Source organism: Acinonyx jubatus, chromosome A2, assembly GCF_027475565.1.
Source record: "Acinonyx jubatus isolate Ajub_Pintada_27869175 chromosome A2, VMU_Ajub_asm_v1.0, whole genome shotgun sequence".
Lineage (NCBI taxonomy): Eukaryota > Metazoa > Chordata > Mammalia > Carnivora > Felidae > Acinonyx > Acinonyx jubatus.
In genome coordinates, this window is record NC_069383.1 from 159,589,625 (window position 1) to 160,618,181 (window position 1,028,557).

At 52.3% G+C, this 1,028,557-nt stretch overlaps 43 protein-coding genes and 5 long non-coding RNA genes across 137 annotated transcripts; 25 read left to right on the forward strand and 23 right to left on the reverse strand.

The window, feature by feature from the left end:
* Positions 1 to 5,179: 5,179 nt before the first annotated feature.
* Positions 5,180 to 19,865, forward strand: CAMSAP3 (calmodulin regulated spectrin associated protein family member 3). 5 transcript variants are annotated; one of them, XM_027050415.2, is made up of 19 exons: positions 5,180 to 5,423; positions 10,788 to 11,041; positions 11,374 to 11,496; positions 11,576 to 11,671; positions 11,843 to 11,875; positions 12,767 to 12,814; positions 13,066 to 13,204; positions 13,815 to 13,954; positions 14,039 to 14,132; positions 14,206 to 14,260; positions 14,402 to 14,475; positions 14,728 to 14,797; positions 14,894 to 16,331; positions 17,598 to 17,737; positions 17,826 to 18,100; positions 18,585 to 18,684; positions 18,940 to 19,052; positions 19,134 to 19,252; positions 19,334 to 19,865. In XM_027050415.2, the coding sequence occupies exons 1-19, from the start codon at positions 5,276 to 5,278 to the stop codon at positions 19,637 to 19,639; spliced, it is 3,765 nt and encodes a 1,254-aa protein (XP_026906216.1). In that variant the 5' UTR covers positions 5,180 to 5,275; the 3' UTR covers positions 19,640 to 19,865. The 5 variants fall into 5 exon arrangements, with proteins under 5 accessions (XP_026906216.1, XP_026906219.1, XP_026906218.1 ...); XM_027050418.2 differs by having other exon boundaries at positions 14,945 to 16,331; XM_027050417.2 differs by lacking the exon at positions 12,767 to 12,814.
* A 1,118-nt stretch (positions 19,866 to 20,983) lies between these two features.
* XAB2 (XPA binding protein 2) lies at positions 20,984 to 34,939 on the reverse strand. The gene is made up of 19 exons (XM_027050420.2): positions 34,788 to 34,939; positions 28,767 to 28,915; positions 28,351 to 28,474; positions 27,924 to 28,121; positions 26,360 to 26,494; positions 26,094 to 26,258; positions 25,099 to 25,243; positions 24,675 to 24,826; positions 24,474 to 24,593; positions 24,191 to 24,322; positions 23,965 to 24,096; positions 23,779 to 23,892; positions 22,663 to 22,825; positions 22,382 to 22,572; positions 22,114 to 22,236; positions 21,854 to 22,025; positions 21,447 to 21,576; positions 21,206 to 21,315; positions 20,984 to 21,113 (listed from the first exon to the last, which is right to left on the reverse strand). Exons 1-19 carry the CDS (start codon positions 34,836 to 34,838, stop codon positions 21,052 to 21,054), a joined length of 2,568 nt encoding a protein of 855 aa, XP_026906221.1. The 5' UTR covers positions 34,839 to 34,939; the 3' UTR covers positions 20,984 to 21,051.
* On the forward strand, positions 30,776 to 31,384 carry LOC106970764 (ATP synthase F(0) complex subunit C2, mitochondrial-like). The gene has a single exon (XM_053219950.1). The coding sequence runs from the start codon at positions 30,835 to 30,837 to the stop codon at positions 31,255 to 31,257; it is 423 nt and encodes a 140-aa protein (XP_053075925.1). The 5' UTR covers positions 30,776 to 30,834; the 3' UTR covers positions 31,258 to 31,384.
* Positions 34,940 to 35,032: 93 nt separating the features above from the next.
* On the forward strand, positions 35,033 to 36,675 carry LOC106970821 (protein PET100 homolog, mitochondrial). The gene is made up of 4 exons (XM_015067508.3): positions 35,033 to 35,175; positions 35,931 to 36,017; positions 36,187 to 36,219; positions 36,544 to 36,675. Exons 1-4 carry the CDS (start codon positions 35,149 to 35,151, stop codon positions 36,625 to 36,627), a joined length of 231 nt encoding a protein of 76 aa, XP_014922994.1. The 5' UTR covers positions 35,033 to 35,148; the 3' UTR covers positions 36,628 to 36,675.
* Positions 36,670 to 40,458, reverse strand: PCP2 (Purkinje cell protein 2). Of its 5 annotated transcripts, XM_027050425.2 has the most exons (6): positions 40,130 to 40,287; positions 39,101 to 39,204; positions 38,650 to 38,672; positions 38,462 to 38,576; positions 38,045 to 38,169; positions 36,670 to 36,858 (listed from the first exon to the last, which is right to left on the reverse strand). In XM_027050425.2, exons 1-6 carry the CDS (start codon positions 40,186 to 40,188, stop codon positions 36,739 to 36,741), a joined length of 546 nt encoding a protein of 181 aa, XP_026906226.2. In that variant the 5' UTR covers positions 40,189 to 40,287; the 3' UTR covers positions 36,670 to 36,738. The 5 variants fall into 5 exon arrangements, with proteins under 5 accessions (XP_026906226.2, XP_053075923.1, XP_014922995.1 ...); XM_053219948.1 differs by lacking the exons at positions 38,650 to 38,672; positions 40,130 to 40,287 and adding an exon at positions 40,325 to 40,458 and having other exon boundaries at positions 39,101 to 39,201; XM_015067509.3 differs by lacking the exon at positions 38,650 to 38,672 and having other exon boundaries at positions 40,130 to 40,268.
* A 1,900-nt stretch (positions 40,459 to 42,358) lies between these two features.
* On the forward strand, positions 42,359 to 50,883 carry STXBP2 (syntaxin binding protein 2). Of its 2 annotated transcripts, XM_027050421.2 has the most exons (19): positions 42,359 to 42,462; positions 43,698 to 43,747; positions 43,979 to 44,060; positions 44,565 to 44,641; positions 44,800 to 44,878; positions 44,955 to 45,058; positions 45,464 to 45,612; positions 45,802 to 45,886; positions 45,976 to 46,106; positions 46,194 to 46,301; positions 46,633 to 46,690; positions 47,065 to 47,130; positions 47,242 to 47,322; positions 47,666 to 47,804; positions 48,322 to 48,431; positions 49,303 to 49,398; positions 50,060 to 50,145; positions 50,260 to 50,417; positions 50,741 to 50,883. In XM_027050421.2, the coding sequence occupies exons 1-19, from the start codon at positions 42,426 to 42,428 to the stop codon at positions 50,824 to 50,826; spliced, it is 1,782 nt and encodes a 593-aa protein (XP_026906222.1). In that variant the 5' UTR covers positions 42,359 to 42,425; the 3' UTR covers positions 50,827 to 50,883. The 2 variants fall into 2 exon arrangements, with proteins under 2 accessions (XP_026906222.1, XP_026906223.1); XM_027050422.2 differs by lacking the exon at positions 42,359 to 42,462 and having other exon boundaries at positions 43,719 to 43,747; positions 43,954 to 44,060.
* Positions 50,884 to 63,368: 12,485 nt separating this feature from the next.
* Positions 63,369 to 64,976, forward strand: RETN (resistin). 2 transcript variants are annotated; one of them, XM_027050180.2, is made up of 4 exons: positions 63,369 to 63,557; positions 63,690 to 63,864; positions 64,235 to 64,312; positions 64,785 to 64,976. In XM_027050180.2, exons 2-4 carry the CDS (start codon positions 63,750 to 63,752, stop codon positions 64,919 to 64,921), a joined length of 330 nt encoding a protein of 109 aa, XP_026905981.1. In that variant the 5' UTR covers positions 63,369 to 63,557; positions 63,690 to 63,749; the 3' UTR covers positions 64,922 to 64,976. The 2 variants fall into 2 exon arrangements, with proteins under 2 accessions (XP_026905981.1, XP_026905982.1); XM_027050181.2 differs by having other exon boundaries at positions 63,740 to 63,864.
* A 5,231-nt stretch (positions 64,977 to 70,207) lies between these two features.
* Positions 70,208 to 73,660, forward strand: MCEMP1 (mast cell expressed membrane protein 1). 2 transcript variants are annotated; one of them, XM_015067487.3, is made up of 7 exons: positions 70,208 to 70,649; positions 70,954 to 71,091; positions 71,619 to 71,747; positions 71,975 to 72,025; positions 72,104 to 72,250; positions 72,530 to 72,595; positions 72,714 to 73,660. In XM_015067487.3, the coding sequence occupies exons 1-7, from the start codon at positions 70,541 to 70,543 to the stop codon at positions 72,728 to 72,730; spliced, it is 657 nt and encodes a 218-aa protein (XP_014922973.2). In that variant the 5' UTR covers positions 70,208 to 70,540; the 3' UTR covers positions 72,731 to 73,660. The 2 variants fall into 2 exon arrangements, with proteins under 2 accessions (XP_014922973.2, XP_014922974.2); XM_015067488.3 differs by having other exon boundaries at positions 70,211 to 70,634.
* Positions 73,661 to 74,228: 568 nt separating this feature from the next.
* Positions 74,229 to 76,592, forward strand: TRAPPC5 (trafficking protein particle complex subunit 5). Of its 2 annotated transcripts, none has more exons than XM_027050242.2 (2): positions 74,229 to 74,323; positions 75,979 to 76,592. In XM_027050242.2, exon 2 carries the CDS (start codon positions 75,991 to 75,993, stop codon positions 76,555 to 76,557), a length of 567 nt encoding a protein of 188 aa, XP_026906043.1. In that variant the 5' UTR covers positions 74,229 to 74,323; positions 75,979 to 75,990; the 3' UTR covers positions 76,558 to 76,592. The 2 variants fall into 2 exon arrangements, with proteins under 2 accessions (XP_026906043.1, XP_026906044.1); XM_027050243.2 differs by having other exon boundaries at positions 74,323 to 74,440.
* Positions 76,593 to 78,921: 2,329 nt separating this feature from the next.
* On the reverse strand, positions 78,922 to 94,635 carry FCER2 (Fc epsilon receptor II). Of its 6 annotated transcripts, XM_053219951.1 has the most exons (14): positions 94,465 to 94,635; positions 93,414 to 93,527; positions 90,980 to 91,031; positions 88,527 to 88,613; positions 86,604 to 86,724; positions 85,465 to 85,584; positions 85,089 to 85,142; positions 84,494 to 84,556; positions 84,205 to 84,267; positions 84,039 to 84,101; positions 83,846 to 83,935; positions 81,613 to 82,013; positions 81,381 to 81,487; positions 78,935 to 81,157 (listed from the first exon to the last, which is right to left on the reverse strand). In XM_053219951.1, the coding sequence occupies exons 5-14, from the start codon at positions 86,623 to 86,625 to the stop codon at positions 81,019 to 81,021; spliced, it is 1,122 nt and encodes a 373-aa protein (XP_053075926.1). In that variant the 5' UTR covers positions 86,626 to 86,724; positions 88,527 to 88,613; positions 90,980 to 91,031; positions 93,414 to 93,527; positions 94,465 to 94,635; the 3' UTR covers positions 78,935 to 81,018. The 6 variants fall into 6 exon arrangements, with proteins under 6 accessions (XP_026906064.2, XP_053075926.1, XP_026906065.2 ...); XM_027050264.2 differs by lacking the exons at positions 93,414 to 93,527; positions 94,465 to 94,635 and adding an exon at positions 91,127 to 91,797; XM_053219952.1 differs by lacking the exons at positions 90,980 to 91,031; positions 93,414 to 93,527.
* A 9,231-nt stretch (positions 94,636 to 103,866) lies between these two features.
* Positions 103,867 to 107,171, reverse strand: CLEC4G (C-type lectin domain family 4 member G). The gene is made up of 9 exons (XM_027050306.2): positions 107,030 to 107,171; positions 106,596 to 106,697; positions 106,187 to 106,240; positions 105,908 to 105,970; positions 105,671 to 105,775; positions 105,261 to 105,350; positions 104,913 to 105,061; positions 104,671 to 104,786; positions 103,867 to 104,402 (listed from the first exon to the last, which is right to left on the reverse strand). Exons 1-9 carry the CDS (start codon positions 107,163 to 107,165, stop codon positions 104,264 to 104,266), a joined length of 954 nt encoding a protein of 317 aa, XP_026906107.2. The 5' UTR covers positions 107,166 to 107,171; the 3' UTR covers positions 103,867 to 104,263.
* LOC113596578 (uncharacterized) lies at positions 103,921 to 110,807 on the forward strand. 2 transcript variants are annotated; one of them, XR_008297306.1, is made up of 4 exons: positions 103,921 to 105,086; positions 105,846 to 106,442; positions 107,595 to 107,705; positions 110,425 to 110,807. It is a non-coding gene; the product is annotated as an uncharacterized LOC113596578 (long non-coding RNA). The 2 variants fall into 2 exon arrangements; XR_003417359.2 differs by lacking the exon at positions 105,846 to 106,442 and having other exon boundaries at positions 110,425 to 110,799.
* Positions 110,808 to 132,555: 21,748 nt separating this feature from the next.
* LOC106970819 (CD209 antigen-like protein E) lies at positions 132,556 to 136,105 on the reverse strand. The gene is made up of 8 exons (XM_015067506.3): positions 135,942 to 136,105; positions 135,709 to 135,783; positions 135,484 to 135,570; positions 134,702 to 134,779; positions 134,320 to 134,397; positions 133,952 to 134,103; positions 133,387 to 133,499; positions 132,556 to 133,002 (listed from the first exon to the last, which is right to left on the reverse strand). Exons 1-8 carry the CDS (start codon positions 135,979 to 135,981, stop codon positions 132,861 to 132,863), a joined length of 765 nt encoding a protein of 254 aa, XP_014922992.1. The 5' UTR covers positions 135,982 to 136,105; the 3' UTR covers positions 132,556 to 132,860.
* A 20,336-nt stretch (positions 136,106 to 156,441) lies between these two features.
* On the forward strand, positions 156,442 to 186,278 carry EVI5L (ecotropic viral integration site 5 like). 6 transcript variants are annotated; one of them, XM_027050434.2, is made up of 21 exons: positions 156,442 to 156,600; positions 160,899 to 160,953; positions 169,117 to 169,300; positions 170,473 to 170,662; positions 171,091 to 171,315; positions 171,427 to 171,501; positions 172,112 to 172,237; positions 173,585 to 173,728; positions 173,865 to 173,954; positions 175,092 to 175,189; positions 175,271 to 175,331; positions 178,354 to 178,407; positions 179,372 to 179,404; positions 180,457 to 180,597; positions 182,147 to 182,293; positions 183,616 to 183,756; positions 183,845 to 184,000; positions 184,104 to 184,250; positions 184,338 to 184,433; positions 184,514 to 184,609; positions 184,784 to 186,278. In XM_027050434.2, the coding sequence occupies exons 3-21, from the start codon at positions 169,164 to 169,166 to the stop codon at positions 185,060 to 185,062; spliced, it is 2,436 nt and encodes an 811-aa protein (XP_026906235.1). In that variant the 5' UTR covers positions 156,442 to 156,600; positions 160,899 to 160,953; positions 169,117 to 169,163; the 3' UTR covers positions 185,063 to 186,278. The 6 variants fall into 6 exon arrangements, with proteins under 6 accessions (XP_026906235.1, XP_026906234.1, XP_026906231.1 ...); XM_027050435.2 differs by lacking the exon at positions 156,442 to 156,600 and adding an exon at positions 158,016 to 159,903; XM_027050433.2 differs by lacking the exon at positions 160,899 to 160,953 and having other exon boundaries at positions 156,443 to 156,600.
* A 2,858-nt stretch (positions 186,279 to 189,136) lies between these two features.
* PRR36 (proline rich 36) lies at positions 189,137 to 194,643 on the reverse strand. Of its 3 annotated transcripts, none has more exons than XM_053219953.1 (6): positions 193,690 to 194,643; positions 193,001 to 193,275; positions 192,783 to 192,882; positions 192,467 to 192,579; positions 190,191 to 192,362; positions 189,137 to 190,007 (listed from the first exon to the last, which is right to left on the reverse strand). In XM_053219953.1, exons 1-6 carry the CDS (start codon positions 194,268 to 194,270, stop codon positions 189,481 to 189,483), a joined length of 3,768 nt encoding a protein of 1,255 aa, XP_053075928.1. In that variant the 5' UTR covers positions 194,271 to 194,643; the 3' UTR covers positions 189,137 to 189,480. The 3 variants fall into 3 exon arrangements, with proteins under 3 accessions (XP_053075928.1, XP_053075929.1, XP_026906229.2); XM_053219954.1 differs by having other exon boundaries at positions 189,137 to 189,992; positions 193,690 to 194,558; XM_027050428.2 differs by having other exon boundaries at positions 193,826 to 193,956.
* On the forward strand, positions 191,472 to 207,022 carry LRRC8E (leucine rich repeat containing 8 VRAC subunit E). Of its 15 annotated transcripts, XM_053219955.1 has the most exons (6): positions 191,472 to 191,543; positions 196,531 to 196,628; positions 196,784 to 196,839; positions 197,075 to 200,101; positions 201,691 to 201,833; positions 202,600 to 207,022. In XM_053219955.1, exons 4-6 carry the CDS (start codon positions 199,888 to 199,890, stop codon positions 204,841 to 204,843), a joined length of 2,601 nt encoding a protein of 866 aa, XP_053075930.1. In that variant the 5' UTR covers positions 191,472 to 191,543; positions 196,531 to 196,628; positions 196,784 to 196,839; positions 197,075 to 199,887; the 3' UTR covers positions 204,844 to 207,022. The 15 variants fall into 15 exon arrangements, with proteins under 15 accessions (XP_053075930.1, XP_053075933.1, XP_053075934.1 ...); XM_053219958.1 differs by lacking the exons at positions 191,472 to 191,543; positions 196,531 to 196,628 and having other exon boundaries at positions 196,720 to 198,083; positions 198,626 to 198,662; positions 199,979 to 200,101; XM_053219959.1 differs by lacking the exons at positions 191,472 to 191,543; positions 196,531 to 196,628 and having other exon boundaries at positions 196,720 to 198,083; positions 198,626 to 198,662; positions 200,002 to 200,101.
* Positions 207,023 to 207,121: 99 nt separating this feature from the next.
* MAP2K7 (mitogen-activated protein kinase kinase 7) lies at positions 207,122 to 216,741 on the forward strand. Of its 2 annotated transcripts, XM_027050480.2 has the most exons (12): positions 207,122 to 207,344; positions 209,046 to 209,093; positions 211,993 to 212,134; positions 212,319 to 212,385; positions 212,499 to 212,612; positions 212,690 to 212,809; positions 212,959 to 213,066; positions 213,156 to 213,335; positions 213,438 to 213,518; positions 213,626 to 213,768; positions 214,385 to 214,430; positions 214,556 to 216,741. In XM_027050480.2, the coding sequence occupies exons 1-12, from the start codon at positions 207,221 to 207,223 to the stop codon at positions 214,688 to 214,690; spliced, it is 1,308 nt and encodes a 435-aa protein (XP_026906281.1). In that variant the 5' UTR covers positions 207,122 to 207,220; the 3' UTR covers positions 214,691 to 216,741. The 2 variants fall into 2 exon arrangements, with proteins under 2 accessions (XP_026906281.1, XP_026906283.1); XM_027050482.2 differs by lacking the exon at positions 209,046 to 209,093 and having other exon boundaries at positions 207,124 to 207,344.
* A 215-nt stretch (positions 216,742 to 216,956) lies between these two features.
* On the forward strand, positions 216,957 to 221,626 carry TGFBR3L (transforming growth factor beta receptor 3 like). Its single transcript, XM_053219966.1, is given in 7 exon segments — positions 216,957 to 218,079; positions 218,081 to 218,228; positions 218,312 to 218,629; positions 219,210 to 219,342; positions 219,446 to 219,604; positions 219,797 to 219,865; positions 221,558 to 221,626. Coding segments are annotated over 6 exon segments (1,422 nt in total). The 5' UTR covers positions 216,957 to 217,483; the 3' UTR covers position 219,865; positions 221,558 to 221,626.
* On the forward strand, positions 221,596 to 224,080 carry SNAPC2 (small nuclear RNA activating complex polypeptide 2). Its single transcript, XM_027050484.2, has 5 exons — positions 221,596 to 221,778; positions 222,356 to 222,475; positions 222,668 to 222,736; positions 223,016 to 223,316; positions 223,405 to 224,080. The coding sequence occupies exons 1-5, from the start codon at positions 221,596 to 221,598 to the stop codon at positions 223,734 to 223,736; spliced, it is 1,005 nt and encodes a 334-aa protein (XP_026906285.2). The 3' UTR covers positions 223,737 to 224,080.
* A 1,257-nt stretch (positions 224,081 to 225,337) lies between these two features.
* Positions 225,338 to 226,944, reverse strand: CTXN1 (cortexin 1). Its single transcript, XM_027050267.2, has 2 exons — positions 226,755 to 226,944; positions 225,338 to 226,390 (listed from the first exon to the last, which is right to left on the reverse strand). The coding sequence occupies exon 2, from the start codon at positions 226,368 to 226,370 to the stop codon at positions 226,122 to 226,124; it is 249 nt and encodes an 82-aa protein (XP_026906068.1). The 5' UTR covers positions 226,371 to 226,390; positions 226,755 to 226,944; the 3' UTR covers positions 225,338 to 226,121.
* Positions 226,945 to 227,484: 540 nt separating this feature from the next.
* Positions 227,485 to 241,802, reverse strand: TIMM44 (translocase of inner mitochondrial membrane 44). Its single transcript, XM_027050102.2, has 13 exons — positions 241,647 to 241,802; positions 239,373 to 239,474; positions 236,770 to 236,940; positions 235,724 to 235,804; positions 234,789 to 234,938; positions 233,890 to 234,029; positions 233,492 to 233,577; positions 232,752 to 232,844; positions 232,539 to 232,663; positions 231,164 to 231,214; positions 229,085 to 229,174; positions 228,377 to 228,487; positions 227,485 to 228,046 (listed from the first exon to the last, which is right to left on the reverse strand). The coding sequence occupies exons 1-13, from the start codon at positions 241,689 to 241,691 to the stop codon at positions 227,927 to 227,929; spliced, it is 1,365 nt and encodes a 454-aa protein (XP_026905903.1). The 5' UTR covers positions 241,692 to 241,802; the 3' UTR covers positions 227,485 to 227,926.
* Positions 241,803 to 263,570: 21,768 nt separating this feature from the next.
* Positions 263,571 to 302,619, reverse strand: ELAVL1 (ELAV like RNA binding protein 1). The gene is made up of 6 exons (XM_027050271.2): positions 302,469 to 302,619; positions 289,357 to 289,544; positions 278,783 to 278,886; positions 272,801 to 272,954; positions 267,927 to 268,152; positions 263,571 to 265,182 (listed from the first exon to the last, which is right to left on the reverse strand). The coding sequence occupies exons 2-6, from the start codon at positions 289,526 to 289,528 to the stop codon at positions 264,858 to 264,860; spliced, it is 981 nt and encodes a 326-aa protein (XP_026906072.1). The 5' UTR covers positions 289,529 to 289,544; positions 302,469 to 302,619; the 3' UTR covers positions 263,571 to 264,857.
* Positions 298,461 to 327,567, forward strand: LOC106970815 (basic proline-rich protein-like). The gene is made up of 5 exons (XM_053220309.1): positions 298,461 to 298,527; positions 302,183 to 303,064; positions 303,448 to 303,579; positions 326,616 to 326,725; positions 327,256 to 327,567. The coding sequence occupies exons 1-5, from the start codon at positions 298,461 to 298,463 to the stop codon at positions 327,301 to 327,303; spliced, it is 1,239 nt and encodes a 412-aa protein (XP_053076284.1). The 3' UTR covers positions 327,304 to 327,567.
* LOC128314958 (uncharacterized) lies at positions 312,295 to 321,962 on the reverse strand. The gene is made up of 4 exons (XR_008297308.1): positions 321,429 to 321,962; positions 319,854 to 319,947; positions 315,452 to 316,370; positions 312,295 to 315,031 (listed from the first exon to the last, which is right to left on the reverse strand). It is a non-coding gene; the product is annotated as an uncharacterized LOC128314958 (long non-coding RNA).
* A 4,093-nt stretch (positions 327,568 to 331,660) lies between the features above and the next one.
* CCL25 (C-C motif chemokine ligand 25) lies at positions 331,661 to 335,183 on the forward strand. The gene is made up of 5 exons (XM_053219967.1): positions 331,661 to 331,812; positions 332,005 to 332,111; positions 334,034 to 334,151; positions 334,255 to 334,442; positions 334,757 to 335,183. Exons 2-5 carry the CDS (start codon positions 332,036 to 332,038, stop codon positions 334,762 to 334,764), a joined length of 390 nt encoding a protein of 129 aa, XP_053075942.1. The 5' UTR covers positions 331,661 to 331,812; positions 332,005 to 332,035; the 3' UTR covers positions 334,765 to 335,183.
* Positions 335,184 to 336,910: 1,727 nt separating this feature from the next.
* FBN3 (fibrillin 3) lies at positions 336,911 to 394,494 on the reverse strand. The gene is made up of 64 exons (XM_027050269.2): positions 394,269 to 394,494; positions 394,051 to 394,133; positions 393,428 to 393,526; positions 393,148 to 393,237; positions 392,794 to 392,889; positions 391,388 to 391,585; positions 391,157 to 391,282; positions 390,898 to 391,023; positions 388,363 to 388,515; positions 388,064 to 388,246; positions 387,507 to 387,650; positions 387,319 to 387,438; positions 387,072 to 387,197; positions 384,547 to 384,669; positions 384,168 to 384,443; positions 383,829 to 383,882; positions 382,159 to 382,284; positions 381,939 to 382,064; positions 380,500 to 380,619; positions 380,223 to 380,360; positions 380,030 to 380,080; positions 379,644 to 379,769; positions 377,620 to 377,844; positions 377,314 to 377,439; positions 376,901 to 377,029; positions 375,811 to 375,936; positions 375,493 to 375,618; positions 375,226 to 375,348; positions 374,948 to 375,073; positions 373,847 to 373,972; positions 372,398 to 372,520; positions 372,079 to 372,201; positions 371,551 to 371,676; positions 371,347 to 371,469; positions 370,190 to 370,312; positions 369,527 to 369,688; positions 368,485 to 368,553; positions 366,667 to 366,792; positions 361,513 to 361,638; positions 360,953 to 361,102; positions 358,450 to 358,521; positions 355,739 to 355,864; positions 355,335 to 355,460; positions 354,832 to 354,957; positions 354,342 to 354,458; positions 352,923 to 353,051; positions 351,814 to 351,933; positions 350,935 to 351,060; positions 349,949 to 350,101; positions 349,744 to 349,809; positions 349,415 to 349,540; positions 349,058 to 349,177; positions 348,816 to 348,938; positions 347,340 to 347,474; positions 347,069 to 347,194; positions 346,335 to 346,541; positions 345,403 to 345,528; positions 344,714 to 344,836; positions 344,437 to 344,553; positions 341,113 to 341,241; positions 340,904 to 341,023; positions 339,302 to 339,536; positions 338,615 to 338,765; positions 336,911 to 337,605 (listed from the first exon to the last, which is right to left on the reverse strand). Exons 1-64 carry the CDS (start codon positions 394,463 to 394,465, stop codon positions 337,267 to 337,269), a joined length of 8,577 nt encoding a protein of 2,858 aa, XP_026906070.2. The 5' UTR covers positions 394,466 to 394,494; the 3' UTR covers positions 336,911 to 337,266.
* HNRNPM (heterogeneous nuclear ribonucleoprotein M) lies at positions 344,632 to 642,596 on the forward strand. 11 transcript variants are annotated; one of them, XM_027050253.2, is made up of 17 exons: positions 602,630 to 602,788; positions 612,110 to 612,279; positions 619,317 to 619,369; positions 620,282 to 620,289; positions 620,375 to 620,468; positions 621,570 to 621,608; positions 621,726 to 621,761; positions 623,016 to 623,169; positions 623,990 to 624,039; positions 624,871 to 624,931; positions 627,940 to 628,041; positions 629,288 to 629,332; positions 629,791 to 629,868; positions 636,981 to 637,034; positions 639,030 to 639,832; positions 640,440 to 640,491; positions 642,171 to 642,596. In XM_027050253.2, exons 1-17 carry the CDS (start codon positions 602,676 to 602,678, stop codon positions 642,332 to 642,334), a joined length of 2,076 nt encoding a protein of 691 aa, XP_026906054.1. In that variant the 5' UTR covers positions 602,630 to 602,675; the 3' UTR covers positions 642,335 to 642,596. The 11 variants fall into 11 exon arrangements, with proteins under 11 accessions (XP_053075951.1, XP_053075952.1, XP_053075953.1 ...); XM_027050246.2 differs by having other exon boundaries at positions 621,570 to 621,761; XM_053219970.1 differs by lacking the exon at positions 629,288 to 629,332 and adding an exon at positions 633,337 to 633,435 and having other exon boundaries at positions 602,628 to 602,788; positions 619,317 to 620,289; positions 621,570 to 621,761.
* On the reverse strand, positions 440,679 to 443,412 carry LOC113596607 (uncharacterized). The gene is made up of 3 exons (XR_003417400.2): positions 442,810 to 443,412; positions 442,006 to 442,464; positions 440,679 to 441,685 (listed from the first exon to the last, which is right to left on the reverse strand). It is a non-coding gene; the product is annotated as an uncharacterized LOC113596607 (long non-coding RNA).
* On the forward strand, positions 443,549 to 478,096 carry CERS4 (ceramide synthase 4). Of its 4 annotated transcripts, none has more exons than XM_027050503.2 (11): positions 443,549 to 443,705; positions 466,579 to 466,752; positions 469,172 to 469,289; positions 469,927 to 470,045; positions 470,152 to 470,209; positions 470,534 to 470,584; positions 470,907 to 470,999; positions 471,211 to 471,339; positions 476,018 to 476,124; positions 477,405 to 477,561; positions 477,644 to 478,093. In XM_027050503.2, the coding sequence occupies exons 2-11, from the start codon at positions 466,580 to 466,582 to the stop codon at positions 477,800 to 477,802; spliced, it is 1,164 nt and encodes a 387-aa protein (XP_026906304.1). In that variant the 5' UTR covers positions 443,549 to 443,705; position 466,579; the 3' UTR covers positions 477,803 to 478,093. The 4 variants fall into 4 exon arrangements, with proteins under 4 accessions (XP_026906304.1, XP_026906306.1, XP_026906305.1 ...); XM_027050504.2 differs by lacking the exon at positions 443,549 to 443,705 and adding an exon at positions 444,003 to 444,216; XM_027050505.2 differs by lacking the exons at positions 443,549 to 443,705; positions 469,172 to 469,289 and adding an exon at positions 444,000 to 444,216 and having other exon boundaries at positions 477,644 to 478,095.
* CD320 (CD320 molecule) lies at positions 502,410 to 506,836 on the reverse strand. 2 transcript variants are annotated; one of them, XM_027050498.2, is made up of 5 exons: positions 506,632 to 506,832; positions 504,021 to 504,134; positions 503,415 to 503,648; positions 502,973 to 503,131; positions 502,410 to 502,846 (listed from the first exon to the last, which is right to left on the reverse strand). In XM_027050498.2, exons 1-5 carry the CDS (start codon positions 506,756 to 506,758, stop codon positions 502,704 to 502,706), a joined length of 777 nt encoding a protein of 258 aa, XP_026906299.1. In that variant the 5' UTR covers positions 506,759 to 506,832; the 3' UTR covers positions 502,410 to 502,703. The 2 variants fall into 2 exon arrangements, with proteins under 2 accessions (XP_026906299.1, XP_026906300.2); XM_027050499.2 differs by having other exon boundaries at positions 502,707 to 502,846; positions 503,415 to 503,752; positions 506,632 to 506,836.
* On the reverse strand, positions 509,234 to 516,141 carry NDUFA7 (NADH:ubiquinone oxidoreductase subunit A7). Its single transcript, XM_027050501.2, has 4 exons — positions 516,032 to 516,141; positions 515,559 to 515,608; positions 512,559 to 512,708; positions 509,234 to 509,443 (listed from the first exon to the last, which is right to left on the reverse strand). The coding sequence occupies exons 1-4, from the start codon at positions 516,080 to 516,082 to the stop codon at positions 509,353 to 509,355; spliced, it is 342 nt and encodes a 113-aa protein (XP_026906302.1). The 5' UTR covers positions 516,083 to 516,141; the 3' UTR covers positions 509,234 to 509,352.
* Positions 509,234 to 529,838, reverse strand: KANK3 (KN motif and ankyrin repeat domains 3). The gene is made up of 14 exons (XM_027050497.2): positions 529,727 to 529,838; positions 526,528 to 526,659; positions 526,130 to 526,191; positions 523,975 to 525,270; positions 523,797 to 523,896; positions 523,430 to 523,591; positions 523,228 to 523,312; positions 522,523 to 522,739; positions 519,064 to 519,206; positions 518,743 to 518,943; positions 518,561 to 518,659; positions 516,032 to 517,778; positions 515,559 to 515,608; positions 509,234 to 509,443 (listed from the first exon to the last, which is right to left on the reverse strand). The coding sequence occupies exons 3-12, from the start codon at positions 526,161 to 526,163 to the stop codon at positions 517,701 to 517,703; spliced, it is 2,415 nt and encodes an 804-aa protein (XP_026906298.1). The 5' UTR covers positions 526,164 to 526,191; positions 526,528 to 526,659; positions 529,727 to 529,838; the 3' UTR covers positions 509,234 to 509,443; positions 515,559 to 515,608; positions 516,032 to 517,700.
* RPS28 (ribosomal protein S28) lies at positions 516,187 to 517,328 on the forward strand. Its single transcript, XM_027050502.2, has 4 exons — positions 516,187 to 516,286; positions 516,379 to 516,426; positions 516,913 to 517,046; positions 517,248 to 517,328. The coding sequence occupies exons 1-3, from the start codon at positions 516,248 to 516,250 to the stop codon at positions 517,033 to 517,035; spliced, it is 210 nt and encodes a 69-aa protein (XP_026906303.1). The 5' UTR covers positions 516,187 to 516,247; the 3' UTR covers positions 517,036 to 517,046; positions 517,248 to 517,328.
* On the forward strand, positions 554,610 to 561,033 carry ANGPTL4 (angiopoietin like 4). Its single transcript, XM_027050506.2, has 7 exons — positions 554,610 to 555,136; positions 555,333 to 555,443; positions 555,593 to 555,710; positions 558,030 to 558,143; positions 558,512 to 558,607; positions 558,687 to 558,968; positions 560,371 to 561,033. Exons 1-7 carry the CDS (start codon positions 554,795 to 554,797, stop codon positions 560,550 to 560,552), a joined length of 1,245 nt encoding a protein of 414 aa, XP_026906307.1. The 5' UTR covers positions 554,610 to 554,794; the 3' UTR covers positions 560,553 to 561,033.
* Positions 567,741 to 578,490, forward strand: RAB11B (RAB11B, member RAS oncogene family). The gene is made up of 5 exons (XM_027050508.2): positions 567,741 to 567,874; positions 575,137 to 575,332; positions 576,215 to 576,408; positions 576,736 to 576,816; positions 577,471 to 578,490. The coding sequence occupies exons 1-5, from the start codon at positions 567,835 to 567,837 to the stop codon at positions 577,614 to 577,616; spliced, it is 657 nt and encodes a 218-aa protein (XP_026906309.1). The 5' UTR covers positions 567,741 to 567,834; the 3' UTR covers positions 577,617 to 578,490.
* Positions 586,781 to 599,049, forward strand: MARCHF2 (membrane associated ring-CH-type finger 2). Its single transcript, XM_027050094.2, has 5 exons — positions 586,781 to 586,938; positions 589,704 to 589,931; positions 594,785 to 594,980; positions 596,303 to 596,512; positions 598,456 to 599,049. The coding sequence occupies exons 2-5, from the start codon at positions 589,756 to 589,758 to the stop codon at positions 598,612 to 598,614; spliced, it is 741 nt and encodes a 246-aa protein (XP_026905895.1). The 5' UTR covers positions 586,781 to 586,938; positions 589,704 to 589,755; the 3' UTR covers positions 598,615 to 599,049.
* Positions 642,597 to 642,966: 370 nt separating the features above from the next.
* Positions 642,967 to 651,529, reverse strand: PRAM1 (PML-RARA regulated adaptor molecule 1). 2 transcript variants are annotated; one of them, XR_003417348.2, is made up of 10 exons: positions 651,051 to 651,527; positions 647,510 to 649,004; positions 647,348 to 647,414; positions 647,197 to 647,273; positions 644,702 to 644,756; positions 644,471 to 644,579; positions 644,196 to 644,358; positions 644,085 to 644,118; positions 643,905 to 643,990; positions 642,967 to 643,806 (listed from the first exon to the last, which is right to left on the reverse strand). XR_003417348.2 is itself a non-coding variant. In XM_027050255.2 (10 exons), the coding sequence occupies exons 1-9, from the start codon at positions 651,051 to 651,053 to the stop codon at positions 643,957 to 643,959; spliced, it is 2,037 nt and encodes a 678-aa protein (XP_026906056.2). In that variant the 5' UTR covers positions 651,054 to 651,529; the 3' UTR covers positions 642,967 to 643,806; position 643,956. The 2 variants fall into 2 exon arrangements, 1 of the variants encoding a protein (XP_026906056.2); XM_027050255.2 differs by having other exon boundaries at positions 643,956 to 643,990; positions 651,051 to 651,529.
* A 3,325-nt stretch (positions 651,530 to 654,854) lies between these two features.
* ZNF414 (zinc finger protein 414) lies at positions 654,855 to 658,764 on the reverse strand. 5 transcript variants are annotated; one of them, XM_027050256.2, is made up of 8 exons: positions 658,608 to 658,764; positions 657,572 to 657,884; positions 657,137 to 657,244; positions 656,918 to 657,023; positions 656,035 to 656,378; positions 655,894 to 655,954; positions 655,277 to 655,450; positions 654,855 to 655,183 (listed from the first exon to the last, which is right to left on the reverse strand). In XM_027050256.2, exons 1-8 carry the CDS (start codon positions 658,608 to 658,610, stop codon positions 654,985 to 654,987), a joined length of 1,308 nt encoding a protein of 435 aa, XP_026906057.2. In that variant the 5' UTR covers positions 658,611 to 658,764; the 3' UTR covers positions 654,855 to 654,984. The 5 variants fall into 5 exon arrangements, with proteins under 5 accessions (XP_026906057.2, XP_026906058.2, XP_026906059.1 ...); XM_027050257.2 differs by lacking the exon at positions 658,608 to 658,764 and adding an exon at positions 658,207 to 658,557; XM_027050258.2 differs by having other exon boundaries at positions 655,030 to 655,183; positions 655,904 to 655,954.
* A 1,252-nt stretch (positions 658,765 to 660,016) lies between these two features.
* On the reverse strand, positions 660,017 to 694,503 carry MYO1F (myosin IF). 2 transcript variants are annotated; one of them, XM_027050345.2, is made up of 28 exons: positions 694,349 to 694,503; positions 685,335 to 685,472; positions 684,821 to 684,910; positions 684,644 to 684,738; positions 684,126 to 684,213; positions 683,923 to 684,012; positions 680,751 to 680,882; positions 680,459 to 680,590; positions 680,124 to 680,256; positions 679,752 to 679,948; positions 678,979 to 679,059; positions 678,774 to 678,860; positions 677,908 to 677,994; positions 677,062 to 677,229; positions 676,293 to 676,378; positions 673,553 to 673,634; positions 672,118 to 672,224; positions 671,501 to 671,599; positions 671,256 to 671,400; positions 666,482 to 666,596; positions 666,219 to 666,388; positions 665,376 to 665,521; positions 664,848 to 664,994; positions 664,585 to 664,733; positions 664,027 to 664,110; positions 663,283 to 663,478; positions 663,027 to 663,196; positions 660,017 to 662,355 (listed from the first exon to the last, which is right to left on the reverse strand). In XM_027050345.2, exons 1-28 carry the CDS (start codon positions 694,349 to 694,351, stop codon positions 662,279 to 662,281), a joined length of 3,294 nt encoding a protein of 1,097 aa, XP_026906146.1. In that variant the 5' UTR covers positions 694,352 to 694,503; the 3' UTR covers positions 660,017 to 662,278. The 2 variants fall into 2 exon arrangements, with proteins under 2 accessions (XP_026906146.1, XP_053075944.1); XM_053219969.1 differs by lacking the exon at positions 660,017 to 662,355 and having other exon boundaries at positions 663,063 to 663,196; positions 663,279 to 663,478.
* Positions 660,515 to 695,841, forward strand: LOC113596579 (uncharacterized). 8 transcript variants are annotated; one of them, XR_008297312.1, is made up of 8 exons: positions 666,029 to 666,614; positions 668,305 to 669,804; positions 669,921 to 670,023; positions 670,150 to 673,021; positions 683,581 to 683,803; positions 686,135 to 686,336; positions 691,814 to 691,896; positions 692,262 to 695,841. XR_008297312.1 is itself a non-coding variant. In XM_053219983.1 (8 exons), exons 6-8 carry the CDS (start codon positions 683,786 to 683,788, stop codon positions 692,651 to 692,653), a joined length of 984 nt encoding a protein of 327 aa, XP_053075958.1. In that variant the 5' UTR covers positions 666,029 to 666,614; positions 668,305 to 669,804; positions 669,921 to 670,023; positions 670,150 to 670,250; positions 672,865 to 673,021; positions 683,581 to 683,785; the 3' UTR covers positions 692,654 to 695,841. The 8 variants fall into 8 exon arrangements, 3 of the variants coding, with proteins under 3 accessions (XP_053075959.1, XP_053075958.1, XP_053075957.1); XR_008297313.1 differs by having other exon boundaries at positions 692,341 to 695,841; XM_053219983.1 differs by having other exon boundaries at positions 670,150 to 670,250; positions 672,865 to 673,021; positions 683,581 to 683,826; positions 686,234 to 686,336; positions 691,814 to 695,841.
* ADAMTS10 (ADAM metallopeptidase with thrombospondin type 1 motif 10) lies at positions 695,811 to 715,667 on the reverse strand. Of its 11 annotated transcripts, none has more exons than XM_027050334.2 (26): positions 715,463 to 715,662; positions 713,011 to 713,092; positions 711,556 to 711,742; positions 711,049 to 711,395; positions 710,531 to 710,687; positions 709,266 to 709,483; positions 707,539 to 707,622; positions 707,291 to 707,436; positions 706,832 to 706,875; positions 706,571 to 706,676; positions 706,337 to 706,483; positions 705,996 to 706,137; positions 703,255 to 703,362; positions 702,764 to 702,909; positions 702,598 to 702,661; positions 701,434 to 701,536; positions 700,985 to 701,118; positions 700,755 to 700,878; positions 699,735 to 699,815; positions 699,486 to 699,649; positions 699,265 to 699,391; positions 699,042 to 699,171; positions 698,471 to 698,675; positions 698,049 to 698,225; positions 697,809 to 697,968; positions 695,811 to 696,517 (listed from the first exon to the last, which is right to left on the reverse strand). In XM_027050334.2, the coding sequence occupies exons 3-26, from the start codon at positions 711,641 to 711,643 to the stop codon at positions 696,360 to 696,362; spliced, it is 3,360 nt and encodes a 1,119-aa protein (XP_026906135.1). In that variant the 5' UTR covers positions 711,644 to 711,742; positions 713,011 to 713,092; positions 715,463 to 715,662; the 3' UTR covers positions 695,811 to 696,359. The 11 variants fall into 11 exon arrangements, with proteins under 11 accessions (XP_026906135.1, XP_026906143.1, XP_026906139.1 ...); XM_053219968.1 differs by having other exon boundaries at positions 696,320 to 696,517; positions 699,042 to 699,167; positions 715,463 to 715,663; XM_027050337.2 differs by having other exon boundaries at positions 696,320 to 696,517; positions 699,260 to 699,391; positions 715,463 to 715,663.
* Positions 715,668 to 718,151: 2,484 nt separating this feature from the next.
* LOC128314960 (uncharacterized) lies at positions 718,152 to 722,220 on the forward strand. Of its 2 annotated transcripts, XR_008297316.1 has the most exons (4): positions 718,152 to 718,241; positions 719,554 to 719,649; positions 719,895 to 720,049; positions 720,292 to 722,220. It is a non-coding gene; the product is annotated as an uncharacterized LOC128314960 (long non-coding RNA). The 2 variants fall into 2 exon arrangements; XR_008297315.1 differs by lacking the exon at positions 719,895 to 720,049.
* A 22,295-nt stretch (positions 722,221 to 744,515) lies between these two features.
* NFILZ (NFIL3 like basic leucine zipper) lies at positions 744,516 to 762,851 on the forward strand. Its single transcript, XM_053217772.1, has 3 exons — positions 744,516 to 744,788; positions 761,216 to 761,312; positions 761,659 to 762,851. The coding sequence occupies exon 3, from the start codon at positions 761,674 to 761,676 to the stop codon at positions 762,535 to 762,537; it is 864 nt and encodes a 287-aa protein (XP_053073747.1). The 5' UTR covers positions 744,516 to 744,788; positions 761,216 to 761,312; positions 761,659 to 761,673; the 3' UTR covers positions 762,538 to 762,851.
* Positions 762,852 to 781,437: 18,586 nt separating this feature from the next.
* On the reverse strand, positions 781,438 to 782,765 carry ACTL9 (actin like 9). Its single transcript, XM_027050360.2, has one exon. It carries the CDS (start codon positions 782,704 to 782,706, stop codon positions 781,456 to 781,458), a length of 1,251 nt encoding a protein of 416 aa, XP_026906161.2. The 5' UTR covers positions 782,707 to 782,765; the 3' UTR covers positions 781,438 to 781,455.
* A 17,328-nt stretch (positions 782,766 to 800,093) lies between these two features.
* LOC106970770 (olfactory receptor 2Z1) lies at positions 800,094 to 801,035 on the forward strand. The gene has a single exon (XM_015067456.2). It carries the CDS (start codon positions 800,094 to 800,096, stop codon positions 801,033 to 801,035), a length of 942 nt encoding a protein of 313 aa, XP_014922942.2.
* A 37,911-nt stretch (positions 801,036 to 838,946) lies between these two features.
* LOC106970803 (uncharacterized) lies at positions 838,947 to 846,666 on the reverse strand. Its single transcript, XR_001429555.3, has 4 exons — positions 846,282 to 846,666; positions 843,244 to 843,345; positions 840,943 to 841,238; positions 838,947 to 839,372 (listed from the first exon to the last, which is right to left on the reverse strand). It is a non-coding gene; the product is annotated as an uncharacterized LOC106970803 (long non-coding RNA).
* Positions 846,667 to 849,218: 2,552 nt separating this feature from the next.
* LOC106970809 (putative adhesion G protein-coupled receptor E4P) lies at positions 849,219 to 936,434 on the reverse strand. 10 transcript variants are annotated; one of them, XM_053219985.1, is made up of 21 exons: positions 936,125 to 936,433; positions 932,728 to 932,778; positions 930,227 to 930,346; positions 925,437 to 925,586; positions 922,734 to 922,774; positions 921,985 to 922,120; positions 921,276 to 921,383; positions 918,142 to 918,326; positions 917,386 to 917,553; positions 914,842 to 915,036; positions 905,545 to 905,780; positions 903,518 to 903,584; positions 902,612 to 902,703; positions 901,281 to 901,461; positions 899,239 to 899,334; positions 862,202 to 864,046; positions 861,940 to 862,102; positions 859,339 to 859,430; positions 857,622 to 857,796; positions 849,540 to 849,735; positions 849,219 to 849,319 (listed from the first exon to the last, which is right to left on the reverse strand). In XM_053219985.1, the coding sequence occupies exons 1-16, from the start codon at positions 936,153 to 936,155 to the stop codon at positions 863,810 to 863,812; spliced, it is 2,094 nt and encodes a 697-aa protein (XP_053075960.1). In that variant the 5' UTR covers positions 936,156 to 936,433; the 3' UTR covers positions 849,219 to 849,319; positions 849,540 to 849,735; positions 857,622 to 857,796; positions 859,339 to 859,430; positions 861,940 to 862,102; positions 862,202 to 863,809. The 10 variants fall into 10 exon arrangements, with proteins under 10 accessions (XP_053075960.1, XP_053075961.1, XP_014922979.2 ...); XM_053219986.1 differs by lacking the exon at positions 861,940 to 862,102 and having other exon boundaries at positions 862,452 to 864,046; XM_015067493.3 differs by lacking the exon at positions 861,940 to 862,102 and having other exon boundaries at positions 849,540 to 849,661.
* Positions 936,435 to 951,553: 15,119 nt separating this feature from the next.
* On the reverse strand, positions 951,554 to 1,017,631 carry ADGRE1 (adhesion G protein-coupled receptor E1). 3 transcript variants are annotated; one of them, XM_027050262.2, is made up of 25 exons: positions 1,017,531 to 1,017,631; positions 1,015,290 to 1,015,343; positions 1,003,662 to 1,003,808; positions 1,001,280 to 1,001,435; positions 1,001,052 to 1,001,171; positions 999,242 to 999,388; positions 996,779 to 996,928; positions 981,482 to 981,637; positions 981,254 to 981,373; positions 979,450 to 979,596; positions 974,822 to 974,962; positions 974,599 to 974,736; positions 972,899 to 972,987; positions 971,200 to 971,283; positions 967,695 to 967,872; positions 966,759 to 966,878; positions 965,333 to 965,544; positions 964,431 to 964,601; positions 962,714 to 962,908; positions 961,230 to 961,465; positions 958,402 to 958,468; positions 956,736 to 956,827; positions 954,243 to 954,411; positions 954,029 to 954,133; positions 951,554 to 952,204 (listed from the first exon to the last, which is right to left on the reverse strand). In XM_027050262.2, exons 1-25 carry the CDS (start codon positions 1,017,559 to 1,017,561, stop codon positions 952,199 to 952,201), a joined length of 3,231 nt encoding a protein of 1,076 aa, XP_026906063.2. In that variant the 5' UTR covers positions 1,017,562 to 1,017,631; the 3' UTR covers positions 951,554 to 952,198. The 3 variants fall into 3 exon arrangements, with proteins under 3 accessions (XP_026906063.2, XP_053075967.1, XP_053075968.1); XM_053219992.1 differs by lacking the exon at positions 981,254 to 981,373; XM_053219993.1 differs by lacking the exons at positions 981,254 to 981,373; positions 981,482 to 981,637.
* Positions 1,017,632 to 1,028,557: the final 10,926 nt, after the last annotated feature.

Consider the following 1,028,557-nt stretch of genomic DNA (forward strand, 5'->3'; position numbering starts at 1 on the left):
CTAATTATGACTGTTGATGGTGGCCTTGATCACCCAGCCAGCAGGTGACATGGGTGTTTGTCACGAGGCTTCTCCACTGAAAACTTACTCTTTTCTCCTCTCTTTCTACAACATCCTTCTTGGAAAGACATCATGCTGTGCAGCTGGACCTCTTTTGGGGGGTGCAGCATGTTCATGAACGATTTGGAATTCTGCACATCAAGTTTGCCTCTTGTCCCTCAACCGTTAACGTATTTGATCATTTCTTTGCATCGGTGCGAACTCATGGATAATTTACTTTATTCTTGGGGTTATAAGCCAATGTTACATTAATTTTGTTACTCAGATCGCTCCAGCTGTGACCACTAGGGGCTCTTTCTTTCAGTGGGGCTCCTAAGGCCTCTGACATACCCAATCCTTGCAGGTCGTTCCTTGCTTTCTGGCACTATGCATGTGTTTTTCAACGTCATTTTTCTAGAAATTAATTTTCATTGCATTTTATGGATGGGGGGAGGCGACTCATTCCTCACTGGAGAGAATTTGAGAAGCACTTCAAAGAAGCTTTCTCTGCACGTCCCCTGCGGTGACCTTCCCTGAGGAGGCCAGGCTTGCACCTGCCCCAGGGCTCTTGCATTTCTCCGAGCCTGGAATGCTTTTCCTACAACTGTTCCTTTTTTTTTTTTTTTACTGTTTATTTATTTTTGAGGGTGGGGGAGGAGCAGAGAAAAAGGGAGACAGAGAATCCAAAGCAGGCTCTGCACTGACGGCAGAGAGCCTGATGCAAGGCTAGAACCCGGATCGGACACTTAACAGACTAAGCCGCCCACCCACCACAACTATTCCTTTTCATCCTTCCTGTCTCTGTCCATCTGTCCCACCCACAGAGTCGCCTCCCCCTCCCAAGCTGAAGCAGCCCTCACCCCAGCCACCTTCAGCACTCGCACTCTTGCTTTGTTTTATTATCCTCCCAATATTTTTTCCCCTGCTGAAGTCATCTCTTTGGTGTACTAACAATTGCTTCTAAATGCATGTGTCAGGGGGATCCTGGGTGGCTCAGTCGACTTCGGTTCGGGTCATGATCTCAGTTTGTGAGTTTGAGCCCCCGCGTCGGGCTCTGTGCTGACAGCTCAGAGCCTGGAGCCTGTTTCGGATTCTGTGTCTCCCTCTCTCTCTGCCCCCTCCCCTGCTTGCATTCTGCCCCTCTCTCTCTCTTAAAAATAAACTTAGAAAATAATAAAATAAAATGTTTATTTATTCATTTTGAGAGAGAGAGGAGAGAGAACATGAGTTGGGAAGGTGCAGAGAGAGAGGGAGAAAGAGAATTCCAAGCAGGCTACACTGTTAGCACAGAGCTTGACATGACTCTCAATCTAATGAACCTCAAGATCATGACCTGAGCCGAAATTAAGAGTCAGTTGCTCAACTGACTGAGCCACCCAGGCACCCCTGTATTTAAAAAAAAATTTTTTTTAATCTTTATTTTTGAGAGAGAGAGATACAGAGTGTGAGTGGGGGAGGGGCTCAGAGAGAGGGAGACACAGAATCTGAAACAGGCTCCAGGCTCTGAGCTGTCAGTACAGAGCCCGACGCGGGGCTCGAACTCATCAGCCGTGAGATCATGACCTGAGCTGAAGTCAGACTCAACCGACTGAGCCCCCAGGCGCCCCTGTTTTGTTTTTGTTTTTGTTTTTGTTTTTTAATGTTATTTTGAAAGACTTCAGAATTGTCTCCCTGAGATCCCTGGATAGGGGGAGTCCGAGAATAATCTCCCTCTACTGAGGCCAAACTTCAGAAAGGCCGCCATGGGACACTGTGTGGGTGGGTAGACAAAATCAGTGGCCAGACTTGAATCCCCATCACTATAGTTCAGTGTGGACGAGAGGTACTGAGGGGAGATCCCAACCTTCCTCTGCTCGGAGGCCCCCCAGCCTCGGGCTTCATCCAACCCCATCTGAGGGTGACGAACGATTAGGGAAGGTAGGCCAGCCTCAGAACGGAAAGGCAGCATGGTGGTTCAGTGGGTGAATCCAGGTGCCTTGGGCTCAAAGCCTCCTTCATTCTCGTAGCTGTGTCATTTTGGGGCCCTCGGCCTCAATTTTTCTGTCGGCAAAATGGGTCTAATACTCGTTACGCTCGGGATGTTGTAAGAATTAAACGAGATCGTGCTGGGTATAAAATAGCCTGAAAAACTGTTACCTGTTGATATGATCCCCAAAGTGCACACATACCCAGAATTTTGCGGATGAGTTTTGGGGGCTTCATACACTTCCCCAAAACCTAGTCCTGAATTCCGACCTATGAACCTTCTAAGTCATCCCCACCTCCAGCTTCATAACCAGAGCCTGTCTGATGAGTTAGGAGGTGTGAGAACCAAAGGAAGCCCCAGGTGAGGGAGGAGGTGGCAGGCAAGGGCTTGGGGAGGGCCGGAGGGGGGTCTAAGGGGAGGAGGCCACCTGCTCACAGGGGAGCCAGTGTGTCTGGAGCTGCGTGGGCCCCAGGAACTGGCCCTCAGGGGCAGGTGGGACCTCGGTTCCAGCCGGCTGTGTGTGGGTGGGGCAGTCTAGCCCAGCCAGGAGTTCCAGTTGGCCCAGTGTGGGGGCTGGGCCTGAGGAGGCCCCTGGCGCCCGAGGGGGGGGCACCGTGCCCAGTTCCTACTCTGACACCAGCAGACTCCCCCAGGCCCTCCAGTCCAGGACAGGCGAGGGCCTGCGGGTTCCCTCCCGGGGCGGGAACCTTGTGCATGTGTGTTTACAGAGCATCCCCAGGAGTGTGTCCCAGCTCGTGTTTGTCCTTGGGGTCCACAGAGGTCATGAGAACCTTCCCAGAAAAGCAAACACGCATGTGAGCCAGCGGGACGTGCCACGCTCATGGGAGTGGCACCCCGTGACGGTGTGCCCTTCCCTTCCCGGGCACCTCCCGATGCCAGGAGCCCCGGACCCCCCGGCAGTGCCACCGATGGGGAGACCAAGGCCCGGTGGGGAAAGGACATGTCCAGGTCATTCAGGGGGCTTGGGACAGGAGCCGAGACACATGCATCGCGCATATCGACACCTGCACGAAAACACACGCACACTGGCCCCTTTGTGCGCCCACACCCACTCCTGCACGGGCACATCCAGACAGGAGGGCCGACGCCCCAGCTCCCCTCCCTTGGGCACACCCACCCCCTCTCCAGTCACACGCTCTGGACCATGAGACCCATGCCTCAAACACACCTGTGCAATGTATGTTAAGGGGCCCCAGGAATTTCTACAAAGAATAGGCTTTGGGGACCATCTGAGCCTGAGAGGGGGGCTGTCTCAGGAAACTGACTCGCTATTGTGCTTTTTACAGAGTCAAGAGCCCCCCGATTGCTGTGTGTGTGTATAGGTGTGTGTGTTGAATGAAACTCCCTCTATAGTTGTGAATGCAGAAACTCACATTTACATTCCCTTACATGGGATTCACCCACCCAGCCTCACTTACATGTGGCACTCAACTGCATCTAGGTACACACACATACCCTTACACACTCACAGAGCCATTCAAAACCCAACTTCTTGGGGTGCCTGGGTGGCTCAGTCGGTTGAGCGTCTGACTTCAGCTCAGGTCATGATCTCGCGGTTCGTGGGTTCGAGCCCCGCGTCGGGCTCTGTGCTGACGGCTCGGAGCCTGGAGCCCGCTTCGGATTCTGTGTCTCTCCCTCTCTCTGCCCCTCCCATGCTCATGCTCTCTCAATAATAAATTTAAAAAAATGTGAAAAACCTAACTTATTGCGTGTGCATAGCTACACACACACTACAGTCTTCGATTTGCCACCAGGCGCACGTGTACCTGCACGCAAAGAGGGAAGCTCAGATACTCAATTTGCATTCAGAAAAGAGATACCCATGGACACTCTGACACACTCATGCTTCCACACAGATCCGTGCAAACGTCCCAAACTTCAAATGTAAACACCAGCTTCACACAAAAACACGCAGAAAGTCATACATGTCAACACTCCTGTGAAAAGATAACATACAAACCCAGATGCGTATGTGCACTTACTATACACATGTGATCACACCCGGTTATACACACCGCGGATATACAGGTCTGCAAAGACTTAACACACGATTCTACGTTCACAATTAGACACAGCTGAGAGGCACGTGGCAGATGTGTTGACACAAAAACACAATGGGATACACAGCAATTAAAAAAATTGTTAAATATTTATTTTTGAGAGACAGAGAGAGAGAGAGAGAGAGAGAGCGAGCACGAGCAGGGGAGGGGCAGAGAGAGAAGGAGACACAGAATCCCAAGCAGGCTCCAAGCTCCGAGCTGTCAGCACAGAGCCCGACGCGGGGCTTGAACTCATGAACCATGAGATCGTGACCTGAGCCGAAGTCAGAGCTTAACCAACTGAGCCACCCAGGCGCCCTGACACGAGCAAATATTAAACAAATATCCACAAAAAGGGCTCAGACATTTGCAAGTGTCCCCAGTAACTGCAATTAGCCCCATCCATAGATATAAGTAAACACACTCCTGCATAAATACACCTGCTCTCAAACAATTTCTCTCGCGTGCTCCTTCATGGACACCGATCACATCCTTATACAAAACATCCTTAGATGCTCACAAACACGTACACTCTCAAATCCACTGACAAAACACAAATGCACACGCACACTCGCCACCACTATACCCTCTGGACACCAACACCTACACCATACGATCCTTGCACACACATGAAAAACACGGACGCACACGCATACACACACACACAGGTGCTGTCACACGCCCACCCAGAGAGCACACGCAGACACCCTCAAATTCGCGCGTTCACCACCCGAATGCGTTCGGAGACGCACACACGGCTACAAACACACACGCTCTCTACGCTCCCAACTCGCCATCGGACACAGGTGCAGCCACGCACGGACGCTCACGTTCACATCCAAGCGTACACGCTCGGGCCAGCACACACATCCGCAAACAGAGGGTCCCTCGTCCTCCCCAGCGCACGCGCGCACACGCACACGCACACGCACTCCTCCGCAGCCTCCCGCCAACACCGCAGTCCGGGCCCGCCCCACCCGCTGCAGGCGGCCAGGCGAAGCCGGAGGGGGGCGGGGAGGACCGGGTCGGGGTCTGGGCCGGGGGCGGGGCGCACCTGGGCTCCGCCCCGGGGCGGGGCCGACGCTACGTCGCGAGCGCGAGCGGCCGCACCTGGCTCGGCGGCGGCGGCGGCGGGCCCGGCCCGGGTGCGAGCGCGGCGCAGCCCAGCCCGAGCGAGCGCGGAGCCGGCTCCCGCAGCCCCGGCGCCGCCATGGTGGAGGCGGCGCCCCCCGGGCCCGGGCCGCTGAGGAGGACCTTCCTGGTGCCCGAGATCAAGTCGCTGGACCAGTACGATTTCTCGCGGGCCAAGGCGGCGGCCAGCCTGGCATGGGTGCTGCGGGCCGCGTTCGGGGGCGCAGGTACCGGGCCGGGGGCGGCAGGGGCGGCAGGTGCGGGGGGCGGGGCGCCGGGCCGCGGAGGCCGGGGCCGTGGGAACAATAGCGCCGGCCGCCGGGTGTGGAGGGGGGGGGGGGCCCGGGCTCGGGCCCCGCCGCGCCGGGCCTCCGGGCTTCCTGCTCGGCCCGGGCGGTGGACTTTGCCCGCCCGGCTGCGGGAGCGCGGTGGGGGTGGGGCCGGCGGCCCAGATCCGCGCCGGGACCCCGGCGTCCGGGAGCCCAGGTGAGCGGGGCGGGGTCTCCCGGGCGGGCCTTGCACGCCCTACCCCCCCCCCCCCCGCTTTACACATTCACATCACGCGCCCCCGAGGACCCCCCCCCCCCACACCGCCCCGCAGCCGAACCCACACCCCGCGTCAGCCCTCCCTGCGCTGCGGGCGGCGAGGGCAGCTCTGGGAGCCTCTTCTTTCGCCTCCATGGCCCCGGCCAGCGGCTGGCAGCTGTGACTTATTACCCCATTTTGCCTGGGAGCCCAGAAGGGAATTGGCTTGTCCGAGATCGGCGGGGGTGGGGGCGCAGGTGTAAGGCCTTCTCCCACCCGGGGCAGAGCCTCCAGCCCTCCCCTAGGCCCACGTGTGTGGGGAAGTCAGGCCAACCCAAGGGGGAGGGTGCGGGTGGGTACCCGGGATTCAAGGGCGCGTGTGGGCAAAGTCAGGGCCCTAGGGCAACCCCATCACCCAGGCCAGAGCTGGGAGCCAGGGCCTGCTGTGGGGCAGGCGGGGTTAATTAAGGTCTGGGCCTTCCCAGGCGTCCTAAGGGGGACGCCTGCTCTCCCACCCGTCTGGCCACTGGTCTTGGCACCTGCTGAGCACAGCCCATCCCCCCACCCCTTCAGTGGCCTTCCCAGATCAACCTGTTCTGGGTGTGGGGCTCGGGGACAGCTGCCCATCTCCTGGGTCCGCCCAAGCCTGTGTCTTTCTCCCAACACCCTCCCATGCAGGGTCCACTCTGGGGCCTGCCTTTCCCTGAGGATCTGCTTGAGGAAGAAAGGGGGCTGGTAGGCAGAGATCTGGGTCTGCCCCAGCCTCTCCCGTCCCGGGTTATGTGGCCTTGGTTAGAAGGCTCGACTTTGGGAATCAGAGTTGGGCTTAAGTCCCAGCTCCACCGGGTTATGGACAAATTATGTCAATTCTCTAAGCGTCTGTTTCCCCTGTGTGTAAGAAGGCACTTATGTTCACTCATTTATCCGTTTCGCAAATGTCTGTGGGGCACCCACTAAGTGCCAGGGCAGTGCTCGGGCGGCTGGGATCCCGGCACCTTCCTCACAAGGTTGCTGGACAGCAGACCTCAGATTGGTTCTGGCGCACAGTGCCTGGTAAACAGCTACTCGCTGTCACTGCTGCTGTGACCCGTTGTGGCACTGTTATTAATAACATTAATATTATCATGGAGCAGAAAATGCCGTCCCATTTCATAGAAAGGAAAGGGAGGTCTCCTGAGGAGATGCCCCGACTCACCCAGTCCTGTTCTCCCTGACCCAGCTCCCTGCACTGTGCGATCTCCTCCCCGAGGGTGAGGGTCAGGGTGAGGGTCATGTTCAGTCGGCCTCGTACCCACCTTTTCTAAGCAGAGGGGGCTGAGGAAGGTGGGACGCCTGGCCCAGAGGGGGAAGTGGGCCACAGAGCTCTGCTTGATTCACGGACTCTGGGACTTTTTACCGATGCCTGTTGGGTGCCAGGCTGGTGCCGGGACAGAGCGATGGGGGTGGAGTTGGGAAAATGGGGGATGGGACACGAAACCAGATCTCGGCTGCTTAGGGTGATAAGGTCTGTGTTGTAGAGGCGTGCAGCGGGGCTGGGGGAAGAAAGCCCCGAACTCTGCCGAGGAGGGGAGGGGAGGGAAGGGAAAGTTTGAACCTTGAGGGACGCATAGGAGTTTGCCAGGGGGAGGCCACATGTGAAAAGGCCTGGGGGTTGGCCCATCAGGGAGTTCTCAGAGAAAAATGTGCGGGGCCCAGTGGTGGGGTGGGGGCCCAGGGAGGGGGGAGATGAGAGAGGCTGGCAGGACAGGGGGCCTCTTGAACTGTGGCCGGGAGGTGGAGGGATGTGAGGGCGCTGGGGAGCTATGGACTGGGTTTGGGGACTGACAAAATGAGATCAGCTATGCAATTGCCCCCTGGGGAATGGTGGCTGGGGGTGGGGGAGGAGGTGGTTCTGGCAGCCTGGGGGCACAGGTGTAAGGAGGCTGGGCACGAGTGCCGGCAGGTGGCCTCTGTGGGACCGAAGCTCAGAGATAAGAAAGGGTGCCATCTCTACCCAGTTTGGGAGACACCACCTAAGTCCCTTACGCCTGAACGTCACTCTGACCCGTAGGGCAACTGGGTTCACGTCAGCTCGGATGTTTATTAGCGGTGTGATCCTGGGCGAGTTAGCTCTCTGGGCCTTGGTCTTCTCATCTGTACAGTGGGGAGAAGAATAAGCGTCGTGAGGATTACACGAGCGAACGCATACGAGGTGGCCGTGTATGTCAGAGGCGCTGTAGAGCTGCGTGGTCCGGTCTGGTGGCCGGTGTTCATCGTGATGTGCTATGAATGTAAAAAACACACAGTGGCTTCTGAAGACTTGATACAAAAAAAAAAAAGTGAAATACCTCACTAATGTTTCTATGTCGATTGTTGAAATGATAGTATCAGATATATATTGTGTTAAATATATACTAAGGTAATTCTCCATTTCTTTTTTTTTTTTAGTTTATTTATTTATTTTTGAGAGAGAAAGCGCGAGTTGGGGAGGGACAGAGGGAGAGGGAGAGAATCCCAAGCAGGCCGTGCACTGTTAGCACGGAGCCCGATGCAGGGCTCTTATCCACGAACTGTGAGATCATGATGACCTGAGCCGAAGTCGATCGCTTCATCGACGGAGCCACCCAGGTGCCCCCCGTTTCTACCTTTTTAATGTGGCTCCTAGAAAGTTTAAAACTACATGTGTGGGTTGGGGCGCCTGGGTGGCTCCGTCGGTTGAGCGTCTGACTTGGGCTCCGGTCATGATCTCGTGGCTCATGAGTTTGAGCATGAGTTTGAGTTGCTGACAGCTCGGAGCCCGGAGCCTGCTTCGGATTCTGTGTCTCCCTCTCTCTCCGCCCCTCCCCTGCTCGTGCTCTGTTTCTCTCTCTCTCTCTCTCTTAAAAATGAATAAACATTAGAAAATAACTTGAAACTACATATGCGGGTCAAATTGTATTTCTGTCGGCCAGCACTATCCGATGGTAAATGATCAATAAACATTTTTAGTAGAGAGCGGTGGCTCTGAACCCCGGGGGTGGTTTTGCCTTCCAGGAGACCTTTGATAGTGTCTAGAGACCTTTTTGGTTGTCACTGCTTGGGAAGGAGGGTGTTACTGGCGTTCTGTGACTAGAGACCAGGGACTCTGCTGACCGTCCTGAAGCACCGGACAGCCTACCCCGCCCCCTGTGAGACACAAAGAATTATCCACCCCCAAGTGCCGGCCGTGGTGCGGTATAGAGGCATAGAGGAAGCGCTTGATAAACATGAGCTGTTGGGTAGCCCTAGCTCACGTGTTTTCATCTCGAAGGCCCTGACAAGTCCTGCAGGAAAGAAACTCGTTTAATTTTGCCAGTGGGAGCAGGAAATGAGCAGGGGCTGGGGAGACGGGGAACAGGGTGTGGGTTGGGTAGATGGAGAAGGAGCAGGTTTGGAGCAAGGTACTGAGCATCATGGGAGATGCCCAGAGGGCAGTGGGACACACGGCCTGGGCTGCAGCAGGTGGCAGTGCTCAGATGGCCACGGAAGCTATCACTGGGCGGGCGGGCTGGCAGGCAGGGGTGGGGGGTGCACGTGTCCACTTACAGGGCTGTTCCGACCGAGCTGTCAGGAACCTGGCATTGAAGGGGCACGAGGGGAAGAGGCCTGGCTTGAGTGGCGGGACAGAGAAAAAGATGGAAAGCGGGGGAGATGCCGGGGGAGGAAGGTTTCCGGAACAAGGAGGTGCTGGGCAGAGCGCCCAGGCGAGATACGGCCCACAACCGCGCGTTGGAGGGCCGCTGCTGGCCTTGGGGAGGCTGGGAGCTGGGAGGCCAGGTTGGGGCGGGGGTCGGGTGGAAGGAGAAGTCTGTTCAGAGAGTGCACACAGCTATCCACAGGGGTGGAGCATTACGTGGGAAGGTCAAGTGTGACTTCAGGGGGCGGGGTGGAGTGAAGGCAAGGAAGCCTGGGTCCTTACAGGTGAGGGCAGGGGGGTCTCCGGGGAGCCTGGCTGTGAAGACAGGCGCGTGAGAAGGGCCTGGTGTGTTGTGTGCCGATGCTTTTAAGCGGTAGGAATCTGCCCCCTTCCGTTATTTCAGACACATAGAACCCCAGTAGACAAAACAGCTGTTCTGGTTGGAATAAGAGTTAGGGCCTCCCTGAAACACCCCCACGAGGGCAGGTCCCCTAGGCTGGCCTCAGTCACCTCCTCCTGGACCCTCCCAGAGAATCGTCCTGGTGACTTATTCTGGTCTTTCTGTTCCCCACCCATGGATCCTGCTTGGGGTTCCGTGCCCCCCCCACCCCCCCACATGGGGCTTCCTCAAGCCTCTCCCTGCCCTGCCGTCTCATTCAACGTCTTCAGGGGGTTTGTGGCCGCCTCTGCAAGGTGATCTCACCTCTCTCCAGAGCCCCGGCCCCTCACGCTCCGCTTTTGCTGCCTCACCGCCTGTACCCCCACCTTCCCACTCACACCTGATGGGCCCTGGACGCCTCCTTGTCCCTCCCCCGCCTCCTCCCTTCAGTCGCCAGGTTCTGACCGTTCACCCCCCTCAGAAGGTCTGCAGTCTGGCCAGCTTTCCGGTTCCCTGGCCCGCCTGCCAGACCCCTGACTCCACAGTTCATCCCACCCTGCTTCCAAGCTGACAGAGGGTGTGGTTGGCGGGGGGGGGGGGGGGGGGGGGGGGTTGCTGCTAAAGGCCTGAGTTTGAATCCCAGTGCCGGCACTGGCCAGCTGTGTGGCCTTAGGCAGGTTGCTTTCGTTCTCTGTGCCTCAGTTTCTGGAGTTACCACTTGTGCCCTGGCTGCTGCTTCCTAGGCCTGCAGGGCACCCGGGGAGTTAGGTGGGTTAAGTGATCTTGTCTTGTCGTTGTTGTTCTCCTTGGAGGGCCTGCAAGACCACCGCCCTCCCAACAAGGCGCGGGTGGCCTCTCCCCTTCCAGAACTGCCCTTCCCCCACCCCCCAGGCACTGCCTGGCCCACCTCCTGGCCTTTGCCCCTCTGCCTGGAGCCCCTTCCTGTGGCGAACTCCCGCACACCCGCGCCCGGGTCCCCTAGCCTCCCCGTCCCGTGCCGTCCTCCGACGCATGCCTGGGCCCTGACCCGCCGTCACCCCCCTCGCCCCGCAGAGCATGTGCCCTCGGAGCTGTGGGAGCCCTTCTACACCGACCAGTACGCACAGGAGCACGTGAAGCCCCCGGTGACACGGCTGCTGCTCTCGGCTGAGCTCTACTGCCGGGCCTGGCGCCAGGTGCTGCCGCAGCTCGAGACCCCCCCCAGTCCCTCCGCGCTCCTGGCCCTGCTGGCGCGGAGGGGCACGGTGCCCGCGCTGCCCGAGCGTCCCGTGCAGGAGGCCGACTTGAGGCACCAGCCTATCCTCATGGTAGGCCCCGCCCCAGTCCGTCAGGCCCCGCCCACCAGACGCGGCTCCTCCCCCAGGCTCCTCCCACGAGGCCTGGCTCCTCCCCAGAGACGCCACCCTGGTCCTTGAGGAGGCGCTTGAGGACAGGGCCCACCAGGAGTGGTTCTTCCCGGACCCCTGTCCTGGCTCCTTCCCCGAAGCCCCACCCACTAACCCTGGCTCATCCCCAAAGCCCCTCCTACTTCACGCCCCTCCCCACACACCTCGAGGTTCTTCCTCTGGTTCTCCCTCAGGCGGCCAGGGGAACCCCCACCCCTCGCTGTGGTCTCACCCTTGAGCCCTTCCCTGCACAGGGAGCCCACCTAGCTGTCATTGACGCCCTCATGGTTGCCTTCACCTTCGAGTGGACAAAGACACTGCCTGGTCCCTTGGCCCTGGCCAGCTTGGAGCACAAGCTCCTTTTCTGGGTGGACACGGTAGGTGGGGTCAGGCAGGCATGGGCTGGGGGCCGGCATTGCCCAGGGAGCACAGTGCTGACCTCTCCCTGCTCCCCAGACCATCCGGCGGTTGCAGGAGAAGACTGAGCAGGAAGCTGCCCAGAGAGCCTCTCCCGCGGCCCCTGCAGATGGGGTGGCCCCCGCACAGCCCTCGGTGAGACTAGGGCGACGGACGAATGGACGGACACGAGGACGGTCGGAGGGAGGGCTGGGTGGGAGGGGAAGGGCTGCACTGGGGGGGGGGGCTGGAGGTGACTCTCTCTCTCTTTCTGCCGTCTCCCCTGTGCCTCTCCCGCTGCTCTCCCCTCTGCCTCTCTGGCATCAGTGCCCCACACGCTGGTACTGGAAGCTGGTTCCTGTAAGTGGGGCTGTTCCTCCGCCCCGTCTGCCTGCCTCGCTTGTCGCTTGGTCTGTCTTGTCTGTTCTGCCTGCCTGTCCGCTCCCTCTCCTACCTCCTCCCAGCTGTGAGCAGAGGATATGGGACCCCGGCCCTGGGGGACAGAGGGAACCTCTCCGTAGACCAAGAGAAGAGAAGCGTGTTAACTGAGAAGGCAGATCACTCCCCAGTTACCTGACCGGGGAGGCGGGGGTGGGGGTGGGGGGGATGGGAGGGAATGAGCCTCTCCTCCCAGTAATCAAGAGGGCAGAGCTTCTGGGCTCGTTCATCTTTGCTGAGGCGGGAGACTTCCGGCACCCCTGAAGGGGGTCCCTAGCCCATCAGGCACGTGGATCCTGACCCCTTAGCCAAGAGGAAGGCCCCCAGACCCAGAAGAAGGTAGAAGAACCTTCCTAAGACTCCAGTTTCCCTGCAGACAAGCCCGGCTTGGGTGGGAGGGGGCATCCATCCGTGAAACACAAGGGGCGAGTGGCCACTGCCAGTGGGGGCTTCGGGTGGACCGAGTCCCGCCTCTGCTCACTCTGGAGCCTCCCTCCTTCCACTCTGTGGCCTGGGTTGGGGGCTCCTCTCCTTCTGCCTCCCCGCTTCCTCCGCAACCCCTCCCCGAGCTGGGGCCTGGGTCTTTTGGGGGGGGGGGGATGATTCCCTGCATGGGAGGCTGGCTGTGTGGGGTCCCTCCAGGCTGGGAGGAGCTGGGGTCCCCAAAGCCGGCCAGAGCGCAGTCAGGGAGCTGGACGGCCAGGGCTCGTGACAGGAGTCAGGGCTCTCTCTCCCCTCCCCTGGAGGTGTGCTTGGGGGCCCAGCAAGTCAGCGCCCCTCCCGCCCCGCTGACGGCTGCTCCTCTCCCCCCAGCACGCAATTGCCTTCTGTTTGAAGGAGTCGGGGAGCAAACCCCCCATGGTAATGTATCCCCCGCCCCGGGGTCCCAGGAGTCCTGCCCCAGCCCTCGCTGCTGGCCTGGCTGCTCGCAGACAGTTCCTTTGCCTCTTGCTGCTGCCCTTCCCCTGCTCCAGGCTGGCCCCACTCTGGCTCCGGGACCCCCAGCTTCACGCCCCCTCACGGCGGAAACCCCAGGCCTCCCCACCCAGCCTGCATGACCGCTGCCCCGGGGGCCGGCCTGACCTCTGACCTAACCCGGCTCCCACCCACAGATCCGATACCGCAAGGACCGAGCTGTGGCCCGACGCGCCCCCTGCTTTCCAACCGTGACCACCCTCCAGGATCTGGCGAGTGGGGCCGCACTGGCCGCCACGATCCACTGCTATTGTCCCCAGCTCTTGCGACTCGAGGGTGAGTGAGTGGGCCTGGGCCGCACCTGTCCGTGGGAGCTCGACACCCAGGCATCTGCCCCAGAGTGCTGCGGTGATTAGGAGTGCAGCTTTCAGAACTGGCGGGCCTGCGTTTGAACATTTCTTCCCCTCGTTAGCTGTGTGACCTTGCGCAAGTGTCTAAACTTCTCTGTGCTTCCTAGAATTCACGCCTGCAGCAGATATTTATAGAACGCAAGCTGTGTGCCAGATCCTGTTTTAGGTGCCGGAGACCCAGGGTGCACAATACGGACATGCTCCTGACCTCAGGCAGCTCACATCCTGGTTGGGAGAGAAAGACAGTAACTTCATCCAGAAAAACATTCTGGACGTTAGGTGCTCTGAGGGAGGGCGAGGTAGTTAGGAGAAGCTTTCTGACTTGAGTTCCTGGGGGACGAGTTCTTCCGGCAGCTGGGAACAGTTGCAGAGGCCGGAGGAACAGCCCGTTGTAGTATCCGCTTTGTAGAGGGCACCTGGCCTGAGGCCCGGCCCGTAGGAGAGCCTCTGTGCGTGTCGCCTGCTGGGCCCTCGCTTCCCCAGGGCCCTGTCCTCCTCCGCATAGAGCTGGGGACCCAGGTATCCTGTCCCCACAGAGGTGTGCCTCAAGGACCCCATGTCTGTGGCGGACAGCCTCTACAACCTCCAGCTGGTGCAGGATTTCTGTGCCTCCCGCCTTCCTCGTGGCTGCCCACTGTCCCTCGAGGACCTGCTGTATGTCCCACCGCCCCTCAAGGTAAGGCCGTCTCGAGGCCTCGTGGGCCGAGGCTGGCGTCCGGGGCCGTGGCTCCCAGTGGCTGACCCCGCCTTCTGCCTCCAGATCAACCTGGTGGTGCTGCTCGCCGAGATGTTCATGTGCTTTGAGGTGCTGAAACCTGATTTCGTGCAGGCTAAGGACCTTCCTGATGGTCATGGTGAGGCCTGGCCCGGGGTGTGGGGCGGGGTAGGGAGGCCAGGCCCTGCCTGACCCTCCTCTCTCTGCTGCAGCGGCCTCCCCCCGGGCCACGGAGGCCTCTTCCGCCCAGAACAGCAGTGGCTGCAGGTATGGTTTCCCCACTGGGTGAGTCTCCGTGGCCGTGGCGCTGTGACAGGGCTAGGGGATGCTCTCTGTTCTCGGCTCCTGGGAGAGGTGAGCAGGGGCGGGGCAGGGAGGGGCCCTTGGCTGACGTGCATCTCTTCACAGTTCTCCTGTCTTCAATTTCCGCCACCCACTCCTGTCACCCGGCGGCTCCCAGTCCCCACTCCGTGGATCCACAGGTGAGGGCAGGGGTACAGCTTGTCACTGGAGACCCCTACGCAGCCACTACCCCCGGCTGACTTTGTCTCTCCTCCTGATCCTTCCACGGGGTCCCTCAGGCACCTGAATGACCCGGTGGTGACACTCACCCCCACAGTGGCCCCCAGCTATCTGTCCACATAATGCCCATCCGTGACACCCCCCGGCGGACCCCACCCAGGGTGCCCAGCGCCGTAGTGGCCACTGAATGACCGCTTACCCCCCCTCCCCAGGCTCACTGAAGTCCTCCCCGTCCATGTCCCACATGGAGGCCCTCGGCAAGGCCTGGAACCGTCAGCTCAGGTGAGTGCGTCTCAGGGGCCTGGCCGGTGGAGCAGGCTGGGCAGGGGTGGGGCCGGGGCTTGTCCCAGGGGCTGACCCCTCCCTCCTGCCGCCCAGCCGTCCCCTCTCCCAGGCAGTGTCGTTCAGCACCCCCTTTGGCCTGGACAGCGACGTGGATGTCGTCATGGGAGACCCCGTCCTACTCCGCTCGGTCAGCTCAGACAGCCTGGGCCCCCCGCGCCCTGTGCCAGCCCGGACCCCCGTGCAGCCAGCCCCGGAGCCTGGCGACCTGCCTACCATCGAGGAGGCCCTGCAGATCATCCACAGTGCCGAGCCCCGGCTGCTCCCAGATGGGGCTGCCGACGGCAGCTTCTACCTCCACTCCCCCGAGGGGCCCTCCAAACTGCCGCTGGCTTCCTCCTACCCACTCGAGGGGGCCTCCAAAGCACCCGCGTACGTGCCCCACCCCGAGGCCCCCTTGAAACCATCTCCCTGCACGGTGGCGGAGATGTCGAAACCGTCGGCCCTATCCGAGGGCTCCCCGAAGGCGGCGGCTTCGTCCCCAGCGGCCAACAACTCCGAAGTGAAGATGACCAGCTTTGCTGAACGCAAGAAGCAGCTGGTGAGGGCTGAGGCCGAGGCAGGGTCCCCGACGGCCACCCCCGCGGCACCAGAGGCCCTGAGCTCCGAGATGAGCGAGCTGGGAGCCCGGCTGGAGGAGAAACGGCGGGCCATAGAGGCTCAGAAGCGACGGATCGAGGCCATCTTTGCCAAGCACCGCCAGCGACTGGGCAAGAGCGCTTTCCTGCAGGTGCAGCCTCGGGAGGCCGGAGGGGAAGCGGAGGCAGAGGCGGAGCCAGGCCCAGTCCCCGGTGGGGAGCGGCCGGCGGGTGAGGGCCAGGGCGAGCCATCCCCGCGGCCCAAGGCAGTGACCTTCTCACCCGAACTGGGCCCAGTGCCCCCCGAGGGGCTGGGAGACTATAACCGGGCGGTCAGCAAGTTAAGCGCCGCGCTGAGCTCGCTGCAGCGGGACATGCAGAGGCTCACGGACCAGCAGCAGCGGCTCCTGGCTCCGCCCGAGGCCCCTGGGCCTGCCCCGCCGCCCGCCGCGTGGGTCATCCCTGGTCCCACGGTGGGTCCCAAAGCCGCATCTCCCAGCCCTGCTCGGCGCGCCCCGGCTGCCCGGCGCAGCCCGGGGCCTGGCCCCAGCCCGACACCCCGAAGCCCGAAACACGCACGGCCGGCGGAGCTGCGGCTGGCTCCCCTGACGAGAGTGCTCACGCCTCCCCATGATGTAGACAGCCTCCCCCACCTGCGCAAGTTCTCGCCAAGCCAGGTGCCCGTGCAGACCCGTTCCTCTATCCTCCTGGCGGAGGGGTCGCCTCCAGAGGAGCCCGCGGCCCGGCCTGGCCTCATCGAGATCCCACTGGGCAGCCTGGAAGAGCCCACGGCCGAGGACGAGGGAGATGGGAGCCCCCCTGGTGCTGAGGATTCCTTAGAGGAGGAGGCGTCTTCGGAGGGAGAGCCCCGGGCCGGGCTGGGATTCTTCTACAAGGTGAGTCCCGGAAGCAGGTTGGGGAAGGGGCGGGGTGGGTGGGCACAGGCGTGGAGGCGGAGAGCCAGGTGGGAGTGGGCAAGGACAAGGTGGGCGTGGCCAGATGGACAGATGGGTGGGTGGGTGGATAGACAGATGGACGGGGTGGGCGTGGGTGGACAGACGGGTGGGTGACAGACGGACAGGGGCAGGCGGATAAGCAGGGCTGGGGTCTTCCACTTCCTTCTGTCTCATGCTCTCCTTCATGCTCTGCCCACCTCGGCCCTGCCGGTTCCCCTCCCCGCTCTCCCATGTCTGGTCCCTGTTCCCCATCCTCACGGCACCCCCAGCCTGGCCTGGTGCTCTCACCTGGACACCTGCACCCGCAACTTGAACGGCCTCTGCTGTCCACCCCACCCCTCCATCCCTGGCCATCTTCAACTGAGCAGCCAGAGAGATTTTTTTTTTTTTTTTTTTTTTTTTAATACTATGAACTGGACCTTGTCAATCCCGTTTAAACCCTTCGGTAGCTTCTCTTGCTCTTAGAATAAAAGTCCTTCCGTGGCCTTAGGCTCTGCCCACCTCTGACCCTCCCAGGCCACACCCCCCCCCCCCCAACCCAGCCACACCGGCCTCCCCATTCCAGGACTGCTAGGCTTGTTCTAGCCTCAGGGCTTTTGCATTTGCTGTTCCCTCTTGCCTGGGATACTCTCTTTACCTCTCGCCTTCTTGTCATTCTCTCTCCCTGGTCACCTTCTCCAAGAAGCCTTGCTTAGTGCCCCCAGGCTGGGATAGATCCCTCCCCGCCCTGTAGACTGGTAGCTGTTTTGTCTTAATATTTTTTAAGTTTTTATTTATTTTGAGAGAGAGAAGGGAGAGTGAGGGAGGGGCAGAGAGAGAGAGAGAGAGAGAGAGAGAATCCCAAGCAGGCTCCCCACTGTCGGTGCAAAGCCTGATGCGGGGCTCAAACTCATGAACTGTGAGACCATGACCTGAGCCAGAACCAAGAATCAGATGCTTAACCCACTGAGCCTCCCAGGTGCCCCAGACTGGTAGCTGCTTCTGATGTATCAGGTCGTCTCCCGCCCTGGGTTAAGTGCTCTGTGTGAACAGCACCCGGGTCCACTCTGGTCCCTGTGCCGCACGTAGAACTCTGCACGAAGCAGGAGCCAAGGGGACGCCCTCAGCCCGATTACAAAATCGGAAGGGTGGGTGAGTGGTTGCCAGGCTGGGTTGATGGACCTACCAGGGGAGGGACGGCCAGCCGGACTCCGAGCCTGCCCCCAGGATGAAGACAAGCCCGAGGACGAGATGGCCCAAAAGCGGGCCAGCCTGCTGGAACGGCAGCAGCGGCGGGCGGAGGAGGCTCGGCGGCGAAAGCAGTGGCAGGAGGCCGAGAAGGAGCAGCGGAGGGAAGAGGCTGCCCGGTGAGCGGAGTGCTGCCCGGGCCCCCGGCCCCCCGGCCCCCCGCGAACCCGCGGCCCGTCTGACCGCTTGATAACTCTCGGTCTGCAGGCTGGCCCAGGAGGAGGCGGCCCCGGGCCCCCCCGCCCCCCCAGCCGCCAGGGCCCCCGTCGAGGAGGAGGTGGGCCCCAGGAGGGGGGAGTTCACCCGGCTCGAGTATGAACGCCGGGCCCAGCTGAAGCTGATGGACGACCTTGACAAAGTGCTACGGCCACGGGCTGCGGGGACCGGGGGGCCGGGCCGGGGTGGGCGGAGGGGCCCCCGGCCGCGCTCCGGTTGCTGTGACGACTCGGCCTTGGCACGAAGCCCTGCCCGTGGCCTGCTGGGTAAGGAGCCCGTAGGGAGGGGTGGGGCGCGGGGATGGTGCCTGCTCAGTGCCCTTTTCCAGGGCTGTGGAGACTGCGCCTCCCCCCCCACCCCCGAGTATGTGGGAGAGGGGAAGACTGTGCGTGGGGTGACGGGGGCCTTGCCCATGCCCTTTAGACTTCCAGAGGGATGTGGGGGCTACAGTGGGGGTAAGGCGTGTTGGGCAGAGCTGGCCCAGAGTTGTCTCCGGGGCTTCGTGGATGAGGCCCCCTCGGGTACGTTCAGGGGCAACAGCTTTCTAGTGGGGGTTTCCCCACAGCCTGCTGGGCACAGCTCCTGCCCCCGTGGGTAGGGGGAGGTCTCAGTTGGAAGGCACAGGGTGAGGGTCTTGGGAAGGGCGGACCCCACGTGCCCTCCACAGCCTACTAGGTAAGTTCCTCCCCCCAGGCATTTGGGGACACCAGGGGCTTTGGGTGGGGATGACTCCGTGCCATCTTCTCCCAGGCTCCCGGCTCAGCAAAGTCTACTCTCAGTCCACCCTGTCACTGTCAACCGTGGCCAACGAGGCCCCCAATAATCTTGGCGTGAAGAGGCCGACGTCTCGGTGAGTTTGGCCGGGGTGGGCAGGTGCCCGCGTCTCAGGTGCCCCGAGTCTGTGTGTTCTCTTCCGCCGAAGGGATTAGAGGACACATTCGAGGCCGAGTGGGGCTCTGTCCTCTGCACTTGAGCAGGGCTCCGGCAGGTGCACCTGCCCCCTGTTGTGCCATGTTCTGGGCTCGGCCCTTCCCCGGTCCCTCTGTGCGGGGGAAGGCTTCACCCACCACCGAGCGCATCCCCATCCCTTCCTGTGCCCCCACAGGGCTCCATCCCCATCCGGCCTCATGTCCCCAAGCCGCCTGCCTGGTAGCCGGGAACGCGACTGGGAGAACGGTAGCAACGCCTCGTCCCCGGCGTCGGTGCCCGAGTACACAGGTAAGTGGGGCTGGGGATCGCGGGCACCCCGCCAGGCCCTGCCCGCCCCGTCAGCCCCGCTGACCACCCTGCGCACCCCAGGTCCGCGGCTGTACAAGGAGCCCAGCGCCAAGTCCAACAAGTTCATCATCCACAACGCCCTGTCGCACTGCTGCCTCGCGGGCAAGGTGAACGAACCGCAGAAGAACCGCATCCTGGAGGTGAGCCCGGGGCTGGCAGTGGGGGCGCGAGGGCTGGGGCCAGGGCCCGCCCCCGGTGAACCGCTTCCACCACCCGGCCAGGAAATGGAGAAGAGCAAGGCCAATCACTTCCTGATCCTCTTCCGCGACTCGAGCTGCCAGTTCCGGGCCCTCTACACGCTGTCCGGGGAGACAGAGGAGCTGACGAGGCTGGCCGGCTACGGCCCCCGCACAGTCACGCCCGCCATGGTCGAGGGCATCTACAAGTACAACTCGGACCGCAAGCGCTTTACCCAGATCCCTGCCAAGACCATGTCCATGAGTGTAGACGCCTTCACCATCCAGGGCCACCTCTGGCAGAGCAAGAAGCCCACCACCCCCAAGAAGGGCAGCAGCACCCCCAAGTAGCCTCGTCCCGGTGGTTCCCAGGGCAGAGGACAGCCTGGAGGACAATCAGTTGGCATTCCTGGGTCTCGTCTGTCCCCAACCTTGTCTGGGTAGGGCTGGAGTCCCTACCCCCTAACTTCTGTCCTGTCCTGCTGTGGGGGCTGAGCTGGGAGGTTCAGGGACTCAGGGCTCAGCTCAGTCCCCTGTCTGTCCTCCCCACCTTCTTGAATAAAATAATTTAGAAAGAGCTCGAGTGCTGGCATCTCCCTGAGGCTGGCTGGGGCGTCCAGTGACCTCTCCGAGGGCGTTTTCCAGCCTCGCCCGCCATGTCCTGCCGCCTCAAGAGCCCTGATGCGGCTCATGCCAAGGCCCCTCGTGGCTGCTCCTTGGCTGCCTCTTGACCAGCCTCTCCCCGTGGCCTCCCCACCCGCCGCTCACTGCACTTCCCTCCTCCGTGGGGATGTTACTGGCCCCTCCTGGCACTTGGTCTGCGGCCAGCTGCTAAGCTTGACCTTCTCTCCTCCAGCCGCCTGCCCCCATTTCGGCCTCTGGAAAGGATTCCCATGTTTCTCTCCTACGAGCCCCACACCCAAGGGTCCAGGTGTGCCCTTGGCATCGCTGGGGATGGCTCAGACGTAGGCCCTAGGCCGTAACTCGAGCCTGCCTGAGCTGCTGCTCTCCGTGGCCCAGACACAGGACCGGCTTCCCCAACCCCACCCGACACTGCACAGTTCACCTAATGGCCGCTTCTGTCTCGCTAGCCTCTCTCCATCCCCATAACTGGCCCCCAGTCCAGGCCACCAACCCCGGGCCTCCCCCCCCCCCCCCGCCACCAACCAATCCCCCACAGCCCACATGGCCTGTTCAGAGCACAAATCTGATTATGTCTCTTGATGCTTAAAATCCCTTAATAGTCCAGAGCCCACTAATGGCTTCCCAGAGCTTAGGCCTAAGGACCACGCCCTGACCCAGGGCTGAGGTCTGGCTCCTGGCTGCCATCCAGGGTGAGAAGTACCTTGACAGGCTCTCAGACCAGTCTTCTGAGGGGAGGTCAGCGCCCTGGCCCAGAATGAAACAATCTGGAGAGGGAAGGCTGTGTATCTCTACCTAATGTGGGAATGGGCTGGGAAGGCCCTCAAGGAGGCCTCAGGCGGCAGAGACGGGCCTCTGAGAACTGGCTCTGCAGGGGGAGGGTGGGGCATGTGCCCTGGCTGGAAGCCCAGCTGCCCCACCTCCCGCATCAGCCAATCTGGGGGCGGGGGGGGGGGGGGGTGCCGGGCCCAAGGCCAGGGCACTACCCAGCTGGCAGTCCACATAGGCACCTGGGCAGCGGGAAGGGTGGGCAGGAAAGAGGCTCAGACCGTGTGTACAAACATAGATTCTATTGGGGGAGGAGGAATGGGGGAGGAGGGACGAGGGGTGCAGGGCTGGGGTCAGTCCTCCTTCAGGCTCCCGAACACGGCAGCCGGCACACTCTGCTGCTCCAGCCGCACCTCTGGGAAAGGAGAGAGGCCACGGTCATTCGGGGAGGGGGGGCCCCACCCATGCCTCCGCCAAAACGTCCTGCCCACCTGGCTGGCCCCCTACCGTTGGGTTCCAGATCCATCTCGTCCTCGTCCTCGTCCCCCCCTAGCTCGATCTCCTCCGGGTTGGCTTGCTGGGCCAGCTCGGCCAGCTCCTCCCGGGACGCGTCGCTCCTGGGGGTGGGCAGGGGTGAAGGAGGGAAGGAGGGACAGGGCAGGCGGGGAGGGAGGGAGGGAGGGGGCAGGCAGGGGGGAGGGAGGGGGACGCGTGCCGCTCAGCCTCCCCGCCACCCCTGCCCCCGCACCTCACAAACAGGATCTTGCTCTGGGCCCGCGGGGGCTGGTCCCGCTCGGCCTCGGCCGCCAGCTGCTCTGCCCGCTGCTCCAGCAGCTTCATGTCGTCCATGCCGCTCTGCCCGGGGGCGAGGTCGGACACTGGTGGGGGAGCGTGGGGGTCACACACCAGTCTGCCCAGGCCACACCCGCGCTGGCCCCTGCCACAGCCCACAGGCCGCTCTGCTCCTTACCGGGCACCCCACCCCCATCCGTCCGAGGACCCAGCCCTCAAGGAGTTCCCAGGTTCGGCAGGGGGTGGGGAGGTGGGGGGGTGGGGGGGTGGGGAGGTGGACGCTCAACGCTCTCAGACCAGGAGGTCAAGGGCGGGCAGAGAGCAGGGGCCGGGCCCTTACTGGGGGTGCCCACAGCTGCTCACCGGTGCCCGTGGCGCTGCCCGACACCTTGAGCATCTGCGAGGCCATGAAGTTGACCTGCGTGTTGTACGTGGCCTGCACGCTGCGGCGGATCCGCAGCATCTCCCGGATGGTGTCCTCGTTGCCGTGCCGGACCTCGAAGTCCTTCCACGTCTGCCAGAAAGCCCCGGTGGTCTGTGCGGGGTGGGGTGCATGGCGTGAGCGGCTGGCTCGGCTGCAGCCTCCGTCACTGCCCGCCCGCCCGCCCGGGCCCACGCCCTACCCGGGGGTCACAGATCTGGGAGCAGAAGCTGTAGATGGCCCGCGCCCGGTCGATCTCGCCGAGCTTGCACTCCATGTCCGCGAACCGCAGGCACATCTCCCGGGCGTGTTCGTCCGACAGCACCTGGGTGGCGGTGGCGAGGAGGGGGCAGGGCGTGAGCGGGCTCCCCGTACCCCGGGCCCTCCGGAAGGCTCCCGGAGGTCCCATGCGTGGGGGCACGCTCAGAGCCTCTGGCCACCCCCGTTCCCCGCCCCGCCCCACAGGGCACCTCGATGGCCTTCTGGTAGATGCCGCGGGTGTGGGTGACCCCGTAGATCTCGGCCGCACGCTTGATGTAGATGTTGAACATGTCGTACTGCTGGGCGGGCTCCACGGCCCGGGTGGCGCGCTCGTACACTGCCATGGCATGCCGGGCCAGGCCCCACTCTTCCTCCAGCTGGGCGTACAGCAGGTACAGTGCTGAGACACGAGGCGGTGGGGGGGGCGGTCAGAGGCTGGTGCCCGGCCCCAGACAACCCCTCCCCGGCCCGGCCCGCCCGCCTGCCTCACTCTTCGCATATTTGGGAGGGCAGCCGTCCAGCGCCTGTTCGAAGAGGTCCCGCGCCCGCTCCAGCTTGCGGCCCCCGTAGCGGGCAATGAATTTGGTCAGGTAGGTGCTCCAGATGTCAGACACGTTGGGCCACTTGAACAGCGAGATGCCACGCTCGTACGCCTGCCCCGAGAGAGGGTGTCGTGTGTGGGAACCCAGGGCAAGAACACGTGGCGTCCAGCCTGCCAGGAGAGTCCCCACGTCTCCCTCGGGCTGGTCACGGCGGCCCCTTCCCCGTCCACCCTGCCCCACGATCACGGCGCGGTCAAGGGGGCCTGTACGTCTCCCTCAACGGACCAGGACTAGGACCTACCAAGTCACCGGTACGTAACCTTATGGGCGGGGGAGTCGGGGGGGGGTCCTCAGTTCTGTGGACACTGGAGCCCACGGCCTTGGGAAGAGGTTCCCATGCCCAGGCCAGGGGCAGGGGCAGGGCCGGTGTCACTCAGGCCGGGGGGGGGGGGGGGGGGGGGGGGGGGAGGGGGTGGCGGCACACGTGTATGTCATCTGGATACGTGCGGTCTCCGCCTAGAACCGAAACCTCTCAACAGAGAGGCAGGGCCTCCCAACATGTGCACGTGCAGGACCTCACGTACCTACAAGCTGTCACACGAGCAGAGCAGGGACAGCCCGCACACACCCGCCGCCCAGAAACAAGACTCGGTGCCTGTTAAGAGGTGAACTGTGTCCCCCAAATTCCTGTTGAAGCCACAACCCCAGGACCTCAGAATGTAACTGGACTTAGAAACCAGGCCTTTAAAGAGGAAATGAAGGGGAGTTGTTACAGTGGGCCCTAACCCGAGATGACTGGAGTCCCTGTGGGATTAACACACATACACACACCGGTGGGAAGACAGCCGCCCGCTAGCCAAGGACAGAGGCCTTGGGAGAGACCAGCCCCGCCAGCACCACAGTCTGAGATTTCCAGCCCCCAGGACGAGGACGGTACGTCTCTGCTGTCTGAGTTCCCTGCTCTGCGACACCTTGTTAGGGCCACCAGAGCACACAGACACAGCGGCCGGGGCCCCGGGACAGGAGACCCCGCTGTCCGGGACCTCCAGATCAGCCCCCCTCACCTTGAAGCTCTCCTCGAAGTACTTGTGCTCCTCCAAGAACATGGCGTAGTTGATGACAATCTGGGGCGTGGCGATACGCAGATCCAGGATGCGGTCGTAGACGGCCTTGGTGGACTGCGGGGCAGCAGCAGGTCAGGGCACGTCCGGGGCAGAGACTGCGGCCCTGCCCTCGGCCCCCCGACTCACCTGGAAGGTGCCCAGGCTCTCCTCCAAGTCGGCGAGCATCGACCACACCTTCAGGGACTTGTACACGCGGTTCTGCACGGGCTCCGAGCCGTCGAAGTACTCAGCTCGGCGGGCAGGCAGCGCGGTGGCCTTCTGGAGGGAGCAGGCAGCAGGGCGGGGGCTTGGGGACAGCCGGACACGGCCACACAGCACACCACGCCCCGCCCTAACATGGGCTCGCGTTTACCCGCAGCAGCCGCAAAGCCTGGTCGTAGTTCTCGTGCCGGAGCTCCAGCTCGCCACACTCACACCACACGCTGGCCAGGTCGTCCACCTGCTTGAAGCTCACCTTGGTGGCCTTCTCCAGGATGATGCGGGCCTGCAGGGGTGGGAGAGGGCAGGTTGGGACCCTGCCTCTCTGGCCCCTGCCCGCCCCCGCGAGAGTGCACGTGTCTGTGCCTCCTGGGTCCTCTGGCCAAGCACACGCCTCTACTCACACACGCACAAACCCACACACGCAGGGCACTCACATCGTCCAGCTGCCCATTGTCCTCGTAAAACTTGGCAAACGCGACCCACAGTGTGTGGGGCTTGCCTGTAGCCTTGAAAGGGTCCACCGTCTGCACGGCCTCCGTGTACGTGTTGATGATCTGGGTGGGAAGGAGGGAGTCAGGCTGGACGGCTGGGGCCCGGCAGGCAGGGGAAGGGGGGTGGGGCGGGGCGTCACACACCTCCCGGGGGCGGCCCTGGTGCAGGGCCACGCGCTTGTGCCACTCGTGCACATGGTGTGGGTTCTGGCGCAGCAAGACGCTGTTGAGGAGCAGGGGCCGCCGGCCAATGAGCTGCTCGAAGCGGGCCAGGCGCAGCTCCAGGTCCACGTCATCTGCGCTCGAGATGGGGGCGGGGCCTCAGCACAGCGGCCCCGCCCCCACCTCTGCACCACCAGGGCCCCGACTGTCTGGGGCCTGGCAGACTCACTCCACTGGCCACTCCGGCCAGAGATGCAGCGCTAGTCCCGGCTACTCACCAAAGTTCCACCCACGCCGGCCCCCCTCTGTCTTGCAGACGCACCTCCCCCGTCGCTGTCCCTTGGGGCTCTCAGAGCCCTGCCCGCCGGCCCAGCCCTCTCCCCTCACTGGCCCAGGCCTGCCTCACCTTCCTCCTCCCGCCCCAGTTCTGAGGCCGTCTCCATCTTGGCTGCAATCATGCTCTCCTCAAACTGCGCGTAGCTGTCGAACACCTGGGTGAAGTCGCGCACGGTCATCACAGTCCGGATGGCCTCCTCGTACACGTCTCGAGCCTGTGGGCACAGGCGGGGTAAAAGGAAAGTGCTGGCTGGGGGGGCGCGAGGGCCTGCCCGCGTGGACGCAGGGGACCTGGCCGCACCGCCCGGAGCACCGACACCCAGCAGAGCCACAGCCGCCCCCTGCCCTCCCAGAGTGCAGGGCCCGAGCTCCTCCCCAGTAAATGGTGACGGTCCCCGTGCAGAGTGACTATGAAGCTCAAGGGAGACACGTGTGAGGTGGCCGACGCCCGGTTAAGATTCGAGAGGTGACTGACCCTGACACCCCCACAGGTCCCCGCTGCGGGGACCCCGGACTTGGCCATGGAGGGCCCCACCCCACTTCTGAAGCTCATGTTCTCCCGGTCACTCCCACCCCTAAGTTTGGGCCCCATCCCTCTACCCCTGTTCCTGGCCAGTCATGCTCCACTGTCCGCCCCACCCCGGCCGCTGGCTCCGCCCGCCTCCTGACCAGTCCCCTGCCGCCAGCCTCAGCCTGTGGTGGCCTGAAGGGTTTCTGTGAAGCATGCAGCCGGTCCTGCCTCCGTCCTGCTCACGCCTGGCTGGCGGCGCCCCTCAGCAGGGCACGGCCGACCCCTCAGCCCGCAGGGCACTCCCTCCCCTAGCCGGTCAGCGGCCCCTTCTCTGCTCCAGCTCCTCTCGCCTCCTCTTCCACGAGGCTCCGACGACTCCAGCCAGCAACTCTGGGGACCCGTCCGCCCCATGCACCCCCCTATTCCACTGCCTGACGACAAGCAAGCTAACGTGGACACTGACGAGAACACTGACACCTCGGGAGTGACCGCTGTGTCAGGCACCTGTGTGGCACCTGCCCCCTCTCCCCTCGTCGCCTCCCGTGCCTGCGCACCTTCTCGAAGTGGCCGCTGCGGATGTAGTAGTCAGCCAGCGAGCACCAGAGCTTGCCCAGCTGGTCGGTGAAGCGGGTGAGGCCCCCGCGGATGATGGCGTCCACATTGAGTGACTGCACCTTGTCTGGGTTCTGGGAGATGAGGTCACAGAGCTCGTGCCACAGCTGCGGAGCCAGGAGGAGTTGTCTCAGCCCTGTGCCCCACGGGGGGGGCGGGAGGGGGAGGGCAAGCCTTCCTGCCCAACCCCATCCCCCCACAAGCCCACCTGGTAGTTGGACTTGCCAGCCTTGGACACAAAGCGCTCGTCGTTCACCACGGTGGCCAGGCGCTGCGCAGCTTCATCCAACCGGTCACTGGACTTGAGGTACTCGATGTACTCCTCTGCACTCTCGGGGCTCAGCTGGGCAGCGGGCGGCCCCACCAGCAGTCAGCGGGGCCGCAGAGCCACCCCGCCGTCCCCCCAGCTCCCACTCGGCAGCTCCGGGTCAGCCACGCACCACTGCCCTGACCCGGCGCCAGCCCCGCCGACCCAGCCTTAGCCACACGTGTCCCACCCGGACCCTACCAGTCCGGCCTCAGCCCCACGGGGGCAGCCTTGACCGGCGGTCCAGCCGAGGCCCTGCCAATCCGGTCTGGGCCCCTCTGGTGCAGCCCCAGCCCTGACCGGTCTGGCTTAGACAACAAAGGCACAGCCGGCACGGTCCGGGCCCGGCCTTTACCCCAAGTCCCCCAGCCAGACAGCGCCGTGCCGAGTTTCACAACGTACGACAGCTGTTAGAAGCGTGAAGGGGCGGCACCCCCCCCATGCTGTTTCCGCCTGGAAACAGTCCCACAGCCGTTCGTCTCCCGCTCCCTGCCCTCCCACGGTTGTGGTTTTACTGGTTTAAAAGATGTGACCAGGAGGGGCGCCTGAGTGGCTCAGTCGGTTGAGCGTCCGACTTCGGCTCAGAGTCTGTGAGTTCGAGCCCCACGTCTGAGCTGTTAGCACAGAGCCTGGAGCCTGCTTCGGATTCTGTGGCTCCCCCTCTCTCTGCCCCACCCCTGCTCATGCTCTGTCTCTGTCTCAAAAATAAATAAAAAACCATTAAAAGAAATTTTGGGCGCCTGGGTGGCTCAGTCGGTTGAGCATCCAACTTCAGCCTAGGTCACGATCTTGCAATTTGTGAGTTCGAACCCCATGTTGGAGCCTGGAGCCTGCTTCAGACTCTGTGTCTCCCTCTCTCTTTGCCCCTCCCCTGCTCATGCTGTGTCTCTGTCTCAAAAATAAAAACATTTAAAAAAAATTAAAAATAATAAAGAAGCAGAAGGGGCGGATGCTTGGGTGGCTCAGTCAGTTGAGCATCCGACTTCCACTCAGGTCATGATCTCACGGTTCAGTTCGTGAGTTCGAGCCTCATGTCGGGCTCTGGGCTCACAGCTCGGAGCCCGGAGCCCGCTTTGGATCCCGTGTCCCCCTCTGTCTGCCCCTCTGCTGTTTGTGCTCTGTCTCTTGCATTGTCTCAGAAATAAACGTGAAAAAAAATTTTTTAAAGATGTGACCAGGAGACGTGGTCAGCTCGTGGGCACCTGTCTATCCAGTTAGATCAAAAGCTCCATGCAGGCAGGGACTGTCTTTGTCACACGCTGTCCCAGCACCTGTCTCAATGCGAGACATGCAGCAGGTGCTGGCAAATTATTTGGAGGGAAAACAAATCGCCAACAAGAGCCTTCCCCGCCTCCCGTCTGTCGGGTGACTCCCCTCGAGGGGCCAGTGTCCCAGTAAGCCGGCGCTGGGAACCTCGTGAAGCGGCCTCTCGCCGCTCGGTCCCGCCCCACCCCCACAGGCGTACCTTGAGGAAGCGCCGGTAGCCCCGCACGGCCGTCTCAGGTAGTGGGTGTGAGCGCAGGAAGCGCAGGTACAGGGGCCAGATGCGAGAGTGCTGCGTGATGGGCAGTGCCCGGAGAGCGCGGTCGAAAGTGCGGCGGGTGTGTGTGATTCGGCCCTGGTCCATCAGGAACTGGCAATAGTCCAGCCACAGCCGTGGCATCTGGAGGCGTGGGGGACGGGCAGGGTCTGAACCGCTGGCGCCACGGCTCGACCACAGAGGCGGCACGTGTCCTGTGGCCAAAAATGCAGCAAGACCCGGGACCCCGTCCTCTAGGGCTAATCCAGCTCCACCTCGGGCACACCGAGGCGACAGGACTCCAATCCCCCGGTCCCCGTCCACTTGCACCTCCCCCTCAGCCCTCGCCCGGCCTCTGCCCCCCCGCTCCCACCTTGTGCATGAACACAAAGGCCCTCTCGTGGCAGTTGTTGACATCTTCGTAGGCCGGGTCGGTCACGCAGCGATGCTTCACCTGTGCCCGGCGCGCCTTCAGGTATCGGTACCAGAGTTTGTAGCTGGGGAACGCGGGAGGGGCAGACAACGACCGGTCAGCCTCACATACCCCTGGAACCCTCTGCCCTGCGCCGGGAAGTGACTGCAGGGCAAAGGGGCCTGGGGAAGGACGGCAAGTCTCAGCATTGGGGGGCACGGGCCAGGACACCAGGGAAGGTGTGCTGAGCTGTCAGGGGACGTACACTTAGTGCCCGAACGACAGCCATCACCTGGGACCTACTGGCCAGTTCCATTACGGCTAGATTAGGTGGGGTGGGGTGGGGGGCCGGGCAGGGCGGCTGGGACCGTTCCCACCTGCAGGGCAGCAGCTTCAGGGCCCGCTCGTACAGCTGATTGAGCCTCGGCTTCGGGGCACCCTGCTTGAACTCAATGTAGCGGAGCCAGCATTTGACGGAGAACTGGTTCCGCATGATTTCCTCCTCGTAGGGGAGGTCCTCTTCCTCCTGCGGGAGCCAGGGAATGGGAAAAGAGAGACCTGAGCTCAGAGCCAGGGCACCAGACACCCACATACCAGGACTCAGGTTTGGATTTCACTCCTCGAAATCTTACTGCCCACAGTCTGACCCGGGTCATCAGACTCCTCAACCACAGGGTTCCGGGCCAGACTTGAGACTGTCATCCAGACACCACTCTTTTGGCCCTCCCAGTCAAGCCACCTACTCTCTGGCCCAGGTCACCAGATTTCTCAGACTGCCCGTCCACTGCCAGGTCTCTCTGGACCTGGATGCCAAGCTTTAACTCCGCACAACACGCCTCTTCCTAAACACCAGGCCTTCAGCATCTCAGGCTCCCACCATCCAGAACTACTCAGCTGTCCCAGAACTCGGAAAGTGAACACGGAAACCTTATTTGACATGAAGTCAGGAAGCCCTGAAGGGGGCACTCTCATGCCTACCATCTCTTTGTCAATTGCAGACCCCCCCCCCCCCCCCCGCAGGAAGAAGGGCACCTTGCGTTCCCAACAGAAAGAAGCTTACTTTACTACCCCAGCAAGATTTTCTCCTTGCCCGGCAACAGCCCAGCCAATGAGAAACCGCCACAACTCAGCCAATGAGAAGTCATCACCACCCTGAACTATCATTTTCACCTAACAGATTTTCCTTCAAACCGGCCGCTCCTAGTTTACTCCTTTTTCTCTATAAAGTGACGTTACTTGGGCACCCAGGTGGCTCCGTTAAGCATCCAACTTCGGCTCAGGTCATGATCTCACGGTGTGTAAGCTGGAATGCTGCATCAGGCTCCGTGCTGACAGCAAAGAGCCTGCTTGGGATTCTTTTCCTCACTTTGCCCCTTCGGCACATGCACGTGCTCTCTCAAAATAAACAAACAAGTTTTAAAATAAAATAAAGTGATGCTCCTCACCTTTGTTCTCCAGACTTGCCTTCGGTTTTGCCATAGCTTGCATATCCTGAATTAAAATTCCTCTGCCGTTCCTAAATAAACCCACCCTGCTGATAAAATCACTGGCAGTTTTATTTTCCAAGTTGACAGAAGCTAGACCTTTACATCAGAAGGAGAGGTATGGACCAAACCCCAAGCCTCCCCAATACGAAACACCAAACACCTGTGAAGATGCTAGGCCTCTACAGACACACCTCACACATACTGCTGGTTCAGCCCCAGGCCACCACAATACACATCACAATACAGCAAGTCGAATGAATTTTCTGGTTTCCCGACACACATAAAAGTTATGTTTACACTGCAGTCTATTAAATTTGCATTGGCATTATGTCTAAAAAGTGTTATAACTTGATTAAAAGATACTTCCTTGCAAAAAAAGTGCTAACCACTACTTGAGGTTTCAGTGAGTTGTAATCTTTTTTGCTGGTGTGATGGCTGCTGACTGATCAGGGTGGTGGCTGCTGAAGGTTGGGGTGGCTGTGGCAATTTCTTAAAATAAAACAAAATAAAGCCTGCTACATCAACTGAATCCTGCCACCACGAACAACTTCTCTGTAGTAGGTGACTCGGTTTTTGACAGCACTTGAAAAAAATTTTTTTTATGTTTATTTCTGAGAGTGAGAGAGACAGAGCACAAGCGGGGGAGGGGCAGAGGGAGAGGGAGACACAGAATCCAAAGCAGGCTCCAGGCTCCGAGCTGTCAGCACAGAGCCCGACGCAGGGCTCGAACTCAGAACTGAACTGCAAGATCACGACCTGAGCCGAGGTCGGGCGCCCAACGGAGCCACCCAGGTGCCCCATCAGTTTGACAGCATTTTACCCACAGCAGGCCTTCTTTCCAAATTGGAATCCTCTCCAACCCTGCTGCTACTTTGTCAACTAAGTGTATGTCATATTCCCTCTCTGTCTTCTCCGCACTGGGAGCAGCTCTCTGGCCACAGCCCCTCATCCTCTGAAAATGTCCGCCTGTGCAAAGTTCGTCTCTGCCCCCTCCTTGGTCAGGAGCACCTGTCAGCGGTTGAGCCGATCACTGTCTGCAGTGGCATTAAAACCACCAGAGACACTGACAGATGAGAGCCTCAGCAGCTGGGCAGCCCCACGTCCCCTGACCTCACTTATTCCTAGCCGCAGTTTCCAAACCAGTGTTGCTTCAAGGGACATCGACACAGCAGCCAAGTCCATTGGGACTAGGGCTGCCACAGTTGGGGTGGCTGGCTCTGGGGCTGGAATTGGGACTGTGTCTGGGAGCCTCATCACTGGTCATGCCAGGAAGCCCTCTCTGAAGCAAAAGCTCTTCTCCACCATCCTGGGCTTTGCCCTCCCGGAAGCCACAAGGCTCTTCTGCCTGATGGCGGCCTTTTGTATCCTCATCGCCATGTGAAGGAGCCATCTCCACCTCCCATAAGTTTTTCTCCTGTGTTTCGTCTGCCCTGTGCGTTCCTTTTCCTATACTTCCCCAGGCAGCCTGGGGAAAGTGGTTGGCTCAGGGTTTGACAGAGGAAAGACTAACAAATACTGTACTAACAGAAACAGAATCGTTTATGTTACATTCTAGAAGCTCTGTTGCCATTTCAACAATCTTCACAGCATCATAACCAGTAGATTCCATCTTGAGAAACCCCTTTTCTTTGCTCATCCATAAGAAGCAACTCCTGGCTGGGATGCCTGGGTGGCTCAGTCCGTTGGGCGTCTGACTTCGGCTCAGGTCATGATCTCGCAGTCTGTGAGTTCAAGCCCCGCGTTGGGCTCTGTGCTGACAGCTCAGAGCCTGGAGCCTGTTTCGGATTCTGCGTCTCCCTCTCTCTCTGCCCCTCCCCTGCTCACACACTGTTTTTCTCTCTCAAAAATAAATAAACATTAAGAAAAAAAAAAAGCAACTCCTCATCCTCATTTTATAATGAGATTGCAGCAATTCGGTCCTGTTTTCAGATGCCACTTCTAATTCTGGTTCTCTTGCTGTTTCCATGTTTCCACCACATCTGTCGTTACTTCCTCCAGTGAAGTCTTGAACCCCTCAAAGTCATACAGGAGAGTTGGAATCAACTTCTTCCAAGATCTTGTTAATGCTGTTATCCTTACCTCTTCTCATGAATCAGAATGTTCTTAACGGCATTTAGAGTGGTGAATCTTTTCCAGGAGGTTTTTAATTTGCTTTTCCCAGATCTATCAGAGTAATTACTATCTAGAACTGTAACCTTATGAAACATATTTCTTGGAGTGCCTGGGTGGCTCAGTCGGTTGAGTGTCCAACTTCGGCTCAGGTCATGATCTCACAGCTTGTGAGTTCAAGCCCCATGTCAGGCTCTGTGCTGACAGCTCAGAGCCTGCTTCGGATTCTGTGTCTCCCTCTCTCTCTGCCCCTAACCCACTCACATTCTGTGTGCCTCTCAAAAATAAATAAACGTTAAAAAAATTTTTTTTAATGAAACATTTTTTTTACGTTTTTAAAAAATTTATTTATTATTGAGAGACAGAGAGACACAGAGCATGAGCAGGGGAGGGGCAGACACAGAATCCGAAGCAGACCCCAGGCTCTGAGCTGTCAGCACAGAGCCCAACGTGGGGCTTGAACTCACAAGCTGTGAGATCATGACCTGAGCTGAAGTCGGATGCTTAACCGACTGAGCCACCCAGGCGCCCCAAAACGTATTTCTTAAATAATAAGACTTGAAACGGTAGGGGCACCTGGATGACTCAGTGGGTTAAGCGTCTGATTTCAACCCGGGGCATGATCTTCGGATTCTATGTTTCCCTCTCTCTCTGCCCCTCCCCTGCTCATGCTGTCTCCCTCTCAAAAATACATAAACATTAGGCAAAAATTGTTTTTAAAAAATTGAAATTACCCTCTGATACATGGGCTACAGAAAGGATGTTATGTTAGCAGGCATGAAAACAACATTAATCTCATTGTACATCTCCATCAGAGCTCTTGGGTGACCAGGTGCATCGTCATGGAGCAGCAACATTTTGAAAGAAATCTTTTTAATGAGCAATAGGCCTCAACACTGGATTTAAAATACCTAGTAAATAGTGTTCTAAACAGACATACCATCATCCAAGCTTTGTTGTTCCACTTACATAACACGAAATGGATTTAGCTTAATTCTTTTCAATTTTTTTAACGTTTATTTATTACTGAGAGACAGAGAGACACAGAGCATGAGCAGGGGAGGGGCAGAGAGAGGGGGAGACACAGAATCCGAAGCAGGCTCCAGGCTCTGAGCTGTCAGCACAGAGCCCGATGCAGGGCTCGAACTCATGAACTGTGAGATCATGACCTGAGCCGAAATTGGTCGCCTAACCAACTGAGCCACCCAGGCGCCCCTGATTTAACTTAATTCTTAAGGGCCCTAGGCTTTTCAGAATGCTAAAGGAGCACTGGCTTCCACTTCGAGCCACCAGCTGCATTAGCCGGACAACAGAGTCAGCCTGTGCTTTGAAACGCTGAAGCCAGGCAGTGACTCCTCCTCTCCAGCAATGAAAGTCCTGGCAGGTCTCTTCTCCCAACAGAAGGCTTTCCCATTTCTATTAAAAGTCTGTTCGGTCTGTGCAGTCACTTCATTAACTATCTTAATGAGATCTTGCGATCGACTTGCCACAGATGGCTACATCAGCACTCGCTCCTTCATTTGCACTTTTGTGATGGAGACGGCTTCTTTCCAAAAACCTCAAGAGCCAACCTCTGTTAGCTTCCAAGTTGTGTTCTTCAGCTTCCTTACTTCTCTCAGCCTTCGCAGAACCGAAGGGTTAGGCTTTGGCTGAATGAGACTTTGGCTTAAGGGGATGCTGTGGCTGGTGTGATCTTCTATCCAGACCACTGAAACTTTCTTTGTAACAGCAAAGGGCTGTTTCGCTTTTTTTTTTTTAATCATTCATGTGTCCGTCACTTCTAATCTTCTCCAAGAACTTTTCGTTTGCATTCACAATTTGGCTATTGGTGCCAAAGGCCTAGTAGCTTTCAGCCCCTCTCAGCTTGCAACGTGCCTTCCTCATTAAGCTTAATCATTTCTAGCTTCTGATTTCAGGTGAGACAGGTGACTCTTCCATTCACTTAAACACTTAGAGGCCACTGTAAGCTTAGTAATTTCAAAGTGGTTATGTCTGAGGGAGTAGGGCGGCCCAAGGAATAGCCTATGAAGCCATCCCAACACACACAACAATTATTAACTTCCCGGTTTTACATGGGTGTGGCTCTTGACACCCCAAAAGTCATGAAAAAGTATGAAATACTGTGAGATTACCAAAACGTGACACAGAGACATGAAGTGAGCAAATGCTGCCGGAAAATGGTGCCAACACACTTACTTCATGTAGTGTTGCCACAAACCTTCAATTTGTGTTTAAGAAAGAAAGAAAAGAAGAAAAAACCCCACAGTAGCTATAAAGTGCAATGAAAGGTCGTATGTCTGTGCTCCAGATACCAAGTCTTGGGACTCTTCAGAATCCCAATGGCCACTGCCTGACCACAGTTGACTCCACAGTTCTCCTAATCCAGACAGCAAACCTTCGTTCCACAAACTACAACGCTCAGGACTTGACCTAGGCCGTTACTCAGAGCACCAAGGCTTTACCACAGAAACCAGAACCCCGGCCTGATCACTATGCCTTAATTCCAGACTCCGGACTTCTACAAGATTTCGCTATGCGATTCCCCTCCCCCCCCCTCCCGCGCGCTCCTATTTCCACCAAAGGTCCGGACGCCAGGCCCTGAACCTCGACTGCAACTCTTAACTCAGACCACTTGGACTCCACTGCCAGACTTTTGCTCCTGGACACCCTGGTCCGTAGGTCCTGCCCTCGGGCGGACAGAGCTTTGGCCCAGACACCCCAGGCGACCAGGCCCCGAACCCCTGAAGTATCCAAGCCCAGGTTCTCCCACGCGGGCCACCCCCGGCCCCGCCGCAGACTCACGAAAACAAGGTCCGGCCGCTCCGGCCGCGAAAGACGCGCCATCACCACCATTTTCCTGGCTCTCCAGACACGGGCAGAAGTCGCGTTATAATGACGTCTCCCGCTGAAGGCCCGCCCCCCAGGGCCAGACCTATTTCCTATTGGTTGAACCTTTTCCGACCGAGCGGACGACGTTTGTTGACTTTCGTGTGGACGGCTCCAGGGACCGGAAGCAGAGAAGAGGCTCCCGAAGATGACGTCATCTTGAAAGCTCCTCGACCAATCAGCTTCAGTAGTGGAGCCCGCGAACGCCCAGTGAGCTGCTGTCTTGCTGGAGGGTTGACCTTGGGCGGAAGCGGCTTTGTAGCCTAGGAGAAGCGAGATGGGGGTGAAGCTGGAGGTGTTTCGGGTCAGTGATCTTCGGAGCAGATGGGCGGCTGGGTTCTTCCCGGATCTGACGAGGAGGCTCTGAAAAGCGGGGATTCCAAGAGAGAGGGAAATCTGAGGAGACAGCTTCTGAGTTTTGAGAGGGGTCTTTAGGGTCGGAAGCCTAGAGGAGGGGGCGCCGGGTTAGGGGGCTCTGGGAGGGTTGGTGGGAGGAAGGAACTCTGAGAGGAGTGATCTGAGGAAGAGGTTCCAAGAAGGAAGGCTCCAGACGCTTGGGGAGCTCGTGGGGCTCTGGGTGGCATGTGTGTTTCTGATAGGGAGACGCCTATGTTTAGAGAAATAGACTAAATGTAAATAGTGAGGCCTCCTGGGTTTGGAGGTGTTTCAGAGATCCGACGAACGGGTGGGTAATGAGGCCTCGGGCAGATGCTTTTGATTGTAGTACGAACTTTTGTATTCTGAGTCGGGTGCGTGTGCGTGTATGTGTCTTTCTCTGAGAAGGAGTCTAACCCTAACCCTAACCCAGACTCGGAGGGGGCTTTGAGGTCTCTTAAATTATTACTATTATTATTATTATTATTATTATTATTATTATTAGGGGCCTAGGCTTTTAGGTGTGAGGCTTCTGTACCCTTGGTGGGAGTTCAGGGGTCCTTGGGGGTCCCGAGGAGGTCCCTGGCTCTGCGGGAGGATGGTCCTCCAGGCTCTGAGCAGCCTGTGCACACTGCGGAAGGGGTTTAATCCCTGGCTCTGTTCATTTACCCCCTGCCCTTCTAGATGACACTCTACCTCACCTTCCCTGTGGCTATGTTCTGGATTGCCAATCAGGCCGAGTGGTTTGAGGATTATGTCATACAGCGCAAGGTGGGCATGGACGAGAATATTCACGGGCTCATTCCAGGGGGTGGGGGAGAGCGTGGGGCACCAACCTGCTGGGGAGCAATGTTTGCCTTCTACGAACTGACCCTGCCCTGGGTGGGGGGTCTCCGGAAGCTCCTGGCTCCTGCTTCCAGCTGTTACTTTGTCCCCACAGAGGGAGCTGTGGCCACCTGAGAAGGAGGACCAGGTAAGTAACATACTCTTCTGCCTCCTGAAGGGATGGGGGTGCCTGGGTCCCTGTGACCATAATGGGTTTGAGTGAAAATTTTACCCCCAGTCATGAAGAAGGAGAATTGAGAGCAGAGGGGCATATGGTTTCCTTAGTGCCCTCTTCCTGGATGAAACCGATCCCACTTAGACCCTGGTTGTAGTTGGCACAGGGCTTCCAGTGTAGATGATGAACTCTGGAGCTGTGGCCTAGGGGAGTAGGGGGCAGGCCGGGTGGTGGGATCGGGGTCCAGGCCCCTGAGGTGTGTGCCCTCTTCCCCCTTCCTTCCCGTTCCACCCCCAGCGCCGAGAGCTAGAAGAATTCAAAGAGAGGATACGGAAGCAGCGGGAGGAGAAACTCCTTCGTGCCGCCCAGCAGAGCTCCTGAGTCCTAGCCCCTCCACCCACGAAATAACACACACGCGGTTCCTTGTTTCTCGTGGAAGTGTTTTATTGTCTGCCTTTAGGGGCCAAGTAGGGCCCAGGACGTGTCAGGCCCTCAGGGGGCTTGGGTCTGGGGCTGGGGGCTGCTGTTCCGACGGAAGCTGAGAGCACTCGGATCTTGAGGGGTGAGGAGGGGTTGAGGGCTGAGCGTCCCGGCTCGTTTCTGCATTCCGTCCTGCAGATGAAGAGGGGTCAGTGAGAGGGAGGAACTTTTCAAGTTTACTTACTTATTTTACAGGAAAGACAGACAGTGCAAGTTGGGGAGGGCAGAGAAGAGGGGTCAGGGAGAGAGAGAATCCCAAGCAGGTTCCACACTGTCTGCGCAGAGGCCGATTCGGGGCACGAACCCATGAACTGCAAGATGATGACCGGAGCCAAAATCAAGAGTCAGACGCCTAACCGACTGAGCTGCCTAGGCGCCCCTTTTTTTAACTTTAAAAAAAAGTGTACATGTGTGCATGCCAGTGAAGGGGGGCAGAGGGAGAGGGAGAATCTTAAGCAGGCTCCCATGCCCAGCGCAGAGCCCAACGGGCTCGATCTCATCACTGTGAGATCATGACCTGAGCTGAAATCAAGAGTCGGGGGCTTATGGAGGCTCTGAAAAGGGGGGATCCCAAGAGAGAGGGAAATGACCGGCTAAGCATCTGACCTTGGCTCGGGTCATCATCTCACAGTTCGTGAGTCACAGCCCCACACCAGGCTCTGTGCCAACAGCTCAGAGTCTGGAGCCTGCTTGGGATTCTGTGTCTCCCTCTCTCTCTCTGCCCCTCCCTCGCTCGTGTTCTGTCTCTCTCCAAAATAAATAAACATTAAAAAAAATAGTGAGTCGAGGACTTAAACGACTGAACCACCAGGCACCCCCATCTCCCAGCCTCTAGGCACCTTAGTTACTCAACACTTAGGGTGGTATTTGGGGTTTTGATCAGAACCCAGGCTGCTGTGATTTTGTGTGTCATAGACACACAGGAGTGTATGGATGCGTGTGTCCTTGGTATGAGCGCCTGTGCCCTCTTCCTTGGAGGGAACTTCCCCAGGGAGGGGGGCTGTTCATTGTCCTCTCAGACACCCTGAGACATGGAGGCAGGAGTCGCGAGTTCCAGCCATGGCTCTGACATTAACGTGCCCCCGGCCTGACCTTGGGGCCCTCCCAGCCCCATCGGGGAGAGCCTTTGTCATCCCACCTGAAGCTGGGTATTGGATTGACCAGGGTCCTGTGACTGGCAGGGACATAGGGTGGCACTCTTACCAGGCACTCATCCCTAGGGGGCAAGTCATGGGTAGGTGAGGGTGAGGCCCCATTTCCTCCTGGCTGGGGGGTGGGAGGCAGGGTCTCGGCTCAGCCCCAGCAGGAGGTCACCTACCTTGGGGCCTATGGGCTGGAAGCCAGGCAGGGTGCTGACTGTCACACGCTGGTCATCCATACGGCGGCCCTGGGTACTGGCCAGCATGTCCATGAGACTGTCCATCTCGGGTGCAGGGCCACTCTCTGTGTTAAGCAGAGGCATGTGGGGATGAACGTATGCACAGACTGCAGGGGATGCGGCCCAGCTGAAGCCCCCAACCTGCCTCTTCACCCCCACTCGTGCTCTCTAGGAAACACGCTCGTCTCTCCCCCCCCCCCCCGCCCGCCCCGTCCCTTGCCCTGGGTTCCCAGGTGCTGTCGCAGATTCTTGCCCATGGGCCCCCCAGACGGCCACTTCCCCGTACCCCTATGGCCTGCCCTGTTCGTGCCCCCCCAGACATCACACCGCTCCCATGCACCCCCTGCCCGCTCTCACGGCTCTCGGAGGCCGGGCCCGGCCCCGCCTGCAGTGAGCACCGCTGCTCCTCCATCCGGTCGCCCTGCACGTGGGTCAGCAGGTTGAAGAAGCCCTCCTGGTCTGGAGAGCCAGCCTGGGGGACAGACACGCTCAGTCCAGCCGGCCTCTCAGCTGGGAACCCCTCCCCTCCCCTCCCCGGCTCTCACCATGGTCCCGCCGACGTGCTGCTCTGCAGAGCTGCTCAGAATGAGACCTGAGCCTCCTTCCCAAGCCCGGCCCCCGCCCCAGGGGCCCGGCCAGCAGGGCCACTTCACGTGGTGCTGCCTCAAGGGAGAGGCTGCGGGTGCCAGCATCCTGACGTCCTAAATTGGGGCCTGACGGCAGGGGAGCCTGGGGGCTGGGATGCGGGCCAGGGAAACATGAGGGGCTGCCCCAAATCGGCATCTCCCACCTCACAGGGGTCGGCACTGAGAGCCCCGACCCCTGCCCTGGGGCTGGACTAGGCACGTGGACCCTCGTGCCCACCAGCACTTCCTCGGGCCGTGGCAACTGGGTCAGGGGTCCCAGGAGACCTGCCTGCTAATTAGGTGCCCTACAAACTAATTAGTCTTGTCATTCACAGGCCCTTGAGTTGGGGGTGTGTGGGGGTGTGCTTACCTTGACGCAGGGGCCTGAGCTCCTGTCCATCTTCTCCTCCTGGTCCATCATGGTCCCCGCTCCCCTCCCCTGGGTCTCCCTCTCTGCTGGCCTCTAACCCGGCCCTGTGCCGGAGAAGGCTTTTTAAAAGATTGTGACGTGGGGAGAGCGGATACCCAGCCCCAAATCCCCAGCTCACGCCCCATCTGCTCCCACCCAGGCTTAAGCCCCATAAAGATGATCCAGATCATTGTTTTTGCAAAAGGATGCCGGTGCTGCTGTGAGGGTAGGAGGCAGGGGGACCCGGGTTTGGACCTCGCCCAGCAGGATTCACTGGGCCGCAGGGCCTCTCAGGTGGGGCTCAACAGCAAGCCAGAGCAGCGTCCCCATGGTGGGGAGCGGGGACTGGCTGGCCCCATCGGGAGAGCATGGGCCACCAGGGCGGCTCAGGCAGGATGTGGAGCCCCCCAGTGGGAAGCAGTGCAGGATGGCATCAGCCTGCTGGAGGGGCGGTTGTCATCTGCAGGTGCCGGGGGGAAGAAGCTGGACCCCAGGACCACTGAGGTGCCGCCAGGCAGACTGGCTCCTTCTGTGTCTCCAGGCCACGCCTCCTGGTCACTGGCCCTGGGTCCGGCTGCCCACCACAGGCCCTGAGACAAGAAGGTCTGGGATTTCCTGTCCTGTCGCCAGTGTCAGGTTGAGCTGTCTCCTGTGATCTGTCATCTCAGTGCCTGGGGACCAGAGGCAAGGAGGAACGTCCCTGCCCCCTCCCCCAAGCAGCTATGGCTTTCTTTCAGCGCCCTGGGAGAGGATGCCACTGGGAGGGTGTCACTGGCACCCCATCCCCTCCCCAAGATGCCTTTCTGGAAACCAGTTAAGATTTCTTCTTGGAATAAATGGGCCACACCGTCCCCACACCTCCCTAAGCGCGAAGCTTGGTCCTCCTCCCCAGGCAGCCCCCCCCTCCCCACCTAGGGCCCACGTCTACACCCCCTCCACAGCCCCAAGTCCTCGATGCCAACAGGATGCCCTGCTCCTCCGCGGATGTACTGGTCTTCTGGAGCCGCCTTGACAAAGTCACAAACTGGGTGGCCGAGAGCAACAGACATTGTCGTACAGCCTGAGGTTGAGGTGTGGCAGCACCATGCTCTGGAACCTGTGTGTGTGTGTGTGTGTGTGTGTGTGTGTGTGTGTGTGTGTGTCCGTCCTTCCTTTCCTCTCCCCGGGTTCTGGTGGTCGCAGGCAGCCCTTGGTGTTCCCGGGCTGGGAGCTGCAGGACTTCAAAGTCTGCCTCTGTCATCACACGACATTCCTCTGTGTCCTTGTCTGCACAAGGCCGTCATAAGACAGGACACCAGTCACATTGCATAAAGGCCCACCCCTACTGCAGTGTGACCTCCTCTTAACTAATTGCATACGCAACGACTCCATTTCCAAATAAGGTCACAATCTGAGGAACTAGAGGTTAGGGCTTCAACCTTTTTTGGTGGCGGAGGGTGGACGATACCATGCAGCCCATAAACAGCCGGGCACCCTGGTCACTCTCACAGTGTATAGTAGGAGGTGGTAGGCCCTACAGACTTTCACCCCCAGGGGACAGGCTGAGAGGCTGGGGTGGGGGGTCTGCCGGTCTCCCAACAACTCCCTTTGCCCCTGCAATCCATCCTTCCCCTCCAGAGCTGCAGGGACCCCCTCCTTCCCCTGCTCAGAACTCAACCTTGGCCTCCATTGTCCTCAGGAGACAACTCAAACACCTCCGAGTAATGGAATGTTCTAAAATCGGGGGTGGGTGCGCATCTCTGCGTCTGCTACAAGGCATTGAATTGTCCAGTCTCAGTGACTGACGTGTGTGGTAGGTGAATGATCGCTCAATAAAGCTTTGAAAGAAAGAAAAAGAGAACAGGGAAGGGAGGAACAGAGGGAGGAAAAAATGAAAGAAAGCCCCAAAGCCCCACGTAGAGTAACCAGCCATCCCGGTTTGCCCGAGACTGTCCCAGTTTTAGGGCTGGAAGTCCTGTGTCCGGGGAACCTCTCAATCCCAGGCAAATCGGACTGGCTTAGTCCTATCTTGTCCCATGACAAGTGACAAGTCGAGCCCTCTGCAGTCCCTCCAAGCTCACCTCCCTCCCTCTGCCCCTCGAGACACACCCCCTGCTTCTCTCTGCCTGGACCACTGCAGAGCTGCTTCGTGATGTCGTTCAGGTTAAATCTAAAGGCCACCCTGTCAGGGTACCCCTCTGGTGGAGAGAGTTATTTTCTCTCCACCTTCCATTCAACTTTAAGCGCCACCTGGCAGACCCGAGAGTCATTCACTGCCACCTTTCCCGTGTAAGTGGCAAAGGGCCAGGTGCCAGACCAAGCCTCGAGAAACACGGCCAAATGAAGGACCCAGTTCTGGACTCTGCGTTCACACACGTGCATCACGCTTGACGTCTGGGACCTCTTTTGCACGGGTGCTGCTGCCTGTGCCCTCTGTGTGACAGGGTGGCCGCCCTTCGCTGGCGCACAGCAGGAGCAGGCCGCGAAATTTCAGGTCACATGTGAATCGCGTGTGTGTGTCAGTGTGCAAGGGATTGAGCGTGCCTCCAAACCCACGAAGTCATCAGCCGATGAATGCGATGAGCAGCCTATGAGGGTGTGTGTGCCCCTGGTGAGGGCCAGGCTATGTGACAGGCAGTCCTCCCGGGACAGAGTCCTGGGGTTCAGATCCCAGCGGGCCTGTTCGTCACGTGGCCTTGGACAAGGGCCCTGCTGAGCCGCGGCTTCGCCGTCTATACCGCACTCCCCCCCCCCCCCCCCCCCCCGGTCAGGGTTTCTGAGGGGACTGGGTGAGACTCTGGCACAGGCCCTTGGCACACAGTAGGTGCTGGCTTAGCCTCAAGCCTCCCTCCAGGCCTCCTCCTGAGTTTATCAAATGCTGTCCAGCCGGCTGCTGCACTCTGGGGGACGGAAGGCAAGTAGTGGGTCACAGGCGTATGGCCCCCGCGGCGCCGGCTGGGCACACAGCATCCGTCAACCACGGAGAAACTTCTGGCAGGGTGGTGGCTGTGTCTGGGGAGGATTAAAGCGTTGCTCCCCGGCGATCCCGCGCTCTCGCCGCACACGAGCAGGGAAGGTGCGTCTGAGCTCACGTCGGTGCGCGTCGTCGGGGTGTGCCCCTCGAGGGACTTCACACGCGTCTGCAGGGGACACACCTGCCGGCTAGGCGAGGTACACACCTTCCTCCCCGAGGACCGAGGGGGGGGCGGGGCCGGCCCAGCAGGGCGGGGTCCACGTGGGTGACGCGCGGGGCCACGCCCCCACCTTGGGACAGACCCGGAAGCGGCCGTGGCGCCCCTGGGGGAAGATGGCGCCCTCGGGGCTGAAGGCGGTGGTGGGGGAAAGTGAGTGCGTCTCCCGGGGAGCGGGGGCCAGGGGCGCACGAACCCTGGGACTCGGGCGGCGGGGACCTGGCGGCCGGGCTGGGCGTCGAGCACCTGATCCTCGAGGGGGCGGGCGGGACCTTGGTCCTGCGGGGCGTCCCCGCTCTCCGGTGCCGGAGCGGAACAAAGTTGGGAGGCTGGACTCCGGGGGCTCAAGGGGACCGGGCTAGGGGTGGCCGTAGACAGGCACCAGGGCTCGCACTCCTGGACCCCCTAGGGTGCCGGCAGGGAGAGGGCACAACTGGACGCCCAGACTGCCGCGTCTCTGAGCCTGGCAAAGTCCGGGGGGCTGGACTCTTGGACTGGGGCCGGGCTGGGTGCGCTGGTCGACGACCCCAGGTGGTGTGAGAGCTCAGGGGACGTGGTCAGGCCCATGCCCAGGCCCAGGGGTGAGGGACGCCGGGTCCCCCACGATCCTCATGCGGCGTGGGGACTCGGGCGACTGGGCCGCGTGGGTCTGGGATCTTGGGAGAGGGGTGGAGGTCGTCCCCTCCCCCACCTCGGGTAGTTCCGGCCTCAGCACCTCCTTCCTGCTCCTTCCGCCCTGTCGGTCCTGATAACAGTGGACATGACCCTGTGGGCAGGCGGGGCCGCCCTGTCCCTTCTCCCTCCTCCCCCCGCTAGGCAGGGCCGACTATGGCTCAAATCCCAGCACCCCAAGCAACAATCGGAGCCTTCTGCACAGGGGTTAATGCGGAGAGGGGAAACCACTGGTTCCATTTTACAGATGAGGGAACTGAGGCTGGAGGTCGGGCAATGGGGTGACCACAGCTAGGCCTGTTTCAGAGCAGGGAGCCAGGGGTTCTTCAGGGAAACCGATGGAGGTGGGGCGGGGGTCTGGCTGCAACGTCCCCACCCAGAGAACCCGAGGTTGTCGATGGGGAGGCGAGATCCCGGCTCTGGAGGGAGGTGGACCGTATGTGAGCGCTGGCTTCTCAGTTATTTGTTCATCTGACGTGTATTTATCGAGTGGCCACTTAGCCACTTGGGGCTGCGGGTGCTTAGACTAGTCACTTGTTCTCTCAACGTGTTTCCCTGCCTGTAAACCGGGGGTGACACCAGGGGTGACCTCACAAGACTGAGGACAGAAGTAAACAGGAGTGGAGGTGGAGGCCCAGCCCCGACGCCCAGAAGGCTCGGGGGCTTGTCGGGGCCAGAGAACCCAGCATTCTGAGCCCACCCTACTTCCCCTGCAGAAATTCTGAGCGGAGTCATCCGGAGTGTCAAAAAGGATGGCGAGTGGAAGGTATGGGGTTGGCAGAATGCCTTGTCCAGGCCCCTGTGGGGGGCCCTGACTGTGGGACCCACAAGAACTCCGGGAGGAGGCTGCTGGTCCCTGGGGTGGGGCGGGGTCCTGGGTCCTCCCATCCAGCCAGCTCGTGCAGCCGCCGGCCCTGCTCACACTACCCCAGCCCCACCGCAGCCTCTCCTGCCCGCTCCTCTGTCCATCAGTCCGTCTGTCCATCCGTCCGGACAGGTACTCATCATGGACCACCCGAGCATGCGTATCCTGTCCTCTTGCTGCAAGATGTCAGACATCCTGGCTGAGGGCATTACTAGTGAGTGGACACCCCCACCCCATGCTGCCCAGATGGGACCTAAAGTATTGGATCCCCGAAAATTGTTCAGAACTCCCAAGTGCACAGCACCCTGCATAGACAGCCCTTCCCCCTCCTCGGTGTGGGAGCCTGTGGCAGGCGGACCTCCCGTGCAGGACTCCCCAGCTGCGACTCCTAAGGGGTCAGCCTCCCTGACTCTGCACCCCCTGTGTGTGGAACCCCGTGTAGGACCCCAGGGTGAACTCAGTGTGAGCCTCTCGGAGCGTGTAACTTTCTGTGGGGGATCCCTGGGAGCCTGGCCGTGAACTGAGACGTGCAGAACCCTGCCCAGTAACTCTTAGCTGTGTGACCCACGGGCAGGTACCTCCCCTTTAGGTGCCCGAGGGAGTATAGCATCCCCTGCCCTAGCATCCAGCCCTCTTGCCCATGTGTCCAACTCTCCCGAGTCGGAGACGCTCCGTGAACCCTGGCCCCAATGCCATGTCCCTTTCTCTGTTCTACTAGTTGTCGAAGACATTAACAAACGGCGAGAACCTGTCCCCAGTTTGGAGGCCATTTATTTGCTCAGCCCCACAGAGAAGGTGCCTATGCGAGCTAGTGTGTGTGTGTGCGTGTGCGTGTACACATGCCTCTGTGCGTGTGTGTGCATGTGTTGGGGGACAGGCAGTGGCTGGGGGGCCGGGGCAGGGGTCCGGAGGGGGGGCAGGGCCAGGCTTGGACAATGTCCTGCCTTCCCCAGTCAGTGCAGGCCCTGATAGCAGACTTCCGGGGGACCCCGACCTTCACCTACAAAGCAGCACACGTCTTCTTCACTGACAGTGAGTGCCGGGGGCTTGGGGGGGTGTTGGGGCGTAGAGGCCGCTCTGGCCTGATGCCCCCGCTCGCTCACCCCAGCCTGCCCGGAGCCCCTGTTCAGTGAGCTGGGCCGCTCCCGCCTAGCAAAGGTGGTGAAGACACTGAAGGAGATCGACCTGGCCTTCCTCCCCTACGAGGCCCAGGTACAGCCCAAGCTAGTCCGGGGCTGGGGGTGTGAGGAGGGGGGTAGTCCTTGATCAAACGTCCTGGGTTCCCTCAGAAACGGACACTGAAACAAGGAAAGGGGACATCAGGTCACAAAGGAAAGCAACTGAGTTCCTACCACCATGGGCGCCTGGAGTTCTGTCCCAAGGGGCAGCATAGAGCACACCTCCGAGGGGTCCTGCCCATGGGGGAGGGGGCTGGGTATGTCTCCGCCTCCTGTTGGTTGGAAGCTGCCCCAGGCCTGTCCCCCGCCCCCCGCACCCCCACCAGGGCAGAGCAGAGCAGGGAGAGCAGGGAAGCCGCAGGGGGCGGCGGGTGCTGGAGGCTGCGAGCTGGCCAGGTGTGTGCCCACAGCGGCAGCCCTGGCACCTGTGCCCTCGCAGGTGTTCTCCCTGGACGCCCCCCACAGCACCTACAACCTCTACTGCCCCTTCCGCGCGGGGGAGCGGGCGCGACAGATCGAGGCCCTGGCCCAGCAGATCGCCACACTGTGCGCCACGCTGCAGGAGTACCCGGCCATCCGCTACCGCAAGTGGGGACCCCAGCCTGAGGCCACCCCTGGCCCTGACCCCATCCCACGTGCAGCCTTGAACCTCACTTTTGACCCCCGTCCTGGTCCTCACCCTCACCCGACTCCCATCCCTAAGCCCATCCTTGACCTCCAGCGTGTGCCCGGCCCTCCCCAAGCCTAAGCCCCCTTGTCTGCCCACCCCACCCCCAGGGGCCCAGAGGACACAGCTCAGCTGGCCCACGCCGTCCTGGCCAAGCTGAATGCCTTCAAGGCGGACACTCCCAGTCTGGGCGAGGTGAGGGGGCGTGCTGGGGAGGTGGGGGTGAAGCCCCAGCCAAGGGCGACGGGGTCAGTGTCCTCATCCCTGCCAAACCCCCTTCCCAGGGCCCTGAAAAAACCCGCTCACAGCTACTAATCGTGGACCGGGCGGCGGACCCTGTGTCCCCTCTGCTGCATGAGCTGACGTTCCAGGCCATGGCCTATGACCTGCTGGACATCCAACAGGACACGTACAGGTGGGCGGACCCCAGAAACACTGTCCGCCCATCACCACCTGGGTCCCTGGCCCTCAGCGAGCCGCCCTGACCCTCTGTGTCCCGCAGGTACGAGACCACAGGGCTGAGTGAGGCCCGCGAGAAAGCCGTGCTGCTGGACGAGGACGATGACCTGTGGGTAGAGCTTCGGCACATGCACATCGCGGACGTGTCCAAGTGCGTGCACGCAGCGGGCGCCGAGGGTGCGGGCCGCTCTGTCCTGTGCTCCCCGCCCATGTCCCCACTCCCATCCCCTCCTCCCCGTAGTGGGCCAGGTGCATAGCCTTTGGCTCTGGGTGAGCCCCCCCACTACGAGCCACTGCTCTCAACTGGGCTACTCAACGTGGGCTGGCACATGGCCTGGTACAGGGACGCGTGTCCCTTGGCTCCATCCCCCCGGGCTGTGTGCGCCCCCCCCCCCCCCCCCCCCCCCCCCCCCGCCAACTGCCGTCAAACCACAGCCTTGGCGCCAGCCCTCAACCTCATCCCTGCCCGCTGTCACCGCCAGGAGGGTCACGGAGCTCCTGAAAACGTTCTGTGAGAGCAAGAGGCTGACCACCGACAAGGTAGGGGCAGGCCTGGGGCGCCTGGGTGGCTCAGTCGGTTGGGCGGCTGACTTCGGCTCAGGTCACGATCTCGCGGTCCGTGAGTTTGAGCCCCACGTCGGGCTCTGGGCTGATGGCTCAGAGCCTGGAGCCTGCTTCCGATTCTGTGTCTCCCTCTCTCTCTGCCCCTCCCCCGTTCATGCTCTGTCTCTCTCTGTCTCAAAAATAAATAAAACGTTAAAAAAAAAAAAAAAAAGGTAGGGGCAGGCCTGCGTCGGGATGGGCAGGACAGTGCCCTGCCCCCACAGAGAAGGGCGGGGCCCCAATCTGTTTGCGGGGTCTGGAGTGGGATCTGGGGTGGGCAGGGCGGGGCCTCACGGCCTCCCTGTCCCCAGGCCAACATCAAAGACCTGTCCCACATCCTGAAAAAGATGCCTCAATACCAGAAGGAGCTGAACAAGGTGAGCGCGGGGGCGGGAGAACCTGGCCCCTCCCCCTCTGCCGCCAGACTCCTGGCTGGGTCTCAGTGCCTGTTACCCCCAACTCCCACATCCCCACCCTCCACCCCGCAGTATTCTACGCACCTGCATTTGGCCGACGACTGCATGAAGCACTTCAAGGGTTCGGTGGAGAAGCTGTGCGCTGTGGAGCAGGTGGGCGTGGGCCTGGGGCAGGGGGCGGGGCCTCGGGGAGGCGGGCCTGTCGTGAGGGGGCCGGGTCTGCAGGGGAGGAGCCTTGTAGGGGTGTGGCCTGCGAGAGGGGTGGATCCCGTGCAGAGGCCGGCCGGGCCCATGGGTGTGACCCTGTGGGCAGGTGCATAGAGAGGTAGGACCCGGGGTTGGGGCCTGTGGAGAGGTGGGGCCTTGTGAGGGGCGGGACCTGTTGATGGACAGGGATGAAATCTTCGGAGACCCGGTAGTAGGATGAAGCGGGTCCCCAGGGTGCTGCCGAGAACCCTGCGGGTGTCCCAGCCCTGGCCCCGCCCCTGGCCCGCAGGACTTGGCCATGGGCTCAGATGCAGAGGGTGAGAAGATCAAGGACGCCATGAAGCTGATCGTGCCCGTGCTGCTGGACGCGGCGGTGCCAGCCTATGACAAGATCCGGGCCCTGTTGCTCTACATCCTTCTGCGGAACGGTGGGCTGGGGGAGGGCCCCCGGACACCCCCGTCCACTGGGGTCTGTAATGATCCTGGGATTGTCTCTACCCCATAATTTCCTGGACCTTGGGCCGCCTCCACTCCCCAAGCACACTGGACCCCGCCGATACCCCTCTCGACCCTGGGAACCCCCCTCCGTGAACCTAGGGGAACTTTGATTGACACGAGGGCTCCACTGACACAGGGACCCCCATATCTATGACTCCTCCGAACTTAGCCGCCTCATCTAATTCCAGAGGTTCCCCCATCTGTCCTCTCTGGGATCTCCATCCAGAATTCTGGGATCCTCCTAGCACCTGCCCCAGTGGCTCCCTCGGTCCTGAGGACCACCCCACCCCAAATGCAGGATGCCCCCATCACAGTCTGGGGACCTCCTTCTGCCACCACCCAGGAGCCCCATGGCCACCTTCTGTCCCCCCTGCCCTCCCCAAGCCGGCCCCCCTCCTGAGAATCCCATCTACAGGAGCCCCTCCCTCCCCCGTCCTCTTCCTCCAGGTGTGAGTGAGGAGAATCTGGCCAAGCTGATCCAGCATGCCAACGTGCAGGCACACAGCAGCCTCATCCGGAACCTAGAGCTGCTGGGGGGCACGGTCACCAACCCCGGGGTATGCCGGGAGCAGGCTGTGGGTCAGAGACTGGGCAGGAGGCAAATGTGGGTATGGGGGGGGGTGCCCGTGAGAGTCAGAACCTGGGTCCCGGGGGGCGGAGGGCACATCATCGGGGCCAGGGCACAGGGTTTGGTGTGGCTCTTGGAGGACAGAGAGGTCTGTGCAGGATCAGGTCTGGGACCGGCGGGCCCCACAGCTGTCATCAGTCTTGGGTCGCATGATAAGCAGGGCAGCGAGGTGTAGTCAGAACCTTGGCCCCGGTGATGGTGTGGGGTGGGGTGTGTGGCCTGAGGCCCCCGTGGGCAGACAGCAGGGTCTCGAGCATTGGGATCAGGGCACACGGTCGACCCCGGTCTCTTGGAGGTCTTGGACGACCTCCCACGCAAAACACACACTCAGCAGCCTCCTGCGCCCAGCTGCCTGCCCAGCCACTCCTGTCTCCTCTGGCCCTATGTGTCCCCACCTCCCTGACCCTGCCTCCACTGCCGGGGAGGCTCTCGTGTCCCCCTCGCCTGTCCCTCATCCCCCTCCCAGCCCCTGTCTGTCGCCCTGGGCCCACCTCCTGGCTCCCGTTTTCTCATCCCCACCTCCTCTCCTTGTCTCTCTCTCCGCCCCATCGCTTGGTCTCCTTTCATCCGTACTTCTTTCTCTCTCTCATGTTCTCTCCTCTTCCTCCCTCCCTTTTTCTTCCCTCTTTCTCCCTCTCCCTGCCCCTTTCTCTCTCCTTCTCTCTCTTTCTTCCCTGTCTCTCTGCTCCTCTGCTCCATTTCTCCATCTTTGTCTCCAGCCCTTCCCCCAAGCCAGACGAGCCCCAGCCCCATCTGTGACCCGCCTCCTTCTCCCCCCTCCATCCCACCACCACCTGTAGGGCTCTGGGACCTCAAGTCGGCTAGAACGGAGGGAGCGCCTGGAGCCCACCTATCAGTTATCCCGCTGGACCCCAGTCATCAAGGACGTGATGGAGGTACCGCTGGTGGGGCCTGACCTCCCCCTGTGCCCCCCCACCCCCGCCAAGTCCTGCCCTTGACTAGGTGGGGGCTCAGTCCTCTTCATGTCATGGTGCTAAGCCTCAGGGCTTAAGGGAACATCCCTCATTATGGGCATCCCTCTGGCATCCGATCTGCTCTGCCAGGGGAGTGTCCCAAGCTGACATCCAAGTAATTGGGACCAGATGGGCACCTCGTGGGGGAGCCCCACTTCCTGTCCAACCACTGGCTCCTTCCTGTGTCCCCCTCTATTCTCTTCCCCTGCTGTCCCCACCAAAAGTCCCCTTGCTCCCTCTTAACCCTCCCCACCACCTGGCCCTGCCCATCCTGGGGGCGCAAAACAGCAACAACAAAAAGGACCAGGCCAAGGGGCCTGCCTCCTGCCTGCTCTTCCTCTGGAACCTGGTACCTCTCCCCACTCAGGGGCCCAGCAGGCCTCCCCCTCCCATCCCTATGGACTCTGGAGCCTGGACTCCTGGGTCCCCAAGGAACTGCAGATACAGACTTGTGGGTCCCCAAAGGCTAGAGATACAGATGGGGGCTCCTGTCTGCCAGGATCTTGGCCCCTGAACAAACCCGGGGCGGGGGGGGCTCCAGACCCCAGGCCCCATCACCTGAGGCTCCCTCTGTGGCCCCCAGGATGCCGTGGAGGACCGGCTGGACAGAAAGCTGTGGCCCTTTGTGTCCGACCCCGCCCCCACCTCCAGCTCCCAGGCTGCAGTCAGGTGAGGGCCCCAGAGGACACCCCCCCACCCCCACCCATGTTAGCTGAGGGTTGTGAGGGCGGGCGGAGAGTCTCCTGCCCAGAGACTGACCTCTGCCCTCCTCCCCCTGCACAGTGCCCGCTTCGGCCACTGGCACAAGAACAAGGCCGGTTTGGAGGCACGGGCGGGGCCCCGGCTCATCATCTATGTCATGGGTGGCGTGGCCATGTCAGAGATGAGGGCCGCCTATGAGGTGACCAGGGCCACCGATGGCAAGTGGGAGGTGCTCATTGGTGAGCAGCCGGGACTGGGGTCCCTGGGTGCTGGGGCTGGACTCCTAGGTGCCTTGGAGGAAGGTGGGGGGCTGACAGCTGGACTCCCAGCTGGGTCCCCAAAGCCTGGAGCCCACACAGGGCTTCAACCTGCCTGTATCCTGAGCTTCCCGGGGGCTGGCGCCGGGGCTGGGCCTCCCAGGGAGGGGGTCACCTGCAGGCCAGACCCCTGTGTTTCTAAGGATCCCTGTGTCCTCAGAATCAGAGGCTGCTTTCCCAAGGACCTCAGCTGGGGGTCCTGAGACCGTGCCTCCCCCCCACCCCAACCCTCCCTTACTGTCCAGGCTCCTCACACATCCTCACTCCAACTCGCTTCCTGGATGACCTCAAGACGCTGGACCAGAAGCTGGAGGACATTGCCCTGCCCTGACCCGCTCCCCCTCCCCCTCCCCTTCCAGAGAAATAAAATCCTCCCTTCTCTCTGCCAGCCAGTGCCCACCTCGCCTTCTTTCCGAGGGAGCCGTATTGGGCCAGCCTCCCATGGGCCCGCCTCCCTGACCTGTGTCTCAGGACCCAGGACCCAGGACTCATCCCGCCAGATGGCATCTTAAGCCGGGGCCAAGGTTAAGGATTGGGCTCGGTTTGAACACTGGCTCCTTGGCCGACCTGCTGGCTTCTCCGTGCATCCAAAAATCGGGGCCAGTGACGGCAGCAGCTTTGCAGAGGAGATAAGGGACGGTGCCAGAAAGCTGATAGCAAAACAGTGTGACAGCTGCTGTTCCTCCACTGTCACTAGAGTTATCTTGGCGGCTCTGATGGGACTCTTAGTGTTATTAAGCAGAACGGACCCTGCATCCTGCCCCCCACCCCCCGCCCCCCGGGAACTGTCTTCCTGAGACCTGGAGCCGTACAAGGCTTGGGGGCTTCTCCAGCTCCTGGGATCAGAGTCGTCTTCGGTGGGAGGACAGGCACACGGCAAACCGTGCCCGCTTCCCACCCCGGAGTTAGAACTCTGCTCATCATCCTCCCCCTGCCCGGGGTGTTCAGAGGGTACACGAGTGTGACAGGGCCACCATACCCAAGTACCACATTCTGGGTGACTTAAACACCAGAAATGTATTCTCTCGCGGTTCTGGAGGCTGGAAGTCCGAAGTCAAGGTGTCGGCTGAGGCCTCTCACCTTGACAAATAGATACCTAGATGCCATCTTCTCCCTGTGTCCTCACATGGTTATTCACCTGCTTGTCTGTGTCCTAATCTCTTATAAGGACACCAGTCATATTGGATTAAGGCCCACCCTAATGACCTCATTTTAACCTAATTATCCCGTAAAAGACTCTGTCTCCAAATGCAGTCACATTCTGAGGTTCTGGGGGTTAGGACTTCAACATGAAGTTTGGGCGGATACAATTCAGCCCATAACACTCAGCCGAAAGGAGAAACGGGTCTCACAGCGTGAATAGGACACGTGGTGACCGTTCTCTCTGGGGCACAGATGCAGAGCCAGGTGGACAGCAAGCAGAGGGGGCTGTGGGAGCCCAGAGGATACCCTAATCCACCCAGTCTGGGGGCAGTCAAGAAGGGCTTCCTGGAGGAAGGGGAAGTCTGAGTTGAGAATGGAAGGAGGAGTCAGGAGCACCTGGGTGGCTCAGTCAGTTCAGCGTCTGACTTCGGCTCAGGTTGTGATCTCGTGGGTCGTGGGTTTGAGCCCTGCATCGGGCTCTCTGCTGTCAGTGCGGAGCCCGCTTCGGATCCTCTGTCCAGCACCACCCCCCCCCGCCCCTCCCCTACTCTCTCAAAAGTAAACATAAAAAAAAAAAGGAGTCAGGGAAGGGAGGGAGGGAGGGCACCTGGACACAAAGGCAAGAGATTGAGACGGAGCAAAAGAGATATTAAGGGGTAATAAAATCTGAGAGCCACACGGGGCCTCTGGGGGCCCAGGGTGAGGATTTGGCCTCTGCTGGTGCAGTGGGAAACTACAGAAGGGATGTGAGCCAGGACAGGTGGGGAACGCATCTAATGCTGGTGAAGAGGTTCCGCTGGGAGGGGTGCCAGGGGAGGGCGTCTGGGTGGGTGGGTACAGCGCCCCCCAGTGGAGCGTTGCTTATTCCCATTCTATCACCTCGGGATGTGGCCCGTCCAAGACTGGGACCGGGAAGGCATGGGCAGAGGCAGAACGCACAGGACGCTTCCTCACCAGCCCTGGAGGACGTGGCCCTGATTTAAGTCCCCCTATCCTTTTGAGAATTCGGGGAAATAAGGACATTTTTTCCCCCAGAAAAAATCGCACACGCAGTTTTGCAGGTGGGGCCTTGGAGCAGCGCTGAACACTCTGACCCCACAATTCTACTTCTAGGGTTTACACGAAACTCCCACCAGGGCGGGAAGATGCACAGGGTCCGTCGAGGGCGTGGGGTGCGGGGTAGCGGTGAGACGCCCGCCCTGGAGACGCGGCTCCCCGCCAGGCCTCGGCAGGGAAGCCTTTTAACTGGCCGAGCCGGAGTGGGAGGGAGATAGCTTCACAGTTTAATATTTAAACTCGTTTTCCGGGGGGAAGTCGCTTAAGCAGGTGAGCGCTGCGAGCACCAGGGGGCGCTGTGGCCCAATTTTTCGGTTTCTTCGCACTTTCCAGTCTGCGCCTGGAGTTTGGGTGGCCCTGGCTGGAAACGACAAGAAGTAAGCCAACGGTGACTCCGTGCTTCCCCGCAGCAACAAAACTGTTGCTTACACCGGCCTCTGCCCCTTATCTGTACCTGGGAGATGTTGTAACGTCTCCCACGTAAGGACATTTTGATTCAAACAAATATTCACAGACCCCTCTGGGCCACAGCAGCCAGCAATGTCAGGCCCTGACGGTGTCGCAGGCATCATGCCAAGCCCTCTGCAGGCATTGCTCAGACTTCTCAAAACCTTCCTATGGGAATACTATCCAACCTCCCTCTCTCTGCTTTAACAAGGTCCCTCCGTGACTCCACTGGCTCCCTCAGCCACAGCAAGGCTGGACGTGCTGCTGTCTCTCAAACACACCACGCTGTTCCAGCCACAGGGCCTTTGCACCTGCTGTTCTCTTTGCCTACAATACTCTTTCCCCCAATCACCATATCCCTCCCTCCTTCTCGTTTTAGCTCAAATGTCACGGTGCCTTATCTCCTCAGGACATTTATCCCAACTAGGACATTTTGGGGTTGTCTTCCTGTCCTGGGGAATGGCCCCCATTCTGGATTTGGCTGGCTGCTTCTTCATGACCCTGTGCAACTTGTTCCTTAGCGTCTGTCCCCACCATCCCCACCGTGCGGTTTCCTCGGTCAACAGGTGGTTAGCACGATAGCCCAGATCAGCTTAAGCTGTAGGTGAGAATCGTCTCTCCCTGGTGGAGCTGGATACTTGTAACTTCTCGGGGGATCCATGATGTCATGATGCTTCAATTGATCTGTGGGTTGGGGGGAGTGGGGCAAATGCCCCCTTGTCCCCACCAGTTCTCCCCATAAAGGTGTTAGCTGCTATGAAGTCTCAACGCCTGGACCCATGACCTCTTGAGGCTTATTTCCAACCTTATTAATCCTTCCACTGGAATTAGCTGGGATCCTTCTCAAATGACCTTTCCCTCCGCAACTAGTTGGACATAGAAAGCCACAGAAAGTAACAACCTGATACATTGTCTTCGGTATTCTCCCCAGGATCCCCAGGAGGCAGCAGGATCTGAGTTTATCAGGGAGGTCTGGGGTGGAGACAGACCTCAGGGTGATGGACGGTCACATTGTAAGCAACTAGGAAGAATCCAGGAAACTCTGGCTGCCTTAATGATGATCATCGTAATAATACATTATTGATACAATATTATTATTATTTAACACTCTAATGGGGACCAGCCCTGGGTCGGCTAAGAAGGAGGGCCCCACAAAGGGAGCAAAAAAGGATTTATCAGGCTAACATCAGTGCTTTGGAGGGTCTGAGGACCCGCCCCAGACGAAGTGAGGACTAAGGTTCTCAGCATCAGGAATGCACCGAGTGGGAGTTCTCCACCCTTGCCGTGCCCGGGGGCCTCTTCTAGAATAATACCTCATCCAAGTCATACAAGGAAGGGAAAGGTTTGTGGTCTCGAACTTGCTCAATTTACAGCAAACATGAGGCTCCAGGGCTCGCTGGAGCTGCCAGCTGGGCAGGAGGGGTGGTGGCCACTTGGGGACAGGCAGGACCCCCGCAGAGGAAGGGGCAGAGGAAGGAATGCCCCACGCCTTCGCCTTCCTTGGTAGGAAGGGGCTCCGTGGCCCCAGCGCAGGAACGGGAAGTGAGTGTGACTCAGTGAGCCAAGGAAACCTCCAGGCAGGGAGGCACGTCAAAGGAGACTATCTGTTCCACGGGAGCCCAGACAGCGAGGAGGCGAGGCGAGCTTCCCTTTTCTGTTGTTCTAAAGTTACTCAAAATCTTAAAACGCAAGTTAACCAACAGCTGCCAAGAATATTGTGAAAAGGCATCTGGAGTGAAGAAATTGTCTTGTGAGTGGGGAAGTTTCTGCTCCAGCGGGGGCCAGAGACGGACGGAGTCATCAGGGCTGGGGTGCCAGTGGGGACAGGACAGGACAGGGAGGTCCTGGCTGGGGCTCTGCCCCACCCCCCACCCCCTGCCTCTAGTGACCACAGTGCTTTTTGAGACCACTCAGAGCCTCAATCCCTGTCGGCGGCTGGGGATATTCTGGGAAAATAATGGAATAATGGTAAGGAAAGGCAACACGTACGAAGCAGTCACTCTGTGTGGTGCCCCATTCTGGATGGTTCTGCAGATCCATGTGAAGCCCCGCTTAGCGAGTCAGAAGGAGCAAGACAACACTGTATGGTTTCCCTCATGTGTGGACTCTCTCTCCCTCCAACTTTACTGAAATGTAATTGACATATAACACTGTATAAATGTAAGGTGTACAAGGTAGTGATCTGATATATGGATGTATTGCAAAATGATTTCTGTAATAGGTTACTTAACACATCCAACCGCACACATAGTTACCGTGTGTGAATGTGTGTGTGCGTGTGTGCGCGTGTGTGATGAGAACTTTTACAATCTATTCTCTTATAAGGCAGTTTGCAGCACTGAGCCTGCTTGGGATTCTCTCTCTCCCTCTCTCCGCCCCTCCCCCCTCAGAAAAAATAAACAAACTTAAAAGAATACATATACAATACAGTAATGTTAACTGTAGTCCCCAGAATTTATTCATCTTCTAGATGGAAGTTTGGACCTTTTGACAACCTTCACCTTCACCCCTCCCCCCGAACCGCCTTGACAACCACCTATCTGTTCTTTTTTCTATGAGTTTTTTTTTTTTTTTTAAGATTGTTTTATGGGGGACACGTGGGTGGCTCAGTCGGTTAAGCATCTGACTCAGGGCATGAGTCACAGGTTTGCGGCTCAGGGCATGATCTCACAGGTTTGCGAGTTCGAGTCCTGCCCTGGGCTCTCTGCTGTCAGCACAGAGCCCACCCCGGATCCTCTGTTCCCCCTCTCGAAAATAAACAAACATTAAAAAAAAAAAAAAAAACAAACACCTTCCTAGAGAATGGGACACTATTTACTACACTTTATTACTCTCCTCTGTTTACTTTGGTAAACTGTCCACCGTCCAGATGAGCGTATGACGTTTACGCAAGATAGCGGGAGGCGTTTTCCACAGCCATAGGGTACCAGGAAAAGGTAAAATGGTTTAGGACTTTCTATGACCTGATTACAGCTGTCAAGGAATTTTCTGTATTTTTAGGACTTTTGGAGGACCTTGCAAAATGATCATCTTTCACAGCCTCAGAGTCGATGAGCATAATGAAACTAACATTTCAGTTGCTTTTCCTTACAAAAGCTATTTTAGGGGCGCCTGGGCGGTTCAGTCCGTGAAGCATCTGACTTCAGCTCAGGTCATGATCTTGTGGTTCATGGGTTCAAGCCCCGCATTGGGATCTCAGCTGTCAGCACTGAGCCCGCTTCAGATCCTCTGTCTCCCTCTTTCTGCCACTCCCCCACTCTCTCTCAGTCTCTGTCTCTCTGTCAAAAATAAATAAGCACTAAAAAAAAAAAAAAAAGATTGAAGGGCTCCCGGGGTGCTCAGTTGGTTAAGCGTCCAACTTTGGCTCAGGTCATGATCTCACGGTCTGTGAGTTCCAGCCCCATGTCAGGTTCTGTGCTGACAGCTCAGAGCCTGGAGCCCGCTTCGGATTCTGTGTCTCCCTCTCTCCCTGCCCGTCCCCTGCTCTGTCTCTGTCTCTGTCTCTCTCTCTCAAAAATAAATAAATATTAAAAACAATTTTAAAAAATTAGTATGTGAAATCTAAAAAAGCCAGGCTGGATGGAGACAGTTTCTACAAAACTCTTTCTATCCCCCTGACTTTGCTCTCCACGCACCCCCTCCCTGGTCCATGTACCCCACTCCCCATGGTTTGGGTGGGAACATGCCTTAGTTAAAAGGGAAGACTTTGGCATTGGGCAAATCTGAGCCTGAAATCTCCCCTTTGAAAGTGATCGACTTCACCCAGGTGAGTTTTCCCGTTTTGCAAAACTTCACATGGCTGCTTAGAGAACTGGGAAGGCAGTCGTAGGGAGCGCGGGGGGCCGTGGTGGAGGCGGGGTGTGGAGGCTCCGGCCAGATGAGACCTCCCCTCTATCCCCTTATATTCATATTCCTCAGCTGAAGGGGGGGGGGGTGCAGGTTGCTCTGTAATCGCCCCCATTTTTTGATTACTCTGCATGAGTAGGAATATGGGGGACATTTATTTTATAAACTTCTGTATTCTTGGAATTCCTTTTATTTTTTTTAATATTTTAATTCCAAAAAATTTTTAATTTTTATTTTTGAGACAGGGAGAGACAGAGCATGAGTGGGGGTGGGGCAGAGAGAGAGGGAGACACAGAATCCGAAGCAGGCTCTGGGCTCTGAGCTGTCAGCACAGAGCCCGACGCGGGGCTCGAACTCACAGAGTGCGAGATCATGACCTGATCGGAAGTTGGACGCTTAACCGACTGAGCCACCCAGGTGCCCCTTTGAATTCCTTTTTAAATACGGATGTTTTATTTGTCATTTCTTTTTTTAAATTTTTTTAACGTTTATTTATTTTTGAAAGAGAGAGAGACAGAGCGTGAGCAGGGGAGGGGCAGAAAGACAGGGAGAAACAGAATCCAAAGCAGGCTCAGCTGTGCTGACAGCTCAGAGCCAGATGTAGGGCTCGAACTCACAAGCTGTGAGATCATGACCTAAGCAGAAGTCGGACACTCAACCAACTGAGCCACCCAAGCGCCCCTTCTGTCATTTCTTTAACAGAAAAAGAAAAGCTGTAGGAATATTCTCTTTTTTTAATTGTTATTATTTTTAAAAAATTTTACAGAGAGAGAGAGAGAGAGCTCGAGCAAGAGTGGGAGTGGGAGGGAGAGAGAGAATCTTAAGCAGGCTCCACACTCAGCACACAGCCTGACACGGGGCTCGATCTCACGACCCTGAGATCATGACCTGAGCCAAAATCAAGAGTCAGACACTTAACCGACTGAGCCGCCCAGAGGCCCCTACCCTTCTTTTTATTTTTTAAGGAAAGCGGGGACAACTTGCTGTGTGACCTCAGGCAAATCACTTAGCCTTTCTGAGCCTCAACAACCCCTTTTGTCGAGATAATAACCTCATCTGCCTGACAGGATGCTGGTCACATGTGTAAATTTCTCCACAAACAGTAGATGGGATCACCTCAGAGCTCCCTGAGGAGACTCCACGATGGAAAATATTCCGGAAGTAGGCAACAGGCCCAAGGAACCGAGCCAGGGACGCTAGGAGGTGGGAGTAGGTCTCTGCAAAGGAAAATCTCAGGGAGTTAACACTGGAAAGCTCCAGGATCTTTACCACCCGGCCTCCAGACTCTGTTCCTTGCCCCAGGGGACAGCCTGGCCCGGTCAGCTCCTGCCAGAGCCCACAGCTTATCGTCTCCAAACCTGTGCTGTTTGCTGGCCGCTGCTTAGACTCCCCCTTCTGCCCTGCAGTCTCCTGCCCGCCCCACCCCACCCCTCCCCCACCAGGTCAGAAGTGTTTATAAATGAAGCCAGGCTCGCCAGCTCTCGCTTAAAGAAATCGGGCAGCCTTCCGAGGCTTTTACTTTCCTGTCATTCATGCGGGACAGGAAGCAAGTGTCAATGATTCTTTCCTGATTTGGCTCAGCCACCTGTCAGCTCAGCTCTGTCACCAGAACAGCAAGCTGTCTGTTGCCCAGGGAGGCGAGCAACCAACCGGAAGCTCATGTTGCTTCTAGAGGTCAGTTCCCCAGGCTCCGTGCCTGCAAAGCAATCCTTCAAGGGCACATGTACAGTAACCGAGGCGAGCACAAGCCGCTAACAGTTGTGAATATTTCCAGGATCTGCTGCCCCACCCAGGAAAACCAGTTGTACGGGGCACAAAAGTCCTCTCTGTCTGCAGTAGACTTCAGGACACAGGTTTCCTTCAGATTGTTGGGAAACTCCTTTTTTTCCAACCATCATTTAAGTTAGAAGACTTTGGTGCTGGGGGCGCCTGGGTGGCTTAGTCGGTTAAGCGTCTGACTTCAGCTCGGGTCATGATCTCATGGCTTGTGAGTTCAAGCCCCGCATCGGGCCCTGGGCTGACAGCTCGGAGCCCGGAGCCTGCTTCGGATTCTGTGTCTCCCTCTCTCTGCCCCTCCCCTGCTCACGCTCTGTCTCTCTCTCTCTCTCTCAACAATAAATAAACATTAAAAGAAAAAAGCATTTGGTATTGATAATCACACAGCTCTATGCGTTTGTGGAAACTCATAGACCTCAGTAAAAAGGATGAATTTTACTTTATGTAAATTACACCTTATTTTTCAAAGAGACAATGCTTGGGAAAAACAAAACATTCGTGCTGCCTGCAGGTATATATGTTTGTCAAAATGCATCCAACTGAATGCTTAAGATAGATGTGGTTTATTTAAAGAAAATCATACCTCAATAAAGTATGTGATTGCCATACTATACATTTTAAAGGCCTGGCTCTGGAATTTTATTTGATAGCATTTGATGCAAAATCGAGGCCACTAGAACTCAGTTTCATTGATAGAAATCTGGGGGGTGGGTAAAAAGGGGTGGCTTGGTCGCTTAAGTGTCTGACTCTTGATTTGGGCTCTCTCCTCCTCTCTCTGCCCCTCCCCCTCTTGAGTTCTCTCTGTCGCTCCCTATCAAAATAAATAGATAAACTTAAAAAAAAGAAGTCAGGGATAATGAAAACATTTTCTCTTTTTTTAAGATTTTTTTTAACGTTTATTTTTGAGAGGCAGAGAGACAGCGTGTTTGTGTGTGGGCGGGGGAGGGGGGGAGAGAGAGAGGGAGACACAGAATCTGAAGCAAGCTCCAGGCTCTGAGCTGTCAGCCCAGAGCCCGACGCGAGCCTGACGTGGGGCTCGAACTCACAGACCCAGAGATCATGACCTGAGCTGAAGTCAGACTCTTAACCGGCTGAGTCACCCAGGCACTTCTATTTTCTTTCTTTCTTTCTTTTTTAATATTTATTTATTTTGAGAGGGAGAGAGAGAGAGAGAGAGAGAGAGAGAGAGAGAATGCGCACAAGTGGGGGAGGGGCAGAGGGAAAGAGTGAATCCCAAGCAGGCTCCGTGCTATTAGCATAGAGTCTGGTAAGGGACTCATCCCATGAACCTTGAGATCACGACCTGAGCCTAAACCAAGAGTCAGATGCTCAGTCCACCGAGTCACCCAGGTGCCCCTTTTCTTTTTTTTTAACTTTGCCTTTTTTTTAGTAATCTCTACACCCCACATGGGGCTGGAACTCACAGCCCAGAGATCAAAAGTCGAATGCTCTTCCCACTGAGCCAGTCAAGCATCCCGAAAATATTTTATTTTTCTTTAAAGACAATGAAAAGGCCTGTGGCCCTTTCCTGTTACTTAACTAAGGGTTTTCAAACTAAGATCCCAAGGAATCCTAGGGGTTCCTCATACTCCCCCTGCTTTTCACCCAACCTGAAGTCAGAGCTGCCTACTTCTGTGCCCCTCAAAAGCTTTTACCTGAAAAGTTCTGAGACCGAAGGGTTTGAAGAACCAGAACTCTCAAACGATGACTTTTGCTGCCTCCTGAGTCACCCTTGTGCCCAAGCTGTGTCTGTCCCTTCAAGGAAGGGAGCCTGTGACATTGCTCATCCCAGCCAAGCTCTCTGTCTTCCTGCCCCCCTAGTTTTCTTTCAGTTCCTCAAAGCTGGTGCACCCTGTCCTTCCCCAGGGCCTTGGGACATGCTGTTCCTTCCACCCAGAAAGCCTTCCCTCACTGGTTCTTTTGCTTAACTTGTCTCATCCTCTGATTTCTTCTTAGCCATCTCTTCCTCCACAAACCCTCCCTGGATTCTTCCACTGAGGGCCATGTTCTTCTTATTTTTTTTTTTAAGTTTATTTATTTTGAAAGGGGGAGAGGAGGGGCAGAGGGAGGGAGAGAGAGCGAATCCTGCATTGTCAGCGCCGAGTCCGATGCGGGGCTCGAACCCATGAACCATGGCATCATGACCTGAGCCGAAATCAAGAGTCAGATGCTCAACCAGCTGAGCCACCCAGGCGTCCCTTGGGTGGGACATGCTAATGTCAGAAGTTCTCCCAGAACCGGGTTCCTGTCCTTCAGGGTACAAGTGACTGGTGGGGGTTGAGGCTGACTGAGCACTTTCTTGGTGTCTGTCTTCTTCCGACAGGGCAAAGTGCATGGCGGGGTGGGGGGGAGGGGTGTCCCCTTGCTCCCCACCACACGCACGTGCATAGCGTCACATCTGGCACATAGTAGGTGCTCAATAAGCATTGCCTATACTATGGCTTGTGTACACGGCTGTTTTTACACAGGGATTTCACACACACCTATCACTTTCACCAAAACACGACATACAGAAAGACACGGGTGCGGATCTGAGCGTAAGCTCAAATTTTTCACTCCGTTCCCAGAAACCCTCCATCTGCCCTTTTCTCATCAGACTCCCCAGAAAACTTCCATCCTCCAACAGCATAAATTCGTTGTGCTTTTTTTTTCCTTTCTTCTTTTTTTGGTCCTTTTGTTTTTTTTAATGTATATTTTTCAAATTTATTTTTTTAATTTTTTTAATGCTTATTTATTTCTGAGACAGAGATAGAACATGAGTGGGGGAGGGGCAGAGACAGAGGGAGGCACAGGATCTGAAGCAGGCTCCAGGCTCCAAGCTGTCAGCACAGAGCCCGGCGCGGGGCTCGAACTCATGAACAGTGAGATCATGACCTGAGCCGAAGTCGTTCGCTCAACTGGCTGAGCCACCCAGGCACCCCTCAAATTTATTTTTCAGAGAGATCGTGTGAACAGGGGAGGGACAAAGAGAGAGGGAGACAGAGAATCCCAAGCAGGCTCCATGCTGTTAGCACAGAGCCCCACGCGGGGCTTACACCCACGAACCGTGAAATTTTGACCTGAGCCAAAACCAAGAGTTGGACACTCAACCAACTAAGCCACCCAGGCACCCATTTTTGGTCCTTTTTAGTATATGAATTTGGGTGGTATATTCTTTTTTGGGTCTGGATTGTTTTTACTTTTTACTTTTTTTTTAATGTTTATTTTTGAGAGACAGAACATGAGCAGGGGAGGGGCAGAGACAGAGGGAGACACAGAATCTGAAACAGGCTCCAGGCTCTGAGCTGTCAGCACAGAGCAAGGCTCGAACCCATGGGCTGTGAGATCACGACCTGAGCCGAAGTCGAATGCTTAACCAGCTGAGCCACCCAGGTGCCCCTGGCCTAGATTCTTTTGCTCACAATTATAATGGTGAGAATCTTCCAGACTGTTGCATATAGCTGCAAACGATACAGTGTGATCTCTCATTCATACTCATTTCTGTTGACCGGGGTGGGCAATTTTTTTTTTTTTTTTCCTGTAAAGGGCCCGATATAGCCAGGTTCACCTCTGTAGGCCATATAGTCAGTCTCTGTCACAACCTCTCAACTCTGCCACTGACCTAGGAAAAGCAGCCTCAGATAATCTATAAAATAGTGGCCATGGCCACGTTCCAAGAATGCTTTATTTATGGGCGCTGGGATTTGAATTTCATATACGTTTCATATGTCACTAAGGATTACATTTTTTTCCCCCAACGATTTAAAAATGTAAAAACTCTTTGGCAGCTCCCCAAAGAGTTAAACATAGAATTGCCATATGATCCAGCAATCCCACTCTGGGGTATATACCCAAGAAACCTGAAAGCAGGCATTCAGAGATGTTTATACACCAATGATTACAGAGGCATCATTCCCGACACTCAGTAGGTGGAAACAATGCACACGACAACTAACAGAAGAATGGATAAACACAAGGTGGCCTGTCCATACAGAGGAATATTAGCCATAAAAAGGAATGAGGTTCTGGGGCGCCTGGGTGGCTCGATCAGTTAAGCGTCCGACTTCAGCTCAGGTTATAATCTCACGGTTCGGGAGTTCGAGCGCCCAGTCGGGCTCTGTGCTGACAGCTCAGAGCCTGGAGCCTGCTTCGAATTCTGCGTCTCTCTCTCTCTCTCTCTCTTTGCTCCTACGCTCACGCTCTGTCTCTCTCGCCTGAAAAAATAATAATTAAAAAAAAAAAAACGCAAAAAACCCAAAAACGTAAAACCATGCTTAACTCCTGGGCTGCACAGAAATAGACAGTGGGCCAGATTTGTCCCATGGGCTGTCATTTGTCACCATCTGTTGTGGATGGTTCCATTGAAGGAAAATAAACCATGAATGTATCCATTCCATTGTTGATGGGCATCCGGGTATGAACCTCCTATGCAGTTCACACACCGGGAGGTTATTTTGGACACGCCTGCACTCCCCACCCCTGCATGCAAACTCCCAGCGTCTGGAACCAGGGCTTCTGGAATTATGCCCCAGGCACTACCTCCTGGACCAGCCCCAGCCCGGATGTGGGGGGGGGGGAGGGGGCGGGCGGCTCTTGAATGGGGAAACCGTGGCAGGGGGAGAGGGGGCAGGGCTTCCCACCCCTAGGCCCCTGGAGTCTGGCCTGGGGGCTTCCTCTTGGCCCCGGATGTGGGATGTGGGGGCCAAGAAACTTTGCCAAGACAGGAAGCTCCACATTCAGAAGCTTTAAAGAGGGACATGTGGCAGGGGCACGAAATCAGTGTCCGAGATTTGGCCTGCTGAGTCCATCCAGAGGGTAAGTGACGGCTGCCCAGAGCCCAGCCCTGGCTCAGCCCAGAGCCCCAGCCCGAGGGGGCCATGGCAAAGCGGGGACTCCAGCCGCGTCCCCCACAGGGACCCAGGGTTCCATATCCCTCCTGCTCTGTAGGCCCCATTCTCCCTGGACCCAGCTGTGGGCATCTTGGTTCCTTCTTGCAGTGCCTGAGGAATGAAGGCTCTTCCCCTCCTCCTCCTCCCTGTCCTGGGGCTGCTGGTGTGTGGCAGGTCTCTGTGTCCAGTGGAGGAAGCCATCAATGAGAAGATCCAGGACGGCACCCGCTCAAGTGAGGACCCTCAGCAGGGGCCTCAGAAACCCCTCTAACTCCTGACATAGAGCCACCATGAAGCCAGCCCCAACTAGAACCAAACCTCACCCCCAGACCCAACCCAACTGCAGCCCCCATGCAGCTCGGCCTTCAGCAGAAGCCCCAAATCCTCCTTCCTCTAAAACACTCATGGGAGCCTGGGAGGCGGTGAGCTGCCCGCCCACGGCTCTCGCTCTCCACCAGGGCCCCCTCCACCAGGGCCCCCAACCACCTGGGCCTTCCTCCAAAGCGCTTTCCAGACCCCCTGGGCGGGTCTCCAAAGCACCCCGGCAGCATGAGAGTGGGGGAGGGGCAGCTTGGTCTCATTCGGTCCCTTCTTCTCCCACAGTCCTTGAGACAATAAGGACCATCGGCCTGAGCTGCCGAACCGTCACCTCCAGGGGTGACTTGGCCACCTGCCCCTTAGGTGAGTACAGAAGTCCTTTGTCCAGGCTCTCAGTTACATTCCCAGTACCCCGTACCCCCTCCCCCTAAGACCAGCCTCTATTTCTTTCCCTTTAAAGATTTCTTTATTTTGAGAGAGAGAGGGAGACAGAGGATCCCAAGCAGGCTCCAGGCTCAGCAGGAGCCCAACGCGAAGCTCGATCCCACAACCCTGGGATCCTGAGCTGAGTCCGAGGTTTAACCAGCTGAGCCCCCTCCAGGCGCCCCCAGCCTCGGTTGCTTGAGTCCACTTCCCTGGAGTCCTGGTCTGCAGCCCCAGCCCTCCCCGCGCCCCCGCTCCGGGACCGCATTTCCTTAGGACACTGGAGAGTCCAGGCCTCCCTGCCGCAAGCACTGAGGCTCCCATTCCCAGGTGTTGGAGCCTCCAGCCCCCTCCGACCCCCAGGCCCGTAGCCTCCGGCTCGGGGCCAAGCTCCCTCCCCTGTCGCCCGCAGGCTTCGCCGTCACCGCCTGCACTTGTGGCTCCGCCTGCGGCTCGTGGGACGTGCGCGCCGAGACCACCTGCCACTGCCAGTGCGCGGGCATGGACTGGACGGGGGCTCGCTGCTGTCGCGTGCAGGCCCCCGCCTGAGGTCGCCCGAGCGCGGCTAGGGCTGGGGGGCGTGGCCAGGCCTCAGAGGGGCGGGGCTGGAAATAAACCCTGAGAAGACGACGGCGAGGGGCTGGGCGCCGCGCTGTCTTGCTGAGGTTTGGGGGAGAGAGCTGGCGTCTCCGAAAAGAGCGGGGCACGTAGACGCTGGAGGGAGGCGGTGGCCGGGGGGCGGCGCCCGTGGCTTTCTTCTGGCCATCCCCCTCTTGCCGTGTTTGCCCCCACCTCTGCCTCGGAGAAGAGGGCCTCAACTTCCTCTATAAGGACACTCACACCCAAGGAGCATGGCCTCCTTCAGGAGGGGAAGTGGGTGTTACCTTTGAGGCCACTTTGACGATCACCCTCGGGTTTCTGGCCTTCCAGGAAGGCGCTGGTTCATTCTGCCCCAGCCCACACAACGAGGCTTCATCAGGGGTCTAGGTCTGGACGGCACGGGGACCCCCGCCCCGCCATCCCTCATACACTCCAGGCCCCCCAAGCCCCCGGTAGCCCCAGGGTCAAGGTGGACCCCTGAATCACCTCTCAGCCCAGAGTCCTGAGCCCCCATCCGTCACTCCCCAACCTCATTGAGGGTCCCTCAAGGCACAGGCAAAGCCAGGCCGTGGACAGGGAGGAATCTCCACCGGAGCCGGCTGAGAACTCTTACCTGAGGCCACGAACCGCGAGTTCACGTTTTCACACTTGCAGGCGCAGTTTCGAGGAGTTAGTTAACAACCCGCGGTATATACACCCTCACGGACACTTGAATATGAAAACAGAGTGCAGGGTACTTGTCCGCTCTTTGGTGTATCCCTGGCGCTTCAAAGAGAGCATGTCACATAGTAGGCACTCAGGAAATGTCTGTTAAATAAATAACCACATACGCACGTGGATACCCCACGCAGGTGCACACCCTCCATGTCCAGACACAGTTACACACGGCCATGTGCACACAGTACACAACCCAGTTACTATGGTCACACAGGGATACACCATGCCTACACACACACACACACACACACACACACACACACACGTAGGCACAAGGAGGCACCCCTGAATCACAAAGGTGTGCCCATGGAAAGAGGAGCACAGACACATAGACATATTTAAGCCCTGGACAGAGTCCCCATCCCAGCCTGGAATGACTGAGATCTCAGTCTGAATTCTGACCCAGAAGATGAGTCATGTGTGACCCCTGCACAGCTTCCTGAGGGCACAAATCTGGTGATTCAGAGTTCCAGTTCCCTGGGACTCCTAATCCTAATTTATTATTATTATTGTTATTATTATCAAATAATAATCCTATTAGTTAAGATAGTTTTAAATTATCTTAAAACCCAGTCCCTTGACAGACACAGACTCAGACTTCAGAACACTTGGTGCCCAGTCTTGAAAGGGACCCCAGCCTCAAATGTCACAGTCCCCAGCAGCACGCTCCAGGGACTTGGGAACGGGCAATGGGGTGGGATCCTGGTTTTCAAGATGTTTTGGACTCTCCTTCCACGGCCACCCACCTCCTACGATGCCACAGCCTCCTGTCTGCTCCTGGTGGCCGTAAGCTAACATCACAACACTCCTGTTGCCCCTGGAGCCCACCCAGACCCCAATCCAGAGGTTCCTCTCCTAGGTCCTCCCTCCTAACCCCACGGCGGCCATGGGGTTGAGGTGGGACCACTGAGTCAGAAGTGTGTTGAGGAGGAGAGAAGTTGAGTCTAGTACCTGGCCTGTCCCGCCCCCTCACTCATGTGGAGGGGGGTGCCCTCCTTTGTCCCCAGATTCTGATCAGAATGCGTCTTTACCTCCAAGTCCCACTCAATTGCCCCCCTGTATCTGGACCCCAAGAAGGTACTCTTCAGAGACTTCACTTCCAACACAGTCATTCTCTGTCCCACAGTGCACACTCGGACAGGCAAGCTCCTTTCTTAAGCCTCCATTTCCTCATTTGCCAACTGCCCAGCCCCCTGAGGCAGCCAAGACTGGTCTAGTTGCAAGTGCCACAAATGCCACTTCAAACTAGTGTGAGCAAAAGTAAAAGGAAATTTCTGGGTTATGTAACTGAGAGGCTCAGGGTAGAACAATGGATTCAGGTATGGCTGGATCCAGGTATCAGATGATGCCTCCAGGACCTGACTGCCTCTCCGGTCTGCTTTCCTCAGTGCTGGCTTCTCTCTCAGCAGGCCCTTCCCCATCACAGCTCCAGGCTTACATCTTCCCAGTCTCTGAGAGTCCCAGTGGAGAGGAAAAAAAGACGAAATGCCTTTTTTTCCTGGTAAATGCAACAAAAGTCCCGGGCCTGAGCTTCATTGGCTGACTCTGGCTCATTTGCCCACCCCTGTGTCAAATCTTAGACTCTGATTGGCTGGGCCTGGATCATGTGCCCACTCTTAACCAACCTCTGGTTTACGGTCGGTTGGACTTGAGACGCATATTCTTTCTTAAGAGAAAACTGAGACTATTACTCCATGGCAGGGGCTGGTCAGGGAACCCCACAGAGCCCTCTCATGACTGCTTGTGGGCCTCCAGTCTCACAGCTACCATTGTGCCAGAGGGCTGGAGTCTGGTCTCGGCTTCAACTGAGCTTCCCTAATGTGCGGTGCTTCGGCCCCACCCCCTGCACCTGTCCATCACAGCAGAGCCAGCTGCCCATTGGTCCGGCTCCTCCGCGGCTGTTACATCAGGAAAGGGAGTTGAATTCCTCAGTTGCTGACTTCTTTCTAAGGTCAGAGGGAGGAGCTGCCATCTAATCACTATTTTTTTTAATTTTTTTTTTTTAACGTCTATTTATTTTTTGAGAGACAGAGCATGAGCTGGGAAGGGGACAGAGGGAGAGGGGGAGTCGCAGATTCCGAAGCAGGCTCCAGGCTCCGAGCTCTCAGCACAGAACCCGACGCGGGGCTCGAACCCACGAACCATGAGATCATGACCTGAGCCGAAGTTGGCCGGCCCAACCGACTGAGGCACCCGGGTGCCCCTGCCATCTAATCACTACTAAACCAATCTCTGAGCAGACAAGGTTGGCAATAGTTTAGAGAACAGTTTAATCACACATTTAAGAGCTAAAACATACTTCTCACACATAAAAGTCTTTTAAATTCTCTTTTACTTATTGTTCCAAAGGGAGGAAACTAGGATAGCTGATGAGGGAGCACGAGGCAGGCTGAGCACAAGCTAGCACGCCCCCACCCCCTCCTCTCACCCGGGTGGGATCTGTGTGATATTCCTTGGACACTCCCAGCTACCCAAGAACAAAGGAAAGGGGTTTAAGTGCTTGCCCTGGTGCTGTGGGAAACTAAGGCAAATGAAAAATCAAATCCGCTTACTGCCTACAGCCCGTTGATAAGTCCTTGAAACCAGCAGAGGGACCTCCCTCTAGGAGCTCAGCTGCCTCAAGGATGACACTTTCCTGGGGGCAAAAAAACCTTAGCTTAACAGATCCCTACCTCAAGGATCCTGTAAATCAACTTCCTTTATCTCAACTGCCCCAAGATATATGCTGGCAACCATCCTCCCAGCTTCTGGCCCCTCCCCCATATACATCTGAAGGGTCTCGTGACTGAGGTTTTATCAAACAGTAACAAATGGTGTTTCCCTAGCAACAGCCAACCCCGGCAAGGTCCTGGAACCCTTGCTTCCAAAATTCCTTAGAGACTTACTCCATCACTGATCCCCTCCCAAATGAGGGCATATTTGAGTTACCTGTCACAACCCCAGCGCAGCTCTTTTTGCGCAGGCGTCCTGTCCCCATGCTTTAATAAAATCACTTTTTTTTGCACCAAGACATCTTTAAGAATTCTTTATTGGGGCGCCTGGGTGGCGCAGTCGGTTAAGCGTCCGACTTCAGCCAGGTCACGATCTCGCGGTCCGTGAGTTCGAGCCCCGCGTAGGGCTCTGGGCTGACGGCTCAGAGCCTGGAGCCTGTTTCCGATTCTGTGTCTCCCTCTCTCTCTGCCCCTCCCCCGTTCATGCTCTGTCTCGCTCTGTCCCAAAAATAAATAAACGTTGAAAAAAAAAATTAAAAAAAAAAAAAAAAGAATTCTTTCTTGGCCGTCGGCTCTGGACCCATCACCCCAAAACTTCATCAATAGTCTAGACCAGCGCTGTCCAGTAGGGCAGCCATCAAATACTTGAAATGTGCCTTAAGTGTAAACACAAGACACGTTTGTTTTCAAGGATTTAGTACCAAAAAAAGGTCTCAGAGCCAAAACCGAAAGGTCTAAAAACCCAAAACATCTCAATTTTTTAGTCTCGTCTACATGCTGAAGTGATAATTGTACTATGCTAAGTACAATACATTATTAAAATTAACTGTCTTTTTGTTATCTTTTTAATGCGGCTGCTAGAAAATTTTAAGATGATTTTTTTTTAAATTTTTTTTAACGTTTATTTATTTTTGAGACAGAGAGAGACAGAGCATGAATGGGGGAGGGAGGAAGAGAGAGGGAGACACAGCATCTGAAGCAGGCTCCGGGCTCTGAGCCATCAGCCCAGAGCCCAATGCGGGGCTCGAACTCACAGACCGCGAGATCGTGACCTGAGTTGAAGTCGGACGCTTAACCGACTGAGCTACCCAGGCGCCCCCAGAAAATTTTAAACTGGAGATGTGGTTTACATTACATTTCTACCAGAAGGCACTGTTCTAAAGTTAAAGAGAAAATTCCCTGTACACGTTGTCTCATTTTTATCTCCAGTCTTCAAGGTCACAGACAAAGAGAGCTCTAAGACATCTAGACAGAGTGCCACCCTGTGAATGCATGAATATGGATATTTCTCTAGGGCAAGCACATGTAGAGGCATGCCAATGAGCAAGCCATGTGAATACGTGAGCAGATGAGTAAGGGTATTTGGGAGTGTGTGTGAGTGTGGGTAGATGAGCAGATGTGTGGATGAGAGTGAGTGTTTCCAGTTAGTCTCTGTCTGGGGACCCGGGGACAGGGGACACCACATCCAGGGTTAGGTCAAGGTGTGGGTCTGGCTTCAGTCCCAGATGTGGGTGGGGCTCCAGTAATTGGTCCTCTTGCCTTAATTCTGTTCCTTTCCTCCCATGGGGCTTTAAAGAAGCAGAATTTTTGGGGTGGAGCTGAGGGGTGGGACTGGGGCTGGGGGGAGAAAGACGTGGCAGGCTCAGGAATCCTGCTTCCAAGCCCGGCTGCCTCAAACCTAAAAGGTGGGGATCCCAGGTGCCCCAGGTTTTCTCCTGAGAGGGGCAGGGGACAAAGTTCATTTGGGGAGACACACACACAGCTTCCTGTAAAGTTCCTGATCATCCTTTAAATTCTTTTGAATTTATTTACATTGAGCATAATTGACATGTCACATTGTGTAAGCCTGATGATACATTTGTATATTGCAACAGGATGACTGCCACGGGTTCCTGACCATTCTGTCCTGTCTCTGGGTCCATGGGCTTCTCTGCTTGACCCTCCGTGAGACCTCTGGACTCCTAAGACCCTCTGGATCTGGGAGGGGAGGAGAGGATGCCCCAGGGTCAGAGGGTCCCAGATCACTGAAAAGAGGAGGCTGACCTCTCCTCCCCCCACCCTCAGCCCAGAGATTTCCTCATCTGCCGCGACACCTTCCGGTGGGTGGGGTGTGTGTGGGCAAATTGGCAGACTGGGAACCATGGGGTCTGAGGAAATCTGCTTGAATCAGGAGGTCAAGATGCAAGCAACAGCCTTCAAAGACAAGAAACAGAGGGCCCCAGACCATAAGGAAGGTTCGGTACCTCAAGGTGGGGAGGGGAGACGGCAGGAGGGAGAGGTGGGGATGGGAGAGGTAAGGGGCTGAAAGCTGGGTCACAGGGCTCCCTCCCCTACCCCAAAAGGCACATGTGTACGTGTACCCCCCAAACACTCACACACGCCCTCTCCACCTAACCAAGAAGCAGATCTTGTTTCCCCATTCCTTCTCTTTTATCCCCAGAAATCTGTTATCTGCAGGGGTTTGGTTGAGCCAAGATCTCTGAGCCCCCCTCCGACCCCCACCCCAGCCCCAGAGCCCCAGGCAGGTTTCCATTCTCACTGACCCACCCACAGGTGCAGACCCTGACTATGAGAATATCACCTTGACCTTCAGAAACCAGGAGCAACCAAGGGGCAGCCATTCACCACCCAAGAATCGAGGCAAGCAGCCACCTGCCAGCCCGCACCTCACAGCCTCGGGAGGGGCCCCTGGTAGGACATCACGGGAACAAGGGCACTGTGAGGAGGCCTGGGGCAATGGTGTGGGGCATGGTGGCCTCAGGACTTGTGAGTCACAGTCGCAGGGGTAGCTCCGCAGGTGGTGATGATGATGCGAGTGGTGCTGGTGTTGGGAGTGTTGGTGACAGTGTGGGTAATGTTGGTGAGGGGATCGTGCAGTGGATCAGGAAGGAGCCACCTAGACAAGAGTTGATGAGACTTGTTGCTGGGGACAGTGCTGATAACGACAGGCACTGAGGTGGATGGGCTTCAGTGACAGCTGCTGCTGATGTTGTGAGTGCTGGTGAAGGGGATGGCAAGGGGGAGACCTGATGGTGACAGCGTTACGGACAACTACTGGTGGCTGTGGGCGGGCTGCATGCTGGTGGTCGCAGTGGCTGTATTGGCAGGAGTGGGAGCAGGTGAGACAGCTCTGAGTCGGAGCTCAGTGTAGAGTCAGTGCCGACGGTCTAAGCGGCCGTGTTGGGCCCTGGAGGTCACCTGTCCTGCCTCTGCTCCAGTCCCAGCCTGGTCGAGGCCGGCCCCAGACTCTGCCCAGGTCCCTCGTTGGCTGCACAGAGCCACCCTGAGCCTGTACACCCTCCTTGCCCTGTTCTGCATCGTTCTCTTGGCCTTGGTCCTGGTGAAGAGTGAGTAGGGTCTTCGGTTTCACTTTCCTTTCTGTCGTTCTTTGGTGGGTGGGGAGGGGGCTGCGGCGGCGTAAAGGGGGGCCTCGGGAGGTGGGGGAGGCCCCGTGTTCCCACCGTGTCTCCCTTCTCCCTCGTTGCTCTCCCTTCCCCCACCCTTGTTTCCAGGACAGCCCAACTGGGGGTGCTTCAAGGGTGTTCCTGCCTCCCCCGCCCCTCCTCCTGAACAGATTCTGAGGTGTCCCAGGAGCTGCTGGTCGTGAAAAGGGAGCTCCAGAATGGTAAGGGTGGGACCTGGGGGAGGCCCATGGGGTCAGGGTGGGCAGCGGTGATTCACACGTGTCTGTTTCTTGCCTCAGTCTCCATCTCGGGACAACAGTGTCAGGAGGAGCAGAAACAGGGCTGGAGCAGCATCCAGCAGCTCATCACGGAGGCCAGGCAGGACATTGACATGATCAAGAGAAATGTCCACATGGGGAATGAGAAAGTGAAGATGCTGTCAACAGGTGCCCTTGCAGACCCTTACTGGGCGGGCTTGGTCTCATGCTGGGCGCTGGGGGATTGGGGGAGGCGACAGCAGGGGTCTGCCCTCCCAGTGCTCAGGGTTTAGGGGGTGATGGATGTCACCCTCTGGGCGGGGATATTTAAAAAGGGAAGGCCAAGTACATGGGCTCTGCAACACCCAGGCTGGGGCGGGGGCGGGGTGGGCAGGGAAGAGCCTTCCAATAAAGGTGAGGGCCTTGTCTGAGGCCCAGACCAGCTTTCTCCTGTCCCCCTGCCCCCAGACTTAAGCCAGATCAAGACTAAATTACATGAAATCTCCAAGATACTAGAGAAGAAGCCGCAGCCACGTAAGTTGGGCTAGGGAGGTGGATGAGGAGGGAGCCACATCTCTGGCCCTGGTTTCTCCCTGGGGGGGGGGGGGGAGGGGAAGGGATCTGCCTGACCTTGGGTCTTCATCCTGCTCAGAGCCCACAGCTCAATAAATGAGAAGACATTGACACCCAGGCTGCAGCTTGGAGGACGGGGCTGCACTTCCCCGTGAAGACGGCCGCATGCGTGCCTCATGGCGTCATGGGAGCGATAACACATGACACAGTGGGCGGCTGTGTCAGCAAGGACCGCAGAAGTGTGTCAGCCTGGGCGCGGGTGTTGGTAACACGTGTTGCACTGTGAACACGTGTGAATGTCCTGTGGTATGTTGTGTGTGAATGTCATGGAGCTGTGTGTGTGCGTGTGCGCGTGCGTGTGTGTGTGTGGAGCACCCGCTACATCACTGTAACTGCGGGTGTTGAGTGTGTACCCCGTCACTACCTGTGTTGTGTGAACAGGCGGGTGTCAGTGTGTGACTGATTATGTCACGGAGGGTGTGCAGAGCGGGTACATTTGTGCGTTCCCTTGTTTCTGCACTCACGTTTTGTGATTTGTGACGATAAAGGCCAATGGGAAAGAATGTGGCTTTCAGATCTGTTCCTGGGAGCATCTGGGGGTGGGGGTGGGGACCCGGTGGCGGAGGGTCTGCAAGTATTAAGGGATGAGGAAAGTCACACAGCAAGCACGCGCACGTGATAACCAGGAGCCCTGGGGGCACGAGCGTGTGTGAGCATGAATGCCCTGAATGGGTCCTTTTGTGCCCATGAACTTGTACCCAGCGAGGAATAGTCTCTGTGCCTGAGACTGTGTGCCCAGTAGGGTTTGTGGCCGGAGATATACACTGTTTCCCTAAGTGGGGCGCCTCGGTGGCTCAGTCGGTTAAGCGTCCGACTTCGGCTCAGGTCATGATTTCCCAGTTCGTGGGTTCGAGCCCCGCGTCCAGCTCTGTGCTGACAGCTCGGAGCCTGGAAGGTGCTTCGGATTCTGTGTCTCCCTCTCTCTCTGCCCCTCCCCCACTTGCATTCTCTCTCTCTCTCTCTCTCTCTCAAAAATAAACATTAAAAAAAATTAACAATGTCTCCCTAAGTGTAGGGGGACCCACAGATACATCTGAACCCTTAAGCATGTCCCCACCGGTGTAACTTCCTGAGTGTATATGCCCGCTGAGCATGTATTCGTGAGTGCGCATGCCCCTAAGTGCCCCTGGCTCGTGGACGTATGTCCCCTAAGAGAACATGTGTCCATAGGCAAACGTTTGTCCCTAAGACAAATGGACATGTGCACACGGGCAGACGTGTGTCCCTGAGAGAACATGTGCCCAAGGATATACACGTGTCCCTAAGACCAGAGACTGTGTCCCCAAGGCATAGGTGTGCTCCCAGGCCAAATAGACGTATGCCCAAGGGCACACATGTGCCCCTGAGACCGAGACATGGGCCCATCGTCAACTGTGTGCCCTTGAGCCGGTAGCCATCCGTGCAGTTTGCCTGAGCGCTTGGCACCCCACGCCAGCCCCGCCCTTGGCCTCAGGGCCACACCCCTCCGTCAGGTGCCCCGGACACGCGCGCCCCCAGGCGGCAGCTCTCTGGAATCTCCGTGAGCGCGCGCGCCCCGCCCACGAGCCTGTCGGCCGCAGCGCCTGCGCACTTAAGCCCTTTTACGGCGCCGTAAAGCTGCTCGGCCGAACCGAAGGCCTCAGTACCCTGGTGAGACCCCGCCCGCCCGCGACCCCTGCCCGCGTCGGGCCTCGCCCGTTCTCGGACCCTCCCGCGCCCGGTGGGCCTGGGGATCCCGGGCTAAGGTCTCGGCGCCCGCGATCCTCGGTCCGTCCGCGTCGGCCCACGCAAGGGAGGGGGGGTCCTTGAGGAGGGTGGGCTCCCTCCCCGGCCCTCTGCCCGGTTCACGCCGGCGTGGGGGGCTTGGGGCCCCCGCCTCTCCGGGTCTTAGCTTACTGGCCCCCATCACAGCCCCGTGGAGGGGTCTCAACGCTCCTCCCCCCCCCCCCCCCCCCCCCCCCCGTCTCACGCTCTGGGCCCTCCTGTAGTCGGCTGCGCACCTGGGGGGCGTCTTGGAGCCCCTGGACCCCCTCCCCCGCCGGCCTTCTCAACCCCCCCGCCGGCCTTCCCACCCCCCCCGCCGGCCTACCCCCCCACCCCCCCCGCCGGCCTACCCCCCCCCACCCCCCGCCCTCGCCGCCACGCAGACTTCGTTGGGGCAGGCCCACCCTCCCCAGACCCCGCCGGCCTCTGGCTCCTTCCCTGGTAGTGGGAAGGGGGTTCTGCGCTCCTCCTCTCGACCCCACCCTTGACAGAGGCTTCACACTTGAATGGGCGAGGACGGGGGGCGGGGAGGGAGGGTGTCTCCGCGCCCTTGGGATCCCCCCCAGCAGCTCCTGTCCCCCACACCCCCACCGTAGATCCGCTCCGCGGAGATCTTAGCGCCCCCTCTGGGTTTCCTCCAACAGCCTTTTCCGGGTCTCTTCCCCCACTGACCACTGGCTTGGGGCGCTAGGATGGGAGGATCACAGCGCCCCCTCCTGGGCCCCCCAAACTTCGGGTCTCACAGTCGGCCTCGGCCTCCTCCACCTTGTCCTCCACTGTCCAGCTACATTTCTGGAGGGCGCGGAGATGGAGGGGTTCCCAACGCCTTCTGTGCGCCCCCCCTGCAGTCTTCCTTACAAACGCAGGCCCGCCCACGTCTCAAGGAGGCGTGCTTCGTGCCTGACACATGGGCGCTGCCAGAGCCGTTTCCTCCTAGCTTGCCCCTCGCATCTCCTCTGTTCTTCCCCCAAACCGCAGCCCCCCCTCCCCCCCCTCACTCCCGCCATGGGTCTTGACGCACCCTACTGCCTTCTCCCGTTTCTCTGGCTTTCCGCAGGGGAGAGGCGGGGATGTTCTCTTCATCTGCAGAAGTCAGCGCTGTTTTTGCTGGAGCGCTTGCAGGGGACAGTACCCGGGTCTTCTCACGGCCCCCCATCCTTGTCCCCCCCCCCCCCATGCACTAGTTCTCTAGGTGCTCCCACACCACAGGTGGCAGAGGGGGCAGGGCACAGAGGTCCTTTCCACGTAGGAGCAATCGCCTGGAACTTAAGAGTGGTTTCCAGCGCCCCCTTCCCCTCCCCCTCTTGTGTCTTCCCACCTGCCCCCTTCCCCCAAAGGTGCAAACCTGCCTCTTTCCCCGTCTTCCTTCACGGGCTTAGGCTTCATGGAGGGGGCGTGCTTTACGCCCAGGCGGACGCCCCCCCTTTCTTTCCCCCTCTTCTTTTCCTACACGGGAGGTCAGCAGTGGAGCACACAGACCCGGTAGCGCGTTCTCCGCACCCCCCTCCCCGCCCCACACGCGTTTCCTTGTGTCCCCGCAGGGCGGCGGCAGGATGGAGGCGCGCTTCACGCGCGGAAAGTCGGCGCTGCTGGAGCGCGCGCTGGTGCGGCCGCGCACCGAGGTGAGCCTGAGCGCCTTCGCGCTGCTCTTCTCCGAGCTGGTACAGCACTGCCAGAGCCGCGTCTTCTCCGTGGCCGAGCTGCAGGCGCGCCTGGCCGCGCTGGGCCGCCAGGTGGGCGCGCGCGTTCTGGACGCCCTGGTGGCCCGCGAAAAGGGTGCCCGGCGCGAGACCAAGGTGCTGGGCGCCCTGCTCTTCGTCAAGGGCGCCGTGTGGAAGGCGCTCTTCGGCAAGGAGGCCGACAAGCTGGAGCAGGCCAACGACGACGCGCGAACCTTCTACATCATAGAGCGGGAGCCGCTCATCAACACCTACATCTCCGTGCCCAAGGAGAACAGCACGCTCAACTGCGCCAGCTTCACGGCGGGCATCGTGGAGGCGGTGCTCACGCACAGCGGCTTTCCTGCTAAGGTCACGGCGCACTGGCACAAGGGCACCACGCTCATGATCAAGTTTGAGGAGGCCGTCATAGCCCGAGACCGGGCGCTGGAGGGCCGCTGACCCCGCGGGAGATAAAGATGCAGAGAGCCCCCTTAGCAAGTGTGTCTTGTGTCTTGTGGGGGGGCCTCAGAGATCCGCTCAACGCCTCGACCCAGGTCCCTGCCTCAGGCTGGTGAGGGAGGCCGGGACCCGAGCCTGTTTGGGATGCCGTGGGGCTGCGGTGGGGGTGGGCTTCCAGACGGGGCGGGGGGAAGGCAGGGGGGGGGGCAGTGTGGAGAGAAGTCTGCAGAAGGAGCTGCTGGCGTGGCTGGAGGCAGGAGGATGCTGACCCTCTCTGGAATCACGATTGGAGGCCAGGCCGGAGAGGTGGGGGGTGAGGGATCAGGCGGAGAGAGGCTCCATCAGGCGGGCACACTTCTTCTGTAAAGGACCAGATAGGAGTGTATGCCTAGAAGTCTCTGTCCAGCCACTCTGCTCCGCGGTGTAGACAGCAGCATGCCAAGAATTGGGTGCGGCTGTGTGTCTAGAAAACAGGCGGAGGGGGATCCTTTGCTGACCCCTGCTTTAGAGCCTTGCCTCTCAAAGTGTGGTCCACGACAAGCAGCCTCCGTATCTCCTGGGAGGTTGTCAGAAATGCGGACTCTCGGGCCCCCCCGAAGGCCCACTAACAGCGTGTCATTCGGCAAGATCCCCAGGGGATTCCTGTGTACCCTATTTTGAGAAGCGGTGCTCTAGGGCACAGAGTATGTTCCAACTGGGGTGGCCGGGCCCCACCCCCAGAGTTTCCGATTCTGCAGATCTGAGTGGGCTGAGGATTTGCATTTCTGGAAGTTCCCAAGAACTGGCTGATGCTCCGGGGAGCCGCATTTTAAGAATTACCCCCCTGGACTCTCTGTCCCCAAAATAAATAAACGTTGAAAAAAAAAATGAAAAAAAAGAAAAAAAAGAATTACCCCCCTGGAGACCTGGGGAAATGGATGGGCTCACTTCCGAAATCTCGGGGCGCCTACCGTATTTTGAAGTGGATATCGATGATACATGAACATATCCTTGTTGTGTTTTTTTACGATTTTACTTTTAAGTAACGTCTACACCCAACACGGGGCTCGAGCTCACAACCCTGATCAGGATCAAGAGTTGCATGCCGTACCTACTGAGCTAGCCAGGTGCCCCGTGTGTGCCTTGTTTAAAAAGTAAAATCTGACGCCTGAGGCAACCCTGCCTTTCCCTTCTGCCCACCATCCTTGCGGGGTTCCTGAGAGCTCCTCCTCCCCAGGGTCCATCCTGCCAGACTTTTGGGGGGAAACTTTTCAAATGTTTCTTCCTCCCTCCCCATCCCCCTTCCCCTGGATTTCAATGAGCCTGATGTGAAGGAGAACTTGGCGGTGCCCTGGGCTGGGTCCCCTCACTGTTGATGGAGAGTTTAAGGGCGGGATGGATGCAGCTTTTCCATTGTGTTTTTGGGGTGCATGGTGGAGGCGGGCATGGGGGGGGGGCCGAGGTGCCGGGTTTGGTCAGGGGGCAGTTTCGGGATTCCAACCAGGGTGATGGGGGGGGGGTGTTGGCACATCTCGAAGATACGTGGTCCATAAATGGAACTTGGGGGCGCCTCCCGTGTATAGCACAGGGATGGCCGTGGTCAGGAAATAGCTGTTGCCTGAGGAAGGGGGTGGTCACAGTGGCAGTCTGAATCGGGGGCGAGGGGTCAATGTCTAGGAAGCCAAGGAGGATCGGAGGTCTGGAGTCCAGGAGTCAGCACAGTGGCGGGTGCCGCCCGTCTGGGTGGAGTGGGCAGGGCACCTGGTGCCTGGGAAGCCGGATTTTCAGGGGGAGCTGCGGGAGGCTTTGGGCTTAGCAGCCTCAGGTCCCCCGGGGACCCTGGCGAGCTTGGCCTGCAAGGCCTGCTGGGTGAGGGGCAGGTTGCGGGAGGCAGGGATGGCCCAGCCTGCTGCATCCAGAGGCCTGGCAGTGAAGTTTGCCAGAGAGAAAGGGCAGGGGGAGGAAGAGATGGGCTGGTCCCCGAGGGCGGGATGCAGGGCGGGGGGTTGTGAGCTGCAAATAAAGTCCCTGCTGAAGTCCTGAAGCCCCCAGACAGGTTGGCGGGGGCCCGGGGGTGGGGGCTGAGGAGGAGGAACCCAGCACCAGCCCTCGGTGAGCCAGCCAGACATGAGGCTCCCCCTCGTTGAACAGACCACAAAGTGGGTTCTGTGAGAAGAGGTCATTTGCCCATGGACACACATTGATTATCCAACAGCTATTTATTGAACACCTACTCTGTGTCAGCTGCTGGGGTCACAGCTGAGAGCAAGACCAATGCTCCTGCCCTCCTGAAGCTCACATGCTAGCCCTGGGCGTGGGGGGGGGAGGGGGGGGCGGGGCAGCGAGCACACACAGATCCGTGAGTGACAAGTTTGGTTGGAAGGGGAAACGTTCTGTGGTGAGAAGGTAGATCAAAAGTAAAAGGGAGCCGGAGTCAGGGGTGTCATTTTAAACAGGAAGGACGGGGAGCCCAGGATAGCCCTCACTGAAGAGCTAGCAGGGGAGGGGGCATGTGCAAAGGCCCTGAGGCAAAGAGCAAGCCTATATGTGTAAGGGCCAGTGAGGAGGCTGGTGTAGGTGCTGGGGTTGGGGGAGGGCAGAGAGGAGGTGAAGCTGGGGAGACAAGGCAAGCTGCAGGGATTCTGCAATTGCAAAGCACCCTGTAAGATTGTGGGGTTTTTTTCCCCTGAGCCAGAAGGAAACTTCTGGAAGGTCTGGGACAGTGAAGAAGAGATTGAGGCAAGGTAGGACAGGGGCTATACCAAGGCGGTTGCTTGAGGGGTGAGAAGTGGACAGATTCTGCACATGGCTTTCCCTGAGGATTTGGAGGGTTCAGTGAGGGAAACCGGTGATGACTGTCATCCCCACATGGGCCTGGGTGACCTGCAGAGTGGGGCTGGGAGTCCCCTTTGCCGAGCTCAGGTAGGTAGTTGTGCTCTGGCCTGGGGGCTGGGAGGGGTCTGGAGGAGGCAGAAATTGGTGGGGGTGGGGGGGGTGGGAGGGACAATGGCTTGGTAACAGGTGACCTAGGACGAGCTCTATCCCTGCCCTTTCCCGGCCCCAGGTCTCCTGGGTGCCACTGTAGGGCCCTCCCCAGCCCCCTAGGCCCGGGCCCCTGACTCCCAGGTCCAAGGTGGTCCAGTGTGGTCCTCCCCCCACGGAGTCCCCTCCAGGAAGCCTGAGAATCACGTGAGCCATCTGGTTCTTCCTTTTCTTTTTTTAATGTTGATTTATTTTTAGAAAGAGAGAGAGAGTGCAAGCAGGGGAGGGGCAGAGAGAGAGAGGCAGAGACAGAATCGGAAGCAGGCTCCAGGCTCCGCCCTCAGCACAAACCGATGCGGGGCTTGAACCTGCGAACTGTGAGGTCATGAGCTGAGCCGAAGCCAGACCCTTCACCAAGTGAGCCACCCAGGCGCCCCTGGTTCTTTCTTCCTACGCCGGGAGCTGGGGGTGGGGTGGGTAGGCGAGGAGTTTAACGAGGGGTGTCCTGCGATCCTGGCCCGCCTCCCTCCTCAGCCTCTGGTGCAGGGCTGGTGCCACCTGTTTCTTTCAAAACCTGTGTCAGAGTCACACCAGCACCTTTGGACCTGGGTGGCCAGGCCACCCTGGGCCTGCTAGCATTTACTGAGTGCCTTCTGTATATCAGGTCCATTCAGCACTTCCCATGCGTGAGCTTGTGCCCTCCTGCCAGCAGCCTAGGCGGGGGGGACCAGCCCACTGCCCTGCCCTGCGGTACTTTTAGGCGTCTAGGGTGTTCTCTGCGCCATTAGATCCCAGAGTCTTTGTCTCCAGCCCTGCCTAGTACATGCTTCTTGTAATAAAGTAGAGGGAAAACGGTGGAGAGATACAATTGCTGCTTCAGCTGTTCTGGATACTCAGACGGACTCAGGCACCAGGTTCTGGAACTCCCGGCTCCCACGCCTGGAGGCTTCTGAGATGGGGCCATCTTCGCCCCCATTTTATTGACATGGGCTGGGGGCAAGGGGACTGGCTGCCTGAGCCGGGGACCTCTCCCTGGGGTGCTAAGACACGGGGGCTGCATCTAGGGAGGCCAGGGGTGGGGCGGGGGTGTGGTCCTGACTCCAGCAGACTGCGGACAGAGGAAGCTCACAGGGGTCTGAGGCTCTCTGGAAAGTTCTCGAGGTGGGTACTCTGAGCCCTGGAAGACAGGGACATGGTGACAGCCTGCTGGGCTGAGGAGTAAGGGACAGGCCCTCAGGGGCATTGGCAGGAGCCGGGGAGGGGTCAACAGCCCTTCTTCTTCTTGGGCAGGAGAAAGGGATGCTGGGGCCTTAGCCACAAAACAGGCATCCAGGCCGCGGCTGCGGGCCCCGCCGTGGGCCCGGCTGCTCCTGTGTCTGAGCTGGGGGAGCAACGCAGGGGTGCACCTGGCAGGTGGGCAGGGGGCCATGAGGGTCTGCGTCTCCAAGGACCTCCCGGGGAACCCCAGGGAGGGGGGCCGAGGTGGCGGGGGAGGGGCGGTCAGCATGTGGCCAGCCGGTCACACACCCAGCCGTCCAGCCGGCTGCCACAGAAGGCATCGTTCCACTGCCCGGAGCCCTGCATCATCACACAGTCCTCGCCCTGGCCCTGGTTGTTGGGTTCCCCCGGCCGCCAGTTGCTGGAGCAGAAGACTTCAGGTCAGAGGATGGGGTCGGGGGCAGGAGCCCTACTGCCTTCGGCCTAGACGCATCCCTCGGGGTCTGGGCCCCTCCCCCCATCCCTGGATCCCCACTCCCCACGCCCTGCAAGCCCAGGGACACCGGCTGCCCACATCCCCTCCCCTCAACCCGACCACTGCGAAAGGCACCCCCCGCCCGCCCGCGTCGGAGTCTGGGCCTCACCTGTAGTTCAGGGGGTTCTCATCCATCCAGATAAACTCCCCCTCTATGTCCAGGTCCCGAAGGCCAATCCAGGTGCCCTTCCTGTTGGCGCGTTTGGCCAGGAAGTCCTGGGGAGCAGGACGGGGCTGCAGGGGCTGCGGGGTTGTGCCTGGGGTCCCCACCCCCACCGCACAAGAGGTCGCGGTGGGATCCCCGCCCCTGCTGGCCACGCCCTCCGCAGAGCCCCGCCCACCTGCTCCTCTTGGCTGTGGATGCTGACCAGCCGCCCTTGCAGTTTGCTGCAGGCAAACCGGGCCTGGATCCACTTCTTGGCGCCCTCGCCGAAGTAGTAGCATTTCCTCTGGAAGTTGACCCAGTTCTCGGGGCACGTGTTACACGTGGAGCCTGGGGCGGAGGAGAGGCTCAGGGGTGCGGCCGTGGTGGGCGCCGTGGCGGGCGCCGTGGCGGGCTCTGTGGCCGGCGCCGTGGCCGGCGCTGTGGCCAGCGCGGTGGCGGACGTTGTGGCCGGCGCCGTGGCGGGCGCTGTGGCCAGCACGGTGGCGGACGTTGTGGCCGGCGCCGTGGCTGGCACCGTGGGGACAATAGGCAGGGTGGGTGGCAGCGTCTCTCCTGGGGTCACTCTTGGGGTCCGGGCTGAAAGCAGACCAACTTGCAGGTTGCCCCTCTTCCCGGCAGACCAGCCGCCCAGCGGGAGCACCTCGGCTGCCCGCACCATTGCCACAAATATCGCCCCTCCCCGCCCCCCCCCCCCCCCAAGAATGCCTGTCACCGACACCGTCATCGTAGACACCTCTTGGCCAGCAGCTCTTTGGCCTCTGCCAGCATCAGCCCCACAAAGAGGCCCGCGGCATCACCACGTCACCAGCTCTGTGGCCCGTGGCCCCTCGACCACCAGCGGCATCACCACAAACACGTTCACGGTCAGAAGCGTGTCAACCGCCAACACCATGGCCACCAACCCCACCGCTCTCAGCGGCACCTTCAGTCCCACCGCCATCACCGGGGGGACCCAGGATCGCCAGCAACCTCTCTCCAGTGCCACCAGCACGGCCAACACCGTCTTCACACCAGCCACGGCTTAATCACCAGGGCCGACCTGCCGAGGCCACGGTTGCCAGCATCATGGTCCCCTTGTCTTGTCCCCACCAACAGCTCCAGTGACAACCCTTGTGGCCATTGCTACCGGCACCCCCAAAACCAGCCTTGTTGACCAGATTTGGGGAAAATGCGACGATTTCTGTCTAGTTGGAGGGACCGAGCAGGAGAGCTTAGGGAGGGCTGGGTCCGCATGGCCTTGACCTGGGGCCGCCTTGGTCTCTGTCTCCTCTTGTCCACATCCCGGAGAAACTCTTAGGCACTGTCACCACACCTCCCACCCAGGACTCCCAGATGGGGGGTTAAACCCACTGTTACTGGCTTGACTCACTCTTGATTGAAAACAGCTTTTCTTGGAATGATGTGCAGAGAGGGCTCCAGAGCTTGGGAGGAATTTTTAAAAGAGACCTGGGGTCCCCAACCTCTGGGGGATCAAAGCTGGATGTGTTTCTCACACATGGGCCAGTAACCAGTATGTGGCCACTGGTGCAGGGGGGTGGGGAACATTAAAACCGGAAGGGGGTATCCCTGGGCACTTGAAGAGAACCTGGAGGGAGGTACCCTGCCTGTGTCCCCATCAAGAGACAGCCATGGAGCTGGCCTCAGCCCCCAGGTCACCCCAGGGACCGGGTAGGAACTGGGAGGTCATCCATCCACATGAACGTGGCCCAGAGCCCTCCCCAGAGGGACCACTGCCGGGTTTCTGGCTGGGATTCCCACAGCCACGGCATGTCCCGGGGGGCTGCACTCCACACCAAGCACAGAACCTTCCTCTTCTCTTCGCCAACTAGGGCAGCAGGGGCTTCCCAGGGGTGGAAAGTCAAAAACCAAGGGTGGGGGTGGGGAGCGCCCGGGTTCCTGTCCTAGGTTGAAGGCACGCTGACGGGACTTCTGCTCTTCCTGAAGCCTGCTGGGGCCACCCCTCACCCCAAGCCTTGTCACCACCAGCATTGCCCCGTCTCTGCAGAGGGGACCCGCCCCCTTGAGCGCCGTGGCTGGTCAGACAATCTTCTGGGAGGGCTGTGGCTGAGGGCGTCCTACTGATGACCCTCTTCTGAGCCACGAGGGGCAGAGGAAGGAGAAGCAAAGCGAACCCAGAGATGGTGACACACAGGGAAGCTTCGACCTGAAGGAGGGAAAAAAGCGTGCGAGCTCCCCCCCCCGCCCCCCCCCCCAGCTCCAGTTCCGTGGAGAGAGGCAGCTGGACTCAGAGAGAAACTGCCGCGTGTCCCCCATGGACCCTGCCGCACACGTAAGCCCACACCCGTCCACGCTGTCACGTGCAGCCCTCTAGCACACACCCCCCCACACCCGTCCCGTCGCTCACACGCCCCGGCACACTACAGGCCCAGACTCACAAGCACACTCACCGTTGGACACGTGGAGCTCAATCCACAGCTTTACCACCTCCTGCTGGAGCCTTTCCAACGAGTGCAAGGCTGTGCGCCTCTCGTTCAAGCCTCGGGTGATTGGGTGGGGGACGGTGGTCAGAGACGAGCTTGGAGCACGCCCCCCGCCTCCCCTCCACCTCCACCCTCTACCCTGTCCCCTCCCAAGGCTCACTCTGGGACTTGAGGTTGCTCAGGTCCGAACGAAGTCCATCCAGGTTCCGGGAGAGCTCAGAGTCTGACGGGGCCGGGCTGGGGTCAGGGCTGGGAGTCCCCGAGCCTGGCCCCCAGCCTCACGGTCCCTCCCAGCTCTAGGACCCCCGTCCCCACCAGCCTCTCACCCTGAGCTTTCATTCTTTTCTGTTCAGCTTGGATTTCCTCCATGTTCTGTGACACCTGGGCAGCTGGGTGCAGGGGAGGGGGCTCAGTGGTAAGCAGGTCCTCAGGGCCGCCCCTGCCCCCCCCCCTCAGCTCCCCCGCTGGCCCCTTTGTCCTTCTCGCCTCTGTCTTCGGGGTCCCCTGCTCACTTTGCCATTCACGGGTGGCCTAGAGCACTCTGTCCACATGTTAATCCAGGCTCCCCCACCCCCACCCCACTCCTCTTCCTCGACCTGAGCTGACATCACTCACCCCGGGATTTCTGGGCCATCTCGTCCCCTCTGTGTCTTTCCAAGTCCTTGGCAACCTGAGAGACTGGGACCGCAGGAAAGACGATGTGTCCTCAGGAACCAGGAAGGCACGTCCTCAAATCCTTCCCTTCCCTGGCCCCGAGTGCAGGGTCCCCTCACATTTTCATTTTGGGGACAAGGTACTGAGGAAGACGCAGGCAAGAATAGGATGAACACGTGCACCCTCCCCCTACCCAGAACACAACGCAAAAGCAGCCGGCGTTTCCTGAAAGCTCACTGGAGGCAGGTCTAAATGCTTCACCAAGTCTCAGCTCGTTTCTGCCTCGATACCCTGAAATGATGCCCACTTTACAGGTGAGGGAACCGAGGCCTGGAGCCATTACTTAACAGCCCATCAGACACCTCGTAGAGCCCCCCATCTCTCCCAGAGGCTCCGGGTTTTCACCCCAAGGGGAGGGGGCAATGCAGGCTGACCCCCACTTCCCAGCAGGGGATGCTGGAGCCCAGTCCTTCTCCCATGTCCCACAGTGACCAGTGGCTGAAGCAGGATGAGAGCCCCCCTCCCTGCCTCCTCCCCCCCCACCCCTCCCCCCTACCGTTCTGGGCAGCGGTTTCTTCCAGCTGTTTCAGATTCTGTACAGCGTCCCAGTCTGGGGAGGGGAGAAGAGGAGGGGCGAAGACGGGTTTTCAGGAGCCCCCGACCACACCCCCCCCACCTGTCAGCTGGGGAGGGAGGCCTTGGGTATATACCACTCGGGAGGCACAGAAAGGATGGGAGACAGAGACGCTGGACGGAGTGGGGAGCTCTCGGGTGGGGGGGGGCAGAGGGCCTCGGGAGGGGGCCGCTGGGGACAAGGTGGGAGGCACGATGGGGAAATTGGACTCGGAGGGGCGTGACGTCCCAGCATCTGAAAGTGGGGTTCTGGGAGAGAGCACAAGAGAGGGGCCGCATGGGGCTGGGGGTGTCCTCACGCCAGAAGAGAAGCAGGGTCAGCAGCCCGGCCCACAGCATGACGGTCACCAGCCCCAACAGTGCCATCTGGGTCCCTTGCCGACAGCACCGCCGCTGCCTTCCGGGAAGGTTTGGGAACTCTGCCGGGCGTTGAGGGGGGAGCGCCAAGGGGTGCAGCGTGAGACGGGGCTTGGCTCTGCCTGTCCCCCCGTCACCCACAGCCCCTAAGTCCTGGGAGCCTGTCCAGAGCCCACACTAAAGCCGTGGGTCTCAGTGGACCCCCAGCCTGCTCCGCACACCTTCCCCACATGCCGCCTTCGTGCCTCACCGGTGCCCCCCCCGCCCTGACTCCATCCACTTCTGCGTCTGTGCATCTCTGAATCTGTCCCTCCGCCCGTCCAGCCCTTCTGTCCACACCCCGGTGGTCAGCAAGCCTGACTTGGGGCCAGGGCGCCGTCCAGAAAGGCAGCCCAGGGTGGGGGGCCGGGAGCTGAGACCCTCCCTCCGTGGTCCCCCATCAGGTTGCCGACTGCCACCCAGCTCTCGCTGTGACCCTCTTCCCTTACCCCCTCATGCACCACTGCTCGAGCTCCAGCCTCATGCCCGGGAAGCTGGGTCCTCCTTCCCCTTGGACCTCCTGCCCTCACCCTGTGGCTGTCCTCCACCCCGCACCCCTTCTCTAAACCCAGGACGCTGGGTCTGTGTTCTTCCTCCGTATCCAAGCCCTTCCCCAGCCTTTTCCCCCGGATGTCAGACCCCCCGGAGCCTCACCACAATCCCTGGGGCCCCCAGGACTCTACCTTGACTCCCCACCGTGGGTCCGGGCCCCCTGCCCTCGCCCTGGCCGTGAGGATTCATCGTGCTGGATTCTACTTGCTCTGAATCCCCGTTCTACTTCCAAATCTATCGGGCTCCCAGCACCCGAGCTGGAGCCGATTTTTTTTGTTGGAGGGCGTTGAGTCAGGGCAGGGAGGGGCCTGCGGCTTCCCCCTCCTGCTTGGCTCTGTGCCCAGAAGGCCAGTCGGGGCTCACCTCCCCCTCACCCCTTGCTGGGCCTTCTTCCCAGAGAGAGACCCAGGAACCCCTCTCCTCTCCTGGGTGGAAGGGAGGAGGCCAGGTGCTCGGTTTTGCCAGGGTCAGCTCCAGAGAGCCCTCTCACCTGAGTAGACATGCTCCTCCATGGCCGCCCTGCTTGGATTCTCCCAGTGACAGGCTGCTCACCACCTCCCAAGGCAGCCCACTTAGCGGGTGTCGTCACGGCTCTGGCCGGGATCCGGGTTCTGAGGAGCATTAAGGTTAGACGTCAGGCTCTAGTTACGGGCGCAGGACAGCGTCTGGGACTCGAGGAGCTCGGTGACCATTGGCTGATTTCGTTTCGTCCGTGACCAGGAGTCAGCGCGGCATTTCACTGGGAGACACAGGCCTGAGACCAGAGGTGGGCGCCCCAGAGCCGACGCGGGCCGGGTACACGGCAGGTGCCTCATAAATGCAGCGAGTGACCGAACCTCAAAACCAACCGCCTCATCCATAAAACGCCAATAACACCCGCACCACAGGGTGGTGACGTGCCCTTCACGGATGTGTCAGGTGCTTCGATCAAGGGCTGGTCCGTCGCCCCACAAATATCATCAGCTTGCTGCTGTCACCGCCGGTTGCCAACGTGGCTTGGGACTCAACCTTCCCGAGCTCAGGGTCCCCTTTATAGAATGGGAGGGATGCTCGTACCCAACTCACGAGGTCGAGGTAGGATCAAATGAGATGACAACATAGGTGAGTGTCTCGGCAAGATGCCGTGCGTGCACAGTGGGTCTTCAGATCCTAAACACTTATCAGGCACCTGCTGTGTGTCAGGCCTTGCTGGGCGGTGCAGAAACTCCGTCACCAGACCTCAGCTTCCTCTTCTGCAATGTGCCCAAGGCATCTTTAAAGTATCTTGACTTTTTAAAAAAAATTTTTTTTAAGTTTATTTGTTTATTTTGAGAGAGGGAGTGAGCAGGGAGGGGCAGAGAGAGAAAGGGAGAGAGGGAGAGAGAGAATCCCCAGCAAGCTCCACACTGCCAGCGCAGAGCCTGACGTGGGGCTCGAGCCCATGAACCGTGAGATCATGAACTGAGCCGAAATCAGGAGTCAGAGGATTAACCGAGGGAGCCACCCAGGCGCCCCAAAGTCTTTCGAGCACGTATTTTGTGCCAAAGAGGGCGGGTTTGGTTACAGGCTGCCTCTCTTGCTGTAGGACTATGGGCAATATGCTTCCCCTCTCTGAGCCCCGGGGAGGTGGGTGTGGGGAGTGACCAGGCTCTGATTAACGGCAGCTCCCACTGGACCTTGTGCCATCATGGAAGAGGCCAGAGGCGTGACCATCCTGCAGCCAAACGTGCCTGAGCCCAAGCTGGACAGACTGGGGGCTGAGTCCCGGCTTCTCCCAGGACGAGCGACTTAAGTTTGCTCATCTGTCAACGAGGGGTGACCGTGCCAAGCCCACTGGATGAAGCACGATGGGCGTGGCACGCAGCAGGCGCTCGGTTAACCTGCTGGTGGGGAGCTGGGGAAACTGAGGCCCCGAGGAGGTAAGTAATTTGTCCATGCCACACGGTGGTAGAATGGGGACTTGAACCCAGGACAGGTGACATCGGAGCCTATTCGCTCAACCACCTGGGGACACGGCCTCCTGATGGGTGTCTGCCAGTGAGTGCCAGAGGGCAGGGTCCTGATGCCGGGCCGTCTTTCTGACTTAGGAGCTCCCAGCCCTGCGGACGGCTTTCCGCGGCCCTCCGGGGTCCGCACGATCAGCCCCCGGTGCACCCACCAAGCTCATCTGTTCTGCTCGGTCACACCAGGTGCTGGCTTCAACTGCCCCAACCCAGGACCCCGCCCGCCTGCCGATTCTGTCCACGCTGCCCGCTGCCCACCGCCCTTCTGTCCCTTGAGACCCAGCCCCGAGGCCGCTCCTTCCAAGGAACCTTCAACGTCCCACGTCCCAACACACACACACACGCACACAGAGGGTCACAGCGTGTGCTCCCACATTCACACGCAGACACGCAGTCGCACGCCCACCCACTCGCACGTATCTCGCACTCACATGCGCCGCGAACGGCGTCGCTGTCCTGGTCGGCTGGGGCGGGTTGGAGGGGCCGGCGGGGCCGCGGGCGGTGGTGAGGACCTTGGCCTGGGGAGACAGTTTTCTTCTGAAAGCAGGCCCACCCACGGCTTCTATTTTCACAGGCCTAATTATGGGCTTGCCACCTGGTTACCCATATTACACGCATGGCCTCCCCTGATGCTCCCCACAACCGGGTAAAGTCCGTCCTATTATTATCTCCATTACGCAGGGGAGCAAAACTGAGGTCCAGAGAGGCTAAGCCACATTCCCAGAGTGCTGGAGGAAGTAAGTGGGAGAGCCAGGACTGAACTAATGTGGCTAAGTCATTATACCACTGTGGCAGGGAAGAGGGAAGGAAAGGAGAGAGAAAGAGAGAGGGATGAGCAAGGAGGGAGCCCGGAGGTAGGGAAGAAACAGAAAGATCCATGAGATAACATTCTGGTCAAATAGTAACAATTTTGTTACAGGGTTGAATTTAATACCAGTGTGTGCCAGGGAGTTGGGGGGGGGGGGGACAGTCCCCGGTGTCCCAGGTGCATCGAAACATTTAACGTTCGCACGTTATGAGGTAGATGCTTTTGTTCCTCATGCTGCCTTCTTGGTGAAGAATGTGGAGCGCAGAGAGGTTAGGTAACTTGTCCAAAGTTGCACAGCTCATAAATGGCAATGCTGGGATTTGAACCCAGGCAGCACAGGCCCCGAGTCAGCAGCCCTAACCCCCGTGCCCCTAGCCTTGGATTTATGGGGACTTCTTTTTTTTTTTAATATTTTTATTTTATTTTTGAGAGACAGAGAGAGACAGCAGGAGTGGGGGAGGGGCAGAGAGAGAGGGAGACACAGAATCGGAAGCAGGCTCCAGGCTCCGAGCTGTCAGCACAGAGCCCGACGTGGGGCTCGAACCCACGAACCGTGGGATCATGACCTGAGCCAAAGTCGGACGCCTGACCGACTGAGCCACTCGGGCGCCCCTTATGGGGACTTCTTCACACCTCACACCCTGCCCTTCCTCCCTAAACTGTGTCCTCTGATCCTTAACCCTCTTCTCATTCTTGATTGGGGGACACCCCAGGCCAATCCCCACGCCGGGAAGGGCTGCCTCCGTCCTCCAGGCTTGATGCTCTGCCTCTCACTCTGGAAGATGCCCAATTGGGCCCCTGTGTCCCACCTTCCCACCGGGACCGATCTGGGCCAACCACCAGATGGGGAGGGGCCTGGCCGGACATGTCCCCTGGACTTTGCACTCCAGGACAGCAGGCACGAAGCTGCCTCATGTGTCACACTGTGTTTCCAGCATGGAGGGGTGGCCCTCAGTACATGCGTACTGCCTGAATGACTGTTGGGTTGAGGCTGTTCATTCAGGGCCCCAACTGTCCCTCTCAACTCGATCTGGGCTACTTGCGGGGACTTGAACCCACAGCATGTTTTGCCAAGGGACAGGGGATGGTCATTGTAGGGAAGAGAGTGGTCAGGTGGGCACCAGAGAGAGGTCACTGGGGCTGCTGGGTGGACAGAAGGCAGCAGGAGCCCTGGCGGCGGGGGGGGGGGACCCTGAGTGTCATCATGGGGCCAGGTGGGGGTGGGGACACTGGGGAGCTGTCACCAGGTCCAGGCACCAGAGGAGGTGTCTGGGGCAGTGGCTGTGGGAATGACCGGACGGGTTTGAGAAGAGACAGGCTTTGGTGATGGGTGAGGATGGGGGGGTGGGCACACGGAAGATGCTGTAACAATTGACTGGGTCTCAGTCGCAGCCTCTGGTAGACAGCGGGGCTGTCCTAGTGCTGAGGACCCAGGAAGGAAGAGGAGAAAGTTTGGGAAGAAGCCTCGCTGGGTGGCAGTGAAGACACAGGATGGGGTAGGAGGTGTCGAATCGAGGATCGGGTGGGGATGCGGTTTGGTGTTCCTGAGCCTCTGAGAGCTCTGCAGCCCAGGTGCCCAGCCCCCGTCCACACTGGTGCCCACCGTCTCCACCGTGTCCTTCCGGAAGGTTCCACGGCTCCTGCGAAGCTGGGTCCCTGCCAAGACTGAACTTAGACAAGAGGATGCTTTGGGGGTGACATCTCAACCCCCCTACTCGGGGCTGCAGTAAACCCTGTCACGCGACTGACCCCTCCCTCTTCCCTTCTGCGGTATCGACCCAGGGCTCTGTTCACTTCAAGGGAAAAACAGGAAACCGTGCGGATGTGGGCCCCCATCGAGGGTGTCAGTTCTTCTTTCACGTTTGGGATCCTTGAGCCCGGGGCAGCACCCCCCCCCCCGGCCCCCCCGCCCCGGCCCCCGCTCGGCACAGACCTGGATCTGGACGCAGGAGGAACGAGTCAGGAGTCCTGCAACAACCACAAACGATCCCCGGGTGGGTCCCCACCCTGGCCCCGGCCTGACACTGTTCAACCCCAACTCACCCCCAAGGGTGTTCGGATCCCCAACCCTCTCACCTGTGCTCTGTGCGGAGAGGAGCCTGAACCTCTAAATTTAGAACCTCAGCACCTAGGACAGGGCCCGCGTTCAATTCCAATGTGATGAAGGAACATCCATGCTGACCCCAACCCCACCCTGGTGGCCCAACCCCCGGCTCTCCCCACCTGATCGGTCCCTCCTGGTGTTGCAAAAGGGAGAAAGGAAGGAGGGGGTGTGTGGGGCGGGAGGGAAGTGGGTGTGTCAAATCCCAAAGGGCTTGCAGGAGGAGGTGGCTTTAAAACCGGGTTTCTCATTCTCAGTTCTGTTGGCACTGGGGCCGGATGATTCCTTGTTGTTGGGGTGGGGGGCTGTCCTGTAGATTGCAGGGTCTTTGGCAACATCCTTGGCCTCTAGCCTCTGGCTCCCAGTAGTAGTCCCCCCTTCTACCTAGTCACGACCACCAAAAATGTCTCCAGACATCGCCGAATGCCTCCTGAGGGGCAGAATCACCCCCAGTTGAGAACCACTGCTTTGAAGCATGATTGACAGACAAAGAGAAGGTGCTGGCTTCGGACTTGAACACACTTTCTCTGTGTCTCTGTCTGTCCCTCCATCTGTGGGGACAGATGACCTCTCCTCTTTCATTTACTCAACGACCATTATTTGGGCACCTACTGGGTGCCAGGTTCGGAGAACAAAGGCCCAGTTCTTGCGAGGGAGGTTTTGGTTTTTCATCGTGATAAAATATACAGAAAACAAAATTTACTATTTGAATCATTTGCAGTGGCGTTAAGCACACTCACACCACGCCACCATCCCCACCCTCAGTCTCTAGAACTTTCCATCTTGCCAAACTGAGACTCCGTCCCCCCCGAAACACCAACTCCCCCTGCCCTTGCCCAGCCCCTGGCTCCCTCCATCTACTTCCTGTCTCTGGGGAGGGGACTCCTCTAGGGATGGCATCTAACTGGGATCCTACAGGGTCTGTGCTTTGGTGTTTAGTCCCTTTCACTTAGCATGACACCCTCACGGTTCATCCACGATGCAGCATAAAAACAAAGTTTAAAATTCACAAATCTGCAGGACAGTCTTAGGTGCTGGAAAAGCAGGGTTAGGGTCCTGGGGGTGGGGGTGGGGGAGAAGGGCTAGTTTAGACTGGAGGGTTCTGAACCTGAGGGATGTGAAGTGAGGTCTGAGCAGACCCCTCGGGAAGGTTGGATTTTCCTTCTGTTTCACGATGGCTGCCGGAGGCCCTCTCCCGGGGCTTTGCAACCTCAAAGCCTTGAGTGGTGCCCCGCCCCCTCCCAGACAGGGGAAATCCATTCATTCTTTTCCCAGAGGCCCCAGGTTCCAGAGAGGGGCTTGCCCTGCGGCCTCCCCCAGCTTGGCCACGTGGCTTCCACAGCCTCTGCCCTCTTTGGGTCTCAGTTTCCCCGACGGAGGAGGGCACCGGGCTTTGGGTCCTGGCCAGCGCCTCCCTGACAGGCACAGAAGCCTTATCACCTCCTGCAGGAAGGACCCCAGTGCTCTGGGAAAGTGGAAATTCTGCAGGGCTGGGGTCGGGCTCACGTGAGAGCCGAGTGAGGGGTGCAGGTGGGGGCCCCCAACACGCAGGCACACAGAGGCACGCACACACACGGGGTGACGTGACACCGTCATCGGCAGAGGCACGCAGGTACAGAGAGACCGATGGTCCCTACGCGGCTTAACCGCAGACACACACATGCACGACGAATCACAGGAGGGATACGCACAGGTAGGCGCGGGGGTAGGGACACACACACAGGTCCAAATGTGGCCACCCCACACACACAAGATAGACACACCCTGTGTGCACAGAGGCACAAGTAACACAATCACACATACCAACACAACCCCCCCCCCCCCCGCCCATAAACGTACGGAAACATACAAAGAAACGAAACACACAGACACGCGGAGAACATTCCAGGCCCACGGACACGTGCAGACAGACACAGACATACACGGTCACACAGACACGCATGAGGGTCCCCTTTGCTGTCCCAGAGGAGAGGCTGATGGGGAAAAAGTAGCTCTCTTCCACTAACAGCCCTCCCGTTTGCCTCTGCTCTTCTCCCCGCCCCCATGCACGCCTCAGTTTCCCCTCAGGGACTTCTCTCTGCCTCTCCATGACCCCCCCTCGGCTTCAATCACCCCCAACCCCTGCTGATTTCCTACTCTCCATCTTCTGCCCAGCCCCCTCCCCTGACCTTCATTTGGTCCTGAACTCACTCCTCACTCACTCACAGGCTCAGAGGCCCACCCCCCGACCCCCACCAACAGCCCTCTGCACTCCCCTCTCCCCAGCCCTGAGCTCCTACATTAAATGGGCACCTTCCCCAGAACTGGGAGCTGAGGGGCCAGAGGGCTAGCCCCAGCTCCCAGCCACACACCCCCCACTCACTCACACCCCTCCTTGCTCCCCTCCCCGACCCCCACCCCTGCAGTGACCTTGTCAACAGGAAGAGGGAAGGCCAGTGTGGGACAGGAGGAGGCTGGCTTTGCATTTTCATTTTCCTGGAGCCTGGGGGTCTGGAGCACAGCTGGTTTTGTTCCTGTGTGTTGCTGGGATGGAGGGAGAGGTTGGAGGGGGGCTCAGGATGAGGGGGTCCAGAAGTCGGCTTGTCCACATCCTTTCTTCAGAAGGCCTTCCGGGGCCCACTGCCCACACCTCCACACCACCCCCCCAGATCCCAGCACATTCCCAGTGACTGGGGGGCTGAGCCAGCTCATCCCAGGAATCCTGAGAACATTCCAGGCCCACACTGGGAGATTCGGGGATTTCTTTCTGACAATGTCCACGGTTCTTTGAGGGGACAGGGTACCGTGTGGGGACCAGGCTGAAGGATGGCTCCCAGCCCCTCAGGGATTCAGAAATCCAGGCCTCAGGTCCCCGGCCCCTCAAAGACCCAGGCCCCCAGCCCCGTAAGACTTTGGTCTAGATCGCGTGCTTTTTCTACTCCATGGGGCCCTTTTGCGCGAAGGTTCTCCAGCTGGGCCAGCACAGGAGGCGTGTGCCCCCTGCTGGACACATCTGGTCACTGCCCCCCACTGGGCGACCCCCGACTGGGTGGGCAGAGGAGAGGGCGGGTGGCGTTCCAGCTCCACCCCCTTTCCCTGCGGGCTGACTGTATCCTCTCGGGCCTCAGTTTCCCCATCTGTAAAGTGGGAATAAGCACAATCCTCCTACCTAGGGCCTCGTGCTCCTAAAGCTTTCCACGGGTGCCGAACGGAGACAAGCCCCTGGGGAGCGCTGGAGTCTCTCCCGTGAGTAACCCCTACACTCCGCCCCGCGAAGGCCCCTCCAAGGAAGCCCTGGCCCCCCGCAGCCAGCCGGGCCCTGTGCGGCTGGCGCCTTCTCCTGCACGGTTGCCCCTTTGCTGCAGCCACACCCACAGGCTTCTCTGGGTTTCGAGGCCTCTCCGTGGCCCTTCTTCGTCCTCCAGGTGTCTGCTCTCTGAGGGAGGTGACAGTCACCCCTGGGACGGTCTCTGTGACCTACCTCCTGTGTGTGGACGCGTGTGGTTTGCTTGATACCGGTACCCGCTGGAAGGTGCGCTCCGGGAGTGGGAGGGGCAGGGCTGTCACCGCGTCCCCAGCCCAGGGCTCGGCACACGGCACACGGCACGCCGTAGCTGCGCCACGAGGCGTCACAGCCGTGTGAGCGTCCTAGGACTGCGCTAAGGAAGTACCAGCCGCTGACTTGGCGGCTTTAAACAACATAAGTTTATTATCTCACAGAGCTGGAGGTCAGAAGTCCCAGCACAGGCCTCACTGGGCTAAAATCAAGGCGTCCACAGGGCTGTGCTCCTGGAAAGTCAAGGGGAGAATCGGTTTCGTTGCTGTTCTTTCCGCTTCTACAGGGGCCCACACCTCTTGGCTTGTGGCCCCTTCCTCCAGCTTTGAAGTCGGCAGCAGAGAACTTCTGATCTCTCTCCGACTCTGCTGCTGTTGTCACATCTCCTTCTCAGACTCTGATCTTCCTGCCTCCCTCTTCGGTTTTTAACTTATTTATTTATTTTGAGAGAGAGAGAGAGAGAGAGCAGGAAAGAGGCAGAGAGAGAGAGAGAGAGAGGATCCCAAGCAGGCTCTGCACCCTCAGCACAGAGCCCGACGTGGGGCTCAAACTCACGAACAGTGAGATCATGACCTGAACCGAAATCAAGAGCCAGATGCTTAACCCACTGAGCCACCCAGGCGCCCCCTGATTGCCTCCCTCTTATAAGGACTCGTGATGCTGACATTGGGCCCACCCGAATAACCCGGGATGGCCTCCACCTCCAGATCCTTGATTTAACAAATCCCGTCTGTAAAGTCCCTTTCACCATGTAAGGCCACATCATCACAGGTTCCGGGGACTGGGACAGGGACACTTTTTGGGAGCCATTATTCAGCCGATCGCAATACTCAAAAATGCTGTTGCTGTTGTCACCCCATTTGGTGGATGCAAAACCAGAGGCACAGAGGAGGAAAGTCACGTGCCCAGCCTCACCCAGTGTGTAAGTGGCAAGCACAGGTTTTGGTTCGGACTCTGGGCTTTCTGTCGACATCTGCCAGACTAACCCACCGGAGCCATCTGTGTCTGGAGCCAGGGATGGGATGGGGGTGGGGGTTTGAGGCAGATGGGGAAGGGGCTAGCAAGGGCTTGAGGAGAGTGTGTCCTGCCCTACCTTGGGGGACTCCCTAGACACCTCAGCCAACCTGGTAAGAGGCCTTGGGATCTCAGGGGGTTTCCTAGGATGGGGGGAGGGCAGTCGGAGTTTGGAAAGAACAGTCTATTCTGTCACAAGGTCACTTCCTGGGAAAGTGGGGTGATGGGTGGGGCCGGTCTGTCCAGGAAACCTGGCTGGGCTTCAGGGTCACCACTGACTTGCTGACTCAGCCCCAGAAAGTGTGGTTGTGTGTCACTCAGGGGGCTGTTCGTGGGGACACCCACTGGGAAAGGGTCAGAGGGCACCGGGGGTACCCTCCATGCCCCTACTCCCTGCTTCCCAGCACAAGACCCCTTGGCCCCTCGGAGACAGACCCTCATTTCCCTCCCCTGCCTTCCCCCCTCAGACTAGAAGTGCAGGGTATGGGGGGTTGCTTTTCCAGAACCTTCCACCTGCAACCTTATCATGGGAGCATACCATGTTCTATCCCTCCTCATCACCTGCCCCTCTGCCCACCAGACTGGGAGCCCCAGAAAGGCACCAACCACAACCTGAACCCCAACATTGCGTTATGACAATTTTCTTTTTAAAAAAAATTTTTTTTAACGTTTTATTTATTTTTGAGACAGTGAGAGACAGAGCATGAACAGGGGAGGGTCAGAGGTAGGGAGACACAGATTCTGAAACAGGCTCCAGGCTCTGAGCTGTCAGCACAGAGCCCGATGCGGGGCTCGAGCTCATGGACCGAGAGATCATGACCTGAGCCGAAGTCGGCCACCCAACCGACTGAGCCACCCAGGCGCCCCTCATTATGACAATTTTCAAGCATACAGAAAAAATGAGTTTAAGAATGAGAAACCCACCCCTAGACTGCATAATTGGTATATTACACATCAATGCATCCCTCCGCCCCTCAATCCCCATCTTAAATTTTTCTGCATTTTTCAAAGTAAGTTGCAGACATCAGCTCATTTCCCCCTAAAACTCTAGCCCACAAAACACCAACTAGAGTCCAATATTTGCCATTCTGACTTTTTTTCCTTTTGAGTAAAACAATAAAACGTGCAAATCCCGAGTGCGTTTTCTTTGACCTTTGACCAATGCATTTGCCTGTGGAACCCAAATCCCTGTGAAGACATATCCATTCCTTCGGAAAGTTCTTTCATGGCTCTCCCTAAGCAACCCCTGCCTCTGCTCCCACATAGCTACAGTTCTCACGTCTCCTTTACCCCAGAGTAGTTTTGCCTGTTTTGATAATTTCATATAAATGGGCTCGTAAAGTCTATAATATTTCACAAATGGCTGCTTCCGCTCTGCCTGTTTTTTCGGATTCCTCTGTGGCCAGAGACCCTGACCTCTTGTTCTCCATTGGAATCCCTGTGCCTGGCATATCATAAATGCTGAGAAGTGTTTATGGGTAGGGAAATAATTGCACTGAGTGAGTGAATGAATGAATGAATGAATGAAATTGCTCCTTGCTCACAAGAGAGTTGATCTGATTCTTTCTCTCCAGCTTTGCTCACCAACCTCCTCCTTGGTCTTGGTTCAGGGGCTGTAATACCAAATAGCAGAGACCTCCCCCCCCCCCCCCCCGCTTCCCGGTCCCCAGGCTTATCTTCCCACAAGAACACGGATTATCAGGCACATGTTACCACCAGCTTCCTGCTTTCCCCCTTTATCTGCCTCAACCTCCAGCAGCATTTCCTCCCTTCCTGCGCCTCTCTAGATAAACTCTTCCACCTGGATTTAGAACTGCTGAAGGCTTTCCTGGGTCAGAAATACCCTCCCCGAGCCGCCGGAGCTTCGAGACATTGCTGAGCGTGGGGACCCAAGATGGCGCAACCCCTTTGGGAGACCGGAAGTCACGTTCACCTACCATCCGACCCACGCCTAGAGATTCCCCGGAGAGAAGCGACCATGGAAATCCGTAGACAGATCTGTGCAGGAGTGTTCGCGGCAGCTTAATTCATACTAATTAACATCGCAGCAGCACAAACACCTGTCAACAGGTGAACGGATGCGCACGTTGTGGTCCAGCCACGCGATGGCAGACGAGACAGAGACGAAAAGGAACAGACTGGATACACACAAGAGCGTGGGTGAATCTCAAAAACGTCACGCCTGGAGAGAGAAGCCGGGCACAAGAGGGTACATACCGTGGGGCTCAATTCAGACGACATCCAGAAAAAGCAAGAGCGGCAGTGGCCTGGGGCAGGGGGTCGGGAAGGAATGTGAGGGGAGGTTGGAAATGTTCCCTCTGGAACCTCGTTGAATTGTAAGCTTGAAGTGGGTGCGTTACCTTTTTAAAATTGTGATCGTGGCATAAATGCACATAACAAAATACACATCTTAGCTATTTCAACAGATGTTTATTTATTTTGAGAGAGAGAGAGGGAGGGAGAGAGAGAATCCCAAGCAGGCTCCATGCTGTCAACACAGAGCCCAGCGTGGGGCTCGATTTCACAAACTGTGAGATCCTGACCTGAGCCCAAAGCAGGAGTCAGAGGCGTAACCCATTGAGCCACCCAGGCGCCCCGTGTCTTAGCTATTTTTAAGCGTGTGGTATAGTGCATACACTTAACAGTAGTGTTAAGTATATTCACATTGTTGGGCAACCAATCTCTAGAAGTTTTTCGTTTTGCAAAACTGAAACTCTATACTCATGAAACAACAGCTGTCCGTTTCTCCCTCCCTCCCAGGGACTGGCCATCACCATTCGACTTTCGGTTCCTACAAGTTGGACTACTCTAGATACCTCACGTAAGTGAAATAGTACATGATCCGTCCTTTTGTGACCGGTTTTATTTCACTGACCATAGTGTCCTCAAGTTTCATCCGTGTTGTAGCAGGTGTCAGAATGTCCTTTTTGTTTTAAGTTTATATTTATTTGGGGGGCACCTGAGTGGCTCAGGCATTAAGCCTCTGACTTTGGCTCAGGTCATGATCTTACGGTTCATGAGTTTGAGCCCCACGGCGGGTGAGCCCCCCTTCTCTCTCTCTCTCTCTCTCTCTCTCTCTGTCCCTTGCTCATTTGCACACTCTCTCTCAAAAAAAAAAAGTTTATTTTTTGAGAGAGAGAGAGTGACAGGAGAGAGAGAGACCCAATGGAAGGAGGGGCAGAGAAAAGAGAGAGAGAATCCCAAGCAGGCTCTACGCCGTCAGCATAGAGCCCGACATGGGACCCGATCGCATGAACCGTGAGATTATGACCTGAGCCCAGATCGAGAGGCAGACGCTTAACCGACTGAGTCACCCAGGTGCCCCAGAATGTCTTTCCTTTAAGGCTGAATCATATTCCATTGTATAGATGGACTGCATTTTGTGTATCTGTTCATCGGGCAGCGGATGCTTGGGTTGGAATGGGATTGCTGGATCAATGGTAATCTGTTCCTAATTTGGGGGGGGGGTCCGCCATACTGTTTTCCACAGCGGCTGCCCCATTTTACTTTCCCACCAGCCATACATGAGGGTTCCAGTTTCTCCACATCCTGGCCGGCACCTGCCGTTTTGTCGTTGCTGTTTTTTGACAGACCTTGTCCGAATGGGTGTGATAAGTTGGTACATTCTATTGTGTATCAGTTGCACGTCAACAAAGTCGATTTTTAAAATAATTTACAAAAATTTGTTTTTTAGAGAGAAAGAGAGAGACCAGGAGTGGGGGAAAGGGGCAGAAGGAGAGAGAGAATCTTAAGCAGACTCCACGCTCAGCAGGAGCCCAAGGCGGGGCTCGATCCCGTGACCATGAGATCGTGACCTGATCCAAAATCAAGAGTCGGTCGCTCAACCGACGAAGCCGCCCAGTCGCCTCTAAAATTATTTTTTAAAAAATAGTTATATGGGGAGCAAGTGCAAACGAGGACCACGCGAGACAAAGAGAGACATGTGGCCACCTTAGTCAAGGTAGGAGGTATATGTGTATTGTCAGCTGACGGGAGGTGACGGTTAGATCTCAAGTGGTGACTGCCATGTTATGGGTGTTCAAAGTTTGTTACTGGTGTTTCCAGTGGCTTCTGTGAAGTCGAGATGCTTCTATGGCGGGGTATAGGCACCCACAGACGTGTTAAGGTATGTTGCAGGATTATCACAGAGGGCTGGTTACCGCTGAGTTATGGGTGACCTTCAGGGAAACTCCTATTTAGTCCCCAGTGGCTGTGGTGATAAATTACCTCAAACTTAGTGGCTTAAAACAACACAGACTCATTATCTCACGGTTCTGGACAGCAGATGTCTGACATCAGTCTCACTGGCCCGAAGTCAAGGTGTCAGCAGAGTGGCATTGGTCTTGAGGTTCTGGGGGGGAAATTGGTTTTTTATCCTTTTGGGGGTGGGTGGGAGGTTAAGACGTTATTTTTAAAATTAAAAAAAAATTGGGGGCACCTGGGTGGCTCAGTCGTTTAAGCCTCCGACTTTGGCTCAGGTCATAATCTCACTGTCTGGGAGTTCGAGCCCCACATTGGGCTCTGTGCTGTCAGCTCAGAGCCTGGAGCCCTCTTCAGATTCTGTGTCTCCCTCTCTCTCTGCCCCTCCCCTGCTCACGCTCTGTCTCTCTCTGTCTCAAAAATAAATAAAAACATTTAAAAAAATAAGGATTTAAAAAATTAAATTAAATTAAAAATTTCGTAGCCACGTCTCCCTCCCCGATGCTCTCCTGCCTCCTCCTTTCACTTTCGAGGGCCCTTGTGATTACAACGGGCTCACCTGGACAACCCAGGATGATGTCCTCACCGCAAAACCCTTAATTCAATCACACGTGCCTAGTCCCTGTGGCCATATAAGGCGGCATATTCATAGGTTCAGGGCATTAGGACACGGACATCTTTGGGGGACTGTTGTTCTGTCCGCTACGGGCCTGTCAGGTGTTCTGAGCAATTACTGTTATGTCCCGGGCACATTACAGGTGTATTTCGGATCTTACGGGGGCTCTCAGAGCCTCTGGGGTCTCCAGGAAAGGAGGTCCATCTTTAAGACTGCTGACCTGGTCCAGCCAGCCTCTCGGCGGGGGAGACATCACAGGGCTTCTCAGTATTCAGGACCCCGCCTGTATCAGCTTTAGAATTTAGTCTTTCCGGCAAGACTGATTCTCCAGGAAAAAGCCAACCAAAGGCCGAGGTCTGTTCTGGGATTAGGTTAGGCTCCAGGGACGCCTTGCTTCCCAAGGAGGTCGAATCTTGGAGGAGGGAGGGCCTGGGACCAAGAAGCCAAAGTTGGGGAACTTGACCCTGACCCTTTCATGCAGGGTCTTCGTGTGCCAACTGGATGCTGACAGGTTTGAGCCAGGCAGCGGGGAGGCAGTGCCTGCGAGCTGACCGGGAGGGGGCAGGGCAGATGGCAGAGGGCATGAGGGGGGGCTCTAGGCCAGTTACCTTGTCTGGGCTCCTACCCAGGGCGCCCTCAGGCCCCAGACCCCAATGTCTGAGCTGAGGGGCTTGCTCTAGCCGGAGCCGGGTCTCTAAAAGATTCCAGGGCAGGGGCGCCTGGGTGGCTCAGGCGGTTGAGCATCCAACTTTGGCTCAGGTCACGATCTCGAAGTTTGTGTGTTCAAGCCCCGTGTCAGCTTGAACTGGGCTGACAGCTCAGAGCCGGGAGCCTGCTTCAGATTCTGTGTCTCCCTCCCTCTCTCCCTGCCACTTTCTCTCTCTCTGTCAAAAATAAACAAACATTAAAAAAATAAATAAAAGATCCCAGGGCAGCTCCTGCTTAACTCTGGGGCCACCCCCTTCTGCCTCAACCACGGTGCCCATTCAGCTCCATTCCCGGGAGAGACACCTGGGCCTCTTTGCCCGTCTGTGCTGCGGGGTATCTGTTCTCCAGACCATCACTGACCCCACTCACCAAGCACTTGGGCCACCAGGCAGGTGTTCTGGCTGCTGCCCTACCTGCGAGTCTGTTTGTCAGCTGGTCATGTCTGGTGTGAGGCTGCACAGTGGTCCCTAAAGATATCCACATCATGATCCCTGGAACCTTGACCGTCATCTTACATGGCAACAGAGATTTTGCAGATGTGACTAAGAATTTAGAGGTGGGAAGATGTAGATATTTCAGAATTTGGCGGGTCTTTGTCCCTTGTTCCTGGAAGGGATCATCTGCACCCTTGGGATTTCTCGAGTGATAGGAGTGTCTTTGTCATTTGTGGGGGCCCCTTGGGCCACACCTGAGTTATACGGAGGGGATAGCTCAGGGCGGGGCTGGTCATGCCAGAGAGACCAGCTGTGACCGCCTGAGCTCCAGAGACGGGATCGTGTGGCCTGTGATTCCATCAACCACGCCTTCAAAATGAAGTCCCAATAAAAATTCTGGACACCAACTCTCAGAGGAGCCTCCTGGTTGGTGGAAACATCACTGTGCCCGGAAAGTGACATGACCTGAGTCCCTGGGGACTGAACACAAAAGCTGTGTGTTTGGGACCCTCCTGGCCATCGCCACACGGGTCTCTTCATTGGGCCAGTCTGGATGTGTCCTTTATAATAAAACTGTAAGAACTGTAGCAAACTCTCCTGAGTTCTATGAGTCATTCTAGCGAATTATGGAACCGGGGAGAGGGGGGATTGTGAGATCCTCTGAATTTCTATCAGTCGGTCAGAATCAGTTAGTTCAAAGAGCAGGTGGCCTAGGCAACCCCAAACTTGCAGCTGGTATCTGCAGTGAGGGCAATCTTGCCTTGCTGGTTCAGTCAGAAGAGCATACGACTCTTGATCGCGGGGTCATGAGTTCGAGCCCCATGTTGGGTGTAGAGATCACTTAAATTAAATAAAATTTTTAAAAGGTGGGTGGGGAGGCGCCTGGGTGGCTCAGTCGGTTGAGCGTCCGACTCTTGACTTCAGCTCAGGTCACGATCTCACGGTTTTGTGAGTTCAAGCCCCGCGTCGGGCTCTGCACTGACGGTGTTTACCTGCTTGGGATTCTCTCTCTCTCTCTCTCTCCCTCTCTCTCAAAAATAAATAAATACATGTTTAGAAAGAAAGAGGAACTGTACCTTTCACCTGTGGGTGGCATCTGAGCTGAGTCAGGGTGATTAGTTTTACAACTGTTTTACAATATCCCAGGGGATCCTCCTGGATTATCTGGGTGGGCCCTAAACAGCAATCACAAGCTGTTTTGTAAGAAGGGAGGCAGAGGGAGATTTGACGTGGACGGCACTGTGGTCAGTGAAGCAAGATGCTACCCCACCGATTTTGGAAACGGAAGAAGGGGCCAGGAGCCAGGGAGTGTGAGGGGTGCAGGTCTAGACACTAGAAAAGGCAAAAAGGCTGATTCTCCCCTGGAGTTTCCAGAGGGAGCCTGGCTCTGGTGACACCTTGATCTTGGTCCAGGAAAACTAACTTTGGACTTCAGATTTCCGGAACCGTAAGAGGATGGGTGTTGTTAGTAAGCCATCAAGCTGGCGGCCGTTAGTTACAGCAGCGCCACAACACTCATACCCCTCCAAGCTGACCGCCTGGAAATTCATCAGTCTGGCCAGCAGTCTCCTAGGCAGGTTGTCTGTCGGGGACAGAGGTGGCTCCTGAGCCCGGTTAGTGCCTCGCTCTGGGCGAGCAGAGCACCCAGTAGAGGAGAGCACCCAGAGAAGTGTTGGGGTTCTCAGCGAGGTATCCCCTGGCCAGGGGGTCTGGGAGCTCCCAAGCTGCCCAGGACCAAAGGCCACTAGCCTGTCCTTCCCCTCAGTTGGACCTATCTCCACTGGAAATTCTGGGAGAGCCCCCATGTCTCCAGGACAGGAGCAGGAAACTTTGGGAGTGCAGGGTGAATTCAGATCAAAAGTCCCCAGCTGCGAAAGCCAGGCTCGGTGCACCCTGCACCCCCCAGAATGGGTTCAGCCATACTTTAACACCCCCTGCTTGCAAAGACCTTCCTTCCCAGGTCCTCCCGTTGTTGCTCGAAAGGCCATGTTCTCTGCAATGTATTTCCTGATCGCTCCAGCCAGTGGTCACCGAACCTAGGTGCCCAAGCCAGAAAGGACTTGCTCTTCAGGCCCGGGCAGCCCCTCTCCCACCTGCCTCAGGGCCTTGTCCACTCCTTGGAGTCACTGATCATAGCATTGTTCCAGTGCCCCGCTAGATCAGAGCGCTCGGTCTGAGTCATTCCAGTGTCCCCGGTGCCCTACAGCCGTCCTGGCCCAGTACACGTTACGCCCTGAGTTTTGGGGCACCATAGGACCGGGAGGTCACTGACAGAGGTCAGGGTCACTCACAGGGATAAATATCAGGGTCTCTGAGATTAAACGTTGAACAGCTCACCAAAGCCATGAACCAAGATTCATTTCTCAAGCATTTATTGATGCTTCCTAAGGGCTGTGAAGACAGCTCACAAAACCCCCGTCTGTAAGGCTTCCCAGTCTGGGGGGAAAAATGCAAGAACACCAAACAGCTCGTCCCGAGTTGCCCGGTTTTGGCCGGGGAGGGAGGTGGGGACAGTGGGCCGCCCGCGGTTTGGGTCGGGTGGAGGCTCGGTTATGACCACCTGAGGGCCGGCGGTGAGGCTGGAGCAGAGGTCCCAGGGCCTGTACCTGACAGGACTGGGCGGGATGGCTCTCAGTAGCCGTGGATGGGGGAAAATGAAGAAATCGATGGCGGTGGGCGGCGCCGGGAAGGTGAACCGCTCAGGGGACCGCCCGCCGGGCGGTGGGCGGGGCGCGCGGGGCACGGGGCGGGGTCAACAGCTGCGCCTCTTCTCACAAATCCAGTTGTCCCTCTCGTTGTCGCACGGTGCATCGTTCCACATCCCAGTGCGTAGCATCATCACGCAGTCCTCGCGCCCCATAGAGTCATTGGGCTCCCCCAGGTTCCAGTGGCTGCGGAGGTTTGTCGGGGGGCTGTTTCTGGGAGTCTGAGGACGGGCCTGGCGTCCAGCCCTGAGGATCTATCCTGTTTATTGCTTGGGTCCAACCTAGACACTCCGAGGGTCTAACTTGAGCGTGCACCTGGGAGACAGCTTTCTAAACTCCCGGAATTTAAACCCTCCGCCAGGTCCTGGGGTCCAGCCTGCCCATCCCCACAGATCTGGCCACAGCACTGCCCCTGGGGTCCGACCCGTCCCTCTCCCCAAGTCCCTTCCCTCACCTGAAGCTGAGCGGGACTCCGTCTACCCACTGGTAGCCCTGGATCTGGCGCGCGCGGCGCACGGCCCTCAGGCCCAGCCAGTAACCGCGGCCGCGCGTGTTCTGACTCAGGAAGCCCTGCGCGGGGAAGGACACTGAGCCCGCGGGGTCCGCCTCGCCCCCGCCCCGCCCCTCCCAGGCCCCGCCCCCTCAGGTGAATTCCGCCTCCCTCCTGGGACCTCGGAGGGGGGGGGAACTGCCCACCTGCTCCTCCAGGTCCCCCACTATCACCAGATGTCCGCCGGAGCCCGCGCAGTTGCGCTGCGACTCCTCCCACGTGGCCCGCAGGATGGAGAAAAGGTAGCAGGAGCCCTGGAAGGGCAGCCACGATGCGGGGCACTCCTCACAGGAGCCTGTGGGATGGCGAAGGTCAAAGAGGTGAATTGCCCCCGGGGTAGAGCAGACGGAAAAAACTGGGGGGAGGTGGACCCCCGAGGTCTAGGGGCGGAGCCACAGAGAACAGGCCAAGGTCAAAGGGCAGGACGGGGCGCATCCCGAGGCCCACACGTAGGGTCCACTTGTCCCCTCCTCTCTCCCCTCTGTCTTGCTCACTGTTCCCCAGCCGGGCGGCCTCCAGAGCCCTGAAGAGCTCACTGCGGATGTCCTCGCGGTCCCTGCTCGCTTCAGCCAAGCTCTGGGTCACTGCGAGGTCAAGGGAGTCCAGATTATGGCTCAGGTCAGGGTCGGGAGTAGGGTCATGGTTAGGTAAAAGTCAGCATCCACGTCCGGGGTCATGGTCATGGTCAAGAATGACATCACCGTCAAGGACTGTTACAGCTGGTTGGGCCAAGTTGCGCTTGGGGTTAGGAGTTGGAGTCGAGATCAGAGTCCAGCGGTCAGAGGTCAGGATCACAGGATAGGGTCGCGGTAACCCTCTTCAGGATAGGTGTTAGTATGTGAATCAAGGGTCGAGTGACAGCCCGGGTGAGGGATCAGGGGTCGAGGCAATGTCCAGCTCTCACCGCGATCGCTCAGTTCTTTGAGGGCACTCTCCTGCTCGATCAGCTTCGCCTGCGCCTCCCCCAGCTCCGCGCGTGCCTTCTCTAGCAGCGTCTGTGTCCCCGAGCCTGGGAAGGACGGAGGGAGGATAGGCGCGGGAAGTCGGTGACCAACCTGCCCCGCCCCCACCTGCCACAGACCATCCCGGCTCGCCGCCTCCAATCCCGGCCCAAGCCCCGCCCCCAGCACACACGTCTTACAGCAGCTGTTGCAGGCTCGGACCTCTGCGTTCAAAACACCCAGCGCCGCCTTCTGCTTCGAGGCTGGAATGACCCCCGCACGGCCCCCACACACTCCAGGTCATCTGCGGGGACTCAAACAGGACACCCTCCCCCACTCCGGGGCCAACCCCTGGGACCGAAGGGGTCCTCACCCACCCACTACCCTGTCTCCAGGGTCCTAGACACTCCCGGCCCTCACATCTGGGGGGGGTGGGGGAGGAGGCGCTAAGAGTCACCGAGTCACCGTTCTGCACGCACCGTTTGTCCTCAGCAGGTCCTGGTGGCCGAACAGCGCCCCTCGCTCTGTGGAGGCTGTGGAGAGAGGCTCCTGCAGGCGGGGCCGGGGCCTCCGGAACTCTCCCCTTGCCCAGGGGGTGCAGGAGCTCCCGTCTCCGGACGCACAGAAGGGACGGGCAGGCGCACAGCACATGTGATGTGCGCGCGCGCGCGCACACACACACACACACACACACACACACGCCGAGGAGAGACATGCACGCATATGCATACACAGGTGGGTGCACACAGCTCAAAGACATGCACAAACTCTGTTCACACGTGTTCACACCCCCGACCCAGACAGGGGTCCGGGACCCAGCTGGGGGCGTCCTGAGACAGAGGGAAGGTCTATGTCCCCCCCGGGGGGCCTCATTACACGGTCACTCACCCTTAGAAAATAGGATGCTCAGAATGAGGGCCCACAGGGCTAACGCTGCCACCAGCACCAGGGCCAGGAAGAGGAGTCTCCGTCCCCAGCGTCCCCAGTGCCCTGGGATAACACAGATGGGCTCCGTGGGTCCCTCCTGCACCAGGACTGCCCTGGATCTCTGGCCCCCCCGAGGACAGAGCCCTGGGTGCTTGGGTTCCTCCCAGGGAACCGAGATTCAGAGAGACGAAGCAACTTGCTCACGGTCACACAGCTTCTAAGTGGCAGAGTTAGAATCTGAACCCAGGTGCAGCTGGTTCTGGCGCCTGTGATGTCTCTTCTGCACCCACTGCATGGACCCGCTCTTGGCTGTTCCCCTCCCTTCTCCCATCAAACCCCAAACCTCTGGCCTGAGAGACCCCAGGGGGCCGGGGAGGCTGTCTTTTTGCTCATACCTCCAGGGACTTCCTCGAGCCTGCTGTCCCACTTGCTGTACCCGGCAGTGTCCATGGTGAGCAGGCGCCCAGCCCTGGGCACAGATATAAATGTAGCCCCCTGCTGGTCCCGCCTACTCTTTTCCTTCCTTTCCATCTCCTTCCTCTCAGTTCCTGGTACCAGGGACTCCTGGACCAATCACAGTGCAGGGCCCTCTCTGTTCTGGGCTGGTTTAGGGATAAGTGTGAAGTTTGTGTGTGTGTTGAGGGGTAGTGGAGTTAGAGGTGAGGGGTAGAAGGGCCAGAGGGAGTGGAGAGGGGTGGGGAGTGGTGTGTGTGTGTGTGTGTGTGTGTGCGCGCACGCACGCACGCAGTTCCAGCCTCCCTGGCCCAGTAGCTGCAGCAACATCTCCCTAAGGATACTGAGGGCTTCATTTTGGAGCTCACCCCCATCTCTTATAGGTGTGGGGGCCAGACCCCTTCCCAAGAGGAGCAGGTTGAACCCAGCCAAGTTCTGGCCCTGAGAAAGTCTCCTCAGGCCTGGCCCTCCAGGCCAGCTCAGCTTCCTTCCTCAACTCCCCTGCAGGTGCCTGGAGGCTGGATTTGACCCCCGATTTGACCTTGACTCAATCCTTCTTGGCCAGAAGGGAGAACACAGACATCTGTTGGGTGGTGGCCAGCTAAGCTTCTGCATTGGGTGAGTGGGGATGTATGTGTGTAGTTTCTGGAAGCCTCAGCTTCTCTCCTCTGTGCAAAGGGGGACAGTGAGGGAGACTGACATGGCCTCCCCCCGAGGGATGCCAAGATAAAGACGTGAGCTTATGCATGTCCACCCCTGAGCACAAAGCCCACCAAATGTTCATTCTTTCAATAAATATTGGGCACCTACCTTGGGCCAGGCATCAATCTAGGAACCGGGCACACATCAGTGCCCCACCCAAACAAGCAAATTCCTTCCTTCTCAGAGCAAGCATTCCAGATGGGGGTAGAGAGGGACAGACAACGAAATAATGAACATAACGAAAAAGTTAAGTTGTGTAGCCTCGTGGTTCTTGACCGGGGGCGATTATGCTTCCCAGAAGACCCGCGGCCATGTCTGGAGACATTTGTGACTATCACAGTAGGTGGTGGGTGGAGGACACCCACAGGACACCCCCCCGGCCCCCCGCCAAAAACCATCGACTCCCAATGTCCATAATGCTGAGGGTGAGAACCCTAATGTCATATATAAACAAGCTCTTAGTGCCATGAAAAAAAGAAGATTAAGTCAAGCAGGATAAAAGGCTTGGGGTGCCGGGGAGGTGGGGCGGGGTGCCAGGGCTGGGGCAGTAAGTGCCCTTCACTGAGGGGGACAAATGTTATCTTTTTTATCGAGTACTTCCCTCATTCCAGCCCCCCTGGTAGATGCAGAAACACACTCCACCTTCCCAAATCCTCTCAACAACCCTCAGAAATAACAAACATTATCCGTATGTTATTTAAAAATTGTATTTGCTGCCCATTTCCCTACCTTGTTCCAGAAAGACATGAGAGAGACACACATGATAAAGTAAGATGAAAAGACAGAGAGGGGCGCCTGGGTGGCTCAGTCGGTTGAGCGTCAGACCCTTGGTTTCAGCTCATCTCACAGTTTTGTGGGTTCAAGCCCCACAGGTGGCTCGAACTGGCAGCACAGAGCCTGCCTGGGGTTCTCTCTCTCTGCCCCTCCCCTGCTCGCACTGTCTCTGTCTCTGTCAAAGTAAATAAACTTAAACAAAAAACGATGAAAAGACAGAGGATTTTTTTTTTTTTTTTTTTTTTTTTGAGAAGGCAAAGGAAGACTGAGAATCAGGAAGGGAACAGGAATCTAAGAGAGTCTGGTGCACAAGATTCAGCCAGAGGTGCCGGGCTCTTGATAAATGCAGCAGGAAAAGTAGGGTCAGACACCTGGAAATGTGCAGCAAATTCTTGGAGCGGAATCTCTCCAACAGACGTGTAGACCAAGTCCCCACTGAACTTTCCATAAATATGGTAGCAATATTCTACCACTGGGTCAAAGTGGACAGCTTCGTGGCCAGGCAGGGCTTTCTCGAAAGCAGACTTACCTTAAATGAACGGCTGTCCTCACTGTTTGTGGGTGTTTTTAGCATGTTTCCCGAAGCAGTAACTTTGAGACCATGGAGAATCTGGCTGAGTGAAGGGTGAGACGAGGGCTTCGGTGGGTACCTGGGGTCTGTCATTGGTGCTTGGTCTCTCTAAATAAGAATCCTGAGCCGAGAGGAAATCATTTCAGTGGGAGAAAATGGGCCTCGTACAGAGTAAGATATAAAATCTCACCTATGAGCCAGATAACCTCAGGCAAAGCACTTACTCTCTTGGTACCCCATTTCTTCATCGTTACCATCAACAGGTGATAAAGCTTTTGTCAACCCAATTTATTACGTTTCTGTGGCCATGTAGGAGACAGATGGGGAAGGGGCAGAGAGAGGGCAAGAGAGAGAATCCCAAGCCCAAAGTCACACATCACGAGCTCATGAGCTGAGCCAAAGTCAGACAGTTAGCCGGCTGAGCCACCCAGGCACCCCAAATGTGATTATTTTTAACTTGAAATATTTTGATTAACTTTTTCAAGTGCCTGAAAACAAAGTTTTGTTGAGGTATCACTGACATACAATAAGCTGTCCACCTTTAAAGTTTACAATTTGATGGTTTTGACTAAACCCACGAAACCATCACAATCTGGAACGTGAAAGCACCCATCACCACCCACGTTTCTTTGCGCCCCCTGGTCAGCCCCCCCACCCCCAATATCCCCCAGCAACCACCGATCTGCTTTTTGTCTTTAGATTCGCTTGCATTTCTCTGGAATTTTGTAGAAATGGCAGCATACAGCCTCTCGAGACTGGTTTCGTTTGCTCAGCATAATTATTTTGATTCATCCATGTGGCTGCATTAATACCTCCTTCCTTCTTACTGCTGAGTAGAATTTTGTTGCCTGAATATGCCAGCTCAATTATACGCTCACCTGCTGGTGGGCATTTGGGCTGTTTCCGGTTGTGGCTACCATGAATAAAACTGCCGTGAACTTCTGGGAGCAAGTATTTTCATGCACGGACGCTCTCCTTTCTCCTGGGTATATACCCAGGAGTGGATGGTTGCGTTACATGGGAGGTGTGCGTCTCAGTTTTTAAGAAACTGCCAAGACGATTTTCCAAAGTGGCTGTGCCATGTGTCAACCCGACCGGCAATGAATGAGAGTTTCGTTTCCTCTGCGTTCTTGCCAGGACATGGCATGGTTAGCCTTTTTCATTTGGGCCATTCTGTCATGTGCGCGGTGTGATTTTCATTTGCGTTCCCTTGATGAATAATGACGTGGGGCATCCTTTCACGTGTTTCTTTGCCACCTGAATATTTCCTTTGGTGACCTGTCTCTTCAGATCTTTTGCCCATTGAAAGAAACGGATTGCCTCGTTGCGTCTGAGAGAGCAAGATGGTCACCGGCAGCTTTACTGGAGCCGAAGAAGCTGGGCCAGGGTTCTCGTTCTTGCTGTGTCTGCTCGGACTGGCACAGTCTGCTCCAGAAATACGGCTCAATATGTGCCCGCCAGTGTCTCCGTCACTATGAAGTGAAGGATACAGGCTTCACTAAGTTGGATTAAGTGAGCTTCCTTGAATGGATTATCCAAGATAACTACCTTAATGCTCACTCATTGTACATGTATAAAAATACTTCAAGGAGGAGTGTTTTTTAAAACTGGGTTGCCGGGACCCCTGGTGGCTCGGTCGGTTAAGCATCTGACTTCGGCTCAGGTTATGATCTCACGGTCTGCGCGTTCGGTCTGAGTTCGAGCCCCACATCGGGCATTGGGCACCGGGCTCCTGTCAGGCTCTGTGCTGACAGTTCAGAGCCTGGAGCCTGTTTCAGATTCTTCATCTCCCTCTCTCTCTCTGCTCCCTCCCTACTCATGCTCTGTCTCTGTCTCTAAAAAAGAAATGATCGTTAATTTAAAAAAAAAATGGGTTGCCTATTTTATTGTTTTGAGAGTTCGTTAGAATATGCTGGTAACAAATCTTTTATCAGATATGAGGTTTTCCAACCTTTTCTCCTAGTTTGTGGCTTTTCTCTTCATTCCCTTAACAGCAGCTTTCAAAGAGCAAAGTTTTAAATGCTGACAAAATCCAATTTACCCATTTTTCTTTTATGAATCTTGCTTTTGGCGTTCTAGCTAGGGGAATCTTTGCCTAATCCAAACACTTCTCTCATGCTTTTTCCTAACCGTGTTAGGTTTTGCGTTTGGGTCTTTGAGACAGTTGGGAGTTAATTTTGAGTCAGGTGCAAGGTCTTACAATTGAAAAAAAAAAATTTGGGGGGGTATATTAGCTTGAAACGTTGTTAAACTAGAGGCAACCCGAGGTCTAAAACAGTATAGGAGAGCGATAGAGAGCCGGGCTCTGGAGAGAGAGGAACCTGGGGTTGATTCTTGGCGGCGACATTGTAAGCCTCAAATTCCTCCTCGGTAAAACGGAAGTAGTAAAGGGCTGTCAGCACGCTATCCACATCCCCTTGGCTTTGACCTCACTCGCTGTAATCTCCTGGAATTCTTCGCCTGAAGAGTTTTTTCCCCCTCACCCAAGTGGAGGGCAGGCTGGGAGTGCAAGCAAGTGAACGCTCTGGGGTTAGGAGAGCTCTGAGCCACTTCTTCCAAACTGCCTTCCAGCGATGCCCAGTGGGATTCAGCCCCAGCGCCCACCCCAGTACCCAGCACCGACTCTTTCCCATCCCAGTCCCATTTCCCTACTTTCCTCCCGGGGCCTCTAGAATCACCGCCCAGGGAAAGGACACATTTTCACGTTCTTAAACTCTGCTTCTGGGGTGACCCCAAGACTCCTGGTCTGCGTCCTGAGATCCGCGGAGTAACTCACTCAGCCTGGCGGGGACGCGTCAGAGGTAGCTGTTCTGGCCGGTGCCAACATCGGCTCGCCGTCGTTGCCATCCAAGGTCAAGCGGGACCCCGAGTGAATGGAATTATCCACGTTCGGGGAGAGCGTCGGCCGGAAAAGATTTAAGAATTGTTGATTTGTGGCTCGTTTCCCTGGGGGGGTGGGGGGTGGCTGGTGAGCGAAAAGTATGACCAGCAAGACGACGATAACCCGAGATGGCCTCTACTTGAAAAATCCTGGCCACTAATTCCCCCCACCCGGGCACACCTGCCTTTGTGCGACCGTGACTCCTCCCAACCGGAGGCGGTGTCTATTCTCCGCCCCTCGGCAACGGGCGTCATCCCCGTGACTCGCTTTAACCAATCGGTGGGCGGCGGCGGCGGCACGTGACTGGCCAGGTTGGGCTCCAGCATGCCTTGCGGCTTCCGCCTTGCCGCCTTCACGCCGCCGGCTGCCACGTCAGGGAGCCTGGCTCGGCCCCTGGAGGCTGAGGGGCGGCGAGGAGCGGCCAGCGGCCGCTTGGCCCTTCCAGCTCTTCTGTCCTCCGAATCCAACGAACCCGCTCATTCCGGGCGAGGCCAGGAACAGAGCCGCGCCAGCCACGCCGCGGAATTGTGAACACTCGCAGAGGGCTGTTGTTGGGAGCCACCGATTTGGGGGTGGGGGGTTGCCCCGCAGCCGCTCACTGGAGCAGCCACGGGCCTCGACGGGTGCACCCGTGGGCCCCCGAGCGGACGCTGCGGTTACGATGGGGTCTGGGGTGAGCGGGGAGCGACGCCCCTCTCCGCAGGCGTCCCGGGAAGGCGGCGGGTGTGTCAGAGGACATTTCCAGACACAGGACAGGCAGCGCTTTTTTACTTCCAGCATCAGCATTCTCGGAAGCATGACTCTCCAGAACCTCGGCCCCCGCTCAGGCCCCGGGGCGGCCATCTGGCTTCTGCCCCGCAGCTTCCCCCAGTGCCAGGGCTTCCCTGCTCCAACCGCTTCCTCACGGAACCCGGGATCTTGTGGATTTCTGGGGGTGCGTTTACGGAAGCGGCCACGTCCAGCTTCCTGCGGCCTCTGGGACGCCTGCTCACGTGCCTCGCGAGCTGCTCTCTGTCAGACGCCTTTCTAGGCACTGGAGATTCAGCAAGGTCCAAAATGGGCAACAATATCGGTTTTTATGGAGATCACAATCTTGGGAAAGGAAAGACCGTAAACATATGGACAAATATGCGCCGGGGACCCAGCAATTCCACTCCTAGGTATCTACCCAAGAGAATTGAAAACACGTCCGCACAAAACCTTGAGGATGCATGTTCACAGCGGCATGGTTCCGAATAACCAAAAAGCGGAACTGAGCCGAATGTCCGTCAACTGGTGAATGGACAAATACAGTGCGCTATATCCATTCGATGGGGACTATTCAGCCCTAGAAAGGAACCAAGCGCCGATAGGTGCTATAAAGTGGATGAACCTCGAAAACATGCAAAATGAAAGAAGCCAGACACAAAAGGCCACAGATTGTGTGACTCCATTTTTATGACGTGTCCAGAATAGGGAAACCTATAGAAACAGAAACTTAACTGGTGGTTGCCTAGGGCTGGAAGTGATGGGGGAAACTAGAAGGTGATGGTTGGGGCGCTGGGTGGCTCCAGCCCCGTGTCAAGGCTCTGTGCGGACAGCTCGGAGCCTGGAGCCTGTTTCAGAGTCTGTGTCTCCCTCTCTCTCTCTGCCCCCCCGCCCCGCCCCCCATGCTCTGTCTCTGTCTCTCAAAAAAATATATAAATAAACGTTAAAAAATCTTAAAAAGAAAAAAGGTGATGGTTAAAGGGTACATGAATTCTTTATAGATTCATTCATTTTTTTTTTTTTTAATTTTAGAGAGAGAGAGTGTGTGAGTGGGGGAGAGGGGCAGAGGGAGAGGGAGAGAGAATCTTAAGCAAGCTCCAGGCTCCGCACAGAGCCTGATGCAGGCAGGGTTCGATCCCATGACCTGGGGACCATGACCTGAGCTGAAATCAAGAGTGAGCCTACCAGGTGCCCACGGGTACATGGGACCTGGGGATTATGAAATGTTCTTACTTTGGTTGTAGTGACGGATGCAGAATCGTGTGAATATAATAAAAACCACTGAATGGTAAGGGAGAATTGTGTGGCATGTGAACCGTATTTCAATAAAGCCAGGAAAGAAGGGGAAACATCGAAGCAGAGATCTAAATGAAGTAAGGGAATGGCCCTGAACATACTGGAAGAAACACACGCCAGCCAGAGGGAGCCCCGTGGCGACAGGAACGTGCTAGGGTGCGGTGAGCAAGGAAAAACCCACAGACTTACTCTTGTTTACGTAACACACACCCATTTAATGACTCCTAGGGCCCAGGAGCTGGGAGTACAGTCAAGAATACGAAGCCAAAATTTTAGCTGTCATAGAAGTCAGACATTAAACCGAGAATTCCAGTTACTACATTACTAGAATAAAATGTCCCATAAATTCATTTCTTTTTCTAATTAGTGGCTTTCTCCCTTACTTATTAGCAGGCAGCTCAGATTTTCTCTCTTGTCTCTTGAGTTGTCCAAGAATTTGTAGGGGCCCGAAAAACCAAATGTCCGAGGAGAGGGAACAGAATGGCCCTTCCCCTCAAATGGAAATTGGCTTATCTGTCCCCTCCTGTACAGTTTCTCTCCAAGACATATGGTGGTGCTACTGAAGCCTGGTTCCCGTGGTCTGATCAGTGAGTGATACAGACAGCCTTTCTGGGCCCAGATACCCGCAGGCCAATGCTGTGTTTCTTTGCAGGAAGAAGATTCCAGTCCTTCTACCAGCAAGTGGCCTGCTACCCCCACCCCCATCCCTGGTACTCATCCTCGTAGGTCACACACAGCAGCCCCTCATTAATTCATTCAACAGATTTGACTGCTAGTGTGTATCATGCCCTGTTGAAGGTCCTGGCCGTGGAATGGTGAATAAGGCAGCCAATCCCAGCCCAGATGGCTCTAAACCTACATATTTGAAAAGCAAAACTTTGGGGGGAAATCCAGGTAGGAAAGGTTTCTTTTTAAAAATTTTTTTTTCTTTTTTATGTTTTATTTATTTTTGAGAACGAGAGACAGAGCACGAGCGGGGGAGGGGCAGAGAGCGAGGGAGACCCAGAATCGGAAGCAGGCTCCAGTCCATCAGCACAGAGCCCGACGCGGCGCTCGAACCCACGAACCACGAGACCATGACCTGAGCCGAAGTCGGACGCTTAACCAATTGAGCCACCCAGGCACCCCAATAGAAGATACTATTTTTAAGTAATCTGTACACCCAGTGTGGGGCTTGAACCTATGACCCTGAGATCAAGAGTCTGTCAGTCACATGCTCCACCAACTGAGCCAGCCAGGCGCCCCTGTCTTGTGTTTGTTTTTAAAAACTGGGGCGCCTGGGTGGCTCAGTCGGTTGAACGTCCAACTTCAGCTCAGGTCACGATCTCACGATCCGTGAGTTCGAGCCCCGTGTCAGGCTCTGGGCTGATGGCTCAGAGCCTGGAGCCTGCTTCGGATTCTGTGTCTCCCTCTCTCTCTGACCCTCCCCCGTTCATGCTCTGTCTCTCTCTGTCTCAAAAATAAATAAACTTAAAAAAAAATTAAAAAAAAAACTAATTTATCGGGGCGCCTGGCTGGCTCAGTTGGTTAAGTGTCCGGCTCTTGATTTCAGCTCAGGTCACGATCTCATGGTTTGTGAGTTCAAGCCCCACATCAGGCTCCGTGCTGAGAGCTGGAGACTGCCTGGGATTCTCTCTCTCTCTCCCTCTCTCTCTGCCCCTCCCCTGCTCTCTCTCTCTCAAAAAATAAACTTTAAAAAAAACTGATTTATCAAGTGAAATCCTTAACTCCTTCATGTTCAGTCTCTTGTTCTCTATCTCCCTCTTCCTTCTCTCCCCTCTGCTCCTTAGTTCAAGAAAGTCTTTAAACTTGGAGCTACTTTTACTGCTTCTCATTGAATTTCACTGTGGCTTCAGATGGTTTCCCAACTCCCGAGATTTTGAGTATCCACTGGATGTTGATACATTCTTCTGTTTCGCTTTCCTGTAAATTGTTTGTATCCTTCCTCCATTGTTTCCAGGAAGCGGTTTGTTTTTTTCTTATTCATTTGTAGAAGTTCTGGGGGGGGGGGGGGCAGGGCGGTGCCTGGGTGGCTCAGTCGGTTAAGCGTCTGACTTCGGCTCAGGTCATGATCCTGAGGGTTTGCAGTTCGAGCCCCGCGTCGGGCTCTGTGCTGCCAGCTCAGAGCCTGGACCTACTTCCAGTTCTGTGTCTCCTGCTCTCTGCCCCGCCCCCTACTCACCCTCTCTCTCAAAAGTAAACATTAAAAAAAAGTTTCATTTACAGAAGGTCTGTATGTATCATGGATAAGAGATGCGAATATCATCCTCTGGGTGATGGCTAGTGTTTCCATCTTCCTTATGGTGTCTCTGAGTGCTTGTCACTAAGTCAGACTTGGTGGCTAGCTACTCTGAAGCAAACGAACGAGAAGACCTAGTCTCTGGATATCAGTAACCCAGGGTCTCGCCAGGCAGCACGTGAGACTCGCCGTCCTGTGACATCGATGTGAGTCACACACAACGACACCACGTACGGATGTTTAAGTACGTGTGTCACACACCATCACAGAGCTCGGAGTAGATGCCCATGACACAGAGCGGGGAAGAAGTCAGGTGTCAGAAGTCAGCAATGCTCAGCAGACAGTTCAGGACTGAGGAAGTCTTTTCCCAAAAAACGGGAGGGTCTTGCTGCTTTTCTCAGAAGTCCCCTTCTTCCGAGATGCAAGGCTCGTGCTTCCTTTCTCATCAGAAACGGAGCCCGCGTCAACAGGCACCGACAGCTGACTTAGCAGCAGGATTTCACTGTGGGGCAGAACTTTCTGGGAGGGCACACCCTCCTTCTGGTGCTCTCCAGGACAGCAGTACTCAGGAGGGGCGTGGGCTCAGTGGGAGGAAACAGGAAAAAAAAAAAGCCGCAAAGGATTGCACAACCTCATCCGAATAAGGTTCTTGGGAAAGGGGGTAGATAGGATTGATTCATCAGCCCTTACGGAGGGAGAAACAGTGAATGCTCTTTGGAGGAGCAGAGGTGGCCTTCTGGAAGTGGGCATCGAGGACACATCCACTGGCGAGAGAAAAAGGAAGGGTCTGTCATGCAGAGGGCACGGCCAAGGCACAAGAGGCAGGAAGTTGGGTCTCTTTTGTATGTGGCTGGGGCTGAAGCTGCCTTGGGGAGCCAGGGGAAGCTGTCCAGCCCAGCGAGGCAACCAGAAGGCGACCCACCCCTGTCCCATGCCCAAAATTCACTGAAAGGGGAATTAAAAGGAAAGGGAGGTTCCTGGCATGAAGCTGGCCACAGACCTTTAACCACCCAGACCCAAAAGAGCCCTGGACCCAGAAGAGGGAAGGGAGACCCACTGGGTTGGGGTGGGGAGGCAGAACATGTGACCAGGGATTTGAAAACAATGTCATGAGTCTCAGAAGCACAGGGAATGTGAGGACCACTGGAGGCATCAGACTCAGCCTAGAGGATCTGGGAGGGCTTCCTGGAGGAGGTGGTGACGTCTGGAGGAGCCAGAATTATTCTGGAGGGGATGTGTGGATGAAGGAGCGTCCCCGCTGTGATATTAGCACGTGCAGAGTTTGGGAGTGGGACTCTTGGAAAGGCTGAGACTAACTCAGGGGCAGTAGTCTGGTGCTGGACCACACAAGGACTCAAATAGCAGGGACCAGGGGTTTGGACTAAGCAGGGGCACCTGGGGGGGGTGCTCAGTCGGTTGAGCATCCGACTTCGGCTCAGGTCATGATCTCGCAGTTCATGGGATCAAGCCCCGTTCCAGGCTCTATGCTGACAGCGTGGAGCCTGCTTGGGATTCTCTCCCTCTCCTGCTTCTCCCCCCCCAATCACATGCGCACGTGAGCACACACACACACTCTCAGAATAAATAAACTTAAAAAAAGAAATACGTAAAAAATAAAGTGGGAAGAAGGCAGAAGTCCCAGGGTTCAGCTCCAAGGCTAAGACCACTCTGTGGCTTCCATTTTCTCCGGAGAAGGGAGGCTCGCCACTCCCCAGGGAACCTGGCTGAGTGCAAAGGCTGTGTTAAGCATTGGCTGTGGCTGTCAGTCTTGGCTTTGCCTTTTTCTTATGAGAAAACGTGAGCACACACAAAGGTATGCAGAGAAAAAGTAGAAACACAAAAACCCACGCGATCTCCACTCGGCTTCACCAGGTTTTGACTTGGTCACATATTTCGGATCCTCTTAAAAGGAAATAAATTGTGCTCTCTCTTCCTGATCTCCGCCGTAGCGGATCAAGGTGAAAAGGGGAATCCCACGTGCGAACTTCTTATCTGCAAGTTCTTGCCTCAACCTCTGTGGTCGGGGGGTTGGTGGGGGGGGGTTGGGGAGAGGGGAGACAGACTGACTGGGGTGGCCAGGGTGCTGGAGCAGTGCACAGGCCAGACCCCCGTGCTCTCCAGAGCTGGATATGCCGTCAGAGCCTTTGGCAGCAGGAGAAATGAAAAAAAAAGATGGCCGTGCACTGCACAGTCCGTGGGGTCAAGGCTGAAGAAATCCCCGAGAAAGTTCTAAAGATGTGGGAGCATGAGTTGAGAAATACTAACTTCTCCGGCACGAGAAACTTTGGTGTGGGGATCCAGGAGCGCGTCGATGTGGGGACCCAAGCACCGGTATGTATGGCCTGTGTGGTGCTGAGTAGGTCGGGCTTCGGCATCAGATGAGAAAGTCCGGACGCTCTGTGTGAGGGCCAGACATGGAACGATCAAAGAGGAGGTCATGGCGTTGGTCCCAGCAGAAGGATGATGGGACCACCCTGCCCGACACGTCAATTCCTGCTTCGATCCAAAAGGCCCGGAAAAACTTTTCAGTGGGAGCGGGGCGGTGGGGGCGGATAGTAAATAAATGGTAACCGGCAGTCCTGTGCATCTTCTCTCTTTTCTCCCCCCAGGCGACTGCCATCTCAAACTTGGTGTTTACTATGTTAACACCCACTTCAACTGCGCATTTAGACAATATATTGGGTAGTTTTACACATCCAGAAGCTTTCTGTAAGTGGTGCCCTTGTTTTGTACCCTTCCACAATGTACCTTTTACCTCCTCCACACTACAAGATATATCTTTTCAACACTCTTCATTAAAAAGAAAAAAAAAAAGCTAAGCATTTGTGCTTAGTAAACAAAGGACAGGACAAAACTTCCATAATTTGATAAGCAGCAATTTCCAGGAACCCACAGCAGTGTCTTCCTTTTTAAAAAAATTTTTTAATGTTTATTATTTATTTTCGGAGAGAGGGAGACCCAGAATCCGAAGCAGGCTCCAGGCTCTGAGCTGTCAGCACAGGGCCCGACGCGGGGCTCGAATTCACGGACCGTGAGATCGTGACCCGAGCCGAAGTTGGACGCTTCACCGACTGAGCCCCCCAGGCGCCTCAGAAGTGTCTTCCTTGGGGCGCCTGGGTGGCTCAGTCGGTGAAGCGTCGGACTTCGGCTCGGGTCACGATCTCACGGTCCGTGAGTTCGAGCCCCGCGTCGGGCTCCGTGCTGACAGCTCAGAGCCTGGAGCCCGTTTCGGATTCTGGGTCTCCCTCTCTCTCTGCCCCTCCCCTGTTCATGCTCTGTCTCTCTCTGTGTCAAAAATAAATAAACGTTAAAAAAAATTAAAAAGAAAGAAGTGTCTTCCTTAATTGTGAATTCTGAGGACCATTTCTGATAACAATCAAGAACAAAATAAAGGTGCCAATGCAATAGGAAAATAAAAATAAGTAAGACCTATACATATTGAAAAGTTGACAGTATTTTGCAGCCCTGCTTACTTTTCTCAAAGGTCCTAGGGATGTAATATCTGGATTCATTATAGGGTGAAGCAAGATTGATCTATAAAGGGTGTGGCCTTCTTATGCCTGAGCAATGAGCGTTTGGAAAAGAATGAGGAAGGGAAAACATCCTTTTCCCAAGATGAGAAAAACTCTTGAATATTAATTCTTCCCAAATTAATTTATAAATCCAGTAACATCCCAATAAAAATCCCAAGTAGATTTTTAAAAACATTTGTTAATATTTCTCTCTTTTTCTGGGAGAGAGAGACGAGACAGAGCACGCGTTGGGGAGGGGCAGAGAGAGAGGGAGACACAGAATCCAAAGCAGGCTCCAGGCTCCGAGCTGTCAGCACAGAGCCTGACGGGGGGCTCGAACTCATGAACCTCGAGACCATGACCTGAGCCGAAGTCGGATGCTCAACTGACTGAGCCACCCGGGCGTCCCTAAACATCCCAAGTAGATTTTTGACAGAGTTGTTTTATTGTGGTAAAAGACACACATACAACATAGAATTTTTCGTCTTAATCATATTTAAGCACACAGCTCAGCAGCATCAATCACATTCACGCTGTTGTGCAACCATTTGGATTTACAGATTAATTGCAAAGATAGTGCAGGAAGTTCCGTATACACTTAACTCAGCTTCCTCTCCTGTTAACATCTTAAATTACTGTCACTTGTCAAAAAGAGGAAAGGAACATTGGTGCAATACCATTAGCGAAACAAAAGGCTTCGTCTGTGTTTCACGTTTTTCCACGGGTGTCCTTTTCCCGTTCCAGGATTGAATCCAGGACCCCACGTGGCATTGAGTCCAGACCCCACGTTAGCCTCCTAGGACTGCCGTGACAAAGGACCACACGCAGGGCGGCTAACACACCGGACACGTGTTGTCTCACGGCTCTGGAGGCTGGAAGTCTGAGGTCCAACCGTGGGCAAGTTGGTCTGGTTCCTTCCGAGGCGTCTCTCGTGGGGGCATAGACGCCGTCTCCTCCCTGTGTCCTCACACGATCATCCCTCTGTGCGCGTCTGTGTCCTAACCTCCTCTGATAAGGACCCCAGTCATACTGGGTTAGGGTCCGTCCTCATGACCTTATTAAAAAAAAAATTGTGTGTGTGTTTATTTTATTTTTGACAGTGAGAGAGACAGAGCACGAGCGGGGGAGGGGCAGAGAGACAGGGAGACGCACAATCCGAAGCAGATTCCAGGCTCTGAGCTGTCAGCACAGAGCCTGACGCTGGGCTCGAACTCACGGGGCCGCAAGATCATGACCTGAGGCAAAGTTGATCGCTTAACTGAGCCACCCAGGCACCCCTTACTTCTTAATATTGGATATAAGGGGGCAAGGAGGGAAAATATTTAAAAGGCTATTTGGTGGTGGCGGGGGGGGGGGGGTGTGTGCAAAATTTAAAAGAAGGTTGATAAACACTGCTTTATTCCTATGAGGTGAGTCCCTAAGCCGGCCCCACTCCAAGGGGAAGAGAATTAATTCCCTCCTCCCACAGGAAGCACTCTTAAAAAATGTGTAAACAGGGGTGCCCGGGTGGCTCAGTTGGTTAAGTATCCAACTTGATTTCAACTCAGGTCACGATCTCATGGTTCGTGGGTTTAAACCCCATATTAGGCTCTGGGCTGACTCTGGACTCTGCTTGGGATCCTCTCTCTGCCCCTCCCCTGTTAGCTCTCTCTCTCTCTCTCTCTCTCTCTCTCAAAAATAAAAAAAAACTTAAAAAAAAATTTTTTTACATGTGTGAACCTGTGTGTTTTTTTTAATTTTTTTTTTTTACATTTATTTATTTTTGAGAGACAGAGCACAAGTGGGGGGAGGGGCAGAGAGAGAGGGAGACACAGAATCCGAAGCAGGCTCCAGGTTCTGAGCCGTCAGCACAGAGCCCGACGCAGGGCTCCAACTCATGAACCGTGAGATCGTGACCTGAGCTGAAGTCGGACGCTCAACCGACTGAGCCACCCAGGCGCCCCGTGCGAACCCATGTTAAAACCAGCACAGTAATTAATAAATATTTTTCAGGGGGAGATAACACAAACTGGAAGTTATGCAAATATCCTGCTTCTCTCATTAGAGTAGCACATGTTAACTATAAGCATCTGTCTGTGGGTTTTGCCTACAGTGGTTGTTACCACGGTGTTCAATGTTTTTAATGTTTATTTATTTTTGAGAGAGAGAGAGAGACAGAATGTCAGCCAGGGAGGGACAGAGAGAGGGAGACGCAGAATCCGAAGCAGGCTCCAGGCTCTGAGCTGTCAGCACAGACCCTGACGCGGGGCTTGAACTCACAAACCGTGAGATCGTGACCTGAGCCCAAGGTGGACGCTTAGCCGACAGGGCCACCCAGGTGCCCCAATACGCTATATTTTACAGCACTCAGGGGCACCTGGGTGGCTCAGTCAGTTAAGCGTCTGACTCTTGATTTAGGCTCAGGTCACGATCTCATGGTTCGTGGGTTCGAGCCTCACATCGGGCTCTGCGCTGACAGTGCGGGGCCTGCTTGGGGTTTTCTCTCTCTCTCTCTCTCTCTCTCTGCCCTTACCCAGCTTGCTCTCTCTAAGTAAACAAATAAACTTAAAAAAGTTTTTTTCAAGCATTCACCTGGATTGCAAGCTCATCCTGACTGGAGCTCTGATGGTAGAATTTGGGGCACCCGGCAACCTATCTGAGCCGGAGTATGTGAGCACCACCTTCCTCGACTCAGTAGAAATCCCAGATTCTTAGGCCTACGGGGTCAGGGAGCCTGGGGAGGATCCCCGGGGAAAGCTCATGTCAGGGTTTCGCACCCGCACCCCCACTAGAGCGTTTCCTTCTCCCGAGACTCGCCTGGGCAGCACGGGGTGATTTGTCCATCCAGCGGCTTCTGTTCCACGTCTGAGAGCCCCCGGCAGGTGAAGCGGTTACTCTTGAAACGTCTGCAGCGGCAGAAAGTTCTGGTGTCTGGAGAGGAGTCCGGAGGGGGCTCTGACCCCCCACTTCTTGGGCTCAGCGTCTCCCTAGGCACTTGGCAGGAAGTCCTTCTTTCACTCTGACCCTCTGGCCTGAGCAGCTCTCGCATCACACACACTGGGTCACCAGGCGCGCGCAAGCGTCTCCCAGGCGCCAAGGACGGACTACTCGCGAATTTACTCACGACTCGGGTTCGCGTGCTGGAAGCAAAACGAGCCAGTCCCTGAGAGTCGGTCTCTGTTCAGCTCCGCGTGGAGGGGCATCATGTTAACAGCTTGGAATCAGCCACAGCAGCAGGATGTACACGAGGGACACTGGCGGACGCTTCGCATCAGGACTCGCTTCCCCCCTCACCACCCCACCCCGTCCCCCCTGCAGAGCGCAGGTTGTTAAACGTTCAGTTCGTTCGCCTGGGGCTTGTTTCCGGTTTAGGCGTTCCCCAAACACAAGTGTTGCACCTCCTTGCAGGGTGCCTGGTTCGTTTCCTTCTCTCCCTCACCTTTCCAAGTGGAGCAAACAGCCTGTCTTCCAGAAAATCCTGTGGCCAGGTGCATGCCCCAGGGTCATGGTGGCTCCCTGGACAGGCAGACCTGCTCCCCGGCATTTTTTTTTTTAATGTTTATTTATTTTGAGAGAGAGAGAGCATGCACAAGGGGGGGGGGAGGGGCAGAGAGAGAGCATGAGAGGGAGAGAGGATCCCAAGTCGGCTCCGCTCTGTCAGCACAGGGCCCGACACAGGGCTCAAACCCACAAATGGTGAGATCCTGACCTGAGCCTAAATCAAGATGCTTAACCGACTGAGCCACCCAGGCAACTCCCCCGCCCCCGGGGCAGTTGCAATTACGATGAATCGACTCCCCACTTCCTGGCAGGCAGTGACAGAATTGTGTCCGTTGTGATGGGAACTGGAGAAGTAATCGTTTCCCTGGAAGAATGTCCACTCCCGGGGCTGGACCGGCACAGGCAGGCTGTTGGGGCAGGTGGGACAGGGCTGGGACTCAGGACACCTCTATCCCTGTGTCTGCCCACTCTTCAGTCCCTCGAGGGTTGGGGGTCTGTCCTGGATTCTACACCCCGAACGGCCCATTTCCCTCCCTACTTCTGGCCCGCCCCCCCAGCCCAGGAGAACTCTGGAGTCCCGACCCCCATCTCTTCCAGACTGGGACAAGCAGGGAGCTCAGAACAAGAGACCGGCTTACTGTAGTGCCTGCTGTGTGCACGCCCCACACTGGGCCCTCAGGGAGCTTGTTTCTCAGTCTAGATCTTGGTTCATCCCGTCTGAAGATGCACGACGAGGGCGGGGGTGGAGCCTCCTCCACCCCTTCCCTCCCCGCCCCTGCACCAGAGTGGGGAGAGGCTCTGGGTGGGCCACCAGGGAGGGCAGCTGACCAGGAAAACAGCCCCATCTCTCTCTGGGAAGTGCCCCCCTCCCTGCCCAGGCAATGTCTGCCACCAAAGACCAGGCTTGGAAGCCCGTGGCCCTGGGGGCCTATAGCTGACCTTGGACAAGGACAGCCACAGCAGCCCAGTAAAGAGCAGGAGAGGGAAGAACAGACACCCTGAGGGAGCGGAGGATGGGTGTTTCCAGCATACCTGTGTTCCTGCCTCCGCCTGCCCCAGGGAAGCCTGTCCCCCAGCCCCCACCTCCCGGGGCCCAAGAGCCTGGCAGTGTTGGTCACCTGCGCTCTGTGCCCTAACCCTGTTGTACCTGTGAAGTTCTGGAAACCACGGATTGTCGGAATCCAAAGTCTTTGGGGACAAGTGGTCCCGCTGGTCATCAGCCCTTCCTCCTCTGAATGGGCAGAGAGGCTCAGAGTCTGCCCAAGCCGAGACCAGAGAGGGCCAGCCCCTGCCGCCCTCCCCAAGATCCGAGTCCCAACCTGGCCTCGCCCAGGGTGCCCGGCTGCCGAGCCATCCCTGGAGTGGTGCATGTCCACCTACGGTCCCCAAATGCCTTGTCCGGGACTCCTGGGGACCCACGGCTTTTCTTTCTCGCCCCGTGGTGCTCACCTCCAAAACCTACTTTCGCTCAGGAAAAGGAACGGGGCACCGGGCTGTGACACATCACTGTAAGAGGCCGGAGGGAGAGGGCAGAGCTTCTGATGCGGAATGAGACGGGCTGGGCTTTCCAGGAATTCCAAGAGGTGGTGCAGGGTGGTCTGGGGGCAACAGCCAGGAGGACTGGTCCACCTGTGCCACGGCCAGGCCATGGGATGCTTTGGATGAGATCCGACAACGTGGAAAGTAGGGCCAACTTGTGATGCCTCCTTCACTGAGGGCAGCTCGGACCGTGCCCCCCTCGCCCTGGAACCATCACCTCCCTCTGACTTCCACTGTGCCCTCTTGGCTTCCTGATGGCCTCATTGATGGCGATTTGGGGACTGACTTCGGGAGTCCGGGCTGAGTCACAACTGCTTGTTTATTTAAGAGCTGCTATCGTTGGACATTCTTCTAGCTACTTCATATACGAGTTGATTTAATCTTCCCACGTTGGGGTAGATAATGTCACCTGCAGGTTACAGATTAGAGCAAACCGCCATAGCCTGAGGGGTTCGGGTCCAGGCCCAGGACGGAGGTGGGGCTGCAAGCCAGGACTCATCTCCCTCCTCTGGGTTTCCCTGGTCAGCTGTCTGGTGGCCTCTCCCACAGTCCCTCTCACCTCTGGTGCAGGGAAGGGGGAGGGGGGACAGAGGCAGGGTGACAGGGAGGCTGCTTTTGGAATCCTTGCCCCCTGGCCCTCCAGCAAATATATATATAGTAATATATATGTAATATAATTGACACATAACATTGTATTAGTTTCAAGAATGCAGCATAATGATTCGATAGATGTATATATTGCAAAGTGATCTCCACAATAAATCTAGTTCCATAGTTAACAGTTATACATTTTTTCCCCTCATGATGAGAATTTTGAAGATCTGCTCTCTCTTTTTTAAAAATTTTTAACATTTATTTATTTAGAGACAGAGAGAGAGAGTGCACAAGCAGCGGAGGGGCAGAGAGAGAGAGAGCAAGACACAGAATCCGAAGCAGGCTCCAGGCTCTGAGCTGTCAGCACAAAGTCAGACGCGGGGCTCGAACCCACCTGAGCCGAAGTCAGACGCTCAACCGACTGAGCCCCCCAGGCGCCCCTGCTCTCTTATGAATGTCTTCTAAGTTTCCAATTTCTGCACATCCCTGACAACATTTGCGATTATCTTTTTTATTCTAGCTGTTCTAGTGGGTGTAAAGGGAGATCCCATTGTGGGTTTCATTTGCATTTCCCTGGGGGCACTTATTAAAATGCAGATCCTTGGGGTGGCCGGGTGGCTCAGTCTGTTCAGCGGCTGACTCTTGATTTCTGCTCAGGTCATGATTTCGTGGTTCATGGGATTGAGCCCCTCATCTGGCTCTGCGTTCAATGTGTGGAGCCTGCTTGGGATTCTCTCTCTCTCCCTCTCTCTCTCTCTCTCTCTCTCTCTGCCCCTCCCCCACCTCTCAAAATAAACTTAAAAAAAAATGCAGATTCTTAACCCACACCCAAGAGAGTCCAATTCAGTGAGTCTGGGGTGAGGCCCAGGAAAATCGGGGTGGTGGGGAGTCTTTTGTGATAACTAGATTTTGCTTCCGATGCAAGCCCTGTTTTCTCCTGGCCCTTTCCTCCAAGCCTGTCATCACAATTGGCCACATGTTCAGCCCATAACTTGGGACGGAGACCATAGGAAGTAGAGATGGGCAGGCATGGGGTCCTCAGCAGCATCTTTGGGCTCACTCCGAAACAGGACTTTCAGTTACCTGAGCCAGTTAGTCATTTGTTCATTTGTTTATACCTGTCTGTGTTGTTGCCTCTTGCTAACAACTGCACACATCCTAACCCATACACACCCTTACAGCTGAAAAGGACAAAGCCAGTCCTGGGCCCTGAACAGGGAGATCATGTTAAATCCCTGCTTTTAGGAATGGGGTGAGAGGCATGTGTCTTATTCGGCTCAGGCTGCTATTTTAAAAATACCATAGTCTGTGTGGCTTATAAGCAACAGGGGTCTGGAAGCTGGGAAGTCCAAGGTCAAGGTGCCTATAGATACGGTTCCTGGTGAGGGCCCTCTTCCTCGCTGGAAGATGGCTGCCTTCTCGCTGTACCTCTCATGGAGGAGAGAGGGAGCTCTGGTGTCTCTCCCTCTTCTTCTTTAATTTTTCAAAAATGTTTATTTATTTTTAAGAGAGAGAGGGATACAGAGTGTGAGCAGCGGAAGAGCAGAGAGAGGGGGAGACACAGAATCTGAAGCAGGTTCCAGGTTCTGAGCTGTCAGCACAGAGCCCAACGTGGGGCTCGAACTCATGAACCAGGAGAACATAAGCTGATTGCCATTTGCGACTACGTGGATGGAACTGGAGGGTATTATGCTAAGCAAAATTAGTCAATCAGAGAAAGACAAACATCATATGACTTCACTCATATGAGGAATGTCAGATACAAAACAGATGAACATATGCGAAGGGAAGCAAAAATAATATAAAAACAGGGAGGGGGACAAACCATAAGAGACTCTTAAATATGGAGAACAAACAGAGGGAGCATGCGCTAAACGGGTCAGGGGCATTAAGGAAGCTACTCCTGAAATCATTGTTGCACTATACGCTAACTAACTTGGATGTAAATTTAAAAAAAAATAAAAAATAAAATAAAATAAAAATAAAAAATAATAAAGTTAAACAGCTACAAAAAAAAGGGGGTCTAGAAATTTCCATCTGATTTTGACAAGAAAGGATGAAGTCAAGAGAAGAGCTGTTTCCACATAACAAGCCAGTAGATGATATTCATAGTTGATAACTTGAGAAGAGTCTCATAGGCCTATAAGCAAGAAGCAATGGCACTGGCCACAAGATCGCCCAAGTGGCCATGAAGGTGGACAAGAGAACCACCTCCCAGCTTTTCCACATTTGCCAGGAACCTGTCATTTGGGGGATGCTGAGTGACAGATCCAATCCCCTCATAGATTCAAATGGACAGAATATTTAGTGAAACATTAACTTCCTTTTCATTGGGGTAAAATACACATAACATAAAATTGACCATTTTTACCACTTTAAAGTGTACAATTCTGAGGCATTGAGCACATTCACAATGTTGCGCAACCATCCCCACTCTCTGGTTCCAGAACTTTTCATCACCCAAAAGAGGAAATCCTGGACCAATTAGCACTTACTCCCCCCTCCCCTCCCCCAGTCCCTGGCAACCACGAATCTGCTTTCTGCCTTTACGAAGATTTGCCTACTTTGGACATTCCATATATGTGACATTTTGTGTCTGGTTTCTCCCAATGAGCATAATGTTTTCAAAGTTCATCTATGTTGTAGCAGGTGTCAGTACTTAGTTCCTTTTTATGACTGAATAATATCCCATTGTATGAATATACTAGAGTTTGTTTACCCGTTCATCGGTTGATGGGCATTTGGGCTGTTTCCTCCTTTTGCCTATTGTGAATAGTGCTGAACTGTTAGCTTTCACTTGACCTTTCCTTAGTACCCTATATATCTAGTGATAGCAGTTCTGTTTACTGATGCCATAACCTCTGTTGTCTGCATCCCATCCTCCACTGAAGACCACCATCTTGGCTGTGGTTTGGCTGTGGTCAATCTTCAGTCTGGCAAATAAGGTCAACTCAATTGGGAGTCCCCTGTAAGCCTAGAAAAACAATACCAATGCCACTCATGTCTTTTGGTGTTGACAACATTATCCATTAGTATCGGAACAGTTATGAAGAATCTCAAGAGGGTCCCACCATGGGGAGATCTATCTATTTCCCAAATATTTCTTCCCAAAGCAACAGAAAACAAGAGGGGGAAGCAAGGTATGGTATAGCTTGAACACAAAGAATGACAGAATGTAAAAGGATCATGAGGAAAAGTGAAGAATCATGGAATTGAAATATGAGGGCCCCACCCTTGTGCTCCATGCTTGAATCAAAGGCAATGGAGGAAACCTACAGTGGATACAAAAAAGGGAAACTAGCAAAACAATCTGAGGTTGATCTAGAACTAGCTCTGGATAGACTAAGCTCACCCTACGTCTGAAAATACTGCAGTGATGCCTGAGCAGATCAGAGAGAGTGCAAATTCTAGAAAAGGAATGAATATAAGGGACAGTCTTCAATACGCATAGCTTCCGGAGAAAGAAAGGGGAAAAAGGAAGAGAGAGGAGCTGGTTGGCAATCTGGTGGTGAAGAGGAATGGAAGGGGAAAATGTAGAGCCCTTCAAGACAAAAGAAAACTATGAATTGGAGGTCTCTCAACCTATTCCTGCCACCAACAAAGCAGAACAAAAAATACTAAAGTAAGTCCCTTTGCTGTGTTGACAGAAGAGGGCGCCATCAAGCCTCATAGCTCATGGACTGTTCCCAGTAACAAAAACCCGAACAAAAGGAACATAGTTAAGTCCACAGAGAGTAATTGCAAAAATTCAGGAAATGAAAATCCACACAAATCAACAAAGGAAAAACGACTCCCAGAAAGGAGTCAAGATGTAGAAGTAAATTGTAAGTCAGCGCTCCAAACAGAATTCAATACTGTGTAGTCAAACGAGCATTTGCCCATATGAAAAAAAAAAATCTCCTTACATCAAAAATTCAAAAACTAAAATACTGACACGGACAGGGATAAATGAAGGAAATAAATAGAAGAAAAGGCAAAATTATCTCAGACCTGTAGAATAAATTATAAGGTACTCAAGAGAGAATAGACTCCAATGAAAATTTGATAAAGCGTAGTAGAAAAAAGACAGGAAAACAACAACAAAAAATAATAATGACTTGAGAAAGAAGTCAAACAGGGTCAGAGAGAAATGGATTAAAATGGAAGTCCAGACTGAAAGAATAATGTGTGTATTTTTGGAGTCCCTGGAGAAGAAAGACAAAATAAAACGGAGCTAAATATTTAAACCATACTCAAAAAATTTTTTTCAGAAATAGAAAATCACCTGAATTTACACATTGAAAAGGCTCAGCAGGTACTTAGGAAAATTAACCCAGAATGGCCGACTCTGAAACATATTTTTTTAATTATTCAATTTCAAAGATTAAATCTTCAAGTCCTCCAGATCAAACAATTTACCAAGTCAAAAGAATTCTACTGATTTAAGACTTCTCAAAACTAACATTCAAAACAAGACAACAATGAGTGTCATTTAAAAAACACAGCAAAACTGGGCACCTGGGGGGTTCAGGTGGTTAAGCAACCAACTGTTGATTTCAGCTCAGGTCATGATCTCACCATCTGTGAGATCAAGCCCTGCATCGGGGCCCTTAAGATTCTCTCTCTCCTTCTTTCTCTGCCCCTTCCCCATTTCTCTTTTTTAAAAAACCCAAACTTTAAAAAACAAAACAAAAACTCAATGAACAAAAGCACAAACCTAAGATTTGATACCCAGCCCAGCTGTCCTTCAATTACACACAAGATGTTAAGGAATTCTGTACCCATTAGTCTTTGCTGAAGAATCCATGAAAGGATATACTTCAACAACAGGATAATTGTTTCTCACAGAGATATGAATTATAAATTCTGAAACTACTTCCTGTGTATTCTAGGATTGAGCAAATGATTAGCAAATATATTGTGAATAATGAGAGCCAGGTCTCTCACTGTTGCTGAAAGATGTTACAAATAAGGACAGGGGAGGGGCGACTGGGTGGTTCAGTTGGGTAAGTGTCCGACTTTGGCTCAGGTCATGATCTCAAGGTTCATGGGTTTCAGCCCCACATCAGGCTCTGTGCTGACAGCTCAGAGCCTGCAGCCTGCTTCAGATTCTGTGTCTCCCTCTCGCTCTCTGCCCCTCCCCCACCATGCTCACGCACACATGCGCTCTCTCTCTGCCAAAAATAAATAAAAACATTAAAAAATTTTACAAAAATTTACAAGTAAGCACAGGGGAAAGGCCAGAATGAACTCTGCAGTGTTGGACAGGAAGTAGAGTATCAGTATGAATTTGTGCTTTTTTTTTTTAAGTAATCTCTACACCCAACAGGGGCTCGAACTCACAACCCCAAGATCAAGAGTCGCATGCTCTACTGAGTCAACCAAGCATCCCTGAACTCATAGTTTTTAATATATGTACACAGACAAATAGATACAGAAATAAATATAGAAGTCTATGTGTATGTGTTTCAGTTAGTACACATGCATGTATTTCCTAGCTCTGCCTCCTGAGGAGACCTAGAGCACTGGACACCCCAAACCAAAAGCATACCTAAACCATAATGAGATAGCACTTCACATCCACTGAGATAGCTATTATAAAAAATAAATAATACGGGGCACCTGGGTGGCTCAATCGGTTGAGCATCCAACTTCAGTTTAGGTCATGATCTAACAGTTTGTGAGTTCGAGCCTCACGTCAGGCTCTGTGCTGACAGTTCAGAGCCTGGAGCCTGCTTTGGGTTCTGTGTCTCCCTCTCTCTCTGTCCCTCCCCCACTTATTGTTTCTCTCTCTCTCTCTCTCTCTCTCAAAAATAAATAAACATTAAAAAAAATTAAGAAAAAGAAATAAAGGGCACAGATGCCATTTAAAAAATTAAAAATTAAAAATAAAGTTAAAGAAATTAAAAATAGGGGCGCATGGGTGACTCAGTTGGTTAAGTGTCTAACTCTTGATCTCACGGTTTGTGAGTTCCAGCCCTGTGTTAGGCTCCGCACTGACAGTGTGGGGCCTGCTTGGGATTCTCTCTCTCCCTCTCTCTCTGTCCCTTCCCCCCACCTTCAAAAGAAAATCAAAATAAACTTTATTTTATTTATTTTAAAAAAAAATTTTTTTTCAACATTTATTTATTTTGGGGACAGAGACAGACAGAGCATGAACGGGGGAGGGGCAGAGAGAGAGGGAGACACAGAATCGGAAACAGGCTCCAGGCTCTGAGCCATCAGCCCAGAGCCTGACGTGGGGCTCGAACTCACGGACCGCGAGATCGTGACCTGGCTGAAGTCAGGCGCTTAACCGACTGCGCCACCCAGGCGCCCCCAAAATAAACTTTAAAAAAAAGGAATAATTGACTAGTACTTATCAAAAAGGTTAAGGACACGAAGACAATTAAGACACTGAACGTCTGGAGCTGTAAGAGGTACATTTGCGCTGTTTTAAGCCACAAAGTTTGTGGTAATTTGTTACAGCATCAATAGGACACTAACACACACATTTAGTAATAAAGTTTTTATGAAGAAAGTCACAAAACTTTACTGAAGGACATTTAAAAGTGCCGTATAAAGACATGATGTGTTGAGGAATGAATGAACACATAGATAGATAGATGATAGATAGATAGATAGATACATTGATAGATAGGTACATTGATAGATGATAGATAGATAATAGATGGATTGATAGATGGATAGATGATAGATAGATGGATGGATAGATAGATAGATAGATGATAGATAGATACATTGATAGATGATAGATAGATAGATAATAGGTGGATAGATGATAGATGGATAGATAGAAAATAGATTGATAATAGATAGATGATAGATACACTGCTTGATAGATGATAGGTGGATAGATAGATACATTCGTTGATAGGTGATAGATAGATGATAGATAGATAGATAATAGATAGATAAATGATAGATAGATGATAGATAAATAGATAGATAGCCAGACACATAGACACGTACATACTTATATGTATATATGTATATTCCCAACCCAAATTACAAATTAATCCAAAACTGTATCTGAGAAATAAAATACACAGTAGTAGAGAGAAACCGAGTGAAAGAAAACAATACCTTAGTTTATATCAAATATAATTTAACACTATAGTAAGTGAAACAGTGGCCGAAAAAATAGACAGAAGTTCAATGGAACACATAATGCAGTGTGTGACTTTATTAAGGGGATGTCATGGGGGGTGTTGGAGAGGGGCTGAGACCATCAACAGAAGAAGGGAGACGTCTACAGCCTACAAAGGGACAGATCTTAAAGGAGAAGGGGGTCTCGGAATCTCTCTCAGGATCTTAAAGGCCTCCATGCAGGAGAAGGATGGGAGTCCACCAGCAGGAGAAGCAGAAAGAATGAAGCCCGAGAGAAACGAGCAGCACGCATGCATGAGCTCGTTGCCTGATTTCTGGAGACGGGGTGGGGCACAGGGAGCACTGGCCCTCAGAGGCCCGGGCAGGGGGACGAGGGCTTCTTACAGATCCAGAAGTTTTCTGTACTACATCTGTTGTCATTCCAGCCATCACTGTACAATTCCACACAGTCCTCATCCCCGTGGTTGTTGGGTTCCCCTTCTTTCCAGAAGCTGTGAACACCATCAAAGCCATCGGCCCCCCTGCTCCACCCAGAGCCCACTCCCCAGCCCACCCTTGGAAGAGCTGGTCCCTGGCCTTTGGTGGCAAAAGCCCCAGTAGCAGTCAGAGAGTGGCGAGGATTCAGAGGCAGCGTTTTCAAAACGAGGGTTCAAACACCACTCCCACTGGAATCAGCGCTTGCAAAGTACAAATGCAGATTCCTGGGCCCACACCTAGATTGATAGAATCAGACTCCCCCACCCTGGGATGGAGTCAGGACTCTGCATCTCCACCAAGCAAGCCCATCAGATGATGCTTTCCAATTCCAGAGTCTGAGCATCCGGGTTTGGGTTTCAGTGCCCACCCTTCCCAGGCCATTGTCTCCGGGAGATCACCTGAGTTGGAGGGGAGTGTCGTCCACCCATCTCCAAGAACCCTCATTGTGGTGGTCACTGAGGCCGATCCATGTGCGCTGGCTATTTTTCGTATTCCAAGACTTCAGAAATTTCTGGGGCGGGGGAGGACGGGCAGTGAGACATCACCCTTCCCCATGTCTGCCCACATTCCCATGGTCCCCTGTCCCCCCCCCCCCCAACGGAAGACCTGTGGTCCAGCCGATAGCCCTCACTCAAGTTGTATGTGTTCACACGCGCGCGTGTCGTGGCTGTGATAATGTGCATACACATGTGGAAACGCGTTTACTTGAGCCTCGGCTTCATGTCTGGGGAGAGATTCTGCACAGTTGCGAGAGGGCTCTGAGTTCCCTTTCTGTTCACACATGGGTTCCTCTTGGGCATGTTCTTCTCTCACATGACCTTCCCAAGGCCACCTCTTCCAGGAAGCCTTTCCTGCCATCTCCCCGCCCCAGGCCTCCATCTCGGGGAGGGCAGAAGAGGGACAGAAGGCTTTTCGCTGGCCTTCCCAAGGTCCCGCCCCAGTCGGGCGCTCTGCTCAGCTCACCTGCTCCTCAGTGCTGTTGATGACCACCAGCTGGGCCCTCATGTTCTGACACGCGGCGATGGACTCTTTCCAGGTGTTCTGGGTCAGGGAGAAGAAGTAGCAGCTTCCCTGGAAAAGTTCCCATTTCCAGGGGCAGTGGCGGCACAGGCCAGCTGGGGAGGAGAGTGGGGTTGGGACAGACAGGCCCCCAGCAGGTGTATCAGATCTTGGGAACCCAGGGCCGGGCCCCTGTGTTCAGCTGTCGGCTCAGTCCCCAGGAAATCCGTGTCACGGACCCCAGCCTGGAGAAGCCAGGAGCCATAGAAGGTGGGCTCCAGCCCCACCTGGGAGCCCCAAACTCCCTCCCGACCTTGGCGTCTGATGCTTACCCAGGGTGGCATTCATCCAGGTCAGCTGCTGGAGTATCTCCTCCAGGGATGATTGTTTCTGGGCCTGAGAAACATCCCCTGGGAAAAGAGGACTTCAATTATTAAGCACCTAGGGTGTGCTTGGTGTGGAGAGGGCCCCGTGACAACATTATCAGTGGATTTCACAATGGACCCCAAGAGTCCATTGTGCACACAACAAAACTGACGCTCTGAAAATGACTTGCCTGACATCGTCCCCAGGGTCTCACCCGGGGATCCAGTCTCCTCCCCCACCTCTACCCTCCCTCCTTCACCCCTGGGGAGAGGGGTATGCGGTGGCTCATCCAAAGTCACACAGCCTCTGAGCCCTCTCCTGCCCCAAACCCAGCATCTAGCCCTTCACCGAGGCCGGGGCTCTCCTGATGGTTCCTCTCCCGATGGTCCCCTGTGTCTCTCTGCAGGGATTGGTGGATCCTGGAGACTGCAACAGACCAGAGGATTCCCCTTTATTTATTTTTTATTTAAAAAAAATTTAAATATTTATTTTTGAGAGAGGAAGATAGAGACAGAGTGTGAGCAGGGGAGGGGCAGAGAGAGGGAGACACAGAATCCGAAGCAGGCTCCAGGCTCCGAGCTGTCAGTACAGAGCCCGACGCGGGGCTCGAACCCACCAACCAAGAGATTATGACCCCGGCTGAAGTCAGATGCTTAACCGACTGAGCCACCCAGGCGCCCCAATTTTTTTTTAATGTTTATTTATTTTTGAGCGAGAGAGAGAAACAGCAAGTGGGGGAGGGATAGAAAGAGAGGGGGGGCGGAGGACCCAAAGCAGGCTCTGTGCCGACAGCAGGGAGCCCAATGCGGGCCTCAAACTCATGAACCATGAGATCATGAGCCGAAGTAGGACGCTCAACCAACTGAACCACCCAGGAGCCCGGAGAATTGCCCTTTCATCAGCACCAGCTTCAGGCCTGACCTGGTGTCAAATCTGGTTTCAAGGTCTCTGGGAGCCTAGGTCCCGTGTGGAGGAAGACGAGCTACGTTTCACAGATGAAGAAACAAGCTCAGAGAGGGGTAGTAACCAGCCCCCAGCCACACAAAAGGCGATGCGGAATAGCACCGAGACCTTCCCAGAGGGACAACCTAAAGCGACCCAAGACTCCGAGCCCCCAGCCTCCGACTCACCTTGAACCAGAGTGGTCACCAGGAGCATGAAGAAGCCCAGAGAGACGAGAAGCAGCAGCAGAGGCAGGTGGGCCTGGGTCAGACACCCTGAAGGACCAGCAGACGGGCAGAGCTGAGGTCCGCAGGGACGGACACTGCCCCACCCCCCCACCCCCCATGCTGGAGCGGGGGCCTCTCGGCTGCCCCTTGCCCAGATGCCCGCTCTGGACACGCCCACCTCGGTACCTGGCAGGCTCCGTGAGCTCCTGAGCAGGCCGGTGTATTTCTTAGCCAGTCTCTGGTCCCCAAACACCTCCACCTCTGAACAGGACAGAACACACTTAGCCGAGCTTTGAAGCCGAGCCTGCCCGAGCCCCGCCGTCAGGACTGCAAGCCGGAGGCCAGACCTGACTCCCCCAGGAGCCTGGAGGGAGCCCGGCCCTCCCTGCCGTCACCCCAGGGTGGGGGCTCAGCCTCACCGGGGTCATCCGGCTCCTTGGGGTCACACATCTCCGCCATCCTCCTCTTCTCTCCGGCTCCCCTGCACGCGGTGGTTTTTATAACCCCACGTGCTGCCCCAGCAGCCCCTCCTCAGGAACATTCCTCCCCGATTCAGGAAGAAGAACACAAAACAGGACACTGCTTCCTCTCGGAAAAGAGGGTGGAGGAATGAAGTGCTGACACAAGTAGGAGAGAAGGCACGGAGGGTGGGGGCAGGAGCCGCACGGTCAACCCCGGGGTCACAAGGCGCTGTTCCAACCCTATCCAGTCCTGCGAGCGCTGGCCCGGCCTGGTCGGAGCCTCAGTTTCCTCAGGTGGGAAGCGGGACAAGCGCCCTGCCTCGAACTGTTTCTGTGAGGTTTACCACGGGGTGCTAGTGCTGGGTATATACATCGCCTATTCTAATAATAGGTGCTCAGTAGCAATAGCGTTTGGCACGTGCCTGGCAGTTCCCCAGGGTGTGTGTTCCCCCTTGTGGAACAAGCAATAAATCTGGATCTGTTCGACCGCGAGTGAGTTCCTGGTGGTCTTTGGCTGGGGGGTGGGGGCGCGCCCTGAGAGATCTCACATTTGCCCTATGAGGAAGACACGGTTTTTCTATTGCTTTACAGATGAGGAAACTGAGAAACAGAGAGGGAAAGGAACTGCCTGAGGTCACACAGCTTGTAAGTGGCGGTACTCGGAATAGGACCCTGGCAGGTGGGCCTCTGGGTCCCTGCTTAACCACTACTTAACGTTCCCTTGATTAACCAACTATTAAGTAATTACTCTTTTCCTCTTTTTGATTATGAAGCATTTTGCAGAGTCACTCTGAAACGTGTATATCAAACTCTCCTTTTGCATATGTATGGACTCCTGGTTTCCAGCCTGATTCAATTGGGTATACATTACTATCTCTCTCTCTCTCTCTCTTTTTAATCTAAAGTGAGTCTCTTGGGGGTGCCTGGGTGGCTCAGTTAGTTTTAATTAAGCGTCTGACTTCCCCTCTGGTCATGAACTCCATGTTCATGAGTTAGAGCCCCAGGTCAAGCTCGATGTTGTCAGCAAGAAGCCCGCTTCAGATCCTGTCTCTCTCTCTCTCTCTCTCTCTCTCTCTCTCTCTCCCTCTCCCTCTCCCCCTCTCTCTCTTCCTCTCAAAAATAAACAAACATTAAAAATAAGCAAAGTCTCTTGTAGACAGCATACAATTGGATCATCTTTTTTAGGCCATTCTGTCAATCTCTACATTTTATTTATTTATTTATTTTTAATTTACATCTAAGTTAGTTAGTATATAGTGCAATAATGATTTCAGGAGTAGATTCCAGTGACTCATCCCCTATGTAAACACTCAGTGCTCATCCAAACAAGTGTCTTCCTTAATGCCCCTTATCCATTTAGCCCATCTTCACTCCCACAACCCCTCCAGCAACGCTCAGTTTGTTCTCTATATCTAAGGGTCTCTTATGTTTTGTCCTTCTCCTTGTTTTTATATTATTTTGTTTCCCTTCCCTATGTTCATCTGTTTTGTATCTTAAATTCCTCATATGAGTGAAGTCATATGATATTTGTCTGTCTCTGACTAATTTCACTTAGCATAATACCCTCTAGTTCCATCCACATTGTTGCAAATGGCAAGATTTCGTTCTTTTTGATTGCCGAGTAATACTCCATTATCTATATATACACACCACATCTTCTTTATCGACTCGTCCATCAATGGACATTGGGCTCTTTCCATACTTTGGTTATTGTTGATAGTACTGCTATAAATATTCGGGTGCATGTGCCCCTTTGAAACAGCACACCTGTATCCCTTGGATAAATACCTAGTAGTGCAATTGCTGGGTTGTAGGGTAGTTCTATTTTTAATTTTTTGTCAATCTCTACATTTTAATTGGAGAGTTTAGTTCATTTATATTTAATGTAATTACTGGTAATTTAGGAGTTACATCTCCCATTTTGCTATTTGTTTTTTATATGTCTTAGGGCTTTCTTGGTTATTAGTTTCATTTACTATATATTTTTGAATTATTTTTTGGTTGCCCTGGGGATTACTATTAACATATTAATTTATCACAATCTAGGTAGGATCAATACCAATTTAGTTAAAATCACTGATTTAGAATCATTGCCCAGTAATTCCAACATCTGTGCTCTCTCAGAAACAGTTTTTAGTCACTTTTTCTGCCCCACCCCCGCCTCCCTGCCCGTGTATGGGTAATATTTCATTGTTTCTTTGTATGTCCCATAATCTTTTTGTTGAAAAATGGACACTTTAAATAATACGGCAGCTATGGAAATCAGAGTTTTCCTCCTCCTAAAGGTTTGCTGTCACTGTTGTTTGTTGTTTTTTTGCTTATTTAATGACTTTTCTGAACTAATTCTGTAAAGTCTCTGTCATGTAAGCCCACTAAAATCTCTACTCAGTTAGCTTAGAAGTTAGCTGATGGCTGGACAGAGATTTCCTTGAATGCCTCTAAAAGTCTCCCAGTCTCTGCTGAGGGACTTTGTGTGTTCAGACACACCTTCAACACACAGCCAGAAAGTTTGAAGCTCTGCCTTAGCCTTCACTTCCTGCTTTCCCAGAGCCTTAAAGCCAGCCAGAACTGAGAGCTTAGGGCTTTCTCAGATCTTTCCTGGGTGTGCACAAACCCCTGTGCGTACAGGTGACCTTTCAGATCCCAAGAATATATCAGAACTTTTCAAAGCCCCAAGGACATCTCTCATTCCTTAACTTTTCCTTTTGAGACTTTTGATTAGGCTGGTATTTGCCTCATTGCCTCAGGCAGCTGTCCTGTTAAAACATTTGAGGAGTGTCCCCTGGAGAGAGGCTTTTAGCACTGGGCAAGTTCAGGCAGGGTCGGTTGAAGACTACCCTTTCAAGTGTGGGCTTCCAGGGAAATCAGACAGATAAATGATGACTCCTGCTCAGCAGTGAGGATTTTTAAGAGCTCCAGCTGTGTTCTTCTCCCTCCAGAACCAGCTATCCAGACTGTTACTTTTCAGGGCTCCTTCTGAGTTGGAGGGTGGGGAATCGAACCAGAGTAAGTTAAGACTCTCCTGAGCTCACTGTTCTTTACTGAGATTCAGCTCTTTTTCTTGACTACATGCTCCCTGAATTATTGTGAGATTTTGGTTGACTTCCAGAGTTCTAAAAATGCTGGTTCTGACAAATTTTGCAGTTTATTCCATCACTTTCCTAGAAGGACAAAACTTACTGTGGCATTTTTGCTGATGTTGCTTCTTCCTCCCATATTTTTGATGCTTAAATTGCCTTTGATTTGGCCAGTGGAAGCCTTTCAAACCGGCTTCTGTGTCCTCTTGACATCTGCTTATCCGTTTTTTTGCCAATCAGTTTTCCTTCCTGTTGGTCTGCAACCTCAGGACTTTCCCTGGGTGAAATCTGAAACTAGTCCCCATACATATAGGGCAGGAAGAAAGAAGAAGGCCACTCCAGATCGGTAGGTGGCAGTTTTAACAAGCAAAGGAATGACATTCGAGGCTTGTCTTGGGTGTCTGCAAGATGAGTAGATCTCCACACCTGCCCACCAGAATCTTAAAAATTTATGTAGAGACCTTAATGGGACCCATTCGGGGCTCCTGGGTGGCTCAGTCGGTTGAGCGTCCGACTTCGGCTCAGGTCATGATCTCGCAGTCTGTGAGTTCGAGCCCCACGTCGGGCTCCGTGCTGACAGCTCGGAGCCCGGAGCCTGCTTCGGATTCTGTGTCTCCCTCTCTCTCTGTCCTTCCCCTGCTCATGCTCTGTCTCTCTCTCTCTCTGTCAAAAATAAATAAACATTAAAAAAAAATTTTTTTAAGGGACATTCATATATACCATCCAGATGGTATATCTCAGCACCACATCGCTATCTCAAGGCTATGTCCCTGGGGCAGCCTCTGGGAATAGAAAAGGCAAGTGGAACCCACATTCCAAGGATTGAGGAATGGGAGAGGAGCCTCTGAGTGCCCAGGTCCAGCTCACAGGTCAACCAGTGGTCCTCCTGGTGACCTACTCCAACACTTCCTTTCTATTCTAACTGGATGTTCCAGGCTTTCCCTGTCCCAACTCTGGAGTCAGCCATTTCCCAAAGAGGCTGGGTTGCTTTTAAGCGGAGAATGGCATTTCAGAAACCAGGACCTGGGTGTTAAGTGTGCTCATTTCTTTGAAGTATCACTGGTCCCAAGACCTCTCAGTAGAAAAATGGGAACACACACACGCACTTCTCTAAATATTTTGAAAGCCATGATTTTATACCAACACCTCCAATTAAGTACAATAGGGTTCATTCTAGTTTTCTTTCTGTTCAACTTGGCAGCACCCTGATATCGGGTGCTGATATCTGATATCGGGAAACCTGATTCCCATTATCCTGAATGAATGGATGCCCCGCTATATAATCAGTCTCCCTTTCTGACACCATTCCTCTACCTGTATGGATGTCTTCCTTACTTTGCTTGGACATTGACTCCTCCCACCAGGCAGACTGACCACCGTGTTGCCCTTACCTCGCCTGGGTTCTGACCCCCCCATACCAGTACAACCCTCCATGTGGATGTCCCCCTCACCAGGTTTGGACTCCAACACTCTAGTGGCCGCCACTTGAAACATTAACTCTCGTCTTCCAGTAACTGGCTGATTTCCTCTGTCCCTGAAACATGTCCTTATCTCTGCAAGCCTTCCCATACCCAGAACTGGCGTCCGCCTGCCCCTGGGTATAGAAGATGCCACTGCTCTTGACTCACCTACAAAGGGCTCATTTTATCTCTGAAAACCAGCTCATCAAAACTCCCTTTCATCCACCACTCTGAACTAGCTCCATCGGAAAGAATGGGTTTTTCTAGTTGTCGCCATGATAGTGAGGGTCTTTTGGGTTGTTCTACATTTTTTAAATTTTTAAAAAAATTTTATTATTTTAGTGTTTTTATTTATTTTTGGGAGAGAGAGAGCACAAGTGGGGGGTGGGCAGAGAGAGAGGGAGACACAGAATCCAAAGCAGGCTCTGGGCTCCGAGCTGTCAGCACAGAGCCCCACGCGGGGCTCGAACTCCCAAACCGCGAGATCATGACCTGAGCTGAAGTCGGATGCTCAACTGAATGACCTGAGCCGAAGTCGGACGCTCAACTGACGGAGCCACCCAGGCGGCCCTGGTCCTTCTGCATTGTAACCAGAAGTGAAAATCCTACCAGCATTCCTTGAGCACTTAGTGCTAAATGCTTTTTTGGACGTGATCTCAGTCAATTCCCATTACGCAGCCACTGTTGTTCCCACTTTACCTGGGAGTAAAAAGAGGACTGTGTCACCTGCCCATGAATGCTGGAACTGCGGGACAGACCTCCTCTTCATTCGGCTCTGTGCCCCAAACTCCGACCAGCTGAAAAAAGCGGGAGGGGGGATTTGATAGCGCTCTCAGACTCAGGAAGTCTGAGGGAAGGAGGAAGGCAGGAGGAGGGGAGGCGGCAGATTCAGGCTCCAAACTTGTGTATCTGTCAACTACCTGTCTCCCCCAGAACGGAACTTTCTAGACCAAGGGGGCACCTCGTAAATACTTGCTGGCTTTGCAAGGCATACGGTCTCTGCCACAACCGCTCAGCTCGGCCGCTATGATGTGGAGGCCCCGCTGACAATATGTCAGCGAATGGAGAGGGGGCTGTCTTTCGCCAAAGGATTTATAACAACAGCGGGGGGCTGGCTGTTCAGGGGGAGGAGACTGAGTCTGTTTTCTTCACTACTCTGTCCCCGGGGTCAAGAACTCTCATTCCATCCGTGGCTGTTAAAGGTCTGCCTAAATGAATTATTATCGCTTGTACATTTCACACATGGGGACGGCCGGAGGCTCAGAGAGTGGAGGAGACCTGCCCGTGGCTGCACAGCAGGAGAGGCAGGGCTGGGGTCCAAGTCTGCCTCGGTTAGCATCCTCTTGGTGCCCAGCTGGACTTTCAGAGGAGTCGCTGACTTCCCATCTGCAGACACACGAGCGGAGCCGTGACATCAACCCCTCGTCCGAACGCCAGACAAGATACTCTCTCTTGGGCGGGCCAAGTCCTGCCACCTTTGTGATTAACCCTTCCGTCTGCGGCTGAACACCTCGTGATGGATCCCAGACTAGCCATCCAGTTTTCCCTCCTGGGACTTGGAGTCCCGCTGAAAGACTTTCAGTTGCCCTGGGAAGTCACATTCTGCCTCACTTCCTGATCTTTGCATGTGCCAATCGCCCCGATGACACTCCTCCTCCCACCTCCCCATTCCGTCTCTGCGCAAAAGCAGTTCACCCTTCAGAGTGTAGCCTTTCCCCCAAAGCACAACCGCCTTCTTTCTGGAAGTTCTGCGTGTGCTCCAGCGTCACCAAACTGTGTTCTGAGTCTCAGCCGACACCAACTGGACGTCCCACAAATTTCACTCCGTGATGACATTATCAACCTGGAGGTAGCATCAGATCTGATTGAAAAAAAAAAAAAAAATTCAACTGAAGACCTTATTGCCTTTATCCAATTATTCATGAATTGAGCAGCATCTAATATGGCGGGTAGAAAGGAGTTTTGAGGAGCTTAAAGGGCAAGAGACTTTATAGGCAGAAGAGGGCAAGAATAAGGAAATGGTGCCAGGCCAAAAAGCAGGTTGATTAGGGGCAGCTGGGTGGCTCAGTCGGTTAAGCATCCGACTCTTGATTTCAGCTCAGGGCATGATCTCACAGCTCTTGGGTTCGAGCCCCGCATTGGGTGCTGGGTATTGACAGTCCAGAGCCCGCTTGAGCTTCTCTCTCCCTCTCTCTCTGCCCCTCCCTCACACACTCTCTCTCTCTCAAAATAAATAAATCCACTTAAAACAACAACAACAAAAAAGTAGGTTGGTTGCTGCAAGTTCCCTTGCCGTGTAGGGGACAGCAGGGGTCCATGAAGCAGGTCACCTAACTAGTGCTGATCAGGTGATTCCGGACTGGCTGGTTAAGATTCCACTTCTGAGATGGGGCGCCTGGGTGGCTCAGTTAGTTGGGTGTCTGACTTCCGCTCAGGTCATGGTCTCACGGGTCGTAAGTTTGAGTACCGCTTCGGACTCACTGCTGTCAGTGTGCAGCTTTCTTGGGCTTCTCGCTCTCAATCTCTCTCTCTCTCTCTCCGCCCCTCCCCTGGTGGATGTCTCTCTCTCTCTCTCTCTCTCTCTCTCTCTCTCTCTCTCTCTCTCTCTTTCTCTCTCTCTCTGTCTCTCTCAAAAATAAAATTAACATTAAAAAATTTTCCACTTCTGAGAGAGCAAAACAGTGATTAAGTTAAGCTTCCGTCCCATGCCGTGGGGCTTGGCATGTGTGGGGCCTGTTGCCTTGTTTTTAACAGATCCCACGGGTTAAGGGCTCAGTGCCACCGGACTGTCCCCAACTTCAGACACCAAATGTAAGCCCAGGCCACCCATACCTCTGAGCCAGTGGCTATAAATCAGGGGTTCCTATGACCCCCTCCTCAGGACTCTTCAAATAACTTGCCAGAACAACTCATAAAACTTAGGGGGAAACTTACATATACTTCCTGGTTTATTATAAAGCATGTTATAAAGGACACAGATGAGCAGGCAAATGAAGGGGTGCCCAGAATGAGTCCAGAGGGTCTCCATGGAACTGAGCTGCACAGCCTCCCACATGCGGACACCTCACGGTTATAACCAGGAAGCTAACCACGTCTTGTTGTTCAAGGATTGTTGTAGAGCTCAACCTCCAGCCCCTAGAAGCTCCAACCTTCAAATCCCTTGACCTTCATGGGGACCAGGCCCATCCAGGCCCTCTGCTGAGTCATTTCGTTAACATAAACTCAGGTATGATGCAAAGGGGAGCCTTATAAATAACACATGATCCTTTTATCACTCAGAGAATTACAAAGGTCTTAGGAGTTTTCTGTCAGGAGCCAAACACAAAGACTAACTGTATTTCTTCTTCTATCGGAGAAGCCCTCTTAGATGCCCACCAGGCTGGGGCAGGTGCTTCCTCCAGGCTCTTCCTGGATCTGTCTTTCAGATCTGCCTCCCCCCTGCAGACCGAGTTCCCTGTAGAGAAGCTGGCTCAGAAGAGGTGTTCCGTAAATGCCAAACGGAATGAGCAAACGTTGGCTCTCTCCCCTGCCCAGTTCAACTTCAACACCTCACGTGGCTGCTCAGTCCTACATCCCCACCCACATTCTCACCGCTCTTCCACTAACGAATCTCATCACCTTTCAATTCCACCTCTTCCAGGAAGTCTTCCTTCCTTACCTACTTGCAGCCCATTCCCAAACTAACTGGGCTGCACAGACTCTGACACACTCTGTAAGCTTTGACTTGATACAAAATCTTCCCCCGAAGATCTACCCCAGGTCAGAGCCCACTTAACCTCTCATGACTCAGACAAGTGACACCTGTGCTTTTAGAGATGTCATTCTCTCCTTCTTTGAAATGTTGGCCAGGCTGGGGCTGGCAGGAACTTGCCAGCAGCAGGATTCCGTGAACCTCAGCTAACAGCCACAGACCAGAAGGAGACCACCGAGGGCTGTGGTCAGGAATCAAGAAATGGGCAGCCCGCTGGGTGTCTCACCAGGCTGGACAGTGCCACCCAGCGCCCAAGGCGGCTTCAGCGCTGGTTTACAGAAGGCATGCCACACGTTCCTGCCTCCTTGCCTTCGCACTGGCTGGGACCCCTGCTTCCTCCGCGTCTCCTATGTTTGCAAGTTCTTGAGAGTGACGTCACAGTCCTCTGGGTCTGCTCCTTTTCCATGAGCGTTAGTCCTTCCTGGGCACTGCTGCCCGTGACAGCACCAGGAAGAAGGGCGTGACCCCACCGCAGAGCTCTGCCCTGCAGGGAAGCCAACGCCTGGGTCCACTCTTGCTTCTGTCTTGAAAACTCCATTCCTGGGGATGCGGATGATCTGTGCCTCATGTCTTGGAACAGAGAGACTTCCAGGAACATAGGCCTGGCTTCTCTCATCACCTTTAGTCCTCTAGGTGTCACCAAACTTCTTGGAAAAGGGTTTTCCTCACTGCTGCCTCCCCCCACTCCGTGAACACGACCAATGACAGTATCTACTTTTGCCTTGGGAAAACCAACAGACCCATTGTTGTCGTGGTCCCACCCCCTAAGAAGAGCTTCTTCCTTCCTGCTTGAAACTCCACTCTCCCAGGACTTCCCTCCCTGGTCACGTCCTCTCTGGGGTCTCCTCAATCTCTCCAGCCCCTCCTCCATCCCTTTCACAGGCTCCTCTTCTTCTGCCTGACCTTGAAATGCGCCTGGCATTCATGAGTCTTTGCTCTCCAAATCCCCTTCTGCTGTTGGGAGGTTGAGGACAAAAGGCAGCCAGAAACTGGTCCGGTTTCCAGAAACTCCAGTTTCTCTAGACTGAAGTCAGCCTGGGTCTACAGGGACAGCAAAGTCACAGGGAGGCACCAAGGCCATTACTGAAGGAGAAACTCTCCAAGATCCAACAGGTTGAGAATGAAAGTGCAAACTGGTCATAGGAATCAAATAGTCAAGCTAGGGTATAGGGAGACCAGGGTGAGGCTATAGAACCACCTTGGCCCAGTGCTATTTCACATATGAAATCTTCAATTACCTTCCTTTCCAATGTTTCCTGTGATGTTTAGTGTGTTCAGGTTTCCCCACTTCTTGGGTCCTTTGTTTTGTTTTTAAGTTTATTGATTTATTTTGAGAGAGAGAGAGAGAGAGAGCAGGAGGGGCAAAAAGAGAGGGAGAGAGAGAGAGAGTCCCAAGCAGGTTCTGTCAGTGCAGAGCCCAAGGCAGGGCTCGGACTCACGAACCACGAGATCATGACCTGAACTGAAACCAAGAGCCAGATGTTCACCTGACTGGGCCACCCAAGCACCCCATTCTTGTATCCTTTGGATAGCTTGTATCACTCTGTGATTTATTTCTGAATTGTTCATTTATTTATCCCAACTCCCCTCACATTGTCCATTACTGTAAAAGAGATTGCTACAAACCAAATGGATTAAAACAACACACATTTATCATCCCAGGTTTTTGTGGGTCGGGAATCTAGACATGACTTTGTGGATCCTTTGCCTGGGGTGTTTCATGAGGCTGAGATCAAGGGAATGGCCAAGATTAGGATCTGATCAGAAGGCTCACCTGGGGAATGATTTATTTCCAAGCTCACTCACATGGTTTTTGGTTGCATTCAGTTCTTGTTGCACTAAGGGCCTCAGCTCCTAGCTGACTGTTGGCCAAAGGATGCCTTCAGGTTTTTTTTTTTTTTTTTTTTGCCACATGAATTGTTCCAACATGGCAACTTGCTTCATGAAAGCCAACAAGGGAGAAAATGTGCCAGAGAGATAGAAGTCAGAATCTTTTGTAACCTAGTCACAAAAATGACATTTCTTTCAATGATGAGGTATTATATCAGTTAGAAGCAAATCACTCCTTGGAAGAAGATTACACAAGGCCATGAATACCAGGAGGTGGAGACCTCTGGGAACAATTTTAGAAATTGCTTACCATACCCCACCAGAATACAAATTCTATTACAGAAGCAACACTTTTTTCATGTTAACTATCACTTCTTCAGTATTTTGAAGGGTGAATGGCCTGTTGTAGATGCTCCTTTAATATTTGTAAAACGAAATACTGAATGGAGTAAGCTGTATGGATCAAGAGTAGAATAGTTAGGGATTGTTCAAGTCAACGTGTCTTTTATTATGTTCAGGGGTTCTGTTCAAAGGATATTGAAATGAATCAAAGAACAGTGGGATGGATGGAACTTTTATAGCAGTTAAACCAGGGGTGGCAGACTGTAGGGTGAACACAGACAGGGAGGAGCCACTGGCCTACAGAAGCCATGGGTCTGCTCACCTGCATCACCTTGTAGGGCTCCAGGAAGTGATCAGCTGATATTAGGCTTGATGAGTGTGATATACCTGCCAAGATGTGTCAGTTAGCTATTGCTGCCTAACAAACCACCCCCCAAATCAATAGTTCAAAATAAAAACTATTTGTTTCACATTGTGTGGTTCAGAAATTTGGGTCAGGCTCAGATGGAAAGTTCTGCTGAGCATAGCAGGGCTCATTCACACATCTGTAGGTTAGCTAAGTTTGTTTACTTAGCCAGTGAAGTTTTTTTTTTAACTTTTATTTATTTTTGAGAGACAGAGAGAGATAGAGCATGAATGGGGAAGGAGCAGACAGAGCGGGAGACACAGAACTTGAAGCAGGCTCCAGGCTCTGAGCTGTCAGCACAGAGCCTGATGCGGGGCTTGAACCCACAAACTGTGAGATCATGACCTGAGCAGAAGTCAGACGCTCAACTGACTGAGCCAACCAGGTGCCCCGCCAGTGAAGTTTTAAAACATAACTGAAAATACTTTAACCAAGAAAATACTTAGACAATCAAGAGAAGAGGTCACCTTGAATCTGAGTGTGGTTGGACTTCTTCAACCAATAGGTATATCAAAAGCAATACTATGACTTCCAATGCTATATCATTAAAAACCATGCAAGCTTCTCCCTTGTTTGCTGGAAGATTCACTTTCAGAGGCTTGGGGCATCATGTAATAAGTCCAACTACCCCAAGGCTGCCATGCTATAGATGTCATGTGGGGAGACCGCATGGAGGTTCCTGAAACTACGGAGAGAGTAGTACAATGAGACCCCAACCATTTGAGCAGTCCCAGCCAGGAACCAGACATGTGAATAAAGATACCCCCCAAATAATTTCAGCCCCAAACCACTCAGGAACGCCAGCCCTTTGAGTCTTCTCAGCTTAAGCCCTAGATGCCATGGAGCCAAATAAACCATCCCCCGCCCCCTACTCCCCACGGAGTTCTGTCCACAGAATCCACAAACATATTTAAAAGAAAAGTGGCTACTGTTTTCTACTGAGTTCGGGGGTGGTTTGTTACACAGCCATAAAATATTGGAATAGATGGCCTCATTCATAGCTGGAGGTTGACTGGCTGGTGATTGAGGCCATAGAAGTGATGGAGTCATATATCTTTCACGACCCAGGCTAGCTTGGGCTAAATCAGAGCAGGCAGCCTTCATCCATCCCCAATAGAAACAGCAAGAAACAAGTATAAATTGCCATCACCAAATTTTCAGAACTCTGGAAAACAGTCAAAGATTTAGAGCAACCAAGTAAATCCTGAACTAATAATAATAATAAAAAGGGCAACCCCAAAATGGTAAAAGGCTCTGTGGCATTTTTATTTGCCCTTGTCCCACCCTCTCCCTGGTATGGCATTGTCTTAAAAAGGGAAGCCCATGTTCCCAGTGTGAGACCCTTGTCCCTGGTTCTGGAGGGAACAGAGGAGGCTTTATTCAAAAATTATAATGAGTGCCTGTTCTAACCTGTATGGAAACTACCTGAAAGACTGACACAAAGTACACATCTCTGTTTTACTTACTTGGCATTCAAGTAAACTTGGCTTAACAACCTGTAGACATCTGAGGCAAAGATTATGGTCAAACCATACACCACATTGCCTGGGGCTCAGGATCAAAAGCTGGGAAGAGTGTTTTTGGAAAACTGGGATATTCAGAAACACCTGTGTATCAACTGGGATGTAGAAAGTCTGGTGCATGCCCAAGGCAAAATACATGCTCAGAAAAGACCTGAGAAGACCCCAAGGTTTACTTCAGGCTGATTCTAGGCTCAGTGCAAGCCTGGCTAAGTGTTGAAGGAGTGCTCTGGCACAGAAGCCATTTGTGAAGACAGAAAGGTGGGGTTTTTGTTTTATTTGCTTGCTTTTTTAGCTCCTGGCGTTTAAAACAAATCTCTGCAAAAACACCAGCTGAACCACAAACTAAGCAACAGAGACTTCAGTGACCATGCACATGAAGGAATATGGTATTTGCAAGAATTGTCAGAGAAAGTCACTTACTTAAAAAATGCATTACTGGAGCTCTCACCAATCAAAACACAAAAACAATAACATCCAACATCAAATTCTGGAGCCAAGGGAGAATCTGATACCCAAAGTTATCACATTATAAACATACAAATGTCCAGTTTTCGACAAAAAAAAAAAATCAAAGGCATACAAAGAAACATAAAAGTATGGCCCATTCAAAGGAAAAAAACAAATTGACAGAAACCATCCCTGAAGAAGTCCAAATACTGGACTTACTGGAAAAAGATTTCTAAACAACCGTCTTAACTGGTCTCAACAAGCGAAAAGAAAATATGGACAAAGATTTAAAAGAAATGGGGAAAACAATGTATGAATAGAATGAGCATGTCAATAAAGAGATAGGAGTTATAAAAAAGGAACCAAACAAAAATCATAGAATTGAAAAGTTGAAGACTGAAAATTAAAGATCACTAGTAGTGTTCAACAGTATATTTAAGCAGGCAGAAGAAAGAATCAGAAAAGTTGAAGATAGCACAATTGAGATTATCAAACCTGAGGAGCAGAAAGAAAAAAGAATGAAGAAAAATAAACAGAGTCTAAGAGACCTTTGGGATACAATCAAATGGACCAATACACACATTATGGGATTCCCAGGAGGAGAAGAGAGAGAGAGGTAGAAATGCCATTTGAAAACAAAAACAAAAAGAAAGCACCAACAAAAAACAAACAAACAAAAATACACAATTATTGAAACTCCCCAAATTTGGTAAAAAACATGGATCTACAAATCCATGAACTTCAACGAGCTCTAAATAAGATTAAACTCAAAGAGACTGAGACCCATCGTAATCAAACTGTGAGAAGACAAAGTGAAAATCTTGAGAGCAGCAAGAGAAGTGATTCATCATCTCCAAGGGATCCTCAATACTAAAAGCTGACTTCTCACCAGAAGTCATGGCAATCAGAAGAGACTGTGGTGACATATTTAAAGTGCTGAAAGGAAAAAAAAAAACTATCCACCAAGAATTCTATATCTGGCGAAACTATCCTTCAAAGATAAAGAAGAAATCAAAATATTCTCAGACAAACAAAAGCTGAGAGAGTTCATGACCACTAGACTTGCCCTGCAAGAAATGCTAAAGGAAGTCCCTAGGGACTGAATCTACCACTACCTTGATTTAATTTCCAGCCTCCAGAACAAAAGAGATAAATTTCTGTTGTTTATAAGCCACCCATTCTATGGTATTTTGTTATGAAATCCCAAAGGGACTACAACAATTCTCAACGGTGAGAGACCAAAAACTTTCCCCCTAAGATCAAGAAAAGGAGGGGCGCCTGGGTGGCTCCATCGGTTAAGCACCCGACTTCGGCTCAGGGCATGATCTCACAGTCCATGAGTTCGATCCCCGCATCAGGCTCTGTGCTGACAGCTCAGAGCCTGGAGCCTGCTTCAGATTCTGTGTCTCCCTCTCTCTCTGCCTCTCCCCAGCTCACGCTCTGTCTCTGTCTCTCTCAAAAATAAACATTAAAAAAAATTGTTTTAAAGAAAAGAGTAAAATACCTGAGAATAAATTTAACCATGGAGGTGGAAAGTTGTACATTGAAAAACTACAAAATATTGCTGAAAGAAGTTAAAGAATACATAATAGGTGGAAAGATACCCTGTGTTCAAGGATAGGCAAACTTAATATTCTTTTCTTTTAATGTTTATTTATTTTTGAGAGAGACAGAGACAGAATGTGACTGGGTTAGGGGCAGAGAGAAAGGGAGGCACAGAACCCGAAGCAGGCTCCAGGCTTCAAGCTGTCAGTACAAAGCCCTATGCAGGGCTTGAACACACAAGCTGTGGGATCATAACCTGAGCCAAAGTTGGACGTTCAACTGACTGAGCCCCCCAGGCGCCCCAGCAAACTTAATATTCTTAAGATGTCAATACTACCTGGGCTCAGTTGGCTAAGTGTCCAACTCTTGATTTCGGCTCAGGTCATGATCTCACGGTTGTGAGATCGAGTCCTGTGTCAGGCTGCACACTGAGCGTGGTGGAGCCTGCTTAAGATCTCTCTCTCCATCCGCCTCTCTCCTTTCTGGCTTGTGCATTCTCTCTCTCTCTCTCTCTCTTAAAAAAAAAAAGTCATTCTTACCCAAAGCTATCAACAGATTAAAAAATACCAAACTTCCAACAAGTCCTTTTAGCAGACTAGAGATGCCAATTCTCAAATTCATATGAAATTGCAAGGGGCCCCAGAAAGCCAAAACAGTCTTTAAAAAAAGAGACACAAAGTTAGAAGACTCACATTTTCAGATTTCAAAACTTAATACAAAGCTACAGTAAGCAAAACACTGTGTCCTGACATAGGGATAGACATATAATCAATGGAATTGAAATAAAAGCCCAGAGACAAACCCATACATCTATGTTCGGTTGAGTTTTTGCAATGGTACCAAGTCCATTCAATGGGGAAAAATAGTGTCCTCAATAACTGGGTGGGACAACTGGATCTCCAAATGCACAAGAATGAAATTGGGCCCCTACTTCACACCAGATATAAAAATTAACTGTAAATTGATCAACAACCTAAATATAAGAACAAAAACCAAACAACTTGTAGAAGAAAATGTAAGGTTAAATCTTTGTGATGCTGGATTTGGCAATGGATTCTAAGATATGATCTCAGAAGCACAGACAACAAAAAAGAAACAGGTTAATTGGACTTCATCAAAAATTAAGATCCTTGTGCATCAAAGGACATTCTCAAGAAGGTAAAAAGACAACTGACTGAATGGGAGAAAATATTTGTAAATGATATATCTAATAGGGGCTTAATATCCAGAATATATAAAGAGCTTCTGCAGCTCAACAGCAACAAAAAGACATACAACTCAGTTTAAAAAATGGGGAAAAGACTTGAACAACATATCTGCCAAGATGCTGTACGAATGGCCAATAAGCACATGAAAAGATGCTCTCTCCCTGTTAGTCACTAGGTAAACACAAATTAAAACCACAATGAGATAACATTTCACACCTACTAAAACAGCTATAAATTTTTTTCAATGAAACAAAAGCAAGTACTGGCCAGGATGTGTGGAAATAGGAACCTTTGTGCATTGCTGGAGGGAATGTGAAATGATGCACCCACTGTGGAAAACACCCTTTGGTAGTTCCTCCAAGAGCCAAACACAGAATTACCATATGATCCAGCAATTCCACTTCTAGGTAGATAGCAAAAGAATTGAAAGCAGGAACTCAAGGAGATATTGGCACATCCATGTTCGAGGCAACATTATTCACAAAAGCCAAAAAATATGGGAGTGCAAGCTGGTGCAGCCACTCTGGAAAACAGTCTGGAGGTTCCTCAAAAAACTAAAAATAGAACTACCCTACGACCCAGCCATTGCACTACGAGGCATTTATCTACAGGATACAGGTGTCATGTTTCGAAGGGACACTGGCACCCCCATGTTTCTAGCAGCCCTATCGGCAATAGCCAAAGTATGGAAAGAGCCCAAATGTCCATCGATGGATGAATGGATAAGGAAGATGTGGGATATATACACAATGGAGTATTACTCGGCAATCAAAAAGAATGCAATCTTGCCATTTGCAACTATGTGGATGGAACTGGAGGTATTATGCGAAGCGAAATTAGTCAGAGAAAGACAAAAATCAGATGACTTCACTCATATGAGGACTTTAAGAGACAAAACAGATGGACATAAGGGAAGGGAAACAAAAATAACATAAAAACAGGGAGGGGGACAAAACAGAAGAGACTCATAAATATGGAGAACCACCCGAGGGTTACAGGAGGGGCTGCGGGAGGGGGGAGGGGCTAAATGGGTCAGGGGCACTAAGGAATCCACTCCTGAAATCACTGGTGCACTATATGCTAACTAATTTGGATGTAAATTTTTAAAAATAAAAAAAATTAAAAGCCAAAAGATGGAAACAACCCAAGTGTCCATCAACAGGGGAGTGAATAAACAGCACGTCGTGCACACACACAATGGAATATTACTCAGCCATAAAAAAGGGAATGGAGTTCTGACACATTCTACAACATGGATGAATCTTGAAAACATTATGCTAAGTGAAAGAAGTCAGGCACAAAAGGACAAATATTGGGTAATTCCACTTATATGAGGTAACTAGGAGAGCCAAATTCATAGAGACAGAAAGTAGAATCGAGGTAACCAGGGGGCTAGGGACGGGGGGGATGGGGAGTTAGTGTTTAATGGGGAGTTAGTGTTTAATGGGGACAGAGTTTCTATTTGGGGTTGATGAAAACATTTTGGAATGATTTGCAATGATTGCACAACATTGTGAATGTACTTGATGCATCGAACTGTAGTCTTAAAAAGGGCAAGTGTTGGGGTGTCTGGGTGGCTCAGTCAGCTGAGCGTCCGACTTCGGCTCAGGTCATGATCTCTGTTTGTGAGTTCAAGCCCTGCGTCAGGCTCTGTGCTGAAAGCTCGGAGCCTGGAGCCTGCTTTGGATTCTCTCTCCTTCTCTCTCCGCCCCTCCCCACTTGTGCTCTCTCTGTCTCTCAAAAATAAATAAATGAAAAAAATTAAAATTACAATTAAAAAAAGGGCATGTCGTTATATATATATATATATATATATATATATATATATATATATATAATCACAATTAACATTTTTCAAAAAAGAAAAAGAAGTCACAACGCCTGTTAAAGTCTAGGCTTAGAATTACCCCAGCCTTATTTCTGATGCATTCTGTTGGTCAGAGCAAGTGACAAAGCTAGGTCAGATTCAAGTGATAAGAAAACACACTTCACCTCTTCATAAGAGGAGCTACAGATACTGTGGCTTTCTCGGCTCTCTTTGAGACAAATAAATTCTAGGCTCCCATGGTCAGTATTCACAACAAATGAATTTTGAGTCCAAAGTTTAACCCAGAAAAAAATTTTTATTGTGCTAAAACTGGTTATCAGAAAAATACTGAGCGAAGAGTCTTTTAATAAACTTGAATGTGCAAAAATCGACTCTGAAGATATGACAGCCACACACCAAAAAAATCACAGTGGTAGAATTGACAGTTGGTAAAAATTGGACAAAATGAGCCTCATTAATGAATCGAATGTTTCAAAAAATCACATGGTAAAAAATGTTCCCGATAAAGATGATTTCAATCAAGTAAAAATGAGCATAGAAAAAAAAAATTGGGAACGGTTTAGCTCCACTAAATAGAAAAAGGATCCAGGAATCTAATTGGCTAAATGCAGTTTGTGATTCAAAAGTATTTTCCAACAGAAATGTGTTGGATTTTTTTCCACTGTGCTTATAAAAATGGAATCAAAGTGTCCCCAGAATAAAACCATCCTTTGTGAGAAAATGGCCATGTGAGGACAAGAGGGTCAAATGTCCTGTGCATCCTTCTTGTATTTGACTTTATTCACCAGACACCAGATGCTGCTAATCTCCCAGGAAAGACCCCAGAAATGAACTGGTCATGACTCCTTTCCGGGGATACCCCGGACTCCACCCTGACATGTGCCTCCACAGACCTTTTTGTTTCTCACATCCTGGCTACCTGTCCAGGTTTTTCTGTCCCTCGGAAGGTATGGCTCACACCAAACTGTTCTTTTCTGAGGGGATCACTAGTGGGGAAGATCTCTGGAAACCGGGGCAAATCCCAAGAATTTGGCCCTTATGATGGCTCCTCAGTCCTCCTCCTCCCGCCCCCACCCACTGAGGGACCATGGACAGCCAACATAAGGATTGTCCCTTGCTGGTCAATTGATCCTTATCATGTCCTGGCATTACTCTTACCCTCCTGACTTAACATCCTGTATCACATTTCTAACCATGTTCATGCAGGTCTGTGGCCCCCTCTCAAGCCCACCCAGGAAATCAGGGGACAATGTCGATGAGATTCATTTCAGCTTCGTACTCTGCAAGTCCAAAGTCACCTTATAACTTTGTCAAGACTATGAAATGCCCAGCACATAAGCTGACTTTAAACGAAGGGAGGTAAAGATCTGTTCTTAAAAAAAATAAAAAAATAAAAAATTGGGAAAGGGGATATGGGCATGTGGGGAGAAGGAATGCATTATATTTATTTTTACCACCAGAGTTTTTAGAAATATGTTTTGGGGCTTTTCTTACAGTTCCAGAATTTTAATAGATGTAATGTAGATAGTAAGAGAGAGAGAGAGAGAGAGACAAAGATGGTGTGGACAGAATCAGAGTGTTAGGCAGGGGCAGAGAGAATACACAGTGGCAGGGAGAATGCAGGCAGAAGCAAAATGTAGATAGAACAGAGCGTAGACAGAGGCAAAGAGGGATGACCAGGGGCATGGAGCGAACAGATGTCAGTCATTGCTCCCAAAACCAGATAGAAGCCCCTGGTATTTGGAAGGTTGAAACCTCAGATCTTAGAAAGTCCTGATAACGGCCCACTCTCCATCCCAAGCCCCCCCATACCCATTTCTGTCTCCCCATTTTCAGCCCCCATTCGGAACCTACAATGTCACCCTCTCTTCGGTGACAGGGTCTTTCCCTACCCCACCCCCTCCAGGGTCCATCCCTTGGGGTGGGAACGTGTCCTTTTTGCTAAGTCTTGCCTGCCATCAGTGACTGTCCCTACATGCTCCTCTTCAGCCTGAGTGACACTCCCCCACCGTTTTTCGTCCTTGTTGAGAGTCTGGGGGCTACCATTCATTCATCCCTTCATTCATCAAGCATTTATACTTAGTTTCCAGGAGCCAGGCCCCTTGCCTATGCCCTGCATCATCCACTCACGCCCACACCCCACGTGGGGCGTGGGAGGGCCGTATAAGCAGTGGTAACAGCCTGATCAGAGTTTTGATGGGTGAACATAAAGCACTGTGAGCCCCAGAGAAGATAACTTAACCCGGCCTTGACCAGGTTCGGGAACCGGCTTGAGCCTTGGATGTGACCCCACCCCCAACAGTCCCGCCCCCCAGCCTAAAGCCGGTCTCAAAGGTGCGGTCCCATCACCGCCCCCTCAGCCTGCCAACGCCCCTTCTCAGACCCAACCCATTAGCCTCTCCCTTACTGGCCCCGCCCCATTGTTGGTCCAGGTCACGCCCCTCTCAGCCCCTCCCCTATTTCATTCAATCCAGGCCTCAAGCCCCACCGCCCGGGAGACCAACCTCAAACCAACCTCACGATCCCATTGGCCAGAGAATGTTAGTGCACCGCCTTCCATCGGTCTTATTGGGTCCCGAGGTGTCAATCTTCTTTATAGAGTCCCAACAGTTGCCATGGCCGAGATTTGAGGGGCAGATAATAATGGACGTCTCAAGACGTCTCGTTATTGGGCAGAAAGCCCGGCTCTGGGCGGGGCTTAGAGCCAAACGCTTGGCTGCCTCTGTCTGGGGTTCTTCAAGGCTGCAGCCTTTCCTCGGAGACACACCCCTCCCTCCTTGTTATTGGTGCCGCCAGGTGTTGCTCAACAGGATTCCACATGTCGATAGGAAAAACTGCCCGTCCTTCACAGCTTTCCTAATTTCAATTTGCTTCTCTCCTTAGAGGCGGCAACCTTCTGGCCGTAGCCAGGGCCCTCCTCACGGAATGGCCACTGATTGGCCCAGCATCCCGTCACTCCTGGACCGTGGGCGGAGCCAGGGTGCCTGGGGGCGGCGAATTGGCTGACTGGGCCTCGGGGGCGGGGCAGCCGCTCCTGTCAGCGGGTGAAATGGCAGCGGCAGAACCGGCGGCGGCCGCGGTCCCGGGGGGCGGCTGAGGGGGCCGGGCCGGGGCTGCGGGGCGAGCGGCGCGGCGGGGATCCAGCGGCGCGGCCCGGGACGGTGAGGCTCGGCACGGCGATGGCGACGCGCTCGGCGCAGGTAGGCAGGCGGCGCGGGCCGGGCCTCCCGGGCGCCTTCTCAGGCCGCCGGCTCCGCGCTGCGGCCCGCGGGGGGCCCGGCAAGACCGGGGCTCGGGCCGTCTCGCCGCGGAACCCGCGCCGGGGGCCCTCGGCACTCCCGGCACGGACCCCGGCCGTCGGCCTTGGGCCCCGGCCCCCGCCCACCCTCGTTCCCGGTGCCTCCGGACCCCTCGGGGCCCCTCCCCGGGCCCTTCCGGGCGCCCCCTCCCCCATCCCGCCCCCTCCCCAAGAGCCTGCCCCCCTCGGCCGCGAACTCCCGCCCACCCTTTCCACAGACGCGCAGGACTCCTCCCGGACCCTTCAGGGCTCCCCCAGCCCCCACCCCGCAGACCCGCCCCCCACAGGCGCCCCCCCCCCACTCCCTGCAGGCCCAGGACCCCCGCCCTCCCTCTGTCCGGATCCCTCAGGACCCCTCCCATCTGCAGACCCCTTGCCACCCCTCCCTCCCCTCACTTGGCATCCTATCTCAGGGCCCAGGCCTGCCCCCAGCCCCAAGGGTGTTAGCCTCAGAGCCCTACCCCTCCCTTCCGACCCCACAGGACCCCTCCCCTAGCCTCTGTGAATCAGGATTCGTACCCACAGGCCTGACCTCGGCCTGCTGGCCCATCTCCCACCCCCAGCAACCCCATGCCCAAGGGCACCCGGAAAAATCACTCCTCAGGCTCCTCCCAGCGCGCTCCAGCAGCTGCACACACACCCCTGAGCCTGCTTCCTGAGCATCCACCCTCCCCTCGTGCTCAGGACCTCCCAACAGATAGATATTCTGAACCCTCCTCCCCTCCCAGAGACACATCTTTCTGAGAGCCCCACACGCGCCCGTGCGCGTGCACACACGCACATCTGGGAGCCAACAGTTCTCTCGCGCAGAGAGATGACCACGAACCCTCCACAATGGGGCCGGACAGACATCCTGCCCCCCAACACACAGGCATCCAGGAGCCCCCTGGTACGCGGGCGTGCGCGCTCTCTCTCTCTCTCTCACACACACACACACACACACACACACACACACACACACACACAGAGCTAGACGCTCGGATCCCCTACGCACACAGAAAAACTTAGGACCTCCAACACAGACGCAGACAATTGGTACCTCCCCCCACACACTCGCACACGCAGGACTCCTTAGCACTTTCACACGCCTCCGTAGACGCCACCTGCCCAGGTCCTCCCGTAGTGCCCAAAGCTCCCAGCGCAGGCAGACTTGGAGACATGAGCTGTTTGCCCTGCCCCAGGCAGCCAGCCTGCCCGGCGTCCCCATTGGGGCCCTGAAGGGTGGCAGGGTGACCCAGAATCTCCCAGCACCCCTGTGGACACCTGCCCCGGGCCTCTCTCCCCGTACCCGTCTCTCCCTGCTTTGCCCTTCTTCAGAGGGAAGGACACTCACTCTCCCTCCTACACTGAAGTCTCCCAAAGGGAAGCCCCCCCCCTCCCCACGGCCTGCCCCCTGATTTATGCCACCCCCTGGTGGGGAGGGGGAGTTCAGGCTGCTCCTGAAGTCTGACCAGACCGGCAGGACCAGCTTCCGGACCCCATCATGCACGCGCCAGGGGCAGCCCCTCATAGCCCGCGTGAGTTCCTTCACCCACCACCCGCGTGTCATGCCGAAATGAAACGGCTCCCTTCTCCCCTGGCATTTGGGACCCGGTGGGGCCGGGCTGGGGCCTGCCAGAAGCACACAGCTCTTTGTTAAGGAATATTTTCAGAAGGGAAGAATGTGCTGAAGAGGCTCGGGTGGAACACAAGTGAGTAGTCAGCTTGGTTTGTCCCAGGGCTGGGCTTTGGTCAAGCTAGAGGCCCCAGCATCCACGCGTCTTCCCGGGTCGTGTTGGTTCCCTCCGCCCGTCCTGCCACCCTACAGCTGTCACCCTCAGGTCCAACCTGTGGGCGCCCCTGGGCTTTTGTGGTCACCCCTGTGGGCGGTTTGGAAGGAGCCGCAGGTGGCTTGGCCCTGGCACAGAGATGAGGAAAGGAGATCACAGAGCGGGCACGATGGTGTGGCCAGGACTGCAGGGGTGAGGAGGAGACTGGGTCCCGCCCGCGCCAAATCCAGATCAGTCCAGCCCCCGCACTGCCTGTCTGGACTCCTTTGAGCGACATTAGCCTGGAAAGCCCCAGAGAAACAAGCCCAGGCTTCTCTGTGGATATTCACCAGTGGACTCTGGACGGCCCTGAGAAGGAGCCCATATTGGCTCGGGGCGTCAACTTCTCCATCTGGAAAATGGGGGGGAAAGATCCTCAGATCCTTGCTTTGTACTGCAGGGGAGCCAATGAGGTTAGGATGTAGTCCTGAGTGTCCCCCTGGGTGCCATGTGGAAGGGGCCGGTGGGGTCCAGCAGGGCAGTCATCCATCCATGGGCGCTGTCAGGATCACTGGCCGCCCTCATCCGCTGGTTGTAATTCGTTGGCACCTCTCTGGATGATGGCCATCTCTCTGTGGCCCAGCTGCATCTCAGGAAGCCGGCTCAGGTGGGGGTTGAGAGATGGTCTGTTGTGGGATTTGTGGCCACACAGAAGCCTCCCGTGGGGACGGAGGGTAGGAGGTGGACTGCTTGCTGGCAATGCCTCTGGCCCGCGTACACCTCTGATGCATAGACCCGGGTAGGGAGAGGTTTGCTCTGCCCACTTGCTGAAGGGAGGGGTGGTGAAGACTCCTGAAGGTCACGAGGTACACAGGAAACAGTCTCCACCTCCCCAGGGTGGGACCTTGTGCAGATCCAGTGGGGTCAGAAGGCTCCTCAGAAGAGGCTGGGTACGAACTCCTGGGGAAAACACGAGAAAGCTGCCAGGGAGGGCTTGTGAACAGCATCGGTGCACTTTTACCCTCGCTTGGGATACAGGCCTGTGTCTTTGTGTCTATGTGCTTTGGCAGGTGCAGGGGGGCAAGGAGGAACGTGATCTCAATTTCCTCTTGCAAAATAGAGGCGCTGATTGTTCTAGGTGAAGCCCTACTGAGTATTAGGCACCGAGTCAGCTGCTGGGGCATGAAAGAACGTCACATGTGGTCCCTGCCCCGCAGCTAAAGACCCTCCTGGCATTGGGAGGCAAGAGCTGAAACCAGCGGTGTGCCCTGCGATCAGGCCCGTGCCACATGCTAGGCCCTGTGCCAAGCACCATTTACATATTATCTCATTTAATCTTCCGAACAACCTGGAGGAACCTAGATTCCAGTGTGTGCCCTTCCCACCACGTCCTGCTGCTTGCCGTGTGGAAGCATGAGATGGAATTATGCACAGTGTGCGGCGGGAGCACAGAAAGGGTCCAACGCATCCCTGGGGCGTCAGGGAGGGTGGAGCAAGGATGACGTAGAGGCCCAGAGAAGAGCTCACCGGGCAGGCATGGCAGGGAAGGGCGTGCCAGGCAAGCAGAGTGCTTGGACAGAGGCCCACCAAGCAGGAGCCAGCGTGGTGCATTCAGGAAATCGTGCCTTGTTTGGTGGGCCTCATCCTGCAGGCCCTGTGTCCCAGATGCTATCCACGGGGCGCACCCTGTGTGCTGCTCCCTGGGAAAAGGGACCCGTAGCTGGAAGAACTTGGACAGGCAGCAAGCCCCACCTTGCCCAGGGGAGTCTGTAGCACATGGGCTCCGGTAGCCAAACAGGGGCAGTGAAAGGAGCGAGCACGAACTCACCAGAGCCAGGGAAGCGATGTATCCCTTCCGGGGAGATTTTGAAGGCCCCATCCGCACAGCACAGCTCGCCTGCACTTTTCCTGCATGGCTCAGCGTGCTGTGATGTGTTGTGAGATGGTTTCATTGAGGTCTGCCTCCCACAGGAGACCACTAGTCCCACGAGGGCAGGGTGCCTCTCTGTTCATGGCTGAGTCTCAGGCGACTGGATGCTCGGTAAATACTTGCATCGTTTCAGGATCTGACAGTCTTCCCTACTCAACCCACTTACGAAAGAGCACCTAAATCTCTTCCCCAGAAAGAAGTCGACCTGTTGGCCTTGGAGAGCCCCCAAAGGCAGGGCGCGCCCACCTCGCCCCTGCCCCCTGGCCCAGAGAGCCTGTGCAGCTGACACGGGCACCAGAAAAGCTATCATCTTGGCTTTGAAGAGCCAAGTGCCTTGCAAGATGCCACTTGTCTTATTCATGGGTCCCTGGAAGGCTCATAAGGGCTTTAAATGTTCCCCTTTGTCATCCTCAGGGACCTAGAGGAACGAGGGGTTTGCAGGAATGAAGCTGTTTCGGTGGCAGTAGGAAAGTTGGAGATGATACAGGGTAGTAAACATTTTATTATTTTTTTTTTTTTTAGGTCAGAAGGGATTCCACAGGTCATACTGGTCCACCTCTCAGATTTTAATCTGAAGGTATTTGCTGCTGCTATTATTACCAATAATGATAATGATAGTTTTACTGCGTTTAACTTTTAAAGAGGGCCACCACACTGGGGGTGGGCCTGCTGAGGAGGGGAGGTTTGTTTATTCATCCCACAAATATTGGATGCCTGATGCTGTGATGGAACTCTGGGGATCCAGGGGTGGGCTAGACAGCCCCTGCCCTCATGGAACTTTGCATCCCGCAGGGAACAAATACTATGGGCCGGCTTCTGTCCTAAGCACTTGACAGGTTTAGCTCAGGTATTCCTCCCAACAAAACCTGGGAGGCAGGTACTGTTTAACAGTTAACCCTGTTTTCAGATGACAAGACTGAGGCAAAGTGTATCTCAAAGATAGAAAGGGATGTAGGAGGGATTTGAACGCAGGCTACTGGCTCTGAAGTTCTCCCAGGAGGCCAAGAGATCTGGGAACAGTTACACACACACCCACAGAGGCATGGAAGAAGAGACACGGATATGGAAACACCTAAAGCAGCATGGAGTTGCAGCGAGAACTGGGGAAAAGAGGAGGATAGACAGTAAGCCCTGAATTCCAACTGCTGTTCTTGTTGTCCAAGGTTACAGATCGGTTGCCCGCCCCTCGCCAAGGGAAAGGGCCCGACACCGGGCCATTTCCCCAGGAGCTGGAGCCAGCCAGGACCATGGCGGTCTGCGGGCCCACAGTGACCGTCCTGGCAGGCTGGGCATCTAGGGTCACATGGCATCTCCTGAGGCATCAGATTCAGAAATGATTCTGTGTCCCCCATAACCATTCCAAGAAGAGGATCAGAAGCCGGCGGGGGGAGGGGAAGTGGGGAGCCAAACTGGAAGGAAACTCGGGGTCTTTATTCTTGCCTCTGAAAATGCCAGGCTCTGAGAGAGGGCGCATACACACTCACCCCCTCTCCCCATTGAAAACCAACGACTGCACTTTCCTCAGTGCCCAGTAAATTGGGCATTCGAGTTTTGTGTGTATTATTCCTAAAGTGAAAGGAAGCAGGAAGAAGGCAGAGGTTCTGGAGTCAGAAATCCAAGCACAAGTCCTGCCTCCCCTGCGGCCTCGTCGGGGGCCCTGGCACCTGTCCTACTTGCTACGGCACCTGGCATGTGTTACAACTGTGCTTTACTTTTCTGTCCACGCTGATATGGCATCTTTTTTTCAAATTATCTTTCAAATAGGGTTTATTTTTTCGAACAGTTTCAGCGTTACAGAAGAACTGAGGACAGTGGAGCATCTTGTTGGCTCAGTCAGAGCATGTAACTCTTGATCTCGGGGTCATGAGTTCAAGCCCCACATGGGGCATGGAGCCTACTTTATTATTATTTTTTTAATGTTTAATTATTTTTGAGAGAGAGAGAGAGCACGCTCCAGCAGGGGAGGGGCAGGGAGAGAGGGGGACAGAGGATCCAAAGCGGGCTCTGCACTGACAGCGGGTGAGCCCCATGTGGGGCTCAGACTCACGAACCATAAGATCATGAGTCAGACCCTCAACTGACTGAACCACCCAGGCTCCCCAAAGCCTACTTTATTTATTTATTTTAAAAAAAATTTTTTTTAATTTTTTTTTAACGTTTATTTATTTTTGAGACAGAGAGAGACAGAGCATGAACGGGGGAGGGGCAGAGAGAGAGGGAGACACAGCATCTGAAGCAGGCTCCAGGCTCTGAGCCAACAGCCCAGAGTCCCACGCGGGGCTCGAACTCATGGACCGTGAGATCGTGACCTGAGCTGAAGTCGGACGCTTAACCGACTGAGCCACCCAGGCGCCCCTAAAAATTGTTTTAATGTTTATTTTTTTTCGAGAGAGACAGAGACAGAATGCGAGTGGGTTAGGGGTAGAGAGAGAGGGAGACACAGAATCCAAAGCAGGCTCCAGGCTCCAAGCTGTCAGCACAGAGCCCGACGCGGGGCTCAAACTCACGAGCTGCGAGATCATAACCTGAGCCAAACTGGGACGCTCAACCGACTGAGCCACCCAGGCGCCCCTCCCCAAAGCCTACTTTAAAAAAAAAAATTGAGACGATTGTGCAGAGAGTTCCTGTAGACCCCACACCCAGTTTTCCCTATTAGTAACGTCTTCAGTTAGTCTGGCACATTTGTTATGATTAACAGACTGATGTTGATACATTAACTACAGTCCACGCTTTATTCAGGTTCCCTAATTTCCTTGTCCTCTTCCAGGATCCCATCCTGGATCCCACGTGACATTTTGTTGTCAAATCTCTTTAGGTTCCTCATGGCTGGGACAGTTTCTTAGGCTTATCCCTACTGCTGATGACCTTGACAGTTTTGAGGACTGGTCAGGAATTTTCTAAAATGTCCCCTCGTCTGGCTTTGTCACATGTTTTTCTCGTAGTTAAACTGGGGTGATGTGTTCTGGGAGGAAAGACACAGAGGTGACCATGCCCTTGTCATCTCATCACGGGCCCAAGCTCTCAGTATGACTTATCACTGTCCGTGTTGACCTTGATCACTTGGCTGAACAGCACAGAGATTTTTGTCTTCATTTGGCGAATGTTTACCGACCACCTGCTAAATTCCAGATGTGTTAGGATCTTGGAGTAGAAAATTAAAGAAGTTAGGCCCAGGGCTCCTGGGTGACTCAGTCAATTGGGAGTCCAACTTCGGCTCAGGTCATGATCTCACGGTACGTGAGCCCGAGCCCCATGTCGGGCTCTCTGCTGACAGCTCAGAGCCTGGAGCCTGCTTCAGATTCTGTGTCTCCCTCTCTCTCTGACCCTCCCCTGTTCATGCTCTGTCTCTGTCTCAAAAATAAAAATAAACATTAAAAAAAATTAAAAAGGGGCGCCTGGGTGGCTCAGTCGATTAAGCGTCCGACTTCAGCTCAGGTCACGATCTCGCAGTCCGCGAGTTCGAGCCCCGCGTCGGGCTCTGGGCTGATGGCTCAGAGCCTGGAGACTGCTTCCGATTCTGTGTCTCCCTCTCTCTCTGCCCCCCTCCCCCCGTTCATGCTGTGTCTCTCTCTGTCTCAAAAATAAATAAATGTTAAAAAAAAATTTTTTTTTAATTAAAAAAAAAAAAAAAAAGAAGAAGTTAGGCCCTTGCCCTCAGCACGTTCATGACCCAGTAGGGCAGGCAGGCACGTATAGAAGTAATTGCCATAGAATGTGCCTTGGGCTGGGTTGTAGGAGATATTTGCAGAGAGGAGAGAAGTGAGCCAGCGTGCTGGAGGTGGAGGTTGACAGGAACAATTTCACAGGAAAAAAAATATTCAAAATGTTGGAGAATGCCTTTCCAGCAAGAGGGAACAGCATGTGCAAAGACACAGGCAGGAAGAAGCAGGTGGTCACAGAGGGCTGAGCCTGGTGGGGCTTGGATAACAGAGAAGGGGAGGCCGGCAGGGCTGTGCACACCGGGCAAAAACATTTGGTCTCCATCTCCAAGTAGGGAGTGGCTGAAGGGTCTGGGCAAGTGCAGAGAGCTAGCGCCAGGCTCGGCCTGAGCAGGTGGGTGGAGGGCAGCACCACAGACCCAGCGAGGCCCCTCTGCATCAGGAGGAGCAGCTGGCTTTAGGGAAGGTCTTCCTAAAATGCAAGGCCAGCCAGGCTCCTGCCTTGGTCCACAGGACCCAGTGGGGGTCTGGCCTCTACAGAACTCTCCAGTCTCCTCTAGAGTAGCATGCCTCCCTCCTGCTTCTGCCCTGTGGTCCCTCTGCCATCCCATCCCACCCCATCCCATCCCTATCATCATTTTCTCTGAGCGATCATTCACATAACATAAAAGTCACCCTTTCAAAGCGAATGGTTCAATGGGTTTCAGTATATTCAAACGCTGTGCAACTGTCCTCACTAATTCCAGAACAGTTCCTTGCTCCAAAAAGAAATCCCCCACTCCCCCGTTCACCCTAAGCCCTGGCCCCCGGCCACCACTACAGATATGCCTCCTCTGGACATTTCATATAAATGGAACATGTCACTTGTGGTCATTTGTGTCTGACTTCTTGTACCGAGCATGTCTTCCGGGTCCATCCACATTGTAGCAGGTGTCAGAGCCTCCTTCCTTTTTTATGGCTGAGTAATATTCCATTGTATGGATGGACCACATTTTGTTTGTCTGTTCATCCATCAACGGACATTGGGTTGTTTCACTTTTTGTTGCGAATAACACCGCTGTGAAGAGTCATGTGCAAGTTCGCGTGTGCCGTGCGGTTTCCATTCTTTTGGGTAGATATCTAGGAGCAGAATTGCTGGGTCATAGGGTAACTCCGTGTTTAACTTTTGAGGGAACTGCCAGATTCTTTTCTGGGCTATCTGTTCTTCCAAGCGTGCCTCTCAATCTGTAATAGAAAGTTTGGATGGTCGTTTCTTATTCTCTATGCTCTGTACACTCCGGGAGGGCCGCGACTGCGTCGGTGTTTGCCCGGTATGGTGCCCAGCACCTCGCAGGCATTCAGCAAATATGGGTGGGTGGGCAGGTGGGTTCAATTTCTCAACTCCTATGTTGTAGGCTCAGTGCAGGGCACCACACTGGCAGGGACTCAGACAGTGGCAATTTTTACCCTGGTGGGTAATATTCAGGAGCCAGTTGGCAATCTTGGCTGGTGCTCAGGAGAAAGGGAAAGCTGGGGAAAGGAGAGTGTCCCAATTGGTGGCATTTATTTGATCATTTAAGCCTCGACAGTGAGACCACCAGGGGCATGAAGGGACAGGGGCCGAGGCAAGGCCCGTGGAGGAAGAGGTGCCGTGTAGGACACTGAGAAGCCCAGGAAGAGAGGTGGGAGAGAAGCCAGGAGCCTGGCCTGTCTGAAGCTGGGTGGAAAAGGACTTCAAGAAGGAGGGCGCATGGCTGGCAGTGTCTAAACAGCCGGAGAGGGGGAGAGAAGTAGAAAACGCCCAGCATCTGGGCCCTTCTGCCCCCGCGCCCCCTGCCCCTAGCACACTGGCAGTCTCTTCCCACCCCTCTAGGTTGGCTTAGCCATGGGCTCAGCCTCATAAGCCATGCGCCACCCTGTGGACGTGTGGAGGGTGGGAGTGCCAGCAGGCAAAGGGGTAGGCGGCCCACTGCCTGCTCTGCAGGGTCCAGGACCCCATTCAAGTGGCTGAGGTGGGGTAGAGGCAAAGGGGCTTGAAGTGAAGGACGCTGAGAGGCTGGCACGTCAGACCCACTGGACCCGCATGTGCATCTCAGGCCGGTGGCCCCTCAGCCCTCGAAGGGACTGCCCCATCTGTGGGTCTCTGTACCCGTCAGGCAGGGGAGGCGCTGCCTCATCCGCCTATTTCCCCCCGTTTCCCTGTGCCCAGAACAGTGCCTGGCCCTCAGACAGCCCTCAGTGAGCATCAGGGAAGGACAGTGAGCTGGGAAGAGTTGGGCCTCTCTGGAGGGGAGGCAGGGCCACCCGCAGGGCTAGGAGGGTGGCGGGCCGGTGTCTGTCCCAACCTACTCAGTCCCAAGAGTGGCAAGATCTGGTCCGTGCAGGAAGTGCATGCATGTGTGTGTGTGTGCACACGTGAGAATGCGTGGGTGTGAGACGGACTGTAGATGCGTGTGAGTGGGCCCTGTGTCCGAGTGTGTACGCATGGGTGTGGGTGCAAGATCATGTGTGTCGCCGTGAGTGCAGGGGGTGTGAGATAGTGTGTGAGTGTATGTAAGTATGTGTGGGTGTGTGTGGGTCAATTACATGAGTGTGTATGGTGTGTATGTGTGTGTGTGTGTGTGCGCATCAGGAGGATGGCTTCCAGCGCCAGGCAGTGTTTAGAGAATCTGGCGACGAGTCAAGAGAAAGTTCCTGAGGGATCAGAAGGTTCTGCCTCTCGGACTGCAAATTTCAGCTATGTGTATTGAATCAATTTTACTTCCTGTATGAAGTCCACATTAATATGTGATAAATATCTGGACAAGCCGTGCTAGTGGCTGGTTGTGTTTTGAAATCAGAAGGCCAGAGTTGAAGCAGTCCCTCGGGTCCTTTGGGGGTGGCATCGTGGACACCAGGGCACTCCAGGCCTCCTGAGATGGCAGGCCCAGACCACCACCCTGGCCACGTGTGGTCTCTTGCTCCAGGGCTCCCACTGCTCCCCCACCCCAGCGGTGCTTAGGAGGCTCCCGTGCTCGCCTCCCCCACCTCTCTCCCACCTCCCAAGCCTGCCTTCCCAGCTCCTCCCCGCCCAGAGAGATCCTTCCAGGTCAGGGCTTCCTGTGCACAGCCCGCCTCTGCCCTGGCTGGTCACAGACTTTGACTCGGTGGTAGGCCCGGAGCGGGCCCCACCTCTCTCCGGAGAGGTTAACTCCTGGCTAGATGGTGCAGAGTGGCCCATTCTCTGGGGCAGTTGTCGCTGGCCAGCGAGGCCGTGGGAGGAAGAGCTCTTCCAGTTCTGCTGGGGTTCGCCACCCAGAGTTTGTACCGCCCACCCAAGCCAGAGCCCTCGGCACCCAACAGAATCGGAGAGACTTGGGGAGCCAGAGGCAGAACCAGGGGCCCTGAGGAGCCACAGAGACCTGGGAAGGGAGGGTTCTGGGCCCCCTACAAGGTGAAAAAAGAATGATGCCCCCTTGCTCCCACCCCGTGACAGGGCAGCACAGGGCAAGGAGGCTGGAATCAAGTGTATGGCCAGGGTCAAGCCCAGCCACCCAGTGGGCCCTCAGGTGTCAGCTGGGGTCTGAGTTTAGGCTGCAAGTAGGCGCCCAGTGACCTGACGGCAGGTGTGAAATGGTCTACTCTTGTCCTGTCATTGTCCTTCTGCTGCCTAGGGGACCAGATGCCCCCTCTCTGGGGCCTAGCCAAGGGCCCCTCCGGGCGGAGCTGTCAGAGCCAGGTCACGTGGGGTCCAAGGGCAATAGTGGATTCCTGTCACAGACTATGGCAGGAGAGTAGGGGGGCGTGAAGGAGCCGTCCAAAGCGACAGGGAGGGGAGGCGCACTTTCTTCCCGCCTCCATGGCCCTGGAGATCCCCATCCTCTCAGACCGTTGATGCTTGGGCTTACCAGAAACATGACTGAGTGGAAAGAACACCGCCCCTGGCCCCTGCCTTCGCTCCCCTAGCCATCCCCCACCCCTAAAACCTCCCACCAGGGTGATGGCAGCTCCTGCCAGCAGTCCCCACACCAGGCATAGCAGAACCCTGGAGGCCAGCTAGACGTTGGTCCTGGCCCTGGAACGAATGATCAAGGCCACCATCTAGAGAGCAGTCATTAAGTGTCAGGCGCCGTTCTCCCACGTTCCATGCGGTGGCACACTCAGGTTCACCGCCACCTTCTGGAGCAGGTCCTGTATGATCCTCAGTCTTTGGAGACTCAGAGAGACCAGGGGACTGGCCCAAGGCCACCCAGCTGGTTGAGGGGGAACCACGGTTCAGACACAGATTCGTCCGAGTCCAGAGCCCTCGCTTTCGGCACGGTGCTGAGCTGCCTCTCCTGAAGCCGGCAGAAAGCAAGAGGCTAGTGTACTGGAAGCTGCCAGGAGGGCGGGGCCAGATCCTCCCCAAGAAAAATCAGACAAATGGGCCTGGCAGCCGCCCGGCCAAGATGGGGGTACTGACGAGAGCCTGTGGCTCTCGCTCTGCATCCACCAGGCCACACATTCCCAGCACTTTGACGCGTCCATCCCCGGCTTCCCAGCCCAAGGGGAGTCGACTCTTCCGGCCATTGGCAACACCAGCCAATCAATGGTAGAGAATAATTGTTTCTGGCTGTGCCAGCCGCCCACTTTGGTTGATGAGACGGGGAAGGTCGGATGCTGAGGCAGGGCTCCCAGGACAGGATCTAGCCAGAGACAGGAACCAAGGCCGTCAGGAAGGGCCACTGGAGCAGGGGCTTCTGTGCCCCCAAGGCCTGAGTGACAGGGAGCCTTTGCCCCTGGTCCTGCTGAGGACTCAGGGATGTCAAGTTGAGACCTGGCCTTTATGCCCGGGGACAGCAGGGCAGCTCGGGCCCTGGCTGCAGTCCTTCTGTCTCCGTCCATGCATCTGGACCCAGGCAGGGATCATGGTAGCTGGTGTCTTGCATAGAAGGAGCCAGCATGGCCGTCCGCTGGACTGGAGTATGTGGGGATGGGGGGTGCACCTAGCGGACAGACCAGAGATGGGCAGCCCGAGGTGAGGAAATGTCCACAGGCGAGCAGCAGGCTCAGTCGGCCCAGAGCCAGCCAGACAGGGTAGGCGCCCCCACCCAGTGCTGACCATACATGTCTCTGGCCCCCAGACAGAGCTGTGACCTGGCCCTGCTCGCAGCAGACAAGCCTGCCCACCATGGCGAGCCCCACTCTGAGCCCCGACTCCTCATCCCAGGAGGCCCTGTCGGCCCCCACCTGCTCCCCGACCTCTGACTCCGAGAACCTCAGCCCCGATGAGCTGGAGCTGTTGGCCAAGCTTGAAGAGCAGAACCGGTGAGTTGGGGCCTGGGGGGCGGGGAGTGGCCTCAGGGGTGCAGCCTGGGCCCCACGCAGAAGTTCCCGGGGGCCCCCCCTCACGCTAAGAGCTGGGCCCGGCCCTCGGCAAAGTAACAGCGCCCACCGGAGGCTTGACAAGGGACGTCTTCTGCCGTCCTCCAACCCCGGATGATCGGTTTCCCCATTCCGATGAGACCAAGGTTTCAAGAGGGCCAGTGAACCTGGCCTTCGCTGGCTGAGCCTGTGTTGGAGGGAAGAACAAATCCTCTGACTCTGGAGCCAGGCCTTCCCACCTTTCCTCTCTGGCCCTTCCCCTGGTTTCAAAATGTAAGCGGTATTATTATTCGGATACAATGAGGCCAATGGACAGAGAGTTTGTGAGTCACCGCCTCTAAGAGGAGGGGGCCCGGCACACCATGTGGGGCTAACCAGGAAAGCACCAGGGTCGGTCAGGGGGCAGAGGGAATGAGGCAGGACGTGAGCAAGAGCCTTCGTTGTGGTTCCTGTAGGAAGGAACAGCGAGGCCGACTGGCTAGCTCGAGTAATCTCAGCAGGCTCGGGGGTGCAGGGCCAAGCCTAGTTGGCCTGGCACCTGGCCCTGGGGTGATCAGAGCAGGGGAAGGGGTTGGTTTGGGGGTTCTAGATTGGTTGGTCTGCATAGGAAAACTGCGCTTGGCAGGCAAGTCCTTACCCATCTCTAGGAATCTGCTAGGCTGCCAGAGGGTGGTCCCCCCCCGGGGTCAGCGAGGCCCCAGATGGCAGAGCAGCAGAAACACACAGCCACACAGCTGCTTGCCAGCTGGCTGAGTGGCTCGCCCTCCCTGCACCTGGTGCGTAGAGCGTAGATCTTAACCAACCCTGCCCTGCGGTGCTGGTACGCGACTGAGTCCACCAATGCACGGGCTTCTCAGCCCCGTGCTGGACACAAACGGGACACAAAGATGTTAGCCTCTCTGGGGGCCCGGGAATGAGGACCACGGCTCAGAGAGGGTAGAGCACCGGCTAAGGCCCCCCAGCGAGAACAACTTAGACCCAGTCTGGGACTCCTGAGAGGAGGGGCCGGGCTCCCCCGGGGGTGCCCTGTCCCCAGAGAGTCACTAGAGCCCAGGGGCGGGGGCAGGAGTTGGCCGCAGCCGGGGCCCCGCCCCCACCAGCCCCTCTCTGCCCAGGCTCCTGGAAGCCGACTCCAAGTCGATGCGCTCCATGAACGGCTCCCGGCGGAACAGCGGCTCCTCGCTGGTGTCCAGCTCCTCGGCCTCCTCCAACCTGAGCCACCTGGAGGAGGACACGTGGATCCTGTGGGGCCGGATCGCCAATGAGTGGGAGGAGTGGAGGCGCAGGAAAGAGAAGCTGCTCAAGGTGGCGGGGCCTGTGGGGCTGGGGGGGCCGGCCGGGTCACTGGGCCACCGGAGGGCAGCACCAGGGTCCCAGGGCCGTCTGGGGCCCCGCGGGCAGAGAGCGGAAGTGGAGATGAGCCTTGCCAGGACACGGGAGGGCCAGGGCCGCGGTGCAGGGTGGGGCCGGCCAAGCTAGTGGCTGTCACGCCGGTGTCTCAGGTACCCGTTTGTTTCCCGCCCGCTCTGTTCCGTGACGGACTGGGGACCACGCATTAAGCAGCATGGTTTCTGTCCGCAGCACGGGGGCTCGGCCAGCTCTGGGCCGCAACCGAGCCACAGGCCAGCCCCGTCTCAGGGCTGGACCAGGTGGCCGTGGGGAGGCCGCCCTGGGACAGGGTCCAGCCCGGCCTCCCGCCCCCCCCACCCCCCCCACCCCCCCCCCGTTGGCAGGAGCTGATCCGCAAGGGCATCCCCCACCACTTCCGGGCCATCGTGTGGCAACTCCTGTGCAGCGCCACGGACATGCCCGTCAAGAACCAGTACTCGGAGCTGCTCAAGATGTCCTCGCCCTGTGAGAAGCTGATCCGCAGGGACATCGCCCGCACCTACCCAGAGCACGAGTTCTTCAAGGGCCAGGACAGCCTGGGCCAGGAGGTCCTCTTCAACGTCATGAAGGTGAGGCCCGGGGCCAGCGGGTCTCCACCGCCCAGACCCCGGCCTGTGAGGGCCCCTGCGGTAATGAGCGTGTGTCCCCTTTGCGGTAATGAGCGTGTGTCCCCTTTGCAGGCATACTCCCTGGTGGACAGAGAGGTGGGCTACTGCCAGGGCAGCGCCTTCATCGTGGGTCTGCTCCTCATGCAGGTAGGCCAGGCACCAGCCACAAGCCCGGGAGGTGGGCCAAAGCAGAGCGTGCCCCCGTCCAGGGCCCTCCTGGGGTCAGACCTCCCTCCCCACCCACCTACGACCCCCGCCAGGCCCCAGGCCAAGCCCCCTGTGGGTGGGCTCGGAGGGGCTGGCTGCCTGTCCTGGTCCACCGTCCCCTCCGGGAGCTGCCCGGTCACCGCCCAGGGCTGGCACTCAGGCGGAGGGCTTAGGTCAGCCAGTGCGGTGTTAGCTGGGCCAAGGGTTTCCTCCAGAGAACCCGGCAGACCTAGGAGGGGAGAATGAAGACAGCTGGGGCTAAACCAGAGGGTGTCTCACCTTGGGCGCTGGAAGTGGCCAGCCCTGGGCTTCAAGTCCCAGCTCCCTGTTTCCTGCCAGGAGGCCTGTGGTCTCAGCCTCAGGAGTTTTCCCATTAATGAAACCGGGATGATGATATTTACCAGGGGTTTGTTATGAGGGTCCATGCAGCCTACGCAGTCCACGTTCTGTTAAGTCTAAACGTAACAGAGGCAGGCGAAGCACCACGCCCCAGGGCCATAAGAAGAGCCGCGAGCGCCCCCTCCCACCCTGCCTGTCCCCACCCACCCAGATGCCCGAGGAGGAGGCCTTCTGTGTCTTCGTGCGGCTGATGCAGGAGTACCGCCTGAGGGAGCTCTTCAAGCCCAGCATGGCCGAGCTGGGGCTCTGCATCTATCAGTTTGAGTCCATGCTACAGGTAAGCGGAGGCCCGGTGGTCTGCACCCGCTCACCCCCGCCAGTGGGTGCTAACCTAGGCCTGCCCCCTTCCAGTCTCTTTAGCTGAAAGTTCCAGGGCTGGGAAATCGCACACAGAGGTTCCAGCTCAGAAGGGGGTCCTGTGCTGCGACAGGGCCGGGGCGGGGGGCAGGGGGTGGATGGGTACTGCCCCAAAGCGTGCTTCAAGCAACGGGGCAAGGGCCAACCATTGATAGTGGGCACCCCTGAGAACATGGGACTCCCAGAGCCACCAGGGCAAGAGGGGTCAGGTTGGCTCTTGTCAGGTATACCCGCAGCCCCTCCTTGTCTGCTCCCCAGTGTGGCGGAAGGAGGGAAAGTGTTGTCTGCCTGCCTTTGCTGATACTGGAGAGCAGCCGCCTCTGTTTATAAATAGCAGCCCCCGCAGGGCCCGCCCCTGGCTGGCAGACAGAGACTGGGCGTGCGTGTATGCGTGCGTGTACACACACACACACACACACACACACACACGGCCTGCTTCAGAAGCTGGTCACAGGTGGGGCTGTGTAGCTCTGCATAGCAGATGGCAGGGAGGTGCTGTCGCTTGAGGGGACCGGGTCGTGTTGGCAAGCAGGTGGCCCGGGGCCACGGAGAAGAAGTGACCCCACCCTGGCCTGGGTGGCCAAGGCCTTCCCGGGTGAAGTAGCTGGACAGCACCAGAGAACCCCCAGCTGCGGAGGAAGCCCCAGGGCAGGTGGGGAGACAGCCCCAGAGTCTGTTTTGTCTTGGTGAAGGACATCCAGGGGGTCCTAACACCTGGTCCAGCCCCAGTTTCCCCGGGTCCTGTCACTTGCCAGCTGCCTGAAGTTCAGGCCAGGCAGACAGGCATCCCCTGAGCGTCGCTGGGCACAAGTACCACGCAGGGGGCGGTGGGTGGACACAGCAACCGGCGGGTCACAGAATATGGGGCTCACGCCACAGCCCACCTCTCGCTCTCTGGGTGAACTTGGGGAGTTGTGTAACCACCCACCTCCCCCGAGCCCCAGAAGCTCCCTCTTGAGGCAGAGGTGAGGACCCCACCGGTGGTTGTGCCAGTGCGGCCCCCCCCGTGCATCCCCAACACCCAGTAGCTGCTGCTGCACCTGCCGCCCCTGCCGGTGTCCCCACCTCGTGCTGCTCAGAGCCCTGGGGTACCTCAGCCTCCCCCAGAGACAGTGCCACGGGTTGTCAAGGGCAGGCGGGTAAGACCCCCCGGAGGCCGGAGCGCCGAAGCCCGGCCCTGGCTGGTGGAGGGGGCCCCGGGGGGCCCGGACAGCCATTCCTGGCGGCCTCCTCACGGCGCCTGGCCTCCCCCCCACCCCCACCCCAGGAGCAGCTCCCGGATCTGAACACCCACTTCCGCTCCCAGAGCTTCCACACATCTATGTATGCCTCGTCCTGGTTCCTCACACTCTTCCTGACCACCTTCCCGCTCCCTGTTGCCACTCGTGTCTTTGACATCTTCATGTACGAGGTGAGGACGCTGAACACCCCTTCCTCTCCCAGATCCCCAGCCAGGCCCGGGCTGAGGGAGGGCCGGGACTCGGGGAGGGGTCGGAGACCCCTGGGACGACAGGACCTGAGATGCACCGCCACCATCACCTTTGCAGGGCCTGGAGATTGTGTTCCGGGTCGGCCTCGCCCTGCTGCAGGTGAACCAGATGGAGCTAATGCAGCTGGACATGGAGGGGATGTCCCAGGTGGGCCAGAGGGGCAGGGTGGGCGGGATTCCCTTACACTAGGGGCACCGGGGCAGGTGAAGGCCTCCTGAGAGATGGCAGGGGGCGGGGGGGGGGGGGGCAGTTGCAAGGGCAGAAGGTGTCCTGAGCATCCGGACCCTTTGCCATGACCTCTGTTCCCCGAGGCCTTCCTGGAGGACCCAGACAGGCTCTGAGGAGCAGCCTGGGGGAAATGACGGAAGGTCTAGGCTTAAGCCAAGCCCTGGGCGGTCCTCCTAACCCCCCCCCCCCCCCACCGCCCCAACCTCCTGCTCCCAGCCCTGGGTCCTCCAAAGTCTAACCCGGCAAATAGTAATACCAGCCAAACTACAAGGTCTTGGGTGTGGTTTTGGTCCCAGCACGTGGGCCAGTCGAGGGCCCCGGGAGGGAAGGAGGGGTCTGGGCAGCTTCACACCCGCCCTGGCCGTCCCGCCTGCTGGAGAAGAGGCCAGCCTGCTTTTCCGCCATGTCCCCATCATGCAGGCCCCTGCCCCTCCCCGCGTCTTCCAGCTGGTGCTTCGGGGAAGAATGCACAAAGGCCACGGCTGTGTCCATGAACACGGGCATCCATTGTGCGCAGCTGCCAGAGGGGGCCAGCTGGGCTGGGGAGCGGGAGCCAGCCTGGCCCCGAACCGCAGCAAGCTGTGTGCTCCGTCAGGGCTTACGCTTAACCCTTTGCCCGGGCCCCCGGGCGCAGGCGTGCGGGCCGACCAGCGAGGGGTCTTCCCTCCAGGCTGCTCCCGCCGCCCTGATTCCTCACACTCTTCGGCCTCCTCTCACTGCCCCCTGGGGGCAGCGACATGCCTGCCCCTTCCCCTGCGGAGGTCCCTGTGCTCAGACCCCTCTACCGCCCGGCCTTTGCCAGCAAGAGCTCCCGAAGCCCTGCTTTTTCCCTTCGAACTGAGGTCCGGGCTGTGGATGCTGCTTCCCCGGCCCCGCTTCTCACGCTCACTCGCTCGCTCCACACGCCCTGACAGAGCGCCCGCAGCAGGCTGCACCCTGAGCTGGGCCGTGGCCGTGCCCCTGGCAGACCAGCTCCTCCTGTGGGGAAGCAGCATACAGCTCTGGCGGCCCCCGCACTCGGGGCCTCTGTGTCAGTGACCGCCTGTGCCCCCACAGTACTTCCAGAGGGTGATCCCCCACCAGTTCGACAGCTGCCCGGACAAGCTGATCCTCAAGGCCTACCAGGTCAAGTACAACCCCAAGAAGATGAAAAGGTCAGTGCCGGGCGGCCAGGGGACTGGCACAGAGGGGGTCCCCGAGAGTGGGACGTGGCCTCATCTGACTCCCCTCTGCAGGCTGGAGAAGGAGTACGCAGCCATGAAGAGCAAGGAGATGGAGGAGCAGATCGAGATCAAAGTGAGTCGCGGGAGTGGGGGCAGGGACGGGGTGCCCTTGGGAGGGCAGCCTTGCCCAAGCCGCACACAGCCTGTGCTTCGAGTCCGAGGCGTCTGCCTCCACACACCTGCCCTTCCTTCACCAGCGGGCCGGCGTGTGAGCAAGGGCCCAGCCCACTGTCAGAGACCGGCGGCAGATGAGGTGGATAGGTCCCCACCCTCGTGGGACGCCCTCCTCATTATCGTGGGGAGATGGTCGGGGAACAAATGGTACAGGCTATGGACTCCAGAAAGTACTCTGGATAAAAACGCGCAGAAGAGAGGTGGAGCTGACCCAGGGAAGATTGCTCTGGGCCCAGGGAGTCAGTGCAAAAAGGCCGAGCAACAGCAGGCCTGATGGACCGGAGGAGTATCAGGAAAGCTGGCCCTGATGGGCGGAGCCCTGAGGTCAGGGGCAGGCACGGAGGACCGAGGATGGTGCCCACTGTGGCCCCTCAGACCCAGACTCGCCTCTCTCTCCTTCCTTCTGCTTTCATCCTTCTGCATGTGATTTTAGTTATTCATGCAACAAGCATTTATTGAGCATCTACTGCGTGCCAGAGTCACAGCAGAGACCGAGGGTCTCCCCAGTCCAGTGAGAGGGACAGACACAAACCCAAACCCCAACACACCTGGCTTTGTCCTCTTCAGAATTCACTTCCCAGCTCTGCCGTGGACCAGCTGTATGACCTAGGAAGGTGGATTCACCTTTCTGAGCCTCAGTGTCCCCTTCTGCAAAATGGGAATAACATTTGCTCTGCTGTTCAAATTATTATCATTATTGTTAATTTTAGTTTTATTATCATCACCACTATCAACGTCTCTACCCCCTTTAGAGAGGCAGAGGCAGAGGCAGAATCTAGATTAGAAGCCAGGTCACCTGCCACCCATACCTGAAGGGGAAAAGAGGGCATCGGTGTCCTGGTCCTGTTTGTTGGTTTTCCAGAAAGTTTTGTGTCCTGAGTTTGCAAGCATCCCCCTTTCTCAAGAATGGCAGCTTGACTGATGCACAAGTCCCAATGTGTGTGCCTGTCTTGCTCATACACGGTCATGGGCCTGCACCCATCTGGTGACTGTGAGGGCCCAGTGGTAGGTACGTAGGGACACAGCAGACACTCAGACTACATGCCCAACCTGGAAATTTCCAGGAGAGGAGCCTGAGAGCCCACAGACCTTAAAGGATCCAGGCAGACACCTTCTTTCATGGATGGCCCTGCCCTTGGTGCTTTCACTTTTAGCCTGTTTCAAAATGTACCTGAAATTTGTTTTAATCAGGTGGTCAAGTGACAGACACAGAGACGACACTGCCCTTGAAAGAAGAATTTATTAGTCCTAGTTGCCAAAAGGAGGGGGCACGCCCCACCACACCTGGCCACGTGGGGAAGCACCTGAGTGGGTCACAGTGGGTCAGGATGCAGAGGGTGAGAGAGGGAAAGCGTGGGCCAGCTCCTTTATTGGGCATCCCCAGGAAGGAATGGGCAAGGCAGGCAGTCAAGTTTGAGTTCAGGATTGGTTGGTCTGAACAATTTCAGCAGAAGCTGTGGGCTACAGGAGAGTCCTCGGTTGCCCTGGGACAATTTGGGGCAGGGAGAACGCTGGCTGGGTGTGCGAGTGCTATAGGGAAGGTGGGTGGCTGTGGGCTATGTATTGGCTGGTTTGCATATGAAAGGCTAGTCGAGGGCCAGGCATTCTCTCCAAGGTTAGCAAGGTGGCTGGATATCAAAGCATCAAAAATACAGAAAATTTAAAAGAAAAAAAAAAAAGCCCAGCGTGTGCATTGACCCTGTAGTCCCTGTTCACTCCCTGTCTCTTATTTTCCCTTTGGGGTAAGCAGGAGAGAGGGGAGTTGTCAGTCGGGCACATGCGGCTTCTCAAGGATCTCTGCGATTCTGCAATTCTGCGGTGGTGGGTCCTGGCCGGAGAGAAGGCAGAGCAGTGCAGGGGCCGGGGGCGAGGATCAGGACCCTGGAGCGCAGATATGGGGCAGAGAGCCTGCCCGAAACAGATCGAACCCAGGCCAGCTGGGAGGCCCGGGCAAGCCACCACCCCCTTGGGACTCAGTTTCCCCACCCGTGACATCAGTGAATGACCCTCAATCGAGTCTATGATTCTCTCTGACCGCAGTTGCCTCCTGGGAGTGTTCTGAGTGTTTCCATCACCTTTTTCTCCCGGGAAGAAACCAGGAAAGGTTCTTTGTGATCCACAGGGAGGCGGGGCCCTCATTAATAACGGATGAATGTGGGGCCTGGGGCTTCAGGAAGACGCAGGATCTGGTTGGTGTTCATTCAGCACACACTCTGGGTCCAACTATCTGTACCCGCTTCGTAAGGGGTGCCTAGCAGAGGCTACGATGCAAGGCATATATAAAGCTCACCTGCTTCCCAAAAGGCCACGGGGAATTTAAAACCACAAATATCTAACCCAAATCCATCAGTGCAGGAGAGAAGGCGGAAAGCGAGGGAAACTGCCTCCAGAACCGCCCCGCTGGAGGGAAGTGACAGCTTTTGAGCACAGCTGATTTTTGGTGGCTCACAGAAATGTAGCTGTCCCGCTGAAGGAAGCGTGTGTGTTCAGCAAGACCCCCTCCCCTGGACCCAGACTCTGAGAACAGTTCATTCTGGTGCCCGAAGCAGAGCCATGAGGGGCGGGGACTGACAGACCCAGAGGAAGGGTCTGCCCAGTGATAGGTGTCACATTGGCCTTTGGCAGGCCCCCGTGTGGGGTGGAAACAGACTCCAGAGAAAGTGGGTGTGGGTGCTGACTGCTGACCCCTGAAAGCGATCACATTGTTTTAAGTGAACCAAGGATTCTTTAGAAAAAAAAAAATCTAATGGGCCATTCTGAACAGGGATTGGCCCTGACTGTTTTCTGGAATCACTGACCCAGAACATTTGACCACAACTCCATCTTGCCCAGAGGCGACCTGGCCTTTAAGGGGACAGACCTCTGTGTGTATGGGGAACGGGGTGGGGTTCTGACACACTCCCCCCCCTCTCCCCACATAGAGGCTTCGGACGGAGAACCGGCTCCTGAAACAACGGATTGAGACCCTGGAGAAGGTTAGGAGCGTGGCCACCAGCCTGTGGCACCAACTCCTCCAGGCCCCAAGCAGGACCCAGCAGCCAGAGGGCCGGCCAGCCCCCCACCCGGGCCAGGGCCCGGGCCCCACCCTGAGCCAGCAGGCCCCGAGGAGCATGGTGTAAATCTCACGGGGCCCCCACCCCCAGCCCCACCGAGATGGGGGCTGCCATATACTCAGGGGTTCTAGGGCCGCTTCGCTTGGGATCGGGTGTGAGGTTACAACCCAGTTCACTGCACACACTGGTCCCTCCTGGGCGGCCTGCATGGGGCGGAAAGAGGCAGAACCGCAGCTTTGACTGAGGTGCCCCGAATTAGGCCGCAGGCTCCCAACCGTGGAATTTGGAAGCCTCCCCCTCAAAAGAAAGGAGAGGAGAGGGGAGGCCTTACCACTGGCGCCGTGGTGGGATGCCACAACCTTGACCCTGGCCCCCAGCCTGCTTTTAAGGACAGGAGTAAAGGCGGGGGGTCCCACCTTCCTGCTCCTCTCCCCGCCTCACTTGGCCCTCCACTGCCCACAGAGAGTAGCCCCCCACCAGATTTTACTGCCCTTGCCCCAAAGTCTCAATTCTTGCTTAGACTCCACGGGAAAACACTTCGTCCTGGCCCAGCGCTGCCACCCCGCCCCTCACCCTCCGGGGATGGCGCCGCCTCCCACGCTGAGTTTTCTGGGCCCTGGAGGGTGTAGCCGTGGGCACCCCCACGTCCCCACCCACACAACAGACCCCTCTCCAGGACGGAGCTAGCTCTGGCTTTGGTCTTCCTCCGGGTCCTCTCCTGCTGGTTCTTTGGTTCTCTGGTCTCACTCCTCTCTCCCCTGCTTCTAGAGATAGTCCACTGCGTTAGTGACAAGTCGTTCTTGTCTGTCTCTCCCCCTCTCCTGTCCCTGCGCGCCTTCCGCTCTGCCTCCTCCCCCTGTTGCTCGGAACCCCCTCCGCCGGGTAGGAGAGCGCTGCTCTGGCTGATAGGTTAATCCAGGTACTGTAGCTTTTCGTCTCCCTCTCCCGTTTCCTTCCCCGTCCCTGCACACCACAGCCAGGGACGGCCTCTTCCTCGGCCACTGCCATGGAGGCGGGGCGGGGGGGGGGCATCTGGGGCGGGGGGGGGCAGGCCTGGCACCGTGCATGGGGGTGGCTGGCGCCCGCTTCTCAGGGGAAACAAAGGTTTCTCTAGGGGGGGAAGAGGGGTGTGCGCGTGACAGCACGGTGTGTGTGGGTGCGTGTGAGCGTGTCTGAGTGTAAGCCCATGCACGTGTGCAGAAAGCCTCCGCCCTCCAGGGGACACAGGTGGGGGCCCTGAGGCTATATCAGCAACAGGCCCTGGTGTGTGCACTGCACTGAGCCTCTCTACAACACACACACACACACACACACACACACACACACCACCACCACCCCCCCTCTGACCCCTCACGCTCCTCTCCGCTCCTACCTGCAAGGCCTACCATCTCTCACCTGCTTCTGCTGCTGCCTCACCTTGAATGGCTTTATCTGGAAGCTTCTGCCCACCACCTGGTGGCTCCGAGCCTGGAATGGGGGGCAGCCCGAATTGGTCGGGGTGGGGGGATCAGGCTGGGGGGGGGTTCTTTGCCCTGGGTAGATGGGGGCCCCAGATGCCAGGACCGGAGAGTTGTAGAAGAGCTACGTCCCACCTCCCAGCCCTGCCCTGAGGGGCTGTCCCTCAGGGGCCCTGGGGCCCAGACTCTGCTGTGCCATCGGCCTAAGTAAGGATCCTTTCTCCCCACCTGGGGCAGGGGCCGAGAGCCAGGAGCTGGCAGGGGAAGGAGCTGCCATTTGGGCTTTCTTCATTTAGGTGCCACAAAGCCTGGGCCCCCGGGTGGCTCTCCCCCTCCAGGCTCCTCCCTGTGCCCCTCCGCACGTGCCCAGGCCCGGCGGGGCTCCCCATCCCAGGCTCTGAGTGCGGGAGACCTCGTCCCCTTCCTTCCCTCTCTGGGCCGCCCCCTGAGGTGGGCCCGAGGGGGGGCCATATGTGAGCGGAGGGCCACAGCATCCGGTCCTCGCTGTGCTCAGGGCCAGGTGACGCGGGCGCAGGAGGCCGAGGAGAACTACGTCATCAAGCGGGAGCTGGCAGTGGTGCGGCAGCAGTGTAGCTCAGCGGCCGAGGACCTACAGAAGGCGCGGAGCACCATCCGGCAGCTTCAGGAGCAGCAGGTACCCGGCCGGGTGGGGCCCCGCACCACAGCCGCCCGGCCTTCCGGACCCGCCCGGTTACTTCCTAGCAGGCAGGGTAGGGGGGACGGAGAAAGCCGGAGGGGACGCGGCTCCCCCCACAGCCCCACACCCACGTCCCACCCGCCGGTGAGGCGTCTGGCCTGCCACACTGAGAACGAGGCGGCCTCGGCGCAAGGGCCCCTGGGAACCAGGCTGCACCTGCAGTGCCCCCTCCCTCAGCTGACGTGGCTGTGACTCCCTAGGGGAATGTCCAGCATGTCCCTGAGGTCTGAAGGGCTGTGGGCTTCCCCGGGGGCCAGCCATGCGGGATGGGAGCTAGAACAAGAGACAGAGAGGGTTCCCCGCTCCAATGCCCAGCACTTTGCCCTCAGAAGAGGGTCCGGTCTGTGCTCACCGCTCAGAGCTGGCGGAGTCGGGGTGAGGGGGCAGCCCAACTCTGTTGTGGGTCATGAACTCTGGGTCAGTGGCGGGGGCGGGGGGTGCTCAAGCGAGAGCACCGTGAAGAGTCCACTTCTCCAGGAGGTGGCTTTTCGGGTTTTCCTTTGGCTCTGCCCAGGCCACCTTCCTTTTGCCATGACCTGCCAGCGGCACCGTAGCCCTGGCGGCAGCAAGGCCAATGGGGAAACAAAGGCTGGGCTCATCCCGGCCTTGGCACGATGACCCCTTTCAGGCCAGAGAGACCGCCACCTGCCACCCCTGAGCTGCAGAGGCGGGTGAGGCAGGGAGATAGCTGCTGGGGCTGGGGCTGGGGCTCAGCGTGGGGCCCGGGGCCCACGTGAGCCAAGGGAGGGCCCCTCGAACCCCTGGATCTCGGAGACCTGCGGTAGCCAAGGGCGGCGAGCAGGCCCTCCCCTGGGAAGGGGCCAGCAGCCAGGAGAGGCTGGGACCACCTCCTGGAGAACCACCCTCCCGGGCCTCCAGGCATCGAGATGGGGCCATGGCTCCAGCCCCAGGGCTTGCTTCCCTCACACACCAGGCGGGTATCCACTCCCCTGGGACTCACCCTGGGGTACGTGCGTTGAGAAGCCTTCTGGGCCCTGAGCAAGAGCCTGATCCCAGCAGACTCCCCATCCCTTTCTGTTTTGAAATGAGGGTGCGGCGAGAGGAGGGAGGTGGAGGAGGGGCAAGAATGCCCCAGCCCCATGCTGCTCCCACCCCCACTTTGTGCTTAGGCGCCGACTTCACCTTGGGGAACATGCCTGGGAGAACCCGTCCTCCGCCCCAACCCCAGCAAGCCTGGGAGCCAGCCTGAGGCCCTGGAAAGAGCCCTGCAGAAGGTCCCCACTTTGTGGCTTTCCCAGCAAAGAGGCTAAGCCAGGCGGGCTCCATCCCTAGGCACCGAGCATCAGAAGCCCCATGATGGGGTTCAGCTCCCTCCCCACGGGGGCAGAAGGCACAGGGAAGGAGATCCAGGGCTTCTCACCACCGCAGCCGCGGCCCCCTCTGCCAGCCCAGGGGCTCTGAGAAGGGGGGGCAGAGCCCAGGCCTGCGGCCAGCTGGCAGGAAGGCTACTGACCCCCAGCTGCAGCCCTCTGCCTGCCCCCAGGACAACCCGCGCCTCACCGAGGACTTTGTGGCCCACCTGGAGACTGAGCTGGAGCAGTCACGGCTGCGGGAGACAGAGACGCTGGGGGCCCTGCGGGAGATGCAGGACAAGGTTCTAGACATGGAGAAGGTGCGACTGGGCCGGCAAGTGGGCAGGTGTTGGGGAGACCGTGGAGGAGGGGAGGTGGAGGGACCAGACGGGCTTCTGGAGGTGCATGAGCAGGCCCTAGTTGAGAAGGGGTGACCAGACAGACCCAGTGGGGCGTGTCAAGCCCCCCTGCCCTGGATATCTACACACACACACACACACACACATCCAGGGCACACACAAAGCAGCGTGACTCCTCAAGGGACAGCAGTGTGGTGGCTTTCAAGGGCTTCCTGGATAGCCAGTCCCACCTGCCTGTGTCTCCACAGGCCCTGGGGTCCAGGATGGAGGTGGGAAGGAAGGCCAGGGCCCCTGGGGGTTGCTCTCCCCCTCCCCACCTCCATACAGAGACCACCTGCTCCCACCTGTTACTCTGAAGGGCGCCCCAGACCTCCTGGGCCCTCCTCAACTGCTGTCACCCTGACTCCATGTTGACTCAACTCCCACAAAGCCCTGGGAAAGAGGTGCCCCAGCCAGCAGGGGGCAGCAGAACGCACTCACACCAGGCAGAAGCCATGCCCCACCTCCCTCAAGCCTGCACTATTTGGGGTGCCCTCCCAAGTGGGGTGTCTCCACCCCCCCATGGGCCTCTCAGCCTCCACCAGCTGGCCCAGAACAGGGCTTCCCTCCCACCTCCCTCCACATCAGAGGGAAATGTGCACACCAGGAGACCCTGCCACCCTCCCCCCAGCTCCCAGACTCAAACTGGGGGCGGTGAGGACCTCTAGCAGCAAGCTGGATTTTGACCCAAGGGACTGGAGCCCTTGGAACCGCCAGGCCTAGGCCTAGGCCTAGACTGTCCCTCGGCCTGTTTCAAGGAAAGGGGCTGCCTGTCCTGGTCTGGGGGAGAGAGGAACAGGGACAGGGAGCTGTGACCCACAGCCTTCTCGGCTGTTGCTGGGGCAGGTTCCAGGTCTGACCATGGGCCCCAGGGGGTGATCTCAGGTTCCCACGTGGCGGGGCACCCGCCCTATCCCATCCTACCTGGTGTTATTAGCAGTAACATTTATGGAAGACCCACGCGTTAGGGGGTCACCCTGAGACAGTCCAGTGAGAGCGGGTGCCGTTCTGCCGGCAGGATTTCTGCGGATCTAGGCCCGGGGCCACGTGGGGTCGGGTCTGCTCCCCAGGGGCCTGGGCCGCCTTCCCAGTGTATCCCGGGGTCTGGGGGCGAACCCCTCCTCGCCGGGGTGCCCCGGGGTGGAGCTCAGAAGACCGCGAGGGAGGGGTGTTGGTCCCGCAGGCAGGGCCGCCCGACGCGCGGCTTCCCCCGCCCAGGGCGCTGACCACCTCTCGCCCCGCAGAGGAACAGCTCGCTGCCCGACGAGAACAACGTGGCGCGGCTGCAGGAGGAGCTGAAGGCGCTCAAGGTGCGGGAGGGCGAGGCCGTGGCCTCGGCGCGGGAGCTGAAGCTACAGCTGCAGGAGCTCTCGGACACCTGGCAGGTGAGGGCCCCAGCCCGACGCGCGCGGAGCGGCCCGCGCGACCCTCGGGGCTGGAGACGCACCGTCCGCCTCTCCCCGCCCCCTCCAGGCCCATCTGTCCCGCGGCGGCCGCTGGAAGGAGTCCCCGCGGAAGCTGGTGCTGGGCGAGCTGCAGGACGAGCTGATGAGCGTGCGTCTGCGCGAGGCCCAGGCTCTGGCCGAGGGGCGCGAGCTGCGGCAGCGCGTGGTGGAGCTCGAGACGCAGGTGGGCCCGAGCGCCCGCGCCGCGGCGGGGGCCCGGGAGGGGGCGTGGGTGGCGGGGTGGGCCCCGCGGCTGGGCCGTGACCCCGCCCCCCGGCCGCCCTCAGGACCACATCCACCGCAACCTGCTGAACCGCGTGGAGGCGGAGCGCGCGGCGCTGCAGGAGAAGCTGCAGTACCTGGCGGCGCAGAACAAGGGGCTGCAGACGCAGCTGAGCGAAAGCCGCCGGAAGCAGGCGGAGGCCGAGTGCAAGGTGCGCCCCCGCCCGCCGCCCCGGCCCGGCCCGGCCCCCGCCCCGCCGCGCGCCTTGACGCGCCCTCGCCCCCTCTGCCCCCCCCAGAGCAAGGAGGAGGTGATGGCCGTGCGCCTGCGGGAGGCGGACAGCATGGCGGCGGTGGCCGAGATGCGGCAGCGCATCGCCGAGCTGGAGATCCAGGTGAGCGGCGGGGCGGCGGCGGGGGAAGGGCCCCGGGGCGGGCCCGGCCCTGACCCCCCGTGACCTGGCCCGCCCCGCAGAGGGAGGAGGGCCGCATCCAGGGCCAGCTGAACCACTCCGACTCGTCGCAGTACATCCGCGAGCTCAAGGACCAGATCGAGGAGCTGAAGGCCGAGGTGAGCGCGGGGCCGCCCCGGCTGGCGCGGGACGGGCGGAAGCCCCGCGTGTCCTCGGCGGGTGACGCTCGGGCGTCGGCGCCCGGGAGGGCGCGGGAGGAGCGGCCTGGCGGGCCGGGCTCCGTCCGTGGGCGCGTCCGTCCGCGCCTTCAGCGCGCCGGTTCCCCGCCCCAGGTGAGGCTGCTGAAGGGCCCGCCGCCCTTCGAGGACCCGCTGGCCTTCGACGGGCTGGGCCTGGCGCGGCACCTGGACGAGGACTCGCTGCCGTCGTCCGACGAGGAGCTGCTCGGCGTGGGCGTGGGCGCGGCGCTGCAGGACGCGCTCTACCCGCTGTCCCCGCGCGACGCGCGCTTCTTCCGCCGTCTGGAGCGGCCGGCCAAGGACAGCGAGGGCAGCTCAGACAGCGACGCCGACGAGCTGGCCGCGCCCTACAGCCAGGGCCTGGACAACTGAGGCCGAGCCCCGCGTGCTGGAGCCAGGGGGCCACCACCCGCTCCGCCGCCGCCTGGGGCCACACCTGATAAACTCCGTGCGCTCCGTGGTCCCGCCCACCCGGGGGCTAGGCCCAGAGCGGCGCGGCGCAGAGGGTAGGGCCGCGGGCTGAGGATCCTCAGGGTCCCCCGACAGGCCCACTCTCCACAGCAGTGTTTACCCATCTTGGTCTGTACCCCTCCGGGTCCAGTTCCCGGGAGGGTCTGCCCCTCTTAACAGCCAGGGCAGGGGACGACCCGGAGGTCCCAGGACTGGACGCGCAGGAAGCTCCCTCCTCCCAGCAGTCCCTCTTCTGGGACACGGGTGGCCCTGCTGGGAAGGGCCCAGGGGCTAAAGGAGGCCTGAAGAAGGGGGACGGCTCTGAGCTGGACATTACCACCCCACGATGCCCCTGGGGACCCTTGGCGGCTGGGCACAGATGGCCAGGCTGGCCTTTCCTGCCTGGTGCAGGCATCATGGCCCCTGCAGCAGAAACCAAAGTCCCCCCTACTGTGTGCAGGGCCAGCTGGGGTGTGAGCAGACAGCAGAAACCAGCCCGGGCGTGGGCAGTGACTGTCCCTGCTTCTTGGGGGCCAGAGCAGCTGCAAGGAAGTGAAGAGACCCCCCTCGCCCCAGCGCCCCCCCATATTCCTGTGTGAGACACTCCCATCACCTTGTCTTGGCCAACGATGGAGAGGCTCCCCCACCCAAGCTAGCCTGCTCTCCAAGGGGGTCCCCAGCCTCTTCATCCCTTCCTTCCCTGTGGCCCCAGCCCCACCCTCCCCAGGGGAGGACTCTTCCCAGTGGTTACCTCCCCTCCGCTGCTCATGGTGGTCCCGTGGTCTTTGCAGAGTCGGAGCTGAGAACGGTGCCAAAGTCCAACGATGCCCCCAGCCCCTTGCCCCCAGGGCCTTGCGACCCTCGGGCCTGACCCTGTCGGTGCTCCTGGAGCCCGGAGCAGCATCAAAAGCAATCTCCCTGGCGCTTCCTGGGGTGGGGACCCATGGTCAGTTCTCCCGTCCCGGTTGCCCACTCCTCAGTGTTACAAAAGCCTGGGGACCAGGGTGGGCGCCCACGGGGCTCTCCCACGTGCCCCCCGCACTGCCCACCACCATTTTGCACACTGCCTGTTCACACTCCACACGTCGCCCAGGCGGGAAAGATGGAAAATAAAGTGTATTTACACAGTCACAGACAAGGTGCGACAGGCCTGGGGGGCTTGCAAGCAGCCGTGAGCCCCTTGTCCTGAAAAGCAGTGTAGAGGACATCAGACTGCCCCACGGTTTAAGAGAATCAGGGGTAGGGGACCAGCAGGGGTGCCAAAGAGGCTGCCCGGGTTGGGGGACAGCAAGGGAGAGGAAAGGTCACTCGTTGGCTCAGTGTGAACAAAAGTGTGGGGGCTGGGAGAGATAGTACGGTGGGGGCGGGGGTGGACAAGTTGCAAAGGACTTCAGGTGTCAGGCTGACAGATGGATGCTTATGTCATGCTATTTTCAGAAGGGTGGCTCTGGAGACGGTGACAGGGGGAAGGTATTGGATGGGGGGCCTGATTTTCCACCTGGACAATATGCTTGGGCCTCCCGGGAGAGACGTGGAGGCATGTGGGGCCCCAGGGCTTCAGGAAGATACAGGACCTGGTTGGGGTTTGTTCAACCTCACACCCTTCCTCAGGCCTTCCAGGTGCTCTGCCTTGTGCCCAGCTCTGCGGGGTCCCCAGGGTGGCGGAGACAGACAAGGGGGTGGGGGTGGGGGGCTGAGCCTGCCTACCAGTGGGGTGAGTACCCAAAAGAATCCAGGAAGACTTCCTGGAAGGGGCGGGGTGGGGGATGGAGTTCTCTCCAAAGGCAAAAGCAGAAAGCGAGACTTGGCGGGGTCAGAGGAGGCACATGATGCCTATGAGGAAGGAACTGGAGAGAGCGGGCATGGCCAGACTGAGAATTGCTTCTCCAGTCGGGAGCCAGAATTTGTGCTTTGAACTGAGGGCACTGAGGAGCCATGGAGGGCTTAGGCAGGGGAGGGGGCACCATCAGATGGACCACAGTGTTGGGGGTCAATCAGGAGGCCAGGGCAGAACCCAAACAGCTGGACGGTAGGGACAGTGAGTAGGCAGGAGCTCTCCTGGGGGAAGGAGGCCCGGAGAGGCAGAGTCCGTAGGGGGGTTCCGCACGGAGCTGAGGCAGGTTCCTGGGGCGGGGGTGGTGGGGGGAGCGGCAGAGCCAGGGATGGCAAAGGGAGGCTTCCCAGGGAGAGAATCTTAATTGGGTCCAGGCAGATGCCAACCAGGCCCTGCCCTCTGCACCCAAGGTGCCCCTACCCACTGCCACCTGGTACCTGCCAGGGAGCAAGGCGTGACACCGGTTATGCACCAGGACAGCCAAGTCCCACATATTGACCCATGGCTCAACAGTGGTGTCTCCACGCACCATTCCCAGCCTACAGATTTAACACTGAGACACCCTCCCCCCAATGGCTGCCACCCCTCCTGCTCCCACAGGGTCATCCACCCCAGCTGGCTCCGGGGGTGGGGCAGGGCCCTGGGGGAAGTGTCTGAGGTTCTGCCCTGCTCCATCTTAGAGGCGTGGTCTTGATGCCCTGGCTGCCCAACATGTCAGGATTCAGCCCCTACCCTTGACTTTGTCCTGGCATCTGGAAGCAAGGACACCTGGGTCCTTGCAGGGCCCAGCTAGAAAGGGAATCTCTGTGGCTTGCCACTGAACCGAGCTTGAGTGGGGGAGCGTGGCCCCTAGGGGTGGAGGTGCCCGGTCCCACTGGGAGAAGGCCGACTCTCTCCTAGGACTCCAGACTGACATGAGGGGTGGGGACAGGCAGGGCTTCAGGATTAGGTCTGACAGGAACGTGGCTATAGGGTGGACTACAGGGACTGGGTCTAGGGACAGAGACAGGGCTAAGGGTCCGACACAGGGTCCCACTCTGTCCTTTTACCTGCTCTGCGGATTGTGGTCCCCCCCCACCAGGGAGGACCCTCAGGGAGAAAAGGCCTCGGGGCTGCATTTTCTGGAGTGACACTGGGGAGAACGGATCTGGGTGGGGCTAAAGGGGTCCAGGGTCGAGGTGACTCAGTTGCAGGAGGAAGGACAGGAATTCTGATGGGGGAAACAGGTGAAGACAGATTGGCGGTTTTGTTGAGGACTCTCGACTGTGGGCCCAGGCAAGGTTGTCTGGCTGGAGGGGCTTGAGGAGGACACCCTGAGATGGAGGGGAAGATGAGGCCCAGGGGTTGGGAGGCACGAAAGGGCCTCGTGAGGACTTCCTGGTCTCCCACCCGACCTTGGGAGAGGCTGCTCCTTTCCCGCAGAACCCTCTCAGCACAGTCGGCTCCCCAGGGACAAGGAAGCCTGACGCAGGAGGATCCTGTACCCTAGAGCCCCGGGGCCGGAGGAGTCCTGGGCGCAGCTGCAGACCTACCTTCTGCATCGGAACCTCCTCGGTGAGCGGAGGGCAGTGTGCCCGCGGGCTGGGAGGGCGCAGGAGGGAACGGAGATCGCCACCGGGTCTGAGACGACCCCCTCCCTTCGGCATGCGGGCACAGGGCGGCGTGCGAGGCGTGCGAGGTCAAGGGGCGCGCACCGTGACGAGGGGGCCTCAGGAAGAGGTCCCCCACCCTCGCCCCCGGACCTGGGCGAGCCCTTCCTGCACGTCTTTCCCCCTCCCCGCAAGAGCTGCCGGCTCCCTTAGGGGAGTATAGGAAGAGCTTCGGTCGTTCAACAACGCTGGGCACGCCTCAGCTCAGCCATCCGGTGGTCGGGCAATTCCACCGGGCCGCTCCTGCGCCTAACTTGTCCACCACGAGTCAGACAGGAAAAAGCCCACGTTCACGCACGTGCGTGGGGGCGCCGCGCCGGGGACTCAGCACCAGGTCCCACCCCAAGCCTGCCTCACGCGCCCATTTTCCTTAGCAAAGAGGCACATCTGCGTGGGGCGCGGGAGGCCTTCAGCCGGAGCTACAACCCGCTCGCGCACAGCCTCCAGCACCGGCAGGCCCAGCCCCTCTCGCCGCCCCGCGGTAGACCCCCTAGGCGACTTCGAAGGCGCACAGGCTGCAGCGTCCCGGCTTTTATTGCAAACTCGGGCAGCGCGTGGTAGACAATACACAGGACGCGGGGCGGAGCCTAAGCGGAGGGAGGGGGCGGGGCTCGAGGGGGAGTCGGCGTGTTTCCAGGCCAAAGGGGCGGGGCTCGAAGGAAAGACCTCGGCCACAGGCGTGGGTGGGTCGAGAGCCTGACCCAAAATCTAGGGCTCTAGGGGGCTACGTCCAATCCAACGGGGTCCAGACTCCCGAAGGAGAGCAGATAGGCGGGCAGTCTAAGACACAGAGGCGTAGCCAGAGGGGCGGGTCCTAAGGCCGGGATGGGTATGGTGGGCGGGGCTAAGGGTCTGGCTCAGTGGAAGGTCTCCACCTCTACCACCGTCCAGTCACCCTGCGGGGAAGCCACGTCGTCCGGGGAGAAGCTGGTGACCGAGGTGATGCTGGCGCGGGACTCGTCCAGGGGAGACAACAGTTCAGCCCAGCGGCCCAGTTCGGCGTCGCTGAGCGCAGTCCGGGCACCCCCCGCGACGCCACCAGCCCCCGCAACCCCTGGGCCACCGCCGCTGCCGCCCGCGGCACCCTCGGCCGCAGCTAGCAGCAGCGTCCGGCTCAGCAGGTGCTGCACGACGCTCGCCTGCAGCGCCCCCAGCGGCAGCTCGCCCAGGCGCGCCGGCTTCGCGCCGCGCGAGGTCGCCCCCGCGCCTGCTCCAGCCACGACCTTCCCACCACCCGCGCCGGGCCCAGGACCCGAATCCAGCGCGTCTGGGGCGGGGGTCGCCGACTCGGGCCCCTCTGCCTCGTAGATGGTGCACAGGCCGTCAGCGGAGCCTGACCCGGCAGAAGGAGGCCAAGGCAGAGGCGCTCCTGCGGAGAGAGAGGCTGGACTGGGCTCAAGGGGCGGGCACCTGGGCTCCCGCCGCAAGGCCCCGCCCCTCCTCCCGGTTCCGCCCCAGACCCGACTGCCCTGCCCGCGAGCTGGAAAGCCCCGCCTCCCATCCCGCCCTCCTACCATCCCCGGACTTCGCTCCTCCCACAGCTCGGCGAGGTCGGGGGGCTGCTTACCTGGGGTGCTGCGGACGGCCAGCGGCGGAGGGGGACCTCGGCTCCAGGAGGCCGGGTGGCAGGCGGCGAGCTCCGCGTCGGCGGGAGGGGAGGCGGCGGCGCCGCCCTCCGGCCCGCTGTCGTAGCCGCGCAGCTCTTCCGGCGTGCTGGTGGCACTGCTGCTGTGGCCCGCCAGATCCGGGCCGCTCAGCGTACTGGACGGGCTGCGGGAGGGCGGTGGCGGCGGAGCCGGGGCCAGCGCCAGGGTCAGCCGTGGGCCCGGGATCGGGGCATCGGGACCTGGGGTCGGGGGGCGGCGTGGGGCCTGCAGAGGGGGTGAGTCCAGGGGAGAGGGAGGGACCTGCAGCGGGGGCAAGGCCAGGGAAGGTGGAGCCTGAGGGGGTGTGGCCAGGGGCGAGGGAGGAGCCTGCAAAGGGAGAGTAGAGCCCTGCAGAGGAGGTAGGGCCAGGGAAGGTGGAGTCTGGTGAGGGGGCGTGGCCAGGGGCGGGGGAGGAGCCTGCAAAGGGAGCGTAGAGGCCTGGAGAGGAGGCAAGACCAGGGAAGGTGGAGCCTGAGGAGAAAGTGTGGCCAGGGGAGAGGGAGTTGTCCGCGGAGGGGGAGAGGGAGTTGTCCGCGGAGGGGGTGAGGCAGGGGGAGAGGGAGGAACCTGAAGAGGAGGCAAGGCCAGGGAAGGTGGAGCCTGGGGAGGGGGAGTGGCCAAGGGAGTGGGAGGGTCTTGCAGAGGTGGTGAAGCCGGAGGGGAGAGAGGGGCCCGCAGAGACGGTGGGGCCTGAACTGGGAGGAAGGCCTGAGGGGGTGTGGCCTGTAGAGGGGGTGTGGCCAGGGAAATTGGCGTCTGTGGAGGAGGCGTGGTTAGGGGAGAAGGTGCCTGCAGAGGTGGTGAGGCCAGAGAGGGTGGGACCTCTGTAAAGAACCGGGTCGGAGAGGGAGAGGCCTGTGGAGGGGGTGTGGCCAGATGAGGTGGGGTCTGTGGAGGGGGCGTGTCCAGGAGAGAAGGCGGAGCCTGCAGCGACGGTGAGGCCAAAGGAAATGGAGAGCATAGAGAAGGAGAACCCTGCAGAGAGAGGGTGGTCAGAGGGCAGGGAGAGGTTTGTAGAGGGTATGTGGCCAGAGAAGTGTCCTGCGTGGGAGGTGTGGTCACTGTATAGGGCATAGCCTGAAGTGGGGAAGGAGATAGGGAAGGACTGGTCCGTGGAGGGGGAGTAGTCAAAGCAGAAAGGTCCTGCAGAGGGGGTGTGGCTTGGGGAGAGGGCGGATTCAGCAGAGAAGTTGCTGGAGTCAAAGAGGCTTGTAGAAGGGAGGTGGCTGGTGGTAGAGGAGCCGTGGCTGGTGATCCAGGAGCCGACAGAGGAGGTGTGGCCAAGGGAGAGGGGAGAGTCAGAAGAGAGGGCAAAGCTGGAGAAGCTTGGATTGGGGGCATACTCTGCAGAGGGGGTGACACGGGTGGAGAGAATGAAGCCTGAGAAGCGGCCGTAGGAGAGGCGGATGACGCCAGAAAGGAGGTACCCACGTGTGTGGGTGGGGCTTGCGAGGGGGGTGTGGCCGGAGGAGAGGGGAGGGTCTGCAGAGCGAGTGGAGCAGAGGAAGGAGGGTCTAGGAGAGGGGGCGTGGCCAAAGGGCAGGTAGGAGAGCGAGGAGGGGGCGTGGTCGGTGGAGATGGAGGGAGAGTGGCCGGCAGGGGAGTGCCTGTGATTTGCGGAGGCGGTGCCAGTTGTGCAGTCAAACCCGGTGGAGAGGGTGTGGCTAGTGGAGGAGAAAAGCCCGGCGCGGGGGTAGCGCTCTTCCTTGGGGGTGTGGACTGGCGGGGGCGTAGAGCCTGCAGCCCTTTCGCCCTGGGCTGCGAGGGCTGCGAGGGCTGCCCGGGAGCCCGGGGTGTTCCACCCTGCGAGGCCCCGGAGCGGGCAGGGGAGGACAGAGGAGTGGCGTTGGAGCCTAAGGGGCGTGAGGCTGGCCTCTGGAGACCTCCGCCGGCGCTGGGTCGCCTCCTGGTGGCGGGGCTCGGCTCCGCGGCACCATGCTGCGGGGTACTGCTCACGGATTTCCTGGAGGCCTCGGTCGGAGGCCGCGGCCGGGCATTCGGAGCTGCCCGAGGGAGACCCACTTCAGCTCCTGCAGCCCGGGACCGACGGGAGGTGGCTGGGGAAGGGGCGCCTGGGGAGGGCCCGGAAGAGTCTGGGGACAAAGTAGAAGGCCAGAGGGTCACCGATACTTCCAGGCTGGTCCCCTTCACTGCCCAGGAACCCCGTTCCCCACCCCACACTCCCCAGGCCACGTACCTCTCCGTGCCCCGGCGCTCAGCGGGCTCCTTCTTGGTGTTTCTGGGGCTTTTCCTCTGGCCACGGGTTCCTCAGCTGGGGGCCGAAGCCCCTTCTGCGCAAGAGTGCCTAGCCTAGGGACAGGAGCGGCCGCGCTCAAGAAGGAACTCTTTGCTTTCTCCCAAGCCTGCATGTTCCCACCAATGCCCTCTCTGGGGACACGCAACCTGTGCCCAGCGACCTGCAAATGCACCCACTCCCCCAATTCATGTGTAAAATTGAAAGTTTCCAGTTAGTGACACTAGCCCTTGCCAAAGGGACTGGAGAGGCATTTTACCTGGTGGTCCCGCTGGCACGTCCCGGGCTAGAGACAGAGCCTGGGCCTGGGGTCTTGGCAGGGGCCCGCTCCCCTCTCCCAGCAGCTGGGGGCCTGGAGGCTGGGGGAGAAGGCCAAGTCAAGGCGGTGCCTCCGGAAAGGAAGGGGAGGCAGCAGCCTCACAAGGAAAGGGGGGACAGAAAGACGGGGTCTGAATGGGGGCAAAGAGGGCGGGATACCTGGACTCCGGGGGCCTGTCCCAGCGTTCCGAGTTGATCCCACCCGGGGAGCAGCCTCCGGGAGAGCGGCTGCCCGGGTACTTCCAGCTCGCTCGGCCAGGGGCCCTCGCCCTGCAGCTCCCGCTGCCCCCAGAACTCGGAGCGCCGCGCTGGTTACTGGGGGAGGGGGTCGAGGAGACCCCGGGGGTCTGGGGGTGGGAAGGCCGGGAGGGCGAGAAGCCGGAGTCCTTGTGGCGGCCCCCGCCCTGCCCTTGTCCCTCTTGTCCATCCCGCACCTGATGAGGAGACAGACAGATCAGCATCCCAGCTCCTGCGCTGCTACGCTGCCTGCAGGGACCCGGGTCCCGGCACCTCGCTGCTCCTTCCCCACCCACAGGCGCCCACACTTCGGCTTCGATCCACTTCCCTCCCACCCACACACCCACTCACCAGCCCAGCTGCTCACGGTGGTCCCCTGGTCCCACCCCCACCGCCTTCCTCCAAAGCTGAGAGGCCCTGCCTGCCCCAGCCCACCCGCCTCGGCTCCCTTTCAGGACCCGAGACCCACGCCCCTACCCCTCGCCCCTTCAGAGACCCGGACCACCAGCCTCGGGGACGGGGGTCTGCCACAGGCTCCAGCTGAGGGGGACGGGAGCGCAAGCCCTGGTCCCCTCCCCGGCCCCCAGCGCCCTCCCCGAGGATGCGGGCACCTGCCAGGAGGAGGAGCGGCCCCGGCGGCCCGCGAAGGGGCTCGCGGAGACAAAGAGCCGCGTCCGGAGCCCGTCCCCCTCCCCCAGCCGGGCCCTGGTCCGCTCCGCCCGCTCCACCTGCTCGCGCCGCGCTCACCTCGGGCTCTGGCCGCCCGCCTCTCCACGCTGGGTCGCCTGGGGTGGGGCCGGGCGGGAGCGCCGGGGCTGGCGTGAGCCGCCGGCAGGCGAGGGGAGGGGGCTGCGGGCGGTGGCGCGGGGAGCCGGGCCCGCCCCTCGGCCGCGGAAGGGGAGACGGGGGCGCGCGCGCTCGATCCAGACCCGGGAGGCGGCGGGCGGGAGCGCGCCGGGGGCGGTGGGGAGAGGCGCGGTGGAAGGAGGGGCGGCTTCTCCGCGGCCGCGCCGCAGGGCCCCAGACTCCCAGCCGCAGGGGCTTCGGGAGGGAGTCCCTTGGGGTCCCGACCGGGCCTGGCCCCTTCCTCCAAACAGACACACCTGCCTTGGCCCCGACCCCAACCACCTGGCGACCGATGCCCGCCTGGACGCGGATAGGCCGGGCCCTGGCAACCAGGGGGCGGGACCATCGTGCCTCGTGCCCAGTCAACCAATCCCGCCGCTCAGTGTCCCTGGTCCCAGTCCTCGCCTTCTCGACAGCGGAGGCCGGGCCCCCCAGGGTCCCCGCGGGCCTCCGCCCCTCTCGTATCCAAGGCTTTTCTCAGACCCCAGGAAGCCCCTACATTGGTTGCGGGAGGCGGACCACGGAGAGAATGCAGCCGTGGGAATTTAGGGGTAGGCTCGGATTTGGGAGAACACAAGAAGAGAGGAAGGCTGGGGAGGGCGGGGAGAGAGAACTGTGAGAGGCTCCGAGCCCTCGGCAGGGCAGGGCACCCCCCCCCCCCCCGCCATGCTCCTATGTCAAGTCAGCAAAAGCATTCAAGCAGAGCCGAGCTTTGGGGGGGGGGGAGTCAAATGGGGGGGTGTCAAAACTGGTGCCTGAAGGAGCAGAGACGACCCTGTCCGAGGCTGCCCAGCACAGCCGGTGGGAGTGGGAGGTGCCTTTCCCAGCCCGCGCAGGGGTCTCCGTGGAAGGACCTCCACAGGGGACTGGGGCAAGGGGGAGGTAGGAGTGGGAAGACAGAGCCGGCCGCCCTCCTTCATCTCTGCTTATTGCTAGGACACCTACCCCCCCCCCCCCACACAGTGCTTTCTACCTCTGATACCTCCTCTGTCCAGACTGAGCCACCCCCTCCCCCATCCCAAAGAGCCAGCGCCCTCTGCCCCAACCCTTTGCCCATCACATGCCTGCATGCCCACACAGGAGCAGTTCACTACTCTCTGGAACTGGGGGGGCTTCGTGCACAGGACGGGGCGTGGGGGGCTTTGGCACCTGGCTGAACCTGGGCAAGGAAGATAGACTCAACTAGGGTGTGGCCGGAAGCAGGGGTTTGGCTTTCTCCCCTCAGGAGTTGCGCCTGAGTTCAGTTGAGGTTCGGGGAATGGAAGAGAGAGAGGGCAAGGTCAAAACCCTTTGGAATTTATCCTTTCAATGACCCCTCCCTCCAGCCTGGGAGAGGTGCCCCCTCACCATTCCTCAGGGCGCTGCCCTCCAGAGTAGATCATTCTGGCCTCACCTCCTCCCCAAGTCTTCCGAGCATCACCTGTGTGAGCCCCTTCTGGCATGACAGCAGCCTGGTTCCCCCCCTGCCCACCCGCCCATTCACCAGCAGTGCCCTTCCGAGCAAGTCACAGCCACTGGCCACCCCCAGATGCCTGCTCCTCACCTTTTATAGTGCAAGGCCCCTCCGAGGCTACTCTGAACCCACTCTGCATTTCACTGGGATCTGGGCTCCTCCTTCTTTTAAGAACGCTCTTCAAATGTCCATCAACAGGGACGGATTACGCAAACCAGAGAGTACCCGACAGTAGAATACTCCTTGGCCAGAAAAAGCAACAAACTACTGGGGTGCCTGGGTGGCACATTTGGTTAAGCCTCGACTCTTGGTTTTGGCTCAGGTCATGATTTCACAGTTCATGGGTTCAAGCCCTGCGTCTGGCTCTGTGCTGACAGCACAGAGTCTGCTTGGGTTTCTCTCTCTCTCCCTCTCTCTCTCTGTCTCAAAATAAATGAATAAACTTTATTAAAAAAATTAAACATAAATAAAAAGCAACAAAGTACCAAGCCACTCAAAACAGGGACAAATCTCAAAAATATCCTGCAGAACAAAAGAAGCCACACACACACACACACACACACACACACACACACAACACGCTGCATGGTTCCATTTATATAACATTCTGGAAAATCCAGGCTAATCTGTAGTGTCAGAAAGCAAATCAGTGATATCTGGGGCCAGTGGAAGAGGGAGGTGTGACCCTCCCATGGGTGTGACCACCCATGACACTCACTCTCAGGTTCCCGACCCTCAGAGATTGTGTGAGACAATAAATGCTAGCTGTGTTAAGCTGCTAGGCTTGGGGGTGATTTGTTCGGCAGCGATCGATAACTACCTCCCATTCACAAAACCTTAAAAGCTGGGTGTTAAATAACAAGTGTCGGTGAGGATGTGAAGAAATGGGAGCCCTCGTGCACGGTTGGTGGGAACATGGTGCAGGTGCAGCCGCTGTGGAAGACCGGGCGGTGGTTTCCTCGAAAAAATGAAACAGACTTCCCATATGATCCAGCAATCCCACCCCAAAGAATGGGAAGCAGGAACCTGAAGAGATATTTGCACCCCTGGGTTCAGAGCACCACTATCCACGACGGCCAAGGGGTAGAGGATCCATCGACAGATGAATGGATAAACAAAATGTGGTCCAGCCACACAATGGAATATTTTTCAGCGTTAAAAAGGAAAGATATTCTGACACCTGCTACAACACGGATGGACCTCAGCAACGCGTGCTCGGTGGCAGAAGCCGGTCACGGAAGGACGAACACGGTAGGATTCCCCTTACGCGGGCTCTCTAAGAGAGTCACATTGGTAGAGACAGGCAGCAGGTGGCGGGAGGCAGGGGGCCGGGGTTTAATGGGGACAGAATCTCGGCGTTGGAAAATGAAAAGCGTTCTGGAGTCGGACGGTGGAAATGGTTTCAGAACAACATCAGTGCACTCAATGCCGCTGAACTGCACACTTCACCGCGGTGACAGTGGTAAGTTCTACGTCATGGTATTTTACCACAATGCTTTTTAAAGGCTGGGTGTGATCGATGGCGGGGGGGGGGGGGACACTCACGTGCCACCAATGGGGGTGTGAAGCAGACGGTCCTTCGGGAGAATCACTGGAAGGCGTGGTGCGTACGTGTGTTCCGTGACCTGGCTGTTCTCCTGGGGCGTCTACACCTGTGGCAGGTGCCCCAGAGTCCCCTCTGCCCCCCCCTTCTCCAGAGCAACCCGCAGCCTGACAGGAGCTGACGGTCAGCCCTTCTCAACCCCCTCGCCCCTTGGGTTGGACAACTTGGCGGTGTATCCTCCACTGTCTCCCAGAAGAACAGAGCCCCAGCTGCCTGTGAACCTGCTCCGTTTACCCTCATGGATGCCTGCTGGCCTCCTTCCTTTCCCGGTGTCACTTCCCAGTTACCCACCCCCCTCCAGGGCGCCCTGGGATCACCTTCCGGGTGGACCATTTGCCTCCAATTCCCCGTGTCAAGGTCTGCACCTAAAATGACACTTCAGTCGTTCACCCACCTGTCATTTACTGAATGCCCCCCCACCCCGTGTGCCAGGTACCATCCCAAGGGTTGGGGACACAGCAGTCATGGGGCTGCCGTCACAGTGACCTCGGCGATTTGTACAAATGTGCAAAGCCATGTGTATCAGGATGGTCACCCCGGCATAAAGCTGTAGACCAGGGCATGGGCACTCTCAGAGAGAAGAGGGCCTCCTATCTGTCTGTCTGTCTTCGAGCTGCCTGTGGTGGAGCCCACAGACACTTGAAAGAGGCCGGGTCTCCAAGGGTCGCGCCCACTACAGGGCTTCGCAGAGGAACCCAAGCTTAGGGGGGGTCTCAATCCTCGAGGTTTCAAGCCTCGGGTCTCGGACTGTCTCCAGTCTAGTGAACTCGTGAGCCTCCCGTGGGGGAGGGGTCTCATTCCCCCACTTTGTCAAGGTCCCCTCTCCCTTCAGTTTTGCAGACAGAACGGGTCAAAGTTCACCGGATGCCTCCAGGCTGAAAGGGTGCTTTGCCAGTGTAAGAGCCAGCTCAGGCCTTCTCGGCCAGGGAGGGATGAGTGGGGGTGGGGAGGCAGCCATCCTTTCTAGAAGCTGCCCTCCCAGACCAGACTCCAGCCCCAGATCCCAGAGCCTTCCAGCCCTTGTGCCGCCACCAAGACCTGGGAGCAGCTTACCCATCCCCTGAAGTCCGGAGAAGGTCTCAAGGCTGGGCAGGGCCAGACAGGTAAGCACCCCACTCTGCTCATCCTCCCTTGGCTGGGTGGTCAGAGCAGGAAGGGGAAGCCCCCTCCCTGCCCCTGGACTCTGTTCCTCTGGATTTGGTTGTGCCTCAAGGCCAGGTGGCTGCCCCTTGGGGTGGGGTTGGGGGCAAGGATGAGGAGGCCCTTCACCTGTTCCTGACAGGGTCTCTACAGCTTAGATCCTGGAAGGGGGCCCACAGGCCGGCTTTGGGAGCCACGCAGCGCCTCCGGGGGGCCCCCCTAGTTTCCCTGGCTGCAGCCCGGCCCAAAGTTCTAAGACCTCTGCCCTCCGGCCCGCCCCTCACCCTCCACGATCGTGGAGAGCTGGATTCGGATTGCCCTCCTCCCGCAATCCCTTGGCGTCTGAAGTAGGGGGCGACCTGGGAGGACCCAAAGGGAGGCGGAGCCGAGACGTCCCCGGGGCGGGCGGGCGGGGCGGCTCCCGGGCTCCTGTCCCGCCCGCCCGCCCTGACTCACCCAGGCTGGCCCGGGAACTCTGCGGGAGTCCCGGCTGCTCCGCTCCCAGGGACCCAGGAGTTGGGCCCAGCGTCCCAGCCAGAGCGGTGAGTAGGAGGCTCCCCGTCCCTGGGGACCGGGTGGCGGGGTGGGGGTCTGGCCCACGTGAGGACCACCCCAGGTGCCGCCGGCACTGCCGCCTGAGTCCGCGGCCCGCCCGCCAGGGACACAAGGAGCTGGGGAGGGGGTGGAGGCGGCGAGAGACTCGGCCTTGGCCAGACCTAGGGCGCCTGTCAGGGAGCAGGCCAGCCTGGCCAAGGACAGATCAGCAGGCTGGGGGAGACCCCCATGGGGTCTTGGCCATGTTCCCCTGGACGCCCCAGAACCCTACCACTGGGGGTCCCTACCAAGTTGCCCTCCCTGGGACTATTAAACCTCAAGACTCCCTGACTCCCAAGTCCTGGCTGGGCAGCTTGGAAAAGTACTAGGTGGAGAGTCCCCAGGCCTGGGGCCTGACCCAAGATCTGCTACTAGGGGACCCCTACCCCCACCCCCGACCTTAGTTTCTCTCTTGTGTAAAAGTCAAAGGTTGGACCTGTGTGCTTCAAAGCCCGTTTCAGGGCTGACAGTTACCCCTGTGTCCTCCTTGCCCTTTAGCACGGGTTGTGGGCGAGGAGGGGGGCTGGACCCCGAGCACCCACCACTGCCCCCAGGAGGCAAGCTGGGAGCCTAGGGAGGGTCTGAGAGGGGAGTTGCAGGGGTGAGGCATGGATAGTAGAGCTGAGGCTAGGTAGGGGGCACGACCCGGTCCCAGGCCGACCAGAACCCCCAGGGCCTGCCCTGCAGAGCAGCCCTCCGCCCATCTTTTCTCTGCGAGAACATTCTCTGCTAGAACACTCTCCTCCGGGCTCCTTTTGGCAAAGATGCTGCATCCCAGCGAGAGGTTCTCACCCAAGATGAAGCAGACAGGGCGCTAGGGGACAGATGAGACTTGGGAGTCACGCCTCACATACCGCTTGTAGCTGTGAAAGCTTCAGCTGGTTCCTTCCCTCCCCTTGAGTCTGGAAAATGAGGGTTGTGGTGCCCTCCCTCCCCCAGAGTGGGGATTAAAGGAGGCACCGGAAGCATCTGGTGGCCATAAGTTGCGTATGGCCGTGCTGTTGTTTTCCTCTGGGCTCCCCATCCCTGGAGCCCTCTGCCCAGGGCCCTCCCGCCAGCCCTGCTCAGACAAAGGGGGGGCCGGCCTTGTGTCTGTGGAAGCTTAATGGCAGGTTCAGACCATCGAGTTTGAGTCATGGAGACAGATAATGATAACCCCAGTGTCTGCCTCTGATGGCGTTGTGTATATACCTTGTTCCGTGGGAGCCACTGGGCCATCCACTGGGGACCCTCGGTGTCGCCGCCGTCTTGCCTTTGATTGTAGTCTTGACCTGGTGGATACTGCAGCTTCCGCCACTGCGAGATGGACCCAGGCAGGAAGTTGGTCCTCGCCTGTGTACGTGGCATTTCTGTCGCAGCCCCAACAGCGGAGCCGTGTCCCTCACAGGTACCCGGGGCAGGGAGAACGGTGGCTGGCTGGAACAGGTCCTGGGTCTCCCCTCAGCCCAGTGTATACGGCTCCGGGTACCCACCTGCATCCGTATGCACACTCCAGAATGCCCCCAGGTGTCCCTTTTGGTGGCTACGTTGTTCATGTGGCCCCCAGGGTGCTGCTGATAAGATTCCCGGCTGGCTGACGGCACTGATACGCTGGGGCACTTCTACTCAGCTTTTCTTTTAGGACAGGGCATCAAACTGAGAGTGAGGAATGGGGCATTGTGGGAGGGAGCCCGTGCTCTGTCTGTGCACCCCCTGCCTGTGCCCGGCTCTGGGTGAGTCAGGGCCTGAGTCAGGGGGAGCCCTGCCCCTGCCATCCCGATGTGAGGGCCTTTGAAGGGATTAGAAGGTGTGGTGGACTACCTAGCCCTCAGCCCGGTGGGCAGGGCTTACAGCCGCATCCCTGTCCGTCTCTACCTCATCCCCGCCCGGGAGTCAACCCCAGGCCTCAGGGACCTGGGGACTGCAAAGGGAGGCAGGGTGCTGTGAGAGGCAGTCCAGCCTGGGAGCCCCCTCAAAAGGCAGTGGGGGCCTTGCGGCCTCCCTTTCCTTCCGTCCAGCCTCCGGGAGAGGGGGAGGGAGGCTCCCCAGCTGCCTGTTCTGGGAGGGTGATGTCCCAGCTTGTGGCCCATGCCCCCACGTGACTCGCTCCTAGCTGTCCCGTATCTGAAATAATGATACCTTGGTCTAAAGTGAAACCCAGGGACAGACAGAGCGGGCTGGCCGCCCAGGAGCCTGGCAGCCCAGCCCCAGCCCAGACAGTAGGTGTCACTCTGGCTTTGTCCCTGAGTTTTCCATTTCCTGATCCTCTGCCCTCCGGCCATCCTGGCGACCCCCCCACCCTCCCAGTCAGAGCCCAGGTTTCTGTCGTCTGCCTCAGTTTCTGGGCACCGATCCCTCTAGAAACCCAGGTGTTCTAGTCCTCCTTCCCCTTCACTGACCAGCCTTCAGCTTTGCCCCTCCCTGCCCCTCAGGCCCTGTAACCAGAGCCAGGCTCCAGCCGGCTTTTCCGGTTGGAGGTTGGAGGTTGGAGGTGGTGCCCGGAGCGCCCCTGAAGGGGGTGGGGGGCCCACACCCCGGAAGTCCTCAGCCTCAGACGCTCTCTCTGGCCCAGTGGCAGAGACAGCAGAGGCTAGCGGTCCGGACAGCAGGTGTCTGGAGTCAGAGCGGCAGAGCGAGTGGTTTGGGCTCGTCATCAAGGGTGGGAGATGGCTGGGTTCTGGGAGAAGGCCACTCGGGCAAGCTGGGGGACAGCGGCTCCGTGGACTGCCCTTCCTGACCTCTGAAAGGGCGAGCGGCGTCAGAGGGGGGGGCAGGGATCCCGGGGAGCAGATGTGGTGAGACCGGTAGTAGCTTGGCTTCAGGAAGGAGGTGAGGTCTGGGGGAGAGAGGGGGCACACAGCTCGTGCCTTCTGCCAGATTCGGGCAGGGCAGAGCACAAACTGGGGGCAGAGGCGTGTGTCTGGCTCCTCTGGGGGTCCACCACCAGACGCCCCTTCTTGAGGGTCTCTGCAACCCCTGCCTCCTCCTCTCCCATAGGAAAGATGATTCCGGTGGCCGAGTTCAAGCAGTTCACGGAGCAGCAGCCCGCGTTCAAGGTGCTCAAACCCTGGTGGGACGTGCTGGCGGAGTACCTCACCGTGGCTATGCTCATGATCGGGGTCTTCGGCTGCACCCTGCAGGTGAGGCGCGAGGCAGGAGCGGGGCCTGGATGGAGCGCGGCCTGCAGGGGTTGGGGCCTGGGTGCGTGGAGAGGGGCGGGGCCCGGATGAGCGGGTAGTTGGCGGGGCACGTAGGGGGCGGGGCCCGGGTGTGGCCCGCCCGTGGGGGCGGGACCTACAGGGGCGGGGCCTGTTTGAGCGGGTCGGAGAGGCGGGGCGTGTGGGGGTCGCGGCCCGGATATTCCGGAGGGCTACCTGCTCTGATCCCACAGTTCCGGAGACTGAGCGTGTGAGGTCAAAGGGTTGACAGGGTTGTGTGTTTCTACGGGCTGTGAGGGAGCATGTATGTGTCCCATGCCTCTCTCCTGGCTTCTGGTGGCCTCAGGCCTTCTCTCATCTCCCTTCTGCGCACGGGTCTCTGTGCAAATGGCTCCTTTTTATACGGACACGGTCGCACTGGATTAGAGCCCACCTTAATGACCCCACCTTAACTTGATCACATCTGTTTTGCAAAGACTATCTGTCCACAGGTATTAAGGATTAGGAGGTCAGTATCTTTTGGCCGGGGGGGGGGGGGGGTGGGCGCCGGAGGGAGAAGGAAGATGCAATTCAACCCAACTCCTTTTTTTCAGACAAAGATTGATTCTCAGAAGTTTAGTGACTCTTCCAAAGTCACAGCCCGCTGGGGACAGTCAGGGATTGGGGTCTCCCACCTTCAGCCTGCCTTTCTGCCCCCAACCGTGCAGGCCATCCCAGCTCCTTGGCCCTCTTTCCCCCTCATTCCCAGGTGACACAGGACAAGATCATCTGTCTGCCCAGTCACGAACTCCGGGAGAATTTCTCAGAGGCCCCCTGCCAGCAACTGCTGCCTCGGGGCGTCTCCGAGCAGATGGGGGGCCTCCGGGAGGTAAGCGGCCTCAAGAACAATCTGGACCTCCAGCAGTACAGCTTCATTAACCAGCTCTGCTACGAGACAGCCCTCCACTGGTACGCCAAGTACTTCCCCTACCTGGTCGTCATTCACACGCTCATCTTCATGGTCTGCACCAGCTTCTGGTTCAAGTTCCCCGGCACCAGCTCCAAGATCGAGCACTTCATCTCCATTCTGGGCAAGTGTTTCGACTCTCCGTGGACCACACGGGCCCTGTCCGAGGTCTCTGGGGAGAACCAGAAGGGCCCCACCACCGGACGGGCGACAGCGACAGTGGAGGCCTCGGCGGGGCCGGGAAAAGCCAATGAGGGTGAGAAGGAAAAGGTGCTGGTGGAGCCCGAGAAGGTGGTGACTGAGCCACCAGCCGTCACCCTACTGGACAAGAAGGAGGGTGAGCAGGCCAAAGCCCTGTTTGAGAAGGTCAAGAAGTTCCGCGTGCACGTGGAAGAGGGGGACATCTTGTACACCATGTACATCCGGCAGACGGTGCTCAAAGTCTGCAAGTTCTTTGCCATCCTGGTCTACAACCTGGTCTACGTGGAGAAGATCAGCTTCCTGGTGGCCTGCAGGGTGGAGACCTCGGAGGTCACGGGCTACGCCAGCTTCTGCTGCAACCACACGAAGGCCCACCTCTTCTCCAAGCTGGCTTTCTGCTACATCTCCTTCGTGTGCGTCTACGGGATCACCTGTCTCTACACCCTCTACTGGCTCTTCCACCGGCCCCTCAAGGAGTACTCCTTCCGTTCTGTGCGGGAGGAGACGGGCATGGGTGACATCCCCGACGTCAAGAACGACTTTGCTTTCATGCTGCACCTCATCGACCAGTATGACTCCCTCTACTCCAAGCGCTTTGCCGTCTTCCTCTCCGAGGTCAGCGAGAGCCGCCTGAAGCAGCTCAACCTGAACCACGAGTGGACGCCCGAGAAGCTGCGGCAGAAGCTGCAGCGCAACGCCCGTGGCCGGCTCGAGCTGGCCCTCTGCATGCTCCCGGGGCTGCCCGACACCGTCTTCGAGCTCAGCGAGGTGGAGGCGCTCCGGCTGGAGGCCATCTGCGACATCACCTTCCCCCCGGGCCTTTCGCAGCTGGTGCACCTGCAAGAGCTCAGCCTGCTTCACTCGCCCGCCCGGCTGCCCTTCTCCTTGCTGATCTTCCTGCGGGACCGCCTGAAGGTCATCCGGGTCAAGTGTGAGGAGCTCCGCGAGGTGCCCCTGTGGGTGTTCGGGCTGCGTGGCCTGGAGGAGCTGCACCTCGAGGGGCTCTTCCCCCCGGAGCTGGCTCGGGCGGCGACCCTCGAGAGCCTCCGGGAGCTGAAGCAGCTCAAGGTGCTGTCTCTGCGGAGCAATGCCAGCAAGGTGCCAGCCAGCGTGACCGACGTGGCCGGGCATCTGCAGCGGCTTAGTCTGCACAACGACGGGGCCCGCCTGCTGGCCCTGAACAGCCTCAAGAAGCTGGCGGCGCTGCGGGAGCTGGAGCTGGTGGCCTGCGGGCTGGAGCGCATCCCCCATGCCATCTTCAGCCTGGGGGCGCTGCAGGAACTTGACCTCAAGGACAACCACTTGCGGTCCATTGAAGAGATCCTCAGCTTCCAGCACTGTCGCAAGCTGGTCACGCTCAGGCTGTGGCACAACCAGATCGCCTACGTCCCCGAGCACGTGCGCAAGCTCCGGGGCCTCGAGCAGCTCTACCTCAGCCACAACAAGCTGGAGACCCTGCCCACCCAGCTCGGCCTGTGCTCTGGCCTCCGCCTGCTGGACATCTCCCACAACGGGCTGCGCTCCCTGCCGCCCGAGCTGGGCCTCCTCCAGAGCCTGCAGCACCTGGCTGTGTCCTACAACTCCCTGGAGGCCCTGCCGGAGGAGCTCTTCTTCTGCCGCAAGCTGCGGACGTTGCTCCTGGGCTACAACCACTTGAGCCAGCTCTCGCCCCAGGTGGGGGCCCTCAGGGCCCTCAGCCGCCTGGAGCTCGAGGGCAACCGCTTGGAGGCTCTGCCAGAAGAACTTGGCAACTGTGTGGGGCTCAAGAGAGTGGGGCTCCTGGTGGAGGACACCCTTTACGAGGGCCTGCCAGCAGAGGTGCGGGAAAAAATGGAGGAGGAATGAAGCGAAAGGTGGGGCAGGTTGGGGTAGAGGCCTTCTGGATGCTTCCACCCCAGAATCTCTACTATCGTCTTCAAGCGAGGTGGCCGACAGGGCCCAGGCCAGGAGACGAGGAGCAGACACATCAGCCTGGGGGGGGGGGGGGGAGGGGGGGGAGGGCCCAGACAAGATCCTGGGATTGGTTTGTCCGAGAAGAGACAGGAGGCTGTGGATTTGGGGTGGACCGTCGTAGAGGGATCAACTCAGTCACAGGAGTCTCAGACCAAAAGCACACCTATGTCTTTGGCTGGCTGTCCTGCCCTCCCCCCGGACATTCTAGCTCAATTAGTGCCGTATGTGGGGGTGAGGCACATCCCAATGGGATTTCAACCCTTTCTCCCCCAACCCAAACAGCTTACATCTGCGGTTCTCTCCCAAGGAGGGGACACGGACACAAGGGACCAGCGACCCCTGCCCCCAACTTTGATGCCAATCCCTTATTTATAAGTTGTTTGCTATGGACACGTGAACTCAGTAAAATGGTCCTCATGTTTGGCCTTGCATCAAAATCAACAGCCCCAGAACAAAACATCCCAGGCCCCACCCCTGAAAGACTGACTCAGGTCTGGCTGGAGGCCAGGAACTTGTCTGTAAATCAGCATCCCAGGTAATTCTGATGCAGGTGGTCCTAGGCCTGTACGTTGGGAAACGCTGACCTACAGAATCTGGATGTTCAGAGCCGGGGTTCTGAACCCTTTTGAAGACCTAGGACTTTTGAACATCTTATAAAAGTTGGGCACCTCCTTGCCCAGGAAAATGTACACACACATGCAAAATTCCAAAGCTACTTCAGGCCGTCAACAGATTCCCCCAGATTTCCCAGAGGGCCATTCACGGACATCCTAAGGATAGCAGACTCCAGGGTTAAGAACACCTGCTGTGGAATTTACATGTTTCTGAGAACAGGCAGGGACTTTGTGTCTTTCAAATGTTCTCTGTGTGAGGGAGCATCTATCAGTGGGTGGTTAATAAATAATACTATGAGAACTAAAATTCTGATCTCTGGTATCCACTCCTGTTGTCTAAGCCTTCCATTTCATCCAGACCAATGACAGGCAAGCAGGGACACTAATGTGCCAGAATGAAGGGTATGAGATCCGTCCTGGGAGCAAAGACAGACCTCAGTAGGAGAAATTAGGTGGCATCTTCTGCTCAGCTTTTTTTCTGGAGAACCCCTTTTCCTCTCCATTCCTTGCTATTCTCCGGACTCCAGTCTTTTATCTGTTCCACCCGTTAAGTTGTCACCATAGGGGTCCCCACAAGCCTTCAATGCCCACCAGTGATCCCGTGCGGGCCCGGGAGTAGGCAGGGCGTATGGCACAGCCTGCCTGACCCTGACTTCCTGGGACTGGACACCTCGAGATGTCTGCAAAATGTGAGCCTCTTCCTGGCAACTGAGAGCAGAGACAAGCTGCTTTCCGAAAACCAGGATTGCAGATGGGGACATTTTTCCGGCACCCACCATGCCAGTTAAGCCGCGAGGATGACAGGCTGAGGGGCATTAACACCAAAGCCCATCTACTGCACTGTCCAGACGCTGGGCTCACATTCTGGGGCGGGAAGATGAGGGAACGTCTTAAAATGTCCCAGGTGGGTCTGGCCTGGAACTCTCTGGCTATGACCCTGGCCCTGTGGTCGAGGTCAGGGGTCATGCCGCTGGACTCCTAAGGCCGCTACAGTGACCTGAGCCCTACCCCGTCCCTCCCGCCGGTCCTTAGCCACCCCCGAGTTTGCTGAAATAGAAAGGGCTCCCCACGGGTGCCTAATTATGGGGAGGAGGCAGCAATTAGGCATAACAGCGATCCTAATGAAACACTGTCCCGTAAGAGAAAGGCAGTCCTGAGGGAGCGTGGGTGCCAGAGAACAGGCCGGGCGGGGAACAGCGAAAACGAGGCTGAGGACACATAGCAAGAGCTACTCCCAGCAACAGCGGCCGCGGAAAGAGCCAAGGTTGCGCATGCGCAGCAAAGGCAAAGCGCGGGATTGCGTCTACCCCTCTGCACGCAGGCGCGCCGCTTTCCCCGCCTGCCGCGGTCTGCAGAACCGTGAATGGATTTCAACACAGCGCCTCTCCAGAAAGGGCTCCGACTCCGCGCATGCGCATCACGATGAGCGGCTTTGCACGTTGCTCGACGCGAACTCTAGGTGGCGTCATCTCTCCGGCCGGGAAGAAGCACGCATGCGCGGAGGTTAGCACGAGGGATGGGCGAGTGCGCGCCGCGGACATGCGCCGTGCAGGGAGAGACGGCGGCTCGGCGGGGTCATCCAAGCGCAGGCGCAGTGCGGTGTTTGTCTGCCGGACTGACGGGCGGCCGGGCGGTGCGCGGCGGCGGCGGGGAAGATGGCGGCGTCCTCCCTGGAGCAGAAGCTGTCCCGCCTGGAAGCAAAGCTGAAGCAGGAGAACCGCGAGGCCCGGCGGAGGATCGACCTCAACCTGGATATCAGCCCCCAGCGGCCCAGGCCCAGTAAGCACGGCGGCGTGGGGGAGGGGGCGGGCGGGCGGGGCGCGCGCCGCGGGAAGCCCCGCCCCCGCCGTCAGGCCCCGCCCTCGCTTCCGGGGCGCTCTTGCTCCTCCTTCTCTCCACCCTATACCCCCTGCTGTCGGCTCGCGGGGAGAGGGTCACGGTGACCCAGGGGGGCGTGGGGCCGGCGGGCTCCCGGGCGGCCCTCCCCCAGCCTAGGGGGATCCCCCTTACGGGGCCTATGAGCCTAGTCACCCGGCCCTAGGGCAAGGCCTCCCCATCTGATGACCCGCCCCCTCACCGTGATCCTCGGAGCCCGTGTCACCGTCACCTACTCTGGGAGCCGGGCTCCCCTTAATCCGAGCGACTGTGACCACATCCAGATCCCCCGCAAACATGTACACGTCCCTTCCGACCAGATGATTTCACTCCTGCTATCTCAGTGACTGGCAGGGGGCCCCTTCTCCCAACCTCTGCACCTGGGTCCTTGTCATATGGTTCAGTGGATGGTCCACTCGCATTCATACACGCACACTTGGCCCGGCTGACACCTGAGATTATTTGACCACATATAACCCCCTATTCCTCTGATCTCCTTTTCTGTGACTGTGTCTGGTGATCCCTTTTTACTAGGCTGGGACCTTGTCCTTCGGCCTCGCAGACCCCCTCCCGCACACACCCTACCCACATACACCAGGCCCCCTCCTACTTCATCTTGGCGACTGTCTGGCCTCTCCGAAAATACACACCCAGCCTCCAGCCTGGCAACGTCGTCACCTGGACTCAAGTGACTTCCTGCACACCCACATTCACCTGGCCTAGGGATACCTGAGGCCAGTGTGGTGCTATCCCGGCCCATGTACACCTCACCTCTGATCCCACCGTCTCTGTGACTACCTGCCTGGCATCTTATTGTTTGGAGTCAAAAGCTGCCCCTCCCCGGCACTCAACACCTGGCCAGGGATTGCCATGACACTACCACTGTCTAGTCTCTTTGTTTTGTCCCACAGAACCCCTTCCCCAAATCTCTCAGCTGGAGGGCATGAGGCCTTCACTCTCCCCCCCAGACCTGATGAGGAGCACCCCGCTCTCTTGAGCTAACACCTGGCCCTCCTTTGTGATTCTTCCGCGATCCATGTAGCTTATGCAGCTCCCTGTGGGGTCATCCTGATAGAAGGGGGACATGCGCCCACATCGGGGTATTCCAGTCTCTCCCTGCTCACCCAGCCTGACCTTCACAGCCTGAGTGCCCCCACCATCCCTGTGTGCAATCCACTCCTCCCTTCCTCTTCTAACCTGGGGTAGTGTGGGCTCCTCCCTGGGGCAGATACCCTCCCGACACCGGAGGGTCCCTGCTGGGCTCTGCGATGCTGCCTCCCGCAGCCCCAGCTTGGATGAGACAGGGCTGGGCATGGGGCCTGCGGTGCCTTACAGGGTGGCTGTCCCAGGTGCAGAGTGAGGTACGGTGAGGCCCGTGGTGGGCAGGCCCCCGAGGAGCCCCCTCCAGGCGTCTGTGTCTGTGTCAGCTCCATCCCATCCTCCTGGTCCTCCCATCTCTGTGGTTTCTACCCGTCTCTGCACTTTGGTGCCTCGCGCCTCCCCCTCTTCCTTGTTATGATTTGATTTCTTTTCTTTTGGACAAATCAGTTGTTTCTGTTGTGATTTATCGTGGTGTTGTTTTTTTTCTTCCTTTTCCCCATCCAGTTATTGTGATCACTCTAAGCCCTGCTCCTGCCCCGTCCCAACGAGCAGGTACCAGCCTTTTTATCATTGCCGCTTGGACATCTGCACCATTGACCTAACCGCTGCCCCGGCCGCAGAATGCCCTCCCCCATCGCCCCATGCTGTGTGTGCGGTGTGTGTGTGCGCGTGCCCGCGCCTGTCACTCTTACTCTCTGTCCTTCCACCCGATCCGTGATCAGTGATGTTCGGCCCACTTGGCCTCTTCTGTGTTCTCTCACCTTCCGCTCCTCCCTTCCTGGTGAGCTCAGGTTTGGACTCCCCTGAAGAGGAAATGGGCTCCTTCACCGGCCAGGAGTCTGCCACCCGTGAGAGATCACGTGTGTGTGTGTGTGTGTGTGTGTGTGTGTGTGTGTGTGTGTGTGCGCGCGCGCGCGCGCACGTGAGGGAAAGAGGGAAAGCGGGGCCAAGGCCATCGGGCTACATCTGTTGGTCCGTTCCGACAGTACGGCGAACATGTATTGCCTGCCGCGTGCCGTGTCTGTTTTAGGTGCTAAGGACATGGCGGCAGACAGAATATGGACCAAGGCCCCTTCCTTCTGCGGCTGACGCTCCCTGACAGGGAGCATCCTCCTGGTCTGGGAGAAGTGGAGAAAGCGGTGATGCCTTGCAGAAAAGGCAGAGTAGAGCTGGGTTGGGGTTCTGCAGCGGGGGCCCAGTTGGGGAAGCCTCTGGAGAAGCTGCGATCTGAGCGCAGTCTCATGGGAGGTGGGGAGCATGTGAAGGAAGGTAGAGAAGGCAGCCAGCTGAGGCCTGAGTGCAGTTGCCGGTGGGTCTGGGAGCAGACGTGTGTGGGGTGTGTGTGTGTGTGTGTGTGTGTGTGTGTGTTTGTGTTTGTGTGCGTGCACGTGCGTGCACATGTGTTGGGCTGGCAGCCTAGTACATCTGTGGCTCCTGTTGGCCATGTGCTTTCATGCCCTCTCTTGTTCTGTCTCATTCTCTCTTTCTCTCTCTTTCAGCCTCTTGCTCTCACTGTGCCCTCCTGACCTGCCGCGTGGCCTGTCCCCACCTCTGTGACCTCTGTTTTCAGGGCCTTTGTGTACCTGCCCCTTTCCCCCCAACTTAGCCACCCCACACTGGCCCCACTCAAATCTCCACCATGCTTCAGTCTGAAGGGCCCCAGGAAGCGTCTGCACCCCCCTGAGAAGTACGGAGAGGGTAGGGTGTGGTCCTCTCCCCACACACCTGACAGTGCAGGGCAGAAAGGGGGCCCAGATATCCTCCAGAGGGTGAGAACCTGGCAGTGTCTCCAGAGAGCCCAGGTACAGGGACAGCATGGGGGGCCCTCGAGTGTCCCTGAGGTGGTTGGGCCAGGGAGGGAGGGATGAGGATTCTGCCTCTGGCCATGGCAGTGTAATGAAGCAGGGGATTGCAAAGCAAGGGGCTGGAACAGCAGGGAGGGGGCCCAGGAGGTTAGGCCCCCAGGCCAGTGCAGGCTGATGGGCACTGGTCCCTAGGGCCTTTCCTTTGCTCTTACCAGCCCTTAGCAAGACCCGCATCCCATTTTTAATTGTAGGCAAGGGTCACATGCCTGCCCCCTCACTCTAGATGTGGTCAGGGTCCCAGGCTGGCAAGGCAGGGAAAGTGCCCAGATGCCAGCAATTCAGGCATATTTGTCTCTGTACGTTGGTCACTGGGCCCACATCACCAGGTGCTTACAGAACTGGAGGAGGAAGGGGTGGGCCGTGGCAGGAGGTGTAGGTGGGGGGGGGGGGTGGGCCAGGGGCAGAGCGGCAGGCCCCAGGCCTCCTGGCCGTTCTCCACGAAACGTCCTCTTCTGGCCCCTTAGCTTGTGGAGCCAGTGCCCTACCCAGCTAGGGACCCCTTCTGGAGCACTTCCAGGGACTCTGGGGGTATGAGGGTTCAGTGGAGGGTCATGTGTCTTCTCCAGGGACCACACCGGTCTCTGCTCCTCGACCCTATTGCCAGCCCAGCCAGGGAGGATTCTAGCCACTCAGAGAGCCTCCTGTCCTGTCCCGGGCCCCTGTCTGGCCTGTCTCTGCAGTGCCTCCTCTGGGCAGCTGGGCTCCAAGTCTTGGCTCCCATTTGTCTGTCTGTCTCCTGCCCTCCCGATCCCCGAATGCCGCCTGCCCATCCTGGGGTGACCGCTGCCTGCCCGCCGCCTGCCTGCCTGCCTGTAGCATGCCCAAGCTGTCCGCATGCAGGCTGCTGAGAAGAACCAAACCCCGCTGCCTGGCCCATTCCCCACCTCCCGTCCCACCAGCCCTTGGAGGGGCTGTGCCGCCTGGATCCCCTCACCCAAAGGACACAGGCCCAGCCTGGGGTCCTACCCCCACCCGTTGGCCCCAGCCTTGTAGGCCGAGCTGGGAGGCTCAGAAACGAGCCTGCTGGCTAGAGGATGGCCCTCCCTGACCCTGGAACAGAATGTGCGGCAAGGCAGCTGGAAGCTTGCGTCCCTCGCTCATTGTCTCCCTGGGGTGGTCTGCTTGATTCTTATTGGGCAGCCACGTGCAGTGCTCCCAACAGGGCCAGAGCCCAGGCTGATCCTGGCGGGCGTTCCTTCCTCACGTGGTCCGGAGCGTGGGCACCGTGGCCCTGGGCCTGCTCCTGGGCAGAGGTGGGGCAGAAAGGGACACATAAGGAAGACTGCCTGGCTGAAGGGTGCCATCAGCCTCTGGGCCTTGATCCTGTGTCAGCATAGACTTGGGGACAATCCCTCAGCCTCTGGGGACCACCCCTCCCTGCCAGCCCACTCCATCTTCTTCCAGGTCAGGGGGGCAGGAGAAGGCACCCTGAGAGTGGTTGGGGGTGGGAGGGAGACCTTAGCTCCTCCAGCCCATGTCTGTGTTGGCCTACCTAATGCCAGGGAGGGGAAGACCGGAGTCCCCCGAAGACCCCACAGTGCCAGCTAACCCCTCTCACCCCTGGCTCTCACCCCCCCCCTCCCCAGCCCTGCAGCTCCCGCTGGCCAATGATGGGGGCAGCCGCTCACCGTCCTCCGAGAGCTCCCCACAGCACCCCACACCCCCTGCCCGGCCCCGCCACATGCTGGGGCTTCCGTCAACCTTGTTCACACCCCGCAGCATGGAGAGGTGAGCTGTCGAATGGGGCCAGCTGGCCAGTGCGGGGGTCAGGAGGTCAGTGTGGGGAGGCCGCTTTGCCCGCCCCAGGGAGGAGGGGGGTGAAATCTGTGGGAACCTCTGTGTGACGGGGACTGGGGTGGCCTCAGTTTGGTTGGGACCCTCCTCCACCGGGACCTCCTCCCTGTTCCCTCAGCATCGAGATTGACCAGAAGCTACAGGAGATCATGAAGCAGACGGGCTACCTGACCATCGGGGGCCAGGTACCACCTCGCCCTGACCCCTGGGGGGCGGGCAGGACACGTGGTGGGGCTAGGTCTTTGTCGGGGGCAGGCGGAGACCCGGCAGAGCCTCCAGCTCTGGCTGTCTTCGACAGCGGTACCAGGCAGAAATCCACGATCTGGAGAACCTGGGCGAGATGGGCAGCGGCACTTGCGGCCAGGTGTGGAAGATGCGCTTCAGGAAGACGGGCCATGTCATTGCCGTCAAGGTGAGCGCCACCCCTGTCCCCAGCGGGCGCCCCGCCCCGAGACCGGGCACTAAGGCTCCCCCGGCCGTCCCGTGCAGCAAATGCGGCGCTCGGGGAACAAGGAGGAGAACAAGCGGATCCTCATGGACCTGGATGTGGTCCTCAAGAGCCATGACTGCCCCTACATCGTGCAGTGTTTCGGGACCTTCATCACTAATGTGAGTCCAGGCCTCTGGTGTTCCCCTGCCTCTCTGTGGGTTCCCCAGGTGTCCTTGCTGATCTGCGGGTGTGCCCCCTGCTGCTGGTCTGTGTGGGGTGGGCCGGAGGGTGCGGCTGCCCCCCGAGCCGGCACGTGCCGCCCCCACAGACGGATGTTTTCATCGCCATGGAGCTCATGGGCACGTGCGCTGAGAAGCTCAAGAAGCGGGTGCAGGGCCCCATTCCCGAGCGGATCCTGGGCAAGATGACGGTGGCGGTGAGCAGCCCGACAGGGGTGCGGCCGGGCGGGTGGCCCCTGGGCCCCCATCCTCCCATCACGGGTGCCCTCCGCTGTCCTCGCCGCAGATCGTGAAGGCGCTGTACTACCTGAAGGAGAAGCACGGCGTGATCCACCGTGACGTCAAGCCCTCCAACATCCTGCTGGACGAGCGGGGCCAGATCAAGCTCTGCGACTTCGGCATCAGCGGCCGTCTCGTCGATTCCAAGGCCAAGACGCGCAGCGCGGGCTGTGCCGCCTACATGGCAGTGAGTGGGGGTCCGGCGGCGCCCCGGCGGGCGAGCGTGGGGATCTGGGCGGCACGCCTGCCGCAGCCCTGGGGGTACATCGTCCCCTTCTCCCACCGGCAGCCTGAGCGCATAGACCCTCCGGACCCCACCAAGCCAGACTACGACATCCGGGCCGATGTGTGGAGCCTTGGCATCTCCTTGGTGAGTTGCGGGGCCCCTGCCAGCGTCTTCTTGGGATACAGACGAGGGCGGTAAGGGAGGGCGGGGACCAGTCCTCGGCCCACCCAGCCCGCCTGCTTCTCTCCTAGGTGGAGCTGGCGACGGGACAGTTTCCCTACAAGAACTGCAAGACAGACTTTGAGGTCCTCACCAAAGTCCTGCAGGAAGAGCCCCCGCTCTTGCCCGGTCACATGGGCTTCTCGGGGGACTTTCAGTCCTTCGTCAAAGACTGGTGAGGAGCCCCCCCCCCCCCCCCCCCCCCCCCGCCAGTGCTGTGCTCTGGGAGGCAGGGCGGGGTCAGGTGTGGCCCTGCGCTCAGAACAGCCAGGGAGATTTGGGGCTGGCGGGACCCCCCCCCCCTTCCCCGACGGGGGGTGGGGGCAGCTGTGAGCGAGAAGGCTGCAGTCAGGGCGGGGATGTGGGCGGCAGCTGGAACCCAAGGCCCGAGTTGGCCCTGTGGGCAACTGGCAGGATGGCCCTCGGGCTTGGCCACAGGAGGTTGTGAACAAGCCGATCTGCCCCGGGGCCTAGGGGTCTGTGTGTCCCACGGCGACAAGCAGAATGATGCCCGTGTGGTGTCCCCATTTGATTGTCGTGCGGGAGAGCCCCGGTCCACCTCTCCCGTGGGCCCTTCCCAGCCCAGGTGGGGCTTCCGCCGCAGGTGGGATTTGTGCAGGCCCTGGGTCCTCTGGCTTCTCAGCCAGCAGCACAGGGCTGTGAACACACAGCAGCCGCTTCCCTCCAGATTCTGAAGACCCCTGTCTCAGAGGGAGGACAGTTGTGTCCCCGGGACAGCCAGGCCCCTCTTCCCAAGCTCTGATTTCTGTTTCCTCCCTCTTCTCTGTTAGCCTTACTAAGGATCACAGGAAGAGACCAAAGTACAATAAGCTACTTGTGAGTATCTGGGGCCCCTGCCTCCCCCCACCCCCCCCCCCCCCGGACCCTATCTGGACATCCAGGGGCCTGTTTCCCCGCTGGGGCTCCTCCCTGGTCCTAAGCCCTACCCCTCGGGCCCGCAGGAACACAGTTTCATCAAGCGCTACGAGATGCTGGAGGTAGACGTGGCATCCTGGTTCAAGGATGTCATGGCGAAGACCGAGTCACCGAGGACTAGCGGAGTCCTGAGCCAGCACCACCTGCCCTTCTTCAGGTAGCCACGTGGTGGCGGCCAGCCCCACCGGGGGCCGGGGGCATGGCCACAGGCCCCCCCTTCCCCACCTGGCCACCCAGCTGCCCGCCAGGGGAGACCTGGGATCTGGATGGCTGCTGAGGGCTGAGGACAGAAAGTAGGGGGTGCCGACCCACCCCCAACTCCCTGCCCACCAGCTGTGGACAGATGGGCTCGCCAGGCCCCAGCCCTTCCCGTCCCGGGGTCAGCCGGCCGTGCGCGTCCCCCTGACAGACACTGTGAACGGAAGACAGCAGGCCACGAGCAGACTCGCTATTTATTCAGTCGTAACCTCTGGGCTGGGGCGGCCCCCAGGGCCCGGGAGAGAGCCGCCCGTCCTGCCCCTTCCCTCCCCACCCCACCCGCTGTGTGTTGTCCCCTCTGCCTCCCCTCTGCGAACACGTTCCTTGTGTCTATCCCCTCTCTCTCATCCCTTGTCTACCTCTCTGGCTTTCCCCACCTCCTTCCCTGCCTCTGCGTCTCTCCTGGCCCAGATCTGGGCTCTGCCACCCCCAGGGGTGAGGGGGGGACCCCTGGGTCCACTTAGGTCTCCAGCAACGGCGAGTCGGTCGGCTGGTGTCTTCGCCCCAGGAAGGCGGGCTGGGCGTTATGACTACAGCTGGACCTGGGCTGGTCTTTCTCTCTCTCTCTCTCTCTCTCTCTCTCTTTCTCTGTCTCTCTTTGATCTCAGGGGGTCCTTTTTGGAGTTTATTGTATTTTATTGTACTTGGTGGGGTGTTTGGGGGGTGGGGGGAGAAGAGCTTGTTCTCACGGGGTTTGTCGGTACCTTCAGAAACTTTTACCAAAGTCATGTTTAGCTGCTTGCGGTGGAGCCCCTGACCGCCTGTGGGCACGGGCGTCTGGGGCTGGGGGCCAAGCCCCAAAGGTGGGCTCTGGGGGCGTTCCTCCTCCCTCGGGGCCAGCTCTCGGGGCTGGAGACTGGCTACAGCTTGGGGGGTGAGTTGAGGACCTCAGGGGGCATGGAGGGAGCCCAAGGGGCCGCGGCCACACAGGGTGGCCTTCAGGGAAGGCGGGCACAGGGCACGCCGAGGGCAGCAGGCGCTGCCGCGGCAGGGAGGTGGTGGAAGGAGTCGGTGGCAGAAGCGGGGCCGTGGAGCCCCGGGGAGGCAGGGATTGAGGGTGCAAGCGGTGAGCGTGGGGGTTCGAGGACGTGTGATGGGACAGAGGTGGGGCTGGCTGAGGGCTGGGCGTGTGCAGGCAGTCACGCCCTCGTAGTGCCCCTGAGCGCCCCTCGACTCCCCCAGAGCTGGCCAGTCCGCCCGAGCCCTGTGCAGCAGCCGGAATGGGAGGGGGTGTGTTTCCTTTTTGTTGGTGATGCATGCAAACCAAGTGGACGACAAAACAAAACAAAACAAAATGAAAAAAAAACAAAAAACCCACCAACACCAAAGGTGAGGAACTTGGCCGGATGTAGCTGAAGCAGTCTAGACCTAGGCATCCCTGTATTCTCTTGTTCCTGTCCATACTCACGAAATGCCGCATGTTTAAAAGTACGCAAGTTCTCTGCTCTTTGCCCCCCCTCCCCGGGAGGGGAACGGCCACCTTCTCCCGCCCCGGTCTCCTTTGTGAGGGGATGGGCGCAGGGTGGGGGGCCGACAGGCCTGGTCCCCCATCCTCCCTCGCCTGGCCCGGCCAGGGGGGCCTTTGTGGGTAGCTGGAAGGTTCCATGGCTGGTCCCAGGGCCAGCGCAGGCCCTAGGCCGGCCACCTGGATTTACTTTTATTTAACTATTTTCTGTTTTGTGAGTGTGTCTGCCCACCCCTGCCCTCCTTCAGTGTTAAGTGGGAGTTCTGGGGGAACCTCTTCCCCTCTGCCTCTTTCCTGGCCTGCCCTCCGTCACCGGTCACCAGCCCTCCCTCTTGACCAGGCAGAGGGTGGAGCGGGCGGGCAGGGGCCTGGGGTGGCCCACAGCCCCCTTCTCTGGTCGCCAGTATTCCCCTGTCCCTTTTTAAAATGAAATGCCCTCGTTTGTAAATCCTTAGACGCTTGAGAATAAAACCCCTCCCTTTTCTTCCATCGTGTCTCTGTGTGTCTAGAGCTCAGCAGGACCGGGCGGGAGGGGCTGTGAGCCCTGAGCTGGGGGGCCGCGGGCGTAGTGCCTTCCTCTGCGTGGAGGGGAGACTGGAGCCGGGCCAGGGCCTGGTAGGGCGGTATTTGTAGTGAGCTGCCCAATGCCGAGCGATCGGGGTGAGGGACCTCCGCGATCGGGGTGAGGGACCTCCCCCCCCACCCCCCCCCTGCCAACCCCGATGGCCACAGGTTGGCCAGAGAGGAGCCCTTAATCCCCGGCAGGCCTTGGGTGCTGGCTCTGATGTACACCCTTCAGTCCACCGCCCCCGCGCCCTGCCTCCTGGGGTGGCCGCTCAGCCAAGGACAGGGCTGCCTGCCTACCTGCCAGGCCTGGGTGCCGCCCCCCGGCGCCTCGGCTGCTGGGCCACACCTGACTGCCAGTCCAGCATGCCAGGTGCCGCACTCCTGCTCCTGGCCCTGCTCTCGGGGGTCTCCACCTTACCCAGGGGGCCACCTGGTACGTAGAGGCTGGGGACGGGACCTGTCACGCTGCCATCCCTGTGCTGCCCTTTCTCATCCCTGCCTGGGAGAGCGGGTGGGGTCTGCCTCTGTGTCCAGATGCTCCTGGACCCCCGACTTCTTCAGAGTCCCTGGCAGGCTAAGGCCGATGGCTGCAGGGGAGGAGTGTTCAAATGCGTTTAGGAAACGGGGGTGGGGGGGGTGTCCTGAATGAGAACACTTGACAAGGATGCCGGCCGAGTGCCTCCCCAAGGCGGAGGGCGCGTGCGTGTGTATTTCCCCACCCTTTGCTACTGCTGTTCTCGGTGAGGAACCTGGACGAATGGAGAAGCCAGAGACCCCCGCAGCCTGGCTGAGCTTCAGCTGTGCCAAAGGGCAAGGGGACAGCACCCTCCCTACTGGTCACAGTACCCTTGGAAAGGAAGGGGTAGGGCCAGCACCCTCCCTGAAAGCTGCTGCCCCCACAGAGCAGCCTGGGCCCCTGGGGTTGCTGACCGCCCCCCCCCCCTCCCATCAGACACCCCTCAACTTCCCAGCCAGGGATTCCCTGGCCCGCTCTGGGTGGAGAAATCGAGGCCCGGGAAGGGGGTCTCCTGCAGAGGCGAGTGGCTTTGCGCCCAGCCTTGGTTGCTGGACTGTGGACAGCCCCTGGGTCTTCAGGGGACACACAGCGACTCTGCCAGCAGTGAGGCAGGAGCGGGGCGTGGGTGCACCCCTCACCGAAACAGCACCCGTTTTCCCAAGGAGGCGGCAGAGGCGGGGAGGTTGGGTCACTCGCCTGGAGGGTCTAAGGGAGAGCGCGGCCTCGTCCTTCGGGCTGCCCTTTCTCCCCGCCAGCGCCCCCATTCCCGGCGGCGCCCGGGCCCTGGCTGCGCCGACCCCTTTTCAGCCTGGAGCTGTCCGACGCGGAGGACGCCTTCCCGCGCCGCGCGGGGCCGCTCGAGATCCCGGCCGACAGCCGCGTGTTCGTGCAGGTGTGGACGCGGGGCGCGCCGGGGAGGGGGGGGGCCGGGCCTGATGCGGGGCGGCGGGTGCTGACGGCGACCCCGTCTCCCAGGCGGCCCTGGCCCGTCCCTCTCCGCGCTGGGACCTCGTCCTGCACCGCTGCTCAGTGACACCGTCCTCCCGGCCGGCCCCGGGGCCCGCCCTGGCGCTGCTGCGCGGGGGCTGCCCCGCCGACTCCTCGGTCGTCTTCCCGCCGCCGCCGCCGCCGCTCCCGGGTGCTGCCCGTCCCGCGCGCTTCAGCTTCAGCTTCCGCCTGCGCCCGGTCTTCAACGCCTCGGTGCAGTTCCTGCACTGCCAGCTGAGTCGCTGCCGCCGCCTCCGGGGAGCCCGCCGGACGCCCGCGCCTCTGACGCTGCCCCCGCCCTCGCTGGTGCGCGGGCACCCGGCCGGAAATCTGGGCGCCTGGGCCAGTCGGGGGTTGGGCATGGACCCTCTGGCCTCTAAAGGAGGAGCCCCTCGGAGTTTGTGGATCTAGGGGGCCGACGCTATGGAGCCTGGAGACAAGGGCCCCTCGGGGCTGGGGATAGTCACTGGGTCTCTCAGTCTGGTGGCTGGGCACAAGGACCGAGAGGGGGGCCTGTGGGTCTCTGCACAAGGGTTCCTCAGCGGGCGGGGAAGGAGCACTGGGCTTGCTTTTGGGAGGGGCTGGGTGGCTGGATGCAGAAGGCGGCTAAGGGGCCAAATTTCTGGTTATCCAATGTTCTCAGAGAATCGGGTCGTGTGACTTTGAGGGGCTGAAATTTGGAGTCCTCAGGCCGAGTGGCTGGCTGCTTGTACATCTTGGGCGCTGGGCTCGGGGACCTCTCAGGGGGTCGGGTTTCCAGGGGCTTATTGGTGCGCCTCCCGGTTGCAACAGAGAGCTGGACACTTAGATCTCTTGGGGGCCCTGGGGACAGGCCCCTGAACCCTGGGGCCTGACATCCCCATCCCTTGCCTCCTCCTGCCCACAGTGTCTGCCTCGGGATGAGGCGTGCGCGGGCGCCGGCAGCGGCAGCGGCAGCGGCGAGAGCCCGGGTGCCGACAGCCCCCACCTGCACACGCTGACGCAGCCCATCGTGGTCACGGTGCCGCGGCCACCCCCCAGTGAGCGCGCAGTTCTCCTCCGCACGGGTCCTTGGGGTCGGGGGAGGGGGGTGGGAAGGACAGCTGGGGCCCGAGCCCAGTCTCCGTGTTGTGTTCCCCACAGGGCCGTCCAAGGGCGTCCCCGGCCGAGCCGTGCGCCCCGAGCCGCCTGCGCCGGCCCCGGCGGCCCTGGAGCCCGCGCCGGTGGTGGCGCTGGTGGTGGCGGCCTTCGTGCTGGGCGCCGCGCTGGCTGCCGGCCTCGGCCTCGTCTGTGCGCGTTCAGGTAGCATCCTCCGCCGGGGCCCGCAGCCTATTCCAGCGAGTCCGGACCCCGGGGCTCCGCGACCCAGCGGGTGGGGCTGGACCATCCCTAGACCCGCCTCCGCTACGCCCGCAGCAGCCCCCAGGGGGCGCTCTTGGCCCGACCCAATGAGCGGCAACCCCTACCGCTCTGGAGCCTGCCTCTCCTTTCCAGCACCCCCAGCCCCCGGCGCCCTCCCGAGAGACTCGGCCGGCGACCCCCAGCCCAGGAGGCCCCAGTGAGGTAGGTAAATTTGGTGACGGGGGTGGGGGGAGGCTGTAACGTGGGGCCAGCTGGAAGAGGGGGGTGCTGAGAATGACTCTTCATAGGCTTTCTCCCTTGTGCCAGGGAGTGTTCTGAAGGCTTCACGCCTATTAACTTCATTCATCCTCGCAACAACTTCCAGGTAGCTCCTATCATAAACCCCATATTAGAAATGAGAAACACGAGACACTCTCTGAAGTTGTCGAAGGTCACAAAATTGGGTGGAGCTGGATTCAAACTCAGGCACTGGGTCACCCACGGCCAACTTCGGGCCCTGTGTCACAAAAGGGGTCCTCAAACCTCGGACAGACCCAACACCCGCCCTCACTCCGGCACACATATCGATGGAGGAGGCGGATGATCAGCTGGGAAGGGGGTGTCCTCTACTTCGTTCGGCCTGGGTAGCCTCTCCCCAGGGCTGGCACACCCCCAGCGGGGTCCTGAGACACACCAGCCACGCCTCGAACCAGGTCCGCCAGGACTGGATCGGCCGAGGTCGACCTCTGACCCGATGGGACCGCCATCCCAGCGTCCTGCACCCTCCCGCCTCCGACCCGCTGCTCCGCACACCCTCCCACCTGGGCTCAAAATAAACATCTGGTCTGACCTGCTGAGTTTGAAGTCTGCGTGTGCGCTTGGCGCAGGTGTAGGGGGCAGGAAGCAGAGGCCTCGGGACCAGGACTTAGGGCGGTCTGGGCTGAAAGAGGTCCAGACTGATACCCTTATGTACGTGTGCCAGGGGAGATTCAAGTGTTGTCCTTAACAGAAAGGGATACCCAACCCCACCTGCTTAAGTTTTAAGTAAGCCCCGCCTCCTTCCTCAACCCCTGCGCCTGCCCACCTGCCTCGTGCGATCTTCCCAAAGCCAGGCCTTCTCCGCTCTCCACCCCACCACTTGGACCCTGCTCTCGCCAGGGCCTCGACCTCTGGCCTCTGCTCCAGGCTACTCTCCGCCTAGTCCAGAGCTCTTTAAAAAAAATGTTTTTATGTTTATTTTGAGACAGAGCGTGGGCGGGGGAGGGGAAGGGAGAGAGAGGCACACAGAATCCTCAGCAGGCTCCAGGCTGTGAGCGGTCAGCACAGAGCCCAAGGCGAGGCTTGAACTCACTAATCGTGAGATCATAACCTGAGCCGAAATCCGACCGCTTAACCGACTGAGCCACCCAGGCACCCCTCCTCTCCCCCTACTCTAGAGCTCTTAAATAAACGTCTCCTGTCCCAGTTCTTCCCTTCCCTTGAGCGGGATACTACCTCATTTTACAAATGAGCAAACTGAGGTTCGGCTCGGCCAAATCACTTGCTCTAGGTCACCAGGGCTGGCCGACCCCACAGCCCAGGTTCTTGGCTACCACTGGACAAGCTGCCTTCCGGCCAGGGTCCACCCCTTTTGGAGAAGCAAAGCACACAGTAGGAGCTCCTAGACTTAGTCCAGGAATGGAAGGGACGGCACGAGATCTACGGTCTCGGATCCAGTTCCCGAAGGAGATAAAATGCAGGCGGGGAGGGCGGGTGTGTCTCATTCGCCCCCGCCACAGTTCTCAGGCGGGTCCCTCCAGCCTCTCCCACCCAGACGGTTGCTTCAGGCCGCAAACGCGGAGCCACGCCCCCATCTGTTTCCGCCTCCGCACCGCCCTTTCTGATCCCAGCGGCCTCCGTAACCCCGCCTACCAGGAAAGCGAGCCCGGAACGCCGACTCCGCCCTCGCGGGCATGAAGCCTCCACAGCGGCGGCGAGCGGCCCCGGCGCGCTACCTGGGCGAGGTGACCGGCCCCGCGGCCTGGAGCCCCCGCGAGAAGCGGCAGCTGCTACGACTACTGCAGGCGCGGCAGGGCCAGCCGGAGCCGGACGCCACTGAGCTGGCCCGAGAACTGCCGGGCCGCAGCGAGGCCGAGGTGGGGAATCCTGGCAAGGACGCGGGGGTGGGGGCGGGGCTAGGATGTGGGCGGAGCATCCTTGCGGTCGAGGGGCGGGGCGTGGGCGATGCTGGGGGCGGGACGAACTTGGGAGCTAGGATGGGGTGGGCGGGGCGTACGTGAAGATGAGGGGCGGGGCGAGGTGGAGGCCGAGAGTGCGAGAGGTTAAGTCGGACTCCTGATAAGGCGGAGCGGAGAGCGGAGGCCGGGGACCGGGCGGAAAGGGCAGCGGGACCTGGCGGGAGTGAGGCAGAAGTGAGAGTCAGGAAACGGAGCCGAATGGGTGAAGCGGGAAGGTGAATGGGGTGGTACTTAGCGGGGGGTGGGCCCTGGCTGCGGGGAGGAGCCCGAGCTGACCTGGGTCTTAACACTTTATTGAGTGGCCGGTCACACCTGGGGCCTTGGCCCTCGTCCCCGTGCAGAGTCACTGAGACCCCTAACACCTAGCGGGAGGCTAGGGAGCGGTGCCGGTCCTGGGGCAGGCAGTCGGCTTTGGCTTCTCTCCCCAGCCCTGGGCGTATAGAAGGCTCATTTGGCCTCCTCCTCTCTTCCCCAGATCCGGGACTTCCTGCGGCAGCTCAAGGGCCGCGTGGTCCGGGAGGCCATTCAGAGGGTGCATCCAGGTGGCCCGCAGGGTCCAAGGCGCCGGGAAACACAGACCCCGGCCCCCATCGAGGTGAGGCAGGACTAGACCCACCCACCCCCCACCCCCCACCCCCCACGGCCGGGCCCTGGGGCATGGTGTGGGTGTTGCGGGGGTTGGGGAGTGATAATCTGGCCAGGGGCTCCCCAGGAGGGGCAGGGCTTGGATCAACCCCTGAGGGTTGATCCCTAGGCTGACCGTGTACTTTCTGGTCTCCCCATCCAGGTATGGATGGATCTGGCTGAGAAGATAACAGGCCCGCTGGAGGAAGCCCTGACTGTGGCTTTTTCACAGGTACGGCCCTCCCCCAGGCAGGATGGGGGTGTTACGTGTAAGGCTAAATACGGTGGAGTGGGGTCTTGGAACCTTCCCCTGGCCAGCTCTGTGACTCCAGCCAGCCACTGAGCACCCTGAGCCCCAGTGACCCCGCTTCCGAAGCATCTCGTGCATGTTACGTCTAACAGGGGGGATTTGGTGAGCAGGTGGGGGTGGAGGGCTCAGCCTTGTGCAGGGCAGAGGGCTGGCTGATGGGAGGACTTCTGCCTTCCCCTCCCCGATCTCTCTTCCTGCCAGGTACTCACCATCGCGGCCACAGAGCCCGTCAGCCTCCTGCACTCCAAGCCCCCCAAGCCCACACAGGCGCGTGGAAAGCAGCTGCTGCTCAGCGCCCCTGGAGGGCGGCAGGACTCGAGCCCTGAGACCCCAGAGACCCCTGGCCCCGCCCCCAAGACAAGTGACCCCGACCCTGAGGCACCTTCCGAATCCCTGGCTGATCCCGTGGCTGAAGGAGATCTCTCCGTGGACTTTGAGAAGATCTACAAGTATCTGTCAGCCATCTCCCGCAGTTGCCAGGGCCCTGAACTTTCTGCAGCTGGTGAGGATAACGGGAAGGGGCTGTGAGGGAGTCCCAGGTAGCAAGCCCCGCCCCACCTCACTCTTCTCTCCTCTCTATCCTTTACCAGAGTCAGCTGTGGTCCTTGACCTGCTGCTGGCACTTCCGGAGGAGCTCCCCCGCCTGCCCTGCGCGGCCCTGGTTAAACATATGTCGGATACGTACCTGCGCCTGACCGCCCCCCAGCCGGACCCAGCTGGTGAGGGCCTGGGCCCCAGAGCTGAGAATGGCGGGACAAGCCCCAGGGGGCCGGAGGAGGCCAGCCAGGCCATGCCCCAGGCCCCAGAGAATGCTGGGCCCAGTGAACCGAGATCTGCTTGGCAAGCAGCTGGGGTCTGCCCCCTGAACCCGTTCCTGGTGCCCCTGGAATTTCTAGGCCAGGCAGCCACCCCCGCACGTTGAAGGCCTGGCAGGCAGAGGACACACCAGACATCTGTGAACCCCCTGGCCCTCAGTCCTGTGTGGGCTGGCACTGGGTTGTCATGAGTCGCGGCGGAAGGTACCGGACACGGTGGGCGTTATGCGGCGGCTTTTAAGATGACTGATCCCGCGGGGCTCTCCGAAACAAGCAGCACAGTTGTACAGGCATTTGGCCACAGAACTGAGGTGGGGGCGGCCAGGCAGGCTTGGCTAAAGCCACTGTCAAATCCAAACCCTCCCCCCTGGGCTCCCCCCCCCCCAGCTCCCGTGTCTTCCAACATCCTGTATCCTATGTCCTGTAACCGTGAGTACAGTTCCTGTCAATCTCTCTTGCTCCCTTTTTTCTGTGAGTTAAAGATGGGGGTCGAGGCCCAAAGTGCCAGAAAGAGAAGTCAGGGGTAGGAGTGCCAGAGCTGGGTCCCAGGGACCGAACCGAGGGGCACACAGGGAGGAAGGCCAGCAGCTAAAGGCTGCTGCGACCAGGTCTGGTTCGGTGCCACCTGGAGTGACCTTGGGCTGGCCGTGAGAGGGACCTTTGGTGACGGTATGGAGGATAGAGGCCTGATCCTGACAGGTGTGAGTGAAAGGTTCTCGGAGCAGGTGACCTCACGGCACACAGATGAAGGGGAGAAGCCAGCAGAGTGGCCAGATGGGAGGAGCCAGGCCCCAGGTAGGGGTGGGAGGGAGGGAGTCCCTGAGGTGGCCTTAGGGAAGCAAGGAGGGGGAGGGAGGGGGAGCTGGAGGGGCCTTAGGAGCAGGGAGGGAGGAGCTGAGCTGGGTAGAGGCAGGGGCCTGGCTGCTGGGTCTCCCAGCAAGGGGTCCCCCTTCATCCGGGGGCCTGAGGGTGTAGATTCAGGGGCAGGTTGGGGAAAGGAACTGCAGGGGAACCAAGCATCCTCCTACAGCACTGCCTCCCCCCGCCTCCCCCCCCCACCAAGCCTAACTCGTCTTCTGGGAGCTGGTAAATTTTGTTCGCAGAGCCCGTGCATTGACACAGCCTTCCTTTTATAGAAGCGCTCGCTTCTCCCCACACACATTGCACACGGCTCCCCCGGGGCACAAACACATCTCCCAGGCGCGTGTGGAGCAGAGCCAGCCCACTCCATGCCGCCAGTCCCACAGTTTCCAGTGTGCACGTGTTCATGGTGGGCAGGAGGCACCAGGCTCAGAGGTGTTTCAGGCTGCAGATGTGGTCAGTGCCAGATCATGCCACCTCTTGGGGACACCCTCCAGCTCCCCACTCCAGCGAAGTCCATGCATTCCCCAGCCCCCAGTCCCCTCAAGTCAAGGGAAAGAAGGGGGATGGGTCTTGGCTATGCATGGAGCTGGCGGGATCCAGGTTGCACATCAGTCGCCCCCAGAATGCGGCCTGGGTGTCTCGGCAGCATGGGGCTCACGGACAGCAGGTGGAAATCAGGCCTGGGTTCAAATTCCAGCCACTTAGTACAGGCTAGTCACTTAGGCTGCCTGGACCTTTGTCCCTTTGCCTGTAGAACAGGGATGCTAACAGGCCTCACTCTGGGTCCTGAAGAAGGAACAGGCCATGCCAGGACGCTCTAACTCACACGCTGCTTGGCATGTAGTAAGCGCTCAATAATAGCTTTTATTTTCACCAGTGGCTCGGGGGCTGGGAGGAGGGAGAAGGCGTGGGTGAGGCCAGGCGGGGATGGGAGCAGGGATCGGGGGAAATGGCAGGAGGGCCAGTGCAGGGCGGAGGTGGTGACTGGGGGAAGGGCGCTGACCTGTACTGGGGCCGGGGCTGGAGCGGAAGGGAACCTGCCCGCACTCTCCTCCCACCGCAGGCGTCACGCATCCTGGACACAACAGCCATTGTTGCTCTCCAGTCTCGGTCTCCGGGGGCAGGCCACGCAGGGCATATTGCTATGCAGCGTCCACCCCGTGGGCCCAGAAGAGCCTGTCCCGCAGGAGCAGCTCAACACTTAAGGGTGGGGGGCGAGGCGACGGGTCGGGGTTGGGGGAGTGAGGATGGCCAGACCACAGGGGAGGGAGGGGGACACGGGGGTCCCCCGCATCCAGGAATGGACACGATAGTCATGCTCGGCGGCGGCAGGACAGTAGCAGAGCCACCAATACGCCTTGGGGTGGGGGAGAGGTCCTCTTCCCCGTCGGGGAGCCAGTAGGGGACCAGCCGGGCCGGTGAGTCACGGAGCGAGGACGGGGCGGGATAAAGGCACGAAGTGGGGCTCCGGCCAGGCCGGGAGGAAAGATGGGAGGGGTCTGAGGGGGAGGAGCCGGACTTCTAACGCCCTGCCCCCTCGGGCTAGGATCTGGGGTGGGATCCTGAGCGCCATCCCGGCCAGGCGGCGCCCCCGTCGGGTCGGCCCTCGGCGAGAAACCCCGCTCGGCTCAGACCAGCGCGTAGTCGAACTGCCCACGCTCGAGCGCCTCCTTGTGGTCGGTCCAGGACGAGGCGGGCATGCGGCTGTAGGGGTCGAGCAGGATGCGCACGCAGCGCACCATCAGCAGCACCAGCACCACGAGCAGGCAGAGTACGAAGGCGAACACTGTGCGCTGCTCCGCGTCCAGGCCCGCGCCCACCGGGGGCCCCGTCGACGGCGGCAGCGGCTCGGGGGACAGCGTCCACGTCGCGCTCATGGCTCACATCGCCGCGCGCCCTGCGGAGGAGGGGCCCGCCCGGGGCGCGGGGATGAGGCTGCGCCTTCCCTTCCCCGCGCCGCCCCCTCCTGCCGCGGCCCCCTGACCTTGCCGGGATCCAGCCCCCGCCCGGGCCTCCGTCCCCCCGGCTACGCCCAAGCCCGGGCCGCAGGCACGCCACCACAGGCACTCAGGGACCCAACTCCGGCCATGCTCGCAGGTGGGGGTGCTGACAGTGGGGAGAGGGAGCCCGGGCCCTGCCGGCCCGCGTACAACAGGTGCGAACGCACAGCCCGGGCGGCGCGGCGAAACCCTGTCCCCCGCCCCGCTCCCTTTGTTCCCGGCGTCCCGGGGACCCCTCCCCCACCACCCCCCGCCCCTCACCCTGGCCTCGACCGGGACGGGAACCGAGCGTCCGGCGGCTGCGCTCTCTTCCGGGACCCGCGCCGGCTCTGCTCTCGGCCTCTCTCCCGCGGAGGCAGCGGCGGCGGCGGCCCCGGCTCAGCCCACCCCACCCGCCCCTGGAGCGCCCGAGACCGAGGCAGGCGAGCCGCGCGCTAGCCGGGCCGCCGCGGCTGTTCCCATGGCGACGGGGGGCGGGGCCGCCGCGGGGGGCGGAGGCTGCGCAGGGAGCGGCGCGCGGGCTCGCGACCCCGCCCCGGCCTCCGGGAGAAGAGAGCTCCCGCCCCGCAGGCGCCTGGGAGACCCTGGGCGTGGGGCGCATCAGCACCCAGGACCTCGCCCACCCCACCCCGACAAGCACCCCAGGCAGCCCCAGCGCGACTCCGGCACCTGTCTATGCGACAGACCCCTCAAGCAGACGACCTGTTAGGGGAATCCCAATGCCTCCCGAATCACTCATACTGACGCTCAAGCCCCTCCAGTTGTAGGGAGCCCAACCTTCCGAGATCCCAGCCAGGCCTCGGAAAAGCTCCCTAGCTCTTGTGGAGGACCCCCGACCCAGGGAGGGCAGGATCCTGAGCAGGCAAGGTCTAGGGCTGCAGTTCCTTCAGTGACCTTGACCGCCTCCTGTGACCACCCGGCCAGCTCCCACCACCCATCCTCGGTCCCAGCTGCCCCCTACCCCAGTGACAAACACCTCAGACCACCCGAGTTGCTGTCCTGCACTTTGGCGTTTTATTATTATTTCCAAATCTCAGGCATATATACAGGATAATAAGGGCACTGTTAAAAAACGGAGCCAAAATGGCCGGGCTGAAGCGGCTCGTATGCTACTCTGAGCAGCAGGTCCTAGACCTGCCCCCTGGATCGTCCCTGGGCCAGGGGGGTGGCCTCTCGGCACCATCTGGCCGGTGCACCATATTGACCCCGGCTGCTGGCGGAGGGGCGTGGGAGCAGTGCAGGAGCCCCCCGGATGGGGAGCCGCCCCCCCTCATCCACCCGCCTGTCCCCATCCAGCTGGTTTTGTAGCGGCCCTGGTAGAGATCCGACAGTCCCGTCTTCCCCAGAGGTCTAGTTGTGACAGGCAGACACCAGTCCTGTGTGACCACCGCGCGCTAATCCAGCCCAGAAGCCTCTGCTCGTGGCCACCAAGCTCAGAGGACCTGCTCCGTGCTGGACGCTGAGATGTCCAGGAGCCGCCAGGCCGCGTAGGGGTTGAGCTCGTCCTGGTCTCGACAGAGCGCCCACACGTACAGCATGCGCAGCACCTTGTCCTGCAGAAGCAGGGACGATGAGGGCCGCGACAAGGGACTGTGGGGAGGGTCAGGGCAGAACACAAAGGGGACGCCAGGAGGGACCAGGGAGCAGAGCTGGGAGTCAGCCTGGGTCCAGAGTCGACAACTCAGGCCTCTGCACAGCCAGATGAGTGAGTCACCCTCCAACCCCCACCAGCACCCACAGGGCCCCAGGCTTCTCAAGACACTGCCCTGCTGTTGCTGCACAGTCACAAAACCTCCTGGCTCTGTCGGCGCGAGGTGGCTGGAGGTGGCCATCAGCCAGTCTCGCACCGGCCACCCGCGAGGCCCGATCCCTCCTGGACTCACCGGGTCGCCCTCCACCACCTCGCCTTTGGGGTTCTTGATCACCATCACCAGCTGGGCCTGGAAGGTGATGATCAGCACAGGCCCCTGCTCCATCATCTTGCCCATGGCCAGCTGCAGGGGGAGCGACAAGGTGGGCGGGCCTCAGAGAGTGGCCTTGCCCCTCCCCTGACAGTCGCCTCACGGCTGGTGCCGACCCTTGCTTCCCAGGAGGCAGTCCCAGCCACCCCACTTGTCCTACTCGTCGGGCCAGGCCCCAGGAGGACCTGTGGGGGGTTCCTGCGGGACCCCTCCCAATGTGAGCCAGAGTCTGAACTAACAGTCCACGCAGCCTCCCTGGACCCTGGTGGCTTCTTGTTCCCCAGAGGGGGCTGGGTGGGCGTGTAAGGCCTCACAGAGGGACCCCTGCACACGGGCAGGGGTAACCAGCACCGGCACTCGTCCGGCTCTCCACAGGGGCAAAGCTCTCGCCCTGCCCAGTGAAGGCAGAGGGACAGCACTGCCTCCGGGGGCCCCGAGGTCTGGGCGGCAACAGCACCCCCTGCGTCCGCCGCCTGCCCAAGAACTCTCCCACCACAGGCTTATGGGAACGCTCTGCTGAAAGGGACCCTGAGGCCATTTCACCCCAGTCCCTGTCTGTCCGTGCCGCAGCTCCCCCAGGGACGGGCGCCCCTCTGACTAGCACCCCCGACGCCAAGAAGAGCCGCTCACGTCGATGTTGTCGATGTCCAGAATGCGGGAGTGGAACTGCAGGCCCAGCGCCTTGGCCTGCTGGATCGGGTGCGCCAGCTGGCTGTAGGTCTGCGAAGAGAAGCCGGACACATCCCTGCGGCTGGACCCGCGCGCGCAAGCCCCACCACGGTGCTGCGGTGCACCTGCTGGCGAACCCCAGGGGCTGCACTGTCCTGGGAAACTCTCCCCGCAGACAGGCTCACCGCCCTATCCCGTGCTTTCTGCACCCGCACCTTCCAGAAACGGCTGCTATCGCCTGCGTGTGCTTTGCCAGGAGCAGCAGATGCCAGGAGCACAGGTCCAAGCAGGGAGGCCAGTGCCGCCCATTTGCTGGCCCGAATCACACCCCCCTTGTTATAAAGACAGCGCTGCACCGAGACGCCCAAATGAAAGTGGTATTAATCAGTAAAGTAGGTAATTTTCCTGCAACAGGATCTGAAATACACGCCCAGAGGGAAGTTGAGGCCTCTCTGGCTGATCTTGGACTTCCCCGTATTCACCGCACTCAGAACCTTGGCCTGGAATCAAACGCGTTTTCTAGGATTCGCCCTAACCCACAGCCGCTCTGAAATGAGCTCCCTCGGTCGGCCTCCTCCTCACTGACCAGCCCCGATGGGAGGCCGCTGGCCACAGGCAGCCTGTTTTTCCCGCGGGGCGGTGACGCCCCAATGACACCTCCACCCCCCTTGAGCCTACTCCCAGGCCCAGGACCCAGGTGACACCTGGTACCTTTTCACTGGAGGCTTCTCTGGACTCAGCAGCTATGGTGGAAGACATTCCAATAACACTTACTTTTTATGGAAATAACTGATCTACCAAGAAAAAAAATGGTGCCAACCCTATTTCCTGTGTGGTTCTTAAAAATGGCATCTAAGAAACACCTCTGGGGGCGCCTGGGTGACTCAGTCGGTTGAGCATTCAACTTCGGCTCAGGTCACGATCTCACAGTTCGTGGGTTCGAGCCCCGCGTCGGGCTCCGTGCTGACAGCTCTGAGCCTGGAGCCTGCTTCGGATTCTGTGTCTCCCTCTCTCTCTCTGCTCCTCCCCCACTCACGCTCTGTCTCTCTCGAAGAGAAACAAACATTTAAATAAATAAATACACACACACACAACACACACATACATACACACATACACCTCTGTGAAAGCACCTGCAATTTCAGGAGCATTTCCAGGGGCCCCAGCAGCTCTTTGGCAAAGATAATCAACCACAGCCTAATGGTCCCAAAGCATTAAAAAAAAAAAAAAAAAAAACACACGCTCCTAAATGCCTGCTGGATTAGTCACCATGCAGGGGAGTATTAAAAAAAAAAAAAAAAAAAAATCTGACATCTTCTCCTCTGCTTTCTCCAAGTTGTTTGTGAGCTGGAAGCAGAATAGATCAGCCAAAAAGGCTCTGGATTGCTCAATACAAATAAGCTAGAAAAAACCCCATGAAGACACAGGTCAGGGAGTGAGCAGGGTGAGTCGAGGTGGCCGACAGAGTCCTGCAGGGCTGGGGAGGCTGCCAGGACCGGGGCGGACAGGGTGTGCTCCTGGGGACAGCCGACCTGGGTGCACGGCCTGGCACCATGGGGCCCCGGGACCCTGAGCACTGACTCTGGGGAGCAGTCAGGCCTCATCAGGACACACGGCTCCTCCCCATGCGGGAAATCTTATCACCGTCTGTTTTGATCTGTGTTTCGGGAACTCAAAGTGAGAACAGCTATAACGAGTCTGGCCAGCGCTTTGTGCATCCGGGAGCGCTGCGTCTGTGTTCACACTGTACCCTCATGACGCCTGTGACATGGCCCAGGGACGGGAGGTGGTGTGGGCCCGCAGGCTGCTTGCCGGCCAGCGCCCACAGCCACCACGTGAGACCCCTGAGCGCTGAGGGAAGGTCACACACACCCCAAGCTATTCCCGGTCCCTTTCCGCCCGGCCCCGGACCCCTGGGTGCCCCCACAACCAGGACACCGGGCCCTGTCATACCCTTCCTGGCTCTGCCCAAACAGACCTCCAAACTGATTCTTTTTAGGCCTAAATATAAAAAGTAGAAAGAAAAAGAGAAGGACTCACAGCTTCATAGCACCAGTCTTTGAGAATCTCAAGCTCTCCAGAAATCATGGCCTAAAAAGGGAAAAACAAACAAACAAAAAATAAGTTCAAGACGAATAGGGGGCTATCTAGGCTGGAGACCCTACCCTATAGGCTCCAGCTGGGGAGCAGGGGGCCTCGGGTCAGGCTGCAGCCAACAGATACCCGTCCCCAGGCCCTTGGGACCAAGGGCCTGCATGTGTGACCCCCGGCAGCCCAGGGTGGCCCCAAGGGCCTCGGGTCAGGTGGAGGAAGGTGGCAGCATGCTGGGCTCAGCGGGGCTGGGAAGCTGAGCCAAGGAGGCCAGGAGCTGCATTCCACCTCCACCGGGGCTGGAGCTTTGCACAGCCAGAGGTCAGGACAGGGGCAGAGGAGGGGTCCTGGGGTGGCCTCCCAAGGTGCCACAGGGGATGCCTCTGCAGGAACCTGGAGGCGGGGCTGACCTGCTGAAGGTCAGAGAGGAGCCCAGGGCCAGAGGGAAAAAGAAAACTAGGGGCAGGCCGGGAGCTGAGACGTCGTCTCTAGAAGAATCCACCTGGGCTGGGGCTGCTGTGTTAAGGGAGCGCCCCCTCTCTACCTCCTCCCGGCCCTGCCCGAAGTGGGGCAGGGAATGTGGGGAATTAGAGAGGAGGGGACCACAGGGAGACCAGTAGGATAGAGGAGACAGGGGGGTGGGGGCTGGAATCTACCTTCGGGGCGGGGGGGGGGGGTGGCGGGTGCGGAGCCTTTCTGTGATCTCATCAGGCCCTTCCAAAGGCCTGGCAGAGGCCCAGGTTCCGGCCACATCCCAGGGGCTGGAGAAACAGACGTGGCTGGCTGGAGGCAGTCAACCTTGCACAGGGGCCCTGTGCAGTGTGTGCAGGGGCAGGACCCTGAGCGAGCCACCCCCTCCTCATTTATGAACCAGAAGGAGGGGCCAGAAAATAGGATTCAGGATTCCCACAGAGAGGGGACCTGGCCCCTGGGAGACAGAGCCACGGCCCTGGGCAGCCGCTCACTGTAGGCTCGAGGGAACTGCTTCAAGCAGATCATGAGGGAAACCAGACAGGAGGCTCCAGGCCAGCTGTCAGGAAGACGGAAGTGGCTGCCGGACCTCGTGAAAGGGAACTCCGTCCCTGGGAGCAGACACACCCCACAGGGAAGAAATCGGCCACCATCACGGAGCCCAGCAGGGCCCACAGGTGACTCTGGGTGCCTTCTCAGAGGTGCATGACTAACGAGGGCCAGGCGTGGGGGCGCGGGGGCGCCAGGCCTCTGACGGCCGGAGATCTCTGCCCCTGGTGGCAGTTCCCAGGGTAACCTGGCAGGCGGGACAGCGGGGACCTGCTGGGTGGGGGCCCCAGGGTGCAGCACCCACCTCCAGGACGTTGGGGATGATGTCGCTCTCACACTGCTGCAGGAACCGCTCCTTGTCGAAGGCAGGGTCAACTCGCAGGATCTCCGTGAGCACCTCTGACATCTCCGTCTTCGAGAACAGGCCCCCTGGAGGCAGCCACGGCAGGAGTGGGCCAGGGCCCGGGACCGTCCCTGCGGCCAGCCCAGGCGGGAAGGACGGTCCGGGCCCACTCACCCAGCAGGTCTGTGACCTTGTCTGTCAGCGCGCGGGACGCCCGGATGAGGACGTTGTCGCTCTCGTCATACTTCACCTTCATCTCGAAGAACCCTGCCGGGACATGGGCTGAGGTCAGGGGTCGCCTCCAGAAAGAAAGACACCCTTACTCTACGACTTCCGGGGGCTCCTTGCAGCCCCTGCAAGACCCACTCCCTGCGCAGACCTGGGCAGCGTGGGGCGGAGCCAGCTTTCTCGGGGGTGGGCTGAGGGGCGGGGCTCTCCCTACCAAGGAAACCGGCCTCTAGTGACCGTCACAGGACAAGGGACAAGGGTGTGTGGCGTGGCGGTGCTCTGGCTGGCACCTGGGAGGCCCACCAGCGCCTCCTGTCCTGCCCTGTGAGGGAGCCTCTCACGGTGGCACCCACAGCCCAGCCACCGGAGAGGCAGGTCGGCCTGGCCGCCCTCCTGCCAGCGGCAGCTCCGCGACCGCGAGGACGGTGACTCAGCCCCTGGGAGAGGGCCCCTGCCCGCCAGCTGGAGATGTACCGGGCTGCCCTCGAGAGCAGGGCTGCCTGGCGGCCTGGGCTCTGCTGCTCACTGGCTGGGTGATCCTGGGGAGTGGCTGCTCCTCTCTGACCCCGGTCTCCTCCTCTGTAAAGCGGGGGGTCTGGCTTGTGCCCAGTGCGCGGGGAGCACTCAGTAAGCGTCTGCTGTCACGGCGACGCTGTCGGCCGAGTGTCCGAGACGTGAACACTCACGATTAAATACCACGTTGTTGTCCCTGAAGTCTCTCCACTGCTGGTACCACTTGGAGTCCTTGTGCAGCACGACCCCCAGGGCCTCCCTGGGGAGATGGGGCAGCGGTGAGCAGTGGCGACGGGCCCCTGTGTGCCGGCCCAGGCACCCAGCCCTCCTGTCCCTGCGGGCAGTGCCCCCGTCCCCCTGGGCAGCCCGCCCTCCTCTCTCAGCCTCCTGCCTTCTCTCCCCCCTTCCCACCACCCACCATCTCCCCCACGTTCACACGGGAGCAGGGACTCTTGAGCAGAACAGACACTCGAGAACGAACTGACTTGGGCAGGAACGTTCCAGGGGCGCTCAAACACAAACAGTGTGTGTGTGGAAGGGGGACACAGGCCCTGGCCAGTCTGCTACCTACTCGTTGGGCTCAAACACCTTCTCTTCCTTGAGCTTCTCTCCTGCAAACTCCTTCCTCTTCCTGAGGCGCTCTGGCCTCCGATAGGGCCCGGTCTGCCCCAGCACGCTGTCGTCGATCTCCTTCTTCACGGACTCTACCCCCTGGGGGAAAGCAGCCAGCCCCAGGGTGGGCGCTCAGGACCTTCCTGACACTGCGGACCACCGCCGGAGGCCTGTGCGCGTTTGTGCCCCAAGTCAGGACAGTGTCCGCGGAGAACTCCAACCCAGGGCCCCAGCTTCCCCCGGTCTCGAGGTCATGTGGCTCTGAGCACCCTGCCTGACTTCCCTGCGTGGACCACAGGGCTGTTTCAGATGGACCCCGTTTTTCTCTGGCCGCCCCCCTCATTTCCCCCAACCTTGCTGCAGCGACCCTGGCCGTGTTGAGCTGGCTGTGCACGCCTCCCCACTGGAGGGGCTGCCCCTCCACCCGTGTATGTTCCCCCTGTATGTTCCCTTGTCACATGTCGCTCAGGAACCACTCATCCCCATCTGGGTCCCCCAGACACCTCAGGAGCAGGAATTTGGACTTTCTATCCAGTGGCCCCTGTGGGTAGCAAGAGAGCCCAGCATGTGGGAAGATTCAACAGTCATTTCAGAATGAATCAGGACCTCAGGTCGCCTTGAGTACAACAGGTCCCGGGCTTACGGACACAAGCTAAGGGTGTTAGTGGCTGAGAGGCTCTCCGTGCATTAACCTGCTGCTTCCTAGGGGCTGTGACTTGTCCAAGGCCACCCAGCAGGGAGCGGAGCACCATCCTGGTGCCTCAAGCGGGCCCTCCCTCTCCAGGGCTGAGATCGGCAGTGAGAACTCCGGATCCCGGACTCAGAGCAGGCCAGGCCGTGAGCCCCAGCCCGACCCACCTGGGAGATGGCTCTGAAGGCGGCGGTCCGGCCCAGCTTCTCCCCGCCTTTGGACACCGACTCGGCCGACTGTTTGGCAGTCTTGGCAGCTTCCTCCACACTCTCCTTGATCTTCCGGCCAAGGTCACTTTTACCGACTTCATCAAGACTCTACTGAGACACAGGGATGGGGGTGTCAGCACAGAACCCCCCCCCCCCAAGCTAAGACCAGTCTAGTCCTTCAAAGGTCGGGAACAGACACTCTGAACTCATCTGACCTATGGGGCCCGGACACTCGGGTGCGCCGTGTACAAGGTCTGCAGGGCTGAACCCCTGGGCTCCGGGCTGGACGCCAGGTCAACTGGGCTCTCCCCGGAATGGGCACGAGTGGCCGCTTAGGGATAAAAGGTTCGAGGAGCCTGTGCCTAATGCTGGACTGACCTGGAACCCTCGCAGGCGGCTCAGAACAGTGCAGAGCCCTGTCCCTCTCTCCTGCTCAGAACAAAGCAAAACAGGCAACAAAAAGGAAGCCCTCGGGCCCCCCCACGCTGCCCCATCTCCCCTCACCTGGGGCCAAGCAGTGCTTCCCTGTTTTGGGCAGGACGAGACAAGTCATTGGCCCTTCTGTCTTTGCTGGTGGCACGAAAGCGTGAAAGCTTCTACTGCCAGCGGTGAGCCACAGGGCACGTGGGCTAGCCTGACTTCGCCCTCCTTCCTGGGCGAGGGGCGGGGGGGGGAGGGGGGGGTGGGCTGTGCATCCTAACTCCGGAAGCCACCTGGCCAGGCTGGCTCTTCCCTGGCTCGCCACCCACGCCTATTCATCCGCTGTGCCAAGTCACGCCCTGCCCAGGCGCCAGCTCTGCCCGCAGCTTCCAGCACAGCTCTCCTCCCAGAGGCGACGAACAGATGGCCTGGCAGCCGCGGGCAACAGAGCGTGGGGGCCCGGAGACCATTACCTCCTTCACTGTGCCTGTGATCTCCCCCAGCTTCTTCTTTATCACCTCGCTCGTCCGCACGGTTTCGGATTCAATGCTTTTCTACGGTAAGGAGATTGTTTCTCTTGGTTACAACACAGCCGTTGTCTTACAGGAAGCATTTTCTGAGCGGCGCCCTGTCCCCCCACCGCCTGCCCGACCACCCCAGCCCCCTCCCCACCCCAGGGCCCCTCACTGCCCGACAGCCTTGCTTTCGGGAGCAGTTGAGGGCTGACGGATGGAGACCCCTGAGGCCCAGCCCTGGTTCTAGTCTCTCGCCAGGTGCAGGGGTGATCTTGCCCCCCGCCCCGGTTCATCCACATTATCCTGCCTCGCTCTGCACCCCTGCAGCTGCCAGCCGCTGCTGGATCTCCCACAGCCACAGTCCCACCCGACTCGGCTTGCTCTGCCCCCAAACCACCCCTTAGCCCACTCCTCTTCCTTACTGGAAAGAAAGGGTCATCATCCATCAGGTCGAATCCCCCACAGGCCCTCTGAGTGAACAGGCCTCACCCACAGCCTGGGACGTGGCCAAGAGAACAAAAACCCAAGGGACCCGGAGCAGGCACCCGTTGGCAAGATGGGGTGGCTGTCCCCACCTCGCAGAGCCCTGATGCAGCAGCTGCTGAGCCTACTCCCCGCGGTGGGCGCCTGGCAGCTGCTTCAGTAAGAGACCAGGCGGTAATTAATAATCACACCAGCACCATGACCCGCTTTCTACCTGCTTCACTCAAGGGGCCACAACCAGCTCTCAGGAGCAGCGCATCTTAAACCTACAGCTCAAGGGGTCACCCGGGGAGCCCGTGCAGACGCACTCCGATCCAGCAGGTCGGGGAGGGCTCCGCGACCCCGCATCTCTCACAAGCTTCCAGAAGAAGCTGGCGCCGCTGGTGTGCAGAGAACCCCGCTCCGTCTCACCGCAGAAACGAGGGGCTGGCGACTCACTCCTGTCCGCTCGCCCCTGTGGTCAGTGAGTGACGTCACTTCCCCCACTGTGTCATCTCTGTGCGGGAAGCAAAGGGACTCACGTATTTCCTTCTGGCCTCCTGGAGCGCGTCAGACTCTTCTAGCTTGCGGGCCTCATCTCGGAACTTTTTTATACTTTCTTTCATTTCTTTGTTTTTGGCTAATTCTTGCTTGATATTATCTAGCAAGCCAGAGAGAAAGCCTTTCCTGTTTCCAGAAGAATAGGATTTGGACTGGAAAGAATGTAAAAGAAACAAAGGATTTTTACTTTCTCCTCTGTGCTGATACGGGTTTCACAATGAACAGCTACCTCCATTATGAGCCAAGAAAGTCAAGTTAAGAAAGCATCAGGTGATAAACTGTGGGATGTCCAGTTTCTTTATTATCCAGTAATAAAAAGAAACCAGTTAGCAAGCTACGAAAAGATGTTGCGAGGGGTGCCTGGGTGGCTCAGTCGGTTAAGCATCTGAGTTTGGTTCAGGTCATGATGTCAGAGTTTGTGAGTTCGAGCCCCGCATCAGGCTCTGTGCTGACAGCTTGGGGCCTGCTTCGGACTCTGTTTCTCCCTCTCTCTCTGCCCCTCCCCCTCCCCAGCTCACGCTCTCTCTCTCTGTCAAAAATAAACATTAAAAACAAAATTAAAAAAAAAAAAAAGATGTTGTGGCCTTACACAATTTGTCAATGACATCTCAATTTAAAAAAGACACAGGAGGGGGCACTTGGGTGGCTCAGTCAGTTGAGTGTCTGACTCTTGATTTCGGCTCAGGTCAGGGTCTCACAGTTTGTGAGTTCAAGCCCAATATCGGGCACCATGACAGTGAGGAGCCTACTTGGGATTCTCTCTCTCCTTCTCTCTCTGTTTCTACCCTGATTGTGCTCTCTCTCTAAAAATAAATAAACTTAAAAAAAAAAAAAAAAGACACAGAGGAACCTTAAATTCATATTACTGAGTGAGAGAAGCTGGTCTGAAGAGACTCCAGGCGGCATGATCCCCACTCTAGGACATTCTGGAAAAGGTGAAACCATGGATAGTAAAAGGATCAGTGGTTGTCAGGGGCTGGGTAGGCTGGTGGGGGAGATGAATGGGCGGAGCAAAGAGAAGTTTCTGGGCAGTAAGACTACTCTGTCCAAACCCAAGGAATGAGCACCCAGCATGAACCCTAAGGCAAACTATGGGCCTCAGTTAATAACGATGTATCAATACTGGCTCATCAGTTGTAACAAAGGTGCTATACTAAAGCAAGAGGCCGCACCATGGGGAAAATCCAGGCCCAGGTGGGAGGAGGGGCCGCCAGGAGGTTGATGGAAACTCTCAGTACTTCCTGCTCAATTTTTCTGTACATGTAAAAGTGCTCAGAAGGATAAAGTCTATTAAAAACAAAACAAAGTGCCAGGCTCCTTCTCCAACAGAGGGAACCCTGGGTGAGAAACGGGCGGTTTGGAATCCTCATGGACATTCAAACATGCTCACCCAAGGCGAAGGGCAACACCCAAAGGAGCCCCTGTCCCAGGAATGGAGTGGAAAGGACTCTATAGCCCCTTATCTGGAAGAAGCTGAGATACGGCCCTACTCCCTGGGCTTCTGGGGCCGGGATAACTTTGGGGTCACTCTCAAGTCCCACATTGGAAGTCACATGTCACCCCAGGGCTTGGCACAAACCTCCGTCGTCAACCCACAGGATCACTGTCACCCAGAGCCTAAGCTCAGGGGTGCCCCTCGTAGGAAAACCCAACACACCCAGAAAGCCGGGGCCTAGGGAGGCCAGAAGAAAGGCCACGGTCCTTCTGCAGACACAAGAGCCAGAGTCGTACACTGCCCAAGACACAGGCTTCAGTTCAGGGTCGCACTGAGCCAGGTTAGGATCGCTGCTTCCCCACCACGTTGAGAGCGGGCTCCGAAAAGAGAATGCTTGAAGAACCACGCGAATGGTGTGCCCAGCCAGCCTTTCTCTGGGGGAGGTCTAGGTTCTGAGACTGTCTGGGACTGCGCCACCTGGCAGCTGCCCCACCTCCCGCTCCACGGCCGGCCGGCCGCACACACGGAGGTGGTGGCTCAGAGGAAAGGCCACAGGGCATGTGCCACGCCCACAAAAGCTCAAGGACAGGACCGGGGAGACCAGGCCTGTGAGAGACTCAGCGGGAAGGGAAGGGTGTGGGCTGCCCCAGTGTGTGCACTTGGGGAAGTATACTGGTCTGGGGCTTTCCTCCCTGTGGTGGTAACACACCGCCAGAAAGAAGCACAGTTGAAAAGGAATGACGCGGAGGAGAAAAGCTCTAGAAAATGCTGTCTGTGAGGAACAACAGAGACAGGAAACTGAGCCCCCAAGGTGAGGTGACTCCACTCAAATGCCTGGAGGGATGTCACCCAGAAAAGGGAAGAGCCACAGGGAAATGGATTTCAGCTGAGTACAGGGATGCCTTTCCAGCCCTGAGAGCTGACACATCATCTACTTTGTCAGGCAGGAGCTCCACCCCTGGTAATGCCAGGTGCTGCCCGAGAGCCCGAGAGGACCAGCACGCTGGGTTCTGTGACCCCACAGGTCTTGGATGGGGAACGCCAATCAGCTGCCCTTGCCAGTGTGGGCAACGTCCTGCAGCTCTGTCTCCTGCCAACCAGGTCTCATCTTTCAGACTCCTCTCTGTCTGCTGGCATCCCGTCACTCACCAGAGGCAGCTCTCGGCCGGGCCGGCGTATCTGATAGGCACCATTGTGCAGTAGCATTAGGTTGTGGCCGGACAGGAACTGGACTCCATTGCTGAGGCATCTCTAGTTAGGGAAGAAAAGAGAAAGAGGCATTCAGATAAGGTAACTAGGAAGTGAGTAAGCCCCACTAAAAAGTAGGGGTCGCCCAAGTCTCATTTGCCGATTTTTTTTAATGTTTATTTTTGAGAGAGAGAGGTGAGGAGGGGGGAGGGAGGGAGAGACAGAGCGCTAGCAGGGGAGGAGCAGAGAGAGAGGGAGACACAGAATCCGAAGCAGGCTCCAGGCTCTGAGTTGTCAGCACAGAGCCCGATGCGGGGCTCGAACCCACAAACCGTGAGATCATGACCTGGGCCGAAGCCAGATGCTTAACCGACTGAGCCACCCAGGTGCCCCATCATTTGCCGATTTTCACTGCAGGCCTGCTGCATGCTAGACACTCCACCATCTTGCTAAATTCTGAGAAGCCAATGGAATCTCGTGGAAAGGAAGACACTGGATCTGCACCTCCAGGGTCCATCCCTACTTTCCTGCCTCTGAACCTGGGGGAAACCAGATGAGTCTCAGGAGATACCAACCTATGGTGGAAGAAGGCTAAACGTGCCTTCGTCTGATTTCGTCTCATTAGCCTGAAATGGGCCCCCAAGCGCCTCGATGCTGGCCGTGAGCAGTCTTCTCTCACAAGCCTAGCCCGTTGCTGCCAGCCTTGGAAGACCAGAGACCTGGGCTCTCAGAGGTAAAACACAGATAACTTGTTCTAGGCACAACCCTGGAAGAAACCTAGCATGTCCTGTGCAAGAGGGCACACCTGGGCCAAGACACTACTAACATCACGTGAAAGGCATTTCTTCTACCAAATGAAGGACTTAAGCTCCATAAGAGAAGGGCCAGTGCACGTCCTGCTCAACATTGCACCGTAGCACCCAGCACCGAGCCAGGCACATTGATGTCAATGACCATAGAACCACTCTTCCATTTCCATATTCCCTGGCCCTTTCCTCTCCCGTTCCATGCCTCCTATCTCCAGGAACTCTAAGCAACAGCCCAAACTCATGCAAAGGCTAGCATCTCCTACAGCTACTCAAGAGTAATTCCTGGGGTACCTGGCTGGCTCAGTGGGAACAGCATTTGACTCCTGATCTCAGGGTTGTGAGTTTGAGATGCCCACGATTGGGGTAGAGACTACTTAATAAACTTAAATATATATATATTAAAAAAGAGAGTAACCCCCGAGAGCTGAAATCATTTGTTCTTCTCTATATGCCTACACCCATTGATCCTGGAACCACTGACTTCAGCAACAGTCTAAGATAGCAGTGAACGGCTGTCTAACTTGGAAAAGAAATCCCATATTAAGCCCCAACCCGAGGCTGGTTCCCAACCGGTTTTGTGCCCAGATCCGAACATGTGTACATTCAATCTCAAACCCTGACTTAAAACACAAGTAGCCAAGAAAAAAAAAAAATCAGCCTGGAGTCAACGACAGCTTCTTCCTCCCCACACTAGGATCCCTATGAGATACTTTCCTTCACCCAGAGCCTAGCACTGCAGTCAGTTTGACCTGGGCTTTGGACCAGGTCAGCTTACCACGAGCTGAGGCTGTGGGCAGGTTGCTTAACCTCTCTGAGTCCCAGTTTCCCAACCTGTGAAACAGCAACAAGCAGCAGCAGTACATGAAGTACATGTAATCCACGAAGCTTGTAGTACATGAAATACTACTGTTTTCTGAGTGCACCATACACGCCTTAACTCCCACCACCCCTATGAGTTCAAGCTCTAAGCCAGGACGAGAACCATCTCCCGCACTTTCACACGGAGGACGAGGGGGAGCGATGCAGGAAATGGTCTCGGTAGAGAACCTGGCACATAAAGGCGAGCCGTGACTGTCAACGGTATTTTGCCTTCTCCCGGCTGTTTCTCCACCGGGCGCCCGGGCCACCGTGCACTCCCCGGTGCACGTGGAGTCTGATCAGGAAGTGAGGGGCGATTCGCCGTCCGCCGGGCTCAGCGCATGGCCGCCTCGGACCCGGCACGCTTAGCTCCTCAACCACAAGCTTCGCTCCGGGACCCCGGCCCTGGCCTCGACCGACCCAACGACCCAACCCAAGCCTTCAGCCGAGCCCAAGAAAGGGCCGAGGGGGCCTAAGGCCTGAGGAGAAAAAGACCCTGGAGGTCGCGGGCTGGGAGCTCCCTAGGCCCGCCCCCTACTCCCCACCCTGACCCCGTACGTCTCCTTACCTGCGGGCAGCGGCACCAACCTCCCCGCAGCGCCGCCGCCGCCATGTTGCTGGATCCCGTGTGACCTTCTGGTGACGCGGCCTGATGGCGTCATCCGCCGCGTCTATGTAGCGCGGCGTGGGTCTGGGAAAAGCCGGCCTTGGGGGCGGGGTTTCGGGGAGGTAACGGCCTCTGATTAGACAGGGTTCCCTTGGAGGCGGGGCCTTGGAGAGTGGTCTGGCATAGGGGCGGGAGTTAATGAGCTAGAGATTCCTAGAGAGCTAGGCCTCTGATAGGGCAGGATTTGGGAAGGCGGGGCATGTTGCTTGACGTCACCCGGAGGCGGGCACTTTTTTGAGGTAGAGACCTAGGGTTGGTTAAGGCTGCGAAGGGGCGGATCCTGAGGACGTGATTTCTGTCCCGTGCGGAGAAGTGATCTCCCAGTCAGGTCGTGCAAGGTTCCGTTGTCCGGAAGGACGAGTAGGGCGACTGACTACAGGGACAGGCTCAATTGGATTCTGACTGATTGACCCGCGGACCAGCCCAGTAGTGACTGACCCTCGCTCTCACTTACAGTGACCTACAGTGACCGACCGACGGGCAAGTGAGTTGCTCCAAGAGCGAGAGCAAAGGAGCCCACTTTGTACAGCACTTTGAGAAAGCGCCCATTGGTTTTAGTCCAGAACAGGAAGATGACGACCAGGCTGGGTGGAGGCCACTCCCCATGGATTTCGCATAAATTGACACATCTTGCCCTAAAGATTAGGCCTTTGTCTTTTTAGCACTTAGATACTATTTTCCATTTGGAGAATGCCGCCACCAAGTGGCGGTACCTTAGCATGGCCATGCAATCTGAGTCTAGGAGGGATGGGGAGCTGGTACCTTGGGGGGAGTTCATGTATTGAAGCCTTTTGAGTTACTAAGCTGTGATAAGGTCTGTGGGACTTGAAAGGGAGGCAACTTAACACTTCCTAGCTTCAGGGCAGGACAGATCCTCTGTCTCTCAGGAGCTCCACCTCGAGGTGGGAGTAAGGGACGAGGGCTTCCACTGTGGCTTTGTTTGAAATGTCTTTACTCCAAGAAGAGCAAACTAGTTACGTGGTTGGGATACATAGGTTGTTGCTGAGAAGACCTGGGCTTCTTCGTTGTCGTTGAAGCCATGGAATTGGACAAGGGCACCCGGGAGTGTGTCAAACGGGCATATCAAAGGCCAAAAGTGGAGGAAAAAGAACCCTTCAAGTAGACTGGGCAGGACTGGGCAGCAGGTAGGAAAGGCACCTGGAGGGCCTCGGAGAAGGCAGGTGGAGTACGCAGTGTTGAATGCTGCACGGAACTCACGCAAGGCAGGCCAGGCCCGACATGTATCCGTTGTCCTTGGCAGTTTGCAATATGGAGGTCCCCGGTGAGACCAGCAAGAGGGTTTTGGTGGAATGGTGGCTGTGGAAGCCAGATGTCAGTGGGTTGAGATTTTTTTTACAGCGGTGTGCTGGAGCCAGCTTGTTCTGGCTAGCGAGAGCTAACAGTCAAATTTTTAGGAATTTGGGAGCTAGTTGTTAAAAACAGCCATTATTTAAAAGTTAATTATAGGGGCACCTGGGTGGCTCAGTCGGTTGAGCGTCTGGCTTCGGCTCAGGTCATGATCTCACGGTTCGTGGGTTCAAGCCCCTCATCGGGCTCTGTGCCGACAGCTCAGAGCCTGGAGCCTGCTTCGGGTCTGTCTCCCTCTCTCTCTGTCCCTCCCCCCACTCGTGCTCTGTCTCCCTCTCTCTCAAAAATAATTAAACAGCAAACAAATAATAGAATACAAGTTAATTGTATAAACTTCTGACCAAGTGGATTATATTTAGACAAAGGTAATAAATACTCCAACCCCAACACCTCCTTTTCTTTTTAAGTTTATTATTTATTTTGGGACAGAAAGAAAGAGAGAACCGGGTGGGGCAGAGAGAGAGGGAGAGAGAATCCCAAGCAGGCTCCGAACTGTCAGCACAGAGCCCGTCTCGGGGCTTGAACCCAAGAACCGTGAGATCATGACCTGAGCTGAAATCAAGACCCAGATGCTTAACCGACAGAGCCACCCAGGTGTCCCAAAACTCATAATTATTTTTCCACATGTTGCTTCGCCATGCTACCGAGAGTATTTACATGTATCACATCTGTGTGCTGGAAATACTGTTACATGTGCTGCTACCAATTCAGCGTTCAGCGACACCACATGAGTAGCCGTGAAATCAGCCGGGGTGGGAATATTTACACCACAGGAATTGGCAAACACTACCAATCAGGTGCCTTTGGTTTTGTTTGGAAGACCAGTAATTAAACATTTAGCCAGCACACAGAGAGAGCGAGTGTGGGCACCTCGGAGGAGTCTTTGCTGTGTGTAGAAGGAAAAATGATGGCAGGTAGGGGAACATATGGGGAGGAAGGAGGGTGCTTTGTTGGTTCTTCCACCTTGTCCTTTTGAAAAATTTAAAAGCTACCAAAAAGTTGCAAGAATGGTATGATGAACATTCACGTACGCTTCACCTAGATTCTTTTTTTGGGGGGGGGGGTATTTATTTATTTTTGAGAGAGAGAAACAGTGCGAGCAGCGGAAGGGCAGAGAGAGAGAGAGGGAGACACAGAATCTGAAGCAGGCTCCAGGCTCTGAGCTGTCAGCACAGAGCCCAATGCCAGGCTCCCACTCTTGATCTCGGCTCAGGTCAGGATCTCGCGGTTTGCGGGTTCGAGCCCTGCATCGGGCTCTGTGCTGACTGTGCAGAGCCTGCCTCGGATTCTCTCTCTCTCTCCCTCTTCCTCTCTCTCTGTCTCAAAAATAAATAAAAATTTTAAAATATGAGGTTTCAGACAAGTATGTATGGTGTGCTCTCACAGTGTCTGTGGGCCCGGCGTCTTGGTGTGACCCAGCTGGTCCTGTGGTTCAGGGTGTCTCACAAGTTTGCAGTCAAGGTATGAGGCGGGTCTGTAATCTTCTCAGGGCCCAACAGTGGGGGTTGGGAGGGGGGTTCTGCTCCAGGATCATTCCTACGGCTGTTGGCAGGATTCAGTCCCTTGACCGCTGTCGGACCAGGAGCCTCCACTTCTCCCTGACTATAGGCTGGTAGCCCTCTTCGGTGTTTTACCCATGTGAGTATGTGCCAGCCTCCAACACGGCAGCTGACCTCCATCCAAGGGTGTAAGAGAGGGCCAGCGGGGCAGAAGTGACAGTCTTTTGTAACCTAATCTCAGATGTGACATCCCATCACACGTACCGTATTCTGTTACTTAAAAGGGACTCTGTAGGTCCTGTCCACACTCCAGGGGAGAGGGTCAGGCAGGAGCCTGAACAGAGGAGATGGGAACCGGGGGAGCCGATGTAGAGCCCCTCCCCCCTTGATAAGTGTTAGAGTGATTTGATTATAAGCCCTGGGGAGGGCAAGACTCAGGGCTCAAGGGTAACGCCCCCTTCGTTTATATAGTTGTGCCGTTACAGAACCTGGGACCTAGGCAGTGTCTCCTTCTTGTGCTTAGAGATTTCCTTCTTGGCCTACGTGTGTTATCATTCTTTGTTACTGTTCCTCGAAAACCCCTGTGATTAATCATGTTGTCAGCATCTACTCTGGATAGGATGCCATATGATGAAAAGGGCCCTTCACCTCTGGGTTTTCCTCTCCAAACCCACCACCCTCGTCCACCTGTGAGAAGAGCATCAGGCAGGTCCCAACTGATGGAGATTCTCTGAAATTCCTGACCAGTTCCCCTCAGGACTGTCAAGGTCATCACAAACAAGGAAAGTCTGAGAAGGTGTCCCAGCCAAGAGGAGACTAAGGAAATGAGACTAAGTGACCATGTGTGACCCTGGATGGCCCCTGGGACCCAAAAGGACATCAGGGAAAATTTGAAAGAATCTGGTATGGGCTTAAGTTGATTAAAATGCATCAATATTCGTTCATTAATTGTAACAAGTGTCCCATATCTTCATTCTAAGATATGAGGACTAGGGGAAAGATTGTAGGGTGTATGAGACTGTATCATCTTTGCAATTTTTCTGTAAATCTAAAGCTTCTAAAAGGGAAGTTTTTTTTTTAATTTGTTTTTTACATTTATTCATTTATTTTTGAGAGACCGAGAGAGACAGAGCACAAGCGGGGGATGGGCAGAGAGAGAAGGAGACACAGAATCCGAAGCAGGCTCCAGGCTCTGAGCCGTCAGGACAGAGTCCGACGTGGGGCCGGAACTGACAAACCACAAGATCATGACCTGAGCCGAAGTTGGAGACTCAGCTGACTGAGCCACGCGGGCGCCCCAAGGGAAGATTATTTTTTTTAAAAACCGACTTACTATTTGTAATGTATAAACCCGGGTATATGAATTATTCCATTAATTATAACATTCACATTCTCTAGGTCATTACTTTTTGTGAATAAGTGTGTACCTTTAATATATTCATCTTCCGAATACCATATTTTCAATATAGGCATTATTGTAAAAAACAATGACCCTTGTTTTAAAAAATTAACATATAGGTTAAGTCAGTTAAGCGTCTGACTTGGGCTCAGGTCATGATCTCGCGGTTCATGAGTTCGAGCCCTGCGTCAGGCTCTCTGCTGACAGTGCAGAGCCCGCCTCATATCCTCTGTCTCCCTGTCTCTCTGACCCTCCCTTGCTCGTGCGCGCTCTCTCTAGCATAAATAAACATTTGAAGAAAATAAGTGAATAAAAAAATACAAATTAAAAATTAACATATAACTTAGAGCAGTTTTAGGTTCACAGCAAAATTGAGTGGAAAGGAAAGGAAGTCCCCATACCCTCTGTCGTCCCCACCGTCAACGTGGCACCAGAGGGGCACTTTTGTTACGGTCCGTGAACCCGCGCTGACACCTCATTACCATCCAGAGTCCATACTCTATTTAAAAACATTTTTTAGGGGCGCCTGGGTGGCTCAGTCGGTTGAGCGTCCAACTTCGGCTCAGGTCACGATCTCACAGTCCGTGAGTTCGAACCCCGCGTCGGGCTCTGTGCTGACAGCTCAGGGCCTGGAGCCTGCTTCGGATTCTGTGTCTCCCTCTCTCTCTGCCCCTCCCCTATTCATGCTCTGTCTCTCTCTGTCTCAAAAATAAATAAACGTTAAAAAAAATTAAAAAAAAACATTTTTTAATGTTTATTTAGAATGAGAGAAAATGAATAAGCGGGGAGGGGCAGAGAGGGAGAGAGAGAATCCCAAGCAGGCTCCACACTGTCTGCGTGGAGCCCTATGCAGGGCTCGAACTCACGAACCGTGAGATCGTGACCTGAGCCGAAATCAAGAGTCAGATGCTTAACCGACTGAGCCACCCAGGCGCCCCCAGAGTCAATGGTTTACGTTGGGGTTCACTCTATGGCTTTGGACAGATGGATAATGAATGTATCCATCATTGTGGTGACATACAGTGTATTTCACTGCTGTAAAAAATCCCCTGTGCTCCGTCTGTTCATCTCTCCCTCCTCCCCACCCCTGGCAGCCACGGATCCTTTTACTTACTGTCTGTGTGCTTTTGCCTTTCCCAGAGTGTCATCGAGTTGGAATCATACCGTGTGTAGCCTTTTCAGACTGGCTTCTCTCGCTTAGCGACATGCATTTGAGGTTCCTCTGTGTCTTTTCACAGCTGGAGAGCTCCTCCCTTTTTAGCGCTGAATAACATTCCCTCGTCTGGATGTCCCATGGTTTATCCATTCACCCACCGAAGGACGTCTGGGTTGCTTCCAAGTCTGTGGGATTATGAATAAAGCTGCCATGAGCACCTGTGTGCAGGTTGTGTGTGCTTGTTAGCTTTTCACTCCATGTGGGTAATAGCACAACAGTGTGACTGTTGGGTAGATTATTTCTATTCTTAAACCCTCAATTTGCCATAGTTGATTAAGTTCTCACTGCAGTTACGTTTCTGCCAGTTTATTCTATATTTTTTCTTTCTTTTTTTTAAGAGAGAGAGAGAGTGCGCAAGTGGGGGAAAGGGGGCAGAGGAGAGACAGAATCTCAAGCAGGCTGCACCCTCAGCGCAGAGCCCGATAGGGGGCTTGATCCTACAACCATCAGATCGTGACCTGAGCCAAAATCAAGAGTCGGACGCTCAACCAACTGAGCCACCCGGGCTACCTTATTCTATTTCTAACATTTTTTTGTTTTGGTATTATATTTTATTAAAAAATTTTTTTTATGTTTATTTTTGAGAGAGAGACAGAGAGAGACAGAATGCGAGCAGGAGAGGGGCAGAGAGAGTCAGAATGCGAGCAGGAGAGGGGCAGAGAGAGAGGGAGACAGAATCCGAAGCAGGCTCCAGGCTCCAAGCCATCAGCACAGAGCCCGACGCGGGGCTCGAGCTCACGGACCGTGGCGAGATCATGACCTGAACCGAAGTGGGACGCTTAACCGAGGGAGCCACTTGGGTACCCTTTGGTATTATATTTTATGAAGCATACAGTTTTAATAATGCCATGCCTCCAACTTATCGTCATGTTTATCATAATCAGGCTCCTTGTCTTTTTGGTCTACCTGGTGTTTTTTCTAGATCAATAGTCCTGGCCAAACCGTCTTCACTAACAATGAGAGCTGTGATTTATTAAGCTCTTCTAGGCCAGGCAGTGTGCCAAGAGCTTCACAAGGCTGGTTTAGTTAAGCCCTCTTTAGCTGAGAAGAACCTGATGAGGGACTCTGGCATCTAACCAAGCGGCCAGGGCTCGTGGGCAGAACAGGACAGTCCGCTGGCTTCGCGGAGGCTGGATGGGGACAAGACAAGCCTACTGCTTGGAGCCTAGCGCCCCTCCTGCTTCCCTTCTCCCAACACCCCCCTCAGTGTCTGTTGTGGGCCGGATGTCATCCTCCCCCCAACTTCCTATGTCGACATTCTGACCCCAGCACCTCAGGATGTGACCCTTAGGAGCTGTAAGGCCTTTAATGTGATCATCGAGTTAGAATGCGGTCATCAGGGCAGATCCTAACCCAGTATGACTGGGGTCCTTAAAAGCAGAGGAGGTGGGGACACAGGCGCGCGCAGAAGTTATGGCCACGGGAGGACACAGGTGAGACGGTGGCCGTCCACAAGCCAAGGAGAGAGGCCTCGGAAGCCCCCAGGGCTGCCGACAGCTCCATCTCAGGCTCCCAGCCTCCAGAGCGGTGAGAAATACGCGTCCCGTGTGTCGGCCGCCCTTGGCAAAGCACAGCTACCCCGCGTCCTCTCTTGGGCTCGGAGCCCCTGCCCACGCCCAGCTGCTGCTGCCCACAGGCCTCTGCGTTCTGTCTGCCTCCTGTCTGGCTTCCTTCCCGCTCCCGCTCCCTCTCCGACCGGCTGGCTCGCTCCTTCTCGAGGTGTAATAATAGCCACTGGCACGGGTGGCTCGCCTCCTCTGTTCCAGACAGCCGGCCCAGCCCCGGGAAGCGCTATCTTCCTTAGCACCCCCCACCCCCACCCCCGGGGCGGATGCTATCATGAGCTCTCGGCTTGCAGAGGGGAAGGAAGTGGCCCACAGCCACTGGCAGCGTCAGAGAGAACGTGGCTGGCCCGGTTAGGGCGCGGGCTGTCGTCCCAGGTCATGGCGCAGACTCCTGGCCAGTGGGCAGGGTGATGTGCCAGCGAGAGCTGCGCATATAGCAGACGCTGGCTTCTCCTTAAGATCTCTGAAGTTGGCCTCATTTCCCCCATTTTCTAAGGCAAGGAAGCAAAGGCCCCCAGAAGTCGAGCCGCTTGAGTGCTGCAATGGGGGGACGGCTGCGGTATTTGCGAGAAGTGACAAAGCAGCTAGGTTCTCGCAGGCTTGCCGCAGGCGGGGACGACAGGGCAGGGAGTAAGGACAGGGATGCTTCAGGGCGAGGGAACGGCCGTGCAAATGTCAGGGGTGCAGAGGGCATGGAGGGTGTCATCCAGTCAGTTCTGCTTTGCAGAAAGATCCCTCTGGCTGCAGTGAGGAGGCCACTGAGGCCGTCAGGAGAGACCACAGAGTCCCAAACCAGGCGACCCAGCAGGCGGGACTGCTGAGAAGCCAGGGGACAGGCTGGACAGGGCGTGGTGACTGTGGAATGGCAAAACCTGCCTGTTGGGGGATAAGGCGGGCAGCGCAATCCATTCCTAACCGCCTCGCTGTCTGTGCTCCCTGCGCTCCAAGACTATAGAGCAGGGCCCTTTGCTGCAGGTGACAGGGCCTTTGCTGTGCCGGGCCCACGGCGGGTGGACAGTCTGGAAAGGTTTCCAACTTCTGCGGTGGTCCTTTGTTCCACGCTCGTTGGGACCGTGCTGCGGGGCCCTCCTCCTGGTCAGTGGGACACTCTCTCTCTTTGGAAGCTGATCTCTCTTCTGGAAATTTATTTGCAGTCATCAGCGTCCACGTGAGTTATGGGTAGAATGGTCAGTAGGCAGCAGGCGCACAGCCTGTGAGGCAATCAGGCCTTTCGAAGAACCGGGCCTGACCCGTTAGCACAACGGACTTAGCTATTAAATGCCTAGGACCACAATACTTTGGGGGCCCTTGCAAATGCTTCAGTTTCTTTTAAAATTAGAAGGAAAGGGGTGCCTAGGTGGCTCAGTTGGTTAGGTGTCCGACTGTTGATTTCGGCTCAGATCATGATCTCGCGGCTTGTGAGATCAAGCTCCCAGTCGGGGTCTGTGCTGACAGCACGGAGCCTGCTTGGGATTCTCCGTCTCCCTCTCTCTCTGCCCCTCCCCCACTTATGCTGTCTCTCTCTCCCCCAAAATAAATAAAGAAAAAATTTTTTTAAAAAGAAGGGAAAATCCCCATAATCTAGTCTTTATATTATATTCACCTTTATGCTCCAACTCAGGTGTAACATTAAAAAAACAATTTTTTTTAAGTTTTGTATTTATTTTAAGAGAGAGTATGAACAGGGGAGGGACAGAGGGAGGGACACAGAGAGAATCCCAAGCAGGCTCCACACTGTCAGTGCAGAGCCGGATGTGGGGCTCGAACTCACGAGCCATGAGATCATGACCTGAGCCGAAATCAGGAGTCAGATGCTTAACCGACTGAGCCACCCAGGCGCCCCAAATTTAACTTTTAATATATAGATATATTTTTTCCCTTTATGGATGAGCAGACCCATGAAGGCCAAAGCACCCGGGGCCCCCAAAAGTCACAATGGGGCATGCTTTTAGCATATTTGGGGAGCCTTATCATCCTAGGGTCGGTCTTTGTAGTCCTGGGTAGTATTATCAACCCCCCTTCTGTTACCATGACCCAGAAAGGGACAGAGTGTCTACCAACAGACGCAGGATAAACCCGATGTGGTATGTCCATACAATGGAATAGTATTCAGCCTCAAAAAGAGCTGAAGTTTTGACACCTGCCACAGCATGGATGGGCCTGAGAACACTTGCTAAGCGAAGCATCGCACGGGGTTTCTGAAATCCACAGAGCTCCGAAAGGCAGACAGCCGTTCCCCTCTCCACATCCGGGCGGGCTTCAAACACAGACCTGATGGCCTCACCGCCCCTCCCCACCCCAACCCCCCGGGCTTGAAATACCTTATGATACAGATGGAGAGATTTGCTCCAATGTGCAGAGTGTTTCGGGGGGGTCCACACAGGCAGCTCGAGGAAGGAGAAAGCCGGATGGCTAGGAAACTGGAGAGAGGAGGAGGTTCATTTGATCATCTTTGGGCCTTGCATGCTTTGAGCCATGAACATTACCTACTGAAAACGAACCTGGGGGAGGGGGCATTAGTGTTTGATAGAGACAGAGTCTCAGTTTGGGAAGATGAAAGTTCTGGAGACAGATGGTAGGGATGTTTGCACAACACTGAGAGTATATGTATTGCCACTGAGCTATGCACTCACAAATGTTTAAAATGGTGGTACCTGGCTGGCTCAGTGGGTGGAACATGTGACTCTTGATCTCAGGGTCATGAGTTCAAGCCCCACATTGGATGTAGAGTGTACTTAATTAAAAAAAAAATTTTTTTTATGTTTACTTATTTTTTTTTAAATTTTGTTTAACGTTTATTTATTTTTGAGACAGAGAGAGACAGAGCATGAATGGGGGAGGGTCAGAGAGAGGGAGACACAGAATCTGAAACAGGCTCCAGGCTCTGAGCTGTTAGCACAGAGCCCGACGCGGGGCTTGAACTCACGGACCGTGAGATCATGACCTGAGCCGAAGTCGGCCGCCTAACCGACTGAGCCACCCAGGCGCCCCAATGTTTACTTATTTTTGAGAGAGAGAGAGAGACACAGAGCATGAGCAGAGGAGGGGCAGAGAGAGAGGGAGACACAGAATCTGAAGCAGGCTCCAGGCTCTGAGCTGTCAGCACAGAACCCCACACGGGGCTTGAACCCACAAACTGCGAGATCACGACCTGAGCCGAAGTCGGACACTTAACTGACTAAACGAGGCGACCCTAAGATAAAATCTTTAATAAAATAAAATAAAATAAAATAAAATAAAATAAAATAAATTCTACCTTGAAAAAGGAAAAGTAGTTTGTTACTCACAGATCCCGGGGAGGGGGGCACGGACGCCAAGCGGGGCCCCATGGGGAAGGACCAGGGTCAGTGAGGGGGTAGAAGGGACGGGGAAATGTGGCTCAGAGCCTTTACTGTGGTTTCCCCGGGGAGGAGGGGGCGAGGTGGGGGAGGTGGGCGAGGTTGGGGCTGGCTAGTTTAAATGACCTCAGCAGACTCTGCGGTGTCCGGGGCTGGCCCCATTGCCTGGACCAGGCCCTGGGGTGATGGGGCAGGGGTGGTGGCCCTGAGTGTGACAGAAGCCCACAGCGGGTGGGGCTGTGGACTCTGGATTAATGGGTTTGCGCGTGAAAGATAGTTTGGCAAGTTGTTTGCCAGCTCTGGGAGGGGCGGGCTTTTCCAGTTCAGCGAGCCCCCGCCCCCCCCCCCCATGACAGAGCGTCAGAATACAGAAAATAAAAGACACTTAAAAAGCAAGAAGAAGCAGCATTGTCAGGGGGCAGAGACCGGACAAGTGGAGCAGGGCTGGGGGCTGGGAGCCACTGTCTCCGTCAGGAGAGGGCATGTCCCAACACTCGGGGGGGGGGGGGGAAGCAGGAGGTTGGGGTTCAACAATGGCGGGACTGCATCTACCACCACCAGCCCCCCGCCCCTCCCCGCCATGCCCTCTGCCTTTGAGACTTCTCTGGAATGGAGGGGTCGAGGGAATTGCCAGGATAGAGCCTGGGATCCAGGCCGATGGTGCCGGCACTGCCGGGGCTCTGTCTTCCCTAGGCTTGTACTCAGGGCTTCTGGCACATTCAGCCACGATCCCGGGAGCCCTGCCCCGCTGCCCTCAGATTCCCCCCCCCCCCCAACGTTCCTACTCCGCCCTCTGCCAGTAGCGTCTCCCTCCTCCTCCCTCCTCTTACCCTTCCTGGCGCCACAGAACCTCCCAGGTTTCTTGACCCCCACCCAGATTTGGCCTCTGCCGACTCTTCTCGAAGCTCAGAGTTCTTTCTGCACAGCAGCGTCAACCTGGCCTGCGGGGATTCACACGTGTGGTTGTGTAGTGCGGGTGTGTCCTTCCCACGCCTACAGCATCTTCCCTGACGATCTGCGATGAAGGCTCCGGTTTTGCTTTTTTGCTTCTTTAAAAATTTCCAATCCGTTGTGAAGCAATACACGGTTCTACTGTGTGTGGCCAGTGCACGCCTGGGGCGGGGGGGGGGCGGGCACTAGGTGTGCGACACCCATGTTCGCTTAGATCCCGGGCACGGAGCCATTTGAGAGTGCACTTGAGGGGCTCCCGGGTGGTTCAATTGGCTTAGTATCTGACTTCGGCTCAGGTCATGATCTCACGGTCTGTGAGTTCGAGCCCCGCGTCGGGCTCTGTGCTGACCGCTGGGAGCCTGGAGCCTGCCTCAGATTCTGTGTCTCCGTCTCTCTCTGCCCCTCCCCTGCCCACACTCTGTCTCTCAAAAATAAACATTAAAAAAAAAAAAAGAGAGAGAGAGAATGCACTTGAATGTCACGATGAGGTCAAGCTGCTTTACACACTTCTCAACACGCCTGCTCGAATCCTGTGCCTTTTTTTGTGTGGATCGACCTCAACCAGCATAGCAGGTGCTCTGTGAGGACAGGGACGGGGTCCTTTTGGCTCATCTCTGTACTCTCAAACTGGCACATGGGATGGCTATGGGTTGAACTGTGTTCCCCACAAATTCCTATGTTGCAGTCCTAACCCTCAGCACCTTGGAATGTGACCTTATTGGGGTGCCTGGGTGGCTCAGTCAGTTAAGTGTCCGACTTCGGCTCAGGTCATGATCTCGCGGTTTGTGGGTTCAACCCCTTGCTTGGGATTCTCTCTCTCTCTCTTTTTCTCTCTGTCCCTTTCCTGTCTCTCTCAAAATAATTTAAAAAATTTTATCTTAAAAAAAAAACAAGAATGTGACTTTATCAGGAAGTAGGTTCATTGCAGATGTAATTAGTAAGGATGATGTCGTCCTGGAGTAGGGTGGCCCCCAAATCCAACATAATTGTCTCTTTCTACAAGGGAAGTATGGACACAGACATGCACACAGAGAGACCCATGAAGATGAGGCCACCAGAAGCCAGGAGAGAGGCCTGGGACAGAGTCTCCCTCTCCAAAACCAACCTGCCCACACCTCCATCTCCGACTTCTTGCCTCCCGAACTGTGAGATGATAAATGTCTGTTTTCTTAAGCCACCCTAGCAAACGAATACATACATCTTCAGACAGCCTGTTCCCGTGTGAACCAACCCATTTGGAGCCCTAAAGGGTGACCCCACCTGGGCTGAGCACCCACGGGTGACTCGGCTGGTTTCTCTCATGTGCGTCACATCCTTGGCAGTTGAAACACCTGGGATGATTTTTCTCTTTTGATTGAAGGGAGATACACATAACAGAAAATTTGCCCCCCCCCTTTTTTTTCAGTTTATTTATTTTGAGAGAGAGAGAGAGAGAGAGCGAGCCGGGGAGGGGGCAGGGAGCGAGGGAGAGAGAGAGAGAATCCCAAGCAGACTCTGCACCACCAGCAGTATGGAGCCCGATGCGGGGCTCGAACCCATGAACCTGGAGATCGTGACCTGGGCCCAAATCAAGAGTCGGACGTTTAACCGACTGAGCCACCCAGGCGCCCTGAAGATTCGCCCTTTAAAGTGAGCAACTCAGTGGCATACCGCCACACTCCGCTGTTCTAGAACATTTCTGTCACCCTAAAACCTGTCCCCATGACGCAGCCGCTCCCAGTCTCTCTTCCCTCAGCCCAATAATGACTAATTGACTTTCTATGGATTCACCTGTTCTGGACATTCCTCGTCAATGGAATCAGACGAGACGTGACCTTTGTGTCTGGCTTACTGCGCGCAGTGTCGTTTTCTGGGTTCACCCGCGTGGTAGAGTGTCAGCACCTCACTCCTTTTTACGGCCGAGTCATACGCTTCCGCATGGATGGACCACCGACGGCTCTAAGATGATTTACACCGTGACTATGTGTGGACTGAATACAAGGATGGCTGGAAGGGCAGAGGCCATGGTGGGGGAGGGGCGCAAGTGGGCCAGAAGCCAGTGGGGAGTCGGGGGGGCCCCCTGGGGGCGTGGGAAAGGAGGGAGGTGGGTGGTGACTGGGAGGGCAGCAACTCCGACCTGAGGGCGAGCACGTGTGGAGCGGTGTGCAGCCGGGGCTGCTGGCAGGGGACAGCAGGTGGCGGAGGGACAGACAGCCGCGAGCTGACACCGGGCTCCTCTGGAATAAGAGGGCAGGAGGGGAGCGATCCCAGACTTACGGTTCCCCAGGGAACTGGCTCCTCCCCCGGCAGAGGGGGCTGGGCTGCAGGCTTCCTGCCTCCAGGCGCTCAGGGCCCAGGGCTGACTTCCCGGCCCCCTCCCCCTACTCCAGGCTGCCTAGAGAGGCAGGGGCCCTCGAGTGGGCTGGGAGCCCAGGAGGCACAGTCCCCCAGGCCAACAGCCGGACTGGGGGAAGCCCTGGGAACCCCGTCGCGGCCCATCTGCCTTCTTTTGGCATCAACTACCGGCCGCCAGCAAACGCGCTGTGGATTTTCCCGTGCGTTTCCCCGGGACTGGAAACGTCTGGCTGCTGTAAACACCAGCCCGGCCGCGGGGTGCGGGGTCCTCCCCACCCGGACACCACGGGAGGGCGAGGGAGTCTTGGCTGCACTGGGAGGCCTGCTGGCTGCCCACGGCAGGTGGTGCAAGACGCAGCCAGCTGGATGGCTTGGGGGGGGGGGGGGGCAAGCGACCCCCGAGGACCCATAGGACCCTGTGCTGTGTGTGCCATTGCCCTCTCAGAGTTCTTAGTACCTTTTTTTACACTTTAATTGTGGTAAAATACACATAACATAAAATTTACGATCGTAACCGTTAAATGTCCAGTTCAACGCCATCAGGTACACTCACACTGTCGTGCACCCGCCCCCGCCATCCGTCTCCAGAACTTTCCATCTCCCCAGACTCTCTGTCCCCATGAAACACGGACTCCCCCCGCCCCCACCCACCCCTGGCTCCCACCATCCTCTCGCTGTCTCTATGGATGGGACTCCTCTGGGGACCTCCTGTGAGTGGGGTCACGCAGGACAGGTCCTTCTGTGTCTGGCTTCTCATGCTGTGCAGGGTCCTCCGGGTCCATCCATGTTGTAGCAGGTGTCAGACTGTCCTTCCTTTTTAAAGCTGAATATATTCCATTGCTTGAACCAGATTTTACCTGAATTTTTCTAGGTAAGCTTTACGCCCAACGTGGGGCTCAAACCCACGACCCCGAGATCAAGAGTCACATGCTCCACCGACTGAGCCAGCCAGGTGCCCCAGATCTGAGATTTTTGAACAAAGAGCATTTCCATTCTGCGCTGAGCCTCACAGATTACGTAGTCTGTGCTGTTGGCCACTGTCACATGAAATCGAGCAGGAGAAATCCTTCTAGGCAACAAGACAGCTTGGTCAGTCTCCTCCCTGAAAGTCACCGAGCGGAGCTCAGTGGGGGGCACACGATGAACCCCCACTGCACTCGCTGCTTTGGGGGAGACCAGAGAAGGCCTGGTGACAAACCGTGGAAAGGGCCGGTCATGGGTTGGATTGTGTCCCCTGATTGGCATCCTGACCCCGAGGACCTCAGCACGTGACTTAGAGATCTTACTAAGGTCAATGGAGATGAGCTGAGGTCAATAGGGTGGGTCCTGACCCAATGGACTGAAGTCGTAGAGAGGGGCCATCTGGACAGACGGACACACACAGGGGAGACGATGTGAAGGCACAGGGGGACAGCCCCCCTTCCTCTGAGACTCATGCCGGGGACCGTGAGACCCCCGCCTGCCCGCAGGATGCCGCCGGGGGTGGCTGGGATGGCCCTGTCCTCTCCTTCTGTCCCCCGCCCCCACTGTCCTTGCCAAGCTGCCACACCTTCCATCCGATTCCTGGCTTTTTGGGGATATAACCTGCACTGGGCAGGGTGGATTAAAAGCACCACGTTTTCCACACAATCTCTTTAAATTCAAAATGTTTTAAGGCTGCAGCTTTGTGTGGCTGGAGGGTTTAAAAATAACTTGCTAAATACTGAGATTTTGTTCTTCAGTCACAAAAGCAGATGAGTGGAATGTTTTAAGATTAAAAAAAAATTACCAAACACACACACACACACACACACACACACACACACACACACACTCTGAAAGCCTTTTGACAAAGCAGATTTAAGGTCTGTGCTTGTGTGGGTCCATGGGTCCGGGCCCCAGATACCTCCACAGCTGACATGTTCCACCTCAGACCAGGTCTCTCGGGACGTCCTTATTTTCCACTGATGGTCCCCGGGGGACTGTGATCCCTCCACCTTGGACACATCCCTTTCTAAGAGTTCCTTTATTTACTCACTTCTAATTTTCACCTGGAACCGCCGTGCTGTGGTCCGTTTGTCTGTCAGCCCGGGCATCCCCAGTCAGCACACACACCACAGATGCCCTGTGAAAACCCTTGCGGTGGCCTTGGTGGCTCCCAGCCCTTATCCTGTCCAAACAACTGCTGAGAGAGGGCAGCCGCTCCCAGCAGGGGAGGGACATGGGCACTAGTCCCCCTTCACGGCTGGCACTGGCCTCGGCATTCGAGGCCCCCACTGCCTTTCCTCGGCCCAGCTTGCTGGGGAGGCCTGTGAACCTTGCAGAGGCAGACACACCGAGCAGCCCCCGAGCCCCCCACCCCCACCCCCGCCCTGGGGAAAGGCAGTGTGCACGTCTACACCTGCCTTCAGAGTGTCTGCCCCAGAGCCTCTTGTTTGAGCACGTGTGACTCCCCTCAGGAGTCCCGTGGGCCTGGGTTGGGCACCCCGGCTTTCTGAGGGGCCTCTGTGGGAAATTCCTGGTTGCCGCGAATTCGGTGTGGCAAGTCACATCATGGCCATCACGCCATCCGCACTTGGTGACGACCCATGCGGCAGTTTCCTTGGGACGTGACAATTTTACTTATGTGGCCGAAACATTCATTTGTGGCTAAAAACTGGGAGGCAGCATGCCCTCCTGCCCTGGATTCCAGAGTCTTTCCTGAGGGGCCCCTGGTGGTCCTGGAGCTCCAGGCCCTGCACAGACTATTTCTGGAAACTTATGCTCACAAAACTAAGGGGCAGCCCAAACCTAGAATGCTCTATACCGAACTGGTAAAAAAAAAAAAAAAACAAAAAAACAAAAAAAAACACCGGCACTCATGACCTGTTTTCCAACCAGCTAAGCTTCAGTCATATCATCTGTAAAATGGGTACGCGAACAACACTAAGAGTAACACCTCCCTCACAGGCACGTGCCCACGAAGGGCAGTGAAGTACTTTGCAAAGTGAATGAACAAACGGCATGGCTAAGAGCTAAGAGTCGCGATCACGGCCCATCACCACCTTCCAGCTACTGGGAACTCTTCCCGGGTCAGCTAGTTCCCGCTCCGATGCCCTCCCCTCCCCTGCTGCCCCGCCTGCCCGGCTCTTGGCACCCCCACGCGGGCAGGGGATCTTTAGGCTGGTTCTCCCTGGCGTCTGCCAGGCCCCGGCCCTGGGAAAGCAGGGTGCGGACTTGGGGGAAATGCTCCCAGGCCGGCGCTACCTGTGGTGCAGGGCTCCCACGTGGCTTCCCAAGCCGGGGGCTGCCGCCGGTCAGAGGCTCCAGGCCAGTGGCAGAAGATCGGGGGTCGGTTCCCGGTACCCCACCCCCCAGGAAAAGACACCCTCACGTCACAACTTGGCTCTTCTTCTCATTGCACACAAACCGTGGTTTCCCAGACAACACCGGGGGCTGATTTTCTCCCTTCTCTTCTGGAAATCCTTTTAAACTGCACAGAGACATTACTGAGGCTATAAGCTAAAAGACCCAAACCTCAAACATGAAGGGATGCAGGCTCTCAGCACCTTAACCTTGAACGGAAAGAAAAACGAAAGCAGCCCGAGAGGAGAGAGTCTGGTGGCGAGAGCTCCCCCACTTTGCACACAGGGCTCCATCTCTCAGGGCCCCACATTCTGGGGTGAGGGGGAAGCGGAAGCCATCACCACAGGTGGGGGTGGGGGCTGGCAGGCTTCCCTAAGGCACTCACAGCCTCCTCTTAAACCTTCTGCTTCTCAAAGTGGGTCCCTGGAGCATGAGCATCACCAGCGGGCAGGGTGGGGGTGGGGAGCTCATTAGAAATTCAGATGCTCCGATTCACCCCAGACCTGCTGAGGCCAAATCTGCTTTGAAACGAAGCTTCTGGAGAAGGTGGACACACGCTCTGATCCAGCCAGTCCTGTGTCCCACACACACGCAGAAGGGCTGATACCCAGATCCCTCCTCCCTCCTGGTGACCAGGACGGCCCACACCCGAGAGGCTGCCCAGAAGCCCCAGGAGCTCCTGCTGGGAGCCCCAAGCTGGCCGCTGGGTCTGAGTAACCGAGGGACACCCTTGGAGCCACCTCCTGCTACAGTGCCACCCGTGGGACCACTTAGCCACATCTGGAGAAGAGCAAGATGGGTGGGCGTTACGGACCCCATTTCACAGGGGGGCAACGGAGACCCAGAGAGTCGGTGGCTTGTCCGCACTGCACACCAGGGAGTGGGCAGAACCGGGAGGGGGCGGGCTGGTGAGTGCGTCCAGGGAAGGGGCACACCCGGGCAGAGGCAGCGGGCGGTGGGGGAAAGCCAGTCACACAGTCCAGGGCCTTCCCCTCTCTCCCGCCCGGGGCGGGGCTGTCCCAGGGCTCTGTGGCCTGGCACACAGGGGACAGCCCGGCAGGAGGCCGCCCTCACTCACCTAGGCGGGAGGAAGTCACCCGCAGCCCCGGCCGGCGCCTCGCTCAGCTTGGCCGCTAACGATCACACACCATCACCCCCACACCACCACGTCTCAACGAGCCCACTTCGTTTATTACCAAAATAGCACAGAATTCCAGTCATGGTTAACATACAGCGTTTAACACGAACCTGATCCCTGCGGAAAGGTCGAAGTATTCGGACAGTCGAGTCACTGGGAAGCGTAAGCAACACCCCAACCCGATTATCGCTCCGTACTCCAAAAAATACGCTTTGAGAGCTTTGGAAGCTGAATTAAAATGTCTACACAGCTATGAACAATTGTTTAATAAAACGTTTTCATGTTTCCATTACATGTAAATATATCAATTTGGCATCTCTATAAAAACTCTGAAAATGGTGCAAAAGTGTCACTCTCTTCGAGAAAGCGGTTGACAGAAAATAGTCACACTTCACTAAAATTTTGAAAAACGGTCTTCTTTCAAAGCTTCCTTATTAAGCTGAAATCTTCTGGATTATCAAAATCTAGGTTTGCTTTTTCCTCCTAGAACACTAAAGAACATTTATTCACAAGGATAAAAAGGCAAATGGGGAGAGGGAGAACTGAGAAGGGCTTTGTTTTTGTTTTTGTTTTTTGTTTTTCCCTGAAAATAATAAAAAAAAGAGCTAGTTACATAAACATTCCTCAAAAGAACACAAGGGGATTCGTTTTATTGGTGGCTTTTGGACAGCAGTGTCATACTTTATTGAAAACAAACCCATGTAAAAACAAAGTTAAAAGGAAAGATGGTACCTGAAAAATAAATTATTTCATATAAAACAAATCAATAACTTAAAACACGCTAATATACAAAACGTCTGCCCGTCTACTGCACAACACGGGAGCCAGCTGGTCAAGCGCCCCGCCCCCCAGAGCAAGTCACTGTAAACGCAACGTTACATGGTAAAGAGGCGGCCCCGCCCAGCGGACGAGCCTGGTCTCCTGGCGGAATGCAACACAATCCTCGCAAAGCCGCTGCTCGAACCATCCGTGAGCCTAACTTGGGTCCCTGCGGTGCCCTACAAGTAACTTGTTGGGTTTTTTGTTTGTAATGACCAAGCGGGAAACGAAAAACTATGTCCCCAAAAGGCTGTGGGAAAATATGCGATACAATCATTAGAAGTCAGAGGCAAATGAAAAGGTTGGGAGATGTGAACCTTACAGGGCGGCTGTTGGGGGGGAGGGCGGGTGTCCGGGGTTCAGGGTCTATCTACGGCTATTGCAAGTGAGGGTCAGTTATCAATGCCACTCAACGGCAAGCACTTGGGACTGGAGTTGGGGGCCGGGCCTGGGAATCTGACGGGCAGCGCGAGGTGTTTCCTGAGGAGCTGCCTCAGGTCCCAGAGGTGCCAGAGGTCCTGGGAAGGCGGGAAGGATTTCAGGGGGAGGGCTGGGGAAGATAGACCTTTGGCAGCTTATTCTTTCTCTCATCCAACCCAGGGAGGCTGCAAAAAGCACAGAGAAATAAAGCCAGGCTGGATCAGATGTGAAAACACAACAGCTAGGTGACGTTAACTTTGATTTTCAAGTCCGACAGCAGACTCGGGGGTCGGTCAACAGTCCTAGTGTGGGAGCAAACCAGGACAAGTTATTGCCAGGAAGTGTCTTCAGGTTCATCGACTTGTCCAATCCAGCAGGGACCGCCCCCTGCCCGGCTGCCAGCTCAGAGAGCTCCCTACGGCAGCACAGTCCAGACCCTGCGCGCTGGGTTTCCAGCACTAACGCCAAGCGCAGACTCTCAAAGGTTAAGGCAGCTGCCCTTGGCAAAGGGAAAAGACTCACCTTCGGGGAGCAAAGAAGGTGGAGCCCACACAGCACCATCTGCCCACAGGCCAAGAAAGCCCGTCCCGCAGCTATTCTGGCAAGATGGTGGCAGTCGGGGGGGGGGGGGGGGCAGGGGGCGGGGAAGGGGAAGGGGAACCCAGTCACAGGGTGTGCGACTAGAGGCACAGCCAGCGTAGAGAACCACAGCTTGGCATATTACAATGAAAAACTAAAGAAGGGCAGAGCCAGAGCGTAAAAAATGAATAATTCAACTGGAACCAGGTTCACAAATCTGGGAGCTTCTCAGCAAACAACTATCAGGGGAAGTTACGCAGGCCAAAAGAAAATTCTATCAAAGCCTCTTTGGTGTTTGTGTACCAAACTTTCGATAAATTAACATCATCTACTCTTTATTCTTTTTCATCAAAATTCCCAAATAAAAGGAGAGCACTCATTTTGCGAAATACAAATGTGATAGATCTATGTAAAAAATTTTTTTAAAAAACAGTTTCTTTTGGATCCTGACTTTTAAAAAAATGGATCTTCCTTTTGCAAACAAGCCTGAGGAAGATCTAATGGGACTTTTCGGACACAGGGCCAACATCTGTCACTCAACGGGAGTGACAATTGCTTTTCAGGGTTAAGTCACATGTCAAAAGTGAAATCCTTCCACACAACTTGCAAAGTAACACTCCCAAAGAAATGCACTGGGGTTTTAGCTAGAAGGCTGTTGAAAGAGTGGAGACCACGTAAAAGGACAATTTTACCCCTTGGGCCGCTTTCAAAGGCTCATTTCCTCCACCACCTCCTCCTCCTCCTCCTCCTCCTCAGTGCCAACATCAGAATAATCGATATGGTCCAGATAACAGGGAGGGGAGGGAAATGCCAGTGCTGGCTTCGAGCCCACTGTCTTTCACAGTTTACGCTTCCGACGGGAATCTGAGTAAGAAATCCAACACTAGTGAGGGCAGGCAGGAATGTGTGTCAAGGAAGAGACCGAAGGGTCACTTTCGGAATTGGGAATCTCACCTTCGCAGAGAAGATGCTTGGCCCAAGGCTAGCGCAACCTGAAAGGCATATTCTTCCAGGAAAACATCCCGGTCTGTGGTGAAGGGCGCTCTGGGGTGGACAGAGTGGGGACCCACTCTGTGTCAAATCCAGACAAACGGGCCTCGGTTCTGGGTTCCAGAAGGAGGCACGTAAGCTGGCTTTGACTCAGGGTCTGGAAACTTCTGCTGGGGGTGAGATGGGGCAGGGGGAGGTCCTCCCGTGGCACGTGGCCAACTCATGAGAAGGCCTCAAGGTATGCACTTGGCCCTTCTGTGGGAAGAGAACACGGCAACATCTCAAGTTGGGGAGGACGATGCAAGCGGTCGGCAGGCCCTCAACGGAGTCTGAGGGAAACGGGGAGCCTCAAACTGTCCGGGGGCTTCTCAGAACACTGACCTGCTCTGGAGAAGGCTGTGCCCAATTTTTTCCACTTAATAAATAAATAAATAAATAAATAAATACATAAATAAATAAATAGGTAGGTAGGCAGGTAGATAAATAGATAATGCCGCAATTCCATGATATCGATCAACAAAAACTGCCCACTGGTACCCGTTTTTAGCCTTTTGTAGAGACTAAAAACTGCTGGTACTGAGTTCCCCTGTTTCTGGTCCTCTCTAAACACCAGACAGTTATGAAAGTCAGCTCACACTCCTGAGGCGCCTGGAGATCTGGCCCTGCCCCTTCTCAGGCTCACTCTCTGCCTCTCCCTACCGGCTCCCCCGTTTTAAAACTAAGTGCCATCTGTGACTGTGCACTCCTGTGTCACAGATGTGCAAATGCTTGGTCTCCAGGCAAGTTTTTATTTCTTAAGGACTTATAAATCCTCCCTGAATGCTGGCCATCTGTACCTTACCTAGCCAAAAAGAAAGAAAAGGTAAAATAAAAAACAAAACAAAATTCGAGCAAAACAAAATCAAATTTAATGGTCTTAAATGCAAAAGTAAAAACAAACAAAAAACACAAAAAAGCAAAAGAAAATTAACAGAACAGAACAACCCAAAATGTCAAGGCAGTTATGAAGAGAACTTGGGAGGGTTAATCTTTAAAACTACAAATCAAAGGGGTATTTCTCTCGTTGTTGTTAATAGATAACTGGCAAGAAGTAAGTACTTTTCTGCTGAGTGTTCATACGAAAGCAAAGTTTCAAAACAAAATCCGACTAAAATAGAAAACAAAACAAAACAAAACAAAGTCTAGCGCTCACGAGAAGGGATGCGAGAAATACAATGCTCAAATGTTTCTGGGGTCGTAAAATATGGAGCGGTCTTCCGCACCTGGGCCGTGTGAAATGCTCTGGGGGACTGGCGAAACGGTGGGGAACGCCGGTGTCCGATGTGCGGGGCACCGTGCATGCCGCGTGTGGACAGAAATGCGGGATGTCAGGGTAGCAACACATCCTCGGGCGTGCCGGGAGCTAGGTCTGACTGGGGAATATACTGGAGTTTCCCGGAAACTCTTTGGTCCGTTCCCACTGGCGCCTGGGCTTTAGGAGACCTGTTCGAGTCCTTCCGTGGAGGGCCCAACGTGCGGCCCCCCTTCCCCAGCGGCGCCCCCCCTCCCCCCCTGGCGGGCACCCCTGCAGGGCCCGGGGCTGAGGGAGCAGGAGGTGGTGATGGCACCTGCTCGGGAAAGCAATTTCCCGTCAACCAAAAGCAGAAATCGCTTAAAAATGGTGAAGCGGCTGAGGAAAGCACACACTCAGCATCTGTCTAACATCTTTAGTCTGGAAACTAGAACTAAAAGGTCAGGTCTTTTTTTTTTTTTGTTTTGTTTTTTTTCCTTTTTCTGTTTTTTTTTTTTTGTTTTTGTTTTTGTTTTTTTTTAAATCCAGTTTGTGGAGACACCGAATGAAATGAGTGTTAGACAGTCTTAGAGGGTAAAGCATGCTTCAGGTTCACCACCGTCCCGAGGGACTGGTGAGTCAATGCAGTCTACTTAGATTTCTGTTTAATATATATTTTAAAGGAAATAACTTAAGAAACTTAAATTGGTCTAACATTGTGGGATTTCAAACATTTGAACATGTCGGTTGCATCCCCGAGTATAAAAACCTCTTCACTTCTCATTTAGACTAGGACAAACACTTGTGAAAATTGGCGCAAAATGAGTTGTACACTAACAAAAAAGTTTCAACTTCTTCACTCTTAATTATCTATTCCGTACAAAAAAAAAGCAATGAGCGAGTTATTTGTGGGACTTGTTGGTTTTGAAGGAAACCTGTAAGATTTTGTCCCCCAGGCGGTAGCCGTTCAGACTTGCTATGGCCATGGCGGCTTCTTCATAGTTTGTCATGGTCACAAAGCCAAAGCCTTTGCACTTGTTGGTGTTGAAGTCGCGAATCACTTTCACATTGGTGACCGCCCCAAAGGGGCCAAACATCTGCCAGAGGATCCCCTCATCGGCGTCCTGCCCGAGGTTGTAGATGAAGATGCACCAGCCCGAAGACGCGTTGCTCGGGACATTGACACCAGAAAGCCCACTCATGTGATCTACACCCATAGGGGAGAACCTAGCAAACAGAGAGCACAGCATGCAGGTCAAGGTCATGCAGGCCGGTGCGCCCCCATCCGTCACGGGCAGGAATTCAGCATGGGGAGAGGGGGCTCCCTGCACTACAGACCGTGGACCCTGGGGAGAGACACTTGTTGCCCAGAGGGTCAGAGCCTTGACCAGCTTCCCTGGGAGCCATGCTCCCTCCAGTACCTTCCATCACTGGGGGTGGGGGTGGGGGGAGTCCCAGGCTTCCCTAGCTGAATGACAGAAGCTTCTCCGCGTCCTCTCGGGTGTTGTTCCACCCTTGGACCTCCCTGGAGGAAGCTCGATCCTCATACTCTATGCCTCCATATGTGTGTACATCAGGGAGTGGGGGGCAGGATTTTTTTCCTTTTCTTTCTCCAAATTTTCTATCTTGCCCTCATCTTGGCTGCCCCTGCTGGAGGGTCCCAGGTGAGCACACCCCTTGAAGGGCCACCGCAGGGCACAGGGAATTCCTTCCCACAGCTCCAGGCGACCTTCCGCTGCTGGCTCATGGCATCCCAGAAGCAATGCCTGCGGCCTGCAGGTCTGCCAAGCTGTACCAAAAGTGTGGGCCTCTTTCCAAAGCAACGCTTCCAGCTGCATAAAAAATAAGCCTTCTACAAATGTGTGGCCACTGCAGTAGGACTAAGGGAGAAGACAAAATCGTTACTGAAGCCACACAGCCCTCTGAAAGGCTTCAGAAATTAAAAAGTAATGGCCTTAGGATCGGCTTAAGACTACCCAAGCGTGACAGAGCGTCTGGGGGGCCGCACCGTGCAAGAAACAAGAAACATGACCTGCTCTAAAATAAAACCAGGCTTCGCGCTGTGGGGCTGACCCAGGGGTAAGCAGGTGCTTTCAAGGGCCATCAACAGATTCATTCTTTTGACGGACATAACAACAAGACGGACTGACCAGCTCCCCAGGTGCAGCCCACTTATCCAGGGGATCTCTTCAAGGCAGGTATGGAAGAATCAAGACACATCACTGGCCACGGCTTTGAATGTACGGGAGGAATTTTAAACAGCTTGCATCAGGAGGTCGGAGTTGGTTCAATGACTCCAGTGGCTTGTTAGTGGTCTCGACTCAACAGGGACCACAGTGGCACTGAAGGGGGTGGGTAAAGGTACCCTTGTATCTGTGTGACATTAAGCCAAGCTGGTTTTCAATAAAAACTGGAAAGACGTTCTGACTTTAACGGACCTGTCCCCCCCTCCAGTTTTGTGGGAAACCAAATGTGGGTCCGAGTTAAACCAGCTAACCCGAATCGTCATGTACCTGTTATACTGAAAATAACCTGAAGTCTTACCTTAGTATTTTCTATTGACGTGATTCTCATTCCTATTAATTATTGTCACTTGGTTTCTCCCCTGCTAACTGGAGCTGATTTCTTTCATCCTGGCTGCAGTGAAACCTACCTCCCATTCTTTTCTCTGATGTACAAAGGAGACCTGAGCCCTTCTTGAGTATTTGCGGGGGCGGGGGGAGGTCTTTCCTGCTGTGAGATGCAGACTGCACACTCTCCCCTCGGCTGGGCCTCTCTCCCTCTTGCTCTCATCTTAGTCCACCTTCCAGTGGCCAGTCTTTCCTCACACCTTTCCTGCCATCCTTGCTTCCCTCTGTCTCTCCTCGCGGCGAGCCTCTAATTGTCAAGACCCCTTTCCTGCCTGGCCAGCAGTGTTGGCTACTCTGGTCCCCTTTCTTTTCTGTTCCTCCTTCCTGTGACCAAAGTCCCCCCTCCTCCCGTACCCTCTTCCCTGCTCGCCCAGTCTGGTTACTGGGAACCTGCTGGACGCTGCCATCCACACGTCCCACCTGACCAGCAGTGACACAGACTATGTCAGCTGGCCTTCAAACATGGATTGACCTCACTTCCATCCCAAGACGCTTCCCCGGCCTTTGTCTTTAAACTAGAAAAGCCAATGAGGGAAGGCTAGCTTTGGAACCTGAGCTGAGTTGAGAACTCTGCGTTGCTAGACGCTGAAGACAGTGCCTCCCCAGGGGGCCTCTGTGCAGGATTTTGCCCAATCTCTCCAAGACAGAGATGGGAAACCAGCAAAGTCGCAGAGATAAAGATCCCTAACATGCCTCACGCCACTGATGGAGGTTTTGACAAAAACAAAAACCAAGTGGCCTGGAAATCGGGACTGCCACTGCTTGTGAGGCGGAACACGCCCGATTTTGGAGCCCAAGCTCCTGACCCTCATCGTCTCTGTTCTCCTAGAGCCTGGCAACTGGAGTCATTTTCAGTCTGGAAAGACGAGGGAATGTCAGAAAACCTTTCGCCTCCAGGACAGGGCTTTTAAAACAGAAGCCGTGTGATATTTAGAGATGCAGGTGAGCGCCCAGGTAGGTGAGTGAGAGGGCTACCTGAGGGCTGGGAGCAGGGCCTGCGCGCCGAGGAGGAGGGCAGCTCTCCCCTACGCACACCCGAGGCTGCATCTTCTGGCTGCTACACTCATGGCCCCGAGCTCCGGCCACTGAACACCGGGCCCTGGGGCGCTACGTACTCTGCCCCCGGGGGCGGGGGGCTGGCTGGAGACGGAACCACCTTTTGGATTCCACTTCAGGCAATACTCGGATGGACATAAACGCCTTTCACACAGACACCTTCCGATGGGGGCAGGGGCGTGAAGACACAGTGATTCTGGGCGCGGCTTTCTGACCAGCCGGTGGACCCGGCCGGGCCCGCGGTGGGAAGAGCTGGGTTGATGAGAGCGCCGCCTCCCGACCCACCTGAATCTCTGCGCCTGGTGGTGAACGGGGCCTCCGAACCGTCTGGCCGGCGAGTGGTAGAGCTGGGAGAGCAGCGCCATGTTTTTGTTCTGGTTGGGGTTGGCTGCAAACTTCACTGTAATGGGCTCGGAGGAACCTGGGGGTTTATGACCATTGAAACTGGTAATTGCCTCTTCTGCTTCCGAACGTTTGTCAAACCGGATAAACGCAACCCCTCTGGACAAACCTTTTTAACAAACCAACAAAAACGGAGTTAGGGGAGAAAATACAAGGAGTTTTAAAACTGAAAAGCAAAAGCGAAGTCAGTCAGCTATGGTTTCAAATCAGGTAACGAGGCAAACAAAAATGAAGCCTAAACGTGGAAATGAACGAATGAACTTAAAAAAAAAAAAAAATGACCGGCAAGATTAAGCTTTCAGACGTCCTTCTGAGTTGAAGCAGCAACTACACAGCCTCAGTGCCAACAGACATTCTGGTGACAGATGTCCCAGACAGACACCCCAGCCTCTTACAAAAAAAAAACATGCTGGAGGAGAGGACACCCTCCATCGCTCTCAGTGCCCACCAGGTAGGGTCTGCAGGGTTCTCCCTGTGCTCCGGGGCCCCGCGGCCTGCCCTGTGAACAAGGAGTGACGGTGGCTCGTGTAGCCCAGCCAGGCCTTTGTAGGCTGTCCCCGCCCAGGCCGGCCTGACAGAGTCCCTGCTCACTCAGCCTTTACCATCCCCAGAGGGGACAGAGTCCAGTGAACAAGCCTCGGCCCACAGCCCTCTCCTCCTCCTGCCCTCACCTCACTCACCTTTGGGATGTTCCATTGTTAATGTCCTAGGACTGCCTAGAATCGAGTGAAGCCCCTCGCTCTCCCCCAGAAAACTGCTCAGGTGCACACAGTGGTGCTGCCACCTGCCCGCAGACTCCCCGCAGGTTAAGACTCCCTGTCTGGGGCCCACACCAAACCTGTCCTTGTTCCTGAGCGGGAAGGGCCAGGGCCCCCTGCCGTGGTGTCCAGCTGCCTCATAGACTGAGCCACCTGCAGTCAAGCCCTGGGTCCCGGCTGTAACCCAATCCCTCGACAGAGCAAGAATGTGGACCGGGACCAGGCTGCCTGAGATCCAAGGCCCTGCTGAAGGTCTGGCCAGCCCAGCATGGGTTCGAGACCCGCACAAGCCAGGCAGAAGAGGGGTTTGGCCATCCTCCACCCTAATCCATCCATGTTCTAGGCCTGGGAGGAACGATGACAACTGTCCCCTGCAGAACTAGACGAACAGGGTGGGGCTGGGGAAGAGGCCTGGCTCCTTCTCCTGGGGAGAACAGGGGTCAGGTGGGAAGATCAAAATGCAGTGGAGAGGTGACAGCCGAGGGCAAGTCCTGGATGTGCCCTGGTGGGGGGACTGTAGCAGACAGCCCTATCCTGCACATTCTCATCCGAACTGCCAGTTATAGCCTGCCTGGGGTCACGTTTCCTTCTCTAGACAAAGGCCTTCGGCTCCCAGTGCATGACAATTACCAAAGCAGGACAGCCCAGGATCTGGGGGGTCACCAGCTAAGTGAGCACACCAGATGCCCCCCCCCCCCCCAAGCAGCTTCATCTCCCACACCTTTCTTTACCCCTTCCCAGAGTCCCACCAAGTGCCCCACGATGGGCACAGGATGTGGGTCTCCCCAGCTGGCCCAAGGGCCGCAGAGGGGCACAGAGAGGCTCAGGCATGCCAGGTGGGATGCTGAAGTGACCAGTGTCACGGTGAGAGGCATGGCCGCCCACTGTGCACCTAGAATCCCATGCCTGGGCCCCATTCAAGCAAGTAGACAGCAGTCACGGAGCCTCGGGCCAAGGAATCTCCGTCTACAACTGTGACGCACAGTGGACACTCCATGGTGAGTCCAAAAGCACGTATCCGAGCTCACCCAACTGGGAACCTGCCCCTCCTGGTCTCCCCCCAGTACAGTGCCCTGGGAGGGCACACAGCTGCCCCCAGTGGCCTCAAGGCTGCCTCCATCTGGGCTCCACGATCGTTTAAATATATATAAACTTAAAATTCACCAAAGACACTCACTGAATTCATGAGATCCAACCTGACAATTCACATGTGTGCCAAGGAAATTCTAGAGCCTCAACTCATTTTCAATTTCAGTTCAGAAGGAACACCTAAAAACACACACTCAACACACACTGTTTTTATTTACTCTTGAACAGCATGAATGGCACCTTTGACAGATAGATGCCTGAACGGGTATTTAACTTCAGGCAAAACACTGACAGCTGTCTCTGGCTGGCTCTGGCAGGAAGCTGCCCTCGGGGAGAAGGTTCCATCCTAGTGATAAGGACCTTGAGATGGAACAGAGGAAAAGTGTGTGTGTGGTGTAGTTTCCCTGTTTGGTTTTGTAAAATGACTTTCAAATGGAAACCGCCCAAGTGAAATGAAGACAACCCAAGAGAGAAAATGTCAGCGTGAGGGAGAACATGTTCACTAAATGATCTGATGAGTAGACACCCTTTGAAGGGGGCCCGTGGTGGTGTTTTTTTCCCCTCTACTGTTTTTAGAATCAAGAGCAGAGGTCAATCAATGGCATGATCTCCAGATGAGTAACCTATAAGGTTCACAATTAAAACAGGTAAGAAAACAAAATTTAAAAATTAAGTTCTGTCAGCCGTTAAGTTTTTCCAAGAGCGATGCCCCATCCCTTTAATGCTACAAGGCACATCATATGGAAGCAAACTGGACCCGCAAACCCGCCAGCATTGCTAGTCTCTGCCCTCGTCCCCTGGGACTCCTTGGGTCCCAGCAGAGAAGCCCCGCTGGTGGCCCCCTCTGGAGCAGAGGACAGAATGGAAGTCCACAGTCCTGGGGGTCCACCGTTCTAACTCCCCAATTCAACACCCCAGGCCTGGACAGGGAGCCCCAGGGACTCCCTCACATTTCCCCTCCTTCTGGCCCTCACAAAGATTCTGAAGACAGTCCCTCTGCTATTCAGCAGAGGCTGGCGGGACGCCTGAGACAGCCGCCACTCGGAGTTCCTGGCTGAGCCCGGGGGGCAATCCTGGTGTCTAAGAGACACCAGCCCTACAGAGGGAAAGGAGACCAAATGCCCCACAAATGGCTGAGGAGAACTGTCTGCATAAGTGACCTCCCTCAGGGTGGTGAGAGCCACTGGGGAAAGCTAGATGTCTGGGGTGGGGGTGTTCCTGGAGACAGCCAGCTCCACTCAGTCATGCTGGGCTGGATGGAGACAAATAGAGGCAAAGCGGTATGTATGACACGTAGAAAAGGAGGGCGATGGAAACAGAATGTGGCCCAGCGTGGTCATACCATCCGGGTCCCCAGGCAGCCCACACAGGTGCTCCTATGCAGATGGGGCTGAGGACAAACACATACACTGAGCAGCCCACTGCATTGTTCCTTCTCAACTGGCACTTGAAGGTGAGTACGGGGGGCTTCAAGGACCCCAGGAAACTGTCCTGGTGTGGACCAAAGAGGTTGACACCAAGTAAATAGGATCCTCGCCCTCACCCCTCTCCCTGCCCCAGAGCACAGCTGCAGAACAGAGGCCGTGGTGTGGTCCTTGTCCCTCCAGCAGAGCCTGGTGTCAGAGTGGGCATCCGCACTAGGCACGGGGCTACCCGGCGAGCTGCACCTTGGACCACACTCCAGAAGGCTCCCCTTCCGCTCAGGCCTCCAGGGACTGGAGCTGCTTATGCCTCAGGACTGCAGCCTGGGCAGCAGGGCCAGCAGATGCGGAGCTCAGCTTCCAGAGTAGGGGTGGAGAAGGGAGGGCAAGTAGTGAGGCTGTCCACCCCAAAGCACACAGCTTGGAGGGACAAGGACGATGTGTGTGCGTCTCTACCCCCATCTGTCACAGGCCAGGAGGGCCCAGCCCACCTGCTCTCTGGGATCTGCTTTGCAGCCTCCTAGGGGCGCCGCTGGCCTCTCGGAAGGGAGTCACCTCACAGTTATGACTCCCTGGGACCAAACTACCCAGTGTTTGTTTTCACATCACAGCCAAGGGGGGGCGGGGACATGGAAGAACATGAACATCAAACGCAGATCATTCTAATGGCCTCTCTGAGCTCCGTGAGCGGTTTGTCAACAGATTCCCACTCCTGGTTGGGGCAGAACAGAGGAGTCCTACAGCAGGTGTGGCCCAAGCTCACCTCTCCCCAGACAGAGACAGGCACGGGGCTTGACAGCGGATGTCCTGACCCCAGTGCCCAGGCCAGTGGGGTGGGCAGGCTGCACGGTCAGGACTGGCACCAGCCTCCTGCGTGGGGCTCTCCCGGGGGCAGGTGAGGGGCCTCCGCTCGGCTGTGTCTGATGGTCTCGTGCAAGGCCCAGAGCCCAGGCTGCTAATGTCCTGGGCTGAGGTGACCTGACAGGGGCTGGTGAAGTGGCCAGGCTGGTCAGTGAGGGGAATTTACTGCCTTGAGCTCTCTGAGCTTTGAATGTGCTACCCGAGGGGGACATCCAAATCATGGAGACGACAACAGCTCCTCAGAAGCAGCTACCTGTGGCTTCGGGCCAGTGAAAAGTAGGGACTCTGGGTCATGAGCGAAGACTGTCCCACACCGCACCCCGAGTGCCTAAGAGCTGCCGCGAACGGCTGACTGGTGGCCTTTCCGCCCGTTCATAGGCCAGGCTGGGCCATCTGGGTGCTTGAGGAAAGGTGCCAGGATCTCTTGGTGTTTTCACCATAAAATGCATCAAACTGCATCCTCCGTCCCCGGACTCGTAAAACAAAAGCCAGTGTCTCCTCATTCTGATTCTGTGCTCCCTGGTGGAAGAACTACTGACGCTGAGAATCAAGCAGTGATTTGTCTTCCTGGAAACTCTGGAGTCCGTCTAGAGGAAAACCTCACCCACATCTGGGCCACCCACCGTACCTGTGGTCTGATCCACGAGGACCCGGGAGTTGATGATTCGCCCGAACCGAGAGAACATATCCTCCACATCCTTTTGGGTCATGGTCCTTGGGAGGCCACTGATGTACAGGTTGGCGTCTTTGATGACCTCTGAGCTCGGGCGGGCATACGACACCTTGAAAACAAAACCACTTTCTGGGGTTAGGGCAGGTGTGTGGCCAAAGCATCGAGGGAGACGGGGTTAGATTTGGGGGGTGAGAAAAAGCCACCCTTCTGGTGAGAAATCATTCCAACACTCACCATCTGCGGCAGCATGCGTGAGAGCTCACGCGGGCCAAGCCACGAGCCAGATGGACACCCCGTAGCATTTTCTCACCTGGACTTCACGCCCCACAATGAGGCAGACATAGTCTTAGTTTCAAAGCTGAGAGACTGAGGGCCCACGGGTGGCTGCAGACAGGGCCAGGACTCAACCACAGCCGTCTCTCCTACCGTGGCCTCTCCCTTCTCTGGACAGTGAAGAGCCCAAAGGGCAGCAGGCAAGGGAGCTGGGTGCTGCTGGGCGGGGGGGGGGGGGGAGGCACAGCGACACCACCTGCCAACAGGCAAACCTACCACTGGAGCCCACGGGGGACCCTGGGGTGCTGGGGAGCCCGCAGTCTAACACTCAGTGTTTGACGTTAAATGACTCCATACTTTTTGGGGTTTTGTTCTGCAAAACCGAATAAACCCTGCAAGGAACTTCTGCAGCCACTCAGATAGGATGGTAGGTGTGTGCACTAGACGCGGGAGGCTTCAGGGGCTGATGGCAAGATAGGCCTTGGTGCCTTCCCAGGTCAGCGTGATGGCTGTGGATGGCCATGGACCGTGCAGGCCAGCAGGGATGGGAGGGGCGCCTGGGTGGCTCAGTTGGTTAAGTTGATTTCAGCTCAGATCATGATCTCACAGGCATGAATGAGATCGAGCTCTCTCGGCTCTGAGCTGGGCCTGGAGCCTGCTTAAGATTCTCCTTCCCTCTGCCCCTACCCCCACTCGCACAGGGGCACTTGGGCCCTCTCTCTCTGAAAAAACAACAAAAAAAAGGAGGGATGGGACAAAGGCCACACCCCTGCTGGGAAGGAGCAGCTGGGACAAGGCCCCTGTGTGGCCTGAAGGGACAGGGCTCAATGACACCCAATGGAGTCAGATCTGAGTCAGGAGGCTGGGAAATAAGAAGGGAGGAGGCACGGAGTCATGCTCTGGAAGGATTGGGGACTGGAACCTATGCACAATAATGCTCTCTCTGAGAGTCACAAGCTCAGGAGACCAAGAGCCTGAGACCATAACCCAGGAACTGACACGACCTCTCAGGCGTCACCAGGCAGCACAAGGTCACAGACAACAGGTGTGTTCTCACTGCAACGCTCAGGCCTGCCAGAAGGGGCAGAAGTGTGGCCCCTCGGTACCAAACACGTGGGCAGGAACACACTGCCCCCCACCCCACCCTGGCCCCGGCATTCACGTGCTTCTGAGTCCAAATCTATGACATTCCCTAAGAGGCGACAACAGACACAACCTTTGCCAGCAGAGCAGAATGTGGTCCAGCAGGAGACAGAGAACGAATGAGAAATTATGTGGTGTGGTCAGAGCCCAGCTTCCCCCAGAGAGGTGCCGAGGATCATGGAGATTGAACGTCAGAGAGTAGAACAAAAGTGGCCCTGATCTGATCGGGAAGATGCCCCAGAGCACCAGGTCCTCTTGGGGGCAGGCGGCCTCCAAGCAAGTGGGGCAGATATGGCAATGTCCCCTGAGATAAAGAGGCCACCTTGGCCTGCGGGCTCTCCCCAGCACCCTCCAAAGCGGCGGGTGGCTGACCAGTCCAGTTGGGGCTTGGTCACGCTCCTCAACTTCCAAAGAAGGGTGTCAACTCTCACATCTGGGCCTCAACTCTCCAGGTCTGCATCACCAGCCCACAGAACACCCCCATTCAAAATCTTGCCAGAGGACGTGGCTGCAATTTTTGGCTGTCCCATTTCACCCAAGGCCCCAGTCAGCGGCCAAAGGGGGAGGCCAGGCCTCCCACGACCATCCTGTCTGGCCCTCTGCAGATCTGTCTGGATGGGGCTACATCTGGGGTCCGCCCTTGGCCTTTACTGAAGGACACTGTGGGAAAGAGCATCCTCAAACCAAGACCCTGGCACTGGAGAAGCAGTGCAGAGGCTGGTACTGACCATGATCATCCCTCGATGAAGCCCCAGAGAGAAAAACGCCTTCTACAGCCGAATGTGCTTCTGACAACAGGTTCTTCGAGGCGCCTGACCACCACCGCAGCTTTCCCTCCCTCTCCGGCCACTATCAAGTTCAGAGTCAGGTCAGCCTCCAAGAAGACTGCACTGGAGCGCCTGGCGCCCCAGAGGCTCCATGACACGGGGTCTCAGCATCACCTGCTCCTCTGCCCCAGGCAGGTCTTCTCCTGGCACGTGCTCACGAAACCTTCCTATAAAGGGCTGTCCCCCAACACATTCATATGTCGCAGTCCTAATCCCACCCCGCACAGCAGAACGAGGCCCTACTGGGAAAGAGCTGTCACAGATGTAACTCATGAACATGAGGTCACACCGGAGCAGGATGGGCCTCCAATCCAGTAACTGTGCCCTCAGAAAAAGGGGGAATTTGGACAAAGGTGCGCACAGGGAGAACGCCAAGTGAAGACGCAGGCAGTGGCCCAGGTGACGCTTCCATGAGCCTAGGACCGCCAGAGTGGCCAGCGACCTCCAGGCCAGGGGAGAGCCCGGGACAGACTCTCCCTCATGGCCGCAGAAGGAACTAACCTGGCCACACACCTTGGTCTCGGACGTATGGCCTCCAGAGCTGTGAGGACAAATCCCTGTTAACACCCCCACCCCCCGAGACCATTTGTGGTGCTTTGTTATGGTGGTCCTAAGAAACAAACCCACTCGCCTGACCACCTGATTCGCCCCGGAGCCCCCCACCCACAAGCAGTGCCCAGCCCCCTCCACCACTGCTGCCTCCGTGTAAATGTTCCCCGTGGCATTTATCTTGGTCTGACATCCTATATGTTTCACTTATTTAGCTGTGTAGAACACTCGATGAGGGCACAACTTTTGTCTTTGCTGCTGTATCACCAGCACCTAGAACAGATGCAGGTGGACAGCAGGCATTCAGCGACTAAATGCCGAACGAGGGAATAAAAGCAATTGCTGTTATTATTAATAACGCCCGCCTAACTGCACCACAGGCTCCTGGGCTCTGTTTGCGGCTAATCCAAGCTACACTGTTCTGGTTCCTGGTGTTCACCTCCCACGTTGGGCTGGGGAAGCTGCCAGGCAGGGGTGGTAAGTGCCCAGAGCCACAGCACTCGTTTCAAACCCTGACTTTGCCCCGCTCTACCTGTGTGACCTTGGGAGACCTGTCACAAGTCTACACATCAGCTTCTTCAACCCTAAATTGGGGATCATCTCTCTCAGGCTGGGGTGAGGAAACCAGAGACAAGGTATGGAAGGACCTGGCCCATTACAGGCCCTTGACAGGTACCGGTCACGTGAATCACACAAGATCAGTGCTGTGCCACACTCAGCCTGTCACCTCCACACACACACCCACTGGGGTTGTCTGGACTGCCGTCACAGGGCACAGGGATCGGGAAACTCCTTACACCCTACTCAGATCAAGGAATGACGTTACAACCACAGACGACAGAGTGAATGCCAGTGAGGTCAAGGGCACATCCAGGCGGGCCGCGGGGTGCCATGATCGCAGAGCCTGGGGGGCAGGCGAGCCTTTGGAAAGGTCCTGCCTTTGTGGGTGAGAAATGGGGCATCAACCCTGGGGATAGCCTGCAGTTCCCGTAATGTGCTAGCCAGTATGTCTCTTGCAGCACACCTGTGTCCATAAGAGGCACACGTTGGCCCCTGTAGACACCTCTGCCCAGAACACCCTCGTGTCCCCACCCCGGCCCTCCTTACCCCTACCTCCTCCTGCTCTCCTATGTCTCAACTCTGACTTTGAGGGAAACTCTCAGTGCCTTACGAGTCGGGTGGAGCCCATGTGAGGTCCAGTCAGATGGTGGTCTGGGAATTAACATCTGTGTTAACACATGAGCTAGCTGAGGGCACCCATCGGCCATGGAACCCAGAGCCAGGCAGAGGGCTTGGCCCCCAGAACACACTTGTGTAATGAGGAGTTTTCAGCATTTGAATAAGAGTAACTGCCCTCCTGGCATTAACAAACATTTTCTAAATACATCAGATCTTTCCTAACAGACTGGGAGCTTTGGGCTGAGAATAAACAACGCGGAGCTGGTGGAGAGGAACAAAAGTCACTAGACACGTGGAAAGGCTGTGACACGTGGCTTCCTTCACCAGGCTCCACAGTGGAAGGAGGCTCTGGGAGCCCGTGCTGGCCACAGAGATGTGTGGGCAGCGCTCTTGCCCTCAGGGACCACGCGACAGGGCCTGTGTGCACGCAGGTCTAGTCCACAGGGGGGGTTCAGGGACGATTAAACCACTGAGCAATGCATATCACAAACACTTCAACAGCAGAAAATGGAACACCGCCCTCCAAATGAACATGTGCTGCGAACAGCCAGACTGCAAGACTTCCCTGGCAGGCGGGAAGAAATCCGGGTTCCCAGGGCCACCCCACAGTGTGACTGGGGAGGCCCAAGCCGCAACCCTGGGAACCTTTATGGCAAAAGTACCCCAGGTGGCTCTGATGTCCCGGGAAGCTTAGGAAGCCCAGCCCTGATATAAAGCCCAAGAGGGACCTTTCTGGACACCCACATGAAGCGGAGGGATGGGAGATGGGGTGGGAGGACCCGGCAGGTCCAAAGGCTCAGAGGGCAATCTCACTCCACGTGGCTTCCTGTCGAGGGAGAGGACGCCGGCAGGCATGCGTCTCAGGAACAACGGCTGACCTGCCAGATCTACAGGTGAAGTGGGTGGGCATGGTACCCCAGGCTGCTGCAAGAAGCAAGGTCAGGGCACCAGCCTGGGGCGGTGGGAGGAGGCCTATTCGAGGAGGGTGCAGTAGGGAGTAAAGGTCGGGAAAACACCAAAGTCGTCCAGGTTGGGTCTGGAGCTGCACAAGATCACATGAGCCAGAGGACAGACACCTGGGGATGGGGAGGAGGCGGGGCTCTGGACCAAGAGCGGGGGGGGGGGGGGGGGGGGGGTAGGTGGCAGCAGCTGAGAACATGAGGGCGGGGGAAGCTGTCCTGTGAGGCCTGGGGGACCTGCCCGCTCGTCCCAGGAAGCCACCACAGCCCTTCAACTGGGAGTGACTCTGGTGGCTCCCTTGCATCCCTCAAGTCACCGGTCAACACGAAGCCACCCCCCAGAACATCCCCCACCATGTACCTCCGCAACACTTACCTCTGCCACACGGGACTTTCGGTTTATTATTGGAACGTGCTCACACACATGCGTGTACACACACACACGCCCCTCCATGAGAGCAGGAATTCATCTGTTCACTGTCTGACACATAGCAGGTACTCAAGAAACATTAGCAAATGCATGTTTGATGACCTGGCTGTGACTGGGGAGGAAGGGAGAGACCTTGGCAGGGAGGGCGTGAGGGACAATGCTGCTGCTGTCGCTGCGGCAACAAACCAGGAGGGAACAGGAGGGCAAGGCCAGACACATGCTCGCTCGGCACAAGGACGGCACACCCTGGGCCGGGGAGAGGACTGCCCTCGATTAAGTGCCCTTCACGGTGACTCTCCCTTTGCTCACGGGGCTGAGGAGGCTGAGAGGCACCAGCATGGCCTGGGGTGGTCTGACATGCAATGCTTCAACTCTAAGCAGACAGGAGGTACCCCAGATACCCCAAATGCACCAGGGCTCCGAGAAATGGCCAAGCCAATGGTCCCTTTGATAGTGATGGTCAAGTAAGGGGAAGATCCCTCGCCCAGGTGAGGTCAGGGAGGTCGCTCCCCCAGGCCGGGGGGCCCAGCACAGACCCCTGGAGGCCAGGAACGAGGTGGCGATGGCAGCTCTTTACCTTAATGGTTTTTGACTGGAGCCGTAGGCCATTCAGCGTGTTGATCGCTCTCTCCGCGTCCTTGGCAGTCACGTAGTTCACAAAGCCATAGCCCAAGCTGTGCCCTGTGTGGGAGAACACATGCACACTGGTAAACCGGCCGACAGCCAGGGAGGGTGAACAGGACCATGTGCGACTGGGCTCCAAAGGACAAGGTCGTTAAAAGCCACGGCCTCCTGGAAGTGGGGTTAGAAGACCCACGGTCACCATCACGCTTCTTTGGCCGACATGTAAATTTTCTACAGTGGACAAGTGTTACTTTTGTTAATTTTTTTTTTTCTTTAAAAGGGCCGTTTAAAAAGAAACACTGTGCTACTAACGGCATCCCGTGGAACCCATCACAAAAGCAATGATGACGATCGGTGCCCCCAGTCCCGGCTGAGATGTGGGGACTCCAACGGTCACGAGTGGGCGAGATGGGCAGGTGGGGGGAGCTGCATGACGGCCACCCGTCTGCGTCCAGGGGTTTCTCCCCTGCTTGCACCCCAACAGCGGGAAGGCTTGCTGGGCTCTAGTGCCACCCAGTGCTGGTTCCCTCACTTGCCTGAACTCCTACAACCCAGCTAAAAAGCAGATGACGTGGAGCACAAAGGGAAGCTGGAGCTGAGGGAAGTCCCCGGCCGGCCGTGCACCTGCCTTCACGGCCCCGGCCAGGCCTCCAGGCTTCCCCTGCCAGCGGCTGTCATGTGAGAGCACCATCAGCCCAAGTCCAAGGGATAACAACACCTGAGCTCTTCCCAAAGGAAGCCAAGGTTACGCGTGGGTGTCCCCACCTCTTCTTTGGGAAACACTGAAATGGCAGGAGTGACCGCCAACGGCATGCTACGGGAGGGATGCAGCCCAGCAGGGGAGGGGCTGTGGGTTCCCAGGAGCCCAGAGAGCAGCCAAGGCCGAGGGGCCCAGTGGAAGGAGGCCTGTCCTTTCGCTACAGAGGAGGCAGGAGGCGGCCCAGAGAGGAGAACCAACATGCCCACTGCTTACCCGCCCACAGGCCGTGCTGGCGGGCAGCCACCGAATGCTAGGCACGGCTCTGGGCACAGAGATAGAGTGGTGAGCTCCGCTCCTTTCCTCTGGTTGGTGGAGGGCGATAACAAGCAGGTAGAAAACACGCCAGGCCCTGAGCCGCATGAGGCGGGGGTCTCTGGGTGCCGGCTGAACCCAGACCCTCAGGTGGATAACGAGATGTGGAACCCAGCAGAGAGCCTAACCCAGTTTTGCCACTTCTTAAAAAAAAAACCTAAACACTTTTATTTTTTTGCATCTAAAGAGAAATTACAAAGATAATAGAAAGAGTTCCCACAGACCCCATACCCCGTTTTCCCCGGTGGTAACATCTTATATCCGGATGGGACATCTGTCACAACCGAGGAACCAATGCTGATACATTACAATTAACCACAGTCCACACTTGATTTAGATTGCCTCAGTTTCCCCCCAAAGTCCTCTTACGTCCCAGGAGGCCACACAGGATCTCACATGACATGTAGTCTGTCACGTCTCCTTAGGTTGCTCTTGGCTGGGACAGCTCTCAGACTTTCCTCATTTTTGATGACCTTGAGAGTTTCGAGGAGGACTGGTCAGGAATTCTGTAGACTCTCCTGCAGCTTGGGTTCGTCAGATGTTTTTCTCATGGCGAGACTGCAGTGGGTGACGGGTTTTGGGAGGAAGACCCCAGAGCGAGGGGCCCTCCTCGTGACATCGTACTGGGGGCTGCGTGCTGTCACCATGACCTATCGCTTTGTTGGTGTTGGTGCTGGCCAGGATCCTCCGAGGCCGGCGGTTCCTCCACTGAAAAGTCCCCCCCTCCCCCAAAACCGTAGGCTTTGGAAGGAAGTCCGTGCGTGGCCCATGCCCCAGGAGCACCTCGCGGAGGTGTACTCCCTCCTTCAGGGCACAGCAACTACACAAGCCACCTGCAGTGCTGCACGGGCCGCTTTCCTTTTGAAAGAAACAAACCCAAACCTGCCCTTCCACAACCATATTTCTAACAAAACCCCATGGGTCTCAGAGACTTATTAGCTCCTAAACCCCAGAGAGCGAGGACCCCGGAGCAGCGGGGCTGTGGGGCTGGCGCCCAACTAGCAAGAAAGTCAGAATCAGAAGTTCAGAAAACAGTACAGAAAACCACAACTGGCTCCAGGCTGGGAACTTTAGGGCCCTCGCAAAAGGTCCAAACTGCAAACATTAAAGCTGAGAATGCAGAATGTCTATGGTACAGACTCCTGACTGAACTCCAGGCTTGCTGGGATTTTTGCTCCCAAACACCTGCTCTCCAACCCCTGCTCTGCCCATCTGTCACCACACCAAGGCCATGGAGCCCGTTGGCCTGACCGCCGGATGGACTCTCTGCCTCTTCGGTCGGCACGACCCACACTTGTGTCTTCTCGTCTTTCTGCTCTTCCCACAAGGCCAAGCCCAACCCTAGACCACCTATCTCCTCCACTGCCAGTGCCACAGGTGGCCCAAGTCCTGCTAGGGGAGACCAGACACTGATGAGGACTCGTACCTGGGCCACACTCCTGTGTCTCAGCCACAGCTGGCTGCTCTTGGCATATAAACATGGGTCCTGCCCGACTCTCGGGTCCTGATTCCTTGCCTCCCAGGCACTTGGTGGCCCGGCCCCAGGGTGGTCACTGCAGACTGCCAGTCTACTGAGGCAGTCCGACCATCAGGTGCCACCCCCAGAGACGGTCAGGACACAGCTCCCCAAGCTCTCAGCAGCACTGGGCACGGCCGACTCACTTGAGGGGTCACCTCCCCCAGAATGGAGCAGCAACGCCAGGTTTTCTTTCTCTGGGTTTTCCTTCTCCCCAGCTGTCCCTTCCCAAGCTTAGTCTTCTACCCATCCCACTGAGATGACCCCCAGGTTTCTGCCCTTGGCTCTTGTGCCAGCCACACTCGTCCTGGGTAGCCTCCCAGGACAACTGCCAACGTCACCCAGGAAGTCACACACCCTCAAGCGGCCACTGCCTCCTTTCCTAGGCCTGCTTCCCTTCCGGTTCTCGTCAATGAGTTGACAAGTATTAAGTGAGCACCTACTATGTGCCAGGTCCCAGGCCAGGCTGGCCAGGGGGTTTGATGATCACAGCGGAAGACAGTTTGTGCCTTAATGGTTGATGGGCCAGCCGACGGCAAAGCAGCAAGAAACTAACCAACAAAACTGCCGCCCGGGGCGCTATAAGGAAAATTTCCGCGGTGGTGTGAGGGACTCATGAGTGTGAGGCCCATGGTGGACAGGGCGGTCAGAAGCACCCAGTGAGGAGCCAACACTTGCGGCATGACCCTGGGATGGCTGGCAGCAAGCAGCCCAGACAGAAGAGCAGGTGCCAAGCCCGTGAGGCAGAGGAGACTTTGGTGTGTTCCAGAAAACGAAAGGCAGCCAGCACAGTTGAACAAGACGAGCTGGGGAATGGCCCAGAGGTGGCTGCTGGGTGGGGGTGGGGGTGGGAGGGGACAGGCTGCCAGGCAGAGCCCGGGAGCGAGGCTGGGTAGGGAGGTGCCAGGGGGCGGGCAGCAGAAGGCAGAGCCACCAAAAGGCCCACAGATGGGCTGCTGTAGGAGGGAGCTTCATGGGGAGGGATCTCTGTACACCCTGTTCTGGGCTGGCCCTGTCCCCTGAGAGCCTATCCAACCCTCTACAGCGGGCACCTGCATGCTATGGGAGGGAAGGCAGGTGAGGAGTGAAGAGGAGCCCTGGATTGCACCCACCGGATGAGGCCACTGGCGAAAGTGCCTAACACAGTGCCGAGTCCCTGCCTCCACCTGGCCGCTCACCATAAACCAACTGCTCTCGACTTCGGCTGCTTGCCAGAATCACCAGAGCAGTTTCTAAAAACTATCACTGCCCAGGCCAGAACCTGAACCAGTATCAGCATGGGGATGGGGTGTAGTAAGAGTGGGGGTGGCTTCAGCAGTTTTTAAAGCCCCCCAGCGATCCCAATGTGGAGCCCAGGTTGAGAGCTGCTGCTGGAAGTGAATGAGGAAGAGTGGGGCTCCCCAGTTCTGCAGATCCTCAATGGTCTATACTCAGAGTGGGCACATGGGGGAGGCCCTCACTTCCCAAAGCAGGCCCCCAAGTTCCTGTTTCTCTAACAGGGTCTATCAGCCGTGCAGGGTAATGACACAGTTCCCGAGGGCCTGCCTCAAGCTCAAGGACCCAAGAGGTCAGGCAGGTGGATTTCCAATCTCCTGACACATGATTCTCCTGTCCCTTAGACACGGTGAGCCTACTAGAATCAAGGCCACGAAGACCCATCAGGTGCTGCTCCCTCATTTAGGGCAATGGAAGACAAGCCCTGACAGAGGAAGGTCTGAGGCCTGGTGGTGGAACAGGGGCAGCGCTCAGGCAGGGCACGGATCCTGCACAGGCTGCTGGGACGTACAGAGGGCAGGCAGGGCCTGCCTGGGGTCGGTGCTGGCAGGGGAGGTCAAGCAGACCCCCAGGGTGAAGATCTAGGGGAGGGGGAGGGGGCAGCAGATGAGAAACAGAACGGCCAAGGATGAAGCATGAATAAACTCTGGGTTTGAGGCCAAGGGATATCCCAGAAGCCAGTGCTCCCCCCAGCTCACGCCATCCCCGCACTGCGGGAAGAGCTCGGCTTCTTTCACTTGGTCCTGAACCAGAACTGCCGTCCTCCAGAAAGCTTACATCACAGATGTTCAAACAGCCCAGACTGGCTGACTGAGCAGGCCTGGGCAGGGCCTGACACTAGGGTCTCTCCTGGTGGCCAGCAGGCCAAGAGCCGCTGCCTGGAGAATATGGAGGCTGCCTCCTTGTGAGCACTACTCATGCCCTGCCGGGTGGCCTCTGAGCCAATGTTCTTCCATTTCCAAACACCACTCTCTCTAGACAAGGTTATTTATTTATCTTGAGAGAGAGAGCAAGCGAGCGAGCAGGGGAGGGGCAGAGAGAAAGGGACAGTGAATCCCAAGCAGCCAGCGCAGAGCCCGATGTAGAACTCGAACCCATGAACCGCGAGATCACGACCCAAGCCGAGATCAAGAGTCAGACGGTTAACCAACAGAGCCACCCAGGCACCCCTAGACGAGGTTAAAACCTAGAGACAATGCCCTGGCATCTCGTGTTACATTTGCCATCCAGAGCAGCCAGATATAATGTTTTCATCCCTCAGTGTTTCTCAAATCCACCTGGGGTGGACAGCTGAGGGAGGGGAACACCCTGACGACAGGCACTCCCCTGCAACGTGACAGGGCCCGTAGAGCCCAGTTCTTCATTTTAAAAAAAATTTGAGGCGTGCCTGGGTGGCCCCGTCGGTTAAGCATCTGACTTTGGCTCAGGTCATGATTTCACAGTTTGTGAGTTTGAGCCCCACGTCGGGCTCTGTGCTGACGGCTCGGAGCCTGCTCTGAAGTCTGTGTTTCCCTCTCCCTCAGCCTCTTCCCCGCTAGTGCTCTGTCTCTCAAAAATAAATAAACGTTAAAAGAAAATTTTACTTTTATTTTTTTAAAACTACTTTCCTTTTTTTTTTTTTTTTAAAGTTTATTTATTTGGGGGGGAGGGTGCAGAGAAAAAGGGGAAGAGAGAGAATCCCAAGCAGGCTCCGCACTGTCCGCAGAGTCCAACGCAAAACTCGATCCCACGAACCCGGTGAGATCACGACCTCAGCTGAAATCAAGAGTCAGACGCTTAACCGACTAGCCACCCAGGTGCCCCTAGAGCTCTTCCTTTTTAGATGTCTGCAGGGGTTCAAGGGAAGACTTCACAGCGGGAGGAGTAGGTCTTGGGTGAGTTAATGAGACAATGAACAAGAAACAGCGAATGTCCCCACAAGAAAGAAAATGGACAAAGGACAAGAAGGGTATTTTATAAAAGAAGAGTACAAACAGCCACTAGAACGTCACTAGAGTGAATGACCACCCCAATCAGATGTCATTTGTGACTTAGGTTGGGCAAGATGAGAAACCCCCCTGGCCCAGTTGACGGCACGAGTGTCAACTGGTGACAGGGTCCAGGAAGGTCCACACCCTCCCATCTAATGGTCCATTTCTAGAAGACCCCCAATGCGAACGAGCGGTGAGTGAAGGTTTGCACCAGGATATTTCTCAGTGGGGTTTGTAAATACGGAAATGTGGTCACAAGCTGCCGTGAACTCAGAATCTCCATACAACAGAACACTGTGCCGCTCTTCTGACGAGACTGCTTTATGTTCAATGATAGAAAAGCATTCACAGGTACAGGAAGAAAAGTTTCCAGCACAGCTTGAGTGGTGCAAGCCCATTTTTCTAAAAACACGTAGTTGCTTATGACCACAAATGTGGAAAGAAAAAAGTATGGAAGGACACAAACCACAAGCTAACAGTGGTGGGATTTGGGGTAATTTAAACTTTTCCTTTTTGCCTCACACTGTTGTTGTTGATATACGGAACAAAGGTGATTCACATTAAGAAAACAAAAGCGGTCAGGCTGGCTTGGTGTGGAAGGGCTTTCCTACAGAGGGAACAATATCTGCAAAATCATGAGACTGTAAGAGAAGGGTCTGTCTGGGGAGTGACAAGCAGCTCAGTCAGGGCTGAGAGGAGGGTGAGTGGAGAGCACAGCGGCTAGGGAGGAGGAGGACAGCGCTCCAGAGACCTGGGAGCCACAGGCAGGAGTGTGGGCTTTATCCTGACCAGAGGTGCATGGCAATGAGCCAGAAGCTGAGCGAATGGGCTGGAGGCTGGGGACCAAGTGGCCAGCAGGACAGACAGTCCAGGAGGGTGGAGGCTGGCTCCTGGGCCATATGGCATCTGCAGAGGGACCAGACCCCAGGCAGAGAGTGGGACAGGGCTGCACAGTAGGGCCAGCTAGAGATTGTGGATGGAACAGGCAGCAATAAATACATGTCCCCAACACGGGGGCTGGGGCCTGGCGAGCCAGAAACATGCTGCATCTTGGAAGCCAGCATGTCAGACGTTCCCAAATATTCCCGATAACCCAGCCACCACCCGTTCCTCGTTCCTCCCGTCACCAGTGCCTGGCCAATGGCTGGCACTCAATAAATATTTGCGGAGCAAATCAATGTCCATGCTGATCTGCATTCTTCTCCAATCGCTAGACCTATTCATTCATCCATTCATTCATTCATTCATTCATTCAAGAAGCACTGATTATGGTCGTATCTACAGACATATGGGGTTTCTGCTTCTGAGAACCATACGGACCTACTGGACCAAAAAGTTCTAACTTCAGTACAGTGTGGAAGCCCACACTGCCAGCTGCCTGGTTGCTATGGGAACCCAGACCAGGAGCAGCATCTAATGCTGACATGGCTGAGCAGAGAAGGTGCCCTAAAGCAAGCAGGGCCGGGGACTAAGAGTTTTAAAGCAGGTGAGTGACAGGGTCACATGTGGAGTGTTAAAGAGATTCCTTTGCCGCAGTGAAGAGAACCATCTGGAGGGAACACAGATGGCTGGTTAAGAGGCCAGAACGCGAGTGCAGGCAGACAGTGATGTGGCCTCATCTAGATCTGAGGCAGCGGGTGGGGGCGGGAGGAAAAGGGGCGGAAGCACCCAGAAGGATGAATGCCAGGGACACGCACACGCGTCAAAGGTCATGATTAGATCTCTGACTGGAGTGCACTGAGTGAACCTGGTGTCGTCTGTTAAGATGCAGATGCTGAGAAACAAGAAAGCAGCTGGTGGGACAGAGTCCAGGTCAGTCTGGAAAACCCTGAAGTTGAGGGGTCGAGGGGTGTGAAGCTCGGGAGAGTAGTTCCCCTGACACACAGGCAGCAGACTGAGGATAAAGTGAAGCTATGGAGGGGCGTCTGCTCTCCCCAGGACGGGCTTAGGGAGGAGCAGCATGGGAATAACCCAAAGACTAAGTGAATGGTTGGGAAGGAGCTGCAGGAGAGGCAAAGCAAGGCCTCAGGCAGGTGGTTCGTGGGAGCCAAGGGGGAGAGGAAGCTTCCAGAAGGAAGAGGAGACAGTCCACTGATAGCTCTGTGAATGGGAGGGAGGACAACAACTAGTGGTTCTCACAGGGAGGAGGGGGAGGATTCTGGGGACACCCGGTAATGTCTGGGGCATGTCTCAGTTGTCGTGACTCAGAAGATGCCACGGGACATAGCAGGTGGGAGCGAGCAATGCTGCTCCACGTCCCACAATGCACAAGATGCCCCCCCCCCCGTCCAAGAATGATCCAGTCCCAAATGTCAGGAGTGCTCAAGTGGAAAAATCCTGGGCTAGAGGAAGTCAGACAATCTCAGCAAGGATTCTCAAAGAGGACAGATGCTGGAGCGTGTTGGAACGCTGGTCAGGCGGCCCCAAAGAGACCCAGGCAAGCGCGCACTTGCCTGGCCAGAGGCTCCCGGGATGGAGAAGCGCCAAGATAGAACAGAGGTAGAGGTGGCTGTTATTTTCATTACGAGGTGAAAGGCAGTCATGGGCCAAGAATGAAGGGTGCAAACGGGCCTGAAGTGGTTGCTGGGAGGGCCAGGGAGGCCTGTGTGGCAGGCTGAGCTCAGCTGGGAATTTGATTCCACGGGGCACCTGTGTGTCTGGATGCAGGACTCTCTCCGGCCAGGAGGAAGAAGCCATGAACGTATCCGTGTCTGGGGTTTCACCAGAGCAGCAGAACAGAGGACAAAGGGGCAGCAAGGCCGGCGAGGTTTTCACACGCTGGCGGCAGGACAGAGGTGGGAACACAGTAAGCGTTCCGGGAAGGTCCGGTCATCCAATTTAAGGAACTGCTAGCAAGATGCCGAGCTGAAATCGAGCCTGGGCTCACCTCCTCCACAAATTCTTGGTACCCTTTACTTATCTTGCCCGAAGAGAAGAAAAAGTTTATCTCTGAACTGAAATAATTTCCAAATTACTCTTTGCTGCTTTTACCTCCTTCCCCGAACCAGCTCTCTCTGGCCTGATCTCGCCAAACCTAGGTGTTCCTATTAACATAGCTCACATTCCTTTGAAAACCACAACAAGTGAACAGACAAAGAAGCCAGGTACCACGAGAATGCTGGCAAAATCGGAATGCAAGGCTCAGGAACATCCACGGGGCTAAAAATTCCCTTCCACCAGAACACAAAAGGAGAAAGGCAAGACTTGTTAGTAGCATAGGAGAATTTTAAAATGCCTCTGAACAAGGACTCTCTTATTCAGGATGGTCTCCTGAAACAGGAGAAAGATAATGGCTTCTAGAACATTCTAACACTGTTCAATTTGGGTATTAGCTACAATTCCTACTTAGAAGATATCTGTTAAAATCACAGACTCTCAGAATTAGGAGAGTCCTTAAAAGACTTTTGAATTCAATGCCCCCTCTGAGGAACTAATTCCCTGTACAGCAGTCAGCTGGCCTCTCCAGGACTTATCCCAGGGACAGGAATCTTCAGGTTACCAGCAAAAGCTGAGAGTGGATGAAGTAGGACGATGGGTACCTGGGGTCCCATACGTTACTCTACTTTTATGTAGATTTGAATACAACAAGGTATTATCTTATTTCCGTAATAAAGGTTTTTTTTTTTTTTTTTTTTTAAGTTTTAAATTAGTTTTCAGTGAGAGAATCATAGCCCCACTGCCCAGGGTGGCAGCCAGAGCCCTCCTGCGGGGACTGCCCATTGCTCAGCTCACCAGAGCAGAGAGGAAGGGGGGGGAGGAGGGGGGAGAGGAGGGAGAGGGGGAGGAGGAAGAGGAGAAGGGGGAGGAGGAGAGAACAGGGGCATGGGGAAGAAGGGGGGGAAGAAGGGGGGGAGAAGGGGAGGGGGAGGAGGAGGAGGAGGAGGAGGAAGAGGGAGGAGGAGGAGGGCAGCTCCCTAAAACAATGCTCCTCCCTGGGGACAAAAGGAAGGAAGTGCTTTGTAGCACCTGGTCTTTCCATGTTTTGCTCCCTGAAACCATGCTCTCAGGACGGAGGCTGCTCCATAAGGATGGCCTTCCCAGGTGTCTGCAAACCCGTTCGAGGCAACTAAGGATCAGGATGTGGGAGCCACCATCCTCACTTTACGTCGGGTGCCACTGAGGCTTAGGGGTCGCACACGGAGGCAGCGGGAGAGCGGGGTTTGCAGCCGGCACCCGACTCTACTGCCTGCCTGCTGATCGGCTGCCCTGCTCCGGCTCCACAAGAGGTCAAGCTCCGTGTGTCTCAGACGTTCCAGCTGATGTGACTGCGTGACAGCAGACAGCACAGCCCACAGCCCAGGAAGGGCCGCCCAGGGGGACGCTCCATGTTCTGCCATGGGCCAGCGTCGCTTCCACAGGTGGGACCGAGCCGGGCCAGGCTGTCATTCTCTGGTCTCTTACAGCTCTGAGCGGTCCTCATTGCGGGGGTTTCCTCGTTTTCCCTCCCCTCCCACCACCGCACTTTGTATGTACGCGCACTCTGGCTTACGATGAACTCTTGGGAACCTATGTCCAAATCTTAACGCCAGGGCCAGGGCAAAGTAGAGCCTGAGATAAAAACGAAACTTCACAGCCATCGGCTCAAGGCTGCGGCCCCTTCTGCACCAAGGAGCACTGCAGAGCCGCCGGCCAAGGAGGCAGTGCCCCACGGGAGGGCCACGAGCTCCCCTCGCAAACCCTCTCGGTTCCTTTACCTGCTACTTTATCCCGAATGAGTTTTGCAGATTCGACTTCACCGATGCTGCTGAACAGACTCCGTAACTCATCCTGGGTCATGTTCTGAGGGAGGTAGTTGACAATTAAATTCGTTCTCCCGATATCATCCCTGCAGTCTTCGGCCATGTGGTCTTCATAACCATTAGACATTGTATTTTTTAAAAATCTGAGACAGAGAAGAAAAAAAAAAAGTCAAGTAAATTCCAAGTGTCCACATTGCAGGACATTAAGGCAAAACACCGTGACTGGCACTTCGGGGTTTTCTTTTCAACGCTACAAGTTCAACTCAGGTCCACATAAAACCATGCCCACGGATGTTTACAGCGGCTTCATTCGTAATTGTCCAGAAACCGGAAGCAGCCAACATGCCCTTCAACAGGCGAGTGGAGAAAGAGACTCCAACTGTCTGGTGCGTTCACACAACGGAGTGTTATTCAGTGACAGGAAGAAATGAGCTATGGGACCGGAGACTTGGGGCAGCCTCAAATGTACATTGCTAAGTGTGAAAGGCTACGCACTGTCTGACCCCAATTATATGACACTGCGGAAAAGACGAGACTCTAAAGCCAGTAAGAAGACCAGTGGTTGTCGGGGGTTAGGAGGGAGGGAGGGAAGAACAGCAGAGCACAGAGGATTTTTAGGGCAGCAAAACTATTCTGTGTGATCTTTTCACGGTGCGTGCGTGTTATCACACATCTGTCCAAACCCGCAGAATGTACAACACAAAGAGCGGAACCCTAAGGCAAACTGTACAGATTCTTTAGTTCTAACAAAGCACCACACCAACACAAGATGTGACTAACGGGGAAGACTGTGCATTGGGGGCGGAACCTTTCTGCGACCCGAAAGCCGCTCTAAAACAAAACAAAGCAGCTTCAAGCTCAACCGTTTCTCTTCCTAAGGAGCTTCTAAAAGCCTACAAATAGGAGGGCCTGGCTAGCTCAGTCAGTGGAGCAAGTGGCTTTTTTTTTTTTTTTTTAAGTTTCTGTATTTATTCTGAGGGTGTGAGTGCGGGAGGGGCAGAGAGAGGGGGAGAGAGAATCCCAAGCAGGCTCTGCGCCATCAGCACAGAGCCCTGACACAGGGGGCTCGACCCCATGAACCGTGAGATCATGACCTGAGCCGAAACCAAGAGTCCAATGCTTAAATGACTGAACCACCCAGGTGTCCCTGGAGCGTGTGACTCTTGATTTCAGGGTCATGAGTTCCACAGAGCTGACTTAAAAAACAAAACAAAACAACACCCACAAACAATTCTAGCACCGTAACTCAAGCTCCTGTGAAAAGTGCTCGGGTCATCTCAAGAGCCTTCTCTCATCTCCGCGTGCACTACTGGTGCAGCTGGGTACCAAGGAGCCTGCGATGTGCACCTGAGCACCCTGACTCAGACGGCCTGTCTGGCCTCAGGCAGGCAGACGACGGCAATCTGCATCCCTTTATTCCGAAGGCCACAGCCACGGAACTGGGAGAGGTTAGGGTTTCTCCACCAGTCACAGGCACTTGGTCTTCAAAGGCTACAGGCTCTGGAATGCCCTCGGCCGCCCGCAGAAGGCTTCACTTTCGGCGGGAAGCATCACAGCACAGAGATGGCTTCAGAGCGGAGTCCAGATCAATGCAGCCGAGAGCACCAGGACGGCTCCTCTGGAGGCACAACTGGCCATGCGGCTGCCACATCTAAGATGTCCCACGTCCCTGCCTCTAACTATGCAGGCACTCGCTCCCATGGGGCTGAAGTGTCATCTCTGAGAAAGGGGCCCTGCTGCCCACCAGCCGGGAGGTCTCGGGGGCGGCCCACCCCTTTCTCCAGATCCCTCCTGCCCAGCCCTGCTTTTGCTCTTGAAAACCCGGTGCCCGCTGTCAGGAGCACTCACGCAGCCTTCTTCAAAAATAGCCTTGCCTGCGGTTATGTAAAAACCTGAACACAGCTCCCACCTCCCCCCCTGAGTCAGCACTGAGAGAGGAGTTAGGTGTGGTGTGTTTTGTATTTTATTACTTTATTTTTTTCCTGCTGGAAACATTTGGCTCTTCTCTACCTTCCCACTTCCTAATTTGCTTCCGACCACACACAACGTGCAAAGTTAGTCCACTCTCCCAGCATTTCTTTTATTTATTTGAAAATGTTCTATGCTCCCTGTTCTCTATAAAATAGGTTAGCATCGAAAGAAATGACTGGAAAGTCAGACTTCATAAGATTAAGAACTTCTGTACGGCAAAAGACACCATACACAGACAAACAGCGGACTTGGAGAAAATACGTGCTACACCTATCATAGCATTTAGGTTGGTGGTTCTCAGCTGGGGTGACCTGGCGCTCCCAGGGGACACCGGGCATGGTCTGGAGACCCTTTTGGTTATCATGAATACAGGTGGTGGCGTGCCACTGGCACCTAGTGGGTAGAAGTCAGCGATGCTGTTAAACATCTCAAAAGGCCCAGGATGGCCCCCGCAACCAAGAAACGTCCCGCCCCAAATATCAATACTCCCAAGGCTGAGACCACTTGATTCAGAGCATCTACAAATTCATAAGAAAAAAGACACATCACTAACAGAGAGTGGACAAAGGACATGAGCCACAACTAATAGACGCTGGCAATTCAAATGGCTAATAAACCATGGAGAGCTCAAATTCATGAATAATGAGGAAAATGTCAAAAAAGATGCCACCTTCTGGCAGTCAGACAGAAGACCACCCAGAATGGATAAAATCCAATGTGACTAAGGATCAGGGGGGAAAACACCCTCACACACCATTGATACAAGTATATGATGGTACAACCTTTTTGGCAGATAACGTGTAGTGTCTATGAAAAAAAATTTTTTTTAACTTTTTTATGTTTATTTATTTTTGAGAGAGAAAGAGAGAGACAGAGTGCAAGCAGGGGGAGGGGCAGAGAGAGAGAGAGAGAGGGAGACACAGAATCCAAAGCAAGCTCCAGGCTCTGAGCTGTCAGCACAGAGCCCAACGTGGGGCTTCAACTCACGAACCATGAGATCAGGAGCCGAGCTGAAGTCGGACGCTTAACCGACTGAGCTACCCAGGTGCGCCCCTATGAAAATTTTTAATACAAATGCTACCCTCTGATTCAGAACCGTAGGAATCTGTTCTCCAGGAATAATCACATACGTGCAGGGAAGTATGTGAGGAACCCATGATCCCATAGCTCATAAGATGGTAGACAGAATCGAAATACGAGTTAGAGAATGGTTAAATAAATACCAATTTTCAGTAGAAGGCATGGGACCACCAGCAATAATGGACTCACTCATGAAAAACTCCACGAATCTGTTAAAGCATCTGCAGCCACGAGTCTTTAAGATAGATTAGCGTAAAAACAAACCAACCAACCAACCACGTCTGCTGAAGCCTGAACCAAAGTGCAAGGGTTAACTATGAAAAATTAAAATGCACAAGGAAGTCTGCTCAAAAGGTGATTCAAACATTTATCTTCTTTCCTTTCTCCTTTCTCTCTCCCTCTCCTCACCTTTGTTCTGAGTTAGGCACCTACTGTTCTGCCTTCAAGTGATGAACTGGGCAATAATTACCCCATTCTCATTATTCAGAGTGGAGTGTCCTCTCTGTTTGGTAAAAAAAGGACTTTTTTTTTTCTTTTAAGTTTATTTATTTACTTGACAGAGTGCGTGCACAAAAGAGGGGCAGGGGTGGGAGACAGAATCCCAAGGAGGCTCTGCGCTGTCAGCACAGAGCCTCCGCCCCCCCGCCCCCCCCCCCCCCCCCCCGTGTGTGGCTCAATCTCACAAACCATGAATGACACCATGACCTGAGCTGAAATTAAGAGTTGGAGATAAACCAACTGAGCCACCTAGGTGCCCCAAAAAGATGACTTTCTAAAACAGTGGTTGGCAAACCGTGGTCTGTGGACCAAATGTGGCCCACCACCTGTTTTTACAAATAAAGTTTTATTGGCACACAGCTATACTCTTTTGTTTATGTATTGTCTGTGGCTGCTTTTGCACTACAGTGACATAGTTGAGTAGTTGTGACAGAGACCATATGGCCCAAAAAGCTGAAAATATTTACCATCTGGTTCTTTACAGAAGAAGTGTGCCGACCTCTGTTCTAAAATGTAAAAACAGAAAATTTCTCTCTCTTTAAAAAAATTTTTTTTTATGTTTATTTATTTTTGAGAGAGAGAGAAAGAGACAGAGTGCAAGCAGGAGAGGGGCAGACAGAGAGGGAGACACAGAATCCGAAGCAGGCTCCAAGCTCTGAGCTGTCAGCACAGAGCCTGATATGGGGCTTGAACTCACAAACTGTGAGATCATGACCTGAGCCAAAGTCCGATGCTTAACCAACTGAGTTACCCAGATGCCTCCCCCTCTCTTTTTAATATTTATTTATTTTTGAGAGAGAAAGAGAGAGAATGTACAAGGGAGGCACAGAGAGAAAGGGAGACACAGAATCTGAAGAACCTGAAGCAGGCTCCACGCTGTCAGTGCAAAGTCCAATGTGGGGCTCGAACCCATGAACTCAAAATCATGACCTGAGCTAAAACCAAGAGTTGGATGCTCAACTGACTGAGCCACCCAGGTACCCCCAAAACAGAAAATTTCTAAGAGAAAATCTTTGTGACATTGGGTGAGGCAAAGATTTCTTAGACACCACACCAAATGCACAATCCACTTTAAAAAATTGATAAAGTGAGTATCATCAAAATGTAAAACTTTTGCTTTGCAAAAGACACTGCGAGGAAAATTACAGTCTACAGACTGGAAGAAAATAATTGCAAATCACGTATCTGAAAAAGGACTTGTATCCAGAATATGCATTTTTTTTTTTTAACTCTCAAAACTTAACAAGACAACAACCTAATTTTAAGGGAGGGGTAAAAAAAATTAAACTAAACCAATTAAAAACAAATTTTTAAATGTTTATTTATTTTTGAGAGAGAGAAAGAGAGAGAGAAGGAGAGAGAGAGAATGGAGGAGGGGCAGAGAGAGGAAGACACAGAATCCCAAGCAGGCTCCAGGCTCTGAGCTGTCAGCACAGAGCCCGATGCGGGGCTCAAACCCACAAACCATGAGATCATGACCTGAGCTGAAGTCGGACGCTTAACAGACTGAGCCACCCAAACACCCCTAAACTAATTAAAAAAATTTTTTTTTGATGTTTATCTATTATTAAAAGTCAGAGAGAGTCAGAGTGTGAGCAGGGGAGGGGCAGAAGGAGAGGGAGACACAGAATCCAAAGCAGGCTCCAGGCTCTGAGCTGTCAGCACAGAGCCCGACGCGGGGCTGGAACTCACAAACCGCGAGATCATGACCTGAGCCGAAGTCGGACACTTAACGGACTGAGCCACCCAGGCACCCCTAAACTAAACTAATTTTAAAGATAAACAAAGATGTGAATAAACAACACACCAAAGGAGATATATGGATGGCAAACAGACATGTGAAAAGATGCTTGACATTATTACTTATTAGGGAAATGCAAATTTAAACTACACTGAGATACGTTACTCATCCGGAATGAGAATACTCCCAATCCATTTAAAATGCGTAAAACAAAATAAACAAAAGCAGGCAAAAAACAACAAAACAGACAATATCAAGTTCTGGTGAGGATGTGGAGAAACCGGGGAATTTTCGTGCATCGCTGGTGGAAAATGTAAAAACGTTACAGTCGCTTTGGAAAATGTACAGGCAGCGCCTGACAGTTAAACACTTTCCGTAAGACCCAGCAATCCTATACTAGTCGTCATACAAGAGAAATGCAAACCTGTGCTCATACAGAAACCCCCACACAAGTGTTTACAGCAGCTTGATTCATCAACACCCTAACCGGGCGCAGCTCAAATGCCCCTCAAGCCATCAGTGGCGAGACTATGGAAGGCTGCAGAATGTGGTTCTGCTCACCAATAAAACAGCATTCCCTATCCACGCAACTTGAATGAATCTCAAATACATTTCGCGGAGTGAAAGAAACCCGACTCCAAGGCCACATACCACATGAGACCGTTCTGGAAAAGGCAAAACCATAGGGATGGATCGGTGGTTGCCAGGGGCAGGGAGCAAGGGCAGCATGGAGCACACAGCGGGAGCACCAGGGGGCATTTTTGCTTCGTGGGGGGAGTGGGGGGGGGGGTTGCAACTTTCCCAGGTCTTGATTGTGGAGGTAGTAACACGACTCTATGCATTTGCCAAAAGTCAAAGAACTCTACAAAAGGAGCGAACTGGAAGATAAATTTTAAAAGATTTAAAGAGTGGACCTTATCCCCCAGCACCCTGACTCCTCCTGACACCCTGGGTGAGGCTGAGTAGCCCCTGCGGGCCCAGTTCTTGGTCAACTGGCAACAGTGGAGAAACGCAAACTCTAAACGCAGGGTTTCTCGATGCTTCAGGGCTGCCCCACCCTGCTCTCTGGGTCCCTTCCCCTGACCCTTCCAAATCCACTTCGATAACCCAGCCCAAGCCAGCTACTGGCGAGCACCAATCACAGCTGGGCCTTCATCTCTGTCTGACCATCAGTGACTTCCAAGTCATAGTCACTTCTGGCCACCTCGCAGCTCACCAGGCCGTGCCTTCTCACTCAGCGGTCTCTCCACGTGGACTCCTCCCGGTCAACGCATTGGGCGTTCCCTGTCAGTGGTGTCCCCACTCACTGAGGCTCGGAGATTCATGACTTTGCTCAGGGTCAGTCATCCCGCTGTTAAGAAGCAGCAGGGCCAGCCAGGCCTCTGACGGTCACTCCAGAGAGCCTCCCATGGACAAAACATAAGGCCCTTCGTGATGGGGCCCCTGGCTCCAACTTCCTCCCCAGCAAGCTGCAGACCTTGTCACCATGTCTCTGTGCTGGCTGCTCCTCTTGCAGAGAGTGTCTGCCCTCTCCATCACCTCCTCACTTATCTGTGAAAAGTCCCCCCCCCCCCCAACAGTAGGTCGCCCTAGTTCCCTGGGCCAGTTCACCATCAGCCCAAACCTTTGTTGATGGGCAAATCACTCTAACACCTAATTATTTGCTTTTCACCCACATCATGGCTGACAGCCTGGGGGCCCAAACCTACAGTGGTGTCCCCTAAGGGCCCCCGCCCAACCCACACTACGGCAAACTGTAGATAAGTCATCCAGGCACACACGGTGTGTGTGTGGGGGGGGGGCTGGGGGTGACGGGGGACAGACAGACACTGGGTCTCAGACCCACCTGGGAATCGTGTATTTGCCACTTGATGTTAAAGAGCGGGTGGAAATTGTATATTAATAAAGTACTCATTCATTCAGTACCTTACTTTTCTGGGATCATCCATCCCATCCCACAGAATCAAACTCAATCATGGGGAATAAAAGGGGAAACTTCGTTTAGCAAAGCAATTCCTGGTGATTTGGAAACGTTTCCAGTAACTGCATACATTACGGAGAAGTCCTGCTTGGATGATCTCTGAGAGTCTTCAGTCCCACTGCACTATTTTCAACAACCCTAGCTGTCCGCGTGACTCCAGCAACACTGTTCACATCAGTCGTATAAGCGCTACGTGCACAGAGGCGAGATGTGTGTGTAAAAAACTTACACAGGTCAAGCAGCAAGACTAGCTCCCATCGTGCCCCGGTGAGAATCCGTCTCACTTTATAGGCACCAGAGCAGGCGTGCTGAATACTCCAGCCAGAGCAAAACTAGAACAGTCGAATAGATCCTCAGGCTCAATCCTGACACTTCACACATCACATGATGAGGCCTGGACTCAATTATTTCTAAGGTCCTTTCCAGATGTAAAACTCTGAGTTCTCCAAGGTAAAAGCCTCAGGAATGTAAGGTCACCCAGGAAACACTCTGGGGTGCCAGAGAAAAAGTGAACGAACCACCTGACCCAATTACAACTGCTCTGTGAGGGGAGGGCTTAAGTGAACATGGTACATATTTCCTTACTCGCCACTTCCTGCAGCCCCTGGCGGGTAAAGCCACCTGACTGGGCCAGCCAAGGCTACGTCACAGCAATTACATATCCACCAGGCTGAGAAGCTCCGGGAAGCAGCAGGTCAGGTGAGGCTGGTGTCTGGCCCAGTCCAAGTGCTCCACAGGCCTGAGGAGACAGGATCGGCTCCACGGCCCTACTAGAGTTTCCAGCTTCTTTCTGGCTGGTCCAGGCCACTCCAGGGCTCTCATACAGAACTGCAAAGCAACATGGCACGGCAGGAAGGACTGGCCTGCGGAGTCTGACAGACCTGAGCTCCAGCACTAACCCTACTGTTAATCAGCTACACTACCGTGGAGTATGGCACTTCCTTTCCTGGAGCCTCAGTCTCCCTGTCTGCAAAATGGGGATGTTGCCCCCTGCTTCACAGCGCCTGGCACGCTTCTTAGTGCTCGGCAAGTGGCCACTTCGCCGCCTCCAGGTCCACTGAGGAGCACTCTGCCTCTTTGCCCCTGGGATCCTGGAAGTGATCCAAACCTCTGATGCCATTTCTAATGGGCTGGGACTCCAGGGAAGTCACAGAGCTCACGACTACAGCCCCACACACGTGGAAGACCTGGTTGGTGGTCTATGCTCCCTCACCATCAACCGCACACGCAAGCTTATGGGTCAGCTCGCCTCTCAATCTGCCCAATAGAGATATCAACTTTATTCTGACCCCATCTCCTTACTTCTACTTCATTAACAAAATCATGGGGAACATGTGCCTCCCTGACCTTGTTGTGCCCAACCGCAGACACCTTTAAACCCTCTCCTCCAATCCTTGCCCCCCTCTTCAAACCTCCTCCTCCCCTGAATTACTTCCTCTGGTGGCAGGACACATGTATGTCCCAAGCCACCTCTCTCTGTCCCCCATACCTAAGTAGGCACCAAGTTCTGCCAGATGCACATCAGTGATATGTCACCCTCTCCTCCATCTCTCTGCCATCGTTTTTGTTCAGGTCCCTGTTATCTCTTGCCTAGACAGACTCCCAAGTGGTCTCCCTGCCACATGATTATTTCAAACCCAATCTCTCTAAACCCAATCAGGTCTTTTCCATCCAAATCACTCCTCCACCTCCTGTCTCCCTACTTCTGTTCATGGTGACATCAGTCTTGCCACTGGATCATCCCGGACTGTTTCCTTCCTTTGTAAAGATGTCTTTCCTCCAGTAGAGATGTCGTTTTTGGTGGGCGGCTGGATCCAGTCACTCCTGAGCCCCCTTCTGGCCCTCCTTCTCCCAAGTATACACAGAGTGCCGAACGTGTGCCAGCTAAAGAGCAAGGTATGGGGTATATAAGATAAAAGAACAGAACCCATCCCAGCCCCCAAATTCGGGCCATTACCCACCACCTCGTACCACAAAAGCCTCTTGACCAGTCCGTCCATCCTGGAGTTTCCCCCAGAAACACAAACTTCCAAGATCACCTCTTGACTGTGTCCAGAAACCCTCTACCACCTGATCCGGACATACTTTTCTAGATTCATCTCGGAGTTCACCTTCTTGACCCCTCTGCCTGCCCAAACCAGTCCACTCAGGCTTCCAGACCTCTTTGTGCTCTCCTTTCACTCACCCGGGGCTGTTGGCTGCACCTGAAAACTCCTGCTCACGCTTCTCTGATCACAACAACCAGTATGGACAGCAGCTCTTTCATCAAACACAAGAACCAAGCAGCAGACAACCATCTCTCTCAACGTTCTCAATGCTGTCACGACCCGCTGCTTCCCCCGGTTGCTACCTCATCTTCTACATCTATAAAGGTCTTTTCTCCCCAACTCAGGTGAGAATTTCCTCAAGGAGGCAATTTCTTCCCCTTCTCCCTGTTCCCCAGACAATGAGCAAACAGTTGCGTTTTGTGTCTTGAATCTACAAAAGTATGACCACTGACTTGGCCAAGGCACCCAGAGGCCCGGGGTCAAGTGGGGATGGACAGTTATCATAAAAGTGAGACCCCCCAACACGTACAGACACGTACGGACACATACGGACAACACCTTCTGCCCCTTCCTGTTTCGCAGCATGTCCATGTACGTGCGTTCTATTCCAGTGGCACTTTCCTGTCTACGTCCACATTCCCAACCAATCCTCTTGCCTTCGCTGTTTCTCTTACTGACCACTATCCTTCTACTCGTCACTCAGGGAGAGACCCAGAATCGTCCACTGCTGTCCTCTCTTGCTCACTCACGTCCCACATCTAAACACCCACTGAGTCCTGTGTCTCTTACATACCCAGCCATGTCTCAAACCCATCCCCCCTCTTTCCCTACCACTACAGCTCTGGGCCACATTCACAGCTTTTCCTACATAGAGGGAAGTGATCACCTCCTGACTGGTGTGCTGGCCTTCAGCATCATCCCCCTCCGACTCTTCCAACTGTGAGCAGATCTGACTTCTTCACTTTATGGCCTAAAATCATCCATGGCTGGCCTACAGGACAACATCCAACCCCTCTGCACAGCGGCCGCACGAGTCCTCGTGCCCTGCTTACTTCACCTTGCTTGCCCCCGAATTACCAGACTCCACGTGGTTCCCTGAACAAACCAAGAGGTTCCCACTCCCGTGCCTTTGCAGATGCTGTTCCTGTATCGTGCAAAGCTGTTCCCTGTGGTCTGTACCTGGCTAACCCCTCTCCCCGCCCCACTCCACCTCCTCCAGGAAGCATTCTGTGATCTCATTTGCACACCAAAGCCTAGGTTAACAGTCTCCTTTCCTGTGCTTCCACACCAGTCAGTATATAACTGAAACAATCTGCCCACACACTGTAATCACCACTGCCTCCCAGAGCCTAGCAGTGGAGCGGGAGAGTTGGTTAAAGGAGGGGAGCAGGACTCACTTCCCTTCTGCAGGCTGCTCTCCTCTGGTCTTCCCCTGACTTACAGGCTCTGGTCAGCCTCGCTGCCTCACTATTGCCACCTAGGGGCAAAAGGCAGCAACTGCACTTCCCTCACCATTCAACATTTGACTCCATTGAATGGGATGGGGACACAAGCGAGGAACAGTTGATTCTGGCGGGGGAGAGGAGAGGAGAAGGAGAGTAGCAATCAGAGGAGGCTTCAAATGGTGAGTGAGCTCTGAGTGGGGCCACAGAGCATGAGGAAAGGATCTCTAGGTAGAGGAGAACTGGGACGTGGCAGGCAGTGGGGACAGCAGGCAAAGAGGGTCAGAGGTTCCGGTCTAGGTGCAGGTGAAATGCAAAAGGAAAGGAGGGTTAAAATGTGCAAGACCTGGGATCCCAAACTTTAGCTTTAAAGTCACCTACAGAGGTTAAAAAAATTAAAATTTCTTCCACCCAAAAACTTTTAATCAGGAGTGACACGATCAGATCTGCAGTAAAAAAAGACAACTTTTGCTGGAGTATGAACACATGCAAATGGGAAGTGGGGAGCAAGAGAAGCAATAAGCAAGCGGCAAAAAGCCAGTGTTTTCACAATTCTCTCGTTTCCACTTGCTGCACCATGACCTCACACTCAGCACACCCAGACTGAAACGCTGCCTCCTCAAAACTAGTGCTTCAACATAAACATTATTTATTTCCACATTCTGAGGCATTCCTATGTCTCAGCCTCTTTGTGGTCCTTGAAGTCACAAAATTTTGTTAACAGATCCCAACACTTTACACACAGAAGATGCTCAATGACAACTGGACGGAATTCTCCTGGCCACTTGTGATCATAAAGGCAATAAAATTCTGTAGTTAGGAGTAAGGACTTTGAGTCTGAGGACCTGCGTTCAAATCCCGCTTCGGCTACCCTACGGTGCGAGCCTGGTCAAAACCAGTGACCCATCTAAGCCTCGGTTTGTTTGTCCTGAAGATGTAAAGTACACCAGCACCCATCTCAAGGGCTGGGGATAAAGCTCTGTGACGTGACAAGCACATGGCACACCCTCACTAAATGCTGGCGGTTATTTAAACTTTACCTATTCAGTGTTTCCCACACTCAGGCCATTGCTAGGAGCTTCCCACACTCTCAAATCCACACAGCAATTTTTCCACCCCATTTTACAGATAAGAAAACTAAGGCTCCCACAGTTGAATTTGTACAAGGTCTTGGGAGCCCTGGATACCAAGGCATCAGCGTTGTGGCTGGAGGAACTTTTAGGAAAAGATCATTTAGTCCCGTGGTGGTTTTCGTGTGTGTGTGATACTTTTGGCAACGTCTGAAGACATTTTTGATCTGCAGCACTGGGGCGGGGGGGGGGGGGGGGGGGGGGATGCTGCTGGCATCTGATGGAATGCTAGTCAATAAATACTACAACGTGCATCCTACAATGCAAAGGACAGCCCTCCCCCTGCCAAACCAAGCGTGATAGACCTAAAATGTTAGTGCCCAGGTTGAGAAACCCTACTGTGGTCGGATCATCTTTCTCATTTTCCCACTTCTGGAGCAATGGCCATATGGATCCTATGTGCATACTTCTGCTAAGGGGCGGGGGGTGGGGGTGGGGGCTCTGTCCCTCCAGGGACAGCACAAGCAAAAGTTCTTCTCCACCTTCCCTGCACACAGTAGGTATCAAAACCCAGAAGCCTAGCATCAGAGGAGACCGGAAAAGGAAGAGCATCCATCCCCCATTGTTCAAATGCGTGCAGGTTGTGTTTTCAACACACACACACACACATTTTACAAATCCCAACGTCCCACGCCCCAAAAACAGCTTTGTTAGAGATGGCGTTCAAAAAATATTTTTTTCCCCCTAGGGTTCCCATACATCCTGAAGGGTATGCACACTTCTAAAAGGATCTCCGCTCGACCGCGGTCCTCTGACAACGACCACAAAAGAATCTGTAGGATTTCCCCCGGGAGCGAGCCTGTGGGCCGTGACCTCTGCGCGCTGAAGGCGCTCACCCCACTCCCTCGCCTCTGGCTTCTCTCTCCCGCCCCCGGCTCCCCGGCTCCCAGGACTACTAGGGCCCCGGCCGCGGAGCCCGGCCGCCAGGCGCGTGCCCACGCCGTGTCCCCTTCGCCCGCCCCTCGCGGCGGCTGAGGAATCCGGCCCGGGGCCTGTCGCCGGCGCCCACACCGGCCGGCCCCCGCCCGCCCGCCGCGGCCCGCGCGCGTCCCCTCCCGGCCCGGTGCGGCCTGGGCCTCGGCCGGTGCAGGCCCGCGGGCGCCCGCGGCCGGGCCAGGCGAGCACAGGCCTGCCGCGGCCTACCCTGTCGGGGGCCGCCGAAGGCCCCCGCCTCACCTGGACTCGGGCGGGCGGGCCCGGGGCTGCTCCGGGGCGGGCGGGCGGCGGCGGCGCGGCGCTAACGGCTCCGCTCGGCCTCGGTAGCGGCGGCGGCGGCAGCGGCGACGGCGACGGCGGCGGCGGCTCCTCCTCAGCGCGCACGACCCGCTCCGGCCCGCGGCCCGGACACGCCCCCCCGGCGCGCGCGCCCATTGGCCGGCGTCCTCCACGGTGCGCTTCTCATTGGCCGGCGTGCCTGTCTCGGCGCCCAGGGGCGCGCGGCGGAGGCGGGACTTCCGGCTGGCGCCGCCTGCGAAGGGCTCGGCGGCCGGCGGAGACGCGGGTGGCCGGCGATGGCCGCGGTGGGGGCCGGCTGGGGCCCAGCCCACGGAGGCCGGCGGAAGGCGGTGGCCGAAGAGCCGCGCCCCTTGTGGAGCGCATGCTGTGTGACCCGCGCCTGTCTTTCCCGCCGCCGCCCCGCCAGGTAGTAATGGTCAGCGCGCCATGGCTGTGGGGACAGGACCCGGGTTCGAATCCCGACCCCGACGTTTCCGCACTACGTGCCCTTGGGAAGGGACTGACGTCACTTCTCCGGGCCTCAGTTTCCTTATCTGGTATGGTGAGGAGGTGGAGCACGGGACGTGGTCAGCCTTAATTCAGCGTTGACTACTAGAGCTAGCGGGTTCCCAGAGGCCCAGCTCAGCAGTTAGTCATTAAAGTTTTATTGAGTGTCTACTATACGCCAGTCACTTGTATGGGCAGCGAACAGGCAAAAATGCTAGCCCCAAATGTTAGCCAGGGGCGTGATTTAAACTTTCTAGTAGCTGTGTCAGGGGAAAGAAAAGTTAAAAACAGATACTTTTAACGATGTGTTTTATTTCAGTCTGTGCAAGATGTTCCTTCTACGTGTAATCAATATAAAAACTTAAGAGGTCTTTTACATCCTTTTTTTCTTTTCCCCCACAAGTCTCTGAAATCTTGTATGTCTTACACGTAGGGCCCATCTCAGGTTCGACCGGCTGCGTTTCAAGAGCTCAGCAACCACGTGGCTCCTGCATTGGACCCTGCAATGCTAGTTGGGGAGACAGAAAAGAAATGAAGCGGATTCCACATCAAGTGGTGGAAAGGGGTAAGAAGAAAAAGTACATTGGGGAAAGGGAGTATGGGGAATGTGGGGGTTGCCCTTTGAAAGCGGGAGGTGGGGAAGGTTGAGAAGATGGCATGTGCGGAGGGATCGCAGGAATTGAGCAAGTAATTATGCCATTCGTTGTTTAGTTCCTTGTTTGGTAGAACTTCCTGCAGCGATGGGCATGTTCTTTATCACCGCTCATTTAGTAGCCATCAGCTCCAGGTGACTTTTGGGCACTTGACGTGTGGCTGGTGCCACCACAGCATTGGATTTTTAACATTCTTCATTTTTACTTAATTTAAATTTAGTACCATAATAAATAAATTAATTAATTTAGTGACATAGAGCTTGTGGCTCCTCTAGTGGATGGCATGGATTTAGTAGAATGTGGTGGCGTATTCTCTGAATCTGGTGCTGAATCTTCATGTGCATTCTTCTGTGTAATCCTCACAAAAGCTCTGTGAGATGGGAGTTTTTTGGTTTGTTTTTTAATTTTTTTTTTTAACGTTTATTTAGTTTCGAGAGAGAGAGAGAGACAGAGACAGAGCACGAGCAGGGGAGGGGCAGAGAGAGAGGAAGACCCAGAATCCGAAGCAGGCTCCAGGCTCCAGGCTCCCAGCTGTCGGCACAGAGCCCGACGCGGGGCTCGAACTCACAAACTGCGAGATCATGACCCGAGCCGAAGTCGGTCGCTCAACCGACTGAGCCACCCAGGCGCCCTGTTTCTTTAGGCTCCTCTTGGCTATGGCAGATTCTCAGACTTCCCTTGTTTTTGATGATTTTGAGAAGGACTGATCAGGTATTGTAGAATGCTCCCCTGTCGGAATTTATCTGGTGTTTTCCTTGTGGTAAGACTGGGATGGGGTTTGTGGGGAGGAAGACCACAGATGTAAGGTGTAACTCTCATCACACCCCATCAAAGGTATATACTCCCATCGTGTTCTGTGCCTGTTGATGTTGGCCTTGATCGTGGGCCAAGGTAGCGTTTGTCAGGTTTGTCCACTATAAAGTTACTTCCCCCTCCCTCTCTGTACTGTATACTTTGGAAGAAAGTCACTGTGTGCAGCACATACCTAAAGAGTGGAGAGGTACATCTCCTTCCTTAAGTGAGGTATCTATGTAAATTCTGTGGAATTCTGCATGGGAGATTTCTCTTCTCTCCCTGATTTGTCAGCTTATTCATTACGTTTTTAATGTGTATTTATTATTTTTGAGAGAGAAACAGAGTGTGAGCGGGGGAGGGGCAGAGAGACAGGGAGACACAGAATCCGAAACAGGCTCCGGGCTCTGAGCTGTCAGCACAGAGCCTGACGCGGGGCTCGAACTCAAACCGCGAGATCACGACCTGAGCTGAAGTCAGACGCTTAACCGACTGAACCACCCAGGCGCCCCCAGCTTATGCATTATGTGATTATATCAGTGTGATCTCTAGATATTTATTTTATTCTTTGGGCTATAACCCAATACTACTTTATTTTATTTGAATTATTCCAGCTTTGGCCATTGAGGGTGCTTTCAGTTGGCTCCTGTGGTTCCTCGACACATTCCCGTCTGTGTATTTGGTTTGGGGTTTTTTGGTTTTCTTGGGAGCACTTCCTTACTCTGGTACTACAGGCTGCCTCGGGTTTATCTCACATATTTCCTGCCCCAGTCCTAGAATCAGTCATTTCTCCCAGCCTGGTTCCTTTTATTAGAGAGTAGTGTTAGAAACCAAGATCTGGGGGCACCTGGGTGGCTCAGTCAGTTGGGCGTCCGACTTCAGCTCAGGTCATGATCTCGCAGTCTGTGGATTCGAGTCCCGCATTGGGCTCTGTGCTGACAGCTCAGGGCCTGGAGCCTGCTTCCGATTCTGTCTCCCTCTCTCTGCTTGTCCCCTGCTTTCACTCTGTCTCTCTCTCTCTCAAAAATAAATAAACGTTACAGAAATAAAAAATAAAAATAAGATAAAAAGAAACCAAGATCTGGGCACTTGGAATGCTCGTTGCTACTGGGGTATTGTTTCTTTTAGGTCATCGAAAGTTTTTTTTTAATTTTATTTTATTTATTTTGAGAGAGACAGAGAGAAAGTGTGAGCAGGGGAGGGGCACAGAGAGAGGGAGAGAGAGAATCCCAAACAGGCTCCAGACCATGACCTGAGCCAAAATCAAGAGTCAGATGCTCAACCGGCTGAGCCACTCAGGTGCCCCTTAGGTCATCGATACTTTTTAATCACCCACAGTGTACCCGGTGCAGATGCTCAGCCCTGGGGATACATCAGTGACTGTGCTAGAACGGGCATCTGCCCTCGCGGAAGTCCCAGTCAACCTGTGGGTACAGGCTTAAGAGGGCAACTCCAACATCGACTGGGTAAGTTATTTAACGTCTCTGAGCTTCAGCTTCTGTGAAATGGGGGTGATTATAATACTTTGTGAAGGCACTGGGAGAATTAAGTGAAATCACCCACTTTTAGACCCTTTGGAACAGAGTGTGGCATGAAGTACTTATTAAATCCTATTCTTGTTAACAGTGATGAGAAATCACACAATGACTATCGTTACAAAATTTCAAAATAATTACAGTCTGCAGAGGTTCAGAGTGCCAGCAAAGCATGTAGCAGGGGAGCCTGACTTCATTTTGGAGTGACCAGGGAAGACTTTCCAGGTCAGTGGGGTTGCAGCTGAGGCAGGAAGGGTAGGTCACCAGGCAAACAGGGACAGAATGTTTCAGGCAGCAAGAACAGCGAGTGCAAAGGCCCTGAGGCAGTTGGGAACCTGGCACACTTAGGAACTGAGAAAAGGCCAGTGGTGGAGACAGGGGCAGGAGAGGAGACTCATGGGCTGGAAGGGGCGAGTCACACGGCCTGGTGAGCCGTGGTGAATCGAGACTCAGTCTGAAGCGCAAGGGACGTGACTTTTCCAAAGGCACATGTCTCGCAAGGACAGTCAGGATTGGAACCCAGGTCAGCTTGGTCTCAGAGATCTTTATTTTCTTGGTCTGAATTTAAGGTGGGAAATTCTCGCTCTGGGGTTTTGTTTGTTTGGTTTTTGGTTTAGGTAAGAAGCGTAGTTTTGGTTTTTAGGGGTTGGAATCTGAGTACACTCTAGCTACCAAAGTTCTAGATTCTTCTTGGTGTCACTTTAAGTTCGGAGGGCCCGTGAAGTCAGGAGACCCAAAGATAACTTAGCCTGCACCCCCGCACTTGAACACATCACTCCCTGAAGGAGAGGAGGACACACAGACATGTAAGTCCAGCCAGGGTGACGGGATAGGCACAGAGCCACCTCGTGGAGGGCAGCGTCCAAGCTGGAACACAGTGGGAGCATGTGGGACGTGGGGCTTCCGGATGGAGGGGCCCGAGGGCACGAAGGCGCGATCTGTCTTGGGGGATCTGTTAGGGAACGGGAACCGTCAGGAGTGCTGGATGCAGATTGTGAGGTGGGACTAGATGCTAGTCTCCAGCTTCGGAGGGCCCTGGCGAGTCTGGCAGAGATGGGATTTTATTCCGTGGACCAGAAGCTGGCAGATTATAGCTCAGTTTAGCCTACACCTGGTTTTGTCGGCCTGTACATAAAAACGATGCTTCCATTTTTAAGTGGTTGAAAAGATAACGAAAGAGGAGGTCCCTGCTGGCTCAGTCGGTGGAGCATGTGAGTCTTCGTCTCAGGGTCGTGGGTTCAGGCCCCACGTTGGACGTGGAGCCGACTTAAACAAAACCAGAAGCAGAAGCAGAGTAGCATCTTGTGACACGAGGAAATCACAGTTTGCTTGTCGCCATCAGGTTTGATAGTGACACAACGACGCCTGTTGTCTGCATGTGGCCCATGGCTGCTTTCTGGCCATAACAGAAGCAGATTTGCTCAGGCAGGGCCTGCGTCACGGCTGTGCAAACTGTATAATCTCCTAGGGCTCTGCACTTCTGTCCCCGTGTTAAAATTCTTTTTTTTTCAGTAATGCTTATTTTTTGAGAGCGAGAGAGCATGAGCGGGGGAGGGCCAGAGGTAGTGAGGGAGACAGAGAATCCAAAGCAGGCTCCAGGCTCCAAGCTGTCAGCACAGAGCCCGACGCAGGGCTCAAACCCGTGAACCATGGGATCATGACCTGAGCCAAAATCATGAGTCGGACACTTAACCGACTGAGCCACCCAGGCACCCCACGGTTTTAAAATTCTTAATAACACATGAATGAGAGTCCCCTCCTTTTTATCTTGCACTGGGCCCTGAAAATTGTGTAGCCAGTCCTAGTAACGGAGGCCAGATGGCCCCCAAAGCCTACAGTATTTACTGTTGGGCCCTCTTCAGAACAAGTATGTGAATTCTCTTATGGTGGACAGAATAACAGCCCCCAAAGATGTCCATGTCCTAATCTCTTGGCACCTATGACTGTGTGACCTTACCTGGCAAAGGGGACTTTGCAGATGGTATTAAGGATCTAGAGAGGGGGAGATTATTGTGGATGATCTGCATGGGACATGTAATCACAAGGATCTTACAAGAGGAGGGGAGGAGGATCAGAGTCAGAGAAGATGTGATGACAGAAGCAGAGGTCAGAGTTCGGTGATCCTGTTGCTGGCTTTGAAGGTGGAGGAGGCGCCTTGAGGCACAGAGTGCAGGCAGCCCCTAGAGGCTAGAAGAGGCCAGAAACAGATTTCCTCCTAGCCCTTCCAGAAGGGCCACAGCCCTGCTGACACCCTGATTGTAGTCTGGCAAGACTGATGTCAGACTTCTGACCTCTAGGACCGTAGGAGAATAAATGTGTGTTGTTTCAAGCCACCAAGATCGCAGTCATTCGTGACAGCAGCCTCAAGGAACCAGTACACCTGCCATAGGCAGTGAGCATGTAAAAGAACTTGTCTTGTAGCCAAAGAGAAATGTATGTATGTACGTACGTTTATTTTGAGAGAGAGGGAGAGAGAGAGGGAGAGAGAGGGGGGGGGGGGAGGGAGAGAATCCTAAGCGGGCTCTGTGCTGTCCGCATCAGAAGCTGTGACATCTGAACCATTTACAGGGTTCCCAAAGTGGGTGGGGGCTATTTTGGTGCCATAAGAAATGGGTGTCGCTGTCCAGTGAGCCGTTCACTGGTCAGCTCCCAGAGCCGAGGCACCAAAGCAGATATTTGTTTTGAGAACAGAGGCCGGGCAGGCCTGGACAAGCCCAGAGAACCTTCGGGCACTCAGGCACTTCACAGCCCCAACTCCGGTCTGATTCCATCTCGAGTACTGAGTAGGTCAGTTGTGTAAAGAAATAAGAAGCTATATTTCTTCTCAGGCAGCAGCATTTATTTTCAGGTGAGCAGCGGTTTGGAGCTCAGGTCCCTGATCATTTCAGAATTGGAAAACCAGGTAGCCAAGGCTCCTTCTGGGTGTCGGTCCCCTGTGGTTCCCACTTGCGCACATTTCTGACCTGGAAGGCCCGTCCCTGGAGCAGGCATAGAGATGCGGGGCTGTCTTTCAGGAACCACTGTGCTAGTAACTTCCCTGCGCCTCTGTTTGCTTCTTAGTGAAAGGCAGGTGGCAGCACCTGCTCAGGGACACAGGGGGAGCAGGCACTGGGCAGAGCACGTGGCGCCGTTAACGCCCCAAAGAGCAGCACGGCCCTGCTTCTCGTCTGAAAACCGCGGCTCCTCGACCGCCACCACCTGAGATAACGTGGGTCACTGACCTGGGCGAGCTTGGCAAGTTTTGTTTTCCAGAACGATCTCTCTGCATCTGACTGACCTGTAAGCATTCCACTGCAAGAACGGCACTGGACGCTTTATCTCTCATCAGGTCAAAGGCTAGGAAAGGCCCTGTAGCTCTGGCTCCCGGGGTCACAGAGTGGCCTGGCCTCCCCTCTTGTCCTGGCGTATCGCCCATAGCGATCGCTTTCACTTCCAGGTGTATGCACTCGGTCACCCGCGTTTCTACAGTGACCTGAGTAGCCACTCTCACTTTTGTTTTTCATTTTTAAGATTTCTGATTTTTCCTTTCTGTGCCAAACGAGGTCTCTCGCTTTGCCTGTAGATGTTTCACGTGTATTTGTTGGGTTTTCTGCAGTGATTTTTGTGAATGTTTCTTTTCTTTTCTTTTTTTAAATATTTGTTTATTTTTGAGAGAGAGAATGTGAGTGGGTTAAGGGCAGAGAGAGAGAGGGAGACACAGAATCCGAAGCAGGCTCCAGGCTCCGAGCTGTCAGCACAGAGCCCGACGCGGGGCTCGAACTCGTGAGCTGTGAGATCATGACCTGAGCCGAAGCCAAACGCTTAACCGACCGAGCCACCCAGGCACCCCTCTTTTATTTTTTTAATATTTCTTAACGTTTATTTATTTAAAAAATTTTTTAATGTTTATTTTTGGAGAGAGAGCACTAGCAGGGGAGGGGCAGAGAGAGAGCAAGACACAGAATCTGAAGCAGGCTTCAGGCTCTGAGCTGTCATCACAGCCTGACACAGGGCTCAAACCCACGAACCATGAGATATGTGAATATATGTGTGTGTGTGTATATATATACATATACATATATATATATTTTATTACTTATTTATTTTGAAAGAGAGGGAAGGAGGGGCAGCGAGAGAGGGAGAAAGAACCCCAAACAGGCTCCGTGCCGTCAGCACAGAGCCCAGTGCAAGGCTCGATCCCATGAACCATAGGGTCGAGATCTGAGCCAAATTCAAGTCAGACGCTTAACCAACTGAGCCACCCAGGCGCCCCTACGAACATGGTTTCCACACTCTTGGGTGTACAGCCAGCAGTGGAATGGCTGGGTCACATGGTAACGCTATGTTTAACTTTTTAAGAAACCACCAGGCTGGCTTCCCTGATCTTGTCTTTATAAATGAGCTGGAGACTTTGTGCTCGCGAGTCACTGGCAGGGAGGTAGCCTCTGCGATGCTTCTCCAGCCTTGTTCTTCCTCCAGCCCACAGGGAGCAGGCCAGGGACTCACGTACTCGCCACAGTCCACGTGCACGGTGCCTCCCACCTGCCCCTGACGAGCTGGGGCAGGAGCACCAAAGGATGGATGTTTCTGTTACCAGGTTCTGCACCCCCCCCCCCTTCAACACCCACACTCCCTGTATCATAAAAAATCTTCAAACCTCCCAGCTCCCCAGACAAAATACCCAAAGCACACCCAGCAGCCTTTCTTGGAGTGCTCCGGGCACCCTGAACTCTGTGTCAAGAGCCAGTTGTGTGATAGGAACAAGCCAGGGGTTATCAGTCTATTAAAAGCTCACCCAAATCGATAAGAACCAAAGGAGCAAAGATCAAAAACAGTTCGCAGGAGGGGAGAGTCAACAAACCTCAGAGCAGCTCTCCCACCGAGTTGTCGAGGCCCAAGGACGAGGGCTAGTCCAGGTGAAGACCATGCCAGAACCCCCCACGTTGGCTCTCTTCGGGGGCGGCAGCCCCATTCAATTGGGAAGACACCCATTTTAAGATACCTGCCCAGCACAGAAGAGGGTTCATATTCTGCTCCTGTGGTCGTACCACTCACAGTGATCCTGAGTCCCCCGTGGAAGGGCTGTCTGCAGGAGGATGTTACTTTTTCTCCTATAAATTAAAAAAAATTTTTTTATTTTTGAGAGAGAGAGAGAGAAAGCTAGAGGAGGAGGGGCGGAGACAGAGAATCCCACGCAGGCTCTGCACTGACAGCACAGGGCCCGACATGGGGTGTGAACTCGGGAACCGCGAGATTGTGACCTGTGCGGAAGTCAAGAGTCGGATGCTTAACCGGCTGGGCCACCCTGGCGCCCCCCGGAGGACACGTCTCGTGGACTTCAGTGACTCACCTTTGGCTTGGCATCAACCTGAATGCCCAGAGGTGAGGCTGGCTCGGTGAATTGCACGTCCGCTAGAAAAGACAGGAGGCCTGCAACCGTATGGAATAAGAGGGGCTCCCCGCCTCCAGGCGGACCACTGTGTGGATGCAGTTCAGTCTTCACAGTCAGCCTCTGAGCTGGGTCCTCTTAGCCCCATTTTACAGAAGGATCAAGTGGGCGCAGGATCACACGTTCCCAGAGATAGGCAGAGAGGGGCCACTGGCTGGGACCGTGGTGCTAAATAAAGAGCTCATGATGTACGGGAACAAGGTGGGGCACAGAATTGCACCTGCACCGCACATGACCCTCCACCCCAGGCTGGAAAAATGAGGGGGAGAGTAGGGTACGGGCCCAAGGGGATGGACAGTACGAAAGACCAAGTGGGATGCAGATGAGAGGTGGGTGGGGTCTAGGAGAGAGGAGCGTCCGGAGGAGAAAGTTTGCATGGACCACTGTGGAGAAGGAGAGCTCAGCTGGGTGGGGGGTCATCGGCTCATGGTGGCATCTTGGGGGGGTTCTTTCCACTCCCCCATTCAACTGGGGCCCAGTGGCTTAAGATGGTTGAGTTTAGAGGGAAGGACCCTCCTCAGTGCAGTTAAAGCACCAGGTCCACACAGGAGAATGGAGAAGCCATGGCCATGGAGGAAGGGTCTGTCTTGATCTTTGTTCCTTCCCCACATCTGTAGGCACCCGATATGCCGCTGTCTCAGGTACGTCCTGGACCCTGGACGTAGTGTTTGCTCTGGCGGCCATAACCAGGCAGCCCAGTCTGGGTGGTTTATGAACAACAAATTTGTTTCCTCGCGTTAAAAGCATCAAATAAGTGTTTTTGGTTGTATTTTTAAAGATTTCATTTTTGAGTCCTTTGTACACCATCCTGGGGCTCAAACCCACAACCCCAAGATCAAGAGTCACACGTTCCACCGACTGAGCCGGCCAGGCGCCCCTAAATAAACGGTTGATGCTATTATATGTATCTGATGGTATGTTTTAAATACAGTCTTCTTCTCGTCTAAAAAAATATTTCCTCCTCGTTCGTTCTGGAGGCCAGAAGCCCAAGATCCAGGTGTGGGCAGGGCTGGTTTGTTCTGAGGCGTCCCTCCTTGGCCTGCAGATGGCCGCCTTCCCCCCCACCCCCCCATGTCCTCACACGGTCTTCAGTGCGCATCTGTGTCCTAATTTCCCCTTTTTGTAAGGACACCAGTCATACTGGATCAGGGCCCACCCTGATGGCCTCATTTTAACTTGATCACCTCCTTTAGAGGCCCTCTCTCCAAACACAGTCACATTCTGAGGTCCTGCAGGGTGGGGCTGTGACACATGAGCTCCGGACGTGAGGACACCATTCAGTCCACAACACTAGGGAAGTGTGTGATTTGTGCCACAGCCCCCCGGGTTCCCGCAGGGGTTGGCCCAGGAGCTCAGGCGGCCCCTCGTCATCCGTGGGCACCGCCCAGCCTTCCACGCTTCAGGAAGCAGGATTCTGGGGCTTGGACACCCCATTCTCTGTGGATGGGGCTGACCTGGGGCCCCGGTGGGGGGATGGGGAGCCATACATCAGGGACTCCAGCCCAGAGAGCAGCCACATGGAAGTCCACAGAGGCCGGCCAGATTAGCTATGGGCAGCAAGGAGTAAAAGTGGGGTCCGGCCATCTTCCCAGAGCAACCCTCCTATCCCCAGGAGCAAGGGTCTTCTCGGTCTCACACCGAGGGGAGCCCCCACGGACACATGCTGTCCTTCCTCCCCCTCTCTGTACTGCTGCATGGGGGCTTGCTCGGCCCAGACCTCCGCCTCCCTCCTCCCTGGCCAATATGCCCCGTCCCTTCCCCTAGAAGGGCAGTAAGTCTGTCCCCCTACCCCCACCACCATGCCACGAAGAAAGCAGCGGTGAGACCCCCGGCACGGGGTCTACCTCAGGTAAGCAGTCACCAGCATGAGCCCTGCTCTTCCTGGTCACTGTGGCCCCTTGAGGGACCGGCTGAGTCTTGTCACCCCCGCTGCCCAGCACAGGGCCCGGCACCTGGCAGGTGTCAAAGGTTTGCTGGCCGAATGGACAAGAAGCAGGCCCTAACCCTAGCCTGGGCTGATAGTGTTCTGGCAGGGCCTGCCTCTAGCCCCGCCCCCACCAGCAAATCAGGCCCCCGAAGCTGGGGGCCCTTGCACCCCTGCCCCGGCCCAGTGACCACACATCTGACTCCAGGGGTGTTGCTGACTGTGTTACAGGGCAGCAGCAACAAGGAGCTGGAGGGGGACAGCTCACCCCCAACTCCCTCCTTTTGTCCTGGGTCTGTCACCTGCTGCCCTGTGCTGCGTGAGTGAAGTAGCTTAGTCCCCACCCAGTGACCAGTGTCCTTAGCACACCATCTGCCTCACTTTCCCAGCATGGGGACCCAGAGGCCAGGGCAGTCAGCCTGGGGAGGGGTGGGGTGGGGAAGGGTGGGGTGGGGTGGGTGGAAAGCACTGCTCCTGTTCCATCCTCTTCTTCCTGGGCCTTCAAATTCCCCAGCTAGGAGTGTCCAACCCACTCAAATGTACCCAGTGCAGGCCAAGGGTCAGGAGAAACTGAAAACTGCTTTTCTCAAGAAAGGCGGGACTGGTGTCAGAGGCCAAAGGTCATGGAGCAGAAACCCTCCAAGGGGGTGGTGGAGCCCCTCGGGGTTTGGAGACACGGCCAGGAGACAGGTGCTAGTAGCTATGCTGTAGGGGCACTGGCCATTGGGCCAGAGGATTCTTTGTGGAGAGGGGGCGTCCCTCCTCTCCTGCTGTGACAACCACCTCTCTCTCCAGACGTTGCCAGGTGTCCCTTGGGGGCAGAATTGCCCCGGGTGAGAATCCCTCACTTTGCAGAACTGAGCCTGGAAAGGGGTCTCCCTTGCCTGGCTTCTCGGGCTGATGTCAAAGGCCTTCAGATCACATCTGGGTGACCCACCATTTTCCAGAACTGGGTCCACATATCCCTTCCCTGAAGAAGTGTTTCGTGGACACCTGTCTCAGAAGTGTGACCCCCATGGGTGCTGCGGCAGGCAGAATAATGCTCCCCCCCACAAGATGTCCATTGTCCTGATCCCCAGAACCTGAGAATATGTCACCTTACATAGCAAAAGGGACTCTGCAGATGTGGTTAAGGCTCTGGAGATGAGATGATCCTGGATTATCCAGGTGGCCCCATGTCATCACAAGGGTCCTGAGGACAGGGAGGCCAGAGGGTCAGAGGAGAGTGGCGACAGAAGCAGGCTGCAGAGGCAGAGACCGGAAGGTGCTTCATGGCTGGCTTTGCAGGAGGAGGAAGGCCATGAGTCGGGGCGTGCAGGCCACTCTAGAAGGCAGAGGAGGTGAGGACACAGATTGGCCACAAAGCCTCCGGGACGATCTTGGCCCTGCCAACACCTTGATTTTAGGACTTGTGCCCTCTAGGACTGCAGGCTCATAAATCTGCGTTGCTTTAAGCCACCGTGGCTGAGGTCATTTGTTGTAGCCGCGACAGGGAACCTGGATAGGTGTGCACTCTGGAGCCGGAGCCAGGAGGGCCACTGGGCGGTCGGGCTGGCACCTGCCTCTCTTGGGGTACGAGCTGTGTTGTATCCGGAGGCTGCTGTCTCTCCCACTAGATGCCAAAGACTCGCGTGAAGGTTGGGGGTCAGGGCTTGGGTGCATCAGGCTTTCTCAGGCTGAGAACACTGAGATGATGGCAGACAAAATGACCATGTTTTTCTCCCACCCCACACCCCCAAAAGTTACACCTAAAAAGACCAAAAAGCCCCAGTCTTTGCTTCACGTTGCAGACTTTGAAAGGCTTCCCATGTTCTTCCAGGTGTCCCAGGCCCAGTTCTTTTCTCCCCCATCCCCAGGAGGAGACATCTTTGACTTTTATAGCCAATGTCAAAGGGCAAGTGAATTTTGCATCCAGGGATTCACAAGTGGATACGTGGCCCATGAGGCACCAACAGCCCTTTCATCAGCAGCTAAAATACCAAAGGGGGGTTGTTGTGTGGCCTCAGCCTGAGCCCAGAGAAAGGGATCAGGGACAGAACCTTGAGAAAATGCTCTTGTCTCAGAGATGACGGAGAGGAGGGGAGAAGGACGCAAAGCAGGTGTACCTGTGCAGCAAAAGCAGGCAGGAGCCACAGCGGAGCCACCAGGGGCCTGTGAGCCAGGAGTCCAGAAGTGGGAGGTGATGGGGACAGTGAGGCGGGAAGGGTCAGCGATGCCGCGCTTCTTTGGGTCGAGGAGACCAGAGACACATCACTGGTGTTCATCCGCTGCCGAAGGGGGCGGCTGCAGAGACAGGCGAGAGGGGAGAGTGGGCAGTGAGAGCAGAGGGGTGAGGAGTGTGTCAATTCCAGTTTTTCTTTTCTATATTCTGATGCTTTGACATCTTGGGGCCTCGCTGCTCCGGGAGGGACCGCCCTGCCCAGGCCGGGCTAGTTCCTAGAGATAACACAGCCCTCGCCTGCCACAGCACCTATGTGTGCAAAGCAGCCAATCAGAGCCCCTGCCTAGCAGGTGGCCTCGTGCCAAGAGGCAGGGTCCACTTGCCCTGATCTCCCCGGGGCCAGGTCCGCGACAACTAGGCTTGCCCCTCCACCCCAGAGCCCACCGAGATGATTCAAAGTAGCCAATCCCAAATCTGTCCACCTTGCCTTTTCGTCCTGTAGAAACCACAGTAAAGGCTCCTGCCCACGTCTCTGCCTCCTGCCAGCCCCTGGTGCTTCCCCGTGGGGCCCCGTATGGTGTGCTGTGTGCCCTCCTCGTGGGATCTGTAACTATTTAAAAAAAGTTTACTTATTTTGAAAGAGAGCGTGCACACGAGCAGGGGAGGGGCAGAGAAAGAGGGAGAGAGAGAATCCCAAGCAGGCTCCACGCTGTCAGCGCAGAGCCTGATGAGGGGCTCAGACCCACCAAACTGTGAGATCATGACCTGAGCCGAAATCAGGAGACGGGCGCTTAACCGACCGAGTCACCCACCAACTGTCTTTCCGATGGCAACTGTCTCTTGATCTGTTGGCCTCACCATACCTGAATAATAATAAAACCGACATTTAAAACACTGAGGGACAGATCTGTCACTGGAGATGGGCAGAGAGGAGAAAATGGGGTACAAAGGAGGCAGGGGGAGTGGGTGCTCGGGTCTCTTTGTCTCGGTGACACTGGAGGAGGGGCACTGATCACTCAGCTCGAAGCCCACAAGAGCTCGCGCGTACAGGAGGTGACCCAACGGGTCCCATCATCCAGACTCGGCACTCGCAGGACTCCCCGTCGGCTTTGGACCCGTCAGCACACCTTAGCCCTCTGCGGGCCCCACCCCTGGAGCCCCTGGAGGACCAGGCCTTGCCTCCGTGCTGGCCGGCACTGGCTGGCACAAGCAGGCAGCCTCGGAAGAAGCTGCCACTCACCTCCGGACACAGCCCCGCCCCGCGGCACCCAAACACACGCCTGGTGACCGGCCTCTGTAGGCAGCCGTGGGAGAGACGCGGAGCAGCTTCGGCGGAGCACCAGGCCGTCCAGCCGCCCAGCCACCCAGCCGCCCAGTCCTGACTCCCTGCTGCGGTCAACTCGGGTGCAGCCTGGGGCCCCGCAGGGCTTTCGGGCTCCTCGGCTGACCCGTCCCTTCTTTTTTAACCGAGGGACCGCATAGCCCAGTGGCCGGGGGGTGCTGGCGTGCTGCAGTCAGCCCTGACTCCTTGGGCACGTGACCGACTCCGCTGTCACATCGGTGGATATAAAGTTCCTCAGGACGGGACCCGGCATGTAGCCAGCCGACCACCTTGCACTCTGGAACAGTGCCTGGCACGTGACAGGCACTCACGAAGCAGGTGTGGTCCTCAGGCCGTCCCAGTCCAAGAGTCCTGACCCCTGCTGGCAGTGCCCTTGACCACGCCAAGGCCCCTGCCATGCAGATCCAGGGCTGCGCGGCCACCAGCCCTCCTAAGCCACCTGCCGTGACTACTACAGTGTCCCCCTACTCCAGGCCCCCCTGCGGGACCCAGAGGCTAGGCCTGCCAGCGGATCCACCCGGAGCCCCGTGCCTCCCGCATCCGCCCATCCATAGCGTTGGCTCTGAGGAACGGTGACCCGATCGATCTTCCTCGCCAACCTCACGGTGGGGGGGGGGGGGAGGGTGCTGAGGAGCTGGTGGAGCTTCAGGACCCACGGGGTGGCCGAGCCTTCCTCAGGGTGCCGGGAAGCCGGACTGCGGTGGCCGGGAGAGCAGGCTGGACACGGAGGCGCGTGGGGTACGCTCGCAGGAACGCGTGACCCGCTCACAACCAGAGCTGCGCAGAGCGGCCCCCGCGCAAATGGCCGAGTCACTCACGTAACTGCGCCGAGAGAGTGAAATCCGCCAAAGAATTGGTGGCCACGTACCTAAGCAGCTTGCGCCAGCTGGGGCCCCAGAGCCCCTGGGTGTCTTTTTGATGAGGACGCCCCGGGACAGTGACGCTAGCCGAGCCTCCGGTGGGCCTCCCCACGGCCGCGCGAGTGGCTTCCGTGCCAGGCGGCGTGTGCCCGCTGTGCTTGCCCTTCCCTTTTCTCTCTGCTGCAGGGGGACGTCCACGTCACTTCTTTTACCCTTACCGTTCCTTCAAAGAAAGTCATTGGCTACCCCTTCCCCCGAAGCGAAAGGAAACAGAAACCCCTTGTTCCCGAGGAACCGCATGTGCCTGGTGTGCCCTGTCTGGGGGTTCCTTGAGGCGATGACAAGGCACTGGCCTTTGTCTTGCCCAGTTGCAACTCTCTCAAAGCAGGAAGGGACTGTGCAGAAGAGCAAGGTGCTCCCACGGCGGGGGGGGGGGGGGGGGGTGGCAAGATTACAGCTGGGACAAACAATAGATGTGCTGAAAGCCTGAGAGGAGGAGCTAAGGAAGGAGTTACTGGGGAGGGGGGAGTTACTTGGGAAGAGTTACTTGGGGGGGAATTACTTGGGGGCAGAGTTACTTGAGGGGAAGTTACCTAGGGAGGAGTTACTGGGGGGGGGGAGTTACTTGGGGGAGTTATTTGGGGGGGAATTACTTGGGGGGAGAGTTACTTGGGAAGTTACCTGGGGAGGAGTTACTGGGTTGGGGAGTTACTTGGGAAGAGTTACTTGGGGGAGAGTTACTTGGAGGGGTTACTTGGGAGGAGTTACTGGGGGGGTAGTTACTTGGGGGAGAGTTACTTGGGGGAGTTACTTGGGGGGGGAATTACTTGGGGGGAGAGTTACTTGAGGGGAAGTTACCTGGGGAGGAGTTACTGGGTTGAGGAGTTACTTGGGAAGAGTTACTTGGGGGGGAATTACTTGGGGGCAGAGTTACTTGAGGGGAAGTTACCTAGGGAGGGGTTACTGGGGGGGGAGTTACTTGGGGGAGTTATTTGGGGGGGAATTACTTGGGGGGAGAGTTACTTGGGAAGTTACCTGGGGAGGAGTTACTGGGTTGGGGAGTTACTTGGGAAGAGTTACTTGGGGGAGAGTTACTTGGAGGGGTTACTTGGGAGGAGTTACTGGGGGGGTAGTTACTTGGGGGAGAGTTACTTGGGGGAGTTACTTGGGGGGGGGAATTACTTGGGGGGAGAGTTACTTGAGGGGAAGTTACCTGGGGAGGAGTTACTGGGTTGAGGAGTTACTTGGGAAGAGTTACTTGGGGGAGAGTTACTTGGAGGGGCTACTTGGGAGGAGTTACTGGGGGGAGTTACTTGGGGGGGGTTACTTGGGAAGAGTTACTGGGGGGTAGTTACTTGGGGGAGAGTTACTTGGGGGGAGGAGTTACTTGGGGGAGTTACTTGGGGGGAGGAGTTACTTGGGGGGAGGCGTTACTTGGAGTTACTTCCGGGAATTACTTGAGGGGAGAGTTACTTGGGGGGAGGAGTTACTTGGGGGGAGTTACTTGGGGGGAAATTACCTGGGGGGAGGAGTTACTTGGAGTTACTTCAGGGGAAATTACTTGAGGGGAGAGTTACTTGGGGGGAGGAGTTACTTGGGGGGAAGATTACTTGGGGGAGTTGCTTGGGAGGAGTTACTTGGGAGAAATAATGGTTTTGAAAAGCCTCCCATGCCCAGGTCCGGATGCATGCTCAGAAAAGACTGTAGAAACCCCTAGGTGTTCCCCCCATTCAGGCTCACCACAAGCAGGAAGTAAAGACCAAGGCAGATTGGTAAACAACCTGGCTTGGTGTTGCAGGAGTGCCCCAACCCGGACTAGTCTGCAAAGAACAGGAAAGTACGTTGTCTCCTTTCCTCTCTTCTCTCCTCTTTCCTTTCTCCCATTCTCCCCTCTTCCTCTTTCTCGCCTCTTCCACCTTCCTCCTTCTCTTCCCTCCTCGTCCTTCTTGTCTTCTTCTTTCAGGCATTGAAGAAAGTTCTGTCCAACAATTAGCTGATTAGAAGCCAAAGGAACTGACGCTTCAGAGACCACACACAACAAGAAATATAGTCTTTAAAAAATGTTTTAGAAAAGTCATGGGCATCCCAGAGGCAGGAGAGAAAAAGAGAAAGACCATTCAGAGACACCATGGCTGAAAACTTACCAACTTTGATAACAGTCATCCATCTGTGCAAGCAGCTCAGCAAACTCCTAGCAGGATAACTGGAAGAGATCCACACCAGGACATTATAATTGAACTGTTGAAAAATAAAGACAAAGAGAACCTGTCAAGTAGCGAGAGAGAAGTGACTCATTACATACAAGGGGTCTCCAATCAGTAACAGCTGATTTTTCACCGGATATTGTGAAAACAGTGAATGACAGTTAAAGTACTGAACGAGGGGCACCTGGGTGGCTTAGTCAGTTAAGCATCCAACTCATGATTTCGGCTCAGGTCATGATCTCATGGTTCATGAGTTCAAGCCGTGCATCAGGCTCTGTGCTGATGGCATGGAGCCTGCTTGGAATTCTCTCTCCCTTTCTCTCTGCCTCTCTCTCTCTCTCTCAAAATAAATAAACGTTAAAAAATTTGTTTCTAGAAAATAAAGTGCTGAATGAAAAAAAAAAAACCCTGTCAACCAAGAATTCTGTCTCTAGTAAAACTATCCATCAAAAAATGAAAGAGAGGGGTGCCTGGGTGGCTCGGTTGGGGCAGCTGACTTTGGCTCAGGTCATGATCTCAAAGTTCGTGAGTTTGAGCCCCACGTCAGGCGCTGTGCTGACAGCTCAGAGCCTGGAGCCTGCTTCAGGTTCTGTGTCCTCCCATCTTTCTACCCCTCCCCTGCTCACGCTCTGTGTCTCTCTGTCTCTCAATAATACATGAACGTTAAAAAAAATTAAATAAAAAAATGAAAGAGAAATAGAGATATGCCCAGATAAACAGAAGTTAAGAGACTTGGTGGCTGGCCTACCTACCCTACAAAAAAAAAAAAAAAAAAAGGGACTGAAAGAGTCCTTCAGGCTGAAATGAACACTGCTAGCAACTCGAAGCCACATGGGAAATAGCGCCGGAAAGACAACTACATAAGTAAATATAAAAGCCGGTGTTCTTGTACTTTTAGTTTGCAACTCTTTTTCCCTCCTGTGTGATTTCAGAAACAAGAGCCTAAAGCAAGAATTGCAAAGGTATGATAATGGGAATGGAATATATCAGGATGTAATTGTGACAGTAACACTATAAAGGGGAAGAGAAGCAGCTGTACAGGAGCAGAGTTTTGTATCCTCTTGAAGCCAAGCTGTTTATTAATTCAAACTGGAGTGTCACAAGTTGAAGATATTAATTGTAATCTTAGGTAAATAGTAAGAAAATAACTGGATATAGACAGAACAGGAAATGCGGGAGTCAAAATGGTACACTGTAAAAAAAATCAATGAAATGCAAAAGAAAGTAGTAATGAAAAAATTAAGGAAAAAAATAGGTGTAAGACATACCTTTGTTTTTTTAAGAGCTTATTTATTTATGTATTTTGAGAGAGACTGAGACCGCATGAGGGGGGAGGGGCAGAGAGGGAGACAGAATCCCAAGCAGACTCCCTGCTTCCAGAGCAGAGCCCGGCGTGGGGCTCGGACTCACAAACCATGAGATCACGACCTGAGCCGAAATCAAGAGTCAGATGCTTAACCATCGGACCCACCCAGGGGCCCCTATTTTATTATTTCTTTTAAAGGTATGTCTTACACTGGGGCACCTGGGTGGCTCCGTCGGTTAAGCACCTGACTCTTGATTTCGGCTCAGGTCACGATCTCATGGTTTATCAGCTCAAGCCCCACGTCCAGCTCAGTGCTGACTGTGCAGAGCCTCCCTAGGATCCTCTCTCTCCCCATCTCTTTCTGCCCCTCCCCTGCTTGCACGTGAACTCTCTCTGAAACAAATAAGGTTAAAAAAAGAAAGCAAATAACAAAATAGCAGGAGTAAGTTCTTTCTTATCAGTAATTACCTCAAAGATAAGTAGATTAAACCCTCCAAAGAAAAGGCAGACAGAGGAGAAAAGAGATTTCCCAGCTATATACTTTCTACGAGAGCATCAGACACAAAGATCCAAAGACAAAAATAGGTGGAAATGAAAGAGTGGGGAAAAGAAATTCCATGTAAATCGTAATTAAAAGAGAGCTGGCATATTTATAGTACTATCAGACAAAATAGACTTTATGTCAAAAATTGTTATGAGAAACAAAGAAGAACGTTACTTGCTGATAAAAGGGTCAGTTTATTAAGAAGATACAATAATTATAAACACATACATACCAGGGCACCTGGCTGGCTCAGTGGGTAGAGCATGCGACTCTTGGTCTCAGGGTTGTGGGTTCAAGCCCCATGATGGGTGACGAGAGTACTTAAAATTTTTTTTTAAAAATGTTTAAAAATAAAAATAAATAAACATATATGTACCAAACTATAGAGCCCCAGAAAACATGAATCAAACATGGGCAGCATGAAGGGAGAAATAGACCCTTTTACGATAATAGCTGGTGACTTCAGTACTCCATTTTCAATATTGGTTGTAAGCAGACCTAACAGATGTATTTGGAACATTCCAGCAAACAACCGCAGAACACACATTATTTTCAAATGCATGCAATACATTCTCCAATATAGGCCTTATGTCAGGCCACAAAACAAGTCTCAATGAATCTTAAAAGATTGAAATCAGGGGCACCTGGGTGGCTCAGTCGGTTAAGTGTCTGACTTTGACTCAGGTCATGATCTCACAGTTTGTGAGTTCGAGCCCCGCGTCGGGCTCTGTGCTGAACAGCTCAGAGCCCGGAGCCTGCTTCGGATTCTGTGTCTCCCTCTCTCTCTGCCCCTCCCCGGCTCATGCTCTGTCTCTCTCTCAAAAATAAATAAAAACATTTAAAAAATGTTTTAAAGGTTGAAATCATGCAAATTGTCTTCTCTGACCACAGTGGAATGAAGCTAGAAATCAGTGACACAAGGAAACCTGGAAAATTCTCAGCTACGTGGAATTTAAACACTTTTTCTTTTTAATTCCTTTTAGCATACAGCGTTCTCTTAGTTTCAGGTATACGATATAGTGACCCAACAATTCTATACGTTATTCAGTGCTCATCAGGATAAATGTATTCATAATACCCTTCACCTGTTTCACCCACCCCTACCTCCCCTCTGGTAACCACCAGTTTGTTCTGTGTAGTTAAGAGTATATTTCTTGGTTTGTCTCTTTTTTTCTTTGTTCATTTATTTTGTTTCTTAAATGCCACATGTGAGTGAAGTCATATGGTATTTGTCTTTGACTTATTTTGCTTAGCATTATACTCTCTAGCTCCATCCATGTCATTGCAAATGAAAAGATTTCATTCTTCTTAATGGCTGAGTGATCGTCCATTGTATATACATAGGCCACTTCTTTTTTTAATGTATCTTTTAACATTTATGTTTGAGAGAAAGAAACAGAGTGCGAGCAGGGGAGGGGCAGAGAGAGAGAGAGAGAGAGAGAGAGAGAGACGCAGAATCTGAAGCAGGCTCCAGGCTCTGAGCAGTCAGCACAGAGCCCAAGGCGGGGCTTGAACCCGTGAACTGAGAGATCATGACCTGAGCCAAAGTCAAATGCTTAACCCACTGAGCCACCCAGGGGTCCCTACACCACTTCTTTATCCATTCATCCATCAGTGGACATTTGAGCTCTTTCCATAATTTGGCTATTGTAAACAGTGCTGCGATACACATTGGGTTGGTGTTTTCCTATTCTTTGGGTAAATACCCAGCAGTGGAATTACTGAATCATATGCTAACTCTATTTTTAATTTTTTGAGGAACCTCTGTACCGTTTTCCACAGCGGCCGCACCCGTTTGCATTCTCACCAACAGCGCACGAGGGTTCCCCTTTCCCCACATCCTCACCAACACCTGTTGTTTCTTGTGTTGTTGGTTTTAGCGATTCTGACACGTATGAGGTGATATGTCATCGTAGTTTTGATTTGCATTTCCGTCATGATCAGTGACGTTGAGCATCTTTTCGTGGATCTGTTGGCCATCTGGATGCCTTACACCACACACTGCTGAACACCAATGAGTCAAAGAAGAAATCACAAGGGAAATTAAAACATACTTGCAGATGAATGGGAATGAAAACACAACAAAACAGTGCTCGGGGGGCGCCTGGGTGGCTCAGTCGTTTCAGCGTCGGACTTCGGCTCAGGTCGTGATCTCGCGGTCCGTGAGTTTGAGCCCCGCGTCGGGCTCTGTGCTGACAGCTCAGAGCCTGGAACCTGCTTCGCATTCTGTGTCTCATTCTCTCTCTGCCCCTCCCCAACTTGTGCTCTGTCTCTCAAAAATAAATAAATGTAAAAAAAAAAAAATCAACAAAACAGTACTCAGGGAATATAAGTGCCTACATTAAAAAAGAAGACAGATCTTAAATCAATAACTTCACTTTATACCTTAACTAGACAAAGGAGAGTAAGCTTAAGCCCAAAGCTAGGAAATAATAAAGATTATAGTGGAGATAAGTGGAATAGAGAATATAAAACAACAGAGAAAATCAACAAAACCAACAGTTTTATGACAAAATTGACAAACTACCTAGGGTAAGGAAAAAAGAGGAAATAACGAAAATCGGAAATGAGGGACACCTGGGTGAGTCAGTTGGTTAAGCGTCCGACTCTTGATTGCGGCTCAGGGCATGACCTCACAGTTCGTGAGTTCGAGCCCTGCATCGGGCTCTACACTGGCAGTACAGAGCCTTCTTGGAATCCTCTCTCTCCCTGTCTGTCCTTCCCCTCATGCTCTCTCTCAAAATAAATAAACAGACATTTTAAAAAATTAAATAAAATCAGAAATGGAAGTGAGGACAAAACTCTGGATCTCACAGAAGTAAAAGTTTGTAAGACAATTCTATGCATAACCAAATGCCAACAAATTAGATAGCCTAAGTGCAACAAACAAAGTCATAGAAACAAACACCAAAACTGACTCAAGAAGAAATAGAAAATTTGACCAGTTCTATGTGCTACCCTAGGGACTCCCCCCAACGCAGTAGCTTTTCAAACTCTTTTCAGAGGCCCAAGGGTCGCCACCCATCTGGGGTAAATGGGGTGGGGTGGGTCACTATATTCTATACCTGAAACTAAGAGAACGCTGTATGCTAAAGCGAGTTTTTTTTTTTAAAGTGTTTAAATTCCACGTAGCACTCTATATAATAGCAATGAGCCATTGACAAGGAAATGGCAAGATTCCATTTACAATCGCATCAAAAAGAATAAAATACTTGAGAATAAGTTACAGTAAGGGAGTACAAGACTTATGGCTGAGAACTGCAAAATACGCTTAAAGAATTAAAACCTAGGTAATTGGAAAGACCTCTCCCCGTCCATGGAAGACGTAACACTGCCTACAGATTCAGTGCAATCCCTATCAGAACACCAATGAACACCTTTCAGAAATGGGAGAACAGACCCTAAATTTCGTATGGAATTGCAGGGGACGCTGAACAGCCAGTCAAAAGGGAGCCAAGGGCCATCCTGATGGGAGCGGGACCAGCCCCTTCCTCCTGCCCCCCAGGCAGGACTCCGTCAGAACCCACAGCTCCCTCTGGCTGCTGTCCTCCCTCCCAGCAGACCCAGCCTGGCGCTGCCCCTCACTCGGCCCCGAGTCCTGATGTCTCCACCTCACCCGATGGTGAGTCTGGGGGTTGCTGGGTCAAATGCTGTGCAGAACCCCTCACCCACCAAGAGAAAACAGATGAAAATAAGTAGAGCTGTGTGGTTCAGTCAGGGCTTTGGGGGGGGGGTTTTCTTTGTGGGGAGGTTTTTGATTGCTGATTCGATCTCCTTGCCAGTGATAGCCCTTTTCAGATTTTCTATTCTTGAGTCAGATTGGGTAGATTGTTTCTAGCAATTGGCTCATTTCATTTGTATCGTCTGATCAGTTGGTGTGTAATTGTTCATAATGTTCTCTTCTAATTCTTTTTAAAAACTTCTGTAAGGCTAGTAGTTGTGTCCCCCACTTTCTTTTTTTAATATCTATCTATCTATAATTTATTTATTTTTACCGAATCTTTACGTTCCACACGGGACTTGAACTGGCAACCCCAAGATCAAGAGTCACGTGCTCTACCAACCGAGCCAGCCAGGCCCCCCTCCCCCATTTTCATTTCTGATTTTAGTTATTTGTTTTTTTTCTCTTTTCCGGGTCCCTGTATTGTGTCATCTCAGCATTCATCAGATGCCACTGTAAAGTCATTGTTAGAAAAATAAAACTAAAACATCTCCATGGCAGTAGGGACTAAGTCTGTCTTGTCAGGTGTTGTAACTACTCAACTTGGCACCCAGTAGATCTTGGTAAACATTTCCTGTATTTCTTGCTGTTTAGAGCATGGAAAGGGTCTTCCTCCAGCCCTCATGGGAAGACAAGAGTTAATCTTTTTTTTTTTAAATTTTTTAAAATGTTTATTTATTTTTTAAAAAGAGGGAGACAGAGCGGCAGAGAGAGGGAGACACAATCCGAAGCAGGCTCCAGGCTCTGAGCTGTCAGCACAGAACCCGATGGCGGGGCTAGAACCCACGAACACGAGATCATGACCGGACCCGAGCTGAAGTCAGACGCTCAACCGAGCCACCCAGATGCCTCGACAAGGTGTTAGTCTTGAGGCTACTCTTTCCCGGACCCATGTCACCACACTGCGTCTTCCACATGACCTTGGCAAAGCTTAGATACACGGCTGACCGCTGTCCTCCCTGGCTAAATCCCTCAGCAGCTCCCCAGTGCCTTTTCGAGGAAGGTCACCCTTCTTGGCTCGGTACATGAGGCCACGAATAGACTGTCTCCTCCTGCCCCAGCCAGCCTACACTTGGCAGGTCCCTCTGGCATCCTGCTCTGTCTGACCTCTAACACCTGCTTGCCCTTCAGGTCTCCATTCTCTCTGGAGCCCTGGTGGGGTGCCCTGTGCATCCCCACAGCCTGTGTGTGGACGTTCCTCTAGAGTGCAGACCGTGCATCCTGTGAAAGTCCCCCCGGCGGTGAGCGTCACAAGGGCACGGTACATCTATTATCTGCCCTCTGTCTCCAGCTCTCTGCACATCACTTGGCATTTGCTTTAAAATGTAGGTTTTATGCCTATTCAGGGGTGGTGAGGCCACTAGACCAGGAGACGATTGTCATGAAAAAGATACTTTGCTACTCACAGATGTCAAGAGGAGGGGGTACGCCATCCACACAGGGCCACAGGGGGAAGCACCGTGTGGTGCTTGGCCAGGAGGCAGAGGGAGTGAGGGGAAAACGTGGGTGAGAGCCTGTAGTCTGGTGTCCGTGGGAGGGAATGGGTGAGGTGGCCCGTGCGGCTCAGGACTGGCTAGTTTGCATAATTTCCGCAGGCTCCGGGGTACAGGGCTTGTCTCTTAGTGGTCTGACACCTGGCTCTGGGGTGATCAGGGCCGGGGACAGTGGCCCTGAGTGTGAGAGCCCCATAAAGGAGAGGGTCTGGGTGCGGGCTCCGGACTGGCCGCTTCGCCTGCGGAAGGTGCACTCACGACTCATTTGCTCTCTCTAGGATCTGCCAGCCCCGGGAGGGGCACTCAGTCCTTCCGTGATCAGGTAGGCACCAGCTGTCAAGACGTCCTGATACACAAGACAAGCTTGGAGCACAGAGGACTTTCAGGGCAGTGAGGTACTCTGTATGAGGCCATAATGATGGGTACAGGTCATCAAGCATTTGCTCAAACCCATAAAATGTCCAACACCAGGCGTGGACCCGAACGTAAACTATGGACTTTGGATGACAATGCTGTCAGCACAGGCCCGTCGATGGTAACAAATGCAGCCTTTGGTGCGGGATGTTGATAACCAGGGAATATCCATTTGGGGCAAAGGGTATATGGGAGATCTCTGTACCTTCCCCCCAGTTTTGCTGGGAAAATTGAACTGCCCAGAAAAAAGAGTCTTAATAAACATAAGAAAGAATCAGGACAAAATTATGGCCTGACGGTTATCTGTGGCTAGAACCGCACTGCTCCCCAAGGTAGCCGCTAGCCACCACATGTGGCTATTTGGCATCTGAAACGTGCTACAAGTGTGCAATCAAGATCTACTATGCCAAAAAAAAAAAAGAAAAAAGAGGAAATGTCTCACAAATCATCCTTATTTGATTGCCTGTGGGAATGATAACATTTTTATAGAGATGGTTAAAGAAAATACAGTACTAAAGTTTAAAAAAAAAATTTTTTTTAACATTTATTTATTCTTGAGACAGAGAGAGACAGAGCATGAGCGGGAGAGGGGCAGAGAGAAAGGGAGACACAGAATCGGAAACAGGCCCCGGGCCCTGAGCTGTCGGCACAGAGCCCGATGCGGGGCTCGAACTCACAAACTGCGAGATCATGACCCGAGCCAAAGTCGGATGCTTAACCGACTGAGCCACCCAGGCGCCCCTAAAAAAGTTTTTTAATACAGCACCCTAACAGCTCATGTGGAATGAAGGGGTGAGACCTGAGCATGGAATCCGGCCCCGCTGATTTGGGCAGACCACTTAACCTCTCTGGGCCTCAGTTGGTTGTGTTTTTCCTGGAAAATGGGGATAACTATTGATCCTGTAGGGCTGTTGTCATCTCAGGCCACTCTCTTTGAAGAAGCCCAGCCCATCCCCAGTGTCATCCTTCCTAATCTCAAGGTAGTATCCTGCTTCACTATTTGCTGCTTATGTTTTCTGCTCTACCCTGAGACCATCTGCCTCCTTCACTATTTTTCCCTGGCACCCGGCCCAGGGCCTGGCATACAGTAGGTACTTACTAAGTGCTTGCTGAATGGGCATGATGACAGATGGCCCCCGACAGATGTTCAGTGAGGACCAGTGACATCACTGGCATCTTTCATGGCTGGGACACATCTGCTTACTCACTGCCATCACCCGGGGGCCCCAGCAAATGGCTGGTTTGTAAGGGACACCCAGAAAACCCGCGTGGGAGGGGTGAATGGAGTTCAGCCGCTTCGAAGAGGGACTCCCAAGAGGGCCCTGTGGGACCCTCCCCTCAGAGCCCACCGCCCTTCCTCCTCGCTGACACCCCTACCCCAGCCCAGCCTGGCAGGACCGGCAATAGGCCACCTTCCTAGCTGGGGCATTCCAGCTGGCATCCAGCTGGCACCTGTCCCCCACATGTCCGGTTAAGAGCCGGGGAAGCACCAGGACAGAGGCCGAGGCTCCATACAACCAGTGCCAATGGCCCAAGAATGTGTGGTGGGCCTGGCCCCTGCCCATATGGTCGCCGCGGCGACCCTAGGGAACACAGAGACCCCTGGTCAGCCCGGGGAGGCAAGCCCCTCCAAGCCAGCCTTCCAGGAGGCAGCAGGGCCAACCACGTCAGGAACACAGTGACAGGGGTCACAGAGACCATAGATGAAGTCCCCGAAAGGCATGTTGGAAAAACCCCTTTTCCTTCCTTCCTCCAGTCGCATGGTAACCACTGTGCGTCTGGGCCAGAGCAAGAGGCAGCTAGGCACAACGGGGGCCCAGGCCCCGCAGACAGGGGCCGGTACGTGCCTCGTACGTGCGTCAACACGAGGTGCGCGAGGGAGGGCCCCCAGCTGCTGCTTCCAGGGGCCGCCTGAGCGGGGGCCTGGAGGCACCAGACGGCCAGGAGAGCGGTGGGCAACACAGGGAGAGGAGGGACCTGATGTGCAACAGCAACTGCAGGAGGGCCCCCGCTTCAGTTGGTGGCACCTCCCCAGTGCCCCTGTGCCCTTCCGATGACTCTTAGAGCCTCCCTGACCCTCTGTCGAGAGGGCCAAAGTTGAACACCCGGGAGGGCTTCTCCAGCACAGAAATGATAGTGAGCCGGCCCCCGGAGGAACTGACCCCAAGGGAGCGGTTGGCATCTCCCCTCACAGAGCCCAGACCCCCCACCCCTTCTGCAGGGGACCCTCTGAGTGCACTCCCTAACGGTGGCCTCCCCAGGGGGCCTCCAAGAGCTGAGCCTGAGGAAGGCTTTTTGCCTGCCCTTCCGACCTGCAGGCCCTGGGATGTGGTCAGTCCCTCACCTTGGCTCAGCTTCAGGCCGGAGACCACCCCGAACGGCCCCCATCGTCAGGGCTGGTGGCCAGGAGGCAGGAGGAGGCCTCTGTCCCCCCAGCTACGCTCTTGCCACAGGGGCGCCTCCAGCAGCTGTAGGAACAGAAGAGGCCTCCCCTTTCCCAGTTCGGCCCTGACCGTGAGGATGCCGCCCTCACACTCAGCAGCTGCGGGCTTCAGAACTCCGGGTTTTCACCAGGGTCTGAGCACGCCGCCCCGCTCCCTGACACCTGCACCGGGTCCAGGATCACGCAAATCCCTGCCTGCCCTGCGCCCAGGTTCCTCGGACACCCGCCCGGGGTGAAGGCTGCGGGTGGGACAAACCCCGAGGGGCGGGGAGGGGAAGTGGGCTCGCTTGCGGGGACCTCAGGAGAGTCTGGGTCACGCCACGTCTTGGCGGCTTCGGGCGACGGGACAGGCAGGTGCAGTGGGCCTGAGCAGACAGGCTGGCCGGGCCCGCCACGCCGCGTCCCCACGCCCCCAGCCACGCGGAGCCGCGTCTCGTCCCGCCTGCGCACACCCCCCCCCCCCCCCCCGCCGCCCCACACCCAGAGCAAGAGGTCGAGGAACCGGAGTCGCGAGCGGGCCCTGGGGGCTGCCACAGCCACCTCCGCGGACCACTAGGCGCTGGGCCTGGCCGCGGGGAGTCTCAGCTCCCCGAGCGGGGCGGGGCTTGTAAGCCCCGCCCCTAGTGTAAGCCACGCCTCCAAACCCACAGGATTCCTCCCCTGGGGGCTGCGAAGGGTCCCCGCCAGGGGCTCCTAGCGGGACGGGGAGATGAGAAGGGTACGGGTGTGGTAAATACCTGGAGTGTTCTATAGCTAAGGATGCGAGCAATAAAAAGTTAACAGTTCAAGCCAATCAGCTGTGAGGTCTCTGCAAAGCCCCGTTGCCCCTGCAACCGCCCACTCCCACCCGTGGAGCCCCTGACCAGGCGAGCCACGCTGACCCAGGGAAAGAAAAATATGCCTTCTAGGTGGGTTTTGCTTTGCTTCCCGCAGGCGCGCGGCTACCTAGGGCTCCAGGCATTTCTTCCAAAACCAGAGCATTTCTTTGTTGTGGTGGATGTTAATAACATTTTTCTCAAGGTAACAGTCGAGAAAATTCACATACCTTACACTGCACCCCATCGGAAGTGTAAGGTTCCGGGGACGCTTGGCTGGCTCAGTCAGTGGAGCGCGCGACTCGATCACGGGTTGCGGATTCAAGCCCTACGCTGGGCGCAGAGATTGCTTAAAAATAAAATCTTAAAAACAACAACAAAAAAGTGCAAGGTTCCCTGCGTTCACAATATTCGCCAAGTTGCACATTCCCCACCCCCTCCCCCCATTCTCCCTTCCCAGCCCATGGCAACTACTGATTTTACTTTCTGTTTCAATGGGTTTGCCTGTTGGCAAAACCAGGGCATTTCTATGAAACTGTAAGGCCCCCCATTGTGGGGAAGGAGGGAAAAGTGGGGTGAAGTCAGGGCCCCACCGGACAGGTGGCTTGGGAGCGGGGAGCAAGGCAGCCTGAGGCCCCTGTGCAGGAAGGCTGTGTCTGCCCCAGTGTGCGCGGGAGAGGGAATGCTGGGAGGACAAAGGGCCCTTCGGGGAGAAAGCAGGGGAGTTCTGGATGGGGGAGGAAGTGATGGAGGGGGGGTGGTCCTAGGGCAGCCAGCCTTCAAGTGGCCTGGGCAGGCTGGGTCTGTCCATCTGTGTGGTTCTGCCTCCCACCACCAAGGGAGCCAACCCTTGTCTGTCTCACATCCAAGTAGTTGAGAAAGTCAGTGTTTCCTGCCAGCCCTCTGATGTAGGTCCTCTTGTCCCCAGGTGCCTACAATGTCCTGCAGGTGTATCTTGACTTTGGAGAAAGCAGCTAGAAAGATAAACCGGGGAGAAGCCTGGAGGCCCAGCAGGGGAGGAGGTAGAAGGAGGGAGGGTGGCGGAGGGCAGGTGGCCTCAGGGTGGGGCCCCATCTATAAAATGCCCAGCCTGCTGGCCTGGCAGGCAGAAAAGCTTGGATTCACCCCAGCAGGCACCAGCCCCTGGGATCCCTCGGACTTTGGTGAGTCCTTCCCCCAGTCTTGGCTGGGACCAGCCCGACCAGCCGCCAGGCCCCCCAGCCCGACGTGTCCCTGGGTCGCCTGCCTCCCTTGCAGAGGGCCCTGGGGCCTGGCTTGAGATGGGAGTGTTCCCAGGGTCTGCTGCCGTCCGTTTGGGGTCCTCATCACCCCCACCTCTCCCGTTATTCTTGCAGACACCTGGGGAGCAGGACCAGCCGGTGCACAATGAACTTGTGGCTCCTGCTGTGCCTGGTGGTGGCGGCCAGCTTTGTGGGCATCTGGTGTCCTGTCCACGCTCAAGGTAACGTCGTGGGCCGTGCCCACCCAGCCTCCTGGAGCCCTCCTCTCCCCATCCATCCTCCCTGCCCTCCCTCCCCCATTTGCTCCTCCCCTCCTCCAGAAGCTCCCCAACCCCCACCCGTTATGTCTCCACCACTGAATTCTGATGCACAACTCCCGCCCCAGTCATGCAGAAACTCCTGGCATGTGTTTGCGGCTCCCTGCGGGTGCAGGCCCCCCAGTCCCTCCTTCCAGGGCCCCTGTGATGCCTCCTCCACCGTCCGTGACCCAAGGCCTCCCTGCCAGGACTCCAGTGAGCCCAGACACTGTGGGGAGCAGAGTATGGCTCCCAGTGGTGGCATGGCCAGTTACTGCCGGGAACACGCTGCAGTGACATGACCCTGCAGAGCCCTGGAGACCAACGGGAGTGGGTCCCCCATCCCAGCTCCACCCGCCTTGGGCTACCTGTGTTGCTACTCAGTCTTTATGAGCCTCGGTTTCCTCATCTGCAAAGTGGGGCCTCTGGATTCCTGCTGCACAGATAGGACATGAGACTCCAATGGGCTGGTAACTTGCAAAACTCTTGGCCCGGTGCCCAGCAACAACAATGACAACCATACTGTTATTCACGGGGAGTCCCTTCCCACTTCTCCCTACATTGGGCACCTGAGGATTTGGTGACCAAAGGCCAGTTCTGGACATACAGTGTCCCCCAGGAGTCCCGCCACTGTTTCCTGCATCCCCATGGGCCCCGGGGGAAGCGCCTGAGCCCCAGCAGCTGGCTGAGCAGGGTCCCCGGCTTGGTCCAAACCCCATAGCACCATCCCTACCCCCCGCCCTGCCTGCCCCGCCTGCCCTCACTTGGTCTGAGAGGCCCTAGTCCTCTGCTTCCAGCAGACCTTAGCCTTTGCCCAAGATGGGGCTGGGCTTCATTCCCATTGTCCTGCTATCAGAGGCCATTCCAGAAGCCAGGCCCAGCTCGGGGCCCTTTGATCCTAGGGGCAGAGTGGCCCCCTGCCTGCCTGGTACCGAAACCCAGGGTCCATCTGACACCACTGCCCCTCGCCCTCTGGGGCCAAGGTTTGGAGATGCAGGGCAGGCTCAAGCCGCCCTCCTCCCCCATCCTTCCCACTGCACTTTGCCAGACCTTGGGTGTGGCTCCTGGAGGTGGGGGGGGGGGGGGTCAGCAGACAGATGGGTCCCGGAGGGCCTTGAAGGCCGCTGCACTGTCTCTCACATCACCTCCACCCGCCCACCCTCCCAGGCCCTGCTGGCACCCTCCTCCAAGACACCACCCCCAGGTCCCTGCCCTTCCCCCTCCGGGCACAGATCGACCTCTGGGTGTCCCCACCAGGCTGGGGGATCCCCGTGACAGCCCTGGGTCCAATTCCCCTCTGTGTTTGTCTACACGTCTGGCACCTTAGTAGGAACCCAAAATGCTTTTGTCAGGCAACGAGTAGACAAACAGAGACCTTCTGGTTTCTGGTCTAGTGACCGAGTGGTCACTCTGACGGGGACAGAAAGGAGGAGGCCCTGGAGATAGCCCTAGGTGGGGAACGGCCAGCCCGGAGCAGGAGCGGGGACATCAGGAGCAGCCGGCCAGCCCATTCATTTTCGAAGGGCCTGGGCTGGGAGCCGCGTCCCCTGGCCCCTCCTCGGGGCGTCTGCCCTCCTCTGCCCCAGAGCCCTCGTGGAAGTCCTCATTCACTCTGATCCCTCATTCGTTTTGTGGTCCTGGGCCCCTCCCAGCCCGGGACCGTGGACCCCCTCCAACTCGTGCCAGCGGTCCCCTTATCAAGGGACCAAAGGTGAGCCGGGTGCCTTCCTTATCATCTGGGCTGTCTCTTGGCCTCCGCGGGCCTCGGGAGGGTTGCGGCAGGTGTGTGTGCGTCGCTGTCCACGCGCATGCGCACAGAGATGTGAGCCCGCGGGTCGCGGCCGCAGGTTTCTCGGAGGACTGTTGCCTAGCCTACCACCGGCTCGAGAGCCTGGACTTTCTGAAGCGCGCCCTGGGGTACCAGCGCCAGGAGGTGAGCGGCAGCTGCAACCTGCCGGCTGTGATGTGAGTGGGGCTGTGGGGCCTGGGAGGCGGGGCGGGGGGCGGGGCCCAGACGCGACTTTGCCCCCGGCTCACACCCCAACCTGGGCACCCTCTCCCCCGCCAGATTCTTCTTGCGGAAACACAGGATGGTGTGCGGCAACCCCCGGGACAAGAGGGTGAAGTACTGGACAGAATTCCTGGATGCGCGGAAGGCAAAGCATCACAGAAGCCGCCTGAGAACCCCGTCCGGGGTTAGCTGGCCCCCCAGAAGCAACAAGACGAAAACTGCCCTCCGGACGACAGCTCATCCAGGTGAGGACTCTGATCATGTGACCATCCCTCCGCCCCCCCCCCCCCCCCCCCCCCCGTGTCACCATTGCTGAGGGATGAGGGCTCTCTAGAGCAGCACAGGCTGGGGGAGGGGACTCAACTCCGGGACCGAGGGGGCTGACTCTGTGGTCAGTCCTGCCGGTTGACACTCGGGTGGCTGTTCATTACCCTAACCCGGCTGCGGGGGTTTCGGCAAGTGCTGAGACGAAGTGTCAGGTGAGCGGGGTCCCCAGCTCTTACTCCAGTCCCCCTCACCTGCTGACCCCTCCAATCCCTGCCCCCCCCCACCCCTGCAGATCCGTGAGCCCGAACACCTCCAGGATTAGCCAGCACGAAGGTGGGCCGGACCTCTCCCCACCACAACTGTCCCCTGAGGCTCCAGGTGCCCCAGCCTGTCATTCAGCTCAGACCTCAGTGCCCGGGCCTGAGCCTGCTCTTGGCTCTGTCCCATCGCTCCTGCCGCATCCTGCTCCTCGGGCAGCTGGAAGGAAAGACCTGACCTTGCTTCAGGCCCCTTGCCTGCTCCAGGAACCAGAGTCAGCTGTAAGCAGAGGGTCTTGTAGTGGATCATCTGGATTTGTCACCCACCGCAGCCTCTTGCCACCCACCCTGGGCCACGCCTGCCCGTGTCCCTTTGGGTCCTTGCAAAGCTCCCGACCGTCCCGGGACGCTCCTCCCAGACTATGCTTTTCTATGATTTTTAAATAAACGTTATTTAAAACATCCCTGGGGTGGGATGTCATTCCTGTCTCTGTCACATTTCCTTATGGGGTGTGAGTTGCTATCCCAGACTGTGTTGAATCCCACGTGAATGCCACCCCAGGATCTGTGCTGAGCCCTCAAGCTGACGGCTCCGGGGGGGGGGGGGCATGCTGGCTGCAGGCGAGGGTGTGAGTCCAGCTGGTGACCTTGAGCAAACCGCGCGCTCTCTTGGCATCTCTTTCCTCGCCTGTAAAATGGGGGTCGCTGCGTTTGTTCCGCCCACACCCTTGGGCTGTAGCGAGCCTGGCTAATGCACGGAGGAGCCCTCTGCAAGCTCTGACAGGGGTCCAGAAACACTCTCGATAAGTCAAGTGGCCCGGAACCCAGCCAAGAATAGAGCCCCGGAGCCAGGCACTAGACTCGAGCCATCCAGCTGTCCCATCCTCGGGCAGCCTCAGTTTCCACCACGAGAGAGAACATTCCAGATGAAAACCCAGTGCTTCATCTCTAGAGGACAAGAGGCGGTTTGGGGCCAGGGGTCACACCGAGGCCCCGCTAGGCTATGCAGGCAACTCAGGCCAGTTCTACAAACCCTCTAAGCCTTGGTTCCTCCCACTGTAAAATGGGTGATATCACTGCCTGCCTCGTACAAGCTAGTGGGGACCGAATGCACTACCACCGGGTGCCTGGCTGGCGCAGTCAGAGCGTGGGACTCCTGACCTCCGGGGTTGGGAGTTCCAGCCCCGCGCCGGGTGCAGAGACGACAATAAACAACCGACGCACTACCGTCTGCACACACACATCACACACACACACACACACCGACCGCGTATCGACGGCCCCCTGGCATCCAGCGAGGCCATCAGATTAGGTATAGGTGCGGCTCACCCTGGGACCAGGCAGGTTGCGAGCGGGGCAGGGTGACCTGCTACCTGCAACCTGGAGTGACCTTGGCCAAGTGGCCTGCCATCCGTAAGCCTGTTTTCCAATCTGTAAAACGGGGCCGAACACAACAGCTTCTATCCCACGGAGTTGCAAGGACAACCAAGCGGGTCAGTAACGGTCCTTAGAACGGTGCCGGGTACGCGGTACGTGGTCAGGGAGCGTGAGCTGCTGGAATCGGCCCCGGTGAAGCCACCCGGGCCCTCGGTGGTTGCCACCGGCAGCCTGGCTTTGTGCCACTAGCAGGTCTGAGGTTCGCAGAACCCGCTTGCAGCCTGGGTGCCGTGTCCCACGCCCCCAGCTGGAAGGCGGCCTTCGCCTGCGTCTCGGCTGCACGCTTTCCCCTCAGAGCCCCGGGTTGAAGCCCATCCTTCCAAAGCTCTGGGGCCTCCCGCTCCCTGACCTGTGAGCCCAGCCCGGCCCCGCGGAGGGCAGCATCTCGTTACTTCGAGAACACGCCAAAGAGGCCGGCTTAACCCAAAATAACTTTACTGTGGTCTCTGCTTTTGATATAAAAGCATCCTGGAACCCCAGCCCACCCCACCGGGGGCCCGAGCGTGGCGGTGTCACCAACTCTGGCTGGGGCCCCACAGGCTCTTCGGCTCGGAGGGTCGAGCCCCAGGTACACCCCCCAGCTGTCCGTTTCCATGTCCCATCGACCCCCGGGGGGTGAGCCGCGGTGCAGTGCAGAAGTGGAAGCCTGAGGCTGACCGGACTCGGCGAATCACAGGCCCTTCCGTGACCCTGGTTGTTGCAGAAGGAGGGTGCGTGCGCCAGCTTCCAGCCGTCTCTAGGGGAGACTGAGTGTTGGGGTCCCCCTGGGCAGAGGCTGGGTTCGCCTGAGGTCACAGCACAGCATTTTACTCTTCCTGAGTTCTGGGGCTCCTCCCAGTCAGTGACCCCGTTGCTGGTGGGGTCGGTCCGTCCCAAGCTCTGGAGAGGAGGACGAACGGGGGGCGCCGGGGCGCGCCGAGTCCAGGGCTTCACCAGGGACCCCGGGGGCTCCCTGCGGTGTGCAGTGAGCTCGGTGACCTCAGTTTCCTCCAAATCCCGCCGAACGAGGCAAGGACTGGGCAGGGCCCATGCAGTGAGTCCGGAGCAGGGGGGCTGCAGGAGGGGCCTGGGGTCTGCCAGGAGGTGGGGGGAGGGGGTGTCCTTCCAACTACAGCAGCTGTAGCTGCACCTTCAGCCGCAAGGCCCGGCCCCCTGGTCCCGGCTGCCCCTCCGGCCAGGTGCCCCAGGGCCCTGCCACGCTCACCACCTCCAGCCGGTAGGTTCCAGGCCCGGGCCTCCGACGCCCCAGCTGCAGGGAGCTGAGGCCACGGAGGTGATGCATGCGGAAGAAACCTTGCTCATTGCCACGGGCGATGACATAACGGACCCGTCCCGCCAGGCTCTCCAGCGCTGGCTGCAGCTCCAGGATGTGCTCGGCCTGGCTCAGGCGCGAGAGGTTCAGGCCCAAGGTCAGTGGGGCCTCTGAGTCAAGGCTGGCCAGGCTCACCTGTGGAGAAAGACCAGGCAGAGGACGGTGAGGGGCGGGGAGCGTCGGAACGCAGTGGGTAGGGGACCACGGGGTCACGGCTGAGAGATTTCAGCCAGTCTCTAAACTGGAGGACAACCTGGGGCACTCTCCGCCTTTGACCTCCATCTAGCCCTCCGTCACAAGGCCCACCGTCAGCTTGGGCCACAGACAGAGGCGTGACGGCGGAGGCGGCTTCCCCAGGGGAAAGCAAAGACAGGCAGACAGGCGGCCACTTGTCCACACGACACTGAAGCCGCCACAGTGAGAAACACAAGACCTGGCTGCACCAGAGAGGAGCTGCTTTCCGGTGCCGGGGTGGGGGTGGGGGTTGCTGCACTTCCTGCATCTGGGCTCTTTGAGAGCACCCTGTGTGCTATGACAAACCCCTCTTTATGTGAACTGCTGTGAGCGTGCTCCTGGTCCTGGCAGCCGGACAGGGCCCTGAATAAGCCAGGGGCCTCAATGGCAGGCTAGCCTGGGCTTGGTGACGTAGCCAGTCCCACAGGAGGTTATCTGTGTTTTCTTCTCCTTGGTGTTGGTTTCGCTTAATTTACATATTGAGGGGTGGTTCCCTTGTTGTGTTAAAGTGAAAGCTATTCCTGTTTCCCTGCCCCTGGGTTCTGGACACTTCCGCCCTTCCCCAGCGTGTTGCGCAGACACGTGCCCTTGCTGACACCTGCTGGCAGTCTGTGAGTATTGCAGGCAAAGCCATGGGGCCGCCCGGTCCTCCTCTGCCCAGATCCGCTGGCGCCCATCCCAGGAGCCCTGACAACCACTCCCCTCACTCTTACAGACACAGGGCCCTACCCCTGCGAAGCTTACAGAAAATATTTGTAACAGTGGGATGACATATAGAGCCACTGTTTTTCCAGGAAAGGGGGGGAAGAAACAAGAGGGGAAAGGAAGGCAAAGCAACGCACTCATATTTAGTTAATCTAATAGTGAGCGCCCCTCCGACCCAACTTTCCTATCCCTTCATTCTCCTGACCTGGTGGCCGCCGTAGGCGCTGCGCCGTGGCCGGTCACGAGGTGGGAGGCCGTTGATCTTGCACTCATAGCAGGCTTCAGATGAAATCAGTTCTTCCTCTCCTGGCGTCTCCCGGGGCCCGGCACTGAAGCCCAGGCCAGAGACGCAGTGCCTGGGCCAGGACAAGGTGGCAGTAGGCCTTCAGGGGCAGGCTGGCAGTATCTCCCCAGCCAGCCCCTCCAGCCCCCACCCTGAGCCTCACCGCCCACGGGGGCAGGTGCTGGTGTGTAAATGTGTGGCTGTGCCTTTGTGCGTGCCCACACAAGGGATGTGCGCTTGTGTGCATGCATCCCTTGGCTGACCTGGGCCTAGGTGCGAACCTGCTCACACCCCAGGATGTGCACACTGGGATACGCGAATGCGGAGGGGTCCGCAGGCGTGCTGGCATCCGTGTGAGCTGTGTGCTCAAGTGTATTACAGAGAAGTGTGCATCTACCGGGTGGGTTCATCTGCCACGAAGGTAATTATGCCAGAATCGGGTGTGAGCTTGTGTGCACACCCATACGTGTTTTCAGGGCTCCGTGCACATGTGTGTAAATGCATGTGAACACGGACCCACCTGTGTGTGTGTGTGTGTGCGCGTGCGTGCGTGTGCGCGTGCTCTCGCAGGGTTTGGGAATCTGTGCCCGCCCTACGCAAGCCCCTCACCCTTGCCCAGCCCGGAAGTAGCCTTGGGGACAGCCGCACAGGAAGCCACCGGCGGTGTTGGCGCAGCCGTAGCTACAGGGGCCGCCCTGCGCGGCACACTCATCTACGTCCTGGCAGTCCCCCGTGGCCTGGTCAAAGTCAAAGCCAGAGGGGCAGACGCAGCGGAAGCCACCCAGCGTGTTGTGGCAGGAGGCACTGCCGCAGGCCGCAGGCGACAGCACGCACTCGTTTTTGTCTGTGAGTGGGGAGGGGAGAGAGGAAACGCGGGGGGCAGGGGGTGGCCTCTGCACCCCCAGGCCCCCCGCCCACAGCCCTCCTGATCTCCACCCACTAAGTCCGGCTCCTCCTCCAGAGCCCAGGGTCAAAGTCAACCTCCATCAGGCTCCCCATCAGCCCCGGGACTAGGTCTGCCCCAGCCCTGTAATTCTCCTTCCAAGCATTTCTTGGAACTTCCCAGAAATCCTAAATGGTGGCATGATCTCGAACGAGGTTTCTTCCCTGGCACTACTGACATCTGGGACCGAGCCATTCTCTGTGGTGGGGGCTGTCCTGTGTACCACACGACATTAAGCAGCATCCCTGGCCCCCACCCACTAGATGCCAGGAGCTCCCACCTCCCAGGCGTGACGAGCAAAATGTATCCCAGATGCTTCAAAACGTCTCCGAGGGGGCAAAATGATTCCCAGCTGAGAACCATGAGCCTAACTCATCCCTGTCCCCACCACTAACTAGACAAGAGTCTGCTACTTGGCCCACTTCTGTATCCACAGGGCCTGACGCAAGACAGACCCCGGACAGCCCACTGCAGGAATGAGCAAATGAGAAAGCAGAGGGGGAAGCAGGCTGAGAAGGAGAACCGGCAGCAGAGGCAAAGGGGTGTGTGTGTGTGTGTGTGTGTGTGTGTGTGTGTGGTCCCCAGGGGCCAAATGCCACACAGCAGGGGAAAGATGGAAACTTAGCTGAGGACCCACCATCAGGGGAGGAGGAGGAACCAGAGAGAAGGCAACGTCAATCAGAGAGGCTGAGGGAGGAGAGCGTCTGGGAGGGGCAGGCAGCAGTGCCCAGAGCAGCGGAGGTGGAGGCGCCTGGAGAGAGTGGGCCCAAGGGTAGAGGGCGAAAGCCAGACTGTCCGGAAGGCACAAACGGAGGCGGTAAGGACGAGGCTGTCGTTAGGAGGGCTTGGAGCACAAAGAGAAGAATGCGATGGAGGAGGCTGGGGCACAGGCTAGTCCCCCAAACTGAGGGCCTCGGGAGCAGCTAAGGCAAAGATACAGCACGCGCTCCAATCTGCTACTGCCACACCCACGGCAGGCATCACCAATCAATCGCAGAACTCGTTCCTAGTGTTCACAGGTGCTGACTCAGAATCCTTCTCAGCTGGGCCCTCCAGGCCACCACTCCCAAGGAAATGGGCTTGAACCTGGCCGTGCTTTATCTGCAGCCCCCCGACTCCCCAGTCTCCCCAGCAGTGGGGACCTCATTACCTCCCGGACCGGCCCAGAAGCACTTTAGGTCATTGTGCTTTATCCCAACATCCCGGGTGGGGGCGGTTCCTAGTTGCCTGCTCCCAACAGATTCTGATGGGGGGCCCTTGACACTCACCCACACACTGGCTCCACTGGGAGTGCGGGGTGAAGCCCTGGGGGCAGCCACAGCGGTAGCCCCCCAGCTCGTTCTGACAGCCGTGCCGACAGCGATGGGGCCCGTCACATTCATCCACATCTGCGAGACAGAGACCGGGTGGCAGGACTCGCCCGGTGGCCCTGGGGACCACAGCCCAGGCCCAGAGCCCTCCCAAAGCCCAGCTCTACCTTCGCAGCCATGACCTGAGCTGTCCAGGGTGAAACCTCGGTGGCACTCACAGCTGAAGCTGCCCGGGGTGTTGAGGCAGTGCCCCCGGGTGCCACACGGGCCAGGCTGGGCCAAGCACTCGTCGTTGTCTGCAGAGGACAGGGAATGGACAGGACAGCCTAGCGGTTAGGGGATTCACGGCCAGCACCACAATGCTGGGCCTACCCAGCCCCCGGACAAGTCACTGGCCCTCTCCGTGCCTCAGTCTCCCCTTCTGTGAAATGAGATCCGTAGCGGCTCCCACATCACAGAACTGCCTTGAACGTTTGAGATGAAGCACGTATACGACTTCCTTTGAATCTTGTCTGCGGCACCTCAAAGCTGTGTGGCCTGGGGTGGCTGACTTACCCCCTGTGGGCCTGTCTCCCCAGCTGTAGCACAGAGATGGTAACACCTCCCTCACCGCGGTTTTGGGAGATGAATCCAGTCACACACAGGGCTCGGGACAGTGCTCAGCACGGGACTCAAAGATGAACAAAACCCCTTTTCCTGGGGGTAACAGCGCACTCTGTCCTCGCGGACACCGGACCATCATGACATGTCAGCCTGGATTATGGACTGAAAGTGGCTGTCCCCCCTCCAGTCCAGATTGGTATGTTGAAGCCCTAACTCCACAGAGTGATGGTGTTTGCAGGTGGAGCCTCCGGCAGGGGCTTCAGTTTAGATGAGGCCGTGAGGGTGGGGTCCTGAGGACGGGGTTAGCGCCCTTGTAAGAAGAGACACCAGAGAGCCTGCTCTCCCTGCCATGGGAGCACACCGCGAGAAGGCAGCCATCTGCCAGCCGGAGGAGAGCCCTTACCAGAAACCGACCAGGCCGGCACCCTGGCCTTGGACTTCCAATCTCCAGAACCGCGTGCAACAAGTGTCTGTCGTTCAAGCTGCCCAGTCTGTGGTTTTGTGCCATCAGTGCGAGCAGAGACGGGCTGGTTACCAGACAGTGTGGCTACCGTGCTAATGGCCCATGCTGGGAGTTTAGGGAGTGAACAGTGCATCTCCAGGGTGGGGCGGGGGGAACCCTCGTTTTGGCTCCCTAGGGTATGAAGATTGACACCAGACGCCTCCCTTTGGGGACCTGGGATCTCTCTTGGGTATGAGAGACGCTGGGGACCTGGGCTCCTCAGCCACAGTGGCTCCTGTATCTGCTGCTGGTGTCATCCGTCATGCCTGAGCCGTCCTTTGAGGGGCCACAGAGACTAGCCCTGGATTCCTGCCAGGATTTCACCAGAGAGAGGCCCCTGGCACGACTATGGTCTCTCTCCCTTGCATCCACAAAGCAGGCCAAGGGTCAGGGGGCATACTGTGGTCATATAAGTTTGATCTTCTAGTTTAATCATAAGCAAACAGAGGCCCTGAGACCCAAATCTGGCCCACTGCCTGTTTATCATAAACAAATTTTATTGGCACACAGCTATGCCCATTCATTTATGACATGTTGTCTATGACTGCTTTTGGCCTACAATGGCAAGACTGTTTTTTTTAATGTTTATTTATTTATTTTTGAGAGAGAGAGAGAGAGAGAGAATGAGTGCAAGTTGGGGAGGGGCAGAGGGAGAGAGGGAGAGAGAGAGAGGGAGAGAGAGAGAGAGGGAGGGAATCTGAAGCAGGCTCCAGGCTCTGAGCTGTCAGTACAGAGCCTGACACAGGGTTCGAACTCACGAATCATGAGATCATGATCTGTGCCAAAGTCGGGTGCTTAACTGACTGAGCCACCCAGGCACCCCAACCGTAGAGCCTTTTACAGAAAAAATTTGCAGACCCTTGATCTAGTTAGCCTAAGACCACCCACCAGGGGTATAGGCTATACAGATGTGAATCGTGAATGATCTGGAGCCCTCGATCCCTGGTAACTACGCAGTGGGGAGCCTGGCTGAGATTTTCAACTCTGTTCCAGAGAGAGAAGTCCCACGGGAGCTTGCTGGGTGTCTGCACTGGCTCACGGGCCCGCATGTGTATGTGCAAACAGCTACAAACTCATACAGATGCCACATTAAGTGTGCTCATCTTAGGAAGCAGGGAAGATAACTTGAATGTGCAGAAAAAGAGAAATGCATCTTGTTTCAAGGCTTGGAAGGCTCTTCCCCAGATGGGCACGTGACTCCCTCCTTCACCTCTGTCAGCTCTTTGTACAAAAGTCCCTTTGGATGTGGCTTCTCCTGATCCCTAGTGGAAAACTTGCAGCCTTCCTGATCTCCTTACTCTGCTTCACTTTATCTTTCTCTCATGCCATGCATCACTTTCCAACAGGCTATGGTGGTAGCTTACTGTTTGTTTGTTTTTAATTTTTTTTTAATGTTTATTTGTTTTTTAGAGACAGAGAGAAACAGAGCAGGAGCAGGGGAGGGGCAGAGAGAGAGGAAGACACAGAATCCGAAGCAGGCTCCAGGCTCCGAGCCGTCAGTACAGGGCCCGACGCAGGGCTCAAACCCACGGACTCTGAGCCGAAGTCGGACATTTAACTGACTGAGCCACCGAGGTGCCCCTTTGCTGTTTGTGTCTATTTGGAGTCCCTATTAGCAGGGACAGTCCATGGCGGCAGCAAGCTTGTCTCCTGTGTTCATTGCTGCACCTTCAGGGTTTAGAACAGGGCGAGGCAAACGGCTCCTGTAGAGGGACAGCTAGGAGGTATGTGTGACTTTGTGGCAACGACTTGGCTCTGACTCTGTTATTTTAGCGCAACAGCGACTACAGACCCTATGCAAATGAATGGGCGTGGCTGTGTGCCAACCAAACTTTGTCAACAGAAGCAAGTGGGGGGCTGGGCAGGCCTGACCTGAGGGTTGGAGTCCAAAGACCTCCGGGCCAGAGCACAGCCTGGTCCACTGTAGGTCTCAGTAGGTGTGGGCTGAGTGGACTAGTGGGAGCCTGAATGGGGCCACCCGTGGCTGGGCTTGGCCCCCAGGGGAGGTCTGGATCTCCCAGGCCACGAGACACTAAAAAGCGATGGGAGTGACAGTTGCCCCTGCAACTCTGGCTTCGGAACCAACTTCCGCTCTGGACCCCGTGAGACCGTAGGAGAGAGACCCATCAGGGACCGGTCAGGGGCAAAGGTGAGCGTCCTGGGCTGAGGTCAGAGGGACTCCTCCTCCCAGGTCCCTAGGGCAAGGAAGGAGACCGAAGTCCTAGGCATTGGCAGGATGTGGGCACCAACAGAGCAGGGGCTTTGTTCTGACCCCCTCTGTGTCCCCGCCGTCTGGCACACACGGGGGGCTTGCCGCTTATTTGGAGAACAAGTGAGCGAAGGCCAGCGTCACGTGCCAGGGGCTGGGAGGGGTGAGAGGACTCACCGAGGCAGGCCTGGTGGTGCTGGGTGAAGCCGGGGGGACAGTGGCAGGTGAAGGAGCCGACGGTGTTGATACAGAAGAACTGGCAGTTGTGGTTCCTGGAGGAGCACTCGTCCAGGTCTGCAGCACAGACGTCCCCGCGGGCTCAGGGCAGGGCCCCCCCGGGGCCGGGGGCTTCCCAGGGGAAAGACCCGGGGGTGAGCGGCCGGGGATGTGCCCGGGGCATCCCCGGGGGGTCGGGGACGAAGCCCCACAGGGCCTGGGGGGGGGGGGACATCACCTCTGCAGGTCCTGCCGTCCTTCTCCAGCAGGTAGCCTCGGGGGCAGGTGCACAGGAAGCTGCCCTCGGTGTTTTTGCAGAGGAAGGTACACGGCGTAGGCATCTGGCCACACTCGTCTACATCTAGAGGGTTGGTAGCATGTGGGGTGGGGGGGGTTGGTGTCAGACAGATGTCCCCCCCAGGGGGTCAGGGGCTGGGGTCTCCACTCAGGTCCTGCTGAGGCCTCCTTCCCAGGCCCGAACCAATCAGAATCTATGGGCTTATACAAGGAATGGACGCTTTTTCTGTAAAAAGCCAGAGACTAAACATGTTTGCCCTTGCAGGCCACATGGTTCCGGTTCCAACTACTCAGCTCTGCCTCTGTGGCAGGAAAGCAGCCACAGAGGGAGAGGAAACCAAATAAAACTGCCAATAAAACTTTATTAACAAAAATAAGCAGAGGGCCGGACTAGGCCCTTGAGCTGGAGGGAGTTTGCTGACCCCTGACTTCAATGAACACCTGCTACACGACGAAACTGAAAATCTTAGGATGCACAAAGTAACAGGAGGAAAGTTGCCCAAATGAAGTCGGGGCTGGGGGCGGGACTGGGGATGCTCTGCTTCCCGGGTTCGGCCGGAAGCATAGGCCAGGTGCTGTGCAGAGGGAGCAGGGCCGGGCCAGGCCAGGGGATGGGGGCGGGAGGCTCACCCAGGCAGGCTGTGGCAGCAGCATCCGGTGCGTACCCAGCCTGGCAGCGACAGCGGAAGGAGCCGAGGCTGTTGATGCACTCGCCGTGAGGGCAGAGGTCAGCGAGCATGCGGCACTCGTCCACATCTGGGGACAAGCAGGGCTCAGCTGCGCTGGCTGCCTCGGGTCCCTGGGGCACACCTCCACCCTTCTGGCCGGCAGCCTTCTCCCCCGGGAGAGGCTCAGCCTCTACTTGCCCCGCCTGACCCCAGGGACCCCTCCCCGAGGCTGTGAGTCCCGCCCCGGACTCACTAATGCAGCTCCTTTCACTACACCCCGAGAGCACCTGGCAGGGGGAACATGCCCTCCCGCAGCCTCACTGCAACACCTCAGGGCACACGCACACAAATGCGGAAGCACAGGCAGAGGTACACACACACTGCACGCCAGTCACAGGCCGACACTCCTGCAGAATCACAGGGACACACGTTCCGCGGCTCCTCTGTCTCCCCCGCCCCCCCCAGACACACCCTCGTCAGACCTGGGGGTCACCGCTGCTCGCTTGGGGTGACCTGTCCCACCCTTGCTGACACGCTGGATGAGACACACTCGTGCACGCAGTCACTCACACTCACTCACACACCTACCCGCCCTGGTGGAACTCGCTGGAATCCAAAGCACACGGACCCACCTTCCGGCACATGCTCCTCATGCGGCCGGCACGCACAACACACACACCAGTGAATGCACACCGGTCTGCACCCTTTTTCACACACTCCCCGATGAGCCCGCAGAGAACAAAGAACACACACACATCGGCTCACACACCTGTTCACCCGCTCGCCCGAGTTCATGCACGTGCACAGCAACGAACGGGGTCCGGTTCGCACTGGCTCGCACACCCCAGCCCCCTCTGGGACACAGACACGACCGAGAACAAATGCCCCACCCACCTTGGCCTTCGGCGGTGTAGCCTGAGCCGTGGGGGCACAGGGTCCCGTGGGCAGAGGTGCCAGGCAGGGGACAGAGCTCACAGCGGGGTCCCCAGCCCCGGCCGCCCCCACAGCAGCACTGGGCCCTAGTGACGGCCTCACCGCTGCTCGAGCGAGCCTGGCACGTGGCCTGCAGCACCTCGGAGAAGCAGGGCCCCCGCCGGACGTCTGCAGAGAACGGGGCAGGCGGGTGGGTGGCAGGCACCTGCCGTCCAGGGCCCCCTTCCCCCCGGGGTCCGGCGGCACCGAGAGTCTAGCAAGGGCTCCCAGGTGCCTCCGACACAGCTGTGCGTGGGCGCAGGGCGCAATCTTCCAGACCGCTGTCACCTAGCACTCTCAGATGCCCTCCGGGGGCCGAGGCCGAGGCAGAAGCTGCAGACCCGTAGGGTCAAGAGACGCCTGTGGCCGCGGACAGCACGGACGGTCAAGGGCAGCACGGGGGCCAGGGAACACTAGGGAGGAGGTGTGAGTGGCAGTGGGCCGGACAGACAGACAGCGGGGACAGAGCAGATGGAGGACATCCAGGGAAGTGGACAGGACAGGCTGGAGCCTGGACTGGGTGAGGAAGAGGAGGCTGGTGGGGACTCGAGGGGGCTGGCCCGCGGCTCCAGGCCGAGGCAGGGGCATGGCTGAGATGGGGCGGGGGCGGGGGTTGGCCTGGGAGAGCTGTACCCGTCATGCGTGGCCACACTCACCGTGACACTCAGTGCCAGCGGGGCTGGGCTGGAAGCCCTTGTCGCAGTCACACTGGAAGCTGCCCGCGGTGTTGACGCAGCGGCCGTTGGCACACAGGCGGGGCTGCGCGTGGCATTCGTCCTCATCTGGGGCGGGAGGGATGAGGCCGGTGGGGAGGCCGGAGCCCCGCAAGCCAGCCTCCCCTCACCCTGCACGCTCCCTTCCCACCACATTCTCCTGCTTTGACTCGTCTCCCCCGGGGGGGCCCTGCACCCCCAAGCACACCCATACCTGTGCAGCCCTCCCCGGAGCCAGGCTGAGGCCGCAGGCCTGGGGGGCAGACGCAGGCGAAGGTGCCGATGAGGTTCTTGCACAGCATGCCCCGCTCGTGACAGTCCTGCTGACCGTCCGCACACTCGTCCACATCTGCGGATGACCAGGGAGAGAGGGGGCCAAGGTCAGGCGCCCCGTGGCCTGGCCGCGGGGGCCCAGGTCCCATTTCCCTCTGTGCCCTTGGGTACCGAAAGTACGAAGCTGAGGGGTCGGGACTGTCCCAACACCTGTGTCCCCCTGCCCACGTCAGGGTCAGTGAATCCGTCCGGCCTTAAACATGGTCCCTAGAATGCTAACCCTGAGACAGCCCTGGAGGGACCAAGTCCCAGCCCAGAGTTTCTCAGCTTCGACACTAAGGACATTTGGGACCAGAGACTTCCTCGTGGTGGAAGGTCTTTCTGTGTGCTGTAGCATATTCAGCAGTATCCTTGGCTACTCGATGTCTGCAGCAGCCCCCACACCCAGCTGTCACAATGAAAACTGTCTCCAGGGGTGCCCGGGGGGCTCAGCTGGTTCAGCATCTGACTCTTGATTTCGGCTCAGGTCCTAATCTCATGGTTCGCGGGTTCGAGCCCCTCCTTGGGCTCCAAGCTGATGGCACCGACCCTGTTTGGGATTCTCTCTCTCCCTCTCTCTCTGCCCCGCCCCTGCTCTCTCTCTCAAAAGAAATAAATAAACGTTTTTTAAAAACCTGTCAGGGAGCGCCTCGCGGCTCAGTCGGTTGAGCATCCAACTTTGGTTCAAGTCATGATCTCTGTGAGTTTGAGCCCCGCCTTGTGCTCTGTACTGACAGCTCAGAGCCCGGAGCCTGCTTCAGATTCTGTCTCTCCTTCTCTCTCTCTCTCTGCCCCTCCCCTGCTCATGCTCTGTCTCTCTCTCTCTCTCTCAAAGATAAATAAAACATTAAAAAAACCACAAAACTGTTGGGGAGCCTGGGTGGCTCAGTCGGCTAAGTGTCTGACTTTGTCTCAAGTCATGAGCTCACAGTCGGTGAATCTGAGCCCTGCGTCGGGCTCACTGCTGACAGCACAGAGCCAGCTTCAGATCCTCTATCCCCCTCTCTCTGCCCCTCCCCTGCTCATGTTCTCTTAAAAATAAATAAAAACATGAAAAATAAAGGTCTTCAGGCATCACCACCACACGTCCCCTGGGAGACACAGTAAGAGCCCTCACGGTCCTACTCAGCTCAGGGCGAGCCCAGCAGCCACTGCAGAGGCCACCAGAACCACTGGCCTGCTAAGACTGGAGACCCCATTTTCATGACGACAGAAGCACCACTCACAGAAGAGCACCCACCGCACCTCACTGCCTCAGTGCTGCCCTCACTCCATTTCTTGGTGCTCCCCCTTGGGCACAGGCTCGCATTTCCCTATCTTCTCCAGGATCGAGGTATGGGGAGCCCGGGGCCCCGCCCGCCTCTCCTGCACATCATACCTCTGCACATGGCCCCGTCCTCCCTCAGGGCGTAGCCGGCCGGGCAGGTGCACACGTAGGAGCCCTCAGTGTTGTGGCAGCGGAAGGCACAGAGCAGGGGGTTCAGGGAGCACTCGTCGATGTCTGGGGAGGCCAGGGGAGGGGCGGGCTGGGCAGGGTCTGCCTGTGGGATCCACACCCCCGCCCTCAGGCCAGCCACCAACGCCCCCCATCACACAGCCCAGAGGCAGGCAGGGTCGTACCCTCGCAGGTCACCATGGGGCCGGGCTCAAAGCCGTCGGCGCAGGCACATTCGAAGCCTCCGATGACATTAGTGCAGGTGCCTTTGCCACAGGGGTGCCCGACAGCGCACTCATCTATGTCTGGCGTAGGCGGGAAGGGAGCCGTCAGGACCCGCAGAGAGCCTCCCGCCCTCGCTATCTCCACATTATCCTGTCCGCACCCCCTGAGTGCCACCGACCACACGGGCCTGATCTGGCGCAACTCCGGGCTGCACGCGGGATGCGCGTGCTCAGTGGGTTGGCCTGAGTGGGCAACTGACCTCTGCCCTGTCTGCTCCGCTCCTTCCTTCCGGGCGCGTGGGCGGGCTGGTCACTCACCCACACAGCGGATGCCTGTGAAGTCCAGGCTGTAGCCAAAGGGACACTCGCAGCGGAAGGACCCATCGGTGTTGACGCAGAGGCCGTTAGTGCAGACGCCGGGGTTCTCCACGCACTCATTCACGTCTGCGGGAGGCGGGGGTGCCAGACACGGCATCAGTCACGCCCCGGCCACACTCGGGGGGTCTCTTCCTCCCCTCCAGGCCGGTGCGGTCCGGGCCACCCACTGGGCAAGAAGGGAGCCTGAGACTTGGGAACGGGGGACAGACAGAGCCCAGACAGGGCTAGGCGGCTGCGAGGGGCCTTTGGCCCGTGGGCGAGGGGCTCACCTTCCCGAGAGTCATCCGGGCCTGGGACAGCCCCATGGCCGAAGGGGCAGAGCTCCTGAAAGGCAGCTGGACACCAAGAAGGGAAGGGGGTGAGGGTCAGGGGCTGCTGCGGCCCCTAGAGCCCCCCCGAGCGTGTGTAGGAAACCAAACAGATGTGGGCCGGCAGGCGGAATCTAAGGGGAGACAGACAGGGCAGGAAGCTCACCGCTGCCCTCCTGAGGACACAGCTCACAGGGGTAGTTCCAGCCCTCGCCAGGCTTCTGGCTGCAGCAGCACCGGGCCTTGGTGGTGTTGAAAGCTTTGGGCACAGAGCACTTCCCGGCCTCAAAGTGGGTGAAGCAGAAACTCTGCCGCATGTCTGTGGGGTGACCCCCCACAGGGAAACATTAGAAAGGTCATCGGTAGTGCCCTGATCACCACCCCAAGGTGGAGGCCCCAAGAATGGAGGGCCCAGACCCTACCAAGTGGCCAATCAGGACCCCCCCATTGTGGTGATTGGCTCCGAGATGGACATGTGACCTACACCGGGCCAATGAGGGCCAGCCCTGGGGCTTCTGCTGGACCCCTGGGAATCCCTTCCAGTGACACCCCACATCCACAGCTGTGCCAAGGGGAGCACACTCAGCCAGTTATTCGTGGCTCAGAAAGCCCCTTCCTGGAGAGGCGAAGCAACTGATTCCAGAGAGCCAGAGGACCTGGGACATGAGACCCCAATCATCATCGTGGACCCCCCTCATCAGCCCTGGACTCCCATCAGCCTGAGAAGTCCTCAAGGGCAGGTTGGGGTCTGAACAACAAACACTGATTGGGTTGCCCTGCCCTCTGCTTTGCTGCCCCTAACCGGGGAGAGACGATGCTGGCTTGGATTGGTTGAGACTAGCCCACACACTGGACAAGGCGGGCCTGCTGAAGTGAGGCCAGCCCACGGAGGGCAACCACAGCCACTACAGGACAACCAAAGCCCAGGACACCAGGTTAGCCCAGACTGGACCAGGATAGCCCTCCGTGCAAGTGACTTGTCTGGCGCAGAGGCTGTTTGGACTAGAAAAACCCCACCAATGCCGGGAAGCACCTCTGCCTGGGCAGAGCTCCTGGAGATCCATGCAGGAAACTGCAGCCCCCTTTTCGGGGTGGCCCCACTCTTCTCGCCCTACCTTCCACCTCTTCTCAAAGAGAGAGCCACAGACTCACCAAAGCAACGGTGCCTGTTGTCAGAAAGGACGAAGCCAGGTGGGCACAGGCACTGGAAACTCCCAGGGCTGTTGGTGCAGGTGCCAAAGAGGCAGAGGTTGGGTCCTTCCAAGCACTCGTTGATGTCTGGGGGGGCAGGGACACGAGCTAGGTGGAGTGCAGGCAGGACCTCTGCCAGGGTAGGACAGCCTCAGCTGTCGGGGGAGGAGGGGGCGGACAGAGTGGCAGCCCAGCCCGGGCGGGTCCGAGAACTGACAGACACGGGCCAGGGGCCCTCGGGATGCAGTGAGCCAGAGCACCAGCTGGGCTGTGTTGGGGGCGGGGGAGGAGTCTTTCCTAGAAGGTATCTCCGGGACAGGGGTCATGGTCAGGAAAAGTTCATCTTTAGAGACTGACCGTGTACAAAGCTAACCAGGATCAGATAAACCTAGCTTATGCTGGATGAGGTTAGCTCATACTGTACTTAGGGGAGCCCAGAGAGAATAGATCAGAAGAGAGGGTCCAGACTGATCTAGGTCAGCCCACCTGCCTAGGCCAGACTGGTCCAGAGTAGCCGACTCGGTACAAAGTCACCCAGACAGGGACTTACACCAGGGGGAACTCGGGCCAGACTGGTCCCTGACCACCACCCACCAAGAGTGAGGAGTTCTCTGGGCCCTGCAAGCCCACACCCATGCCCATTTTGTAGGATCCATGAAGAAGAAGCCTCTGGGCCCCAGAGAGAGACCCTGAGCCGAACATCCAAAATAATCCTCGTAACAGAAGTTGTGTACACAGCTGTGTTGGGTGCTGGGCTAAGGACGCCTCCACCCTCACCAAGACCCCAGCTGGCATTCCCATTTCACAGATGGGGAAACAGAGGCCCAGAGAGACACTCACCGACACAGCGGTCATTCTGCACCTGGAAGCCAGGGGGACAGATGCAGCGGAAGGAGCCCTCGAGGTTCTGGCAAGTGCCTGGCAGGCAGGTTCCCGCGAGGCTGAAACACTCATTGGTGTCTGGGGAGAGGAAGGCGAGGGGTCCCAGCACCAGCCTGTGCCAGGGGTTCACCTGGGACTGGGACCAGCACCTGTAGTCACTGCATGATGACCAAGGGCCCCAGAACAAGTCTTCGTGGGTCCAGGGGAAGAGTTGAGACTCAGGAAAAAAGAGACAGCCTGGGAAAGATATTCTGGGTCCTAAAGTGGGGCTTATAGGTGAAGCTATGTGGTGTCCAAGGGAAGGAGCAAGGCCCCTAATCTTAAGCCACTTACAGACCCCCTTCATGATTTCTGTGTAATCCATGTAGCACCTTGACTATTCTTTATTTCAGAAAACTTAGGGTTTTTAAAAAAAATTTTTTTTAAGTTTATTTATTTTTGAGAGAGAGAGAGAGAGAGACCAAGCGTGAGTAGGGGAGGGTCAGAGAGAGAGGGAGACACAGAATCCGAAGCAGGTTCCAGGCTCTCTGAGCTGTCAGCACAGAGCTGGACACAGGGCTTGAACTCGTGAGCTGTGAGATCATGACCTGAGCTGAAGTTGGACGCTCAACTGACCGAGCCACCCAGGCGCCCCATAAACTTAGGGCTTTTTAAAAGCATTTTTTAAGTTTATTTATTTTGACAGAGAGACAGAGAGTGTGTCCAGGGGAGGAGCAGAGAGGGACAGAAAGAATCCCAAGCAGGCTCCGTGCTTTCAGTGCGGAGCCCCACACGGGGCTCGAACTCATGAACTGCGAGATTGTGACCTGAGCCAAAACCAAGAATCGGATGCTTAACCAACTGAGCCACACAGGTGCCCTGAAAACTCAGGTTTTTAAGACAGCCTTACCCTAAACCACAAATCCTGGGAAAACATGGATGTGATGTGCTAGTTGTATTTCCTTTTATACCTTAAAATAAGTGCATGATTATGAAATGGAACCATCATCACTTGGAAGTATGAACTGCAGGTCAACTTGGAGCAAGGTGCTGGCAGAGATGACTCCCCACTCCAAGGCGAGACTCACCTATGCAGTTCTTCCCGTCAGCCGTGAGCTCAAAGCCATCCTGGCAGAGGCAGTGGAAGGAGCCAGCTGTGTTGAGGCACTGGCCAAATCGGCACACCTGCCCCACCAGGGTGGTGCATTCATCCATGTCTGCAGAGGGGATATGGGCGGATGGGGTCACCCATAGTCCTGGGGCTCTGAGCCTCCCTTGCACTCTGTCCACAATGAAGTTAAGTTGATGGCAGGGACTTCAATTTATCATGTATTCATGTGCTAGGCTCTGTATATCCAACTATCCAATGAGGCAGATAGCAGTATTTTCTAGTACAAGCACTTAAAGCTATGAATTTGCCTCTGGGTACTCCATTAGCTGAACTCCACAAATTTTGTTGTGTTTTCATTTTCATTTAAGTCAAAAATATTTTCTGACTCCCCTTATGATTGCTTCTTCGATCTCTGGATTCTTTAGGAATATACTGGTTAATTTCCAAATATTTGGAGATTTTTCGGAATGTCTTTCTGTGACTGGTTTCTAGTTTACTTCCCTTACATTCTGAGGACCTACTTTGTGTGACTAAAAGTCTTTTTAATTTTCTAAGGTTTCTTTTATGGCCCAGAATATGGGTTTTCCTGGTAAATGTCCAGGTGCACTTGAGAAGGATGTGTGTTCTGGAATGTTCTATAAATACTGACCAGGTCTAGGTGATTGACAGTGTTGTTCAGATCTTCCTTATCCTTACTGATTTTCTATTTGTCCCCTCTCCTACTGAGGGTAAGTGTTGAAGTCTCCAACCGTAACTGTGGGTTTATCTTTTTTTTTTTTCAGCTCTGTCATTTTTTACTTTGTATGTTTTGAAGCTCTGTTGTTAGATGCATATGTATTTATGGTTGTTATGTCTTCTCAAGGAATTGGTCTCTTTATATGATATCTTTTTTCATCTCTGCTAACATTTCTTGTTATTACTGTCTGTTTGGTCTAACATTAACATAAGTAGGTACTACTATTAATCTCCTTTTTGCAGAAGAGGAAACTGAAGCCCAGAGAGGTAAAAGGTAAAACGACTCATCTGGGGTCACACAGCTGGCAGGTGGCAAAGCTGGGATTTGAATTCATGTTGCCTTACTTTGGAATTCATGCTTTTAACCACCGCACCCAGGTGGCAGCATCACACCACCCAGGTCTGTGCTGTGTCCTCTATACTGTCCACCCACTGCCGTCACCCTGAGCGTAAGCTCTAGCGAGAGACCTCCTGACGCCTGACTGTGGGGTCGGTGGGAAATTTTGTGGTTGACTATTTTAGAGGGAGCACCGACCACTGGGGTTGCTTTTCTGAAGGGATCCCTGGGGCCAGACCCTTTATTTCAGAGGGGTGCCCTCAAGCTGAGGACCCACTTTTCAGGGCGGGGCAATGAGGCCCACCCACCGGCCCAGGGGCTCACCGATGCAATCTCCACGGTGTGTCGCCACGAAGCCAGGGAAGCAGAGGCAGTTGTAGGAGCCAACAATGTTCTTGCAGGTCCCATTTCCGCATGGCTGCCGGTCACACTCGTCGACGTCTGCCAGAGCAAAGCCCCCAAGCCCCTTCCGGCTCACCCAGGGCATCAGGAGGCTCAGGGACTGAGGGCCTGGCTGGACCCAGCCCACCTCTCCTGCACCTAGCCCTGTCCGGATGGATGGGCAGTGACCCCTGGGGGGGGGAGGTGGCTGGAAAGAGCCCCTGAAACGATTTATCACTCCCGTTTTGCAAACCGAGGCATAAGGAGGTGAATAAAGGTCATATATCCAAGGTCTTAAGTGCTAGGACTCAAACCTGGGTCTGTCTGTGAACCAGATGGATGAAAGCACTGCCCTCACAGGGGACGTGTGCACCTGAGGTCCCTCTGGCTTGGCGGCCTGGCTCTCCGGGGGGGATCAGGAAGGGACGCTCACCGGTGCACAGGGTCTGGTCCGCCGATGCCTGGAAGCCACGGTGACAGAGGCAAGTGTAGCTGCCCTCGGTGTCCACACAATCGCCATGGCTACAGATGTTTGGCATCTCCCGACACTCGTTCAGTCCTGGGGGAGGGCAGGCAGTGTGGTGTCCCCAGAACCCCACCTCCACACACACCTACACACGCCCACACACACACACACACACACACACACGCCTGGCGCTTGCCGAGCTCTTGCGTGCAGTGATGGGGAAGCCGGAACCTGCCTGGAAGCCCCCGCTCAAGCTGCTGCCAGACCAGCACCATGCTCCCATCCCCCCCCCTTCCAAGCCCCCTATTAACAGGTGCTCGGCATCCCCAACCACCCCATGGCACAGCCGAGGAGAAAGACCCGGATGGAGCCGTTCCCTACTCAAGTCACAGGGCTTGTCCCTGCCCGCCAGGTCCCACAGCCCACCCCCTCGGCTCCCTGCCCTGCAGCGTGCTGGGGTCCCCGCTCACCCACGCAAGCCCCGCTCGGCGACAGCTTGTACCCTCGGGCGCACTTGCAGCGGTAGCTGCCAGGGATATTGATGCAGTCGGCGTTCTGCTGGCAGGGGCTCTCCCCGCTGGCACACTCGTTCACGTCTGTGGGATACAACCGACAGGCAGGAGTGCGGGAGGCTTCCTTGCCAGGTCCCAACCCCAAACCCTGCCCCGGGCTTTGCGGCGGGGAATCCCTCTGGAAGTGGCCGGAACCAGAGGGAGGCTGGTTATGTGGGTTGGAGGCCCCCTTGGAAAGGCATCGGCCCCGCTGTACAGAAAGGGAAACTGAGGCTTATGGAGCTTAAGTGACTTGTCCAGAGGGCATGGGAGGGGGGGAACGAGCCTCCCACCCAGGGCTGGGGAGGCCGGGCAGGTGGCACCTTCGCAGACCAGCAGCACGCCGTTGTAGCTGAAGCCTGTGGGGCACTCGCAGCGGAAGCTCCCGATCTGGTTGATGCAGATGCCATTGGCACAGATGGCGGGGATCTCCCCACACTCGTCGATGTCTGGGGAGGACGTCGGCCGTCAGGGGCAGCCCAGCCCCAGGGAACACCTGGGGACCCTGGGCCAGGGGGCCATGCAGTCTGGGAGAAGGGGTGGCCACAAACGAGCACACTGGAAAAATTCTGCGGCAGCTGAAGTCTTTCTGACACCAGAAAGAGATCAGGATGTGGGACGAAAGACAGAGAACAGAGGGGGGTGAGCGTCTCTCAACTGAAAACACGTTCACCGCAGCCCAGTGAGTCTGCCTCTGCCTCAAGGGGTCTGCTGGGGTCAACAGCCCCTGCGAGATCAGGAAGCCACATGGGGGGGGGGGGGGTCCTGGGACAATGCTGAGCAAGAAACCAGAAGCGTCTGCAGAGGAATGGGTAGCGAACCATGGTCCATCCGCATGATGGAATGTAACCCAGCCTTACAAAGGGGTGAAACACTGACATGCTACGACGTATAGGCGAGCCCTGAATGCACGATGCTCAATGGGAGAAACCAGATGCAGGAACAGATATTGTACAATCACTGATGTAAAATGCCCGGAAGAGCAAATCCATAGGCACAGAAAGTAGAACAGGGTTGCCGGGGGCTGGCTGAGGGGGAACGGGGGGTGTCTGCTCATGGGGACCGGGTGTCTTTTTGCGTGATGAAAATGTTCTAATGTAGGGGTGCCTGGGTGGCTCAGTCGGTTAAGTGCCCAGTCTTGGTTTGGGCTCAGGTCGTGATCTTACGGTTCGTTGAGTTCAAGCACCGCGTCGGGCTCTGTGCTGACAGTGCAGAGCCTGCTTGGGATTCGCTCTCTCCCTCTCTTCCCCTCCCCAACGTCAAAATAAATGGATAAACTTAAAAATAAAATGTTCTAACTTAGTGGTGATGGCAGCACAGCTCTGTGAAGACACGGAAAACCACTGAATTGTACTTACGATGGGCGAGGCGTGTGGTATGTGAGTTATACCCCAAAAAAGCTGTTATCTATACAGTTGATGCTTAAACAGCACATGTTCAACAGCACATGTTCAAACTGCACAGGGCCACTTAGCTGTGTGTATTTTTTATATAAATATAGTATAGTGCTATAAACGTGTTTTCCTTTTTTTTTTTTTTTAATGTTTATTTATTTTTAGCGAGCACAGGTTGGGGAGGGGCAAAGAGACAGGGACAGGGGATCCAAAGCAGTCTCTGGGCTGATAGCAGCAAGCCCAATGCGGGGCTCGAACTCACGAACTGTGAAATCATGACCTGAGCCAAAGTCCGATGCTCAACTGACTGAGCCACCCAGGCACCCCTCCTTATAGGTATCCTAGTAACATTTTATGGACTGTGGCTTACTTTATTGTAAGAATGCGATATACAATACCTGTAACATATCAAACGTGTTAGTCTACTGTTGACCTCATCAGTAAGCCTTCTGGTCATCAGTAGACTACTAGTTAAGTTTGAGGGGGGCGTCAAAAGTTATATGCAGATTTTCAACTGCATGGGGTTCTGCGCCCCAAATCCTCGTGCTGTTCAAGGGCCAACTGTATAAAAAAGGAATCCAGAAGCAGACTAAGTGCCCATCCATGGGGGGCTGGCTGGGGACCTGGGGCGTGTCCACACGTGGAATACTACAAAGCAGGACAAGAGGGGGGCACTGCAGTCAGTCACTTGCCTGGGTCTTCACGGCTCGTTGGTGGCCAGAGAAAAGTGAGTCGCAAACCAGTACGCAGGGAATTATAGAATGAGAAAATTTCAAACTCCCCAGAAAACAGTGCCGTGCATTCTCAATGGGGACCTCTATGTATACTGAAATGCACGAAGAAGGGACTAGAAATCCTCGGGGCATGCAGCATGGGAACCTTGGGAGTTTGAAGGAGATTAGGTTTGATGTGGTAACGGCAGGGGAAGCAGATCTTATGTGCCATGCCCCGGTTGTTTAAAATAAGGAGAACACATCCTTATTGGGATAAAAACAGCCAGAAGCAGGTTCATCAGTTCCACGCCACACAGCTGAGCTGTGGCCTTCCAGGGATTAAGCTGCACACAACCTTGTTTGGCTTAGAAAGGAAGGCCATTCTGACACTTGCCACCACGTGGACGGACCGAAGGACACCGCGTGCAGTGACAGAAGTCGGTCACAGAAGGACACGTCCTGCGTGACCCCACTCACAGGAGGTCTGTAGAGCAGTCCCGTCCGCAGAGACAGAGTGGAGATGCTGGGAGCGAGGGGCGGGGCAGAGGGCAGGGGCGTCCGTGTTTCATGGGACAGAGTCTCGGTGTGGGGCGACAGAAAGTTCTGGAGACAGATGGTAGGAATGGTTGCCTGAGAGTGTGAGTGTGCCTGATGCCGCTGAACTGGACATTTAACAACGGTTACGGTGGTAAATTTCATGCTATACGTAGGTTATCAGAATTTTAAAAAATGAATAATAACAATAAAAATACTCTTACTTTTTTTTTTTTTTTTTTTAATAAAGGGAAGTATTCGGGGACATAACTCCTGGCCTGGTCTGGGAAGGCAGAAGTGTGGGCATGGGGCGGGGGTGGGTGGAAGGGGGAGGTCAGGGCCCTGGGGACAGAGGGACCTGGAGGCTGTCGGCAGGGGGACACAGTCACTCACCAAGGGGCTTCCCCGTGTGGATGTCAATGACGAAGCCGGGGGCCTGGTTTCCGCACAGGACCTGGTAGTCCACTGGGCAAAGGAGGACAGGGCAGAGGGTGCTGGGGCTGCAGGCTCCCAGGCAGGACACCCCCTCCTCTTCCTGATCCCAAGCCATGGCCTCCTCCAACCCTTGTAGCCCAGCCCTCACCCAGCCTCTGACAACTAGTCTCTCTGCCTCCCACCCGCTTTCACCAGCACTGGAAGAGCTACAGGCAGCCACCCACCCGCGCGGCGTGACCTTCCGACACAGAGACACAGAGACGCAGAGACGCGACCTCTCTCATCTACGCGTGAGTGCCGCTGGCCACACCCCACTGCCCTCTCCGGAACAGGCAGACTCTTCAGTTTGAATTTCAAGACCTTCACCCCCCGGCCCCGCCTTTCCAGCAGCGACTCCTGCCCTCCCGTTGCACTGATTTCATTACACGTCTGGAGGGGCTCTGCTCTCCACCGTCCATCCATCCCACATGGGAACTTTGCACATGCTGTTCCCTCTGCTGTTCCCTAGCAGAGCCCACTCCAGCCTCGAGGACTCAGGGCGGCCACAGGGAAGGCTCCCATGGGCTCCCTCCGACCCGCCACACTGGCACCAGCCGCTGATGGAGCCACCCTTGGGCTTCCCCGGGGCAGCCCACCCTGCCTAGTTGCATCCCGTTGGCAATGCCGAGATGCCGCCTACCAGACCGCGATCCCCAGGTGGGGCAGGTGTCTCCGGGCCCGCCAGGTGGACACGGGCAGGTATTTAGGCAGCGGCATCTTGCCACCTTTCCCCAGGTCCCCGCCCTGGCCGTCACTCGGCCTTCTACCCGCATCATCAGCTAGTATGGACCTCTGCCTTGTCTTACGCCACCTGCACCTCAAACTCAGGTGCACGAGATCCGAGCAGGTACCTAAGTCCCAGCACCCAAACCAAGGGTGACATGTGATCTGTCCTGACAGTCTCTTGACCAGAGCTGACTGTTTGCAGCTCCCTCTCAGCCTGCACAGCTCAGGTCTGCCCCGTTCTTGCTACCTAGAACGCAGACCAGGCCCACCACCCAGAAATGCCCAGTAACAATCCCCTCTCCATTGCCCCGCACGGGATGGACACCCACTGCCCCCCAAGTTCATGTCCACCCAGAACCTCTGAGTGTGACCATCTGGGGAAACGGGGTCTTTGTAGATGCAATCCAGAAAAGATGCGGACACCCTGGCTTAGGGTGGGCCCTGAATGCAATGACCGGTGTCCTTATAAGAAAAGGAGAGACACGCAGACACTTGGAGAGAAGAAACCACAGGAAGACGAAAGCAGAGATGGGGGACAAAGCTCCAAGCCGGGAACACAGGACGCCCAGAGCCACCGGAAGCTGGAGGAAGCAAAGAAGCACTCTAACCTGGAGCCTCTGGAGGGGGCACGGCCTCGCTGCCACCTTGGCTTCGGGCTTCTAGCCTTCAGAACTGGGAGAAAATTAATTTCTGGGTTTTTTAAGCCACCAAATTTGTGGCAATTTGTTGCCACGGCCCGAGGAAACTATTGGTCTCCGTCAGCCGGGGCTGCCATGACAAAATACCACACACTGGGTGGCTTAAACAGCAGATGCGTATTTCTCACGGTTCTGGAGGCTGGGAGTCCAAGACCAAGGTGCCGGCAGACTCGGGGTCTGGTGAGAGCTGCCTCCCGGTTCAGAGGTGGCCGTTTTCCTGCTATGTCCTCACATGGTGGAGATCGCCTCCCACACACGTCTTCTCGGAACGGCCCCCATCCCATTCAGGGGGCCTCCTAATCCCTTCCCCAGGGCCCCTCCTCCTAACACCACCGCCCTGAGGACCGGGGCTCCAACGCGTGAGTTTAGCAGGGGACACATTCAGCCCATAGCATGTGGGAACGTCCTTGTTGTCCACTCTCAATCACTGCCCCACTCCTGCGGCTCTTTCTGATTCCTGGGCTGGCCGCTAGATCATTCTACCAGCTCTCTTTCCAGCTGCCAGCATGGTCTGCTGCTCAGTTCTGCCTCCAGCCCTTTGCTCATGCTGTTCCCTGCCCGCAATACCCTTCTTCATCCCAAACAGTGTTTCAGCCGCTTTTCCCAGAGCTTCCCCGGGGTTGCACCTTCCGCTGCTCATGGGGCCCCTGGTGCCTCCGGCCAGTTTTGCTTTCCTCCCTGGCCCCAGGTACTCACTGACCCTCCCCCCAAAATAGTCTGTGAGTCTCCGAGGACCTTTACCACAAACGTAAGCTTCACTGATCCATTTTGAATCCCCAAATCTGCAACATACAAGGAAGGATGCCTCGCCCACCCCAAGGCGGATGCTTTCCATACGCCACCTAGGACGTATTTTCAACTCCTTAGCCCTCATCAGAACAATGTAGGATGAGAGCTAATCTGGGCGCCCCAATCAAGGTGCACCTCCTTAAATACTGCACTAAAAAGGAGGAAGCTGGAAGGAAGGGAGCAGGGGCGGGGGTGTGGAGAGCACTCACGGCTGGCAGGGGTGGGGCAGGCCTCACAGGGTCTGTTCCAGGCCTGGCCAATGTTGTATGAGCAGCAGCATATCTTCCGGGTCACGTTAAAGGCCAGTTCATTCCGACACGTGCCGTTATGGTGCCGGAAGCAAATGCTCTTCCTCATGTCTGCAGTTCCGTTAGGAAGAGGAGTGTGGGTAAAAGATGGCCAAGAGAGGAGAAGAAAGAAGAGAGGAAGAGAGAGCCATCAGACGGCTGGGAACTCATTCATGGGTCCAGCTGAAAAATACTGGCTTGATGCCTCTCCCCCAACACACATGGGGTGCCTTTTACATTTTAGATTTTGTTGGGCAGTGCACAACCTGGACAACCATTCATGACAGCCCTGGGCCCCCAAATCCTGCATCTTGTTCTCTGCTACTGACAAGCAACTCAAAAATACACTCACCCTCCTGCTCTCTACTCCCCTACACACAGCTCTCCACACTCTTCCAAGGCTTGGAGACTCCTAGGAGTCCTTCCCACACCCAAGTGCTTTTCCCACAACTGCCTATCTCCCCAGTCATCACACTTTGTACCCATGCAGTTGTTGCCACCGTTGACTTGCAGGTACTCCGCAGGACAGACACAAGTGTAGTTCCCCAGGGTGTTGTAGCAGGTACCGGGGCCACAGATGCCCGGGTGTGCATAGCATTCGTCGACGTCTGCAGGGGAGGGAGGGACAGCATCTAGCAGTTGTCTGGGTAACTCCCAACCCCAGACCTGGTAGAGTCACTTCATTATGGGCTTGAGCTCAGTGTCAAGATTAGCTTAAAATGCACAGGCATTTCAGTGACAGGGAAAGCTCCGACATGGTGTTAAATGAAAAAAAAGAAAAAGCTTACTATGATCTCACTTTTTTTTGTTTTCAGAGAGAGAGAGAGAGAGAGAGAGCACGTCTGTGAGCATGGAAGAGAGCCAGAGGGAGAGAGGGAGAGAGGGAGAGAGGGGGAGAGAGAGAGAGAGAGTGAGAGAGAGAGAGAGAGAGAGAGAGAGAGAGAGAGAGAGAGAATCTTAAGCAGGTTCCACATTGACCATGGAACCCAGTGTGGGGCTTGATCCCATGACCCTGGGATTATGACCCGAGCCAAAATCAACAGTCAGATGCTCAGGCGACTGAGCCACCCCAGGCGCTCCTGACCTCACTTCTATTAAGAAAAAAATATGACCTGGGGTGCCTGGGTGGCTCAGTCGGTTAAGCGTCCGACTTCAGCTCAGGTCATGATCTCGGGGTTCATGAGTTCTGGCCCCGCATCAGGTTCTGTGCTGAGAGCTCAGAGCCTGGAGCCTGCTTCAGACTCTGTGTCTCCTTCTCTCTCTGCCCCTCCCCTGCTCATGCTCTGTCTCTCAAAAATGAATAAACGTTAAGAATTTTTTTTTAAGTGTAACAAGCATTCTCAGCTAGTGAACTATATAAAAACAGATAGTGGAATATTAGCATTACCACCAAAAACGGCAGAGTATGGGACATCAGCCTCCACTCCTGCACAAAACTATCAAGCTGGTGAAAACTGACAAAATCGACTTTTGCAGGAGTCTGGAATCCAGTCAAAAACTTACAACAACCATGGAATCTGATATGTAAGCTATCCTAAAAAATCTACAGAACAAAGGGGCGCCGGGCAGGCTCAATCTGTGGAGCGTGCGATTCTTGATCTCAGGGTTGTGAGTTCAACCCCATGTTGGGTGTAGAGATTACTTAAAAATAAAATCATTTTTTTTAAACGAGTAGAAGTTTTACTTCATTTTGAGAGAGAGAGAGAGAGCACCGGTGGGGGAAGCACAGTGAGAGGGGGACAGAGGATCAGAAGTGGGCTCTGCCTGAGAGCAGTGGGTCCGATGTGCGGCTCAAACCCGCAGAAGGTGAGATACTGGCCCAGGCCAAAGTTGGAGACTCAATTGACTGAGCCACCCAAGTGCCCCACTTAAGAATAAAGTCTTAATGGGGCACCTGCGTGGCTCAGTCAGTTAAGGGTCCAACTTTGACTCAGGTCGTGATCTCATGGTTTGTGGGTTCAAGCCCTGCATCAGGCTCTGTACTGAAGCTCGGAGCCTGGAGCCTGCTTCAGATTCTGCGTCTCCCTCTCTCTCTGCCCCTCCCCTGCTCACGCTCTATCTCTCTCTCAAAAATAAATAAATATTGGGGCACCTGGGTGGCTCAGTTGGTTGAGCGTCTGACTTTGGCTCATGTCATAATCTCACAGTTTGTGGGTTCAAGCCCTTCATTGGGCTCTGTGCTGACAGCGTGGAGCCTGGAGCCTACTTTGAGTTCTGTGTCTCCCTCTCTCCTGCTCATGCTGTCTCTCTCTCAAAAACAAACATTAAACAAAATTTGGTGGGGGGGTTGCCTGGGTGGCTTAGTCAATTAAGCATCCGACTTCAGTTCAGGTCATGATCTCGCAGTTCACGAGTTCAAGCCCCTTATCAGCTTCTGTGCTGATAGCTCAGAGCCTAGAGCCTGGAGCCTGCTTCCGATTCTGTGTCTCCCTCTCTCTTTGCCTCTTCCCTGCTCGCACTCTGTCTCTCTGTCTGAAAAATAAATAAATATTCGGGGTGCCTGGATGGCTCAGTTGATTAAGCGTCCGACTTTGGCTCAGGTCATGAACTGGCGTTTCATGGGTTTGAGTCCCGCATCGGGCTCTGTGCTGACAGCTCAGAGCCTGGAGCCTGCTTTGGATTCTGTGTCTCCCCCTCCCCTGCTCGCACTCTCTCTCTCAAAAATAAATAAAGATTAAAAAAATTAAAAAGTAAATAAACATTAAAAAAAGCTTTTAAAAAATAAAATAAAATATAAATAAATAAATAAATAAAAATTCTGCTTCTAACAGCGTCCAAAAAATGCAATGCTTAGGAATAAATTTAACCAAAGAGACACAAGAGTTGAACACTGAAAACTACAAAACATCACGGAAAAAAAACTAAAGAAGACTGAGAGAAACGGAAAGACCTCCTGTGTACATGGATCAGAAGATTTAATACTGTTAACACAGCAATACTCCCTATGACAATTTAGAATTGCCATGAAATCCCCATCAAAACCCCAATGCCTTCATTTTTGCAGAAATGGAAAAGTTAGTCTTAAATGCACGTGCAATTACATAGGACCCCCCCTAGGCAAAACCATCTTGGAAAAAGAAAAACAAAGTCAGAGGACTCACACTTCCCAATTTTGAAACTTACAGTGCTCCAGTCATCAGGACAGTGTGGTACGGGCGAAAGACAGACATATACATCAACAGAATAGAACGGAGAGTCCAGAAGGAAACTATGTGTCACGTGACTTTTGACACGGGAGCCAAGACCACTCAATGGGGAAAAAAGGGTGTCTTCAACGAGTGGTGCAGGGACAACTGGATCTCCACAGGCAAAAGAACGAAGTCAGACCTCTCTCTGACACCACAGGCAAAAAATAACTCAAAATAAGTGGAAAACCTAAATATATAAGAGCCAAAATGATAAAACTCTCAGAAAAAAGACATAGGGGTCGGGGCGCCTGGGTGGCTCAGTCAGTTGAGCGTCTGACTTCGGCTCAGGTCATGATATTGCAGTTCATGAGTTCGAGCCCCGCGTCAGGCTCTGTGCTGACAGCTCAGAGCCTGGAGCCTGCTTCAGATTCTGTGTCTCCCTTTCTCTCTGTCCCTTCCTTACTCACACTCTGTCTCTCCCTCAAAAATAAACAAACAAACAAAAAAGACATAGGGGTAAATTTTAATGACCTTGTATTTGGCAATGGATTCTTAGAGGACACCAAAACACAGCTGCAGAAGGAAAAAAAAAAAGATAATTTGGCTTCATCGGAATTAAAGCCTGGTGTGCATCGAAGGACACCATCAAGAAAGCAAAAAGAAACTACAAAATGGGAGAAGCTATTTGCAAACTATGTATCTGATACGGGTCTTATATCCAGAATACAGAAAGAGCTCTCACAGCTCAACAACAAAAAGACAACCCCCGTTTAAAAATGGGCAAAAGACCTGAACAGACACTACTCCAAAGACATACAAATGACCAGTAAGCACGTGGAGAGATGCTCCTTAGTCATCAGTCATCAGGGAAAAATGCAAATCCAAACCACAATGAGATGCCACTTTGCACCCACTAGACTGTGTAACTTTGAGCAATGGAAAATACCAGTGTTGGTGAGGATGTGGAGAAACCGGGGCCCTTGTACATTGCTGGTGAGAATGTAAAAAGCTGTAGCTGCTGCAGAAAACCGTTGGGCAGTTCCTCAAACACAACAGAGTAGTTAACAGAATCACCATGCAGCCCAGCGATTCTGGGTGTGAGACAAACTATCTGACAAGGACCAGCTACAGAATTTGCCCAGTGGAAAATGAACACTGGGGCTTCCTTGTTCAAGACCCACAAAGAGTTTCAAGGTGGCGACAGCAAAGCATTAAGCCAAGTGTGGGCCCTTTTGGAGAATAGGATTCTATGCTACCGCACAGAATTGCAACCCTCAAGTGCACCTCTAGCCCGGCAAGGCTGCACATCCAAGGTCAGTGATCTGGTTAAAGGCTCCCTGCCCTGTGACTTTTATTTGTTGATCGGACCTTTCTCTTTCTTCCTTGATGTCCCGAGAGACAGGGAGGCAGAAAGGAATAAAACATTCTTCAAGTATTTAGGTTCTGATTCTGCTGTGACAGCTTCCACTTCCACGTACAATGGAGGTTGGTGTTTTGATCTTAGACCTCTTCCTTCCTTCCTTATTTCCTAGAGTTTCTAAACAGCACTGCTCTGAGGGAAAAGATACGTAGTCTATCCTTGTGTGTTGGTATTGGTCCTTGTGTGTTGGTATTAGTGTCTGGCTACATATAGGTGTTCAATTAATATCGTTAAAAGGAAAATAAAGAATGAATTGGTGGGTGGATGGATGGATGGATGGATAGGTGGATGGTGGATAGATGGATGGATGGATGGATGGATGGATAGGTGGATGGTGGATAGATGGATGGATGGTGGATGGATAGGTGGATGGTGGATGGATAGGTAGATGGTGGATGGATGGATGGATGGATGGATAGATGGATGGTGGATAGATAGATGGATAGGTGGATGGTGGATGGATGGATGGTGGATGGGTGGGTGGGTGGACGGACCAACTTAGTATACTGCATTAGAAGAGCTCAGTCTCAAGGACCAGAATGGCTGGGTTTTGCTCACTTACTAGCTGGACAAGTTACTTCATCTCCCTGAACCTTAGTTTCTGCATCTGAAAAATGGGATCCTAAATGGAACATCCCCCTCATGGGGCTGTTGTGGTGACTGAACAAATGACAACTGAAGATGCTCAGTGCGAGGGTGACACACAGTCACAAACACCAGTTTCCTGTTGGTCATTACTGTGATGCCCAAAAGAGGGGAGGAAGGAGACAGGTAGAACGCTGTTTGAAGGAATGGTGTGGCTATTCCTTCTGTGTCTGTCCCTTCCCACTCTCAGCTTTGGGACTTGGTCAGCTTTTGCCCGAAGGAGGAAGGGAGTGGTTGCCATAGAAAAGCCAGGCCATTTCCAAGTGGGCAGGAAGTGAGAGGGAGGGAGCAGAGCAGAGGGCAGGCTGGGGGATTCTGATGAAGCCTTTCCCACCCTCCCAGTGGGCCCCAGGCAGCAAGGCAGGTGAGTAGAGCCCCTAAAGGCACTTCAGGCCCCGGCACCTGAGGAGGAGGTGAGGCTAGAGAGGAAGGTGTATACTCACCCTCACAGATGCGGGTGTCCTCATTGAGGTGGTAGCCAGGTGGGCAGGCACACTGGAAGCTGCCAAAGGTATTGCCACAGGTTCCCCCCTGGCACAGCCCGGGCAGCTCCTGGCACTCATCAATGTCTGTCAAGAAGTGAAGAAGCCGTGCTTTGCTGCTAAACCCAAGAAGAGGCCTCGGGGGACACCCACACCCTGCCTTGGGTTCTCCAAGGCCCTGGAGGAGCCAGTCCTGCCTCTTCAAGAATACCTGAGAGGTGTGGGCTATTTGGAGCGTTCAGGCCAGGGTCCACCTTGGAGGCTGCACCTAGACTCTCTTGAGTCAAGGTCACCCTGAATTCATCCCCTTTTTCTTCATTTCCTACTCCACGTTCCCATCCATCCAACCATCCATCCATCCATCCATCCATCCATCCATCCATCCATCTATCCATCCATCACATAGTTCCCTCTGGATGGAATTCTCCAATCTTATCACCCCCTGTGCATAAAAGGATGGATGGATGAAGGGTGCCTGACTGGCTCAGTCAGTAGAGCATGTGACTCTTGATCTTGGGAGTCATGAGTTTAAGCCCCACATTGGCATAGAGCTTACTTTTTAAAAAACGATGGATGGATGGATGGATTGATATAAAAAATAGTGGATGAATAAGAAGTGAATCAACAAGATGAATAAGTGCATGGATGGACGGATGGGTGGGTAGGTGAGTAGATGGATGATGTATGTATGCACAGAAGATAGAAAGGAATTAAGGAAGGGAGGGAGAATAGTGGGAGAAAGGAAGGGAAGGGGGAAGGATTAAGGATGGGGAATTTATGAGTGGGAAGTGGGTGGATGGGTAGATGAGTAGATGGGTGAATGGGGGAGTATATATGTGTGGATGGAGGAGGGAAAGAAGGATGGGTGAGTGGACAGGTGTGTGTGTGAATGAGGAATATATGTATGGATGGGTGGATGGGGGATGGATGAATGAATGGATGGATGGGGGGGATGGGTGAGTAGATGGATGGATGGGTGGATGGATGGGGTGGGTGAGTGGTTGGATGGGGGATGGATGGGTGGGTGAGTGGCTGGATGGGGGATGGATGGATGGATGGATGGGGGGATGGGTGAGTGGCTGGATGGGGGATGGATGGATGGATGGATGGATGGGGTGGGTGAGTGGTTGGATGGGGGATGGATGGATGGATGGGTGGGTGAGTGGTTGGATGGGGATGATGGATGGATGGATGGGTGGGTGAGTGGCTGGATGGGGGATGGATGGATGGATGGATGGGTGGGTGAGTGGCTGGATGGGGGATGGATGGATGGATGGATGGATGGGTGAGTGGTTGGATGGGGATGATGGATGGATGGATGGATGGATGGGTGAGTGGCTGGATGGGGGATGGATGGATGGATGGGTGGGTGAGTGGCTGGATGGGGGATGGATGGATGGATGGATGAGTGGCTGGATGGGGGATGGATGAGTGGCTGGATGGGGGATGGATGGATGGATGGATGGGTTCATGGATGGATGGGTGGGTGAGTGGTTGGATAAGGATGATGGATGGATGGATGGGTGGGTGGGTGGGGGATTGATGGATGGATGGGTGGATGGATAGGTTGTTGGAAGGACGGATCAATAAACCAACAGTTGGAAGAAGAGACAGATGAAAGAAGAAGCAAAAACTTCACCAAAAACAGAACAGTTTAGCCTCACTGCCTGGCCTTGGGGAGGGAGGATGTGCCCCTGTCCCACAACTGTGCATTTTGGCGAGGCAGGGATGAGAAAAAGCTCACTGAGTACGCAAGTGGATAGTCTGCTCGGAGCTCACCTTCCAGAATGACAGTGATGGGGTTGGGTCGGAAGCCCTCGCCCCCTGGGCACAAGGTTCTATACTCGGCTGCAAAGGAAACAGGTTCTTTTGAGGGGCTGTGGGGTGAAGCCCAAGGGAGGCATGGGAATTGAGGTCTCCCAAAAAGGGCTCCAGAATGGGTCCCACATCCCTCTACTACACCAATTCCATCCCCTTACCTCCTCAGCCTCTCGGCACCGAGAGACTTCAGCCAATCTGGGAAGATGGGGCAGTGTGTGTGTGTGTGTGTGTGTGTGTGTGTGTGTGTGAGAACATGTGTTCACATTCAACATATGAACAGATGGACTGTGTGCTAACAGCTGGGGGTGGAAAGGGGTGATTTCTTCTGATCTAAAACCAGACCAGTGTGACTGCAAATCTTCCCCATTGAAAGAAAGACCCCTGATATCACATATACACATGGACATATTCACACACAGACACACACACACACACACACCTGAATAGGTGGACAGGTGTGTGAACCTGAGGCCTTTGCACATGCTGTTCCCACAGCATCACAGACCCTTCCCCCTGCTCTGCCTAGAAAACTCCTACTCATCCTTCAAAACCTCATTTAAGCCTTTTGTCCTGAGAAATCTTCCCTTATCCACTTCCTGTCCTTGGCCACCACTGTGTCTCAGACAAACCCTCAGGATAGCTCTACTCCCATAGTCCGGGGACCACTGGTATACAGGTGAGGGGCAGTGTGCCGTGCTGTGGTTCATCCTGCTCTGGGTCCCCAGCCCCTTGCACAGGGCATGGAGGAACTCTCAATGATTGCTGGCTGATGGACTGAGGAAGCAAGCGAATAGAAACACACAGAGAATTTGCAGGAAGGGAGGGCAGAGAGAGACGCGGAGCGAGGAGGCACAGCCGATGAACTGCTAAAGGTATGCTGTGTGACTCAGGGCGAGCCCCTCTCCCTCTCTGGTTCTCAGTGTCCCTCCCTTAGCACAGATGACCCCCGAAGTCCTGGGGAGTGCTCGCCTGTGTCCCCCACTACCACCCGGAGACTCACTGGTGTTGGCCAGCGGGCACAGTTCACACGGGTTACCCCAGGCCCGTCCCAGGGAGCAACAGCAAGAAGCCCGGGTGACGCCAACCCCGATCTCAGCAGCGCAGAAGATACCACCATCCCCTCGGTCATGCGTGTCCAGAAAACAGTTCCCGACCCGGGTGTCTGAACAGAGAAAGGGGTGGTTAGCATGGGGCAGGAGAGGCGAGGGCGCGCGCGTTTGCACCTCTCTGCGTAACTGTGCGTGTGGCCGTGTGCGCATGCGTGCCTGTGTGCCTGGCTCTGATTCGCGGCCGTGTGCGCATGCGTGCCTGGCTCTGCCTCGCGGCTGCGTGTACACGTGTGCCCGTGTGCATGGCTGTGCCTCTGCATACGTGTATATGTGCACACATGTGACTGTGTGTGTATATGTATGTATGAGTGTGTAGAGCACAGGGACAGAAGGGGGGGGTCTGAACAAATGGACAGGGACACTGTCCCAGGGAGCTGTGTGTGTGTGTGTGTGCATGCACACACCCCAGGAGTGGAAGGGTGTGCAAGAACACACATCCTCAGTGGCCCTGATCAGGGGCTGGCAAAGGTCCTGTTTGTCAAGAACAGGTAATTCTGAGCTCCGCCCAGCTCACCTGCCATCAGATCCCCAGCTGGAGCCAAGGGCTTACTCACCCACACAGCCCACCCCGCTGGGGTTCAGCTCAAAATCCTGGGGACAATTGCAGAGATAGCTGCCGGGGGTGTTGACACACAGGCCATTGATGCAGTTCACAGGGTCTGCACACTCGTTGACATCTGGTGGGGGGGTGGGGAATGCTGTCAGCGGGAGCCCTCCCTCAATCCACTTCCCTCCCACCTTCCTCCTGGGAAGCTGAAGCCCTTAATGTTGGATGTGGGCTGTGGAGCGAGGCCATGTCCTCCCCTGGGAAGAAAGCCTGAAGGGACAGCAGCCTCCAGGGTCTGCCCTGGCCTGTCTAACCCCCTCTCCTCCCTGTTCTGTTCCACTTGGGATGGAGGTTTGCCCCTTTAAAGTTTCCTGTGTCATGAGTTCCACGCAGCCAACCTACAAAGCCCAACATTTAGAACATGCTTTCAAGCCACGGGTTGGCAGGCTATTATCGGTGGGCCAGAGCCCCCTGCCTGTTTGTGTAAATAAAGTTTTACTGGCACACACCCACGCCCACTCATTTACATACTGCCTGTGTGTGTCTGCTTCTGAGCTACGAGGCAGTTGAGTAGCTGTGACAGAGACTGTATGGCTGGAAAGCCAAAAATATTTCCTATCTGGTCGTTTGCCAGAAAAGTTTGCTGACCCCCATTTTATTTTTAAATTTTTTTTAACGTTTATTTATTTTTGAGACAGAGAGAGACAGCATGAACGAGGGAGGGTCAGAAAGAGGGAGACACAGAATCTGAAACAGGCTCCAGCAGGAGCCTCAGAGGCTCCAGCTCTGAGCTGTCAGCACAGAGCCCGACGTGGGGCTCGAACTCACAGTCTGTGAGATCGTGACCTGAGCCGAAGTCGGCCGCTTAACCGACTGAGCCACCCAGGCGCCCCTGACCCCCGTTTTAAATACATAAGTGCGAGGTCATTTTGACGGTAGTGGTGGAGGGAGTACACCTTCATTCATTCACTGCATTGATTCAGAAGATGATAGATGCCAACGGAGGAGGTTAATGGGAACACAGATCAATGGGGGCACTGCTGGAGATGGGGGTCAGACAAGCCCCCCCCCCTCCAGAATAGGACATTCAAGAAGAGATCTGAGGGCAGGGAGGCAGTAAGCCCTGCCCCTCCTCCCACCCCCACAGCCCGGCTGACCCCACACCTGTGCAATTGCCACCACCGCGGTCCAGCTCATAGCCCTCACTGCAGATGCAGCGGAACATTCCGGGCAGGTTCTCGCAGCTCCCGAACACACAGAGGTTCCCGAGAACGCACTCGTCCACGTCTGTGGGGACCCCAGGTCAGCCCGCCTTGCCTGGCAGCCTGCTCCTGCTGTGTCCCCCAGCCCGGCAGCCCCAGGTCTCACCCCGACAGGCGCGGTGGTCCTCCGTGGGGCTGAAGCCCATCTCACATTCACAGCGGTACCCGCCGGGGGCATTGAGGCACTGCCCGTTCTCACAGAGGTCCACGTCCTCAGCACATTCGTCCCTGTCTGCGGGAGCCCGAGAGGCAGAGGGCTGGGGGCCAGCTGGCAGGGACCCACGCGGGGCAGGGGCAAGGGGCCCCGGTCAAACCCTTCACGGTCACCCAGGGTTCCGGGGAGTACCGGGAACTCAGACCCCGACTCAGGGAGACAGGAGACCTGGTCACGTGGGACCCGGGTGGAGGACCACCGGGAAGTAAGCTAGTGTTCCTGTGCTCCACGTCCAGAAGGCTCCGTGCATTCAGAGTCCAGGGGAGAAGACGGCCCACCCCGTGACTCGGCCTGGCCCGTGGCCCCGCGGGGATGAAGTCACATCATCTCCAGCACCCCGGCGCCGTGCACCGGGTGGCATCGGTTTGAGTTGGAACCCAGCCCCTGTGGCTGTCCCCTCGGGCCCCACCCCACTCTCACCTTCACAGGAGAAGCCGTCCCCGGTGAAGCCCTGGTGGCAGGCACAGCGGTAGGAGCCGGGAACATTCAGGCAGTCGGCCCTCAGGCTGCATTGGTGCTCCCGGGAAGCGCACTCGTCCAGGTCTGCAGGACACGGAGCCCGGGGCCCCCCAGTGTGCGCATTGGGGGGGCTGCAGGGAGGCGGACCCTCCAAGCTCGGCCCTGTCCGACCCCCACAGACACACCTGGGCCCAGACCCCCACCCCCACCACCCCGTCTCCCTCCTGCCCCCCACCTACCTCAGCTGCTCTGCCCAGACCGCCTGCCCCCAGGCACTCACCGTGGCATGCGAAGCCATCCCCCACCCAGCCTGGCTGGCACCTGCAGCTGAAACTCCCAGGGACGTTGAGGCAGGAAGCGTGACTGTCACAGCTGTGTCCCCCAAGCTCACACTCGTCCACATCTGCAAGGAGAGGGACCCGGTCACGGGAGGGTCTGGACCAGGAGAGGAGAGGAAGGACACGGCACCCCCACAAGGCCTGGGCTTTGTAGAAATAGGGCTTCGGGTCCAGAGTAGGGAGATACTACAGCAACAGGGAAAGGGCAAGGACCCTCCTGGGGGAGGGCTGGCCCAGAAAGCCCCCCACCCACCTCAGGAGCTTCCCCCGTCACCCAGAGCCCAGGAGGAAAGCTCCCAAACCCCAAAGGCACGACTCCCAGCAGCCCTCTGAAGTGATCTGAAACAGGAACGTAAGAGTCTCAGGGTAGACTTGAAGAGTTGCCATCCTAATGCATACGTCCTCGCCCTAAAGCAGGATTTCCTTCTAAACCGGCGTCTCGGACCCTCAGCCAGGTCAGCCTCACCCTTGTAACTCTGCAATGTCCACCCACCACCCAAGTGAGCTCCTGGTTCCCGAACGTTGCTTCCCATGCTTCCTCACTGTTACTTAGGTAAATGTATTTTAAAAGCCAACTTTACATCAACAACAGGCTCTAAAGAGTCATGGATTTGAGGCTGCTACATAACGTCGGATTCTAACACGCGTTAAAATAACCGCATCAGTGTATCTCCAGAAAGATACGTTCGCGTTGTCCTAATGCCCGGAAGCTGTGCACAGGACGTTATTTGGAAACAGGGTCTTTGTGGATGTAACCAGGTTAGGATGGGGTCATCCTGGATTCTGGTGGCCCTAATCCAGCGACTGGCATTCTCATAAGAGGGAAATCTGGACCCAGACACAGAGACAACCCACGTGAAGACAGACTCAGAGAGTAGAGCAACACGCTGACGAGGCACATGGGGGACTCCTGGCCACCGCCAGAAGGCAGTAGAGGCATGGGACAGATTCCCCCTCTGAGCCCCCGCAGCCCTGCGGACGTGCTGATTTCAGATTTCTGGGCCCGGGAACCGTTCCAGACAGAGAATACGTTTCTGCGGTTCTGAGCCCTGAGACTGGTAGGAATTTGTTACGACAGCGCTAGGAGCCTGAGTCAGTTGACTAATGAACCATGGAAACGTTCGCCCCCGTAGAGTGTTGCGTCATCAGGCTGGCATGCTTTGGGAATGCTGCCACGGACACCTGGGGCCCACAGAGCTGGGGGCTAGAGGGGAGCCCCAGGGGCACCCGACTGGGTCCTGTTCCCGCTTGAACACGAGGCCCAACCCGCGGAAATGTGGGAGAATGAACTCTGGCCGTGCTCAGCCCTGGGGGACGGGGCAGGGACCCCACAACCCCCGAGTTGGCCCCTCGGAGCCCCCCGTGCCACACCCCACCGACCGCCAGCTCACCGGAGCAGCCCATGGCCCCCTTCCTGATGATGTAACCCAGATGGCAGTGGCAGACAAAGGAGCCTTTTGTGTTCTCACAGTCCCCGTGGAGGCAAAGGTGGGGCTTCAGTTCACACTCGTTCAAGTCTGCGGGGTGACAGGAGGGCAAGCAGGTGAGGGCGGAGGGGGTGCCCGAGCGTTGCCGGGTGCCCTGCCACGCCGCTCCCCCGCGTGGAGGCTCTGGGTGCCCGTCTCCGGGACTGCACGCCGTTTCTGGTTCCGCCACCGGACCGCTGTCTTGTCCGCGTTTTCCAGCACGTACCCTGGGGGACACACTGGGCACAAGTTCCCAAAAGGATTTTGTAGCTGAGGACAGTTAGAGTGCGCAGAGTTAGGGTTTTTCTCCTACAGGCCTTTTCAGAGGCTTTGTGCCAACAGGGAGCAGCAAGAAGGGCGTGGAGCAGTAAACAGTTCCCTGTGTCATTTGAGCCGAGGTGCTTCAGGGCTTCCTAAGACTCCCACGATCGGGAACGCTGAGCTGCACTGGGGCTGCACACATGTCTTTCCTCGGAGAGAATTACACCTTCCCTTCCTGGAACTTCCCCGCTCGGGCCCCAGCGCTGCCCTGATGGGGCACCCAGGACGCATCTGCGCCCGGGGCCCCGCGACGCCCCGCACCCAGGGGAGGACGGTAACCACGGCCTGAACAGCCCGCGGTCCCCGAACGGGTCTCAGAAAACACAGTTCTGAGCGCCCTTTCCCATCGAGCTCGCCCCCCCCCCCCTGCATAAAACGCCTCGGCATGTGACAATCTTGAGACGTAGCCCCGGGAGCGGGGTGTGCATCAGGTACACAGTGGTGCTCGATAGATGTACTTCAAGAGCAAGGTTCAGGGTATCTGCTGCTGTGAATCCGAGCCCCCAGGCCCTGGCGCGTGGCGGTCGGCCCTGGGCACTGGTGGCCACGCGCAGACTGCCACGTGCTGCTGCAGAGCCTGTCTCCCTCGCCTGCACGTGACGAGGACGGGACCCGGTGTCTGTCTTGCCCACGCGCCCCCCTGGGGAAGGCCTGGTGTGTGAGGTCGGACGCTGTCTCCTCCGCCCCACCGTCCTGGCTCCTCACCGACACACGCCCTCGCGTCCAGCGTGGCCACGAAGCCCTCATAGCACAGGCAGTGGTGACCCCCCGGCACGTTGACGCACTGGCCTCCGTCGCAGATGTCCGGGTTCTCCGCACACTCATCCACGTCTGGGGGAGCAGAGGTGGGGGCTGGGCTGGGCTGTAGGCGGGCAGGGACGGAGGAGCAGCCCCCGGGGACCTGGCCATGGAGTCAGCGGCTTATCCCAGGTCTGGCCGGCTTTGCCTGGGCCAAGCTAGGTTGGATCCCCTATCCCACGCACCTGCACACGCCCTCCCGTCGGGCATCAGCGAGTAGCCGTGTCCACAGCCACACCGGTAGCTGCCCTCGGTGTTTGTGCAGTGCACGTCACACCCACCGTTCCCAGTGCGGCATTCGTTGATATCTGTGGGAGGCAGGGCAGGCTCGAGCACGGGGCTGATGGGGAGGGAGGGCAGGAGTGGGGTCTGGAACTGAGGCCAGGAAGGACCGCCACGGTGGCTGGGGCTGGGGGCTGGTGCCCACGTGGGGCAGGTGGGCGCAGTCTCACCCGTGCAGCCGAGGCGGTCAGCTGTGCTCTGGAAGCCAGCGTGGCAGGAGCACTGGAAGGCCCCGATGACGTTGACACAGTGGCCATGGGGACACAGGCCGTCACTCAGGGAACACTCATCGACATCTGTGGGGGGGGGGGGGCACGTGGCCGGCGGAGGCCCCGTGTGAGCAGAGGCGATGACCTAGTGTGGGGTCCCTGAGACGCTCGGACACACGCACACACTCTCACAGGGGTACTTCAGGCACGCACAAGTGCACACGCCCACCATTCACTCACACCACACCACTCTCGCTCGCATGCCTGCTGCACACTCACCCTCACAGGCAGTGCCCTTGGCCGTCAGCGCATGTCCGGGGGGGCACTGACACTGGTAGCCCCCGTCCGTGTTGGAGCAGGTACCTCCCCGGCACAGCAGCGGGTCCCGCGCACACTCGTCCACGTCTGCACGTGTGCAAGAGAGAGCGGGTGTGAAGGCACCGACCAGGAGCAGGCTGCGCCACCCCCGCCTCGAACTCCAGTCTCGAGTACCTCCTTCCACCCCTCAGGCCCACCCCAGGGCCTTTGCACCTGCTGTTTCCTCCACCTGGCTCACCGCACAGAAACCCCTTCCATCCCTCAGGCCCACCCCAGGGCCTTTGCACCTGCTGTTCTCCCTTCAGGCTGCTCTTGCAGCCCCTCTTCACCACATTTACTCCCACTCTCAGCCACAACCTCAAGGCCCACAGAACAGGACATGTCCCTGGGGACCACACTCTACCCTACTGCGTGGCCCTCTCAAGTGCTTCTCACAGTGGCCATTTTGCATTTCTCCAGGGATTAATTTTATCAACATCTGTCTCCCCATCAGGTCATGAGCTCCGAGAGCCTGGCTGTCTGCTACTGAGCTCCTTGTGGCTCCCCTCAGTAGAGGTGCATGAAATGTTCACTGAATGAAGAAAAAAGCGGAAGGCAGGCAGGAAGGCAGCAGGGAGGGAGGAAGTAAGGAAGGAGGGAGGGAAGGAGGGAGGGAAGGAGAGAAGGAGGGAAGGAAAGAGGGAGGGAGGGAGGGAAGGAAGGAGGGAAGGAAGGAAGGAAGGAAGGAAGGAAGGAAGGAAGGAAGGAAGGAAGGAAGGAACTCCTCTCTCCAGGGCCCTCCTCCTCTTCTCACGCTACACCTGCTCTGGGAGAACTCACCCAAATCTGGGTCCCTAGGACTCAACTCTGCATGACAGACCCGACATCCGGCTGCCTTTGGGGATGCCACCACCTGGCGCCCAGATTTGCTGGGTCTCAGCTTTTCCCCACACCTGCGCCTCCCACCTCGCCCATCACAACAACGCCCTCACCATCCCTCCCCTCAGCCCCGAGACCCTACAGGCATCACCCTGCCCGGGGCCACCCGCGCAATGGCCCTGCGGCCACCTACCCATGCAGCTCTTCATCAGTATGAAGCCGCTCTCGTAGCCATGGAAACACTCACACTCGAAGCTGCCCGGGGTGTTGACACAGGTGCCCCGGCCACAGAGGTCAGGGGAGATGTGGCACTCGTCGATGTCTGGGGAGAGAGGGGCAAGGCCGGCCTCCGCGTCTGTAGACACGGAGGCTACACGGGAGCCCCGAGCTGCCGAGCTGAGCCAGGGGTGGGGACGGAGGTGTGGCGCTGCACATCAGAGAAGGGCAGGGAACTCCCCCCACCCCGGAGGTCACCTTTGTCAGCCCCTCCTTTCACAGTCGGAATCCCCTAGGGCCAGAGAAGGCAGCAGGACCAAGAGTGGGTCTGGACCCCATGTGTGATCTGAAGCCCCCACTCCTGCAGGCGCCCCCGGGGTGGGCACACACCTGTACAGTTCCTTCCCCGAGCATCCAGGGCGAAGCCCCCGGCACAGGAGCAGCGGAAGCTGCCCACGGTGTTGCGGCAGGTGCCATGCACGCAGAGGCCGGGGAACGCCTTGCACTCGTTCACGTCTGCGGTGCGGGAGCACGAAATGTCAGTCAAACCCCTCCAGGGTCCCTGGGTCTGCCCCTGAGATTTCACACCTCTGACTGCAGACGCGTTGCTCTCTCCCAAACACACTTCCCACCACAGGGCCTCTGCCTGTGCTGTGCCCTCTCCCCATCCTCCAGGCTCCCCGCGCCTGAACACACCTTTATAGAAGGGCCGGCCTGACAGGAAGTCCCGGCTGGCGAAGCCTAGTCCCCGGGGACATAGGCTGGCAAATGCCGGGGACTCCGGCTCTGGGCACGCTTCACACTCATCCCCCCAGGCGGCCCCCACGGAGCAGCAGCAGACGTCCATCCGGTACTTGCCGGGCAGGGCGGCCCCACACTCGTCCTCCTCCCAATGCAGGAAACAAGGCTCCAGGCGCACGTCTACACAGAGGGACAGTCACTGGGTCCCACCCCTGCCACGGTGTGCCTGCTGTCACGTGGCCGATAAGGTCTCCCTCAGCAGCACCTGTCTGAAACTCCCTCCCCAACAGGAAGGGCGCAAGGGGAGGGCCATTATCGACATTCTACATCACTCAGCGGTAACACTTCCGTAACAACGTCATGCAACATTTTAGTGGCAATACCTTGCTGTGTTAAGGTGCTTGCTATGGGCAGGGCACTGTTCTAAGCTCCCCAACCTATGCAATCCTCAAAATAGACATCAAGATGAAAATATTAGCATCATGTTCATTTTACAGGCAAGAAAATTGAGGCACAGAAGGGTTAGGTAGCTTGTCCGCGGCCACACGGTGAAAGGCAGAACCACGTTCACCCCAGGCCATCTGGCTCCAGAGTGTGTGTCTGATCTGCAAGATGCCCTCAGAACAATCCGATGCCAGATAAACCTCCATCAAGACCAGAGACAAGAGTCCAAGAGAGCCTAACTGCAAGCCTGGGGTCGGCTGCCTATTTTTGTAAATAAAGTTTTATTGACACGCAGCCACATCCCTTTGTTTCCAAATTGCCTGTGGCTGCTTTTGCGCTACACGACAGACCTCCGTAGCTTCAACAGGGACTGTGTGGTCCGCAAAGCCAAAAATATTTACCCCTGGCCCTTTGCAGAAAACGTTTGCTGAACCCCTGGTCTAGGAAAACTTCTGTTTCCCGAAGGAATGCATGATCGGGCAGGTCAGTTTGAAGACGAGACCTTGTTTTAGAACCTCGAGAACCTCTGGGAACCCTGTGACGCACACAGGGATGGGTGCCCTGGCCCGGGGCTAATGGTCACGTCTGAGCAGACCGGGCCGGAGTCAGCACCTCCCTGTTCACCCGGCCCCGAATTCAGCCCACGGGTCCTGTAATGCAATGGCTTTTTCCTCTTTCCTCGATTCCTTTCTTTCCTTGGTTAGATTTGGGGGGCAGTGGGAGAACCCACCTAAAACTCGGTTCGGAAGCCAAGCAAAGTTGAGAAGGCACCTACAAGGAGGCTATTAGCCAACTGTGGGGAGAAACCGGGCAGAGCCCTGTTTGCTTGGCATGCTTTTGGCCAAGAAATGTCCGCTTCAAGATGTGGAGAGTGGCGGGCGCCTGGGGGGCTCAGCTGATTAAGCGTGTGACTCCTGGTTTTGGCTCGGGTCATGATCTCACGGTTTCGTGAGTTCAGGCCCCGTATCAGGCTCTGTGCTGACAGCAAGGAGCCCACTTGGGATTCTCTCTCTCCCTCTGTCTATCTCTCTCTGCCCCTCCCCTGCTCATGCCGTCTCTCTCTCAAAAATAAATACGCTTAAAAAAATTTTTTTTATTTAAAGATGTGGACAGTGGCAACATTGAGAAACCCTCACCCCGGGGGAAAACGTCTCAGATCTCTGAGCCTGACGGGGAACCATTCAGAGTGAGTGTTTGAGCCCTGGATGCTGAGGGAGATTCCTGGGCATGCTAGAGGTGCCCCCCCGCCCCGTGTAAACCTTTTTGGTAACAAGAAAGAATAAGTAAAAGTTGCAGATGGTATTTTACGAGAGCTTACCATTAGCAAGGAGCCTTGTTAAAGGGCAGGTAAGTGAAAGGGTGAAACCCCCAAACAAATGTCTTTCAAGACACGCCAACGAGAGATGAGCAGGGAGCAGAGGGTCCCAGAGGACCCCCTCCCCAGTCCCTTCTGTCCCTAGGAGGGGTCTCCAGGCCCTGGCGTGGGGGCCACGGAGGGAGGGCAGGCAGCCCCACACAGTCCCACGTGGACTCACCCACGCAGAGGCGGCCGGTGGTGTCCAGAGTCAGGCCGCTGGGGCACTCACAGCGGAAGGAGCCGGCAGTGTTGAGGCAGCGCCCATTGGGACAGACCCCGGGGAAGACTTCGCACTCATTCACATCTGGGCCGGGGTGGAAAAGGGGGAGAGGCAAGGGCTGGAGCTCCCCCGCTGGGGGTTCAGGACACCCAGGCTGTCCTCGGGGAGGCGGAAAGGGGACAGTGCCAGGTTTGGGGGCTGGGGAATCTCAGGGAAGACCCCAAGGAAGGGCAATCTCTACCTTGATCTCAAAAGACTTCAGGACCCCAGGCATCCCCCACGACAGGCACCGGCCCGTGTGCAGCTCGCGGGGAGGGGTGAACCACAGAGGGGCAAGGAGTTACCTTCGCAGGTGAGCCCCGTCATGCGAGCAAAGCCGCGGGCGCAGGCGGGGTCTGTGGTTGGGAGAACCAGAGTGGGCACAGGAGTCACTTTCTCTATCCAGACCCCCGTTCTCTCAACAGGCACCCAGGTGACCACAGTGGCCACGCCCGGGAGGACCCCAAGAGCCCCCCCGGGGGGCTCCCAGGGCATTACCGGGCTCGCAGCGTTCGCACGGGCTCCCCCAGGCAGCCCCCAGGGTGGCGCAGCACTGGGACCGCAGGGAGGCTCCGCGCAGGTTCGCTTCACAGCGGCCGTCCTGGACCTGGAGCCAGCAGGTGCCCCTGGTGCTGTCTGCGGGGGAGGCGGCCACCCATGTCACCTGCCAGCCCACACCTGCACACCGACCCACAGAAGCCCGGCCTTCCCCAGGGTGGGATGCGGGGCCAGGCAGCAGGGTCGCGGCTGCTCCACGGGACTCGGGGCCTCTCACCTAGACACACGGTGCCGGACGGCCCCAGCCGGCTGCCGGGGGCGCATTCACAGGCATAGGAACCGGCCAGGTTCCGGCACAGACCATTTACACACGGGTTGGACAGGCACTCATTGATGTCTGCAAGGACAGTCCCCCACCAGGTCCTGAGCTCTGGGAGGGGAAGCCCCGGCTGACCAGGACCCCCGTCTCCCCAGGGGCTGCCAGGGTCCAGTGACATAGGATGCACCCAGGTACACGCGTGGCCACACATGTACTTGGAGGAGGCACACGCACGCAGGCAGGGTGCACAGGAATAGAAACGCACAGGCACGCATGCCCAAGTGCTTGCACCGAATTGTGCTGTGCTCTCAGACAAGCACGGTGACACACAGGGTCCCAGGGGCACGCACATGTCACCGTGGAGGGACAGACACGATGGGAACAGTGGCCCTCAAGGGAGTCACTGCACAAGAGAGGACGCGACTGAGGGGCAGGAGGAAAGCCCAGGGAGGAGAGGCCTGGATATGGCCGGGGAGCGGGTAGCAGGCAGCTGATGGGACAGGGTGGGGGACAGAAGTCGCTCCGGAGTAGGGCGAGCAGGGCTGCTGGGGGGAGGGAGAGAAGACAGAAGGCCCAGGGAGAGGTGGGGTCATGCAGAGGGGGCACGGCCACACGACTGCTGGGGAATAAGGACATCGATACGAAGTGTGCGCATGCTTGAACATGCGTGTGAGCATGTGTGTGCGTGCACAAGAGCGTGCGTGTGAACACACATCTAAGTGTGTGAAAGCATCTGAGAGCGTGCACCTGAGTGTGTGTAGCTACATGGGCACGTCTGTGAGTGTGAACACGGGTGTGTGTGTCCTGAGTGAGTACCAGTCTGCGTAACTGAGTGACTGCACGCACAAGTGTGTGCCTCTCAGGGTGTGACTGTGTGTGGCTGAGTTCAAGTGTGTAAAACGTGAGAAGGAGTGTGTGCATGGGGGTACGCATGTGTTTGAGGGCACGCACCCATGAGTGTGTATAACTGTGTGAGACCGAGTCGTGAATATACTGGTCTTCAAGTTATGTGAGTGCTAATGTGTGTGTAACGAGCATACATGCGTCTTTCAGCATGTCTGTGTGCACGCACCGCACGCAGCACGTGCAAGTGCCTGAGCATGTACGCCTGTGTGTACACGCCACATGCAATGTGTAAGTGTGTGCGTGTGCCATGCAGCGTGTGTGCCCGAGTGCGTGCATGTAGGCACACGCAGCATGCAGAAGTGTCTGAGAGTGTGTGCGTGCACACAGCACATGCAGCACGTGCCTGGGCATGTCCGTGTGCACACACAGCATGCACGAGCGTCTGACAGTGTGTGTGCGTGTGTACACGGCGCACGCAGCACGCGTAAGTGTTCGAGCGCGTGTGCGTCTGTGTGCGTCCACGCTGCACGCAGTGTGCCCGGAGGCTGTACCTTCACAGGTCTCCGTGTCCTGCCGGAAGCTGAAGCCCTGGGGGCAGGAGCAGCTGTAGCTGCCGGGGCTGTTCCGGCACCGCCCGTTGTCGCACAGGAGGCTGTTGCGCGCGCACTCATCCACGTCTAGGGGCAGGGGTGGGGGCGGGAGGGCGCGGTGAGGGCGTCTGCGGAGGGGGGAGGCCCGCGCACCCGCCCGCCGCCCGCCGCGCACGCTCACCCACGCACTGCTTGCCGGCCGCGCCCGGCTCGTAGCCCAGGTTGCAGACGCAGCGGTAGCTGCCGCGAAGGTTCTCACACATGCCGTTGGTGCAGACGTCTGGGTCGAGGGCACACTCATTGATGTCTGCAGCAGGAAGACGACAGAGCGGCTGCTCGGGCTCCTAGGAGCCTCCAAGAAGCCAGGTCCCCCCGCGGAGGCCCGAGCTTCAGCCCAGACCCCGCCTCGTTTCCCTCTAAACCAGCGTTTCTCGGCGCGGTGGCCCTTCGGGGCCGTTCTTGGCGGTGGGGCCGTCCTGGGCACTGTAGGACGCTGAACAGCGTCCCTGGCCTCCGCCCACGAAACGCCAAAGGCACCCTTCCCAATATTTCTGCAAACAGTGCCAAATGTTCCTGGGGGCAGAGCCGTCCTCAGTCTGGCGCCCCTGGAGCAAACCCTTGTACGCGGCAACACGATCAGAACAAAGGCAGTCCTACTTGCTACCGTCGCAGAGGGCTTACCATTTTGTGCATATTAACTCGACTGACCCTCACAACAGCCCCGAAACAGGTCCTATTATCGTGCCCACTTCACAGACAAGGAAACTGAAGCACAGACAAGGTAAGTAACCTGCCCCAGGTTATTCAGCCCGTAAACAGTAGGGCTGGGATCCGAACCCAGGCATCTGGCTCCAGAGCCAGTGCCTTTAACTGGATGAGGGGGTGGTGGTCCAGATGTCTGTCCTCCCCCAATGGCCCAGCCGTCAAGGGAAAATCAACCGTATCCTAAGTCCTTTGGTTACCACTCAGGCAGAAAGGCTGTTTCTGTGTGTGTGTGCGTGTGCGTGTGCGTGTGTCTGTGTGTGGGGTTTCTCTTCCTCTCTCTCTCTCTCTCTCTCTCTCTGTGTGTGTGTGTGTGTGTGTGTGTGTGTATTCAGCAAACCAATGAGGAGACACACACATGGGCAATTTCCTTTGCTTTCAGGTTTCACCTGTACAGATAAGGCCCCTTGGGCTGAGACCTGCTGTGGCCACGGGAGATCAGCCAGGGATCCCAGGGTAGGGACTGTCGGTCATGGGGGGAATGACAAGAATCAGGGAGGTTGGAGAGCGACTGGGGCAAAAAAAATCACAGCTCAGGAGGGAAAGGTGTGGGAGAAAGCACAGCTTTGCACACCCACCATCTCCAGCTCTGTGGGTTGAGTCACGTCTTCCCCAAATTCATACGTTAAAATCCTAAACCCCCAGGACCTCAGCATTGGACGTTATGGCAAAACGGGGTCTTTGCAGAGGTGATCCAGGTAAAACAAGGTCGTTAGGGTGGACCCCCCATCCATTCCAGGATGATTGCATACCCATAAAAGGGGGAAATTCGGACACAGACACGCAGGGAGGACCCCACGTAGAGACGGAGGCGGAAATTGGGGCTCCTTCTGCAAGTTAAGGAACACCAAAACTCCAGTGACCACAGGCAGCTGGGAATACAAGCAAGGAACAGGTTCTCCCAACCCTATCTACACGTTGATCTCAGACTTTGAGGCTCCATAGCTCTGGAGGAATAAATTTCTGTGCTTGAAGCCCCCCGCCCTCCCCCAGCCTGTGGTGCCGGGCTACGACAGCCTCCGCAAACTGACACGGTGCCCAGCCAGCATCCCGCCCCCCTGCCCTCTCCCGACACCCGCTGCCACTCACCTCTACCATCCGTGGTGATGCCCAGACCGCTGCCGCACAGAACCTGAAACTCAGCTGGGGTGGCAGAGACGGGGAGAGGGGGCAGTGGTCATCGCTGCACCCAAGCCACTCCCAAGGACGTGACCCCTTGGTGTGGAGCAAGAGTCTGGGACCCGATTGCCTCCCCCAACGGAGACAGCAACTTCCTGCGGTGTCTTCTTGGGGAGAGTCACCAGCAGAGAGATGCCCCCCCACACCCCATAGGAACCAAGACGCCTGTCCCCGCCCACCCCCAGGGTGATGAACTGGAAAGTCTACGGGGACACAAAGGCAGGCTGGGCCAGGCAGCAGGATGCTCACCGGAGTTCTTGGCAGGGCAGAGCTCGCAGGGCTCCCCGAATCCATGGTCTGGGCTAGCACAGCAGCACTCAGATTTGGTGACCGCCCCGGGGAAGGGGCGTGCGCAGGAGCCCCGCTCCAGGGCCCCGTAGCAGGTGCTGCGCACGTGAGTGTCCACGCACATGCGGCCGTCCGCACCCACCGCCAGCCCCCCCAAGCAGTGGCAGCGGAAGGAGCCCTCGGTGTTGGTGCAGCGGCCGTTCATGCAGATGCCCGGAGTCTGGCATTCGTCGATGTCTGCGGGGGGGGGGGGGCACAGGGAGGCTCTGCAACAGGTCCCAGCGGGCCCCACCGCACCCCACCCCCTGCCCAGCCCGTCTGTCCGGCCACCGGGCCTCACCCACGCAGTCGCGGCCACCAGGTGCCAGTAGGAAGCCGGATTTGCAGAGACACGTGAAGCTGCCGTCCTCATTGAGGCACACTCCGTTGGTGCACATGGTGGTGGTGGCACATTCGTTGTGATCTAGGGACACCGGAGAGGCTAGAGCCCCGCCCCGGCCCCTGGCTCTGCCGGCCCTGCTCACAGACCGGCCCCCCCTCTCACTTCTCCTCTGCACAGCAGAGTGAGGGCTGAGCCCCCAGGACCCCACCCAGGGGCTGGGAGCCCCACGAGGCAACCGGCTCTGTCCGCTTGGCTGTCAGTCTGTCTGCTGGAACATGAGCGCTCCTGGGCCACACTCGGGTGGGGGCAGAGGGTCTTTGCCTCCACCTGCATCTTCCTCCTGGCACAGGTCGGTGCTCCATAAATATTTGTTCAAAGGCAAAGAGTGGTGGCTGCACCAGCCTGTACGAAACGCCACCAAATCGTCCCTTCAAAAATGGTCAAAATGGTTTGAGGCTATGTATGTTTTGCTGCAATTTTTGTCTTTAATAAAGGAGGTGGTGGTGTGAATCTCACCTCAATTCAAACAAAGAAAAGGGGAGAACAGGGGCGCCTGGGTGGCTCAGTTGGTTGAGCGACTGACTTCATCTCAGGTCATGACCTCACGGTTCGTGGGTTTGAGCCCTGCATCAGGCTCTGGGCTGTCAGCTCGGGGGCCCACTTTAGATCCTCTGTCCCCTCCTCCCTCTGCCCCTCCCCCACTCGCACTCTCTCTCTGAAAGATAAACGTTAAAAGAATTTTTGAAAAAAGAAAAGAAAAGGGGTGGGGTGCCTGGGTGGCTCAGTCGGTTGAGAGCCCGACTTTGGCTCAGGTCGCGATCTCGCGGTCCGTGAGTTCGAGCCCCGAGTCGGGCTCTGTGCTGACAGCTCAGGGCCCGGAGCCTGCTTCGGATTCTGTGTCCTCCTCTCTCTCTCTGCCCCACCCCTGCTTGTGCTCTGTCTCTCTCTGTCTTTCAAAAATGAATAAACATTAAAAAAAGGGGGGGGGACAGTTGACAAGAACTTGGTCTCACTGTAAGGAAGCCGTAGGTGCAGAAATGAGTATCAAAGTATCCGCTCTGAGCAAAAAGGACTATGTCAAAAAAGCAGAAAGGTGGGAATGCGAGCTGGTGCAGCCACTCTGGAAAACTGTATGGAGGTTCCTCAAAAAACTAAAAATAGAACTACCCTACGACCCAGCAATTGGACTACTAGGCATTTATCCAAGGGATACAGGTGTGTTGTTTTGAAGGGGCACATGCACCCCAGTGTTTATAGCAGCACTATCAACAATAGCCAAAGTATGGAAAGAGCCCAAATGTCCATCGATGGATGAATGGATAAAGAAGATGTGGTCTGTATATACAATGGAGTATTACTCGGCAATCAAAAAGAATGCAATCTTGCCATTTGCAACTATGTGGACGGAACTGGAGGGGATTATGCTAAGTGAAATTAGTCAGAGAAAGACAAAAATCATATGACTTCACTCATATGAGAACTTTAAGACACAAAACAGCTGAACATAAGGGAAGGGAAACAAAAATAACATAAAAACAGGGAGGGGGACAAAACAGAAGAGAGTCATAAACATGGAGAACAAACTGAGGGTTACTGGAGGGGTTGTGGGAGGGGGGAGGGGCTAAATGGGTCAGGGGCACTAAGGAATCCACTCCTGAAATCACTGTTGCACTATATGCTAACTAACTTGGATGTAAATTTTAAAAAAGCAGAAAGGAACGAATGAATGAATGAATGAGCGATGCACACAACAATCTGCGCGGGAATGTCAATCGCAGTATACCCATAATTGGGAAAAGAGGAAACAGCCCCAACGTCCACCAGCTGAGGGGTGAAGAAACGATGTGCCCCTCCACCCACGGGCACATCCCTCAGCCACCAGCAGGGGCGAGGCGCTCACACACCCTCCCCAAACCCCATGGTCCTGATCCCACGCTCTCAGCCAGACTGCGACAGGACAGGACAGGACCGGGGTCGGATAGCCCCTGCTGGGATTCGGGGAGCGAACGCAGGAGGGAGGGAACGAAGGAGTCAGTTAGTTGGCTGAGGGCTTCCCAGGGGTGGTGGCGGCACCAGGCTGGCCGCTCGCTCTGAGAAGTGTCGGTGATGGGTTGCAAGGGCTGGGGGGGGGGGGGGGGCACGGACATGTGGCAGACCACCCCCGAGGCACTGGCAGGTGCGGCACGAGGGTGGTGCAGGACCACCCCGAGGACCCAGGTGGACTTTGGGATGGCCCCAGGCCAGCCAGCCTGGTCGCTGCGGCCGGGGAGGGCCCCCGGGGAGGGCGACTCCGAGGGGCGGTAGGGGCCGCGGCGCAAGAAGGATCTCGAGCAGGCTGGCTGGGTTCAGGAGTGGGAGCGGGGGCTCTCTCTGCCTTAGGGACGGAGGTGGGTGGTGCCACAGAGGAGACCGGCAAGGTGGGCCCCACCGGCAGCCACCGGGGCCCCCAAGCCCCCCTACCCACCTGCCCACCCCCAACTCACCCACACAGTTCTTGCCCCCCGGGCCGAGCTCGAAGCCCGCGTTGCAGGCACACCGGAAGCTGCCATCTGTGTTGACGCAGCGGCCGCGGTGGCACAGGTTGCTGCCCACAAGGCACTCGTCCACGTCTGGGTGGGGGTGGGGACGCGGGGGAGGTGGCAGGCGGTCAGACTCGGGCGCAGGCCGCCGAAGCAGGCTCCCGCCGGCAGGGCAACCCCAGCGCCCCCGCTCTCCGACCGACGGCCGTACCCACGCACTCCTGCTTGGCCACCGCCGCCTGGAAGCCCTCGTGGCACCGGCAGCGGTAGGAGCCGGGGGTGTTGACGCAGTCTCCGTGGTGACAGGGGCTGCTGGCGCATTCGTCCACGTCTGTGGGCAGAGGACCCTGAGCCCCCGCCCGGCGGGGTGCGCCCCCCCCCAACCCGGCCGCCGCTCACCGATGCACTCCCCGCGAACGTCCTGTGCGTAGCCCACGTTGCACTCGCAGCGGTAGCTTGAAGGGGTGGGCAGGCAGTGGCCATTGAGACACAGATTGGTGAAATGCCGGCAGATGTCGATGGTCTGGTTCAGGGTGGCTGTGCCTGAGGGCGGGGACAGCAGGCGCACCTGAGTCTAGGCCGGGCCTCTGGGTGTGACGCCCACGCGGAGGCTGGAACCCCGCCCACTTCAGCCTGGAGTCCCGCCCTAACCGCAGACTCCCCACACCGGCTGACACCCCACTGTGGGCCCAGACACTCAGCATGGAGTGAGACCTGCCCCGCCCCCCCCACCTCCCACCCCCCACCCCCGCACCCGGTGCCAGACCCCTACTCAAGGCCTGAACCCTGACTTTGAGGCCCAGATCCCACATCTACCCGCACCCCCAGACCGCTGTCGGTACTTTCATTTCTACTGCCCAGGCCAGGACGCCCACTCCAAAGCCCTGACCCTCCCCCTGAGGCCTGGACCCCCTCCTCTGGGTCTTGGATGCCTCTTCCCAAGCCCCAGGCCTCACCAATATGGGCGTTGCCAAGGCCCAGGCCGGGAACGCCACGCCCATTGGAGCCATGGGGGCTGTGCCACGCAGGCCCAAGGCCAGGACCCATGCCGTTGGATCCAAAGCCAGAGAGACCAGGGAAGGGGCCGGGATAGGAGGGCAGCAGCGGGAGCCCCTGCACGCACAGTCGCTGGAACTCATCTGCAAGGAAGCAGAGTTTGAGGCCAGGCCCTCAGTCGTGCCCCAGGGGCCGCAGTCTTCAGGCAGGAGCTCTGGGGGGGGCAGAGGAAGGAGGGGGGCAACCCCAGGCCACTCACCAGAGCCCCTCGGAGGACACGGCTCTGGGGCTGGGCCGGGAGCCCAGCACCTGCCCCTGTCACAGCAACACTGCCTCTGAGTGTAACGGCCAGCAAGGTCTCCGGCACAGCGGCCAACAATCAGCACCGAGAAGCAGGTGCCAGCCCGGTGGTCTGCAACGGGGACAGGAAGGATCTGTTACCAGCCCTGGGTTCAAATCCCAGCTCCACCAACACTGCAGAACCTGCAAAACAGGTTTCCTTGCCGCTCTGTGCCTCGGTTTCCCCATCCATCGAATGGGCATGCTCAGACCATCCACCTCACCTCAGGAGAAAGTTGCCGGGATGGAAAAGTGGAGGGCGCCCTGTGGGGCACATGGCCGATTGTCACTGAATGAGAATCGTATTACCAAGATTTCCAAATGATCCCAGAGAGATAGATTTGGGCTCATTCCAAGTAAAAGCATTCTGATGCCTACCGCTGGCGTTGGTAGTAAGCTCCCTGTCCCTGCGGGCATTCAACCACACCGAGGAAGACCCTTTGGTTTGGGGGGGGCTGCCCGGGTTGGGAGGTCAGGCTGAATGCTCAAGCGAGGACGCCAGGATCTGCGGCCGTGTGCCCTCACCGGCCAGCCCTGGGAATCTGGGGAAACCTAAGAGGCTGTGGATTTGAGAAGAGGCCCAAGGAGCAGACTGCTGGATTCATGACCACGGACTGCAGCCCCAGGGGGACTGAACCAGAGGCTCCCCAGACACGAGAACCACGGACACTCTTCCACATCCCACTCTGTTCTTGGGCTGACAGCTTTATGCAGTGATCAGATTTCTCAGGCCCAAAGAGTATTTTTGGCTTAAAAGCGCACAAATCCTGGCCAGTGGCCCACAGTGAAACTTCTCCCACCAGCAGGGAGGGCCCTGGACAGCAGCCCCTGTCCTGCCCCGCCCAGAGCTGAGAAAACAAGCAAACATTTCTACCTCCCCAGCTGGACCGCCAGGTGCACATGTGACAGCTGGGGTACCATCCCAGCCCTTGAAAGGTGGGTTGAGGGGGACAAGGCCTGCCCAGAGGAGGAGAGGTCAACAGACTCATTCAAGGTCACACAGCCACTAAAGAGGGAGGAGGGATGGGAGCGCAGATACCCAAACCCCAGGGGATCTGACCAAGCAGCCGCCTCTCAAGTAGGGAAGACAGAGACAGAATGTGAGGATTTTAACAAAAACGATGCTGCTTCTGCTCACAAAGCACCCACGGTGATCGGGCCCAGCCAAGCGCCCCATCTACACCGCTCTCCCGTCTTTGTGAATGTGTATTGCATGCCCACCACATCCAGCCCTGGGCAAATCACTCCAAAATTGTATTTAATCCTCCCCACGACTCCAAGAGGTAGGTATCGCCACAATCCCCATTTCACAGATAAGGAAGCTGAGGGACAGAGAGGTTAAGACACTTGCCTGAGATCACAGAGTTTGTGAGCAGCTCAGGTAGCAGTTGGCACCCAGGACATTGGCTCAAATCTAGGCTCTACTGTTTAGTGGCTGGGAGAGACTCCCTTTTTCCACCCTTTATTCCAGGGGACTTGCCCAGAGGTGTCGTCTACGCTGGCCATGATGGCCCCCAGAGGTGGAGGCATAGAAGGTCTGGCGTTGGCCACAGCACGCTGGCAGAACTCCAAACACAATACTCCCAACCCTGCCTGGTAGAGGCCCAGCCAGAGGGGCCCTGGTGATGCTGGGGAACTGCCAAGCCCCTTCGCTCCTCCCCAAACCAGGGCTCTGCCCATCCCCCGCCACAAGTGGCCATATTCCTGGCCAACCTCATTAACCACCGGCAATGTCTAAAGTCTAATGACCAGCTCAGCAGGACAGCAGGACAGGGAGTGAGAGCCCAAAGGTCCCCCGCCTCCCAGGAGGGGGTCCAGGGTGGGGGTGGGGGACTTACAGGAGTGTGGGCCTCGGTAGGAGGCATGGCCCAGAGGACCTCATCCTGGCTGGGGGGTGGGGGGGGGCGTTCTGGGGAGCTGGGTATGGCCATATATTCTGGACTTACTGAGTTGGCTCAAGCAAACCTCCCCCTCTGGGTCTGTTTCCTTCTCTCAGACACAGGATATGGGGGGGAAGATGGGGAACTCTTTAGAAGTCTCTGGGAAGTCTCTTTAGAAGACAAAGCAATGGGTAGAAGGGCACAGAGACTGAGGCCAGAGGGTCAGGAGGCATAGAGACAGGGAGCCAGAGAGGCAACAAGGGTGGCCAGTGAGCCAGAAGGGCAGGGAATCCTGCGTCCGAGGGGCAGAGGGGCGGGGCAAGGGGCGGGGCGGCGGGAGAGGGGCGGGGTGGAAGTGAGGGGCTTAAAGACCCAGGTCCAGAGAGCACAAGGGCTAATGGGTAGGGAGCCAGGAAGCCAGAGGGGAGGGAACCCTGTTCCAGAAACGACAGAAGGACATAGAGACCCGAGGGCTGGAGGAGCCCAAGGGCCGAAGGGTTGCAAATATATTTGAGCACGGGGCCTGTCTCCTAACCGCCCCCTGTCCCTCCAGCACCCCCCAGGCCCCAGCTCACCCAGGCAGCGGGAGCCATCCAGGCTGCTGGCAAACCCACGGGGACAGGTGCACACAAAACTGCCAGCTGTGTTGGTGCAGCCGCCCCCGGAGCAGAGGCCCAGCACGCTGACACACTCATCCACATCTGTGTAGACGGATGCCTAGTCAGAAGCGGGTCTGCCACCAGCTGTACCCCTCCTCTTCCTCCTCCTTGCAGGGGAGCCTGAGCTGCCCGGAGCCAAAGGAGGCCCCCAGTCGTCACCCTCCCCATCGCCCACCTTCACACTTGGCACTGTTCTCACTGAGCCGGTGTCCAGTCGGGCAGCGGCACTCGAAGGAACCCACGGTATTGATGCAGCTGCCCCCCTGGCACAGGCCCGGGACGGCCTGACACTCATCCACATCTGCAAGGGAATGAGAGGCCCGTCAGAGGGAAGAACCAAGGCTGCAAGGGATCCCATTCAGCCCTGGCCCCCAGGACCGTCCTCCCTACTCGCTGACTCCCTTACCTTGACAGGCCCCCGTGTGGATATTGGGGATGAAGCCTCGGCGACAGGGGTGAGGCTGTGCAGGACAGAGCTCACAAGGGACGCCCCAGGCCTGGCCCACGGTGGCACAGCAGAGTGCTTTGGTGCACACGAGGCCGATCAGCTGGTGCCGGCACCCCTCAGGGCCCACTTGACTGAAGCAGGGGCCTGTCCGATAGTCTGTGAGACAGGGTAGCTGGCTACTTCAGCTGCCCCCGCCCCAGAACTTGTCATCCCTGCAGCCCCAGCTCGAGCCCTTACCTCTCTTACTCGGACCCCTGCTGTGGCCTCCTTTACCACTACAGCAAGCAGCCTTTACTCATGCTGTACCCCAGCCCTATCAGACGAACTCCTATTCACCCTTCGAAACCCTTTCTCCCCAAAGCATTCCCCAACCAACCTCCAAAAGAGAGGCCAGGACCTCCAAGTCCACAAAGACCAGAGCATGTCAGAGAAGCCGACCACTCCCCCCTGGCCCACCCTCCCTTCAGGCCTGGGCAGAGACCATAGATACCCAGCAGGACAGCCTGTCTCATCCCTGAGTGCAGGCCAGGCCCTGCCAGATCTCCCAGACTCGAGGAGGGACCCAGCACAACACCACACCCCTGACCCCTGAGCCCGGCCAAAGGTGGTCTCTTGAGTGCCCCCACCTCTGTACACGGGCTCAGATGTGGGCTTCCTGGTTCCATCCTCCAGATGGTTCCAATCAAGGGGCTGGCGACAGACCAAGGGAAGCCCCTCCCAGAAGGGGAAGGCAAAGCCGGGCCCCCTAGACCCGTATGGAGGAGGAGACACGCAGAAACCAGCAATGGTCCTGACTCCACTAAGCCCAAACAGTTCCAGAATCTCACCTAATTCACCCAGAACTCTGGAATCCCCCTGGCTCCTGCCTCTCTCTGGGGCCCTCACCAGCCACCACCCACTCAGGCCTCCCTCTCTCACCCGCCCCACCGACCCTCCTCCCCTTCAGCCACCCCACGCTGTTCCCCTTCCCCATCGGTCAGCCCGAATTCCAGTTCCCAAAAGCACCCGGCTCGCACCGAGGTGACCCTCCCAGTCCCTCCAGCCTCTGACTCATAGCTACACCGTCCCCACCCCGGCTTTGGCCACAGATGGGTCTTTTCCTCCAGCAGCACCTCCCAACGCTGGGGTCCGCCCACCTCCGCCGGCCTGGGCTCCTGGGCCACACACGCGGGGCAGCCTCATGGCTCCCGCAGCCGAAACCTCACCAGCCCTTCCCTGGAGCAGCAGTTTCTCTGCCCTTCACAGCACCAGGGACAATAGAAAGGAGGCCAGCTGGAGCCTCCCAGGGCCTGGCTACATCTCAGGGGCTGCCGGGAAGCCCCCTGCCATCCCCCAAGGCCCCTACCCCACGCCCAGCTTGGTACCTCTCTCACACCGCGGCCCCATGAAGCCATACGCACAGGCACAGCGGTTCGGCCCTATGCAGCGGCCCCCGTTGTGGCAACCACGGTCACAGACGGCTGTGGAGGAAGAGAGGAGGGTGGCCTGAGGTCCCCTCGCAGCAGAGGGAGCTGGGGCCCTGAAAAGCCCATTTTCACCCAGGAATCCCCACCGTGTGGCCCAGACCCAATGAGAAGACTGTGACGATGGGTACGTATGTCCCTCCCTTCCCTGGTCCCAGAAGAGAGGCCCGCGGGTGGTGGGGGGGGGGGGGCAGCTGACAGCAGAGACCCGCCCTCTGGGCCCCCCGGGCCCAGGTGTTCACGGGAGATACTCACGCTGCCCACACACCGTGCCCGTGTAGCCCCTCTGGCACAGACAGGACTCCCCTCGGCAGCTGCCCCCATTCATGCAGCTGACGCTGCACCCTAAGGACGGGAGGAGGGACACGCGGCAGAGTGGTGACAAACCCTCGAGATGCACGAGATCTGTGGCAAGACGAGGCTGGCCCGGCCCGGCTCTGGTCGGTCCTCCGGCAAAACCAGCCTGGGCCCCCAGTGGCATCCAGGAGCCTCCAACCTTCTCCTCCTGCCCCCGGGGGGCTATCTCCCTGCTCACCTCGGCTTCCCCCGCAGCTGGGGGCCAGCTTCCCATCAGCACAGGTGCACAGGTTGGGCCGGGAGCAGAAGCCGTCACCACAGGCGTGCCTACAGACGGCTGGCATGGGCAGAGCAGGTGACAGTCAGTCAGGGCTGGGACCCGAATCCTGTGCCGCCCCCACCCCGCCAGTGGCCAGGCAAGGCTCTGGGTTTCTGTGGGAGCCACGAGGAGAGGGGCTCTTTGGGCCAGAAGGGCTGAGCACCGAGGACAGAAGCCAGAGACGCTGGGTCGGTGACTGTGGTGTGGAGGTGGAGGGCTCTCCTGGGGGTAGAGTCAGATTCTAGAACCTGGGGGCTGGGGGGTACAGACTGGCAGAGATAGAGACAGATAGGGGGAAAGACAATGGGAGGGAGACAGACAGGCAGGGACAGAGACAAGGAGGCAGTGAGGCAAAGGAAATGAACATAGCAGGGTGGCCGGGGAGCCTGAAGACAGGCCAGGGCCAATCCTGTGGTTCAGCTCCTGGTCAAGTCAGCTGGCAAACAGGGTTGGACTTGCCAGGGGGTTAGAGAGCTGCCCTGGCGTCCCGCCCCCTGCGTCCCCCTCCCCCGGCCCCACCTCCAGAGGGCGATGGCACTCACGAACGACACACTGGTTCCCGCCTGGCAATGTCCTCCAGCCGGGACAGCAGTAGGCGTGGAAGCGGGAGCCGCACACGTTCGGCCTTTGGGAAAGCGCGGCACAGCGGGTGAGCCCCTGCCCTGCAGGACATCCCCTGGGCCTCGTTCCCCCCACCCAGCAGGACAGCCCAGCCCAGCCCACACCCCAGGGGCCTGTCAACATGCCAGGAGCCACGCACCCCTGCAAGATGCCCGGGCTGCCACGCCTCCGCACACGTCCGGGACCTGCAGACTCCAAGGCCCTGTCCCATCGGCCGTGGACACCCACCATGCACAGCAGGGCCGTCCAGGCCAGCAGGAGCCGAGCCAGGGGGCCGCAGGCCATGGTGAAAGCCCCAGCCCTTCTCCTTGCTGAGCACAGGCCTTTCAGAACCATCGTGCGTCCCTCAGAGGCTGCAGAGGGGAAGCAGAGTCAACGGCAGCAGGAGCCACAGAGTACCCAGGGGAACCAGGAGGCTGGGACGGCTGGATGGCAGGGTGAGGGGACGGGGAACAGTTACTAGAGCCCAGGGAGGCATCCAGCCCTGACCCAAAACCAGGTGAACAGTCAGGGCAGGCTTCTTGGAGGAGGTGTGATGTCTCAGAGTTAGCTGAGAGAAGAGTGCTGGGAGCAGAGTGCGTGGTGAGAGCGCAGGTGGGAGGAGTGTGGCGTGGAACTTCTACTTGTGGTCCAGGGCGATGGAGAAGCCCTGAAGGGCGTGAAGCAGGAGGAACAAAGGCAGAATGGGTGTTTGGTGGGGTGTAGAAGGGCTTGCAGGGGCCTGGGAGGAAGCGTGCAGGTGAGGAGGCTGGGGCAGGGGCCCAGAGAGGGGAGGGGACAGAATTCCAGGATGAATGAGGAGATGAGTCACCAGGAGTTGGAAGCTGGTTCCAAAGGAGGCAGGAGGCATTGAGGAGACTCCCGGAATCCTGGCTGGGAGGGCTGACGGGAGGGGACCCGAGGGCAGGGGGGACAGGTGGCGGATGCACATAAGGGTGGCGCACTCCCTCCACCCAGCAGGGAAGGGATAGCTGTTGTGCCCAATTCACAGATGAGCAAATCAAGGCCATCACACAGTTAGTGAGGGGCTGGGGGTGGGTGAGTGCTGAAGCCTAGGCAGAGGCGGGGAGAGGGAGAGGATGGGTGCACCCCCCCCTCTGAGGAGGGGGCTGGCTCTCTCCAGAACCTGGAAGGGCAGGAGGCTAGAGACGGAGGTGAAGGAGATGACCAGGTGCGGGTTAGGAGGAAGGAAGCTGAACACTTGTAGGACAGCAGACAGACCAAGTGGCCTTCTGGGGGACCCTTTCAGCTCCTACTTTCCAGACCAGAGAGAAGAACTGGTCCTGGGTAGGGAACGTGCAGGAAGTCTGCTGTGTGCCCTTGGGCCGGTGGCTGCCCCTCTCTGGGCCTTGGGTGCCAAGAGAGCCTGACCAGGTGGTCCCCAGGTCTTCGGGGAAGGGAGAGACCCTTGTCAACCGTGGCGAGAGTCGGGAAGCCTCAGCCTGGCTGGGGACGGGCACCCTTTTCTCGCCTGCAAGCTGTCCCACTTCAATCCGCGCGGGGAGGGCGCGGGGAGGACGTCTCCAGGCAGCCTCCGGGCGCACGCCGCCTCGCTCCCCGCCCCCTCTGCCCCCGGGGCTGGGGGGGGGGGTGGGTAGAGACTGACCAGTCCTGACCCCTGACCCGGCACCCTCCTCCCCCCTACCCCCCCCCCCGGCCCTCCGCCCTCCGCGCCCCGCGCCCCGCGTCCCGGAGGTGCTCGAATGAATGAGCGGGGAAGGCGCGCACGGCGCCGGGCGGGAAGCGAGCGGTCCGGGGCTCCGCGGACGAGGAGGGGGACCCGCCGGCCGCGCTCTCCACCCGGCAGGGCCGAGGACCGAGGGCCCCCGGGCCGCGACCGCGCTCGGCTCCGCCCTCACCTGCGGGCCGCGGCCCTCCCGCCGCCCGGCGCCCCCGTCCCGCGCGGAGAGGGGAGCGGGTGGGCCCGGGGCTGCGGCCGCGAACAAAGGAATCCCCTCCCCCTCCCCGGCCCCGGCCTCCCCCGCCCCCCGCCGTCCCCGCGGGCGCCCCGGCGGGCCCCGCGCGACACCGACCTGCGAGCCGGCGCGCGTGGAGGCAGGCACGGCGAGCGGACGCGGGGGCTCCGCGCTGGAGGGCCGGCTCGCGCGGCGCCGGGGGCCCGGGGCGGGAAGGCGAACCGAGAGGCCGACCCCGTCGCGTTCGCAGCCCGGAGCCGCCACTGGGGGGGGGGGGGGGGGGCGGGGGAGTTGGGGCGGGAGGAGTCGGGGGAGGGCGCGTTTGCACCTCGAAGCTCCCGGGGCGGGGGCCGGGGGCTCGGATCCGGGCTGGGGGGAGGGGCTGGAGCTGGGGGGAGGGCCTGGGGCTGCGGTGGGGAGGGGGGGGAGACTCGGAGAGGCTGGAGAAGCCGGAGTGGGGGGGTACCCAGAGCTCTGCCGGGGCTGAGAGGCTAGATGGGAGGGGGGGGGGGCTCAGGGCTCTGGAGGGGGGTCGGGGGGTGGGGCTGCAGGAACCGCGTGTTCGGATAGGAATTGATCTGGAGGTAGCCCTGAGGCGGGGCTCCGATTTGGGGCGGCCGGGAAGCCAGCCAGGGCCGGGAGGTCCCGGGACTCACCTAGGAGGCCGCCCTTCGTCGTCCCAAGCCACCTCCCCTTCCCTCGGGTGGGCAAGGAGAATTCCAAGGGTGACGTTGGAAACTCACCTGGCCGCGCCTGGAGCCTGGGTTCTGAACCAAGATCCGGAGGCCCCTAAGAATGTAGGCAAACCATTGGGCAAAGGTGGCCTTCCTGAGAAGGCCCACGGTTTTCACCTGATTCTCCAAATGAAGAGTTTAAGAATCCAACAGGTCTAGACTTTCTGGGCCTCAGTTTCTCTACCTGTCAAAGGGGCCCAGACTTCAGAATTTGGGCTGCCTGTTTGGGCTGTACATTCCCGGTGAAAATTTGTAAGTTCCACCCACCACTTTTCCACCTTTGAGAACTGAGACCACCGCTGCCCCTCAAGGTGGGGATCCAGTCAGGGCAGTTGGGTGGGCCTGAAACTGTTAATGCCGCTCAGCAAACTCCTATGCATCTGGCAGAGCCCGGTTCTCAAAGCCCCTCCCTACTCCCAAATTGTTAGCTTACCCTATTACGTTCCCAAAGCTGATTGCGCTGATGGTGTCTCCATCACGGCACTTCCAGAATGTTATAAATAAATAGTAAAAGTAATTTGAGCTCATGTTTAATGGATGCTGACGTGCCAGGCTTGGTGTTAAGCGTGTGGTACACATTATCTCGTTCAGTAACTAAAAACCCTATGAGGGAGATACTCATAATCTCCCAGTGTGGGTCCGGGGAGGCAGACCTAGACGCCAACATTCCTGGGCAGGAGAGAGGGACCCCTTGGATAGGGATGGGGAGGAAAGGGGCATTCTGTTTGAGGATGGGAGGCTTGGGGCTCAGTAGAAAGGGGCAGATCAGAAAAGGGGAAGAAACAGCTTAGGTAAAGGCCTGGAGACAGGAGAGCGTGGAGAACGCAGGAATTGAATGAGGCTGGAGCTTTGGGGGAGCAGAGAAAGGGAAAGAGGGAATCTGGCCGGGTAAGCAGAGGAGCCCTCAGGGGGCTCCCCCCCGGAAATGGTGGGCTTCCATGGTGAGAATCACCCCAGAGTTGCACTGTGGGGGTTAGAACTGGGCTGGGGGAGGGGGGGGGCATGAGACAGAGGGAAACCTCAGGGACAAGGTTCAGGACATCCTGGCAGAGGGAATGGGGTCCCCCAGGGGGCGGGGCTACGGAAGGAACCCCAGGATTAACCAGAAGAGCAGCTGACGGGTGGGATTCTAGTGTGGGAGGGCCCAGAGGCTGTGGGGATGAGCCAGCTTCTGGGGACACTTCCGTCCCCTCTTCCCAGGCTCCTTTGTCAGGGTGCATCCTGGGCCGCCCTTCAGCCAACAGATGTGTCTTGCACGGACACAGGGATAGGCACGGGGTGTCCCAGAAGCATCCCGGTGCCACCCCAAGACTGCCTGTCATGAGGGCAGAGCAGCCCCAGTCTCCCTGTCCAAGTTGTAGCATCACCAATACCCTATTCCAAGGCCTCCCGTCACTGTCACCCAGGGCTGTCACCCTCTCATTGTCACCCATCAACGGGACACCTTGCTGTGTTCTGGTGATTTTGCTGCCTGTCACCTTCATGGTGTTCCCCTGTCATCTCTACACCTTGTTGCTGTGACATTGTGACCCATGAACGATCACACCATCACCCAGAGGGCTGGCGTCCTTACACTGCGAGCAGGAGAAGTCACCCTCTGCAGAAAGGGCTCTTGGTCGTGCACAGACCCCCCGGGGAGGCCGGAGACCCGAGCTTGGGGGTTCCACAGCCGGCAGAGTGATGCCCAAGTCGCCCACAGATCTGGTCCCACAAAGATACCTTCCATTCCCTCCTCCTCCCCACCACCTCGGCAAAATGGAGTCCGAGGGGGCCCCAACTTCTTCCAACATCGGCATCTGCCAAAGTTGGGGGCAGGGGTGACTGGCTGGGGGAGTGTGGGGGCGTGTGTCCCCGCCTTGCTGTGAGGGAGCCGGAAAATGGGATCTGGCATCTAGAGGTTCTGTCAGGGGATGTGTCTCGTGAGGGGCTCGTTTCCCAGACCCAGGGAAAGGTCACTGGGTCACCTGATGGCCACATAGATGACAAAGGTCCTGTATGCCGTGTCGTTCCCAACCTGTTCCCGTCACACCTTCTGACATCTTCCTGCCACCATCCATCACCATCAGAGACTGTCTTAATGTCGTCCTCTCTCATCCCAACACTGCCTCCCCACTGCCACCTGTCATTTTCACACACTGTCTCCTTATTGTCCTTTATCACCGTATCCCAGCCTCCCTACCAACATTACACGGATCCCCAGGGGCTTTCTCTTATTACGGTGTCATCTGTCGCTGTCAGCCTATCTCCTCATGGTCACCTGTTGCTGTCACACTGTCTCCTCCTTGTCACCTGTCGCCGTCACGCTGCCTGTCCATCATCCCCGGTTCCTGTTAGTTGTCACCCGTCCCTGCTACGCTGAGCACCCCGCACTGTTGTCACCCTGTTGAGGTCATGATGGAATGTCTGAGTTACTCCAGCTCCGCTCTTTCTTCCCACATGCCCCCGCCTCCCCACCGCTTTCTGTGCGGTCCCAAAGTCCCCTCCCACAGACACGACTCCACTGTGTGTGCCCTGGGCTGGGAGACGCCCTGGTGTCCATTAGCCCAGGCCCAAGGAAGGGATGGAGACAGGGCAGACAGACAAAGAGACATGGGGGGGGGGGGTTGCCTGCAATCTGTGCCGTGTGGGGCGCTGTGCCCGCCTAGGCCGGGTGGCCTGAGGACAGAGCTCTCTTTGTCTGAGCACAGGAAGCAGCTGGGCGGGGAGTTTAGCCTGATGCCTGAGAATCAGGCTGGGGGGTGGTGGGTCCCCGTAAGACCCAGAGAAGGTCAGGCCCAGGCCAGGAGGGGCAGAGAGAGCAGCTGGAGCCCGAGGACTTCCCCGTCTGGTTCTCTGGGCGTGACAAGCCCCCTCCCCCCCAATTCATGGAGTATGCACTGTGTGCTGGGCCAGACCCTCCTAACAGACCCCTTAGGGGCCTTTGCTATGTATCTTCCCCATTGCACAGGTGAGAAGACTGAGTCCCAGAGTCACTGAAGAACACAGCCAGTAAAGAACACAGGCAGATCTGAACTCAGGTCACAAAGCCCCAGACCTCAGTCTGCCGGGCAAGGGATGTCTCTCGGATAAATATACATACATTCTTTTTTCTTTAACAGTAAACACAATATTAGCACCTGTGTAACCATCCTTGGCTTCATTCCTCTCCGTAAAAATTTATTTTACTTGCAAACTAAAAAGTGCTTTGCAATGATTGTCTGATTTTTTACTGTTTTTTGTTTGTTTGTTTTTTGTTTTTAAATTAAGGTAAAACTCACGTAACATGAAATTAACCATGTGAGGGGTGCCTGGCTGGCTCGGTGGGTGGGAGCGTGTGACTCTTGATCCCAGGGTTGTGGGTTCGAGCCCCGTGTTGGGTGTAGAGATGACTTTTAAAACATCTCGAAGGGGCGCCTGGGGGGCTCAGTCGGTTGGGCGTCTGACTTCGGCTCAGGTCATGATCTCACCGTCCGTGGATTCGAGCCCCGTGTCGGGCCCTGGGCTGACAGCTCGGAGCCTGGAGCCTGCTTCGGATTCTGTGTCTCCCTCTCTCTCTGTCCCTCCCCCCGCTCACGCTCTGTCTCTCTCTCTCAAAAATAAAATAAACATTAAAAAGAATTTTTTTTAACTTTGAAAAAAAAAGCAACCATTTTAAAGTATGCGATTCAGTGCCATTTAGTACATTCAGACTGTTGTGCAACTAACACCTTATCTAGTTCCAAGGTGTTTCTATCATCCCCAGATGAAACCTCGTACCCATCATCCCTCCCTCAGCCCCTGGCAACCAAAACTTCTTTCTGTCTCTATGGATTTGCCATTGCTGGACATTTTATATAAATAGAATCATACAGGGGAATCTGGCTGGCTCAGTCAGTGGGATGTACAACTCTTTTTTTTTTTTTAAGTTTATTTATTTATTTATTTTTTGAGAGGGACAGAGAGTGAGCAGGGAAGGAGCAGAGAGAGAGAGAGAGGGAGAGAGAGAATCCCAAGCAGGCTCCACACTGTCAGTGCAGATACCGACTCGGGGCTCCAACCCCTGAACCATGAGATCACGACCTGAGCCAAAACCAAGAGTTGGATGCTTAACCCACTGAGCCACCCAGGCGACCCTGGGGCATGCAACCCTTGATCTCAGGGTTGTGAGTTCAAACCCCATGTTGGGTGTAAAGAGTCCTTAAAAACAATAAATAAATAAATAGAACCATACAAAATGTAATCTCTTAATCTGGCTTCTTCCCCTGTATGTGATGATTTTGGGGTTCGTCCACACTGCAGCATACGCTTGGCTGAATGGTGTTCTGTCGTATGGATGGACCGCAAGCTGTGGACCCATCCGTTCGCCATTTGACAGACGTTTGGGTTGTTTCCACCTTTTGAGGATTGAAAATAGTGCTGCAATGAAAGTCCTTGCTCCTCCCACCTCTTTTGAAAAAGATTTTATTTGTAAGTAATCTCGACATCCAACATGGGGCTCAGACTCACGACCCCATGGTCAAAAGCCACACGCTCCGCCCACTGAACCGGCCAGGCTCCCCTACTCTTTCCGCTTCTTGAGATCTCTTTCTGTGTCCGTTTGGAGAGAACTTGTTCATTCTTTTTTTATGTCCACAGGGGACTCCACTGATGAGCTGAACTGTAATTTATTTACCTAGTCACCTGCTGATGGACATGTGGGCACTGAACCTTTCGTAATTTCAGACAGCATTTCAGGAGATAGCCTAATACAGGAGTCACCTTGCACACTGGATATCACGCAGGCTTTTTAGAAATCATTTTTATTATTATTTTTTTTAACGTTTATTTTTGAGAGAGAGACAGAGCATGAGTGGGGGAGGGGCAGAGAGAGAGAGAGACAGAGAGAGAGAGAGAGAGACAGAGGATCCGAGGCAGGCTCCAGGCTCTGAGCTGTCGGCCCTGAGCCTGACGCGGGGCTGGAGCCTTTGAACCTTGAGATCATGGCCTGAGCTGAAGTCAGATGCTTAACCAACTGAGCCACCCAGGCACCCCTAGAAACCTTTTTGTTGTGGACAATGTCAAGCATTTGCAAAAGTAGAGAGAATACATAGACAGCATGGTGAACCCCCGTGGATGCATCATTAAGTTTCCATCATTACCACTGTCACCTTGCACCCGACCAGCCTGTGTGCTGAAGGGACAATGGACAGAGTAGAGAAGCCTTGGAGATGACAATTCCCGACAGGATCGGCCACCAGGGATGAACCCGGGACAGATGTCCCAGGGGACTGACTGCTATGAAGCCCGAGAGAACAGGAAGACCACAGCCACAGGGCGTGACAGGGACTCTGAGGATTAGGGGTCATCTCAGGCCTGCAGACGTGGCTTAGCCATCTTGTGGCCAAGCTGCCACTCACCCCCGTGGAAGGAAGGATGGCCATTGCTGACGCCAGACTGCTGGCCCCGGGGGAGAGGTGGAAGTAAGGCTGCCCCACAAAGACACTCAGGGGTCCAGGGCAGGAGCTTTTAAGCGGGACGGACTTCCCGACACTCCCATGATGGACAAAACAGACAGAGCCCTGGAACAGTAACGGGCAAGCATTTCCCCGAGCTGAAGACAGACCTGTGTCTCCGAAGGAAAGGGCTCCTTACTCTCAGACTCCACGCTCCCCCATCACCCACCCCCGAGAAGGACACACGCCTGCCACCTCTGGAACGTCATCACTTTGAAGATGAAGGGGACGTCCCGGGAGAGCGTTCTCATCAGTGACTGCCAGGAGCTAGAAGGCCACGGACGTCCACTCTGCACTTGTGAAAGACAAGGAGTAGTAATAATGTCAGTGACAGGCTGCCTTAACTTTTTAAATTAAGCGTTAAAACAATAATAAAAAATTTTAAAAAAATAATAAAAATAAAACGGGCAGGCAGCTGCTGGGGGAGACAGTTTTTTTTTTCTTTTTAACTTTTTTGATGTTTATTTGTTTTTGAGAGAGAGAGAGCACAAGTGGGGGAGGGACAAAGACAGAGACGCAGAATCTGAAGCAGGACAAGCGGGGGAGGGACAAAGAGAGAGAGAGGGAGACGCAGAATCTGAAGCAGGCTCCAGGCTCTGAGTTGTCAGCACAGAGTCCGATGCGGGGCTTGAACTCACAAACCATGAGGTCACAGCCTGAGCTGAAGTTGGAGGCGTAACCGACTGAGCCACCCAGGCGCCCCTGTAGGATTCCTCTTCCATGGGGTCCCTAGAGGAGTCAGATCCATAGAGACAGGAAGTAGATGGTGGGAGCCAGGGGCTGGGGGAGGGGTGCGGAGTCAGTGTTTCATGGGGACAGAGTTCCATTTGGGGAAGATGAAAAAGTTCTGGAGATGGACAGGAGAGATGGCCATACAACAGCGTGACTGTCCTTAACGCCACTGAACAGGACCCTTAAAAAATGGTTAAGCAACCATTCTGCAATGTATGTGTATATCAAATCATCACATGCTACGCTTTAAATAAATACAATTACATTCGTCAATTATCTCCCAATGAAGTTGGAAAAAATTTTTAAGAATTAATAAAATGGTTAAGAGGGTAAATTTTATCACCACATATTTAAAAAATGTGGAGGCCATAGTTTCACCTCTGGGCCCATCCAAGCCTCGTCTGCCTGCAGGGTCGTTGCCCGCCTGTGGCCTCGGCTCCTGGAGGGACGGGGCTGGCCGGTCCTAGTCCTCGGCCATCGGTCCTCGGTCTCGGCCATCAACCTTGGCCATAGCTGCTCCCCACGGCGGCCCCAGAGGCGTGAAGTCATGTCAGGTTCACTGAGGGCTCAGGGTTTTTCTCGGTTTTTGTTTCCTCTCTCGTTGGAGAGAAATGTCTGGATGTTTCTGCGGCTGTAGGACAAAGAGTTGAGGGTTGCCATTTCACAAATCATGTCACATCTCCAAAGTTCTAACGTTCTCTCTGCTGCTGAAGCGGAGCGGGGCGGGGGGGGGGGGGACTGACTTGGCCACTGGTTTTTGGGAGGCATTGGAGCAGCAGGGCTGGTCATACCCAGAACGTAGAACTTTGAATGCCAAGGGGACAGTCACGCAACACCTGTCTGATGCCATCTGATGCTGACCTGCTGGAACCTTCCCCTGAGGTTGAAGTGTGTATACATTTCCCGCGGCTGCTGTGGCAAATTTGGTGGCTTTCAAGAAACACAACGTTAGTATCCTGCGGTTCTAGAAGTCAGAAGTCTGCACTGTCTTTCAGTGTGTGAACACCAAGGCAACTTGGGGGCTGCCATCCTTCTGGAGGGACCAGGGGACAATCCCTTCCCTTGCGTTTTCCACCTTCTAGAAGCTGCCTGCCCTCCTTGCACCATGGCTCCTTCCTCCACCTTCAAAGCCGGCAGCATCGTGCCTTCCTATCTCTCTCTGACTCCCGCCCCTCTGTTCTGAGGACCCATGTGATGTCACTGGACCCCCAGGGAATCCAGGATCTACTCCCTTGTCCAGATCCTTAACCGAATCCCATCGGCAAATACGTTTCCGTGTTAGGTAACCTATTCACAGATCCCGGGGGTGAGGATGTGGGCATCCTTGGGGAGGGGGTGCATTATTGAACCTCTCATAATAAGCTTCCCTGATGGAGAACAAACCTCACCATTAGCTCCAAAGACTGAGCGAGACACAGACTCAGAGCTGCGTGCCTGAGCTGTGCCTTTCATCCTGCAGACCTCGGTTCCCTCGTCTTCAAAATGGGACAGAGAGTCCCTCTTTCTTTGCCTTTTGCAAGCCATCTTCCTGCAGAGATCAGGCGAAATCAAGCAGGTGGAAATATGCAGTGTCCACATGGCAAGTCAAGACACAGGTGACCAGTGACCCGGGACTGAGGTCAGCATTGATTTCTGCAACATTTACTCATCGCCTACTGTGTACCAGGCCCTGATGACAGGAAGGCCAGCCGAAATAGACCCAGATCCTGCCCTCCTGCAGAGCCTGGGGAATGTTCATTGTGCTGACATTCACTGAGTGCCTGCTGTATACCAGGCAAGGTTCCAGGTGCCGTGGGTTGGTGGGAGACAGCAGCAAACAAAGCACAGATTTCTGGAATTCACATTCTGGTAGTGGTAATTGCCACAGAAGGGAGGTTGCTGGTGCCCCGGGACCTGACGTAGGCTGGGGTGGGGGGTCAGGAGGGGCTTTCCCTATGGCAGTGACGTTTGCTCTGACGTTGGCCAGACAAGGGGGAGTTCAACTGAGAGAAAGGAAGGGTAGAGTATCCCAACAAGGGGAAACATCGTGAGCAAATGTGTGAGTTTCCACGGCCAGAGGGCGAGGAACAAGGGAGAGAAACAGGGAGGGGCGATCTGTGGGGACATCCTTTTAAAGTCAGCAGGGAGCCATCGAGGGCTTTTCACAGAGGGTGATCACAAGTGGGTTCTGCCACGATTGGGATGGGACCACTGGGCCAGGTGTGGGTTAGGCCTGGTAGGGGAGTTAGGACGTGGGCACCTACCCTTAGCCCTGCCATTTGCACCCACCATCTCTCTGGGGTTCCGCTATCTGCCCAGCCTGTCTCCTCCCAACAGTCCCATCCCGCCCCGCCCCCTCCCAGCTGCTGTCAGAGTCTTTCCTTGCAGCTCCTGCCCCGTCCCGCAGACTTCCAGAATGCCATTAGTTCAGCCAACATCTATTAGGCATCTATGGCGGGCCAGACGCGTTACACGTATTATCACACTGAGTTCCCCCAAGAATCCTAGACAAAGGCATGAAGACCGGGGTCAGAGGTGAAGACTGAGGCCCAAGGATACGGTCAGTAAAGTGCGGAGGGTTGGACCCAGAAGCAGCAGGCAGCCAGGGAGGTTGGGAGGGTTCCAGGCAGGGACCCCCACGATCTGATTTAAGTTCCACGATCGAGCTGCGGAGAAGGGCGGTGTTAATCGTATCTGCCGCTAGGGGGCACTCAAGTCCTCCTGTAGGTTCTCTTCGGGGCCGCACCGTGCAACTCCGTGGCTACGTGAGCCCTTGAACTGTGGCTAGTCCGAGTCAAAATGTAAGTGCAAAACACGTGCCAGATTGCGAAGCCTTCGTGAGACGAAAAAGAAGGCAACGTGCCTCGTTAATGCCTTTTAAAACGTCGGTGACATGTTGCAATGATGAGATTTGGGGCACATCGGGCTAAATAAATTACATTATTAAAGTTTCATTGGTATTTTTTTAACCTTTTTAAAAGTTTATGTATTTGTTTTTCAGCAATCTCTACACCCAGAGTGGGGCTCCGACTCATGGCCCCGAGATCAGAGGCACATGCCCTTCCCACTGGGTCAACCAGACATCCCTTTGCTTTCTTGTGATCTAAGATTATCTACATGGGTTGCAGTTGTATTCGTATCGGCCAGTGCCGGCTTAGAGAGAAGTTACTATTTTTTAACTATTGTAAGCGGGCAAATTACCCTCTTTTAAAACATGTTTTTATTTATTTTTGAGAGAGAGAGAGAAAGTGTGTGCATGAGTGAGGGAGGGGTGGGGGGAGGGGAACAGAGGATCTGAGGCAGGCTCTGTGCTGACAGCAGAGAGCCCCATGCAGGGCTCAACCTCATGAACCATGAGATCACGACCTGAACCAAAGTCAGACGGGTTCACCGACTGAGCCACCCGGGTGCCCCCGGTTTACAGGTTTTATTCCCTCCGCTACCAAAAAGGCACAAACAAACACAAAAACCACGGCAATCGATATTTTTATACCTATACCTCCATGCGCTAATGATTCTATTTCTAAGGGAACGATTTCTAGGAGAGAGCTGTTGGATGACGGGCTTGTGTGCTTTTAACTTTAATAGATGTTGTCAGGTCCCAGACATCAACCAACCGATTCTACAGTTTATACAGAAAGGCAAAGACCCAGAAGAGCCAACACGATACTGAAGAACCAAGTTGGAGAACTCACTCTCTGCCCGATGTCAAGACTTTCTATAAAGCTACGGTGACAGAGGCTGTCAGCAGAAGACCAATGAAGCAGGACAGACAGCGTGTAAGCAGCCTGCGCAGATAAAGCCCATTGATCTCTGGCAAAGAATTGCAAGAGGCAATTCAATGGATAAAGGCCAGTCCCTTCAACAGACGGTGCCGGAAGAATTGGATGTCATAGGCACAAAAGTGAGTCCAGACACACCCCTCCCACCTCCCACAAAAGTGAACCCAAAATGAATCATGGCATTAGCAAATTCAGAAACAGAACAAATCCTTTTGGCAAGCACATTCCCACTAACCGTGCAGGAGCGCACTTTTTCCCCACAGCCTCACCAGCTGTGAGTGTTATCACTTTTTAAAGTTTTTCCCAGTTTGAGAAAGGGTTATCTCACTGTTACCTCGATATGCATTTTCTAACCCCAGTCCTGTCGAGCATCTTTTCATATGATTTTGGGTAACTTGGATTCATTTCTCTGTAGACTAGCTATTCACAGTCTTTGTTCCTTTTTTCTTTTCTTTTTTTTTTTTAATTTTTTTTTCAACGTTTATTTATTTTTGGGACAGAGAGAGACAGAGCATGAACGGGGGAGGGGCAGAGAGAGAGGCAGACACAGAATCGGAAGCTGGCTCCAGGCTCTGAGCCATCAGCCCAGAGCCTGACGCGGGGCTCAAACTCACGGACCGCGAGATTGTGACCTGGCTGAAGTCGGACGCTTAACCGACTGCGCCACCCAGGCGCCCCTGTTCCTTTTTTTTTCATTTGAATTGTCTTTTTTCCAATTTATACATGTCCCTTGCCATCTGATTTATTGACGTCAAAATTTTGTGGTATCTTTTATCACCTAGAGTTCCCATTCCTGCCAAGGAAATTCTCTTTTGTCCTTAGATTGCAAATGTATTCGCTTAGATTTCGTAGCAAGATTTTTATTCTTTTATATTTGAGTTTTGACTCTATCTGGAATATATTTTTGCTTATTGTATTCAACAATTAACAAAGGGTTTACTAAGGCTCTACTTGTGTTTCAGATGGATATTCAGAATTGGGCCAACACCATTTTTAAAATAAACCACCTTATTCCCTGAGAATTAAAATACCACTTTTTATCATATATAGATTTTCATATACGACGGACTATGTTTCTGGATTTCTGTTCTTTTTCTACTCGGCTACTTAACTAGTTCCATTTTAATACCTCAGCAATTGGATTCTCCCCCTATTCTTTTTTATGTTTGTCTTGGCTCCTCAAGAAAAAGAATTGTTCTTTTTCTGTTGAGATGCTGAGTACAATTGTGTTAAATTTGTAAGTTAGGGGGTGCCTGGGTGGCTCAGTTGGTACACGTCCAACTTCAGCTCAGGTCATGACCTTGCAGTTCGTGAGTTCGAGCCCCGTGTCGGGCTCTGTGCTGACAGCTCGGAGTCTGGAGCCTGCTTTGGATTCTGGGTCTCCCTCTCTCTCTGCCCCCCACCCCACACCCCTGCTCATGCTCTGTCTCTCAAAAAAAGATAAATATTAGAAAAAAAATTTTTTTAATTTGTAAGTTAGATTGTGGGTAATTTATAGTTTTTTTTTTTTTTATGTCAACCCAAGAAACTGTCTTTCCATTACTACAGACCTTGCTTTCCCTCCTTCAATGAGATTTTATAATTTTGTTTGTATTGTACCTGTGCTGTTTTCATTAAATTTGTTCACAGGTAGTTTGTCATTTTCCCTCGGGAAGCCTGGGTGGCTCAGTGGGTTGAACATCCGACTTCAGCTCAGGTCATGATCTCATGGTTTGTGGGTTTGAGCCCCACATCGGGCTCTGTGCTGACGGCTCAGAGCCTGGAGCCTGCTTCCGATTCTGTGTCTCCCTCTCTCTCTGTTCTTCCCCTGCTCGTGCTCTGTCTCTCAAAAATGAATAAACGTTGAACAAATTTAAAAATAAATAAATGTGGTGTTCGCTCATTTCTGAGTCTTTTGAGTATTTCTATTCTAGGTAGTCATCTTACTAAATTCTTGCTAAAAGCACTTGAACAAAGAGAGTTCACCTTATCTCTTCTTTTCAAATGTCTTTTTTTTTTTAAGTAGGCTCCCCACCCAGCCCAGAGCCCAATGTGGGGCTTGAACTCATGACCCTGAGATCTAGACCTGAGCTGAGATCAAGAGTCAGATGCTTAACTGACTGAGCCACCCAGGTGCCCCTTTTCTTTCCAAATGTCTTACTGTTTTCTTATCCTCCTGCATTTGTTGGAATCCCCAGGACAGAGTTAGGTAACCACAGTAAAAGACTGCATATTGGTATTTTTCCTGATTAGCATTTAGGCTAATATTTACTGTTGATCTTAAGGGAATTGCTTTTATTGCATTTAAGCAATATCTTTCCCTTTTTATTCTTTATTTTTTATTTTTATTTATTTATTTTATTTTTTAATTTTTTTTCAACGTTTATTTATTTTTGGGACAGAGAGAGACAGAGCATGAACGGGGGAGGGGCAGAGAGAGAGGGAGACACGGAATCGGAAACAGGCTCCAGGCTCTGAGCCATCAGCCCAGAGCCCGACTCGGGGCTCCAACTCCCGGACCGCGAGATCGCGACCTGAGCTGAAGTCGGACGCTTAACCGACTGCGCTACCCAGGCGCCCCTATTTTTTATTTTTTAAGTGTATTTATTTGAGTAACCCCTGTGCCCAACATGGGGCCTCAAACTCATGACCTTGCTCTCTCCTCCGACTGAGCCATCCACACGCCTCGCAATTTCTTTCTCTTTTTAAATTTTACTTCACTTTTGTCAGGAATGACTGCTGAATTTTATGAAATGCTTTTTCGTACACACTAATAGGACCATGCGGGTTTTCCTCATTTGATAGAATGCTTTTTATTGGACCTCTCTGGAATCTGGAAATAAAGCTGACCATTTCCTACTCTTTTTTTTGGTACATTACTATCAAATGACAATATCTGGCAACCTTCAGAATTTTGCTATTTTTTTTAAGTTTATTTATTTATGTTGAGGGAGGGGGAAATTGCGAGTGGGGAGGGGCAGCGAGAGATGGAGACACAATCCCAAGCTGACTTCGCACCACGAACCGCGAGATCATGACCTGAGCCAAAGTCAATGCTTAACCGACTGAGCCACCTGGGTGCTCAGAGAGAGACAGCAGGAGTGGGGGAGGAGCAGAGAGAGAGGGAGACACAGAATTGGAAGCAGGCTCCAGGCTCCGAGCTGTCAGCACAGAGCCCGATGTGGGGCTCGAGCCCACGAACCATGAGATCATGACCTGAGCCAAAGTCAATGCTTAACCGACTGAGCCACCTGGGTGCCCCAAGTTTTTCTATGTTCTTAAGTGAGATTGATCTGTGCTCTTCTGCCCTGTCATTTAGAACTCAAGACATGAAATTGAATTCATAAAATGAAGTCAAAGATGCATCGGGGAGTTTTCTACAGCATGGTTGTCCTCATCAGATGTTCCGCTTGGGGCAAGTGATCCCAATGTGCATTTTTCTCAGCGATCATTCATTTCCTTCTAGGTTTTTCCGAATGTTGCCCAGAGCTGCATGTAGATTCTCATATTTAACCGTTTACACTTACACTGAGACCTTATCTCCCTAATCATGTTTGTTTTTCTACTCTGACTGTTTAAAATGTTCTTTTCAGGGGTGCCCGGCTAACGCAGTCGGTAGAACATGTGACTCTTGATCTCAAGGTTGTGAGTTCGAGCCCCCCATTGGGTGTAGAGATTTAAAAATAAAATCTTTAAGGGCAAAAAAAGATGGTGCTCTTTTCACTGTGTCCTAAATAGTTTACAAGTTCCCTCTTGGTTCTGTCATTCAAGGCATTGCCCTTTGACATTGATGGTGGGTTTGGGGAAGAGAGGTTGGCCAGCGGGTGGAGGCGGGGCCATGAAAAGGGTTCTAGAGAGGGTAGGCTCATTGTGCTCTTTTTTTTGTGGTTGACTTGCTTTATCTCTTCCATTGGAGAATCCCAATGGTATTCTTGTAGAGAATTTGGTGTGTACCTTTTACTTTGTTCCTAATGCTGCCAGATGAATATTGTCCTATGTGCACGTGTTTTACACTGACCCAGATGGTTTTGTGTTATCTTTAGCTCTCGTTTCCTCCTGTCTCCACTGGCATTTTGTTTTTTGTTTGACTCAGAAGCGGCATTTGAGAGTTAGCAGGAGCAGGGGAAGGACAGAGAGAGAGGATCCCAAGCAGGGTCTGCACTGTCAGCAGAATGCCAGATGTGGGGCTTGAACTCACGAACCGTGAGATCACGACCTGAGCCGAAGTCAGACGCTTAGCCCACTGAGCCACCTAGGCGCCCCCCCCCTTTTATTTAAACAACATTCTGTTCTTACGTTATTGATCTAATCTTAATATCTTCGGCTATTTCTCTGAAGATAATAATGGTGGGGCTGTATTACTTTTTTCTCCCCCTCTTGGCATGTTAAAAAATTTTCCCGAGTTGGTTTTTCCAAGGTTTGTTCTGGTTTCTGCCTTTCATTTTGAAGTTTCCCCTAAATCGTGTATTTGAATGTGAGGCCCAGGGGCTGAACTGATGGCAAGGGGTTCATGTTGGTGGGGAGTTTCGTTGAAGATAAGCTCCTCATCCCCACATGTCAGTCTCTTATAGATCTTTTCTCTGGGACCATTTGATTTCTCCAAAAAGGACTCCCCGTTTCCTGGAGTGGGGTGGGGGTGGGGGTGGTGGGGGGCGTACCCCTGGCTTTCTTGGAACCCAGCAAGGAAGGGGTTGGCAATAGCCTTCAGTATAGCAGCTTTCACCCCATCCTTTCTTCTTCTTTTCTTTTTTGGTTCTTTCCTTTTTTTTTTTTTTTTTTTTTTAGTTTATTTCTTTATTTTTGGGAAAGAGCTAGCAGGGAAGGGGCAGAGAGAGAGAGGGAGAGAGAGAAAGAATCCCAAGCAGGTACCGTGCTCTCAGTGCAGAGCCCTATGCAGGGCTCAATCCCATCCACGACTCTGGGATCATGACCAGAGCTGAAATCAAGAGTCAGACACTTAACTGACTGAGCCACCCAGATGCCCCTCATCTTTTTTTAACGATCATATAGTACTCCCTTGCACGGCCAAAGCATTATATACTTAACCAATATTCTATTATTGGACATTTATGTGGCTTCTGATTCATTACTGCTGTTATTATATATATATATATTTAACTGTATTTTTATATATAACTATACTGTGTACATATTATTATAATTATATATAGCCATATAACTTCACTACATATATATTTTATGTATATATGGGACATGTCAATATAAACATGTTGCATGTATATAATATAATATATATATGTTATATATTACTGTATATATTATATATGTTGCTAAAACTTTAAGTCTTTTTTTCCTTTAAAAAAATTTTTTTTAACATTTATTTATTTTTGAGACAGACAGAGCATGAACGGGGGAGGGGCAGAGAGAGAGGAAGACACAGAATCGGAAGCAGGCTCCAGGCTCTGAGCCATCAGCCCAGAGCCCGACGTGGGGCTCGAACTCACGGACTGCGAGACCGTGACCTGAGCTGAAGTCGGACGCCTAACTGACTGAGCCACCCAGGCGCCCCGAGTCTTTTTTTTCTTAAGATTGAAACCTAAAAGTAGAATTTCTGGGTCAAAGGCCATTTATTAAAGTTTTGGATACATGTCGGTTGCCTTCCTGAAACATCCACCCCCAAAATGGACAAAGTGGGGGTTCTAGCAAGTGACCCCGCAGGCCCCTGGAAGTCAAAACCATCCTAGGGAGAAAGATTAATGGAAAATCTACAAGCGGCAAAGTGGCCTGGCCGTGAGCGCAGCCCTGTGCTGAGACTGCGTGGCCCCAGGCAGGAAGTCAGCCCCATCTGTCCCGCAGCCCCCTGGCAGCCTCAGCCAAGGACACCCCCACTGATGCCCTGGTAGATAATGGCATTGACAAATATTGACCCAAGCTCCCGGAATGGAGCCGGCACTAGGGCATGAAGAACATTAAAAAAAAAAAGGTGTTTTTTTTTTAAATATTTATTTATTTGCAAGAGGTGGGGGAGGAGAGGCAGAGAGAGAGGGAGACACAGAATCCGAAGCCGGCTCCAGGCTCTGAGCTGTCAGCACAGAGCCCCACGCGGGGCTTGAACTCATGAACCACAAGATCATGACCGGAACCGAAGCCGGGCGCTCAACTGACTCAGCCACCCAGGCGCCCCCTGCAGAACATTTTTTAAGTGTCCAGGTCAGTGGCACTGAGCACATTCACGCTGTTGTGCAACGATCACCAGCATCCATTTCCAGGATGCTTTTCATCTTGCGGCACTGAAAGTCTCCCCATTAAACACGACCACCACAGGCTGCTCCTCCAGCCCCTGGCTCCCACGGTCTGCTTTCTGTCCCTATGGATGTCACTCCTCCAGGGACCTCATGGAAGTGGAATCATACAACACTTGTTCATATGTGACTTTCATTTATTTCACGGAACATAACGTCCTCGAAGTTCATCCACGCAGCTGGTGTCAGAATGCCCCTCCTTTTCAAGGCTGAGTGATACTCCATTGTGTGGACGGACCACATTTTGTTAGGTGGCTTCTGAATGTGGATGCCCAAGCGACTCTTAGAGACATTTTTTTCTTCCTAACAAACTCTTTATTTTGGAATGGTTGCAGGTCTACAGAAAAGGTGCAAAGATGGTGAAGAGAGTTCCTGAATCCCCTGCAGTCAGCTTTCCCCAAACGTGAATTCACACTTCACAAATACGTTCCTTGCTTTTGAAGTGAGTGACGGATGTTGGACATCCTTCCAAGTCAGCAGACCGACATGTCCTAGCACAGGGATTATTTGCATTATTATTTCCATGAATCCAGGCTCGTCATCTAACCCTTCGATGCCACCCCCGTTTCCTTCCTTGTCCTAAAGTGGGGAGAAATGCAGCACCCACTTCCTACATAGAAATGTGATGAGCATTTCAGGACATCTAAAGAGAAAAGGCCAACACCGATCGTGCATTCATCACAGCACCGTACATCTACACTGTTTTTGGGTCTCCTGGCTGCCTCAGCCGGAAGAGCACCGGACTTGATTTTGAGGTTGTGCGTTCAAGCCCCACGGTGTACAGATAATTAAAATAAAAATAGGGGCACTCAGTTGGTGGAGAGTTGACTCTTGATTTCAGGATTGTGAGTTTGAGCCCCACATTGGGTGCAGAGATTACTTAAAATCTTAAAATAATAAATAAATACATAAATACATAAATAAAATAAGGTAAAATCTTTAGAGGGGCGCCTGGGTGGCTCAGTCGGTTAAGCATCTGACTTCAGCTCAAGTCATGATCTCACAATTTGTGAGTTCGAGCCCCACGTCGGGCTCTGTGCTGACAGCACAGCTCAGAGCCTGGAGCCTCCTTTGGATTCTGTGTCTCCCCCTCTCTCTGCCCCTCCCCTGCTTGCACTCTGTCTCTCTCTCTCTCTGAAGAAATAAATAAACAGTAAAAATAAATAAATAAATAAATAAATAAATAAAAGTAAATAAATAAATAAAATCTCTAGGGGCACCTGGGGGGTTCAGTCGGTTAAGCGTCAGACTTCAGCTCAGGTCATGATCTCACAATTCATGAGTTCGAGCCCCACATCAGGCTCTGTGCTGACAGCTCAGAGCCCGGAGCCTGCTTTGCATTCTGTGTCTCCCCCTCTCTCTCTGCCCCTCCCCTGCTTGCACTCTGTCTCTCTCTCTCTCTGCAGAAATAAATAAACAGTAAAAATAAAAATAAAAATAAAAATAAATAAAATCTCTAGGGGCGCCTGGGTGGCTCAGGCAGTTAAGCGTCGGACTTCAGCTCAGGTCACGATCTCACGGTTTGTGAGGGTTTGTTTGTTGCGGAGCCTGCTTTGGATCCTCTGTCCCCTTCTCTCATTGCCCCTCCCCTGCTCTCTCTCTTTCTTAACAATAAATAAACATTTTTAAAAATTAAAACAAAAACTTAAATAAATAAAATCAAGTCTTTAGAGGCACCTGGGTGGCTCAGGCGGTTAAGCGTCGGATTCTTGATTTCGGCTCGGGTCATGATCTCACGGTTGCGGGATTGAGCCCGGCATCAGGCTTTGCTCTGCTGGGCATGGAGCCTGCTTGGGATTCTCTCTCTCTCCCTCTCTCTCAAAATGAGTAAATAAACTTAAACACTTTTAAATAAATAAATAAAAATAAATAAACTTAAAAAAAATACATAGACTGCTTGATTGGCCGGCCTTGACCTGCCTCCTCTCACGTGACAGCCAAGCAGGGTCCCGTTTTTTGCGGAGGGGGCCACTGCTTTTATTTAGCTGGCCCTTGCTTGCCCCGCGTTTAGGTTTTGCTACAACAAAGGACACAGCCCGGAATCACTTCGTGTGAAGTCCCTCGCGTATGCAAGTTTTTGTGCAGGAGATATTCCCCCAAAGGCGCCTGTGGTTCCCAGGTTTCTGGTTGGAGCCTAACTGCTCTCCCCCCGGCTGTTCCCAGGGGCTAGCGGGGGGCCGGGTCTCCAGCAGCAGCCTCCACGGGGTGTCTTTTCAAACTTTGCTCCTTGATATCAGAGAGGACGAGGGGGCGTGACCTTGAGACAGACAAGTGCCCAGTGTGTGCTTGAGAAGCAGGAACCGTGTGTGTGTGTGTGTGTGTGTGTGTGTATGTGTGTGTATAACCCGGGTGCTTAAGACCATAAGGAAAGCCCCCCCCACCCCCGACGAAGCAGACCCCGCTTCAGATCCTCTGTCTCCCTCTCTCTCTACCCCTCCCCCCGTCACAATTAAAAAAAAAAAAGCCCACGCGGAAGAAATGAGCAAATGATACCGTTCAGCTCCAGAAGGGCTTTGCATCTCCAGCTAGGAAGGGTGGGCTTGCTGAAGAAGAACCAGAAAGACAAGAACGAGAAGGGTGAGCTCGCTGGAGGGCTGTAGAAAAGCCTCTGGGATCTGGGGATTCTAAGCAGGGATGAGCGACTATGAAGCCTCCAGAGCTTGGTGCCTCCCTGGCTGCTTGGTGGCAGGTGGGCACGGGAGGGGGTGCTGAGCCAGAAGCACCGGGGAGGAAGCTGGTTCAAAAACGAGAAACCCATGTCAAGTGTCTGAAGCTTCAGGGGCTGCGAACTCCCTGGGGCAGGGACCCTGCTCTAGAGCACTTGCTGATGGAGTGGATGAGAGCGGGCAGGGGTGGGGGGAGCCGAGAGGGGCTCTGAGAAGCCCGGCTGCACGCAGAGACAAGAGGGAGACAGAAGGCACGGGATGGATGGATGAGTCAGGGCCGGGGGACAGACAGCGAGGGACCGCCATGGGGGACAAGTGCAGAGATATGGAGCAAAGGGTGTGTGGGGTTACGAGGTGAAAGACTGTGTTAACCATGCCTCTTTATATTCTGTATTTTCTGAGGTTTTACCATCCTGGGGCGTTGCTGATCCCAGAGACACTGTCCCTCCCAGGGTTAGCTAATTCCTAGAAATAGGGCACAATTTCCACGAACTCATCTTCTTACACAAAGCAGCCAGTGCAAAACCCCAAATCCCTCCCTCACAGGCTCTGCCCCGGGTCCAATATTCCCCCGCCCAACCACCCCCAACTAAGGATAACACCTACCCTCTGGAGTCCACTGAAATTATTCAAACTACCAAGTCCTAAATCTTACCCCACCCTGTCTTGCTTTTCCCACGGAAACCACAGTAAAGGCTCTCTCTTATGGTTTCCCCTCACTCCCTCTGCCCCCTGCCGCAGCCTGGGGCTTCCCCCTGGGGCCCCGTGGGGGCCATGCCCTACCTCCTGCTCCTAGGGGACCCCTTCCTTCCGGTTTCTGTGTGTCTGGCCATCCCTGGTTGAAACAAATCTGGATACACGTTAAGACAAAAGGATTTCAGAAAGTCCAGACAGTTGGTCAGCAAGGCCGGGTGCTGCAAGAAGTCAAGGCTGCTGAGCCTGGCCGGTGACTGTAGGGTTAAGGGGTCCCGGCTGCCGTAGAGGGGGGCTGGTGCTGGCCTGTGGAGGGCAAGGCCTCCTCTGTGACCGGGAAGTGAGCACGAGATTGGCTGCTAACGGGAAGAGGGATACCAGGCTGGTTTTCACTTTGGGGGTCCAGGCCAAGAGCTGGTGAGATTTCAGTGGGGAGGGGGCAGTGAGGTGAGCAAAGGGGAGAACAAACCAATGAGGGACAGGGCTGGGGACCAGCCAACCCAGACCATGCCCCTTGGAGCCCCCGTGGGACGGCTGGCCGAACGGAGGTAGGAACAGAGGGCCCAGTGACACAGTGAGGTTAAGGTGTGGCAGGCAGGGTTGGTGTAGGGGTCTTGGGGGGTCAGGGAGGCTGGACTGGCCAGTGAGGAGAGGAGTCCGTGAGCTGGCCGTGGTGAGCTGAGAGCACAGGGCTGGGGGACAGAGAGGAGAAGGAGATGATGGCAGGCCTCACCTTCGCGGAAGCCCTGCTGTGGGCCAAGCACCATGTGATCATTTGCAACGCCCACTAAGCGGGCTCTACACGCTAGGGCCCTAGGCCCCCACTAGGCTCTACACAAAGCGGGCTACATAATGTGCAGGTCCCAGCGTGATAGCAAATGTGGGGTTCTTTGCTAAAAAACAAACCGAAGGGGTACCTGCGCGGCTCAGCTAAGCGTCCGACTCTTGATATCCTCTGCTCAGGTCACGATCTCACGGTTTGTGGGTTCGAGCCCCCTGTCGGGCCCACCGACAGCTCAGAGCCTGAAGCCCGCTTCGCATTCTGGGTCTCCCTCTCTCTCTGCCCCTTCCCCGCTTGCACTCTGTCTCTCCCTCTCTCAAGAATAAATAATCATTAAAAACAAAAAAAAAGAGGAAATACAAAGCTTTCCCTTTTTTTCCCTAGCTTCCTCTTTGACTTACGGTATCTGGCATTTCCCATGTCATTCTAAGTAACAAGCAATCAAAATGTTAAATTCCTTTTTTTTCCCCCGTGTTGATTTATTTTTGAGAGAGAGAGAGAGAGCGAGCATGAGCAGGGGAGGGGCAGAGAGGGAGGGAGACACAGAATTTGAAACAGGCTCCAGGCTCTGAGCTGTGAGCACAGAACCTGACGTGGGGCTCGAACTCACGAACCCGTAAGATCATGACCGAAGCCCAAGTTGGCTGCTTAACCGACTGAGCCACCCAGGTGCCCCTTCAACATAATTATTTTTAAATGCAAATATAAGAAAGCATGCCACTTGTTCGTGAGATCCCCTACACTGTGGAGTTGGGCGCCCGGACGGAGGGAGGGTGACGGTGCCTCCCACCACATTCTGGCCAGGACCGTGGGAACCGCCACTGGCCAGTCCCCCCAGGCTGCAGGGGCCCCTTCCGCCCACACACTCCGCCTTCCCTCGCTGGGCCCGGCAGAGGGGAGCCTACCTTGCCCTCTCTTCTGTTCTATTGTGTCACCATGCAAGTCGTTGGCTAACACCACCAGTGACACAAGTCACCTCCGGGTTTCTTGCCTGTTTCTTGGAACGCTATTGCTTGCTTTCAGAATTAGAGCCCAGTTCTGGTTCCCAGCCAAAGTGTTGACCCGGAGGCTGTGAGCACCTCCCCTTACCCAAGCCTGGACCCTTGACCTCACTTTGAATGTTGCTGAGCCAGGCACACAGGGCAGGGCAGGTGCACCTTGATTCTGTGCTCCCGGGGTGGGGGTGGGGGGCTCCACTACCCCACCCACTGCACTTTAAAAGCCCAAGTTCAAAAGTGAAATGATTAAGAATTTCCAGACAGAGGCGTTATGCTGAGTGGAATGAGTCAGGGACAGACAAATGCTGGATGATCTCATTTATGTGTGGAATCTAAAATGGTCAGAAAAGGGGCCCCGGGGCCCCTGGGTAGCTCAGTCAGTTAAGCGTGGGACTCTTGACTTTGGCTCAGGTCACGATCTCCAGGTTCACGAGATCGAGCCCCCTTGCTGGGCTCCGCACGGACGGTGCGGAGCCTGCTTGGGATTCTCTGCCCCTCCCCTGCTCACGCTCTCTCTCTCAAAAAGAAACATTAAAAAAATAATTGAAGAAAGAAATAACAGCTCGGGGGATCTAATGGACAGCGCGCCGATTATAGCGAACAGTAGTGTATCATATTCTTCACTGTTGCTAAGGAGTTGATCTCCAACGTTCTCACCACAAAGAAAGACATGGTAACTTTGTGTCACGGTGGAGGCAGCGTGAGCGTTTTGCAATTTATAAGTGTATCGGATCAACACACGCACCGGGAAACTCACCCAGCGCTATGTGCCAATTATAGCTCAGTAAAGTGGGCGGGGGCTTTCCAGATGGCAACTCCCCGGCCTCAAACCGAGCGCAGGGCCCTTCTGCCTGCAGGGCTCTGAGCAGCCACACAGATCGGGCGTGCCAAGCCGGTCTCGGGGCTGCGTTTTACAGATGATGAAACAAGGGGCAGCTCGCCTGAGCGGGCCCAGCTGGGGAGCCGCGGAGCCACACCTGTCTCGCATCCGTGCACAGCGGGGCCGCATCTGAGAAGCTGGAAGGAGTCTCACGGGCCCATCTGGCCATCCAGCCCCTGTCGCCAACGGCCCCAGCTTCTCCGCGTGTCCTTTGTTTTGTGAATTCGAACGGACGCGTCGAACGGACGGGGAGAGGGTGGACGTCAAGATAACCCAGAAGTGTCGGTTCACACGCGTTTTCTTCCCAGCACTTTTGTGCAATTAAAAGGGAAGTCTGGGGGCACCCGGGTGGCTCGGGCGGTTAAGCGGCCGACTCCTGACCTCCGCTCAGGTCATGATCTCACGGTTTGTGGGTCCGAACCCCGCATCCGGCTCTGAGCTGGGTGCCGAGCCTGCTTGGAAGCCTGTCTCTCTTCTCTCTGCCGCTCTCTCTCCCTCCGTCTCTCTCAAAACAAGCAAGCAAACAAACAAACAAACTTTAAAATAATAATAATAATAATAACAACAAGAAGAAAAGAAAAAGACTATGGGTGCCTGGGTGGCTCAATCAGTTGAGTGTCCAACTTTGACTTCAGCTCAGGTCGTGATCCCAGGGGCGTGGGATTGAGGAGTGAGCCCCACATCGGGCTCTGCGCTGAGCATGAGGCCTGCTTGGGATTCTCTCTCTCTTCCTCTCTCTCCCTCTGCCCCTCAGCCCCCCTCCCCCTCTCACACACACACTCTCTCTCAAAACAAGACAGAACAAAAGAGCTGTGAAAATGCCTTCCTTCGGGGCAAGCAGCGTCTGGATTCTGTGGCTGACTTGGGGCTTCAGGAATTTCTACACCTTCTGGTCTCTTGCCTGGGGAATTTTCAAGGTGAAGACACCGCAAAGACATTTTGCCCTAGTTTGAAGCAATAAATTAATGAAGACATCCACAGGCTGGGTCAGATTTAAACTGGGTTAAAGGTGGCCTCTCTCGGAAGCGAATGCCTCTGTCTCAAAGGAGGAGGCAGCACCCTGTGTCTGAGCCTGGAGAAGGGCGCTCACACATCACAGGAGAGGACACCTGGGGCAGGGGTCTGACCAGGATGCCAGATGCTACTTTCAGTGCTCTGGCCACAAAGTGCTTTGTTGTCCTGCCCTCTGCCTTCAACCCCATTTCCCCCCAATTATTTCTATTATTAAGTATAATGTTTAGTTTGTATTTAATATATGTATTGTAATATCCTGTTGTAATGTAAGTAATATGTTATTTATATCATATAAATAAATATATAGATAATATCCTGGTATTTTTTAAATGTGAGCTTTTGCAGGGGCGCCTGGGTGGCTCAGTCAGCTGGGCATCCAACTTCGGCTCAGGTCATGATCTCAGGGTCCGTGAGTTCGAGCCCCTCGTCGGGCTCTGTGCCGACAGCTCGGAGCCTGGAGCCTGCTTCGGATTCTGTGTCTCCCTCTCTCTCTGCCCCTCCTCCAGCTTGTGCTCTCTCTTTCTCTCTCTCTCCAAAACAAATAAATAAACATTAAAAAAATTTAAAAAAAAAAAAAAAAGAATATCTTGGGGCGCCTGGGTGGCTCAGTCGGTTAAGCATCTGAATTTGGCTCAGGTCGTGATCTCACGGTTCGGGAGTTCGAGCCCCGCATCACGCTCTGTGCTGACAGCTCGGAGCCTGGAGCCTGCTTCGGATTCTGTGTCTCCCTCTCTCTCTGCCCCTCTTCCAGCTTGTGCTCTCTCTCTCTCTCTCTCTCCAAAATAAGTAAACATTAAAAAAATTTAAAAAGAACTAGGCTACATCCTAAAAACATCTGTTTAAAAAAATAGAAATAAATGTGAGCTATCGGAACACAGGATTTTTCAGGAAAGCGTTACAATGTTTCAGTCGAAGCAGGTGGCGTGCACTTTCGAGGTGTGAGGACACAGCCGTGAACAACCGGAACAAGGACGCTGCTCTCTTGGAGATGGTTCCAGGGGCGACGGGACAGACTGTATTCCCCCCAAGCGGCTGTCACAACCTCTACCATGTTACTTGCTCGTCTGCAGTGTGAACTTGACTCTCCCGGACAAGAACCGGGGTCCGGGTCTCCTCCTCTTGAAGCTGGGCGGGACTTTGTGTCCACCTCAACCAAGAGAGCACAGGGGGAAATGACACCACCCCACAAGGCTGGGTCATACACGGTGATGCGGCTCCTAACTGGGTCCCTCTTGGGACCAGCCGCCATGATGTGAGGAAGCCCAAGCCACGTGCAGAGGCCACGGGAGGGTGGCGTGGACAGCTGAGCCCCCAGCCAGCAGCCAGCATCCGTCCCAGGAAGTAACTGCAGTCCCAACCTGACTGTGACCACATGAGCAACTTCAAGCAAGAACCATCCGGCTGAACCCAACCAACCCCTCAAATTATGAGAGATCATAATAAGTTTAGGGGTGACAATAATGGGTAACCAGACCAGGAGAGACGGTTATCAGACAAGCAAACAAGGAGATTTCAGCCAGTGATGTGGAGGCCCAAAAGCAGAGTGATGTCACTGGACTGTTTTAGTTGGGGGCATCGGGGAGGACCTTTTAACTTTTTAAAAATGGTTTTTATTTATTTTTTGAGAGAGAGACGAAGCAGAAAGGGGCAGTGAGAGTGGGGTGGGGACAGAGGATCCGAAGCGGGCTCTGCCCTGACAGGTTGCCAGCAGTGAGCCTGATGCAGGGCTCGAACGCACGACCTGCGAGATCACGACCTGAGCTGAAGTCACACGCTCAACCGACTGAGTCACCCAGGCGCCCGAGGGAGGGCCTTTTAGAGGAGATGACATTTGAGCTGAGACCTGAAGGATGAGAAAGGGTCACCTATGATAAGAACTAGGAAACAGAGTTCCAAGTAGAGGGAAGAGGAAGTGCAAAGGCCCTGAGGCAGGAGTGACATTGGCTGCCTGAGGCACAGCAAGGAAGTTTGGGATGTTGGAATAGAGAGACAGGGGTGAATAGCAAGGAGGTGATGGGGGTCTTGTTAGCTGTGGTCACTGAGTGTGCTGGGAAGCTGCATGAGGGTTTTGAGCAGGGGTGGGATGAGACCCAGTCTCCCTAATGGGATAGAGTGACAGGTGGGGCTGGACTTTCCTGGGAGGAGAGCACAGGGTGGCAGTATGACTTTTGTGGGTCATGGGCACTTTTACGTTCATGGGCCCCTTCCTTTATTTAAAAAACATAGCAATCAGGGCACCTGGGTGGCTCACTGGGTCACGTGTCTGACTTCAGCTCAGGTCATGATCTCACAGTTCGTGAGTTCGAGCCCCGCGTCGGGCTCTGGTGCTGACAGCTCGGAGCCTGGAGCCTGCTTCCGATTCTGTGTCTCCCTCTCTCTCTGTCCCTAACCCACTCGCATTCTCTTTCTCTCTCAAAAATAAATACACATTAAAAAAAATTTTTTTTTAAATGAAGCAATAATTAGAACTGCATTGGTATAAAAATCCATGTGATTCCAGCCAGGTTCATTATTATGTATCCATTATTTTCTATCCACTCCTTTCCTTTTTTTTTTTTAAGTTTATTTATTTATTTATTTTGAGAGAGCGAGAGAGAGAGCAGGGGAGGGGCAGACAGAGAGAGGGAGAGAATCCCAAGCAGGCTCTGGCTGTCAGTGCAGAGCTCGTCGCGGGGCTCAATCTCCCAAACCGCGAGATCATAACCTGAGCCGACTGAGCCACCCAAGCACCCCTTCCCTTTTTTGTTTCTGACCTTAAAAAAATAAATTACATTTCAAGCATTTTCATGGGCCCCTAAACATGTCGTGGGCCCTGGGCCCAGTGCCCAAAGGACGGGCCATCCCTGCAAAGCCATCCAGGTGACTGAGAACCACGTTGTGCCTGAGTCTGGGTCCCTTGGGGGACCCGTGGCTGGGCACAGACCCGGACCGGATGGGCAGTCAGCCGACCTGCCAACAGTCACATCCTCAGGGGATCCCAAGTCCTGCCGGACACTCCCCCTGATGGATGGATTGGCGGAATGATCCAGACTCAGCCAACTCGAGAGAGGACAGCAGCTGCAGACAGCCTATCAGCACACACACTGTTGGAGAAAGTTCCAGGGGAGCCTGTTCAGAGAGAGACGGGCCATCTATCACTGGCCTCTACACCGCCAGCTCCGGGGAGCAGGGCCCTCATCACTGCTGACTCCCTGGCATCATGCTTTGCCCAGAGTAGCTGTTCAGTTAACATCTGGGGATGCCCTCAATGGATGGATTCGCTGCTTCCTGTTCGGGACTTGGGCCAAACCACCTTGAGGATGAAGAGGACAGAGAGGTGAGGGACTATGGAAACGCTGATGGTTTTAGGTCACAGGAAGCGGGGTACTGAACTTGAGTGAAGCTGCCTGGTAGGGGTGGGGGTGTCTGGGGGCTGGGGGGGGGGCGGGGCTCTGGTCATTGCTTCCCCCACCCCACCCCCTCACATAACAGGTTTCTACCTTCTGGCTGCTGACATTTTTCTCTGCCCGGGAACATTCTGAATTTCTCTCTGCGGCTCTCTGGGAGTGTTGGCCGTAAACACAAGGACCGGGCGGGAAGGCAGAGAGAGCAGGGGTTCACGGGAATTATTCTCTCTGGGAGTTCAGCAGCCTCCGTCAACTGGCTGAAGCTGTTGGCCACCCCTTGAGCCGACTCTAGATGAAAATGGTGCCTTTCTGGGGGCACCGAGGACACGATAGGGAGGCAGGGCCCTGGAGGAGTTCAAACGGCCTTCAGAGTTGGGCGTCCGAGTTTGAATCGTATGTCCAGCCCTTTATTAGCTTTATGAACACTGGACAACTTCAGGACCTCCGCATTCTCATCTGTCAAAGGGAGCAAATAATGGTACCTATTTCCAGTGAGGGCTGTGTAAATCCAACCAGAGAGCGGTGGGGAACCCTAAGCACAGCGTCTGCCATGATCCCGCGCAGACCCGATGAATCGTCCAGAAAATGAAACCAGTGAGACAAAGCTGATCTGCACCAAAGCTAAAAAGCTGCCCTTTACTACCAGACCCTGACTTAAAATATCGCAGCAGCGAAGTAGGGGGATGGACGTGTCAACTCACAAGTCCCCAAGAAGGATAAAGAGGTAAAGATAATTGAAGGAAAAAGAGGAGGAGGAAGGAAGCCTTATCGGATATGAAAACGCAACATATGGCAAGAACAGTGAAAACAATGTTGCTCTAGCCAGAAGATTGGAGATCAAATCCCCGGACCAAAGTCTTGCGTGCGTGTGTGCGTGGTTTTTGCATAACGGAGGAGGTGTCACAGATCAGCAAACGGTGATAAAACAGTTACCTATTTGGGAGGAAGAAAGGATCCTTATCCCGCACGACATCAGAACCACTCTGGAATTTCTTGTCACTATACATGACCAAAGAACAAAACGAAACAAAACAAAACAATTAAGCGGCTGAAATAGAGGGAGAAGTTTGCTGTTCCTCAAAGAAGGTGAAGTCTGGAAGTGAGGAATCTGGCACCAGTGAGGTGGTCTCATGATGTCCCTGGGACCTGGGCTCCTTCTCTTTTCCATCATCATCTTTATTATCTTTTATCCATTTGTTTTTAATGTTTTTATTTATTTTTGAGAGAGCGCAAGTGGGGGAGGGGCAGGGCGAGGGGGCCAGGGGGTCTGACGTGGGCTCGGCACTGACAGCGGCCAGGCTGATGTGGGGCTTGAACTCACGAGTAGTGAGAGCATGGCCTGAGCCAAAGTCAGACGCTCAACCACCTGAGCCACCCAGGTGCCCCCTCCACCATCATCTTTAGCCGTGTGGCTTTTGTCCTCTTGGCCTCAATATGGCTGCTGTGCTTCCAGGCATCATGACCGTTTTTCCAGGCAGCTAGAAAAGGGAAGGATTATGTGTTTTTAAAAAAAGGTAGGGATTGTAGAGTTTTTCCCCTTCCAATCAGAAAAAGTGTCCGACATGCCTCTCATTGGCCACAAGTGAGTCCTGTGGCCACCTCTGGCTATAAGGGAATCTGGGGACATTTGTGTTTTCAACTGAACATATTGCTGTCCCAGACAAAAAAAATCAATGTTTGTTTAGTAACGAAGAAGGGAAAATGAATAGGCAAGCAGGCAAACATCTTTGAAAAGACACCTGCAAACAAATTGCAGGCATGTGGGTGGTCAGCCTCCAAGAGGGCCCCCTGCGATCAAAGGTCACCTCCTGATAGTCAAGTCCCTCCCATTTTAGATCACAGGTGGGGTGACCTGTGTGACCAATGGAATTCTGTAGAAGGACAGTATGTGAGTTTCAAGGCTAGGTCATAAAAGCCACTGCAGCCTCTGCCTTGGTCATTTGCAGGGCCAGGATAAAGAACTAGATGGGGGAAAAAAATTAAGAAAGTGGTTGGTTTTTCTTGGGGGGGTGGGGGGCACCTGGATAGCTCAGTTGGTTAAGCATCTGACTCTTGATTCTGCCCAGGTCATGATCTCACGGTTCGTGAGTTGGAGCCCCGCATCAGGCTCTGGGCTGACAGAGCAGAGCCTGCTTAGGATTCTCTCTCTCTCTCCCTCTCTCTGCCCCTCCCTCACTTGTGCACAAGCTCTCTCTCCTTCTCTCTCAAAATAAATAAATAAACAGTGAAAAAATAAAGCGTTTTTTTAAATTTTTTTTAATGTTTATTTATTTTTGAGACAGAGAGAGACAGAGCATGAGCAGGGGAGGGGCAGAGAGAGGGAGACACAGAATCAGAAGCAGGCTCCAGGCTCCGAACCGTCAGCACAGAGCCCGACACGGGGCTCGAACCCACGAACTGTGAGATCATGACCTGAGCCGAAGTCAGACGCTTAACCGACTGAGCCACCCAGGCGCCCCAAGAAAGCTTTTTCTTAAGTTTATTCTTCTGAGAGAGAGAGAGAGAGAGAGAGAGAATCTCAAGCAGGCTCCTCACTGTCCATGCAGAGCCTGATGCAGGGATTGAACCCAGGAACGAGATCGTGAGATCGTGACCTGAGCCGATAGAGCCACCCAGGCTCCCCCAGATACTAAATATTTTGTGTGTCGTGAGCCGTGTGATCTTTGTCACAATGACTCGACTTGCTGTTGCATTGTTCTTGCAAGTGTGTGAGGAGCCACAGGCCACGTGGAAACACGGGCGTGGCGGTATGCCAATGGGAGTTTATTTATAAAAACAGGGAAGGGACCGGGTTGGCCCATGGGCTGTCCTTTTGACCGCCTTGGTCTTTTGGATTGCTTGATCTGTTCAAGCAGCCCCCAGCCCTCCTGCCGGCAGCCAGCGCCAACTTCGCCAGCCCTGTGAGTGAGCCGCCTTCAAAATGAATCCCGTCAAACCTTGGGGTGACAACAGCCCCGAGCGACGTCCGACTCGAAGCTCCTGAGAAACCCTGCTTGCCGGGACCACCCAGCTGAACCGCCCCTAAATTCCTGATCCGCAAGAAACTGGAAAGATCCTAAATGTTTGTTACTCTTTTCAGCCACTAGGTTTTGGGGTAGTTAGTGACGCAACAATAGCTGATAAAGACAAGCTGGTGTCAGGAAGTAAATATCCAAGGGGCGCCCGGGTGGCTCAGTCGGTTGAGCGCCTGACCTCGGTTTGTGAGTTCAAGCCCCTACGTCGGGATGTCTGCTGTCAGCACAGAGCCTGCTTCGGATCCTCTGTGTCCCTCTCTCTCTCTGCCCCTCCCCCCCCTCTCAAAACTAAACCTAAAACATTAAAGAAATTAAATACCCCCAAAAGCAAATAATCCAGTAAAGAAATGGGCAAAAGACACGAATAGGCACTTTCCCGAAGAAGACATCCAGATGGCCAACTAGCACGTGAGAAAATGGTCAACACGATTCATCATCAGGAAACTAGAAGTCAAAATCACAATGAGATACCACCTCACACCTGTCAGAATGGTGAAAATTAACATCTCGGGCAGCAACAGATGTTGGCGAGGATGTGGAGAGAGAGGAACCCTTTTGCACGGCTGGTGGGAAGGCAGACTGGTGCAGCCACTTTGGAAAACACTGTGGAGGTTCCTCAAAAAACTAAAAATAGAACTACCCTACGACCCAGCCATTGCACTACTAAGTATGTATCCACGGGATACAGGTGGGCTGTTTCGAAGGGGCACATGCACCCCCATGTTTATAGCAGCACCATCAACAACAGCCAAAGTATGGAAAGAGCCCAAATGTCCACGGATGGATGAATGGATAAAGAAGATGTGGTCTATATATACAATGGAGTATTCCTTGGCAGTCAAAAAGAATGAAATCTTGCCATTTGCAACTATGTGGATGGAACTGGAGGGTATTATGCTAAGCGAAATTAGTCAGAGAAAGACAAATATCATATGACCTCACTCACATGAGGACTTTAAGACACAGAACAGATGAACATAAGGAAAGGGAAGCAAAAAAAAACAATATAAAAACGGGGAGGGGGCCAAAACAGAAGAGACTCATTATTAATGTTTTTTGACATTTATTTATTTTTGAGAGACAGAGAGAGCCAGAGTGCAAGCGGGGGAGGGGCCGAGAGAGGGAGACCCGGAATCCAAAGCAGGCTCCAGGCTCCAAGCTGTCAGCACAGAGCTTGATGTGGGGCTCAAACCCACAAGCCGAAGATCGTGACCTGAGCTGAAGTCGGACGCTCAACCGACTGGGCCACCCAGGTGCCCCAACGTAGGAGACTCTTAAATACAGAGAACAAACTGAGGGTTGCTGGAGGGGTTGTGGGAGGGGGGATGGGCTAAATGCACAAGGAGCATTAGGGAGGACGCGTGTTGGGATGAGCACTGAGTGTTACACGCAGGGGATGAGTCACTGGAATCTACTCCTGAAATCATTATTGCACTGTATGCTAACTAACTTGGATATAAATTAAAAATAAATTTTAAAAATATAAATATCTAGGGGCACCTGGGTGGCTCAGTCAGTTAAGCATCCAACTCGTGATTTCGGCTCAGGTCACGATCTCACCGTCCGTGGGTTCGAGCCCCGCAACGGGCTCTGTGCTGACGGCTCGGAGCCCGGAGCCTGCTTCGGATTCTGTGTCTCCCTCTCTCCGACCCTCCCCTACTCATGCCCTGTCTCTCTCTCTCTCTCTGTCGAAAATAAATAAACATTAAAAAAATTGTTTAATTAAATCTCCAAAAATCAAACTACACCCTCCACGTAACTAGAAGGAAATAAAAGTGAATGGATTTCAAAGCTGTGCGATTTCAAAGCTCTTTCTAAGCTTAAGAGCAGTGGGAGGAATCAGAAAGGAATGCACTGGGTCGTCTCTTTAAAACTGAAAGCCCTTCCACGGATCGATTCATATTAATATTCCGGCCAGGAGATTGAAAAGAGCACGGACAGAGAAGTCATAAACACCCGTGAAACAAGCGGGAGAGGAAAACACATCCGACCCCCGAATTCTCAGAGATGCTCACTGCTGGTGAAAAAGGAGACACCTTGTTGTCTGTTTGAACAGTGACGTTCGTTGTTTTCTTTTTAATTACTGAATCTCGCGCTGGCTGGCGGCTTTCAGCATAAACTGCAGCCTTCTGGACAGCGTTTGGCAACGTGTACCAAGAATCATAAAATGTTTGCCTCGTTCAAGCTAGTATTTCCACTTCTGCGAAGTCACTCCGCAGAAATATGAGAAGTAGGCAAATATTTGCCCATAACAGTACTCAGTACTCGCCGTAGCATTATTTCGATACTCAGGTAAAGCAAACTGAGGTACGCAGTTAGGTCAGCACCAGCACATGATGATTTGCACCTGAAACCGATATAACCCTGCCTGTTGGCCGTACTGGTATTAAAATAAAAAGTTGAATTAAAAAATAAAAATAAAATTAAAAATGGCATGTGTGGGGTCCTGGGTGGCTCAGTCGGTTAAGCGTCTCTGTTTTTTTTTTTTAATAATAATTTTTTAAGTTTATTTATTTAGTGAGAGAGAGAGAGAGAGAGCAGAGGAGGGGCAGAGAGAGAAGGAGAGAGAGAGAGAATCCCAAGCAGGCTCTGCCCTGTCAGCTTGGAGCCGGATGCAGGGCTCGAACCCCCCAACCATGAGATCATAACCTGAGCCAAAACCAAGAGTCGATGTTCCATCGACTGAGCCACCCGGGCACCCTTAAATGCCTGACTCTTGATTTCAGCCCAGGTCATGATCTCACTGTCATGAGATCGAGTCCTGCATCAGGCTCTGCTGAGTGTGGGCCCTGCCTGGGATTCTGTCTCTCCCTCTCTCTCTGCCCCTCCCCTACTGGAGCATGTGCGTTCTCTCTCTCTCTCTCTCTCTCAAAATAAATAAGCAAACATTAAAAAAATAAGATGATGAAATCTATAATGCGGTCATCAAAAATGTTGTGGACATTTTTAACAATATGGGAAGGTTTTTCTAACAATACAGAAGATTTTTTTCTTAACAATATGGAAAGTGTTTTCATATAAAATTCTAAGTAAAAAAGCTTAGATGAAAAGAAAAAGCATATAGATGGAACCTAATTTTTTGTCTAGATTTGTCTGTGATTAAAAGTCTCGTTGCCAGGGCCGCCTGGGTGACTCTGTTGGTTAGCTAAGTTGGTTAAGCTGACTCTTGGTTTCAGCTCTGGTCATGGTCTTATGGTTTGTGGGTTCAAGCCCTGAATGGGGCCCCATGCTACTGGTGTGGAATCTGCTTGGGATTCTCTCTCTCTGTCCCTCTCTCTCTCTCAAAATACATAAATAGACCTAGGGCACCTGGATGGCTCAGTCAAGCGTCCGACTTTGGCTCAGGTCATGACCTTGAGGTTTCTGATCTCGAGCCCCGCGTCGGGCTCTGTGCTGACAGGTCGGAGCCTGGAGCCTGCTTTGGATTCTATGTCTCCTTCGCTCTCTGCCCCTCCCCCACTCTCTCTCTCTCTCTCAAAAATAAATAAACATTAAAAAATAATAAACAAACAAACAAACTTAAAAAAAATCCTGTTGCCAGGGCGCCCAGCTGGCTCGGTCAGTAGAGCATGGGACTCTTGATCCCGGAGTTGTGAGTTCGAGCCCCAAGTTGGGTGTAGAGATTACTTAAAAATAAAAAATCTTTAGGGGCGCCTGGGTGGCTCAGTGGGTTGAGCATCTGACTTCGGCTCAGGTCATGATCTCGTGGTCTGTGAGTTCAAGCCCCGCATCGGGCTCTGTGCTGACAGCTCAGAGCCTGGCACCTGCACTGGATTCTGGGTCTCCCACTCTCTCTCTGCCCCTCCCCTGCTCACGCTCTGTCTCTCTCTCTCTCTCTCTCAAAAATAAATAAACATTTAAAAAAAATTTTTAATAAAAATAAAAAATCTTTAAAAGAAAAATTCTGTTGCCTGGGGAGCAAGGAAACTCTCACTCGCTGCTGGTGGGGATGCAAAACAGTGCAGCCGCTTTGGGAGACAGTTTGGCAGTTAGCCGCAAAACTAAACATACTCTCACCATACGATCCAGCAATCGCCTTCCTTGCTGTTTACCCAAAGGTGTCGAAAGCTATGCCCACCCAGAAACCTGCACACGGATGTTCATAACAGCCTTCTTCATAATTGCCGAAACCTGGAGGCGGCCGCGATGTCCGCCAGCGGGTGGATGGATAAGTAAACCGTGGGACACACGGACAAGAGAACATTATTCAGCGCTAAACAGACACGAGCCATCCAGCCACACAAAGCCACAGAGGAACCTTAAACGCCTATCACTAAGCGAAAGCAGCCAGTCTGAAAAGGCTACACGCTGTAGGATTCCAGCTCTGTGACGTTCTGGAAAAGGCAGAAGTGAAGAGACCGTGAAAACATCAGTCGTGCCAGGGGCTTGCGGGGAGGGAGGGATGAACAGGCAGAAGGCAGGGGAATTTGTAGGGCAGTGAAACTGTTGTGCGTGATGTCACAATGGCAGATTCATTCGTGGCGTGTGCGTCCAAACCCACAGAATGCACACCACCCAGAGCCAGCTGTAAACCACAGATCTGGGAGATAATGATGTCAGTACAGGTCTCTCGATGGTAACAAAGGTGTCCCTCTGCCAGGTCGATATGGCACAGTCTATGCACATGTGGGCAGAAGGCTTACGGAGGTTCCCTGTACTTCCCACTCAGTTTTGCTGCGAACCTAATAAAGTCCATTAAACAATAAAATCGGGGCACCTGGGTGGCTCCGTGGGTTAAGCGTCCGACTTCAGCTCAGGCCATGATCTCACCGTTCGTGGGTTCGAGCCCCGCGCTGGATGTAGAGATTACTTAAATAAATCAATAAACTTAAGTGTGGGGCGCCTGGATGGCTCAGTCAGTTGAGCGTTTGCCTCTTGATTTCCACTCAGGTCATGGTCTCAGGGTCGTGGGATCAAGGCCTGTGTCAGACTCTGTGCTGGGTGTGGAGCCTGCTTGAGATTCTCTCTCTCTCTCTCTCTCTCTCTCTCTTTCCACCCCTTCCCCATTTGCACTCTCCCTCTCTGTCTCTCAAAATAAATACATAAACTTAAAAAAAAAAATTTTCTCTCTCCCTCTGCCTCTCTCCTCTCCTCCACTGTGTTCTCTCTCTAAAAAAATCTTTAATGCAAAACATAAAAAAAAAAAAAATAGGGGAGCCTGGGTGGCTCAGTCCGTTGGGCAGCCAACTCTCGATTTCAGCTTGAGTCATGATCTCACAGTCATGAGATCAAGTCCCGTGTCAGGCTCTGAGCTGGGCATAGATCCTGCTTGGGACTGTCTCTCTGTCTCTCTGTCTCTCTCTCTCTTTCTCTCTCTCTCTCCTTCTGCCTCTCTCCTACTTGCATGCATTCTCTCTCTCTCTTTTTCTCTCTCTCTCTCAAAAAATAAAAGAAAAGAAAAGAAAAGAAGAAAAGGAAAGAAAGGGAAACAAAAGGAAAGGAAAGAAAAGAAAAGAGGAAAGGAAAGGAAAAAGAAAAGAAGAAAGGGAAAGGAAAGGAAAGGAAAGGAAAGGAAAGAAAGAAGAGGAAAGGAAAGAAAAATGCCCTGCTATCCTGCAGACGATTTCCAAAGTCTGCAGCTGACCCAGGGGCCCTTCCCTGTGGTGCCCCATATTGCCTGTGTCGCTGCAGGACAAATTCTGGTGACTCCTCACATCCACCAGCACCTCCCTCACCTGTGGCTCTTCCTAGGATCCCACCTCAGCAATGATCGCATCAGTCAACCCTGACACTTAGCCCCAGAGATGAGGGCATCGCTTTCCATTCCTGCCTTTCCCTCTCCTCCACTGAGCCGCCTAGATCTAGCGACCTTACCTCCTGAGTGCCTCCCAAAACTTCTTCCAGAATATTTGCTGTAAGAAATCTGACAAAGGACTTGTGTCCAGTATATATAAAGAGCTCCTACAAATCAACAAGAAAAAGGCAGAAACCCCAAAGGAAAAATGGGCCCTTCACAAAAGGTTGTCTCCAAATGGCCAATAAAATGGAACCATTTACTGCAGAGGCAGCAAAAAAAAAAAAAAAAAAAGTGGCCAGTGGGTTTTGAAAAAGAAATAACTTCTGAGAGGTGTCAGGGAGCCCGATACAAGGACTTTCTTGCAGTCACGTGAAGAAATGGAATATTATACAGGAGTGAAGAAGGAATGACTAGCTCCCCCTCTCTATCTCTGTCTCAATATAAACGTATCCCCAAAACCTACTTCTGGGTGGAAAAAAAAAGTTGTGTGATGATAATACAGTGTGGTGCTATTTATATAAATTACATAACACACACACAATAGCATTATATGTTATATATGGTTTTCTCTCTTCCTGGTAAAGTAGACACAGATTATGGAAGTGGTTTTCCCCGGGGGGGCGGGGGGGCAGTGAATTTTGTTCTGGGTACTTGCCTCTTTCAAGTGCGCCTCCCTGTGGTGGCCAGAGAAATCAGGTCACTGCAGATTGATGGCCGGGGAGTCTGGTGGCCAGAGTGGAGTGTGGCCGGATGGGCAACACAGCCGGGGGGCATCAGCGTGATGGAGGTGGCCAGGGGGACTGGAGGGACTAGAGTGAAGGTAGCCCCGATGCCCCCATGTGTCCGGCATATAGAAAGCGTCCTTTACGGACCAAGAAGAGAAAGGCAGAAACTTCAAAGGAAAAATGGGCCCTTGGCAAAAGGTGATCTCCAAATGGCCAATAGGTAAACATATGCTTGACATCCTAAGTCATCAGGGAGATGTGAATTAAAACCAGAATGGCAGGCACAATGACTGTATGCTGTTCAAAGTCAAGTTAGGGGTTACCCTGGGTGGGAGTGACAGGAAGGAGGGGTTCTAGGGGCTGCTGATATTCCCCCCTAGGTCTGTGTCCTGGCTACTTTTTTTTTTTTTTAATCTTTATTTATTTTTGAGAAAGCGAGAGACAGAGCACAAGCAGGGGAAGGGCAGAGAGAGAGAGGGCGACACAGAATCCGAAGCAGGCTCCACGCTCCGAGCTGTCAGCCCAGAGCCCGACGCGGGGCTCGAACTCATGAACCGTGAGATCATGACCCGAGCCAAAGTTGGATGCTTAACCCACTGAGCCACCCAGGCGCCCCTCAAAGTAAATAAATAAACTTGAAATAAAAGGTTCTAAAAGTTAAAAAACCCTCCCCTTCTATCCTTCCGCCATATTCAGGCCTCATCAACTCTACACAGGGCAACTCTCACGCTGCCCGACCTCTCCCCGGGCCCCAGCCCTCCTCCAGACAACCAGAGACTTGTGTCCCTCCCTCCTGTAAATCCTTCTATGGCTCCCTACCGCCCCGCAAGATTAGCTCCAAGTCTGTAAGGACTTTCCCGGCTCCGGTGCTGCTTCTTCTGCAGCCTTCCCTCTGCCTCCCCTCTCTGTTCTTTTGCACCGTTAAATTAACCTCCAGCCCCAAACATGCTGTTTCAAACCTCCACGCCTTGGCACCTGCCTTCCTCTTTGCCAGACTGCGTGGCGGGCGTGACACACTCTTGCCCTCTGAGGCTCACCCCAAGGCGCTCTGGGTTTTGCAAAATACAAAAGGAGGCTTTGAGTCTTGGGCAAAAGCTTAGTGGCTCACCCCGGGGTCCTTTCCTCCGGGGAAAGCCCCATCCCTCTGAGCCACACAGGGGTCTCCCGGGCTGGGAATAAGCCCCAAGCCTCCGCCCATCTCCAGCCCCCTACCCCAGCCTTGCGCGTCTGGCCTCGGATTTCTTCCTCTCTCCTCCTATTTCCGGAGGACTCCCCGCCCTCCCCCCCGCTGATAACCCCGCCCCCCCGCCGGCAGCTCTCCGCAGGGGAAGTGAGGGGGAGGGGAGGGGAGGGGGGGGGCTGGCGGAGAAAGTTCCAGGGAGGCGAGGTGAGGTCAGCCCCGCCCCGAGCTCACACCCCCCCGGCGCGCCAGCAGACCTTGGGCGACTCAGCCAAGCCTGTCTCCTGCTCGCCTGCACCCCCTGCGCCCCCCACCCCAGCCCCTGTCCTCACCGGAACAAGTACTGGGCAGGCTTCACCCAGGGCGGCTAGCTTTTCACAGACACCAGTGGCTCGCTGGCTCCCAGTCCCAGCGCCGGTGCTCACAGGCTGTGTGACCTTGGGCCAGTGCCATACTGCTTTTGCCCCAGGATGGTCTAGAGGCCAAGTTCAAGGTCTGAATTGATCCTTCCGCGGGCCTCCACTGCCTGGATGCGGAGGGTGGCGGCTGGACAGGCCCAAGCCAGGTGGCCCAACTGTAGTTCAGCCCAGCCTCTCCCCATGCCCCCTCCTCTGGCCCTCACCCACAGGGACTGTCACCCATGGGGCCTCCTGCCATCCACGCCTCTCCTGGGGCTGACACCAGGGACTCCCCATCTCCAGTGCAGACAGACACCCAAGACGGCTTCTAGGGCGCCCCTCTCTCAGACACCAGCACCGTCCCTCAAGTCTGCTGTTGCCCTTGCCCGTCCGCCCCCCCAGGGTCACCCACCTGGCCACCCAGCCAAAGAGGGACATCATGCTGGGCACAGTCCAGACCCACCCACCAGACCTCCCTCGCACCTTCTCTCCCTCCTTCCTCGGGCTCCCACCAGCCTCCAGACACTCTCCACTGGGAAACCAGGTTCCCGTGTCTCTGTCCCCTGCATGCACCTGTCACGCTGCAGGCCCTGTGACCTCTCAGACTGCAAATCAGAGCACGACACTCTCCTATAGAAACCCAATCGTAGCTGTGTGAAGGGTGAGCCCTGCGGCTGTTGAATGGCTTGAATGGCTTGAAGGGACAGTATCTCTCATGCTGCCCGCCCCCCCCCCTCAACCCAGGTCACACTGGGCTTTTGTTTCAGTGGGCCCTCCTCTTCCCTGTGCCCCGCCCCCCACATCCCTGCCCACCTGCCTCTTCAGCTGAGGGACATTCTGTCCTTGGGAACATCACCCTGACCTCCTACCCACGTCCTGAATATCCTGTGCTCTCCCCCTTCACACCCCCAGCACATTGACCTGGAATTCCCAAGGGGTCTCTTCATCAGCTTTGGCTCACTGGTCCCAGAGAAAAGTCCCTCCAATTAACACTGGCACCAAAAAGGCCGGAGCCAGAAACAAAAGGGTTGATTGGAAGGAACTGTTTCTTTTGAAAACAGAGTACAAATTATGACAAGGAATTCGTTCTACTTGAGAGTAAACAAGATGTGAGCTACAATGGAAACTACAGGCTAATTCTTGAAACAAACAGACAAAAAAAGAAATTAGTTCATTGGGGATTTTTTGGAAGGGCATCCCCCCCCAACTGTGTTCAATAATTCACATTTATTTTTTTTTATTTTTTTTAACGTTTATTTATTTTTGAGACAGAGAGACACAGAGCATGAACAGGGGAGGGTCAGAGAGAGGGAGACACAGAATCTGAAACAGGCGCCAGGCTCTGAGCTGTCAGCACAGAGCCCGACGCGGGGCTTGAACCCACAGACCGTGAGATCATGACCTGAGCCGAAGTCGGACGCTTAACCGACCAAGCCACCCAGGCGCCCCAGTAATTCACATTTAATATTTCAATAGGATTCTGGAATCATTTGGGGGGAAATAGACACACGCACGCACACACACACACACACACACACAGAAAATAAAACAAAAATGCTATTGTGGGTTGAATTGTGTCCCCCAGAAAGATATGTTGTGGTGGTACCTGGGAATGTGACCTTATTTCAAACTGGGATCTCTGCAGATGCAATCAAATTAAGATGAGGTCATCCCGGAGTAGAAGTGGCCGCTAATCCAATGACGGCGTAAGAGAAGTTTGGACACAAAGACACAGACGTGCACAGAGGGAAAATGGCCATGTGCCGAAATTGGAATGATGTGTCCACAAGCCGAGCAGTGCCAAGGATTGCCCACAGCAGTGGAAGCTGGAAGAGGCAGGAAAGATCGGTTCCCGGAGCCATCGGAGGGAGCACGGCCCTGTGGGCACCTTGATTTCAGACACTGAACTTTCAGCACTGTGAGAGGATTAAGCCTCCGCTGTGCGAGCTGCCCGGTTTGTGGCACTTTGTCATGGTGGCCCCAGGAAACCCGGCACAGGTCTGCGTCTGACCATTTGGTGTTTGAGTCACTCTCCCTGGAGCAGGCTTGGCCACCTTCTCCATGTTTCGTTTATTCCTTAGACGGACCGCAGGTTCCTCCTCCGTCAGTAACTTACCTGCATTTGGGTCCAGGTCCACAGCCAATCTCTTCCACCACGTGAAATCATACCAGGTCACAAGACTGACCGTATCATGTTGTGATAGACTTGCATTGTTGTATTAACTTCGGAGGCAATGTTGACTACGTCCCACACCAGAGAACAATTGATTAAAGATTTAAAAAAAAATTAATAAAAAGATCGTTTTCTGTGGGTGCAGTTTGTTGCTGAAATAATCCTGAAGGTTCAGATGGAGTCTGATTTCCTAAGTCACCAATTTAGTAGTAAGTGGTTCTCATATTGTGACAACATTAGCTTCCCTCCATACCTTACAACCACCCTCCTTGCAGACGTGACACCCCTAGTGGGCTCCCCAAAGTGTGCATCCAAAACACAGATGAGGCGGTGAATGCCATTGGGACCACCGGGAGCGTAAAACTTGGATCCCTACTTTACCTCAATATAAGTTCCTGATGGGTCAATGTTTTATACGGGGAAAGAAAATCATAAAAGTACTAGGGAACAAAAAAACACATGGGGGCCTTTTAAAATAGTAATTTGAGGGGCGCCTGGGTGGCTTGGTCGGTTATGCGTCCGACTTCAGCCCAGGTCATGATCTCACGGTTCATGAGTTCAAGCCCCGCCTCGGGCTCTGGGCTGACAGCTCAGAGCCTGGAGCCTGCTTCTGATTCTGTGTCTCCCTCTCTCTCTGCCCCTCCCCTGTTCATGCTCTGTCTCTCTCTGTCTCAAAAAATAAATAAACGTTAAAAAAAATAGTAATTTGAGAATAGGTAAGGTCTTCCTACAAAAAAATAATTAAACGCAAAAGCTGCAAAGGAAAAAGGTGAGTTCAACTTCCTAAAAATCCTTAGAGGCGCATGGGAAGGGAAGATTATAAACAAGCTAAAACTACAACAAACTGGGAGGGCGAGGGGAATATTGCGGCTTGTATCAGAGAATAAGTAATTTCCTTAATATTAAAAAGAACTTCGGGGCAACTGGTTGGTTCAGTTAGGGGAATGTGCAACTCTTGACCTCAGGGTCATGCATTCAAGCCCCATCTTGGGCATAAAGCTTACTTAAAAAAATAAAAAGTAGGGGCACCTGAGTGGCTCAGTTGGTTAAGCATCCGACTTCGGCTCAGGTCATGATCTCACGGTTCATGAGTTCAAGCCCCGCCTCGGGCTCTGTGCTGACAGCTCAGAGCCTGGAGCCTGCTTCAGATTCTGTGTGTGTGTCTCTCTCTCTCTCAAAAATGAATAAATGTTAAAAAAATTTTTTTAAAAAGTGGGGTGCCTGGGTGGCTCAGTCAGTGAAGCATTCTACTCTTGATCCCAGCTCAGGTCTTGATATCAGGGTTGTGAGTTCAAGCTCTGCATTGGGCTCCCAGGAACATTAAGTTAAAAAACAAGGTTCAGTTTCCTCAAAAAGTTAAACGTAGAATTATTGTATAAGCCAGCGATCCCTCTTCTGGGTATCCCTGGAAAGCAGGGACTCAAAGAGATATTTGTGCACCCATGTTCCCAGCAGCACGATCACAACGGCCAGCGGGTGGAAACAACCCAAGTGTCCATTAACAGACGAATGAATAAATCATGTGGTCCATTCATAGCGTGGAATATTACTCAGCCATTAAAAAGAATAAAGTTCTGAAACGTGGATAAGCCTTGAAAACGTTACGCTAAATGAACCAAGCCAGACTCAGAAGGACAAATACCGTAGGATTCCACTTATATAAGATACCTCAAATGGGTAAATTCGTAGAGACAGAGTGTAGGTGGCAGGTGCCAGGGACTGGAGTAGGGGTTAGGGAGTCAGTGTTTAATGGGGACATAATCTCAAGTGTGGAAAGATGAGAAAGTTCTGGAGATGGATGGTGGGGGTGGTTGCACAACCGTGTGAATATGCTTAGTGCCACCGAGCTGTGCACTTAAAAATGGCTACAACAGGGGGCGCCTGGCTGGCTCCGTTGGAAGAGTATGTGACTCTTGATCTCGGGGCTGTGAGTTCAAGCCCTATGTTGGGTGTAGAGATTACTAAACACAAATTTAAACACTTTAAAAAATGGTTACAGTGGTACATTTCATGCTATATACATTTTACCTCATTTTTTAAAAAAGGGGACTACATAAGATGCAATTGTTTGTTTAAAAAAAGAGAAGAAAATGGGGCACGTTGTGGGCTCAGTCAGTGGAGTGTGTGACTCTTGATCTCGGGATTGTGGGTTCAAGCCCCAAGTTGGGTGTGGAGATTTTTTTTTTAACGTTTATTTATTTTTGAGACAGAGAGAGACAGAGCATGAACAGGGGAGGGGCAGAGAGAGAGGGAGACGCAGAATCTGAAACAGGCACCAGGCTCTGAGCTGTCAGCACAGAGCCCGACGCGGGGCTTGAACCCACGCACCGTGAGATCATGACCTGAGCCGAAGTCGGACGCTTAACCGACCAAGCCACCCAGGAGCCCCCGAGATTATTTTTTAAAAATAAAATAGGGGCGCCTGGGTGGCTCAGTCGGTTAAGCGTCCGACTTCAGCTCAGGTCATGATCATGTAGCTTGTGGGTTTGAGCCCCGCGTCGGGCTCTGTGCTGACAACTCAGAGCCTGGGGCCTGCTTTGGATTCTATGTCTGTCTGTCTGTCTGTCTCTCTCTCTCTGCCACTCCCCCACTCACACTCTCTCTCTCCTTCAAAAATAAACATTAAAAATAATAATAATAAAATAAAAAGAGTGAGGGATGTGAGTCTTCCAGGGCTGAGGGAAGGTGAGGGGTGAGGGTCCTCTGTGACCCTACCCCAGTGCCCCCCCCCAAAACCAGCAAAAGGAAAGAAAGCGGGGGCTGACAGAGAATAAGAGGTCAAGAGAAGCTGAGTTCAAGCTTCCTCTCTGGCTGTGTGGCCTCGGGCAGCTAACTGCACCACTCTGGGCTTGTGTCGTCGTCTGTGAAATGGGAATTTTTTTTTATTTTTCAATGTTTTTTTTTTTATTTATTTATTTTTGGGACAGAGAGAGACAGAGCATGAACAGGGGAGGGGCAGAGAGAGAGGGAGACACAGAATCGGAAACAGGCTCCAGGCTCCGAGCCATCAGCCCAGAGCCTGACGCGGGGCTCGAACTCACGGACCGCGAGATCGTGACCTGGCTGAAGTCGGACGCTTAACCAACTGCGCCACCCAGGCGCCCTGGGAATTTTTTTTTAAATGTTTATTTTATTTTTGAGAGAGAGAGAGAGAGAAAGCACAAGTGGGGGAGGGGCATAGAGAGAGAGACATAGAATCCAAAGCAGACTCCAGGCTCTGAGCTGTCAGCACAGAGCCCGACGCGGGGCTCGAACTCACAAACCATGAGATCAGGACCCGAGCAGAAGTGGAACGTTTAACCGACTGAGCCACCCAGGCGCCCCTGAAATGGGAATTTTTAATGCACTTGCTCCACAGACAGGGGTGGGTATGTTCGTCTCTATAAAGCTCCCAGCACGGGAGCCTCGTCATGCTGTTCCTTGCCTGGCTGCTGGGAACCTCAGGCTGGCAGGCAGGCGTCACCAACTCAAGTGGGTTATCCTGCCGACACTGGGAAGCTGGTGGGGCCCTTGGGGAGGCAGCAGCAGGATGAAAGGAGGCAGAGTCACTCCAGGGAGAATAGCTCAGTATCCCCCCTCCCACCCCCCACCCCCCACCGTGGCCGGAGAAGTTGAAGCTGTGTGCGTCCAGTCAGACGCTCACGTACAGACACCCCAGAAACACAGAGACACCCCTGCAGACACACACACACACACACACACACACACACACACACACAGAAACACAGAGACCCAGAGGGACCTGGAGACACACGGACAAGGAAGCAGGCCGACTCACAGACATACCCAGTAGGCCCTCTTCAGAGCCCTTCTTGGAAAACTTCATTTCCCACCTTGCCTCGCCCCATCCTCTCTGCCCTTAAGGAACATCTGTGAAACACCCACTGGGTACCGGGCCCTGTTTCAGCGTTAGGGTCACTGAGGGATCAAGATGGGACACCCCCCCTGCCCCCCAGCCTTGAGGGGTGGACATTTTCCAGGAGGAGGCTGTCAGGCACAGGATAAAAAAGGAACCGAGAGGGAGGAGGGCTGGGGAGATACAGCTGGTGGGGGGGGGGGGCAGTGGCAGGCAGGGGGGTGGCAGGATGGGTGGACAGCGTGAACCCCTGACTAAAGTCCCAAGGGATGGCGGGAGGGGGCCACGCGGACTGGCAAGAAGAAGGAAAAGCGTTCCAGGCAGGAGGAACAGACAGCATAAAGGCTTCTCCACCTACCCCATCCGACCCGTCCCAGCCCTCCCCAGCCCTGACTCAGACCACTTGGATGAAACAGCATGGAGGCAGGGGTCCCTCCACCTATCTGTCCCCCAGATGGCCTGGTTCTCTTCCATTCCACAGATGAGGACACCTTGGGGCTCAGAGAGGCTGTGTCACACACCCGAGTTCACACAGCACAAACATGAGCCCAGGACTGTCTGAACTGGGGGCTCCTGCCTTTGGGGAGAGGAGCCCCCCACTGAGGACAGAGGTCTTGTTTGGCAAAGGCTAGGCCAGGGAGGACAGCCAGACACAGAGAGGCCTGGGACAGCAGGCCTGGCGTGAGTTGGGCACTGCAGGGCACAGAGAGGCAGTGACAGACAGACTTGTGGGACTTCAGTCCCCACCCTGCTGGAACAAGGGAGCAGCAGCCCCGGAGACCCCCAGAGGGGCCCAGAGGTCTGGAGGGGTGGGTGATGGGGTGCATGCTGCAGGGCTTGTGGGTCTGACCTGGATGGGGCCCCAGGCTGCTGATTTGGAAACTGAGTCCAGGTGTGTGTGTGTGTGGGGGGGGGGTTGGTTCTGAGAGCACAAGCAGGACTCTGGGCGGGAGGTTGGGGGTCTGAGTCTCCTATCGCTGCCGTAACAAGTCAGCACTCACTTGGTGGCTTAAAAGAACACAGTTATCTGACAGTTCTGGAGGTCAGAAGTCCAAAACGGGTCTGACTGGGCTGAAATCCAGGTGTCCACAGGGCCACATTTTCCTTCTGGAAGCTCCTGGGGAGAAGGTGTTTCCGGCTTCTAGAAGCATCTGCGTTCCTTGGCTCATGGCCCCTTTCTTCATCTTCAGATAGTACAGCATCCTCCACCTGGGTCTGCCCTTCAAGCACAAAAGGTGTGAAAACCCGGAGGGGAGGGGGAAGCAAGGCGCTCCCCCTCTCTGCCTCTGGTCCCAGCTTTGGGCCTCCCTAGGGTTCCCGCTCCCCCTCCCCAGACACCCCACACTGGGCGCTCGGGCTTAGAAACTCCCACCAACCAGATCCTGGCCTCCCCTGATGCCCAGAGCCCTGTCCGCACCCCTTCCACCAGGCCCCAGCGGCCCCCACGGCAGAGTCCAATTTGAAGTCTGATTGTCCCTCTCCTGGGAGAGCCCTGGAGGGCCTTGGTGGCTGGCCCCACCCTGCTGCCCTCTTCACTCACCTCTGGACTCTAACTCCACTTAAGGCCACCATCCATTCACCTCTCAGGGTTCAGATGTCACCTCCTCCAGGAAGCCTGTCCTGAATACTCCCTGCTCACACATGGGGTGGGGGCAGGAGAAAGGAGGGCATAGGGTAGCCAAGAAATCTGTCCCTGACCCTGGCCCACCCAAATCCTCTTTCAGGGGCCTCCCCCTCTACTTCTCCAGGGATCTGCTGCTTCTCCCCTGGGGCCTGGACTCCCCCCTTCCACAATGTCTCCAGTTACTATTAATACAGACGACTGTCACGTTCTGAGCGCCCCCCCCCCCCCCCGTGCAAGGCGATAAAACCGCAGCTCCTGGGCCCTGCAACTGGGAAAGTGGCTTTACGGCCCTTCCTCTCCCCCATGCACAAAGGAGCTTTTGGGAGCACAGGGGGAGGGAGGGAGGGAGGGTTTGAGGGAGAAGGACGCGCACATCTGAAAAGAGAAAAAAATAGTCTCGTGGAAGAAACAGCAAGTGCAGAGACCAGAAGCGGGTTGGCAGGCACAGGCTCTCTGGCCCCTCTTGCTTCCCATGTGTGGAAATCAAATCTCAGCAACGTGAAGCAACCGGCTTAGGGCCCCACGCCCAAGAGGCCGGGCCTTCTCCCTCCCTCGCCCTGGATGTGCTTCAAGGAGAGGCTTATTGTTCAAAGGTGAAGCCACTTGGTGAGGGACCGTTGGCCCGCAGCTCTGGAACCCCCTTCCCTTCGGCTGGGGCAGCTGGGCCGTGAGCACCGCCCCCCCCCCTCCCGGGGTACGACCCAGGCGCTCACAGACTACCTGCGCCCCATCCAGGATCGTCTTCCGTTCAAGGCTTGCCGGGGCTCCCTGCTCCCGCGCACTGCTGACCCCGGGTCACTTTCGCTTCCATCCGGCAAGAGAGGGCTGGGGGCTGCCCCACCACCCACGCGGGCCTGTCTCCCCTGCTCTGCCTCCTGACCCCCCGCACCCCACCCGCCCGCCTGCCCTCCGCTACGCCCAACCTCCCAACTGGGCAGCTAGTGGGCTTCTGCGCGCGCTTCCGCCCCACGCCTCCGAACTGGGGCGGCTCGGTCTTCAATCTGGGACAAGTGGGGAACCCGAGGTGGCTTCTGAGGCCCGAGACAGTCCGGGCCTCCCCAGCAATCGATGCCCGGCCGGCCCGTGTGCTCCCGCGATCAGGGCACACGCGGTGTGGGTGCAGATGCGCGGGTCTGGGCGGGGCCAGAAGAGGGGACCCGGCAGGAGGGGATCGCGCGGACGTGCGGCGAGCGGAACGGAACCAGAAGCCAGACTGAGCGCCGAAGGTGCTGGGTTCAAAGGAGAGAGATAAGGCGCAGCCCGGGGACCTGCCGCTGGCTCTCGGCCAGGCGCGCCTCCGGACAGGCCTGGAGCGGGGGTTGGGGTGGGGGCGGGCCTGGGGGCGGAGCTAGGCCGGGGCCCGCGGCGCGGGGAGGGGGGTCCGGGAAGCGGTCCAGTCCGCGGAGGGGGCCGAGCGCCGCCCGGACCCCGCGCCCCGCAGGGGCCCGCCCCGGCCCGGCCCCGCCCCTCCAGGCCCCGCCCCCCCACCCCTGCCTACCTCCTGGGCCCGCGGCGCAGGGGGCCCCGGGAGCAGAGTCCCGCTGCCGCGTGCGGGCCGCGCCTGCTCCTTCCTCTCCGCGTCCGTCCCCGCTGCGCCCCGCCGCCTGCGCCCCCAGGTAAGCGAGCGCCCCGCGCCCCGAACGCCGCCCGGAACGCCACCCTCGCGGCGAGCCCCGGCCCCGCCTCCGCGGCCATGGCGGCCCCGGTCCCCATCACCGCGCCCCCGGGCGGCCTCTCGGCGCTTCCCATCCGGTCCCAGGCCCCGGCCGCCGCCCCGAACGAGCCCTGCTCCCCCGAGGGTCGCGGCGCCGCGAGCGCCGGGGACGCGGCTGCGAGGCGGGCGGGCGGGAGAGAGTGGGGGCGAGCCCGGCGCGGCGACGCGGGGTTGGGGGGGGGGGGTGGCATCCGGATGTGTGAACGCGAGCAGCGCCGCGGGCGTGTGGGTCTGACACCCGCGAGCCCACACCGAGCGCCTGCGTGGGGGCCACCGACGTGCCCGCGCTGGGGGCGCAGCCGGGGCCCTGGCCTCGCAGCCCGGCCGCGTAGACTGCTGGCAACCGCGTAAACAGTCTCGGATCGCTCCAGCCCGCGCTGAGTGCGGGGAAGACGACACCTCGGGGAGACGGGGTAAGGGGTGGGGGACGGATTGTCGGAGGAGGTGTCATCCGGGCTGAGTGGACCCGCCAGCGAGGGCTGCTGAGGCCCAGGAAGCACCAAGATTCCGAGGCGGGGCCCAGCCCGGTGTGTCTGCGGGGCAGAAAAGAGGCCAGCGTGGCTGGAGCGCGGAGAGGGAGGCTTGGAGGTGGGGAGAGTTTGGCCCGAGCCTCGAAGATGGCGGGGAGTGAGTGAACTCCACTCTCGGGTCTGGGGTGGCGGGGGGCACGGGAGGCTTAGAGCCAAGTGAGCTCCCCGGTCGTGTTGTGTCTTAGGAAGATCCCGTGCTGTGGGCAGGAGGGATGGGAGGAGACCCGGGAGGAGGCTGCTGGTTTGCACCCCCCTGGAAGGAGCGGTGGAAAGCGGGTGTGGGGGGGGGAGGGGGGTGCATCCTGGCAGAAGACGTCCTCTGCATTCCCTGCCTGCCTAGAAGTGGGGCGTGAAGTAACATGCTGGGAGGAGATTTCTGGCACTGGCAGCTGGGGGCATGCAGGGGCCTTTCACTCCGCGATGGGGAAACTGAGGGAGAAGCAGGTGGGGTGGGGCTGTTGTGGCGGCGTCTGACTGGCGAACCCCCTGAAATGCCGCCCGATGGGGGAGGCTCCTGGAGACCAACTCCATACCCAGGGGAGGTGTCCAGCGGCCGAGTGCAGGGGCCGCGCTGGCCCCACTAGGGTGACCTGGGTCTCTTTTAGGGAGGCTGCCTGAGGAACACATTCTGGAGGGTGGGGTTGCCTCTGAAGCTCCCCAGTCTCAACTCAGTCCCCTTCCAAGAGCAGCTGCTGTGAATCAGCATGGCTGGGGTAGGGGTACGAGGAGCCTCACTCAGCACACCTGAGCCGGGGCGGGCCAAGCCAGAACGTTCCGTGCCTTTCCAGCTCACCTACTCCCAATGCGGGTTCTTGAGAGGGGAAGGGAGAGGCAGTAGGAGTGAGCTGGGAGATTTGGTCACTGAACTGGCCTTGTGACCCCAGGGAAAGTTTTCTGAGCTTCTGTTTGCCCATCTGTAAAATGGGTCAGTAGAACCTATCCCTGGGAATGTTGTTCTGATCGGAGGAAGCCTTGGCTAGGAAAGGACTTGGCTGATCCCCCCCCCCCCCCACCGCAGCCTCACGCCTGAGGGGTTGGGGGAGGGCTCCAGAGCCAGTGGGAGTGCAGAGCCTGAGGAGCCCCCATTTCTGCCTGCTCTCAGAAATGGGAGCGCTGTGTAACTGCGCCCACCTCCAGACCCAGGGCCTGCCTTCTGCAGACTGAGTGAGTCAGGCGTGTAAAGTGTTTGGTTGGCCCAGCGCCTGGCTTGGAGTGATCACTCGGCCCAGGAGCCACTGGGCTCCTGTATTTAGCAGGGGGGAGCGGGAACGGGCCATCACCCTTGGGATGCCCACAGGAAAGCAGGCATGGGGGGGGGGGCGCATGCTCCCCTCTTATCTGGGCACCGCAGGCTGTCCGGAGGCTGCCTCTGACCTTGTCCTGCCTGTATGGGTTCAGTGCCCTCAGGCTAGTGACTTCACCTCCTTCTCGCCTCAGTTTCTTCACCTGTAAAATGGAAATAATAGCAGGCATCACCTCAGAGACGAGTGTGGTGCCCAGCTGCTAATAAGCACCTGATGAAACAGCAGATGCCTGGATGTGTGGGGGAAGGGAGCCCAGAGGAGGGGCCTGATTCAGCCTGGGGGAGGGGTCAGGGAAGGCTTCTCGGAGGAGGTGACCATTGGTGGGTCACTGAGGACGCCTAAGAGGTAACAGAGCAGAGAGACTCCAGTGGGGAGAGACTGGGGGGTGCATGGGAGGAGCCACAAGCAGGAGCTGAGACCAGCATGGAAGCAGCTGACTGGTCCAGATCGCGATGGAGCTGAGTGAGAGGTGCCTGGATCCTGGAGAGATTTGAAGGGGGTGGGGGTGGGGGGCGGAGTGGAACGGCCACTGATTGGGGAACAGGTTCGGGTACGAGTTCAGGTACTGTTTGCAGCATCTGGAAATTGTGTCCCTGCTCCGCAGCCGGGTTGGAGGCAGGCTTTGAAGAAGCAGGTTGGGAGAGGTCCCCATGTGGGGTGGGGGGGGGATAGAGAGAGGGCAGGACGAAATGGAGTAGGTGGCAAGGGCTCTGGGGAAAAAGGAGGAAGGGCGCCAGTGGCTCAATGGGTTAACCGTCCACTCTAGATCTCGGCTCAGGTCATGATCTCAGGGTTGGTGGGATCGAGCCCCTCGTTGTGCTCTGTGCTGACAGTGCAGAGCCTGCTTGGGATTCTGTCTCCGCCTCTCACCTGCGCGTATGCGCACGCGTGCATCCTCTCTCTCTCTCAAAATAAATAAACGTTTAAAAAAAAAAAAAAAAAAGAAGGAAATGGCCAGCCCAGCTGAGTTTCTGAATGAATAATTCAGTGGCAGGACTTCTACTCCCTTACTTGACTGTCCTTCCCACCCTCATCCACCCCACCCCAAGCCATTCAGATGGGCTCTTTTTTTTTTTTTAAGTGTATTTTATTTACTTTTGAGAGAGGGAGAGAGAGCACCGGGGTGCATGCCAGCACACGAGCAGGGGAGGGACAGAGAGAGAGAGAAAGAGAGAGAGAGAGAGAGAGAGAGAGAGAATCCCAAGCAGGCTCAGCACGGAGCCTGATGCGGGGCTCCAACTCCCGATCATGACCTCAGCCACAATTGAGAGTCCGACGCTCAACCACCTGAGCCACCCAGATGCCCCCAGATGGACTCTTCCTTGCCACCCTTGAAGAGGCTCTGACCAGAGTGGCATCTGGGAGGTCTTTCTCCTCCTTCAATCTCGACTTTATACCTTTGTTAATATGAGGCTGTCACCCCAGTTCCCCACAATGAATGGCCGGGAGCTTGTTCTCTCCCCATCCCATCTTGGGCTCCCAAACGCATATTTTGCCCCCGGATCCCCTGACCGTGTGTCTGAGGAGGGGGGCCACGTGCCTGCCAGCCACACCTTGGAGAACCCCTCTGCCCTGCGCTTGGCCCCACCCCTCTTCACCCTTACGTCCGTCATTTATTCATCCAGCATGCATTTATGAAGTGCCTGCACCGGGAGGCACCGGGGACGAGCGGTGCACCAAAGGAAGCTTCCTTGCTGCACACTACTTGGAGGAGTAATGTTGGGGGGGCAGAGGGGGGGGCTGGAGCAGAGGGAGCAAGGGGGAGAGTGGGCAGAGGGGCAGACGACGAGACTGAAGGTCTCAGGGCTCCCGGGTCCAGTAACAGCAGGCCCTGGGAGGGTCCTCGCCTGAGGGGTAAGAGGAGTTGAGCCCTACCTCTGTGCAGTTTGCAGGGGCATTGCTTGGCTGCTTTGTGGCCTCCCTACGGTGGTCATTTCTGGAACCCTGATGGCCCAGGCGGCTGCTGGCAGGAGGAAGGGAGCAAATCCACCCCCTTTCCCAGCGGGGAGGGGGGCAGGCTTCCACCTTCCCCCTGCATATGGTGGGGCTCAGCTGATCTGGGAGACTTCTCGGAAGCACTGAAGTAGCCAGGGAGAGGGCTCAGGTGGGGGTATGGAGGGAGGGGGCAGCGGCAGTGACCGGCAGGGCCCCGAGCTGGGGGTTGGAGCGGGACACTCTCAGAGAGGGGACAGGGATGCCGGGATGGCAGTCAGCAAATACCAAAGCAGGAGTGTCGTGAGGGTGGCCCTGCCTTCGGCCTGCTGTCACTCCCTTTGCAGGTGGAGGAGAAGGACTCGGCCCCCTCCCCCGCCCCTCCCTGTAAGGCATGTGGACGAGGGCCTGGTCACCTGGATCTGGTTCCCCTTCCCACCCCCACTATTGAGCCAGGCAGACCCCAAATCCTACCAGCTTCAGAGGCTTTAATGGGAGGATTCAGAGCCTCGGACTCTGGAACCTAGATTGGTTGGGAGTCCTGCTGAGAGCCAGGATGCTGTGGCCACGACTGCCCTCCCCACCCCCATCCCTGTCTACACTGGGGATGGGTGTACCTAAGGGCAGTTCTTTTTGGCCCTGGCTCAGTTATGACGACGATCCCTGCAGGCGCTGAGGAGCCACCGCAGGCACAAGGGAGTCTCACTAAACTATTAGGAGATGGCAGGGGACAAAGTGACAGAGAGGGAGAGCAGGCAGGAGGAGCTCTGGAAACATCTGCGTCTGGATCTCCTTTTTCCATCTGAGATGTTGGTGAGGGCGGGTCGTAGTATAAGGCTGTCGCCCCCTGCCCTGACCTCTTCCCACATGCCCCTCTGTTCCTGTGGGCTTCATCTCTGTGCCTCGAAGCTACTGCACATGGCCCGGCCTCAGGGCCTTTACACAGCCTGTCCCCTTTGCCAAGAATGCTCTATCCCTGTGGCTTCCTCGTGTCTTCTTAGAGAGACCATCCTGACCTTTCTGTTTAAAATTGCAGCCCCCACTGCCCATTCCTGATCTCTTTTCCTGCCCTATTTTTCTCTCCACTATCCAGAATAATGAAATAAATTAATAATAAAATGTATAGTGTTTGCCACCCCCAACCCTCACCCCGTCCAGGACCTCTGCTCCATGAGGGCTGGGATCCTCATTTAGTGTGTTTCCTGCTATGACCCCAGCCCCCTGGCATACAATGAGTGTGTGTGTGTGTGTGTGTGTGTGTGTTGGGGGGGGGGGGGGGTTGTGGAGTGGCTAGCCAGAGACTGGAAGCAGCTGAGGGCAATTTAGGCCCCGAGTCAGGACACTCGGAACTTTCCCACATGTTCCTAGAATTTTCCAGAAATGCGTTCAGAGTAAGAGGCTGGGGGGGCAGAGCCTCTCTGAGGAGGTCACTTTTTCCCCCTCTTGATGGATTTCGAATCTTTCACTTTTGTATTTGTTTAACGTTTGTTTATTTTTGAGAGAGAGAGAGAGAGAGAGAGAGCATGAGCAGGGGAAGGGCAGAGAGAGAGGAAGACCCAGAATCCGAAGCAGGCTCTGTGCTGTCGGCAGGGCTCTGTCCCCACGAACGGTGAGATAATGACCTGAGCGGAAATCAAGAGTCAGAGGCTTACCCAACTGAGCCACCCAGGTGCCCCTGAATCTTTCACTTTTGAATAAAAAGAAAAAGGTTTTGGTGGGCCATTATCCCGGACAAATGCCAAGACCCTTGAGGATGTACATTATCAGTGCTGTTTCGCAAAGGGGCTCATTTCTGACACTAAAGTCCAGTGTCTCCACGGCCATGTCTCCCTTTCATGTGCATGGAGGGTCCAGAGGTTCCCCTGGTCTGCACATTCTGAGGAGGCATGGTTGTACCCGTGCACATGCTTGGAGTAATTGTGTATTTACTGTAACCTTCTTACACGATGAAATTCACACCACTCTGCAGAAATGGTGCGATTGATGCACTGGGATGTGTTTCTTAACTCTAAGAGCCCAGAGGACTAGCACGGGAAACAAAGCCTCGTACTTACATGCCTGAGTGAGTGGTTGGTCCTACGTTTTGGTGAAGTTGGCTCTGGGGGTTGAGGATTTTCAGACAGCAAGAGCCGTGGCGCTTGCGTTGATGACATGTCAAAGATGCTTGTGGTAACTTCTGGATCAGGACGGGGGCGTGAGCCACAGGGCAGGTAGCTGCTCACCTATTTCAACCTTGGACAGTATTCCTCCGAGATTCAGTGAACATACCTGATTGAAATTCTGGAAATAGGTGAAGGGGTCGCGGCTTGGGACCTTGGGGAAATCTGACAAGCACGTAAGTCATTTGCACACAGCGTTGCTCAAATATTGCCTAGAGATCGGGCACAGAGTATTTAGAAACCAGAACTGCATGGGTATGTGCAGCCACTGACTTTTTCATTCATAGGATAGGTAGTTCACTCCTGCTTCAGAGGCAGAGACTGGATGTCTCGGTTGTTACTGAAATATTCTTTAAGCACCACCCCTTGTAAGTTTTGGCTACATTGTATCTGTTGCTTACTAAGGCATTCTTTGTTGCCTTACTTGTGCTGCCCAAACTTAGGTCTTCTGAGGAGGTAATATGGGAGCTGGGGCCAGAGTTAGAGCTGAGAGCAGACACAGACAGGAATCGGATCCTGTTCGTTGGAGAGCCCCCCCACACCCACCCCGTTCGTTGGGGAGATAGACACGTCCCTGGGCAGTGACAAGGAAAAATAATGTGGACCAAATGGAGGATCCACAGGCTCCCTGATGCAGCCTGGAAGTCCTGGAAGGCTTCCTGGAAGCAGCAACAGGCAAGCTGGTTACTTGAAGGGCTACAGGAATGGTGGCTAGTGACTCAGGCCAAGGGGGACATGTGGGTATTGCATTGGAGTGGCATTTCTGAAATCTGACCCGACCCTGGGAGTCTGGCCACAGACGCTGGCTAAGAACCATGGGTGGGAGTAGGGGCTATCTGGGTGGCTACAGGACATCCTCCGGGTGCCGGGCAGGGGGAAGGGACAGGCTTGTACTTTGTGCTGCGTGCTGCTGAGGGCTGGGCGGGGAAAAGCGGTCTGCCCTGCGCGCCCCAGCCGCCCTCCATCCCCCACCACTGCCTCGCCCTGCATGAGTGCACAGCCCTGCATCTGTGTGCATCCCCTACCGGAGGAGGGGCTCCCCTCAACCGACATCTGGGAGGAAGTGCAGTGGCTTGGCCTCTAGTTATGCAAACACCTCTGGTCCTTAAAGGGCCCCTGGATAGACAGCGTTTGGGCGGGGGGACCCCTCTCTCACTCCACCCCATGCTCCAGCCCCGCAGCCCTACCCCACCTGGAGAGGATGACCAGTGCTCACATGTGCCCTGCACGGGCTCCCCACCCTTCCTAGGCAGGCTGGCGGGATGGTGGCAGTTCATAGGCGGACAGGAGGTACCGCTCGCCTGACACCATCCGGAAGGAGCAGATCTGCCCAGGCCTGTGGCCTCCCAACAGTCACTGTTTGCCACTACCTGACCCAGAACCCGGACAGGTGCGCGCAGGTCGGAGTGGGGAGGAGGTGCCTGGGGGTGCTGCGGCTCCAGAGCCCTTAAGGCCCTGCCCTTCCCCATCGTCACCCCTCTTTATGCTCAGAAGGCACTTTCTCAGAGTCCCACACCTGGAGGTTTGCCCAAAGGGCTCTTGTCCCCTCCCCCTGCTGGGTTGGTTGTCCCCCAATTCCTGCCGAGGCGGGTGGTTCCCAGATCAGGTTGCCCCCCCCCCCCCGGCCCCTGTCCCCTCCCAGATGCCAGCCACCGATGAGCTCCCGGGCAGCACTTTCCTCACCTGCGAAATCCCAAGGACAGCCCACGAGGGAGGAGAGTTCACAGAATCGCTCCCTTCGGACATCGGACATCGAGGCCTGAGCCTCCCACAGGCGCTTGCCACCCTCCCCTTGACGAGGAAGGCTTGGACCTGGGCTGACAGCCTCATCAGCATCAGGTGCCGACCGGCCAGGACTGAACGTCGTCTTGTTTTCATTGTTGGTTGTCTTATGGTCCCTGTCCGCATGGGACACTGACGCTGGCTTTCTCTTCAGGGGAGGGAGGGGAAGTTTCTTCCGAAGATAAATGTACTGGAAAACAAAACTCGCCTTCTGAAGGAGACGGGTGGGTGCCTGATGCACAGATGGGAGAGGCCGGGGTTGTGGGAAGGATGGAGGCGAGGGCTCCCTAACCTAGCCTGGGGACCCCGGGCAGGGCTTCCTGGTGGACGTGTCTGAGAGCAGAGTCGTGAAGAGCCAGGAGGCCTTGGCAGGCAGAAGGGAGGGCATCACTGGCTGGGAGAACAGCACGTGCAAAGATCCGGAGGTGTACCTGGGGGCAACGTGCCGGGGGCAGGAACTTTTGCGGGATTTCAAGCCAAGAGTCTGATTTGCACGTTGGAAGGGCGGCGTGAGCAAAACCCAGAGGCGGGGAGCCCAGGGAGGAGGCCACAGTTACTGACATGAGACATGAGGGCGTGGCCGTGGGACGCGAGTGGGAAGGGACCCGCTTGCTAGTCACGGGGCAGATGGATGCTATCGCAGGGGCTCCATGACCCGGGTGTGTGTGGAGGGCTCTGGGACAACTCCCAGATTCCTGTCCCCAAAGACTGGGTGGAAGGTGGGACCGTGGCCAAGAAGCCTGGGGAGGAAGAGAGCACACCCGGGTGGGGAGGGCTTGAGCGTGATGCGTCTGGGAGAGAGCAGTCAGGGGGTCTTGGCTTAGCAGGTTTGTTGTGGGAGAGACCTGGGAGCCGTGGGGATCAGCTGTGCTGATCACAGCTTCCAGCAGCAACAGATGGCAATGGGGGTCCAGGACTGGATTTGGGGCCAGAGGGGAGGAAACCCAGCATGGGTTAGAGACAGGACAGCAGAGGGGAGGGGAGCCGGGACGCCTCGGTTCTCCGAGGGAGGGGCAGACGAGGGGCCGGATACGCAGTAAGAGGTCATGGACACGCGGGCCGCGGTTGGCCAGGGAGGTGGGGGGAGTGCCTGGGGACCTAGACCGAGTGGGCGGGAGTGAGGTGGAGACAGAGTGACATACAGGCACGAAGGCAGGGTCTGCTTTCCAAGAATGCCAGGGTGGCCGCCGATGAGCTGAGGTTCCGTGAGCCCGTGTGCATCTGGGATGCCCAGTGGTGTAGACGAGAGTTCAAGCTCCAGCTGTTTGCCAGTTGTGTGACCCCGGGTAGATGACTCAGAGTCTCTGAGACTCAGCTTATCCACGAAATGGGGACCCTGACAGCGTCTTCCTCGGGGCATGTCTCACATTTCCAGCATAGGAAGGTAGGGCACTTGGTAGGGCACAGATCCTGCCCTGGGGCAAGCCTCTATGGGTGACACCTGGCATGGTACCAGCACCCCAGGCATGTTGGGCAATCCCCGGTACGTGTATGGGCAAGGCCTGCTGTCCCAAAAAGAAGCCTGGCTTTTGCTGCTACTTGGCCCTACCCGAACCTGGCCCCATGTACGCTGTCACCAGGGAGCGGCAGAGGGGCCCAGCGGCCAGCTGTTGGGAGAAGTAGGGCAGGTGTTAGACGAGATCGGGTGAATAAGGGGTGCCATCAGAGTGTAACCTGGAACCCACAGTTCTCTGGCATTGCTGAAGGGGCTGAACTGGATTGGGAATCGGTTTCTTAATGGTCGGCTGAGGTGGGGGGGTGCGTATTGACAGCTAGAAATGCCCCCTCTGAGCCCATATCTCCTCTGCCAAGCACCCCTTCGGTGGGAACCTTTATGTTCCTTCTGTACTCATGTGATTTTCTATTTAAAAAGTCACCTTTAATATATACACACCCTGGAACCTTACTCAGCCTTAAAAGGCAGGACGTTCTGACAGCTGCTGCAACATGGACCTTGGGACCTATGCTCAGTGAAATAAGCTAGTCATTCAAGGGCAAATATCATATGATTCCACCTGTGGGAGGTCCCTAGAGTCATCAAATCCATAGGAACAAAGCAGAATAGGGGTGACCAGGGTTTGGGGGTGGAGGAGTGGGGAGCTAGTGTTTAATGGGGACAGAGTTTCAGTTTTGCAAGACAAAACCCCGGTGATGAATGGTGCTGATGGTTGCCCAACAATATGACTGTATTTAATACCACTGAGCTAAACGCTTCAAAATAGTAAGGATGGGGCCACCTGGGCGGCTCAGTCGGTTGGGCGTCCGACCTCGGCTCAGGTCATGATCTCACGGTGCGTGGGTTCAAGCCCCGCGTCGGGCTCTGTGCTGACAGCTCAGAGCCTGCTTCAGGTCCTCTGTTCCCCTCTCTGTCCCTCCCCTATGAGCTCGCTCGCTCTCTTTCGAAAGTAAACGTTAAAAAAATACAATGGTATATTTTTATGTTCTACGTTTTCTACCACAATTTAAAAAAAATTTAAGTCACCCTGAAACATTCCTTGTAAAAATCCCTGAATCCCAAAACAAGCAGACCAGCTCCTCCCTCCCCCGACTTCCTGATATAATAACTCTCCTGATTATGGATATGTGTGTGTGTATATATATATATACACACACACACACACACACAGACATATAAGAATATAATCCTTATAGCCTATTTCTGTGACTTAAATTGCATATATGTGGCCATGGGAGAAGATATAAAGTCTCTTCGTATTTCTTTAAATATTTTTTCTGGCTCCGTTCTTGTTTCCTTCTCCTTTTGGGACTCTAATTAGATCTGATAATGTCCCAAAGGTCACTGAGACTCTACTTTTTTTTTTTTTCCAATTGTGGTAAAATATACAAAATGTGACACTGACCATTTTAACCACTGTTAAGTGTGCAGCTTAGTAGCATTGAGTACATTCACAGCATCCTGCAGCCATCACCACTGTCTATTTCCAGATGGCACATTTTTTTTAAGATTTTATTTTTAAGTGATCTCTACACCCAACGTGGGGCTCGAACTCATGACCCTGAGATCAAGAGTTGCACGCTCTGCCGACTGAGCCAGCTGGGAGGCCCCAGATGGCACATTTTTATTTCATCTTTGTTTTTTCTTCTCTGTTCTTCAGTTTGGATGTTTAGGATTTATCTAGCTTCAAATTTATTAACTCTTTCTTTTTTCTTCTTTGATAGGCAATCGAGCCCACATGTGACTTTTTAATTTCAAGTAATTTCAGTTTTAGAATTTACATTTAGGGGGCAGCTGGGTGGCTCAGTCAGTTAAGTGTCTGACTCTTGATCTCCGCTCAGGTCTTGATCTCAGGGTCGTGAGTTCAACCCCCACATTGGGCTCCATGCTGGGTGTGAAGGCTACTTAAAAAAAAAAAAAGTTACGTTTGATTCATTTTTCTGCTTTTCTGCTGAGGTTTCTTATTCAGTAGTAGCTATTTTTTTCTTCACATCTTTGAATAGATTTATAATAGCTGCTTCCAAATCCTTATGTGCTCATTCCAACATCTGGGGCACTTCAGAGGTTAGTCCCCATTCATTTCCTTCTGCTTTGCGTATGGGTCATGTTGCCTTATTTCTTCAAGGGTCAAGTAATTTGGGGTTGTATTCTGGACATTGTCAAGATGTGTTGGGGAGACTCTGGATTCTGTTGTGTTCCTCTGGAGAGCACGGCTTTTTTTAAAATGTATTTTTTATCAGGCAATTAACCTGTCTGGACTCAAGCTCTAAAAGTCTGTTTTCCTTATGGTGGGTGACAGGTGAGATCTCACTTCCTTTCTTCCTTTCTTTTTTTTAGGTTTATTTATTTTTCAGAGAGAGAGAGGGAGAGAATGAGCAGGGGGGCAGGGGGAGAGGGAGAATCCTAAGCAGGTCCCACACTCAGCGTGGAGTCCGATGCAGGGCTCAATCTCATGGCCTGAGCTGAAATCAAGAGTGAGACACTGGGATGCCTGGATGGCTCAGTCGGTTAAGCGTCTGACTTCGGCTCAGGTCAGATCTCACGGTTCGTGAGTTCAAGCCCTGCATCAGGCTCTGTGCTGACAAGCTCCGACCCTGGAGCCTGCTTCAGATTCTGTGTCTCCTTCTCTATCTGCCCCTCCCCCACGCTTACGCTCTGTCTTTGTCTCTCTCAAAAATAAATAAACATTAAAAAAAAAAAAAAGAGAGTCAGACACTTAATTGCCTGAGCCACCCAGGCATCCCTCACTTCCTTTCTTTTAGCCTTTGCTAGGCTGGTTGGAGCCTGCCCTGAACCACTGCACAGAATTTTTGTGTAGAATTTGGAACTTCCTTTTTCTGGCTTTCTCCTTTCCTGCATGTCCTGTCCCATTGAGTTATTGTCGTCTTTCTGGGTTCTGTCTTCTCATTTTTCAAGCCGGCTTCTATTTCCAGTGAATAACAGTAAAAAAGGAAACGCGCCCTGGGCCGTTCCCTTATCCCTGGTATAGATTCCCCTCCAACTGCTACCTATTTTGGGTCGTGCTAGAGCAGCACCAGCAGACTTGTGGAAATGTTCCTTATCTGCACTGCCTATTAGGGTAGCCACAAGCCACATGTGGCCAACGAGCATAGACATTTTGCTGGTGCAACTGAGGCATTGAATTTGAAATTGAATTGAAATTTCATTTCCATTCATTGCAATTCAGAAAGCCCTCTGCTGTTAGTCGCTGCCGCGCGTTGGACAATGCAGCACTGAGGGGTTTTAGCTTCGAGGTAGAGTTTCTTGTCTCCGAGGGGCTGGTCCGATGCGGCTAACTCCGCCTCCCCCAGAAACTGAGCTCTCCTGGTGGTTTTCCATTGCATAAATTACTTATCAGGCCATCAGTGGCCCCCTGCATTTTGCTTTTATTTTTTTTAACTCCTTGACTGCCCCCTCCCCAAGTCCATGAGCATAACATTTCCTCCTCTTTTTGTCCCTTTGGTTAATTTTTAAATTAAAAAAAAAAAAAAGTGAACCGTGGTAAAATACACATAACATAGAAATTACCATCCTGACCATTTAAAAAAAAAAAAAAGGTTTATTTAGGGGCGCCTATATGACTCAGTCGGTTAAGTATCCGACTTCAGCTCAGGTCACGATCTCGCGGTTTGTGAGTTTGAGCCCCGCTCGGGCTCTGTGCTGACAGCTCAGAGCCTGGAGCCTGCTTCGGATTCTGTGTCTCTCTCTCTCTCTCTGCCCCTCCCCTGCTCACGATCTGTCTCTCTCTGTCTCAAAAATAAAACATTAAAAAAATTTTTTTTAAGTTTATTTATTTTTGAGAAGGAGGGAGACAGGACAGAGAGAGAATCCCAAGCAGGCTCCACACTGTCAGCTCAGAGCCTGATGCGGGGCTCAAACTCATGAAATGTGACATCATGACCTCAGATGACATCAAGAGTCAGACTGAGCCACCCAGGCGCCCCCGATCTTGACCATTTTACACAGTTCAGTACTGTTAAAATATTCATATTGTTGTCCATCCGTCTCTAGAACTTTCTCATCTCCCCAAACTGAGACTCCATCCCCATGAAACACCGACTCCTCACCCCCTCCCCCGCCTCCCACCGTCTACTTCCTGTCTCTGTGGACAGGACTCCTCCAGGGACCCCCTGTAGCAGAATCGAACAGTATCTGTCTTGTGACTGGCTAGCTCAACTGAATGTAATGTCCCCAGGGCCCCTCCGTGTTGTGTCTTCCTCCTCCTTTCAAATTATAACGTAAGATCTCATTGTGGGGCACCCAGATGGCTCAGTCGGTTAAGCATCCAGCATCCGACTTTGGCTCAGGTCATGATCTCGTAGTTCATGGGTTCGAGTCCTGCGTCAGGCTCTGTGCTGACAGCTTGGAGCCTGGAGCCTGCTTCGGATTCTGTGTCTCCTCTCTCTGCGCACCCCCCACCCCCGCAACTTGTGCGCGCTCACTCACGCTCCCTCCCTCTCTTAAAAATAAACTTAAAAAAAAAAAGATTTCATCATATGGAACCCTGAGGCTTCTGATCTCCAACTGTTAGACATCAGGATTGCAAGTTTTCACTGGAAGGGAGAGAGGGATAGACTCCAAAAAGGCACAGGGACATCTGGGGAGTGATGGATGTGTTCATTATCTTGACTGGGGCAATGATTTCATGCATATGTACATACATCAGAACATGTCAAACCACACACTTCAGATGTGCAGTTTTTTGCATGTCAGGGGTCCCTCAATAAAGCTGTATTTGTGTTTTTATTGTAATAGCCCAAGAGGGCTCCCCTCACCCCCAAGCTGTACGCTTGATCAGTTCCTGTGCAGGTGACAGATCCCACTGCCCCCGCCCCTTAAACTCCAAGAGACCTGATCCTCTCCTTTCTTGGTCTTGAAACCTTCCAGAGTGACCCCACCCCCGACACACCCCCACGCTAGGTGGTGCTGGGGACCCCAGAGGTCTGTCCCTGGCCTGGCTCTCACGGTCTAGGGGGACACTGAGAGCCAGCTAGCTTCCTAAGTTCCAGAGCTGAAGAAATCTCTGAAGAAAGGCCCAGGGGTGGGGCCGGGCAGGGTGGGGCCGGGCCAGGATGGGGACAGGGCTCTGCTGAGGGTGGGAAGGGCAGAGAAGGGTTCTTAAGGAAGAAATTGGATCTGACCCAGGTCTTGAAACACTGGTAGGACCTGGTCCTTTGAAGCACCTGCCGGTGGCCCTGCACAGATGGAGGGCCTGAGGCACTTGTCCACACTGCAGACTTCTGCCTCTGAGAACTACCGACTTTGAGTCACTGGGGGGACAGCGAAAGGATGAGTTTGTAAAGAAGTGCTTTGTAAATTTCGGATACACTCCAAAGTCTGAGAAACAGGACATAAATATTAAAAGAACGTGGAAGAAAATATTTGTATTTCAGGATATGAAAGACCTTACTTCAGTTTCACTCATTAAAACAACGTAGATGAAGTGGCATGTAAAATGCATCTATAGTTCTTAAATGGTAGTATGATGAAGACATACATACCCACTGCCAGGTTAAGACACAGACTATGCTTGAATAAAGCAGGTGGAGGCATCTCAGGCTGAAGGCTCGGCTGATGCAAAGGCCCGGAGGCTGGACCGCTGGGGAAAGCCCTTGGGCATCCCAGCGTCTGGGTGTGGGATAGTGCAGGGGCTCCCCGGAGCCGTAGGAGGGGGCGGATTCCATCAGGGTGGCGCACGGCCAGCCCCAGGCAGCTGCAGAGTGACCCCCATGGCCCCAGTGTCGGTGGTCCGGCCGGCTGAATGACCAGTGGCTTCTTGCTCTGAGCCTGGGCTTCCCAGTTCCGGAAATGGGGAGACTGTGGATCTGCGTTCTGGGGATCAAGCTGACCTTGCCTGTCAAAGCAGATGGTTTCTTTTTTTTTTTTTTTTTAATTTTTTTTTCAACGTTTATTTATTTTGGGGACAGAGAGAGACAGAGCATGAACAGGGGAGGGGCAGAGAGAGACGGAGACACAGAATCAGAAACAGGCTCCAGGCTCCGAGCCATCAGCCCAGAGCCTGACGCGGGGCTCGAACTCACGGACCGCGAGATCGTGACCTGGCTGACGTCCGACGCTTAACCGACTGCGCCACCCAGGCACCCCTCAGATGGTTTCTTTTTAAGGAGGCTCTGCACCCAGTGTGGGGCTTGAACTCACAGCCCCGAGATCGAGAGTCGCACGATCCCCCGATGGAGCCAGCCAGGTGCCCCGGTGGTTTCTTTTTCGAGAAAGTCGGACCACCTGTGCCAAAGCCCTCGTGCCCATCCACCTGTCCATGTCTCTGTACCACCCGTTCATTCATCCACTTAGCAAATGGTTGGCATCTAATGTTGTACCAGGCCCTATTCTCAGGATTCAACGGTGCCTAAAACAACACTCTGGGCTTCACGAGTCTTCTTCCTCGAGGTGAGATGGACAAACTATTAAATATGAGCTCACATAGGACAGGAAGACTAAAGGAGCAGAACAGGATATGGAGACGGAGTAACACAGAGGCATCTGAGACGTTTTTTCTGATGAGTGAGCTGGGATATGAATAATGAGAGCCAGACACGGGGCTGTGTGAGGGGACAGTGTGTGCAAAGGCCCCGGGGCAACAGTGAGCTTGGTGAGTTGGACACAGCACATGCAAAGCCCTGGGGCAGAAATGAGCTTGGTGAATTAGAAGGCCAGCAAGCAGCCATCGTAATAAGTTGAGTTAGCTCAGTGAGGGAGGGTGTGTCAACAGAGCCGGAGTGCAGAGGGCACACGTGTGTCTGCATAGCAGGGGCTGGGGTGAGGCAGAGCCCTGGACCTGGGGCCCTCCTCGGGGTCTTTGCAGAGAACAGCACGGTATTGACTCCTGGACTGGCTCTCCCTCTGGTCATTCGCACCCCGCAGGGCCTCTGAGCAGAGAGGCCCAGAGCAGAGGAACCAGGGCTATCTGGAGGGGACAGCCAGGGCCCAGGGCAGGGGCGGCTGCGGTTATCTACAAACAACCCCCGCTTAGCACATCATGTGTTCCCTGCCTGGGCCTCCAGCCGGAGTCAGGTGACCCCAGGCAGTAGGCCAGGCTGCAGGGGCCGGGAGACTGTGTGTATGTGTGTGTCCGTCCCTGGGCGGCCCAGACATCTGGAGTCTGAATTGATTTCCTTTTTCACAACCCGGGCAAGTCCTGCATTTCCAGCTGGACTTAAAATAAAACAAAACAAACCTATGTGCACAGCCCTGCTCTGCTGGGGCTGGGGCGTTTGGAGGTTCTGGGGACCAACAGGGAGCCGTAAGCTCATTCGGACCTCTGAGCGGGGACAGGGACCCTCTGCTCATCCTCCCTCCCTGCATCAGCCCGAAGCCCTAATCTCTCCCGGTCTGGGGATATTTTTAGCCACTAAGAAGGATTATCAGAGTCTGGCTCCCAGGTGGCAGGGGCAGGTCTGGGAGTGAGGCCAGAGAGGCTTCAAGACCCAGCAGTCCTGCTGGGAGACTGGGGGCAGGGCTGGAGTGATGGGGATGTAGGCTCAGTCTGGTTGGGCTGGACCAGCCACTCGGTGAGTCTCCAGATGACCTCTCCGTGGCCCTGGCCAAGCCCAGCCTGAGTTTATTAGCTGCAGCTTTAAGGGAAGGCTGCAGAGGCCAAGGAGGTTCTGGGAAGAACCATCCAGAACCTGCTGCAGGCCAGCACCCCTCCTGCCCAGACTGCCCCTCATCCCACGCTGCCCTCTCTGCTGCTAATACAGAAGTCAGTTACACGTAGTGCCTGTTCTACCCCAGGGGTCATCCCCACCACGCCGTGTGGGTATCCCATTTTACACATGGGGAAACTGAGGCACAGAACAGCCTGGTTGCCTGCCTGAGGTTGCATTGCAGCTGGGACTCTGGCCCGTCTGCTGGGCTCCAGACCCTGTTCTCTTCTCACGCCACAGTGTCTCTTCTTTATCGAGAGGGTGGAGGGGTGGGAGAGGACAGACACTTTAGAGACAGGGTAGGGCTTCCGGGGCTAAGACCTCTGCGGTCCGGGTGGATCATTCTGACGTGGATGCCAGAAAGGTTTGCCTGGGCTTGCTTCAGCTGAGGGTGCTGGAGTTCCAGACCAGTCACGCTTCCTTCCTTCTCCATCCCCCACTGTTCCAAAAAGACTTTGTGACTAGCTCCCAGTATCACAGTGAGTGAAGCAGGGCTGGGGGAATGTGCTTTAACTGAATCCAAGGTCGGGGCAACCGGGGAGTACTTCCAGGAGGAAGTGACAAATGAACTGGGTTTTGAAGGATGCGTAGGAGTTTGCCAGACAGACAAGGAAGGGGTGTAAGCCCTGTGGAGGCAGAGACCTTGCCTGTTCCCTCACCATGCAGTGTCCTCAGCACCCAACATAGGGCAATAACTATTAGACGGGCATTCTAGGCAGAGGACAGCAGTTGTAAAAGCTGGCTGTGGGAAATCCTCTGGTGTGGGGGGAGCAGGAAGCGTCAGGCAGTGGGCTTTGAAGCTGGGACATCAGCCGAGGCCTCAGATTGGAAGATGCCATCGCCCGTGTGTACTCTTCCTCCTTCCAAGCTCATCACGGCTTTTGCACGCATCACACCTGTGGTGGATCCTGATCTGGGTGGCCCTTGAGTGGGGGAAGAACATGGCATTGGGGGCCTGGACTCCTGGGTTCTGGCTGGCTGGGGGCTTTCCCGGGACTCCCTGCTCGCTTCCTTTGTGCTGGGGAGGGAGGGGGGAGGGATGTCCCCTGGGTAAGGAGGGGGTTGGAGATGCCCTGCAGTGGGTGTGGCTCTGGTTGGGAGGCGGGAATGCCAGCCTGGGCACGTGTCCCTGTGCCCCTGTGGGTGTGTGGGATCAAGCCAACCTTGCCTGTTAGTGAAGACGGTTTCTCCTAGAGAGCTCAACCGCCCGGGCAGACGTCCTTGCGTCCACCTACCCATCTGTCCGTTGTGTCTGGGACGCCTGAGTCTCGTAGGTCTAGGCTAGCCATGGTCGCACACCCTCGGCCGCTTGTCAAGCTGCTGCCAGGGTGTCCATTGGTGGCACTGCCATTATCAGTCACCTCGCTGATTGCCAGATGCCTCACAACCTGGTCCTTTGTCTCCGCCCCTCCCTGCGCTATTCCACACGTCCCCGTGGACTTGAACGTCAGCCCTGCTGGCTCTGAGACTCGGACTCTGAGGCTTTTTCTTTTTTCTCCATTTGACTTGTCCTATTGTGATTTATAAGAAATGGGTGCTTGGTCTTTGTCCCTGGTCTCGCACAGAGCTTCCCAGACCCTTGGAATTTCCTGTGATAAGACTGATCAAGGAGTCTCTGGTTATGTTAACAAGGTGGCTTTGGGAAAGCCCCCGGTTGCCAGAGGAAGCAACTGTGAACCCAGGGTAGAAGCTTTCAGTGCCCCCTGGTCCCACCTCCAGGGAGGGGAGAGGGCCTGCAGGTGAACTCAGTCATCAGTGAATGATGATTTCATCCAGCCTCCTTTGTAACGAAGCCTCCATGAAAACCCGAAGGGCATTGTTCAGAGAGCTTCCTGGTTGGCGAATGCATGGAAATGGCGGGGGGGGGGTGTGGTACATGTGGAGATGGGTGCCCCTTCCCCATGCCTTGCCCTCAACATCCCTTCTGTCTGGCTGTTGCTGAGTTGTGTCCTGTTGCAAGAGAACTGTGATCTAATCAGCAGCGTGTTTCTCGGCGTTCTGCGAGCTGCTCTAGCAAATTAATCAAACCCAAGGAGGGGGTCCTGGGAACCTCTGATTTATAGCCAGTTGGTCAGAAGCACAGGTAATAATAATTTAGGCCCAGTTGGTGTCTAAAGGGGGGGGGGGACGGTCTTGTAGGACTGAGCCCTTGCCCTGTGGGATCCAATGCCGTCTCCGTTGTTGAGTTGTTTGTAGGACAGCTAGCTGGGGCCGTGGTGGGGAGAAGCCCACCCATTGGAACTGGAATCAGAAGGGTAGACTTGGGGCGCCTGGGTGGCTCAGTCGGTTAAGCATCTGACTCTTGATCTCAGCTCAGGTCTTGATCTCAGGGTCGTGAGTTCAAGCCCCACATTGGCTTGATGTGGAGCCTACTAAAAACGTCAACAACAACAAACAGAACAGAATTATAGACTTTTTATTTAATTTATTTTATTTTTACCCATTTATTTTTGAGAGAGAGAATGAACGAACAAGCGGGGGAGGGGCAGAGAGAGAGGGGGACAGAGTATCCCAAGCAGCCTCCGTGCAGACGGCACGGAGCCCGACGTGGGGCTCGAACCCATGAACTGTGAGATCATAACCTGAGCCAGAAACAGCCGCTTAACCAACTGAGCCACCTAGGCGCCTCCAGAATTATAGACGTTTTAAAAAAGAAACATTTAGGGGCACCTGGGTGGCTCAGTCGGTTAAGCGTCCGACTTCAGCTCAGGTCACGATCTCACGGTCCATGAGTTCGAGCCCCACGTTGGGCTCTGGGCTGATGGCTAAGAGCCTGGAGCCTGCTTCGGATTCTGTGTCTCCCTCTCTTTGCCCCTCCCCCGTTCATGGTCTGTCTCTCTCTGTCTCAAAAATAAATAAACGTTAAAAAAAAATTAAAAAAAAAAAAGAAACATTTGGGGCACCTGGGTGTCTCAGTCGGTTAAATGTCCAACTCTTGATTTCGGCTCAGGTCATGATCTCGCGGTTCGTGAGATCGAGCCCCGCATCAGTCTCTGTGCTGACAGCACAGAGCCTGCTTGGGATTCTCTCTCCCTCTCTCTCTGCTTCTCTCTTTCTCAAAATAAATAAATAAACATAAAAAAAAATAAATGCAAACATTTTAATTTGCAGAGAGAAAAGGGCCCACGTTGTAGATGCATAACTCAGTGAATTTTCTCAACCTGAATAGCACTCGGACCAGGAGACAGAACATGCCAACCCTGGGCAACCCCACGTCCCCCTTCTGGTCACTGTCCCTAGAGAGCAGCCACTTTGTTGATGTCCAGCACTGTGGTAGGCAGAGTACTGCCCCCTTAAGATACCCACGTCCCTAATCCTGGAAGCTTCGTGTGGCAAAGGACAGTTGAAGTTGCTAATCAGCTGACCTTGAGATGGGGTGACCCTGGATTCCCTGGTGACCCAGTGTCATCCCAAGGGTCTTTTTTGGACGGGGAGGGGGCGTTGAGGAGAGCACGCACAAGCGAGGGAGGGGCGGAGAGAGAGGGAGAGAGAGAATCCCAAGCAGGCTCCATGCCTAACGCAGAGCCCGACGCGGGGCTTGGTCTCGTGAACCCTGAGATCATGACCTGAGCCGAAATCGAGTCGGTCGCTTAAGGGACTGAGCCACCCAGGCGCCCCAAGGGTCTTTGACAGAGGGAGGGAGGAGGGTCAGGGAGAGAGATGTGGGCTTTGAAGACAGAGGGCGCAGCCTTCCAGGGAGTACAGTGGCCTCTAGAAGCCAGAAAAGGCAGGAACGGGTTCTCTCCACCTCCAGAAGGAATGCGGCCCTGCCCAACCTTGATTTCAGCACCACAAGCCCCCGTCTCAGACCGCTGACCTCCAGTGTCTCTCGAGGGGGGCGCCTGGCTGGCGGTTCAGCAGGGAGAGCATGCGACTCTTGATCTTAGGGTCGTGAGTTCCAGGGCGCCGCGTTGGGCGTGGAGATTACTTTAAAAATGAATACATAAATAAACATTAAAAAAAGTCTCTGGGAACCTGCGCCCCTCCTCTCCACCTCCTTCCGGTGGACATCACCCCCTTCCGGCCTCCAGAAGGCCACTTCCCACACGGGCGCCAGTACCCCACAGCTTGTCATTGTATCTAAAATAAAACCAAGGGCCACAGAACCCCCAGACTCCACGGGCGGGGGTGGAAAATGGTCCAGCCGCCCCAGAAAACAGTTTGGCAGTTGCTTATGAAGTGAAACAGGCGACTGCCCCGTGACCCAGGGATCCCACTCGAGCCCCTAACAGAGGTTACCTTTGGATGGGGGAGCTGGAGATGGACCGGGAAGGGGGGAAGATGCACGAGAGCTTTGTGGCGGGACAGGAGGCTGCATGACACAGGTACCTGTATTTGCCAGAGGCGACTCTACACGGAAGATTGATGCATTTTGCATTTTTAATCGTAAATGTTGGAAATCATCCGAATTCCTCCCTGAAGCCCGTGGGCCCTGGGTGACCTGCCCCTGTCCCCGCTCCCTGGCCTTCCCTCCTTCCTCTCTCCCCGTCACTCACCCTGCTCCAGCCACAGGGGTCTCTTGCTGTTCCCTCAACACGCTGAGCTCAGTCCTGCCTCAGGGCCTTTGCACCTGCTGCTTGTGCCTCTGAAAGCCCCTCCCGACCACCAGTACCCTCTTCTGCATAAACCGAGGCCCTCCTCACCTCTGGGTTTCACGTCAGAGGGTATCTCATTAGACCTTCATTGGCCACCTCATTTAAAGCCATGGCCACCTGTGTATTCCCTACCAGGTTCCATCACACGGTGTTACCTCATTCATGAATGTTTACTTGTGCATTGGCTGCTGTCCCTGCTGGGCTGTGAGCTCCATGAGGACGGGAATGTGTCTCCTTTTTTCCCTGCTGTATCCTCAGCACCTAGCCTCATGCTGGCATGTATAAGTCGATCAGAGAACACCTCGTGGATGGATGGACAGACGGATGGGCAGCTGGGCAGGCAGATGGATGGATGGGCTGACAGGTAGAGGGATAGATGGGTAGAGGGACAGCTGGGCAGGCGGACGGACGGATGGACGGATGGATGGAAGGATAACTGGTTGGTGGATTGGTGGATGGATGGATGGATGGATGGATGGACAGTGAATGGATGGCAGGGAAGAAGGCAGATGGACAGATGGCCGTTAAGGATGAACACCCTAAGTGGGGACCAGTGTGGGGGTCTGGACAGTTGTCTTAAGATCTTGGGAAGGGGCGGGGTGCCAGGCTGGCTGAGTCAAAAGAGCATGTGACTCTTGATCTCAGGGGGTTGTGAGTTCAAGCCCCATGTTGGGTGTAGAGATTACTTAAAACTTTAAAAGGTAGGTAGGTAGGCAGGTCGATCGATCGATCGATAGATGGATCTCAGGAAAGGTCACAGCTGCTCAGACTCATCCAGACGGCCACTGGAAAGCTTTCTTGGCGGAAGGAGGCTCCACTTCCGTGGCACACGGGGTCATGCAGGGGCCCCTCTTGCCCAACCGCAGCCACGTAGCAAGCGAGAGAGCGACATTCACACCTGGAAGGGCGGGTGGTCAGGAAGGGAATCACAGATTTCCCTTGTCGTCCTGGGCTGCACTGGAGGGACTGTCCCACAGTGACGGGAAGCTGTTGTGGACACCGGAGAACTCGAGTTGATGACCCCCGTCAGCCAGTCCCTTGACCACTGGCCACCTGTTTTCACATCTGTAAAGTGCAAAATACTAGCTGTTTTCAGGAGCTGTGTCTGAAGGGTCAGTAGGCACCGGGCTAAGCACATTGTGTGTCTCATCGGGCGGGGCCGACAGGTGGGTTACTGTCCCTGTTTGCCCAGTGAACTTGAGATTCAGAGAGGGCAGCTCATTTGCCTGAGGACACACAGCCGGAGGCTGCCGGGCGCTGGTGGGGGGGAGGCGAGGGCGGGTGGCGGACCCTCCTGCCCCACCCGTGGGTCCTGCGGGCCGAGCTCCTTTTCACCGGACCCCGTGTCCACAGGATGTGGTCCAGCTTCAACGAGTGGTTTTGGCAGGAGAAGTTATGGTTACCACCCAACAGCTCGTGGGTTGCCCTAGAGGACCGAGATGGCCTGGTGTACCCCCACCCCCGGGACGTGCTGGCAGCCCTGCCCCTGGCACTGGCCCTGGTGGCCATGCGCTTCACCTTCGAGAGGTGAGTGCCGGGGTCGCTCACGTGTGTGTGTGTGTGTGTGTGTGTGTGTGTGTGTGTGCGCACACACGACGTGCTCACCCCGGCCGGACGCCCTGAGGGGTTTCGTCCTCATGTGTCCCGGACGGAGCCTGGCTCTGAGCCCGCGTGCCTCTCCCAGCCCCGTCTTGTCCCCAGCCCCTCGCACCCGCACCCTTCCAGCCTCCGGTGGCTGGTTTCCCGCCACACGGGCTGCAGCTCGGGTCCGCGTGCCAGCGTCTTCACAAAACGGGCGGAGGCCCTGGAGGACGCGTTCTTGCTTTGCTGACCAAAGACAGGCCTGAAGAGGCCCCGGGGGCAAAGAAACTCTCGCCCGCTCCCTCCTGCCCCTCTCCTGCGGGCCAGGTGACCCTCCACCTCACCAGCCCTCCCTCACCTCCCCCACCTCCCCCACCCTGCCCCTACCATCCTTCCATCAGCCCCCCCCCCCGCATCCCTCTCACCCCCCATCATCCCTCCTACACCCCCTCCCCCTCCCCTCCCCTCCCTCCCGGCTCCTAACACCTTCCCTCCTCCCTCTGCCAAAGGAAGGAGCTGGGCACTCTGGCTTCCCTGTTTGTGCCCAAATCCCTCCCCCTTGCAGCCTGGTTCCCGGCCCCCCTGCCCCGGTTCCCAGCAAGCCGGGTACCAAACCCTGTAGATTTTCAGTCGTGTCTCATGGGACCCAGACCCTCCTTCACACTGGGGTTCCCTGCCTTTCCCTGCCTGGCTGTCTCCTGGGCGCGGGAAGCTCTCCCAGGGCCCCTTCCCTCTGCCCCAGGTGCCCCGCGCTTTCCACGTGGACCAACACTGTAGTCACAGCTGATTCAGACCTGCCTTGCCAGGCTCCCTTCCTGCCGGACAGTCCCCTCCGTGATCAGCCACCCACCCCCTCTGAGGTTCCCCCTCCCCCTTAACGTCCCCCCCAGGCGCCCTTCGCGGGCCCACCACCTTCTATGCACCCACCTGGCCTTCTCCCTCACTCCTCTGCAGTTCCTTCAAGGCTGGGTTCTGGGAGACCCCCACCATGCCCTTCTGCCCCCCCCCACCATAGAGCCCATAACTCCCTTCCGCCCCTACTTTGAGTCCCTGGCTTTGTCCTGCCCTGACCACAGGGAAATGGGAACACTCTACCTCTTGCCTTGTCTCTTCCACCCCCAAGGAGCTTCCCCGTGTCTGGGTTCACGTGATACAGGCGGGACACCGGGGACCCGGGAATACACACTGAGGTTGTATTTATTTAACAGATACCCCTGGAGCGCCTACTCTGTGCCCACCATTGCCCGAAGCAGCTTATGTGTCTTAACTCAGCCCCCTGTGCAACCCCATGAGGTGGTACTGTTATTATCCCCATTGTACAGAGTAGGAAATTGAGGCACAGAGAGGTCAAGGCACTGGCCTGTGGCCACACAGTGGGTAGGTCGTCTGGGACTAAGGCTTTGCCTGAGGGATTCTACGAGGCCTAATTCAGCCAGGCTTTGAAGGGTGAGTCCTCCTCTTTCCCACAGGGTGGGGAGGGCACAAGACTATGCCCAGGTTCACTACTGGAGCCTGGAGTGGGGGGAGTTGTATATTTAACTGATGGCCTCCTTAGAGGTATGGGTGTATCCCATCCTAGAGTTATCCTTTCAAAGGGCAGCGTGAGTGGGTAGCTTTTCCAGGGTTGAAGGCGGACGTTTTCGCCATCGCTAAAGTAAATCCTGGGCCAGTCTGCTGCTCACCCGCTGTGTAACCTTGGCCATACCTCCGACCTCTCTGAGCCTCGGTTTACTCATCAGGGCAATGGGGACTTTGACAGTAGAGTTAAATGAGCCAGGACCTAATGTGGATTCGTGCCTATGCTTGGCAGATTGTAAGTACTCAATAAATGACAGTCCCCTTCTCCCCCACTCCCCGGTCATGACAGAGTCTGGAACGAGTTCTTGCTGGGCTGCACTGAGCTTAGTTCTCCCAGACCGAGGCCGGTGTTGGATGGTGGGTAGGAAATTCCATCCTGACCCCTGGCCTCGGGGGCCCTCTAGTGGAAAGTGTGGGGATTGCCTGGAGATCCGGGCTCCTGCACGTGACCCCGCTGAGAGAAGGGCCACCTGAGTGGGAGCAGACCCGCTCCTGCCTGTGGGGACCCCCCCCCAGCCTGAGGGGGCACAGACAAGGACCCAGACCACCGTGAGACAGGCAGTGCGGGGACCCTTGTTCCTGTTTGGGACTGAGTGCCGCTGGCCGAGTGCCCCAAAAGTTAACCTTCGCGTCCCCATCCTGAAGACCCACCCATCCAGCTGCCCTTCCTAGGTTTGGTCCAGTACGGCGGCCAGCCTACCCCTCCAGGGTTCCAGCGTGTGACCCGGCCCCTCGGAGCCTCAGTTTCCCCACCTGGATTGACCGGCTCTGTCTCCCCTGCACCCAGATTTATCGGCCTGCCCCTGAGCCGGTGGCTGGGTGTGCGAGATCAGGCCAGGAGGCCAGCAAAGTCAAATGCCACTCTGGAGAAATACTTCCTCACAGAGGGGTGTAAACCCAAGGAGGTGAGAGCCCCCTAACGCCCCCCCCCATCGGCCTGCACGGCCGCCTTGCAGATGGGGCCCCAGGGGTTGGGATGACGCCCAGTCGTCAACAGGGAAAGCCCAGTGCCCCTCTCCCCACCCCACCGGCCATCCCAGCTGCCCAGTGGGCACATCCTGGGACGGAGGTGGGGAGACCAGGTCTCTGCTGAGCTGGTGAGGAACAGAAGGCTGGACTGCTCTGGGGGTGGGGGAGACCAGAGCAGGCCTGTGACCTCCCCTGTGCCCATCCGGTGGGTGTGGCTCAGGGCCTTGGGATTCTTCCTCCCTTGTCCACCTCCCTCTGAAGGTAGGGGTGGGAGGCAAGGTCTCAACTGCCTCCCTGGGGTGGGGATAAGACCTGAGTGTTCCAGGAAAACCTCTAGGAGGGGGCTGCCCCAGCCCCGTCAGCCACCTGTCTGTCCTGTGAGCAGGACTGCTTTTTATATGGCCTCTTTGGGGGGACCCCACGCTGTGAACCCCCCTACTGCCCGCGTGCATAGGTAGACAGTCCCACAGGCAAGGGCTGGGCAGCAGGGGAGAGGGGGACGCACCTGGGTCTCACCTGTCCTGGGACAGGGGCAGGAGGGCCACCTCTGTGACCCCTGTCGCCCCTCGCCAGCCCCAGATGGCCTTCCTCGCTGCCCAGTGTGGCCTCACGCTGCAACAGACCCGGCGCTGGTTCCGGAGACGCCGGAACCAAGACCGGCCCTGCCTGAGCAAGAAGTTCTGTGAGGCCAGGTAAGCCCGGGGTGGGGCTGCGGTGAGGGGGGGGGGGGGGGCTGGGGTGCCGGGGAAGGGTCTGCTGCCCTGGCAGCTGCCTCATGGGCTCCCTCGCCATCTGCAGCTGGAGGTTTGTCTTCTACCTGTGCTCCTTCTTCGGTGGCCTCTCCGTCCTCTACCACGTGAGTGCACCTGCCCGTTTCCCTGCCCCCCCACCCCCATCGATCCCACAAGCACTTGCTGTGCTCAGGGCCTGGACTGGGGGCCATGGAGGGGTTCGGGCAGAGGAGGGAAGTGCATAAAGGCACAGAGAAGGGGAGAGGGCTGGGAGGGGTCCTGGAAGATCACTCAGGTGCCTGCTGAGGACATGCTGTGCGCGGGGAGCCGGGGGTGTGCAGCCGACAACCCTCGGTCTAGAGTGAGAGCAGCCCAGGGGAGGGCGCACCTGGGGAGTAGAGGGCTGGGCTCTGACCTTTGGGCAGCTTCAGACTCCCGGGTCCCTGCAGGAGTCATGGCTGTGGACACCCGTGATGTGCTGGGACAATTACCCAGATCAGGTGAGTGGTGGGCGGGGCTCCCAGGCCGGTGGGAGGGTGGGGATGGTCAGAGCCCCTGTAGCCATGGGGGGGGGAGCCAAACCTGGACATCACACGACACCCCTGAGGGAGGGCCACAGTATTTCCGCCTCCCCTGTGGAGTGGGCAGAGGCCGGAAGCCAGGAACCCTGGAGCAGGAGCCGCCACAGACCCCCTGCCCTTGACCGCCCCCACCTTCCCCAGTCATTTGGATCCAGAGGTCCTGGTTTTGAGCGAACAGGGAGGCCCCTGCCCCATGGGAGCCTCGACTCCCCACGGCTAACCTTGCCCCGCCCCGCCGCAGCCCCTGAAACCGGGCCTGTACTATTGGTACCTCCTGGAGCTGAGTTTCTACATCTCACTGCTGATCACGCTGCACTTGGATGTCAAGCGCAAGGTGAGGCCCAGAATCTGACTGGGCAGTGATGCCCTGGGGGAGTTGTGACCCAGTCTCCAACCGGAGGGATGGCCTCACCCCACACCCGGAAACCCCCTGGTGGCCTCAGGCCGGAGGCCCAGAGTCCACGAGGTACAGATGCTCCCCAGCCCGGTGGGGGGGGGCCCTGCCACCCAACCTCCTCCCTGCTGTGACCTACGATCTCCCGCAGGATTTCAAGGAGCAGGTGGCACACCACTTCGTGACCATCACCCTGATCGTCTTCTCCTACAGCGCAAACCTGCTGCGCATCGGCTCTCTGGTGCTGCTGCTGCACGACGCCTCGGACTACCTCCTGGAGGTGGGCCTGGTCCCGCCCCGCCCTCTCCCCGCCCTCTCCCCGCCTTCCTGGGAGATGAGGCCACGCCCCCTCCTGGCTTCCTGGGACCTGAAGCTCCTCACGCTCCCAGAAACACACACTTTACCTTTCTTTTTACATTTTTTATTAAAAAAAAATTTTTTTAATGTTTATTTTTGAGACAGAATGCGAGTGGGTTAGGGGCAGAGAGGGAGGGAGACACAGAATCCAAAGCAGGCTCCAGGCTCTGAGCTGTCAGCACAAAGTCTCGAGCTGTGAGATCATGACCTGAGCCAAAGTCGGATGCTTAACCGACTGAGTCACCCAAGCGCCCCAATTTTTTTTTTTTAATTTACATCCAAGTTAGTTAGCATATGGTGCAACAGTAATTTCAGGAGTAGATTCCTTAGTACCCATTTAGCCCGTCCCCCTCCCACAACCCCTCCAGTAACCCTCTGTTTGTTCTCCATATTCAAGAGTCTCTTACCTTTTGTCCCCCTCCGTGTTTTTATATTATTTTTGCTTCCCTTCCCTTGTGTTCATCTGTTCTGTGTCTTAAAGTCCTCATATGAGTGAGGTCCTATATTTGTCTTTCTCTAATTTCGCTTAGCATAATACCCTCTAGTTCCATCCATGTAGTTGCAAATGGCAAGATTTCATTCTCTTTGATTGCCGAGTAATACTCCATTGTATATATATGCCTCATCTTCTCTATCCATTCATCTGTCAATGGACATATGGGCTATTTCCATACTTTGGCAATTGTTGATAGCACTGTTGTAAACATTGGGTTGCATGTGCCCCTTCAAAACAGCACTACTGTATCCATTGGATAAATAGTGGAATTGCTGGATCATAGGGTAGTTCTATTTTTAATTTTTTGAGGAACCTCCAGACTGTTTTCCAGAGTGGCCGCACCAGCTTGCGTTCCCACTAACAATGCAAAAGAGATCTCTCTTTCCGCATCCTCTCAACATCTGTTGTTGCCTGAGTTGTTCATGTTAGCCATTCTGATGGGTGTGAGGTGGTATCCCCTTGTGGTTTTGATTTGTATTTCCCTGATGACGAGTGATGTTGAGCATTTTTTCATGTGTCGGTTGGCCATCTGGATGTCTTCTTTGGAGAAGTGTCTATTCATGTCTTTTGCCCATTTCTTCACTAGATTATTTGTTTTCGAGGTGTTGAGTTTGGTAAGTTCTTTATAGATTTTGGATCTAACTCTTTATCTGATATGTCGTTTGCAAATATCTTCTCCCATTCTGTCGGTTGCCTTTTAGTTTTGCTGATTGTTTCCTTCACTGTGCAGAAGATTTTTATTTTGATGAGGTCCCAGTAGTTCATTTTTGCTTTTGTTTCCCTTGCCTCTGGAGACATGTTGACTAAGAAGTTGCTGTGGCTGAGGCCAAAGATATTTTTGCCTGCTTTCTCCTCGAGAATTTTGATGGCTTCCTGTCTTAGATTGAGGTCTTTCATCCATCTTGAGTTTATCTTTGGATATGGTGTAAGAAAGTGGTCCAGGTTCATTTTTCTGCATGCTGTTGTCCAGTTTTCCCATCACCACTTGCTGAAGAGACTGTCTTTATTCCGTTGGATATTCTTTCCTGCTTTGTCAAAGGCTAGTTGGCCATACGTTTGTGGGTCCATTTCTGGGTTCTCTGTTCTGTCCCATGGATCTGAGTGTCTGTTTTTGTGCCAGTACCATACTGTCTTCATGATTACAGCTTTGTAATACATCTTGAAGTCCGGGATTGTGGTGCCTCCAGCTTTGGTTTTCTTTTTCTGGATTGCTTTGGCTATTCGGGGTCTTCTCTGGTTCCATACACATTTTCGGATTGTCCTAGCTCTGAAGAATGCTGGTGTTATTTTGATAGGTATTGCATTGAGTATGTAGATTGCTTTGGGTAGTATTGACATTTTAACAATATTTGTTCTTCCTATCCAGGAGCATGGAATATTTTTCCATTTTTTTGTGTTGTCTTCAATTTCTTTCATAAACTTTCTATAGTTTTCAGTGTATAGCTTTTTCACCTCTTTGGTTAGATTTATTCCTGGGTATTTTACGGTTTTTGTGCAATGGTAAATGGGATCAATTCCTTGATTTCTCTTTCTGTTGCTTCATTATTGGTGTATAGGAATGCAACCGATTTCTGTGCATTGATTTTATATCCTGCGACTTTGCTGAACTCATGGATCAGTTCTAGCAGTTTTTTGGTGGAATCTTTTGGGTTTTCCATATAGAGTATCACGTCATCTGCAAAGAGTGAAAGTTTAACCTCCTCCTGGCCAATTTGGATGCCTTTTATTTCTTTGTGTTGTCTGATTGCTGAGGCTAAGACTTCCAATACTATGTTGAATAACAGTGGTGAGATTGGACATCCCTGTCTTGTTCCTGACCTTAGCGGGGAAGCTCTCAGTTTCTCCCCATTGAGGAGGATATTAGCGTTGGGTCTTTCATATATGGCTTTTATGATCTCGAGGTATGATCCTTCTATCCCCACCTTCTTGAGGGTTTTTATGAAGAAAGATGCTGTATTTTGTCAAATTCTTTCTCTGCATCTATTGAGAGGGTCATGTGGTTCTTGCACTTTCTTTTATTGATGTGATGAATCACATTGATTGTTTTGTGGATATTGAACCAGCCCTGCATCCCAGGTATAATTGCTGCTTGGTCGTGGTGAATAATTCTTTGAATGTATTGTTGGATCCGGTTGGCCAGTATCTTGTTGAGGATTTTTGCATCCATGTTCATCAGGGAAACTGGTCTATAGTTCTCCTTTTTAGTGGGGTCTTTGTCTGGTTTTGGAATCAAGGTAATGCTGGCTTCACAGAAAGAGTTTGGAAAGTTCTCCTTCCATTTTTATTTTTTGGAACAGCTTCAAGAGAATAGATGTTAACTCTTCCTTAAATGTTTGGTAGAATTCCTCTGGAAAGCCATCTGGCCCTGGACTCTGTTTTTTGGGGAGATTTTTTATTACTAATTCGATTTCCTTACTGGCTATGGGTCTGTTCAAATTTTCTATTTCTTCCTGTTTCCGTTTTGGTAGTGTATATGTTTCTAGGAATTTCCCCATTTCTTCCAGATTGCCCATTTTATTGGCATATAATTGCTCATAATATTCTCTTATTGTTTTTATTTCTGCTGTGTTCGTTGTGCTCTCTCCTCTTTCATTCTTGATTTTATTTATTTGGGTCCTTTCCTTTTTGATCAAACTGGCTAGGGGTTTATCAGTTTTGTTAATTCTTTCAAAGAACCAGCTCCTGGTTTCATTGATCTGTTCTAATGTTTGTTTGTTTTTTGTTTTGATAGCATTGATTGCTGCTCTAACCTTTATTATTTCCTGTCTTCTGCTGGTTTGGGGTTTTATTTGCTGTTCTTTTTCCAGCTCTTTAAGGTGTTAAGGTTAGCTTGTGTATCTGAGACCTTCCTTCCCTCTTTAGGAAGGCCTGGATTTCTATATACTTCCCTCTTATGACCGCCTTTGCTGCGTCCCAGAGGTTTTGGGCAGGTTCTGGGCATTTTCATTGGCTTCCATGTTTTTAAGTTCCTCTTTAACTTTTTGGTTAGCCCATTCATTCTGTAGTAGGATGGTCTTTAATCTCCAGGTATTTGTTATCTTTCCACATTTTCTCTTGTGGTTGATTTTGAGTTTCATACCATTGTGGTCTGAAAATATGCACGGCATGATCTCAATCTTTTTGTACTTGTTGAGGGCTGATTTGTGTCCCAGTATGTGATCTATTCCGGAGAACGTTCCGTGCGCACTGGAGAAGAATGTATATTCTGCTGCTTTAGGATGAAACGCTCTGAGTATATCTGTTAAGTCCCTCTGGTCCAGTGTGTCATTCAAAGCCTTTGTTTCCTTGTTGTTGGTTTTTTGATTAAATGATCTGCCCATTGCTGTAAGTGGGGTGTTGAAGCCCCCCACTATTATGGTATTATTATCAATGAGTTTTAGGTTTGTGATTGATTTATATATCTGGGTGTTCCACATTTGGCACATAAATGTTTACAATTGTTATGTATTCTTGGTGGATAGACCCCTTAATTATGATATAATGCCCTTCTTCATCTTTTGTTACAGTCTTTAAAGTCTAGATTGTCCAAGTATGGCTACTCCGGCTTTCTTTTGGCGACCGTTAGCATGATAGATGGTTCTCCGTCCCCTTACTTTCAATCTGAAGGTGTCTTTAGGTCTAAAGTGGGTCTCTTGTACACAGCATATAGATGGATCTTGTTTTCTTATCCATTCTGTTACCCTCTGTCTTGTGATTGGATCATTGAGTCCATTGTCGTTTAGAGTGAGTACTGAAAGATATGAATCTGTTGCCATCGTGTTGCCTGTAGAGTTAGTCTTTGTTGCTTTTGGTCCTTTTTTTTTCTCTCTCGTCTTTTCTCCCCTCAGAGGCCCCCTTAAAATTTCTTGCAGGGCTAGTTTAGTGGTTGCAAACTCCCTTAGTTTTTGTTTGTCTGGGAAACTCTCTGTCTCCTCCTATTTTTGAATGACAGCCTTTCTGGATAAAGGATTCTTGGCTGCACCCACTTTAGCTTTTTAGACGGCTCCTGGAGAGGAGGCCCCGCCCTTTCCCCTCCCCACCTACTTCCCCTGTGCCCACCATTGTGGTGGCACCATTGTGCCCACCCTGTGCCTGAGTCCGATTCTCTCCGTTGCCCCCCTCCCAGGCCTGTAAGATATTCAATTACACGCGTTGGCGGAAAGCATGCGATACCCTCTTCATCATCTTCTCCTTGGTCTTCTTCTACACTCGCCTCGTGCTCTTCCCTACACAGTGAGTCTGCCCTCGTGCCGGTTGAGGAGAGGGGAGTGCCTGAGATCCAGGCCTGCCTCACCCTCGGTTCCCTCACCCAGGGAGCTGGGGGTGTTGGCCTGGAGGCTTTCAGGGGAGGGCCAGGAACGGTGTCCCTGGGACTGGACACAGCATATGCAAAGGCCCAGAGGCAGGAGAGACAGAAAACTGGGCACGGTCATTCTCCCATGTGCCCAGAACATGGAGTAGGGGGCAGGGTTGGGCACCTGCTCACTAAAGTCTTTCCCCAGTCTATTTGCTGAGCCTCTCCTGACAGAGGGAACAACATGAAGATCTCTGCTCACGTGGAGCTGACACTGGGGGTGGGCAGGGGAATAGAAGAAATAAAGCAAACAGGTAAAATATAAAGCCTGAGGGAGTGATGTGCTAAAGAGAAAATGAGGTCAGGAAGGCACAGGAAGTGTATAGGTAGCTGGTCACTGACGAGATTCGGAGAGACTGGAGGGAGAGAAGCACACTGATCGTAGGGGAAGAGTGGCCCAGGCACGGCATGTGCAAAGGCCCTAGGGCAGGACCAGGCCTGGTGTGTTGGAGGCACAGCGAGGAGACCCGTGTGGCTGGAGCTGAGTGAACAAGGGAGGAGGGGACAGGGCAGGTGGCAAAGGATCTTGGGGGTCACGGGGAGGACTTGGGCTTTTACCCCAATGAGCAGAGAGCCCTGGAGGGCTGCGGGTGGGAGAGGGACAGACCTGACTCAGGCTCACAGGCGCCCCCTGGCAGCTGCTGGGGACCGGCCGGTGGGAGACCTGAGCAGGAGCTGGGGGGCGCCTGGAGGGTGCGGTGCAGGTGACAGAGGTGGGTGGGCCCGCGGTCCCCCGAGGGTCATAAAATGGGAATGAGCTCAGAGCTGTTGCTTGAGGAGCAGGAGCCGAGCTTTGGGTGGGCCGGTTCGAGGGACCTGTGGGGTCCCCGGAAGTGTCCTGGAGGAGGCAGCGGGTGCACCAGCCTGGGACTCCAGAGAGAGAGCTCCCCGTCCGGAGTTTGCAGCTCGTGGGCCTGAATGGCCGGCGGGCAAGCTGTGCGTTCTCACAGCTTAACACAACCGGGCGAGAAGGGGCACTTAAATGCCCGGAGGGCCTAGGTATCACTCGGGGGGGGGGGGGGGGCAGTGGGGAGCCACGGAAGGTTCTGGAGCCAAGAAGGTCGCCCGAGACCGAGCGGTCCCCAGGGCGGGGGGGGGGGGGGGGACGGGGGTGGTGCCCGGTGAAGCCCCACCTCTCCCCCCTCCTCACCTGCCGCAGGATCCTCTACACCACATACTACGAGTCCATTGCCAGCTCGGGCCCCTTCTTCGGCTACTACTTCTTCAACGGCCTGCTCATGATGCTGCAGCTGCTGCACGTGTTCTGGTCCTGCCTCATCCTCCGCATGATCTACAGCTTTACGAAGAAAGGCCAGGTAGGGCCGGGCAGGGGGGCGGCTCGCGGGCGCCTCCCCGGAGCCCCGCCCTCACGCCCCGCCCCGCCCCTCCTCCCCCCAGATGGAGAAGGACGTCCGCAGCGACGTGGAGGAGGCCGACTCGAGCGATGGGGACGTGGCCCAGGAGTCCCTGCCGCTGAAGAACGGGGCGGCCCCCACCGACGGTCCTCGGAGCCGGGCGGCCGGGCGGCTGGCCAACGGGCACGCGCCAGCCACATAGCCAGCCGAAGACCGGCCTCGCGGGCCTGCTCCCGGGGCCCTGTGGCTTGGATTTGTGGGGCGGCAGGACCGGAGGGAGGCCCCGGGGCGGCTCTGGAGACAGGGAGGGACCTCCCGCAGGGGCAGGGGCAGGGCTGATGATCTGTCTCCAGCCCCCTCTCTCTGCCCACCCTTCCCTTCCCTTGGGCAACTGGACAGAGCTGGGGAGGGCGGGCGGTAGCCCGCCAGAGCCACCTCCAGGCTGAAAGGGGTCCAATAAAACTTGAACGGAGCCAAGTTCTCTGAGCACGCTTGTGTCCGTGTTCTAGTTCCTCATCCATTCCCGGAGGCCCCAAGGGGACTCTAATTACAGACCGTACCGATGAGACCCTCTCGGCCACCCCAAGACACACGCCCACCCCCCGGGGACTCCGCAAGCAGCGCAGGGAGACACCCCCCCCCCCCAGGCGACTCAATCCCTGGCACCCAGCCCTGTAGGTAAGCCATCACCTTCCAGCACCAAGCAGCCTTCGGCCAACTCCACCCCCAGCTTACAGATGGGAAGGTACGAGGCCCACACAAGTCAGAGGCGGGGCAGAGGGCAGGCTCGTTTGGGTCTCCACAGCCCCTGCTCAACACTGGCAGGCTCCCTGGAGACGGTGAGATAGGGCCCAGGGGGAGAGTTCCCGTGGGACAAGCCAAGGGAGTGTCCATCCACAGCTCTAGAAATGCCGGCCACAAGGCCGCAGGCAGGCCCAGAGGGGCTGCCTCCAGGGGCGTGGAGGGCGGGGAGGGGGAGGGCTGGCAGGGTTGGAGGCCGCAGGATGGGCAAACAACCAGGCCCTCGGACGGGTGGGGGAAGGGGTACATATCTGGTCAAGCTGCTCAGCACAGGGGAGGATGGAGGCGCTGCTGTGTCTCCGCTAGGAGACTCTCCCCTCTCCCCTCCCCTGCCCCCAGAGGGACCGGAAGGGCCAGGAGCACAGAGGAGAGCAGCCGTCCAGGAGGAGGGAGAAGCAGCGGGGTGAGGGGGGGGGGGGGGGGGGGGGGGAAGAAGGTCCAGAGCAAGTGGGGGGATGGGAAGACGGGAAGATCTGGAGAGGAGAGGGAGGCAAGAACAAGGAGGGAGGCAGGGGCTACGGGATGGGACTGTGAAAGAAGCAATGGTAAAGACAAGCCGTGTCAATTTCACTCCTGCTTTTCAAACATCTGGGAAGATGGGAGGAGGGAGGAAGAGGACCAGCAGGTGGCCCACAGGAAGGGTGCAAATGGCCTTGATGCAAGGGAAGACACGTTCAAGTTCAGGCTCAATCTCACTCAGCCTACACCAGGGGCAAAGGAAAAAACTACAATGAATTCCTTTCTCACCAGCTCTCCCGGCACAATGTCAGCGTCCTCTGTTGGGATTTGCAGGGAAAATGGCCCGGTCCCAGTGCTCCCCCTGTGGAGGGGAATCTGGCAGGAATTAGAAGTACAAATGCCTTTCCTCTTTATCCCTAGAGACACCCCCAGACGTTCCTAGTACACTTACAAATCGGTAAGAAAGGACAACCAATCTGAAAACAAAAAATAGGACCAGAAGACATGGACGTTTATAGCAAAGAAAACACTCAAGGCCAAGATTCAGTCTCATTAATAATCAAGGACTTAACAAAGCAAGACTAGACTAGCAGATACAATCTAAGACCCATTCCATTGGCTAAAAAAAAATAAACAGGACAAAGAAAGCATGAGAGAGGATGGGGATCAAGAATCTGATCTATTACAGTGGGAGCATAAATTAGCACAATTGTTCTGGAACACCATTCACCATCTTGTAAAATCGTTAATCATTCTACAAAGTTCAGAAGCAACGCAAACAAAACGGTGTACTATTTAGGCATGAACATCAATCCGGTATAACTGTGTCTTTAGTAAACAGCATACAAACAAAGTCAGAATAGTGATGTTACCTTTGATCTTGGGAGGCTGGAAGATGGGATTCAGGTACATAGACCTACCATCAACTGTTCTAGCCTTCAGAGTTATGAGGTGTGGTGCAGATACTCATATTAATAAATGTAACTTAAGGGGCGCCTGGGTGGCTCAGTCGGTTAAGCGTCCGACTTCGGCTCAGGTCACGATCTCGCGGTCCGTGAGTTCGAGCCCTGCGTCGGGCTCTGGGCTGATGGCTCAGAGCCTGGAGCCTGCTTCAGATTCTGTATCTCCCTCTCTCTCTGCCCTTCCCACTCCCCTGCTCATGCTCGCTCTCTCTCTCTCTCAAAAATAAACATTTAGAAAATTAATTTTAAAAAAAGGTAGGCAATGGACTCTGACATTTTTCCAAAGAAGATACCAAAGAAAAGAAGGAAAAAAAAAAGATATACGAACAGCAACAAGCACGTGAAAATGTTTCAGCCTTGTCCTAGGGAAACGTAAGTCAAACCCACAAGATATTACTTCACAGCCATAAGGATGGATAGAGCAAAAAACAAAACAAAAAACAATGTTGGTAAAGATGTCGCAACACTGGAACGACCCCTGTATTTGCTGGTAGGGATGCAAAATGGTTAATTAATGTGGGACCCGGTTCGGCAATTCCTCAAAAATGTAAGCAGAATTACTATACGGCCTGGCAATTTCACTCCTCAAAGAACTGGAAACAGATAAACAAATACTCGTGCAGGAAAGTTCACAGGAGCACCATTCACAACAGCCAAAAGACGGAAACAACCTAAATGTCCAGCAGTGGGTAGATGGGTAAACAAATTGTTGTATATCCATACCAAGAAATATTATTCCACCCGGAAAAGGAAATACCGATTCAGGCGATGACATGGATGGACCTCAAAAACATTACACTACGCAAAGGAAACCAGACAGAAAAGGTCACACATTTCAGGATTCCTTTTAAGTGAAATATCCACAATAGCTAAACCTATAAAAATAGAATGCAGAGTTACGGTTGCCAGGGGCTGGGGAGGAAGAGGGGGAAATGGGGAATAACTGTTTAGTGGGTAGAGGGTTTTTTTTTTTTTAACATTGAACCTTACTAAAGAACTCCCAGGTATCAGTGAGAAGAGCCACCCTAAAGAAAAGAGGCCAATGGAATATGAACAAGCAAGTCACAGAAGTGAAATTTTTTAAACATGGGAAAATAATCTTTAAACAGGAATTAAATTCTGATACATGCTATGACACCGATAGACTTTGAGGACATTACGCTAAATGAAATAAGCCAGACACAGAAAGACAAATATTGTAGGCATCCACTTATGAGGTATCTAAAGTGGTCAATAAATAATTTTTTTTTAATTTTAAAAAGGGGGACCTTGGGTGGCTCAGTCGGTTAAGCATCTGACTTCAGGTGGCTCAGGTCACGATCTCGTGGCTCACGAGTTTGAGCCCCATGTCGGGCTCTGCGCTGACAGCTCAGAGCCTGGAGCCCGCTTCAGATTCCATGTTTCTTCTTTCTCCACCCCTCCCCCATTTGTGTTCTATTTCTCTCTCTCTCTCTCAAAAATAAATAAAAATATTTTTAAAAAAATTTTAAGTGGTCAGGGGCGCCTGAGTGGCTCAGTTGGTTGAGCTTCCGACTTTGGCTCAGGTCATGATCTCACAGTCTGGGAGTTCGAGCCCCACGTCGGGCTCTGGGCCGACAGCTCAGAGACTGGAGCCTGCTTCGGATTCTGTGTCTCTCTCTCTGACCCTCCCCCCGTTAATGCTCTGTCTCTGTCTCAAACATAAATAAACATTAAAAAAATTTTTTTTAATTTTTTTAAGTGGTCAAATTTACAGAGACAGCAAGTAGACACAGTAATTGCCAGGGACAGGAGGAGGTCAAAATGAAGAACTATTTAATGGGTATAGAGTTTTGTAAGATGAAAAGAATTCTGGAGATTGGTTACAGTGTGAATATACTTAACCCTAGTGAACTGTACCCTTAAAAATAGTCACAATAATGATTTTTACGTTATGTGTATTGTTTTAGTTTGTTTTTTGTTTGGCCATTTAGAAAGTGCAAGCAGGGGAGGGGCAGAGAGAGAGAGAGCGTCCCAGGCAGGCTCCGTGCTGGCAGCACAGAGCCCGATGCAGGGCTTGAACCCACGAACCATGAGATCGTGACCTGAGTCAAAACCAAGAGTTGGATGCTTAACCAACTGAGCCACTCAGGTGACCCTATGTTACATGTATTTTACCACAATTTTAAAAAATGGAGGGATGCCTGGGTGGCTCAGTTGGTTAAGCGTCTGACTTCGGCTCAAGTCATGATCTCACGGTTTGTGGGTTTGAGCCCTGCCTTGGGCTCTGTACTGACAGCTTAGAGCCTGGAGCCTGCTTCCAATTCTGTGTCTCCCTCTCTCTCTCTCTCTCTGTGCCCCTCCCCCACTCACACTCTGTCTCTCTCTCAAAAGTAAATAAACACTAAAAAAAATTTTTTAATGGAAAATTCCGTAAATTAGGACTAGAGGGAACCTCCTCAATTTAATAAAGAATATCTACAAAAACCCCACAGCTAGCATACGTTATGGTGAGAAGCTTGAAGGTTTCTAAGAACAGGAACACAGCAAGGATATACCATTGCCTCTCAATGTCATATTGGAAGTTCTAGCTAATGCAGTAAGACAAGAAAAGGAAATAAAAGGGATACAGGCTCAGAAGGAAGAAATAATACTGTCCGGGGTACTTGGGTTGCTCAGTCGGTTGAGCATCTGACTCTTGATTTCAGCTCAGGTCATGATCTCATGGTTCATGGTTCAGGCTGGCAGCATGGAGCCTGCTTGAGATTCTCTCTCTCCCTCTCTCTCTGCCCCTCCCCTGCTCCCTTTCTCTCTCTCTCTCTCTCAAAATTAATAAGCTTTAAAAAACTATATCAAGGTGCCTGGGTGGCTTAGTTGGTTAAGCATCTGACTCTTGATTTAGGCTCAGTCATGATCTTGTGATTCATGGTCTTAAGCCCTACGTTTTGGGATTCTCTCTCTCCCTCTCTCTCTGTCCCTTCCCCACTCTCTCTCTCTCTCTCTCTCAAAATAAAGTTAAAAAAAACCTGTCTTTATTCATAGAGATGACCATCTATGTAGAAAATCCAAAATAATCAACAAAAAAATCCTCCTGGAACTAATAAGCCACTATAGTAATGTAGCAAGATACAAGATTAATACACAAAAGCCAATCGGTTTCCATGTACCAGCAATTAAAGAGTGAAATTTGAAAATGAAAGCACAATACCATTTGTTATCACCCACAAAATGAAATACTCTGGTATAAATCTAACAAAACACGTACAATTCTATATGAGGAAAACTACAAAACACTGATGAAAGGAATAAAAGAAGTAATAAACAAATGGAGAGACGCCCATGTTTCCATATCGTCAACACGTTAGTCCTTCCCAACTTGATCTACAGATGCAATCCCAGCCAAAATGCCAGCAAGTTTCCTCAATACTGACAAACTGATTCTAAGGTTTCTAGGGACAGGTAAATCCCCCAGAATACACAGCACAATATCGATGGAGAAGAACAAAGGTGGCAGGGCTGACACTACCCAATGTCAAGACTTACTACAAAGCCACGGTGATAAAGACAGTGTGGTATGGGTGAAAAACAGACAGATCAACGGAACAGAACAGAGCCCGGAAATACACGCACCGAGTGGAATCAACTGGTCAGTGACAAAGGAGCAAAGACGACGTAGCAGAGAAAAGACAGTGTTTTCCACGATGATGGTGCTGGAACGACTGGGCATCCACAGGGGAAAATATGAATCTAGGGGCACCTGGGGGGCTCAGTCGGTTAAGCATCTGACTTTGGCTCAGGTCATGATCTCATGTTTCGGGAGTTTGAGCCCCACATCAAGCTCTCTGCCGTCCACTTTGCATCCTCTGTCCACCCCCCCACCCCCCGTTCGCACACGCACACACACACACGCACTTGCTCTAACATAAACATTAAAAGGACCGCCTAGATGGCTCAGTAGGTTAAGCATCCGATTTCAGCTTAGGTCATGATCTCATGGTTCGTGGGTTCGAGCCCCATGTGGGTGGGGCTCTGTGCGGACAGCTCAGAGCCTGGAGCCTGCTTTGGATTCTGTGTCTCCCTCTCTCTCTGCCCCTTCCCCACTCATGCTCTATCTCAAAAATAAACATTTAAAAAAAAATTTTTTTTAAGACTCATATAAAAAAAATCAAAAGAAAAAAATGAATCTAGACACAGCCTTGACACCCTTGAGAAATTAACTCAAAATGAATCACAGGCCTAAATGTAAAAACACCAAACCATAAAACTCCTAGAACATGACAGAGGAGAAAACCTAGATGAACTTGGGTTTCGTGGTAACTTCTTAGATACGCCACCAACAGCATGGTCCATGAGAAAAGGAATTGGTAAGCTAGACACCATTAAAATGAAAAAAATTCCTGCTCTGAGAGAGAAAGTATCAACGGAGTGAGAAGACAGGCACGGACTGGGAGAAAAGGAATGCAAAAAACAAACCAAAAAAAAAAAAAAACCTACCTCTCTGATAAAGAATTGTTACTGAAAATATACAAAGAATTCGTAAAACTCAACAATAAGAAATGAACAACCCAATTAGAAAATTAGATCTGAACAGACAGCTCACCGAAGAGATTCGGATGGCAAACAAGTGCATGAAAACACATCTGTCATCACATATCATCTGTCATCAGGGAATAAATGCAAAATAAAGCCACAATGGGCCACCACAACACTCCTACTAGAATGCCCACACGCAGGGGCGCCTGAGTGGCTCAGGTGGTTAAGTGCCCGACTTCGGCTCAGGTCGTGATCTCACTGTTCCCGGGTTTGAGCCCTACATCGACCTTGGTGCTGACAGCTCGGAGCCCGGAGCCTGCTTCGGGTTCTGTGTCTCCCTCTCCCTCTGCCCCTCCCCCACTCGTGCTCTGTCTCTCTCTCTCTCTCTCAAAAAATAAACATTAAAAAAATTAATAAATAAAAACAAAAATAACATTAAAACAAAATAAACAAAAACAACACACAACAGTATGTTTTTGGAGCCTACTCAGGCCGATAATACGACTGTAATTCGCAGTGATGTGCAGTACAGAATCACGTGCATTTTGCTAGCACATTTCCCTGTCATTGGCCTTTTGGGTGGTTTTCCTTTTTCCTGCTAGTCGCTGCGCCCCAATGCGGGGCTTGAACTCATGAATAGCGTGATCACGACCTGAGCCAGAGCTGGACATTCAACCAACTGAGCCACCCAGGCACCCCAAAACATACTGTTGAGCAAAGGAAAGCAATTTGCAAAAATACAGAATCACACCATCTACATAAAAATACAAATTATCGGGGCGCCTGGGTGGTGCAGTCAGTTAAGCAGCCGGCTTCAGCCAGGTCACGATCTCGCGGTCCGTGAGTTCGAGCTCCGCGTCGGGCTCTGGGCTGATGGCTCAGAGCCTGGAGCCTGTTTCCGATTCTGTGTCTCCCTCTCTCTCTGCCCCTCCCCCGTTCATGCTCTGTCTCTCTCTGTCCCAAAAATAAATAAACGTTGAAAAAAAAAAAAAAGACTTAAAAAAAAATACAAATTATGGATATATATATATGTATTTTTTTTAAACATAAACTAAAAGGCTACATACATAGTAGAGGGTGATGAAGGATGCAGACAGAAGGCAGTTTCATGACAACTCCTACCTTTTAAGGATGCATTTATGTTATTTACGTATTTTTAAGATGTTTTAAAATTTAATTTTTTTTAACGTTTATTTATTCTTGAGAGAGAGAGAGAGCATGAGCGGGGTAGGGGCAGAGTGAGAGACAGACACAGAATCTGAAGCAGGCTCCAGGCTCTGAGCCGTCAGCACAAAGCCTGACGCGGGGCTTGAACTCACGAACCAGGAGACCGTGACCTGAGCTGAAGTCGGACTCTTAACCAACTGAGCCACCCAGGTGCCCCTTAAATTTTTTTTTTTTTAATGTTTACTCATTTTTGAGAGAGACAGAGCATGAGTAGGGGAGGAGCAGAGAGAAAGGGAGACACAGAATCTGATGCAGGCTCCAGGCTCTGAGCTGTCTGCACAGAGCCTGATACGGGGCTCGAACCCACGAGCGGGGAGATCATGACCTGAGCAGAAGTTGGACACTTAACTGACGGAGCCCCTAAGGCGCCCCTAAGATTTTATTTTTAAGTAATCTCTCCACCCAACGTGGGGCTCAAACTTATAACCCAGAAATCAAGAGTTGCATGCTCTCCCGAGTGAGCCAGCCAGGCGCCCCGATTACGTGCAGATTGTTAAAGAAGATACGTAGAACATAGTGGAAAAAAGCGTATCAAAACATTAACAGTAATTAAGTTGGGGCAGAAGAGAGATCAACGATTATTATTGTTTTTTCTATTAATATTTCTGTTTTTCATATCTGCCCAAATTCCAATGGCAAAAAAAGAACGGGAGGAACAAATGAGAGAATGAGCGTTTTAACTGAAAAGTGGGTGTAACCAGGTGTTCGCTTTATAAGTATCCGTAATGTCTGTTTTATGGACCTTTTTATAGATGCCGTTTCACCATAAAACAATAAAAAGGTATCAAGAACTTCACAGGGGCAGCGGGGAAGCGAGGGCCTGGCTGGTTCAGCCCGTGGAGCATGGGACTCTGGATCTCTGGGCTGTGAGTTCAAGCCCCACATAGGGCACAGAGATTCCTTAAAAACAGACACAAACAAGAAAAAAAACTGTGCATAGCACGTATGCAGATTGCAGTGGGCAGGCTGGAGCGTTGCTAGATTCTCCTTTCATATTCCACATCTATGGAAATGATGGGAAAGTTTTTCTTAATACACATGCCTTACGGAGGGAACATTCACATAGAATTAATCATTGTGAAGTGAACGATTCGGTGGCATTGAGTGCATTTACAAGGTTGTGCAGCCGCCCCCTCTCTCCAGTTCCGAGACATTTCCATCCCCCCAGAGGAAACCCGACCCCCGTTCGCGCTCACTCCCCACGCCTCCCTCCTCGAGCCCCTGGGAACCACCCAGCTGCGTGCAGAGTCCGTGGGTTTCCCTGTTCCAGACAGGACCACACAACATGCGACCTCGGGCCTCCGGCCTCGTTTCACGCAGCCCCGTGTTCTTGAGGTTGGTCATGCCATCCATTATCCTTTATTGCTGTTTATGGATGAGTAATATTCCATCGGACGGCTAGGTCACATTTGGTTGATCCGTTCACCGGTTCTGTCCATTCTTTAGAGGGGCCTGTATGGAGGGCCCACAAACCCTCTCCAAGATGCTAAAGGCTCAGCACTCAAGGCCTGCTTTCACCCACTTCTCAGCCCACACAAGGCTCCTCCTCCAGGAAGCCCTCTGGGATTGCCCCCATCTCTTCAACTGGCTTCACCGCCCCCCCCCCCCCCCCCGATGGATGTACCACACTTTGCCTATACCTTCAAAACTCAGCCCTGGAAAGCCTGGCCTCACCCATGCAGACCCTAGACTCACAACCCAGGACCAAGAGTCCATTAGCCTGGCCAGACCTCAGAACCGGACAAGAGGCGCCCAGCCAGGCACTCCCATGACGGGAGGCTGAGCTCAGCCAGTGAGGTGAGCTGGCAGCGGACCAGCAAGCCCACAATAGAGAAAACCCGACCCAAGAAAACAAGGAAACAACACAGATTAAAGCCGGAATCAACGAAACAGAGGAACAAAAGGAACAAAGGAACAAAAATGCAAGAATGAAACCAAACCCTGGCTCTTTGGAAAGACTAAAGAGGTAAACATTTGGAGAGAATGAGCAGGGGGCAAGTGGGGAGAGTTTAAAAAATATGTATGTGAGGAGGCTGAGAGCAAATATGGGTCAAAACGATGAGAAATAACCTCTCTCGGGCTGTGGAGAAAAGGGAACCCTGTGCACCTGCCGCTGGGAATACAGATGGCCGCAGCCAGGAGTGTGTCAGATAACAGGTCCTCACAGAATGAAAAATAGAAATTCTCCACTTCCGGGTATATACATCCAAAGGAAATAAAATTGGTCTTGAAAAGATATCTGCACCCCGCCCCCACGTTCACTGTGGCATTAGTCACAATAGACACAGAAAGAACCTAAGTGCCCCTCAATGGATGAGAAAATACATAAGGAAAACGTGTACAGGAGCGCCTGGGTGGCTCAGTCTGTTAAGCGTCCGACTTCAGCTCAGGTCACGATCTCACGGTTCGTGAGTTCGAGCCCCGCGTTGGGCTCTGTGCTGACAGCTCAGAGCCTGGAGCCTGCTTCGGATTCTGGGTCTCCCTCTCTCTCTCTGTCCTTCCCCCCTCGCATTCTGTGCCTTTGTCCGTCTCTCTCAAAAATAAACAAACATTAAAAATTTAAAGAAAGAAAATGTGTACATACAATGTAATACTATTTGCCTCAAAAAAGAAGGAAATTCTGCCATTTGCAACCACGTGGATGGACCTTGAGGACATTATGCTAAGTGAAGTCAGAGAAAGACAAATACTGCATGACCTCATTCACACATGGAATCTAAAAAAAAAAAAAAAAACCCGGATTAGGATACAAAGAACAGATTGGTGGTTGTGGGGGTAGGGGGTGAGTGGTTTAAAAAAAAAAAAGCAAAACTAAAGAACTATATGCCAATACATTTGAAAATCAAGATGAAATGAATACATTTAGGGAGAAACAAAAAAAAATGCAAAAATCATACCAAGAAGAATCAGATAACTTGAGTAGATCCAGAAATGTTACTGAGATGGAAATGATGGGGGGGGGGGTGCCTCTCTTGGAAGGGCAGGACCTAGAAGGTTCTACAGGGCAGTTTTATCAGCATTTCAGGTAGCAGATAATCCCCATCTTAGGCAAGTTGATACCAGGAACAGGCAAAGGGCACAGGAGGAGGGGAACAGCTGGTTTCCTTTCCTTTTGGAGGATGGTGTAACCTACAAACCAGAGAGAGCACAACACGGATGTGCCGCGGCAACATTACGCTCAGTAAAACAAGCCAGACACAGATGGCGACACGTCGCATGACTCTGTTTGTAGGAAGTCTCCACACTGAGCAAATCCATGGAGACACAAGGCAGATGGATGGTTACCCAGAGAAAAGGAAGGGGAGGGGAGAGACATAACTGCTCAGTGAGTATGGGGTTTCGTTTTGCAGCGATGGAAATGTTCTGGAAACAGACAGACGTGGTGGCTGTACCATATCGTGCGTGTACCAGATGTCATGGAACTGTTTGCTTTCAAGGGGTTGGTTTTGTTATGTAAATTTCACCTCCATAAAAGTAAAAACAGGTGAGACTGTGGACCAAGACAGGAAAATTGACACCAACCTTCAATACGGTCCCTAGAAGCAGAAATCCTAAATAAAATACTGCTAGCCAAATCTCACAGTGTGGGGGAGAAATTATATCACGACCAAGGACAATTTGGCCAGGAAAGCACAGATGAGTTAAACTCAGAAAATCAGGCAACTGACAACTTATCTGTCAGCTGACGGGGCTGGTTGCTGACACAGACACTTGTTTTTGCCAGGACACCATGTGTGTGTTCTCGGAATTCAGACCTGGGAACAATAGGGCTGGTGTGGACCCAGGGCTGGGGCAGCCCACACAACATCCTTGCAAATCTGTTAGAGCATCAAAGAAAGCAGAAACCAGCTTAAGAAAAACAGTAGCATAGGGGCACCTGGGTGGCTCAGTCGGTCAAGCGGCTGACTAGGGGTCAGGTCATGATCTCAGGGTGTGTGGGTTTGAGCCCCACATCCGGCCCTGTGCTGATGGCTCAGAGCCTGGAGCCTGCTTCAGATTCCGTCTCTCTCTGCTCCTCCCCTGCTCATGCTCTGTCTCACAAAAGTGGATAATTATTTTAAAATTTTTAAGATAAACACTAGCATAATTTAAAAGACTTGTTATATTTCTAATACATGGAAGAAAATAAATTCACCTTTCAAAAAAAAAAAAAAGACAAATTCTGACACCTGCTACAACATGGACACATCTTGAACACACAATGTGAGTAAAACGAGCCAGGCACAAAAAAACCACATTCTATATGATTCCACTTCCGTGAAGTCCCTAGAGAAGTCAAATTCAAATTCAAAGAGACAGAAAGTAGACAGATAGGGGGAGCCAGGGGCTGGTGGGGGCAGGGGGAGTCAGTGTTTCATGGGGACACTTTCAGTTTTGCAAGAGGGAGAGAGCTCTGGAGGTGGACGGTGGGGAGGGTGGCACACAGCGACTGTGCGTATTGCCACTGAACTGCGCACCTAAAAATGATTAAAACGGCAAACTTCACGTTATGTGTATTTCACAAGGAGAAAAACACAAGGGTGAAGGTCCCTTGATGGGACAGAGAACGAGGAAGGGTAGCCGCGAAGGTCATGCACAAACACCCAGGAAGAGCCGCAGAAGGAACCAAGACGTGCACGTGGTGAGAAGGAAACCCGTGGCTGGATGGTAAAGGCAGAGAGCGCCACCTACCGGCAGCTGGCGGCGCTCTTCCGGACGCTGGGAATACACGCGAGGAAGCCACGCCCATTTCCTCCCTGTGTGGCCATCCTTCCCCCACCCTTGCGGCAGAACAGAACCCATCACCAAAAAAACAGAAACCAGCCCGTAGTCATCACCCCCACCAACCTGCCAACCTGCACCGGGCCCCACACGCCAGGCCAGCCTTCCCTCTGCTGCCGTGTGTAAACAGTGTGCCCCGAATCCCTGGCAAAGCCAGGCGGCCACCAGCTCACACCCCCACTCCCCCGTGCAGGGAGCCACAGCAATCCTCCCTCTGTACCAGATTATTCCCACCAGCACACAAATATGCCGATTCATCTTTCACCTTTTTTTTTTTTTTTTGGTCTGGTTTGATCATTGAGATGAAATCCACATAACATAAACTTCACCGGCATATGCTATACTTAAAAGTAAACGTCGGTGGCATTTAGTACATTCACAAGGCTGTGCAACCACTGTCTAATTCTGAAACATACCCACGTGGCAAATAAGCGTATGAAAAGATGTTCCACATCATCCGTCATCAGGAATTGCAAACTGAAACAAGATGGGGGCGGGGGGGGGGAGGGGGGTGGGTGGCGCACCTGGGTGGCTCAGTCAGTTGAGCCTCCGACATCGGCTCAGGTCATGATCTCACACTTTGTGAGTTCGAGCCCTGCGTCAGGCTCTGTGCTGATAGCTCAGAACCTGGAGCCTGCTTTGGACCCTGTGTCTCCCTCTCTCTCTGTCCCTCCCCTGCTCATTCTCTGTCTCTCTCTGTCAAAAATAAATAAACACTAAAAAAAAAAATTTTTTTTTTAAAAACAAGATACCGGGGCACCTGGGTGGCTCAGTGGGTTAAGCATCCAACTCCTGGTTTCGGCTCAGGTCATGATCTCACGGTTTGTGGGTTTGAGAGATACATTGCACAGTTTGAGATCCCCTACTGCTTGGGATTCTCTCTCTCCTCTCTCTGCCCCTCCCTGGCTCACTCTCTCTGTCTGCTCTCTCAACAATGAATAAACTGAAAAACAACAACAACAAGAAAATACCACCACACAGCTATTAGAATGACCCAAATCCACGCACTGACAACACAGAAGGCTGGCGAGGACCGGAGCTACAGGAACTCTCATCTACTGCTGGTGGGGATGCAAATGGTCCAGCCACTCCGGAAGACAGTTTAGCGATTTCTGAAAAAACTAAACATACCCTGCAAAACTATCTTACCGTACAACCCAGCAATCGTGCTTCTTGGGATTCACCCACAGGTGTCGAAAACTGATGTCCACACAAAACCCTGAGCTCCAATGTTTCTAGCAGCCTATCCATATTTCCAAAGACTTGGAAGCAAACAAAGTGTCCTTCAGTAGGTGAAATGGAAAAGTAAACTGCAGAACGTCCAGACAAGCGCTAAAAAGAAATGAGCCATCGGGCCATGAAAACGACACGGAGGAACCTTCAATGCGTATCGCCAAGTGAAAGAAGCCAGTCTGCAAAGTCTACAGATCGCATGATCCTTTCGGACATTCTGGAAAAGCAAAACCATGGAGGCAGTAGAATGAGCAGTGGTTGCCAGACGTAGGGGAGAGGGACAAGTAGGCAGAGCACCGAGGATTTTTCCGGCGGTGAAAATACCATATACAATATTAAAATGGTAGATACAGGGCATTGCATCCTTTTTGGGACCCACAGAATGGACACCACCAAGGGCGAACCTTAAAGTAACTTACGGACTAGGGGCGCCTGGGTGGCGCAGTCGGTTAAGCGTCCAACTTCAGCCAGGTCACGATCTCACGGTCCGTGAGTTCGAGCCCCGCGTCAGGCTCTGGGCTGATGGCTCAGAGCCTGGAGCCTGCTTCCTATTCTGCGTCTCCCTCTCTCTCTGCCCCTCCCCCATTCATGCTCTGTCTCTCTCTGTCCCAAAAATAAATAAATGTTGAAAAAAAAATTAAAAAAAAAAAAGTAACTTACGGACTTGAAGTGATGGTGATGTGTCAGTGTGGTTTCAGCAGGTGTAACAAATGTAGCCCTCTGATGGGGGATATTGCTAATGGGGGCTGTGCACGTGCAGGGGTGAGGGGGGTGGGAGGTATATGTGAAATCTCTGTATTTTCCTTTTAATTGTGCTGTGAACCTAAAATTGATCTAACAAATCATCTTTAAAAACACTTTTTCTTGGGGTACCTGGGTGGCTCAGTTGTTAAGTGTCTGACTCTTGGTTTCAGCTCAGGTCATGATCTCATGGCTCGTGAGTTCAAGCCCCACGGGCTCTGTGCTGTCAGTGGAGCCTGCTTGGGATTCTCTCTCTGTCCCTCCCCCACCCTTTCTTTTTCTTTCAAAGTAAATAAATGAACTTAAAAACAAAGAAAACAGCACCATGTTAGGGAGGATGTAGAGAAATTGGAAACTTATGCATGGCTGGTGGCCAGCTGTTGTGAGAATCGATTTTGGGCTTGCTCAAAAGTGAAACATAGAATCTTCATATGGGGCACCTGGGTGGTTCAGTCGGTTAAGTGACTGACTCTTGATTTTGACTCAGGTCATGATCTCATAGTTCGTGAGATCGAGCCCCACTTCGGGCTCTGGGCTGACTGCGCAGAGCCTGCTTGGGATTCTCTCTCTCTCTCTCCCGTCTCTGTCCCCTGCCCTCAAAATAAATAAATTAATTTTTCTTTTTTTAAGTTAAACCTAGAATCACCATATGACCTGGGAGTCTCACTGCCAGGAATATGCCCTAAAGAAATGAAACAGGTATTTGAACAAATACTTCTTTGTGAATGTTCATGGCAGCATTATTCACAATAGTTAGGAGATGGAAACCACCCAAGTGACCATCCTATGGGCCAAGGTGTAGACAAATGGTGGTCCATCCATATAATGGAATATTACCCAGTCATAAAAAAGAATGAAGTCCTAGGGGTGTCTGGGTAGCTCAGTTGGTTAAGTGACTAACTCTTGGTTTCAGCTCGGGTCCTGATCTCACGGTTTGTGGGTTCGAGCCCCGCGGCGGGCTCTGTGCTGACAGCTCAGAGCCCGGAGCCTGCTTCGGATTCTGTGTCTCCCTCTCTCTCTGCCCCTCCCCCACGTGCACTCTGTGTGTGTCTCTCTCTCCCCCTCAAAATAAATAAACGTTAAAAAAAAAAAAAAAAAGACCTGAAGTCCTAACCCGTGCTACAACACGGACGAACCCTGACAATAGTGTGGTCAGCGAAAGCAGCAAGACCCGAGGAGTCATGTATTGTACGATCCCATTGATGTGAAATATTCCAGACGAGGTAAACCCACAGAGACAGAAGGCAGGTTAACAGTTTCCTGGGATGGGGAGGGGGAGTGGGGGAGAGCAGGGCCTGGGCATCAGCTGCTCCATGAGTACAGGGTTTTATTTTGGGGGTGAGGAAAAAGTGTTTTTTTGGTTGTTGTTTTTTTTAAGTTTATTCATTTATTTTGAGAGAGAGCTAGCGGGGGAGGGGCAGAAAAGCTGAGCTGAAACCAAGAGTCAGACGCTTAACTGACTAAGCCACCCAGGCACCCCTGGTTTTGCTTTTAAAGTATAGCCATCTTTTGGGAATGCCAACTGGTGCAGCCACTCTAGAAGACAGTCTGGAGGTTCCTCAAAAAACTAAAAATAGAACTACCCTACGACCCAGCCATTGCACTACTAAGTATTTATCCACGGGATACAGGTGGGCTGTTTCGAAGGGACACACGCACCCCCATGTTTATAGCAGCACCATGGACAATAGCCAATGTATGGAAAGAGCCCAGATGTCCATCGATGGATGAATGGATAAAGAAGATGTGGTTTATATACATACAACGGAATATGACTCGGCAATCAAAAAGAATGAAAGCTTGCCATTTGCAGCTACGTGGATGGAACTGGAGGGGATTATGCAAAATTAGTCAGAGAAAGACAAAAATCCTATGACTTCACTCCTATGAGGACTTTATGAGACAAAACAGATGAACGTAAGGGAAGGGAAACAAAAATAATATAAAAACAGGGAGGGGGACAAAACAGAAGAGACTCATAAATATGGAGAACAAACTGAGGGTTACGGGAGGGGTTGTGGGAGGGGGGATGGGCTAAACGGGTCAGGGGCACTAAGGAATCTACTCCTGAAATCATCATGGCCCTACATGCTACCTAATTTGGATATAAATTTTAAAAAATAAAATAAAATAAATAAAAATAAAAAAATAAAAAATAAACTATACGTGACTACTAAGTAAAAAAAAAAAGTAAATTAAATAAAAAAAATAAAAAATAAACTATAGCCACCTTCGTGGCATCTTCCACCTACAAGGCAAACCATCTCAGAGTGCCCCCCTCCCTGCAGCCACTGCCCTATTTCCGTCCCCGCCCCCAAAGCAGAGTCACCCACACCCCGCTTCTCCCTGCCGTTTGCTTTTCAGTCGCTGGAGCTGTTTTTGGCCATCGTCACCAATGACCTCCACGTTATTAAATGCCAGCGTCCCCTCTAGATCCGGCTTTACAGACCACGTCACAGCGCGTGACCCAGGGATGGCGTCCCCGCCTTTGATTCGCTCTGTTCTCCTGAGCGCTGCCGGTTTCCCTCCCAGCTCTTGGCTGCCCCTTCTCACTGCCCGGTCCTCGCATCCAGTCCTCCAGACCCCGGCTGCGAACTCTCCCCACCTCTGTGGCATGTCAGTTCCACCGGCTTTTCCTTCTACAGGGATCCAGGAGGCGGCCACTTGTCACCCACGCTGCCTGCCCAGCCCAGCCCAGCCCTCCGCCCCCTCCACGGACCAGCCTGGGGGGCCTCCAGCCCCCACCCTGTGCCCTGTCCTCCCCTCTACAGCCAGAAACACACTGCTCACTTTTTTTGTAAGTGTCTACTGTCCACTGCTGTATCCTGAGCACCTAGACAGTGCCTAATGCACAGCCCCGTTCAACAAACGTCTCTTTACAACAGCTTTGGAGATATAACGCGCGTTTTGGCCTGCTAGGGAGACTGTAACAAACCCCCCCACACCTCAGGGGCTTAAACACATTTTTTTCCTCACGGTTCCGGAGGCTGGAAGTCCAAGGTCAAGGCACCGGCAGGGCTGGTCCCCTCTGAGGCCTCTCTCCTCGGCGGGCAGACGGCCACCTTCTCCCTGTGTCCTCACGTGGTCGTCCACCTGCGTCCGCATCCACCCTGTGTGTCCAAATTTCCTTTGCTTATGAGGATACCAGACAGGGGCGCCTGGGTGGCTCAGTTGGTTAAGCGTCCGACGTCAACTCAGGTCATGATCTCGCAGTCCGTGAGTTCGAGCCCCGCGTCGGGCTCTGGGCTGATGGCTCAGAGCCTGGAGCCTGCTTCTGATTCTGTGTCTCCCTCTCTCTCTACCCCTCCCCCGTTCATGCTCTGTCTCTCTCTGTCTCAAAAATAAATAAACGTTAAAAAATTTTTTAAAAATTAAAAAATTAAAAACATAAAACACAAATTAAAGGTAAATAATAAAGGCTAGAGCGTTAGGGCTTCATCATGGGGCTCTGGAGGGGACACAACTCAGCTCCTATCACACCACATACCACCGAATTCACCCACTGAAAATGTACACATCCGTCATTTTTAGTGCATTCGCCGACGTATGCGGCCACCGCTGCAGGGTACCGCAGGGCATTCCAGCCCTCAAAGAGAAACCCCACGTCCTTCAGATGCTCACCCCCTATCCCGCTATCTCCTCCGGCCCCCGACAACCACTATTTTCCTGGCCCTACAGCTTTACCTACTCTGGACATCGTCTACGAATGGAACCCCACAATATCTGACTTTGTGCTTTCGCTCAGCGTGACATTTTCTTTTTTTTTTTTTTTTAATTTTTTAAATGTTTATTTATTTTTGAGAGACAGAGAGAGACAGCATGAGCGGGAGAGGGGCAGAGAGAGCGAGGGAGACCCAGAATCCAAAGCAGGTTCCAGGCTCTGAGACGTCAGCACAGAGCCTGACACGGGGCTCGAACTCGCGAACTGCGAGATCATGACCTGAGCCGAAGTCAGACGCTCAACCGACTGAGCCACCCAGGCGCCCCTTAGCGTGGCATTTTCAAGGCTCACCCGCGTGGCGGCACGTCAGGACTTCCCCTTCATGGCTGAATAACACCCCATTGTGCGGACACACCACATCAGGTTTACCCATTCACCCGCTGAGGGACCTTGAGGCTGGTTGCGATTGTCTGGCCAGGAACATTCATCTACAACAAATGTGTTTTGAACAAACGAAGAACTCTGATCACGTAACCCAAAGAACTCCATCGAACTGGAAATTTCACATGGTGACGAGAACAGAAGAAAGGCCCGGCAAGATCCCTTTTATCCCAGGCCGTGCTTTTCCTGAGGAAGAACCAACTGGTTCTGTGATACAAATGAGCACAAGTGTTGCTTCGGAACAAAGTGTACCTACACCCCTGCTGTGACCAGACCAATCTGGTAAAGACAAAACAAACCAGGAAAACAGAGTCCTAAGCCAGAAGCTTTCAGTTAGATAAATCATGTCCTTACAGAGGGATTTTCTCAATGCAAGAAGACACTTTAAAACCCGTCAGAGAATGGCCCCGCTCTGTTCAAATCTCCCAAAGGTCCCACCTCGCTACACACACCCAGTGCCTCCCCCCACCCCCCGCTCACAGACATCTTCTGACGTCAACTCACCACTGCCACTTCCCCCTCCGCGCTGGCTCCAGACTTCCTGTGTCTGGAACAACTTCTGCCTCAGGGCCTTTGCACTCGCTGTTTACTCTTCTCAGAATGTTCTTCACCTACATACCTGCACAGTTCATCTTCCTTCAGCTCTCCACTCAAATGCCTCCCCGTTCCAGCCTCTTGTTTATCAAATGTAAAGATAGTGACCCTTCTCTCCCCCCGTCCAGCACGCCCATCACTCCTACTTCGGCGCTTAGTCCCCAGAACCTAGCCCCAACTTGACATTGAGATACTGGTTTAGTAGAGTTTAGTGGTTGGTCGCCTCGCCCCTCACCCCACCTCCACTCACTTGCCTCCATGGGGAAGGGGGCCTTGTTCTGTTCAAGGTTGGTCTCCAGCACCTACAATGCCTGCCACCCAGTCGGTGCTCAGTGAATGTCTGTTCTCCACACACTAACCTACAAAGGCAATGCAATCCCAGTTAAAGTCCCAGGTAGGTATCTTCTGAAATGCTACAAGCCCATGAAAAGATTCACATGGTACTGGCTACAGGTATTAGGAGTGTGCTAAATGCCATGGGATGGTTCACTTTAAAATGATTAACTCTTGGGGCGCCTGGGTAGCGCAGTCAGTTAAGCATCCGACTTCAGCCAGGTCACGATCTCGCGGTCCGGAGTTCGAGCCCCGCGTCAGGCTCTGGGCTGATGGCTCAGAGCCTGGAGCCTGTTTCCGATTCTGTGTCTCCCTCTCTCTCTGCCCCTCCCCCGTTCATGCTCTGTCTCTCTCTGTCCCAAAAATAAATAAACGTTGAAAAAAAATAAATAAAATAAAACAAAATGATTAGCTCTTGGGACGCCTGGGTGGCTCAGTCGGTTAATCGTCCGACTCCGGCTCAGGTCATAATCTCGCATTTGTGGGTTCAAGCCCCACGTCGGGCTCTGTGCTGACAGCTCGGAGCCTGGAGCCTGCTTCGGATTCTGTGTCTCCCTCTGTCTTTGCCCCTCCCCCACTCATGCTCGCTCTCGCTCTCTCTCTCTCTCTCTCTCTCCCTCAAAAATAAAGATTTAATTAATAAATAATAAATATAACGCTGGAAATGACCTCAAGGTCCATCAACAGGTAGAGTGTGGGCCAGCCATACAGCGGAATAGGGCTTACCAATAAAACAAGTTAACCTTTTTTTTTAAATTTTTTTTTTAACATTTTATTTTTTGAGAGACAGAGAAAGACAGAGCAGGAGCAGGGGAGGGTCAGAGAGAGAGGGAGACCCAGAATCCGAAGCAGGCTCCAGGCTCTGAGCTGTCAGCACAGAGCCCGATGTGGGGCTGGAAACCACCGACTGCCAGATCATGACCTGAGCCCAAGTCAGACGCTCAACCGACTGAGCCACCCAGGCGCCCCTAAAACAAGTTAACTTTTAGCACACGCAACAACAGTATGCACAGATCTTAAAATAAACATGTCAGGTAAAAACCGCCAGACAAAACAGGGTACCTACTATGTGATTCTAGAAAGGCAATGAATCTATAGTGTCAGAAGGCAATCAATGGTTGTCTAGGTCATGGAGAGGAGGTATAAAAAAAGACACAAGGAAACTTTGGGGGAAGAACCTTGGGGGAAACTTTGGGGAGAAACATGACGTTCAGTGAAAGAAGCCAGACATCAAAGGTCACCTACGGTAGGATTCCATCCCCAGGAAATGTCCAGAACAGGCAAATCCACAGAAACACAAACTGTATTCGTAGGTGCCAGAGGCTGAGGGAGGGAGATGGGGAATGAGTCCTAATGGAGACAGGGTTTCCTTCTCGGGGGGGAGGGGGGACGAAAATGTTTTGGAACTAGGGGCACTTGGGTGGCTCAGTCAGTTAAGCGTCTGACTCTTGATTTCGGCTCAGGTCAGGATCTCACATTTCATGAGTTCGAGCCCCACATCAGGCTTTGTGCTGACAGTGCAGATCCTGCTTGGGATTCTCTCTCTCCCTTGATTTGGCCCCTCCCCTGCTCACTCACACACACACACACACACACACACACACACACACACTCTCTCTCTCTCTCTCTCTCTCAAAATAAACTTTAAAAAAAAAAAAGAAAGAAAGAAAGAGGGGTGTCTGGATGGCTCGGTCGGTTGAGCACCCAACTCTTGGTTTCGGCTCAGGTCATGATCTCACTGTTCGTGAGTTCAAGCCCCACGTGGGGCTCTGTGCGGATGGCACAGAGCCTGCTTGGGACTCTCTCTCTCTCCCTCTCTCTTTGTCCCTCCCCCGCTCATGCTCTCCTGCACTCTCTCTCAAATTAATAAATCAACTTAAAAAAAAAATGTCTTGGAGTAAACTGTATGCTTTAAAATGGCTAGTGGTTAATTTTATGTGAATTTTCCCTCAATAAAAAAAAAAAGAGTAATAGAAAGAATTGTACAGAGATATACACACACACCCTTCCATCCTTGCCTGCAGCTCCCACCCCGCCTCCTCCCCCTCCTCCTGGGCTCCCCAACCCCCTCCCCCGCCCCCCCCCCACTTTAAAACCTGGACCCTTCCCACAGGTTCCCGGAAGTGACTCACAGAGCTTGCCGCACAGGACAGCAGTGTGAGCCCTGCTCCAGGGAACAAAGGCAGCTGAGACCCCAGCGTGCCCACAGCGACAGACATCTGGACCTGTGACTGTCCCCGGGGGCAGATGACAAAGCTGTACCTGAGAGCAGAGCCAAGGGCCCACAGAGAATCAGCTGGCTCAGGTGGACAGGGAGTCCCCCACCCCCGCCTGCCCCGTCCCCGGCTCGTGCCCTCTGCACGGGCTGGCCTGCAAGAATGGCACCATCATCCGGGCCCCACCCCCGTGTTCACACCCGTGTGTGGTCCCCACGTACGTCTGGGCTGACCTGGGACTCCGCGGAAGCAAGAGAATGCTGGCCTGGTTCCCGGCCTGAGCCAGGAGGTCTGGTGGCTTCAGCTCTGCACTTTGAGAAGCCCTGAGTTGCCACAAAAGACAGAAGGCCGTTCTGTTCAGGTGGCCATATGGAAAAGCCACACGGAGAGGGAGTGGCCCAGCTGGCCAGGCCATCCCAAGGCACCAGACGGGACAGAGAAACTCTAAGTGGTGATGTCCAACCAGCCCAGCCCGCAGAGGACAACAGCCACCATTCCTGATGGCCCAAAAGAGCTGCCAGCCATGAGCGAGAACACACTGGGGTGGCAGAGTCCCCAAGCACAGGATGGTTTGCTCCACTGATAACTAAGTGACACCAGTGGCGTGTGACAAGCGGCCTCATAACCCCCTTACATGCCCCCTGACCCACTGAGGCTGACCCTGCCTGAGCAAAAGGGAGAAAAACCGAGAAACAAGCAAATCCCACCCTCCGGTGGAACTCCTTCCTGCCACCTGGGAGAAGCACTTGGTTCTGCATCAGCTCACCTTGGCTCCAGCAGGTGCAGAGGCAAGGCCCTGGGCCCCAGGAGACAGGGCACCCTGCACCCCCACCGCTGGCTGGGGCCACTATTGTACCTGCAGCCCACCTCCCAAGCCTGCACTCCTGCTGCCCCCCGGCACTGACCGAGAACTCGGGCCCCCCGTCCCCTGCCCAACGCCCAGACCCCAACACCTACCTCAACCACCTTCCCCCACTGGGAGATGGGTGGAGTCCCAAAGCCCAGCTTCACCACCCCCAGGAAGCCCTCCTGGTGCACCGGCCCTCTACCCCTACACCCAGCATCTCACGGCCAGGGACCATCTCTCTGCCTGCCAAATGTGGGAGCCCCAAGACCCTGTGTGGGATCCCGGGTGCTCTCCCAGCAGCGGGTGGCATGGGCCCAGCTGGTGGCAGACACCCCGTCCGCCACCAGGGATATCAGGAAGGTCACCTCCACGCAAGGAGGCCACAGGGGCTCTGGCCACACCACTTGGAAACAAGGAAAATGAGGATCGGAGAACCTTGTCGCCAACATCCAGTGATCGGGGTATGTCTGGTCTATATTTTCTGTACTCCTGGTTCTTTGGCATCTGGAGCCTTGCTGACCAGGAGGGACGGTCCCTCATGGGGTTAGCCAGTTCCCAGAGAGGGCAGACAGCTCACCAGTGGAGGGCACACATCTCACACGCAAAGCAATCGGTCCAGAGCCCATCCCCCGAGCCAGTATCCCCCCCGCCCTGATCACGCCAGGGCCAGGCAGCTAAGGACAGCGCACTGTCAGTTCCTGGTATTAAGCCTGGAGTGCCGACATCCCTCTGCAATAAACGAATCGCCAGCTATAAGACGCGGCGACGAACAGCACAGCCAGATAAGGAATTCGGCTGCCCCCACTCAACGAAGCTCCCTCTTTCAGAAAGCCCTGGGTGACCTAGGTAACCGGCTCTTCCAGCGACCCCACTTCTCCCCTCCTGCCCTCACTCTTGTTCCTACGCATTCAATTCACGGGTAACAGTGACCCCACAAAACCCTGGGCACCCCCACCTGGGACCCTAAGAAAGGCAGAGCCCCCAGTCCACACTCTCTCTTTACCCGTGATCTCGCTGTGTGGGCCCGCGTTCCCTCCAGGACTTGAGTCATCACCCCCCTTTCCTCAAAGTTCCCGGAGAGTCTTTGCTGAAGTGTGCCCTGCGATCATAAGGCGAGCCACGAGGGCCGGCCCAGCGACAGCACTGGCTGCGGACGGCAAATGCCCGTGGGGGCTCACGGGCACAGCACGGGCCCCCCAGGCGGCTGCCGCAGGCGTTCCTAGCCCATGGCATCACTGCCAATAGCCTGGGACCTGTGTGACAGACAGCACCTACCCCAGAGCCCGCTGACATTACTCAAACTAGCCAATCCCAGGCCTGCTTACCTCGCCTCACCCACCCCTGCCCAAGGGAGCCACAATAAAGGTTCTTGCCCACATTCTCCTCCAGCTCCCTCGGGACGCTGAGGCCTCCTTCCCCGTGTGGCCCTGGTGTTCCGCCTCCTTTTGGGAACCGTTCATCTTTTCAAGGGCAGTCTCCTGTTCCGTCGGCCGCACCATACCTGCACGATAATAAAACCTACGCTTTTGGGGCATCTGGGTGGCTCAGATGGTTAAGCACCCCACTCTTGGTTTCAGCTCAGGTCACGATCTTACAGTTTGTGGGTTCAACACCCACATCGGACTCTGTGCCAACAGTACGGAGCCTGCTTGGGATTCTCTCTCTCCCCCTCTCTCTCTGCCCCTCCCCTACTCACACACATTCCTACATTTTAAAACTGAGTGGAGCCCAGACCAACCCTGAGGTGCCCAGCTTACACCTCCAGGAGGAAGAAGCCATGATGGATGGCAGTCCCCCAGGACTCCCGGAGGCCCTGCCTAAGCCCCGCTCCTCTGTGCGGGAGCCTGCGGGTGATGCAGACCACCCGGCTGCCCCAGCCCCACTGCCACCTGCTCTGGATCCCAGAAAGCCAGAGGCAGAGCGGCCGAGGGAACACCTAGGGCTGGGTCCCCAAGTCCCACCCTCTCAGGACACTCCACTGTGGAGTAGGGGCTGTAACGGAGCTGCCCGGGCAGAGGGAGACAAAAGCCCAGAGGCAGGCGGAGGATGTGAAGTAACTTTAATCACCACCCTCAGACAGAGGCAGCAGGAGTGTCTAGTTGGGGCCATCCCCCGGAGCAGCTTGGGGCCAGCCCCTAGGTTCCGGCTGTGACGTGCTCCCGGGCCAGGCTTCCTGCATCTGGGGCGAGGGTCCAGGTGCCCGTGACCTCCAGGGCCACATCTGCAGGAGCTCAGGTCCACGGTGCTGCATGGCCAGAAGCAGCCACGTCCGAGGGCTGATGTGGCCGCAGTGGCCGTGCCCAGGGCCCGGGAGACGTGGTGGCAGCAGCTCGTCCTCAGAGCAGCGAGCTCTTCCTCTCCGACAGCAGCAGGGACTCCTTCACGACCATCAGCAGCCCCAGCTGGTTCAGGCGCCCCCGGGCCCAGAGCCGGGACAACACGAACAGGGAGATGGCAGCCAGACCTGCGCTCAGCACCACTGTGGGGGGCAGACAGACAGGAGTCAGTGACAGCCCCCACACCGGGAAGGGGGGTCTGCAGCCCAGCCCGTCCCTTCCCCAAGCTTTCCCTTGCCCCCAGGAGCGGGAGGGCCCGGTCTTCCTACCGGCTGCGGCAATAACCCCACAAGCACTTCGGTTTCCAGACTGGACTGAGTCCTGGTCCCCAAACGAGGTGGCGGTGGCATTCCCAAGATCGGTGACAGTGCCCGGGGCCACAGGGGTCCCCATGGCTGTGGCATTCCCTTCCTGGGGCGTCTCGGTTCCTGCAAGAAGTCCAGGCATTCAGTAGCTGGGGAGTCGGCGCTGAGGGCATGAGGGGCAGGGAGGGACTACACGTGTCCCAAATGCCTGGAGGGACCTTGGGGCGCATCATCTCCCAACCCAGAATGAGTAAGGTCAGTGAGCACCGCTGCCCCCATGGGGGTGCAGGCGCGGGGAAGACCCGAGTGTCCACACCCCAAGCCTGGTCACCCGCCAGAAGGTGTCCTTATCTAACGCCCGGCCCTCCCCACCCCCGCAGGCACGCTGGGATCGCAGGGCACCCACCACAGCCAAGCTCGTCGCTGGAGGCAGGGCAGTCGGGATGGCCATCGCAGAGCCAGGTGCGGGGGATGCAGGCACCACCCCACAGGCAGCGAAGCTCCCCGGCCGGGCAGGGCTGGCGACTGCAGTTGTGAACGGTGTGGTCAAGGCCATCTGGGCAGTCATCGATGCCGTCACAGGGGCAGGGGCTGCCAGTGGGCGGCAGGCACTGTCCGTCCCGGGCGCAAGGCTTGATGCCTGAGGTGCAGGGTCAGTCAGGTCCCAAACACCCACCCAAGAGAGCTGGGGTACTCTCCTCCACCCGGCCTCCGGTGACCCCTGCCTTCCAGGAACAGGCGACCCTGTAAAACCCACCCACCCTGAAGATGTCTCCCTGTTCGCTTGACCTTCCAAGGACCGGCCTCCCTGAAAGCCCCTCCTCCCAAGGCCCCACTAAGCCCACCTACCAGGAAACCCACCTCTTCTCAATCCGGCGACCCTGCAAGCCCTGTCCACCCTCGGGCCCCGCCCCATCGTGCCAGCCTGAAAGCCCCGCCCCTTCCACAAGCACCTCCCCTCCTGCGGCTCCGCCTCCTCAAGCCCCGCCCCCAGGGGGGCGCTGCGACTCACCACACTCCTCCTCATCGCTGCCATCTGGACAGTCCTTGTCGCCGTCGCAACGCAGAGGGAGGGGCACGCAGAAGCCACTGGTGCGGCACTGGAAATTGGTGGGCGGGCACGAGCCTGCAAGACGCACACAAGTGAGGTCTGGGAGGTCCGAGTCTTGGCCTCCGCCAGGGACACAACGTTACAGACTGACCACCAGGAGACCGGCCAGGTCCCAGGGCGCTGGAATGCCCCTGGTGGCCACCGTTTGCTGAGGACCCACTACGTGTGAGGCTTGCAGCGGAGCAGTTCACAGGAAAGGTCCTACTGCCCATCTCCCCCATGGTGCAGAAGACACCCTGGAGAGATAAGGTCCCAGGCTGCCGAGCTGGTGGCAGCTTCGAGGTCTGAGCCCAGGTCTCCCTGATCCAAGAGTCTACCAGGCGTGTCTCCAAGATCCATGGTTAAACAGGCTCGGGTAGGGGCCATCTGTGACCCGCCCACGGTCAGGGTCAGCAGGGCAGGTTGTATCCCACCTACTCAGCACAGGGGAAACTGAGGCCCTGGGCAGAGGACCTGCTTCATCACCCGGGCCTATCCACTCACCTCCTAAATTCCGCCCGGATCCGACCACTTTCCCCATCTGAAATGTGCCACCTCCTAGCCAGGCCCCACCCCCTAGGGACACTGGAGACCTCACAGAAGCCCATCATTCCATCACCCACCCTTGCCTCCCCTCTGCTCAAAATCGTGCCCTGGTCCCCTGACCCTCTCGCACCGAATCACTATTTTTCCCGTGTGGCCCCCAGTGCCTGGCCCAGCACAAAATGCTTCCTGGACCTCACCCTCATTCTTCCTCATCCAGCACCCTCTGTCCTGGCCTTCCCGAGGTTCTCCAAGAGGCCTGGCTTGCTTCCCCCTCCGGGCCTTTGCCTGTGCTGTTCCTTGGTCCAGTGCACCCTTTCCTGCCCCCACTTTGCAACTGGTGATTCCTCCCCAACCTTTAGATCTCAGCTGCTTTCCTGGGAGGGGTTTCATGAGACTCTCGGATGCCTGAAGCTCTACCTGCCTCTTAGAACAACTGTGCTCAAACTGGTGTCCACACAGATGGTAAGGACGCTCAGTGGAGATCAGGGCCAGGACCTTGTGACCGCAAGTCCAGGGCAGCAGCTGACAATAAGTGGATACAGGTCACACAAGGGTCCAGGCTGAGTCCGGACGAGATCTGGGCCTTCCGGGACCCTAAGCAGTGAGGCTCAGGCTGCATGCTGACCTGCTGGAGCAGCACAGAAGGGCCTGGAGCCAGGGCCAGCAGGAGGGAGTCTGCGTGACAGAGGAAAGGAATGGCCTTGAAGGCTCCCCTCCCAGGTGCAGTAGGACAGGTGACAAATAACCTGGCCTGGACCCAGCCTGGTCCCACCCCATTCGATCCTGCCCTTCTTGCCAACCCTACCTTTACTCACGGGCCTCAGCCTCCAAACCCAGTGCTCCACAGGCCTCCAGGCCCAAAGGTACCTGTGGCCTACACAGTCCCCAAGCGTGGTGGAGCCCAGAAGAGCTGTGGCCAACCTGGAGCCAGCTTCCTTCCCTGCCCCTGGGGGTCTGGAAGCCCCTGGGCGAGGCTTCCTTTCCAGGCCCGGCCGCTCTCGGCCCTGCCAACCCCCCACCTCCCTCCCTGGAGTGCTTGGCCTTCCTGGAAAATGGGAGGCAGAGCACAGCAGACCAGGCCTCCTGGGGTCAGACAGGAGGGGAAACGACCAGTGACTCAGTTTCCTCCCCTGTAAAAGGGGTTTGCTAGGAGTTCCCACTTCAGTGTCCTGAGGAGAGGAAACCACTTGTTGTGGGGTTTGGAACTTGGTTAAGGGGAGTCCTGCCTCCTTAAAGGAACCAGGAAGATTTAACCTATAAAGGTAGGGACTCCTCGGTGAGGCGGGGGACAGATAAGGTGAGAGCTCAGGTAGGAATGGGTTAAGTGTGTGAATCTGTGCTCAAGGCTGAAAGCCAGGGTCACCTGTGCCTACGGGAAGGTCACTCCCCGCCAAACTGACTCTGGGAACCTCAGAGAGGGCCACCAAGATCACTTAGGCCCAGGCGCATGTGTCCAGGGGCCTGGGGGTGACAGGGAGGGAGGAAAACCTTTCCTTCTCTAAGGCCAGAAGAGGAAGGTGCAGAGATGGGGGAGAGCGGGGGGCCTGGTGGCCCAGGAAACTCAGCCACATGGCCTCAGGGTCTGGCGAGGATTTAGGAGGCACAGCCGCTCCCAGAGGCGCCAGGTGACCGGCTACGCACGGCTAGAGGTCAGACAACCAGAGCCTGCAACAAGCCTTCCTGCCCACGCTGGGCTGAAGGTCGGCTTGGAGGTGACAAAGGGGTCCGACAAAGCCGAGCAGGAGTGGGGTGTGGGCAGGGTAGAAACAGAGTAGTTAAAGGCAGGCAGAGCCACCCAGGCGAGGGTCCCCAGCTGGGGACGGCTGGCTCTCAAAGGCCAGGTTCACCGCACACTGGAGTCCCGAGCCACGTGCCGGGGGAGTGTCCGGGACAGACCAGCGAAACAGCCAATGGCGAGGAGCCGCCGGCGCGCGGGGTGGGGTCGGACCGCCGAGGGGTACGCGCGCGGGCTGCGCAGGGCTCTCACCTGGGCTGTGGGCCAAGAACGGGATCGGGACTGGGGTCGGCGCGGCCTCCAGGCCCAGTCCGAAGCCGAGCAGCAGCCGCAGCACCAGGCCCAGGGCCGCTGTCCGCCGGGCTCCGCCCCGCGCCATGCAGCCGCTCGCCGCACCGCCCCTGCCCTGGCACTGGGCGCGCGCGGGCCGGCCTCGCTTTTATCCCAGCGCACGCGCTCAGCGGACTGGGGCGGGGCCCACGCCCCAGGTCCTCGCGGCGCCCGCGGCTAAGATCACCGTAAATGTCCGAATATGGGGACACCCACGATTTGAGGCTCTAACACACTTTTCTCAGTGACAATGTATGTCGAAAGGTGTTGGGTCCATTCGAAGTTAAAAGCTAATGGGGATGTAAAGGAACTTGTCGGGTCTACTCAACATTAAATGTTTCGCATGCATCCTACAGCAAATGTGACTGTCCAATTATCATACTTAATATGGCAGCCTCTCCCTCCAGCCTTTCTATACTCTAGGGTCTGGCGACTACTAAGTCAGCGGTAGGACTGGAATGCTGGGTTGCTCGCTGTATCCTCAGTGCCTAGAAGGGTCTGCCACAATAGTAGGCTCTTAAATATTTCGTGAATAAATGAATAAAACGCTTCCAGTGCCCGGCTTCTATCATGGGTCCTGTCCTCGCACCTGGATGTCCCTGTAAAGGCACGGACTCCGCGGCGAGGCGGGGGACCAGATAGGGCGAGAACTCAGGAAGGGATAGGTTAAGTGTGTGAACCTGAGCTCACAACTGAAAGCCAGGTCACCTGTGCCTACTGGGAGGTCACTCCCGCTGAGCTGACTCTGGGAACCACAGAGATGGCCACCAGGATCACTTAGGCCAGACGCGTGTGCTCACTCCCGGCCGCCACGCTACATTCAGTCTTCATAGCCCACCTCCTCCAGAGGTGGGGGGTTTTTCTTCCGGAACAAGATCCGCAAAGGCAGCCCTGGGGCTGTCTCTGGTCACGCTCACCCAGAAGGCACAGAAAATACAAACCGTCTGCCGGCTTCCTATCCAATCAGCTGCTGTGTTGTCTTGAAAATAAATATTTTATCTACAGCTCTGCCTTCAGAAGAAGCAACATGTTGGACCGCCAGCAGAACCTCAGCGTTGACAGGGGTGCAAGCATTTACCCCGCCCCCCCCCCCCCCCGTTTCCCATGAAGCAACACTAAAGCATCCAGATTTTCCTACAAGGGGCTCTGCGGGTTGTTGGCATGATTCAGTATGAGAAAATGTTGAAGGTTTTAGCCGCTTTTGGAGCATGTAACATATGTTGGGGCTTTTTGTTGTCGTTGTTTCAAAACCTCCCAGATTCCCCAGAGTAGAGGCTCGGCTTCCTGGCGAGAGGGCTCCGGGGTGCAGGGATAACAGCTGAAGAAGCCATCCATTTGTAGCAGCTGAGCACAGACTCCTGTCAGGTTCAAGCCAGAGTTCAGGGAGCCTGAGCGAGTTCCTGGTCCTTCCGTTCCTATTTTTCTGTCCAGGGAGTATGGCAACAGCGATGACCTCACAGGATAGCTCCAGGAAGGAGCGGAGATCAGATAGCATTTACAACAGCACCTAGCAGGCAGGAAGGTGAGGTGTCAGGCTTCTTTCCCACCCCCACTCCCTTGCCAAACTTCAAGTCTGTGTCCTAAAAGCCTGCCTCTGTGGAAGCCCTCAGGGCTGCCTACCCAGTGGCCTCGGGACACACTGCCCAGCCTTCCTCTCCTTCCTGATCTTCTTCCTGAATCGGACTCCCCCTTTGCTCCAATTAGAATCCCACCTCCTCTAGAAAGCCTTCCCTGGCTTCAGCCACAGTTTTCTCCCCTCGAGCATTTATCATTTGCGTGGTCCACGCTGGGGCTCCCTACGTACCTCCTGCCCGGGATGGTTCCCCTTCCCTGCCTTGCTCTATGCTTCCAGAGAACACGGCATTCTCAACAACCCGATCTTACCCTACGGAAGGGTTGTGGGGTTCTTCCACAGGGCAGCCGGACTTGGGCTACTTCTTTTCTGGCTTCCACACAACTGCTCATTCCTCTTAGGACCAACCCCCCCTTCTTCCCCTAGGCTGACTCCACCTCCCTCCCCAGGGCCTGTGCAGAAAGGGTTTCTGGCTCGGGGAGGCCTCTCCTCGCCTGCCCCCAGTCAAGCCTTCCTGTGAGTTGCCCGGCTGTTCTCTGCCACCCCAGGAGCTGCAAGGTGGTCAAGGTCAGAAGGGGGCGTGCGGTGGGAGGGTACTGGCCCGTGGCCCCAGAAGCAACTGCTGCGGGAGCTCTTGACGTACTTAATGGCGAGTTTGTGCTCCGTCTCACTGTCCCTCAGTCGGTGCCCCCCAAACACCCAGAGGCCCTGGAACCCACCCCACTGCTATGTTAGCCAGGCCTTCAGGGAAGGGATGGTGACAACTCTAGATGCCCTGCCCCTGGACCCCGTGTCATCTGACCTGTGCCCAGCGACGGCGTGTTACCCCAAAGCTCAAGAACCACCATCCCGCCCCTGCTCCTGGAGTGCCGACAGAGTTCAGAGATTCAGCGCCAGCTTCACCGGGAAATCCACAAAAGCCGTGTGTAGCTTCGAAAGTAAAAACAGAAGTGACACCGGAGAGCAGGGTGTATTTATCATAAATTAGGTCCCGGTCTCCCCGGAGGGAATACAAGGAGGGGAAGCCCTCAGGTGGCCCTGAGGGCCGGGCCAGGTGCCCCAGGGTGCAGTCACAGGTAAGGCTGGTCCTTGGACAGCTCCCACCTCTTTATGGGAGGAGCCGGCGACACGGCCTTCTTCTCAGTGGCAGCGGCAGGTGAGCTGGAGAGGAAAACGGATTTGGGTTAGGGTCGGGTCTCCACAGAGCAGCGCGCATGGATTTGGGGTAGCTCACACCTGCGCCCAGCAGGAACGTGCCTGCCGAGACTGTGGGTCTGAGGCCAGAGTGAGGGTGCTCCAGAGGCCCAAACTCATTCACTGGGGTCCCCCAAAATGTCAGCCAACCCTTGCTGGGAACCGGCCAGCCCCCTTCCTGCCCAAGCCCCGTGTGAACCCCCCGTTGGCCTGCCCTGGCTCCTGAGCTCAAAGCCAGCCCTGAATAGCTGGGCTCCTTCCCCAGCACCCCTTCCCACCTGCGGCCCCAGGGTGGACGAGCACCCCATTCCGGTTGCCCCCAAACAGGACACTGGTAAAGGGTCAGGCGATCAGGTGCCGCGTGCCCACTGCTCTTTCCTCCCTCAGGCACTGCACATGCCCCAGCACGGCGCTAAGACCAGGCCCTGGCCGCAGTCCGATGGGGCTGAGGGTCAAGTGCGATTAAAAAATACCCCATCCAGGGGCGCCTGGGTGGCTCAGTCAGTTCAGCGTCCGACTGCAGCTCAGGTCATGATCTCACGGTCCGTGAGTTCGAGACCCGCTCGGGCTCTGTGCTGACGGCTTGGAGCCTGGAGCCTCCTCCGGAGTCTGTGTCTCCCTCTCTCTCTCTCTGCCCCCCCACCCCCACTCACACTGTGTCTCTCTCTCTCTCCTTCAAAAATAAATAAACATTAAAAAAAAAATTTATTTTAAAGATACCCCGTCTGCCCCAGAGTGAGCCCTAAGGAGACACTGTGGCAACAACTCCAAGGCAAGTGCCTCCCGACCCAAGCCCCTGGTGCCTAGGACTGGGAGGCTTGCACACACGGTAAGCAAAAAGGGAGAGGAGGCAGGCAGGCAGGCAGGCAGGCAGGCTGGCTCTCGTGGATGAGCCTCCCAGGAGCAGGGATTCCAGGGCCGCCCAGCCTCCCAGGAGCCTGAAGGAGGTAGAAGAGGCAGAATCAGCCTCCCTAGGAGATGCAGGCATCCCAGGGGCAGGTGAGGAGGTATGGGGGGAATAGGGTGGTTTGCCACAGTCTGGTGCGGGACTCCGGGGAGTCAGAAGATAATAAGGACCACGACCCAGGCCATTCACTGAGTTCTAACTATACAGCAGGCCCATCCTGGCCTCATCACCTTCCAGACCTTGTCATACTGCAAGCCCACCATCCCCATTTTACAGATGAAGAAAATGAGGCTCAAGAAGGCATGAAGGGTTGGCTTCAGACAACACAGTGAATTGGCTGTAGAGACCAGACAGCACTGAGGGTCTGGGCAAACTGCTTTGAAATCCTGCTTCTGCTACCCACTGGCTGTGTGACTCAGGCAGGTCAACTGGCCTCTCTGTGCCTCAATTTCCTCTTCTGCAACAGGGCCGTCACCGCCTAACTTGTGATTAGTAGGCAGGCAGGGCATTGACTCCATCCTAAAACCTTACAAATGTTAATTATGGAAATTAATCCTCATAATAACTCTGCTACAAATTGAATGTTTTGTTTCTCCCAAATTCATATATTGAAATCCCCGCCTTCGGTGTGATGGCCTTTGGAGGTAGAGCACTTGAGAGGTGACTAGGTCATAAGGGAGGAGCTCTCATGAATGGAGTTAACACCCTTGTAAGAGACCCTAGACACCCATTACCCCTTCGACCATGTGAGGACATACCAAGAAAATGCCATCTGTGAGCCAGGAAGATACCCTCACCAGACATGGAATCTACAAGCACCTTGATCTCGGACGTCCCAGCCTCCAGAACTATGAGAAACATAAGTTTCTGTTGTTTATAAGCCACCCCACTCTTTGATATTGTCATAGCCACCCGAATGGACTAAAATAAATTCCCTACGGTAGATATTATGGCCCCATTTATTTAAGAGAAGGCGCCTGAGGCCAGGGACAAAACTGAGTTTTAAGGGACCTGAAATTTACATAATTCTTTAAGAAGGGTATGAAGAAAATATGGTGTGTGTGCATATATACGTATACACACACACACACGCATATACACAGAGTGGAATACCATTCAGCCATAAAAATGAATGTCTCCATTGGCAACAATATGGATGGACTCTGAGTACTCTGCTAAGTGAAATATGTCAGAGAAAGACAAGTACTATAGGATGTCACTTATGTGCAGAATCTAAAAACAAAACAAAAAAATGAAAAAAGATACAGATAAAAAGAACAGATTGGTGGTCACCAGAGGCAGCAGGCAGGTGGGGGGGCGGGGATGAAATGCATAAAGCAGGGGCACCTGGGTGGCTCAGTGGGTTGAGCGTCCGACTTCAGCTCAGGTCATGATCTCACGGTTCATGGGTTTGAGCCCCGCATCGGGCTCTGTGCTGACAGCTCGGAGCCTGGAGCCTGCCTCAGATTCTGTCTCCCTCTCTCTCTGCCCCTAACCCACTCACATCCTGTCTCTGTCTGTCTCAAAAATAAATAAACATTAAAAAAAAATTTTTTTTTAATAAAAAAAGAAATGCGTAAAGGGGGTTCAAAAGGTACAAACTTCCCATGATAAAGTAAGTCCTGGGGATGTGATGTACCGCATGGTGACTTTAGTTAATAACACTAGATTGCATATTTGAAAGCCGCTAAGAGAGTGGCTCTTAAAAGTTCTCATCACAAGAAAAAAACGTGTAACTACGTGAGGTGACGGATGGTAACCAGACTTACTGTGGCGCTCATTTCAAACGTACACAAGTATCAGATCTTCATGTTGTACCCCTGTGGGCAGATTTCAATTATGCCTCAGTTGTAACAAAACACAAAATTACAAAAACAATGTAATGTTATATGCCAATTATGCCTCAATTAAAAAAAAAATACGCAGTTACAAAAACAGTATCTGGGATTCTCCCAGAGCACCTGAAGGGACCCTGAAGCTTCATGTGATTTGCAGGAATCACACCCCTGGCTGAGGCCCTACCCCCTTCCCTGGGCTGGGGGGCGGTTCGAAGAGCTCTCCCATGAAAAGCCCCAGCAGCACAGTTCCTGACACGGTTCACGCTCCATACATGGGCATCTTGAACAGCACAAGCAAGAGGAAGGACTGGTTTCAGGAAGGCGGTGAGGTCCTCACCTCTCTGCAGGCTTGCCCGACGCCAGTACCTTCTGCGAGGACATGACGACTGATGGTGGCACAGCTTCCCGGCGGCCATCGCGAGTGCAGTAGTAGTTGCTGGAGAGCTTGTGGCTGGGGCCCACAGGGAGCTGGGGAGGAGGCTGAGTTCTGAGGAAAAGAACATCAGCACTGAAGCTAGCAGAAAGTCACTCTTATGGCCCGGTGAGGCTGGCATGGGCCTCAGTCACTGGGCCACAGGCCAGGGGATCCCCCTGGCACACTGTCGTGGATGTATGGCTAAGGAGGATCCAAGGCCCTAAGGCAGGTAGCAACCTCTGCTATGGATGGGAAGGTGCTAGAAGGCAAGTATGCCCCAAATGTGACCGATACAGAGGACATTTTCTGAAGCTTCCCAGGGAAGGGGGCAGCCCAGACTGGACACCCAGACCTCTTCCCACCCCACCATGGCCCAAAGTTTGCATCTGACCTCTCTTCTGCCTGCCGGTGCTCAGGAAATGAAGGGGTCAGGGTCTGAGGTCCTAGTGTATAAATGCTTGGGCAATAGCCCCAGACACAGCTTCTTCTGAAGGTCTTTGTCCCAAAAGCCAGACTACAGAACTCTTGGGTTTCCAGTCATCTCAGGAACTCTCTGGAAAACCCTGCTGGGATCAAGGCTTACTACTCAAAGAGCACCTTGTCCTCTGAGGTCTCCAAATTTCCTGCCACCTCCTGGTAGCCACAGCTACAGCCAAAGCTGGAGTGGGGGGGGGGGACGGGGGGTGAGTGAACAGAGCTCTGTCCTGGGCTGGGCTAAAACCCAGGGTGAATTTACAGAGAAGCCACATGCCTGAAAAGGAAATGCTAACCTCAAAACAAAAAAGAAGCTTCCCTGGAAAACACAGCAGAGGAGAAAGGCAGAAAAGATAGGAGAAATCATAAAATCATGGAGTTTTAAAATAACTTGTTTGGTGTTTTGCCAGGACTTAAGTTTTTCTTTTTTTTAAACCTTTTTTTTTTTTTTTTTTTTTTTTTGGTTTACTTATTTATCTTGAGAGAGAGAGAGGGAGAGACAGAGAGAGACAGAGAGGGAAGGAGAAAGCGAACAAGCAGGGGAGGGGCAGAGGGAAGGAGAGAGAGAATCCCAAGCAGGCCCCATGCTGTCAGTGCAGAGCCTGACTCGGGGCCCGATCTCATGAAGAGTGACATCATGACCTGAGCCAAAATCAAGAGTCACTTAATGGACTGAGCCACATGGGCGCCCCAGGACTTAAAAGTTTCTTTCTTTTTTCTTTCTTTTTTTTTTTTTTTTTACATTTATTTATTTGTGAGAGACAGAGAGAAAGACAGAGCCCAAGTGGGGGAGGGGCAGAGACGCAGAATCCGAAGCAGGATCCAGGCTCTGAGCTGTCAGCACAGGGCCCAATGCGGGGCTCGAACCCACAAACCACGAGATCATGACCCGAGCTGAAGTCAGACACTCAACCAACTGAGCCACCCAGGTGCCCCAGGACTTGAGATTTTCTTAAAACAAGTGATAACCATTGTGTAAAAAAATGAGAGGGGCGCCTGCCTAGGTTTCTCTCCCTCTCTCTGCCCCTCCACTGCTCATGCGCACATACTCTCTCTCTCTGTCTCAAAAGAGTAAAAATTGAAATTTTTTTTAATGAGAAATAAGAATAAAAAGGAAGTTTACAAATTTAATATTAAAAGCTATATCCTGGGGCGGCTGGCTGTCTGCTGGTAGAGCATAGGGCATGTGACTCTTGATCTTGGGGTTGTGAGTTCGAGCCCCATTTCGGGTGTAGAGATTACTTAAAAATAAAAAAATTTAAAAAAGCAATATCCTGTGTGGCAGTTAGAATTTGCTTCACCCCTGGAGTCCAGACGGCCCCTGGTGGATGTGGCCATCACTTTCCACCACCTAGCAGAAAGGTAAGAACCAGGGCCCAATGGAAAGACCCACATGCATCCCTAGGAGGCGCCATTATCCTCAAGAAGTTGGAAATTTTTTAAAGCCTTTTCCTCAACTGGCACCAACGACCCTAGATAGAGCAGCAACTCAAAACTTCTGATATTTGGAATCAGTTACAACATGCAGGCATTCACATAAACTTGGTTATTCTAATGCTATTTTTTTTTCCTTTTATGCTAATCCTCACTGGCTGCCTTACCTTTGCCAGCTCTCCTGACTTCCTATATACTGCTCTCTTCCTTTCCTCGCTGTGTTCCAGCCACCCTGGCCTCCTTCCTCCTTCTGGCTTTGTCCAGCCTCAACAGGCTTGGAGCATACTGTTCCCTCTGTCAGACTGTTCTTTCAATAATTACCCTTTGGCTCCTTCTCCTTCAGGTAGCTCACACGTCAATCCCAGAAAAAAAGACCTTTCCTGACCACCTGACATGAGATTGCCACCCTCCAGCTTATTCTAATTCATTTTGTCATTCATTCATTCATTCATTCAGAGCATTCCAGAATGCTCTTTACCTGTTGCGTTTGTTTCCCTACCACCTTTTTCTCTTCCTAGAACTTGAGCTCCACAAAAGGAATGACAATAATAACTTTTCTTGTTGGTGCTGTTATCTCTGAGAGCGCATCAGGGGCTTGTATATATCAAGTAATTTTTGGACATAAAGGAGTTTGGAATCAAGACACTTCTGGGTTCAAATCTCAGCTGTCATTTTCAAGCTTCTAAGTGACTTTAAGCAAATGACTTATCCTCTCTGAGCCTTAAATCTTTTCATTTGTAGTTTGGGGGTGATAACACTAACTGGCAGGGCCACACTAAAGACTGCACAGCTACACGATCCACTCTGAATTCACGCCCAACCCGACTGTTCCACGAGCAGCCTGCTCGGAGTACAGGTAAGTTAAAATCAAACCTCTGCCTCCACGGGCTGCCAGGGACCGGAGGCAGGATTCCGGCCCAGCACTCCAGGGGTCTAAAGGAATACGGATTTTGTTCTTGACGTGAGAATAACAGGACAGAGCCGGTGTATGGGCAGCGAGCGGGGCTTGCTCACCGCTTGGAGATCTCCTGGTAGCGCAGCTGCAACTTCGCCTGCAAGTCTTGCTGTGGGAGGAGAGGAAGGAGGTCAGCCTGCAGGGCACCTCAGGAGAGGAGAGGGCGAGGGAGCAGGGGCATCCCAGGGATGGAGAAGGGAAGGTCGGAGATGAACAGTTTGGTACAGGGGTATGAGTCCTGGAGGAGATAAGGAGAGCTAAGGCCTGGGCCACAAGATACAGGGCTAAGAAGGTCTGGGATTAGGCAGACCTCAGGCCTGAATGGGTCGAGGGCTGGGGTGGAGGTGGGTGTGTCGGCCGAAGGAGTTGGGGGCTCTGCGCTGAGACACTGGTTCTAGCCTAGGAGAATCTCAGCACTAAGAGCGTCAGGCCCAAGGGTGCAGGAGGAAGGGGACTAGCGGGAGCGGGTCCGAGGAGCACTGAACCCACAGCCCCCCGCCCCGCCCCACTCGGCCCTTCTCGCCCCGCGCACCCCGGACGCCCAGTTCCGCAGCCGCTGGATGAAGCGGGTAGCGGACGCCATCTTCCGTCTGCGCTGAAGGGCGCCGGTGACGTCTCTACCGTGGGGGCTGCTGGGAAAACCCTCCAGGTCTCGCGAGGGCTGGAGTGGGCGGGGCTACTATGTAGTATAAAGGCTCTTCTCGGAGCACGTGACCCCTCTCCGCCCGACCGCCGCCGCGCCGCCATCATGGACACGAGCCGTGTGCAGCCCATCAAACTGGCCAGGGTGAGGTGGGGGTCCTGATTTGGGGACCCGGGGGAAGAAAGATGGGATGGGGAAAGGGCTAGGCAGGTCTGATCCCAGTTTCTTTCCGCCAGGTCACCAAGGTGCTGGGCAGGACCGGCTCGCAGGGACAGTGCACGCAGGTGAGCGAGCGCGGGTGGGGGCGCCCCGGGCTGAGCCCTGATGATTGCCAAGCCGGCTGGACTCTGAGATCAGAAGTCCCTTGTATCCCAAGGGCTCCCGGAGCGTCCGAGCCCTCACTAGGGCCTTGCCCACCACGTCTGAGCTCCGTCAACCTCATTCTCCGGGTTCCGACGTTCCTCTTTCTTGGGCCGTCTCAGCGAGCTCTTTGTGGCTCCATGCCCTTCTGAGTGTACTCCCCGCCCCGAGCAGGACTTGAGCTACAGCTGTTCCTACTGTTTTAGTCTCTCGAGAACTTTGTTCTCCACGTCTTGACTTTCTTCGGCTTCTGTCCTGGCTCAGCTCTGCCTGCCAGACGCAGTTCCCTAGTCCTCTAAGTGTCTCCGGGTTGGTCCCAACACGCCCTCTTGTATTGAAGTCTGCTGCCTACCACGCGGTGCCCATCCCTGACTTGTCCTAACTCCGCGTCCCTCTGGTGGGCCCCGTAGGTGCGTGTGGAGTTCATGGACGACACGAGCCGCTCCATCATCCGCAACGTGAAAGGCCCTGTGCGTGAGGGCGACGTGCTCACCCTCTTGGAGTCAGAGCGAGAAGCTCGGAGGTTGCGCTGAACTTGTGGCTGGTGAGTGCAGCACTGGGATGGGAAGCAGCAAACCCATTAGACCCTTGTTGGTAGCAGGAAGGCTTCACCAAATCCACGGGTGAGGGTCTCAGGGTGGGGGGGTGTACAATGATCTGAGATTTGCAAGGCCGGGGAGGGAGGCAGGGATTTTATCAGTTGCTGGGTACCCCATCAGTATCTAATGTTTGGGTCTGTTTACAGGGTCCAGGCTGTCTGGGTCGACCACTTGTCTCACGGGGATGGATCTGCGATTGTTAATAAAGCGTTTATGTTGTACGTAAATTTGGGTTCTCGTTTGGGCTGTCACTGGACTTACAAAACTCTCCAGTGGGGGCCTCTCCCTGCCTTTGTTCTCTGAAGACTTGGGGTGTGGGAGCTATGTGCTTGTGTCCCCAAAACAAGACACAAGCTGAGTTAGTAATGTTTTATTCTGTGAGTGGGTGGACTCGGGGGCCTTGTCACTTTTCATTCAGCCCGTCTCATCCTGCTGGTCCAAGGTGAGCCCCTCCGGAACACGGACCATCCAAGCCTTTCTTTTGGCCCAGGGCTAGCATCTGGATAGCAAACCCTGGCCCCTGCTGTGCCCCCATGGGCTGGGGTGAAGAAAGGAAAGATCCGCCCTGCACCCAGTCCAGGTCCAGGGTGCCAGGCCGTTCACTGTGGCTGAGGGTCTTCTCTGTGGTCACTGCATTCTCCTTCACCAGGCACAGCCGCGGGGGCGTCAAGGGGTGACTGGTGAGAGATGGGGGAAGGGGTCCGGTCAGTCTCCTGTGGGCAGGACGCTTCCTCATACACAGGGATGCTTAACCTGATGGAGGTCTTGCGCCTCCACACTGTGATCATGCATAAGGAGGAACCCCACTCTTCACAGTGGAGCCAGGTTGTCTGTTTTGGAATTCGCCTCTGCCCTATCTGGCCAGGAAGAGGGGCTTGATCTCCGTACCTCCTTCCCCACAGCTCCAGTGGGGCGGGGGGGGGGGGGGGGGGCAGCTGATTGCATGAGTTTAATTAAGGACTAAGAAGAGCTTGCCACTTGCCTTTGAAAAAGAATAAGCTTTTCCACTTGGAGGCAAACTGAGCGTTCTACTTCCAGCTCAGCCCTCCCTCCCTGCCGCTGGGCTGCTGGCAAACTCTGGCTTGCAGGGAGCCCGCACCCCCTTCCTCTCCCTGCCTAATGCTAAAGGATCCCTTATTCCTTGGGGACAGCGACAGGAGTCCGCTGACAAAGGAAGGTCTGAGCTAGTTCTGACCACTCTAGCCTGGCGCTAGGTCACTTCCCCTCTGGAGGCCTCAGGCCATCACCCGATGACCTATAAAGTAGAGGTGTGGCTCTCAGGTATTTGGCAGGTTGAACATCAGATCCCAGCCGCGTGCATGAATCCAAACCCAGATTCCCCAATCCTGGCTGCTTCCCCAAGGGAGCAGGAATGGAGGCCTCTTCTCTGAGGCACACTCGGTACCATCTTGGGACCCAGCGTGTAGCTTTGTTTCTCAGGGCCAGGGGCCGCACTTACCGGGGAGTCCAGCTGCCCGGAGCTCAGGTGGGCATGCAGCAGGGCAGCTACCTCCTCCTGCTCGGCCTCCAGGGCAATGGCCAGGGCACTGGTGCCCTCCTGAGGAACGAGCCGGGTAGTCAGGTCCCTGATCCAATGCACGGGTAGTCTGCCAGCCCCCCGCCAGCCCCATGGTGGCTCACGTTGTCCAGGAGGGCCGGGTCGCAGCCCGGCTGGGCCAACAGCAAGCGGACGGTGTCCAGGCGCCCGTACTCACTGGCGCACATCAGTGCTGTGGCCCCGTCTGCATCCTGTGCGTTCACGTCTGCCCCACAGGCCAGCAGGGCCGCCACCATGTCCTGGCGGCCATGGCTGATAGCCAGCATAAGGGCTGTCTGTCCTGTCTGGGGGGTGGGGAAGAAGGGGACAGGGCTGGGGAGGGTTCTGGAGAAAAGGAGGTCAGAGACAAACCCCAAGTGGAAGTGACCCCCAGATCGGGAGCCAGGAAGGGCATGTCCACGCACCTGGCTGGCCTTGGCGTTAACATTGCCCATGTGGAAGAGCCTCTGAACCACAGCCGTGTCCTCTTCTCGCCCCACAGAGGTGAGCGCGGCCAGCATGAGGGCTGAGTAGCCTGCCCGATTCTGGCGGTCGACCTCGCAGACCCCTGGGAGAGGAGGGAGTCCATCAACCAACAAGCTGACACCCTCAGCCCAGCCTGGTTTACTCTCCTCCCCTCAGGCCTGCCATCATGACTGGGTCCTGAATTTACTGTTCCCTTGGCCCCCGAGGCTCCCTCCCTCCCCTTCAGGGTTCTGCTCAAATCTCTGCTGGTTTCAAACTGGTTCTGGGACTTGGTTTGGTTTTCTGTTATATCCCCCCAGTACCTAGAACACCTGGCACTTAGTAGGTGCTCAATAAACTTGATGTTCCTGTTTTCACGGCTACCGCCCACCAACTCACCATCATTGCCCCCTTAGAGAGCTATGTCGACTGGCCCACCCTGGTGTCTGAATCCACTTGTTTGCATGCAGCAGATCAAGAGAAATTTGGCACAGTCACCCATTTAAGAGCCTCCCACATCTCCCCATTGCTTCTGGAATACAGGCCATCATCCACTATGGCTTCTGAAGTTATTCCCTAACTTCTGTTCCTTGTGGAATCCTTTTCTCCAAGCCTGTGTTAGACTGGCTTCTGTCCCCCACCCCCCCCCCCAACAGATAGGAACTCCTACCTACCCTGTACCTGTGAATGTGACCTTAGTTAGAAATAGGGTCTTTGAGAATGTGATCAAGTTAAGAGGAGTCCTTATGGTAGACCCTAATCCAGTATGACTGGTGTCCTTAGAAGAGAGAGACAAGCAGAAGACCATGTGATGATGAAGAGAAGAGATCATCAGCCACAGGCTGCTAAAGATTGCAGGCAAGCACCAGCAGCTGGGGAAAAAGGCCTGGGACTGATTTGCTTTGAGCTCCTGAGATGGGACCAGGCCTGCCAATCTTGATTTTGGACTTTTGGCCTCCTGAACTACAAAAAAATGAATTTCCGTGTTTTTAAGCCAGCCACATTGAGCTGCTCTGTTGCAGCAGCCCAGGGAAAGAACACTGCTGCCTACCCTTCAGAGCTGAACACAAACGCTGGCTCTATTTCCTCTGGGATCACCCCATTCCCATCCCGGCCTCTCCTTCCCAGCACCTCTCTGGGGCGTGGTTACTAGAGTGGCTGTTTGATGTGGTTGTCTCCCACCTTTCAGAAGGTTCTATGAGGCCAGGACAGCTCGGGAAGAGGTGCACAGTGAGGGGTAAGAGGGGGTTCCCTAGTTATGGGGCGTACTGTGTAGGTGTTCACTGCTTCCACAAGCTTCTGTGACCCTAGTAGAGTGTGTGGGTGGGGAGGGGCTCATAGAAATAACCAGAGTGGGGTCTCTGGAGGCACCAGGGCACCCTCCCAACTTCCTCTACCCTCTCTATTCCCCTCCCACCTGAGGCCTTCCTAAGCTAAAGGATCCTAGTTCCTTCCTCCCCTAGTTATGTCTTATTGTGGTTTTTATCTAATTATGTCATGTTTTTACTTGATAATCTTGAGTCTATGTCCACTCACCCTCTCCCCACAGCACACGCACTCACACCCATACATTCACAGGAGCTTGCTCATTGATTGAACCAACACCCGAGGGTCTACGGCGTGCCATGATGGAGAGGTACGGTGAGGTGAAGGAGGGCCACAAGAGTTTGAAAGGGGACATAAAGGAGTAAATGACAGAAGGTGAACAAGGAGACTGGATGAGGACAGTGAAATGAGGGAGCCATGGCCAATGGTCCTGTGAGGGCCAAGGTTGTTAGGGCCAGCCACTGGGGCAACCAAAATGTTGGCGGGTGAGAGCTGAGAAGAGGGGTGCTGGGAGTGAGATTGTGGAGGGGGCGTCGTCTTCAGTGACATCAAGATCTCCGGGTGACCTTACAAGTATAAGGCTGACATAGGGCAGAGGTCAAGATGAAGGGAGAAGCGGGGTCAAGGAACCAAGAAGCCTGGAGGCAAGAGGAATATTCCATAAGGATGCTGAAACTGGTGTGGATTAGCCTGCAAAGGAGAGCTGGTCTGGAACGAAAATGCGAGTAATGTGACCTCCTAGGAGGGAGAAGCCAGAAGGGGTGGAGAGAGTAGCAGACTGACCAATAAGAGGCTGCAAGGTAGGGTTGAGGGAGAAACAGGGAAAGTTCTAAGTGGAGAGAAGTAGCAAAGATACACAGCCCTGTCCAGGCCCTGCATTCCAGGGAGGTGAGACAGCCCCTACACGGGGAGGACACTGAGGACAGGGTCCTAGGGGAGGGAAGACCCAGGTTGACATGGGAGCAAGCAGACAGGGCAGAGAAAATGTCTGGTGTGAAAGGTAGAAGCTATAGGGCAAGGTCTGGGGCATTGGGAGCTGGGGGCGGGGGGGGGGGGGGGGCGGTGATGCAAGGAATAAAGAGGGTCCATGAAGCCTTGGGCTTCTTGTGACTGAGCTGTGCCTTCCTTGCCAGCTGCTGAAGCCCCCATCCCCAGCCCCCTTTTAGGCAGGAGATGCCAGGGAATATCAAGAGTATCGAGAGATACATGATACTCTCGAATCATGTATCATCCCCCCTCCTGAGCTCCAGCTCCCTGTATAGCTCAGAGCAACTGTGCCCTTCCCCAGGTCACCAAGATCTTCAGGGATGGGACAGATCTTTGTGTGGGTGGGGTGGGAGAGGGGACAGTGGGACCTGCCTTAGCCTGCATTGAGAGTGAGAAGCCTCCAAAGGCAGGACCCAGCAGACACTGGGCCTGAAGGATGGTGCCCAGGAGGGCTCTTGGTGGGCAGTTTGTGTACTGCCCACTGTCCCCTCCGCTCTGAGTCCCATGGGGAGAGCAGCTGTATGTGGGTGGCCCACCCCCCACCCCAGCACTGTACTGGTACCTAGTAGGCTCTCAATACAGGTCTTGTGGGCTCAGCAACAACCCAGAAGTGTATATCTCAGCTCCAGAGGGGGAAAGTTGGGGCAGGTAAGGAGCAGTGTGAACCGGAGCCAATGCAAGATGTGGGGGTGGAGGAGGGCATAGTGGCCGGGCCTGGGTGGGTGCTCAGAGCCCTGACCTGAAGGCCTCCCCTCAAGTCTGGGGAGGCAGGTGGCTGGACAGAGGAGAGGGCCATGGCTGGAGATTCAGGAACAGAAGGCATGGGGACCACTGACTGGCTGCCTGTGTGCCTGGCACTAAGGTACCCGTGTCATCACAACTACCCGGGGAGGGCCCTGTGGTCTCCCGGTTTCCCAGATGGGGAGGCCGAGGCTGGTGAGACTAAGTGATTCTTCTAGATTTAGGTCTAATTCCAGAGCCTGTATCCTGGCACCCCACAGAGTGAAAGGCCACCCGTGCACAGCTCAGAGGATGCAGAGGTCTAAAGGCCCTTGGCAATCCGCCCAGGACACGGGGATCCTGTGCCCCAGGAGGAAGGCGCTGACCGGTGTCCAGCAGCAAGTTCGAGATGGCCAGGTTCCCATGGGACACGCTGTAGTGCAGGGCTGTGTTCCCGTTGCCATCCGCCAGGTTCACCACGTGGGCCAGCAGCTCGGGTCCCAGGCGCGCCACGGCGCCCAGCACCCCAGCCACGGGCTCCGCCTGAGAGCGCCGCTGGCTCGACACCCGAAACCACTCCTGGGCCACTATGCGCGCCGCGCCCTGCCGGGACAGGAGGAAAGGCGTCAGAGACGGTCCAGGTCTTGTGGAGGGGGGACGGGAATCCGGCCGGGCAGGAAGGGTCGCTGCTTGTCTGAGGGTGTCGGTGGCGCCACACCCCTTTGGAAGAGGGACTACGAGCCAGTGTGGGTCCCAGGCTCAAGGGGGCAGGGATCCTCCCCTCTGGGAAAAGAGCCTGTGGGAGAACCTAGAGTGGAGGAAGGCGGTGAGCGCCTGCCTTTGGGGGGTATGGGAGTGGGGCCAGAGCTTGGGGCGGGCCCTTAGGGGAAACGGAACACTTCAGCGCTGTCCCGTGACGGACATGCCTTTGAGGAGCCTGGGATGGGGAGCTGGGGGGATCTCGGCGCGAAGGGGTGGAACCTGGGGTCCCCCAACTCCAGGAAACCCCACGCGCTCCCTAAGAGGGCGTCAGGGGAGGCCCCGATGGGGCCCACGACTCCCATCCATGAAGGGCTCTCGTGGGCACTCACGCCGTCGCGGGCGACTCCGCGCGGCCGGCTCAGCTGCCGGTGCAGCGCTGCGCACGCCTCCCTCAAACGCGGGCTCAGCTCGCACCTGTCAAGTAGAGAGAAGCGCTGGAGGGGTCTGGGGCGGGGGGTGGGGAGGCGCGGGGCACAGGAAAGGAAGCAGCCGTCCCCACTGCCCCCACTCCACGTGCCTAACGCCGCTCACCTCCCCTGCGCACCCGGCTGAGGTTCTGCCTCCGGCTCGGGCTCGGGGTCCGGGACTTCCCTGCCGCTGTCGTCCCCGGAGCCGGAGGAACTGCTCTTTGGAGGATCGGCAGCACCGTCCTCGCTGTCGCTGTCGTCGTCCTCGCTGGAAGAGCTCTCATACCTGGGGGCAGGGCGGGAGGCATCCGCTGAGCCTCCCCGGTGGGCTCATTCTGGGGTCCTGCGAGATGGGAGTGGCTGTCCCCATTTTACATGTGAGGAAACGGAGGCCTCCCAAGACCACACTGCGAGTGAGGGGGCAGAGCCAGGATTCGAACCCCGGCCTACGTCCCTGCAGATGTCGCCATGGGGAGGGGAAAAGTGCTCACTCTCCGTTGAGGACCCCAACAAACTGCAGGCTCTTGGGTCCGGGGCTGGGTTGGGCGCCAGGTGTAGCATCTCTCCTCTTCATGATGGATTTGAGGGTGCCTGGCGGGGTCAGATGAGGGCACTGAGTCCCAGCCCAGAAGCCGTCAAGCCAGGGCTTAGCTAGGGGCTGGGACTCACCCGCGGGGGCCGCGACTCTGTCCCCATCCGCAGGTCCTGACGGGTTCTCCTGGGTCAGGGGAGGAGCCTCCGCGGGGATCTCGGTCTGTGTGGCCTTCGCGGCACAACCCCACGGGGTCTGGGTGGCTGCATCGCGCGGCTGGGGCCGGGCTGCCGCTGCCGCCTCTTCCTCCTCGGCAGCCTCGCGGGCCTCCTCCAGCTCGCGCAGCCGGGAGCGCAGGAGCTCGCTCACCCCGCGCTGGTGCTCCAGGCTGGCTCGCAGCAGCTCCAGCTCGCGCTCGGCGGCGGCGGGCAACCCCAGCAGCGCCTCGGTCACCCACGCGTCTGCCTCGAGGGTCTCGGGGGCCGCCTCCACGCCGGCCTCCCGGGTCTCCGGCACTGCCTGGGCCCTAGCGTCCTGGGTCTCCGGCACGGCCTGGGCGCCAGCCTCCTGCGTCTGCGGCGCCCCGTCGGGCGTCCCGGCCACCTCATCGGGGACCTCGAGCGTGCCCTCACTGCGCCTGGAAGCCGGCCCGTCGGGGCCATCGGCCCACGGGCTGGCCTTGGCGCGAACACCGCGCTCGGAGGTGGCCAAGCGTTCGGTGAGCCGCCGCAGCTGAGCTAGCTTGTCGGGGCGCGCCTCGGCCTCCCCGTCGGGCTCCGGCTGCCCGCGCCCAGCCAGCAGCCGAGCCTTCTCGGCGCGCAGCGCGCGCACCTGCTCCTGCAGCTCTGGCAGCGCGCGCGCCTGTTCCTCGAGCTCGCGCAGGCGCCGCAGAGCCGCGGCCATCTGCTCGCGCACCAGCTGCAGTTGCGCGGGACCGGGAGAAGCGAGGGCGGGGTTGGAGGCGGGGCTGCTGCGGCCCGACCCACGCGGGCTGCGCGGGACGGCGCGGGCGGGGCTGGGCGCGCCCTCGTGCGCCTGCGCGAGCTCCAGCCGCCGGCTCGTCTCCAGAAGCGTGTGCTCGACGCGCGGGTTCCGCACGGGCACGCGCGGCGACAGCGGCTGCCGCAGGAGCCCCGAGGGTGCGCCCGGGGAGAGCGCGCCCGATGCTCCCCCATCGTCACTAGCCAGGGACTCGCTGGACGTCCAGGCGCCTGGGCTGCGCGCGCCTGCGAGGCCAGCCCGGGGTGCTCTGGGGCGGCGCGCAGGCAGCGGGCCCGGGGCACGGCGGGTGGCGGAGCCGCGCTCCAGCTCCTCCACGTACTTGAGGAAGTCCAGGTCGAGGTGGAAGCCATAGGGTGTCTCCACTGAGTAGGGCGAGCTCGGGCTGCGGGCGCCCGCGGTGGGGCCAGGGCCCAGGCGAGGGCCGCCCAGGTCTGCGGGCACGACGGGGTGTGGGGGGCGTCAGGCTGGGGGGAGGGGGACGACCCGGGACAGACTGGACAGATGCATCCCCCACCGCCCGCGACAGTCCACGGCTCTGCCTGCACCAGACCCTGCACACCTGCCACTGCGCACGGGCGTGCCCGAGGATCAAATGCCTATCTGCACCAAATAGTCATGCGATCCCACCCTTAGTGAGCACCTACTATGTGACAAGCATTATTCTAGGCGCTGAGGACACATCAGTGAACAAAACGGACAAACATCCCTGCTTTCTTGTAGTAAATAAACATCATTCCAATGGTGCTTGCTTAGGGCAATAATAATAATAACAACAACAAGGTGAAATGGAGAATAACTGTGGGAGGCGTGACTTTGGCTCCAGTTATCAGGACAGGTTTCCTGCGGAAGGGACTTAAAAGTTGAGCCCTGAAATATGAGGAAGCAGCTGGGGACAGAAGGTTCCTAAAAGAAAACAGCCCAAGCAAAGGCTCTGGGATATAGCGAGCAGGGTGGGGTAACAGCAAGGCTGAGGTGAGGGTGTCCCGCACAGAGTTAAAAAGGGAGAAGGAAAGGAGTAGGAGAGGTGGGTTGGGGCCCAATCGTGGGGGGCTTCCTGGGCCACCATGAGGAATTGGGATTATATGAGACATGCGATAGGGCACGCCACAGGCAGGTTTTAAGCAGGGCCATGACATTATCCAGTGGACGGTTAGCAAGGGCTCTCTGGCTACATACGGAGAGAACCACAGGGCTGTGTCTACATAGGGGCATGAACCACAGGGCTGTGTCTACATAGGGGCATGAACTATCAGTCTGTCCACACACATGTATCCCACTTTGCACACTCACCAGGCAGGTTCTGATTCAGGGCAAACTTGGCCATGTTTTCTGGAGTAGCTGTCAGACACACCCTGAAAAATGTCCCCAGAAGGGGTGAGGATGGGGCCAGCCCCATCCCTCCGGCTGTACTTCTGGAGTCAGCCTCGATGCTAAGTTAGAGTAAATAGACCCAAGAGCTCCTCCCTCCCCCCGCCCCCGCCACCCTCCGCAACACATATGTCCTGTCCTCTCTGCTCCCTCAAGAAGCCTTGAAACTTTGGGATGAATGAATGCGGGGATCCCCAGGTGCAGTCCTCAGCTGGCTGGACAGGAAGAGGCAAGCAGGGCATCAAAAGGAGAAAAAAGGAGAGTGATGAGAAAACAAGAGAAGCTGGGAATGGGGGCAGGGGAGGATCAGTCATTCCGACCTGCTGAGTTTCGTCAGTCCCCCAGGCAAAATTGGAAATGATGCTCAAAAGGATGTGCTGTGAACCTTCAGAAGGGGAAGGCGAGAGTTGGAAGTCCTTCATGGGCTCATTAAAAATTCATCTGGTCAGATTCTGCGTATGGAAAAAAAAAAAAAACCACAACAGGGCTGTTTGAATTCTTTTTTCCTTAGAGGAATGCAAACAAGATATAATTGCGCATCTGAGTGTTTACCAAGTTGCTTGTGAGACTCTTGTAGGAATGATGGAGAGCTGAGGTCTAGCTGCACCAAGAACGCAAATCAATGGATATCTATCTCCCTAGGATGTCTCTGGGAGTGTCACAGGATTCTGCCCTTGGCTTGGGGGAGCTTGTAATGGAACCACAAGCACCCAGGTTGTCAGAGCTGTGGCTAGACATGCGGCTGGGGGGACTCTTCAGATAACATGATGGAGGCTTTAAAAAACTGAGGGAGGGGCACCTGGGTGGCTCAGCCGGTTAAGCATCCGACCTTGGCTCAGGTCATGATCTCTCGTGTTCGTGAATTCGAGCCCTGAGTAGGGCTCTGTGCTGATGGCTCAGAGCCTGGAGCCTGCTTTGGATTCTGTGTCTCCCCTCTCTCTCTGCCCCTTACCTGCTTGCACTCAGACTGTCTTTCTCTCTCTCTCTCTCAAAAATAAATAAATATAGGGGAGCCTGGGTGGCTCAGTCGGTTAAGCATTCGACTTCAGCTGAGGTCACGATCTCACGGTCCGTGGGTTCGAGCCCCGCGTCAGGCTCTGGGCTGATGGCTCAGAGCCTGGAGCCTGCTTCCGATTCTGTGTCTCCCTCTCTCTCTGCCCCTCCCCCGTTCATGCTCTGTCTCTCTCTGTCCCAAAAAAATAAATAAACGTTGAAAAAAAAATTAAGAAACACTGCATTAAAGTCCCTCTCAAAAAAAAAAAATTAAAAAAAAATAAACATAAAAAAATTTTTTTAAGAACCTGAGGGAGATTGGGGCACACCTAATGTGATAATTAACAAGGACAACCAGAAAGCACAAGGTTGGAAAGGAGGGGCTTATGAAGAGCCCACATGAAAAAACTTCGAGGGAGGGAAAGCAGCTTGGACTGAGTCTGTACCATATACCTTGCCTGATTAAATGTAACCCTCATGCAGTCCTGCAAGGTAGGTGTCATCATTCACATTTTCCAGATGGGGAAACTGAGGCACGGGGCAACTAGATCAACCGCCTATGGGAAATGCCCCTAGACTGTGCTCCACCCATCTCCTGGGGACCCCTTGCCGGTGCAGCCTCCACCACCAGATGCCTGCCTGGCATCTGGCCTCTCCCTGACACAGTGCCCAATGTGCCAACCCCCTGGGAACCTTTCCTATCACCCCTTCCAGCCTCTTGCATTCCTGACGCCCATCAGCCATGGAGTAGCCCTTGCTCCACTGCCGAGGGGACCCTGCCACTCCCTACCTCTGTCCAGCCTGGGTCCCTGAAACCTCCCTCGCCCCACCCTAAGGCAGGTGGTGGGGGGGGGCCTTCTGGTCCCAAAGCAGCTGCTTCCTGTCCCCTCACACTGGTTGAGAGGGGCGGGCCAGCGGGGGCAGCCGGTGATCACAGAGGACAGCCAGTGCCTCTCACAACTTGTTTTCAGGAAACTGTCAGGGAAGAGTTGTGTGGTGGAAAAAAACCTACGCCAAAGCTCAGGGGTCCGGGCCTGCCTCGCACCGCTGGCAGTGTGACTCAGTGGGGTCAGCCTCCTCCTCCAGTGACCTGCTCACACCCAACTAGGAGGCCCTGAGAACTCAAAAAACAGCTGTGGGCCATCCCTAAGACGCAAATCAGCTGGAGTCGTCAGGCCCAGAAGCTGGGCTGAGAAAGCAGTGCTCCAGGAATGGTGAATAATAATGATAATAATAATAATAATAATAATAATAATAATAATAATACTTTTGCCATTCATGCTGGGCCAGCTCTATTATATGCAATTCATGGGTATTAACTTAAAAAAAAAAAAAAAGTCCTAGCTAAACCCTCCGAGGTAGGTTTTCTTATCATTGCCCTTTCCCCTATTGTCCGGGTGGAGACGCTGAGACACAGGGATATGAAGTGACCCATCCAAGGGCACACACGAGGCAGGATTTTAACCCAGGCAATTTTGCCAGTGTTTCTGCATTGGCCACCCACTTGATGGCCTTCTAGAGACAGCCCTGCCCTCCAGGGCAGGCGCAGAGAGCCCGAGGGGGGTCATCCCTCCCACCCTGCATCCCTGCCTATACCTGCGCGTTTCCCTGCTGGGGAAGCAGGCCCACACTTGGGCGGCCCCAGGAGCCGCAGCCTGAGCAGAGTGGGGGCGCGGCGGCCCTGCCCTCTTCTCCGCTCCCTGCCCGAGTTGTCAGCTAGATCGGATCCTCTGCCTGAGACCCCCTCATTAGGCCGTCAGAGCCGACGCCACACGCCCCCACTCCCGCCCCAAGGACTATTTCGGGACTCCGGGTTGTGATCAGGAAACCTGAGCGGTGGGGACTCGGCGGGCAGTGTGGATCCCGGTCCTGGGGAGAGGACGTCTCCCCGGCTTGAGGCCGCGAATGGTGGCACCCCCTAACGTTGGGGCGGGACGCTCAGAGCCCCGAGGAGGGGTTGGAGGCTGATGATGGTGGGAGGGGGAGGTACTCGGGTACATCGCGCCCCCCCCCCCCAACACACACACTTATACACACCCCACGACGGCCTCGTAGAGACAGAGCGGTTTCCTACAGGAAACCCCGCCGGGCGGTTCCATCCGCTACCCATTGTCTGCCGGCCCGGGGGCCGTCCGTTCCTCCCCCCAACACCGTTTCCGTATCACCCCCCGCCCCCCCACACACCCAGGTCCACCGTGAGGGGCTGAACCCGTGTCCCCAAGCTCTCCAGGAGCGACGCTGGGAAAGTCCCGGAGTCTGTTGGGGCGCTAGGTGGCGAACAAGCCCCCCACTGGGCTCCTGAAGGGCGGGAGGAGGGCGATCTCACGAAGCCAGAGCCCCCAGCTCTGCTCGCTGACCACCTGGGGCTCCGGGTGTCGGGTGGGGTCCCAGCCAGAGGACACGCAGCCCGCCCCATCGCGGGGCGCTGAGCCCGCAGAGGGGCAGGAAGCTCAGTACCCCTTCCCGGTACGTCCCCTAGTGCCCCCCAGAACCCCCGCCGGTGGCCCCGAAAATTTGGTGCTTTACCTGAAGCAGCAGCCCCCGCCGCGCCCGCACCCGAACCCGCCCCCTCGGAGCTCGGGGACGGATTATCAAGGCCTGGTCCCTAACTGATGGCCGCTCTAGCCAACCAGCGCCCGAGGCTCTCCGAGCTGTCCAATGGTGAGACGGGGTGGGCGGTGCTGGTCCGGCCCGAGTGGGGGGCGGGGCTGGGGCGGGGCCTAAGTGACTGTCCCTGGGCCCGGGAGGCGGGGAGGAGTAGTCAGGGGGCGGGGCGGAGGGGACAACCAAGTCCCGCCCAGGGCAGGGCTAAGGAGTTTGGATTTGATCCACAGGGCACTAGGGAGCCATGGGAAGACAACGGGAGACTAACCCAATGGGATTTGTGTGTTTGGAAGGTCCTTTGGGCGGAAGCTAGAAGGACCGATGCTCATGTCCCAGTGTCTTGGAGAGGTACCAAGACCCTGGATCTTTCCTACCACAGGGTCTTTGCACAAGCTGTTCCATCTCCCTGCACTGTTCTTCCCTAAACACGTTCACATAGGCACCTTCTCCTATGTTGGAGGCTCGACCCGTGTGTTCCCACGCCCTAAAGCCCTAATGGGGCCCTCTCCAGTCTCTGTCTTTCCCATTGCTCTCTTTTATTAAACTTGGTAGCTACTTTCACTATCTGAAACAAGAAGAATTTATTTGTTTACTTATTTGTCATCTGTCTTCCCCACTAAAGTGGCAGCATCATAAAACAGGGGACTGATTGATTTTGGTCACTGCTTCATCCAGTGTTCCTGGCATATAGTAGATGCTTAATAAATGTTTATTGAAAGATTTCTTTTTAATTTTTTTAACGTTTATTTATTTTTAAGAAAGAGAGAGCGCGCGAGCAGGGAAGGGGCAGAGAGAGGGAGACAGGATCTGAAGCAGGCTCCAGGCTCTGAGCTGTCAGCACAGCTGACAGGGGCTCGACCCTGCAAACCGCAGAATCATGACCTGAGCCGAAATCCGACACTTCACTGACTGAGCTGCCGAGGTGCCTCTAAAGTTTTGTTTTTTTGTGGTTTTTTTTTTTTTTAATTTTTTTTAAGTAGGGGCACCAGGGTGGCTCAGTTGGTTAAACATCGGACTTTGGCTCAGGTCATGATCTCATGCTTCGTGAGTTGAAGCTCCGCTTTGGGGAGCCCTGCTTTCTCTCTCTCTGTCTCTCTCTCTCTCTCTCTCTCTCTCCCTCTCTCCCTTTCTCTCCCTCTCTGCCCCTCATGGGATTCTCTCTGTCCCTTGCTCACTTGTACCCTCTCTCTCTCTCAATAAATAAAAAAAATAAAATAAAATATTTTAAAGGAGGCTCCATGCCCAATGTGGGGCTCGAACTCACCCTGAAATCAAGAGTTGCATGCTCTACCAACTGAGCCAACTGGATGCCCCTGTTGAATGATTTTAAGTTACATTTAATTCTTTAACCCATTTCCCGATTAATTTAGCATTTATTGAGCACCTAATATATACCAGGCACTGTGCAGGTCCCTGAGGGGGTCACAATTCCTGCCATCCTGGGCCACAAAGCTGACAGGCAGAGATAGACTTTCAAGGCAAGGTGTATGGTAAAGGGGTGACAGGATGGGACAGAAGGAAAAGGGAGGGACAAACCCCTGAACTTCAGGGTCCAGGGAGGCAGCCGGCAGCCATGACACTTAGCGAATTGTGCTCCAATGGGAGAAACTGTACATGCAAAGGAGTAGAAAGCTCCAGACACGGGGAACTTTGTTGAGGTCAGCTTATTGGTGGGAGGAGAGCTGGAGGCACAGGCAGAAAGGTACATCTGAAGCGTGCGCCTGGAGCAGCTCAGACTTTATCTGATACAACGATACCCCTCCGGAGGCAGCTTCTTCTATTTCTAGATGCATTTGTCTTTTTTTGTCCCAGTGCCACTCTGCTTTAACTATTGTAGCTTTAGAATATGGTTCAAAATCTGGGGTGCCTGGGTGGCTCAGTCGGTTAAGCATCCAACTCCCTTCTCTCTCTCTTCTCTCTCTCTGCCCCTCACCCTCTTGTGCTATCTCGGTCTCTCTCAAATAAATCAATAAACTTAAGTAAAAATACTTTTGCTAAAAAAAAAAAAAAAATACACACACAGAGCCAGATCCAAGAAACCACATAAACCAAGTACATAGTTTACGGAGTTACTGAAGAGGAGATTCCCAACCAGGGCTGGTTTTTCTCTTCGGGGACACCCAACAATATGTGGGAGACATTTTTTAGTTGTCTTGATGGCATGCGGGAGAGCTGTTTTTGCCATCTAGTGGGCGGAGGCCAAGGATGTTGTTAAAGGCACCCCCACCCCCCCAAACACACACACAGCCAAGAATCATCCGGCCTGAATGTCAAAGTGCTGAGATTAGAAACCCAGCTCGAAGGTGACCCTCATGATAACCCCCACCCAGGTCAACACGTAGCACGTCGCCAGCACCCCCAGAAGCCCCTCCCTGCACCAGGGCCCAGGCGCAGGGACGCCTCAGCTCCACAAAGTAACCACTGTTGTGACTTTTGCAATAATCGCTGCTTTGTGTTTCTGAATCGTCTGTCGCCCAAGGAGGAGTCTGCAGACATCGAAGTTTAGTCTTGCCCATTCAAAAAGGAAACGATCTGTCTTTTAAGTCTCTTCTGATTCACGGTGTCCCCCTCCATTCCTTTCCTTCCCTTACAACGAATCAATTGCCCAACTCAGGCTGTTTGTCCCAGAGCATTTCCCATGGTCGGGGCGGGGGGCTGGTCGCAGATCCCACACTTGGGTTCCTCTGTCCTCCCCATTCCCTGCGGATTGGCAGTTGGTTCTAGAACTGGGGTCAGACTCAGGCTTGTCCGGCACAGCTAGGGGGTTGCTGGGACCTTCTGTCGGAACACTTAGACTCTGATGGTGTCTCCTGCATGGGGCTGGCAGCCAGTGAGCTGGTGGTTCACTGCAGCTGCACGATAGAGGTGTCCTCCTAGTGTTTCTTCCTCATTTGTTAGCTAGAACGCTGCCCTTGCCAGATGCTGCTTATTACGTCCTATTTAGCTCCCAGTGGCGCATTCATCATAAGAAAGGCAAGACAGAGGCGCCTGGGTGGCTCATCTGGTTGAGCCTCTGACTCTTGATTTCCGCTCAGGTCATGATCCCAGGGTTGTGGGCTCAAGCTCTGTCATGGAGCCTGCTTGGGATTCTCTCTCTCTCTCTCTCTCTCTCTCTCTCTCTCTCTGCTCCTCCCCCACTCACTCGCGCACTGTCTCTCAAAAATAAAATAAATCTTTAAATTTAAAAAATTTTTATTTTTGAGAGAGAGAGAGATACCACTCTTCAAAATAATGTATTGATTCCCCATCATCTTCTGAAGGTGATGAATTAGGCTTTTTAAAAAAGTCAGTATGGGGGCGCCTGGGTGGCTCAGTCGGTGGAGAGCCCGACTTCGGCTCAGGTTATGATCTCACAGTTCGTGGGTTCGAGCCCCACATGGGGCTCTGTGCTGACGGCTCGGAGCCTGGAGCCTGCTTCAGATTCTGTGTCTCCCTCTCTCTGCCTCTCCCCTACTTGTGCTCTCTTTTTCTCTCTCAAAATTAAATACGCATTAAATAAATAAATACATACATACATAGTCAGTATGGGGCACCTGCCTGGCTCAGTCGGTAGACCATGCAACTCTTGATCTCAGGGTTGTAAGTTCAAGCCCCATGTTGGGTGTAGAGATTACTTAAAAAATAAAATATTGGGGCACCTGGGTGGCTCGGTCAATTGAACATCCAACTTCAGCTCAGGTCATGATCTCACAGTTCTTGAGTTCAAGCCCCACGTCAAGCTCTGTGCTGACAGCTCGGAGCCTGGAGCCTGCTTTGGATTCTGTCTCCCTCTCTCTCTGTCCTTCCCCCATTTATTCTGTTCCTCTCTCTCTCTCTCTCTCTCTCTCTCTCTCTCTCAAAAAATAAACATTAAACAAAAATTTAATAAAAAATAATAAAATAAATTTTAAAAATAATAACTTTAGGAGCTCCTGGGTGGCTCAGTCGAGTCAGTTAAGTGTCCGACTTCAGCTCAGGTCATGCTCTCACGGTTCATGGGTTCAAGCCCCAAGTCGGGGTCCACGCTGACAGCTCGGAGCCTGGAGTCTGCTTTGGATTCTGTGTCTCCCTCTGTCTCCACCCCTACCCCACTTGTGCTCTGTCTCTCTCTCTCAAAGATAAATAAACATTAAAAAATTTTTTTAAACACAGCATCCTTCAACTGATGGGCCCACCTGGCCAGTGGGAGCCTTTGCAGGTTGTGAGCTGTTTGCATGTCTCTCCTGGTCTTTGACAGTGTTCTTGCTCTCTTGTATGACCAGACGCTCCAGGCTCATCTTGGACTTCTGTTCCCGACCTGCATCAGATAGAAACTCCAAGAAACTCTAATTTCTTTGGGTGGGAAGTTATATTAGTTCGGGTGCTAAGAATGTTCAGTACGGGTTGGTCATGGTGTGCAGACTTTTTAGTGAACAGAGCTGGCTGGAATACATATTATATTATACATATTAGATGCATACAATATAACATAACACATGAGATACGCAATAATCACTATATGATACAATATCGGGAGACACAATCAACAGAGTGGAAAGACAACCCACAGAATGGGAGAAAATATTTGCAAGTCATACCCCTGCTAACAGATCAAGATCCAGAATATATGAAGAATTCGTACAACTCAACAACAAAAAGATGAACAACCCACAATTCAAAAACAGGCAAAGGACTTGAATATCTCTCCAAAGGAGACACAGCAGTCACCCTGCCCACATCCACAGTTTCACTTTCCGTGGCTTTGGGGAGGGGCTTTTTTGTAGCAGGAGCAGGAGTAGGAGTTTCACCTATCTATTTAATTTTTAAAAGGTAATCTCTACGCCCAACGTGGGGCTCAAACGCACGACCCCAAGATGGAGAGTCGCACACTCCACCGACTGAGCCAGCCAGATGCCCCAATGCTGTACCTAGTTTTAATTTTTTTTTAATGTTTATTTATTCTTGAGAGAGACAGAGAGAGGAGGCAGGGGAGGGGCAGAGAGAGGGAAACGCAATCCAAAGCAGGCTCCAGGGTCCAAGCTGTCAGCACAGAGCCTGATGCGGGGCTTGAACTCACCGAGTGTGGGATCATGACCTGAGCCAAAGTCGGACGCCCAACCGACTGAGCCACCCAGGTGCCCCACTTTACCTAGTTTTAATTACCTGTGGTCAATGGTGGTTAGGAAGCAGATAGTCAGAAGGCCTAGAGGAGCCTAACCCTACATCACAATGCCTACCCATCATTCACCTCACTTCATCTCGTGACTTAGGTAATTTATCAGCTCCCATCGTCACAAGAAGGAGGGTGAGTGCAGCACAATGAGGTATTTTCAGAGAGAGAGAGAGAGAGAGAGCACATTCACACGACTTTTATGACAGTATATCATTGTAATTGTTCTATTTTATTATTAATTATTGCTGTTAATCTCTTATTGTGTCTAATTTATAAATCAAACTTTGGGGCGCCTGGGTGGCGCAGTCGGTTAAGCGTCCGACTTCAGCCAGGTCACGATCTCGCGGTCCCTGAGTTCGAGCCCCGCGTCAGGCTCGCATCAGGCTCTGGGCTGATGGCTCAGAGCCTGGAGCCTGTTTCTGATTCTGTGTCTCCCTCTCTCTCTGCCCCTCCCCCGTTCATGCTCTGTCTCTCTCTGTACCAAAAATAAATAAACATTGAAAAAAAAAATTTTTTTTTAAATAAAAAAAAATAATTCAAACTTTGTCATAGGTATAGATGCCCAGGAAAAAACATAGTATATATAGGGTTCCACACTATCCGCAGTTTCTGGTGTCCATGGAGGGGGTCTTGGAATGTCTGCCCGGTGGATAAGGGGAGAATTCTGTGTACAATACAATGCTGTATGAGCACGTGAAAAAATGCTCACCATCACTCGTCTTTAGGAAAATGCAAATCCAAACAGCAATGAGATAGCACCTCCCACTCACTAGGACGGCTATTACAGAGATAAATGTTGGCGAGGATGGAGAAATTGGAAGCCTCATCCATTGCTGGTGGGAACGTAACTGTGGGAAAACGATTTGGTAGTTCCTCAAAAAGTTAAACATAATCTTTGAAAGGTTATGTTTTTTTCCAGGTTTCTAACATCATTCACGGTGGAAAATGTGACCCTTCTCTGTCCCATCCTGTCCAGATGAGGCTTGAGCCAGAGAAGAGAGAGGGGCTCCTGGCCATGCCAGAACTCACGGGAACTCATTGGAAGCCACTTTCGGCCCCTCTGCCAGATCAAGGGCTCCTGAAACTCCAGAGCCGCCATCGCCCCAGTCTGGAATGTTCAGCTGCTCCAGAGAGGCTGTGCCTACCCATCCCCCACCCCCAAACAGTCACTCCCAACCCTGAGGGCAGACTGGCCCCAATTGGGAATCTCAAACACCAGGATCTCCTTCCACCCATTCCCCAGCCTCAACCTCCAGGCACCTCTCCAGGCTCCAAATCCAGCTGGTCCACATCCTATTTGTTTCACTGCCGGAATAGTTCTGGAATCCATGTCTGGCTTATCCAAGACCCCATCACCCCAGTCTTCCCTGCTGCCCTCCTGCTCCAGCCCCAGGTTTGAACAACTTGTATCTTTCACCAGGCAAGAGGGGTGCTGGAGTTTCTCTTATTGGGCTGGGTCTCTTCCTCAGCCTGGTTGAACGTTACACGAATGTGTGTTTCATTGTTACTCCTTACCTTCACACGTGTTAAAAGCAGCCTTTTGTCCTTATTCAGTATTTATTTAAAACAATGAAAAGCAACCAATCTGGACAATGATGCAGGCGAGAAACTAATGATGGAAAGTTTTAGGAAAAACAGGATCTTTGCATAACTCCAGTGTATCCGTCCATAACATAACATACTGATTACAAAGGAGAAAATTACAAGGCTACAGATGAGAAACAGACAGACAAGGTCCCCACCAAGTCATCTTAGTTAAAATGGCCCTTAATGGGGCAAATGAATATCGATTGCCTCCTGATATAATGCACGGAGGACACATCGTTGTCCTTTGGTGGCATTCTTCCCAAACATGCATAACCTGCATCTAATCATGAGGAAAAGTAAGACAAACCCAACAAGGCCATTCTATACAAGGATTGGATTATGATCTTCAAAAATGTCACTGTCATAAAAGACAAATAAAGGGGAAAGAATGTTCCAGGTGAAGGAAATTAAAAAGGCATGGCATCCAAATGCAATACATGATCCTGGATTGGGCCAGAGAGCAGAAAATGAAAATTGGTCTAAAGTGAAAATGAAAATTGGTCAATACGAGGGGCGCCTGGGTGGCTCAGTCGGTTGAGCGTCCGACTTCAGCTCAGGTCATGGTACCACGGCTTGTGAGTTCGAGCCCCACGTCAGGCTCTGTGCTGACAGCTCAGAACCTGGAACCTGCTTCTGATTCTGTGTCTCCTTCTGTCTCTGCCTCTTCCCCACTTGTGCTCTTTCTCTCTGTGTCTCTCAAAAATAAATAAATGTAAAAAAATTTTTTTAATAAATAAAAATAAATAAAAGATAGTATTGAATGATTGATCAAATTTGAATAAGGTCTGTAGTATAGCTAGCAATGTATATCAATACTAAATTTTCTGATTGTGACCATTGTTCCATGGCTATATAAGCAATGGTTCTTAACTGGAGGCAGTTCTGTTACCCAGGGGACAGTGTTAGTTATCACGACTAGTGATAGTTAGCAGGGTTAGTTAGCACGGCAGATGTGTGCTACTGACATCTAGTGGGTGGAAGCCAGGTATGCTAAAAATCCTACCATGCACTGGACAGTCCCCACAGCAAAGGATTCTCCAGCTCCAAAGTCAGCAGTGACAAGGAGAGAAACCCTTTGTAAGAGAGTGTGTTTCTCTCTTTTTTTTTTTTAATTTTTTAATGTTTATTTATTTTTGAGAGAGAGAGAGACACAGAGTACAAACAGAGGAGGTGTAGAGAGAGAGGGAGACACAGAATCCAAAGCAGGCTCCAGGCTCTGAGCTGTCAGCATGGAGCCCAACTCCAGGCTTGAACCCACGAACCACGAGACCATGACCTGAGCTGAAGTCAAACACGCTTAACCAACTGAGCCCCCCGGGGCGGCCCAAGAGAGTGTCTTCCTTATCAGGAAATATAAATTGACACATTTAGGAATAAGATAGTGTCATGTCTGTGACTATTTCTCAGAAGCTTCAGGGGGGAAATGTGTATCTATGTGTGTGTGTGTGTGTGTGTCTCTCTCTCTCTCTCTCTCTCTCTCTCTCTCTCTGTCTCCATGGCCCCTGTTTATGCTCGTCAAACACATGAGCCACATTCCCGCCTCAGGGCCTCTGCACTGGCTATTCCTTCTGCCTGGAATGCTCTTCCCCCAGATTTCCGTTTGACTTACCTCTATTTAAAATTGTAAGCATCCCCCTATTCCATATCTCCCTTCTTGGATTTACTTTTCTCCTTAGTAGGCATCACCACGTAATGTGCTATATGTTTCCCTTAGTTACCTTGTTTATCATGTTATAATTCTCACAGACAATTATTGGGTCAGGTCCTTGTGTTAGGGCCTTTGCACCCATTGCGTGGCACACAGTAGGTTGCCAGTAAATGTTTGATGAACAGCCCAAAAGAATGAGGGAAGGAGGCGGGAAGGAGGAGGGGAAGGGGGAGGGGGAAAGTTGCTACTCTTCGTCTCCTCATCACCCCTTTGGCTGCTTCTCTGAATCTTTCACCCTAGAGGCCACCTCGGGTGCCCGCGCTGCCCTCCGGAGTCTCGCACAGGCGGCGCCAGGAGCGCCTCCCCTCCCTCCCTGGAGTCCGGGAGTAGCGGGAAAGGGAAGTCTAAGGGCTGCTCTCGGATCCGCCACCAGGGGGCGCTGCCCTCCGGCCAAATCAGGGCCTTGGCGCTTGTCCGCGGAGTACCTGGGAAGGAATGTTCCTTCGGCGCAAAAAATGACAACTTGGCTTTTTCTTACTGCTAATTAAAAAGTAATCTCTTGGGGCGCCTGGGTTGAGTCGCTTAAACGCCCAACTTCGGCTCAGGTCATGATTTCGTGGTTTGTGAGTTCGAGCCCCGCATTGGAGCCTGCTTCGGATTCTGTGTACCTCCCCCCCGCCCCTCCCCCACTTATCCTGTTTCTCTCTCTCTCTCTCTCTCTCTCTCAAAAATAAATAGACATTAAAAAAAGAGAGTAATCGGGGCGCCTGGGTGGCTCAGTCGGTTGAGCGTCCGACTTCAGCTCAGGTCATGATCTCACAGTCTGTGAGTTCGAGCCCCGCGTCGGGCTCTGTGCTGACAGCTCTGAGCCTGGAGCCTGCTTCCGATTCTGTGTCTCCCTCTCTCTCTGCCCCTCCCCTGTTCATGCTCTGTCTCTGTCTCAAAAATAAATAAAAACATTAAAAAAAAAGAGAGAGAGAGAGTAATCTCTAAAAATTAACATATTCGTTGTAGATATTTAAGAAACTAAAGAAAGAAATTAAAATTGCGCCACTGGCCCTCCTGGGAACTCGAAACCAGATCTACCAGCACATTTTACTTTGATCACCAGTTGGTTACTCAAAATTTTTCTTTTAACTTTTGTTTTGGAGAATTTAAAACAAACAAAAAGAAATAGAGAAGTATACTTAATTCCACCAACTGCGCACATGAAGTGGTAAATTTTCTGATACATATCTTCTCCAGCAATGAAAAAAAAGTATCACATAAACAGCCAATTATGAACTCAATCTTTCTTCTTTTTTTGATAAATGTTTATTTTTTTAGAAATGTTTTTGTTTTTAAGTTTATTTAGTTAGAGAGAGAGAGAGGCCGTGCACACAAGCAGGGGAGGAGCAGAGAGAAGGAGAGACAGAATCCCAAGCAGGCTCGGTCCGGTCCGTAACATCAGCACAGAGCCCGACGTGGGGCTAGAAGTCACAAACTGTGAGATCATGACCTGAGCCGAGATCAAGAGTCAGACGCTTAACTGACTGAGTCACCCAGGCGCCCCTCAATCTTTTTTCATCTCCTTTCATTTTCCCATGTCCTCCCCTATTGGATTATTTTGTCTTGTTTTGTTTTGTTTTTTTTAGTTTTTTTTTTAACGTTTATTTATTTTTGAGACAGAGAGAGAGCATGAACGGGGGAGGGTCAGAGAGAGGGAGACACAGAATCTGAAACAGGTTCCAGGCTCTGAGCAGTCAGCACAGAGCCCGACACGGGGCTCGAACTCACGTGAGATCGTGACCTGAGCCGAAGTTGGACGCCCAACCCACTGAGCCACCCAGGCGCCCCCCTATTGGATTATTTTGAATCAAATCCCAGACTTCCCATCATCTGTAAATATTTGAATATGCATTCTAGGAGATAGATACAGACTATTTCTTTTTTAAATATCCATAATAGCATTATTATAACTTAAAACCTTAATATTATCAAATGTCCAGTAAATGTTCAAATTTTTTTTTTTTAAACACCAGGAATTCAACATTTATTTATTTTTTGGGACAGAGAGAGACAGAGCATAAACGGGGGAGGGGCAGAGAGAGAGGGAGACACAGAATCGGAAACAGGCTCCAGGCTCTGAGCCATCAGCCCAGAGCCCGACGCAGGGCTCGAACTCACGGACCGCGAGATCGTGACCTGGCTGAAGTCGGACGCTTAACCGACTGCGCCACCCAGGCGCCCCTAAATGTTCAAATTTTTAATTGTCTCATAAATGCCATCATTTGTTTTGTTATGTTTTGTTTTATTATTTTAGAGACGCTGTGAATCAGGATCCCCAAACATCTATATGTTGCATTGCGTTGAAATTTTTTTTTAATTTTTTTTTTAATTTAAATGTTAGTTAACATACAGTGCAATATTGGTTTCAGTAGTAGAATTCAGGGGCGCCTAGGTGGCTCAGTCTGTTAAGCGTCCAACTTCAGCTCAGGTCACGATCTCGCAGTTTGTGAGTTCGAGCCCTGCGTCGGGCTCTGTGCTGACAGCTCAGAGCCTGGAGCCTGCTTCGGATTCTGTGTCTGCCTCTCTCTCTGCCCTGCTCACACTCTGTCTCTCTCCTTAGCACCCATTCCCCACCTAGCCCATCCCCCATCCATCTCTCTCTGTCAACCCTCAGTTTGTTCTCCATTGTTAAGAGTCTCTCATGGTTCGTTTCCCTCTCTTCTCTTCCCCACTTCCCATATGTTCCTGTTTTGCTTCTTAAATTCCACATACAAGTGAAATCATATGGTATTTGTCTTTCTCTGGCTGACTTATTTCACTTAGCATAATAGATTCTAGCTCCATCCACGTGATAGAAAATGGTCATTCTTTTTGATCACCTAGTAATATTCCATTATACATACATATACACCACATCTTTATCCATTCATTAGTTGATGGACGTTAAACATTTGGGCTCTCTCCATAGTTTGGCTATTGTTGATAATGATGCTATAAACATCAGGGTGCATGTGCCCCTTCCAATGAGTATTTTTATATCCTTTGGGTAAATACCTAACAGTGCAATTGCTGGGTCGTAGGCTAGTTCTATTTTTAGTTTTTTGAGGAACCTCCATGTTGTTTTCCAGAATGGCTACACCAGTTTGCATTCCCACCAGCAGTGCAGGAGGGTTCCTCTTTCTCTGCATCCTCTCCAACACCTGTTTTTTCTTGTGTTGCCAATTTTAGCCATTCTGACAGGTGTGAGGTGGTAACTCAACATGGTTTTGGTTTGTATTTCCCCAATAATGTGTGATGTTGAGCATCTTTTCATGTGTCTGTTGGCCATCTGGATGTCTTCTTTGGAAAAATGCCTATTCATGTCTTCTGCCCATTTCTTAACTGGGTTGTTTGCTTTTTGGGTATTGAGTTTGATGAGTTCTTTATGGATGTTGGATACTAACCCTTTATCCGATGTCATTTGCAGATATCTTTGCCCATTCCATCAGTTGCCTTTTAGTTTTGTTGATTGTTTCCTTTGCAGTGCAGAATCGTTTTATCTTGATGAGGTCCCAATACTTCATGTTTGCTTTTGTTTCCCTTGCCTTGGGCGATGTGTCTAGTAAGAAGTGGCTGCAGCCAAGGTCAAAGGGGTTGCTGCTGCCTGTGTTCTTCTCTATGACTTTGATGGTTTCCTGTCTCACCTTTAGGTCTTCCATCCATTTTGAATTTATTTTTGTGTATGGTGTAAGAGCGTGGTCCAGTTTCATTCTTCTGCATGTCACTGTCCAGTTTTTCCAACACTGTTTGTTGAAGAGACTTTTTTCCATTGGCTATTCTTTCCCGCTTTGTCAAAGATTAGTTGGCCATATAGTTGTGGGTAAATTTCTGGGTTTTCTATTCTGTTTCACTGATCTCTGTATCTGTTTTTGTGCCAGAGCCATACCATCTTCATGGCTACAGCTCTGTAATATAGCTTGAAACCCAGAATCGTGATGCCTCCAGTTTTGTTTTTCTTTTTCAGGATTGCATTTTCTATTCGAGGTCTTTTGTGGTTCCATACAAATTTTAGGGTTGTTTGTTTTAGCTCTGTGAAAAATGCTCGTGGTGTTTTGATAAGGATTGCATTAAATGTGTAGATTGCTTTGGGTAGTATAGACATTTTCACAATGTTTGGTCTTCCAATCCATGAACATGGAATGCTTTTCCATTTCTTTGTGTCCTCTTCAGTTTCTTTCACAAGTGTTCTATAGTTTTCAGAGTACAGATCCTTTACCCCTTTAGTTAGGTTTATTACTAAAGTATCTTATTGGTTTTAGTGCAATTGTAAATGGAATCATTTCCTTGATTTCTCTTTCTGCTGCTTCGTTATTGGTGTATAGAAATGCAATAGATTTCTGGAAATTTATTTTATATCCTGTGACTTTTCTGAATTCAGGTATTAATTCTAGCAATTTCTTGGTGGAGTCTTTGGGGTTTTCTACATAGAGTATCATGTCATCTGCAAATAGTGAAACCTTGACTTCTTCCTTGACAATCTGTATACCCTTCATTTCTTTTTGTTGTCTGAATGCTGAGGCCAAGACTTTCAGTACTATGTTAAATAGTCATGGTGGGAGTGGACATCACTGTCTTTTCTGAGTTATGTCACCTATGTCATCACTGGCCATAGGGGAAAGGCTCTCAGTTTTTCCCTATTGAGGATGATATTAGCTGTATATCTTATATATAGCCTTTATGATGTTGAGATATGTTCCCTCTATCCCTACTTTGTTGAGGGTTTTTATCAAGAATGGATATTGGGGGCCCCTGGGTGGCTCAGTCGGCTGAGCGTCCAACTTCAGCTCCGGTCATGATCTCGCAGTTTGTGAGTTCGAGCCCTGCGTTGGGCTCTGTGCTGACAGCTCAGAGTCTGGAACCTGCTTCAGATTCTGTGTCTCCCTCTCTCTCTGCCCCTCCCCTGCTCACGCTCTGTCTCTCCCTCTCTCTCAAAAATAAATAAACATTTAAAAAAATTTTTTTAAAGAATGGATACTGTATTTTGTCAAATGCTTTTTCTGCATCTATTGACAGGATCATATGGTTTATATTTGGGTGCTTTCAAATTAGAGGCATAAATATTTACTGTTGTTAGATCTTTTTGATGGATAGACCCCTTAATTATGATATAATGCCCTTTTTCATCTCTTGTTACAGTCTTTGTTTTAAAATCTAGTTTGTTTGATATAAGTATGGCTATTCCAGCTTCATTTTGATGTCCATTAGTGTGATAGATGGTTCTCCATCACCTCACTTTCAGTCGGCAGATGTCTTTTTAATTTTTTTTATTATTAAAAAAAAATTTTTTTTGATATTTATTCATTTTTGAAAGACAGAGAGAGACAGAGCACAAGCGGGGGTGCGGCAGAGAGACGGGGGGGACACAGATTCTGAAGCAGGCTCCAGGCTCTGAGCCGTCAGCACAGAGCCCGACGCGGGGCTTCAACTCACGAACCGCGAGATCGTGACCTGAGCCGAAGTCGGACGCTCAACTGACTCAGCCACCCGGGCGCCCCTAGTTTTTTTTTTTTAACATTTATTCGTTTTTGAGAGAGAGAGACCGAGTGTGAGCAGGGGAGGGGCAGAGAGGGAGGGAGAAGAATGGGAAGCAGGATCCAGGCTCTGAGCTGTCATGAACCATGAGATCGTGACCTGGGCCAAAGTCGGACGCTCAACCAACTGAGCCACCCAGGCGCCCCTGCAGGTGTCTTTAGGTCTAAAATAAGTCTCTTGTAGGCAGTATATAGATGGATCTTGTTTTTTATCCATTCTTATACTTTCTGTCTTTTGACTGGAGCATTTAGTCCATTTACATGTAGAGTGATTATTAAAAGATATTAATTTGTGTTACCTGTACAGTTGGTGTTTCTGATGATGTTCTCTGGTCCTTTCTAGTCTTATTGCTTTGGTGTTGTTGTTGTTGTTGTTTTCCCCCTCCACTCAGAGTTCCCCTTACAATTTCTTGCAGGGCTAGTTTACTGGTCATGAACTCCTTTCGTTTTTGTTTTTCTGGGAAACTCTTTATCTCTCCTTCTATTCTGAATGACAGCCTTGCTAGATAAAGATTTCTTGGCTGCATATTTTTCCCATTCAGCACGTTGAATATTTCCTGCCTCTCCCTTCTGGCCTGCCAAGTTTCAGTGGACGGGTCTGCTGGTAACCTTATGTGTCTACCCTTGTAGGTTAAGGACCTTTTGTCCCTAGCTGCTTTCCATTTTTGTCTTTATCTTTGTATTTTTCAAGTTTCACTGTGATATGTTGTGGTATTAGCTTGTTTTTGTTGATTATGAGGGGAGTTCTCGGTCCCTCTTGTACTTGAATGCCTGCTTCCTTCCCCAGATTGGGGAAGTTCTCAGCTATAATTTGTCCAAATAACTTTTCTGCCCCTTTTCCTGCTATTTTTCTGGGACTCCTATGATATTGATATTGTTCCATTTTATGGAATCACTAAGTTCCCTAGGTCTACCTTCACAATTGAACAGCTTTCTTTCCCTCTTCTTTTCGGCTTCATTATTTTCCATAATTTCATCTTCTATATCACATATTCTCTCCCCTGCTTCTTCAATCCTCGTTCTGACTGTGTCCAGTCGTTTTTACACCTCAGTTACAACACTTCTTTTTTATTTCATCCCGACTAGTTTTTGGGCCTTTGATCTTTGCCACAAGGGTTTCTCTGGTGTCTTGTACGCTTTTTTTCAAGCTCACCTAATAGTCTTACGAGTGTTCTAAATTCCTGTTCAGGTTTATTGCTTATGGCTGTTTTGAGCAAGTCCCTGGCAGTAATTTCCTCTTGACTTTTCTTTTGGGGAGAATTCTTCGGTCTTGTCATTTTGGCTAAGTTTCTGTCTTTTGCATGTTTTGAAAGCTTGTTATGTTTCCCGTACCTGAGAGTAGCGCTATACCAAAAAGGGGTCGGGGCACCCGGGAGGCTCAGCTGGTTAACCGTCTGTCTCTTGAATTTGGCTCAGGTCACCAGCTCAGGGTCATGGGACTGAGCCCCGCGTTGGGCTCCTCTCTGGGTGTGGAGCCTGCTTGGGATTCTCTCTCCCTCTCTCTCTCTCTCTCTCTCTCCCTCTGTCCCTCTCCTCTGTTCACATGCTCTGTCTCTTTCCGAAAAAAAGCTTAAACTTGAATTTAAAGTTTTTAAAAAGGGGGTTATTGGGCCATACACTGTCCAGGAAGGGGGCCAAACACTCCAGGAAGTGTTTCTGCTCTATGCTGTGTGTTTTGGCTGTTCTTTCCCACTGGTCGGTCCTCTGCGCAGCTCCTCCTTGCTTGGAGCGGGGAGTGTTTGGACCTTTACCTGGGTGTGCTTTGATTCCTTGTTAGAATAAGCCCCATACCTGCCATGCCGTCACCCTCTAACCGTGGAGAACCTTCTGCTGGTCCTCAGATCAATTTCCTGGGTGTTCCAAGTGATCTGACCCCAATACAGTTGTGTTTGGGGGACACGAAAAGCCCAGGGTCCCCCTACTTCTAGCCCATCTTAACTCCTCCCCCAAGACCTTCTGAAATGTGTTTTAATTCTCTTCCTCTCTCTCTCTTTTAAAAGGTTTTATTTTGGGGGCACATGGGTGGCTCAGTCGGTTGGGCGTCCGACTTTGGCTCAGGTCACAATCTCACAGTTTGTGAGTTCAAGCTCCCCATTGGGCTCTGTGCTGACGACTCAGAGCCTGGGATTCTGTGTCTCCCTCTCTCTCTGCTCCTCCCCCGCTCATGCTCTGTATCTTTCTCTCAAAAATCAATAAACATTTAAATAAATAAAAATAAATAAATAAATAAATAAAGGCAAACAAATAAGATACAAAACAGTGCATGCAATGTACTATCTTCTGTGTAAAAAGGGCTTGGAGGTGTTGTTCATATCTGTCTATATAAACACAAGAAAGATAGAGTACAAAATGTTGATGCTGACAGTGATTGTATGTGGTAGGGAGGGGAACTGAGCAGATAAGGAACAGGAGTTCTACGGAAATTCAAATTCTAATTTGAAATTAAAATAAATTCCCTGGGGCACCTGGCTGGCTCAGTCAGTAGAGCCCCGCATTATTTAAAAATAAAATCTTAAAAAAACTCCCCCAAAAGAAATGAAAGCGTTATCCAATCAAGAACTTGTACATGAATGTCCATAGCAACTTTATTTAGTGGGAAATAACCCACATGTCCTTCAACAGATGAATGGATAATGATATTGTGCTTTATTCGCATTAGCATTAAAAATAAATACACTACAGGGGCATCTGGGTGGCTCAGTTGGTTAAGCGTCCAGCTCTTGATCTCAGCTCAGGTCTTGATCTCAGGGTCCTGAGTTCAGGCCCTGCGTTGGGCTCCATCCTGGGTTTGGAGCCTACAAATTAAAAAAAAAAATAAATTACTGATACACGCTCCAACAAGGATGAATCTCAAAGTAATCATGCTTAGTGAAAGAAGCCAGACCCCCCCCCAAAAAAATTTATTCTATGTGATTCCAGTGATACAAAATTCTAGAAAAAGCAATGTAACCTGTAGCAATAGAAAACAGGTCCTGAGTACGTGGGAAAAGTGGGAAGAGCCAGTGAGAAGGGTTCCCAAGAAGCACAAGGAAGGTTTTGGGTGTGACAGATACGTCCATTACCCAGATTATGGTGATAGTCTCACAGGCGTGTGTGTATATGTATATGTATCAATGTCAATTACCTTGTGCCCTTGAAACATACCAGATTATGGCAGGTTGATTACACTTCAGCATGCTGTAGTCCTCATCTTTGGCTGCCATAACAAAATGGCACAGGATGAGTGGCTTAAACAACAGATCTTTATTTCTCACAGTTCTGGAGGCTGGAAGTCCAAGATCAAGATGCTGGTGAGTTCGGTTTCTTTTTATAAGAGCACCAATGCTTCACAACCTAATCACCCGGGAAAGCCCCCAACCCCAAGTACCAACACACCGATCACACTGTGGGGGTTAGGGCTTCAACAAATGAATTGCAAGGGAACACAACATTTTATCCATAACAACTGTTTTCAGTTTATTTATTTATTTTTGAGAGAGAGAGACAGAGAGAGAGGCAGAGAGAGAGAGGCAGACAGAGAATACCAAGCAGGGTCCGCGATGTCAGTGCAGAGCCCAATAAGTCTTGAACTCCTGAAGTGTGAGATCACGACCTGAGCCAAAATCAAGCGTTGGACACTTAACCAACTGAGCCACCCAGGGGCCTCTGTCTGTAACAATTTGTTATTTTTTATCTCTCTCTCTCTCTCTTTAAATGTTAGTTATTTTTGAGAGGAAGAGAGAGAGCCGTCCACGCAGCAGGGGAGGGGCAAAGAGTAGGGGAGACAGAGGATCTGAAGGGGGCTCTGTGCTGACAGCAGAGAGCCTGATGCGGGGCTTGAACCCACAAACCATGAGTTCATGACCTGAGCTGAAGTTGGGTGCTTAACCAACTGAGCCGCCCAGGACCTCTCTCTCTCTCTCTCTTTAATGTTTATTTTTGAGAAAGAGAGAGAGCATGAGTCAGGGAGGGGCAGAGAGAGACGGAGACACAGAATCTGAAGCAGGCTCTGGGCTGTCAGTGCACAACGCGACATGGGGCTCAAACTCATGGACTGGGAGATCATGACCTGAGCCCAAGTCGGATGCTTAATCAACTGAACCACCCAGGTGCCCTCCCCCTTTTTTTAAAAGTAGGCTCCACACCCAACATGGGTCTTCAACTCACCACCCTGAGACCAAGAGTTGCAGACTCTACTGGGTGAGCCGGCCAGGCGTCCCCATAACAACCATTTTAAATATTTATTAACTTATTTTGAGAAAGATAGAGAACATGAGCAGGGGAGGAGGAGAGAGAGAGGGAGAGAGAGAATCCCAAGCAGGCTCTGTGCTTAGCTTGGAGCCCAATGCAGAGCTCAATCTTACAATGGTGAGATCATGACCTGAGCCAAAATCAAGTCAGGTGCTCAACCAACTGAGCCACCCAGGTGTTCCCCTCATAACAATTTTTTTTTGATTGATTGATTGATTGATTGATTTTCAGAGAGACAGAGAGTGTGAACAGAGGGAGGGACAGAGAGAGAGACAGAGACAGAATCCGAAGCAGGCTCCAGGCTCCGAGCTGTCAGCCCTGAGCCCGACACAGGGCTTGAACCCCTGAACCGTGAGAGCAGGACCTGAGCTGAAGTCGGACCAGATGCTTAACCGACTGAGCCACCCAGGGGCCCAGAAAATGAAATCTTGAAATAAACATGCACTGCTATGGTTATTATTTCTTCTTTAGGGAGTTCAAAGCTGTTGGCCCTCGATGTAAAGGCTGCCCAGGTTCATGTGCACACAAGCTCCCAGGCTAGGACTGTGAGGCAGGGTGCAATCTGCCCCAGCCCTTTCGGGGGACCCAGCCCACAATCTGACTCATCCTTTTTTCCCTGAGCCTCTGAGCCTGCTGCTCTCTGGCTGACCTTTCCTGGTGACCTGGATATGACTAGAGGCTGGCAGGAAAGGGCATGAACAGGGGCTAGAGGTGGTGGGGGTCATTTCCCGGACACAGGCTAGCAACCTCCCTTGGGGGGGTCCACATACATAGCTCCCATGTCCCTCTGGGCTCATCTGGGACGGATTGGGCACGTGTCCCAGGCTATAGTGCATTTTTCACACTCTTCCTCCAATCTGGGTCATTCATTCCTTACCGTCTCCCATCGGGTTGGTCTTACTATCGTCAGCTTCCGGGCCTCTGCCCCAGGAAGCCTTGCCCAATGGGACTGCTCCCTTTTCTGGGCTCTCCTAGGTTCTCATGCTTCCCCCATGACTGACCATCCAGTATTAAAATTAGATGGTTAAGTGGTTCCTGGGTGGCTCAGTGGGTTAAGCATCTGACTCTCGATTTTGGCTCAGGTCATGATCTCACAGTTTATGAGTTTGAATCCCACGTCGGGCTCTGTGCTGATGGTGCAGAGCCTGCTTGGATTCTCTCTCTCCCCCTCTCTCTCTGCCCGCGCGTGTACTCTCTCTCTCTCTCAAAATAAATAAGTAAAGTTAGAAAAATTAAGTGGTTAAAATAATCACAATTAGAGGAAACTTTCAGTTTTAGAATAAATTAGTTGTAAAATAAATAAATCCTGGGGACATAAGGTACTGCAAGGTGACTATAGTTAATAATACTGTAGTGCATATTTGAAAGCTGCTAAGAGAGTAGATCTTAAAAGTTCTCATCGCCAGAACAAAAAAGTTTTATAACTATGTAGAGTGACGGATGGTAATCAGTTTACAGTGGTGACCATTTCACAATAGATACGAATATGGAATCATGATGTTGCACACCTGAAACTAAGATAAGGTTATCCGTCAATTATACCTCAATAAAAAAACAAACCTGGGAGGCAGCTGGGTGGCTCAGCAGGTTGAGTGCCCAACTTCGGCTCAGGTCATGATCTCATGGTTCGTGAGTTCGAGCCTCACATTGGACTCTGCTGTCAGCACAGAGCCTGCTTCAGTTCCTCTGTCCCCCTCTCTGTCTCTGCCCCTTCCCCGCTCACGCTCTGTCTTTCTCTCAAAAACAAATAAACATTTAGGGGCCCCTGAGAGGCTCAGTCGGTTGAGTGGCCGACTCTTCATTTGGGTTCAGGTCATGATCTCAGGATTCCTGAGTTTGGGCCCTGCTTGGGATTCTCTCTCCCCTTCTCTCTGCTGCTCCCCCTGCTTGTGCTTTCTCTGACTCTCTCAAATAAATAAATAAATAAACTGTAAAAAAAAAAAATATAAATAAATAAACATTTAAACATAAACAAAATTTTTAAAAAATTTTGTAATGTTTATTTATTTTTGAGAGAGACAGAGCATGAGTGGAGGAGGGGCAGAGAGAGAGGGAGACGCAGAATCCGAAGCAGGCTCCAGGCCCCAAGCTGTCAGCACAGAGCCTGACGCGGGGCTCGAACTCATGGACCGCGAGATCATGACTTGAGCCGAAGTTGGATGCTTAGCCAACTGAGCCACCCAGGCACTCCAAAAATAAACAAATTTTTTAAAATCACAATTAACAGTGCCAATAAGGGGCAGACAGACATCACGGGCCTCCTGCTAGGCACAGAGAAGGACAAAATATTGCTGTCAAAAAAAAAAAGTCTAATCGGGAGGAAACATCAGACAAATGCAAGTGAGGGATAGTCTATAAATAACTGGTGTGTACAATTAAAAAATGTCGATGTTGTGAAGGACAGAGAAGGACCCTGGAGCTGTTCCAGATTAAGGGGAGCTAAAGGGACAGAAATAAAATGCTGTGCATGATCCTGGATGGGATCCCGGTGGAAAACACGGCTGTAAAGGATATGGTGGAATATGGACTATAGATTAGATAACGGCAATGTGTCAAGGTCACATTTCCTGACGCTGCAAACAGTGTTGTGGTGCAGGTGACTCTCTCCATATACATGTGGAGTTTGTGTTATACATATATCTGTGTATAGGAATACATCCCTACATATATGTGTATTATATATGTGCATTATATATGTCTCTGTTTATGTTATATATATACATATGTAGCTCTCTACAGATAAACGTGTATATTATGTCTCCATAAAGGTTTGTTATATGCATCTCTCAAAATATTTGTGTGTGTGTATATATATGTATGTGTATACATATATATGTATATATATGTATGTGTATACATATATATGTATATATACGTATGTGTATACATATATATACACACACATAGTGTGTATGTTACATATCTATATCTGTGTGTACATGGAATTTATAGATAGAACAATAAACTTAGTAGAACAAGTTGACAATTGGTGAATCTCTACGAAGAGTATACAGGACGCCCATGACGTCTTCTTGCAACATTTCTGTAAGTTGAAATGATTTCAAAATTTAAAAATTTACAAAAAAAAAAAAAAGAGGGGCACCTGGGTGGCTCGGTCGATTAAGCGGCTGACTTCAGCTCCGGTCACGATCTCACGGTTCATGAGTTCACGTCGCGGGGCTCTGCGCTGACAGCTCAGAGTCCGGAGCCTGCTTCGGATTCTGTGTCTCCCTCTCTCTCTGCCCCTCCCCCTACTCGTGATCTGTGTCTCTCAAGAAAATGAATAAATGTTAAAAAAAATTTTTTTTTAAAAGAACAAGACAGAAGCCACGTGTTCTTTATGATCTAACCTAGGAAGTCGCACACACCATCGTCTCAATAATATCCTATCGCCTACACCAGAGTGGGGAAGTGTAGAAGAGCATGGATATCAGGAGGCAAGGATCACTGGGCTACTAGGGACAAAGGCAGAGTGTCATTGCTGCCAAGAGCACAGTTGGGAGTCGGCTAGCCCGGCTTCAAATCCTAGCTCTGCCTGGATAATTGGGAGAATTTGAACAAGCACTTAATCTCTCTTTTATCTAGTCCTCATCCATAAAGTGGAATAAGAGTTCCCAACTCATTTGGCGTTGCTATTAGGATTAAGCGAACATATAATCACTTTACGACAAAACATAATACTCGGCATAAATGAAGGACACGGTAGGTGTTCGCTATTTCTATCCTAAGCAGCCTGTCTGCTTACAGATCAACCCTTCCTGACTCACCCACCAGGAGACCCAATGCTCGGGGATTAGTGAAGAGGGACTGAGGGGCCCCTACTAACTCAGGTTCTAGAGACATAGATGGAAAGACACTTCTTTTTCTTCCCTTTTTTTTGTTCTTTCAAGCAGCCTCCACGCCCAGTGTGGGCCCCAGCTCACAACCCTGAGATCAAGACCTGAGCCAGGGGGCACCTCGATGGCTCAGTGCGTTGTGTCCAACCTCACTCAGCTCAGGTCATGATCTCCTGGTTTGTGGGTTCCAGCCCCGCGTCGGGCTCTGTGCTGGCGGCTCAGAGCCTGGAGCCTGCTTCACATTCTGTGCCTCCTTCTCTCTCTGCTCCTCCCTTGCTTGTGCTCTGTCTCACTCTGTCTCTCAAAAATAAATAAATGTAAAAAAAAAATTTTTTTAAAGAGCCGGAGGCTTAACCAACTGAGCCACCCAAATGCCCCTTAAAGACACTCTTCATGAGAGCACGTACGGTGCCAGATTGAAATCTCCCAAAGGTCAGGAGATTCAACTGCCCACAGACAGGCAAAAAAAAAAAAAAAAAAGTCCATTTCACTTCTTCCCAGGTTTGGTGAGAGATTCCAGGCCCTATGTCATCTTTCTTTTTTTCTTTTGTTTCGTATGTCACCTTTCTAATGCTATTTGCTTTGACCAAAGTAGCCAACCTGGTGGACAGGACTGTCTTACTCACCATTATGGTCCCAGTACAGCAGCCGTCACAGTAGGTACTGAAGAAACAATTGATCAGGGTGTCTGGGTGATCTCAGTTCAGGTCGTGATCTCACGGTTTGTGGGATGGACCCTCATGTCAGGCTCTTTGCAGATACCTCAGAACCTGCTTAGAATGCTCTCTCTCTCTCAAAATAAATAAGTAAGCTTAAAAAAAAGAAAAAATCAGAGCAACAGTGTCACTGCTGGGTCAGAGAGTATGTTCCACAGAACAGTTTTTATTTATTATTTAAAAAAATTAAAAAAATTTTTTTTTCAACGTTTATTTACTTTTGGGACAGAGAGAGACAGAGCATGAACGGGGGAGGGGCAGAGAGAGAGGGAGACACAGAATCGGAAACAGGCTCCAGGCTCTGAGCCATCAGCCCAGAGCCCGACGCGGGGCTCGAACTCACAGACCGCGAGATCGTGACCTGGCTGAAGTCGGACGCTTAACCGACTGCGCCACCCACGCGCCCCTAAAAAAATTTTTAAATATATTTTTTATTTTTGAGAGACGGGGGGAGAGGGGGGGAGAGGGGAAGAGAAAGACAGAGACACAGAATCCAAAGCAGGCTCCAGGCTCTGAGCTGTCAGCACAGAGTCCCATGCGGGGCTCGAACCCACAAATCGTGAGATCATGACTTGAGCAGAAGTCGGTCACTCAACCGACTGAACCACCCAGGCAGCCCAGAACAGTTTTTAGAATGCAGTCCAGAGCCAGCTCCGGGTCCCCGGAAAATTTCTTCTGGGCCATGTTCACATCAGGTGCCTCTAAAAGCTTCTGGTGGGTTCTGTGCCCCGTGAAACATGGCACAAAGGAAGAAGCCCCTGAAAAGTGAGTGGAGAGAAAAGGCCGTCAGGTTGAGAAGGTAACTGATCATTTCCTTCAGGGCGAGAAGCCACAGAAGAAAAGAGCACACCCTGAGAGTTATGTCACCGCCTCAGAGAGAGGCCAGGGTGTCGGGGGTGGACAGGCGGGCTGCCAGGGCAGATGGTGGCTGTCTGGACCTACTCCATGCAGAGGTTTTCCTTGCCGCCCTTCCCATCTGCCTGTCACTGCTGCCTGGCATCCAGCCCGGCCGGGGCCAAGTGTACGAGTGGTGACCCGCACGTCAGCCCCGGGGCATGCAGTTCCAGATTCCAGAGACTGAGCTGGCTCTGAGCCCTGCTGAGTCAACTCTGTTCTTCTCACCCGTGTGCCAAGCCAACCTGCCTGGGGGTTCTTCCTGGCAAGCAAACTTTTCTTTGCCAGCCTCAATTTCCCGACAGAGTATAGTGGAGCAGGACGGGAGGGAGGGGAGGAATTTAGTCAACGTTTGTTAAGCGAACATGGTCGGCCCCACAGCCTTAGTTCTTCCTTTGTTCCAAGTTTGCCCCTACCCCAGGCTCAGAGTGTCGGGCTCTCTCTTACAGAACAGAGGGACCGTTTGTTGAATGAGTGAATGAGTGAATAAATGAATGAGTTAGGAGCCCTTCTTTCTGTGTATCACCTCTTCCTGGTCTGAGGTTTCTGCTTTGATACAGGAAAAGGCTCACACACTGCAGACCCTGGGTGGGGGTGGGGGGCAAGCGGGGGACTGAGCCGTGAGCTGGAGTCTGAACAAGATAGACCGGGAGCCACCACCCCGAAGGGGCACTCAGTTGTGGGAAGCGGGATGAGGGACGTCAGGGGATCCGACAAACACATCTGCAGTGACGAATCCTTGAGCGGGAAGGAGCGTGGGAGCCCAGAGTCGTCTCCCTGGTCTTCCAGCCTGGTCGCGAGCTGCTCTCCGAGAAGTCTCCGGAGGCGGGGATGTTTCAGGTGTCCCGGGCATGCCCGGCCTGGCTGGACTCAGCGCACCGGGGCCCTTTCCTATTCGTCTTTCTCCAGCTTTTGACTTGGGGAGGGGGTTGGGGGGTCACGGGTACCGCTGAGCGCGGCGGGTGCAGCGTGGAGGGTTTGGGATTCCGGTGTTTGGAAGGGGGCCCCCGTGAGGGTCACGTCTTCCACGGTCCGCAGAGGAGACGCTCCAGGGCCTGCTGGAGGAGCCAGAGTTTTGCACCCCGAGGGCGCCCCCCCCTCCCCAACTCCCCGGCCGCTGGCTCCCAGAACCCTACCCCCGGCCGCACGCCCCGCCCCCGGCACTCCCTGCGCCCCGCCTCCGAGGCTCCCCTTTCCCTCTCTCCGCGGGCTTATAAAAAGGGGGCGTCGCGGGGACTAGCCAAGCCCCAAAGGCTGGCGGCTGTGATCGGACCCTTCCTCGCGGCTTCTGAACGCCAGTGAGTCTCCGCCAGGACGCCCGCGTCGCCAGCCCTCGACTCTCCAGCCCGCGCCTCCGCCTTGCGCTCCCGCGTCCAGGCCACCCGGAAGGATGCGCTGTGCGCCGACGGCCTCGGCAGCCTTGGTGCTGTGCGCCGCCACCGCCGGGCTGCTGAGCGCGCAGGGCCGCGCGGCGCCCGCCGAGCCTCCCGAGCCGCCGCGCTTCGCGTCCTGGGACGAGGTGAACGTGCTGGCGCACGGGCTCCTGCAGCTGGGCCACGGGCTGCGCGAGCACGTGGAGCGCACCCAGGGGCGGCTGGGCGCGCTGGAGCGGCGACTGCGCGCGTCCGGGGCGGCCTGCAAGGAGCCCGGGGCGTCTGCCGCGCCCCCGCGCGCGCCCGAGGGTCTGGGCCCCAGTGGCGAGGCTGCCCCCGAGACCCTCGGCAGCCTGCAGGTACGTGGGCTCCCGCTGCCCTCCTGCGGGTCTCGGAGAGTGTGGGCGAGAGGGGGACGCATCCGGGACTCCCTGGGCTCCCCTGCCCGGGTCTCTCGGGAGGGAGAGCTGGAAGGCCAGACGAGTGACGATGAATGGAGAGGCTGGCCGCAGAAGGCCGGGGCCTCACCGCGGTGCTGTGCGCACGCTCTCCCAGACTCAGCTCAAGACCCAGAACGTCAGGATTGAGCAACTCTTCCACAAGGTGGCCCAGCAGCAGCGGCACCTGGAGAAGCAGCACCTGAAAATCCAGAATCTGCAGAGCCAGGTGCCTGATGCGTGCCCCGGGGTTGGGAGGGAGGCCGAAGCTCGTCCTGGGGGGGTGGGGGTGTGTGTGTGTGTGGACCTAGAGCCAGGCAAGTTGAGGGGCCGGAGCCAGCCAGACCTGACATCCTCCTCCTGTCCTGTCCTGTCCAGGTGAGCCTCCTGGCCCCCATGCACCTGGGCCACAGGATGGCCAAGCCTGGCAGGAAGAAGAGGCTACCCAAAATGGCACAGCTCGTTGGCCCTGCTCACAATATCAGCCGCCTGCACAGTGAGTGTCCAGCCCTCTGCTGTCCTCTGGCAATTCCTTCCCCCCAACCACCACCACACACACACACACACACACACACACACACACCACTCCTGTCCCCCTCCTTGTCCTGGTTCCTGGCCCTGGGTTCCTGTGGGCTCACTAGTCTCTGGTAAAGGGCTGATGAGGGCACATCCCATCTCATCATCTCTGACCCTGACCAGGTAGGCCACCCCACCCTTCTTCCTGGCAAGCCAATGGCTTTCCCCGGAGCCCTGCTGGCCACTAACTGGAGCAGGGCTTGGGGTCTTTAAGAGGGTCCCGGAGGGACTCGAGCTGCAGGGGTGTGGGGAAGGGGGCGGTGCAGGTCAGAGACGCCTTCCTGAAGGTTGGAACCTTCTCTGAGGGCACACTGATGGACAGGAGGGTGCCAGCTATGGAGCCTGGAGTTCTGACGGTGAAGAGCGATGGCTTCCTGGGAGGGGGATTCTGAGCTGGGGCTCCCCCCCCCAGTGGTATCTTGGAGCATAGCTCTAGGAGGCAGGTAACCCCCATCTCCCTGGCCAGACACACCACTCGCTTTTGCATCTCTAACAACTCCAGGGCTCCTGCCCCCCACACCTGGTGCCTCACTCCCCTCTTGGTCCCCGAAGTCCCTGATCACCCTGATTCCTGCAGAGAATGAGCCTTTGCCATCAGCACAAGCTCTGGGTCCTTCATTGTGCATCCCAGATCGCCCCAGACCTCCTGCCCGCCCCCCCCCCCCCCCAGCATGTCTCCGTGTGTCTGACACAGGCTCACAGCTCCTGGTGTCTCTGTCCCCACCCTTAGTTCGGGGCTCCAGACCCGGCTGGCTTCCCTGTAGTCCTCCTACCCCATCGCCCCGCCTGGCATCCGGGGCTGTGTGCAGCCAACTGGGTAAAAGTTCGGAGTCCCCCTTCACACCCTGGGTCTGGCTGCCGGCTGCCAGCTCCCTAGTCTTGAAGGCTGCCCCTCCCCCACTCTTCCTCCTTCCCCCCCCCGCCCTCCCCCACTCTTCCTCCTTCCCCCCCCCGCCCTCCCCCACTCTTCCTCCTTCCCCCCCCCCGCCCTCCCCCACTCTTCCTCCTTCCCCCCCCCCCCCCGCCCTCCCCCACTCTTCCTCCTTCCCTCACCGGGCCGGTAAGGGTCCATACACCGTCCCAACCCCCCTCCCTGCCCCTGCGCCTTGAGGGGCTTTGGAGCAGGCCAGCAGGCGTGGGTCTGGGCTGGGGGATGTGACGGTGGGGGATGCGTGGGTTTGGGGACTCCCAGACCTGGGGCTCAGCCCTGCCAAGTAGGGGAAGGTTCAGAGCTGGAGAGACAAACAGCTCCTTCTAATGGAAGCCACATTGGTGGTTTGGCCGGGTGCCGTCCCCCGATTGGAAGGGAGGAAAGTAGGGGAAAGGGGAGCTGCTCCAGGGGCCGGAAAATGTCTCCAGTCACTCTGGGCCCGCCCCCATCCCCCTTACCCCCACCCTTCAGCGCGGACTTCCCCTCCCCCGGGCGACCTTTTCCCTACTTTCCAGGCTCGACTGGGGGCGGGGACTTCACAACCTTTGGGCACAGCCCAGCCATCCCTCCCTCCTCTTTCCCTCCCTTGTCTTCCTCCTAGGTTCCTTAGTCCTGCCTTCCCCTTTACCTGGGATCCCAGGTGGGGCCCCTGGCCTTGCAAGCCTCATGCAGAGCGCCCCCCCCCCCCCCCAACAGAGCGCTTCTGCTCAGCCCCACTCCTATCTTCTCCACCCTGGCCCGGCTTCTCCATCACTCATGCCTCCAGTCTTTATTAAACACCTACTGTGGGCCAGGATTAACCTGGGCACTGGTGCCAGACTGTGGGCAAAGAGCCACTCTGTCCCTAGCCCCATGGAATTCTCATTCAGTGGCGGGGAGACCACTGGATGACTCCAGTGTTGTGGGCAGGAAGTCCCCGATGCTTCTTTTGGGAGCCTGGCCTGGTCTGGGGGTCAGGGAAGGCATCCCTTCTAGAAGCTGGGATCTTTAGAATGAGGCAAGAAAGTCCTGAGGGAAGATCTCTCTGGCATGTGACTGGCATGTGCAGGCATAGAGACGGGCGTGTGCAAAGTCCCTGTGGCAGGAGGGTGTGTGATACAAGGCTGGCTGTGTGGCCTGAGGTGAGAATGCAGTGTGGGAGGAGGAAGGATGGTGGGTGGCTCAGGGGCCATCCAGGACAGGGGATGCTGTGAACCCAGGATTACCCCCTCATGTCCCCTGTCACCCACTGCCCAGCCCCTAACATGCCTGTTTCCTGAGGCCCCTCCTGCTTCAGTCTCCCCGCCCCTCTCTTTGCCTGCCCTTCAGGGCTGCCCAGGGACTGCCAAGAGCTGTATCAAGAGGGAGAGCGGCAAAGTGGACTGTTCCAGATCCAGCCCCAGGGGTCCCCACCCTTCCTGGTTAACTGCAAGATGACCTCAGGTAGGATGCGCTGGCCCGCTGGGGTGCCCTGCATCCTGTCATGGGCCCTATTGCCATTCCAATCAAATGCAGCTCCCCGCCACCACCCAGGGTTGAGCCAGGTCCAGTGGACCTAGAGAAACTTCCTAGATTTCTAACGCTCCCTCCCTCCCCTCCTCCCTCCTGGGGCCTTGGGACAATGTCTAGGCTGAGCCCCTTGCACATTGGCCAGCCCACCTTTAACCACCTTTCTCTAGTCCTGCTGGGGTGAATGAGAAGACCTTGGCCCTCTCTGGGTTTGGAGGCAGTTTAGGGTTTGAGAGCCAGATGGGAAGTCGGGGTCCCCTGCAAAAAGCGGCCTCCTGATGGCATTGCACCTCTCTGGGCAGATGGAGGCTGGACTGTAATTCAGAGGCGCCAGGATGGCTCCGTGGACTTTAACCAGCCCTGGGAAGCTTACAAGGCTGGCTTCGGAGACCCCCAAGGTGGGTGTTTCCAGCCGGGGGGGGGGGGGGGGCGAGGAGGTGGGTCTGACTCACCGATGGGCCTCTCTCTCCCCTGTAGGTGAGTTCTGGCTGGGCCTGGAGAAGGTTCACCGCATCACGGGGGACCGCGGCAGCCGCCTGGCTGTGCAGTTGCAGGACTGGGAGGGCAATGCTGAGTCTCTGCAGTTCCCCGTCTATCTGGGTGGTGAGGACACAGCCTACAGCCTGCAGCTCACAGCTCCCGTGGCCAGTGAACTGGGTGCTACCACTGTGGCACCCAATGGCCTCTCCCTGCCCTTCTCCACTTGGGATCAAGACCACGACCTCCGTGGGGACAAGAACTGTGCCAAGAGCCTCTCCGGTGAGCAGGCTCTGTGCCTCCCTGTCTTGCCTTGCACCACGAGGTCGAGACCTCCTCTCTCTGCCTCTGTGTTTCCCTGTCCTGCCTTCAGTGCCAAATGCCGTCCGTTCTCTGCCCCCCTTTCTCCTAACTTCCTGTGTGTCTTTGGGCAACTGACTTATTACCCTGTCTCACCTTCGGTTTCCCCGTCTTTAAACCGGGTATGACCACAATGCCCACTCCATAGGATTACCTTGAGATGACATTTGTGGGATAGTGGCCGGCATGTGGCCCAGCCACCAAGATAAACCCTGTGTTGGCTTTTGTTTTTGTTTTTTAGTTTATTTATTTTGAGAGCGAGAGAGAGAGCAAGTGGGGGAGGGGCAGAGAGAGAGGGAGAGAGAATACCAAGCAGGCTCCTTGCTGTCAGCTCAGAGCCTGACCCAGGGCCGGAACTCATGAACCGTGAGATCACGACCTGAGCTGAAGTCAAGAGTCAGGTGCTTAACTGATTGACCACCCAGGCCCCCGACCCTGTTGTAATGAAATTGGAGGCAGAACCCAGGCTCTGTAAAGTGAAACATATGACATTGCTTTTTGGTGGGTCAAAAAATGATGGAATACTAATAATTTTATATGGTTTGATCAAATATAGGTTGAAGAAATGGACAATGATCATAGAAAGTCTTTTTTTTTTAATATTTGTTTAATTTTGAGAGAGAGAGAGAGAGAGAGAGAGAGAGAGAGAGAGAGAGAGAGAATGTGCAGGGGAGGGGCAGAGAGAGAAAGGGAGACTGAGAATCCCAAGCAGTCTCCACACTGTCAGTGTAGATGTGGGGCCCAAACTCACGAACCCTGAGATCATGACCTGAGCTGAAATCAAGAGTCAGACACTAACCGACTGAGCCACCCAGGCACCCCAGAAAGTCTTTAATAAACGTTTCCCACGTGTCAGGTACAGAACAGTAACTCGTCACAGTCACAGACACAAAAGCTGTAGTTACTGGGAAGGGGTCCAGAGCCCCGAAACTCCTTTGTCACAACCTGGGGTCCCTCAGGACGTCGTGTGACCATCACTAGAAAAGTCTTCCCCTCTGAAGTTTATAAAGTCCGGGGCTCCTGGGTGGTTCAGTCGGTTGAGCGTCCGACTTCAGCTCAGGTCATGATCTCACGGTTCAGGAGCTTGAGCCCCGCATCGGGCTCTGTGCTGACAGCTCAGGGCCTGGAGCCTGTTTCAGATTCTGTGTCTCCCTCTCTCTCTGCCCCTCCCCTGCTCACGCTCTGTCTCTCTCTCTCAAAAATACAGATTAAAAAAAAAATAAAAAGTTTGTGCAGTCCAACACCCAGCCGCCTCTCGGTCCCAGCCTCCGTGGAGGCACAGGGACCCCAGCCTGACCAGTTCCTTTTCCTCTGACCCCGGCAGGTGGCTGGTGGTTTGGCACCTGTGGCCATTCCAACCTTAATGGACAGTACTTCCGTTCCATCCCACACCAGCGGCAGCAGCGTAAGAAGGGCATCTTCTGGAAGACCTGGAGGGGCCGCTATTACCCGCTGCAGGCCACCACAATGCTGATCCAGCCGACAGCGGCTGAAGCAGCCTCCTAGCCTCCCCACTGGGGCCTGGCTCCCAGGCTCGTAGACAACAGTGACTTTGACTCTGGCCCAGCGTGTGGCCACTCCCTGCTCAGGCAGGGGCTCGAGACGGGGGGCCATCTGGAGCCTCACGGACAGAGAAGATGCTCACGACTGGAGATGCCCCCTTTCTGAGTGGCGGGGTGCAGGTGATACCCTCTGAGGGCAGAGCTACAGGGTTGCAGGGCACAGAGCCAGGAAGCGTGAGACGGAGGGGCGTTGAGGCCCGCTCCTTGCCCACCTAAGGAGTCGAGGACACAGAGGGTGTCTTGGGGGCAGCCGAGCCAGCCCTCGATGCGGATTCAGTCACATTGACTGGCTGGGGGACCAGGGCTCCCACGGGCCCCCAGTGCCCTCACGGTGCTCTCATGTGTGGGTGCTGTGGGATGAGCCGGTGCCAATGACATCTGGGTGGAGCTCACCAAATTCTTGCAATAAAAGCAACCTCAGCACATTTCGTTCTCCTGTGTCCTTCGGTTTGTTTTAAAAGGGGGCAGTTTCAGAGTCCACATAAATATGTTCCCAGGGTAGAGGGTGAACACTCCCAGGTCCTTCGAGGACAATGCCGATTGGTCCTACAACTGATTTCAATTTCCTCCATATATTATTTCACGACGTGGATCTCAATTTTTGTTTTTCAAAAACCAAGACCCTCATTCAGTCCTTCTGGAAGCAGGTAATAGAGAAAATGAGAACCCCGCCCCCCCCTTTTTTTTAAGTTTATCTATTTATTTATTTTGAGAGAGCTAGAGCATGAGCAGCGGGGGGAGGCAGAGAGAGAGGGAGAGAGGGAAATCCCAAGCAGGCTGCGTTCCCGTCAGTGCACAGAGTCTGACGCAGGGCACCAACCCACGAAACCCTGAGACCGTGACCTGAGCCAAAATCAACAGCTGGATGTTTAAGTGACTGAGCCATGCGGGCGCCCTGAGAACGCCTTCTTCATCATACTTAACACATGTGAATCACAATGAACTGTTTAGCACCCAGCCATCTGATAGAAATATAATGTGAGTCATGCATTTTAATTTTTTTCTAATAGTCACATTTAAAAAAAGGGAGAAAAAAACAAAGAAAAAAAAAAGAAACAGATGAAATTAATTTTAGAAATGTATTTTTATCAAGCCCAATGCAACCAAAATATTGTCATTTCAACATGTGAGTGATACACAAGTCATTAATGAGATATTTGACACTGCTTGTTTTCTGTACTAAGGCTTTGGAATCCAGTGTTTAGCTTACGCTTATGACACATCTTAATTTGGACTGGCCGTATTGCAAGGGCTCAGTAGCCAAGAGGCTAATGACCACCATATTGGCCAGTACAGTTCTAGTGTTTACATGAAAGCAGTGCTTTGGGTAGATTCTTTACATTTTTTGCCACATCAGCCAAAGTTTTCCTTTAAGTTGGCTCTTTTATTTATTTTTTATTTTTCAAAAATGTTCATTTATTTTGAGAGGGGGAGGGGCAGAGAGAGAGAGAGAGAGAATCCCAAGCAGGCTCTGCACAGCCCGCACAGAGGCCTGGTGGCTCAGTTGGTTAAGCATCCAACTCTTGGGGGGGTGCCTGGGTAGCTCCGTCAGTTAAGCGTCCGACTTTGGCTCAGGTCATCTCACGGTTTGTGAGTTCGAGCCCCGCGTCAGGCTCTGTGCTGACAGCTCAGAGCCTGGAGCCTGCTTGGGATTCTGTGTCTCCCTCTCTCTCTCTGCCCCTCCCCCACTTGTGCTCTGTCTCTCTCTGTCTCTCAAAAATAAATAAATAAATGTAAATTTAAAAATTTTAAAAAGCATCCAACTCTTGGTTTTGACTCAGGTCATGGTCTCACAGTTCATGAGTTCGAGCCCCACATCGGGCTCTGTGCTGATGGTGTGGAGCCTGCTTGGAATTCTCTCGAATTCTCTCTCTCTGCCCCTCCCCTGCGCTCTCTCTCTCAAAGTAAATAAATAAGCTTTAAAAAAAAAGAGAGAGAGAGGCCTAACTGACTGAACCACCCAGGGGCCCCTAAGTTGGCTTTTTAAAAAAGTTGGCCTTACGTACATAAAAATATGTATAGAAACTCAACTCATATTTATAGAGTTCTTACTACATGCCAAACACTTGTAGTAAGTGCTTGGAAACTAAATCCTACTGAACAGAAAGATTCCTGCTCTCACCAAGCTTACCTTCAAAGCCCTTCCTATCACAGATAGTTTGGCCTGTAATTGATGGTCCAAAGTGAGGCACTTTTGACTGGGGGGAAAAATACAAATAGTGGTTGACACTGGAAAAATGGGCGGGATTTGACTGAGAAGTGGGCATGAGGCAGCCTTCCCCGGTGATGGTGACGTTCTGAGCCTTCCTAGAGATGGGTGACTCCGCCATATGCCTTTGTCTCTGTGAATGGACACTGAAGATCTATATTGCATTATATGTAATTTTCACCTTAGAAGAAGAAAACACAAAAAGAGCCATAAACGAATATTGAACTCGAGTTGATGACATGCATGCTGAAGTGTTTACAAGGGGAAGTAGACTAATGTATTCAACTTTCTTTCATTTTTTCCCCAGCTTTTTTAGATACAACTGACATATGATATTGTGTAAGTTTAAGGTGTACAATGTGTTGATTTCATACACCTATATATTGTGAAATGATTACCACACTTCCATCACATCACATAGTTCTCTTTCTTTCTTTCTTTTTGTTGTTGTTGTAAGAACATTTATTTATTTTATTTGTTGGGAGAGAGAGAGAAAGAGCACGGGAGGAGCAGGTGGGGGGGGTGCGGGGGAGAGAATCACAAGAAGGCTCCATACTGCCAGCACGGGGCCGGATGTGGGGCTCAAACTCACAGAAGCATGAAATCATGACCTGAGCCAAAATCAAGAGTTGGATGCTCGACTGACCGAGCCCCCCAGGCACCCCTGTGGTGAGATCATTTAATGTCTCCTCTCTTAGCAACTTTCAAGTACTAACTAAAATCACCATGCGATACATTAGAGTCCTCCAAATTTTCAACTTTCTTTGAAACGCATCAAAAAATAAGATGATGGCTGGTTGGATAGAGAGATGGGTGTATAATAAAGCAAAATGTTAATAGTGGAATCTAGGTATTCTCTGTACAGTTCTTCCCATTTTTCTGCGTATTTTTAAAACTTCACAGTAAAATGTGGGCAAGAAAATTCTAGCCAGATCCTGTTGCCTTCTGAAGGCTCTCAGCCTGCCTCGGGGCTCTGTATAAAAAGGGGAGATGGGGCTAGAAAACCGTTCAAGATGGATGGATGAGCAAGAAAGAAGCCTTTCTCCTTGATAGATGATAAAATACTTCAAAACTGGGAAAAAGTTAAGACTTTCTCAGCTTGTGGGTCAATGCTATTTAATGTACTGCCTACAATTGTCACTCCTATCTTATGGCTTGGAATATGTGATGCCTTATCTCCAGGACACATGTTAGGGAAAGGCAACATCTGTCTGTGTCCTGAGGGCCCAGCTGCTGTGTGTGTGTGTGTGTGTGTGTGTGTGTTTTGTTCGTTTGTTGTTTTTGTTTTTAAGTAGGCTTCACACCCAGCATGGGGCTTGAACTCACAACACTGAGATCAAGGGTCGGAAACTTCAGACACTTAATCGACTGAGCCACCCAGGTGTCCCTTAGCTGCTGTTTTAACAGGGGAATATATTTTTCTAATATGCCTCCTAAGTGCTCCTAAGGTAGTAGGGGGCCTCTTTTGGTAGAAGAAAAGTCTGTGACTTTCTTCTCCGGTGACTCTTCCTGGATGATGCTGGGACACAGTAACTTCCGTGGGGCCCTGGCTGAGTACGGGTGATGAACTCCTCAGCTGGAGGCCAGACTTCCTCCAGGCTCCTTGTCTGGCGGTGTCCTATACTAGGCGGGCTTGCAGAGTCTCCCTTGAGCCCGTTATGGTTGGAACTGGTGGGAAGTTCCGTCTGTGGAGGTTGGCAGGGAGGGGGTTCCCCCACCTACGCCATTTTAATTCTCAAGCTCTGCCAAGAAAGCTCATCCCCCCCCTCCCCAAACTGTCCCTTCTCCTCCTCTCTTCCGTCTCCAGGAACAACACAAAGAACCACCATGACTGGGAACCAAACAAGAGCCAGGATGTGAATCCAGACCCATTCAGCTCTTCAGCGACATCATTCTCCTGGTTGACTAGAGACTGTGTACTAAATCTTGATGGCTTCAGCTCCTGCATCGGGAAAATGGGAGGGGGGGGCACTGGTACCCCACCCTCCCATTCCCACCCCTTTCTCTTCTCCTGGTGCTGTGAGGATTTCATGCAGCAGTAAATGAAAAGCAGTCCAGACAGCGTCTGGCTAGTAGTGAGCACACAATATAAACATCAATCGTCATTACAAACACTATTATCACTCTGAGCTACGCTGGGGGGGGGGGGGGGGGGCGGGCAGGAGAAGGGACCCTGACTCAGACCGGAGAAAAAGCTTCAGGGTGAAGATGACTTTTCAGGCAATTTTCAAAGAAGGATGAAAATTCCACCAAGAAGGTGGGGGAGGGAGACGACATTCCAGGAAGAGGACACAGTGACATCAAAAGCCTAGTGACGTCATCGGAAAGTGAAGCTCGCTGGGGGAATCAGTGCATAGCGCCCCCTGTCTGCAGCATTTGGGCAGGAAGTGGGGATGGGGAACTGGGGGCGGGAGGGGGTTTGAGCAGGAAAGTGCTCTCCAAGCCAGCCACCCAGGAGTGTGCCGACAAAGCCTGGGAGGGGCCACTCTGGTCTGGCTTCCGGTCTCAGCTTTTTCACCTCTTCTGAGCTCTTGGTCCCTGGATCCAATTCTCCAGCCACCACGGCCATCTGGCTGTTCAGATCCATCAGAGTCTCTCTCACTTGCTGTTGTGTCCCCCCTGAAATGCTGTTCCCACCATTTCCTCCCCTTTCCCCAAACTTAGGGCAAACGCCATCTGCTCCAGGATGCCTTCCCTGGGTCCCTAGCTAAGGAACGCCACGATCACATAATGTGAGTCATTCCCCTCACTGCACGCCTCCCATTCTGAAACTACCTTGTGCATGTTGTTTACTGGTTTTTCATCTGCCTGACCCCATCAGACTGTCAGCTCTGTGAGGGCTGGGACTTTGTCTCATTCGATACTGTATCCTTAGCACCTAGAGTCCTACCTGGCACTTAGCATGTGCTTAGTAAATGCTTACTAAAGGAAGAACCGAAAGATTTTTAAACAGCAGAGTGAGACAATCTGACTTATGTTTTAAAAAACGGCCCTAGGGGCTCCTGGGTGGCTCAGACGGTTAAGCATCTGACTCTTGATTTGGGCTCAGGTCATGATCTCATGGGTTCCTGAGTTTGAGCCTCCTGTAAAGCCTGCTTGGGATTTCTTCTCTCCCTCTCTCTCTCCCTCTCCTGATTGCGCATGCACTCTCTCTCTCTCTCAAATAAATAAACTTTAAAAGATAAGATAAAATAAAAGACTGCTCTGACTGGGGCGCCTGGCTGGCTCAGTCGGTAGAATATATGACTCTTGATCTTAGGGTGGCAAGTTTGAGTACAGGAAAAAGATTCTGTACTGGACAACTGTACTGGTCCAGGGACTAACGACAGGTCTAGGATTGAGGGGGTGAGAAGTGGTCAGAAATTTAGGAGGGAAGAGGAACAGAATAATGCAACTGAGGGAAAAGAGGGGAGGAAGAAGCAGGGGACTAAGAGAGGAGGAGAGAGTGGGGCACCTGGGTGGCGCAATCGGTTAAGCGTCCGACTTCAGCCAGGTAACGATCTCGCGGTCCGTGAGTTCGAGCCCCGCGTCGGGCTCTGGGCTGATGGCTCAGAGCCTGGAGCCTGTTTCTGATTCTGTGTCTCCCTCTCTCTCTGCCTCTCCCCCGTTCATGCTCTGTCTCTCTCTGTCCCAAAAATAAATAAACGTTGAAAAAAAAAAAAAAAAAAAAGGAGGAGAGAGAGGAGTCCATGACCTTTGGCTGTGAGATGGGCATTGGAGCAGCACGAGGTAGGGGGTGGTGTGGGGAGAACACAGTCACAGGGGGAGGAGTAGACCTGGAAGAAGAGACCAAATTAGTGTCTGAGATGCCTGTTGGACAATCCAGGGATGAGGGCTAGGAGGCAATTATAATAATTACAATTATGGTCATAACAAAATAACTAGCACAGAGCTCTCTGGTTATATTATTCATCACTGATCAACTATTCATTGAGCACTGGGGACACAGCACCCACAGTGACAGACAGTCCTTGCCTTCATGGGGCTGATGTTCTGCTGGAATATATAAAGAATATAAAAAAGAATATATATATTCTTTTTCTTTTCTTTTTTTAAAATAAGCTCTACGCCCAACGTGGGGCCCAAACTCCCCACCCTGAGATCAAGAGTCATAGGCTCCACCGACTGGGCCCGCCAGACACCCCCAGAAATACATAATCTAATGTCAGGTAGTGATAAACCCTCGGGGTGGTCAGGTGGGGATGCGAAATAAAACAAGGCGAGGATTTAGAGAAGGGGAGATCATGTTGGAGAGAGTCTGACGTCCAGGAAGGATTTCATAAATATTTGCTAAAGACTTAATGACAGAAAGTGGATGGTTGATTTACTGAGTGTTTAGGGAATTGATCTAGTTATCCTCAAAAGATTCCAGGAGGTGAGTTCCTTCCGTTATATAGCGGAGAAAACTGAGGTAGAGGGGTATCTTAATGACTCAGAAACGTAGTGATGGAAACCCAACCAAGCGAGGACAGGGAAACACTAGGTGGAAATCCCCCCTCCCCCACCAGCTCAGAGGCCCCCGGAAACGGTCATTTGCCAAGGCGGAGGAGGCAGAGCAGAGCGTATTGACCTATGACGTCATCGGGACGTTAAATAGCGTAACATCACCTGGACGTAGACCCATTTCCCTTCCCGGACAGGTCCTCTGGTACTCCGGGACCTCCTGAATCAGGCCTCTCATTGGTTACTCGCTCCATCAATCTGTTTCATTCTTACAGTCTTCCGCCCCGCCTTCCAGAGACCACCTCTGATAGGCTGACGCGGCCGTCACTTCAAAAAGGTCCGCATTCCTTCCGCCTTTCTCCAGGAGACCGAGGGCGAGAGGGGTGGATCTCAGGCAGCGCCCACCCCTGAGGCTCTGCTTCCGCCTGTAATTGGTTGCCCTGGCTGCCGGTCGCTACGCCACCCGCCTCTTATTGGTCATCCATCCGCCGCTCTGCGCGGCGCCGGCTCCGCCCCCGTCGGGTGTTTGTGGTGGGGCTGCGGAGTCGCCGATCCCGCCGGAAGCGCCAGGACAATGGGGACCCGGGACGACGAGTACGACTACCTATTCAAAGGTGCGGTCGGTGGGACACAAACGGGCGAGGGGACGACGGGGAGGTGGCGGACCGAGGCTGAGCTCCAGACCGCTGGGCCCAGGCCGGAGCCCGGGACTTGGGGCCCGGCGGGTCAGGCAGCCGGGAAGGCCAGGGAAGTCTGGGCTCAGTCAGCTTTGCGGACCGGACCGGCGGCCCAGAGAGGCCTGGGGGCCTTGGATGCGCCGAGGCGGGGCTGGGGCCGAGAGGGGGTGGGGCCCGAAGCGGTGGGAGAGGCCGTTAGGGGCGGGGCCTCCGGGAGCCGGGCCTCCCCAGCGTTTGGCGGGCCGGGCTGGGTGGAAAGCTCCATTCGAGACGGGGGCGGGGCCGCCAGAGGCGGGGCTAGGGCGTGGTGGGCGTGCCCAAGAAGTGGGCTGGGACGGGGCAGGTGGGGGTGGTGCTCTCGCGGAATGGGAGGAGCCAGCCCTGATTGGTAGCAGCATGTCTGGGGGCGGGAAGAGACGGCGTGGTAGGGGTTGAGGTGTGTGGTAGGGGACCCTGGAGTGGGGTGCTGACCCAGAATTGCTTGGAGGGGCGCCTGGCGGGGGGACTGTGTGTGCCAGGCTTGCTGGTTAACCGCAACAATTATCTTTGAGCTCTCAGAACTCTTAATTATCGAAGTACCCGCCCTTTCCCAAGCATTCCCGCTCATGAATTCGTTGCATGAATTCACCCCAGCCCTGTGAAGTCGTCGATATTCTCCAGCCTCTCTCTGTGGACTTGGAAACTGAGACCCAGAGAGAGAGGGCACGTGTTGGAGCAGGATTTGAATCCAGGTCAGCTGTGGGCTTTACCACCTAAGGAGTATATATGGGACTAATAAGCTTATCAGACCACCTCTCCCCACACACGCACACTGGTAGTCCTGCTTTCCGCCAGCCTGCTGGAGGATCGTCCCTGCCCAAGGGACAGAGGGCTCTAGAGCCTCGAGTGAGGCCTCGGCAGATCAGGCAGCCATTGCTGGCCTAGCTCCCTCAGCCCGCAGCCCCAGCTGGGAAGACTCCCGCCATCCACATCGCTGGCGTTGTGCACTGATTTCAGAGTCACTGGCTTCACGGTGCCAACCTGGGCTTTGGCCAGGTCCTGTGCTGTCCGTTCTGGGCTCCCTGGACGACAGTGGTTGCCCTTGATAGCTACCCTGGGGCCCCGTGAGACACCATTGTCCTGCCGCCTGCCGCTTGAGGGTCTGCCTCCCACACCAGCTGTTGGTATCTCCCCCTCGTTGGGCAAGCCTGGAGATCCCTGGGAGTGCAGTCTGTGTCCGTCGCTGACCATTGTGTCTGTGGTCTCCTCTAACACGTTGGGGCTGGGAGCCTGGGGATCTTGGGGCTGTGGAGAGCCAGGTGGAGCGCTCCCTACCTGGGATATCCATGTGGTGAGAGGCTTCTGGGCTGGGGGAGGGCCCATGCAAAGGCCCAGAGTTGGCACACAGCACCGTGGGCCCAAGGAGCTGTGTGCAGGCTGATACGTCACTGGCAGGTGAAGCTGTGTGGTCAGCAAGCATGAGTCCAAGGCCTGACTGAGCCTTGGGGTCTCACGTTAGGGGCCAGGGAAGCTCAATCAGGGCTTTGGGGACTGGCGACAGGTGGACTGGACTCCATCCTGCTGCAGCTGGTGCCCGGAGGCCACTGCTCCCCAGGTCCTGACTGGTCACCCGCCTGGATGGGGACCCCCAGGGCAGGGGGGCGTTTCCCCAGGAGTCACCGCCAGGTTTTGATGGTGCTTTCCCACTTGTTATTTTCAAGCACTTGCTGTTATAAATAACTCAGTTCAGTGTTTTTCCCAGTCATCTTTTGCCCTTTGGGTTATTTCTTTGAAGTACGTTCCCAGAAGCACCGTTACTGGGTCAGGGGCAGTGGGGCGGCTGTGTGCTTCCCGGGACTCAATCTCCAGAGTCTGCTTCCTGGAAACACAGATCTGACTTCTGCGGCAATTGGCAGGGGTGGGGGTGGGGAGGTTGCCTGTCCTGCTTTCCTCCCCCACTGGCCTCCTTTCCTGAGTTGGCAGGTGCCCTGCTGACCTTTCCGAGCAGAGTTAGGAGTGAAAGTCTAACCCACAAGGTCAGTACTTCCCAGACTGCGGTCATCTGAGATCACCTATCCACACGGATGCCTTATTGGAGGTCTCCTCATTGTCTTTTCATGTATCTCTTTAAATCCACTCAGTTTTTCACTCACTTAAACGGGAAAAGGAAACTGGGTGGGTCTGGCACATACAGAAGAAAGGAAAAGAAGCCAGCAGGTAGGCAAGCCACCACTGTCCCATCACTTGCCAGTGACAAGACAGCTGAGACAGAAACATGACTATACTGTCGCCCTGGACCCTCCTAAGACCCCTGTGGCCTGCAGAGGGGCAGGTCTGGGCATTAGACAAGTGCACAAGGTAAGAGTGTACCAGAAGGGGTGACAGGGGCCAACTTTCTTTTTTGTTTGTTTGTTTGTTTGTTTTTTATCAAATGTTTTGCTTCTTTTTGAGAGAGAGAGAGAGAGAGAGAGAGAGAGTGCATGAGCAAAGGAGGGGCAGAGAGAGAATCCCAAGCGGGCTCCATGCCATCTGCACAGAGCCCAACGAGGGGCTTGAACTCACGAACCGTGAGATCATGACCTGAACCAAAACCAAGAGTCAGATGCTTAACCAACTGAGTCACCCAGGCACCCCACAGGGGCCAACTTTCTGACCTCGAGGCTTGCCAGCCCTGCTTCCTGGTCGGAGGGGGCCGTTCAGGAGCGGGGGGGGGGGGGGGCGCCAATGATCCTCCTGCCCCCAACCCTGTGCTCAGCCTCCCCCAGGCTTTAGTCACCTTCTGGCCCTTCCCTTGGCACGGAGAGGCCACACTTTTCACCCGGGACACAGCCTGCCCCTTGTTTAGCCCTCCTGCCACCGCCTTGGTTATGTTGGCAGCCACATCACACGTTAGCTCCCTTGACCTCCAAGACCAAGGCCAATAGAATCCCCCTGGGTGTTTTCCTCACTGCACATTCCCCTCCTCCCGCAGGAGTAAGGTTGTTTATTTGTACCTAATTATAGATCTGCACGTTTATCCTGCTAACATTTTATCCTGTCAGCCATGGGGCTATTTTCCCAGCCTGCAGATCAATCCCTGGGGGCCACCTCTGACCTCTCTTCTGGTAGGCCAGGCTGCGGGGTCCACAGTGGGAGCAGCTATGTCCCCAAGGGCCGCCGAGGACTTCCTAGAGCCCCTGGCCACTCACCTAGCCTGTGAGGATGTGGGTTGAAGTGGGACGCTGCTGAGGTAGCCCAGGACCTTGCCCTCCAGGCTTTGTCTACCCCTGGACCGTCTTCAAGTCCTTTTGGGAAAGGGGTCGAGCAGAGAGTTGCAGCCGGCACCCACAGAACAGGCCAGGCCCCAGTGCTCACCCGCCTCCGCTGAGTGCTTCCGAGGCAGCCTCCTGGCTCTCCAGCCCGGGCAGGCCCCCCACCAGACCCGCTGGTAAGGACCCAAGCGCACCATCTTCCTCCAGTGAGCAGCCTTCCCTGTGTCCTGGCCTTGGGCACCTGTCTGTCATCTACTCTGACGCCCCAGGACATGGCTGTGGCAAGATTGCCCCCAAGCGCCAGTCCCTGGGGCCTGGGATGGTCAGGGCTGGCTTCCTGCAGGAGAGGCAGGGTCCTGTTCTTGCTGGAGTAGGGGACCCAGCTCCCCTACCCCCCCAAATGGCCACTCAGTCCATGAGTGTCCTGAGTGCAGGCTCCAGGGGTGCCGTGCTATCGTGGGGCAGGTCAGAGGACCCTGGGCTTTAAGAGGTGCCAGCTCCTTGTTTTTGCCAACTGGGCTTGCCTGCTCTGCCAGCCAAATGGCATGTCCAGGGAGGCAGTTTCCCTGGCCATCGGTGCCACCAACTTCTGTGGAAATTCTACGGGCTGTGTCCTCAAGGGCCCTTTATTTCCCCCAAGACAGTAGATCACTTGTGCCTTGGACAATGCCGTTCTCATTCCCAGCCTGCACAAGGGGCCAGCCTGGCCACTGCCCCACCGGCCACCTCTCTGCGTTGGGCACCGTGTGCCAGGGACTGTCCAAGCAGCCTGGCCTTCCCGTTGTTCATCTGGGCCGTGGCTGGTGGCTCTCATCCTGCTCTGGCCTCCACTTTCTCACTGGGGGACCCTGGATCAGAAACTTTGTCACTCTGGGTTGAGTGTCCCCAACTGTAGAAGGGGAATGATAATATGAACATTTGTCCCAGGGGTGGCCCTGAGAACACAGTCACAAAGCCTTTAGGGCTGAGCCTGGCCCGAGGTGCTAAGGGGCTTGTTGGCTAGGCCACAGCAGAGTGGGTGGGGCCAAGGGGACTCTAAAGTTGTATAGTTGTGCCAAGGCTGGGAAGGGAGGGAGCACGTAGGGGTGGGGATACAGGGCAGGGCCCAAAAGGCACCCTCTTGGTCATTTCCTGTTCTATTCCTAAGGGTATAAAAATTGTGAGCACACCCCTCCAGCCTTGGCCAGGTCCCCCTGGCCGCGTGGGAAGGAGGGGAGGGCTTGGGGGTGTAGGTGGTGGGCCCCACAGCATGGCTGAGAGCCACGGGCCCATGTCCGTCCCCACTCTTTCCACCTTTCTCTGAAGTCAGCTCGCCATCTTCTGTTGGGCACCCCCAGTGTCACAAGAGAACACTGGCCCTGTTATCACAGGTGCCGTGGGCCAGACCACATGGTGGTTTGAGGGGAGAGGAGAGGCCTGACTTGAGGGGTTTTGAAGGATGAGCAGGAGTTTGCCATGTATTCCAAGAGTCAGGAGGCCTCCCCCCCGCCCCTGAGCTCAGCCCTGGATGCAGAAGACATGGGTTCAAATCCTGATGGACAGCTTTCCAGCCAGGAGGACCTGGGCAAGTCACTGTCTGGTGACCATGGTTGGGAGGTAGGAGCGAGCCTGCGTTAGGCTTGGCATTCTCCCACTTCCTAACCCGTAAAGGTTACATGAGACATGTGTGAGGGGGGTCCAATCAAGGGCTTTCTTAGTACAGACTCATTTAAAAAAAATTTTTTTTTAACATTTATTCATTTTTGAGAGTGAAAGAGACAGAGCATGAACAGGGGAGGGGCAGAGAGAGAGAGGGAGACACAGCATCTGAAGTAGGCTCCAGGCTCTGAGCTGTCAACACAGAGCCCCATGCAGGGCTCGAACCCACAGACTGCGAGATCATGACCTGAGCTGAAGTCAGACGCTTAACCGACCGAGTCATCCCAGTACAGGCTCATTAAACATTCTTCTTGCTCTTAGTGTTCTTGGCTCTAAAGTAGCCGGCCGAGAGAGGGTGCTGGGTCCTGGGTGCCTTGCCTGCCTCCTCACCTGCGGCCTGAGGATGGTAACCTGGGCATCTTCCAGGGGGCAGGGAGGCTGGGACGCTCCACCGGCCGCCTTGGCATCGGTTCATTCTGCAGGCGTGGATCAGGTGCTTCCTGCGTGCTGGGCGCTGCACCAGGCCGGGACCCAGCAGGGAAGGAGACTGTCTGAGGTTCCTGCCCTTGTAGCCCAGTGGGAAAGACTAAATAAATAAGTGAAAGCTGCAGTGTGAGAGAGTGGGAAGAGCTGTGGAGGAAGTCGGGTGGGGCAGGGAGTGGGCTTTTAAGCGGATGGCAGCGAAGGCCTCTTTGGTCGAGTGCCATCAGAGGGACCACACCGAGGAGGCGAGGGCAGACACCAGGCAGGTACCTGGGGAAGAATGGTCCAGGCGAAGTGCAACGTGCCCCTGTATGTCTCCTGGTCCTGGTGAGGAGGCCCGTGTGGCAGGAGCAGAGTGGGCGAGAGGGAGAGAGGGAGGAGGGGAGGGCAGGGAGGGCACGGGGCAGGTCATGCAAGGCTCTGTGGGTGGGCCTGGACTTGGACTTTTACCCCAGGGAGGTGGGCGCCCTGGAAGGCTGTGGGCAGAGGAGGGCGGGGCCTGGCTTGGCAGCTCACGGGCGCCCTCTGGTGGCCTCCAGGAAAACAGCCTGTTGGTAGGAGCGTAACCACCAGGGCTGCGGAGGGACGCGTGTGTTGCGACCAGAGTGGGGGCAGTGACGCCGGTCAGAAGCCGTGGGAATTTGGGCATGCACATATACAACTTTCCACCGAGGAAAAACTTTTAACTGGCTGTGAGTGACCAAGCCTACAGCCCCCGTGACTTTCCACTGGACAGACCCACCCTTGGGTGCCAGAGCCCAAGGCCCCCACTTGTAGTTTCTGCCTGGGGTCTCTGGCCAGACAGCCGCGTACTGTTTCTTCTACGTTGTACGTATAGCCGCGCGTGTGTGTGCGGCACATACACTGTGCACACACAGAGGTGAGACTACCTGGGTCTAAGGACAGCCTCTTGGGCTCAGACTCCTGGACCATGTCATGTGGCCTTGTCACAGAGCCTGGGGCGCCTTGGTCCCTACAGGCAATGCTTCTATGGCTGGGGCAGGAAACTTGGGAAAGAGCGGGATAAAGGCAGAGACTGGAGGGGCCTGCTCTGCCCTCTTCAGGACGACTCTTGCTCTGGATGTCTGCAGAAAGGGCTGACTCTGGGGCCGTGGGGGTGGCGGGCTCTGTCCCCTCCCAGCTGCATCCAGAGGGCACATTCCTGTTCCGCATGAGCCAGCTGTGACTGTGCTGGGGCCCGAATGTGGATTGGCTTGCAGTAGCTCTCCAGAAGGAAGCAGAGGGTGGGCGCGGGGGGTGAGGCTTCCCATTTCCTGTTACTTACAGCTCCAGAGACAGACCCCTGCAGGTAAGAACCCAGGGGAACTGTAGTAACAACCGCTCCCCTGCCTGTCTTAGCACGCTAGATGCTAGCGGGGTTCTGATCCTGCCGTTTCTCCTCGAGTCCCCCCCTTGCAGAAAAAGGCAGCCCAGAGAGGTTAAGTGACTTGCCCAAGGTTGCCCAGCCCTGGAGCTTTCTTGGCCACCGGGCTGCCGTGGAGGTTCAGGGGTTCCGAGTGGGATCCCCACCCTGCCTGCCTGCCTGCCTGCCTGCCAGAATGTCTGGGTCCCTACACCGCAGCTGAGGCAGCTCTGCTCTGAAGAGACCAGAGACGGCAGGGGTGTCGTGCTGTCCGCAGTGGCTGTGCTTCTGGAAGCCCAGAGCCTCTGTTTGCTTCTGCCCCGGGAAACGCGGTGCCTCGGGCTCCGACCGCCCCGATGTCGGTTTCCAAGTTGGCCCCGCACCTGGGACGCCACCGTTCTGTAGGTGGCCGTGGGTGGTGTGTGGGCCTTGGCTCAGGGACGCCGGCCCGCAGAGTCTTACCCGTGTCCCTCCTGCCCCCAAAGTGGTGCTCATTGGGGACTCAGGCGTGGGGAAGAGCAACCTGCTATCACGCTTCACCCGCAACGAGTTCAACCTGGAGAGCAAGAGCACCATCGGCGTGGAGTTTGCCACCCGCAGCATCCAGGTGGACGGCAAGACCATCAAGGCGCAGATCTGGGACACCGCCGGCCAGGAGCGCTACCGTGCCATCACCTCTGCGTGAGCGACAGGGCCGGGGTGATGCAGGCAGCCGTGGGTGGGGGGCCCCTGGGGAGAAGGATGGGTAGGAGTCGCATCGGAGGAGGAGAGAGCGGATCTCTGAGGGCGGGGGGCCCGCGGTGGAGGGACAAGACCCCCAGGAGCTAGGGGATCCTCGGGAAGACCCGTGTGCCGAGTCTCGGCCACTCTGTGACCCCGGGGCAGGCATGTCCTGCAGTGTCTCTGGCCCCCGGAGTCCCGTGAAGCCCTGCGGTTTTGCTGGGAGCTGGCTGCACGATGAGAGTTGTTATCCCGGACCGGCTTGGGCCCCTGTGGCCGCTCGCCAGCCCTGCCTGCCTTCCCTCAGCTTCCCTCTGCGCTTCAGCTCCCACCTGGTCCCACACCTGTCCTGTCCTCCCACGCGGCTCTTGGTGCTCCCCGGCCACCAGTACCCACTGGGGCTGCCTCTTCCCAGACCTTCCCTGTCAGTCAGCTGCGTCCACCGGACTCCCCCCGCTGGTCACCTTCTCATGTCCTTAATCCCTCGGGATGGGTGTGTGTCCGTCAGCCTCCTTGGTGGTCAGGCCGGCCGAGCCTTTGGTGGGCGCTGGAGCTCTTGCCCAGCAGTGGCCCTTTCCTTCTCCCCTTTTGTGGCCGACCCCAAGGGTGTCTTCTGACTTTGGGTCCCAGACTACTTCCTCTGGTCCCGTATTCCCCAGCTGAACCTGGGGAGTAGAGCCTGAACCTCGGGATACAAGCGTCTCCCGTGAGGCCACCACGGCTGCCCCTCGGGCGGGCCCTGTGCCTCCTGCTCTGTGTGTGGGCTGAGGAATGCCGCCCCCGGAGCCTGGTGCAGGGAACTGGCAGCGGGCTCAGGCTTGGGCCCCGCGTCCTGCCCCACAGCTACTACCGCGGCGCGGTGGGTGCCCTGCTGGTGTATGACATCGCCAAGCACCTGACCTACGAGAACGTGGAGCGCTGGCTGAAGGAGCTGCGGGACCACGCTGACAGCAACATCGTCATCATGCTGGTGGGCAACAAGAGTGACCTGCGCCACCTGCGGGCCGTGCCCACTGACGAGGCTCGTGCCTTTGCAGGTGAGTCACGCTGGGCCGGAGCGGGTGAGGCTGGGGGCTGCCGGGGCTTCCCCCACGGGCCACATTCCCGAAAGGCATGCGACTGAGGCATCGGAGAAGCATCTGGAAGTCAGGCAGCACCCCCACCCCGGCCCCTGCCATCTTCCCTGTCTGTGCCCACGGCCTCAGTGCCAGCTTCCCCTTCCTGATGCGTGGGCATCTCGGTCCTCTCTCTTTGACCCCAACCCTTCTTTCTCCTGGGCCAGGCAAGCAGGGTCCCCGAGAGGGCACAGGACAGCACCCTCCACCACCTCCCCGCTCACCTGGGCATTATTCTTTTTGTTCCAGAAAAGAACAACTTGTCCTTCATTGAGACCTCAGCCTTGGATTCCACCAACGTAGAGGAAGCTTTCAAGAACATCCTCACAGGTGGTCACAGGGCCTGGCTGAAGCCATGGTGGCCCCCCGCGTGCCTGGGGAGGGCGGGCGTGACAGGAGCACCGGCCACTGGGGTTGCAGGCTCCGGAACATAACCTCTGGAGCTTTATTCTTTAAACCTGTGAGTGGGTCTGGACAGAGAACAGACATGGCGTGCTCCATGGCCTCAGGCCAGATCGCGGCCCTGCTGTCACTCAGGACATAGAGACCCTCCGTCCACCCAGCTTCTCCAGGGGGGCCCTCCCTGGCTTCACCAGAGAACAGCCAGCTTGGGCAGCTGCGGAGCAGGCGGCATCAGGGGCGCAGGGCCCTCGGGCTTCTGAGAGTTTATTCCGGGGGGGTTTGGGGGGGGAGCTCTGATCTTACAGGATAAGAGGCCGGGCGTGGGGGAGGGCTATATGTGACCAGATACGGTCTTGCCTTGCTGAGCACACAGCCAGCACTGGGTGAGGGTGGAAACCTCCAGGAGCCCACCCCCTGCCACGGTTCCCCTTGACCTGATGGGGGGGGGGGCACAGTGGGGGCTGTGGGCTCAGCCTGGGGGGGCGGGGGCAAGGCGCGAGGTCTAGATGAGCCTTGCAGGGGGGCGGGGCGCGCAGCGCGCTCACCCCCTGCTCCCCCCACTCCCCCCCCTCCCCACCGCAGAGATCTACCGCATCGTGTCGCAGAAGCAGATTGCAGACCGCGCTGCCCACGACGAGTCCCCCGGCAACAACGTGGTGGACATCAGCGTGCCGCCCACCACCGACGGACAGAAACCCACCAAGCTGCAGTGCTGCCAGAACCTGTGACCGCCCCGCGCCGCCCCGCGCGTGCACGTCCTCGTCCTCCGCCCGCCCCTCCCCCCGCCGTCCTCCCTGCCCTCCCCTCTCCGCCCCCTCCGTGACTGGCTCCTGCCCTCCCATCGAGCTCCGCATGGCTGGCCCGCTGGGCCTGGAAGAACAGGAGTGGGCGGCACCTGCCGGCCCGCTCGCTCGAGGAAAGCCGGAAGCCCCGGTTTCTTCTGGGGCCTCCGTGTGCATCTCGGCGGGGCGGGGCGCATGGGCCAGAAGGATGGGCGCACCGAGCGGGCTTCTCCGGTTTTCCACGGCAGACTCCAGGGAGCGATTGCCTCCCGCCCTCTGTGGCCAGTTGGCCCAGCTGGTCCGCAGTCCCCATCCGGAACCCCCTTCCGGGCTGATGCTCGAAGAGCAAGGCGCCAGGGTGCCGGGGCAGGCGGACACTCTCGGCTCTCGGCACCCCTGTCCCCCCACGCACAGCCAGCACCGGCACACGCCTTCGACCTCTCCCGTGCGTGCGCGACTCCAGCTCCCGCCTGTAGATTTATGCTGGGAGAAGACCCTCCCCCCCTCCCCTCCCCCTCCTTTTGCACGCGGCGCGCTCTCCGGTCCTTCCCTGTGCCCCGCTCTGTCTTGTCTCCCGTCTGGTCCGGAACCTGTTTGCAAGTGAAGCAATATCTCCGTGTTTTGTATATACAACCGCTCTTGTAGCCTTTGGTTTTTTGTTATTGTAGAGAAACACAGATTCTTTATACACTTTGTAAGATTTACGCCAAACCCCAGCTCTCGATCTCTTATTCTCCCTGTGGCCCCTGCACTGTTGCCCCGGATGCCTCATTTCTTCAGCCCGTTACTAAAATGTATACTCCGACTTCCTGTACAGAAACCTGCCGCTGCGCCTTTGTCTTCTTTCTCTCCGCCAGGCGGCCACACCTGGGTCCTCCTCGCTGCCCACGCCCTGCTGCGGGCTGCCTCACCCTGGCCCGGCCCCCCAGGGAGCTAGAAGACCAGGTTGAGGCCCCGCTTGGGACAATGCGGAGGCCCACGAGCTGATCCCAGGGGCCTTGGCCTGGGGGGGCGGGGGTGGGGGGGAGAGGATCGAATCCTCTCTAAGCTGCCCCTGTGGCGGGGGGGGGGGGGGGGGGGCGGGTGGTGTATTAAATTTCCCGGTCCAGGATCCAGGGGTGCCTCCTGGCGGGGGGCGGGGGGGGGGGTCGTGAGCCGTGTCCACTGCCCCCCATTCACAGCCTTGGGGTTGTTCATCCCTGCTGTCCACGGCTGCCTCATCACCTGGGGTCCCCTCAAGGACAGGCAGAGGGGCTGCTCTGGGGAACGTTGGTGGTACCAGAGCCACCCCGGCTCTCCCCATCCCAGACTGACCTTTAAGGAGGGCCGAGTGGGAGGGAGGCAGGTAGCCCAGAGTTCTCTGCCTCTCCCCAGGATCCAGCTTCTCCCCTGGTCCCTGTGGGCAGAGCTGGCCTGAGGACCATTTCCCACTATATAGGAAGTGTGGCTATCCGCCCCCCCCCCCCCCCAGCCCAGGCCTATGTGAACCCCCCAGCCCATCCCTGCACTAGCCACGGGACTCACTGTGGCCCCTCAGGTGAGGGCAGGGGGCTGTTATAGAAGCTCCACCCTCTGGCATGAGGCCCCTTATACCCTTGACCCCTAGAAGAGCCACCAGAGAAGGGGGTCTAGTCTCTCCCAATTTCAGGCTTTGGCCACCTTGCCTGGAGGGCTGAGCAAACCCAGAGAGGCCTTCCAGAAGAGCCCTGAGCCACAGGGAGCCGTTCCTATAGAGTTGGAGTGAGCCAGGGAGCAGCGTGGGCCAAGGCCACCAGTGGGACAGTGCGGGGGAGGGGGGGGATCTGGTGGGGCCACACACTCCAGGGGCCATTCACACAGACCTCGGGGGTGCTGAATCCATTTGGGCAGTGTGGGCATGGGGGAGGGGGGCAGAGAGTGGGTGGGGGCTTCAGGTGGGCCAGGTGAAGTAATGAGGCACCCTGGCGGGTTTCAGGTAGTCCAGAGATCAGATCTTTCCTGAGCCTCTGTGATTGGCCAGGCCGGAGGCACGTACCGGGGAACAAGACTAACCCGACACTGTTCCCTTGGGGGGTCACGCAGTCCAGTGATGCTGTTTCGATGACTCAGATTTCCGTGATTTAATAAGTGCGGCACGTTCACTCAGTGCTAGGTGCTGCTCTTAAGTCTCTCTTTTTTTTGTATGGTAAAATAAACACATTAAATTGGCCATCCTGACCGTTTTTCACCATACAGTTCAGTGGCATTAAGTACATTCAGTGTTGAGCAGCCACCCCCACCATCTGTCTCCAGAACCTTCCATCTCCCCAAACTGTCCCCATGAAACACGGACTCCCCTGCCCCTGCACCACCCTCCCGGCTCCCACCATCTATCTACCTTCTGTCTCTGTGGATGGAACTCCTCTCAGGACCTGGGGACCTCGTGTGAGTGGGATCTTACGGTATGTGTTTCTTTTGTGTCTGACTTATTTCACTGAGCATAAGGCCTTCGAGGTCCGTCCACATCGTAGCAGGTGTTAGAATTCCCTTTTTGACAAAAGGCTGAGTGATAATAGTGCATCGTATGGATATTCATTCCTCTTCCTGTTTGTCCATTCATCCATCGACGGACACCAGAATGGCTTCCACTTGTCGGCCATTGTGGGTAACGCGGCCGTGAACATGGATGTACAGATATGTGTTCGGGTCCCTGCTCTCAATCCTTTCAGGTACATGCCCAGAAATGCAACTGCTTGGGTCCATGGTGATTCTGTGCTTAATTTTGTGAGGAACTTGTGACATAAAAGACAAGAACACTCCAGGGGCGCCCGGGTGGCTCAGTCGGTTGAGCGCCCTACTTCAGCTCAGGTCATGGTATCACACTCCGTGAGTTCGAGCCCCACACCGGGCTCTGTGCTGACAGCTCAGAGCCTGGAGCCCGCTTCCGCTTCTGTGGCTCCCCCCTCTCTCCGCCCGTCCCCTGCTTATGCTCTGTCTCTCTCTGTCTCAAAAATAAAAACATTAAAAAAAAAGACGAGAACATTCCACACAATGTGAGTCTTTGACATGTCATGGTATTCATAATGACCCTAGGAGGTGGGCATAGCTTACTAGCCCTGATTTAGAGATGAGAAACGGAAGCAAGGGACTTGCCCTGGGTCCCACAACTAGTAAGAAGCAAACAACTTTTAACCTCAGAGCTGTTTGTAACCACTAAGCTATGAGACCTCACCCAGTGTTTATTGAGTGCCTACCGGGGCCAGAAAGCCCTAACAAATGGAGAAAATGCCCGAGAGAAAAGACGGGGAAGAATTTTTTTTTTTACATTAAGGAGATTTTATTACAAAATATTTTTGTTTGTTTGTTTGAGAAAGAGAGAGAGCAGGGCGCCTGGGTGGCTCAGTCGGTTAAGCGTCCGGCTTCTGCTCAGGTCACGATCTCGTGGTCTGTGAGTTCAAGCCCCGTGTCGGGCTCTGTGCTGACAGCTCGGAGCCTGGAGCCTGCTTTGGATTCTGTGTCTCCCTCTCTCTCTGCCCCTCCCCCACTCATGCTCTGTCTCTCAAAAATAAACATTAAAAAAATTTTTTTAATAAAAAAGAGAGCAAGCAGGGGAGGGACAGAGGGAGAGAGAGAGAGAGAGAGAGAGAGAGAGAGAATCCCAAGCAGGCTCTGTGCTATCAGCTCAAACTGTGAGATCATGGCCTGAGCTGAAATCAAGACTTGGATGCTTAACCCACTGAGCCACCCAGATGCCCCACAAAAGATTTTAAACACATAAAAGTGGAGAGAATAGTCTAAAGAACCCCTATCAGCCCATCACCCAACTTCAGCCAATCTGGTTTCACCCTATTCTCTTCCTGTGTGCCAATTCCAGACACATTCCAGCCTTAAATATTTCAGTACCTCTCTCTAAAATACAAAGACTTGTGCCTGGGTGGCTAAATTAGTTAAATGTCTGACTCTTGATTTTGGCTCAGTGAGTGATCTCATGGTCATGGGATCCAGCCCTGTGTGAAGTCCCGGGTGGGGCTCTGCACTGGCGGTGTGGAGCCTCTTGGGATCTCTCTCTCTCCTTCTCTCTCTCTCTCTCTCTGACCCTTTCCTGCTCGCATGCATGCACATGCACTCTCTCTCATAAAATAATTAAATTAAATTAAATTAAGTTAAAACTTGTATTGTGGTCACTCCGTCTGAATTTTGCTGGTAGCATCCCTGTGATCTCTCCCTTTTTGTTTTTTAAAAATTTGAGATAAAGTTCACCCAACCTAAACCTCTCCGTTCGAAGCATTTAAAAATGCACATCCAGTGGTTTCGAGTATATGCACAAGGTTGTGCAAACATCATCACACTCTACAACGGAATCGTTTTCACCACTCCACAAAGAAACCCCGTACCCATTAAGCAGTTTCTCCCCATTTCCCCTTCCTTCCCCAGTCTCTGGCAACCACCAATCTGCTTTTTGTCTTTAGGGACCTCTAGGGTGTCATTTAACATGTCCCTTTGTCCCCTGCATTTCCTGTAAATTAATAGATGTGGAGTGTGATCAGATTTGGGACTGGGCACTTCGGAGGTGATGTGGGCACGCGCTAGGAGGCAGATGATGTCAGCATGTCTCATTTGTGGCGCGTGTCTCCTTTGTAGCTGCTGCAAAGTATCGCTTAGGTTCACAATCCATTAGGGTTACAGAATGGCGATATTCGAAATCTAGCCTCCCTCACTTATTTCTAGAATACATCTGTAGAGAGAAGTTTCCCTTCACCTACGTAGTTACCCTGAGGTGTGGATTGTACGGGCCAGCATAAATTCTTCATTCTTTGTCTGCTTTGGAATTTCGTAATTTTCGAGATTTTGGGTACCAACTCAAAGGCTTCCCAAGAAGCCTTCAGTCACTGTTGCGTTGTTTTTGTTTTTGTTTTTTTAGTTAACGTGCATGAATTTAACTCCTTGGTTGGAGCCACGCTTGCAACCAGTGTGCCCAATGGGGGTGGAATTGAGCAGGAGGTATATATCTGGGACTGAGTCTTGACCAGTGCATCTAGGAGTTAGGCTATACATGGGGTGGGGGAGTGTAGAAGAGTAGATGTACTGGGGATCATGAGACATAGGTTTCTCAGTCAGAGCAGGAAGTTAGAAATATGCAAAGTGTCTGGGATAAAGTTTGGTGTTAGATTAGAATTAGAGGGATGGGTGTGCACTCGTGGTTTTAAAGATGGATGGATGGATGGATGGATAGACAGACAGATGATAGACAGGCAGGTAAATGTCTATATAGAGGTACATACACACACGTATGACAATGAGAAAAGTAAGAATTGATAACCACTGTAGTAACAGTGACCACACCTAGCAACCAGCTCTTGGTTTTTAAATGTTGTTCCCCATGAAAACCAGGGCTCCTTGGGAGACATGGTTGCTTCCAGAGCTGGGGCAGGTAAAAATAACAAGAAAATGCCACCTTGGAACATTTTGTTGAGCCCGTATATAAGGAAGTGCTCGAAGACAGAGGTAGAAAAGTTATTTGGCAACCGTAATCTGGTTTTAAAAAAGGCTAACACCTCCATGCCACTCCCTTCTTCCTGCCTTGATTGAGGATATGATGCCTGGAACCCCAGCAGACATCTTCACTACCGTGAGGAACAGACCAAAAAACTCTCAGAGTCGCTGACCCTATTATCATCATTTGACCAAGCCAATGCCGGCAGCCATCCTCCTCCAGAATTCTTTATTTATTTTTTTAAAATAAAACCTTCTTGGGGCGCCTGGGTGGCTCAGTCGGTTAAGCGTCCGACTTCGGCTCAGGTCACGATCTCGCGGTCCGTGAGTTCGAGCCCCGCGTCGGGCTCTGTGCTGACAGCTCAGAGCCCGGAGCCTGTTTCAGATTCTGTGTCTCCCTCTCTCTCTGACCCTTCCCCGTTCATGCTCTGTCTCTCTCTGTCTCAAAAATAAATAAACGTTAAAAAAAATTAAGAGAAAAAAATAAAACCTTCTTTGTCTAAAGTAACGTTAACAACAAAATTAAAAAAAAAATTGGTGTGTCATCAATGGATAATAAATCTAGCGGGTGAAAGTTTGTTGAGGAACCAGATATTTCATTAATTTCAAAGTCTTTTCCCATAAAGCACCATTGACAAGTGCAACATCCTAGCTCAGGCTGGACACCCGGCAGACACGATTTTAAACAGGCTAGCATAATCAGTAATGGAAGAAATCAACATTCTATGCCTCCGGATATATGCACTGAGAACGCTCTATCACTTCTGTAGTTCTTGTTCCAAGTGCCTAAATCGTGACAAAACAGTAGACAAACACAAATTGAGGAACTTTCTGCAAAATAGCCAGCTCATACTCTCCAAAAGCATCAAGGTCATGACAGACAAAGATTGAAGAATTGTTACCGAATGAAGGACACTAAAATTAGAAAAATACAGTGTATGATCTGGAATAGATGCTGCAGCTTTAAAGGACCTTGTGGGAAGGGTGCCTGAGTGGCTCAGTCGGTTAGGCGTCCTACTCTTGGTTTTGGCTCAGGTCATGATCCCAGGGTTGTGGGATCGAGCCCTGTGTTGGGCTGTATATTGAGCATGGAGCCTGCTTAAGATTTTCTTTCCCCTTTGTCTCGTAGACACACACACACAAACAAACTTTTGGGACTTTATTGGAAACTTTGAATGGGATTTGGGAATTACATGGTACTCTTGGATCAGTATTAACTTCCTGCTTTTGAAGGTGGTACTCTGTTTATGTGGAAGAGTGTGCTTATACTTGAGAAATATACACTGAAAGGGTGCCTGGCTGGCTCAGTCCACAGAGCATGAGACTCTCAATCTTGGGGTCATGAATTTAAGCCCCACATTGGTGTAGAGATTACTAAAAACAAAACAAAACAAAAACAAAAAAACAGACGAGAAAAAATATATTAAAAAAAATAAAAGATTCAGAAATGTTAACAAGTGAAGAATCCGGGCAAATATTTGTAGGAGCTCTGTAACTTTCACTTCTGCAATTTTTATGTACATTTGACTTTTTTATTTTGAAGTAAACTCTGTGCCCAATGTGGGGCTTGAAGTCATGACCCCCCAGATCAAGAGCCACATGCTCTACAGACTGAGCCAGCAAGGTGCCCCAACGCTATTTTGAGATAAGAATTTTTAAAACCCCAGTGAATGGATTTAAACATTTGACCTGTTTTGATCAACTGCAACCATTCCCCTTATTGCAGGGCAAATAATCCCATTTGTGGCCAGTGAGAGCGTCTTAGTTGGGCTCCCACTGACATTGCCTCACTAGGTAATGTCTTTGATAATGCCTGTGCTTTCTGGTATACCAGAATTCATCTTGTACATTCCCTTCTTCAGACCCAGAATCAGATATTTGCCTAGGTTCCCTGGCTCATTCAATTGGAAATGGTATTTAGAGACCATGATCTGGGCTTAAGGAGTGCTCATTGCAACAAAGTCAGTCTTTGTTTCAGAACTCCTCAAGTGGACAGAGCTAGGAAATGTATTTTTTTAATGTTATTTATTTATTTTGAGAGAGAGACAGAGACAGAGACAGAGACAGAGACAACGTGAGCAGAGGAGGGGCAGAGAGAAAGAATCCCAAGCAGGCTCCGAGCTATCAGTGCAGAGCCCCACGTGGGGCTTGATCTCGCCAACTGTGAGATAATGGTCTGAGCTGAAATCAAGAGTCGGGCAATCAACCGACCAAAGAAACGTTTTCTTTTTATATAAGTAAAATGTATCACAACACTCTCAATTCAAATTCAAGGCTGCAGGGTTTTTATTAATGTAATCAACTTTATATTCCCTACTTCCTTCACTCCCTCTGAAAATCCCAGTCCTTGACATCAGCGTAAGTACTCCTTTGCTTTCACTTTATCCCAAACTAAATATGCCACAAGTTCAGAATAACAATTGCAACATTACCATCAACCATATAGTAGTGGTATGCAGACAAACAGTCCTGGTCTCAAGTCAGTAGGAGTTCATCTCCGTGTCATTTGGTACCAACTGGATACAGGGTTTCCTTTGTTTTATTTTTGTTTTGAGGGCTATCTTTAGCTTTAAATTTTGTTTTATAATTATGTAAAATTTTTACGTGGTTGTAAAACCAAATATATAAGACAAGGTATATTTTTTAAGAGTCTAACTTGTATCTTTGTCCCCTTCCTCCTACCTCTTCCCCTCTAACCTTTTAAACAATGTTACGATTTATCTTTTCACTTTGGAAAAATAAAGCCAGTACAACACAACAGAATGTAACTGAGGTCATTGAACTGGCCTGTGTATTCCACAAAGATAGGGCAGGAGAGGAAGGAAATACTGAGGCAATTCCCCATCCTACCTCAGCTCTTTGCATGTGCTTGAACTCTCTGCCTCGGATTCTTCCTCCCTCTCTTCTCCTAGTTCACCTCTACTCCTAGTTTTCAGTTCAATTGCTTCTTTTTCAAGGAAATATTTTTGGACTTTCCAAATTATTCCATGATATGCCCCCTCTCACTTGGCAGAATTTATTGCTTTTATAATTAATAATTAACTATACAATTGGTTGTTTAATTCCCTGGATTAAGGTCCGTGAAGGCAACAGTATTTGTCTTACTCAACCTTGTGTCCTCAGCGCCGAGGACAGTGCCTGGCACATAACAGGCCCTCTTATTGATGTTTATTGCATCCAGGGAATGAACCTATTGCATGAGGGAATGAATAAGTGAATGATGAGTACATGACCTTGGCCTTAGGCTCTTCCATGGCCCCCTATCCTCTCTGGGCTGCTTTCCCTCTGTAAAGTGTGATCATTCGGTTCCTCTCACTTTCTCTCCCAGAATTAATGAGAAACATAAGGGAGGTGATGAACACTTACAAATCCCTTTGCTATGAGTCACGTTCATTTCTGTAACGGTTTTATTTATTAGCTGGCACCGGTCGACGGCAGATGGCGCCACCAACCCCGCTCGTGCCCCCTGCCAAGATGGGGCGGGGAGAGGGCTGGGGGTGGAGCCGGGACTGGGGGGGCGGAGCTAGGACGCGGCAGGGGCGGAGCCAGCAGCCGCGGCGCCGCGGGGCCCGTGCGGCCCAGGACGTCCCCGTCGCCCCCGGCCCCGCCTCCTAGGGCGGGACGTGCACGGCGATTGGCTCATGCGGGCGAGAGGCGGTCGCCATTGGTCCGCCGCACCGTCGGCTCGGCGGGCGGTGTCCGGACGCAGGTGCCGGCCCGAGCGAAGCTAGCGGCGCTGAGGGGACCGGCCGGGCCGGGATCAGGGCCGGGGCTAGCGAAGGGGCCTGCGCGGCCGCCCGGCCCGGCCGCGGATCAGGTAGGCACGGGCGGGCGGGTGGGGCCGGGGGGCGCGGGTCCGCGGGGTGGCCCCGGGTTCGAGGCCCGAGCCTGGCTCCCGAGCGGGACGATCAGGCTCAGACTCTTCGGCCTCCGCCTTCCCTGGAACGAGGGGATCGCAGTTCCGGTCTCGGGGTCGGCGTGAGGTCCCTGAGGCCCGGCACACAGTAGGTGCCTCTCCGCGCCTCGATTTTCCCGTCTGTGAAACCGGGTCATCCCAGCGCCAACCTAATGGGGGCTTGTTAGGAGAATTCAGAAGGTGGTGGATGAGGAAAGAGCCCTGCACACAGTAGGCGGTCACTAAGTGCCTTCCCCAACCTCCTTCTCAGGGGGGCTCTGCCTGGAAAATAGTAAATATTGTAATAACCCAGGCACTGGATACAAAGGACTTGCTTAGCAGAGTGCCTGGCTGTTAGGGGATGCTCAAAACAAGGTGGTCAGAATTGATATGATTAGCTCATTTAATCCTCCAGGGACCATAAGAGGTCGAAGTACTAGAAACGTTCCCTGTTATACAGATGAAGAAGTTGAGGCTCAGAGAAGGCAAGTCCTTTCCCTTGGGGCCATACAGCAAATGAGGGCAGAGCAGGGAGTAAACCCTTCTTAATAATTATGCGTGTAGGAGCTGGGTATCATTATGACCCCCATTTTACAGATGAGAAAACTGAGGCCCAGAGAGTGAAGCAGTTTGCCCGAGTTGACACCGTAGGGAGTTAGGGGCCCTCTGATTCCTCTTCCTTTAGTTTCTTGCTCTCGGGAAAAGAAGGCTGGGCAGGTTGCAATGCCCCAGCACCACCCCAGATGGGCCCAGACGCTTCTCTGGAGGAATTGAGCCTGGGGGCTCCTTCTCAAGAAGTTTTCTCAGCAAACAGTCTACCAGCTTCTTCGACTTATTTGTCAGAAGAGAAGGATGGGGCCCAGAGAGGCAGAGTGGCCTGTCCCAGGACACACAGCATCAGTGACGGAGTCAAGACTTAAAAGAATCCAGGTCTTTTGAGCCCCAGACGCACTCACTGGATTAAATTCGAATCTTGGTACTGTTCCTTCTTACCTGTGTGACCTTGGGCCAAGTAGCTGCCCCTCTCTGAGCCTCAGTCTCCTCACTTGTCAAATGGGGGTAATTATTAGACTTCTGTCGTATGTTTGTTGGAAAGACTCAGTGAAATCTATCCCCCAGGCACTGGGCCAAGTTCGCTTGGGACGTTGGCCCAGCAGCCTCCGAGCTGAGTCGAGCCTTGAGTTTTGGCCCCTTCCAAGCCCGGGCCTCTATGGTTTGCACAAACCTCTAGCCTCTAACCATCTCTGATTCCCACCATGGGCGTTGGCGGACCAAGGTATGGGGGTCACGAGGGCTGATTCTCCCCACCGATTGGGGGGCTGAGAAATTAATGCAGCAACTTTGTGCCAGACCCAGGGCAGGCGCTGGGGACAGTGGGGTGCATGTCAGACTGGGTCCCCCCTTCCCAGAACTCACTGAAGGACGGAAGGCAGATGTGGGTCCACAGGTAGATGAAGAAATAAATAAGAACGCTTCAGAGAGGGCCACATTCGACGAGCTCAGTAATATGGATGCCGGTGGCCCTTCGGCCAGGGAGTTAGGGAAGGCCTCTCCAGGGAGGCGACCTTTGAAGGGGACACTTAACAGCAGCTATTTGGAGTTCAGTGAGCTTCTCAGTACGCCCCGTATGGTAGGCCCTCCACGGAGCTACTGTCGGAATTTGGGTGATTTTCAGGCCTTGCTTTAGCGGATTTCCTGATGACCTTTAACCCCCAATAGTAACTGAAATGCAGAACTTGACATCCAGGAGCCATGCTGGTTCTTGTAATGCCCAATCACTTGTAGGAATGTTAAGGCCGATGCCTGGGGCAGGGCTGGAAGAACGGATTCCCCTCTGTGTGCATTCTCTCGGACAGCCCGGAGGCCTCCCTGTCGACCTCTGAGCCGGACGGAGGTTCTGGTTGTAGGCACCCGGGAGGGACAGGAGCCTACACCACAGGACGACACGACGGCCCTCCCTCCGCTGCCCTGAGGATGTTATCTAGGTCACACAGCCTTCCTCCCGCTCCTCCTGCTTCTGGGCTGATACTTGCTTATCTGGCCGGCAGTGGCCCAAGTGTGGAGGCCCCAGAAGGGCGTGATGGGCTAGGAGGGCTCCATCGGCCACTGCTTCTCCTCGAGGACACAGGCGTGGCTCGGGGCAGCCGCCCTGGTGGGGACAGAGGCCTGCCGTAGCTCTCCCCAGCCTGGGCCATTTTCCCAATGGCTTGAGGTACCAAGGAGGTATCCGATGATGCACCTTCCCGGTCTGTGGGGCCGGGTTTCCAGCCCAGTTCTGCCCAACTCAAAGGCAGGCTCACCTGCTCTGAGCCAAGCCCCAGAAATCCAGTCCATGGAGGACAAGCGTCTATGTGCTTGGTGGGCATGGTTCCAGCCCGAGGAAGCACCAAGCACGGGGCCAGCCACACACCAGGCACTCTAACTGTGAGGTGCTGTTACCGTGTCTAGAGAGGTGATTGGCCTTGAGGGCTGGACCTGGCTGACTTTTCTCAGGGGAGTCAGAGATAATATAACCGAGCCCCTGTCGTGCGCCAGGGCAAGTGGCATCTCCTTGAATCCTCACAGCCCCCCGACAGAGCCCCATTTTACGGATTGGGCAACTAAGGCTCAGAGAGCTGGACTGAAGCCCCGCTCAATGTTTGGCTCGAAAACCTTTCCCTTAACTTCCCTGCCGGGCCTCTCCCCAGGCTCTTGGGACCATGGGCCTCGGGCCCTGAGGACGCAGGGCTCCCTGTGGCCATGACGACTGGTGACTGCTGCCACCTCCCTGGCTCCCTGTGTGACTGCTCTGGCAGCCCTGCCTTCTCCAAGGTCGTGGAGGCCACTGGCCTCGGGCCACCTCAGTATGTGGCGCAGGTGACTTCAAGGGACGGCCGGCTCCTCTCAACCGTGATCCGAGCCTTAGACACGTCAAGGTGAGTGGTGACCGAGCAGGTGTCTTTGCCTGGGCCAAGCGATTTCCTCCCAGCCTGGGGTCAGAATCATCTAGAGGGAACAGGTGGGCAGAGAGCGGGGGCCCCCCGATCATAACCGCCATGTGGAAGCAGAGGCCCAGGCTGGCCAGGTCTGGTTTCTGGTTCTTCAGGAAAAGTGGAAATTCCAGATTGTCAGCTGACGTCTGAAGATTAGACGTCCGTGGGTGAGTAGCTCAGATTTTGGAGAGGCGTTACATAGAAGTGGCTAGCAGGGCAGGCCGGGCTCAGATCCTGCTGCCAGCCTGTCTCCCTCGGGGACCCGGGACAGGTCACTCTACCCTCGTCTCCGAGATGGGGACACCTTCCCCATTGCATTGTTCTGAGAGGTCGTTGCCATGGTTCACATAAAGCGTCTGCGCGCGGGTCTGCCAATGTGTATGTGTTCGATAAAAGGATTTAAGCCTCGGTGCCGGCTTTCCAGACGCATATGTGAGCTGACCCTGCCTGGTTTGCCAACTTGTCATCATTCCCAAGGAAAAGCGTCTGAAGTAAACCCCACACAAATTCAAATCCATTTAGTTTAATTTAATTAATTGGTTTATTCATTCGTTTATTTATTTTAAAAGGAGATAGAAGTTTATTGAATACGCCACAAGGGAGCAGTGGGTAGGACAGCAAAGGAGAGAGTGTCTGCCTCGAATCCATTTTAACTCAAGAAAATTCTTTTTAATGTTTATTTATTTTTGAGAGAGAGAGAGAGAGAGAGAGAGAGAGACAGAACATGAGCAGGGAAGGGACAGAGAGAGAGGGAGACACAGAATCCCAACCAATCTCCAGGATCTGAGCTGTCAGCATAGAGCCCGACATGGGGCTCAAACTCATGAACCTCAAGATCATGACCTGAGCCAAAATCAGACACTTCACCGACTGAGCCAGCCACCCCATTTTAACTCATTTAGATTAAAAATAGCTGAGCAGTTGGCTAGGGAAACAAAAGTCTAAATGACATCTTTTTCTTAGCAAGGTTTAATTCATATGTGTTCTTCTAGTCCTTTTAAAGTTTATTTATTTTGAGAGAGAGCGAGAGTGGGGGGGGGGAGACTGTGGAGAGAGGGAACCCCAAGAAGGCTCCGTATTGTCAGTGTGGAGCTGATTCGGGGCTTGATCTCAGGATCTGTGAGATCATGACCTGAGCCAAAATCAAGAGTCAGATGCTCAACCGACTGAGCCACTCAGGTGCCCCTCCAATTTTTTTATTGTGGTAAAAAATATATATATGTGTATATATATAATATAAAATATGCCATTGTAATACTTTTTATTTTATTTTATTATTTTTTTAACTTTTTTGTTGTTGTTTTAATTTTAGTGAGAAAGAGCACTTGAGAGGGGGAGAGGTGGAGAGGGGCAGGGGAAGAGAGAGAGAGAATCTCAAGCAGGCTCCACGCTCTGTGTGGAGGGCTTGATCCCACGACCCTGGGATCATGACCTGAGCCGAAATCAAGAGTCGGATGCTCGACTGACTGAGCCACCCAGGTGCCCAGCCTTGAAACACTTTACCAAAAAAAAAATTTTTTTTAACGTTTATTTTATTTTTGAGAGAGAGACACAGAGCGTGAGTGGGGGGAGGGACAGAGAGAGAGGGAGACCCAGAATCCGAAGCAGGCTCCAGGCTCCGAGCTGTCAGCACAGAGCCTGATGAGGGGCTCGAACTCATGAACCACGAGATCATGACCTGAGCCGAAGCTGGACGCTTAACTGACTGAGCCCCCCGGGCGCCCCAGAAACAGTCGAGTTCAGTGGCGTTAGGCACACTCACAGGTGTACCGCCATCCCCACCATCCATCTCCAGAACTTTCTCATCTTCCCAAACTGAACCTCTGTCCCCATGACACCCTGCCTGGCACCTGCCATCTACTTTCTCTGTGAACTTGACTCCTCCAGGGAGGTCATCTAAATGCATTCGTACAGTAGTTTTTCCGGTGACTGGCTCGTTTCACTGAACTCAGTGTTTTCCATACTCATCCGTGTCGTAGGGTGTGTCAGAATTAATTCATAAGTCATTCATTCAAACCTAAAAAGAAGCAGATGGGAGCCTCACAGTGCTTTGGAGGAGGCTCACTGCCATTCACCCTCCAAGTCTCCGCCTGACGTCACTTCCTGAGGAAGCCTTACCTGAGCCCAGATGATGTGGAGAGTGCCCTGGGCGTCCTCCAGGGCGTGGGTTTTTATGTCTGCATCTCCACAAGCCCCCTTGAAGGCAGGACAGAGTCTGTGCTGGTCAAGCCAGGCTGGGGGCTGGGGACATTTGGTGGGGTTGGGGGCCTAGGAAAAGGCTGACCAAAGCTGGGGGCTCCCTCCGTGGGGTTTCTGAGAGGCACAGAGTGCCTCCCTCACCCCACCCTCCCTCCTGACGCCTGGGAAGACCGAGACCCAGAGGGAGGCGGGCACCTGCCAGTGTCACTGAGCGTTGCCGAGGCCTGAACCCAGGACTCCTGCTTGGGTTGGGGGAGCAGGGGGAGAAGCTGGTTCGGTCCCGCCAGCCAGTCCTGCGGTCCGCATAGGTGGGGCAAGCGACAGGCAGCAAAGAGTCCCTCTGTGACCTCGCTAATGGTCAGGAGACCACTTGTCCCTCTTGATCTGCCCCTTGGCCTCTCTGCTCATAGCTTCTCCCCTCTGATTTTGTTTTTGTTTTTTTTTTGCTTTTTTTTTTTTTTTTAAGTCATCTCCACACCCAGCACGGGGCTCGAACTGACGACCCTGAGATCAAGAGTTGCACGCATGCTCCACCAACTGAGCCAGCCAGGCACCCCTCCCCTTTGATGTTTGATACAGCTCAGCCCAAGCCCGCCCGGGCCGAAGACCAGGGCACAGCCACCTTCCCAGAGAGGAGGCTGCTGTTTGTCTAAAGGGCTTTTATCATCCTGAGCCTTTGGCCCTCTGCCCAGCAGTCTGTGAGCAAGCCCAGGCCCTTCTCGAAGCTTCCCAGAGCATTTCCCCAGCCCTTCCTCCTAGCCATCCCCTGCCGTCTCTTCCGCATGGCTTCTGCCTGCTTCCCTGCTCATTCTCTCCCTTCTCTTGCTCTTGGCATGTGCTCTGGGCAGCCCCACTGAGGCCCCCCCCCCCCCCCCGCCACTCCCCCAGTCCGTTCCCTTGTCATCTGTGTCACATGTGTTCTTTTTCTGCCAGGACTTCATGAGCAAGGCCCATTTCTCTTGCCCTGCCATCCGGAACAGGCAGTGTAGCTGCTCAGGGTGCACGGGCCCTGGAGCTCAAACAGGTCCAGGACGTCCTGGGAATTAATTCCTGAAAAACCCCCACTTCACGGGCTGCTGGCTGTGTGAGTTCCCACAAGCGGGGTCACCCCGCGGTGCCTCAGTTTCCCCATCTGTGAAAGGAGGGCAAAACCAGCACCGTCCTCACGGGCTCCCCACGAGACTAGCAGATTGGCCCATGCGCTGTGCTTGGAATACCTCACAGTCCGTAATAAGCCCTCTGTGATAAAGCAGGTTTCATTTTGTGTTGTCTCCTCCAAACTGGCTCTTCCAAAATAGGGTTCCCCGGGACAGACCCCCCCCCCCCACCTGACATGGCTCTCTTCCTCAAGGTTCTCGTCCCTTGCACTTCCTGGAGTTGGTTTTTCCAGAGCAGGGATTCCTTTTCCTGTTAACTCTGGGCAAGGGGAGTGTGGGGTCAGGGTGGAGCCGGGCACGGCCTTTTGACATCGTCGGGGAAGGCAGCTGCCGGGCACAGGATTGATGAGAAAGTAGCCATGAGGGTCCACTCGGGGTTTCAGCTTCAAGGCAGCCAGGCTCTGCCCCCCCAGCAGGAGACACCGAGCAAAGGATAAAAAACAGTTTCTGAGGGGAAACTGGTGTTCTCTGGAAAACAGCCTCCCTGCTCCGCCTCCTTCGTGTGTTCCTGCAGTCCTGTCTCTCGGCAGAAATGTCTGGAAAACAATGACTCATGTGCTGGACAACCTCTGCGCCCACCAAGGCCACACCCCCGGTCCCGAGCTGCCCCAGGAAGGCCCCAGTATCCCCAGAGACCAGGCTGGCGCTGAGACTTCCCCGAAGTGGCGTCTTCTGAGCCCAGGACACGTGTCTGTCTTCTGAGCCCAGGACACGGGAGCAGGGGAACCACTCTCCCTGGATACACAGGTTTCTCAGGTAGCATGGTCTTCAGGCGTGGCTCGATCCAGAGCCTCCGATGGTGTCTTTGAGAGAGTAGGGTCTTTCCTGTTGCCCGGCTCAGCTTTCCTCTGCTTGGCATCATTCACAGACTCCACGTGGAGACCAGACTGCTGCCAGCCGCTCCAGACTTACATCAGCCTGGCTGTCTATAGCTGGGAGTTTAGGGGCGACAAAAAAAAAAAAAAAAAGAAAAAAGAATTTCAGGAATTAATCCCCAGTGACTCTGATTGCATCACACATGCCGTTCCCTGAATCAGTCCCAACGACCAGGGGTGTGTGGTGTTCTAACTGGTGAGGCCTGAGGTCATCGGGGCTGTTGTCAGCTCTGTTCCAGTCCCGGAGGACCAAGAGTCGAGAGTGGGTTGGTTGCTTCGGACAATTAGGAGAATATTGGCAGGAGAAGGAGGCTGGACGCGTAGGAGCAAGAGGGCTCACCTTGGGGCTAAAAACGTGCCACAGGAACCCCGGGGAGGGAGCACATCGCCACACCTCTGGGAATCCGGGAAGGCTTTACAAAGGAAAGGAGTTTGGAGCTGGGCGTTGAAGGATGAGTAGGAGTTTGCCGAGCGGCAGGAGAGGGGCAACCCAGCTCGTGATCCAGTGGGTAGTGAAGCAGGCATAGGCAGGCAGCTTGCTCACGTGCCTTATCTCTGTGTCTAGTGATGGTCCCTTCTGCCGGATCTGCCATGAGGGAGCCAACGGGGAGAGCCTGCTGTCTCCCTGTGGCTGTACTGGCACGCTGGGCGCCGTGCACAAGAGCTGCCTGGAGAGGTGGCTCTCCTCGTCCAACACCAGCTACTGCGAGCTGTGCCACACGGAGTTTGCCGTGGAGAAGCGGCCCCGGCCCCTCACAGAGGTATGCTTGCGAGCCTGAGGTTGGAGTGGGCAGAGGGAAGGCAGGCAGGCATGGGGCCGGAGGAGGGAGCTGCATGGGAAGATCCTCCTCTATGGGATGGACCTCCCTTCTGCCCCCTGCCCCCACGGTGGATTCAGCTGATGGGGGTGGGGAACCCTGTGCCCCCTCCCTCATTTGGTCACCCCTGAAGCTGAGACCTGAAGAATGAAGAGCCGGTGATGCCCAGGCACCCGGCCTGGGGAAGGGCAGTCCTGGCAGAGGGCACAGCAAGTGCCAAGGCCCTGGGGCCAGGACGAGTTTGCTGTTCGTGGGGAAGCCTAGGCGGCTGGAGTGAAGCGAGGTACAGGAGGAGGATAGTGACCTGGAAGGAGGTGGCGGCAGCCATTCCGGGCTTAGTGGGCTGTGCCCAGGAGCTTAGACTGCAGCGTGAGTGTCACGGGTCGGGACTGAGATGAGCACTGTCGGACACGGTGGCTGCCACACTGCTCCCCAGAGTACCGCTGGCCGCATGGATGCCCTCGGGCTCCTCTGGGCTTGGCTTGGAAGGGGGCAGCAGAGCGCTGCAGAGTGAGGTCTCTGGGCTCCTGCAAAGGCCCCTGGCCCCACCTGGGAGCTGGGCTCTTAGGAGAACACTAGGTGGGGGAGGCAGCCCCTGCCTGCCCTGCCCCCCGCCCCCTCACTCTTGTGCTCCAGCCACGTGGGCCTCCTCCCTGCTGTACCTCGTCCAGGCCGCAGGCTCCGACATCAGGGCCTCTGCATTTGCTGTTCTGCGGCCTGGGGCCCCGTCTCCCCCATTCTTCACACGGCTGCTTCCGCTCATGGGGTCAGCTCACTGTCGCCTCCTCAGCAAGGTCATCCCCTCCCTGGCCATCCACCCCGTTTCATCCCTCCCGCACCAGCCCAGAAGCTCTGGGAAGGTGGGGACCTTCCTGTTCCATGCACCAGAACCACCACGAGCGAAGCCCGTTTCTCTTGCCCCTTCATCTGTGGTGGGCAGTGTAGCGTAGCGGCCAAGGGCATGCAGGCCCTGGGGCAAGACTTCCTGGGGTCCGGTTCTGGCTTTGTGGGTGACTAGCTGCGTGAGTTTGCACAGATGAGTCAGTCCCCCTGTGCCCCCAGTTTCCCCCTGCCTGTACAGTGTCTCGTCGTACGCAGGCTCAGTAAGTGTATGGAGGAAGGGAAGGGCAGAGGGAGGCGCCAGGCAGGGGGCTGGTCCCGCAGGCCCCACCAGTCGAGATGGGCCTGGACCCCATCCCCAGGCTGGGACTGGTGGGGCCGCCGCGTGTAGCCCGCCTCGGCAGCTCGTTCCCCCACCCCCGCAGTGGCTGAAGGACCCGGGGCCTCGGACGGAGAAGCGGACGCTGTGCTGTGACATGCTGTGCTTCCTGTTCATCACGCCCCTGGCTGCCATCTCGGGCTGGCTGTGCCTGCGCGGGGCCCAGGACCACCTCCGGCTCCACAGCCGGCTCGAGGCCGTGGGGCTCATCGCGCTCACCATCGCCCTGTTCACCATCTACGTCCTCTGGACGCTGGTGAGTGCTGCCAGCCGGAGAGCAGGCATCTGGGGGGCTGCGGCTCAGAGCAGTCAGGCCAGGGGTTTGGTCAATGGCTCGGGGGCCTCCCTGCCCGCCTCTGCCTCTGCCTCTGCCTCTGCCTTTGCCTCTGCCTCTGCCTCTGCCTCTGCCTGGGTGGGAGCAATCCCAGCATCTCGTGGCGCTCCGGATTCCGAGCCCAACCAAGGTCCAGGAAAGCCACAAGTCAAGTGTGAGCCTCCACTGCAAGGAGGTGAGGGCACCTGATCGGCTCTGTTGTGTGCAAGCCCTGCCATACACGAGCACAACAAGACTGGCTGGGGTTAGGGGAAAGGGAGGCTGGGAGGGTGAGAGGGAGAGCAAGACCAGAAGACTGGGAGAGAAAGAGCAGGAGAATGAGAGAGATAGACAGGAACAGGCTTCCAGCAGCCATGAGGACCCTCACTCAGAGAGGATCTCTGGTCTTCCCTCTTAAGTATGACCACTTGTGTCTAGGTGTGGGGGCATCCCCCCCCCTCCCGCAAACACTGTTTTCCATGGCATCCACTTGCATTTTTTTTAAACATACAAATAGTATGAAACCATAGGTATTGCTTTGCAGTCTGCTTGTTTTCACTTTGCTAACGTCCTTTAAAAAAGAAAGGCAGCTGCCCAACAGGGATTCATGGTCTGGATGTACCGTATTTATTGAACTAATCCCTTTTAATGGACACTGGATGCTTTCCAATCTGTTTTTCTCCCCCCTTCCTTCCTTCCTTCCTTCTGTCCTTCCTCCTCCTTTTTTTTTTTTTTTTCTTTTTCTTTTTGCTGTTACCAGCAGTGTTGCTTTGGGCACCTCGTGTACAAATGCTTCTCAGAACTTGCTTGATCAAAGACTGTGAACCGTTGACATTGGTTTAAAAAAAATGTTTATAGACTCTATTTATGTATTAGGGCAGCTTTAGGTTCACAGCAAAATTGAGCAGAATATGCAGAGAGTTCTCGGATATCCTCATCCCCATACACCGCCTCCCCTGCTATCAACATGGCACCAGAGACGACAGGCCGTTTGTCGCAAGAGATGAACCTATATTGACACATCATTCTCATCCAAAGCCCACGGATTACATTAGACTTCATACTTTGAGCTGTACATTCATTCTATGGGGTTTGGACAGATGTGTAGTAAATGCATCTATCATTATAGCGTATGTTATATACAGTAGTTATATGCAGTAGTTACATAGTTATAACGTACGCACAGAGTAGTTATAAACAGTAGTTGTATACGTTACAGTGTGTGTATAGTTTCGCTGCTCTTAAAAATCCTCTGTGCTCCGCCTGTTCATTCCTCCCTTCCCTCAACTCCTGGCACCACTGATCCTTTCACTGTCTCCGTAGATTCTTCTTTCCAGAACGTCATAGAGTTGGAATCCTACAGCGCGTAGCCCTTCAGACTGGTTCCTTTCACTTCGTAGTATGCATTTAAGGTTTCTCCGTGTCTTTTCATGGCTGGAGAGCTCATTTCTTTTTAGCGCCGAGTAATATTCCCTTGTCCGGATGCCCCCCAGTTTCTTTGTCCACTCACTTACTGAAGGACGTCTTGATGGCTTCCGAGTTTTGGCGACTGTATGACCCACTGACATTTAATCCCTTCCGAGAGACTGTACCACTTGGGTCCCATCCTGAGAGAAACAGAAAGGGAGCTCCTTGCTCCCTGCTGCAGGGCCCTGCATTTTTGCAGGGGTCCAGAAGGTCAGTGGGGAGCTTTCCCAGGAGAGTGAATGGGTGTATGTACACAGTCTGTATGAGAAACATATGGACACTGTCCCTGCTTCTGGAAGCATGAGCTCAGCCCCGGTTTGGGCCAAAGCAGGTGCCCCAGGGGCTCAGTGTTCCTCCCTTGGGGGGGTGGACACCAGCCGGCCGGCATTCCCAACCAGCCCCCCAACACTGCCCTGTAGGTCTCCTTCCGCTACCATTGCCAGCTGTATTCCGAGTGGAGAAGGACCAACCAGAAAGTTCGCCTGAAGATCCGGGATGCAGACGGCTCTGAGGGCACCCCGCACTCCTCGCTGGCAGCTGGACTCCTGAAGAAGGTGGCAGAGGAGACACCCGTGTGAAGGCCGGGCCAGCAGGGCCAGAGACAGCTGGCGACGCCCTGGTGTTGGGAAGGACGAAATTGCCTGACCCTTCCTGCACGGCCAGAATGCTTCTGAGGCCAAGAGCCACCAAGCGGAGCTGGTTCTGTGATCCCACACGAAGATGTTTTCCAATTGTTTTGCACACCGTCGTACCTGAGGACAGATGGACGTGGTCCTGAGCTTTGGACGGAGCAGGCACCCTGATCTCGTCCTGAGGTCCACCCGGCCCCTTGTGGGCCGGCAGCCGTGGCCACAGGTGAACCAGGGCGCCCGTGGGGCTGGGAGGTTCCGCAAGCTTCTTGCGCTTCTCTGCGCCCAGCAGGCTTGCTTTCCTGGCACCCTCGACTTTATAAAATTGCACTGCGTTTCAAAAACCCACCCTGAACGAATAAAAGGAGCCCTTGCTGGACAAAACGGACTTGTCAGTTACGTTTCTGAACCCAGGCCTCGAAGGGAGGCCCCTGGGACCTGAAGGGAGTTAGGGACCATACAGAGGTTCAAAAAAACCTAACCGAACCCTCAGCTGGTTTGAAGGGATCTGTTGCGCAACACCGGAAGCAGCAAAGCCTGAGTGTTGAAGTGAAGAGCAGGGAGCAGGGTTATATAATAAATGACTTAAAATAAATAGTTGTAAGAACAGTTCCCACTTACTTCGCACGTAGAGTGGACCACGCATCTTACGGATAAGACCGGGGCTCAGAGCAGGGAAGCCTGTGTCCAAGGCCCCCACGGCTCTAGGAAGTAGAGTGAGGGTTGACCCCCAGTCCGCATGGCCCCCTGTGCTGAGCTTTCTGCTTCCCCTTCCGGGAGGACTCGGGAAAGGAAGAAAAATATGGTCATGGTAGTAACAGCACCTACTTCTTGAGCTCTTGCTGAACTGTGTACTTTTGAGGGTTCTCTGCATTGGGCCACGTTTATTACTCAGAGCAGATCTGAAAGGTGGGTTCTGGGGTTCCCTTAATTAGTCCCATTTGCAGATGAGCAAACGGAGGCTCCGAGCAGTGGGGTTTCTCACCCAAGGTCACACATCCCTGACGGGCTTAGTGTCTGGTGTGTTCTATTGTTTTCTTCACGAATGCCCATCTGGGGTATGGGTCACCCAGAGAGGGAGAAAAAGCCTTTCTGCCTCAGATGAACAGCAGGGGGAAGCCAGCCTGGCCTTTGGGAGGGGGGCAGGGGGAGGAACAGCAAAGGGCAAAGGCCTGGAGGCTGACACCTGCCTGGTCCGTGGGAGAAGCCCAATGGCAGATGAGCCACACTTGGAGTCCTGTGATTGAGGGGCAGCGGGGCAGGAGAGAGGCAGCAGGAAGGGTGAGCATGACTGTAGGCTTCTGGTGGTCTGCAGAACGGATGGTCCCCAAGTGTCTCAGCTCGGCCAGTGCTCAGGGCCCTCTGCAGCTTTTTACTCTACACAGGTCTGGCACCCGCTCTCTCAGGGCAACTTCGGAGTGCTTCTCCTGAAGGTAGTGCAGAAGCCCCAGGGTGTGCCATCATGAAAAGAGAAAGTCGTTTCCTTTGCAAATCTCTTCTAACACTTTTTTTTTCTAAGTTTACTTGTTTATTTTGGGGGGGGAGGGGAGAGAGAGAGAATTCCATGCAGGCTCCTCACCGTCTGCACGGAGCCCCATGAGGGGCTCGAACACACGAACCGTGAGATCATGATCTTAGCTAAAATCAAGAGTCAGACGCTTAACTGACTGAGCCACTCAGACACCCCAGGCACCCCTCTTCTAACACTTTTATATAAAGTGAGGAGAAGTATGTAGTTTGGTGCTAGGTGGTCTTTAATGACCCTTAACCCTCGCAAAAGAGAGAGCAAGTCTTAGGCTCAGAGCTGTTGGCAGTGAGCATGACTGAATTTCTACTTTAACAACATCCTCTTATTTTTCACAATAAGCTATTTTAGCAAGTTTTCAGTATGTGCTGTGATGTAAAGTAGAATTTAAAAGCATATTTCTTTTTTTTTTAAATGCTTATTTTGAGAGTGTGTACTTGCACACGTGCGTGCAGTGGACAGGCAGAGAGAGTGGGAGAGAGAGCGTCCCAAGCAGAGCCTCTAACAGCGCAGAGCCTGAAACAGGGCTCGATCCCACGATCCATGAGATCATGACCTGCACTGAAGTCAAGAGTTGGACGCTTAACCGACTGAGCCACCCAGGCGCCCCCAAAAGCCTCTTTCTTTAAAGGAGAAGAATGTGTGCCAAAGGAAAGTGTGAAGAAGATAATAGTTCAGGAGACTGCAAAATTCCTGGGGGCAGTGTTGGGTTAAGTCAACCAGCCCCCAGCCCGTAGGAGCTTGGCCTGGAAGAATTTGTCTCTTCAACCAGGGCCTGGCTTATCCCTGATTTCCAGTCACACTGCAGGAGAAGGGACTGGAGAGCCAGGTGGCTTCTTGTCCCTGTTGCTTTGCATTTGATTCGGACTTTGCTCCCTCTTTCTCTTAGACTGTTATGGTCTCCTCCACCCTGTCTGAGCCGCGCTGAACAAGGGGATTCAGAGGTTTGTGAGGCTCCTTCTGCCCCCTACAGTCTAGGGAGAGGATAGTAAAGCTTAGATTCCAGTGGGGCCACAGAAGAAGGGGGTGTGCCCAGGAGATTTTAGTAGAGCAGAGGGGGTGTGGGAGGAGGAGGTCCTTGAAGATGGGTGATAGGAGGAAATTTTGTGAGACACAGGAGTTTGGGAACTATGTGGGAGTGGGGCCTACCCTCTGTCAGGCTGGGCTACTGGATTTCTTCTCTGGGCCTGGAATTCTCAGCCTGGGTCAGAATCACCAGGAAGATTTAAGCAGCTAGGAGAGTGTGGCAGATGAGATATTCCCCCAGAGCTTGATGAGGTGTAGAGAAGGGGTAAAGAGAACTTTCCCTTTGTAAGCCCAGACAGAGCTTGATGGCTGGATGGAAACTTCTGCAAGATCCAGCGAAGCACTTCAAACTTCCAGAGACACGGGGGAGGGAGGTGCTGTGGGGAAAGGGAGCCTGAGGCCTCTAAATACTCTCCTGGGCTCTGGCCTCTTCCCAAGCCAATGTGGTTTCCTCATGACACATCCTCTAACAGCCCTTGAAAACCTGTTTCTGGACAGAGTCAAGCCTTCAGGACAAAGGAATCCAGGGGTAGGCAGAAAGGGGCCCCAGTTAAGGGACTCTCCTGGCCTGTGACTAATTTCTTCCATCATGTTTGGATTCTTGCTTTTTCATTCACTCAAGAAACATCCATGATTCGGGCCCCTGGGTGGTTCAGTCGGTTGAGCATCTGATTCTTGATTTCGGCTTGTCATGATCTCTCCGTCCAATGGGATCCAGCCCCTCGTCGGGCTCCGAGCTGACAACACAGAGCCTGCTTGGGCTTCTCTCTCTGTCCCTCCCTCTCTCTTTCTCAAAATAAATAAATAAACTCAAAAATTAAAAAAAAAAAAAAAAAAAGAAACATCTGTGAGCACATGCTAAGTCCTCAGCCCATGTTTTGGTTTTTGGTTAATGGGTTCAGTGAGAGGAACGTAGGCCACGAGCTCTGCACCCAGGAGCTCCCAATGTGGTAGGGAGACAGGCCAGACAGAGGCCACAGATATTCTTGGTGCAGGATGATACTTGCTTAGGGAGACAGCATTTTGCACAGCAGTTCTGCCTGGCCTGACCAGTATCCTGGCCCTCCTAGCCTAGCTAATTCCTCTATATTCTGGGAAACAACTTTCTCGCTGCCTCTGCGCCAGCTCTGATTACAGAAAGCTGGGAATGAGTAGGTCCAGGTGGGGAGATACTCTCCTGCTAGACTTGGAGAGCTGGTGGAGTATCCAATAGGTGCCTAAAGCAAATTCATCGCGGTAATGAATGAATAACAGCTGCGCGTGTGCGCTTGCGCGCGGCGGGGGCGTGGCCCGGGGCAGGGGCGTGGCCCGGGGCAGGGGCGTGGCCCGTGGCGGGAGGGGACGAGGCGGGAGCCGGTCCCTGCGCGCGCAGGCGTTACTGGTCGCGCCGAGTCACGTGAGCGCGCAGGCGCAGCGCCGCGCAGCCCGTACCCTCACACAAAGCCCAGACGCGGAGAAAATGGCGGCAGGGGTCGAAGCGGCGGCCGAGGTGGCGGCGACGGAACCTAAAATGGAGGAGGAGAGCGGCACGCCCGGCGTGCCAAGTGGCAACGGGGCCCCGGGCCCGAAGGGGTGAGTATTCCACGGCTCCTTGTCCCGGGCCGGTCATCTTCGCGGCGGCCGGCGGCGGCTCCGTTAGGTCTGTTGGCGGCCTCCCACCGGCGCGGCCTCGGCCCGGGCCTTCCCCGCCGGGCCTTCCGAGGGTGGGGGCGGCCGAGGCCGTGAGGAGTGAAGCCGGGCGACCCCGTGGACGCCTCAAGGGTCGCACCCTCCTCGCAGGCCTCGGTCCTCCACTCCGCGGGTCCCTCTAGGCCGGTCCCGACGCCGAGGCCTGCGGCCGGGGCCCCGCGCACGGGGATGATGGCGCGGCCCGGGGAGTCGCAGAGTCCGCGGCCCGCTCGCCTGTCGGGTGACCTTGGGTTGAGTGGTTTCCCAACCCGCCCTCCCCCACCGTCCGTGGTCTCAGTTTCCCGATCCGTGAAGTGGGGGGAGGGGAGGGAGTGCGCGCGCAGGGTTTCGCGCGCGGTGAGCCTCGGTAAACGGCAGCCGAGGCGGGTAGATTTCATTCGGCCGGGACCGCGAGGCCGGTTCGGGGCGCCTCCTCTTCCTTTTCCCCTTCCCCCGCCCCGCGGGAAGTGCCTCGGGCACAGCCGCGCTAGCCCTGCGCTGTGGCTCCGGCCAGAGTCCCTCGTCGCGTCCTTCGCTCCTCCCCAGGTGCGCAGTACGTATTTGTAGAGAGTTCGGACCTTGCTGCTCGGTGTTCACCCTTAGAAACAAGAAAGGGTAGCGGAAAAGAAAGAAACTTCTTCCGTGTTCCAGGGGAAGCTTTTCCATCATCAGGCGGGCTCACCACTTGCAAACTTCGTCACCTTTTAAACCCAGCGTGGGGCTCTGTGCGGGGTCCTTGGTTTTTCAAGTTTAATTAAAGGTTCGAAGTGTTATCCTGTGCCCCCCTTGAAACCCACCCATTCTGATTACAGTCACCTGAAAGACGTCGTGGCTATGACCAACAGCTGTCCGGCCAGGAGGGGGGAAGCCTGGGCACACATTTGATTTTAACACAAGTTTAAAAAAAAAAAAAAAATGTGGTAACGTGCATAACATAAAATTTACAGTTCTAGCCATTTTTGAATGTGCGATTCAGTGGCATTAAACGCATTCACCGTGTTGTGCAGCTATCAACCCTTGTCCATGTGCAGAACGTTCATCTTCCCAAACAAACTGGAGCCTTTATACAGTAACTTATTCTCTCCCTTTCCCCAGGTTCTGGTTACTTGTATATACTTTTCTCTCTATGAATTTGCCTTCCCAGAAATTTTTAATATGCGTAACTAGAGTTTGATAGTTAATGTAGTGAAATTGCTTTGTTAATGAGCATTCCAGTCAACACTAGCTTTGTTAAACTTTCTCTTCTTAGGTGGAGAGGAACAAAATACCATGGTTACTGGTCCTGAGAAATCACAACAGAAAAGGCATCCTGGAAGTTTTTCCAATACTTTACTGTTGAAAACTGGAAAGAGAGATGTTCACTTGGACTTTTTTCATCATCTATTTAGGGAGCTTTGTAGGATTTTTGAGGGCCATAGTTGGGGGCATTTAAGATACATATTTTCCCCGTATTTTATCTTTTAAAGCATTTATCACAGGGTGAAGTGTTGCTGGAACCATGTTAGGTGAGAAGTTGGATAAATTATAAATTAGTTTTCAAATTTCCCATTTTCCTGTGCATTTTCAAGTGGTCATTTTGTGATTGATTCATTTAAGATGTGGACTATTAGGAAGAACCTGAAGGCTTTTAGAGAGAAAATACCTCTTGTTGGAAAGAATCCAGAGTTTAGGACTGCTTAATAGAGGATATATTAATTAGCCACATTTAGATCGGTGTCGTGTGGCTGGTGGAAAACTTTTTTTTTTTTTTTTTTTGGTGTGAGGAAGTTTAGGAAACCGAGCTCTTTGGAATAAAGTCTTTGCCCAGAAGAGGAGGCAATTTACATTTCTGTAGTAGGGTAATTACGTTGTGAGAAGTAAAAGGAATTATCCGGCTGGGAGCTTGGAGGGGCCACCCTCCCTCCAACCTAACCTGCCCCCAGGGAGCTGTCGCAGGTGGATGAGCGAAGATGAATGGGGAGGGGCTGGGAGGAGAGTGTCTAAAGACTAGGGATTTTAGGTGTTTGCTTTGCTATTTGTAAGGAACTGAAGCTGCTTTAGCATTTTATGCTAAAATACTGGGGGCCAGCTGGTGGGCAATGAATTCCAGGCTAAGGAATCCAGATTTTTATCTTGAAAGCCTTTTTAGGGATGGGAATTGAGTGAAGTGGTTCTTCTGACCTGTCTGTAGCGGGAGTGGAGTGTGCTGGATAGCAAAAAAGCAATGAGCAAGCAAGCTTGATTGAGGACCCCGGATAGGAAAGCTTGTTTTCCAGTTCCTTTCCTCCTGTGTGTGGGAGGACTTGTTTTATTTTGATGAGAAATTTTCATCTGAAGGCAATCAAGATTCAGAGTTAGAGTATATTTAGTATGTTTTGTTGGGGAAAAAGCATTCATTTTAGAGGACTACATGTGGGTTTAGGTGTCCCGCCCCCAGTTAAGTAAAGGTTGCACCATATATTTAAAATCAGTGACTTAACCTATTCTTTTTCTAGATTAATCTTGTGGCTGAATCAGAAAATTGAGAGATGGACTGGTCATTTCAAAAATAAGAAACTGTATTTAGTGTAGCTTCCCAGGGAGGTAACGTTAACTCTGTTGTAGAACCGAGAAAAAGATTTTTTTTTTTTTTTTTTTTTTTTAACAATTGAGAAAACTCATTAAGGAAATTGACCCAGAGACCAGGGTGGCCATCTTGATTCCAAGGGCCTTGTTGCTTCCACAGTGCTACCCCGGTAACCTCTCTAAACATAGTCAGTGGAAGTGTTTTATTTAAACCAAATTCTCTGCTTTGCAATGATTTGAGTGTTTGCTGTACTTTAAAAAGTGTATACTTGATAAAAAGGATTTTTGAGGCACATTACATTGTGAGCTCAACTTTAGAATGGGGGCCCCAGATGATTTGAATGCATGCTGCCAGCTCCTTGCTTTTACTTTTTTCTTTGATTTTATTCATGGCTAGGCAAAGAGATCCTCTGCAAAGATTAGGTTGTTTCTTTTTGGGGTTCTCAGATGGGCTCTTCCATTACCATGTTTTACAGTCAGAGTTGAAAGCTGAATTGCTCCTCCCGTAGACTGTAGCGGCTGTGCCTAGGTGGCCTCAGCCACCGCCCTGGTGGACTTTTAATCACTATGTAACAGCAGAAGGCTAGGACTGAATCCATCCCCGTCAAAATTGTTACAGAAATCTGTCAGTGCCACTGTTATTGTGTGCTGAGTCTCCTTCAGACCTGTAAGTGTGGCTAGTAAGGAACTGAAGCCTAGCAAGGAGATGGTGACGTTGGGGTTCAGACCTGGATATGTGATGCTTAGTTACCTGTCCTGCTCCTTTGCATATTGTGCTTAACATTTACCAAGCTGCTTTTTGTTCGATTGTTTGTTGATTCTCACAGCATCCCCGTGAGCTACCTTGGGTACAGGTTATGCTGGTTTTGCGGCTAAAAAACCAGCCAGGTAGAGAGCTGGAGTCATGAGTAGTGCTGTGAACAGTAAATACATTAGAGGAGCTGAGGACCTAATGTGAGCAGGGATTGGAGGAGGAGGGAATCTTTCCCTCAGGAGATATGATCAGGTTTTCAGGGTGTTGGGGTTGCCATTCAAACTACACTCTTTGTTGAAAAACTAAAAGCAATGAGAGCATTGAATGCCGTGGAGGAGGCGTAAGAGAAAGAGGGTAGGGATTCAGCAAATGTAGCAGTTTTTTGTGGAGCAGGCACTGTCTTTTTAGTTGTGGTCTTTAGGTACAGTATAATTCTAGCACGGTGGGGCAGTGACATGAAGAATGATTAGCTCAAAGAATGCAGTGAGACAATTCCATAAGCCATAGGAAACATACTTCATCTTAATGACTTGGAAGGTATTTAACAGGTATCTTACGCTTGGTTTTTGTTGTATCATGAAATAGATTGATGGAATGTTAGAAAAAAATTTCATGTTGCATCTGTTTAGAACTTAGGGTGAGTGATCGGGTGCCAGAGTAGACCATGTTCATTGGGAGTTGAGAGCCAGTTAGCAAGCAGAATGTTGGTAAGACGTTTAGCTGGTCTAGGTATATCTCTTATTGTGGCTTCAGTCTCTGAAAGATTACTTTAAAGTCTACTTTATGTTGGGGCCCCTGGGTGGCTCAGTGGGTTTAGTGTCCGACTTCAGCTCAGGTCATGATCTTGTGGTTCGTGGGTTCGAGCCCTGCGTGGGGCTCTGTGCTGACAGCTCGGAGCCTGGAGCCTGCCTCGGATTCTGTGTCTCCCTCTCTCTGCTCCTCCCTTGTTTGCACTCTGTCTGTCTCCCTCTCTCTCTCTCTCTCTCTCTCTCTCTCTCTCTCTCAAAAGTAAATAAACATTAAAAAAATTAAAATCTACTTTATGTTGGAGTTACAAATCAAGTTATTAGAGTTAGTTTGAAATTCCACAAGCAGAAGTAGAAACTTTATAAAAAATCTGTATTGCTGAGGTGCGTGGGTGGCTCAGTTAACCGTCTGACTCTTGTTTGACTCTTGATTTCGGCTCAGGTCATGATCTCACAGCTTGTGGGATCAAGCCTCAAAATGGGCTCTGTGCGGAGCCTGCTTGGGATTCTCTTTCCCTCTCTCACTGCCCTTCCCGTTTGTGCACACGTGCTCTCTCTCAAAATAAATAAAAATAAACGTCAGAAACTGTATTGGTGTTATTGGCACAATAAGCACACGTATTGGAAATGTGCAGCTTGGTGTCAGTATTATGAATCCCTCACTGAATCGGTGTAATAAATATGTCTGTGACGCCCACAAGTTTTTTCTCTCCTCTGTAATCTTTGGAGTTCTCTCCCCCTACCCCCAAGCATAGATCTGTTTTCCTTCAGTATGCATCAGTGGTTCTCAACACAGTTGACTTTTTTCCTCTCCGGGGTACATTTAGAAGTGTCTTGGAGACGTTTTTGTTTTTCACCTGTAAGACTGAGGGATGGGGTTGCTACTGGAACCTCTTGGGTAGAGGTCAGGGATGCGTGCGGCAGTCCGTAGTGCTGAGGCTGAGAAACGTGGTGTGGATTAGCTTGCCAGATTAGATTTTCTCAAATACAAACTTTTATATGATGGAATCCTATGTATACTCCTTGTTTTGGTCTGGTTTGTTCGAGTAGGATTGTGTTGAGATTCCCTTTTGTTGTGTATGGTTTTTTACTTTTCGTTGCTGAGTAGCATTTCAGCTTATGGTTCTACTACAATTTGGTTTTTCATTTACCTGTTTAGTAGACAGATTTCCAGTTTTAGGGTATTACAAATGTTGCTGTGAATATTTAGGTACAAGTTTTTGTATGAATATATGCTTTATTTTCTCTTGGATAAGTAGCTGTGAATGATTGGGTCATATGGTAGGTGTGTGTTTAATATTTTTAAGGTCTGTAATCAAATTTGGGGTATCTTGGAGTAAGCAGTTTATCAATTTCAAAATATAATCCACTTATAAAAATTTACTTTTTTTTCTTTAAATTTTTTTAATGTTTATTTTTTGAGAGAGAGATAGTGTGAGTTGGGTAAGGGCAAAGAGAGAGGGAGACAGCGACTCTGAAGCAGGCTCCAGCAGGTTCTGAGCTGTCCTGATGCTGGGCTCAAACTCCTCAACTGCGAGATCATGACCTGGGACGAAGTTGGCCGCTTGACGGACTGAGCCACCCAGGTGCCCCTAAAAACTTACTTCTAAAAGGTTTTCGGAATTAAATGTTATAAATATCTTAGGGCTATAGAAGAATAGTCCCCCAATTTTATCCTGAAGATAAGTGAGAAAATCAAATTGGGCATTCAGGATACCACTTTTTTTTTTTTAAGTTTATTTATTTTGAGAGCACAGTTGAGGGAGGAACAGGGAGAGAGAGAATCCCACTTAGGCTCTGCACTGTCAAGCCTGTGATGCAGGCTTGAACTCATGAACCACGAGATCGTGACCTGAACTGAAATCAAGAGTTGGGATGCTGAACCGAGTGAACCACCCAGGCACCCCGAGGATACCACTCTTAAAACCCTCACATTCTCAATAGTTGAATGTGTATTTTGAGTGGGATTTCTTTGAGGGTGGTCTGCAATTCTGTCAAGAGGGGTTGGTCGTGTAGATATTACTTAAGACAAAAGAAAAGTTTACAAAGGGGCAGGCACCTGGCTGTTTCCGTAGAACATGTGACTTTTGATCTCGGGGTTGTGAGTGCAAGCCTCATGTTGGAGGTAGAGATTATGAAAAGCATTTTTTAAAAAGAAGAATTGGTAGTGATCTTTGGGTTTACGAAAAGGTCAGTTTTTTGGGAAGCTGGAAGTGATGATAGTTCTGACCCCTTTTACTTAGGATGAAACTTCTCCGTGGAAATGATGAGCCAGAGAAGGATTGGGGTACAGAGTGCTGTGCTCACATCTTGGGCATAATCCATATGAGCTGCTTGCTTGATGGTGAGCCGTGTGATAGGGATTAACCCCAAACCAAATACCCAGCTTCTGTGGTTAGATTGGGTAGCTAGTTTATTCTCAGCCATAATGATCTGCAGAATGTAGGCTAGACACTTTGTTACCTGCTTTGGTTGTAATTAGTTGTTTATACATTTTGTAACTAGTAGATGAACTGAGCAGGTCTGTGAAAACACAGATGCAACTATTACTGTGTCATGGACTTTGTGTCAGGATGATGTTTTTTAACATAAATCATAGAGTATTTAGGTTTTAAAAGAAACTAGATATTGAAATACTTTTTTATGCACAGACCCTCCCTGTAGGTCCATGAAGGTAGGTTGATCTACATTTTATTGATTTTTACTAACACTTTCCTCCTATCTGCTAGGAACAAGAGACACTTTGGCAAATGCGCTCTTCGGCAGACTTTGGTGTGGGACTTTCTTATGGCATAGACAGGTGGTCTCTGGTGGTTGAGGGATTCCTTTGAGATCTGCTTGTGGTGTGCAGTCAGCCTGAGAAGGCTCTCGTGTGAACCTGGGTAGACCGTAGAATTCTAGGAATTTAAAGACTAGAGTGGCCATACCCCTCCACATCTGCCAGCCTCTGTGAAGGAAGTCTATTTATTGCATGTTGGTGTAGTTAAAATCATGGAGGAAGCTGCTTTCCTTACTTTTGCCTAGGAGGATACTTTTCACTGGGTTACCACTTGGCACCCTTGTGTTTGGATATGAGGGACCAGCAGAAGAAACTGGGGTTTATAAAAAAGTTGCTAAGTTGATAACATTAAAATTTTCCAAGTGGGGTGGCTGGGTGGCTCAGTTGGTACGGCATGTGACTCTTGATCTCAGGGTCATGAGTTAAAGCCTCATGGGGGGCATATAGATTACTTAAAAAATTTTTTGGAGGGTGCCTGGGTGGCTCGGTCGGTTAATCGTCCGACTTCGACTCAGGTCATGATCTCATGGTCCGTGAGTTCGAGCCCCGCATCAGGCTCTGTGCCAACAGCTCAGAGCCTGGAGCCTTCTTCTGATTCTGTGTCTCCCTCTCTCTCTGACCCTCCCCCGTTTATGCGCTGTTTCTCTGTCTCAAAAATAAAAAAACATTAAAAAAAAAAAAATCCCCCCCCCCCCCCCAAGTAAATACTTCTCTAAGCTATCATCTGGTATTTGAACACTACTTTTCCCATGCAAGGAAGACGTATCCTAGAGTAAAGGTCAGCCCTTTAATTAAACGAAGGTGGGTTTGTAAATCAGTAATAGACAATCTTGGCTTTTTGTTTTTTCCGTTTTAGTCATGGATCACAAAGTCTGCTAAAATCTGTGGTTTGGGAGTTTTCTGCATTTTCACTGGGGGAAAGCATAGGGCTTGGTAAGCAGAAAGTGCAGGACCCAGTGTAGGAAGCGAGAGAACTTCCTGTGTCTGTTGGATCCCCATTTGTTCCTGATCACCTCTTACCGGTGTCTGCCTGTAGTCACAGGGGGCTGAACAAGAGTGGGCAAGCAGCTCACGGAGTAGCTTCACTTGGCCTGTGTGTGGGCCCTGCCCTGGCCGCACACACTGGCCTGTTTCTCTGTGCTGTCGCCTAAGTTTCCAGCCTAATGTCTGATTCTGTGCTTTGGAGGTTTGCTTGTGAAACCTTCTAAGCTGAATTTGTAGAGCGTAGAAACGAAGTGTTATGGCATGGAGACTCCTGACACAGAAAGGTAAAGAGTATTATAGGAAAAGCCACGCCAGAAGGACATTCACCCTTTGCTGAAGGTGGGATCGTTGGCTGCATATTGTCTTTTACCTACCTCGGTTGCTCAGACTTTGGTTTTCCTAGGGTTGTATAGAGAATGACTTCTCTACTGTTAAAAAAAAAATTGTGGTAAAATGTACGTAAAATATGCCGTTTTAACCATGTGAAGTGTATAGTTCAGGGGGATTAAATACAATGTTGAGCATATACCACTGTCCATTTTCAGAACTTTCTTTCTCATCCCAAACAGAAACTCTCATCCATTAAACAATAACCCCTTTCCCAACTCCCTCCAGCTTCTGGAAACCTCTATTCTGTCTTCCTTATCTGTCTGACTTATTTTGCGTAGTATAATGTTTTCAGACTTCATCTGTGTTGCAGCATGTATCAGCATTCCGTGCCTTTTTATGGCTGAAGAATCTCTTTATGGCTGTACCACATTTCTTTATTCCATTCATCTGTTGGTGGACCCTTGGGTTGTTTCCACCTCTTGGCTATTACGAATAATGCTATTTGGTGTACAAGTATTTCCTCCTTCCTGTCACTTCTTTTGGATCTGTACCCAGGAGTAGAATTGTTGGGTCATATGGTAATTATGTGTTTTAACTTTTTGAGTGACTGCCAGGCTTTTCTGTAGTGGCTGTACCATTTTATATTCCAGCTTAAAAAACATTTTTCCCCCCTCAAAATAAAAAGGTAGTTTTATTTGTGAAGTTAAAGTTGATTGGGCCTATGCGCACCAGCTCATTTCTGTTCCATGAAGTCTTGCAAATCTTCCCTTCTTTTTTCCTGTTTCTGGCATGAAATGAAAACACCTTGGGCAGGGAGTTGGCTCCTGGCTCCTATCTCTATTATATCCCCTAGGAATGTGTGAAGGCAGAGGAGAGCACAGTTTATTGGGAATGGCTTCTTGATATGTGGGTTTTAAAGAGTGTGCTACTTTACCTTTCTGCTCAAACTGAAGTTTGAATGTCTCAGAACAAAGTCAAGATTAGTCTTGTGATGGATGTAACTATGTGGAATTCTAAATCTGGCAAATCGAATACTGTCTTTCATGTTGTGCTAACATATGGACCCTTTTTTTTCCCTTCGAATTCAGTGAAGGAGAGCGACCTACTCAGAATGAGAAGAGGAAGGAGAAAAACATAAAAAGAGGAGGCAATCGCTTTGAGCCATATGCCAATCCAACTAAAAGATACAGAGCCTTCATTACAAACATACCTTTTGATGTGAAATGGCAGTCACTTAAAGACCTGGTTAAAGAAAAAGGTAATGGTACTGGTGGTCGAGTAGGGTAAGAAGGTTGATGTGTCATCTTTTCTGTGGCTAATTCCTTGGTTATTTTTTGTCAGTGGAAGTTGATCTGGGTAGAGCATTGTGTTCTGTCCAGGCTTGAGAGTTAAGCCGCTTTACCCACCCTACTTTTTTGTGTGGTCATGCACCTGTGTGTCAAACAGGGTGGTTTGTATGGTCCTTTGGCCTACAAATGATTTTACTGGCTTAATATGGTTAATAGGACTTTGATTAAGCTTGAGGGGAACCTCTTTGTGTTAAGGAAATTTTTTGATTTCTTCATATTAGGTGGGAGAGGTTTTTCCTTTAAAAATTTTTTTTTAGCTTTTTAATTCTGGAGGGAAGGTAGTTTGTTTAAATTTTGTGGATGTCTTCCTGGGATCAAAATTTGGTAGTTGGAACTTGCGCTGCTCAGCTTCTAAATTCTAAAACATGAGCTTGTATTTAAACTTGGGCTTTTTCCACCCTGGGAAGAAACACGGGTTAGATTGGCAATTGGAGAGCTCAAAATAAGGCATCTGCCGGGCAATGCCGTTCTTGCCGGCAAACATCAGTAGCAGCCTGGTGTCCCGGGCCAGGGCAGGGGGAGCAGCCGAAGCTCTGCTGCCACCAGGAGGTCCTAGGAGGCCGGTTGTCCTGTGGTCCTCTGCCTCACCCCCTGTGCACGCCATACGGATCCTCTTCCTTTTCACTTTCTTGTTCTGCTTTTGTCTTCTTTCTTTCCTGATTCTTGGCCCTGCTGGTGGCACTCAGGGCTGAAGAGATTGCTCAGCCCTGGTTTAGACAAAACTATCGCTAGAGAACAATTTGTCTGATGCCTTGAGGTCTCCCCCAAGGGAAACTAGAATCAAATTACCCTTAAATGGAGTCTTTTTGAAGGACTGAAAGTTACTGGTTTTCTGGAGCATTCATAACGAAAAGAGATGCAAGTTTGAATTGTCCCATGATTAACATTTCAGTGGCAGAGATGCCACTTGGATAGGCCATTCTGGTATGTGTACTGGTGCTCCCAGCATCGGGTTTTGAAATTATGACTGGCCCGCTGCCGTCATTGTCCCATCCATGACGCGCCAGAAGCACTAGGCACCGTGAACTTCTCTGTACAGTCATGTAGGCTGCTCCCGTGTAGTAGTTCTGCAGAGAACACGGATGGAAAAATGTTTCGGTGTGAGATTTGTTTTCCTGCCTCGATCAGCCAAATCATTCCTGCCAATGCTCCTAGGGCAAGAGTGAAGTTTCTTCTTTTTGTCTGAAGGGCGTGTCCTGTGGCATCCCAGATGCAGTGTTCTTGGTTTTTGGGACTGCTGCTTCAATACAAGCTTAGAATTTCTGTACAGTACAGTTGGGTCTCATTCGAATTAGTTTTTGGAATAACTCCCAAATTTGTGTTTTTGTGATTTGGTTGAACCGCTGAATTGCTACTTCCATTGATAATAAGGTATAGTAGTTCCAAGAACCAGGAATGTGGCTTTGAAAACGCAATTGTTAGAATTTTGTAAGAGATTGCAGGCCAAATTATTTTTTATTTTTAGGAGTGTGTGAACCAGTTTTGGGACATGATGGATAAAGTAGGTGACATTTTTACTGCTTTACCATTCAGTAATTCAGTTTTGGAAGCCTTAAAGCTGGTAGCAGCAGCAGCCATGACGTTTCTGGATGTAGAAGCAGTTCACCTCAATTTCCTATTTTGCACTGCATTAAGTGTGGGGCCAGCCTGGTGGTTTATTCGGATACGTCCAAACTGGTTCTCATATTCCCCTGGCATACTGCTATGAATGCCCTGGCTCAGCCCTTTCAGTGTATTTTTTTGGTGGTGTAACTTAGAATTACAGGTGTGCAGTAAATCAGTTATTTTAAACAAATCTTAAAATGTTCTTGTTTAGAGCTCCCCTGTATAGGTTAAATTAATTATTTTTCTGTTTCAGTTATTTGCAGTATTGTATTGTGGGTAAAGGGAATTCATAAGAGAAAGGTAACTTTTTATGGTAATGCTTCTGTTCAGCATGGGAAGTCTGAAGTTTACTGTTCACGTACATAGGCCTCCTTAAAAATGTTCTTATTTTTATTATGAGATTTAAAATTACAGTTTTATTCGTTTCTTGGTATGCTGAAAACGTGTAGGTGGTTATTTGAAATCTGTAGTATTTACTTGAAACCTGTTGCAAGTAAGTTTTTATTTTTTGAAGGCCTGTTGCCGCAGCTAGGGACAGTTAGCACCCTAAAAGCGTCAGTCTCCAGGTAATCTCCAGAGTGGACCAGCTGCAGAGACCTGGCTTGTTATAACCCAGACGCTTTTTATTGGTCTGCCTTTTAAGAGTTTTGCTGTTTCAGGAAACCAGTGGAATAAGCTTCATTAGTTGTCTTCAACTGAAAGGTCTGGGAAATGTCCTGTCACTGCAACACTGTCTAATTGCCGCCTCTCAGAACTAAACTAGATGCTTTAAAGTGGCATGACCGGAGCTTTTCTAAGGCTAATCATGCCTGAGATTGCCTCTTGTACCCCTCCGTGATTCCTGATCTTTACCCCCTTACATGGCCACCGGGCGTATGTTGTCCGTCTTAAGTTTTAGCATTTGGCAACATTCTAGGACATCCTATGAATGACACGTGTATTCTGTGATTGGTCACTTTGCCTTTTTCCCCTGGATGGGGTCACAAAGCTTGTTTGGTGCCCAGCTGTTTGGTGACACTATCATGAAATCAGCATCACTGAGTTTAAAGAGAAAATGCATGGAAAGCTTGTTTTGTCCTGAGTTGGGCTGCCTTTTTGCTCACTACCCACCCATCCCCGTCCCCATCCCCCTATATTGGTCAGGGATGTGGCTTCAACAGTTTTCACAGCCCATAGAATTGAACGCTGAACTTTCCTCTTCCTGTTCTAAGTGTCCTGATGGAACAAAGGAAAGGTTTCTATTGTCCTTTCTCTTGACCATGTTTATTTTTAACAGAGATATTACATGGAACAAATAAATGGCTGCTGTGAACACCAAAGAGTTGCTGGATTGAAACCAAATTGAGAGTCAGGGTAATAGGAAATTTGAATTGGCGATTGTCACACCAGGTCTCAGTCACCCAGTTTTTACCCCTTGACAGATTGGAATCACATTGCAGGTGATTGACCTTAAGGACTGGGTGACAAACGGTGCTCTTGGGAATTTACACTTGGTGTTGTGCTACGTTACTGGGAAGTCCTGTGTGGATGAATAAAGCTCCTTATTGGTTATTGGGCTGCTTGTTCTTGTTCTCCTGGCCTGACCAGGTAGTTGGCACATCGAGGTGGGGCGGTTGTAACCAGACAGGCCTGAGTTGGACCTGCCCTGAGTAAACAGCACAGTTGGAGGAATAAAGGAAAGTCCATGATGGAGTTTACTCTCAATCAATCCCAAGTTTATCAGCAGTCAGGTTGACCTGTGTAAGCAAGGATTTCTTTAAGCACTTAATCCTGTCCTCATTTAATGCATCACTCTGAGTAAATTTCAGATTCCAGCTGACAGAAAACTGAGGCCCAGAGGGCAAGTGTAGTCCAGAAGAAAGTCTCCCTTGGCCCTTGAAGACAACCTATGTTGTGGATTTATGGAGCCGAACTTTATTTTCAATTTAAGTAAAAACCCATATCCGGTCCTTTTGTTCCTTTGTGTTTTCCTGTTTTGGAAATTCAGCCTGCATTTTTTAAAGAATTATGCTAAAGCATCTCTATCTGGGGGTACTTGGGTTGAACCTGGACAGTGTAGCCTGCCTTAGCTTAGTTGGTAGGTTTTGGTTTAGTTAGAGAAGTAGTGGTCTTCAGCTTTTGCTATGAAAGTAGCAAGAACGGGCTCCATAAGTATCCAGTTTGTCCATTAAATTAAGTAGACATTGTGTAGAATAATTATTTTGCCACGTTTCATGTTGTCTATGTATTAAAGATACAAGCTTTCCAGTTAAAATACTCATTTGTTCCGTGCACCCCTCTATGAGAGCAGCCAGCTGAGAGTTGAATGTGTTTGAGGGGAATGCATTTGATAACATACCCTACTTTTCAGCCTTCCCCCTCCAACCCCATCTTTTATAGGCCTTTTCACATGTGAATTCTCTTCAGTGAAGTTTTGGCCTCCATACATCATCTTTTTTTGGGGGGGGGGGGTGGTCAGTTTCAGAGTAAATGAGAACACAGAAACAAATACTCCTGGTGATAAAAACATGTGCGGGAGTGTTAAATCACAGTAGCTTCATTTTGGGTTGCGTGTTCACTCTCCTTATCCTCATGATGTGTTTTATTCTTGAGGCAATGTTTTTAATAATCCGTGTAAATGTTGGTTAAAGGTGACTTGGAGCATTTTAAACTAAAGGTAGGTGATAACGTTTGTCAGATTTTTCGAAGTCTTAGTTTTTTCATATAGATGTTTTGATGTTTAAAGCTCAGAAGGATTTCCTAGCACCTCCTCTTGAGATTCCATGGATTCCATCCATGTTCAGGAAGGGAGAGGAACAACTGTATTTTTCATCAGTACCTGCGAGTTCCATTTCAGAGAGACTTGCTACTTACTGCCAATTTGTTACCTCTGCCTCTCAGTCCTAGCTCCTCTGCTGTGGTGGATTTGCTTTCTGAAACGTAGTTTCATTGGCTGCGAGCAGACTATGCATGGTTGGCAAATTTTACCTTCAGAGTTTTGTTGCTAGTTGTTCTGACTGAACAGGTTTTTGTTTTAATCCTGTAGAACTGAAAAGAGAGGTGGTCTTCGTTACATCTTCCTCTAGGGAAGTACGAACTAGCACGTATTGCATATCTTGTATACTGATTTGCTTACATCTCTGAATTAAGGCAGTCTCTCAGGGGAGAGATTGGGAATTGACGAGGGACACGGTTATTATTAACGGTCCTCAGGAACAGCACTACTCGTGCTAGAGCCACAGTGACTTCCTAATCTATGGCTAAACGGATAGGGTGGAGGGTTTTTTTAATGTAATTTTTTGTTTTTACTGAACAACTATACCATTTGGGGGGAAAAATAAGAAAGGACATTTTAAACAAAGTTTTGGTGCTAAGGATTGAAGTTGGATGTGTGCCATCACTAGAATGTGAAGTGGGCAAAGCCCTAATTTCTGAACCTGGCTTTTTGGAAAAAAGTTTGGTTTGGACTTGGTTTCTAGGATGCAATGACAGTTTTGATAAAGTGTCTCTATGGACACGGACTAGAAACTTATCAAACGCAGCAGTATTTGAATTCTGACAACATAGTTGTCTTGAGTTAGAGATTGTGATTATTTATTTTTAAGGTCACTAGGTGGTAGTCCCCGCTTGTAGAAAATAAATTTGAGGTCTCTTCACTCTCTTGACACTATTTGGCATTTTTATCAAAGTGGAGATAAAGGCTGTTGGTCCTCAAATGGCTGCTGCTGTTGAAATGAATGGCTGTTTAAAAACATGGCCTCAGGAATATGGCCACAATGTTTTTGGAATTGCTTTCCTTTGTAAGGGCGAAATAAAGCCAGTTTGTATGACTGTCCCTTGGCTGATCCTTTTCAGTTTGCCCCACAGGAGTACATACTCCAAAAGTTAAATTACACCAGCCCCTATTTCCACTCTTCGTTCTTTGCACTGATTCTCCTTCCTGTTTTGTGCACAGTGCTGGTCTGGTTCTGTAATGTACCAAAAAAAGACAAGGGGAGGTGACTTTGAACACTTGGCCTTGTTGTCAACTGCCATGCAAGTATATTGCTAATAAATACTCCCTTCAAATTGTTAATTTTTAGAAGTAATTTTATCCTACTTTACATTCACATCATTCCTTGATGTATTTTAAATTCCTTATAATTTTAATTTCCTTTGGACAAATGAATTAGAATAGGCAGGACTTGTCAAGGCCATTAAGAGGCTTACGTTTACCCTTGTACTGTTAAACCAAACTTGAACACTGAATTGGAGAAGGCTTTACTATCATAAAGATAATCCTTTTTCAAAAAGGATATTCCTGAGTACAAAACCGCTTGCTTGACTTTGGAGAGCCTGCTGAGAGATGTTTTCTCCAAGTTAACACTTCAAATTTCTGTTGTTTTTGTGCCATCTTCAAGTTCAGCAGCCATTTTGGTGGTTGTCGTCTTGATGGGTTCTAACATCTGGTCATGGTGGTCATGAATTGGCAATCCAAACCTTGAGGAAAATCTGTGGAACCTTTTGAAATGCTTCATTTTTAACCCCTTCCCCACCTTTGTGTAGATTAGAATCCTGTGTCTTAACTGTCAGTTGCAAACTGAGCTCTGAATTCGCATTTATCTTTGTCTTTCAATGGGAAGGTTGAAAAAGCAGGAGGAATAAAAGCCTGCCTTAACTCACCGAAGAGAATCCAGATGCTGCTCTGGTTTTGCGATCGGATACTCGAACATCCTCCTTCTGACCATTATGGAGCCTAGTGCTGTGCGCAGGACCAGCTACAGATCTTGTGGGGCCCCGTGCAAAATGAAAACGCGAGGTGCCTCGTTAAAAAACTAAGAATTTTGTGATAACAGCAGCATTAAACTGTGCACGTGGCCCTCTTGAACGCAGGGCTTTGTGCACTCCTGTAGCCGCCCCTTTGGGCATGTGTGCGTGCACGTCCTTGGATTTAGCAGTTGAGCTCAGTTCAGTGGCATTGCGGCCTGTGTGCTGTTTACCTGCTGTCACCAGTAAGAGTGTACGTGCAAAACTGTTTTCCTCCTTTGCCCAAAAAAGTGAATCACGCAGACTTCTTTCCTGTAGATTTGGATTGCCTCTAGTCATGAATGAGGATTTCAGACAGGGAAATTGATACGGAAACCTGTGGAAATAGCTTGCTTGTGGTGGGAGGAAAATCAAGGACGCAATTGTTAACGAGTCTCACCTGCTTTTACTGCACACCTGTAATGCCTAGCTTGGTGGTTTAGAGAATATGGAGTGTTTCTGGGCTTTCTTATAAGGCAGAGGCTCCATACAAGGTTGCTGATGATTGTTCTAAATTCCCATTGTTTTCTTGGCTTTTCTCCCTTGGTTTATGTGTCGTCTGGAAACTGATTTGTAGTTGGTGAGGTAACATACGTGGAGCTCTTAATGGACGCTGAAGGAAAGTCAAGGGTAAGTGTCTGAGAGAATTTCTTCTGTGGATTTACTACTTGAAAAATGTAACTGTATGGTGGCGTGGAATCGAATGAAATCAGGAAGGCAGTGAGTGCTCATGTTATAGTAGCTATGTTTGATTTTTGCCAAACATTTGAGTGGGGTGGGAGGGGATTTGCAAACGGGAGTCCCGCTTTTCCAAATGGCTGGCCAAAGCGCTTTTTGGTATTCTGTTTGGATGCCCAATTTGGATAACTGGGGACCAATAGCAGCATTGTCTCTTTGTTAACAGAGGAATTGGCTGTGTGTGAATTATGCATGGAATTTTAGCGGTGGTATATTAATGTAAAACGTGTGTTCTTGTCTAGAAAATGTTACTCTTGGTCGTTTGCTGAATTTGAAAGTTGTGTGAACCAAAGATTCCGAAAAGTTGCCTTTGTGCCAGTAAATTGTAAAACAATTATTAAAACCTGAATGTTTAAAATTGGCCTAGTTTAAAGAGAAAATTAAATTATTTTGTCGCGCAATAGAATGGCTTAGAATAATCAAAAGGATGAGCTTTAATTTACGGAAGGGATGGATTTAGGAGGAGTATGATAAGGAATTGATTTGAGTACAGAGAGAAGCAGATCTAAAGTTTGTGTGATTTCTTGGAGAACCTGAATTTAGGTCTGCTTATTACAACTTCAGCAGCTATAGTGCAATGCTGGTAATGCGCAGGCAGAGGAGGTAACAAGGAGCCCAGCTGTTAATAAGGAAGGCTAGGCGAGTCATTCCTGTGAGCTTCCCCTTAGAAGGGTTGATATAAAAACTAACCTTGTTATATAAATCGTATTTTTAATTTATATAACTGTCACTGGTATTTACTATGTTTTTCTTTTTTTCTCCTCTTTCCTTGCTCTTCTGACCGGTCTGTGGCTTCCTCCAAAGGGATGTGCGTAAGTATTGTCTAGTTACTTATTGGCAATTGAGCCTTCTCAGTCGTAGGACCGGTTTCACTCATCTCCTTTTGGCTCTTCATAGCGTTGTTGAATTCAAGATGGAAGAAAGCATGAAAAAAGCTGCGGAAGTTCTAAACAAGCATAGTCTGAGTGGAAGACCACTGAAAGTCAAAGAAGTAAGCTCTTGAAACAATGTGGATATCATTTATAATTGTCGAGTTGTCCCCGTTTGGAGTTAGGAAAAGACAAAAATAATCCTTGACTACATTTTACGGAGCAGACCAACCTGTCGTTTTTAATGAAGAGGGCCAGTCACAGGCTTCAGCAGTCAACTCCTGTAGGAACTTGGAATAATGATGGAGCACGTCCTGAGCAACTGCTGTCTTCCCGATGTCTGTGATTTGTCTTAGACCAGCCTACCTTGTTTTATTGATCAGGGGCACTTGGACTGAGCCCCTGGTTGGTGTACGTGTTTGTGGGTGTGTATGTGTGTGTGTTAAGGGATTCTACACCTAAAGTTTTACCCAGCCTGAACCCTATTTCTTAGCCCACCTTTTTTCTTTTTTAAAGCGAGTTTATCATTACTCAGATCCACTTTGGTATATAATCCAAACCAGATACCTTCTCTCCCTTGAGAAAGCGGGAAGTTTTTATGATTAAATCCCTCCCTTATTTTTACCTTTCCTTCTTAGAGGAAGATTAATATATTCAGAGCTCAGAGAGTAGAGCACAGTAGGGGCTAAGGTTTCTTTGGGCTGAAGAGACACATGAAAGGGCAAAGAGTTCAAGACTAGTGTCAATGCCAGAGTTTCATACACCTGTCCAGACCTCACACGAGTCAGACGCCTGCATAACATGAAGGATGGAGTACCTCGGTGATCTAGAACTGCGTTTTCAAACTTTTGGAACAATCACTGATGGGGTTAACAGAAATTAACAGAACCCCGTTGAAAATTAGTGAGATTCAACTATACCAAGCCTGTGAAGATCTTATTTCAGTCTGGAAGTGTTCTGTGTTCTATCAACTAATCTTCTCATCTGCCACTCAGTTCAATTGATAGCTAAATTTGACACCTTTCCTTTTGGCCTCGTTCCTTTGGCTGGAATTCTCCTAACCCGATGGTTGAGTTCGTTTGAATTTCTTGTTATAGATTTCAAGAAATACTTTTCCAAACAACCTCTCAATCTCTGGAGTTTTGGGAATATCCCTTTTTGTGAGATCATGGTCTTAGTTGTCACTGGGTCAGTTAAATGTAACACTTTTGTGCTTGTTTTAGGATCCTGATGGTGAACATGCCAGGAGAGCAATGCAAAAGGTGATGGCTACGACTGGTGGGATGGGTATGGGACCAGGTGGCCCAGGAATGATTAATATCCCACCCAGTATCCTAAATAATCCTAACATCCCAAATGAGATTATCCATGCATTACAGGCTGGAAGACTTGGAAGCACAGTATTTGTAGCAAATGTAAGTAAACGGAAACATTGTCTAAGGTGGAAAAGTCAGAACTTTATGATAGTTTTGTTAATATGTTATAAAAGTAGTTCTCATATTTGAGAAGAACAATTGAAAAGAGGGTTATGCTGTCTTCTTCTTCTGTTTAAAAAACAAACAACTTTGAAGTTGGGCTTTGTCCCACAGTGACCCTGTAGTGATCAGTCACAGGCTTGACCATGGCCCCACTGGGGTCATGTTCACTGGCTTTTGCTGGTTATAAAAGTGGCAGCTGAGTCTGCATTCCGTGCGGGTGCGGGCCAAAAAAGTATATGAACCAAGCTGACATTCCATCCCTCCTCTTGTGTTTGGGATGAAAGATAATGCCTTTGCCATTGGCAAAGGGAAATATTTTTAAAGAAAAATGCATTGGGAAGGATGATGGTAAACTTTAGCTGGGGAACAAAAAAGGTTTTTTGTTTGTTTTTTTTTTTTTTTTTTGGGGGGGGGGGTTCAGAGTAAGCATTAATTTGAAAGGCATGAGGTGACTTAACCTGTTCTTCCGGAGAAAAGAGTGACTAGCAGTTAAGGCCAGGCTTCATAATCGTATCTGAAAAATTCTACTGTGGTGGGATAAGTCCTTGTGACATTATATATATATATATTTATTTATTTATTGCATTTAATTAATTATTTATTTTTGAGAGAGAGAGAGAGTGAGAGAGTGAGTGTGTGTGTGTGTGTGTGTGTGTGTGTGCGCGCGCGCGAGCACGAGCAGGGGAGAGGGGCAGAAGGATAGAGAATCTCAAACAGGCTCCATGCTCAGCAAAGGGGCTCGATCCCATGACCGTGGGGATCATGACCTGAGCCGATATCAAGAGTCAACCCTCAACTGACGGAGCCACCCAGGCGCTCCTGTGATATTATTTAAAATAAAATAATAAAATAAAAAAAAATTTTTTTTAATTGTTTTTATTTTCGAAGGAGAGAGGGAGATAGAGCATGAGTGGGGGAGGAGTGGAGAGAGAGGGAGACACAGAATTTGAAGCAGGCTCCAGGCTCTAAGCTGTCAGCACAGAGCCCGATGTGGGGTTCGAACTCACAAACTGTGAGATCATGACCTGAGCTGAAGTTGGACGCTTAACTGACTGAGCCAACCAGGCACCCCTGTGACGTTATTTTTAAATGTTTCCAACCAGAGCATATTGTGTTCAATATGTTATGTGTTCAAAATGTTTTTTCTTGAGATGTCTACATTGAGTTTTTTCTCTCCTTTCTCTTGATTAGCTGGATTATAAAGTTGGCTGGAAGAAGCTGAAGGAAGTTTTTAGTATGGCTGGTGTGGTGGTCCGAGCAGACATTCTTGAGGATAAAGATGGAAAAAGTCGTGGAATAGGCACTGTTACTTTTGAACAGTCCATTGAAGCTGTGCAAGCTATATGTATCCTTTTATCAGAATTCAACTCTTGGTGAACAGTTTGGCCTTAAATATTGCATGAATAACACAGGTTTTTGGGGAGGAAGTGGTCACTGTGTGTGTATTTCCCAAATGACCATAGGGATTGCATTACTGTGGAATGTAAAAGTTGTCTGTGATGGAATTGATTCAGTACTGCATAAATAGAAAATAGGCACATGCCCGTGAGTGGTCTTTTCCAGTGTTCTCTTTTTAGAGTCTGGTTTGAAGGGAGAAGTCTAAAGAATACGCCACTGGAGAGAAATTCGGTTGTTATTTCACGTATAAGTCCTTGGCTGTATTTCTCCAATGGATTGACATCATTCTAGAAATACTTCTCTCTCTGATCCTAAGCTGGTTACCCTGGAGTTTTATCTTTGTAGTCACAGTGGAAAATGCCACACATGAACACAGTCATTAAACTTGGACAAGACTTTTACTGTGTATCTTACCCAGAAAACGTGGTACTTGAAAAAATATATGGTACTTGGCCCATTGGACTCATACAAAAAACTGATGCCAGGACCTAAGAGGATGGTTTAGTGAGAAGTGTGGGGTTATGTGAGTGGAGCTCTACACCTAAGGAGTAAGCTGACATTTACTTCCCCGTCCCTTGAGCTTTATTTATTGCTGCTTTTATGGTTAATGTAGAAACAAAGATTTTAAAAGTTTAATGAAGAACCAAAATTGCTCATAAATTCACTATTTAGAGGGGCTGGTAGCAGTTGGAGCATTTTTCTCTTCTGTATTTCTCTCCTGTGCATGTTTTTAGAATTGCGAGAAATAGCCTTAATTGGAATATCAGCTATGTTTAATGGTCAACTGCTATTTGATAGACCAATGCACGTGAAAATGGTAAGTTAATAGGATCTCTTTCTCCGTGATATATTCAAATAAGTCTAGCAATAACATGGGAATATTAAGAGTGTACATAGCTATTATACTATATTTATGGATCAGTCTAAGTTAAAAAAGTTGCAGTATGTTGAGCAAATTTACGGCAGAAACACAGCTCTTCAGATATATTTCCCTTTTGCACAGTTGCCTGTTAACTGACATGGTCAGGAGATCAGTTGAGTATCCTGCTCAAGCAAGTGATCAAGTTCAAAGATCGGTTATGTACATGGGGTTCTACTCTTCAGGGTATCTCATTATAATGTTTAGCATTTTATCTGTTGTGACTGTAAGTCTTTGATTCACACAGCCTTTCAGGTTCTGTTGAAGCGCTTCATTGTAAACATTATCCCTGCTTTGGCTGTGCCAGGATAATAGTGAATTAATACAAGCACGACTAGAATATGCTGAGGGCAATCTGGTGAGGGCTCAGATTCAAGAAGAAAATAAAGGGAACTGTAAAGGGATATTTTAGCTACTTTAAGCATTCAGTTTAGTGTTTTGAATAGATTATTGCTTTACATGGCTTAAAAAGCATGAAGATACAGCGTGAGAGTCTTTCCCTTTGTGCCCAGGTCCCTTTCATCCCCCCTAGTAACGTGGATGCATATTTTTGTCCTTCTTTTTACATAAGGGTGCAAGTACTCTGTGTATTTCTTTTTGTACTTGTATGTTATTTCGTGGCATGGGTGGATCATAATTTAGCTAGTCCTCTGTCATTGGGAGTTGTTTCCATCTGTTGTTGTTGTAAGCTGTGCTTTAATACTGAGATTTACTCACTTTCTCTTTCAGGATGAGAGGGCCCTACCAAAGGGAGATTTTTTCCCTCCTGAGCGTCCACAGCAACTTCCCCGTAAGTGTCTCCGTATGGCTTAGTTTTTGAATTTGATCAATACTGACCGGAGAACTACACTTACCCTTGAGCTTGCGCCATGTGATTCTGCAGTGCTCTTGATCATTCTTGAGGGAAAGGTTCGAAAAGGGGTTTGTGGTAATTTTTTCTCCCCCTGTAGATTCTTCAGGGTGAAATACGAGCAGAGAGATTCACAACTTAGGAAGGGTGGTTAGGATTACTCTGTGGTGAGGCAGACTACATCCTCTGGGATGTAGTTGGGTGTTTTGAAAGTGTCCTGTGGAAGGAAGAACCAGAAACTGGAAAGGAATTAAAATCAGGTTGCCCGTGGGATCAGAAGAGATTGGTTAGCATGGTATGGCTCAGCGTGGTTCCACTCTTAGGTATACGTTGAAGAACTGAAAACTGTGTCTCCATAAACATTCATGTGGGTGTTCCTAGCACCGTGATTCCAGTTGATAAATGGATAGAAGTGGTAAGTTTATATGATGGAGCATTACTCAGCCATAAAAAGGAACCAAGTACTGATACCTGCCACGACGTGGATGCACCTTGATTCCATCTGTAGGAAATGTCCAAAAAAAAGACAAATCCACCTACAGAAAGTAGATTAGTGGTTGCCAGGGGAGAGGGGTAAGTGGAGAGTTGTTTTTGGGGTGATGACAGTGTTCTGGAATTAGATGAGGGTGATAGTTATATGTACGAAAAATCACTGAACTGTACACTTTGAATGGGGGCATCTTACGTGAAGTACGGTGATCCATATTTTTATATGGGGTCACGTGAAACTTCCAGGTGAAAGTCTGTCCTGTGACAGGGAAGACTAGGTGACCAGTCACCTCGAAGATGGAAGTGGTGCATATTAGTGAAGCCTTAGGCGGCCCTCTTTCTGACAAGCCCACAGGGCTGTGCGGAGCCTGGGCATAGGCAGCAGTGAGAGTGCTGGCCTCCAGCAGCAAGAAGGGCTGGGGAGTCCGTAGGAAGCATGGGAGTTAGGTGGCTGTGGGAGGGGAGGGGCTTGCTTGTGCTATGTTGGGAGAACTTCCTAGCAGATGAGGCAGTTGGGGTGGGTGTCTGTTTGGAGGGCCAGGGAGTGTCCCCGGTCTGGAGTGGGGACTCAGGCCTAAGGCCCAGCATCAGATGGATTGAATGAGAGCCTAGACAAGAACACTAACAGGAGTGCCTTTGTGGTTTAACATTATTGGAAGCATAAATGAGGCAGATTTCGAGGGGAGGTCAGAGGCTTCAAGAATAGATGGCTTAGTTGAAAATTTAATATATATATTTTTTTAAACGTTTATTTATTTTTGAGACAGAGAGAGAGAGAGAGAGAGAGAGCATGAATGGGGGAGGGTCAGAGAGAGAGGGAGACAGAATCTGAAACAGGCTCCAGGCTCCAGGCTCCGAGCTGTCAGCACAGAGCCTGACGCGGGGCTTGAACTCACGGACCACGAGATCATGACCTGAGCCGAAGTCAGCTGCTTAACCGACTGAGCCACCCAGGCGCCCCGAAAATTTAATATTTTTTAGAGAAGTACCACATATCCTTGCCCTAATCAATGTGGTCACTTGCCATGATCACTCAGGATCAGAGTGATGGCTCTTACTGATGTTTGTGCCTAGAGGAAGTGGGATGAGGGCTGTTTGAGAGCCTTGGCTGGCACACATTGGGCCCCAGGGAGCCCATTATCCATGACTCTTGGTCTCCCAGCACATTTCAGAGGGTTGACTTCAAAATCTTCAGTGCCTTAGGGAGGAAGTAACCTTGGTGATCTCTCGCTTGCTGTTTCTATGCAATTTAAAAACACTAGTCTGTTAAAACAGATTAAATATCTGGGAACTGGCATCAAGGTTCTTTTTAAGGTATTATTATTACTTTTAATGAACTTGGTTACCATTTAAAACCTGGTCTTGGTTTAAGCGTCAGGCCAGCGTCGCTCAGAGCATCGCAAGTGTCTTGCACTGTCTGGTCTTGTTCGCTCTTTTGAGACCAGCCTGTATTCTTACATCCCTGCTTGTGTGTGTGGGCATGGAGTTGAGAGTGGACTGGGTATTGATCCACAGGTTAGGAAGCTTTCTGGGCAGAAGAGAACAGTAGTTTCATTGTTGCTACAACCACCTGTAGAGTCAGAATAGTGTATGCCCAGTGTATTAACTCGCTGGTTTATTCCATTGTTTTTTCTTGGGGAAAGTCCTTTGGGCTACCAGGTTGTGAGGTGGTGATTGGGCACATTTGCACTGCTGGCCACCCGATGTCCTTAATTGCCTTATTTATTTGTTTGTTTAAGTTTATTCATTTTGGGAGAGAGCAAGCAGGGGACAGGCAGAGAGGGAGGGAGAGAATCCCAAGCAGGCTCTGCACTGTCAGCACGGAGCCTGATGCAGGGCTCGAACCCCTGAAATGTTGAGACCAAGACCTGAGCTGAAACCAAGAGTTGGATGCTTAACCGGCTGAGCCACCCAGGCGCCCCTCCTTTTTAACCTTTTAAAAAATGTTTATTTTTGAGAGAGAGCATGAGAGGGGGAGGGACAGAGAGAAGGGGAGACAGAGGATCTGAAGCGGGCTCCATGCTGACAGCAGAGAGCCTGATTTGGGGCTCAAACTCAAAAACCGTGGGATTATGACCTGAGCTAAAAGTCAGACGCTTAACTGACTGAGCCACCCAGGTGTCCCCTTAATTGCCTGTTTTAATTAAACATTTCTCAATTTGAGATTTGGGGAAATGAATAAGTGTCTGTGATTCTTACATTTGAGTTGTTCATAATTCTCTGTAATTTCCAGTTGCTTTTGTTTTATACATAGCACAAACTCTAATCTGCAATTGCATATGAAAAGTTACGCCTTGAAAGGGATAGCTCCCAAGAGCCCTGGGCTTGCTCTTGGAGGTGGGTGGATTGGAATGGAGTGTGACATTTACAACACAGTATAAACAAAGACTCTTTTTGCTTTGGAAGGTCATGGTTTTCTAAGTGGAATCTACACTTCCGACTTTCTCTTTTCCTTTCAGATGGGCTTGGTGGTATTGGCATGGGGTTGGGCCCAGGAGGACAGCCGATCGATGCCAATCACCTGAATAAAGGCATTGGCATGGGAAACATAGGACCCGCAGGTGAGAACTACAGTGTGCTTTGGAGATTTCTGGGGAAGTTAGTTTTTCAAATTATTGGGATAATTGGATGTTGAGTGCTTCAAATGGAATAAAGATTTAATTGGGGCAGAATTTCTTCCTTACTCCTCTCTCATTCATTTTGATAAAAGCAGTATTTTGTGTTTTTACTGAATTGAATCCTCTTTTCTAAAGTTATACTTTTGCATTTTGTCCTTGCATGACCTTCTGAGCTGAGGTAGTTACGCTATTCCCTATTCGATAAAAGGAGGCAGGCCAGAGAGTTGGTCTTGCTCAAGGTCACATTATCAGTTAGTGACACACTGTAGATCCCCTGACCGTGGGACTACAGCACTGCTGCAGTCTGTTACCCAGACACCCTTAGGCTCTTGCCTGATGGTGATAATGGCTCGTAGAGGTGGGGGCATTGGCGGATACAAAAAAGCACAGGAGGGCCTCATTGCATGACAGCATAGCTGTCACAGGCCACAAAGACATAGTGTTGAGTGTTGTCTTTGTTCAAGATGATAAATAGCTAATGAATAAAAACTTTGTGGAGAATATACTTTAAATTTTGCTGTTCAGCATTTTCATTCTGTGCAATGAGGTGTTTATATACTATTAAGAACGATTTCATTTTTGTGACCACAGGCTTAACGGCTGTCTTTCTTGAAATCCTTTGAATTGCAGCCTGGATGCCCCTTCACTCCACTTCTGTCAGTTCTGCATATCCCTTGTCTCCCTCCCAGATTAAACTCTGGGCTGACCTCAGCACCCTCGGCCATCACCTCAGCTGGCCCTACCAGTCTGATGGCCACTCCCCTAACACCTAAGAAGAAAGTCTGGTGTTTTTAGGAACTGCTTTTTATTTAGAGAATTTTATCTTTGAAAGGGGTTTTTTAATCTACTTATGTTCCCTAAAATAAGCTTATAAAAAAGTGCTCTCCACTTTGTACCTGGTTAGTTATATATCATGTTTAACGTGGTCTGATTTGGGTAGTTGTTAAAACTGTATGTGGACCCTACAGAGTTTTGAGTCACGTGATTATTTTGTTAAAGGCTAACGTTTGTTGGAAGGTGATAGTGTTGCAGGGGAGATGGTAGGGCCGCTTCCCCCTTTTCCTTGACAACCAAAATATACTCCTAATCAGGGATATTTTTTGTTCATTTGATGGTTTGGAATTTTAAGTTCAAACGTTACTTACTACTTTGACATAATTTTAGTTTGCATTGACTTTTTCTTTTTAAGGAATGGGAATGGAAGGCATAGGATTTGGCATAAATAAAATGGGAGGTAAGAGATTTAAAATGAAGTACAAATGTAATCACTTTTAGGTATGGTTTTCTCTCACCTTTCCTCTTTCTTTTTCCTGAAGCCTTGCATGAATTCTCACTTTCGGTTTTCTGAAAGTTTGAGTCTAGAAATTAATTTTACCTGTCAGTCTTTCCTAGTGGGTATCTTGGCTTTGGGTCTGGCTTTCTCACTAACTAGCTCTGTGACCTTGGGCAAATCACTCCATCTCTCTGGGCCTCTTTTTACTTGTCTGTTGAGGGGGTGGATCAGATCAGCGTTTTGAAGATGGTGGTTTCCAGGCAAGGGCACTAGCATTTTTTCCCCCAAAGTCCTTACGCTTGGTAAGGAAGCTCCTGGCAGAAAACACCCAAAGTGAAACTCACGAAAACATCTTTCTTTTCCTGATGAGTGTAAGCGGTCTCATTGGGATGGTGCTCAAATGTGGATATCTCTTGCAGGAATGGAGGGACCTTTTGGTGGCGGTATGGAAAACATGGGTCGATTTGGCTCTGGGATGAACATGGGCAGAATAAATGGTAAGACTTGGGTTTCCTTCCTGTGTGCACCTGCCCTCTGCTGGTTGTTGTCTCCTGGGCGACTGTGAGGCAGCACACCCATTTTCAGTGAATAAGATTTTCCCCTTCCACTTTTCTTGACGAATCCAGTGTCTTTGAATTGCCTTATTTGAAATCATAAGTTTGTATTTCCGAAGCTAGACTTGCTGGTAGGTAAGTGTTAATCCCCTTAGCCACTGAACTGTATTCTGAATCTCCCCAGTAATTACCCAGAAAATTCTAGAGCTTTTTTATTGCCTCCAGCACTAGCAGGCATCCTGTAGACACGTTTGTGGTTATGTTTTGCATACTTTAAAATCATCTTCAAGTGTGAGGGATTAGTTTTAGTTTCTTTGGAGTTTTTGATCAAGTTCATCTCTCTCCTGGAGTGCTGGACTGCGTCAGTTCATGAGCATCTGCTCTGAGAACTTGGAGTTGTGAGCAGAGACAGTGATTTAGCTCAGCATTTCCGTAGTGAGAATTTTGGTGTATTTCAGACCTACTATCCCTTTCGACCCCTTAACAGAAATTCAGTGGTATTAGTTACCATTGTAACCGTGTGTTTTGTTCAGTCCTTGCAAGAACCACATGATCCGTAGGTACTTTTATCACCATTTCATCAGAAACTGAGGCCCGGAGAGTGACTTGCCTAAGGTCACATGGCTAGTGATATTGGGAGATGGGTCCCGGTATCTGGCGGAGCCTGCCCTTCAGAACTGCCTTCCGCGTGGGCGTCAGCCCCTCCTCAGTGGGCCTGCAGAGTGTGCCTTGAGAAGCCCCACAGTCTGTCTTTCTGAAATTCTCTAGGGGTTGGTGGACTCTTTTACCCCCACCTGTGGGGATGATGCTGCCCTTATACACATAAACTTCCCTGAGGAAGGTCATTGAAGATTTGCATGTAAATGTTTCTTTTCTGACCTGCAGTATCATGTAATGTGAAGATCGAGTTAGAGCAACTGAGAGTCTTACTAGGATGGACCTTACTAACTATCAAACTGGAAAGAAAGATATTTCCCATGCATAAAACTGTCCTTCTCCATGGGGTTGTCTTGTTCTAGATAATGGTAAAAAGATGTAGGGAAGTCCTCACCAGGAGTCAGGAATGAAGGGACAAGGGCCTGAGTTTGCAGGGTGCTTTCAAGCCAGCCTATCGTTCATAGTGTGTATGGGAATTTTAATAAAAAGAGTTGGAGGAGTCTGGCTTGGTAAAGTGTTTGCTCAAAACAGATGAGTCCGCAGGAAGGAGGTAAGATTGTTGCTCTGAGGAGTGGAGTGATGTGACTTAGAGGCGGACGGACGGAAGTGAGCTGGGGCTGTGCTGAGCTGTGTGGGCAAAGTCCTTGGTAACCTGGCAGGTGGAAGGCAGCAGCCACAGTTCTGAGCCTGGTGATCAAAGGGTTCCGAGTGCAGATTCTCGTGGGGAGCAACAGTGGAGGATGTGTTGAGATGCACTGCTCTTAGATGTTCTCACATACAGATACTCAGTCCTTCCATGTCCTCCTCGACAGCAGAGAACAGGGACTTCTTCCACTTGAGCTGTGTTCTGGGATTTGAGTGAGTCAACGTAATCACAGAGGGAAATTGATAAAGATGTTTTGGGTTTGATATTTAATTGGCGACTATAATCCATCTGTTCTGGTCACAGGTGCTGATATCAGACTGGCCCTGAGATTCTGATTTCTAATCAGTCAAAGTAGAGGTCAAGTCCTAATAGAATGGATGCTTAGGAATTACAGATTAAAAAACCAAATCCCAAACAATGATTTGATGCAATATTTGACAATGAAAACACTTCCATTTTGGGGGGGATTACATTGGAATTCACAGGGAGTTCCCTGAACTGCAGAGACTGCTGACAGTTGGGAAGATGACTTCTGAGGCCATTGTCCTATTACTGCCTGCACATGACTTCCTTATCTCCAGGGGGCAGAGTGCTGCCGTCTTCATGCCCTTATGATAGGGATTAAAGGAGTGCAGCAGAGCTCTGTCTGTTACGGTGCCAGTGTGGGACTTCTGCTATGCCTGCCACATGCAAGCTCCCACAAGTTAGTTACCTTTTCAGCAGATGGCATGCCACCAACCTGTGACCTTCGGTTGGGTCTGTTCACACTATGAATAGCACGTCTACCGTTGCTAAATGAGGCATTTCTAATTCATAGTGCTAGCCTGCTTCCACATCTTCAGTAGACTTATTTCATTGAAAGTATAAGGGCTTGAGCTGCATGGAACCAATTTTGGCAGTTGCACAATTGAAGGCGATTGTTTGCCTGATTGCTAAGGAGCAAGATTAATTGGGTTTTTTGTTTTTGTTTTTGTTTTTTTAATTTTTAACGTTTATCTATTTGAGAGAGAGAGGAGAATCCTAAGCAGGCACCATGCTGTCAGCACAGAGCTGGATGCAGGGCTCGATCTCACGAACTGTGGGATCATGACCTGAGCTGAAACCTGGAGTTGGATGCTTAACTGACTGAGCCACCCAGGAGCCCCAAGACCTTTGTTTTATTTTAAATTTATTTTATTTTATTTTAACATTTATTCCTTTTTTGAGAGAGAGTGAGCAGGGGAAGGACAGAGAGAGAGAGGGAGACACAGAATCCGAAGCAGGCTCCAGGCTCTGAGCTGTCAGCACAGAGCCCGATGCGGGGCTTGAACTCAGGAACTGTGAGATTATGACCTGAGCCGAAGTCGAATGCTTAACCAACCGAGCCACCCAGGTGCCCCTGTTTTTTTTTGTTTGTTTGTTTTGTTTTTTTTAAGGCATTGCAAAACGTAACTCTTGCTGTGAATGTAGAAAAAAGTAATGAAGTTACCAGTGTCCTTGTGTAGAGGAGACCACTACAGTTGATCCTGGAGAAGGCATGTTATACTGCAGGGATGTTTCTGGATTCTCCTTGGATGTGCTTGTGTTAGGAGAGTTTGGGTTTTTGCATTGGGTTTATAGGTTCCAGCCTTTGCCTCATCCCATAGCAGGCAGGTGGCCTTGGTCAGGTTACTAAGTCATTTGAGCCTTAGTTTCTTTGTTAAAGGGGCCATGATGGTGGAGGGTGATAGAGGTGTGCAGGCTGTTGGGCAGATTCCGTGGACTGCTGGCGCCCCCCGGAACGCTGTGGGTGGGGCGGGGTGCTTGGGAAGTAACTGAGAGCTGTAGCTGCTGCTTCCTGTGACACAGCGTGGATGCAGCCCATTGCTGTAGTGGCTTGGTGTAGCCACCGTGTGACTGTAATGAAAGTCATCAGTTAGTCTTTGGTGGATTGAAGGTAGGTGGTTTGCAAGGGACTCACTTGAGGTGAGGGGACCTTTGTAAGGAATAAGGGATGAGTGATAGTTTCTCCTAGAAAAAGTAAGCGTGCTGACTTGGTGCTGGCTGCTGTGTGCCTGTAATTTGTTTTATTCATGTCTAAAGCACAGAGGGATTCCTGGAAAGGCCTAGGGTAATGATTTCTTCCACAGAGATGGAGCGTGGCTTGGGTGGAGGATTTGAGAGAGACTTTGCCAGAAACAAGATGGGAATGTTTCGAAGCTCTGGACAGCCCCATGGCAGAGGCTTGGGTAAGAAGGCCCCACGTGAGCGGGGCTCATGCTCAGCTCAGAGGTTCTTTCTTAAGCAGAGTCTGCTATCTTTCCGTCGTCTTTTAAAACATTGTTTTCTGGACTTAGGTAAAAGCTTTTGGTCCTTGAATTTTTTATTCGTATCAATAGCACCAGTTTCCTTTATAGTCTTTTCAAATGGCTTCTTTGGCTGCATCGGTATAAGGTGTTTGCTTGCCGAGGGAGTTAAAGCTGCTGCATTTACACAGCAGTGGCTGTCTAGTGCGGTAGTGGCTTCTGAGGCCCTGCCGAGCGGGATGTGAGTCCCCTTGTCCAGGGTGCCATGGTGCTCTAGTTGGCGGATGGTGTGGTGTGATTGCTGGTGCCTTTACAAGAGGCCTCAGGGAACTAGAGACGTGTTCTGGTGCTGGAAGGTCTGGAGTATTGGGCCTAAGTGCAGAGAAACTTTCGTTTCAGTTTTGGTTGCATTGCCCGGAGTGTCTCTCCCCTCCCTGCTGTTTTGAGTTTAGATGTTTCTGAGAATCTGTCAGCTTAGTTCTTCGTTAGTATGATGCAAAGAGATTGTCCATTTCTGCACTGTTAAGTTTGTTTCTGTCCAAGCAGAGTTGGAGCATCGGTCCGCACTCTTCCCCCATCTTTACCTGCTTCTCATTCTGTGCAGATGTGAGGCTGCTAGGTGGCTGCCGCAGAGGGCTCAGCCTCTGTCTTTAGGGGACCCGTTGAGTTAGGTGTGAGGTTTTAAGCTCCTTTTTGTCTTGTTTGTGTTAGTTGTATTCTTAGAATTTATGAAGGCTGTAGAAAGATTCATCATCCAGTTCATCAGTGAGACAAGATTCTTCTGTGGATTATCTCTGGGACTCCCATCCTCTTTGTGTTTGTGTTCTCCATGGAAACCAGGAACTATTAGAAACTGTTTTCCTTTTACTCTGAGTTTGGGGAGACTTCTATTTCTTTTTCCCTCCCCGCATGTGAGGTAGCTGGAAGGACTGACTTTCTTGTGTCTTACCAGGCGGGTAGTGACGATTTACTTTTTTTTTTTTTTGTATGTTTGATATGACTGTCTATAACTTTATTCTAGATTATTTCAAATTTGTAGAATTTGGGGGATGAATTCATAATCTGTATGCGACTAGGTCAGTTAAAAGTTTCTTACTGTCTGACTGGCTTTGCTTTTTGTGTCATGGAATGGCCGGGTGTTTTGTTTTTACTTATTTTTTTATTAAAAAAAATTTTTTTTTGACATTTATTTTTGAGAGAGAGAGAGAGAGAGAGAGACAGAGCGTGAGCGGGGGAGGGGCAGAGAGAGAGGGAGACACAGAATCTGAAACAGGCTCCAGGCTCTGAGCTGTCGGCACAGAGCCCGATGCGGGGCTTGAACTCACCAACCACGAGATCATGACCTGAGCTGAAGTTGGACACTTAACCGACTGAGCCACCCAGGTTCCCCAAGAATGGCTGGGTAGTTTAAAAAACATGTGAAAACTTACAGTCCTTTGGCTGCAAGTAGCGATTTGTGGAAACTGAGGTGAGAAGAACAAGATGGCACATGGCTTTGCTCCCACAGGCACTTGTTCCTGCCCTGAGCCTTTAATCCTTTGCCCCTCTGTGGTGCCTCTCACCTCCGTGATGAGGCTGGCAGCCTTCACCTCGTTCCTCGCAGAGGTGCGGGAGGTGGATCTGGTGAGGTCGTTACTTCTCGTGGCAGCAGGAGAGTCTTCTGTCCTGACCTGAATAGAAGTGTCATCTTGTAGGCCTTGCTGTCTCCTGCTACTTTGCCATCCCTCCCTTGTCTCTCTATGCTGAGGCCTTGCACAGTGACAGGGGCAGGAGCAGAGGGCTTTGTTCTGGAATTTCTGTTGCTCCTTGTGGTCAGACCCACTTTAGTAAAAGCGTCTTTGTACCACATAAGTTTAAGTTGGGTTTTCAGACTAGGATTTTTTGTTTTTTTTATATTCAGTTCTTGATTTCCCCCCCCCCCCCCCCCCGCAAGTGGAATCATTTTGGTGGTATTTTCTGTAGGGCCTCCCCATTCATTGTCCCTTCTATCAAGGCAGTAGATCTTTGCCCTGGTTTCTGCAGGCCACTGTACTTGGTGGTACAGGGAGATAGTTGTGTGTTTCTTGATCTCGAAGGAGGTGATGGCAGCTGTGGAGGTGATGCCTGGTGGCTCAGGGCAGCACCAGAGGCCCCTCCGGTAGAAGAGGCCTAGTGGGGGTGCCAGTGGAAATGTTGGTTCCTGGGCCCTTGGCAGCCATGTGAGCACCACCCAAAGGTGATCGTTTTCTCTCTGTGTTAAGATTTGAAAAAGCACTGCTCTCGGTGGTTGTTAGAAGTGCTCTGTTCAGAGAGTATGGGATCCAAGCAGGAATACAAAAAGATGAGTGCAGGAGATGTGGTTTAAGCTGGAGGGGCTGGGTGTCTGAGAGGGTTCAGCATAGGTAGAGGGCGTGCTGGCAGATAAAGAGGGCTGACAGCATCCGATGCAGAGGTTTGGAGGTGAGGGTCTACCTGCGGTGGGGAGAACAGGTTCAAGTCATAGGACAGGGAGGTCTTTGCCCATGAAAAGAATTTGTCCTTTCTCTTTAAATCAGTGGTGGGCTGATGGTGAAGGATGTGTGCAGGAATAGTTTGATCTAAGTGCCGTTTTAGGAAGGTGAACCTAGGCCTGGGTATGCTGAGCAGGATCACAGGTGTCACGGAGGAATAAGTGAGCCCTGTGCTCGCAGGCTGGAGGTGTGTGCTTCCCTATGTCCTTCCTTTAGCAGGTAGCACCAGAAACAGCTGTGGGCTCAGGGTTACTCTCTGCGGTCATGGGCCTAAAATGAGATGTGCAGACAGACTTCAAAGGTTCGGATGAATTGTTGGCAAGCAGGCGACAGTGTTTTCTCCTTTGGATGAGGTGTTGGATGAGTTTTGGATGTGTTGGGGGTTTTATTTTCCTGAAGCTTTGTCACTTTAGTCAGCATCACCCCCAGCTCCTTCCAGGTGGGGCTGGTGGGCTCAGCTTGCTGGAGTCCCTGCACGACTCAATGAGGTCACGCTTCAGTGCTGCGGGCGGTTGCTGCTGCGTTTCAGGGTTTGGGCAGCGAGTGTAAGTAACTACAGCTTTAGTTTGCTCTAAAGGACAACCGTGAGGTGTTGGTTGGATCTGGGAGGATGAGCGCAGGCTTCAATGTGAGCGCGGAGGGTCTGGACTGCTTGAGAAAACTGCTGCTCGCCCCATTCTTGCTCTGACTTCCTTACTTTCAGTTCATTGGTGCACACTGGTCTTCCTTAGCTCCGCTGGACGCATTCCCAGATGGTGTTGCCAACTGGGCCTCAGACTCTGGAGCTACATGGGATCCTAATATCATGACCCATCATCAAGGACTTAACAGTTTTCCAGTAAAATGATCTTGTCTCTGTGTGTGTATTTCTTAACCCCTTCCCCTGTCCCTTGTTTTATTTTTAAACTAGTAATATTCTTACTCTGGAATCTGTAATAAACAAGTTTCTGTTACCATAGAGAAATTTGGCTAATTTTTTTTTCTTCCTGATTTCCTTAGAAATCCTAAGTAATGCACTGAAGAGAGGAGAGATCATTGCAAAGCAGGGAGGAGGTAGGAAACGCTTAGTTTTGATGTTTTGATTTTTAGAATAGGCTGTTATTAACGGGGATAGTAGAGTGTAGTGGTGAAAAGCACGGGCTCTAAAATAGACTGCCTGGGTGGGAACCAGCTCTGTCTCTTCCTAGCTGTGTGACATTTGGCAAGTTACTGAACCTCTGTTTTCCATACTGTAAAATGGGAATATAATGGTACCTACCTCATAGGGTTGTTGTGCAGAGTAAATGAATTAATGCATAGAAAAGTGTACCTACTAAGTGTTATGTAAGCATTGGCCATTGTCGTTATAATGTCCGTGTAATTTGGGGGTTTTAAATACTATAAAATTACAAATTCCTAAAAGTAAATACTTAATTACAAAAGCCTACTGCTTCCATACCTAACAAATAATTACTGAAGTATTTATATGTACTCTTACTAAGATTCAAAAAATTATAAAGAAAGTAAATCTCTGCAATTGCGCTGCCCTGTGATGAGTATTGTAAACATTTTGGAATATATGCTTCCACTAATGTGCTTTTTTTTAGTGGGTAGTTAAAACTAAATGTACTTTTTCAGCTTGATTTCCCCCACCCATGGCTCTGAGTGTTTTGACATTTCCTTGGTTACTCCACTTGCTGGTTATTTCTGTGGTGTGCTGATTCTAGAACTCCACGTGGGCACCGTTTTTTCCTAGTTCTCTGCTACTGTTGGCATCCGGGGAGTCAGCCTGATTTCTGATCCTCTTGAGCGTGCTGCCTACCCTTTCCAGTTATCTTACTTTTAAAAAAAAAATAGTTCCTAAGAAATTTCTGCTTTGGAAGTCAATATTTGTAAAACCGTGTTTATGTTTTGCCCCTCGGTGTGCTGTTATTAAGTGCTACTAAGGAAACGGGCATGGAGAAGTGGAGTGACGCGAGGTCACTCTGTCCGTTAGAGACTCACTTACAGAAACCGAGTTTCCTCTTGATTTACATGTTGCACCGGGCTGCTCGGATCAGTGATGGGCTGGCTGTGGGCTCAGCTGCCCTTCGTCACAGGCAGGTGGTGCTGGTGGTGGTGAGGTGAGGGGGGATCCTTAGGCTCTGCATGTGGAAAAGTGGTGGGCAGTGGCCTTGGTGGTGGAGCCAGACCCTCCTTGTCCAAGAGTTATCAGCCGTCACAGGGTCCTGCTGGCAGGGACCTGCCAGCATGTGTCCAGCTGAACCATGGCACTGAGAACTGATCTGAGGCTGTTTGTAGAATCCACTCTGCGGTGCCATCGACTTCTTTCCTTGAAAGCCAGCAGAGTAGTTACACACAAGTCATTCAGTGGTTTTCCTCACAGAGTAAGGTTCCCCGGAAGTGGCTGTCTGTTCGTCTAGGCATAGAGGATCTCTAGTGGTGTTTGTTTTCTTTATCTCTTAGTAATTATGTGGCCGTATACTAGCTTCTTTATGCCTAGAGGTGCTAAGGAAGTTCAGCCAGACTGGCCACCAGCATGCATCTGAGAGAGGGATGAGCTGGGAGAGGATAAAGGTTGTGAGGGATTTGAATTGTCCCATACAATTCAAGTAAATCCATTACACTGGCTGACTGGGTGGGGGGTTTGGAGCTTCCTCCCTTGAGAGCATTTCTCAGTGTCTGGTGGTGGGAAGAGCTCAGGTTCTCTGAAGTTGACCACCGTGGCTCACAGAGCTAGTTTACGAGTTCTAGAACTTCCGAAGTAACGTGGAGAACATTTTTTGACACAGGTGCTCCAGGGTGGATTTTTTTCCCTTTTTAAATTTTATTATGGAAATTTCAGCTGTGGCACAGAAATAGGAAGAATGGTGTCCTCGCTACCCTGCCTTAACAGTTGTCCACATTTGAGGGGTGTCTCATGATAAATTGTCGTGGGACTTAATTCCTGAACTGTGGTTGAGTTTGTGGAGTGCCCCGGTCTCTGTACCCAGGTCACCTTTCTGGCGTGGTGGTGCACATAGTGTGCAAGTCCCTGATATTTGCCTGTGTTTTGTGTCCTTGTTTCAGGTGGAGGTGGAGGCAGTGTCCCTGGGATCGAGAGGATGGGCCCTGGCATTGACCGCATTGGGGGTGCCGGCATGGAGCGCATGGGCGCAGGCCTGGGCCATGGCATGGATCGCGTGGGCTCCGAAATTGAGCGCATGGGCCTGGTCATGGACCGCATGGGCTCAGTTGAGCGCATGGGCTCGGGCATCGAGCGTATGGGCCCACTGGGCCTCGACCACATGGCCTCCAGCATCGAGCGCATGGGCCAGACCATGGAGCGCATCGGCTCCGGAGTGGAGCGCATGGGTGCCGGCATGGGCTTTGGCCTCGAGCGCATGGCTGCGCCCATCGACCGCGTGGGCCAGACCATTGAGCGCATGGGCTCTGGTGTGGAGCGGATGGGCCCTGCCATCGAGCGCATGGGCCTCAGCATGGAGCGCATGGTGCCCGCAGGCATGGGGGCTGGCCTGGAGCGCATGGGCCCTGTGATGGATCGCATGGCCACCGGCCTGGAGCGCATGGGCGCCAACAACCTGGAGCGCATGGGCCTGGAGCGAATGGGCGCCAACAGTCTCGAGCGCATGGGCCTGGAGCGCATGGGCGCCAACAGCCTGGAGCGCATGGGTCCTGCCATGGGTCCGGCCCTAGGCGCTGGCATTGAGCGCATGGGCCTGGCCATGGGTGGCGGTGGCGGTGCCAGCTTTGACCGCGCCATCGAGATGGAGCGAGGCAACTTTGGAGGAAGCTTCGCAGGTTCCTTTGGCGGAGCTGGAGGCCATGCTCCTGGGGTGGCCAGGAAGGCCTGCCAGATATTTGTGAGAAATGTAAGTGGCTCTTGGGCAGATTCTTGGTGGTGGTACGCACAGAGGGGGAGGGGGCGGGTCGAAGTCAGGGGGGTGCCCCCAGGAGGGGAGCGGAGTAGCAGCGCAGAAGGCCACCTTGCCACTGTCCCCAGAGTTTGGTGCTGGTAGGATCAGGGCAGAACGTAAGAGCACGCGGTATGTGTGCAGCTGGAGCCGGGGCTTCTCGGACTGCTGGGTGGAACCGACCGTGAGCTCAGGAACCCTAGCTGCTTGATTCCCTTGGCTTGATTCCCTTGCCACCTGGGCGTGGCAGACCGAGGGATAAAGGACTGTATCTAAATTCTCTTCCTACCAGATTGACCACCTTCAGCTACTGTCGAGTGGTCTGTGGGCCGCTCACCATAGGCGACTGCATTTTCTGCACGTTGAACAAGGAAGTGTACTTGGTGTGCTGGTTTAGAACCTCATTCCAGGCAGGCTTGTTTTGTTCTCTGCTGATCGTCTCAGTTTGAGATGTTTGTTGGTGCAACAAGAACCACTCCCCCGCCCCCAAGAGACCCTGAGGTTTATGCATTTAGGGTGTTAGGATTTGGTTGTGTCACTCATCAGTTTCTCCTTTTCCCTTTAGCTCCCATTTGATTTTACATGGAAGATGCTAAAAGACAAATTCAACGAATGTGGTAAGTGTTTGAGAAAAGGCTTTCTAGGTGCTTCCGTGTGTTGTGGCTTCTGAAGTCTTAGCTTGTTAGTGATGCATTTGAGGGGTGAAGCAAAGCTCCCATCCTGGTCTTCACTGCCACTTGCCATGACTCGCGACTGATGGGACTTGCCATTTTTCTGCCCGTGCAGATAGTCGAGCCAGCTGTTGGGTTTCCTTTTATGTGTCACACACTTCTCACCTGTGTTCTCATGTCAACCTCATTCTTCTATGGTTTTTGAAAGGAGGTGATGTCCCCGTTTTACAGATGAGTCAGGCAGTCACGTTCCCAAAGTCACATGACTTCTAAGTGACAAAGCTGAATAAAACAAATACTGATCTGAGATGAGGTTGCTTTCTACCACAGCACTGTTGGTTCATGCCTCAGAGAGCACTTGCCCAGGAGTTCCCAGGGGTGAGTGTGTGTGTGTGTGTGTGTGTGTGTGTGTGTGTGTGTGTGTGTGTGAATGAGGCCTAGGGGCTCTGGTCTCCCGGCACACCAGGCCACCCATTTGGTTCGCTTTGTGGCCAAAAGGAAGTGAAGTTGTCACCGGGTGAACCCCTGCCCCTCACTCACATCACCTCTGTTTTTTTAACCCTGTCAAGTGGGAGCCCCAGGCCTAAGCCAGGAGTCCGGGCGGTTTGCTGGGTCAAGGCTTCCTCAGCGTCTTTACTCATTTCCTGTTTCAGTGTTGGCTCAGATTGCACCACTTTGCTGCTGCTCCTGGTTCTTCTCTTGGGGCAGCTGTTGAGCCATAGCACGCCCTCGTGCCCTCTCCCCACTCCTCAGTTTCTACATTGTACAGTAGGCAGTCTGAAAAGCCAGACTGGATCATGCTGCTCTCCGGCCTGAGAGGCCCGGAGGTACCCGGCTGCCAAAAGAGAAACTCACCAGCCCCTTTGCAACTTAGCCCCTCCTCTTTCTCTCCTTTCTCCTTCCTGTCCCTGGACCCTGAGTTGCAAGTGCCATTTTTCAGAAGTGCTTCATTTTGAGCTGTGATGGCAAGAGTCTTCTTTCTGGTGAAGGTCTTTCAGAACTTTCTGCTGAGAAGCCCTGGAGATGTTGACCTTCCCTCAGGCTGAGTTAATGGCTCTAGAAACGTGGGTCCCTTAGCACAAGCTGCACGGTCCTGTCCTTTGTTCTTCCCCCTACAGACTTGTTTCATGGTGCTTGACACATACCTGGATGCTTAATCAGTGCTTGAATAAATATGTGAAACCCACTTCCTAATTAGGATGCAGCTTATATCTGAACAGTACAGAGTGTCCATTGTATCATGATGGCCTTGCAAATGTGGTGTGGGGTCTTGAAGCCCAGGCCTCTGCAAAATTCACCTATAAAGTTGGCTGCCCACGGCCCCCCCCCCCCCCCCTTTAACTCTCTCGAGCGTAAGGGTATGCGCGTGTGAAGCTGCCAGGAGGTCTTGTCACGGGCCGGTCCGATTATTGTCCTTTGGCAGAAGAATGGCAACGTGGCTTGAGGGCCATCGTCTCTGGGTTCCGGCTGCTGCGTTCTGAGCATTTGTGTGCCAGGGCCGCTCTCCCTTTTGACTCTGTCCACCGAAATCCAACAGGTGATCTGGACTGAGTGGAGCCCAGACTGAGTCTGAGCTCTGGGTTTGCCTGATGAGTTGTGGTCTCTTCTTCCCTCCCTGTGCCCAGGCCACGTGCTGTATGCCGACATCAAGATGGAGAACGGGAAGTCCAAGGGGTGCGGTGTGGTTAAGTTTGAGTCGCCAGAGGTGGCTGAGAGAGCCTGCCGGATGATGAATGGGATGAAGCTGAGTGGCCGAGAGATTGATGTTCGAATTGATAGAAATGCTTAAGCAGTTGCCTTTTTTAAACATCGATACCAGACCTCTGAATTTGTATTTTTTCTTGTTAACCATTTTAATTTGTTGGCTGGATGTATAAAGATGTTTAAAAAATTCAGTTGCTTTTTGGGGTAATTTGAATTACTTTTTTAATGACTGGGGTTCCATTTGACTGTTTGCATTGAGATTGCAATGTGCGCAATTTTTTTTGTAGTTGTGGCATCTTGTTGACATCGAATATGACTTTGATAATAAATACCAGTTCCTGAAAAGACGCTTGCTTTTTGCGTGTGTGTTGTGGGGCATCCACCTGAGGTTTGGGGAGCTAGAACCAGTCTTCCTTCTACCCTTGGAGCTCTGGCCACTGGGGGTCGCATCCCCATCCTTGCTTTGTGTGTGGACGCCGATGGGGGGAGGACATGGGCCTCGGCCACTTCAGGAGAACTCTCTGGAAACTGAGCGGACTTGGATTCTCCAGTGCTGGCATGCACTTGGATGTTAGTGGTTCTGAAAGCCGCCATCCCCCCTCCTTGCTTACAGTTCCTCTTGGGGGCGTAGACATCGTGTCAGGCTCATTTCCAGTTTGGCTTTTGTCGTAGTCTACTTCGGGCGCTATAACAAAGGTACTATAAACTGGGCGGCTTAAACACAGACGTTTATTTCCCACAGTCCTGGAGACTGGGAAGTCCAAGATCAAAACACTAGCAGATTCCACGTCTGGCGAGGGTACCTGATCGTGGTTCATAGACGACACTTTGTAGCTATAATCTCAACATGGTGGGAAGGGACAGAAGGCTTCTCATTCCTCTTTTATAAAGACACCAATTCCACTCACCCCCCAAATACCATCACATTGGGCATTAGGCTTTCAACGTGGAAACTTGTGTGTGTTGGGGGGGGTATATACGTTCAGTCCAAGGCAGCGTTTCTTAGCTACCACAGACCAGGCAGGGTGTGAGTTTCTGAGCATGTTTAGTCCTGCAGCAGCTCAGGCGGAGCGTGATACCTGGGCTCTGTCAGAACTGGGTCACCCCTCCCCCGTCCACCAGGATGTGACCTCATACATAGGTCCACTTGGGCTAGACAGCTGTTGGCAGCCCGCGTGGAGCTGCAGCCACTGCTTGTCGTGTTTGGATGTGGCGTCCTACCCTTGCTGTCACCTCCTCGTCACACTTCTCCTGGTGTGTATCCCTGATGGGTGAGGCGGTGGGGGTACGGGGTCGACTTCACAGACCCCCAAGGAGATCATGTCTCCATTGGGTGCCAGTCAGGGGAGAAAGAAAAGACAAGAAGCAGGGATCGCTTTAAATAGGAGCTTTATTGGTTCATGTATGCAGTCAGGCACCAGCCTGGATGGTTCTGTGACTGCCAAGCTGGGATCCAAGGCTCCTGGTTTAGCAGGTGGCTGGGCGGGCAGGTTGTCCTGGGTATCCACACCTGTGGGCCTTACTGTCCCCTGGGGAATGGATGGCTCTCCAGAGGGTCTGCCAAGGAAGGATGGGTGACTTCCATTGCCCACCCGCCCCCCCCCCCCCCAAGTAGATAGCAGCCCCTTGGGGAAACGGGGTGTGGGAGGGGTTACCTCCTTCCAGGCACCGTGATCCCTTCCAGCCCACCTAGAGCATCTACATACCCTAGAAGCCAACATCGTCATACACCTCCGTTTCCCTGGCAGAAAGTACGGCTTGGTCAGTAAGGGTCACCTCGGCCCGTTGACCAGCCCCCTACCCCCCACCCCCAGCCAGGGCCAGTCAGTACTCACAGGGGCAGTAGAGCGGTTCTGGGCACGTAGCCATCTGCAAAAAGAGTGGAATAGGTGAGCTCCCGGCGCTGGTGGTGGCCCGTTTCCCTAGGACTTTCTGGCCTGACTTACATTTGCCCTTGGTGTCCCGGCACAGCATCTCATCCTTGTTGGTGAACTCGATCACCTCTAGGATCTCCCCACGCCGGATCCCCAGGTACTTGCCACCCCCGCGACGCGTCTTGGCGTTGGGATCGATCATCATCCTTGTCTGAATCACTATCTCCCCCTCAAACTGGGGAGGGAGAAGTTAGAGCTTTTGTTTTGTGCTGTCACCCCAGGGCTTTGGTCACCTAGGGCTGTGCCAGATCTCCCAGGGCTCCTGTTCACAGTTGTGGTGTTCACACCTTGAACTTCTTCCGGAACTCCCTCTCGGCTTTCTCTGCCTTCCGGATCTGCTTCAGAGACTTAAGGTCTGCAGGTGGCAACTGCTGTGGCTGGGGGGCCTTCTCCTTCCTGAGGAATTGGAGGGTCCTGAGCAAGATGTGCCCCCCCACCCCACCCCACCCCCGTCCCCTTCCTGACCTCCCAGACCTCGGCCCCACCCCGTTCTACACACACCCTTTGCCCTGTGGTACCTGAGTTCTGGGTCTTGTGGCGGCCTGGGGGGTTGCTGGGTAGATGGCACCCCATCTGGGAGCGGGGAGAACACTGAGTTAGGGCAGGGACTCTTGGGCTAGGCCTCCCTTTCAACCCTGGTGGCTTGATTGGGAACGGAGCCTTCCCTGTGTCAGTTCTCAGGACGTCAGTCCCCTCCCATCCCTCACCCTGCCCACCGGCCCATCTTCTCCCCAGGCCTTTTTCCTGGGTTGTGAGTTCTAGTGCATTGCCTTTCATTTTCGTAACTGTGACTGCATGATCGGCAAGGCTGAAATCGTTCACCACAGTAACTGCTTCCAACCCTCATGACAGCCTTCCTCGTAGCGGGCAATACAGTCATTCCCAGCTTGCTGAGGAGGGAAATCAGGGCTCAGAGAGGGGTAAAGCGGTCTGCTCCCGGGTCATCCAGCTGGTAAATGGTAGAGGGAGGATTTGTCTGTGGGCTTTTGAGGCTATTTCATGTCTGTCTCCTAGGGTAGGCTGGCTTCTGGGAATTGTCATGGGATTTGGGTCAAACATAAGGTGAAAGCGTATCCTTGAGCAAATGAAGTGGGCATCCGCGAAGGGGCTGGTGGGGTGGGGTTCTTGGACTGGCCTGGCTGCTGCTGAGACTGTACTGTGAGTCTCCCAGGTCAGGGTTGACTTCCTGGCAAACTACCAGCCTTCCAGGCAGGAGCCTGCCGACTGAGGGTTTGGCTTATAGCGAGAGCCTCGTGAGCACCAGTTGAGTGAGTGAAGGATCCAGGACCTGAAGCCCCCGCCTTTTCACTTCAGACTCCAGCCTCCTTGGCCTGGTGCTCGGATGGTGCCGTCCATAGTCTTACCCAGGACACTCCCTCCCGCTGCTCCCACTCCTCCCGGAGGCACTCCGGGGCCCCTACCCCCCTGGCACACCTGTAGCCCAAGCTCCCTGGCAGTGGGACCCAAATCAGGCCACACAAGTAAGGCGGGCTCTGAGGATGGCCCCTTCAGGTCCTGGGACCACCTAGGTCTGGCCCCAGCGCCTTCCAGGGAAGCCCCCTGCTGTGCGAGGAACCTCTGGAGGAGGGCCGCCACCGCTCCAGAGTGAGGCAGAGTGGGAGGCTAGACTTGGAAAGGCCAAGTAGCCTTTGGAACAATCGGTACTAGCAGTGAGTCGTCCCGCCCCCCCCCCCCCCCCCCCCCGACGGTGTCTGAGAAGGGAAAGATTTGGGAAGTGTATGTGATTGGAATCGCAAAGAGAACGACTGACCCGGAATGGGGAGAGACAGTTGTCCACTGGCAGGGATGGTGAGCAGAGGTGGGGATGTGCCTGGCCGGTTTGGGGCTGGGGACGGGGGCGGGCCATGCCTGCAAGGCTGCTGGACAGTTACCAGAGTCACCCCCCTCTCTCCCCATGTCCCTGTCCCGAAGAGCGGCCCCCAAACCCCAGCCACCGGAGGCTCACTGGAGCGGAAGCAGGAGGGGCCCTGCCAGGAAGCTCTGCTAACAGAGGGGTGTTGCAAGCAGCCCCTGAGGAAAGCCCAGGAGAAGCAGGAGGGGCTCGGGAAGGAGGAGTGCAGGCAGGCCTGGTGCGGGGGCTGGTGGGGAGGAAGCGGGCGCATCCCAAAGGCACCCCCAATACAAAGTATTGCCCTGTAGGAAGCCCTTCCAAAGGTGGGGCGGGGGAACCGGGACCACAGGACCTGGGCTCCCGTGTACTGACAATGAGCTGGGGCAGGTTACTTGGGTCAGGCTTCCACATCTGTAAAACGAGCATGATGTGGCCTTGGGGGGTGGGTGGGCGGGAGGTCGTGCAGGGTCAGTGACATGCACGTAGAGTGCCTGCACAGAAGCCGCTTTTTTTCCCCCCACTCGAAATTGGTGAAGGCATTGACCCTGCAGTGGACTGGACACGTTGGGTCGGCTCCACCGTCCTCCTGCTCTCTCGGAGCAGAGACTTGGGAGAAGGGAGAAAAGGGGACCTTTCGGACCCCGGAGCACAGAGTATCGAGGACCACAGGCTCAGGGGTCTCCGTCTCCAGCCCGTGCCCGAGTTCAGGCCCGAGTCCCGCAAGCACCTCCGACACAACAGGTCTGTGTGGAACCTGACCCCTTGTCCCCAGCTCAGGGTGCCTTGGCTCTGCACCCAGGCGTTGGGCTCGAAACGCGGGCCTCATCCGCGTCGTGGGCTCGCTCTCGCCCGCCTGGTGGCTCACACACCACCAAGCCCTTGTTCGCGGCTCTTTCGCCCCTTCTGCCACCGCCCCGGGCCGCACTCCTGGCCACACCATACCCACTGGCTGCTCCGCCCACCAGAGGCTGGTCAGACCTTTCCGGAGGGCCTTTCCTGCTCTCTGCTTTCTCCCTCAGTGTTGCCGGGGAGACGGGTGGTCACTTGGCTTCACGCCAGCAGCGCGGCAGAAGATGCCCTGGCGATGGATGGTCCCCAGGTGCCTGGGCGGAGGGTCGGGCGGAGGGTCTGGCTGAGGGCTCGGCCCCACCACCCACAAACCTCTGCCCTCGCCGCTGGGGCCGGAGTGGTCCGTGGGCCCCACGTCGTCATACAGCTCGTAGACCTCATCCTGGTCCCTGCAGAGATACCTGAGATGAGGGCCTCTTGCGGCCTCGGGCCTGTGCCAGGGCCGCTTGCCCCCCACACTCACTGCGGGATGTCTTTCGTCTGTTGCTCCTGGAAGTGGATGGCAGCAGCGGAACGAGCCCTCCTCAGAGCTGTGGGGGGGAGGAGAGCGGGAGGGAGGCGGGCCCTGGCGGGAGCCTCTCCCCTGCTTTCTGCCTGGGACGCCGCGACCCACCTGTGGACCCACCTGTGGCTGCAGCTGCGGCTCTCCGGAAGCTCTGAACGTCCCTGGGGCCTGGGGGCAGCGGGGGCTTGGCTGGAGGGGGTCCCAGGCTGCTGGCAGGGGGCAGAGGCCTCCGCCGGGGCGGGTGGCCCTGTTTGAGGCCCAGCCTCGACCGTCCACTGTGAGTGAGACTGAGTGGGAGCCTGGGGCCGGGGCCCGCGACAGCAGTGGGGAGCGAGCTCTCCGAAACAGAGCCAGGGAGAGGGGGCTTTCTGGGAAGATCACCAAAGAACTCGGCATGCGGGCGCTTCTTGGGCAGAGCACTGGGCTCGGGCTGTGAGAACTTGCGGGGGGGCCGCTGGCACTCAGGCTGCAGGAACTTGCTGGGGAGTAGGCCAAACTCAGGCTCTGAGGCCACCCTGGGGAGGCCCCCCGGCTCGGGCTGCAGGGGCTTCTTGGGAGGTGCTTTGAATTCGGACTGCCGTGGCCTCTTGGGAACCACACTGACTTCCGGCTCTGAGGACCTCCTGGTGAGGTCTCCAAAATCAGGGTGCAGGAGCTTCTTGGGGAGGTCGCTCAGCTGAGGGGCTGGGATCTTCTTGGGAAATGTACTGAAGTCAGGCTGTGATGGGTGGGGGTGGGGCTCACTGGACTCAGCCTTCCAGGGGGGTGTCTGAGGGACCTCACTGAACTCAGGCTGCGGCAGGCACTTCTTAGGGAGCTCACCGACCTGAGGCTGCGGGGGCTTTCTGGGGTGCCCACTGAACTCAGGCTGTGGGGGCTTCTTGGGGAGGGTACTGAAGTCAGGCTTTGAGGGGTGGGGGTGGGGCTCACTAGTCTCCACCTTCCAAGGGGGTTTCTGAGGGACCTCACTGAACTCAGGCTGCGGCAGGCACTTCTTAGGGAGCTCACCGACCTGAGGCTGCGGGGGCTTTCTGGGGTGCCCACCGAACTCAGGCTGTGGGGGCTTCTTGGGGAGGGTACTGAAGTCAGGCTTTGAGGGGTGGGGGTGGGGCTCACCAGTCTCAACCTTCCAGGGGGGTGTCTGAGGGACCTCACTGGACTCAGGCTGCGGCAGGCACTTCTTAAGGAGCTCACCGACCTGAGGCTGCGGGGGCTTCTTGGGGAGGGTACTGAAGTTGGGCTGTGAGGGGTCTGGGGTGGCCTCGTTGGGCTCAGGCTGCTGTAGCTTTTTGGGGAAGGCGCTGGATTTGGGCTCTGGGGGGGGCAAGGCCTTTTGAGGGGCCCCGAGCTGCGGGAACTTCTTGGAGGGTTCACTGAACTCGGGTTTGGAGGGCTTCCTGGGCAGATCAGCGAAACTGGGCTGCGAAGGCTTCCTGGGCACGGCATTGAACTCGGGCTGCGGGGGCTTTTTGGGGTGCTCGCTTAGCTCAGCTGTTGGAAGCTTCTTTAGGGGTTTGTGGAACTCAGGCTTCAGGGGTTTTTTGGGGAGTTCGCTGGTCTCGAGCTGAGAGGCCTGGAACTTTGCTTGAAGGCTCCGGAAGTCCTGATGGCTCCCCTAAGGAACATGGAGCCAGAGTCAGGCAGGGACTCTCCGCCGACTTCTCTTCCCCTGACTGTGTCCTTGGCTCTCTCCAGTGTTGGCTGAGGACTCCCACATTTGTCTCCAGGCTCCCCGGAGCCCTGACCCCTTAGGCACTGCATATGTGCCCCCAGGCTCACCCCCATCAGGACCCAGGCTCCTGCTGCTCCCCCAGTCCCCCCTCGGTTGGTGGTGCCTTGCAGGTGTCCTTGAGATACCCCGTTCCTAGTAACTTCTGTTTTGATTTCAGAATACATCCAGAATGCAGCCACTTGTCACTGCCTGTACCACTGGTCATGCGGGCTGGAGGAACCCAGGCCCTCCTCCTGGGTCTCCTGCCCCCCCCCCCCCCCATCTCATCTCTGGCCAGGCCCTGCCCCCACAGCAACCGGAGGAATCCCCTCTGCTCAGAATCCAGCAATGTTCCTTTGTTTCCCCATGGTAAAAGTCAAAGACCTCATGAAGGCCCTGAACCATCCATTGGCCTCCCCTACCTGGACCCTTCCTCGCCTGGCCACCTCCTCGTCCCCCTCGCCCTCCCCCCTCCCGTCCCCCGGTGTCTTGGGCCTTTGTCCTGCCCCTTGCCCGTGACACTTCTCCCCATGGCCTGCTTCTCGCCTCTTCCACCTCCAGCTCTCTGCTCGTGATAATTTCTCTTCTTTCTTTAAAAAATGTTTATTTTTGAGAGAGAAAGGCAGAGAGAGAGAGTGGGACAGAGGATCTGAAGCAGGCTGTGTGCCGACAGCAGAGAGCCCGACGCGCGGCTCAAACTCACGAACCAGACGAGGTTGGATGCTCAGCCGACTGAGCCACCCGGGCACCACATCTCTGATGTTTCCTTATTAGAGAGGCCTTCCTCCTAGACCACCCATATTTTAAAAAAATCGATTCCCCCCTTCCCCTCCCAGTCCTCCGCATCCCCCTGACCTGCATTTTACTTTTAGTACTTGCTGCAAGGTATCACAGAGTTTATTTGCCACTGTTTCATAAATGTGCCCTGACTGTTCTGTTTTTTTGTTTGCTCTACCCTCCCCAGACCCCGTGGCAGGTCAGGGACTTGGCTCACTCGTTGCTCTCCTTCCAGTGCCTGGCACACTGTGGGGGCTCAGCAGAAATAAATATACACACACAAAGGCGTATACTCAGCCACGTCCAGTCTGTCATAAGCCTCGTGGAGAAAGACACACAGAGGCCCGGCGGCAGATGTGGGCTGAGGGTCACGGTCCCACACACCCTTTGCTGACGGTCAGGGCACTCACAGTTGACCGGCAGGCAGGCCCAAGCGGCAGCACAGGCACGTGCACCTTGGCACACCTAGTCTGACCGGCCCTGTACCCTCTGTCACAGACAGACACAGGCGGACAGGCCAGGCCGGCTCTGACCAGAGGTGGCCCTGCTGCAGGCCCCCAATCCTGGCTTCACCCGGGGCCTAGGAGATTGGGGAGTGGGGGTGGGGGCAGGGCAGAACCGTGTGGACTTTGCTCTCTTGTCTGTGCCTCACTTTCCCTATCCCAAGAACGAGGAAAGGTAGTGACTCCCGCCCGGGGCCTGAAGTACCTCTATTAAAGCCCCCCTCCGGGAGGGTGGGGCCAAGGATTCCCTGGGTGACCCACAGGACCAGAGAAATCAGGATCAGCGGGTCATAACTTGGGTGACTGCTGGGGTGCAGGGTGGGCAGTGGGTACGTGACCCACTTTGTCACCCGTAGGAAGCCCCTGTGTTCACGCTGGTCTCCTGTTACCAGGCTGCTTTTCATGCTGACCTGTTCCTCCTGTTAAAGTCGAAACCTCAGCCTGGGCCATAGGCCCCTTGGAGCCCCAGCTGTCCCAGCAGTGGGTCCCGGCTGCTTCCCGCCTCTGGGCCTCTGCGGTGGTCATTGCTGTTTACCTGGGTGGCTTTCCTAGCCCCTCTACCACTCACCTCTTGGAATATGCCCTCCAGTCTCCAACCACAGCACCCCTTGCCTGTGGCCAGTGGCGGGGGGGGGGGGGGCGGCTCTCCTAGGGTTGGGGGTTCACTCACCATGGCTACAGGCGGGTGATGGGCCACAGGGCGAGTGGGATCTGAGCTGGGCCGCTGCCTTCAGGAAGTGACTGTGGCTTCTGCTCCACGGGCCCCACGGGGGTGGGGGCTGATGGCGGGGTGGGGAGGACAGAGGAGGAAGGAAAGGAGGCGGAGACAGCCTCTGCCTGCCCCCAGATCCTGCCTGGCATTTGAGTTCCCGTCCCGCCTGCTGCTGTCTCTCCATGGCTTTGGGCATCGGCCGTCAGCACATGCCCAACACGGTCACTAGTTTCTTGACTCTCTGTAGTTCTGGGGGCTGGCTGACTTCTGGTCTCCAGGGAGGACTCCTCGGGAGGGCGAGTTCTCTGTGGGTAAGGGGCATGGTCAGCTCTGGGCCGGGAGACCAAGGAGTTGGGGGAGCGTGATGAGGGAGGTCCTTCTGCCGGCTCTTGTTGCCTCATCCGCCTGCCTCATTTCCACACTTCCCCACGGATCCTCAGCTCTGAGCAGGACTTCCCTATTGTAGGGGCAGCTGTCTGTCACATGGGCCATGGACACCGTGGTGGACAGGGGGCCCAGCCCAGATGGCAGATTGGGGGGGGGGGGGGTGGCTAGTACATAGGGCCTTGCCTGCTGGGGAGGGAGGGAGTCTGAGGACACCCTAGGTGTCCAGAAGAGGGTGGGAAGAAAATGGAGACAGCGGGGAGACCAGTGAAGAGGGGGTGAAGGGAGGGGCAAAGCCAGCGCTTGTTAGGGTCAGGCGCGCAGACCAGGGGAGAAGATCCCTCCCGGGAGAGTGCAGAGCCCTGATTCTGTTTGGCAATACACGGGAATGGCTTTTACAGAAAGATGGAAGGAAGCTCCTGGAGATTCTGACTTAATTGGCCTGCACCTGGGGGTTTCTTAAACACTCCGAGGGGGATTCTAATGTGCCCACGGGTCACCCTGAGACCCCATTAAAGTGCAGGTTCTGCCCCAGGTCTGTGGTGGAGCCTCAGATTCCTAGACACCCTAGGTGATGTCCCAGAGTAGCGAGGGTGTAGGAGGACGCGGGAGGTTTGTCTTGAGGGGGCTGCATTCCCAGCTGGAGCCGTTCAGTGGCCGCCCTGCCGTGGAGGCCACCGGCCGCATGGTCGGAAATGACTCCGTTCGCGCCTAAGATGCACAGCTTGAGGATTCTGGAGCCTCTGTGCCCGCCCATCCTCACCACTGCACGGGCAGACATGCACCCTAGGTCACATTCCCAGAATGTGGGTCCCCTCAGGAGTCCGGGGGGATCAGGGGTGATGAGATGTGGGTCCTCCCTGGGTCTCCGGGTGACCGACACTCCCAGTGTTTGGTGAGAGAGGGAAACGAATGAAAGAAAAAGCGATTATTGGCCAGAAACACACAGTAGGTGCCCAATCCAGGGCAAAGCCAAAGGACTGGACACTGGTGACAATCTGGTGACTCCCCAGGCTCCAGGGCCAGCCACTCCGTGGGGACTCTGGATTTTGCAGTTGGGAGGGCTCCACCCTGGAGAGCCCTGTTTTCCCACAGCCCCCCTTATGGGCATTCCCCCAACTACCCTTGGTGTTTGGAGCCTTGCCAGTGGCCGTAGGCTGGTCTGCACAGCGAAGCCATGAACTTGGACAGGCGGGTCCACAAATGGAGCTGCGGGGACCAACCCCCGAAGTGAACACGCGGGCCTCAGTCCGCCTTGGGGAGTTGTGGGGGTGGGGAGGTGTCTGCTGGGACCAGCGTCTGGAACCCTGGTTTAGGGAAGTGTACCGGTTCCGAGCACACGGCGGGGGGGGGGGGGGGGGGGGGGCGGAGTGGGCACGTTCAGCCGTGCACCTGGCTGCCCTGGTCGGAGGTGGGGGTGGAGTAGGGGATGGACACGGCGGTGGAGGCCACGCTGAGCCGTGCACGTGGTCCCAGTGCACGCAGTGGAAGAGGACTGAGCACGTGGGCGGCCCATCCTGGGGCCACGGGGCGCTCGGAGGAGCCAGGGGCCCGGGATGGGGGTGCTCGGATCCGTGTCAGAGGCCGGGCTCCGGGACGCGTGCCCAGGAGCCTTCATTTCCCCTCTCAGTCTGGTGACGGAGCATGGTCGACAACTGCCGGGCGGTGGGCGGGTACCTGGCCGGCCTCACGGCTGACGTAAGCTGCCTGCAGAGGCTCAGTGTTTCCACGTGACCCGCAGTCTCTTACCAACCTGTCCCTGCGGCGGGGGCAGCCAGGCCAAGTGGACGCCTGCAGGGACGTGCTTGCTGTCTTTCCCTGTCCCTTCAGATGGACACTCCTGGGCGCCCTCTGCTGGGCAGAGCCGGGGCCCCACGAGGACTCAGCTGTCAGGCATTTTGTGGTTGGGGGAGGGGGGACCATCTGTGGAATCAGTTTGGCCGCATGGGCTTGGTGGGCAGAGGGACGTGAATCACTCAGAAACATTTCCCAAGTGTCCCCCCTCACCTGGTCCCTCTGAATCTTCACAAGGATTCCAGGGAGTGAGCAAGCATCGTGACACCCATCTTAAGGACTAACAAACTCAGAAGTGGGGAGGCTGAATCTTCTCCAGGATCAGAGTCCTGGTTCCAGGGCTCATGGCAGAGAAGAGGAGAGCTCTGAGGGGGCCTGGAGCCCCAGGGTCCCCCGATGGCCCACCTGGCCCCACAGCTGGCGCTCGGCGATACCTGCCTCAGCCTGGGCCTGGAGGCACTGGTGGACAGACACCTGGCCTAAGCCAGCTGAGTCTCAGCTACAACCCCATTAAGGGCATCACAGCCCTGAAGCCCTCCGTGAGATCTCGGGTGGCCACAAAGGCAGGCAGGTAGGTGGGCAGGCGGGCCCCTGGGTGCAGGTGGGCCGATCCTAAGGGCACTCAGACCACCCCCCACACCTGCCTTCAGGAGAGGATGAAGGGCCTCTCTGGACTTTGGGGCTGTTCACCTGCAAGGAGGCTGCGGCGGTCTTGTTCACGGAAGGGCTACGCTCCCCGGAAGGAGAGGATAAGGGGGAAGAGGAGGGTGGTGAGGGAGGGCATGGGGAGGTTCAAGATGAGCCTTGTGGGCTATTAGGAGAACACGGCCTCCGTCCAGAGAGCCGCGCGGGGAGCCACGGAAGGGTACCGGGTGGGCATCAGAAGAAACCCCCGTTTCCAGAGGTGATCAGATTGTTGGGGGGTTGGGGAGGGCAGGAGGGTTGTTGCTTCAGGTGCCTGAGGAAGGGAAAGGGTTGAGGCCTGGGCTAGGGGACCGTGGAGCCGGGAGGGAGGCAAGACGCAGGAAGGAAAACTAGCCTCTGAAGGGTGGCTGTCAACAACGCAGAAGGCTTTCACGTTCAGGAGGCTCGGCCCGCTGGGTTTTGGTGACTACAGGGCTGGGACAGCAGTGTGGCCCCAGAGTTTGAACGCGGACCCAGGACTGACTTCCCAGGAAGGAAGGGAAAATCCTTGTGGGTTGGAAGACTGAAAGGGAAGTGGTGAAGAGGGAGGAGCCAGGCCCCCTGGGGCTGGCTCTGACCCACCTTCCTCTTCAGAGCTGGCCTAGGGGGAGAGGTGAAAGCAGGGAGCCAAAGAGGAGGGTCCCCAGGACAGTGACCAAAACAAAACCTGAGCCTAGCCTGCCTGAGTGCCCAGCCCTGGGGGCCCTGTCACCTGTGAGTCCACACCAGCCTCAGGATTGGCGAGTGGCTCCAGCTGGGCCAGGCCCTGCCTCCCAGCCTGTCCTACCCCACTGATTCCTGGGACTTTTAAATAAACGTGGGATTTCCATCCCATCTGGTTTCTGGAAATGGTGGGACAAGACAGGACACTGGCAGTCCTAACTGCTGCCGGTTAGGGTAGCACTGACCCGGGTCCCGGTGTTAAGGTGAGGTTGAGGGGAAGCTTGTCCCCTCCCAAGGTATGAGCATCCCAGGGCTGCCAGACTGTGCGTTGGGAGGGGCAAGGGACCCAGACACAGCACAGGCTGGCTCATCGCGTCTCCTTTATTGTCCCCCCCCCCCCCACCCTCTCCATCTTAGGCCCCGCGAAAACGACAAAACTACCCACACCCACAGTTGAGCCCCCCTCCCCCCGCCCCCCGCCCGCAGCCGGATTCAGAACGGCGAGAAAACCGGACACTCCCCCTCTGCCAGCAGCGGAGACACCTTGGGTGCAAGCGGGGCCGGGTCTGGGTGGGGCGGAGGAGGGGGCGCCTGAGCCTCGGCCCCGCCCCTCGCCTCGGGGCCCCCGCCCTCCCCACCCGCGCGCTCCTCGGCCTTACCCGGCGGCGCGTCGGGGCGCGGCTGCCCGGGCGCCGGGGCCGCGGGGGCGATGGGGCGGTGGTCCTCCAGGTGCAGTGTCATGGCGGGCCGCGAGGCCGTGGAGAAGGCGCACTGCATGCACGAGTAGCGGCCGCGCGTGTGCTCCCACACGATGCGGCTCGGGGCCGCGTGCCCTGCGGGCAGGCGGGGCCCCCGTCAGTCCCGGAAGACCCTTCCACCCCCAAGGATGGCGGACGAGGACGAGTGCGGGTCAGATCTTTCCCCGCCTCCCCATCGGCTCCCGTGCACGGGCGGGTTTGGTCTGGCCGAACCACTTCCCCGGATCGCGTCCCACCCCTCCGTAACTGGGGACACTAAACTTGTATCCGAATCCCCCGCTCCTACCCCCTTGGAGCCACCGCAGGGGGAAGGACTCGTGAACCGGGCGCGGGTTTTACACGGAAACGCCGGCGCAGACGAAGGCTCGGGGGCCAATAATTTTTAAGGCGAAATCTTGTATTTCGTGGGTAGCAGTTGTGGCCACCTGGGAAGGGGTGGGCAACGCTGCCTCCCACCATCCCCTGGGCCTGGCAGGGCGCAGGACAGAAATTCCCCTCCACCCGTCCCTGGTGGTCACCTGCACGCACCTGAGGGTGCGTCGGAGCCGCCCTGGGGTCTTCGCGGGCTGCCGCCGGCACCTGAGGTAAACGGGCGGGTCAAGGTCAGAAGTCTGCGCGAGCTCAGTTCACCCTTCAGGCGGCCCTGTTCCCACACTCACCTTGGCTCTTTTTCCAGACTGCGGCGCTGGAGGCGGGCGGCCCGGGCGCCGCAGCCAGGAAGGGGCGCAGGCGCGGGGGGGTTAGGCCAAAGGGCGCGGGGTTCAAGTAGGGCAGGAAGGGCCCGGTGGGGGCGGGGGCGGGGGTCGTGAAGGGCTCGAGCAGCGGGAACGGCAGGCCCGGCGCGGACGCAGCGTCTGACTCCTGGGGACGTTCGGGCGCCGGGGGCTCCTTGTCGAGGGCAGGGGGTGGCGGCGGGGCTGGGCTCTGCGCATGCTCGGCGCAAACATGCAGATGCTTGAAGAGCGAGCGGTGCGTGCGGAAGCGCAGGAGGCAGTTCTCACACCTGGGGGCAGGCACAAGGCTGGGCTGGGTCTCCTGGGGGACAAGGGTAGGGCCTAGCCGATACTACCTGGGGGGCCGCCGCGCGAGGTCGGGAAGTAAGGAGGAGAGCATAAAGCCCAAATCACATATCCCCCACTTGCGGGGGAGAAGCTTGCTCTAAGCGCCCCCCAGTGTGGCCGCGACCCTTCCAGACCCCTCCGAGTCCTTGCCCTGGGAAAACGAGATAGGAGGTCTCAATTTTGACTTAGGTGGCCGGTTTTCCTCCAGGCAGGGCAGGAGGGACTGGGCGGAGACTCGGCACGTATGCTCCGCCCCTTTCCGAGCTCCGCGTCTCTGGGCCTCGCTCCAGCAACCAGTCCCTTCAGGGCAGGTAAGGGCAGGCCTTGCTCGAGGCTGCGCCCACTGCCGGGTCCAACCCCCTTGACTAGAAAGGGACAAAGGCCTGGACCCCAGGTGGTGGCAATCAAACCAGGGGTGGGAGAAGCTGCCTGGGGCCTGGTCACGGAGCACAGGTGGAAGTCGAGATGGTCAGGGTCTCACTTGAAGTAGCGATTGGGTTTGTAGTGCAGCTTGCCATGTGCCACCAGTTCCTGCATGGTGGGGAAGGTCTCGGTGCAGCTCAGGGCGGAACAGCGGAAGAGCTTGCCTGGCGGGGCACGGATGAAGGACACAGGAGTGGAGACCGGTGGCCAAGGCTGGCCTGGAGGCTCTGCCTGCCTCCCACCCCAGCTGCCTCCCCACCACCTGCTCTGGCCCTACCTTCCAGGGACTGTGTGGGTGGGCAGTGGGTACGCAGATGCTGTGCCAGGTCTCGAACACTGGGGAAACTGAGGCAGCATCCAGGGCTGGAGCAGGGTATCTGCTTCCCTGAAGGACGCACAGAAGTGGAGGGGGTGTCACTCACCCTTCCCCCATCCACGCTGTCCGGAGTTCTGCCCCAGAGAGGCTGGAATGACGCTACTGGTTTCCTATCAAGGCCTTTACCCTCTGCTTCCCCCACCAGACTGAGCCACTGGAGGGCAGGGGCTGAGCTGGCGTGGCTCATCACTGTAGCCACAGCCTGGCGCGCACTTGGTGCTCAATGGTGATTCCCTCTAGATGAGCCCCAAGTCTGGAGATACTCTGTACTCCTCTCCATTATTCCAAGGCCTGTAACCCTCCCCGCCCCCCGCAGAAGGTTCCATCACAGATCACCTGGTTGTTGGCGTCGTCTGGGAGGCCTCAGGTCCTCGCTGGTCCCCGAGACTGTGCTGGTTGGGCCAAGGCCAGATCCAGGGCCAGGCTGGCCACTGTCTGGGGCTGAAGGAGCACCCTGCTGGGACCCTCCAGGCCCTCCGCGGTCCCACACTGGGGGTGTGGCTGCCCGGTCAGGGCCTGGGTCCTCCCCCATGGAAGAGGGGGGGGCTGCGGCAGCCGCGACTGGGGATAACGCCTCCTTGTCAGTCTCACTGAAGCTGGACTCTGCAGTGGCCGGCATGTCCGGGCTGGGCCCCGCGGGTTCCTCCTCCTAGTGGAAGGAAAAAGCAGGGAGAACCCCTCTGGGCCCACGTCGGCCTGGATCAGCCAGGGTCACCCCTCCCGCCCCGCCAAGACCGCTGGACATTTGTGAAGTGGCGAATGCCCTGGAGACATCACCTGGATGGTCAGCCCCCATCCTAGGGAATCATCATCAAGGGAGGGCAGGAGGGAAAGAGTGGATTGAGCCTTCTGCGTTCCACCCTCTGACAGGGAACTGGAAGGTGACCCAATCGCAGAAAGGGGTATGTCAACAATTACTCATGTGAAAGAAGTCCCTCGACCCAAACTAGGGCCGGTGGGATGTCCCTTACACGGCAGAGGCGTGGCCTACAGGGGGCGGGCGGGACGAAGATTATACAGACGGGGCTCTGAATAGGGCGCCGCTAGGAACATGCTGGAGGGGCCAGGAGTGGTCCAGTGGATCGTGTGAGGACGGAAATATACACCCTCCCGGCTCCAGCTGTGCAGTCGAACCTGGGGGTGCTAAGACCCGGATGTAAAAGGACCAGGGGCGGAGCCCAAGCGCTGTAGGCGTGGCCCAGTCGAAGCCAGGCCAGGAAGCAGGGGTGGGGTGCTTCCCCAAGTGACAGCCAGCGGCGGGAGAGTGCCCGGATGTGGGGGCGGGGTCGACCGGACGGTGCGCAGGCGACAGGGCCGCGCCCCGCCAGTACCCGCTGGTTCGTCGCGCCCGAACCCCCGGCGCCGCGCTCACCATCCTCGACCCGGCTCAGCCTCTTGTTCCTGCGACTCCGGCGGCTCCGGCTGAGGCTGTGGCGACTCCCTGGACGGCCGCGGGCTCGCGCTCACGTCGGCGCCATTTTCCGCCTGCCAGCTCTCGCGAGAGTGGGGCAGGCCCTGCGCAAGACGCCCCCCGAGGGGGCGGAGCCTGGGATCTGGGTCCTTCTGGAGAGCCGTAGGGGCGGCGCTCGCTACGGGTTTGCAAGCCCGGGCCTATCAAAGAGTTCCCCTTTAAAAGTCTGTGCCCAGGGATCCTGGCTTAAAATCCTTCGGAACCTCTGTTCTCCTTTGCAAAATGGGTATCTTTATCCCTTCCCTTCCCGTCACCAGCTCTCGAAAGGGGGCACACAGCCGTTCTTCTGTTTGAAGAGGTCGTGATGATTGGGCTGCCTCTTTAGAGGGAAATTGCCAATGATCGTCAAAATTGTCAATGAACTTATTTCTGAAGTTGAAATGGGCCCCTTGTGATAGCCAAGGGCAAGAAACAAGCCAAGGGCAAGAAACCTGACCTCAGGACAGGTGTAGTTTAAGGATGGAGAGCCCTGGGTGGAATGAGTCACCTATCCATCCTACATTCCTTGAGCGCCAACTGTGTGCTAGGCATTGGGTACCCGAGAACAAACATCCTTGCCCTCAGGGCAAGGGACTGTGCCTCAGGGGCCTGCTCACATTTTAAAATAGGGAGACAGACAATGAATCAACAAATACAAAAAACCATCTTAGATTATATTAAGTGCTACAAAGAAAAAAAACCACACACACACACACACATGGAAGAGAAACCTCTCTGGGAGTTGACTTTTGAGCTGTTATCTGATGGTCAGGAAGGAGTGAACAAATGGAAGGTCAGGGGACTCTGGGAAGTGGATAGTGGGTGCAAATGTCCTGAGGTGGAGAAAGACAAGCTTGTCTTTTTCAAGGATTAGTGAGGAGATCGGCTTACTGCTGAAACAGAGTGGAAGCAGGGTATGGAGGTCAGAAAGTGAACTTGGTGCAGGGAAGGTCGGTCACACAGCGCCTTGTGAACCATGGAGAGAGGGCGAGGAGTGTGGTTTCTGTTCTCACCATTGATGAATTTTTAGCAGGGGGAGGTCCACCATTTGATTCCTGGGTGTTTGGAGGGTGGGCAATTGGGGGGATGGTAAAGTGGACCTTTGATCTCAGATCTCTATAATACATTGTGTAATATTCAAGAGGTGTCTCTTGAGTTCTGGGCAAGTATAGACTTTATGTGCAGTGTATTTTCATCTGTGTACATAAGATGTACCTATGTGCCTTCATATGCAGAGATACTATTGGAAGGAGACATTAAAAAACTGGGGAGGGGAACAGATTTTCAAGTGAGGGTGAGACAGACTTTTCACACGTGCTGTTTGAATTAAAAAAAAATGGTTTGTTTTATGTGTCATTAATACAGTTAAAAACTCATAAAAAAAAAAAAAACCCAACAGATAATTTGGGGCACCTGGGTGGCTCAGTTGGTTAAGCATCCAACTTTTGATTTTGGCTCAGGTCATGATCTCGTGGTTTGCGAGATCAAGACCCGTGTCGGGCTCTACACTGGGTATGGAGCCTGCTTGGGATTCTCTCTCTCTCCCTCTCTCTCTCTCTGCCCTTCCCCTGGTTGCTCTCTCTGTCTCTCTCTCTCCTTCTCTCAAAATAAATAAACTTAACACAAAACCCAAACAGATCATTTGGTGCTGGGTGGAGGTGTCTTTGTGTGTGGAGGGGGGTTGGTGCAATCTGGGGAAGGGTGGGGTGAGGCCTCAGAAGGACAGGCCACCCAAGGAAGGGAGAGGAGGGGCCAGGCTTAAGAAATTCTAGAAGTCAACAGGATGTGGGGCTGTGGAGTGGGCAGGGCCAAGGTGATTCTGAGGTTTGCAGTCTGAAGATGCTGTAACCTAGATGTGAGGCCCAGAATGTGCTACTTCCTGCAAATGGGCTGACTGCCATGGCAATGGGGCCCCAGGGCTGTACCCCAAAATATCAAGGGGCAGGCAACCTGCATGGTGAGTTCAGGGACAGAGAAGGGAGGCGGAAGCCCCGAGTCCTCTCCAGGAAATGCCCAGCTGATGAGGTTGGTGGCTTATGCAGTTCCTCGCCAGCCTGTCCTAGCATTTAAGTGTCATAGAGAGCTACACAGTGGTGGTTGGGCAGTGGAGGGGCAAACGCCAGAGATAGAGGAAACCAGGGACATTCAAGCGACCGGTTCAATGCTTTTGTATAATTGTTGGCTAATAAAAGAGTTGGTGAGGACCAGTTGCAACCTTGTGATTTTTTTGTTTGTTTGTTTCCAGCCCGCTCAGCTTCCCATGATAGGTACAGAAGAGAGAGGGTTCAGACCTGCAGAAGGTTCTGCTGGACAGTCTTTCACTGATACCTCATCTCCCATGGGTAGGTGTCCTCTGCCCGGACTTCTGTCACAGTGGAGATCGGTGTATGTGGTGTTGTTTCCCATCAAGATCTGCTCACGCCAACCCTTTTCTTCCGTCTCTTGGCTCCTCCAGCAATGCCCGCTCCTTCTCTGCATTCCCTCCCCCTGCCCCTGGCCCTTCTCTGGCCCAGTCCTGACACCAGGAGTCTGGCTCTGTCTCTCCTGGACTGGCTGCTCTTTGAGGGCTGAGCACAGAGTGGGTGTCCATCTGGAAAGTCAGGATCCTTACGCTCAGACCATGGCAGGACCCCCAGCAGTTTCCAGCTGTATCTGCAGAGAGTTCTGAAAGGCTCAGACTCCATCACTGATTTGGAAACATCTGGGGAGACCAGTAGCCAGGCTGATCCCCTAAATTCATAACAATAAGTGCAGAAAGCCAGGGCCATGGAATATCAGAACCAGTCCTGACCCCAAGTGAGTGAGAGCTAAGAGGGCACAGACATGGGGTGGGGGGCAGGGGCCGGGGGTGGCCCAGGGTGCATTGTGAGGGGTTGTGTGGGACCTGCCTCCCTCCTCAGGGTCCAGGCAGGTCCCAGATGGGTCTGGGGGCTGCAGATTCAAAGCTGACAGGACCCACCAGACCATTTTCTGCAGGAAAGCAGGGATGCACATGGCCAACAGTGGGTGAGCCAGTGAGTGAGCAAACTCCAGCTTTGGGAGAGGCCAGGTGGGGGCATACATGAGTTCAAGGCTTGGCTCCGTGGAATCTTGGGCACATGATGAAACTTCTCCCAGCCTCCATTTTTTTTCACCTGCCATTGGGGTATATTTGGGGCACCTCCCTCATGGGGTTGTGAGATGGTAGTTCTTGTTATCGCTCAGTAAATTAATCCACACTTTCACCTGGCCAATGTTTATTGCCTCAGTGGTGAGAGAAAGAGGGGGGCGGATCTCACCTGTCAAGGTGTGCCCCCAACTGTGCTTGGCACTTGGCCCACGGGACACAACTCACGTATATCCACAAGGCAGCTGGGAGGTAGATTCTGATGTTAGCCCTGTTTGACCCAGGAGGCAATGCGTGTGACCTGGGGGAGGCCAGGGCCCTGCGGTGACTGCAGGGGTGAACCCCAGCCCCAATGGTGACCCAGAGCCTGGGCCGGGCTGGACGCCACAGGACTGGACCTTCTGGCCAATGCGGCCAAGGAAAACGAGGCCCCTGCCGGCAGGGCCTGGCAGGCAGTCAGGCAGGAGGCAGAATCTGGGGCCGTCTCTCAGATCTTCTCCACGTAGTTTCCTGGGAAGAGGCCCTCCTGGCCATGCAGCCGGCCTTTCCACCAGCCGGAGGAATCTGTGGGTGCGAAGGGAGTGTGAGGCGGCACCCCGCTTGCCCGGGAGACAGCTTTCATGCTGGCTCTGCGCCTGTCTTATTCATTTCCACTGGCGTGGCAGAAGGCAGACGCTGCAGAGAACTTTCCACGGATGGAAGGGAGGGAGGGATGGACACATGGTTTTCCTGCCACTGCCTCACACTCTGTCACATTCTAGACCATTCTCTTGTGCTCTTCCCTCATCGTCTCTTCCTACAGGCGCCTCCCCACACTCCCCATGATGGACCAGTTAATAACCCCGTTGGGGCTCCCCATTTACCCGCAGGGGGTGCTGTTGAGTCCCAAGCCCCTCTGGGGCAGCCCAGGGGACTAAGGTAGGAGGTGGCCTGGGTCATCTGGGCATGACCCATTTTTTACTCACGAGGGGTCTCTTGAGGTAGGTTCTGCTATTAGCCCTGTGCTTGACAGGAGAGAAAAATGAGGCCCAGGGATTGGGTGTGCTGCTGTGAGGCCAGGTCCCCAGAGTGGCTTAGGAGGGAACCTCCAGACCCAAGGCCTTCGGGCGTATGCAGCCACTGGCCCGGAAGAGAATATCTCCAGATGGGTCTGGTTGCTTCTGTTCTCCTCGGGAGAATGGGGGGGGGGGGGGGGGGCTGCAGGAGAGCAGGAATGGGGGGTTTCACACACACACCTTCCATGAGGATCTCGATGACCTCGTTCACGTTGAAGCTCAGCTCGTCCACGTCTTGGCCCACGTACTGGTACAGGGCCCGGCACCGTGGGCCATGCGTCCGAGGCTGGGGCTTGGGTCGGCCCACGCCCGGCACAGGTCGCTGCCCCACACTGCGCTTCCTCTGCATGCTGTGGGCACAGGGAGCGCCCATCAGAGTCCAGACACTCCCCTGCCCCCTGTGCACATCCTGGGGCTGCCCTCTTTCCTCACCTACCCTGCCACACCCTGGTCAGGCACGTTAAGGAATTCTGTGTTGTGCTCCGAGGGGGGCCGTGCCCGGGGGCGTCTGCTGGCCCTCAGGGCTGACGACGGAGGGCCCCGGGGAGGCTGCTGGAAGCCCCCTCCAGATGGGATCTCTAGGGGCAGGTCCCCCCTTCTGGCCAAGGGGGGCACCCCATTGCGGTCCAGACCTGCGGCAGGAGCAAGAGTGGGGGCATTTATCAGGGTGATGGTAGGAGGATTTGGGGAGGATTTGGCTCCAAGTTCCTCATCTGAGGGAGAAGGCAGCCAGCCACATGCTTGACTCAGCATGGTAAGTGCTGGCCCAGAGGGAGGCCCTTCAGGGGTTAAGATTTCCTCTATCCTGTTCTGTAGGAGGGCTTTTGTGGGTGGGTCTTGGAGGATGAATAGGAGGTCAAGCTGAGAGAGAATTTGGGAGACCAGAGGAGCAAAGAGCCCTAGCAAAGGCTTGGAGATAAGAACAAATTGGTTAAATTGGCCAAATAAGATGCAGCTTGCATGACAGGAGTCGAAGATGGGAGGAGAGAAGAGGTCGGTGGTTAGCTAGGGTTGGATTCTGAAGGGTTTTGAATATCAAACTAAGCTTAGTCTGTATTTTGTGGAAGATGGGGAGCTATGGAGAGCTCTGGGCAGAGAACAGAGTGGCCCACTCTGCTGACAGCAGGTCTGGCTTAAGTCATGGAGCACGCAAAAGACAAGGGAAGACACATCTTCTTACCTCTGGGAGGCCCAGGGGCTGCCCGGGTGGGGGCCTGGGCTGCCCTTCGAGGTCTTCCCTGGGCCATTCCCTTCCGTGTAGGCTCTGAAAGGGGAAAGGACATGGGAATTTGAACGGTGGCCGGACCGCAGCAGGCTCTTGGCCCCGCCCACAAGTCCAGTCTACCCTGTGGCTCCGCCCCGGGCCCCGCCCCCTCAGACACACTGGCTGTCCCATCAGCACCGACCCTGGAACCCTGGCTCTGCCCAGTAACTGGCTTCTCCCCCCAGGACTCACCTCTCATTGGCCTGGCTCTCTGGTCCCGCCCATAGTGGGGGGGGGGGAAAATCGCTTCTGTGGCCCCGCCTCCTCCACATTTCTCTCCCACTCATTGGTTACCTCGCTGACCCAGCCCTCTCCGTGGCTGCGATCTCCCTATTAAATATCTCCAGACTCACCCCTCCACGGCCCTCACCTGCTCTCGACCCGGCCCCACGGCCTTGATTTGTCCCCCTCGCTGGCCCCGCCCCCACAGGTCCCGCCTCTTTGGCTCCGCCCTCCGGTTCTGCGCAGACTCACTGGAGCTTTTGGGCAGCCCGTCACCCACGCCGACCGTGAGGGACCGGCCGCTAGCCTTGAGCACGGCCACGTCGCCGGAGCCACGGGAGAAAGTGACACTGCGGGTGCCACCTCCGCCCCAGCCCTCCTTCTTCACTCGGAACTGTAGTCTGTGGGGAGAGGAGGCAGCTGCGGGGAGGCCCACTCCCCAAGCGCGGTGGGAGAGGGGGCGCCGTGCTCAGCCCAGCCCGGGGACGCGGGCGGGGAGGGGGGGGGGGGCGTACGTGTCGCTGAAGGTGAGGGGCAGGGCCCTCCGCGCCGCCTCCTCGAAGCGCTTGCTCAGGAGGCTGACGAATTCGGTCTTGAAGACGCTCTCCAGGAAGCTGTCGGCCGCGTCTTCTTGGAGGATGAAGAAGTCGTCCTGCCGCGTGCTGGGGGCGGGGCGGGGTGGGAGGAAAGGCCGGTGAGAGGGGTAGTGATGGTGGCAGGACTGACCTGTGAGATGCGACGGGGAGGGTCGGGTGAAGGCAAGTGAGGGGTGACGCGGGCCGGGGAAAAGGCGGGGGGCGGGAAATGGCAAGGAGCTGGGGAAGATGGTCAGAGAGAAGCGGCAGGTGAGGGGACAGGTGCTGTTGGCAAACAGGGATCGTGAGTGCGGGGGCAGGGGCAGGTGACAGGTAGGGCCTAGAGGGTCACAGGTATAGGGGTAGGTAGCACGGCGGGAGTGACAGATGGGGGAACCAGTGTGAAGGCACCTGAAGATGACAAGGGGCCGATGAGGGTGAGTGGGGCAGGCGAGGGCCTGGCCTCACCTGAGGGAAACTCCCCGAAGGGCCTGGATCTCCACCTTCTTCTTCAGGATCTCACGCACCTGGCCCTTCTCTGGTCCTTTCTTCACTTTCTCCCGCCCGATCATATACACACACTTGGGCGTCAGGATCAAGTCCCTCTTGATGGGCTGTGAGGACGCAGGACCAGAGCTGGTGGCTGGAGCCCTGGACATGGGCCGCCTGGCTCTAGGGGATCAGCCTCGGGGAGGGGGGTGGTGAAGGACAGGCCAGCTGAGGGCTTCCCTCCATGTGAAGATATAGGAGTGGTTACGTTACGTAAGAAATAGGAGGCTAAGTAAGGGTACATTGGCTAGAGAGAGGTTTCTGGGCCATTGAGCAGGTACAGGATAGGTGAGGGTGTACCTGCTGGACGTGGGTGCCCAGGCCAGGTGAGAGTGCACCCGTGCACAGGTGTATCTGGGCCAGATGAAGATATGGCTAACTGACCGATCCATCTAGACTGTCTGAGGGTATACTTAATGGATAGTTGTGTCCGGGATAAGTGAGGGTGGTCCTATGGTCAGGGCTTCTGGGTGAGGTAAGGGTGCAATTGTGGACAGCTGTGTCTGGCCAGGTGCAGCTATATGTGATGGGCAGGTGTGTCTGGGCTGTATGAGGGCATGTTTAACACACTACTTGAGTGTATACCTGTGGACAGGTGTATCTGGGCCGGATGAAGGTGTACCTGTGATGGGACAGGTGTATCTAGGCAGGGTGGATGTATACGTCAGGACGGGTGTATCTGGGCCGGGTGAGGGTGTACCTCTGGGGGGGATGCCAGCCTGAGGCCAGGGCCCCAGACATGTCCACCTGCTAGTGCCTCACCTTGAAGCGGCGGTCGTACTTGGTGACCGAGTCAGCGAAGTCCACGCGTTCCCTCTTGCCCAGGAACTGACGCAGCTCCGGCCGCTCCTCTAGCCCCAGGTAGTCCCCGACGAAGTTCCGGTTGATGCTGTTCCGTCTCCGCTCCTTCTTGTTCAGCAGGATGTTGGACGCTGTGGAGATACCGGGTGGGGGGCAGAGGTTGTGGCCTGGCTCCTCTGAGTCGGTCTGTCCCCTCCCTGAGCCTCCCACCTGCAGGCTCTCACCTTCCTCCCGCATCTCTTCGTACTTCCGGACTGCCACATGGCGTCGCCAGGCCTTCTGGATGGTGCGGGCAAAGCCATCGAACTTCCGCTCTCGCATCTCCTCCAGAAGGAAGAGCTGGGCAAAAGAGGGGCGGTGGGTCTTTCCCGATTCCACCCCACCCACTTGCTTTTGCTTATGGGCACCTGCACACGTGCACAGATGCTGTGGTCAAAAAATTTTTTTCTGTCTCCAAATGACCGGACACAGGGTTCCCTCCCGATATGGGGCACAAGCCCCCCTGCAAAATTGTAACCGTGGGCTGGTCTTGGGGGCTTCAAATCCCAACTCTGCCTCTGACTAGCTGTGCAGGCTCACCAGACATGGCATAACATCACAGTTTCTGACGCTGCTAATTAAGGGGATGGCATGTCGCCCATGTGTGGTGCACCCCAGTTTCACAGATGGTAGGAATGTGAACCAATGTGCATCTTAGAAGACCACGATACTGTAAATATGAAAACCTGATGTACGGGACTGTGCTGTACCCAGAGACCATCTGGTTGTTCAGTGTACAACCTGCACAGCCATACATGCCAGCCCTGGAAAAGAAGCTTTTTGCAGAAAGCAGACTTCTGACTTTTAAGAGTCTCTGTCCAGAGGGGATTTAGGGTATAAACTATCTTAGTGCAAGTCAGAGTTGAAATGCCGTGAAGGACGTCTATTCACTTAGAATAATAGCGAACTTATCAAGGAGAGGAACTCACTGGATATGAAGTTATAAATCTACAGTAATAAGAACAATGGGGGTGCTGGTCAGAGACCAGGACAACCTATTGCAGTAGGACAGATAGCTCGGGAACATTGTCATTCAAACAGAAATTTAGCAATAAAAGGGACAGCATTGTCAGTCAGGGAAATACTGAAATGGAAACTATTGAAAATAAAATTAGGCATTCTTGAGAAAAATAATTAGCACGTCACCCAGAGGGATTTGTCAAATACATTGACATCACATCACTGCTTAAAGCCTGGCTGCCTGCTTTGGTGACCAAGATGGTTGACGGCTGATGAAACCCCAGGGGTCCCTGCAGGGACTAAAATAATTCTGCAGATACTTGGCTCAAATGCACTTTAAAAAACATACCTTGGAGGACTTTTAAAGCTGTAGGTGTTTATAAATGTTCATGGAAGGTGGGGAGTCTTCACCAGGAAGAAAAAAAAAAAAAAAAAAAAACCCACCACGACGGAAGCTTTACATCCTGCAGGGAATTGAGTGGCGTTTCTGTATCGTTTTGTTTCTCAGGCTGATAATCCTGTGGGTCAGTGGGTCTGTGTACAAAGCGTGTCCAACTACTGCCTGGGGGGCAGTCGGTGCATTTTGCAGTTCGCTGAGGGGATGACAGGTAGGAATAAAGGGAGACCAGCCTTACAGAAGCGGGGGTGGGCCAGTCAGCCAGGAGTCCTCCTTCCCTTAGCTGTTTAGGGCAGATGAGACAAGTGTCCTCCAACCTCGTTATTTCTGCTCAGGGAAGGGGATTTGTGTTCATTGTTGGGAGAGGAATCTTCCTGTCCACAGAGTTTGAAACTCGTCTCCTTCATATGCAGAGGGCAGATCAGGGTGTGCTTAAGGTGGGTGAGACAGGCCCCTGATCTGAGCTTATCCTGGTGTGCTGGGTTGAATAGTGTTTCCCCGAAATTCATGTCCACCCAGAACCTGTGAATGTGACCTTAACCTGGAAAGAGGGTCTTTGCAGACGTAATCAAGTTAAAATGAAGTCATGCTACAGTGGGGTGGGGGTGGGGGTGGGCCCTCTGTCAATCCAGTGTGATTTGGTTTCTTTAGAAGAAGAGGGAAGTTTGGACCCAGACACAGAGGAGAAGGTCGTGTGATGACAGAGGTAGAGACTGGAGTGATCAAGAATGGCAAGGATGGCCGGCACCCACCGGAAGTTAGGGAGAGTCAAGGAAGGCTCTTCCCTGCAGCCTTGAGAGGGACCGTGGCCCTGCGGACACATTGGTTTTGGATTTCCAGCTTCCAGAAACGTGAGAAAATTAATTTCTGTTGGGTTAAGCCATCCAGTCGGTGGTACTTCACTACAGCAGCCACAGGAAAGGAACACACGCAGCGTGACAGGCAGGGAAGGCCAGCAGGTGTGTGAAACAGCCAAGGATAGTTTGAGTTCATGTGTACAAGGAGCCAAATTCAAATCAGAATCATCCCAATGTGGGCTGGCTGGCAGAGTCCCCACCTCCCTTAGGGTAACTTAATTCTTTGATCAATTGTGACACAGCATAGTTATAAACAGTTACAAAACTGTATCCAGTTTTTTCCTGTGCAAATTTTCAGTCTTGTTTTTCCTTACAACATTTTTCCACCAAACTTTTCCCTGTGTGAATTTCATTGTTTCCGGCCGTGGAAATAATTTTTGTCAGAATATGATTTTACCTTAGATAGCCTTAGCCAGTGCTAGCCTCGTTGACTCTGTTTTTGTTTGTTTGTTTGTTTTTTCCCAGTGTCAATTTTTACATGTTTCTTTCGGAGTCAGATTTTGCAAACTGCCTGTAACCAGCAGGATGGATTCTCTTTCTCTGTCTCTCCCATCCTCTTTTTCTGACCCTCCCTCCCTTTCTTTCTCAACTGCTACAATTTGAATTGTTCCCGATTAGTTCCAGTCATGGGCAATTTTGGTTTGTGATGCTAGTTTCTGTCAGTGAAAAGATCTACTCTGGATGCATTCCAGACTGTTCTCATTTCTTGGAGCAGAGCACATCCATAGGGAAAGCTCCAGAGATCGGTACAGACAAGTTTGGGGGACAGAGAACCCGACCTCCCGAAACAGACTATTTTCTTCTTTCTCTTCTCTTCTCTTCTCTTCTTTTCGTTTTCTTTCTTTTTTTTAAAGTAAGTTTTATGCCCAATGTGGGGCTTGAACACACGACCCTGAGATCAAGTGCCGCGTGCCAATAATCCAGCTTGGTTCAGGCAGGGGAACATAAGATCTGCGTGGGAGTGTAGTGAGCCAGCACAGCACATCCAGAAGGCCGACTCCCGATTTGCCATCCAATCCTCACATAGCAGCAGGTGGCCAGGCAGGCCCTAGGAGATTCTTTGCACTGCCTTATTTATTAAAAAAAAATTTTTTTTTAATGTTTGTTTATTTTTGAGAGAGAAACAGAGACAGAGTGCAGACAGGGGAGGGCCCGAGAGAGAGGGAGACACAGAATCCGAAGGACGCTCCAGGCTCTGAACTGTCAGCACAGAGCCCGATGCGGGGCTCAAGTTCACGGACTGGAGATCATGACCTGAGCTGAAGTCGGACGCTCGACCTACTGGGCCACCCAGGTTCTTTATCTATCTGTCTATCTATCTATCTATCTATCTATTTTTAATTTTTAATTTTTTTAAGATTTTATTTTACTTCTTTTTTTTTTTTTGGTTTTATTTATTTGTTTTGAGAGAGAAAACACATGGAAGGGGGTGAGACAGAGAGAGAGAATCCCCAGCAGGCTCTGCACTGTCAGCGCAGAGCCCAACGCGGGGCTCCATCGCACGAACAGTGAGGTCGTGACCTGCACCAGAATCGAGACTCTGATGCTTAACCAGCTGAGCCACCGAGCTGCCCCTTTACACTTATATCTTTAAGTAATCTCTACACCCGACGCGGGGCTCGAACTCACGAACCGCGAGATCATGACCCGAGCCGACATCAAGATGCCTAACTGAGCCACCTGGGCGCCCTGTCATTGTTGCTTTTTAAAAAAAAACTACCCCTGTCCAGCTTTGCTGAGGTATAACTGACGCGTGACATTGTGTAAGTTTAAGGCGTACAGGAGTTGACTGGATACATGTATATATTGCAGAATGGTGACCGCTATAGATCAGCTAGCACCTCCACGCATAACCTAGTTACCATTTCTTTTGTGGTGAGAACCCTGAAGATCTACCTGCCAGTATATAATACAGCGCTGTTCACTAGAGTCGCAATGCTATCCGGTAGGTCCCCAAGACAGATTTGTCGTCGTCACTTTGTTTCTCCCCTGAAGGCAGAGGCCCCGTACGCTAGGTGGTGCTCCCGACCTTTTGAGAAAAGGCTGAGAGCGGCCGATAAGGTGCTGGAGGGGTTATTTCTGCACTGGAGGGTACAGAACGAGGGTTTTCTTTGACAGATCGGGGCCTGGGGCAGGTCTTGGGATAAGCCAACCGCCACTTTGACACGAGTCTCCAGCCCAGGGACTCCATGTGTCCATGAAGCAATGAAGGAAGAGGACAGAGAAAGCAGACTAGGAGAAGGTACAGAAAGAAATTAGTTAAGGGGCGCCTGGGTGGCTCAGCCGGTTAGGCGTCCGACTCTTGGTTTTGGCTCAGGTCATGATCTCACGGTTCGTGGGTTCGAGCCCCGCATCGGGCTCTGGGCTGACTGTGCGGAGGCTGCTTGGGATTCTCCCCTTCCCTCTGCCCCTCCCCCCTTGCGCTCTCTCTCTCAAAAGTAAATAAATAAACGTTAAAGAAATAGAACTTAGTTAAAAAGGAAGAAAGCAGAAAGAGAAGAAGGATAGAAAGTTCTTCTCCCTCACAAGGGGCTTGTCACCACAGGTGGCCACACGTGTCCCTACCTGCCTCCTGGCCACCAGGGGACCGTCCAGCTAATTCCGGTTTTTTCTGAGCACCTGCTATGTGCCACACACTGGGCAGGAGACTTCCCGTTTTGTCTAATTCTCACCCCAGTCCTGCACGGGGGGCTTCTCCTCCCCTCGCTTTCCAGACGGAGAAGTCTGTCTGCCTCTCACACTCACCGACTCAGGGTTCTTGACAAAGACCTTGGTGCTCCCCATCTGGTACTGGTCTGGATCCATGTTGACTGCCCGAAGCAGGTGCTGGACCCCCTGACGTTCATCCCCACGCCACTGTGGCCACGTCTCGGGGGTCAGGATGGCGTACCTGGAGGCAGAGGACGTGGGAGGGTTTGGAGTCCACGTCCCCGCTGGTGGATATTCTGCGGGGTGGCAGTTCGGGCCAGGGGTGGGTGGGGGCACCTCACCTCTGCAGGAACTTGGAGAATTGGCGACGGTAGGCAAAGCCAGCCCGGCGTACTCTGATGTTCTCCTTCAGGCCCAGGTACTCCACCTGGTGCTTGACCCTAAAGGGGAAGGCACTTTGAGTCCCCTGCGGGGTACTCCTGGTCCTGGGAGTGGGTGGGTGCTGCTGGGCAGGGCTGGAAGGAGCAGACGTGGGGCCCAGCGGGTCTGGATTCGTGCCGGGGGCAGTGTGGGGGGGGGTGACTTCAGTGCCGGTGCCAGGGGTCAGCCTGGGAGTCAGTCCTGTGGGGGTGGGGACCCAGCTTCTGGGGAGGGAGGGGTCTGTGACAGTTCTGTGGTCAGTTTCAGAGTTCATCCTAGGGGTGCGTCCTAGGGTTTGGGGACTGAGGGGACTGTGCTAGTTCCTGGGTCATCTTGCACTCAGTCTGGGGTCATCCCTGCAGTCTGGATGGTCGTGGTCAGTAGTAGGTATAAACCCGGGGCCCTGAGGAGGTTTGCACTGGTCCTAGGGGTCAGCCCTGGTTAGTCCTGGGATGAGTCCCATGACCCTGGGCGGGTTCTGGAGGGAGGGGTCCGTCTGGGGGCACAGGAAGTGTGGATGGGTCCAGCTGGTAGTCACCTGCTCTCCTCCCAGTCGCGGGGCTTCTTGGTCTCGTTGGGCTTGATGCAGCGGATGTAGTGGGGTGTACATCTTTTTAGCGTGGCCACCAGGTCATTGGCTTGTTTCTGAGGCGGAGGAGAAGGTGGGGGCGGTGGAGCGATGGGACCCTCGGACCCTCTCTCCTCCCAGCCTGGATACAGACCCAGGAGGCAGAGACGCACTAAGTGGGGGCTGGCTCCCAGTGCAGCACGGGGTCAGGTGTCCCTGGTCTGTGCATACCTCCATTAGCACACCCCGTGCAGGGTTGACAACCTCAGACGAGGAGCTCTCGTGTTCACAGCACTCAGCGCTCAATCTGGCACATCACAAGTGCTCAGCAAACATTTGCGGGTGGCTAGCTGAGCACTCAGAACATGTGCACAGAACATTTCTGCCTGTCCTTCGGGGAGCCGGTCCTCCGGGAGTAGGGAATCACGTGTGTGTGCCTGAGAGGCCAGCCTTGTGCATTTTAGTCCCTTGGAGGAGACTAGAAAGGAAATCGTCCCAGGTGGGGGGATTGGAGGCAGCGGCATGAGAGTCCTCTGCTGTGTGATCGGGGCCAGTGACGGTGCTTCTCTGAGCCTTGGTCCCCCCGTCCCCCGGGTGGGATTAGTCCCATGCACGGAAAGCGTCCCCGCATTTGCTGCCAGTACTAAGTGCTCCAGGCATAGTCATTAAAATGTTTTCAGGATGGGCCACCCAGTTGATCGTAGCACTATTCACTAGGTAAAAGGTGAAGGCAACCGAGTGTCCATCCACGGAGGAGTGGATAGGAAGAATGTGGCCCGTTCGTACACTGGAAGATTCTTCAGCCTTAAAAAGGAAGGCTGTCCTGACCCCAGCTACAACAGGGACGAACCTGGAGGACGTTGCGCTGAGTGAGGTAAGCCAGACACAGAAGGACACGTCCTGCCTGATTCCACTCACGGGAGGTCCCTAGAGGAGTCCCGTCCACAGGACAGAAAAGATAGTGGGAGTCAGGCAGGGGGCGGGGAGCCAGTGCTCCATGGGGACAGAGTCTCAGTTTGGGAAGATGAAAAAGTCCTGGGGACGGATGGTAGGTAGGCATGGTGGCCCAGTGTGAGTGTGCTCGATGTCCCTGAGCTACGCACTTAGCAGTGGTTAAGATGGTCCATTTTACGTATTTTCCCCCACAATCCAAGTGGCACGTAGCCAAAGGCCAAAACATTTTTAAGATGATGGACGCTTCAGTTTGGATTTAGGGAGTCAGGGGGACGTCAAGGAAGCTGGTAGAACCCCCCCTACCCCCAGAGTTGGAAGACCCTGCTGGACAGAGGGTGCCAGAGACAGGGGCAGAGGCCCCAGGACGCAGGAGAGACAGAGGCTGCGTGCATGGAGAACTGGCCCCAGCCCTCCCCGGGCCCAGCTCCTCCTCTCCTGCCCCGGGACCCACCTTGATCTTGGAGCCAGCGGTGCTGGGGCGGCCTTTCTTGTCTACATCCAGCTTCTCAGGAAACAGCATGCGGAGGAAGGCCCTGGGCAGGGGGCACAGGAGAATTAGAGGTGCCCTCTCCCAGAGGGGAGGCTACCTAGACGCCCGTGACCTAGAGGATGCGCTGCAAAGCATAGTTCTCCCTGAGTGTGAGGGGTGTAATGCTGAGAGCCGGGGAGTTGCTTTTGTCCTTTCGGTTTGATTTGTTTGCACCTGTTCCTTCTGCCTCGGTGACCACGCTTGGCCTGGGTGGCAACTAAAATAGAACAAAGTTAAATTAAGTACGAACACCTATCAAGGGATGCGGCATCTCCGGCAACAGGGGCAGGTCCCCTTTCAGGAACGATCCTACATGCACAGGCTCACGTGCGTGTGCAAAGAGCCACAGACAAGGGAGCCTGCTGCTGTGACCCTGCCTGTGGTCGCCATGATGGGCACAGTCACATCGCCCCTCAGCAGGGGATTGGTTAGACGCCCTGGCACATTCACAATTCTCTCCCTCATCTCCGGGGGACCTTCCCGGACCATCACAGCCCGGGATGAGTGGACTGCTCCATCGGTACATATTTGGGAAGATGAAAACGCCCTGGAATTAGAGAGTAGGGATGGTTGCCCGACGTTGTGAATGTGCCTTAAGGCCACCGAACTGTTCAGTTCCGAACGGTAAAAAGGTAAATTTTATATTGCGTGTATTTTATCACGATTAGAAAGTAAGAGAAAGTGAGGGGCGCCGGTTGAGCGTCTGACTCTTGACTTCAGCTCAGGTCATGATCTCAAGGTTCGTGCGTTCGAGCCCCGCATGGGGCTCAGCGCTGACAGTGCAGAGCCTGCTTGGGATTCTCTCTCTCCCTCTCTCTCTGTCCCTCCACTGCTCACTCTCTCTCTCAAAATAAATAAATAAACTTAAAAAAAAGGGAAATAAAAGAAGGTAAAAAAAGAAAAAAAAGAGTGATGCCTACCATAATCTCCAGCCCTTTATCATCTTAGTTTTCCTTTTCAATGCTTGCTCCAGTGGATACTGGAATGACCAGGAGAGCTTGTTAAAACACGGATGGCTGGGCCCCACCTCATCCCTCTTAAGTTTCTCATTCACACATCTGGGCTGGGGCCCGATCATTTCTAGTGAGTTCCCAGCCGATACCGCTGCTGCTGGCCCAGGAACCCTACTTTGAGAACCCCCGCTCTGTCCTTTCCAATATGGCGGCCCCTGGTCACCTGTGGTTCTCGAGGCCCTTGAGACCCGGCCTGTCTAAATCATGATGCGCTGTAAGTGCTAAATCCATAAAAGATTTCACAGAGTACCACAATATGGGGAAAGAGGATGTAGTTCATCCATTCATAATTAATTCATACTCATTCATGGATAATTTTTATATGGATTATATGTTGAAATGATATTTGGGGTATGTTGGGCTTAAGAAAATATTTTTTAATGTCACCTGTTCACCTTTTTTACTTTCCGTATTTATTTGATTTTTACTTTAATTAATTTATTTTAAGTTTATTTATTTTGAGAGAGAGAGAGAGAGAGAGAGAGCCAGGGAGGAGTAGAGACAGAATCCCAAGCAGGCTCCAGGCTCTGAGCCATCAGCACAGAGCCCGACATGGGGCTCGAACTCACGAACCTCGAGATCATGACCTGAGCCGCAAGCAAGAGTCAGACGCTTCACCGACTGAGCCACCCAGGCGCCCCCACCTTTCTACTTTTTCAGTGTGCACTAGGGAATTTAAAATTGCACACATACTGGGAATAAGGTTTGGGTGCAGTTTGGCACGAGGGATCTTTCTGGTTTGATGCAGATGTTCCCAGACGGGTAGGGGTCATGGTTGTACAATCCTACGCGCTGGCTAAAAATCCCTTCTCGAGGCGAGCGCATTTAATGGCATGCAAGTTGTACCTGGACACAGCTGTTTGAAAGTCATGATGCGTGTAGCTCGGATTCTATGTGGATGTGGGGTAAGAGGGACAGTGCCGGTCTAGATCATTGGATCTCAAGTTCAAATGTGCACGTGGCTCTCGAGGAGGCATCAGGGGCGTCACGTTGAAACGCAGATTCTGATTTAGTGGGTGTGGGGTGGGGTCTGAGGTGCCGCATTTGTAGGCAGCTCCAAGGGTGTTCAGGAGCCGTAATTTCAGCCTTTTACGGACCACTGTCTTACGACTCTCATGCGACACTATATTCTATTTGCCTTGTTTTTCCCTAGTTCAACACCTGTCTCCTCGCGTGGCTCTCCACTCAGTGAGAGCAGCCGTGTTCTCCGACCTCTCCGGTCCTCCATCCCCACAGGTTCAAATCGTGCCTGGCACACAGCAGAGCCTGGACAAATTTTTGAGGTTAAAAAGGCAAAAAATGGACGCCGGCATGCAGCTTCGGTCAGGGAGATGGGAGTCATGGGTCCCTATGTGTTAACACGGAAAAATGCAGGGCGTGCTGTGTTCTCACGGTGTAACCGGGGAAACCGTCCACACCCCACGTGGATTGGGTTGGCGCAGGGGAGCACTGGATGGGCCAGAAGGAGCTCTGAGGGCTTTCCTCACTTCTTCCTGTGGGTCTCGGGGGCTAACCAGTCACTAGAAACACCGTCCCTGTGGACAGCCACACTCACAAAGTCTGCGGCATGATGGGAGCTCTGGGGAAGACAGAGTGGTCCCCAGCCTCCCCACAATCCCTAGGAGGATGTGTCCCCAGAGGTCACTCACTGCTCACTGGTCTGCATCAGCTCTATGAGGTCAGAGAACAGGACGTCCCGGTTCCTCTCGCAGAAGCCGTTAACATCGTAGGAGACCTGGAGGGAGACAGGGTTGGGGGGAATGCGGGGCTGAGACCTGAGGGGTGCTGCTTACAGCCCAGGCGGTCAGGGGTCCTGTTCTGGGCTGACAGGATCGGGGGGTACCTATAGTTCACAATAAGGGGCAGGGGGCTCCAGCCTGGGCAGGGGGTCCCTGGGGGTGTCCGCTGACCACCGAAGGTCAGTGGGAGAGTCTGTAGTCCTGTCAATTGCGGGGTGGAAGACGGTGGCCAGGGTCAGAGGCCAGCGGATTTCTAGAGTCTTGGGTAGGGGTCCGGAGGGGGCTCCAGCCCATTTTGGAGGGCAGCGGCTTGCCGCGTAGGCCTTAGAGTTTGAGTTGGAAGGCCGTGTCCTGGGTCAGGGGTTAGTGGGGTTTGCAGCTCAGATTGGGGGGGGGGGGTCTGGTGCACAACGTGGGGTCAATGGGAGGGAGTTTCCGCCCTGTTAGTGGGAGCTGCGCTGGGAGTAAGGAGAGCTGTGACCTTGGTCGGGGGCCAGTGGGTTTCTGCAGGTCTGGCTGAAGGAACACGGTGGGGGACCCAGGCCAGTTCCTGGGGGTGCGTGGGAGGGGTGGAGAAGGGGGTGGCTGGAGTTCTGCAGCTCTGACCGGGGTTCCCTGCAGGCTCCTTTCACCAGGGGGCTGGGAGGCTGCGGCCGGCCGGGGGCGGGGCACCGCGCACCTTGCCCGCGTAGTGGTGGATGACGAAGCCCGAGCTCCAGCTGTTGAAGTGCTCGTGGGTGCCCACTGCTGCCTGCAGCTTCTGGAGCAGGGTCTGGTCGGCGCCGCCGCCCGTGGCGTGCATGGTGGCGCACACGTCGTCCAGGACGCTCATGATGCCCGGGGGGCTCTGCGGGTCGGGGAGGCGGGCGGTGGCTCAGCCTGGCCCCATCCGGCCCCCTGATCGCGGAGGGAGTGGAGGAGGCGGGGCTTCCACATACAAGAGCAAAAGTGGGGGGTGGGGAGTGGCTGTGGAAGCTAGCTGGGGGGGGGCGCAGGACGGGGTGAGGAGCCCCACCGGGGATCCTCGCCTCTTCTCCCAGACTGGGATGACCTGGTGGGGGACCTGTCAGCCTGACCCCTTCCTCTGTCTCTGAGCAGGTTGCCATGGGGAAGGTGTTTTGTTTTGTTTTTAAAGTTTATTTATTTTTGGAGAGAGAGAGAGAGAGAGAGAGAGAGAGAGAGAGAGAGAGAAAAGGGAGAGAGAATCCCAAGCAGGCTCCACACCGTCAGCACAGAGCACATGGGGCTCAAACTCATGAACTGTGACATCATGACCTGAGCTGAAATCAAGAGTCAGATGCTTAACCGACTGAGCCCCCCAGGGCCCCTGGGGCGGAAGGTTCGTTGAGTGAACAAGTGAAATGCAAGCAGGTGGGCAGAGTGGATGAGGTGGCTGATGGGATATTTCAGTGTGCTCCATCTGTCCCCCAGCGGGGAGCAGGGGGCCCGAATCCCCCCTCCCTTCTCCCAGGCCCGGCTCCAGGCCCGGCAAGACCCGGACCCGCAAAGCTGACCCAGTCCTCACCAGCTTGTTTTCAATGAGGTCGCAGACGATTTTGTTGTTGAAATACTGTATGGGGGTCCAGCGGATGCCCTCCTGGACGTACTCCTCCTGGGGGAGGCACAGGGGGTGGGGGTGGAGATGGGTGTCTGGGCAGAGGGTGTGTATGTTTCTAGAACGCATGCTTCACAAGGTGGGTGAAGGAGGTGTGGTGGGTGTTCTCATATCTCCCCATCTCACCACGTAGGGCCGTCTCCAGTAACAAAGTCTGTGGCCCTGTGTGAGGCAGGCTGGAACTTCTCCCCCTGGTAGCCCTTAGCCACAGACAGACAAGAGCCGGTTCATAAATATCCTGGCTCCGTGGCTCCTGGGGTGGACCACCTCTGAGGTCTGCGCTACAGTGTCCCCCAGGGCTCAGCAGAAATTGGCCCCAGTTGCCTGCAGCATAACCCACTCGTCATCATATCCTATTCTGCCCCCCCCCCTTTTTTTTAAGTGAGTCTTTCACTATCTCTCTCCTCGCCTGATATTTGCCCTGAATCCTTGTCTCAGGCTCTGCTTCTGCAGGATGGGCAGAATGAAAACAGCAGGGATTTTTGTTCATCTCCTGCACGGCAGTCTTCCCAGCACTGCAAACAGTGTCTGGCACACAGCAGGGTCTCAATAGATAATTGTTGGAGGAACGGACGAGGAGGGTGTTCCCCAGCCCTTGTGAACGTTAAAGAGGCAGAAAACCTCTTCCAAAGGAGATTTCATGGGTGGGGGGGGGGGCCTGGACAGCTCAGCAGAGAGAGAGGTGGGAATGGGGGCTGGAGGGGGGAGGGTCCCCTGGTTCCTCGGCAACCTTCATGGTCCCGCCCCCACCCCAGTGTCCCCTGGCCCCTGGCCACCTGCTCGGCTTTCAGGGTGAGTTCGATAAAGATTTGCTGCAGCTTCTCGTTGACAAAGTTGATGCAGAACTGCTCGAAGCCATTTTTCTGCCAAGGGAGGCAAAGGGTGCTGCCTTCAGGGGCCTGATGCTGGAGGCTCCTGGGACCACTGGGCCAGCCAAGGCGCGGGGTGGGGGGGTAGGGGGGTGGGGAGCAGAGGCCGAACCTGGAAGATCTCGAAGCCATAGATGTCAAGCACACCAATACTGTATTCCTCCTGGGGCTTCTGCATAGCACGGTTGATGGCCTGTAACGTGGGTGGGGACAGCAGGTGAGTGCCAGCGTGCCTCTCTCTTGCGCTCCTAGCCACGTTCACAGGCTGTGTCCCCTCATACCTGTTCCTCTCCTGCCTTCTCCAGCTCTGTGTGCGGCACCACCCCCCCCCCCCCAACATGAGAAACCCAGGTGTCGGAACATCCGGGTTCCTACCCTGCGAACCGGCTTTGGCTCTTGACCATTCTGCACCTCTATTTTCTCATCGTTAAAATGGGTTAATAATGGCAACTACCCTGCAGGGCTTTATACAGGAATTAAGTTGGTGCATGTAGGAACACTGAGAACCGTACGTGGCATAGACTAAGTGTCATATAATGTTGGCTGCTACAGTATTGTCACCATTCCTGGCCTTGACACGTCCTGTTCCTGTCGCTCCCATCCAGTCCATCACTTTGTCCCTCTGATAGCCCCCTCGTGCCTCTCAGATGCCCCCACCCGTCTCCACCCCCACAGTGCAGGCCTGGATGGTTCCAGCAGCCCCCTCCCTCCTGGGCTCAGCCAGGAGGAGCCTCCGCCCACGTCATCCATCCGATGGGCTCCTGCCCCTGCTTGATGACTCTGATGGCTGGTGACAGTCAAACCTGCCTTCCCCACTTGGTTGGTCCAAGCCCAGGTTGCTCTGGGGCAGCGCCTTTCCCCCTGCCTGGCCCCGGCGCCTCTTACCTCCACGAGAAAGTCGAAGAGCCGGGCGTAGAGCCCCTTGGCCAGGGCGTCGCGGGTGTAGGCCGCCTGCTCCACGTTGAGGGTCACATCGATGGACTCGCTGCGCCCGCCCCAGCGGCTGTCCATCTTGCGGCTGGTCAGCTTCTCCTGCAGCCGCCCGCTGTCGATGCCCAGCAGGTAGGCGGGAAAGGCCAGCACTGCCGGGCGGAGGGGGCAGCCAGTTAAGCTCTTGGGCCTCCTGCCATGCTTCGGGCGCTCCCCATTTTGCCCAGTGACTCAGATACTGTCCTCGTGGGCTCTGACCCTCCTGGGGTCGAACTAGGAGGAAGCAGTTCACGCCTCCGCCCCACCGTCCCCGGAACCCACACTCACGGTCCACACTCTCCACCCGGGCGTAATTCCCGTCTTCACAGAAGCTGATGTTTCCCAAGTGCAAGATCCCGGCCACAAGCTGTAGGACCAGCTGCTGGACGTTGGGTGGGATCCCAATGACCTGCATGGCATTCTGCGGGCACAACAGGGACAGGGCCTGTGCCACAGATCCCCACCTCCGCCCTGCCCTCCTGGGTTAGGCTTCTGGGGCCACAGCACGGAGTCAGGACACCGGGATCCCTGTCCTGCCTGTTTCACCCGCTTGCTGTGTGACTTGAGGCAAGTCCCTGCCCCTCTCTGGGCCTCGGTTTCCTAGTGTGGTGGTCACTGCTCACCAGAGTCTCACTGAAGTCACTCCGGTCATCGGTGCCATCCACCTTGTAGGTGTCCGACTGGAGGTAGTAATAGTACTCGGGGGTCATGAGCCCCAGGTTCTGCCGCTGCTCCTGGGAGGCTCCTTCCAGCAGCTGGGGGGTGAGCAATGCTCATGCATCTGACGTGGGACTGCGCAGCGCCCGTGACCCCCCCCAGTCCTCACTGTCACGGGCTCCTGGGCACCGACCCTCCCCCCCCCATCTCCCCGTGGGCTCTCCCCCTGCCCCAATCTCACGGCCCCTTTCCCAGCACCTGGTAATAGATGTGGAAGTTCCTCTCGTTTTCGTTCTGCATGACCACACGGGATTTCTCTAGCAGGAAGTTGGAGATCTTGCCCCCATCTGGCTCCCCGCCGCGGCTGAACTGGATCTCAAAGTACTTGCCCTGAAGCCGAGAGAGACACGTTAGACCCCCAGAGTCCCAGCGGTGTGCCGGTGGGGCAGGAGTTGAGGATGGGCCTTAGGAGCCTGGCCTCTTGAACCCTCTTGCCCATGTGACCTCAACTCTGCTCTCCACTCCCGCTTACTGACTTTGCATCAGCTCCTTCCCTCCCGCCTTTGTTTAAGCTGCTCCTTCTCGGCTGACTCAAGTCCACATCTGGGCATCCAGCCCTGTGCCAGGCACATAGAAGTACCTCACTTTATTGACCAGTTTCCCAGGTCTTCTATCACAACACAGAGGCCTCCACGTTCCTGGGGGATGTTGCTAGTTTCAGTGATCCTGGGTGTCTCTCCCGTGTTGTCCCTGAGCCCAGAGCAAGGGCTCCACAGCCCCTTCTTTGGCCTCTGCCAACCTCTGGGTTCTACCCTGGGCAAAGTTTGGAGGGCAGAGAAGCCCCCTTACTTCTCCTTTCTGTCGCCGCCATGCAATGATGATACACATTACATCATAGCGCTACCCAGACACCTGTAATACGTGACATATACCCATTCTGTTCTGTTGTATACTAAGTAATATTGTAATATATGTAACATATGATGTAATATACCTACACATATGTATAATATATGCCATATGTAATATATGACATACATAACACATAACCTATATTACATAATATGCAATATAAAACATGATTGCATTCTTATATATGTAATATATGTATTATGTATCTATAACACATAATATATAACATATATAACATACACATAATATAATATGCCATATAAAACATAATTGTGTTCTTATGTATCTATAACATACAATATATAACATATATATTACATAATATTATATGCAAAATAAAACATGATTGTGTTCTTGAGGTTCACCCATGTTTTTGTGTGTATCAGTACTTTGAAAACACATACGGTGCGATTTCCAGTTATATAAAGTTCTAGAACAGTCGAAACTAATCTCTTGTTAAAAAAAAATAAAAAGACCCAGAGGAGTGGTTGCTTCTGGGGTGAGGTGGGAACAGAGACTGACCGAAAAAGGGAGGGAACTTTCTGGAGTGATGGTGATGTTCTGTATGTTGATAGGGCTGTGGTTGTACAGATGCACACATTTTTCCAAACTCTGTGCATGATCCGCTTTAATGTGTTCTGCTATACGCAAATTTTACTTTGAAAGAAATCGAAGAAAAAAAATAAAGAAATCAGGGCACCTGTATGGCTCAGTCGGTTAAGCGTCAGACTCTTGGTTTCAGCTCAGGTCATGAGCTCGTGGTTTGTGAGTTTGAAGCCTGTATCGGGCTCCGCACTGACAGTGCGGAGCCTGCTTGGGATTCTCTCTCTGTCCTTCCCATGCTTGTTCTCTCTTTCTCTCTCCCCCACCCCTTCTAAATAGATAAATAAATGAAATGGAAGAGCACTGGAAATTTATATTGGATTATCATTAATGATCTGTGTGCTGACGTGTGGAGGGGAGAGCAGAAAGTATGGTGTCTGCAGTTTACTTTGTAGCTCATCAAAAAAAAAAAAAGATGAACAGGGGCACCTGGCAGGCTCAGTCGATGGAGCACGTGACTCTTAATCTCAGGTCATGAGTTCAAGCCCCGCATTGAGTGTGGAGCTTACTTAAAAAAAAAAAAAAAAAAAAATGAATGGATGGAGACATGATAAAGTAAGTATAGCAAAATGTTAACAACAGAACCTGGGAGGTGGGCAGCAGGTGTTCGCTACGCAATTATCCCCATTTTTCTGTGTATTTGAGATTTTTAATAATAAACGTTGAGGAAAATACTTCAAATATAATTACATGATAAAAATGTTAGAAAATAGGGGCGCTTGGCTGGCTCATTTGGTAGAGCGTGCAACTCTTGATCTTGGGGTTGTGAGATCGAGCCCCATGTTGGACGTAGAGATTGCTTAAAATTAAAAAAAAAATCTTCACTAAAAAAATCCTAAGCCATAAGATTTATATTTTATTTAAAAAAAATGTTTTCATGTTTATTTACTTTTGAGAGAGAGAGAGCACAAGCAGGGGAGGGGCAGGGAGAGGGGGAGACACAGAATCCAGAGCAGGCTCCAGGCTCTGAGCTGTTAGCACAGAACCTGACTCGGGGCTTGAACTCGTGAACTGCGAGATCATGACCTGAGCTGAAGTCGGATGCTCAACTGACTGAGCCACCCAGGTGCCCCAGCCAAACGATTTTTAAAAAAATATTTATTTTGAGAGAGAGATGAGGGGGGTGGACAGAGAGAGACAACCCAAGTGAGCTCTGAGCTGTCAGCACAGAGTCTGTTGCAGGGCTCGAACTCACGAACTGTGAGATCATGACCTGGGCCGAAATCCAGAGTCAGACGCTTAACCGAGCCACCCAGGCACCCTCTCCCCAAATTAAAAAATCTTAAAAAAGAATGTTAGAAAAAATACAATTAATAATATTTAGGGGAATAAAATAAATTGTATTAGCATATGGAATTTATTAAATCATTTTCATATGAAGGAATTATTGAGATCTGTGCGATGGATATTAACACCATCTCCATTTTATGGATGAGAAAACAGGAGCTTCAGGAAGTTACACTGTTTTTGTTTTGTTTTGTTTTGTTTTGTTTTTGGTCCAACCCACAAATCTAAATAGTGATAGAGTCAGACCATAACTCCAGATCCGTTGACCTATTCTGTCTTCTGTTAGGCTCAGCGTAACACCTGACGGAAGGAAGAAGCCCAAGAACGATTTGTTAAAAGAAACAACGGATGAGAGAATAAATCGGGAACTGAAATGTGAATAGGAACGGACGTAGCATGATTGCAGCCAAGGCAATATGGAAGAATGTTACACAGACAAGTCAAGGAAGTCAAGGCCACTACAGTGCAGCTGACGGGGGAATCTTTTTCAGATGGACCACAAGCAGGAAGTGAGTCTCCCATGCAGGAGCAGGTAGCTCCTCTATTGCTGGGAATACACGTGTGCGTGTGCGTGTGCGTGTGCGTGTGCGGAGGGAGCCCTTGCTCCAAAGCAGGGCCGCGGACTCACAAAGCGGCTGGAATTGTTGTTGCGCACGGTCTTGGCATTGCCGAAGGCCTCTAGCAGTGGGTTGGACTGCAGGATGATATCCTTCACGTGCTGCGGGCAGAGGCGGGTGGAGGTGGGAGGAGGTCAGGATGAGGTAGGTGGTCCTGGGGGTTCATTACTGTGCACGTGGGGAGACCCGGCCCATCCTTCCACTCTCCCCTCACCTGGACCTTCTGGCCCCCGCCGGAGACCTTGGAGATGTAGCCCATGATGTATTTGGCTGCCACGGTCTTCCCTGCTCCACTCTCTCCACTGGGGGGGGTGGGTGAGGGAGAGAATGATCAGCAGCCAGCAGGGAGGGGGGTTGGGGGGGAACAAGTACCCTTTCTGGTGCCTGCTCATTCATTCATTCATTCATTCGTTCCCTACCGTGTGCCAGGCACCATATCAGATTCCGGGGAAGCAATAGTGAAAAAACAGAGAAACATCCCTGCCGTGTCAGAGCTGACATTTAGAATGCGCCGACAGACAATAACATAATGAATAGGTAAATATATCCTGGGTCAGCTGGTGACAAAGTGAAGCGGGACCAGGGGCAAGGGGGGACGGCAAGGTCCCGTTCGGATCAGGAGTTCTGAGCAAACCTCCTCGGGGCTGGCGAGGCTGTTGTGGGGCCTGGGCAGGAAGGTTAGGGGCACCGCCGTCCCCCCCCCCCCCCCCCCCCCCCCCCCCCCCCCCGTACCTGATGATGACACACTGGTTCTCACAGTCGATGAGCATGTTCCGGTACATGTTGTCCGTGAGGGCATAGATGTGCGGGGGATTCTCGTACTGAGCCTGGGGGAGAAGGTCAGGCCTGAGCGTGGCGCTGGGGGCCAGGGGTCCTGGGCTGTGCCTCCCCCACCGGCCCCAGCCTCACCGCGCCCTGGTAGAGGTCGATCTCGCGGTCGGTGAAGTAGGGCATCTGCTTGAAGGGGTTTACGGAGATGAGCACAGAGCCGATGTAGGTCTGGGGTGTGGTGTGGTTAAGGGCGGTGCAGTGGCCGGGCTGGCTTGGCTCCCCCTGCGCCCCTGTCCCTTAATCCTAAGCCCCTGCGGCCTCCAGAGCCCCCGTGCTCAGAGGAAGAGATGGGGCTACGGAGACGTGCTCTGGGACCCGGGGGAAGACAGGCCTGGGTCCAGAAAGGGGAGACGGGCTGGCCATGGCTGAGTCACCCGGGGCGGAGGGGGTAGTGGGGGCCGGAGCCCCGCTGTCGCGGCCTGTGTCCCCTCCCCCGACCCGGCGCGCTCCCAGCCCATCCCCCTGCTCTGATCGGTTGCCCTGGCGTCTGCCGGCCCCCTGCCACTCTTCCCACATCTCCTCCGCCCGCCGGTCGGTCACCCGCCCGCCCCTGTGGCCGTCTTCTACCCGCCCCGCCCGGGGCCCAGGGTACAAAGATGTAGTCGTCCACGAAGCGCTTGCGGAGGTTGCCCACGATGGCGTCCTCGGTGATCTGTGGCAGCAGCACCATGTCGTCCACGCCGCTCTGCTTCACGTTGTGGCTCTGCCAGTGGAAGCGCTCCTTGCTGCCCTGGGGCGGGGGGTGGCCAGGCGGGGGTGAGCCCCTGCAGAGGGGACGCGGCCGGGGGGGGGGGGGGGGCGGGCAGGGGGTTGGGGAGGGGGGTGTGACGCCTCCGTGCCCCCGCCCGGCTGGCCTCCGTCACCAGCTTCTGACTCTGCACCTCGGCCACCTGCCTGCGTCCTTCCCCACTTCGGGGACACCAGGAGAGGTGGGCGAGGTCGAGAGCAGGCTCCTGCCCCCGAGGAGGGGGGCTCTGTTCTCGGTCCCTCCACCGGGTGTCGCACTGTCATGGAGGGGACCCTGGTGCCAGGCAGCTGTTGCAGGGGGGAAGTCGGGAGTGGGGGGAGGCTTGCTGGGCAGGGGGGCGGGGGCCTCGCCCTCCTTCTCACTTCTTCCTGCCCCTTCTTCTCCAGCCCCCTCTCCCTGCCCAGGCCCAGGCCGAGTCCCTGACTTCTCCAGGGCATTTGACCCGCTGCCCACCCCTTCCACCCCTAGGTGGCCTCCCTCCTCCCACTCTCCTCCTCCTCTCTCATGGTCATGCACGCTAGCCTGTCACATCCGTGACCTCTGCCCTCTGTGCCCAGCCACGAGCCTGCTCCTCCGCCCCCACAGCTTTTCCCTTCTCATTTCCTTCCTCAGTTTTTTTTTTTTTTTTTTTTCTTTTCAATCAGGTGAGACTTCCTTTCGGCCCCCGGGAGAGGACTCAGATAGAGGCTCCCCCAAAAGACCCCTCCTCCAGGAAGCCTGCCTGGAACGTTTTCCCTTTTCAGCCTGACTGAACTCATCCGGTGCCTTGGACGCTTAAACATACTGGCTGTCTCAGGTGCACTCGAGGCTCAGCGTACCCCTGCCGTGGAGGAGTCTGGCAGACCGGTGAGTGATGGCGGCCTGGAGCTTCCCCGGCAGGTGCGCTCACGCCTGGATAAGATGCCCCCTTCCTCCAGGAAGCCCCTCATGCCCAGACCAGGAGCTCTTGGAGGGCAGGGCCTGGGACTGAGCCCTTTCTCAGCTCTGGCAGGAATGACCCGATGGAGGAACAAGGAACGAGGGCAGAGAAAGAAATCCAGATTTGGCGGCGGGGGGAGGCGGGGGAACCCCAAGAGCAAAGGATGCTGGGAATCAAAATCAAGTCTTCAAAGAGGACCCGTGTTTTGCCAGGCAGGTTCCAGGGAAGGGAGAGGGGAGACGCAGGAAGGGATCAAGCAGGAGGGTCACTGTCGTGTGGCCGCTGTAGGGCAGAGGCGGGTGAGGGGCCACAGTCTCTCCTGGGGACACTGGGGGGTTCCTGCGCAGGGGAGTTGCGAGGTCAGATCCTGGACATGCCATCAGCCAGAGCGGGGTTCACCGATGGATGCCACAGGCAGTAAACGAGCCCGGTTCTTGGTGGGGGGTAGATCTGGGCTCTAATCCCGGCTGGGTGATCCAACACCGCTCTGAGCCTCAGTGGCCCCATCCCTAAAATGGCAGCAGCATGCTCACTTTCAAGGCTGATGTGACGGAGGAACTGCTCTGGGGTGCCCAAACCGGAGTGGCGCGAGGGGCCCCGTGCTCCTCTGCAACGCACGCGGTTGTGAGGACGGGCCCCGGGAGCCAGAACTGACATTCCCCAAGCACCTAGGACGGCCCCGAAGCCGGGAGGCCAGGGGCAAAGCCCGCCACCCTCACGGCAGCTCAGGGGGCTCTAGGGACAGAGGCTTGGCAAGTGCCTGAGGCTTGACTACAGACATAGCTACATTGTTTCCAGGGGTGTGGGAGTCGACAGTGGGCTCCGCCTGACAGCAAAGGCCAGGCGCTTGCATCCGCACACACGAGTGGCTGGGCCCCAGGTGCTGTTTGGGTGGGACTTGAGTTCGAGAAGGGCTTTGCTCAGGAGCTGGGAGAAAAGCTGCAGCAGGCAGGGCGAAGTAGCCAGGCCAAGGTGCAGAGAAGCAGGAGCTGAGAGCGGAGGAGGGAGTGCGGGGCGGGGGGGGGGGGGGGCGGGCTTTGGGCTTGAACCCTCCTTGCTGCTTCCAGCCTGAGGTCAGTGGTCAGAGTGGTAGTTTCATATGGCACGTCTGGTCTCCCCGCTCTGCTCTGCGGCTGAAAACCTGTCTGTGGCTCCCCGTCACTCTCCCATCCATCTGGTCCACAAAGGATTCTGGCGCGCCTACTGCGTGCTGGTGACCTGGTCCCCCCCCCCGCCCTCCCCCCCCTCGGGTAAACCTCCTTTGGTCCCTAACCTCAGTGCCTCCAAGCTGTGCTGATGCCCAGGCCTCTGCTCAGAGCATCCTTCCTGCCTGGTGGGTGCCTTCACACTTGGCTCAGGTGACATTTCCTGTGAGAAGGCCTCCCTGACCCCAGGCCACGCTGAGGATCCCCGCAGCTCCCCGGGTGTCCCTCACCACAGCCCTGTCCCCGCTCTGGACATCCTGCACACTGGCCACATCTTCGGGTGTGGAAGCTCCTGAGGGCAGGGGCTCGGGCAAATGCCGGGCTGAACCCGGCCTCGGGGCTCTTTTGAAAGAATGAGTGGAAAAGTGAGGCAGCGCTTGGATGAATGGAGGGGAGGTCAACCAGGGCCAGGTGCTGAAGGGCCTTGAATGCCAAGCCAAGGAACTCAGACTTCATCGTCAGCAGCTTGGAGCGTTCTCAGCAGGGCCCTGCTGCTCTTGGGGACACTTTAAGAGTTGTGGGAGCAAATGGGGCGGCCTGGGTGGCTCAGTCGGTTAAGTGTCCGACTTTGGCTCAGGTCATGATCTCACGGTTTGTGAGATCGAGTCCCATATCGGGCTCTGTGCTGACAGCTCAGAGCCTGCTTCACATCCTCTGTCTCCCTCTCTCTCGGCCCCTGCTGTGCTCACGCGTGCTGTCTCTGTCTCTCAAAAATAAATGAAACTTAAAAAATAAAAAAAGAATTGGGGAGCATTTTTGATTGTCCCGGGGATGGAGACTGGCTGGCCTTGTAAGCGGGCTGCAGCTACCAATGGGCACACAAATAATCACCCTGATCAGAGCCCCCACTGCTCCCCACCAGACGCTCATTCACGCGATGTAACTGTTAGTAACCACTGGGATGTAGAGCCAACTTCTATCTTATGCATAGACAGAAAATAGATGTATTTTTTTTGCCGCGGCATCTTCCAGCAATGCAACTACCCTGTGTCAAGGGGGATTTTAATTTCATTCAGATTTCACTAAGACTTGTTCATCAGTAAGAAAAAAAAAAAAAAAACCTTGATGTTTATTTTTGAGAGAGAGAGAGAGAGAGAGACAGAGTGTGAGCAGGGGAGGGGCAGAGAGAGAGGGAGACCCAGAATCCCAAGCAGGCTCCAGGCTCTGAGCCGTCAGCACAGAGCCCGACGCGGGGCTCGAACTCTTGTGGTGTTAGTGTGGCCGATATGTCCCTTGACATCAGCCTGTGAGTGGGGCCGTCCGCTCACTGAGATAGACCTGGGTCCCCGTGTGAATCCCTGGTGGCCCCGGGTGCTCGGCTGTGGGCCACTGGCCTGAGCACTGTTCCTCTCTATGTGCGTATAGAGAGTGCAAATGACTTCGCATTCTAGGAGATCGCATTGATTATTATGATTCGTTTACTTTTGATTAAGTAGGCTCCACACCCAACGTGGGGCTTGAACTCATGACGCTGAGATCAAGAGTCACATGCTCTACTGCCTGAGCCAGCCAGGCGTCCCTCACGTGAATTATTTTTGGAAGGATGGGAGTCAGTGTGTTTCGCTGTCTGTGAATTTCTTTTCTTTACTTTTTAAACTTTATTTATTTATTTTGACAGAGAGCCAGCACAAGCAGGGGAGGGGCAGAGAGAGAGGGGGAGAGAGGATCCCAAGCAGGCTCGGCACGGTCAGTGCAGAACCCAACGCGGGGCTCGAACCCACGAGCTGTGAGATCGTGACCTGAGCCAAAATCAAGAGTCGGACGCCTACCTGGCTGAGCCAGCCAGGCGCTCCTGTCTGTGAATTTCATTTCAGGGCTTCAAGGTGGGGGGGCTGCCAAGATGTTTGTTTTAAGAAGAGGGTGCTGGCCGTGATGCACTAGGAACCCCGGGGTGCTGTGGGCAGGGCAGTGGGGAGGACAGAGTTGTGCCAGCTGCATTGTGCGGGGGTCAGAGAGGGTGCCTACGACGGGCTGAGCAGGGTGTTAGCTGGGAGGTTGGAGGCAGCCAGGGCGGGTGAGACCCGGAGATGACAAGGGCGAGTTGGCAGAAACAGGGAGTCATGCTACCAAAGAGTGCCCAAGCTCACCGGAGACAGAGGGGCCCCCTGGAGAGTGCTGGTGACCTCATTCAGCAGTCAGATTGGGAGGTCAGGAGGTGTAGATGGGGAGTGAGGACGGCTCTCAGACAGTCTGGCTGAGAAGGGGAAGAGGGCAAGAGGCTGTGGGGAGCCGTGGGGTCAGCGGGCATGTTTCCCGTTTTGAAGATGGGGAGACCCGAGTGCGTTGGCGAGGAGAGAGGATGAAATCGGGGAGCAAAGGGGTATTATTCACGGACTGGTGTCATTCAGGGGCCACAGGTGGAGCTGGGGGGAGGCCTACTCTTTCTCTGAGCCAGCAGTGGGTGGGGAAGTGAGTGGGTGGGGACGTATGGGGGGTACAGGAAGCGGATCCTCTCTCTGAAGACCTCTGAGGAGTGGGGTTTTGGGTGGTAACTATGGAAACAATAGCGAACACCCCACTGGGGTTTACCGTGTGCCGCACTGTGGGCTAGGCTTTTTCCGTGAACGATCTCACTGAACCGTCCTGCACATGCTGAGGTCAGTACTATGACCGGGCCCGCTTTGTGGAAGAGGAAACTACAGCACAGAAAGGTTAGCTGTCCTCCCCAGGGCCACACAGCAGGAAGGGAGGACCTTGAAGAGGACTGGAGAGGCTGTCTGCTACCCTTAGCCCAGTCTGGGTCAGAGGCGGCCGGGGTCGGTGTTTTCAGATCAGAGACAAAGTTGGTCCTGACCAGGGTTTCCCCAGTGGGTTAACCTGGTCTCTGGGCTCCTGGGCCCCTCAAGCTGGGCCGAGCGAGACCCGAGACCATTTCCTTGCTCTGAGGTCAGAGGCCCTGATGCTGGCTGTGTCTGGCTCTCTTGGCCCCAAGGACTTGGTTCCTCTTCCTGTCCCTTCCGTCTTCCCCCATCCAGCTGAGTGGTCCTCTGCCTCTTGCAGCCACTGACATTTTCCCCCTCTGTGTCCTGCCCTGGGCACTGGAAACCCCCAGACCCACTCATACCCGCCTCCCCCTCCGCCCCCCGCGGTGACAAATCTGTGGGTTGTTTGTAGTGGAGGAAGAGAGGGTTTTGCTCAGGTGAGTACAGCGTGTGGAAGGACAGTCAAGAATTTTGGCGTGGGACCAGGTGGGTGCGAGGCCTGGGGAGCCCACTTCACGGCTCCAAGCCTCAGTTTTCCCCTCCGTAAAATGGGTTCCATAACAAACCTCCTCCGTGGGTTGTCTGAGGGGAGTAAATGAGCCAGTGCAGAGAAGAAATACACTAGATGCCTCGGAAAATGACAGCTGGAGACCCCAGGAGCAGGTAGAGGAAGTGATCAGTGATTGACGCAGGATACGGGAGCTGGCCCATAGATGCTTGCTGAGTGAGTGAATGAATGGGTGAAATACCACTGGGATGAGACTGTCGCTTGCCCTGTGTCACGGGTGCCCGTCTCTCTGTGGCTCCCAAGTCTCCGTGGACCAAGTGTGTTTCTAAGTCCCTTCTTCAGGGGTGGGGGTGCAATGAAGAGGTTGCGGTCACAGTTGACCACAAGCTAAGTATGACTCAACCCGATGGGGCTCTTGTGAAAGAGAGTCCGGGCTGGGGGGGGAGGTGGGAGGTTCTTCAGAGAGACTCCCCCCCCCAGTCTAAGGTGGATGGCTTGGGGAGCACGGCTTCCAGCTTCTTTGGGATGGACGTTCTAGGCCCAAATGAGGCTGGAGGGATGGGCAGCCTGGGGCATGGGGGGGGGGGGAAGGCATCCCCAGACCCTCGCAGCCCCTCATCGGATAGGGGGGAGCAAGAGATCGCAGGTCAAGGGGGCTGTTAAAAGCGTGACCTTAGGAGTCACGGGGTTGAAATCCCCTGCCACTTTTGGGTCGTGTGGCAATTCACCTAATCTCCCTGCCTCCGTTGTCTCATCTGGACAATGGGAACACTGACCTCACGGGGTGGCTAGCTGCACGGATTCAGCGGGGCCAAGGGTGTGAAGCAGACCCATTAGCCTTTCTCACCACTGCCAGCGGCAGGGGCAGGCTCGAGCTGGCCACTCCCCCGGGCTCAGGGCACAAGGCCAGGAGGAAGGGCTGGATGAGGGAGCTTTTGCAACTCGCCCTAACTGCTCTGGCCTCCCTGCTCCTGGGCGGTGATGAGAAGAGCCTCAGACAGGAGAGAACAACGAAACAGCCATTTCCTTCCTCGTTGGGGTCCTGTGAGCTGTGGTCGCCAGCAGGGAGGAGGTATGACATTGCCATGCAGCACAGCCCCCCAGCCACAGCCCCTGGTGTGTCCCTGGAGCCTTGGTCCTGTCCTCCCTCAAACCCGGTGGGGTTCTGGGGCCACACCCTGCATCCCTGCACCGTGCAAACAGCATGCTCGCCTCCAAAGGCTCTTGAGGTCCCCCTTCCCTTGGGGGCAGGGCTCTCGGTGTCCATTTGGCCTAGCTGGAGGCCCTTCTCCTCTGGGGACAGGTGGGGACTCTTGTCCTTCTGCAGTCTTCCACCCGAACTCTCTCTTGGGCCCCTGGCCACTTCTGTCCATCTCCGCGGCTGCTGCCTGTGGACTCGGCAGCCACATAACGTACAGCTTTATGTCTGCACTTTAGAAACAACCACCGTCACCCTCACCGAATCACCATCCCCGAGAATAACCTGCTCCTGCCTTCACCCCCTTTGCCCTCACAGTCAAACAAAAACTGCCGATAACCTCAATCATGGCACCCACCGTCAACGTCACACAGAACAGGGAACGGGTCCCGCCGCCAAGTTCCCTACCGTCGCCACCGCCACGGCCACCGCCGCTGCCACGCTCACGGCACTGGCCGTCCACGGCCACACACGACCAACCTCCACTAAGGCCGCCGTTCCCACACCACCATCGCCAGGGCGGTCGTCAAAAATCAGCAACGGACGACCAACAGCCAAGAGTGCTGCCATCACCGCCCCACTCGGGGCAAGAGCGGCCACCGACTACCGTCACTCCACGGATCAGCCCTGAAGACGACCAGCCACCAACCACAGATCAACACCGGCTGGCAGGCGGCAACCATCGCCCCTGCCGACACGCGCCCACGGGACTCACAGTTACCGCCAACTTGCGACGACCGTGGGCGATGACCACCATCACCCTCCCCCCCCCACCCGGGCACCCACCACCCATCATTCAACAGCAACCGAGAGTCGCCTCCCCCGGCTGCCATCACTAACGACAGCAATGAATGGGCATCGCCCACGGGGACTGCATCGAGGGCACAGCGCGTGGCTTGGGGAAGCACTTGAAGAACACTGCTCCGTTGACTCCTTCCACACTCTTCCTGGCACCCATCGCCCCCGCCAGGAAGCAGTCGGCACCCCTGGATGGAAGTTTTGGCCTCGTGGATGGGGTCTGCCCTCTGTTTTCCCCTCCGTGGTCCTCTTGGGTTGAGCTTCTCCCTCCCGCAACCCACCAGGAGAGCAAACCATTGACTAAGCATTTTGTACAGCTTCCTTGCGAGGGGGGTGGATTTCTTTCAAGTAGCAAATCATTTCCTGTGTTCTTTTGATCTCCGTCTCCCCATCCGAGCGCCCGAGCCTTCCTGGCTTGGCTCCTTCTTCGAGGAATTCTCCCATCCCAAGCCCGGGGCTCTAAGCTGCCACTTTGGTGGGTGAGCCACCCAGAGGGGTCCTCGGCCAGTGACCCCCGGTTCGTCACGGGCTTTCTGAAACGAGGAGGGGCTCTCTCCCAGACGGACGCAGTCCCTGCCGTCTGGCCCACCACCCCGCCTCCACCTTGGTCAGGTGCCCGCGGCGGCTGGCTGGGTGACTGTCCCAGCCACATGCTGTCGTTGACAGAGTGACAAAAAATGAAAGTCGAAGTGGTTTGCAGATGCGTGGAGCGGTGGGGGCACATCTTAGAGCCAGCCTGGGCTCTCTCTTTACGTGTGTGTTAGGAGGCTGCTGGGTCTAGACCCACGATAGTGACGGTCTCCTGAACCCTGTCACCGCAGTCATCGCCAGACCTCAGCCTCACCAGGTGGTGACGCGGCTGGCGGCAGGGTGTCCCCTGCCATACTTGCTTGGAAGGCTTCCGGGAGTGGTGTGGCCCTGCTGGGCCTCACCGCCTCCTGTTTCTGTGATCGCTACAGCCAGACATGCAGGCACACTGCCACGACACCATCACTGCCCCCCATTGCCCACTGGACACAGCTTCTGGCCGCAGCTGTGGACTCAGAGTGGCCGAGCCCGCAGACCCTCTGAAGTTCGGAGAGTTTCCTGGAACACCTTCCCTATCACCACTGACTTCCAAATATGACATGTGTGGGAACTGAGGCCCAGAGAGGGGAAGTGGCTTGCCCAAGGCCACACAGGAAGATGAGGGACCAAGATGAGCTGGAAACTGGCTCTCTAAGCCCTGACAAAGGGGTATGTCCTTGTCCCCTGCAGATACTGCCTGGTCCCTCAGGGTCATCCTCTGTCCTTTGTTACTGCTCCCTCCTTGGTCCCCTATCACCATTCTGGCATCCTGGCACCGCCCGATATGAACTTGGACCCTGGTGAAGGATGCTGGGGCATCTGGGCTGCAGAGAGGGACCCCCCAAAGGGTCCTCTGCGCCCCTCCCCCTGGCCCCACCTTCTGATGGTGGCCCTGGGGCACCTCCACCTGGGTGGTTGCTCCCCACCCCTGCACTCGAGGGCCCGGCCTTGAAGGACTTACCATGGTGAAGGTGTGCCACCCCTGGGGAGCGCCCGAATGGGTTGTGGCGGGGGTCCGGGCTCAGGGCGTTCTGGGGGGCGGCTCGGGCATGGCCCTGCTCCTGCTCCTGTACCGGACTCCTAGCCTAGTTCCTCTTACAACAGCCCCCCCTCCCACTTCCTTTGGCGGGAGGGGCCTCTGCTACAGGGGAGGAGGGACGCTGGGCCCCAGGGCGGGGAGAAAGCTCCAGCAGCAGAGGCAGGGCTGTTTGGGGCTCAGCCTGGAGGGAGAGGTCAAGGGTGGCCGCGGCTGGCGGGCCCCAGAAGGCCCCTTCTCCAACTGCGGGGACAGGCGCTGCGGCTGACAGCACGCAGGTCAGCTGGCTGCAGGACTGACTGTTCTTCCAGGGGGGCATCGGGGCCTTTTGGGAGGCCCCGGCCTCTTCAGAACCACTTCAGAGGTGTGTCCGTTCGGGCATCTCCGAGCAGACTCCCGCTTCCAGGGCCGCCCCTGCCGCTCCTTCCTCCAGAAAGGCCTCGGGGGGCCACGTGTGTCCGTGTCACGAGGAGTGCAGGAGTACCAGGAGCCACGGGCAGCTCTTAGGGTCCCAGACTTTGGATGTCAGCTCTGGATTTAACAACCCGTCGGGTGGTGCCAGATTTAACAACCTGCTACTTCAGGGGTGCCCCACTTTCTTATAAAATGGGGGGCGCTGGCTTTCACCCCAGGGCCTGGCACACACAGGGTCCCATCAGGTGTTGGCTCACCTCCTGGTGTCCCCTTGACATTTAGGACATGGCAGTTCGGAGAGGTCGGCGCCTCCCGGCCAGGAGGAGGAGGAGGTCGAGGCCGAGGCAGGCGACCCTGGGAGCCTGCGCTCCTGGCGGCAACACAGCATCGTGCTTCGAGGCCGGCAAGCCGCAGCGTCCCCTAGTGGCCACACCTGGGGAGGAGCGGGTTTCTCCCGGAATCGCCCGCACAGGCTGGGGGCGCTGGGTAATCTCAGCGGTGCCTCCAGGCACCTGCGAACAAGCAGGCAGGTGGACCTTCTCCTTGCCGGAGGCTTCAGAGGGGGGTTCTACGAGGAGGTGACGCTTGGGTCGAGGCCGAAGGGTGAGTCGGAGTTAACCGGCTGAAAAGGGAAGGGGAGGGACCACCTGGCGGAGGAAGCAGGTCTAGCAAAGGCCCGGAGATGGGAAGCCGGCGGGAGATTGAGGAACTTCGGGGAGGCCGGAGAGGCCTGGGAGGCCGCGTGCGGCTGGGCGGGAGCGAGCCCCGGGCCTGGGGACGTGGTGGCCGGGATGGCAGGTGCCTGACCGGGTAGCTCTGAGCGCCTCCTTGAGAAGCTGTAAAATCACTGGGCTCTGGTCTGTGCTGGTAAAAGGCCCCTTTGGACTGATGGGGGCCACCTGCGAGGGGCCGCGGCCGCATCCATTCGGTGGCGGGGACGGAATGTGAACAGACATATTGACGCTCGGAAGTCTACACAAGACAGAACTTTATTGATGGAGGGCTTCCTGGCGAGGGGTGTGTGGGCCCCAGGGCAGGGCCTGTAGCACCATGATGGGGGCGCCTGGATGTCGGGGTCCCCCTGGGGCAGGCAGGACAGAGGTTGGGGTGGATCTTGCCAGCTCTGCCTCACCCCTGTAGCTGGTCTGGTCAGGGGGAGGGTGTCAGGGAGGCGCTGCTAATCCCCCTCCCCCATGGCAGACATAGACCCCCCCCCCTCCCCCCAGCTCAGAGCGGAGGGATGGGGCAGTGCTGGGGGCAGGACACCGGCAGACCCCCTCCCCACCCCCACTCTTCACAGTACATATTCCGGTCAAAGGGGGGGCAGTATTGGGGGCTCCCTAGGGGTGGGTGAAAAGGGCGCTAGGGCGAACAGTTGTTCCCTCCTCAAACCCACCCTGGAGGGGGTCTCACTATGAACTGGGAGAGGGGATGAGGAGGGGCCCTGGGGGTGGCCAGCCCCTCTCCACCCCCCAGCCAGGGGCCCTGCAGGGGTTCCCAATAAATAACTTCCGGCTTCGTCTCACCCAGCTCCCGCCCCCTCGGGCTCCTTCAGGCTGGCCAGCTGCAGGCATGGTCCCCTCCAGCCGGCGCCCAGCTGTGGCTCCGGGGCCCGCGCGCCCCCTAGCGGCCCTGGCAGGTTTTGCAGCACATCTGGCGGAAGTAGGCTCTGCTGCAGAACTGAAATTTGAGCACCAGGGGGCAGTAGGCGACCTTGTTCACATCCTTGCACTCTGGAGGGGGCGGGAGAACGGGGTCGGGGTGGGGAGGGGGGAAGGGGGGAAGGGAGGGATCAGATCTCAGCGCCCCTTCCCCGAGGGGCGCGTCCGCAGCCCTCACAGGGCTTCCTGGCTTCCCTGTGCCCAGTTTCGACCCCTCTCGGAGGGAGCTTGTAAGTATGAAACTCAAGGCGGGGCTTCTAAATATGTGATTAGGCTTTTGGAGGATTTTGAGAGAGTGCGCCGGGTCTGGGAGTATTCCCTTTCAGTTATCCTTTTGGTCCAACCGGGGCTGCCATCCTTCCACCTTTCCCTTTGTGACAGACTGAGGGTTTTGAACTCCAGAGGAGTCACTTCTTTTCTGGGTGTTTGTGTATTTTGTGTTCACGGCAATCCGCCGTCTGATCGGGACAATGATGCGGGCTCCCACTTGGGCAGTGATGTTCGGTAGGGCCTGGTGCTTAACAACGGGCTTCGCGTGGCTTGTTTTATTCCATCTCCCTCACGCAGCAACCCCCCCTACCCCCCACCCACCAAGTGAATCTAGTATTGACCCCCCCCCCTTGACAGATTAGAAAACCAAGGCACAGAGAAGGAAGCTCAATCCAGTTTGGTTCTAGTGCCCAGAGGAAGTGATCTATTGCTCTGTATGGAAAATACTTAGGTAGGAAAAAAAAAAAAAAAAAAAAAAGGACGTATTTAAAGCAGTGGTTCTCAAGGGAATGCCATTTTGCCCCCCAGAGGACATTTGGCCGAATCTGGAGACATTTCTGGTTGTCACTACAGGGAGTGGGGGAGGGGGGGGGGCGGCGGCGGGTGCAGGAGCGCTATCGGCATCCCGCAGATACAAGTCAGGAACGTTGCTGAATATCCTACAATGCATAGGGCGCCCCCTCGAATTATCTGGCCCCAAACATCAGTCGTGCCCGAGGTTGAGAAATTCTGACTTAAAAAAAAAATTAAGCAGCTAATGGGACAAGTGGAGATGAACAGGGTGAAGGCCATGGAGGTGGGCTGGGGGAATGGCCCGAGGCTGGGGGCCCAGAAGGATCAGGTGCCTAAAAAGCTAGGCACGCAGTGGCAGTTCGTACATGTTTGCAGGGAGGGGTGGTGCAGGACGGCCTGGAGGGGACAGAGAAAGGCACTTCGGTGGTTGCAGAAGCTCCGGGCCAAAGGTCGGGACCCCTACGCTCTCCTGTGGCTTCCTCCGCACCGGGCCCTCCCGCCGCCCCTCGGCCTCCCGCCCCACATACCTTCGGGGCCGTCCCCGGGGGGCGCGCTGTCGCACTTGGCTTCGCACTGCTGCGTGGCGGGGGGCCGCAGGGCCTCGGCGCACTCGCGTGACGGCTGCCCCGTGTGGCTGGAGCAGCGCACCGCCCTCTGTTGCTGCCCGAGGCCGCACTGTGCGGAGCACTGCGGGGAGTCGCCGCTGAGCCTGGGCAGGCCGGGCCCCCGGGCGGCCCCCGCCCCCGCCCCCCAGGGCGCAGACCTACCTCGCCCCACTCGCCCGCCACCCAGCGAGCTGGGGGGCAGCGGCGCAAGTTGCAGCGCATGGTGGCCGGCGGCTTGGCCGCGGGCGGGCAGTGCCCGGGGGGCAGCGTGGCGCGGTGGTCTGAGCTCTTGCAAAGGACGACGCGGTGGCGGAGGCCTGGCCCGCAGCTGGGGGTGCACTGCAGTTGGAGAGGGGGTTTCGTGCTCACGGGCGCTCCAGTCCGCGCACGCACCGGGGTGGGGAGGATGGTCGTCCGGAGGGAGGCGAGGAGGGGTCCGGCTAACCTCGGGCCAGCCTGGAGGGGGCGCTCTGGGCCCAGCAGGAGGGGCTCGTGACCGCGCAGCGGTGCCTCGGTGGGCACCCCGACGTGGGCCCCCCGGTCCCTACCCCCCGCTGCGCAGCTAGCGGGAAGGGGCGGCTGACCTCTGACCAGTCCAGGGCCGCCCACTCCGGCGGGCAAGCGGGGCCCTGGCAGGCCTCCAGCACTGGCGGGCGCGGCTGCGGGCACGCGCTGTCGTCCAGCGCCTTCTCCTCGGCGGCCGACACGCGGCGCTGGCACACGACGGAGCGGCTGCGCACGCCCGCATCACAGCTGCGGCTGCAGCGCGACCAGTTCCCCACCACCCAGCTGTGGGGAGGGGGCGGGTCTGAGAGAGTGTGCGGGGCGGGGCTCCCCGAGGGCGGGGTGCCGGCCCTCCTCCCGCATAACCGGCATCTTAACTGGCACGGGGCGGGGGGGGGGGGGTGCCTGCTGGTTGCAATATTATCCCGCGCTGGGGGGACCGTCGCCCTGGACCCGCGCTGCGCCTGGGGACGTGCATCACCCCGACGGACGTGATCACCTGGACCCGGCTAAGGGGCATCAGGGGTCCGACCCCACTCTGGGGAGCACTGCCACCCCCACCCCCCTCCAGTCCTGGGAGCACACGCTCCTCTGCTCTGAGGAGCACTGCCCGCCCCGCTCTTGTCGCCCTGCGCCCTGGCAGGCACTCACTCGGGTGGGCAGGGCTCTGTGTTGCAGGCGCGCTGCCTCTTGGGCAGTTTGCTGTGGGCGCTGCAGTGGTGGGGGGCCACGGCCGAGCTGTCCAGTTGATTGCGGCACTCCACGGCCTGCACCTGGCTGCCTGGGGATGGGCGAGAGACCCGCTCAGCCCTGCCACGACCAGAAGGTCAGCCCAGGTGACCCGGGCCCGCCCCTGAGCCCACCCCGACCTCACCGCCGGCACACTGGGCCGAGCACTTGGTCCAGGGTGCATAGTGCCAGGAGTAGGGGGGCAGTGCATCTCGGGCGATGGGCGCGTTGAAACGGTAGCGGAGGGCCGCCAGCTCTGTCCGGGCCAGCACCTGAGGCGGGGGAGGGGGCCATCACGTGGAAGCCAAGCTCTAGTCCCCACAGGGAGGCTAAGGTCTTCCTGCACCTCGCTCCCACTGTCGTTACCATGACGATGAGAGACGCATTTATAGGTCCCAGGGCTTCCAGGCTCTGTGTCTGATCTGGCCCCTGTCGCAGCTGAAAGGTGGTCCCAGCCAGGGGCAGGCGGTGCGGCTGGGGGGTCCCGGGCAGCCCCTCCAGCAGCAGGGACTCCTGGTCCCCCTTCAGGGCTAGGGGGACAGCACAGGGGTCAGACCCCCAGCCACGATGACCCCCTCCTGACCCCCAGTCCACGTCCCTCCACCTCCGGCTCACCCAGGTGACTGAGGGAAAGGTTCAGGTCCTGGATGAAGATGTGGACGGAGCCTTTGGGGATCCAGACGACTTCCTCATACCCTGCACGGTGGAGCTGAGAGGTCACCCACTTGGCCCTTCCCCCACACCTGCCTACCTCCCCCGTTCCTGGCCCCTGATGACAACAGCTAACCACTACTGCGCTAAGTGCTCACAGGGACCTTCTGCGGCATCCCCGGCTCCAGGCCTGTGAAGCGGATGTGTTGTCACACCCATTTTACAGATGACGAGACTGAGAGGCTCGGAGAAGCTAGGCAACGCACCCAGGTTTGACTGCTAGGAACTGGCTGGGCTGGGGTTTGAACCCAGACTTTCCTGCCTCTCTGACCACCACAGTGGCCTGGTCCACCCCCTCCCCCTCAAGCATGCAGCAGGGCTGGCTGTGGGCACAGGGAAGGGGGCACTTTGGAGGTCCCGACACACACGGCGATACGGCGATTTTAACAGCTGGAGTTAGGTTCACAGTGGGCCCCACCACCTACGCCCGGGGCCCCTCCCTGTCCCCTGGACCCTACACTTGGGCCTCACTGTGTGTTTGCTTCCAGAAGCCCCTGCTCCCATCCCCCCACCTCTTCCCTGAGGTCTCTCTTCTGCCCAAGGTCGGGAAGCATAGTCAAGTTCACCACAGCCTGCAGATATCCCTCCCCTAGTTAGCCTTTTCCTCTAGCACGGTGTCCCTCAGCCCCCTGGCTCAGACCATGGAGAGGGGTCAACCCCCCACTGCCCCAGACCCCGCGCCAGGCCCCCAGGGTGGGGGGAGGGGAAAGGTTTAGGTCGCTGACCTTCTCCTCACGTTAACTGCCAAGGCTTAGGCACCAGAGCCCAAGCTGGTCCCGGACCCTGATCTGAGGCATTGCTCTGCCCCGCGGGACTTTTTGGGGTCCTCACGGGGCCCCTGGCTGCTGTGACGGGGCCGGTGCTGCCCCCCTGGCCCCCTCCGTCGCCAAGTGGGGAGAAGGAGAGGGAACAGAGATCTCTCACCGGCTGCAGGCGAAGCTGGGCTGAAGACCCCCTCAATGGTTTCGCAGGCACTGCCGTCACCACCACAGACCCTGCACTTGTCCTCCCTCAGGTCGGAGCCCAGGACCCGGTCACAGCCCACGTGCTGGGGAGGGGGGTGGGGCGGGGGTGGGAGTGTCAGCGAGCCCCGCCTCCCTGCCTCCATCCCTCCATTCCCTTGCCCTCTCTCCACCTCTGGGAGTCCCCTCCACCTTGCACTCGCCGCTGACGCAAATGTCCACCGTGTCTGGGCGGCAGGGCGTCCCGTCCACCACGGCTGCCGCCCTCTCGGTGTAGAAGTTGAAGCCTTCGGCCAGGCACGTGAGTGAGCAGGCCTTCACGCCCCCTGGGGGGGCACAGCCCCGTCAGACCCCGAGGGCCTGACCCCCTCACTCCCTGGGGGAGCTCCACGGGGGACTCCCCGCTTGCTCCCTGGGGGCGGCGAGGCATAGGGCAGACCCCAGACCCGACAAGGACGGGCAGGTTGGGCAGCGAGTCGGGGTTCCCTGCGTCCAGCTGAGGAACTACTGAGCCACATCCTGGGCTCTGGGGCCCCTTGGGTGAAGGGGGTGCTCTGGGCAGCCCCCCCCCCCCGCCCCAATGCTGTATCCACCTGCTGCTGTCCTCCACTGCCCCACGGCCTCCTGAGGTCCTCACTCACCTCCTCGGTATGTCTTCCATGTGTAGAATTTTCCACGGAAGGGGACACTGTCAAATTCAGAGCACTGCATTTCCCTGAAGTCCTGAGAGCCTGGGGGACAGTCCTGGGGGTGAGAGAGAAGAGAGGGAGGGAGGCCAGCTGTGGGGGGGGATGCAGTTAGGGCACAGGCTCAAGGCCAGAGGCCTGATGCTCAGAGCAGGGATGGGTTGGAGGGGTGAGGCTGAAGGCAGAGAGGCCAGGGAGGAGGCTGTGGAGGGCCAGGTGAGACTGGTCAGTAGCCTGGAGCTGGAGGGATGGGGACGTCTGAGATGGAGCAGGTGACTCATTAGAGCGTGGGGCCAGCTGGGGATGATGGCTGGGTTTCTGGTTTCAGACCATGAGGCCTTTCTTGAGACAGCAGGCCTAGAAAGGAGCAAGGGGCACTCTTTATGAGGTGTGTGTGTGTGTGTGTGCATACGCGCGTGTGGACTCCCTGGAGACACGAGCCCCTCCAGGTGGAGCTGGGAAGGCCACCCACCCCTCACTCCAAAGCTTTCGCTGACCTCTGAGCCCTCCTCTCCCCCCACCGCCCCTGCAGTGAGTCCTATGCTTACTGGGTGTGTACATATAAGAGTCATTTACAGCCAGGAGGCCCGACCAGCCATGGGGACCCCCAGCGTTTAACAAAGGGGCAGCAGTGGAGAAAAGGAGACAGAAGGTGTAGCCCGAGAGGCTGGGGGTACAGGGCACGGGTGATGCGGGCAAGGCAGGAGTTTTGGACCGGGGCCGAGGCACCTGGTTAGAAGGGTGTGCAAGCAGAGGACCCCAGTGTGGCCACTGGGTTTGGTGACAGGGGTGGGTTGGCTTGGGGAATTTGGGCTTTGAAGGGAGGGGGCCAGGCTCGCCAAAGCTGGTGGAGGTTGTGGGGGTCAAGCAACTTCAAGGTGGGAGACTCATCTGCTGAGAAATCGAAGGAGCTAGACGCTTGCAGGGGGTGCTGGGCCGGGTGGGCACCGGGGCCCAGGGGCAGGTGTAGGGAGGGCAGGACAGGGCGCGGCTAGCCGCCGCAGGGTCCCGAAGAGACGGCAGGTGCCCGGCTGAGGCTCGTCCGAAGCTGATTCGTGCCCCTTTTCCAAGCGTAAGAGGGGCCGCGGATACCCGGCCTGGGGTCCTGGGGAAACTCACGTCGGTGTTGCAGGAGCGGTGCCGCCGTCTCTCACCCAGGCAGTACTTGCCCCCGATCGTTGGCCTGGAAGGGGGAGGGGGACAGAGGAGATACCGCGCGGGGGGGGGGGAGACAGACGGCGGGGCCTGCCCCAGTCTCCCTTTCCGAAAGGTCCTAAGGTCTGACCTGGGGCTGTCGCAATGACGGCTGGAGGAGGACACGCCGCCGCCGCACGTCCGGCTGCAGTCGCCCCACGGGGTCCACGGGCCCCAAGCCCCGTCCACGCCCTCCGGCCGCGACCCGAAGGGGACGCACACTCTCTTGTAGCACCACTGAGGAGATGAGGGGGAGGCGGAGGGGGTGAGTCCGGCTCCCGGGATCCCGGCGCTCCTTCCTGCCCCGCCCCTCCCCCCAGCCGGGGGTCTCAGCACCCCTGGGAGGGGACGGAAGGGGGAGGGTGGAAGTCTGAGGACCCCGACGCAGGCAGCGCAGGGGCGTCGCCTCCGCAGACGGCCACCTTCAGGAGGTGAAACTAGCTTGGGACCCAAGCGGCGGGAGACGGGCCGGGGCCTGCGGGCAGTGGGCGGGGCCCGAGCGAAGGAAAACTGGAACCGCGGCGCGGCCGGCGTGGCTCGGGGCAGGGGGCGGGGCCGGCGGGCGGCCTCGGCCGCGCTCACCCCCTTGTCGATGGTGTGCGTCTGGCACAGCGTGCCCTCGGCGGCTGGAATGCTGTTGGTGATGCATCGGTTGCTCTTGCTCAGACACCACAGCTCGCTGCAGACCTCCTGCGGGCCAAGGCGCCCGCTCAGGCTCGCCCCCCGCCCTCCTCCCTCTGGCAGCCCGCCCGCCAGGCGGCGACCCGCTCTCTGCCGCCTAGCAGTGGGGCCCCGGCGCTCCTTTGCTGGGTCTCAAGGAGCCTTCTTGAATCCTCCTGTGGGGCATGGCCTGAGACCGCCTCTCTGCCTCGTGGGCCGCACTTATCCAACGTCCGTGTGTGCCATCAACTCCCTTATGCATTATTACCCCTGTTTCACTGAGAAAACCAAGGCTCAGACAGGTAAAGTCACTTGCTAGGGATCACACAGCCCCTGAGGGGCAGCCTGGGTTCTAACCCAGACCTTTGATGGACGGGTCTGTGATCCATTCACCCTGGTGCCTCCTGAGTTTCCAGAAGGAAACTTGGGACCTGCTGATAAGCAGCCCCTGGGAAGACAGCAATTCTGAAAACTCAGGCCTGGGAGACGGCTCAGGTCAAAGGCCTCGTTTCTGAGTTTTTCCAGCTGGTGGTCCTCCTCGTTGCCCCCACCCACACTGGGGAAGCTCCCAAAGCCTTTAATGTGTGGGAGGCTGGGGGGGGGGGGTGGCGGGCAGGGCAGGGAGAAAGGCCAGGCTGGATCTGGGTGGGACATTCCTTTACCTCCCTCACTGAAAAATCTGCCCACCTTCTTGTCTGAGTCCTGCTGGGGCTGGGCCAGTCCCAGGAAGTCACTCTGACCCTTTAGGTTAATATCTTTGGACAAACCCCAACGGGTTCAAGTGTGGCCAAATCTCTGACCCTCTAGCCTATGTCCTGCCCCACCTCCCAGGGTCTTCCCTCCCAACACCCAAGAAGTGGAGATCCTTTGGTCTCCTTTTTACTAATTATGTGTCATTTCCTCTCTGAACCGAATGCTTTCAAGTTTTGAAGGTTTGGGATTGGACCAATCACTGGCTACAGCAGGGTCCCTTGTCTGGGTCAGCCTCTGAGAGACCCCTGCACACATATGAGAAGTTCAGAAGGTTTTTCTCAAATCTGCTCCCTCAAACGTCCTCCAGAGTCCCTGCCTTCTGCCCCTTCAGGGCACACATCTCAGCTAAAACCTCAGCCTGGATTTCTGGCTTCACTTGGCTTGCGTCCTCCTGGCCATTTGTAAAAAAAGATCACATGCCCCAGGGACCCTCGGGACACCTCTTAAAGAGAGCTGGCTGTTCCCGTCCTGCTTTTCCTCCTGTCCACAAGGAGGCGCTGTGGTGCACATGCATGAGCGGGGGTAGGGGTGGGGGGGCACTCTGGGAGACAGCGGCTCCACCCCGACTTGCAGCACATGTCCCTCTTTGGGCCTCAGTTTCCTCATCCACAACAGAGGCCTTGCCTACCTAAAAGGGAGAGGCATGTGGCAGGGTCGATATGAAAGGGATTGCATAAATTCCCTGATGTTGTGTAACAAGGACCACAGCTATCTCTAGACTAGGCTCGAGGCCCAGCCCTTTACACGTTAGCCAAGTTACATGTAGTCAATACTTTCCCCCTTTGCCAGGGGCACCGGGAAGATGATCCTTGGAAAAATAAAAGGAAGAATCAATTCAACATACAGCCAGCACCCATCCATGCTCCATATTCTGGCACCTCCTCCCCTCCCCTACCTCCTTGTGACATTTGGAGTCACAGAGAGACCTGGATTTGAATCCTGGCTCTGACGTGTTCTCGAACTGTGACTTTGGGCAAGGCACCCTCCCTACTCCTCAGTCCCTTCATCTGTCACGTGGGATCGTCAGGAGTTTCAATGAGATGATACGTATCACACGCTTAGCACATAGCGAGTGCTCAGTAAGCGGCAGGCATTGTCATCATTGTTAGGACACCTGGGATAGGCAGATGCCCTAGGGTAGCTTCCAGATTCTTTAGAAATTCATTAAGGGTGCTGTCCTTAACGGCCAAGTTGGGGGTGGGCGTGGGCAAGAGTCACTTTACCAGCTGCCTGTTCTTGTGTTGAGTGAACATGGCCTTAGCTTGGCCATGTCAACTCTCACCTCTGGAGTCTTGAGGAAGCCAGCAGGCCTCCAGTTTCTTGGGGGCAGCTGGGAGCGGGACCCCCAGCTTGCTCGTCCATGACAGGACAGGGCTCTGGAAGTCGATCTAAACCTCACAAAGAGTGAGGGGGTTGGTCAGGAGGCTCAGGCTCGTCCAGCTAAGGGTCAGGGCCAGGCGATCGTGTGAACCAGTTGCTGGGGGGGGGGGGGGATGTGGGGAGTGCAGACAGGGTGGTGTCCTTGGAAGGCTCTGTCTGGTTCTTTGCCAAGTGGGGAAGATGGTCCATCCCCAGGGAACTATTTCCACCCAGTTTGGATGTCTGGTTAAAAATGGCCCAGTGAGGGGGCTTGGGGCGTTAGTTCTGCTAAAGCCACAGGTGGCCTGATATGCTGGACAGAAGGTAATGCCCAGGCTCTCCCTGGCCCCGCCCCCCCCCCCCAAATCAGGGGGTCTGGAGGACCAGGAGATCCCATTCTCCACCCCAGTCATTGCTGGAGAGCATGTGACCTTCGCACACCCGTGCACCTCTTCTTCCCCAGCCCCCAAGGGGGCTCACCCCCTTCCCGGCTCTCCCACCCCCTGCGGCCCCTCCCCTCCCAGGAAGGAAAGCAGGAAGGCTCTCTCTACCCCGTATTTACACTGACGCGATTTGACTCCATGTTGGAAGCGGCACTGTTCATCCGCGTCGTAGGCCTGGCCGGGTGCTACGGTCGGGTACACGAAGTCCTGTCTGGGGGGCCGGTTGTTCAGGCACAGCCCCAGGCCTGAGCTGTGGTGAGAAGAAAGCAGCTGTCACGTTACGGGGCTGCAGCCAAAGAGCTCAGGGAACCCACCCAGCTGGGGGTGCGGGTCCCGGGAAGCAGCCCTGCAGGGAACGCCCCCCCCGCCCCCCCAGGCACTCTGGTTTCCAGACCCTTCCCCCGCCCCCGCGAGCCTGAGTATGGACAGGCGGGAGGGCACGTCCTCACTCCAGAAAGCTGGTGATGTAGTCGCGGCTGCAGGACGACCACACGAAAGGGTTGGTCTTCATGGTGATGTGGGCGGCCATGAGCTTTGCTGGGTCCTGGCCACGGGCCCCGCAGCTGTTCCCCACGCCGTCGTGGTTCATGCCAAACCTGGGGAGAGCAGGGTCGGCTCTGCGGGCTCCCCGGGAGCCCGCCCCACAGTCCCCGTGCTCCCCCTGCCGCGTCCCCTGGCCTCACGTGTGTCCGATCTCGTGGGCGATGGTGAAGGCCGTGGCCAGGCCAATGTCCTCGTTGATACTGCAGCTCCTCTCCCGCTCGCACATCCCGCCCACGGGTGCCAGGCCTGCGCAACGGGCACGCGGGGCGGGGCTGGGCTCAGGCTGCGGTGACGGGCCCGGCCACCCTGCTGGCTGCCCTCTCCCCGCTCCCCCCACCGGGGCCGGGGTCAGCCGGTCCCCTGCCTTCACGGGCGCCTGCCAGCCCAGGGGGCGTAAGTACCTAGCGTGCCGCACGGTTTGTTCTTGTAGATGCAGATGTCGTGGCTGTGGAGGGAGAGCGGGGCGGTGAGGGGCTGGGCTGCCTCCCTGAGCCCTGCTGGTGCCACCATGACCATCTGGGGCGGCTCACTTCTGCCTGCCTCTCGCCCCGAGCCTCGTGCTCTGCCCCCAGCCGACCTTGGGGATGCCGGGGGTGCGTGAGCGACCGGCTGACCGCAGGAATGAGACGGCGAGTGAATGGGTGCACCTGTGCCCACCTGGCCCACTGGCCCTGCGCCTCCCCCCCCCTGCTCTCAGGCTCCCAGCAGCCCCTCCCCGCCCCTGGCGCCCCACTGGACTGGCCGAAGCTTCCCAGCCTCTCCCGTCTCCCGGCAGGCGTGCCCCCTGCTTGGACCTGGACGGTCCCCGGGACCGCTTGCTCCCCCGGCCCACGTCCTGGAGCCCTCCCCGCCCCCCTCACCGCGTGATGAGCACCGCTGTGTCATGGTTGGCCACACCGTTCTCCGGAATGGCGTTGCCATGGCCGCTGCGGTTCACGATGGATTTCTGCCACTTACAGAAGCTGTCCAGGGACTTCCCGGCGTGGTGGGTGATCTCCAGGGTGGGCTGCGGGCAGACAGAGTGAGGTGCATGGGCGCCAGCTGCACTGGGGGGGCAGGCAGCGCTGGTGTGCAGGGGTGGGGGTGGGGGGGTGCGGGGCCCGCGCACCTGGTCCTCCGTGAGCAGGATGAGGCGTGTCACCAGGATATTAACGATGTTTCCCAGACTCGAGTCCTGGAAAAGTTTGGCAACCTGACCTCCAAGAAACAAGAGAGACCGAGTCTTAAGAGGGGCTCAGAGCAGAAGACAAAAGGCAAGACAGTGACGGTAGCTGTCTTTTGTCACTGTGTGCCGGGCGTCAGGCTAAGCCTCCCGGGTACGTCTTCGCACGGGTAGGTACTGCGTTCCTTCCCGTTTTACAGAGGGGCAAACTGACACGCAGAGAGCTGGCAGGTGCCCCAGGTGGGATTCGGGTCTGGGTAAGCCTGCCTACACAGCACGGTTGCTTATCAGTACATTTCTTCCTGACCCACCCCCATTCAGCTCATCCCTGCCCACCCCACAGCAGCCCTGCACATCTGGCCTCATTCCACCACCGTCTAAAGGTACCAATCTGAGCATCACCACAAGCAGGGGGCAGGAAGCATTGGAGACAGTGACCAGGGAGGGGGAGGGAGTGCCCAGGGGTGAGTGGGCCACACGGCGCAGTGATCTTGGGGCCTGGGGCATGCCTGTCCCACGTGGAAACCTCCAGAAACCCTGGCAGGTTTTAGGTAACTTTGACAGCCCAAGGGGGGGGCGGCAGGGCGAGGGCAAAACGTGGCAGCATCATACACGGTGTCGGGTCAACACGCTGGGCCCTCTGTCTGTCTGCTGAACCTTCTCTCCTCCCTTTTTGCTTCAGGGAAACAACAGTGCCACGTGTCAGGCTCTTACCGCGTGCCAAATGCTCTGTCTGGCTTCTCTCCCCACCCCCGCCCCCCGCCCCCGCCTCTTACCCTCTGTGGTAGATGCCATTATAACAGTATTTTACAAAGGTGGAAACGGAGGCTCAGGGAGATCCGGGGGCCCGACCGAGATCTGGTATGGGCAGCGGGTATATCTGAGTTTGGGTCAGTGAGGTGACCTGTATGGAGTTACAGGCAGGTGCTTGTAGGAGAGTTCCGCACGCGTACAGGTGCGGGCCCGTGTGTGTGTGTGTGCTGCTAACCTCGACAGGTATGGGCAAGCCGTGTCCTTATTTTATTTTACTTTTGAGAGAGAGGGTGCAAGTGGGTGAGGGGCAGAGAGAGAGAGAGAGAGAGAGAGAGAGACAGAAGAGGGGGAGAGAGAGAAGCGGGGCTCGTGTTTTACCCAAAGCACGGCTTGAGCTCACCCTATGTGGGACTCAAACTCACAAACTGTGAGATCGTGACCTGAGCCGGTCAGATGCTTAACCAACTGAGCCACCCAGGCATCCTGTGTCCTTATTTTGTATAGGAGACGCTTATACAGCACCTACCGCGTGCCAAGCGCTGTTCTAAACACGTTTATCGATTCACTGCGAGCACCTTAGCCTCGTGAAGTAGGTACTATTACCAGCCCCATTTTACAGATGGGTAAACCAAGGCACAGAAGTAAAGTAACTTGTCCAAGCTAAAAAGGAGCGGAGTTGAGATTTCGGCCCCGGCCCGCAGGCTTTCGAGTCCACGCTCCCGGCCGCAGAGCTCGGCTGTTTCCCCCCCATTCCTTGCCACACGTGCGTGGGCCTCCTTTCCCACTCTGCCCCCCTCCATTCCGGTTCCCTGGCCTCAGGTCGGGGCTAGTGCGTGGAATGGCGAGACCCCTTTTCCTGCCCCCCTGCGGGCTGGCTCCAGGTCTCGGGGCCCCACGCCCAGGGAGGGGGAGGCACTTACAATGTTCATGATGGCCAGCACGTACTGTTCCACGTCTCGGCGCCCGTGGTAGGCCACCATCATCTTGTCAGCCACCACCAGGGTCTCCACGTAGCGCTCTCGGCTGACCGAGCGCTTCAGGCCTGGCTGGCCACGCTCTGTTTCATTCCCCAGGGGCCTGGCAGGTGGCGGCTTCAGGGTGCGCAGCCACCATGGCCGCCCCTTCCATGGTTTCTCGTCTGGATGGACAACTTCTGGTCAATCCGCTGCCTGCCCTTACTGTCCAGCCACCTGTCTGATGGTTCATCTGCCCAACTGGCCGCCAGACCCCTCATTCTTCGGCTACTGGGTGTTCTGGTTGCACAAGGTCTGGTTCTACAGTGTGTCTGTTGCCCAGACGTCTGGTTCTACAAGGAAGGGACTGCCCCACTGCCCACTGGCTGGTCAAACAGCTGTCCCATAACAGCCAGCACGACCGTATGACTTCCTGACAATTCTGTTGCCCAAACGTGTGTGTGTGTGTGTGTGTGTGTGTGTGTGTGTGTGTAGCCGCCTGCCTCAGCAGCGGAACTGTGTGCTTGCAGGACTTTGTGACCTTCCAACCGTGCCACATTCTCAGCATCGCATAGCCTAACTGCCCCATGGTCTTACTGCCCAACCGGATCCAGTGCAACTGTCTCATGGGCCGCCCGGCTGTGAAACCACCCGCTTTTCTGTTTGTACAACTGACTGCGGTTGTACGTCTGCCACAGCGTCCTACTCCCAGACTGTCAGATGGTGTACCTCATTTAATGTCCCCGGGCTCTGCCTTTGTCCCCATGGCAACCTGTTTTTCTAGCTGTACAATTGCCCTGGTTGATATCTGTCTCATCCAGTTTTCTTACCTTCCCATTCCTTGACCCTCTGATCTAGAACTGCCCTCCTGAAAGTCTGGCTGTACATCGGACCTTCTGAACGGTGTTTTTGCTGTGCAATGGCTCAAGTATCTGCAACTACCCGGCCGCTAAACTGTCTGATTGCACAGGAATCCTGGAGGTGGAGGGTTTTACACCTGAGCACCTGTCTGGCTGTCCAGCTGCCTGTGTCACTCACTGCTGGACCATCAGACTATGGCAGGGATAGATGGGCTGTTTCACCACCCTACTGTCCTGCGGTCTGGCTGTCTGCCGTTTCTCCCCGCATGTAGCTACCTAGTCACCTTCTGCAGGGAGAGACACTCCTGCCTACCTCTGCCTTAAGGCAAAGATGTGCAGCCCCTCTGCCCACCCCCAGAAAGACAGGTGTACCTCTCACTCCACAGGCTGTGTCCAGGTGGGGATGACGCAGAGAGGAGCGCTTGTATACCACATGGGGGCCACTCTCCTCTGGGCCCTGGGTTCCTTTGGGCCCAACTTGCAGGGGCTCGATCAAGTATTCTTCTTCATCTGCCACAATGAGGCCATGCTAGGGGTTGGGGAGTGGGCAGAGGGCTTGGATCAGATTTTGCTCCCAGGACCCATGGGGCCCTATCTCTGTCTTTATGATTTCATTCCTTCTATCTTACTGGGGTTCTGTTGCTTCTCCTTTTTCAGCTTCTTGAGGTGGATGTTCAGTTTATTTATTTTCAGCTTGACCCCCGAGGCTATACATTCTCCTCTAAGTTCAGCTTTGGCTGCGTCCTAAAAAATAACTAATCCTTTTGATGAGCTCAAAATGCTTTCAAAATATCCACCGTGATTCCTTCTCTGACCTCTACATAGGAATGTTTTTCTGAACTCCCAAACTTGTGGGCATTTCTCCCTGCTTCCCAGAACCCTCCGCTCACCAGGCCCCCACAGGTGCTGATGGCCACACGGGAGCTGCCGGCCTGGCCCTGCAAGTGGCCGGCGTAGAGGCAGTGGGGCCGGGCAGCCCTCTGCCAGGCCAGGCCCTCCCGTGTCCAGTACTCCACGGAGACGTGCCCTGCTAGAAGGCGGGGGCTGCGGGTCAGGTTCAGCAGGAAGTGGGTGCTGGGTGCAGCCACCTTGTAGAAGAGGCGGGACTCTGCGGCTGGCCCTGTGCCCCGACGCTGCCTCCGGGGGGGCGGGGGCGAGAAGGCCAGCAGTGCCCCATTATGGTCCACTCGAGTGGGGAATGCGATCTCATAGCTCTCCAGACTGGACAGGAACTCATCTGTGGGCGAGGGTCAGAGGCTTGGGGTGAGCCTTGGGAATGACCCGTGTCTTGGCTGCTTGGCTACAGGGCCTTCCCCGCATTGACTGCCATCCCAGCCCCACTGACCCTTCCTCAGCTCCTTTTTCCCTCCCCACTGTCGCCCCTGGACCACCCCTACCTTGAGACCGGAAGGCATGTAGGACTTCGAATGTGAGGCCCAGCCCCAGGGTGAGGACCCAGCGGAGGATATGGCAGGCGGGAGCCATAGAGGCCACGTGTCCACATGTCTCTCTCCAGCCCCGGCTGCCGGCAGCCCCCACAGCACCGCCTCCCCTGTTCACAGCCTGGGCAGCATCACTGGGCTCCTGGGAGGGAGGAGTTGGGTCGGGGGGGCGGGTGCCTGGTCCCACTGCCCAGTGTAGCCAGTGCCAGGGCCCCTCACTCCCAGCCCCAAGGATGCCCAAGGCATCTTCTCATTCAGAAGTCCCCCTGTCCCCACCCTCCTCTTCCTCCCTGTACTATTAGGATTCACAGGGATTTCGACTTTGTGAGCATCTACGAGGTGCCAGCTATTGGCCTGAACGTTTTTGCACCATTTCACTTCGTTTCCACAATAATCCTGAGGATTCCTTCCCTGGGTAAGGACTACGTATGATATGGAGGCTGTCCTTGCCCACCGTGGGGCTCAGTCTCCTGGGAGTGACCGAATAGGGAGAGTTCAGATTGTGACAAGTTCTCTAGGAGAAAGAACGAGGAGGCTCAGAAGCAGGGGTGTGGAGGATGAGCAGAAACTCATCCGGTGAAGGGACAGGAGAAGGCGCCCCAGACGGAGGAACAGCAGGGGCAAAGGTCCTGAGGCAGGGAGGAGCTGGGTGTGGACCCAGGACCACAATGGCTAGCCCGGCTGGGGTGTCTGGGCAGAGTGCCCGAAGGGGAGGGTGCAGGAGGGCAGTGAGGAGAGGCTGGCATGGGACTCGCTTGAAGGCTGTGTAGGTCAGTGGGCATTTTCAGCCCAGATTAAAGCAGAGGCCAGTGCTTGGCTCCCCCTACTAATCCTGTCCGACCTGAGCCCTACCATTAGATCCCCTGCCATGGGTAGCACTTTCCACCCCACCAGCAGGGCTGGGTACTGCTACAGGTGGCCTCTGTTCCTGTGACCTCTCTTCTAACCCTGTATTTCCAGCCTGGCCCCTGGTTCTGCTCCTTAGCCTTTCAGATTCTTCTTTCTGGAAGCTCTAGGCCTGCCCGGCAGGTCTCAGTTTCTCTGGCATCGGCCCCGGGCCAGCTTGCTGCACACAGACACCACCAGGGGCCACTACCCTGTGCCAAACCCTCCTCCCCACTCCTGCCTCCACCCTCCTCCTCCTCCTCTCTGCAGTTTCCCCCTTAATCACACACTGTCTTGTTTTCTTTGCAGCCTGGCCAAGTCTGAGAGTCGGTCCCCAAACAGGGCAGTTCAGCACGCGAGGGAGGGAGCCAGGTTTATCAACCAGATGCAGACTTAGAAGGTGACATTACCCGCTTTTGCTTGTACCCCTCCAGCAATGGGGAGTTCACGCCAAGATACTCTGGGACCCTCCTGCTCCCTTCGGCTGGGCAGGTGATTACCCCTTGTTCGTTTGTTTGTTTTTACCTTTTGGGGGCTTCGGTTGATGGCGTGGTATCAGACACCTGTGCGTGAGCCTCTCTGGGCCTCAGTGCCTCTTCTTCGGTGCCTGGACAGGGAGGGGGCAGTGAGGGGGGGGCCGCTGGGCTCGGTGGGAAGTTCAGGGGGTGCCGAGAACACTCTGCCCTTCTCCCTGACCCTGGTGAACCTCCCCTGGGAGGATGTGATCATCCTTCAGGTCCTGGTCCCCCACCAAAGCTCCCTCCTCCCCCTGTCCCTACCTCCTCTAGCTTTCTGTCCCCTAGTCCATCCTGGAGACCCTAACCAGCTCCGATTAAATCCCTTCCTGGGTCGAGTTGCCCTGACCTCCTCCTGTCTTAACCCCCCCACCGCCCCACCCCCATCATGCCAAGGTGGCAGTGTTTTGATTGCAAGTGAGGCTGGAAGCCCCTTCCCCCAATCCTGTCCCTCTCCTCCTTTCCTGCACCGCCACGCCTGCTGTGGAATCTTCTCCCGCAGCGGCTCTGTGGCTCTGGTCTTGGCTGTAGTGCCTTTGAGTCTCTCCTGCTGCCCATCTCTGAAGTCCTCACCGCTGTCCTCTGGGGCTGGGCCCCTCCTCCCAAAGACCTCACAGCCTCCCTCATGCTTCTGGCTCTGCTGGGGCATGGGGGACGGTGTGGAAGGACCCATGGGTGAGGCTGGGGGGTGTGGAGGGGCGGGGTCTGACGGGGAGGGCTCACAGGCGTCTGCCAGGGCAGGGCAGGGCAGGGCAGGGCAGGGCAGAGCATCCGGGCCAGTGGCCCAGCCCGCAGGGTGGTGTAGGGAGGTGTGACCTGCCCGGGGCACTGGGGGTGTCAGGAACAGGTCAATGGGTCTGGGGGAGAGAATGACGCCGGTGCCCCAGAGGTTAGGGCGTTCCAGGGCCCGTGCCTGGCTGGGGGCAGCAGTGATGTGTGCATCACTGTGTGTGTGTGTGTGTGTGTGTGTGTGTGTGTGTGTAACCGTGTAAGTGGACCGTACGTACGTATGTGGCTTGGTGTGCGGTGGTGTGTGTGCCCATGTGACCCCGTGTGTGGCCGTGTGTGTACCCGTGTGCGCGCGCACGCACACGGGCGCGTGCCCAGGCCTGGCCATTCCTCCCAGCCCCTCCTTCCAGAAGGCAGGAGGGAGGCGGCCAGCGCGGGCCGGTGCCAGCGCCGGAGGAGGAAAGGCCGCGCGGAAGCGGCCGGGAGACAGCGGAGGCTCCATCCCATCCCATCCCAGCGATGCGGGATGGACCCGCCGCTCCGCACCCAGAGCTCCGGGGGCCGCGCCGGGCAGACCCGGCCGCTCCGTGGGGGCCAAGGCCGAGGCCGCCCGGGCAGAGGCCTCCTCCGGGGCGCTGCACATCTGGCTGGGCGGGAGGCAGACCCTGCCGGGAGAGCAGACAAAGGCCCGCCCGCGGCCTGCGGGAGGAGGGGGCCGGCGCCCCGGCGGGTGCCCCTCACCCAGCCACTAATTAAAGGCCCTGAGCCCGAGGGGCTGGAGGCGCTCGGAGACAGACGGCTGTGGCCTCGGTGACCGACGCAAGGGAAGTGGGAGGTGCCGCTCCCACACCCAGACACAAACACACACACTGGCGAGCGACGCGCACACTCGAGGGTGGCCACACCTGCGCAGCCGGGGACCAACAACCGGACACCGCGGACCCACAAAGGACTCCCGTCCCCACACACAGCGGCGCCCTCGGAACCCGCACCCGGAGGCGAACACACAAGACACGCAGCCACATGCTCCCCGGACCTATGGGCACACTCACGCACACGCTCATTCACACACGCGAGACAGCCCGGAGACGAACGCACACTCGGGCCTACGCACACCTACACGTACACACTCGTTCACGCACTCACGCCAGACAAGGGACGAACTCACAGAGTCCCACAGAACGACATTCACCCCAAGTGCACTCCCATCCGGGCACTTACACACTTGTTACACTCAGACACACCCGGAGACGGCACGGAGACACGCGCACACTCACTGGACGTTTACATCCACAGCGGACATGAAACTACGTGCACACAACGGCTTACACACACACCTATGCACACGCACAACACCCCTTACGATGGATCACACGCAGACTCAAACACACCCAGACACTCCGAGGCATTTTCATGCAGACACGCGCATGCACACTCACCGCATTTACACATACGTGGATGCCCACACACACACACACACACACACACACACACACACACACCCAGACGGGCGCCCGCACGACCTCGGGGTCGCACACACTTTGGGACGCCGCACGCCGACACAAGCCCCGAGGCTGGACGGTCCAACCGGCCCGGGCCCGCAGCCGTCCCCGCCCGACGCGGACGCGCAAGGTCACCCCCCCCCTCCCCCGCCGCCGCGCCCAGCCCCCTCCCCCCGGGCGCCCGCCGGGGCCCGCGGAGCCCGCTCCCCGCCGCGCCGCCCGCGCCTTTACCTGCGGCCGCCCGCCCGCCCGGGCCTCCGTCCGCCGTCTCCGCCGCCGTCTCGCCGCCCTGCGCAGGAAGGGAGGGAGCGAGCGCGGCGGCGTGGCCGGGGGAGGGGGCGCGGGGAAGGCACTTCCTGAGCCGCCTGCCAGGGTTATAAAAAACCCCCAAACCGCGCGAGGCCAGAACCCCGCCCGCCGCCGCCGCCGCCCGGCCTGGGCCGCGGGCTGGACCCGAGCCAGGGACCCGGGAGCTCGGGCGGCCCCGCCCGGACCGGCCCCGCCTTGGGGGCTGGAGGGGGGGGAGGCCGGGGTGGGAAACGGCGGGCGGGGAGAGGGGCTGCGGTGGGGGCGGGGAGAGTAAGGTGGCAGGTGGGGGAGGGGAGAGAGGCGGGGTGGGGGAGGGGAGGGAGGAAGAATTGGGTAGGGGTAAGGGGAAAAGGAGAGAGAGGAGGAGGGGTGGGGGGAGGGGAGATTGAATGGAAAGAGGCGGGAGGAGGTGGGGGATGGAGGAGGAGGCACCGTCGCGTGGGGGGTACGGGGAAGGCATGGGGAGGCGAGGGGAGGGGGGAGCCGGGTGGAGGGATGGGGGAGGGGAGAGCCCACTCCGTCGCCGGCACCGCCAGCATCGACAACAGCTGTTATTTATTGAGGGCTAGTCCTGCTCAAACAAGCATTTATTGGGCACCACCCGTGTGCCAGGCACCGTGCCCGGGGCGGCTGGATAAATGTCAGCCCGCCCCTGCCCTCCCAGGGCTCCCCTCTGGGGGCTTGACCTGCCCTGGGCCTGGCTGGTTCCATTTCACAGAAGAAAAAACTGAGGTCAGAGACGGGGAGGGTGAAAGTTTGATGGGAGCAGGGCCCCAGTGAGTTGCTTTCACCCCTGGGTGAGTTCTCCATCAATGTGGAGCTAGCACATGAATGGGGCTGACCTGCACAGTCAGGGCAGGAGTGAAAATGCACACCAAGGCGTGGCCGGTTGCCCCAGAGGCCTTTGGGTGCCTGGCCAGGGGTTAGTGCTGCTGGGGGCGGCAGGGCAGTGACCCCCAACCTCTCAGTTCCAAGGCATTTTCCAGGCCTGACCCCAGGGAACTAGGCAGACCCTGGCCTGGCCTGGCCTTGCCCTTGGCCCTCTCTGAGTCTTGGTTTCCTGATCCCCACCGGGTGGCTAATGGCAACCTTACAGGCGGCTGGGAGAGGGATTCATTCAACAGCGAACATTTGTTTCTTTTGTCCTGAATTTGGGATGTGAGGTCAGGGCTCGTGCATACAGCAGGTACTCCATAAATACCAGACGCTTCCTGGAGCTCCTATGAGATTGGAGAACTCCACTGGCTCCACCTCTGCCCCATTCTCACCCCTGGCGAGACCAGAGGGACAGGCCACCCTTGGGTTGGCTACCCACTCCCCCAGCCGAGGAACCAGTCCCAGTAAGCCAGCTTGGGTCTCCGTCTTCAGTCCCCTGCACTACCGGAGGACCCCCCCCCCCCCCGGAGCCCACCCTGAGCTGTCTTCCATTTCCCCCTTTGTCCATCAGAGACGTGGCCGCCTTGCCCTCCTCACTTTGCTCTGATGCTGCAAAGCTCTCACCTTCAGCCCCACGGGCTGCTGCAGCCACCGAGCCACAGTCCCCAGTCTGGACTGGGTGGCCACCAGACAGCACTGGGAATTTCAGGGCTGCTTTGAGTCAGGAGCTCCCAGGCTCTGCCACTTACTAGCTATAAACCTCTTCTAATGATTCGGTGAAACTGGTTCTTTTGCCTCAGTTCCTCCTCCCTACCAAGCTGCAGCCCCAGATGTCCCTTGGGGTCTCTCCCTCTCCCCTCTGGGTGGGGTCTGGATAGGGCATGTGACTGGGCCCTAAGCCACTCCCACATCCCCCAATGTCCTGGTCTCAAGGATTGATTGGGGGATGGGCTTGCCCCGGCTTTTGCAGGGAATCCTGGGGAACAGACTTTTGAGCACTCATTGAGCACCATGTTGTGCCAGGTGGTGGCCCAGGTACTGGGGACACACGGTCAGGAACAACATGGCACCCTCACTGAGGTCACCATTCTGCCTCTTCTGCCTGGTAGTGCTGTGGCCACTCCACCTTGTTCTTGAAGTTTCGGCTCAAATGTACCCCCCCCCCCCACTAGTGAGGCCAGCTCCTCCCCCCCCCCCCACTTCAAGATTACACCCACGCCTTCTCTCCCCTTCCCTGGTTTAGTTTACTCCAGAGTCACTGCCTGACATTGTGGAATTCACATTATCATTGGTTCTCTCTCCTTGACCAGAATGTCAGCTCTGAGGGAAGAGCATTTTGTCTGTGTGGCCCACAGCAGTGCCCCCAGTGCCTAGAACAGGGTCTGGCACTCAGGCACTGCTCAGGATCAGAATAAACAGGGAGCCAGCCAAAGTCTCCCGGTGCAGGTGGCATGGACATTTGCGGTTTGGATGTTAAGAAGGAGGCTCGGGGTTGAAGGCGTCCTAGGAGGGAAACACAGCAAGTGCAAAGGCTGCTAGGGCCAAGCACATTCTCTTTTGACTTAAACCAGCTTGGACTGACTCAAAAAAAAAATTTTTTTTTTTTTTTTTCCTGACTTAGAACCTTTAGAATGCAGAGCCCTGTAGTGCGCCGGGAAGGGTGTAGTACTCAGCGCTGCCACAGGAGGGCCTGCCGGAATCCGGACGCTGTGCGGGGGGGGGGGGGGGGGGGGGGGGGGGACTGGGGACATCGGAAATGAGGCTGTGACACGATGCTGGAGCGCTTGCTTTGAGGCCTGTTTTAAGTTCACATCAGCCCAGTGAGGTAGGCACTGTTATCATCCCCATGTCCCAAATTTGAAAACTGAGGCACAGAAAGGCTGAGTAACTTGCTCAAGGGTTGCTCAGCTCCAGGTGGTAGAACCAGAAAAGAACCACCAAGATAAGCCATTCAGAGGGAAGGCAGGGTGGCCCTGGGATCGTTGTGCTGAGGGTGGGGGGACCCCTTTCCCAGGGGCGGGAGCCCCCATCTCTAGCCCCTCCGCTAGATGTTTTCCCAGCTGTGGAGTTGGTGTCCCCTTAAATATTGAGATGAATCTCGCTTCCCCCAGGTCAGGTGAAATTGGCATCCCCCCCATCTCTCCCACTTCGGGGGTCAGGGAGGATGCCCTGCAGTGGGGGAAGCCACGTTTAATGGCAGATGGGAGGGATGAGTAGGAGTCAGGCAGTGGGAGAGGTGAGGAAGAGAGTTTCAGGGCACGTCATGGCCATGCCATATTTCCCTGGGATTCCTCCCGTGTCTGGAGTGAATATTTGCTCAAACTCCGCGAGGCAGGGCAGAGGGGGGAAAGACACTGTGTCTGGTCGCTTATGTGTGGAATCTAAAAAAACCAAACTCGGAGAAGCAGACACAAGAATGGTGGTTACCAGGGGCACCTGGGTGGCTTAGTCGGTTGAGCGTCTGACTCTTGATTTCGGCTCAGGTCATGATCTCCTGATTCTGGGGTTCGAGCCCCGCATCAGGCTCTGTGCTCTCTCTCTCTCTCTCTCTCAAAATAAATAAACTTAAAAAAAAAAAAAAGAATAGTGATTACCAGGGGTTGTGGGGTGGGGGCGACGGGGAGATGTTGGTCAAAGGACACCAAATCCAGTTAGAGAGTCAGTTCTTTGGACCTAACGTTCGGCGTGGTGACTATAGTTAACAACGCGGTATTATATTCTTCAAAGAAATGCTAACCGCCTGCGGGTGCTAACGGGACTGTCGCGTATAAGTGCACCGGATGTGTACATCGTATGCCTTAAATTTACACGGTGTTGTACATCAATTATATTTCAATAAAACTGGGGAGAAAAGGTAAAACAAAGACCCAACCCACGCCCAGCAAATGCAACGCGGGCCTCCCACCCTCCCTCTCCAGGGCCCTGAGGATTCCTCCCTCCCGCCCCCACCCCTTGGCCCCCATTCTAGCACAGGGCACAGAAGGGTCTCCGATTCCCCCCTCCCCCTCCCCCAGCTTTGGGGCCTGCTGTTGGGAACATCACTCTTGATCTCAGAGGGATGGTCTGAGGGCTGGCCTCAGTTTCCCTTTTGCTGCTGGGCCAGACGAGCCTCAGCCGTCCCCCTCTGCCCCTCCCAGAGCACACGGCCGGCGGCTTTCCTCCAGCTCGGCACTTTGTGACATAGATTTCAAATATGGCGCCTTTCTTGTCCTGCCCCACCCCGACGCGTCCAGGTGAGTGGCTGGCCTCCAGCCTTTTGCTCTTTCAGCCACCATGGCCACCTCAGAGGTCTCGGGGGTGCCTGGCAGAGGATCAATAAAATCCCCCCTCACCCTCAAGTGAGAAACCCCAGTGGGTTGTGACCTCCTAACATTTTGTCCGTGTGTATGTGACGGGGGTGGTGAGTGAGCAGGGGGCTCTCAGGCTGGGGATGTGGCTTCGGCAAAGCCCAAGTTGGCTTCTTGGGTTCTTCTTCTAGAACAAGCTGTCTCTTTGCATTGGGGATCATCTCCCTTTCCCCGGGGGAAGTCATGCCCAGATGGAACGGCACCCCGCCTTCTCCAGGGCGGCCCAGGTCTGGCAGAGGGGGCCCGAGTGTCAACTGGGAGTCAGGAAGCCGCTGGGGAGAGCCAGGTGGGACGGGGGCACCTAGAACGGGTGGGGTCCAGCTGGAGAGAGAAGCAGATGTGGGGGAAGTCCCAGGGGGTGAGGCTTCTGCTCCAGAGGATGGGCCAAGGGGTGGCATCCAGGGGACACCAAGACCCCAAGGGACACCTGGTCCCTGGGCTTCTGCTGGGCCCCACCAGGGTTGCGTCCTGAGCCCTAGGGAGCAGAGAGACGTCTTCTAGAAAGCAAACGTGTTCTCTGGCCCTTAGACCCCGCGAATACTGGGATGCGTCAACGGGACTGTGGATCTGAAGAACAGAATGCTGATGATCCCCAGGAGGGTCTGAAGGTTAACGGGGGACTGGAGAGATGAAGCTGGGAGCCTCCCGCCTCCTGCTGTGTGTCCCTGGCAAGTTGCTTGGCCTCTCTGAGCCTCGTTTCGTGCATCTGTTGAGTGTGAATGCAAATACTGGTGCTCAATAGGTGCTTAGCTCCCGGCTGTTGGGCTGTTGGACGAGAGGCTGGGAGAGGTGTTGCAGGTGGAGTCTCGGCGGGCAGGGGGAACCGCTCAAGACCAATTCCGTTGCTCTCTTCTTGGCCAGGACATGTAGCACACAGTAGGTGCCTCATAAAACCCTGCCGACCTGTTTGGGTCCAAGACTCCTGAATCTAAGGCTTCCTTTTCCCTTTTCTTTAAAAAAAATTTTTTTTTAATGTTTATTTTTGAGACAGAGAGAGACAGAGCATGAACGGGGAGGGTCAGAGAGGGGGAGACGCAGAATCCAAAGCAGGTTGCAGGCTCTGAGCTGTCAGCACAGAGCCCGACGCAGGGCTCGAACGCCCGGACCGCGAGATCATGACCTGAGCCGACGTTGGAGGCTCAACCGACTGAGCCACCCAGGTGCCCCTCCTTTTCCCTTTTGACTTGTCTTCCAGCCTCACCTGCGCCTCCCTGGTGGGGCCACCGGCAGGCAGGCACACTCAGTGCTGAAGTGTAGATTCTGAAGCCTGGGTTCAAGTCCTGACTTGGCACACAGTAGGTGCCACAGAACGACATTGCCATAACACTGATTCGTACTGTTAGCGTGGGTTTCAGGCTCCAGATTCTTCTGGGGGCTGCAGCAAGCAGACCTCTCCATGCCGATCAGCCCCTGCCCCATCCCAAAGTGTGGGGTCAAGGCAGAGGTTTCAGCCCGGGGCAGTTTGCCCCCCCGCCCCCCCAAACTCCCCCAGGGGACATCTGGCAATATCTGGAGACATTTTTGGTTGTCATGCCTGGGGGAGGTGATACAGGCATCTGGCGGGTAGAGGCTAAGGGGGTGCTAAGCGCCCTACAGTGCCCGGGACCTTGTCCATCACAGACATGATCTGGCCCCAAGTACAAACAGTTTGGAGGTGGAGACTCTCTGGGTTAAGGAGCAGGTGCTCAGAGTCACACCCCCTACTGCCTGGCCCAGGGCGGGTGGCCTTTCCCTCTGAATGTGTGTCCCTGTCTGCAAAATGGGGGTGATTGTATCAGTTGCACAGGACTCTTGGGACGAATAAGTGCATTAAGGATGTAAAGGGTTTAGGACATGACCTGGCTCACAGGATGTGCTGTCAGTGTGGACGAGTTACTATTAACGACTGGAGGACAATGACGGCGGGGGTCGCGTGTGTCTTCTGCCCCTCTGCCCTCTGATTTCTGAACTGGTTCCTGAAACAGCCAGCTCTTGTTTGCCCGGACCCCAGTGGCCCCGTAGCCAAGCAAGTTCACCTCTGAAGCCAGAACAGACAGTGTTCAGCTCACCACGGCTGGAAAAAATGTCCCCTAAGCCCATCTGCTCAGGGAGGTGCGTGGAGCTGCGTCCCCCACGCTCAGGCATTGGAGAAACAGAATTTGATATAAATAACTCATCTTAACCTTTACTCTGAGCCCTCATTCAGCTATGGGTGGGGGAGGGCGAGGGAGAAACCATAATCGCAGTGGATTCAGGGTCCCCCATTCCCACCCAGGAGGTGAGCTGAGAGAAGGGTCAGGACGCAGGCAGTCTGCGTTAGAACCTGGCTTTACCGGGGCGCCTGGGGGGCTCAGTCGGTTGGGCGTCCGACTTTGGCTCCGGTCATGATCTCACGGTTCGTGAGTTCGAGTCCCATGTCGGGCTCTGTGCTGACAGCTCGGAGCCTGGAGCCTGCTTCGGATTCTGTGTCTCCCTCTCTCTCTGCACCACCCCCCCACTCATGCTCTGTCTCAGAAATAAATAAACATTAAAAATAAAAAAAAAAAAAAAGAACCTGGCTTTGCCATTTAAAGCTGTGTAGGACAATTACTTAACCTCTCCGAACACAGGGACAGTAATAGTGCTCACCTTATAAAGGGGTTGTTATGAGAATGAAATGGTCAATGTGTATAAAGCGCTTAGAACAGGGCTTGAAACCCTGTGAGCGCACTCGAAAGCGAGTCAATATGATGAGGATGAGGAGGAGGACGACGACTCCAGCTTGGGGGATGACTGACTGATCCGGGGTCTCTCCCCCTTCGCACTACTCACACCGTGAGCTGCAGAGGCCTTGGTTGTAGGGGGCTGTCCTGTGCATTATAGGATGCTTAGCAGTGTCTCTGGCCTCTACCCACCAGATGCCAGCAGCACCCCCGATCCTGCCAATCAAAACCGTCTCCAGACATTGCCCAATGTCCCCTGGGGTGGGGGGCAGAATTGGTTGGGTGACAGCGGCTGGCCTGATCCTGGGTTGTCTTCTGTCCCTGCTGGCATCTGCTGGGATGAGCCGGGTCCTTCCTAGCCCACCACTGTTACCTGACTCGCAAAAGCCTTTTATTCCCCCCCGCCTTTTTAAAATTTTTATTTTTGCAGAGACCGTCTCTCTCTAAGACAGCAGAATTGAGCTCCCTGTCCCAGGACCGCACAACTGCTAAGTGGTGACCCGTGATTCCAGTCCTCACCGGTCTGCCCTCCTGGTGTCAGGAATAATGCATGGGCGTGTCCATGCATTATTGGAGCGTCGTGTCCACTAAAGGCTGATTCCCGTCATTGGTCTTTATAGTGTAACCACACTGTGGGCCGACAATGCCCGTGACGTCTCCACTGTGGCTCTGTTGATGGGCACAGTGGCTCCCGTCATGGCTTGGGGGAAGGAGCAGGAGACACGACCATGGGGGGGGGGGAGTTTGAGGTCTTTGGTGGAGGACCGGGGGTTTGGTCAGAGAGCAAGGAGCAGGGTGGTGGCAGTGAGGGCTGAGTTCCCCTTCCAGACCCTCGGGGACATTTCTGGTCTCTGAGGGTGGCATGCAAGGTCCTCAGGCCTGGCTTGTGTCCCCCTTGTCCCCTCCCTCCCTCCAGTCAAACTGACTCACTCCCTCTGCAGCCTGACTGGCCCCTGGCCCCTCTGGGCTCTCACAGTGGGCATTTAATTGGGGCCTTGGATGTTCAGGGCATGCTCTGTGGAACCCTGGCCAAACCGGGGATTAAGCAAAGCTAAATGGGGTTGTTCCTTGCAGGCCTTCCCAGAGGTTTTCATTTGCTCACGTGTTTTGCGCAGCTTTCTGGAATGCATCTGCCCCCTTGACGTTTCTTGCCCTCTGGAGCACTTTTTGGGGTGCTAGGGGTTCCTGGAACAGATAAAGGAAACACTGCCTTAACCCTAAGGGGAAACTTGAATGGTGCAATTTCAGGCTGAGGCTCCTGGCCAAGCCTCAAAGGTTTCCTCCTCCTCCTCTTCCCAGGACCATGGCTCTCTCTGGGGTGGCCCAGTGGGGTAGCAAACTCTGGGCAGCCAAATTAGGAGCTCAGGATGAGGCTGGATGGGGGTCAGCCCAGGCTGGCTGATGGGGGTTTGGCGGGGGGGGCGGGTTCTTGGACTGGAAAAACGTCCCTCCCCTCGCGCTCTGGGGGGTTCTCGAGGAGGGGGCGTGTCTTCTGGGAAGGCTCGCGGAGTCCCCTGGGACGAAGCCCAGAGTTTAGCTCAGGGGAGAAACATCTGATCACCCCTGGGGCCCAAGTCCAGGGTCACAGTGAGAAGCTGAAGATTGGCCCCCTTCTTCCGAAACTAACATGTGCTGCTGGCCTGGCTTCCCCTCCGTCTAGCTGCCGGGCCTCTCCGCCCAGCCCCCTCCTGCCACAGCCCTGCCCCAGCGTGTCAGACCCGCCGATCTTTCCTCTTCCTCCTCCTCTGGCCACCCACTCCAGCCTCTCCCGCAGCCGAGGGCTCAGGAGTGCAGTAGCTGCAGTCAGGCCGGCAAGAGGGAACGATGACAGATTCCTGCTTTGTTTCCAGTTGTGGTAAAATGGTAACATGAAATTTACCATTTTCACCCTTCTTTTCTTTAAAAAAAAATGCTTACTTATTTTTGAGGCAGAGAGAGGGAGAGAGAATGAGAATGACTGCGGGAGGGGCAGAGAGAGAAGGAGAGAGAGGATCCCAAGCAGGCTCCATGCTGTCAGCACAGAGCCCGACGCGGGGCTCGATCCCATGAACCGTGAGATCAAGACCTGAGCCGAAATCAAGAGTCAGACGCTTAACGGACTGAGCCACGCAGGCTCCCCACATTTTAAAAAGTGTTTATTTATTTTTGAGAGGGAAAGAGAGAGGGAGGGAGGGGGCAGAGACAGAGGGAAAGAGAGAATCCACCCTGACAGTGCAGAGCCCCACAAGGGGCTCGAACTCACGAACCATGAGATCATAACCCGAGCCCCTATCAAGAGTCAGACGCTTAACTGACTGAGCGTCCCAGCGCCCCAGGTGCCCCACATTTTAACCGTTCCTAAGTGCGCAGCTCGGTGGCATTAAGCAATTCACAATGTCGTGCAGCCGTCCGCCCCATCCATCTCCAGAACTTTCTCATCTCCCCACACTGAGACTCCGTGCCCCCGAAACGCTGACTCCCCACCCCTGGTTCGCACTACTCTCTGTCTCTGTGGACGGGACCCCTCTGGGGACCTCACGTAAGGGAGGAATCGTGCAGTATCTGTCCTTTTATGTCTGGCTTCTCTTGCTTTACGTGTCTCCAAAGCTCAGCCACGTTGTAGCATGGATAAGCACGTGACAATTTTTTTTTAAATTTTTTTTTCAGCGTTTTTTATTTATCTTTGGGACAGAGCGAGACAGAGCGTGAACGGGGGAGGGGCAGAGAGAGAGGGAGACACAGAATCGGAAACAGGCTCCAGGCTCCGAGCCGTCAGCCCAGAGCCCGACGCGGGGCTCGAACTCACGGACCGCGAGATCGTGACCTGGCTGACGTCGGACGCTTAACCGACTGCGCCACCCAGGCGCCCCGTCACGTGACAATTTTTAAGGCTGGATAAAGTCCCCTGGTATGGACGGACCGTGGATCCGTCGATGGACCTTTTGGCCGGTGTGAACGCTGCTGTCGTGAACTGCTGTGTACAAGTGTCTGTTCGGTCACCTGTCGTGTCCAGAGATCCCTGCTTTCAACCCCTTTGGGTAGATGGTTACCCAGCAGTGGAACTGGTGGGCCCGGTGGTGGCTCCGGTGTGATTTTCTGAAGGGCTGCTGAACGGTTTTCCACAGCAGCTGCTCTAATTCACCGTCTCACCAGCCGAGCACGGGGCTCTGGTCTCTCCACATCTTGGCCAGCGCCTGGTATGTTCCTTTTTTTTTTTTTTTAACATTAATGATCATGTTCCAGGAGAATTAAAGGCAGAATTCTTTTTTATTTATTTTAATCAATCAATCAATTAATTTAAAGTAAGCTCTATGCGGGGCTTGAACTCACAACCCTAAGATCGAGAGTTGCAAGCTTCACCAATGGAGCCAAATGGGTGCCCCTCTCTTTGCTTTTTTGTTTTTTAAGTTTATTTATTTATTTTGAGAGCGAGAGGAAGCATGAGTGGAGGAGGGACGGAGAGAGAGGGAGAGAGAGAGAACCCCAAGCAGGCTCCGCAGTGTCAGCGCAGAACCTGATGTGGGGCTCGAATCCATGAACTTCGAGACCACGTCCTGAGCGCAAGTCGGACACTTGACCGACTGAGCCACCCAGGCGCCCCTCAAGTTTACATCTTTAATCCCACGGTAGGTTCTTGAGCAAGGGACATCCCAGGGAGGACTTGCCAGGCGGTACCTTGAGACCCCAGAGCACAGGCTACGCGGGAAACAGACTAGGGGTTCGTCCAGCCACAGGCACAGTGAGAGCCGGGACTGGATCCAGGTCATATTAGTAGAAATAGTTGGTGGAGATCCAAGGAGGTGAGTTCTAGAAAGAGACCTGGAGGTGGATGTGGTTCACACGTCGGCTGCCCGTGACGCCACAGAAGCGATAGCCCAGGGAGGAGGATGAAAATCTGGGTAGGAGACAGAGCTGAGTCATCAGAGATGCAGGGGCAAACTGGTGATGTGACATAAGGACCCAAGCGACAGCTGTTGGGTCTCAAGCAGCGAAGAGTGTTGGAGTGTTGACCAGCGCCCCCTGCCCTTGGGACTTAGCAACCAGGAGGGCCAGGGAGGTGAACGGGGTGAGGATGGGGGGGTTCCTCAGCCATTTGCCGGCCAAGGGAGCAGGGTCTTCAAGGCTGGAGGAGGGGATGGGAGGACAGAAGTGGATCTGGGGAGCACGGATAGCCCCTTCTTTCCTATTCAGCTCTGATTTTTACCGCACGGTGTATCTTTTCCTTCCAGATCTTTTGCTTTCCTTAAAAAACAATTAAGGTGTAATTTGCACCCAGTAAAACCTACCCACGTTAGGGTACAAGTCTATGCTATTTGACAAACGCATACCGCCCTACAGACACAGCCTCAATCAGGATAGGCGTGTGCCCCCCTCCCCAGCCTCTGGCAACCACTGATGTGTTCCCAATCACTAGTTTGTCTTTTCCAGAAGAAAAGTGTCAGTGGAGTCATGCTGTATGAGCCTTTGGAGTGTGGCAAGTTTCATTCAGCAGAACGCACGGCAGACTGACCCCCGATGTCAGTTGCCAGTATTTCTTTCCCGTTACTGCTGGGGAGTGTTCTGGGATGTGGATGTACCACCTTCTACCGGTCCGTCTGTTGAGGGACATTTGAGTTCTTTCCACATTTTGGAAATTATACATATATCGCTGTAAACATCTATGTGCAGGTTTCTGTGTGAGCGAAAAGTTGTCATGTCCTCTGGATGAATACAGCAGTCCTGACATTCTCTCTCTCTGTATCACACACACACACACACACACACACACACACACACACACACACACACAGCTTTGGGATACAGTTCATATACCATGCAGTTCACCCATTAAAAGTGCACAATTCAGGGGCGCCTGGGTGGCTCAGTCGGTTAAGCGTCTGAATTCAGCTCAGGTCATGATCTCGAGGTTTGTGAGTTTGAGCCCCACGTCGGGCTCTGTGCTGACAGCTCAGAGCCTGGAGCCTGCTTTGGATCTGTCTCCCTCTCTCTGCCCCTCTCCCACTCATATTCTCTCTCTCTCTCTCTCTCCCCCCCCTTCTCTCAAAAATAAATACCATGAAAAAGAATTTTAGATATCCAAGGGTCTTTGATCACGTCCACCTTGAATAGGACCACACTACCCATAACATCCACAAGTGGATGTGGACCTATTTCCATGGCAACCCTCAATCGCATGTCTCATTCCGTGCGCTCCGTTCGTGGAAATTCAGGTTAGCTCAAGCCTTCTAGAACCTTGGCCATCATGGAGGAGAAGTGGGGCAAGGAAGGGGTGTTCAGGATAGGGAATCTCTAAGGCTGAGGGGAAGATCAGTGGAGAGAAAGAGAGGAAGGCCGTAGAGCAAAGCCCACTGATGGAAGAAGCCTGTTCCAGCCCCAGGGGCCTATGCACCTGACGCGTCCCCCGACTGCTGGGCTCTCCTCTGGCTGTTTGAATGGCCAGCTCCGTCGCCCTTCAGATCTGAGCTCAAATGTCACCTCTGCAGAGAAGATGACCATCCCAGCCACAGCCGCCTGTCTCTCTCTCACTGTTTCCTGTTTATTTCCTTTACTGCACAGACCTCAGGATGTCAGCATTTTTGGGCTCTAACTTGTTCATCACACTCGTTTCTCCCCCTGAAGTGTTAGCTTCAAGAGGGCAGAGGTTAGGAACGCCTTCTCCCCCCTCCCTCTCCCCCCACCAGGTCTAAAACACAGAGTTCAACTCATGTCTGTGCAAGGAACAAGGGGTTCCTGGTGCTGGGGAGTGGGGACCAGTGGGGGCTCCCTACAAGCTCTCTGAAAAGTCAGGGAGGGGATTGGGGGGCCTGGATCTGAGCCCAGCAGCCTGGGGCTCCTCTCCAAACTGACTCGGCTTAAAGCAGGCTCTTGGGAAGGGAAATAGAGGGCCTCACACACCCCAAAGCCTCCTCAGTCTCCTCAGAGTCCAGTGAGGCTCAGGGGCACGTAGTGGGTGCAGGTGGGGGGGGGGGGCGGCGGGGACGCGGCGCCTCGCACCTGCTCTTCTTCCTCGGTGGCATCTCACACGCGTGGAGGCCTAGGAGCACCTGCGCTGGCAGGTAAGACCGGGGCGCCCTTCTCATGCGCTGGGCCCTCCAGTCGCCGGCCAAGGAGGTGCCCTCGGGCTTGCACGACGTGGGCTTCCACGGATTCCTCGTCCAGCGCCAGTCCGCCGATTTCTCCTGGAGCCACCCGACCGGTGCCAGCACCACGCGCAAGCGGTGGGCGCAATGCGTGCGCCCCGGGCGGTGTGGGGGGCTTACAGCTTCTGGGGAGGCCCGCTGAGGGGCAGGACTTGGCTGGGGCGGGGTCCGAGAGGGTCGGGGGGGGGCGGCCGAGGGGCAGAAGAGACCCATGGGGGCTGCCGGGACCGTGATGGAGGGGGGAACCCGGCGTCTTCGCCAGCCCGCGCCACGCTGTAGAGAGCCACCACGTGCGTCGCAGTTGGCAGCCAGAGGGGTGGGGGCGGGGCCGGAGGGCGGGCCGGAGGGCGGGGCCTGGGCTGGCGTGGGGAGGGGCCGTGGAGGCAGAGGGGGCAGCAGCGCGCCCTCCGTGGAGGCGGGGCCTGGGAGGAGGCCTAGGAAGCGTGCGCTCCAGAGTTGGGGGTCCCGGGCGCTGACTCTGCGACCCCCCGGGAAGCTGGAGGTGCGCCAGAAACCAGGAGGGGCGGGGCTCGGGCTGAGGGAGGAGCCTGAGGGTCCCCGGGGCTCAAGAGGGATGGGAGGCAGAGGGCGGAGGGCGGGGAGGGGAGGCTGTGCTCTTCCGGCAGCCTGAACTGTGCCACCGTGCGCGGCCACCTGTGTCAGACCTGGGAGCTGGAGAAGCGCGGGGCGGCGCTGGGGTGCAGGCCTGGGTGAGGGTAGGGTCAAGGGGACGGCGGGGACTGTCCTGAACAGCCTGCACCACGCACCCTAGGGGACGCTGCCGATTGAGAGGGCCCAGGAGATGGGGAGGGGTTTCGCGTGGTTGCGTCCTTGGCCACACCAGCAACTCTCCCTGGCCTTCCGTTCCCAGGGCGAGGCACTGGACCCGGCCATCATCAGCCCGGACCCCAGGTGGACCCCAGGTGAACGTCTCCATTGCTGTAGCGGCCCACGAGCCGACGCCCTCAACAGCCTGACGCAGAGGAGGATGAGTTCACGTTACCCCAGGGTGAAGACCAAGGCCTGGACCGCGTTGGGGTTTGGGGGCCTGAGGAGGTGCGGGCCGGAGCCCGGCGGCTGAGTGTGGGGCTGAGTGAGGGATGTGCCTGTGGCTAAGTCCGCGCGGCTGGTCCTGGCTGCAGGGGGTTTTGTGTGTTTGTGAGAGTTCACGTGTGCTAGCCGTTGTGTGCGTTTGTGGGAGGTGTAGACGGACGTGTTTAGGGCTAATACGACTGAGGAGCTGGGCTGCCTGGGTTGGAGTCTGGCTTCTGCTACTTAGACACCCTGGGCCTTGGGCCATGGCCCAGATTCTTCCTGCCTTGATACCCTTTTTCATTGTGGATTCATTCATCTCTCAAATATTTACTGAGCACCTGCGGTGTGCTAGGCACTACTCGGGGCCCTGGAGGTCATAGCCGTGAGCAAAACAGACACAGATCCCTGCTCTGGTGGGCCAGGCCAACAATAAAGATAATGAATTCAGTATACGGTGTGCCGGATGGTGGTGAGTGCTGTGTGTGTGTACGTGGGGAGAGGCTTGTAGTTTTAGATTGAGAAGCCTTCCTGAGAAGGTGATATGTGGATAGAGTTCTTGGGGGTGAGGAGTGAGCTGTGTAGTTGCTTCAGTGGAGGAAGAACCTCTCCGGCAGAGCAAAGAGCCCGTGCAAAGGTCCTGGGGCAGGATCAGGCTTGGCTTGTTGGAGGAACAGGGCGGAGGCCTGTGGGGCTAGAGCAGAATGAGCCAGGGGGAGAAAAGGAGGAGGTGAGGGCAGGGAGGGGACAGGGGCAGGTCCTGCAGGGCCTTGTGGGTTGTGGGAGGGGCTTGGCCTTTCCCCACGGAAGGGTGTTGAAGCAGCTTCCTCTGGGTTGCATGTGGATGATGACAGCATTTACCCCAAAACTTTCTTATAAGAGTTATGTGAATTAATATGTGTAAAGCGATAATACAGTGCCGGGCACATACTAAGCGTGCATTAAATATTAGGTTATTATTATGTGTGGTGGACATGTGTGTCCTAGGGTGTGTCTGAACCGCAGCTGAGCTGGGTGGCTGTTAGTGAGTTTGCTGTTGTGAAAGAATCTCTCTAAAGCTATTAAAAAACACACACACACACACACACCAACTCTGCTGGGTGTTTGAAAGCTCTGATGGGTTACTGCTTTCTGGCTTGGACGGGCTCTTTTGTATAACAGATGTTATCCAGATGTCAGCTGGGGTCACTCGGGCCTCGGAGATTTGGCGCCTGCCTCTCTCCCACGACCTGCGGGAAGTCCAGTGCCCTCCCCGAGATGTCTGCAAATTCCCAGGGCCTCTGTTCCCATGGTTCCTTCTTGGCCTGAGTTCCTGCCCGCTGAACCCTTGCTCTCACTCACCTATCTGGGGCCAACCCTGTAGGGGAAACAGTCCTGTTTTCTTGATTTCTCCGGACCACCCGTGTGTGATCTTTGCATACGGACCCCGTGGCCCCGTGTTCTCCCTAAGATTCTGCCATCCTGACGGTTTTTTAATATTGTCCGAACCTCCGCGACAAGCTTCCGTAAGATGGGGCTTGACAAAAATTCCACTGCCCAGAGGAACACTTTGCATGCTTCTTGGACAACCCGGCAGAGTTTATCACCAGCTTAAAGTGCACTGGGCTGTTGTATGAGGAGGAATCGCACCCAGGACACCCGAGGCCATGGCTGTGAGCAGCTATAGGTGCTTTCGATGTCAAGTGGGCTCGATGTCAAGGTAGAAAGACGAGGATTGGCTGCAGAAAGTCGAGGCAGAGGGAGATAGGAGCGGGCACAGAACCGATGGCGGCGGGAGCTGGCGGTGAGCAGTTGTGAAAGACAGCACCGCGTCCCTGGGGAGACGTGCAGCTCAGAAACCGTTACAGTGATGAGCCAGACTTCTGGAAAATGAGGCAAGGGTTGCTTCAGAGAGAAATCTGCTGCAGATTCTTCTGGTGGTTCCTGTGATATTAACTGCTTTCTCAGGGCGTGGCTAGTCAGGGCTCGGCGGTCAAAGTGGGGCAGGGGTGGAGAGCAACCTCCCTGGGCGGGTCACGACAGGCGAGAAAAGCCCGGAACTGGTCAGGTTCCAAGACAGGGGTGTGGGGTGTGTCAGAAAGATGCATTCTGCTCAAGCCTGGAACTGAGACCAGGGTCAGGTTGACCTTGGCCGCAATTCAGGGCTGCTGTGATGTGGACTGAACTGCACCCAGGACTATCCTTGGGAGGCTCGTTTGGCTTCTGCATAACTGTAATTGCAGCATTTGGGGTCAGCTGGAATAGAAACTTGACCTTGGCAAGGGCCTTCCATGGCGTATCGTCTGTATTTCTTAATCTTTTCTGGATCAAGACTCATTTGGGAATCTCACCAAACCTACAGACCACCTGACTTGCTTGCTGCCTGTTCCCCCCCCCCCCCTCAATACCCTCCCCTCCCTCCCAATATATTTACCCAGATAATTTTTTGGACAGTTGTATGGTATCATGGTTGCCCAAACCCGCTTAAGAACCTCTGATTTTACTCTGCTTCTCTCATTTGATACGAGAGGAAATAATCACAAGACCGTAGCACCTTGCTCAGAATTACACAGATCATTAGTGAAGGGCTAGGTGTCAGGCCAACGGAGCAATTAATCACAGAGTCAGAACTGGATGCAAACCCTGGCTCCACCCCTTACTAGCAACAGAGTCAAATCTCCCTGTGCCTCAGTTTCCCCATCTGCAAAATCGAGATAATAATGTTTTTTTTTTAAACGTTTATTCATTTTTGAGAGAGAGAGAGCATGAACAGAGAAGGGGCAGAGAGAGGGGGGACAGAGGATCTGAAGCTACTCCGTGCCGACAGCAGAAAGCCCGTTGTGGGTCTCGAACTCACCAACTGTGAGATCATGATCTGAGCTGAAGTCAGGTCCTGACTCAGGACCTGAGCTGAGCTCGCGGTGGTTGCAGAGCTTACAGGAAGAGCAGAGAGTGCAAGCGTCGCGCGCAAGCGTCTCTCAGGCGCCCCCTGGCGGCGTGTTTCCTAAGGTTTCATTGGCCAAAACAGGTCACATGGTCAAGCCCAGCTTCGGGAATTAGAGAATCAGAATCCGTATCTTGGAGGAGACGCAGCCAAATGTGGCGGCTTTGTTTGTTTGTTTGTTTGTTTGTTTTGTTTTGTTGTGTCTTCCTCTCAGTGTCCCACACACGTTTGCTGGTGAGTGGCTGGGTAGTGAGTTACCAGCTTACAACTTAGAGAGTTTTGACCCTAATGGGTGTTTCTACTTTTCCGAAGAGGAGAACTTATAAGCAGAAACTATAACCTCCAGGCCAGTTGTGGAAAGTGACCTCCTCTGTCGGGGCCCTTTGCACGTCTTTGTTGTGGGGCTCTCTTCCTCATCCACCTGCCTCCTGCCGTCTTTCCCTCCCCCATTCCATACCTTACCACCTTTCACCTGCCTGAAGGGTTGAACAGACTATTGTGGGCTAGCCTGGGAACTCTATATAGTCTTTACCCCTGCATCGTTCTCAGTGGACCATGCGGTCCAGGGATGGGTGGGATGGTCACAGCCAGCCTCTTGTCACCTGCCATGGCAATCTTGAGGATATTTCTCTGTTCCTTGGCTTACGAAGGGCCCACGGGCAAGGTGGGCTCTGATCTGTCTTGTCTCCCACCTGCCTTAGAACAGCGCCTGGCACGGGGCTAACGCTCAGTAAATATTAGTGCAGTGAATGTTTACACGCAGGGTCCAAGCCCCCGTACGAGGGTTTACACCTGCGAGGGTACCCAGTTGTATGCCATCCCAGTGGCTACTTCCTGTTGCCCCCCGTCCACCAGCCCTCTGTAACCCTCAGTGCCGCCCCTTAGTGACTGTGGTCAGCTGCCCACAAAGTCCACAGAATGCCCCGGTCCTCTGCGAGAAATCTTCACTGAGCCCCGGACTCAACCCTCGCACCCACGACTCAGAACAAAACTGTTTGGTGGGAGATGGCAACAGGTTTCGCTGTGGGATGTGAGGGAGTAGGCGTGCATCTGAGTTGGTCTGTGTGTGTCTGTTTTGGGTGAGGGCACAGATTTTCTCTGCACTAGGGGGTCGTCCCCCCCCCCCCCCCCTTTGAGGGGCTCCCTTCACCTCAGAGACTGGGTGGATTTGGACATTCATTTTGACTACCTTCCAGCAGAGGGCAGTCAAGGGCCTCATTCTCGGTCGGGTCTATGGCAACGACCCTGCAATGACAGGGTGCTTTGTTCTAATTTGCATGGAGGTGCCCTGTGAGCTAGCCATGGACCCTGGTCTGCCTGTATGGTGTCCATGTGCGTGTGGCAGCCGAAAAGCCCCCAAACCGTGCGCGTCCTAATCCCTGGAACCTTGAGTGTGCTCCCCTCCCTGTTCACGGCGGAAGGAATTCTGTACTTGTGATCCAAATTAGGCGTTTTGAGAGGAGGAGGTGATCCTGGATTGCCTGGGTGGGCTCAATCCAACCACGTGGGCCCTTAAAATCAGAGAAGCCTTCCTGGCTGGGACAGAGGTGACACAGAAGAAGGGTGAAGGGTGACAGGGATTTGGCCTGCTGGGTGGGGGCTTTGAAGCTGAGGAAGGGGCTATGAGCTGAGGGCTTCTAGAAACGCCGGTGTTTCTAGAAGCTGGGCACAGCCCTCAGCTGACGGTCTGCAAAGAAACAGAACCCGAGTCCTACAACCATAAGGAGCTGAATCTGCCAACAATCTTAATGAGTAAGGAAACAGATCCTTCCCTCGAGCCTCCAGAAAGGACTGGACACCTTTTTTAGCCTGGTGACCTCCGAGAGGGACCTCTGGCCTCGAGAATAGTAAGGCAATACATTCGTGTCATTTCAGCTACATGACCGCTGTGTCATGGCGGTCCCAGGAAGCTGATAGTACGGAGATGACTCTCTCTCTTTCTCTAAGAATGGTGTCGGTCCCCTGTCCCCTCCTCCTCTCCTCCACCTGTTCCTTGGAGGTCTGGAGGTTGAGTGGAGCCTGCCCTGTCTTCCCCCGTCCCCGCTGCTTGGCCATGAAGCTCTGGGGTGTGGAGCCCACAGGTGTGCTTGGGAAAGTGAGGCCTAGAAGGAGGCACCACAGGAGGGAGTCCAGGTGGCTGCAGGGGTGACAACTCCTCCCTCCCTGTGCCACCCCCAGAAACAGCAGGACGTGCCTGAGCTGCCCCTGATCTATGGGGGAACCTCATCAGCCAGGGCCAGGTGGGCACACGCTGTGTCCCCAGAGGCCAAGCTAGATGCTCCCTCATCTGTCCAGCGCCAGGCAAGGGGCGTGCTGTGGGGGGAGGACAGGAGCCCAGGAGTCCCTGCCCGGACTCCCCTGCCCTCAGCTGGTAAAGGCTGGGGTCAGGTGGGGGAGACCCTGTTCCCCATACCGGTCACTGTCCCTTTCGCCTCCCCCAGGGCCGCTCCCCTCAGATGCCTGGCCCATCCGTCCTCAGTGGTCCCCACGGGCCAGGTGGGCATCTCAGAGGTGGGGGCTCGGGGATGGAGCTGGGCGGGTGAGAGATGAATCCGGACCCCAGCAGAGACGGGGGTGGAGCTGAAGAGGGTACTCTCCCAGCACGGTCCCTGTGGAATCCTCCCAAGAACGTGGAGGGGGGGCACCCCCCAGCTGGGGCCCTTTTGGCCCATGACCTTTAGCCTCAGAGATAGATGGACACCTCGAACTCAGATGGAAGGTCCACTCCTGAACCAGGCGAGCTGGTGGAGGTGGAGGGTGGTGGGGCCAGTGCCAGGACGGGAGTGGGGTCCCCGGGCACTGGGTCTGGATGGGGAGGAGCAGGGGGCTGGGCCTGGCCTGTGGCGGTTGACTCAGTTTCTCTCTGCGTGCATGCCCTGCCCGCAGGTAGACACACAGGAGTGGAGCCACGTGCCTGCCTGTGCACACACGCATTCGGATAAAGGCTGATGCATCGGGAAGGACACCCAGCATAGACGTGCACATATCGAACACCTATTGTATGCCAATCACTGCCCACGCCCACCACTGTGTGAGCTCATTGCCTGTAATGATCTCCACTTTACAGATGAGAAAACTGAGGCACTGGGAGGGCAAGCAACTTGGTTTAGCTCCCACCTGCCCGGCAGGGGTGAAGTTGGTATCTGACCCCAGGCAGGTGGGTTTGTTGTAGACACTGGATACATAGAGAGGAGCCGTCCCCTCCCTCCAAGGGCTGGCATTATAATGGCAGAGACAGACACTACGCAAATGAGTAAGTGATAGAGACAGTAATAACGGCCCTGAATTTAACACAAAGCAGGATAAAAAGGGGAGAGTGTGAATCAGAGAAGGGGTGTGGTTATTTAGCTTAGGGGTCAGAGGAGGCCTTTCTGCGGAGGTGACTTGAGGAGACCTGAAGGATGTGAGGGAGGGATAGCTGGTACAGGCAGGGAAACAGCCCATGCAAAGGCCCTGGGGCAGGACTGGGCCTGGCAGTTGGAGGAACAACGCGGAGGTCCATGTGGCTGGAGCAGAGTGGGTGAAGGCGGGAAGAGGGAGGAGGGGTGGAGGGTAGAATTTGGGCTTTTACCCTGAGGAAACTGGGAGTCCCCAAGAGCTGCAGACCTGTCTCAGGTGCTCACGGGCGCCCTCTGGCTGCTGCCGGGAGGACAGACTGTGGGGGCCAGGGTGGGACTGGGGGACCAGGACTGGTCCAGGTGGGGCATGACAGGATGGACCAGGTGGGGCTAAGGAGGGGGAAAGTGGGTTGATCCTGGCTAGCTTTTGAACCGGAGCTTCTAGAGTTTGCTGGGGGATTGGCTATGGGGTGTACAGAGAGGAGCTGAGGGTCCCCCAGTGCTCCTGGTCTGAGTGAGTGAAGAACGGATGTGTCTGACACTGAGCCGGGGAAGCCAACCAGGTCACGTGACCTTTGAGATGTTGCCAGGGACCCCCCGAGGCTGCAAACAGAGGTGTCAGTCTGGGAGGGCATGCGGTGAGTTTTTAAAAACTTTCAACTTGGTTTTCATAATTCCTTGGTCAGATTTCTCTCGCTCCTCTGGATGTGCAAATGGTTCCAAGCTGGAAAGAGTGTGTTTCAATAGCCAGCGCACTGAGTTTTGTTCTTTTTACATCAAAGGTAACCTCTGCCAACAATTAACGCAATGCCAAGGTCATGACTGTCAGTGTCCCTTTCGCAGTCTGTTTGTGGCACGTGACAAACCGAAGGAGAAGTATCGGAAAAGATCTCACACCAGCATAAAATCGTTTAAATATCAGAATGTGGTCCCTCCCTGGTTGTCACTGTTCACGAAAGTTCCTGAAATTGGTGTTCTGTGAAGCTCTGGACTGAATCACAGCCGAGTTTGAAGTTGCGTCGTGGCAATTAACCGTAAGAATCGCATCTTGTGGGTCAGAGTGAACACGGATGCACTACCCAGAGACCTTATCATCTGTTTCTCCAAAAGGGACCCGGGCACAGCTTCCCAGGAATGCTTAGCCAGATTTCTTCACACAGATAGGCAAATAGGTGATTCTGGGAGTAAGAAATTACGTTTTTACTAAAAAAAAAAAAAAAAAAAAAAAAAATTGTGTTTGGATGGAGGATTCAGTGTATTTCACCCATCAGCGATTGTGATGCATTTGCATTTGCTTTTCTCTGAGTTTCACCCGTACCCGTTCTATTTTCCCCAAGTGATATCTCTTTTTGAGATATAATTGACATATAATGTTGTGTGAGTTTAAGGTGTGCAATGAGGTGATTTCATACACTTGTATATTGCAGGATAATTACCGTGATTACCCCCATTGTATTAGCTCCCCCCTCCTACCTCCATCACCTCACATAATTATCTTTTTTTTTGAGAGCGAGAGAGTGTGTGAGTGGTGCAGGCGGGGGGAACCTTAAGCAGGTTCCCACCCAGCATGGAGCCCAACTTGGGGCCCGATCTCCTGACTCTGGGATCATGACCTGAGCTGAAAGCAAGAGTCAGATGCTCAACAGGCTGAGCCACCCAGGCGCCCCCCCCCCCCCATTATCATTTCTTACTTCGGATAAAGGCTGATGCATCGGGAAGGACACCCAGCATAGACGTGCACATATCGAACACCTATTGTATGCCAATCACTGCCCACGCCCACCACTGTGTGAGCTCATTGCCTGTAATGATCTCCACTTTACAGATGAGAAAACTGAGGCACAGGGAGAACATTTAAGACTTAGTCTCCTAGCAAGCGTGCTGCTTGTTAACCAGGCAATGCCGAGGTCACTCTGGCCTCTCCAGGGAACCTGGGTGCTGACATCAGTGACTACACCTGTGTCCCATCCTAGCAGCCCCTCCCATCCCCAGAGAGTGGGGTATATTGGTGTGCATCAGAGTGCGTGGACAGTCCCCCATTCTCCAGACTTTGTGACATTTGGAGTTACCGAGTCACCATCCGTGAGGCCTCCGTTTATGGCTGGATGCCCTACAAGGCAAGCAAGGGCTGGGTGGGAAGGGTCGGTGAGGGGGTCTGGCCCAGACGGGCACGCTCACGAGTGGCTGCTGGGTCTACAGGCCGGGGAAGGGGACCCACTGAGTCCCCTGCCGGACCTGGGGCGGAGAGAGGCCCAAGCCAGCTCTCCCCGATGCCTGGTGCCCCGTCAGCTGCTTCCCAGCATGACTCTGGCCAATGCAGCCACATCCAGAGGCCCTCACCCAGTGTGTGGCCTTCTCAGCTCCGCACCTCGGGCTCTCTTAGGTCTGTACTCCCCAGCGCACTGCCTGGTGGGCCCGGACCCACACACTCCATCTGCGGACGCTTCCAGAACCTTTGTGAGCCAGCATCTGCAATCTGTCTCCCAGCAGCTGGCATCCAACACGTTGATTCAGCAACGCTTACACCAAAGCCAGCATCCCCTCACGTGGTCCAGACTCTCAGGGCATAGGAGAATCTTCTAGCCTCGAGACTCCCGCTTTCCCGTCAGCCACTGCCAACGCCTCGATACTCAGGCCAGTTCTGAAGACGCCAACATCCCGGGCACGCAGACTCCCCACCTCTGGGCTGGGGGAAGCCCACCATGAACACCCCAACTCTCACCCCTTCTCATCAGGCAGTAGGCAAGGCGCTCACCCAAACCGGCTGCTGTGCTCTATCCGGCCACGTGACACGTGGGCGTCCCGACACTCGGTCCCTTTCGTGTCCCAGATCCTGGCCGTCCTCTAAGGTGCTGACAGCCAAACACCGAAATAAATGGTCCGGCACATGGACGCCCTTCTGGGCCGTATGTCCCATCTCCAGCGTCTGTTAACCAGCCTCAATCAGAAAGCACCCAGCTCCCCCCAACAGCCGAGACGCCTGCCTCCAGCACCCCGCACGGTGCATGGGTATCCACAGCCGTTTCTCTAATTGCCATCTTCCCACTGGCCCCACACACCAACCTTCCACTGGATATGGGACGATGCAGACCGGCGCCTGGCCCTTGGTGTGTATTCCTTTTTTTTTTTTTTTTAATGGCTATTTCTTTATTTGTGAGAGACAGAGAGAGAGAGGGAGAGGGAGAAGCAGAGAGAGAGGGAGACCGAGGATCCCACGCGGGCTCAGCGCTGTCAGCACAGAGCCCGATGCGGGGCTCGAAGCCTTGAACCATGAGATCCTGACCTGAGCCAAAATCAAGAGTCGGACGCTTAACGGGCCGAGCCCCCCAGGCTCCCCTCTTTTCGTTTCTCCAGCACTCAGCAGCCGGCTCCTGGTGCTCTGTCGCCCTGACACCCAGTGAGTTCTGTCCCCCAGTCCTCACTGGCCAACCCTCAGTAGAGGGTGGCCCCACCATCCATGTCAAAAGCTCCACCTGTGCTAAGTTGACATAGCCGTGGCTGAACTCCCCACTAGGCTGACGTCCAGCGCTCTCACACCCGAGACTCCCTTTGTCACCCAGTACCCCGGCATGCCACCACTTGAGCGTTTGACTCCCTGAGGGCCGTGCTTTGTTCACGCCCTGATTATGGCCAGGTTACGGGGTGTGGGCTGTGGCCCGACTCTACTTGGTCCTGCTATCCCCGGGGGCGGGGATCGTTCAGATTTCCTGACGGGGGGAGCAGTATAATTTGGCTGGTGAGGCGAAGGGGCCCAAAGGGCTCGGACAGGGGGCCAAGAATACCTGTGTCTGATCTGCCTCTCTGGGGATGGAGACCCCCGTGCCCCAGCTTAACCTTCTCTGCCTCCCCTTAACACCCAGGACTTCACTTTGGCTGGGGCCAGCTCAACTCTTCCCCTTCCCCAAGCTCGGCAGCAGTAAGGGGGATGGCCTGTCAGGGCTCTCCAGGGAGATAGAACCAATAGTGTATATATTAAGATATTTATTTTAAGCAATTGGCCGCAGCAATTGTGGGGGCTGGCAAGTCCGACGTTTGCAGGGCAGGCTGGAGACTCAGGCAGGAGTGGACGCTGCAGTCCTGAGGCAGAATTCCTTATTCTCTGGGAAACCACAGTTTGGGCTCTTAACGCCTTCAACTGATTCGACGAGGCCCACCCATACAGTGAAGGTAATCTGCTTTACTTAAAGGCAGCAGATTGAAGGCGTAGCGCCACAGCTACGAAATGCCTTCACAGCAACTCGTAGATTAGCATTTGATGGATTGAATAACCAGGGGCTTTAGCCTAGCCAGGTTGGCACAAAACTACCCTTCACATCCCTCCTCTCTGTCTGGGGCAGGAGGGATGCGAGGGGAGGAAGATCTGGGGTAGATGGGTCCTCTTAGACTCACCCAGGCTGTGTAGCCTGGTCCCACCCTGGTGTTTTGGGGTCCCTCTGGAGCTGAGGGGGTGTTCCTTCTACTGAGGAATGCTCTTCCTCTGGCCACCGAAGGAAGAGGACTCTTAGGAGTCCCCAGACAACCACTCACAATGCCAAAAATAAATTCAACTTCTGTCTTGTGTGAGCTGCCTCATTCCTCCGCGGGGCAGGGTGATGAGGGAGGGAAGCTGGGAAAGAGGGTGGGCCTTGCTGGGGGGGGGGGATGATATCAATGAGAATAAATACCCAAAAGTGACCCCTGGGAGGGTGAGGCTGGTTTCCCCACGTCTCTGCTCTGGAATCAACTTGATGTGAAATGTGGGGGCTGGAGTAGAGTAGGGAAACTGAGGCAAGGTGGGGGACTCTCCAAGACTCCAGCATGGAACCCATCAGGGCAGGTGAAATAGAGCTAGGACCCTGACTTTCTCTTCTGACCATGCACCGCCCATCCTCGGCTGTGATTGGCTGCAGCCCCAGCTCCCAGCCACTATCTTCTCTTTCTGGCCACAGCCCTTCCTTGGCTCAGGAGCGGGCTTGTAACCCACTCAGAGCCAGTGAGAGGCGAGGAAACTTGCTGGGGATTCTGGGGATGCGTGTCTCCCTCTCCCTCCTTTTTTTCTTTCTTTGGGGCAACTGGAAGAGGCCTTCAATGTGGCCCTAGATAGTGTGGTTTGAGGATGGAAGAAATGGCAGTGGCCATATTGTGGACTACAGGGTTGGGACCGGGGCTTTCACTGCAGTGTGAAGCCAGAATGTAAAGCCCAGGCAGCCTCAGATAGCAGAGGGAAGACACCAGAGCCTTGGTGATATCATGTGAGCGCCTGGATCAAACCCCACCTGCCGCTGTCGGGCTCTCATCTCTATTGTGATAATGAAGATAATGATACATGACATTAGGTAGCCCTTCCTACATCCGGACCTTCATTCCAACCATTTGGCATGTATTAACCTACTTAATTCTCCCAACAACCCTCCAAGTTAGGTACCGTTATTATCCCCCTTGTACAGATGAGGAAACTGAGGCACGGGACGGGGGAGAGCTATTCTCCCAAGGCCACATAGCTGGGGTGGGCAGGGCCATGATGCCTGGGCCCCCCATTCTGTGTGAGATCCAGCCTCTTGTGTCATTCACACTCAAAGGGGTCCTGACTGATTCCAGGTGATGCCAGAGTCACTTCTCTCTTGCATGGGGTCCCCGAGGCCCTACAGGAGGTGGCCCCTGTCACCACCTCTGTCTCGCGTCCCCACCGCTGTCCTTACGTCGCTCAGTTCCAGCCCCATAGGCCTCCTCCCTGTTCCTCCGAACCCCTGAATGTACTCCCGCCTCAGGGACTCTGCCCTCAACTGCTGCTGTCCCCTCTGCCTGACATGCCCTCTTCTCCTCCTGGTTAACCCAGCCATGTCCTCAGGGCAGTGGTCCTCGACCACCTCTCCCCTGACCTCAATCTAGGCCAACAGAGCCCGGAGGTCAAGAACACATGCCCTGTGGGGTCATAGCCAGTTCCGTCCCTTCCTAGTTGTGTGACCTTGAGCCATTACCTTGATCCCCTCGTGCCTCAGCTTCCTCATCTGTAAGATGGGGTCATAATAGTACCCTGCCTCACAGGTTTGGATGAGGAATAAGGTTACAATGTGTAAAGTGATTAGAATAGTGTGGGACATTGGGAATGCCATCTGGTGCAGCCACTCTGGAAGACAGTCTGGAGGTTTCTCAAAAAAACTAAAAATGAACTACCCTACGACCCAGCAATTGCACTACTAGGCATTTACCCAAGGGATACAGGTGTGCTGTTTCAAAGGGATACATGCACCCCCATGTTTAAAGCGGCACCATTGACAATAGCCAAAGTATGGAAAGAGCCCAAATGTTCATCGATGGATGAATGGATAAAGAAGCTGTGGTATATATATACAATGGAGTATTATTCATCTATCAAAAAGAATGGAATCTTGCCATTTGCAACTATGTGGATGGAACTAGAGGGTATTATGTTAAGCAAAATTAGTCAGAGTAGGACAAAAATCCTATGACTTCACTCATATGAGGACTTTATGACACAGAACAGATGAACACAAGGGAAGGGAAATAAAAATAATATAAAAACAGGGAAGGGGACAAAACAGAAGAGAGTCATAAACATGGAGAACAAACTGAGGGTTACAGGAGGGGCTGCGGGAGGGGGGATGGGCTGAATGGGTCAGGGGCACTAAGGAATCTACTCCTGAAGTCATTGTTGCACTATATGCTAACTAATTTGGATGTAAATTAAAAAAAATAAAAAATAAAACAAGTTAAAAATAAAAAAAAATAATATAAAAATGAAAAAAAAAAGAATAGCATGGGACGCTTAGCAATCATGCAGGCAGCACATAATAATAATAATATAATACTAATTAAGATATATATTATATACTAATATACTGATAATGATATTATTATTCATATTATTATTTTGTATTTTTCTGCGACCACTTGGAGATTATATTTGTGTTTATTAAAACAGCAAAGTGTGGGAAACCATGAGATATTTTTCATTGACAAGTGTAAATATTATTTCATACGTGAACGATAGTGCTGATGAGTTTGAGTAATATCTTAAACATGGAAAGTTATTCTTTTTAGTTCTTTAATTCTACTTCTTCAGCTTTATCGAGGTGTAGTTGACAAATAAAATTGTAAGGTGTGTGAAGTGTACAAAACTTCTTTTTAAGAAATTCTTCCTTGTTGTAACACTAATGAATGAATCAAGAAAATAAAATGTTACATCAGTGCTACGACTTGGTGCCTGCCAAACCTGTACGGCGTGTGGATATTAAAATTCACTTAGTGACTGGCCACTTGTTACGTAAAATATTTTTATTTTATTTATTAAATTTTTTTTCTTAAACGTTTATTTATTTTTGAGAGAGAGAGAGAGAGAGAGCCAGAGCCAGACTGGGGGAGGGGCAGAGAAAGGGAGACGCAGAATCCGAAGCAGGCTCCAGGCCCTGAGCCGTCAGCACAGAGCCCCACGCCGGACTCGAACCCACCAGCCGTGAGATCAAGACCTGAGCCGAAGTCGACTGACCGCTCAACGGACTGAGCCACCCAGGCGCCCCAACGTAAAAACATTTTTAGGGGTGCCTGGGTGGCGCAGTCGGTTAAGCGTCCGACTTCAGCCAGGTCACGATCTCGCGGTCCGTGAGTTCGAGCCCCGCGTCGGGCTCTGGGCTGATGGCTCAGAGCCTGGAGCCTGTTTCCGATTCTGTGCCTCCCTCTCTCTCTGCCCCTCCCCCGTTCATGCTCTGTCTCTCTCTGTCCCAAAAATAAATAAACATTGAAAAAAAAATTAAAAAAAAACCCCATTTTTATATCAGACACTAATGAACTTTTCATCTGCATTTATTTCCTGGCTATTATCATTTTTTCACTTCAGGATTACTGACGAAGGTGAATTTGTTTTATAGGAGCGGGGAATTACAAAATAACCCCATTGGGGGGGGTCACGTGCTCCGGGAACGCGGCTGGGGCGGCGGTGAACGTCTGCGGGGTGAACCCGCGAAGGAGGGTGCAGTCCCACACCGTGCCCACCAGGCGGCGCTGTCCCCCAAGTCGAGGCCCGCTCGATACCACCTGGGCGTCAATCCTCCTCAAAACCAGCGGGGTCTGGGGGTGGGAGCGTGCCTCGGGCTTCTCCGCACCTGCAGCCCGCCCCCCGCCCCATCCGGTTCACCCACCCCGGGGGCCACGTGCGAGGGCTTTCCTACCAGCAGCTCTGACCACCTCTCCCAGGATCCCTCGGAAACACGTCCATGCGGATCCTTGCCTCTAAGCCTTTGCCTGTGCTGTTCCCTCTGCCTGGAATACCTGCCGTCCGCATTCACTCATGTCCGCTCTGGAAATTCATACTGAAGTGAAAGATCGGGCTTCACGTTCCCCCGGGGGGCACGTTACTAAATTGCTGTGTGCTTGCCTCCTCTGGTGGGTAGACTGGGCAGAGGGCGTATGTCTTCGGGGAGAAGGATTAGGAAATCTGAACGGCAAGGAGGAGCCACAGAGGGTGTTTGAGCAGGGGAGTGTCCTCACTTGGAAGAGAAAGGGACCTTTGCTTTTGCTCCTCTGATCTTTCCAGGAGGGTCTTAGGGGGGTGGAATGACATTCTGGAGCTTTGGCCAGCCAGACCACCCGCTTGCTGGGCCCCCAGGGGGCAGACCAGCAGGACCCCCCCCCCCCTTGGCGCACGCCTGGTGGTGAGGTTTGCTCCCCAGTGACCCCCCACCCCCACCCCCACCCGGAGTTGAAGCCAGCCCACAAACAGCTGCTCCCCGGGCAGACACCAGGTGGGGGGGGGGGGACCGCTCTGCAGGGAAAGCCACGAGCTACAGGCTGGGGGCCGGGGTGTCACCTTTACGGAAGCGCTGGTGACTCCCTCCACCGCGGAGGAGTTTGGAGGCCCCACGCGGCTGATGTGGCTCGTGGCTCGCGCAGGACCGGCTGGGGAAACAGCGACCCGGGAAGTGAGCCCCGTGTGCAGGTAGAGGTCTCCCTGGGCTGGCCGACATCCAGGGCACTGGGGGAACCCCGGGAACAACCCCCCCCCACCCCCAGGCCACCTCCTGCTGCCCATCTCAGTCCCTTTCTCTTTTTCTGCCCCCCTCCAGCTTTCCTGCCCCAGCTCTCTCTCTTTCTGTGTCTCTCCCTGTCTCGCTGGGTCTCTGGCTTTCTTTGGGATCCTCTCTGGGTGTCTCCCTACCTGTGTATCTCTCTGTCTCTGTCGGCCACATCTCTGTTGCCTCATCTGAGCCGGGCTCAGGGCTGGCTGAGGAAGAACAGGCCTTTCTCCAAGTCGGAGGGACCTGTCCTCCCCCTGCCCCGAGGGAGACCCGGCGGGGCCCCGGGCAAGGGACGGGGCGGGCTGGCCGGTGGGGTGGGGGCCAGGGCCAGCGGTGTGCGGGACCATCTGGCTTCAGACCCCAATGCCCGCCTCCATTTTGGGGGGCCTCCTGCGGCCACCTCCTCTCTGTGCCCCAGCTTCTGCTGGCTTGTGTCCTTTCCCTTTCCCCTCCTGGCTCCCGCCCTCCTCTTTGCTCCCTCCACTCGTGTGGCCCCCACACCCGACCCCTGTTCCCCACCTCAGGAGGCTGACGACAGCTGTTGTCGCCTTGTCAGCACTTATGGAATGAAAAGTACCAGCTTCGTGTAACCCTGAAAAGGACCGGATAGTGCTGGTCCCCATGGGTGGCTACACCTGTCGGGGTGTGTGTGTGTAGGGGGGGCGCTGAGTGGGAGGTCGAGGTCCCAGAAGAGGATGCCTGGGGACCTGGGAGGGTCTGCTGTGGTGTGGTCGTCTAGGGGTCTGGCTGTAGGAGAGGGTGGGGTTTGTCACGGGGTGAGGGGGGTCCCACGTGTTCCAGGATCTGGTGGTTAGGTGGGTCCGGCAGCCATGCAGACCCGTGTGTGTGCGTGTGTGTGTCCTCAGGGTGTGTCTGTTGTGGGGTCTGACTGTCGTGGGGAGATGCACGTATGCTAGGGACTTGGGGGAGTTGGGGTCCAGTGTCCGTGGGGATGGGACCGAGCGTTTGTTGCCGAGTTCGTGGTCACAAACCTCTGGCTGTTGTCTGCTGGGGTCTGCTGCGTGTGTGGGACGTCGTTCGTGGCTTAGTGGCCGTCTGTGCTCTCTCTTTCTCTTTCTTTGCTGGCCTCCGTCTCTCCTTCCCTCTCTGCCCTTCCTGCCTTTTCTGTTTCTGTATCTCTTTCTCTTCCTCTCTCTCTCTTCTCTATCCCTCCATAATGCATTTTCATGCACGTGTTTATTGAGCAATTGTTTTGTGCCCACCGTATGGCAGTAGCAGGTGCCTGGGGGGCTCTGGGCCCTGCTCAGATGGGAAGGGGAGGCAAGACACGCCGCGACGACCCACGGTTGGCCCTGAGGGTGGAGTCACTTAGCGCAAACCACCTGGATGTTGTGTCTCTGAGACCACGCGCTGCTGGGTCGGGCCTTGTTCCCCAAACTTCAAGTCTGACATAGAGGGGATTAGGTGGGCGCAAGCACTCTGTCCTGCACAGAGGGTTGCGGGCATTGAGAGAGGGGATCAGCCATATAGATATTGAAGTGGGAGGGCATTCCAGGTAGAAGGCATATACTGTGAAAAGGCCCTGGGGTGGGACCAGGCCTGGCATGTCAGAGGAACAGGAAGGAGGCCTTCGTGGCCCGAGTGGAGTGAGCAAGGGGGGAGATGGGGAGGAACAAGGGCAGGGACGGAGAGGGGCAGGTGGTACAGTGCCTTCTGGGCCTCTGGAGGACTTGGGCTTTTATCCTATGGGAGGTGGGAGCCCTGGAGGGCTGGACATGTCTGGGGTTCTACAGACATGCCAGCCCATGCTTCAGACATGACTGCTTGCTCTGTGTCCCTCCCTCTCCCCCCCACCCAGTTTTTAAATATTTTGGTAAAATACACATAACATAAAATTTGCCATCTTAACCATTTATAGAGATAGAAGTCAGTGGTATTAAATACGTCCCTAGTGTTGTGCAACCATCACCACCATCCGCCTCCAGAACTTTCTCATCTTTCCGAACTGAATCTCGGTCCCCGTGAAACGCTGACTCCCCTTCCCCTCCCCCGCCCCTGGCTCCCACCATCCCCCTTCTGTCTACATCTCTGGCTACTCCGGGGACCTCATTTCAGTGGATTTGTACAGTATTTGTCTTTTTGTGTCTGGCTTATGTCACGGGGCCTAGTGTCTTCTGGGTTCTTCCATGTTGTGGCAGGTGTCAGATTATCCTTTCTTTTTCGGCTAAATGTTCCATTGTGTGGACGGACCGCGTCTTGTTGCATTCATGTGTCGATGGGCGCTGGGTTGCTTCCACGTTTTAGGTATCGTGAATCATGCCCTGTGCACTGAACATAGGTGTGCAAATATTTCTTAGAGTTCCTGCTTGCTTTCTTTTGAGAGAGAGAGAGAGAGAGAGAGAGAGAGAGACTTAAGTAGGCTCCATGCCCAGTACCAAGCCCATCCAGGGGCTGGATCCCACGACCCTGGGATCATGACCTGAACTGAAATCAAGAGTCAGACGCTCAACCGACTGAGCCACCCAGGCTCCCCAAATCCCTGCGTTCAATTCTCTTGGGTGTTGACCCCATAAATGCAACTTCTGGATCATATGGGAGTTCTATTTTTAAGTTTTTGAAGAACCCCCGCACTGTTTTCCGCAGCGAACAGCCGTGCCGTTTTATATTCCCACCAACAGTACCTGAAGGTTCTAGTTTCACAACATCATCGCCAACACTTGTTATTTTCTGTGTGTGTGTGTGTGTGTGTGTGTGTGTGTGTGTGTGTGTTTTAACAGCAGCTGTCCTCAGGTGTGTAAGGCTGTATCTTGTACAGTTGATACTTGAAGACAGGAATTAGGGGCACCGACCACATCCCACAAGCCGAAAGCCCACATACAGCTTTCGGCTCTCTGAAACCTAACTGCAGTCAGCCTACTGTTGGCCGGAAACCTTAGTGATAACGTGGACGGTCCATGAATGCATGTTTTGCATGTTCCATGTACGTATTTTGTATGTTCAGGTATTAGGTGCCGTGTTCTTATAATGAAGTCATTGTGAGAGAAAGGACAGTGTTGTTAAGGAAGTCATAAGGAAGAGAAAATACGTTTATGGGCCTGGATGGTATTTATAACCAATTTGCGGGTCAGTGGAACCACACAGTCCTAACCCGTGCTGTGCGAGGGCCCGCTCCCGTTTTCCTGTGCGTTTCCTGAATGATCAGTGACGCTGAGCCTCTCCTCATGGGCTTACTGGCCACTTAGGCATCTTCTTTGGAGAAATGTCTGTTCAAGCCCTTTGCTCAATTTTTAATTGAGGGCTCTTTTTTTTTTTGTCATTATTGCTGAACTATAGGAGTTCTCTATATGTTTTGGATATTAATCTATGATTTGGAGATATTTTCTTCCATTCCGTGGGTTGCCTTCTTGCTCTGTGGCTTGTGTCTTTTGATGGTGACTTTCTTTTGCTTCCTTCCTTTCTTTTCTTCCTTTATGTCCTCCTTTCCTTTCCTTTCTTTCCTTTCCTTTCTTTCATTTTCCTCTTCTCTCTTCTCTTCTCTTCTCTTCTCTTCTCTTCTCTTCCCTTCCCTTCCCTTCCCTTCCCTTCCCTTCCCTTCCCTCCCCTCCCCTCCCCTCCCCTCCCCTCCCCTCCCCTCCCCTCCCCTCCTCTCCTCTCTCTTTTTCTTTCAGCTGAAACAGTGGCAGCTGGGTCCAGGTGAAATCTGTCTGGGGAGCTACTGTTAACATCTATCACTGGTTCTGATCAGATGGCCCCTGGGCCCAGGCCTGGCCAGTCTTTATCAGTCAGGCTAGGATGTGGCCACTTCTCCTGAAGCAGACTTTCTCATTGACATTTGAGGCTGGATAATCCTTTGTGCTGGTCACTGTAGGGTGTGAGCAGCATCCTTGGCCTCTACCCACGAGATGCCGGTAGCATTCACCCCCTAGTTGTGACAGCCAAATGTGTCCCCAAACTTTGACAAACATCCCCTTGGCTTTGGACCACTGCCCTAAAGCTGGAGGAGGGGGTTAGGAGGCTGCCTGGGGGGCTGAGGGGGGGCAGGCTGTGCAGAAGAGAAGTCAGGAGCGAGCCTCAGTCTCCTCACCTGTAGAATGGGAGCCTGGGGGGGATAGTGGGATTCGGCCCAACACTCATTCATGAGTATTTATCAAGCATCTACTATGTGCCAGGCCCTGGAGTGGGGATATATCTTGGGGGAAGAAACAGGCCTTGGTCTCATTGGAGAAAGAGAGATGGTATTATTTTTTTTAACGTTTATGTATTTTTGGGGAGAGAGAAATAGAGAGCGAGTGGGGGGAGGGGCAGAGAGAGAGGGAGACAGAGAATCCCAAGCAGGTTTGGCACAGTGAGTGCAGAGCCCAGTGTGGGGCTTGGACCCACGAACCATGAGATTGTGACCTGAGCCGACATCAAGAGTCGAACGCTTAACGGACTGAGCCAGCCAGGCGCCCCAAGATAGTGAATAAGTTACACAAATGAATGTAAAGTTGTTTGGGGGAACCCCAAGCCCCACGTGGGGCTCTGCACTGACCGTGCGGAGCCTGCTTGGGATTCTCTCTTTCCCCCTGCTCTGCCCCTCTACCTCTCTGTCTCTTCCCCGCTTCTCAAAATAAATAAATAAACTTTAAAACTTACTGGGATAATAAATGCTAAGAAGCAGAAACACCTACTGTTTCTCCCTGACTTCTTTCCTGGCAAGTCAGGGAGGGCTTCTCGGAGAAGTTGGCAATCAAAGGATGAGAATGAGGACACTGGGAGAGGGGAGGCGGAGCGGTCCAGGCAGCAGGCCTGCAGGTGCAAAGGCCCTGTGGTGAGTCCCAGTGGTTGGAGCATGGAGGGGACCAGCCCCATCCGGACTGTGTGGGAGGCCCTGTGGGTAGGGCAAGGGAGTGTGGTCTTGATCTGCCGAGGACGTTGAGCTGGTAAGTGGCATAATGTGATTGTGTGGTGAGGAGATCCCTCTGGCAGATAGTGTCTGTAAAGTGCTTAGCACAGGCAGAGCTGGGCACCCAGAAAGGGCTTGGATGAGGCCAGTGAGTGTTTCGGGAACCCAGAGAAGTCACAGGGTCCAGGCCCTGCCCCCTGAAGGCCCCAGGGACACAGCCTGTCTCCGGGAACCATGGGGTGGGGGCAGGGAAAGTGGGATGTTTCTTTGAGTGCAGTTCCGCAGATGGAGGAGGGAGAGCCACCCCTGGGGTGGAGGGCAGGGCTCGCAGAGCCGGAAACTCTCTCAGGGCACCCCTGTTGCCCATTTCACAGAAAGGAGTCTGCGGCCCTGGAGCTCCTTGTACACAGAGGGGAGTGGGCCCTGTCATCAGGGGCTAGCATTCTGGTGGCAGACGGACACGGAGCAAGTCAATTGTCACTATTGAAAAAGTAAGGAGTGTGGTAAGCGCCCCCTATAAGCACGAGGCCCGATAAGAAGGAGAGAAGACGGATGGGGTGTGTGGGTGGGTGGTGATTTAGCCTAGGGGTCAGGACGGACCTTGCAGGGGAGGAGAGACCTAAAGATGGTGAGGGAGGTACCATATGTGAGTATCTGGGGGAACAGCATTCTAGGTAGAGGGAACAGCCCGTGCAAAGGCCCTGAGGCAGGACCATGCTTGCAGTGTTGGGAGAGCAGCGAGGAGACCCCGTGTGGCTGGAGCAGAGTGACTGAGAGCAGCCACAGCCTTGAGACTTGGAGCAGGATTGATGGGATGTGTGGGTAAGGCCTGGTGGGCTTGGATGGTGTCTAGACCCCTGTGTGTGTGTGGGGGGGTGGATTTGGGCACACAGGTGCCCAGAAGAGAGACCCTTCTGGCCGGGGCCTGAGTGGAAGCAGGAGCTGGGTGGGTCCTGGGCTTGGCTGGACACAGGGCACCTCTGGGGTGCCTTCCCTTGGGTCTGGGTGGTGACTGGGGCCAGGTGCCCTCACCCCTTCCTGGTGACACCACCCCCAGGCTGATTAGGGGGCCTCAAATTTCCACCAGGCAGTGGGGCCCTGGCCTGCCTGGGCCCCAAGGATCTGAAGCATTTTGGGAGTTTGGGCTGGATAGAGCGGGGAGATAGAGCCTGAGGGATCCGTCTGGCCCAGGGCCGAGATGAATTTTGTGCCTCATCAGTTTTAGGAGGTCAATTTCCACTGAGCTGACACTCATGTGACACTGTCCTGCCATCGGATCAGACCCCCATGAGCCCCAGGGACCTCCCTGAAGCTCATGGAGTTGAAGAACAAAACACCTACTATGTTTTGGGACTAAGCACGTAACCAACGTTACTTAACCAACCCGGGCACCAATCTTGTACCTATTTGACAGTGAAGACACTGAGGCTCAGAGAGCAGCTGGCCCTTGTCTAAGGCCACATTGTGTGTCACCAGCACAGGAGGGATGGCAGACACCCTGTCCCCTGGCCCACCCCCTTCCTGCCTATCAGTCTGGTCCCCGCTCTGGGACTCTAGCTGGGCTTGTGGGTTGGGCACAGAGGTACCAACGGCTTCCGGCCTCTTCCCGGGCCTTGGGAGGGGGCTCAGGGGAGGGGTAGGGCTCGCCACAATCCCACAGTGCCTTGCATTTTCCCCTTGAAATCTGAGTTCCCGCAGAGGGCTCTCGGTTTTAGAGGTCGGTTTCACTGGGGCTTTTATGAGGCGTGGGTTTGCTCAGAGTGAGAGGGCCCTGGGGCTCCATCGGGCTCCCTGAACCCCATGAGAGTGTAGCGTCTTGGGACTCTGTGGCCTTTCTGAGGAATGGGCTGGGCTGTATCAGCTCCGTGGGAATAGTCTCTGCGGGTCCATAGTCCTCCCTGGGCAGTTTTCTGAGTCACAAGAAAGCCCCATAGAACCACTTGGGGAAGAGGGCATCTCCTTCAAGCCCCCCCCCCCAATTCTGGCCAGGTAAGGATGGGGAAGTCACAAAGAAAGAGAAGTGGTTTCCAACCCCCTGCTTGCACACCTCCTGTGATGGGCAGCTCATCACCTATTGAGGCAGCTTCTTCTGCGTTAGTGAGCTGGACTTCTTAGAAAATTATTTCAGACACTGGCTCCAGCCTGAACCTCTACCCCCCTCCCTCCCACCCCAATCTGTGGTCTTGGCTCAACCTTCTGAGACCACACAGAGCACACCCTCTTCTCCAAATATTTCACTTCTATATTTGTCAAGTACTTGTGAATATCTGCAGATCGGTGGGGGTGGGGGGGTGGGGACACACCCAGGGTCATCACTGTGGTGGTGGTGGAAATCCACAGGACCCTGGGAGCCCAGAGCGACTCCTGGCCTAGTGGAGAGGGGTCAGTGTTGTGGGCTTGCTGCAGGAGGTAACACGTAAGCTAAGTCCTGAAGGATGAGTCAGATTTGGCTGGGGAAGAGGTGAGAGAAGGTGGAAGATGTTTCGGGCAGAAGGCACAGCGTGCATGAATGAAAGAACAGCTTTCTGGGAAACAAAAGAGGTTCTAAGTGGCTGGAATGGTGTGTTGGAGGAGGGATGTTGGGGCTGCTAAGGCCAGAATAGACAGATGCTTGGAGCAGGGATCCAGGTGGGAGAGAAGTGACATCTTTATCCCTCAAACAGGGTAGGAGTCCAACTCTGCTTCAGATTGTTTAGTTGCCCTGCCAGGAAGCAGCTTATACCTTCTCTTTCTAGGTACACAAGTGCCCATCTCACCACATCCTTGCTAGCATTGGGTTTTATCGTTTTTAAATCTTTGCCCATTTCAGCCAGAAAAAAATGGTATCTCATTGTGTAGATGAAAACGAGTGAGTATTTTTCTTGTTAAGGGAAAGGGATGAACAATTTTTCCAGATGTGAATTGGCCACACAGATGTCACTTCTTGCCTGTGAGTGTTAAGAAGGCTTATACCCACCGGAGAGTTTGTGGTCATTTTTAGTTCCCCCCATAACACGGTGTAAAGGGAAAAATTGTGGGCTGCCATCCGACCATGTAGGTGGGGGATTTGTAAGTCAGCCTACCCTCTCTCCTTTGATTCATCTTTTTTTATCACCTTTTTTTTTGTCCTTTCAATGTTTAAAAAATTTTTTTTTTCAACGTTTATTTATTTTTGGGACAGAGAGAGACAGAGCATGAACGGGGGAGGGGCAGAGAGAGAGGGAGACACAGAATCGGAAACAGGCTCCAGGCTCTGAGCCATCAGCCCAGAGCCCGGCGCGGGGTTTGAACTCACGGACCACGAGATCGTTACCTGGCTAAAGTCGGACGCTTAACCGACTGCGCCACCCAGGCGCCCCTGTCCTTTCAAGGTTTTAAATTTCTCTCCTGTGTTGGTGGCCTGAGTGACTGTAGCTTTGTCCTCATCTGGGGTTTCTTTGGGCTCAAAAAAGAGGGTTGTTGAGCCCCAGAAAGGTGTTCCATGGGAGACCTTGGAACGCCAGATGTCTTGTGCATACAACTTTCTATTCTCAAAACATCAGCATGTGACAGGACCCATCAAAGCCATTTTATAGATGAGGAATCTGAGGCTCAGAGATGTGAAGTCACCAGTCCAGCATCCCATGGCCAGTATTGGAGCTTTACTCTCAGTTTTAGTCAACTCTTTTCTTCACATTCAGATTCTGTTTAATTAAATTCTAATTTTGGAGGAGAAAGCTCGCCATTTCTCCATACCCATGGTCCCACCCAGACCAGTCAGGGGATGGAAACTCTGCTCTTCATTAGGGGGGAGCTGCGGAGTTCAGCTCAGCAGCAGTATTATGATACAGGGGAAAAAAAAAAAAGAAAGTGGGGGAAGGAATCGCAGAACACCCTCAAAAAGAGTTTCCATAAATGGCCCCAGGACTCAGCTCCTGAGTTTGACCTTAGTTCTGATCTTCTAAAATCTGGGTTCTGTGTTCTGGTACCATTTGCCTTTAAAATCCCATGTGACCTTGGTCAGTCCCTTCCCAGTTCTGGGTCTTGTTTTCTCCTTCAATCAGGCAACTCATTTCTGAAGTGTTTTAGCAACTATATTTTTCTTTTTATTTAAAAATTTTTTTCTAAGTTTATTCAGTTTTGAGAGAGAGAGAGAGAGAGAGAGAGAGCAGGGGAGGGGCAGAGAGAGAGGGAGACACAGAATCCGAAGCAGGCTCCAGGCTCTGAGCTGTCAGCACAGAGCCCGACACGGGGCTCAAACTCACGAACCACGAGATCATCACCTGAGCCGAAGTCGGATGCTTAACCGATTGAGCCACCCAGGCGTCCCTAGCAACTATATTTTTCATATCAGAGCTCTCATTGGTTCTTTTAAAAAATCAACCTGTTTTGGGGCGCCTGGGTGGCTCAGTCGGTTGAGCCTCCGACTTCGGCTCAGGTCATGATCTCACGGCTCGTGGGTTCAAGCCCCATGTCGGGCTCTGTGCTGACAGCTCAGAGCCTGGAGCCTGCTTCGGATTCTGTATCCCTCTCTCACTCTGCCCCTATCCCACTCATGCTCTCTCTCTCTCTCTCTCTCTCTCTCTGTCTCTCAAAAATAAATAAAGATAAAAAAAATCAACCTGTTTTTGTTCTATAACCTCCTGTTCTTGTCTAATGGCTATCATTCCATCCTTTGTCTTTCGGAGTTCCTCAATCTATTCATTGCACAACTGCTTTCACATCGCACCAGTAATCTCTATTTCCTCTGATGTAAATTCTTCCAGTGGGAGAGTATGTGAGAACTTCATGAAGTGGTTGTGAATTCATCTCTTCAGGATATTTCTCCTTGCTCAGAGTCTTTTGAGAATGTGCGCTCTTGATCTCCTATCTTAGGCAGCCCTGTACGTACAAGGGTGGGCACACCCTTGTCATAGGGCACTTCTTCTTTGGTCCCTCATTCAAGTTAACATTTTCCTGTCATTTCTAAGTGTTTAGGGGAGGAATGGGAAGGTCTCAATGTGTACTTGGTGCGCCATCTTGAAAGGAAGTCCGATTTTGTCATCTGTAAACCGATACAGGGTGTTGAGTGGTCTCTGAGGGTTCTCAGAGGTATTTTCGACACAAATAATCATGGGAGCAGGGTGGCAGAAACCTAGTGGGAGAGGGTTCTAATACCACCATCAAATAAAAAGTGGCTGCGTGGATTGTTAACTATTATTACGTATCGGCTTTTAACACCAGGATCGCTGGGATTTATTCTTTTAAAAAAAAAGTTTTTTTTTCTTTCAACGTTTTTTAAATTTATTTTGGGGACAGAGAGAGACAGAGCATGAACGGGGGAGGGGCAGAGAGAGAGGGAGACACAGAATCGGAAACAGGCTCCAGGCTCTGAGCCGTCAGCCCGGAGCCTGACGCGGGGCTCGAACCCACGAACCGCGAGATCGTGACCTGGCTGAAGTCGCACGCTTAACCGACTGCGCCACCCAGGCGCCCCGGGGATTTATTCTTTACATGACCAATGAACTAGGTACTGCTATTATCCTCATTTTGTTTTATTTTTTTAAATGTTTTTATTATTTTTGAGAGAGACAGAGCACGAGCAGGGGCAGAGAGAGAGGGAGACACAAAGTCCAAAGCAGGCTCCAGGCTCTGAGCTGTCAGCACGGAGCCCGATGTGGGGCTCGAACCCACAAACTGCGAGATCATGACCTGAGCCGAAGTCGGATGCTTAACCGACTGAGCCCCCCAGGCGCCCCTATTATCCCCATTTTAGTTGAGGCATCGGAAGCTCATAGAGGTGATGTGACTTGCCCAAACATGCTTAGCTAAGAAGGAGGATTTGAACCCAGTTCAAGCGGGTTTAAGGTCTTAGCTCTGTCCGTCCTTTGTATGACCCTGGTGGCTTGTATGCTCATCTAAGTCCCGCCCCGTTGTTAGCTGTGCAGTTTCTGGACCCTTTTTTCCTCTGTGGGTACTGATCTCTACCCGTCAGAGGTGCTGAATGAACTAAAAAATGTGTCCTCAGTGGAAAGAGCGGGAAAGTCCAGGAAGGCTAACCTGCTGTGTTCAGAAGGCGTGGACCCGGAGGCCATTGCCTGCATTCTGGCCGCGCTGACTCAGGCAGGTCATCAATCACCTGACTCCTCAGGGCCTCTTTTCATCCGTCAAGTGAGGGTAATGACCGAACTTTCTTCTTGGAGCTTGGAACGGCAGTAAGTACAAGGCGAGGCGTTCTTTGCGCCTGGCACCTCGTAGGCACTCACCAAACACAACTGCTTTCCGTGGAAAGCAGACCCGAGGAGGGGCTAGGGGGATGTGAACATCGATCTGTCCAATTCTCGGAGAATCTAGGGGCCAAAGGGAGGAGGGGTGTTTCACCAACAGAGAGAATGAATTCTAAGGGAAAAGGTCTAGTAAAGGTGGGTGTTGGTTCTGTTGCAGGGAAACCCGGATGGTGAGAGCTCACCCAGCCCGACAGCAGCTTAAGTTAACAGTGAATGAGCTCCCCGTCACTCCAGAAAACCAAGCCAGACTTTGACGGCCACTGTCAGGGAAGCTGTGCAGGCTGCTGGGGCTGGGGTGGAACTGGCCTGGGCCATCTCTGGGGGAGACCCCTTTCCTGTTTCCTTGCTCGCCGCTGCCTCAGGCTGTTGCGCACGAGTGCCCCTGACTCACTGCCTTCCATTAGTGCTTCCCCGGTGACCACAGGAAGGTTCAGCCCAGCCCTCGCTGCGTCTTCTCTAAATAAATTCAGGCAGCTGAGCTATCTGCTGCCCCATCTCCCTTTGGGTTCCTGTGGAGGTGGGGGTCGGTGGTTAGGGGGAGCTCAGGCCAAGCCACAGGGAGGAGGAGGGACTCAGGAAGGGAGCTGCACAGTGGCACTTGCCCTCTCATACCCCACTGGCTGGCTCTGACTGCCAGCCCACGCTGTCTTCTTTCTTGGGCATCTGCTGGTTTTGACTTTTCCTTGGAGGATCCCCGGTCTTTGTCTGCTTCCTTTCCAGCCTGTCTGGCCCCTGCTCCAGTCATCCCTGGGTTTGCCTGCCCCCCCCCCCTCCCGGTTCCGTCCTCTCTCCCTGAACCGGGATGGTGCCCACGGGCGCTGGCCCCAGGGCCTTGGGATGTGCTCCATGCTGGCGCACATCAACTCCTGGGCTCCTGTGAGTATCCTTGAAGTTGGAATGGTGCTCAGGACCCCCTCTGAGGCCCCCCCACCCCCTGCCCCCGACAGGGCCAGGTCGGTGGCAGCAGGATGCTCTGGCTGGTGGGACAAAGGACCCTGAGCGAGAGCCTGTCTGGGGGCTCACGTTGGTTGGGTCTCAGATGAGCCGTCTGGGCAGTGGAAGGCCCAGGCCCAGCCCTCTGGGGGAGAGAGAGGATTCACTGAGGCTTACTGTACCCCACTCTCAGGGCCCTGCCCCTGGGGTATTTCTCCGTCTGCTTGCTCACTCATACATTTTCAGGTCACTCATTACCTGGTTCAAATACTCACGCATTCACTGGTTCATTCCAAAACCCATTCGTGCAGCGTCTGTGTCCGTTCGCTCCCCGGCCCCAGGGTGGAGAAGGGGGGGGTCCTGAGCTGCACATGAGCACTGTTTTCAGGGATCATTTTGTGTGCTTTCATAAGCACACCCCAGAGGTTTCTAACCTGAGGGTCAGTGGGGTTTTGAAAAAGAGTCCTCTGGGCTGCTGGTGGGTTTGGAGGGACCGGGGTGCAGGCGGGTGTGGACCCAGGGGGGATAGGTGACGCCTGGGCTGCGGCCGGCGCTGCGAGGAGAGCGGAGGGGGTGCGTGCACGTGTGGACAGGGAAGTGGTGGGGGTGGGGTGAGGGGGCAGGGGTGTCAGCAGTGGCTGTGGGGCTGGGGGGGGGGTGGTGGTGGTGGCAGTCACCATGCTGGGAGGAAAGGATGGGAGGGAAAATCAGGCCGACTTGTGAAATTGCCAACACCCCCAGGCCAGCCGCGGGAGCTCCTGAGCCTCGGTTTCCTTCTCTGTAAGCAGGACGATGCACTCCTGCCAGAGCGTGTGCTGGCCTCAGACGGCTGAAAGGGGCCAGGGAACGTGGCCTCCTGGACAAGGATGTGATAGGTGGTCTGACTGCCAGGAGCAGGCGTGAGGACTAGGCAGGTGCAAACCCAGGGCCCCCCACCCGGGTCCTGTGCAGCAGGGTCCACGGTTACAGGCCAGCATGGGCCACCTGCTGCAGCAGGTGGGCCGGTGGCCAGGTGGCCCCAGATGCCCGTTGGGCCTCACAGGGGGTCTTGGGCCTCGGTGCTGGTGTCCCCCTCGTAACCAGTTCTCAGAGGGGGTCCCAGGCAGTGGTACTGGAGTCCCTCTGGTGACTAGGGGTTCTTGCCGACTCAGGTGACTGCAGGGCCCCGCAAAGCCTTTTGTTCGAAGCCCAGCCATGACTGCAGACATAGCAGCCCCTCAGACCCGTAAGCAGAACGGACCCACGCATTAGACAGATGGCATTCAAATCCTCATCCTGCCGCTAACTTACTGTGTGACTTGGGCAGATAGCAGACCCTCTCTGGGCCTGTGTTTTCCATTATATCTCACTTACCTTTACCATGTGACTGGGGGCTTTGTGAAGGCACAGGGCTGTTTGATTTTCCTCTGGTAACCAGCTTAGGACCTGGCTCAGTGCTGTATGAATGAATGAATGAATGAATGAATGAATTTGCATCCCAAGGTGTTTTGTAAAGTAGATATTTTGTGAGTTTGAGAACCTCTAAGTCAAACAAAGTTAAAAAAAATTTTTTTTTTTTTGCAGGACTTCTCAGAGCCTTTAACAATCTTTTAAATGTTTATCTATTTTGGAGAGAAAGAGAGACAGAGTGTGAGCAGGGGAGGGGCAGAGAGAGAGGGAGACACAGAATCTGAAAGAGGCTCCAGGCTCTGAGCTGTCAGCACAGAGCCCAATGTGGGTCTCAAACTCATGAACCACAAGATCATGAGCTGAGCCGAAGTTGGACGCTTAATTGATTGAGCCACCCAGGTGCTCCTGAGAATCATTAAGATTCTCAGGTAGGGTGTAGGATATACAGCATTTCTCAAATGTATTGTATTTTTTTCTCTTTTTTTGGGCAGTGCACCCTCGGCACTGGGGTTCCTGACAGCATACTTTGGGAAACGAGGACGTAGAATCATGGTCAGAGTTTTGAAGAGTGTTGTCTTTTGATCTCAATGATCTTATGCAGCCAAGACACTAAGGCCAAGAGCTGCTAGCACAGAGCAAAAGACTAAATTCAAATAATAACACTGCAGAAGAAAATGGCTTTCCCAATCAAGAAGGCTATTATAGCTTATCTTCAAACTGAATACTGAGTTTCCTGGTGGCCAAAGCAAAAAGGGAAATGTGGTTGGCTTCATGATTTGGGGCTGGCAGTTCAGCAGAAGGGCCAAATATTTTCTGTGAACAAAGTTCTGTTTTGATTCACCTGTTCGTTCATTTGTTCATTCATTCATTCATTCATTCATTCTTTCATTAATGTTTATTTACCACTTACAGTCTACAAGCACAACATTAGGTACCAGGGCTACAATTGTACACAAAAAAAGACACATACCCGCCCTCATGAAGGTTAGTCATGGGTTCTCTGGACAAGGATGCCAGCTCTCAATGCCCACTCTTTCTTGGAGCCTGCTTTGACTTCTCAGGCAGAAACCCCATGTCTTGGGCACACAGATGAATGAATGGATTTGTGGGAGGCTGACTGGTACACGGAGGGATGCTTACTGGATGGTTGAGGGAACGGCCGTGTTGCGGGTGGATGAAGGGGGACCGGTGAATGGATATGTGGATGGCAAGATGGCTGGCGTTCAGTAAAGTTACATTAGTATTATTAAAAAATTTTATTATTAAAACTTAAAAATACACATAAAATAACATTTATTGTTTTAACCATTTAAAAAAAAATTTCAGAGACAGAGAAAGAATCCCAAGCAGGCCCCACACTCAGTGCGGAACCCACAGTGGGGCTCGATCCCACGACCCTGGGATCCTGACCTGAGCCGAAATCAGGAGTCAGACACTCACCTGACTGAGCCGCCCAGGCGCCCCTGTCTTAATCATTTTTAAGTGTATGGTTCAAGAATATTAAACACACTCACACAGTTGTGCTACCTCCCGCACCACTCATCCCCATACTGTTTTCATCTTGTAAAAGAGAAGATAACTCTCTTTTTACATAACATTAAAGCATAACTCCGCATTTTCCTCTCCCCTTGGCCCCCGGCACCCGCCATGCTATTTTCTGTCTTTGAAATTTTGACTATTGTAAGTACCTCTTATGAGGGCATCGTAGACCATTTGTCTTTTTGTGACTGGCTTGTTTCGCTGAGCCTCACACCTTCAAAGCTCATCCGTGTTGCAGCAGGTGTTAGAGTCTCCTCCCTTTTAAGGGCTGAATCATATTCCCTTGTATGGCTGGACCACATTTTGCTCCTCTGTTCATCTGTTCATGGACACTTGGGCTGTTTCCGCTTCTTAGCCACCGTGAATGCTGCTGCTGTGAACATAGGTGTGTGGCTATCTCTTTGAGACCCTGCTTCCAATTTTTCTGGGTGTATGCCCAGAAGTGGAGTTGCTCGATCACAGGGTAGTTCTATGTTTAATTTTTTGGAGGAAACGCCATACTGTTTTCCACAGCGGCTGCACCGTTTTACATTCCTGCCCGCAGTTCGCGAGAGTTGTAATTTCTTTACCTCCCGGTCAACACTTGGCTATTTTCTGTTTTGGTTTGTTTTAATGGTAGCTGTCCGGGTGGATGTGAGGCGATATCTCGCTGTAGTTTTGATTTGAGTTTCCTTTAATGATTAGCGCTGTTGAGCCTCTTTTCACGTGCTTGTGGACCAGCAGCGTATCTTCTTTTGAGAAATGTCTGTTCAAGCCCTGTGACCATTTCTGAATTGGGTTATTTTTATTTTTATCTTGTTGTTGTTGTTGTTGTTGCTAAGTTGTAGGAGTTCTCTGTATGTTCTGGGATATTAATCCCTTATCAGATCTATGATTTGCAAATATTTCCTCCCATTCTGTGAGCTATCTTTTTACTTTGCGGGTGGTATCTTTTGATGCACAAAATGTAAACATTTTTATACAGTCCAATTTTTTTTCTATTGTTACCTGTAGGTACAATATTATAAAAAAATGACTCTATCGGTGAATGAATGGACAGGGAGTGGATGGGTGGGTGTGTGAGTGGCAGATGTGGAGATGATTCTGTAGTCGGATGGGGGATAGATGGAATGTTTGAATGAGCAGAGGGATGGACAAATCAGATGGTGGGTGGGTGCTTGAGGGGATAAATGGATAGATGGTTGAGTAGGTGGGTAGAGGGATGGACAAATGGACAGTTGAGTGAGTGCATAGATGGATCGATCATCTTATGAATGTGTGGGTAGGCGGATGGATGGATGGGCAGATGCGAAATTCTGGCCATGTATCGAGGAGGTCTTGGGACATAACCTAGGCACAATTCAGATGACTACTGGCTTATTTTTTGAACCCAGCTTGACTCAGTTTAACTCCATGGACACACATTCTTTCTTTCCAGGTTCAGCCCTCTTTCATTCTCCCTCTGGGTCTCCAAGGATCTTAACCTGGAGCTCAGACCAGACTGAGCTCTAGGCTTATCAGCTGACTTCTCAGCGGTAAGAACCCCGGGGAAAGAGCCTGCATCCTCTAAGGACACGGTCAGTGCCCCACCGGCTCTCCGTGAAGACTGTGGTCTGCTCCTAAGCTTTTCCCGGCCAAGCGGCCTCTCTGGAAGCCTCCCCCACTCCTCTGCCAGACACCCAATGGTCCCACCAGCTCCTCTCCTCTTCCTCTCCATTACACCCCTCTCTGCCTCCATCCTGGTCACCCCCCACCCTCCCCGCTCCCACTCCACCTGCGCCCTTACCTGTCTGTGATGGTGGGGTCACAGGATAAATTAGAGGGAGGGTCATCCTGGTCAGCCTCCTGCCTCCTGTCCAAGACCCCTCTCTTGTGTTCCAGGTGCCCCAGGCAGCCATGGACGTGGGTCTCTCCAGCCTGCCAGTTGTATCTCAGGGTTGCAGCAAGACCCTGCGGGGAGCACGCGGCAGGGGTCCGGCCATCCGGAGGCAGCGGGAGTTCATGCCGGAAGAGAAGAAGGACACAGTTTACTGGGAGAAGCGGAGGAAGAACAATGAAGCCGCCAAGAGGTCCCGGGAAAAGCGGCGACTCAACGACGCGGCCCTCGAGGGCAGGCTAGCCGTGCTGCTGGAGGAAAACACTCTGCTCAGGGCCGAGCTGTGGACACTGAGGCATCGCTTTGGCCTTCTGCCCTCCGTCGCTGGCTCCCGGGCCCTGCCCCTGCAGGCCATGCTATGGGACGCCCCCTGGCCTGGGGACCCCTGCTCTAGGGCCGAACCCCTCCCCTCCCTCTCTGGCTCCCGTGGCTGCTTTTTGAGGCCATACGCCCTGGACACTGGGGTTCCGGGATGCGGGGGCTGTCTGGTGGCTCACAGGTGGACTGGTCTGGCCACCTCCCCCAGGTGCCCGCAGGACCCTGCGCCCCCTGCCCCCAAGAGAATGGACATGGCCTTGCAGGCTGCCCTCCCAGCTGCCTTATTCAGTTGTCACCTCCTGGATGGGCATGGGGGGACCAGACCGGAGCTCAGGCCCTTCTGGAGGCTGTGGTCACCCATGCCCACTGGTTACCAGGCTTCGGGGCCCTCAGATGTGTTGCTCACACCCTCTGCTGACCCGATGGAGCTGCCTCCCGGGGTGGTCTATCCTGTCCCAGGGAACGACTCTGAGGGTCAGCCCTCCCTGCCCCACAAACTGCGCATCAAGTCCCAAGCCTCGGGCAGAGTGCCTCCAGGGTGGGCGGATGGCCGGGGCCCCCTCTGAGGGCTCCCCGGGGGCAGGGCTGGCCTGCAAGGGGATTTTGGGACTGAGCATGGGTTTGTGCAGGGGAAGATGAGTGGCTTGCCCCTGACTCAGCTCCCAGCACTGGGCGAGGCCACAGAGGGGGTCCACTTCTCAGTGTCCAGGTCTGGAGGAGGGGACAGGGTTTCAACTCGGATCATACGTGGTTCCCATCCTGCCTAAAGTATGTGCTTTGGGTAGTCCCTTTCCCTCCCTCCCTTCCTTCCTCCCTTGCCTTCCCTCCTCCCTCCCTCCTCCCACTCTCCTCCCTCCTTCCTTCCTTTCTTTCTTTCTTCCTTCCTCCCTCCCTCCCTCCCTCCCTCCTTCCTTCCTCCCTCCCTCCTTCCTTCCTTTCTTTCTTTCTTCCTTCCTCCCTCCCTCCCTCCTTCCTTCCTCCCTCCTTCCTTCCTTCCTTCCTCCCTCCTTTCTTTCTTTCTTCCTTTCTTCCTTCCTCCCTCCCTCCTTTCCTCCCTTGCCTTCCTTCCTCCCTCCCTCCTTTCCTCCCTTGCCTTCCTCCCTCCCTCCCTCCCTCCCTCCTTCCTTCCTCCCTCCCTCCTTCCTTCCTTCCTTCCTTCCTTCCTTCTTTCCTTCCTCCCTCCTTCCTTTCTTTCTTCCTTTCTTCCTTCCTCCCTCCCTCCTTTCCTCCCTTGCCTTCCTTCCTCCCTGTCTCCTCCCACTTTCCTCCCTCCTTCCTTTCTTCCTTCCTTCCTCCCTCCTTCCTTCCTTCCTCCTTCCTTCCTTCTTCCTTCCTTCCTTCCTTCCTTCCTTCCTTCCTTCCTTCCCTTACTCCCTCCCCCCTCCCTGACTTCCATCCACCATTCATTCATTCATTCGTTCACTCATTCTCTTACACATTAACTCTCACAATTTCCCCGCCCCCTCACCCGCCCACTCATGATCTTTGAACCCTCCCTCTGTGCTCAGCTTAGTGGCCAGTGTGAGGACACCCTCCCGGCTTTGGGATTCCGATTCCGGAGGTAGTGGTGGGGGTTTGGGGTTGGACATACTGAGGGCCATGCTCAAGAAGGAGGTAATGTCTCAGGATGTCTGAAGCCTTGTGTCTTAGGGGCTTACTTAGCAGCTAGTTTGGGAGCCAGACTTACCCAGTTCAGATGGCTTCCCCTTGTGTCTTGGGTCAGGGTCTTGAAGCATCGGAACACGTCAGCAATATTGGGGGAGGGGTGGGAGTCCATTTCTTCTCTCTCCCTGGCTGCCCATGGCCGCTGAGCACGCACACTCCCAGCTGGACAGGAGAAGGGACCATTCTGCGGGGAAGGTCTCCCAGGGACCCTGGAGCCCCACAGCTCATGAAACCTTCCCGCCTCAGTTTCTCACTCAGTTGGATAAAAAGCCCCCAACTTCGACTGTGGGGAGAACTGGGTGGGGGGGCCCTCCTCCGGGCGGATGTGGTCTCTGAGTCCTGCATGCCCTTGGCCAGCTAGCTCTGGGTCATTGGGCCTCAGGCACCCCACCCCTCTCCCCAGAAGCCTCAGGGGCTGGGCCCTTTTTGGCCACCCTGGGTTTGTCACGGTCACAAATGTGTGCCAGCTGAGAGCACTGCTCCTATACTGGGCAGCGTGGGGGACTCGCCCGTCACTGCCCAGCCCCTCTCTACCTGCTGCCTCCTTGGTTCTGCTTCCAGGCCAGGACTGGGCAGGGTCAGCCCACCCCTGCCCTGTGCTCCGCCTTCCAGTGGGAGCAGAGAACAAGGGCCCGGCGAGCCTCCCATCCTGCTGGGCACAGCTTGGCCAGCACTGCCCCTCCAAGGAATGTGCTGCTGGCTCAGCCACTGCCCTTGGGCACAGACAGGTGGGAGACACCCAACAATGCCTTTGGTCTTGGCTCAGAGACTCACATCTCCCAAGAGTGTCCTGGGGAGGCAGCAAGGAGGGCTGCCTGGAGGAAGCGGCACCAGCCTGTCTCTCCCCAGCCAGTGCCCACAGCTGGGACGGTGGAGCCTGAGCGTGCACAGGAGCCAACGTCCAATGCAAAGGGACCACACAAGCTGTGGCTAATCCTGCACAAAGGCCTTTAGTGAAACTCTGGTCCTGACTGACCAGAGGCATATTTTAAAAAGCTTAAGGGAGAGGGAAGGAGGAATGGGGGTGGCTGTGTGGCACCCCACTGCTGGGAGATGTAGGTGGCTTGGTGCTTCCTCCTGACAGGGCCACCTGGTTGGTGTCTGAGGTATCTGGGACCAGCTCGCCCAGGCCCTATGGACTCAGGGGAGCGGGGGCTGGCCACCCTTGGGTCACTCAGGCCCCCTTTAACCTTCCAGCCCCAGCTGGAAAAGCCCAGAGAAGAATCTTCCTAAAGCAATTCATAGAATTGCCCTATCAGGAGGGACCCCTGGAGTCTCTTGATGGCTGCTCATCCAGTGTCTATTTGAATACCTCCAGGGATGGAGAACTCACTTCCTCTAAAGCTCATCCCTACTTCTCTAGAGTCAAAACCTGCTTCTTGCACACCTTCGACCTCTGACCTTGCTCTTACCCCTGGGGGAGCTGCTTGGAAGCCCCTCCTGCCCTCCTGCTTCCCTCCCTCAGCTTGGAGGTAGCTGGCGCGGTAGAAGATAGCTTGAGAAGATTACATCTCACTTACCGTGTGCCTAGCACTTTATAGGCAGAACGTGTTCAACAAATGTTAACTCCCCTCCCTTCCTTTCTTTTTTAGAAAGCTCTCATGTTCCCAGCCCCAGAGTAGTGCTTTCCTCAGGGAAAATGTCCTCTTGGCCTTTAAAATTCCTTCCCTTTGTCCTGGTCTGCCCCTCCCTCCCCCGCCTTTTTTTTTTTTTTTTTTTTTTTGGCCCATGCTATTTATATATGATGAGTCTTGGAACTGACTATGAATCATTTCTTCATCAAATACATATTTTTTTCCAAGAAATATATTTTTGAGCTCCCACTATGTGTCCAGTAGGAACCGGAGGAGAGAAACGGTGCTCCAGACTGAAGAGTTTGCCAGGGGAACCTTGCACAAACATCTAGAACATTCACCCGAGTCATGTCGATCACGCTCCTGTGCTGGGCTCTGGGACCACAGGTGTGGCCTCTGCCCTCTGCGAGCCGATGGGCAGCTGGCAGACTTCCGTGGGGCTCCAGGGAGCTGCGGCTACAAGAACTTTAGTGCCACCTCCCCCCTGGGGTCTCCATGGGCCCCTCGGGTTATGTCTGTCATGCTCAAGGGTAACTTGGGGGCCAAAGTTTAGGGCACTGTACCACTGTATGTTGTGTTTCCTCTTCTGCCCATCCTTGGAGGCTAGTGAGATCTACGAATGCTTGAGATTCCCTTCCTGCTTCAGGTATGTCTGACCTACGGCGAGTGTGTGCAATATCCACGGAATGAGTTTCTGCCCGCTCGGTTGGTGATTCCCGGGGGCGGGGGGTGGGGTGGGGAGGGAAGAGATAAAAGGAGTTGAAGATGCTGATGAGGCCATGTTTCTCTATCTTGTCTATTAAGGATTCACAGACACATCCTGGCTGAACTCTGTGTTGCCTGGATCCTGGACACTCAAATCGTGGTCCAGGGACCAGCAGCCCAGCATCACCTGGGAGCCCTCTGGAAATGCAGACTCTCAGGCACCTCCCAGAACTGCCGAATCAGAACCTGCATTTTCATGAGATTCCCCAGGAGACTCACGCACACATGAGAGTTTGAGAAACACTGGTTCAGAGCAGAGGTTGGCAGATTTTCTTTACGGGACTGGAGAGTAAATGCTTTTGGCTTTGTGAATCAACAGCCACTGCACTGCTGTGTCTACTGTGCTCTTTGTAGCGGGAAAGCCACAGACAATGTGTAGATGAGTGGGTGTAGCTGTGTTCTAATAAAACTTTATTTCCCCAAACAGATGTGGTCAGATCTGGCCTGTTGGCTGTACTTTGCTGATGGCGTATCCCTAGGAGTAGAACCTAGGATCTTAGGGATGCTTGTCGTCAACCTTGATATTGCCAAACTGTTCTGCAGAGTGGCATTGCCCATTTGCAATCCCTTGCATGTAAATGAGCTTTGTTTTCTGCCAACGCTTGGTTTTTGATGGGCTGTTTGATTTTTGCCTATGGTGGGGGGGGGGACGTAAAATGGTTTAACCTGTGTTCCTCTGTTAAACATCTTTGCCAAAATTGGTTGGCCTCTTGGATTTCCTCTTCCATGAATTGCCTGTTCTGTCGGGATAGTTACCTTTTTCTTGTTGATTTCTCAGAGCTCTTTATATATTCCAGATATATTTCTGTTGTCACATATGAACATCACAGAATTTTCATCTGGCTTGCCTTTTCATCTTATTCCTGGTGTGTTTTATTTCAGCAAAAGTTGGAAAATGGGATGTAGGCAAATTTATCCATCTTTTTTTCTGGTTTGTACATTTTTGTCTTGCTTATGGATCCTTTCATGTCTCAAGGTCATAGAGGTAGTCTCTTAAGTGTTCCTGTAAATGTTTCCAAGTTTTACATTTCACATGCATTTAGCCCAGCCTCTTTCTGTCTCTCTCATTCTGTTGCATGAAGTGCCATTATTCAAACTTCCTTGATCAGAAGAATCACCTAGAGGTGCTCGTTTAGGTTATAGACCTCTTGAATCAGACTTTCCAGGAGGCAGGCTTTGGGATCTGTACTTTTTACTAGCATTGAGGTGATTCTTCTAATAGGGAAATGATGCTGCAGTGGTGAGCCAATGGGTTTGGGAGCTGGGCAGTACCCCATCCTGGCTGGGTGGTCTCGTACATAGCAGGGGGCCTCCCTTGCTTACCAGTAAACAGGGATTCCAAAGGCTTCTTGTGAAATTAAGTGAGAGGCAGTCCGTATATGGCTTGGCACAGGGCTTTCCCCTGGGAACTGGATTGTTTATCCCCATGGAGACTCTAACTAATCCTATTTCTGGTTTTGTTTTGGTCACCAGGGGCTTCGGGGCTAAGCTTATGGCTCAACCAGAACAACCATTCATTCATTCATTCATTCATCTGAAAGATTAGTTTACTCACGTAGCAAATATTTATTGATCATCTACCGTGTTCAAGGTGCGGGAAAGAGCAGTAAACAGAATAGATGTGGTTTCTGCCTCCGTGGTGCTGGCGGCCTAGTTGGGGAGACAAATAAACAAGAAAAGTAGGATCCATGCTGGTAAGTGTCATGGAGAAAAAAGAGGCAGGATGGGGGAGCTTGGGAGGGGTGGCAGGTGGATGTGTTAGTTGAAACAGGGAGGTGGGGGTCCCTTTTCTCGCTGAGAAGGTGATATTTGAGCAGAGGCTTGATGGACCCGTGTATGTATTGGAGGAAGATCACTGCCCAGGCAAGAGAGAGCGGTCCATGATAAGGCCCTGGGGCAGGGCTGTGCCTTGTGAGAGACAGGGAGGAGGCCCGTGGGGGTGAGGCAAGAGTGAGCGAGGGGGAGAGAGGGAGGAGGTGAGGACAGGGAGGTGATGGGGAAGGTCATGCAGAAACTGTGGGTCGTGGCTTTTTCTGTAAGTGAGATGGGGGTGCCGGGGAGTTTCTGAGTGTTTCTGCTGTAACTGTCCCTCCTCCTCTCACCCCTTCATCCTGTGGTGTGTGAAGCTGAGTGAAAATAAATAAACCCACCACATCGGTGCAGGGGAACTGGCTCAGTGTTTGAGAAAGGGGGTGACTGACCACATTGTCAGTGTGGCTCATCTCCCCACAGGCAGTCACGTGCCGCCTCCCCTCGGAACCAAGGTGTCCCTTCCATCCCTGTTTCTGAGTCTTTCTGAGATCTGAGGGGTGGGCAGGAGGGCTCTCCATGGGTGTGTGTGGGGGGGGGGGTTCATGCCGCCTTCCACTAAAAACCACTTGAGACAAACATGTGGGGACGGGCTGTCAGGCGTATATGGGGGTCACCGGAAAGCCCAAGGTCCGCTGAGGTGGGGGAGGTCAGCGAGGAGGGGACCAGGGACAGCTGAGGTTGAGAGAGGTGCTCAGGTGAACCAGCAGAGCTGGGAATCATCTGGAGATAGGTGGCTCTGGCTGGCGACAGTGGGGAGGACGGCCCTGCAAGGCCAGGAGGTGTGAAGGAGGCAGAGGCTTACACCTGCCCCATAATGACCATGATCCCAGGGGTCTGTCACCCAGGACAAATGGGCTTGTTTTCTGGCCGCCTGGCTTGAGCCAATGCCTTGAATTTTGTCTCACTTGCTCTCTGCGAAAGACTTCATTATTATCCTCATTGACAGATGGGGAGACCGAGGCTTAGAGAGGTATGTGTCTTGCCTCGTGTCCTGCCCCGCCTCACTGTGCCCGCATCACGGCCAGCTTTCTCTCCCAAGATCTCTGCCTCAGATCTTGGTATTTGCTCTTCCCTCTGCTGCAATGCTTTTCCCCGCATTGAGTAAGCGCGACTCTCTTTTTCCTTCTTCAGGTCTTGGCTCACACGCTACCGTCCCAGCAAAGGCTTTCCCTGAACACCCACTCTAACACACCTCTGATGATTCGCACTGACCCCTACACATAGTAGGTGCTCAATGCATATTTGCTGAGTGAGCAAACCTAGCGGAAAGGAACAGTTGATTCTCCCGGGGACAGCTTGGACTGCCGTGAAATCCTGTGTCACCAGGTGTGATGGTCTGTCCCTGCCCGGAGGACACAGGCACGGCCTCTCTGTCGTGTTCAGTGCCGTGCCCTTGGTGTTTGGGATGGTTTGTGGGGCCCGTCACACAGTAGGTGGATGATAAGTACTCTCCAATTGAATTGAGGCTTGACAAGGAAGCAGGACAATGTTACCTGGGCGGTTCGTCCATTCATTCATTCACTCACTCATTCATTCATTTATTCGTTCATTCGTTCGCAACTTTCCAGAGAGCATGAAGCGAATCCCTCCCTACCTGTTGGCCCCTGCCCTTTCAGGAAGGAGCTGGACAGACTCTGGGTGAACGGGTAGACGGACAGGTTATGTCAGATGCTGCTGAGGGCTGTGAGCTGACGAGGACGTGGGGGCAGTCAGGGATCGGGGGGCAGTGGTGGTGGTCGGGGAAGCTCCCCTCGGAGGACCTCTGGACTGAGTCCCGGCAAACATGCGTGAAAGGAAAAACATGGGGCCCCCAACGGCCACGTGTTGTGTGATCCCCTTTATAGGAAATTTCCAGAATACGCAAATCCGTAGAGACAGTTGGTGGCTGAGGGGGCTGGGAGTGGGGAGTTGGAAGGGGCTGTGTACGTTTCCTCTGGGATGGCGTTTCCTCTGGGGAGGATGACAGTGTTAGGTGACTGCCCAGCCCTCTAAAGGTGCCGGACGCTGCTGAATTGTTGGCCGTAGAATGGTGAACTTTTTAAAGATAATTTTTTTAAGATTTTGCTTTTCTTAAGTATTCCCTACACCCGACGCGGGGCTCGAGCTTACAGCCCCGAGATCAAGAGTTGCACGCGGCTCTGATGGAGCCGGCCAGGCGCCCCTAAAATGGTGAATTTTATGTTGTGAGAATATCACCTCAACTTAAAGCAATGCCAGTGACCTGCCATGCCCAAGGACAGAGGACACACGGGCCTCTGGGAAGCGGGAAGGAGAGAGAGACCAGGGACCTGTGCAGCAGGTATAGGGGGTGCAGGAGGAGATGCCCCCGACAGACCCCCGATGGACCCCAGCCTGGACACACGGCCCTAAGGGGGTGGGGGAGGCTATCCCGCCCCCTGGCTTTGTGGGGTGCCTGGGTGGCCGGGCGACATGCCTGGGCCTGCCCGGGTGGGGGTCACACACATGCATGTGCACACTCACGCAGCCTAGCCTGAGTGTGCACGCGTGTGTCACGAGCCATGCATGGACACGTGTCACACTGAGTGTAGCATGTGCATGCACACTTGTGCCAAAGCCCGGCTGTGCAGGGGTCTCCCCATATGCGGCCCCCACCCCCTGCCAGGGATTGGGGTGGGCTGAAGGCTCAAAGATGTGGGAGGATGAAGGGGAGCGGGGGCCCCCACCCCTAAGGCCACAGGTGTGGGCCCCCCATCGCCCACTCTCTCCCCGTTGCTACGGGCCCTGGGGGCTCCCCCAGCCTCCCCTCCCCTCCTTCTACTGTAAATTCTGAGAAATCCTGTCCGTGGTTTGGCCTTGCCCCTCCCCCTCCCTCTATCAGGGCTCTCCTGGCCACTGTCTTCCTGTCTTGGGGCCTGGGTGGGGGCTGTGAAGGGGTCAAAGGCTAGGAACTGCCCCCCCACCCCCCACCCCAGCCTGGGTGCCCAGACCCAGGGCTCTCCACTGCTTCTGAGGCCTCACGTCACCTCTCTGGGCCTCAGTTTCCCCTTCTGTGGACCAGAGATAAGCATTTCGTGCCTCAGAGGGAGGAGTGAAGGAGGTAATAGGGAGGGCCTGACACAGTCTAGCTGCTATTATTATGTACTTCCGGCCTCTGACTTTCCCTGCTCAGCCTCCACACCTTTGTCCCCTCTGTTCCCCAACCCAGAGTGCCCTCACTCCTGTCCCCCCATTCAAGCCCAGGTGTCATTCAAATCCCAGTTCTTCCGGGAACAGAGAGAGCAGTGGCACCAGTGGGGGCTGGGAGGCAGGGAACCTGGGTCTGAATCCTGGCTCTGCCACGGACATGCCGGCCGGCCTCTGAAGGGTTGCCATGTGGCCTGCTGCCTCAGTTTCCCCAGTCTGATGCTTTGTGGTTCTAAGCCTCCCTGATAAACGACCTTCTGGAACCCTCCACCCCCAGCTTACTCTACTTCTCCAGATGCTGGGCCGCCTTCCTTGGCTGTTCCAGCCACAAACTGCGATGCTCTTAGAATTTATGGTGCAGGAGGTTCTGGGACCTCCAGAGAGCTGCCTCTAACTCATGCTGTGCCCACTCGTCTCCTAAAACACAGCTTGAATCTGCCTACTTCCCAACTCGGCCACCAGCTTGCATCGCCCCAGAGTTTTCTTGAATCCAGTTGGTTGCCCTGATGTATCCTGTGCCTGCTCTCAGTCCTTCCATGGCTCCCTATTGCTCCTAGAAAAAAAAAATCCAAAGCCTTCCCCACAGCCATGAGTGAAACACGAATCTGGATTTGGTCAGGAGAGCTTTTATTCAAAAGGACAAAGGAGAGAAAGGGAGTGAGCACTCTGACCACGAGGTCTGCAAGCCTCTCAAGAGTTAGGCACAAAGTGGTTTTCTTTTATAGAGAGGACTGAATAAACACAGCAAGAGCCAGGTGTGGGGAGGTGGGATGTCCCCCTGGGGCTGGCCTGTTCTCTGGAGGGGGGCTGTCTGTTGGCTCAGGTGAAGGGCATCTAAGTTCAGGGCCCCTCGGGAAGGCGAGGAGCTTAACCAAAGTTTGGTTAAGAAGCATTGTGCTCCAGGGACGCCTGGTGGCTCGGTCGGTTGTCTGACTCTTAGTGTCGGCTCAGGTTGTGATCTCGGAGTCGTGGGATTGAGCCCCACGTCGGGCTCTGCGCTGAGTGGTGCCTGCTTGGGATTCTCTCTCTCCCTCTCTCTCTGCCCCCTCACCCACCATGCTCCCTCTCTGTCTCAAAATAGATAAACAAACTTAAACACACACACAAGGGTTGTGTTCTGATGGATCAGTTGGGACAAGCAGTTCGGCGGCCCGCTTTTGAGGCAAAGTAGGAATTTGGATGGTCTGCATCTAGCCTTGTCCTAGATGAACAAGGAAATCTGCATTGGGATTCTCCAGAGAGGCAGAATGATAGGGTGCCATAGGGTGATGTGTGTATGTATCTGTCTGTGATTCTATCATTCTATCTATTTGTCCATATATCTCTCCATGTATCTATAATCTATACAGTATCTATATGGTACATATATCTATATATCTACACAGATATAGTTAGATCTATAGATATTTATAGCTATCTCTATATATTATATGTCTATAATGTCTGTGTGTTAAATATTAGATATTTATAAATCCCTATCTCTATATCTATTTATCTATATGCCAGGCCACAGATATCTATCTAGATAGACAGATCTATAGCCAGATAAACATCTATACCTATATCAATCTATCTAGAGGTATACCTATAGCTTGGCATATATCTTTATTATAAGGAATTGGCTCATGGGATTATGAGGACTGTCAAGCTGTAAGATCTGTGGGGTGAGTCAGCAGGCTCGAGACCCAGAAAGAGCTGATGTCTCAGTTCAAGTCCAGAGGGGGTGCGGGGAAAGCCAGTGAGTCAGTCTGAGGGTTATCAAGAAGGTAGAATTCTCTCTTATTCTGAGGAGGGTCGATTTTTTGGTTGAGGCCCTCAACTGATTGGATGAGGCCCACCCATGTTCGGGAGGGCAATCTGCTTTACTTAGTCTGCTGATTTAAATGATGATCTCATCCCCAAACACCCTCACCCTCGCAGATACACCTGGAATAATGTTTGACCAAATATCCAGTCAAGGTGACACATAAAACTAACCATCACAGGGGTCTGCCGGGAGTCTAAGTTAAGTCATATGGGAGGCTGTTCCTTGTACTAAGCAGTTTCCCAGAACACAAAGGGTGGGGGATTCCCTAACCTTCACTGTTTTCTAAGATCGCAAAGCTCGGGTAAAGTTCAATATTGTCATAGCCTGTAAGGCCGTCACCACCTGTCCTGTCCCCTCCCTGCTCTCACCTCCTCCTCTCTCTCCCTTACTGCCTCTGCCGTGTTTCTCAAACACTACAGGCTGGTTCTGCCTCCAGGCCCTTAGCCTGTGGTTCCTTCTGCCTAGAATGCCCTTCCCTCATCTCCTCAGGTCCTCTGTGACCACCAGGCACATCGCCCTGTTGCATTTTCTCTAGGGCATTTTTTCACGATCTGAAATTCTTATTTCTTTTTGCATTTATTGTCTTTCTTCTACTGGGCAGAAAGTTCTGAAATCACCAATAGGCAAGTGTTGGTTGAGAACCTATTACATTCCGGTTCCGGCTCCTTCTTGGAAGTCATCACGGATTGGGTCACACATGCAGACAGAATGTACAATCCTGATGTGAGGTTGGACTGAGGCCTGGGGCTGGTGGGCCTGACCCACCTGGGTGGTCATTCAGGGCTTCCCAGAGGTGAGATCTGAAGTGGGGATAGGCATCAACTATGGAAAGAGGAGGAAAGAAAGTGTTCTGGGCGGTGGGGAGAGCTTGTGCAAAGGTCCTGAGGTGGGCGGGAAAGTGCTAAGGCATGCAGGAATAGAATATGTCGGGGAGGGCAATGAGGAGCTTGTGAGGGGTAAGCAGGGCTTTGGTCCGGCTGTCAGTGGGATGCTGAGAAAATCCTTTAGCCCCAGGGCTATGGGGAACCAACAAAGGGTATTGAGTAGGGGGGTAGCCTGGTTAGATTTGCTTCGTGCAGAAGAAATTTCCTGAGGTTTGAGGTAGGGGGAAGGCTGGAAGGGGAAGGTGGGGATACTGGGAGCCCGTGGGAAGAAGAGGGTGGCAACCTGGCCTATGTAGCAGGCATGGGCTGGAGAGAAGGGGGTGCAGAGCAAGGCCCAGGAGGTAAGATGAGCCCCCTGTGGGGTAGCTGCCAACCAGCTGGGCCAGCTCCACTTTTCCCACGCACTGCCCAGGGGCTTGGTTAGCCAGGCATCAGCTGGGCTTGGGGGAAATCAGTCAGCTCCTTATCTCGAGCCCCGTCAATCAGCCCAGCCCTCCTTCCCTACTCTTCTCCACATCTGGCGGCCCCCTCTGTCCATGCAGTTTCAGGAGGCCCAGGTGAGGCTGAAGGTAAGGGTGTGTGTGTGTGTGTGTGTGTGTGTGTGTGTGTGTTTGAAAGGCTCTGCTAAAGCCAGGATTCCCTGCCTCTCGGGGATTATGCTTTTCCTCCCCCTGTGCTGGGGTGAGTGTGGGCCTAGCTGCAGGTGCCCCACCGTGGGTGGGGGCAGCGGTGTGGGTGATTTCCTGGTTTCCGTGGGAAGCAGGCCCTGCGGCCACCAGTGGTCTCGAGGAGCTTGATCTTCCGGTCTCTCCTTCCTGGGCCAGCCTCACGCAAACAGGCAGTCTCAGCCCCCGCCCCGACACATCCCTAGTGTCTCTGTTCGGAGGCTGGGATGGGGGCAAGGTAGGTGAGGCTCTCCTCTGAGCAAAATTCAAGGGGTACCCCAAATCTCAGTAATAAAAATAAATAATGTTTCCTTTTTACATTGACATACGTTTGGGGGCACCTGGGTGGCTCAGCAGCTGGTCAAGCGTTGGACTCTTGATTTCAGCTCAGGTCATGATCCCACGAGATTCCTGAGTTCAAGACCCGCGTTGGACTCTGTGCTGATACCACAGATCCTGCTTGGGATTCTCTCTCTCTCTCTCTCTCTCTGTCCTTCCCTCGCTCATGCTTGTGTGCTTTCTCTCCAAATAAATGAATAAGTAAGTAAAGAAAATAAATGGGCATATGCCTGATAGATAGCATTGTGTGAATTTAAGGTGCCACATGTTCATTTCAATTAGGTTCACATAATTGTCATTTCTTCTTGGTGGTTGGAGTAATTAAGCTCTAGTCTCTTAGCAAGTTTGCTGCTTATAATACACTATTGCTGTCCGTTCGCGATGCTGCGCGTTAGATCCTGAAGGCTCATAAGGCAAATCATACTTCAGTGCAGTGTTTGACATCGAGATCGCCTCCCAAACCGTAAAATTCGCCCTTAGTCCATTCCCAGGGCTGTGCAACCATCACCACCATCTAGTTCCAGAACATTGCTATCACCCCAAAAGAAAACGTACCCCCGAGTCACTCCCCAGCCCCTGGCATCCGTGCAGTATTTAAAAAAAAAAAATCAAAATGAATGCAAAAATGAACAAAGCTGTCACATTTTATTTTTATTTATTTATTTAAACTTTGAGAAAATGTTTTATGTATTTTTTGAGAGAGCACAAGCAGGGGAGGGGTAGGGAGAGAGGGAGACAGAGGATCCAAAGCGGGATCTGTGCTGATAGCAGTGAGCCCGATGTGGAGCTCAAACTCATGAACCGTGAGATCAGGACTTGAGCCGAAGTCGTACGCTCAACCGACTGAGCCACCCAGGTGTCCCTAAGCTGTCACATTTTAAAACACAGACGAGCATTGATGCTGCCCTTTGTCCCTGTGTCCCTCGCCTGCCTCACCCTAATCCTACCCAGTCTGTGCTTTGCCTGGTGGGATGATCCCACCTCCTCCAAATACATCCACCTCTGGGCCCCCCAAAGAACAGAAGGTCTGGACCTGGGTTGAGACCCTGGCAGTGACTTGGGGGATCCTCTTTGTTCAAGCCCTTGAAGGACAGTCTCCAGGCCTTTGGCGGCCAGTTGACTGGCTGGCCGGAGGGCTTGGGGTCTATTTTGGGCACACTGTAGCTGAAACAGCAGCCCCATCACTATTTGGCCCCAACTGTGTACCGAGCATGTTAAGTTCTTATGCATTTCTAGAGATGGTTTTAAGAAATTATTTTTATGGAGGCATTTGCATTGTAGAACATTCCAATACATTAATACCCAGAGTAAGTGTGAAAGCCCACCTCCACCCCACCCCCCGCAGCCCCAAAGACAACGGCAGCTTCTGATGTGTCCTTCCACACCTCCCAGAGCACCTGTGTTGTGCTCAATCCTTATAAAGCTCCCTGCTGAAGTGAGCACTGATATCACCCTCATTCTACAGGTGCATTGAGTGAGGCTCAGAGAGGTCAGGTCACTTGTCCAAAGTCATAGAGCATGTGAGGAGGTGTGACTTGAATTCAGGCCTGTCCGACTCCAAAGCCAGCAAAGGAGAGGGAAAAGCCCTTCCACAGGAGGATTCCTCTAAGCTCCGCTGAAATCCTGGTTCACTCATTCAGTCATTCAACAAACACCTTCTGGACTCGATTGAGCGCTGGGTGTGTGACACACGAAGGGTCCTGTTGGATGATGACACCATTAACGAAGCATCAAACAAGTCAGATGATCACCGCTGGAGCAAGAGGACAGAAAATGGATCTGCCCGGGTGGATGCCACAGGAACGTAAAGGAAACATCCATGTTAAAAAAAAAAAAAAAAAAGCATAATCTCATGATTCAAAATTTGCTTCAAACGGGCAGGCAGTGAGAAATCCCCTTCTCATCTTGCTGCCCAGGTTACCCTCCAAGAGCATCATCCCTCAATGGAGGTGATATTGCCCCCAAGGGCGTAAAAATTAGTTCTGGAGGGGGGTGGGGAAAATGTATTTTCATGTATAAAGCACAGATACACATAGAAATATAAACAGATACACAGTCGATCTGCACTGTTAAACTTTCATGGGGGACGATTAGGAAAAAAATGTCTAATAATGGCTGTGACTTTGGATGGGATTTTGGGAAACTCTTTTCTAGAACAGCCAAAACAGCTCCTTGTGAAATCTTCCAGAGACGTGCTGTGTATTTTCTTTTATTAAAAAAAATTTTTTTAATGTTTATTTATTATTGAGAGACAAAGAGAGAGACAGAGCATGAGCAGGGGAGGGGCAGAGAGAGAGGGAGACACAGAATCCGAAGCAGGCTCCAGGCTCCGAGCCGTCAGCACAGAGCCCGACGCGGGGCTCGAACTCACGGACCGCGAGATCGTGACCTGAGCTGAAGTCGGATGCCCAACCGACTGAGCCACCCAGGCACCCCCATTCTGTGTATTTTCAAGCAAAACTCATTTATTCCTGGTTTTTTTTTTTTCCATAAACGCTAACATAGCCTTTTGGGCTTTCTTTTTCTTTTTCCTTTTTTTTTTTCACTCAAAATATATCTTGGCGATAAACTCATGTCAGTGAATGCAGCTGGCTGGGGTTCCCTTTGTACAGTCGTGAAGTGTTTCTCTATGTTCGAGGGCAATCGCATTAACCTCTTCTTCTGGAGGTCCCACAACATCAGAAGCACAAAATGTTTCCAATGTTCTGCTGCTACAAAGCCCTGCAGGGTACGCGGATAACTGCACTCACGTCATTTTGCACATGAGCGATTGTATCTGAAGGAGAAATTCCTGGACGTGCCGTAGCTTGGCCACAGGTGTGTGCATGTGTCATTTAGGTAGTGATGATGACTTGTCCCACTAGGGGTGGTACCAGCGTCCTTCCTCATCACCAAGGTAAGAGAATGCCAGTTTCCTCACAGCCTCGCCAATGTGGAGTGTTATCGAGCCTTTTGATCTCTGCCAATCTGATGGGCTAAAAATGGTATCACGGTATAGCGTTCATGTTCATTTCCCTTATGAGACTAGCGTCTTCTCCTGGGTGAGAGAACTGTCTCTCTCTGTGAGCTCAAGTTTCACAGCCTTTGCTAACTTTTCCATGCACTGTTGTAGGGTTTTTTTTTCTTGATTCTTTCCAAGAGCTCTTTACATATTACAGACATTTTCCCTTTGTGTTATGAGTTGTCATTTTCTCCACTCATCGTTTGAAAATTATTTATTATCGGGGCACCTGGGTGGCTCAGTCGACTGAGCGTCCAACTCTTGATGTCAGCTCAGGTCCTTGATCCCAGGGTTGTGAGTTCAAGCCCTGCATTGGGCTCCATGCTGGATGTGAAGGCTACTTAAAAATAAAAAATAAAACACACAAACAAATAAAATAAAACTATTATTTAATTTGTTTTTTAAAATGTTGTCATTTGTCTTGATTTTGTTCAGGGTGAGTTTTACTTTGCAGATTTTTTTTTTGTGATGTTTACGTAAAGTCAACTGCTTTAGTCATTCCTTTTATGGCATCTGAGCTTTGTTATCATACTTTGAGAAGGTGGGAGGTGGAGGGAGCATTCTCAGTGCAAAAGCCCTGAGATAGGAAGGGGGCTTGGCATGTGTCTTAGTCAGGGTTCTCCAGACAAGGTGAACCAAGACGATGCACGTGTAGCGAAAGACAGATGTATTTTAAGGAACTGGTCACGTGATTGTGGAGGTCGACCCAAAATCTGTAGAGTAGGCTGGGAGGCTGGAGACCCAGGAAGAGCTGCAGTTTGAATCCGAAGGTAGTCGTCTGGCAAAATTCCTTCTTTCTTGGGGGGAGGGTTAGTTTTTGTTCTCTGAAGGCCTTCAACTGATTAGACGAGGCCCACCCACCACCCCACGAGGGGGTAACCTGTGTTACTCAAAGTCTGTGATTTCAGTGTGAATCTCACCTAAAAAATACCTTCACGGCAACGTCTAGAATGGTGTGTGATCAAGGCGTTTGGTCCAATATCGGCACCACAGCCTAGTGAACGTGACACACAAAATCGACCACTGCTTGTCAAGTCGGCACACATCTCCGTAAGCCCTACTTTTGCAGTACACGATACAGAGTCCCTGCTCCTTGTTCTGATCTCCCAGGACCTAGGACGGGAATGCACACAGCCTGTGAGGAGGCTCAGGCTCTGCATGGGTGTGGGGGGGGGGGGCAGGTGGCAGGCGGAGTGCAGAGGTTTACCCACAACTCCTGGGAGGAGGTGAATTTCCTAACAGTAGACTTGAGGTGCTCCCTACACGTGGGGGTGTGCCAAGGTGGGGGCACATGTTAGGAGAGCTGTAGAGAAAATTCCTGCATCAGGGGAGGTTTGGAGTTGGGGAGACCTCAGTCTGGTCTAAATGAGAGTTGACTTAGCAGCCCAGGGGTGGTGGGGGTTTCTGCTTCTCCTCACTTCCTGTAGCATCGGGACCCAGCCTGTGCCACATCCCTTGTGTGTGTGTGTGTGTGTGTGTGACTGGCAGTGCTCTGACATCGCTGTCGGGGTGGGTCTCACTTGAGGTCTGGGAGGACCAGTTTGCTGCAGTCTGTGTGGCTCTCAAAGTGATGCTTGTTCGCAGTGCCTTGAGCTTGGAGGTGGTGCCCCCTTGAGGGAAGAATGGGAAGTTTCGCCTCAGGACCCTGCAACCCCCTGGCCTGCGCGTTCTGCAGATTGAGGCCGCCCGCCTGGTGACGCGGTGAGACAAGGGGGTCCAACTCTGAAGGTGATCTGGAGATCCTGGCCTGACTGGGGGACTGTCCCCGCAGCTAAGGACCACCTACTGGCCAGGAATGGGACCGGAGCCCCTGCCTAGTCCCCAAGACAGTGGGACCGGGCCGGTGGGGATAACCAGGGCCCTCAATCACCCCCATTGTCTGATGGCAGATGTGGAGGTGGGGATGGGGTGATGGTCTCAGTGCTCCATAAATAAATGAGGTTCCACTCGTGAAAATTCCTGCATAGGAACAGTGCTGGCAGGTGAGTCAGATTGAGGAAGGAGGAAACAAGTGAGGGAGGAAGAGAGAGAAAGAGAGAGGAAAGAGAAGGAGGGAGAAGGAGAGGGAGAGAGAGATATCTAAGTGAGCAAATAAAAACCAAAAATAGCCCCAGGGAGACAGAGACAGAGAGGCTCAGTAGATACTGGCTAATTGGATGGATGAATCAATGTCTCCTTGGAAGAGGACCCATCGTGGACACAGACAAGCTCTGATAGCTTGTACTTATTTTGTTGATCAAGTTGGGAGGACGCACCCAGGCTGCAGGCTGGGGTTCCTGAGGTTTAGGCTGTGCTGGATGGTGTGAAGGCAGAGGGTCTTGCCTCCAGCAGGGACTCAGCGTGGCCAAGGATGAGGTTGGAGGGAGGAGAGGGGACCCAGGATGGCTTCTGGGGAGAATGCCCAGCCTCTGTGGAGGGACAGCTCAGGACATTTGGCCCCTGGGGACCTGTGTATGGGGCAGGAGGGAGCCAGTGTCCAGGTGGAGCCCAGGTGGGCTGGGCAGCCCTCGGGAATATCGCTGGTTGTTGGGTGTCTCAACTAATGGGGTGGGGCGTAGAGGGGGGCTGGATGTAGGGGGTGGGGTTCTAGGGAGTCTGAAATCCTGGGGTAGAATGTCCTAGGGGTTCATCATGGGGTGACCCTAGGAGAGTGTCTTTGGGGAGAAAGTCAGGGGGCTCAGAACACAGGGGAGGGCCTAGGGCATCAGTGAGGGTGATCATGGGATGGTCCTGGGGACTGGAACCTTCCTGAGAAGATGTGAAGGGCTGAGGAGTGGGGTCAGGGGGTGCGCCGTAAGGCAGGCCTTGTGGGAGTATTTCTGGGGGAGACACAGAGCTGAGAGCAGTGGGGCTATCTGGGGGGGGGTCTGGGGGTTCAGAACATAGTGTTCTTTGGGGGGCACAGGTGGGGGGTGGGTGCGAGATAGAAGAAAGGAATCTGGGAGAACAAATCATGCAGCGAGGACAGAGTTATGGGGGAGGATACAATTTGGGGAAAGGGCTTTGGACACCGGAGTAGGCTTTGGTGCAGGGGAGACCCTTCAAGATCAGAACATGGGTCTTTGTGGTAGGTGCGGAGTTTCAGCACTTGTGGGGGGGATGCTCGGAATGCCAGGGTATGGGAGAACTTGGGATAATAAGACGGGGGAAACCAATGAAGGGGTGGATTTGGGGTGCTTGAACTAGGGGTGTCTTGGTGGGATGTGTTTGGGGGATTAGAAGTGGGGCAAGATTCTGAGGGTGCTTCTATTCCATCATGAGGGTTCTGGGGGGGGTGCTGGAGCACCTGGTGCAGGTTCCTTGGGGAGGAGCAGGTTATGGAGATGGGTTGGGGGTCCTTGAGGGATATAGTAGGGAGTGGACTGGGCCTTAGAGCCTAGGAGAAACTTGGCGGGGGGAGGTCTATATCAAAAGCAATAGATCATGGGGGTGAGATTTGGGGGTGAGAATCTGGGGATGTCTTGGGGGTGGGCTTGGTGAGGGGTCCCAGCCTGAGAGTGCCTTGGGATGGGGGAGGGATCATGGGAGGTGGGTGTGACAGGGTTAGGACAAAAGGTGGCGCGTTGGGGCTTGATCGTGGAGGGGCGGGTTTCAGGGAGTCCGAACTGGGTGCTTCTGGGGTTGCATCATGGGAGGTGAGTTAGGGCAGGAAAGAAGCAGGATGTCCGGGAGGCAGATCTTGGTGGGGTCAGAACCCTTGGTGAGCCAGGGTGGGTGGGCCCGGGAGTGGACCGGGCTGGGCCCTGGGTCAAGGCAGGACAGAGCCGGCTGGGTGTTGGAAGCTTTAGTGCCCCCCCCCCCGCCCCGCCCCCACCGCGCCGTCGGGGGTCAGTAGCATTTGCGGTAGACGATGTGCGGTCCCTGCTCTTCGTACTGCTCCCGCAGGACCCAGCAGGCCTGGAAGGCGCGCAGCGAGGCCAGGACAGAGCCCCCCCTCCACACCGAGAAGTTTCTGGTAGGCTGCGCCGCCACCACCACGTGGGCCTCCGGGGGCTGGAGGCGCAAAAGCTCCGCCCTGAAGCGGCCCTCGAACCCCGGGAAGAGCGAGGAGCCCCCGCAGAGCAGCACGTTCTGGGCCACGTCCGCGCGCGCCTCCGGGGGCACCTTGCGAAGGCTCCGTCCGGCCATGGCGGGGACGCCCGCAGGCGACAGCCCCGGCATCTCCGGGGGGCTGAACAGCAGCTCGGGGCACTGGAACAGCTCCTTGCCCAGCGTGAGCGTCCGCCCGTCGGGCAGCCTCAGGGTCTGGCGGCACTCCCGCTCGGGTCGCGCCTGCGCCTGGAGGAAGCCGGGGGCCACGTAGCAGTAGCGATGCTTGATGGCCTCGACCGTGTCCAGGTCGTGCTGGCCCGGCGGCAGGCCCGGGCCGAGGAGCGTCTCCGCCAGGAAGGCGGTCAGGTGGGTGCCCGCCAGGTCCAGGCGCTCGGTGGCGTGCGGCAGGTTGTAGCCCTGGAAAACCGCCGCCGCGCAGGTGACGCCGTGGCCGGCGTCCACCACCAGCCCGCTGACCCGCCCGTGCGCGTAGACGGACAGCACGGCCTGCGAGGCCACGTACGTGGCGGGGCAGCGCAGCGACTCGAAGGCCACCTCCACCAGCTTCTCGCGGTTGGTGCTGGGGCTGAAGGGCGGGTCGGAGAACAACAGCGGGTGGTCCCGAGGGGCCGCGCGGAGGTCGTGCTCCAGCAGGTGGCGCCAGATGAGCTCGGCGGCGTCCCAGTCCACCACGATGCCGTTACGCACCGGCTGCACCAGCGTCAGCTCCGGGCGCTTGCGGGCGGCCTCGCCGATGAAAGTCTCCAGCGCCGCCTGCCGGGGGGAGGACGGCTTCTTGGGCTGGCAGCCCAGGATGGTGGCCACGGTGTAGGCGGGCCGGGCCTGGCCCGCGAAGCCCACCTTACAGGTGCCTGTGCCCATGTCGATGACCACCGCGCCGGTCTTTGGTGGCAACCTGTCGCCCACCATGCTGGGGGGCTCCTGCCGCAGGGTCTCGTTCGCCAGGATTGAGCTGGGGTTCGCGCCAGGCCTGGGGGCCTCTGGGGAGGGCTGGGGCTTCGTGCACCCGGAGTGGTTGGCGTCCATGGCTGCAGGTGGCTGGGTGGGCTGCTTGGCAAGGCTGACCGCTTTCCTCTGGGGGTGGGGGGGGGCAGGGGTGTGAGGAGAAAAGGCTGAGACGCGAGCAGGGCAGGCACATGCGGAGGGAGGGGACGGACCAGTGGTCTATGACATCACCCTCATATCACCCTGTCACCCTCATATCATCACCCTGCTGGCTGCCCCCTTCAAAAGACTTCACAATGCAGGGGAAGGGAAGGGGAAGGGGAAGGGGATGAGCCTATCCCAGAAAGCTGCAGGATACTCCTCTATTCTGGATGCCCCTCCAAAGCGGCAAGTTTGGAGAAGCAGGCTAGAGGGTGCCCAAGGAGAGACCAGCTCCCTGATCCAGAGCCCAGGAAGACCCAAGAATGCTTCTCTTGGTGCTTCCTTAGAATTTCATCTTAAAATTAATTTAATTAAAAATAGTAACCCTTATGGGGCGCCTGGGTGGCTTGGTGGGTTAGGCATCCAGCTTCGGCTCAGGTCATGATCTCTCGGTGCGTGGGTGCGAGCTGTGCTGACAGCTGGGAGCCTGGAGCTGCTTCGGTTGCTGTGTCCCCTCCTCTCCCTGCCCCTCCCCACTCATGCTCTGTCTCTGTCTCTCTCTCAAAAATAAATAAACATTAAAAAAATAAAATATTACCTCTTAGAATATTAATCAGAAGGTGATTGGCTAGCTGGTTTGTCCTTCTGGTTTCCTAAAGGAAACAAAAGCCTGCCTGGGGTGGGGTGCAAGGAGAGGCACAGACACCCCCGTACTGTTCTTTGATTCTTCTGCTCTTTTCTACACCTGGCACAGTTTCCTTGCCCTGTTCCTGTAGACCGGGAATTTGCCTCTTCGAATCGTAGCAAGATGCCACCTCCCCTTGGAAGCCTGCCCTCATTTCCCTTCCCTCTCTCTACCACATGGTGATGGTGATGAAGCGGTGTCTGTCTTCTCTCCAGGGGCGACTTCTGCTTCCCCTCAGTGGGAGGGGTCTCTGTGGGATCCAAAAAGGGAGCTCTCAGTAAGATAAATGGGACAGGGCAGAATCAGGGCATTTCTTTCCTTTTTTAAGGCTGAATAATATTCCATTGTGTGTATACACCCCATTTTGCTTATCCGTTCATCTGTTGACGCATTTGGATTGCTTCCATGTTTTAGTTATTGTGATTAATCCTGCTCTGAACCTAGTTGTGCAAATATCTCTTTAAGTCCCTGCTTTCAGTTCTCTGGGGTATATACCCAGAATTGGGATTGCTGGATCATAAGGTAATTCTATTTTTAATGGTAAGTATTTTACAATGTACAGATGTATCAAATCAGCGCCTTGTACAACTTAAACTCACTGCAATGTTATATGTCAGTTACATCTCAATAGAGCTGGAGGTGGGGAAGGACCCAGACCCTCAATAAATTGCTAAGCAAATGAACATTTCCAAAAACACGGATCAGACCACAAACAAAATTAAAAACTCGACCTCACTCTTGGGCCAGGATTAAACCTGGACACAACTAGGAGATGAGGCCTTCTTACTTCTATCTTCCTGTGACTTATTCAGCTCTTATGCTGGCAATTTCTAGCATTACACGCACACACACACGCACACACACACACACACATAATGGATTTGTTTTAACTAACAGATGATACTTAGCACCACCAGAAGTGGGTTTTGAGGCAACTCTCCTGATCCGTTTTGGAGCCGGCTGTCCTTATTTGAGACAATTCCTTCTTCCCCAATGCACCCCCTTCTGGATAACGTATGTGCAAGAAATGAACGCTGTCCGCATTAAATGCCAACTCCCCAGCCCCCCTCCCACCCCGGGCTGCCACCACCTACTTTCTGTCCCTGTGGATGGGACTCTTCTAGGGACCTCCTATGAGTGAACGCCTACTGTATCTGTCCTCCTGTGACTTGCTTAGTTCACAGAGTACAATGTCCTCAGAGTTCTGCTATGTTGAAGCATGTGTCAGAATATTTTGAGAGACCATGATATTATTTTCCATAGGGGCCGCACCATTTTCCATTCCCACTGGCAATGTAGGGGTGCCAATCTCTCCACATCCTTAACACTTGTTTTTGTCTCTTTTTTTTTCCTTTGCTTTTTGCTTTTTAATTATAGCTACCGTCATGTATGAGGTTGTAATAGTGTTGTAAGCATCGGCATCTTAGAAAGACATGTTTAGTTCAGACAGACTGTTACATAAAGAACTGAATAGCCCATGTTCAGAGCGCAGCCTTTGGTATCCTTGGTGATACAGGTGTGTGCAGAAGGGGAGCTACTTTCTGTTTTTCCGCATCACTCAACAGACCTGCAGGATGGACCCTTGAGCCCTTAAAACATACTTTGGTGAATTTAGGGTACAGCCATTGAAGAAAAAAATAAACATCCCCCCCCCTTAAAGAATCATCACAGTGAGTGAAAGGGGTGTTGAGTGAATGGGGGTCAGGTCAATTGTAACTGCATCTTGAGGGTGCTGGGTTCATTGTTTTCTGATGGGGAAATAAAGGCTCAGAAAGGTGAAGTAATTTGCCCAAAGTCACACAGCTGGGATGGCGCAGGGGCAAGATTTGAACCCAGATCTCTGAGCTACTGCAGTGACCGAAAAGTATCCTGGAAAAGTGTGAGGTCTAAGATTCATGTGAAACAGTAGAAATGGAGGCTGGAACGCATTGGCCTCAGTTTCCCCTATTGCGTCTGCCACATAATAGACGCTAGATTCGTGGTTACCACGGCAAACAGGACAGCGAGCATCGTGATGAGAGGCAACAAGGCGGCGATGTGGTCAAGACCACCGATCTGGAGCCAGCTTCTGGGGTTTAAGGTAAGAAGGTAATAAGGTTGGAGGTAATAATGGTACTGACTTCCAAGGGCAGCGATGTAGATGGACGAGTTATTATTTGTGAAGTGTTTAGGTGAGTGGCTGGTACATCGTAAGCGCTACTGACGGTTACACAAATTACACGTCTTGTGCGTGTGAGTAACCAAGAGGTGGAAACATCTGAGCAACAGCTCTGCAGGGGAATTAGGGATTAAGATGGGCATGTCTCTTGAAAAAGCTTTTTTTTTTTTTTTTGCGCCCTCCCAGCTTCAGATCCGGGCCGCGGGCTTATCTGACACCTGCGTGGGCCGCGAGGCTTTCCACCTGCGTCTGCGGTCGCGGGGGGTCGAGTTGTATAGCTTCCTGCCAACAGGGGGCGCCCAAGACCACCAGCTTCTTTTTCTTTCCTGCAGCCGAGTCCTTCGTCCAGTTCACAGACTTGGTTGCAAATTAGGATCGCCAGATGAATTAAAAAAAAAAAAAAAAAATCTCCGTGTTCTGGCTGCCCCCCGCCCCGACCGACTGCATCAGAGTTCTGCAGATGGGGACCAAGCATCCGTGATTGTTTAAAGCTCCCAGGAGATCTTAATGTGAAGCCAGTGGAGATCAGGTGATTTGGATGTTCAGCATTTTGAAATTCTGCTTCTCCTCCTCCTGTCCCCTCCCCTCCTTTTTTTTTTTTTTTTTTTTTTTAACATTCTCAAATTCTTAATTTCTCCTGACCATCAGAAAGGAGGGACTGGGAGTCTGGGGTTGTGAGGAAGTTCTCTTGGATCAGCGGTTCTCATGCTTCAACGTGTATGAGCATCTTCAGGCGGGCTTGTTAAAACACAGAGTTCTGATCCTGCCCAGAGATTCTGATTCAGCAGGCCAGCCCCGCCCACCCCCCCCCCCCCCCCCCGAATCTGCATTCCTAAGAAACTTCCAAGTAACGCTGATGCTCCTGGTTGGCCGGCTGGACTTTGAGGAGCCTTGTCTGGAGCCTTGCGGACATCTGGGAGACGAAAGGAAAACCACTCACGAGAAAGCTTTATATAGAGATATGAATGTTATGGAGCCACGAGAAAAAAGGAACCCCTGCCGTTTGCACAGCTTGGATGACACTTGAGGGCATTACGCGACGTAAGCAAGTCAGAGAAAGACAGACGCTGCGTGATCTCGCTTACCTGTGGACTCGAACAAAGCTGAATCTGTGGAAACAGAGAGTAGAATGGTGGTTACCAGGGGCTGGGGGGTGGGGGAAAGGGTGATGTTGGTCAAAGGGTACAAACTTCTAGTTATGAGTAAGTTCTGAGGCTCTAATGTATGGTAGTCACTGTAGTTAACAATACTGTGTTACATACTTGAAAGCTGAAAAGCCAGTGCACCTGTTCTCACCGCAAAAACAGTGATGACGTAAAACACCTGGTGGTAACAGTTTTGCGATTGTTGGTAACAGTTTTGCAATTGGTAAGTGTATCCGTCATTCTACGCCTTACGCTTTACACAGCATTACCTGTCAGTTATATCTCGATAGAGCCGAAAAAGTACAGAATAAAAGACATGATTGATATAGTGTTCCTGTTTGTTCTCCAGGGTTTATAGCAAGCCTGCTCAGGCTGCTTGTGTTTGCTTATTGTGGTGGTTAATGTTCTACAACGTCACGACTCACACGGAGTGAGTGACTACTGAACTCTGGTTACCTTTTCATCAACTAGTCAACTGATCTGTTTAAATTAGAAGGCATGCTTCTGTTTTTATTTAATTTTTTTTAATGTTTACTTATTTTTGAGAGCAAGAGAGAGGGAGAACAGGGAAGGGGCAGAGAGAGAGAGAGGGAGACACAGAATCCGAAGCAGGTTCCAGTCTCTGAGCGGTCAGCACAGAGCCCGACGCGGGGCTCGAACCCACGAACCGTGAGAACATGACCTGAGCTGAAGTTGGACGCTTAACTGAGCCACCCAGGTGCCCCTGTGTGTTTCTGTTTAAAGATACATTCAATATACATTATTGACCTTAGTAACACTGAACTCACAGCCAACATCGCTCACTATACCTGAAGCCTGAATGAAGCTTGTCTAGCACATGCATTTTCTCTGCAAGGCACAGCACAGCCTTCTTGCACGAGGGAGCTCTAGGCAGCACCATGCTTTGGGCCAATTTAAACAGTGAAACCATGGATGGAAAGTACAAAACTGTGAAACCTGGGGCACTAAACAGACCGTGAAAAGGGCGCTTGTGTATGGTCTGAGAACAGAACAAGAAAGCACACCATTGGCCTTGTTGGATCTCGGTGGGAAAGAAGCATGTAGGCAACTCAGATTTTTCATTGCTCTGTGTGTGTCTGCAAATGACCGTGAAAGTCCCAGAAGTACTGAGTTTGCGATTACAAATAAATTCAAGTAGGGCTCCTGGGGGGCTCAGTCGGTGGAGCAGCGGACTCTTGGTTTCGGCTCAGGTCATGATCTCACGGTGCGTGAGTTTGAGCCCTGCATCAGGCTCTGCCCTACCGGTGGGGAGCCTGCTTGGGAACCTCTCTCTCTCCCTCTCTCTCTCTGCCTGTCTTGCATTTCTCTCTTTCTCAAAATAAATAAACTACAGAAAAATCAGGCATGTTCTCAAATGTGGACTCTGAATAATGAGGCTTGACTGAACACACACACGTATACATATACACATATCTACACACACACACACACATCTACACTCCACACACACATTCAAGTGCCTGTGTGTATGCACCCAACACAGGCAACAACACCACAACAAACACAACGGAAGCCGTCTGTGGATCTCTCCCCAGAGAGGATCAGGTTGCTGAGTTGAGTGTGTTGTTCACATGGGGGAAATGCTGCTTTTGCTGGGACCCAGGCTCCCCTCTCTAGCTCTGTTGAGTGAGTGGTTCCGACCATTCTTCAGTTTGGAGGTACCACTCCCCAGCACTGCTGACCCACTTGACCTGCAGTGGGAACCAAGCATCACATTGTCAAAAACTTCCAGGTGAATCTACTGTGTAACCCGTACTGAGAACCACTGATTAGCCCAGCAATCTTGCCATAAACCTCGGAGAACAAATGGAAACATTGTATCAATCATGCCTTTTCATTCTATATTTTTGGTGCTTGGACACCTTGGGGCCTTGCTCACCTGGGGGAGACTCCCCGCCCAGGGCTAGCTGATTCCTAGAGATGGCACACACCTTGCTTCCCAGTGTACCTTTCGTGGGCAAAGCATCCAATCCAGAGCCCATGTTCCCTTCCTCCTCCTCTGCGGGGCTTTCACACTCAGGGCCACTGTCCTCCTCCACTGACCACCCCAGAGCCCAGGTACCAGACGACAAGGGACAGCCCCTGAAATTATTCAGACTAGGGGGTCCTAAGCCTGTCTCCTGCCTGACCCTGGTGCTTCTCTGAGGGGACCCCGATGGTGTGCCACAACCCCTCCCCTTGAGAGCTGTGAGTAACAAGGCAGCTTTTCAATGGCAGTGCTCTCCTAACCCATTGGCCTCACATGCCCGGATCATAATAAACCTCTATCTTAAAACAGACTCCTCCCCTCAGCCTTCCGCTCAGAATGTTCCGTGGTGTTTGGAGGGCCCTGCCCAGCACCCCTTGGTCACCCATGCCCATGCTCTCTCCACCATTCCTGTGGCCCATTAAGGGCTGAGTGCCATTGTTTTCTCATGTTCTGCTGGGACAAATTTTAGATGTGCAGCACCTGACTCCGCTGTAATCAACGTTCTCTGCAGTGGGAAGGAGAAGCCAGAAGGGGCTTTTGATGCAATGCCTTCGGCCCTGTGACGGGTTGTTCCTCACTGCTTGGATGGAGGAGGAGCTGGTGGGCCCAGTGGGGAGTGACGCATTCCAGGGAGGTGTTATCAGGAATCCCTGTGAGATGGGTCTGCTCCCGGCCCCAGCTCAGCGGACTGCAGAGCGAGGTACAAGGTACGGAAGGAACCAGCAGGAGACTTGCCTTTCACCTTTGTCCCTTGCAAACAGGACGCATGTCGCTACGTAGGGGCAGGTCTCATTTCACCAGCCTGCGGACAAAACATCGGGACGTTTCACGTCATCTTTCTGGGTGAGGTCCATCACACCGTGTGGTTTTTAGTGACACAGTCTCTCCAGGGATGATGGGGCCGGTTCTGCCATCTGTGGTTCTTCGCGCAGAGCTTTTACGCAGGTGTTGCTGGTGTTGGCAGATGAGTTTTGGCCAGGTGTGCTGGCAAGAAACAGCCTTTTTCTGTTTATGGTTTTGTTTTTTAATCTGAAGCTTTCCCATTTATGTAAATGTCTCAAAACTTTCTTTAAAAGAATATTTAGTTTTGAGAGGGAGACAGAGCACGAGCAGGGGAGGGGCGGAGAGAGGGGGAGAGAGAGAGAGAGAGAGAGAGAGAGAGAGAGAGAGAGAGAGAGAGAATCTGAAGCAGGCTCCAGGCTCCGAGCCATCAGCACAGAACCTGACGCAGGGCTCGAACTCACGAACCATGAGATCATGACCTGAGCTGAAGTTGGATGCTTAACCGACTGAGCCACCCGGGCATCCCATACGGTACATTCTTTTTGTTTATTCTGCTGAGCAATTTTCTTTTTCTTTGCAAAATTTTATTTAAATTCAGGTTAGTTAATATATAGCGTTGTATTGGTTTCAGGAGTAGAATTCAGTGATTCATCGCTTACATACAACACCCAGTGCGCATCACAAGTGCCCTCCTCAATGCCCATCAGCCATTTAATCCACCTGTCCTCCAGCAACCCTCAGTTTGTTCTCTATAGTTAAGAGTCTCTTGTGGTTTGCCTCCCCCTCTGTTTTTATCTTATTTTTCCTTCCCTTCCCCTATGTTTTGTTTCTTAAATTCCACATACGAGTGAGCGATTTTGAATCTTGAAATTCACAAGTTTCATTCAGGAAACACTTCTTGTCCCATATTTCCATACTTCTGAAATGCCTACTGTTTTGATGTTGGGCCATCTAGATTGATTCTCTGATTTACTATTTCTTTACTGTTTTTCTCTGCATCTTTTCGTTCTTTTGTGGTTTTTTTTTTGTTCTTTTGTGGTGTTTTCCTATACTATACTATATATATAGTATACACACACACACACACACTATATATATATATATATATATATATATATATATATATTTTTTTTTTTTTTAATAATTTTGTGAGAGAGAGGGAGAGAGAGAGAATAGGGGTAGAGAGAGAATTCCAAGCAGGCATCATGCTCAGCACAGAGATCCCACGTGGGGTTCCATCCTGTGACCCTGGGATCATGACCTGAGCTGAGTTGGATGTTCAATAGACTGAGCCCCCCCCCCCAGGCGCCCCCCTGTCCCCATTTTGTATTTTAATCCTCCTATTGAATTTTTTTCATTTCTCATATCATTAAAAAAATTCTAACAGATCTTTTTCTTTAGAGAAAAAAAATTTTTTTTCACATACACAGTCTTTTTAGTTATACCTCTGGGTTCTAGCCAGTTATAGCTCTAATGTTACTAAGAGTTTCTTTTTGATTTCTTCCCTCAGTCTGTTTCCTCTAAAGTGCTTTCAGTTTCAGTATGACTGTTGTGTGGTCTCTGTCCCTTGATACTGTTTGGTTAATTGGGTAAAAAAGTGTTTGCAAGCTCTGTTCACACGAGTTAGTCTCATTTACTTTGTTTCTCTATTCAGGGTGCTCTGGGTGGGTTATTTCCTTGAAGCTTCCTTAATGGTAGATGTGTTGTTGTTGTTGTTAGGTGTTTGTGGTTGGTTTTTTTTTTTTTTTTTGGACTGGTTGATTCCCAGAAAAGACTCTCTCACAGAAGCCAGTTCTTTGGGTAGCTACCCCGAATGTTGGGTGAATGCTCCAATTCTTTCCCTGCACAGGCAGCTAGGACTTGGGTTGTGTGTTCCACTTGCTCTGTGTTGACGTAGGTCAAGGTCTGCAGCCAGTGAGGACATACTTGTCCAAATCCTCACCTTTGTTCTCAGTGGCTCCGGATCTGGGGCACCTTCCCACCAGTGCTCAGACTCAGGCATAACAGAAATCAGTCCCTCAGGCAGCCCCCTTCAAATTTTAGATTACAGCCCAGTCCTTTCCTTCCCTCCTCAAGGATCAGAGGGCGGCTGGGGGGCTTCCTCCTGATTGTGTGGTGCTGTGGTCATGGAGAGATTATGGTGAGAAGGTGCCAGGTACTTTCCTGCTGGCTTCGATGCAACCGGTCTCATGCTTGAGGGGGTGCAGGAGCCCCTCAAGTAGTGTCTGAACTTTTCACAAAGGGACTCAATCCATGTGTGGTTGAATTGGTGTGTCCCTGTGGGAAAGGAAGTCTGAGGCTCCCCATTCTGCCTGCCATCTTGCTGATGTTCTAGCTAATCTCCTCTGGTATAAGGACCCAGGTCTTATTGAATTAGGGCCTGCCCTAATGATCTCATTTCAATTTAATTAGTCATTTAAAGACCTTATCTCTAAAGACAATCATGTTCTGATGTCCTGGAGGGGGGATGTCCTGGAGGGGATATGATTCAGCCTGTAACAATGCTACAACATGGATGGGCCTCAAAAATATTATGCTGAGCAAAAGAATTCAGATGCAAAAGGTCACCGATTGTATGATTCTATTCATATGGAATATCCACAATAGGTAAAATCTGTAGATACAGACAGCAGTCTGGGGTTAATGGGAGTGACTGTTTCGTGAGCATGGGGTCTCCTTGGGAGGACAAAAATGTTTTGGAACTAGATCAAGGTGATGGGTGCACAGCACTGTGAATGTACTAAGTCCCACCGAATTGTACTTTTAAAAAGTATTAATTGTGTGCTTATGTGAGTTTCATCTCAATAAAAGAAGTGTGTGTTTGTGTGTTTATGTGCATATAAAGAGAGAAGAAATGGTGAGAGATATATGGATGTGCTTTTCTGCACGTTTAAAAATTTTCAGGTAAAAAGTTAGAAAAACTGAGAAAAGACTTGCTGTTTCATAATTATTTTGTAGCGATTTCCATAATCTTAGGCTTATCTCCTCCAAAGAAAAAGGTGATGATGGCTTGTCAACATAAAAGGGCAAATTACTTTAAGCATGGCTCCTTCCTTCCTCCCTCCCTCCTTCCTTCCCTCCCTCCTTCCTTCCCTCCCTCCTTCCTTCCCTCCCTCCTTCCTTCCCTCCTTCCTTCCTTCTTTCCTTCCTTCTTCCTTGCTTCCTCCCTTCCCTCCTTCCTTCCCTCCCTCCTTCCTTCCCTCCTTCCTTCTTTCCCTCCTTCTCTCCTTCCTTCCTCCTCCCTTCCCTCCCTCCTTCCTTCCATCCTTCCTTCTTTCCTTCCTTCCTTCCTTCCTTCCTTCCTCCTTCCTTACTCCCTTCCCTTCTTCCTTCCCTCCCTCCTTCCTTCCCTCCTTCCTTCCCTCCCTCCTTCCTTCCTTCCTTCCTTCCTTCCTTCCTTCCTTCCTTCCTTCCTTCTTCCCTCCCTCCCTCCCTCCTTCCTTCCCTCCTTCTCTCTCCCCCTCCCTCCCTCCTTCCCTCCTTCCTTCCTTCCTTCCTCCTTCCTTCCCTCCCTCCTTCCTTCCCTCCTTCCTTCCTTCTTTCCTTCCTTCTTTCTTCCTTCCTCCCTTCCCTCCCTCCTTCCTTCCCTCCTTCCTTCTTTCCCTCCTTCTCTCCTTCCTCCCTCCTTTCTTCCCTCCCTCCCTCCTTCCTTCCTTCCCTCCTTCCTTCTTACCCTCATTCCTTCTTTCCCTCTTTCCTTCCCTCCTTCCTTCCTTCCCTCCTTCCTTCCTTCCTTCTTACCCTAATTCCTTCTTTCCCTCCTTCCTTCCCTCCCTCCTTCCTTCTCTCCCTCCTTCCTTCCTTCCTTCCTTCTTTCCTTCCTTCTTTCCTTCCTTCCTTCCTTCTTCCTTCCTTACTCCCTTCCCTCCCTCCTTCCTTCCCTCCTTCCTTCCTTCCCTCCTTCTCTCCCTCCATCCCTCCTTCCTTCCTTCCTTCCTTCCCTCCTTCCCTCCTTCTCTCCCTCCATCCCACCTTCCTTCCTTCCTTCCTTCCCTCCCTCCCTCCCTCCTTCCTTCCTTTATTCCTTCCTTCCCTCCCTCCCTCCTTCCTTACCTCCTTCTCTCTCTCCCTCCCTTCTTCCTTCCTTTATTTCTTCCTTCCTTCCCTCCTTCCTTCCTTCCCTCCTCTCTCTCCCTCCTTCCCTCCTTCCTTCCTTCTTCCTTCCTTCCTCCCTTCCCTCCCTCCTTCCTTCCTCCCTTCCCTCCCTCCTTCTCTCTCTCCCTCCCTCCCTCCTTCCTTCCCTCCTTCCTTCCCTCCTTCCTTCCCTCCTTCCTTCCCTCCTTCTCTCTCTCCCTCCCTCCCTCCTTCCTTCCCTCCTTCCTTCCCTCTTTCTCTCTTTCCCACCCTCCCTCCTTCCTTCCTTCCTCCCTCCCTGCCTCCCTCCCTCCCTCCTTCCCTCCCTCCTTCTCTCCCTCCCTCCCTCCCTCCCTCCCTCCTTCCTTCCTTCCTTCCATCCACTCTTGATGCAGTTCAACATGCTAGGCGTTGAGGATTCAAGACCCACTCCCCACTACTCCATATCTTGATTTCTCTTCCCAAAATCCTGTCTGTTCCAGCCCTTCCTGTTCCATAAACATCCATGTGTCCATGTGCTTTGGGTACCAGTGACACAGAAATGAGTAATCGCAGGAGTCTTGCTGTCAAGGAACTCACGGTCTGTGGCAGTGTTACTCCAAGCGTAGCCCATGAACTGATGTGGCCCTTGAGGAAAACAGGACCTTGAAACAGACTGTAAATGAACAATATAACTATGATTTAGTTCAGCTGACATTTCTTCCAGAGGAAGATGTTCTCAGTTAAGGGAGCAGTGTGTTGAATAACTTTCTGGTGCGAACTCCTTGTCTCCATACAGACTGTCACAACTGCTTTGAGTACTGGTCTAGTATCTGCTTGGAAAAATTTCACGGCGAACGTCAAATCCAATTTGTAAGGGCTGACTGTTTGGCGTGCCGAGTTGGGAAGCTCCATCCAGGCTCAGAAGTAGAAAGCCACAAGGCCAATTGCTAATGCCTGCCTTGGGCTTGGATGTACGGCAGGTGGCACGGCACAAGGAATTGGCTGGTAGTTGCCTCTATATATCAAGTCCTCAACCCAGGTCACTCATTCCTGCTTCTATCCTGATTCCACTAGTTTCCACCTTTCTGACTCAGCTTTGGTTTGAGCAACACTCCCGGTCACTCACTTGGCCTCGGGAGGCTTGTCTGTGGCTTCCTGCACTGGGCATCCCTGCCCAAGGTAGCTTGGCTCTCTGGGCTCTCCCCTTTCTCTTGGCTCAGCTGTGGATACACAATAAGCTCACAGGCACTAGAACCATCTGTCTTTGGATCATTGCATCTCCTGAGTCTTGGAGGCCCCTAGAGGAGGAAATGCCTCCACCCAGGGAAGTTGCCTCTTGGGCGTTTTACCACCATAGCTGCCTCATTATTTAACTCAGAAGAAACCTCCTGGACATGAAAAAGAAATTTTTTTTTTTCGAGCATGGGATCCATTTGCAGCAATGGATTCCTCATCTACTCCTCCTGGTTAGACCCAAACAAAAACACTTGGACATCTGTTACATCCATTTACCGACATCAGTGCTGCCCATCCTTCCTGTAGTTGAGAGATGAGTATTTTTCCACAGCCTCCAGGGACAAAATATCAAGGGCTCTAGGCTCCCACTGCAACTAATTTCCTCTCTCGCAGATAGGGGTTTCTGATGCGACAGGTCTCCATGGAGTCCCCACCCCCAGATAATGACATCTATGCCCCAGATGATGATGTCTGTTTCTGCATAGACAGGCAGCACTGGTTGATGCTGGAATCGAGGGAGATTTTATCGGGGGCTATCCTAGAATGAGAGGTGTTGACATGCTTATGGGGTGTTGAGAAAGGTCCTTCATGCCACATGCAGACCCTGCTGGGTGGGGGGCAAGAACTTGGAGCCCAGGCTTGTGGGGATGTTGAAGCTCCAGGCATGGTTTAGAGATTAGACATTGGTGGCAGGATGGATCTGATGAGCTGGTGATATTGTTTTCCGTAGACATGTTGGGTTGACGGGTATTGGATGGAAGGATGAGTTCTTGTCCACGTCTTTGACTTTTGCCAACCTGCAGGAAGTTGTTATACTGAGTGTTTATTCTTTCCTTGTCTGTCTTCACTGCTATGAACCCAAGGTGGCCAGGCCTCTAGATGGCAGGTGATCCATGTGGATGTTGACGCCATGTTGAAGGTCATCTCGTGTTGACTTTCCATAAAAGCTGTTGGAAGCAGCCAGACATGGGCCCCTGACCTTGGTCAGAACCACCCATCTGGCATGGGTTGGGGGCACCCTCAGCTTCCCTCCTGAGGACTGGCCATCCACAGCAGGGATCCTCCCCAAAGGAGTTCTCAGTTCTGACTTCCTGGACGCAAGAGCTGAGCATCGACTGCAAGAAAGAAACCACTTACTTCCAGGGATGTGCTGATTCCAAATCTAGCCTGCCCTCTCAGTAGCTGTGTGACTTTCGGTAAGTCACGTCCCCTTCCTCAGCCCATGTATCGGTAACATGAGTTCCAACAAAAATATCGCTTCCCTTACAGGATGGATACACTCAACAAGTATTTATTGAGCCAGCTGTGCTGTGGATCCTTGAGCTGGTGTAATCAAATGTGAGGATAAATAGACAATGTAAATGGCAGGGTCCGGCAAACTGTCATTTGAGTAGCTAGGTTACCAAGGGCCCAGATCATGTCTAGTCATGGTGGAGAGATGGGAAGTTGTATGGGCAACAGGAAGGTGAATAATGCCAGTGTCTTTTCCTTGGTCTCTTGGCGTCAGCAAAGAGACCCCCCCCCCCCGCCCCAGACCCACATTTTGGCATTACTGAGGACAGTGGGGAAAGGAAGTGGTGAAGGAGCATCTTGGAAACTTGCCCAAAGGGCTTCTCTTCAAGCCAGAAGAAAAGTACTGATTTAAGAGTCCCAGGTGATCCAGCCCAGATTTGAGTAACTCGTGGCTACCTCTGCCCACCCCTGCCTGTCTCACTTGCAGGGCAGAGGTTGGGTGGATGGCAATCTTCTTCAGGAAGAGGTCTTGAGGGGAAAGAGTTTGTCAAAAGCTCAGGACACAAGGGGATCACAACCAGAATCTCCGGCCACCAAGATACCAAAAACCCAGTAATTGTTGGCATAACAGGGGGAACACCTGGGCACCCTCGAAGGAAAGGCTTGTTTGGGGGCACACAGGACTGAGTATGTAAATATGTGTAACAAATTCTGAAATGTGTATTATGGTGCTTGGGGGAGTGTGCAGTATGCAAAGGGGAAAACAGGGACTTTGGAATCAGATTCCTATTCTGTTCAGATTTCAGCTGTTACTTCTTTGCTGGGTGGTGCTGGGCAACTCCCTACACTTCTCTGAACCCATATATGTCTTCTTGTAAAAAAAAATGCAGATAAAACAATGCCTACAGGCAGGGGTCAAATTGTGATAAAATACATGTAACAAATTTACAGTTTCAACCACTTTTAAGTGTACCATTCACAGCATTAAGTACATTCGTATTGTTGTGCAACGATCTCCAAGACTCGAAGATTAAAGTGTTAAGCACACAAAACACTTAGCCAGATGCTTGCTAAGTGAGTCCTTAATTGGACAGTCCTTAATTGGTGTCAGTTTCTTTTAGGGCGAGTCTATGTGAGTGATAGAGTGAGATCAGGTTCATTTGGACATTTAAATAGCCCTTGGCAGGAGCCTGTAGTAAAAGCTATTTCACTGGCTGGGATACTTGGTGTTTGGGGGGGGGGGGGGTTGGATGGCTATAAGATGGCAGAAACATTGCAACAATTAATTTTTTTTCTGTATGGAGTCATGGAAATAGTAAGATATTCCCAGGATTTATGCGGGGTCTGAGCTTAATCCAATTTAAGAATAAACATCTGGAAGAGGAATCGAGGAAAATGTACAGGTTACAATTATCCTGTCTTTAAGCCAGAGGTTCTCAACAAGGGGTGATTCCGCCTCCCTGGGGACATATGGAGCCAGTTTTGGTTTTCATGATGAGAGGCAGTGGTGGGGGATGCTCTTGGCATCTCGTGGGTTGAGATCCAGGGATGCTGCTAAACTTCATACAATGCACAGAACAGTTTCCCACCACAAAAAATTATCTGTCCCCAGATAACGCCACGGTGGAAAAACCCTGGTGTAGGCTAATGGATCTGGGGTTGAGTGGAGTTTGGGAGACGCTGCTAAGGGATCTTAGAGGCCAGAGAAGGGGCCGGTGGGGTTCTACACAGGACGAGGGCATCACAGAGAAGCACTAAAGGGATTGACGGAACTGGACAGGGTCAGACCATGGAAGGAGCCACCATGTTGAGTAATCATAACAATCAGCCAGCACTGAGAAGGTTTTATGTGCCTGGCCTTGTGCTAAGCACGCATCAACTAGCAATCTCTAATGAATTTCCTCTCTAGAGAATTAGTAATAATTCTATAACAATTATATAATTTGTAGATTTTATGTATAATTATATTTATGTAAATTATATCAATTTATATATATTTATTGAGCACTTGCCACATGCCAGGCACTGAGCTCTGAACATTCATCCTTTAATCTTTACAACTGTGCTTTAACACAGATTACTGTCACCCATTTGATGGATGAAGAAACTGAGGTTAAGTAGATACCCAAGGTCGAGCCGCCACAAACTAGTTGAGCTGGGATCCAAGCTCATTTTAGTCCGACCCTTGGGTACACTCTCCTAAGCACTAATTCTGTGTGCTCTATTTCTTCTGCCTGGAACAACTTTCCTTCTTTTGGCTGTCTGTAAAACTCCTATCTGATCTTCAAAACCCAGCTCCAATGCCTCCTCTGTGAAGTCCTCTCTGACCCCACCCCAGGCAGAATTTCATCCCCTTGGTGCCCAAAGCCTCACGCATGTGTCTCCATTATGTTGTTGATTAGACTATTCTGAAATGATTTGATCAATGCTCACTCTCCTTCTCAAACTCTAACTTTGATAACCACAGGACTGTTATCTTAACTTCCTAACATCATCAACTGACTTTGGAAAATGCTGTCAGTGAGGCGGCCCATTCCATTTTTGGTTGGATTTCACAGTCAGAAAGTTCTTTGTTAGGGTGAAGCACCCATCTGGCTTCACTAACATTCACCTCCCAGTATCAGGAGGCAGTTGGTTCCCTGACACAGCATCCCTCTCTAGAAGCTCTTCAGATACTGAGGGCATCTGTCCCAAGACACTTCTCTGACCATGCCCTGTGGTGTTAGCAGTCATTTCCTACAGAACATCCTATTCACTTCCCTCAATGTACTTTCCCTCTATCACAAAGATCTTGTCCATTTATCTCCTTGTTTGTCATCAGTATCCTGATGGAGCATGTGGGGTGCAGGTAGAGGGACCTTGTGTAGGGTGCTTCGCCTCTGGATATCTTATGCCCAGCTTATCTGAGGCCCAATTTTATTGAATGCACGGGTGAATGGTAGGTTGGGAGCTTGGATATGATGGGAAAATCAGGATGATGGATAATTAAACAGCCTTTAAGGCTTTCTGAGTGAGGATGGCAGCCTTAGGAAAAAGAGCTCCAGTGAGGCCCTCTGTAAAATCCACTTGCCCTTAAATGGCCAGTCTTGTTGATTCTCTAATCACCTGCAGTTGGGAATAGACATGCTTTTGGTCTTGCACTGTCCACTGTTGGAGTTGTGGGTGGTGCATGGGATTCCAGGGCAAGCTCGGTTTGCCCGGAGGCTTGGAGGGTGCCAGGAGAATTAACTATTCCCAGTTTAAGCGTGTAGCTCCCTCTAATCCGTGGTCCTCTTTTTTGTCTGCCTCATTCGCCCAGGTGATATTAGACACAACCTTCTAGGCCTGGTACCTGACTTGAAATTGAGTCAGACTGTCCACAGGTCACTACTCTTCACCCAATGCAACAAAATCACCAATGACAGCTGAGCTGACTGACAACTCCTCTCCCCACCCAACTCCAGGCCGTTTGGTTCCCCAACCTGCTGTCACCCATAGCCACCCTCTGTGGCTCACGCCCTCTGGAGATTCATACCCTCAGTTTGACCCAGTACAGACTCATCATTGATTTATCTTTCCCCCATATTCTCATCCAGGCTCTTGGACCTAGACGTTTCTCTGTTTTCTTCCTTGGTTTATTGCTTTGGCTCCAGCACCCTCCATTTCACCACCCAGCCTTTTTGGAGTCTCACCTCTGCTTTGGCCCCAGGACCATGGGAAGGAGAGGTATTGAAACATTCTACTGGAGCTGAGTTACCGTCTTTGACTTGGACTTCAGTGTTTGGACCTCAAGAATCAGTGTGTCACTCTTTACTAGGGTGTGGCCAAGTATCTTGTTCGGAGATGCAAGTTGTTGTTGTCCCATCCCATGCCTGTGACAGACGTCACTCACTGATTATGGCATTTCCAACTGCTGATTCTAGCTGTGACCTTGTAATACTTCTCCAGGCAGCCACTACCAAGTGGAGGCAGTTGGCACGTGGGTAGAAACTTATTTGCCATCCCCACCCAGGCATCTTGCCATTGGTATCCTTCCTACAGCAAAAGTACATTGTGTGAAACATGGGGGATGCGAATCAGTCAGTGACCTCTGACTTCATTCTAGTGGGCCTCTTCAGTCACTCAGGTTCACGTCAGCTACTCTTCTCCCTGGTGGCTGCCACGTTTACCGTGGGCCTCCTGGGCAATACCATTCTGCTCTTCCTGATCCACATGGACTCCCGGCTCCACACACCCATGCACTTTCTTCTCAGTCAGCTCTCTGTGTTTGATGTTGGCTTTCCCCTGGTCGCCATCCCCAAGATGGCATCCCACTTCCTGCAGGGAGAAGGTTCCATCTCCTTTGAGGGTTGTGCAGCTCAAATATTCTTCCTGACCCTGTTGGGTGTGGCTGAGGGCATCCTGTTGGCCCTCATGTCCTATGACCGTTATGTTGCTGTGTGTCACCCTCTACAGTATCCTGTGCTCATGAGGCGTCAGGTGTGCCTGCTCATGGTGGGTTCCTCCTGGCTGGCAGGTGTGCTCAATGCCTCCATCCAGACCTCCATCACTCTGCACTTCCCCTACTGTGCCTCCCGCATCGTGGACCACTTCTTCTGCGAGGTGCCAGCCCTGCTGAAGCTCTCCTGTGCAGACACCTCGGCCTACGAGTTGGCGCTGTCCACCTCCGGGGTGCTGATCCTTGTCCTTCCCCTTTCCCTCATTGCCATCTCCTATGGCCACGTGTTGGGCGCCGTTATATGCATGCGGTCTGAGGAGGCCAGAAACAAGGCCTTCACCACCTGCTCCTTGCACATCACGGTAGTGGGACTCTTTTATGGTGCTGCTGCGTTCATGTACATGGTGCCAGGTGCCTACCACAGCCCACACCAGGACAACGTGGTCTCCCTATTCTACAGCCTTGTCACTCCCACACTCAACCCCCTTATCTACAGTCTGAGAAATCGGGAGGTGCGGATGGCTTTGGTCAAAATGCTCAGCAGAGCTGGGCTCAGGCCAAAGTGATGACCACCCAGGGGGCTGCTGGCATGATCCCAGTGGTTCTTTCATACCCCCGCTCCCATTTCCCCAAAGCGCCAATTTGTGGTCCAGCTGCCAGGGCCTTATAGTCAAGGCTAAGGGCCTGTCCAGCTTCTTCCCATCCTATGACTTGTTGGGTTCATGTTTTCTTCCATGCATTTGTGGAAAGCAAAGGTAGCTGTCCCAATCACTTGTAGTAGATTCTGCCTCTATTCTTTAGCACTATTTACATGAATGGAGGGCCCTGCTTTGTAAAGTTGAGATCCCCCTGTTGATAATTATATTAGTACTAATGAGCTTGTACTTGTTGACCATTTTACCTGCTAAATGAATGTGATTCTGTCCTTAACAATGGCTTTTGAGATGTAGGAATTTCGTGATGTTTATGTGTAAGACAAACAAGACTCAAGAGGGAAAATAACTTACAGGTGGTCACACTTCCAGAAAGTGGTAGAGCTGTGACCTGAACCCATGGTTCTCTCAGGCCAAAGACAGCCCCCAAGACACTGTGTGACTATATGAAGCAGTGACCTCCTCATTTTTATAGGTTTAGTGTGTGTGTATGTGTGCTGGGATGGTGGTTGGGCCAGAGAATATATGGAAGACCACCAGATTCTTGAAAATATGAGTTGCTCCTTTGAACGGTAAGGGGTATGTATGTGAAATTTAACAGTATTTATAAAATATTTGTTAACTTTGAGCCTTATGAAGATGCCCGCTCTTGACCAGGGTCTGGTTATTTTGTCAACAAACACTTAATATTTTTTTTTGGCGGGGGGAGGGGTGCTTATTTTAACTTCTTGTGGATAAATATCCAGCTGTTAGGCAATAGTCAACTTAAAAAATATTTTAACAGCTTTATTGAGGTAAAATCAACATACAACAAGGTGGTTACATATTTAAAGTGTAAAATCTGATGAGTTTTGACTTATGTATATGTGTGTACAACAATTACCACTATCGAGGCAGTGAAAGTACACATCACTCCCAATAGTTTCCTTCTGCTTCTTTGTCACTCCTTTATCCCATCTTTTCCAAGCAGTCACTGATCCGCTTTGTCACCATAGATCAGTTTGTATTTTCTGGAGTTTCATATAAATGGAATTGCAGAGTATATACTCTGTTTTTGTATAGCTTCTTTCACTCAACATTGTTATGCTGAGATTCATTCTTGTTGCATGTACTCTTAGTTTATCAAGTTTATCATAGATATCAAGCAGTATCTTACTGTATGGATGCATCATATTTGTTCTTAAATATACTTTCTCCTTTACTGATGCAGCTTTAAGCTTTCTTTTGACTGGTATTAGCATGGCATATTTTGTTCCATAATTTTACCTGTTTATGTCATTGTATTTAAAGTACATTTGAGGTGCCTGGGTCACTTAGTCGGTGAAGTGTCCGACTTTGGCTCAGGGTCATGATCTCACGGTCCGTGAGTTCGAGCCCCGCATTGGGCTCTGTGCGGACAGCTTAGAGCCTGGAGCCTGCTTTGGATTTTGTGTCTCCCTCTCTTTCTGCACCCTCCCCTCAAAAATAAGTAAACATTAAAGTACATTTATTGTAGGCAGCAACATAGAACTGGGTCTTGCTTTTTTATTCAATCTGACAATCTGACTTTTTTATTCAAGTAGATTTCACATAATATAAAATTAGCCATTTTAAACTGTACAATTCAGTGGTGTTTAATACATTCACAATGTTGCACAACCATTGCCTCTATCTATTTCCAAAACATTTTCATCATCCCAAAAGGGGACTCCATGCCCATTAAGCATGCCCATTCCCCCCATACTCTGGCAAGCACTAATCTGCTTTCTGTCTCTATTCGTTTACCTATTTTAAATGTTTCACATAAATGAAATAATGCAATATGAAGTGGGCTCTGTGCTGACAGCAGAGAGCCCCACACAGGGCTCGAACTCATGAGCTGTATCATGACCTGAACCAAAGTTAGATGTTTAACCCACTGAGCCCCCCAGGTGTCCCTATATAACCTTTTGTGTCTAAATTCTTTTACTTGGTATAATGCTTTCAAGACTCATCCATGTTGTAGTATGTATCAGCACTGCATTTCTATGGCTGAATAACACTCCACTGTATAGATATACCATATTTGATTTGTTCATTCACCCACTGATAGATATTTGGGCTATTTCCACCTTTTGGTGAGTATGAATAGTGCTGCTATGAACATTCATGTACATGCTTTTGTTTAAATATCTGTTTTTAACCCTTTTTGGTATATACTTAGGGATTGAATTGCTGGGTTATATGGTAATTTTGCATTTAACTTTTTGATGAACCACCGAACAATTTTTCACCCTTGTGAAAGTGGTTGCACCATTGTACGTTTCCACAAGGATTCCAATTTATTTACATCCTAACCAACACTTATTTTCCATTAAAATATTTTGTTTTTAATTTTTTTAATGTTTATTTATTTTTGAGAGAGAGAGCATGAGCAGGGAGAGAGGGAGACACAGAATCTGAAGCAGGCTCCAAGCTCCAAACTGTCAGCACAGAGCCTGATGAGGGGCTCAAACTCACAAACTTTGAGATGATGACCTGAGCCGAAGTTGGATGCTTAACCGACTGAGCCACGCAGGTGTCCCAAAAAAGATTTTATTTTTAAGTAATCTCTACACCCAACATGGGATCAAACTCACAACCCTGAGATCAAGAGCCATATGCTTACCAACTGGGCCAGCCAGGCACCCCTTTATTTTTCATTTTAAAATTATAGCCATCCTAGAGGGTATGAGTGTATGTTATTGTAATTTTAATTTGCATTCCCTTAATGACTAACGATGTTGAACATTTTTTCATGTGCTTGTTGGCCACACACACACATACACACACCTCTTCTTTGAAGAAATGTCTGTTCAAGTCTTTTGCCCATTTTATTTTATTTTATTTTATTTTTTTCAACGTTTATTTATTTTTGGGACAGAGAGAGACAGAGCATGAACGGGGGAGGGGCAGAGACAGAGGGAGACACAGAATCGGAAACAGGCTCCAGGCTCTGAGCCATCAGCCCAGAGCCTGACGCGGGCTCGAACTCACGGACCGCCAGATCGTGACCTGGCTGAAGTCGGACGCTTAACCGACTGTGCCACCCAGGCGCCCCATTTTGCCCATTAAAAAAAAAAGTTTATTATTTATTTTGAGAGAGAGCAAGACTATGAGCGGTGGCGGGGTGGGGGCAGACAGAGAGGAGAGAGTGCGAATCCCAAGTAGGCTGCACACTGTCAGCACAGAGTCCAATGTGGGGCTCAAGCCCATGAACTGTGAGATCATGACCTGAGCCAAAGTTGGACACTTAACTGACTGAGCCACCCAGGCGCCTCTCAAGTCTTTTGCCCATTTTAAACATCTATATCTATCTATCTATCTATCTATCTATCTATCTATCATCTATCTATCATCAAGTTAGCTAACATACAGTGTATATGGTGTGCTCTTGGCTTCAGGAGTATATTCCCATGATTCATCACTTACATACAACACCCAGTGCCCATCCCAACAAGTGCCCTCCTCAAAGCTCATCACCCATTTTCCCCTCCCCCCACAGATCCCCCCATCAACCCTCAGTTTGTTCTCTATATTTAAGAGTCTCTTATGGTTTGCCTTGCTCTCCGTAACTATTTTTTTCCCTTCCCTTCCCCTATGGTCTTCTGTTAAGTTTCTCACATTCCACATATGAGTAAAAACATATGATATCTGTCTTTCTCTGGATGACTTATTTCATTTAGCATAGTATCTTCCAGTTCCATCCATGTTGCTGCAAATGGCAAGACTTCATCATTTTTCATTGCATTCTGTATTCTGTTGTATATATAAACCACATCTTCTTTATCCATTCATCAGTTGGACATTTGGGCTCATTACATAATTTCGCTATTATTGATAGTGCTGCCATAAACACTGGGATACATGTGCCCCTATGAATCAGCACTCCTGTATCCTTTGGATAAATTCCTAGTAGTGCTATTGCTGGGTTGTAGGATAATTCTATTTTTAATTTTTTGAGGAACCTCCACACTGTTTTCCAGAGTGGCTGTACCAGTTTGCATTCCTACCAACAGTGCAAGAGGGTTCCCCTTTCTCCACATCCTCGTCAACATGTGTTGTTGCCTGAGTTGTTAATTTTAGCCACTCCAACCAGTATGAGGTGGTATCTCATTGGGGTTTTGATTTATATTTCCCTGATGATGAGTGATGTTGAGCATTTTTTCATGTGTCTGTTAGCCATCTGGATGTCTTCTTTGGAAAAGTGTCTATTCATGTCTTCTGCCCATTTCTTCACTGGATTACTTGTTTTTGGGTGTTGAGTTTGGGAAATTCTTTATATATTTTGGATACTAACCCTTTATCCGACATATCATTTGCAAATATCTTCTCCCATTCCGTTGGTTGCCTTTTAGTTTTGGTGATTGTTTCCTTTGCTGTGCAGAAGCTTTTTATCTTGATGAGGTCCCCATAGTTCATTTTTGCTTTTATTTTCCTTGCCTCTGGAGATGTGTTGAGTAAGAAATTGCTGAGGCTGAGGTCAGAGAGGTTGTTGCCTGTTTTCTCCTCTAGGATTTCCTAGAGGAGATGGTTTCCTGTCTCACATTTCAGTTTTTCATCCATTTTGAGTTTCTTTTGTGTATGGTGTAAGAAAGTGGTCCAGGTTCATTCTTCCGCATGTTGCTGTCCAGTTTTCCCAGCATCACTTGCTGAAAGGACTGTCCTTATTCCATTGAATATTCTTTTCTGCTTTGTCAAAGATTAGTTGGCCATACATTTGTGGGTCCAATTCTGGTTTATCTATTCTATTTTATTCCATTGGTATATGTGTCTGTTTTTGTGCCAATACCATAGTGTCTTGATGATTACAGCTTTGTAATACAGACTAAAGTCCGGGATTGTGATGGCTCCTGCTTTGGTTTTCTTTTTCAACATTACTTTGGCTATTCAGGGTCTTTTCTGGTTCCATATACATTTTCGGATTGTTTGTTCTAGCTCAGTGAAGAATGCTGGTGTTATTTTGATAGGGATTTCATTGAGTGTGTAGATTGCTTTGGGGAGTATCGACATTTTAACAATATTTGTTCTTCCAATCCATGAGCATGGATTTTTTTCCCCATTTCTTTACGTCTTCTTCAATTTCTTTCATAAGTTTTCTATAGTTTTCAGCATAGTTTTTACCTCTTTGGTTAGGTTTATTCCTAGGTATTTTATGGTTCTTGGCTTTTTCCCATTTTTAAATTGGGTTGTCTGATTTTTGTGGTTGAGTTGTAAGAATTCTTATTATACTCTGATACTAGACCCTTTTATGCTTTACAGATAGTTCCTTCAATTTTATAGGTGGTCTTTTCACACTCTTGATAGTGTCGTTTGCACAAAAGTTCTCAATTTTGATGAAGTCCTAGTTCTCTATTTTTTGTTGTTGTTGCTTGTTCTTTTGTTGTCATATCTAAGACGTAAGCAAATATTTGTATAAGGTGTGAAGGAGGGGGTCTAACTTCATCTTTTTATTGCTTATTTTTATTTTTGTTTTTTAAATTTTATTTTAGAGAGGGAAAGAGAGCGCAAGCGGGGGAGGGGGCAGAGGGAGAGAGAGTGAAACAAAGAATCTTAAGCAGACTCCATGCTCAGTGCAGAGCCTGATGCGGGGCTTGATCCCATGACCCTGGGATCATGACCTGAGCTGGAATCAAGAGTTGGAAGCTCAACTGACCGAGCCACTCAGTCTCCTCTCACTTCATCCTTTTAAATGTAGATATCCAGTTGTGTTAGTACCTCTTTTTTTTTTACAGCTTTATTGAGATGAAATTGACATACAGCAGTGTGTAAGTATAAGGTATACAGTATGTTGATTTGATACACATATATACTGCAAAATGATGACCAAAATAGGGTTAGTGAACAGCTCCATCAACTCATATAATTATTCTTTTTGGTATATCATGACGATATTAGAGAGTCACTCTCTCAGCAACTTCAAAGTTTATAATACAGTATTGTTAACTGTAGTCTCCATGCTCTACGTTAGATTCCCAGAAGTTATTCATCCTTCCCAAAGTTTGTACCCTTTGGCCCAAAGGGTACAATGAGGAGTCATTTCCCCACTCTCAACCCCTGGGAACCACCATTCCATCCTGTTTCTATGAAATTGACTTAAAAAAAGGTTTCACGTATAAGTAATACCATTCAGTATTTATCCTCCTCTGTCTGCCTTATTTCCCTTAGAAAAATGCCCTCCAGGTTCATCCATGCTGTCACAAATGGCAGGATTACATTTTTTATGGCTAAGTAATGTTCCATTATATGTATATATATTCACACCACATCCTCTATATCCATTCATCCATAGGAGGACATTTAGGTTATCTCCATATCTTGGCTATTGTGAATAAGACTTCAATGAACAGAATAACTTTTCAAGATATTTATTTCAATTCTGTTAAGGCCTAGTTAATGATTTTGGGGCAGATAGAATTTAACTTCTCATTGACAACATGTCCAGACACTGCACAAAGTTTGACTTTATTGAGCACCAGGGACCACACTCCTACCTCCTTGAAATTCTGCTTATCCAAGGGACGGACTTCACCTTGGATTCTGTACGTTCCCAAACAAGTATGTAGGGACAAAAGGAGCATGGCCATCCCCCAGAGTGGCCAGTGTTTCCTGCAAATCTTCTCTTTCTGCACTTTATTCTAGACTTTGAAAGCCCAACCACCCATTGACTTCGTTCAGCTTATTTTGTTCCAGAGTCTATTTGCTGGGGCTGCAAAGATGAGCCAGTCACAGTCACTACCCTCACCAATACCACTGTCAAGCAAGACCACTAAAGTGTTTCCTCCTTCCTTTATCCTTTTTAGATGAAGCAGGTCCATGAAGATGGGCTGTATGTTTTGATCAAAGAAGATGCAACCCCTTGAGTTACTCCAGGCACAAGACTGTGTCTTTTAGGCTGGATTTCCCCCACCCCAAAATGCTGTGGAGGTAAATGATCATTTCCTTTCTATCTCTGTCTCTCTCTTCCCATTTCCCCAAAGATACAGGGACCCATCCTTTTTTCCTGTACTTCAACACTAGCCTCCAAAACACATCTAGAAAATTAGCACCTAGGCTGAAACACTATGGAGCCTAAATCCCACTTGCTTAGGCTCTCACAACAATAGTGTGATTCAGTGGTAACTCCTGAGGTCACCCTTTTCCCTGAGACCCATTCTCAGCCCATCCTTTGTTTATTAGAGGGTGCCAATGGGATTTCCTGGGGGACCCTCTCAGGCTGGGAAGAAACATTTTGAAATGTTTTCTGTATTAAGTATCAGGAACAAGAGATTTTAGTAGAATTAAACTTCGGTGTGTATGTGTGAGAATGTTTACTCTCTGGGTGTTTTGTTTTTCACTTACATATAAAATAATGACATTATTGGATAAGAAATACATAACTGCTTCACATGAAAGCTTTTTATAGCGTGAAGACTTGGGAAGAAAATGTCATATGTATGAGCATGGAATAAAGAGCTAACTAAATGGCTTATATTCAAATTTTAGCTCCACCCCTTAGTAGGTATGGGACTTCGGGTCAGTTACATACCTTGTTTTTGCCTTGATTCTCCCTCTGTCAATTAATTGGTGATTTAAAATTTAAAAAAAAATGTTTATTTATTTTTGAGAGAGAGAGAGAGAGAGAGAGAGAGAGAGAGACAGATTGTGAGCATTGGAGGGGCAGAGAGAGAGGGAGACACAGAATCTGAAGCAGGCTCCAGGCTCCCAGCGGTCAGCACAGAGCCCGACGCAGGACTCGAACTCAGGCACCGCGAGATCACGATCTGAGCCGAAGTCAGAGGCTTAACCAACTGAGTCACCCAGGTGCCCCTGGTATTTTTTTTAATGTTTATTTATTTTTGAGAGAGAGAGAGAGGAGAGAGAGAAAGAGAGAGAGGGGGAAAGAGAATAAAAACGCATGGGCATGGGGGGGAGGGGCAGAAGGGAACAGAGGATCCAAGGTGGGCTCCATGCTGACAGCAGAGAACCTGATATGGGGCTCCAATCTGTGAACCCACGAACCTAGAGATCATGACTTGAGCCAAAGTCCAATGCTTAACCAACTGAGCCTCCTGGCGCCCCTGTCAAATGGTGATCTTAAGAGTAGATGGAGTGTAAGGTTATTTAGGGTATTAAAGGAATTGATGTTTGAAAATGCTTGGGACACATGACATATCACAAGGTCTGTACCCATGTATCACAAATAAATTAAATACATATATTCTTCCTACACTTTAAGCTCCTGAAACATGTGACTGGCACTCTGCATGAGCACATGTGTACAGAGACTCCATAACAGTGATGAGTAAACAGATGGGACTACGTTGTTGCACATATTGCAAATATTCTAATTTGCGCCTAACCATGCATCTCAGACCAACTTATTTAGATTGGCAGGAGCCTTTTCAGTGTTTTGAGGCCAAAGCTTAGGATTTATAAGTTCTTCCGGGGGGGAGGGAGGGGACTTTTGCGGTGGGAGTGGAGACGGTTGTCAGGCTTGGCTGAGCCTTTTCTGGAGCAAGGGGAGGAGCTCTGGGCTGAAGACAGAACCTGCATGAGTCCAAGTGTTAGAAGACAAGGCAAGGAGATACTGTTGCTCAGATGCAACAGTCAAAGAAGAGGAGACATTGGGTGTTCATTTCACTAACTGGGTCTCCTATTTGGAAGACCCTGGGCTCTCATTCTTGGAACGACTGGCTTGACTTTGGAAACTCAACCTTTATCTTTGGAAAGTATACATGTGCACAATATTTTAAAATACTATCCTATTATTCTACAAGAAGTAGAATCCTGTGTTCTACTTCTTTTATTTCCCCTTGTGCTCTTTCCTATGAGATTGTCAGGTTTTTGAGCAAGGTTACAAATGGTGCCAGTACCACTCACATACCTAGATGTTCGTAGCAAACACACTCCCAAGTCAAGGACTCCCCTTGCCCTACTTTGCAAATGTATCTTCGTCACAGCCTGGAAGACCAGGTTTAGACTTAGAATTCTAGATTCTACAGGGGCCCCAGGGTGGCTCAGTGGGTTAAGCATCCGACTTCGGCTCAGGTCATGATCTCGCGGCCCGTGAGTTCGAGCCCCGCATCAGGCTCTGTGCTGACAGCTCAGAGCCTGGAGCCTGCTTCGGATTCTGTGTCTCCCTCTCTCTGTACTCCTCCCCCACTCATACTCTGCCTCTCGGTCTCTCTCTCAAAAACAAACAAACAAACAAACAAACAAACAAAAAGAATTCTAGATTCCCCAGCAAGTATACCAGATTGTATTGGCACAGGGAGACTTGACCCACACCAGCCCCTTTCTTTCTACCTCTGTCTCCATCGTGTATCATGAGAGACCTTGAACACATAGAAGTGGATGTCGCAGGCTGTATGTTCAAGTTCTGTGCAAACCCTTGTTAGGAGCCAACACTGGACGCTCCTTGGACCCAAGCATGCAAACACCACTAACATTGAAGGTGGGCACTCACAGAGGTTGAGTTTTGGAGATGTTTCTGTGGCCTTAGGAAAGGAGAAGAGTTTGGGGACAGAATGAGGTCTTGGGGGGGATCCTTCATGTGTTGTCACATGGGGCAGAACCAGCGGATTTGTTAGCAAGGTCTGATGTGACTGGTTGGAGCTACAAGGGCTTCTTAGATTAGCAGCCTCTTGACATTTGAGAAATTCTGATGGACATTTGGGGTTGGTCTCAGGCCAATTTAGAGAGTGTGCCTGTGTAATTGTGTTACAAATTGTGTATGTGAGAGAGCGAGCGAGAGCAAATGCTGGTACTTTGGAGTTTGTGTGTGCATGCACACATGTACTGGCAGGAGGGTGGGTGGATGGCACTCTCTAGGGGCTGGTAGAACTTCCTTTCCTTTGGGAAATCAACCCTACTCACTCTTGTGGGCTCAGCTATCCTTGGCTTTATCTAACCAAGCCCAACAGAAATATGACAACTGCTACGCTACGTGTCATTTCCAGTTTTTGAGCAAACACGTTGGCAAAAATCAACACAAGGTGATCAAGCACGCTTTTGAAACATTTTATTTAGCTCAAGAAACCCAGTGTTATCACTTGAATTATAATCCACACCAAAGTGATGAGTAAGATATGTTATAACTTGTCTTCGTTCAGAGCTTTGAAACCCAGTGTGTGGTCAGATACAGTGTATCTGATTCCAAACTTAAATTTGATCAGATACATTTGATCTGTATGTAGATATGAAAAGATTTACTGTTATAAGTCTCAGAGCTAAGTTTCCCACACTTAATGTATAATCTTTCAAATAGCTAAATCAAATATTAGTATTTGCAATAACTCTACTGTACTTAAACTTGGAATCAATTTTAAAAGTCCCATCCTCTTCATTGCTGAGGAACATCCCCTGTGAAGGATGATGGGTCACCATTTGAATATCCATCTACTTACCCTGAGGGACCCTGGAGTCACATCCTCTGTTGTGAATAAGCTGCTGTTACCCTTGGCATTCGGTGCTTTTATGAACATATGTTTTCATTTCTCTCAAGTATCTCAGAATGGGAAAGGTGGGGCGAATGGCAAGTGTATAATAAATGAAGGAAGAAACTACACACCATTTTCCCTGAGTGGTTGTTCTAGTTTGCATTCCCACAAGGAACGGGGTGGGGTTCCAGCTGCTGTATACTGCCCCCAGAGTGTCCTCCTTAGGGTCATAAGGGCTGGATTGTAGTATCTCACAGTGGATTTCACTTGCATTGGCCTCAGGTGGAGTGACGTTGGACAGCTTTTCAACCGCTTTTCTTGGTGCAATGTCTGTTGAATTCTTTCCTATATTTTCCCTCTGGGTCTCCCTCCCTCCCCACCCCCCCCCCCCCCCACAGCTATTAGGAAATGTTCTCTATTCTGTATATTAGTAGTACTTTGTGATGAATGAGATTTGTAATATTTTCTCCCCAAACTGTAGGTTGTCTTTTTTTTTTTTTTTTTAATCTCACAACAGCATCTGTTGCAGAGCAAAGGTTTGGGGGTGGTGTCCCTAAGTGCAGGTGATGTGGGGTCCTGTAGACCCTGTAAAAGAGGCAGGCGGCTGCTGTTCCTGAAGGGCGTGTGCCAATTCTTGACAGAGGGGTGGATGCTCGGGGGCAATCCCTTTGGAAGAGTCATCTGCAGGCCTGGGAGGGTGGTCTGCGATGGGTCACACGGCAGGTTCTGGGCCCCTGACTCGCCAAGGGAGGAAGAAGTCTGCGCGCAAAGCGGGGCCAGAGCCCCAGGCCCCGGAACGCGCATCCTTGGACTGGGCAGCTGGCGGCAGCCCCGGGGGTGCGGGGCTGGAGAGAGGCTGGAGGACCGGGGTGCTCAGGGCAGAGGGGGCGATCCCCGGGAAGTGGTTGGCTGAGGGTCCCGACCGGGGGAGGGGCTGGTGGCCTCGGGGAGCTTCGCACTCCTCTTCTGCACTGCTTTCTGGGCTGAGACGGATCCCTCTCCAATATTGATTCCCCTCCCGTATTGACCTGACGGAGCCCGTAGGCACCCCCACATCCCCCGTTCCCCTGGGGAGAAAAGCTGAGTCCTCGGCCTCCTCCGGGGGAGGCTCAAAGGGGTGGTGGCTGGGGAAGGAGCTGCCAGCCAAGCCACCCTCCCCCAGCAGCCCTGGGAGCGAGCACCTGCGCGCTGCAGTAACTCCCACAGCCACCTGGAGCCACGGCTCCTGGAAATCCCTGGGGCCTGGATGTGGGGCGCCAGTGTCCAGGGGGCCTTGCCTGCGTGGTCCTGGAGCAGCCGTCAATCCCCACCTGGGACCCGCGGTCCTGGGGCTGCTCCCGAGGGGCTGTGGCTCAGGGTCGCACTTCTGAGATCGTTCTTACTCTTCAATCCCAGTAATTCGTGCGTTCTTATGGCTGGAGTTGGGTGGGTGCAGACGCCCGGGAGAATGTCCGTCCCCGCAGACGCACGTTGGATTAGTTTCTAGCCGGGCGCTGCCCAGACTCCAGCCGCTGGGACCCAACCAGAGCTCGTGGGTTGCGGACGCAGTGCTGGGGACGTGTGTGTACCTGAAACAGCACAGGTGTGTGTATGGCTTCACTGGGTGCTGCTGGTTTTCCAAAGCGGTTCTGCTAATTTAGATTCTCACCCTCCCTGCAGGAATGATCTGACTGTCCCCGATAAGCCCGGGCAGCCTGTAGGATTACGGTTTTTCATTTCAGCGAATGTGGGTCTCATTGTGACTTTTATTAGCATTTCCTTGAAACTAAACAGGGTTTTTTTTTTTTTAACATGTTAACTCTGTATTTGTTTACCCTTTTTTGATGGGGTTCCTAGTCTAGGATTTTTGAGCCGTTTTTCTAGTGTGTGTTCAGTTTTATTTTTTATTGGACAGAATTATTTACAAAATTCGGCTTGATGTACTTTACCAGATGTGCATAATGCCAATTTCTTCTCTCGCCCAGATTGTCCACTACCCGTCCCCCGCCCCCCCCCCGTCTTACTGGTGAATTTTGATGAACTTATTTAAGCTTATGATTCAAGTTGTATTTTTCCGCTTCAAAATGAAAACATTTCTCCTCATTGTGAAACTGCTCTGCTCTCTTTTCAAAGTTAGGTATTATGTTTATGGTAGAACGAAAATGAAGGATTTAAATAATTAAGAAGGAATTGATTCCTTCTAGCAAAAAGCAAGATTACTAAACCAGAAGACGGTTCAAGAGCAAATATCCCAACAAAACTACAGGGTGAATGATATTAGTAAGCTCAGGACAGAGTTAAAAAAAAAGCGAGATCAGGAGAGCAGAGAGATCATGGGGAAGGATGATGTCAGAAGCGAGGACCCACAGTCTGTTCCACGTTGATGAAAGGTATCACCCCACGGATGTAATTAAGTCAACATCACATAAGCAAAGTCAATCACACAGGAGATGCCATTGTCTAAAAACAGATTTTAGAGAAGGCAGAGGCCAAAAAACAAGAAAAAGGCTAACTGGTAGTATTGAAACAAAACTTAAATAAGATCGATATCAACAGAGTACCATTTTAAAAATGCTAAAGAAGGGAGCATGGGTGGCTCAGTGGGTTAAGTGTCCAACTTCTCCTTAGGTCATGATCTCATGGTTGGTGGGTTCGAGTCCCGCGTCGGGCTCTGTGCTGACAGCTCAGAGCCTGGAGCCTGCTTCAGATTCTGTGTCTCCCTCTCTCTCTCTGCCCATCCCCTGCTTGCACTCTGTCTCTCTCTAACAAAAATAAATAAACATTAAAAAAAGTAAAATGCTAAAAGAAATGTCATATCAAAACCAGGATTCTATACCCAGCAGCGATATTGCCCACAATAAAGATGTCTTAAAAGGGGCGCCCAGGTGGCTCAGTCGGTTAAGCGGTCAACTTCAGCTCAGGTTATGATCTCACAGCTTGTGGGTTTGAGCCCCTCATCAGGCTCTGTGCTGACAGCTCAGAGCCTGGAGCCTGCTTGGGATTCTGTGTCTCTCTCTCTCTCTTCCTCTCCCCCACTCGTGCTCTCTCTCTCTCTCTTAAAAATAAATAAACATTAAAAATTTTTTTAAGATGTCTTAAGAAAACCTTTAAAAAATGAAACATTTCATTGTTAGCACAGTTGAATTAGAAAAAAATACTAGAGTGAGTTCTTTAATCCAAACAAGTGGAATCCCAGATTGAAAACCAGGATTGCAGGAAGGAACAAAGAGAAGGAAAGGATAATTTATAATTACAAATAAATTAAAAAAATTTTTTAATGTTTATTTACTTTTGAGAGAGAGAGAGAGAGAGAGAGAGAGATCATGACCTGAGTCCAAGTCGAATGCTTAACTGACTGAGCCACCCAGGCACCCCCAAATGAACTTTGCTTTATGAGGCAATTCTGGAAATCTCTCTTGGAGACTAAAATATATACTGTAGTGGGATTCTCACACAGAGTCGTGATCCCAAGTCTTTTCTTTCCAGGAAGCAGCTTTATTCGTGCCAGAACAACTCAGTTGGGTTCATACCCAAAGAACTGAGCTCCAAACACCACATGGTCATGGCATAATTTTGTTCTACATTTTTTACTTCCGTGTCTCCCATAGATGGTAAGACACAAACATGTAGTCTGATTAAGTGGTCTCATGTTACAAGGTCATGAGGGATGTTGTTACTTACACATATAACCAGGTTGCCTTGAGGTGTTTGTTTGCTTGTTTTTCTTTCCTTAGGGAGGGGACCCTAACCACAATGCAGGATTAAGGTGCCTGAGAACAGCAAAACAGAGTCAGAAAGCTTAAAAATGTAATGGGAAGGGTTGGAAGGTATTAGCATTTGGGGAAGGTGGTAAAACTAATTATATTAGACTATATAAAATAAAGGAATCGTAATTAATCATTAAGCACATAAAGATTTATATATGATTGCAACTGGTAAGTTTATTAAGGGAACAATATAACAATAAAAGAGTTAAATCAAACTCAGTAAAATGAAGAGAGTGAAGGAACATTAACTATTTAGGTCAAAGGGTAGGGAAAGTGTAAGGTGGTTGAAATACTCTCAAATTTACTGGCAATAAAATGAATTATAAATGCACAAATTATTAATTTATTTTTAATGTCTTTGTGATATATTCCATAGAATTGTTAATAAATATTTTGGACATACCTTTACCGAGAAACATTTAAACAGTTTCTAATTTTTTCCTAATAAAACATAAGTTGTATGAAAATTTTTATACATAGAAACTTCCATTTCTGTTTTTATGGACTGTATCCATAGTGGGAGGAAACAGGAAACATTAAAAAGTGGACAGAAACCACAAGATACAAATGTACCTCACACACAAATGTATTTAATGATTTCATCTACAACAGCTGACAATGTCAATAGCCCCACATCTGTGTGTATGTGTGTGTGTGTGTTTAAGGTTTATTTATTATGTAAGTAATCTCTGCACCCAATGTGGGGCTCAAACTCACAACCCCAAGATCAAGAATCAAATGCCCCTCCAATTGGGCCAGCTGGGAAACCCAATATTTGTGTCTTTGTATAAAAAGATTTTGCAACTGCTCAACTCTAGTTGATAGGAGACAGGATGTCGTTTCTCCATAATCCGCTCATTGGATTATCTACTCCCTTCCTCCATAAAACAGGCCTCAGCCTCAGAGGCAGAAGTCACACATTTTCCAGCAAGCCACGGGTTCTCACATCAGGAGTGGAGGCATCAGGACAACTTGGCAGCCATGGAGGAAACTGTACCCACCTGTTCTCCAGACCAGCCCGTTCTGGTGAGTGTGGAGTCCATATTGTTGACATGAGTGCCCATTGGTATACCAATCCTTTTTTTTTTTTAATCTTTATTTATTTTTGAGAAAGAGAGACAGATTGTGAGTGGGGGGTGGGGCAGAGAAAGAGGGAGACACAGAATCCAAAGCAGGCTCCAGGCTCTGAGCTGTCAGCACAGAGCCCGACGCGGGGCTCGAACTCACCGACCGCGAGATCGTGACCGGAGCTGGAGTCCGACGCTCAACCAACTGGGCCATCCAGGAGCCCTGGTACACGTCTCCTTACATGAAACCTCTTTAAGTGAGCTGACAGGAAATTTTAAAGGAAGAAGATATCTTAATTGAAAGCTGTTTCTTAGGTGCTCATTTTTTAAAAGTTTATTTATTTTAAAGTTGGGGAGCGGGGGTAGAGAGAGAAAGAGAGAGAATCCTAAGCAGGCTCTGTGCAGTGAGCATAGAGCCAGCTTGGGGCTTGATTTGGGGCTCGATTTGGGGCTCGATCCCACAAACCATGAGATCATGACCTGAGTTGAAACCAAGAGTCAGAGGCTTAACCAACTGAGCCACCTAGGCATCCCTCAGATGTTAATGTTTTTTAAGTAATGTTCAAGGTGTTGCACTATTACTATTTAGTATATGAAGTTTTCTTGGGAAAATAGGCTTAGATGTGTTTGTTTGGTGGTTTTGTTTTAACCAACAATATCACCAGGAAGTGGAAGTAGCCTTTTGTCCTCCACTGTTTACATTGTTCCCCTCTCTGGAAAATTCTTTACCCACATGTGCTTGGTCTTTTTTTTTTTTTCTTTTAAATTCAATTCTTTGCTCAAATATATCCTCAGTTAGTCCCACCTTAATCTCTTCATCAATAATTGTAGTTAATTTCTGGGGTGCCTGGGTGGCTCAGTGGGTTAAGTGTCCGACTTCGGCCCAGGTCATGATCTTAAGGTTCGTGGGTTCGAGCCCCGCATCAGGCTCTGTGCTGACAGCTCAGAGCCCGGAGCCTGCTTGGGCTTCTGTGTCTGCCTCTCTGTCTGTCCCTCCCCCACTCACATTCTGTGTGTGTCTCTCTCTCAAAAGTAAATAAACATTAAAAAATTAAAAAAATAATTGTAGTTAATTTCTTTGTCCTGTTATCCCTCCCTACTTTCCTCCTCCACCCCTCTCTTTCTCTACGTCTGTATCAGCTTATTTACCACAGTAGTTAATTATACCTGACATGATATTAGATACTCATTATTCTGTGTATTAACTCTTTCCTCTTACTGAGATTAAAATAAATGGGGGTGGGGTGGGCAGTGATTTTTGTTAAGTTAAATTCTGGTTTTAGTGCACAACTTGGCATATATTAGGTGCTCTATAAATGGGAAGATCAAACAATTTTTCCTCTAAACTGGGACCTCTTGAGTATTGAAAGGGGTGGTATAATAATAATTATGGCAGGACAAAAGGAATGAAATGAGATTTGTGGCTTCCCTTTAAAAATAAATGATAGGTTTAAAAGGAAAGGCATATTGATTAGGTTTGCAGTTTAAACAGATTATTGTGATTAGAGTCTTATATAGTACTCCTCCCATGTCCCCAGGGGACACGTTCCAAGACCCTCAGTGGATACCTGAAACCATGGATAGCATTGAATCCTATATATGTTTTTTTCCTATGCATACTTCTGGTAAAGTTTAATTTATAAAGTAGACACAGTAAGAGATTAACAACAATAATAAAATAGAGTAATTATAACAATAGACTGTAATAAATTTATGTGAATGTAGTCTCTCTCAGAATACGTAACTGTATCGTACTCACCTTATTGTGATGATGTGAGATTGATCAAATGCCTAGGTGGTGAGGTGGAGTGAGATGAGTGCTGGTAGGCACTGTGATGTAGCCTGAGACTACAACTGACGCATCAGAAGGAAGACCGTTCCTTCTGGACCTCGGACCACAGTTGACCGCAGGTAACTGAAACCTGAAACAGTGGCTAAGGGGAATTGCTATAATAAATTCCAGAGAGAAAGGATTAAAAAATCTCAGACAGTGATGATTTAGTGCAGTATGCCACAAGAGAGTTACGTCATTGCAATTGTGGTGGAGTGAATTTATTTAAAAAGTGTAGAAAGTATTTTTTTGAGTTTGAATAATTTATTTCCGTAAATAAATCCAAGTGCCTTCAATGGCGAAACAGTAAGTGGTTATGGATGTAACCACTGCACATGTGTAATTAAACACTAAAGTACACATCTCTTTGCCGAGTATCCAGTTTGTAGAAAAGCAATATGAAAGAAATAGTAATACATATACAAGTAAACACTGAAAAAAATCAACACAGAAAATGTAATTTTGGTTGCTGGATCAGGAAAGGTCACCGAGGTTGTGGGATTTTATAGGAAACTGAAAGTGCTCAAGAATTATTCGGAAGTTGAGTCTTTAGGTAAATTCAGGAGGGCGGATGTATGGTTTATTGTTAAAAGTGTGTGGTGTGGCAACAATGACACTCAGGTTTACACAGGACATTAGTACTAGCAAGTGGGTTTGGGGACACTGAGATAGCAGTGAATTTTGGGGGGGGAATTGGTTGGTTCAACTTCGGAGCTGGTCACTGTTTGTGGAGTCATCAGTGTCATTATTGATGAGGTGAGTGGGAGAGTGGGTATTGGGTATCAGGGTCAGAGTCAGATCTGCACTGACTCTATGGGCATTTCTAGTTCCATTAATGGTATTTGGAAGCCAGGGAAATGGATGAATGGCCTAGACAGGGGTGCGGATGTATAACAAATGTGAGAGCAGGATTGACTTCTAAGAAGCATCGATTGTTGTGTTAAGTCAGAAAGAGGAGCTGACATTAACAGGGAGGAGCACGGAGAATGTTCTTGCCAGAACCTTGAAAAATGGTTTTACAATGGAGGTCTTTGTGCAAACAAACAAACAAAAAACATATGATGGGAATATGGTGTTTCTGGTTATTATTCATGAACAGGAGGATAGTTGAGTGACAATGGGGTTTGAGTGTGCAAGTGAGAGTGAGTGAGTATCTAAGGGTTGGGAGGGGCAAGACCTCACTGAGGATGAGGCACTAGAGGTAGGAGACCCAGGTTGTTGTGTGTCCTAGACCCCAGTTAAGAGATACTGCAAGCCTGAAGCCTTGGGATACTAAGAAACCTGTGATCCCTGTGTCCAAATGACGGTGGGTTGAGGGGAGCCAGCATGAGTGTGGTTGACATTGACAAGAGTGGTAAGATGGGCACATCCTACAGAGAAGGTGGTGGAGGAGAAAGGGTCTGGAATTGGCACTGGGTAATGACCTCAAGCTTTCTGTCCTTGACTCACATCTCTTTGATATCATCCCAGGAACTGTTCTCGCACCAGCATCACCATCACCTGGGAACCCTTAGACATGCAGATTCTTGGCCCCACCCCAGACCTGCTTGGCTTGAGGTCCAGAAATCTTGAGTGCTAACCACCCTCCAGATGATGGTGATACAACGGTGCCATTCGAGACAACTTTCTCTGTGGATAAAGGAGGGTGGAAGATACAGATGAGTGGAGACCATTCTTTGTGGTTGGTGGCCTTCATCCCCCATCTTCAAATTTCCTGTTTCATTTTGTTTTCAAAGGGGAAGCTCAAAAGAAACATGATGGCCGGGACTTCAGAGAAGAAAAGACAAGTCCATTTAGCTGAGTCCAAGCAGAGGTGTCGTGAAAGGGCTGCACTTCCTGTAAGGCGGACCAGCTGCATTTTTGAGAGGCCGGTCACAAGGATAACTTCTCACCCTGGCAGTGAGACCAGGTGCAATCAATGGGACAGAACCTTGGAGAAGCCCCAGCAAATCTGTGCATACAGGAGACTTCAGGGCCTCCAGGCCTGCAGCAGCGATGGGGAGATGTTAAGTACTTTGGACTTTACAAGTACCTTACAGGTAGTTGCGCTGGGTGGTGTGGGTGGTGCTGGGTCTCTACCTGGCAGACCTGAGTTCTGCACAGCGCCATCTTCAGGTTGGGCAGGGACGGTCCCTGGGGTGGGTTTCTGTCCCCCACCACCCGTCTACAGACAACCGGTAACACTTGGAGATATCTGGAGACAGACTCAGAAAGTGAGAAAAGCAAGAGACAGGCTGGCTGAGGCCTTGGGGGCAGACAGGCTTGCCAGGGAGGCAGAGAGAGCCAGAAGCCAAGAGGGACGTTCTGACAACTAGAGGAAAAGTAGGAGAAGATTGTGTGAAAGGGTCGAGTGGGGTGGCCCTGGGGAGGGTACTCGCCAGTGAGGCACGTTCCACTTTCTGTTGCATTGTCAACCCTGTTTCTCACTCCCTACCACGATGCTTTGTTATAGTAAGATGGCTCTTTATTAAACTCTTTTGGGACACAAAGACATGAAATAGTGGGTGGTTTGGTGGGTAAGAGATTGGATTTCATGTGATAAGAGAGAAGACAAAGCTTTGCCAGCAGGCTCAGTGCCTTTGCTCTGGATGAAACTTGTCTGCCTCACAGCATAGGACATGCTAGAATGATCCTATAAACACTTCATTTTATTTATGGACAATTCATTCGGTCAACAAACGTTGTAATTATTTGTGCCGAACAAATACTTGGTGGAATATTACAGAAGTCAGAGGGGGAGACCTTCTCACTAGGGTCAGGAGGAAAAGAAGGATCCGGCATTTTCTGGACTTCCTTACACTTTTGATAGAGTAGTTTTGGCAGAGGTGGGGGAGGAAGGCTGATTTCGGAGGGTCAAGGACAGGAACACAAAAGGGTAGAGAGTAGAGGAGGCAGACAGGTATGTCTTGTGCCTCCTACAACAGGCTCTGGATTTAACTTAGTGAAAGTTCCCTCCCAGAGCAAGCAGCTTTGTGGTAGAGGCTCATTCCGGCACAGGACTGGGGCAGATCTGACTCTTCAGGATGAGCTAATCTTCTTATCCAATATCCTGAGGAGGACATCTCATGGCCCCACCCTAGCCCAGTAGGATCCAGGCACAGGGCCCTTTATGGCACAGGAGTTGGAGCTGGAGTACACAGGGTCTTACCTGCCAGATATGGAGTTCTGGGAGTCAGAGTTGAGTGAGGTCACAGAGGAGGAGTGCCTGCCTGGGTTTGAGTCCACCTGGGAGGAGAGCACAGTAGGGGTGGGTGTGGGGGTTGGCAGGGAAAGACCTTCCCCCACTCATTAAAATTTTTTTTTTAATGTTTATTTTTTTTTGAGATAGAAACAAAGTGAGAGCAGGGGAAGGCAGAGAGAGGGAGACACAATCCGAAGCAGGGTCCAGGCTCTGAGCTGTCAGCAGAGAGCCCAATGTGGGGCTCAAACTCACGAACCGTGAGATCATGACCTGAGCCGAAGTCAGACACTTAACCACTGAGCCACCTAGGTACCCCTGCCCCCCCTCATTTGTATTCTGCATGTATCTGTGTCTGGACATAATCTACTCTAGTCCCATCAACAGCTGATTTCTTCCCTCATTGAATCTTCCCATTTGTATATTCTGTTAAATTGTTTTATCTTGATTTTAGTTGGGTTTTCTCCTCCATGCATTTAAATCATTCCCAGCCGGTTCCCAGATGTAGGCTATGATTACAGGCAGTTATACTGAAAAATGAAGGTGTTCCTTTCCAACCGGGACCTGGCAGAATGGCTCCCACAAAGAAGGGTAGCGAGAAGGGCCATTCTGCCATCAAGGAGGCAGGGTCCAGAGAACACAGCAACATTCACAAGCGCGTTTGTGGAGTGGGTTTCCAGAAGTGTGCCCTCTGGCACACAAAGAGATCTGGATATTTGCCACGAAGGAGATGGAAACGCCAGATGTGAGCTGAACAAAGCTGCCTGGGCCAAAGGAAGAAGGACTGTTCCATTCTGTATCTGTGTGTGGCGGTCTGGAATACATAACGAGGATGAAGATTCACCAGACCAGCTCTAATGTTGGTTACCTGTGTACCTGTCACCACTCACAAAAATCTCCAGACAGTTAATATGGATGATAGTTAGTCAGTGATTGTCAAATAAAGGTGTAAAACTGCAAAAAAAAAAAAAAAAAGTGTTCAGATTGATAACTGGGGACCTGGAAAGTTTACATGATGGCATTGGGCATGGTCACTGATCTCCAGGACATCCGTGTGATAAGCCACGTGATAATTAGGATTTTAAAGACAACGTACTAACAGCTTTTGATAGTTTGAGTGGGCATAAATGGGGGAGTCCTACAGTCGATTCATGGTTTATCAACAGCAGAGAATCATTCCTTGCCTCTTCCAGCTCCTGGCAGTGCCTACAGTCTCCAGCTTCTGGTGATAGTATCACTCCAATCTCTGCCTGAATCTCTCACAGGGTCTCTGTTCCTCCATGTCTCTGTGTCTTCTCTTCCTACAAGAACACCAGTCATTGCATATAGGGCCCACTCTAAATCCAGCCTGAGTGCAATGTGCTATCTGCCACTTCTGGAAGCTTTTTGGCCAGGCTAGGCTTCTTTTCTCCATCCTTGGCTGTCTCCTCCCTGACCTCAGCTCCCTCTTTCTCTCCTTGTCACTTCTGGACTCTGAAAATCTCTCTGATTTTTCACTGCTTTGGTTCAACCCTCTCTGTCTCATTCTGCCACACCACAGGCATGGCTCATACCATTTTGGTTTGTTGCGTTTCATTTTTTTCTTATTTCAAAGAGGTGGAGGATCTGTAATACTGAAAAGTATAAAACTCAGAAGGAAATGGAAGAAGACATACCTAAACCGAAAGATATCCTGTGTTCATAGATTATGAGATAGTTATTAAAGAGCCCGTTCTGCCCAAAGCCATCTACAGATTCAATGCAATTTCTATTCAAATCCCAATGGCATTTTTCACAGATAGAAAAAACAACTTTAAAATTCATATGGAACTACAAAATATCCCAAATAGCTAAAGCAATTCTGAGCAAAGAGAAAAAAAAAAAAAGCTGGAGGCATCACACTTTCTGCTTTCAAATTGTGTTAAAAAAATACAGTGTTCAAAGCATTATGGTACTGGCATAAAAACAGATACACCAATAGAACAGAGAGTCCCCAAATCAACCCATACATATAGTCAACTAATTTTCAACAAAGTAAGAATGCACAGTGGGGAAAGGATGGTCTTGTCTTTTCTTTTTAAAAAAAATGAGAGAGAGAGAGAGCACAGGGGAGGGGCAGAGAGAGAGGGAGAGAGAGGGTCTCAAGCAGGCTCTGTGCTGTCAGTGCAGAGCCTGATGCAGGGCTTGATCTCATGAGTTGTGAGACCATGACCTGAGCTGAAATCAAAAGTCAGATGCTTAACTGACTGAGCCACCCAGCGGCCCTTGAAATAACTATCTGGGAGTGATATCTGAACTCCCATATTCACTGCAGCATTATATTCCCAGTAGCCAAGGTATGCAAACAAAATAAATGTCCATTAACAGATGAATAAAGAAAATCTGATTATTATATAACCTATGTATATACACATATTTGTGAATATTATTCACCCATGAGAAAGAAATATTTGCAACAACATGGATAAACCTGGAGGATATTATATTAAGTGAAATATAAAGAAAGGGTCATCATATGCACAACTTCAAGAGACCTTGCCAAGCTGTCCCACCCGCTAGTTGTACATGATCAGATTGCTTCCAGCCTTAAAAGCACGCGGTATTGCTTTTGACACAAAAAGCAATTCTATTGACACAGAAAGATACTACAAGATCTCACTTTTATACGGAATCTCAAAAAAAAAACAAAAAACCAGTCAAACATACAGTAACACAGAATACAGTCGAGTTTATCAGAGGCTGGGTGGTGGGGGGGAAAGGGAAGATTTGATTAAAAGGTACAATCTTTCAGTCATAAGATGAATAAATTCTGGAGACCTAATGTACACCGAGGTGATTATAACTAATAATTATGTATTGTGCACTTGAAATTCGCTTAGAGAGTAGATCTCAAGTGTTACCAAGAACATGATCGCTAAGTGAGGTGAGGGATATATTAATTACTGGGGTAATAATTTCACAATGTAGATGTATATGAAATTATCATTATCAGACCCCCCTCATACCTAGTCACCAGTTGGGGAATGAATAGATACTGTGGTTTCTGCAGCCAGCATGCCTCCACACAGCCACAGGAATCTACAAATATAACTGACGGAACAGTAGGGGGGGATCTTAGAAATCTAGTGTTGAATCATGCGCTGGAGAATCATGTGCTGGAGGGCACAAGGCTGTGCCCTTGCCTGTAAATAAACATATAAATCGGTAAAATTAATCCGTGGTGCATCTTGCAACAATGGACAGCCTCGTGGGAGCAAGGATTACAGCTTGGTTCGCTGTTCACATCACAATGTTTAAAATATTAAACATCACAGGGGCACCTGGGTGGCTCCGTAAATAGGCGTCTGACTTTGGCTCAGGGCTTGATCTCGCAGTTTGTGAGTTCAAGCCCCGCATCGGGCTTTGCGCTGGTGGTGTGGAACCTGCTTGGGATTCTCCCCACCCCCACTCTGTGCCCCTTCCCCACTTGTACTCTCCTTCTCTCTCTTAAAATAAATAAATAAACTGCAACTTAAAAAAACATTAAACATCACAAATATAAATGAGTCGCTCAGAGCATTTTTTCCTGATACCCCTTTTCCCTCTCTCAGTGCACGGAGAGATAATGTCTATCCAGAATTGTTATTCTCTTCCTTAAGCTGCCTCCTACTCTTAAGAGCCAATCACCCCATTCCACATTCTTGAATTCCTCGTTCCGCCCACCCCTGAAGTCACCCATCTCAAGGAGCTACTCACACCAAGTGATCCAGAAAGTAACTTAATTAGTTCTTTCTTCACGGATTGCCATGAATTCCCTGTTCTCCAACCTTAATGCTGTGGCTGTCACAATTAGTTGCATATTTATGTCGCCTAGGTAAATTTCAAAGTGCTGTTGCCTTCTACACCCCCTTCCCTTAATCTACAGATACAACTGATCCTGCCTGGGGTCCAGACACCAGTCCTTTCCAATTTTACCAGGTAATTCTAAGGTGCTGCAAAATCTGAGCAACCCTGAAATGAGAGAAAAGTCCTTAATCTTGCGGTTAAAAAACACTTGGAGTTCTTACAAAATAAATTCTGCTGTCTTGGCCCCTCCCACAGCCATTGTGATACACTTGGTCTGGAATGTGTCCAGGGACCCATAGCATTGTTTCACATAAGTTAAGGTCCTGGACCACATTCCCCCACACAGCTAGAGGAGTGGTTTCTCATCCTTTAGACCCTTGGGGATTTGTAAATCTCCCGTGGACCAGGCTGTATCCCACATCAGCAGAGAAGAGCTGGGACTGGACCCAGCCATCAGTAGTTGTAAACTCTCCAGGTGCTTCCAATGAACATCCAGGCTGAGAACAATTGAAACAGATCATATGATGTTAATCACAATTAAAATGTGGTGATGCCAGATGATGACTTCGGATCCCTCCATTTCCTCTGAGGTACTGGTAACAGCAGTGGACTCTAAGCGTGAGAGGACGTATACCCAGGTTTGGGGCCAGCTTTTGGAAGGAAGAACAATTTTGGATAACAGGCTCAGCCATCAGAAAGTAAGTGCTGTGAGGGCGGGGCACAGTAGATATTCCCCTTCGTGAAGAGAGAGTAAAGGGATCTCTGAGAAAATCCCCGAGGTAGGTGGGTTCCTGGGGCTCTCCACTCTAGTTATGTTTCCACTGGCCACTCACTGCCCCAGGATACTCACTGCCTTGAGGCCAAATTCTCTGGATTATCCTGACCAGCACAAATGCTGTCTAAGAATTCCCACCCGCCTGTGGGCTCTTTTGTCTCAGGTCAAAGTGGAGAGTCTCTCACAGGGTGGCTCCTCCTGTGCGCCCTCCCCCTTCAAGCTTCCTGAGGTCAGAGAGAGGAAGTCTCTCTTCACTCCCATTCTTCCTGGTTGAAGACAGCCGTTGCACCCTGTTATATCTTGGGATGGCCCTATGAGGAACTGCTTCCCAATGCTGTTTGGTAAAGCTGACAAGGCGAACCAGATCTGTGCTTGTTACAGAAAGGAGTTTCATTTTTGCCTTTGGTATTAAGTGGTAATCAGTGTATCTGAAGTTGAGAAGGGGATGGTCACAGTGTTGGTGCTTTTTTTGTTTGTATCTTTAAAGAAACCGGTTTGCATCACGCAGCGTGATTAGTATCGGCTGGAGGTGAAGAGACCCACTAGGTCAGTGCTGGGTCAGTGTGGGAAGGATGGTCCATGTGTGAGCCAGGGGAGAGGTTGGAACCATTGGCAATTGTTCCGGGATCCACAGACTAGGCTTACTCATACTGCTGAATTTAGGGGTCTGTAAAGGTCAAATAACAGTTTCTATGGAATACTTGCTAATAACTCTTTATTGTTTTAAAAATCTAAATTTACATTTAATATATGAAAAATGGCTACAACCTTAAAAATGTCACTCAGAATACATAATGGCACCTCAAGAGTGAAAATGTTGTAAATCAGTTTAAAAAGCACTATAAACTACTGGGATATCTTGGGTAATGAAATTGTGTTAATAATTATGTCAGGACAACTGGAATGAGATGAGATTTAGGGCTGCCTTTCTGAAAATAATCTGAGGAAGGCAGAAATTAAGGGCTTAAAAAGAAAGTGCTCTGATTAGATTTGCATTTTAAATGGATTATTGTGGCTAGAAACATAATTGGATTACAGGGAAGGGACATTGGATTAAATCTTAGCAGTTAATTAATACAGGGCAGTAGACCACTCTGAAGATTATATCATTGTGTAATTAGAGTTAGGTGACTTTATTTGAAATGTTTTGTAATTAACTGTAGAGTTGGAATCATTTATGCTTCAATAAATCACGTGAGCACCTACTAATACAAAGCAATATTTGAATACCTCTATGTAAAACATTTAAAGCCCAAACTAGTCTTCTCTTCAAGGTGCATCTAATTTAGTGAGAAAAAGTGTGAAAGAGATCATCATATACATATAAGTGAAAAAAAATGCACAAAAATCAGGGGAAAATGTAGTATTATAATTTTGATTGTTGGGTCAAGAAAGGACACCCTGTGGAAATAATATCTTCTCTGAGATCTGAGAGATGATAAGCAATTATGGGACAGTGAGAATCTTTTGGTGAATTCAGGATGGTGAATGGCTCATCGGTATGAATGTGAGGTGGATGGGTGTCCAGAAGGATGCTCGCATTTAGACAGGGGATCAGTACCAACAAGTGAATTTGGAAACAATGGGGGAGAACTGAGTTACCCAGGAAGGTGTTCGTTCAACTTGGGACCTGGTCACTGAATTGAATGTCATGGACACTGATAGGGTGAATGAACGGGCAGGTGGATATTTGGGTCCCCAGGTTGAAGTCAGGTTTTGCTTTTGTTGCCTGAGCTTCGGCGTCCTTTCCAAAATGTCATTGACAAAACCAATGTCAAGGAAAATTTTCTGTTTTCTTTTTTAAAAAGTTTTTATTGAGATATAATTGACACATATTAGTTTTAGGTATACTCCATGATACAATATTTATATACATTGCAAAATGATCACCCCAATAAGTCTAGTTAACATCTAATATTGGGGCACCTGGGTGGCTCTGTGGGTTAAGCATCGGACTCTTTTTTTTAAAAAAATTTTTTTTAATGTTTATTTCTGAGACAGAGACAGAGCATGAGTGGGGGAGGGGCAGAGAGAGAGGGGGACACAGAATCTGAACCAGGCTCCAGGCTCTGAGCTATCAGCACAGAGCCCAACGCGGGGTGGGGCTCAAGCTCACAGACTGGGAGATCATGACCTGAGCCAAAGCCGGACGCTCAACCGGCTGAGCCACCCAGGTGCCCCGTGAGCATCTGACTCGATCTCATGGTTCCTGCCCTCAGGCTCTGGGCTGACAGCTGGAGCCTGCTTGGGATTTTGTCTCTTCCTCTTTCTCTGCCCCTCCCCCACTCACACTTTCTCTTAAAATTTTTTTTTAATGCTTATTTCTCAGAGAGAGAAAGCGCACACATGAGTGGGGCAAGGGGCTGAGAGAGAGGGAGACCCAGAATCTGAAGCAGGCTCCAGGCTCTGAGCTGTCAGCACAGAGCTCAACGCCGGGCTCAAACCCACAAACCAGGGGATCATGACCTGAGTCGAAGTCGGATGCTTAACCGACTGAGCTACTCAGGCAACCTATATCTCTGTCTTTATCTTTAAAAAAAAATTTTTTTTAAATGTTTGTTTATTTTTGAGACAGAGCATGAGCGGGGGAGGGGCAGAAAGAATCTCTCTGTTTTTAAATAAACTTAAAAAAAATCAAATACCACAAAGTTACACTTTTTTTCTTGTGGTGAGATTTCTTCTTAGCAGCTTTCACATACACAATATAGTATTGTTAACTATAGTCACCATGCTGAACATTTCATCCTGTGGCTTATTTCATAACTGGAAGTTTGTACCTTTTGACCACCAGTATTCCGTTTCCCTCCCCCTCCTGAGGCCATATGGTATTTCACTTTCTCCGTCTGACTTATTTCATTTAGCATAATGTACCCAAAGTCCATCTATGTTGTCACAAGTGGCAAGATTTTCTTTTATTTATGTCTTTAGGTTTATTTTTGAGTGAGAACTTGAGCAGGGGAGGGGCAGAGAGGAGGGAGAGAAAGAATCCCACGCAAGATCTGCACTGTTCTCACAGAGCTGGACCTGGGGCTTGATTGAACCCACAGACTGTGAGATCATGACTTAAGCCAAAGTCAAGAGCTGGATGCCTAACTGGCTGAGCCACCCAGGCGCCCCTAAGATTTCCTTTTTAAAATGGCTGAAAAATAGTCTGTTATCTATCGACCAGTTGATGGATCTATGCTGCATTTTCTCTATCCATTCATCCATCCATGGACTAGATTGTTTTCCATGTCTTGACTATTGTAAATTTCCATTTTCTGCTAAGAGTTTTATAATTTGGTACTTATACTCAATTCTTTAATCCATTTTGACTTAATTTTTGTTAGTGGTGGGTTTGTTGTTTTATTTTATTTATTTATTTATTTATTTATTTATTTATTTTTAAAAATATGATTTATTGTCAAGTTAGTTTCCATACAACACCCAGTGCTCATCCCAACAAGTGCCCTCCTCAATGCCCATCACCCACTTTCCCCTCTCTCTGAACCCCCATCCACCCTCAGTTTGTTCTCAGTATTTAAGAGTCTCCTATGGTTTGCCTCCCTCCCTCTCTGTAACTTTTTTTTCCTCTTCCCCTCCCCCAACGTCTTCTGTTAAGTTTCTCAAGATCCACATAAGAATGAAAACATATGGTATCTGGCTTTCTCTGCCTGACTTATTTCACTTAGCATTATACCCTCCAGTTCCATCTACGTTGCTGTAAATGCCCAGATTTCATTCTTTCTCATTGTCAAGTAGTATTCCATTGTATATATAAACCACATCTTCTTTATCCATTCGTCAGTTGATGGACATTTAGGCTCTTTCCATAATTTGGCTATTGTTGAAAGTGCTGCTATAAACATTGGGGTATAGGTGCTCCTCTGCATCAGCACTCCTGTATCCCTTGGATAAATTCCTAGCAGTGCTATTGCTGGGTCATAGGGTAGATCTATTTTTAATTTTTTGAGGAACCTCCAGACTGTTTTCCAGAGTGGCTGCATGAGTTTGCGTTCCCAACAACAGTGCAAGAGGGTTCCCATTTCTCTACATCCTTGCCAGCATCTATAGCCTCCTGATTTGTTCATTTTAGCCACTCTGACTGGTGTGAGGTGGTATTTCAGTGTGGTTTTGATTTGTATTTCCCTGGTGAAGAGTGATGTTGAGCATCTTTTCATGTGTCTGTGGGCCATCTAGATGTCTTCTTTGGAAAAGTGTCTATTCATGTCTTCTGCCCATTTATTCACTGGATTATTTGTTTTTTGGGTGTAGAGTTTGGTGAGCTCTTTATAAATTTTGGATACTAGCCCTTTATGTGATATGTCATGTGCAAATATCTTTTCCTATTCCATCAGTTGCCTTTTAGTTTTGTTGATTGTTTCCTTTGCAGTACAGAAGCTTTTCGTCTTCATGAGGTCCCAATAGTTCGTTTTTGCTTTTAATTCCCTTGCCTTTGGAGATGTGTCAAGTAAGAAATTGCTGAGGCTGAGGTCAAAGAGGTTTCTTCCTGCTTTCTCCTCTAGGGTTTTGATGGTTTCCTGTCTCACATTCAGATCTTTCATCCATTTTGAGTTTATTTTTGTGAGTGGTGTAAGAAAGTGGTCTAGTTTCATTCTTCTGCATGTTGCTGTCCAGTTCTCCCAGCACCATTTGTTCAAGAGACTGTCTTTTTTCCATTGGATATTCTTTCCTGCTCTGTCAAAGATTAGTTGGCCATACTTTTGTGGGTCAGATTCTGTAGTCTCTATTCCAGTGTCTGTTTTTGTGCTAACCTCATACTGTCTTGATGATTACAGGTTTGTAGTAGAGGCTAAAGTCAGGGGTTATGATGCCTCCCACTTTGGTTTTCTTCTTCAATATTACTTTGGCTATTTGGGGTCTTTTGTGGTTCCATACAAATTTTAGGATTGCTTGTTCTAGCTATGTGATGAATGCTGGTGCAATTTTGATTGGGATTGCATTGAATGTGTAGATAGCTTTGGGTAGTTTTGACATTTTAACAATATTTATTCTCCCAATCCATGATCATGGAATGTTTTTCCATTTCTTTGTAACTTCTTCAATTTCCTTCATAAGCTTTCTATAGTTTTCAGCATAGAGATCTTTTACATCTTTGGTTAGATTTATTTCTAGGTATTTTATGGCTCTTGGTACAATTGTGAATGGGATCAGTTTCTTTATTTGTCTTTCTGTTGCTTCATTATTGGTGTATAAGAATGCAACTGATTTCTGTATATTGATTTTTGTATACTGCGACTTTGCTGAATTCATGTATCAGTTCTAGCAGACTTTTGGTGGAGTCTGTTTGGTTTTCCATGTAGAGTATCATGTTGTCTGCAAAAAGTGAAAGCTTGACTTCATTTTTGAGAATTTTGATGCCTCTTGTTTCATTTTGTTGTCTGATTGCTGATGCTAGAACTTCCAACACTATGTTAAACAACAGCGGTGAGAGTGGACATTCCTGTCGTGTTTCTGATCTCAGGGTGAGAGCTCTCAGTTTTTCCTTGTTGAAGATGATATTAGCTGTGGGCTTTTCATAAATGGCTTTTATGATGTTAAGTATGTTCCTTCTATCCCGACTTTCTCAAGGGTTTTTATTAAGAAAGGATGCTGAATTTTGTCAAATGCTTTTTCTGCATCGATTGAGAGGATCATATGGTTCTTATCTTTTCTTTTATTAATGTGATGTATCACATTGATTGATTTGTGAATGTCGAACCAGCTCTGCAGCCCAGGAATGAATACCACTTGATCATGAATAATTCTTTTTATATGTTGTTGAATTCGATTTGCTAGTATCTTGTTGAGAATTTTTGCATCCATATTCATCTGGGTCTCTGTCTGGTTTAGGAATCAAAGTAATGCTGGCTCCATAGAATGAGTCTGGAAGTTGTCCTTCCCTTTCTATTTCTTGGAACAGCTTGAGAAGGATAGGTATTAACTCTGCTTTAAATGTCTGGTAGAATTACCCAGGGAAGCCATCTGGTCCTGGACTCTTATTTGTTGGGAGATTTTTAATGACTGATTCAATTTCATCACTAGTTATGGGTCTGTTAAAATTTTCTATTCCCAGTTGTTTTGGTATTGTGTGGGTGTTTAGGAATTTGTCCATTTCTTTCAGGTTGTCCAGTTTGTTGGCATATAATTTTTCATAGTATTCCCTGATAATTGCTTGTATTTCTGAGGGATTGGTTGTAATAAATCATTTCATTTGTGATTTTACTTTTTGGGTCCTTTCTCTTTTCTTTTTGAGAAGCCAGGCTAGAGGTTTATCAGTTTTGTTTATTTTTTCAAAAAACCAACTCTTGGTTTCATTGATCTGCTCTACTGCTTTTTTGGATTCTGTATTGTTTATTTCTGCTCTGATCTTTATTAGTTGTTTTCTTCTGCTGGGTTTGGGGTGTCTTTGCTGTTCTGCTTCTATTTCCTTTAGGTGTGCTGTTAGATTTTGTATTTGGGATTTTTCTTGTTTCTTGAGATAGGCCTGGATTGCAATGTATTTTCCTCTTAGGACTGTCTTCGCTGCATCCCAAAGCATTTGGATTGTTGTATTTTCATTTTCATATTTATTTCTTCTCTAATTGCCTGGTTGACCCATTTATTCTTCAGTAGGATGTTCATTAACCTCCATACTTTTGGAGGTTTTCCAGACTTTTTCCTGTGGTTGATTTCAAGTTTCATAGCCTTGTGATCTGAAAGTGTGCATGGTATGATCTCAATTCTTTTATATTTATTGAGGGCTGTATTGTGACCCAGTATGTGATCTGTCTTGGAGAATGTTCCATGTGCACTCAAGAAGAAAGCATATTCCATTGCTTTGGGATGCAGAGTTCTAAATATATCTCTCAAGTCCATCTGGTCCAATGTATCATTCAGGGCCATTCTTTCTTTACTGATTCTCTGTCTAGGTGATCTGTCCATTGTTGTAAGTGGGTATTAAAGTCCCCTGCAATTACCACATTCTTATCTATAAGGTTGCTTATGTTTGCAATTAATTGTTTTATATATTTGGTGCCTCCAAATTCAGTGCATAGACATTTATAATTGTTAGCTCTTCCTGTTGGATAGACCCTGTAATTATTATGTAATTCCCTTATTCATTTCTTGTTACAGACTTTAAATTAAAGTCTAGTTTGTCTGATATAAGTATGGCTACTCCAGCTTTCTTTTGACTTCCAGTAACATGATAGATCTCCATCCCCTCACTTTCAATCTGACGGTGTCCTCAGGTCTAAAATGAGTCTCTTGTAGACAGCAAATAGATGGGTGTCGTTTTTTATCCATTATGATACCCTATGTCTTTTGGTTGGAGCATTTAGTCCATTTACATTATGTTGTTATTGAAAGATATGGGTTTAGAGTCATTGTGTTATCTGTAGGCTTCATGCTTGTAGCGGTGTCTCTGGTACTTTGTGGTCCTTGCAACATTTCACTCACAGAGTCCCCCTTAGGATCTCTTGTAGGGCTGGTTTAGTGGTGATGAATTCCTTCAGTTTTTGTTTGTTGGGGAAAACCTTTATCTCTCCTTCTATTCTGAATGACAGACTTGCTGGATAAAGGATTCTTAGCTGCATTTTTTTCTGTTCATCACATTGAAGATTTCCTGCCAATCCTTTCTGGCTTGCCAAGTTTCAGTAGATAGGTGTGCTACTACCCTTGTGTGTCTGTCTACCTTTGTATGTTAGAGCCCGTTTATCCCTAGCTGCTTTCAGAATTCTCTCTTTATCCTTGTGTTTTTCCAGTTTCACTATGATATGTCATGCAGAAGACCAATTCAAGTTATGTCTGAAGGGAGTTCTCTGTGCCACTTGGATTTCAATGCCTGTTTCCTTCCCCAGATCAGGAAAGTTCTCAGCTATGATATGTTCAAGTACACCTTTGGCCCTTTTCTCTCTCTCTTCCTCTTCTGGAATTCCTATGATATGGATATTGTTCCATGTGATTGTGTCACTTAGTTCTCTAACTCTCCCCTCATACTCCTGGATTTTTTATCTCTCTTCTCAGCTTCCTCTTTTTCCATAATTTTATCTTCTAATTCCCCTATTCTCCCCTCCACCTCTTCAATCTGTGCGGTGGCTGCCTCCATTTTATTTTGCACCTCATTTATAGCATTTCTTAATTCATCATGATTATATTTTAGTCCCTTGATCTCTGTAGCAATAGATTCTCTGCTGTCTTCTATGCTTTTTTCAAGCCCAGTGATTAATTTTATGATTCTTCTAAATTATTGTTCAGTTATGTTGCTTATATCTGTTTTGATCAATTCTTTAGCTGTCGCTACTTCCTGGAATTTCTTTTGAGGAGAATTCTTCTGTTTGGTCATTTTGGCTACTTTTCTGTCCCTTATGTTGTGTGCTCTGCACCTGTGAGCACTGCTATATTAAAGGGGGGATGGTCATACACTGTCCAGGGCCTGGCCATTCAAGAGGTGTTTTTTGGAAAGTGTTACTTGCTCTCTGTTGTTGTGACTTTGGTTATTTTATTTCCCTACTCGTAGTGATGTTTTGGACCCTCCACCAGGTTTGCTTTGGTTTGTTCCCTGGAGTAGCCCTGGAAAGGAAAACATACAGACAAACAGGAAACAAAGACACACAAACAAACAAAAAGAAAAACCGAAAAACTAAAGACAATCCAAAAGCAAAAAACCAGAAACACTAGCTACAAGTAAAGAAGAAGAAATGACAGGGGTGGGGAAGAAGAAAAAATAAACATTGACCAGGCAGAGAGACTAAAAGGCTTAATCCAGAGAGACAGAAAGGAAAATAAGGAAGGAGGTGGGGGAAAAAGAAACAAAGATAAAGTTATGCAGACAGAGAAACTATACTGCTTGATTATTCCAGAGAGAGAGAATGGAATGTAAAGAAGGGGGCATAGAACATGTATCAAGAGAATGGATTAAATATGTCTGTTTAAACAAACCAATAACTGGAGTAACCAGCCTAGAGGACAGAAGAGATAAGAAGGAGAAATGGATGGGAGAATGTATCTTTGTAACAAAAATTGTCCCAGAATTAATCCAGGCAATGCAGCAGCACTGGCAAGGAAGGGGGGGTGGTTCTGTCTGGTTCCACAGCATCTATCCCGTTCCAGTAGATATGTAATTACCCAGCATGGAGGGGCGTGGTTTGGTGTAGGCTGGTCCCGCCTCTACTGTGGGCCCCATGGACCGATCCCTGAGGCCCCATGTTGGTGGTGGTGGGGAGAAAAATGGTGACCCCTCAGTCTCTTCTCCACAACCCGGTGTCCCAAATCATTCCTTTGGGAATTCCTCTGGGCTCCTTTGGAGCCGTCCTCACTGTGCTGAGGGCACAGACAAGGCTGGCTGTCTCACTCTGCCAACTCCTTTGCCCTTGTGCTTGGCTGGGATTTAAACTCCCACTCTGTACCCTGGTATTGGGGAAGCACCTCCTGATATGAGGTCCCAGCTGGTTTTGTCCTGTGCCACAGCACTTCAGAGGAGGGGACTGGTTTCTCCTGCAGACTGTGCCCCTGATCTCCCACTGAACCCTGGAGTGGCTCCTCTCCTCCCCAGGTGTGTGAACAAGGCAGCCGGCTCCAGTCTGAGGATGGGATCTGCAGTTAGAGATCCTTTAACCTGCACTTAGAGATGGGATCCCTCTCCATCCTTGTCTGAGGTTTATCTCTTGTCCAGATACAGTCCTATGCTTCCCCAGCGGCTCTTTCACATGCCTTTGTCTCTCTGCAAAAGAGGATCCCTCCCCTCCGTGCCTACATGGCCCATTTTATCTCCCCCAGTTTGCAATCACCCACCTATGGCCCATCAGGTTGTACCAGTTTCTCCCTGGTAGACTCAGTCTCTTTTCCTCCAGACTCTTGGGGTTCAAAGTCCTTTGGCTTCAGCCCTTCTTTGTTTGAGAGAAGTGGGAAGTATGGATACCTCTACTTCTCCACCGTGTTGGCTCCTCCTCTCAATACAAATTTAATAAGTTTCTAGTCGGGTGCTTTCTGGAAAGGGAATTTTTTTTTTTAATTTTACATGGGTCTGTTTCTGGACCCACTTTTACTCCCTTGATGTATGTGCCCATTTTTTTAAGTTTATTTATTTTGAGAGAGCAAGCAGGGGAGGGATAGAGACAGAGGGAGAGAGAGAATCCTAAGCAGGCTCTGCACAGAGCCCGATGTGGGGCTCAAACTCATGAACCAGGAGATCATGACCTGAGCTGAAACCAAGAGCTGGATGCTTAACCACTGAGCCACCCAGACACCCCTTTGTGTGTGCCTATTTTTATACCAATACCACAGAATTTTGGCACTGTAGCCTTATAATAAGATTTGAAATTAGGTATTATAAATATTCCAACTTTGTTATTTTTCAAGGTTGTTTGTCTATGTTGGTTCCTTTCCATTTGCATGTGAAATTTAGAATCAATTTATCAACTTCTACACAAAAATATTGTATATTTTTATTGAGATATTGAATCTATAAATTTGTGGAAACTTGGCATCTTAAAAATACTAAGTTTGGGGCACCTGGGTGGCTTAGTTGGTTAAACGTCTGAATTCAGCTTAATGAATTCGAGCCCTGCATCTGGCTCTGTGCTGACAGCTTAGATCCTGGAGCTTGCTTCAGATTCTGTGTCTTATTCTCTCTCTGTCCTTCCCCTACTGGGTCTCTCTGTCTCTCAAAAATAAATATAAAAAAATATTAAGTTTGAAGATGACTGTGTATTTTTTCTCTTTTGATCTCTTCAATTTTTTAAATGTTTATTTATTTTTGAACGAGAGACAGCATGAGCAGGAGAGGGGCAGAGAGAGAGAGAGAGGGAAAATACAGAATCTGAAGCAGGTAGGCTCTGAGCTGTCAGCACAGAGCCCAACATGGGGCTCAAACTCGTGACCTGTGAGATCATGACCTGAGCTGAAGTCAGGCGCTTACCTGACTGAGCCACCCAGACACCCCCTCTTTTGATTTTAAGGTGAATTAAGTTGATAGTTTGTGTTGAATCAACCTTGTGTTATGAGAATAAACCCAATTTGGTTGTGATTTATTACCCTGTTATGTATTGATGGATTTTGTTTGCTGACATTTTGTTTATGATATTTGGATCTATGTCTGTAAGGGATATTGGGTTGTAGTTTCATTGTGATGCCTTCTTCCTGGTTTTGGTGGCAGTGTAACACTGCCCTCATGTAATGAGTTGATAAGTGTTGACTCATCCTCTGTATTCTGGAATTATATTGTGTAGAATTGGTATTGTTTCCTTCATAAGTGTTTGGTAGAGTTCAACAGTAAAAGCAATTGGGACTGAGATTTTCTTTCTTGGAATGTTTTGACTACACATTCAATTTTCTCATTGATAGAGGACTATTCAGGCTCTAATTTTTCTTTAGTGAATATTTATAGTTTGTGTTTTACAACAATAAATTTCACCTAAGATGTGTGTAAAACATATTGCAGTATTTATTTTCTTTATAATGTGCTGTTGGATTTTGTTTGCTATTGTTTTATTGAGGATTTTCATTTCTATTCATAAGAGATAGTGGTCTATAGTTTCTTGTTCTTTTCTGGCTTTGATATTGAATTTTGGCCTCATAGAATGATTTAAGAGGTATTTCCTCCTGTCATTTTTTTTGGAAGAATTTTAGAAGGGTTGGTAACTCTTCAATTTGTCAATAATACAGCTTGTGCTGTACTTTGCATTGTTGGGAGATTTTTGATTACTGATTTAATCTCTTTACTTGTAATAGGTCTATTCAGATTTTTTATTTCTTCTAGAGTCAGTTCTGGAACTCTGTGTTTCTCGAAATTCATCCATCTCATGGAGGTTATATACTTTGGTCAGAATATTCTCTAATGATACTTTTTGTTTCTTGTACTGTTGGTAATTATGTATCCATTTTCATTTATGATTTTAGTTATTTGCATAGATTTTATAGTTTCTTAGTACATTTAGCTAAAAGTTTGTCAATTTTGCAGATCCTTTCCAAAAACTGACTTTTGCCTCCATTGACTTCTATATTGTTTTCCATTCTCTTTCATCTACCTTGACTCTAATCTTTGGTTTTCTACTTCTCCCGTCTACCTTTGCTTATAGTTTGCTCTTTTTCTAGGATCATAAAATGGGAGATAATTGTACTGATTTGAGATCTGTCCTTTTTCTAAACATAAGCATTTATATCTTCAAATTTCCCTCTGTGCACTTTCTCTTTCTGTTCTTCAGATTAATTTTCCAATTGTTTTAAGTTCATGAATTCTTTCTTCTGCCTGCTCAAACCTGCTGCTGAATCCCTCTAGTGAATTTTTGCCATTTCAGCTATTGTACTTCCAACGCTAGAATTTCTATGTGTGTGTGTGAATAATTTCTGTAATTTAGTTGATATTCCATATTCATTCACATCTTCCTGATTTTAATTTTTTTCCCATGATTTCAACTCATTTAGCATACTAAGACAGCTGAAGTGGCATCACCAAGATGGTGAAGTAGGAGGCCCTAGCTTCTGTTTTCCCACAGAGATCTACGATTAGCCATCTACCCACAAACAAAAAGCTCTCTGGGATAGCTCAGGGGTCCACTTAGGAAATAACAGCAACACAGTGGGGAAGAAAACCCTGAGCATAAGCGCACACAAAGGAAAGGAAAAAATCTTAATTTTGCTTGCATCACTGGTCTTCCAGTTGGGCACTGCTCAGTACCAAGCAGAAACACTCTGGCCAGAAAGCATTTCCCTAACTGGAAAAGGGAGAGCAGGGTGACCAACCAGTTTCTCCACGCTTTTGAGGCACCACACAAGGGACCTACTTCTGTTGCACTTCATTCAGACATTAGCAAACCTGAGATGTACAGAGAAGGCTAGGAACAAAAAAAGAAGAGCCTTGGCTACCAGTAACAGTCACACAGCAGGAGCGACATTGGTTCCAAGTGATTTGCTCTCCAGAGGACCCCAGCAGCTCTCTCAAACAACTGGCCAGCACAGTATCTGAAAACCCAAAGATATTCACATACTTGTGTAGAGAGACAGGTCCTGAAGGTGTGGTGATGAGAGAATTACAAAGCAGGGGGCTGAGACTCTCCAGGAGCCAAAGCATTGGTCCCCTGGCTCAAGCCTCTTTTATGTTTGCAAATTGATAACAACAAGCCATTACAACATAGTATGTGGCATCTTGACAGGTTGTGCACTTGCAGTGTATTCCATACTGGGTCATGAGTACATCTGGTGCCAGACAAAACATTCTTATCCCCAGTCCTGGCCACCCGTATGATGTCCTTCTGGAGAAAATGAGCAGTCCTGGCAGCCTTCCGTCCTGGGGATAAAACTGCTTTTGGTTCCTCGCTGCTCCATCCCTTTCCTTCAAGACATCCTTACGTGCCTCTGGTTTCTTGTTCTCCAACATCTCCCCCTTTTTGTTTATATACAATGGGCTATAGGAGGACATTGTATAACCCAAGCTGTTGGTCCATTGACAGGCTCATTGTCCCTGGCACCAGACTGCACATGCAAAGATAAATACATTGCATATTAATACAAACAGAATAGCAGTAGAGAAACTAAAAATCCCAATATGCTCTATAGCATTTAATTTTCCCAATCCCTCTGATATACTTTCTAAGATCTTAGAACCAGATAACATGTCCAGATTTGTTTTGGAAGTCTCCTATATCCCTGCTTGCAGATGTTAAATGTCCATGGACATGTTTGATTGTCTGAGCAAGTGTCTCTTAATGCCATTCCATGGAAATTTAGTGTTATTAAACAGCAATGGGGTTACACATTGGTGTAGTGTTCCAATAACATTTTAATGATCTTTGCCTTTGTAGGCTCACTAATTGATCCCCAGCAATATCACAGCCTGTTGTAGGTCTGCAATCTCACTGGACCATCTACTGTCAATGTCCTGCTGTGTCTTCCAAGGTGGTGCAATTTCTCATGCCGTTGTTGCACAAATGGTACCATCTGCGCAGATTGGTGCAACGAGACAGCTGCAGTGGCTATGGTGGCAGTCACAGCAATAATGCATATGAGAGTTGCAACAAGTATTCCAGCAAACCTTTGGGATCAGTGAAGAACTCGCTGTAGAGCCTGGTCCATCAGATACATTTCTGGAGAATGTTGTCATGGTTGAGACATGCAAACCAGCAGCCACAGGCTAGTGCATGCTCTAAGTAAATATAAGCTTTTGGATGACATAGCAAAGGGTATAGAATTAAGACAGGTGTATAATGAGCAGTTAACACAAGTTATAAGGGCCTCAGCATCATTCCAAACTATCTGTGCTTTTAATAGTACATATGGCAAACGGACACAAGCCCGTATGTATCGGGTACTATTGACCGTGAAGGATAGAGTAGAAATAGTGCTGGGGCTGTTTTTATAATATGTGCCCTTGCAGGTATGTAAAGGGTGGAGGGCAGCAGTTCATGTCCATATATGCTTTTGTAATGGTCCTTGTCGTAAACGAGGGCTGGGCGCAGAAAATCCCCCACCATGCCAAATGACTGAGCCATTAGCAGTGGTGCTGATAGTATGATTATGAACACACCATCGTAGATTTTGTAATGAGTTTTTAAGGGGAACTGAGCCCAGAGGGCTCCAATCAACGATGCTTCCATAGGAAGTATTTAAAAGAACTCACCCTATCTCCCCTCTACATGCTTCCCAAGTCACCCATCCACCCCATTCTGACAATGTACGAGTAGCACAAGACAGAAGCATTGGAGGAGTGTCATTAAGATTGGAGCCAATCAGAGAACGGGCTGAGAGTAAGAAAATAGGTTTGTGCTGGGCCCTGTTTTTAATAATAGATCACCATGCTTGAGGCTTACTTTTGAGGCAGTGTTTCCTGTAACCAAAACATATAGGAGGACCTTCAGTCCCTATAGCATAATTATCCATAACAGTACCTTCTTCATTGGGCCTATGTGTTTCTCTGTTGTCAAATGGCCCAGGTGTCCATTCAGTGTCATTTGTATATACCGGCATGGGGGAGTTGTACCAATTTATGCCGATTGAGAGGTGGATGAGGGATATAAGCCCAGTAAATATAGTTATCAGCGCTTACCATAGTAGTGATAACCACGAGCATCGCAAGGAAAAGGTGAGCAGGAGTTTGTGGGCTGCGAGTCTGCATCAAGATTTTTTCAGCAGCGTGCATCAACCTCTTAACTTGTCCCCGAGTAGGAGGCTAAGAGGTCCTAGTGCTCCTCAGGAGAGGGTGTGGTGCACTGGGCACAATTATTGGTTTCTCAATGGACATTCTGTGAAACTCTTTGGTGGGGTCATGTCGAACTGCGGTTGCTTGGATCAGCTCATGCCTGGGTTTCAACCGGTGACTGGGTAACCACTGGTAGCCTTGATCTGTAAAGACATAAGCATACCCTTTGCCCCACACAACAACTTCTCCCTTTTCCCCGTGTCCCTTCTCATCTTTCCAATATACTGGCTGGTAAACAGGGGTGATCTTTTTCTTGTACCAGTGTATCTCAGCAGAAGGACATGTATGGGGTCCTCATATGTCCAAGAAACTTAAAGTATATAAGGCCGGATGTAATTGTTCCCGTGGCGTAGGTCTAAGTCCTTCTTCTCCCCCTCTTTGTTTAATTAGCATGTTTTTAAGTACCTGATGAGTATGTTCTGTGATCCCTTGACTGTGAGAGTTATAGGGAATGCCAGTAAGATGAGTAATTTGTCAGGCTGCAAAGAAGTGGGCTACTTATGAGATACATATGCAGGGCCATTATCAGTTTTAATGTGTTGTGGGATACCTAGAATTGCAAAGGTTTCAAGAAAATGAGCACTAACATGCCTAGTCTTTTCTCCGGTATATGCCGTGGCCCAGATCTATCTGGAGAAGGTATCCACAGTAACATGCACATAAGAGAACTTACCGAAACCAGGAATATGGGTAACATCAGATTGCCAAAGTTCATTTGCCTGTAGTCCACAAGGATTCACTCCAGAGGTATATGGAGCCACAGTGAGGGGGTTGCAACAAGGACAGGCACTAACGATGTCTTTTGACTCAGCATGTGTTATAGTGTCTATGGGAAAGTCCTTGAGCATTAGTATGGTGAAGCATATGCTCCTGTTGTGCCATTTGTAAGGTGCCTTGTAATAAGTCATCAGCAATGGAATTTCCTAAGGATAACGGGCCAGGACTGCGAATATGAGTGATACAAAAAGGGCGTTGCCTATGCCATATTAATTCTTATAAATGCAAAAACAGATGATGTAATTCATTTCATGGCACAATATGTACAGTTTCAATATTTAGGACTGTGAACCATGCACATTGTGAATCTGTCACAATATCGAGGGAGGCAGGTACAAGATGCAACAATCCTATAATGGCTGCTAATTCAGCTTTTTGGGTAGATGTATAGGGTGTCTTCCAGGCCTTAGAGATAGGACCATGTATAGAAGCTCTACCATGACCATTTCCATCTGTAAAATATGTGTCAGAATCTGCGAAAGGCCACTCTCGAATTATCTTTGGCCAAATCCATGATGTAACCTTGAGAAATGACAAAATTTTTGTCCCTTGGACAGTGATTGTCTAATTTCCCTACGTAATCAGGCAAAGCTATTTGTCATTGTATATTAATTTGGTAAGCCATATCAGTTTGTTGATATGATAAGGGAATAATTATAGAAGAGGGATTGCTACCATTAAGCACACGTAATCGGGATCGGCCTCTCCAAATTACATTCCCAATTTTATCCAGATACATGGTAAGAATTTTAGAGTCCTTACTTGGTAAAAACAGCCATTCGATGATTCCCCCATCCTGCCTACGACCGCAGCTGGAGAATGTGGAGTAGGAAAAATCAATAATTAAAGAGGAACATTAAGTCAAACACGAGTGAGCTGACAATTTTGAATATGATTTTCAATCCACTGTAATTCAGCTTCTGACTCTTTTGTGAGGACCCTAGGGCTGTTAAGGTTGGGATCACGGGCTTATGTTTGGAAAGGATGAGATAAGGTGTAAGTCGGGATTCCCGAAGCAGGTCGCAACCAATTTATATCTCCTAGTAACCTCTGGAAATCATTTAAAGTTTTCAAATTATCTCAGCCAATCTGTACTTTTTGGGGAATGATGGTTGCCTTGTGAATTTTTGCATCAAGATAAAGAAAGGGATCTTGGGTTTGCACTTTTTTGTTGTTGTTGTTACTATTAGGCTGTATTTGGGTACAATAACCCAGCGGCCTGATAAAGATCTTTTATCTGTGTAGGTGTTTCTGCAGCAAAAAGAATATCATCCATGTAATGGATAATCAACACCTGTGGGACCTGAATAAGTAATTGTGAAAGTGGCTGATTAACAAAATGCTGACACGTAGTAGGGCTATTAAGCATACCTTGCAGAAGCCCTTTCCATGGATGGCATCACACAGGAACCATATGATTGTCTGAAGGTACAGAACAGGCAAATTTTTCTCTATCATCTGGCAGTAGAAGAACTGTGAAAAACAATCTTTTAAATCTACTATAATTAATGACCAGTTCTGAGGAATCATAGTAGGAGACGGGAGCCCAGGTTGCAAAGCAAAGGTCCCATAGACCGTATAACCTCGTTTACCTTCCTTAAGTCAGTCAACATTCTCCATTTCCCAGATTTTTTCTTTATCACACACACACAAGAATTCCATGGACTGGTGGGCATTTCTACATGACCTGCATCCAATTGTCCTTGCGCTAATTGTTCTAGAGCCTCTAATTTCTCTTTTGGAAGGGGCCACGGTTCCACCCACACCAGGGCAGTTGTTAACCATTCTAATGCTAAGGCATAACGTTGTTCAGGAACAGTGGCTCTTACACTAAACCTGAATTCTGTACAGGCTATCCCAGTCCCACACAAGGTGGCCACATTTCGGCAGTAATTGTTCCCATATGCCCATGTTCTTGTCATCCAAGCCCTTTTAAAGGATTATAACTCACTTTGGACACCATATTGGTTGCAGCAGGGGAAACATAAGGAATATTAATACATGCTCCCCATTGACTTAGGAGGTCTCTTCCCCATGGATTAATGGCTGTATCAGTAACATAAGTCTGGATAGTAGCAGCCTGGCCTTCAGGCCCTTCACATAGAAAACTTTCAACACTCTGTTGGATGTCAGTAGCTTTTCCTACACCTGTAAAGACTGTGGATATAGGTCGGAGTGGCCAATTCTTAGGCCAAAACTTAGAAGCAATGATGGTGACATCATCAGCTCCTGAGTCTACCAGGCCAGTAGATGATGTTCCATCCATTTGTAAGGTCATCTCAGGCCTTTGTCCTTTAGAAATGTTTGCCAAGATATCTGTTTGCCCGTAGATCCAAACCCTCCCTGCCAGTCTATTGGCATGGAAATTAAAGCAATGTAAGGCAACAACGGTAGTTGGGCAATGTGATCTCCTGCAAGACATGATAAGGAACTGAAGTACTAATCATTACTAAAACTTCATCCTTAAAATCAGCTTCTATAATTCCTAAGTAGACACGAACTCCCTTGGACGTAAGACTGCTTCGTCCAATAAGAAGGCCAATGGACCCTGAAGAGGCCCGTAAATCCCAGTTTTAACCTTGTAAATTCCCACGGAGAGTTTGAGGACCAGAGACTCTGGGGCAGGAATATCTAATGCAGCACTCCCTCATGTGGCATGGAGAAGGTCATGGACAGATTTGCATGGTAAGTCCCGTAGCTCACAGGGTAATAACGTGGAATCTGATTCCCCGTATTCTTTACATTCGGGCCCTGGTGGAGGGGGGGGGCGTTATCCCTGTCTCCCCCACCAAGATGGCAGGGGAGCTCTATTCTTATGGAATTTAGATCTACATTGATTTGCAAAATGATAGCCTTTATTGCATCCAGGGCATAACCCAGAAGGCTTAGAATTTCATTCTGGGGGTGAGGTAGATCATGGGAGTTGTTACAACTCAGCTGTCAGCAATCCCTTTTATAATGTCCCAGTTTGCCACAGCGAAAACGCTTGGACTGTTTGTAAAGTCCAGGGTCTGCTGGCAGTGGCTATTCAAGGCACGTTTTATAGACCTCTGAGCTGATATCTTGACAGGCCTTTATATAATCAGTTAAATCACCCCCTTGAGACTTCACTGGGTATAAAGCTTGTTGGCATTCCTTATTAGCATTACCAAAAGCCAGCAGCTGTAAGAGGAGATCCCGTAAGCCTGCCTGAGAGATGCTTTTTATAATAACATCCTTTAACCCAGCAATAAAATCTACATAGGGCTCGTTAGGACTCTGTTTGACTTGAACAAAAGAGGGTGTAGCCTGTCCCGGGGTAGCTACTTTCTCCCAGGCATTCAGGCAGCACAATCTAACTTGTATCACCGCTTGAACATCATACTGAAGCTGAACCTGTATGCCAAACCCTCGTCTGCTCCTGGTAAGTTGTTTTCCGGTAATGGGCACAGGAGGATTCAGGGCGGCATCATGCCGGGCCTGTATCTGTGCTTCTTCCTCCCACCAAGTCCTAAACTGCAAAAATTCAGAAGCACTTAGGACAGTGCAACCTAGGACCGCCCAGTCCCATGGAATGAGTCGCTCTGAATTGGCTAACCCAGACACCAATCCCAATGTATAAGAGGAATTAACACTGTATTGCGTGCAAGCCTGTTTCAAGTCATTAATTACCTTAAAACCGAAAGGAACCAGATAAAATCATTGCCCTCCCTGAGGATATTTCTGACGAGGAGGAATTTGGGTAATGTTGACAAGATAAGCTGCAGGCATACTAGGTGTTAATTCAGTGTCCCCCCCCCCCCCCCCCCGCAGCCTTAGTTTGTTGAAGCACCTGCATTAAGGGGGAAACGAATTGTGATACTATGAGTGGAGATACCAAGAAATGGGTTTTTTGAATAAGCGGAACATTTAGTTTCCTCAAAGGGATGGATGGGTTCAGGGCCGTGGGGCAATGAGGGAGGCAGGAGTACGGAAGCCTGAGCTGTGACTATCTCTGGGCCATGAACCTGGGACCTGTAGGTTTCTATTCCTCTGGTGGTGGGATACGGGCTCGGGCCCTGAGTCACTATCTACGAGCTCATGATCACTTTCAGCCAGTGAGGGGTTGTGATGACCAATGTCCCCTTCTTCCCCTGATTCTGACTGCAAGGGCTGCAAAGCCAGGGAACTTAAATTACATAAAGACCATAGGGAGAGAGGGATGGCTTCTTGCTGATAAGCCTGGCACAAAGCACATAAAACCAAGTTCCATTGTTTCTGATTCAAAGCATCTTTGCCAGAGGCATAAACTGGTAACAATGTTTCTTTACTAAGTATAACAAATCCTGAAACGCAGATCGTTTCACTTTTACCCCTGAGCTCTTTAATAAAGTCTGCAAGAGCTGAATATGTAAGTGATAACTAGATGGGGTGGAATCCCCTGTACTTACCCTGCAGAAATCCTGAAGGATGAGCTTCCCCAGCTCCAAAGTTTCCTTCGGTTCCCTGGGCCCTTCCTTCTTCAGTGGTGCTGCACACGTCCCCCTTCAGCTTCCCTGTTCAGGCACCAGCTGAAGAGAGGTCCTAAAGGTGAGACTCTCCAGGAGCCAAAGCATCGGTCTCCTGGCTCAAGCCTCTTTTATTTTTGCAAATTGTCTGATAACAGCAAGCACATACGACATAGTATGTGGCATCTTGACAGGTCGTGCACCTGCAGTGTTTTCCATACTGGGTCATGAGTACATCTGGCACCAAACAAAACATTCTTATCTCCAGGCCTGGCACCCACATGATGTCCTTCTGGAGGGAGCGAGTAGTCCCGGCAGCTTTCTGTCCTGGGGATGAAACTGCTCTTGCTTCCTTGCTGCTCTGTCCCTCTCCTTCAGGACATTCTTATGGTGCCTCCGGCTTCTTGTTCTCCAACCTACTTGGACACCAGCCACCAGGATACCTCCCATGCCCTCCTCTGTGTACCTGCTGGAGCCTGGGATGCATGTTGGAGCCCAGCTCAGGCCTCTCTCTGCAGCTGCTGAGTTCATGACACCTGCCTAGATCCCTGCAGCTGACCCCCCAACACACAGGTGCTAGCTCCAGCTGTGTCCTTCGTGCTGCTGGCCTGATGCTTGTCCCAGGCCTCTACTGCCATTTGCATGCCCCTGGTGATAGCCTGTAGCCACCCAAGTGCAGGCCACAGCCAGACCCCTATAGCTGCTTGTGACCCAGATTCAGCCCTATCTCCAGTCACTAGCTTGCACCTCTGTGCTCACGTATAACTAGCCCCTCCAGCTGTGTACCTGCACCCCGCTAGCCTGACTCCTACTACCCGCATCCACTGCTGTGTACCAGACAGCTAGGACCCCCTTAGCTACTTGTGGGCTCAGCTTTGTCCCTGTCTCTTGTCACTGACCTGTACCCCTGTGCTTATGTGCAGCTGGCCTTTCCAGCTATTCACCTGCACGCCCCCAGCCCAGCTGTTTTCACTGCCTCCAGTGCCCTGTATACACCCCTGGAAAGACCCCCTACAGCCTCAAGAGTGTATGCTGACAGCCAGAACTCCTACAGCTACCAGTGCACCTGCGGCTGGCCAGACTTCCATCACTGCATGGGTGTCTGCAACCACTCCTGGGCACTACACAGGCCTGTGCAGCTGGACCCTCCTGCGGAGCGTGTGCATGCCCCGGACCCTGCCACCACTGCTCCCTGACCCAAGCTGCTGGACCAGGAGGGGCCATTGAGGTCCTCGACAGCCCTTAACAGCCACTGTGAACCCCCCTGCAGTACTTTCCAAGGGCCACACAGCTATTGATGGTGTGGATTTCAGCAGCTTGAGCTGACGAGACATCATGTGCCTGCCTCACGCCCCCTGATCCAAAGCTAGCACACGCTCCTGCTTGAAGGTCTTCCCCCTTTACTGCAGTTTGTCCATCAAGTCTAGAAGAGGTTATTGCTCATTCAAATGTGCAGACACTGATGCAAGGCTACAGGGATCAAAAAGAATGAGTGAAACATGCCCCCACCAAAGGAACACAGGAAACTTCTAATAACTGACCCCAAAGAAATGGAGATATGTACATTTCCTTAAGAAGAATTCAAAGTAATTGTTTGAAAGATACTCAGAAATGATGGTTACCAGAGGGGAGGTGGCTGGGGTGAAATGGGTGATGGGGATTAAGGAGTGCCCTTGTGATGAGCACTGGGTGATGTACAGAATTGTTGAATCACTATATTGTACACCTGAAACTAATATAACACTGTATGTTAACTAACTGGAATTAAAATAACTTAAAAAAAAAAGATACTCGGAAAGCTACAAGTGAACACAAGTTACTGAAATCAGGAAAACAAATAGAAGGACAAAGTGAGAAATTCAACAAAGAGAAAGCATAAAGAACTAGACAGAAGTTTTGGAGCTGAAGAATACAATGGCTGAAGAATTCAACAGAAATCTTCAACAGTAGACTACACAAAGCAGAAGAACGGCCGATCTTGAGGACAGATCATTTGAAATATTCAATCAGAGGAGTAAAAAAAGAGAAAAGAACACATAATAAAGGAAGGCTTCAGGATCTATGGGACACAACTAAAAAACAAAACAAAACAAAACAAAAAACCCATCTACACCTCACTGGAGTCCCAAAGGAGAAAAGAGGAAGAAAGAAGCAGAAAGCTTATTTTAAGAAATAAACTGCTGTATGGGGCATCTGGGTGGCTCAGCCGGTTGGGCGACCGACTTCGGCTCAGGTCATGATCTCACAGTTTGTGAGTTTGAGCCCCACATTGGGCTCTGTGCTGACAGCTCAGAGTCTGGAGCCTGCGTTGGATTCTGTGTCTCCCTGTCTCTCTGCCCCTCCCCCCCACTCATGCTCTGTCAAAAATAAACATTAACAAAATAAAAGAAATTGAAGAGGACACAAAGAAATGGAAAAATACTCCATGTTCATAGATTGGAAGAAAAAATCTTGTTAAAATGTCTGTACTAACCAGGGGCGCCTGGGTGGCTCAGTCGGTTGAGTGTCCGACATTGGCTCAGGTCGTGATCTCGCGGTCGGTGAGTTCGAGGCCTGTGTCGGGCTCTGTGCTGACAGCTCAGAGCCTGGAACCTGCTTCGGATTCTGTGTCTCCCTCTCTCTCTGCCCCTCCCCTGCTCACCCTCTGTGTCTGTCTCAAAAATAAATAAACATTAAAAAAATTTTTTTTAAATAAAAAGAAATAAACTGCTGTAAGACAGCACCCTTGTTGCTGTAAGACACCCTTGTTTTTCTCCTCTTCCTGCACCCCAGCCCCCTCCCCCAACACAAATCCAGCATCCATTCATTAACAAAAGTAGCTTGTAGGAGCTGGGGGGTCCAGCACCATATGTCAGGGGATCTGTGAGGCGTCTCACTCACCTTTGCATCGGGTAACAGACAGACATACTGTGGTCCCAGCTGTGGTCCTTGCAGTGGCCCATTAACTTGCTGCAGTCCCTTTTAGCCATAGTCCAGGAGACCTTGGAAAACACGGACTTAGACAATCACCCATGTATGAGAGAGCCTTCATGGAAGTCCAGATTTCTACAAGTGCCCCATTAGAGAGAAAAGAAAAAGTACTGAGTTAGGGTAACAAATCAGGAGTTCCAGGATTGGGATAGGGTGTAAGGGGGTGGGAAGAGCTTGACAGAATGGTAGAAAGGAATCTCAGAATACATGAGGGGGACAGCTCCTACTTACTGTGTTGTGGAAACCATCAAGAAGTCCACTCAGGAGTCACTGGGTGGCCCACAGACACGACGAGTATTCTGTATTCCTCCCCCTCACTGCCCCATTCCGTGGTCAGCTTCCTTTGCCTGCTTCTGAAGAGAGCAGTGAGAGTAATCTCTGGCAGACAGGGAGAGACTACCACTTTAGCAGCAGCAGGTAGTGTTACCTTTGGGAAAAGCAAGGCCAGAGTCTGTTAGCACTTGGTCTGGTGCCTGGCAGGGTAGGGACAAAGCACACAAATATAAGAATTGTGCCACAAGAGGGAGCAAGAGGCATGGAACTGGCATGACCCCAGAAGATCTGAGGAAGCCTCGATCTCTAGCTGGGCTGACAGGAGGTATTTCTTCCTGGAGGCAGTTAGTAAAAACCACAGGATGTAACTACACTTCATATGCAAAGACAGCAAGGAAAAACTTCAAAGAAACATGAAAACAATACGGAAACATGACTCCACCAAATCCTACCAATAATATTCCAACAACCAATACTATTCTCAAGGGATTTACCTGGAGAAGAATTCAAAATAGCCGCTTTAAGGAAAATTAATGAGATAAAAGAAAACACAGGGAGGGACCAAGATGGTACAACAGCATGGAAAGTTTTTGTGTGTGTGTGTGTGTCTCGCGTCCCTGAAATGCAGCCAGATCAACACTAAACCATTTTGCACGCCTAGTAAACTGATTTGAGGATTAACAACCCAAACCAGAGAACTCAACAGGTACATAGCATGGAGAGGTGAACTGGGGGAGAAAGCTGCAGAGGGCAGGGAGCTGTTTTTGCTTGTGGAGAGAGGATGGAGACAGGAGGAGAGAATGGAAAGCATCCCCCTCCCCCCCAAAGCAGCTGGAGAGAAAAGAAAAAGTATGCAAGGGACTGAACAAAAAAGGCAGAAAGGAGAGGCTTTAAATTCCATGAAGACTCTACGAACAGGGGGAGCACAGAATTTGAAACTCTGTGGCTCTTTACCTGGCAGTGCTCGGGTGGGAAGGGCGAATGCCCAGGAGGAGAGAGTGAGGTCCCTGGGCCACATGGGAAGAGGCAGTCCCCCTACAGGGGGGAAATTTGGTAGAGGCTGTGTGGCCACCCCACAGGCAAAGGTCCCAGCAGACCCTGGAGAACAGCCACACTTGCTGGTGGTGGAACAAGGATGTTAAGGTTGAAGCCTGGTCCCAGATGTTGTGATTTTCCATAATCCCTGAAATGCTGCTGCTGCAAGATTGCATGAACTTTTTGGGGGGCAGGCTGGCACCCAGCCACGGTCTCTGGGCATCAAGAGAAGCATGGTCCTGCGAATGTTCCTGGGTGTGGCCGACACCCGGCCATTGCTTGGTGAGATCCTCCTGCAGGGCTCAGAACAGGTCAACACCACAGTCCCTCAGAAGTGAGGGGTTGGGAAACAGCTGCATCTGAGATAAAACTCAGCAGGGAGGTGCCACCTGCAGCCTGCTGGCTTGGTCACGGACAGTGCAGAAGTGGGGAGTGGATGGAAGCTGGAGACAAAGGAGGGGTGCATGATAGCTGATCAGGGAGACCAGAGTTCTGATACTAGAGACTGGGTAGCTGGGTGATGCCATTTTCACTCCTCCCACGCATGCGCATACACACCTACACACGCTACAACAGTCCACCCAGTAAGCTAAGCAGCGCCATCTAGTGGAGAATAGCTGTTACACTAAGCCCGCCCAACTGGGCCAACCTCGCTCTTCAGGAACACAAGTCTCTCTGCCTGCATAGTTTATGGACTATAAAGTGCTACATAGTCCAACTTCTAGGGGAAAACGATGTGATTTCAATCGTACTTCAGTCTGTTTGCTGGTCCATCTATTCAATTTTTTTTTCTGATTCTTGAATACAGAAACAGAAACAAATTATCTCTATTTTTCATTTCTATTAAATATATGTCTTTCATTTTTTCTACTATATTTTTTATTTTTTTGTAAATTTTTCAAATGCTATTTTTTTACTTCCATTATTTCATTTTATTCTATTTCATTGTATTCATTTTTTCAAATTTACAACAGTTTCCTTTTTTCTTTTTTATCTTTCTCTTTTTTTCTCTAATCTATCAACCTCCTTTCAAAAACAGACCAGAACACACCTAGGATCTAGCATCCTTTATTTGACTTTTTCGTGTTGTTTTTAATTTTTTAATTTTAATTTTTTTCTGTTTCTTCCTTAAAAATGATGAAACGAAGAAATTCACCCCAAAAGAAAGAACAGGAAGAAACGACAGCCAGGGACTTAATCAATACAGCTAAAAGCAAGATGTCTGAACCAGAATTTAGAATCATGATAATAAGAATACTAGCTGGGGTTGAAAACAGATTAAAATCCCTTTCTGTGGAGATAAAAAACTAGTCAGGATGAAATAAAAAATGGTATAACTAAGCTGAAATCTTGAATGAATGCCACGGCGGCAAGGACGGATGAGGTAGAGCAGAGAATTAGCGACCTGGAGGACAAACTTATGGAGAATAATGAAGCAGAAAAAAAGAGGGAGACTAAGGCAAAAGAGCACGATTTAAGAATTAGAGAAATCAGTGATTCATGAAAAAGGAACAACATCAGAATCATAGGGGTCCCAGAAGAGGAAGAGAGAGAAATAGGGGTAGAAGGGTTATGTGAGCAAATCATAGTGGAAAATTTTCCTAACCTGGGGAAAGACACAGACATCAAAATCCAGGAAGCACAGTGGACTCCCATTAGATTCAACAAAAATCGACCATCAACAAGGCAGATCATAGTCAAATTCACAAAATACTCAGGCAAGGAGAGAATCATGAAAACAGCAAGGGAAAAAAGTCCCTAACCTACAAGGGAAGACAGATCAGGTTTGCAGCAGACCTATCCACAGAAAATTGGCAGGCCAGAAAGCAGTGACGAGATATATTCAGTGTGCTGACTCAGAAAAATATGCAGCCAAGAATTCTTTATCCATCAAGGCTGTCATTCAAAATAGGAGAGATAAAAAGTTTCCCAAACAAAAATTAAAGGAGTTCATGACCATTAAACCAGCCCTGCAAGAAATTTTAAGGGGGACTCTCTGAGGGAGAAAAGATGGAAAAAAAAAAAAAGACCAAAAGCAACAAAGATTAGAAAGGACCAGAGAACACTATCAGAAACTCCAACTCTACAGGCAACATAATGGCAATACATTCATTTCTTTTCAGTACTCACTCTAAACATTAATGGACTAAATATTCCAATCAAAAGAATAGGATAATTGAATGGATAAGAAAACAAGATCCATCTGGGTGCCTGGGTGGCTCAGTTGGTTAAGCTTCTAACTTTGGCTCAGGTCATGATCTCATGGTTCATAAGTTCAAGCCCCACATAGGGCTCTGTGCTGACAGCTCAGAACCAGGAGCCTGCTTCAGATTCTGTGTCTCCCTCTCTCTCTGCTCCTCCCCCACTCATTCTCCCTCTTTCTCTCAAAAAAATAAAACATTAAAAAATATTTAAAAATAAAAGAAAACAAGATCCATCTATATCCTGTTTACAAGAGACCCAGTTTAGACCTAAAGACACCTTCAGATTGAAAGTAAGGGGATGGAGAACCATCTATCATGCTAATGGTCAACAAAAGAAAGCCAGAGTAGCCATACTTACATCAGACAATCTAGACTTGAAAATAAAGACTGTAACAAGAGGTGAAGAAGGGAATTATATCATAATTAAGGGGCTATCCATCAAGAAGACATAACAATTGTAAACATTTATGCTCCAAATGTGGAAAACCCAAAAATATAAATCAATCATAAACATAAAGAAACTCATTGATAATAATGCCATAATAGTAGGGGACTTCAACACCCCACTCACAGCAATGGACAGATCATCTAAACAGAAATCAACAAGGGAACATGCCTTTGAATGACACACTGGACCAAATGGACTTAATGGATATATTCAGAACATTTCATCCTAAAGCAGCAGAATATACATGCTTCTCCAGTGCACATGGAATGTTCTCCAGCATAGATCACATACTGGGACACAAATCAACCCTCAACAAGTACAAAGAGATCAAGGTCATACCATGCATATTTTCAGACCACAAGGCTAGGAAACTTGAAATCAACAACAAGAGAAATTTTGGAAAGGTAACAAATACTTGGAGACTGAAGAACGTCCTACTAAAGAATGAATGGGTTAACCAACCAGTTAAAGAAGAAATTAACAAGTTTATGGAAGTCAATGAAAATGATAGCACCACAACCCAAAACCTCTGGGACGCAGCAAAGGCAGTCATAAGAGGAAAGTATATAGCAATCCAGGTCATCCTAAAGAAGGTAGAAAGATCTCAGATACACAACCTAACCTTACACCTTAAGGAGCTGGAAAAAGAACAGCAAATAAAACCCAAAACCAGCAGAAGACAGGAAATAATAAAGATGAGAGCAGAAATTAATGCTATCGAAACAAAAAAAAAAAAAAAAAAAAAAAAAAAAAAGTAGAACAGATCAATGAAACCAGAAGCTGGTTCTTTGAAAGAATTAAGAAAATTGATAAACCACTAGCCAGTTTGACCAAGAAGAAAAAGGAAAGGACCCAAATAAGTAAAATCAAGAATGAAAGAGGAGAAATCACAACCAACACAACAGAAATAAAAACAATAATAAGAGAATATTATGAGCAATTATATGCCAATAAAATGGGCAACCTGGAAGAAATGGACAAATTCCTGGAACATATACACTACCAAAACTGAAGCAGAAAGAAATAGAAAATTTGAACAGACCCATAACGAAAAGGAAATCGAATTAGTAATAAAAAATCTGCCAAAAAACAAGAGTCCAGGGCCAGATGGCTTTCCAGAGGAATTCTACCAAACATTTAAGGAAGATTTAACACCTATTCTCTTGAAACTGTTCCAAAAAATAGAAATGGAAGGAGAACTTCCACACTCTTTCTATGAGGCCAGCATTACCTTGATTCCAAAACCAGAGACCCCACTAAAAAAGAGAACTATAGACCAATTTCCCTGATGAACATGGATGCAAAAATCCTCAACAAGATACTAGCCAACTGGATCCAACAATACATTAAAAGAATTATTCACCACGACCAAGTGGGATTTATAACTGGGATGCAGGGCTGGTTCAATATCTGCAAAACAATTACGTGATTCATCACATCAATAAAAGAAAGGACAAGAACCATATGATCCTCTCAATAGATGCAGAGAAAGCATTTGACAAAATACAGCATGAAAAACCCTCAAGATAGTAGGGATAGAAGGATCATACCTTGAGATCATAAAAGCCATATATGAATGACCCAACGCTAATATCATCCTCAATGGGGAAAAACTGAGAGTTTTCCCCCTAAGGTCAGGAACAAGACAGGGATGTCCATTCTAGCCACTGATATTCAAAATAGTATTGGAAGTCTTAGCCTCAGTAATCAGACAACATGAAGAAATAAAAGGCATCCAAAATCAGCCAGGAGGAGGTCAAACTTTCACCCTTTGCAGATGACATGATACTCTATATGGAAAACCCAAAAGATTCCACCAAAAACTGCTAGAACTGATTCATGAATTCAGCAAAGTTGCAGGATATAAAATCAATGCAGAGAAATCAGTTGCATTCCTATACACCAACAATGAAGCGACAGAAAGAGAAATCAAGGAATCGATCCCATTTACAGTTGCACCAAAACCCATAAAATACCTAGGAATAAATCTAACCAAAGAGGTGAAAAATCTATACACTGAAAACTGTAGAAAGCTTATGAAAGAAATTGAAGAAGACACAAATGGAAAAAGATTCCATGCTCCTGGATAGGAAGAACAAATATTGTTAAAATGTCGATACTACCCAAAGCAATCTACATATTTAATGTGATCACTATCAAAGTAACACCAGCATTCTTCACAGAGCTAGAACAAATAATTCTAAAATTTGTATGGAACCAGAAAAGACCCTGAATAGCGAAAGCAATCTTGAAAAAGAAAACCAAAGCTGGAGGCATCACAATCCCAGACTTCAAGCTATACTTGAAGCTGTAATCATCAAGACAGTATGGTACTGGCACAAGAACAGACACTCAGATCAATGGAACAGAATAGAGAACCCAGAAATGGACCCTCAAACGTATGGGCAACTAATCTTTGACAAAGCAGGAAAGAATATCCAATGGAACAAAGACAGTCTCTTTAGCAAGTGGTGCTGGGAAAACTGGATAGCGACATGCAGAAGAATGAACCTGGACCACTTTCTTACATCATAACAAAAATAAACTCAAAATGGATGAAAGACCTCAATGTAAGAAAGGAAGCCATCAAAATCCTTGAGGAGAAAGCAGGCAAAAACCTCTTTGACCTTGCCTGCAGCAATTTCTTACTCAACACGTCTCTGGAGGCAAGGGAAACAAAAGCAAAAATGAACTACTGGGACCTCATCAAAATAAAAAGCTTCTGCACAGCGAAGGAAACAATCAGCAAAACTAAAAGGCAACCGACAGAATGGGAGAAGATATTTGCAAATGACATATCAGATAAAGGGTTAGTATCCAAAATCTACAAAGAATTTACCAAACTCAACACCCAAAACACAAATAATCCAGTGAAGAAATGGGCAAAAGACATGAATAGACACTTCTCCAAAGAAGACATCCAGATGGCCAACCGACACATGAAAATATGCTCAACATCACTCATCATCAGGGAAATACAAATCAAAACCACAATGAGATACCACCTTACACCTGTCAGAATGGCTAACATTAACAACTCAGGCAACAACAGATGTTGGTGAGGATGCGGAGAGAGAGGAGCTCTTTTGCATTGTTGGTGGGAATGCAAGCTGGTGCAGCCACTCTGGAAAACAGTATGGAGGTTCCTCAAAAAACTAAAAATAGAACTATCCTACGACCCAGCAATTGCACTACTAGGCATTTATCCAAGGGATATAGCTGTGCTGTTTTGAAGGGACACATGCACCCCAAGTTTATAGCAGCACTATCAACAATAGTCAAAGTATGGAAAGAGCCCAAATGTCCATCGATGGATGAATGGATAAAGAAATTGTGGTGTGTGTGTGTGTGTGTGTGTATGTGTGTATACACACATACATACACATACACACAATGGAGTATTACTTGGCAATCAAAAAGAATGAAATCTTGCCATTTGCAACTACGTGGATGGAACTGGAGGGGATTATGCTAAGTGAAATAAGTCAGAGAAAGACAAAAATCATATGACTTCACTCATATGAGGACTTTAAGAGACAAAACAGATGAACATAAGGGAAGGGAAACAAAAATAATATAAAAACAGGGAGGAGGACAAAAGAGACTCATAAATATGGAGAACAAACAGGGTTACTGGAGGGGTTATGGGAGGGGGGATGGGCTAAATGGGTAAGGGGCATTAAGGAATCTACTGAAATCATTGCTTCACTATATACTAACTAATTTGGATGTAAATTTTAAAAAATAAAAAATAAAGTTAAATAAAAAAAAGATTCAGAGATCCTTGGGAAATTAATAAATCCCCAGATAATTTGTGTGAAGCTGCAGTTTGCAAAAGTCGAGCATCACATAAAAATCATTATATCGTAGCTACCACATCATAACGCATAAAATAATGCCCCTCTAGAAACCAACCTTTGATTCTTTTTTCATTCTAAGAAGTAGCCCGCATTTACAATTATAAACTCAGTTTCAAATATAACAACTCAGACTTGTTTTCATAGCATAGGGATTTTTCCTAATTAAGTCCTAAGCAAGGCTCCCCCCACCCTACCCCAGAATTTAGTATGTTTTCCTCATTTGTGATTTTTTTTTTCTCATTGTCAGATAATGTGGACCTTGTATGGCTCTATCCAGTTTCTGCTGCTTCAGTGCAAATTCAAATGATTGGAAGCAAGAAAGATAAATCCTGAAAAGGTGGTCTCTGGGACAAACATTATGATATGGAAGAAAGAGCCCCGTGCATACACACATACACCACCATGCAAGCAATGGAGAAGCCCAGGAGACAGAAAATAGTAAAACATGAGACACCAAGGGGCCATGGAACATGGGGAGGAGACACTGGTTTACCTTGTGATTCAGAAGGCAGTGGACCAAGTAGACATGGACGCCCTGGAGGATGCTGATGATGGTGAAGGTCATCACCAACCTGACAGGGTCCAGCACTCCTTTCACCAGAAAGAAGCCAAGGCCCCAAGAAGAGCCCAGAATGAAAACCTGAGCAACGGCTTTGAACGTCAGCATCCTGCCAAAACCAAGAAGCAGAACAACGTCAGCTCTATGGCTCACGGCAACGCTTATCTATCACATATTTACTCTTGCTTCAAGGCTTGGGACTAAGAATGTCAGACCGTTAAACATGGTAACCTCTGGCAGGAGTGTTAAAGGGATCACTGATATGTAATGCTAGCATCGTATAATGTGACTGTGATATAATTTATGCCATGTAATTATTTATAGAAAGTAATACATATACACAAAAAGTAATTTATGTTTGGTATAATGAAATGGGAAATGTTCCAACATTCATAATATTAACATAATGGCATTTATTATAATTATATACTATGAGTGTATTAACTATGTTTTTTTATTTTCTGTATTCAGTTGTTGTCACAACTGGAATCCTACTGACCCTGTGGAGGGACTGCCCCTTATGGGGTTAGTCAATTCTTAGAGTGTACCTTTCAAATGCAAACCAACCAACCCAGGGCCCACACCCTCAACCACCTCCTTTATGGGGCTCTCACACTCTAGGCCACTATCCACCTGCCTTAACTACCCCAGGACCAGGTACCAGACAACCCAGGACAGCTCCTATACCCAGGAGCCCACTGGCTATTCAAACTAGTCCATCCTAAACCTGTGTACCCTGCCTCACCTCCTTTCCACACACCCCACAATAAAGGCGCTTGCCTACAATTTCCCCTGTGCCTCTGCCTGCTAGCCAACTCCGGTGTTTCCCCCAGGATATCTCCCCACTCCTGACACAGCATTCCCTTCCTTTTGGGGTCTGTGATTATAACATTATCTTTTCAATGGCAGCTATCTCCCGATCTATTGTTCTTCCTACATACCTAAATGACACCTGTGTAAAACAATAAGTTAATACAATATTAAGTACAATATATATTTCATACTATTAAGTACTGAAAATGATTCCTAGCAGAAATACATCCTTAGAGGTTCATATACTGGATAAATTTTCGTTTTCACCTAGACCATATAAATTCCCCAAATTATAAAAATGGCAAAACTGAAAAAGCATTATTCTCCTAACTCAGGGTTTCTTAGCCTTGGCATTCCTGACATTGGGGGCGGATCACCTTTTTTTTTAAAAAAAAATTAATGTTTATTTTTGAGAGACAGAGACATAGCGCGAGCAGGGGAGGGGCAGAGAGAGGGAGACACAAAATCTGAGGCAAGCTCCAGGCTCTGAGCTGTCAGCACAGAGCCCAACGTGGGACTAGAACACACAAACCAGGAAATCATGACCTGAGCAGAAGTTGGATGCTTAACCGACTGAGCCACCCAGACACCCCTGGGGGGGGGGTCATCTTTGTGGCGGGGGCTGTCCTGTGTGTTGTAGGATATTTAGCACTATCGTTGGTCTGTACCATCTAGATGCCAGTAGCAACCTTCCCCTCTTCACCCCCCCCATCCCATATTGCCATAACCAAAATCGTCTCCAGAAAATAGCCCCCAGGTTAGAATCACTGCCCTCACTTTAGGCAGTGAAAAAAAACAACCCCCCCCCCTCCAGTTTTCCAGCTCTGCGCCTACCTACCTTGTGTTCTGCATCCCGGATACTTCATTGTTGAGGGACTTAAGTTGGTCTTTTAAAATCCATAGGGTGGTCAAATAGAAGGACAAGTTGATCTGTGAAGTGACATGAAGGGCAGAGCGTAAAGTAGGCTAATACCCAATATTTTTAATTAAATAGGAAGTGACAGGTATTCATTCTCAAAACTTGTAAAATATGTTTAGGATTCCTAAAACTCAGTGTACACCGTGATTTTTTAAAAATTAGCTTCCATTTTTTTTCTGATCAGAGAAGCAACATATGGTCATTATCCAAAATTAGGAAAATGCAGAAAAACAAACAGAACTTATCTGAAATTCCAGAGAAGAAATTCACACACAGAGATAAGCACTATTTCCATTTTGGTGCTTATCTTCTCTAAGGTTTTGAGGGTTTTGTTTCCTCCCTCATTGGCATGCCTTTTGTATAATCGTATTTTAAAATCATGTATTAAATGTTTTTCAACATCTTGGGGCACGTGGGTGGCTCAGTCAGTTAAACGTTCAACATCAGCTCAGGTCATGATCTCCCAGTTCATGGATTGGGAGCCCCACATTGGGCTCTGTGTGGACAGGTCAGAGCCTGGAGCTTGCTTTGAGTTCTGTGTCTCCTTCTCTCTCTGCCCCTCCCCACTTGCTCTCTGTCTCTCTCTCTCTCCCAAAAATAAATAAACATTAAAAAAAACCTAATATCTTTAGGGAAAGCTGAGTGAAGGGTATGTGGGACTCTACTATTTTTACAACTTCTTGTGAATTTTAAGTTATTTGAAAATGAAAAAGATAACAAGTGTTGGGAAGCATGTGGAGAAATTGGAATGCTGTGTGCTGTTGGTAGAAATACATTGGTGTAGCTGCTGTGGAAAACAATATGGAGCTTCTTCAACATACTAAGAATATAACTGACATATGATCCAACAGTCCCACTTCTGGATACTTATCCTGAAGAATTGAAATCTGAATCTCAAAGAGATACACATACTCCTATGTGGGGAATAACAGGAATTCCCTGAACTTACACTGATGGGTTAACAAGGCATAAAGAAATAGAAAGTCACAGGATGCATGCATCCAAGATCAGGTAAACAAAGTTAGGTAAACAGGGCAAAGGCCCCCAGTATAGGACACAAAGGTACAGGAATAAGAAATCTCAGGATGGAAGCATCCAAAATGAGTAAACAAGATTAGGTATTCAGGGCAGAAACGCCCCCCAGCTTAGTACAATAGCAGAAAGCTGCTTTTACAGGAAGGAAGGACAAAAATGGGAAAAAGGGACTTTAGATCAGCAGCAAAGTCTCCCAGAGCCTGAGCTAATTAACAAAAGAAAGATGCCTTGTTGACCCTGAGGTAGCATGCTCTTTCTTATCCCCTAGGCAAGTTTAGGTAAACAGAGCTGGGGCCTCATGTCTGCTGTAAACAATGATCCACCCGGGGCCAGGAGTTTGTTCTGTATTAACCCAACCCCCTAACACTGCATATCTTCAAAATCCCCTTTCCCCCATGCCCATGAGTTAATGTTCACAGTTTCATTGTCTCTTTGTGCTTATAAGCCTTCTGATCCTAATAAAAATGGAGCAAGGACCCTTACTCAGGGCTCTTGTCTCCTCCCAGACATTAGCCTCTCTTGTATTTCAATCCTGCATTGCTGGACAGGAGAGAACTCCAGACCCTGAGTCTACGACACTCCTATATTCATTGCAGCATTATTCACAATAGCCAAGATGTGCAAACAATCTAAGTGTCCATTAACAGATGAATGGATAAATAATTTATGATAGAAATAGCTAGTTAGATAATCAGATGGACACAGTGGAATATTATTTAGCCCTAAGAGAGGGAAACCCTACAATATGTGACCACATGGATTAACCTTGAGGACGTTACACTAAGTGAACTAAGCCAGTCACAGAAGGACAAATACAGTATGATTCCACTTACATGAGGTACCTAAAACAGTCAAACTCAAGTCAAATTCATAGAAGTGGAAAGTAGGATGGTGGTCTCAGGAGATGGTGAGGGAGAGAGAGGCTATCAGGAGTTATGATTCAGGAGGTATAAAGTTTGGGTCATGCAAGGTGATTATGTTCTAGACCTCTGCTGTATGACATCATGCCTATGGCTGACAACACTGCATTTTACACCTAAACTTTTACTAACAGGAATACAGCTCATGTTAAATATTCTCATTATAATTTCAAAAAGGTGATTGACCTTGGCCAAAATTGTTTCTTTTCATTTTGAACTTTTAAAAAATATTTATTCTTATTTTTGTAAATATAATTATTGTCAAATTGGCTAACATATAGTGGGTGAAATGTGCTCTTGGTTTTTGGGGTAGATTACCATGCTTACATACAATACCCAGTGCTCATTCCAACAAGTGCCCTCCTCAATGCCCATCACCCACTTTCCCCTCTCCCCCACCCCTCCTCAACCCTCGGTTTGTTCTCTGTATTTAAGAGTCTCTTATGGTTTGCCTCCCTCCCTCTCTGTAACTATTTTTTTCCCCTTCCCTTCCCCCATAGTCTTGTTAAGTTTCTCAAGACCCACATGAGTGAAAACATATGATATCTGTCTTTCTCTGACTGACTTGGCCAAATATTTTTGAAAAAGCCACATCATCAGTGGTGCAGGCAAGATAAACATCAGAAACTTTATTTCATGTGATGTCTCAGTTTCAACTCAGATGTGACTCTTTCCACAAGAAAAGGGTCTACAATCTCTTGGCATGTTCTGCCTTAAGTTCAAGGACTCTAGAGAAAATTTAAATAGGTCATTATCAAATTATCCCTTTGTCACATCAGTGAAACATATTTTCTACATTCAAAGTAATGACAAAAATTATAAACCACCAAAATAATAACAAAAACAGGCCCCATGAGGCTCAAAGGAAGCTGATCCAGCAGCTGAAAAAGAGAATAAACAACTTTTCGGATCTTCATAAAAAGAAGAAAATGCACTTAAAAAACCTTTCCCTAAACTAAAACATTGGGGGAAAAATGGGTACAGCAACTGGGTCAGGGGGAAACAAATAATATAATAGGTGACAACCATAAACACTGAGAAAAAATTAACAATGATTAGCATTCATGGAAGACTTACCTTCTGGGCATTGTAACCCTGGACATTCAGTTAAGCATAGAGGACTCAATGAATGCCACCATGTCCTTCCGCTATCAGAATTCAGTTACAAACTCAGAGCAGGGGCTTTGAATAGACCAGAGCTCCCCTGCCTTGGCTCTACTGGCATTTTGGGCCCGTGGTTCTTCACTGTGCGTTTGGCCTGTGCATCACAAAACATTTAACAGCATCTCTGGCCACCCCCTCCCTCAAGTGGTGACAACCAAAAAGGTCTCCAGACACTGCTGAATGTCCCCTGTGGGGCATGAAATCACTCCTAGTTGAAAACCACTGGAATGGACCAAAAATAGGATAAATGTATATTTGGCTTTCGGTAACAAAAATATTTACTTTCAACTCCAATTTTTATCCATAAATGACAGTGCCTTTTCAAGTTGTATTTCAAAAGGAAGTTGTTCACTCATTAGTTCAATGGATACTCTTGTGCGTTATTCCTTTTCCAAACGTTATCAACACCTTAAACCCAGGATTGCCCACTTGTTACTAAATTTAATTTTGCAAGATAGAAGAAATTAAAAAAGAAGGTCAATTTGTAGGTGTGATAGGATAATGTGAGCCTCTCTCCACCCCCAAAATATCCATGTTCTCATGCTCAGAACTTGTGAATTTCTACTTTGTGACACAAAAGGGACTCTGCAGATATAATTGAACATAAGGATTTTGGAATGGGGGAGATTATCCTGGGTTACCTGAGTGGATCCAATGTAATCACAAGTGTTCTTACAAGGGGAAAGGGGAGACAGAAGAAAGTCAGAAAGAGATGTGAAGGATGGTCAGAGACATGCAATGTTGCTGGCCCTGAAGATAGAGGATGGGGGGCATAAGCTGAAGAATGTGGGTGGCCCCCAGAAGCTGGAAAAGCCCCTAGAACCTCAAGAAGGAATGCACTTTGCTGGCACCTTGATTTTAGCTAAGTGATACCCGGTTGGACTTCTGATCTACAGAATTCAAAATAAGATAATAAACTTGCATTGTTTTAAGTCACCAAGTTTGAGCTAACTTGTTAGCACAGCAATAGGAAATTAATACAGTAAGACATCTAAAAAGTCAAATAACATATGACATACAAAGTTTACCTCTCAGTGGTTTCCCTGACCACACTATTTAAAATTATTAGCTCACATATATTCCCATTTCCCTAGTTTGCCTCTCTGTGGTGGCACCTACTGTAGCCCAACATCATATTCCATGTCTATTTGCTTATTGTCTGCTTTGTTTCCTGGGGTGCCCACAGCACCTACAACAGAGCAGGTAGTAGATGTCCAATACATGGGAGTTCATACATATATTATTACTTCCTCATGACAAAGACACCGTGGTTACTTAGTATGTATCCCATAACTGCTGTGTCCAACACCTGTAGACACAGCTACAATCAGAGCTGGGACCCCGTAGCCAAAAGGATACATGAACTTCTTGAACTTCCCCGTAATGATGTAGTTGGCCACCTTGAGGTTTCTGACAGTTAGGAAAAGCTGTAGCCCTTCAAAGAGCATCCAGGTGAAGGAGGCCAGGTAGAGGTAGTGCAGCACACCAGCGATGATGGAACACAGCACCTGCAGGGGAGACAAGGGTTGGGAGTATTTGATGGGTGCACGGAGAACAATGTCCACCATTCCCTGGGGAAAGGGGGATGCGAGGTAAACAGAACACAGTTGAGCAGAGCAGGATGCTTAGGTTGACTCCTGATACTTCTCTACGTCAGCTCATGGTGACAAACTCAAATGCCTGTGGAGGGTCAGGCAGGCAGCATGTATCTGTCAAACAGGCCACCGTTAGGGAATGAATAAACAGGGGTTGAAACTGTGCCACGTGACCCATCTGGAAAGCCACATTACTTTCAGCCCCAGCAATGGTTTCCACACAAGAATGTGAGCTCAATATCGCCAGTGCTTCCATTCTTAAAAAAAAAAAAAAAAAATCAAAATACAAAAACCTGGAAATCTGGATTGTCGTGCAAAATCTCAGTTTTTAAATGCTGGCAGCTTTTTTTTTAACGTGGTAAAACATACAGAATGCAACACAAAATTTACCATCTTAACCATTTTTGAGCAGATGGTTCTCAGTCCAGTGGATGCTTATGAATCTTAACCACCCTACCTGACTGCGTGTCTCACTTGTAAGGTAAATGAGAAGAGGAAGGAAAAAGATCATTTTTGATGTCAAGGCAATGTGATTTTCTGGAGAAGAGACTATATCTGTTGAATTCCCAACTAATAGTTCTTTTGTCCCTTGTAATTGTCCTCATCACCACCACAGATAACATTGACAGATATCTACATTTGCAGGCACCATTGTACAGACTCAACATAGAATAACTCGGTTAACCCCCACAGCAATCTGTGGTGTAGGTTCTGTTACTGTCCCAGATTTATGTGTTAGGGGACAGAGAAACAAAGAGGTTAAGTAACACCCCCCCCCAAATATAGTATGTACACAAAAATGTTGGCTGACTGTTCTTTGAATGACACATAAAAAGATTTGCCCTATCAAGCTTTACTATAATGAACAACTTTACTATAATGGGCCCCACTGGGAGGTATAAACGGGGCCAAAATACTTTCACACAGTCATTCAATCATGCCCACAAAGTTTGATTACATGCTGGAGACAAAGTCTGTTTCTCTCCTTAATCTAGGTCTAAGGGTGTTTCTAAGAAAAAAAAAACAAACCCTATGTTCAGCCAGGAGCCGGAAAAGAGGGAATGGTGTCTGAATACTGCTTAGGAATATCTTTGATAGGAAATAAAAGGGCAGCAAAAATATATTCTAAGTGCTCACCACTGCTTGTGTCCTGAAATTCCCATCTAATTGCATTTTTTTAAAAAAATCAAAGATCAAGCCTAAAAAGTAACAGTATCTAAAGTTTGGGGATGCTTACCATGTGTCAGACTTTTTTAAAAAAGCTTCTATTATGGTAAAAAAAATGCATAACATAAAATTTACCATCTCAACCATTTCTGAGTGGACAGTGCAGTAATGTTAAGTATATTCACATTGTTGTGTAACCCATCTCTAGAATTTTTCCATTCTGTAAAACTGAAGCTCTATACCCATTAAAACACAACTCTTCATTTCTCTTCCTGTACCACCTGGCACACACCCTTATACTTTCTGTTTCTATGACTTTGACACCCTGGGGACCTCATGCAGGTGGAATATTACAGTAAATAAATACTGTCTTTCTGTGTTTGGCATATTTCATTTAGCGTAGTGTCCTTAAGGTTCATCCATGTTGTTGCATATATCAAAATTGTGTTTCTTTTTCAAGTGAAATACTATTCTGTATTATTTCATATGGTAGTACTAGGTTCAAGGTTTTGAGGAGCCATCATACTATTTTCATAGTGGCTGTGCTATTTTATATTCCTAACCAGCACTACACAATGGTTCCAGTTTCTCTATGTCCTCACGCTGTTTTTTTTTATATATAATATCTATACTAATGGGTGTGAGGTGATATCTCATTGTGGTTTTGATTTACATTTACCTAATGGTTAGTAACATTCAGCATCTTTTCATGTGCTTCTTGGTCATCTGTATAGCATCTTTGGAGAAATGTCTATTCAGATTCCTTGCCCTTTTTTTTTTAAATCGAGTTATTTTGTTCTTGTTGAATTGTAGACATTCTCTATGTATGCTGGATACTAATCCATTATCAGGTATTTTCTCCCATTCCCTGGGATACCTTTTCACTCCACTGACTGTATCCTTTCACATGCAGAAGTTTTTAGTTTGATATACTCCATTTGTCTATTTCTATTTTTGTTTCCTGTTCTTTTGGGGTCATACCCAGAAACACTTGTGGAATCCAATGTCATCAAGCACTGCTGCCATGTTTCTTCTAGGAGTTTTGTAGTTTTAGGTCTTACATTATGTCTTTGATCCATCTTGTGTTCATGTTGTATATGGTAGGTGTCCAACTTCACTCTTTGGCATGCAGATATCCAATACTCCCAGTACCATTTGCTGAGGTTGGTTAGTATTTTAAGGGCTTTATATACATTGACTTATTTGTCCCACATGTCAACAATGCATGTTGCTATTATCAGTAGCAGAACCACAGCATTCTGGGCTGAACTCAGCATGGAAGGCTGGTAACTTTCCTAAGAAGTGAGTGGGAAGGGAGGTGGGACTTGAATGCATACTGTTCAGCTCCAGAAGCTATAATCTCCCTTTAGTGGTTTAAAAAATATCCATCAATTCTTGGGGCACCTGTGTGGCTCAGCTGGTTAAGCATCTGACTCTTGATTTCAGCTCAGGTCATGATCTCATGGTTTGTGCGATTGAGCCCTATGTCATGCTCTATGCTGACAGTGTGGAGCCTGCTTGGAATTCTCTCTCTCCCTCTCTCTCTGCCCCTCCCCACCTCCAAAATAATAAATAAATAAACATTTTAAAAAAAGAAAAAATGTCCATCAATTCTTTGGCACTCCCATCAAAATGCCAAGCCTAATTCCACTCCCTTAAGTACAGTCTCTCACGGAGCACTCACAGAAGCGAGCTGCCATGCCACGAGGACATTGAGGCAGCTCTCAGAGAGCCCCAGGTGGCGAGAAAGAGGCCTCAAGCCAACAGCCACATGGGGGAACGACCTTGAAAACAAAGCCTTCAGCCTCAGTGAAGCTTTCAGGTGACAAGCCCCAGCCAACATCTTTACTGCAACCTGATGAAAACCCTTGAGCCAGAACCATCCAAAGAAGCCATTCTGGATTCTTCACTCCCAGAACCGAGTGAGATAATAAATGCATATCATTTTAAGTCGCCAAGTTCTGGGGTAATTAGTTACACAGCAAGTAGAACCCCTTTGAAGAAAGCAGAATCATTTTTAATTTTGGCAAAGTTCTGAAATCTAGAAACTCTATTGAAATGTGCCTGGTATGATGCCTGCTTGTGGCACTTAAGAAGCAACTCAAAAATACCTAAGGACTGTCACTCATCTCCTGTGCTAGCTTTGGATTGGTGCCTTCTTAAAACCTGACCACTTTTATTTGGACCAATTTGACCAGTCAGATCGGTCCAGAGCCTTGGAGGACAGTTGAGGGGCTGATTCTGAAGTTATCTCCCCAGTACAGCTCATGGGTACCCCAATTTCCAAGGCACCACATCACCTTTGGCTCATTTTGGATTTTGCAACACCATGTCTCATAGATGAGTGACACTCTTTTTTTTTTTTAAAAAAAAGTTTATTTATTTGTTTTGAAAGAGCACAAGAGTGCAAATGAGCAGGGTAGAGGCAGAGACAGAGAGGGAGAGAGAGAATCCCAAGGAGTCTCCTCCCTCTCAGCTTGGAGCCTGATTTGGGGCTTCATCTCACAAACTGTGAGATCATGACCTGAGCTGAATTCAAGAGTCAGACATCTAATTCACTGAGCTTTTCAGGTGCCCCAAGTGAGAATCTACCTCATTTTTAAAGACTTCTCACCGGCGAATTCTTCGGCATGGAAATATTCTCATTTAATTACAAAATGCCTCCGGATGTAATAGAGTCACCTGGTTGTCACACACCTTTTCATGGTAAAATGCGAAATTAATGGATATGGAGAGTGAGGTGTTCTTCCTGGATCCTGTTGTACCACTTACTACCTTGGAGTTCAGGTAGAAATTATGCAATTTTTCCTTCATCATTAGGTTTTCCTCAGATGCAAAGCTCTCATCAATTATGGGGACCAATAGAAGCATAAGATATAAATGCAACAGCACTTGGGATAAAGAACAAAACTGCACCTAGTTTCAATGATGCCCATTTGATGGCAAAATAAATGATGTAAGGGATCATCTGTGTTACATTCATTTTTGAATAGGATGCTAGACCATTGGAAAAAAATAATTTTTGCTCCCATTTATTTAGCCTTTTGGGACAATTTGTCGAGCCATTCACGTAAGTCATAATTATTTAGTGTTTAATGTATTTTTTGTTTTAAATGATAATTTCATCCTTACTCCCACTCTTAAGATAAGCATAGGCATAATTTTCTTTGGCATTTTACAGTCAAGGAAAAGATTAAAGATATTAAATAACTAACTTTATGTTGGAGCTAGGAAAAGGTTAAGTCATTAGTATATTCCTGAAAATTTTCGACCTAAGTCAATGAATCAATGGAAGGAATGAAGGGACAGGGGAAGGAAAAAAGGAAGGAAGGTGAGAAAGCAGGAAGGTTAGTAGATAGATGAGTCGGTAAGTAGATGGATGGCAGAATGGATAGAGGCATGGGTGGATGGATGGATGCAGGGAAGAATGGATGGGTGGATGAATGGGTGGATGGAGAGAAGGAAGGAAAGGGAAGGGAGAGAAAAAGAGGAAGGAAGGAAGGGAGAGAGAAAGAAGGAGATACAGGGAATAAATGAAGGAGGGAGCAAGGAAGTGAATGAGGAGGAAAAGACTGCTAGCAGGTAAATTCGCAGGAGAGTAAGGTCTTACGAAAAGTAGTCAAAGAAAAATCGTAAAGGTAATGAAAGATAGACTATGCTAGACAAATATAAAATCATTATGATGTACACTTGAAACTAATATAATGTTCTATGTCAATTATACCTCAAGTAAAAATTTTTAAAAATTATGTTTTTATTTCTATGTATTCTTTAAGTTTATTTATTTATTTTGAGACAAAGGGGGGGGGCAGAGAGAGAGAGAGAGAGAGAGAGAGAGAGAGAGCGCCCAAGCAGACTCCCTCCTGTCAGCGTGGAGCCCAAAGTGGGGCTCGACCCCACCAACAGTAATATCATGACTTGAGCTGAAATAGAGCCAGACATTTAACCTACTAAGCCACCCAGGCGCCCCCAAAATTTTTAAAAATTGTAAAACTTAAATAAAAAAATAAATGCATAACATATAAACACAGATATTCAGAAGTTAAAATAAGAGAGTGCTAAAAGGTTTGTCAACTTTCTCTAGGAAATTGGGAACCATTCACTGTTCAGGTGCAAGGAAAAGACATTCACGTTTAAGAAAACCAGCCTTGAGCAGGGTAGAGGCAAGTTAAGCCAGGAACCAACCTGGGAAATCATTAATATCCCCTCTAGTCTCGCTCCAACACATCCCAAGTAAACAGAATAGGAATTTGTATGCTTTTCTTTTTCTGGCTATGAAAGCCCAATGCGAATCTCCCAGACTCTGGCTTTATATTGTCGTCGCAGAACTTACTAAGTAACAATAAAGGGCTTTTAGGAACTGCTTTATAGGAGCAACATGAAATTCCATTGGGAAGATTCTTGGACTACTGTCTAAATTCTAGGGCCACCATTTACTCTACCTCCCAAGCTTTCCTGCTCAATGGTGGTTCAGTGAACATCCATGGTCTGTTTTTCCACCTTCAGCCTGAATGTCTTCTTCAGTGTGCAGTTCTTAAGCGTCCCTGTTTCAATGGCTAAAACACAGAGAATGTTTGGTCAACAGCAACATCCACTTGCCCGCCTGCTCCAATATGATAATCCTCTGCACCAAACACCAAAAAGAAAAGCCTGAATGCTCATGGACTGACTGCTCCTGATTAGTGTGGAGAAAAAAGGCCAACCCCCCTGGGCATTTAGCCAAGTTCAAAAAGTAAACTAGGAATTAACCAGCCACCTTCACTCTTTATTACTATCGTGATAAAATTCACATAACAGGAAATTTACCATTTTAACCATGGGTAAGCACACACTTCAGTAGCATTAAGCACATTCACATCCTCACCATCCATCTCCAGAACGTGTTTATCTTCCCAAATGGAAACTCTGTTCCCAGCAAACACTAACTCCCCTCCCCCAGCCTCTGGATCGCACCATCTACTTTCTGTCTCTATGGATGCGTCTCCCTTGGGGACCAACTATGAGTGGGATAATACAACATTTTTTCTTTTGTGTCTGGCTTGTTTCATTGGGCATAATGTCCCCAAGGGCCATCTGTATTGTAGCAGGTGTCAGAACGCCCTTTCTTTTTAAGACTGAATAATATTGCATTGTCTGGATGGACCACATTTTGTTTCTCCATTCATCTGTCCATGGTCACTTGGGTTGTTTCCACCTGTTGGCTACTGTGAATAATGTTGCTGTGAACATGGATGTATAAATATCTCTTTTAGTTCCTGCTTTCAGTTCCTTGGAGTGTATACCCAGAAGTGGAATTTACGGGTCGTATGGTAATTCTGTGTTTAAGTTTTTTGAGGAACCAAAAAAGTTCCATCTAGTTACACCATTTTACATTCCCACCAGCAATGCATAAGGGCTGCAATTTCTCCACATCCTCACCGATGTTTGTTATTTTCTGTTTTCTGATACTAGCCTTCCAAGTGGGTGTGGGCTGTTGCCCTTTGCTCTTCAACCCAGCACTGAATCACAGGCCAGGAAGGGAAGGCAGAGCAGACAGAACAATCTCCAAATCACCAAGAGAGGCAGTGCATTCAAAACGATGTTGGCAAGAACCATGGTGTTTGCGATTCAGATTGCTATGTGTGAGGTGCTATGGGTGACCTGGGGCCAGTGGCTTAATCTTCCCTATCGCCAATTTCCTCATCTACAAGATTGGGATAATAATAGCGACTGCCTTAAGGAGTTACCATATGATTACAGGAAATCATTAATGCGCATACCCTTTGGGCACCTATTATGAGCCAAGCCATAGCAGTGAATGAGACTGGTGAGGTCCCTTAGCCTCATGGATTGCAGAAAATATGCACTCTGGTTTAGCTCCCTTGCGTTTTTTTTTTTTTTTTTAATCAGCATACACTCCATGAAAAGGGAAAGAGTGTACTCAGTGCTTCCTTTATGCACACCTTGATTAATGTCAGCATCAAGCTCTGAGAGAACCTTCCCACCCAGCTGTAGGTAACTGAAGTTTCCCTATGCCCTCTGCTGTCTGAGCCTAGAGCCATGAGGAACCACAAAGGACTCAAAATAATATACCCCCCCATGGAATGAAATACCAGCATCTGCACACATTCGTATCAAAAATCAACCTTCCCAGGGGCACCTGGGTGGCTCAGTCAGTTAGTTAAGTGCCTGACTTCAGCTCAGGTCATGATCTCCCAGTTTGTGGGTTCGAGCCCCGCATCGGGCTCTGTGCTGACAGCTGGGAGGCTGGAACCTGCTTCGGATTCTGTCTCCCTCTCTCTCTGCCCCTCCCCTGCTCTCACTCTGTCTCTCTTTCTCTCTCTCAAACATATATAAACATTAAAAAGAATTTAAAGGGGTGCCTGGGTGGCTCAGTTGGTTAGGTGACTGACTTTGTGGGTTGGAGCCCTGCGTCGGACTCTGTGCTGACAGCTTCTGATTCTGTGTCTCCCCCTCTCTCTGCTCATGCTCTGTGTCTCTCTGTCTCTCAATAATAAATAAACATTAAAAAAAAATAAAAAGAATAAAAAAAAACCCTTCCATCCTTAACGTTAAGAGTAAAGTCACATTCTTGGCAACATTAGTATATTTAAAATAGGAATAGCATATTTTACACACATACACACACAAACACACACAAAATAAAGATCATATGAATGGTATCACTGCAAATTTATTTTTTTTGAAGAGGAGGTTAGGATATCTTGACCTCTATATATGTGTGTGTGTGTGTGTGTGTGTGTGTGTGTGTATAATATATGTATAGATATATAATATACAATATACAATAATATACAAGTATAACATATACACATATAGGAGCATATGTAACATGTATTTTATATAATGGACAATTATATATTATATAACATTTATATATACAAGATTTCTAGGTATAGAAACAGAGACTCAGTGAGATAAAGATACTAACCCAAGGCCATGCATCTACCAGGTGTTCTTTTAAACCCAGGTCAGTCAACTAGGTCTGGCCCTTAAGCAGTATACCGAGTACTTCTCAACCCAGGCAGTATATCAGAATCACTTGGGGGCCTTTAAAATTACTGATGCTCAGGCTCCATCCCCAAATGGGTCTTCCACTAGTATTTTCCTTTTTTTAATGTCCCACATGATCCTAATGAGCGTCCAATGTAGGAACCACCTCACTGAGCATGGTGGAAAACTAAGATGGCACTCCATGACCCACTCCCCAGTCTCCTGGTACCCACACCTTGGTGGAAGTGCTTCCCTTTATATTTGGGCTGGTCTGGCAACTTGCTTCTAACCAACAGAATATGGTGAAAGTGATGGGATATCATGTTCACGATTATGCTACGTAAGGCTGTAACTCCCACCTTGCTAGCAGACGCTTTCTTACTGACTTTGATCAAAAAAGCTGTCCTAGAAAGAGGCCCATGTGGGCCTGGGGGAGGCCTCCAGCCTCCGGTCAGCAAGAAACCAAGGCCCAAGACATTCCACAAGGAACTGAATCCTGCCAACAAACCATGTGAGCTTGGAAACAAATTCTCCCTTGTTCATGCCTTCAGATGAGACTCTAGACCTGGTCAACACTTTATTTCAGTCTTGTGAGACACCCAGAAAAGCCATGCCCTGACTCCTGACTCATGGAAACTATGAATTATAAGTGTGATGTTTGTGGTCCCTTGTTATGCAACAATCCCTAACTATAAACTAAGCTAGAGTAGCTTTCCTGACTCTCCAGAATCATAGATGGTTTATATTATCTTCTTGCTGGCCTGTATTTCCTCGAAAAATTTTAAGACATAAAGAGATGTCTCTAATCTAAAATTAAACCCACATCCTCTTTATTTCTTCTGACATCGTAGTACCTAATGAAATTGGCTAGCTCTAAACTTTGGACTGTGGGTCCATGAAGAAAACAATAACATCAATGAAATTCCAGAATGACCAGCTGTTTGTGTACTGGTTGAGAGAAGAATGCACATTTGGACCAAGTTGGAGAGTCCAATTCCTGGCTCTTCCAACATTTAGGAGGCCTAGATCTTATACACTTTTTTTCTGAAATAGAGGTGGGAACATCTATACTCCAGCACAGCCAGGACGATTTTGTGGGGTGATGTACAAACTCATTAGAACAGACCTGGCAATGGGCAAGGGGAGATGTGCTTACCAGCGTTGTGATTCCTTACTCATACTGCCTTTCCACCTTCCGTGTTTCTTCCATATCTCTGGATGCAGCTGCAAGGACAGCCCTCCTCCACACTCTGCAGGTAGAGTGTAACTAGCACTGCTTTCTCTTTGTGCCTTCCAGCGGTTAACTGGGAAGTGAGGTTTGTGAGAACAAGGTAGGAATCCCTGATGCCCTGTCAGAAACAAGGCTTGTTATATGAAGGGAAGAAGCCTTTGCAAGGTCAACGCCCTTTACTCAAACAAATTTGAGCTTGCATTTTGGCAGGATAAATCTACCAATAGCCCGGAAGCCCAGTATCAGGCACTGGAAAAGCAAAAGCGTGCTTGGTTAACACTTATTCCATAATAAAACCGGTTTGCTCCTCTTAGACTTCTGTGGCACATCTTTCTGGGTTAAGATTTTTGCTTTTCATTGCCTTTCCCCAACATTAAGCCATGTGATAAAGAAAATTTGACATGAACCATGAAAGAGGAGGTATTTCCTCTCATTGACAGAGGTTTGAGAGGGCTTAAAGCTTTTCTGGGACTGTCCCACACCCCCCTATGTATGAACTCCAAAGTATCTCTGTGAAATAAGATTCCCCTGAATTTGCAAACCCCACTTGAGACCAATTCTGAGAATCTTCACTTGATTCATATCCTAAGAAGGGAAGTCTCAGTAGACTCAGTTTCTTAGCATGTCTGTCTTTCAATACTTTCCAGTTTTATAGTAGTTTTTGGTTTTTATTCGATTAAGTATCCATCTACACTGGTCAAATATTCCAAAGTTGTAGTTATGTAGGATGAATAAGTCTTGACACCTAATGTACAGCATGATCACTTTAGTTAATAATACTGTAAATATATATTGGACATTTGCTAAAAGATTTCAGGCACATTCGCATGTGTGCGCACACACACACAGGTAAATGTGAGGAAATGGATATGTTAATTAGCTTGACTATGGTAATCATTTCATTATGTATATGTATATCAAACTATCATGATGTACTCCCTAGATATATAAAATTGTTGTTAAAAGACATTTTAGGGGTGCCTGGGTGGCTCAGTCAATTAAACATTCAACATTTTGATTTCAGCTCAGGGTTGTGGGATTGAGCTCTGTGTCGGGTTCTGTGTTGGGCAGGGAGCCTGCTTAAGATATTCTCTCTCTCTGTCTCTCTCTGTCTCTGTCTCCTTCCCTCCCTCCCCCTGTGCTCTTCCATGCCCCACCTCAAAAAAATAAAAGGACATTTTAAGCAACCCATATGGATGAGTTTTTAAAAAAATTTTAATGTTTGTTTATTTTTGAGAGAGACAGAATGTGAGCGGGAGAGGGACATAAAGAGAGGGAGACACAGAATTCGAAGCAGGCTCCAGTCTCTGAGCTGTCAGCACAGAGCCTGATGCAGGGCTTGAACTCATGAACTGTGAGATCATGAGCTGAGCCTAAGTCGGACACTCAACTGACTGAGCCACCCAGGCACCCTTTATAGATGAGTTTTTTAGTGTAATTTTAGGGTGGTGAAACTATTGTTTGTTACTATAACAGTGGATACACGTCATCATACATTTGACAAAGCTCATAGAAGGTACAGCATCAAGAGTGACCCCGAATGTCAACTATGGCCTTTGGGTGATATTGACATGACATTGTAGGTTCACAAAAGGACCATCTGGTGCCAGATGTTGATAGTGGGTGAGGCTGTGCAAGGAGGGGGTGGGGGTATATAAAAATTCTCTATTCCTGCTAAACATTGTTGTGAATCCAACACCGCTCTAAAAAACAAAGTCGGGGCGCCTGGGTGGCTTGGTCGGTTAAGTGTCCGACTTCGGCTCAGGTCATGATCTCACGGTCCATGAGTTCGAGCCCTGCGTCGGGCTCTGTGCTGACAGCTCAGAGCCTGGAGCCTGTTTCGGATTCTGTGTCTCCCTCTCTCTCTGCCCCTCCCCTGTTCATGCTCTGTCTCTGTCTCAAAAATAAATAAACGTTAAAAAAATTTTTTTAAATAAAAAAAAATAAAAAACAAAGTCTACTTGGGGCGCCTGGGGGGCTCAGTCGCTAGAGCATCTGACTTCTGCTCAGGTCATGATCTCGCAGTTTGTGAGTTTGAGCCCTGCGTTGGGCTCTGTGCTGTTGGCTCAGAGCCTAGAGCCTGCTTTGAATTCTGGGTTTCCCTCTCTGTCTCTGTGCCTTCCTCGCTTGTGCTCTCTGTCTCTCAAAAATAAATAAATATTAAAAAAACAAATTTAAAAAAACTCTTAAAAAAACACAACAAAGTCTACTTAAAAGGTGGTGTGTGGGGATGTTGGTGGAGAAAGCATCCATTTGCAACTAGAGCCAAAGGAAAGAGCTCAGACCTGCAAGGACAGAGTGGTGTTTCCCTCTCCACAGCTGGGGGACAGCCTTGACAAATGGGCACAAATCTGTCTGCTGTTGTTTGGGAACTGCTCCCTCTTAATATCCATCCCAAATCTAGCCCAACACCCCTACCTCCATAAACCCCCAGTTTGTTCTCTATCTTTAAGATTCTCTCATGGTTTGTTTCTCTCTCTCTTCCCTCCACTACCATATGTTCTTCTGTTTTGTTTCTTAAATTCCACATATGACTGAAATCACGTGGTACTTATCTTTCTCTGACTGACTTATTTCACTTAGCGTAATTTGTGTAGAACCACAGAAGACCATGAATAACCAAGCAGTCCTGAAAAAGAAAAACAAAACTGGAGGCATCATGATTCCAGATTTCAAGCTAAGGTATAAAGCTATAGTCATCAAGACAGTAGGGTGCTGGCACAAAAACAGGTGCATAGATCAATGGAACAGAATAGAGAACCCAGAAGTGGACCCACAACTATAGGGTCAATTAATCTTTGACAAAGCAGGAAGAATATCCAGTGGGGAAAAAAAAGACACTCTCTTCAACAAATGTTGGGAAAACTGGATGGTGACATGCAGAAGAATGAAACTGGACCACTTTCTTACACCAAACACAAAAATAAATTTAAAATGGATGAAAGACCTAAATGTGAGACAGGAAACCATTGAAATCCTGGAGAACACAGGCAGCAACCTCCTTGACCCTGGCCACAGCAACTTCTTAGTAGACACATTGCCACAGACCAGGGAAACAAAAGCAAAAATGAGCTATTGGGACCTCACCAAGATAAAAAGCTTCTGCACTGGGAAGGAAACAATCAACAAAACTAAAAGGCAGCCTACAGAATATTTGCAAATGACATATCTGATAAAGAGTTAGCATCCAAAATATACAAAGAACTTATCAAACTCAATACCTCCCAGAAAACAATACAGTGAAGAAATGGGCAGAAGACATGGATAGACACTTTTCCAAAGAAGACATCCACATTGCAAATGGACACATGAAAAGATCCCCAACGTTGCTCATCATCAGGGAGATACAAATCAAAACCGCACTGAGTACCACCTCACACCTGTCAGATGGCTCACATTAACAACTCAGGCAACAACAGATGTTGGCGAGGATGCAGACAAAGAGGAACAGTGTTGGTGGGAATGCAAATTGGTGCAGCCACTCTGGGTAACAGCATTGGAGGTTCCTCAAAAAGTTAAAAATATATAACTACCCTAAGATCCAGAAGTTGCACTACTATTTACCCAAAGGATACAAAAATGCTGACTTGAAGTGGTACATGCACCCCAATGTTTACAGCAATATTATCAACAATAGCCAAATTATGGAGAGAGCCCAAATGTCCATTTACTAATGAACAAAGTTCTGCTTTTTAAGCAAAAAGTTTGATTGCCTTAGCAGTTAAACCCCACCTTGGCTTTTTTGTATGAGTCAGTTCTGGTTGTTTGACAAAACCACTAGGACCCAGACTTTGCTTCTGTTTCTTAAACCTGCCAGCTCAACTGTTGGGGAAGGTCATCGGAAAGACGTGACCACAGATTGACCCATGAGCAGAAACCAGGCACTCAGAGCCTCCTTATTCCAACCCCTTTCCTTGGAATATGGGTTCCTCTTTCCTTTCCTGCTTCCAGAGGGTGTTCTAAGGACATAGCCTTGGGATATTGATGTGGTCTATGTGTGACTGAACCTAGTTAAGGCCTCCTCTCTTGCTATAAACTTAGATTTGCCAAATAAAGATTTGGCAGATGAATGCTGGGATCCATTTGTCTTGCTCCTGCCCAAGACAAACATCATATGTAAGCTCCCTTTGCTTATTAAAACTGTGACCTCCATACCTGAAGGGGCCTGCCTCTTTCTGCAGTGTCTCCCTGCCCTCGAGCAAGGGAGCTGGTTTCAGATCACACCTGGGAACTTCCCAAGTGGGTTGTGAACCAACATCAACTCCAAGGTCAGCTTAAGGGGAACAGCCCCCTCCCCTATACCCCAGAAACTAGGGGCCAGCTCAAAGATTCTGAGAGGTATCAGGACCCAGGTGGTCAGTTATGGATGTGGTTACTGCAGACCTCAAGTGCCTTCCCCAGAAGGAACTAAAACAGCTTGACCACTCCCTAACACTTTCGTCCTTGCTCACCTTGCCCTGTAACTCTGGCTTAGATTTTACCAGGGGGAAGGGGAAAGAAGAGAAGACACAATAGGAGAGCAGAGGGGAAGGGGGACCATTTGGACCCATCAGCCAGGGTGAGGCTCCTTAAACGCTGAAGAAGCAACATGTCCTCTCCTGAATGTAAGACCATGGAGTCCTGTAATTCTACCTCTCTGTTTAAGTCTATCTCCTACCAATCCAATTCAATAGTGGTGCTGAAATTGACCTCATAAAACCAGACAGTTGAATGGTGGCTACCAGGGATGGGGGGGGGGTGGAAATGGGGAGATGTTTATGGGCACAAACTTGGAACTAGGACACAGGTAAGGTCTGTGATCTAATGCACACCATAGTGATGATAGACAACAGCACCGTATTATATACCTTAATATATGGTAATATATAGTTGACAGACCACATCTCATTTGTTCCTGCAACAAAATAGAAATGGTAATTATGTGATGCCATGGGAGTTTAGTTAAAGCTAAGGTGGTTATTCCATTGCCATATATAAGCATATGAAACCAACATGGTATACACCTTAAAGTTATACAATGTTATGTGCCAATTATGTCTCAAGAAATTTTAAAAAATTAAATTTAAAAATAGTGGTTTTGATGTGGACAGCTACAACTGATCGAGCAGGTACACAGGGAAGGAGTCTGACCAACAGTGATAGCCAGGGCGAAGTAACCATTTACCCCTGATAAGCACCTTCCAGGTAGACTATCTCATGGATTCCCCCCTGACATTCTCAAGAAGCAGAGCCTCTTATCTGCCCCATTTTACAGCAAAGGAATCTGAGGGTCATAGTGGTTCAGGAACTTGCCCAAGATAACACAGCAGGTAAGCAACAGAGCCCAGCCTGTCACAGTGCTACACCCCCACCAGGCTTTTTTGTTAAGCGCTCCTTCACAACCTTAGTTTCTGAGATCTTTCCCCTTTTATTAACACTGTGATTACTACACCAACTGTCCCGGGGACCAAAAAGTGTCCTGTTTTGTGCCATAGAGAGAGGAGAGAAAGAGAATGGTAAGATTCCCTCACTGCCCATTTGGAACAGATTCTTTTAACACCACACAGAGAATTCAATTCTCTTCCAACTCCATTTAAATGACTTGGGGCTCCCTGAAGAGCCTCATGCACTGGTTGAAGCTGTCTCCAAATTCCAAGTCCTCTGTCACCTTCTGATTTTCATATAGACATGCTGACAAGTCCAGAGAAGCAAGATATGCTATACTGAAACTTAAAAAAAAAGGTCAGCCATATTAGTGGTCAAAATTTCATGGAGATTTTGACTTTTTTTGCCGATAAATTTTTCTATGAAGCTTCCTGCCCCCATTTGGCAGGTTTTTGTTGTTATTGGTTTAGCTCGTACCATTAAACTTTTTTTTTTTTTAAATTCTCATGCCTTCCTTTAAGGTAAGGTGTCTCAGCCTTAGCACCATTGACATTTTGGGCTGGATAATTCCTCATCGCAGGAGCTGGGCTGCACTGGAAGGTGTTAGGTAACACCCTTGACCTCCACCCACTAAGTGACAGGCACACTGTCACCCCAGATCATGACCACCAAAACTGTGCAAACATTACTGTCTGCTGTGGGGGTGCCAAATGGTCCCCAGTTGACCACTACTTTTGATATTCTTTGCACCTCTAAGGACATTGGACTTTGTATCTGCAAGCAAATAAAAACAATTTAAAAACTGTGCCTATGTTAACACAGTCTTAGAAAGTTGGACATGCCCCTCTCAGGAACTGCCCCTCAGGCCAGCCCTCCATCAGATCCAATTGAATACTATAGCTGTTCTAGAACCAAAGAAAATAAGATGTTTAACACTCACCACACAGGAGAAATTTCTCCTCTTGGTCATAGCTCCCCCACCTTCTAACTGATAACAGAGAGGGAACTGTAGAATCTTATTTCCTATTTCTCAAGGAGTCTTGGAGGTTTCAAGAGGACCACAATTTGTTGGTGTAATTTCCACAGGTCAGGTCAAGGTCTAATTAAAGGCAACATCACAAATACAAACTCTATACACCATGGGTATCCACATCATGCTCACTGCAGAATTCTTTGGTCACTTAATCACTTGTGGGACCCAGAAGTAAGGACTAGGCAAGTAGAGCATTGCTGACGTCGGGGCACTAATGAGCCAAGGCAGCACCCACCATGCCAAAGCTGCATGCTTGGCAACATGTAAAACATACCTGCACTCCTATGTGCATTGCAGCATTATTTACAATAGCGAAGATATGGAAACAACCTGAGGTCTATCAAGGGATGAGTGGATACAGAAGATGTGCTATATATATATATGTGTATATATATATATATATATATATATATATATATATATATATATATACACACACACACACACACACACACACACACATTTGTTAGTCATCCTGAAAAGAGAAGGAAATGTTGTCGTTTGCAACAACACGAATCAATCTGGAGGATGTTATACTAAGTAAAATAAGCCAGTCACAGAAGGACACATATGGTATGATCTCACTTATATGTGGAATCTAAGAAAGTCAAGTACCTAACAGCAGAGGGTAGGACAGGTCCAGGAGCTGGGGGCAGGGAGAAATGGGGAGATACTGGTCAAAGCATGTAAAGTTTCAGTTGTGCAAGATGAATGAATTCTGGGGGCATGGAGACTAGCGCTAACAATACTGGCTTGTATACCTGAAATATACTGACAGGGCATCATCCATGTCCTCGTCAAAAACAAAAAATGGTAACCATGTGAGGGGATGGGTGCGTTAATTAGCTTGACTGTGGTGATTGTTTCCCAGTGTCAATGTATATCAAAACATCACGTGGTACATTTTCATTATATATAATTTTATTTGTTGACCATACTTCAGTAAAGCTCAGCAGGGAGAGAAAAAAAAATGAACTGAATCAAAACCACAGAACTAGATATAAAATATTAACGTGTGAAATTTAGTGTAAGTAAATGCGAGAATGAGTTAACAAATAATAGTAAAATAGAAACATTTCAGTTCTATAATTCAGACTTTTAGGATATGATCTGTGAAGTAGAGAAGTGACTTTTCTTCCTGCTTTTCATGGTATTTTTGCCATGCAGAAATTACATTGAAATGGGTTTTCTTATCCTCTCCCTAACCCTGACCCTGACCCTGACTGTTGCAAGCAGACATACAAATAAGACTTGTCCTATTTCCTAGTTCCTTACCCTCAAAGGGCTCACTTCTTAGAACTTCCCTCTGTCTGATCTCACCCGCCGGGTAGCCCAGATCCCCATTAGAGATACCTGCTGCCACCCTCCACTTCTTGCTGAAGAGTGGATGATTTTTCTAGTAAGTAAGCTAAATTAAACATCTTGTCTATGTCCTAGGTAGTGAAATCTGGAGTTGACATCAATATTGAGGGAATACTGTGCTATTCCAAGAGAACTGAGAACTTAGAGATTTCATACATTGTGGCAGGAGAGGGGGGAGAGAGGGGTTAGGAAGGCTGAGCGACTTTCACCAGGGTATGTTGAAAATGGAATTCCCCACTTGGGTACCTCTGACCGTCAGCTCCAGCCATTAACTGCTGTGCTATAGAGCCTTATGTTTACTGTTCCTTTTCTCTACAACTTGGTTCAGTTGTCTTCACTCTGAAGACTTTCTCCAGATGGTAAACAGGGTTCTTGATGGCCAACTCAATGGGACTTCAGAGACTCTTCCCGACCTCAGCTAGACTAGGTTAAACCCGGGCTTTCCTCTCTGTCCTTATAGAATCCAGTTTGAACAAGAGTCTTCCTAAATCAATTCAGCAGACATCCCCCACCCTTGGTGTCTGAACACCCTCCTTATCTTACTATCCTCACTTGCCCTGGGTAAGAATGCCTCTGACCCCTGATGTTTCCTCTTGGTAATTTTCCATTCCCTGACCCTGATCCTTGTATATAAATCTCCACTTATCTCTGATGGAATCAGAACTGAGTCCAGTCTTCTTCCCCACTACAAGACCCTATTGCACTGGTCCCTACACCCATTGCAAAGTTCCCCCTCTTGAAAAAAGTCTGCCTTACTGTTCTCTAGCAAGTGTCTTTAAATGACTTTCTCTTTAATAGTTAGAATAATATTGTTTTTTGAACACCCACCAGGTCCATTCTGGTCTCTTTGTTCAAATGTTTAAGAGAGGAAATCTGATTGGTTAGAAAAAAAGTCAATGACTTGACCCCTCCTGGGTGGCCACACTATTGCACCTGGCAATGGCCAGTGGGGATAAAGTTATATGGCACGTGGGGTGCACTTTCTGTGCCAAAGGGACAGGTATCATGGAAGAAAGCTGACACACTAGCAATGTTGTCTTCTAAATGTAGCCATCAACAAGATTTCTGTCTTTTCTATCAGGTAAATATCGGTGTGTAAGCATAAATATAACATAAATAAAAGGAGGCATGGGGATGAGAAATGATGATCAAGACAGATGGTAGCAGCAAGTGTAAGAACTAAACCAGGAACAGGATGGACCAATCAGCAAGTTCATCATACACAAGAATATTTATTGAGCATGTACCACGTGCTAGATACTGTTGTAAGCACTGAGTATACAGCAGTGAATGAAACAAACAAACAAAACCCCTGTCCTCATGGCGTGGACACTCTGGTAGAGTAACAGAAGAAGTAAACCAAATAAGTAAAATGTATGTTTAGCAGTGCTGAGTACTGTTGAGCAAGGAAAGGTGATAGAGAAATCTGGGACCATGAACCATCAAACGACCAGGGACAGCTTCATTGTGAAGGTGGTGTTTGGAGAGAGACTTGCAATGCACATGAATCATGAAGACATTAGGGATATTCTGAATTAGAATTAGAAGACATTAGAATATTCTGGGAGGGAACAGAAAGCCCTCTGCCATTCCTGAGTCAGGAGTGAGTCTGTTCTGTTTGAGAAGGAGTGAGGAGAGCAGTTCAGCTGGAAAGAGAACTACAAGGAAACTAGGAGGAAAATAGTAGGATGCTGACTCCCAGAAGTAAGGGTGGTCAAGTGCCTGATTTGTGGAGATGCTCCATGACCACTCTGGATTTTGATTATAGGAACTCAGATTTTGAAAAGAGGAGTAACCTGATCTGACTTCTGTATTGAAGTGAGTTCAGGTGACCAACCATCCCAGTTTTCCTTGTGCTGTCCCAATTTTAGCACCAAACTTCCCACATCTGGGGAATCTCTTCAGTCCTGGGAAAAATGGGACAGCTGGTCACCCCAGCTGGATGCCACATTGATAAGAGACAAGAGAGCAGATGTTGAGGAACCAGTAAAATGGCCACTGCAGTAGCTCCTTCTTTACTCTTTGAATGTAGACTAGTTGCCAGGATATTCTCCAGCTGCTTGTAATGAACATTTTAATGTAATGGAAAAGGCATGGAGATTGTGTCTTTGATGACCTCATCAGGATGCTTCACCAGACTTCAATTGTTCACACTTGGACTCCTTGTCATGCGAGATCATTAAATGTCTTTATGCTTGAGGCAGTGCCTCCCAAGTGTGAGTGAATATTCATAATTACTGAGAGTCTTGTTACAATGCAGGTTTGATTCAGTAGGTCTAGAGTGAAGGCTGCAATACTGAATCTCTAACAAGTGCAGTCCATGCTTGTGCTGCTGGCACAAGGACCATGCTTTGAGTAGGACAGTGTTTCTCAAACTTAAATACACATAAGAATCTCCTATGCCATAAAGGATTGGCAGGATATATTCAATGTGCTGAATCAGAAAAATATGCAGCCAAGAATTCTTTATACAGAAAGCCTGTCATTCAAAACAGAAGCAGAGTTAAAGAATTTCCTAGACAAACAAAAACTAAGGAGTTCATGACCACTAAACCAGCCCTGCAAGAAATTATAAGGGGGACTCTGCATGAGAAAAGACAAAACAAGAAAGACCAAAAGCAACAAAGACTAGAAAGGACCAGAGAACATCTCCAGAAACACCAACTCTATAGGCAACACAATGGCACTAAATTCATATCTTTCAGTACTCGCTCTCAATGTCAATGGACTAAACGCTCCAATCAAAAGACATATGGTATCAGAATGGATAAGAAAATAAGACTCATCTATATACTGCTTATAAGAGACCCATTTTAGACCTAAAAACACACAGATTGAAACAAAGGGGATGGAGAACCATCTAGTATACTAATGGTGATCAAAAGAAAGCTGGAGTAGCCATACTTATATCAGACAATCTAGACTTTAAAATAAAGACTTTAACAAGAGATGAAGAAGGATATTATATTATAATTAAGGGGACTATCCACCAAGAAGATCTATCAATTGTAAATATTTATGCCCTCAATGTGAAAACACCCAAATATATAAATCAATTAATCATAAAGAAACTCATTGATAATAATACCATAATAGTAGGGGACTTCAACACCCCACCTACAGCAATGGACAGATCATCTAAGCAGAAAATCAACCAAGAAACAATGGCTTTGAGTGACACACTGGACTGATGGACTTAACAGATATATTCAAAACATTTCATCCTAAAGCAACAGAATACACATTCTTCTCGAGTGCACATGGAACATTCTCCAGAATAGACCACATACTGGGACAAATCAGCCCTCAACAAATACAAAAAATAGAGATAACATCTTTCATATCTTCAGACGACAACACTATGAAACTTGAAATCAACCACAAGAAAAAATTTGGGAGGATAGAAGATGGCAGTGTAGGAGGACTCTGGGCTCACCTTGTCCTGCTGATCACTTAGATTCCACCCACACCTGCCTGAATAACCCAGAAAACCACCAGAAGACTAGCAGAACGGACTCTATGGAGCCAAGCATAGACAAGAGGACCGCAGAAGAGGGTAGGAAGGGTGGAGAGGCAGTGCGTGCTACACGGACTGGCAGGAGGGAGCTGGGGCCATGGAGGGGCAGCCCACTGGGCAAGGCATAGCCCCCAAGTCTGCCTTGCAAAAGTGGAGGGGCTGGACTCTGTGAGTTCTGACAGCCAGTGGGACTTAACATCTGGAATCTTAAAAGTCAACAGCTCTGCTCTCGGAGAGCAGGGAGGGCAAGAGGACACTGGGAGGGAGGGTTGTTGAGCCCTGGAAGACAGAGCTCAGCTTGGCGGGGAACAAAGGCACTGGCAAGCACCATCTCCCTCTCCCATCCACCAGCCGAAATTCCAAAGGGAACCAATTCCCATCACCGAATTTGCTTGCACTGAGCAAATGCCCAACGCTGTGCTTCTGTGGATCCATCACTCCAATGGATCGGCCTCCCTCCTGGTGCTGCATGGCCCCTCCTGCAGGGGATCACCCATGGCAAAACGAGCTAAGTCTGCCCTTCCTGCCTCTGCACCTTGCGGATCCACCCTGGCTAATATGCCAGATCCCATCGAAGCAGCACCACAAGCCTGGCAGTGTGCAAGTAGCCCAGACAGAGGCCACACCATTCCACAGTGAGTCCTGCCCCTGGGAGAGGGGAAGATAAGGTACACACCAGTCTGACTGTGGCCCCAGTGGTGGGCTGGGGGCAGACATCGGGTCTGACTGTGGCCCCACCCACAACACAAGTTACTCCAGACAGCACAGGGGACGTGCCCTGCAGTTCCGCGCCACTCCAGGGACTATCCACCATGATGAAACGGAAGAATTCTCAAAAGAAACTCCAGGAAGTAGAAACAGCTAACGAATTGATCAAAAACAATTTAAGCAATATAATGGAACAAGAATTTAGAATAATAGTCATAAAACTAATCGCTGGGCTTGAAAAAAGGATAGAGGACAGCAGAGAATCTATTGCTATAGAGATCAAGAGACTAAGAAATAGTCATGAGGAACTAAAAAATGCTATAAATAAGGTGCAAAACAAAATGGAGGCATCCATAGCACGGATTGAAGAGGCAGAGGAGAGAATAGGTGAATTAGAAGATAAAATTATGGAAAAAGAGGAAGCGGAGAAAAAGAGGTAAAAAAAATCCAGGAGTATGAGGGGAGAATTAGAGAACTAAGTGATGCAATCAAACGGAACAATATCTGTATAATAGGAGTTCCAGAAGAGGAAGAGAGAGAGAAAGGGGCCGAAGGTATACTTGAACAAATCATAGCGGAGAACTTCCCTGATTTGGGGAAGGAAACAGGCATTAAAATCCAAGAGGCACAGGGAACTCCCTTCAGACGTAACTTGAATCGATCATCTGCACGACATATCATAGTGAACTGGCAAAATAAAAGGATAAAGAGAAAATTCTGAAAGCAGCTAGGGATAAACAGGCTCTAACTTACAAAGGGAGACCATAAGACTAGTGGCAGACCTATCTACTGAAACTTGGCAGGCCAGAAAGGAATGGCAGGAAATCTTCAATGTGATGAACAGGAAAAATATGCAGCCAAGAATCCTTTATCCAGCAAGCCTGTCATTCAGAATAAAGGACAGATAAAGGTCTTCCCAAACAAACAAAAACTGAAGGAATTCATCGCCACTAAACCAGCCCTATAAGAGATCCTAAGGGGGACTCTGTGAGTGAAATGTTGCAAAGACCACAACGTACCAGAGACATCACTACTAGCATGAAACCTACAGACATCACAATGACTCTAAACCCCTATCTGTCAATAATAACACTGAATGTAAATGGACTAAATGCTCCAACCAAAAGACATAGGGTAACAGAATTGATAAAAAAAAAAACAAGACCCATCTATTTGCTGTCTATAAGAGATTCATTTTAGACCTGAGGACACCTTCAGATTGAGAGTGAGGGGATGGAGAACTATCTATTACGCTACTGGAAGTCAAAAGAGAGCTGGAGTAGCCATACTTATATCAGACAAACTAGACTTTAAATTAAAGGCTGTAACAAGAGATGAAGAAGGGAATTATATAATAATTACAGGGTCTATCCATCAGGAAGAGCTAACAATTATAAATGTCTATGCACCAAATACGGCAGCCCCCAAATATATAAAACAATCACAAACATAAGCAACCTTATTGATAAGAATGTGGTAATTGCAGGGGACTTTAATACCCCACTTACAACAATGGATAGATCATCTAGACACAAGACCAATAAAGAAACAAGGGCCCTGAATGATACATTGGATACAGATGGACTTGACAGATATATTTAGAACTCTGCATCCCAAAGCAATACCATATACTTTCTTCTCAGGTACACATGGAACATTCTCCAGGATAGATCACATACTGGGTCACGAAACAGACCTTAATAAGTATAAAAGAATTGAGATCATACCATGCACACTTTCAGACCACAATGCTATGAAACTTGAAATCAACCACAGGAAGAAGTCTGGAAAACCTTCAAAAGCATGGAGGTTAAAGAAAAGCCTACTAAAGAATGAATGGGTCAACCAGGCAATTAGAGAAGAAATAAAAAAATATATGGAAACAAATGAAAATGAAAATACAACAATCCAAATGCTTTGGGATGCAGCGAACGCAGTCCTGAGAGGAAAATACATTGCAATCCAGGCCTATCTCAAGAAACAAGAAAAATCCCAAATACAAAGTCTAACAGCACACCTAAAGGAAATAGAAGCAGAGAGCAAAGACACCCCAAACCCAGCAGAAGAAGAGAAATAATAAATATCAGAGCAGAAATAAACAATATAGAATCTAAAAAAACTGTAGAGCAGATCAATGAAACCAAGAGTTGGTTTTTTGAAAAAATAAACAAAATTGATAAACTTCTAGCCTGGCTTCTAAAAAGGAAAAGGGAGATGACCCAAATAGATAAAATCATGAATGAAAATGGAATTATTACAACCAATCCCTCAGAAATACAAGCAATTATCAGGGAATACTATGAAAAATTATACGCCAACACATTGGACAACCTGAAAGAAATGGACAAATTCCTAAGCACCCACACACTTCCAAAACTCAAACAGGAAGAAATAGAAAACTTGAACAGACCCATAACCAGCGAAGAAATTGAATCAGTTACCAAAAATCTCCCAACAAATAAGAGTCCAGGACCAGATGGCTTCCCTGGGTAATTCTACCAGACATTTAAAGCAGAGATAATACCTATCCTTCTCAAGCTGTTCCAAAAAATAGAAAGGAAAGGAAAACTTCCAGACTCATTCTATGAAGCCAACATTACTTTGGTTCCTAAACCAGACAGAGACCCAGCAAAAAAAGAGAACTACAGGCCAATATCCCTGATGAATATGGATGCAAAAATTCTCAACAAGATACTAGCAAATTGAATTCAATAGCATATAAAAAGAATTATTCACCACGATCAAGTGGGATTCATTCCTGGGCTGCAGGGCTGGTTCAACATTCGCAAATCAATTAATGTGATACATCACATTAATAGAAGAAAAGATAAGAACCATATGATCCTGTCAATCGATGCAGAAAAAGCATTTGACAAAATTCAGCATTCTTTCTTAATAAAAACCCTTGAGAAAGTCGGGATAGAAGGAACATACTTAAACATAAAAGCCATTTATGAAAAGCCCACAGCTAATATCATCCTCAATGGGGAAAAACTGAGAGATTTACCCGAGATCAGGAACACGACAGGGATGTCCACTCTCACCACTGTTGTTTAACATAGTGTTGGAAGTTCTAGCATCAGCAATCAGACAACAAAAGGAAATCAAAGGCATCAAAATTGGCAAAGATGAAGTCAACCTTTCGCTTTTTGCAGATGACATGATATTATACATGGAAAATACGATAGACTCCACCAAAAGTCTGCTGGAACTGATATATGAATTCAGCAAAGTAGCAGGATATAAAATCAATGTACAGAAATCAGTTGCATTCTTATACACTAACAATGAAGCAACAGAAAGACAAATAAAGAAACTTATCCCATTCGCAATTCCACCAAGAATCATAAAATACCTAGGAATAAACCTAATCAGAGATGTAAAAGATCTGTATGCTGAAAACTATAGAAAGCTTATGAAGGAAATTGAAGAAGTTACAAAGAAATGGAAAAACGTTCCATGCTCATGGATTCAGAGAATAAATATTGCTAAAATGTCACAACTACCCAAAGCTATCTACACAGTCAATGCAATCCCAATCAAAATTGCACCAGCATTCTTCTTGAAGCTGGAACAAGCAATCCTAAAATTTGTATGGAACCACAAAAGACCCCGAAGAGCCAAAGTAATGTTGAGGAAGACCAAAGTGGGAGGCATCACAATCCCAGACTTTAGCCTCTACTATAAAGCTGTAATCATCAAGACAGCATGGTACTGGCACAAAACCAGACACATAGACCAATGGAATAGAGACTCTAGAATTGGACCCACAAAAGTATGGCCAACTAATCTTTGACAAAGCAGGAAAGAATATCCAATGGAAAAAAGACAGTCTCTTGAACAAATGGTGCTGGGAGAACTGGACAGCAACATGCAGCAGAATGAAAATAGACCACTTTCTTACACCATTCACAAAAATAAACTCAAAATGGATGAAGGACCTGAATGTGAGACAGGAAACCATCAAAACCCTAGAGGAGAAAGCAGGAAAAAAACCTCTCTGACCTCAGCTGCAGCAATTTCTTACTTGACACATCTCCAGAGGCAAGGGAATTAAAAGCAAAAATGAACTATTGGGACCTCATGAAGATAAAAAGCTTCTGTACTGCAAAGGAAACAATCAACAAAACTAAAAGGCAACGAATGGAATGGGAAAAGATATTTGCAAATGACATATTAGATAAAGGGCTAGTAGCCAAAATCTGTAAAGAACTCACCAAACTCCACACCCAAAAAACAAATAATCCAGTGAAGGAATGGGCAGAAAACATGAATAGACACTTCTCTAAAGAAGACATCCAGATGGCCAACAGGCACATGAAAAGATGCTCAACGTCACTCCTCATCAGGGAAATACAAATCAAAACCACACTGAAATACCAACTCACACCAGTCAGAGTGGCTAAAATGAACAAATCAGGAGACTATAGAGGCTGGCGAGGATGTGGAGAAATGGGAACTCTCTTGCACTGTTGGTGGGAATGCAAACTGGTGCAGCCACTCAGGAAAACAGTGTGGAGGTTCCTCAAAAAAGTAAAACTAGATCTACCCTATGACCCAACAATTGCACTGCTAGGAACTGACCCAAGGGACACAAGAGTGCTGATACATAGGGGCACTTGTACCCCAACATTTATAGCAGCACTTTCAACAATAGCTAAATGATGGAAAGAGCCTAAATGTCCATTAACTGATGAATGGATAAAGAAATTGTAGTTTATATTCACAATGGAATACTACATGGCAATGAGAAAGAATGAAAGGCTTTTGTAGCAATGTGGATGGAACTGGAGAGTGTTATGCTAAGTGAAGTAAATCATACAGAGAAAGACAGGTACCATATGTTTTCACTCTTATGTGTTTCCTGAGAAACTTAACAGAAGACCATGGGGGAGGGGAAGGAAAAAAAAAGGTTAGAGAGGGAAGGAGCCAAACCATAAGAGACTCTTAAAAACTGAGAACAAACTGAGGGTTGATGGCGGGTGGGGGAGAGGGGAAAGTGGGTGATGGGCATTGAGGAGGGCACCTGTTGGGATGAGCACTGGGTGTTGTATGAAAACCAATTTGACAATAAATTTCATATTTTAAAAAGGAAAAAATTTGGGAAGACCATGAACAAATGGAGATTAAAGAGCATCCTACTAAAGAATGAATGGGTTAACCAAGAAACTAAAGAGGAAATTTAAAAGTACATGGAAGCCAATGAAAATGAAAACACGACAGCCCAAAACCTCTGGGATGCAGCAAAGGCGGTCATAAGCGGAAAGTATACAGCAATCCAGGTCTTCCTAAAGAAGGAAGAAAGATCTCAGATACACAACCTAACCTTACACCTTAAGGAGCTGGAAAAAGAACAGCAAATAAAACCCAAAACCATCAGAAGACAGGAAATAATAAAGATTAGAGCAGAAATCAATGCTATCGAAATTAAAAAACAAAAACCCAAAACAGAACAAATAAATGAACAGGACCTGGTTCCTTGAAGGAATTAACAAAATTAATAAACCCCTAGCCAGACTGATCAAAAAGAAAAAGGAAAAGACCCAAATAAATAAATCACAAATGAAAGAGGAGAGATCACAACCAACACCGCAGAAATATGAACAATAAGAGAATGTTATGAGCAATTATATGCCAACAAATTAGGCAATCTGGAAGAAATGGACAAATTCCTAGAAACATATAAACTACCAAAACTGAAACAGGAAGAAATAAAAAATTTGAACAGAGGGGCGCCTGGGTGGCTCAGTCAGTTGGGCTTCTGACTTCGGCTCAGGTCATGATCTTGCAGTTCATGAGTTCAAGCCCCGCATTGGGCTCTGTGCTGACAGCTCAGAGTCTAGAGCCTGCTTTGGATTCTGTGTGTGTGTGTGTGTGTGTGTGTGTGTGTGTGTGTGTGTGTCTGCCCCTCCCCTGCTCACCTTCTGTCTGTCTCTCTCAAGAATAAACATTAAAAAAAACATTAAAAATTTTTGAACAGACCCATAACCAGCAAAGAAATGGAATCAGTAATAAAAAAGTCTCCCAACAAACAAGAGTCTAGGGCTGGATAGCTTTCCAGGAGAATTCTATCAAACATTTAAAGAAGAGTTAACTCCTATTCTTTTGAGGCTGTTCCAAAAAATAGAAATAGAAGGAAAACTTCCAAACTCATTCCATGAGGCCAGCATTACCTTGATTCTAAAACCAGACAAAGACCCCACTAAAAGAGAACTACAGACCAATTTCCATGATGAAAATGGAAGCAAAAATCCTCAACAAGATACTAGCAACCATATCCAACAATACATTGAAAGAATTATTCACCATGATCAAGTGGGATTTATGCCTGAGATACAGGAATAATATTTGCTAATATCATCTGTTTTCCCCCTAAGGTCAGAAACACAACAAGGATGTCCATTCTCATCACTGGTTATTCAACATAGTGTTGAAAGTCCTAGCTTCAGCAATCAGACAACACAAAAAAATGAAAGCATACAAATCAGCAAGGAGGAAGTCAAACTTTCACTGTTCACAGACGACATGATACACTGTGTGGAAAACCCGAGGACTCCATCAGGAAACTGCTAGAACTGATCCATGAATTCAGCAAAGTTACAGGATATAAAATCAATGTATAAAAACTGGTTGGATTTCTATACACTAATAATGAAGGAACAGAAAGAGAAATCAAGGAATCAATCCCATTTGCCATTGCACCAAGAACGATAAAATACCTAGGAATAAATCTAACCAAAGAGGTGAAAAACCTATATGCTGAAAACTATAGAAAGCTTATGAAAGAAATTGAAGAAGATAAAAAAAATTGAAAAAATATTCCATGGTCCTGGGTTGGAAGAACAAATGTTGTTAAAATGTCGATACTACCCAAAGCAATCTACATATTCAATGCAATCCCTATCAAAATAACACCAGCATTTTTCACAGAGCTAGAACAAACAATCCTAAAATCTGTATGGAACCAGAAAAGACACTGGATAGCCAAAGCAATCCTGAAAAAGCAAACCAAAGCTGGAGGCCTCACAATCCTGGATTTAGAGCTGTATTACAAAGCTGTAATCATGAAGACAGTATGGTACTGGCACAAAACAGACAGATCAATGGAACAGAATAGAGAACCCAGAAATGGACCCACAAACATATGGCCAACTAATCTTTGACAGAGCAGAAAACAATATCCAATGGAATAAAGACAGTCTCTTCAGCAAATGGTGCTGGGAAAACTGGACAGCAACATGCAGAAGAATGAAACTAGACCACTTTCTTATACCACAAAAATGAAATGGATGAAAGACCTAAACGTAAGACAGAAAGCCATCAAAATCCTAGAGGGGAAAACAGGAAGCAACCTTTTATGACCTCAGTTGCAGCAACTTCTTACTTGACATGACTCCAGAGGCAAGGGAAACAAAAGTAAAAATGAACTATTGGGATTTCATCAAGATAAAAAGTTCTGCACAGTGAAGGAAACAATCAGCAAAACTAAAAGACAACCGATAGGATGGGAGAAGATATTCACAAATGACATATCTGATGAAGGGTTAGTATCCAAAATTTATAAACAACTTATCAAATTCAACACTCAAAAAACAAATAATCCAGTATGAAATGGGAAAAAGACAGACACTTTTCCAAAGAAGACATCCAGATGGCTAACAGACACATGAAAAAATGCTCAACATCAGTCACCATCAGGGAAATACAAATCAAAACCACAATGAGACACCACCTCACACCTGTCAGAATGGCTAATGTGAACAACTCAGGCAACAACAGATGTTGGTGAGAATGCAGAGAAAGAGGAACCCTTTTGTATTGTTGGTGGGAATGCAAACTTGTGCAGCCACTCTGGGAAACAGTGTCGAGGTTCCTCAAAAAGTTAAAAATAGAACTACCTTATGACCCAGCAATTGTACTACTAAGAATTTATTCATAGGATATAGGTATGCTGTTTCAAAGGGGCACATGCACCCCAGTGTTTATAGCAGCACTATCAACAATAGATAGCCAAAGTATGGAAAGAGCCCAAATCCATTGAGTGATGAATGGATAAAGAAGATGTGGCGGTGGCAGTGGTGGTGGTGTGTGTGTGTGGGTATACACGGAGTACTAGTTGGTAATCGAAAAGAGTGAAATTTTGCCAATTGCAAAAACTTGGATGGAACTAGAGGGTATTATGCTAAGTGAAATTAGAGAAAGACAAATATCACAAATGTGGAAGTTAAGATACAAAACAGATGAACATAAGGGAAGGGAAGCAAAAGTAATATCAAAACAGGGAGGGAGACAAACCGTAAAAGACTCTTAAATACAGAGAATGGAGGATTGCTGCAGGGGTGTTGGGTGAGGGGATGGGCTAAATGGGCAAGGGGTATTAAGGAGGACACTTGTTGGGATGAGCACTGGGTGTTACATGTAAGTGAAGAGTCACTCAATTCTATTGCTGAAATCATGCTACACTAGATGTTGACTAACTTGGATTTAAATAAATTAAAAAAAGGCATAGTCAAATTATGGAAAGAGCCCAAATGTCTATTGACTGATGAATGGATAAAAAAGACGTGCACGCGCGCGCACACACACACACACACACTGGAATATTACTCAGCCGTAAAAAGAATGGAATATTGCCATTTGCAACAGCATGGATGGAGCTAGAGTGTATTATGCTTAGTGACATAAGTCAGTCAGAGGAAGACAAATACCAGAAGATCTCACTCATATGTGGAATTTAAGATACAAAACAGATGGACATAGGGGAAGGGGAAAAAAGGGGAGACAACCCCTGAGAGAACAAACTGGGGGTTGCTGGAGGGAAGGTCGGAAGATGGGCTAAATGAGTGGTGGGTGTTAAGGAGGGCACTTGTAACGAGCACTGGGTGTAGTATGTAAGTGATGAATCACTCAGTTGTACTCTTGAACCCAATATTATACCACATGTTAACTAACGAGAATTTAAATAAAAACTCAAAACATAAAAAAAGAATCCCCTGTAGAGTTTGTTAAGCCATGGATTCCTGGGCCCCCAACTGTAGGGATTCTGTGTCTGGTGGTGATTTTCAGGTGACATCTGAGATTTGCATTTTTAACAATATCCCAGGCCATGCTGATGATGCAGATCCGTAGACCACAAGTTTCTCAAACTTTGACTTGCATAGACTCTCCTGGAGATCATGTTAAAAAGAAGGGTCCTATTCACTGGATCTGGGATGGAGCCTAAGATTCTGCATTTGTACCAAATTTCCAAGTGATTTGCATGTCACTATGCTGCTGATTTTCAGGCCACATTTGGGCAGCAAGACAGAGCAGCTAGATTTCTATCAGTTGCAACTGAGAACATCCATGATTCATGCACTGCCTATATGTATTTTTGCAGGGAAAAGACTCACTTTTTAAAAATCTGACTCTCAAAGTATTCTGTGATGCAATAAAAGAAAATCTTAAGAACCCCCGGCTTGGAGTCTCTTAATTTTATTTCCTCTCCTCTGCAGCACAAACCCAAGCAGGGGACCCTTCTAAGCAAAAGTACATGTTGCAAAGAAGCAGATGTGGGTTTTGATGAATAGTCTCTGCCACAGTGAGGTGGGCAGTTCCCAGAAAAGAAAGCTGGCCAGACAAGAGGTGTTCCCCTGACGTACCACCCCCTTGGAGTGCAGAGCATGTGCGTAATAACCACATTCTGATTGAGTATTCATTTCCTGGAACAGCTGGGTGACCACAAAGGACTTTTTCACTGTGAACTAATGCCTAAGCCAGTAATTCTCAATAAGATCACTTCTGTTCCCAGGTGGTAATATCTGGAGACATTTCTGATGGTCACAGTGGGTGTGTGTGGGATGGGGGAGGTTACAGGCATCTAGTGGGTAGAGGCCAGGGATGCTGCTGCAAATCCTGCAATGCACAGCAGCTCCTGCCCGCAAAAAGAATTATCCAGGCCAAAATGTTAACAGTGCGGAGCTTGAGAATTAATGTTCTAGGTGGAGGCAGGGAAACTATCACTTACCACCTTGCAATTGATCATTAAAACATCTATCATTCTTGCCTTCCAGAAGTTTATAGTCCAGGCAGGAATGATTTACAGGCACACACGTATCATGTGTGCAATAGCACACAAAATATAGGGTAAGTCACGTCATACTGACAGTAATAGAGTAAGGAATTTCACTGAGGTCTAGAAGAATAAAGGGCTCTCAAAGGATGAAGACAGTAGTTCTTAAAGCGAAGGGGGTGAGCGAGGCAGATAAGAGAAAGAAAGCAGACCTGATGTTGGGAGGAAGTGAAAATATTGAATAGAGAGGTCCAAACCCGAAGCGCCTAGAACATTTGGCTTGTTTATTCACTTTTTGCAACTGTTTTGGATGCAAAAACAGCAGCGACATTAGCGGGGCTTAAGCACAAGGATTTGTCAACTGCCCAGGAAGGTTGCATTTCATGCAAGTTCTATTCGTGTATATTTGAAATTGCAGGATATAAAAAGTCACACCGCAGGCATGCATTTTGAAACCATGTGAATCTCCCCAATTTGTCTCCCTGAGACGAATCACATAATTTTAAAGCCGGCAAGTGGAGTGAATCATGCATTCTGTTTGCACCGCCACCATGTGGAAGAGACACTTAAGCTGATTAAGCAGAAAAAGGGACAGTCTTTGGTTCATGCCTTAAAAACTGCACAAGAAATCTCTTCAAATGAATCACGGTGAGTCTCAGCTGCTATTTTTACATTTCCTGCTGTTATTATTTAAAGTTTCTTTTAAAATACTATCTGGTAACAAAGCCATACATTTATTTATTTTGGTGCTGAAAAACACACTAAATCCAATGACTTTGAAAAGAAAATTAGAAATGTTAAAACTAAATACATAAGGCCAAAGGACTGCTGTGACCCCCCCCCCCCCCCCGCCGCTATTGGTTTGGGAGCATTTCCATGAGGACATGATGTGACATTAAGTATATGTGCTACTAAAGCGAGTGCTTGAGATCACACTAAAATTAACCTGAGTATATGAGTAGGTTTGAAAGTCATCAAGCAAAGAAGACAGTGCTGGTCTCCTGACCACTAGACATTTCCTTAGGATGCCCTCCTGAGTGGGATGGAGGTGTATTTTTACAACGCAAGAATACAACCCTGTTTTTAATATTTATTCATATGGGAGTTATTGAACTATGAAAATGTTGAGTGATGCAAGATCTTCAGGAGTATAAAGTGGAGCCAAAAATTCAGAGAGAGAAATCTGCAGGCTGAATCCAGATGTTGGCCAATAAATCCTGGGCAAGGTAGTATTAGCTGGAAGATGAAAATCCCCTTATTTCCCTCGTTGTTAAAAAGAATTCTCTGAGCATTTAATGGCACACGATATACAATTCTGGGTTTGGGGGTCTCAGTAGTCTCTCGACACCCCTTTCTTTCTATGGAGACAGAAGCCAAAATAGGGAAAAGAGTCACGAGTGCTTTCAGGAGAAAGACAGATGGTGGCATTTGTCCCATCCATGTGTCACCACAGAGGGCGCTGTCCACAGCAGCTCAGTTTGCTGGTTTTAGCCAAAGAGCAGAGATCAGAGTCTGAGGCTGTGGTTGAACAGACGCAGCGTCTCTTCTGCGATAGAATTCTGATGATGTTGTTGGTTCCTCCTATTTGGGGGGAAATAATGTGTAGAAAAAGCTGAAGAGAAATTAACACCTCAGAAATTACCTAGGACTTCCAGCAGTGCCTAGATAGAACAAGCAAGAATTTCTTTAAGGTCCAAAACTCAGTAAAGAGGTCCTAATATATGGCTTACAGCCTCTCCCATCCCCAAACACCATCTGCAATGGTCTTTTTATTTGTTTGATCTTTTCACAAACATTTACAGGGTGTTTACTGTGGACCAGGCAGCGTCCTGAGCTCTTAGCACATATGACCTCACTTACTTCTCATGACGAGATAGATACTATTATCATCCTCATTTACAGATGAAGAAACTGAGGCACAGAGACATTAAGTGGCTAGCATAAGTTGATGCAGCCTGGAACTGGTGGAGTTGTCACTTGAACCCAGGCATGTTGGCTCCATTCAAACAGTGACGAATCACTTAAATGCTACAGAGGATCAGTAATGACTGTAAGGATGGATATGCGCTTTTTACAGAGAAAAGTGTTGTCCAAAGATAAGGGGACAAGATTACTGTTTGGGGCCTTCTATGTAGCTGACTTTTGATAATTTGGTATTAATAAAAAACAGCGTTGACATGGTTCAGAGTAGAGCAAAGTGCTTTCATGTACATTGTTTCGTTCCTCAATCAATTGGGCATTTCAACGATGAATGAATTGAGGCTCAGAGAAGTTAAATTATTTGCCCATCATCTACCACCTAAAATCTGAAAGAGTCAAAATACGAACTCAAATCTGGTGAACCCCAGAATCCACACTATGGATTCTACTATATGACATGTTTTGGGGGACTACAAGCATTGGGAAAGTTCTTTTACACAGTTCAGGTTGACATATCCTTTGGCCGCTGCTGATTCTAGCCAAGAGGTGAACCTGTGGCATACACTGATAGGACATAGTCAGCAGCCACTAAGCAGAATTGTCCTTAATATGAGAGTGCATGTCCTATCAAGCTGGTCCCAATATTGTTGACAATCTGGGGTGACAACTCTGGTGACAACTAAGGAAAGCTGTCAACTTTCAGAGAAAAACAGACCCAAGTTGGAACCCTCTACCCAGCTGAGTAGCTTTGAGCAAATCATGTGGACTCTCCCAGTCTGTTTGCTCATCTGTAAGCAAGGAATTTAGACACTCAACATCTTTTGTGGGCCAGGCATTGCTCTAGGTAGAAGGAAAACAATAGTGACCACAACAGTGAAACTTACAGGGGAGCAGAGGCTGACCAAAAGCAAATACTTCAATGTTTTTAAGACTAAGACAAATATCATACAGAGAGGCACATCACACAGAGAATTAAAATAGAATGTAGTGACAGAGACTGTGAAGGGCTGTCACTGTGACCACCTTAGTGAAAACCAAACTCCCCTCACCCCATGTGTCCTGATTTCTCTTCACTGCTCTGTATTTTTCTATAGCACACATCACTTTGTGATGTACTGTATAATCTACACTTGGGGGTTTATTGTCAGACCCCCCCCCCACTCCAACATCAGTCCTGTGAAGGCAAGGATTTTTGTCAATGTGTCCACTGCTGTTTCCCCAACACCTAATACAGTATCTAGCATGTACTGGATAATCAATAAATATTTGTTAAATGAGTGTTGTTAAATTATCATTTGGATTATTTGTGGAATATCCAAATTTGTGGAAAGACTTGGGAGAGGGAGAGAAAGAGAGAGAGAGGATGAAAGAAAGAGAGAGAGAGAAAGACAGGGATGGAAGGAAGGAATAAAGGAATGAATGAAGGAGGGAAGAAGGAGGGAAGGAGGGATGATAAAGGAGGGATAGAGGATAGGGAAGGAAGGAGGAAGGAGGGATGAAGGAAGAAAGGGAGAGAGGGGAGAAGGAAGGGAGGGAGGGAAGGAGGGAGAAAGGGAAAGAGAGAAAAAGAGAGAGAGAAAGCAAGCAAGCAAGCAGAACTCCACTGGTTTTGGTCTCAAAAACCAGAAACCAGCAGCATAATGCAGGAAGCTAATGAAATTTCTCTTTTCTTTTAGATCAAGGACCAGGAAGCTCTTGGTTGTAGGAGACGTTGGGTTTAGCAAGTACACATCACTGCAGAGAAGCTGATCTCACTTACCATTTTGGTTTGGATCGTAGAGCGAGATACGTCAAAGCTTTCAGTCTCAATCGCTTTCCAGATCCCACTAAACCACTTCTTGTATTCCATTCGCACCTGAGGAATATAGAGGTTTGTGTCATGTCCAGAGCTTGGTTAGAGAGAAAGGACCCCAAATAGGAGGCCAAAGATATAGATGCCAAGCCCTATGACTGCCTTTTCATTACTTTTCTGTATAGTCCTCTTGTTAATTCATTCTGAAATTCAACTTTCTCATTGTGGAAAAGGCATTTACTAGATGTTGGGCACTACAAAGTCTCTACAGAGAGACTTTGAACCCAGTGGTTCATCAAAGTGGTGGTGATGATGATGCTGAGAACAAGGAGGAGGAGGATGGTGAAGGTGATTATGGTGATGCTGCTGGTGGTGATTATAAGGATGAAGCTATGTTCAATACACTTTGCACCATATGCAATGTCATCTTCCATAAACCAAAGGAGAAAGGCTCTTCCCTTATCAGCAATTGAAGGTAAAGAATCTGAAGCTTGTGGAAGTACATGGACTTGCCCAAGGTCATACAGACAGAATTCAACACCTCATGATTCTTACTCAGGGCCCCAAACTAACCACTACGTACAAACACCCCCTGTGATTACATGGATTCCCTTCATGTAACCTGCTTAACATGTCTGAAAAAGATATTTAAATACTTAATACTCAACATTATTTTACAAAGACACTTAAGTTGTACTTCATTTTTGGGTGTGAGGAGTACCAAGCATTGAGAAGGCACTAGAAGACGAAAGAGAAATTAAAAAGTGTTACGATGGTCTTTTTGCCACAAGCATCTTAATTGATGGTAGTTCCACTCAATAGCAAAGGGAGGGTGGGGAAGTCAGGAAAATTGTTTCCAATATTCTACGAGGAGTAAAATCATAATAATGACCCTCACAAGAACTGCGTGAGGAGATTCATATTGCATTATCTCATTTAATTCTCAACCCTATGAGGCACGTATTGCCATATACACAGATGAGAAGATTGAGGCTCAGAGAGGGTAAGAAAGCTGCCCACACAGCAGCCTACTCAGTGTAAAACCTAACGCTAGAGCTGAAGTCTCTCTGTTTTTGGCATATTATGCCAAATTTTCCAGTGCCCCTCCCTAAAGTGCACTACACTGTAAGAGGATTATGTGTCCTCTTTCTGGTGAACTCAGGTATGGCCACATGACTAGCTCCAGCCAATGAAAGAGAACTAATTCAGATACAGTTGGCCAGGATCTCCTTTCCCTTTGCCACAAGAATACCAATATTCCAGATAAGGGCTGCCCCTTCAGCCTGTATCCCAGAGTGAAGACAATGTAGATCAAGACACAGTTATGTAGCATGAGCAAGAAATAAACTTTATTGTTGTCACCCACTGAAATTAGGGGGTGGTGGCTATTTGTTACTGCAGCATAATCTCCCTTATCCTGACTGATAAATTCTCTGCTATGGACTAAGTTGTGTCTCCTCAAAATTCATATGTTAAAGGCTTAACCTCCCAGGATGATTGTATTTGAAGATATGACCTTTATAGGAGTGACTAAGAATAAATGGTAGAGCCCTGATCCAATAGGATTAGTGTCCTGTTAAAAAGAAACATAAAAGCTCTCTCTCCTTGTCTCTCCTATGGAAGGACACAGCAAGAAGGTGGACTTCTAAAAAAAAAAAAAAAAAAGAGCATTCTCACCAGAACCCAACTGCACAGTCACCCTGACCTCAGATTTCCAGCCTCCAGAATTATAAGAGATATTTCTGTTGTCCAAGCCACATGATCTATGATATTTTGTCCTGTCATCTCCAGCTGACAAAAGCACACTTTTAAGATAGAGATTGGAATGTGAAATTTAGTTAGATGCACCCAGAACACACAGCATACCCAAGCAGCACCTAAATCTTTTTCCCAGAATCAAGGCAACCACAAGATACAAATATAAAAGATCAGAAAAGGGTGAGAATGTGAATAGCCATTCAATAAGATGGTGGGACTCAGCTGGTGATAAATAAAACAATTAGCCTTACCTGGCGATTAAGGAGACAGTGTACCACAAAGAGCAAAACCCCCTGCAGGACATTGATGATGGTGAATGTGTAGGCAATGACTGATCCGATCACCTTCCCGAACTCTTCAACCATAAAATAGCCAAGGCCCCAAGAACAGCCCAGTATAAATAGCTGAGCAATGGCTTTAAATGTCATGACTCTGGGAAGGAACAGGAGTAATAATAACTATCACTGATCATTATATGTTGGGCACTGTGCTAAATGCTTTGCATGCATTACCTGATTTAAACTTCGCATCACCTCATGTGCTTAAGTGACTCATGCAAAGTCATACAACTCGAAGATGAGGCAGAACCCATGCTTTCAATCACTGCTTCTGAGAATAATGCTTTCTCCTATTCTTGGAAATGATTTATCTGAACCTATTGGAAGATGTGTGGAAAGTGCCTTCTAGAAAGTTGTACTGAAAATGTATACTGATGATGATATCATGACTTCAGATCATAGCATGCTGTTGGGCTCCTTCAAGAAAATTGTGTTTTGTCAAACAGAAGCGTTGTTGATGGCAACTGTCTGGGACAGCTGACGTGTGTGAGTGTGTGCATGCACATGGTGTGAGCCTACACTCATCCATACATGTGTAGAAGGATGAGGAAACACTAAGAAGGGGGACACTCTGACCCTCTAGGGCAGAAAACACCAAGGCTAGGAGATGTTGGTTGGTATGATAAGTAGAGGAGATCAAAGCCAGGGTCTGAAGTTGGAAAGATGCTCCTTAAGTTTTGTTCATCTGACTCACAAATGCACCTGACTCTTGCCCACTTTTGGGTAACATGAGTACCTGCTCCTCATATCAATGGGGGATAGTAGTCATGCCCACCTCATAGATTGGAGTTATAGGCATTCAGTGAAACAATATTGGTAAATTCCCATCATCTATCAAGTTCCTAGTTAATATTAGTTGTTCTTATCATTTCCAGTTATTTAGATCAGTGCCAGTAAGAACTGAGTGTCTACACCCAAGGATAATGGAGCCCCCAGAAGTGGGTGGACTCACGAGGTTGGGGAGAGATGATAATATTGATACTCTTGGCATGAATTTCATATGAACAGTATGCTACACACAGGAGCACCCAATGAATGTTTGTTGAGGAAAGAGATCAAGAAGTACATTAAGCTACCTGAAAATTATAGTTTTTACTTCTAGAAATTGTACCCCACTTACCCTTTATCCAGTACCAGGATATTTTATATTAGATTTTTATATGGGTTTTTCATTCCCAGTCAGAAAGAAAAGTAGTCCTGTAGGAAAAAATCTGTGGATACCACGGATTCTAGGGCCTTCTTACCTGGTATCCTGAATGGTAGAAACTTCTTTGTTGAGGGAGGAAAGTTTACTTCTCAAAATCCACAGGATTTGAAAGTAGAGCACCAAGTTTATCTGTGGACACAGAACTAAAAGTTGACTTGGAATTTTCTCTGGAGTCTAGGTCATGCAACCTAGTTTGAGTTGGACCTAAGAATCTTTCCCCAAAAGATACAGGCCTCGTTGGATGCTATGCTATGGTCTGGTCTTTTATACAGCACATTGTGTATATATGAACTTGTGGCACTTGGTGCTTGATTAGGGTGACTATATAATTTATCATTCAAACCAAGACACCTAGAAAGTGAAAGAGTACTCTTGATAGCTATAGCAGGACAATGATGTGATCAGGAAGTTGCTGACAAACAGGAAAACATATCACTCTATGAAGAGTAGATACTTGCTGAATATTTGTTAAAAATTTTTTAAAATGTTTACTTATTTTTTTTAAAGAGAGGGAAAGAGAGTGTGAGTGGGGGACGCCATAGAGAGAGGGAGAAACAGAATCTGAATCAGGTTCCAGGCTCTGAGCTGTCAGCACAGAGCCCGATGCAGGGCTCAAACTCACAAACTACGAGATCATGACCTGAGCGAAGTTGGATGTTTAACCGACTGAACCACACAGATGCCCCACTAAATAGTTGTTGAATGAACAAATGTGGGATTTTTAGAAGAATCTCCAGCAGAGGGTTATATTACATCAGAGTAACAAGTGAACCAGGAGGGAGTCTGGGAAAGAGATATGGAGACTGTGTTTTCAGGAAGAGGGGTAAATCACATTAGACTATATTTTCCTTATCCTCACCTCACTTCTGCTTTAACAGAAAGAAACACACTATGCTTGGCAAACCCAGGGCAGGCACATCAATAACTATCACTAGTCACCCACCAAGATAATGACTGCCACTGGTCCCATAAAACTCCAGATGAACGCTTTTTCATGCTTGAGCCAGCAGCTGTTGAGAGAAAGGTGTGCATTAGCTATTTCTCAGAAGGCAAAGGTCTTGAATTCAGACTCCTATAGCAAGATCCAACCAGTGCCAGGAATCATTTAATTCAGAGCCTGGACTTTAGATGGAATCAGACATGGGTCCTCATCTGACATAAGCCGTGTGCTCTAAGCCTCAGTTTCCCCAAGTGTAGAGTGGGGGCAAACAGAAGGATTAAAAGATTAAATAATTACCGTGGTTACATGCAAAGTCTTGAAGTCAGTTAGGGTCGCTCCTATGACTTTGTTCTCCTTCAATATTGTGTTAGCTATTTAGGGTCTTTTTCTTCTCTGTACAAACATTAGAATAATTGTATCAATATCTACAAAATAATTTTCTGAGAATGTGGTTGAGAATGCATTCAATCTACAGATCAAGTTGGGAAGAACTGACAGACTGACTTCTTGACAATATTGAGTTTTCCTATCCATGAACATGGACTATCTCTCCGTTTATTTGAAACTTCTTTTATTTCTTTCATCAGGATTTTGCACTTTTCCTAATATAGATCTTGTAGGAAAGATTAAAATGAGATAATGTGCATACAAATTTGAGTACAGTTCCTGGCAAAGAGGTAAGGCTCAATAAACAGTACCCTAATAATGATTGCTATAAGAAAGAGAGTAAAAATAATAACAGCTACAGCAATAAAAACTACCAACACAAATTAAATATGTTCCATATACCAAATACTCAGCTGCCCAAATACCTTTTATTATGTCATGGCTTATGTTGGCAAAGTTAGCATAATTTATTCTAAACAGAGACCTCACAGCATAAAACTGGTCAATTTAACAAGCAATTGCCAACACTGAGTGGGCAGAAAAGCTCCCACACTTAAGTTCTATTCTAAGGGTTGTAAACAATAGCCCACAGGGCAAATCCAGTTCACCCCAGGTTTTTATAGATAAAGTTTTATTGAAACACAGCCACACTCATCTATTAACATATGGTCTATGACTTGGCTTCTCTCTCACTACAAGGACAACACTAGGTAATTGCCACAAAGACCATATAACCCGTAGAGACAAAAACAGGTACAATTTGGCCTTTTATAAAGTTTACCAACCCCTGATCTACCCTGCCACTGTATCTCCAGAATCATTCTGGCAGGATGTATGGTTCAAGCTGGAGATGGGGCTTCTTTTTTTCAAGAGGGACACCTTTGTGCATGATACCTTAGTACATGCATACCTGCTTCCTAACCTAAGCCCCATTGCCAATATACTAGCTTCTTCAACTAACTTTATGGAGCTTTCTAAACTTCTTTAGTCAGGCTAAAAATGCTGCCTTGGGAATTCTGAACTTACTCTCTTTTTAGCTGTGACCTTGAGAAAGTTTCTTAGATGGACTAAGTACCAGGTGTCCTGTGTATGAAGTAACAAACAGTGCTGATTCCACAGGGTCATGGGGAGAATAAGAAAATACTGCGTTATCTCTGATACAGAACAGGACCTCTAGATTTATTGCTATCGTTGTTACTCTTTACATTTGGGGGATTAACCTCAACCTATTCAAACTACTCTTTCAGAATCCTACAGAACATAGAGACCACAGGTGGGCTTTTATGTTCCTGAGTTTCCCAAATGTGCTTTTTTTTCCCTCCCTAATTTCCTAAACTGAATTCAAAATTTTATGTGTAAGTACATTTGTCTGAAAGGTACATTTCCCTATTTGGGGAAATAGGCTCTAGGTTTTACCAAAGTTCTTAAGAGGATCCAACCCCAAAGATGCTGAGAACCATTCCTCTAGGAATTTTGAAGAGAAAATAGAATTCTGGCTCAAAAAAAAAAAAAAAAAAAAAAAAAAAAAAGGACTGGTTTGATGTATAACTCACAACAGCAAATGTGCTGAAATGTTTTTTGATTTCAGATCTCGCATCAGCCATGGACACAACTTCTACCCTAAAGGCACACATCGTTCTTACCGATCATATGTTCCATAATTTTGGGGTCCTACTATTGCAGACACAGCCACAATCAGAGCTGGAACCCCATAGCCAAAAGGGCACATGAACCTCTTCTTGAATTTGCCTGCACTGGTGTAATTGGCCACCTTGAGGTTTCTGACGGTTAGGAAAAGCTGTAGCCCTTCAAGGAGCATCCAGGTGAAGGAGGCCAGGTAGAGGTAGTGCAGCACACCAGCGATGATGGAACACAGCACCTGCAGGGGAGACAAGAGTTAGGAGTGTTGTCTCCACCTGATCCGATCCTCAGCAGTTGACATTTCCTGGATGTTGACCTGCATTTTCTTTTTATTTAATGTTTATTTGCTTTCGAGAGAGAGAAAGACAGACAGAGCATGAGTGGGAGAGGGGCAGAGAGAGGGAGACACAGAATCTGAAACAGGCTTCAGGCTCTGAGCTGTCAGCACAGAGCCCGACATGGGCTCAAACCCATGAACTGCAAGATTGTGACCTGAGCCGAAGTCGGAGGCTTAACCGACTGAGCCACCCAGATGCCCCCTGCATTTTCAATCCTAACATCTATGACATTTTGCCTACGGGCAACACATTGTGGGGAGCTCTCACTGGCCCATGCTTACCCCATGGATGGGGCAGGCCAGAAGTGCTGAGGAATAAATACCACACAAACAGTCATCAGATCCATGATGGATCAGAGTTGGTAGATGAATATTCCATGGCCCTTATCCTTTGGGTAGGTGAGATGCTTAATTTTTTTGTGTTAACTCAACTGAGCTAAGGAAAATGCCCAGATAACTGGTAAAACATTATTCCTGGGTGTGTCTGTGAGGGTGTTTCAGGTATATATTACCATTTGAATCAGTAAACTGAGCAAAGAAGATCACCCTAACCAATGAGGGTGGGCATCATCCAATCAATGGAGAGCCTAAATTAAATTTTTATGGAGGAAGAGAGAATTTGCTCTATCTATCTGAGTTGGGACATCTCTCTTCTTAAGCCCTCAGACATTGGTAGTTATGGTTCCAATAAAAAAAAGACTATTTTACGAAACATTTTTTTTTTTTTTTTTACAAAAACAGAAGGTAGGCCTGACTCAGCCTCAGCACTGTCATTTGCCAATCTCTGCCCATTTTCTAATGAGGAAACTAAAGCCCAAAGAGATTAAAATCTCACCCAAGATCATACAACTAAAAAATAAAAAGGGATTTGAAACGCAAACCATCTTTAAAGACTATACTTAGTCTTTTTAAATTTTTCTTATTGCTTATTTATTTTTGAGACAGAGAGGCAGAGTGAGAGCAGGGAGGGGCAGAGAGAGAAGAAGACACAGAATCTGAAGCAGGTTCCAGGCTCTGACATGTCAGCACAGAGCCCAATGCAGGGCTTCAACTCATGAACTGTGAGATCATGACCTGAGCCAGAGTCGGATGCTTTAACTGACTGAGCCACCCAGGCACCCCAAGACTATACTTACTCTTTTAAAAAAAATTTACATCCAAGTTAGTTAGCATATAGTGCAACAATGATTTCAAGGGTAGATTCCTTGAATCTGTGCCTCTTACCCATTTAGCCCATCCCCCCCCACAACCCCTCCAGTAACCCTCTGTTTGTTCTCCATATTTAAGAGTCTCTTCTGTTTTGTCCCCCTCCCTATTTTTATATTATTTTTGTTTCCCTTCCCTTATGTTCATCTGTTTTGTCTCTTAAAGTCCTCATATGAGTGAAGTCATATATTTGTCTTTCTCTCTCTGATTTTGCTTAGCATAACACCCTCCAGTTCCATCCACATAGTTGCAAATGGCAAGATTTTATTCTTTTTGATTGCCAAGTAATACTCCATTGTGTATATATACCACATCTACTCTATCCCTTCATCCATCAAGGGACATTTGGCCTCTTTCCATTCTTTGGCTATTGTTGATAGTGCTGCTATGAACATTTGGGTGCATGTACCCCTTTGAAACAGCACACCTGTATCCCTTGGATAAATACCTAGTAGTGCAATTTCTCGGTCATAGGGTAGTTCTAGTTTTAATTTTTTGAGGAATCTCCATACTGTTTTCCAGAGTGGCTGCACCAGTTTGCATTCCCACCATCAGTGCCAAAGAGCTCCTCTCTCTCCGCATCCTCGCCAAAATCTGTTGTTGCCTGAGTTGTTCATTTTAGCCATTCTGACAGGTGTAAGGTGGTATCTCATTGTGGTTTTGATTTGTATTTCTCTGATGATGAGTGAGTTGAGCATTTTTTTCATGTGTCGGTTGGCCATCTGGATGTCTTCTTTGGAGAAGTGTCTATTCATGTCTTTTGCCCATTTCTTCACTGGATTATTTGTGTTTTGGGTGTTGAGTTTGGTAAATTCTTTGTAGATTTTGGATACTAACCCTTTATCTGATATGTCATTTGCAAATATCTTCTCCCATTCTGTCGGTTGCCTTTTAGTTTTGCTGATTGTTTCCTTCACTGTGCAGAAGCTTTTTATTTTGATGAGGTCCCAGTAGTTCATTCTTGTTTTTGTTTCCCTTGCCTCCAGAGACGTGTTGAGTAAGAAGTTGCCGTGGCCAAGATCAAAGAGGTTTTTGCCTGCTTTCTCCTAGAGGATTTTGATGGCTTCCTGTCTTAGGTCTTTCATCCATTTTATTTTTGTGTATGGTGTAAGAAAGTGGTCCAGGTTCATTCTTCTGCATGTTGCTGTCCAGTTTTCCCAGTACCACAGGCTGAAAAGACTGTTTTTATTCCATTGGATATTCTTTCTTGCTTTGTCTAAGATTAGTTGGCCATGCATTTGTGGGTCTATTTCTGGGTTCTCTATTCTGTTCCATTGATCTGAGTGTCTGTTCTTCTGCAAGTACCATACTGCCTTCATGATTATAGTTTTGTAGTACAGCCTGAAGTCTGGGATTGTGATGCCTCCTGCTTTGGTTTTCTTTTTCAAGATTGCATTGGCTATTTGGGGTCTTTTCTGGTTCCATACAAATTTTAGAATTATTTGTTCTAGCTCTGTGAAAAATGCTGGTGTTATTTCGGTAAGGATTGCATTGAATATGTAGATTGCTTTGGGTAGTATCGACATTTTAACAATATTTATTCTTCCTATCCAGGAGCATGGAATATTTTTCCATTTTTTGTGTCTTCTTCAATTTCTTTCATAAGCTTTCTATAGTTTTCAGCATATAGGTTTTTCACCTCTTTGCTTAGATTTATTCCAAGGTATTTTATGGTTCTTGGTGCAATTGTAAATGGATTTGATTCCTTGATTTTTCTGTTGCTTCATTGTTGGTGAATGGGAATGCAACTGATTTCTGTGCATTGACTTGATATCCTGCAACTTTGCTGAATTCATGAATCAGTTCTAGCAGTTTTTTGGTGGAATCTTTTGGGTTTTCCATATAGAGTATCATGTCATCTGTGAAGAGTGAAAGTTTGACCTCCTCCTGGACGATTTGGATGCCTTTTATTTCTTTGTGTTGCCTGATTGCACAGGCTAAGACTTCCAATACTATTTTGAATAACACTGGTTAGAATGACATCCCTGTCTTGTTCCTGACCTTAGGGGGAAAGCTCTCAGCTTTTCCCCATTGAGGATGATATTATCAGTTGTTCTTTCGTATATGGCTTTTGTGATCTCGAGGTATGATCCTTCTATCCCTACTATCTTGAGGGTTTTTATCAAGAAAGGATGCTGTATTTTGTCAAATGCTTTCTCTGCACCTATTGAGAGGATCATATGGCTCTTGTCCTTTCTTTTATTGATGTGATGAATCACGTTAATTATTTTGCAGATATTGAACCAGCCCTGCATCACAGGTATAAATCCCACGTGGTCGTGGTGAATAGTTTTTTTTAATGTGTTGTTGGATCCAGTTGGCTAATATCTTGTTGAGGATTTTTGCATCCATGTTCATCAGGGAAATTGGTCTATGGTTCTCCTTTTTAGTGGGGTCTCTGTCTGGTTTTGGAATCAAGGTAATGCTGGCTTCACAGAAAGAGTTTGGAAAGTTCTCCTTCCATTTCTATTTTTTAGAACAGCTTCAAGAGAATAGGTGTTAACTCTTTCTTAAATGTTTGGTAGAATTCCCCTGGAAAGCCATCTGGCCCTGGAATCTTGTTTTTTGGCAGATTTTTTATTACTAATTCCATATATTTACTGGTTATGGGTCTGTTCAAATTTTCTATTTCTTCCTGTTTCAGTTTTGGTAGTGTATATGTTTCTAGGAATTTTTCCATTTCTTTCAGAATGCCCATTTTATTGGCATATAATTGCACATAATATTCTATTATAGTTTTTATTTCTGTTGTGTTGGTTATGATCTCTCCTCTTTCATTCTTGATTTTATTTATTTGGGTCCTTTCCTTTTTCTTTTTTGTTCAAACTGGCTAGTGGTTTATCAATTTTCTTAATTCTTTCAAAGAACAAGCTTCTGGTTTCATTGACCTGTTCTACTTTTTTTTTGGTTGATAGCATTAATTTCTGCTCTCATCTTTATCATTTCTTGTCTTCTGCTGGTTTTGGGTTTTATTTGATGTTCTTTTTCCAGCTCCTTAAGGTGTAAGGTGCATCTAAGACCTTTTTTCCTTCTTTAGGAAGGCCTGGATTGCTATATACTTCCCTCTTATGACTGTCTTTGCTGCATCCCAGAGGTTTGGCTGTGGTGTTACCATTTTCATTGGCTTCCATATACTTTTTAATTTCCTCTTCAGCTACTTGGTTAGCCATTCATTCCTTAGTAGGATGTTCTTTAGTCTCCAAGTATTTGTTACCTTTCCAAATTTTTTCCTGTGGCTGATTTCAAGTTTCATAGCATCGTGGTCTGAAAATATGCATGGTATGATCTTGATTTTTTGTACTTGCTGAGGGCTGATTTGTGTCCCAATATGTGGTCTATTCTGGAGAACATTCCATGTGCACTGGAGAAGAATGTATACTCTGCTTCTTTAGGATGAAATGTTCTGAATATATGTGTTAAGTCCATCTGGTCCAGTGTGTCATTCAAAGCCATTGTTTCCTTGTTGATTTTTTTTAACGTTTGTTTATTTATTTATTTATTTTGAGACAGAGAGAGACAGAGCATGAACGGGGGAGGGGCAGAGAGAGAGGGAGACACAGAATCGGAAGCAGGCTCCAGGCTTCGAGCCATCAGCCCAGAGCCTGACACGGGGCTCAAACTCACGGACCGCGAGATCGTGACCTGAGCTGAAGTTGGACGCTTAACCAACTGAGCCACCCAGGCTCCCCATCCTTGTTTTTGATTAGATGATGTGTCCATTGCTGTGAGTGAGGTGTTGAAGTCTCCTACTATTATGGTATTATTATCGATGAGTTACTTTATGTTTGTGATTGATTTATATATTTGGGTGTTCCACATTTGGTGCATAAATATTTACAATTGTTATGTCTTCTTGGTGGATAGACCCCTTAATTGTGACATAAGGACCTTCTTCATCTCTTGATACAGTCTTTATTTTAAAGCCTAGATTGTCTGATATGGCTTTAAGTATGGCTTAAATATTGTCTGATATGGCTTAAAGTATGGCTACTCGGGCTTTCTTTTGTTGACCATTAGCATGATAGTTGGTTCTCCATCCCCTTACTTTCAATCTGAAGGTGTCTTTATGTCTAAAGTGGGTCTCTTGTAGACAGCATATAGATGGATCTTGTTTTCTTATCCATTCTGTTACTCTAAGTCTTTTGATTGAAGCATTTAGTCCATTGACGTTTAGAGTGAGTACTGAAAGGTATGAGTTTATTGTCATTATGATGCTTGTAGAGTTGGGAGTTTCTGGTGGTGTTTTCTGGTCCTTTCTAATCTTTGTTGCTTTTGGTATGTATGTATGTATGTATGTATGTATGTATGTATGTTTGTATGTATGTATTTTCATCTTTTCTCCCCTCAGGGAGTCCCCCTTCAAATTTCTTGCAGGGCTGGTTTAGTGCTCACAAACTCCTTTAATTTTTGTCCATCTGGGAAACTTTTTCTCTATCCTTCTATTTTGAGTGATAGCCTTGCTGGATGAAGAATTCTTGGCTACATATTTTTCTGAGTCAGCACATTGAACATATCTTCCCACTCCTTTCTGGTCTGCCAAGTTTCTGTGGATAGGTCTGCTACAAACCTGATCTGTCTTCCCTTGTAGGTTAAGGATTTTTTTTTCCCCTTGCTGCTTTCATGATTTTCTCCTTGTCTATTTTGTGAATTTGACTACGATATGCCTTATTGATGGTCGGTTTTTGTTGAATCTAATGGAAGCTCTCTGTGCTTCCTGGATTTTGATGTGTCTTTCCCCAGGTTAGGAAAGTTTTCTGTTATGATTTGCTCACATAACCCTTCTACCCCTATTTCTCTCTCTTCCATTTCTGGGACCCCTATGATTTTGATGTTGTTCCTTTTAAATGAGTCACTGATTTCTCTGAGTCTTAAATCGTGCTCTTTTGCCTCAGTCTCCCTCTTTTTTCTGCTTTATCATTCTAAGTTTGTCCTCTATAACGCTGATTCTCTGTTCTGCCTCATCCATCCTTGCCGTTGCAGCATCTGTACAAGATTACAGCTCAGTTATAGCACTTTTTATTTCATCCTGACTAGCTTTTACTTCTTTTATCTCCGCAGAAAGGGATTCTAATCTATTTTCATATTATTCTTAGTATTCTTATTATTTCTTAGTATTCTTATTATCGTGATTCTAAATTCTGGTTCAGACATCTTGCTTGTATCTGTGTTGGTTAAGTCCCTGGCTGTTATTTCTTCCTGCTCTTTCTTTCAGGGTCAATTCCTTTGTTTCATCATTTTGAAGGGAGAAAAGGAATTAATGAGGTAGAAAAAATTAAAATAAAAAATTAAGAAAATATTAAATTTAAAAAATTAAAAGCAAACACACACACACACAAAATTGAATAAATGATGCTAGATCCTAGGTGTGTTTGGCCTGGGTGTTGAAAGTGGCTTGATATATTAGTGAAAAAAGGAGGGGGAAAAAGGAAATCATTTGAAAATTTGAAAAAATGAATACAGTGAAGTAGACTAAAATGAAATGATGGAAGTAAAATAGAATTTGAAAAAATTACACAAAAGTAAAAAATATAGTAGAAAAAAAATAAAGAAAAATATTTTTAATAAAAATTGAAAATAAAAATGAATTTTTTCTTTCTGTATTCAAGAAAAAGAAACAAAAAAGAGAAAAGGAAGGAAGAAAATTGAATAGTTGTACTGACTAACAGACTGAAATATGACTGAAATTACTTCATTTTCCCCTAGAAGTCAAACTGTGAAGCACTTTATATAGTCCATCAGTTAAGCAGGAGGTGAGATTTGTGTTCTTGAAGAGTGAGGTTGGCGAAGTTGGGCGGGGCTTAGTGTAGTGGCTCTGTTCTCCACTAGTTGGCGCTGCTTAGCTTACTGGGGTGGATTGTTGTGGGGCTTGTAGGTGTGTATGTGCATGCGCAGGAGCGGTGAAAATGGCGTCACCCAGCTACCCAGTCTCTAGTATCAGAACTCTGTTCTCCCCAATCAGCAATCGCACACCCGTCCTTTGTCTAGGCTTCTGTCCACTCCCCACTTTTACGTTGTCCATGACCAAGCCCCAGGTAGCACCTCCCTCCCAAGTTTTGTCTCAGATGCAGCTGTCTTCCATGGCCCCCCACTTCTGAGGGACTGTGGCTTTGACCCCCTCCACCCCTCACTAAGCAATGGTCGGGTGCTGGCCACATCCAGGAACGCTTGTGGGACCACGCTGCTGCTGATGCCCAGAGACTGCAGCCAGGTTCCAGCCCACCCAGAAAAAGTTCACAAGACAGTGTAGCAGCAGCACCTCAGGGATTATGGAAAATCACAACACACATCTGGCACCAGCCTTCACCCTTAATGACCTTGTTCTAGCACCAGAGAATGTGGCTGTTCTCCAGGGTCTGCTGGGCCCAGGTGGCCTCACAGCCTCTATCAAATGTCCTTCCAGCAGTGGAACCACTTCTCCCTGTGTGGCCTGAGAGCCTCCCGGGCCCCACTCTGCTCCTGGGGATTCACCCTTCCCACCAGAGCACCGCCGGGTATCGAGCTGCAGAGTTTCAGACTCTGCGCTCCCCGTTTACAGTCTTAATGGAATTTAAACCCTCTCCTTTATTCTTTCTCCCTTTTTAGTTCAGTCCCTGAGGCTGTTTCCAACTTTCCACTTTCTCTCCAGCAGCTTTTGGGGAGGGGCATTTTCCCCATATTCTCCCCCCATCTCCATCCTCTCTCCACACGCAAAAGTGACTGCCTGTCCTCTGTGGCTTCTCCCCCGGTTCACCTCTCCGTGCTGCATCCTGTTGAATTCTGTGGTTCATATTGTGCAGATTGTTGTATTAATCTTCAGATCAGCATTCTAGGTGTGCAGGATGGTTTAGTGTTGGTCTGGCTGTATTTCGTGGACGCGAGACACACAAAAAGCTTCCATGTTGTTCTGCCATCTTGGCTCCTCCACCAAGACTATACTTACTCTTAACTGTAATAATATACTGCCTCCCCGGGAAGGGGGGAAATAGTGCTTCCATAACCTTCTAGCTGTGAGATCATAGTCTTTTAGGGTTAAAAGGAGCTTTGGAAAACATTTAGCTCCAATTCTTCCTGAATATGATGATGAATATAATCATGATGAAGACAAAAGCTAACAGTGGCAAAGCCAATGTCCACCCGAAATTCAAGACTCACTCCACTCCTGATTCCAGACTATAGACATGTCACTGGGATGGGACTTCCCAGCCAGAGACTACATTTCCCAACACCCTTTGTAGCTGGGTGTGACAACACCACTGATTTCTAGCCAATAGGATGTGAAGGGAAGTGATGTGCACCATTTTCCAAGATGGCCCATATAGACTTCCCTCACGGGACTCTGCCTTGTTCTTTTCTCTTTCCATTTGGCTAAAATGGAAAGGACTCTTGGATGACCTTGAAAGCTGTGTATGGTAGATAAAGAAGGCTCCATCAGCCTGAGGTTGGAGGATAGACACCCTTCAAACCTGTTTTCTCACCCTCTGTGGATACATAAGTGGGAAATTAACCACTCTTATGCTAAGCCACAAACATTTTGGAGTTTCTTTGTTACAGCAGATACTGTTACCTTGGTTAATGCCATCAGTCTGACTCTCTATCAGCTTGCTAAATGGCTTCTCAGAAAGTACCGGTCTTATTCAGAGTTACAGATGAGGAGAATTGAAATGGAAAGTTGTTTTTTCCCCCAATACTATCACTGCTGACTCTTGTCTCTCTGCCCATCCTTCCTCAAGACAAAATGGCTAGATTTGATTATGACAACAGACAAAATAGCACCTACCTCAGGCTTAGTTTGGTCAATCCCTGTTAGGAAGAGCAGATGGGCCAGGAAGAGACAAATGGAAAGCTGCAGGTGGAGGAAAGTGCTGGTGTTCTGGATGGGTTGGCACAGGAGGAAGGTGAGGGCTGCCAGGAGGAGGCACAGCAGAGAGAGGCTCAGCCCCACATAGGTGATCATAGTCAGCACAGGATCCACCTATGAGCCAAAGTGAAGAATCTGTTATAGTTTCCAGCTCTGTGCTTATGTGCCTGATGGAGAGTTATATGGGTGTCCCAGTTCAGTCTCTCCAACAACTGACTTAATCTAAGAGTTGATATTCCCATCTTCAAAATGGGTGCATTTACCACACAAGGTTATTGAAAACCCAAAACCACTAGCCTTGTGCTGTTCAACAGAAATATGTGAGCCACATGTGGAATTTAAAATTTTTTAGTAGCCATATATTTTAAAATGTGAAAAGAGGGCGCCTGGGTGGCTCAGTCAGTTGAAGGTTGACTTCAGCTCAGGTCATGATCTCACAGTTTGTGTAGTTTGAGACCTGCATTGGGTTCTGTGTTGACAGATCAGAGCCTAGAGACTGCTTTGGATTCTGTGTCTCTTTCTCTCTCTGCCTCTCTACCCCCCTCAAAAAATGAATAAACATTAAAAAAATGTTTAATGTGCAAAGAATCAGCTCAAATTAATTTAATAGTGTGTGTTCAAAATATTATCAGTCCAATGTACTATATATAATATGATCAATATAGCAAAAGTGTAATCAGTTTAAATTACAATCAATGTAAATAAATTATTAATGAGATCTTTGGTACTTTTTTTCCACATTTTAAGTCTTCAAAATCCAGTGTGTATTTCATGCAGAGAGAGAGAGGGAGACACAGAATCAAAACAGGCTCCAGGCTCTGAGCTGTCGGCACAAAGCCTGACGCGGGGCTCGAACCCACGAACCGTGAGATCATGACCTGAAGGGAAGTCAGACGCTTAACTGAGGCACCCAGACACCCCCAGATCCTATTATTTTTGATGATAGAAGTGAAATGAAGTCCTGCCAATGAAGTTGTGTTTAATGGAAAAACATTTCACACTGCTTCTTAATTTAAATAAATTAAAATTAAATAAAATTTAAAATTTAGGGAGGGGCACCTGGGTGGCTCAGTCAGTTGAATATCCGACTCTTGATTTTGGCTCAGGTCATGACCCTAGGGTCATGGGATCAAGCCCTGACCCATGCTCAGCACAGAGCATGCTTAAGATTCTCTCTTTCTCTCTCTCTCTCTGCCCCTCTCCCTTGCTCACACACTCTCTAAAATAATTTTTTTTAATTAAAAATTTGGGGGGCACCTGGGTGGTTCAGTCAGTTAAGCCGACTTCAGCTCAGGTCATGATCTCACAGTTTGTGGGTTCAAGCCCCATGTCAGGCTCTGTGCTGACAGCTCAGAGCCTGGAGCCTACTTCAGATTCTGGGTCTCCCTCTCTCTCCCTCTGCCCCTCCCCTGCTCACACTGTTTCTTATTCTCAAAAATAAACATTAAAAAAAATTTTGGTTCTTCAGTGACATTAGCCACGTTTCAAGTGCCCAAGAGTCGCATGTGGCTGGTGATCCTTTGGACAACAGGGCTCTCCAAAGCCATCTCTGTGAAGGTTGGGATTTATCTGTTTTGTTCTTTGCTGTATCCTCAATGCCCAGGAAAGCATCTAGTATAGAGTAAGCAGTCATACACGAATTTGTTGAGCGAATAAAATGAGGTCATGCATTTAAATGTGCAATATAATGCATGACCTCATTTTATCATGCAGTCATACAGTAACTGTTCAATAAATGAGAGCTAAAAAATGTTTTGTCATACAGTAACTGTTCAATAAATGAGAGCTAAAAAGAAATAGGGGAATAAATTAGGCAAATTTCTTTAAACGTGGCTTATCGTAGCTGTAGTTGGGACCTGGGAAGTTGAAGGAGCTATGCTTTTTCATTAGTGATAGTCAGTGGCTTTCCTTCCCATCTGACCAGCTGTAACCACTGCTTGCAGAATAATGGATGTTTGATTCCAGATCACCTTAGATTCCACCCAACTGTCCAATGTTTGACAGGGGCTGACAACCCAACTGTCCAATGTTTGAAGGATTTATCTGATAGCTTGAGCTTACTCTGCTCATGCCCATGGAAATGCCAAAATTAACAACCCCTGGGTGCAGCTTTCAACCAATGCCTGAGAGGAGGTGGTGTATAAATACCCCTGCTCTCCTGCTGTTCAGTTAGGATGACTCAGGTGTGTCTCCTACACTGATTCCCAGAATACTCCAGAAGGAATTAAGTTCCAGATGCCCACGGTGGTGACTGGCTTGATAATGCTGTCCACATTAGCTTGATTTTTTTTCCTTTTCTCATTTCACTTCCCCAGTCCCTCTACTGGTGCTTCCTGGAATTACCTCTCAAGGGAGCCACTGCCACTTGATTCCTTATCTTAGAGTCTCTTTCTAAGACATGGAGAGGACGACCTCACCCTTTGTAGGACACAGACTCCAGGAGGGGGCCATGAATCTTGGTACCTTGGGAACAAGAGCCATGAGAACAGCAAAGCTGGAAAGGTGGAAGCATTTGCATCGGGTGTGTGAATCGTTGCTGCCCACATGAGAGCAGCCCTCCGTTGACCAGGCACCCCCCTCCTCTGATGCATCCCAGGAGACACAGAAATATTTTGCTCTTGCACCACCAGGCTGGAAAGAGAATAGCATGAGAGTAGAGCTCTTTCTGGTTTGATTATCTCAATTTTATAGGTTAGTCATGGATGCATTGCTTTGGAAACTGGAATGAGAAAATCCTATCATGGAGAACACTTGTGGGGAAGACTTTCATATGACCACATTTACTCTGGGGTTTATTCTTCATTTATTCTGCCATTCTCTGGTCATCTCAGAGCCCCAGGGACTGACACTTGTGAACTGCTTTATCCACGTTCTTTGTCATTGGGACAACCAGTGAGAGGTACCAGTGAGAAGTCCTTAGATGAAAGGAGGAGGAGGTCAGGTGTTTTGCTAGATGCTTCTTCTGTTCCAGGATGCCTCCATCTCCAGCAGGGCAACCCTCCAGCTTTCCTTGGGCTCAATAATGCTCACCCTTCCATTGCCTTTTTAGGCTTAAATATGATAATAACTTCCCTTGGTGGCAATCTCTGGGTGCCTTAACATTTCTTGTTGGTTCTCTTAACTCTGAATAAGCAGAGTTGGATTCAGTTTCTTGCCAGAACCCTAATAACATACCTCTTTGAGGTAATGCACAGAGATCCAGCCCTGGAGTTTGCTCACCTGTATATTTTGGAAGGTCAGGAACACAGGTTCAGAGAGATATACTTTTTCCTTCATACCAATGGTGCCACTTGTGACACGAGAGTTCAGTTTCACTTCCTGTGTCCCTCTTCCATCATTAAAAAAAGATCCATTCAGAATATCCCCAAGAGATTGATAAGTGATAAGTGCAACTGCACTTCTATCTGAGAAAACAGAAGAGAAATCGCTTTAGAAAGCATCCATATTATGGGAAATTGGTACACTAGTATCTTGTGTGAGAGTCATAAGGCAAACATTACATACAGTCAAAATTGCCCTTGGAAAGCTCTTATGTTGCCCCATCAATACGTTATGTGTGGTTTCGGGTATAGCACTTTGTATATGTAGTACATATTAATACACATCATACATAATTAATACATATTATAATGCACCACACACGAGATATACATGCAACATATCCAGTGATGTATTGTAAAAATATACATGAGCACTTAGATATCAAAATCAGAGCCATGAGGCCAGATGTTTGTCCTCAGAAAGGCAGGTGGCACTCAGGTAGGATGAGGAAACCACACCTTCCCATTGTCCATCTCAAGCTCACTCTGGGATATCCAATTTAGAAAAGTACAGGAAGATATGCAGGATGATGCATTCTATTTAATGCATTCTCTCATTCTTCCCTCTTTCTGTTTCTCTCTTTCTCTCCCTCCCATCCTCTTCCCCTCCTTTTTTCATGCAAAAAGAATTTAATTCACAGAAGGTAAATGCACATATGATGCTCTGTAGCATGATGTAGTATTTATTTTTTTAAGGTTTATTTACTTATGTTGAGAAAGAGTGCATGTGAGCATGAGTCGGGGAGGGGCAGAGAGGAGACAGAGAATGCCAAGCAGGCTCCATGCTGCCATCACAGAGCCTGATGCAGAGCTTGATCCCATGAACCATGAGATCTTGACCTGAGCTGAAATCAAGAGCTGGACGCTTAACTAACTGAGCCACCCAGGTACCCCACATGATGTAACATTTCTTAAACTGCAATTATTCATCAGCCACCATCCCAGTTTTAGTCAAATCCACTTACCACCTATATTATTATTTACTCCATTTAAAAAATCAACTCATTTTAAGATCTTTTCCCTCTCCCTTCTCCATCAAACAGCTCATAATAAGGAGTGAAGATTAATCACTGTGGAAAGCTGGGGGCTTTCTGAAGAAAATGCAGCTGGTATTTCACTCTCTCCAGAGAACCAGGTCTTTCTCTTTGAAATATTTTTTCTTGCATTCATTCATTAATTTATTCATTCGTTCATTCAAATATTTATTGAGCATCTAGTGTGTGCCAGATAGTGTTTTAGGCATTATGATACAACAATGAAGAAAAGAGGCTGAGTTCCTGCCATCAGAGAGCTGATATTATAGCAGGAGATGAACAACAAACTAATTAAGAAAATATTACATAGTGTGGATTCTGTGCGGAAATTTAAATAAGACGATGGAATAAAGGAGGGGTGGCAAACTATGACCTGAGAGTCAAATCCAGCCTACTACTGGTTGTTGTACATTAAGTTTTATTAGCACACTATCATGCCCTTTTATTTACATATCGTCTATCACTGCTCTCCCACTACAACGTCAGGCTTGAGTAGTTATAACAGAGATCACCTTGCCTAAGCAAGGCCAGGGAAACAAAAGCAAAAATAAACTATTGGGATTTCACAAAATAAAAAATCTCTGCACAGTGAAGGAAACAATCAACAAAACTAAAAGGCAACCTACAGAGCGGGAGAAGATATTTGCAAATGACATATCAGATAAAGGGTTAGTATCCAAAATCTATAAAGAACTTATCAAACTCAACACCCAGAAAATAAAATTCAGTTAAAAAATGGGCAGAAAACACGAACAGACAATTTTCCAAAGAAGATATACAGATGACCAACAAACACATGAAAAGATGCTCCACATCACTCACCATCAGGGAAATACAAATCAAAACCACAATGAGATACCACCTCACACCTGTCAGAATGGCTAAAATGAACAACTCAGGCAACAACAGATGTTGGTGAGGATGTGGAGAAAGAGGATCTCTTTTGCACTGCTGGTGGGAATGCAAATTGGTGTAGCCACTCTGGAAAACAGTATGGAAGTTCCTCCAAAAGTTCAAAGTAGAATTACCCTATAATCCAGCAATTGCACTATTAGGTATTTACCCACAGGATACAAAAATACTGATTTGAAGGGGTACATAATAGTTAAATCACAAAAAGAGCCCAAATACCCACTGACTGATGAATGGATAAAGAAGATGTGGTGTGTATGTATATATATATAATGGAATATTAGTTATAAGAATGAAGAATGGAATCTTGACATTTGGAAAGACGTGAATGGAGCTACAGTGTATTATGCTAAGAGAAATAAGTCAGCCAGAATAAGAAAAATACCATATGATTTTGCTCATATGTGGAATTTAAGAAACAAAATAGATGAATACAGGGGAAAAAAGAAAAAAGAGGGGCAAACCATAAAACAGACTCTTAACTATGAAAAACAAACTGAGGGCTGATGGAGGAAGGTGGGCAGGGGGATGGGTTAAATGGGTGATGGGGATTAAGAAGGGAACTTGCGATAAGCACTGGGCATGTATGTGATGAGTCACTGAATTCTACATCTGAAATTAATATTACACTATATGTTAACTAACTGGAATTTAAACAAAAACTTGAGAAAAAAAATTTACTACCTGGTCCTTTCACAGAAAAAGTTTGCCAACTCGTAGTACAGAGGAAGACTGGGGGACGATTTAAAATAGGGTGATTATAAAGTACTTCTCAAGGGAAAGAGCGTTCAAGGCAACAATCATCTGCCACCTGCAAGTGCTGTCTTTTCAGACCATCATATGGAAACCAAGCATACATCAGCCTGTCCCTTTTAAGGAAGCATGTCAAGGACACCTGTATGAACCTCAGTGTGTCATAAAGTACACACGCCAAGTGTATCCCTCAAATTGCCTGGTTAGTGATCACCATGTAGAATCCCCCCTGCCTCAAAAACTTTAAGTCCCCACCTCCTGCCCCAGCCACCTGGAAATGAGACAACAGTGTCTAGAATTTGGAGGTCAGGAGAATCCAACTTGAACACGGTACCTCCTATGGTTCCTTTGAAAGCATCAGTACAGTTGATATCCATAGTGTTATTTCCAGCCTCCAGAAGAGTCTTCTCACTTGTGTCATTGCACCTCTTGGTTTCATAAACTGGAAACATTAAGAGAGTCCTGCTTTGTTCACTTCTCACACATATGAAATTTGTTGAAGAACTAACTCCCTTCTTTGAAAGGCACCCTACTGGTGATTTCCTTTTCTGTATGCAAGGTAGACCAGATGGCACTCCCTTCCACATCTCTGGCTGATAGGGACGAGATGGTCAAAATGACCTAAGCAGCACGCACTGGCCACAGCCACCCAGGGGAAGAGAGGAGATGGCCATGCTTCTTGAAGCTGGAACTAGGGTGAGCAAGCTCAGACTTTACATACACTATTTAAAGATCAGGGTGTTGTATGGAAACCAATTTGACAATAAATTTCATATATTGAAAAAAAATATTTAAAGATCAAAAAATTTTAAATCATCTTATACTGGAGTACCTGGTAATGGGGGGGGGACTTACTTTTTTTAAGCAAGAGAAGCTAAACATTTAAAAGTTTTCCCAGAAAAGTCACTTTGGAGCAGGTCTGCATTTGGGAAAAATCCCTTGAATGAATTCTCCACGTCACATAAACACATAAACACAAAGTCTGACAAAAGATCACGCTCATAAAATTTTTTTGGTCATAAGGAAAATGCTCTGTTTCTTACCTATACCAAACGTAGAATTCTCATACTTTCCTGGAAAAGCTAAAGTCTCAGTCCATACGATCAGTTCCATGTCTTGAAGTACTTGGGTCGCCACTTTTGCAATGTGACTTTTGCTTCCATTGTTCATCAGAATTTCCTTGCAAAGAAATAAAGCTAATTAGGTAGACTTTCATTAGAACTTAAGAAAGCAGGAATTTACTTGAGTGTGGTTGGGTGAGCCTAGAAGGCAAAGCTCTGTGCTTTCAACCTGGAGCTTGTCTTCGCATTTATCATGCACAGCCCTGTGAAGGGAGAATCATTCACTCCATTGTATTTATGGGAGCATGAGGGCCTAAAGGGTGAGGTGTCTGAAACTCATGAAGAGTGCTTTACAGAGGAAGACAGGGATGGAAGTGATGATAGGGGTGGAATGAAACTCGAGATGTCTGGTGCTGGTCTTTGAACAACAGTTGAGGCACTAAAAGCCTTTCCCATGGTTTCTCAATTTCTATTAACATTTGGGACCAGATAATGGAGCATAACAGCATGCCTGGTCTCTACCCACTCAATGCCAGTAGCACCCTAGTTGTGACAATCAGAAATGTCCCCAGATGTTTTCTGATGTACCCTGGGAGAGAGGACAAAATCATTCCTATGTGACAGCTGGTGTGTCCTAAATGGCAGAGGGAACCATGGTAGTTATTTAAATGAGAGAATAACATGGAAAGATTGGCCAGATGTCTCCCAGACCTAGGCTTCACCTCACTCACCTGAATGTCCCTTGATACCTGTATCTCCTCACCAGTGTCCTCTGAAAAGAAAAGTAGCCATTGAGTGGGATGTGGGAGATAACATGCCTAGCTCACATCTCTCTTCCAAACACTCTCAAGTTGGGTCTTTCTCTGATGCTTCCCATCCTTGCCCAAGTCCCCTCTAAGAAGTCCCAAGTATCTTCTACAGTAGAATTTAAAAGAGAATTAGGGTGGGGCCTCCAGTTCAATAATTCAGTCAATAGTATTTTTTGCACTGCTACTTAAAGCCAAGAACAGTATTGAACCTTATGGGTAGAAGTTGATAAGGAGACAAAGGAGTTTGAAGTCTGGTGGGAAAGTCACTAGGTTAATGATGAAAAAAAATGAGTAAGTCATCGCAAGGTACCAGCATGTTCTTAATAGGATGAGATATCTTGGGAGTGCACAGAGAAGCTCCAGCACATGTGGGGTGCAGAGAAGGCTTCCTTCCTGAAGGAATGGGTATTAACTGGGTTAATATTATAGAAGCAATAATAGTACCGGCAGTTGTATACACAACATGGTATATAAAGTGCCTTAATACACACTATTTCGTGTAAAAAAACACAGAAGGTTCCAGAACAGGGTCATGTGACTTAATATTTATTGAGCCTTCTTAGGTACCTAGCACTGAACTGAGTATTTTATACACCTTAATAATCAAAATGGGTAGGCGAGGTGTGTTAGTTTCCTAAGGCTGCTGTGATAAAGTACGACAAACTGGGTGGCCTAAAACAACAGAAATGTGCTTTTTCATGGTTCTGGAGGCTAAAAGTCCAAAATCAAGGGTTATTGGCAGGGCCACACTCTCTCTGAAGGTTCTGAGGAGGATCCTTCTTTGCTTCTAGCTTCTGGTGGTTGCAATCTTCTCTGTTCCTTGGCTCGTGGCAGCAGAACCCCAGCCTCTGTGTCTGTCTTTGCATGTCTGAGTGTATGTGTCTCTACATCCAATTTCCCTCTTTCTTTTTTTTTTTAAAGTTTATCTGTTTTTGAGAGAGAGAGAAAATGTGTGAGTGGGGGAGGGACAGAGGGAGGCGGAGAGAGAGAATCCCAAGCAGTCTGTGCTGTCAGCATGGAGCCCAGTGCAGGGCTTGCTCTCATGAACCACAAAATCATGACAGGAGTCAAAATGAAGAGTCAGGTGCTTAACTGACTGAGCCACCCAGGCACCCCCAAATTTCCCTCTTCTTATAAGGATAGCAGTCATATTGGATTAAGGGCCCACCCTCATCTGGTACGACCTCATTTTGATTTTATTAGATATGTAGAGACTTTCTTTCCAAATAAGATCATGTCTCTAGGTTCCAGATAGGCATAAATTTGGAGAGATTCTGTTCCACCCAGTACATGAGATAAGCAGGTGTCTGAAGGGACTCTCAGTGATCTCTGCCATTTGGATCCCTCCTCCCCTGATCAGACCCCTGCTAATGAATAGAACTCAGCAAAAGTGATAGGATGTCACTGCTGAGACTGGGTCATAAAAGACTTCAACTTCTCTTTCATTTGCACTCTCTTTCCAGCTATTCTTATGTGCTTGCTATAACAAAGCAAGCCAGAGAGGCTGACAGCTTCTCACCAGCCACCAGAAAGGGACTGAGGCCTTTAACCCAGTAGCCTTTAAAAAACTGAATCCTGCCAGCAGCCACATGAGTGAGCTTGGAAGCAGATTCGCCCCCAGATGAGCCTTCAGATGAGACTGCATCCCTGCCAAACACTTCGTAGCTGTGAGAAACCTTGGAACAGAGGACCCAAGGGAGTTATGTCCAGATTCCTGGACTACATACACTGTAGAAAATAGGTGTTCTTTTAAGCCATGACCACTGGGGTAATTTACTATGCAGCAACACATCACTCGTACAGTAGGTGTTATTGTTATTCCCATTTACAGGTGAGGCATATAGAAGTTAGGGCATTATGCAAAAGTCATCTGGTTAAGTGGTAGAGTCCGAAGTCCAATGTATTGAACTCAAAACAAGAATGAGCATATTCTGGTGAGCGAGAGCCAGGTTCTTGTGTCAGAGAAAGTTCAACAAAGGACAGAGGGAAGGCTAGAGCAAGCCCTGATGGATGGGAATTGGAGGTGTCCATGTGAACTTGCAGGGTTTAGTATGTAGACAGATAAATATAGAAATTGAATTTAAAGTAAGCAGAGGAGAGGGACGTCTGCGTGGCTCAATCAGTTGAGCATCTGACTTTGACTCAGATCATGATCTCGCGGTTCATGAGTTTGAGCCCCGCATTGGGCTCTGTGCTGACAGCTCGGAGCCTGGAGCCTGTTTCAGATTCTGTGTCTCCCTCTCTCTATACCCCTTCCCTGCTTGCTCTGTGTCTCTCTTGCTCTCAAAAACAATAAACATTAAAAAATTAAAAAAAAAATAAAGTAAGCAGAGGAGAAACAAGTAGGGAAGTCCAGCAGAAAATCAGAGATGTCATTTTGGAAGCCCAGGAAAGAGACCCAGACAGGAGACTTACTCTTACAAGGCAGCTACACAGGGATGACGATTGGTGCTGGGGGCTTGGGTGGTGCCTTCTGAGAAAAGATTACCAGGGACAACAGGGGGGATGCAGGACGAGGGCCAGGACATATCTGTTCTCTTACCCTGGCCTGAAATGAATGGAGCTTTCAAAGTCTTCCCTCACCCCTCCTTTTTCACAGTGGAAAGAGTATTTGGAAATCCTTACCATAACACTGTTTATAATCTAATTTAAATAAGCCAGCCACAAAGTTGAAGACAGAATTTGGGACACAGCTGCAGTAGTAACTTCCAATTTCATTTCTGCAGTAGGATTTCTTCTTGCACTTTGCCAGACCAGTCTCACACTCATCGATATCTGCAAATCAAGAGGAAACATCACTTTTTTGTTCTCAAACTATACCATCCTCCCTTGTACATGGAGTCTCAACTACCCAGCATCATTTATAAACAACACCTGTTCTTGGATAAGATGACTCAGTATCATAGAGGTGATAGTTCTTCTCAAGTTAATTTATAAATTAACTAGTGAAAAACATCTAGCCGGACTTTAAGGAGTAAGGCAGTGGATACAATCATGCAAGAATAGCCAGAAAAACTCTGCAGTGAGGATTTGCCCTACTAGATGCTAAAATACACTTTAAAGCCTCAATAAAACAAGTGCTGGTGCATGAACCAAGAAGTAGGCTAGTGGAATGGACAAAAGTCCAGCAACAGACACTAGTGCATATGGAGCTTTGATGATGGTGGTATGTCAAAACACTGAAGGAAGGATGAGTGGTTCTTTCAATGCTTGGATCACACAGTTTGCTATATCAACTTAAAACACACAGCAAGGAGCAAGGGGAAAGAGATAGGGCAGGTGCACATGCCTTTAAGAAATGGTACAAGTGAAGCATAAGGCTCACCTTTTGCTACCTAAGTCCTGGCACGTGCAATATTCACACATCCTGCATCTATCTGCCACATCTATCTGACGGACCAGAGTTGAGACTCAAGCAAAGGGACTCACAGATGGAAGGTGCCCTGAGACAATCAATGACTCACACTTGTTCCCTCTGTGGGAAGGACTCAGGACAAGCACACTTAGCCAAAAGCTGCAACTTGCCTATTAGTCTATTATGGGTTTTATTGGTCTAGGGGTGTGTGTGTTGGGTAGAAGGTACATGGGCCAGAATGGTTATCACTAATGAGTAACTGAGTTAAGACCTCATAAATATTAAGTGCTTGTGTATATTTTGTTCATATTGTACATCTTGGGCATCAAATGCCTCTTATTTATGTGCTATGAACATTTAGCACCTACGTTCTTTGAGTATATTTATTATTTCATGAATACTGTTGTTCTCTCCATTCCATTCTATGTTTAACACACACATGTTCTACCCACTAACTACTTACAGCTATTTTTTAAAGTGTTTTTTATTTATTTTTGAGAGAGAGAGCATGAGCGGGGAAGGGGCAGAGAGACGGAGACAGAGGATCCAAAGCTCACTCAGCACTGACAACAGAGAGCCTGACGTGGGGTTCGAACCCACGAACCATGAGATCATGACCTGAGCCAAAGTCAGATGTTCAACCAACTGACCCACCCAGGTACCCCACTACTTATACCTATTTTAACACATCTTATGCATTTCACATATCCCATTGGATTTTTTTCTGTCTTCTGCCGCAGAACCAAATAGTCTCAAACAGTCTAACAAGTGCACATTTTACCTTTGTACATTTCCCTTCTTTAAACAGGGTTCCCCTTCATCCTGGTTCTGGATCTTATTAAAAAGTAAGATAAAATGAGACCTGGGTCTCATACAATTCTTAAGAATAAACTCTACGTGGATCAGAGATTCAAATGTAAAAATGGAGCCATACAAGTACTAGAATTAAACAGAGGTGAATTCTTTGATCTCAGTGTAGGGGAAAACATTGTAATGAAGACTTAAGTGCCTTAGTAAATTTGCCTATATAATTTTTTTAAATTCATTGCATGGCTAAATAAAATACATAAACAAAGTCTAAAGGCAATTGACAAACACAGAGAAAATATTCTCCATGTATACTACTGACAAGGGACCCAGATCTCTAACCTATAAAGAAATAAAAAATTGGGAAAAAAAGAAACACTCAGTAAAAAATATAGGGGAAAGACGTGAACAGAAATTCAGAAAGAAGATACAAAAATGATCCTCTAACATAAAATGTTCAAGATTGTTCATTATTAGGGGCACCTGGCTAGCTCTTGATCTCAGGGCTGTGAGTTCAAGCCCTACATTGAGCCTAGAGATGACTTTAAAAATTTTTTCATAATTAGAGATGACCATGAAAAATCTACTGAGATACCATTTCTCACCTAGCATACTGGCAATGCATTCTGAAAACATGTTCTGTCGGCAAGATGGTGGGGAGACAGGTGCTTTCATGCAATGGTGATGGGAATGTCAATTGGTACAACTCTCCTGGAATTAAATTTGGGGTAGATAATCAAGGTACATATGGACTTACCTCTTAACTAAGCCACCTCACCTCCAGGACTCTACCCTGAAGACACATCTCCCACAAATATTGGAAAGAGCCTAAGTGTTCAACTAAAATGCCCTCACACACAGAAGAGGGCTGAATAAACTATGGTTTACCCACACAGCTACGTAAAAGAGTGGGGAATATCTCTACATGAATTGGAGTAATTTCTAGGATATACTGTTAATCAAGAAAAAAAAGCAAAGTGCAAAAGGGCATCTCTGGTGTCCTACCAAATGTGTCAAAGTCATGGAAGAGGAGAAAAGGCCAAATATCTGTCACAGATTGCTGTCTCAGGAGCATGGCAACTAAATAGGATCCTGAAATGGTTCTTGAAGCAGGAAAAAAGGACAATGGGAGAAAAATTGGTGAAACTGGTAAAAAAAAAAAAAAAGTCTGTGGTTTATTTAACACGATTAGACCAGTATTAATTCCCCGGTTTTCATCATTGTAGTATGGTCATATTGTTAGTTAACCTCAGGGGAATTGGGCAAAGGGTAATACAGAATTCCCTGAGCTGTTTTAAAAAGCTTTAAAAATAGATACATCCAATGTTTTATGATTCCACTTATAGGAGGTCCCTAGTGGAGTCAAATTAATGGAGACAGAAAGTATGATCATGGGAGCCTGGGGAGGGAGAACGGGAAGTTAATGTTCAGTGGGGACAGAGTTTCAGTTTTGCAAGATGAAAAAAGTCCTGGAGATGGAGGGTAGGGATCGTTGCACAACATTGTGAATATACTTAATTTCAGTGAACTGTACACTTAAGAATATAGTGATTCTCACCTGTCAGAATGGCTAAAATTAACACAGGAAACAACAGATGTTGGCAAGGATGCGGAAAGGGGAACACTCTTACACTGTTGGTGGGGATGCAAACTGGTGCAGCCACTCTGGAAAACACTGTGGAGGTTCCTCAAAGTTAAAAGTAGAATTACCCTATGAACCAGCAATTACACTACTATTTACCCAAAGGAAACAAAAGTGCTGATTCAAAGGGGCACACGCATCCTGATATTTGTAACAGCATTATCTATAATAGCCAAGCTAGGGAAAGAGCCCAAATGTCCTCAGCTGATGGAGGGATAAAGAAGATGTGATATCTATATCTATATCTATCTATATGATATATATATGGATATATATATAATTATGCTAAGTGAAATAAGTCAGAGAAAGACAAATACCGTATGATTTCAGTCATATGTATAATTTAAGAAACAAAACAGATGAACATAGGGGAAAAAAGGAGAGGCAAACCATAAAACACACTCTTAATGACAGAGAATAAATTGAGTGTTGGTGGAGGGAGGGGTGTTGGGGGATGGGCTAAATGGGTGATAGGGATTAAGGAGGGCACTTGTTGGGATGAGCCCTGGGTTTTATATGTAAGTGATCAATCACTAAATCCTACACCTGAAACTGATATTATACTATATGCCAACTAACTGGAATTTACATAAAAATTTGAAGAAAAAAACATACCAAAACAAAAAATGTTTCACAAGTAAAAAAAAATAGTTACAATGATAAATTTTGTTGTGTATATTTTACAATTAAAAAAATTAATTTAAATAAATAAATCCAGTATTGTCTGATTTCACTCACAGGAGGTCCCTAGAGGAGTCCCATCCACAGAGACAGAGAGTAGATGGTGGGAGCCAGGGGTGGGGGAGGGAGTGGGGAGTCTGTGTTTCCTGGAAACGGAATCTCGGTTTGGGAAGATGAACAGGTTCTAGGGATGGGCAGTGGGGATGGTTGCACAACAATATGCATGTATTTAATGCTTCTGAAAGATACACCCCAAAATGGTTAAAATGGTACATTTTACATTGCATATATTTTGCCACAATAAAATAGAGTAAATCCTAAGTAGTCTACCATGGTTCGCTTTGCCTTCTGAATTTACACAACTCCAGCAAGCCGTTATCCATCTCTACCGGTCAGATATTCAGGAGTGGTTCTTGTCTTTGGTGTACTCAAATAGACCTTTAGAATTTGTGGAAATGAGAAAGGCTTATTTAGGCTGGAAAAGAAGGGAGTTGTGAAATGGGAAACTGAAATACTAAGCTGGGGCCAGATCATGGAAGATACTGTCAAGATGGTAAGTTATTCATTTGTTCTCTCGGACTACACATTTTTATTGGGTCTCTGTTATGTGACATTATTCTCTGTCCTCAGCATACAGCAATGAACAAAACAGACACAGTCCCCACCCCTATGGATTCTCAGACAAACAAAAACCAGTGCTTGAAACGTCAAGGGTCCTGGGAACTCTACCTTCCTCTAAAGAAAAACATGAAGCCAGCCTCAGAGAGAGTGAAGGGGACACAAAGGGTAGGGACTTCTCTAGGGGCACTGAGACAGCCCTGACATTTCCATCCTGTAGCACGACTTCATCCTTACATCACTGGCACACCCATAGAACACATGCCCCTGCCTCGTCCAGGGATTCCAGGACGATGTGGATTCCATCATTACCTTCACACTTCTCATGGGGCTCAATGTACTTCCTCCCAGACACGGACTGAAATCCATCTTTACAAGCACAGTGGGTACTGTTGGAGCAGCTGGCATTTTCAGGGCACTTGGGACAGAGACCTGCAGAGAACACAGGATCATTCCATTCATGTACTCATTCATTCAAGAAATATTCCTTAAGCCCTTACGATGTCTCAGATGCTGTGGTCAGCAGAATAGCGCTGTCAGCCTCCACTGCCCACCCCTCCTACTGCTGAACACAGATGCTTGCAGTGTCTGCCCCACACACATCCAGCCTCAGCCACCAGCACCACTTATGCTCAACAGAACTTCCCACTGTCAGCACCTGAGTTTCTCTACCTGAGGGCTTTCTCTGGCCACCAGAGTCCTCTGTGCTCACAAGGCAGGTTAGCAATGGAGCAGATCCCTCAATCAATGACTGACATGAGTCAGGGTGTTTAAAAAAAAGGTGTGTGGGGGGGTGCCTGAGTGGCTTAGTCTGTTGAGCATCCAATTTTGGCTCAGGTCAAGATCTCACAGTTCATGAGTTCAAGCCCCGCATCAGGCTTCATGCTGATGGCACAGAGCCTGCTTGGGATTCTCTCTCTCTCTCTCTCTCTCTCTCTCTCTCCCTCTCTGCCCCTCCCCTGCTCATGCTCTCTCTCAAAAATAATAATTAAAAAATTTATAGAATTACCATATGATATAGCAATTGTTTTTAGGTATATATCCCAAAGAACTGAAAGAAGGGGTTTGAAGAGATATTTGCACACTTGTGTTCATAGCTGCATTATTCACAGTAGCCAAAAGGTGGAAACACCCCACGAGTTCACTGACAGATGAATAAACACCATGTGGCCCATCCATACAATGGAATGTTATTCAGCTTTAAGAAAGAAGGAAATTCCAACACCTGCTACAACAACATGAGTGAGCTCTGAAGACCTTACGGTGGGTAAATAAAGCAGTCATCAAAGGATGACTACTGTTTGATGCTACATACAGGAGGTCCCTAGAGGAGTCGAATTCTAAAGACAGAAAGCACATGGTGGATCCTGGGGCTGGTGGGAAGGCAAATGGGGAATTGTTCAATGGGGAAGTTTCAGAAGAGGAAAAATGTTCTGGAGGTGGTTGGTGGGGATGGTTACACAACAGTGTAAATGTGTTTGATGTCACTGAGCTGCACACTTTAAAATGATCATGATGGTGAATTTTATGTTATGTATATTTTACCACAAGTTTAGGAACATAACAGCTTCCTTGCTCATCAAGGGGCATAACACTGGGGTGCACACTCCTTAGTACATCCCAGCTCCCATTGTTACATGTAACCTGCTTGACAATGGACCCTTATGGCTCCTCGCCTTCCCAGGTAATTTCCCACTCCCACCTGGCACTTCCTAGAATCACCTCTGATGGGGGAACATACGGCAAGCTGATAGGCTACCACAACCCTCGCCTCCCCACCAGGTGCAATATATGTGTGATATTCCTCTGGCTCTCCTGGCTGCCCAAGAACAAAGGGAAGGGGAAAAACACAGGGTTAATTAATAGAGATCATAGTCCTGCAGGACCTAAGTCTCCATCACCCCTCCATAGTGATGTGGGAAACAAAGGCAGAAGGAAATGGAAGATACAACTCAATTTCCTTATAATCTGCAGCCCATTGACAAATACTTGAGGCAGGCAGAGTAAAATATTTCTACAGGAACTCCTTACTGTCTTAATGCTAATGATTTGCTAGAGGGAAAAACAACCTTAGCCTGACAATAGCTAGGCCTCCAGTATCCTGGGAGTCTTCTTAGGAAATATGAAAATCTCACTAGAAACTTCCCCTGGATTAGACCTCCTACAACCCCATAGTATATAACCAGTTTCTCCTCATGGTCCCGGGGCAGCTCTTCCTGCCCAGGGGTCCTGTCCCCATGCTTCAATAAAATCACCTTTTTGCAACAAAGATGTCTTCAAGAATTCTTTCTTGGTCGTAGGCTCCAGACCCCATGAACTATCACCCCCCAAACTCATCAACCTCCCAGATAAATGACTTGTTCTCAGGTCCTTTTCTCAGGGTGTGCTTCTGGAGGGACGCAACCCAGGACATGGGGAAAAGCAAAAGTATCTCTTGCCATGACTTGGACACAGGCTCTGGGAAAGAAAGGGCACAGTCCACCATCCACCAGCTGTGCGACCTTGAGCCAGCTACTTCTCCAGAGGCCCACTGGTCAAGTGAGGATGCGGTCAGGACCTTCTCTGCAGGAATGTCAGGATTGCATGGGATCAGTGTGCAATTTGCTTAGCATTGAGCCTGGTGCAAAGCAAGAGTTACATAAATGGCAATGATGATGCAAAGGTGGGGGGGCAGTCCTTGGGAGCTGCAGGCAATAGGAAGAAGGCGGCAGGGATTTATGTGGTCTCCCTTGAAAAGGGCTCCTTCCCCCTCCTTGAGGCAGGTCGCAGACCCTAATTTCCGTTCCCTGGAATTTGGCAATGAGTAAGCTCACCTTCAGAATTTTTGACATGTGATCCTGACAGAGCCAGCAGGACAGTGAGACCTGGAACAGAGAGAGGGGGACAGTTCAGCTTGGCTGAAGCCCAATGGGGATAGGGCTGGGCATACCCTGCTGACTTCATTGCAGATTCTTTCAGGCAGATTACAAAGGTGAGGGTCAGGGAGGGCATCATATACTAGTGAAGCGGGCCAGGGCCATCTGATTGCAGCTGTAAGAGGGTCTACACCCAGTTTCAATGTGCGAAAGTTTGTGTGGGGGGTGGGGGGTGTTTCCCACACCAGCAATCAGTGCTCTGACACCAGCTAGGTGTCCTACAATTCAGCTCAACTTCTGCACCATCTACCCAGAGACAGCATCAGATCCCACAGGTTAAGGGCTTGCTCCCACAAGCCTGTCCGCACCCCCCCCCCCTTCAGAAGCCATAGAAAGCCTAAGTTGTCACCTCCCTCTCCTGCTGCATTAATGCGCTGGAGCAGCTCAGAGAAACATTGCAGTTACTAGATTGCTGACCTGTTAGGAAAAGGTATCACGCAGGAACACTGGATGGAGGAGGGATGGGGCAAGATACAGGGGAAGGGCGCAGATCCTCCTTGCCCTCTCCGGGAGGCCACTCTCCGCAAACCAGCTTCGCCAGCCCCAGCAGCCTCTCGGGTCTTAGGGAGACTTCCTCACACAGGCAAGATTGATTAGACCCTTGACCCTCGGCTGGCTACCCGCCTTCCAGCTCTTCGCCCCTCCCCGAAAATCAGGAGGTGGGGCTGAAAGGGCTAGTCTGCTGATTACGTGATTGGCTCCCCGGCCCCGGCCCCACCCCACCCTCCCCGACCCCGCCCCGCCCACAGCCCTAGCCCCGCCCTGCCGTGAGTTTCCCAAATCATCTTATTACCATAACAGGAGACACCTTTTTCAATCACTCTCCTCAGGGAAATTCCCAAATGGGGACAAAGCCCAAAGACGTATATCTCATTATAAATCACAATATCATTAGCTGTGGGTCCCGATTTCTGAAAAGTCAGCGGCTCATAAAGCTTTTCTCCAAGCGTAGCACCGAAAGGCCAACTGCCAAACTCCTTTCCACATGCAACAGTGCACCTAGACCTGTCTAGACCTCTAGCCCCACACTGTCCGAGGGAGATATAATGTGAGCCACGTGGGTCCTTTTAAATTTGCTAGTAGCTGCGTTTTTAAAGGCTGAGAAAAACAGGTGAAATTAATTTTATTATTGTGTTTGACCCAATAGAGTCAAGATGTGATCATTTCAACCCGCAATCCAGATGTGGCAAATTATTCATAAAGTGTTTTGCATTCTTTCCTGCGTGTAAGATAGTCTTTGAGACCAAGGAGGCATTTCGCACGTGGGGCCAATCTCCACTCAGGCTGGCCTGTTCTCTAGTGCTCAAGACCAACGCGTGCCTGGTGGCTATGGCAGTACATAGCCCAGGTCTAACTCCTAGTAACCAGTGCTTTCTCTGGAGTTTCTATTCAGGGGATCTGAATAGCACAGACATAAGAAGCCTCAAAGTCCAAGACTGTGGGAAATTTGGAATGGATGACCATGTTTGGGGCATGGTCCATTTTGAGGATGACTTAAAAATATCTCCCACGTTTTTAGATGAAGCTTTATATGAAAGTTGGGGTGGCTCAGTCAGTTAAGCAACCGACTTCAGGCTCAGGTCATGATCTCATGGCTTGTGGGTTCGAGCCCCGCATCGGGCTCTGTGCTGACAGCTCGGAGCCTGGAGCCTGCTTCAGACTGTGTCTCCCTCTCTCTCTGGCCCTCCCTTACTCATATTCTGTCTCTTTCTCTCTCTCAAGAATAAATAAACGTTAAAAAAATTTTTTTTAAAGTTGGGGATGAATTTAGAAATGCAGAAAGCTTTCCACATGTTTCCTAATATCACTCCCTCAAGGTACATATAGGTGGCAAAATACCAGGCACTTGAAAAATGTTTTTTCTTGGATTTTTTTCTCTTTCCTCACAAGCAGGCTGTGCTGGGATCCTTTGCTAAAATCTGGAGTAATTGGCTTTCACAGCTAACACCAGCCCCCAGGTGGTTTAAGTATGACAAGTAAGATGGAGGTAATTTGAATTTGTACCACACGAAGCGGGAAGAGTAAGAAATCTGCCCGTGCCTGTTTGGATGATCACAGAATGAGACAGATCCCTTGGACAAGATAAGGCTCTTTCTGCCTCCTCTGTAATATTTACTATGCTTCATATTATGGGTACTGACAAAAACATGACCTTTAAGGATTCATGATAACAGTCTGAATCATATGACATGGCCATTTCTGTAAATCAAAAAAAAAAAAAAAAAAAGCCCAAATATCAGCCATTTCCTTGTGAATGTTTTCTTCACAAAAAAGAAATATTACTTGGTCCCTATGGGGCAGGGGTCAGCAGACTATGGCCCACAGGCCAAATTCAGACCACTGCTTGTTTTTGTATGGCCTGTGACCTAGGAATGTTTTTTACAGTTCTTACATGGTCAATATGAATCAAGTTTTATTGGAACACAGCCATGCCCATCAGTTGGAGGAAGGCTTGGGGGTACTCTTGTATGGCAGTGCAGAGTTGAGGAGTTCAGAGGGAGACCACATGGCCCACAAAGCTGAGAACAGTAATTATCTGGCCCTTGATAGAAAAAGTTTGCCCACCCCTGACATATACTGGACATCACATGCTTGCTAATAAGATCGTCTAACAAGCCTGGTTTAACCCATACCTTGCAGATTCAAAAATCCCAGAGCAGAAGGGTAGGTATAGGCCCAGGTCATTGTACTAAACTACAGTGGTCCAACCCTGGACCCTCTTGGTGGTTGATCACTATAGCAGACCCTTGAAGTGTTCCCCTATGGTCTTCCCCTGAAAAGGCTCCTATCCATACAGATAACTTACTCTGTCTTTCAGTGGGAGAGCTTTTTCTGCAGCCTGTGGGGCACAAGCCCCAAATGTTCAGAAGTTATGCTGGAGTGGCTATCTAGCTGTGAGAGATGAGGACAAAGGGTGTATAGCCCAGTCTCCTTGCCCTGCTAAGGCACGTTAGGTATTCCCTCTTGGGGGCTCCCCAGCAGTGTTGAATGGCAGTTACCCATTACAGAGGTAACTCATTGTTAACACATCCTTCATCTGCTCTTGTCTCTGTCCCATCTGGCATCCTCCACTCCCTCCTGTGTGCCTCCTGGGATCCCTTCCCAAGTGAACTACTTACATCCAAGTCTTTGTCTTAGTTATGCTTGGGGAGAGCAACAAAGAGATTCAGTGTGAGAGTTTCTAATAGGACTGGCTCACACAGTCATTTCTGCACAAAGTGCCAAATTTGGGGGAACAACCCAAACTGGGATACCAGGGTCATGGGGAGAAGAGAGAATTCTTTGTTGCACTCACCTGAGAGCAGGGGCAGACACTTGCTTCCCATAGCACTGAGATATCAGAAGCAACAATTGAGAAACACTCTCAAACAGGACGTGCCAAGGGTTCCTGGAATGAATAAACCCCATGAAAGTCAATTTCGGATGGTCACAGACTTCAGGGGCCAGGTGGCCAATGCTTCTCAAAACATTTTGATTTCTGCCTTTTTTTTTCTTTTTTAAATTTTAACTAGTTAACATACACTGCAATATTGGTTTCAGGAGTAGAACTCAGCGATTCATCACTTACATACAACACCCAGTGCTCATCCCAACAAGTGCCCTCCTTAATCCCCATCACCTATCTAGCCCATCCCCCACCCACCTCCTTCCATCAACCCTCAGTTTGTTCTCTATTGCTAAGAGTCAGTTATGGTTTATTTCCCTCTCTCCTCTTCCCCACCTCCCCTTCCCATATGTTCATCTGTTTTGTTTCTTAAACTCCACATATAACTGAAATCCTATGGTATTTGTCTTTCTCTGATTGACTTATTTCACTTAGCATAATACATTCTAGCTCCATGTGTGTTGCTGCAAATGGCAAGCTTTCATTCTTTTTGATGTATATATTTACACTATATCTTCTTTATCCATTCATCAGTCAATGGGCCTTGGGCTCTTTCCATCATTGGGCTATTGTTGACGGTGCTGCCATAAACATCAGGGTGCATGTTCCCCTTCAAATCTGTACTTGGTGTCCTTTGGGTAAATACCTCGTAGTGCAATTGCTGGACTGTGGTAGTGGTTATGGTGATGATGGTGGTGGTGATGACAATGGTAGTGATGGAGGTCTCCCATGTCTCTTTCCTGACACCAATTATAACCACGACTTTGTGTGTTAAGGATTGATCCATTATCAAGAGGCATTGAGAATTCACAGGGTCCTGTGAAGCTCCCCCAGGAACAAAGTAGTGGCCTCAGAAGGCCCCTTTCAGAAAAAACTCTTAGTCCCGATGGCCTGAACAGGCTAGTCACACATTATGTGCTGGCATCTAGCATGCAAGTCAAATCTTGCTGCACATACTTCTGTTAGCCTTCTATTCTCACGTCCCAAAAACATTTATGGAACTTCTGTGGTGGGCTAAGTCCCTTACTAAGTGTTTTGACACTATTGTTTCATTGAAAGCTCACAACCACCTTGTGATGTAGATCATATAATATCTTCCCACTCTTCCAGTGATGAAATTGAGGCTTGAAGAGAGTCTGTCACCTGCTCCAGGTGGCACTGCTAGCACAATGCAAAGCTAAGACTTGGAAAAGTCAGGCTGAGTCCAAAACCCACATATAAAGTGCAATGAGATACTAAGCCTCAGCATTTCCCAGGTGCAAAACATGTAATATAAATAAGCAAGGCCATTTTGGGGAAGCAAGGAGGAGTGCGGAGAACTGAAGATTTCTGGGCTCTATCTAAAGACATTCAATTCTACTTTTTCCCTAATTGCAGAACCAGTGGGCCACCAGCTTTTAATATCTGCAATGGACAAATCATAGAATTGCAAGTCAAATTCTGTACCTGGGAATCTTGGAGGACTTATACTTGTAATCTCCTGGATGCTTTCCCTTCTCTCAACATCCATTTCCTTTATTTGATTCATGGCTCTCTTCCCTTCCAAAAACCTACTTCCAAAATATACTGTGGAAACTCTTTGTGTGAAGAAATTATGTCTACGGGCACCTAGCAGGTTCAGTTAGTAGAGCATGTGACTCTTGATGTCAGGGTTGTGAGTTCAAGCCCCATGTTGGGCATAGAGCTTACTTTTTAAAAAACTAAAAAAAAAAATCATGTCTAGATGAGGATAATTCTTTTCTGAGGCCTCTTTTGAAACTGGTTTAACTAAAGTGAGCATTTTATGTGAAAGAGGTGATCATGTTTTTCAGAACCACTGAAATCTTTAGCAATGCTGATTTGGTCTTTTGGGTCTTCTTTTAAATGTTTATTTATTTTTGAGAGAGAGAAAGAGAGCATGAGCCAGGGAGGGACAGAGCGAGAGGGGGAAGAGAGGATCCAAAGCAGGCTCTGCGCTCACAGCAGTAAGCGCAATGTGGAGCTCGAACTCATAAACCATGAGATTATGACCTGCGCTGAAGTCAGATGCTCAAACAACTGAGCCATGCAGGGGCCCCTCTTTTGGGTTTCTTAAGATCACTTTACTGAGGTATGATTGGCATGTGAACAGCTGTACATGTTTAATGTGTGCAACTCAATGAGTTTGGGCTTAAGTATATATCCATGAAACCATTACCACCATCAAGGCCATAAAGATATCCATCACCTCCCAGAGTTTCCTGCTGCCCCTTTGTGGTTATTTGTGTCTGTTTATGTGTATGCACACATACATGTGTGATACAAACACTTAACATAAGATCTATCCCCTCAGCATATTGTAAGTATATAATACAGTGTTGTTAGCTATGGGCGCCATGTTGCATAGTATATCTCCAGAACTTATCATCTTGCGTAACTGAAATTTTGGACCCATTGACCATCGCTTCTCATTTCCCCCATCCCCTAACCCCTGGCAACCACCGTTCTACCCTCTGCTTCTATGGATTTGAGTATTGTAACTCCGACATATAACGGAGATCATACAGTATTTGTCTTTCTGTGGCTGGCTTTTTTTTTTTTTTTTTTTTTTTTTTTTTTTTACGTACCTAGAATGCTAACTGGGTGAGATTTTTGACCATGACCCACTATAAGAAATACATTTTCATTAGAGAGAGAGAGAGAGAGGGCAAACTGAACCAAGTTTCACAAATTAACATGCTACATTTGATATTTTATAATTATAGTCCCTTGCATTTCTTTTAAAATGCTGGTTATAATACCCACTAAGTTGGTTTCATGACTCTGTCCCCCTCCAGTGGGTCACAAACAGCTGGAAAAACACTGACCTGTACAGTGAGTCACTTGGCCGTGAACGAAATAGACAATCCTTTGACAGTGAGCCTTGCATTTAATTGTGCTGACGTGTTTATCGTGGAGGTGAGGCGTGGGGAGTGACAAAGCTTGTTAATTCACTATGTGACCTCAGTAAACATATTTGTCTTTCTAGGTCTTGTTTTCTTCATTTTCAGTAACAAATTGGTTATATGCTACGTCTGCTTCAGGCTCGTTTCTTGAAACTTTATTACAGACATACCTCAGAGATATTGCAGAGTGGGTTCCAGACCCCCTCAATATAGTGAGTCAAATAAATGTTTTGGTTTCCCAGTGCATATAAAAATATGTGTACATTATACTGTAACTTATTACATAATGCAATAGCATTATATCCATATAAAATGTACATCCATTACAGAAACATCGCTTTATTGCTGAAAAATGCTAACCACCATCTGAGCTTTCAAGAGTCATATTAGTGATCACAAATCACCAAACAAACATAATAATAATGAAAAATTTGAAACACTGCTGGAATTACCAAAGTGTGACACAGAGACACGAAGTGAGCAAATGCTGTCCAACAAATAGTGCCAATAGATTTCTTGATACAAACCTACAAGTTGTAAAAAAAAAAAAATGCTGTATTTGCAAAGTGCAATTAAGCAAAGTGCAGTAAAATAAGGTATGCCTGGATTTTAATTCACCTGAAGCCCCTTAATATATAATTCATCATCTGTCGAGAGCACTGAGGCATTTCAGTATGTTCTGCATTACCACGTGTTGCATGACCAGAAGCTAGAAAACGATCCCTACAATAGCAGCTTTCAATAAACAAAGCAAGCAACAGGATATAGAACGAGGTCTCCTTGAACATTTCTCCAGTACCAGACATTTTCCTAGACCCAACATCACCTGTGAAACATTTTCTATTTTCTATGGAAAGACACTAATCAGTTCTCACTCACCCACAAGATGAAAGGTTCTTGCTTCTTATCCTGGCAGCTTATCAGAGCTAATGAAGAAGGAAGTACATTGCTTCTTATCTGGAACTCCAATTTCTCAAGGAGTCTCGTGGGTGGATGAGAAGGCTGGGGGTGTTGACTGGGCAGCTTGCATAATGCAGGGTCCCTTAGTTCTCTTTTCATTTGGGTAAATTAAATAGTGTGTTACGTTAGGGTGGATCGTATTGAAGTGTCTCAGAAAATGAGTTTGGAAATGATGATGGTGTTCCGTGTGGAAAATCAGGTAATGGAGAGTGGCATCAACTTCCATTCACACCAAGAAAATGGATCCAACTTTGGAGAGGCTTCTTTAATTTGGTGAACTTCTTAGCAAGAGAGAGAAGGCCAGGCTGTGGGAGAGTGTATCCCACTGTGCCAGTGTATCTATGTACCATCCAGTTCCTTATTATGGTGTCACTTCTCAGTTTACCATCTTGGGAAAATGACATACCCATATTCTTGGACTTTGAGATAGGGTCACTCATCCCGATTATACTCATCTACTAGGCTGATGAAAGTCTTGATTGGTCCCACTAGCATGGTGTCCTGAAATTTTCTTCTAGTTCATATTAGAAGAATCTTTCTAAGAGCCAGCACAGGTACAGCAAAAAACAAAAACAAAAACCCTAGTTTAACAAGTCCAAATACACACAAGGAGTAAATCCTTATCTAGTGATTTACTCCTTATCTTGATTTTGTTGCATTTATCAGGTATCTACCTTATTATCCCTGACATTTATTTTGTAAATTAATTAGAGTCAATGCAGTAAAATATTCAAATAATCACTTAGATATGGTCCACAGGCAGTTAGCCCCTCCATGTAAGACTCAAAATATTTGCACCATGTGATACTGAGAATGTTTTTTTGAATGACAAATGAAAGAGAGCTTAGGTTTATCACTGTCAGCTGAGCTAACATGAAAAGTATCTGAACATTAACCTGAAATGCCTGGCCCCAAGAGAAGTCCCTGAAATTCTGAGCATTTTAAGTGCTTGCAGCCTGATTCTGCATATGACAGACTATTTGCACAAACATATGCAAGAATACTCCATCTTTGTGCATGGTCCTCCTATGCTGACTCTAGACTTGACTGTGTGGCTGGCTTTAGCCACTGGAACAACAGCCAACAGGATGGAAACAGAGATTTGAAAAGTTCTTGCCTAGTGGGGCTTGCCCTCTGTTGCTGCACTTGATTCCCAAAATCTTAATGTGAAGGAGCCCAAGCTAGTCTACTAGAGGATGAGAGGCCATGAGGAAGAGAGTGAAGGCTCATTAGTTAGCAATCCACCACTCTGGTTGTCAACCTGCCAGTGACAGAAGTAGGAGTAGGGCTATGCTAGATCATCCAGCAACCAGCTGACCCATCAACTGACCACAAATGCATGAAAGAGCTCATCAGAGACCAGTCAGGCTAGACTAGACCAGAAGAAATGTCTAACCAACCTACAAAATCATGAACAAAACAATATGGTTGTTATTTGAAGCAAATAAAATTTGGGGGTGGTTTGTTACACAGCCAAGGCTAACTGATACACTTCACAAAGTGGACTGAAAGAAGTTTTTACACACGTTGTCAGGCATGGTACTGTGTGACTTCACCTTCTAACCACAATTGATGGGGCCATTCAGCACCAACAACCTATGAGGTGGCCCAAGCAGAGAAATCTACCTTAGAGTATTTCTCCATATTGAATGCTGACTGGCCAATCCATTCGGCTTCTCTCTTGGAGAGTTTGAACGTGAAGCCCCAGAGAGAGACACAGACAAATGGTAGAGTGGTCCATGAGGTGATGAACAAGCTGGGAAACAACAAAAGCAGAAGCCATCAGACACAAGAATCCATCGATGAACTTCTTTAATCCCTACTTAGGATATCTCAGATTTCCTTGATGGAACAGTAGGTTGTCACCACAACAGAATCCCAGTCTGTTCCACAATCCAATCCAAAGAAGGAAATACCCGGTCTAGGGAACAGTTTGGCAGGGTATGGCTGCTTCTCAAACTTTAACAAGCTCATAACAATTCATTCTGGGTGATTGTGAAAGAATCTGTTCTCCATCCTTCTTCACCCTGCTCTGTGCCGAGAGGTTGTCCTGCAGGGACTGAATTACCAGGCTTCTCTTGTGCTCTGTCTCCAACCCAGTTTGACCAATGGTAGCAGTGGAAGGAGAGAATAAGGCTGGAAGAGAGAGAGATGGGAATCTTTATTTTCCAAGCTCCTCCTCTCCTGCAGAGATTGCTCATTAGGGCAATGATTAGATTCTTCTGTCACAGGGTGAGGCATTTTCCAGATTCTCCATCTCCTTGCCCATTTAAGCCAAGGACTGAAAAGACTTCCCTCCTATTGCTAGCAACTTCTCCCCCCAATCCTTTGTTGGTTTCCTTTAGCTCTGCTGTGACATTGTGATTTGTAATAAGAAATATATATTTGGGCTTCCTCCTGTTTCTGTCACAGAGCTCCTAAAACCCTTGGAATTTCCTGAGCAGTAAAAGCAATGGGAACATCTTTTGTTATATTCGTAGACACTGAAATGGGTGTCTTGTTATTCATGCAAGAACCTTGTCACCACAACTGGGTTTAAGCTAATGAGGTGACTTTTGAAAAGCACCTAAGGATTGGGGCTGGTTGCCAGGGGGAACCCACCAAAATAGAGGGTTGGAATTTTCAGTCCCATCCCCCAACCTATTGGGAGGAGAGAGGGGCTGGAGATTGCATTCAACCACCAGCCCGCAACAATTTGATTGAGCATGCTTGTGTAATGAAGCCCTTATAAAAACCCAAAAGGATGGGGTACAGGGAGCTTCCAAGCTGGTGAACACGTGGGGATTTGGGGAGCTTGGTGGTGCACCTGCAGAGGGTGGGGAAACACTGTATCCCTTCCCCACATCTCACCCTGTGCATCTCTTCCGTCCAGATGCTCCTGAGTTATATCCTTTCTTTTTAAAAAATTTTTAATGTTTATTTTTGATAGAAATTAACAGTGCGAGCAAGGCAAGGGAGGGGCAGAGTGAGGGAGACACAGAATCTGGAGCGGGCTCCAGGCTCTGAGATGTCAGTACAGAGCCTGATGCAGGGGAGGGTGGGGGGGCTTGAACTCATGGACCATGAGACTATGACCTGAGCAGAAGTCGGATGCTTAACCAACTGAGCCACCCAGGGGCCCCTATATCCTCTCATAATGAGCTGGTGATCTAGCAAATACAATGGCTCTACTCATTCTAACCAGAAGCCAAGTCTTTCTTATTAACTGTCTTGCAAGGGGAAGCCACATTTCAAGCAAAGAAGGAAACATCATCCTTTACCAACATGTAGACCTGAAGCACAAAACATTAATGCCACTTCCCCTTTTGCTGCTGTTTAACCACTGCTAGTTTTTTAAAGTCTTTGTTTATTTTTTTAATTTTTTTTAATTTAAGCAGTTTTTTAAAGTTTATTTATTTTTGAGGAGAGAGAGAGAGCAAGCAGGGGAGGGGCAGAGAGAGAGGGAGAGAGAGAGAACCCCAGCAGGCTCCACACTGTCAGCACAGAGCCTGATGTGGGGCTCAAACCCACTAACCCGTGATATCATGACCTGAGCAGAAATCAAGAGTTGGACCCTTAACTGGCTGAGCCACCCAGGCACCCTGTTTTTTTTTTTTTTTTCAATTTAAAGTTTAATTAGCTAACATACAGTGCAATATTGGTTTTAGGAGTAGAATTCAGTAATTCATCACTTATATATACCACCCAGTGCTCTTCAATTTTTTTTTTTTTTTAAGTAGGCTCCATGCCCCAGGTGGGGCTTGAACTCATGACCCTGAGATTAAGAGTCACATGTTCTTCTGACTGAGCTAGCCAGGCACCCCTTTGTGCCTGTCATTTTATTTTATTTTATTTTTAATTGTTTTTTTAACTTTTATTTATTTTTGAGACAGAGAGAGACAGAGCATGAACTGGGGAGGAGCAGAGAGAGAGGGAGACACAGAATCGGAAGCAGGTTCCAGGCTCCGAGTCAGCCCAGAGCCCGACTTGGGGCTTGAACTCACGGACCGTGAGATCATGACCTGAGCCGAAGTCGGACGCCCAACCGACCAAGCCACCCAGGCGCCCCTGTGCCTGTCATTTTAAAACAGTTGTTTCTCTGCAAACTTCCCGTACTTTGAAATGGCGGTAGTCCATAGGAGCGTTGACTGGAAATACAAAACACGGTGAGGCCCTCCACCCTGCAGGAACAGGACGCAAGAACCAAGCAGAGCCCAGTGTTTGTGCCGCATCAGAACAGCAGCCTGAACTTAACGCTGAAACAGTCCTGGTCAGCACCTGGTTCCCTGGAAAGCAACCGAACCTTGCCCTTGGAATACGCAGTTGACCTTGGAAACAACATAGCTTTGAACCGCCATTTACACGCAGATTTTTTTTCTAGATATAAATACAGTACAATACTGTAAATGTATTTTCCTGATGATTTTCTTAATGTTTTCTTTTCTCTAGCTTACTTTATGGTAGGAATGTGGTCTCTAATGTATATAACATACAGAATATGTGGTAATCGATTATTTATGTTATCAGGAAGGCTTCCAGTCAACAATAGGCTGTCAATAGTCATGATTTTGAGGAGTCAGAAGATATACACAGATTTTCGACTGCGTGGGGGTCAGTGCCCCTAAACCCTGTGTTGAAAGTACTGTTACTTTTGTTTCAAACAAACCTGTCATGCCAAATGTGCTTGCCACCAGAGATGGTTTAACGTGGCCCTGCAGAGTGGCAGTGACACATTTTGACTGTCGTAAAAGCCCTTGAACTATACGCTTTAAAAAACAGTTGAAATGTGAATTTTATGTTATGTGATTTTAATCTCAATAAAAAATGAAGAAAGGAAGAAATTACTGGTCCCATTCAAGTTTAAACAGGGAACCTGGTTGAACGTGTTTGGATTCTGGCAAAATCATATTCCTACCCATGGATTTGTTGGGTCTCATTTTCCATAAAATCCAGACAACACTGGCCTTCTGTCTTATCTTTATGGTGATCATGTGGTGATCACAGTGTGTGGGGAAAGCAGGACGTGCAAACAAAGATGAATATTAATTCCCTAAATTTCATAACTGAAGCTTTCTAAATTCTTTTATGTGCAAATAAAATCACAGGATAGGCTTCGGAGGCTTCAGAATTACACATGTAAAGCTTTTGAGAAAATTTAAGCATGGACATGGAGTAAGAAATTGTGATTGATGAGACTTAGTGTACCAGCTCATGGAGCTCTGTTCTTCATTCAAGGGACAGACAGCCCATGGTGACCTGCAGGAAAAGAGCTAAGAGAACAAATACTCTGACCTCACTCTCCTCCCTTTTCCTGATATCTGTTGGTGTTTCCCATTGGCTAAAACCAACAGGAAGCCAGTAGCCAAGGAAGTTTATCATCATTCTCCAAAGGCGTCAGCATTCTAGGCAGACAACTGGATGCATTTGGAAGGATCCACAGAAGACATCCAGCCCACTCAGAAAAATAAGAACTAAAAAATTTGATGCATTGCAAAGATGTCTGCAGTGTGACACGTGAAAAAATAAAGATTTAAAATATTTCACTTTCTCGTTTGTTGAATCTCTCCCTGCCATCAGAATGTAAATTGCATGAAAGGAAAGGCAATGTACGTCTTGCTTAGTATCATAGCCCCAGTCTCTAGAGAGTGGAGACTTAATAAATATTTGTAAGATGAATAAATGACATTGCACAAATTCCTTAACATCTCCAAGACTCCTGAGTTTTCTTATCTATGACTTCTTGGGTGTTTGGGCTGGATGAGACATAGAATTTAGATGCTTTTGGCAAACAATTGGGATATACCATAACAATACTTCCACAACACCTACCTGTGCGAATGGATATGCATGGGGGTTTTGAGAAGAATCCTCCAGGAGGCAAAAAGAGAGAAGACACAAAGGTGGAGAGTCCTGTGTGTCCAGCAGACCTATGTGGGTACTTGGAGGTCCTTTAAGTGAAGAGATAGAATGAGGCAGCTAGATGGTGCCATGTTTATGGGTCAGAAGTGACTCTGTGCCCAGGTAGAACAGCTCTGGGGCCCAGGAGACAATGACAGCCCCAAGCCAGGGAGAGAATATATGCTTCCTACAGCACAGGTCAGGATGAATCTCAGCATTCTGTGGACTGCACTTGGCACGGGGGTGGATCGCTGTGACAGGCAGAACCGATATTTGGGTAAAGCCTATGAGGAACTTGGGCGAGGAGGTCGAAGTAGAGAAAGATGGGAGAAAAACATCCTGAGCAGAGACCAGAAGTCACTTTAGCAGCACCCACAAACTCCCGAGGAGGAATTTTCTGAGAAATGGGGAAGAGGAAGAAAGACGATCTGTGGCCAAAAAGCTAGATATGTAAACCGAGCCAGCCCATGTTTATAGTACAGGCAGATGCAGCTTGAGAATTGCAAACCGCACAGACAGTTTTATCACAGTTGGAAATTACTTATGAAATAAGGTCATGGAAATGAGACATAACCAAGACTGGGTACTGATTATAAAGTGAGGTAATATTCAGGGAGGAAAGTCTCTCATGCTATACGCTACAGGATTTCAGAGAGAAAGCGTGCCCCCCTCCCCGGATAAGCAGTAGAAATGTCTCCTTCTAAAGCTTTTCTTATTTTTTTTTAAAGATGAAAGCACTTAATATGTTTTGGCATATTTGGAAATGTAGACACGATTAAATTCTAGGCTCAATAAAGCCAAATGACAGTGGTAAAATAAGCAATTCCTAAGATCTTTTAGTAAGTGGAAGGTTTTACCAGAAAGTCTAAGGAGCTGCAGCATCATTTGAAACAAACCTTTTGAAATGCAGTTCAAAATCTCATTAAAATGAGCTTTGAGCAAGTATCGAAGTGATTAATCCAACTTTCTTTTTTATATTTGATGGTCATGGGGTTGGGGGGAAGTAGTCGATATTGTTGATGTCTGTCCTTAATCTCCTTTTTTAGGCCAGCTGTCCTTTCTCCACATTGGCCTGAGCCAAACAGGAGCTATAACGCACCTTCCCCCCACCAGGAGAGAAGCACACAGCCAGTGACTGACAGACACAGGGGCATGAAAGGCTGGGCACCTTGCCTCAAAGGGGGGCCAACCCTGAGGTGCAATACAGGCATCAGAGCTCAATGTGGGATTGGGCTGAACCCAGGTCCCTCTCCTACCACATCCTGCTTCCCTCCCTTTCTCTCTTCTCAGAGCACTCCCTCAATAAATCATGGACACCAAAATCCTTGTCTCAGGCTCTGCTTTTAGGAAACCTTCCCTAAGTCACCTATTGTCATTTTAGAAATAGTGCTAGTAATGGAATTAGCATGGAATTGTTGTTACTGGAAGCATAAAAGGGTCCTGTTTTAGTTGTTGGGCAAGAGCAGGAAATGATTTGGAAAACCCAGAGAACTTGTCCTTAAGAGGCCAGAATATCAGAACACTGTCCTGTTACTGTGGAGCAGATGCAACACTCTCTTGGTGCATTCACTCAACAAACATTGTTGATTTGATCTGTGAGCCCAATCTTCTGCTGGGTCATAGGCATACAGAGATAAATCAGACAAGGGACTCATAGGATAGAGACAAAACACGTGAACACCTGATTATAACAGACCAAAGTTGATAGCCTTAGCACAATAGAATGGAAAGGTTAAGGCAGGGAGGTGACCAGATAACTCAGAAGTGATGACGGAAAGCTTCTCTATGGGTACACCCTAAGTAAACTTCAAATTACTGTGTTTCTAATGGCTTTTTTGATGGTTTGGGAAAGTTTTGATGGCTTTGGGACAGTTATGTTTGTTTTTTTTTTTTTTTCAACCAGACATTAAGGAAGACATACAAGCTTCTTTCCACGCACAACCTGCTAGTAACCCTTAAAAACACTTAAATAGTAGACCATTTTAAATTTAGCTCAAAGACCTTCCTTAAAACATTGTTTATACTGAAAACTTGGAGATGACAGAGCTCAGATCAAATACATGATGACACATGTATACTACAGATAACCATACAACCATCAACACAAAACAAAAGGCTTTTAAAAAGGCTTGATGAGTTGAAAATATGTTAACAATGTGACAAGTGCAAAATAAATAATAAGTAAATATTTCACAATAGCATAGGCATACCTGTTCTAGGTCACCCTGGGGTAGGCATGAGACAGCTGTCATGGTCACATTATGACTTTCCCTTTACATACAGGCAGGTGTGACTAACAGAGTATTATTAATAATCAAGTGTTTTTAAGCAAAGCGTGCCAAAGATATCCCATTTCTTGAGAAACTAGCTATAAATCTGGCCCCCACATGGTCAGGTCACAGTCAGGGCCAGCACAAACGTGAGGAGAAGACAGCACTCATCTCAGCGCAGTTTTGAAGAAGGGAATCCCTTCAGGAATCAAGAGAAATACTACAATGCAACATTTGAAAACAACAAGAGTCAGTACAAGAAAACCCATGATAAGCATCCAGAATACCCAGTACTGTGCCTGGTCATAATGGAACCAGAGGCCAAAGAGAAAAATGTGTGCCCTTACATACACTTTCTTAATGTACGTTTTATTTACTTATTTAAAAATTTTCTTCAAATGTTTTATTTTTGAGAGAGAGAGAGAAAATGTGAGCGGGGGAGGAGCAGAGAGAGAGAGAGAGAGACAGATAATCTGAAGCAGGCTCTGTGCTGATGCGGGGCTCGAACCCATGAACCGTGAGAGCATAACCTGGGCTGAAGTCAGAGACTCAACCGACTGAGACACCTACCCCCCCCCTTTAGTGTACCTTGATTTTTGGAAATATTATTGAGTTTACTTCCCTTAAAACCAAGAAAGTAAAATTTTAATAAATTCTGGTTTGGGCAAAATTAAAATGTTTAAACTGTTTTCAGCTCTAATACCCTTAACTTTTCAGTTTTTCAATCGTTTTTCACCTACTTTAATGTTCTGGGGGGAGCACACTGTAGATGGTCAACAAATATTTCTTGAATGATTGGATTTTATATTTATGGGATCTGAGGACTGTGCAGGTTTTGAGTCCCTTTTGTCCCTCTAGTGGAGGTACATGAAGCAGGGGGCAAAGGATTGTACCAAATGTAGCTTGATGTTTATGGTAAGAAAAATTCTTCCCGTGAAAGCCACAGCTTTTACTTTAGAAATATAGGGTTCCTTAAGGTGACTGTATTTTAGAGCAACATGTAACACTGTCGTAATGACAAAGCTTTGTGCAAGTCTTGCATCAGAAAGAACTTTAAGCATCACAAATGTATAGGTCCTGATAGCGAAGAGGAAATGAAGACCCAAATCCTTCTTCTCATAGGTTCCAAATTGTTGCAGTTAAATACGAAATGTTGATGATCCATTGGTTACTGTATTTGAAGTGTGATTACTACAAATAACACTTCAGAGCAAACCACTTGTGAAACTCCATGCCTTAAAGCAATGATACTTGCTTGCTACTCCTGAGTCTATGGGTTGGTTGAACAGCTCTGCTAATCTTAGCTGGGCTCACTCATGTGGCTACAAGTCAGCCAGCTGGCTGACTGAGGACAGCCCCAGCTGGTATAACGGGATGATGTAACTCTCCTCCATGTCTCTCACACCCCTCCAGCAGGTGAGTGGGGTATGTTCTCAGGGCGGAGGCAGGGACGCAAGAACAAGGAAAACTAATCATGTCGAGAGCAAGAAGGAATGCACACCCAATTTCAAAACCCTCTGTCTTTGATCATTCTCTTGACCAAAGCAGGTGTTAAGGCCAAGCCAGAGTGAGAGCAGAAAGAGGTTACAAAGTAACGGGGAAGGGGTGTGAAGAGATACAGGCCACTTCTTGAAGCCATGGGTGCGATCAACCTACCGCAAGTGGTGTTGGGTAGGAGTCCTGCCGTCTCTTGTTTCAATACCCCTTAGAACTGTCGCCTCTGTATTGAACACTATGGACAAGCCAAGCCCTGAAGACCAACCTACCTTAGATGAACTCATGTGTCAGCTTCCTTCTCAAACTGTGACTGCCATAAATAATAAAAGACTGAGCCTCCAGGCACCTGGGTGGCTCAGTCGGTTGAACATCTGACTTCGGCTCAGGTCATGAGCTCACGGATCATGAGTTCGAGCCCTGCGTCGGGCTCTGTGCTGATGGCTCGGAGCCTGGAGCCTGCTTCGGATTCTGTGTCTCCCTCTCTCTCTGCCCCACCCGCAATAGCACTCTGTCTCTGTCTCAAAAATAAAATAAACGTTAAAAAATTAAAAAAAATAAGAACAAACATTAAAATGTTTTTAACGTTTATTTTTGACACACAGAGAGAGAGAGACAGAGCATGAGTGGGGGAGAGAGAGAGGGAGACCCAGAATTCGAAGCAGGCTCCAGGCTCTGCGCTGTCAGCACAGAGCCTGACACACGGCCGGAACTCACGGACTGTGAGATCATGACCTGAGCCAAAGTCGGATGCTCAACCGACTGAGCCACCCAGGCGCCCCAAAATAAACATTTAAAAAAAAGACTGAGACTCCATCAACCAAGTTTAATGTTATCAAATTGTCCAACACATAATCATTACTAAGATAACTGAATCTTAGGTGGTTACTTGACTCAAAGTAAATATCTAGTCTTTCCTCTGTATCCTCAAACTAAAAATTTCTGGGGTCAAAGGAAGAGAAGGAGAGGAACAAGGAGTCTGGAAGAGGAGCTCTGTGGTCAAGAGCTCACAGCCTAGCTCAGCCACCTGAGGCTGTGTGATGTTGAGAAAGTTATTTAACCTCTCTGAACCTCAGTTTCCTTACTCTCAAAATACAGAGTAATCATTCATTTGCTCATTCATTCAACATACTTAAGGAGAATCTACTAGAATAATTCCCTGTAATTATAGAGCTCACTTTAAGCTGGAGATGCTGGAGAGAAAGAGAAATTTTAATACAGGGCTAGGAAGCATGAAGCCCTCAGGACACACAGAGAGGCACATCTAATCCTACTTCAGAAGATTCATAGAATGCTCCTTCATGGAGGTGATGGCCAAGGCTCAAGAAAAGGTAGAAATTAGCCAGATTTTGAGGAAAGGTGTCCTAGGAAGAAGGAATGGCAGATGCAAAGTCCAAAAGCCAAGAAGATACTTCCCTTTCTGGTTCTAAGGACAAGCTCTGCTATCATTATGGCAAACTGAAGAATATTCCAGAATATTCTAGAACATTCATTCATTCATTCATGTGTACAACACAAATCCCCTGGGGCGTTCATTAAAATGCAAGTTCTGGTTCAGCCAATATGAGGTGGGTCCTGAGATCCTACTTTTCTAACAAGGTGATACTGATGTATCTGGTCCACAGACAACTCTTTGAGTCGGGAGGTATTAGAGTGGTCATGGAAGGGGGGACTCTACATTTCATGGGTCCAATTTTAGTATATGTGCAGCCAAAGCGAGCACAGAGGACACCTACATTTAAAACTTTTATCTCCCTCTTCTCCCTCTGTCAATCAGGACTTTATGGAGGATGGAGGGCAAGGTGGGATGGTGATAACTTTGTGAGCAGTGTGAATCCTAGACGTGTTCCAAGAAAGTTCCTGGAAGGAAGAGAGATGTTGGTTCCCTGAAAGGTTCCAGGAAACCAAAACACTTTCCAAAGGGTGTTGCCATCAAGCACTGCAACCCTCCATGAAACACTGAGGTCCTGCCCCATCCAGAGCTCCTACTCACCAATAGGGCTCTTGGAAGTGTTTGTACAAAAGTAGTCTATAGGTCTAAGTGTTTTATTCATACCCTGGGGCCACCATTACCATGACACTGACTGTTTCTTTAAGAGCAGCAGGAATCTTTGTTAAAGGCTAAGTCGTCAGTCATATGACAAATAATTTATTGAGGGCTGCTCTGTGTCAGGCACATGATGGGTGCGGGAGAAGTACACTTGGAGCCATACAGCACTGAATTTAGGAGAAACCAAAATGGTAGCCAGATAATCTTGGTCATGCCATTGCACTGGGATCTGTTGCTTCCACAAAACTCTGGGAACTCAAAGAGCAGAACTGATAATCTGAAACAGAAATTCTTGCTTCCCAGAGAGTTCTGGGGCTGGCAGGATCCCACATCTGCACATTAAGCCGGGAAGAGATTTCAGAGAAGGCTCCCGTAGGTATCTGCTTTCCTCAAATGTTGCTTCATAGCATACTGGCAGTAAGAAAGATCTTTAGCCCTGTGAGAGAGAAATCAGAATTAGAATCAGCAGCAGGACGAGTACAATGTGAGTCTAAGGGTTTTAGAACTACTTGGGTCTTATAAATACAGAGAGAGAAAGATGGAAACAAACACTAGAAAGATAAACATTAAAACTTTAACAGGGCAGTCTCTGGTGTGGCAGGCACTGATGGCAAACTCTAAAGCTATTCTCAACCTCTTCACCATTAATAGCTTCCACTCTAGAAGCAAGAAAGCCAAATACTTGCTTTGTCAAATTTCTTTGTAACTATGTATGGTCAGGTGATACAGTTCTGACCAATTAGTAGAAGGGAAGCCCAATGAGGGGTTTCTGGGAAAGGTTTTATTTCCTGTGGAAGGAGAGTTTGTGGCTTCTCCCTACCCCTCTTCTTGCCTTCAATGTGGTCATGATGTCTGGAGCTATGGCAACCATCTTACAACCGTGAAAATCATTTGATGAAAAGTCAACAAGCTCATAGTGGAATGCAAAAGTAGAGAAAACCTAGATCCTTTCCAACACCCCTGAGCAGCATAACCAATATCAGCAGCACCTAACTCTGGGCTTCTATTCTTGCAAAAAAAAAATGAGTTTTTTTCCTATTTAATTAAGCCACTGAATCTTAGTTACTTGTTCTTGGAATAAATCAGTGAAAAAAATAAAAAATTGTAATGGGGGACAGGAGAGCTATTGTGTAAAGTGCAATTTTACAACTCTGTAGATTTTAAATAGCAATGATAGCAATGCAAAATCATGGAATTATGTGTAAAAATCAGTCTTGCTTCCATTTGCACATTCATTTCAATGTTTCTGAAATTAAATATGTGTAGTGTAAGTCATGTAATCCATACATTTAAATAATTCGCTTTCATACTATATAATATGAAATTTTATATATTGTATATAACTGTATAATTATATAATATATAACTATAGTTATATGTATAATTCTATTTATATTTGTGATTATATATAAAATTATCTTTTTTTAAATTTTTTTAATTTTTTATTTTTTAATTTTTTTTAACACTTCATTTATTTTTGAGACAGGGAGAGACAGAGCATGAACAGGAGAGGGTCAGAGAGAGGGAGACACGGAATCTGAAACAGGCTCCAGGCTCTGAGCTGGCAGCACAGAGCCTGACACGGGGCTCGAACTCACGGACTGAGATCATGACCTGAGCCGAAGTCGGCCGCTTAACCAACTGAGCCACCCAGGTGCCCCTATAAAATTATCGACAAGATGTTATAACTGGTTCAAAAAAGAATGCAAGGAACAGACCTATGTCTGTTTTATGTAATACATGTGTGTGTGTGTATATATATATATATATATATATATATAATGTATATATAATACATTATATATACATATATGTATTATGTAAACATATATATATATAATGTATACTATCTATAATGTATGCAATATATGAGATATATATGATACCTATTACATAATACATAATATACATTACATCATATGTATGTATGTTCTGTGAATTTTCTTTTGAGCCAGTTTAACATCTGCCTCACTTCCTCACTGATTAATGAGTAGAATAAAATCCTTAATGTATTCTCATCTTTTATCTATATAAGTCATTTTATCTTCTTCAGTTCACACAGCTACCATGGGGCAAAGCTGGGATTTGAGCCCAGGCTGCCTGGCTCCTGGACCCCAACTCTTGAACCCCACACTTTATCGAATGTGCAGATATACGTGGACACACAGCTCACAGCAGGTTCTCCGTGCACAGTACTGGTATTGCTAAGAAGTGGCAATTCCATTCGAACGGAAGCTGCATAAAGCACACTGTCTCTCACCGATTTAGAGGTGGAGGGGACAGAGGACAGTAACATCCCTGAGGTCTGGGACTCAGGGCTACGTTTCGTCTTCCTGGTAATGCACTTCCTGTATTCTTCCCGCACCTGGAGGAAGAGACAGGTCACAAGGAGATGAGTTATTCCTAGACGCAGGCACGTGGCTGACACAGGTGTGTTCCCCAGAAGGACGGGCTCAGGAAGGGCAGTGCTGTACCTGGCGGTTGAGCAGACAGTGAATGATGAAGATAAAGGTCCCCTGCAGGCTGTTGATGATGGTGAACAGGTAGGCCATGATACTGGCCATGGATCCAATCTGGAAAATGCCCAACACCCAGGAGCACCCCAGGATGAAGAGCTGGGCAAACGCCTTGAACGTCAGTAACCTGGGGGGAGAGATTTGCAGAGGATAAGGTTCCTGGAAGTGGCTGTTGTCCTCATGGACCAGGCTGCCACCATATCACCCGCCACCTGGGTGGGAATAAATGTGGGGTAGAGTCTGCAAGCCCAGAGGCAGGGAAATCGAATCCTATTGGTATTTAAAAGGCAGCTGGCCTACAGATACACAATGCACAAAGATGTGCAGATGTATATATAATGCAATATTGTTTAGAGCGATCGAATGCTTGGAGGACCCGCAGGTCCAAGAGCTGGGGAATGGTGATGCCATAAGTATGAAATACGATGACATTTTTCTTGGAGTAAAACTCACATAACATAAAATGCACTATTTTAACCATTTAAAGTGTGCAATTCAGTGGGATTCGGCACATTCACAATGCTGTACAAACATCATCACCGCCCAGTTCTAAGACAGTTTTATCGCCCTGAAAAGAAACCTACACCTATGAAGCATTCGTTCCCCACCCCACTCTTCCCCCAACTAAAGCAACCCAAAGGTTCATCTATTGATGAATGGATAAAGCAAAACATGGTCCGTCCATACAGTACAATATTAGCCATAAGAAGGAATGACGGCTGATAACCTGCTACAATGTGGACGAAACTTGAAGACATTATGCTCAGTGAAAGAAGTCAGATGTACAAGGACACAGAGTATATGCTTCCATTTGTAGGAAATATCCAGACTAGGCAAATCTATAGAGACTAAAAGCAAATTATAAAATCATTTTTTTAAATGAGATGAGAGTGACCATATACTATAGGGGGTAAGGGTACAGGCTCTGAACACCTGTGGATTTGTGCCTCAGTTTCTTCAAGTTGGTATAGAGATAATAATACAATACCTACAGGGTGGTATTAATTGTTCTACAGATTAAATGAGATGATAAGTCTCTAAGGATGCTTACAGCAGTGTCTGGCAAAAAAACCATTTTTGTTAGTTTTTAACCACAAGTATTGAGATGAAATCAGCTACCTATTATGTAGGGGAAAAAAAAAGTTCAGAATGATATGTATAATATCCTATCATTTATGTAATCAGAATGTGGATGTGTAAGTATAGAATATTCTAGAAGGAAGCTCAATTCAAGTGATAATGGCTGCTTAGGGTGGGAGAGATCTGGGAAGAGAGAATTATTTCCCATGTATTCTCTTTTGTACTGATTAATTTTTCTTACCATTGCATGTATTAACTTTGTTTTCAACTTTCTGTATCAACTTTTAGATATTTAAAATTTAAAATTTAAAAATATTTAAATATTCAAATTTTAAGATGGATGAGGGACTGGACACCGATAGGAAAACAAGCAAAGGACATCTATATGTTTCCTGACAATAAAACCTAGACGATGTCTGACTTTGGTAGGTTCTTAAAGTGAAGATTAGTTGAGTGATGAAGTTACAAACACAAATAGTCTATAAGATTATGAAAATGTCCCACATCTGTAATATAGACAGAACTAAAATAATAGGATAGTATATTTCACTATTATATCAGCAAAACATCACAACAAAAATGATAAACCCCAGTGTTGGCTAAGCTGTAGGTAAGCAAGCACTCCTGCAAATGGAAACAAATTTTCTAGAAAACAACTTGCAATATATACTAAAAGTATGACAATCCAACCTGCCCTTTAACTCAGGCAATTTCATGCCTAATGTTATGATCAAATAACCACAGATGTGGAAAAAGATCTATCTACAAGGGTATTTGAGACCACAGTTTATAATAGCCCTCCCCTTCCCCCCTCAAAAAAAAAAAAAAACAAAACAGTAACAACGTGAATGTCCATGAATAAGGCATGATTTAAATAAGTTGTGCTGCATTATTACATTGAAATGCTTTACAAAAAATGAGAAAGATGTTGTCAAAGAATTTCTAAATAGAAAAAATATTCATGACATTAAGAGAAAAAATGGCCCTAAAAATTGAGTAGATAGTATGCTTCTATTTTTGTAAATATACACATATAGTTATGTGCAGTAAATGAATTAGAAAATGTATTAATGGTTACAATATATGAAATACTCACCCTTCCTAGTAACTGTATTAATGCTTCATAAGCTACATTAAGTGGGCAATGTTAATATCCCCAGTATACAGATGAGGAAACAGTTTCAGAGGGGTTGTGTAACTTGCCTAAGGCCACACAGCTTGTAAGTGGCAGACCTGGTGTCTGAGACCCCAGATCTAGAAACTGTGCTGTTCTGTCCTGGGCACAGGACTAAGCACACAAAAGGTACTCAGGGAATGTTTGTGGGAAGAATGAAGGAGACTGAGAGAGAGGAGGGGAAGGAAGGACTGTACCTGGTGTCTTTGAGCGTGGAGACTTCAGCATTGACACTGGAAAGCTTCTGCCTCAGGATACACAACGTGCAAGTCAGGAGGATGGAATTGATCTACAGAGTCAAGCAGAAAGGACTGAGATGTCGGGTGTGTACAAATGGGCAATGGCCAGACCACCCGTCAAAAACCCATAGTGTGCGGCTATCACTCCAGGAAGCCAAGTAATAAGCCCTACGGCAATCAACCCTAAACAGCCAGCTGTTGATTGTGGACTCACAGCCTCCCTAACTTCTGCCCTCATTTCCAACATAGGACCCAAAGGAAAAAGCCAATATGCTCCCCCTAAACATTCTCATAGGACGTCCTGCTTTGAGTTAGCCTGCCTATAGAGTCCCAAGGCCTCCAGCCTCCAACCAGGCACACCAGAAGCCTTCTTTTTTCCCCCGAAAAAGCCTCCCCGCTCCTCTCCCTGCTTCTGAGTCTCTACTCACTGCAAGTGATGGTGGCCAACTCCCTTACTATAGCAATAGGGAGCCTTTACTTGTTCTCATTTGGGTGATCTCCCCTGGTTTCCATCCCATATGGAGGCAAATGGGAAGTTAGAATCAAGATCAGTGCCTTGTTTGGGTTGAACTGTTGAAGACCTAATCCCCAGGACCTCAGAATGTGATCTTATTTGGAGATAGGGTCTTTACCAGAGGTGATCAAATTAAAATAAGTCATTAGAGCAGACCCTAATCCCACATAACCTTATAAAACAGGCAGATTTGGACACAGAGGCAGACATGCACAGAGAAAGCCAAACATCGATAAGCCAAGGGACTCCTGAGTCTACCAGTCTCTTGGTTAGAAGACTGGAATGGAGGGGCACCTGGGTGGCTCAGTTGGTTGAGCTACTGACTCTTGATTTAGGCTGAGGTCATGATCCCAGGGTCGTGGGATTGAGCCCCACATCAGGCTCTATGTTGAGTGTGGAGCCTGCTTGGGATTCTCTCTCCCTCTGTCTCTCTCCACCCCCTGCCCTTTGCCTCTCCCCCTGCCCCCTGTGTCACACAAAATAAAAAATAAAGAAAATAAGACTGGAACATATCCTTCTCCTGGGCTTCCAGAGGGGACATAGCCCTGCCAACCCATTGATTTTACACTTCCAGCCTCCAAAACTGGAGTGGGAACGTTCATGGAAGTCTTCCTGGAGGATGCCAAGTTCTGTTGTTCTAAGCCACGCAGTTGTGATACTGTGGATACTATGTTTGTGACACACAATTTTTATTTGTCAGTTATACCTCAATAAAGCTGAAAAAAGCTGAAAAAAATCTCTAGGCTTCCCTTTCTTCCATCCCACTGTTTTCTTCTCACCGCCCCCCCCCCACCAATTTCTCTCCATTTCCTTCCTTCCTTTTCTCTCATTCAACATCTATCCCCAGAAGACATCAATAGACCCATTCTTACTGAAACACAACAGACAGATAAGATTGTGTTCCCCTCCAGGGGATTTGCATGTTGGCAGAGGAAAGAAAAAAAAATCACAAGTCAAAGAAATTGCACTCTAAGTTGGAAATCTCAAGAACCAGGGATCAGAAGGGAGAATGTTTGACCTCAGCTATAGGCAACATTCACTGGCACTTCTTGGTTCCTCGGGTTTCCTTGTTTCTGCTCCCGAACACCCTGCACCAAGCAATTTGCTTACCAGGATGATGGCGCAGACTGGCCCCAGGAAGCTCCAGACGAACCCTGTCTCTGTGTTCAGCCAACAGCTACCAAGAGAAACAGGAATCGGTGACTGTTTAGTTCTTGACCCTACAGTTACTCAGGCCCCAACAAATCCACTAATGGAGGATATTATAGGCAGCCGACCCTGAGATGCTCTCATGACGGGGTGGGTGACAGTTCAGTTTTCTTTGGCCCACATCTGCTGTCAGACCTTCTTCCTGGGCAAACGTTCCTGAAGTGTTCACGCGGTGTCCAGAGTAGAGCTCGCCCTCAGCCCATAACCTTTGCAACCTCTTCCCTTCTGTTCAGACCTCTTTACTGGCACACCTGGTTGTTCAAATCTCAGCTCTAATGTCATCTCCTCTGAAAAGCCGCTTGGGACCCTCCCTGCCCATCATCTTTTTCTAGCAGAGCATAATGCTTTTCTTTTTTTATAGCATCTCTCGGTATCATAAATCACGGTGGTGTTTGTTTCCTTGAAAATTGTCCTTCTCTGCCTTTCCAGACTATGAGCTGTATGAGAATCTGGACCTCGAGCTTTTGTTTGTCTCCAAATACCCAGCACTCAGTGCAAAGCCTGGCATGGATGAGGCATTCCATAATTATTTCTTAAATGAAGGGAGGAAGGACTAGGAGGGAGAGAAGGCATTGCCTCTTTCCTTCAGGCCTCTGGTAGATTTTTCCTGTTTTTACCATCTGACAACCATTCCACCCGTGTTCAGGAATCGCACCCCAATACTCCTTCAGCGGAAGTGTGCCTTGTCCCCACAAGAGAAGGAAAATAATGAAGGTTGGCCAACCAGATGTTCTCTCCCCGGAATGTGAGTCTCCAAGTCGTAGCAATAAAAAAGGTGGAGATTGCACAGAAGAAGCCGTCTCTGCTGTTTCAGGAACAACGGCTTCAGTAAATACCAGCCAATTCCCTTATAAGCTTCTGCAACTCCTCCTGGAGGCATCAGACTGAAAACCCTGGAGAATTAGTTCTCCTGGGAGCAGCCCTCGACCAATGGCTGCTGCGACAGAGATGTATAAATATGCCCCCTGGGTGGGATTTTGGAGGCACATGCCCTACACAGTTTCCTAGGGATACCCACTGGGATGGAGCCTGTTACCCACAGCTGCACCTGCTCAGAATGCACCCCATGTTTGCTCCTTCTCTCGCCCCACTCGCCAGTGCTTCTTCCTAAGGTCATCTCAAATCTTTGTGAATACTACTCCTGTCTTCCAAAACGTTCTGTGGTTCCCACCAGCTAGAAGGTATTCTCCAAATTCCATGCCCCACCCCTCTCCCCCCCATCTTTCAGTCCTATCCATCTGCTCTCCAAACACACCTTAAGCCCTCCCTTGGGCAAGTTATTGCTCTCACCTATGTTGCCACGACCTTTCCTCTTTACCTATGTACATTTCAACAGAGCTTAAGGCTCATTCAAATTCCACATCCTCCAGGAAGCCTTCCATGAACCTTCCCACTCCCATATACTATCATCCTTCTCTGGTCTGTGTCAGGGCTTATATTACCCACATCAACATCAGGCACTTCATCATGGTGGCCTTGCACTGTCACCACCATCCCCTGACAAGGCAATGAGATCCGAACTCAGCTTGGACATTTACTAGCTGTGTGACCCTGGGCAACTGTGCTGAGCCTCTATTTCCTCGGAAGCTACCATTTATTAAGCTGTTACTTTATGCACCACCATGTGCAACAGCACAGGTTGCACACTGCACAAATCTGGGGGACATTATTTACAATGTATGCAATGGAGACTCTTAGTCCTCACACATAGGATTTCTGTTGAGAAGTACCAGAGATAATACATGTTTGTACAGCTTACAGGATTTAGATTTGATGAGTGCTCACTTACTATGAATTCCTTTTCTTCACCCCTTATCTCATGGCCTCACCTATAAACCATCAGTGATAGGCAGGGAGGAAACCTGAATATTTAGTCCCCTAACCACAATTCAGCAATGCCTATAACACAGGGTGATGAGCGCGGGCCCTGGGATTGCAAAGACGTAGATTTATGTCCTCACGGTAACGGCAAGAAAGCTTCGCTTTCCTCATCTGTAAATTAGAACAGCACCGCTATCTCCAGGGTCTGTCATATGACACAGTGACTTAGTCTCTGCCCTAGCCACATACCGCTTATCGTGTCATTCACCTGATTTTAAAAGTTGGTTCATTTTTTTAAAACTTACAAATGGACTCCTGTCTATATCATGAGCGTGGCTGGTATGCTGGCATTTTTTTCCCCCTGATGCCCCATAAGATAAATACAAAAATATTTTTTAAATTATACTTACCAGCATACTACCCCAAATCATCTCGCACGCAGCCCTGTGACAAACACCGTTCTAAATGTTTTGCAGATAATAACTCATTTAACCCTCACAACACTATGATGTAGGCGCTGCTGTTAGCTTCTATTGTATGGATGAGGAAATGGAAGCCTACAGAGGTTAAGTAACTCGCCCAAGGTAGCCCAGCTAGAAGGTGGTGGAACCAGGATTCAAACCCAAGCAGGTTGGCTCCAGAATCCATGATTTTTCAACTGTACAACCGAGTTTCATTGTTTACACCACCACCGTTCACCTGTTCTATAGTGCAAACAGTGGCTCCTGGAGTTGTGCAGTGTGCAAGTTGTGCTACTGGACACGGCAGCCCTGAGACCCACAAAGCATAAAGAGCTCAATAAATGGTAGACACAACTACCACTAATGTTACTGCTTTTCTTGTTCGTGTAATCACCATCGTGAACCATGACAGCAGGGTCTTCAGGGAGAGAGAAGGATGTGACTTACCGATTATGCATCCCGTAACCCTGTGGTTGCACACCGGCTGAGACAGCCACCACCAGCCCTGGGAGCCCGTAGCCAAAGGCACAGAGGTACCACATCTTGATGTTGCGAGAGCTGAAGTAATTCATCACCTTCAGGTTCCTGACCATAAGAAAGAGCATCACAGCCTCCACCAGCATCCAGAAGAAGCAGGCGAGGAAAAGGTAGTGCAGGAAGCCTGCAATGATGGCACAGCCCGTCTGGAGAAGAGAGGCACACCCACTCAGGACCCCCGCCCCCTCCAAGGAGCAGGTTCAGATGACAGGGCGGGGGTGCTACTTTGATTGGAATTCCCAAGTACAGCCTACTCATTCATCCCTTTGGTAGGGTTTGCCCGGGACTGGTGTCTCCCAGGACATGGGACTTTTCAGTGTTAAAACCGGGAGAGTTTTGAGAACAGGTAGCTGATCGCCCTACTTCAGAGGATGTTTGAAGATATTGAGTGTGGGGGTCAGCACACTATAGCCATCAGGCTGGCTGCCTGTTTTGTAAATAATGTTTCACTGACACAAAGCCATATCCATTTCTGTATTTTCTATGGCAGTTTTCATGCTAAAACAGCAAAGTTGAGTGGCTGTGACAGAGACCCTAGGATCTGCAAAGTGAAAAATATTTATGCCTGCTTCTTTAAAACAGAAAAAGTTTGCTCGCTCCTGGTCAAATGATGGGAGGGACATGTGCTACTAGCATTGAGTTCTCAAGGGGTCTGGGACGCTAAACACGTGACAGTAAACTGCACAAAGAATGATCATCCCAGCCAAAATGTCAATAGTGCTCCTTCTGGAAAAACCCTAAGAACCTACTATGTTTCTGGTATAGCTATAAGGAGTAAATTGGCCAAAGGTCTTGCTCTCATGGGTTCACAGTCTACTATGTGTGTGTTGGCGGGGAGGGGGGGGAGGAATATACAGCAAGTAAATCAACAAATAATCAATATGGTTTCAAATAAAAGCTGGGAAAGAGAGAAAAATAGACTGATAAGGGATAGAGTTTCTCAGCTGTGGTATTGTTGACATCTGTAACACTGTTGCCAGATTATTTTCTTTCATGGGGGCTGTTCTGTGGACTGTAGGGTGTTTGGAAGCATCCCTAGTCTCCACTGGATGTCAGTAGCACCCTCTCCCAGGGATAACCACTGATAATGTCTCTAGATATTGCTGAGTGTCCCCTAGGAGTAAGAATCATCCAAGGTAATAACCAGTTTAAAGAATAATAGGAGAGACCACCACAATATATAACATGACCAGGGAAATGATTTTAAACTGACACCTATCACAAGAATGAGTAAACCAGGTAAAGAATTGGGGAACAAGTATTATCAAAAGAGCGTATAGCACATGCAAAGGTCCTGAGGTGGGACCTAGCATAGAGATTATTGGGTAGGATGAGCAGGGGCAGATATGGAGATGGTGGGGCTGGGCGAGGATACAGCCTGAGGGATGTGAGACCTGGTTGCCAGTCTTGTCTACACCGGTGAGGAAGAGAGTCTTGGCCAAGAAGAGGCACACGCAGAGGTGCAGGTGGAGGTAGGTGTTGTGGTTTTGAATGGCACGACACAGCAGGAAGGTGGCGATGGCCAAGACGAGACACACCAGGGAGATGATCAAACCCACGTGGCTAATGATGTGCAAGGGTAACTCCGTCTGTCAGGAAGCAGATACATCATTCACAGAAGGGTCAGCATCCCTCCAGGCAGAAAAAAAGAATTATCCAGACTCCTGACCAGGGCAGAAAGGGCTCGGGGACCTTTTCTCCTTCTGACACTCAGAGTGACCGAGATATTGTCCATCGTCACCCTTTGGCATCCATCAACACCCATTCCCACTCCTGTCCTGTGCCCCACCCCCTGTCACATTAGGGCAGGATGTCTATAAACTACATTTCCCATAATGTCCTGGGGGTAGGGTCCTGGATGTTCTTTAGGTTTTCCAATGAGATGTATGCATGAAAATTTTGGAAGGCAGAATGGAGGCAGACACCAGCCTTCTAGACAGGAGCAAGCTATGGCTGGACTCCATGTTCTAGCTGTCCCTTCTTCGATTGTGTGGAGGTGGGGTGATCCGACAGCAGCAATTTCTGACCTCTGGATTACAGCTGCAGAGGGCTGATCTTGAAGCTAAACCCCAAGTGGAAACCCCTGACTTCAACGCCTCCAACCCTCCCTGTGATTTTGTGGGCATCCTGTTCCGTATTTGAAATAGCTAGAGCGATTACTGTTTCCTGCACTGAACCAGGCCTGCCATACAGGCGTTCTGAGATGCCCCAATTTCTGCGAGTAGACAGGGCAAGCCGGATCCTTCCCCTGTGCCATTACGCATGACTGATTTAAAAATGCTGAGTTCCTTCTGTGTTAAAGATGTGCCAAAGCACACCATCTCCCGAGCTAGTCCCTATGACTTTGTTACTTTGTTACTTTGTTTTGTGGTGGTTAAGAGAACGGACTGTACTTTTGGAAGCTGCTAGTTGTACGAGCTTGGGAAAGACACGTAGCTACTCTGTGCCTCAGCTCCCTCATCTGTTAAGAGAGGATACCAATGAATACGCTAAGCGATACTAAATGAAAATACTTCAAGTGCTCACGCTAAGCGATACTAAATGAAAATACTTCAAGTGCTCACAGCTATGCAGGGAGCATACAAATGCCCTCTATGTCCTCCCCCTCCACTGCGTCTGCCCACTCACCAAGGCTTACTTCACCTGTCCCCACCCTGACCCATCACCAGCTCTCACGGACACACTTCTGGATTCCTATAGCACAACTTCTCACACCATTTACTTGGTTTTGTGGAAGGAGACTGTCCTGGGTTCAGGTCTCATCCCCAGCCACTTAGATTTCTGAGTAAGTGGGCTAAGGAACCTCAGCCTCCATCCTGTAAAATGGCCTGAAAACATTTAACTGAAAATAAAGGGTCCAACACAGGATAGGCTCTGTAAATGGGATCTGTCATTATTAACCTGTTCAGGGTCATTTCTCCTTTCATATGTGAATGTCACAGCTTCCCAGCCAAACTATGAATTCTCCAAGGGCAGAGGCATTGCACACCCTGCCTGTCCCCCATGACGCCGTCCCACAACACCCAAGGCCATGGGAGACACACAACGGGTGTTTGTTCAATATTTTCCCCTTGGATTTGGAGAGCTAGAACACAGAGAATCGGTACTGACCGTGAGCTCCCCAGAAGCCATGATGACGGCCAGGTTCATCATGTGATGACAGCTGCACGTAGTATACATCTCAGAAACTTCATGGATCTTACAGCCAGAGGGTATCCACCTGCCACCCTCCATATCTGTGTTCCAGGAAACACAGATAGGACTCTCAAACGTCTGCTTTGGCTGAAAACGTAAAGGCTCTGGTCAAACGGGTTCAGTATGACCAACTTGAAGAGTCATCTCAAGATGACCCGCAAGAAGATGCGGGTATGTCTGGGAGGGAATGGAGGGTGATGTAATATTTCAATGTGCGAGGATGGAGAGAAAAGTCTTGGATACCAGAGATGCCTCTACAACTGACTTGGTCATGGCCAATGTAATAAAGTCCCTGTAAATGTTCCTGCATCAACATTCCTCAATCTGAACCCAATCTTGCCCAGTGATGAGTGGGTGACTATAGGTACTGTATATAATATACGCTATATAGGGGCTCCTGGGTGGCTCAGTTGGTGGAATTGAGGCTCAGGTCATGATCTCATGGTCTGTGAGTTTGAGCCCCGTGTCAGGCTCTGTGCTGATAGCTCGGAGCCTGGAGCCTGCTTCAGATTCCGTGTCTCCCTCTCTCTGCCCCTCCCTTGTTCATGCTCTTTGTCTCAAAAATAAATAAACGTTAAAAATTTTTTTAATATATGCTATGTATATTAAATATACTATATGCTACTTATATATACTATATACATATAATATATATACATGAGAGCCCACTCCTCTAGAGGTGGATTTGGGGGACGGGCTTGACTTGCTAGAAGGTTGATGCCTTCGTGGGTCTCTATCAGAAGGGAAAGTTAAGCTCACTGTGGGGTGAAGTGTTCTCAGTAGGTAGATGGGGGTTCGACAGGGACCACTTCACAAACCTCGATGTTCTCCAGCGTGTAAATGACTGGGTTAGAGAACCCATCTTGCTTCTCCCCAGTCATGATGCCCTGCACAACGTGAGAATTCATCTTTAGCCTCCTCTGGGAATTGGCCAAGGGGTTCTGAGGGTCTTGGAAGAAACTCTCATCTAAAAACAACTCCATCCCCGAAAAGGAGACAAAAGCTACCCCGATGGTCCCTGTGATATTCCCTAAATGCAAACAGAAAAAGAAAAAGAAAAAGGAATAATTTGCTCAGTAGTGATTATCAATGACCCAAAAAGAACACACATATTCAGACTCTAATACCCCACACACCTCTGGACCTCAGAGCAGGGGCCTGCTCTGAGCATGGCAACATTTGGCTACATTTAAAATTAATACAGGGGCACCTGGGTGGCTCAGCCGGTTAAGCATCCAACTTTGGCTCAGGTCATGGTCTCACTGTGCATGGGTTCGAGTCCCATGTCAGGCTCTGTGCCGACAGCTCAGATTCTGTGTCTTCCTCTCTCTCTCTGCCCCTCCTCCGCTCATTCTCTCTCCCCCGCCCCCCGCCAAAAATGAATAAACATTAAAATTTTTAAAAACAAATATGAATTTATGTCTTTAAGGGATAATCAAACTGAGCAGTGGGATACAAGTCCCCTCCCACACTGATGGTCAGTCTCGTTCATCTGTTTGGTAGGCTTCCCCTCTCCATGTTGGTGGCCTTCAGGGATGTCCCAGGCCTGCTCCCTGAGCCCTGCACACCAGAGAGTGGGAAACAGCAGCCCATAGGCCAATCTGGTCACTGCCTGTTTCGTGTAAATGAAACTTACTGTAGCACAGCTACGTGCATTCATTTACATATCGTGTATGAACGTCTTTCTACTTTGACACTCTTTTGCCCTCCATGCCTGAAATACTTACTAATCCGCCCTCTATAGGACAAGCCTGCCGATCCCTGATACAGATCAGCGCTGTCTGCTAGAATTATAACATGAACCACACAGGTAATTTAAAATTTTCAGGTAGCCAGATTTTACAAAAGTCAAAAACAGGTAAAATAAATTTTAATAATTAATTTTGTAACACATGCAAAATATCATCATTTCAGCCTAGAATCCATATAAGAAGTATGCATGAGATTTTCTCCACCATTTTTTTGTATCAAGCCTTTGGATTCCGGTGTGTACTTTACCAGGTCGTAAAGTACAGCCTGGCCACATTTCACGTGCTCAATCACAAAACATGGCTGGTGGCTGCCATACCAGCCAGCCAAGGTCTTGGTAGTCCATTATTGGGAGTGTTTATGTATTTAATATCTGGCTCCCTGAGGGCAGGGGCCTTACCTCACTGGTCTTGGAACCCAAGAGTTGACTGGTAAATGTTTGCCAATCGGATACACCGCAGCCCCCCTCCCTGGTTCTCAGGAGCAGCTCTGTACCTATGGATTCAGATTCCTTGATTGTAGAGCACCGGATTTTCATCTCATTCCCTTTGGCTTTGAAGTGAAGGATCATGTTCTCTTCGGCACATTCTCCCTGGATGATCTTGCTTTCAATTTCTAAAAGGAGACAGGGAGACTTTGCCCGAGGTCCCCCAGAAAGTGGGTCCTAAATTCGGTTTCCTGCCCCACAAAGTTACACCTACCTAGTTGCAAAGAGTAAAAAAGGCCAGGTCATCATGGGAAAGACCTCGAGCCCCGTGGTGAGTGAGTGATGGGAGGATGATAGCCACAAACAAATGAGAGAAACCCAGGTGGGGCTGCAGGGGTGAGCGCTCGCACCTTAGGGGGCGCCTCAGGGAAAGCTGGGGTTGAGGCCAACAGTGGTGGAAGGCAACAGAGTCCGGACCCTCCGGCTGCTCTAAATGTAGACGAGTTTTCCAAAGCCAGAGGAAGTAGGAAGGGGCTGGACGAACCCAGCAGAGTGGACAAGGGCTCAGAGGCTGCATTTGCTTCTGCCACTCACCAGCTGTGCAAACACAACCGATGACTTAACCTCTCTGAGCCTCAGGTCTCTCACCTGTGACATGGCACTAATTGCAGGGGTCCCCAGGACAACAAAATAGGCAATGGAACTGGAGGTAGCCCTTTAAAATGTAAGCCAGGTAATCAGTGGCACTATCCCTGTTTCATTTACTAAATCTTTGTTTACTGTGGGGCTCAGACAGTTGTTGAGTGAATCAATGACACACACCCTTACCTCAAGGCCAGGCACTCAGTAAATGGGAGATGCTGTTACTATCCTGGGACTTGCTTTTCTGTGAGCTCTGAGGTTTGAAACAGTTGGGGGAAGTAGTGTACGGGAAAGCCATGGGGCATAGCATTGCCCACGGCCCCCCTCAAAAGCAGCACCCAGATGGAACCTTGCCACCTTACCCAAGTGTTCCGTCTGAACAGTCTGAGTGACATTGGCTGAGGGTTTCAGGAAAGCTGCCAGGGTGCTGCTTTTCACACTCTCCAGTATGACAGTGGCCAGGGCAGAGGTCTCCTCTTGGGAGAAGTTGGACCATGTGGATGTTTGTTCGAGCACAGAGGTAAGGCTCTCAGCCGCACTCTGCAAGGAAAGGTGTGTCTGTGCATGTGCACTCTCTCCCTCTCTCCCTCCTTCTCTCCCTCTCCCTCTCGCTCTCCCCCTCCCTCTCTCCCCCCTCTCCTTCTCTCTCTCCCCTCTTCTCAGCTCCCTCTCTCTCTCCTTCTCTCCTTCTTCCTCTCTCTCCCTCCCTCCCTCTGCCTCTCTCTCTCTCTCTCTCCCCTTCTCCTCCTTTCCCTCTCAAATTGGTGTAGCCTTTAAGTCAGCACCTGGAATAGCCCCGCTTACACCTAGCTCTGACCCAGAAGGTTTCCCTTCCTGGAATTAATCCTTCCAGAAATGCTTAAAAACTGTGCAAGGATCTTGTCCAGTGATGTTTATTTCAGTATGGTTTCTGACAACATGAAGTTGGAAAGTCTGAATGTCCGACAGATTGGCTAAATAAATGACTAAATCAAATCACAGAATAATACACAGCTATTAATAAAACAATGATCACACACACACACACACACACACACACACACTAACAAGCAAAAAGGTCAGTGAGCTGTTGTTAAGTTAAGCAAATTACAGGATAACACAGATATTACCTCATTTCTCTTAAAAAACAAGTACTTTCATTAACATTTTTGTATTTATGATAGTAATATTTCTGGCACACAGAGATAAAAATAATACTTTCTTGTGAGCCAAGTATTAAGTATCTTATGTATGTTAACTTCATTTTAGAAAGAAATCTATGAAGTAGAAACTATGATTTCCATTTTTTTGTGTGGGGAAACAGAACATGTATGGGAGGTGGGAGAAGCAAGATTTGAACCTTTGTTATCTAGCAGCAGAGGCGGAATCCCTCTAGTAAGTGCTCACTAAATGGCTTCAGTGTGTGTGTGTGTGTGTGTGTTAGACATACATTCACAAAGTGAAAGGATATGGTTATACATCCAAATGTTAACATTGATTATGTCAGAGGAATAGAGTTAAAGAAACAGCAATAATAATATTGACATTAATGTCAATACAATTCCTTTTATTGATTATTGTCAATAAACTGGCTTATGCAATGACTTTGACCCCAACAACAAAAAAATATGAAAAGGATTCACAACCTAATAAATACAAGGAAGAAAGTAATGGACTCCGGTCATATGGGGAAGGAAATTAACTGAAATCTGAGTAGGAATAACAATTTCTATTTATCCAAATTGGACAATAAAAACATGAAAAGAATTTCAGTTAAACGTGGATGACGGTATAACTTGAGATGTTTGTTCTGGAGAAACAGGATGTAACCATATGCCAGGTGAGTTTGGGGTCCGTCCCCACCGACATACAGAAAAGTGTCAGGTAGAATCATCCTGGGAAAATGTGGTCTTCAATTCTATGGCTGAGGAGATCTTAAAACTCCCTTCGAGGGGGGCCCGGGTGGCTCAGTCAGTTAAGCTTAAGTGTCCAACTTCAGCTCAGGTCATGATCTCATGGTTCACGAGTTCGAGCCCCGCATTGGGCTCTGTGCTGACAGCTCAGAGCCTGGAGCCTGCTTCAGATTCTGTGTCTCCCTCTCTCTCTGCCCCTCCCCTGCTCATGCTCTGTCTCTGTCTCTCAAAAATAAATAAATAAATAAATGTAAAAAAATTTTTTTTAAAACCCTCCCTTCAAAATGTGAAATCTATTGTTGGCTGGGAAGGTGATTTCATTTCCTTGGGAAAGCAAAAAATTAGTAGGCAAACTAAAACTCCACAGGGTTATCACTTCTGTGCTTTATTTACAAAGTTTTTCCATCTTTGTCATACTCTGAGAAGGGGGTGTTGAAGGGGTTTGGAGCAGTTCCTTATGTTAGAGAAACTAACTGATTAACCACGAGAGTTCGCTGCCTAAAGCATTTAGATGTGAGATGAATACGTGTTTCATATGAACAATTTCAGAGAATGTGGCTGTTGATAAATGGTTTTGAACATTTAAAAATATGAATTATTGGGGCGCCTGGGTGGCGCAGTCGGTCAAGTGTCCGACTTCAGCTCAGGTCACGATCTCGCGGTCCGTGGGTTCGAGCCCCGCGTCGGGTTCTGGGCTGATGGCTCAGAGCCTGGAGCCTGCTTCCGGTTCTGTGTCTCCCTCTCTCTCTGCCCCTCCCCCGTGCATGCTCTGTCTCTCTCTGTCTCAAAAATAAACGTTAAAAAAAATTTAAAAATATGAATTATTATATTTATACATTTGGTTGATTGGATTTATAAATCCCTCGAGGGCATAATGACTTTGCTTCTTAGCTCTGTAAATATTCCTCATTAGGTATTCAAAATTTGGTGGGGGGGGATAAGAATATTCATAAACACAGTATAAAATGAGAGAATTTAACCTAGTTTGTCAGAAGGTTTGTTGCTTATGGAAATTCAGTCTGAAAACCTTATGAATGAATGCACACTTAATGGACAACTATATTATACCCAATAAATTAATTTTAAATCAATCAAATTGCAAAGGAAAGTATTATTCTTGTTTTTGTACAAAAGCAACTGAATTTTAAAATAAAACAACAGCCATAAGTGCAACATAAAATCTTAAGAAAATCTTTTAAAGTCTATCATTGTAAGGACTGAGTAATCCCACCTCTAAGTATTTACCCCAGAGAAACAAAAAATCAGGGACACACACACACACACAAACTGTACGTGAATGTTTATAGCAGAAAAAAAAACAAGAATTGAGACTACTGATCACAACCTTCATGAATCTCAAAGGCTTTATGCTGAGTGAGAGGAGCCACATGCTGTGTGATTCCGTTTATATAACATTCTTGAAAAGACAAAACTCCAATGACAGAGAAGAGACAGGGATATACAGGAGCCGGTGGTGGGGAGAACATCTAACAATGCGGGGGAACCCCAAGGGAATGTTTTGGGAGGAAAAGGAACTGTTCTATATTCTGATTGTGGTGGTAGCTACCCAAATCCACTCAGCTGATAAGACTCATAAAACTGGGTGTCTCTGGGTGGCTCAGTTGGTTGAGTGTCCAACTCAGGGTTGTGGGATTAAGCCCTGCATCAGGCTCTGCGCTAAGTGTGGAGCCTGCCGCAGATTCTCTCCCTCTCCCTCTGCCCCTCCCCCCAACAAGTAAAATAAAAATAAAAAAACTCACTAGACAGAGAAGGGAATTTTACTGTATGGTAAATTTTGAAATTTACTGTGTGGTAAATTTTGAAACAGGTTTCAAATTCTGTAAAAATACAGAATTTATTAATTCTGTAATAAATTAAATGTTAATCCATTTAAAGAGGACTTTCTGTGCCCAAAGTGTCTCCCCCACCAAGATGTTTGAAGCTCAAAACACAATTATGAAGACTTTGCTGTTACCTTCAGAGAAACCACGGTGGTTTTGTTTTCACAGGCATTGTCCAGAACACTGAAGGTGGCATTCATTAGTGTGCAGAAGGAACCCTGTGCCCCAGAAGAAGAACATGTGTGAGCACTGATCAATCCATCCTTCAGTGTGTAAAGTACAAATTGGCCATCTAGCCCACCATATGGGTGGTCTTAAACTCCCAAGTTTAAGAGCTGCTAGAAGCAGGCTTTAGAATTCTCAGGAAAATAGAAACTCGCCTTTTCAGCAGAACTGGGACCACAGTACCTTTTTCTTCTGTGAATAAAAGGAGCAAATGGAAAGAAACAGCAAAACTACTTCGTGGGGTCAAAGATGGGGGAAATGTGTGAGTAAACCCCAGTGGTCCAAAAGGAGTATTATTCAGCCACAAAAAGGAGTGAAGCATTGGCATCTGCTACAATGTGGACAAACCTTGAAAACATCGTGCTCAGTGAGGGAAGCCGCACACAAAACCCCACGTATTCTGTGATTACATTTATATGAAATATCCAGGATGCAGAAACTGATGGACACAGAGAGCAGATTACTTTTTACCAAGACCTGGGCACAGGGGGAGCTGGAGAGCAATGTTGCTGGGGACAGGTTTCTTTTGAGGGGATAAAAATGTCTCAGAGACGGCAGTGGTGGCTGCACACCATTGTGAATATACTGAATGCCACTGACTTGTACAGTTAAAAGTGGGTAGAATGGCCAATTTTTAGGTGTATTTCACCTAAATTTCTAAATCACCTAAATTCTTCCAAAAAATATTGGCCCAAAGTGCATGGGAATTTTGGGGCACCTGAGTGGCTCAGTAGGTTAAGTGTCAATTTTGGCTCAGGTCATGATCTTGCGGTTTCTGGGTTCGAGCCCCGCGTCGGGCTCTGTGTTGACAGCTCGGAGCCTGGAGCCTGCTTTGGATTCTGTGGCTCCCTCTCTTTCTGCCCCTCCCCTGCTCGTGCCCTCTCTCTCTCTCTCTCTCTCTCTCTCTCTCTCTGTCTCAAAAATAAATAAACATTAAAAAATTTTTTTAAAAAGTGCAGGGAAATTTGAAAGCTAATTTATAAGCTCATATTGAAAATTATCATGTCAATTCCTGAAGATGTTCATGGAGGCTTTGACCACTGGAACAACTTCGTTAGAGAATCAGGATATCCAAATTCCTTTATGCCTGGCCCAGGGGCTGTGCATCTCCCCTCCCATATCACACAGACACAGCACCAGCACCTTCACTGGTAACGAGATTCCAACATCCCTTCTTCTATTTGGAAAAGAATTCCCGAATTTTAGATAGACAAATGCCCTCCCTTCTCAGCTTTCCTTGAAGGTAGGTGTAAGCAGAAGTGATACTGGGTTATACCCTTAAAGAGAAGAACTATGCGTTTCACCTCACCTTCCCCCCTGCCCACCAGCTGGAATGCAGACGTGATGGCAGGGGCTGGAGCAGCCATCTTGGACCACAAAGTGGGAGGGCTGGTGTTGCTGATGGCAGAGCATTTGCAGAACCATCATATCAACTCTCCACAGCTGACACCCAGATTGTTACAGACAGAGAAGGAAGCTGCTATACGATTTAGGCCACTGTTATTTTGGCCTTTGTGAAAGCTGCAAAACAACATCCTACTTGAGTGACTTCTAGGCTAGAAGCTCTTCTAGGAACCTCAAGAGCTAGGAAGCTTCAAAAATACTTACATATTCAGCCATCACTGCTTCTCCCACTTGGCATTGCTGGACCCACTCGTTGTTGGGTATCACATCTTCTTTGCACTTGAAGGGAATCCCTAGGAAGGAAATGAAAGCTACCAAGTCAAAGCTCAACCACAGCAAGCTGTGATTAAAAGACAAGTCTGATTTCATTATCCCCCTGCCTAAAATCTATTCGTCACCATATTACATGACAGCGGAAATGAGCAAACCACAGCTACAGGCAGAAACACCACGGACTCTGAGAAGCAGGATACTGAGTGAAAAGAGCAAGTTGGAAAAGACGACACAGAGCATGATGCCACCTTTATAGAGCTCCAAAGCAAACAAAACTAAACAAAGTATTGTTTAGGGATACGTACACGGAGGTCATTTTTTTTTTAAAGTAGGGGAATTATGAATACAAAGTTCCAAGTAGTCCTCTCTGGGGAGGAGTGGGGAAGATGAAATAGGGAAGGAACATGCATGAAACACACGAAATTGTTGAGATCCTAGCTCTCATGTTGACACACTATTATTGTATAATGTTATACATATTATACTTCATTGCCTCCATATAAACTACCTCTATCTTTAATGTATCAAATAATCTACAATTAAAAAAATTAAGCTGTTGGGGCGCCTGGGTGGCTCAGTTGGTTGAGTGTCCAAGTTCGGCTCGGGTGATGAACTCACGGTCTGTGAATTCGAGCCCCGCGTCGGGCTCTGTGCTGACAGCTCAGAGCCTGGAGCCTGCTTCAGATTCTGTGTCTCCCTCTCTCTCTGCCCCTCCCCCATTCATGTGAGTGCTCTCTCTCTGTCAAAAATAAACAGGGGCGCCTGGGTGGCTCAGTTGGTTAAGCGTCTGACTTCAGCTCAGGTCACGATCTCGCGGTCCGTGAGTTCGAGCCCTGCGTCGGGCTCTGGGCTGATGGCTCAGGGCCTGGAGCCTGCTTCCCATTCTGTGTCTCCCTCTCTCTCTGTCCCTCCGCCATTCATGCTGTGTCTCTCTCTGTCTCAAAAATAAGTGAACGTTAAAAAAATTTAAAAAAATAAACATTAAAACATATTTTTTCAATAAAAAAATCAAGCTGTTCAGTTTCCCATTGTTCTCAGCAAAAAAAGAAAAAGAAAAAAAAGAAAGAAAACAAACAAACAGAAAACCCCCCAAACCTTCAAAATTCTTCACATGGCTCACCAGTTCCTGCAGGATCTGAACTCTGCCCACCTCCTTAGGTATACCTAATGCTTCAGGGCCTTTGCACATGCCACAACCTCTCAGACCACTCAGATCTCCACTCATCATCTGCATAATTCCTACTCTTGCTTCAAGCTTCAGCTTAAATATCACTTGCCCACAGCATATTAAATATCTCATTACTCATTCCAAAGTACACTATGATTGTTCAATTGCCACGCTGATTGTGGTTATTACGTGATTATGTGTGTGTGCTCTACATACATCATCACATTCAGGATTGAATTCTCAGGACCTAGTGCAGGAGCCTGTTTGACTAATTAATAGATGCCCCTCCCCCAAATAATTTATTGAATGAGGGAATCAATCTGTGAGTGAATGAATAAATGAGAAAGAGAGGATGGAGGATGAAGCAAAGGTAAAAGGAGGATCCAGAGGTTGGGTGGAAGGAGGGGTTTACAACCAAACCAGATGCAGATTCCACTGCTGAGAGGCACAAGGAGACAATTACTTTTGCAGTTGAAGTTGAAGGAGCCTTCTGGATCGGGACGAAAGCCCTCAATGCAGCTACAGCTGTAGGTGCCCGGGGCATTGGTGCAGACAGAACTGGGGCCACATGGTGATGGGTCCTGGGAGCACTCATCGATATCTGCAAAGGACTCAAGAGTGTCAAACAACCCAGAAGCACGAGGACATACTTCTTTCCAGGGAGAGCCAGCAACCCCTCTTCTCACCTCTGCATTCCACGTCTTGGCCTGTGAAGTTCAGCTGTCCGTTGCTTGGTGCAAAGCCAGGAGAGCAGGTGCAGAAGTAGCTCCCAGGGGTGTTGGTGCATGTTGCATTGGAAAGGCTGATGTAAAGGCACTCATCAATATCTATAGGGTTGAGAATGGGCATGAGGCAGAGCTGGCTAGAAATCCTGCAAAAGTTATGCTTACAAAGCATAGAGTTGTCACCAAAAAAAAAAAAAAAAAAAAAAATGGTGACCCAACCAGGGACAACATTTCCCAGAACCTTCTGCATCTAGGTTGGGGCCATGGGACTAGTTTTCACTTACGGAATGTGAGCAAGTACATTTGCCACTTCTGAGCCGAGATGGTTACAAAGTGGGTGTGCCTTCTCCCTCTTTCCCCACCACTGGCTGAACCAGGGATTCCAAAGCCACAAGGCATAGAAGGACCAACGGATGTAAGGAAATGGATCCTTATATCACCACGTGGAGAAAATCTGCCCACTGGCCAGGTGCATCTATATTGGATGGTTATGAAAGTCAGAAATTGCTATTATATTTAGCTAGTGGTTCTCAACTGAGGGCAGTTTGCACCCCGACCCCCTCCAGGGGACATTGGGCAATGTCTGGAGACATCTTTGGTTGTCATGACTGGGCTGGGGGAGGGGGACGTACTACTATGATCTAGTGCGCAGGACAGCCCTCCACCACAAAGAGCCATCTGGCCCAGAATGTCAATAGTGCCAACATTGAGGAACCCTGGCCAGCTTACTGTGGCAACATGGGATTACCTCTCCTTCTGGGGATCTCTGAGGATCTATGGAATAGAATGTCCTGGGGAAAAAAATAATCAGGAGGGAGGTAAAGGCAAAACTTCTCATATTCCTATGTCAGTTCACAAAACAGGAGGGGTAAACAGGCAGCATCCACTAGTGGCTTGCACAGGTACATGGTTGTTGCACTGGGCGCTACCATGGAGCGCTGGAATGGGAGGTCCTTGTGGGATGAATGCAGACTAACTTGGAGGTCTCGAAGGACAGGAGAATGACCCACGGTTGGGAGGTATGGGGAAGTGATTCTCCTCCTGGTATCACAGAAACGTCTCTGACCAAGGAGCGGGCTTCCACTCGCAGACACACTTAAGCATCAGGTAGGTGAACTCTTGTCAGAAACGACGCAAACAGTGGGGCGTCTGGGTGGCTCAGTTGGATAAGCATCCAACTCTTGATTTCAGGTCAGGTCATGATCTCACAGTTTGTGAGTTAGAGCCCCGCATGGGGCTCTACGCTGACAGTGCAGAGCCTGCTTGGGATTCTCTCTCTCCCTCTCTGCCCTTCCCCCACTCATGCTTTCTCTCTCTCTCTCTCTCTCTCTCTCTCTAAAATAAATAAACTTTAAATGAATGAATGAACGCTTCTTAAAAACAGTATAAATGGAATTTATATTTTGCAAATGGAACTGGACTAGGCATATGATTTTCAAAACTTTTTGGCTGAAGAAAGCTTTCACTTCCTGCAAAGTGAAACCTATTTAGGAAGTAAGACAAATAAGAGAGATGATAATCTGACCGAAATAGGGGCTCTGAAGAGATTCCTAAGAACCCACAGTGCTGTATTGATCTACCTCTAAGGTCCCTTTCAAATTTGCCTCACTATTGTTCTGCCTAGAAGAATGTCAGTAGCTGGTGAACATCAAGGTGAAAAGAAATACAACATGTGTAATGACGAGAAGCGTGCATTTCCCCAGGGGGTTGAAGAATATAAAATGTGCTCTGCAATATGTTAGATCCTCCAAAGATGACCCCCACCAATTCTTTCATTTCCTGCGTGTACTTGTTGCTTGCCCAGTATTTGGGGAGTCGATTTCCCCTTCCTTTGCCTGTCGGCTGGCCCCATGACTGTGACCAGGAGAATAGAACAGAAGGAACATTCTGGCACTTCCAAGCCCACGCCTTACAAGAACCCATAGTTTCTGCTTTCTTCTGCTTGCAGCTTCCCTTCCTGCAAACCAGCTGCCATGTTCCCAGGAAGCCCAAGCAACCATGAGGAAGGGCCGATGAGGGAAACCGAGGGGCCCAGCTGAGCTCCCACCCAGAGACTAGCACCAACTACCAGCCATGTAAGTGCGGCCATTTTGGACCTCCCAGCCATCCTATTGCCACCCCCCCCCCCAAAACCATGCAGTCAACCCACAGACTCATGAACAAGCAGAAAGGTGAAAAAGAACTCAGGCAGGCAGGAGCAATGGTATTCCCCCGGGGTGTTGGTACACACTGAGCTGAGGCCACAAAGAGTTGAGTTCCTGGCACATTCGTCCACATCTAAGCAGAAAACTAGGCTGAGTCAAAAGGATAAAGGATGCTGAGGCCATGGCAGTGCACAGCCCCATCCTGACTGAAGCCAGCGGGTCTCCCTGGCTCTGCTCGCACCCTCTTAAACACTGCTGAAAGGAAGTACAGAGAGCCAGGATGTGACCCACACAAATCTTTTGATGAGGCTTTCCACACTTCGGGATAAAATCCAAACTCCTCTTTAGAACACATGAGACTCTGAGAGTTTAGACCCACCTAAGCTCACCTAACTCAACTTTCCTTGCTAACCCCTTAGTAATTCCTGATCCAGATTCACTGATTACCTGTAGGTCCAGGAAGGCTCACTGTTTGCTCCCTCAGCCTTGAACTCCCTGGACCCTGTTCCTTGATAAATCTCAATTCCTCCCCCTAAGAAATACTATGTTATCAGTAATAATGACTGAGAGGCATCCAAGTGGAGGGGTGCAAAGCATGGACAGCCTGGACTCAAAGCTTGGCTCTGTCCCTATAGACTGTGTGTTACTGGGTGCTGTGGACTGAAATACGTGCCCCAGATTGATACATTACATCCTCAAAACTCGGTGAGATGGTATCTGGACAAAAGGCATTCACAAGATGATTAGGTTGATGAGGTCTTAAGATGGGATTAGTGCCCTGGAGCACCTGGGTGGCTCAGTCAATTAAGCATACAACTCTTGGTTTCTGTTCAGGTCATGATCTCACAGCTGGTGAGTTCGAACCCTGCATCTGGCTCTGTATACGCAGTGCGGAGCCTGCTTGGGATTCTCTCTCTCTCTCTCTCTCTCTCTCTCTCTCTCTCTCTCTCTCTCCCGCTCTCTTCCTCTCTCTCTTTCCCCCTCTGCTCCTACTGTGAGTTCTCTCTCTCTTTTTCTCAAAAACAACTAAATAAACTTTTAAAAAGATGGGATTAGTACCCATAAAAAGAGGGAGAGAAATCAGAACTCACTGTCCATGACCCCAGAATGAAGGCAGTCATCTGGAAGCAAGGAGGACAGCCCTCTCCAGAACCCAGCTGTGGTCTCAGACTTCCAGCCTCCACAATGGAGGGAAAATAGGTCTCAATGTCGAAACCACCCTGTCTGCAGTGTTTTGTTCTGGTGGCCCTGAGCTGACAATGCACTGGGCAAGATAGTTCACCTCTGTGTGTCTCAGTGCCCTCATCTGTCAGACGGGGATAATAATACTACTTCCCCCATAGGGTTGTGTGAGCATTGAATAAGGTGTGATCTGGGAAGGACTCAGAGCAGAGTCTGGAGAATAACAAGTATGAGATAAGTACTTGTTAGCTAAAATAAACAATTAACTGCTAATATGTTGACATTTTTGTGACAGACACTGAGGAACATCCCTTACATGCACCTGCTCGAGGAATGCTCACGGCAGCCCTGTGAGGTGCACACTAATATTACTTCCATTTTTCTGATGAGGAAACTGAGGCATCACAATTGTGCAGAGTCACACAGCCTGTGAAAGGCACACCAGGATTCAAAATCAGGTTCAGTCTGGTTCTGGACTTCTTAGGTGACAGATTCCCAGGTGGTGGTGAGTCAGAGTCTGGAAATTTGGACTCAAGTCAATGATGGCCAGTTCAGATCCTGACTCCCCTACTTCCTAGCTATTTGACCATGGAAGAGTTGTTTTACCACGATGGAGGCTCAGGTTCCTCATCTATGAAATGGGCATAAAACACCACTAATACCATCAGGGTGTTGGGCAGACAATGAGTACATGTCCGGAAGAGCTTACCACCTTGGCTGGGATCCTGCCTCCAGCCCTTTGTATCTGTGGTTCCCTCCTCCTGGAACACCCTTCCCCAGATACCCAATATCTCACTCCCTCATATCCTTCACATCTTTTCTCAAATATCAACTTTTCAGTGTGGCCTTTCCTTACCATTCACACTACTAAAAGTTGACCCCTACTCCCAGCGCTGCCTATGCACCTTTCCTGCCTTATTTATCTTTATTTCTTTCAGATACTCCTGGCACACATATGGCCATGCATTTATTTTACTATCTATCTCCCTTAACCCTAGATGATGAGTTCTAGGAGAACAAATCGTTTTGCCTATGTGATTTGGTGCTGCATCCACCAGCTCTAGAAGAGTGCCTGGCATATAGTAGGTGCTCAGGAAGTATTTCTTGAATGAGTGCATGAGTGAATGGATGAGCAATTTTTGGCATCAGCTTAGGAGATGAGGTCCTTCAGCTCAGCCCAGACTCATCCTGACCCCTCACCCACCACTGTTGTCTTTGCATGCAGACTTGGACCAGGTTCCCTAACAAACCCTTCCCACCGACCTTCACATGTGTCTCCTGGGCCCTGCAAGCTCATGTTTCCACTGCTGGATTCAAATCCTAGGTTGCAGACACAAGAGTAGCTTCCAGGACTGTTGTGACAAGTTGCGTGCTCCGGGCAAGTTGCGGGGTCAGCACATTCATCCACGTCTGGTCAGTGGAGGTGAAAACCCAAGACAAAGCAGATGAAGAAATGAGAATAGGAGACTGCAAACAGAAATTCACTGTGTATGTTCTCCCCTTTCTCCTCATCTCCCTTACACTGAAGCTTGGCCACGAGAATAAATTCTGACCCAATATATATAAGTGGAGGGCGGTGAATAGCTCCAAGACAGATGAACATAGAATGGCTGTGCTCCTTTACTCCTCCCTGCACCCACACCATGGGATGCAGATGGCGCGGTGCGGTGTGACTTTGCCACGCCTCCTCTATAATGGGAGCTTGTTTCGCCACACCTCGAATCCAGCTTGAATCTGGCCTATGACTTTCACTGGCCAAAAGAACACAGCAGAAATGATGTCGTGCCAGTTCCAAGTCTTAGATTTCTAGAGACTTATTTGCTTCTGCTCATTCTTTAAGCCCCTTGCTTCTGCCACATGAACAAGCCCTAGACTCACCTAATGAAGAAGGAGAGACAAGGTGGAAGAGAGATGGATCATCCCACAGGAGCCCCCGACACGTGAGGCAACCCAGCCGAGATGAGCAAGCTGACTCACAGCTGACCACAGACACACGAACAAGCCCAGTACAGACGCAAGCAAGTGGCCAGCAGAGCCCAGCCTAAATTTCCAATGCACAGAACACAAACCACGTATATGGTGCTTGTCTCTAGCCACTGACTTTCAGGGTGATCTGTTTTTCAGCAATAGCTACTGCTACAAATGTATCAGAAAAGTCAGAGAGGACCTCAAATATCTCTGACTCCAAGCCCAGGGGATGTGATAAGGGCTGGATCACTCCATGCCTTGCTTGATGGAGTCACCTTCCCTACAAACGAGCATGGAGAACAATAGTTCTGAACCAGATGCAGGGAGATGGAGCCCTTGCTTCTTGTGAGCAAATTCTGGCTGCAGTTTGGAAGGATGGATTCGAGGGGACAAGAATGGAGGAAGGACAAGCCCAGGGAGGACGCTGCTAAACTGATGATGAAGCCCGAACCAAGCATGAGGAAGAATGGAGAGATTCAAGACATATTTAGCAGGTAAATTCCCCAAGCTATGATGACTGATTTAGTATGGAAGGCATGGGGTAGGGGTTGAGGGTAACCCTGAGGTCTTGAACCAAATACATTATAGGAAATAGTTCTGAAGTTTGAGCCTGAGCTCACCCTATCACGCAGTTTCTCTGTCTCAGAACTAAAGACATCTGGGGCCAGATTATTTTTGGTTGTAGGGAAGCTGTTCTGTGCATTGTAAGGTGTTTAGCAGCATCTGTGGCCTCTCCTCACTAGACAAGAGGAGCCCGTCACCACCACCAGTTGTGACAATCAAAAACGTTTCCAGGCATTGCCAGCATCTCCCTTGAAAGTTATTGCTCATGGGACACAGCACCCCTCCCCCCCCCCGCCATTGCTCTCGAGTATTGTCGGACCTGCTGCTGCACTCAGAGTAGACCCTTGACTGGAGTTCCAATCCTGGCTCTTCTACTTAATAGCTGTGTCTTTTGGGGGAAGTCACTTCAATGGTCTGAGCCTAAATTTTCTCACCCCCAAAATGACGAATATAGTCTCTAACCTCACAGAATCATCAAGTGAGGTGGTTGTTAATTAATTGAGTAGCTACATAAAGAAAAGCAGGTCCTCTATACCTTCACAGACCGAGTTGTGAGAGATGAATCCAACCTGGCAGCTGCAATTGTAGCTTCCCAAGGAGTTGATACACTCAGCATGCTCTGGGCAGACCCCATCGGAGAGGCATTCATTGATGTCTGAGGAGCAGTGGAGGAGAGTGAGCAGACCAAAGACTGTGGCTCAGGTGAGAGACACTGCCCACCAGTGGTCGCTGTCCACCCAAGACCCATGCCTGAGAACATTACCTGTGCATGAGAAATGACCCGGCTTTCCCGAGGTCCAGTCATTTCCAGTGGGAGAAGAGAAACCAGGCAAGCAGCTGCACTTGTATCTCCCCTGCAGGTTTTTGCAGACTGAGTTGGCACCACACGGTTGAGGGCTTTGAGAACATTCATCTATATCTGGACACAGAAAGAGTTGGAGTCACTAATTTGCTTCATCTTGTGTAGTAGATTGTATTTCAAAGATGGTGGAAACAACATCTTCCATGCCATATGGCCTTCATTCTATGTGAACTTGTACTCCTTCCAGCAAGCGGTGCCATCTACATTCCCTTCTCTAGAATCTGAGCATGCTGGGACTCTGAGAGTGGTGGCACTATGTCATAAAGATACTTTGCACCCCTTTCGTAGTCTCTCGAGATGCACATTCTTGGAAGTTAGCTGCCATATGTGAGGAAGCCCAACCGGCCATGAAAAAGCAGCTGACCTGGAGAAGAACCAACACCTCCAGGCTGAATCCCCGGTGTAGCAATCAGCCCATGGCCAACAGCAGCTTGCCAGCATTGTGTGTATGCTCTCTTTCATGTGGATCTCTAGGGGTGCCTTGTTGGCTCAGTCAGTTAAGTGTCTGTATTTAATTTCATCTCTGGTCATGATCTCACATTTGTGAGATCAAGCCCCACCTTGGGCGCTTTCTGGGTGTGGAGTCTGCTTGGGATTCTTTCTCTCAAGAGTGGAGTTCAGATGGTGGAGTAGTAAAGGGACCCTGAGCCTGTCTTGTCCCTGAAACACAGCTAGTTCAGCATCAAACCATTTGAACACCTAGGATATTGATCTGACGATTAACACGAAAATCTGCACAATTTGAGCAAGAGAACCTAAAAGGAATATGGTGTGGAGAGCTGCATTGGGGGTGAGAAAAGGCAAGGTTCTGTGGAGGGTAGGGAGATGATTTTATAGACAGAGGATAGAGAAAGAAAGAGAAAAGGGGAGTTTCGCACATTAGAGTCATGCAAGAAAAGCACTCCCCCTGAAAGTAGCTGGAGAGAATGTGAGAAAGAATGAAACCACTCACAGTGAACTGGATAAGAAATCTGTTCCTCAAAACCATTGATGGGAAAAAGGCAGAGGGTTGCAGTACTTCCAGTTTTCTATAAACGGTCTAGTGCAGAAACTGATGTTTCAGTGCTCAGTGCCTGGTGGTGCTCCAGGGAGGGAGCAAAGTCAATCCCTGAGAGAAGGCATCATGGTCTGAGGGACGTGTGCCATATGGGGAGAAGCAGTTTCCCTGGTTGGAGTGCGTATGGTAGTGGCAATCAGCCTCCCATGGGCAAACGTCCCAGCGAGTCCCAGAGAGCTGCCATGTTTACTGATATTGGGCCAAAGATAACAGCTGATTGCAGCAAAACCTGGCGCCAGTTGTGTGTTGTGATTTACCATAAACTCTGAGCCTCTGTCACTTCACTATCATGCGAACATTTTCTGGGACAAGTTGATACCTGGCCATTGCTCTGCAAGACCCTCCCCCATAAAATCAGCACAGCTCCAAGACCTGGGGTCTCTGAGTTGTGGGGTTTTGAAAAACAGACCCATTGGAGATAAGGAGGGAGGTGCCACCTGGCAGGCAGACAGCTTGGGCATGTACAGGGTAGAGGTGGGGAGTGGACAGAGGCCTGAGACAAAGTTGTGCTTGATCACACATCTGTGATGGTGCAAAATTCCCACGCCAGAGACAAGAGAGCAGGGTGAAGCCATTTTCACCTCTAGCACACTCACACTGATTCAGTCCAGTGAACCAGGCAGGGCCACCAAGTGAAAAATGGAATTGTTACATGAACCATTACCCACCTGCGCCCTCCAGGCATATCCTCTAGAAGGCCAGTACACATCCTTTCCACCCACTTACTCTACACATTACGGTGTGCTTCAAAGTTTCAGTTCTAAGGGAAACCGGATCTAGCTTCATTTGGGTTTCATTTTGTTTCCTTCTTTATGTGTTTTTGTGTCTGCTTCTGTTTTACTTTATGTTATTTTCTTTTATCATTCTTTACATTGTCTTTCTTGAATATGGAAAGAGCAAATTTTTTTATTCTATTCTATACTACTTTATTCTATTTTATTATTTAAATTTAAACAAAATTTTAACTTTTTTTCCCTTTTCTATCAAGATTCTCTCAACAAGCTGATCAAAACACACTTAGAATCTAGCTTCCTTTATTTGATTTTTTCTTTTGTTTTTAATTTTCAAATTTTTATTCTTTATTTTATTACTTTTTTTCTTCCTCCAAAATGACAAGATGGACGAATTCACCCCAAAAGATAGAAGAAAGGACACGCAGGGATTTAATCAACACAGACATAAGTAAGAAATCTGAGTTAGAATTTAAAACCACGATTTAGCTAGGGTTGAAGAAAGCAGAGAAGACACCAGAGAATCCCTTTCTGCAGAGATAAAATAACTAATATCTAGTCAGTTCAAAATGAAAAATGCTATAACTGAGATGCAATTTCAAATGGATGCTATGATGGTGAGGATGGATGAAGCAGAACAGTGAATCAGGGATACAGAAGATAAAATTATGGAAACTCATGAAGCACAAAAAAAGAGGGAAACAGAGGAGGATCCAAGATGGTGGAACAGCATGGAAGTTTTTTTGTGTCTCACATCCATGAAATACAGCCAGATCATCACTAAACCATCCTGCACACCTAGAAATCTTACTTGAGGATTAACACAACAATCTCCACAACCTGGACCACACAACTCAACAGGTACATGGCTCGGAGGGGTAAACTGGGGGAGAGAGAAGCCTTGGAGGGTAGAGCGCCATTTTTGCTTGCAGAGAGAGGACAGAGATGTGTGGATAGTATGGGAAAAGAACCACCCCCCCCCCAAAATAACTGGAGAGAAACTGGAAAAGGGGAAACAGCTGCAGGGACTGAACAAAAAAGGCAGAAAGGAGAAAGGAGAGGGTTTACATCTCACTGAGACTCTATAAACAACAGGGGCATGGTGTGAAACTCTGCAGCTCAATACCTGGGTACTCTGGTGGGATGGGTGAATCCTCAGGAGCAGAGTGAAGTCCCCATGCCACACAAGGAGAGGGGGTTCCCCTGCTGGGAGAATATTTGGTAGAGTCCATGTGGCCACCCCAGCAGACCCCAGAGGTCCCAGCAGACCCCAGAGAACAACCACATTCTTGGTGCTAGAGCAAGGTCTATAAGGGTGAAGCCTGGTGCTGGATGTGTGCTGTGATTTTCCATAATCCCTGAACGGCTGCTGCTACACAATCACGTGAACATTTTCTGGGGCAGGTTGGCACCCAGTCAGAGTCTCTGGGCATCAGCAGCAGCATGGTCCCGAGAATGTTCCTGGGTGTGGCCAGCACCCGGCCATTGCTCAATGAGTTCCTCCCACACAAAGTATGAGCAGGACAAGGCCACAGTCTGTCAGAAGTAAGGGGTCAGGAAAAAACAGCTGCATCTGCGGTAAAACTCAGGAGGGAGGTGCCACCTGCAGCCTGATGGCTTGGTCACAGACAGTATAAAAGCAAAAGCAGATGGAAGCCAGAGACAAAGGAAGGGTGCACGATTGCTGACTGGGGAGAAAAGAGTTCTGATGCTAGAGACTGGGTACCTGGGTGATGCCATTTTCACCCCTGCTGTGCATGCGCATACACACCTACAAGCGCCACAACAATCCACACCAGTAAGCTAAGCGGCGCCACCTAGTGGAGAACAGAGCCATTACACCAAGCCCCACCCAACTGGGTCAACCTCACTCTTCAGGAACCACAAATCTCTCCACCTGCTTAGTTTACAAACTATAAAGTGCTTCATAGTTTGACTTCTAGGGGAAAACGATGTAATTTCAATCGTATTACAGTCTGTTTGCTCGTCCATCTATTCAATTTTCTTTTCTTTTTGTCTTTTTCTTGAATATAGGAAGAGAAAAATTTTTTTTATTTTCAATTTTATTAAAAATATTTTTCTTTAATTTTGTCAACTATATTGTTTTAGTTTTGTATAAATTTTTCAAATTCTATTTTACTTTTATCATTTCATTTTATTCTATTTCATTGTTTTCATTTTCTAAAATTTTCAAACATTTCCCTTTTTTTCTTTTTCCCTTTTTCTCTCTAATCTATCAAGCCCCTTTCAATACCCAGACCAAAACACACCTAGATCTTGCATCATTTATTTGATTTTTATGCATGCGTGTGTGTTGTTTTTAATTTGTTTTAATTTAATTTTTTTAATTTTAAATTTTGTTTACCTCATTAATTTCTTTTCTATCTTCAAAATGACAATGAAGGAATTCACCCCAACAGAAAGAGCAGGAAGAAATGACAGCCAGGGACTTAACCAACGCAGATACAAGCAAGATGTCAGAACAAGAATTTAGAATCACGATAATAATACTAGCTGGAGTTGAAAATAGATTAGAATTCCTTTCTGCGGAGATAAAAGAAGTAAATCTAGTCAGGAGTAATGAAAAAATGCTATAACTGAGCTGCAATCTCCAATGCGTGCCACGGCAGCAAGGATGGATGAAGCAGAGCAGCAAACCAGCAATATAGAGGAGAAACTTATGGAGAACAATGAAGCAGAAAAAAAGAGAGAGACTAAGGCAAAAGGGTACAATTTAAGAATTAGAGAAATCAGTGACTCACTAAAAAGGAACAACATCAGAATCATAGGGGTCCCAGAAGATGAAGAGAGAGAAACTTGGGTAGAAGAGTTTATGTGAACAAATCATAGAAGAAAACTTTCCTAACCTGGGAAAGACACAGACATCAAAATTCAGGAAGCACACAGGACTCCAATTAGATTCAACAAAAACCAACCATCAACAAGGTATATCATAGTCAAATCCACAAAACACTCAGGCAAGGAAGGAATCATGAAAGCAGCAAGGGACAAAAAGTCCTTAACCTACAAGGGAAGACAGATCAGGTTTGCAGCAGACCTATCCACAGAAACTTGGCAGGCCAGAAGGGAGTGGCAGGATATATTCAGTGTGCTGAAGCAGAGAAATATGCAGCCAAGAATTCTTTATCCAGGAAGGCTGGCATTCAAATAGAAGGAGAGGTAAAAAGTTTCCCAGACAAACAAAAATTAAAGGAGTTCATGATCACTAAACTAGCCCTGCACAAAATTTGAAGGGGGACTCTCTGAGGGGAGAAAAGGTAGAAAAAGTATCAATGAATGAATGAATGAATGAATGAATAGAACCAAAAGCAACAATGACTAGAAAGGACCAGAGAACACCACCAAACACTCCACCTCTACAAGAAACATAATGGCAATAAATTCATATCTTTCAGGAATCACTCTAAACGTCAATGGACTAAATGCTCCAATCAAAAGACAACGGGTAACAGAATGGATAAAAAAACAAGATCCATATATATATGCTATTTACAAGAGACACACTTTAGACCTAAAGACACCTTCAGATTGAAAGTAAAGGGATGGAAAGCCATCTATCATGCTAATGGTCGCCAAAAGAAAGCCAGAGTAGCCATACATATATCAGAGAATTTATATTTTAAAATAAAGTCTGTAACAAGAGATGAAGAAGGGCATTACATCATAATTAAGGGTTCTACCCGCCAAGAATACATAACAATTGTAAATATTTATGTTCCAAATGTGAAACACCCAAATATATAAATCAATTAAACTCAAACATAAAGAAACTCATTGATAATAATACCATAATAGTAGGGGAACTCAACACCCCACTGACAACAATGGACAGATCGTCTAATCAGAAAACCAACAAGGAAACAATGACTTTGAATGACACACTGGACCAGACGTAACAGGTATATTCGGAACATTCATCCTAAAGAAGCGGAATATACATTCTTCTCCAGTGCACATGGAATGTTCTCTAGAACAGATCACATACTGGGACACAAATCAGCCCTCAACAAATACAAAATGATCGACATCATATCATGCATATTTTCAGACCACAACACTATGAAACTTGAAATCAACCACAAGAATTCGGAAAGGTAACAAATATTTGGAGGCTAAAGAACATCCTACTAAGGAACGAGTGGGCTAACCAAGAAGTTAAAGAGGAAATTAAAAGTACATGGAAGCCAATGAAAATGATAACACCACAGCCCCAAACCTCTGGGACGCAGCAAAGGTGGTCATAGGAGGAAAGTATATAGCAAGCCAGGCCTTTCTAAAGAGGGAAGAAGGGTCTCAGGCATACAACCTAAACATACACCTTAAAGAGCTGGAAAAACAACAACAAATAAAACCAAAACACAGTAGTAAATGGGAAATAATAAAGGATAGAGCAGAAAACAATGCTATTGGAGGCAAAACAAAAAAAATAAAAAACGGTAGAACAGATCAATGAAACCAGAAACTGGTTCTTTGAAAGAATTAACAAAATTGATAAACCACTAGCCACTTTGATCAAAAAGAAAAAGGACCCTAATAAATAAAATCAAGAAGGAAAAAAGACAGATCACAAGCAATGCAGCAGAAATGCAAACAATAAGAGAATATTATGAGCAATTATATGCCAATAAAATGGGGAAGCTGGAAGACATGGACAAATTCCTAGAAACATATAAATTACCAAAACTGAAACAGGAAGAAATAGAAAATTTGAACAGACCCATAACCAGCAAAGAAATCAAATTAGTAATACAAAAATCTCCCCCCAAAACAAGAGTCCAGGGTCAGATGGCTTTCCAGGGGAATTCTACCAAACATTTAAGGAAGAGTTAACACCTATTCTCTTGAAGCTGTTCCAAAAAATAGAAATGAAAGGAAATTTTCTTTCTATGAAGCCAGCATTACCTTGATTCCAAAACCAGACAAAGACCCCACAAAAAAGGAGAGCTATTGACTAATTTTCCTGGTGAACATGGATGCAAAAATCCTCAACAAGATATTAGCCAACTGGATCCAACAACACATTAAAAAAATTATTCACCACGACCAAGTGGGATTCATACCTGGGATGCAGGGCTCGCTCAATATCCACAAAACAATCAATGTGATTCATCACATCGATAAAAGAAAGAACAAGAGCCATATGATCCTCTCAATAGATGCAGAGAAAGCATTTGACAAAATACAGCATGCTTTCTTGATAAGAACCCTCAAGAAAGTAGGGATAGAAGGAGCATACCTCCAGATCATAAAAGCCATATACAAAAGACCCAATGCTAGTATCCTTAATGGTGAAAAACTGAGAGCTTACCCCCTAAGGTCAGGAAAAAGACAGGGATGTCCACTCTCGCCACTGTTATTCAACATAGTATTGGAAGTCTTAGCCTCAGTAATCAGACAACACGAAGAAATAAAAGGCATCCAAATCAGCCAGGAGGATGTGAAACTTTCACTCTTTGCATATGATATGATACTCTATATGGAAAACCCAAAAATTCCACCAAAAAACTGCTAGATCTGATCCATGAATTCAGCAAAGTTGCAGGACATAAAACCGATGCACAGAAATCGGTGGCATTCCTATTTACCAACAATGAGGCAACACAAAGAGAAATCAAGGAATCGGTTCCATTTACGATTGCACCCAAACCCATAAAATATCTAGGAATAAATCTAACCAAGAGGTGAAAAATATATACACTGAAAACTATAGAAAATTTATGAAAGAAATTAAAGAAGACAGAAAAAAATGGAAAAATATTCCATGCTCCTGGATTGGAAGAACAAATATTGTTAAAAATCATTACTACCCAAAGCAACCTATGTATTCAATGCAATCCCTATCAAAATAACACCAGCATTCTTCACAGAGCTAGGACAAACAATCCTAAAATTTGTATGGAACCAGAAAGGACCTCGAATAGCTAAAGCAATCCTGAAAAAGAAAACCAAAGCAGGAGGCATCACAATCCTGGACTTCAAGCTGTATCACAAAGCTTTAATCATCAACACGGTATGGTACTGGCACAAAAACAGACACTCAGATCAATGGAACAGAATAGAGAAACCCAAAATGGACCCACAAACGTACGGCTAACTAACCTTTGACAAAGCAGGAAAGAATATCCAATGGAATAAAGACATCTCTTCAGTAAGTGGTGCTGGGAAAACTGGACAGCGAAATGCAGAAGAATGAACCTGGACCACTTTTTTACACCATGCACAAAAATGAACTCAAAATGGATGAAAGATCTAAATGTAAGACAAGAAGCCATCAAAATCCTCGAGGAGAAAAAAACCTCGAGGAGAAAGCAGGCAAAAACCTCTTTGACCTCGGCCACAGCAATTTCTTACTCAACACAACTCTGGAGGCAAGGGAAACAAAAGCAAAAATGAGCTATTGGGACCTCATCAAAATAAAAAAACTTCTGTGCAGTGAAGGAAACAATCAGCAAAACTAAAAGGTAACCAACAGAATGGGAGAAGATATTTGCAAATGACATATCAGATAAAGGGTTAGTATCCAAAATCTATAGAGAACTGATCAAACTCAACACCCCAAAAAACAAATAATCCAGTGAAGAAATGGGCAAAAGACATGAATAGACACTTCTCCAGAGAACACATCCAGATGGCCAACTGACACATGAAAACATGCTCAACATCACTCATCATCAGGGAAATACAAATCAAAACCACAATGAGATACCACCTCACACCTGCCAGAATGGCTAACATTAACAACTCTGGCAACAACAGATGTTGGCAAGGATGCAGAAAGAGAGGATCTCTTTTGAACTGCTGGTGGGAATGCAAACTGGTGCAGCCACTCTGGAAAACAATTACAAATAGAACTACCCTATGGCCCAGAAATTGCACTACTAGGTATTTATCCAAGGGATACAGGTATGCTGTTTTGTAGGGGCACATTCACCCCAATGTTGATAGCAGCACTATCAATAATAGCCAAAGAGTGGAAAGAGCCTAAATGTCCATCAATGGATGAATGGATAAAGAAGATGTGGTATACACACACACACACACACACACACACACACACACACACACACACAATGAAGTATTTCTCGACAATCAAACAGAATGAAATCTTGCCATTTGCAACTATGTGGATGGAACTAGAGGGTATTATGCTAAGCGAAATTAGTCAGAGAAACACAAATATCATATGACTTCATTCATATGAGGACTTTAAGATACAAAACAGATGAACATAAGGGAAGGGAAGCAAAAATAATATAAAAACAGAGAGGGAGACCAAACGTAAGAGACTCTTAAGTATGGAGAACAAACAGTGGGTTACTGGAGGGGTTGTAGGAGGGAGGATGGACTCAATGTAAGGGGAATTAAGGAATCTAGTCCTGAAATCATTGTGGCACTATATGCTACTAACTTGGATGTAAATTTTAAAAATAAGAATAATGAAAGAAAAAAAGAAAGGGAAACAAAGGGAAAAGATTGCAATTCAAGACTTAGAAAACTCAGCAACTTACTAAAGAGGAATAACATTTGTAAGAAGGAGTCCCAGAAGATGAAGAAAGAGGAAAAGGGGCAGAAGGTTTATGTGAGCAAATTATAGCTTAAAACTTCCCTAATCTGGGGAAGGACACAGACATCGAAGTCCAAGAAGCACAGAGAACTCCCATTAGATTCAACAAAACCCAACCATCACTAAGTCATGTCACAGTCAAATTCACAAAATACACAGACAAGGAAAGAATCATGGAACTAGCAAGAGTACAAAAATCCTTAACCTTCAAGCGAAGACAGATGAGGTTCACAGCAGATCTGTTCACAACAATTTGGCAGGCCAGAAAGCAGTGGCAGGATATATTCAATGCGGGAAAAATATGCAGCTAAGAATTCTTTATCCAGCAAGGCTGTCATTCAGAATAGAAGGAGAGATAAAGACTTTCCCAGACAACCATAAACTAAAGGAGTTTGTGACCGCTGAGCCAGCCCTGCAAGAAATTTTAAGAGGTACCCTTTGAGGGGAGAAAAAACAAAACAAAAAGACCAAAAGCAACAAAGACTAGAAAGAGAGTATCACCAGAAACACCAACCGTAGGCAACACAATGGCACTAAATTCATATCTCTCAATAATCCCTCTGAACGTAATGGTCTAAATGCTCCAATGAAAAGACAGTATCAGAATGGATAAGAAAAACAACATCCACCTATATGCTGCCTACAAGAGATTTATTTTAGACCCAAGAGCACGTGCAGATTGAAAGTGAGGGGATGGGTAACCATCTATCAAGCTGATAGATGTCAAAAGAAAGCTGGAGTAGCCATACTTACATCATACAAACTAGATTTTAAAATAAAGACTGTAACAAGAGATGAACAAGGGCATTATATCATAATGAAGGGGTCTATCCACCAATAAGATCTAACAATAGTGAATATTTATGCCCCCAACTTGACAGCAGCCAGCCACGTAAATCAATTAATCACACATATAAAGAAACTCATTGATAATAATACCATAATAGTAGGGGACTTTAACACCCCACTTATGGCAATGGACACATCATCTAAGCAGAAAATTAGCAAGGAAACAATGGCTTTGAATGACACGCTGGACCAGATGGACTTAACAGACGTATTTAGAACATTTTATCCTAAAGGTAGAATATACATTCTTCTCAAGTGTACATGGTACATTCTCCAGAATGGATCACAAGTCAGCCATCTACAAGTATGAAGAGATCGAGATCATACCATGTGTAGTTTCAGACCACAATGCTATGAAACCTGAAATCAACCATAAGAAAAAATGTGGAAAAACTACAAATACTTGGAGGTTAAAGAACATCCTATTAAAGAATGAATGGGTTAACCAAGAAATTAAAAAAGAAATTAAAAAGTATATGGAAACCAATGCAAATGAAAACACAACAGTCTAAAATGTCTGGGATGCAGTAAAGGTGGTCATAAGACAGAAGTATATAGCAATCCAGGCCTTCCTAAAGAAGGAAGAAAGGTCTCAAATACACAACCTAATCTCACACCTAAGGGGGCTAGACAAGAACAGTAAATAAAGCCCCAAACCAGCAGAAGAAGGAAAATAATGAAGATTAGAGCAGAAATCAATTATATTGAAATTGAAAAAGCCAGTAGAACAGATTAATGAAACTAGGAGCTGGTTTTTTGAAACAGTTAACAAAACTGATAAACCCCTAGCCAGACTCATCAAAAAGAAAAAGGAAAGGACCCAAATAAATTAAATCACAAATGAAAGAAGAGAGACCACAACCAACACCGCAGAAATACAAACCATAATAAGAGAATGTTATGAGATAGTGTATGCCAACAAATTGGGCAACCTAGAAGAAATGGATAAATTCCTAGAAACGTATAAACTACCAAAACTGAAACAGGAGGAAACAGAAAATTTGAACAGACCCATAGTCAGTAAAGAAACTGAATCAGTAATCAAAAATCCCCCAATAAACAAGGTTCCAGGGCCAGATGGCTTCCCAGGAGAATTCTATCAAACATTTAAAGAAGAGTCAAATCTATTCTTTTGAAGCTATTCAAAAAAATAGAAATGGAAGAAAACTTCCAAACTCATCCTAGGAGACCAGCATTTCCTTGATTCCCAAACCAGGTAAAGACCCACTGAAAAAGAGAATTACAGACCAGTTCCCCTGATGAACATGGATGTAAACATTCTCAACAAGATACTGGCAGATCAAATCCAACAATACGTTCAAAGAATTATACTGCGATAAAGTAGGATTTACCCTGGGCTGCAGGGCTGGTAGAATATCTGAAAATCATTCAACTTGATACATCACGTTAATAAAAGAAAGGATAAGAGCCACACGATCCCCTCAATAGATGCAGACAAAGCATTTGAGAAAACACAGCATCCTTTTTTGATAAAAACCCTCCAGAAAGTCAGGATAGGAGGAACATACCTCAACATCATAAAGGCTATATACAAATGCCCACAGCTCATTTCCCTCATTTTCAATGGGGAAAAACTGAGAGCTTTCTGCCTAAGGTCAGGAATATGACAGGGATGTCCACTCTCACCATTGTTGTTAAACATAGCACTGGAAATCCTAGCCTCAGCAATCAGACAGTACAAAGAAATCAAAAGGATACGAATTGGCAAGGAGGAAGTCAAACTTTCATTTTTCACATGACATGATACTCTATGTGGAAAACCCAAAAGACACCACCAAAAAACTGCTAGAGCTGATACAGGAACTCAGCAAATTCACAGAAGATGAAATCAGCATACAGAAATCGTTAGCATTTCAATACACCGATAATGAAGCAGCAGAAAGAGAAATCAATGAATCAATCCCATTTGCAATTGCACCAAAAATCATAACATACCTAGGAATAAACGTAACCAAAGAGCTAAAAGATCTGTACGTTGAAGAGTATAGACAGCATATGAAAGAAAATGAAGAAGACACAAAGAAATGGAAAAGCATTCCATGCCCAAGGATAGGAAGAACAGATATTATTAAAATGTTGATGCTATCCAAAGCAATCTACACATGCAATGCAATCCCTGTCAAAATAACATGAGTATTCTTCACAGAGCTAGAATAAGCTATTCTAAAATTTGTATGGAAGCAGAAACTCCAAATAGTAAATATTTTGGAGGTTGCAAGCTGTGTGATCTCTGTCACGACCACTCAATACTCCAGTTGTAGTGCGAAAGCAGCCAAAGATGATACACAAATGAATGAATGTGTTTGTTCCAATAAAACTTTATTTATACCAACACGTGGTGGGCTGGATTTGGCCCATGAGCTCCAGTTCACTGGGTGCTGAATAAGGTTATTCATTTCTATTGTTATGGCATCCAGGGAGCCCTCAAATCCTTCTTTATCTTTGAGTTACGGCTCATGGGTCATTTGGCAAGCTACAGTAGTCCTGATAGACCCAGGTTTTTCATTTTGGGTTGAAATCAATATTCCCCATCTAGAGAATAATGGATACTACAGCAAGGATTTCATCCCCTTTATGCCTTTGTCTCCGGTTTGGTGCCTAAGACATGGTGAGTATTCGATAGATATTTGTTGAATGAAGGAGCACATTACCTTATTCTTTGTCAACTCCAGTTTTCATCATCAATTATCAGTTGTTTCTAATGTTTTACTACCTCAAACAAAGGTGGAGTGAACATTCCTGTGATCTGATCTTGATGTCCAGGAGCAGCTCCAGATTTCTGTCTAGAAGTACAGTTTTCTGGGAGGAGCTGTAAGAGACGTGCCTTGAGGTTGTGTTTGCATGACAAGTACATAGCAAGTGTTTAGGCGACGTGACCAGGGCTGGAGGAGACTTGAGCTGGGCCTCCCCATGGCACCATGACAACTCAATTGTATGGGTCCCTCAACTCCTTTGCAAGTAATTCTTCATTGTCTACTCCTGGGGAGATACTTCACTACATCAAACTTAGACATCAAAACTGAATGTGTCAAAATCAATGACAGTCATTTATTTTGTTCATAAATGTATCTGCCATTTGAGTTGAGTTCAGTGAGTATGGCTGGTCTCTGTTCCGTGCAGTCTCAGCTGAGTTGGCTTAAGTGGGGGCTAGAGGATCCACTTTAAAGGCAGCATACACACAAGGCTGGCATCTGCTGCTGGCCGTGGGCTGGCTGCTCCACCAGGGCTGTGGGCTGGAGGTCTTGGTTCTTCTCCAGGTCAGCTGCTTTTTCATGGCTGGTTGGGCTTCCTCACATATGGCAGCTAAGCCCCAAGAATGAGCATCTCAAGAGAACAGGGAGGGGGTGCATGGTATCTTTATGACCTAGTACCACTCCCAGAGTCCCAGCAGGCTCAGATTCTAGAGAAGGGAACATCGGTACCACTGCTTGCTGGAAGGAGTACAAATTCATAAAATGAAGGGTATATAGCATGGAAGACGTTGTCTCCACCAACTTTGGAAATACAATCTGCTACACAAGATGAAGCAAATTAGTGGCTCCCTGGATACCATAACAATAGAAATGAATAACCTTATTCAGAACCCAGTGAACTAGAGCTCATGGGCCAAATCCAGCCCACCACGTGTTGGTATAAATAAAGTTTTATTGGAACAAACACACTCATTCATTTGTGTATCATCTTTGGCTGCTTTCGCACTACAACTGGAGTATTGAGTGGTCATGACAGAGATCACACAGCTTGCAACCTCCAAAATATTTACTATTTGGCCCTTTGCATTAAAAAGTTCAATGATCCCTGGTCTTAGGCAGAGGTACAATGAGATCTTGACTGTCAAGGGGAGAATTGGGATATAAACACACAGAAATACATACACAGAATGTCGCTCATTCTGGGGATTATTTCAATTTACATTACATAGGTAATTAGTAGCTCTTGGGAGCATACATGTGCCTATCACACTACATACTTCATTGCACTTAATTTTCCCAACTATCCTTGGAGGTAGGTACTCTTATACGCTCATTCTGCAGATGGAAACATTGAGGCCTAGAGAGGGTAAATACGTTTCCCCAACACCGCACAACTAGAGTGTGGCAAAGAGTTGACTTGGTTCAGAAACTGCTGTGAGAGTTGGAAAGACTGGGTTTGGAGGCCAGTCCAACCACACAGCTGTGAACAGCTCATTCCAGCACTCCAAGCCTCAGTGTCCACATCTATACAGTGGAGATCATCAGGATGCCTACACTCAATTTAATGTAAAAATGCACATAAATCCCTTCATTGGGGGCCTGGTACTTAGCGAATGTTACAAATTCTTGTTTTGTTCATGGAGAGACAAGCAAAAGCTTTCCCAAAATGAAATCAGTGGTTTATTTCTAGATATTGGTTTTCACTTTTATTTTCATCTTAGTGTCAGCTCCAAATGGTTAGAATTTTGAATGAACAGGAATCATTGTCACTATGGAAAAAGAATGAAAAGAGGGCAGGGAAGGAGAGGGAGAGAAAATAACGTTTGGGACAAAAAAAAGTACCTACATCCACTGCCCAGCCATCTTCCACCTGATTATCCTACAAAATGGCGGAGGGTTTTGAGGGGGTGCGTACTCAACTTTTCATGTCACTCCTGGGTTCCTGAACTGCATCAGTCCATTGTTGGCCGGAAAGCCTCGATTGCAAGTGCAGTAGTAACCATCCAAAATTTTGGTGTGGACAGGCCCATGAGGAAAACTGAAGGGCCTATCTGAGCTCCCACGCAGAGCCAAGCACCAACTACAAGCCATATAAGTGAGGCCATTTTAGACCTCGTGCCACCTTAGTGCCCACCCCCACCTTCAAAAACCATGCAGTCAACCCACAGGATCATGAGCAAGCAGAAAGGGTTGTTTGTAAGCCACTCTCTTCAGGGTACGTTGACATCCATGAGAAGTCCTCAGCATGGCTGGGAGCATTACCTGTACATCTGAAATCCTCTGGTTTCTCAGGGGTCCAATCAACAGGTGAAAAGAACCCAGGCAGGCAGGAGCAGTGGTATTCCCCTGGGGTGTTGGTACACACCGAGCTGAGGCCACAAAGAGTTGAGTTCCTGGCACATTCGTCCACATCTAAGCAGAAAACTAGGCTGAGTCAAATGGATAAAGGATGCTGAGGCCATGGCAGTGCACAACCCCATCCTGACTAAAGCCGCCGGTCTCCCTGGCTCTGCTTGCACCCTCTTAAACACTGCTGAAAGGAAGTGCAGAGAGCCAGGATGTGACCCACACAAATCTCTTGATGAGGCTCTCCACACTTCGGGATAAAACCCAAACTCCTCTTTAGAACACATGAGACTCTGAGAGTTTGGACCCACCTAAGCTCACGTACCTCATCTTTCCTTGCTAACCCCTTAGTAATTCCTGGTCCAGATTCACTGATTACCTGTAGGTCCAGGAAGGCTCACTGTTTGCTCCCTCAGCCTTGAACTCCCTGGACCCCGTACCTTGATAAATCTCAATTCCTCCCTCTAAAAAATACTATGTTATCAGTAATAATAATAATGACTGAGAGGCATCCAAGTGGAGGGGTGCAAAGCATGGACAGCCTGGACTCAAAGGTTGGCTCTGTCCCTATAGACTGTGTGTTACTGGGTGCTGTGGACTGAAATATGTGCCCCCAGATTGATACGTTACATCCCCAACACTCGGAGAGATGGTATCTGGACAAAAGGCATTCACAAGATGATTAGGTTGATGAGGTCTTAAGATGGGATTAGTGCCCTGGAGCACCTGGGTGGCTCAGTCAATTAAGCATACAACTCTAGGTTTCTGTTCAGGTCATGATCTCACAGCTGGTGAGTTCGAACCCTGCATCTGGCTCTGTATACCCAGTGCAGAGCCTGCTAGGGATTCTCTCTCTCTCTCTCTCTCTCTCTCTCTCTCTCTCTCTCTCTCCCTCTCTCTTCCTCTCTCTCTCCCCCTCTGTTCCTACTGTGAGATCTCTCTCTCCTTCTCTCAAAAACAACTAAATAAACTTTAAAAAAGATGGGATTAGTACCCATAAAAAGAGGGAGAGAAATCAGAACTCACTGTCCATGACCCCAGAATGAAGGCAGTCATCTGGAAGCAAGGAGGACAGCCCTCTCCAGAACCCAGCTGTGGTCTCAGACTTCCAGCCTCCACAATGGAGGGAAAATAGATCTCAATGTTGAAACCACCCTGTCTGCAGTGTTTTGTTCTGGTGGCCCTGAGCTGACAATGCACTGGGCAAGATAGTTCACCTCTGTGTGTCTCAGTGCCCTCATCTGTCAGACAGGGATAATAATACTACTTCCCCCATAGGGTTGTGTGAGCATTGAATAAGGTGTGATCTGGGAAGGACTCAGAGCAGAGTCTGGAGAATAACAAGTATGAGGTAAGTACTTGTTAGCTAAAAAAAAAATTAACTGCTAATGTGTTGAGATTTTTGTGACAGACACTGAAGAACATCCCTTACATGCACCTGCTCGAGGAATGCTCACGGCAGCCCTGTGAGGTGCACACTAATATTACTTCCATTTTTCTGATGAGGAAACTGAGGCATCACAATTGTGCAGAGTCACACAGCCTGTGAAAGGCACACCAGGATTCAAAATCAGGTTCAGTCTGGTTCTGGACGTCTTAGGTGACAGATTCCCAGGTGGTCTTGAGTCAGAGTCTGGAAATTTGGACTCAAGTCAATGATGGCCAGTTCAGATCCTGACTCCCCTACTTCCTAGCTATTTGACCATGGAAGAGTTGTTTTACCACGATGGAGGCTCAGGTTCCTCATCTATGAAATGGGCATAAAACACCACTAATACCATCAGGGTGTTGGGCAGACAATGAGTACATGTCCGGAAGAGCTTAGCACCTTGGCTGGGATCCTGCCTCCAGCCCTTTGTATCTGTGGTTCCCTCCTCCTGGAACACCCTTCCCCAGATACCCAATATCTCACTCCCTCATATCCTTCACATCTTTTCTCAAGTATCAACTTTTCAGTGTGGCCTTTCCTTACCATTCACACTACTAAAAGTTGACCCCTACTCCCAGCGCTGCCTATGCACCTTTCCTGCCTTATTTATCTTTATTTCTTTCAGATACTCCTGGAATACATATGGCCATGCATTTATTTTACTATCTATCTCCCTTAACCCTAGATGATGAGTTCTAGGAGAACAAATCGTTTTGCCTATGTGATTTGGTGCTGCATCCACCAGCTCTAGAAGAGTGCCTGGCATATAGTAGGTGCTCAGGAAGTATTTCTTGAATGAGTGCATGAGTGAATGGATGAGCAATTTTTGGCATCAGCTTAGCAGATGAGGTCCTTCAGCTCAGCCCAGTCTCATCCTGACCCCTCACCCACGACTGCTGTCTTTGCATGCAGACTTGGACCAGGTTCCCCAACAAACCCTTCCCACCGACCTTCACATGTGTCTCCTGGGCCCTGCAAGCTCATGTTTCCACTGCTGGATTCAAATCCTAGGTTGCAGACACAAGAGTAGCTTCCAGGACTGTTGTGACAAGTTGCGTGCTCCGGGCAAGTTGCGGGGTCAGCACATTCATCCACGTCTGGTCAGTGGAGGTGAAAACCCAAGACAAAGCAGATGAAGAAATGAGAATAGGAAACTGCAAACAGAAATTCACTGTGTATGTTCTCCCCTTTCTCCTCATCTCCCTTACACTGAAGCTTGGCCACGAGAATAAATTCTGACCCAATATATATAAGTGGAGGGCGGTGAATAGCTCCAAGACAGATGAACATAGAATGGCTGTGCTCCTTTACTCCTCCCTGCACCCACACCATGGGATGCAGATGGCGCGGTGCGGTGTGACTTTGCCACGCCTCCTCTATAATGGGAGCTTGTTTCGCCACACCTCGAATCCAGCTTGAATCTGGCCTATGACTTTCACTGGCCAAAAGAACACAGCAGAAATGATGTCGTGCCAGTTCCAAGTCTTAGATTTCTAGAGACTTATTTGCTGCTGCTCATTCTTTAAGCCCCTTGCTTCTGCCACATGAACAAGCCCTAGACTCACCTAATGAAGAAGGAGAGACAAGGTGGAAGAGAGATGGATCATCCCACAGGAGCCCCCGACACGTGAGGCAGCCCAGCCGAGATGAGCAAGCTGACTCACAGCTGACCACAGACACACGAACAAGCCCAGTACAGACGCAAGCAAGTGGCCAGCAGAGCCCAGCCTAAATTTCCAATGCACAGAACACAAACCACGTATATGGTGCTTGTCTCTAGCCACTGACTTTCAGGGTGATCTGTTTTTCAGCAATAGCTACTGCTACAAATGTATCAGAAAAGTCAGAGAGGACCTCAAATATCTCTGACTCCAAGCCCAGGGGATGTGATAAGGGCTGGATCACTCCATGCCTTGCTTGATGGAGTCACCTTCCCTACAAACGAGCATGGAGAACAATAGTTCTGAACCAGATGCAGGGAGATGGAGCCCTTGCTTCTTGTGAGCAAATTCTGGCTGCAGTTTGGAAGGATGGATTCGAGGGGACAAGAATGGAGGAAGGACAAGCCCAGGGAGGACGCTGCTAAACTGATGATGAAGCCCGAACCAAGCATGAGGAAGAATGGAGAGATTCAAGACATATTTAGCAGGTAAATTCCCCAAGCTATGATGACTGATTTAGTATGGAAGGCATGGGGTAGGGGTTGAGGGTAACCCTGAGGTCTTGAACCAAATACATTATAGGAAATAGTTCTGAAGTTTGAGCCTGAGCTCACCCTATCACGCAGTTTCTCTGTCTCAGAACTAAAGACATCTGGGGCCAGATTATTTTTGGTTGTAGGGAAGCTGTTCTGTGCATTGTAAGGTGTTTAGCAGCATCTGTGGCCTCTCCTCACTAGACAAGAGGAGCCCGTCACCACCACCAGTTGTGACAATCAAAAACGTTTCCAGGCATTGCCAGCATCTCCCTTGAAAGTTATTGCTCATGGGACACAGCACCCCTCCCCCCCCCCCCCCCCGCCATTGCTCTCGAGTATTGTCGGACCTGCTGCTGCACTCAGAGTAGACCCTTGACTGGAGTTCCAATCCTGGCTCTTCTACTTAATAGCTGTGTCTTTTGGGGGAAGTCACTTCAATGGTCTGAGCCTAAATTTTCTCACCCCCAAAATGAAGAATATAGTCTCTAACCTCACAGAATCATCAAGTGAGGTGGTTGTTAATTAATTGAGTAGCTACATAAAGAAAAGCAGGTCCTCTATACCTTCACAGACCGAGTTGTGAGAGATGAATCCAACCTGGCAGCTGCAATTGTAGCTTCCCAAGGAGTTGATACACTCAGCATGCTCTGGGCAGACCCCATCGGAGAGGCATTCATCGATGTCTGAGGAGCAGTGGAGGAGAGTGAGCAGACCAAAGACTGTGGCTCAGGTGAGAGACACTGCCCACCAGTGGTCGCTGTCCACCCAAGACCCATGCCTGAGAGCATTACCTGTGCATGAGAAATGACCCGGCTTTCCCGAGGTCCAGTCATTTCCAGTGGGAGAAGAGAAACCAGGCAAGCAGCTGCACTTGTATCTCCCCTGCAGGTTTTTGCAGACTGAGTTGGCACCACACGGTTGGGGGCTTTGAGAACATTCATCTATATCTGGACACAGAAAGAGTTGGAGCCACTAATTTGCTTCATCTTGTGTAGCAGATTGTATTTCCAAAGATGGTGGAGACAACGTCTTCCATGCTATATACCCTTCATTTTATGAATTTGTACTCCTTCCAGCAAGCAGTGGTACCGATGTTCCCTTCTCTAGAATCTGAGCCTGCTGGGACTCTGGGAGTGGTACTAGGTCATAAAGATACCATGCACCCCCTCCCTGTTCTCTTGAGATGCTCATTCTTGGGGCTTAGCTGCCATATGTGAGGAAGCCCAACCAGCCATGAAAAAGCAGCTGACCTGGAGAAGAACCAAGACCTCCAGCCCACAGCCCTGGTGGAGCAGCCAGCCCACGGCCAGCAGCAGATGCCAGCCTTGTGCGTATGCTGCCTTTAAAGTGGATCCTCTAGCCCCCACTTAAGCCAACTCAGCTGAAACTGCACGGAACAGAGACCAGCCATACTCACTGAACTCAACTCAAATGGCAGATACATTTATGAACAAAATAAATGACTGTCATTGATTTTGACACATTCAGTTTTGATGTCTAAGTTTGATGTAGTGAAGTATCTCCCCAGGAGTAGACAATGAAGAATTACTTGCAAAGGAGTTGAGGGACCCATACAATTGAGTTGTCATGGTGCCATGGGGAGGCCCAGCTCAAGTCTCCTCCAGCCCTGGTCACGTCGCCTAAACACTTGCTATATACTTGTCATGCAAACACAACCTCAAGGCACGTCTCTTACAGCTCCTCCCAGAAAACTGTACTTCTAGACAGAAATCTGGAGCTGCTCCTGGACATCAAGATCAGATCACAGGAATGTTCACTCCACCTTTGTTTGAGGTAGTAAAACATTAGAAACAACTGATAACTGATGATGAAAACTGGAGTTGACAAAGAATAAGGTAATGTGCTCCTTCATTCAACAAATATCTATCGAATACTCACCATGTCTTAGGCACCAAACCGGAGACAAAGGCATAAAGGGGATGAAATCCTTGCTGTAGTATCCATTATTCTCTAGATGGGGAATATTGATTTCAACCCAAAATGAAAAACCTGGGTCTATTAGGACTACTGTAGCTTGCCAAATGACCCATGAGCTGTAACTCACAGATAAAGAAGGATTTGAGGGTTCCCTGGATACCATAACAATAGAAATGAATAACCTTATTCAGAACCCAGTGAACTGGAGCTCATGGGCCAAATCCAGCCCACCACGTGTTGGTATAAATAAAGTTTTATTGGAACAAACACATTCATTCATTTGTGTATCATCTTTGGCTGCTTTCGCACTACAACTGGAGTATTGAGTGGTCATGACAGAGATCACACAGCTTGCAACCTCCAAAATATTTACTATTTGGCCCTTTGCATTAAAAAGTTCAATGATCCCTGGTCTTAGGCAGAGGTACAATCAGGTCTTGACTGTCAAGGGGAGAATTGGGATATAAACACACAGAAATACAGACAAAGAATGTCGCTCATTCTGGGGATTATTTCAATTTACATTATTTAAGTAAGTAGTAGCTCTTGGGAGCATACATGTGCCTAGCACACTACATACTTCATTGCACTTAATTTTCCCAGCTATCCTTGGAGGTCGGTACTCTTATACGCTCATTCTGCAGATGGAAACATTGAGGCCTAGAGAGGGTAAATACGTTTCCCCAACACCGCACAACTAGAGTGTGGCAAAGAGTTGACTTGGTTCAGAAACTGCTGTGAGAGTTGGAAAGACTTGGTTTGGAGGCCAGTCCAACCACACAGCCGTGAACAGCTCATTCCAGCACTCCAAGCCTCAGTGTCCACATCTGTACAGTGGAGATCATCAGGATGCCTACACTCAATTTAATGTAAAAATGCATATAAATCCCTTCATTGGGGGCCTGGTGCTCAGCGAATGTTAAAAGTTCTTGTTTCCTTCATGGAGAGACAACCAAAAGATTTCCCAAAATGAAATCAGTGGTTATTTCTGGATATTGACAAATGGCACGATGTTTACTTTTATTTTCATCCTTATGCTTGTTTCAAATGGTTGGGATTTTTAGTGAGCAGGAATCCTTGTCGTCATAGAAAAAGAAAGATAAAAAGGGGCAGGGCGGGAGAGAGGGGGAAAATAACGTTTGGGACACAGAAAAAGTGCCCACATCCACTGCCCAGCCAGCTTCCACCTGACTATCCTGCAAAACGGCGGAGGGTTTTAAGGAGGGGGTGCTCACCTTTGCATGTTACTTCTGGGCCCCGGAACCGCGTCAGTCCATTGCTCGACAGAAAGCCTCCTTTGCAAGTGCAGTAGTAGCTGTCCAAAGTGTTGGTGCAGGTTGCATAAGCTGGGCACACGGTGGTATCTTCACATTCATTCACACCTGGGCAGAGCAGAAGGAAGTGTGTGGGTTAGAGCCCTGGGGTGGGCATTGGGGACAGCCAGCATGAAAGGGTGAAGGGGACTGTTGTGGGCTGACATGTACCCCAAAAAATGTGCTGAAGCCCTAAATCCTGGTCCCTGAGAATGTGACCTGATTTGGAGATAGGGTCTCTGAAAATGTAATTAAGACCCAAGAGAGCGTGAGATCCTCTTGGAGCTGGGTGGTCTGTAATCTGATAGGATTGGTGTACTTACAAGAAGAGGAGAAGAGAGGCACAGACAGGCTCAGGGAAAACACGACGTGGCAACAGAGGCACACACTGGAGTGATCTGCCTTCAAACTAAGCAATACCAAGGATTGCCAGCCACCCCAGAAGCTGGGAAAGAGGCACAGAACAAACTCTCCCTTGGAGCCTTCAGAGAAAGCATGGCTCCATGGACACCTTGATTCAGACTTCTGGCCCCCAGAATGGTGAGACAATAGATTTCTGTTGTTTTGAGCCCCCTGGTTTGTGGTAACCTGTTACAGCAGTCCTGAGAAACTGCTCAGCATGTCAAGGACCTTGTAGACCCTAGACTCCTCCTGTTCCAAGTACAGTTCCCGGGCCAGGAGCATCAACACTGCCTGGGAGTTTGATGGAAACGCAGCATCTTGGGCCCCTGCCCCAGAACTGATGAACCAGAACCTGCATTTTAGCAAGACCCCTGGGCCATCTGGGTGCATGTGAGAGTGTGAGAAGCACTGATGTTGACACTTGGCTACTCCAGGTGTGGTCCTTGGACCAAGAGCAGCTGCCTCAACTACATCCTGGATCTGGAAAAAGAAGATGCTGATTCTGCAGGTCTAGGAAGGAGCCCGAGAGTTTGTACTTTTCACAAGCCCCAGAATGATGCTGATGCTGCTGGTCCTTGGACCAGCAGCACCAGGAGCATCAGGGCTCTAGACAGAAGTGTTTGAGAGTCAAAATTTCAGCCTTTGGAGCACAGAAGACCTGGGTAAAGCTCCAGCAGTGAACCTCCAAGTGGACAATGGCAGCTGTCCTCCCAGAGCTTTTAGTAACACAACCATCCTGTTAAAGATTGCATTCCCAGGGTCTCCTGCAGCTCATGTGACTCAATTCTGCCCATGGGCATGTGCGCGGAAGTGATATGTGCATCACTTGGCCATGTTCTTGAGAAGAATAAACATGTCGGGGAGCCTTGGTGGCTCAGTCGGTTGAGGGTCCAACTTCAGCTCAGATCATGATCTTAAAGCTCTGTGCTAACAGCTCAGAGCCTGGAGCCTGCTTCAGATTCTGTGTCTCCCTCTCTCTGCCCCTCCCCCTGCTTGTGCTCTGCTTCTTTGTCTCTCTCTCTCGAAAATAAACGTAAAAAAAAAAAAAGAATAGGCAGGCTGTCCCCTTCCCCTTGGGCAGGAACATGAGCAGAGTGGGCTGATCTGCCCTTAACCCTGAGGATGATGGCTTGGGAAACCACCACGCCAAGGAATGGAGAGGCAACAAGGTGGAATGATCTCCTAGACCAGGCAGCCTGGTCACTCCGTCCCATCTATAAGTTAGAGATCTACAAGAAGAATAAACTTCTAAGAAATAAATGTCTAAGTTGTTTGGTTACTATGGAAGCGGTCAAAACTACATCCTAGCCAGTCCAGCTCTGGGACAAGTGATTTCACCTCTCTGTACCTCAGTTTACCTGCTTAGCCCTCACCCTCACTTTCAGTGGGTCCCCAAGCCCTGTTGGTTCTGTATCCAAATAGCATTTCATATGTACCCACTTTTCTCCATCGCCACAGCTGTTCTCGGTACAGATCCTCCTCCGGCTTCTACGTCCCTTCGTCCTCTGTTGTCCCCTGCAATCTCTTCTCCACATAGTAGTCACCTCTGAATGCAGATTTGATTATCTACCCCCACCTCTGCCTACAGTGCTCCCTGTTGCACTCAGAATTAAAATCCAAATCACTTAAACAGGACCCACAGAGCCCCAGTGACCACACCCAACCACATCTTTAAACCACATCTCGTGTTACTCTCCATTTCTAGACTTCCCGCCACAGGGCCTTTGCACATTCTATACCCTTTGCCTCTGCTTTGCCTGGCCAGCTCCTACTCATTCTTCATGTCTTGCTTAAGTGTCATTTCCCCCAAAAAAGCCTCCACTGTGCTCTGTGCTCCCACATAGCTTCTCGTGCTCCTTCTTTATGACCCACATCATAATTATAGTTGCTTATTTGTATGGTTAGTTTTCTAGTAGTCATTTCCCCCACCACACTGTGAGCTCCAGAACAACAAGCCAGAGGTGGAGGCAGGCTTCTAGGAGATTGTGAAGAAACTTATTCGACAGTGTCATTCCTGTGGTCAGCAGAATAATGGCCCCTCTAAAGATGACCACATCCCTTTTTTTTAATTTAATTTAATTTAATTTAATTTTTTTAATGTACATCCAAGTTAGTTAGCATCTAGTGCAACAATGAGAGAGAGTTCAGGAGTAGATTCCTTAATGCCCTTTACCTATTTAACCCCTATCCCCTCCCACAACCCCTCCAGCAACCCTCTGTTTGTTCTCCATATTTAAGTCTCTTATGTTTTGGCCCCCTCCCTGTTTTTATGTTATTCTTGCTTCCCTTCCCTTATGTTCATCTGTTTTGTATCTTTAAGTCCTCATGAGTGAAGTCCTATGATATTTGTCTTTCTCTGACTAATTTTGCTTAGCATAATACCCTCTAGTTCCATCCACGTAGTTGCAAATGGCAAGCTTTCATTCTTTTTGATTGCCAAGTAATGCTCCATTGTATATATACACCATATCTTCTTTATCCATTCATCCGTCGATGGACATTTGGGCTCTTTCCATAATTTGACTATTGTTGATAGTGCTGCTATCAATATTGGGGTGCATGTGCCTTGACCACATCCTTTTTTTAAATGCTTATTGTCAGGATGTCCCTGGAACCACAGTGGAGGGCACGGCCATCTTGCCAGTGGAAAATTTCCAACAGAAAGCCCCAAGCAGCGCGCCAGAATGAATTGAAGGTCAACCAGTCACTGAGTGACAGCACAACCTGGTGTGAAAAAGGCCCACCGGGACCTAAACCCAGAACTGCTGCAGCTTAAAAACCCTACCCCACCACACCCGGGCGCGACTTCCCTGACTCCTCTCTCTCTCTCTCTCCCTGAGTCACAGAACCTCGCCCAAGACCTTAGTTCCCAAATAAAGCCTTTGACTGCTAACATTTTTTAGCTTCTGAGTCATATCTTTACTCTGCCCTACGCCTGACCTTAACATTTATTTACTATTTTTGAGAGAGAGAGAGAGAGAGAGAGAGTGAGAGCAGAGGAAGGGTATAGAGAGAGGGAGACAGAGAATCTGAAGCAGGCTCGACACTGACAGCAGAGAGCCTGATGTGGGGCTCGAACTAATGAACCGTGACATCATGACCTAAGCTGAAGTTGGACATCCAACCAACTCACACAGTTGGTCACACAGGCGCCCACAGTGATGACCACGTCTTAATCCCCAGAACCTATGCTATGTGGCAAGAGAGAACTAAGGATTCCAATGGAATTAGCTGATCCCGAGATGAAGAGGAAACTGGATTATCCAGATGGGGTCAATGTAATCACAAAGGTCCTTAAAACGGAAAGATGAAGCCAAGAGAGGCAAAGTGATACAATATGAGAAAGACTTGGCCAGTCATTGCCAGCTTTGAAGATGGAGGAAGAGGGACCCAAGCCAAGGAATCCAAGTGGCCTCTAGAAGCTGGAAAAGGCAAAAAGACACAGTCTCCTCTAGAACCCCCAGAATGGAACTCATCCCTGCTCGCACCTTGATCTTAGCCAACTGGGACCCATTTTGGACTTCTGACCTCCAGATCTGTGAGGTAAAGTTTGTGGTAATTTGTTATAGCCGCCATACGAAACTAATACAATTCCCATTATACAGATGTGGAAAACTGAGTCTCAGTGAGGTTAAGTAACTTGTTCAAGGACACACTGCTGGTGACTGGCATCCCTGGGCCTGTCAAAGCCTGAGGTGAGTGATTTTCACTGCTGCCACCCAAGAAGAGGTAGCTCTGGCTTGAAATGGAATCAATGTTCAGGCAATTTCTACGACCATTCTTTGAAGAAAAACCTTTGTAATTGGTTCTTTCAAATCCGTTTCCCTGATGGACTTTGAGCTCCTGGAAGGCAGGGATTTATGTCTGTCTCATTCACTGCTGTGTGCCGAGTGCCTACAACAGAGCCTGGCACACAGTCGGTGCTCAACAACGAAGACCTCACTGAGAAAGTAACACTGGAACAAAGGCCAGGGGGAGGTGAGTAAGATACGTACGAAGGTGCTTAGGGCAGAGGAAACCGCATATGCATGAAGGACCCAGGGGCAGGACCACAGCTGGTGATTTTGTGGAGTTACAGGGAGGTCGTGTGGTTAGAGCAGAGTGCACAGGGGGAAAGGGGAGGCGTGGACATGGCCAGGTCGGCTAAGGTCGGCTAGACGACTGTCACACCCCAGCTTTCTATCAGAGAGCGACGGGAGCCATGGCAGAGTCTGAGCACAGACAGCACACGGCAGGACTGAGGTTTTAACAGGATCCTCTGGTCGGAAGATGAACGGTAGAGGGGCAGAGGCAGGATGACCAGGGAGGAGTCACCGCGCCCGTCCAGGTGAGCGAGGATGGTGGGTGCCACCCGGCTGAGAGCAGAAGCAGCATGAGATTTGGGGTTTGCTCAGAGGTGACGTCAGCAGGACTTGCCAGTGCGTTGGATGCAGGATGTGAAAGACAGAGATGAGTGGAAGGTAATGCCAACACCGGTTGATCTGTAGGGTGGGGAAGCGCCTCATAAAGGGCCCCCACAACTTCGAGGGATGGTTCAGTCAGGCTCTTCACTTCCTACAACGTGCCTTGTTTACGTCCCTTCCCTGCACGGCCCCTCAATTGTATCTCTTTTCTTACTAACAGCTTCCTCTTTCATCTGTAGAGGCAGCGTTGTCCTTTGCGGGCTTCCGGCCCATTATCACTTGCGGTCTCTCATCTGAACTTCCCATTACCCTCTTCCTCTGGCTCAATTGCTCACAACTCAAACCTGCCCTAAACCAGAACCACAGCCCAGGTGACTGGGCACCTGGCAGCCTCCCCAGCTCATCTCCTGCCTTGTCCCGTCAGCCGTGCTCACCTTTGCTCAGCTTCCCAAATGCTCTCCGGGCTCGGGACTTGTGCACATCACCCCGAAGGTTGTGGGACTTGCCAGCCTCCCTAGTCGCATGAACCAATTCCTTATAATGGATCTTTACCTATCTGCATCCATCGTATTGTTTCTGTTCTCCGGACAACTCTGACAAATGCAAACCACCTGCTGTATGTCAGGCACTATTCTAGGCACTATGTATTGAGCCCTTGTGTGGGACAAGACGTACAAAATTCCTCACCTGCCACTGAGCTGATCATCTGGAGAGGTGAGGGCAAGGGATACGATGTCAAAACTAGGGTAGTCACTGAGAAGATGACACATGGGCTGAAAATAGAGAAGGGAGGGAGGGAACCATGTGTTTATGTAGGGCAAGAACATCCCAAATGGAGGGCACAGCTCATGCAAAGGTCCTGGGGCAGGACTGGGCCTGGGGTATTGGAGGGACAGTAAGGAGGTGTGTATGGCTGGAGGGGAGCGAGTGAGGGGGAGTGAGGGACGAGGGTAGGGCAGGGTGGGAATGAGGCAGGTCCTATAGTGAGTTGGGGGCCTCAGGGAGGACTTGGGCTTTTATCCCAGGGAGGTGGGAGCCCTGGAGGGCTGTGGGCAGAGGAGGGCAGGACCTGACTCGGGTCCTCTGCTGGCCTCTGCAAAGCCAAGAAGCCAGGAGACCAGAGAAGAGGCCCCTCCAAAAATCCACCTGAGACAGATACGTGCTCCTCAGTCACGAACACAACAACTTAACAGACGATCACTTAATCGACCCAAGCATGAAATGAGACTCCAAGCGGCAAAAAGACTTCCAAAAATGTAACTAGAGCTTCCGTTTCCTTGGTGCCTCCCGAGCACCAGGCCCCTTCCGTGCATTTTCTGCAGACCCCACAATACTCCTTCCAGGTGGGGGAACTTTCCTGGTGTTAGCACTCCAAGTCCAGAGTCCCAGGAACCCCCTTCCTGGTCTGAGGCAAGCCAGGACAGTTGGTCACCCTACTTGAAGGTAAACATTAGGACTCCATTCTACAGATGTGCAAACTGATGCCCAAGAGAATTTGTGTAGCCTCCCCTGGGTCACAGAATGCAAAAAAAAAGAGTAAGTGGAACAAATAGAATGAAAGAAGTTTGACAGTGTGTCCAGGAATCCTGGTCGTTGCCCGGACTGTGCCTCTGCTCACTGTACCAGCTTTGGCCCAGCCAGTCAGAACCAGATAATTCGTGTTTCCCTGAGAAGAGGGAGGGCTGACATAGTTGAGCACCTGCTATGTTCCAGGTACCAATTAAGATTCATCGAAACCCAGTTGTATTCACCACCCCCCCCAGCCCCGTTTTCATGGAAACTGAAGTCTCAGGGGATTTACTGCGATACCCGAGTGCCGGAACCAAGATTCGATCCCAGGAAATGTGACCCCAGAGCCCACCTCTTAACGATCGCGCATGGAGCTGAACCCTCACAACCATCCCATTACATTGGGTGAGGGTCGTCGCCATACCCATTCATCAGATGACAAAACTGAGACCTGGCGGTGCTTGCCCAAGGTCTAATTGCCTTCCGTCTGGGGGAGTCTCTTACAACACGCGTGCCCTGCCACCCAGCCTGCAGGCAGAGGAACGAGAAGCCATCGGCTCCCTTTGAAAGTGGCCGTGAGCCAGCCAGTGTCTGTATTTCTGTGAATGACAGTGATTCAGAGGCAAGTTACGAAAGCAGCAGTAGGTATGTGAAAGGGAAAACCCAGTCTCTTCCCGGGCATTCACCTACATCAGCACGTGACTTCTTCCTATCTTGCCAGGTCAGGAGGGGGTAGGACAGTGGCCGCTCTTGGAACCCCCCCATCTGCGTTACTGGGTTGGCATACCTATCCCCCAGCTGTCTCACTGGCTCGGAGGCAATGACCGGCAGACAGATGCTGGAGTGTGACAGCAAGCCTCCCCTGTGCCTCTGAGCAGGTGACCCTCTGGGGTGCACTTCACCCTGCAGGGCTGCCTGTGGGAGCAGGCTGTGGCTGAGGCACTCCCAAAACACCTTCCGTGTGGCTCTGTCTCTGCTCTGTCCTGCTTCCCTCGCTGCCCTGCAAGTGTCTCCAGACTGCCCTCCCTCAAGAAATCACTCACACAAGAATCCTCTCATCAGGCTCTGCTTCTACAGACACTGGCCAAAAGAGACGGCAACCCTAATTTTGGTACATTTTTGTTTTGTTTACATCTTTTTTCTAAGAAGGCAATAATTGCTTGCAAAGGAAAACCTTGGGGCGCCTGGGTGGCTCAGTCAGTTAAGCATCCAACCTCGGCTCAGGTCATGATCATCTCACGGTTCATGGGGACAATGCTGTTGTATTATTACTTGCTTTTTCACTTAGGGTAGGTCTTGCAAACCAAGAGAAGCAAGATTTGTCACGTATGGGAGCTGGGTGATGGGTACATGGGAGTTTGTTTTACTACTTCCCCTACCTTTGAAGCTTTAAATGTTTCTATAATAAAAATTGGGAGAAGAATATGTTGGGGGCAACTTTCCAAGTCAGTCCATACAGACCCGACTCATGCTTTTGAACAGCTGTGTATTTTGCACTGTGTCCATGGGCTGTAACTGTGCCACAGGTGGCCTGGAGGCTAAACATCAAGCAGATGCTCCACACTCTCCTTTCCAAGGTACGGCCCAACCACCACCTACATCTCCCAGCTCACCTCGTGTCCAGGCATCGTCATATGACCGTGAACAAATATAGTATGCATCATTGCCAGAGCTGGGTCTTTATAAAGTGGGTGTGCATTTCCATTGTTCCTTTTTGCTCCTTCCACAGTCTGCAAAAGACTCTAAGACCTCAGCGTGGCTGAGCTACAAGGCAGAAGGAGTCTGGGTCTCTGAATTACAGCTTGGAGGAAAGCCACCCACGGACCAGAAATATTTGCACTGGATTCTTTAAAAAAAATTTTTTTTATGTTTATTTATTTTTGAAGGAGAGAGAGACAGAGCATGAGTAGGGGAGGGGCAGAGAGAGAGAGACACAGAATCCAAAGCAGACTCCAGGCTCTGAGCTGTCAGCACAGAGCCTGATGCAGGGCTGGAACCCACAAACCACGAGATCATGACCTGAGCCAGAGTCGGAGGCTTAACCCACTGAGCCACCCAGGTGCCCCATATTGGATTCTTAAACAAACAAAAATTAAATTTCTTTGTATTAAGCCACGGACAGTTTTGGGTTTGTTACAGTAGCTAGGGTTACTCTAACAAACACAACATTTTATCCAACTAGTCCCCTTGTGTAAACATTGTTTATTCCAAGTTGTTACCAGAATAGCATAAGTGCACATCCCAGAGTCTATGGTGAGGTATCTCTGTACGTTGTATGAATATCTCTTTGGAATAAATTTCTGGATTAGGAATTGCTGTGTCAAAGTGTATATGCATTTAAAGTTTTTTAATGTTTATTTTTGAGACAGGGAGAGAGAGAGAGAGAGAGAGAATGTGAGTGAGTGAGGGGCAGAGAGAGAGGGAGACACAGAATCTGAAGCAGGCTCCAGGCTCTGAGCTGCCAGCATGGAGCCCGATGTGGAGCTCGAACTCCCAAACCGTGAGATCATGACCTGAGCCAAAGTCAGACGTTTAACCAACTGAGCCACCCAGGCACCCCAAAGTGTATATGCATTTTTATAATGTTTTATCAAGTATGATAGGAGAAAAGCACAAATATCATAAGTGTGTGCTCTGATGAACTATCGCAAAGTTAACATCCCTGTGTTTATGCATTTTTAATCCCAATAGTGCCTAGTTTTCTCAAATATTAAGCCTTTTGAATTCCCACTTACAAATTCCCTGTACATGCCTCGACTATAACACCTCTCACATTCTCTATGTGGGGCACACATTCATTCTTTTATTTATCTACCCAACTTGCCTGCACTGTATCGGGCCTGGGCTAGGTCCCCAAGCTGTGGAGATTAATACAATGACTTCCTCACTAGCCAAGGGCTTTCTGGAATCAATAATAATGATGATTTTTTTTTAAATTTTTTTTAACCTTTATTTATTTTTGAGACAGAGAGAGACAGAGCATGAATGGGGGAGGGGCAGAGAGAGGGAGACACAGAATCTGAAACAGGCTCCAGGCTCCGAGCTGTCAGCACAGAGCCCGACGCGGGGCTCGAACTCACGGACTGCGAGATCATGACCTGAGCCGAAGTCGGACGCCCAACCGACTGAGCCACCCAGGCGCCCCAATGATGATTTTTTTTAAATTAATGTGACCCTTTTGGAAATATATTTCCACTCACACGGATGTGAACCCACTCCCCCAACACATTCTGCCACAGGATTTCATCTTGTTCAGGAAAAAGTTAAGGTGTCTTAGCAGCAGACACACAATGAAAGCAAAACAGTAATATTCATTTTAATTACCAAACTGGATGTTTGGGTTCCCCATAAGACGATAGTCTTGGAAGAAAACCGTATAAGACGAATGAGTTTGGGGATCTACTATGTAGTGTGGTGACTCTAGGTAACAATACTGTATTACAGGGGCACCTGGGTGATTCCGTCAGTTAAGCAAGTGTCCAGCTTCAGCTCAGATGTCGGTTCGTGAGTCTGAGTCCGAGCCCCGTATCCATCTCTCTGCTGACAGCACAGAGCCCACCTTGGATCCTCTCTCTCTGCCCCTCCCCTGCTCACACACACGTGTCCACGCTCTCCCAAAAATAAACGAGCATTTAAAAACAAAACAATACCAACCATGCTTGGTTAGCTGCTACGAGTACGTCTTAAATACCTTCACACAAAAAGGAATGGTAATCATGTGAGGTGCAAAGATGTTACTGGATACTATGGCGGTAATCACTTCTCAATATATGTGGTTATCAAGTCAACACATGTGCACCTTAAGCTCGCACAGATTGCTATATGTCGATCATAACTCAATAAAAATGTTTGGCAGTAGTCGGGTGTGGAGGGCTGGAAGGTAGCGCTTTCATTAAGCCGCGGTGTAAGGCAAATACCTATCACAAGGGAAGAGAAAAAATGATGGGAAACTCATAAAGAGAGGAGATGAGAAGGACCCACCAGGAGCCCTTCTCCTCTTGCCACCTCACCTCAGAAGATTCTACATAGGAATGGGTGGATTTAGGACTATCAAGGCTAGGGGCTGACTTCTCCCAACAAGAGCTGGGTGGAGTTTCCCAGTCTAGAAGAGAAGCTTGCTTTCTGCGGCTGTCACATCCAACAAGGCATGAGAGCCAAAGATTAGAAGCTGCAGAGGGAAGTAGGTGGTAGGTTGCTCTAAGGAAAATCTTGTTGTGTCCTGTAGCCTGAACACAGAAGGCAGAAGCTCTTGCACGGACCCCTGGGGAATGCAAAGCTGTTGAGAGGGCTACTAGGCAAGCAAGATGGGGCCATCCTCTACCAGTAGACAAAACACCCCGTCCAGAGTCCACCCTTGACAGCCACAAGATCCTACAAGTTGCCCCTATACCAACACCCAGCCGCCATGTTGGGAGGACCAAGAGAAGGGTAGGACATTTGCAAGATTAGCTATTTGTACAACATAGACTGAGTTTCCCAAATAAGGCGGAGCCAGGAAACTGAGACACTGAGGACACTACGAACTGGCAATACTTGTCCTCTCCATCCAGCAGGAGCTTAGGTGGAAGAAGGGGAGACTTAACACATTTTAAAAATGCATTCTCAGGGCGCCTGGGTGGCTCAGTCTGTTGAGCGTCTGACTTCGGTTCAGGTCATGATCTCACGGTTCATGGGTTCAAGCCCCGCATGGGGCTCTGTGCTGACAGCTTGGAGCCTGGATCCTGCTCCAGATTCTGTGTCTCCCTCTCTCTCTGCCCCTCCCTCGCTCATGCTCTGTCTCTCTTTCTCTCTCAAAAATAAATAAACATTCAAAAAAATTATTTAAAAAATGCATTCCCACCACACCACCATTTATGAAGCTCTTGTCACACGTACCAGGTGGTTAACTGAGCTTCACTTAATTTAAAGCTTAAAAGTGATTTAAGCTTCACTTTTGATTTAAGCTTCACAATATCCCTGTAGACAGGAACCCTTGCTATCTGTATTTCACAGCTGAGAACATGACAATCAGAGAGGTTTTGTGTGTTATCTGAAGTCACACAGTGAATGCAAGGCCACATAGGTAAGAGCCTAGAGCAGGATCCAGGAGACCTGGGTATTATTTACCTGTTTCTCTGCCACTAAGTAGCTCCCAGCAAGTGTTAGCTGCAGCTCAAACTCCTGAGACAGAAGGGTCTCCTCCCCAGAAAACACCCTCCCACACATTGAGCATATGGATTCTCTTTGACCAACTCACCCATTGTCGCGGATCTTGTTGAGAGAATACGTGAGCTGTATAAACCACAACACCCTATAAACAAAGAAAAGAAGAATACCATGAACCATCAAGAAGCAATGTAGGCTCAACCTGAAAAAGTACTACAGGTTTGATGAGCCTAGACGAGAGATCCACCTGCGTGACAAACACAATATTTCATATAACGTTCACAGAAGCAATTCCTGCTTTTTTGCACTTTATGGTTTTTATTTTGTTTGTATCGTCTTAATTTTCTTTTCTTTTTTTAAAAAAATTTTACATTTATTTATTTTTGAGAGACAGAGAGAGACAGAGCACAAGCGGGGGAGGGACAGAGAGAGAGGAAGACACATAATCTGAAGCAGGCTCCAGGCTCTGAGCTGTCAGCACAGAGACCGATGTAGGGCTTGAACTCACAAACCGTGAGATCATGACCCAAACCAAAGTCAGGTGCTCAACTGACTGAGCCACCCAGGCACCCCTTAATTTTCTTATCAATGACAAGAAAAGTTCCAGCTGATTTTCAAAAACATACACTAAGATATGTATTCTCAAACAAAAAAAAATGACATCTCTTCCCCCCCACCCCCCACCAAGTAGGCAAAACTTGGTTCTTGGGGAGAGATGGGGAAAAAAATCTTACTTTTTGTCATAAGACATATATAGAAATGATACATATAATACATAAATATATGTACAGTATATCTGTAGCATTAAAATGGCATGGGTGGTCAGGTGGTTAGTTTTTTAAAAATTACCTGGAGGCACCTGGGTAGCTCAGTCAGTTGAATGTCCAACTCTCAATTTCAGCTCAGGTCATGATCTCAAGGTTTGTGAGTTTGAGCCCTGTGTCGGCTCTGTGCTGACAGTGTAGAGCCTGCTTAGGATTCTCTCTCTCTCTCTCTCTCTCTCTCTCTGCCCCTCCCCTGTGCTCTCTCTCTCTCAAAAATAAACTTAAAAAAATTAGCTAAAAGGCAGTGCAGCCCCCCAGCACTTAGCTCTTTTCCAACATTACAACCCCCACGACCATCACTCTCTCAACCCACTACCACTAACCCCACCACCAATGACGTCATCACCACTTTTGCTGATTAACTTCAGTGTCGAATAACAGGCACCAGAGCTAATACAAGGGCCGACAGGCCAAAGCAACAACTTGGCATTCCTGCATTTGGGGCCCACAAGTTACCTGCTCCTTCTAATGAAGCCTGTCAGTCAACAGGTCCCACAGCCCCCAAATCCCAACTTTCCCGTTCGTTATCACCAGCCGAAATTCTCTTGCTTGTTAATTATTTTAGAGGCAACAGAGCATCATTTTTCAGCATGCAAACTCTGGAGTTAAAATACTTGGGCTTAACAATCTGGCTTCACTGGTTACTGACTGCATGGCCTTAGGAAAGTTGTTTAGTCTCTTTGGGCCTGAGTTTTCTCTTCTGCAAATAGATGCACTGGACCCCAGCTGAGGAAGCCCACACCTGTTGCTCAAAACACTGTCCCGCATTCATAGATTTGAACCAGTGACCAACACTTGAAAGACAGGAAAACAAACAAACAAACAAACACAACAGAGACAATAAACAAGACCAATACAAACTGACCGGAAGAAAGGGAAATAAGAGACAGGAAGGCTCCACCTCGTGGCTCAGGGCTCAGCACAAAAATCACCCCCTCCGAGAGGCCTTCCCTGACTTCCCCCTTCAACATAACCCCCAGTCACTCTCTTCTTTCATAGCACTATCACTGCCTGAAATGCTTTTGTGTAGTTATTATTTGGGACAGCATAGCATAGTGATAAGGGATAAAGTGTAGTACTTATTGGCTAAGTAGTCCTGGGAAAGTCATGTAACCTCTTTTACCTCAGTTTCCTCCTTTGTAAAATGGGGCTATTAGGGACCCAATATTGGAGGAGTTTGGTGAAGACATTTGATGAGCTTACAACGGTGCTAGGCGGGTGGTTGCTGTTGCTGTAAATAGCTTCTTTTCTGCCTGCCCTTCCTACTATGATATCAGACTCACGACCGCAAGAAATACATGCCAAATGAATGACTATAAAGAAAGTCTACCTGGAGAGAGGGAATTTCCTACGCTGAGTGATTTTTTTCCTACAAAGAAGGTGCTGATAGTGTTCAGCCTAGAATTGGGGTCTCTGGCTGGATGCCCCATGGCCTTCCCTTTCCCCTGGTTCTATTTCCAATGCAGGCTTCCCCCAGCCCTCCCACCACCATTCAGCCCCACACTCACCCCAGAAGAGGAGCAAGCTGAAGCTCCACATGGTCCCGTGTTTCTGTCATTAAAGAAGGGAACCTTGCCTTCGTTCTCCGCGTTTTCAGCAACAGAGGGTATGGGAGAGGGAAGGGGTGGAGCCAGAATTGCTCAACACGGCCAGAGCAAGACAGCCCTTTTTGCTGAATTGCTGCTAGATGAGGACAGTGTGGCAACCCCGTAATTTTCTTTCCGCACAGTGAAGAGAAGTTGTACTAGCTGGTGTGTTGCCGTGTTCTCTCTCCTTCCCCCCAACTCTTGCTTTTCCTTCCCCACCAGCGCCTACCTCTCAGCCTTCTTCCACTGCACCTATAAGTGAGCTACCACCACCTGTCCCCAGGGAAGCGAAGCCCAGACTCAAAGATCTCTTCCCAGCAGGCCCCAAACAGACAGCCATCACGGGCATCGTGGACCAGGTGCCGTTCTAGACACATCGCCAACGAAATTCACTTTCATCCTCACATCCACATCATCGAGCAGAGATTCTGACCCCCCAGCCATTTTACAACAACAACAAAAATTAAAATTAAAAAGGAAAGCGAGGCATGGAGAGGCATTGCGACTTGTCCAAGGTTACTTAGAGTCAAGATTTGAATCCAGGATCCTCTGGCTCCAAGCCCTAGCTCTCCTACGTTTTACCCCAGCCCAGCAGCACCCCCACCGCATTCCCAGCCCTAACACACCTGCGTGCACGAGCTCACACACACAGAGGGCTAATAATGCCTCAGCCAGGGTCCCCAGAAGCAGATGCTGAGACTGGGATTCTAGTGAAAGTAGTTTATCAGGGAGGTGACCCCAGGAAGCGCCAGCTGGGGAGGGGAGCTGGGAGATGGGGACAGGAAAGGGTCCCCAGTGGCCGTGCATTCTAGCAAGTTGCACAGTGAGAAACTGAGCTTGATTCCACAAGGACCTCTGAAAGGCAGCCCAGAGCAGTCTTCAGTTACCCCAACTGAGAGGCAAGGGAGCTGGGGTATTTATCCACTGGCTACTGCCAGGCACAGATTGAGGCTGGTGTCTACCCACAACACCTTGGGCCTGGCCTCCAAACAGACAGAATGGGCATAACCCGAGTGCAACCCTGTGGACTGACAAATGTGAGTCTTGTGTGCCCTGAGGGGCTCAGGGTCATGGGTGTGGGTAGGCACCAAAAGCACCTACCACAGGCTAAAAATGAGGCACAAAAGCCAACCCCAAGTTCTTGGGAAGAAAAGCCCCCCACGTGCTTCTGCATTCTCCCTTTTGCTCCGCGCACAGCAAAATACCCACCTTGGAGTTATGATCACTGAAGAAGGTACATCAGCGAGGCTGCACTTAGGAGCAGCACAGAAACACAGCAAATGCCACCAAGTAAGAGGAAAACAAGCTCTGTGTCTGTCACGGAGAAGCTCTGGAGGACAAGCGGACTCTAGAACCAGATCCCCAGGAGTCCGAATCCCGTCTCCCCTGCATGCTAGTCATGTTCTTAATCTCTCTGTGCCTCAACATTCTCGTGTGTAAAATGGGCCCAACGATAATAGGCTCCACTTCGTGGGGCTGATGTGTATCCGAGGACTGGGCACTCCTGACATGTCTAGAACAAAGCCTGGCACGTGGGAAAAACTCGCAGTGTTGGTTGTGATAGAGAATCAGACCTAGGATCAAATCCTGACTCCAGTGTGTTCTCAAAGTGCCCTTGGCAAGTGGCTTGCCTCTCTGGGTCTCAGGTTTTTCGTGTGGAGAACGAGGGTGACGAGAGGCCGTGTCCCAAAGGATCGCTGTGGGGGGCATGCCGTAACGTAGGGTAATACTACCAGCTGGGAACAATTTCCGGGACTTGCACGTTCTTCTGTGATCCTTGTCTGGGGCATCCAGAGTGTGGACACTAGAGGCAGACAGACAAATGCAGTGGCTTTACCTTACATTCACAAATCCTTGCGCACTCTTCCCTTCAAGAGGGAGCGCTCTCCTTGGGTGTGCGCTGAATTTAGTCAACAGGAAAAGCAGCATGTGACACTGGCATGTGAGGCATCTGAGGTGAGAGGGTCATTGCGGCTTCCTGCTCACTCTCTCCTGGGATCATTCCCCAAGGGGAAGCCAGTCGCCGTGTTGTGAGGACACCCCACAGCACTGTGGAGAAGCTCACAGGAGGAGGAAATGAGGTTTGTGGCCAACGGCTTGACTGTGACCTCATGGGGGGGACCCTGATCCAGAACCACCCAGCTGAGCCACCTCCAGATTCCCTGAGCCTCAGGAACTATAAGAAAATACAACCGTGTTGTCTAAAACTTCCAATTTTGGAGTGGGGGGGTTGGATCATGCAGCAAGAGACAACTGGTCTACCTAGAAGCAATTTTTTCCATCAGCAAAATGAGGACAATACCAATTTCCCAGGGTTTGAGGTTTAATGTACTAAAATCACAAACTCCTGCTTGGCACAGATTAAATGCTCAGTAAAACTCTCTATTGTTACCATTATTATTCTCTTGCTATACTAGACTGTTGTGGCTGCTCATAGGAGCCCTAATACCAGCAAATGTCCGAACAGGAGAAGTCGGCAAAGATCATTTCATGCAAAGCTTTCTAATGTGGGTGAGTTTGGACTTGATCCTCGGGGCATCAGAAGGAACTTCAGCAAGGTAGTGAAGGGCAGACTGGGGTTTTGCAACAGCCATGCCCTGGACCCAGGCAGGAGCGCCCTCCCCTGGGAAGGCTGGGGCTGCATCCCGGGGAGAGAAAAGTGAGGTGGTCTGGTCTAGGGCAGGGGCTGTGGAGACAGAGAGGAATTTAAGAAGCAGGAACAGCAGAACGGGGGAAATGTCTGGTAATCGGGGGAGTCTGAAAAAGGAATAGTTGACATTGAGAATGAGGATGGGCAGGGATGAGGCCATGTGACTTCCCTGCCCCGCCCCCATCCCCACCATAGCAAAGCACCACAAACAGCCGTTCGAAATGACACAGATAAATTACATTACAGGTCTGGAAGCCAGAGTCCCAAGGGAGTCTTAGGGGACGGAAATCAAGATGTAACCAGAGCTGCATATGGCTTCTGGAGGAAGTCCATTCCTTCTCCTTTCCAGCTTCTGGAGTCTGCCCACATTCCTTGGCTCATGGTCCCTTCACAGCCAGCAGTATGACATCTTCCAACCTCCCTCCCTCTCTCCCTCAAACTCCCTCTTTCATTCTCTGACACTCCTGCCTCCCTCTTAAAAGGGCCCCTGTGATTACATTATACCCACTCAGACGATCCAGAATAATTTCCCCCCAGCTCAAGATCCTCAATCCCAACTGCAAAGCCCAACTGTGTAAGGTCACAGATTCATAGAGTCAAAGGATTTGGATGTGGACAAATTGGCAGGCGGGAAGGAGATGGTGGGGGAGCCTTGTTATTCTACCAGCAGATGGGGTCTGGGATCCTGGTCAGGGACAGAAGAACACAGGATGCCAGTCACCCTTTATTAAGCCCCAAACAGTTGACTGAGGCTATAAAATCTGCACTTCAGAGATCCCACAGGTCTGGGGACAGCCGTAGAGGGAGAAGAGGAAGGATGGGGTAGAGGAAATACAATTTCTAGCCACATGACTTGTGTAAGCCTGACCCCATAAGTCTTTCCCAGCAAAGGGGAAAAGAAGGGACATTCAAGACTGAAGAAATCAGCCTGGTGATGCCCAGAGGCATCACTCCTGCTAACATGGAATATGTTACCTTCTGGATGTGGTGGGGCTACTCTAGGATAGCCCCACCCAACTTGTCCTTGTTCCTCCTATAGTCTAAATCCTCCCAGGGCTCCCTATGATCTTCAGGATGAACTCCAAGCTCACTAATATGGCACCCAAGACCCTACCTAGTCTTACACTGGTATCCCCCACCGGCCTCATTTCTCCCTTTCCCTCCAAAACCTAGTCATCCTAGACCAACTAAAGCCCTCATAGTGGACGCTGTTGATGCTCTAAAACCTCCCTTTAGCAGCTGAAACACCCATCCCCCAGCTGCTGTGAGCATTGCCTGTTAACGGCTCACTGCTTCCCCTTCCCCGGTGTCTGCCAGAAGCCTCAGACGCAGCCCAGCTGGTCGACAGAGTTTCAAAAGCCCAGCCCCATGGTGAGATCAACACAGGGCATTCCTTAGGCTCCAGATTCCCCATGGGATCAGGCTGAGGTTAGATTCCAACGGAGACCACCTCCTTATAATGAAGCAAAAAAAAAAAAAAAAAAAAAAAAGGCAAGAGAAATGTAGCTTAAATTAAATGTCCTTAAAGCTCATCAGCCCGCACCTGAAACAGGTAGAGTGGGACCTTCATGGCTGCCTTACTGCCTTTCATGCTTTTGTTTTATTAAAGACTAAAATAAGCTTATCTCAACAGCAGCGAGGTCCCAGAAGCCTTGCTTCCAAATTCCTTAGAGACTTAAGCTATCCTTAAGCCCCACTAACTTAAAAGTGTATAATCAGTCCCCCCTCACAACCCCAGTACTGCTCTTTCTGCCCGCAGGTCCTGTCCCCGTGCTATAATTAAATCACCTTTTTGCACCAAAAATGTCTCAAGAATTCTTTCTTAGCCATTTGTTCACATGCCCCGCTTCATAATTTTATCATTTGGTGCCCTTACGTGGGGCTGAGAGTCTTTGCATCTGGACTCTGAGCCTCGTGCAAACTTGGTGAGTATGTTCTCTCCTCCTTTACTGTCATCTCAGGGGCCTTTCGAGGAGTATGGTCTTCTTGGAACACTTTCATGCCATGCCGACTGCTCAGGCTGCAAGCCTCTAGCCCGTGGCTACTCTATGGGGAGGAGAAAAGGCAGGAAGTTAGTACCCTGGCCAGAATGGTAATAAGATCCAGAAACCTGATGCCCTCTCTTTATGCCTGTCCTTGTACAAAGTTGTCTGTCTTGGGCACAGGACAGTCACCTAAGTCCCCAGGACGGCTGCCACGCCTAAGACTCCCATGGGAGGTTTCCTCCTCATTGGTCTAATGCGATCCCCTCCACATCTCTGGTCCAGCTGCTTCTGGCCGTGAGACCTCTGCTCAGAGCCGGGGGAAACCAGCACCTGATTGAATTAGAACCCACCTCCTGGGGAAGTCAGCTGTAAGCACTACACGTGTCGGAACATTGCTTAGACCATGATGGATTTCTATCTTTACTCTTTTTCATCAGTGTCCCCTGACTACGGAAGTTCTCTCTTCTGCAGGAAACAGAATAAACAGGTCCATCCCTGAATTGCCCTAAATCAGGACCCCAATCTAGGGGCCTCGTGTAGAAGTGTGTTTGGCCACTAGTCAGGCTGATAAACTCCCTCCTGATATATTGGATGATTATCTAAACAGGCCTCCTCCTTAAGGAGCCCCTCCCCCTGCCCCCAGGTCACAGGAGTCTTTTCCTTCTGTTTCATTCTCGCCCTAATACACTTGGTACCTGTGCTGCCCTTAACCTTGTTTTTCGGTTCCACTCTTCAGCTCCGTCAGAACACCATCCTGGGTTTAAAAAAACCAAAACAAACAAACAAACAAAACAACGGTTACACTTGCTCAGCTCTTTCTCTCCCTCCTACCAGGCTACCCTCCCTCACCTCCGCTCAACGTCCTCCCCAGCAAACCCCCCATGCCTGAGAGTCCTCATGGGAGGGCCCAAGCTCCCAGACTCCAAACAAGGGCCAACTATGTGAACATTTTGCTGAACAGGTGCATTAGAAAATGGAGGAGGGTCAGTAATATCTCCTCCAGCCCGAGAAGTCACTTTAAGACCGAAAAGCAAAGCAAGCCACTGCATAGAGCCGACAAACTTGTGTTCAGGGTGTCTTACGGACAGGGGGATCAGGTGGGCGACCCCCGCATCCTCCGCAGCTACTCTCTGCCCAGTCCTGACGTAATCCCCAGCTTTTATGGAGCAAGGGGCATGGTGGTGAGGTCACGGGGTCGTTACCTAAAGTGGGGCCTTCTGTGCATCACTTTAGGGAAGATCAGAGCACCCACAGGCCTAGGATTCGCAGCCCCTAGCGAGGTCATTGCATCTGGCGGGGGCCAGAGATGGAGTCAGTCCCGTCAGCGCTCCTAGCAGGTTATCCAAAGAATCAGGTACCTGGTCTAAGCAGGACACTGACCACTCAGAATGGGCACTGGCTGTGAGCCTAAGACAAGATCCAGGGGCCGCCTCTGGGGCCAGCCACTAATACATCAGCAGCTGGGTCACGGGATATCTGACGGTAAAGTCAGCTATATGCGGTTGGCTTGGAGTCATGACTCCGTACCAGCTAGAATGGAAATATTTCCATGTCTTTTTGGGTTTAAGGTATACAATGTTTCATTTGATATGTTTCCATATGGCCATCTGACGGCTGCCAGGGCATTACCTAACACCTCCGTCTCTATCCCGTCACATAATTACCTTTCTTTTTTCTGATGAGAACAAGTAAGACCCAGTGTCTTTGCAACTTTGTTAACTATAATCACACGGCTGTGCAGGGATCCCCAGAAGTTATACTTACTCGTCTTCTAACTTAAAGTTTGTGCCTTTCAACCAATGTCTCCCCATTTCCCCCACCTCACCCCCACTCCTGGTAATGACCATTCTTTAAAAAAATTTTTTTTAATGTTTATTTATTTTTGAGAGAGAGAGAGAGAGAGAGAGAGAGCACGAGCAGGGGAGGGGCAGAGAGAGAGGGAGACACAGAATCTGAAGCTGGATCCAGGCTCTGAGCTGTCAGCACAGACTCTGACCTGGGGCTTGTACTGGTGAACCACGAGATCATGACCTGAGCCGAAGTCAGATGCTTAACTGACTGAGCCACCCAGGTGGCCCTGGTAGTGATGACTTTATTCTATTTCTACACATTCCACTTTTTTAGATTCCACATACAAGTGAGATCATAACAGTATTTATCTTTCTCTGTTGGACTTATTTCACTTAATATAATGCCCTCGAGTTCTGTCCTTGGTGCTGCAAATGGCAGGATTTTCTTTTTTTTTTTCTCCTGTCTAAATAATATTCCTGTGTGTGTGTGTGTGTGTGTGTGTGTGTGTGACATGTTCTATCCATTCATCCGTTGATGGACACTTAAATTGTTTCCATGTCTTGGCTATATTTGTGAGCAATCCTGAAATGAACATGGACATACAGATTATCTTTTTGATATCGGGCTTTGATTTCCTATGGCTATATACCCAGAAGTGGGATTACTGGATAATATAGTGCTTGTCCAAGAGAAATAAAAGCATATATCCACAGAAGGATTCCCCCCACAGATGTTTGCAGCTGCTTTAGTCACAATTGCCGAACTCTGGACAGAGTTGCAACGTCCATCGACAGGTGATGTATCTATGCAATGAAAACAGAACTACTGAGCCCCTCAACAATGTAGATGAAGCTCAAAGACCTTATGCTCAGGAAAAGAAGCCAGACAGAAAGGACACAAAAGAGTGAGGTGCCTGGGTGGCTCAGGCGGTTAAGCATTGACTTTGGCTCAGGTCATAATCTCACGGTTCGTGGGTTCAAGCCCCGTGTCAGGCTCCGTGCTGACAGCTTGGAGCCCGGAGCCTGCTTCAGTTTCTGTGTCTTCCTCTCTCGCTGCCCCTCCCCTGCTCTGTCTCTCTCCCTCTCTCTCAAAAATAAACATTAAAAAAATTTTTTTAAAGACACAAAACAGCAAATACTTGAAGAATTCTGTATTAGGGCTCCCCAGAGAAGCCAAAGCAAAAGGAGAGAGGGATTCGAAGGAATTAGCTCTTGTGATTGTGGGGACTGTCATGTCCGAAATCTGTAGGTCAAGCCATCAGGCTGGGGACCCAGGTAAGAGCTGATGCTTCTGTCTTGAGTCTGAAGGTTGGAAACTCAGGCAGAATTTCTAGATTTCTATGTTGCAATCTGGAAGCAGAATTCCTTCTTTCTTGGAAAACTTCTTTGTTCTTAAGGCCTTCAACTGGTTAAACAAGACCCATCCGCATTATGGAGGGTCAGCTGCTTTTCTCAAAGTTGACCTATCTCAATGTTAATCACATCTTTAAAATGCCTTCAGGGGCACCTGGGTGGCTCAGTTGGTTAAGTGTCTGATTCTTGACTTTTGGCTCAGGTCATGATCTCAGGGTGCTGAGATCGAGCCCTGCACCAGGATTCTCTCTCTCTCTCTCTCTCTCTCTCTCTCTCTCTCTCTCTCTCATAAACAAACAAATAAATACCTTTACAGCAGCATCTAGACTGGTGTTTGACCACACAACTGATCACCATACTCTAGCCAAGCAGACATAAAATTAACCATCACAAAGTCCAACAACAGGATATTCTAGAAAATGCAAACCATATATTGTTGGTGGAGGGGAGGGGGACGAATCCTGGGGTGGGGATTGGAGGCAGAGGGAGAAGGAGGGAGAACAGGGGGCTTAAAGAAAGTTAGGGAGATGATGGAAAGGTTCTGTATCTCCAGCAGAGGCTTTCAAAACTCATCAAATTTTACGTTGTGAAAGGAAGCAGTTTCTTGTACATAAATCACTGCCTGATAGACTTAGAATTGACCCCAAAATAAAGAGTGCCACGATTCCACCAAAGTGTTTCATTGTGCATCGACGGAAAGGAACCCAATTAGTTTATGCTATACAAAGCGACCGAAAGACACAGGGTGTGAGTTTCTGTGGTGGGGTGTGGCCTCTGACATTTGTTTTCCTGTAGAAGCTGATCTCATTTCACAGCGATGAACACATTTGCCCTAGAAAACTATAAAACATTCTAAATCTATACTTCCTCAAAAGTTAACCATGAGACATCCAAATGCCTACAGCTTCTGTTTCCTAACTGCACTCTGACCCGAGAAGCAGTATTCCTTGGCATCCATCCTTGTGGACAGACTCGGTCACCGCGTTTGGAACCAACACTGGATGCCATCGTGGGAATGCGTGGGGACTTGCTAATTCCTTTGGAGCGGATACCTGGCGATCACCAGAGTTCCTACCCCCCCCCCCCCCAACTCTCACTCTCCCAATTTCTGCAGAAACTCAGCGCCCTGGATGGTTTCTGCGAGCGCTGCATCTCACAAGGGCAGAAGCCACAGCCTGAGGGATTGTTCCCCCCGATCTCATCCAGACGCTGCCAGAAGGAGGATGTGGATGTGCAGAAGCTTTGAGAAGGCAGTAATAAGCCATCATATTTGTTCCCCAAACACGGGGCCCCGGAACCCAGGCAAACAGAGGGCAGAATCTGAGGGAAGTGAAACTCCTAGAATGTAAGAAGTGGTGGTCTAAGAAGACTGTGGTGAAAACAGGATTTTTTTTTCCCATCCCTCACAGGACTCCCGTACTCCTGTGCAAGGTGCCTGGCCGGGGGGGACACCAAAGTTCATCATGCGCTAAGTGGGGCACCCTGGGAGCACGCCTGCACCTGCCGGGGTGGGGGGCACCTTCTTCTAATCTTCACAAAGACTTGGAGCAGGCCAGCAGGGGCCACCATAGGAAGCTCTCGCAATGGGGGGGGGGGGGGGTTAATTTTTACTAATTTTTTTAAATTCTTGATCGCACCAAGCTCATTCTTCAGACCTCAACAGACTGGTCTAAAAAACTAAAGAGAGAGGGGGCACCTGGGTGGCTCAGTCAGTTAGGCGTCCTGCTTTGGCTCAGGTCATGATCTCGCAGTTCATGGGTTCAAGCCCCGTGTCGGGCTTTGTGCTGACAGCTTGTAGTCTGGAGCTGCTTTGGATCCTGTGTCTCCCTCTCTCTCTGTCCCTCCCCTGCTTATGCTCTCTCTTTCTCTCTGCCTCTCTCTCTCTCAAAAATAAAGAAATATTGAATTAAAAAAAAATAAAAACTAAAGAGAGAGAGAAAAAACCTGTCCCATGCTTGACTTGGTTTCCTGAAATTCCACTATTAGTCATTCCTTTGGACAAAAGCATTTCTCTTCCAGAAAACTCAGGGCATTGACATAACAGGCTCCTGAGAGCCTTGCCAGGCTTGATGATTCCTCTGCCCGAAACACAAATTTCCTCCCCACTTTTCCATGGTGCACTTTCTCCATGAATTCCGGCCTCAGCACAGACGTGAGGGAGGCATTCCCTGGCCACCCAATCAGGAACAAGTCCCCCCCCCCCAACCCCAGGGCTGGTGACTCAGCTTCCCCCCCTCCCCCCGCCGCTGACCCTTTCTGATTTCAGAGGCCACTGTGTCCTGGGCAGGAAGGGAGATGCGGATTATATAAGGCCCTATGGGTCATCCTATGGATCCAGCCTGATGCCTGGCCTGTCTGATGTCTCTCTGTGCTTTTCCCAAGTGGATCGGAAGTGGGGGAGACTGGTACTTGGGGCGCCCGGGGGGCTCAGTCGGTTAAGGGTCTGACTCTTGATTTCAGCTCAGGTCATGATCTCACGGTTCATGGGATCCAACCCTGCATCAGGCTTTGCACTGACAGTGTGGAGCCTGCTTAGGATTCTCTCTCTCCCTGTCTGTCTCTCTCTCTGCCCCTTCCCTGCTCGTGCACACACTCTCTCTCTTTCTGTCTCTCAAAATAAATGAATAAATATTTCTGAAGAAAAAGATGGCCACTAGAGGGCAGCACATAGCTTCAGATGAGTGCCTGAGCAAGGCAGAGAGAGTTTAGGTGACCTGAGACCTCAGTCTTCAACACCAAGGAAACACAGCATTTTGGGTCCCTGAGGAAAGGCTGTCCTCGAGTAAATACTCCCCATGCAATATGATGGGGCCCTCCATGAAAATCTGCCGCAGGAAGAAACTTTGGGAGGTGACCGATATGTTTTTGTCCTTGATATTGGTGATGGTTTCACAGGTAGAAACAGTATCCCCAAACTCACTGTGATGCATACATTCAACACGCACAGCTTTTTAGGTATTGATCATACCTCAGTAAACTAGTTTTAAAAAGAAGAAAGGAAATCTGCCCCAAACCTGACTTCACTGAACTTCCACCATTAGAGAGTCATTCCTTTAGATTAAGCATGTCTCTTCCAGAAGATAACAAGGTACTGACTCAACAGCCCAAGTGGAAGCCCCTGGAAGGGATTAGAGAAACGGGAAGGGCCTTGAGACCACAGTAAAAGGTTCT

Bases quoted from the DNA above. Each gene is read 5' to 3' on its own strand.
- CAMSAP3 (XM_027050415.2), top strand. From the start codon at position 5,276: ATGGTGGAGGCGGCGCCCCCCGGGCCCGGGCCGCTGAGGAGGACCTTC. The intron at 13,955-14,038 runs GTAAGGCCGTCT...TTCTGCCTCCAG, and splicing joins ATGTCCCACCGCCCCTCAAG to ATCAACCTGGTGGTGCTGCT. The intron at 18,685-18,939 runs GTGAGTTTGGCC...GTGCCCCCACAG, and splicing joins GTGAAGAGGCCGACGTCTCG to GGCTCCATCCCCATCCGGCC.
- LOC106970764 (XM_053219950.1), top strand. From the start codon at position 30,835: ATGTCCGCCTGTGCAAAGTTCGTCTCTGCCCCCTCCTTGGTCAGGAGC.
- XAB2 (XM_027050420.2), bottom strand. From the start codon at position 34,838: ATGGTGGTGATGGCGCGTCTTTCGCGGCCGGAGCGGCCGGACCTTGTT. The intron at 23,893-23,964 runs GTGAGTCGGGGG...GCTGCCCCGCAG, and splicing joins AGAGCCTGGGCACCTTCCAG to TCCACCAAGGCCGTCTACGA. The intron at 21,316-21,446 runs GTGCGGGGGCAG...GCCCACCCCCAG, and splicing joins AGCAAGATCCTGTTTGTGAG to GAGCGACGCGTCCCGGGAGG.
- LOC106970821 (XM_015067508.3), top strand. From the start codon at position 35,149: ATGGGGGTGAAGCTGGAGGTGTTTCGG. The intron at 35,176-35,930 runs GTCAGTGATCTT...CTGCCCTTCTAG, and splicing joins TGAAGCTGGAGGTGTTTCGG to ATGACACTCTACCTCACCTT. The intron at 36,018-36,186 runs GTGGGCATGGAC...TTGTCCCCACAG, and splicing joins ATTATGTCATACAGCGCAAG to AGGGAGCTGTGGCCACCTGA.
- PCP2 (XM_027050425.2), bottom strand. From the start codon at position 40,188: ATGTCTGTTGCTCTCGGCCACCCAGTTTGTGACTTTGTCAAGGCGGCT. The intron at 38,170-38,461 runs GTGAGAGCGGGC...TGCTTAACACAG, and splicing joins GGGCCCGGCCTCCGAGAGCC to AGAGTGGCCCTGCACCCGAG. The intron at 36,859-38,044 runs GTAGGTGACCTC...CTTCATCTGCAG, and splicing joins TCCAGCCCATAGGCCCCAAG to GACGGAATGCAGAAACGAGC.
- STXBP2 (XM_027050421.2), top strand. From the start codon at position 42,426: ATGGCGCCCTCGGGGCTGAAGGCGGTGGTGGGGGAAA. The intron at 50,146-50,259 runs GTGAGGGCCCCA...CCCCCTGCACAG, and splicing joins AGCTCCCAGGCTGCAGTCAG to TGCCCGCTTCGGCCACTGGC. The intron at 50,418-50,740 runs GTGAGCAGCCGG...CTTACTGTCCAG, and splicing joins CAAGTGGGAGGTGCTCATTG to GCTCCTCACACATCCTCACT.
- RETN (XM_027050180.2), top strand. From the start codon at position 63,750: ATGAAGGCTCTTCCCCTCCTCCTCCTCCCTGTCCTGGGGCTGCTGGTG. The intron at 63,865-64,234 runs GTGAGGACCCTC...CTTCTCCCACAG, and splicing joins CCAGGACGGCACCCGCTCAA to TCCTTGAGACAATAAGGACC. The intron at 64,313-64,784 runs GTGAGTACAGAA...TGTCGCCCGCAG, and splicing joins CTTGGCCACCTGCCCCTTAG to GCTTCGCCGTCACCGCCTGC.
- MCEMP1 (XM_015067487.3), top strand. From the start codon at position 70,541: ATGGGGTCTGAGGAAATCTGCTTGAATCAGGAGGTCAAGATGCAAGCA. The intron at 72,026-72,103 runs GTAAGGGTGGGA...TTCTTGCCTCAG, and splicing joins GAAAAGGGAGCTCCAGAATG to TCTCCATCTCGGGACAACAG. The intron at 72,251-72,529 runs GTGCCCTTGCAG...CCCTGCCCCCAG, and splicing joins AGTGAAGATGCTGTCAACAG to ACTTAAGCCAGATCAAGACT.
- TRAPPC5 (XM_027050242.2), top strand. From the start codon at position 75,991: ATGGAGGCGCGCTTCACGCGCGGAAAGTCGGCGCTGCTGGAGCGCGCG.
- FCER2 (XM_027050263.2), bottom strand. From the start codon at position 86,302: ATGAATCCTCACGGCCAGGGCGAGGGCAGGGGGCCCGGACCCACGGTG. The intron at 85,143-85,464 runs GTGAGGACACCC...TCCCCTCCCCAG, and splicing joins GACCCTGCTTCTCTTCTGGC to ACTGGGACGCTGTACAGAAT. The intron at 84,102-84,204 runs GTGAGAGGCTGG...CGGCCCCGTCAG, and splicing joins GAAAAGAATGAAAGCTCAGG to ACTCTGAGCTCTCCCGGAAC.
- CLEC4G (XM_027050306.2), bottom strand. From the start codon at position 107,165: ATGGAAAGGAAGGAAAAGAGTAGGCGGGACCAGCAGGGGGCTACATTT. The intron at 105,776-105,907 runs GTAAGACGTGTG...CGTCCTTCCCAG, and splicing joins CCGAGCCTGCAACAGCTGCT to GCTCGGGGACACAGACGCTG. The intron at 104,787-104,912 runs GTGGGCAGTTCC...TTCCCCGCGCAG, and splicing joins TGGGGGACCTGGAGGAGCAG to GGCTTCCTGAGTCAGAACAC.
- LOC106970819 (XM_015067506.3), bottom strand. From the start codon at position 135,981: ATGGCGGAGATGTGTGACCCCAAGGAGCCGGATGACCCCG. The intron at 134,780-135,483 runs GTGAGTCGGAGG...GGTCTGTTGCAG, and splicing joins GGTGACCACTCTGGTTCAAG to TCTCCAGGATCCACCAATCC. The intron at 133,500-133,951 runs GTGAGCTGAGCA...CCCCCGCCCCAG, and splicing joins TCAACAGCACTGAGGAGCAG to AAATTTCTGAAGTCTTGGAA.
- EVI5L (XM_027050434.2), top strand. From the start codon at position 169,164: ATGGCGAGCCCCACTCTGAGCCCCGACTCCTCATCCCAGGAGGCCCTG. The intron at 169,301-170,472 runs GTGAGTTGGGGC...CTCTCTGCCCAG, and splicing joins AAGCTTGAAGAGCAGAACCG to GCTCCTGGAAGCCGACTCCA. The intron at 180,598-182,146 runs GTACCCGGCCGG...CCCCAGCTGCAG, and splicing joins GGCAGCTTCAGGAGCAGCAG to CCCTCTGCCTGCCCCCAGGA.
- PRR36 (XM_053219953.1), bottom strand. From the start codon at position 194,270: ATGGTCCCGCCCCCTGGTTGCCAGGGCCCGGCCTATCCGCGTCCAGGC. The intron at 192,580-192,782 runs GTAAAATGCCTC...TCCTGTCCCTAG, and splicing joins CGTGCCAGCGGGACCACCAG to GCTAGGCACTCTTGCGCAGA. The intron at 190,008-190,190 runs GTAAGCAGCCCC...AGCCCAGTCCAG, and splicing joins GGCCGTCCGCAGCACCCCAG to CCTCTCTCTCCGCAGGAGCG.
- LRRC8E (XM_053219955.1), top strand. From the start codon at position 199,888: ATGGCGTTGTGTATATACCTTGTTCCGTGGGAGCCACTGGGCCATCCA. The intron at 200,102-201,690 runs GTACCCGGGGCA...CCTCTCCCATAG, and splicing joins CGGAGCCGTGTCCCTCACAG to GAAAGATGATTCCGGTGGCC. The intron at 201,834-202,599 runs GTGAGGCGCGAG...CCTCATTCCCAG, and splicing joins TCTTCGGCTGCACCCTGCAG to GTGACACAGGACAAGATCAT.
- MAP2K7 (XM_027050480.2), top strand. From the start codon at position 207,221: ATGGCGGCGTCCTCCCTGGAGCAGAAGCTGTCCCGCCTGGAAGCAAAG. The intron at 212,386-212,498 runs GTACCACCTCGC...TGTCTTCGACAG, and splicing joins ACCTGACCATCGGGGGCCAG to CGGTACCAGGCAGAAATCCA. The intron at 212,810-212,958 runs GTGAGTCCAGGC...CCGCCCCCACAG, and splicing joins TCGGGACCTTCATCACTAAT to ACGGATGTTTTCATCGCCAT.
- SNAPC2 (XM_027050484.2), top strand. From the start codon at position 221,596: ATGAAGCCTCCACAGCGGCGGCGAGCGGCCCCGGCGCGCTACCTGGGC. The intron at 221,779-222,355 runs GTGGGGAATCCT...TCTCTTCCCCAG, and splicing joins CGGGCCGCAGCGAGGCCGAG to ATCCGGGACTTCCTGCGGCA. The intron at 222,476-222,667 runs GTGAGGCAGGAC...CTCCCCATCCAG, and splicing joins AGACCCCGGCCCCCATCGAG to GTATGGATGGATCTGGCTGA.
- CTXN1 (XM_027050267.2), bottom strand. From the start codon at position 226,370: ATGAGCGCGACGTGGACGCTGTCCCCCGAGCCGCTGCCGCCGTCGACG.
- TIMM44 (XM_027050102.2), bottom strand. From the start codon at position 241,691: ATGGCGGCGGCGGCGCTGCGGGGAGGTTGGTGCCGCTGCCCGCAG. The intron at 239,475-241,646 runs GTAAGGAGACGT...TTCCCTAACTAG, and splicing joins GTTGGTGCCGCTGCCCGCAG to AGATGCCTCAGCAATGGAGT. The intron at 231,215-232,538 runs GTGGGTGCTGCA...TTCCCTTTTTAG, and splicing joins TCATCCCCAACGTCCTGGAG to GCCATGATTTCTGGAGAGCT.
- ELAVL1 (XM_027050271.2), bottom strand. From the start codon at position 289,528: ATGTCTAATGGTTATGAAGACCACATGGCCGAAGACTGCAGGGATGAT. The intron at 278,887-289,356 runs GTAAAGGAACCG...TCTCCCACACAG, and splicing joins CATTCGGGATAAAGTAGCAG to GGCACAGCTTGGGCTATGGC. The intron at 272,955-278,782 runs GTAAAGAGCTGC...TTTGTTTTCAAG, and splicing joins TCCAGTCAAAAACCATTAAG to GTGTCGTATGCCCGCCCGAG.
- LOC106970815 (XM_053220309.1), top strand. From the start codon at position 298,461: ATGTCGTTTTTGGTGGGCGGCTGGATCCAGTCACTCCTGAGCCCCCTT. The intron at 303,065-303,447 runs GTATGGTGAGGA...TCTTACACGTAG, and splicing joins GGCCTCAGTTTCCTTATCTG to GGCCCATCTCAGGTTCGACC. The intron at 326,726-327,255 runs GTGAGCGTCACA...TGCTCTCTCTAG, and splicing joins CTGTGAAAGTCCCCCCGGCG to GATCTGCCAGCCCCGGGAGG.
- CCL25 (XM_053219967.1), top strand. From the start codon at position 332,036: ATGAACTTGTGGCTCCTGCTGTGCCTGGTGGTGGCGGCCAGCTTTGTG. The intron at 332,112-334,033 runs GTAACGTCGTGG...TCGCGGCCGCAG, and splicing joins GTGTCCTGTCCACGCTCAAG to GTTTCTCGGAGGACTGTTGC. The intron at 334,152-334,254 runs GTGAGTGGGGCT...CTCCCCCGCCAG, and splicing joins TGCAACCTGCCGGCTGTGAT to ATTCTTCTTGCGGAAACACA.
- FBN3 (XM_027050269.2), bottom strand. From the start codon at position 394,465: ATGGTTCTGAAAGGCCTGTGCTCAGCAAGGAGAAGGGCTGGGGCTTTC. The intron at 370,313-371,346 runs GTGTGGGGTCAG...CCCCCCCACCAG, and splicing joins CGGTGGTGGCAATTGCACAG to ATGTCAACGAGTGTGCAGAC. The intron at 361,103-361,512 runs GTACAAAGTGTG...ACGGAACTGCAG, and splicing joins CGGTGGCAACAACTGCATGG to ACATGAGGAAGAGCATTTGC.
- CERS4 (XM_027050503.2), top strand. From the start codon at position 466,580: ATGTGGTCCAGCTTCAACGAGTGGTTTTGGCAGGAGAAGTTATGGTTA. The intron at 471,000-471,210 runs GTGAGGCCCAGA...GATCTCCCGCAG, and splicing joins ACTTGGATGTCAAGCGCAAG to GATTTCAAGGAGCAGGTGGC. The intron at 476,125-477,404 runs GTGAGTCTGCCC...CACCTGCCGCAG, and splicing joins CTCGTGCTCTTCCCTACACA to GATCCTCTACACCACATACT.
- CD320 (XM_027050498.2), bottom strand. From the start codon at position 506,758: ATGGCGCGGGGCGGAGCCCGGCGGACAGCGGCCCTGGGCCTGGTGCTG. The intron at 504,135-506,631 runs GTGAGAGCCCTG...TGCGTCTTGCAG, and splicing joins GTTCTTGGCCCACAGCCCAG to GCTCGTGCCCGCCCACCAAT. The intron at 503,649-504,020 runs GTGAGTCGCAGC...CCTGCACCTCAG, and splicing joins CAGCGATGAGGAGGAGTGTG to GCATCAAGCCTTGCGCCCGG.
- NDUFA7 (XM_027050501.2), bottom strand. From the start codon at position 516,082: ATGGCGTCCGCTACCCGCTTCATCCAGCGGCTGCGGAACTGGGCGTCC. The intron at 512,709-515,558 runs GTGAGCAAGCCC...TCTTTTCCTCAG, and splicing joins TACCAGGAGATCTCCAAGCG to AACTCAGCCTCCTCCCCAGC. The intron at 509,444-512,558 runs GTGAGGACCTCA...TTTCCTCTCCAG, and splicing joins TCGGGCAAGCCTGCAGAGAG to CTCACCTGCCGCTGCCACTG.
- RPS28 (XM_027050502.2), top strand. From the start codon at position 516,248: ATGGACACGAGCCGTGTGCAGCCCATCAAACTGGCCAGG. The intron at 516,287-516,378 runs GTGAGGTGGGGG...TCTTTCCGCCAG, and splicing joins AGCCCATCAAACTGGCCAGG to GTCACCAAGGTGCTGGGCAG. The intron at 516,427-516,912 runs GTGAGCGAGCGC...TGGGCCCCGTAG, and splicing joins CGCAGGGACAGTGCACGCAG to GTGCGTGTGGAGTTCATGGA.
- KANK3 (XM_027050497.2), bottom strand. From the start codon at position 526,163: ATGGCCAAGTTTGCCCTGAATCAGAACCTGCCTG. The intron at 522,740-523,227 runs GTGAGTGCCCAC...CTGTCCCGGCAG, and splicing joins GCGGAGTCGCCCGCGACGGC to GGCGCGGCGCGCATAGTGGC. The intron at 518,944-519,063 runs GTGCGTGGACAT...CCCACCCCCCAG, and splicing joins TTAACGCCAAGGCCAGCCAG to ACAGGACAGACAGCCCTTAT.
- ANGPTL4 (XM_027050506.2), top strand. From the start codon at position 554,795: ATGCGCTGTGCGCCGACGGCCTCGGCAGCCTTGGTGCTGTGCGCCGCC. The intron at 555,444-555,592 runs GTGCCTGATGCG...TGTCCTGTCCAG, and splicing joins TCCAGAATCTGCAGAGCCAG to GTGAGCCTCCTGGCCCCCAT. The intron at 558,969-560,370 runs GTGAGCAGGCTC...TGACCCCGGCAG, and splicing joins CTGTGCCAAGAGCCTCTCCG to GTGGCTGGTGGTTTGGCACC.
- RAB11B (XM_027050508.2), top strand. From the start codon at position 567,835: ATGGGGACCCGGGACGACGAGTACGACTACCTATTCAAAG. The intron at 567,875-575,136 runs GTGCGGTCGGTG...CTGCCCCCAAAG, and splicing joins GTACGACTACCTATTCAAAG to TGGTGCTCATTGGGGACTCA. The intron at 576,817-577,470 runs GTGGTCACAGGG...TCCCCACCGCAG, and splicing joins TTTCAAGAACATCCTCACAG to AGATCTACCGCATCGTGTCG.
- MARCHF2 (XM_027050094.2), top strand. From the start codon at position 589,756: ATGACGACTGGTGACTGCTGCCACCTCCCTGGCTCCCTGTGTGACTGC. The intron at 589,932-594,784 runs GTGAGTGGTGAC...CTCTGTGTCTAG, and splicing joins CGAGCCTTAGACACGTCAAG to TGATGGTCCCTTCTGCCGGA. The intron at 594,981-596,302 runs GTATGCTTGCGA...CCACCCCCGCAG, and splicing joins GGCCCCGGCCCCTCACAGAG to TGGCTGAAGGACCCGGGGCC.
- HNRNPM (XM_027050246.2), top strand. From the start codon at position 602,676: ATGGCGGCAGGGGTCGAAGCGGCGGCCGAGGTGGCGGCGACGGAACCT. The intron at 637,035-639,029 runs GTAGGAAACGCT...TCCTTGTTTCAG, and splicing joins CATTGCAAAGCAGGGAGGAG to GTGGAGGTGGAGGCAGTGTC. The intron at 640,492-642,170 runs GTAAGTGTTTGA...CCCTGTGCCCAG, and splicing joins AGACAAATTCAACGAATGTG to GCCACGTGCTGTATGCCGAC.
- PRAM1 (XM_027050255.2), bottom strand. The intron at 647,415-647,509 runs GTGGGTCCACAG...TCCCCCCCACAG, and splicing joins AGCCGCAGCTGCAGCCACAG to CTCTGAGGAGGGCTCGTTCC. The intron at 644,757-647,196 runs GTTTGTGGGTGG...CCCCGCTCCCAG, and splicing joins CCCCAGCGGCGAGGGCAGAG to ATGGGGTGCCATCTACCCAG.
- ZNF414 (XM_027050256.2), bottom strand. The intron at 657,024-657,136 runs GTAGGGCCAGAG...GTGCCCCGCCAG, and splicing joins ACCCACACAGTCCCTGGAAG to GCAAGCTCTTCCGCTGTTCC. The intron at 655,184-655,276 runs GTAAGGCCGAGG...CGCCCCACCCAG, and splicing joins GCGCCCCGACGCGCCGCCGG to ACCCGGCCCCGCTTGCACCC.
- LOC113596579 (XM_053219984.1), top strand. From the start codon at position 683,786: ATGGACCACAAGCAGGAAGTGAGTCTCCCATGCAGGAGCAG. The intron at 683,827-686,233 runs GTAGCTCCTCTA...TTCCCTTTTCAG, and splicing joins AGTCTCCCATGCAGGAGCAG to CCTGACTGAACTCATCCGGT. The intron at 686,337-691,813 runs GTGAGTGATGGC...GGTGATGAGAAG, and splicing joins TGGAGGAGTCTGGCAGACCG to AGCCTCAGACAGGAGAGAAC.
- MYO1F (XM_027050345.2), bottom strand. The intron at 679,949-680,123 runs GTGAGTGTGGGT...TCCGCCCGGCAG, and splicing joins CCGGGTGGAGAGTGTGGACC to TGCTGGCCTTTCCCGCCTAC. The intron at 671,401-671,500 runs GTGAGGTGCCCC...CTCTGCCTCCAG, and splicing joins TTCTCCAAGTTCCTGCAGAG to GTACGCCATCCTGACCCCCG.
- ADAMTS10 (XM_027050334.2), bottom strand. From the start codon at position 711,643: ATGGCTCCCGCCTGCCATATCCTCCGCTGGGTCCTCACCCTGGGGCTG. The intron at 706,138-706,336 runs GTGAGGACGTGC...TTCTCACCACAG, and splicing joins TACATCACCAGCTTTCTGGA to CTCAGGCCTGGGGCTGTGCC. The intron at 702,910-703,254 runs GTGAGCGCGGCC...TCATCTCCTCAG, and splicing joins CGCACACCATCGACAAGGGG to TGGTGCTACAAGAGAGTGTG.
- NFILZ (XM_053217772.1), top strand. From the start codon at position 761,674: ATGGACGTGGGTCTCTCCAGCCTGCCAGTTGTATCTCAGGGTTGCAGC.
- ACTL9 (XM_027050360.2), bottom strand. From the start codon at position 782,706: ATGGACGCCAACCACTCCGGGTGCACGAAGCCCCAGCCCTCCCCAGAG.
- LOC106970770 (XM_015067456.2), top strand. From the start codon at position 800,094: ATGGGGGATGCGAATCAGTCAGTGACCTCTGACTTCATTCTAGTGGGC.
- LOC106970809 (XM_053219986.1), bottom strand. From the start codon at position 936,155: ATGGGAAGCAAGTGTCTGCCCCTGCTCTCAG. The intron at 905,781-914,841 runs GTAGGTGCTATT...TCTCCCCTGCAG, and splicing joins TTGACCAAACTAAGCCTGAG to GTGCTGTGTTCCATCATCGC. The intron at 864,047-899,238 runs GTAAGTGAGATC...TCTCCCCTGCAG, and splicing joins CTACGATCCAAACCAAAATG to GTGCTGTGTTCCATCATCGC.
- ADGRE1 (XM_027050262.2), bottom strand. From the start codon at position 1,017,561: ATGTGGAGCTTCAGCTTGCTCCTCTTCTGGG. The intron at 974,963-979,449 runs GTCGGTGGGAAG...TCAACCCTATAG, and splicing joins CCCAGGAGACACATGTGAAG to ATATTGATGAGTGCCTTTAC. The intron at 972,988-974,598 runs GTAATTGTCTCC...TTTCCTTCCTAG, and splicing joins CTTCAACTTCAACTGCAAAA to GGATTCCCTTCAAGTGCAAA.